This window comes from Hemiscyllium ocellatum, chromosome 1 (genome assembly GCF_020745735.1).
Source record: "Hemiscyllium ocellatum isolate sHemOce1 chromosome 1, sHemOce1.pat.X.cur, whole genome shotgun sequence".
NCBI lineage: Eukaryota > Metazoa > Chordata > Chondrichthyes > Orectolobiformes > Hemiscylliidae > Hemiscyllium > Hemiscyllium ocellatum.
Window position 1 is genome coordinate 148411825 of NC_083401.1, and position 1146573 is coordinate 149558397.

At 40.9% G+C, this 1146573-nt stretch overlaps 5 protein-coding genes across 5 annotated transcripts; 3 read left to right on the forward strand and 2 right to left on the reverse strand.

Annotated features, from left to right (window-relative positions):
- The first annotated feature begins 18906 nt into the window (after positions 1 to 18906).
- afap1 (actin filament associated protein 1) lies at positions 18907 to 302202 on the forward strand. Its single transcript, XM_060832686.1, has 17 exons — positions 18907 to 19065; positions 160356 to 160484; positions 177932 to 178029; positions 200283 to 200394; positions 216633 to 216844; positions 216981 to 217160; positions 228853 to 228945; positions 236201 to 236288; positions 248212 to 248361; positions 248944 to 249155; positions 260059 to 260204; positions 263109 to 263226; positions 277244 to 277358; positions 283462 to 283626; positions 294022 to 294215; positions 296094 to 296258; positions 302003 to 302202. Exons 1-17 carry the CDS (start codon positions 19023 to 19025, stop codon positions 302027 to 302029), a joined length of 2247 nt encoding a protein of 748 aa, XP_060688669.1. The 5' UTR covers positions 18907 to 19022; the 3' UTR covers positions 302030 to 302202.
- A 24724-nt stretch (positions 302203 to 326926) lies between these two features.
- Positions 326927 to 940040, reverse strand: sorcs2 (sortilin-related VPS10 domain containing receptor 2). The gene is made up of 27 exons (XM_060832699.1): positions 939654 to 940040; positions 837538 to 837605; positions 726173 to 726269; positions 487739 to 487903; positions 480440 to 480513; positions 470231 to 470295; positions 466498 to 466616; positions 462253 to 462342; positions 443812 to 443991; positions 438550 to 438696; positions 427150 to 427252; positions 412194 to 412270; positions 408013 to 408104; positions 399927 to 400034; positions 384678 to 384795; positions 381346 to 381479; positions 379532 to 379645; positions 370990 to 371161; positions 366772 to 366958; positions 366520 to 366653; positions 366297 to 366420; positions 362698 to 362810; positions 357802 to 357927; positions 352783 to 352882; positions 350101 to 350203; positions 333463 to 333608; positions 326927 to 327423 (listed from the first exon to the last, which is right to left on the reverse strand). The coding sequence occupies exons 1-27, from the start codon at positions 939990 to 939992 to the stop codon at positions 327359 to 327361; spliced, it is 3360 nt and encodes a 1119-aa protein (XP_060688682.1). The 5' UTR covers positions 939993 to 940040; the 3' UTR covers positions 326927 to 327358.
- Positions 940041 to 989918: 49878 nt separating this feature from the next.
- Positions 989919 to 1005215, forward strand: grpel1 (GrpE-like 1, mitochondrial). The gene is made up of 4 exons (XM_060832712.1): positions 989919 to 990299; positions 995390 to 995546; positions 997247 to 997328; positions 1004116 to 1005215. The coding sequence occupies exons 1-4, from the start codon at positions 989953 to 989955 to the stop codon at positions 1004463 to 1004465; spliced, it is 936 nt and encodes a 311-aa protein (XP_060688695.1). The 5' UTR covers positions 989919 to 989952; the 3' UTR covers positions 1004466 to 1005215.
- A 21375-nt stretch (positions 1005216 to 1026590) lies between these two features.
- tada2b (transcriptional adaptor 2B) lies at positions 1026591 to 1029084 on the reverse strand. The gene has a single exon (XM_060826827.1). It carries the CDS (start codon positions 1029043 to 1029045, stop codon positions 1027726 to 1027728), a length of 1320 nt encoding a protein of 439 aa, XP_060682810.1. The 5' UTR covers positions 1029046 to 1029084; the 3' UTR covers positions 1026591 to 1027725.
- A 101862-nt stretch (positions 1029085 to 1130946) lies between these two features.
- Positions 1130947 to 1135777, forward strand: apela (apelin receptor early endogenous ligand). The gene is made up of 3 exons (XM_060829637.1): positions 1130947 to 1131022; positions 1131614 to 1131700; positions 1135645 to 1135777. The coding sequence occupies exons 1-2, from the start codon at positions 1130947 to 1130949 to the stop codon at positions 1131697 to 1131699; spliced, it is 162 nt and encodes a 53-aa protein (XP_060685620.1). The 3' UTR covers position 1131700; positions 1135645 to 1135777.
- Positions 1135778 to 1146573: the final 10796 nt, after the last annotated feature.

A 1146573-nucleotide genomic window follows, 5' to 3' on the forward strand; every position in this document is an offset into this window, starting at 1 on the left:
GAAATCACCTCCTATAACTCCAGAGAATACAGGCCCACATTATCCAATCTTTCTTGATAGGACAATCCCACTAGCTGAAAAACAATTGTGTTGTAAACAGTCCATTTGCTGCTAAGATAAAAAAAAGTTGGATTCCCATTGTTATCTGGATGCAAGGTTAATATATTTCATGTTGTCAAAGGGAAAGGGGGCAGAGGAAGCCGTTTCTGAGATCAGGCTAATGACAGGCTTCCTTAAAATCAAATAATATCTCAGACAGTCGGCAGTTCTGCATGGTCAGCAGAGAGAAAAGGCTGCGTGACTTTGTGAGCTAGAGTCAGATGGGGAAAATGGGGTTCTCTAGTCAAAAAGATGCATTCTACAGCTATCTAAGGTTTCCAGGAGATTTGTCTAAACAAATTTTGTTGCTGGAGTGGATAAAAAAATCTCCCTGACAACAGAGAAAAACATCTGGAGATGGTCACTCAAAGTTAATACTTGGTAAAATGAGATATGGAAACCCGACAGAAACTGGGATTAACTGTGGACTGTTTGCTAAAAGGACTGTAATTCCAGGGAGAGTGAAATGGGTGATAATTGCACAAGGAAACACACATTTCTGTGATTTAGAATCATAGAGATGTACAGCACAGAAACAGACCCTTCTGTCCAACCCGTCCATGCCGACCAGGTATCCCAACGCAATCTAGTCCCACCTGCCAGCACCCAGCCCATATCCCTCCAAACCCTTCCTATTCATACACCCATCCAGATGATTATTAAATATTGCCATTGCACTACCCTTCATCACTTCCTCTGGCAGCTCATTCCATACACGTACCACCCTCTGAATGAATGTGTTGTCCCCTAGGTCTCTTCTTTTTATCTTTCCCCTCTCACCCTAAACCAATGCTTTCTAGTTCTGGACTCCCCCACCCCAGGGAAAATACTTTGCCTATTTACCCTATCCATGCCCCTCATATATTTGTAAACCTCTATCAGGTCACCCCTCAGCCTCCGATGCTCCAGGGGAAACAGCCCCAGCCTATTCAACCTCTCCCTATAGCTCAAATCCTCCAAACCTGGCATCATCTTTACAGCTCTTTTCTGAATCCTTTCAAGTTTCACATCTTTCCAATAGGAAGACGACAAAAATTGCACGCAATATTCCAACAGTGGCCTAACCAATGTCCTGTACAGCCACAACATGACCTCCCAACCCCTGTACTCAAAACAGGAAAGCATACCAAACGCCTTCTTCACTATCCTATCTACCTGTGACTCCACTTTCAAGGGGCTATGAACTTGCACTCCAAGGTCTCTTTGTTCAGCAACACTCCCTAGGACCTTACCATTAAGTGTACAAGTCCTGCTAAGATTTGCTTTCCCAAAATGCAGCACCTCACATTTATCTAAATTAAACTCCATCTGCCACTTCTCAGCCCATTGGCCCACCTGAGTAAGATCCCTTGTAATCTGAGATAACCTTCTTCGCTGTCCACTGCACCTCCAATTTTGGTGTCATCTGCAAATTTACTAACTATACCTCTTATGCTCACATCCAAATCATTTATATAAATGATGACAAGTAGTGGACCCAGCACCGATCCTGGTGGCACTCCACTGGTCACAGGCCTCCAGTCTGAAAAACAACCCTCAATAGTTTAATTTTTATTAATTTGTTACAGTAAGATTTTAAAATGTTGAAATCTTTCCATGTCTTTCAGCTAGAAACTGGAAGCTTGAATTTCTTTTTAAAACTTACTGTATTGTGATTAAAACACATACAAAGCCTCACTTTCTGCGAAAATGATTCTGGAAAACTACAAACAACACTGAATCTAATACTTCTCTTTCATTATTCTCTAATTTTAAAATAATCATTTTTAAGAATTGAGACTGTGGAAAATACCCAGCTTGAGAGACAATGGCTATATTTAATAATTTTTTATAAAGGTTTATGTTATAATGATGCTACATGAAATACGTCAGGGGGCTGAGACCTAAGTTTATATTATTAGTTATAACATTGAGAAAGCATAAAACAGAGGACAGAAATTTCCCACGGTGAAAAGAAAATCTATTTTACCTCTCTATATCTATTTCATCAAAGCTATCTCAAGACTAACAGTGGCAGATGGTTTGGAATGCATCGCTTGCCAGTTTTAGAGACTCAATTTGGGATGAAGAGAAGTCTTAAAATGGAATGAAAAATTAAACTCATAAGAAACATTGAAACAAGCACAAAAGTTGCGCAGAGTACAAAGCACAACATCAAAAATGAATTACACTCTGGTCATGGGAACACTGGTAGGCATGTTTGGTAGTCAGCATGATTAGATCAATTTTCACTGATTGTATTGTGTCAGATCTCTAGGGCTGAGAAGTAAAGATTTTTTTTAAATGAGTAAGGGAACACATTGTTCAAAAGTTAACTAGTCCCTAATTGTAATTATGGTATATCATAAGATCACTGAAGATTGCAGATTTCATTTACCTAAAAGAAAAAAACTCCCAGCTTCTGAATCGAACATTCCATCATTCAGTTGTATTCTGAAAGTTTACTTCCACCCACTTCTGTTCTAAAATGGGAGCCTCCTTCAACTGAATGATAAAAGCAGCATGTAACTTATGTTTCCAACATAGGTTATATGATCTCCAGACCGCCGACTCAGCTACATTCTAACAGTAGGGGAAATGCTAACTGGCCTTAGGACCTTTGAGCTAGCAAGAGGACAATCAGCCCAGATTCTCCCCCACCTGAGTGCTAATGAATCCATTTTAAATTAATACACACAATCAGACTTTATTGTGTGCCCATACCAGCATTCTATCTGCACCACCCACCCCATGCCCCACCTCTTCCATTGCTGTCTGGTCCACGTGCTTCTGCAGCAGACTCAGAATGTCTGCTGTTTTGTGATCCCTGCTGTCCTGTGGACAGTGTGAAATCCTGAAAGATATACACATACCCTCTCTAGGCTCACACATGACACAGGTGACAAGGACCACAAATTCAACTGGGACAACAACAACAGGACAAGCCAAACAGAGGACGGGCAGAAAATTTTTAGAAGCATGGCACTCATCCACGAACTCCATCAATAAACACACTGACCTAGACCCTACATACTGATCACTGCAACGTACAACCGGAACCGACAACCTGAAACAGCGGGAATGAAACCAAATAAATTCCAACTGATACAGTACAGCAGAGCTTCACAGGAAACTCCACAGCGCTGAGCATGTCACCGAGAAAGGGACTAAACATCTGCAAACCAACTTCCCAGCTCAGAAAACATATTCAGTCCAATGTAATAAACCATATCATGTTTGCTAAGATAAGTGCATCAAATACTGTGACTTATTTAAGGTTTATCTAATGACCACTAATGACTAGAATGCCCCTCAACAAGCATAGGAATAGGAATGATGGCAGCAATCCTGAGGTACCCAGTCCTTGCTACCAACAGTCAGAAGAACACGAAAAGGAAAAAATAGTGCAAAATACAACAGGATTGGCTGTAGATAATCACGCTGGCACTGTAAGAGTCAAGATGAGAGTGGTGCTGGAAATGCACAGCAGGTCAGGCAGCATCTGAGGAGCAGGAAAATCGACAGCTTAGGCAGGAGCTCTTCATCAGGAATGAGGCTGGAAACCACAGGTTGGAGAGATAAATGGGAGAGATGGAGCTGTGAAGAAGGTAGCTGGGAGTGCAATAGGTGGATGGAGGAAGGGGTAAAGGTGATAGGTCAGAGAAGAGGGTGGAGCAGATAGGTGGGAAGAAAGATTGACAGGTGGGACAGGTCATGAGGGTGGTGCTGAGCTAGAAGTTTGGAACCAGGGTAAAGTGGGGGGAGGGGAAATGAGGAAACTGCTGAAGTCCACATTGATGCCCTGGTGTTGAAGCATTCCAAGGTGGAAGATGAGGCATTCTTCCTCCAGGCGTTGGGTGGTGAGGGAGTGGTGGTGGAGGAGGCCCAGGATCTGCATGTCCTCGGCAGAGTGGGAGGGGGAGTTGAAATATTCGGCCACAGGGTGGTGGGGTTGATTGGTACGGGTGTCATGGAGATATTCCCTGAAGTGCTCTGTGAGAAGGCGTCTGGTCTCCCTAGTGTAAAGGAGATTGCATCGGGAGCAACAAATACAATAAATGACATTTGTGGATGTGCAGGTGAAACTTTGATGGATGTGGAAGGCTCCTTTGGGGCCTTGGATAAAAGTGAGGGTAAGAGTGCAGACCCAGTTGCAACCTGACAGGAAAGCAAGTGATGCCAGGCTCTAGCTATTTAGTTTCTAAAGGAAAGAGTAGAAAATTTACCTGTATCCTGTGACCTTTGACTGAGTAGCTGAAAAAAAGGAGGCAAAAAGTACTTACCATTAACACATGCTTTTCTACCCTCATGAATGATGCTATAATAAGTTGCAGAAGTAATCTTAAAAATAGGATTGTAGTTTTAATCTCATTTTAAACCAGATGAAATAACTGCACTGATGCCACTATCCCGTCACTAAATCACTCTTCATTTACATGTGGGAAGTCCTTGAGACTGATCCAGCTTCCTCAGAGCAAGCTCTCAGAGTGAACAGAACCTCTGACACCTCTGTTTATATCTGGGCTCCCTGTTTGGAACAGATGGACAGCCCCAATCAGGGGCCTCGTATTCTATGATGTCCACTTGGCTGACCTCGCTACAATCACTAAACCAGCAAGATTGAAAGCAAGTTAGAAGTAGTAAGTATAAAGCATCAGAAAGTTTAAGCCCTAAAGGTGATTTAGAGGCAAGAAAAATTCTTTTCAATATAAATTAGAAACATTTAAATTGAAAACAGAGTGCAAGATGCCAATTTTGTCAGGGGACAAAGGGTGGAATTCATCTCGAGAAGGAGCATTCCATTTTGTCCTAAACAGCAGGCAAACTTCCTAAGATGAAACAAAACAGGCAGGAATTCTCCACTTTGATTCCTAAAAGTAAGAAGACTTTGCTACTACTTCAGAACACAGTTTTTAACAAGTTTACGAACTTTGAAATGTTTAAAAGAATCTTAAAAGCTTATTGGAATGAGACTGAAGTACAGAATTTTAAAGCTCTGAACAGATTTTTAAAAATACAAGCACTTTACAACAGAAAAGATTTCAGAGCTAGAAGCAACAAATCATTACAAAACAACACTAAATACAACTTAAAGCTTTATTAGAAGACTGTTATACTGTGAAACTGTGATAATGAATGAACAAAGACTGATGATAAAAAAGAAAAAGTTGCAAAGACAGGCTTTACAGCAATTTTAAATAAAATACTGCAAGGCAAGAAAGGCAGTACATTGAAAATTGAATTTAAGACAAAGTTGCAAGTATAAACATTTAAAATTTCAAAGTAATAAGATTACTTCATACATTAAGGAGAAAAAAAATAATACCTCCAGGCAGATTCAATTTCAAAGATTGTCTTAACAGAACACAATATTGGAATATAAGGAGGAAACAGTCCCAAGATGCAGAATCGCATCAAAATTGAAGACTGAATCAGAAGGATAAGTTAATTTATTACAATATTTAATATTTAATACACCCCTCTAGCTGATGATGTTGTAAATCACCAGAAAACAAAAGATAATATCAAGTTTTTGATGATTTTACAAAATCTTTTAACAACAACTTTAACTTAGGGACAAGTAGAATTCTTGAGTGGACAAGATTTAATGAGAGACTTAACTAATAGTAGAAACTGTAGGCAATTTAATCAATTACTTCTACATATTGATTAAACCCTGTGAATATGGAGCTTGCAATCAGAATTCATAATAGAGAGGGCTGAACCTTCCTTATTTTTGGCTATGAATGACTTGAATCAAGTTGAGAAGTGATTTTCACCATGAGGCTCGAGAGTTTTCTCACTGAATCTTACCAAACTCGCTTTATTAATCACCTGCCAAGACAATATGGTTTGTCTTCCATGTCCAATTTTCTCCCCATCTTGCCATGCATTATGTAGAGCAATGTGCCACTCAGCAAATATCCCAGAATTCACTGGCAATCTTTGTACCCACCCTTATTTAAAAACCCATCATGCACCTGGACAAGCACTGTCAGTCTGCCTATTACAGTTCCTGGTATCTACCTCAGACTTTGCAGACAGGGATAAACCAATGCCTCACTTTGTAAGCAGGATGTCCTGTTGGACAGAATAGTACTGATACAGGTCTTCCTCCTCCTCCTGGAGTGGCAATGGGGGCCAAGATACCAGGCCATACCGGTCTGGTCCGAGGTTCCCTCCTTCTTTAAAGCATTGTCAGCCATCTGGAGGAATACCTAAACTATAAGAAGAAAGTCAATGTCCTTCTCCAATCCACCAGGGTAATTAACTCATCTTCTGACCAATATCTCACACTCATTCTAACTCTGCTACTGTACCCATCTCCCACCAAGGCTCATGCTCCATCATTCTCACTATTGCCAACAACATCTTCCCTCAATTACTCTCGTTCATTCCAACCTCTGACACCACCAAACCTACATGCCCTGTGTGCTGTGTATACATTGACTCGAGACATCTCCATGCCTGCACTAATAGTAATAGCTGTGCCATGCACTTTCATCTCCTGTAATACCTACCTTTCTCTCATTCCAGGAGAAAACCATCCTCAATAGGGCAGAAAGAGTCAAAATGAGTGGTCAGCTGCCTGTCACTCAGCTCCTCACCCCTCATAAGGAGGGCATTCTGTTTCTGAATGGCCAGACCAAGGTCTGGAAGGATGTCAGAGACTGTGCTTCATTTACTGTACCAGGTTCCCCTGAGCAAAGGCTATCTCCTTTGACTCGACTGAAGCATGCCAACAATGATATCAAGTTTCCTGGCTTTCTATCTGTGCTAAATGGCACAGCAAGACATCAGTAATATGAATCTGGTAGCTCTGTCCGAGGGGATAAAGCATAAAAAGGTAAGGCAAGGCAAGGCAAAACATGGTAGGGATACTGTGATCATACAGGCAAGGCCAAAGTGAGTGAGTAGCACCCAGAGGTGCAGCCTAGTCCTATCTATGAGGCCCTGAACACATAGCATCCTTGCTTCACAATAAGAGTTGCCAGCACAACTCGAGATGCAGTGCTGAAGACTAAAAGTGTCCTGTTAGTCTTTTGCATCTGTGACATGAGGGCTCTTAACAGCTGGCACACATCAGATGCCAATGTCTGTGGATGTGGGATGCATGTGGTTGGTGCTCAAGGAATATGACCTGGTGTCCAACATGGAGCTTGTTCAGAGAAAGCAGCGAGCTGAATCCACCTGATACCCTCTCTGGTTTCCATGTCATGTTTTCCCAATGCAGAGTTTGTTGGGCAAGTTTGGAAAGATCAGAGCCTGAATATAAAAGAGGGAAGTTGGACAGTCAGCAAGGAGCTTAACAAGTGTTCAGTCCTGTCAACTGGCAACTCGCCAAGGCCTATTGAGAATCTTGTCATGTCTCTTTTGAGAAGTATAAAAAAAAGAGTGAGATTACCACAACATTGGGATCAGTCTTGCTGCATTTGTCCAATTCTGCATCTCTACATGCCTCACCATACAACATGCCACACAGATTCTTATCAGATTCCATTCAGAACTTTTGTTAAAACTTTTAACCAGTCTTTTTCAAATTTTTTCCAGTCCAAGGAATACTTGGCATCAGAAAAAGGTTATCCAATATATTTTGGAAACAGACACAAAAGGCAGAATCATCCATCCTCTGAACAACATGGACATTGATGAGAATGTTAGGAAAATTGTGTTAGATCAGCAGTGAGAAGCTATCCAACTAATGAAAGCAAAAATGTCCTTTTATACAACCAGGTGTTGATTGGAAAAATAGGAATCTTGCTAGTGAGGGGCGATGGGCCTTTTTTATTCATTCATTCATGGGGTGTAGGCATTGCCTGTCCCTAGTTACCCTTGAGAAGGTGGTGGTGAGCTGCCTTCTTAAAAAGCAGTCATCTATTTAGTGTAGGAAGATACCATTTAGAAGGGATTTGACTGAGTGACACTAAAGGAATAGCGGCATATTTCCATGTCAGGATAATGAGTGACTTGGAGGGAAACTTGCATGGCGGTGTTCCCATGTACCTGCTGCCCATGACTTTCTAGGTAGTAGTAGTCACAGGTTTGGAAGTTAACATCTAAGTAGCCTTGGTGAACTTCTGTAGTCCATCTTATAGATAGTACATATTGCTGCTACTAAGTGTCGATGGTGAACGGAGTGAATGCTTGTGGATGTGGTGCCAATCAAGCAGGTTGCTTGTCTGGATGGTGGCAAACTTACTGAGTGTTGTTGGTGCTGTACTCTTCCAGGCAAGTACAGAGTATTCCATCACACTCTAAACTTATAAATACAGAAATTAGGAGCCAGAATAGGCCATTTGAGCTACTTCACCATTCAATATGATCATCCACTTGTTCCTTGTAGACATCGGACAAGCTGTAAGGAGTCTGAGGACAGGTTACTCACTGCAGATTCTTAGCCACTGACCTGCTCTTGTAAACACAGTGGCTACATGATCATCCAGTTCAGGCTCTAGTCATCGGTGACCTGCAAGTTGTGACAGCTAAGAATTCAGTGATGGTAATGTCATTAAATGTAATGGAGTGATGGTTAGATGCTCGCTTGTTGGAGATGGTCATTGCCTGACACTTCTGTGGCATGAATACTACCTGTCACTTGTCAGCCCAAATCTGGATATAGTCCAGGTCTTGCTGTGTCTGGTCATGCACTGCTTCAGTATCTGAGGAATTGTGAATGATGATGCAATCAGCAGCGAACATATCTACTTTTGACCTTATGATGATCATTAATGGTTGGGCTTAGGACCTACATTGAGGAACTCCTGCAGAGATGCCTTGGACCTGAGAAGACTGATCTCTAACAACCACAACCATCTTCCCATGTGTCAAGATGATTCCAACTGATGGTTTTCCTCCTGATTCCTGCTGACTCCTGTTTTCCTGGGGCTCCTTGATGCCCCATTTGGTCAAAGGTGATAACCCTTCTGTAATTCTCTGATTGATGTCAGCTTCACACTCTCTCCTCACTTCTAGAATTCAGCTCTTTTGTCTATGTTTAAACCAGTTTAATTTCATAAGGTATAAACATTTCAAATAGTTACACAAAAAGTTACCATGAAAACATCATCTAAGATTCAGTGGTGGACTGTGGAACAGAAAAGCCCCACAGGCAGGGGCCAGATATTGCAAAGTTTTGTTGATTTCTACCAATATGGTTCATTTGTAAAGGATGTTTTGAAGTCTAATATCGTTCTGGAATAGTGCACACATAATGACCTCCACACATTGATCACCCAACTCCATTAGAAGACTTCCCAGCATTTGAAATTATACTTCCAACGGAGATAGTCAAAGCCTTATTACAGAACACAGGAGATTTATTGCTACTGGATAGCTAGCTAATTTTTTTTAAGGCAATGGACATCTCACTTACTTTAAGATTGATACACAAAGAAAGAGCGGGACAGCAAAAGAGCGGGGGCGGGGACAGCGAGAGAGAGAGACCAAAGCAAGACAGAAAGAGAGAGGGACAGCCTTATCCAACTTTATACTTTGGCTAAAACACAAGCTGTTAAAGCAGACAGATCTGTAACCACAGTGCAAGTGGAACAAACCCTCAGATTAAAGGGATGTTATAAGTTTCACTAGAACATTAACAGTACTGGATGTTTGAAAATATGTATACCCATAATAAATGAAACTTACTCTTAAATAAGGGTTTGTGTTTAGTCCTGAATATTCAGCAATTTGTTGATGTATTTAAACATTTCTTAAGTAAACTAGCATTGATTGAACTACAAAAATGCAACAAACAGAAGACTTCATAGACCTTTCAAGATTGATCACTGAACTTAAAAAGACTGAACCTGCAAAACTCAATTAGGTTGGTGTCGCAAATCTATTTCATCAGAAGAGGAAATTTCAATCATTGAAAACTACTGATACTGGACTCTATTATTTCACACTAAGAGTGTGCAAGAAGTCATAGACTTCACAGAGCTACTGGAAATGTCTTCCAACTCTGATAGCGCTGAACAAAACTAAGAGGATAACTATTACAAGGCTTGAGAAAATGACCAAGTATCACTTCAACAATTGAGCCACTTAGACTATCTGAGATAACTTGCAAATCTTTAACCAAATCAGTGCAGATAGCACAGCAATCTGCTAACAATACTGTGTAGTGGTGAGGTCACTGCACTGGTGATCCAAATGTCCATGCTCTAATTTTCTGGGAACGAGTTTGAATTCCACCAAAGTAGGTGATGAAATGTGAATTCTATAACAAGTATGGAGTTAAAAGCTGGTCTAATGGAGACCATGTAACTGCTGTTAGCTCCTGTAAAAACCCATCTGGTTAATTAATGCCCTTTAAGGAAGGAAACATGTTGCCCTTATCTGGTCTGGTCCACATGTGACTCTGGCGCACAGCCTTCTGAAATGGCTTAGCAAACCACTCAGCTCCAACAAAATTAGGGATGCATGAGAAATGCTGGTTCAACCAGTGAAAGCCACATCCCATGAACAAATAAAAATAAAATTATTGATGAGAAAGTAATCTCCTGCATGAGGCAAAATAACCCATACCACGTTGGATAATGTTCCAATATCTGAAATCTTGAACGAGTGGTGCTGCTAAAGGTGAAACTACTTTTTTCATCATGCAATCACCTTCGTGAAGAAATTCAACAAATCAAAGATTTTCCAGAGAGGGTACAAGTAACAACAACAATGTCAATACTCAACTGCATCCTCAGTGAAAGATATTTATGAGATAAAGGATCCTACAGAGAAATAAACAAATTATCAGTATCATTTTTAACAATCCTCAAGCAAACAAACTACTGATCTTCCGAATGAACAAATCCTGGAAGAATTGTCAAGCCACAAGGTCATTTATGAGCATACAAATTAGGAACATCAGACAGCCACTTGGCTGCTGAAGCCTATTCTACCATTTAATAGGATTGTGGCTGATCTATTTGGCTTTCAAATTCCACAAGTCCTTCGACTTCCAGTAACATTTAACTAACACATCTTAGCAGGACTTATACATTTAATGGTAAGGTCCTAGGGAGTGTTGCTGAACAAAGAGGCCTTGGACTGCAGGTTCATAGCTCCTTGAAAGTGGAGTCGCAGGTAGATAGGATAGTAAAGAAGGTGTTTGGTATGCTTTCCTTTATTGGCCAGAGTTTTGAGTACAGGAATTGGGAGGTCATGTTGCGGCTGTACAAGACATTGGTTAGGCCACTGTTGGAATATTGCGTGCAGTTCTGATCTTCTTTCGGAAAGATGTTGTGAAACTTGAAAGGGTTCAGAAAAGAACTGTACTGTAAAGATGTTGCCAGGATTGGAGGATTTGAGCTATAGAGAGAGGTTGAATAGGCTGGGGCTGTTTTCCCTGGAGCATCGGAGGCTGAGGGGTGACCTGATAGAGGTTTACAAATATATGAGGGGCATGGATCGGATAAATAGGCAAAGTCTTTTCCCTGGAGTGGGGGAGTCCAGAACTCGAGGGCATAGGTTTAGAGTGAGAGGGGAAAGATATAAAAGAGACCTATGGGGCAATTTTTTCACTCACAGGGTAGTATGAGTATGGAATGAGCTGTCAGAGGAAGTGGTGGGGCCTGGTACAATTGCAAAATTTAAAAAATCATCTGGATGGGTGTATGAATAGGAAGGGTTTGGAGGGATATGGACTGGGTGCTGTCAGGTTGGACTAGATTGGGTTGGGATATCTGGACGGGTTGGACCGAATGCTGTACACCTCTATGACTGTGACAACTTTGCTAATACCAAGATTCTTGTGTATAATTAGAACTAGAATTAGGTTTATTGCCATAGCTACTCAAGTACAGAGCACAGTGAAAAATTTACAATGTTACCCCTCATGGCTTCATCTTAGCTACAAATCTTAGATACAAAAAAATTAAAAAAAGTTGCATTACCTTACAGTGATTCGTAGTATAAATTAAAAAATAAGAAATACATTCAAAGGATAAACATTTCAGTCAGATAAACAGATTACATTACATTGCGGTAGATCAGCATAGGGGCTTCTGCATGTGGTTCTACCAGGCTCACAAACTGCTGGCTGTCCCCACCAGTCCCACAACAGTCCCCGATACGCACAATGCCTGTAGCCTGCTTCGCTCTAGTGCTCAGCCACTCCAAGGTAAGTTTTAAATAAAAACACTTTAAAATCTTAGAAGAGAGAAGAAGGTAAAGAAAAAAGAAAAACAGATGGATAGACTAGCCCCAGGCTGAGAAGACTGGATGCTGCCTACTCTGCCACCATCCTAGCCAAAAAAACAAAATATCCTTGTAGATGAAAGTGGTCGTGGGTTTGAAAGGTGTTCTCTAAAACTCTTTGACGAATGTCTGCAGTGCATCTTGTAAATGGTACATACTGCTGCTACTATGCATTGGTATTGGAGTGAGTGGATCATTGCAGATGTGGTACCAATCAAGCAGGCTGCTTTATCCTAGGCGGTGTCAAGCTTTTTGAATGTGGTTGAAACTGCACTCATCCAGGCAAGTGGGGAGTATCCCATCACATTCCTGACTTGTGCCTTGCAGATGGTGGATGGGCTTTGAGGATTCGGGAGGCGAGTTTACTTGCTGCAGTATTCCTCGCTCTGACCTGCTCTTGGAGCCAGTGTGTTTATATGGTGAGTCCAGTTGAGCTTCTGGTCAATGGTAACTGCGAGTGTCTTGATAGCGGGGGATTTGGTGATCGTAATGCTAGTGAATAACAAGGGGTAGTGATTAGATTACCTCTTATTGGAGGTGATCATTGCCTAACATTTGTGTAGCACAAATGTTACTTGCCACTTGTCAGTCCAAGCCTGGATATTGTCCACGTCCTATTGAACAGCTTCAGTTTCTAAGGAGTCATGATTGCACAATGTACAGCACCAATTGTCAGCAAACATCTCCATTTCTGATCTTATGATGGAGAGAAGGTCATGGATGAAGCAGCTGAAGATTCTCCTTATCAGCTGGGAGGATAGGCATACTAGCCAACAGCACCAGCATTGAGGCCATGATCACCTGAAACCAACTCCAATGGTCGGCTACATGCTAAGGATGCCGGAGTTCCAACTGCCAAAGCAAATCACTTTTGTGCAGTTCAAGGAAGGCACTTGAAAGATAGGCAGAAAAAAGGCAGCATTTAAGAGGCTCCTTGAATGCTTCCCTTGAGAAATATAACATGGACGTCATTGCATGGGAGACCCTCTTTCTGAAGGAACCTTCTTGGAGGAAACTCCAGTATGAAAGGACAACGAATTGAGAACACCAAGCAGTCAGTCAGAGGAAGTGCAGAAAAAGAACTGGATAAAGGAATGCCAATGATCTCAGGCCAAGGACCAATTCCACCTCCTGGACAGAATTCTAAGTGTGTGGTCAGTGATCTGGCTCTAAGGTCAGATTCATCAGCCACAACAAGCACCTACAGAACACATGACCAGTGACAAAGAATTTCCTAAGTGGACAGTCATACTCATTAGCAAATGAAGACAGAAGCAAAATATTTGTTCTTTTACCTGTCATTTCCTTATTGTCTACTGTTAACTGCTCCATACTCACTAGGTAAAAACAGTGACTGCTGCAGATGCTGGAAACCAGATTCTGGATTAGTGGTGCTGGAAGTGTACAGCAGATCAGGCAGCATCCGAGGAGCAGTAAAATCGATGTTTGGGCAAAGGCCCTTCATCAGGAATAAAGGCAGAGAGCTTGAAGTGTGGAGAGATAAGCTAGAGGAGGGTGGGGGTGGGGAGAAAGTAGCATAGAGTACAATGGGTGAATGGGGGAGGGGATGAAGGTGATAGGTTGGGTGTGGCGTGGATAGGTGGGAAAGAAGATAGGCAGGTAAGACACGTCATGGGGACAGTGCTGAGCTGGAAGTTTGGAACTAGGGTGAGGTGGGGGAAGGGGAAATGAGGGAACTGTTGAAGTCCACATTGATGCCCTGGGGTTGAAGTGTTCCCAGGCAGAAGATGAGGCGTTCTTCTTCCAGGCATCTGATGGTGAGGGAGCGGCGGTGAAGGAGGCCCAGGACCTCCATGTCCTCAGTCGAGTGGGAGGGGGAGTTGAAATGTTGGGCCACAGGGCGGTGTGGTTGATTGGTGCGGGTGTCCCGGAGATGTTCCCTAAAGCACTCTGCTAGGAGGCGTCCAGTCTCCCCAATGTAGAGGAGACCGCATCGGGAGCAACGGATACAATAAATGATATTAGTGGATGGGCAGGTAAAACTTTTATGGATGTGGAAGGCTCCTTTAGGGCCTTGGATGGAGGTGAGGGAGGAGGTGTGGGTGCAGGTTTTGCAGTTCCTGCGATGGCAGAGGAAGGTGCCAGGATGGGAGGGTCAACGCTCACATTATTTACTCATTTCCTTATCAAATATCAGTAGAAGCTGGTGTGTTTTACATTTCCAGCTAGCGTCCTCTCATTTATATACCTCTTTATTAATTTTTTATGCACTTTCTAATCACCTGACCTGTCACTTACATTTGCACAATCAGCAATATTTTCCTTATGTTTCCTTTTTTTAACCTTCTTAATTAGCCATAGATGGTGGGTCCTCACCTTAGATTTTTTTTCCTTATAGTAGGAATATATTTATTCTATGTATGCTGAAATATCCCATAAATATCTGCCATTGCTTTTTTATTGATGCATCCTCTTGCGTTGTTTTCCAGTTCAGATCAGCTGGCTCTATTTTCATGCCTACATTGTTGTCCTTATATAATATAAAAGTATTAGTCTTAGATCCACTCTTCTCCTTTTCAAATTAGGTATATAATTTAATCATACTATGGTTACTGCTATCAAAGATTGCCTTACTTTGAGGTCATTAATTACTCTGTCACTAAATTTCATTTTAGTTTAATCTGCCCTCTGGTTGGATTCAGGATATGTTGCTCTAAGATATAATAATCTGAAAACTATTGCATGAACTTCTCATACAGCTAACCATTACCAATCTGATTTTCAAGATTATATGTAGATTCAAAATACAAATGATTACTGTTGCCTTCTTGTCACAATCATCCAATGTTTCTTCCTGTATAGTTCATCTTAAATTGTGATTAGTTTTAGGGAGTCTGTAAACAATTCCCACTAGTGATTTATTTCACCTACTATTCTTTATCTTCAACCAGTCATTCGACATCCTCATCTCCTAAACCAAGGTCACCTTTAACTATTGCATTGATTAACATTGGTATCAGTCCAACTTTACCTAGATTCCTATTCTTCTGGAATGTCACAAACCTCTCAACATTCAGGACCCAGTCCTTATCATCATATAGCAACATCTCCATCATGGCTATCTGTCATATGTATTTACTGCATAATGAGCTGTTTACTTGTTGTGATTGCTGCACACCTTCAGATACAGAATTTGAATTTGTTAAGTCAGAGACTTGGAGAAGGAAGGATGATGGTAAATGTAAATTGATCATTGTATCATTGTACAATTGGTCTAAGGGGAGTTGTTGTGATAGTAATGGAATTGAAAGGGTTAATCTGAGCTAAATTGAAGTTCTGATATATAACACAGCCACTGGATGGAGTGTCCAGGGTAATTTAGGAACAGTTAAGCGCAGGCCTGTGTAACTGCAGTTGCAGAGTTGCCGCCCGGTTGATCACTGGCAAATGAAATTTAATTGGGATAAATGCAAGGTGATGCACTCGGGCAGGATACACAAAACAAGGGAATACATGACAAACAGTAGGACCTTAGGAAGCATTGTAGATCAGAGGGACTTCGGTGTACATTGATCCCTTAATATATCAGGACAGGTGGATAAAGCGGTTAAGGAGGCATTTGTAAAATTGCCTTTATTTGCCAAGGCATAGAGTTTAAGAGCAGGGAGGTTATGCTGGAACCTTATAAAGCGTTGGATAGGCCCAGCTAGAGTACTGCATGCAATTCTGGAATTCACTTTATAGCATGGGAAAGGATGTAGGAGCAATTTACTGGGATGTTGCTGGGCTGGAGAGTTTCAGTTATAAAGAGAGATTTGACATCCCGGGGGTTTTTTCCTTAAAGGCCAGGAGATTGAGAAGGGACATTATTGAAATGTATAAAATTATGAGGGGCATAGTTAAGATAGACAAGAAGAAATTTCTCGCCTCGGGGAGGGTTCAATGATCGGGGGCATAGATTTAAGGTAACAGGTAGAAGGTTTAGAGGAGGTTTGAGAAAAAAACATTTTCACTCAGTGAGTGGTGGGAATCTGGAACTCATTGCCTGTACGGGTGCTGGAAGGAAAAATCTCCAATGCATTTAACAAGTGTTTAGATGTATACTTGTGATGCCAAGGCATACAAGCCAACGGGCTAAGTGCTGGAAAATGGGATTAGAATATTTTTAGGTGTTGCTTTTGACTGATGGCGATATGATCGGCGAAAGGTTGTTTTTCTGCTTGTAGATCTCCATGACTCTATGGTTGTCATTCTACTCAAGGTACCCAGTCCTTACCGTTGTGGGCGGCACGGTGGCACAGTGGTTAGCACTGCTGCCTCACAGCGCCTGTAGACCCGGGTTCAATTCCCGACTCAGGCGACTGACTGTGTGGAGTTTGCACGTTCTCCCCGTGTCTGCGTGGGTTTCCTCCGGGTGCTCCGGTTTCCTCCCACAGTCCAAAGATGTGCGGGTCAGGTGAATTGGCCAAGCTAAATTGCCCGTAGTGTTAGGTAAGGGGTAAATGTAGGGGTATGGGTGGGTTGCGCTTCGGCGGGTCGGTGTGGACTTGTTGGGCCGAAGGGCCTGTTTCCACACTGTAAGTCTAATCTAAAACTGCAAAAGTGTAGAATTCAGTTCCTGTAATACAAGTTATTTTTCACAATGATAACTACTGCACTCTAACTACACTATTCTATCAATTGGATTCAAGGTTAACCTTGCAAAATCACAGAAATTTGCAGCACAGAAACAACTAGGCCAAATAGCTAAAGCTTTTCTGGTGGACATAAATCCAGTCCGAAGTCATCAGAATTTCACAAACTATTCACAGACCTGAGAGTGTTAATAAGTGTAGCACTGGAAAAGGAGGTCAGGCAGTATCTGAGGAGCAAGAGTCGATGTTTCAGACACAAGTTCTTCAGCAGGAAAATTACAGTGTCAGCAGAGTATCAGACAGATGGGGCCTCAACCCAACCACAGGAAAGCTAGTGACACAGAAGGGGACAGATACCAGACCTTGTTATCACATAATCTGCCATTACAAACTACCTATTGTTAGCCACGAAAAGTCTCCATTAATAGCTATTCACCCATCCTCATTATCAACTCCTTTGTCTGTCCAACGGTTCATCTCTGTCTTTGGGCTCTACCCCTATCTATTGTTTACTACTTATCCCCTCCCGCCAGCCTAACTTCTGCATATAAACTTGACATTTTCCTAGCTACCATCAGTTCTGAGGAAGGGTCACTATATCTGAAACATTAACTCTGATTTTTCTTCACAGATGCTGCCAGACCTGCTGAGCTTTTCCAGCAACTTCTGTTTTTGACACAGAAAGGGATATAGCCATTGCTGAGAACTCTGACTGATGGAAGAGCAGATTGTCAATATCTTGAATGTGGGGCAAAAATATTGGCATATCCTGATGAGGGGCTCAGTTTAGAGTTCCAGATTGGTATTAACTGTGATAAACATACATTTTTTTTCTTGAGATGATATCATCTTTATGTGGCGCACTTTGCCAGATTTAGTGGCTTCCTTGGAGGCAAGTTAATTGTAGTCATAATTGACCAAATGAGATATCAAAATGCAGTGGTATCAGGTTGCGACATTTACACTGGGAACAAAAGTCTGCAGATTTTAATCTGCGGTTTATTCAGACTGAGTTGGTATTTCTTCCCATATAAATCATCTTAATCCGAAGTACTGTTCACTCCCCCACCCCACGACATTTAACATTTTTTTCAAGTAACAGTCTCATCTTTCTTTTTAAAATAACTTCAACATAAGTTATGCAGCAGAGGATTGCAGACTTCAACAATCTTCGTTGTGAAGAATTTGTTCAAACCTACCCAATTCATTTCATGTCCCAGATCACTGGGCACAGCGTTTTAACATTTATGTTTACTTTTTAGATTCCTTCCATAATCTTGAACAATGGTTCAGTTGACTACACGTTTTCATAATTTTTAAGCTTTCACCCTTCATAGCATCCTAATAAATTCACACTGCACCTTTCCATTGCTATAAAGATGCTAAAATTGTACTATTACGTATAATTGTGGCTCAGTCAAGGCCTGGTATAGATCCATCACGACCTCCTTGATTATGCATTCCTTGTTGCTGATCATAAAAACATCCTGCATTCAGTTCCTCAAAGTATTTCCACCATTCTCGCCTTCTTATTGCACATCTTATTTACCTCTCCATTTGGCTCTTTTGCATGTTCTGCCACATTTCAATGAACTGTGGATTTGCTCAAGTGGCTCTACCACAATTTTTCATTTATGCATTAGTCACTGGATTTGCTGAGGCCTGACACACCTCATGGGACGAACATTCAGTCTTCACCACAACAATGAAAGTCCCGAATGTAGGACTGAGCCTTGCAACCCAGGGAACCGCACCTTGTCTGGGACCACGGTGATTGGGCAAGCTGTTTCCTTTCTCGCATTATCAATGGTTCTTTGGCCCACGACCAAGACGAGCGGCGTGTACTTTTCTCACTGATTGGCTGGAGGTTGTCGTTCCCTTTGATTTGTTAATGGATCTGTCAATCCTAGCCCCTAGCATTGTTACGCTGGCACTCCCGGTCTTTGCCGATGTCTATTGGTGAACTTGAAACGATTAGGCTTTGCTGATTGGATGGTAGGGCCTGTCGGTCAGCCGGTGGGTCTTGACAGATGGCGGGGCGGCAACAGGAGAGCGAGCGAGTGAGAGAGCGTGAGGCCAGGAGCATTGAGCGGAGTGGAGTGAGGGGCTCGTTACACTGTAACTCACTGAAGTCGCAACTGTGTTGCACTGTCAGACATGGAACAGAAAAAGCAACTGGAAATGGAAACATGCATCAAAGGTATGCTTCACAGGAGCGCTACAGTATACTGCCTGAGAATCACAGTTTGCATTGTAAATTGCATTGTATCCTTCTCTTTCCCACCCCCCGCCCGCCCCTCAACTGACAGATTCAAGCATGATCAATTCAGTCTTTTTAAGACACTACGGGTAGTATGAAGTACATGTGCGCAAAGAAACGGCTAAAGCTGACTTCAGTTATTACGGTTTCGAGAGAAAGGGAAAGCTGTGATAGCACAGTTTGACTTTATTAACTCTTATGTATTTGCACGTACAAACGCTTTTCATTTGTATGATCGGAAAATTCCAGGCAGGGTTTCTAAACATGAACGAGAATGGTTACTGTTAATATTTGTGATAGTTTCAGCTTTTGAGCTAAGTCTTTTTAGTCATTTCCAATTTAGGGTATATCTGAAATATTTTAAATGGTATTTTATGGTCCGTGGTGCAAATCAGGATCTTAAAAGACTAGTAAACTCCTTGACTGGTTTGGTATTTGGATTATATTGTATTAATTTTCACTTTTCATTACAGTTTATCAAATGCTAATTGTTGACTCGAATTACATTATTGTCAGTTAACTCAGAACGATTAAATAAATTGTACAGTGTAAAGGGATGTAAAGGGAGCGCTTGACAGCCAAACAAAGCATCTAAAGGGTGGATTCTACATGATTTATTGTTCGGAAGGTAATGATGTACAGATTCAATTCCTGTGTTGCTTATTGTGTATGCTGGTCACGCAGGGAATTACCCAGGGGAGAGAGGAAATCACCTGCCCAGAGGGCAGTTTTAAAACACTATTGCTTAGATTCCCTGTCGTATTCTCCTGGTCAGGGAAAGTGTCGACTGTCATTCAGATCTGTCTTAATCAATCACATATACATGTATTAAAACACACTTTGTCTTTTGGATTAATGGGTATATGGTAATAAATGTAATCATTTTTGATCTTTAAAACAATTATCTTCTGTGGGAAAATATGAGTATTTAGTCCCTTTTTTAGGTTATAATAACAGCGATGTGATTTTTCAATGTTCTATGTTAGCTAATGAAAGATTCACACTTGAGAAGGATTGACAAAGAAGTGTTTCCCATGAAAGCAACTAGATAGCTGGATTGGTTGCACAAAGGTGATCCTTGTGTGCTGTAGATAATTGCATCGCAGCAGAAAGTGATTGATCCTATGCCTGTGGTGGACCAAGAGGGACAAAAAAGATAAACCGTCTTTTTGTTTTTCTGGAGAATTGAGGCAATAGTTTTATTACTCTTTACATTGAATTTATTTGAGTACAGTGAGGTATCTCATGCATTTAAAAATATTGATGCATCCACAATACAGGCTATATACAGGATTTTGCATTGTTGCTCTGATATTGAGGATTTGAGGACTTTGAAAGGTAATGGAGAAATTTGGCTGGCTTGAGAAATTCAGCACAATGGTTTGGCATTTCCATAATGGCATACTTGCATGCAACCTGGATGTTGTTGAATCTTCTTCTAACCCATCCTCAGTCACAAGTGGGAAATCATGTCTCACAAACTTGATTGAGTTTTTTGAAGAAGTAACAAAGAAGATTGATGACGGCAGAGCAGTAGATGTGATCTATACAGACTTCAGTAAGGTGTTCAACAAGGTTCCCCATGGGAGGCTGATTAGCAAGGTTAGATCTAATGGAATACAGGGAGAACTAGCCATTTGGATACAGAACTGGCTCAAAGGTAGAAGACAGAGGGTGGTGGTGGAGGGTTGTTTTTCATACTGAAGGCCTGTGACCTGTGAAGTGCCACAAGATCAATGCTGGGTCCTCTACGTTTTGTCATTTACATAAATGATTTGGATGCGAGCATAAGAAGTACAGTTAGTTTGTAGATAACACCAAAATTGGAGGTGTAGTGGACAGCAAAAATGGTTACTTCAGGTTACAATGGGTCTAGACCAGATGGGCCAATGGGCTGAGAATTGGCAGATGGAGTTTAATTTAGATAAATGCGAGGTGCTGCATTTTGGGAAAGCAAATCTTAGCAGAAGTTATACACTTAATGGTAAGGTCCCAGGGAGTGTCGCTGAACAAAGCGACCTTGGAGTGCAGGTTCATAGCAGGTAGATAGGATAGTGAAGACGGCATTTGGTATGCTTTCCTTTATTGGTCAGAGTATTGAGTGCAGGAGTTGGTAGGTCATGTTGTGGCTATACAGGACATTAGTTAGGCCACTGTTGGAATATTGCGTGCAATTCTGCTCTCCTTCCAGTCGGAAAGATGTTGTGAAACTTGAAAGGGTTCAGAAAAGATTTACAAGGATGTTGCCAGGGTTGGAGGATTTGAACTATAGGGAGAGGCTGAACAGGCTGGGGCTGTTTTCCCTGGAGCGTCGGAGGCTGAGGGGTGACCTTATAGAGGTTTACAAAATTATGAGGCGCATGGATAGGATCTTTTCCCTAGGATGGGAGGAGTCCAGAACTAGAGGGCATAGGTTTAGGGTGAGAGCGGAAAGATTATAAAAGAGACCTAAGGGGCAACTTTTTCATGTAGAGGGTGCCAGAGGAAGTGTTGGAAGCTGGTACAATTGCAACATTTAAAAGGCATTTTGACAGGTATATGAATAGGAAGAGTTTGGAGGGATATGGGCCGGGTGCTGGCAGCTGGGACTAGATTGAGTTGGGATATCTGGTCAGCATGGACAGGTTGGACCGAAGGGTCTGTTTCCATGCTGTACATCTCTGACTCTAAGTGGAACTGTGTACTTGTGCTGATACTCTACAGCATGCTTTTCATAGCTTTGTTCTCTGATGTCTATGATGATCTTGCCTTTGGAATTAAACTGCATTACCAGGAAGCTGCTCAATCCGATACCATTCCAGGCAAATGCCAAGGCTGTCATGGATATGTCTCATGAAATTCTGTTTGCTGATGACTATGTGTTAGTAGCCAGTGCAGAGCACGACAAGTAGCATGAACTTGTTTCGAATGAGTGTGACAACAGTAGTGTCAAAATCAGCGAGAAGAAAAATAATGTATAGCCATTGTTCCAAGACAGCCCTATTTTGGGACCAAGTTTTCAGGCCATGACCAAAATCTGCCAGCAGCTGATAAGGTTACTTATCTCGACAGCACTTTATCTTCTGCTGTCTGCATGGATGATGAGATGCATGCAAGAATTGGCAAAGCAACAATAGCCATCAAAATCAGTTTAGGAATGAAGAAAAGTCTACCCACAAACTGGAAGTCTGTAGTGTAATAGTCCTGCATACCCTACTTTACTAATGTAATGTTTGGTCCCATGTCACAATATTCTGCTGAGAATCTCAATCACTTTCACTTGATTTGCTTACAGTTGTTTCAGAAGAGTAGATGATACAACAAAACACAAGTTGTGGAAGCGTTCACTGAGCTGGCTTGTCAGGCATCAATCCTAAATTATGAGAGACACAACTAAGTTGGGATTGTCATCTAGCCAGAATGACAGTAATTTGCTTACCATAGAGAACTTGAGTCTGGGGATACACCCTTACAATGGTCAAAGTAAATGTTACAAAGATGATGTGAATCTTCATTTAGAAGTTTGATTTCAACTTTGAGTCCTGGGAGAAGCTGGCCCAAGGTCATTGCATCAGGTGCAACAACAATGAAGTCAGTACATCTTTCATGGAAAATGAACACCCATCGAAGGAAAAGGGAAAATGCAAGCAGAAGACCTCCCCAGTGAACAATTCATCCAAAACTCAATAGTCTGCAGTATCCTGTCTTATTTGTAGCAGAACCTTCCAAGGGCACATCAGTCTTGACAATCACCTGTGTAACCACTAGAATCTTAGCAAACACTATACATAATGAATACAATCCTCTTCATTTCCAAGAACAAACACTGGATAAACTCTGCTTATGGGGGGAGCAAAGCACCAAAATGTCTTTATTATTTGCTAGTGCTTACATACTGAGTGAACCTTTTGTTATTTAAAACATTATTACCTGTTTTATATAAGAAGTGATATTATTGCAGATTTCTCTTTCCTTCTGGTAATATAGGTATCTCGCCCCTATTCTTCATGACCATTTATACAAAGAAAAAGTATCCAGATATTAATTCTGTTTTAATGGGGTGATACATGACTAAACATACCGACAGGAATTTTTTTAATGAATACTATGAAAAACTTCATTCAGAACAGAGCAACCGTTAGTCTCCCTGATGCTCCCAGCTACAATTTGGTTGATGCTTTAAGATCAGTGCAGAAAATGAACTTTCAATGATTGAGATACATGTAGCTCAAATGTTCACAAGCAAATAATCACTTCAGTAGTTTATTTGTTTTCAGCTGTCGATAATTGGTGGAACAAATGATTTGGTCATTTGCTTCCTTTAGTGGCCTGTGAGAATACATCTCCATTTCCATAACCTGGTTCATCTGTTGGATGTATGTTTTGAGTATGGCTGAAAAAGCACAAGGTCTGGGGAGATGTTGTTACTTTTGAAATGACAAATGCTAGTTGTGGTAATTGTCAGTTCCATTTGTGTATCTTTTTATACTGTTGCTTTCAAAGAGGCTCCATGATCTCAGTGTAACCAATTTATTATCTCAAATTCAATGTCAAATTGCATGAAGATGGGTTGTATTGAAGCGGCAGGGATGCTGCAGAAGGATTTGGACAGGTTAGGAAAGTGGGCGAAGAAGTGGCAGATGGAGTGCAACAAGTGTGAGGCCATGCACTTTGATAGGAAGGGGTATGGACTATTTTCTAAATGGAGAGAAAATTCAGAAATCTGAAGTGCAAAGAGACTTAGTCCTAGTGCAGTTTCTCCCTAAGGTAAACTTGCACATTGCCTTCCTAACTACAGACTGAAATACAATGTTGTCATTCATTTCGAGAGGACTGGATTATAAAAATGGGGATGTACTTCTGAGGTTTCATAAGGCTCTGGTCAGACCAGATTTGGAGTATTGTGAGCAATTTTTGGCCCCATACCTCAGGAAGGATGTCCTGGCCTTGGAGAGAGTCCAGAGGAGGTTCATGAGCATGATCGCAGTAACAAAAGACTTCACAAATGTGGATTATTTGAGAACTCTGGAGTTATATTCAATGGAGTTTAGAAGGATGAGACAGGATCTGAAATTTTCAGAAGACTGATCAGCCTGGACAGAGTAAACATTGGGAAGGTTTTTCCGTTGGCAGGACAGAAGAGGACCTGAGGACACAGCCTTGGTGAAGGAGATAGGGTTTTTTTTTAGCCAGAGAGTGGTGAATCTGTAGAATTCATTGCCACAGAAGACTGTGGAGGCCAGGTCACTGAGTGTATTTAAGACAGGTGGATAAGTTCTTGATTGCCAAGGGGATAAAAGGTTACAGGGAGAAAGCGGGAAAATGGTTTTGAAAAACCATATCAGTCGTGATTGAATGGTGGAGCCCCGATTGGTCGAATGGCCTAAGTTCTGCTCCTATAACTTATGGTCTTATGGAATATTGTTGACCGGTTATAGGTAGGCCTTTCTCCAGTTGCACTGATTCTGTACCTGAATAAGTTAATGTTGGATGGTGGGGAAAGTGCATTAATCCTTCTGACAGTAAAATTGCTGACAAGAACTATTGATGATAAGTTTCACCCATGGAGGGGACAGAAGACAATGTTGTAGGAAGGATGAACGTCCTGGCAAGACTGAAAAAATCTTTTCGAATGTGTTAGTTCCGAACTTAGTGGGACATTAGTTGTACTAAAACATACCTTCACAAGTAATAAAAGCTTTAACCTATTTGCTTTGCTAGTATTGTCTTTAAAAATAGACCAATTTTATGTCAAACCTGTGAAGACTGTGCACCCATAATATTTATTTGATCCTTGAGTAGAATACATGTCCATGGTGACTCAGTGGTTAGCACTGCTGCCTCACAGCACCAGGGATCCCAGTTCAATTCCAACCTCTGGCAACTGTCTGTGTGGGTTTTCTCCGGGTGCTGCAGTTTCCTCCCACAGTCCAAAGATGTGCAGGTCAGGTGAATTTACCATGCTAAGTTACCCATAAGGTTAGGCCCATTGGTTAGAGAGAAATGGGTCTGGGCGGGTTACTCTTCGGAGGGTTGGTGTGGACATGTTGGGCTGAAGGGCCTGTTTCCACACTCTAGGGAATCTAATCTAATAGTCTGTTGAATGCCTTAATCAACATACAGTTGAAATTTGGCAAATTTGGTTCATTGACTAAGTTTGATACCCACAGAGATATAATTGAGCATAATCAATACTGTCTCTATTTGAAGTCATTTAAGTTTCTGAGACTTCAGCACAGACTGTTAATCTTCTCTCATTTTGTGAAACTTGCAGAAATTATACCTTTATGGGAAGAGCATGACAGTATCCCCTAATCTGTCTAAAACCAGTAAATAAAGGACTTCAGGTTTGAAGCCTTCAGTTGTTGAACAAGTTTTCTCTGATAAAACCTCTTTAGCATTCTGGCTTTATACATTGTAGTTATTTAGTGTGACATTTTCATAGGACACTCTTGTTATTGTTCTCAAACTACAATAGTCAAGTTTGAAGACTGTGTTTGTTTGTTTGTTGTTTGTTTGTTTGTTTGTTTCTTGCAGGAGTGAGAAAGTAATATGGTAGAGACTGTCACTTCGTATAGATACTTCTGTGGTGATAAGAAGCAACACTGAGATGTCCATAGTCTCAACTGACTGACCTGTAAAAAGTTAAAAATCACACAACACCAGGTTATAGTCCAACAGGTTTGTTTGGAAGCACTAGCTTTCGGAGTGCTGCTCCTTCATCAGGAGTTGTGATTTTTAACTTTGTGCACCCCAGTCCAACATCAGCATCTCCAAGTCATGAACTTTTTAAAATGACCTGATGTTTTACTGGCTGTGATGGTATGTACATACCACACCCCACATTCAGCCATAGATACCTCAAAGTGGCACACTGAACTTTTCTTTGCCCTGTCTACCTTTTGCACAGTGATTGGCTTAAAGTGGAGAGTTACATTTTTCTTTTCCTCAAGCTGGATCTTGTGTTATCAATAGATAAGTATTTCTAGAATTTGTGCATGTTTCCTATATAGGATTAGGAGTTTTATTCAATGCTTCAACATGTCTGCCCGCATGGTTCTTAGTTTTGGTGTAGTATCTGTTTCTCTGTAACCATAACCAGCTATGTTTCTTAAAGCAAGTGCACAGAACAAAGAGCTGACAGACACACTTAATTACGTACCAAACAATTAAACAATTAAATTCTACACCTATCAGTTTCCAGCCAGCTGCTGACAACCACATTGGCTTTTATGGCATCACATTTTCAGAAAGAAGCAACTACATTAAAACACATGACTACACTTCTTTTAGCTGTGAAATGCTTTGGAAACTCCTTAGCATTTGAAATGTGCTGTATGAATACCTTTTTGTTTGCTCTTGGTAGCCAATTTTTTTTATAATAGACACAAGAGTTTCCTTGGTAAAAACAATGACTGCAGATGCTGGAAACCAGATTCTGGATTAGTGGTGCTGGAAGAGCACAGCAGTTCAGGCAGCATCCAAAGTGCTGGTGAATAGGTGGAAAAGGAGATAGGCTGGTAGGACAAGTCATGGGGACAGTGCTGAGCTGGAAGTTTGGAACTAGGGTGAGGTGGGGGAAGGGGAAATGAGGAAATTGTTGAAGTCCACATTGATGCCCTGGGGTTGAAGTGTTCTGAGGTGGAAGATGAGGCGTTCTTCCTCCAGAATCTGGTGGTGAGGGAGCGGTGGTGAAGGAGGCCCAGGACCTCCATGTCCTCGCCAGAGTGGGAGGGGGAGTTGAAATGTTGGGCGGTGTGGTTGATATTCCCTAAAGCGCTCTGCTAGGAGGCGCCCAGTCTCCGCAATGTAGAGGAGACTGCATCGGGAGCAACCGATGCAATAAATGATATTAGTGGATGTGCAGGTAAAACTTTGGATGTGGAAGGCTCCTTTAGGGCCTTGGATAGAGGTGAGGGAGGAGGTATGGGCACAGGTTTTACAGTTCCTGCGGTGGCAGGGGAAAGTGCCAGGATGGGAGGGTGGGTTGAAGGGGGGCGTGGACCTGACCAGATGGAAACGGTCTTTGCGGAAGGCGGAAAGGGGTGGGGAGGAAAATATATCCCTGGTGGTGGGGTCTTTTTGGAGGTGGCAGAAATGTCGGCGGATGATTTGTAGGGTGGAAGGTGAGCATCAGGGGCGTTCTGTCCTTGTTACGGTTGGAGGGGTGGGGTCTGAGGGCGGAGGTGCGGGATGTGGACGAGATGCGTTGGAGGGCATCTTTAACCACGTGGGAAGAGAAATTGCGGTCTCTAAAGAAGGAGGCCATCTGGTGTGTTCTATGGTGGAACTGGTCCTCCTGGGAGCAGATATGGCAGAGGCGGAGGAATTGGGAATACGGGATGGCATTCTTGCAAGAGGTAGGGTGGGAAGAGGTGTAATCCAGATAGCTGTGGGAGTGTCACAAGATTTTCCTTGCAAAACTTTTGGTAGACCTATCCAATTAATCTCACTCCTTTTTTGGTCTTTCTTTCCTAATAACCTAATATATTTTCTTTGAGTCAAGAAATTTGTCTAACCCCTTCCCTTGTTCAGAAATCAACTTAATTTGACTTCTTATCTCTGATTTCTTAAGCAGAAGCACAAATCTTCTTCACTCCATTGAATTGCTGACATATTTAATATTGTGCACTCTGTATCCAGCGCCATCTGTATGTCATCCAACAGTGACCTTTGGGGCATACCACTTCCAGATGCTCTGTAATCCTGCTTTGGGTTTTTACCAATGTTGGGACATAACTTCAGTACAAGTCTTCTGTGACATACCTTATCTAAAGCCTTCAGAAACTTCATATGCACTATATTTGCTGCATTCCCAAAATGATTGATTGAATGCTTTGTATCAGGATCATGCGAAACAGCCTTCGTTTATTCTTATCAGGTTTTGAAGTTAAAGGAAAAACTGCTGCAAACATGAAGTTATAAACTGAGAAAGGAAAGGAAACTCTGTTTTGCAAAGAATTTGACAATGCATTTATTTGTTGTGTAAATTTAGGAGCATTGAAGAAATAAGCTTTGTTTAATCTAAATGCTTAAGTTTGGTCCTCTTAATGTAAACTAACTTTACAAACTGATAGGATATGGTAACAATGTCCCAGCACAATTGCACAGTGGCATTATCCCTAGCTCACATGTTTACTACCATTGTTACAAGAATTGAATGTCTGGTATCTGTAACTGCAGACTTTCACAGTCTTGCGTTGTATATCTCGCAAATCACTGATTAGGAATGCAGATAAGTTCACTTCAAATGAACAAACTAATAGCCTCAGATACTGTTAGTTAGATAGAGCTTGCAGTCTGGATTATCTGGTCTTGAGGTTTCTGTCTGTGATAGTTGGGATGAAATAGGAATTTTGTTTGCAGAAAATTTGTTGCTACAAAAGCGAGATGAATGAAAGTAGGAGCACAACTGAGTGGGGGAGGTCAAACTCTGGAAAGGTGCATTGCTTTCTGGCTGGATTTCAACTGTCCTACTCAGGATCAGGAGGGAGGTTGGAAAGCTATTGTCCTTCTGCACTGAATCAGCAAAAAGGCCTGTGCCATTTTTAGACATGTAAAGTGGGGTTAAAAAAAATTCTAAATTTCACAGCTGGAGAGGGGAGATTCCAAATGCTAAATGACCTGTGGGATATAACTTGCGATACTTAGCAGTACTCATATAGAGATATAGAGATGTACAGCATGGAAACAGACCCTTCGGTCCAACCTGTCCATGCCGACCAGATATCCCAACCTAATCTAGTCCCACCTGCCAGCATCTGGCCCATATCCCTCCAAACCCTTCCTATTCATATATCTATCCAAATGCCTCTTTAAATGTTGCAATTGTACCAGCCTTCACCACATCCTCTGGCAGCTCATTCCATACACGTACCACCCTCTGCATGAAAAATTGCCCCTTAGGTCTCTTTTATATCTTTCCCTCTCACCTTAAACCTATGCCCTCTAGTTCTGGGCTCTCCAACCCGAGGGTAAAGACGTTGTCTATTTATCCTATCTGTGCCCCTCATAATTTTGTAAACCTCTATAAGGTCACCCCTCAGCCTCTGACGCTCCAGGGAAAACAGCCCCAGCCTGTTCAGCCTCTCCCTGTAGCTCAGATCCTCCAACCCTGGCAACATCCTTGTAAATCTTTTCTGAACCCTTTCAAGTTTCACAGCATCTTTCCGATAGGAAGGAGACCAGAATTGCACGCAATTTTCCAACAGTGGCATAACCAATGTCCTGTACAGCCGCAACATGACCTCCCAACCCCTGTACTCAATACTCTGACCAATAAAGGAAAGCATACCAAATGCCTTCATTATCCTATCTACCTGCGACTCCACTTTCAAGGAGCTATGAATGTGCACTCCAAGGTCTCTTTGTTCAGCAACATTCCCTAGGACCTTACCATTATGTGTATAAGTCCTGCTAAGATTTGCTTTCCCAAAATGTAGCACCTCACATTTATCTGAATTAAACTCTGCCTGCCACTTCTCAGTCCATTGGCCCAACTGGTCCAGATCCTATTGTAATCTGAGGTCACCCTCTTCGCTGTCCTCTACACCTCCAATTTTGGTGTCATCTGCAAACTTACTAACTGTACCTCTTATGCTCACATCCAAATCATTTATGTAAATGACAGAAAATAGAGGGCCCAGCACCGATCCTTGTGGCAATCCACTGGTTACAGGCCTCCAGTCTGAAAAACAACCCTCCACCACCACCCTCTGTCTTCTACCTTTGAGCCAGTTCTGTATCCAAATGGCTAGTTCTCCCTGTATTCCATGAGATCTAATCAGTCTCCCATGGGGAACCTTGTCAAACACCTTACTGAAGTCCATATAAATCACATCTACTGCTCTGCCCTCCTCAATCTTCCTTGTTACTACTTCAAAAAACTCAATCAAGTTTGTGAGACATGATTTCCCACACACAAAGCCATGTTGACTATCCCAAATCAGTCCTTGCTCCTCAATACACCTGTAGCTTTAGCAATCTTCCCTATCTTCCCACTTCAGAAACTGTCACATTTCTGAAGCTATTATGTAATTTTAATAATTGATAATTAAATTATTTCTTAGTACAAATCCTAGGGATGCTGCAATGAACATTTTTTAATTTTGGAAATTCTGCATATTTGTTTTGATATTGAACTGACAACTGCAGATATTTCCAAAAACTAACTTTTTTTTTGCAACTCCTTTACTTTTGATGTCTCATTGGAAAGATGGCATCTTTGATTGTACGGTTCTCTTTCTGTGTTGCACTCCACTATCTGACTGGAATATCAAAACCAAACTAAAAGCCTGTCCAGCCATTCACACTTTAAGCAAGGAACATTGGGAGGCTATGAGCAACAGTAATATTGCCTGTACTTACTCTGGAATGCAGAAGCCAGTTGAGGTGATACTACTTTTGGATAGTGCACTCAAACAATAAGGTTTCTGTTGACCTACACCACCACTATCTCCAATGGCAACATGCCTGTAATAGCTTTTTGACAAACTGAGGAGTTGAAGCAGATGTTTGCTAGTTTAATGTAGATTTCTTCACCTATTATGAAGGTAATGGTCCTTGAAAAAACATAATTACTTGCAACATCAAAACAGTTTTTATATTAGTATTTACTTAGATTGGATTTGGGGAGACAGGTCTGGAATTGCTGCAGTAAATGTGATTTTTTTTATCCTGGTTGCGGAATTGTAGACCTGTTAAAATTTGAGTCTGTAATTCTGCCAGACTTAATGAGCTGGATTTAATATTGTGAAAAACAGGGTGCTAGCTCACAGACATTTGGTTTCCTGAAATCCAAGGGAAAAAAAAACCAACATCAGTATAAAAGAGCTTGAAGTAGGTGCCTTTTGGTACTGGAGCAATTGATCCAAAATAAAAATTGGACACTTTGGACACTTTGCAAACCACTTCCTGACTGACAATCAAATGTATTATTAGTCACGCTCAACACATACAGAATCCAACTGCCACTTTGTGTTTTTGGGTAGATTCCATTGTTCAAAGAAAAAGCTAATGGTGAATTAATGAATGAATCAGCCATGAGAGAGGAGAAGAGCATGTAGTGTGTAATCAAATTTGATTTTATGTTTTAAAGCAGTGGAGAATATTTTCAAATTCAAACATGATGGATTGTTTTGAAAAGAGTGCTTTCAGTAAAATAGGATAGAAATTCTTTTTCATAAGAAATCTGTTTATTGAATGCCCATAATGGCCAGGTACTGATTGATCAGCATGTCAGTGTAGAATTGTAGGAGCATGGTTGTAACAGTGATAGTAAGAGCCTGCAGTTTTGTTTTTGGATGCAATAACTTTGCTGACATTGCCCAGGGAGGTGCCAAGAGGAGTTTTTGTGTACCCCATGAGATGAGACAATTTAGCGGAGTTGCTTTGTATGGGCTAATTGACTTGAATTTCTTTTATACTGTCTATTGATGGCCAACATGATATATTGTACTGTGGGGGGGGGGGGGGATTAAAGTTACATTTTTTAAAAAATGGATCATGAAAGATATAAATGAGACTAGTTAAGGAACATTTAGCTTAAAATGTATCTAAACCGATTTTTACAAGGAGAATTATTCCCAAATGTTTCTTTGTGTTACTATACTGCAAAGTCAGGACCATCTGCATGCCAAATGTTAGAGTTTGCTCAAATAATGGTCTCAGCTGTGATGAGGCCATTTCTTCCAGACTGCTGTCGATATTGAATAGTGGTGAAATAATTTCCTGGTTTATTTTTGTAACGGCTTTTTCCAGAAAATCTGATTGGATAAAGATGCTTGAAAAAGACTGCTAGCCAATAGCATTTAATAGCAACGGTGCAGTCATTACTTGAACTTAAAACGTTATGTTAAAGGAATCTGCTGTCGATTTAATGGGCTGCCTGCCTGGAGGGAGTGGCTTGGCCCAGTGTTCTAGTCATCAGTGGGAGGATAATTGGAACAAGTACAGGGAGGACAGAATTTATGGAAATTCTCTCTTGCCTAGTTGTTTGAGAGAAGTTCATGGTTACCATTTTTCGCTTGCTTGCCTCATCCAATGTATGATCATGTTTTAGGACATCACAATTTCAGGAACTTCTTAAGTTTTTGTTTTAAGATCTTCACCTTCCCATGTCAAATAAGAGGTGTAATGGAACCTTTTCAAGTGACCATTAGTTGGCCACTTATTGGCCTCAACACACCTCGGGCTAAGCAGGCTATGTGACACCTTCCCTGTTCACTGTAATATCAGAAACAGGTTGAGGTAGGAGAGAAAGTGGTGGGAAGAGTACACACTTTATTTTGAGCTTCTCTTGCTTCAAATATACTAACATGGTCATAAAATGCAGCATATTCTTACCTATATTGTCACAGATGCGCATGAGTTTCTGGTTCCCCAGTGCCTGAAATATAACATTTCTTGTGCCTGTCTTTAAATACATTCTTTATGTTCGTGTGCCTGCAGTCCCACATTTTGTTCCCCTGAACGTCCATTTCACTGATGCCAACTTCTTGTGAATTGTGCTTCTCTTTACTCACTGGGCGGTAAAGCCTGCAGCCACTGGGGTTCAAATCTCTGGAATTCCTTGCCTATAGCTTTCTGTATTGCATAAATAAAGACCAGCAGGTTTCCTAAGTATATATTGGGTTCTCATTTCCAGAAAACACACACATTATAAAAACAGTGAAATGGGGGCTGCTGTGTTTTCCGAGATAATAGATACATGGGGAGGGGGGGTGGGAATAGGCCTTCGATATGGTGGTAAAACCTGAATATCATCCAAAAACGACTTTAGCCATCCCTGACTCCAGCGTCCCCCATTGTGGGCTTAAATGCTGTTGTGGCTATTATTAATCAGATAATATCCTGACCTGCCTGGGAATTAGACTTCATAGTCTGAGGGGAATCCTTGGTTGTGAATTCATCATGACTTTCAGTGTGGCTGGGAACTCTGACAAGAATTCATAATGATGCCAACTGGAGAAGCACACTTCGTGTTTCATGTGATTTTTATTATGTAGCTCATTGTTTATGTTCATAGTCTTTACTGAATGAAGGGCATGGAAGGGGCTTGGGGAAATGAAGGGGGCATAGGAACAATTGAGACTATGTTGTAGGATGAGGCTGGATTATAGCCTTTAATACAACTAGACTGATGCCTCAGAAAACCACAATGGGCCTTCTAACCAACCTGCCTCAGCATACCTTCCGCTATGGCCACATTTTGGCTGTTTTCTGGGTCAGCAAGCTCGAATCCATTCCACCCCCATCTTTTGTGGCATGGAAGTTGAGTATGCTGGGGCTATTTATATGGATGCAGTTCTGACAAATTCAGATATTTCCAAATAAATCATCTTGCCTTGCCAGCAAAAAATCTGGCCCAATATCTCTAAATTCATCTGACAACTGTTACATTTAGGATGCCCAAGTATCATAAGCAGATCTCAAGTTTTTTTTTTTGACAATTTCAGATACAGTAGGTTGTAACCTTTAGAGTTTCTCATTTTAAAAAAAATGGTTGACTGATAAGTTGTGACTATTGGTAAGAGTATAGGCAACTGCCATTTGAAATGTTAAAGCATTTTCTCTTTGTCGGTTACCATGTGCAATCTGCTATATGGGGGTGTGCCCTAAATCCTCACGTGCATCTTCTTGGCAACACTATCAGTATCACCTGTTTGATTGCACCTGCTAACTAATAAGATGTGTATAATGGTAAAGTTACACGGATGTAAGTTTGCTCGCTGAACTCGAAGGTTCGTTTTTGCACGTTTCATCACCATACTAGGTAACGTCATCAGTGAGACTCCGGTGAAGCCTTCAGACTGTGAGAGCGAGCAAACCTACATCCAGAAGCTCAACCTGAGCTACAAATCTTCTCAAAACTCATTAAACATACATTTCTGAGGTGACAAATTGAGACAGACACATACAACAAATATATAGAACTAAGGATTCCATCATGAATACCGGCCATCATTTGTTCATCTCTTATGGAGTCTTCCCAACTCCATGATAATCCAGCCCACTATCCCAGTGTTGGAAAACTGGCAGCACCTTTATCCAGTGTGGCAAAATAAAGAATACCAGCACACTGCTTCTAAGAATGAATTAAGTAAGTTAATCATTATACCAGGTTAAAATTGTAAAATCACTTTGCTTTGATTTTGCTAACTTAATGGCTGTGATGTAGTATGGTTCCCTTTCCACCCATTGTTTATATCTGAAAGTATTCCTTTATTCACACCCTTGCATTCTTTCATCCTGCTAAGTCACAAATGGAATCTAACACTTACCTTTTTGATTTTTAAATTTATTGTCACTTGTACAAAAGTACTGTGAAAAACTGTGTAAGTAAGGATGTACAGATCAAGAGATATTAGGCAGAGGCATGCAGGTAACATGGCATAGGGCAATCAAGAATGATCAACGTTAGCAAGGTCAACATTATTTGAGGCTAGATAGTCCATTCAATAGTTAATAATGGCCAGGAAGAAGCTGTCCCTAAACCAACTGGCACTGTGCAGGCCCTTGTATCTGTTGTCTGATGGAAAAGGTTATAGGAGATCACTAAAAAGTGCAAAGGGCCTTTTGATGTTTGTAGCCTTTCTGTGGAAGCAAGCTGTGTAAATGGAGTCCAGAGATGGAAGGTTGGCTCTCACGATGGCCTGGGCTATGTGCACCACCCTCTGTAATTTCCTACAATCCTGGGGAGAGAAGTTGCCAAACCAGGCTATTAAGCACCCGGACAGTATTCTTTTAATGGTGCATCTGTAGAAAGTGGTGAGGGTTCTTGTGGTCATGCCAAATTTCCTGAGCTGTTTGAGGGAAAAGAGGTATTGTTGTGTTTTCTTGACCTTGCAATTCCATGGGAAGATGACATTTATCAGTTATCGTCACTCCAAGGAACTTGATGCTCTCCACCCTTTCAACCTCGGTTCCGTTGATGTAGACAGGGGCATGTCCTCATCCTTTCTTACTAAAGTCAATGATCAGTTCTTTAGCTTTGCTGACATTGAGAGTGAGAGGTTGTTTTCCATTATACCGTGTCACCACATCTGTTATCTCCCCTCTGTATTTTAACTCGTCATTGTTAGATAACTGTCCTACTACGGTGGTTTCATAAGCAAACTTTTACAGATGGCATTCGTTTGGAATTTGGCTACATAGTCATGGGTGCACAGGAAGTACAATACGGGGCTGAGGATGTATTCTTGAGAGGCTCCAGTGTTGAGGGTTATTGTGGAGGCGGTACAGTTGTCTATCTTCACTGATTTGCAGTCTATTGGTCAGGAAGCTGGGGATCCAGTAGCAGAGACCAAGGTAATGGAGTTTTGAGATCAGTGTGGAGGGGATAATAGTGTTGACTACAGCTCTTCCTTCAATGAGTAGGAGTCTGACGTGCGTGTCCTTGCTGTCCAGATGTTCCAGGGATGAACGCAGGACTAGGGCTATGGCATCCACTGTGGACCTGTTACATCAAAAGGCAAATTGGAGGAGTTTGAGGCAGACTGGGAGACCTCAGCTGATACAGAGTTGACTAGCCTCTTGAAGCACTTCACCACTATTGAGGTCAGAGCCACTGGGTGGTAACTATCAAAGCACATTGTGTGTGCTTTCTTAGATACGGGGATGATGGTGGTCATCTTAAAGCAGATGGGGATGACTGCTTATAGGAGGGAGAGGTTGAAGATGTCAGTGCGTACCTCCACCATTTGAATGCTTAGATCCTGTGCAGACCAATCAAGTACATTGCTTTCCTTGGGTTGACTCCCAGGAAGTCTGATCTGACGTCCACAGCAGTAAGCGGGGGAACAGGTATATCCTGGGCTGTTGTGGTAGGCATCACCTGAGATATTCTGCTCAAACCAAGCACTGAATACATTGAGCACACCGAGGAGGGATGTGTCTTTGCCTGTCACTTTGCTCTGCTTCATTTTGTCTCCCATAATGTTGTTTAGGCCTTGCCTTAGGCAGCAGGAGTCTTTTTTTTTGGAGGTATGACCTCTAATCTGCTACTGCCTCTTGGCATCCTTGATTGCTTTGCAGAAATTATATCTAGATTTCTCGTATTGATCTGGATTATCTGACTTGAATGCTGTACGTCTGGCCTCCAATAGGGTGTGGATTGCCAGGTCTTTCCAAGATTTACGGTAGGGGAGCACTCCGGCTTATTTGGTATGCAGTTCACTACGCATTTGCTAATTAAGTCCGCAATGGTGATTGTCTACATTTTCCTCCAAATACTTGTACACTGACTTCAAGCAATCTCAAAGACAGTCTTCCGTAGCCTCAGACCAGCCATGTACTTCCTTTTGTAAATGGTCCTCCTGATTCAGCTTCTGTTTGTGAGATGGGAAGAAGAATGCAGTGCTGTGATCAGATTTTCCAAAGTTTGGGCGGGGATGGAGCTGAAGGTTTTGGTTATGTAGCAGTTGTCCAGGATGTTTGATCCTCTGGTGGTGCTTTGGCAGCACCCTCTTGAGGTTGGCCTAGTTGAAGTCAACTGCCACAATTAATTTGGGACTTCAGGGAATTTTGCCTCGAATATTAGGGCATTCTCCACATTCACATAGGGTGGTATGTATATTGTTGTCAGAATGGCTGAGGCGGAGGGTGGCATGGTGGTTAGCACTGCTGCCTCTCAATGCCAGGGACTTGGGTTCAATTCCCACCTTTGTGCAAACTCCATACAGAAAGTTGCCATTCTCCCCATGTCTGCGTGGGTTTCTTCTGGATGCTCTGGTTTCCTCCCACAGTCCAAAGTGTGCAGGTTAGGTGAATTGGCCATGTTAAACTGCCCGGTGTTCAGAGATGTATAGGTTAGGTGCATTAGTCAAGGGAAATGTAGAAGAGTAGGGTGGGGGAATGGAATCTGGGTAGAATACTCTTCAGAGGGACGGTGTGGACTTGTTGAGCCAAATGGCCTGTTTCCACACCGTAGGGAATCTATGATTCTTAGAACTCGTGTCATAGATGGAATACGTTACCTTACAATAAAATGCTGTTCCTACTAAGTCCGGGGCAGCAGCGGCTTGCCAGGAAGTGTTAATCAGGAAGCTTACCCCACCACCCTCTGCCTTACCCAAGGATGCTGTGCAGGCCATGTAGTGTTATGGAGAACCCTCAGCTTGTAGCAGGGCACCCAACAATCTGTTTCCTCTGGTAGGTTAGTCCATACAGAGAGAATTGCCAACATTTATGACTCCTTTTGGCTGCACATTAAGGCAACTAGAAATTGTTAACACTTTAAACAGGCTGTGTCTTCTTCTTTCTTCAGTCTATAACAGTAATTGGAGAGAGGCAAGCATTGCTGGATACATAGCAAACAACTTCTTATTGTTTCTGAATATTTGAGCTTCTAGGAAGGGATGATGCCCAAAGTTTGAAGATGGTGACACAGGAATGCAGGTCCAGATTTGTCACCACATTCTACTTTCCTTGTCCACTTCATACCTTACATTCGATTGTGAAATCCTCATCACTTCCACAGAAAATAACATGAACTGTGTCTCTTCACATTGCCTGGTTGGCGTTCACCCTTCCTTCTTTTTGTTTATCTAGACATACCCAAGGAAGAGACCGAGGAAAGGGGAAAAAGATCAGGGTCTTGTTCATCCAACTGTGCAGATTGTTCAGAACACCTTTCACACGCTTTGCTTCCAAGTGCAAGCTTGAAATTCTATGGGAAATTTCTATTTCCATCCCATCAATTCTTTGGGAAAGAAATGGTCCCAGGAGTGTAGACCAGGATAGAATACGTAAATGATCATGATCAGTTTGTGGTGTCAGTTGTAAGGAAGATACTGCTGACTAGTGAGCCTGGTGATATTTCCCCCTCAGCCTAGAGTTACAAATCTCAATCTCGTGAAGTACACTTACACTTGAGTGTAAGTAGCAAGGTGTAACTGGAGATGGTAGACAGAGCTAAAGAAACAGTCCATTATCCACATCTGCAGCTTTGCAGTCAACTCAGGCAGATCTGCCACATGAGCTCCATGGATTATTGCTTACAGTTAACTTTGCATTCAAGCTGTTGCACATATAAACATTTGTGTTGTTATAATTTGGGAATTTGAGGTTGCCTGAAAGGGAACTGTGACAGTTAGTATGCCAGGGGAAACAGGGAAAAAGCACTGTTGCCTCACAGCACCAGAGACCCGGGTTCAATTCCCACCTCAGGCGACTGACTGTGTGGAGTTTGCACGTTCTCCCCGTGTCTGCGTGGGTTTCCTCCAGGTGCTCAGGTTTCCTCCCACAGTCCAAAGATGTGCGGGTCAGGTGAATTGGCCATGCTAAATTGCCCGTAGTGTTAGGTAAGGGGTAAATGTAGGGGTATGGATGGGTTGCGCTTCGGCGGGTCGGTGTGGACTTGTTGGGCCGAAGGGCCTGTTTCCACACTGTAAGTAATCTAATCTTAAAAAAAAGTTTAAGATAGTAGAAAGAGCGGGTAGGAGACGTGATGGAGAGGATGTACCCAGAACATTTCTTAACTGCATTTAACAGTCATGTAGGATCTTCTGTAATTGTAATTTTTTAAAAATAATATTCTGGGCAGGAGAAGATTACCTTCCAAACTCTCGAGTCTCCAATTGGGCCAAGTGCAGGCAGGAATGTCTGAGCTGAGGGGTGATGAGAAAAATAGGGGGTCCATTTGCCCATGGCACAACCTTCCTCTTCCAGGAAACAAAAATAAATTACATTTTTATATCCTGTTGGGAGAGATGAAAGAAGGCAACTTCATAGTAAGTGGCAGAAAGGTGATCTGGTAAAGCCTTTAACAGAAGTAAAATAGTGTCAAAATAAGTGAGGTGGAAGAGTTCTAAATCTGAATCTTTGCTCATGTCCTTGCAGGTGCTGATTCGAGTTGTGTCCTCTCTTTAGATTCTGAAATTCTTTAGATGTTCTCAATTTCTTGATTGGCAGGACCACTGCGAAAAGATTTTTTTTAAATAGTTATTCATGCTATTCTCTATGTGGTTCTGCCAGTCTGCACTTTTTGTAGATACAGCTTCCGTTGTAGTGTGAACACGACACAGAGGCCAACGTGGCAGCTACATTTTCAGAGCAGACTGGTTCCCAGCTTTTCAGAATCCGGGCCAGCTTGAAACCTTCGTGCTAAACCTGTAATGCTGTGTAATCCAGAAGTAAGCGTGATGGTTTGAGTTTTGGTTATGTTGTTACTATTAGCCACAATGTTGGATCAATTTGTTATTAGCTGCAGGGCGGTCTGTATTGAAGGAAGGAGACGGCTGTTGTACAACGAGAACTGGCATGATAATTGCCTGGCTCATTGTTTAATGAGCTTATACCTAACTAGTGTGAAAAGTAAGCAGTTGCTAAAGCTTCAGAAATGTATTGCAATTTCAATTATTCAGTCTGTGGGTATCGGCTGCATCTGAGGTGGAGATTCTGGACAGATTACTTCATTAAAACTTGGAATTAAACACCAACATATGCATGAAGTTGCTTCTTTCCTGAGGTAATAAATTCCATTCCTAAATTAACCTGCAAATCTCTTCTGAATCATTTTACCGGATTTTGTTCTTTTCCCCCCCGATTTGTAATTAGAGTTGCAATTTCAATCCACCTTCACTCGGATCTGTAGAATCTGTGGCTGATTTCACTTTTGTTATGTAGATAAACGATGTGTATTGTTAACAGTAAATTAGAAATCAGTAATTCAGTTGAGTGATTGTCGTGAAGGGCTAGTCACCTGACTCGGAGGGTCATTTTGGCTTTGAGTCATAGGTGAGGTCCCTAATCACCCCAATTGGCTTCACGAACATTCCTCCAAAATCATCCTCGGAAATCATGGTTTGTACATGTGGAATGGGACTTGGAGAAGCCTGGAGCAGGTGAGGTGGGCAAGTCCACAAGCAGAACCATGCTCAGATCGACAAATGGCAGTAAGTGCTGGCCTTTTTGGTGATGCGCAGATTGCATTAGGTTTTCTTTAAAAGCCTTTCTCTTTTTTTTCACTGACTGACCTGCCTGGACCATAAAGTCAGAGGTGAGTCCTCTCCCTAACACACACTGATCCAGCTCCTTCAGAGCCAACTCTAAATGAACACGATGTCTGACACTCCTGTTCTTTCTTTAAAACTGTCTAATAGTGGCTGGAAGACAATTAGGCCTGTTAATGAGCCACTTAAATTAATTATCCAAGTCAACCAGAATTTAGTGGTGATTCAGGGTTTAATTGAGACTTGCATGAAATTGTGCCTCCAGAAAGATACTTGACAGGCATGTTAAGGCTTGCCAGAAGCCTAATACCAGCTACCTAATTCACAGTATGAAGTGTGAAGCCATCGTGGCCCTGCCAGTAACTACCAGTCCTTGTGCCTGACTCTACCCATTTCCCCAGCAAATTCCCCATCCCATGATCCCTATCCTGTACCACCTAGCTCTCTTCAGAGATTCATTGATCATTCCTAGTGAAACACCAGTGGGTCAATCCAGCAGGTGACCTAATACTATCCAGGGAAGTGCCTGGCTAATTGGTAATTTCATCAGCTTGTTATTCCTGATGAAGGGCTTATGCTCGAAACGTCGAATTCTCTATTCCTGAGATGCTGCCTAACCTGCTGTGCTTTGACCAGCAACACATTTGCAACTGAGGGACAGGGAACAAAATGAATGTAGAAGGGGAGAGAGAGATTGCAACACAAAACATGGTATGGGGAAAGGGAGCAATAATATAGAAAGCAGGGTGGCAAGGGGAGAGAGAGGAGAATGAAACACCAACTTAGAGATAAATCAACACAGATTTGGGTGATTGCACCAAATGGAAAGAGAGAGAAATGGAAAAAATGGTGTATTGAAGATGGAGAGAGCATAATGCAACTTTAGGATGGAGAGTGGGGGAAAAGTGAAATATTTCTGATCCTGTCATGATGGACTTTGAAAGAAGGACTGGGGGAAATTTCAAAGATGCAACTAATAGATCAGCGGTCTGATTGATTCCTCCCACAGGTGATTTTCTTGCAGCAGGCTCCTCACCAGCAGAGGCTATTTCAATAATGGTAGGTAGTCAGTCACCACCATTTAATGCCTATCTGTGGGTTCAAGTGGATGTTGCCAGGTCATTGGAGATAACTTGCCAGTGACTGATCTGAGGTGCTGCATGACCAATTGTCCTGGAGTTGTTTGATGTTTCATTTTCACATCTGGGTTGCACATCTTCCATGATGACTTTCTATCATGGGTTTCATTGGGCTGGGAGATAATGGCTGCTCATAGTCTCCTGTTGCAATTGCCAAAGCATCCTTTGTGCACCAGCAGTTCAGAGGGACTACAGTGCACATTTACAGACACAGTGAACCATGAGCCAGCAGAAATAATGGCCAGTGTTCTCCTCTCTCCTCTTCCCAACCCTACCCCATAGATTCTCATCTTCTGAAGAGTACATTTCTGAGGCTGCAGGCCAGCGGAAACTATATTCAACCAGACCTTAAGGTGGGCAAGGGGATATAGTGGCCTAGCAGCAGAAGCAGCACTAGGGTGTGGAGATTCTGATCCATGTAGACCTGCAAAGTGTCTGGGCAGACTAGATGGCAAAAAGTGGTTCATTATGGATGGTTAGTCAGGCCTGAAGATAGAGTAATGGATCAGGAAGACGCAAGACAGTGCAGCTTAATAATGGATCTAGGCAGCCAGAAATGGTCCAGATGGGGGAGGGAGGTGTCCTGATAGGTGGGCTGGGACTCCCTCAACACTCCCCGCAAACCCTTTTAATTCTTGGAGGGTGCCTCCAGATGGTGATACCCTGGTGTGACCGTTCAAAACAGTGCTCACCTTCTTTGGGTTTCTGTTTCTCAGGAATCTGTCCACCATCATTGATGGCTGGTCTGGAAGTAGCCTCTTAATTGCCTGCCTATGGGATGATATCCCAACACACACACCCCAAGCCCACTTTTTCAGTCAGTATGTGTTTGTCCTCCTGCCTCCTGTTCAGATCACAAGACCATAAAATTCCACCCAGAGCGTGGAACTCATAGGGGAGGGAAAGTTCATGTTTGCCTATGATTTGTGCTGTGATGTGATGTGTTTCACTGAGGGGAAAAATACATATTACGAATGTAAAATTTGTAGCAATGTCTCAGCATCCCACTATAAAACAGAAATCCTGAGTTGAATGATGTCACGTGATAAATTATACATTTACCTGCAGATGTAGCAAATTTGAGTCTTTTAGTCTAACTTGTTTATGTCTGAAGTCACGTGGCACCATGTCTTAGTTGAGCTGGTTTATTTGCAATCACAAGTTTTCAGACATAGCCCCTTTGTCAGGTGAAGTGAGAGGGAAGCACATAGTCACAGAATATTATGAGCAGAGAGAAAAAAAGATTATACAAATAGTAAGTCTCTACAGGTGACCAAGTGTGTTGGACAGTGTGAGTAAAGTGTCAATTCCTGAATAACAAAGCAAAGGGATGACCTATAATCAGATTAAATGAGGCAGAGAGATAATTACATAAAATTTAAAAATGAAGTGCTGCGGGAGGCCAAGCAAATGACTGGAATAACATCATAGGTATGCCAAGGGTCTAACCAAAATAATAAGTAATCCAAAACTGTACAAACTAAGGTAAAGACCATAACACTTTTTATCAAGGTGATAGTGTCAAAACAGGAAGGAAGATTTTACAGAACAGTGTGGTGGAGTCACATCAGACCACAGCACAAATCATAGGCAAACATGACCCCAAGAGGCTGTCTTCATGGATATGAAACTTGGCTATCAGTTTTGGCTGGGCAATTCTGCACTGTTGTATATCACGAAGGCTGCTGACTGAAAGACCAGGGGGCTGAATGACCTTGACTGCTGAAGTGTTCCCTGAATGGGTGGGAACATCCCTGTCTGGAGATTTTTGTTGCGTGATGTCCATTCATTCGCTGTCATAGTGTCTGCATGGTTTTGCCAAGGTACCATGCCTGGGAGGTGTGGGGAGAGCCTTTCCTGCAAGGTATGAGAGAGACCACATTGGTTGAGTCCCATGAGTTCCTGCTGTGTGAATATTGGGTGATGTTCCCATGTGTGATGGTAGTATCCATGTCTATGATTTGACATGTCCTGCAGAGGTTGTCATGGCAACCATTGTCATCAAACCAGCAGACAAATCAGGAGCCAATGTCATATAGAACAGAACAGACTCCTTCAGGGGTTCTGTTCACTGAGAAAAAAATAAACAGGAGTGTCTCACTGGCCACTCCAGGTGTTTTCCTATCTTCCTTTTAAAAAAAAAGAACAGACTCCTACAAAGAAGCATGCTGACAATTGAACAACCAATAACACTACAGACAACTAGCTGCAGATCCAACCAAAGAACACACCCATCAACTCAACAGATCAAGACCTTTTGATTCAGATTCTCAGGGTAATCTATACACTCATCCCATGTATTCCTCACATAGAAGACTTCCTACTGCCTTCCAAAGACAGCCAACACACTTGGATGTCTCACCATGTCAGGCAATGGGATTCTGTGTGGCTATGTTGAGAGCATCTTGAAAGTCACTGTGCAGGAGACCCTCAGTTTCTGTCGCAATGCTATCTGTTTCTTACAGAAACTCAACTACGGAACAGTCAAACCAGGAATATTCCTTGTCAAAATGGACGTTTCAGCACACTACACCAGCATCTCTTTCCCCCAGCCTCACACCAACTATGGCATCACTGCAACACCTTCAGTACTCCATACCAGCAACTGCCAATCTACAGGCACTACCCTACAACTCATCTGCTTCATCCTCAACCACAACATCTTCACCTTTTGACAACCAGTTCTTCATCCAGACATATGGATCAGCGATGAGGACCAGGTATGTACCCCAATATGCCGACATTTTCATGTGCAAGTTTGAGCAAGACTACTTTTCTGAGCAGGACCTCTGGCCAATGCTACACACACAAAATGTCGTTGATGTTTTATTCCTTTTGGACTCATGGTGAGGAATCGCTGAAATGACTACACAGCAATACTAAATATTTTCATTCCACCATCAGACTTACCGTGGACTACTCTTCAGAATCAGTCTCCTTCATGGACACCCGCATTTCCATCAAGGATGGATACCTAAGTACCTCACTCTGCCGCAAGCCCACGAATAACCTCACACTGCTGCACTTCAGTAGCTTCCACCCCAAACAAACATAGTAAAGAAGCCATTCCCTAAGGACAATCTCTGCGCACACACAGGATCTGCTGAGGAGGAGGAACGCAACGGACACCTGAAGATTTTGAAGAATAGGATATGATGCTCAACTCATCGATCGCCAGTTCCAACCTACCACTGCAAAACCCCTCAATGTCCTCCTCAGAAGACAGACACAGATACAACTGAGAGTACCGTTCATCGTCCAGTAATTCCCTGGAGTGGAGAGACTCTGCCATATTCTTTGCAGCCTTCAACGTGTCATTGATGTTGATGAGCATCTTGCCAAGGTCTTCCCTATGCCTCCATTTTCTCACCTTCAAACAACCACCAAACTTGAAACATCCCTGAAACAGACCATCACTCACAGCAAACTACCCAGCCTTCCAAACAACTTCAGCTACAACACTGCACAACCCTGCCATGGCAACCTTTGCAAGACATGTCAGATCATCGACATGGATACTACCGTCACACCACCCACCACTTACACGGCAGATATTCATGTGACTTGGCCAATATTGTCTATCTCATCTGCCTGCAGGCAAGGATGCCCCATGGCGTAGTATACTGGTGAGGCCGTGCAGATGCTATGACCATGGATGAATGGACATTACGCAACAATCGACTGACAGGAATGTTCCCTCCCAAATGGGGAACACTCCAGCAGTTAAGGATATTCAGCCTCTGATCTTGGGGTAAACATCCTCCAAGGTGGCCTTCAAAATACGCAACGCAGAATCACCAAGCAGAAACTGATAGCCAAGTTCCGTACGCATGAAGATGGCCTCAACTGTGATCATGTTGTGCTACGTGTGACCCCCACCACACTGTTCTGTATCTGTAAAATCTTCCTTCCTGCTCTGGTTTGATACCATCACCTTAATAAATTGCCATGGTCTCTCTACCTTAATTAGTTTGTACAGTTTTGGATTAGTTATTAATTTGGTTAGACCCTTGACATGCGACCCTTATATATAATGTTGTTCCAGTCATTTGGTTTGTCTCCAGCAGCACCTTTTTTTTTATTGTTCAATTTTTGTAATTATCTATCTGCCTCATTTAATCGGGTTATAGGTCATCCCTTTGCTTGTTATTCAACTGTTCACATCCTCCAACACTTGCGATCACCTGCAGAGACATCTCATTCAACACTCCACTCACACTCCCTTTTGTATGATTTTTATTTTATCTCTGTCCTTGATCTTTCCAACTATAAATTCCGTGCCTGTGGCTTCCCACCACTTCACCTAAGGAATGAGCAGTGCTCCGAACACTTGTGCTTGCAAATAAACCCATTGGACTATAACCTGATGTCATGTGACTTCGGACTTAGTCCATCCCAGTCCTCCACGTCACATCGTCCTTGATTATGGTGAATTGAAAGCACACTGGGACACGGAACATGATAGTTTCTACAAAATACTATATGCCTTTAAAACGGTATACACAAAAAAAGGAGGCAGAACCTTGTGTTTTGTCTTTGGCTAAAGTCTGAGTTGTGCCAATTTTAATTTTCAGTTTTTTTTTTAGGGCTTTCCATTACAAGGCCTGGAGAGTTTTCTTGCTGTATTTTATCAAACTTGCCTCATTCTCTGCTTATCTTGTTCCAAAGACATCCCTCCCATCCAATTCTGGCTCCACCTCACTAGTCACTGCTTCCAGAACAACCTGCCACTGTCTGGATATCTTGGAATTCACTGGCATCCCTTGTGCTTGCACCATCTTTAAAAACCCATTGTGCACCTGGACAAATATCATCTGTCCAGAGTTGCCCTGCATGATTCCTAACATTTTGCACTGGACATGGTGTAAAGGAGGAAATTGGTTCCCCCTGTTGGGCCGATGATGCATAAGCAGGACTTCTCTTCACCCCAGGCTCAGCAGTAGACACTAAAGCATACCGGCCTAGTAGAACAGGCTGGAGCAGTGTCCAGTATCTGGAGTAATGCACAACACTGTACGATGCGGGTCCGTGATATTCTCCACTCTGCCACTGTAAGTGCAAAATCGTGACTGTGCGCCATCTTCTCTCTGATACTTCCCACTCACTCTATCTCTGCTACTGTACCCGCTCCCACCAAGGCTCAAGTTCTACCACTCTCATTAACGCCAGCAACATCTTTTACTCGCCCATCCCAACCCTCGACATGACTAATCCTCTGTGCTACCTAACCGCTCACTCGGTACACCCTCCACAACTGCCCCAAAACTAACAGCCATGCCATGCACTTTCAGGTTCACTTCATATTAGCACGTCTCTTATTTCGGGTGAAAAGCAGCCCCCCATTGTGCAGTAAGGCTCCAGGTGGGTGATGAGCTGCCTGACATTCAGCTCCATGCCTCTTGTGCATCCTGTTCCTGACAGCCTTCAATGGCTGGCTGACTGTTTGTTTGACTATGTAAAAGTTCCTTGGACTAGGATCAGAGGCTGCTCTTCATTTACTGTGCTGGGGGCCTCTTGACAACTCCCCTTGACTTGTCTGAGGTCTGGCAACAACCGTGGCAGGTTTCCTGGCTTTATCTGTACTAGCTAACATGGCAAGAAATTAAATAATATGACCCTGGTATCTCCAAGGGACAAAGTCCAAAAAAGGTAAGGCAGTGAGCATCCAGGTAGGCTCAGAGTGAGTTAACGTTCTGACAGCAATGAGTCTGGAGGTACTGTCTGGTCCAGTCCATGAGCTAGGTCTGTGTCTCTGGCTGTCCTTGCTGCAGCTTTACAATGATAGTCGCTAATGCAGCCTGCAATGCAGCATTGAAGTGTCCTGTATGTAGATCAAAGATGTGGCATGACGGTTCTTTTGAGGCTGGCACATGTCAGATTTTAGTGTCCTTGAACACGGTGCATGCATGATCAGTGCCCATGGAATGTGCTGTGAGGTATTGGGACCCAGTGTCCAAATGCAAGTCCTTCAGAAAAAGTGGTGAGCTGTATTTGCCAGATACCCGCTCTGGTTTCCATGTCTGTTGGCAAGCTTTGGGTAAGATGGGATGTTCAATAATTTAATGAGACAAGTTAGGCCATCAACAAGCAATATTTCCCCCTTAATTGGCAACTGACTACTGTCTAGAGTGAAACCTGCCAGAAAGCTTGTGAAGAGCATCAAAGGTGAAGCAAAATACTCCCAGCTTTGTGATCAGCCTCGCCGGATATCTCGTCTTTTTTTTTGTCACACATTTTGCCATAGTCTGTGTTTCTCGGACCTCCGTAGCATTCCAAAAAAATGTTGCTGTGGCCAGATTTTTGATGTGTCAGAACCAGGAATCTGTCCATTTATGTATTTAATTGGGAAGCCAAGTTTGTAACTGGGAATAGCATGGAGAGGAAGACATTTATGGACCAGCTGCTGAAAAGATGGCACTGATCAGTTTGCTGATGGAGTGACTAATGGTTCGGGACTCATACCATCTGAACCATTCTGGTGGTGGCATATATGACAACAATAATGGTTCAAAATATTTAATTTTAGGGATTTGTTTGCTCATTGAGTGAGTGTTATTTTAGGGTTTTGAATCTGTAAGGATGCTTTGGACAGTATTGTAGGAGTTGCAGCTGGCTTACAAAATGGAAGTTTTTCGGAAAAGCAGAAAAAAAACTATGGCTCACTGCATAGACTTGATCCAGTGAGCATGTTCCCCGATCCCTACATCTCCTGAAGAAGGATTAATACCTGACACACTGACTTCTCCACCCCTTGATGCTGCTTGGCTTGCCATATTTTTCTAGCCACCTGTTTGTCTACTCAAAGAAAATAAATAATTAGAAAAACTTTTAATGTCATGCATCTGATCAGATTTATTTGATTACTTTCATTCCTTTTGATAAACAACACAAATATTGGGTTTTTTTTTCGCGTGTTTAAATGGCCTCAGAAAATGCGCTACGTCTACCTCGAGAGGTGACTTACTGCATTTGTGTGTGCCAAATATTTCAAAGCTTTTGAAGCAAATTATATGGTCATATTAGCAGCCAAGGGTTCTTAGCCTGAGACCTCATAAAATACTACCAGGTGTTCAATGTAGATAATTAGCAGAATTATTTTGAAACACACTCTTTTTAATTAAAATTGGAAGAATGTTGAAGTCATCTTGATTTTGTTAGAGATTAGTAAGATAGTGATCTGCTGCCCATATTTGTTATCCCTGACCTCAGCTAGCTGGAATCCATGATTTTAGCATTGCATAGTTTTCTGCTTTGCCTCTTTTTCAGGGGTTATGTTGTGTATGTACAAGCTTTTGAAAATAAACTTTTGGGATCTAATCCATTCCCATACACCCATTAATGTGGCTGCTCCAACAGCTGTTACAGTTGTTATTGTTGGCTAATCTCTTTTTAATCCATTTCTTCATCCAAGGCTGTGAACAGAAAGCATGTGAGATCCTTCATGTGGCTTGTGTTCCATGTATAACATTCTGAAGCTCCACTCTTCTGTGAAAAACATTGTTACTAATTTCTCAAACTGCTGAAGAAATTCAGCTCTGAGTTGTTTGTCATTTGCCTGAAAAACAGGCAGACAGAGGATATAAATCTGGAGCCAAATGGGAGAGGTGTAGGAAGAGGAAGTATCTCAGTTCATTGTAACATCCGGGCTTGTTTGGTAGCACATTTGAACTTTAGGCTGCTTCACCATACAACTATGCTTATCATAGGAGCATTTAAAGAGACAGTTGGAGTCACTCAGAAATGGCTATAAAAGTACAAATCTTGCTACCTCCTCAGAAATACTATAGGCTGCTGCCAAGCAGGCTGATCTGCATCAGGTTTATAACCCTTCTACCCATTCCTCATGCCAGGTCATACTGTTCAAGCTTCTTCAGCATCTTTGTAGCAGGCTGATTGTTCAGTCTCCATAGCTTGTCACTTCCATTTTAAGGAAACCCAAGACCAAATTTGCCTATGGTCTCAGGCTGGCAGAGAGAGATTCCTTTCCTCCCATTTGGGGTCAAATTTCTTCCAAGAATTCTATGGTAGACTTAACAAATGTCTATCCTCTTTCACTGTGTATTTGTATAATTCGCTTCTGTCTGCAAAGTTCTTTGGCAAGTTTTTTTTTTGCCTGTAATAGTGCCCGTATAACTTTCTTGACAAGTGAAAGCATCACAATGGCAGGATGGAACAAGATGATGCATACATACCAGGCAGAAATCCAAGACTGGCAAATGTCCTCTATCAGCGTGCTCTATTAAAATAATTAGCTGGGTCCTGTGGTCAGTAGTGAAGCAATGGTGCAGTCCGTGAACCTAAAAGAAAACTGCCCAGAAAGATCTAGTGAAATTTCCGCTTTGCTGACATCATTTTTCTGGCACCAAGTTAAAGTGGTCTCTGGGTGTCCAGATAACACTAAGCCCAGTATTCTCACAGACAGTAAACTAAGAAAAATGCTAAATAGTGAATTAAATGATTGGGTCATGTGTATCAGCTATAATGTCATAAAAGTAATCATTTTCAAAGTAAGTGTAATTTTTTATTATGGAAGAAAATACATTCATCTGACATTAAACTAATTCTTTCAGGGCCAATGAGGCTGTGTGGTAATAATTACAAACTTGAAATGAAATGAATGAGCATTTAAACCCTAGTTACACACAGTTCAAAAAGATGTAATTTTGTAATCAAGGGGTTTTACACAGACACTAAAAACATGTGAGAGAGTTCTCCATCTGTTCCTAGATTTAATTGTAATTACAATTTGGAGGGATCTTTGGCGGTGCATTTATTTTGTTGTAAAATCACCACTGACTTCTGGATCTCTGTGGTAAACTCTGTGTCCAGGCTCTGGAAGTTGCTGCCAATTTCAGTGGGGTAAGGCTGGCAAGTGTTGGCAGTTCCACAATTGCCGCAATGCCATTATCTTGATGTTATCCTCACCAATTTGCTGACCACATGACTTCTTTCCTCCTTCCCATGTGAACTGTTAGAAAGCTCTCTCTTCTTCCTTCAAATCTGCTGCCATCACCCTTCTCCTAAAAGAAAACCGTTTGACCTCGGTGTTCCACTTCTAGCCTTCCTTTCTCTCCAATTCTGAAATGTACTGTTCATCTTTTCTAGAATATTTCTGCGCACTGCCAATATCCTGAAATGGTTCTTGCCAAAATCCCAGATGGTGTTCCATGTGACTGTGGCAAAGGTAGCCAATCCATTTTTTTTGTTCATCTTCAATTGTCTTCAGTCTTTCGATATGATTTGATCACCTCACCTCATTCTCTACTGTCATCAGTTGTGTGACACTCCTACTACCAGGTTCCTATCTTTTTATCTGGTCCTAGCTAGGGAATCACCTACACCAATTTCCCTGACCGGCTTCTGGACTATTACCTCTTGTGGTCTGCTCTCCTTAAACATCCATATGCTATCCCTCAAAGACAAATGCAAAATCACAGTATCCGTTTCCACATGTACACTAACGACATTACCGCTTTACTGCCTTTCTTGACTCTTCCAATGTTGCTAAATTAACAGAATGCTTGTCTGATGGAGGGCCATCATTGTTAGGGAATGTTTACTCTGTTTCTCTCCCCATATGCTGCCTCATCTGTTCAGTATTCTTGGAGTTTTTTGCTTTTCTGCTTTTAAGCCTGACATTCAATATTGGAGGAACAGAATCTTTCACCATTTCAATATTAGGAAGACTGAAAATATTGTATTTTGTTCCACTACCAATTCCATTCCCCAGTGACTGCATACCTCTCCTTGGTAACTGAGTCTGAACCAGATTGATTGCAATCTTATTTAGAGCTGAAAATGTGTTGCTAGAAAAGCGCAGCTGGTCAGGCAGCATCCAAAGAGCAGGAGAATTGACGTTTCAGGCATGAGCCCTTCTTCAGGAAATTCGTCAGAGCTTTGACAAAGGTTCAGTTAGACTCGAAACGTCAGCTCTTTTCTCTCCTTACAGATGCTGCCAGACCTGCTGAGATTTTCCAGCATTTTCTCTTTTGGTTACAGTTGCGCAAGAGTTGTGTTCATCAACCCTAATACGCACTTCTACTTATGATTCAGTGTTAAGATTCTCTAAGGGACCATTAACACTTAAAGAAGAAATTTTAAACAGCAAGCAATTAACTGACAGAAGTACTCCACAAGATTTCATATTTTTAAAGCAGAAAAAGATTAATTTTATATAAAGAGAAATCAAACAAAGGAAGATTCACTACCTTAACATATATGCCTTTATAAGTATAATGTTAAAACTTACCAACCACACCAGCGATCCCCTCTGCCAAGTACTTCCTTACTATTAGATTAGATCAGATTACTTGCAGTGTGGAAACAGGCCCTTCGGCCCAACAAGTCCACACCGACCCGCCGAAGCGCAACCCACACATACCCCTACATTTACCCCTTACCTAACACTACGGGCAATTTAGCATGGCCAATTCACCTGACCCGCACATCTTTGGACTGTGGGAGGAAACCGGAGCACCAGGAGGAAACCCACGCAGACACAAGGAGAACGTGCAAATTCCACACAGTCAGTCGCCTGAGTCGGGAAATGAATCCGGGTGTCAGGCGCTGTGAGGCAACAGTGCTAACCACTGTGCCACCGTGCCGCCTTCTACAAAATCTTCAATGTTCATTTACTTTTCCTGACACCAAGCCAAAGATATGCCACAAGCCTCCTGAGTGCAGAGTTCTAACTGTCGCCAAAACATGATTCTGTGGCGGTCATTCCATTAGCTTTTTGGCTACAAGGCACTTCTCTTTACAGACCTCAATTCTTGTTTGGGTTGCCAGCAGGCACAACTGCCATCCCGCTGCTTTGCAAGCTCACTCTGCTGACTGCTTATCTCATAGAATCCCTACAGTGTGGAAACAGACCCTTTGGCTCAGCAAGTCCACAGACAGTTATCTGAGGCTGGAATCGAACCTGGGTCCTTGGTGCTCTGAGGCAGCAAGTGCTAACCGTTGAGTCACCATACTGCCCCATCTGCCACATCACTCTCTCTAAAAACCACTGTAGATCTCTTCTAGCTACAAGCTAGAGCATACCTTTTTTCAGTTGATTTTCACTGGCAAAATCCAAACCAAGATAGAGCTCAGCAGACATTCCATGGGGGTGAACCATTAGACTAGTATTCTCCTCTGCTTGAAGACAGGCCTGATTAGATTAACATCTCCCGTAGGCTCTCAATTTAATTACAGTCTAGACCAAAGCAAAGCTGCAACTGCTTCTTTTCCCAAACTGAACTTCGTGGTTCTACCAACAAACACACAATGTAGTTTTAGTTTAGGATGATCTCAAACAGAAATGTGCATACAAACAAATTATTTTACCCTTTGCACAACTCTTTTCATTATTTACTGAACATGTATCATTCCCATTTCGAAGAGAGCTTTACAACTCTCTTAGAATTTGTGTCTTTTGGTTCTTTCATAGAGGTAACGAAAGAAGGCCTGACTGTTGCTGTATGGAGAGGTCCAGAACTGGGTCACATAGTAGTTTTAAGTTTTAAACACAGATTAATTAAACCTATGCTTATTTGGTTTTCCTTTTCATTAGGCTTGTTTATCAGTCTCTGAACCAAACCTTTTGCATTTGTCTTGTACTTAATACTTTTTAATCTCCAATCTTTAAGATGAGATTCCTGAAACGGAAGATCCAACTCTAAAAGATATTATGAATGAGATTTTAAAAACATTGTCAAATCTTGCATTATATCACCACTATTAAGAGACTTAGGACATTTTGTTACATCAAATGGTCTTTAAAACACAAGTTGCTTTGTTATATGACTGCTGCAAACAACAGGCTGGTGTTTAAGAACAAAGAAGCTATGGAGTTACACTTTACATTTTAAACACTGATATGGTGGAAAAACTTGTTATTTCCTCAGTACAAGCCCTTCAAACATTATGAGCCAGATGTGTGAACCCCTTTCATTGATTCGTATTATGACTGCTAGCCTCTCCTGCATTAGGACCAAGCACCGTTTTGGAAAAGATCGAAAGAGTAAGCTTTCCTTTAAAAGAAAAAAAACAGTGCAACAGAGACTGTTCTTTCACCACTGAACCTGTAAACATATCCAAGAGCAATTTGTAGCATTTAAATTTAATAGAGCATAAGACAGCAGCAGAGTTAGGCCACTCAGGCCTTGAGTTTCCTCTCCTCATAGAGTCATAGAGTCAAAGAGATCTACAGCATGAAAACAGACCTTTTGGTCCAACCAGTCCATGCTGACCAGATATCCCAACCCAATCTAGTCCCACCTGCCAGCACCCGGCCCATATCCTTCCAAACCCATCCTATTCATATACCCTTCCAAATGCCTCTTAAATATTGCAATTGTACCAGCCTCCACTGGCAGCTCATTCCATACACGTACCACCCTCTGTGTGAAAAAGTTGCCCCTTAGGTCGCTTTCATATCTTTCCCCTCTCAGCCTAAACCTATGCCCTCTAGGTCTGGACTCCCCAACCCCAGGGAAAAGACTTTACCTATTTATCCTATCCATGCCCCTCAAATTTTGTAAACCTCCATAAGGTCACCCCTCAGCCTCCGACACTCCAGGGAAAACAGCCCCAGCCTGTTCAGCATCTCCCTGTAGCTCAGATCCTCCAACCCTGGAATATCCTTGTAAATCTTTTCTGAACCCTTTCAAGTTTCACAACATCTTTCTGATAGGAAGGAGACCAGAATATTCCAACAGTGGCCTAACCAATGTCCTGTACAGCCGTAACATGACCTCCCAACTCCTGTAACCTCATCACCTCAGGGGATCTCCCATCCACCACCTCCAACGTCATCGTCCCGCAACCCCACACTGCCCGTTTCTACCTACTGCCCAAAATCACAAACCTGACTGCCCCGGCCGACCCATTGTCTCAGCCTGCTCCTGCCCCACTGAACTCATCTCTGCATACCTCGACACGGTCCTGTCCCCCTTAGTCCAAGAACTTCCCACCTACGTTCGGGCCAACACCCATGCCCTCCACCTCTTCAATGATTTTCGCTTCCCCAGCCCTCAACGTCTTATCTTCATCATGGACATCCAGTCCCTATACACCTCCAGCCCCCATCACGAAGGACTCCAAGCTCTCCGTTTCTTCCTTTCCCGCCGACCCAACCAGTACCCTTCCACTGACTCCCTCTGAACAACTTCTCTTTCCAATCCTCCCACTTCCTCCAAACCAAAGGCGTAGCCATGGGCACCTGCAAGGGACCCAGCTATGCCTGCCTCTTCGTCGGATATGTGGAACAGTCCATCTTCCGCAGCTACACTGGCACCACCCCCAACCTTTTCCTCTGCTACATCGATGACTGTATCGGCACTACTTCGTGCTCCCACAAGGAGGTTGAACGGTTCATCCACTACACTAACACCTTCCATCCCAACCTCAAATTTACCTAGACCGTCTCGGACTTCTCTCTCCCCTTCCTAGACCTCTCCATTTCTATCTCAGGTGACCGACTCAACACGGACATTCACTATAAACCAACCGACTCCCACAGCTACCTAGATTTCATCTCCTCCCACCTTGCTCCCCTGTTTAAAAACACCATCCCGTATTCCCAATTCCTTCGCCTCCGCCGTATCTGCTTCCAGGAGGACCAATTCCAATACTGAACAAGCCAGATGGCCTCCTTCAAAGACCGCAATTTCCCCTCAGACATGGTTGACGATGCTCTCCACCACATCTACTCCACTTCCCGCTCCTCCGCCCTTGAACCACACCCCTTCCAATCACCACCAGGACAGAACCCCATTGGCCCTCACCTACCACCCACCAACCTCCAGATACATAGTGTCATTCTTCATCATTTCCACCACCTCCAAACAGACCTCACCATCAAGGTTATATTTTCCTCCCCTCCCCTATCAGCGTTCTGGAAAGACCACTCCCTCCGCGACTCCCTCGTCAGGTCCACACACCCCCACTAACCAAACCTCCACTCCCGGCATATTCCCCTGCAACTGCAAGAAATGCAAAACATGATCCCATACCTCCCCCCTTACTTCCCTCCAAGGCCCCAAGGAATCCTTCCATATCTGCCACAAATTCACCCCCACCTCCACACACATCACTTACTGCATCCGCTGCACCTGATGTGGCCTCCTCTATAATGGGGAGAGAGGCCGCCTATGTGCGGAACGTTTCAGAGAACACCTCTGGGACACCTGGACCAACCAACCTAACCGGCCTGTGGCTGAACACTTTAACTCCCCCTCCACTCCACCAAGGACATGCAGGTCCTTGGCCGCCTCCGTCACCAGACCATGGCAACACGATGCCTGGAGGAGGAGCGCCTCATCTTCCACCTAGGAACCCTCCAACCGCAAGGAATGAATGCAGATTTCTCCAGCTTCCTTATTCCATCCCCCCCCCACCCCCCCACCTTATCTCAGCCCCAACCCTCGGACTCAGCACCGCCTTCTTGACCTGCAATCTTCTTCTTCCTGACCTCTCCGCCCCCACCCCCTCTCCGGCCTATCACCCTCACCTTAATCTCCTTCCACCTATCGCATTTCCAACGCCCCTGCCCCAAGTCCCTCCTCCCTACCTTTTATCCTAGCCTGCTTGGCACACCCTCCTCATTCTTGAAGAAACACCTCGGTTCTCCTCCTTGGATACTGCCTGACCTGCTGCGCTTTTCCAGCAATACATTTTTCAGCTCTGATCTCCAGCATCTGCAGTCCTCACTTTCTCCTCCCAACTCCTATACTCAATGGTCTGACCAATAAAGGAAAGCATACCAACCTCCTTCTTCACTATCCTATCTACCTGCAACTCCACTTTCAAGGAGCTATGGACCTGCACTCCGAGGTTTCTTTGTTCAGCAACACTCCCTAGGACCTTACTATTAAGTGTATAAGCCCTGCTAAGATTTGATTTCCAAAAATGCAGCACCTCACATTTATCTGAATTAAACTCCACCTGCCATTTCTCAGCCCATTGGCCCATCTGGACAGCGAAGAGGGTTACCTCCGATTACAATAGGATCTGGATCCTATTGTAATCTGAGGTAACCCTCTTCGCTGTCCACTACACCTCCAATTTTGGTGTTATCTGCAAACTTACTAACTGTACCTCTTATGCTCAGATCCAAACCAAAAGTAGAGGGCCCAGCACCGATCCTTGTGATACTCCGCTGGTCACAGGCCTCCAGTCTGAAAAACAACCCTCCACCACCACCCTCTGTCTTCTACCTTTTGAGCCAGTTCTGTATCCAAATGGCTAGTTCTCCCTTTATTCCATGAGATCCAACCTTGCTAATCAGTCTCCCATGGGAAACTTTGTCGAACGCCTTACTGAAGTTCATATATATCACATCTACTGCTCTGCCCTCATCAATCTTCTTTGTTACTTCTTCAAAAAACTCAATCAAGTTTGAGACATGATTCCCATGCAAAAAGCCATGTTGACTATCCCGAATCAGTCCTTGCCTTTCCAAATACATGTACATCCTGTCTCTCAGGATTCCCTCCAACAACTTGCCCACCACTGAGGTCAGGCTCACCGGTCTATAGTTCCCTGGCTTGTCTTTATCGCCCTTTTTAAACAGTGGCACCACGTTTGCCAACCTCCAGTCTTCTGGCAACTCACCTGTGACTATCGATGATACAAATGTCTCAGCAAGAGGCCCAGCAGTCACTTCTCTAGCTTCCCACAGAGTTCTCAGGTACACCTGATCAGGTCCTGGGGATTTATCCACCTTTACCCGTTGCAAGATATCCAGCACTTCCTCCTCTGTAATCTGGACATTTTGCAAGATGTCACCATTTATTTCCCTACAGTCTATATCTTCCATATCCTTTTCCACAGTAAATACTGATGCAAAATATTCATTTAGTATCTCCCCCACTTTGTGGCTACACACAAAGGCCGCCTTGCTGATCTTTGTGGGGCCCTATTCTCTCCCTAGTTACCCTTTTGTCCTTTAATATATTTGTAAAAACCCTTTGGATTCTCCTTAATTCTATTTGCCAAAGCTATCTCATGTCCCCGTTTTGCCCTCCTGATTTCCCTCTTAAGTATACTCCTACTTTCTTTATGCTCTTCTAAGGATTCACTCCATCTATCCTGTCTATACCTGACATATGCTTCCTTCTTTTTCTTAACCAAACTCTCAATTTCTCTAGTCATCCAGCATTCCCTATACCTACCAGCCTTCCCTTTCACCCTGACAGGAATGTACTTTCTCTGGATTCTTGTTATCTCATTCTAAAGGCTTCCCAATTTCCATCCATCCCGTTACCTGTTAGATCATGGTTGACATGTTTCTCAACCCCATTCCTTCTGCCTTCTCCCTGTAACCATTAGTGTCCTTACCAATGAATAACCTATCTTTCTCTTAAGTATACTCAATGACTTGGCCTCTACAGCTTTTTGCAGTAATGACTTTCACAGATTAACAATCCTCTGGCTGATGAAATTCCTTCTCAGTTCTAAAGGATGGTCGCTTCACTCTGAAGCTTTGCCTTTGGGTCCTAATCTCTCCAGTTGGGAGTGATTAGTTATTTGAACTATCCTTTCCATGGTCACTCTATCCCAAGCCTCTCCGTATTCTGTAAGCTTCAATGAGAGAACCCTTCATTCTTCCAAACTCCATTGAGTAAAGACCTGGAGACATAAAAAACGCTTCTCATATGACAAGCCCTACATCTCCAGGAATATTCTTGTAGACCTCCTCTGGACCCTCTCCAAAGCCAGCACAAATTTCCTTCTGTACGGTCTAAACTACTCACAATATTCCAAGTGCGGTCTGACCAGAGCACAATACAGCCTCCGCAGTACATTACTGATCTTGTATTCCACCCTCTTGAAACAAATGCTAACACTTCCCTTCCTAACTGCCATGTGATCTGCATGTTAACCTTTAAAACAATCCTGAACTAGGACTTGAGTCCCTTCATGCTTCAGATTTCTGAAGCCTTTCCCCATTTAGAAAAACATCTGCCCCCAGATTCTACCTACCAAAGTGCATTTTCTCACATTTTCCCACATTGTATTGTATTTCACCTGCCATTTCTTTGTGCATTCCCTTAGCCTGCCCAAGTTCTTCAGCGTCCCTGCTTCCTCAACATTACCTGCCCCTCCACGTATGTTTTTGGCATCTGAAAACTTGTCCAGATAGTTAATGCATGACACGAAGAATTGTGGTCCCAAACTAGACCTCTGCGGAACTCCACTAGTCATCAGCTACAATCCTGAAAAAAAATCCCTTCATCTCCTCCACTCTCTGCCTTCTGCCAGTCAGCTAATCATCTATCCATTTCCCCAAATACCATGGGCTCTCATTTAACAGCCTTCTGAGTGACACTTTGTCAAGGTCTCCCAGAAATCCAAATAGATCATGTCCATTTGCCCTCCTTTGCCTAATTTACTTGTTACCTCCTCAAAGATTTGTCAGGTATGACCTCCAGTTGACAAAGCCATGCTGACTCACCCCTGTTTAACCATGCACTTCCAAGTACTCTGCAATCTCATCCATGATAATGGACTCTAAAATCTTACCAATGACTGAGGTGAGGCTAACCAGCCTTTGGTTCTTGTCTTCTGCCTCCTCCCTTCTTAAACAGGATCATTGCATTAGGCATTTTCCAGTTCTCTGGGACCCTCCATTACTACAGTGATCTCCTCAGCTATTTTTTTCAGAACTCTGGGGTGTAGTCCATTTGGTCCGGGTGACTTATCCATCTTCGGACTTTTCAGCTTCCTCAGCACCTTCGCCTTAGTGATGGCCGTTACACTCTCCTGTGACCTCTGGCTCTCGAAGTGCTGGTAAGCTGCTGGAGTCTTCCACTGTGAAAACTGATGTAAAGTACCTATTCAGTTCCACCCCATTTCTTTGTTCTCCATTATTACTTCTTCAGCCTCATTTTCCACAGGTCCAATGTCCACTCTTGCCTCTCTTACTTTTTTTTAGGCATCAAAAACAAAACTTAGTCTTCTTTTATATCACAAGCTAGTTTACTGTCCTATTTCATTACCTCACCCCTTTATTGCCTATGCTAGTTGTTCTGAACTGGTTTTTAAAGCCATCCCAAACCTATTACTACCCATTAATCTTCACTGTATTGCATGCTTTTTATTTTGGTTTTATACTGACTTTGACTTGTTGCCTGTCAGCAGATGTTGTCAAGTCTTCCCCTTTAGTATGGTTCTTCTTCCATGGGGTAAAGTTCTGCTGAATTAACCCTAGAAACCCTGGCCATTGTTGCTCCACTGTCTTTCTTGCCAGGCTCCTCTTCCAATCAGCCATGACCAGATCCTTCCTCATGTCTTTGTAGTTACCTTTATTCAATTCTAATACTTTTACGTCTGATTCCAGTTTTTAACCTCTCAAACTGCAGGGTGAATTCTATCCCCTCAGGGTTCCTTTACCTTAGGCTTCTTAATCAAGCCTGCCTCATTACACATCACTAGATCCAAAATTGTCGGTTCCCTAATGGTTCCTTGGATGTTGCCTAACCTGCTGTGCTTTAACCAGCAACACATTTTCAGCTGGTTCCCTAATGGTTCCCACCAAGCTCCTCCAAAACGCCATCTCGTAGACATTCCACAAATTCCTTTTCTTGTGATCGCTACCAACCCAATTTTGCAAGTCCTCCTGCATATTGAAGTTCCCTCTTAACTTTTTTTTAAATGACACATGCTTTTTCTATCTCCTGATTTATTTTCTTCCCAACATTCTGACTACTACTAGAAGGCCAGTGCACAACTCGCATCAGGTTTTTTTCTTTTTCTATGTTTCTCGATTCTACTCTCTCAGATTTTATGCCTCCAACCTGATCTTACTACTTGCTATTGGTTTAATTTCATTTCTTATTAACAACGCATCTCCATGCCTTTAGCCCATCTGCCTATCTTTTGATAGGACGTATACCCTTGGATGTTTGGTTCTCAGCCCTGACCTCCTTGTTGCCACATATCGCTGAAGCACACAACATTGTGTACCTGCCAATTTCAATCCGTGGTTCAAGTTCATTTACTTTGTATTTAAATGCTTAAAGTATACAAAAAAGCATCCATAGTCCTATGTTGACTGTCCTGGCCTCCCCTCTCCCCTAGCCCCCAAATCTTATAGTTGTCCCCCCATCTGCTGCCTGAACTTAGACAGTATGGCAATGGTCAAGAATCTGTCATATTTCTTGTTGTGAAAGCTTTAATAGCTCTACACCCCACTGCCCTTAATTTTTTCCATAACTTTCCATGCAACTGGCCCCATCTACTATTCAGTTTAAAACCCTGTCCACAGCCCTAGTTAATGCTTGCAGGGCCCCATTCTAAGTTGGGCACAGTAATTTTTCTGATATGGAATTTCCTGTGCTTCATCACTAATTGATGAGATGCTATTGAAACTAGGAAATCACTCGAGTGCAGTGATGAAATATGTAAAATTATATCCTTAATATTTGTCACCGTGGTGTGAAATTGGTCTCACGTAGCAATGCAAAATAGACTTAAAGTAAATCAACAACTGATTTTTCACTGTACTTGACCTTCCTTGAGTTGAAGTTCACAAAATTATAGTTTGAACTACTTCTTTATTGCAGATTTGATGTCTAGTCTAACTTGCTTTGAAATTTTAAAAACCTTGATAATATTTTCCAAGTCGATGGAAATTTTAAAAGGTAACATGGTTTAAGAGAAAAATCAGCAACTAATTTGATGGCATGGGTTATTTTCACCATGTAGATCTGAAACTACATAAATCCTATACCAACTGCAAAATGCTGTTCACTATGTCTGCATTGTCATCTTTTATCTAAGTTAGCACCAAATTTACTTAATACCTCTGTTTTAAAATAAATTGTCTGCAATATATTGAGGAGTCGTTAGTATAATGCAAAGATGCAGTTCGATTAGATACTATATCCCCCTAACCTCCTATAACAGTGAAAATTGTAGAGTGAAATAGGAAAGAAGGTGCACGATTGGGTGAAGGGTACAAGATTAAACAACAGAGGATTTCATGATACACCAACCAAAAAGAACGGAGTGAAGAAACAAAGATTGTGTCAAAATGAAGCATAAACTGCAACATTTAACACCATCTGTATAAAGGGGGAAAGGCTAATAGGATGAAGATCAAGCCAGTAAAACAAAAGATTTAGATTCCCTACAGTGTGGAAACAGGCCCTTTGGCCCAACAAGTCCACACCAACCTACCCAGATCCATTTCCCTCTGACTGATGTACCTCATGCTATGGGCAATTTAGCATGGCAAATTCACCTGACCTGCACATCTTTGGACTGTGGGAGGAAACTGGAGCACCCGGAGGAAACCCACGCAGACACGGCAAGAATGTGCAAGCTCCACACAGACAGTTGCCCAAGGCTGGAATCAAACCTAGGATGCTGGGGCTGTGAGGCAGTAGTGCTAACTGCTGAGCCACCATGCCATCCATAAATTAGGATGACTGGGAGAGAAATAAAACATACAAAACTGGAAGCAGGTATTATGATCTCAAAATGTTGTAAAATGCTGAATCAAAAGATGAGTTATTACATAGAAACCTAGAAAAATATAGCCCTTTGGCCCTCAATGTTGCGCCGACCGAAGCCCCCCCTTACCTACACTAGCCCACTATCGTCCATATGTCTATTCAATGCCCATAAAGAAGAAGAGTCCACTACTGCTACTGGCGGGGCATTCCATGAACTCCCGACTCGCTGAGTAAAGAATCTAGCCCTAACATCTGTCCTATACCTATCTCCCCTTAATTTAAAGCTATGCCCCTCTTAATAGCTGACTCCATACATGGAGAAAGGGTTGACAATGAGAACCTATCTGAACCCCTAATCATCTTGTACACCTCTATCAAGTCACCCCTAAACCTTCTTTTCTCCAATGAAAACAGCCCCAAGTGCCTCAGCCTTTCCTCATACGATCTTCCTACCATACCAGGCAACATCCTGGTAAACCTCCTCTGCCCATCCTGCCTATAGTATGGCGACCAAAACTGCACACAATACTCCAGATGCGGCCGCACCAGAGTCTTATACAACTGCAACAGGACTCCGGAACTCAATTCCTCTACCAATAAAAGCCAGTATGCCATATGCCTTCTCCACAGCACTATTTACCTGTGTGACAACTTTCAGAGATCTGTGTACATGGACACTGAGATCCCTCTGCTCATCCACACTACCAAGTATTCGACCATTAGCCCAGCACCCCATCTTCTTGTTACTCTTACCAAAGTGAATCACTTCACACTTACCTACATTAAACTCCATTTGCCACCTTTCTGCCCAGCTCTGCAGCTTATCTGTAACCCGCTGTAACCTGCCACATCCTTCCTCACTGTCCACAACTCCACCGACTTTCGTATCATCTGCAAACATGCTCACCCAACCTTCTAGCCCCTCCTCCAGGTCAGTTATAAAAATGACAAACAGCAGTGGTCCCAAAACAGATCCTTGCGGAACACCGCTAGTAACTGCACTCCAAGATGAACCTTTACCATCAACTACTACCCTCTGTCTTCTTCCAGCCAGCCAATTCCTAATCCAAACCTCTAATGCACCCTCAATGCCATACCTCCATATTTTTTGCAGTAGCCTACCATGGGGAACCTTATCAAATGCCTTACTAAAGCCCATATACACCACATCTACCGCTTTACCCTTGTCCACCTCCTTAGTCACCTTCTCAAAGAATTCAATAAGGTTTGTGAGGCATGACCTGCCCTTCACAAAACCGTGCTGACTATCCTTGATCACATTATTCCTATCCAGATGTTCATAAATCCTATCCCTTACAATTCTCTCCAAGACTTTGCCCACAACAGAAGTGAGACTCCCCGGCCTATAGTTACTAGGGTTATCCCTACTCCCCTTCTTGAACGAGGAAACCACATTTGCTATCCTCCAGTCTTCTGGCACTATTCCTGTAGACAACGAGGACATAAAAATCAAGGCCAATGGCTCTGAAATCTCCTCCCTTGCTTCCCAGAGAATCCTTGGACAAATGCCATCAGGCCCGGGACTTATCTATTTTCACCCTTTCCAGAATTTCCAACACCTCAACCCTACATACCTCAAAGCCATCCATTCTAATTAATTGTGACTCAATATTCACATCGGCAACAATGTCCTGTTCCTGAGTGAATACTGATGAAAAGTATTCATTCAGTGTCTCTCCAATTTCTTCAGCCTTCACACGCAACTTCCCACTATTATCCTTGACTGGATCTATTCCTACCCTAGTCATTCTTTTATTCCTGACATACCTATAGAAAGCCTTTGGGTTTTCCCTAATCCTACCAACCAAGGACTTTTCATGTCCCCTCCTTGCTGCTTGCTGCTTGCTGCTTGCTGCTTGCTGCTCTTAGCTCTTTCTCATGCTTGCACTAAACTTCAATGGAGTACTATGTCAGATCATGGCTGGAAGGATTAGCATATGGGAGCAGTGTAGAAAATTGATTGCCAAGCAACCAGAAGATTGAGGTTGTAATGCAGACAAATCAGAGATATGCCACAAAGTGCGATTCAGTCTGCTTTTAGCCTTTCCATATGGAAGAGAAAGCATTGTGATCAATGAGCACAGTAGAATTTGAAAAAGTACATGTGATTTGCCATTATTTCAAAAGAGTCTTTGATGTCTTGGATAGTGAGAAGAGAGAAGGTGAAAGGTTGGACATTGTCTCTCCTACATTTGCACAGAAAGATGCTCCAGGGAACGGAAGGTATGTCAGCAGCAACCGATGAGTGGACTAGGGTGTTGTGGTGGGAACTATCCATGTGGAATGTTGAACAATCAAAGTGGAGAAAGATTAGTTTCATTCTGGAAATGGTGGATGATCCATTGAATATGGAGGCTGGATTGGAAGGCCAATACTATAGGAATAGAGAATTCGACGTTTCGAGCATAAGCCCTTCATCAGGAATAAGAGAGAGAGCCAAGCAGGCTAAGATAAAAGGTAGGGAGGAGGGACTAGGGGGAGGGGCGATGGAGGTGGGATAGGTGGAAGGAGGTTGGCTACTCTTCAGCCAACCTCCTTCCACCTATCCCACCTCCATCGCCCCTCCCCCTAGTCCCTCCTCCCTACCTTTTATCTTAGCCTGCTTGGCTCTCTCTCTTATTCCTGATGAAGGGCTTATGCTCGAAACGTCGAATTCTCTATTCCTGAGATGCTGCCTGGCCTGCTGTGCTTTGACCAGCAACACATTTGCAGCTGTGATCTCCAGCATCTGCAGACCTCATTTTTTACTCAATACTATAGGAACACTATCACAATTCCACGAGAGAGAGGTGAACTTCAAAGTAGACCTGTGGAATGGATTGGATTTGTTGGATAGTCCTGTCGATCACACTTGGTGTGAATCCTCAGTTAAGGAAAAAGGAAGACAATGCTTTGAAAGTGTTGGTGTGAAAGGTAAGATCACCAGGACAGATAAAATGGAACCAGGGCAAACCGGGGAAATCTAATGGAATCTTTTACAGGAGGCAGAGATTGGGGAAATATAGTTGAAAGTCCATGGGTTTGAAATAAACAGTAGAAAGCCTACTTCCAACAACGTAAACCAAGAAATCAATTAAGTGAAGGAAGAGTTTCCCCCTGCCATTTATTACAATTGTGGGGTTGAGATACTTTTGGTAATTTCATTTGCCACCAGTCATTTTTGTTGTCACTCATCTAAGCTACCAATGCCACACAAAGTATTCAGCAGAACATAGGCTGAAATTTGATGAACAGTGACTAAGTTTATTACATATTAATAGCTAGTCATATTTCATCTGAGACCCACGATGGTCTAGTGTCAGGGCCAACCTAAGACAAAGTTTACATTACTGCTACTGAAACATTCTCATGTGGCTTTGGTCACAAACACAGAACTGATTAGCACCTGTCACATACAGTCCTTTGCATCCTGATGGGTGAATCTTATCTCCTGTTGTTAGCCAAGCCTTTTCAGCTACTAACTGTGTTACATGATATTATCCAAGACCAGTTTCACCTTTATATAATAGTATAGCATTATCATTGTGCTATGAAAAGGTGAACATTTTATCTTTTCTTGAGTCCTGAGTTTTCCTAACTTCTGCTGCTTTGCTGTCTACAAAGTTGATTGAAAATTGGTTCCTGCACTCTTAATCTATTGCCTTGGTAAATAATCTATTGTTTCAGTATTTTTAGTGGAGAAAAATAGTATCCTTGAAACTATTGGCTACTCACAGGTTTCAAAGTCAAGAAACATTTAGAAGAATTAGATTTGTTAAGTTGAGGGGAATTGTTTTTTAACTTTGTACAATTTTGAAAATTGCATATGAAAATCCCGATGACTGGAAACATGACATTAATGGGGGTGAAAGATGATATTAAGAGAACCAAGTCCAATTATATTTTGGTCAGAGATGGCACATCTGGTGATGTATATGTAGGAACTAAAATAAACCGTGCACAACTTTGTGGAACTTAATGTAGTAGACATTTTTTTACATTAGTTTCACCATATGTAGTACTATGTTAACAAGAATGCTGATATAACGTACCTGTAGTTGTGTCTTTATTTAGAAACAGCTTTACATCAGCAGCCACAACCCTCTAGTTTATCATTGTTATTATTTATCTTTATTTCCTGACACTTCAAAAGATGAAAATTTACAGTTCTTTGACGATTCCACTTTTTGCCTCAACACTGGTGTTTTCATATTTTACAGAATTTTTCCTAAATGACCATGTTGCACTTTTCATACAATCATATGAAATAGAAGCAGGAGAAGGCCATTTAACTCCTCAAGCCTGCTCTACCATTCAATAAGATTGTGGTGGATCTGTTTCTGTTTTGAATTTTATATTTCCACCTCCACCTCAATTAACCTTTGATTCTTATTATGCTCGAAACGTCGAATTCTCTATTCCTGAGATGCTGCCTAACCTGCTGTGCTTTGACCAGCAACACATTTGCAGCTTTGATTCTTATTAGGCAAGAGAATCAATGTACCACTGCTTTAAAAATGTTTTAAGAGCCCTGCCTCCACTGCCTCCTGAGGTTGAGAGTTCCAAAGTTGTACAACCATTCAGAGAATGTCCTGAAAGGGCAACCTATTATTTTGAAACAATGCCATCTACTTCTGGACTGATCAACAAAATGAAACATTTTTACTACATCCACCATGATAAGACGATTCCACTTCCATACATAATTAAAGTCACCCCTCACTCTTCTAGACATCAGCGAAAAGAAGCCCAGCTAATCCAATTTATCACTTATTCCAGGTATTAATCCAGTAAACCTGTTCTGAACCTCCAAATAAGACCATAAGGATTAGGATCAAAGGTAGGCTATTCAGTCCCTTGAGCCTGCTCAACCATTCAATGCCACATAATTGTCCTTATTTAGGTTTAAAATGCTAGTCTCTGACCCAATCTTCTTCCTTTTCAAAATGGTGTGGAATTTAGTTGTACTGTAGTTTTTTACCTAGGATTCTGTTTACTCTGAGGACATAGTACCAAACCAAGTCTAACATAAGCTGCTTCAGTTTGGTTCCAAAGTATGCTATTCTGCAAAAGCATTTTGAAAGCATTAGATGAACTTCTTATCCAAGTTATCTCTGCCAATCTGATTTTTCCAGTTTATGTATAGATTCAAGTGGCCTATCATTGTACTGACCCTTAGTTCCAATATTTCTGTTGTGTATTTTCAATTGTTTGCATCAATTTGACTATAAGCTATATTTTTGCTGTTCTCTCTGATTTGGTGGATATGCAGCATAAGCTTCGTGCAGCAAAAACAAGTTAGAGAATTCCCTTTTTATTCCTGAAGCCGAAAGAATTTGCAACAAATTTTGTATAATTCTTGGCAACAGTTTGGTTTTGTGTATCTCATTATATCATGACAGACATGAGTAATGTTGCATTGTGAAGATTAATGTTGAATATAAATATATTTGTAGTTTAGGTCTCAAAGGATTGGGGGTTATTGCATTTAAATATTAAATAGAAGAAAAAAATCAGATTGGACTTGTGTGAAACAGTCTGTTAGAGATTTTTTGCTGATGTTAGGGTCAAAAGTCCATGTTCCTTTCAAATTATCCATAATGTCTGTGGGAGGACAGGCTACACATTACTCAGGCAGTGAGCTCTACCAGGTTACATCCTTTCCTGGAATGTTTTGAGGTCTAATATGGGGTGAGCTTCTGTCCATCCCACACAAGGAAAGCAATTGATTCTGGAACATTGTCACACAGACCTGCAATTCTTGGATCTGAACAGTAGAGCATTAGCAGCTGGAGACAAGCAGCTAGCTCATTCATTGTTCTTGAAATTCAAGCCTAAATTCTGGACTGGATGAACTGCGAAGAGACTAAATGTTCTCAGCCATTATATGAAAGCAGATTAGGAGTTCAAAGGACAGAGGCAGTGCCTACTGTGAATCTGGTAAAATTCCTTGCATCCTCTTGTGTCTGCGATCCATCCCTCGGTTGTCCACCTGGGTTGCTTTAAGGATTTCATTTGAATTCAGAAACGTCTATTAAACGAAGGTCAAAGATTTGGGTGGGTATATTTCTGCTGCTTATAGCAGGAGCTTGGCTGTTCACCAGGACATAGTTGAGTTTTCAATTCTTGAAAATTCAATGTGTTCTGGTCATGATGCATGAATCCCTGATCTGAGAGCCTTACCTCCTAGCCATTTCCTAACTTGAATTTGGCCTTGCAAACCTCTGTTGGATGGCTAGGATGCTTGGTATTCCAATCCCAACATAATCTGTTATACTTCAGCTACAACTTTAGTCAAAACATGCAGGGAAGGGTATAGGATTTCAGCTTCTTGTTATTTAACTTCACTGTCTCTCAAATTATATTATGATAATACAAGCTTCACCACTTAATTGCATGTAGTGATGGATACATTATTTAAAGTTCACAACGAAGTAAAGCAGTCTAAACATACATATTGTTAAGGAGGAGAAAGTAGGACTGCAGATGCTGGGCAGTCAGAGTCAATGTGTAGTGCTGACAAAGCACAACAGGTCAGGCAGCATCCGAGGAGTAGGAGAGTCAATCTTTCTGGCATTAGCCCTTCATTCCTGATGAAGGGCTTATGCCACAAAATGTCAACTCTTCTGCTGGTTGGATGCTGGCTAACCTGTTGTGCTTTTCCAGCGCTATACGTATTTTTAATAAAACATAGAAAACTTGCTTTTAAATATTTCTTCAGGTTCTCTTGTGTTAGTGTAACTTTAACATGGAGCAAGAAAGATTCACTTCTAGTTTTCTTTAATGGCAGCTAGTATACAAAGCATCTGGCTGCTTCATTGTACTGAGAGTTGCAGAATTTAATGACTATCTGAGGTATTGATAGAGGTAATTCTCTGAATAAGTGCAAGATTGGACTTTGATAATTTTTTAGAATTATGCATAAATTACATCTGAGTTGTTATCTTCTGTGCAGTTGTAAATACTGTTTAAAAATTTTAATTAGTGTCATTTCCTTGGTAGAAAATCAGTTGAATCTTGCAGTTTTGGCTAATTGTGGTGGAATGATTTTTGTTGCGAAGCAATGAGGGTATTTCTTTTGCCATGTTTTGCCACACTCAGTGTTAACTGACATTTCAGCCCTTATGGTGAGTATGCATCTGATTTATAACCGTCTTATCTCACATTACTGACCTGTCACCAGAGATCCCAGAATTGACAGGAATCGCTGGTGTCAACACCAGATTTTCAAAGTCCACTGTGCACCTGGAGAAGCACTGGCAGTCAGGAGTTACGCTGCATGTTTCTCCTGAACATGGGAAATGGAGAAATCACCACATCACTTTGCAGGCATGGTCCAGGAGATTGAATTGCAGGAATAGATGTACAGCTGGGACTTCCTCTGTTCCCCCAGGAACAGCAGTGACATGACATCACAATCAATCTGGCATGGCACCCAGGTTACAGAACTGTCAGCCATCTGGAAGAATGTGCAATACTGTAAGAAGGAGGTCAATGGCCTTCTCCAAACTACCACTCATGTCACCATCTTTTATCTGACACCTCACATGCATTATGTCTCTGCAACTGAATCCACCTACCACCAAGGTTCATGCTCATGCAACATCTTCCCCAGTCATCCTCATCCATCCTAATCTGTGAAACCACTAAATTTGCTCACCTTCTATATGGCCTACTCACACTAGTTTGGGAAACTTCCTCACCTGCCCCAACAGTAATAATTGCCACCGAGTTTCAGCTTCTGTAATATCTGCCTCATTTCAGGAGTCAACTCTGCACACAATAGAGCAGGAAGTGCCAAGATTGGTGGTCAGCTTGTCACCCTTAGGAATAGAGGATTCTGACTGATTGCAACAAGCAGGACCTGGACTTGTATTGGAGGCTGACCTTGACTTCCTGTGCCAGGAACCACCAAGGGAAGACTATCCCACTTGAAGTGCAGAAGTGGATGTGTTATGAGAGTTCATTGAGGATGGCACTTGTTCAGATGTCCGTGTTGGGTGGGTTGCTCTTGTGCCCATAGAACATACCCAAGATGTAGTACACTCTGTGCAATATGCACGTGTTGTGGACCAAGTGGCAAGTTGACCCTGTCAAGAACCCGCCCTAGTTTCCAAGTTGAATTTGCCTGATGGCAAGGATTGCAAGGTGTTTATCAAGCAACAATGAGCATTAGTTGGGAACTTGCAACTGTCTGTTGAGACACTCCCTACTTGGTTTGAAAAAAAGCATACAAGATGTTGGCAAGATGATCTTGACGTTGAGATGGGTGTCACCAAACATTTCTACCAATGTTCCCCCGTCTCACCGAAGCTCACATTGCTCAGAGCCTGAGAAGATTATGCCCATCATGTATTCAGTGCTACCAATAATGTACCAATATGCAATAATTTCTGAAAATAGTGAATCTATCACTATACTGAGCTAGGAATTAAATTGGTTTGCTAATTCATTTCAAATATCAAAGGGTTTCACTTTAAAGATCATTGCATTGTTCCCGACTTCTATGTTTGCACTACACATTAGAGGAAGTATGCTTTTTGGGCATTAGTAAGTGGATTAAATTAACTTTTACATCTTGAGTTAAACCATGTTGTGTGCGTTTGAGAATTAGTTCTCAAAGGAAAGCTACACTCACAGGGAGTGTAAGGAGTTTCAGCTTTCTAGCCCTGGTTCTGGAGTGCTTGTCCTTCTACAGCTGGCTATCCACTGGAACGGTGAATGCATATGAGCTCTTGTTATATCCAAAATCTTGAAACAAAGAGCCTGCAGTTTTCAAAATATAATACTGGAGAAGTAGATTTCTATGGTGTTGCTAATTGATAGCTAAGAGCATGACATTCACCAAGTATTGCAGCTGTCTGTTAAGAGAGACAGATGCTTAACTGTTTGGTAGGGTATAGCCAAAGTCCCTTCATGTTAAATTTATCAGCTGCACAATCAAATGCATGAGTTTAGTATGTGAAAGGCTAGGGTCTGGTTTTGCTTATGGTCAGTTTGTGGTTTGAGTGTAGCCAGGGTCAAAGATTTCTGTCTCATTAGGACCTTTCCCCTGTTTGAAATTTGGCTCTGATTTAGGTAAGGATGTGATCTGTTGTTTGAAACTGGATTACTTTGAGTGTTTGAATTCGCAGTGGCCTATGTAAACAGTTAGTGCAGGTTTTGTGTTCTGCAGCTGAAATGTAGAAAAAAATACTTGAGCAGATGGCACTGATATCAGCATAATTTAGCCTGGTTGGAAAACCACCTATTCGGACTCTTCCAGATTTATCCCAGAGGAAGAAACCATCCGTTTACTCCTAATTCTACTGCAGTCTGCAGTTTGAAAGAGAGAAGGCAAAATCTGATGTAATGGTGTTACAGTTAAATAAAGGTAATTATGAGGGCATGAGAGGGGAACTGACGAAAATAGACTGGAAGCAGAGCCTAGCGGGGAAGACAGTAGAGCAAAAATGGCAGGAGTTTGTGGGTATAATTGAGGACACTGTACAGAGGTTCATCCCCAAAAAAAGAAAGATTATCCGGGGAGGGATTAGACAGCCATGGCTGACAAAGGAAATCAGGAAATGTATTAAAGAAAAAGAGAGATCCTATAAAGTGGCCAAGAGCACTGGGAAATCAGAAGATTGGGAAGGCTACAAAAACAAGCAGAGGATAACAAAGAGAGAAATAAGGACAGAGAGGATCAAATATGAAGGTAGGCTAGCAATGAATATTAGAAATGATAGTAAAAGTTTCTTTCAATACATAAGAGACAAATGACAGGCAAAAGTAGACATTGGGCCACTTCAAACCGATGCTGGAAGCCTAGTGATGGGAGATAAGGAAATAGCAGGAGAACTTAACAAGTACTTTGCGTCAGTCTTCACAGTGGAAGACATGAGTAATATCCCAACAATTAAAGGGAGTCAGGGGGCTGAGTTGAGTATGGTTGCCATTACAAAAGAGAAAGTGCTAGAAAAGCTAAAATGTCTTAAAATTGATAAATCTCCTGGTCCCGATGGGCTACATCCTAGAGTTCTGAGGGAGGTAGCTGATGAAATAGCGGAGGCGTTGGTTGAGATCTTTCAAAACTCACTAGAGTCAGGGAAAGTCCTGGATGAATGGAAGATCACTGTTGTAACCCCCTTGTTCACAAAAGGATCGAGACAAAAGATGGAAAATTATAGGCCAATTCGCCTAACCTCGGTTGTTGCTAAAATTCTACAATCCTTCATTTAAGGAGGAGGTTTATAAATTCTTGGAAGAGCAGAGTCAGATTAGAACAAATCAACATGGATTTAGTAAGGGGAGGTTGTGCCTGACAAAACTGTTGGAATTCTTTGAAGAGGTGACAAGGAGGTTAGACCAGGGAAACCCAGTGGATGTGGTATATCTAGACTTCCAAAAGGCCTTTGATAAGGTGCCACATGGGAGGCTGCTGATCCAGGTGAGGGCCCATGGTGTTCGAGATGAGCTACTGGGATGGATTGAGGATTGGCAGTCTGACAGAAGGCAGAGAGTTGGGATAAGAGGTTCTTTTTCGGAATGGCAGCCGGTGACAAGTGGTGTCCCGCAGGGTTCAGTGTTGGAGCCACAGCTGTTCATGTTATATATTAATTATCTGGATGAAGGGACTGGGGGCATCCTAGTGAAGTTTGTCGATGATACAAAGTTATGTGGACAGGCAGGTAGTACTGAGGAAGTGGGGAGGCTGCAGAATGATCTAGACAGTTTGGGAGAGTGGTCCAGGAAATGGCTGATGGAATTCAATGTGAGCAAATGCGAGGTCTTGCACTTTGGAAAAAAGAATACAAGCATGGACTACTTTCTAAACGGTGAGAAAATTCGTAAAGCCAAAGTACAAAGAGATCTGGGAGTGCTAGTCAAGGATTCTCTGAAGGTAAACATGCAGGTTGAGTCCATGATTAAGAAAGCAAATGCAATGTTGTCATTTATCTCAAGAGGGTTAGAATGTAAAAGCACTGTTGTGCTACTGAGACTTTATAAAGCTCTGGTTAGGCCCCATTTGGAGTACTGTGTCCAGTTTTGGTCCTCACACCTCAGGAAGGACATACTAGCACTGGAACGTGTCCAGCGGAGATTCACACGGATGATCCCTGGAATGGTAGGTCTAACATACGAGGAACGGCTGAGGATCTTGGGATTGTCTTCATTAGAGTTTAGAAGATTAAGGGGAGATCTAATAGAAACTTACAAGGTAATACATGGCTTGGAAAGGGTGGACGCTAGGAAATTGTTTCCGTTAGGCGAGGAGACTAGGATCCGTGGACACAGCCTTAGAATTAGAGGGGTATATTGAGAACAGAAATGTGGAGACATTTCTTCAGCCAGAGAGTGGTGGGCCTGTGGAATTCATTGCCGCAGAGAGCAGTGGAGGCTGGGACGCTAAATGTCTTCAAGGCAGAGATTGATAAATTCTTGATGTCACAAGGAATTAAGGGCTATGGGGAGAGTGCGGGTAAGTGGAGTTGAAACGCCCATCAGCCATGATTGAATGGTGGAGTGGACTCGATGGGCCAAATGCTTCCACTCCTATGTCTTTATAGTCTTAAGGTCCAGCAGAAGTATCATTTCCCAATCCAAGATGGTCAACAATGGGGCTTTAGTAACACCATAGTACAGCACAGTAGAGCTGATTCTGTCAGTTGAATGCCTCTCACACCAGACTCCCAAAGCAATTGTTTTCCTGTGCTCTTGTTTCTCTTTTCAGTCCCTCTCTTCACAAAAATCAAATGGGTTTTCCATTGCATATGTCTGAGGTATTTTCCACATTACACAGTTGAGCTAACCTCAAATTAAACATGTTTCATCCAAGAACTCTTTTTTTTCAATCTTGTATCGTAGCTTCTGCTTAAAGTAAATGCAGTGTAACTAATTTTTCAAATTTTTTGAATGATAAATGGCTAAAAATTCCTGAATGTGCCAACCAATGTTTACAAGATTTTTAGCTTAAGCAGTGCTGCTCAGTTAGTTAAGCTAATGTTATTTTTGTAATTCAAGTGCAAGTTACAAAATTAGCAAACTCCAGGCAAGTCAGTAGAATTTGCATTGTTTCAAAAATCTGCTTTTGGAAATTCAATCTTGTTTAAGTAATAATTTCACTTTATCAGAGTTGGAGATAGAATGTTCTTTGCTTTGTCAGGCTGAGTTCACTCTGAGTCGAGACAGATGGCTGATGGGACCTGGGGGAATATAATGAAACTCATGAGCTCATCAGTGAACTGATAACTTACTGCCTGCAATCTTTTTACCATGAGATGGTAGAGGTGGGTTGCTGAATAATTACAACATTTAACTGCAACTTGATTGGTCAAAGGTGTTTGAACTCATCAAGCACAATAGATAACTAGATCTAAATGGAAAAAGAAATGAAATTCAGCGTGGCACCATTTCAGTATTAGAAATAAAGCAAATTGTGCCATGTTAAGTAATCACTGACACCACTTAACCTGAACATGGCATATTTTTTTTGAATGGCTGGGTACTGCTGAAAATAACATTGCCAGTTTGCAGAATTTATTCTTTTTATTCATTTATGGACTGTGAAGAGCTTGTGCTCAAAACGTTGACTCTACTACTGCTTGGATGCTGCCTGACCAGCTGTACTTTTCCAGCACCACACCTTTTTGACTCTGATCTCCAGTGGGTATGACTGGACTAGGCTCGTGTTTATTACCAATGACCCACAATCAATGAATTACGTTATAATTTGGAGCGCTGCTCCTTCATCTGGTACAACCAGCTGATGAAGGAGCGTCGCTCCGAAAGCTAGTGCTTCCGATTAAACCTGTTGGACTATAACCTGGTGTTGTGCGATTTTTAACTTTGTACACCCCAATCCAACACCGGCATCTCTGTAGTATGTTATATAACATTTAATATATCATGATGGCTGTAGTTATCCTTTTGAATTTAACACTGAGCATAAATCCATATTTTGGACGACTTCTGGCACAGTGGTAGCATCCCTTCCCATGGTCTAGAAGCTCCGAGTTGGAGAACCCTGCCAGGAACTGTTGGCCACAAAAGCTGTGTTCATGTTGGTGTTCAGTTGATAGTTAGCCTGTAAATCTTTCCAATTGAATTGACAGCAGGCAATAAGAACGAGACAGTTTTCCGGTCAGCCATCCTACAGAAAACTCTGGCAAGCCACTGCAATGCTTTGCAACCCAAGTGTTGACCAATCCAGTAAATCCATGGACCAAAATTCAGAAATGGTGATCTGCGATAGACAGAATTGCATCTTTGTGAGAAGGATACAAACAGTTTGGATGGTTACAGCAACTGATTTTCTTCTAGTGCACTGAGGTTATAGTGTTGCTGTTATTTCACACTTCACACTGGAACTGATTAAATAATTTTCCAGTTATCATGGCTCCAAACAATGGCCAGTTTAAAAGCTTTTTTGACTTTGATGTTCAAGAAAGTCTTGCATCAGTCCCTTCTGGCAACGTGTTAAAACCATTCAGCTTTTTCAATTTAAAACATGATGTAATTTACAGTAAAATGAGTATTTGCAGGAGTTTTTTTTTCCTTTCAATACAACGTAGCAAACCTAAATAAAAATGGACTAATTGCAATAAGTATCAGTACTTGCAGCATATAAAATTAACAAAGAAAGTCCCTTTCTTTTTCTTTTTGTTTTCCACTTCAGTAATAGTGAAAAAGTGCAGAAGTATTCCTAAATGTGCAATCATACTGGACAAGATCAGTTGTCACTTGTTCATGAATTATTTTGAAACATCTTAACTAAAATATATCTATGTTTAGAGGTCCTTTATGGTAAATCAATATAAGTATACTATATATTGATTATTGTAAAAGTAAAATAGAGTTATGCTTCTCAACTATTGTAATGTTTTTCTACATTAAAACAGTGACTACACTTTAAAAATAATGTAACTGTGTATTTTGGTACACTGTAAGCTTATGATAAGTATGATAAATTCAAGTTCTTTGTTTCCAAATGCAATAATGCTATATTTCAGAATTCTCTCAATAAAATATGAAGAACTTGTAAACTTCATCACTGAGACTCAGATACTTTTTTACTGCTTCCTTCCCACTTTCTTTATTGTCAAAACAAATCTCCATGCCTCTCTTCTGGAACCTTATCTCCAGCTTCTTTTCTGTCCTTTGTGAGATCCATCTCTCAGTCCCTTGACCCCACTCCCAATAAGAAGCTGATCACCTAATTTCCTTTGCTGGTATGCATGTTAGTTGACTTTGTAAATTGTTTACTTTCCCAGGGACTATCCATCATACTTTCAAAATGCTGCCTGGATAATTGCCTCCCTGATTTTTATATATATAAATATGGTATCTTCATTATGGTCTCTCTTCTCAGAATACTTTCTGATGCCCAATTTTAAAGAGCAGCAATTTCCACCAATTAAACATTGACACTGAATGGCAAACCTGCCTTTTGTCTAGTCTTAAGCAGTATTCATAATATCATCATTCTATCCCAACCCAATCAGAACTTCTGATCTTCTGTTCTTTCCATCACATATGTTGCTGAAACCCACCATTATTACATTGAGTGGTTCTGTCTGTGCCTTCCCCCTCAGCTGAATTGCTGCAGAAACTCTCATCCATGCTTTAGTATCTCTAGGTTTGACTATTCCAATACACTCGTACCAGCTCAATCACTTAGAAATCTCAGCTCAATTAATACTCTCTGTTCTTCTTGCTCCTCAGCAGGTCAGATTTTAAAAAAAATACTTTTCACATCATAACTCTTGATGGCTTGGTGTTTCTTTGACTCTCTAATCTCCTTCAGACCTAAAACTGCTCCATGAACACTCTGTTTATTACCTTTCCTACACACACCCAATCCCCATCCTTGTGAGCCATCTTTTATGCATTACAAGTGCCGCACTTTGGTATTTTATCCTTTTTTATAGTTTTACTTTTTTTGGTTTGTCAACACAAACAGACTTTGCTGGAAAAGCTCAACAGGCCTGGCAGCAAATGTGGAGAGAAAACAGAATTGCCATTTTGGGTCCAGTGAACTTTCTTCAGAACTACTTTTCTCTTGGCTTTTGTTTACTGTATATCATTCTTTGTCTCTTAGCCTCCAATTCTCTCTGCTTATGCCAATGTGATTCATCGTGGTCATTATTTTATATTTAAGGCACTAACTAAATCTGACCCAATTTACAAAATTCAATATGAGCAGCATTTTATGGTAGAAGTCATCAACTCCATCTTCTTGTGAGTAGATAGATGTGTGGTATTGCAGATACATGATCGAAGAGTAAAAATATGTATCTTGATAATAGTTACAATGCGTGCAGGATTCTAAGCAGCAGCTCAAGCTATTATGGGCATGTCTCTAATGCACCTGGTATTAATAAAGGATGTCTGCTGTAAAGTGCATTTCCACTGTTGCATCGTCATCAGATACAGACACAAGAAATGTCAGAGGTGAAGTTCAATGCAGGTGGTCCTATTGAAAAGGAAATAAAAGTAAAAGATTCATGTCATTTTTCTCTTTTCTTTGGGTGTTAGTTGGTTGGGACCCAGGCAGAGGAAAACTAAGCCACAAGACCATATAATATAGGAGCAAAGGTAAACCATTCATCCCATTGAGTGTGCTCCATCATTCGGTGAGATCATGGCTGATCTGACGATCCTCAACTTTACTTCCCTGCCTTTTCCCCATTCACCCTTGCTTCCCTTACTGAAGACTGTCTCTCAATCTTGAATTTACTTGGTGATTGTATAGCCCTCTGTGATTTAAAAAGTTCCACAGATTCTCTACCCCCTGCAATTTTTTTTCTCTCATTAAATAGTTATCTAATGTTTTTTGAAAGCCAAGATTAAATTGGCTTCCACCACCCTGCAGATATTACATTTCCTATCCTGTGTACTCACTGCATACAAATAGATTTTCCTCGTAGCACCTTTTTTTTTGATTCTCTTGCCAATTACCTTTTAAGTTCCTCTGATTCCTGACCCATCTGCCAATGGAAAAGATTTCTCCCTATGTAATTTGTTCAGATCCGTCCTGATTTTGAATACCTCTTGGGAACATTAATGCCCTCAAAATAATATTACAAACTGAAGACAAAAATTAAGGGCAGATATTCAGGAATATTGCCCTTAGAGTCACAAGTTATGTCGTTATTTTGATGTTGCAACTGAGGTAACATTAAAATTAACTCTGACTACTGTGTAAATGAAAAGACCACATTTAATTGTTAGTGGGGAGTTTGGGAGGGAGAAGAAGAAACTGGTTCTTCCATCTGATAGAAGCTGCAATGTCCAGGCTGAGAGTCTCTGCCAAGATCCAGTATTTGTAAATATTAGTTGTAGTGGTTGGTGTTAGCAGATCTGTTGGCTCCTGCTAACAAAAACTCGAGGCTTTGTGGGTTATATTGTAATTTCCTCAGTTTTGTAGTCATCCAATTCCTCATCCCATTTATCATGGGAGGTTGTGATTAATAATGGAAACACATTGCTTTTGATCCACTCAGCATAATTTTAACTGCCACTGGATGTCCAGAGTGATGATTTCATCCTGTCTTTTTGGATAGCTTTAAACTGTTAGTTCAGGCTGGTTTTGCCTTTTTTTTTAAACTTGACATCTAAAATGAAGCATCACTGGCCTTGCTAGTTGGAAATGTCTTGTTTATTTTTTTTAGCTATTTAGTATCTAATTAAACAAAACAGCTTGGATTTGAGGAGGCAGTGAATATTAGTTTATGGTTAAAAGCCTGTTTTCTATTAGCAATCATTGAAAGATCAAAAATAGTACAGCAGCAGTTATTTTGATAGCTCATCTCTTGAACTGGATTTGTGCCATTAAAAAAATGAAAATGTACAGTACATATTAACTCAGCAACTGAAGGATTTTTCCCCCTTTTGAGTTGCATTTATTAGAACAGATGCACAAATTTAGTTCTACTAACTTCGAGAGCTGTTGCAAGTTTTCAGGTTTTTGTTTACAGTTTTCATTTTCTTTTGCTTTCTCTCATTTTGCAGCATTGCAACAAAGTGAATACTTGTTTGAAGTTGACTGTGTAATAATTGAACTAGACTCTTAACTGTTGCTGCTATGGTACACACGTTTTTGTAACAAATTTTTAGACAAAATTACAAATTGTTATTATTGTTGTGTCTGATTCTCACCACTGGGTGGTACTATGAAGAAATTAAATGATTGACCACAGATGTTATTTGTTATCAAGTGACCATTAACATCTAGTATATACTGCTACAGTATGTTTGGAGATACAGGTTAATGACCAACCAAATTGTCCACTAGGTAATCCTTCATTACAGTATTAAGTTGGATTTTTGCAACTTATGAGCAAAAGTTAGCAACAGATTAGTTCTTGGGCCATTGAAATATTTGATTTTGTTTGAGTGTGTTCCTCAATTTTGAATGTGACACTTTTCTTCTAGTAGCTCTTGTCTGAATGTCTTTTTGAAATGTACTATTCTGGCCTGGAAACTGCTGATTATGACAATACTGACATATTACTTTGACATCAGAATGTCACAACAGTCATCAACAGTTTGAGAGTTCTGAAGGGTTCATAGTGACTGGCCTTTTCAGTTGAAGGAAATAATCCGTCTTCAAAGAGGGCTGACAGAGTTGACACTTGGAGTTGCGAAGAGAGTGATGCAACTTCTGCCTTTTAACAAGATTTGCTTTTAATCCTTTACAGAAAAAACATTCTTCCACTTCCAAAACTGTGGGAAACTAAATTTCCTGTTACTTTTCAAGTATTTTAATGAAGAAAATACAGCACTGAATTATTAAGAACATGGTGTCCCTCAGAGTTTCTTCAATAAGTAGTCTTGAAACTTCATAAGTTCTCTTTTATTGGTACCGAAGCTCCGAAGTTGATATTTTCTACTTTTTTAAAAAAAGTAAGAAATTGTTAAGTCATCTAATAACTGCTATTATCTTTGAAGAGCGAATCCAAGTATTTCACTTTTACTGCTGGATTTATTGAATTTTGAACTCCTACATATATGTTCAGGGCTACAGAACACTCCCTAATCTCAACTGTTTTCTAGAAAGTAGGAAGCGTGTTTTGGTTAATGACATTCACAGAGCTCTCCATTCCCTCACCTAAAATCTTTTGAGTTGTAACTTTAAATCACGCCTTCTATTGTAAAGTAGCTCAATTAATATATAACGGTGCGTCATTGAATTTTCATGAGGCTTCATTCGATCATCCACTGGACCCCTGGCACAAATCTGGAGACATTACTGTATTCAATGGAAGGTTGATACAATGGCAGAGGCTACAGGCCAAGCCTTTCCTGATATGGTTAAAATAATTGAGCTTTTTGGGTATCTCCTTAACCTTGCTGCTATGGAAGAACACCTTTCTGGTATATTTTAGCTCTGCACTACCAACGGCCACTTTTGTAATGAATAGATCTACGATAATAGAGAATTCGAAAGGAATTTCTTTACCTGGCGAGAGTAATTAAAAAGTGGAACCTGCTACTTGAAGGAGTAATTGACGTGCTTAGTATAGATGGTTTTAGAAAGCTGAATAAACAAGTACAAGAGAAAAGAGTAGAGCATTTGTGTAATGGACTTAGGTGTGTATCCATACTTTATATTTCTGTACAGATACAGAGATATAATGATTATGGACAATCTTTGTTGTGCTGGCTTGTCTGAATTTATTGTGCATTTCAAATTTCTATCCCTCAAGGTTGAGGGGTGTGAGCAATTTGCAAATAGCTTTTTTGGTTTCTGATTTAATGTCCCTGCTATCTCCAGGATCAGAATTCTACTACTTTGCTCATTTTCCAAGTGCTCTGGCACTTAATCTGCACAATAGAGGGACTGATGTTACTCACAAAATGCAGGTGGTTTGGTCGATGGTGGGATGTTAAAGTTTTTAAAATCTTGAACCAGTCATAATCTGCCTTAAACTGCCATTCCTGCTTATGGTCCAAAGTTACATGACACCAGGTCAGAGGATTATTTGAAATCACAAGTTTTCGGAGTGCTCTCCTTTGTCAGGTGAAGTCAGAGCAGTATTCTGAAAGCTTGTGATTTCAAATAAACTTGTTAAACTATAACCTATTGTCATGTGACTTCTGGCCTTGTCCACCCCGGTCAAATACCAGCACCTCCACATCACTCCTGTTTATAACAGGTGAGATATGGAACAAGCAACAAATCATTTAACCTGCCTTCCTGATTTGACAAGGAACAGTTGAGATTCCTTGTTCAGGGAAATCCCACATCTAAGGGAGTCAATAACTGGTGTGTGAAAAAGGATTCTGGGGAGAAGGCAAGAGTCAAGGACTTTGGTAGAACGGACTCAATGAGCCAAATGGCATATATCTGCTCCTCTGTGTTAGATCTTATGGTCACTGATTGCATAAGACTTCCTGGAGGGAAACAGGCTTGAGAGGAAAAAAAACACTTGGGGGAAACCAAACAACTGATCTCCTAACTGGTTCCCTACCATCAGAATCATAAGACTCCCAACATTACAACCAGGGTTTTAATTATTAGAATTCATACTGATTATAGGCCCATGACAGTCATAGTAAAGCAATATTTAATTTAACCACACTCTTGCCACATAGCAAGCACACACGAATGAATTCCATGGCCACGCTCTTGACGTGTTTTTTTTTGGGCCTCCTGATAGGCTCTAGAAGAAGTGTGTTGATCTGTATAGGAGGCCATGGGATAGGAAGTCTGCAAATGAGTATTGACCCTACCTTGAATGGAAGACATAATTTTAAGCACCCATTTTGAGATAAGTTGTTTCTGTTTTGCCCATTACATTCTGTGCTGAGTTCACTGGAGAACTTCTCAGGAGCTCCTAACAAATTTAGATTTTATTGTTAAGTATACACAAGTACAGGGGTACAGTGAAAAGTGTATAATGTTGTCATCCATGGTGCTATCTTAGGTACCAAGGCAGATAGTTATAAAAAATCTTGGTTATCTTGCAATGAAGTTGCCTTGTCTTGATTAACTTTTTAGCCTATCCAGTGTGAATCCAATGCATAATAGTCCATAGGCTCCCAGAAATATTTCTGGGAGTTAGTAGCATTAGGAGAATCATGGCACCTTGGGTGGTTAACATTGGGTTGACAGTATTTCCATTTTAACTAAAATTTTCTTCCACCTGTAAATCTTGCCAGTCCACCAAATTATTGAAGTAGCAATGGATGTCCCTGGTCCAAAGGCACTCTGGACACTGCAACACATGAAGCAGATTGAATTTGTGGTGTTTGACAGTTAGATCTGGGGAAATTTTTAAAGTGTGGTCAGAGTAGGTAGATATGGCAGGAGGGAGAGGTACAACACATAGGGCATTGAAGAATTACCAAGAGATTTTTGACTCTCTGCATTATAATCTCAGTTTGTGATGAAGTACAGTAATAATGATGGTATCTCAAATTACCTGCCAAAATGAAAAATAACCAATAGCACTGTAATGGGCAATATCCTGAATGAAATTGATGTCATTTCTCTGTGTGAAAGGTCTAAGAACTGATTAGGAGTCTACAATATTTCTATTTTATACATTTTAAGATTACAATTTGAAGTTTAAGTTGGCTCATGGGTTTCAATTAGTAAATTGAAAACTGGCAGTGGGTCAAAAACCTAATTATCGCCAAATTTCAAATATTTCTGAGTACACAGCACATCAAATAATTCTTAAGAACAGGTGTTTCCTATTTCTGTCCCTATTCTTTGCCTTTTTGAGATTTACCTCCTACATAAATACTTTTTAGGATAGTTGGACTTTGGAAAGCCTGCAAATAAACTGAGTAAAATTGAGAACATACTATTTTAATTTCAGGTGCTAGTACTTCGTAGGGCAATGCAATATGGACAAACATAATGAATGGATTTCCCTTAAAAGATTTTTACCAAGATCTGTCCCTGGTTCTGTTCTTCCTCATCTACAGATTCCTCTATCCAACATGATTCCCAGACATTGGGTCAGCTAATTTGCATATACTAATGGCACCCAACAAAATAGTTGTTACCTATGTTGATCCCATCACTATTTGTGTGTATCAGATTTCTTACTTGATACTCTGTCTTAGATAAACCAGATATTCATAAGGGCTAGTCAGTCATTCAGTGAAATCCTGGATGATTTGTACTGCCATTACAATTACTAGTTGTTTGATCATGTTGTTAAAAGCTGTTTCATGGAATGTGGGCATTGCCAACATTTGCTGCCCATCTCCAATTCCCCCTGACTTGATTGGCTAGCTAGACTAATTCAGAAGACAGTGGAGAATCATTCCCAGAAACTGTAAGTCTGGAACTACATATACACCTGACAAGACAAGAATGGCAGATACCCTTTTCTAAATTAGTGCAACATAAAGGTTTTTGTGACAATCAATGGGGCTTCATCATTACCACACTAAGACCAGCTTTTAAGTCAAGAGCTTATTTGATTAATAAGCCTTCAGCTTCCATGGTAGGGTTTGAATCCTACCTCCAGAGCCTTTGGCTGGATCTGCTGGATTACTTGTCTAGTGACGTTATCATAACACTACAATCTCCCCAATCTAACATTCCTACCTCATGGTAATCAATTCATCTCGGTTTTTCACTAAGTTACAGTAATATTGAGGGAAAAGAGTTTTAGATTTCAATTGATGTTTGAAGAAATGCTCAGTAAGTTCACGATGTTGTGATAGACTCTTTAAAAAGCCCTGACTTCTGACACTGCACAATTAACTTGTGGTGCTGATGCTTGCTCTAAGCAAGCAATTTGCAATAAGAAATAGTTAGTTATAGACCTCTTCAACCTCTGGGCATCATCTGACACATGACAGTATTTTACAGGCCAGTTTCTCAGAGTTCAGGACCTGCATGTTCCAGTGAGGATAAAAGACAAGGATGTTAAGATTTCAGGAATGTTGGATGACAAGAGATATTGAAAGATTAATCAAAAAGAAGGAAGTATATATGGTTTGGAAAAGTGAAATGGGATAAGGCCCTTGAGGAATATAAAGGAAACGGGAAACCATTTAAGCAACTAATTAGGAGGGCTAAGGGGGATCCCTGAAATGTCCTTGGTGAGTTAGATAAAGGAGAATCCCAAGAGAAGTGTAGGCTCTCAAGGTCAAAGGAAGGAATTTATGCGTGGAGCCAGAGGAAGTGGGTGAGGTTCTTAATAAATATTTCACATTGGTATTCACCAGGGAGAAGGACATGATGGTAAGTTAGGGAAGGGTATATTCTAGGGCATGTCGCTATTAAGAAGGAGGTGGTGTTATGTATCTTGAAGAACATTTAATGTAGATAAGTCACCAGGGTCTGATGGCATAATATCCCAGGTTACTGAGGAAAGCAAGGGAGGTGTTTTCTGGGGCCTTGGCAGCGTTTGTATCCTCTTTAGCCACAGGGAGGTCCTAGAGACTGGAGAATAGCTACTGATGTTCCTTCATTTTGATAAGGGCAGTCGGGATAATATGGGAAATTATAGGCCAATGAGCCTTCCATCAATGCTAGGTAAATTATTGGAGAAGATTCTTGGGGACAAGATTTACTCACATTTGGAAAAGAATGGAAGTATTAAAGATAGTCCACATTGCTATGTGTGGGAGGTTTTGTCTAACAAATTTACAGTCAGAATCACAGAGATATACAGCTTGTAAACAGACATGCCAACCAGATATCCTAAATAAATCTAGTCCCATTTCGAAGCATTTTGGCCCATATCCCTCTAAACCCTTCCTATTCACATACCAATCCTGATGCCTTTTTAAATATTGTAATTGTACCAACCTCCAAAACTACTTCTGGCAGCTCATTCCATATATGCACTATCCTCTGCATGAAAAAGTTGCCCATTTAGGTCCCTTTTAAATCTCCCCATTTCACCTTAAACCGATACCTTTTAGTTTTGACTCACCCACCCTGGGGAAAAGACCTTGTCTATTTACCCAATCAATGCCCTTCACTATTTTATAAACCTCCTGTAAGGTCATCCCTCAACTCTGGGGAAAATATTTCCAGTCTATGTAGCCTCTCCCTATAGCTCAAGTCCTCCAACCGTGGCAACACCTTTGTAAATATTTTCGGAACCCTTTCAAGTGTCATGATATCCTTCTTCTAGCAGGGAGACCAGAATTGCATGCGGTATTCCAGTAGTGGCCTAACCAATTCCTGTATAGCCGCAACATGACCTCCCAACACCTATACTGAATGCAGTGACCAATAAAGGCAAGCTTATCAAACGCCTTCTTCATTATCCTATCTACCTGTGAATCTACTTTCAAGGAACTATGAACCTGCACTCCAAAGTCTCTTTGTTCAGCAACACTCCCTAGGACCTTACTATTATATTATTTTACTATAAATCCTGCTAAGATTTGCTTTCTCAAAATGCAACACCTCGTATTTATCTGAATTAAACTCCATCTGTCACTTCTGAGCCAATTGATCCTCTGAGGAAATCTTCTACACTGTCCACTGCACCTCTGATTTTGGTGGCATCTGTAAACTTACTAACTATACCTCCTATGTTCACATCCAAATCATTTATGTAAATAACAACAAAAACAGTGGACCTAGCACCAATCCTTGTGGCACACTGCTAGTCACAGGCATCCAGTCTAAAAAGCAACCCTCCAACACCATCCTCTGTCTTCTACCTTCGAGCCAGTTCTGTATCCAAATAGTCAGTTATCCCTGTATTCCACATGATCTAACCTTGCTAACCAGTCTACCATGAGGAACCTTGTCAAATGCCTTACTTAAGTCCATATAGATCACGTCCACCACTCTGCCCTCGTCAATCCTTTTTGTTACTTCTTCAAAAAACTCAATCAAGTTCGTGAGATACTATTTTCCACGCACAAAGCCATATTAACCTTCCCTAATTAGATCCTTGCCTTTCCAAATACATGTAAATCCTGTCCCTCAGGATTCCCTCCACATATTTGCCCACCACCACTGTCAGGCTCACTGGTCTATAGTTCCCTGGATTTTCATTACTACCTTTTCTTAAATAGTGACACTGTGTTAGCCAACCTCCAGTCTTCCAGCACCTCACCTGTGACTATTGATGATACACCTATCTCAGCTGGGGGCCCAGCAATCATTCCCCTAGCTTCCCACAGAGTTCGAGGTTACCTGATCAGGTCCTGGGGATTTATCTACTTTTATGCATTTTAAGACATCCAGCACCATCTCCTCTGTAATATGGGCATTTTTCAAGATGTCCACTATTTATTTCCCCACATTCTATATCTTCCATGTCCCTCTTCACAGTAAACACTGATGGAAAATATTCATTTAGTGTCTCTACCATCTCCTGAGGTCCACTGTTTTTGTTATTTACATAAATGATTTGGATGTGAACATAGGAGGTATAGTTAGTAAGTTTACAGATGCCACCAAAATCAGAGGTGCAGTGGACAGTACAGAAGATTAGCTGATTGGCCTAGCTGATCTTTAAGGTGCCCTATTCTCTCCCGCGCTATCTTTTGTTCTTAATGTATTTGTAGAGTATGTTTGGATTGTCCTTAACTCTGTTTGCCAATGCTATCTCATGTCCCCTTTTTGCCCTCCTGATTTTCTTCTTAAATATACTCCTACTGCTTTCTTACTCTTCTAGGGAATCACTTGATCCCTGCTGTTTTATACCTGACATATGCTACCTGCTTATTCATGACCAAAACATCAATTTCTTCAGTCGTCCAGTACTTCCTACATCTACCAGCCTTGTCTTTTACCCTAACAGGAATATGCTGTTCTCTGGACTCCTCCTCTGGATTGAGTTTTTTTTTGAGGAATAAATGAAGATGATTGTTGAGTGTGGGCCAGTGGCTGGTGTCTACATGGACTTTACTAAAGCATTTGCCAAGGTTAATCATGGTAGACTGGTCTGGCAGGTTAAGACACATGCTCCATGGTGAGGTGGTAAGTTGGATATAAAATGGCTTGTTCATAGAAGAGAAAGGATCGTTGTGGAGATATATTTTTCTGGCTGGATATTTGTGAATCAGTGCTGGGACATCTGTTGTTTATAACTTACATAAATGATGTGGATGAAAATGTAGGTGGTCTAATTTAGTGAGTTTACAGATGACACAGAAATTGGAGTTGTGGACAATGAAGAACGTTGTCAAAGGATACAGCAGGGTAGATCAGTTGAAAAATTGGGCAGAGAAGTGGCTGATGGATTCTAATCCAGACAAGTGTGAGGTGATGCATTTTGGGAGGTCACCTGCAAGAGAACAATATACAGTAAATGGCAGGACCCTTAGTAACATTGACATACTGCGGGATCGCGGGGTGCAAGTCCAAGCTCCCTGAAAGCAGCAACATAAGTAGATAGTAGATAATGTAGTAAATAAGGTTTATGGCATGCTTGCTTTCATTGGTCAGGGCACTGAGTTTAGAAGTTGGCAGGTCATGTTGCAACTGTATAAAACATTAGTTAGGCCACATTTGGAGCATTGTGTGCAGTTCTGACTCCCACAATATATGAAGTGTGTGGCAGCTTTGGAAGTGGTGTGAAAGAGGTTTACCAGGATTGTTGCTTGGATTGAGTGTATTAACTATACGGAGAGGTTGGACAAACATAGATTGTTTTCAGTAGAGCATTGGAGACCTAGAATCGATCTGATAGAAGTGAATAAAGTTATGAGAGACACAGATAGGATGGATAGTGAGTGCTTTTTCAAGGATGGAAATGTCAATACTAGAAGGCATGGTTTAAAGTGAGAGGGGGAAGAGTTCAAAAGAGATGTGCATGGCAAGTTCTTTAAGCAGAAGGTGATAGGTGCACGGAATACACTGCTGGGGAGGTGGTAGAAGCAGATCTATGGTAACGTTTAAAATACATTTATACAGGTACCCAAAAGGCAGGGAACAGAGTGAAATGGACCATATGCAGAAAAATAGGATTAGTTTAGAATGGTATCATGATAAGAATGGCATGGTGGGCTGAATGGCCTGTTCCTGTGCTGTACCATCCTATGTGACCCTTAGCTAAGCTTGATTCCATGCATTTTCCATTACCAAAAATGTCTCCTTCCAACTCTGTCTTTGCCATTGCCCCTATGGTGGTTGAAAGGTTCATTCTTGCTCTCTTTGCCTCTGTTCTTTACTTTTCATGAGTTGTGATTATCACTGGCAAGATCAGTATTTATTGTTCATCCCTAATTACCCTTGAAGAGGTGGTCCCCTGAACCTCTGCAGTCCATTTGGAGTAAGTATGCCCACAGGAATGTTAGGAAGGGAGTTACAGAATATTGACCCAGCAACATTGAAGAAACAACGAATATAGTTAATATAGCGTGCGACTGACTGGAGGTGAATTTTTCCAAAGTCCTTCTAGGTAGCCTCCAATCTTGCATCCCTGCAATTCAGGCACAGAACAAAGTGACTAACTGTTAAATGCTCCCTAAAATGAACTAACTCAGTTATCTCCAGGTTTGTTGAAGTTGATCTGTAAATATTGGCAAATTGCAATTGTTATAAATGAAAGAAAATAAACTCCAAGCTGAATCTTATCAATTCTTTTGCCTTTAATGTCAGTTTTATTGAGTTATTTCACTGTGAAGTCTCGTAAGCTATGATGGCAGATTTTACTAAACTTGCCCCATTAACTACCTCCCTGCATTCCTCCGCAAGGTGTTGTGAGGTTCCTCTGAGACTCTGTACATTCTGGTCAGTATGCCTACGCACTAACTTCTGGTTTTGAAAGTCACTGTGTGAATGGATTTTGAAATTTCATGCATTGTTGAGAAAAGTAAACTAGATGGAGTATTGCAACTCACCATTTACTGGATATTCTCTGAAAGGCCAACCTCAAAAGGCATGTATTGAAAGTTGCCCCTTCCCACTGACGTAATTCCACAGCAGCTACAAAGCCTCACTGCTGATGGCATGCATTCATGCACCAACAGGCATGCACCAACAATCAGACTATTCCAATCCTGAGCTTTTATTTACAGCCACCAAAATCGAACACAATGGAACAAGTAAAGGCTGCAATTTGACCCACAGTGCAAACCCAAATATTAGCATGTTGACTAGTAGTTCATTCTACAGTCGATGGTGATCTGCTGCATGATGTTCTCATTGACTGGAACCAGGTGTCAGTCTGGTCCTTTCTACCTTGTAGTGCGTGATGCAGCTTAGAACAGAGAGAGTTTCCTCCTCCCCAGTCTCCTCGTTCTCTTGCATGGAAGATTGCTCACATCTCCCTAGTTTCTCAGCATTCATCACATCACCTCGTTGCCTGCTCGAATAATTCACACACAACCAGATGGCTAATGTGACACACTCTGTCTGGACTATACCAGAAAGGCCACCCCAGATCAGTGCAAGCAGCTAACCCATCTTCAGCCCTATCATCTGATCAATGACTGCTCTAGTCAAAGCATGGGCAGTATTGTATCTGCGCTCTGCATCAGTTAGGGGGTTGTGCTATGGTATAATGAGCTGTGATCACATTTGCATGAAAACTAAATAGTGCAGATGCTGGAAGTCTGAAATAAGCACCAGAAAATGCTGGAGAATCTCAGCAGGTTTGGCAGCATCTATGGGGAGAGAAACAAGCTAACATTTCAACTCCAGTATCCTTGCACTGTCTTCACTATTCTTTGCTTCAGTTCTGAAAAAGGTATTCTGGACTCAAAGTCCTAACTCTCAGTTTCTCTCTCCTCCGGTGCTGCCAGACCTGCTGAGCTTCTACAGAATCATAGTTGGTATTGCCTTGCCCCTCCAGTACCAGTCTTGACAGTAATGAATTAGGTTGGGAATGTAAGAGGCACTGCTCCTTCTTGGATCTCAGAAATATTAGTGGTGGCATACTGTGTGGATAAGGGCTGCACAACTGCTCCATACTGTGAGCCATGTAGCATAGCATCCTGTTCACAAGGGTCATGTCTGCATCATTCATTCAGCTTCAGTCTCAATGTGTGTACCAACTTAGTGAAGGTGCTGCCCAGTTAATTGACTAACACATTACATTAAAAAGGGAGTGCTAGCTGCACTGTGACCCCCTCCCAAACCACATCCACCATGAAACTGGTCATTGCATTCAGTAGAGGACTGATGATGAAGCAATCATTTCTAACTACCACAACACTCTTGGAAGTTTCACAAGTTATTGGCCACTTTTGGCCAGCATTCTCTACTTTTTAAAACATTTCTACTAACTTCTGCTTCATTGAGATGCCAGTGTTCACTTTCTAAGGACCACTGGCACAGTGCAAATTACCTTTGGCCAGCATTTGAAACCTTGACATGTTCACTCTGTAAACATTACACATGGACAATATAATGATTGCAAACTCCAACTACATTTAATTTTGCAAATGAATGCTTCAGGAATTTATCTCTTCAGTGTTCAGCATACTTGGGTCCTGTGGGATTCCCCATCTTTGTGTCACTGACACCTCCCCTCCTGGATCCATTTGCAATTAGGATCTACTGTAGAGAAAGTGATGGCAAGAAACACAACTCACAGTGGACACCATCAACACTCTGGATGTAGGTTTGCTTGCTGAGCTAGAAGGTTCATTTTCAGACGTTTCATCACCATACTAGGTAACCTCGTCAGTGACCTCTGGACGAAGCATTGCTGATGATTCCTGCTTTCTATTTATATGTTTGGATTTCTTTGGGTTGGTGATGCCATTTCCTGTGGTGATGCCATTTCCTGTTATTTTTCTCAGTGGGTAGTACATTGGGTCCAAGTCGAAGACATTGACTTGGACCTGATCTACCACACCCTAAGAAAAAAGATTAAGAAATGATATCACTACAGGAAATGACATCATCATTTCCTGTAGTGATATCATTTCCTAATCTTTTTTCTTGGGGTGTGGTAGATCAGGTCCAAGTCAAAGACATTGACTTGGACCTGATTTACTACCCACTGAGAAAAATAACAGGAAATGATATCACCATAGGAAATGACATCACCACAGGAAATGGTATCACCAACCCAAAGAAACCCAAACATATAAATAGAAAGCAGGAATCATCAGCAATGCTTCGTCCAGAGGTCACTGAAGATGTTACCTAGTATGGCGATGAAACGTCTGAAAATGAACCTTCTAGCTCAGCAAGCAAACCTCAACCTGAGCTACAAATTTTCTCAAAACTCACTACCATCAACACTCATAATCACTTAGCTCTGCGTGGATCCCTGAAGACTTCCATTTTCCCTTGCATATTGCTGTACCTTGATAGCCCATTTCCACACATTCCCTCATGTGGAGACCAACCACATGGAACTTTGCCTCCAAATGTTAATCCTGATGACTCAATCCCAATATTACACCTTATCAAAGATTGCACAGCTTCTTTCTCTACCCTTTGCCTGTGGAGGCCATGATGGCGGTCATCAGCAATAACTGATCCTCCAAAAATGAATGAAAAAAGCACTGCAAATGTTGAGGATCTGAAGCATAGAAATTACTCGAGAAACTCAGCAGATCTGTCGATGCTGACCCTGGACTTCAGACCCTGGTTCTGAAGAAGGGTCACCAGACTTGCAATGCTAAGACTGCTTTCTGTCCACAGATGCAGCCAGGCAATTTCTCCATCAATTTCAGTTTTTCGTTTCACGTCCCCTCCCAGCTCTTCTCCGCTTTTCCATATAATCCTCAGTCCCTTTATACTGTGATTTTCCCCAGCACTGTCCTTGACCCGACCTCAACATGTTTCTGAATTACCCCTACTCTTGCCTGGCAATGGGCCCTCCTCCCAAGCACTGGACTGATTATTGGGGCAGTACTTAGCATATTATGCTGTGACCTCCTGATCAAAGTCTATGCCCTTTTGACCTGACTCAGATCTGCTGACAACTGTTGTAAATTGCTGGGCTAATTGATGCCGTGAGTCATATGTATTATGAGCCTGGGATTTCTGGCTAACTGGGGCAAAGCGCACAAATGCAAAGCAAGACAATGCCAACAATTTGGGCATCCAGGTAGGCTCAGTGTGTTATGATAATAAGTGTAAAGTTAAAAGGTGCAACCTGGTCCATACCATGAGCTCAGTGTGTCTCCCTGACAATACTGTTTGCAATAGCATTACAATGATTGTTGCCGGTGCAAACTGAAGTGTAGAGTTAAAGTTTAGAGGTTGCTGTAAGTGGCTCAGACATGTGCCACATGGATTCTTTAAAGCTGGCCCTTCAGATGCTAAAGTCCATGCACATGATGTTTGTGTTTGGCCAGAGCCCATGGAGTATGCCCTGAGATGTCGGTGGGTGGTGTCTAACATGGAGATCATTTAGAGCAAATGGCCAGGTACAGACTCTGGATTCCACATCAACATCTAGCTTGTCTGGCCAGTTTGATAAAATACAAATTTGAACATTAATGTGGTGATTGGATCCATCAAAATGGTATTTAACAATCAATAATCCACCTTCATTAACAACTCACCACTTCAGAGCACACAAATAACTTGCAAAGTCATCTATGTAAGGTGGAAAAGATGAAAAAAGATGTTCCCAATGTTGAGATGGGCCTCACCAGACTTTTTGTCTAATTCTGCCATGCATCTCGCCATAGGTCTATCACTCAGGTTCTTCAAAGATTCCACCCAATAGGTTTTAAACAAGTTAAAGGGGTAGGTGGGAAGAAGAGCTAAAAGGGATATCTGCGATAGGGTGGAAGCCTCGAGGTATTAAGTGACAAATAGGTTTCTGGTACAAGGTTAAAGACAGTAGTCATGGGACAAGAAAAGAAACAAGAGATGTGTCTGGGGGAAGTTAGAATAGCAGAATGATGTATGGCAATGGTTCAAAAGCCAAAAACAATATGTTTAAGAAAAACGGTAAAATAACTAGGGTATAGGTTATGGTCTGAGATTGTTGAAATCCATGTTGCATCTGGAAGGCTGAAATATGTCTAGTTAAATGGTAAACCTGTAGTTTCTCAAACTTGTAATGCAGAAGAATAAGGATGGAGAGGTCATTGGGAGCGAATTGTCAAGAATTAAAATGCCAGGTGGTAAATATCTTTGTATAAACGTACACCTTGTGCACTCACTTCAGTGCAGTCGGTTAGACTATGTGAGTTGACTTCAACCACAGTTCATTTAAGAAAGTTTAAATGTAAAATGTTACTTAACCTGATCTGGATTTGCTAAATAGACATGTAGGAGAAAGTGAGGACTGCAGATGCTGGAGACCCAGTGTTGAGAAGTGTGATGCTGGAAAAGCGCAACTGGCCAGGCAACATCCAAGGAGCAGGAGAATCGACGTTTCGGGCATAATAGAAATGTACGCAACAAAAAAATGATTTGTAACAGTAAACAATGCCATCATTGAACATATCTGATTTAATAGACTAAGAATCTATTATCCAAAACCCTTTTATTGGGGAAAATATTAAATCTCTTCTCTCAGTTGGAAACAGGGCAGTAAGATAGTTCTTAACAAGCTGGGAGTGTAACTACAACGTCTTTGCTCCATCTGGAGACTTTAGTTTTGGCAACAATGCCACCTGCTGTATCTGGTGTTATCCTGCTTTATACATTATTGATGTTATCAGTTTCTTATCTGCTTCTTTAAGGGCTGAGTGAAATAACAATGGTGTCATGTCCAATATGCTAAACTTGCCAAGAAAGTAATGAAGATGAAAATGTGTTGCTGGAAAAGCGCAGCAGGCCAGGCAGCATCCAAAGAGCAGGAGAATTGACGTTGCGGGCATGAGCCCTTCTTTAGGAATCCCTGAAGAAGGGCTCATGCCCGAAACGTCAATTCTCCTGCTCTTTGGATGCTGCCTGACCTGCTGCGCTTTTCCAGCAACACATTTTCAGCTCTGATCTCCAGCATCTGCAGTCCTCACTTTCTCCTCGAAGAAAGTAATAAAGGCCATTAATGTCAGAATTGTTGTAACTTTGTTGGCCCAAGAAGCCTTGGACACCATCTGTCTTCATGAGCAAAAGATTGTCATCTATGTTAGTGAGCTATCCTGGAGATTTCATTGTGACATATGATGATTTTCAAAGTAGACATGGAGAGTTGAATCACTTCCTTCCTATGCTGTTTTATCCTATATTCTCAAATATTGCTGCACTTGCCAAATAACGTTGAGAATCTTTGAATCAGCAGCAGTTGTAAGAAAAGTTCCATGAACTGGGAGCCAATTGTGAGCATAAACAGAGTGGAGAAGAGTGGAAACAAGACATACACACAGCTCCTTTGATTTGAAAACTCCGCACTTTTGTTGAATTTTCTTAATTGCCACCACGCACAATTCCCAAATCTCTTCCCCCCCGCCACCATCTTTGTGGGCAATGTCACAGAGCCAGAGGCTTCTCTAAGCTGATGTATGAAGTGACAGTGTGTTTCTTGCAGCAATGGGAAATTTTAAATTTCAGGTTTCCTGGGCTGCTGTGGAAGAAGGCCCTGACTCCAGCCAACATCCAGTCACCCTAGGATGGTTGGGAACTCTTCTCTGACCAAGATTTCTTGTGCCAGGTATGAATCCTACAGTAACTAGCTAGTTTACATAAGGCAGCTTCATTGCCCTTTTGTTTGGGAACCAGTAATAAAATTGGCCAAGTTTCTTGACACTTTTATTTGAGTGCATTCCTCTTGAGAAATATAATCAAGCTCAGTATTTTATATGAAGAGACAAGGTGTAACAAGGTCCACGGTGTGGTAAATACCTGACGTTTTAAAAATATAGTTTTGACAAGAGCATTAATGTCATCTGACAAAGCTGGAAGATGAGGACTATCATCACAGCTCAACTTGTAACTCTGAATTAAATACAAGTCCTGGTAGATATAGAGGTGTAATTTATTTTATTTTGTGGTATTTACATGTAAAATAGGGTTTAACACTCATTGTATATATTTTAATTGATCTGTTGAAGCGTGTTATGACACATGTACGGAGCAGATAGGAGGAGTTGAACCCAGATCTTCTGGCCAGCAGTAGGGTTTCCCAACTTCTGTGGGCAAGTGTTCTGAATTGACCTGTTTGGACATGTTGAGATATCTTGGTGCAGTTGGGACATGAATACTGATCTTCCCACCCAGAGGTAGGGACACTCCCGCTGTGCCGCAATAGCATTGCTTATTTAACCAATTCAGACATTTTTCTGACACATCTGGAGCCTCCTGGCACAGAGGTGAGGGCAATACCATTGCACCTCAATACCCTCTTGTTTGTAAATGAGTATAGCTTGGCTGATGACTTAATTGTGTTCAGTGTTGAATGAAAGGCATTATATGCAGATGCCTGATGTTTAAATTACCTCGATATTTTTAATTAATCTGTTCAGTTGTATTATGATTTGGAGACGCTGGTGTTAGAATGGGGTGTACAAAGTTAAAAATCACATTACACCAGGTTATAGTCCAACAGGTTTATTTAGCTTTCAGAGCACTGTTCCTTCATCAGGTGGTTGCAGAGAATCTAAAGCAAAAGTTTACAGTGTGATGTAACTAAAATTATATATTGAAAAAGACCTGGATTATTTGCAAGGTTCGTGAAGGTTTGTAGCTCAGGTTGAGGTTTAGGGTGTAGGTTTGCTCGCTGAGCTGTAGGTTTGATATCCAGACATTTCATTATCTGGCTAGGTAACATCAGTGAAACAAAACTGTTGTCTCCTGCTTTCTATTTATATGTATAAATAGAAAGCAGGAGACAACAGCTTTGCTTCACTTGGAGGTCGCCACTGATGATGTTACCTAGCCAGGTAATGAAACGTCTGGATATCAAACCTATAGCTCAGTGAGCAAACCTACACCTTAAACCTGGATTATTTGTTAAGTCTCTCATCTTTTAGAATGACCATGTTAGTTTCAGTTCTTTCATATGTAAATCACAAAACATTTTTAAAAGTTACATTCTCAAGTGAACTTTAGCTGTGCTGACATAACACCAATTGTTAATGCACTGAAGATGTGAGCTGCCTTGTGTGAGACTGTCTGTGCCACAATGATCAGACTGATTCTAATCTAAACAATGGATTTACAGAATCTTACATGGATCCATGCAGTTTTTGAGCAAAGTAAAATAATTCTGCAAGTATAAATTCACCCCACAAACTCTGTGTGTGTGTGGAAGAGTTGGGGGAGGTGCGGGAACTGGGGGGTGCTGAGTGTAAAGGGGTACAAGTCTATGAAAGGGTGTGTGTGTATGTGTGAGCATATGAGAGAGGGTGTGTGTGTGTGTGTGTGTGTGTGTGTGTATGTATAGTGCAATGGGATCACCTGTAGTGTGACATTAACCTAAGTCCTGGTTGAGGCTATCCCCATTGGCTATCAGCCTCTGCTCAGCCACTTCTCGTTGTTGCCTGTCCCGAAGTCCACCTTCGAGGTTGGTCACCTGAATATTGAGGTTGAATGTCCCAGTTTGCTGAAGTGTTCCCCAACTGGGAGGGAATTCTCCTGTCTGTTGATTGTTGTGCAGTGCCCATTTATCCATTGCCGTAGCCTCTGCTTGGTGTTGCCAATGTACCGTGCCTCGGGGTCTCCTTGTTTGCAGTGTATGAGATAAACAACCTTGACTGAGTCGCGTGAATATCTGTCATGTACACGGTGGGAGGATTGCCCACGCATAATAGTGGTGTCCGCGTCGACATTCTGACCCATCTTGCAACATTTACCGTGACAAGGTTGTATGGAGTTGTCCTGAGAGCTGGGCAGTTTGCTACGAACAATGATCTGTTTGAGGTTTGGTGGTTGTTTTAAAGGCAAGAAGTGAAGGTGTGGGGAAGGTCTTGGTGAGGTGCTCATCTTCATTGATAATGTGTTGCAGGTCACTAAGAACATGGCGTAGTTTTTCAGCTCCTGGGAAATACTGAACAACGAAGGGTACCCTGTCGGCTGCAGCAAGCGTCTGTCTCCTGAGGAGGTCATTACAGTCCCTTGCTGTTGCACGTCGGAACTGGCGGTCGATGAGTTGAGCATTGAACGCCATTCTTATGAGGGCATCCATGAATACTTCCAAGTGCCTGTCCCGTTCCTCCTCCTCTGAGCAGATCCGGTCTACACATAGGGCTTGTCCATAGGGGATGGCTGTTTCAATATGTTTCAGGTGGAAGCTGGAGAAATGCAGCATTGTGAAGTTATCCGTGGGTTTGCTGTAGAGTGAGGTGCTGAGGTGCCCATCCTTGATGGAGATGCATGTGTCCAAAAATGAGACCGACAGTAGAGAGTAGTTCATTGTGAGTTTGATGGTGGGATGAAATTTGCTGATATCATTGTGTAGTTTTGTTCAGTGTCTCCTCTCCATGGGTCCAGAGAAGAAAATGTCATCACTACCTGGCATGTAGCATTGGTTAGAGGTCCTGTGTAGAGGAGAAGTCTTGTTCAAATCTTTGCATGAAAATGGTCGCATATTGGGCTGCAAATTTGGTCCCCATGGCTGTTCCATGTCTGGATGAAGAACTGGTCGTCAAAGGTGAAGACGTTGTGATCAAGGATAAAGCGGATGAGTTGTAGGACAGTGCTCTGAGATTGGGAGTTGTTGGTGTTGAGTACAGAGGCTGTTGCCATTGTGAGGGATGCTGGTGTAGAGTGCTGAAATGCCCATTGTGATGAGGAATTTTCCCGGTTTGACTGGTCCGTGGGTGCTGAGTTTCTGTAAAAAATTTATATTGTCACGACAGAAGCTGGGGATGCCCTGTACAATTTTAAGAAGCCTTCGACATAGCCAGAGAGGTTCTCCTGCAGAGTCCCATTGCCTGATACAATGGGACATCCTGGTGTATTGGCTTTGTGCATCTTCAGAAGGCAGTAGAAGTCACCTATGCAAGAAGTACGTGGGATGAGTGTGCGTAGGGAACTCTGAAGAACTGGATCCAAAGTCCTGGTCAACGTGTTTAGTTCATGGGTGTGCTCTTTGGTCAGATCGGCCAGTGGTTGCCTGTAGTGTTTCTGGTTGTTCAGTTGTTGGTACACTTCCTTGCAGTAGTCTGTTCTATTCTGAATGACAATGGCTCCTCCTTTATCTGCTGGTTTGATGACAATGTTGTGATTGGCTTTGAGACCATGGATGTGTTGTGTTGTGATTGGGTGATGTTCTGCTCTACCTTTTATGGGTATGACTGATGAATCTGGCACTTATATTTTTCCTGATGGTTTGAGCATATATGTCAAGTCAATGGTAGCGGCCCTCTGGTGGGGTCCAAGTTGACTCCTTTGGTCACTCCTCTACGGATCCCTGTGATGACTGTTCCGGTTCATCGATTGGCTCATTGGGATCACTGCTGGCACCTTGAAAGAATTCCTGGAGTCTCATTCATCTGATGAATTCCTCCGTATCTGCTGCAAGACCCCTGGGGTTCATTTTGGTGGTGGGGCGGAAGTTGAGACCCCTGCTAAGAACTTCAATCTCTTCTGTTTGAAGGGTGTGGTCTGATAAGTTGACGATCAACTTCCCCGATGACATACACACCTCCAGAGCAGGTGGGACTTAAATATAGGACTTCCAACCCAGAGGTAGTGACATTACCAGTGCGCTACAAGAATCCATTCTTGCTCATTCCACACTTGGCCTATTAGATCATGATATTGGCTAAAGTGAACCGAAGTGTTTGTACATGTAATTTTTATGCAATGTCTGACGTAGCAATTTTTCTCTTACACTTATATTTATAAAATGCCTCCTGACATCTGTAATAAACATAACATGAAGAACTAGTAATAATATTGGGAACAAGTGTTGGAATCTACTGGAAACAAAAATGTTGGAAATTGCAGTGGGTCAGGCAGTAGCCATGTAGAGAGAGCAAGCTCATGTTTACAGTATAGATGCCTCTTTATCAGTACTGACGTGAAGTTTTTTTAGTAATATTATTATACAGGACTAACAATACACCATGTGTCTTTTCTGAATGCCATGCACTTTTGGGAATATACTGATAGCAGACATCTGATCAGTCATTACAGGGTGTTCTGGATTTGTCTTATTAAATTGTAAAGTTCCAACTGGATTAGTGCTGACTTGTGCACACACCTCACACACAGTTTCATTGATTCAAATGAAAGCAACTATTGTATTGTTATCTTAACTTTTTTTCATAAAATTAACTGCAGTATGCTAGTGTATTTGTTTAAAGGTAGGAGGAATTGCAGCATCACCCCCCCCCCCCCCCCCCGTATCTAATAATCTAAACTTGCATTTTGACAGCTGAAACAGATGGTTGGATGAGGTTGGGGGAGGGGGCGAGGCAGTGTGTTTTGCTGAGCTGTTGATTCTTAACAGTGAATTGAAGAACAGTGTTACTGTGAAACTCCACCCAATCCTGTTTTCTCCCTGTCTCCCTCTTGCACAGCAGGGGCTGAACATCCGCTGGGACCTAATGACCTAATGTGTTTTCAATGAATGGCTCAAGTAGTGACAGTGTCTGTGAAAAGTGTTCTGCTTTAAGATAATGATTAAATTGGTGTAGAAGCAGTTTTAATTTCCATTAATCATTTTGAAAATTAGCATATTTATGGATGCTGTTAAACAAAATGCAATATTGAAAGAAAAAACAGAAAGCGGTAATCAGCCTTTCCTTAAATTGCTCCTTCCTAATTTTGATATGACGCAACCATATTTTTGATATGACTCGACACAATATCACAATGTAGTGAAAGCACATGGACAAATCATTCTTAGATCAGGATGCAAACACCATGTTGATCTAGTCAACTCAAACTTTGTATACAGCCTTTGTTCTAATTTTTGAATTTTCCTTTTTCTTGACCTTCATATATTCCCACCCCCTTTTTAAAATCTGAGCATTTCCTGTGAATAACCGATGATTGGGAACACTACATATGGAAAATGGTCAGGAGAACCAGCTGTCAGTTTCACTGATTAACTCACATTTTCTGCCCAGTTGGGGTTTCCTCAGTGTTGAATATCACCATTATATTTAACATTTTAAAGCTTCCTCTTTATCTGCCAATTTACTTTTGCTTTCCTGGAAAGTTTATTTCAGGCCTTGATGTCTGTGCTGATGTTTATCTTCATGAGCCAATTGGTCTAATTCCACTCTCTCTCCAGCTCCCTTTCCTCACTCCTTTAGGAATCTTTTTCAAACAACCATCTAAGCCCCTTTGAAAATAATTTATGAATTATGCCTAAACAGCAGTTTGTGGCGACGAATTCTACGCTTTAACAGTGCTGTGTAAAGAATTTTTTCCTTCCTGACACCCTCCTTTTTAGTGCATTTTTGCGATCACTTTAAATTTGTGCCACGTTGTTACCATATCACTCACTAACAGACAGAATTTATTGTATTGTATTTTATTGTATTTACCCCACCGTCACATCAAAATCCTGAAGACCTTAGGTAGTTCATTAGTTTTTTTCTGCAGTGGAACAAAACTCAGTTCTCAAATTGCTTTTCAGAATTATAAACTTTTAATCCAGATAATATAAATCTAGGCTGCACGTTTTTCCATTGTTTGTACATGTTGGACCTACTTTAAGACAGGTCTATCATTTCTCATTTCTGTCAATAAATTTTATTGGCTCAGATAGTGACAGCAAACTCTGAAATCTGCATGTGCACAGTTTAATGTGAAAATCCAAAAGTAGTGGTCTGTTCTTCTCAATGAGATTTGACGTTCCCACAAACACTATCAATTAGAAATCGTCAAACTGAGGAGAAGATGCTCTTTTATGCTATAGTATATTCAGTAAACACTCTGAAAATGTATGCCTTAGTAATGAGATATGACTAGGCTTTTAATGGGATATCATGTCATATTTATATTGAGTAGCCTCTCCGGCCCTATTTGTGGAATACGAAATATTTCTTAAGACAAAGGTTCCAATTTTGTTTTCGATTTTGTTTGCAATACTTCAACTTTTAATAAGCCACTCCAATATTTATTTTGCTTTTTATGAAATTTAATTTAAAGTGCTTTGTTTTTGGTGAGAATTTTTCAACGCGATTGGCTGCTAACTCTACTTGATTATCATTGCTGGAGAGCTGCTTGAGTTGATGTTATATTCAATCTAACAGCAGAAAAGTGAAAATTCATGCCACGGAAATTACCAGATTTTTTTATGGGAAGTTTTCTTTAAGTTTACTGTTGAGTGTTTATTGATTGCAACATCTAGACCAACAATGTGCTGCAAGTTTACAATGGTCTTCAACCCTTCAGTTTATGACCATGGGCTTTGAAGAAACCAACATGTTGAGTGGTTGTGTATCTTTAGGCTTTGTAGCATTGGCTCCTAATGATCAATTTGAACACCAGGTTGCAGATTATTGATCTCCATTCTAATCTGTTGTTGCATCTGTTACATAATTTCAAGTCTCTTTCCCTACCATCCCCCTACACTAAGTTTTGATTTCCAGATTCCCCCACAAGGGCAAATGTCTTGCCAGGATCTACACTATCAAACTGCTACAGAATTTCATACTTTAATAAGATCACCTCTCATTCTTCTTTGCTCCAATATATGATTAACTTCTAATGGTAGAGCTACTCTATCTTGTGATTCAAGTCAAAATCACAATGAAATACAGTTCTGCAGTATCTTGGGTTGAGTGTCCAATATGCAATCCCTAAGATTGCTTGCTCCTTATCACTTAGCAAAGCTCTTCAACTCCATTTATATTCTGTAACAATCCTTTATTTAGTGGGCAGCACAGTGGCACAGTGGTTAGTACTGCTGCCTCACAGCGCCAGAGACCCAGGTTCAATTCCCACCTCAGGTGACTGTCAGTGTGGAGTTTGCACATTCTCCCTGTGTCTGCTTGGGTTTCCTCTGGGTGCTCCGGTTTCCTCCCACAGTCCAAAAATGTGCAGGTTAGATGAATTGGCCATGCTAAATTGCCCATAGCATTTGGTGTAGGGGAATGGGTTTGGGTGGGTTGCGCTTCAGCGGGTCGGTGTGGACTTTTTGGGCCGAAGGGCCAGTTTCCACACTGTAAGTAATCTAATCTAATTTATTTATATCTATGCATAGTAGGTTTTCAAATACAGCCTTCAGTGTAGTGTCTAAGACCTCTGTCTCCATATTAATTTCTTTATGCCATAGATGCCGTAACAAGACTTTCCCCCCCCCCCCCCCCCCTTTGCTGTATTGCCTAAATTATTCATTTATATGGGCCTTTAGTTTAGACCAGTTATACAGTGTGATAAAAACAATGACTGCAGATGCTGGAAACCAGATTCTGGATCCGTGGTGCTGGAAGAGCACAGCAGTTCAGGCAGCATCCAAAGTGCAGCGAAATCCCTGATGAAGGGCTTGTGCCCGAAATGTCGATTTCGCTGCACTTTGGATGCTGCCTGAACTGCTGTGCTCTTCCAGCACCACGGATCCAGTTATACAGTGCTGTCAGTTTAAATGTTCTAGGCTGTTCCTTCCATAATGGATCTATTAATTTCCATATCTAATGAACATGTGTTTCCAGTGAGAAAGCAGGGAAATGAACACTTTAAATTGCCCCAAGCTGCAATAGGATTGTCCAGATACCATTCCTGCTGAAACAACTGTAGTCACAGGCATCCTTGAAGAGGTTCCTTCAGTTTATATCACCTATTTTGATCCCCACAGAAACCAATAACTTTTATAAGAAAAGAATCCCTACAATGCCAATGGAAAGAGAGGCTGTTGATAAGACTTTTACAGTAACAATCATGTTAATGATTGTTTAGCACTACTGCCTCACAGCATCAGGGACACAGGTTCGATTCCAGCCTCTGGTGAGTGTCTGTTGTCTGTCTGTCTGTGTACAGTTTGCCCATTCTCCCCCCGTGTCTGCATGGGCTTCCTTCAGGTACTTCGGTTTCATCCCACAATCCAAAGACGTGCAAGTTAGGTGAATTATCCGTGCTAAATTGCCCAGTGTTCAGGGATGTGTAGGTTAGTTGCATGAGGCAGGGGTAAAGGTAGGGGAATGGGTCTGAGTGGGATACTCTTTGGAGAGTCGTTGTGGACTTGCTGGGCCGAAGGGCCTGTTTTCATACAGTAGGGATTCTAATTCTAAGTCTAAAATCAATGTATTTCAACATTAAATAACAAGTTTAAAAAAAAGTTTCAAATAATTAATTGTCACTTTGAATAGTCAGTTAGTAGGTAAATAAACAAACATACACATAAGGTAGATAGTCCACTGACATTACATATCATGTCATTTTTGTGCAGGATGTAATCTCTCAGGATTTCCAATTCCACCTTCTAAATATAGGATCACTCACTTCTCACACTGTTATTTTGGCCTTCGTGTCGAGAGTCAAAGGTTAGGAGGAATGAGGATTTCAGTCCAAAATCAGTAAACATGACCTTTTGATTGGCAGAGCAGTCTTGAGGTGTTGTTCGCCGAGCTGGAACTTTGTATTGCAGATGTTTCGTCCCCTGTCTAGGTGACATCCTCAGTGCTTGAGAGCCTCCTGTGAAGAGGAAACATTACAGAAGTGCTTCACAGGAGGCTCCCAAGCACTGAGGATGTCACCTAAACAGGGGACGAAACATCTGCAACACAAAGTTCCAGCTCGGCGAACAGAACCACAACGAGCACCAGAGCACCTGCTCTGACCCCTTCAAATGGTTTAGTTGGCTCTGGCAATACTGAAGGAGTAGCAATGGTTCTCCTTCAATCCACCATTCCTTAATCTTCCTGCTTTCAGCTCCCTGTCCTTTCCACCTGCTTCAATACACAGTAATACATTATTTGCTCTATTCTCAGATACCAGCCTCAACATCAGGATCTTTTGTGATCTACAAGTTCTATTTTCAACTGTCTGCAACAGAGATGGACTCGCATACAAGATCACTGCAATTAGTTTTCTGTTTATCCTTTTGATTCTTAGGTTTCATCCCCATAGCAATTGGTGGTCAAATGGATATTTCTTGAAACTAAGCTTATAAAATAACCAGGAAACCAAAGATCTCCGTCTTAAAGGGAGTATTGCATTACAAGATAACATGTTGTCCTAGCGTACGAGTCGTCACATTCTACATCGGTTTTTATTTCACTGAAACTGACCAGTTACAACAAATATTAGCAAAATATCTTGCTCTTCAGATTTATGGTTTGCTAAACATAGTCTTGTGTTAGTGCTTTGATCTCTATACTGGCCTCTCTGAAGTGATCTTTGAAGGCTGGTGCATTCGCCTGGGCATACTGACTCAGATAGGGATACTCTTCTGCATTTTTAAAAATTGTTTTAACATTTCAAAGTTTGTGAGAAGATTTGTAGCTCGGGTGCTCGTTGTTGTGGTTCTGTTCGCCGAGCTGGGAGTTTTTCTTGCAAACGTTTCGTCCCCTTTCTAGGTGACATCTTCAGTGCTTGGGAGCCTCCTGTGAAGCACTTCTGTGCTGATTCCTCCGGCATTTATACTGGTTTGAATCTGCCGCTTCCGGTTGTCAGTAGCTGTCCGCTGCAGTGGCCGGTATATAGGGTCTATGTCAATGTGTCTGTTGATCGAATTCGTGGATGAGTGCCATGCTTCTAGGAATTCCCTGGCTGTTCTCTGTTTGGCCTGTCCTATAATGGTGGTGTTGTCCCAATTGAATTCATGTTGTTTGTCATCTGAGTGTATGGCTACTAGGGATAGCTGGTCGTGTCGTTTCGTGGCCAGTTGGGGTTCATGGATGCGGGTTGTTAGCTGTCTTCCTGTTTGTCCTATGTAGTGTTTTGTGCAGTCCTTGCGTGGGATTTTGTAAACCACGTTGGTTTTGCTCATGCTGGGAATCGGGTCCTTTGTCCTGGTGAGTTGTTGTCTGAGAGTGGCTGTTGGTTTGTGTGCTGTTATGAGGCCTAGTGGTCGCAGCAGTCTGGCTGTCAGTTCAGAAATGCTCCTGATGTATGGGAGTGTGGCCAGTCCTTTGGGTTGTGGAATGTCCTCATTTCGTTGTCTTTCCCTGAGGCATCTGTTAATGAAATTGCGTAGGTATCCGTTTTTGTTGAATACCTTGTATAGGTGTCCTTCTTCTCTTTTTGTAGTTCAGGTGTGCTGCAGTGTGTTGTGGCCCTTTTGAATAATGTCCTGATGCAACTTCGTTTATGTGTGTTGGGGTGGTTGCTTTCATAGTTCAGGACTTGGTCTGTGTGTGTGGCTTTTCTGTATACCTTCGTGGTGAATTCTCCATTCGGTGTTCTTCGTACCATTACGTCCAGGAATGGGAGCTGGTTGTCCTTTTCTTCCTCTCTCGTGAATCGGGTTCCTGTGAGTGTGGCGTTGATGATCCGGTGTGTGTTCTCTATGTCTGTGTTTTTTATGATTACAAAGGTGTCGTCCACGTATCTGATCCGTAGTTTGGGTTGTAGTTGCTGTTAAACTTTTTTTTTCTAACCTTTGCATAACTGCTTCTGCTATCAGTCCGGAGATCGGTGAGCCCATGGGTGTTCCGTTAATTTGTTCATATATCTGGTTTGTTGAATGTGAAGTGTGTTGTGAGGCACAGGTCTAGTAGTTTAAGTATGCCGTCTTTGTTAATAGGTTCAGCGTCCTGTTGTCTGTTATGTATGTCCAGCAAGTTGGATATTGTTTCTCTGGCTAAGGTTTTGTCAATAGAAGTGAACAGTGCCGTTACATCGAATGAGACCATGGTTTCTTCCTTGTCTATGTGTATATTTCTAATGCTGTCCAAAAATTCTTGTGTTGACTGTATAGAGTGTCTGGATCCACTAACCAGGTGTTTCAGTTTCTGTTGTAGCTCCTTAGCCAGTTTGTGTGTTGGTGTTCCTGGTAGTGATACTATGGGTCTGAATGGGATGTCTGGTTTGTGTACTTTAGGTAGTCCATAGAATCTAGTCCATAGAAAATGTTTTAACATTTTTTTAATGCAGTGCTCCAAACCACACACAACACTGTAACCATGATGATTTTTAAAAATGATTTATTATCCCTTCATAATAAATTATCCCTTCACTCATGTAATCTGTGTGCCTTTATTTAAAGCTAAAAATACATTTACAGCTTTGTCGACCTGCACCTCACTTATTCAAGGAATTGTGCATTTTTTTGTGTTAGGTCCCTCTAATCCTTCAGCGACCTTTTCTTTTACCCTGATTATCTGCTCTCATTCCTTGTTCTTTTCTCTTAACATACATTTATCTCACAGCTAACCATGGTAAACTGTATGTCTTTACCCTGTCTGCTAACCTGTCTGTCTTCCCACAGTTTACTGAACTATCTACTTTTATCATCTTCAAATTTCAGTATTGTGCTCCCTATACACAAGTTCAAATCTATGTGTGTGTATCTCCCTATACTTCATATATTGTGCATATGACAAAAGTGGACCCAACTTTTAGTATCCAACCTTCAACACTCTTGAGCAATGACTATTTACCCTATTTCTTTGCTTCTGACCCATGAGAAAACTTTCTATGCCTAAATCTACATCTCTTGTTTATACTTTGTTTTAAATAAGCCTCTAGTGAATCATCTTAAAGGTTTTCTGAAAATCAATACTCTCTCTGCAACTAGTATATTTTCTTTTTAGCTCCCAAATCAGTCACGTTTTTGATAAAAATATTGAATTTGACAAACAATACTTACTTTAATCAGGGCCTGCCCAGATGGATTTGGTAATCTTGGATCTTTTTAAATGTTCTTTAATTTTATCACTAGTTTTTGAAATTTGAATTCTGTTTCTTAATATCAACCATGAAGCAAAAAAAATGTTTTTAAATAATGTTTTTGGGAAGAGTTGCCAATAATAAATACTTAATTATTTTTTAAGCAGTAATTTAGGGTCAGAGTTTGCTGTCAACCCATTAATCATGGGCCCTGGAGAACAGAATGAATGTGGGCCATCTGATATTTGATTAAAAACTGGGTGGGGAACAGCTGAGAGAAGGGAGATGAAGTTGCAGCCAAAATGACACTGTTGCACACCCAGGTTGGCAATTGTTGCAGTGAAACTGACACAGTTACCATTTACTGCTTTTCTTTGGGCTGCCTGACTTTGTAGCCTGAAGTCAGCAGATGGCATTAACTCTTTCCTGTGATGTTCACTTCAGTACATTGCTGCTGAGGTTGTGTCTTAATGGACCAGACAAGTCTCACTCCTTTTTGTCTGCTGTCAAGATTACTTTGTTTTCACTCCACTTTGTTTATTTGTCTATCACATGAAGAGTTATTCTATTGCCAGTCTGTTCAAAAATATTGTTTAAAACCCACAAACATCCTGAAATACAGAAAAAAAATTGTTCTCTTTACTGAAATGGCAATAATGATGAGTCTTTATTTGTATCTGTTTGTTTCTTTTTGGGGCTTTATTGGCATTTCAAAGCTGTCTACTTTTTCCAGTGTTCAAGGATGGTGTATGTGTAGTGCAGATTTCAAAAGGTTTTTGTGCTTTTTCAGCAGATACTCTTTTATTTCTACACCGGGGAGAGGAGGTTAATGGCCCTACCGAGCTGCTTTTGTTATATTGATCATGTTTTTCTGCTCCAGTATTACGATATAATCACAGCACCGTCCAAAGGCACTGGAAGTGGAATTGATTAAAATTGAATTGACAGTGCCACCCTATATCTTGCGTTCCGGCTCAAAACGGCTCATAGCTCTCACAGTGCTGTTCATTTTGTACTTGCTCACGGAGATAAAAAGGCAACTGTCTTCTAGTGTAAAGTTGCTGTAATTATAACTTTGCCATAGTTTTTCCTCTAAATGCTTTCATGAAAGAGATTATGGTTGCATTAATTTATTGGAGCAGTCTGTTTATGATGATGTGTATAATTATTGCTGCTAATTAAATGGTTGTTTAACCTAGGAACAATTCCAGTTATATAATCTGCCCTTGAGATTTCACCTGCCATGCCAGAGGGGGAAAAGAATAACATTTTTAATATATCTTAAATTATGTAACATTTGCACTCTGATGTTGATATAACCAACACTTCATATGAAATCTAAGAATATGGCAACGAATGGGTTGCAATATGTGAAGATTTACAGCCTTCGCTGCTGATTCTGTGTATTGCATCTACATACTGAAGTAACATAAAACTTTGGCTTTAAATTGTGTAATCCGCAATGTGTTTATTGTATGAGTTTTGATAGATAGAATGAGCCTGTGACATGGTGTAAACCATACATTACGATTGCTCAGATTTATATGCACTTCTACAGAAAGACTTTATCCACTTTCCACTGAACTTTGAGTTCCCTGCTTTCCAGGTTACTCTGCAAATATAAAATTAAAACAGTAAAACCATGCTAAAGTTGATGTTCAATGCAGGAAGTAAGCATTTAAAACCACAGAAAACCAAACTAGTGTAATTAATTGAAATGTTCACACCTTGTGGTTTCCCACCAATGAAAATGCCTTGACACTATATTTTTACCACAATTTTTATCAAAGTTGTAAATTTTTTGTTTAAGTTACTTTAGTACAATTATTAGTCAACAGATGAACTTCAATTATCTGGCATTTGATGATCCTAATATTGGATTATCCAGCAAGATTGCAAGGTCCCAATGCTTGGCTAAGCTGTTACCTGGCATTCAATTATCCAGAATTAGATTAACTGAACAAAATACTCCCTACCTCTGTCCTTCAGATAATTGAGATTCCTCTGTATATGAAATAAATTTGAGAATGTATAGATTGAATCTCCCACCTGTCCAGTACTCTAATATCAAAAATATCTTATGTTCATAATTGCACCAGGAAAATTTTACAAAAAATATTCATATCCTCTCTTCCCGATATGTTGCATGGTGTACCTATGCATCATTTTACATAAACTTTTAATTCAAAACCAAAAATTCTCTAATAAAACTAAAAATAAATGTGCAAACCCTTCACAGTTATAAAGTATATGCATTCAGGTCTGAATATCAAAATAGGAAAATGAGTGCTGATTATTGCATATTGTCTGTTCATAGAGATTAGGTAATAGTTTGATTAGCTTCCAGTTACCATATGTGGTCAAGTCTCTTGGGTACGTGCGTGCTAGACCCCCATCTGCTCCTAGGAGTCAAGAGTTTGATAGCTGCTGTGGTTTGCCTCAGAACAGATTTTTTTTGTCTGCTGTACCAGCTTGTAAATCTCTTGAAGCTCTTCTGTTATTAGAAAATCCGAGCCAATTCCACAGTGATTCCAAACCTATGTTACTCCCACAATACAGCCAAGAAGATATGTAAATAAGTAAAGCCAATTAAAACAAGACTTTCTGTTGTATTAAGATCACATGGCTCACTGCATAAAACGAAAGAAGCCTTTGTCAAAGTGGAAGGAATATACTATTTTTCAAGAATAGACATACTAATCTGTCAGTTTAGTGCATCATTGAGTAGTTTCATTTCCTGCCAGTTTGCACCGGCTGCACAACAACCCATACTTTTCCTCTAACAGGTAAACTGGAAAGTAAAATGGCCACATTTATTCTATTATGTGGAATTAATGCTTTGAACCCAAATCATCAAGATATAATGTTTGAATCTTACAAAATTTATTTTCCGATTTTGCTAATTTATGAAATATCGTGTTAAGTTTTCTCTTTTAAGAATTGATGCTCCAAAAGGTAGAAATTGAAGTTGATGATTTGGGTATTTTGATTTTCATAAAAGAGCACTTAAATGGTTGGAACTTGTTTGATACACCTGCAGTGCTGTAATTGTAAAATAATATAATCTTTCTCTATTCAAACTCTCCCTAATAGGTTATGAAGTAAGTCCTGCTAACAATCGGAATTACTGAAACATTGAACAACTTTGCAAAATTGAAAATGTGAGACTTAATCACTTTAAATGAATATTAAATCAATATTTTGATCTTGATGTTTGGATTAATAATTGTTAGATGAAAGTCTATTTGCGGGTTACCTGTGGAGTTGAAACATGGGCTGTAGGGTTGGTTGTTTCTTGCACAGCATGTGCAGAATGCAGCAACTGGAATGGCACATGCATATGTGTCTCCCGATTTAAGTCTGGAGAGGTTGAAAGGGTGAAATATCAATGAATCAAATACTGAAAACTCAGTTTCGTCAGCTAGAATGGGCATGTAACATGCTGTAAACCATATGCATTGGAATTGACAATAAATGTCTTCCTTATTGATTTAGTGAAACTGATTACTATGAGGATCAACAGCCCTGGCCTAGGACTGTTTAAAGACCCACTCAATAAGAAACAGGTGAGGTGTTTTATTCTCTCTCTCATGTTCAGGCAGAGTTGGGGAGAGGGCTATGCTGGAGAAATTTTGAAGGTTTCTGCTAATTGCAAAGACCGTGAACAGCATTGCTTTGCATAGGTATGTGAGCAATGGTTCCTGAGTCATATGCTGTGCTACGTGATCAGGAATGGCAGAGAGGAGAAAGTAGGGAACATCCGAGGTGGATGGCCACTTTGCTTAGGCCCTACCTCTAATCAGGTCTTTCAGGAGCATCAACCTATGTCAGATCATACTGGAGGGGACATCAGGTGGCTTTACTAAAGAGGTGCTAAGTGACAGAGTTATGTCACCTCTTTCATAAGCACACAGCCTGAAACCAGGCCACAGGTGACCTCAGGGGCTGTGAAAATTGCCATAGCTATTTTGTTCTTCACACTTTGTTTCTTTGAGCTGGAAGCTGGCAACATTAGTAAGGTTGCACATCAGGGAGTTGACAAAAGCGCTTGACCATGAGAAGGGCACCATCCCTGTGTGCAGTAGCCTTGTGGCAGCTTTGCAATTAGAATTAGAATTAGAATTAGAATCCCAACAGTGTGGAAACAGGCCCTTTGGCCTGACAAGTCCATACCGACACTATGAAGAGTAACTCACCCAGACCTATTCCCCTACCCTGTGTTTACTCCTGACTAATAACCTACACTATTGGCAACTTAGTATGGCCAATTCACCTAACCTGCACACCTTTTGGATTGTGTGAGGAAACTGGAGCACCCAGAGGAAACCCAGGCAGACAAAATGTGCAAAATCCACGCAGTCACCCGAGGCTGGAATCAAACCTGGGTCCCTGATGCTAACCACTGAGCCTCAGTGCCGCCCCATGATAGAGTATACTGGGATCTAATGTGCAGCATTGAAGTGCCAGCACATTCTGAGTGGATCAGATCTGTTCCATGATGATGATTTAAGGCTGGTACGTGTCAAGGTTTGTGTGATTGCTAGGACTTGCTGTGCTAGGACCCCTTGAAAGAAGGTTATCCTCCTGAATTGATTGACACCTGCCGACAACCATGGTGAGCTTCCATCTTTTGTGCCTGCACTAAATGACAAGGCAAGACAAAAGTAATATGTGCCTTGTAACTGTGGCTGATAGAGGGAAATACAGAGGAAGTCTGGATGCTGTGAGCATCCAGACAGGAGCAAAGTGAGTGAGCACTACAACAGTGAGTTAAGAGTGCAGAGATGCAGCCTGTTCCACTCCATGAGCTGGGTGCATATTCCTGAGCATCCCTGTCAACAGATGGGAGAAGTGCCAAAAGGGCTCCTAGAGGCTGCCACGTTAGATGATGATGGCCACAGACATTTGGCCAGTGCTCATTGATCATGACTTAAGAAGTTGGTGGCATCTCCAACATGGAGGTCGTTTGGAGCAAACAGCGAGCTGAATTTGTCAGAGACCAACACTGATTTCCATGTACAGTTTTTTTTTTCTCTTGACATATCTGGCTTGTTTGGTGATTTTCGTAAGATAGAAAACTGAATATTAATGAGGGACAATTAAGAAGGTGTTTAACAAACAATAATCCTCCTCAATTCGCAATTCACTGCTGCCTCATCAGAACCTCATGAAACCAACTTGCTCAATTTTTTATGACTTTCACAAGATGTTTCTGACATCAAGATGGACCTTGTTACACTTCTCATCCAATTTGGCTGCACAGACTATCAAAGTCCACTTTACACAAATCCCTATAAGATGCTGCCCATTACTTTTTATATCTAAGTTACTGTAGCAGTATTAGTCTCCTGTTTTGATTGTGATTGTCACAAAAGCAAGAATGCAATAAAGCCTGTTAATTTTTCCAGTATTGCTAATGTTATTTTTAGTCATAAAACAAAAACAGAGGTTACTGGAATAGCTCAGCAGGTCTGGCAGCATCTGTGAAGAGAAATCAGAGGACAGTTTTGAGGAAAGGTCACGGGACCTGAAACATTAACTCTGATTCCTCTGCCAGACCTGCTGAGCTTTTCCAGCAACTTTGTGTTTTTGTTTCTGATTTACAACATCTGTATTCTTTTGGTTATTTTCAGTCCTATTGTAATCTGGAATTTTACATTTTAATGTAGAATTTTCTTTTAAGTGGTTTGGGAAGGTAGCATATTATAAGATCTAAGTGTTTTGTTATACTACCCTCTCTGCTGCCCTGTCTTTTGGGATGGTGTAAATACTATTGGTTCAGCAATGGCTGCCTTGAGTAGACCATATTTTTGTCCTACTCACTGCACGGTACCATGTTCGGTTAGTTGAATAGTTGTTCTCTGATGCAAGTGATACCAACAGTGTGGCTTCAATTCCTGAGCTGGCTGAGGTTACCATAAAGAGCTGTCCATCTAAATCTCTTCTCTTGCCCAGCGTGTGGTGATGCTCAGGTTAAACCACCACCAATCCTCACTCTTTCCAATGTATGATCTGGTAGGACTATGACCTCTATCTGCATTGTAGGGATTCTATGATTCTATTCTCTGACAATAGCAACTTTACCCTTTGAATTTAGTGTCAAATACAAGTTGTTTTAATGAAGGATAACTGAGAGAATTGGTCCAAGATAGTGCTATGAAGCTGATGGATAAGTGAGCCTGACATTAATTTTTTGTCAAAGTATCTGTGAAACTAATGGCATTGTTAAACATTATTTTGCTACGTGATTGTACGTCATTAACTTCAAAGAACACTAGTTTGAGTAAAATTTAAAATTGATTTTCATGATATTAATACCTAATATATGTCCTACAGGAGTTGCTGCCAGTGCTGTCAATGACACCTATGAAGCAATTTAGTGATGTATTGACTTCCGTTGCTATATCTCTGTCATTAATATTAAAGCAATTTGTAAAATATCACATTACAAAATATTGTTTACATTGTAATATAGTCTTGACATTACCAAATTCATGATATTTCATATTACTGGTATTAATTAGTTAATATTTTAATGCAACCTGAGACTAAACATTTTGAGAGTCTAGGGAAGTATTGGCTAATCTTAAGACCATAAGAAATAAAAACGGAGTAGGCCATTCAGTTCCTCAAGCCCACTCCACCAATCAGTAGGATCATAGCTCATTCAACTTCCTTGCATCCACTTTCCCACCCTTTCTTGAGACATGTAAGATAATCAGACGGTTAGGTCGGCTGGACGGTGAGAGCCTTTATCCGAGGATGGTGATGGATAGCATGAGGGGACATAGCTTTAAATCGAGGGCATGCTGGATATAGGACAGATGTCAAGAGGTAGTTTCTTTACTCAGAGTAGTAGGGGCATGGAACGCACTGCCTGCAACAGTAGTAGACTCGCCAACTTTACAGGCATTAAATGATCATTGGATAGGCATATGGAATGGAATAGTGTAGGTTAGATGGGTTTCAGGTTGGTTTCATAGGGCAGTGCAACATCGAGTGCTGAAGGGCCTGTACTGCGCTGTAATGTTCTATGTTCTAATCCTTCATTTCCTGTACTGATCAAAACTATACCTGTCTTAGGTTTAAACATGCACAAGGACTCTGCCCTCCCAGTTGTGTGACAAGGACTTCCGTCGATTCTCAACCATCGTTCAGTTATATATATATATATAAAATGTTTGTTTTTACAAACATTTTTTCCAGAAAATGTTTAATGCAAAAAAAAATTTGAAACAGGTGTGCTGGAATCCATGGTCAAAATTTGTAGTTTTTGAGGCAGACTCTAACTGAGAAGAGAAGTGGAAAATGCAAACCAAACCATTGGTTGAAACTCCATAAAAGGTGACCGAGCTGAATGGATAATGAGTCTAGTGGTGCAGTACACGTACATTTAAGAAGATAAACATTAGATTCAGCAACTGAGTTAAAGTAAAAAGAAAGTCACATGGATCTTTGGTATTTTCGCAGTTGGGGGTGGGGAGTGGTGATCAGGTGCCCCTTGTAAAATGCATCAGCATACATGCATACAATACAATCACTACAGTGTGGGGGCAAGCCATTCGGTCCATCAAGCCTCCAAAGAGCAAACCACCTCTATTCAATTAACCCTACCCTGTCCCTGTAACCCTGCATTTCCCATGGCAAATCCACCTAGCCTTCACATACCTAGACATTATGGGCAATTTTAGCACGGCCAATCCATCTAACCTGCATGTCTTTGGTCTGTGGGAGGAAACTGAGTACCCAGAGGAAATCCATGCAGACACTGGGAGAGTGTGCAAATTCGACAAGGACAGTAGTCCGAGGTTGGAATCAAAATGTGAGGCAGCAGTGCTAATCTTTGAGCCATTGCGCCACCCCAGCATTGCCCTGCCCAGACTCATCTGTACCCCATAAAACCATTTTTACTGCATCTGCTGTTACTGTTACTTAATGTTTCTGTTACTTAATGATAACTTTGGTGGGTCTGCACCATCCAGATTGTAGGAAGCAGAATTGAGAATGTTTTGTTGGTGTGTGCCCTTTCCAGTGAATACTGCGTCTGTGGAACTCTGGTGGTGTACTTCTTAAGAAAAAAAATCACAGGTCTTGATGGAAATCATAAAATAAGTTTTCTGAATGTGTGTTAACAATCAAGACCACGCAGTAGAGTGCAATTTCTGTCCCCAAACTGCTCTATTCCTCAGTGAGACTAAATAAACAGTTGTTAAGGTAAAGAAAAAATATCTGCTATGAACATTTGGCTGAGTGGCAGGATTTAACTGCTTGAGGCAAATCATCCGGGTGCATTGGAAAAGAACCTGGAGTATATTAGCAGTTTTAAAAGTGACACAATTCAGATTGCAGAACTAGCCCTGTTCCAATAGAACATTGCAATTTTGTCAATTACTTACAGTAAAGTAATGCAAAATTAATTCCTGGTGTCTGATTAGTTTGAGTTTTTGTAATGTAAATGTGGTTTACTTTTTAAATGAGAATGGTGTGATACAGAAAATCCAGGACGTTTGTTGTTTTTCCGTGATATCAAAGTGGAGCTGTTCAGCTCGAATGAGTCAGTATGAATATGTAGCTAAGGACTTCTAAAACAGGAAAGTATAGGTTTCAGTTTCCATGAAACAGATGTAATTAATTAGGCTCCCACAGTGGTAAGAAATCAAGGGAAAACTTTTTTTTTTAAAAAAGCTTTACAAACAGTTACTTGATTTTTTTTTCCCATTTTTCTACTTTAGACAGATATAGGACTTTGTAAAGGCATAGTCATTTGGGAACTTCCCAAGTCTTGCTCATAGTCAGCTGGAAGAAATAGGATGGGGAAGATTTTGAGAAAGTGACACAGTAGCATCTCTGAAATGCTGGTAAATGACTTATGCCATGTTCCTATCATCAGTGCAGCTTCCACAGTATTTCTCCAAACGACTAAAGTTCTCATCTAAGTGACGCAGTAGATACATTCAGTATGCAAATGGTGTATGTAGGACTAAATTTACCTCTTTAGGTCAATACCAGATGGACGGTGCAATACATGTACTCCATCCAGTATCAATTTTCATTCTAATTTGAAGTGAGCCCATTTGTTAGTTTGGCTCTATTTCTGTGGATTTGTAAAGAGTGGTAGTGCTCCTTACAGCTCCAATCTGGGTCAATGCCAAACCAAATGCCCAACCACACCACCTTCATTGATAAGCTTGGATGTGGGTACTTTTTTCCGAATGGAGGTTGGTTGGGACTGTTACTGCCATGGCCTAGAGCTAGATGGCTAGCTCCCCAGGTCACTCATGTTACATCCACAGTTCTGGCTGATGTTAATCAGAACTAACCTTCAACATAATCCAAGACCACTGCTGAGATTCCAGGCTGCCCAACCTGAGCTATGGAGAAAGGATTCTGGATTAGTGGTGCTGGAAGAGCACAGCAGTTCAGGCAGCATCTAAGGAGCAGCGAAACGTCGATTTTTGCTGCTCCTTGGATGCTGTCTGAACTGCTGTGCTCTTCCGGCACCACTAATCCAGAATCTGGTTTCCAGCATCTGCAGTCATTGTTTTTACCTCTATGTAGAAAGGAGTTTGAGTTGTACACGTTATGACAGGCTGAGAGCAGTTCAGAAGCAAAAAGCACATATGCTTTTGCAATCTTTGAAACCAAAGTACTACAGATCCTGGAAATGAAGACTAAGAGCAGAAATTCTGGAAATACTCAGCAGATGCAGCAGTTTCTGCCGAGAGAGAAACAGAATTAACCTTGTAGGTCAATGATCTTTCATTTGAAGTGTTAGATTAGTTAGAATGTTAGATACAAGCAGCCTTTTAGGCATATTAAAAAAAAACATGTGGAGAAAGCAGAGACAAGTCTGTTGGCATTGGGGCAGGAAATAAAACCCTAAATGTGCAAGGCTGGGTTAGGATTAAGGACAGGAATGATTAAATGGCAAAAGTCTATCATTGCTTTTATCATTTAATCACTCCCATAGTCGAACCTAACATCTTCTTCATTTTTTTTTGTTTTCCTGTTTCTCCTACCCTGTCTATCCTCTGTCCTATCAACACTTCCAGTTCTTGACTGGAGATGGAAAGAGAAATGGTGAGAAGCGAAATAATTGGGCAGGTTGATCCTCTTGTGAACTCAAGTAAATAATTTCTGGGGAAAAGGCACCCATGTATAACCTTCTGGACCCATCACTAAGTAAGATCCTTAAGCAGTCAATTAATGGCCATTTATGTGCCTCCGCTCCCCACTTCCTTTGATCACCTGCCTCCTTGGTGGGTGTGCAAGATGGCTCATTTATTTATTGGGAAACCTTTCAAATTAAGGGGAAGCCCTCAACTATCCCAATCTGGGATCAGTCAGAGATATGGATCTGGGGCAAGGGCATGACCACTGAAAGCCAGTGTCTTGTAATATTCTCTGACCACCTCTCTAAACCCCATCTCTCCATGACCCTCACCCCTGGTGAAGAGTATGGGACAAAGAAATTACATGCCTGTCGCAACAGAATTACTCAAGAACAGGCCTCAACTGGAAAACTTAAGAACTGATTGGTTTGTGTCCTAAAGATGATTGGTAAGCAGTTACACAGGACTTCACAGCAGTCGGGTTGGCATGTTAGTTGTGACCTAATTATGCCCCCCCCCCCACCTTTTATGAATAAAAAAGAATTTCCATTAACTTTGATGTTTTGCACAGTTGCTGAGTGCTTCCAGCACTTTTTTGTGCATTGTTTTTTTTCTTAAAAGAGAGATATTAGCACCACCACTAAAATGTAAGAATAACAGGTGTTACTATTGTCATATCACTGTGATTACAATAGATTGTTCATAGACCATAGCTGTGTGTGCCATGTTACTACAAGAATTTCGTAATATTAATCAATTCACTGTATTTCGCAAATGAAGGGTTAACACTTTTTCTCTCTTCAGTGGAATTAAAAGGGAGAAGTCAGAGATTAGAACAGTGCACACAGACCTACTTAAGTTGGTATTGTACGTTTTAGAATGATTGTTTGTTTGATTTTGTAATGGAGAAATGAGAAAATTTGCAAAGTAAAGATGTTACTCCGGACATTGGGTGTTCTCTGCTATCTAAACTGAGGAGCTGGGAGATGTAAAACTGAGATACGTTGGTGTCTGAGTATACAAACACACCTTGGCAAGTTCACATGGTTGGTTTTCACTAAATGTGAATATTGGAATGTATCATGGTAAATGACAGGGAATGCATGAGATGCAGTTTTCATTTGTTACTAATTGCTTGTTCATTACATTGTAATATTTTTCACTTCAAACTATGTTTGTTGTTTTCAAAGATTGAAATGACCTACTAAGAATGGAAAAGATTTTAGTAGAGAAAGGAAATTGCCAGTTAGGGTGTGGAATTTCACCAAACCCAAAATATAGTAACCTGAAATTAAAACAGAAGATACTCAATTCCTAGTGGGGCTGCCAAAGTTATGGAGAGGAAAATAGGTTACAAGTTTTCCAGTCGATTTACCTGAACTATGAAGAATTTAAAAAGGAGCTGGTTTTAAGCAAGTGGAAGTGGGAACAGTAAGAAAAATCAAAAGAGAAGGTGGAAGACCGGAGTTTTCAAGTGATGAAAAAATTGTTGTGGAATTCAAAAGGAGTGGTCATGGGATAAGCAAAGAAATAAAAGACGTATAGTGATGTGATGTTTGAATGATGAACAATGGACCATCTGAAAACAAACATCAAAATCCGCAAATAGGAAAACCAATTAAGGCAGTGTTGCAATCTGAAAATGTTGAACGGAATGTTCCATTTGGAACACCATAAAGTGCTTAATTGGAAGATGACCTGTTGTTCCTCGAGGTTACATTGACCTTCATTTGACGCTGTGGGAGGCTGAGAATAGGCAGGTTAGCAAGGTGGAGCATTAAAATAACATACGACTGGAAACTTGGTGATGTAACAGGGAGGTACTACAGAGTGCTTGCCCCATCCGAAGTAAAAACAAATTGCTGGAGAAACTTAACATTAATGAAGAGTGACTGACTGACTGAACTCGTTAATTCACCTTTCTTTCCACAGATGCAGCCCGACCTGCTGAGTTTCTCCAGTAGATTCTGTTTTTGGTTCAGATCTTCAGCATCCACAATGCTTTGTTTTACCCTTATTCCACCTCTTAGGGTCTCTTTGGAAATAAAAAGTTAGGTGTCGCATCTCATACTTCTCGTTGTTTTCGTGTTCATTCATGGGGTGTGGTTGTCTCCGGTTGGCCAGCATTTATTGTCCATCTATAGTTGCCCTTGAGAAAGTTTTGAGCTAACTTATTGAACTGCTGCAGTCTATTTGGTATAGGTAGACTCACAATATCCACTGGGGAAGGAATTCCGGGATTTGACACAGCAACACTGAAGGAACGGTGATATATTTCCAAGCCAGATTGGGGAATGGCTGGAATGGAAACTTGCAGGTGGTGGTGGTGTGCCTGTGTATTTGCTGTTCTTGTCTTTCTAGTGGCCATGGGATTTAGAAGATGCTGTCTGAGGAACCACCGATTTCTGCAGTGTATTGTGTATCCATGGGACACATTGCTGCTGAGCATCAGTGGTGGAGGGAAATAATTTTGGTGGATGTGGTGCCATCCAAGCGGACTGCTTTCTCTTGGATGGTGTCAAACGTCTTGACTGTTATTGGAGCTGCACTCTTCTAGGCATGAGGGGAGTATTCCAACAAACCCCTGATATATGCCTTGAAGATGATGGACAAGCTTTGGGGCATCAGAAGATGAGTTACTTGTTGCAGTATTCCTACACTCTGACCTGTTGTTATAGCCACTGTGTGTATGTGGTGAGTCCAGTTCAGTTTCTGGTCAGTGGTAGCCATCCAGGATGTTGAAAGGGAGACTTAGTAATGGTAATGCCATTGATTGACAAGGGGCAGTGGTTAGATTCTGTCACCGGAGATAGTCATTACCAAGCACTAAGGTGGCACGAATGAATTTTGACATGTGTCAGCCCAAACTATGTCTTGCTCTGTTTGGACTGCTTCAGTCTTTAAAGAGCCACGAATGATGTTGAACATCAGGTGATCATCCCCACTTCTGACTTTGTGATGGAGAGAAGATCATTGATGAAACAGCAGAAGACGGTTGGGACAAGGACATGATCCTGAGGAATTCCACCAGTGATGGCCCTCGTGCTGACCTCCAACAACCACAACTATTTTCAATGTACCAGGTATGACTGTAACCAATGGAGAATTGTTTACCCAATTCCCATTGACTCTAATGTTGCTCGAGTTCCTTTGATGCTGCACTCGGTCAACTGTTGCTTTGATGTCAAGGGCAGTCACTTCACCTCTGGAATTCCATTCTTTCCAAGGCTGAACTGAGGTCAGGAGCTAATTGGCCAACCCCAGTCTGAACAGCAATGAGCAAGTTTTTGCTAAGCAAATGGTACTTTAAAGCACTATTGAAGACACCCACCATCACTTTATTGATGGTTCAGAGTAGAGTGATGGGCAGTAATTTGTTGGATAAGATTTGCTCCGCATTTTGGTATACAGGACATTACCGGGCAATTTTCCACATGATAGTGCTATAACTGTACTAAAATAGCTTTGCTTGGGATGTGGCTTGGTCTGGAGCATTTGCCTTTAATACATGGCCAGAATGTTGTCAGGGCCCTTCACAGTATCAGTGCCTCCAGCTGTTTCTTAATATCACAGGGAGTGAATTGAATTGGCTGAAGACTCGCATTTGGGAGCTCTTGAGGAGACCAAGCTGGGTCATTCAGTCAGCAATTCTGGCTGGAGATCTTTACAAACTCATCAACTTGGAAGTATGAGGAGTGAGGTATCACATGGAAGAGTTGTCTAATAAAGCACAATTTAAAAGTAAAATGTAAAATTTTAGATCATTTCTGGTGGGTACTTGTAAGTGAAACTTGATTCAACGGTTGTTTGTGTTACAATTTTATTAGATTGTGGTTGATCCAGAGCCTAACAATGATTACACAATTTTAATCATCTAACTTTTGTCAAAGTGATACTGTGTTCAAAGCTTATTGCATCATTCTGTTTCCTCTATTTCACACTGCGTTATTGTCTTAATTTTTTTTTAGTCTTTTGGCATTCATCTATTTCAAGCTGTTCCTGCAACTGCTGAAAGTAATTCTCAAACCAGTACACAGCAATTTATGTTCCAAGTCATCTGAATGCGTGAACAAACACTTTTGAGAATCCATCTTTGATGGAGCTTTTATTAATGCTCTAATGACTTTTTATCTGCATGTGGAGGTGTGTGCTTTGATGTGCAAATTGTCACACTTTGATTTCTTTTGCAGGAAATACTTTTTCCAACCCTTACTCCATTTTGCATCTGGCTTTTCTGTGAGTTGAGAATGCTTCATGTGCAAAACACACACTTGTCCCTGCTGAGATTGGGTTTTCCATCTTAAATAGAGGATGAAAATTATTTGCTCCGACGTACCTTTTCTTTGTGGTGGCATGGGAATTTTGAAGTGCTTTAAAAGCGCAACAGGTTTGAAAGTTCATGAAAGAAATAGCCTCTTGCAGAGTTTGGAACATTTTGGAAGATAAGTCATGTCTTCAAATGTTACTAGTTAGTGCTGTTTTCTAACACTGGTGTGTTTTTAACACAGTGATTTATTGTAGACGTTCTTCCATTAAATGCCTATTTATCCTTCTGTTGACCAGATTTGTGTACTTCTTCGCATAATCTAGTACGTTTTCAACAGGGAAACCATGATAATTAGTGAAAGGTTCTACAAAATAACCTGTCATCTTGTGGTATAATTTTCTCTACTTTGACTAGATTGTGGCTTGGATGATTTTTAAAAAATCTTCCTTATGATAAAATCTGACAGCAATCTGACCATGCACTTCCTTACATTGATTGACAAGCACACTGCTTTCAAATTGAAATTAGTACTTTTCATTCTGTGTTTCCCAGAGAACAGCCAATTGTTTGGGCAGCTGTGGCAATTATCAATGCATGGTGGAGTTTCGAGCAGCAATAGCCAAAAGTGAGGACTGCAGATGCTGGAGATTAAGTCAACAGTGTGGTGCTGGAAAAGCACAGCCGGTCAGGCAGCATTCACTGAGCAAGAAAATCGACATTTCAGGCAAAAGCCCTTCATCAGGAATGAGGCTGAGAGCCTCGGGGGTTGAGAGAGAAATGGGAGGGGGTGGGGCTGGAGGGGGGGTGGGAAGGTAGCTGCGGGTGCGATAGGTGGATGGAGGTGGGGGTAAAGGTGATAGGTCAGAGTGGAGGATGGAGCGGACAGGTGGGAAGGAAGATGGACATGTCATGAAAGTGGTGCTGAGCCTGAAGGTTGGAACTGGGGGACGGTGGGGAGAGGGGAAATGAGGACACTGGTGAAGTCCATGGAGTTTGTGGGTCCCGAGGTGGAAGATGAGGCTCTCTTCCCCCAGGCGTCGGGTGGTAAGAGAGTGGCAATGGAGGAGGCCAGGGTAGTCAGGCTTGTGGATCTTGGGTAGGAGGTAGAACTGGGTGGTGCAGTGTTCCTGAACTATGAAGTTGAGAGCTTCCCTGAGGTGATGAGGTTGTGTACAGTCAGGAAGATGATGGTTTGGTGACGGAAGGTGAAGGTCATGGTCAAGGGTGGTGGTAGGAGGAGGTGTTTTCGAGTTGGCGCCTGGCTTCAGCGGTGTACAGGTCAGTGTGCCAAACTACCACTGCACCCCCTTAATCTGCTGATTTGATGGTGAGATTGGGTTTGGAGCAGAGGGAGTGGAGGGCTGTACGTTGTGAGGGTAAGGTTGGACTGGGGGAGGGGATAGTCGGGGTTGAGGTAGTCAATGTCTCAGCGGCAATGGCAAACAAAGAGATCGAGCGCAGGTAACAGACTGACATGGGGGAACCAGGTGGACACTGTGTTGGAGGCAGGTGAAGGGGTCCTCTGAAGGTAGACGAGCGTTTTGATTGGAAAAAGTAAGCTCTGAGGCAGAGGCAGCAGAAGAAGCATTTGACATCACAATGTGTATTGAGTTCATTGATACTTGAAAGGAGGGGGATGAAGGTAAAGCCTATGAAGACTGATTGTTCGTCCTCAGTGAGGGGGAGGTCTGGGGGATAGTGCAAACTCGGCAGGGCCGGGAGCTAGGACCTGGTGTAGGGTTGGAGTTGGGAATGGGAGTGGAGACCATACGTTGCGTGGGTGCAGTAGTAGGGGGGTGGGGTGGGGTGGGGAAGGCGGTAGCGTCATTTTTGGAAGTGTTGTTTACCGTGGGGTTCTGGAGGGTGGGTGTGGTGGACAGTGGGATCCATGGGGGGGTGTGTCAGCAGTGTACAGGTGAGGGGCGGAAATGGTTGCAACGACGGTAGCTGCGGGGGCAGAGGTGATGGACTGCGTGGCGTCGTTGATGACTTAGGGGCAGAAGTGGCTGCAGCAGCGGCCATGAAGCGGGGGAGAAGTCGTGAAAAGCGTGGTGTAGATGATGTCTGAGGGGGTGGAAGTGGCTGCAGTGGCAGCTTTCATTTGCGGAAGTGATGCTCACCCCGAGGTTCTGGGGGGGGGGCGGGGGGGGAGGGCGTGTAGTTTGTCAGAACAGTAACCATTACATTGGCAGTTGAATGACAGTTTCAAGAGGTTATAATAACAGATTGTGTCTTTCACATGGAATCTGGTTTGTTAACATTGTTACCATTACAAGAATTACAAGTGTTTTATTTACAAGTTGCAAAATGTAAATTTTCTTCAGTCTTAAAGATGAAGTGGCTTTTATTTGGCACAGAAAGATTTTATTTTTCCCCAATAAGTATAAAATATTTTATACTGATATTGCATGAGAACTGTATATAATGTTAGAGCAGCTATGGCGGATACATGGGGGACACAAAGGTGGCATGAGTGATCTGAGTGACCCATGGGGCTTTGGGTTGACATAAATGATTTGAGAGAGCATGGGTAGGAATCTGATGGATGTGGCTGGAGCATTGTGAGAGATGAGGTGTGAGCTTTAGGGAGACTTTAAACATTGCTGAGAGCTCAGATACTCTGAAGAAATGAGGTGGACCTTCCATCCTGCCTGCCTGCACACCACATTCTTGACATAATTCTAGGGCAGCTTGCAAACATGACCCCTGTGCAAAAGGACAAAGTGTTTCACATGAGTCAGGCATGTAGTTTTTGCGATGTGAAAACATGCAAATTGGGATTTCTCAACTGCTGTGGAAGACATCTTTAGTCATATTATTTAAGTTTTGTGACAAGCTTATGAGACATTCCAAAGATTTCATGTCGGAAAACTTCCAAAGCTCAAAAATAACTATTTTAGCTTTCAGGCAAGAATCAGTCTGACTGACAATGGAGTATTTGCAACCTTGGGGGAAGTGGGTACTACAGATGCTGGTGATTAGAGTTAAGATTAGAAAGCACAGCGGGTCAGCCAGTGTCTGAGGAGCAGGAAAATTGTCGATCTATTTGCAACCTTGTTGACTTAATGTTCTGGATTTGATAGTGGAAAGTAATACAGCGATCATTTACCAGATGAGCTTTGTTGAGGCAGATGTATCAATTAAAACATGCATCCAAGTGCCACATACGTTAAATGAAGATCCTTTTCTTTGTACTGGTGATGTTTTCAGAATCTCAGGATTATTATTGTACATAAGAAGGCCATTTGAGCCATCTGACCTGCATCAGCTCTATTATCTCGTTTGGCTCTATTATCTAGAAGCTGATCTAAGATTACAAAAAAATTCTAATCATTTGGTCAATGGGTGGAAGAGTGACCAAATTTAGTTTGGATAAATGTGAAGTTATTGCATTTTGGTAAAACAAACAAGGACAAGAGTTATACAATTAAAAGTAGAGCCTTGGGTAGTATTGTAGAACAGAGAGACCTAGGATTCAGGTACACAATTCTTTGAAGTTTGCATTACTGGGTGGTTAAGAAGGTATTTTGCATGCTTTGCCTTCATTGGATTATAGGAGTTGGAATATTATGTTGAGATTTGTACAAGATTGATGAGGCCTCTTCTGGAGTACTATGTCCAATTCTGGTTGCCCAGGAAGAATATTATTAAGTTGAAGAAGGCTCAGAAAAGATTTGCCAGGATATTGCCAAGGAATGGAGCTTTTGAGTATAAGGATAGGCTGGATAGGCTGGGACTTTTTTCACCAGAGTGTAGGAGATTGGGGAGTGATCTTTATAGAGGTTTATACAATCATGAGGACTCTAGATAAGTAAGTGTCTTTCCCCTCGGCTGGGGGATTTCAAGACCAGAGGGAATATTCTTAAGATGAGAGGAGAAAGATTTAAAAAGACATGAGGACACATTTTTATACAGAGAATGGTTCACAATGTGGAGTGAACTTCCAGAGGAAGTGGTGGATGCTAGTACATTTACAACATTTAAAAGACATTTTGATAAGTTCCTGAATAGGAAATGTTTGGAGGGATATGTGCCAATGCAGGCATGTGACTGGTTTAATTTTGGATTATGGTTGGCATGACTTGTTGGACTGAAGGGTCAGTTTCCATGCTGTGAGACTCGATGACTCTATGACTATTTTCCCATAGCATCATTACTGTCCAAAAAAAACATCCTTTGTCCTCTTGAATGTCTCATTTAAAACCTGCCTGGAAATGTGGGGTAGAGGCAGGCTCCAAGCATTTCCGGTCTTGAATTAATGAATCCTCTACACCTCATAAGTTATTATAGGAGGGATTCAACTCTGAAAACTTCCAGCAATACTCATGGGCCAAGATATAAATTCAGTGAATTATTTTACCGTTTGTATCAGCATGGACATAGAAATGCAGGTGTATCTTTGACTCATTTGAACAGTTCTGACTCATTGTAAGGTCAACAATCATACCCTTGACTCTATATTTTGGTTGAGATCAGGTAATTCTTTGCAGAAAAAAGTATCCAAACTTCATAGTGATTTAATGATAAAAATGTTAAAATAATGACTTCAATTGCCATCAGTAATGATCTTGTGGTATTTGTTTCTTTCCACGTTACAAACACAATAGTCTTAGTGTTAGTAAAGATCGTGTAGAGATCAGGGTAGAATGGAGAAAACTGGGAATATGGATGTCATGCTCACCCTAAGAGCAAGCTCTGCTTTCAGTGACTGGCTGCTGGCTGCCGCCTCCTGGTGAAATTGGTCACTGGGCCAGTGAGAGGAAACACAAATAACAACAGGCTGCAGTTCAACACTTCAGGAACACTCCTAACGATTAGTGGGTGGTCTTGCCAAAATCAGAGTGTGAGGTCTGGCACTGATTGGGAGAAAGTGGAGTTTCTGGCCATGATCAAAGGGAAGTTACTCTGGCCAGAGTTGTGGTAATGATGTGGTCAAAATTTGGGTGAGTGGGGCTTCTGGACACATTTTGGAGAAGCTGATTGCACTCATTTGGTTTCCCCCCCCAACTTGCTTCAACCAGATGGAGATAATTAATATCATGGCCAAAATGTGCAGACTTGCAGATTAATATGATTTGGACACATTAAGCTAATCTAGTTCCATGATTTTGTAACTCAATGGAATAAGTCTTGCAGACATGTCCAATGTCTGTAGTGCATTCTGACTTACAACTGGAAATTCTTCTGTAACTATAGCATCTATTCCTTAATCTGGTTTGATGACTGAAACTCAGCAGCTTCATTCTTTGAAGAGAAAAAATGAGCATCAGCTAAAATAATGTTGGTGCATGTTTACCCCGGCCAGATTGGGTTACTTAGTAGGACGGTAACATTCTTCTTGTAGGCTTTTAATGGAGCTGATAACAATAGTGCTGAATCTATCTGCATGTGATATAATTGCACAATTGAAACCAAACTCCACCTTGGTCAGTTAGGTCTTTGCAGTGCATGGCAAATTATCCACCTGATATGCAATAATTAAATATTGATTAAAATTAATGGGAAGTCTCATTAACTTATTGGGTCAGAAATACTGGTTAACATTCAAAGTTTCGGAAAAGGTAGACTTTCATTTGAAAAAGAAAGGTCATTGGCTGTCTACTTAATGAGTAAAAATAGGCATTATACAAATCAGTATACATTTTGAAATTCATTTTTGCATGAAGTATTTAAAGACCACCTGTTTCAAAAATACTTGATAATCCATTTGGGAGGTTTATATATTACGGTATTAATTGATTCACATTTGACTTGCATCATTTTCATTAAACATTGGTTTTTTTGTGCTTAAAAAAAGACTATAGTCGTATGACTCCAAATAAAATCCATTAACTTAACATGTCAGCTGGAAAGGTAGTGAATGAAATGTTTTGCCCACAACCAGATGCTACATAGTTCAACACAGCAGTGTCACTTAAGTCTTTCTGAAAAGAGTTTTAATTAGTTGTTAAAATGTATTCATTGTCTGGGTGACGTATGTGAATACAAGTCAATGCCTGATCTGCCACGTCGTACTCCAGTTTATTTTATGGCAGCAGGGAAACATGCTAAGACTAGCCTTCTGGTTGGAAAGCCTTGGCAAAATTCTCAATAAATGTTTAGAAAATACCACAAAGTTTAATATTACCAACATAATAAACAGTAGAGCTGCCACAGAAGTGTAAGGTTCTATTTGTTTGAGGTTTTAACCTTTGCAATAATGCATGAATTCTGGACCTAAATTTGATTGGATTAGATTAGATTAGATTACTTACAGTGTGGAAACAGGCCCTTTGGCCCAACAAGTGCACACCGACCCGCCGAAGTGCAACCCACCCATACCCCTACATTTACCCCTTCACCTAACACTATGGGGAATTTAGCATGGCCAATTCACCTGACCAGTTTAGTCTGAAACTATCTAACCACACTTGTCTTACTAAATAATGCAGTAGTGCTCACCAAAGAGAACATATTAAAAGTGCTGAATGTCTGGACTAAAGACCTGAATCATCATTAAATCCAAAGTTGTTAATGTAATAATGCTGAATGTTAACAGTTTTGGTGATATGCTGGTGAACTTTAAAAATACTGAAATGGTGTTACAACAGGAAGAATTTTAGAGACATTTTGAAAGTCAAAATGCAAATGCAAAGTAGGAGCGAACAAAGGAAATGGAAGTTGAAATTTTAGGCAGCCCGAATATAATAGGAGTAGAGGAGCTTTTGAAAACATTTGGAGGGAGCAAGGCAGAGACACATTAGCCAGGATATTTCAAATGGTTGAGCTAGGTAACTAAAAGGCCTTTGATGATATAGTAATGGTAGGGAAGTTGTGTATCCATATTGAGAAGAGCAGAAACTATATGCAATCTGTAAGAACCTCTTGGGATAAGGTAGGATGAAGTAAGGAAGCCATTTGAAGATCATGATGATTAAGGCGGGAAACGTATAGAATAGATAAGCCAATGGAGTCTTATGATGGTGATGTTAGTGTGGTAGGGGGTGCAGATAATGACATAAAAACATAAAATATTGTAAATATTCAGCTGATTAGATGGCATCTTTAGGCAATTTTCAAATCTTAAATTCTGATCAGACCTTTACTGTGTCAGGAACCCTATTGCTGCATAATTAAACTTAGCTGTGGACATTTAATTCACGACTCGGGAGGGAGTTGCCCTAGGAGTATTCAACAACCTTGATTCAATCATAGACAGTGGAGCTGAACTTGAAGTGAGATCTAACATGGGGAAGGAAGCTTTCTGCTGGTTACTGCAACCCTCAGCTGATGAATCACTACTCTATGCTGAGCACAAATTGGAGGATGCAATGAGTGGTAATGGCACAGATTGAAGTTTCTGCTAAGAGTACAATGTCCATCATCAAGAGTAGCTCAGTAGCACCACTTCTGACTGACTTGGCTGAGTCATAAATAACATAGCAAGTCTGGGTTTGCAGCAAATGTGAGGGAAGCAACAAGACAGAAAAATCCACTTGGTCTTAACTTCCCAGTCCATTTGCAGCAGATGCATCTGTCCATCACAGTATCAGTCACTGTGATCCACAGACCTGAGAGCAATGCATCCCCTGCCTTCAAATTGTGCCACATAACACAATGGAGATCGTCTTCAATCATCATGCCAAATGGGATGCCAGTCTTCAGCCACTTTGATTCATTCCATGTGATAGCAATAAATGGCTGAACATACTGTATATTGCAAAGCCTACAGGCCATCACAGTATTCAGCAATTGTACCAAATACTGAGCTCCAACCTACCCATGCCTCTTACCAAGCTATTCGCGTTACAATGTGGACATCCACTTGACAATGTGGAAAATACGTACACAAAAAAAAGGACAAATCTAACCTGGTCAATTATAGCCAATAGACAATAAGTGCAGGAGTAGGCCATTCTGCCCTTCGAGCCTGCACCACCATTTATTATGATCATGGCTGATCATCCTCAATCGGTATCCTGTTCCTGCCTTATTTCCATAACCCTTGATTCCACAATCCTTGAGAGCTCTATCCAACTCTTTCTTAAACAAATCCAGAGATTGGGCCTCCACTGCCTTCTGGGGCAGAGCATTCAACACAGCCACCACTCTCTGGGTGAGGAAGTTTCTCCTCATCTCTGTCCTAAATGGCCTATCCTTTATTTTTAAGCTGTACCCTCTGGTTCGGCACTCACCCATCAGCGGAAACATGTTTCCTGCCTCCAGAGTGTCCAATCCTTTAATAATCTGATATGTCTCAATCAGATCCCCTCTCAGGCTTCTAAACTCAAGGGTATACAAGTCCAGTCTTTCAACATAAGATAGCCCCGTCATTCCAGGAATTGACCTTGTGAACCTACGCTGCACTCCCTCAATAGCCAGAATATCTTTCCTCAAATTTGGAGACCAGAACTGCACACAATATTCCAGGTGCTGTCTCACCAGGGCCCTGTACAGCTGCAGGAGAACCTCTTTGCTTCTATACTCGATCCCTCTTGTTATGAAGGCCAGCATGCTATTAATTTTCTTCACTACCTGCTGTACCTGCATGCTTGCCTTCATTGACTGGTATACAAGAACACCCAAATCTTTTTGTACTGCCCCTTTACCTAACTTGACTCCATTTAGGTAGTAATTTGCCTTCCTGTTCTTGCCACACCAATATAAAACTCAAAATTATACTGGCTTACAAAACTTCTTATGACATTATTTGCCAGTAAGAGATCCAAATCCAGTTATCAGCCATCTTAGACTGCTTCACTTTTGTCACAATAATGCAAAATATGAAGAATTTAGTTTAAGAATTTAATGGCTCAGATTTTCTGATAGCTCGATGTTCATTATTCCTGCGTAAATGGGACCCTGTGGAATTGCCATTATAACGGACTCTGCCTGAACTGTTGGGAAATTTAATTTTCTGCTGGGCAATTCCACTACTTTTAGAACTCTCAAAGTCTCCATTTAAATCAAAGGATTTCAATGAAACTAAGTAAAATAGTTACTCAGGAGTAATAGACTATTTAAGTACAAAATCTAACTCATAAGTAGTTAACTGACCCCATTCATACCTCCAAACACATCTCCGTACCTCCACACCCAAAACTCGATGCATTAATCTCTTGATCTGCCCCCAATACCCTACCCCAACTCTGCACCCAAAAGCTGCCCTTCTCAGATCCACGCCAGAACAACATCCAACTTTCCCAATATTCTCCCCTGACACTTCTCCTGTTCTACAACACACCACCCCCACCCCTCCCATTCCTCTGATTTCTCCTATCCACTCTGAACTACCCTAGGGATGGCACAGTGGCTCAGTGGTTAGCACTGCTGCCTCAAGCACTAGGGACCCAGGTTCGATTCCAGCCTCAGGTGACTGTCTGTCTGTGTGGAGTTTGCACATTCTCCTAGTGTTTGCTTCCGTTTCTTCCTGCAATCCAAAGATGTGCCGTTTAGATGCATTAGTCAGGGGTAAATATAGAGTAATAAGGTAGGGGAATGAGTCTGAGTGGGTTACTCTTTGGAGGCTCAGTGTGGACTTGTTGGGCTGAAGGACCATACTCTTCCACACGATAGGGATTCTATGATCAACACTCTAATGCTTACAGGGCACCCTGTCTCATACCCATCTAGCTACGCTCAGGCAGCCTGTACCTTGCTGGAATCCTGTTTATCTGTCAGCCTACTCCTACCCAGTAGGCACTGTACTTACTTGCACCCTACCTAACAACACACTCTCACATGGCACCCTACCCTGTCAGTGTTCCTAAAGTCACACTTTACTTGTGAACTTACTTTTGACAGCAGCTCTCAGAAAAGGCTGTCTGGATCTTCACATTTCAGAATATAGCGGCTGACCGCTGGGTCCATGGTTTGCCTTCTCCTGACAGTTCTGCGCCACAAATTAATTGTTGGAATGCAGGTATGGCTCTGTATTTCTGTAGGAGCCCTGATCAGAATCTCCTCCCAGATGTGTAGAGCTCTCTTCTTTCATTATAAAGAGAGGAAAGATTGCCACTTTTGGAAAATCCAATCCAACATGCATCTGCTGTTTATTTAAGTAGATTATTCTGAAACATGGTACAACACAAAGCCAAAGAAATATCTTTTTTGTTTACTTGAACATGGAGCCAACATTTCATTATTCTAAATCTCCATAAAGTTCCTATTCTTTTGGTAAATGGTGAAATACAAAACCGGCCATCCACAAATACCATCTTACACTCTTCTATTTTCTGGAGTACTTTGGGAGCTCACTGAAGTTAAACAAAGACCTAAAAAGAATTTCCCTTTGAAGCTATTGTGCAAAATATGATTTCTTTTTTTTTACTTAAATTGTAGTGGTTTGTGAAATTTCAGGAACAAACGTAGAACTGCAGAAAAAAAATGTATTCCAATAATAAGATCTTAGGCTGGGTATCAATTTTCTTTCTAAGCAGAATTGAAAATAAACATCAGCCAACTTATTGTTCTTCTCCATGGGAACACTTCAAAAACAACTTCAAAAATGTTAAGAAAATACATAGTCACATTCCACCAGAATGGTACAAACATATTTGAACCTAGTGCCCGTTAAGGTTCCCTTTAATCTTTTTTTGGATTATGGGGATCATTTGTTTTAAGTGTGTGGCCAAATGGGGGCCAGCTTGTGTGCAGTCTTGTGGGAATTTACAAGTTATTCTGCACAATTTGCACAGTTTTCAGAGAAAAAAGGTCCCCCTCTAATGAAGTGTTGTAGCTTTTAAATAGAGCCCGCCCTGTCTCATTAGATAAAAGAACATCTATCCATGTAGATTGCCATCTTACATTCCTCTGCTCTGATTTCTTCACTTCCACCTACTCCAATCGTGTGAGGAGCTTACGCTACTTTTTGTTATTAAATTCAAGATCATCTGTTCAGCTGCTCCTGCAATTCTTCCTTCCAGTAGTCTACTGCAGTAAGCTGTGTTCATGTTCTCATTTCACTTTGAATTTTAAACTTTGAGTTCACACACACACACACACACACACACACACACACACACACACACACACACACACACACACACACACACACCTCCCTCTCTCTCTCTCTCGCTCACGCTCACCCCCTACCATCAATGCTCTCTATGCTTATCATATTACGAGATTCTTCTCCTGCTACCTTTTTTACCCACTAAACTGTTGACCAATCAACTTCTCCTCCTGCTTCCCATTAGCTGATATTGTTGGTAGCTCTCCCTATTGATGTTGTCCCTTAATACTTTAAATCTGCTGTTTTCACCCCTCATCTCAAAACTTACCTTTTAATTCTATGAAATACAATCCTATTTCCAACTTCCCCTCCTTCTCTCAAGTCCTTAACCTCCTGGATCCATGTCTGCACTTTTGGGAATTCTGGTTTTGAATTCCTTCAATCGAATTTGATCTCCAAGTTTAGTACCAAAATGGCTCTTATTGAAATCACAAAAGATATCCTATGTCACTGAAGTAGGTGACAAAGCACTCACCTGTTCCATTCTTATTTAAATGTCTTTGTTTATGATTTATAGAGGCTTTACTTCCTGTGCCTGTATGATTGCCTCTGTCTCACAGAGACCTCTCCTTGACACATCCTGTGTGTAACGTACATATTGCTCCTTACTGACATAGTTTTTGGATAATATTAGTTTTTATGGCAAAATTTGCAAATCTCAATGGTGAAACAGTTGGGAAAGTACAATAAGAACCAGAAAATGAGATTCTCAAATGATCAAAAAGTTTCCATTTCCAATAAAATGTTTAAGTAGCTAGATCTTGCTAGTGACTGGTGAGGGGCCCATTAATAACATATTATTACCTAACCTTGTCTCATTTATATTTATAGACAGCCATTTTCCAAATTTAAAAGTGAAAACAGCAACTTAGCAGTTATGGGCTTGCCAGGGGTCTTCTCTGGATGTCCAACTCGGCCAGCGTCTCCCAATATCTCAGCGCTGCTGCATCAGCCTGCTCCCTCTGTCCACCGTATTTATACCAACTTGACCATGTCATCAGGAGACACTCAGACTAGCTTATAATACAACACTTCAGTACTGTACTTGGGAGCTGCCAGGCAGGTACAGACAGCCCATGCAATGGAACAAGGAAAATCTCAGGGCTGTATGTTTGTTTTCTTTGTGCTCACTCACTTTGCCCCTATTTGGATTCTCACAACATCTGTGCCTTGCTTTGTCCTGCCTTTTGGCAGAGACAGAAAACCAGGCAGCTCGTCAGGTTTACCAGCAATGATGTAGCTTGGTATCACACACCAACAAGTCCACCTACACGTTTCTTCAATGTCATACCTACAGCACGTGCCTGCATGTCTGACAATCTATTGAGAACAGTCCTTAGTCCAATTAAGAAGGGCCATCATCAATCAAAGTGCTGGAATATGCTCAGTGAGGGAAGATGGTGAAACTTCCTGAGTGAGTAGAATGCACAGAGGGAAGGCTTGAAGGGGAATGGGCTGGGTCAGAGTCATTGGGACATTGAAAGTGGTAGACCATGAGCCTTGGTGGGAGGTGGGTGCAGTGGCCAAGTTAGAGTGAATGGATTGTGGACATCACTTGGATCCAGCTGCCTACTCCAGACCAGCTGACAATGTTTGAAAAATGAGTGGCTGGCGTTTAAACATGATACTTCACCTCGCTGTGAGGTGGCAAGCTGCTAAGTATAAGATTGCACCATGAATACTTACAGAAGTGAGCATCATATAATTGCACAAGAAAACTAGTTTGTCTCTGAGGAAAAACCAACCATGAATTGCTTGAATTTGGCAAAGCTAAATTTTGGAATTATTCAGCCCACCTGGGTACTAATGACACTCAGCTCAACCTTACCAAAACCTCCCCTCAAATTCACCACTGTTACTTATCTGACACCCAATCCTGAATGAGCATAAATTTCTATTAACTATATATTGAATTGACTGAAGTCATCACTTTAGGTCCTAGTTCCAAATTCCATTCCTTAACTAATTACTCTATCCCACCTCTGGCAACTTTGGGAAGTTGAAGCTGATTAATTACAACCTTTGTGTCACATTTGAACCTGAGACAAGCTTTCAACCACATTCATTTTATGAAAAGATCACCTTTTTCCACCTGTGATTTGTAGCTTAATTATCCCCCTGCCTCTGTTTGTCTGCTAAAACCATTAGAATTGACTATTCCACTGTAGTCCTGGTTGCTTTCCCACATTCAACCCTGTGTAAATTTGAAGACATTGAAACATTTGCTACTCATGTCCTAATTCACATCAAGTATCCTTCTATCTCCCTGTAGTTGCTGACTTTTGCTGGCCCAGTCAAGAAAGGTCTTGAAATTAAAATTCTCATCCTACTTTCTAGTCGCTCCCTGGGTTTACTCCAGCCTATCTCTGTAATCTCCTCCAGCCTCCCAAGCCCCTCTCAGGTTTTCTACACTGCCCTAATTCTGCCCACTTGACCATCTCCAATTTTTAACCCTCGACCATTGATGCTTGTGCCTTCAGTTGCCTAGGGCCAATGCTCCAGAATTCCCTCCTCCACCTCGACACCCCCCACTTTATTTCAAGTAACTTTTTAAAATCTACATTCTTTGAATAAACTTCAATCTTAGTCTAGCATCACCTTTATTGGCTTGATGCCATAGTTTATTTTATAATGCTTCAGTGATTTTTTTTGTATTGTTAAAGACACTAACTATAATGGTATAGATTTTTGTCAAACAAGGCTGTTGCAATGTCAGGACACCCAAAAGCACTCAAGCCAATAATACTTTTGAAATTCCATTGTGGCAGTGTAGAGTACTATAAAAGCCAAAATGTGCCACAACAAAGTCCCTCAAATGAGAATTATTAAAATGTCTAGATAATTTGTTTTTGGTGGCATTAGTGTAGCTACAAATATTGACCAGAACAGCAACTCCTTGCTCTTCAAACATGCAATGGAATTTCTTGTACACAGCTGAGAGAGTAAACTTTGAAACTTATGAGAGTCCATCTTTCTGAGCCATTGCCCTCGGGGAATGCTCATTGACTGAAAGGTCCATAATGTTTTGGGAAACCAGCCTCAAGATTATAAATGAGGCGTGTTTTAATTTTTACCTTTTTTAACATGTCAACAACCTCCGTTTTCAAAGGTAATCTGGGCTTTCTTTCATCGGTGTGTCAATAATGGTGCCTTTACACAAATTTATGTCTAATTAAAGTCACCTTGAAAGTACAGTCCCTGCCACAATGGATGGCTCTCCTACTGGATGATGCTCCTGGATCATATTAATGGCTTGGGAGAGAAGGTTTATTTTTCAGAAAATTGGCACACGACAACACTAATTTAGTGAGCCACTTAATTCTTCTGTCACTGTTTAAATGGTTGGTTTAGGTGATGCATTATGAGATCTTGTGAATAGTGGGAAAAATGTTTAAAATTCAGAGCCTCGAACATTTTTAAATGGCAAAAAAGTGAGTTTCCCTAAACTTTCAAACTGTCGAGTACAATGATTTATATTAAGGGCTCTATTATTTTTGCGTAATAGTAAAAATATACCTCTCATTGTTATTTTCTTCCTCCCACATTATTGCCTCACTAGACCACCCAGAAAAGAGGGCAGCAGTCTGCTCCCAGGGCTTTAACAAAGATACTCTTGAGTCGGTCCTTACGTTTGGCTATTAATCATTTTCCCAAATGGATTCAATTTTACCTTAGATTTAATAAAGCAGTCAGTGATTTTTACCCTGAAAGAACCATAGTAACTTTAGAAGAGCAAGTCACTAGGCAGCACAAGTTATTCCAAGTTTTACTTTGAGGCAAATATACCAAACACAGGTTCAGTTTAAACCAACATTATTAGAAATATGGAGCCTACAGTTTATTTTGATTCTTCAGTGGTTACAAAAAAAAACTTTTAGGAATTTCACTGAAGAATGGGGAGGCCACCTGACTGTGTGCCAGAAATATCGTTGCTGCAGGAATTTTACTCTGTTGTGTTTTGTTAAGTCTGGAGAACAGCAACCAGCAAATGTGGAGGAAATCAAGATTGTTAAAGGGTCCTATTTAGTTTAATTTCAAGATTTTTAAAATGCTGTAAACTATTTTCCGAACTTTCTAATAGGAGGGTTCATCTTGATCGATAAGATGTGTTTGTTTTCCTTCTTTCCTGTTTCCACCATGCCTCTGTTAAAGACTGCAGTCTAATTTTGAAGTCATTTGCGGTTTAGCACTGACTGACTGACTGGGATTCCTCAGCCATAGCAAATCCAGACCTGAAGTAAGGCAAAGACCGCTTCAGAGAGAATGCAAGCACCTTTTTTAGTGCAGAGTTTGAGAGCGACAAGGAGCTGGACTACTTCTCAGAGTCCCGGTAATTCCCCTCTTATCAGACACACACGAGCCCCCATTCTCCCCTCAAAAAAATCAAAGAAGCTCCAGAGTTTGGGTTTGAACCCCCCCCCCATCGAGCTGGTAGATTTGTTCTGACTTGCAGCCTACAATTCATGCCTGGTCCCGCACAGATTTAGATCTGCTGTTTAACACTTCGATACTGTGTTTTTGTGCTGAAATTGTACCTCCTATTTGCTGAACAATTGATGATTAAAGGGATTGCATTAAATCCCTGACTCTGTGCACTGCTCATGCAATGCTCCCCCTGCCACCAATCAAACAGCTTTGAGGTTCTCACCTATCAAAAGTCTGCAGAGTAGATTTATTGAGATTCAGGTGATACTAAGTCCAATACAATGGGAAGTCCATGCTTCAGGGCTATATTGATACATAACCTGGGGTAGAATAATGGCTGTCCTTTATGCATAACACAACAGCGTATTCATCACCTCCTTTTGAAGCAAACTTAAGATGACTGCCTTGTGTGTGCCTCATGGTAGCAGTTACGTGGCTATGGTAGAATAGACAGGCTACAAATGTCCTTGCATTTATTTGGCAGTCCCTGGGTTGCAAACATGTTCCATTCTTGGATTTGTGCACAAGTCAGAACTAGCAGATTTTAAGTACAGGAAACATTCATATACCGATCTGAAAAGTCAGCTGGTCCACCTCTCAGAAGTCAGAACGGTACTTTTGCAATGTCAAAATAATCAGTTCCTGCAAGTGTGAAGAGATCCACTCCCAGTTTCGTCCGTGGTTTGTCAAGAATACCATGTGCCATCAGCAGTTCTTGAGCTATCTTCGCATGATATTCTTTGATGGTTGTTGCTCATGTTTGCCTATTAGAACACATTGCTTGCCTACCTCCTACTAGACTCAATTCCTTGGTTCCTTGCATGAATGTGCATCAGTTCCTCTGCAGTCAGTGTGTTTTGAGATAACCACTCTATTTTCTTCCTACAAAAGCCATCTTGGCCTGTCAGTTTTGTTATGGACTAGGCCAGACCACTCAAAACATTCTTAAGCAGGCAGCCCAGCCCATAACTTTGCAATTTGTTTCGGTAAGTGTACAGTGAGAATTACCCAGAGTAAGCTAGCCAAGTTGACTACTAGGTTTTAAAACAAACAGAAATTTATTCACAAGATTGCATGATGAAACACAAAGAACGGAATAAAGAACCCCTACAGAACTCGGTCTATCCAAACTAGACTTAATTATGCTATTCCAAATATGCACAACTGTCCCAATAAGCAAACCCCCTTAAAACATATTTCTAAGGGCAGAAAAAGAGAGAGGGCCTGTTTTCACACTGCTCACTGTTGAACTCCTAACTAGTTCTGGACTGAACTACTCAGCCAGAGAGCTGACCACTCTCCTTCCATTATACAGGTCACTTCTAAAGCATGACCAGTTTGGTCTGAAGTCTCATCTATTTGCATATAAATAAAAGGCCTCTCAAAATCCTTCCCATCTCTTTACCAAACTAGTCTAATTGGAGCCCGGTCAGGTTTATGACCTCTCTGAAAAAAAATCAAGAACATAGTATCCTTGAGAAAAGGAACAGCTTTTAAAAAAGAAAGGGACCAGCTTTGTGATCCCTCCCCCTTAAAAAAAATTAACCATCAATATCAAAAGATGGTTTCATTTTTAAAACCCTTCAAACACCAGGTTAGTAGTCTAAACACACACATTTACTCTACTAGCTATAAACCTGCAAACGTGCACAACCACATGCAAATTCAGGCCATGGTACACCCAGAACCAAACGTCTCCGTATCTCATTTGAGCCTCAATAATGCATCAACAATCAAGTGTTCACAACCTGCCACATGCACAATTGTCAAATTGAATGGCTGCAACAACAAGCTCCATCTAAAGAGTCTGGCATTTTTGTCCTTAATTTATGATTATCTCAGATGAATTACTGGTAATATAAACATTGAAATGTTGAAAAATACCAGGTGATAGTTCAACCTCTTATGAAGGATCAGCACTCTGAAAGCTAGTGCTTCCAAATGAACCTGTTGGACTGTCACCTGGTGTTGTGTGATTTTTAACTTTGTACACCCCAGTCCAATACCGGCATGTCCAAATCATGACTGAAATGTTGTAATGCCAAAACCAAGTGTTGAATATTTCTGTTGATGAACATTCAACTTCCTGGAAGAATAAACAATGGGTCTTATTATTCCCTCATCATCCTCCTGCAGGAGTCACGGACCGACACATCGATAGCCACCTTGAAAGGCTTCTTGTAATCTGGTGTGACTAATACTGGGGCATGGTTTTTAGGCTGCCGAATGCCTTTTGTCAGTCCGCTGTCCACTGAAACTTCTTGCCCTTTTTTAACAATTCAGTGAGTGGAGCAGCCACACTGCTAAAGTTTTGCACAAACTTTCGGTAAAATCCACTCCATTCCAGGAACTGAAGTACTGCTTTTTTTCATCGATGGTTTGGGAAATTCCCCAGTTACTTTCATTTTTGTGTCCTATGGGGCCATTTGTCAATGTCAAACAACATGGCCCAGGAAGGAGACTTGGGTTTTGGCAAATTCACTTTTAGCTATGTTTACCACCAAGCCTGTCTTCTGAAGTTGATCAAACAAATCTGATAAGTGCTGTAAATGTTCCTTCCAAGAGTGACTAAAAATCATCAGGTCATCAATATACACCACGCAGTTGAGTAATCTGGCAATGTCCTTATTAGCCTTATTAGTGGCTGGTGGTTTTTCATACCAAATGGCATGAAGTTGAACTGCCTTTGCTTTTTCTGACAGAGGTCTCAGCCTCTGAGCAAGTTCAACTTTGCAATGTAAGTTGCTTGTCCCACTTTTTGACACAGTCCTCCAACTGTGGAATTGGATATGCACCAGTCTTTGTAATGGTGTTGACTTTTGCGATAGTCCACACATAACCATTGGGTACCATGTGGCTTGAGCGCAATGTCTATAGCTGAGCTCCAGTCACTGTAACTCACTTTGATTATGCCATATTGAAGCATGCCCTTTATCTCCTTCTGAACCTGCGCCAACTTTAGAGGGTTATGCCAATAAGGATGTTGCTTAATCAGAACAGCATATCCTATATCTACATCATGCATAATTAGGTTAATGCTTCCCAGTTTATTTCCACATATCTCCTCATGTGGTAGGAATATCTCTTTCAGGTCATTTTGACCTTCTCGTCGAAGGTAACTCAATAATTTATCCCAATTTTTGACAACTTGTTCATTGTCCAATTTGATTTGAGGAATGTCCAATTCAGAATCCTCTGAACTTGGTTCTTTCTTCTGTGCTGTAATCATTAACACCTTCTCCTCTTGCTTTCCTTCCCCATCAAAATACCTTTTGAACATATTCACATGGAACACTCTGAGATTTCTTCCTGTCACCACTTAATTTCCTCTCTATTTGATAAAATCCACTAAACCTTGCTTTTAAAGACTCGCCTGTAACTGGAAGTAACACCAATACTTTATCCTCAATTGCGAACTTGTGATTTCTTATCCACTTCGTATTTCATTGTATGCTGTGATACTTTTAAATGTTGTGTAGCCAACTGTCCAGCTCTATTTAATCGTTCTGTAAAATTTGTCACATAGTCCAAATTTGTGGGGTGGGGGGGTGGGGTGTTGTCTCTGGATTCTGGTTTATTAATTTCTCCTTAATCAATTTTAACAGTCTTCTTACTCCATGCCCAAAAATTAATTCAAATGGACTGATTTATTTGATGCATCTCTGATCGCAAAAAAGTACAAACGCAATTCCCTTATTTCAATCATCTAGATAATCCTGACCATAAGCCCTCAATGCAGTGTTTGATGCTATCTCTCTAGCGCTGCCTGTGATTCAGGGTAGTACGCTGTAAATTTGAATTGCTTTACTCTTAAGTTATCCATAATCTCCTTGAATAGTTTGGATGTGAAGTTTGATCCTTGATCTGACTGGATCTCAATTGGCAGTCCGTATCTAGTAAAAAATTTTTAAGTAATTCTTCTACAACCCTTTTAGCTATGATGTCACATCATGGGGTTGCCTCCGGAAATCTAGTCGACACATCCATTATTGTTGATAAATACTTATTCCCACTATTTGTTTGAGGTAGGGGACCTACGTAATCAATCAAGACTCTTATGAAAGGTTACTCAAATGCTGGAATAGGTATTAAAGGTGCAGGTTTTATTACTGCCTGTGATTTTCCAATTAGCTGACATGTATGAAAGTCTGACAAAATTCAACTGCATCCTTGTGTAGTCCAGGCCAGTAAAAACGTCTTTATATCTTAGCATGTGTTTTCCTCACCGTAAATGACCTCCAAGTGATAGCTCATGCGTCACTCACAGCACCTCCTTTCCATAACCTACTGGCAAAACAATTTGATGAATCTCTGCCCATTTCTCATCAGCTTGAATGTGTGATGGTCTCTATTTCCTCATTAAGGCATCATTTGTTAAGTAATAATATACAGGGATGCATTCACTCTCCTCATTAAATGCCTTTTGATATAACTGTTTTAAGTTCTCATCTTTCTGTAACTCAATCAGTTTAGCAGAGCTAAAGATACATGTATGTTTACCTATCTGCTCTTTCTCTGTCCCACTTATCTCATCACAAAATGTCTCGGATAAAGCTATGACAGCTTCATTATCTGTGCCTTTTGAACTCTCCTGCTTCAACTTGTGCCTCTGTGATTCCTGGAAAAACATCCTTCATTTCTTCACTTGCCTGTGTCTCCACTGGCGTTTCAACTGCAGTGGGCAGCATGCCTAACGTTGAATCAGTTATATCACTTGCAAGGACAAATTGTATTCCTAGAGCTGAGCATTTGTCCATTTCTCCGACCACAAATTCTCCACTCTTCGTTGGACTCTCGAGCATGACTGAGCACTTTTTGTCTCCCCATGAATGCCTGTTACCAGTAACTTTTCTGGCAATAGTCCCTCAGGAGTACATATCTCCTCATCCTTTAGTATGACAGACTGAGACGTTCCTGTGATCCTTAATATTGTAACCTTTTTACATGCTACTCCTGCCCTATGTGAATAAACTTTACCCTTGCATGTATTTTTTTTAAGCAGATCTGGCACTTCCTCCTTAATCAACCACCAATCATCTTGTACACTTTGAGGCAGTTAGAGTCAGAGAGTCATGGAGATGTACAGCATGGAAACAGACCCTTCGGTCCAACCCGTCCATGCCGACCAGTTATTACAACCCAATCTAGTCCCACCTGCCAGCACCTGATCCATATCCCTCCAAATCTTTCCTATTCATATACTCATCCAAATGCCTTTTAAATGTTGCAATTGTACCAGCCTCCACCACTTCCTCTGGCAACTCATTCCATATACGTACCACCCTCTGTGTGAAAAAGTTGCCCCTTAGGTTTCTTTTATATGTTTCCCCTTTCACCCTAAACCTATGCCTTCTAGTTCTGGAGTCCCCCAACCTAGGGAAAAGACTTTGTCTATTTACCCTATCCATGCCCCTCATAATTTTGTAAACCTCGATAAGGTCACCCCTCGGCCTCTGACGCTCCAGGGAACACAGCCCCAGCCTGTTCAGCCTTTTCCTATAGCTCAAATCCTCCAATCCTGGCTACATCCTTGTAGATCTTTTCTGAACCCTTTCACATTTCACAACACTTTTCCAGTAGAAGGGACACCAGAATTGCATACAATACTCCAACAGTGGCCTAACCAATGTCCTATACAGCCACAACATTACCTCCCAAATCCTGTACTCCATACTCTGGCTGATAAAGGAAAGCATACCAATTGTCTATCTTCCCTTGTGCTTTTTGTTACTACAACAAAACTCCCAGGCTTGTCTGGTTTTCCTACATCTGGTTTTCCTCTAGCCCACCAACACTGATTTTGTGCGACCCACTTTATTACAATGAAAATACTGGAGCTTTTTTACTTCTTTGTCCCCCTCAAGGGTTTCTTCTTTAACCTGTGGTAAGTTATCCTTATGATCTTCACTGAGATCTAGCTTTCCCTTTCCACGTGTGGATTTCTCTTTGCCCCAATTTCTATCCCTCATGGACTGAAATTGATTCTGGAAGCCAAGCTGAGTTTTATGGACCAGCTCATAATCATCAGCCACTTCAGCTGCTAACCTTGCTGTTTTAACTCTCTGCTCTTCCACATGAGTTTGCACATGAATTTTTGAATTCCTCCAAAATAATTACCTCTCTAAGGGCATCATAGATTTCCTCGCTTTTTTTTTGTTTTGAAAGCTCTTATCCATCTATCGACATTACTCTGTTTGATTCTTCCAAATTCAGTACAGGTTTGACTCGCGTCCCTCCTTACCTTCCTGAAACGTTGTCTATAGGCTTCTGGTACAAGCTCAAATGGACTTAAAATGGCTTTTTTCACCTCCTTATACTCCCCAGAAATCTCCCCGATAGTGATGCGAATACCCTACCTACAAGTTTCGTTTGGATCAACAAAACCCACATTGCCACTGACCACCTTTTCAAATGAGATGAAAAAGGCTTCCACATCCTTCTCATCAAATTTAGGCAATGCTTGAACATACTTAAACAGTTTCTCGCTGGGGTTCTGACTACCAGGGGCTTGCTCATCCTCACTCTTCCCTGTGAAACCTACACTCAGCCTTTATATGACTTTCCTTTTAAGTGTCAATTTTTCTAAGTTCAAAAGCTTTCTCTCTTTCTGTCTCTGCTCTCTGTTTTTTATCCTCTTCTGATGCGCTTTCTCTCTGTTCCACTACTCTCTCTTTTTCCTTCTCCTTCTTTTAATCTTAACTCTAACTGTTTCATTTCTGCTACCTTTTCCTTATCTCTTGCCTCTAACTCAAGCTGCTTCATTTGCAATTGAATTTTTGCCATCTCTATAGATTCTGATGATTTCCCTGGCAAGTTTAAATGCTGAGCTACGGCTGTAATTATCTCTCCTTTCCTCACAGAAACAGGCAGTTCCAATTCCAGCTTGTTGGTTAATTCCTGCAGCTTGGTCTTATTCACCTTTTGCAAAACTTTCAAAGTCACCACCTCCACATCCAGAAAACTTTTGATGACTGAAAGAGCCATTATTATCCCAAGCTTTGTCTACCCAACCAAGCCAACGCCCGAAATAAAGATACTAGCACCTGCCACTCGCTGTTTATAATTCCGTAAAATGTCCCCAATCTGTTACGGACTAGGCTTCATTCCTGAAGAAGGGCTCGTGCCCAAAACGTTGATTCTCCTGCTCCTTCGATGCTGCCTGACCTGCTGCGCTTTTCCAGCAACACGTTTTCAGCTCTGATCTCCAGCATCTGCAGTCCTCACTTTCTCCTATGGACTAGGCTAGACCACTTAAAATATTCTTAAGCAGGCAGCTCAGACCATAACTTTGCAATTTGTTTTGTTAAGTGTACAGTGAGAATTACCGAGAGTAAGCTAGCTAGGTTGACTACTGGTTTTTAAAACGGACAGAAATTTATTCACAAAATTACACGATGAAACACAAAAAATTGAATAAAGAACCCCTACAGAACTCAGTGTATCCAAACTAGATTTAATTATGCTGTTCCAAATATACACAACAGTCCCATTAAGCAAACCCCCTTAAAGCACAGTTTAAAGAAAAGGATCAGATGCTTACAGGTTGAAGTTAGAAGGGCAAAAAGAGAGCAAGAGAGAGAGAGAACCTATTTTCACACAGCTCACTATTGAACTCCTAACTAATTCTGGACTGAACTGCTCAGCTAGAGAGGTGACCACTCCCCTTCCATTATACAGGTCAATTCTAAAACATGACCACTTTGGCCTGAAGTCTCATCTGTTTGCATATAAACAAAAGGCCTCTCAAAATCCTGTTCATCTCTGTACCATACTAGTTTAATCAGAGCCCAGTCTGGTTTATGACCCCTCTGAAAAAAAAATCAATGACATAGTATTCTTGAGAAAATGAACTGCTTTTAGCGAAAAAAGGGACCAGCTTTGTGACAGTTAATTTTTGAATCCCCTTTGTCTCTAATCACAATCATTGTATTGCTAATGCTCTCATGCCAACCTCTCATTGTTACCTTTTGCTACGGTTGGAGAGTTCCATTTTTTGGGTAGCTTGCTTGATTAAGCAAGGAGCATACCTGTTGTATTGTATATCTCTACTAGGTTTCTGACTTCCAGAGCATGACAAGCTGCTATATCACAAAGAATTTGGAAGACTTCACACTCTATTGTAGCACTCTCCATCTTTTCCTTGTTGAGAGTATTCATTTTGACAGTATGTATGCAATTTTCATCTGCTTCCTTTCTTGTCTGGTGCATCCAAATTATGTCGCTTTGTCTGAGTAATGTTCTTTGCAGACATTTTGGAGAAAGTAGTAGTGGCTTGAGGAAAACATTTTTATTGGCTCAATTGTTGGGACTCAATTGCCACTTTTGTCTCTTCCAAGTATGTATTGATAAAGCTAAGATAACGGTGAGGCGTTCTTTCTTGTTTTGTGTCCAATGTCTTTCTGTTCCTGTCCTTGCTCTGGATGCAAATCTAGTTGGTTCACCTTGCTACATTAGGGTTGCCTCAAGTCCTGCTTTGCTGGCATCACACTACAGGGTGACTTCTGTAATGGAGGAGAAAGTGAGGTCTGCAGATGCTGGAGATTAGAGCTGAAAATGTGTTGCTGGAAAAGCGCAGCAGGTCAGGCAGCATCCAACGAGCAGGAGATTCGACATTTCGGGCATAAGCCCTTCTTCAGGAATGAGGAGAGTGTGCCAAGCAGGCTAAGATAAAAGGTAGGGAGGAGGGACTTGGGGGAGGGGCGATGGAGATGTGATAGGTGGAAGGAGGTCAAGGTGAGGGTGATAGGCCGGAGTGGAGTGGGGGCAGAGAGGTCAGGAAGAAGATTGCAGGTTAGGAAGGTGGTGCTGAGTTCGAGGGATTTGACTGAGACAAGGTGGGGGGAGGGGAAATGAGGAAACTGGAGAAATTTGAGTTCATCCCTTGTGGTTGGAGTGTTCCTAGGCGGAAGATGAGGCGCTCTTCCTCTAACCGTCGTTGTTATGGTCTGGCGATGGAGGAGTCCAAGGACCTGCATGTCCTTGGTGACGTGGGAGGGGGAGTTAAAGTGTTGAGCCACGGGGTGGTTGGATTGGTTGGTCCGCGTGTCCCAGAGGCGTTCTCTGAGGCGTTCCGCAAGTAGACGGACTGTCTCCCCAAAATAGAGGAGGCCACATCGGGTGCAGCGGATGCAATAGACGATGTGTGTGGAGGTGCAGGTGAATTTGTGGCGGATATGGAAGGATCCCTTGGGGCCTTGGAGGGAAGTAAGGGGGGAGGTGTGGGCGCAAGTTTTGCATTTCTTGCGGTTGCAGGGGAAGGTGCCGGGAGTGAAGGTTGGGTTGGTGGGGGGTGTGGACCTGATGAGAGAGTCATGGAGGGAGTGGTCTTTTTGGAACGCTATTAGGGGAGGGGAGGGAAATATATCCCTGGTGGTGGGGTCCGTTTGGAGGTGGCGGAAATGACGGCAGATGATACGCTGTATATGGAGGTTGGTGGGGTGGTAGGTGGAAGCCAGTGGGGTTCTGTCCTGGTGGCGGTTGGAGGGGCAAGGCTCAAGGGCGGAGGAGCGGGAAGTGGAGGAGATGCGGTGGAGGGCATCCCACTGGTTCTCACCTACCATCCCACCAACCTCCATATACAGCGTATCATCCGCCCTCATTTCCGCCACCTACAAATGGACCCCACCACCAGGGATATATTTCCCTCCCCTCCCCTAATAGCGTTCCAAAAAGACCACTCCCTCCGTGACTCCCTCGTCAGGTCCACACCCCCCACCAACCCAACCTCCACTCCCGGCACCTTCCCCTGCAACCGCAAGAAATGCAAAACTTGCGCCCACACCTCCCCCCTTACTTCCCTCCAAGGCCCCAAGGGATCCTTCCATATCCGCCACAAATTCACCTGCACCTCCACACACATCATTTACTGCATCCGCTGCACCTGATGTGGCCTCCTCTATAGTGGGGAGACAGGCCGCCTACTTGCGGAACATTTCAGAGAACACCTCTGGGACACCTGGACCAACCAACCCAACCACCCCGTGGCTCAACACTTTAACTCCCCCTCCCACTCCACCAAGGACATGCAGGTCCTTGGACTCCTCCATCGCCAGACTATAACAACACGGCGGTTGGAGGAAGAGCGCCTAATCTTCCGCCTAGGAACACTCCAACCACAAAGGATGAACTCAGATTTCTCCAGTTTCTCATTTCCCTTCCCCCCCACCTTGTCTCAGTCAAATCCCTCGAACTCAGCACCGCCTTCCTAACCTGCAATCTTCTTCCTGACCTCTCTGCCCCCACTCCACTCCGGCCTATCACCCTCACATTGACCTCCTTCCACCTATCACTTCTCCATCGCCCCTCCCCCAAGTCCCTCCTCCCTACCTTTTATCTTAGCCTGCTTGGCACACTCTCCTCATTCCTGAAGAAGGGCTTATGCCTGAAACATTGAATCTCCTGCTCCTTGGATGCTGCCTGACCTGCTGCGCTTTTTCAGCAACACATTTTCAGCGACTTCTGTAGTGGCATATTTCAGAATAGTAATTCAGCACTGTCACTGATGTCATTAGTTATTTGATTTTGGAGGCTGCTGCTTCTTTTCACCTACTCCAGTATGACTGCATATCCTTGGATGTAAGTTGGTGTAATGTTCCGCACTCTGCTGACAAATTGAGCAGGAACTTTTGAATCCAACAAATTATTGTGCTCTTGAACACAATTTGGTTATTACATCACTAATATAACTCCCACCTTTTTCAGGACCATTTGCTTATCAGCACAGTACTTTACTTTGGGCATCTTTAGTGCAATATTTTCTTATTCATCTTTAGGTTTACGAAGAGAGCTGTGTTGAACAATTTGATCAGATGGCAATAGCTTCTTCCATTGTGTCTCCATAATCCATCAAGTAGTGGATCAACCACCATAACTTCCTCTCCAGGAGGATCACTAATTCTTTTATGTTGTCTGCATTGATATTCTTTTGGAAGTGTCAAAATACAATGACCATTCATACCTCCAGAATTTGATCAAAAAAGCTAATGTTTTTATCCAGTTTCACTTGACAGTAACTATCCTTCACATTTGAGATTTCTGCATTTGCAACTTGTAGGAAAACGCCTTCATTGGTTAACATGGAGTGCATTTTGGTAATTTATTGTTACATATATTTATGAAAATACAATAAAATGGTTTAAAGTTGTTATAATTAAGCTGAAGCCATTTTAATCGCATAAACTATAAAATAAGAAAGAATGCATACAAAGTTAAGACAAATTTCAAACTTATGTTCCAATCACGGCTTTTTGACTTCATTAGTAACTGCAGGACATGCCTTACCCCACAAAGCTGTCCGCATCTCCGCATCCCAAGAAGGAAGCTCACTGAAGTAGCCCCGTGCCGCCACTGACCAGACCCAGAATGTTGCCTCTGTCAAAACTGCCTCATCACTGCTGACCCAGCCAGGAGACTGTCCCAACACCTGAGCACTGGGGTCCATCTCCACTTGCAAGGACCAGCGGACCGTCCAAATTAACTCCCGAGAGCTGAGAGATTGTTCAGTCCGCTACCATTGCAGATGTCATGGAAACACTAGAGGAAAAGAACTAACCCCAATCTGTCAACACTGGAACCATTGCTCAAGTCGCAACCGTATGGCCATGAGGAATTGGCGGGATCCACTGCTCAACATCTCCACACAATTCCTCTCTGCCACCGCAGCCATAGAAAGAACAAAGAATGAATTTGACTGCAAGTTAAATGAGGAAAAATAAAATTTAAAAAAAAAGGATGCAGTCGGTCATGCAAGAGCGGGTAGGTGGGTAGGAAGTCTGAACACTTCCTACCCTGTCGCCTCCACCATCTTCTGTAGTAGTGAGATCTAAATCCTCTTCGATTTCTAGGTTTTTTCACTGCTTACGGTGCTGCTGATCCATTTTGTAGAAGTTATCACTTTCTACATTGCTGTCTCTTCCTTTTATCTTTTGACTTGTATTTCAGACTGGCCTCAGGAAGCTGGAATTACCTCAGCAGATGCTGAATTAGTCTTATATTCTCATCTAAGTTGAAATGATATTCTCCTAAAAGATATCATAATCCTGTAAACATATCATTGGCCTCTATGATCTGTTTTACAGTCAACGGTTTAGTGTACTGATACTTTGCAAATCTCAGTTGACACATTGAGGATTATCATTTCAAGATTTAGATTGGTTCTGGCTTCAATGAATGGCTTTTGCTTGTCATTTTATTTGTGTAGTTACAACAAGTGGGTTTGTGGAGTAGTGTGTTCTCTTGGCATGGATAGGGTGCTGTCATATAGCCTTGGTGTTACTTTTGAGAACTTGTGGAGAAAGAAGAAAGAATAAGGAATGAATTTGATTGCAAGTTAAATGAAGAAAAATAAAATTTAGCAAAAAAGGATGCAGTCAGTCATGCAAGAGTGGGTAGCTGAATGGCTTTAGCTTGTCATTTTATTTGTGTAGTTACAACAACAAGCGGGGTTGTGGAGTTGTGTGTTCTGTTGGTATGGGTAGGGTGCCATCATATAACCTTAGTGTTACTTTTGAGGACTTCATTTTTGGATTGTCATGTTGAGCCACTTTGCACAGGTCGGTGGATGTCATGATGTTGAGAATTGCACCACTGTCCATCTGACACTTTTTTTATATTGACACAATGAATGCCTTCTGCAGACCTCCTTCCAGTAATTACCAACCATGTTTCACCTATCAAATTGACTAAACCAGTCTGTTTTATCATGTACAGGTGTAGAGTGATTCATCTGGATCTTCAACAATATCTCTCCCAGTGGCAATCTGTGCCTGCTTTGTTGTATTTCATTTTGGTCATAAACTTGTGTGCAAAATGATTCAGCTTCTTCAAGTAAGAACACGTCTTTCCTCTTATTGGACATGCCTCCTTCACCTTTGAATAATGTACTCCATAAAAACAGAAATTGCTGGAGAAATTCAGCAGGTCAGGCAGCATCTTTAGAGGTAAAAAGAGTTACTGTATCAAGTCCAGTAACTCTTTTTTTGTGTTTCTGACCTTCCAGCATCCATAATTCTCTGTTTTATACCACTATTTTGTAAATTTGCAGGATTCTCAAACCAGTGCATTCTTGGTTTGCACCAATGTTCATCTCACAAAGTTAAATTCCATTTTGGGCATCGTACGTGACCGTGAGTGCAGACCATGCAGGCTAATGTTTTTGTTTCCTGAAATTCCTTACTTTGCCATCATTTAAGGCTGTCACCAATGCCACTTTTACTTGAAAGGTGAATGATGATTCACCAAATGTAATTCCAGGGCTAATGTTACCAATGCAGTAACCACTGACTGAAATAGAGCATAGTGGCATTGATGCTCATGCTAGTTGGAATTAACAAACATACTGCTGGAAGCTTTAAGCAGTGCTATACCTCTGGAACGATCAAGAGAAGGTTTGCAATGTGACTTCACGCTCCCAATTAATCAGGCATTGAACAAATGACCTCTTGATGCGTTTCAATGACTAGGATCAAAAAGCTGTTGCAGAAAATGGGAGTGACTATATCAGTAAGGAATTTACAACAGTAGTAGTAAACTACCGAGTCTGATTGATGTACTTTCGCACATTTTTGCAGATATTCCAACAAGTATCACAGTTGGTTCATTTCCATCTACAAGATAACTAGCTAACTGGTCTCGTTTATTACTTTAATGCTGAGATATTCAAATATCTCATGTTTTCAACTTCCTTCAGACTTGTATTGTAGCTTATAACCATAAAATATTGAATAGTATAAATGAAATAGGGGCTTAATTTTACTATGTGAATGTTGGCAGCTTAAGTTGGACAGCATTGCTCTTTGCTGCTTCTGATTTGCTTCAGATATGTTGGCTGTAATCTGTTGCTCCTATTAAGTACTTTTCTTTGGAAAAAGTAAATATGTTGGCTGACTGCAAGTTTTTGTTGAAAAATTTCAAAGGTTTTCATGGCCCTAATTATTTCTGAATTGCGATGCCTCTGATGATTGAGTGGTGCTGTCAGCCATCAATTCCCATATGTGCTGTGTCAAGCGTTCGTTTGGATGAGACACAGGAAGGAAGTTTTATAACTTCTCTGACTTTTCTTCCCTTGTCCCTGCAATCTTTGCGTTGTAAAATTTAATTTTCCTCTTTCTGCAATGCCCAATTCTACTGTAATTTTGTTATGTCAAGATTGTTGTGCAGCATAATAATTCTAATGGGGTTGATATTCATATTACATTGGCTCTACCTATTCTATTGATCTCACACCGTCTGTGGGTGGAGCTCAGAAGTTCAATCAGCTCCCTAAGGCCCTAGTAATTGTGCCTAATTAAATAAACTTGTGGCTATTGCTATCATTCAAGAAATCTTCTTCTAATCTATGAGTAGTTACTGTTCTGTAGACATTTAGTGGTGATGTGAACAATCACTAAATGGACAGGTTCAAGATAAAAAAGGATCAGTGGCAGTGAACTTCCACAAAACCTTGATGCAAGTCCAGAATTGTGTCCTGACTGAGCCGAAGACAAGATCATGTGGCACCTTTAGCCACGATTGGGTTCAGAGTCTGCCTGGGGACAGATATTGGAACATTTTGTGGAATCAGAAATTTCTGTCTGCCGGGTCTGGATTGGTGGTGCCTGCTGGCATCTGGGTAATGAAACAGCTATGAGTAGGTTGTGAAGGCTGAAAGAGACACGTGCAATTTAAGGGGAGAAAGCCTCTACAAGAGGATTATGGTGGGATATGGGGCTGCAAAGGTGTGGACAGGAAAGCTGCAATAAACGGGAGAACCTTTTCAAACTTGTCAACAGAGAAATATTCAGCTAACTGGGGTCTAAGAAAATGTAAAATGATTGACATTGCATTTCTTGCAATCTAGTTTAAGGTTACACAAGTTCAAGAATTAGAATTAGCTTTACAGTGTTATCACATACTCGCCTCAGTACAGTGACAAGGTTACAATTAGCCACTTACTGTGACATCGAAGGTACAAATGTACCTAGGTGCAGATTCTTAAGTACAAACTCTTAGGAAAAAATTAGAAAAATAAAGAAATTTTTTGAAGTCTAGCATTACAGACCTTCATGTCATCTTAGGTATGAAAATGCAAAATCATAGAAATAAATTAGGAAAATAAAATAAAAGTTCAAAATAATAGTCTTTCCAACCCAGGCCGTGCTGTCACCTAGCTTCCAGATGGTGCCCAGTCTCGTCTCCAGACCATGCCAGTCCTCACTTCCAGAATGTGCCATGCTTCACCTTGAAGCCAGGAGTGCTGTGAGTCTGCTCTGGATTTCCTTCAAGACTGGGAGTCCGCACTGGCTACACTTTGTGGCTTAAGGCTGGAAGTCCATGCTGAGGCTGGGAAACTGTTCTGGCGCTGAGAATCTACGATGACTTCATTTGAGGCTCAAGCACGAGAGGTAGAAAAAAAGAAAGGGTTGTTATCGTGGAAAAATATGGTAGTTTGTACTAAAATGAACATCTTGATTTAGATTAGTTTACACAGTGTGGAAACAGGCTCTTCGACCCAACAAGTCCACAACGACCCGCCGAAGCACAACCCACCCATACCCATTCCCCTACGTTTACCCCTTCAGCTAGCACTACGGACAATTTAGCATGGCCAATTCATCTAACCTGCACATTTTTGAACTGTAGGAGGAAACCGGAGTATCCGGAGGAAACCCACGCAGACAGTCGCCTGAAGCGGGAATTGAACCCAGGTCTCTGGCGATGTGAGGCAGCAATACTAACCACTGTGCCGCCCACCACTGTGCCACTGTGCTGCCCACAAAAAATCTTGTTAATTATTAAATTTAAATCTGAGATTGAGATTTAAGGTACAGTAAAAAGGGTGTTCATTGCCTGGTTTAAAAAAGACAGAGTTATGTATATATATACACAGAAACCTATTAGCTGTGATATCTCCAGTCTATGGAAGTTGTGTTTGGGTGATGGTTTTTCATATGTAGTAGTGTGTGTAAGTTTATTTTTAAAAAATATTTGTTGCTAACTTGTGCTTGCGTCTTATACTAATTTCAATACTGTAGTATCCAGGAGATCAATGCGTTCCTTATGTGTTGTGGATACCTATTTAATGGAGAGCTTATCAAAGGATGTCAATGAATTCCTTCAAATTCGGTTTCTGTGTGAGCTCAAATGCACCACAGTAGAAAGCATTGTTACTACGTGACTACATTATCTAATAAATGAGATAATGGGAATTACAAAATAGTCCAAAACCAAAAAGTAGCCCTTTAACATAATCTTAAGAGGAGCCCTTAGAAAAAATAATGACCTTTGCTGTATTCTCGTGAAGGAGGCAAATATCCCAAGCTGCTAGCAATGATTAGCAGAGAAAATCCTACAAACATCTGCGTTCATTAATGCGTGACTATAACAGGCGCTTCCTAATTGCAATTCAAGAGCACCTCACTGCTGTCTTTTCATTAACTGTTCTTAGCATTTGGAATGGGTACCCTATATTTTTGTTCCCATCAGAAAGAGGAACTATGTGTCTAGATCTTATTTTCAAAGTTAAGACTTTTTTTCCATTTTTTTTCTAATTAATTTTTTCTTACATAAGCATTTTAATTGTCACAAATAGGAGGCTATCATAGCTGTTTAACCTTAAAAATCTACCACAATTATGGGTGGCATGGTGGCATAGTGGTTAGCACTGCTGCCTCACAGCACCAGAGACCTGAGTTCAATTCCCACCTTGGGCAACTGTCGATGTACATATTCTCCCTGTTTCCTCCGGGTGCTCCTATTTCCTCCCACAGTCCAAAGATGTGCAGGTTAGGTGAATTGGCCATGCTAAATTGCTCGTAGTATTCAGTGAAGGGGTAAATGTATGGGAATGGGTCTGGGTGGGTTGCTCTTCGGATGGTCGGTGTGGACTTGTTGGGCTGATGGGCCTGTTTCCACACTGCAGGGAATCTGATCTAAAACAAAATGCCGCCATCACTAAAACTAAGATCATATAATTAAATGTAGTTCAAAGATTGAATGCAAAACACTTCCCATTAGTACAACTCAGATGTCAACCATATAAGTTTAGGTGCTAATTAGAAGAATTCTCATGATTTTTCTAATGTAGCTCTAACGTAATGCCCTAAATTTTAAACAGGTTAGAAACAATTGTTTCATAATGACTCCTTGGCTTTCTCTGCCTGAAGTATTATCCAGTTGAGTGCCATGAGGAAACACATTGTGGAGATGAGTATTCCTCAGCCAACAAACTAGCTGGCATTTGTCTATTCTCATTATTCAGGGTACAGCATAATTTTAATGTATCTATGAACATAAGTGTATAATTAGCCCATCTCTTATTCATGTAGGATGATGGTGAAGCAAGCTCACTAACGACCTCCCCTCAGCCCCCAACTTTTTCAGGAATCTGCATTTTGAAGTTTGATAGAAAGATTAAGTTTAAAAGAAATTCAAGTCCTCATGATGTTGAGGTATATAATAACATCTCTGAACTGATTGATTAGGAAAATATTTTGATGTTTTTTTGAGTGATGGACGAATAAGTGATTTAGGATATCAACAGAGGGTTTAGACCTTTTTAAAGAAAGTGATTAAGAACAAGATAGCCTGCTTTACCAGGTGAATCTTATCTGATTTGGGACATTAAAATAATACAAATCTCTTTCCTTCAAACATGTGCTCTTTGTTTTGTTCTTAACTTCCATAAATTTAGTTTATCATGCATGGAGATAATTTGAAAATCACACAACACCAGGTTATTGTCTAACAGGTTTAATTGGAAGCACTAGCTTTCGAAGCACTGTTCCTTCATCAGGTGGTTGCCTGACGAAGGAGCAGCACTCTGAAAGCTAGTGCTTCCAATTAAACCTGTTAGACGATAACCTGGTGTTGTGTGATTTTTAACTTTGTACACCCCAGTCCAACACCGGCCCCTCCAAATCATGGATATAATTTGATGCAACTCAGGATTTACAGTGATGTCAAAAAGCATTGAAAGCAAAGAATGTTATGCACTTTTAAAATAAATTCAAAATATTTTGAGTAATTTATTAACAATTATTGGGAAGCAGCAATTTAAATTGAAGTTCTCGAAGTCCCATTTTGCTATTTGAATTCAATTTCTTTGTTTAAAACAAAATGTTGTTGTGTGAGGGATTGCTGTTTAACTCAATGTCTAAACACAATGATTTAATTATCATTGTCTTCTTGACATATGCTGAGCTGGAATACTCCAGCTGTTTTAATTCCAATAGACATTCTAATTCAACTCCAGAAAGAATTGGAGTAAACATCAATCAAAAGGCACTGTCAGATTTCCAGGTTTCACTTGACCGTTTTTGCTCCATAGAAAGTTTGAGAGACTATCATGTTCAGTTTTTAATCAAGGTTAGCAAACATACGAGAAGCTCATAAAGGAAAGATGATTAATGTGTTAAGAGTTTGGTCTCCCTTAAGTGTGCAAAACTTAAGTGATTTAAAACCTGTCGTGGTAGTCAATAACACCTCATGGAAATTTTGATGGAAGGGCCCATTATTGGGAACTAAACAAGGGTTGACAAGAATAGATTTTCCCCTCCAACCAGTCAGTCCAGTTTTAAACAGAAAGCTATGAATGTCAGCAGGCTCAGAACCAGTGAAATAGATTAGTAAACAGTTGTTTGTTTAGGTTGCATGTGATATCTCAAGAAAATGATATATGAAGGGTGATGTATAATATACTACAGTATTTGCAAAGGCCTTTTATACTAATTAAGCTAAATGCATTTGATCTTTTCTGTTGCTTTATAAATTTGTTCAGCTCTAATGCTTTGTATCTATTATTATGTTAGTGCCAAGTACTTTCACAGTTCAGCTAAAAGTGATGTGGATACACATATATGAAATGCGCAACTGTCATGTTCAGGTCAAAAGAGAATACTATTTCTGGTGTACTGGTGTGTTAGAGTGGACCTCTGTACAAACACTTTTTTTATTTAAGCGGATATTCATTAAAATATTATCTTCAATGAACGATTTTAAAAAGAAAATAAAATATTTTAATGAAATAGTTGTTCCCAAAAACGGAATCGCTGCGACTGTCTCAAAGTTAAGATTAAAAAAAGGCAGCAGTTAGAAGAAGATACAGATGAGTTTAATGAGCTTTACTTTTTGGACAATACATTGTTGGCAGGGAAAACCTTAGTTTGGCAGAGCAGTAGAAGTGACGCCAAGTTATGTTGTGTAAATTTGTGCAAGCTCTGCAGGAGAGGACAGTTAGAGCCAATGTTAGTTTGTTACAAATATCTTATTCGTGCACTACCCAAACTCTTGGGAACTAAATCAGTTCCTCAACAACATTTTCAGTTTTATTTAGTAGATTTAAATTTGTTTAAGACTTAAATTTTAGAATATAAATTAGGATGAACGTCATATATGCGGTTAAATGCAAACTGTTCTCAGCATGTTTCATCTGTGTTTGAGAATCGCTAGTACGGAATAACATTGGCACTCGGATACTTGTGAATGAAACTTGAAGTTGGGCTAGCTGATTGGCTTCCATAAACATGTGTTTATATGGTTTGTGTTGGTATAGTCAAGAAATTGACATTAGATCATCCAAGAAACTGTATCCACCACAATGCAGTTTCAAAAACATCCAACTGTAAAAATGAGTAATAATGATACTAGATGGAATCTTACAGAGCCCTGAGCAAGGTGGGTTATGGTGAGATCTGGGATAAAATTGAATGAGAGGTCCAGCAAGACATGTTTTGACTTCAGTAGCATCATGGATCTTTTATTCATTTGCTGAGCAGCGAGACAAGTTTCTCACTGAACAGTGGCAAGTTGCCAGTCAAAGGGGAGTCTAGCTTGTTCAACATCTTGTTAACTCTGCAACTTGCCTCATTAATATTCAGCTTCCTGTTTTGCCAAACAAGCTGGATGTCAAGAATTCTCAGCATGTAGGTGGAGCAGGTACCTGGTGACTTCAGACTGCGATTGACTGTGAATGACCTCTATGTTGGACACCTGACACTAGCATCTTGATGTCACGGGGCAACAAATGAGGTCTGCAGATGCTGGAGATCAGAGCTGAAAATGTGTTGCTGGTTAAAGCACAGCAGGTTAGGCAGCATCCAAGGAATAGGAAATTCGACGTTTCGGGCATAAGCCCTTCATCAGGAATGAGTTATGACTCATTCCTGATGAAGGGCTTATGCCCGAAACGTCGAATTTCCTATTCCTTGGATGCTGCCTAACCTGCTGTGCTTTAACCAGCAACACATTTTCAGCTCTGATGTCACGGGGCACCAATTAAATGTACCCCATGTTCTCAGATTTTAGCATCTGAGCCTATAAGAATCCTCATGTCACATCGCCAGTCGACATATAGCATGCTTCTGCACCTTGCACTGTACTAGCAGCCATTATGGTAATAGAATATAGAATCCCTACTGTATGGAAACGGGCCCTTCAGCCCAACAAGTCCACACTGGCCCTCCGAGTATTCCACCCAAACCTATTACTCTACACTTAGCCCTGACTAATGCACTAACCTACACATCCCTAAACACTATGAGCAATTTGGCATGGCCAATTCATCTAACCTGCACATCTTTGGATTGTGGGGGCAAAACTGGAGCACCTGGAGGAAACCCATGCAGACACAGGAAAAATGTGCAAATGCCACACAGACAGTTGCCCAAGGCTGGAATCGAACCGGTGACCCTGACAGTGTGAGGCAGCAGTGCTGACCACTGAGCCACCATGCTGCCCCAAAAGAACAAGAACGCTACACACCCAGCTCTTGGATTAGAACAGCCTATATTTCCACACTCTTGTTCCAGTTCACTGGGGTAGCACACTGAAAATGGAGCCCTACTATTCCTGGAGTTGACACAACTTTAAAGATGTTCTAAAATACACAGTCTCTCAATCTACCTGATCTTCAGACCAAGATTGGTCCACGCTTTCAGTCAAGCTGCTGTACTGAACAGAAATTACTATTTATTAAATGTAATTAGACTCTAGTTACATGTAAACACTTATAAACCATTGTCAAAAAAACACTACTACTTAAAACTCTAATTCCCATAAATTTGTCTACACATACATAGACAGGTGACAAACAGATAAAGGAAATAAGTTATTGGGCAGAGGGTCAACCTAGAAGACCAATAGGCCTTGCTTCAGATTCTGTTGATCATTGCTTCAGTCACCTATGTCCAATTGTTTGCACTATTTGGTGAGAGATTCTGGGTCACTGGTTCCCTTATAAAATGTCTCTGATTTGCCAGTTAAAGTCACATCACACACCAACTGTCGCATGGAAGACAAACTAGTATTTTTCAGGTCTACAGTGAGTTTTGACTGTAGAGAACAGAGAAATGTCTCCCAAGCTGGGTAAGAATTAAACACATCTCTGTCTCTGTCTCTCTTTCTGTAACCCATTTCAATTGTCAACGACTCAAATTTCAATTATTGCTTGTTTAGACAGTTATTTATACAATACCTTCAATGGATGTTTCGTTACTTGCTTACAGCCCTCTTTTCAAATACTTATTTTAAAACGGCTCTTTCTTATTTCTAAAAATAATAATTTTTTTACATACAAAATAAAAAGATAGTCCTCACACTCTCTACGTGCTGTCATAGTGCTCATTCTCTCGGTGAGTAAAAAGTGAGGTCTGCAGATGCTGGAGATCAGAGCTGAAAATGTGTTGCTGGTTAAAGTGCAGCAGGTCAGGCAACATCCAAGGAACAGGAAATTCGACGTTTCGGGCAACTGATGAAGGGCTTTTGCCCGAAACGTCGAATTTCCTGTTCCTTGGATGCTGCCTGACCTGCTGCGCTTTAACCAGCAACACATTTTCAGCTCACTCTCTCTGTGAGCCTACCTTCATGTTCAGTGTCCCTTCCTTGCATTGTCATGCCATGTTTTTTGTACTGTGCCCCCTCAAGCAGAAGTAGTGGACTCCTCTTACTGCTGTCTTGCTTTAACGTCTAGTGCAGACTCAAAATGAGGAAGCTTGTTCTAGCTGTCAGCAAAATTCATCAAGAGCCTTCACACAGGAGGTCCCTAGCACTGCAAGGAACAGCCTTGGGCTTGGATAGAGTCAGTTAACAGCTCATGGTGGTCAGACTTTGGATGCTGTCCAACTAAGGGGTGAGCAGCTGAATTTGAGCAGCACCCCACCTGTTATCACTCTTTCTGCACTGTAGATATTTTATGAACTAGAACACAGCGCATCATGTTGGATAGCTTGGACCCATCATGAAGGGTTCTGCCCCAAAATGTTCACTCCCCTGCTCCTCTGCTGCTTGACATGCTATGCTTTTTCCAGCTCCATATTTTATTGACTCTGACTTCCCAGCATCTGCAGTCCTCACTATCTCCAAGTTGCCAAAAACCACACTGCAAAGCCTCTGCGAAGGAAGCCCACCTTGAAGAAGCTTTCCCCCTCCCTCCACAAAAATCACAGTGGGTCTCTCTCCCATTCCACTCCCGGTCACCTCCTCCACCCTGAAGATCTTCAACCTCATTCTGAAACAATCCTGCTACTGCAGCCACATCTCCGTCCTCAGCACCAGCCTACGTAGCCGGTTTGTCCTCTAAGAGTCCCGATGAAGGATTCTATCCGAAATGTTGACTCTCTTGCTCCTCTGTTGCTTGATCTATTGTGCTTTTTCCAGCACCACACTTTTCATCTCCAGTTTGTAGACTGATAAGTGAAGTATTTGTGTGTTTCATCCCATCTTCAGAACCTCCTCAGGCTGGTAGTGGCAGCTGCTTTTGAATCTTATGAAGGTGAGCTTGGGTGGGGATTGATAACAAGACATTTGATCATAAAAGGAGCACAAAATGTTAGTGAAGGCCTCATAACCATGCTGAAACTAGTGTTTCCCTGGAATCTAACCATGTCACTCCACCTCTGAGGAACAACAACTCCTCTTGATTTTTGTTCTTCTTCTCAGAAAACTTACTGATTGTGGCAACTCCCTGGGGAGATGCCCCAAAGACTGTGGCATTGTTGGCATCTGTGATCCAATGCCACAGCATTCTCACAACATTTTATAATATACGCTGAGTACAAATCCATTCAATTCCTTGATTGAAATTTTAATGCATTTTTCATCCTTGTAATCTAGCCACAAATATGGAACATTGACAGAAATTGTATAAACTAGCTTCAAACTAAAATCTATATGAAAATTAACCAATAGCAAAAGAAACGATAGAAAAAAATGCCCTGCCTCAGCTTTTTCTGTCACGTTTCAACTCATTAATCATTGTCTGATAGCTGTATTTTAATCTTCACTTTGACTGTGTGAAATTTTGCTATTCATTGCTGCCCCCGTTACTTGACTCTGCTGTAGAGCATCTGGGTGCCTCTCCTGAGTCTGAAGTGCTGGTAATTTCACTGTCAACATTGAAGACACCATAAGGCAGATATGTAGCAATATAACCTTGTAATATAACATTGCTTTTTAAAAGCCTTACTACTGATGAGGTGCAAATGAAGCCCTTAACAGCAAATGTTTGAAGGAGCCACTAGCTGTTATAGATTAGTCTTCAAAGACAACTTTCTCCTGTACTTTTACCGATCACACAATTAGAAATCCAAATGAGGAAATGCAAGGAGCATCTTTACCATGAAGATAATGACGCGCCAATGCATTGCTCTTGGAACATACAGTTCTTTTCCCTGGGTCTTTTTTTTCCCTTTTTACACTCTTTACATCTCAATTCTATCTGATGCTTATTCAATCAGTAATGATTTAGAGGTAGAGATGAAAGGCAGTATGCAGGAACTTGCTGAGTCTAAGTTTAGTGTACCAGCATCAGCAAAGAGGAGGGTGTGTACATTACAATAATAATAGAAGTGAGCCAGAACAACAACAGCAACAGTAAAAACACTGACAGATTGGTCTTGACATGAACTACTTGATCTACAGAGACCGCAATATACCCCTGTCACTTCAAGCATATTTCAACTTCAAGATGATTTTTTTTTGTTTTCTCTCTATTGATGTGGGACTTTGAACAATTTATCTTGAATCTGATTTTGTGGTCTGCATATTAACTGGAGAGAATTATAATTTATTAATGTTTTAAGTTAAATGCATCAAGCAATTGTCAATCAATTCAGTTGTTTTAAAAAAAAGAGTTGTCATGTCTGTCAGAAGTTAATAATAGGCTTTTGGGGTCAAGGCAAATGACTATACAAGGTGTAGTGATTGTTCAGTCACAAACGTCCTATGTGGAAATGTATGTTCTACATTTGGTCCAGCACATAGGGACTGATGCTGCATCTGAATGAGAAGTAGGATTTATTTGTGAGAGTGTACAATATATTATTTTCCATCTGTTTTAAATGTATCCAGGCTGCTGATCTGCAAATTCCTAAAGCAAATTCTATGCATGTGCCATTGCCATTGGAAATGCAGATTTGTAGAATTGCCCCAACGCTGTGATTGTTAGTGGACTACAATATTAGCAAGCTAATCGTTGCTGTTTGCTCTTTTCAGTGATGGAGGAGTTGATTGTGGAATTACATCTATTCCTGGAACTTCTTGACCATGAATATCTAACCACATCTGCCAGAGAGAAAAAGACTGCAGTCTGCAACATCTTACGGAGGATCAAGTCAGTGTTTGGTAAGTATACAACCATAACACTCAGCTAATCAATTTTACCTCTAGAAGCATTAAACAAGTAACCATGGGTCACAAAATTCATGTTGTCTCTAATTGCAGAATGACAGTGGATCTGTTGAGTGGGGCCAGCATTTCGGTGACAAATCAGTATTGGAGACATAAATTCAGGCCGTACTCCTAGTAAAATAGCTGCTGAAATTTCAGTAGGAGGAGTGTCAAAACAAAGCTGCTTCACACCCCCAATCAAGGGGGAGATTTCTGCTCCCTATGCCACTATAAGAACACTAATAGATTGCTGCTGACGAAGGCTAATATTGATTCTGTTGAGGCTCTTGTGAAGGAGAACAAGCTGCTTAAAGTCAGATCATTGTTGCAGAGACATGTTCAGCTTTCAATGTGGGTGGGGGTAACTTGCATTCTAGCAAGGGAAAGGATCTTCAGAAGTTCAGCCCAGTAATTGAATTTAAAACATTTCACAAAGCTAATATTATTGCAAGATAACAACTTGTTGTTGACTAAAGTGGAAATGGCCCAGGCCTTACATTAATGAAGCAGCTTGAGTTTGCCACATGTCCCAGTGCAGCCATTCATGGGATGAAATTTAATTCTCATCTGAAGGTAGGTTTGGAGGCAGAGAGGCATTTAATTGGAAAGGTGGCTTCCTGTCACTGCCCCAATTAGATCTTGGGTGGGAAGGCGCATGGGTAGTTGCAAGGAGTTCCTTTTTATTTTGAGGCATTCAATTGATTGAGGGACCTGGCTTCAGGAAGTGGGGAGAGGGATTTTGCTGTGACCCATCCTTTTGGCCTTTTTCTCACCCTCTTGCCCTTATGCAGCCAGCAACCCCTTTCTCTAGGACATTATAGTTCACTCGCTTATCCTGGGTTCCTGGTGTGTACATTGCCAGCAAAGTGCTGGTGAGACCACATCTGGAGTGCTGTGAGCAGTTTTGCTCCCCTTATGTGATCTCTTTGAAACCTATAAAATTCTTAAGGAGCTGGACAGGATAAATGCTGAGAGAATGTTTCCCCTCTTGGGAGAGACTAGAACTAGACGGCATAGTCTCAGGATAAACAGGTGCCAGTTTAAGACTGAGATGAGAGGGAATTTCTTCTCTGTGGATTGAGAGTCTCTGGAACTCCTTGCTATGGAGAGCTGAGAGAGCAGACCCCCTTGTGTACATTTAAGACTGTAATAGACTCTTAATCAGTAGGGGATATTAGGGTTATGAGGAAAGAGCAGCAAAGTGGTTATGAGGAATGTCTTTCAGCCATGATCCTGTTGAAAGGTGAGTAGGCTCAAGGGGCTGAACTGCCACCTCCTGTTCCTGTTTCCTATGGTTTTATGGCAGAATTATGGGGTGAGATCTCCAGCATCAGGGTAACTGTCTTTGAGAAACCTCTGCATCAATAACTCATTGCAGGCCTAGCAGCCCACTTCCAGCTTATTGGTGAGAGCCCTGTTATCTGGAGTAAATTCGTCTTTGGACTTAATAGAGAAGGATATAGTTATTGCACCAGCTCAACCAGCCATGGATGGAACAGCTCAAACATTTTTTTTTAAAAATTAACAAAAGCTTCTCTCCACCAACGTTTCAGAACAATTCTCTTGTTTAAAAACAAAACCATAAGCATTAAAATCAATACTTGATTTGCCACCTCAGAAGATACAGGATTCCCAGCTTGGTTGAAGGATTTCTTACATTTCAGCTGAAGATACATATTTATTGGGAATTGCATCTCCAATTTGTAATTGATTTTGAATCACGTGTCAATTACTCCAGTTGTCATTCATACCAGAACTCCTACATCTTGATATGAGTTTTCAAATTGATTGTGCGATTTGATGTGAAAATTGTCACTTACTGCAGCCAAGAAGCTCCCTTTGCGAATGATGTGCTGGCAGTTTCAAGCAAAGCATTCAGTGTACAATTGGCGAATTACTGGTACACAACTGGTTGATGAATTCATGTGACGTTACCAACATTTCTTTGTTTGCTGTTTTAATTGTGGCGCTGAAACGTTTAAAGCAATGGATTTATTTAAAACAGTAAAGGTGGAATGTAATACAAATAAATTAAGCATACGGCTCATTTTGCTAAAAATAATTCCTAGGCTCATAAGAAATAAAGACTGACTTTTGTATAGCACCTGTAATGACTACCAGACCTTACAAAGGTTTTTTCAGCTAATAATGTAGTTTTAAAGTCTGGTCATTATGTTCTGTATAAGTGTATGGATTGTGTGAACAATGTATCAGTGCTGCTTTAGGTTTCCTGCCACTTTCAGTTTCCTTGCTGTAAAGGTAGGTGACAATTTAAGGTAACAGCTTCAGCCTTAAATTGGAGCCATCCGATGACGTGTAGAGTTGGATTTTTTTCTCTGGGTCACTGTCTTTACCAGACAGCTGGCTGTTTGGTCAGCTTACTGGTAGGCCTGGTCAGTATTGAGGACCATGCCTCACATAGAACAAACAATAATCAAAAAAACAAGTGCCTCAGGAATATCTGTTGGCTCTGCCCAGTTGCAACGTCAGATAAATCTTCTTCAAATGGATTACTAGCTCATACTGGTTGGGATGTGTGCAGAGTAAATTTTTTCCTAGTTCCGTTGAAACAAATGCAATTACTGGCCAGTTACTACAAAACCGTCTGAATTTTCGTATTAATTGAGCCGACCATCTGAATCTGCTCCGTGACCACTGCAGTGGGGGCACTGGTAAGTAATTTCTTTCCATTTTTGTTTGCATATTGTCACTGGGCTGAAAGGTTTAAAATGTTTTCTGGTACTTGATAACTTTTTTTTCAACAATGTTCTCAACTCGGTTGAGATCATCCAGTTTCCACACAGTCGCTTCCTATTGAAGTCACATAGATGGATGTATGTGATCTGCTCATACTAAAATATAATTTTAACTATTGACTGACAACTGAATAAGGAATGGAATGTAAAGTCAGTGGGGTAGTTGGGGAATTGTCCAATGGTGCAGTGTTCTTACATTACTGAAGTTGCCCAGTCATGCAATGGTGAATGGACTGGGCAGCAGCCACTTGCTTTGGGGAAAGAAATGCTGCTTGATAATCCTCATGGTATTGACCATAAAAGCAATAGAGAAAGGGAGATAGCAAGTAAGACTGGGAGGTGTACTTGATAATTCATGATTCTGGCCACCAGTATGTGAATGCAGAAAAGCTTATTTTAACAGGCTGCAGAAATGAGACCACCCTGCTCCATTCAGTGCAAATTGCACTGACACTACAAAGTGGAAGCATTTGTTTGCATTGTGCCTCTGAAGGAGAATCACATGAACTACATAGATTTCTTGAGAGCACTATGCACCACGTTCTGCACAGCTTGCTTATGTTCTGTTTTGATACCATTGAAGAAACCCATGCTGCTAGTAGCTTATGACATTGCCTCCCCTGGGAAATTGACATAATCTACATTGCATTGCCTAAGAGTTGCACTCAACCTAAACTGTTCTCGTTTTATATTGCTAAATATTTTATTACTCTGATGATCTTTGTGTTAGTACATTTGGTATTCAATAAGGTCTAACTTTCAGTCTCTATGTTGAAAGTTGGTTAACACTTGTGCATTAGGTAATTAATTGTAACAGAGTAACTTCCCTTTTCACTTAAGTAAACTAAAATAAGTACTCCGTATGTGTTTTCATGAACTGAAAGAAGAATAATAAAGCATGACACTGTTTTCACTCCTAGATTAGCTGTCAGATCGCAACATGCTAAAGGGATTATAGTTCTACGTGGTGCTGAGAGTATAATATTGCATGACATGATCATATTATTTAGTGAGGCCAACCAAGTTACAAATTGGAAATCTGCGTTATGCATTATGCAAAACATAAAAGAATATAAGAACATCCTAAAAACTATTCAGAGGTTCAAGAATGTAGGAGTTGGAATTGGGACAGGAATGAACACGATCATGTAGGGCTAAGATGAAAGGCAGCCATATTTGACTGTGAACTCCCATGAGCAGATTAAAGCGATGTTACCTAAATAACCATCACTTGACAAAAAAAAAGCATGAATAAATGCAGTCAATCAAAGATAAAGTATGGAAAATATTTTTAATCAATGCACAAAATAACGTATATGTTCCATAATTTGAGGAACAAATGACCAAAAATTAACATTATCCCTCCACTTCATGACCATTTGTCCTGTTCCCTAAACTGGTATTCCATTCCTTAAACCCTCTGCCTTGGAGTTAGACTAGATGAATAAACTCTTAACATATAAATTAGAACAACTTAAGATCATAAACATATTTCTGAACAGAGACCAATATGACTTGTATTTGTTACATACTTTAAAACAAATGACATGTTCGTTTAAGGGATGAAAAAAGTATTTCAAAATTATTAGTGAGTTAATTGACCAATGCAAAGAACAGAATTTGGTTAGGAGTAGTCAGCATGTCATTGTGCTTGGCAGATCATACTTCTCAAATTTGTTAGAATTCTTTGTTGAAGTAACCGGGATGGTTAATGAGGGCAAGACGGTAGGCATACACTATATGGATTTCAGTAAGGCCTTTGATAAGGTTCCACATGGACTGCTCTGAAAGGTTAGATTGCATGGAATCCTGAGGGATTGGGCAAATTGGATACACAATTGGTTTTGATGGTAGGAAACAGGGTAATAGTGGAAGGATGCTCATTGGACTGGAGGCCTGTGCCTAGTGGTCTGCCTCCGGGATCAGTGCTGGGCCCATTGCTGTTTGTTATCTATATCAGGGATTTGGATGAGAATGTACAAGGCATAATTAGTAAGTTTGGAGATGACACTAAAATAGGTGCTTTCGTGGACAGTGAGGAAGTTTCTCAAAAACTGTAGCAGGACCTTGATCAGCTGGGGAAATTGCCTGAGAAATGGCAAATTGAGTTTAATATAGATACATGTAAGGTCTCTCATTTGGAAAGTCAAATCAAGGTTGGAGTTTCATTGTGAATGGTAGGACCTTAAGGAGTGTATTGGAACAGAGGGACCGTGGAGTCACAGGTAGACAGGGCAATAAAGAAGGCTTTTGGCACACTGGTCTTCATCAGTCAGGGCATTGAGTATGGAAATTGGGAAGTTATTTTGCAATTGTACAGGACATTTGTGAGGCTGCACTTGGGGTATTATATTCAGTTTTTGTCACCTTGCTATAGGAAGGATGTATTTAAAAAGGAAAGAGTGCAGAAGAAATTTACAAGGATACTGCCACACCTCAAGGGTCTGAGTTACAGAGAGTGGCTGAATAAGCTTTCTACTATAGAGAGTAGAAAACTGAGAAGTGTATAAGATAACGAGAGGCATGGATGAAGCAAATGCATTCAGTCTTTTTCCGAGGGTTGGAGAATCGACAACTAGAGGGCATCAGTTTATGGTTAGAGGGGAAAAAATAAAGGGAACCTGAGGGGCAACTTTTTCTCACAGAGGGTGGTACGCCTATGGAATGAGCTGCCAGTGGAAGTGGTTGAGTTGGGCACATTAACAACTATTAAAAGGCATTTGGACAAATACATGTATAGGAAAAGATTAGAAGGATATGGGCCAAGTGCAGGGAAATGGGGTTAGCGTGGATGGACATATTGGTTGGCATGTACCAGTTTTGGCCAAAGAGCCTGTCTCTGTGCTGTAGGACTCAGACTTTATGAACAGGAAGTTTCAAACTTTAAGGTGGATAACTAAATATGTTACACCTTCCTGAATGTCTAGATGAAAAAAATTCAAGTACTCATTTCTGCCTTTTAAAAAAGGTCTGAAAACAAGTTCTCAAATTGCTTTCAGGTGATATTGGTATTTTTGTTGTCCTAATGTTATTAGTAAGACTCCAAGTTTGTGCGTCATTATCACATATTCCTTATAGCTTTCTGAGGGTTAACATCTGAAAATAATAAAGCAGACTTCGCAGGAAGTCCTGTTTCCCAGACATCAAATGACACTGTTCGGCATTGTAAGACAGATGATTGGCTTGTATTTCAAAGTATTTTAAATTCTAAATGTCATGGTTAAACAGTAACATTTTTAAGGATTGATATTGGGACTATTCTCACGTTAAACCATTTTTGAAGCTATCACTTGACTTTACATCAAACAAATTAATTTGGTTGGTAGACTTTCTCAGAAGTCTTTCATTTTTGTGTATCATAGAAATTTTGCAAGTCTTTAAAATAATGATAGTGATGTTTATTAAAAATGACAGTAGAATGGTCATCTGCCTTGGATCACAGTCTGGTCTGCACCATATTAATGTGTCATCTTTGATGTTCTAGTAGATTGCCTTAAATTGTGGATCATTTTCTTAGTTTGATATAAATATAATTTGGGATATACAGGAAAAGACTTGTGGCTATTGTTGTCTTAAGTACATTCATTTCTCTCAAAATCAAGTAGTCAATATTTTGTCTCCCTGGTCGAGGCTGTGCTGTTTATTACAGTAATGAAGTGAATCTGTAATCATGTAGTGAAAATAGAAAGTGGTGGAGATCCTCTGATCCAGCTGTATCTGTGGAGAGAGAGCCAGTAAACGTTGAGTCCAATAACTCTTCTTCAGAATTGTTTCCAGTTGGACCTTCATTTTATTTAAAATAGCGTGTGTTGCCTGTGTAAGTGAAAGGTAGTTCACCCAGTAATGTTTGAAGTTTTAAAGCCTTCCTTCAAGACTCCAAGATGAAGTACTCAAACCGCCCAAGTAAATTTCTATCCCAATATTGGTAGTATTGTTTAAATTTCAGTCCAGCTTCATATTTGATTCATTGGCTGATACATGGGCCAGCCTTACATCTTGTAAAACAATGCTTTGTGACTCTGTGGAGAGATAAATGGGCATTTATTTATCTCTCCACCCTGGAGGCTCCCTGCCTTCAGTCCTGATGAAGAGCTAAAGCCTGAAACGTCAATTTTCCTGCTCCTCGGATGCTGCCTGACCTGCTGTGCTCTTCCAGCACCGCTCTAATCTAGACTCTGATTTCCAGCATCTGCAGTCCTCACTTTTGCCTTTGTGACTTTGTGGTCAACTCTTTTAATTTAGTCTGGTGGAGTTCAGAAGTCTGACTCTGGCTTGGCATTCTCAGACATATTTCCTGTTCAGGAAGACGGCGAACTGAGGAGGTGCACAATTTACATTGCCTTGGTTTTCTCTGAGTGTACTACTTGATTTGTAGAGCTTTTTGTTTTTGCTCACCTCTTCCAAACAGTCTCCAGAGGCCACAGCTGTTAGACACTGACAACTAGGAGACAGTCATTATGTCTGCCATCCTCATGATATGAGGAGAAAGTGAGGTCTGCAGATGCTGGAGATCAGAGCTGAAAATGCGTTGCTGGAAAAGCGCAGCAGGTCAGGCACCATCCAAGGAACAGGAAATTCGACGTTTCGGGCATAAGCCCTTCATCAGGAATGAGGAAAGTGTGTCCAGCAGGCTGAGATAAAAGGTAGGGAGGAGGGACTTGGGGTCCAGCAAGCTAAGATAAAAGGTAGGGAGGAGGGACTCATGATATGCTTGTGTAGATGCCCTTGTAGGAAAGGTATGAATATCCAGGAGGTTGTAATCCAGTGTAAAAAGTGAGGTCTGCAGATGCTGGAGGTCAGGCAGCATCCAAGGAACAGGAAATTCGACGTTTCGGGCATAAGCCCTTCATCAGGAAAGCCTCATGTGTCTCCGCCCCCATGCCGACTTCCGTCACCACGCGTGACCCCGCCCCCATGCTTAACCACGCCCCCACACCGATCTTCGTCACCACGTCTAACCCCGCCCCCACATTGATCTCTGTCCCCTCCCCTGTGCCTAACCCCGCTCCCACTCCCAGCTCCAGTCTCACACCAGGCCCTAGCTCCCAGCCTTGCCGGGTCTTCACCATCCCTCCAGACCTCCCCCTCTCTGAGGATGAAAGATCAGTCCTCAGCAGAGGCCTCACCTTCATAAACCCTCGGATTAATGAGTTCAACACGCGGCGAGACATTGAACAATTCTTCTGCCACCTTCGCCTCCGTGCCTACTTTTTCAACCAAGACTCCCGCCCACCCTCTGACGACCCCTTCTCCCGCCTCCAACACACCCCATCCACCTGGACACCCCGTGCTGGCCTCTTACCCGCCCTCGATCTCTTTATAGCCAACTGTCGCCGCGACATTAACCGACTCAACCTGTCCACCCCTCTTACCCACTCCAACCTCTCACCCTCGGAACATGCAGCCCTCCACTCCCTCTGCTCCAACCCCAACCTCACCATCAAACCGGCAGACAAGGGAGGCGCGGTAGTAGTTTGGCGCACTGACCTTTATACCGCTGAGGCCAAACGTCAGCTCGCGGACGCCTCCTCCTATTGCCCCCTTGACCATGACCCCACCTCCCACCACCAAACCATCATCTCCCAGACCATCCATAACCTCATCACCTCAGGGGATCTCCCATCCACCACCTCCAACCTCATAGTCCCACAACCCCGCACCACCCGTTTCTACCTCCTGCCCAAAATCCACAAACCTGACTGCCCCGGCTGACCCATTGTCTCAGCCTGCTCCTGCCCCACCGAACTCATCGCGTATCTCGACACGGTTCTGTTCCCCTTAGTCCAAGAACTCCCCACCTACGTTCGGGACACCACCCATGCCCTCCACCTCCTCCATGATTTTTGCTTCCCCGGTCCCCAACGCCTTATCTTCACGATGGGCATCCAGTCCCTGTACACCTCCATCCCCCATCACGAAGGACTCAAAGCCTTCCGCTTCTTCCTTTTCCCGCCGTACCAACCAGTACCCTTCCACTGACACCCTCCTTCGACTGACTGAACTGGTCCTCACCCTGAACAACCTCTCTTTCCAATCCTCCCACTTCCTCCAAACTAAAGGAGTTGCCATGGGCACCCGCATGGGCCCCAGCTATGCATGTCTCTTCGTAGGATATGTGGAACAGTCCATCTTCCGCAACTACACTGGCACCACCCCCCACCTTTTCCTCCGCTACATCGATGACTGTATCGGCGCTGCCTCGTGCTCCCATAAGGAGGTTGAACAGTTCATCAACTTTACCAACACCTTCCACCCCGACTTCATTCACCTGGACTGTCTCAGACTCCTCCCTCCCCTTCCTAGACCTTTCCATTTCTATCTCGGGCGACCGACTCAATACAGACATCTACTATAAACCGACTGACTCCCACAGCTACCTAGACTACACCTCCTCCCACCCTGCCCCCTGTAAAAACGCCATCCCATATTCCCAATTCCTTCGTCTCGGCCACATCTGCTCCCAGGAGGACTAGTTCCAATACTGTACAGCCCAGATGGCCTCCTTCTTCAAAGACCGCAGATTCCCCCCGACGTGATCGACGATGCCCTCCACCGCATCTCCTCCACTTCCCGCTCCGCCGCCCTTGAGCCCCACCCCTCCAACCGCCACCAGGACAGAACCCCACTGGTTCTCGCCTACCACCCCACCAACCTCCGTATACAGCGTATCATCCGCCGTCATTTCTGCCACCTCCAAACGGACCCCACCACCAGGGATATATTTCCCTCCCCTTCCCTATCAGCGTTCCGCAAAGACCACTCCCTCCGTGAGTCCCTCGTCAGGTCCACACCCCCCACCAACCCAACCTCCACTCCCGGCATCTTCCCCTGCAACCGCAGGAAATGCAAAACTTGTGCCCACACCTCTCTCCAAGGCCTCAAGGGATCCTTCCATATCCGCCACAAATTCACCTGCACCTCCACACACATCATCTATTGCATCCGCTGCACCCGATGTGGCCTCCTCTATATTGGGGAGACGGGCCGCCTACTCGCGGAACGCTTCAGGAAACACCTCTGGGACGTCCGGACCAACCAACCCAACCACCCCGTGGCTCAACACTTTAACTCCCCCTTCCACTCCACCAAGGACATGCAGATCCTTGGACCCCTCCATCGCCAGAACATAACAACACGATGGTTGGAGGAAGAGCACCATCTTCCACCTGGGAACCCTCCAACCACAAGAGATGAACTCAGATTTCTCCAGTTTCCTATTTCCCCCCCCCCCCCCCCCCCCCCACCTTGTCTCAGTCGATTCCCTCGAACTCAGCACCGCCCTCCTAACCTGCAATCTTCTTCCTGACCTCTCCGCCCCCACCCCATTCCGGCCTATTACTCTCACCTTGACCTCCTTCCACCTATCACATCTCCATCGCCCCTCCCCCAGGTCCCTCCTCCCTACCTTTTATCTTTAGCCTGCTGGACACACTTTCCTCATTCCTGATGAAGGGCTTAAGCCCGAAACGTTGAATTTCCTGTTCCTTGGATGCTGCCTGACCTGCTGCGCTTTAACCAGCAACATATTTTCAGCAGTTGTAATCCAGTGGACATTCACAGTGAAGAAGTGCTTTGGGTATATAGCTTCACCAGTGCGGATATTGTTATCTTAGCAATGAATGTTGCTGACGACATTCGCACATTCCAGAACTTCTGATTTGGTGACCTTCCTACAAACAATACATCTGAAGCAGCAAAGATGGAAACTGCTTATCCTTTCCTCCTGCCAACATGTGTTGTCCAGGTCTCTCAACTGTAGAAACCTGTACTGGAATGCAGATGTGTAGTTAAGACCATAAGATGTAGAAGCAGAAGTAGGCCTTTCAGCCCATCAAGTGTGTTCCATCATTCAGTCAGGATATAACTGATCTGATAATGCTCAACTCTACTTCGTATTTTCCCTATACCTCTTGATTCTCTTACAGATTAAAAATCTATCCATCTCAGCCTTGAATATACTTAACAGCCCAGCCTTCTGCATTAAAGATACTGCAGATTCACTACCCTCTGACAGAAGAGGTTTCTCCTAATCAGTTTTAATTGTGCACCCCTTTGTTTTGAAATGATGTCCTCCTGTTCTAGACTTTACCATAAGGGGAAACAACCTCTCCACATCTACCTTACCAAGTCCCCAAAGAATCTTGTATGTTGCAATAAGGTCACCTTTCATTCTTCTGAATTCTAATGAGTACAGGCCCAATCTAGTTAACCTCTCTCTCATAAGGCCTCTATGGCCTCCAAACCCAGTATCAGCCTAGTGAACCTTTTCTGGACTGTCTCCAGTGCCAGTAGTTAAGAGGCCCAAAACTATTCTCAGTTTGGTTCCTGTTGTTCCACGTTTTCCTTCTTGTTGGAAATAATAGCTGTAGCTTTTTCACTGCATGTTTTGAATTTGTATGTTGAGAGATTGCCAGTGATTGTGGTGTCACAATATGTCGGACTATCAGCAACCTCCAGCATTACATTGTCAATGCTGATAGATGGTGGTATAACAACATCCTGGGCCATGACATTTGTCTCACTAATTCTGCTAGGCAAATCAAACTCTGTCTTTCTATAGATGTGAGTCTGTCAATTTGTCACTGAATGGAATGTTGTTATGATATATGATGTGTGGATCAAATCTCTGATAAGGATTTGGTCCACCTTTGGCTTGGACATCAGGCAGGCAGGACTGAACTTCTCCCAGCAATTCTGGTATGTTATTAGATTCCGCACTGAAGAAGGCCTGAAGACATATGATAGCAGCAAAGAGAATAGTATAACAAAACATCTTGGTGCCAGAACACAATCCTGTTTGACTTCACTGCATTGTTAAAGAGTTCTGATGTTGCCCCATCGTAGCTGATCTTATCCATTATATTAATATAGAAAGAGGACATTGCATTCAACAGCTTTATCAAGAGGACAATTTACTCCAGTTTAAATAGGTTGCCTCTGCTCACATGGTCGAATGTCTTGGTGAAATTGATGAAGACAATACATAATGGCCTCCTTTGTTCATGATGTTTTGTCTTGCAGCTGTCAGACTGAGAAGATCATGCCATTTGTAGATCTCCCCAGTCATGAAACCAGACTGGGATTCTGGTTGGATGCTTTCATCCAAGATACTCAGCCTAACCAGAGCAATGTTTTTCTTCGGATGCTCAGCAGGAAGATGCCTGTATAGTTGCTGCACTTGGCCTTAGTCTTGTGCAGGGTCACAATCTTTGCATTACACATATTATGAAGCACTCCCCTTGCCCTCTAGTAGAGATGGGAAGTTTGTGCAACTATTTCAGGAGTGTCAGTTTCCTGTGCTTGCTGAGTTCAGATGGTATAACATCAACAGCTGGGGCTTTGCTCTTGGCAAGCAAATCAATTGCATTGCAAAATTCTCCCTGGGGGTTCAATACACAGCTGTTTCATGACGACTAGACTTTCCGTGGCACTTGAGCTTTCTTAAAGACAATGTTCGCTTTACAGTACAGCCCAAAATAATGTTCCATCCATCTCTCCAAATGTTTACTGCAGTTCATGATGACCTCACCTACCGTTGGTTTCACTGAACCCACTTTCTGCCTCCTTTTTGATCTGCTGCCTTTTTGACACCTTCATGCTCCTGGCATTCCCTGTGTTAAAGTACATCTGAATATTCTGGCAGAGTTGTAACCAATAATCACCACCTCACAGTTTGTCAAACTTTACTTAGACTGGCGCTTTGTACAGTTAGAGTTTTGTGACTTGCATCTCACTTGTAACTAATGAAAGTGGACCGCTTAGCTTTAAAAACGGATTCATTGCACTGAACAAAATAAAAACCAAAGAATTGCTGGATGCTGGAAGTCAGACATTGCTGGAAAAACTAAAGAGATTTGGCAACAACTGTGGAGAGAGGCCAGAATTAACTTTTCAGGTCCATTGACACTTCTTCAGAATGGTCAGAACAGTGATGCTGGCTTCGAACTAGCTAATGTCCTTCTGCTTTTACTTCCCATATGTTAGGAGGATGGTATTGAACATGTGTCTCAAAGTATGTTTCATTTCACATTTGTGTTTTGTTAGGGAATGCTAACATGCACCTGTTTAATTGGGTTGAAGAACTTATTTTAAAATCTAGATGGACAGTATTGTTAATGTTGATGCAGGGATATTACTTCTACTTTTGATTTAAAAACCTTTCAGCATTGCATTCCAAGCTTGGTTCATGATAGAGAGCAATCTATATCGCAGTCACTGCTGTGGCAACTGCATGCATTGGAAATGCTGTTCAGAAATTTGCATCTGGTAATGATCAAATCCAGCTGATCTTGGATGTCTCCAGCATATCTTATGGAATAGTTTGTTTTGAAAGAACAAGGTTTTGAAAGGTGTTAGTTACATGAAGCTCATGGTAGTAGCAAAGCTTAAGTAGTCTCTGTATGTTCCAATTTATCCGTCTCAAATCACGATGTCATGATCTGTGCCGTTCTTGCATTCTCACCCCTAGTACGTAAGTAATTTCTGAGTTGATGATTCTCAGATGGCAGTCTTAGAACATAGAACATAGAACATAGAAGGATACAGCGCAGTACAGGCCCTTCGGCCCTCGATGTTGCGCCGACCGAATCCTACCTAACCTATACTAGCCCAATAACTTCCAAATGCCTATCCAATGCCCGCTTAAATGACCATAAAGAAGGAGAGTTCACCACTGATACGGGCAGGGCATTCCATGAACTCTCAACCCGCTGTGTGAAGAATCTACCCCTAACATCTGTCCTATATCTACCACCCCTTAATTTAAAGCTATGTCCCCTAGTAACACCTGACTCCATTAGCGGTAAAAGGTTCTTAGTATCTACCCTATCTAAACCCCTAATCATCTTATACACTTCTATCAGATCTCCCCTAAACCTTCTCTTCTCCAATGAGAACAGCCCCAAGTGCCTCAGCCTTTCCTCATAAGATTTTCCTACCATTCCAGGCAACATCCTGGTAAACCTCCTCTGCACTCGTTCTAAAGCTTCCACATCCTTCCTATAGTATGGCGACCAAAACTGCACACAATACTCCAGATGAGGCCTCACCAGAGTCTTATACAACTGCAACATGACCTCAGGACTCCGGAACTCAATTCCTCTGCCAATAAAGCCCAGTACACCATATGCCTTCCTCACAGCACTATTTACCTGGGTGGCAACTTTCAGAGATCTGTGTACATAGACACCAAGATCCCTCTGCTCATCCACACTACCAAGTAGCCTACCATTAGCCTAGTAATCCATCATCTTGTTATTCCTACCAAAGTGAACGACTTCGCACTTAGCTACATTGAATTCCATTTGCCACATTTCCGCCCAGCTCTGCAACTTATCTATATCCCGCTGTAACCTACCACTTCCTTCCTCACTATCCACAACTCCACCGACTTTTGTGTCATCCGCAAACTTGCTTACCCAGCTTTCAAGTCCTTCCTCTAGATCATTTATAAAGATAACAAAAAGCAATGGTCCCAAAACAGATCCTTGTGGTACACCGCTAGTAACTGCGCTCCAAGATGAACATAATCCATCAACTACTACCCTCTGTCTCCTTCCAGCCAGCCAATTCCTAATCCAAACCTCTAATGTATCCTCAATGCCATACCTCCGAAGTTTTAGCATTAGCCTACCATGGGGAACCTTATCGAACGCCTTACTAAAATCCATATACACAACATCTACTGCTTTACCCTCATCCACTTCCTTAGTCACCTTCTCAAAGAACTCAATAAGGTTTGTGAGGCACGACCTGCCCTTCACAAAACCATGCTGGCTATCCCTGATCACGTTATTCCTACCCAGATGTTCATAAATCTTATCCCTTACCATTCTCTCTAAGACTTTGCCCACCACTGAAGTCAGACTCACTGGCCTATAGTTACTAGGGCTATCCCTACTCCTTTTCTTGAACAATGGGACCACATTCGCTATCCTCCAGTCCTCTGGTACTATTCCCGTTGACAATGACGACATAAAAATCCAGGCCAATGGCTCCTCTATCTCCTCCCTAGCTTCCCATAGGATCCTGGGGTAAATGCCATCAGGCCCAGGAGACTTATCTATATTCATCCTTTCCAATATTCCCAAAACCTCTTCCCTGCATATTTCCAGGGCATCCATTCTAATTATTTGTGATTCCATATTCACATCAGCAACAGTGTCCTGTTCCTGAGTGACTACTGATGAAAAGTACTGATTTAATGTCTCTCCAATCTCCTCCGCCTCCACACACAACTTCCCACTACTATCTTTGACTGGACCGATACCTACCCTAGTCATCCTTTTATTCTTGACATACCTATAGAAAGCCTTTGGGTTTTCCCTAATCCTACCAGCTAAAGACTTTTCATGTCCCCTTCTCGCTTCTCTTAGCTCCCTCTTTAGCTCCTTCCTGGCTACCTTATAACTCTCAATCGCCCCAACTGAACCTTCACGCCTCATCTTTACATATGCCGCCTTCTTCCCTTTCACAAGGGACTCCAATTCCTTACTAAACCACGGCTGCCTCACAAGGCCCTTTACACCATGCCTGACTGGTACATACCTATCGAGGACACGCAGTAGCTGCTCCTTGAACAATCCCCACATCTCATTAGTGTTCTTCTCTTGAAGCCTGTTTTTCCAATCCACACATCCTAAGTCATGCCTCACTGCATCATAATTTCCCTGCCCCCAGCTATAGCTCTTGCCCTGCGGCGCACGATTATCCCTCTCCATCACTAAAGTAAAAGTCACCGAGTTGTGGTCACTGTCCCCGAAGTGCTCACCTACCTCCAAGTCTAACACCTGGCCTGGTTCATTACCTAGAACCAAATCCAATATAGCCTCCCCTCTTGTTGGCCTGTCGACATATTGTGTCAGGAAACCCTCCTGCACACATTGTACAAACACCGACCCATCTAATGAACTCGAGCTATAGCTCTCTCAGTCAATATCTGGGAAGTTAAAGTCCCCCATAACAACCACCCTGCTACCTTCACTCTTTTCCTGAATCATCCTCGCCATATTATCCTCTACTTCTCTAGGACTATTAGGAGGCCTGTAGAAAACACCTAACAGGGTGACCTCACCTTTCCTATTTCTAACCTCAGCCCAAACTACCTCAGATGGCAAGTCCTCTTCCATCGTCCATTCCACTGCTGTGATACTGTCTTTGACAAGTAATGCCACGCCTCCCCCTTTTTTACCCCCATGTCTGATCCTACTAAAACATTTGAACCCTGGAACGTGCAACAGCCATTCTTGTCCCTGTTCTACCCACATCTCTGTAATGGCCACAACATCGAAGTCCCAGGTACCAACCCACGCTGCAAGTTCACATCGAAGTCCCAGGTACCAACCCACGCTGCAAGTTCATCCTCCCTTAGTGGAACACAGTGTTAGAGCTCAGGTATGCAGGGAATTAACTGACTGTACAAACTGAGGGGCCAATGGAGTAAACATGTCTGAACCATTTGTTAGAGATATTCTATTATCAAGAGTCGTGAGTTGTTTGGAGTGAAGCCGGCAACTTGCCCTATATTTCTACTGAACGTCTCCCCTGCCAAATTAATGTCTAATATTTTACTTTCAAGTGATCTAAACTTGGTGTAGTTGGTCTCTTGAAGGGAAGCAACTGACACTGCACTACCTACCAAACTGTGTGCTGATTACAGTTATCTTGTGTTTGTTATCAGTTCACTGTAAATCGTCTGTTAATACCAGCACTGTTCTGAATTCCAACATGTCAGTTGAAGAGTGGGCATCTTCTTTTGTTGTGATGTGATAGATTTCATTCGCTTGTTGAGCTGAGACTCAAAGCTCTAAGCACCAGCGAAGCTGATGTGTCCAGATAGATCACCTCACGTGCTGGCCCCACAGGAGATGAGTAATGACTGACCATATGATGGTTCCTCCTACTTTTGGAGACAGTCCTAATACCCATTTACTATACCAGTTGTGTTGGGCTTAATTACTTGTTACTGCATCTACGATGTTGTTAATGAACTTCAGTAATATTATACATCACTCTTTAAGATGCAAGTCTGGACAAAAGTTCCAGAGACTCTGGACAACAGGGTGCCCTTCTTTATCTCCCTGGCTGAGTCCTGAGGGAATAGTTTAAAGTAATAAATTTGTCAATGCTGATTGGGACTTTGCGGTTTTCTAACTTTTAAAAAGCACAAGACCCATTTCATATCTTGCCTGTTTCCCCAGTGGATAATCTTTTGCTTCATTGCTGTCCCTCTTTGTCTGTCTCTGCCTGGTTATTTGTGTGCTAGATGTGCTAAATTTGTTACTACTACTTAGGCTAAAATATTTAAATATTCTTTTGAACCTACTGTTTTAATGGAGAAGAATTGCACATGAACATTCAACCAACTTTAGAAGTTGATTTTGGACTATGCAAAATATTCAAAAGTGGCACTTTGTCAGGATCTTCAGGATGTAGATCACTGAGCAGGCATTACAGAGCTGGTGCTAGACAATGGTGCGTTGATGCTAACTATCACAATTCTACTATAAAACTATCATTGCTGAAATTCTACTGGCAATTATTTTGATATTTTATAACATTCTTATTGGGTTTGTATTTACTGAATAATGTAATATTTTCAGCAGATGAGTAGCGTACTTTCCTGCAATTTTGCTTGTTTTGTTCCAGACTGTCAAATGAAGAACTCTACACAGAAGCATGACTTACCTTGCAGTGTGCCTGCACCTCCTCAGATTCCTCTACCTGAGATCCCTCATCCATGGCATGTGAGTAGTCCTTCATTCTTACTGCAACTACAGCTTAAATATATTTAACAGAGGTGTTTATCCAGCAAGTATCTGTGCTAACTGTTATCCAAAGAACAAATCCTAACTATAAAGAGAGGCTTATAGTTTTACCACATATTAATTCCTGGAATGCTGCTTGGTCAAGGAAAATTATACTCGGTTTTCTTTTTGGTTACTGCTATTAGATTTCTCTTTACTCAGTGATGGTGCAAGAAGCAGTTTGAACATCCAAAGGAACATGCCTCCCTCGTTAGACAGAAAGGGATTTCAGTTCTGTTTCAGATGATAAAATTTGATACATTTTCTAAAGGTCTATTCCATGTGTTGTGTGAGCAGTTAAATTGGATCTGCACTGCTGCTTACCTGACTGCCTGGGCCGACCAACTCATTATACTGTATGACCTGCTACTCGTGATCGATGCTTCTCATTATGGGGAGGAAACTTACAGGATCAATTTGATCAAGTAGGATAGAAGAAAAACACCCCTTAGTCTAACTAGAAAGATTTGTTGTAGTAAACAATATATATTTACATAGAACATAGAACATAGAAGGATACAGCGCAGTACAGGCCCTTCGGCCCTCGATGTTGCGCTGACCGAGTCCTACCTAACCTATACTAGCCCAATAACTTCCAAATGCCTATCCAATGCCCGCTTAAATGAACATAAAGAAGGAGAGTTCACCACTGATACGGGCAGGGCATTCCATGAACTCACAACCCGCTGTGTGAAGAATCTACCCCTAACATCTGTCCTATACCTACCACCCCTTAATTTAAAGCTATGTCCCCTAGTAACACCTGACTCCATTAGCGGTAAAAGGTTCTTAGTATCTACCCTATCTAAACCCCTAATCATCTTATACACTTCTATCAGATCTCCCCTAAACCTTCTCTTCTCCAATGAGAACAGCCCCAAGTGCCTCAGCCTTTCCTCATACGATCTTCATACCATTCCAGGCAACATCCTGGTAAACCTCCTCTGCACTCGTTCTAAAGCTTCCACATCCTTCCTATAGTATGGCGACCAAAACTGCACACAATACTCCAAATGAGGCCTCACCAGAGTCTTATACAACTGCAACATGACCTCAGGACTCCGGAACTCAATTCCTCTGCCAATAAAGCCCAGTACACCATATGCCTTCCTCACAGCACTATTTACCTGGGTGGCAACTTTCAGAGATCTGTGTACATTGACACCAAGATCCCTCTGCTCATCCACACTACCAAGTAGCCTACCATTAGCCCAGTAATCCATCATCTTGTTATTCCTACCAAAGTGAACGACTTCGCACTTAGCTACATTGAATTCCATTTGCCACATTTCCGCCCAGCTCTGCAACTTATCTATATCCCGCTGTAACCTACCACTTCCTTCCTCACTATCCACAACTCCACCGACTTTCGTGTCATCCGCAAACTTGCTTACCCAGCTTTCAAGTCCTTCCTCTAGATCATTTATAAAGATAACAAAAAGCAATGGTCCCAAAACAGATCCTAGTGGTACACCACTAGTAACTGCGCTCCAAGATGAACATAATCCATCAACTACTACCCTCTGTCTCCTTCCAGCCAGCCAATTCCTAATCCAAACCTCTAATGTATCCTCAATGCCATACCTCTGAAGTTTTAGCATTAGCCTACCATGGGGAACCTTATCGAACGCCTTACTAAAATCCATATACACAACATCTACTGCTTTACCCTCATCCACTTCCTTAGTCACCTTCTCAAAGAATATTTAATTGCATGCTAACAACTACATTGATATGATGGCCACAGTTAACAGAGACTTCACTCCTCCAGGATCCTAAGCACTGTGGGTGGTACTTATGGCAGTTCTCAGTATTAATCCTTTCAGACTCCTGTTCAACAGGTACTGTGAGCATCATGGCACTCTCGAAGAGATATAAGTGAAATTATTAACTGCAGTTGGAGACAAAGCCCAGCATCTTAGGAGTAATCATTGTCTATGGTGTTGTCCTCTTATTTATAAGAGAAGATGGAAGAGGAAGCAGTGCAGAAAGAAATTGGTAGTGGTATGACATTGAGAACAACACATTGAGGAAGTCAGTCAAGTGGCTTTAGCAGTCATACAAGTAGGCACTACGCTATTAAGAATAGGTTAATATAGCACAGTCTTTTCATCAAACACTGCATTAGGCCTGTTATTTAAAATTGGGTATATAAAGTGTCAATCTTTAACAAGAAAAAATGGTAATTAATCTAATGTAAAAGATAATTTTTAAGCATAACATCTATGCCTACACTCATTGATCAGTTGTTAAGCACTTAGTCATGCCCTAAAGATGTGATAAGGAATTAAATATGTGTTTCTTTCTCATTGCCAAACTTCCTGGACAAAAATGACAGCCAGCCACTCCCCACCCTCCAACGCAACCTTCCCCACCCCCCCCCCCCCCCAACCCCCACCCCCTCCAAGCACTTACCCATACCTTTTTGATAGCCTTCTGCCTGATCTCCTGTCACTGGCTATATGACAATACCCTTCTGCTTCTGATCCTGCTGCCAGTAGAGTTACTATGTTATCACTAATTCGTTACTTAACTTTTGTATTCCTCATGCTCTTTCCACTTAGTTATCATGTACAATTAGTCCTGCACTCGTTCTGACACTGGCAAGCACACATACAAATTCTATTAATACTATGATGTAATATTGTTCCAGTCATCGGACATATCCTCATTTGTCACTAATTCTTATGGAGCTCATCATTCCATTGTACTTGTTAAAATGAAATGTATGGACTATGATATTATTATATCCGTCACATCTTATATTTATAATGGTCATGATGAGGAATGTACAGCAGAAGTTTTCTAATCTTGCTTCCAAGATCTTTGAAGTTGGAGGGACTTATTGGGAAACTGTTTATGAAAATATGGGATTGCCCCTTCCTAAGGAGGATATATTGAGTACAAAAGGACAGAAGTTAATATTGAACCTTTGCTCTGATTAGGTCTCAACTTGTATATCAAAAGTTTCTAGTAATCATATTTTTGGAAAGTTGTGCTGGCTGTTGAGTGGATGAAGATGAGATCTACCAGATTGGTTACAGGTGTGAGGATTTTTAGTTACAAATGGTAATGTCATGTTGGAGAAGCAGAATTTGTTTTTCTCTTCGAAGCAAAGAAGATGGGGGTTGATTTGATAGGATTGTACAGGACTATGACACATTTAGTTTATATTATTCACTTGTAGGATGTGGGCATTGCTGATATTTATTGCCAATCCCTGGTTGTCCTTGAGAAAGTGATAGTGAGCTGTCTTCTTGAAACACTGCAATTCATGTGCTGTAGGTAGACTCACAATGTCATTAAGGAAGAAATTCCAAGAGTTTGACCCAGCAACACTGAAGGTATGACAATATGTTTCCAAGTCAGGATTGTGTGTGGCTTGGAGGGGAGCTTGCAGCTGGTGGTGTTCCCATGTATCTGCTGCCCTTGTCCTTCGAGATACAGGTGGTTGTGGGTTTGAAAGGAGTTGTCTTAAGGATCTTTAGTAAATTTCCGCAGTGCATCTTGTAGATAGTACCCACTACTACAACTGAGTACCGGTGGTGGAGAGAGTAAATACTTGTGGATGTGATACCAATCAATCAAGCTGCTTGATCCTCAATGGTGTCAACCTTCCCAAGTACTGTTGGAGCTTCATGCACCCAAGCAAATGGGGAGTGTTCCATCACACTCCTAACTTGTACCTTGTGGATGACAGACAGGCCTTGGGGAGAAAGTTAGTGAGTTATTCTCCATAATATTCTTAGCTTCTGACTTACTATTGTAGCCAGTGTATTTATGTGGCAAGTACAGTTCAGTTTCTGGTCAATGGTAATCCTCAAGATGTTGATAGTGAGGGATTTAATGATGGGGACACTATTGAATTTCAAGGCAGGATTGATTAGATTGTCTCTTATTAGAGCATTTATGTGGCTTGAATGTTACTTGCCACTTGTCAACCCAAGCCTGGATATTGTCCAGACCTTGTTGAATTTGAACATGGACTGCTCCAGTATCTGAGGAGTCATGAATGGCGCTGCACAATGACCAGTTGTTGGCAACCATCCCCATTTCTGACCGTCTGTTTTAGAGAAAGTCAAAGATGAAACAGCTGAAGATGGTTAGGCTAAGGACACTACCCTGAGGACTTCCTGCAGAGATGTCTGGAGCTGAGATGTCTGACGTCCAACAGCTACAACTATCTTCTGAAGTTATGACTGCAAACTAATGATTCTAGTTTTGCTTGAGTTCTTTGATGCCATACTTCGTCAGCTGTGTCCTTGATGTCAAGAGCTTAGGGCAGCATGGTGGCTCAGTTGTCAGCGCTGCTACCTGGCAGAACAGAGACTGAGGTTCAATTCCACCCTTTGGCAACTGTCTGTGTGGATTCCCCCTGTGTATGTATATGCGGATTAGGTGGTTTGGCCATGCTAAATTGCCCATAGAGTTCAGGGATGTGTAGGTTAGGTGCATTAGCCATTGAGAAATATAGGATTACAGGGGAGGAGGGTCTGGGTGGGATGCTGTTGGGAGGGTTGGTGTGGACTTGTTGGCCAAATGGTCTGGTTCCACTCTCTACAGATTCTATTCTGTAGTGGTGTCACTCTCTCAGTTCTGGTATTGAGCTCTTTTGCCCTCATTTGAACCAAGGCTGTAATGAGGTCAGGAATTGAGTAGCCCTGGCAAGTCCAAACTGGGAATCACTGAGTAGGTTATTGCTAAATAGGTGCTGCTTTATAGCACTGTTGATGACGTTAGAGAAGGAAAAGCTGCTTCCATTAGCTGATGGTGCAAGTACTAGGGGAGGCAGATTTTACTTTCTTTGCACAAAATGTGCAATGGGGATGTGAGGAAGAACCTTTTTTGGTCAGCGAACCAAGATCTGAAACTCACTAGGAGGCAGGATATTGTGAACCCAGTTGATGGCAATATTCAACAGATCAGATGCCAAAATGAAACTTGACTTGATAGATCATATTTTTGATTTTTGCCAGTGGTTACAATGGTAGGTTAATGAAATGGTGTGAAACCACTGGAGCATATTCACACATGACTCAGTTGTTCTTTAAAAATAAATCGTAAGTCTAATACGCAAGAGAAGCAGAAACTTTAGAAAGGTCTGAATACAAGCAGCAAAAACATGGTTTCAACTTGTTTCCCAACACTTTCCTTTTATAGATTCTTAATTCTAGCCCAAAATTCATTGAGGTAGAGAAGCAGTGAGATGAAATAAAAACCTTTGCTAAGTACAGAAAATTCAGCATTAGTGAGTTGAAGGTCAGAAGAGATAGTAAATACCCAATAGGCAGTGGGGCCAGAGGGAATGGAAGGGAGAGGCATTCTAGCAGAATGCAGGTTCCATTCACCACTGCCTCCTCTTCCACCCCTTAGACAGATTAAAGTGTCTCAAGCGTAAAAATAAGCTCTTTTTGCAGTCTGGAATAAATAATTTGTTTGTCAAAACCCTGATCATTAAATAACTTCTGCTTTGAGGTAGAAATGTTATTGGTGTGTTTTAGTTTTGTTTGCAATGGCAGTAATGCTGCTCAACAGGCTGATTACTCACCTGAATAAAATTTAACATAGCTTCTTTCAGTAATGCAAATGGCGCTTTGGTCCCCCTGCTATAGGAAAAACGTAGTTTAATTTGAAATAGTTCAGCAAAAACATTTATAAGGATGTTGCCAGGGTCGGAGGGTTTGAGGTATAAGGAGAGGCTGAACAGGGTGGGGTAATTTTCTCTTGAATGTTGAAGGCTTGTGGGGTGACCTTAACAGAAGTTTATAAACACCTTTATATGGGGGCCATAGGGTAGGGAAGTCTAACCTAATGGGCATATGTTAAAGATACAGGAGAAATATGTAAAAGGGACCTAAGGGAAACTTTTTCACTGTGTGTGTGTGTGTGTGTGTGTGTGTGTGTGTGTGTGTGTGTGTGTGTGTGTGTGTGTGTGTGGCGAGCTGCCAGAGGAAGTTGTAGAGGATGGTACAATTACAACTTTTTAAAAGACATCTGGATGGGTATATGAATTGGAAGGGTTTGGAGCGATATGGGCCAAGTACTGGCAGGTGGACTAGATTTGGTTGGGATATCTGGTCGGCATGGAAGGGTTGGACCAAAGGGTCTGTTTCCATGCTGTACATCTCTATGACTCTATGGTCAGCATGGATGAATTGGACCGAAGGGTCCATTTCTATACTGTATATCCTTGTGATTCTAAGTAAGTCCATTGGGAGTGTAGTGGGGCTGTGGTGTGGATTGATAGAGAGACTGTAGATACAGGGAAGCACCACTGCCCTTCATGGCTCTACATCATATTTTGACAAAAACTTGTTTATACCAGGTGCTGCTTTGTCACTACTGAAAAATTTAGATGGAACAGGCCCTCTTCCCAGTTTATTTATGGAACCTGACTTGGTAAAGCAGTATTTTAAAACATGTATGTTATCTACCACATGAAGAAATAAGAGGCCTTGTGTTTGGAGTTTTATGTGGCTGCCCATGACATCTAAAAATGGCACTGTTTCCCCCCCCCCCCGCCCCCCAAACCCCAAATGTAGTGGTGGCCCAAACGTGCACTGAATGGGAATGGGCTATCATATCAGTTAGTTTCTCATTGCTGTGGTTTTTTTTTAATATCATGAATACGAATTTATAAATCCTTCCTGTCTAAACTTAGACAAGAATGATTACTGATAGCTGGTAGTTAAAGGGTTGTTTGGTAGCATGGAATATTGTGAAATAGTGCCTTCAAGAAAGAGATTAATTGGCAATAAAATGAATGCAGAGAGAAGTTAGTTGATTGGAATTAAGACTATATGAGCTGCTGTTTGTGACTAGCATATCACAGTTAGTGGGCTGAATGTAATAGTGCAAGAAGAATGCTTTTTCTGTTACAGTATGTTTGCTGTAATCTTAGCATTGTAAGATGTGGAAAAAATTACAATGTAACAAAGGCAATTATTTTAGTAATAATGATGTTTTTACACAATTTCAGAATTCTGGAGGGTCTTTCCATACTGAGCAGTCAGATAATGTTTTGAATAGAACACCCTGTAGAGACTGAAATTGGATCCATCTGTGTTGATGTTGGCACTAGGTGCTCATGCGCCCAGCTGTATAGGTTCACCACCATTATTCCTCAACACACCAATGGGGTCTGAGTCAGACAAGCAGCATTTGTGTCTCATTTCCTCTCTCACTGTATTCGATGAAACTTGGAGAAATCAGTGTGTTCCATCCATTTGCTTGACTAACCTCTTTGAATTGCAAGATATTTTTAAAAATCACTTTTCAAATTGTCTGCCATTTGATTTCTTTTTCTTTAAAAAAAATTCAAATGTTTAATGTTTCCCTGACTAAACAACTTTCAGACACTAATGGGACATATTCTGAACATTAAATTTAACCATATGAGTAGAGAGATTTCTTTTACAGTTCTTGGCATGTGTTCTTTCCTCTTTGTCAGTGACCTTCTTAGAATGAAAGTATTGAGCAATCTAAAATAAAATGAAAAAGAAAGTTCACATTCCATTAGATTTTATTCACAGGATTTATGTCTATTTGCTCATCAGAATAGAATGGCTAATTTTCCAACGGACTCCTTGCACAAGGTGTTCAACACCTGCTGTTTGAAACAGCAGGTTACTTTGTATGAATCACGGAATTGTCAGTCACTATAGACTGCCTGTTCTGTTATGAACCACTTATGTATTTCTTGACTGAGCCAATTCATGACGCATCTAGCAGAGGCAAAGTAAAGAATTGCGCACAAATTCAATGTGAAACAAGGTATTCACCCCAACCAACCAAGTTTGTTGTCTATCCCTCACATAAACCAGCAGTGCATAACCCAGGTTCTTGCATCTTCCCAAATACCTTCAGCCACCAATTTAAGAGTGCTTGTATGCTTCAACAAATGTTTATATAGACTCACCCATTATATCTTGAATTTTATCATGGATGTACTCAGAAAATAGCATAGAACATAGAACATAGAACATAGAAGGATACAGCGCAGTACAGGCCCTTCGGCCCTCGATGTTGCGCCGACCGAATCCTACCTAACCTATACTAGCCCAATAACTTCCAAATGCCTATCCAGTGCCCGCTTAAATGACCATAAAGAAGGAGAGTTCACCACTGATACGGGCAGGGCGTTCCATGAACTCACAACCCGCTGTGTGAAGAATCTACCCCTAACATCTGTCCTATACCTACCACCCCTTAATTTAAAGCTATGTCCCCTAGTAACACCTGACTCCATGTTTTTAGCAGTGACCCAGAACAAAACTCTGTAAATACTGCTACTGCAATCTGAAATTTCCTTAATTTTAGGAACTTGATACCTTCTCCTAATTTCATACCCCTTAATCATCATCATTAGCCTCCAGTGGTAGTTTGCCACAGTTTTTTTTTGAAGATTCACCGCTTTCTGCATTTCTCCATTTATCGATTGTGTCCTCCGTGACCTGAATATTGCACAATCAGTTGCAGAGGCACCTTGATTATATTCATGAAGAATTTTCAGCCAGATCGGTGACTCTGAAAGTTTATCAGCAAATAAATATTTGTTATTGAAAAATATACATCTTTGTTTGGTTTTAACATGTTTTTTCTTAAGATGATTGTTTATATGAAAGATGCTTTTCATTCCTGGAAGGTAGTGGAGAGCTTTTCCGATATAAACTGGACTTTGCCCTTTAAAGGCTGTAGTGCAATTAGACTGTGGAGTTGAGAAGAACTCCAGTTGAGTGCACATCATAATAATTTATCTGACAATGGCCTATTCATACAACCCTGCAGCCTATTGGGACATGCTGCTATGAGCTCCTAAAAACATGCAGAAGGTCAAAAGTTCCCAGTTCAACCATCTCTGCCTATGTCTGAATAAAGAGAAATAATACATTAACCTCCCTATACAGGAAATAATGATCTCTTATGCATAGACATTGCTGTAAATAGCAGAGTCACTGTAATCATCCAAACATCCACAGCAACATTTCTTACATTTCCTTTAAGGAATGTCTAGAGGCTGACTCAGACCAACTGGTTATTTAAGCTACTACATTTCATAAAATGTTATATTTTAGCAATTAGAAAATCAGAAGTGACACAATTTTGGTATGTTAACCTCTGCAGTCAGGTCTGCAATCTATGCTCCTGTTCACCAAGATTCCTTACTGAAAATGTACCACTTTGACTACCCATTCAGATCATTTGTTTGGATGTTGAGTTAAACTTTGCTAATCTACCTAGCTGCAAATGTGTTGCTGGTCAAAGCACAGCAGGTTAGGCAGCATCTCAGGAATAGAGAATTCGACGTTTCGAGCATAAGCCCTTCATCAGGAATAAGAGAGAGAGAGCCAAGCCGGCTGAGATAAAAGGTAGGGAGGAGGGACTAGGGGGAGGGGCGATGGAGGTGGGATAGGTGGAAGGAGGTCAGAGGAGATGACCTGGGGGGTGCAGTGAGGGAGGGACTCACTGAAATCCTTGTAGAGGGAGGAAGAGAGCTTCTTCAAGGAAGGCATCCTTGTAAGAGGATTCGCAGTAGGTTAAAATCTTCGAGTAAAAAATGAGGTCTGCAGATGCTGGAGATCACAGCTGCAAATGTGTTGCTGGTCAAAGCACAGCAGGTTAGGCAGCATCTCAGGAATAGAGAATTCGACGTTTCGAGCATAAGCCCTTCATCAGGAATAAGAGAGAGAGAGCCAAGCCGGCTGAGATAAAAGGTAGGGAGGAGGGACTAGGGGGAGGGGCGATGGAGGTGGGATAGGTGGAAGGAGGTCAGAGGAGATGACCTGGGGGGTGCAGTGAGGGAGGGACTCACTGAAATCCTTGTAGAGGGAAACTTACATATTGACCAGGCTTTGGATGCATTCATCCTGAAATCTACATTGTATTGATAATCTCCTAGTTTTAGACTCCATTCCCCTTCCATTGTACTGTCTCGCAATACCATAATGTTCGAATCCTTTTTTTAAAAAAATGTAATGGTTGAAACATTGCAGCAGAAAGAGAGATGCATTTTCCATGCACCTTTTATGACCATCTGTAAGTGCATTACAGCCAATATTCTCACTCTTGTAATATAAGAAGCACAGCAATCATGTTACCCAGAACAAATTCATGCAAAAACATCAAATAACCTATTTTAAAGTTAACTATTGGCACAAATGCTAGGGACAACAGTCTTGCTCTTCTTTGCAATAGTGCCATGGAATATTTTATGTATACCTGAAAAAGCAAGTGGAGTCTTGCTTTAAAATATAGCTGACAAGGCAACACTTCCATCAGTTCTGCATGGAGCATAAGCTTACAATTTTATTTTCAAGTCCTAATGTGGACTTCAGTTCACAGCTGTATGGGTCAGAGGGAAGGATGCAAAAAAAAACTGGCCCATATTTACTTATAATTAAATCAATGCTTTTCTAAAAAGCTTAAAGTCACTCTTCTTCCAAATACAATTCACAACCAGGGTAAACCCAATGTCTGCTCTTCGTACTGGCTGTAGGACTGCATGTCTCCTTTATGTCCTTTTCCTTGCTAACCTGCATAAACTGACAATTTTCTGCTTGCCAAGCTTTAACTGGGGGTTGCCACGCAGATCAGTGCTAGAGCCTCAATAATTTACTTTTCTAGCGAGGACTTGAATGAAGGGGCACAGTACATTGAAGTAAACTTTGTCGATAGTACAAAGAGAGGTAGGAAGGCAGGTTGTCAGTTTAATATGGAGTGTCTGCAAAAGGATATAAATAGGTTAAATGAGTGAATTTGGCCTATGGAGGTTGTGGATAAATGTGCACATACCCATTTTACCCATTGGAGGAATAGAACAGCAAGGTATTTATTAAATCGAGAGACTTTTGAATGTTGTGGTACAGAGGGATCTGTGTGTCCTTGTAGATGCAACACAAAACAGAAGCATGAAGATACAACAAGTAAGAAGGCAAAACAGAATTTTGCCTTTTATTGTAAGGAGGATGATGTATACAAACATGGAGATTTTGCTACAACTGTACACGGTATTGATGATGAGAGGAGCAGATGGGTTGAGGAAATTGTGGCGGCAACATCACTGAGCGGAGCAGGTAACTTGAGGACTCTGTGGCAGGGAATCAGCAACACCCACACAGGAGAAAGTGAGGACTGCAGATGCTGGAGATCAGAGCTTAAAAATCAGAGCCCTTCCTGAAGAAGGGCTTATGCCCAAAACGTTGATTCTCCTGTTCCATTGATGCTGCCTGACCTGCTGCGCTTTTCCAGCAACACATTTTTAAACACCCACCCAGGCAAGTTAAAGACAGAGCTAGATTCATTGGAGCTGATTAGCATTGATTCTTTCCATATTCCACATAAAGGGCTAGCTGTTTATGGTAAGTGGGAATTGCATTTTAATATTGTTGACAGTTGGTGATAAAGTTAATAAACAATATACAATGCAAGATAAGTAAATTAATAATATAATTAAGTACTTAAAACTCATTAAGCATGGAAGTTCAGATGATGTCAAGACTGAAGCATGTAGGAACTCCCAGATACCATTGTGATCCAGGGCAAACATGTCTGTTGTAAGTATTTGAAGTTCAAGCAGCTTCAGTCCTGAGTTTGAGCAGTGAGCTGAACTACAGACACGGTAACACAACAGGGAAGGGGAATGTTACCTGGATTCTTTGTAGCAGGATGCTGTCACGGCAATGCGGATAATATTTGATTTGGTCAGTGGTTGGGGCAGGAGAATGTAACTGTGAGTGAGGCAGGTAAAGAGCCAATACAGGAGGACTGTCTGCCCTTGAAATTGTCCAATCAGTTTGAGGTTCTGTCAGCCTTTTTAAACAAGTGGGAGTTGCATTATAGATCAGCAAACTAATCATGACATTATGAAGCTCTTCAAGGAACTGGTATACTAAGCTTGTGATAGATCATAAGGAAGCAGTTGCAGACATTTTAAGGGGCTATTTTCAAAACATGAAAAATTGGTATAAGTTGCTGTATTATTATCTGGAAAGGTATGTTCTTCCTCCTGTGTGTAGGAGTTAATGGAATTAGATACTTGGGGGGTCTCTTGTGGTGCAGTGATAGTGTCCCTGCCTCTGAACCAAGAGGCCTGGGTTCAAGTCCTAGCCATTCAATGGCAGATGTATAATAACATATCTGAACAGGTTGATTAGAAAGTACCTGTTTCCAGGATAGAGGAAAATTCTAAGTGGATGGTCCACCGCCTTCCTGATGAAAAGCTTATGCTCAAAATGTCGATTCCCCTGCTCCTTGGATGCTGTGCTTTCCCAGCACCAGAGCTTCGACTCTGATCTCCTGCATCTGCAGTCCTCATTTTCTCCTGGTCCACCATTATTTGTTAACTAAAGAATTAAGGAAAGCATCAAACTGTGCAGGTGAATGGCCGGTCAGAATATAAAGAATAACAAAGAATGTCTAAAAGGTTAATTATGGGAAGAAAATAGAGTATGAAAGGCTAGCTAGGAATGTAAAAATAGACAGGATGAGTTTCTACAGGTATTTAAGTTGGTCTAAAATGGTGTCAGCAATTCCAACTCCAGAGCAAAACCACTAACGAAACCTCATTTCTGCCCAAATCTATCTATTCAAACCCAGTACCCCTTAGGTTAGCTTAATTTCCCTGCTGAGAGTCCCTCAGGATTGGCTGATAACTTTAGTCCTTTGTATGGTTCTTCCTTTTCATGAACACTGTAGATCCACAAGCCAAAATGGATGTTCCTGACCCTCCTCCATGACCACAGACCCTTCCAGTCCAAGATCACTACAGTTTGACTGGAAATTTTACCATCCCCAACAAGGCTGATCCATCTTGATTGTAGACTGGTGTCTGAGTGACCAATCTTGACCCTCCTTCTGACTGTGGCAAGAAGTTGCTTAAATGTTGTCCCTTTTTAGAATGATTCATGTCAAACATATCACAGTCACATCAGACATTTTCCTGTTGTTCAGGGGATCTGAAACTAATACTCTTTGGTATATTTCACCCACAGTCCAGCCAAGTGTGATTAGTGAAACAATCCAGCCCTTTTCCACTGACAAACCAGTCCAGACAACATGATCAGTTCACAATAGCTCGAAATATCTCTCCTGTTGTTTGGACATGATGATATAACAACAGCAACCTGCCCCCAGTTGAGTGAAGGTTTACACTATCCACTTCTCTTCTCAATGTGATCACATCATAGTATTGGAACCTGGCTATTATTACTATTGTATTCCGTGATCAGTCTCAGGGTTGCACCAGTAGTGGCAGGTAAAGGCATTTCCCTGCACTATTGGCTGACTGCTAACATGGTTAGAGACAAGAAAAAACTACAGATGCTGGAATCCAAAGTAGACAAGCAGGAAACTGGAAGAACACAGCAAACCAGGCAGCATCAGGAGGCAGAGAAGTTGATGGTTTGGGTATAACCCTCCTTCAGGTCTGGAGGTGGGGGTGGGGAGAGCTGCAGATAAAGAGGACGGGAAAGGGTTATGGGTGGGGAGAAGACTGGAGTGGTGAAGTAGTGATAGATGAATACAAGCAGTGGTTACAACCTGGTTGGTTGATGGGAGGAAAGAATCCCTTTGGTAACTGGAAGGAAGGGTCGGTCGGAAGAACCAAAGGGAGAGGTGGGGCTGGAAAGGGAATCTGGGGGTAGGTGGGAAGGTTATTTGAAATTGGAGAACTCAATGTTGAATCCTGTGGGCTGTAGGCTGCCCAGGCGGAAAATGAGGTGGTGTTCCTCCAATTTGTGGTCTGATTCACTATGGCAATGGAGGATACCGAGGCTAGATTAATTCCTCTCATCAACCAAAGTGGTCATACCCACCATTTGTATTCACCTATCACTACCTCACCACTCTGCTTCCTCCTGATGCTACCTGGCTTGCTGTGTTCCCATGACTGCTATCATGAAACAATGTTGAATCCCTCATGCTGAGCCATTGTCTGAACTTAACCTCTGTGTATTTGTGCTGTGGGTTGGCTTTTATTTACAGCACTAGATATGTGGGTTTTGAGGTTCTTTTTCATATTTTGTAAAATCCAATAGGAGAGATCTGATCCTACTACGAATGTTATGAGGATAACATTATAGAATAGATAGAAGTTTGGCTGGCTGATAGAAAAAGGTATGCATAGATTAGTCTTTGTCTGTTTAGTCTTTGAACGTGTTAAGTAGGGTCCCATAGAGTTCTATGCTGGGGCCTCAATGATTTGCGTTTCAAATCGATGACTTAGATGAGGGGAACAAAGGCACAGTAGCTGAATTTGCCGATGACAAAGATTGTTTGGACAGTGTGTAATGAAGAAGACATAAGGAAGTTGCAGATAGATTGGTTGAGTGAGTGGCCAAAAGTCTGGTAGGTGGAATAAAATTGGGAAAATCTGGAGTTGTTCGCTTTGGCAGGAAGAATGAAAAAGCAGAGTGTTACTGACTGCAGCATTCGGAAGAACTGAGGGATTTGAATATTCTGGTGTTAATGTCACAAAATGTTAGTAAGCAGGTACAGCACTTCATCAGGATGTTAACCTCTATTACAAGTGGAATTGAATATTTAAGGAAGGATTCTCTCAAAGTTAAAATGCAGGTTTGTGTAGCAGTTAGGAAGACAAATAAAATGTGGTCATTCATTTCAAGAGAGCTAGAATGAGCAGACACTTAATGCTGAGACTGTATAAGACTCTGGTCAGACCACTTTTGGAATAATGTAGCAGATTTGGGCCCTGTACCTGAAGGAGGATATGCTGGCATTGGAGGGAGGTTTATAAGAATGATCCTGAGGTAACAGATTTGTCAAATGAGGAGTGGTTGAGGACTCCGATGGTGTTTAGAAGGTTGTTGGGGAGAGCTGGAATCTAGTTGAAATTTACAGAATACTGAAAGGATAGAGTATGCATAGAGTAGATATGTAAAATATGCTTCCATTAGAAGGAGACACTAGGACCTTAGGACATAGCCTCAAAGTAAAGGAACAAAGCTTTAGAACTGAGCTGAAGAGGAATTTCTTCGGCCAGAATGTGTTGCAGAGGGCTGTGGAGGCCAAGTCATTGCATTTATTTAAAACCGAAGTAGATAGATTTTTGATTAGGAAGGGGATCTTCTGAGAGAAGACAAGAGAATGAGGTGAGATGATTATTTGGTGAAGCAGACTTGATGGGTAGAATGGTCTAATTCTGATCTTGTATCTTGTGGTCCTACAGGTGGGAAAATGGGGAGAGTAGCTCGAGATCTTAAAGGAGTTAATTGTCTTCCAGTTATCTTACTGGTCAATTTATCTTGAACTTAATTGCTATCGTGGAATACAGTACATCTTGTTTAAGATTAGTGCTGGCTCTTTATAAAACTCCGTTCTGGTCGTTCCTCAAATACTGTAAACCACATGTGCCCTTTGACCCAGGCAAGTTGAGAGAGGAATGGTGGCAATGTCCTTTTATCCACAAATACCATAAGAATAAGGCTGGGCCTTTTCCCCCAGTTCTCTTCTGTCTTCCACACTGCAGTACTGCACCACACAACTAACAAGCTACCCACAGGCATGGAGATAATTTATAGATCAGACAAGAAATGGTTCAGTGTGTGTTATCTTCAGTCCAAATATGATTTTTAACACACAAATTATTGAGTAATGGAAATAACTTTTTCTGTTGTGAAGTATTTTGCATCTCAATACAGTTCTTTCTTCTGTTGGAGGAGAGCACTGTCTCTGCACTACACTGAGGTTTCAGCAAAGATCACAGATTTGAAATGGTCACGGAATTTGAACCTGCAACCTGCTAATTGTTACAGGTATAAATGCTAACAACCAATCAAAACTGCTAGTCAGCTTTCCAGTATACTGTTGACTTCTGAATAAAAAATCTTTCAAGATTACATCTTTGAAAGGTTAGGTGGTGTCAAACTGTATTCTAATTGTAGTGTTGCCTCCACTGTCCAAAATGGACAGTGATATTGATGGTTGTTTGAAGGTGAGATATTTTTGTAACTGTCAATAGACTCTGACCAAGTGGGAAAGTGTCAATCGTCACAACACCACATACTTCCGCTTTTTAGTAAGAATTGTATAGATCATTTCTTCCAGAAATGACTCCGATTGTGCAGTGACGTAATGTTGTAGGAGGTCACACTATTTCCACCATGCTATTCTGCCGTGTGATCTGATGACTGGCTAAGATCAATGTTAGTGTGGTCTACATTAGGCAACTTATCCTATAGTCCTGAGGTTGTGGCAATAAATAATTCACTGGAGGCAAAGGAGAACCTGTACGCCTCAGTGTAAAAGTGGTTGTGTATTCTTAGTGGCAAGTGTTCCAACTTCATCAAAAAATAGAAAGTTAACAAAAACATACAAGTGAATGTTGAGTTTGATTAAGTAGCAGGAAGATCATGTATCTATGTTTGTATGCAGTGAGTATGTTCCTCATATCTGAAGAAGGTTTTAAACATATAGACTGGATACTGAAGATTTTTGATCTGGACATTTTATTTCAGTACTGTAAATGGTATTGGCTAACCATTGCAAGTCACTGGAAAGTGAGTTATAGTTTTCCCAAAGTATATTAAATGCTGGCTTTGTCAACATTTTCTCTTTCTGTTTCTTGTTTGCTAATGAGGCTGTAAAACAGACGATCTAAGTTTAAAACGTCACATGAGAATGCAGCAGTAATGAAAGGAAAGTTATTATTTTCTAGAGAATGTAACGGGTTTCAAGAATGGACTAAGTATTTACATGCATCATTACAATTATGTGCAGATAGTAACCCGGTGTTTGCTCTACACTTATTTCCAGATGTTTGTCCCATGACCTACCAACAGCCTGTTCTTGTCTCGTGGAACTAATTTTATCCTTGTTCACTTTTCCTTTCTATCCCCTGTCCAGTCTCTTCCTAAATATGTTACTAATTTTCTGACGACCTGCATTTTATACAGTTTTCTTGCCATGGATACCCAATCTCTCTACACCTCCATCTCTCACCAGGATGATCTGAGTGCTCTCAGTTGAGACTCATTCAATTCTCAACTACAACTGGCTTCCTTCCTCTGAATGAGCTTGGTCTTACATTAATAAATTACATCACTCCACTTACTACTTCCAAACACAGTGGGAATTGTTCTTGGATTTGTTTGTCTACATTCTTGAGATATGCAGCATATTCTTTGCACCTATCATTTCAGGTCCCCTCATTCACCTTCTTCTATTAGATTGTGTAGGTACTATTTACTGTTCTCACTTCAATCCAGGAAATTCCATCAGTGTTGCTTCCGATTTTTACCCTTCACTTGTCTTCACAAAGTCTATCACCAACCCTATCCTGCACATCCTTGACTTAGCCTATACCTGAAATGGAGATATCAACAGCCAATATCCTCCATAATACCATTGGCCCCCAAAAACCTTGACTAAATTCTTCTTAGCCTGGAAGGATTTTTTTTTCTGATTTATCAGCGTTCATTAAAAGTGTTCTGATGAAGCCAATTTCAATGCTAGCATTTACAGCACTTCTATGCATGTCCTCATCATCTTCTCCAACACATTTCATTCTGAAAGGATGACTTTCCATCATTTTCCCTACCATTCTTCATTCATGGTAACTTTTTATGCATGCGTAGGAGAAGCAATACTTACCCTTTGTATTTTATCCTTCTGAATGGAAGTGATTTACTGATACGTTTTTCAACTTTGAATGCATTTCTTGTCTATGGTACAAACTTGCCTACATTTGGGTGACCACATATGAATTGGATGGTGACTTTGCAAAGTATCTTTGTTTATCTGCAAGTGTGACTCAGAAGTCTAGAATTTTATTTCTTTGTCTCATATCCACTCTGATGTTCCTATCGTCAATCTCCAATCTGTGCCAGTGAAGCTCTAAACCTGAGGAACAGCACCAAATTGTTTGAATAATCTACAGTCTGGAAAACTACAGAGTGAGTTCAACAGTTTCAGATTATGATCAACAGCTCCTTTCAAGCTTATCTCTTTTCTTTACTTACTTCATGACCACCTTCTTTTCCTCGGACCATTTTTTTTTAGTTGTTTAATCTCTTATCTTCCACTGGAACGCACACATCTTCTGTGACTCATTGACTAATAATGTCAACACAGCTTTGTGGAGAAAAGAGGCAAATGTAACTATAATAGTGGTATTGGAATGTACAAATGTTGCAAGCAGGATTTACATTTTTCTCGTTTGTCTTGGTAATATGTGGTGCTGGAAAAGCACAGCCAGTCAGACAGCATCCGAGGAACAGCAGAGTCGACATTTTGAGCATGAGCTGTTCATCATGATGAAGCTCTTCCTGATGAAGTGCTCATGCTCAAAATGATGACTCTCCTACTCCTTGGATGGCTGTGCTTTTCCAGCACCACACTTTTCAACTCTGACCTCCAGCATCTGCAGTCCTCCCTTCCTCCTTGTCTTGGTAATATGACTAGTGTGAAGCAAATCTAATGGAAGAACAGAAATAAAGCAATTAATTAGGATAAAATCAAATTTCAAAAATAAGTTGTCATTTTGTATAATTGAAGTGAAATTTGAAAATATTAAAAACTCAATTTCTTCCAGTGCAACCTAATGTACAACTAATTACTCTTACACTTGCTTAAATTTGGTGAATACACTACGTTACATGTTTAACTAGCAAGGGTATCCTTTTTTTAAAAAAAAATTAAACTTCTTGCCTGTTTCCTCTTGTTTTGCTTCTTGTTTTTCATTAATCAAGTAAAAAAAAGTTAAATTACCAGATGAAGATAAGACCATAAGACACAGGAGTGGAAGTAAGGCCATTCAGCCCATTGACTCCACTCCGCCATTCAATCATGGCTGATGGCCGTTTCAACTCCACTTACCCGCATTCTCCCCATAGCCCTTAATTCCTTGTGACATCAAGAATTTATCAATCTCTGCCTTGAAGACATTTAGTATCCCAGCCTCCACTGCACTCTGCGGCAATGAATTCCACAGGCCCACCACTCTCTGGCTGAAGAAATGTCTCCGTATTTCTGTTCTCAATATACCCCCTCTAATACTAAGGCTGTGTCCACGGATCCTAGTCTCCTCGCCTAACGGAAACAATTTCCTAGCGTCCACCCTTGCCAAGCCATGTATTATCTTGTAAGTTTCTATTAGATCTCCCCTTAATCTTCTAAACTCCAATGAATACAATTCCAGGATCCTCAGCCGTTCCTCATATGTTAGATCTACCATTCCAGGAATCATCCGTGTGAATCTCCGCTGGACACGCTCCAGTATGTCCTTCTTGAGGTGTGGGGACCAAAACTGGACACAGTACTCCAAATGGGGCCTAACTAGAGCTTTATAAAGTCTCAGTAGCACAACAGTGCTTTTATATTCCAACCCTAATGACAACATTGCATTTGCTTTCTTAATCATGGACTCAACCTGCATGTTTACCTTCAGAGAATCCTCGATGAGCACTCCTGGATCCCTTTGTACTTTGGCTTTATGAATTTTCTCACCGTTTAGAAAGTAGTCCATGCTTGTATTCTTTTTGCCAAAGTGCAAGACCTCGCATTTGCTCACATTGAATTCCATCAGCCATTTCCACTCTCCCAAACTGTCTAGATCCTTCTGCAGCCTACCCACTTCCTCAGTACTACCTGCCTGTCCACTTAATTTCATATCATCGGCAAACTTCACTAGAATGCCCCCAGTCACTTCATCCAGATCGTTAATATATAACGTGAACAGCTGTGGCCCCAACACTGAACCCTGCGGGACACCGCTTGTCACCGGCTGCCATTCCGAAAAGAATCTTTTATCCCAACTCTCTGCCTTCTGTCAGACAGCCAATCCTCAATCCATACCAGTAGCTCACCTCAAACACCATGGGCCCTCACCTTGCTCAGCAGCTTCCCGTGCGGCACATTATCAAAGGCCTTTTGGAAGTCTAGATAGAGCACGTCCAGTGGTTTCCCTGGTCTAACCTACTTGTCACCTCTTCAAAGAATTCCAACGGGATTGTCAGGCACGACCTCCCCTTACTAAATCCATGTTGATTTGTTTTAATCCGACCCTGCTCTTCCAAGAATTTAGAAACCTCATCCTTAAGGTAGCCAGGAAGGAGCTAAAGAGAGAGCTAAGAGCAGCGAGAAGGGGACATGAAAAGTCCTTAGTTGGTAGGATTAGGGAAAACCCAAAGGCTTTCTATAGGTATGTCAGGAATAAAAGGATGACTAGGGTAGGTATCGGTCCAGTCAAGGATAGTAGTGGGAAGTTGTGCGTGGAGGCGGAGGAGATTGGAGAGACACTAAATCAATACTTTTCGTCAGTATTCACTCAGGAACAGGACACTGTTGCTGATGTGAATATTGAGTCACAAGTGATTAGAATGGATGACCTTGAGATATGTAGGGAAGAGGTCTGGGGAATACTGGAAAGGATGAAAATAGATAAGTCCCCTGGGCCTGATGGCATTTATCCTAGGATCCTCTGGGAAGCTAGGGAGGAGATAGCGGAGCCATTGGCCTTGATTTTTATGTCGTCATTGTCTACGGGAACAGTGCCAGAAGACTGGAGGATAGCAAATGTGGTTCCCTTGTTCAAGAAGGGGAGTAGGGATAGCCTGAGTAACTATAGGCCAGTGAGTCTCACTTCTGTTGTGGGCAAAGTCTTAGAGAGAATTGTAAGGGATAGGATTTATGAACATCTGGATAGGAATAATGTAATCAAGGATAGTCAGCATGGTTTTGTGAAGGGCAGGTCGTGCCTCACAAACCTTATTGAGTTCTTTGAAAAGGTGACTAAGGAAGTGGACGAGGGTAAAGCAGTAGATGTGGAGTATATGGATTTTAGCAAGGCGTTCGATAAGGTACCCCATGGTAGGCTAATGCAAAAACTACGGAGGTATGGCATTGAAGGTGCATTAGAGGTTTGGATTAGGAATTGGCTGGCTGGAAGGAGACAGAGGGTAGTAGTTGATGGTATAGGTTCATCTTGGAGTGCAGTTACTAGCGGTGTTCCACAAGGATCTGTTTTGGGACCATTGCTGTTTGTCATTTTTATAAATGACCTGGAGGAGGGGCTAGAAGGTTGGGTGAGCAAGTTTGCGGATGACACGAAAGTCGGTGGAGTTGTGGACAGCGAAGAAGGATGTGGCAGGTTACAGCCGGATATAGATAAGTTGCAGAGCTGGGCAGAAAGGTGGCAAATGGAATTCAATGTAGCTAAGTGTGAAGTCATTCACTTTGGTAGGAGTAACAAGGAGATGGATTACTGGGCTAATGGTAGGCTACTTGGTAGTGTGGATGAGCAGAGGGATCTTGGTGTCCATGTACACAGATCTCTGAAAGTTGCCACCCAGATAAATAGTGCTGTGAAGAAGGCATATGGTGTACTGGGCTTTATTGGTAGAGGAATTGAGTTCCGGAGTCCTGAGGTCATGTTGCAGTTGTATAAGACTCTGGTGCGGCCTCATCTGGAGTATTGTGTGCAGTTTTGGTCGCCATACTATAGGAAGGACGTGGAGGCATTGGAACGAGTGCAGAGGAGGTTTACCAGGATGTTGCCTGGCATGGTAGGAAGATCATATGAGGAAAGGCTGAGGCACTTGGGGCTGTTCTCATTGGAGAAAAGAAGGTTTAGGGGAGATTTGATAGAGGTGTACAAGATGATTAGGGGTTTAGATAGGGTTGACAGTGAGAACCTTTTTCCGCTAATGGAGTCAGCTGTTACTAGGGGACACAGCTTTAAATTAAGGGGTGGTAGGTATAGGACAGATGTTAGGGGTAGATTCTTTACTCAGCATGTTGTGAGTTCATGGAATGCCCTGCCAGTAGCAGTGGTGGACTCTCCTTCTTTATGGTCATTTCAGCGGGCATTGGATAAGCATATGGAGGTTATTGGGCTAGTGTAGGTTAGGTAGGCTTTGGTCGGTGCAACATCAAGGGCCGAAGGGCCTGTACTGCGCTGTATTTTTCTATGTTCTACGTTAATGATTGGAGAACATCCATTGTCATAGACATATCTCTTTCTGAGGTTTTTGGACCAAATTGTTGATTCAAGTTTATGCAATTCATATTTGACATTCATCCAAGGATAGTTGAACTGAGTTCAGCAAGTAATTGCAAATGTGCTTTTGAGAAGCTAATTTTCTATATACTCTGTATTCTATAGGAAGACATTTCAGCAGTGTTTAATGAATGGCAAGAGTTTGATGGAAACATTTATTTAATAATGTTTTGTCCTTCAGCCATTAGAAAACAGTCCACCACCTCTGCCAACGTCTTCCTTGCCTGAAGGCTATTATGAGGAAGCGGTGCCATTGAGTCCAGGAAAAGCTCCAGAATACATCACTTCTCGAGGTAAATGCACGTTATTGTGAGGTGTCAAGAGAAACACGTATTTTCTCAAATGCTTTGTTTAATCCTTTGAGGATTCAATAAAGGAAACATTTATTCTGCACACCCTTAAAAAATGTGCAGTGGACTTCCAGCATAAATTAACATGTGAATGCTGGAAAACAAGATATAACATTTTTTGAGAACATTTGAGTGCAGAAATACTTTTATTTTCATGAGGTTTTATCTAAAGAAGAAAGAACAAAAGGCAAAATTTCCAAAAATACAGAGATTAGAATGTGATTAATGTGATGTTATTGGATATTATGCAAAAATTATTAACCCACAGCACCTAAATTATTCCTGTATTGAAAAGTTCACAACTGTGGAACAGCAATTAACTCTACAATACAGTTTTCTAAAAATATGAAATAGTCACTGAGTGATTTCAAAATATAAATAGACTGTTTATGGAGATATTAATTTTGACAATATAAAAATAAAATTTTCTAGAAAGGAATACTGTGGATTCTGGAAATCTGAAATCTGAAATTTTTTGAAAATACTCAACGGATGTGGTAGCATATGTGAAGAGAGAAGCAGAAATGGGGGGAGTTGGGAATATAACAGGTTTAAAACCAGTGCAGAGGCAGGGAAAAGGTAGAGATGAAAACAAAGTCAAAAGGGAAGGTTATTGTTGGGGTGGCTAGCTGGAGAAATAATGGCAACAGATATTTCTGAAAGATAGGTGTTAATGGGTAAAATTAAAGTCACTGTAATCTTACCAGACTATAGTTGTGCTCTCTCATTAGATAGACATGACTAGTGATGCTTTAACCTAAGGATCACCTTGCCTTAGGCAAGGGGAGAGGTTGAGAAGAAGAGTCCTTCATGGCAATCTCAATCTTGATGGGACAGTAAAGTAATGAAAAAATTGGCATGAGGAAGCGTTCATGGAAACATGCTGAATTGTTACAGCTGCTATCTGAAAACAAAATCAAGAGGAGAGGTTATGATTGAATTCATTTAAGGCAATATTGAGTTGATAGAGTTGTAAATGCCAAATCAAAAAATGACCCTCTGGATCATGTTGAACTTCATTTGAACAGTGTAAGAATGCTGAGGTCAAGAGTGGGAGTGAAACAGCTAGCTAAAAGTCAGACAATTGGAAGCTTGGGGTCACATGAACTGAAGTGTTCCACAAAGCAGAGTAGAAAAGAACGCACCGATTAGCAAAAGCAGCAGTATACTAAATTGAAACAAGTACAAACGAAACACTGTTTCCATTGAAAGGAATATTTGAAACCTTGAACATTGAGAAGAGAGGACATAAAAGGGCTGGTGTTGTATCTCTTGTGCTTGTATGGGAAAGTGGCATGGAGCAGATAGAGGTGTTGGAGGAATGGAGAAGTGAACCTGGGCATTGCAAAGGAAACAGTCCCTAAAAGGAAAGTGAAGGGAGTATATGACATTGCATTGCAAGTGGCATAAATGGCGGAGGATAAATACTTGGATGTGAATGCTGGTGGATAGAAAGTGACAACAAGGAGAATCTTTTTTTTTATATAGATATTTTTTATATAGATATTTTTATTGGGAATTTAACATTTTGACAAATTTACAAAAATAAGCAGAATTTTCAAGCACAAACATTAATATAAAAATAGATCTTAAATGTATAATCATCAAAATTCAACTAATCCACAATCATCCAGAGTGTATAGTTGAGTCGCTTACATCCTTCAAATAAGAGAAAATGTTCTCTAATACACTCATAACAGTATGTTAAAAAGGAAGCTATTTCCAAACAATAAGAACAAACAAAAAAAATTAAACCTGTTTGAATGGAGATCTTCCCCCTTGTTCTCAGGGGGCCTTACTACCTTTCCAACGTTCCACCATATCCTCTCCCAAACAGTGTCCCACCCTCGACCCGGGCGCTCCTTAATAGGATTTAGATATAATACCGAGCTAAGGTTAACAGTGAGCGCCGCACCCCCACCCCTCCCCACCCATACCTGAGTATATCTAATAGCATCAATGCCACGTACAAACATACATAACTATAAAATTACAACTCCAACAGATTACAGTTAAGTATAATAACATAGCAAGGAAGACAACCCCGCTCCCAGAGGCAAAAGTAAAGTAGAATAAAGTATCCATTTCTCCCCACGAAGTGTGGGAGAGGCAAGCCAACATAAATTGTCTCTTACGATTTATTTAACCGAGTCTAAAAGTTTCTTGGCCTCTTCCGATGATCTAAAATTATACTCGGATCCTTTGTGAGTAAAGCATAACGTCGCTGGGTAGCGTAAGGTGTATTGAATATCTAAGTCCCTTAAACATTTCTTCACCTCATCAAACGCCTTCCTTCTTCGTGCCAAAGCCGGGGAGAAGTCCTGAAATAACATAATCTTGGATCCTTCATGGATCATAGCTTTAGGATCCTTTCCAAGCTTTCTGGAGGCATCCAGGAGTATCTGCCTCTCCCTATAACTCTGCAGCCGGAACAGGACCGGGCGTGGGCGCTGGTTTGGGCCAGATCTGCGTGCTGCGACCCGGTAGGCCCACTCCACCCTTACCCGGTCAGTTTCGGCCCCCAGGTTTAAAAGCTGGGGCAGCCATCGCTCCAGAAATGCTGCTAACTGTCCTTTCCCTTCTTGCTCTTGAAGGCCCAGCAACCGAATATTTTTTCTCCGATTTCTGTTGTCAATATCATCGATGTAAATTTCAAAGGCCCTGATTCTCTGCTCCAGAGCTCGCACCTGTTCTGCAGCTGTTTGAGCTGCAGCCTCGGAGGTCGTGGCCTTTAGTTCCGCTCCCTCCACTCGGCTCTGCAGCTCCTCCACGGTTTGATTCTGTTTCTGCAGCTTTTCTTCGAATGCATTCCATCTCTGTCGGGATTCTGCAATGAAATTGACGAGTGTCGATTCCAATCTGGCAATCATCTCTACAAGGCCTGTTTTTACATCAGCTGCAGCCGGAGGAGAGGAGGGTGGGGGAGGGGTCTTTGTTTTCTGAGAGCTGCGGGGTCCCTTTGATTTACTCATTATCCACTCAGTATTAGACTGTTTAAATATAATATTCAGCAGCTAATTAAGATTAAAGAAATTTTTTGGGTGGTTTGGCAAGTGTGGTGGGGGCAGGAAACCCACTTTACCCAGGTTTTGGGAAGGGCTCTGTAGACTCAGACTTGCTGAGTCGCCGCCATCTTGGATCTCAACAAGGAGAATCTTATTTTAATTTGGGGAGGGGAATGGAAGGAGTGACAGCAGAGGAGCAGGAAATGAACCACAGGTGAGGGCAGGAGTCTAGGAGTGAAATTCTCCATTTGAGGAAAAAGGACAATGTATTGAAAATGCTGGTGTTACAAGTTTACATTGTGGCAGAGACCAAACAGCTGAAAGAGTAGAATAGTCCTTACAAGAAGCAGATGAGGAAGTGCACTTGAAACATTTGGAGTGTGTGAATTTATTTTGGATTTTGGTTGACAGTCTCTTGCGAATAATAAGAGTCCAGGAAATTGAGGGAAGTGAAGTGATGATTCAGGTGTAGATGATATGAAGGAGGAGGTTGGGAACTAGAAGCAAAGTAGATTAAATGCTTCTGTTCACCACAAGAGCTGAAATGGAACAATGCAGTCAAAAATAAACTGGAAAAAGAGGTGAGGAGAGGAGGACAGAGTGGACATGCAACAATTAAACTAAAAAATGCAGGGAAAGATAGGATCTATGTGGGTTAACAAAAGTATTATAAAATGAAATATGACACACCACCACAAGTGGAAATATAACGTCTGATGATCAAAACCCTAATGAAAAGGAGGTTTTAGGAGGAAAATGTGGTAGAGAGCTTAGGGAAGATATTACAAAGCTTCGGCTGAGATATTGCCGGAGCAATTAAAATAGTGTGCTTGAAAAACCTGCAGTAGAGGAGTGCAGGTATCTCATAGTCATGGATTTGCAGGACGGGTGAAACCGTGGAGTGATTTGGGAAAAATATTGAAATCCTGTTTGATTGGGAGCCAGTACAGATCAGCAAGCACAGAAGTGATAGATGCACGATAACACGGACAGCAGATTTTGGATGACTTCGAGGTTATAGATGTTTTAGTACTCCATTGTTCAATACTCTGCCTCCAGTAACATTGGAATACAACATGCAAAAATGTGCATTTGTACACTATTAGGAAGAATATAGGTGTAGACTATTTTCAAAATAGGGAAAGGCTTCAGAGACAAAGGGTCTGAGTTGTCCTAGTTCAAGATTCTATTAAAGTTAACAGACAGGTTCATTTGGCAGTTAGAAAGGCAAATGCAATGTTGGCATTCATTGTAACAAGACTAGAATACAAGAGCAGAGATGTACTGCTGAGGTTGTATAAGGCTCTGGGCAAATCACAAATTTGGAATATTGTGAGCAGTTTTAGGCTCCCTATCTAAGGAATGTTGTGCTGGCCTTGGAGGGGGTCCACAAGAATGTTAAGTGGCAAATAGAGTTTAATTCAGATAAATGCGAGGTGCTGCATTTTGGGAAAGCAAATCTTAGCAGGAGTTATACACTTATGGTAAGGTTCTTGGAAGTGTTGCTGAACAAAGAGACCTTGGAGTGCAGGTTCATAGCTCCTTGAAAGTGGAGTCGCAGGTAGAGAGGATCGTGAAGAAGGCATTTGGTATGCTTTCCTTTATTGGTCCGAGTATTGAGTACAGGATTTGGGAGGTCATGTTGCGGCTGTACGGGACATTGGTTAGGCCACTGTTGGAATATTGTATGCAATTCTGGTCTCCTTCCTATCGGAAAAATGTTATGAAACTTGAAAGGGTTCAGAAAAGATTTACAAGGATGTTGCCAGGGTTGGAGGATTTGAGCTACGGGGAGAGGCTGAACAGGCTGGGGCTGTTTTCCCTGGAACATCAGAGGCTGAGGGGAGACCTTATGGAGGCTTACAAAATTATGAGGGGCATGGATAGGATAAATAGGTAAAATCTTTTCCCTGGAATTGGAGTCCAGAACTAGAGGACATAGGTTTACAGTGAGAGGGGAAAGTTATAAGAGAGACCTACGGGGCAACTTTTTCACGCAGAGGGTGGTAGGTGTATGGAATGAGCTACCAGAGGAAGTGGTGGAGGCTAGTACAATTACAACATTTAAAAGGCATTTGGATGGATATATGAATAAGAAGAGTTTGGAGGGATATGGGCTGGGTACTGGCAGATGGGACTAGATTGGGTTGGGATATCTGGTCGGCATGGACGGGTTGGGCCAAATGGTCTGTGTCAGTGCTGTACATCTCTATGAGGAACAATTGAGGAATCTGGATATGTACGTGGAGTTTAGAAGGATGTGGAGAAGTCTCATTTGAAACTTACAGAATACTGGGAAGCTTGAATAGAGTAGACATGGAGAAGATGTTTCCACTTGTAGGAGAGACGATGACCTGAGGGCACTTCCTCAGTATGAAGGGACAACCCTTTAAAACTAAGAGGAAGAGGAACTTTTTCAGCCAGAGGGTGATGTATCTGTGGAATGCATTGCCACAGAGGACTGTGGAGGCCAGGTCTTTGATTGTAGTTAAGACATAAAAATGACCTTGATTGGGATGCACCAAACAGATCCCACCCTCCGCCCAATCCCCATTTAGGTCACAGATATATTCGCTAGGATTTGAGATCTGAAATAGAAATAAAAAAAGAGTAATGACTGCATGTTGAACATGTTTCAGCTTTGTGCATATGCAGTGGAATTGTGTTAGCTGTGACCTCAGTCTGGAAGGCGTGTTTAAGTGAATGTGTTTTTTGAGTGGCAGTGTGCCAGCTACCATGAAAACACTTTTTTCTCATGCCTGGTGATTAATAACAACAGTTTCTTTTCAGAATACCTGATACTTGCTGGTTGAATACCTGAATGTAGCACATCACCACCACCCCCACCAAATCCATCCCCCATCTTAAGTGCAATCACGCATTGGCAGTAAATGCTGGCCCAGCCAGTGATGTTCCCATCCCAAAAACAAATACAAAAGAATTGATAGATGCAGTGGGAGGACCAAAGGCCTTCCTGAACCCAGAAAAAGTGTTGTAAAGGTAATTACCTTTCTGACCTGGCAGCTGTTGAATCTGCAGTTTTTCCAAGCTCAGGCCAGTTTCCAGGGGCAATCAAACCTGTACACAGTTATCTAGATTGTTTCTCACCGAGTCTTATTTAAAGGCGGGCTCCGAGTTTTAGGCCTCAGTCTCTCGGAAGACTTCGCGACGGCTGGTGGGTAAGTTTGGTCGTTTATTTAATAGTTGTAAATTTAAAGTTTTCCTTTAAAAAAGCGGTAGCAGACCCGGAAGGCGCGCTAGGTTACCTGGGTAAGGTTTTTTTTTTCTCCCCTTATTTAAAGGCGTAGGCGAGTCACCCGAGGCACTACACGAGTAGTGCCTCCCACCCTTCCACCTCCTCTAACCTAATAATAAGACCAATTGTGACTAGCGGGTAAGTGCTGCATTTTCCTTGTTTGTTTCTTTAGATTTAGTTGGTTTTTGTTTTTTTTTAAGGAAAGCTTACTTTTAGAGGGATGGCAGTGCAGAGAGGGCAATGTTCCTCTTGCAACATGTATGAGGTGAGGGAAGCCATTAGCGTCCCTGCTGAGTACACTTGCAAGAAGTGCACCCATCTCCAGCTCCTCCAAACCCGTGTTAGGGAACTGGAGCTGGAGTTGGATGAACTGCGGATCATTCGGGAGGCAGAGGAGGTCATAGATCGGAGCTTTAGGCAAGTAGTTACTCCGAAAGTTCAAGATAGATGGGTGACAGTGAGGGGGAGTGGGAGGAGGAAGCCAGTGCAGGGACCCCCTGCGGTCATTCCCCTCAAGAACATGGGTGGGTTGCGCTTTGGCGGGTCGGTGTGGACTTGTTGGGCCGAAGGGCCTGTTTCCACACTGTAAGTCTAATCTAATCAAAAAACAAGTATACCGTTTTGGATACTTGTGGGGGGGATGACTTACCAGGGGCAAGCAACGAGGTTCAGGCCTCTGGCACGGAGCCTGGCCCCGTTGCTCAGAAGGGTAGGGTGGAGAAAGGTAGAGCAATAGTTCTTGGGGACTCGATAGTGAGGGGTGCAGACAGACGGTTTTGTGGGGGCGACAGGGACTCACGTTTGGTATGTTGCCTCCCAGGTGCAAGGGTACGTGATGTCGCTGATCGTGTTTTCCGGGTCCTTAAGGGGGAGGGGGAGCAGCCCCAGATCGTGGTCCACGTTGGCACCAACGATATAGGTAGGAAGAAGGGTGAGGATGTCAGACAGGCTTTCAGGGAGCTAGGTTGGAAGCTCAGAGTTAGAACAAACAGAGTTGTAGTCTCTGGTTTGTTACCCGTGCCACGTGATAGAGAGTCGAGGAATAGGGAGAGAGAGCAGTTAAATGCGTGGCTACAGGGATGGTGCAGGAGGGAGGGATTCCGGTTTCTGGACAACTGGGGTCCTTTCTGGGGAAGGTGGGACCTCTATAAAAAGGATGGGCTACACCTGAACCTGAGGGGCACCAGTGTCCTTGGGGGGAGGTTTGCTAGTGCTCTTTGGGAGGGTTTAAACTAACTCCGCGGGGGCATGGGAACCAGGACTGTAGCTTTAGGGTACAGGACCTTGAGTGTAGGGAGGTTAGGAATAATGCAGCGATCTCTAAGGAGGGTGCCTGTAACCAGAAAGGTGGATTGAAGTGTGTATACTTCAATGCCAGAAGTATAAGGAATAAGGTAGGTGAACTTGCAGCGTGGGTTGGTACCTGGGACTTCGATGTTGTGGCCATTACAGAGACGTGGGTAGAACAGGGACAAGAATGGCTGTTGCACGTTCCAGGGTTCAAATGTTTTAGTAGGATCAGACATGGGGGTAAAAAAGGGGGAGGCGTGGCATTACTTGTCAAAGACAGTATCACAGCAGTGGAATGGACGATGGAAGAGGACTTGCCATCTGAGGTAGTTTGGGCTGAGGTTAGAAATAGGAAAGGTGAGGTCACCCTGTTAGGTGTTTTCTACAGGCCTCCTAATAGTCCTAGAGAAGTAGAGGATAATATTGCGAGGATGATTCAGGAAAAGAGTGAAGGTAGCAGGGTGGTTGTTATGGGGGACTTTAACTTCCCAGATATTGACTGGGAGAGCTATAGCTCGAGTTCATTAGATGGGTCGGTGTTTGTACAATGTGTGCAGGAGGGTTTCCTGACACAATATGTCGACAGGCCAACAAGAGGGGAGGCTATATTGGATTTGGTTCTAGGTAATGAACCAGGCCAGGTGTTAGACTTGGAGGTAGGTGAGCACTTCGGGGACAGTGACCACAACTCGGTGACTTTTACTTAAGTGATGGAGAGGGATAATCGTGCGCCGCAGGGCAAGAGCTATAGCTGGGGGCAGGGAAATTATGATGCAGTGAGGCATGACTTAGGTTGTGTGGATTGGAAAAACAGGCTTCAAGAGAAGAACACTAATGAGATGTGGGGATTGTTCAAGGAGCAGCTACTGCGTGTCCTCGATAGGTATGTACCAGTCAGGCATGGTGTAAAGGGCCTTGTGAGGCAGCCGTGGTTTAGTAAGGAATTGGAGTCCCTTGTGAAAGGGAAGAAGGCGGCATATGTAAAGATGAGGCGTGAAGGTTCAGTAGGGGCGATTGAGAGTTATAAGGTAGCCAGGAAGGAGCTAAAGAGGGAGCTAAGAAAAGCGAGAAGGGGACATGAAAAGTCTTTAGCTGGTAGGATTAGGGAAAACCCAAAGGCTTTCTATAGGTATGTCAAGAATAAAAGGATGACTAGGGTAGGTATCGGTCCAGTCAAGGATAGTAGTGGGAAGTTGTGTGTGGAGGCGGAGGAGATTGGAGAGACATTAAATCAGTACTTTTCATCAGTATTCACTCAGGAACAGGACACTGTTGCTGATGTGAATATGGAATCACAAATAATTAGAATGGATGCCCTGGAAATATGCAGGGAAGAGGTTTTGGGAATATTGGAAAGGATGAATATAGATAAGTCTCCTGGGCCTGATGGCATTTACCCCAGGATCCTATGGGAAGCTAGGGAGGAGATAGCAGAGCCATTGGCCTGGATTTTTATGTCGTCATTGTCAACGGGAATAGTACCAGAGGACTGGAGGATAGCGAATGTGGTCCCATTGTTCAAGAAAGGGAGTAGGGATAGCCCTAGTAACTATAGGCCAGTGAGTCTGACTTCAGTGGTGGGCAAAGTCTTAGAGAGAATGGTAAGGGATAAGATTTATGAACATCTGGGTAGGAATAACGTGATCAGGGATAGCCAGCATGGTTTTGTGAAGGGCAGGTCGTGCCTCACAAACCTTATTGAGTTCTTTGAGAAGGTGACTATGGAAGTGGATGAGGGTAAAGCAGTAGATGTTGTGTATATGGATTTTAGTAAGGCGTTCGATAAGGTTCCCCATGGTAGACTAATGCTAAAACTTCGGAGGTATGGCATTGAGGATACATTAGAGGTTTGGATTAGGAATTGGCTGGCTGGAAGGAGACAGAGGGTAGTAGTTGATGGATTATGTTCATCTTGGAGTGCAGTTACTAGCGGTGTACCACAAGGATCTGTTTTGGGACCATTGCTTTTTGTTATCTTTATAAATGATCTAGAGGAAGGACTTGAAAGCTGGGTAAGCAAGTTTGCGGATGACACAAAAGTCGGTGGAGTTGTGGATAGTGAGGAAGGAAGTGGTAGGTTACAGCGGGATATAGATAAGTTGCAGAGCTGGGCGGAAATGTGGCAAATGGAATTCAATGTAGCTAAGTGCGAAGTCGTTCACTTTGGTAGGAATAACAAGATGATGGATTACTGGGCTAATGGTAGGCTACTTGGTAGTGTGGATGAGCAGAGGGATCTTGGTGTCTATGTACACAGATCTCTGAAAGTTGCCACCCAGGTAAATAGTGCTGTGAGGAAGGCATATGGTGTACTGGGCTTTATTGGCAGAGGAATTGAGTTCCGGAGTCCTGAGGTCATGTTGCAGTTGTATAAGACTCTGGTGAGGCCTCATCTGGAGTATTGTGTGCAGTTTTGGTCGCCATACTATAGGAAGGATGTGGAAGCTTTAGAACGAGTGCAGAGGAGGTTTACCAGGATGTTGCCTGGAATGGTAGGAAAATCTTATGAGGAAAGGCTGAGGCACTTGGGGCTGTTCTCATTGGAGAAGAGAAGGTTTAGGGGAGATCTGATAAAAGTGTATAAGATGATTAGGGGTTTAGATAGGGTAGATACTAAGAACCTTTTACCGCTAATGGAGTCAGGTGTTACTAGGGGACATAGCTTTAAATTAAGGGGTGGTAGGTATAGGACAGATGTTAGGGGTAGATTCTTCACACAGCGGGTTGTGAGTTCATGGAATGCCCTGCCCGTATCAGTGGTGAACTCTCCTTCTTTATGTTCATTTAAGCGGGCATTGGATAGGCATTTGGAAGTTATTGGGCTAGTATAGGTTAGGTAGGACTCGGTCGGCGCAACATCGAGGGCCGAAGGGCCTGTACTGCGCTGTATCTTTCTATGTTCTATGACCCTCTATAAACATAGCAAACCATTCCATATTTCAATGAACACAAATCTAGAAATAGCTAGAGAAACTCAGCAGGTCTGGCAGCATCGGTGGAGAGAAAACAGAGATAATATTCCAAATGCAGTTATCTGTCTTCAGAATTTAATCTGTATTTTAAACAAGTTCTCAATTACCTGTCTTTTGCATTTCCATATAATACACTGGCACTGTACAAACACTTGAACCAAAACACAATAGATTGCATTTGCATTGTGTTTAACATTTTTAAACTCCAACACTCTCCTGGTGGGGAGAGTGGGATATTTTAATGTTGAGGATTATTGTAATAGTGTATATTACAAGGAAAATGGAGCAAAAACATTGGCCAACAGATTAAATTCTGAAGACCGATAACTGCATTTGGAACATTATCTCTGTTTTCTCCTCACCGATGCTGCCAGAGGCTATTTCTGGATTTGTGTTCATTAAAAGACGGAATGGTTTGCTATGTTTATAGAGGGTCTTTGTGAGAAACAATCTAGATAACTGTGTACAGGTTTGGTTGCCTTATTTAAGAAATGACATAATTACTTTAGAGGCAGTTTGGAAAAGATTGATTTAACTGATTCTGAGATAAAGGGGTTAACCTAAATAAAAGGTTTGGGTCTGTATCCATTGAACTTTAGAAGAATGGCAGAAGAACTTACTGAAATGTTTAAGATCCTAACAAGGTGGATACTGAAAGGACATTTGCTCAAAAGTGGAGGGTACAATTGAAAAATAAGAGCACTCCCCCATTTAAGGCATAGGTCTGTATTTAATGCTGTGGTGTAGGTCTATCTAACCCTGTGCTGATGTTACAGAGCTGTACTCTGTATTTAACTTTGTGTTGTTGTTGCATAACTGTACACTGTACCTACCTTGTGTAGATGTTGTAGAGCTGGAGTGAGACTATTTGGCGCAGCCACTTTGGTACGAGCGATTCAGCGCAGACCCATTTGGCGCAGAACTGTTTTGTAGTTATTCAGTACTTTGTAGTTATTATTAAAATAAAATATAACCCATTAAAATGCCATCAACAATCTTGTTGTCAAAATGTGGAAAGGAAAAGTGCTCATACGACGGCTATATATATGTTTTGATAGAACACAGATATTGTAAGAAGATTTAGTGAGAGAAATGACATTGAGTATTTATGAGGGATTGCCCATAATTTTGAATATATGTCATATTTCAGATTTTTTGTATTTACCTTTTTCCTTTCATTTTTATTTTCTTTTTAACATTTTTACTGAAGAGGATAAAGAGTATTTTTCTTTTTATTGCTTTCATTAATGCTTGTAACCAAGCCTGAAAAGGAATAAATATGAGCTGCACCTAAATGGGTCTGCGCCAAAAAGGGCTGCGCCAAACCAGCCGCGCTGAATTGCTCACGCCAAAATGGCTGCGCCAAATGGTCCTACACCCTTACACCCTTGTAGAGCTGTAGTCTGTCTCTAACTGTGTTGTTGTTGTTGTTAAAGAGCAGTACTCTGTATCTAAACCTGTGTTGATATTTCACAGCTGCACTCTTTATCTAACCTGATGTTAGAGTCCTGTACTCAGTATCTAACCTTGAGCTAATGTGTCAAAGCTGCACTCTGTATTTAACTCTGTGTTGTTACAGAGCTGCACTCTGTATCTACCTCGTGTTTTTGTTACAAAGCTGTACTCTGTAACTAACGCTGTGTTGATGTTACAGAGCTGGACACTGTGTCTAACATTGTGTAGTTGTTATGGAGCTGTACTCTATTTGTAACGCTGTGTTGATGTTACAGAGCTGTACTCTGTATCTAAATCTGTGTTGCTACAGAGCTGTACTCTAACAGAAATACAGAGTACTGGGCTAATAGTAGGATTCTTGGTGGTGTGGATGAGCAGAGAGATCTCGGTGTCCATGTGCATAAATCCCTGAAAGTTTCCACCCAGGGTGATAGTGTTGTTAAGAAGGTGTATGGTGTGTTAGCGTTTATTGGTAGAGGGACTGAATTTCTGAGCCATAAGATCATACCGCAGATGTACAAATCTCTGGAGGACCACACTTGGAGTATTGCATACAGTTCTAGTCACAACAATTTCGGAAGGACGTAGAAGCATTGGAAAGGATACAGAGGAAATTTATCAGGATGTTGCCTGATGTTGAGAAGATAATTAAGAAGTGACTTAATCGAGACATACAAGATGGTCAGAGGCTTAGATGGGTCGACAGTGAGAGCCTTTTTCCTCAGATGGTGATGGCTAGCACTAGGGGCATAGTTTTAAATTGAGGGGTGATAGATATACGATAGATGTCAGAGATAGGTTCAGGATGATAATGGAATAGTTTAGATGGGTTTCAGGTCGGTATCACAGCACGGTGCAACATCGAGGGCTGAAGAGCCTGTACTGTGCTACGTGGTTCTATGTTCTTTGTTCTAGGTCAGGAGAATTGTTTTTGAGGTTTAAGTCTGTGGATTTTTGTTTCCCAGAGATTGTTGGAGACAGGCTCATCAGATATTTTTAAGACCGATTGTATCTGATGTTTGTCAAGAAACTAAAGTTTCAGAATTAGGCAAGAAAATGGGATCAAGGCCAAGATTACCCATGATCCTATTGAATAATGGAACAGGGTCAAGAGGCCGAATGACCTATTCTTGCTCCGAATTCATATCTTGTAATAATGTGAGATGATTTATTTACAATTTGGCTTTTTAGTTGGATTACATTTGCTTTCTATGCACAGATCTACCATGAATTTCTGGTGACGTGATGCAAATATTAACCTATTTATTGGAAATGAGTTAACAATGTATGTCAGAGAATTTTAAATCAAATGTGTTGAACATTCCTATGATAATATTCCTTTGTGTAATTTCCTAGGTTTGATCTCCTTTCAAATTTTTGGTGAAGTTAATAAGAGGACAAACTACACATATTCTATCAGTAGAATACATTTGAGAGGTCAAAGTACAGCTCCTATGATCTTTCCTGCTGTTTTTTCATTAATTTACAGGATGTGAACATAGCTGGCAAAGCGAGCATTTTATTGCCATCCCAAATTGAGGTGATGGTGGTGATGATTAAGGCATTTGCTAGGCAGCTAAGAGTCACATGCATTGGTCAGGGTTTGGAGTTGCATAAAGACCCAACTTGATAATGATAGCTGATCTCCTTCCCTAAAGAACATTAAGGACCAGATGGGATTTCAATGTCCACCACCAAGAGTAGCTTGGCAGCAGTACTACTGTTTGAGCTGGTCGGGTCCTAATGGACACAGCTGCTAGACTGGGTCTACAGCAGGTGGTGAGGGAACAACAAAATGGAATAACACACATGACCTCATCCTTACCAGTCTGCAGATGCATCTGTCCATGACAATATTGGTAAGAGTGTCTACTGCTCAGTTTTTGTGAGGTTAAAGTCTTGCCTTTACATTGAGATACCCTCCATTGTGATGTGTGGCATTATCACTGTGCTAAATGAGACAGATGTCAAACAGATCTAGCCACTCAAGACTGGCGCATTCCATGGGTCATTATGGACCATCAACAGCAGCAGAATTGTAGTCTAGTGCAATCTCTAAGTTCATGGCCCATCATATCCCCACTCAACCATTACCATCAACCCTGTTTCAATGGAGGGTGCACGAGGGCATGCCAGGAGCAGCACCAGGCATACCTAAAGCAACTGCTTCATACCAAACAGCATTAGCAGCAATTGATAGACAGAGCTAAGCAATCGCATAACCAACATATCAGATCTAAGTTCCACAGTCATATCACTCCCAGTTGTGAATGGTGGTGGACAATTAAACAACTCACTGGAGAAGGAAGCTGCACAAATATTCCCCATCCCAAATGGTGGAAGAGCCCAACAAATCAATGCAAAAGATAAGGCTGAAGGTTTTGCAGCAATCTTCAACCAAATGTACCAAGTGGATGGTCCACCTCAGCCTCCTCCAGAAGTCCCCAATATTACAGATACCAGTGTTCTGCCAATTCAGCTCACTCCATGTGATACCAAGAAAGGTGGATTTGTGGGCGGCACAGTGGTTAGCACTGCTGCCTCACAGCGCCTGAGACTCGGGTTCAATTCCCGACTCAGGCGACTGACTGTGTGGAGTTTGCACGTTCTCCCCGTGTCTGCGTGGGTTTCCTCCGGGTGCTCCGGTTTCCTCCCACATCACAAAGATGTGCGGGTCAGGTGAATTGGTCATGCTAAATTGCCCGTTGTGTTAGGTAAGGGTAAATGTAGGGGTGTGGGTGGGTTGCGCTTCGGCGGGTCGGTGTGGACTTGTTGGGCTGAAGGGCCTGTTTCCACACTGTAAGTAATCTAATCTAATCTAATCTTGGAGGTGGCAATAGCACTGAAGGCTTGTGTCCAGAACTTCTGCTCCCTTAACCAAGCTGTTCCAATGCAGTTATAATGCAAGCTCTACCTAACAGTTTGGAAAATTGCCCAAGTATGTCCAATACACTAAAAGCAGGACAAATACAACCCAACCAATTACTCCCCATCAATCTACTCTCGATCATAGTAAAGTGATGGAAGGTGTCATCAAACATGCTTTCAAGCAGCACCCTAACCTTCTCAGTGATGCACAATTGGGTTCCGCTAGGGCCACTCAGTGCTGGATCTCATTATAATCTTGGTTCAAACTGAATTCCAGAGGTGAAGTAAGAATGACAGCCCTTAACATTAAGGCTGAGTGTGGCATCAAGGAGCCCTAGCAAACCTGGAATCCGTGGGTATTAGGGACAGACTCTCTGGTTAGAGTCAAACCTGGCACATAGGAAGATAATCGTGGTTGTTGAAGGTCAGTCATCTCAATTCCAGGACACATCGGCAGGTCTTCCTCAGGATAGTGTCCTCGGCCTAACCAACTTCAGCTGCTTCATCACTGACCTTCCCTCCTCCATAAGGTCAGAACTGGGGATATTTGCCGATGATTGCTGAATGTTCAGCAACATTTGCAATTCTTCAGGTACTGAAGCAGTCCATATTCAAATATAACAGAATCCAGACAATAGTTTGAGCTGACAAGTGGCAAGTAATGTTCGTGCCCCATAAATGTCAGGCTATGACCATCTCCAAAAGAGACAATTTAACCACCACCCCTTCAAATTCAATGCTGTTCACTGAATCCCCCACTTTCATCATCCTTGGGATTATTATTTACCAGAAATTGAACTGGACACATCTTAAAAAAATAGTGGCCAAAAGAGCAGAACAGAGGCTGGATATCAGTCATGATCTCATTTGATGGCAGCCTTGAAGGGCTGAATGGCTTACTCCTTTTCCTGTGCTCCTGTGTATTGCTAGCTTAGTAGATAACCATCTCCTGGCAAATTTCACCCACTATATGAGATAAATTTAAATAAGCACCCCTTGCTTCCGGTTCAGTCTGTTCATCTTCGACATGAGCATTTCACTTGTCTGCAAGGATTACTGGAGTTAAATAGTTAAATTATATACCAATCAACTTTGATATGGTGTGTTGTCCTATATTTAGAGTCATAGAGACGTACAGCATGGAAACAGACCCTTCAGTCCAATTCGTCCGTGCTGACCAGATATCCTAACCCAATCTAGTCCCGTTTGCCAGCACTTGGCCCATATCCCTCTAAACCCTTCCTATTCATATATCCATTTGATGTCTTTTAAATGTTGTAATTTATTGCAGAAATAGAATTGTTTCTGATTTTGTTTACCACCTTTATTTTACAGATTATGATTCGGATGCCATGAGTAGCTCCTATGAATCATATGATGAAGATGATGAGGATGGGAAGGGAAAGAAACTAAGACACCAGTGGCCATCTGAGGAGGCTTCAATGGATTTGGTGAAAGATGCTAAGATCTGTGCTTTTCTTCTGCGCAAGAAACGTTTTGGACAGTGGACAAAACAATTTTGTGTCATTAAAGATAACAGACTATTGGTATGCTTCTTTTCTTTTTGATCTGATAGTGAAACAGCATCATATTTTCTTCTGTTGCTCTCTTGGGATGCAGCACCAAGTGCAGGTGGGATGGTATGAGTATTGTGCGAGCTCAGGATTTAATCTTTGCTTTTAGTGCTACAAAAGCTCAAAGGATCATCAACCTCAGATGGAGTTATTGCTTCCAGCCCACAATGTGTCCTATGTTCCTAAAGACAGCAAAAGGAAAAAGCATGAGCTACGAATCACCCAGCAAGGAGCAGACATTGTTGTTTTGGCTGTGCAAAGCAAAGAACAAGCAGAGGAATGGCTAAAGGTATGTTTTGGGAGTAATTATCTTCTAGTTCTTTATTCAGGATAATCCAGCTATAACTCTTTCTCATACACTGAAGGCCCAGTTGCCTGTTTACAAATTTGAGTCCAGTATAAGATGTTCTCGCAGTTTTGACAAAATGTTCTTCAGTTTCATGCCAAAGGATATATCCCTGGTAATTCTTCACCAAACCATGGCTAAGTGTTGAGATTTATTTTTACTCCGGAAATGGTGAGGAGACATGCCCAGAGTCTACCTCAGCCAGAATGGGGAATGAAACCTTCCTACCATTGGTATCCAGAAATGTACACAATACTCCCAAGTCCAACAAGTGTCTTGTATAATTTCAGCATAACCCCCTTGCTCTTGCACAGTCTGCTCCTATTGATAATAAGGCATTCAGGATGCTGAGTTTTAACTACTCATTCCGCTGTTTGCCAATTTTAAAGGTTTATGCACAAAAATTCACAGTTGGACTTGATTCCTATTTTGTATTGTTTGTCCTTATTCTTCCTAGAAAATGTGTCATCTCACACTTTTCCACATTGAACAGCATCTACCACGTAATTTATCCATTCCATCAGTTTGTCTGTTATTTTGGAGTTCTACACTGTCCTTCGCACAGCTGGCAATGTTTCCAAGTTTTGTATCATCCACAGACTTTGAAATTGTTGTTGCTAGCCAAGGTCTAGATGAGTCCTTGCAGCTGAGTTGCTGCGTGAGCTACAAACATAGCATTGTCATCATAAGGAAGTTTCTTATCAGAATGCAACTAATATTAGCCTTCAACTTCAGTGTAAATAGATTGTAGAACTTTTCCTAGTGTGCAATAGGTACCTTTCATATCTGTTGGAATGGTGACCACAAAATGAATCTCTGTCTCAATCACCCGACTGGAAGTGGCTAGTAAATTTGGTTACCTCAAGTGCACAATGATGGACAATCTTTCCCTTCGTGCAGATCTTGACACAGGCATGAGGAAAGCAGTTACTATCTTTGACTAACATGCAAAATGCATGTAGGATAGCACATGTATCAGACTGATGATTCATAAAGTCTGTGTTCTCAGTACCTTGCTGTAAGGCTGTGAGACATCCATGACTTCCAGCTACCAGGAAAAGAAGATCAACAATTTCCATTTTGCTTCATGTAAGGCATTTGTGGAAGAACCTGCCTCTCAAGGATAGGTTTTCATACCCATTAGCAAATGTGCACCAAATGACGATAATTAGATTGTTTTTAAGTTTGTTTTTCAACTCCTGTAGATGGACGAATGCTAATACAGCTCTCTCTAATCTTTTGTCGTAGCATTGTTGAAAGATCAGCAGATCTTTGACAAAACTGCATCCTGCTTATTGGGTGGGTGACTAGAAATTTCGCATCCTGAAGTTACAGCTGGAAATAAGCACTGTTATGTAGAAATTTGAGTCTTTTTTTTAACTGAGGTTTGTGTGAGAGTGTTGTAGAAAGCTGTAACTCTAGGTGTGGAACTTAATAAAAAGAGTGCACCTTCTAATGGCAGGATAGGAAGTGTCCTGTCCTCTCTACCTGCAAGTCAAGAGCCACTGTGCGCACAAGCACAATGAAAGCTTTGAGTTCATGCGGCAGGTCGGCACATACAGAGGGGTTCTGCTCTAATCAGCTTGCTTCCTCCTCAGCTGCGATTTCAAGGTTATAGAAGTAAGTATTGAGGCAGAATAATTGCATGTTGAGACACTGTTTCGCTATGCATATGTGTATAGTTATCTCAGCTTATGTTGTTCAATTGAGTATTTGGTGAGGTATTCTCTTTCTGAAGGCATTTTGCACAGTCCTGCTTCACAATTGGCTGTTGTTGCTGAATTAAGGCAACTAAGGGAGATCTCATTATTGCAGGCATGAATATGATAATGTGTTAGGTGTGACTCTTGATTGGATGGTAATGCATGTGATTTGATATATCTTCTCAAAGCACTATGACATGACTGAACTTGCATTATTGGTGCACAATTGATGTAGACAGGTTTGCAAGTGAGGATTTTTTTCATTCATTCACGGGATATGGGCATCACTGGCTAGGCCAGCATTTATTGCCCATCTCTAATTGCCAAAAGGGCAGTTAAGCATCAATGATATTGCTGTGAGTCTGCAGTCACACGTAGGCCAGACCAGGTAGATATATTACTTGCGGTTGAAATGGTTGAAGGTGATGTGCTTGACAGTCCTGCCATGTTTATCCTGGCATGTTGTAAAGCTGCTCCAAGTGTCATTTAAGAAGTTTAGCAGCTTCTCTGTCCTCAATTAGCAATTTGTCTTCCTTTTGAAATGCAATGTGTGCAACACATACAGCAGAAGACAACAATTCTGGATACCTTCTGTGAGCATATTATACATTTCAATCAAACTACTCATCACTTTGGAAAAACAGTTTCAGCAATCTTATGGTCTACTACACCATTTTCTTTGTAAAGCAGTATGCAGTAATATGCTGCTCCAAAGGACTTTGGGTGATGTACTAGTGTGAACCACATTCTGATGGTCCAACCCAGTACAGTACTTGGATAAGGACATATCTGCACCTATATGTTGTAACTTGGGAAACACCACACACATTCTCTGCAGAGCCTTGGAATTATCCATTATGCAGGTGGTTAAGTCTGCAGTTATTTTAATGCTGATTGGCACAGTATTCCTGCCGAAGCCATGGGGCTGCAGGTCTTGTGCAAGCATGCACAGGTCAGTAACTGCCTTGTAAGAAAGCCTTAGTTATTACTGACATTTACTCTTAGTCATGCATGGCAGGGTAGTTGATATACCATTATTCTTTCTTGATGAAGATGATGATTATCTTGGTTGGTTCCTCTTGACCTCTCTCTCTCTCTCTGATGGTGCCAACTGATGGCCTTGTTGCCAATTTTTCTGTGACCAAAGCCACCCTCCGGTGAATCCCTTCCCCTGCTATACCATGTTGCAAGATGATAGGATGGTAAGAAACTTATTGCAAATCCACAAAGTAAGCAGAGTGAAGATGGCAGGAAAAAGATTGAGTAACTCTCCTTTACATGGCTGTCATTCCTAGAGCAGTTACAGCCAATTAATGGGGATGCATGACCCTCCAATTAGCAACACTCTGAATCCCTCCCATCCCACGGCAGGCTCCTCTCTCAATTTGACCTCTTGCCAGGTAAAGGTTTTCTGGCAGCAGTTGATCCTGCACATGGAAAGAACCAGTAGGAATTGACAGAAACAAATATATGGTGTCCTCCAGCAATAACAAAACACAAAGTGGTCAACTACACAAACTACAGTTTACTTGTTCCCAAGACATTGTATCAGCAGTCTTTCCTCCCGAAGGAAATATTCATAGCTCCGTTACATTGAAATCTTGAGACATCCACGTTTTGATTGAATTAGCTATTGCTGGCTGATTAAATATTTGGGGAACACATATATTAGTCTGTGATGACCACCAACAAAGGGGCAGCACAGTGCCTCAGTGGTTAGCACTGCTGCCTCACAGCACCAGGGACCCAGGTTCGATTCCAGGTGACAGTTGTGTGGAGTTTGCACATTCTCCCTGTGTCTGCATGGCGTTCTTCCAGGTGCTCCAGTTTCCTCCCACAATCCAAGATGTGCAGGTTAGGTGAATTGGCCATGTTAAATTGCCCATAGTGTTCAGGGGTGTATAAGTTAGGTGCATTAGTCAGGGGTAAATATAAAGTGATGGGTCTGGGTGGCCGGTGTGGACTTATTGGGCTGTTTCCACACTGTAGGGATTCTTAAAAAAAAAAGTAACAGTCATGAAGATGGAGAATAGCATTAACTGTGCCTCTGAAAACTTCCACGTCCGCCCTCCCTCTGTCACAAGCTTCCTCCCATTTTTCTTGACTCTACCCTAACTTTACCCTGCTGCTTTCCCCCCAATCATCTTAGCTCAGAGCTGTTGACTTTCAACCTTCTAACTCTCACTCTTGACTATCCCATCCTCATTCCAGACCTACCTACTGACATCTGGAGCCTCTCTGCATCATTCTTCATTTCTTCACTTCCTTCAGAGACCATTGACCTACTGCTTCTGCAGTTGGGCCTGCCCTGCTTCAAACTCAAGGTCCCTTCCAAAATGTTGACTAATTATCTCTAATGGACACACAGGATGAGAGCACTGCAACAATGAGCCTCACCTGTAGGCTGGAGCCTCGCTTCCTTCACGGCTACCTCCCCGTCCACAAACACAGCAGTGCCTGCCATTTTAGGATCTGAAAACAAGCTCCACTGCCTTATCAGCTCCACGTTGTGCAATTTGACAATCCGTGCACCACACTATCACTTTCACCTTGCCCTTGTCTCTAACAGACTATCCAACTTGCTACTACTCTACTCTGTTGAGTCAGACGAAAATATAAAATCTCACCTCCAGCCCAAAGATTGAACTGCCTAATGCATATCAACCCTAAGAAATAAGGAATAGGAAACACCAGTCTTGAAATTAGAAATTAATTTGTGTTTCATAACTAATAAATTTTCACAGAATGCAGATTAATGATAAATAGGTTTCACTGACAGCATATTGGCTACTATGATTCTGACATGCCACCCACTTCTAACTCATGAATTAAATTTGACATCAGGAAATGAGATGTTGGCTCATGCCTAATTAAATCCTCCCAGCTGCCACGTTTCCCACCTTTACAGCCCCATTACGTGTCACCATAGGTGTCGTTTTGGTTTTGTTTTTAACCACAAGCATAATGGAGAACAAACCTGTTTGTTTGCATGGCTGTGTGGATAAGAGTCTGTTTCCAATTTTAAAAAAACTCAATGATATTCCATTCGACAGAGCAAGTTCTTTTCAGTCCACTTTCCATTGAGCTTAGATCCAACAAATGATTAAGGTTTACAATATGCTGCCTGATAGGCTGATCAAAATAGATTCAACTGGAGTTTTTAGATGTGAATTTTATGTAATTAAAGGAGAAATTATAAAGCTATGGGCAAGAGTAAGTGGTAATAATCAGATCGTTCTTCATTGGAGCCAGTGTAGGTTTAGTGGGCTAATTAGCTGCCTCCTGGGCTGCTATTGTGTAAATAAATAAGGCAAAATAGAGGCACATTATTCCCACTGCTGAAACATTAGTTAACTCAATTCCCATTATATTTCTATGAATTGTATCATTTTTCTTTAATTGCAGGATCAAAACTGACAATGGCCCCAAACTCCACAGTGCACAATCCTAGTGGTTACATGTGATTGTAATTGTTGGCATCCTCCTACATGATTTTGCTGGAATTTGTGAAATCAGCAGAAAATGCATCTACTTTGCGTGTGACAATCTACTATGGCTGTTCTTGTAGGGCCCTTTGAAAAGCAATCTCAATATTTTTATTTTAATTATTGTTTGGTTAGATGCAGTCCAGGTTGTTTGCCTGGCTCGAAACTATTCCCCAATAAATTCTGTTTCCACTACACGCCCTGTGCTCTGAGACAAAAATTTATACTTCTGCAGAAACAAAAATCCTACTAAAACTGGGGATCATGAATGCTGACCTATGACAAATGATAATTTGGTGTGAACCGTTTGATCATCATTGTTTATGGCCTTTTGTTACAGTTTTTATAATGATCATTGGTCATCAAACCATTTCTATAACTGAATGTATGTAGATGTGTATTGAAATTCTGAGAACTGAATTGATCAAGTATTTTTAGTCAAAGAACAGAACATTGGGAGTTCAGCAGCCAACACTCAATATCTGATGGGTTGATTGTGCAACAAGTGAAGCAATTCAAAGTCAGTAATTGCTGGTGTTTGGTCCAGTCACAGCAAAACATTGGTATTGTAGCAGTAATGATGAGATACAATGTTACCACAGACCTACAGGGTATATATTTCCTCAGTAAACCATCCTAATGTTGGCTGCCTATGGTGTAATTAGAAACTTGTGTGGGAAACCTTGTGTGGAGATCATGTATTGTTTTCAGACTCAAAATACAAACTGGATTGGGATTGTGTGTTCCAAAAAGAGCACTTTTCTTCCTCTTTTGGACTGTACTGTTTTCGTAGTCTGTGCTGCAGCTGTTTTGCTGTTACATTCAGGATAGAACATAGAACAGTACAGCACAGAACAGGCCCTTCAGCCCACGATGTTGTGCTGATCTCTGATCCTCATGTATGCACCCTCATATTTCTGTGACCATATGCATGTCCAGGAGTCTCTTAAATGTCCCCAATGACCCTGCCTCCACAACTGCTGCTGGCAACGCATTCCATGCTCTCTCAACTCTCTGTGTAATGAACCCGCCTCTGACATCCCCTCTATACTTTCCTCCAACCAGCTTAAAACTATGACCCCTCATGTTAGTCATTTCTGCCCTGGGAAATAGTCTCTGGCTATCGACTCTATCTCTGCCTCTCATTATCTTGTATACCTCAACTAGGTCCCCTCTTCTCCTCCTTTTCTCCAATGAAAAAAGTCCGAGCTCAGTCAACCTGTCCTCATAAGATAAGCCCTCCAGTCCAGGCAGCATCCTGGTAAACCTCCTCTGAACCCGCTACAAAGCATCCACATCTTTCTTATAATAGGGCGACCAGAACTGGATGCAATATTGCAAGTGCCGTCTAAACAAAGTTTTATAGAGCTGCAACAAGATCTCACGACTCTTAAACTCAATCCCCCGTTAATGAAAGCCAAAACACCGTATACTTTCTTAACAACCCTGTCCACTTGGGTGGCCATTTTAAGGGATCTATGTACCTGCACCCCAAGATTCCTCTGTTCCTCCACACTGCCAAGAATCCTATCCTTAATCCTGTACTCAGCTTTCAAATTTGACCTTCCAAAATGCATCACCTCGCATTTATCCAGGTTGAACTCCATCTGCCACCTCTCAGCCCATCTCTGCATCCTGTCAATGTCCCGCTGCAGCCTACAACAGCCCTCTATACTGTCAACAACACCTCCAACCTTTGTGTCGCCTGCAAACTTGCTGACCCATCCTTCAATCCCCTCATCCAAGTCATTAATAAAAATTATAAGCAGTAGAGGCCCAAGGACAGAGCCCTGTGGAACACCACTCACCACACACTTCCAGGCAGAATATTTTCCTTCTACTACCACTCGCTGTCTTCTGTTGGCCAACCAATTCTGTATCCAGACAGCTATGTTCCCCTGAATCCCATTCCTCCTGACCTTCTGAATGAGCCTACCGTGGGGAACCTTATCAAATGCCTTGCTGAAGTTCGTATACACCACATCCACAGCTTGACCCTCATCAACATTTCTAGTCACATCCTCAAAGAACTCGATAAGGTTTGTGAGGCATGACCTGCCCCTCACAAAGCTGTGTTGACTGCATTTAATCAAGCCATACTCTTCCAGATGGTCTTAAATCCTATCCCTCAGAATCCTTTCTAACACCTTGCAGACGACAGACGTGAGACTTACTGGTCTGTAATTGCTGGGGATTTCCCTATTTCCTTTCTTGAAGAGAGGAATCATATTTGCCTCTCTCCAGTCCTCAGGTACGACTCCAGAGGATGTTGAAAAATTGTATTACATTTCTTAAACAGAATGTTATTCTTTGTTTAATTTCCTCAGCATGGAATAGGTAATGATCCAAAGTCGGCATAGTCCACATTTTCCCTTTTATGTGCTTATTTTTTTTCTCTCCATTCTGAAACAATGGTGTAAGCTAGTATCCTTATTTTACTTCCTGTTATCATCTGCAACAGTCACAATCACAAATGTGGACTCCATGTACATGGAAACACAGAACTGGGTGTGGGCCACTTGGGCAATCTCTCCATGCAGAAGACGTGACTGTCCCACTGAACTCATCTCTTTCTACCTTGACACTGTTCTGTCCCCCTTAGTCCAGGAACTCCCCACCTAATTTGGTAACACCACCATGCCCTTCACCCCCTCAAAGATTTTCATTTCCCTGGCCCCCAGTGCCTCATGTTCATCATGGACACCCAGTCTCTGTGTACATCAATCTGCCACGACAAAGGTCTCCAAGCCCTCCGTTTCTTCCTCTCACGCCATCCCAATCAGTACCCTTCCACCGATGCCCTCATCAGCCCAACTGAACTGGTCCTCACCCTCAATAATTTCTCCTTCCAATCCTCCCACTTCCTTCAAACCAAAGGTTAGCCATGGGCACCCACATGGGACTCAGTTATGCCTGCCTGTTTGTCGGTTAGGTGGAACAGTCCATCTTCTGCAGTTACATTGACACCATTCCCCACCTGTTCCTCCGCTACATCATTGACTGTATCGGCGCCGCCTCATGCTCCTACAAGGAGGTTGAACAGTTCATCAACTTTACCAACATCTTCCACCCTGACCTCAAATTCACCTGGACTATCTTGGCAGCCTCCCTCCCCTTCCTGGTCCTCTGGCGACCGACTAACCACAGACATATACTACAAACTCACCGACTCCCAGAGCTAACTGAACTACACCTCCTCCTACCCTACCTCCTGGAAAAACGCCATCCATTATTCCCAATTCCACCGCATCTGTTCCCAGAATGATTAGTTCCACCTCAGGAAGTCCCAGATGGCCTCCTGTTTCCATGATCACAACTTCCCTTCCCATGTGGTTGATGATGCCCTCCAGCGCATCTGCTTCACTTCACGCACCATCGCCCTTGAACACCACCCCACCCAACATAGCAAGATCAGAACCCCCCAGTCCTCACTTTCCACCCCACCAAACTCCGCATACATTGCATCGTCCTCCACCACCTCCAAATGGACCTCACCACCTCTATTAGCGTTCCAAAAAGACCATTCCCTCTGCGTCCCTTGTCAGGTCCACAATCCCCACCAGCCCACACCCCATTTCTGCCACCTTTCCCTGCTACTGGAGGAAGTGCAAAATCTGCGCCCACACCTTGCCCCTCGCCTCCATCTAAGACTCCAAGGGATCCTTCAACATCTATCAGAAATTTACCTGTACCTCTACCAATGTCATCTAGTGCATCTGTTGCACCTGGTGTGGTCTCCTCTACAATGGGGGGACAGGGCGCCTTCTTGCAGATCGTTTTTAGAGAATATCTCTGGGACACCCCGCACCCACCAACCCCACTGCCTCTGGCTGAACACTTCAATTCCCCCTCTCACTCCATCAAGGACATGCAGGTCCTGGTCCGCCTCCACCGCCAAACCATTACCTCCCAACGCTTAGAGGAGGAATGCCTAATATTCAACCTTCAGACCCTGCAGCCACGTAGGATAAATGTGCATTTCAACAGCTTCCTCATTTTCCCCTCCCCCACATTATCCCAGTCCCAAGCCTCCAACTCGGCACCATCCTCCGGACCCATCCATCACTGCCCCCTCTGACCAATCACCTTCTCCCCCATCTTCCTCCACCTATTGCTTTTCCAGCTACCCCCCTCCCATTTATCTTTCAGCCCCGACTCATAAGCCTCATTCCTGATGAAGAGTTTATGCTTAAAACATTGATTCTCCTGCACCTCAGATGCTGCCTGAACTGCTGTGCTTTTCCAGCACCATACTCTTGACTCACCTATATTGCTGCACACTCTTTTATGTATTTCCAGTGCTCTTTTGGATGATTGGCCACCTATTCTGTGTCATTTGTAAACATCAGTTCGGCTAAAACCCTACTGCTTGGATCCAATCAAATGTGAAGCTTTGTTTACCTGTCACCCCATGTATGATGACCTGCATTGGCTACAAAACTCCGATTTAAAATTCTCTTCCTTGTGTTTATATCCTTTCATGGCCTTTCACCTTGCTATCTCTGTAACTGTGTTTGTTAACCTACTTCGTTGCACACTCACCTCCGAATCAGAAAGTTTTGGGTTCAAGTTCCACTGCAGGACCTGATCGGAAAAATCAAGGCTGGCACTCTGTTGCGGTTTGGAGAGAGTGCTGCTCTGTCACAGGTGCTGCATTTCAAATAAGATATTAAATTGACATCCTGTCTACAGGTGAACAGACAATTTCCCACATCTTATTTTCAAGAAGAGTGGGAGAATGATCCTGGTATTCTAGCTGAAATTTGTCTTTAAAAAAAATCAAAATCATTTGTGAAAGTTAGTTGTAAGCATATTAGCTGCGGTGTTTCTGACATTACAATGGCGACTACATTTCAAAACTGCTTCATTGCCTGTTGAGTGCAATAAACTAGATCCTGTTTACTACAAGAGAGCCTTTCTAGTTCAACCATCAAGTGGTTTTCTTCTACAAACTGAACCAAGCTGGTCCTGTAGCTTCCTACACTCAGAGGACCGTGGCAGGAACTTTCATTGTGAGCAGCAGCTTATACAGTGTAATGAGCTGACATGATTTACACCAGTAACACAGCATGTTAGAATATTTATAATACAACTTCAGTGATTTTTTTTTGTACATATAATGTGTAATATTTTTGATGCTTTCTGCCAGGGTTTGTCTTAAAAGCTTCTGTTTAAACACACTCCCTCACTAGTTCGTTCTCATTCACTTCCTCACTCTCACACTCTCACTCACACACTCACTCACTTTCTCTCTCTTATTCTGCTGTTGGATGAACAACACTTACATTCCTAACAATCCATTGGCAATGTAGGTGATTGTGAGGTGTGAAACCACCCTTGCTACAAGGTGTGCTATGATTGGCTGATTTTAAGCCTTGCTGTTGAATTCTTATTTCATAAGTTCAGTGCCAGAAAAATAATCAGTTCAATTTGTGTCCAGTGTTTTAATTCAATACTATAAAAAAAGCCTTCTTAAAAAAGAAAACACACTCTACTGTGGTTTAGTATTGCCTGAAACGAGTGTTATGATGATTTCTGTACACTGTAGCCACATGTTAAGCATGTACAGTATTTGAAAAGTGACAGGCCAGAATTATTTTCTACAAATCAACATGCAACTTTCATTAGTATGTCTAAAGTGTCAAAGATCTATAGCTAAACTGTGATTCAAAATGAGGAAAAAAAAGACTGCCCAGTTACATTTTTAAAGAAAATATTGTTTGACAAATTTGAGAGAACACCCCTTCCATCCACCAAGCTGAAAGAAATTATAATAAAAAAGCTATTTATAATTGACCCCTCAGTCACTAGGACTTTAGGATGTGTTTGTATTTACATGGTCCAAAGATTAATGAACCATAAGCTATTTCACAAAATTATGGTAACAACGGAAAGCTTGGTTTTCCAAAAGCTTTGTTTTAAAATAAACAATGATCAGGAAACCTATTGAGAAGTTACACCCTTTTTTGTCGATATATTTCAAAATTCTGTTGAATTTGATATTTATCCTGACTACTTCAACCTAAAATTGTCACAGTAAATCATTACTTAGTTTCATTTCATAGGCGGCACGGTGGCACTGCTGCCTCACAGCGCCAGGGACCTGGGTTCAATTCCCACCTCAGGCGACTGACTGTGTGGAGTTTGTACGTTCTCCCCGTGTCTGCGTGGGTTTCCTCCGGGTGCTCCGGTTTCCTCTCTCACTCCAAAGATGTGCGGGTCAGGTGAATTGGCCATGCTAAATTGCCCGTATTGTTAGGTAAGGGGTATATGTAGGGGTATGGGTGGGTTGCGCTTCGGCGGGTCGGTGTGGACATGTTGGGCCAAAGGGCCTGTTTCCACACTGTAAGTAATCTAATCTAATCTAATTTCGGAACGTTGACCTCTATAATTTACAACTATTAAGCAACAGTATATTTTATTGTTTTCTCATGTTGTTATTTTTAGGTAATAAAAGATGTTGTAGTACTTTGCAATGTAACTACTGAAACAGATGGATCCATGACAATTTTTCCTGTGAACAAAGCGGAACTAGAAAAGGTAATGTGCTGCAGATTTCCTCATGCCACTTCCCAGGCCTTTGGTTTATACACACTTTGAGGGGTGGAGAGGTGTAGAGGGGAGGGGCTAAAAAGGACATCTATCTGAAAGTGTTTCTTTAACTCGTGTAATCTCATTGATTTATTAATTTTGAATTGATTTCACAGATTCAAAATTCAAGTGACCAACCTTGTCTTGAAAAAAATAACCAATTACACTTTCTGAGACCAGGTGTAAATTAGGTGTGAAAGGACAGGTTCAACAGAGCCCTACTCTCCACGCATAGTTTTGGAAACTATTGATGTAGAATACTGAAACCCAATTGTCAGATCTCAGATTCTTCCTAGATATTGCATCATCTTGGTCAAGAAGACTTGCTGATTATCCTGAGAACCATTTTTTTTTCAGTTCAGTTCTGGAATCCCTTTATTTAGGTGTTCTCTTTTCTTCACAAAGCTGGGTGGGATAATGAATCGTAAAGGAGGATGCTTCATTGTGATTTGCGCAAGTTGAGTGAGTGGCAAATGCATGATAGATGAAGTACAATGCGTATAGATGTAAGGTTATCCATGTTGGTAGCAAAACTAGAAAGGAAGGTTATTAATCGCCATGATTGAATGGTGGAGTGGAATTGATGGGCCGAATGGCCTTACTTCCACTCTTATGTCTTATGGTCTTATGATTGTTATCTGAATGGTGTTAGATTGGGAAAGGTGGAAGGTGTATCAAAACTTGAATGTCCTGTACATCAGTTGCTGAATGTAAGCATGCAAATGCAGTTGGTGGTGAAAAATGCAAATAACATTTCAGCTTTCGTCGTGAGAGGATTTGAGTTTGTGAACAGGGATGTCTTGCTACAATTGTACAGGCCTTGTAGACCACACCTAGAATATTGTGTGCAATTTTGATCTCCTTATCTGGCAATAGAGGGAGAGCAACAAAGATTTAGGATTATACTTATTGGAGTTTAAAAGAATGAGGAGAGAGTTTTAACAGGAGTAGACAGGGTAAACAGGACTAGACAAGGTAATGATTAGGGAGTCCAGTACACAGGGTCACAGTTTAAAGGTACCAGGACGTGTCATTTAGGGCTAAGATAAGGAGAAATTTCTTCACCCAGAAAGTGGTGAGCCTGTGGAATTCTCTTTCACAGAAAGCAGTTGAGGCTAAAACATTGAATTCAAGAAGGAGTTACATTTAGTTCTTAGGCTAAAGCAATCAAAGTTTTGAGGGAGAAAGTGGGAGCAGGATACTGAGGTAGACCATCAGCCATGATTATATTGAACAGAGGCCAAATGGCATACTTCTGCTCTTATTTTCAATGTTTCTATATATTGAATAGAAATCTAGAAGTCTGAGAATAACATGGCTGATATTTCATGATACCGAATTTGAGAGCAAAACAGATTTTCTCTTGTTTTCTTTCTCTCTTTTCACTTGCTGTTGTATGTATATTTGTTTTTGGCCATTATCTTGGCCATTAATTTGTGGCTCTTCATTTCTGTTTATTTACATAGCTCTTTCCCTTGGTGTATTTTTTCTGTTGTGTTCTGTTTTTTGTCTTCTTCACTCCAGTCATGGATTTGCATTGGTTCAACCTAAGCTTTGAGAAGTATGGAAAAGCAAAACAAATTATCACATTCCATCAAAAAAAAGCCTAGTTGTACTTTAGTTTAAGGAAATGTTAAGCATTTTAACTGAGAAGTCTGTAAAGCTAACTTGAACACATTTCTGATATCATTTTATTCAAAGGAAATATCCATAATTTTACATTCCATTCCCCTGCAATAACTGACAACATTATATTCACCTTCCTAGTCACCTACATACTAACCTTTTGTAATTCGTGTATCAGGACATCCTGATCCTTCTATACCACACAGAGTTCTGCAATCTGTCTCCATTTCAGCATTATGCTACCTTTCTATTCCCCCTGCCAAAGTGGCAAGTGTTGTCCACTCACTTAACCTGCATATATCTCTTTCTAGACATCTTTTGCCCTCTTCGCAATTTACTTTGTTGCCTATCTTTGTATCATCAACAGATTTACTAATTATAGGTTCAGTGCCTTCATTTCAAGTCATTTGATATAAATAGTTGAGGCCTCAATTTTGAACCTTGTAGCACATCTTGCCTACATTTTGTGTCCTTTTAGCTCACCAATCCACTGGCCACACTAGGGAATTTTAAAAAATTGTAAAAAAAATTCAGCTACTATTTTAGCAGCCACTTTCATCTATGAGTCTAGAGTGAAGTCCACCAAGACAGAAGGACTTGTCAGCTGTTAGCTCTAATAATTTTCACAGTATCCTTTCAGTACTGATTTAAGTGTTTCAAGTTACTTGCTCCCCTTCATCTACTGATTCACAAATTTCTGGGGATGATATTGTACTCAAAGTTTGGGAGAAGATTTGTCTGACAACCGGAAGCGGCAGATTCAAACCACTACAAATGCCGAAGGAAAGATCACAGAAGCGCTTCACAGGAGGCTCCCAAGCACTGAGGATGTCACCTAAATAGGGGACAAAACGTCTACAACACAAATTCCCAGCTCGGTGAATAGAACCGCAACAATGTTATTGTATCCTGTACAGTGAAGACAGATTCAGAATATCTATTCAGTTATTCTCCCATTTCCTTATTTTTCATTATTAATTCCATTGTCTGTCTGTCTCTCTCTCTCTCTCTCTCTCTCTCTCTCTCTCTTCCCCCCCCCGTCTCTCTCTCTTTCTCTCTTCCCCTCTTCCCCCCCCCCTTCTCTCTCCACTGGATAACATTCTCTATATAAACTTTTTTCCTTTTGTGTACCTGCAGAAACACATAAAATTTGTTCTATTTCTAGCTAGTTTTCTCTCGTGTTCTAATTTCTCCACCCTATTAACCTTGCAGTTATTGTTCACTATCCTTTAAATTCTGTCCATTGTTTCAACCGTGCACTCAGTTTTGTGGAAGCATATGCAGTTTCTTTCAATTTTGTAAAATCTTTAGTTAGGCATTCCTTCCTTAGGGATCTCCTTCTCACTGGAATGTGTCTTTTCTGAGTATGCTGAAATATCTTCTTAAAAGTCTGCCACTGTATCTCTTCTGACTTATCTGTTAACGTAATTTCACAGTTCACTTTAGCCAGCCCTTGTAATGTTCCTTATTCAGTTTTAAGACACTAGCCTTAGATTCACTCTTTTTGAAGCTGCTGTGAAATTCAATTATATTATGATCACTGCTGCCTAAGGGCACTCACTGTGGAACATTTAATTAATCTTATTTCCTTGTATATTACCAGATATGCAATTTGTTCTTTGGTTAGCTAGAAAGTGTGCTGATTTAAGAAATTGTTCCAAATATGCTGATTTAACTCATTATCCAGGTTAATTTTGCCAATGCGATTTGTCCGATCAATATGTAAATTAAATCACTCATGAATACTATAGTACCTTTCTCACAACTCCCCATTATTCCTTCCTGTCTACCCTATTCTACAGTGTGGTTACTGATGGAATCTGCAAGCCATTCCCATGAGTGCATTCTTAACTTTTTGCTATTTTTTAAAATTGTGTCGCAGATAGACAGGTTGGTTTAGAAGGCTTTTAGCACACTTGCCTTTGTTGCTCAGACCATTGAGTATAGGAGTTGAGATGTCATGTTGAGGTTGTCAGTGAAGCCATTCTTGGAGTACTGTGTCCACTTCTGGTTGCCCTGCTCTGAGAAGGATGTTATTAAATTGGAGAGGGTTCAGTAAAGATTTACCATGATATTGCTGGGACTTTTCTGACTGGAATGAAGGAGGTTGAGGGTGACCTTTTATAGAGGTTTACAAATTCGTGAGGGGCATAGGTAAGGGGCATCTTTTCTGTAGGGTGAGGGAGTTCAAAACTAGGGGACACATTTTAAGGTGAGAGGAGAAAGTTATAAAAGGGATTTGAGAGACAATTCTTTCACACAGATATGTAAAACAAACTGCCAGAAGAAGTGGTCCATGCAGATACAATTACAACATTTATAAGACACTTGGACAGGTCCATGAATAGGAAATGTTTGGAGGGATATAGCCAAACACAGGCAAGTGGAGCTAGCTTGGTTTGGGAAACTTGGTTAGCATGGACGGGTTGGATCGCAAGGTCTGTTTCTGTGCTGTATGACTCTAAAGTATCTCTTAAACAGCATTCTAGTACTGAGAAGAGTTCTGGTCCCTAAGAAGGACACAGATTTTTAGAATCATAGAATCCCTGTGGAAAGAGGCCATTCAGCCCAACATGTCTGCACCAACCCTTTGAAGAACATCTCACCTAGACCCAACCCCCATATTCTCGTAATGGCATATTTACCATGGCTAATCCACCTAGCCTGCACATCACTGACACTATGGGGTAATGTTTCTAGAGAAAGCTCAACAAAGATTCACGAAAATAACATCAGAACTGAGAAATTACAAATATCAGGACAGATTGATCAGGATGGAGCTCTTTTCTCAAGAAAAGAGAGAGGAGTGATTTGATAAAGATCATTAAGATTGTGAAAAGCTTTGTAACAATGTTACAATCCAATAAGATAAGAGTAAAAACAATATTGACACAGTACTACAAGTGTTGTCTGTCTAAGGGTCGGTCCAAAATAAATTCTACAGCACACAAAAAAAGTCCCTTTGGCCCATTAAGTCTACCATGGTCAAAACAAACCACCCAGCTCTTCTAATCCATTTTTCCATCACTTGGCTCATATCCTTGTACACCTTGTCAGGGCAAGTGTACCTAAGTACTTTTTATATGTTATTAGAATTTCTGCCTCTACACTGTTTACAGGCAGTGAGTTCCAGATACCCACCACTCTGTGAATGAAAAAAACTTGCAATATTGTATTGGTGACTCTGGAAAGCATTTATAGCAGTTGGAAAGGGTTTCTAAAGTTGTTGATGATAGATAAACCAAGATTTTCACTGTGACTAGATTGATATAGGAATAGTAATCAGTTCCGTCCCACAAGGCTTCATGTTGAGACAGTTCATGCTGGAATAAATTTTTGTTTTTATCACCTTGAAATTAAATAGTGCCTGGACAAACCCAGAAGGGTCAACCTGTTTGGGAGGATCTTAAACAAGTTTGGAACTTTGCAATAATTTTATTTCATTGTTTTAAATTGTGCAGATGGCTGACTAAATTATGCATTATTAATGCCATTCAGATGGGATCTGGACAAGCTCTTAGAAGGGGAGAGCATTTCCAATTATAAAGAGCATGTCATGAGTTAGCTGGGATTAGAAGGATTTATAGGTTACAGCAGCATTCTGGAATTTTGCCTAAGGGAATGAGAGAGAAATATCCCAGTGTTTTGCTAAATTGATCTTTGAATTTATCTTTTTTGTTGACTCTCCCAGGAGATTGTGTGATTAAAGGGGTGGGTCAGTGATTTTGTGTGTGGCTGGAGCATATCTGCATCAGGGAAGATTGATGACTGGGGGAACCTTCCCTGTTCTTTATTTTACACATATTATAATTTCTTTTAAAATGTATATTTTGTTTTGATCTTGTCAGGCATGCATTAAAAGGAACACATCCCTCATCCATATCTCCAGTGGATAATATGAACAGTACTTGTGATTCCTATGATTTCTTCACACTTTGAGCTCATTTGGTGATTTCAGCTGGATTGTCAAAGGGGATACTGTCAGCTATCCCTGAATGGAAAGCTGCAGTTTCATCGGCACTACTGGGAATTCATAAGTAGATAAATGTACTGCATAGCACTATCTAGGAAAAGCTAGCTCTCAAAATACCTCCAGTATAAACTAAATTGGAAGATTTGATTGGAAGGTGATGTGAATGTGTATCTGGTTTACAAATAGAAAATAAGATTAGAGGAGTTTCGAATCTTATATTTTAATCTAGTCTTTATGTATTATCTCTGGTAGAAACTAAATAGATGTTTGTTGGAAATAAGGTTGCATTCTGCATTAGATCCTACCAAAGGAAGAAAAATGTTGGTCAAATTGTAGTCAGTGTAATCTGCTGAGAAAGAAAGCCATAGCATGTTGTAAAGATTGCTACGTGAATTCAAAATCTGCACGATATAACCTTTACTAGTGTCCCAATCAACTCTTATCACTCCGGTTTCATGTCACGTACATTATATTATTACTACAAATTGTGTTGGCATGCAAGTAGACAGGCAGAGAGCTGCATGGAATGCTAATAATCAACAGTCATTCTCATTTGAACTCCTGCTGAAGGGGAGCAGATGGCTTTATTATACTGGAATACACAATGCCAGATCCTTGCCTTCCCTTGAGTATTTCTTTGTGAATGTTGGTGCTTTTATGTTAGTGATGTGAAATGAAATATGGATAGAGATATAGAATTCTAGGCCAGGACTCTCATGACCCTGCCTTGAATTGCAGTCAGCGGTGCATTGGAACCAGAAAACTGTGCAGAAGCATGCATACATGTGATATCAACTTTAGGTATGGACACATCTGGGATATTAGGCCTGGATCCTAATATGAAAGAGGAGCAACTATTTTTGTAAAGGAAGCTAAGGTTGTACTATTATATTGTGGGAAAGTGTCTAATTTTCATGGGATTCCGAGATAACCAGGGAATTTCGCTAACACTTTCATTCTGTTCCTGCCCAAACAACTGGTAAATTCAGCCTTCATTTACCAATGAGTAGAGAGAAACTTGCCCCCCCCTTTGGAGTTTCCTCTTTGGGCTGTGTTCAAAGAGGAGACTGGTCAGTCTGAACTTTTAAAATAAACCTTCAATTTTCTTTTTGAACATTTCCATTTGCCTGGGCCCTTACTCTTTTTGACTCCCCTTCCACCACCATTCCCCGTTCACAGTTGTCCATTCGGTGTCTCATTGCCTTTAGTCCTAAGCTGATTGAGTTGGAGAAATGGGAACATCTGGTACAAAGCAGTTCTACCCTCAACCTGTCCCTTGCAGTACTACCCACTTCCCAAAGACCATCTAAGGCTGGAATGGAAGTTCTGTCCTAACAAGGTCAACTCATAAAACACAAAAGCTCTGTGGCCCAATGCAATTAGGTATTTGCCATTTTTTGATGTGTTCTCAGGTGCTCCATTTCTGCAATGATTTTAAAGCATCCACAAAAATTTGCTAGAAATACCAACCAGGAAAACTCCTTCCAATCTATACTGTGCATAGGCACAATAACAAACCATTCCCAAAGATTTCATTTGGAGGAAATCAGTAGAGTCTTTTCTTTGAGTGAAAATTGATTGATTGTATTTGATTCACTCTTGCAGAAATTATCTACCGATAAGCCAAATTCAGATGGTGAAGGGCATTTGGAAAATGGTAACCATGTTGGAATAGCAGATAGTAAAGACCATGGTAAGTCCTTGTATATAATCACATTTCAATAATGCTAATATTGTTAAGCTGCCATTGGTTTTTTTCATCACTTTATATAATAGAGTCACTTTCTTCAACTCGTGTTCTTTCTTCGTTTTGCATTAAGAAAAAGAGATGAATATCACAAATATTCATGATGCGATCAAATCAGTTATGTCTTAAATCAAATCACAAAATACTTTTTTGCTATTTCATTAAGCAAATATTATTACATCACAACATTTTGATAAGGTTGAAATATTTCCCTTCATTTCGGGAAGTTCTTTCATTATCTTTGGATTGGCTGAAATACTTATTCACTGGTTCTTGTCAAAGATGGATGACTAGCTTCTCATAAGGCAAATTGTTTAGCAGTTATGATAGGTATCTGCCATAAATAGTGATGGCCAGGGCAGGGAGTATGATCGGTTAGTGAGTATTGAAAAGATTTGTAGCTCAGATTGAGGTTCTGGATGTAAATTTGCTCGCTGAGCTGGAAGGTTCATTTTCAGATGTTTCGTCACCATACTAGGTAAAATAATCAGTGAGCCTCCAGTGTAGTATTGGTGTTAGTGACCTACTGTCTATGCGTGTTTAGGTTTCCCTGGGTTGGTGATGTTATTTCATGTGTCGATGTCATTTCCTGTTCTTTTTTCTCAGAGGGTGCTAAATGGCATCCAAGTCTATGTGTTAGTTGATAAAGTTCTGGTTGGAATGCTATCTTCTAGGAATTCTCGCGCATGTTTCTGTTTGACTTGTCCTAGGATGAACGTGTTGTCCCAGTCGAAGTGCCTTCATCTGTATGTAAGGATACTAGTGAGAGTGGGTCATGTCTTTTTGTGGCTAGTTCAAGTTCCTGTATCCTGGTGGCTAGTTTTCTGTCTGTTTGTCCAATGTAGTGTTTGTTACAGTTCTTGCAAGGTATTTTGTAAATTTCATTAGTTTTACTTGTTGGGATCTTTCAAGTTCATTAGCTGCTGTTTTAGTGTGTTGGTGGGTTTGTGGGCTACAATGATGCCAAGAGATCTGAGTAGTCTGGCAGTCATTTCCAAGATGTCTTTGATGTAGGGGAGAGTGGTTAGGGTTTCTGGACGGGTTTTGTTGTCTTGTTTGGCTTTGTTACTGAGAAATCGATACATTGGATTCCCATTCTTTTTGAATACGCTGTATAGTTGATTTTCCTCTGCTTTTCATAGATCGTCTGTGCCACAGTGTGCGGTGGCTCATTAAAATAATGTTCTAATGCTGCTTCATTTGTGGATGTTGGGATGATTGCTTCTGTAGTTTAGTATTTGGTCTATATGTGTTATTTTCCTGTTGACGCTGGTTTGAAGTTCCCCATTGGCTGTTTGCTCTATTGTGACATCTAAGAATGGTAGTTTGTTGTTGTTTTTCTCCTCTTTTCAGTGAATTTTGTGCCAATAAGGATATTATTGATGGTCTTGAAGGTTGATTGCCGGAAATGACTGCCAGACTACTCAGACCTCTTGTGGGCTACTCACAGTAGCCCACAAACCCACCAGCACACTAATACAGCAGTTAATGAACTTGAAAGACCTCATACAGAGAACGAGCAAAACTAATGTCTGTTACAAAATACCTTGCAAAATCTGTCACAAACACTACATTGGACAAACAGGCAGAAAACTAGCCACCAGGATACACGAACATCAACTAGCCACAAAAAGACATGGCCCATTCTCACTAGCATCCTTACACACAGATGACGAAGGGCACCATGTTGACTTGGTCAACACATCTATCCCAGGACAAGCAAACAGAGACACGCAAGAGAATTCCTAGAAGCATGGCATTCCAATCGGAACTCTTATCAACAAATACATCAACTTGGACCCCATTTGCCACCCTCTGAGAAAAGGAACAGGAACTGACATCGTGCCCGGAAATGACATCTCTGACCTAAGAAAATCTAAATGCATAACTAGAAAGTGGGTCACTAGCACCAGTGCTTCACAGGAGGTTCACTAATGATGTTACCTAGTATGGTGATGAAATGTCTGAAACTGAACCTTCCTGCTCAGCGAGCAAACTTACATACAGTATGATCAGTCTTGCATCATTTGCCTCATTTGACAATTGTAAACATGATGACCCAGGTATTCACCATTTGATTGTCTGCTTCTCCAGCTGCACTTTTTTTTGACAGGGTGTTAAGCTGAGGAAGTTTATGGACATTTGTCATTCCAACCCTTGTTTCCAGTTGCATTCCATTATGTTGTGGGAAATGCAGGAGAATTCAGTAATACCACCCAAAAGGCATTTGACTGCCCTGTGTCCTTTTACTTACTTGTCACTGGGTGAGATTCAAGTCAATGTTTTAATTTTAAATGAGCATTTCTGATCTGAAAGCTGTAGCAAGTTGAAGGAACAAGAGTCTTGCGTTCTTAATGTTCAAAGTAAGTTTGATTTAGAGTAACATGTACTTACTGTGTGTGAAGGCATCGGGGTTTGAAGAGTGTTGCAGGAGTCTAATACTCACCAGATGCTAATCCCTTACATAGTTGATATCCATGTGGTGTTGGAATTGTATATTTCCCTGGGAGGATTAGCAGGGACTGTTAGATGGAAGAGAAATTGAGAAACAGTTCAGGAGGGAAGGGCTCCTGCCTACACTTAGCCTGTGTATTAAAGTTCCTTCACCAGCACAGATATTTGGACCTTGCAGACTGGGTGAATGACGTGCATTTTGTTTTTTTTACCGTTATTGTTTGTCCATGCTTTTTCCTTTTTAAAAATTAGTTCCATTGCCTCATTTAAATTATCTTTGTTATTAAGAATTTCCTTTTCTCTAATCTAGTTCACGTCTACCCTGCATCTGGAAATGTTTTTTCTTCCTTTTATTTATTTGCATTTCTTTCAGTTTTCAATTCTGAAAGTGGCTCCTAATTCAAATTTTTAACCTGCATTTCCCGTACAGATGTAAATTGATCATTGCTGTATTTCCAGCAATTTTTGACTTTTTCAAATTTTTGATATTTGCAGCTTTATTTTATTTGATTAAAAATATTTTAACAATGTCTGGGCTACTAAAGTTTATATTTTTAAAGAAGCATGTTTTGAAAGAGAAGTTACCAACAGCACTGATTTCCCCAATGAAACATGTGTTGAGGGTGGCCAAGATTCCACTTCTAATTATATTTTTTTGTCAGAACAAGATACAGAAATTACCATGCTCCGTGGATTGCCATATGTATCCACTGGGGTAGAGACTGCAAGATTCCGGGCAGCATTTCCAAAATTGGAAACAAAATGCCAAAATTGTTGGTTAAGAAACAAAATAGCAGTTCTAACTCCATATGCTACAGTGTAGGAGGGAACTATTTGACCCATTATGCCTGTGTTGAACTTTGAAATAATTTCATAATTAGTCCTACTTCCCTGCTATTTTATTATAGCTTTTTAAATGATTGATTGGTTATGCTGTTAAAGAATAGCAGTAGCTCAGCGTTGTTTGTTGAGGACCAAGTGGTCCTAAAGAGGCATAGTCATCTGAACATTCAGGTCTATCCTTTGGTGGTTATTATTATGGTATTCTCATACTTGCAATACAAAAGGGCCCAATTTAGTGCATCTCTCTGTTACAAGATTGTCAATTGGCAGTGTCGCCTTCAGTTCCAGTTCCTTGCTGTTCTCTATTTCCTTTTATGGACTTCATTTTCAAACCTTGAATTGACTTGGTAATGATGTTTTTAATATCTGCCATAATAGCTTAAGGCGTTCAATGCCGTCTTTTCTGAGATAAACTTCTAATTTGCTGCTTCAGTCATGATTGTCGCAATCTGGCCTCTTGTTACTGATTCTGCTGGAGATAGAAACTTCAGAAATATCAGGTTGCTTCCAACCTTTCAACCTTCAACCAAAAGAATGAAGATTGGCAACAATCTAACCAATACCACTCACAAGTACTTGAGAAAAAGTTATGCAATAATGGCTACCCTATCCAGAGCCATTATTGCTATGCTTCTGTGCACGATTTTGCCTGATCATCTTCCAGTGAAATTACATTCTGGACTTCCCATCACCTCCTGCAGGCATTGAGCATTTCCTGTGTCTCTGCCGTTGATTGTGTCACGTCATTGACTTTTGGTCAACTTTGGAATCTGGGCTGTAAAATTCCTTATCAGTGCCACGAATATTGGCAAAAATCATTTTGTTTTGAGCTAATTGGTTTTAAAATCCTATGCTGTGGAAATTGTTGCTATTTTGTTTCAAATAGATTTGTTCACTAAATCTGACAAACTTGACCAAATGAAGATATGGGGTAAAAACCTCTTTGTTTCCCTAATTTTTCAATAAGTATGTCTGTTGGACAGAATTTGGATATTTTGCTTTTTGTCTTCAATAGACTGGGGCTTATTCATTGTAAGCTAGAAATTTACCACAGTTTGGAACTACATTGGTTTTTTTTGGCAGCCTTCTATCTTGTAAGACAACAGTGAACTCTATTAAGCATCATCTGCTGGAACTTAGAAGCCCCACTCTAGTGTGGCAGCCCCTGCTACATTTCCTGCAAAGGAAGAAAGTGGACTGAGAAGGTGGAGAGTTCACTGGCCTCTGTTCTCTCTGGGTCCTCTTCTTGGACAGCTGAGTTTTCATTTCTGTTTGTCTCTTGTAATGTTCTTCCAAAAGGTCAAACTCCAGAGGCCATGCCAATCAGCCATTGTCTCCCATTTGTTCGTGTCAAGGTCTGACAGCTTTTATAACTTGCTTGCAAGTGTCCTTGTAGTTGAAGTATGTTTACCCAAGAGGTTATGCTCCAGTGAGCAGTCCACCACACAGAAGGACTTTAGATATTAAGTTTTCATTCATTTGATGAACAAGGCCAATGCAGTACAGACATCACTGGTATAGCAATGAATGAATAACAAGTTTAGCACTGCAGGGGACCCCTGAACTGGTAATTTTATTCTGCGAAGATGTACTAAGGATAAGTCTGAGAACAAGAAGTTTAAAACTGTTCAGCCTTTTCTCCTGCCTACCATATGTTGTCTGTGTCTCACATCTATGGAACTGTGCTGGTAGACTAGCACCTGAGTGTTCTTAGTCAAGTTACTATTGTTCATATTATTTTATTCAGCTTAGACATAACATATTCAGCTTTTGATGCATGCATTGATTTCAGCATCAATTGATGGTGGTAAGAGAATCATAGAATCCCCACAGTGCAGGAAGAGGCCATTCTACCTGACAATTCTGCATGACCCTCCAAAGAGCATTCCAGACCTAGCCCTGCAATTCCCATGGTTAATTCAACTATCCTGCATATCTCTACTCTCTACAGACAACTTAGCATGGCCAATCCACCTAACCTCCACATCTTTGGACTGTGGGAGGAAACTTGAGCATCCTGTAGAAACCCATGCAAGCAGGAAGGAAACATGCAAATGCCACACAGAACAGTCAACCAAGGCTGGAATCTAACCCAGGTCCCTGGCACTATGAGGCAGCAGTGCTCATCACTGAGCCACTGTGTTGATTGTGGAATATAGGTATGTGAAACTGCCAACAACCTCCACTACCATATTTTCAGTGCTGCTATTGGCAGTATTACAACATCCTGGACCTTTACATTTTTCTTCCTCATTTTGGCAATCAAACTAAGTTTTTACAGGTGAGAGAAGGAATTCCATGGTATGAAATGCTAATGTGGTATTATCTGCATAGAGCTAGCCTCCAGTGAGGACTTGGTATGCCTTTGTCTTGGATCTGAGACAGACATGGCTGAGCACGAGTGAATGTTCTTTCATGATGATCAATAGCAAGATCTTGTGATATTGGCTGCAATCACCAAGGTCACCTTTTATTTTTTTTATAGGGTCAGATTCTTTGCATCTCATGTATCCTGGGGAAGTGCCTGAACCCTCCCAGAGACGGACATTTTGCAGATGTTGCAGGAGTGCCAGTCTCCTGTGATTGTTAACTTCAGGCAATATAACGTCAGCAGCTGGACCTTTGCTCATGGCTTTAGTAACCTCCCCTACTATAGGTTCCATACACAGCTGTGCCATGATGGTCAGATTTTCTATGGTGTCTTAGAACCCTCTACAGCCTTGCTTCCTCAACCTTAACTAAGCTTCCTTCTTCCTTCCACATCTCTTGTCATCCAAGGTTCCTTCACCCTACCATCCCTTCCTTACCTCAGTGCGACAGGCCTGTCCAGCACTCTCAGTAAGTGTTCCCTAAACAATCTTCATATTTCTGTCATGAATTTCTCTGAGAATATCTGCTCCCAATTTATGATCCACAGTTCCTGCCTAATAGCATTGTAATTCCCCCTCCCCCAATTAGATACTTTCCCATACCGTCTGCTTCTATCCCTCTCCAAGACTATATTAAAAGTCAGGAGTTGTGATCACTATTCAGCCCATTCAAAGATGCTGTCACACACCTCTGGAGCAGACAGACCCAAACCTTTCGGTCCAGAAGTGAGGACACTGCCACTGCACTTCAGGAGCCCCATAAGTTTCTGTTTGAAGATAGTTCTACTCAACATATTCAGATATGTTATTACATGCCTTTTGGAGCAGGTGTGACTTGAACCTGTGTCTCCTGGCCCAGAGATAGAATCTATGCCACAAGAGTCCTTTATCCTTTGTATATAAGGTACAGTTATTTTGAGATTGTGCCCTCAGGCCCCAGACTCTGTCAGAAGGGGAACCAACCCTTTCCATATCTACCTTGTCAAATCCCCTAAGAATGTTGTATTTTTCAATTAGGTCACCTCTCATCCTTCTGTATTGCATCAAATACTCAATCTCTACCTCAGGAAACAGTCCCTCCATATATGGTATCAGCTAAGTGAACCTTCTCTGGAATTCTTCCAATGCCAGCATATCTTTCCATCGATAAGGGGCTCAAAACTGTTCAGTGTTCAGCTGTGGTCTGACTTGTACCTTAGACAGTTTCAGCAAAGGCTCTCTACTTTTATATTCCATTCTTTTTGAAATAAAAGCCAATATTCAACTTGCCTTCCATATTCACTGGCGAGCTTGAATCTTAGTTTCTTTTGTGATTCATGGATGAGGGGTCCCAGATCCCACTTCTGTAACTTTCTGCAATGTTTCTCCATTTAAAAAAACATTCAGCTCCTCTAATCTTTCTGCCAAACTGCAAAACCGCACAAGAAGCAGGAGAAAGAAATATGCTTCTTCCAAGTCTAACACGCTACTTTTAAACTATGTTATTCTTAATGCCTCCCTCTCCATTCTCTCCCAACCAATTTTGGGTCTGGCCTTATGAAGCAGCCTTCCTCTTCAGCTTGCCTCCTGCATGTCTCTCAGCCTGCCTCCTGCTTGTCTCTCAGGTAAAAACAATGACTGCAGATGCTGGAAGCCAGATTCTGGATTAGTGGTTCTGGAAGAGCACAGCAGTTCAGGCAGCATCCAAGGAGCAGCGAAATCGATGTTTCGGGCAAAAGCTGGCTCTAAGCAGAAAACTGATAGAAAAAGAAATTGAAGGAGCCCTGCAGTTTAAAAGATGCAGGACATTTGAGAAGCGAGTTCTCCCAAGTTTCCTGACCTCAAACCTACCCCACCTCCCACCCACCCCCTACATTGTGCAGAATGTGTTTCCAGGCCAAATTGAATTTCTTTGGTGTTTGTGGGAGAGGTTGTTTATCTTGGCATTACAAATAATGTTTGTAATTTCATGACTAAATGTGAACTGTAAGTGCATGTGTAGTTTGCAATCAATCAATGCAGAGTTTCCTTTTTTTATATATAGGTTAATCTGTGTTCCTATAGATGAGAACAGCTTCTGGCTCTCTCTTTCGGAGTAAGGGATGTGCCCCTCAAAAATAGTAGTTAGACATTTATATGTCATAGTGCTCAGGGCAACAACCAGTTTATTCCTTTGCCATCTTGATGACTCTTCATCTGTTTGGCCCAATGCTGATGTGAGACTTGGCAGTGTCCCAAAACAATACAGATGAAATTTGTTATTTAATGGAGGCTGGTGAGAAGGAGTATAGGTGAATAATGCAGTTGTACAAGTTAATGTCTTTTAAACTCTTTATTACAGAACAATTAAGCAAACTTTCCACTAGATAACCAAAATTTGAAAGATTAAGGGTCAGAATTAGGGTTAGTTTCTGCAACTCTGTCTAAAACTCTGGTTCCTTTTAATTGTAGCTCGGAATACAATTTGGCAAATTGAGATCTTTACGTGACCGTGAGTTGATTATTTAAGAGGTTAGATGAATTTGTCATGCTAAATTGCCAATAGTGTTTGGTGCATTAGTTAGGGGAATGGGTCAGGATGTGTTACTGTTCGGAGGGTCTGTGTGGACTTGTTGGGCCAAATGGCCTGTTTCCATACTGTAAGGAATCTGTGGATGGTGAGTTGATAAGGATGTCTATGGAGCTTCTCACCCAGCATCTAGTTGCTGAGGTGGTGGTAAAGTACCTCTTTTGGGCCAACTTGCACAATTATTTGCCCTCCTCACCACTCCTTAAGGGAGGGAATAATTGCACCCTCTTTCTTTCTGTGCTGCCAGACCTATTTTGTTTCTCATACAGTTTCTGCTTTTTCTCCATTTTGGAGTTTTTGATTGTCAAATTGTCACACACTCCACGACTAAAATATTGCTTTCCTCCCAGAAGTGCTTTTTTTCTGTTAAGGCACTGATCAGTGCTTGAGTGGTTTAATTGGAATAATGGGTCTTTCAAATTAGACGCTGAGACATTTTTGCGCAAATATTTTGGAATTGATAACTGCGGTCCTAAACGTTTGACATTCCTATTGGTTAAGTAGGTTTTTTATTTAGCTAAATGACAGTAAGAGTGTAGTCCAATTCTGGATCAGTTGGTTAAAGTCTCAACCTGAAAGCTGGTTTCAACATGCTCCTGAACTCTGTGTGTTGACATATACTGTAACTGAAGTGATGAAGGATTATAGCATTATCAAAGGTTTTAATCTGCTTTGGTTCAGATTTTAAATCAATATCTCATCTACATTTTCAGTTAGGCATAAAATATTTGAAAGTGATGAGGAAATTTTGTCAGTTTTGCAATTATTATTTGCTCAATCACTGCTGCCTTTCAAAAACATCAACTCTGTTGCTTGCATCATGCCATCACATTCACTTGCATGCTAACAGTGCTTGCATTTCACAATTGCTTGCCATTTAAGAATGCAGCCATTGGAAATCAGAATAAAAATGCTGAAAATGCAATCAGATCAGAAAGTATGAATAAGGTTTTAAAAAACCAGTGCAAAGATTTTAAGTGCATGAAGTTTATCAATAGCAATTCATTGCTTCAGGCACTTTTGAATATCCTAAAGATATGTTTAGATCCTTAATGCATCAGTTTATTACATGCACTTCAATTGAATGCACTTTTTAATTCCTTGTAACAAAATAATCTTCTCTGGATTTTTATATCTCTAAACTGAATTTTATTAGCAGATTTAATTTGAGTCAAATTGAACAATGAAAAATAAAACCAGCTTTATTTGTTCCGTTTAAACCAACATGCTTAATATAAGCAACATTTGATGTGAAGTATTCCACTTATATCATTTATATATGTTTATTAATTGATTGTGAATAAATACGCTACATGATTATATTTTTTGTTGAAAAATTGGAGCACCTGAGAGAAATTTGCATTATTTTAGGAGATTAGAACTATTTGAAGAGTATAAGTTCTAAATTTATATATCCTGTGGTATGTATTAACTTAGCACCTGCTGAAATTGCAATGAAAGTCTCTCATTCTCAACCTCTCCCCTTGCTTGAGGTGTGGTGACCCTTAGGTTAAACCAACCCACCTTCTCACTCTATCTATGTATCTACCTCTCCCTCTCTCTCTCTTTCTCTCCCTCCCTCTCTCTGACTGAGAGCAGTCCTATGGCCTGGTAAGGCAATGACAATCTTGCCTTTACTTCCATTAATTCAGCAGATACTTAATGCTCTTTTGCATCTGCATCGCTGTTGTTTTACATTTAGATCAGTTACATTTTTGCCAAAATAAAATTGCTTTAAGGTTTTTCAGAACAAGTTTTTAAATATTTCCTAAACAGACATTGAGTCGTTCTTGTAGCCTGTGTTTATTTCTGTATCAAAAGGGACATCCACTCTTACACTGTGGGTTTGGGTTCCTCATTTGAAATATGTGTTTCAATGTTGAGCTGACTACCGGTCACAGGTGCTAGAGTACCAAACCCTTTTCAGACACTGAAGATCCAGATTTTCACCATTCAGGTGGGCGGCTTAAGTAGGAAACTTTCAAATGCCTATCCCACTTCCGCTGCTCTCAGCTTTGATGGGGGCTTTAAATTCCCAAAGATTTTCCACTGAATTCCAAACAGTTTCTAAAATAAAACAAATCAACTCTCACAGAAAGCAGTGTACAGCACCTAAATGTATAAAAGTTAATTTGTTGCTCATGCCACATGTAAGTCTACTGATCAGTCTGATAGATAACACTGAAGGTAGCCTTGGCAGTATGCATTAATCAGATCCAGTACATCAGGCTTTCCTCTTTGAGTTAAGTCAGTTGAGTCAAGTTACTAATGTTGTACAAAACTATACAAGAATCCGGGATTCGAGATCTAATTTCCTAGCAACATACATACAACCGAAGCAAAACACACACTGTCAGTATTGAAACCTACAAACGCTGCAGGTTAGAATAGCCGGCAGGAAAAAGATGAGATGGACTTTTGAAGTAATTTTGTGTGTTACGGTGGTGCTATTGCATTCTCAATTTTGTACATGTAGCTAGCTTTGAGTGTAATGTAAAACTGCTTGGATTCACTAAAAGCAGCTGTTCAAAAGACATTTCTTTTATCTGAACTGTAGTAGCTTTAAGTTTAGTATGCAGATGGCAACTCATCCACCTTACAGGGAACCTGCAGCACTTTAATAAAATAAAACTTGCATTTACATAGCACCTCTCACAATATCAACACTTTACAGTTAATAAAATGTGTTTGATGTGTAATCATCTTTGTAACATAAGAAATGAGGCAATCAATTTGTAATGTTACAAATAGGAATGAAGTAAGTTATTATACTGTCTGCTCATGTTGATTAAGGCAGAAATTCTTCAATATGAATCTTTAAATGATTATTCAACTGTGTCCACATTCTGAACAGCTTGTGCAACAGGTTATCAGTCAGAGTGTAAGGTCAGCTCTTTGGAAATGTCTTTTTTTTAAATGTAGATGGTAAGATGAGAGCCCATAAAGACTCTCAAATCATTTGGTATTATAACTGATTTTAATTATAACTAAAATTATAAAATTATAACGAATTTTAATTACAATTTTCACCTACCTCAAGAGTTTGTGATAGACAAGAGATTGAGAATTTTTATACTGGCCATTCAATACAAACTTTAATTGATATACTGTTTCTAAAGTTCATTACAATAGTATGTAACAGTTTTCATGATGAGAAATAGCAGCAAATCCTTAACATCTGCATGCAATAATTATCAAAGATTTTTAACAATATTTTGCCAATATAATAATTTTAATAGAATATATGATAATTCAATAGCTGATCAAGATTAAAAATTAAAACTTCTGGATGAGCAGAAAAGTTTGCTCCAAGCATGTTTGAAACAATCATTATGGATAAGTTTGGACGATAGAGACAGTCACCTTTTGTACATCTCCTTTTGATCATAGCAGCTGAATTGATATTTGTTCATCTTATTGGCAAAGTTATGAATGAACTGATTGATTACAAAATGAAGATTGTGATGAGTCTGTTTCAAGTGAGGGGGAGTAGAACGTACAGCTGTCCAAATTGAAGGATGCCAACCCTATCATAAATTGTGGTGACAAGGATATTGAATAGTTTGGCACAGTCCATAGCTTGAAATGTGAACCACATGTACTATCTTGATAATAATATCCTCCTGCTGCAATCTGAATTTGCTTTATCAAACAGGAAAAGGAAAGAAAAATGCAAAGACTGAGCCAAAAGGGGCTGTGAGCAAGGTCACTGGAAAGAAAATTACCAGGATCATTGGTCTGGGTAAAAAGAAGCCGTCCACGGATGAACAGACCTCCTCTGCTGAGGAAGACATCCCAACCTGTGGTATGTTTTGTACTGCCCTTTGCGGAAAGCAGCTTTGTTGGCTTCAGGGCTTCAAAAACTGGACCTAACATATTTTTATGTTTAAATATTTCCATACATTTTAACAAAATGAATTTATGGACTGTTTTCAACATCATTGGGCTGTCCTGATAATTCAGCAAAGTTTAGGCAACTGATCAGGAGAATCCCTAGAGAAATACAAACCCTGTATGTTCATGGAAATCATTAATATAAATTGCTCACTTTGGCAGAGGAAGGTTGAACTGTTTTATTTTCCATTGTACCTCCCATTGTAAGTGTGCTGTCATTCATAATAGACTGCAGATTTACAATGACCAAGTGCTCCAAATAGATTTGGTCACGTACCAATTATTTAATTTTAAAATGCATGCTATTGATGAACAATATATGCAGTGTTACAGAAAAACTCACACTTAGGAAAGCTTGCTGATAGGGCTCATTTTCATTTGTGGTGTTACAAGAGCTTTGAAAATGAGTGGACTGGAATGGTTGTGTCTGAGTTAAAAGTTGTGTGGTGTGCATAGAGGATGAGCAATCTACCTCCTGCCCTCATTTTTCCAGGCTATCTGAATGTGTTATCTAACAATCGATGGAGGGAACGCTGGTGCAGAGTGAAAGAAAACAAACTAATCCTCCACAAAGATAGAACTGACCTGAAACTTCAGATGGCTTCTATTCCACTACGCGGATGTGAACTCATTCCAGGCCTGGATTCCAAACATCCACTGGCATTCCGTTTGCTTAAGAATGGACAAGAAGTTGCAGTTTTAGAGGTGCAGTATTGCTACATTTATTGAACTGAAAACATTGGTATTGTTTTTCTCAGTGTTCATTATTATTATTTCAATAACAATCAAGCACATTGTGAAAGGTTCTTCTATCCTTGATTTTATGATCATAATAACAACATTTATGTTAAAAGGTAGTATTTATGCATTTTAACATAATGTCCTTAGGTGTAAATTCGTAGCAGCCTTATATAGACAAAATGTGGTGAGTTACTCAAGAAGTATCAGAATTAAAAATCACACAACACCAGATTATAGTCCATCAGGGTTAATTGGAAGCACTAGCTTTTGGACCACTGCTCCTTCATCAGGTAGCTGAAAGAGCAGTGTTCTGAAAGCTAGTGCTTCCAAATCAACCTGTTGGACTATAACCTGGTGTTGTGAGATTTTTAACTTTCTCCACCCCAGTCCAACACCAGCTCCTCCACATCATTAAATATCAGATTTAGATCAAAGACTTATGTTTTAAAGTGTCACTTGAAGTAGAAAGTGAGGTAGAGAGACGAACGGAGGGAATTTGAGAACTTGGGGCCTAGACAACTGAAGGCACAGCTAGCCATGGTGAAGCAGTTATAATCAGAAATGCACAGAAGACAGAATTGGAAGAGTACAGCCATGTTAGGAGTTTGAGACGTGTTGTCAATTAAGACAGGCAACAAAGTCTTAGATGTGATTTGGAGATACCGGTGTTGGACTGGGATGTACAAAGTTAAAAATCACACAACACTAGTTATAGTCCAACAGTTTAAGTGGAAGCACTAACTTTCGGAGCGCTGCTCCCTTGTCACGTAGTTGTGCGGTGCTCTGAAAGCTAGTGCATCCAATTAAACCTGTTGGACTATAACCTGGTGTTGTGTGATTTTTAAAGTTTTAGATGTTTTCACATTTATGGAAGATAACAAACAGGAAACAAACAGCAGTACATTGGAATAGTTGAGTCTAGAGGTAACAAAGATGTGGATGAAAGTTTTAGCAGCAGTTGGGCTGAAACTGGGATGAGGGTGAGCAATGTTCTGGAGTTGGAAATAGGTGGTCTTAGTGATGAACACAAAAATGAGGTCTGAAGCTTACTTCCAGATCAAATGTTGATAGCAAAATTGTAAACAGACTGGCCTAATTTAAGACAGTTGCCAAGGAGAGGAACAGAGTTATTATCTAAGGAATGGAATTTGGAGCGAGGACAAAAAACAATGGCTTCAGTCTTCAGTATTAAATTGGAGGATATTTCTGCTCATCCAGTACTGGATGTCATGTAAGCAATCTGATAATTTTGTAAAGGTGGGCAACTCAAGAGAAGTGGTGGTGAGGTAGAACTGGATACCTCCTATGTACATGCAAAAACGTAAAATTGAGTCTTTGGTTGATGTCACCAAGAGGCAACATTGGGGGATACGAGAAGCAACTGTGCAGGAGCAAAAGAGAAGCCAGTAACCGGATAGAAAAACATGCAACCGCACCCAGACCCACCAAACAACAATCGGAAAAATGGTGTGGTCAACCATATCAGAAGCAGAGGCCCAGTGGAGAGTGATGAATTTTAACCATGTCACACTCACAGAGAATGTCTTTATGACTTTTAAAAGAACTTTTATTGAGGAGATGTGAGATAATAGCAAATATTAATAGAAGGACAACACCCGAAGAGAAGGAAGCATTTACAATATTGACTGTCAGAGGGCCAAAAAAGGGAAATTGAGTGATCAGCAGTTTAGTGAGATTAGGATGGAGGAAGCTGGAAGCAGACTTCATGGGCAAAGTGTGCTCCGAGAGGACATGAGGGGAAATAGGGACTTGAAACAGGAAGGGCATTAAAGGATTGAAGCAATTTTTAAATGAGGAAATGTAGAAGGAAAGCAAACAGATTGTTTGTTAGTTCAGTATTAGTCGCAATATTTAGTACAAAAAATGCAAATTTCACAGAATCAAGCATTAATCTCTTGAATGTCTCATTATATATATATATACTCTGTAATGACATTGCAGTGAAGCCAGTGGTAAGAGAGAGTTTTTTTAATGGATGTTTGACAGGTTTAATATTTTAAATTGATATTTAAATAACAAATACAATAACAAATAGGGTGGCATGGTGGCTCAGTGGTTAGCACTACTGCCTCACAGTACCAGGGTCCCAGGTTCAATTCCAGCCTTGGGTGACTGTCTGTGTGGAGTTTGCACATTCTCCCAGTGTCTGCATGGGTTTCCTCTGGGTGCTCCGGTTTCCTCCACAATCCAAAGATGTAGGTCAGGTGAATTGGCCAAGCTAAATCGCCCATAGTCGGAGGAAAATGGGTCTGGGTGGGTTACTTCTTTTGGAGGGTTGGTGTGGACTGTTTGGGCCGAAGGGCCTGTTTCCACACTGTCTGGAATCTAATCTAATCTAATCTTTGTGACGCACTCCGAAGGATAGGGTGAGACCAGGAAGGAGTCTAGGGAGAGCAAGTAATGTTTCATTGAATCCTAACTGATTCAAGACAAAGTCCCTTATTAAAAAAAAGTTGTGTGCCATTCTGTTAATAGCAAAAGATAAATTTCATTCAGTAGTTCTCATTTTGCCATTTTGAAGGAGTAGGAAAGTTCCACAATTAACGTAATATAACTTCTGAGCTGCTGCTTGTCTGTTTTGAATATTATCAGTGCATATAATGCTTGTGCCGATGAACATCTTGACTTCCAAGTTTGAAAATAAATGCACATTATCTGAGGAACTATTTTAATTGTGTCGTAGCTTTTGGTTACCAAATATGTAATTTTAGCCAAAAGACTGTTATAGTTCACATGGATCTTGCAAGAATGTCACATAAAGAAGGCAATTTACTTAACTGCAATCAAATCATAGTAAGGATATATGTGCTTTAAAGTTAACTGTAATAAAATAATGCTACTATTAGTTATATTACTTCTCCAGATTATTTTCATGAATAAAATTTATTTCATAAAGTTTTATTTCATTATTTTACTAAGTGATGTTTTGTGTTAGAAACATTTTAAAAGACATCTTCATTTTTTGCATTATGTTACTATCTGCTTAATGACAAGCATTGTGTCCACTGACTACTAAACTGGATTTTCAAAATTTTACTGTGCCTTCCACTTCCTGATTTAAATCGTTTTCTGAATGAAACTGTCTCCCAGAAGTGGCCTTATCCTGACTTTGCAATGCTGTGACTGGTTGAACAACTTTCTTTATTACTTACCAACAGAAACAAAGGCGCGATCTTAAAGGGCTATTATATTTAAAATGATTTTGCCTTGTTGGAAAAGACAGCTTTTTAGGGGTTACTGCTGATGTAATCCGAAAATACAATTATGCACAAATCTTTGAAATTGTCATAACTGTGTGTGTTTGTTTTCCCCATGTGCTTGTACATAAATGATGGCATGCTCGCACAGTCAGTACAATAAAACAAATGTTTCAATAATAACAACATGAAACAGTGGAATCATTTTATTCCCATTCAATAAGACCATTAGGGTAAGAACAAACGTAGTTTGAAAAAGATTTTCAGTTAATTTGCCTGTGTGCTAAATATAGAAACCGCCATTTAACGTGAAGAATTGAAGCTTTTGTTCACTGCAAAGCAATTTACGTGAATTATGATGAATGAGTTCAAAATCATGAAACGATGGGACAGAAAAATATACGGCTTCTATCTTCTAGTACTTGATAGGGTCATGACCAAGGAACCACAGATATAAGATTTACAGCAGGCAGTGAGAGAGGTTTCCATCCACAGTGAGCTGTAGAACTCAGGAACTCACTATCCAGACAAGTACTTAAGGCAGAAACTATGGATGGAATATTTCCAGGCTCTGAACGATGTGTTCTGGCTGGAAATTTGAGAGAATCATGTGAAAGGTTGAGCGAGGCCTTTCTCAATATCAAGAATGCAAGTCACGTTTTCCAACTATGCTCTGGTCATTGAGATGAGATTTCACCAGTGAGTAGTGTCAAGACAATTATTGCTCGTCGTCACCCTTGCTAATTACTTAGTTCTACCTCATTAATATGCACTCTCCTATGACATGAAGGTCTGAGCGGGTACCTGGTGACTGAGCTCGCCATTTGCTCCTCTGCGCCTTTTCGTGGATACCTGGCACCAGCAATTCAATGCACACTCCGTAGGTAATGCCACATGTGCCCAAGATTAATAAACACGGCATCTGACACACACCATCCTTACCACACCATCTCTGCTTTTCCACTTTGAGTGCACTTTAAAGCTGCACTTTGGAATGCATCAGCACTTTTCATTGGAATGCTGCTGCAAGGACACTTTGCATGCAGGGACAGGTACCCAGCTCAGGACTGCATCTCAGGCCCACTTGCTCGCTCTCTTACTGCTCATTCTCCCAGCACCTACCTGGATGCTCACAGCATCCCTGCCTTTACCTGGCCTTTTTGAACTTGGCTCCCACAGCCAGAGCTAGCAGGCACGCGATGCCTCTGTCTTGACTTGCCATAGCTGCTGGCAGCCATCAGTCAAGGGTTGGACATCCTACTGTAAGGGGCCATGCTATATCAATCTCACACCTGCACCATGTGTCACCAGTGAGTGGTGAACACTTTGGATCTCATCCAAAAAAGGCTATATCTCAAAGTCTAAGGAGAGTAATCCTCTGTCAAGTCAAAGGAGACACTCTTCAATTAGATGGTCCCAACAGAGTAAGTCAAGGGCAGCCTCCATTTTAATCCAGGTCTGGGCACAGTCACTCAGTTGCTCTGGGTGATCAGGGTCTCCTTTTAAAGCATCAAAAACCAAATGTCAGGCATCCTACTTTCCATCTTGGCTTTCTTGACTCTATTGCTGTTTGCTGTTGAAGTGAAATAAAAGAGGAATTGAGTGAAATGAAAGCGGGTAGTACCATTTTTACTGCTAGTTCAGGTGAGGAGTAGGTGGTGAAGTGTCCCGAGTGAGTGAATAGGCATTGTAGAGGACATGCAGGGTTAGTGATATAGGGAGATTTGAGTGGGCAATGGAAGTGCTGCATGCAATAGTAAGAGCAGTAGAGCACAAGCCTTGATGGGAAGTGTTTGCAGTAATAATGACAGAGTGAATGTGAGATTGTACACAGAAGATGGTGGCACCTATCCTAGAAGAGAAGAGAAGCTCATTGACCTTCCTACACTGGTAGGTGTTACTCCATGCAGCAGAAACTGCATTGACACAAGTGGCAACCTTGGAGCAAACTGGCATGGTCTGGTGTCTTGACCTTCTCTGCTGGTCATGTGGGAAGTGGACATCCCTCCTCTGCACCACCCCATTCGCCAGGACCCAGAACCATACAGGGCAGTTGTAGAATGAAGTGTTTAATTGGATGCTGAATGGCCTTTTAAAGATGGCACCAAGTGACCCAATATCCTGGTAGTGGTGAGTACTTTCAGCTAGGGTGAGTGGGAAACCCAGCCTAGTATTGGACAACAGTGGCACCATAGTTGGGTGGTGGGCAGTTAATGACCTGAGTTTGGGACAATAGCTTGAGAAACTTGCTCGATCTTCTGGAGAAAGACCCTCCAAGGAACGCAACAAAAATGACACTTTGCCAAGATATGGTAAAATCAACGCTATGCCAACTTGATTAGTTTAGCTAGATGGATGACAGGAAATGGGAACAGAAGACTAAAATTCATTGAGGTTGTGAACAGCAAACCATAGTGGTTGGGTCAAATAGCCTATTTTAATGCTTTACAACAGCATGGACCGTGAACTGTGAATTTGTCCAGGTCTTTTCGCTCCCTTTTGTTTTTGAATGTTTAGATTTTTAAAAGTAAGCAGCTGCAAAGCTTTAGTTGTAAACATCAGAGGTCTTTTTTTTACACAACCATTAATGAAAGTTGCAAAATATAAATGTTGCACAGTTATTAGATGAAATAAAGATGCAAGGAATAAAAATTAATACAGATAGAAGATACTTATAAAGATGGAATTCGGGTGAATCTATTATTGCTACAGATATGGCTTACTTAAAGATTTTTCTTTCTAAAAGTGAATGGAATGAAACTTGAAACCAGAATTCAGTAGCTACAATGGCTTTTGTAGTGGAATAGTTGGAGGTTGCTTGCATAGGTACAGCAAGCTTTGAGAAAGAGGGAAAGCGAGGGAGAAAGTTTCTTGTTACTCAACAGATCTGTGGTTATTGTGATCTGCCTGTAGATTGCTTCGACTTGTTGAGCAGAACTATGGTTAATTTATGGAACAAACCTTTTTCTTTTAAGCTGAGATGTATGCTCTCAGATAATGTTGCCTCACACCTACCTGGGGAGATTTTTCACAAAATAGTGCCTCAGAGTCATATACAGAGCAAAACTTAAGGTGCCTGCTATCTCAACACTATCCCATCATACTTCCATAGATGTTGATTAGGTTAGGGTATCTGGTCAGCATGGACAAGTTGGACTGAAGGGTCTGTTTCTGTACTGTACATCTCAATGACTCTATGCTGGAAAAGCCCAGGTCTGGTGTATACCCTGATCACCCTTAGCATTTATTTGAGGTAATTAGCTTTTAATTGACTCATCCATCCATTTGGTTGATTCTCATCAGATTGTGATGACCTAAAATAGGTTGTTCACACAACCAGGGGAACTATAGTCAGTGAATTTTTATTTGCCCACTGGAAATGTTAATTGAATCACTGATGAATCTCTATGAATTATTTTTGAGAAATCCAACCTATCCTGTACCAGTTAAATTCACAAGTGCAGTAATTTGATGAAGTTCTATTGGGACTTGCTGTGTCCAGTTTTAAAATGATCAGAGTAACCTCTTTTTCTGCAATGTTACAGTAATATGGCTGTGATGACTTCTATTTAAATAAAAGATAATGAAAGGTACCTATTTTAGAATAACATGACAACTTTAAAAAAATGGATCTTTCAGTTTCGGTGGTTACACAGAAAGGATAATAAAGATTAGCAAGCTATTACAAATCCAACCCAGCAATTCTTTACATTAGCATTAGTAATTTTAAGCCTTAATGAATGTATCTGTTGATAAGTTAGTTAACATCTAATGTCTGGTATATATCTGGTGTCTGGTGTTTAGTAATTGATTCTGGGCTGTATTAAAAATAAAGACTGGAAATATATAGCCTTCATAAATATTGGGCCATGTTTATTGTTGCACCTTTTAACAATTGGTCGGGTTTAGATTACTCTGGTATCTCTTAGAATTAGCCATATATATCCAGGACGTAGTGCTAGCTATCCAGAAAATAAATCCTCCTGGAATACACCCAATCAGTAAACAAACCTACCAGTGAGGAATGTACACTCTAAATAGCAACAGATAATGTAATTTTCCATTACTGGAAGTTAGGACCAGGTTTATGAAGAAAAGAGAGTGGAGTTAGAGAAAACAGGCAAGAAAATGTCAGTGGTGAATGAAGTATGAATTCGTTATGAAGGAAAAGGAAAGAACTTACAATCACATTCTACCTTTCACAAACTTACAATATCCCAAAGCATTTCATAGTCTCATTCTAGAAGCTCACTGATTTCTGAATTCAGTGCCAGGAGCCTCAGTAACATTTAGTGTACACAAATACTGAATCAGTAACTCGCACAAATATCCTTTGACCACAGATCTTTGATTCAAATTTAACTAAAAGTTACAACACATGGCCTATAATTTTTTTGGTTTCTTCTGTAATGGCCCATATGAATTCCAAAATGTCAAACTGCACCACAGAGATCAAACATAAAATGAATAAGTTCTCCTTTTATTCACAACAACTGAAATATTTACTTTACAACTTGTGCGTGCAGAATTGTAGTTGGAGACTAAAGTGTATGAAACAATATATCATATGCCGTGCTTTCTTTGGCATATGGTTGCAGAGTAAAACAAAAATTCAGAAATGGGTCTCAGTGATGCTTTCACAGGCATTCAAGGAAGTGAGGATATTGTAGTAGGATAATGGACATGCTGCTTTCTAGACTCTTTATAGCCTAGACGTTTTTGTAAATGCTTGCAGACATTCCAAAAGGAAGTTTTATAGATAACAAATATGCACTAAAAGTTTACAAGGAACGAAACAATTCAAATACCTGATCTTGAATTAAGAATGTAGGCCCAGAAATCCTGGTGGGATGGCACTCGTTCGAGCAGCATAGACTGGAGTTGTGCATCAGGATCACTCAAAATCCCAACACTGCTGTCTCCAAGGGATTCGCTTGGAAATCAAAAATTCCCAGTTCCTTTCATCTTGCAACCTCAAAAACCCATTAAAGTCAGAGAATTTGAATATCTCTGGCTCACCTAAGCTTAGTAGTTGACAATGAAACGTTAAAGGTTTACAAACCTACACAAACTTCTGGGTAAATACAAAACCAAACCCAACCACCCCTAACGTCACTCCCCCACCACAGACTTTGATGTCCATGGGCCTAGCAGCATCCACCCCAAGCTCCCTGACACACCACCCTCCTTAGCACCTGCCATCTCTCAACATGACTAAGCCTAAAATATATCCCCTCGATGGGCCGACCTAACCCAGTCTGACTCAACACAGCAGTTTACCTTGATATGCCCCAACCCAATCCTGCTGGAACCAATCAAACTGCTAGACATGATGCCCCAATGCCCACTAACAGCCTACCTCCCTGACCCACCGTGCTCCATGTTTATCCCTCCATCACTCACCTTGTGTCTACCCTCTCCTTCACTATCTGCTTCCCCTCAACAGTCCCTATCCCCTCATATGCTTGTGCTATTCACAAAAGCTTTCAAAGTGTCTGTTGAAAGTTTAAATGTTCAAAATTGACAATGATCTTCTCCACTTTTGGATTTGTGAATTCCTGGACACGTTTGCATTCGGAAACCCCTGTCCAGGAATACTCAGGCCAGAAGTCATCAAAAAGTAAGAGTATGAATATTTTAATTTAACTGAATATCCTAGGCCAATGATCTTCATTCTTTTCGTATAATTTGTGGTCAAAGAGTAAAATACAGCCCCTCAATCTCAGTGGTTACATTCATGTACAAGAATTATTGTAACAAAATTATATAGAGGCATTTTAAAGGGCATTCAGAAATGGCCTTAACTAGAAATCTAAACTAGCCGAATGAGACAGTTTTGGTGTTATATGGATTTAAATCTTTGTGAAATTAAGTATAGTAGGAAAGAATTTGTGTTTTGTATAAAAGTTTTCATATTTTCAAATCATCCTAAACTACGTCACATTCAATGGATTACTTTTGAAGTATAGGACTAATTTTTATATTTTGGCTAAGAGTCATTTTCATTGGGTTTCTTGGAGGCCTTCTCCCCACAAGGCCGAGTCGGTTTCTTCACCCTATTATCACAAACCTGCCTCATTACCTACCTACCGTGTTTCTGTAGAACCCCGCTCATCCAGTGCTAGGTTGATTCTCACACAGAGATTCTCACCACTGACAGGATATCTGGGCTCCCTGGGGCCAGGGCTAGTGCCATTTTGAAAAGGCTGTTGTGCATCTGATCAAATGCTATTACTGGAGCTGTTCTGCAGTTTGTGATGTCTGCCCTGAATGTGGCAACAAAGGGGAAGTTGGTAAGTTGGTTCCCTGCTTTGCAGGCAGGGACCTGGATGTGGTGCAGGGGTAGACCATCATCTTCTCCCTCCCGTCCCGCCGCCAGGACAGCCAGGGGAGGCCATGACATGCTCCCTGCCAGTTGGTCCAAGGTGTCCAGTAAGGTCAATGCAGTCTTAGCAACTGCTGAAGGAACACCCAGCAATGGGAGAGAAAGTTTGGTATCCCTTGCTGCACACTGGAAGTGTTTGGTTGGGACAGTGTAGAGGTTGAAGAAAATATGGACTGCAGATGCTAGAGTCACAGTCGAAAAGTGTGGCACTGGTAAAGCGCAGCAGGGCAGGCAGCATATAAGGACAGGAGAGCAGACGTTTCGGGCATAAGCCCTTCATCAGGAATGCTGTCCCATTTGACTGCATTTGGCCCATATCCCTCTGAGGGAGGGATTATGTCCAAAACATCAACTCTGCTGCTTCTCGGATGCTGCCTGACCTGCTGTGCTTTTCCAACTCCACACATTTTGACAGTGTAGAAGTAGCCCCTTTCTACATAGCAAAGTTCCATCAATACAATGAGCTAAATAACATTATTTCATTAATGTTTATAAAGAGCACCAGGAAATTCCTCCTATTCCTCTTCAACCAAAGCTGTGAGGTCCTTTGGGCATACCTGAATGGAAAGATTGACCCTAGTAAAAGATAACACTTCATAAAACATATGATACTGAATTGAAAATCAGCATAGATTGTGTGCTCAAATCCAGTATTGGAAATGAGTAGGCTAAAGTCTTGAATAAGTTATTTGGGCAGTCGTTTATGTTTCAATTAATAGTTCTTTAATCCACCTTAAGGAACTGAAAGCCAGTAGGTGACTATATATTCATAACTACTAAAGTTGAAAGACATGTTTTATTAATGAACAAGAGAGCTATTGAATTTACTTCCGGGACAGTGAGAGAAAGTAACCTCCCACCATCATGGTGTTCTGTAATGGAAGCATGGGAGGCTGACTGGAAGCACATGGAGTCATTGAGGTGTATAGCATGGAAACAGTCCCTTCAGCCCGACTCGCCCATGCCTGCCAGGTTTTCTAAACTGAAGTCGTCCCATTTGCCTGCATTTAGCCCATATTCCTCTAAACCTTTCCTATCCATGTACCTGTCCATGGCCAGTAAACCAGTCTAGGTTGTAATGCCAAACAGTACTCTTAAGGTATTGAAAAGACAAAGTCAGCATAATCAATCTGTGAATGCATTTTATTATTTGTGTATTATATGTATCAAAATTGTGTCTTCTTTGCCAAGTAAAGTGGTTTTCATTGCTCACACAGCTTTACTGATAAGCCACAGCTAAATGTTCAATCTTTTGTTTGTGCAGACCTCTTCAGGAGAGGAGCTGGGAAGGTGGCTCGGTGTTTTATTATCTGAAACTGGTTCTTCCACAGACCCAGCAGCCCTACACTATGATTATATTGATGTGGAAACAACTTCAAGTGTTATACAGACTGCAAAACAGTGTTTCAAGTAAGAATTTATCTTCATCATAAATAACTGACTTTTGATAAATTTAAAAAATGGGAATATGGTTTTTCTTTGTACATTTGGATAGAATTTTTTTGTTGAAATTATTTGGGTACTCCATTTTTCGTATTTTCAAGACATTGCACTGAAATAGATATTTTAAGATATTTATGTGAACATGTGTTAATTGTACAGAATGGTGGTAGGAGTTTAAAACACTTGTAGCAAATAGTCAATGGTGTTATTGATTACCTTTTAGAGAGAGAGGGAACATCAGAGATTTCAGAATGATACTGGGGATTAATTGTTTCAGTCAAGTGATGAGATCAGATTGTTCTTCTTAGAGGGAGATATAACTGAAGCAGGAGGGCAGAGATTTACAATACATCTTTTGCGATGTTGTTATGGTCTGTATGAAATGTACATTTGGGAAATTTGGCCAATTGGATAGAAAACTGGCTAACCGGTCGAAGTCAGAGAGTGGTGGTAGATGGTAAATATTCAGCCTGGAGCCCAGTTACAAGTGGAGTTCCGCAGGGATCAGTTCTGGGTCCTCTGCTGTTTGTAATTTTTATTAATGACTTGGATGAGGGAGTCGAAGGGTGGGTCAGTAAATTTGCAGATGATACGAAAATTGGTGGAGTTGTGGACAGTGAGGAGGGCTGTTGTCGGCTGCAAAGAGACTTAGATATGATGCAGAGCTGGGCTGAGGAGTGGCAGATGGAGTTCAACCCTGCCAAGTGTGAGGTTGTCCATTTTGGAAGAACAAATAAGAATGCGGAATACAGGGTTAACGGTAGGGTTCTTAATCAGGTGGAGGAACAGAGGGATCTTGGGGTCTAGGTACATAGATCTTTGAAAGTTGCCACTCAGGTGGATAGAGCTTGTAAGAAGGCCTATGGTGTATTAGCGTTCATTAGCAGAGGGATTGAATTCAAGAGTCGTGAAGTGATGTTGCAGCTGTACAGGACTTTGGTTAGGCCACATTTGGAGTACTGTGTGCAGTTCTGGTCGCCTCACTTTAGGAAAGATGTGGAAGCTTTGGAGAGGGTGCAGAGAAGATTTACCAGGATGTTGCCTGGAATGGAGACTAGGTCGTACGAGGATAGGTTGAGAGTTCTCGGCCTTTTCTCGTTGGAACGGCGAAGGATGAGGGGTGACTTGATAGAGGTTTATAAGATGATCAGAGGAATATATAGAGTAGACAGTCAGAAACATTTTCCCCGGGTAGAACAGAGTGTTACAAGGGGACATAAATTTAAGGTGAAGGGTGGAAGGTATAGGGGAGATGTCAGGGGTGGGTTCTTTACCCAGATAGTGATGGGGGCATGGAATGCGCTGCCTGTGGGAGTGGTAGAGTCAGAATCATTGGCGACCTTTAAGCGGCAATTGGATAGGTACATGGATGGGTGCTTAATCTAGGATAGATGTTCGGCACAACATCGTGGGCCGAAGGGCCTGTTCTGTGCTGTATTGTTCTATGTTCTATGTTCTACTGCCCAAATAGATGGTTGAAACTGATTCAGTCATAGGTTTTAGAAAGAAATTGGCTAGTTGAAAAGGGAAAAAATGTTGTCAGGCTATACAATAAAAGTGGGAGACTGGGACTAATTGAATAGCTCCTGCAAAGATCTGCGACAAGCACAATGAGTCTCTGGCTTCCTTTTTCTATACCATTCTATAGAATCTTCTAAGCATTGCAATCCATTAGTTATAAATTATTTATACACAAGCAAGTACAGAATACAGGATAGTTGTCAGCAAAGCAAAAATGCTGTTTGAATTTAAGACTTAACTGATTAAGTAAAAGCTGATATTTTTCTTTTATACATTACACCAGGAGTGCCCAACCTAGAGCCTGCAGGCCAGAGCACTTCACCTGTCTGCTTTACTGGTCTTTCCCATTATAGCTTTTACAATTGTATGAAATTTTCCAGGATATATTTTTGTGCCATGTGTAAGATTATGCTTTGGTCTATATGGTCCTTCAGTGCATCCAGTTTGGGTATCCCTGTGTTACATTATGCACCAAGGAATTGTAAAGTACTGTATACAGTGAGTAACATATTGGCTGCATATATATATTACAGCCAATACATTACTCACTGTATGTAGAACATGCATATTAAGCTTAACAGTGCTATATTACACACTGGACCAGAAATCTACCACATCACTGTGCAATCAGATGTTGGCTTCCATCTTTGATTCTTCATGTAAAGAGTTCTCAATTCAACAACACCACTGGGAGCAGAGATAAAAATCTTCATAGATAAAAGATATGGATTGCAATTATCCCACTTTCATCCAAGCTCAGTTCACAGAAAAATTAGTAGAACAGTGAAGGAAAGTCACTTATCTCCCTTCTCAGTGGACCAATATGTCAATGCCATTTTATTTTTTATTTTCATGCTTGTTGGTCAGGTGCTTACATCTTTAGAAATACATCCCAAATGCCCATAGAATAAGGCAGTACATTTAGCAGAGGGTGTCCACTTTGAGATTTCAAGACGTCTCCCATTTTAATTTTCAGACTGACTCATTTGCTTAGTTTATAAAGAATATGGAGCAGAAAGAAAAATCTAAATCTGTGGTGTACCCCACTTGCATCAGCTGAGAGACAGTCCTGTAATATTTCATATCATGAAATATGTTACCATTTATCATTCTTTGACAAGACCCATTCTCGTCCTATGTCCCCTACCTTGGACACTGACCAAACCTTCATGGAAACTGGCAGGGGAAACCAAAATCCAAGCTACTTAAGCTCCAATTTAATTTCAGGCCTTCCTGTCATACTCCCTATGGTGGGATTATTATGAAAGGTCCATTTGTTTTTACCAGAACATGCATGATATAGATATTCATCACCTGCCAACATCCGCCATCATTTTTTTTCTTTTTCAGCTTATTACACAGACGGTCGATATCTCCAAATAGATATGGTGGCAACATGCCAAATGGATATTCATGTCCACGTGGAATTTCTCTTCATTATGATGATGTACCTTGCCTAAACGGAACAGTAAGACATTTTAGTTAACCGTCGGTCTTGTACAAAGTTAAAACCACTGAATGCATAAAAGTGAGTTGTAAGTTCAACAACGCATCTCAACTGTGCTTTTCTTAGATCCAGGTGACAATGTAGACATTTTTAAATACACAAATGCAGCTTTTTTTTTGTCCTTCGCAAAAAAGTTTAACTTACCATGAAGTTAGCAGAGCTTAAAGTAAGTTGATGGAGAAGAAGTCTTACAGTTTGGTTTATGTAAGAATCTATATAGCCCTTGCATTGTAAGAATTAAACCACAACAAGAATGCTTTATGCAAAACTATGATTTCAGTCTTAAATTAATTCAGTTTCCAAATAGAAAGTATGGTTTGCCTTGGAATAACTACAGAAACCATTATGTCAATAAGGAGTTAATTACAGGAACCGAGAGCAAATTTGGTTAATTATAAATACAGGCTAATTAGTTATTGCCAACACGCTGGTCATCTGGTTAAATAAGTGAATGTGCTGAATTCCACCCCTGCCCTCCACCCCCCCCCCCCCAAAAAAACTGGAAAGTCTAATATGCCAAGAGCAATGGTTGTTAAAATGTTTGAGAGCATGAAACGCTTTTGACTGTACTGTTGTGTATTGAAATCTTTCTGAATAATTTATTATCCAGAGCCTTGTAGTACAGCACTTCTCTCAATCCAATTTGAACTGACGTTTGTGGAGTATTTTAAGCAATACTGATAATGTGATCATTCTCTAATATTTTATGCTCCAGTTATGCTCAGACATGGCAACTAGCATTCAGAATCTGTTTTTGATGATGTGATAAAACTTGGGTGTTTTTAATGCAATAGTCTGAACTACATCTTTTATTTTATGCCTATTAATGGAAACAGCAGGAAAAACATTCTTTCAACATTTTGTTCCATGAATGTGTAGTCTTCCTCACTGCCCTGATCTTTTGACATCCAAAGCTATCTAAAAAATATTGTTTGAGTCTAATGGATCTATATGTAATACTACTCTGTGCTGAGTCAAATGGTGCTTTAAATTTGCATTTCTGGTGCCCAAATAATATGATCATAAAAGTTGCTTTTCAGGGCATTATTCAAGGCATGAACAGCAGAAGAAAGTTGTATAAATTATCCTAATAGTAAGAAATAGGATGGAGTAGGAATATGAGCTGTGTTCCTTTACCATTTAATATGTTGGCTTTTGCCAAATTGTAGGCATGTAGTCTGCATGTCATTGCTTCTAACAGCTGAAGCTTGTTCTATGTTGTATATCACAGGAACAGGAGGTTTTCACTACTAACGCTAGCACGCTCTGGTATGAGGAAGCTCATGGTGACAGCACTGACCTGTATGACAACGTTCCACCACCAAAACCAATTGCCCGCAAATCGCAACAACTTGGGGTCCAGAGTAGGCTTTCTACTGAGAAACTATCTTCTAAAAATAACAAAACTCTTGCCTCTTCACCTCTGTCTTCTTCGCGGTCTATGACTAATAAAACTAACACCTCTGCTGCAGAAAAGGGGCCAGTCAAAACAGCCTCACAGGTACTTTTGCAATCCACCAAATGTATGCTTGCTTTATCCTTTATGATGTGGCATTTTTATGTGTATGCATTTAAAAAAAAACAAGTTGGTGCCCTTTTCCAGGCAGAGTCAGTATTGACTACCCCAGTTTCGAAGTAGGCATTTTCAGCCTGACCGTACTAAAAACATTAGGGATGAATTTCAAAGAGTGTCATTTTGCTTGTTTACCACAACTTAGTCTAAAGAGCTGTGCAATCCCCAGAAGAATAGTCTCAAGGACAATTATATTGGCCATCTGGTGTACGTGACTCTTGCACTGAAGTTACAGCAGACAAATGGAGAACTTCTCACAGAAATTCATTCCCTATCTGTACATTTGTATTTTAGATGTTGAGAAAATGGTTTGGAATAGCATTTACTTTAGTTTTTTAAAAAAACTGCTACTTAAAGTGATTCAGATTTATCGCCCTGGGGACTTTACGGTTGTTTCCAGTATGAGGCAACTACTTTGAATAATCTCTAGTTACATGGTATGTTGCCATATGTCATCTTGTGAATTGGAAATTGATTCAATTCATCACAGAATGCTTTTCTGAAGTAAAACTAGAGCAAGACAGCCATCTGCTGGATTCCTACTGAAACTGCAACGATGTCTACCATTCATTTTCCATATATCAACAAGAGATTTTCTGTCAACCATAGGAAAACTCAATCACGTGGGACATTCTCCTTTTTAAGACTTTCATGCATTGAATGTCATTCCTGATTATATGATTGTTCGCTATGCAGTTTACTTGATGTAATTTTTCTAGGTCATTGCCTCAATTCTTTTCTCTGACTCGCATGTTGGAAGGGTCTCTACTAGGCAGAAACAGGGTGATAGCACTCTGCAAATCATAAGGCTAAACTTAGTGTCCTGCTACCCATTTTGTTTGAAGTTTTCACAAAGACCTTAGTGGGTACCTATTTACTTTTGGCTGGAGCCTATTTATGTGTACAGCAGTGATTCAAAAGGCAGTTCACCATCACCTTCTCCAGGGCAACTAAAATGGGCAATAAATGCTCACCCAACCAGTGAAGTAAATTTGAGTCCTGTAATGTACATAGGGTCCTAATGAAGTTAAAATGGGCAAAGAATAAGCTGAACATTCTCTGCCCATTGGTACAAGGTGTGGAGCTCAAGAGTGTACCAGCTCAAGAGTTGAGGCATGCAAATAAGCCTGGGAAGTTAAAATTATCCAGACCTCCTGCACATATCAACTGATTTGTCTACTTCAATTCTTATACCTTTGATTCATACCCAACGTTAAAATTACAGAATACCTTTTACTGGTGGAGTTGTCATCAACGGAAAAGGCTAAGCACCACAATCTTTCACAGGGATTAGAGCTCCTGCAAGTTGAACAGAACATTCTATCCAAATCACTGCATAATATATTCTGATAGCAAGTCACTGTTCAGCTATTATTAGAAGTTGCCTCTGCCAAATTAGATGGCCTAACAGGGGAACATTGTCAGATCATGGTGACTGTACCAAACATGAAGCTCTGAAACTGCCCTATCCCACAGAGGGGAAAACTATCACCTTTGTAGTGGAAATTCATCATTCCACTATGGGCTAGATATTGTGGCAATATTAAACCATGAAATATTTTCTAACCAGCAGCACTAAATATTGTCATGATTTCATATAACCATAATTTTCAAAATAGGTTGACTGAATACAAATCCCTTGGTTTTTTTTATTCATATGGATGGCTGGGCCAGTATTTACTATCCACACCTCGTTGTCCTTGAGAATGTTATGGTGAGTTGCCTTCTTGAACCGCTGCAGTCCATTTCATGTAGACACACTGACAATGACATTAGCAAGAGAGTTTCAGGACAATGTGGCATTGAAGGAACAGTGATATATTTCCAAGTCTGGATGGTAAGTGACTTGGAGGGGTATTTGCAGGTGGTGGTGTTCCCATTTATCTGCTGCACTTGACCTTCTAGATGGTAGTGATCATGGGTTTGGAAACTGCTGCCTAAGGATCTTTGAGTTTTTTGCAGTGACTCCTGTAGACAGTGCACATTGCTGCAGCTGAGTGTCAGTAATGGACAGAGTGGATGTTTGTGGATGAGGTGCCAATCAAGCAGGCTGCTTTATCCTGGATGGTATCAAGCTTCTTTAGTGTTGTTGGTCTTGCACCCATCCAAGAAAGTGGGGAGTATTCCATCACACTCCTGGCTTGATCTTTGTTGCTGTTGGAAAGGCTTTGCGGAGTCAGGAGGTAAATTACTCACTGTAAGATTCTAATCTCTAACCTGTTCTTGTAGCCACAGTATGGCCAGTTCATATTAGTCCAGATCTTTTATCTTGCTTTTTCTTTTACTTTACAAGCAACAAAACATTATTTGAATAGTAATAACCTTTCCTGAAAGTAAAATTCAAAATGAAATTAAGTCTGATCGAACCAAACGTGTCCTTTTTTTTAGTAGGTAATGCCCTCCCGCTTTCTGTCTTTCACAGTCCTGTTCCTCTGGGTCTTGTTAATTATGGTTGGTAGATGATCTGCTCTTGGACTGCAACTGATTGCACTCTCAGTCACCCACTAAGAATTACAGAAGAATTTTTCATTGCCACTTTCCTTTTCTTAATGGGTGATATATCTAAAATTAGATATAATTGTAAAATGTAATCTCCAGGCTCTTAAGTCTGCACTTTTTAAAATTAGCTTGGCTTCAGTGAGCTGCTTTTAATGATTCACCCAAACCTTTCCGAGTGTAGAACCACAGGATACTGCCTCTGCATTTGGTTATAACAAATGTATTTTTACCATAGCTGTTCAGACTTTTGGCAGTGCCAGCTGATCATTGAGAGGTACATTTCTACCTTTACCATATTTAGTAAGTCCTGAATATGTCCCCGTGATTTAATTTCCGTTAAAGTCTAAAACAGCAAGTGTTTTGCCCTTATTAGCAGTTTTGATACAGCTACTGAACAATGCTGCAAGATGGATAGTGCAGAGTCTGACTGAGTTGCTGGTGTGCCTCCGCGCACAGGCAACAACTTTGTCTTCGGACCCTGCCATTACGACATGTAGCTTCTGTTCATGGAGTGATCCAGCCCTCGGGAATTCTTCTGGGATCACCCGGTCAAAACAGCAGGCCATGGATATGGCTCATCATTCCTGACTGTCTGCCCTTCTTTCACAGTTACGTCCACACTTGGATGTTCTTGGTGAGGCAGCATGTAGTGCCCACTGGCATGGTCAAGGCCTTTAAAGACTGGTGGGCACCGCAGGGTCTAGGGTGCATCATAAGCACAGACAATGTCATTTCAATTTAATTTTCTGTTTTGTTAAATACATTTCCATTCAACTATTAATTTGTGTTATTTTGAGGTGCGTGATGACTGGAGGGTAACTGATATTGTACCTTTGTTTAAGAATGGTTGTAGTCTGATTTCAGTTGTGGGTAAATTATTGGAGGTGATTATAAATGATGGGTTTTATTGACATTTAGAGAGGCAAAAACTGATTTGGGATAGTCAGCATGGTTTTGTGTCAAAAATCATGTCTTACAAACTTGATAGAACTTCAGGAAGTTATCAAAAAGATTGATTCGGGCAGGGCAGTCGACATTGCTTATTTGGATTTTAGTAAAGTTTTTGACAAGTTTCTGCATGGTAGAGTAATTAGTAAAGTTAGGTCACATAGGATTTACATAGGTGAGCTTGCCAATTAACTGTTGGTTAAACTGTGAGTTGGTTTAACTGTAGAGTCAGAGAGTAATGGTGGAGCGTTGTTTTTAGGACTGGAGGCCTGTGACTACATGAATCATTTCTGGGTCCTCTTTCATTTGTCATTTATACAAATGATTTGGATGAGAATATAGAGGGCATAGTTAGTTAATTTATAGCTCACACCAAAATTGGTGGCAAAGTAGACAATGAAGACTTTTTTTCTAAGATTACAGAGGGATCTTGATCAAATGGGTCAATGAACTCCATCTGCCATTTTCCAGCCCAATCTGGATAAATGCGAGGTATTGCATTCTGGTACAACAAACAAGGGATGGGCTTATACAATTAATGATCGGGACTTGGGTAGCATTGTAGAACAGAGGGACATAGGGGTGCAGGAACATAATTCTTTGAAGTTTGTGTCACACGTAGACAAGGTGGTTAAAAAGGCATTTGGCATACTTGCCTTCATTTTAGTGGCAAAAGTGAGGACTGCAGATGCTGGAAACCAGAGTTTAGATCAGAGTGGTGCTGGAAAAGCACAGTGGGTCAGGCAGCACCCGAGGGGCAGGAAAGTCGACGTTTTGGCCAAAAGCCCTTCAATAGGAATAGAGGCAGGAAGCCTCCAGAGTGGAGAGATAAATGGGGGGGAGGGGGATGGGCTTCATTGCTCAGTCCTTTGAGTATAGGAGTTGGGAAGTCAAGCTAAGGTTATAATGGACATTGGTGAGGCCTCTTCTGGAATATCCTGTCCAGTTCTGGTCACCTAGTTATAGGAAGGATATTACCAAGCTGGAGACAGATTCAGAAGAGATTTACCAGGATGTTACTGGGTTTGGAAGGTTTGAGTTAGGCTGGATAGGCTGGAACTTTTATCACTGGAGCATAGAAGGTTGACAGGCGGTCTGATAGAAGTTTATAAAATAAAGAGAGGTATCAATTGTTAATAGTAGTTGATCTTTCACTAGGATGGGGGATTTGGAGACTAGGGGGTGCATTTTTAAAGTGAGGAGGGAGACTTAAAAAAGACAGCAGGCAAAGTTTTTACACAGAGGGTGTTGAGATGTGGGTACAATTACAAAGACATTTTGATAGATACATGAATCAGAAAGGTTTGGAGGGATATGGGCCAGGAGCGGGCCGATGGGACTAGTTTAGTTGGAATTATGTTCAGCCATGGACTGGTTGGACCAAAGGGTCTGTTTTTGTGCTGTATGACTCAATACTAGCATCCCAGGAGGGGCTGCTTCATTATTATTTTTGACTTTCTATTTTAGTAAGAGTAGAGGTAACATTACTTTCAGTTTAAAAGAGGTAGAGGGAGCTTTACTGTATTTAATCCTGTGCAGTCCCTGTCGGGAGAGTGTTTGATGGGGACGGTGTCAAAGAAACTTTACTTTCAGTTTAAAACAACAGAGAGAGCTTAATTCTGCATCTGACCCCATGCTGTACCAACCTAGGAGTGTTTGATGGGGATACCATCGCGGAGCTTAAAAGAGTAGAACCTGACTCAGGAATATATCATGTGTTAGTGCAACAATGAACCAAGAATCAAAACAGATCCACAAAGCATATCATTGTCCTGTAGTCTAGTCATCTTACAATGTGTAGCAGCCTCCAGCCTATGTACAGGTTCCCTGTAAATGTCATCATTTGACAGTGGAAGTATGGTGTGACCAGTTTAACATCTGATTTACAGAGATTCCAGTTACCAGAGGGTAAACTCATGAGGAATACATTTCTCATCAGTTTCTCCAGGCGCCAAGTAGTCCAGCTAAACAATATCCAGACAAAAAGGCAAAGCCACACAAGAAGTATTTATTTGGTTGGGCAGCTGGGAGGAAGCCATACATTAGCAGCAGAAACTAAAAGAAGAGATGCCCTTGTGAAAAATATTGCAGGAAAGCTTGTCGAATGCTGGCAAAGCATCCTGTGGTCAAAATGAATCTTAAAAAAGAAAGATTTGAGCTCCTTCAATATTTGTGAGCAGTCTCCATTACCAAGAAAAGAAATTCCTCGACTTCTGTGGCTGCCTGTTGGATTCAGTTATTGAGGGGGTGGGGAGGGAATGTTCATTTCTGCAATACTTAGAGATATCTCTGTAGACATTCTGTAAAACTACCTAATCTTACCAACAGCTGAAAATGTGTTGCTGGTTAAAGCACAGCAGGTTAGGCAGCATCCAAGGAATAGGAAATTCGACGTTTCGGGCATAAGCCCTCCTTACCAACAACCTTGCCAGTGAATAATGATCTCAGACTCTTATTGCAGGTTCAAAAGTGTTCCCTTTAAATGAGGACAGGCCAAACTACTGTAGTAAGGGGGATTGTGGGGCCTCACATCCAGTGAAGTCGAGGCAGTAGCAACATAGAAATGGAAAATGCTGGGGTAGACTTACTCCTCCCATTCCACGCATGTTATGCATGACCAACATTATAGGCTAGACTTTCAGCCCTAGCGAGGTTTGGGATTGATGATGGCCGAGGCCAACCATTAGCCTTACTGGTCAGTGTGTAATTTTTTCAGTTCCATCCAGCCTTTGGGTTTTATTTTTTGGCAGAGATTAGCTAGAAGCTGACTGGCACTTTCCAGTTGGCCTCTAGGTTTCTGCACTGATGGGGACTGCCATCTAGCAGGCCAGGATCCAGAGTGTTGATTACCTGGAGATTTAAGCCGTTCCTACCAAAAGGATCACTGTCTGCCCCTTTCTCCCCAGCCACTGCCCCCACAACTGTTGACTTTTCTCAAGCTAAAGTTGTAAAAAGGTTGGCCAGAGGATGCCTCCAATGAAGAAATATCCTATATGATGTACTACCTGTTGCATCCTGCTGCAATTTACAAATCTAAAGATGTCTAGAGGAATGCATTTTTGCACAGTGCCCTGGCTAGTATATTGACGTTGTTTGATCTCTCCCTATGCTGTAACTTGCTTTCACTTTATAGCAACTGTTAAACACATTCATTGAAACATATTGTCAGAACTGGAAGTGGAGATTAATTGAATTTGTAAGAGAGCCACCTACTGTAAGGAATGAAGAACTGCAGTATGTAACTTTGAAATGTTGGGTGAGTCAGAATGGCTGTGAATTTTCAATTACCTACTGCTTTCAAAGTGAAAGGAAATCTGAGACACTGTCTCAATGGCAAATTTATGAAATAGTGACTGAATTAAATAAAACACACTTAGCGAATAAGATTTACAAGCTTCCTTTAACTCATTCACAGCTTATGACATCTTTGGTGAGGCCAGTTTTATTGCCCATCCCTAATTACCCAGAGGGCAGTTAGGAGTCAATCGTGTAGGTCAGACTCGGTAATGAAGGCAGATTTCCATCCCAAAGGGATATTAGTGAACCAGTTAGGTTTATTTATCATAGATTTTATTGAATTCAAATCTCACCATTTGCCATGGTGGGATACAAATTCCTGTTCCCAGAAACATGGGCATGAGCTGCTGGATTCTAGTCCTGTGATAGCACCAGAGCACCACTGCCTCCCCCAGTGCCGGGGAAAGTGTGCTACAAGCTGCAGTGCATTCCTCGCACCCTGGTTATATCCTTTTTCACCCTCTTCCTTCGAGCAGAAGATATAAAAGTTTGAATATAAGTACCAACAGATTCAAGAACAGCTTCTTCTCAGCTGTTTTCAGACTTATGAATGGACATTTTGTGTACAAGAGTTGATCTTTCTCTCTGTTACTGTAACACTATATTCTGATCGGTTGTCCTGTTGTAAGGTATGATTTGACCTGATAGCATGCAAAACATTACTTTTCGCAATGTCTCGGTAAATTTGATAATAAATCAAATCAAACCACCCTAGATCTAGATGTCACAGAGGAGCAAAGAACCCAGACAGAAGAGATTTTAAAAGCTTGAGCACAATTTGTGGGCAGCACGGTGGCACAGTGGTTAGCACTGCTGCCTCACAGCGCCAGAGACCCGGGTTCAGTTCCCGCCTCAGGCGACTGACTGTGTGGAGTTTGCACGTTCTCCCCGTGTCTGCGTGGGTTTGCTCCGGGTGCTCCGGTTTCCTCCCACAGTCCAAAGATGTGCGGGTCAGGTGAACTGGCCATGCTAAACTGCCTGTAGTATTAGGTAAGGGGTAAATGTAGGGGTATGGGTGGATTGCGCTTCGGCGGGTCGGTGTGGACTTGTTGGGCCGAAGGGCCTGTTTCCACACTGTAAGTAATCTAATCTAATCTAAATTAACATTGCTTATAGCAGCATGTCTTCAGCATCAAAGCTCAGAAGGGATTATTGATCTGTGTATCATAGTCTGTGAGTTGGAGAGCTGAAGGTTATCTCATCAGAGATGGGGGGTATCTAGGGCATAACAGAGAGGAGAGTCATGACAGTCTACTGAGAGAGGAGAGTCCTACTTTCAAGAAATCTAATGACATATGCAGAAGCTCTGGAGTTGTCACCATCCACTGGATATATTAATGGGAGAATCAATTTTGCATTATGCTGAGACACATTCCAGGTTGAATGAGAAAAAAGGAAGAAATTGGAAAAAAGGAAGAAATATTGTGGAGGACACCACACAATGGCAAAGAAAGCCTGGCCACCAAGTAAAAGGCAGTGTTCTGAGTGTAAGAAGCTGAATCATATTGGATGCAAGTGTTTATCTAGCAAGAAGCAAAGCAAGCCTATAAAGATGGCTGCTGGAGACCTATCAGCCTGCTCCCTCCTCCAACCGTGGATCCATTAGTCTGCTGTCTCGAGCCTGCTGGACCTGAAATTCTAATTGACCTTTACTATTCATGTACAATGTCAAGGTGATTATTTGATAGATATGTACAGTGCATTTAGGTCTGAAATTTATCCATAGAATTACAGGCCCAAATATTAATGGAAAGCTCAATAACAGATGATTAACCTAGCAAGGTTAGAGATGTGGATGCCCTGGTCATTTTAATTGCAAGACCTAATTTAAATGAAATACCGCAAACCTATGCATCTGTTCCTTTTGGGAATGGCTAAAATCAGATTCATAGTTTTAGTTAAATGAATTTGAATTTAAAAAGTAATTATTGGTACATGATAAATGGTTCAGTACTACTTAAACATAATAAAATAAAACGTTCAGTGCTCAACATCTGAAATATACGTCACTTCAGTTAGCTTCTGGAAGGTTAATATTTTGAGTGAGATTTGCAAGATTATTTCATTCCTTTTTTCAGGTTTCAACGTGCGTAGGCTGGTCTTTGAAGTACATATATTTTCTGTTGCCTTGTTAATATTTTTCAGGTGTTTTTTTTTGGATGACTTGTTCCATACCTAACCATATCCATTCTATATCAATTCTTGATTAAAGTTTACCAGCCTTCCACCTATTGTAGTTTTTTGTATTTTTATCACCACCTTTCTCTCTCTTTATTGAATCCCGTTAGTCTTAAGTTTAACAAAGTTTGGATATTGTTCAATATACGTTATATTAAAGTATTGATGAAAAAAAGCACATTCTGTTTAATCTTATCATCTTTCAGTCACCAGGATCTTTTCAAGGAATATCAATTTATAGGAAGCACAAATCTGTTGTGTATTTATGTAGATAAATTTATAGAGATGTAAACACACATGTACAAGGTTGTAAGTTTGTTCACTGAGCTGGCAGGTTTGTTCTCAGACGTTTCGTCACCATGCTCGGTAACATCATCAGTGAAGTGCTAGTGTTCTGGCCCGCTTTCTATTCAGACGCATAAATAGAAAGTGGGACAGAACATCAGCGCTTCACCGGAGGCTCACTAATGATGTTATTTAGCATGGTGACGAAACATCTGAAAATAAGCCTTCCAGCTCAGCGAGCAAACTTATAACCTGAGCCTCAAAAATCGCCAACAGATGTACAAGTATTTATACTGCCAGTCTTTGGGATGTACAGTGTTCTTAACATCATACTGGCACAGAAATTAATACACGATGTCATTCATTTGTGTAATAGACAATGTGTCTTTTTGGCTTGACGGCAGCATTCTTGTGAATGGCAAGTGTATTATATCAAACAGCATATCTCTTTGACTGTTCACCACAAGCAAGGTATTGACCATAACAAACCTGCCCCAGCTTCCAAAATCCACAATCCAATGACCAACCATAGATGTGATTCTGAAATTGGACAACATTTGTTAAGTAACCCTGACTGTGTGAAGAAGTATGCTGATGATCAGTTTAGAACTGTTAGGTTTGCAGTGTGGCCAACTTGCATTAGAAGCAGAGCATATTAATATACAGAGGTCTGTTCTTTGTAGACATAACAAACATGCTTACACACGGCACCTGTTTCATTTCAACAAAATTGGAGTCCTCTTGTAAACTGATCAGCACTGTCCTCTCACAAAGAATAAATGTTGTTTTCACATTGCGTCGTAATATCTTGTGAATTATCTTGATAAATGCAAGGTGAAAGGTTTCGACAAATTGTGCTTTTTCAGCAGTACTGAAGTGCAGGACTACTGAATGACTACTAAACCCAAAATATTAATCTCGCATTATTAAGCTTGACTGTCCTGTATGTTTTATGGTGATTACACATGCATCTCTTATTTTTAACTGCTCAGTGCGACAATTTAATATTCTTGGTCTGCATCCTGAGTATGACACGCTGCCTGACACCTGGAGAAACCTTTTTTGTTGCCCCTACCTATTTCATTATCAAGGAACTGAATATATATTTTGAATTATCGGGTTTAGGGCCCTGAGTAGCTTTCCTGGCTATACCCACAGCCACGACACCAGGGCACGTTGACTCTGCTGAGAGAAATGGTTTTAATCATTCACCCTGAGTCAGTCTTTTTGCAAAGTACAGCCAAAGGTTCAGCCCTTATATGACCAGCAGAAAATCATCGCTTAGCTTGGAAGCTGGTGAATCCTAGTGCTCAGTCTTTTCTCATCTGTTCCTCTGGACCCCATGCTTTAGCTGAAAATCTGGAGGAGAAATTGAGCTGGTACAAACCCTTTTTTTTAATGCACATAATGGGGAAACAAATTATGCTATTGGAGGATATCGCATCTTGAGATATTTAGCAATACTATAAATGCTATGTAAATGCAATTCGCTGTCTCAAGAAAGATCGAAGGAATTTGCTGTAGAGACTCCAGATGTTCAGAGATTGAACTACATTGTGAATTCTTATTTATGAAACCATATTGTGAATTCTTATTATCAGAGTCATAGAGATGTGCAGCATGGAAAGTCCCTTCAGTCCCCTATTTGTTAGACTAACCTTTATATAAATTAAATTTAAAAAGGAATTAAGCTTTTTATAGCAGTGAATGCTGGCACAAAAGCTTGACTGGATATTATCATGGTAGATTTTTTTTGTCAATATATATCATAGAATTTTTTTAAAGGAGATATATTACATGACAGTTAAAATTTGACTTTACTTGAAATGAAACACAGTACAACACAGTAGGTGGCATTCTGACGCACATCACTGCATTTACAATCACAAATTGTATTTACTATATTCATACCATGTCAAACATATTGCCAGAAGGATTTTACAAAGTTTCAATCATCTCCGTTTACAATGGCAGGACAGACTTTAAAATGTACCTTATTGTTAGCCATCCTAAGCTTTGGTATATCCCTCAACACATAGTTGTGGATATTGGAATCTGCCAGTCTGCAGCACCTAGTCATCAGCAGGCTTTTTGCACTGAAAACCCCAATGTGCTTCAAGTAGAATTAAGAAGAGCATTCATTGTGTGGTTGGTTGTCCAACAGCAATTTCCTGATGAAGGGCTTATGCTCGAAACGTCGAATTCTCTATTCCTGAGATGCTGCCTGGCCTGCTGTGCTTTGACCAGCAACACATTTGCAGCAATTACTATCTATGCTACTTAACTATGTGATCTGCCTGTATTGCTCATAAGACAAAGCTTTTCACTGTGCCTCAGCACATGTGACAATAAATTCAATTCAATTCAATTCAATTGGTATTTATATTAAAAGTTACGATCGGGGAGTCTGCCATCTATGCCAGCTTTTATTATTTCTCTATAATTGACCAGTAAAAATCACATTTGAGTGATTTTATGTACTTTTTTACACATCAGTTTACACCAGCAGTAGGGAATCTTTCTGCTACAGAAATGTATTTGACCCAGAAATGTATGAATTGCTATTCAGAAATTTACTTTGCTAAGTAGGAATTCAGATTTGTACAGATCAGGTACAAAGGGGTAATGATGACAGATTTCTTTCTGGAAAGGACATCAGTGAACCATTTGAATTTTTATGGCACACCAAGAACTTGATGGCTACTGTTATTGATGCTAGTATTTTATTGCAAATTTGTTCAATTGTTTTCAGTATCTCTCCATTTTCTCTCCTGTTTTCATTAGTTCTGCTGCACTATCCGACTATGAAAAGCTATATTCTCTGAGGTCACAACTCGTGATGGGCTCAGGCAGTCACTAGTGAAGAAGTACATGAGATTTTGCTTCCTCTTCCCTTCCTACCATCCCCGTTATCATCCACAGGGAATCCCCTGGCATCCCCAGAGCATGTCCTCCAAGCAACATGACTGAAATTGGAAACTCAATAATGAACTCAGTGTTGAAATGGAACTTGTCCTTTGCTGCTAATGTGATGTAAAATATTTGTGTTTTAAATCAGTGCATTCATTTTATAATGCAGTCAGTCAGTTGGGATGTTGTGCTTCTTTAGATTATTTTGTGTGCCTTTGTGCAAAAGCTAAGTTTTTTTCAAACAGCATTGTCAGCTGTATATCAATGTTTATTTTCTTTTTCACCTAGGCAAAAGGAAAAAAGATGCCAACAACAGTAAATGGTATGACAACAAAGCAGAAGGTTGGAAGCAATCAAGTGAAAAAAGCAAATCCTGTCACAAATGTAAAACGCACAGCCTCAAGTAAGCCTTTTAAATTTTGTACTTTTCTAAATTGTTTATGGGATGTGGTTATTGAAGCTATGGGAGCTAGGCCAGTATTTATTGCCAGTATGTCAGTGCCTTGAGGAAGTGGTGGTCAGCTGCATTATTGAACCTCTGCTGCTTTTATGGTGGAGAGATACATACAATGCTAGATCATGTACATAACCAAAAGAAATAGAAACAAAAAGAAAAAGAAATGTTTTTACCTATTTTAAACATATTTTTCATGACAGCGATTTGCAAACATTTGAAATAATTACTGTGTTTATTTTGCATACAGTGAATTATCAGAATATATTTTACTCCAAAAATTACATGACATTTCTTTCCATTTAAATTGTGCAATTCCTATGCTGGGAACATGAAAAAAAAATGCTTCTTGTGGATATTCCATAATACCACCTGCAGAACTTTGGCCAATAATTTTTAACCTCCCTTGCTTACTGGCTGCAGTTCTACGAACAACAAGGCACCTTCTAGTGCCGCATTTAGTCATTCTATATGTGTAGGCCTAGCCAGTGAATGTTAGCAATTTATTTGTCTAAAAAGATTACAGCTGTGAAGCCCAGTCATGTTCTCTTTCACTGACAACACCAAAGCCTCTTTGGCAGATCTGTCACCTTGTTGCTTTGTATGCATTATTGGCTGGTTGGGAAATTGCAAGGAGTGAGAGGATAAAGGGTGATAGAATAAACAGAAGATATTCTAATTGGTAGATGTGTCAAGTGGTGTCCCCAAAGATTAATTGTGAGGTCTCCACTTTTCACCATATGTCAATGATACGGATGAAAGAATAGAAGTTTATATTGATTTTGCTGATGACACCAAGTTAAGAGACTCAGCAAGGACCAGGAGGTTACAAAGGGATAGTAGACTAGCAATAGGAATGTGCAAAAGTTGGAGTTCAATGCAGGAAAGCGTAGTGACATCAACTTAGAGTCATAGAGATGTACAGCATGGAAACAGACCCTTTGGTCCAATTTGTCCATGCCGACCAGATATCCCAACCCAATCTAGTCCCACCTGCCAGCACCTGACCCATATCCCTCCAAACCCTTCCTGCTCATATACCCATCCAGATGCCTTTTAAATGTTGCAATTATACTAGCCTCCACCACTTCCTCTAGCAGCTCATTACATACTCATACCAACCTCTGTATTAAAAGTTTTCGCCTTAAGTACCTTTTATATCTTTCCCCTCTCACCCTAAACCTATGCCCTCTAGTTCTGGACTCCCCGACCCTAGGGAAAAGACTTTGTCTATTTATCCTATCTATGCCCCTCGTAATTTTATAAACCTCTGTAAGGTCACCCCTCAGCAAGCTCCAGGGAAAACTGCCCCAACATGTTCAGACTCTCCCTATAGCTCAAATCCTCCAACCTTGGCAACATCCTTGTAAATCTTTTCCGAACCCTTTCAAGTTTCACAACATCTTTCCGATAGGAAGGAGACCAGAATTGCATACAATATTCCAACAGTGGCCTAACCAATGTCTTGTACAACTGCAACATGATCACCCAACTCCTGTACTTGATACTCTGACCAATAAAGGAAAGTATACCAAACGCCGCTTTCACTACCCTATCTAACCGCGACTCCACTTTCAAGGAACTATGAACTTGCACTCCAAAGTCTCTTTGTTCAGCAACACTCCCTGGGACCTTACCATTTAGTGCATAAGTCCTGCTAAGATTTGCTTTCCCAAGATGCAGCACCTCACATTTATCTAAATTAAACCCCATCTGCCATTTCTCAGCTCATTGGCCTATCTGGTCAAGATCCTGTTGTAACCTGAGGTAACCTTCATTACTGTCCACAACACCTCCAATTTTGGTGTCATTTGCAAACTTACCAAATATACCTCTTATAGAGTCATAGAGATTTACAGCATGGAAACAGACCTTCGGTCCAACCCATCCATGCCGACCAGATATCCCAACCCAATCTAGTCCCACCTGCCAGCACCCGGCCCATATCTCTCCAAACCCTTCATATTCATATACCCATCCAAATGCCACTTAAATGTTGCAATTGTACCAGCCTCCACCACATCCTCTGGCAGCTTGTTCCATACACGTACCACCCTCTGCATGAAAAGGTTGCCCCTTTTATATCTTTCCCCTCTCACCCTAAACCTATGCCCTCTACCCCAGGGAAAATACTTTGTCTATTTATCCTATCCGTGCCCCTCATAATTTTGTAAATCTCTATAAGATCACCCCTCAGCCTCCGATGCTCCAGGGAAAACAGCCCCAGCCTGTTCAGACTCTCCCAGTAGCTCAGATCCTCCAACCCTGGCAACATCCTTGTAAATCTTTTCTGAACCCTTTCAAGTTTCACAACATCTTTCCGATAGGAAGGAGACCAGAATTGCATGCAATATCCCAACAGTGGCCTAACCAATGTCCTGTACAGCCGCAACATGACCTCCCAATTCCTGTACTCAATACTCTGACCAATAAAGGAAAGCATACCAAGCACCTTCTTCACTATCTAATCTACCTGCGACTCCACTTTCAAGGAGCTATGAACCTGCACTCCACAGTCCCTTTGCTCAGCAACACTCCCCAGGACCTTACCATTAAGAATGTAAGTCCTGCTAAGATTTGCTTTCCCAAAATGCAGCACCTCACATTTATCCGAATTAAACTCCGTCTGCCACTTCTCGACCCATTGGCCCATCTGGTCCAGATCCTGCTGTAATCGGAGGTAACCCTCTTCGCTGTCCACAACACCTCCAATTTTGGTGTCATCTGCAAACTTACTAACTGTACCTCTCATGCTCACATCTAAATCATTTATATAAATGACAAAAAGTAGCGGACCCAGCACCAATCCTAGTGGCACTGTACTGGTCACAGGCCTCCAGTTCTGTATCTTGGATGCAAGGAAGTCCAATCAAAATATTTTCTTAATTGAGATGTTGGGAACAGTGGAGAATTGAAGATTGAGTATTTATTTACAAAAAGAATCACTAAAGGTGGTGCAGAGGTTAAAAAAAATGAAAATGCAAATGAAATGTGACAATTAAATCTAAATGTAAAAATGCTGGCTGAGAGAGCTAGAGCTTAAAGCTGAGGAAATTATGCTTTCAAATTACAGAGCTTTATCGACAGTCATTTTGGATATTGCGCCACAGGATGGATTAACCACAATCTAGGCCTCCTAGTTCAGAAATAGTGACATTACCACTGCACAAGAGTCTAGCCCAGGATTAGACGACGGACCTTTAGATTTTCAGGCTATCATTCTTCCAAGTGGCTCAGTGATTAGCACTGCTGCCTCACAGCGCCAGGGACCAAGGTTTGATTCCACCCTCAGGCGACTGTGCAAACTCCACGCAGACATTCTCCTTGTGTCTGAATGGGTTTCCTCTGGGTGCTCTGGTTTCTTCCAACAGTCCAAAGATGAAGGTTAAGTGAAATGGCCATGCTAAATTGCCCATAGTGTTCACAGATGTTTAGGGTTAGGTGCATTAGTCCGGAGAATTGTAGAGTAATAGGATAGGGGAATGGATCTGGGTGGGTTCGTCTTCAGAGGGTTGGTGTGGACTTGTTGGGCCAAATAACCAGTTTCCACGCTGTAGGCATTCTATGATAATGTGTAAGGATTGTATGAAGTATTTTAGCCAAGTGCTATATTTTTAAACACAATTACTCAATTAGTTCACAGCACCTGTTTGCCTTATTACCTTAACTCTAAAGTGTTATTCATCCTATTACTAGAATTGCCCCCTAACACACAGTGGATTGGGAGAGCTGTATTCAATCCTCAGCTGCTCCCGAGATGTATCATATGTTATAGATCAGGTCAGATCCCTCAAAACATTTCAAGAAAGTAGCCCAGACCCTAACTTTGCTAGATGTTTTAAGCAGGTGTACAACGGATATCCCAGGAGAGATGCAGCTGGTCAAACCACTTAGTTCAAAATAAAACTGAATTTATTTACAAGATTACCGAATGAAACACAAACAAAAGAGAACAGAATACAAAATAACTTAACCTATCCAAAAACCCAGCAGATTATCCCAATTTAATGATGCTGTTCCAAATATTTGCAATAATCCCTCTAAATTTCCCTTGGTAGAAAAGGTAAAATAAAACCCAGGGTCTTGCAGGAGGAAGAGAGATGGCAGTGAGATTCAGTATGGAACACCTTCTTTTGTTGTTTCTTTCACCAACAGGCTCAAAACAGACTGATTGCTTTCAGTGTACAGCCAGACTGCTGAAAACCAAACCAAACCAAACCAAACCAAGCCAGAGAAAAGCTGAGCTGGGAGAACTGGCCACTCTCCTTTCATTTGCAAGTGTTTTTTTTAACTTGAGAGCTTTTTGCCTGAGGCAGTATCTGTTAGCTGTCATCAAATTGCCCCTAAAGGCCTTCAAACCTAAACTTTTCGGGGCGGGGGGGGGGGGGGGGTTAGAGGAAAAATATCAAGGACAGCATAACCTTGTTAAAGGAGTAGCATCATCACACACAACATCCATGAACAGGTTGTTTTAAAAATACCTCCTAACTCTGTGATTATCTGAGGTGGTCCAGGTTCAACCCTTACCTGGGCTAAGGTGGAATGTCATAAATGTCCAAACAATTTGATTAAAAATATTCTTTTGTGCTGGTTATGGCTGTTGTGGTGGAATAATGATGTCCATATCTCTGGGCCAGAAAGTCTGATTTAAAATCCCATCTGGCCTGGAGGTGTGTTTGAACATACTAAAAACATTTTTTTTTAGTATGGTTCAATTCCCTACCTCTGGGCTCGTAAGTCTAGGTCCAAATCTCAGTTGCCCAGGAGGTGTCTTTCAGCATGTCTAAACAGGATGAACAAAATGTTATGTTTGGTCCAGTTCAGTTCTTGACCATAGGTGATGCCCAGAATGTTGGTGTAGTGGATTCAGTGATTAGAAATGCCATTCATTGTCAGGAGAAAGCCGGTAGATTCTGTATTGTTTACCCAACACTTTTGCACATCTTTCTAGTCCCTTATTAGCCCAAAACTGAGTGTTGCTGCATATGGGCACATACTGCATCAGTATTTGAGGAGCTACAAATGGTTCCAAGTGCTGTACAATCATCCACGAACATTCTCACTCCTGAATTTCTGATGGTCATCCTGAAGCAGCTGAAGATGGTTGGGTCTAGGACACTAATGTATTTCAGATTATTATACTATTTCTCTTAGATTCCACCCCGCCCCCCCCCCCCCCCCCCGTCCAATTCCATTAGCTTCAGTCTTACTGGGATCATTGATGTCACACTCTAAATAATATTACCATGATGTCAAGCGCAATCAGTCTCTCCTCACCTCTGGAATTCAGCTGCATTCCTGTTTATATCAAAGCTGTACTAAGGTCTGTAGCCAACGTCCTAGAGGAATCTGAACAGAACAGTTGTTGTGTCATGAAACGGTTGCGCTTCTAATCTGCTGTAAGTTTAATTCGTATTTGCAGGGAGATTGACTGTGATCTTCAATTTTTCTAATGCTAGTTGTGGCGTAGTGCAAGATATCCAGAGTTTTCCCAAAATTCATGACTTTCAATGTACTTTTTTATCAATAATTACTGGGTATTTTTCGTAATTGGAAATGGTGTGTGCCATGAATTCAAGCGCTTTTTTTTCAGCAAACTCTGGGCCAAAATGACTGTTTATGCACAACATTTTTAAAAGTACAGTCAAAACTGAATAACACATGATTTTGCACATTGCTTCTAACAAATTTCCAGATTTTGTTCATCCTCCTACTCACCATATGGAGTAGTTAGGCAAAATGTTAGAAATCACAAACTGCTTAAGTCATTGTCTAGATGCTGTTTTGACCTATCAAACTGGCACTATTGCATGTTCTAATCTTAAAGTATCTCTTTTGAGATTTTTTTTAAAATGGAACATCATACAAGGTAAATATAACACGTATCAGTGTTTTGGAGGATTTCATAATAGCTTTATTTAATAGTGGCTTTGATCAATGAGTTATTTGTACCCAGAATGCTCATAAGTTATTGGAGTTGGAATGTTTCTGGTACCAGTACTTAGTTCACATCTTTAAAATGACGATACAATCTTTTGTGGTTAATTTACAGATGCTGATCAATACAAATATGGTAAGAACCGTGTGGAAGCTGATGCAAAAAGATTACAGACAAAGGAAGAAGAGATGAAAAAGCAGAAAGAAATCCTACGCACCCGGTTGGCACAACTGAGAAAAGATAGAAGGGAGCTGAAAACAGCTATTGAAACATGTACAGGTAGGGATTTTAAATCTCTTCTATTCAATGAGATGCTGCAGTGCTTAAGTTACAAAACTGTGAAGTGAGGTTAATTGATTGTTGACCCTGCAAGATAATGTTTAACAAATCCAGTGACAGCAGACAAGTGAAGTCCATGCTGAACCTTATACTCATCCCAAATGAATTTGACTGCAGAATCAACCATTTGCTTTCACTGCTTTTACTTCTACTAAGCTTACCAATTCATGTGAAAAAATATAATTTGTATAGTGTGATGAACTGATGATTCAGGGTGAGGGATCTTCTCACTCTCTTCTTGAGCAATCCAATTTTTGGCTAAACGGCAAATTAGGTTGTTCAAGCTTTGATTGGAAGTAAGAAACAGCTTTATTAATCCAAAGTAATCGAGCTCAAATGGCATAGTGACAACCAATATCACAGTTTCTGGCTTCGTCTGCATTGCTCCTGACCATTGCTGCTTGCATCCACAAATTATGAACATAGAATGTGGTAGGTGTCCATTTTCATTAGTGGTGAAAGGAATCCTCAGCTGATCTCTGATAAGATAGTCAAACGTATTTGGAAATGTTTTGCATTTATTAGGTAACAATTAAATGACAAAATGCTTCTAGTGGTGAGAGAATCTATTGAACCTACAAAGGAAATCAGGCACCATACTTTCATATATGCCCTTATGAGAACTCCACGCTAGCAAGAGGTGAGTTAGAAGCGTGAGAGAACAAAAAGCTGAAATTGGAGACAGAGAGTAAATAGCGTGTGATTTTTTTACTGTCCCAAAAGATATTATGTGCTGACAAGAACATGCAAATCCCTGAGGAATTGCTTGATTTTTATCATTTGTTGCCTCAAGATCTGGCGATAACTATTACAACTGGCAGTGTGTTTTCTGTTGCAATTAAGGTCAGTAAGTTTGAGAGTTGCTTTGTTGTTTGCTCTTTCCCAATTGCTATGAGAAAATCAGTAAACTCAGTCAGCTTCAAGTTCCTATATGCATTAAGCAAGTGATGTTTGATACAATAAGTGTTTCCGTCACTTTACCTGAAACATCCACCTCAGCAGACTTTTATCATGATTTTAATGGAGGAATGAGAGAGAGTTGAAGGTACACTAATATGACACCGTTCTCAGTGCCACCTTGGAAACCTCCCAATTTCTCATATGGTTCTTGAGCAGGTGGATTTCCATCTAATCCAAGTCCTCTTTCGCTGCATGTTAATCATTGTTTTGGGCATAAGTCCAAGGGCTTATGCCCGAAACATTGATTCTCCTGTTCCTTTGATGCTGCCTGACCTGCTGCGCTTTTCCAGCAACACATTTTTAAGCTCTGATCTCCAGCATCTACAGTCCTCACTTTCTCCTGCCTGTTAATCATCAGTTGTTTTTATTCCCATATGGTCTTAATGCTCTCTTGAATTCCAAGAGCAGTTCCAACACATTCATGAACAACAGTTGTTTGATCACCAATGCTTTATTTAAAAAAAATCTATATCTAATCTGCAGTGACACATGAAAAAAATATCCAATCAAAGAACAAAGAACAATACAGCACAGGAACAGGTCCTTCAGTCCTCCAAGCCTGTGCCAACACATTTCACCTTCCCATAGTAAAACTGTCTTCCCTTACAAGATCCATATCCCTCTATCCCCTTCTATTCCTTTATTTGTCCAGGTGCTTCTTGAATGCTATTATTGTGTCTGCTTCCACCATCTTCTCTGGCAGCATGTTCCAGACACTCGGCACTCTTTGTGTGAAAAACTTGCCCCTCTCATCTCTTTAAAGTCCCCCTCCCCCCGCCTGTGTCCCCTAGTAATTGACCCCTCCACCCTGGGAAAAAGCTTCACTTTCCCTCTATCCATACCATTCACAATCTTATAAACTAATGTCAGGTTGCCCTTCAACTTCCTTTGTTCATTTGAAAAAAACAGTCTATTCAACCTTTCTTCATAGCTAAAGTCCCCTATACCAGGCAACATTCTGGTAAACCTTTTCTGCACTCTCTCTCTAAAGCATTCACATCCTTCTGGTAGTGTAGTGACCAGAACTGCACAAAATAATCCAAATGTGGCTGAAACTAATGTTCTATAAAACTGCAGCATAGCTTATACTGAATGCCCCTTTAATGAAGGCAAGCATACCATAGACCTTTTTACAACTTTATCTGTCTGCGTAACCACCTTCAGTGATCTGTGGACTTACACACCCAGATCACTTGCATTATAATACCCCTGAGGGTTCTTCCATTCACTATATAATTTTCACCTGTACTTTTGACCTTCCAACATGTATCACCTCACATTTGTCCAGACTAAACTCCATTTGCTATTTTTCTGCCCATGCATCCAACTGATTTATATCCTTCTGTGTCCTCTGACAATCCTCCTCACTATCCATAATGCCATGAATCTTTGTATTGTCTGTAGACTTACTAATTAGACCAGCTACATTTTCCTCCAAATCATTTGTCGACCACGAACAACAGAGGTGCCAGCACTGAGCCTTAGCCCTCCATTCTGAAGAGCATCCTTCCACTGCTACCCTTTGTCTCCTATGACTAAGCTAGTTCTGAATCCATCTTGCCAGCTCACGCTGATACTGTGTGACTCTACATTTATACCAGTCTGCCATGAGGGACATTGTCAAAGGCTTTACGGAAGTCCATGTAGACAATATCAACTGCTTTTCCCTCATTAATGATCATCACCTCCTCAAAATGCTCAATCAAGTTAGTGAGGCACGAACTCCCCTGCACAAAACCATGCTGTCTACCGCTAATAAGTCTATTTGCTACTAAAAACGTATTGATCTTGTCCCTAAGAATCTTTTCCAATAGGTTTTCTACCGCCAACATGAAGCTCATCGACCTCTTGAATTCTTCTTGAATAATGGGGCAACATTGGCTACTCTCTGGGACCTCACCCATGGCCAGTCTTAACTCTTTGCCAGAAATGTTCAGTGACATATTGGCAATTTGAGGACAAAAGTTTTAACTTATACACTTGAGTCAGGAACTTACACTTGGTGACTGAACTATCCTTCAGTTAGATCCATGGATGGAATTTTCCCCACTCTGGACATCGTGAGGAAGGTGATTAGAACAGAAAACAATTGAGTGAGTTTGCCCTTAAGAGAAACCCAGCCCTTCTCTCCATTTGTATGAATTGATGCTCAGTGAGATGGTACATACACAACTTTCTCAACTCAACAGCAGTTAAAGCCTTCAGTTAATTAATGGTCACTTAAGAGAGTCCATTCATCACCTTCCCAATCACCTGCCTCTCTAACAGGCAAGAAAGCTGACTGGTTGCCAAATTGGGAAACAAGGGCGAGGTGCAGACTGAATTGGGTGTAGGTTGTAGCTTTCAGTTGCCCCAATCTGGGGGCATTTGGAGACATTGATGCCAAATATTGAGGTTATGTTTTGGAGATGCCGGTGTTGGACTGGGATGTACAAAGTTAAAAATCACACAACACCAGGTTATAGTCCAACAGGTTTATTTGGAAGCATTAGCTGTCAGAACGCCACTCCTTCAACCACCTGATGAAGGACCATCGCTCCGAAAGCTAGTGTGCTTCCAATTAAATCTATTGGACTATAATCTGGTATTGTATCATTTTAAACATTGAGGTAGACTATTAAAAACCATCCCTTTGCTGTTGCCCCTAAAGCAAATTTTGTTCATGTAGCTTCAACTCCTCCTTTTCCCAGACATGGCTAATTGCTTTCAATTGCTGTCTAGTAGTTTGTCCTTGTCCCTTATTCCAGAGTTATCACTGCTTTCAATTCATGAACAGTTATTAAAAGTGCTGAAGTTTCCACGATCACACTGCCTTCTTTAACTGTAGTCCATGTACTGTTGGTAGACTCACAATACAGACAGGAAGGGAAGTCCAGGATTCTGATGCAGCAACAATGAAGGACTAGCAATATATTTCTAGTCAGGATGGGGAGTAGCTTGGAGGGGAACTTGCGCATGGCGATGTATCTGCTGCCTTTGTCATTTTTAGATGGAAGTAGTCATGGGTTTGGAAGATGTTGTCTATGGATCTTTGGTGAATTTCTGAAGTGCATCTTGGCGATAGTCCACACTGCTGCATCTGAGTAAAAACCGAAAGAAGTGCGGACGCTGTAAATCAGAAACAAAAACAGAAATTGCTGGAAAAACTCAGGTCTAACAGCATCTGTGGAGAGAAATCAGATGTAACATTTCAGATTGAGTGAGCCTTCCTTAGAACTGGAGCTGACTGGCCCTGTTGTTCTGAGGAAGGGTCACTCGACCTGAAACGTTAACTCTGATTTCTCCCTATAGATGCTACCAGACCTGCCGAGCTTTTCCAGCAATTTCTGTTTCTGCTACTGCGGTGGAGGGATTGGATACTTGTGGATATGGCGCCAATCAGGCAGGCTGCTTTTTCCTGGATGGTATCAAGTTTCTTGATTGTTGGTGGAACTGTGCTTTTCCAGATAAGTTGGGAGTATTCCATCACACTTCAGACTTGTACCTTGCAGATGGTGTACATGCTTTCGGGAGTCAGGAAGTGCATTACTCGCTGCAGTACTCTTGACCTTTTGATCTCCTCTTATAGCCACTGCGTTTATGTTGTGAGTCCAGTTGAGGTTCTGGTCAATGGAAATCCCCAGGATTAATAGTGGAGGATTTTCATGATGTTAACACCATGGAATTAAAGGGGCGGTGGTTAGCTGGTCTTTTTGGAGTTAGTCATTGCCTGGCATTTGTGAGGTGCAAATGTTACTTGCCACATTTCAACCAGGCCTGGATATTTTCCCGATCATGTTGCATTTGAACATGGATTGCTTCCATATCTGAGGAGTCATGAATGATGCATTGAACATTGTGCAATCATTAGTGATTATCCCAGTTTATGATGGAGGGATGGTCATTGATGAAGCATCCGAAGATAGTTAGACCTAGAACACTACCTTGAGGAACTCCTGTAGAGATATCCTGGAGCTGAGATGACTGACCTTCAACAACCTCAGCCAACTTTCCGTCAGCTAGGTGTGACTCCAATCAACAGAGAGTTTACCCTTGGATTGCCACCGATTCTAGTTTTACCAGGGCTTCTTGATGGCACACACAGCCAAATGCAGAATTGATGGCAAGGGCTGTCCCTCTGACCTTGCTGCTTTGCCCATGTTTTAACCAAGATTGTAATGTGGTCAGGAGCTGAGTGGCCCTGGTGGAACCCAAACTGTACATCATGTTAGATCAATGCTAGAATTATAGCTGCATTGAGACAGCTTGGCTAGAGGAGGTGCTGTCTCTAGTGCACACATTCTCAACACATTAGCTGTGATGTTCTCAGGTTCCACATTCTTTATTGAAACTATGCACCCATTCACTCTCAATGTCATGTGAACAGACCTGAATTATCTGTATATAGTGTTAACATTACAAGCTTTTGTAAAATTATTTATCAGACTCTTTTAACTTCAGGTGAAATTGAGTAACAAAGAGAGTCACACAATCTGCAATACATCCTGCCCAACAACCAGTCTCTGTGGCTTGGTTACGATGGGAACAAGAGGGCCCAGGTCATATGTTATTAAGATATATGTGCTTGGTTTAACAATAAAGGCAAGAGCAAATGTTCTTGTTATTGCAGACTTTCTGTCTAGACTTTGTATGGAGACAGTTGCTACAACTAGCAGAGAAAAAAGGCAAAGGCAGAGAAAAAGTGAACTGTGGACAGTTTCCTATTGTAAAGGCAGTTTTGTTGTTTTTATTAGATTTTAGACTGAGATGGGAATAAAACTGATTTACAAACCAAGGATTGCTGAAGAATCATAGAATCCCGACAGTGTGGAAACAGGCCCTTTGGCCTAACAGGAATTGAGGCACTTCTAAAATGCAAGTTACCTGATGCTCATTGTATTTGTTGTTTATAGAGCTACTTGTTCAAACAGTAGTTGAAGGCTAGTTACAGAGGAGCTGCAGCCTTGGGGCTATATATGAATGGAGATTTAGCCAGCAACAAGTAGCTGATTCAGCTGTGGACTAGTGACCAGTCTTTGATTTAAAAAGGCCTGCTACCTGCTAACAATGATCTGTTTGGCTCCCAGGTAGCTGAACAATTTAGGGGTGTAAATATGTGGCAGAAACTCAGATCTCTGGAGGAGAAAGAGCTGTTTCTGCTTTGCAGTTTAAAAAAAATGTCTCAGGCATGAAGACAGCCAATTTAGTTTCTCATCTCAGTTGCTGTAAGCTGGGATTTGTAAAGGTTTTTATCTGGTTTGTTAAAGGTGTGAACCAGTCACCCAATACTTTCAGGAGAAAGTGAGGACTGCAGATGCTGGAGATCAGAGTCGAGAATGTGGTGCTGCAAAAGCACAGCAGGTCAGGCAGCATCTGAGGAGCAGGAGAACGATGTTTCGGGCTTAAGCCCTTCAGCAATGAGGCTGAGAGATAAATGGGAGGAGGTGAGGTTTGGGGAAGGTGGCTCAAAAAGCAATTGGTGGATGAAGGTGATAGGTCAGAGGAGGGAGTGATGGACAAGTCTGGAGGGTGGTGCCGAGTTGGAGGCTTGGGACTGGGATAATGTGGAGGAGGGAAAATGAGGAAGCTGTTGAAATCCACATTTATCCTGTACGGTTGCAGGGTCCCAAGGCGGAACCAAGGAGGTTCACAAGGTCCCTCCTCCAGGCGTCAGGTGGTAATGGTTTGGCAGTGGAGGAGGCCCAGGACCTGCATGTCCTTGATGGAGTGGGAGGGGGAGTTGACATGTTTTGCCAGGGGGCAGTGGGGTTGGTGTGTGTGGGTGCCCCGGAGATGTTCTCTGAAACGATCTGCAGGAATCCGTCCTGTCTCCCCGATGTAGAGGAGACCACATCAAGTGCAATGGATGCAGTAGATGACATTGGTAGAGGTTCAGGCAAATTTCTGTTAGATGTGGAAGGATCCTTTGGGGCCTTGGACGGAGGTGAGGGGAGTGGTGTGGGCGCAGGTTTTACATCTCTAGCGGTGGCAGGGGAAGGTGCCGGGTGTGGGATGGTAAGGGGCATGGACCTGATGAGGGAGTCAAGGAGGGAATGGTCTTTTTGGAACACTGACCGGAGTGGAGAGGGAAATATGTCTCTGGTAGTGGGATCCTTTTAGAGGCGGCAGGGGTTGTGGAGAATGATACGTTGTATGTGGACATTAGTTGGGTGGAGGTGAGGACCAAGAGAGTTTCTGTCCTTGTTGCATTGGGAAGGATGGGGTTCAAGGCGGTGGTGCGTGAAGTGGAGCAGATGCGCTAAAGTGCATAATCAACCATGTGGGAAGAGAATTTGCGATCATGGAAGAAGGAGGCCATCTGGGACATTTTGAGGTGGAATTAGTCATCCTGACACAAGATGCAGCGAAGGTGGAGGATTTGGGAATAAGGGATGGCATTTTTACAGGAGTTAGGGTGGGAGGGGGTGTGGCCTAGGTAGCTGTGGGAGTCAGTGGGCTTGCAGTGGTGGTTAGTTGGTCACCAGAGAATAGGATAGAGAGGTGCAGAAAGGGAAGGGAGGTTTCAGAGATGATCCAGGTGAATTTGAGGTCAGGGTGGAAGGTGTTGGTAAAGTTGATGAACCTCATTGGAGCATGAGGTGGCGCCAATTCAGCCATCGATGTTGCTGAGAAACAGCTGGGGGCGGTGGTGCTGGTGTAACTGCGGAAGATGGATTGTTCCACACATCCAACAAACAGGCCGGCATAGCTGGGTCCCGTGCGGGTGTCCATGACTACCCCTTTGTTTTGGAGGAAATGGGAGGATTGGAGGGAGAAGTTGCTAAGAGTGAGGACCGGTTCAGCTGGGCACATGAGGGTGTCAGTGAAACGGTACTGGTTGGGATAGCATGAGATGAAGAAACAGAGGGCTTGGAGACCTTTGTCGTGACAGATCGATGCATACAGGGACTGGATGTCCATGATGAACATGAGGCATTGGGGGCTGGGGAAATGAAAATTTTGGAGGAAGTAAAGAGCGTGGGTGGTGTCACAAATGTAGGTGGGGAGTTCCTGGACTAAGGAGGACAGGAGGTATCGAGGTAAGAAGAGATGGGTTCGGTGGGATAGATGCAGGCTGAGACAATGGGTCAACCAAGGCAGTCAGGTTTATTGATCTTGGGAAGGAAGTTGAATTGGGGTTCATGGACAATGAGGTTGGAGGCTGCCCGTCTCCGGTGACTGACTAACCACAGACATATACTACTCCCACAGCTACCTAGGCTACACCTCCTTCCACCCTACCTCCTGTAAAAATGCCATTGCTTATTACCTATTCCTCTTCCTTTGCCACATCTGTTGCCAGGATGACCAATTCCACCTCAGAAAGTCCCAGATGGTCACCTCCTTCCACGATCGTAACTTCCCTTCCCACGTGGTTCATGATGCTCTCCAGCCCATCTCCTCCACTTCATGTACCACCGCCCTTGAATCCCACCCCTTCCAAAGCAACAAGGACAGAACCGCCTGTAGCTAGAGTCTGTCTAATAAATAGCAACCCTTAAGTATAGAAACCTGATCCATGCTTAAAACCAACCTTGGTCTAAACCGCAGGAATATTGTGAAATTCTGTATACTTTTAAAAATCTTTAATGATTGTCATGTCTCTGGGAAAACCTACCTCAGTGTAATCCGATAGCAAGAACACTGTAGCGTGTATATGTGTGACCTATGCTTATCGGTCACATTCAGACATTCATAGTCTGAGTAGTAGTTGCCTACTAAATCATAATTAGCCAGTGTAGATTTTAGGTTTATGGAACAAAAGTCTTAAAGTGTGAAATTACACCAATTCAATACCTTATGGAGACTGTAACAACAGGGATCTGAAATTGAACGGAATTGTCAACTTGGCACCTTGGGTAGCCAAAAGGTCAGTCTTATCTGTCTCGTTACAATATGATTAAATTGGAGATTCCCCTTTTGTCAGTTAGTTGATTGTCCAATGTCATTCTCAACTGGATATGTTAGAGTTACAGAGCTTTCCTTGATGCATTGATTTTTCCAACCTCTTTTTTTTATCAATAACCTGTTACCTTTGGTCTGGAATGGGGGGATTGCCTGTGTTTGGTTACGAGGTTAATAATTGTTCACTAAAATATTATAAATAATATCCCTGGTATACTATTCTACATTCCACATTGAACAGCACCCTAGGATAGTAATCCATTGTGCCAGACCTTAGCTCACAACAGGTCATAGAAGCTCAGTTTTGGATTGGTGCATCTAGATATCATGCTAGCACAGCAGTAGTGCCAACCAACATGAGGGCAAATGCCCTGCTGCTAGAGTTAAAATGTTACAACAGTTGGAAATCGCACAATTTTGATTTGAATCCCATTGTCCATTCACGCAGACATGGTGATCCATTCACCCAGACATGGTGATCCATTCACGCGGAAATGGTGATCCATTCATGCAGACACGGTGATCCATTCACCCATTCACCCAGACATAGTGATCCATTCACGCGGAGATGGTGATCCATTCACCCAGACGTGGTGATCCATTCACCCAGACGTGGTGATCCATTCACGCAGAGATGGTGATCCATTCACGCACAGATGGTGATCCATTCACCCAGACGTGGTGATCCATTCACGCGGAGATGGTGATCCATTCATGCAGACACGGTGATCCATTCACCCATTCACCCAGACATAGTGATCCATTCACGCGGAGATGGTGATCCATTCACCCAGACGTGGTGATCCATTCACGCAGAGATGGTGATCCATTCACGCAGAGATGGTGATCCATTCACCCAGACGTGGTGATCCATTCACGCGGAGATGTTGATCCATTCACCCAGACATGATGATCCATTCACGCGGAGATGGTGATCCATTCAGCTGCCTTGAGCATCCTTCCTTTCTTGTGCTCTAGAACTAAGGTTTCAACAAGGTTTCCCTCCTGGGCAATCCTAATGCTCTTTCCAAATTCATTTTTATTACCAATTGAGTGTATTGTAATGCTTGTTTTCTATTGGTTAGGGGCAAACCCTGTCTGGACATGTCTGTTGTGAATTCTTTCACTTCTGGCTGAAGAAAACACTATTGAAGTATTTCAATGGAATCCATCCTATACGTTTCAGAAATATTAACATCTCCTGTAATCAAACAGAAACATTACTGCTATCTATTTATCGTCTCCCACATCAGAACGTACACTTGTTTCATTTTACTCTATCCTGTAACATGCTAAATGAAATGAGTCTAAACATAAAATTTTCTAACATTAGACATACTACTGTTCAGAACCTTCCAGGGAGACTGCAGCAGTAATTTTATTCAATCCTACCCAGTGGGAAGAGGGAAGTTTGGTTCAAAGATTCACTGTACACCGTAACTAATTTTATATTCCAGTGTCTAGTAATTTTTATTTTTAAATTTAAAATAGGTAAGAAGTCTCAGGCTGCTCTAGAGACCAAGCTAAAGAAATTAGAGGAGGAATGCAAGGCCAAAGAGACTGAACGTGTGAACCTGGAATTGGAGCTGACAGAGGTGAATGAAAGCTTGAAGAAAGCTCTTGCTGGAGGCCCCACACTGGGCCTGACAATAGAACCAAAGTCTTCAAGAACCTCAAGCCCACAGGTAAGTACAAGTACAATATATGGGAAATTGTATAGAACGGACCAGATGGACAATGGGGTCTTTTCCTATCCATTATCTGTATGTTCATAAACAGCTTGGTTAAAATACATCTTCTTTTAAAAATGGATATAAAGTCTGGTAGCCGATTCACAGATGTCCCAATCATAGTGTGTGAGATTTTCATTTACCATGGTAGGTTTTGAATGGTTCATTTTTGGGTGCATAACTGACAGAGCAGACATGGTCACTGCCTTAACAGGGAGGCCCGAGACTCACCCAGAATTGGTTCTTGGGTCTCATTGTAAACGTTTGAGCTATCGGAACCGCTCACCTTTCCGGAAGTAGCTCACCATTTCAGTCCTGCAAATGTGTTGCTGGTCAAAGCACAGCAGGCCAGGCAGCATCTCAGGAATAGAGAATTCCACCATTTCAGTCCATTCAGTTTGGGTAATCTGATACTGACAGTGACTCTCAGGCACGTTCTGGTGGGGGCAGGTGACGGGCAAAAGAGGGTGCTCACGACTTTCAAAAATCGAAAGGAGCACTCGGGCACCTCTTGGCCGCACAGGCATTTGTTTTTTTAAAAACTTTAAAATATCTTTTTGTTGGCAGCCACTTGCTGAGCATGTCCTGGGCAGGAAAACTGAAGCAGTTCAGGTCCGGAGCCTGGGAAGCCTTTCAGTAAAGTGTTTCAAAATAATGAACACTTGCTCGTACCTGGGCGATCAAATCTAACCTCAGGTGTCTTTTAGGCATAAGGTAATGTCCCAGGAATTCCCTCCATTCTTCTTCCCTAAAACGAACAGTGCAAGATCCATTTTCTACCCTTCCATCCCAAATTTTATGTTTAGACTCATTTCATTTAGCTGTATCATGAATTGGCATTTGTGGAGCTTGTCTCAATAGTGGTGACCACCTTCTGCTCAGTAACAGTACATAATAAACACTAATGTTGGGTCATAAAGTAGAGTATTAAAACAAATATCATTGCAATAATCAATTTGGTATGTGGATCCCATTGACCAGGGTTTATGTAAATTCCAGCTGACAGTCACATGAAATTACTTGGTGCTGATTGGCAGCACAGTTTACCAGCAGACCGAATGGTTTCAATATTTCTCATGAACTCTTCTTCGTATGAGTGGCCATTTTCAGTTTGTCTGTGACATGACATTGTTGACAGCACAAACGTTTCTTCTGTGAGATGATGACGGTGCTTGATGTTCCAATAGGAAATCTAAGAAAGAACTTTAAAAAAATGTAAAGAAACTAAACCGTGCCTTTCAGTTCTGATGCAGCACCATGCCACTTCATGGCTTGTACTTTCCAGAAATTGGAAGTGTGAGAGGAGCTTTTGTTGTTCCCTTAAAGGGACAGACAGGTTAGATGCAGAAAGGATTTGCAGCAGTTTCCCCTGGCTGTGGAGTCTAGAACCAGAGAGAACAGCCTTAGGTTAAGGGCCATGCCATTTAGGACAAGCATGAGGAAGAACTTCTTCAAACAGCAGGGTCGAAGGGCTGAATGGTGTACTCCTGTTCTACATTCTGGTAAACCGATATATATACAATATTGGCCACCGGTCTCAGCTAGTCACCTTTCTCCATTAGGCAAAGGTATGGATTGCACAGAAATTAATTATTGAAGAAAATAATGAAACAGTAGATCATACCACTTAATGCCACCAGCTTCTGAGCAATGCTTTCTTTTGCTATATTAAATATAACATCAAAGGGCCCCAAGTGTTTGTGCACCTAATAGCAATACAAAATTTTCCTAGGACTTGTGTTTAGCAGAGCAAAAATGGAAACATAAACATCCCGTGGTCGGGGAAATTTCTAGATTTGAAGTATTTATTGCATTATTGATCGTTCTTTGCAGTCCCCTGTGTTCATGCATCGTACCCTAGACAATTCTCCCACTTCCAGCTGTGATACAAGTGACACTGAGCCACTGTCATTGCCTGTGAATGCAGCTGCTCTCGGAAGAAGACCCCCTTCCATGGTTTCCTCCCCAAGTCGAGGCCACGTACGCAGGAAGGCTAAGGTACAGAAAAATCAGTACAATATTGCTCATTATATTATTTCACTGAAAGTCATTTGCGCTAATATCTAAAATACAAGCAGCTGCTTAAGTGGTTAGGAAACATTTAATAAATAAAAAGTATAGTTTGGGCTGCCTTTTTCTTTTTGTTATCCTACTGGTGATAGTTCCAGGAGAACATATCACTTGCGAATCATAAAAAAGAAGAGCTCAGTGCATGTGACCTAATGAGTATTGTAGTAACACACCTCTTATGGAGGATAGACAGCATCATAATGAGAACACAAGAGCCTGGAATTTGAGAATGGGTTGTCTAGCCTAGGATGCAATTTCACCATAATTGCACCAAAATTACAACAGGAGATTCCCCCATAGTAACAAATTTGTTTCTCAGATTTAATGCCCATCATTCCCATTGTTGAGTGCATTCTTCTTCTAAGTCAGCCCCTTCAGACCAATGATGTCTTTATTCTACTCTGCAACTGTGGGTCTTGTGATGACTGAAAGATGCAATGCTGGACCCATACACCCTTAATACAGGAGGGACCAGAGCTGTTTGAAGAGTTGAGTGGCTGCTTTAAACAGCGTTAATATACTTCCATCCTAATAGCAGGAATACTTTACCCAAGAGTTATTAGTGAATCAATTATATTTTACAGGATGGTAAAAGTGTAAAATGTCCATTCACAAAAAGCCATGAATTTGTAAGCATAAATCCTAAATAAATGCATTTTTGCTAGCCAAAGGATGTGGTATGAAGCCAGGGCAGGTGGATGAGTCTCATTAACAGATCACTTAGGATCACATCGAATGACAGGGAACTAACGGATTAGAGGTACGGAGTGATCTCCTCCAGATCCTGTATTCCTACTTCACAGTTTTTCGGTTATTTGCTAAAAGTGATAAATTACTGGTGTTGGGTGCTCAGCTTGCTGTGCTGGCATTTGAAATCATGACCTTCAAGTTGCTATCTTAATAACAAAGTCACCCTCTTATATAAAACTTCTTTTCCTCAGAAAAACATTCCATGAGTCTCTTGCCTTTGTATGAGCAAGTCCAATTTGACTTCCCTTCTGTTCGACAACTGTAATGTAGCCTCACCAGGTGCAAATTGATGGATTCCAAAGACCAGCTATTTTTCACTCAAACCAATTTTGTTTTTGGCTGTTAATAGTTTCTCACTGGCAGGTTGGGCTACATGGAGGCAGTGAACCTGACCCCCAAAAGAAAAGTTCAGGTCAAGCCTACCTGTGGCGTCATGGGAAGCCATGGCTGGATTATATAGATGCTGCAGGTTGTGGCTTTTGTGAGGTAATGTCCTAAATCCCAGAGTTTTCAGCTGATCAGATGACCAGCAACTCACCAGTCCCAGCAGTGCTACCATGTGAAGTGGGTCCTGCTTTGACTGCAGTTCCAAAGAGAAGACTGGACTGGAAGGCAAATGGGGCAGCCTTGCCAGTGCAGGTTAGACAGGCCTGGGTGGAGGGAGGGAAGGAGGGAGGTGGAGGTGGTGGTAGGAAAATGGATGGTGATTCAAATGGGGCTCTGGTAGGGAAGTCATGCTATGAGTGGATGGCTTGTACGTCAGTAGTGTCACATAATTCGGGAAGCTAGTTTTTTTCTTACTGTTTCTTGTCTTTAGTTCATTCATTAGCTTCTATATCTGTAAGACACCATTCCTACTCCAGGCCAAGAATGGGCTATTTGGTTTCTCTTTGCCACAGTAAATGTTTGTTCTCCGTGAATCTGGTACAATTGCAACACTTAAGATGGGTATATGAATAGGAAGGGTTTGGAGGGATATGGGCCAAGTGCTGGCAGCTGGGACTAGATTGGGTTGAGATATCTGGTTGGCATGGATGGGTTGGACTGAAGGGCCTGTTTCCATGCTGTACATCTCTATGACTCTATACACCTTCAGGTGTAAATGGGTTATCTTTCTTAGTAAGACCAGGTATTTCATTCCTAACAGGTGTTAGTTATGGAAACATGGAGATGACAAGATGAAAAAAGATCAAAGTCCATCTAGTTCACCTTCTATCATTCCTGGTCTCAAGATGCAGCAGTGGTGTTATTGACTCATCATAACATTTATTGTCAGTTACCAGAATGGATGTAGAGAAGGAAGTCAAACGGTGATATAGACCTTTTGAGATCCAGATCTCTGTAGTCATCTGTTTTTCAAGCATGCTACGAGTGTCAGATCTCAAATTAATCATGTACTCAAAATCCAAAATGTTGTTTTATGATGACTTTGAACTGGAAAATCCAAAACCTCGCATAAGAGGATATTGCCAGGATTGAAGGGATTGAGCTATATGGAGAGGCTAAGTAGATTGGGGCTGTTTTCTCTTGAGATAACTCTCTTGAGCTGAGGGGTGACCTTAGAAAGGTTTATAAAATCATGAAAAGCATGGACTGGGTAAGTAGACAAGGTCCTTTCCCTGCAGTGGGTGAAGTCCAGAACTAGAGGGCATAGGTTGAGGGTGACAGGGGAAAGATTTAAAAGGGACCTAAGGAGCAACCTCTTCATGCAGAGGGTGGTGTGTGTGTGGAATGAGCTGCCAGAGAAAGTGGTGAACGCTCATTCAATTACAACATTTCTATGGGTGTATGAATAGGGAGGGTTTAGAGGGATATGGTTTAGAGGCCAAATGCTGGCAAATGGGACCAGATTTAGGTGGGATATCTGACCAGCATGGACACATTGAACTGAAGGGTCTGTTTCCATGCTGTATATCTCTATGACTCTGAGTGAGAACATTGATTGTAGCTAATATTTAAGATTTAAACTAATTGACCAAGTAACATTCTTACAAAGTTAAAAATCACACAACACCAGGTTATAGTCCAACAGGTTTAATTGGAAGCACACTAGCTTTCGGAGCGACGCTCCTTCATCAGGTGATTGTGGAGGGCTCAATCGTAACACAGAATTTATAGCAAAAATTTGCAGTGTGATGTAACTGAAATTATACATTGAAAAATTGATTGTCTGTTAAGCCTTTTATCTGTTAGAATACCGTGATAATTTCACTTTTTTCGTGTGTAAACCACAAAACCCTTTTTTTTAAAGTTGCATTGTCGGGTTAGCTGTTAACAATGGTGGTAGCTAGACAATATGTTGAAGGTGTTAGCCCCCTGTATTCTCTGTCTATGACCTGATGTTTAGATTGATTCTAATCTAAAAGGTAAGATAATGGAGTTTTACATAAATTCATGCAGTTTTTGAGCTCAGAGTTCTACATGAATGTATGCAGTTTTTGAGCAAAGTGCAGTGTAACTCTGCAAGTACAAATTCACCCCACAAAATATATGTGTGCATGTGGGTCTGTGGGCGTGTGTGTGTTTGTGTGTCTTAAGTCTGTGAGGGGGTGCATGTGTGAGTGTATGTGTCTATAAGGGTGTGTGTGGGTGTGTGTGTGCGCGTCTGTGTGTACCTGTGTCTGTGTGTATGTGAGTGTGTGTATGTGTGTGTAGGAATATCTGTGTGTGTATGTAGTGTAATGGTGATCACCTGTAATGTGACACGAACCTAAGCTCCCGGTTGAGGCCCTCCCTATGGGTACCGAACTTAGCTATCAGCCTCTGTTCGGCCACTTTCCTCTGCTGCCTATCCCGAAGTCCACCTTGGAGGATGGTTCCCGAAGGTCCGAGGCTGAGTGTCCTTCGGGTGACCATCCTCCAAGATGGACTTCGGGACAGGCAGCAGAGGAAAGTGGCCGAACAGAGGCTGATAGCTAAGTTCGGTACCCATAGGGAGGGCCTCAACCGGGACCTTGGGTTCGTGTCACATTACAGGTGATCACCATTGCACTACACACACACACACACACACACACCTACACACACACACCCACACACACACACACCTACACACACACACACACACACCTACACACACACACACACCCCTACACACACACACACACCCCTACACACACACACCCCTACACACACACACACACCTATACACACACACACCTACACACACACCCCTACACACACACACAGATATCCCTACACACACACACTCACATGCACAGGTACACACAGACGCGCAAACACACCCTTATAGACACACACACTCCCACGCTCACACATGCACCCCCTCACAGACTTAAGACACTCTGCACCCACTACACACGCACGCACACACTCTCAACCCCCACCCCAGACAGACAGACAGACACACACACACACACACACACACACACACACACATAAAGGCCCACATGCACACATTTTTTGTGGGGTGAATTTGTACTTGCAGAGTTACACTGCACTTTGCTCAAAAACTGCATACATTCATGTCGAACTCTGAGCTCAAAAACTGCATGAATTTATGTAAAACTCTGATTCTAATCTAAAAAGTGAGATAACAATCTAAACATCAGGTCATAGATAGAGAACACAGGGGGCTAACACCTTCAACATATTGTCTAGCTATTGTCACCATTGTTAACAGCTAACCCGACAATGCAACTTTAAAAAAAAAGGGTTTTGTGATTTACACATGAAAGAAGTGAAACTATCACTGTATTCTAACAGATAAAAAGCTTAACAATCAATTTTTCAATGTATAATTTCAGTTACATCACACTGCAAATTTGCTATAAATTCTGTTACGATCGAGCTCTCCACTATCACCAGATGAAGGAGCGTCACTCCGAAAGCTAGTGTGCTTCCAATTAAACCTGTTGGACTATAACCTGGTGTTGTGTGATTTTTAACTTTGTACACCCCAGTCCAACACTAGCATCTCCAAATCATAACATTCTTACAGTGTTAATTTAATTTAAATAAAATCAATACAAAAAATACGTACAGGAAATTTAGAAACATTACAGGGATCTGTTCTAGATTTATGGAAAGTGCCTTTATTTTGTAAAATAGTTCAGAAATAAATGTCTCAATTATTGAGAAATAAAAGGTGGGTAGAAAGTAGGAAACAAGAGGCCAGTTAAAAAAGAAAGATCTTCATTATTTAAATAGTGAGACTGCAGAACTCTGATGTCAAGAGATCTGGGTGTTTTAGTGTATGACTTACAGAAGGTTAGTATGCAGATACAGCAAGCAATCAGGAATGCTAAGAGAATGTTATGTTTTATTGTGTTGAGAAGGAAATGCAAGAGTAGGGAGGTTATATTTCAGTTATACAGGGCATTGATGAGACCACATCCGGAGTGCCATGTAAAGTACTGGTTACCATACAGACGGAAGGAAAGATGTTATTGCATGGAAACAGTTCAGAGAATGTTTACTAGATTAATGTCCGAAATGAGCAAATTGCCTTATTAGGAAAGGCTAGACAGGCTCCATCTGTTTAGAAGAGTTGGAGCTGACTTACTTGAAACATATAAGATCCTGAGGAAACTTGACTGTGTAGCTGTCTCTTGAGGCAGAATCAAGAATTAGAGGTCATGATTTTAAAATAAGTTTATTGCCCATTTAAAACAGAAATGAGGAAACATCTTTTCTCTGAGGGTCATGAGTCTTTGGGATTCCCTTCCCCAAAATGCCATGGATGCAGAAGCTTCAAATTTTTTAATGCCAAGGTAGATAATCTTGGATAACCAAGGGGATAAAAGATGGTTGAGACATGCAGGAATATAGAGTTGAGTTTAAAATCATATCAGTCATGATCTTATTGAATGGTGGAACAGGTTCAAAGTGTTGAATTGCCTATGTATGTTCAGAATAGATATTTTTTGATAGTTGTTCCCACTTTTCATTTTGTTTTACAGGAATGGGAACTGAAGACTGGAACATAAAACAAGAAAAAAAAGTGTTCCCTTTTATACTATTTATTTCCTTAAACAATATGTACAAGATCAGAAGCACTGTTACTGAGTCCTTCAGTTCAAAGAAATACACAGTCTGCATGGTCCTCTCCTAAACTATGAAAAGACAGCAGTTGTTCCATGTTGAAGTGTAGCTTTATGTCTTGGGTCAAAGTTGAAAATGTTTAAACTTTATTCCACTTCACCCTTCGCTGGGGATTGTCTAATTGTGTTACAGCATTGGACAGTTGTTCAATAATGCTAAGTTATTTTAATAGATAAATGTCTCAATTTAAAAAGAAGTCTGCACAAGGAACAATTTGAGTATCTCTAAAACAAATAGAAAAAAAATATATTTATTACAACAGAGGCATTTTAAATTTTCTTTTTAATTTATGACTTTAAAAACAAAACTGTATTGTATATGGTGCTCCCTTAAAGGATGAAGCCACATAAAATATCAATAGCCTCAGTAAGTTCTGCAGTGTCCACTCAGTTTTGAAAATTGTCACCTATTCTAATTATTCTTCACCCTTTTTAGATGAGATGCTCAAGTGTTTTCCAGGAACAATGTACAATTTGCTATAACACAGTGGATTTGGTGATTTTTATTGGACTCAAAACCCATTCACTGAGAGTCCAAATTAGACCCATTGATTGAAAATGAAATCACTCTTGAACTTTCCACGTAAGATTGATTTTAGTTCTTAAAAACATTTTTTCAGTCATAGATTCAAGATGTTGTACTTGTTATTTAGCGTGGATTGTATCATTCTGCAGATTTTCTAAAATGGTAACTTCATTTCACCTACAATGAAGAGGGTTTTGATACACGGGCAACTTTTATAATGATAAATGATATTGGTTTTTAAAAAATTTTTGATGTAAGATAGTGGATGTGCTTTTGTACTTTGAGGAAAATGTAATTATGTATAATTTTATTTGAACCAAGTCCATATTTAAAAATTACTTGTCCAGATTCCCTCTATTTCAATGATGAAGGACTGAATATAAAACATGAGAAACAACAAAAAACATTGTGAACTACTAATAATAATTTTTGGATAGGGTTTGGTTTCTGAACAGCTCTGATGATTAATCTCAAAGGTAAAAAGTGGGCATGGGGCCTCCTTGGCCGTACTGTTTTTGTTTGCAAAACTTTTATCAGCAATATGTTTCAATATTATTCAACTCTCAACATAATCAAATTAACAATGGAAAATGCAGGAAATATTCAGAAGTCAGGCTGTGGAGAGAGAAACCAAGTTGACATTTCACATCAATAATCTACTGAATGTTTCCAGCATTTGCCGTTTTTATTTCAGGTTTGCAGCATTTTGCTTTTGTTCTAGAGCATTTTCATATTGTTGTTTCTTATTAATGATTTTGTGCTGTGCATATCTATGCAGTAATGGATATTTTCACTAGCTCAAAAGGATTTTCCACAAAGCCACAGTACTCTGTCAGAAAATTTACATGACTTAGAAATTTATGAAGCTTATTCCTAGTTGTTATATTCCATTAAATCACTTGTCCTTGTTACTAGTATATTGATTAAAAATACATTAGAATATATGTATCATGTAGTGTTACTAGAATCTGGCAAATAAAATAGAAAACTTGGGAAAATACTACAACTATCTTAGTAAATCTTCCGCAAAATTAATGTCTATTTTGTCAAAAAAATTCCATCCAATCACTGTGCCTTACATTGTCTGTTATTTGTGTCATTTCATAGTTTTCATTTTCTATAATGGCACCCTAATATCAGATTTTTCAACCCAACAAGTCCATACTGGTGCATATGATCTACAAACCTTCTTTATCCAACCTTAATAACATATCCTTCAATTCATTTCCCTGTCATGTGTTTTTACATATTTATATTATTGTAACTCTGAAGAATTTAACTACAGTTTCCTGGTTTGGTATGAAAACTTGTGAACAAACTTTATTTTGAATTGCAGTTACATTTTTATTGACTGATGGAAGGGGCCAATTGTATAGTTCCTGACCAGACGTTAAAAGTGAATCAAAAGAGCATATTCTTTCAGAATGTTTTAGCGTTAATCATTTCACCACTAAATTGCTAATTGCCAAATAATATTGCTGAGGATTAATGTTTTCTTCCGATATTTAAAAAGAATGCATCACACCAAACAATACTTTGGTGCCAGTGCCAGAAGTTAATGTGAGAAAAGTTATACAGAAATGCAACACAAATTTCAGATATGGTCTTTCGTGCCAATACCACAAGCAGTCAATATCTGTATTTGTGGAGAATAAATATAGTGTAGAATATATAGTGTTTTTAATCTCTTCTAGAAAGAAAAACATTTTTAATAGGAATCATTTTTACACTAATGAGTCAGTTAACTATAAGTGTTGGATCAGGGACTACGCCTGTTAGTAGGAATCCTATACAAATACTCAGGCTGTGATGCATTACAATAAAATTTAGACCTTCTGTATAAAACAAATGATCAAGTAAACTTTTAATGTTTTGAATGTTCCACATTATTAGAAATGCCACAGGCTAATCGTGAAAAAATGTGCCATCACCAATACTTACTCCCTAGAAGTAGGGTAAAGTGTATGGGGAACCTGGAAATATTCCTACTTAAGCTGGAGCTATTTTCCTTTTTTTAAAAAATTAATGTTAATGCTAACATTGTAACATCAGGGAGCAAACAGGTCAACATGGATTCAGTAAGGCAGTTCTCAACTTCTTAAAAAGGTTGAAAAGGTAACTGCATCATTGAAAATCTGAACCATATTTGGCTTTGAGATTTCATTCAGTGGGCTCCACGTCCCATGGACTCCACTCCTGTTAAATTCTTTGGAATAGAAGCAGTATGCAATAGCATTCAAAAGGCAGGAGAATGGTACTAAGTCATAATGTTAAACTTTGTTTTGGAGGAACAATGCCTCATCTTCCGCCTGGACAGCCAACAGCCCAGAGGACTCGACGCTGAGTTCTCCAATTTCAAATAACCTCTCTTTCCCCTCCCCCTCCCTTCCACTCCTCCATGCCACCAACCAGACTCATTTGTCCCATTGACCCACCAGGTTGTACCCTCTACCGGTCTTCACCTATCCCCACTTCACCACCCTGCCACCTCCACCCCCTTTATCTGCAGCTCCCCCCCACCAACACCACACCCACCCCCAGTCCTGAAGAAGGGTTACACCTGAAACGTCTGCTTCTCCACCTGCCTGGCTTGCTCTGTTCTTGTAACCTCCTGCCTGTCTACCATCATGTTAAACTTAGCAAGCTAGTGCAGATAGGATAGGCCAAATGGCCACTTTCTGTGCTGTAATACTTCTGTAATTCTTTTGAAATTTTTCAGGATATTTCTTTAGTTGGCTGTCTGCAGAGACATTGTTTCAATTTTGTATATTGATAAATTATTTAAAACCAGTCAAACCATACAAGCTACAGCAAAACCAGAAGTAGCTGGAGAAACTCAGCAGGTCTGACAGCATCTGTGGAGAGAAAACAGAGTCAGGACTGAAGAAGCATCATTAGACTCAAAATGTTAACTTGCTTTCTCTCCACAAGTGGGTATCTCCACCTATTTCTGCTTTTGCTAATCTGCAGTTCTTTTTTTATATACAAGCTGAGTCGTTTTTCTGAATCTGCAGTGGTCCAACCAACAGTCCTTAAAGGGACCACTGGAAGACACTGTAGAAACCTGACTGTATTCAAAGGGCATGGTTGGTGAGGCAGTCAGCCCAACTATAGCACAGAAACAAAATGAGGTGACATGGTAGAGGCAGCAGCTCACAGCAATTATTACACTGAGACTCGAACTTATTACATTTTAATTGAATGCTTTCGGTATGACACCAAAAGGAGGCTTTAATGACATTCTATCCTAATATTTTAAAAATTCTTTCATTTGTTAGTTTTCCTTTCCTGCCGATTGCATATGCAATACAAATGTCAGACCTAGGGGCAGAATTGGCTGGTCAATTAAGTAAGCATCACCATACAATGACATCATGCTGATTGGATAGTCTTCAACTCCCCTTTCCTGCCTTTTTCCCCATAACACTTGACTCCTTTATTGATTAAAATAATGTGCCTTTCTCAGCCTCAAATATACTTCATGACCAAGTTTTGACAACCCTCTGAGATGAAGAATTCCACACATTCACAATCCTCTGAGAAGTTTGTTACACTCTTACATTTTCTGTCACTGGTATATTTTGCATATAAATTCAAAGCTTTTTGTCTTCCTGTCCATTATGTCCTATGCTGCTACTTTACAATACTATTTGCACCTCACATTTATATTCTTCATGCCATTTTTGGGGGCATTCAACCAATCATTGAGTAGTTGAACCGTGTGGACTTTACAGATGACACATTGCATTGTTGCTTCCTTCATTGAATATGCAAGGCTATGTTCGTCCATAAATTTATTTGCCCACAAACATATTTATTTGTTAGTCTACTTTCAAACTTCCTTGTACAATTTTTCTTCAAATTTCAGGCATAATCACTTAAGTTAAGCAGTATGCTCACTGTCCATGAAGCAGAAAGATCACTGCTCGTGATGCATCATTGGGTATTTATTTGTCCTTGTTAATGAAGATACATATCTGCCAGTGAATGACATCATCCACTGTGACTTTTAACGGATCATAATTTTGAAAAGAAAATGGTGAATTCTCGGAGATTTTATTTCTGCATTGCAAAGTGGTAAATTCTCTCTTCTGTAGTTATGTTCCCTTGTTTAGTTTTTGTGAATTGTTTTAATTTGTTGTAGAGTGCTTTCTTGTGTTTCCGTATGCAAATGTAAGATGACTGACGAAGCTACACACTTCTCTTTGTGATCTTGGTTCTCACAGAGTTTGAGTCTATTTTGAAAGATTCATTTCATGAATATGCACTCCTGGTCCCATGTGAAACACATGAAATTCAAGCAAATTGATGAACTGTTAATCTCCATTGTGCAATTCCTTTCATGTTCTTGTTGGCAAATCTTTTTTGTGTTTGGAGTGCAAACATGTAAAGTTTTAGGTCAATACATCTTATAAAATATATAATGTGTAACAATAATCATCCTAAATAGGGAAAAAAAATGTTGAATGAATTTACAGCAGGTATTTATTTACATGACCTGAAACTGATGATGCAGGTTCTATGCTACAAACTTTCCTTTTGCTTAAGTGTAGTAATTCTATAGTTGGGTCACAGGTGGATTTCGGTCACTGTACATTGCTGAACCTATCATAGTTGCCTTCATGGCCTGGGATAGCAAAAGCAAGTTAAAAAGAAGTTTTCCATTGATCAGTCTGCAGTATGAAAACTGGCCTCAGAAAGAAAAGCTAATGTACTTCTTATAAATTGTTTTCAGCTGGAATCTTACATTTCCAACTCACACCCCAAATCCCTGTTAGAATAGCTATCCTGAGGTCAAGTCTCAATTGAATCAATAATGTTGTAGGTGATTGCTTAGTGGCCAAATGCCTTGACTCGAAAAAGTGAGATGGGTTTAGGGGAAATAACTAATGAATGGCATACGTTTTGCCCTTCCAAAAGCATGGAAGTATGGTATAAGATTGTTTATTTTGCAAAGCCAAATGCAAATTAATGCAGAATTCACTTCTCTTCCTTGTAATTTTTCTAAGAACCATGCTTGCATTTTGAGTGGTTATACAACTCTTATGTTTACATCTGAGTTTTAGATTGAGCTAAAGAGACCAGGAGGAATCTTTCAGAAGTCATGGGATATGGTTTTTCGGACATTATTATTTTTTCCACATATGTATCAGGCAGTGGGAATACTGTACTTTATTGCTACCCACTGAAAACTGCAAACACAGGGTAAGCATCATCAACATTTCTGCCCTTCAGTGAGGTGACCTTGCTGTCCAAGCTGTTGTGTAGACTGTCACTTCTTTATCTTACCATGACATTCGGGGCTTTACTGTATCTATGTCAGCATCATTAATTAAAGTTGGGGGGAGGGGGGGTGTTGGAGATCATTCAAGTCATGAATAAACAAACTCTGTGAGGAAACAGGCACGAATGAAAGAATGTGTGAATTTAAGCTGAAATATTACTAACTCTGCCTGAGTTCAGTTCATTCCTTGTATTCCCAATCCTGATTTAATTGATATTTAGGAGTGGAATTGAATTTCCTATTTGGCAAATCTAATTTCTTTCTTGCTGCTTCAAACATCATGTATATAAGACTCTTTGTTAAACTATGCTGATTACACTTGCAAGTCAACCAAGATGTTTTCTAACTACAGCTTCACTGTGATGTAAATAGAGTATCTGTTTTCACCTAAGAATAGCCAAATTCTGGACTGTAACCTTACTGGTTTTCATTTTTAACTAAATTAAGTGGGAATAATAAACATCTTGTATAAACCAAGCTTGTAAATGTTACTCAATTATTTCTGCACCTTAGTGTTTTGTTACTTTTATCTGTAAGCTGTTAATGTTTTTGTGTACTGTATTGTTATTTCAAACCATACCAGTTTTTCATGCAATACAAAATTATGTTGTATATTGAAATAAAATGAATCTAAAAATTGGATTGTTTTTGATACAGGTTCTTACTACATAAAACTAGGCCCAGACATTACTTCATGTTCGTAGGCTGCAGTTCCAGTATGCATCATCCGAGCATGTAGTGCAGCCAACTGACACTGCTGATGATTTTAAGTTAATTCAGTCAGCTACCCATTCCTACTTTTAATGGCAAACAAAATACTGAAATTTTCTGTAATTTTTACAATAACTTATCACTATTGCATTGCATTATATTTCAACACAGCGGAGGAAAAAAAATTAAGTGCCCTTTCCCTCTTTCCACTTTTTGTCTCAGCTCCATATTGCCAGGCTGCTGGAACTCTAACTGAGGGGGCTTTTCTCTCTGATTACACTGTCATCTAGTGCTTTGTTTCACTGGTTGAATTGTCACCACACACACAACAGGCAGGTAGAACTGTTTCTTGTACAAGAAAATTTGACGTTTGAGCTGATAGTAGGGGTGGTGTCGAGGGGAAAGATGGTGGATATGGTTTATTTAGATTTTCAACAAGACTCTGATAATGACTCACATAAGTCATTAATAAAGAAAATTAAAGGGAATATTTCAGAATGGAGCGTAAATGTCCAAGTTTATAGATGGTAAAATTCAGTGGAAATGCTTTGTGAGGATACAGATAAGCTTGGAGGGGATTCAGTGAGGATAACTGAATGGGCAAATGACCTGGTAGATGGGATTTAATGCTGAGCAATGTGAGTTTCTTTGCTTTGGTTGGAAAAACAATGTTTCTTAAATGATCAGCAACTGAGGAATATTGAACTTCAAAGGGAATCTAGTGCCTTTTCTCAAGCATCACAAAATTAATATGCTAGCAATTGAGAAAGTAAGCAGAAAGTTTGCTTTTGTATAAGAGGATTTGAGTATGAGTAAATATTTCTTTCTTACTATAAATGTATAGCACCTTGATGAGACCTTGGGTATTACATGCAGTTTTGACATCTGTACATATGGAAACATCTATTTGCCACAAAAGGATTATCAGAAAGGTGGCCAGACTAATTCCTGATGTGGAGGAGCTGATGTGGGACTGAGATGGACAAAGTTAAAAATCACATGACACCAGGTTATAGTCCAATAGGTTTATTTAAAAGCTCGAGCTTTCAGAGCGCTGCTCTTTCATCAGAAAGGAGCTAGTGTTTCCAAATAAACCTGTTGGGCTATGACTTGGTGTTGTGTGATTTTAAACTAATTCCTGGAATTGAGGAAATTGTCCTACTAGGAAAGATTAAATAGACTGGGCCAATACCTCTGGAATTTAAGAGAATGAGAAGCAATCTTATTCAAGCACACAAAATTCTTAAGGAGATCAACCGGGTGGATGCAGGAAGGATGTTTTCCACTGGCAACAGATTCTAAAACTAAGAACACAATGAGAGGCAGGCTAATTAGTTTTGAGGAATTTCTTCACACCGATGATAGTGAATCATTGAAGTTTTCTGCCCCTAAGATCTGTGGAGGTTCAATAATTGAATATGTTGAAGACTGAGATTGATAATTCTCCACCTATGAAAAACAGCAAAGGATATTTGGACAGTGCAGGAAAATAGTGCTGTAGATCAGTCTTGGTCCCATTGAATGGTAGAGTGGGATCAAAGGACTAAATGTTCCATTCCTGCTATTTATGTTTTTACTAGTGCGATGCTGATCGATTCTCACACTCCTCACAGGCAGAAGCTCTCACCACTATTAGGGTACCGTTAAGGATCAGACCAAATCCCCCCCAAAAAATGTCAAAGTCAGAGCCTAGACCCTAAAAGTTTCCTATTTTAAAGGCAAGTACCAGGCATTGTGTTCCAGATGCAATTCAATTGGTCAAGCTACCAGGCAGAAAGCCTGGTATTCATACACTGTAGTTAAAATATAAACAAAATAAATGGCTTGAATGTAACTCTGACAAACACAAAATAATAAACTACTCATTTTCTTTATTGGCTTGAAGCAGACTGCTCGGCAGCTCTGTCTCAATTTCTCTTCATAAAAAAAATCCAGAACGAAATGTACTTAAAACTACAGTGCCATCACAGTACAGCCAGATCCGTGGTGCTCATGCTGTGTTTGAAGCCTAGCTATGTCCCGTTTGAGTGTTGGCAGTCCAGAATGCACTGCACATAGTGGGACAGTATCCACAAACCAATACTACTCAGGGTCCACAGGTAGGGCAACTGACACCTACTTGCTGTTTAAGCACTAAACCACACAGCTTACCTGTCCTTCGCTACATTGCACCTTATATTTCTTCAATTCCCAGTGTAGCCCAGCAGCTTCTTGTTGATCAATGTGGGACTATTACGTGCAGTAAAATCTTCAAATGTGTACAGAAAACAAAAACAGAAGCTTCATTTGTTTTTCGGGTAAGAAACAGGCGTGCGTGAGTGCAGGAGTAAAACAATAAGCTGGAGTTGCCAGGTAGTCACTCCAAATTCTCAGCATCTAATTTCTAACTGATGGTGGAGAAATGGCAAAATGCAACTTACTGAGGTGAGCATAGATAGTAATTAGAGGGATAACGAGCAATAATCCCTACAACGAAACCTCTTGTTCTCAATGTGTTCACTGGACACTACACCTGATTTTTACAAATGGTCTATTCCCTTCAGGAGTTGGGCAGATTCCACCCATTAATAATTTTATCGGCTCTATCCAAGGTTGGAATGCTGAACTGTTTCAATTCCCTGAAATAAAACTATCTGGCTTGGCAGAATAAATGTTTGGTTTAAAACCACTTGTGTTCCATTATCCTCGTGGTGTTGATATTTTTCTCAGCTTTAAAAAGAAAATAATTTGCAAATATTGACTTTGGACATTTATTGGCATTGTATTTTTCAGATCACTAGCTGAGGTCTGTGCTGATAGATAAACTTAACATTTAGCCGATGACAAATTACTGATAATTTATTGACTGATCAGATAAGACAGCACACACGTCACAGATACAAGCTCACATCAAATCAGATTTCTTCTGTTGTCATGGAAAAGGTTGCAATAAAATACAAATTATATCTATATACTGGAACTTTTCAAACAGCAGCATCCAATGTGTTCACAACATTGACCACTGGCCTGAAAAATACAGGACTGAGATTTCTCATATTTAGATCATGTTATTTTCTCTCACATCTCACCCTCCCCACCATTTGTGTCCTCTTTGCTTCCAGTCCCATCAGTGTAGACACCTCAAAACTCCTGCTCCTGCTAAACTACTTACCGTTCTTCCATCTACTTTCATCTCTGTCAACCTATGTTTTATCTCAACATAAAGGGGGAGGAGGTGTCTAACACCTGGGCAAAGTCAAAAATGGGTGGCAATATGGCTGACATTTAGCTCTTCCAGCCAAGTGAGGAGATCCTCCTTGAGTTGGCAGGAGTGGACCAAGATTCCTCTCTGGAGATGCATGATGGAGTGAGCATCATGACGCTTCCATATTGCTCTCTTGCTACCATCAGTCTTAAACAGATTCAATTTCTGAAGCTACAGATCCCTCAGAAGATGGACTAGCAAGGCTTTCTCCTGCACCCTCTAACAGTTCAGAGATAATCAAGTCACTGTGTCTATTTTATATATAGTTTCAGGAGCACTATGTGGTCAGCACTTCACTGCCATGGCTCGACAGCTGGTTGAGGAAGAAACAATCCCACTACCACTGTTCCTTGTGCCCTCCTATAATGCATCAGACTCTACCCTTATATTTGGAATTGACCAATCATACAACTCATGTGGGTATATTCGGTGTTGAGTGCAGTGTCACCAATTTGACTGCAGAGTGCATTGTATGAATAGGTTTTACCGATCCACAGGCAACCAAATGTCTCCCTGCACCAGCAGAGAGGCAGGGCTCTCATTTAATCGCTTCTGTGTCAGAACATAATACAGCCCATCCTAGTCTACAGTTCCCATCCATCAATATAAAGTTTGGACTGTGCCCTAAACAGCCCCATTGACATTTCCTGTTAAAAAGCACAGAACTGACCATGCCCATCCCCACCAGACTTGTGAGGACAGATTCAGCAGCCAGAGATGCTGCATGCCTGCAAGTATGCATAAAAGAGAGTATGAAGAAAAATGCGCTAATAAATACATCTCATGTACATGCAAGAAGAGGTGCATGTGTACCTCATGTACAGAGCAACGTGGTAGAAGAATTGCAATGTAAGGTGCCCATGAGCAGTGAAGTGCACTGACTAATGAGTTAGTCCTCAGTCATCAAGATGATGCTGTGAAGCTGGGGTTTACCGAAGCTGACTCCCATGGAAGAAGAGTGGACACAATTACTATTAGTCATAGGATCCTCAACAACCAACATTTGTACAATGCGGCATTAGTTATCTTCATATCTGTTAAATATTGTTAAAAGGAAATCACGTTGGTTGGTATAAACTACACAACTGTGAAATAAACAACGAAGGTAGAGCACAGTTTGGATCCAGGTATTTATTAAACAAAGTTTCAAGTGCATTCACATTCACACAAAGGCAGACCCTTGAATGCGATCGAATACACAGCACGTTACTTAGCCCAACAGTTCGTAAAAATTAATTATACACAGTGCATTAATCAAAATATTAAGATTGAAAAGATCCCATTAAACAAAATAAGTACCGCATTCAGGCATTTATGTGCACTTGTTCTCTGTGCACTGAAATTAGACATAAATCAAATGTTCATTTGAGTACACTTTCAATCAGATTGTAGATTTATGTTAACAATTATAAGTAGCATCTCGAAACAAATAAATATACAGAGTTCATCATTTTGTTGCAACATGTCTAGCAAGTCTAGCAGTCTACAAACATTACTATAACTACTAAAAAAATTGTGACCTGGGAAATTATATACAAAAGCAACATACAAAGAACAGACTTGGTTTACCAATCATACAATTCATGTGGGTATATCTGTGTTGAGTGCAGTGTCACCAATTTGACTGCAGAGTGCATTGTACAAACAGGTTTACTGACCCACGGGTAACCGAATGTCTCCCTGCACCAACAGAGTGGCAGGGCCCTCATTTAATGAATACAAATAGCATTCTTACTGTTTGAAATCCCATGGTAACTTGCCATGTTTATATAGATCATCCAGTGTGAATGAGTGTGTGTTCATCAATAAAAGTGCTTTTAACATGTTTTCATTAAACTTGACTATTCCAATTAAAAGCACTATCCAGCAAGTACCGTACAAAGAACTAAAATGGCCAGTTTCAAAGTGAACTACTGAATGTTTTTAGTATCAGATAACTTTGAGTATAGCTGTGAGCAAAGGTGGTTTAAAACAAACTGGACACTAAACATTCCAGATACCATCCAAGACAGCATAAATGCTTCATGTAAGGACACTAGTTTACAACCAGATAGACTGAAGATAATGTAAAATAACTGCCTAACAGCTCACAATCAGAGTTGCAGGCTTGTTGTTACAAAAATGTAGATAATTCTCGTTATGAAATTAGTGGATTCTTGCATTCAATGTTTTCCTTAAAAAAAACTTAAATAAGAATGCTGTAATTAGTACACTTTATAGAATTCATTTTGTTGACCTGCCCAGTTTCCAACCTGACACAGCTATAATGACTGCCCCTCAGAGGTCAATGACAGTCCTGGCTATACAGCTCCTCGATGCTACTGCTCATGATGCCACACTGAGAGGGTAATAGAGAATATAATCCTGCAAATTGACTGATGCATGGTGTTTTTCCTCTCCCTCTTTACATATGAAGGTCTTGGACTCACTACTATCAAACAGGGTTCAGGAAACAACCAACTAAAAGAATTCAAGTTCTAACTTTAGCACAGGTTGGGTAAAGAAAACAGAGAGAGATGTGGAGGATGTATACTGTGCTGTTCTGTCACCAATTTCTACAAGTGACCAACAACAAGACATTGTGAGGGTATTCAGCCCCAGGCCTTCTTAAATAAGATTAAGTTTGTGTCTGGTACTGTGCTACCACTGTTGTCAAGATCAACATGGCACCAATTGCAGAGCAGCCTGGAGAGAGTGGAAAACCTAGCAGAAGTAACCAAACCAACTAGCGTCTTGTGAGCCAGTCACACGAATAATACTGACCCATCTAGTTGAAAGGAATGACAGAGTGATGAGCCCATTTAGGGACATGTGAAAGAATAAGATGGTGAATAATATGCTCAGCCAAAGTGAAATCAAAGTTGCCTTGTAACTAAGTGATAAAACAAAGCTTGACTTTGAAAATTTTCACAAAAAATATTCTTCCTGGAACATTAACTCATTTAGTCTCACCAGCTACACTTCAAACATCTGTTCTTAGACACAACCTTGTAAATAATGAGTTACCAGTTAACCCTGACTCTGCTCGAACGGTTGTTCACCCTCAGTTATATGGAGATATACATAGCACAAAACAGGCCATTCATCCCAATATGGTATTGCCAAGATTAAATATTCTACACAAACATGCTTCAGATGAAGTGAGACTTCCTTTCACCTCCCTTTTTTTTTAAGAATTCACTCGTGGATGTGGGCATCACTGGCTGGGCATTCATTGCCCATCCCTACTTGCCTTTGCGAAGGTGGTAGTATGGTGCCCTGTTAAAAACATGCAGTTCATTTACTGTAGGTAGACCAACAATGCTGTCAGGTAGGGAGTTTTACCCAGCAACTAAGGGAATGGTGATATATTTCCAAGTCAGGATGTGAGTAGCTTGGAGGGCTACTTGCACATGGTGGCGTTCCCATGTATCTGCTGCTCTTGTCCTTCTAGACAGAAGCGGTTGTGAGTTCGAAAGGGTGCTGTCCAACGAGCCTTGGTGAATTTCTGCAGTGGATCTTGCAGATAGTACATATGGCTACTATGAATGTCGGTGGTGGAGGAAGCAGATACTTGTGGGTGTGGTGCCAACCATCCTGAGTGTTGTAGGAGCTTCAGTCATCCAGATAGGTGGAGAGTATTCTATTAGACTTCTGACTTGCGCCTTATAAATAGTACCCTGGCTTTAGGGAGTCAGAAGGTGAGTTACTTACTGCAAGAGTTCGCTTTGCAGCCACAGTAGTTTGTTGTAAACAGTAACTCTCAGAATATTGATAGTGGGGAAAATCAATTATGGTGATGTCATTGAATGATGATTAGATTCTCTTTTATTGAATATGATCATTGCATGACACTTTTCTGGTGCAAATGTTACTTGCCTCTTTTCAGTCCAAGCCTGGATATTGTCACTGATGCCTTGTTGCATTTGAACATGGACTGCTTCAGTATCGGAGGAGTCGCGAATGGTACTGAACATTGTGCAATCACTGGCGAACATCCCCATTTCTGACATTGTGATGGGTGGAAGGTCATTAACGAAGATGGTTGGGCCTAGGACACTACCCTGAGGAACTCCTGCAGAGACATTCTGGACAGGCGACGAATGACCTCAACAACAACCATCTTCCTTTATGACTAACTACTGGCGAGTTACTCTCCTGATTCCCACTGATTCCTGGTTTGCTAGGGCTCTGTGATACATACTCGGTCAAGTGCAACCTTGATGTCAAGGGCTGTCACTCTCACCTCACCTCTGGAATTCAGCTCTTTTGACATTTTGAACCAAGGCTGAAATGAGGTCAGTTGCTGAGAGGGTGATTATGAAACAAAGGGTAGTTTTAATAGCAATGACAAAGAGCACTAAATGAAATAGTATATCAAATGTTGCCGTGCAGTCATGATTAAGTAGCAGCGTTTCAGTCTTGCATCAATTGTACTGAGAGAGAGATAGAGAGAGACAGAGACAGAGTGAGGGAGTGGGGATTGGAGATGGAGTGCAAGGAGCACAAGCACAGTTACCAATGACATTTATGTGAAAGCTTTTGGGTTTTACACCAAATGCCAATAATATTCATAGAATTGTAAATGTAACAGCCTGTTTCAGGATCCTATCTTGAGTCAGCAAAAGGGGCAAAGAAACAACAGGCAAGGCACCGACAGCCATTGTACAGCGAAACAATAAGAGAGGAAACTGCCGTATACTACCAGCAACATCATCCCAAATAAACATGACTGAAGTATCATAGTGGACATGGACGGTGGTGGTATTAGCAAATTCTGCATAAGTGAAACATCCTTTCAGGTTACGCCTGCCAGGTTTAAAGTGTACTCAAAGATTTCCTCAGCTTTTCTTAAGTGCTAAAACAATGGAATATTCCTCCACATGGCCCTCTTTAACCATTAATGATATTAGATGTTGATGTTATTGTTCTCAGTTACAGTCACTGCCAGACCACTGCTTTCTGGTTTGTACATTCAATAAACAGGTACACTGGAGGCAATCTTTAAAATATTGGAACAAAATCGCAATGCAATTAGTTAGAGGAGCCTCAAGATCTGAGTCACTGTATTTCCCCAGAATCAGTGCATGTAAATTACCAACAGGCCATTGACCCCAGTGAGCCTGCTTCACCGTTAAATTAGACCACAGTTGGGGGGGGGGGGGGGGCTACAAGATGGCGGCATCCTGTTAGGATCACATTTGCTGGGATCCACGCCACAACATCAATAGGGCAGAGCCAGGACCCATCCCATCCACGTTACTCTGAGTAAAAACACAGTAAAAGAGCTGAAGAACCTGAAAACTTTGCGGGAGAATGCAGAAGGAAGGAGGAAGCTTGCCTGGGACCAGGACCACGGCCCAGCCATCTGAAACAACTGGCTTGCTTACCCTGGTTGAGGAGACACTGGTTGAGGAGACTCTGGTTGAGAAGCTTGCCAAATCTTACGAGGTCCTGGGGAAGCAGATTGAAGAAAAAAGTCAAAGAGAAGCTGGCTCCAGTACCTGCTATGCTGCAAGACCTGGGAAAAAGGATGATGAACTCGAGCGCCAGGCTGCAGGAGTAGAGGCAGTGACTGACTCCTCCAAGAGCCGGATTGAAGCTCTGGAAACACAGGCCTGGGGTTTGTTGGATCTGGTGGATGATCCCAAAAACAGAAGCAGAAAAAAGAACCTGCACGTTGTTGGTGTACCAGAGGGGTCGGAAGGTCAGTGACCAGTGGAGCTCTTTGAGAAGTAGTTCCCCAAATTCTTTAGTTTAGAAGCTGAAAAGGGAAGAATAAAGATTGAAATAGCCCACTGGGTCTAGGCATGAAAGCCAGTATGGGCTAGCTCCAGCGCTGCTGCCTCCCATCATTATAACAACAAATAGAGAGTCATGGATGTTTCCAGAGCCCAAGGGAAGGATCAGAGGGTGCTGGTGTGTGTGTGTGTGTGTGTGTGTGTGTGTGTGGCCTCCAGGAACATGTTCTTTCAAGACTTTTCAGTGGTGGTGATCCAGAAAAGGAAGTCAAGAAGAGATTGAGAGAGCTTAGGATCCAGCACTCTTTAAGATGTTCAGCGGTGCTTCGGATTATGTTATAGTGGATCTATACATTTATTTGACTTGCCAGAGAAAGCGAAAAACTTTGTGGACACGCAAACTTAAGTCAGATGGTCAAACGGGAATAGAGGACAGAGCTGTTCGGGTTTGTTCTTCTTTAGAGTGGACTTACTGGAGTCTCCTTTCTGTTGGTAATAAGTTGTGTTAAATTATGCTCGGAATGGATAGAGTATTTACCTTTAATGTCTAAATGAAGTTATACCAATGGATGGTGACATATTTATTTCTAACTTACTTACTAATCTTGTTTTTCTTTCTATTTCCTACCAGGTTGCCGGTGTGTGTGGCGTGACCCTAGCTGGGAGGAGTTGAGGGGGTGGTTGCGATGGTTAGTAGGATTGTGGGATATGTAGGTGCCTCCTCTGAATGGGGGGCAAATTCGTCTAATCTGTGCTTTTGGCGATTTTGTATTTCTGCTTTTTGGTGCATAGGGTTTCTGTACGCTTTGTGAATTTGTTGGTTGTAGTTATTTTAATTTGTGTAGTTTTGTGTTTTGTGGATTTTCTTTCACTGAAGTTCAATGATCTTTAGTTCAAGTTCTCCCTCTCTGGAATTTAAATGGTGCTATAGAAGGTTGTAGTTAAGGATGTGCTCAAGTGGTGCACGTGGAACGTAAGAGTTTCTCTTAATGTCTTTTAACCAGTGGGCTCTGAAATATGAGTTGCCCAGTAGAGAGCTCTTCCATTTTTTTCAAATTAGAAATTTCATACAAAAAGAGACCACACTTTTAATTGATTCTTATAGGTCCGACAGACAGAAGAGGGCATTCAGTGCTGAGAACACACTTTTCATTAGCAATGTTTATCGCCTATTGGGAGAGTCCCTCAGATAAGTCTGAATGGCTCTGTAAGGTATGGGAGAGGGAGGTGGACCTTGAGATAGCTTCCCGCGCTTCAGAAGCAATCTGTGAAATGCAAAAAAGATCTTGATTTGCAACAGAACCCAAACCCTGCAACTGAACATTCTTCATAGAGTCTACTTGGTGCCTTTCAAAATTTAAAACGGGAGCATCTCCAATACCTCCTAAATGTAAAGTGGGCATAGGCACGCTCTCTCTGCCTGTGGTCCTGCCACAGACTACAGATATACTGGAAAGCTGTGGTAGGTGAAATAGAGAAGGACATGGGCTCGGAGGTGGAGATGGACCCGGGATCTCTTCTTCTTGGCCTTATTAAATCACTTCCATTAGATGCACACAAAAAAAAGGCTTTTCAGTCTCCTCACGTTTTGAGCAAGAAAGAATATTCTGTTAGGATGGGTGTCCGAAAACCCCCAGGATTGTCAGGCTGGCGTAAGGATTAGACTATATTCCCTACAGAATGGAAACAGGCTATTTAGCTCAACAAGTCCACACCAACCCTCAGAAGAATAACCCACCAAGTCTCATTTCCTTCCTAACACTATGTGCAATTTAGCATGGCCAATTCACCTAACCTGCCCATCTTTGGACTGTGGGATGAAACCGGAGCACCTGGAGGAAACGCATGCAGATACAGGGAGAATGTGCAAACTCCATCACCTGATGCTGGAATTGAACCCGGGTCCCTGGCACTGTGAGGCAGCAGTGCTAATCACTGAGCCATCGTGGGGCCCTAGTCATGGAAACATCCCCTTAGACTTCCTCACAAGTATGGTGCACCATAAAACTGAGAATCTTTATAAGACATGACGGCCCTTTTGGACTACCGAGGTACAAATCTGTCCGCCATACTAATAAGAGCCTTTTATAGTCATAGCAATTCCATTTAATAAATCTGGTATCCAGAGAGGAGGAACTACGAACATATGAATATGTATAAATTTATGCACTTAATGGTCAAGGGCTATTATAAGTCATAGAGATGTACAGCACGGAAACAGACTCTTTGGTCGAACCTGTCCATGCTGACGAGATATCCCAACCCAATCTAGTCCCACCTGCCAGCACCCGGCCCATATCCGTCCAAACCGTTCATATTCATATACCCATCCAAGTGCCTCTTAAATGTTGCAATTGCACCAGCCTCCACCACATCCTCTGGCAGCTCATTCCATACACGTACCACCCTCTGCGTGAAAAAGTTGCCCCATAGGTCTCTTTTATATCTTTCTCCTCTCACCCTAAACCTGTGCCCTCTAGTTCTGGACTCCCCGATCCTAGGGAAAAGATTTTACCTATTTATCCTATCTATGCCCCTCATAATTTTGTAAACCTCTATAAGGTCACCCCTCAGCCTCCGACGCTCCAGGGAAAACAGCCCCAGCCTGTTCAGCCTCTCCCGGTAGCTCGGATCCTCCAACCCTGGCAACATCCTTGTAAATCTTTTCTGAACCCTTTCAAGTTTCACAACATCCTTCCAATAGGAAGGAGACCAGAACTGCATGCAATATTCCAACAGCGGCCTCACCAATGTCCTGTACAGCCGCAACATGACCTCCCACCTCCTGTACTCAATACTCTGACCAATAAATGAAAGCATACCAAACGCCTTCTTCATTATCCTATCTACCTGCAACTCCACTTTCAAGGAGCTATGAACCTGCACTCCAAGGTCTCTTTGTTCAGCAACACTCCCTAGGACCTTACCATTAAGTGTATAAGTCCTGCTTGCTTTCCCAAAATGCAGCACCTCACATTTATCTGAATTAAACTCCATCTGTCACTTCTCAGCCCATTGGCCCATCTGATCAAGATCCTGTTGTAATCTGAGGTAACCCTCTTCGTTGCCACTACACCTCTAATTTTGGTGTCATCTGCAAACTTACTAACTGTACCTCTTATGCTCTTATCCAAATCATTTATGTAAATGTCAAAAAGTAGAGGGCCCAGCACTGATCCTTGTGGCACTCCACTTGGTCACAAGCCTCCAGTCTGAAAAACAACCCTCTACCACCATCCTCTGTCTTCTACCTTTCAGCCAGTTCTGTATCCAAATGGCTAGTTCTCCGAGATCTAACCTTGCTAAACAGTCTCCCATGGGGAACATTGTCGAGTGCCTTACTGAAGTCCATATAGATCACATCTACTGCTCTGCCCTCATCAATCTTCTTTGTAACTTTTTAAAAAAACTCTATCAAGTTTGTGAGACATGATTGCCCACGCACAAAGCCATGTTGACTATCCCCTATTTAGTAGTAAAAAATGAGGTCTGCAGATGCTGGAGATCAGAGCTGAAAATGTGTTGCTGGTTAAAGCACAGCTGGTTAAAGCAAAGCAAAGCACAAAAGGATTCCTGATGAAGGGCTTTTACCCGAAACGTCGAATTTCCTGTTCCTTGGATGCTGCCTGACCTCCTGTGCTTTAACCAGCAACATATTATCCCCTATTTAGTCCTTGACTTTCCAAATACATGTACATCCTGTCCCTCAGGATTCCCTCCAACAACTTGTCCACCACCGAGGTCAGGCTCACCAGTCTATAGTTCCCTGGCTTGTCCTAACCACCCTTCTTAAACAGTGGAACCACGTTTGCCAACCTCCAGTCTTCGGGCACCTTACCTGTGACTATCAATGATACAAATGTCTCAGCAAGAGGCCCAGCAATTACTTCTCTAGCTTCCCACAGAGATCTCTGGCACACCCAATCAGGTCCTGTGGATTTATCCACTTTTAACCGTTTCAAGACATCCAGCACTTCCTCCTCTCTAATCTGGACATTTTGCAAGATGTTAACATCTATTTCCCTACAGTCTATATCTTCCATATCCTTTTCCACAGTACATACTGATGCAAAATATTCATTTAGTATCTCCCCCATTTTCTGTGGATCCACACAAAGGCTGCCTTGCTGATCTTTGAGGGGCCCTATTCTCTCCCTAGTTACTCTTTTGTCCTTAATATATTTGTAAAAACCCTTTGGATTCTCCTTAATTCTATATGCCAAAGCTATCTCATGTCCCTGTTTTGCCCTCTTGATTTCCCTCTTAAGTATACTCCTACTTTCTTTATACTCTAAGGATTCACTCGATCAATCCTCTCTCTACGTGACATGTGCTTCTTTCTTTTTCTTAACAAAACCCTCAATTTCTTTAGTCATCCAGCATTCCCTATACCTACCAGCCTTCCCTTTCACCCTGACAGGAATATACTTTCTCTGGATTCTTGTTATCTCATTTCTGAAGGTTTCCCATTTTCCAGCCATCGTTTTACCTGCGAATATCTGCCTCCAATCAGCTTTCAAAAGTTCTTGCCTAATACTGTCAAAATTGGCCTTTCTCCAATTCAGAACTTCAAATTTTAGATCTGGTCTATCCTTTTCCATCACTATTTTAAAACAAATAGAATTATGGTCGCTGGCCCCAAAGTGCTCCCCCACTGACACCTCAGTCATCTGCCCTGCCTTATTTCCCAAGAGTAGGTCATGTTTTGCACCTTCTCTAGGAAGTACATCCACATACTGAATCAGAAAGTTGTCTTGTACACACTTAAGAAATTCCTCTCCATCTAAACCTTTAACACTATGGCATTTCCAGTCGATGTCTGGAAAGTTAAAATTCCCTACTATAACCACCCTATTATTCTTACAGATAGCCGAGATCTCCTTACAAGCTTGTTTCTCAATTTCCCTCTGACCAAAGGGAGTCTATAATACAATCCCAATCAGGTGATCATCCCTTTCTTATTTCTCAGTTCCACCCCAATAACTTCCTTGGATGTATTTCTGGGAATATCCTCTGGGAATAATGCTATCCCTTATCAAAAATGCCACTCCCCCTCCTCTCTTGCCTCCCTTTCTATCCTTCCTGTAGCATTTGTATCATGGAACATTAAGCTGCCAGTCCTGCCCATGCCTGAGCCATGTTTCCGTAATTGCTATGATATCCCAGTCCCATGTTCCTAACCATGCCCTGAGTTCATCTGCCTTCCCTGTTAGGCCCCTTGCATTGAAATAAATGCAGTTTAATTTATTAGTCCTACCTTGCCCCTGCCTGCCCTGACTGTTTGACTCACTTCTGTTCTCAGCTGTACCCGTGTCAGATTGATCTCTTTCCTTACTATCTCCCTGGGTCCCCATCCCCCACCTTACTAGTTTAAATCCTCCCAAGCAGTTCTAGCAAATTTCCCTGCCAATATATTAGTCCCCTTCCAATTTAGGTGCAATCCGTCCTTCTTGTACAGGTCACTTCTACCCCAAAAGAGATTCCAATGATCCAAAAATGTGAATCATTCTCCCATACACCAGCTCCTCAGCCATGCATTCATCTGCTCTATCCTCCTATTCCTGCCCTCACTAGCTCGTAGCACTGGGAGTAATCCAGATATTACTACCCTTGAGGACCTCCTTTTTAAATTTCTGCCTAACTCTCTGTAATCTCCATTCAGAGTCTCAACCTTTTCCCTTCCAATGTTGTTGGTTCCAATGTGGACAATGACCTCCTGCTGGCCCCTCTCCCCTGTGAGAACATTCTGCACCCTCCCTGAGACATCCTTGATCCTGGCACCAGGGAAACAACACGCCATTCTACTTTTTCTCTGCTGGCCACAGAAACATCTGTCTGTACCTCTGACTACAGAATCCCCGAACACAACTGATCTCTTGGAAGCCGATGTATCCCTAGTTGTATTAGAGCCATACCAGAAACTTGGTTGTTCATGCTATGTTCCCCTGAGAATCCATAACCCCCTACATTTTCCAAAACAGCATACCTGTTTGAAATGGGTATATCCACAAAAGATTCCTGCCCTAGGTGCCGACCTCTCTCACCCTTCCTGGAGTTAATCCATCTATATGACTGTATCTGAGACTTTCCCCCCTTCCTATAACTGCCATCCATCACATACTGTTGCTGTTGCAAATTCCTCATCGCTTCTATCTGTCTCTCCAACCAATCCACTCGATCTGATAAGGTTCGCATCCAACAGCATTTATGGCAGGTATAATCCGCAGTAACCCTTAAACTCTCTTTAAACTCCCACATCTGACAAGACGTACATATCACTGCAAAGGCCATTTTTGCTCCTTCACAATCTACAGACCCAGAAAATAACACCGTCTTATTCCTCTACAAACACCGCCCCAGGTTAAATTAATAGCTATGGCTATTAAGAGACTTATCACCAAGAACAGATAAGCAAGAAATAATCCACTATACTCACTACTGCAGCCTTTCTCTTGGACAGACTTCAAACAACAATTTAATTATTTGATTCTGTGTTGTGAACTTCATCCAACAGTTCCTCCAAGATTAGTTGTGAATTTCATTGTTTGTTAATTTTCACAGATGCACTCCGATGTCCAGTGATACACGAAGTCAAAAGGCAAAGGCGGTAACTGCAGGTTCTCGTTCTCGTTCTCGTTCTCTCTCTCTCTCCTGCACTGTCCTCACCAAGTGCTTCCTCTGTCTGCTCTTCTCCCTTTTAAACTGCTGTTGTTTTGACTTTTTTTCCCCAAAGTTCCAAAACAATGAAATAGCCGATAAAACAGTAATTTTTGCTCCTGGAATTTGAGGAAATCACCTCCAACACCTAAAATACCTCAAAAAAGACAGCAGCTCTTACAGCCAGAAATTTTTCCCGTCCTCCATCTTGGATTACCCAGAATCCTTATGCTTTGCTTCATTGAGCTGGTTCAGGTTATCATTATTATTATAACTGACATGATTTCCTTTTTTTAAGGTTAGTTATTGGTTATCTATGTAATTAGTGTTCTTTTACATTGGTTTGAACTGTTTGGGTTTGTACTTGTTGCAATATTCAAAAGCATTTTTTCCCTTTCTTTTTCAATAAAAAATATATTTTAAAAAATGACCACAGTTGATGTGTGCCTCAATCTAGTGCCATGCCTTTGATCTAGATCACTTTACACCTATAACTAACAAAACTCAATCCTGAAAATTCTGCTTTACAGGAGAGAATTCCAGATTCCCAATACCACTGAAAAGGTGTGCTCGAAGTTTGCTTCTAAATGGTCTACCTCTGATCTAAAGATTGTACTGGATGACCTCCATGAGAGGAAACTTCTCTACACTTACACTATTCAATCCTTTCAGTATTTTATATACTTCAAACAATACTGCCATCCAAAATGTTAATTCGTCCTCTTTTCAGATGCACTCTTTTACTTTCAGACATTTGTAAATTTTCCATTCTTTTGCTCAGCTGTAAATAACCGGGATAGATTGAAAGAAGCGACATCACTAAGATCTTGAAAGGATACACTGAATGCACAGCAGGTCATTTTGTTACTTTGTGGTATTATTCCTCTATTAAACCTTCTCACAAACTTCTCTGCTCTAAGCTGAAGAATCATAGCTTTTGCAATGTCTTCACTTAACTGAAGTTGCTCACCCTTGGTACCATTATGGTAAATCTCCTCTGCACCCACTCCAGGGACTCAACTGTCTTCTGTGTGGCACCTAGAATCCAACATAACACTCCAGTTGAGGACTATTGTCTGGTGTAACTGAACTCATTAATTTCATTTGGAGATAAAGCACAAGCAAACAAGCTTTCACTTAACAAGTGGCTCCAACTTAACATAATAAACTGTTGCCTTTTTTTTTCATTCCTGAAATGTGCATACCAATAGTAAGGTCAGCATTGGTTGTCCATCCCTCACCGTCTATGCAAAGATGTTAATACATTTCCAAGTCCAGATGGTGTGGGGTTTGCAGGGAAACTTTTAGGTGGTGCTGTCAAAAGAGCCTTACAAGTTACTGGAATGTATTTTGTAGACAGCACACTGTGCTACCACTGTGTACTGGAGGTGAAAGAAGTCAATATCACAGATGGGTGATGGGATGACATCAAATAGACTGTTTTGGGTGGTGCCAACCTTATTTTTGTTGTGGCTCATCGAGGCAACACATTCCTGACCTGTGCCTCATGAATGTTGGACAGGTTTGGGGCAGAGTTTCTAGCCTATCTCCGGCTCTTCTGTCTACAGTTCTTGTATGGCTGTTCCAGTTTTGGTAATCCCAAGATGTTGATAGTGTGGAATCAGTGCCACTGATGTTGTTGAACAGCAAGAGATTTTTCATTATCTAATGGTGGGGATGGTCAGTGTCTGGCACCTGTGTGGTGCAACTGTTTTTCAAGCCTGAAAGTTGTCCAGGTCTTGCTGCAAGCAGGCACTGTCGATCTCAGTATTTAAAGAGCTGTGCATAGTACTGAACCGAGTGCTCATCAGTGAACATCCCCACTTCTGACCTTACAATGGAGGGAAGGTCATTGATGAAGCAGCTGAAGGACACTACCCTGAGGAACTCCTGCAGAGAGGTCTGAGAGCTGAAATGATTGACCTCCAACAACCACAACTATTTTCCTATGTGCCAAGTATGACTCCAAATGGTGGAGAATTTCCAACTAATTCAAATTTACCAGGGCTCCTTGAGACCCTACTTGGTCGAACGTTACTTTGATATCGGGGCAGTGATCTTCACCTGACCACTGTTTGAACCAAAGCTGCATTCAGATCAGGAACTAAATAGCCCTGGAGACTGAGCAGGTTATTGCTAATAAAGTGCTGCTTGATAACTCCGAGATTATTATAGCCAATTCACTTATAGCCATTACTTTTTCCAGTTGGACAGTCAACTAAAATAGATGAATATAAGTCAAGTGGTTACCTCACCAGCAGTAGTGACACAGCACATGGAAACATTCAAGTTTTCCATAATATCTATCTTCGAGAAAGAAAAGTTCAGGAAAAGCAAGTTAATTGGAGAATTAGAAAAAAGATTCATGTTAAATCATAACAGAATAGGAATGCCATGAGAATGGGCTAGAAAACTATGGTAAATGTTTGTTTTCGATACAATAGGGACTGATCAGCTGATGAATGAATCACTTTTTCCCAATTACAGAACTGCTGGCATTTCATATCCTTGAATGCTGGGTTCTATTGGTTTTATGCGGTAAAGACAAAAGTTTATACCTTTATGATTGAACAAACAATATTGTTTTATACGCAAAGGAAGCATTAACAACTTATTTACCTTTTTAAAAGCACATTAGGAGAGAACATATTTCAAATGTTAAAAAAAATTCATTCAGTGGAATCGAAATAAAAGGTATGTCCAATTGAGAAGTGACAAACCTGCGATGTACCTTTTTTTTCAAACAGCTTGCAAGAAGGGAAAGAGAGAGGAATTCATGTAACAACATATCAAGGCAGGTTGCTCCCCAGCCCATCAGTGCTCATTCATAGAAAGATGCAGTGGTTGGAATGGCAGTGATCATTTCAGGGTTCCATTCCGAGATGTCACTCTCTATGTAAGGGTTCTTCAAAACGTTCTGATGCTTGATTGAAGATTTAGTAACTACTGAAGGCGAGATTACCCACAGTCCCATCACCACAATGCAGTTCACTTCACTGCTTCACCTACTCCCAGCCCCAGGAACAACAAAACAAAATGGTGGTGAGTCTTAACACTTCATCCGGAGCAAACATCAGCTACTCAAATAATTATGCGTTTCCCGGGAGTTTATGCTGAGAACCACAGAAGAGTGGCCACCTGTTCCAAGTAATAAAAGACAAAAAGAAATTACTTTTGGACATTTCTGTATCTTGATGTTCACAAATCCCCAGAGTGTCCATACTCTGATATCAAACAAGCAAGTAACTGGCAAATTGGTTTGCACTAAATGCGTTGTACATATGCAAACATGTGCCTGAGGAATGTAGATTGCCACAAGCCATAGCTATATTCTGGGGAGGAAGGGAAATGGTGGCTCTGGGATAGGAGGGGGCAATTGCATGTTGGAGTACACAAAATAATGAGGTGGAGCCAAGAAAATTATTCCTAACATACTTGGCTCCATAGTAGGAACAGTGAAAAAAAAAGTTACTAATTCTTCAATGGCTTACAGTACTCTTTTAAAGGACTACTAGTCAAGCTGCCATCAATTCAGATAAGCTTATGAGAAACGTATAATATGCCTGCTCAGATCAGTCTGTTTCTGAATTTGGCATATAACTCAAGTAGATTCATGGTCATGGCTTTTACAATGCCAAAGCTTATCAATTTTGTACAAAAGAAATGTTTCATACTGCATCCTCTCATTGCAATATGAAAATTGTAATGACTTTTGTAATTTCATGATATTGCCAGGAAAACTACATCACAGAATTCCTTCTTCATCTAATTTATCATGCAATTGCAAATTGAAAAAAAATTGTGCAAAGGTTTTGCACACTGCAAAACTACCCAATTAAAAACTCATGCTAGTGAGAAACTTTAATTGTAAGTGAGGTGTATTTAAATTCATATTACAATTAGGATTACAAATATAGCATTTGACAGTAAAATGTTCCCAATTCATTACATTTTTGAAATACTCAGTGATCCTCTTACTGCAACTTGGAACAATTTAAAATAATTAGCAAAGGAGTTCAAATGACCCTGGTGTTTCCAATAGAGTCAGTCCACTAGGGCCACCGTGGGGTCTCAATGCAAAACCTCAGGTTGTACATCCAGTCTCTGAAAATTCAGAGACCAAAAGATTTGGGCCTATATTTCATTCAGAGTTAACAATGTGCATTATGAGAATGTACACAAACGATATGAATTAAAATAGCAATACATTCAATGAGTAATTATCAGCTACTCCAAGTTTAAACAAATTACTCTGTGCAAAAGAAAAGGTGATATAAAATGTATAATATTGGAACCACCTTCTCCTAACTGTTCAACTATAGTGGGGTCAAACTTTGCCTTGCTAAACTTGCCGTAGTGACAATAACAGCCTTAAAACAGGACAAGTATGTTTGTCATCTTAGTTATATTACCATTTTCAAAAGCTCCTGGGAAATATAGGACGGGAGGAATTGACCTTTTAACCCATAAAGCTGTTCTCGATGATCCTGGCTGATTTGCAACTTAATTCCATTTTCTTGCCTACATCCATATTTCTTAATGTCATTGTCTATCAATCTCAGATTTAAATTTAACAACTGACCTTGCATTGATTTATGATTGCTGGACACACGTCCAAATCTCTATCGAGCTTTATGTGATGTATTCATAATTTCACTCTTGAAAAACCTGGTTCTTTTGTTTTAGACTATGCCTCTTCATTCAGGTCTCACAACCAGTCAAAATAGTTTTTCTCGAACTGCCTTCTTTGTTCCTCTTAATACCTTGTAAACTTAAATGATATCACCCCTTTAACTTATTGAATTCCAGAAAAGAGAACTACAGTTTGTGCGGTTTCTCCTTACAAAGCAACTCTTGGATTATCGGTATAATTCTCATAAATCTACATTCCACTTCCTCCAAGATCAATATAACCTTTCTAACATGCACAGTGCTCAAGGTGTAGTGTAACCATGACCTTGTCTAGCATAACTTCTATCTGTTTGTGTTCTAGTCTTCCAGATTTTTAGGCCGACATTCCATTTGCCTTTTAAATTAATGTACAAGCACCAAATCTCTGTGATTTCCTGTTGTTCGTTCAGTTACCTTTAGATCCAAGTTGAATTAACTGACATTTGACTATATTGAAATCTATTAGCTACAATTTTGCATTCACTTAATTGATTAACATCTCTGTAATTTTACACCTCCAGAATATTTTTGCATAATACCACCTATCTTTGAGTAATCAGAAAACTTGGATATGATGTGGTGACCCATGTGCTTTTGGGTAGCATCTAATTTCTTTTTGTAGCTTTCAGAACAAAGTGGGCTAGGAAGTATTCTGAAAAATGGTTAATTGGATTCCTGATAATGACATCTTTAGGCTCCAAGAAATGTCCATGTGACGCTGGATTGCAATGGAACTGAACAACAAAGCAGCAAAAGTAGAAAGCTAATTACAATGCAGTTGTATTGTCAGCCTGTTTTTTTTTGCTTTACAATTCAGAACACTAACACTTACTGCAAAGAGAAAACAAGCAAGGCTCTTAAAATAGAATAGGAACTGTATTATTGCATAGAGTATGCATTTGGATAGGACAAAAAACTGAAGACATGAATAGTGAGTGATCGAAGATTGAGAAATACTCATTATTCCCATTGAAGTGGTGGCAGACCCCAGTGGAAGACATGAAGAGATTATCATGGCCTGAATGAAAAACATTCATAGCCATGTATCTTGTCAGTGGTCACCATTGTTACAAGTATCTATCCATACAATATAACATGCACATTACTTACTGAACTAAAAAAAATTGTTCATGTAGGACATGCTGAAAAGCAGCTGGGATCAATCTATAAACATGGCAGTTCCTTCATAGGATCCAGCAAGTTTGGAGAGGGGAGTTATAGCCATTCATAAAAAATATTCACATGGATTACAGAATCAAAGTATTGTGTTGAAGGCAAAAATAATTGAATTACATTTCAGTCTGAACCATTCCAAAGCATGCCACATTCTGATTGAGATGGGCAATGGAGATTAGAGGGTTCCTTTGTTTAATCTGCTTGCTTGCTCACAGAAGGCAGTTGCAGTTTTTATCTTGTATAGGCTGCAGCTCATTGACTCAAGAGACAAAAGGAGGCAAATGTTAGTCCAGTGCCTTAGGCAGAGAACATGCTAACTTCATCATTCAATAACAAAATCTGGATGGGAGTTCTAGTTCACTTAGAATTTGAGAGAAGAAGCTTGAAGGTTTTCTAAATTGCAAATTAAAGGAAGAAATCTACAGTAGTGCTCACAGTGAAAAGGTTTGAGCTGAGAATGTCACAGTCAAGAGATTTTGAAGAGAATTTGGGAGATCACTTAGCCAGTAGCTACTGGAAGTACCACCATAATTTTTTTAATACATTAAAGAACAACTGGAACATAAAGGAGAAATCAAAATGAATTCTGGAGGGCTTTTGCATATCTTGTTATGAGGAATAGTGAATGAACATTAAGATTCTTCTAACATACCAGAAAAATTACTTCTAAGCTTTAGTGTTAATAGTTTCTGCTTTGTCTGACATTTCTTTGTATATAATAAGGTTTGTTTTTGTTTAAAAACATTGTGTTGTGGCATAGCTCTTTCACTTTTCAGTCTCAAAAATGAGCAAAACACCACGTCCAGGACTTAGGTAGGAATACAGTTACTGACAAGTATGATTCAAAAGCCAAAATGTTTGGATTGGAAGTGAGAAATCCCACACCACAGGAGTTAAATGGAAAAGAATGAGATTGCACATCGCCCAAATTTGTGCAGGAAGTAAAGTGTGTACTATATTTGTAAATTTAGTTTTATTTCAAATTTAATGCAAGTGTAACTATGTGAGGTGCATCTTTGTTGTGTCAACTGTTTAGTGAAAGTGACCTTTTTCATTTGAAATATCCTTCACCTGGTAGTGTTTGGATTATGTTGATTTTAGTTGGTTTCACTTTAGAAAGTGAAATCTTGTCCAACACCTTTCTTTTCTGTTGTTGACATGGGGCTCCTGTCCTTTAAAAATTCAGTCTTCATGGGGATTGTAACAAAGTGGCTTTGCATCCTATCATCTAAACCACCAAGAAATACAGTAAATAGTTGAAGCCCCAACCTTGAGCATTTTGACACTACCAATAGTAGAGTCTCCTGCCACTCCGCAATTTTCTAAATCAAGTTAATAATTTGCTTTCAATTCCATCAAATTCATCTTTAGCCAATAATGGTTTACTAGGGAGTTCACAAAAGCCTTCTGGATTGTACATATAAATCAACATTCGTGGACAACTTTCTAGCCAGTATATTTGCCTTTTAAATTAATGTTTAATTACCCTATCTTTAATTATAAACTCTAGTAAAAAAGGTAAAGTCACCATAGTCCTACCAGACTATAGGGCTGTTCTCTCATTAGAGAGAGAGTGAGAGAGACACCTGGTGGTGGTTTAACCTCAAGGTCACCATGCTTCATGGGAGGGGTGAAGCTAAGAAGCACAATCCTTCAAACTAACCTCAGCTGGTGTGGGAATGGAACCCACACTGTTAGAATTACTGTCATTGCAAACCAGCCATCCAGCTATCTGAGCTAAACACCCAAAAAACTCATCTCGTCAGTTTTTCAAGGAGACCATATTGCTCCAGACCACCCTTTTTTCTCTCAATAGAAAAGCTTTGGTGTTGATTTTAATATCCCATGTAAGTTTCTATTTATATTCCCTTCTTATAGATTTTGCTATCTGCCTTGTCATCCCTTTGCTTCAGCCCTCTAAGCCTGTGCCAATCCAAATCCAAATCCACTGTCTAAACCTATCACCCAATTCCTAAACATCTAAACTCTGCTCCCCACCTACTCATCTTAAATGAATCTACCATGCCTACCTCTACTACCTATGCTGGCAGTGCATTCCAGGCACCTACCTCCCTCTGTGTAAAGTACTTTCCATGTGTATCCCACTTAAATTTTTCACCCCTCACCTTGAATGCATGACGTCTTGTTACTGAATCACTTACCCTGGGAAAAAGCTTATTATATCCACCCTATCTATACTCTTCATGATTTTGTAAACCTCAATCAGGTCCCCCCCATCTCCTTTTTTCTAATGAAAACTATCCTAACCTACTCAACCTCTCTTCATAGTTAGCACCTTCCATAACAGGCAACATCCTCATAAACCTTGTCTGCACCCTCTCCAAAGCGTCCACATCCTTTTGGTAATGCGGAGGCCAAAACTGTACACAGTATTCTAAATGCGGCCGAACCAAAGTCTTGTACAATTTTAACATGACCTGCCAGCTCTTATACTCAATACCCCATCCGATGAAGGCAAGCATACCATCTGCCTTCTTGACCACTCTATCCACCTGTGCAGCCACCTTCAGGGTACAATGAGCTACCAGATATCTCTGCTCATCAACTCTTCTCAAGATTCTTCCATTTACAGTATAGTTCGCTCTAGAATTAGACTTCCCAAAATGCATCACCTCACATTTGCATGGATTGAACTCCACCTGCCACTTCTCTGCCCAACTCTCCAGTCTATCTGTATTTTCCTGTATTCTTTGACTGTCCCCTTTGCTTTCTGTCACTCCACCAATCTTCGTGTCATCTGAAAGGGATGTGAAAATTGATATGATTAGATCTCATTGCTCTTTGGGAAGGATTTTAAGGGCTTGGAGATGTTGTAAGAAAACAGAATTACAAGCTCAAATGACTTCAGCTATTTGGAGACACTTGAGAAACTGGGGTGTTTTGGTCCTTAAAACAGAGATGAATGTTGGTGTAAGTGTTATGAGAGATTTTCTTCAGTGCATTAACATGCGTAAGTAGACACAGGAGCTTCAACAGTGATTTCCAAAAGAGGGTTGATAAATACACTAGAAGAGAAAACATGTACACAGCTACATGCATGTTTGGACTTCTCCTTGAATGCTACCAGTCATTAATAGAATCAAAGCATTGACATCTTGGATAGAATATAGTTACTGATGAGTGTAACTCAAGGGAAGGCGAGTGAGGCTGATTGGATAATTCCAATAGTTAACAACATGGGCATGGTAGACTGAATGACCGCTTTCTGTTCTGTATGAGGCTATGACTTTTAATCAAGCAAATTTAGTTCAAAATACCATTGTTTAGAAAAAGGAGATAAACTAAAAAAAAGGCTACCTCTTCCGTTACCTAGCGTCTGGGAGTCCAAATCATCATCAATATACTCTTCTCCTTGTATGATGTGCTGTGTGTCTTCACTGTGATTGACAGGGCTGGTCATTTCCTGTTCCTTTTCATTATGCATCTGTGCATAAACATTCCGCCCAGGTATCTTCCTGTGACATAAAGGGAGAATATATCTACCATCAGGTGTCATTATCGCCATAGCAATATTGTGTGTTTTAACAATAGAATTATAACGTAATCAAAAAACCAGCCTTACCCATTGGGTACCTGAATTTGATGCATTGCTCATGGCATGTAGGGATTATTGCCCATCCCTAACTGCCCTTGAGAAATTGCTGGTGAGCTGCCTCTAAATCTTACTATTAAAATAAATGGTTGAAAAATCTTGCAAAATGCAGCTTTGGTAGTCAGTCATATAGCGTTCAGAATTGTATTTCTTCTCCACAAGTGAATGATTGTTTCTATTATGCTTACCCATTTACCAGGCCAGTGCTGATCATCCTAGTAATGGTGCAAAGGCACTGCCATTACTGGGAAAATAAAAGCAAGTCTACCTTATTCCTGGGGGCTTCAAACCATTTGAAAAATGCAGAATCAAAACAAATTAATATGGTTTATCTATTTGCCTTGTGTCAGAGAAGCATGTTTGCTTTAAACCAAGATGGACAGGGTAGTTTTCCAAGAAGCTTTTTTTAAATGTACCTTTGGGTTGTGGAAATCATTGGCTAAGCTACTTTATTTATGTAATCCAATTGCCTTGACAAGGTGCCATTGCATCATTTCCTTGAATTACTTACCACAGTCCTTGTGGTAAGGGTGCTCCCACAAAGACACTAGGGAGATATCTCCAAGAATTGAACCCAGTAATGAAGAAACAACAAATCAGATTGGGGTGTGATTGAAGAAGAATCTTTGGAGGTGACTTTGCAGAGGACAGCACAATATCACTACTCCTGTCTCCCAAGCTGTGGAGATCGCAATGGAGAAACGTATTGATAAAATTAATCTTGGTGAGGTATTGCAGAGCATTGGGTAGATGATTCATGCTGTTGTCAGAGTGCCCTGGTGCTGAAGGTAGAGATTGAATCCATTGCTAGGGCACTAGTCAAGTGATCTGCTCTATGCCGTATGATACTGAGCTCTTAGAGTGTTGTAACAGATGCACTCATCTAGATGAATGTTGAATATTAACTTTATACTCCTCACTTCAGGCTTGCAGATGGTGAACAGGGATTTGAGACCAGGAGTGCCTCATTGCAAAATACTGAGGCTTGGTCCTCCTCGAGTAACCACAGTGTTTATGTGGTTGAGTGATTGGTCTAGTAAGTGATGACTATTCACCGCCAAATTGCTGATGGTGGGGAATTTGGTGAAGGGGGATCATTCTAAGTCAAAGGGAGATAGTTAGTCTGTGTGTTGTTATATGTTGCATTGCACTTACGTGGCACAAATACATGCTATTTGTCAGTCTAAGTCTTAACACTAAATGAGGTAGACTGACATATCTGTTTTGTTATGAGCAGTGCTGCAATTGAGGCCAAATATGAGAATCATCAATAGATAGGCTCATTCCTCATATTGCAACCAAGGAACTAGTCTATTTAGTTTTCCAAATTTTGCACTCTTGCAAAGTAAGTTTAAATCAATTTTTAAAAAGCCAAGAGCAATAAGCAATTTTAAATGAAGTTTTAAAATATAAAATTAATTATTTTGCTATCCATTATCCATCATAGACATTCCAAATTCAGACATTATTGAACTCTGAAACAGACTGAAAGGTCTCCTATGTATTATAACAGCTAATGCATAATGTGAACTGAGTATACAGTAAGAGATTTCCATTTAAAAATAAATTAGCACTCAAGCACCATTCCAAACTTTTCAGGTCAAAGTGTGTCTCTTGCAATGCTGTAGAATTAAGTAATGTGAGTATGCCTCTCTGGAAGTTCTAATTTCAGCAGAGACCCAGTAGGGTATAAATTAGCTCGGGTCTGTCGTTCAGCGCAGATTCAGTGCTGGGTGAGCAGCAAACTGAAACACAGACACAAAACCATTCTGAAATGAAAAGAAACAAACTCCTATTTATTTGGCATATTTCACAAACTCAGACCATCCAAAAGCATTTTCACAATCAATGAAATACTTCTGGAGTTCAGTCACTGCAATATTGCAGGAAATACAACATTCAATTTGAGTATAACAATAATAATCTGATAATATATACTTTTACTTCTACTTGTTGAGGATAAGCTTTGCCCAGGAGTCTAGGGAGCACTCCCTTGCCCTTCTTCAAAGTTTTTCTCTCTTTCACATTGAGCCACAACATTTCACTCCTATATGCAGCTGAGTGGGACATTCTAACCTATCCAGATTTAGTGAGATTATAATTTGGAATGATTTCCATGCCAATCTTGTGTTATAATTGGGGGGTAATTGGAAGAGTTATAGTTTGCCTTCTCCTCTTCCTTACCTACAAGTTGTCTCTTAGCAGTATCATCTGAAAGTATACCACTAGGGTCCACAGTAGGCTGATCACACCTAACTTCACCTTATCATCTCCATCCTACATTGTCTCTGATTTGTCACAGTGCTTTTCCAATGTACAATCATAAATGAGCTGAAATTTCTTCCAGCTAAATATTGGGAAAACTAAGCCCATTATTTATTATCCCCACGTCAAGCTCTGCTCCATAGCCATCAATTCCATTCCTTCACTGAGCAACAATCTGAAGCTGAACCAAGCTGTATGCAATCTCAGTGTTGCATTTGATGCCAAATTGAACTTCTGGCATCATTTTCACATTGTCACCACCTCTGTCTTTGCTCATCTGATGCTAAAATCTTCATCCAAGCCTTTGTTAGCTCTGTACTTGACTGTTCCAGTATTGTCCAGGTCAGTCTTTGGTCTTCCACCCTATATAAATTTAAGCTCATTCAAAATTCTACAGCCTGCATCCTCAACCATCACATCTCTGTTTACTGACCAATTTGGCTACTAGCTCAGGAATATCTTCATTTTAAACTTCTGATACTTGATTTCAGATTCTTCCTTGGCCATCTTTGTAGTCTATTCTAATCTTACAACCCTCCTAAATGTATCCCAATTCTGGTTCTTTCTTGCACAAACCTGATTTTAATCACTCTATCACTAGCCACCTTGCATTCAGTAGATCAGTCTCCAAGCTTTGGAATGTTATCTCTAAATCTCTCTCTCTCTCTCTCTCTCTCTCTTTCCTATTTAAAACCTATGTTTTTTGACCAGGAGTTTCGGATATCTATCCTAAGACCCAAATTACTCAGTGTCAAATTGTGTTTGATAATGATCCTATAAAACAGCAAAGAGCCACATGGGATCTTTTACTTTCACCTGAAAGGGCAGATAGGATCTTGGTTTAACATCTCATCTGAAAGATGGCACCTCCAACAGGGCAGTATTCCTGCAGTGCCAGTCTGGACTGTCAACATAAGTAATGTGCTTTGGTTCTGGAAATGAGATTCTCAACCCTCTACCCCAAATGCTAGGACACCATCACTGAGCTAAGGCTAGCCTTGTGGCTTATCTGTGACAGGGCAAGATTTTGATAAAGTAACTGTTATTAATAGGAAGATCATGAGTCCAGCAAAACTCAGACACTCAATTACAAATCAATTGCTGAGCAGTTTGAACTTAATTTATTTAAATTCACGAGTTTGGCAGAAAGTCAAAGAGCTGTTTTATGACATCCAAAAGATTGCCAAAATGATGTACACAGAAGGGGGCTGATTTTGTAGATCAGTGGGGAACTTTCTCAGCTAAAAGAAGCAGGAAGCACAGTCTGCACAGAACCAGATGGGGAGTTAAGGTGTAAGATAAACATAGAATTGTGCTTAACTTAAGCAGAAACAGACAGAACTGGTAAACACATGTTAGCAAATGAGTAAAAGATAGGGAAAAGTAATATTTGAGGTAAAGAAATGATAATATAAAATAAGTTTAAGGACATGTATATGGATAAACACATATTCAGTCATGCAAAGAATGAACTGCACAGTGCTGGACCTAAATCTAAGGAATGAAGCCAGACAGGTGGTTGAGGTGGCAGTAGGGGAGCATTTTGGTGCTAGCGACCACATCACCATACAATTTAATTTGTTACGGAAAAGTGACAGTCTATAAAAATGGGTTTTGGATTGGAAGAAGACAGATTTTATTAAAATAAGGCAGGATGTGGCTAAAGTAGACAGGGAATGGATGCTAGTAAGAAAATCCACGGTGGTCAGGGGTGAGAGCCCTTTCAAAAACTAAACGGTGAGAGTTTGGGCCTAACATTTTTCCTTGGGGTGAAATGTAGGAGCAACAAGCCCTGGGAACCCTGGATATTTAGGAATATTCAGGACTGGATAAAAAGGGAAAGAGAGGCTTTTAGCAGGTACAAAGGGAACAAATCAGACGTCCTGATGGAGTATAGAAGTGCAGGGGAAATTAAGAAAGCAATCAGGAGAGGAAAGAGGGGACATGAGAAAACACTGGTGGAAAATTAGGGAGAGTCCCAAGATATTCTATCAGCATATTAAGGGGAAGAGAATAATCAGGGAAACAGGAGGGCTATTTGTCATCAAGGGAGCATTCTGTGTGTGAAGCAGGGAACATTACTAGAATTTTAAATGAGTGTTTTACCTTGCCTTCACTTGGGAGAATAAGTACGGATTTTAGGGAGAAGGATTGTGAGGTTGTTGAGCAGATAGACATAGGGAATGAGGAGGTTTTAGCAGCCTTCGAAGTGGACATATAGCCAAGTCTGGATGAGTTAGATCCAGGCTGCCGTAGGAGGTGAGGCAGGAAATTCTGGGAGCCTTTGCTCAAATTTTTGATTCCTCTCTGACCACAGAGATGTGCCGCTGAACTGGAGGGCAGCTCATGTTTGACCTTTTAAGAAGGGTGGTGGGGATGATCCAGGGAATTTCAGACCAGTGGCTCTTGTGTTAGTGGTACAGAAATTATTGGAAAAAAATCTGAAGTAGAGAATTAATCTCCACTTCAAGATTTGATCAGGAGTAGTCAGCATGGCTTTGCTAGAGGGAGGTCATGCCCAACAAATCTGATGGAATTTTTCAAGGTGATCAGGTGTGTAGATGAGGGTAGTGCTGTTAATGTTGTTCATAAACTACATTTCAGCAAAATCTTTGACAAGATTACACATGGCAGGTTGATATCGAAAGTTATAGCAAATGGGATCCAGGGTAACTTGGGGAAGACGGCTCCAAAATTGGCTGAATTGTAGGAAACAGAGGGTGGTGGCACAAGTTGTGTGACTGGAGACCTGTGCCCAGTGGTATTTCACAGATATCACTGCTTGTGATATACATAACACCACAGATATGAATGTGGGGATGATAAGTAAGTTTGCAGATGACATGAAGATTGACAGTGGGATTAATATTGAAGGCAGCGACCTTAGAATGATGGTCGGGGGGAGGTGATAACCAAGTGGTATTAATTATTACTAGACTATTAATCCAGAGACTCAGGTAATGTTCTGGGGAACCAGGGTCAAATTCTACCATGACAGATCGTAGAATTTGAATTCAATAAAAACCTGGGCTTAAGAGACTAATTATGACCATGAAACCATTGCCGATTATCAGACAAACCTATTGGAAGGAAATGTGCCATCCTTACTCTGTCTAGCCTATATGTGACTCCAAACCCACTGCAATGTGGTTCACTCTCACTTACTCTCTGGGCAATTAGGGAATGGCAATAATATTGGCATCAATAAATAGATAAAAAAGATCAGTGGTGTGTGGAATCTCTCTTTGAAAAGTATGAAGTGATGCACTTTGGAAGAAGTAGCAAGACCAGGGAGTCGTCAATGAACAGTAGGGCACTAGGAAGCTCAGAGGAACAGAAGAATCTTGGGGTACGTAGCCACAGATCCCTAAAGGCAGGAGGGCAGGTTAATAGAGTGGGTAAGGCAGCATACAGGATACTTGCCTTTATCAGTTATAGTAGAGATTAAAAGAGAAGGGAGGTTGTTGGAGCTGTGCAAAACTTTGATTAGAGCACTTTGGAGAACTGTGTGCAATTCTGGTCACTGCATTATAGGAACGATGTGATTGCACTCGAGGGGGTGCAAAGGAGATTCACCAGGATGTTCCTTAGGATGGAGTATTTTAGCTATCAAGAGAGGATGGATGGCCTCAGAGCCAAAAAGGCCGACAGGAGACCTGATGGGGAGTATAAGATTATAAGAGGCATGGATGGGCTGGATAGGAAGGAGCTGTGCTCAGTAGTTGAAGGGTCAATTACAAGGGGTATAATTTTAAGGTGAAAGACAAGTGTTTTATGATTTCCGGAAAACTATTTTCACCTAAAGGGTGGTTAGAGTCTGGAATACACTGCCTGGGAAGGTAGTAGAGGTAGGAAACGTCATAAACTTCAAAAATGTACTTGGAAGAGTACTTGAAATGTCGTAAAGTTCAAGGCTATGGGCTTAGTGCTGGAATGTGGAATTCATGTCAGTTAGCGTAGAATCAATGGGCCAAAGGGTCTCATCTGTGCTCTATGACTCTGTGAATATAATTTGAGTTATACACATCTAGAGTAAATGTTCTTATTTGGCATGACAGAAACATTGCTACAAGTAAAAGATGTGGAAAGGACTATTTCATAAAAACAGACCTTTTAAAATGAAGGTGTACCATCTCTGATAAAGGGTAGCATATCAATCATCATCAGGGACTTAAAATTGAAGGGAATGCAGAAACGCTACCAATCAAAATTATAAACATTAAAGACAGAACTCTTCTAATAACTGGAAAATGCTCCGAGCCCGCCATCTCAAAGTGAACAAATTGACAGCAGTTTAAGATTTGCATGAGACTGCATGAAATCATGCAAATCTCAACACCCTGGAGATAAACAAAGGAAAAAAAATACTATGTTTTAAGACTGCTTTAAGCATTTACCCATATCCGTTTGTGTCGCCTTGTCATATCTTTGGAGCATCCTAGGTACAGCAGGTTGGCAGAAAGGAGAAAGGAATTACACACTGACTGACACTAGGTAGCTGGGGATAGTTTTCACTTTCGCACAGTTGATAAACGGGTAGACAATTGTGCTTGAAATAACGTTAGTTTTCAGAAGTCTGTTTGCTTAAATCTCCATTCAAATACATTAGCATATCTAAAATCCAAAAAAAACGTGAACCTGAAATCATCAATATTCCAGTGCAATCATGAGAATGTGCAACTTTTTTACATTGAAAGTAAATTCCACGATATATTTACAAATGGTAATTTGATACTGTTTTATGGTACTGCTGGCAATTAATTCAGCATAAAAATAAGTAACTTTACTTAGGTTGTCTTATCCACCACCAATGAGTAACCACATTTTAAAAAGCTAAAGGTGATTTTGAAAATTATAACCATTTATTAATTCCATTGCTGTAGAGTAGTCAGTATCTTAGCAAATTCAGTTTTTTAAATGTTTATAAACATTTAAAAGATACCTATTAGTATCCTTAAGCCTAAACTTAGCATAATTTTAAGAACCACCTCTTGGAGAAACCTATCACAATTATTAATTTCATCTCAGAGCCTCGCCAGTTTCTACATTTCCTCACAATTCTTTTCAGCTGGTGCAAAAGATCACGAAAAGTTGATCTATACTGGATTTCAGGTAAATTGTGTTGAAAGACTACCAAAATCAGTAGTCGCTTCAGGTTTTAAGCACAATTGTATCTACATTTCAAAAGAATGAATATTACGAATATGTACCAAATGCAAGTAGAAATGTCTGATCACATCATCAATTATAATTGTTCCATCACTGGTAGCCATGCCTTCAGTTTCCTAGGACAGCAAGGTCTGAAATTCTGTCTTCACCCATCTCTATCTTGTTTTATTCCTTCAATACAACATGTCTTTTTGACCAAACCTTTGACTTAATATCTCCTCATAGCTCTCTGTGATATCTTCCTTCATATTCCTCCTGTGAAGCATTGTGAAATGTTTCGTTATGTTGAAGCAGCTGCTACTATTGTCCTAAACAGTTTCACAATCAATAAGTGAATTTTCAAGTGTAGTTTCTATAATCATGTAGGTAGATCAGTCAAGCCCCATCAAGTCTCACACACAACAAAATAAATGATCCATTGATCATCCTTTGATGCCATTGAACGTGTTTGGAAATTTGGCCAAGCCAGCCAGAAATGTCATTTGGATGATCCTTCTCTGCATCTCCCTGATGTCCCAATCATTATAAATACCAATCTTAATCAATTTATTTCACTTAATGTGACATAGAAAAAGCTGAGTGCATCAAATACAACAAAGGCTTTGTGCTCTGCCAACATTCCAGCTGTGGTACTGAAGATCTTCACCAAACCAATTAGACACACTCTATCAGTACAGCTACAACACTGACATTTACATTGCAAAGTAGAAAACTGCCCTGTTCATAAAGAGCAAGAGAAATCCAATCTGACAATAATTATCCTATCAATTTACTCAAGCATCTGCAAAGTGACATAGAGTCTTCAACATTGCAGCTAAGGGGCAACACCCACTCACTAAGACTTGGTTTTGGGTTCTGCCTGGCTCCATGTCTCCTTCCAGCCTTGCTTCAAACACAGACTTATACAGCAGTTCAGGCAGCATTCAACGAGCAAAGTCCAAAGTCCAAAGTCCAAAGATGTGCGGGTCAGGTCAATTGGCCATGCTAAACTGCCCCTAGTGTTAGGTAAGGGGTATATGTAGGGGTATGGGTGGGTTGCGCTTCGGCGGGTCGGTGTGGACTTGTTGGGCCGAAGGGCCTGTTTCCACACTGTAAGTAATCTAATCTAAAAAAAAAAGCAGCGAAATCGACGTTTCAGGCAAAAGCCCTTCATCAGGAAGTCCTAATGAAGGGCTTTTGCCCGAAACGTCGATTTCGCTGCTCATTGGATGCTGTCTGAACTGCTGTGCTCTTCCAGCATCACTGATCCAGAATCTGGTTTCCAGTATCTGCAGTCATTGTTTTTACCACAGACTTATACAGATGAATTTCTGGGTTGAGGTGAATGTCACTGCTCTTGATATCATGACAGGACCTGACCAAAAACCCTTGTCAAATTCAAGTCAAAGAGAATCAGAAAGAAAACATTACATTGTTTGCAGTCATTCATAACATAAAGGCGGACAGTTGTGTTTGTTGTAGGTCAATCAGCTGAAGCTCAGGGCACCACTCCAGGAAGTCCTCAGGACAGAAGCCTTCCTCCTATCTTAAGCTATATGCAACAACTTGGGCTTGGGAAAGTAATATGCATGTAAAACAAGGGCAAGGCAATAACTATCTCCAAAAACAGAAAATCTAAACATCACCCATGACATTCAAAGGTATTACTATTGCTAAATCTCCATCATTGACTAGAAACATAATTGGACTAGTTGAATAAATACCATACGTACAACAACAAGACGGAGCAGAAATACTGTGGGTATAAGGATAGGTCAAAGTGGTATGACAAATAACTCATCTCCAGATTCCCTACATTTGTTCCCCACCTACAAGGACACACATCACGTGTGTGATCAAATACTTGGTTATTTGTCTGGACGAGTGTAGTTTCAGATACTCAAGGTCAACAGTGTTTGCTGCTTGATTGGCAGTCATCCCACACTCTACACATTCAGTTGCTCCATTGTCAATAAAATTATAGTAACTGCATGTACCACCTACAACATGCACTGAATCAACTCATGAAGAATCCTTCAACAACACTATCCAAACCTCTACCTAGAGGAACAAGAGCAGCAAATGTATGGTAAACTCCCCAAGCAAATTCCGTCCAAGTCATACGCCAACCTAACACAGGTGCCTCCTTCATTGTATCTGAATCCAAATCCTGGACCTCCCTTTAAATCAGTGGTGTATTACATGGATTGCAGCAATTCAAGTAGGTGGCTGACTATCATCTTTTCAAAGGAGACTGGGGATGGATAACAAAGCTCTGCTGGTGGTGCTAATATCCCATAAATTACTAAAACAGAAACAATCTGAACTCTGTCTGTAACTGATATTACAAATCAAGGAACATATCATTGCTGAGGTAAAACACTGCCATTTTGTTTGTGCATCATTAGTATTTGGTGTTAATACTTTTATATACAGTTCACCTCATCCAGAATATCCTTTTTCATCTGTTTGTTCCACTGCATTTAGACAGCTATTACCCAAGTGACACTTAATCTCCATTAGACAAAGCTACTGCTCAATATAGGAAGCTTGGATGCACTTGGGGAATTACAAGCACTTATAGCTCACACTTAGCTTTAATGTGGAAAATTCCAAATGGACTTTTCATAAATCAGAGCTACGTACTAATAACTGGTTTAATTGTTGCGTAAATCACTGCATGGTGATGCATTATAGTTGTTTTCAATAAAATATGTGTCTATCCTTATAATCCCAAAGGTAAAGTTAATGTCAAAACAAACTATACTCAAAAAGCAGCAAGCGACAAAGTAATTTCACTCCAGTGATGAATACATTTTGTTCCCTCCAGTGGCTTTAAGTATTTATCCAAGAATAGTTTGTTGAGTTGTTTCAGAGACTACATGACTTTTCTTCTTAATTAATGTAGTTCAAATATTGTATGAAAAATTTCATTACCAGCCAGAATTCGGCAAGTCTCTGACTTAACATTTTCCTCATCAAGTTCCAATAGAACTTAGACTTAGAAATTAACATGGGTGTTGAGATTAGTGCTACACTAACCTCACACATCCATTCAAATGGTGAATGGGATGAAACAATTTTTATGACCAGCCTAATTATTGTAAAGCAGGCATGCAGCTAGTTCAACTAATAATGCGTACTGACTGTATTCTTGATTGGGGATGGCATTATGGAGCAGTTACACCACTTGAACCAAGCAGTTCTTGTGACTTACCACTGCCTTCTCAAGGGTATTAGGGATAGGCAATAAATCCAGTAAGGCCCATAATGAGTATGGTAAATCAAAAGGGAGATGCCCAATGACTGCAGGACAGCCTTTGTAAGGTAAATAGCATCTGCCATTCTTGGATGCAGCATTGGAGACCTTTGTTAAAGAGGTAAGCAGGTGGAAGAAGGTACTGGCTCTTCAAAGGGGCAGAAGAACCTCCTGACAATTCTTGTGCTATCAACAGGAGATAGCAGTAGACGTTGATGTGAGGCAGTGGGTGTAATGTTGTTTAATAGCCTCAATTAAGAGCCCTTCCTCTGCTCAGACCTACACCACATCTCACGATCTTTCCCTCCCCTTATTTGCTTTACTCAACTCCATACAGCTCCTTCCTCTCCTCCTGCTGCACTTGCTCCCTTCACTATCTCATTTGCTCATCTTCCGGGATTGTCCATATAGTAGCTACATCCTACAATCCTGACATGCACAATTTCATGACGTCTCAAAAACTATCACAATTACATTCTCTTTTTTCTTGCAAGAGAAGTCAGCAGGCAACATACATCAGGAGTAGGTTAATGGAGGAAGCTAAGATCCTTCTTCACCAGAAAATCAAGTATTCAGCTCGATGCTATCTGGACAATGCTATCTGGAATAGCATTGGAACGGGACAATGCTATCTGGAATATCCCACAGATTTCTTCACACCTAACCTTTTCTCCCTCTGTAAATCATCCTCGGTATTTTATCATCAGTATCCAGTTATCCTTTCGCTGTTTCTCTTGATATTAAAAGTTAACCTATGTTTATCTTTTGCCCTTAGATATACAAAACAAATAGAAGGTCCTAACATCTGAGGGGTCAGATGTTGACCCATTCAAAATGAAGAGAATCAACATTTCTCCCATAAGCTCTTCCTGATGAAGGGCTTACGCCTGAAACATCGTTCTCCTGCTCCTTAGATGCTGCCTGACCTGCTGTGCTTTTCCAGCACCACACTCTCGACTCTGACTCTCCACCAACTGCAGTCCTCACTTTCGCCTATCAAAATCAACACATTTGGACAAAGTTAAAATTGCATTCATAAAATTTTGAAAGTTTTCTACAGAGATCATGGCACAGTAATCCACTGAGTATGAGCCAGGAAATAGGGCACAGGAGCACATCTGCTGGAGGAAAACCTCATACACCACGCCTGCAGTTCATTGTAGATCTTCAGAGCCTGGTTTCCAGAAAAAAGTTTATCAATGTACACCAAGGCATCTGAGTGAATTGGGATGTCTGTCAGCACACTGGGCACATTGAAACAAAACAAGGCGGAGTTCAGTTCAAATTCCTGTTAGATCCTTGTGCTTGGCAATGAGATGTTGTGGGCAACCAGGCAGTGAGTGATCAGCTCCATGAACACTATAGTAGGACAGCCCAATGGCAAAGTCTCTGAAGACAGTTCTGACATTGTCCAACTCATACTGCTGTTACACAATCTCATTTGGATGCTATATTGATCCTGGATTGCCGCACTTACTGAGACTTAAGAAACAGAAATACACCTGATGGTGCCACAAGCTTGGTCCACTATTCAATAAGGCCATAGCTGAACTTTACATCAGTTCCTCTTTCCCTCCCAATCTCAATATTCCTGGATTCCCTTACTCTCCAAAGCTTTACAACATTATATATAACAGATGTTACATTCTGTATAATATGCGTATAGTACTGAATATGCTCAATGAATGTGCAACCATTGTCTGCTCGGATAAGTAGTTCCAAAGATTCACAAACTTCTGAGCCAAGAGGTTTCTCCTCAACTCAATCTAAAATGTCCAACTCCCTATTCTAATGCTGTAACTCCTAATTCTGCATATGCCAGCCAGCAAAACAACCTCCTAGCATCTACCTTTACAGATTTTATAATATGTTAATTACATCAATTTCTATTCTTTTAAACTCAAGAGAACATAAGCCCAAGTAACTTAATCTTCCCTCATAGAACAATCTAGTCACCTCTGGAATCAACTGATAGTTGACATAGTGAACTGTTGTTGCACCCACTTGAAGGTAAGCATATCCTCACCCGAGTATGAAGAAAATAACTGTTGACAGTATTTCAGGTGTAATCTTACTCCTGTCCTATACAAAAGTAGCAAGACTTCCTTACTCTTCTAATCTAACTCTCCTTGCAATAAAATGTAATATACTATTTGCTTACCTACTTGTTTTCAGTATCTGCATGTTAAATTTGTGATCCATGTATACTGACAACCAAATCCTGCAGAATATTAAAATATCACAGTCACACCTCCTTAATACAATATTCTGCTTTCCATTCTTCCAGCCAAAGTGGACAATTTCTCACCACTCTGTCTGGCTCACACTCCCTCATGCAATCACACCTGGTGATGAAACTAAAGAGATTACAGCAGAAAAGAAATCCACTCGGTCCCACATGGCATTTTTTAGATCATTGCTAGAGCAGTTCTAATGTCCTAGTAATCCTACTGTCCTCCATCAATCAGAACTATACCTCTTGCCTGCTGTTGATCCACAACTAATCTCACTGCTATTGATCAACCCAGAAATAATGTAATAGGTGAGAGAAGAACCAGAACTTGTAGACTTTTAGTATAACATCTGTATGGGAAGTCATTTTAATTTGTCATTAAAGATAGAGTGATTGAGTATTAAAAATTGGGAGAGGAGGTGGTGACATAATGGTAATGTACTGGACTAGTAATCCACAATCTCATGCTAGTAGGTCTGCAGAATATGAGTTTGAATTCCATCTTGGGAAATGGTAAAATTTGAGTTCAACAAAGATCTGAGTATTAAAAGGCTAGCAACCACTGTTGATTGCTGTAATTACCCATCTGATTCACAAATGTTCTTCGGGGAAGGAAATCTGCCATCCTTACCTGGTTTGGCCTACAAATGACTCCAGATCCACTGACTGACTCTTAATTGCTTTCTGGGAAATTAGGGATGGCAATAAATGCTGGCCTAACAGAGATGCCCATATTGTATAAATGAATATAAAAAAGTCAATGCACGGGTTTGTAAAGAATAAATGATATCTAATGAACATTATTGATGTTTTTGAGCAAGTAACGAAAGCATTAGGTATAGGGAACTGTAGGGATGTAATTTATTAATGGACTTCCCACAAGATAGTCAACAAAATTTGACATGGAAGATATGAAAATTAAAGCTCAAACAATTGAAGGAAAATTACTGATATAGTTGGTAAATAGAATTTATAAAATAGAAGTAATGGGTATGCACTTAATATTCCTTAAATTATTTGCAGGATATGGGCATCACCTGCAAAGAAAGCTGTGGCATTGGCTGCATGAGAGAGATTCCTACTATCTTAGGCATTATCTGATGCCTTTCTTCACAAATAGTATCCCATTCTATTGGATAACCAGCAAAATGTGTGCATGGTGCTGCTTCAAATAATCCACAGGGAAGGAGATGTAGTTAAAAAAAACAACATTTGATGCACCTCTCATGCAGCTCTGAACAATGATTTGGAAATGATTGGCAATATCACTTGGCACATAAAAGGACCATTTTGAATGGTAAAGGGTTATAATTAATTTTATATTTGTAGGGAGTGGTGCTCTGCTTGCTCTAGTGTTGGACGTACAGGAAACGTTCCCTAAAAATGTGGCAATCTTTTTTCTCCATCTCCTGTTAGCTGATCCTATGTTCTTTTTCTCTCATTCTCCAGAGATTTCTTTGCTGCTATTACTTCCTAAAGACCCAAAGAAGGGAAATAATACTGCTGCAAAACATACAACTGCTAAAGGTTGTTGCCAGAACTCAAAGCACAGTCATCTGATGAAAAAACTCAGCGAAATAAGGTCCAGAAGCTCACCAGTTGTTTAACACAGCAAGGTTTTAACCAGTCTGAATGGAACTGGTGATCTCTTTAAATAACACTTTTGCAGGTGATTTCACTAATGTCAGTAACATGATTTACTGTGTAAGTTGAAGAAATATTGTTTCAATGCTGGGGCATATGAGAGATCAAAATCATAATTGTTTCAAGGGCTTTTTTTTATTTTTGGGACTTCTTTTCAATTCCCACAAACTCCTTCATTAGGTGAGATGCAGTCATATGGCAATATTATTAGCTGCATTTGTGTTGACTTATGCTGTGTTTGGACTCAGAAGTAAAATCAGAAAATTATTCATCTGTATCCTCAACATTTATTAGATTAGATTCCCTTCAGTATGGAAACAGTCCACACCGACCCTCCAAAGAGTAACCCCCTCCCTGACTAATACACTTAACACTATGGGCAATTTAGCATGGCCAATTCACCTGGTCTGCACATCTTTGGATTGTGGGAGCAAACCAGAGCACCCAGAGGAATCCCACGTAGACACAGGGAAAACGTGCAAACTCCACACAGACAGTCGCCCGAGGCTGGAATCAAACCCAGGTCCCTGGTGCTATGAGGCAGCAGTGCTAACCACTGAGCCACCATACTATCCACGGTGGCAGTGGCTATAAATTCTATCTACCAACTATGTCAGTAATTTGCCTTAAATTTGGCACAAGCAATTCACCTTTTTTCCCCCATAACTGACACACTTCATAAAAAAGCACATTACTTTGCAAGGACTTAATTACCTGTGACTTCAAAGCTAGCTAGGATCCATTTGGCATTTTCCCTTCCTCACACCAAGTTGCATTCGATTCTCCGCCCTACTCTCCTTTATAGCTACTGGGTCCTCCCATCTCCTGGTTTCAGCCAAAGAATTCTCATCCATCCATTTTGCAGCCACTGCCTCCCCTTCCTACCTCCTATTCACCTCATCCTGCACACTTACTTTTATCAGTCTCACCTGGCAAACAGCTAGCCAATGGTCTTGTCCAGTAGATGCACTTCCCCTAACATCCTTTTCTTGACAGACATGCTCCCCAACCCATCCTCATGAGCCTTGCTACTAGCCTTCTCGATGCTCCTCCAATCCGGGTTGCTTCATGCCTGCACTAGCTACTGAAACGCAGGGAAAAAGCAGCCTGTGTTTAAAGGCTCCATTTGTTTCAAAATTCTTTACTTCCACACATGGGCTCAACTTTTTCCCGATTGGTCACCTTCATCATTCAATGTTTGGTCAATTCTGAGGCAAAATATGCCCTGCAAGCACTGAGGTATATCAATTTCACCAAAAAGTATTCTACAAACAACGTAGACTGCTTATTACAATGCTAGGCAGGCACCCTGGATGCACGTGACATGCTTGCCTTGACCCATTATACACGCAGTGCACTACCAGTATGGATATATTGTCTAAATGCCTCATACCGTATTAGACAAATAGATACAGCCTGAAAAATTGGGCACGTGATAATGCAATGTCTATACCACCACTTCCTTCATTCATCCATTCATTCTCAGCACCTTGCTTGTTTAGGAAGGCATGCTCGCTAACTTGGCAAACTGGATAATGTCAGCATGCTGCTTAATTGCCAGCCAGAAGGCGATATTGAGTAATGCATAATGAGATCCCTGTTCTCCTCAGCCCTCTGCCCAGCCTGGTCACAACAGAGAAAAAAATACACAAACCCACACAACAAAGACTTGAGTTTCCAAATTATGAGTCCAATTATCTGCTTCTAGCAACCAGGCCACCTGAAATAAAGGCTTCTTTTAACTTGTTTAAGATTTTAGACTCTCAGTCAAGCTTTGGTCTTGGGTCCTCCAAGTAAAGTACGTACCTCTTGAACTTGTGTAAAATGAAAACTCCAACGACGAGCAGGCAGATCACAAACATAATAACGACAATCAGCACGCCTTTCCCTCCAATAGATTTCTGGGAAACTGAAGGAGAAATGTTCACATGATACTGAAGTGGACAGCAGAAAGGAGTTACCCACCATATATCAAAGTACAATACAGGTGTTTCAATCATCAAAGACATATCTTTCCTAAGACAAAGTAATTACGTTATCTTTGCATGCAAAAGGAGGATCATAATAAAAAGACCGATTTACATTTTCCATATAAGAACACTTACTGACATTAACAGATAAACTGAACTTTTCACTAATCCAAAAAGGATTAAAGTTTTCAAAAGGCTCAATGGTATTTTAATAAAAGTCTGGCATCTGTTTCACAGTCCCAAATGATATCTAGATTTAAATCAATGAGGTGGTGGCATAGTGGTAATAATACTGAGTAATTCAAATGAGTAATGCTCTGGGGTCACAGGTTCAAATCCTACCATATCAGCCAGTGGAATTTAAATTCAATTCATAAATAATATAAAATTAATCTCAGTGATGGTGAGCATGAAACCCTTGACTGTCATAAACCCATCTGATTCACTAATATCCTTTAGAGAAGGAAACCTGTCATCCTTATCTGATCTGGTCTACATGTGACTCCAGAGTCAACAACATGGTCGACTCTTAGCTATCTTCTGACACACTGTACCAAGGCCCTCAATTCAAGAGCAACTAGGGACAGGCAACAAATACAGGATGATGATATCCTCATGGCACTATTACTAATCCAGAGACCTGAGGTAATGTTTTGAGGTCCCACTTTTGAGTCCTGCCACCGCAGATAATGGAATTTGAATTCGGTAAAAATCTGGAATTTAGAGTCTAATGACAGTTTTCGAAGAAAATCTGATGTAGTTCACTAATGTCCTTGAGGGAAGGAAATCTGCCATTCTTACCCGGTCTGGCCTACAGCAATGTGGTTAATGCTTAGCCGTCTTCTGGGCAATTAGGAATGGGCAATAAACGCTTGCCTAGCCAGCGACACTCAAATCCCATAAGTGAAACATCACAGGATGGAGGAGGTCCAGGACTTGGGGTGTGGGAGAGGAAGTTAAAGTGATTGACCACAGAGCGGTAGGGTTGTTTGATGTGCGCATTCCAGAGATGTTCCCTGAACCGCTCCTACATCAAGGAGACAGAACACCAACTTGTGAAGCAGTTCTGGGAACATCTCTGAAAGAAGCCCAAGGACATGCAAGTCCTGGACCTCTTTCACCGCCAAATCAAAGCCACCCACCAACTGGAAGAAGAACATCTTATTTTTAGATTAGATTAGATTACTCACAGTGTGGAAACAGGCCCTTCGGCCCAACAAGTCCACACCGACCCGCCGAAGCGCAACCCACCCATACCCCTACATTTACCCCTTACCTAACACTATGGGCAATTTAGCATGACCGATTCACCTGACCCGCACATCTTTGGACTGTGGGAGGAAACCGGAGCGCCCGGAGGAAACCCACGCAGACACGGGGAGAACGTGCAAACTCGACACAGTCAGTCGCCTGAGGCGGGAATTGAACCCAGGTCTCAGGCGCTGTGAGGCAGCAGTGCTAACCACTGTGCCACCGTGCCAACCACAACCTCTGCCTCAGAACCCTACAACCACACAGCATCAACATGGACTTCACCAGTTTCCAAATCTCCCCTCCCCCCACCTCATCCCAGATCCAACCTAGCACCGTTCTCTTGACCTGACGTACCTATCATTTTCCTTCCCACCTATCCGTTCCACCCTCCCACTTACCCTAGGGTATCTAAGTTAATTACCTCCCACCTACTTACCCCTCCCCCCCCAACCCCTGTATTTATCACTCAGATCCCTTCCACCTCCACATTTCTGATGAAGGACTTCAGTCCGAAATGTCGACTCTCCTCTCCTCAGATGCTACCTGACCTGCTGTGCTTTTCCAGTGCCACACTTTCCAATTCTGAATCTCCAGCATCTGCAGTCCTACATTCTCCAAGAAGAATATCAGGTGTGTTTTAAAGCCCACAAATCAGTCATCACTACAACTGTCCCAAACTTCACTGCTGAGCTCGCACAGATTGAGTTTCTTTGCAGGGGAACATAAGTACATCTGTAATAGCTCTTCATGTGCACAGCTGGGAAGTGTTTCTTAGACTGAACTTGTCACAGTCTGGCATCATGCTTACATATGATAAACATATCAGCAGGTGAAAGGAAATACATTCGAGAGTTCCAGGTTTATTTCAACCTCATTTGCAAAGAGGGATGAAGGATAACTGACTGAAAATCTTTGGTTGGCATCAACCACACCCTCACTGTGTAAGTTTGTAGTCTCCCTTCCTCCAGGATGCCTGTTACGTCGAGGAACCTAGATAAGCCTGTTCTGGTGTGGGCACCCAATGTAAATAAAACGCTAATAGGGAAACTTCTCCCTAACTCCCGGATGCCTGATGAGATCAGCAGCCTAAGAATAGCTTATGCCAAGTGTCAGTTGAATTTCTGACCCCATATTTCTTTCAGAGAACGGGAACATACAGTAAATGGTATATTTAGTGATGTACAATTTGAATGTGAACATGATAACAAAATTTGTTTTGACACTATTCAGTCCTGTGCCATTGGGATGAAAATCATGTCCTTACCTGCTCGATAATCAGCCAGTGTAACAGTCACTTCCACCCCTGGTTTCAGGGAGATTTTTACCTGATTCTCTGTCAGAGCTTCTATTAAGGATTCAATTCCCTGGAGGCAAAAGTACAGAACAATCTGCTGGTTTATAATGTGGAATACATTATAGCAGTGCACAAGCTTCAATAGCCTTGTCAATCATCTCCATTCTCAACAATAAGGCAAATCTATTGTGATTTCCACTTGTATTATTAAGGTAATTTAATGGTAATTACCATGGACAGACAAAGAATGAATGACACATCTCCATTTGAAGCTCATTGAAGATAGAGTTGAATTTGTCAAAAACCTATAAAACATTGGACTGAATCAAATGTCTTATTACTTCCTACCCCAAACCAAGTGCTTTCATCCCCAATTACTCATCACCAGTTACATGAATTGCTTCAGGCTAATTCTGACATAATATTTCAGGTTACCAAATCCCTATGCTGTAATGCATTGTAGATCACATGCACAGCTACTAGTCTCTCAAATGAGAGAGAGTAGTTATCATTGAACTACTTTATGGTGACAGTAAATATAATTAGAATACTGATAGAATTTGTTTCACTGACATATAATGCCATAAAACATAGGAACAGGAGTAGACCCCTCAAACCATTCAATGGGATGGTGGCTGATCTGAAATTCCTTACATCCACTTATGTGCTCTTTCCACATAAACCTCGATTTACCTACTGATCAAGAATCTATCAGCATTAAATATATGCAAGGACTCTACTCTCAAAGCTCTCGGTGGCAAAGTAGTTCCAAAGACTCAGAACCCTCTGAGAGAAGGAATTCCTCCTCATTAGTTCATAAAATAAAGGAGCAGAATTATGCCATTTGACCAATTGAGACTGCTCTGCATTCAATCATGGCTGATATGTTTCTCAACCCCATTCTCCTGCCAAACTCGCTGTTTGCTTCAGATTAATTTTGATATTGGCGTTTTCTAATAGGAACTCCAGTTTCCAGGATGTCTTCAATTCTCCAGTTCCTCATGATTTAAAAGATACTGCAAGTTTCTTCAACATGGATGAACAAATTAGTATAATTTATTCCTAAATCATTTGGCAACAACTGCAATTGATATTTATATTGTGACTTTGAGTGCAGAATTGCAATCCAGCAGAAAATTTACATTGAGCCAAAGAGGTTCACATGAAGAGAGTGTAATCAAACACATGATAAAAGCATGGAGTTTTAAGGAAGTTCTTACAGGCAGAAATGAAATTGAAAAGGCGGAGGAATTTAAGGAGGCAAAACGGAGACTGTTGGATCTATGGTTGCACTGAATTAGCTGGGGTATGTTTCTGATCTTTTAACTTAGGGAATAGGAACAAAACAAAAAGTGGTTAAAAACTTTATTTCAATGTATATATCCTTGGGATGTAGGTGCTGCTGGCACGGATAGTATTTACTACCATCCTTAATTAACTGAGAGAAGATAGTGATGAGTTGCCTTTATGAACTGCTGGAATCGTGCTTTGAAGATACTCTCATAGTATTGTGAGTGAGAGAGTTTCAACATACAGACCTTGTTACCTAAAGGACTGGCAAAAGATTTCCAAATGAAGATGTATGACCTTCAGGGGAATTTGGAAACAATGGTCTTCCCAACTACCTGCTGTATTTGTTGTTCTGTTAGACACTGAGGGTTGAAGAAACTTTGGTGAGTATTGCTGTGTAACTTGTAGATGGTACGTACTGCAGCTAAGCTGTGCAACTGATGAAATTAGTAAGTGTTTCACATCATGGATAGATGGAGGTCAGTTTAGTAAGAGCACAGATTCAAAGTATCGAAATGTACTTTTTGCATTAGTTTAATTTCTGTTAGTCTTGGAGTTATCATGTGAACCAACTGAATGTCTAGGATTATTTTATCAAGCTGGCCTTGGAATTACTGATTTGAAAATAGAAATTGCTGAAGGAACACAGCGGCTCTGGCAACATCTATGCATCTGTTGGAGAGAACAGATGTTCCGAGACCTGCTGAATTTCTCCAGCAATTTCTGTTTGTTTCATATCTTCAGCATCCACAGTTCTTTGTTTTAGTTTGAAAATACTGATCATCACTGTGTTATACACACTTTGTTAATGAATGAATGAATGAATGATTTTGTCACGTGTATTTGGGAAACTACAGTGAATGTGTTTTGTCACCACTTTCAGTGCCATTTTGGATTGCAAAATGAATAAGAACTTACATAAATAGAGCTTCATCTTCTGTTCAATTGACAGAAAAATATAAAGGTTGAAAAATAAAAAATAATGTTCAACTTTACAGTTCTTCTGGGCAAGCTCTAGGTTTTCCTAAGTTTTCCAGGGTTTCTGTAAGGTATTCTGGTCTCCAGGCCACAACGAATCCCCGTTCCAAGACCAGTTGATGCCCAGGAGTCCCCGACTTCACTGTTGCTGCTATGTCAACACCGTTAGGAGTCACTGAGTTATTCCTTATATAGTTGTATAAGTATTATCCACTTCGTAATCCATGGTATTTGTATGATATAAATAAATTTTCAATTTGTATTCAAAAGTAAAAAAGCCATTTCAAATATAATATGCACTATAAAACATATCACCCAGCAGCAGCCCTCCAAAAACAGACAGTCATTTAAAAGTGCCTGATTTAATCTAGGTCACACAAACTCAGAAAGTGTCTGATTTAATTAGAAGCTCACACTAAGTAAATAAAATCTGTAGAATGAGCTAATCATGTTTCCAATCCTGGAGGAATACATATCAGGAGATGACCATATTCAACAGATAGAGACAGATTTTTATTCAGTAAGCGAATTAAAGCTTATGGGAGCAAGGCAGGAAAGTGGAGTTGATGATTATCAGATCAACCATAATCTCACTAAAAGGCAGAGCAAACCTGATGGGCTGAATGGCCTTCTTCTGCTCCTATGTCTCATGCTCTTAAAGTTGGATTAGTCATGTTTTTTGTGTTCATGTCATAACTCAAAAGACTCCACCTTGATGGGTAGATGCTAGAGTTGGACCTGTATTGGGATGGTTGAGCTAGTGGCATGCTTATCCAGAGCCTGTGCTGCATCTGCCATATGGCAGCTGCTGTCCTCTGAATTCTACCATTTGAAATTGTAGCCATTCACTGTCAAATGTTGAAAAGGCTTCAGTAAATCTTAATAAAACTAGCATCCTTCTATAGCAAAATACAGATAGTTGAGTTGATCTATCAAGCGTGCCCAGAATGGTACTAGTTTTTAGCACGGGTAGTACATGTAAATGATGGTCATGTTACTGGGCTAATAATCCAAAGACTGGATCCAAGTCTTATCATGGCAGGGGCTTGTTACTAACTGAGCTGGCTGAGTCTTGATGGTTTGCAGAAAGTTAGTGGAGAGGCAACACAGGGATAAACCTGCTTCAATAAGTCCTTGCTAATCTACCTGTTGGAGACGCACTTGTCCACAATAGTGTGAATGATTATTCCACAGTCTTTGTGGAGATTGATTTTTGTCTTCACACTGAGGAGTTTTGCTCTTGGGTGGTACCACAACAGGTAAAATTGAATTGAATTAGAAGTCAATGATAAGTTATTCTGTTTATTAGCAATTATCAAACATCAATGCAATTAGAGATGGTCAGTATAATGTTGGGTGATACATGCACTTTAACATTGTTCATATTAAGGAATTCCAGCACATCTTGACAATATAGTCCAGACAATTATTGGAACTTCAACCTTGCAGAACAGAGGGCAGCCCATATTCCTACAAATACATCATGACTCAAGATCCACATAATAGACCTGAGCATTAATATCAATATCATCAGCGAATACAAACATCTACTTTAAAAAAAACATATACAGAGGAACCTCAATTATCCAAAGGACAGATGCGGGCAGTATTTTGCTTGGTTAATCAAATGCTGGATAACATTGTTAGTCAAGCATCAGGTCCTTGCAATCTTGTCTGGATAATCTGAAATTCAGTGAATCGAATGCCAGATAATCAAGGTTCCTCTGTACATTGCCTCTCCAGCAGTCCCCATCCTTAATCCTGTCACAATCTGCAACCCCACAACCAGAGTGCAGTCTCTTCCATTTCAAATTTTGCAGCTTTACATGTTTCCTTTCTGAAATAACTCCACAGAGGCTGGTATCCTGTCACCCTATATTTATATGTGGAAAGTCTTTGACACTATTCCAACTCCCTCAGAACCAGCTCTCAGTGTCAGGGTGTCTGACACCCTGTTTACATCCATCAGCCAGGGCTCCCTTATGGGATCAGATTTACAGCCCCAATCAGAAAACTCATATTCTGTCAGGTCCATCTGGCTGACCTCATTTCAATCACTATGCTTTCCCTCTGCTCCATCATAGCCCTGCACTCTAGAATTTTCTTCCCAAACCTTGCCATCATGTTGGAGAAAGTGAGGACTGCAGATGCTGGAGATCAGAGCTGAAAAATGTGTTGCTGGAAAAGCACAGCAGGTCAGGCAGCATCCAAGGAACAGGAAATTCGACGTTTCGGGCATAAGGATTCCTGAAGAAGGGCTTATGCCCGAAACATCGATTCTCCTGCTCCTTGGATGCTGCCTGACATGCTGCGCTTTTCCAGCAACACATTTTTCAGCTTACCACCATGTTGCATGTTTCTCCACTTCTAAAAGACTACAAAAACTTTACTCTTCAACTATAATTATAATCATCTATCCCATCATTCTCTTCATTCAAAGGATTATACCTGAAGTCACAACTTGTATTTTCTCTCTCCACAGATGATGTCTCACCTGCTGAGTCCTCTACCATTTACAGTATTTAGCGTTAATTTTTTTTTCTTGTTCTTAGACCTACCTTAGCATTTACCCCTTCCTTCCCACCTTTTTGAAACGCTTTCAGACATCTTGCTATGTTAACAAACGTTAGAAATGTCAATCAATTTTATAGTTTCAGCTACTTTTACAAACTGAGTTATCTTTAGATTACCAACATTTCTATAAAGGTTCAAATCTGATACCTTGTCAGCTGTTATGCTTCTTTTCCTCTTCAGTTTCTCTGATGGGGGAAGCAGATACAGCTCTGCTGTGGTGGGTAGACCCACTCTCACCACTGTTAAAAGTAATTCCTCAGGCATGCCTGTCGTCTGCAAAGACAATGATTGTTACATTGCCAAAATATTTCAAAGTATCACACATTGAGATTTCCTGCATGCAAGTAAGTTGTTATTGAAAAGGATGGGAAATATTCAGAATCTACAATGATTAATGAAGCAGCTATTAAAAACAGAAACAAAGCAGCAATAATCATAAACAACAGGAATGAACTTATATGCAAAAACACTTCAAGAAATGAAGGTGGAAAGAGAGTAAAACTTGTTACTTATTTTGTGTGGTGGTTTAAGGTAAGTGACAAATGAAAGATAATGTGGCAATATTTAACAGGACAAAACAATGTTTTGTAGGAAATATGCGTATCATCATTTTTGAATCAATGTGCACTTCTACTTAGCAGGACTTATACACTTAATGGTAAGGTCCTAGGGAGTGTTGCTGAACAAAGAGACCTTGGAGTGCAGGTTCATAGCTCCTTGAAAGTGGAGTCACAGGTAGATAGGATAGTGAAGAAGGCATTTGGTATGCTTTCTTTTATTGGTCAGAGTTTTGAGTACAGGAGTTGGGAGGTCATGTTGCGGCTGTACAGGACATTGGTGAGGCCACTGTTGGAATATTGCATGCAATTCTGGTCTCCCACCTACTGGAAAGATGTTGTGAAACTTGAAAGGGTTCAGAAAAGATTTACAAGGATATTACCAGGGTTGGAGGATTTGAGCTATGGGGAGAGGCTGAACAGGCTGGGACTGTTTTCCCTGGAGTGTCAGAGGCTGAGGGGTGACCTTATAGAGGTTTACAAAATTATGAGGGGCATGAAAAAGATAAATAGACAAAGTCCAGAATTAGAGGGCATAAGGTGAGAGGGGAAAGATATAAAAGAGAACCACAGGGCAACTTTTTCACACAGAGAGTGGTGCGTGTATGGAATGAGCTGCCAGAGGAAGTGGTGGAGGCTGGTACAATTGCAACATTTAAGAGGCATTTGGATGGGTATATGAATAGGAAGGGTTTGGAAGGATATTGGCCGGGTGCTGGCAGGTAGGACCAGTTTGGGTTGGGATATCTGGTTGGCATGGATGGGTTGGACTGAAGGGTTTGTTTCCATGCTGTACATCTCTATGACTCTGTATGCTTGCATATGAAAACAATATTCTAGCCCCAGCTCCTGTTTCATGCTGGTCTAAATGATGGAAATATCCTACTCACTAACTGAACGTATCCACATACTAGACAGAATAATTTGATGAGGCCTGATGTTCGGTGCAGAAATTGCAATACACAGTTACACTGTTCATGATCCACTTCAGGTGGACAACACAAACTTCATGCTGCCTTTTGGTCAGCTGGATTGTAGTGCACAGACAGACCAACGTGAAACATGCTGCTGACAGCTTCATATTCAATAGTGAGCCCAATAGCACGTCCTCTGTAATTCTTAAGAAGTGTTATAACCGAAACACTGACTTCTCCACTTCCTGATGCTCCCTCCAATAACATGTGCCGCTGCTATGATGCAAAGCCAGTCCACACCTCTTAAAGAGGAGCTGCACTTAGGCTATAGCAGCTACTGCAAGAGTTTCAGGAAGGCTTGAACAGAAGAAATGTAAATGGAACAACAGACCAGAAAGAGAATCACCAGACTTTTGCAAGTAGTGTTGCAAGTTGTAAATATACAAGACAGCAGTCAGACCACAGCTGGAATACTGTGAATGGTTTTGAGCCCATTATCTGAGGAATGATATACTGACATTGGATGCAGTTCAAAGAAGGTTCACTCAGGTGATCTTTGGTTTTGAGGATTGTTTTAGGTTGAGAGTTTGAATGATTACATTGGAGTTTAAGAGAATGAAGGCAACCTTATTAAAACAAATATGAGCTTTGAATAGTTGAACAGTCTCAGTTGGGCTGAATGGTCTGCTTTGCTCCCACAACTTTTGGTTTTATGATCAACTGATCCTTCTGGACCAGAGAAAACTCTACATTGTGAGACTTGCTGTAACTTAATCCATAGTATCCAACATGTCCTACTTTATTCGGGGTGATATTGTGTTCCTAATTTAAGCCCATTCTCAATTCTCACAATGCACTCATGCTGCTTTTCAATATGAAAGACAAGCTGCAAATGGCATGACCATGGGTATCTTACTTTCCAATCAGACTTCCCCGGCTGCACTGCTACTCCCAGGTACCGAAGCGTTGACACCTTATCAGCCTGTGTTGCCACATGGTGAAAGGGCAAAAACAACACCAGCTCTCTGAAGATACCATCACTCAATCTGACAGTCATCAGCTCAGGTACTGGTATTGCAATTATCTGAGAGGGGAGTACAAACTGTGATCAACATGTGTTGAGCCACAGAGTACAACAGGGGGGCAGTCAGGCCAAGGGGAAAATGGTTGGCACATGCACTCGCTCACCACAGAGAAAACTGAGATTCTTTGGAGATTACTGAGATGGGGACTTTGAAGAGCTGATGTATCAGATCCAACTAATACTGATGGGTACATATTGAGGTGTCGAGCTCAACTGAAGGCCTAACTCCAAGCCTACCGCCACTCACTAATGACCATGGAGGAATTCAGCTTCAATTTAGCAAACATCCACACAGAGGGCATGGAAATCGTCCTCTCCATTGTAGAAGTGGTAGTCAGTTCCATAATGGCACTTGTGGACCCAAACATGACAATGTCTGGTGGCTGTCATCCCCTATTCTACTGCTGTACAGGCAGAGGCCATCTAATGTCTCAGAGCTGCCATGGAAGTTCAGATTAAGGGTACAAAATCCAGGCTTGTTGCCATGCAACTTCAACTTGGTGTCACACATGTTCAGAGTAATTGTCAGTGGCCAGAAGACTTTGCAGGCTCTCACAGCAGTCCCCCCCCCCCCCCACCAAACTATCCTCCAATTCCTGGCATTGCTGGGATTTCACCTTGAGAGAATGGGGCACTATTTTGCTCCTCTCTCTCTGAATGACAGCATCCAGATTTCCAGCACTGTAATTCCACAACTGTTCTTAATATTGTCTATCAGCCAGTCGGTTCAGCCTACTATTGCCCAGCTCCTGTCTGCTGAAGTGAGACACCTGAAACTGGGTTCACAGACATACTCATGGGTATTTCCCCAATAAAACTCAGTAGCCTTCACCAGACAGAGGAGTTGTATTAGGAGCACATGGACAGGCAAAGGCATTGGGGAGACAGGCACTAAGACAATGCACTCAGGTGTGTAGTTCAGTTTAAATGTATTTCAATGCAGTGTTGTTGAACAAAGTTCATATGGGACATTTCCTGTAGTGACTTATATTTTAGGACTTTGACCAAGAGAATCCCATGAGAGTTCGTAGCACTGAGTTTTAAAAGTGAAGTCTGAGATTGCAGGCGAACATTAGTCTGAGTATCTGTTCACATGAACTCTTCCGAAGCAAGATCTTTTGGGAGTCTCTGTTTTGGTGACAGGGGCTTAATCCACCTAATAATAATGTTCAGGATGCAACAGATCATTAGAAAATTGGAAAGATTCTCAGATAATTACTACAGGTCTCTCGCTGAGTGATCCAGGCAGAGAGGAACTATGAATTCATAATGCCAACAGTGTGCTCCCTGATGCTCCTGGTAGCTATTGACCTTCATTCTTGGTTCACTGTTCTTGTGTGGTGGGGTGGTGGAGCAGAGTCATTAGTCAAGTACATTGTGGTTTTCCCTTGTTCTCAAGGAGACAGCCTCTGGTTCTCTGTGGTGGGCCAATACAAACTAATGTGCAGAGGAGGGTCACAGATTGATCAAACAATTAGTAAGGAGAATGGGGGTTGAGCAAGCAAATGGATGAAGGGGAGAAGAATGCCAGTAGAAACAAATGTTTGGGGACAGTATCAGTGTAAACTAATGAGCAGAGAGGATTCCAAGCAATCAGAGGAAAATAATTGAAAAACGGGTCACTTTGACCTGAGATGGAGTACATAATGTTTATACAGTTGTCCCACAGTGAGGTCAAAGGCTCAGGATTAAGGCAGAATCTTTCCACTTCCCATACAGGAGGAAATCAGAGGTCAAAGTGTCAAATTTGCAATGATACTGAATCTGTGAGAAAGCTAATTGAATGAAAAACCGTTTGAATTCATTGTCTCAATGGAAATTCCAAATCATTGTAGAGAAATGTGAGTTAAGTTTTGAACAGTTAAATATTGAAAAAAGATCATAAAATAGGAAAATTTGAAAGAATATAGAACAAGGCACAGAAAAGGAATTTGATAACTAATTCTTTCAAATAGGCAGTACAGTGATTACATGTTTTCCCATGTTGTAAACTTTTCTGATTCAGAGACCAGGACCAACTACATAAACCGTTGTTATATTCCTAGTCACAGCAGTAAAAAATTACAATACTCAATACATCATGAGACAGAAAAATCTATCAGCTTAATCCTCCAGGCATTCACATTGACTTTGATTATGAGATGTGGAAATAGGCTTAAACACACAGAATAATTAGACCAAAATTTGTTTTTCATTCGGTTGTGGGAATTAACTCTTTCTGCTGGAAGGAATGCAGTAAACAGCAGTACCAAGATAGTCCAGCACTGAATATATTGTGATAAATTTTCAACTTGCCACCTGAGCATAAAGTTGTCAACGTGAATCAAATAACCGCTGTAGAAGCTGCCAGTTTTTTAATTTCAATTTTTGTTTCCTATTGGCATGTTGAAAATTTACCGAACAGTCTGCAATGTTTATTGCACAATTATGAGGAGATGCTCTCATGTGTGAGATTTCCAGTCAATGTAGATAAGTTATTAGCAATTACCTCTGCTAAAATCCTTGATATGACCTGTCCAATATCTTCCCTCCACTCTGGTACATTAGGATTGTAACTGTCGATGTTCTGAGAAAATTCAAGAGGTAGAACTTCCAACTGATCTGAAACATCAATGAATTTGTGATAGAACCACAATAAAGGTTGATGCCATGTCTATTAGAGACATTTTAAGGTTACTCTCTGCTTAAAGATAATTTTTAACTTTTTATTTGGTGAAGCATCAATCATTCAGCTATAATGAGATTATGCTCAAGAACTACAACTATTTGTTTCAACATATATTTGCACGACTTAAGAATCAAGTTCCTAAATAGAGGACCCAAGTATAAAACGTTGTCACCCACCTGTATATCAAGAATTGATGTCTGCACTTTCTATAGCTTCCCATTCATTGATGCTAGGGATATTTTTAAGCAATACATTTTATCAGTTTATTTATAAACATCCAGATTATTCAACCTTTTAAATCTAGAAAACTAGCTGTGAAGTAACCCCTTTAAATACACTTTCTGGGACATGATTTCAGAATTCTAATTATGCACTCATAGCATAATATTTTATTGGAGATTAGGACACTTATTCCACTGACAATACATAGCATATTTATTAAACCACAGGAGCCATGCTCCAAGCAAGTGCAAATTGGGGTCAGAGGCTACAGCACTAAATGCTGATTCCCTAACCGATATATGTCTTTGATGCAGCTCCCTATCGGGATCTGAGGGCCAGTGAATTTATGGGATAATGTGAAAGCATTTTTGAAACTGTTGCAACCAGCTTCCACAGTCTTTAATTCTCCTACTTAGAAAGAAACCCAAACTGACTGGTAAATTTCTAAAGGGCTTATTAAGACTTGTTTAATGTAAACAGTAACTAGGAACTACTCTCAATCACATTTGAAATTGGGGCAGGATGCTTGCAAAAAATTAACTTTGGAAGATGAGGCTTCTCACAGTCTATCAAAGCTGGAACTCCTGCATCATGGATCTGCAAGGAATTAAGAATGCAAGGGGAATGGAGTACACAAGTAGGGAAGTTTTGCTACAGCAGGAAGCACATTGAGACTAAACCTTGAGCACTGTAGTCTGTTTTGGCCACTTTATTTAAAGAGGGACTTAATTGCATTTGAGGCAATTTAGAGAAGATTGACTTGTTTGACTCTTGGGATTAAAGATTAGATTTTAATGAAAACTTCAGCAGATTGGGCCTATTTTCATTAGAGTTGAGAAGAATGAGGAGATCTTATTGAAATATAAAAAAAACTCTGATAGTTTTTGATAGATTAGATGCTGAGAGAATGTTTCCCTTGAGGAATGCAGATACTGGGTGCAAAACTTCAAAAGGTGTCTTTTATTTATGATGGAGATGAGGAGGGATCTCTTTGCTCAGAGGGTCATCAGTATTCGGCATTCTGTCCCATGAACAATGGCCATTGAATATATTCAAGGTTGAGTTAGACAGGTTTTTGGTCTACAAGGATGTCAAAGATTAAGGGAAGGAGATAGCAAAGTGTGGAGTTAAGGCCGTGATCATATTGACAAGTGCAGCAGGCTGAAAGCATTCTGCCATTCACGATATATGGGTGAGGGAGCCAGGTGCAATATTCCCATATTTGCTGACAACACGAAAACTGGCTGTAATGTGACTGACAAATTGTGGACACTTTAGATAATGCGGACCTTCTACTGAATGGGTGTAGTGATTTTCTATAGCGGTTTTCCATAGTGCAATTTTCGATAGCATGAGGTTACAGAGGAACACAACTGTTGCATTATACCAGAACACCCTGTAGAGCTGAGCAGCATAACACAGATAAATGTGAGGTTATACACTTTGATCTAAAAAACAGGAAGACAGAGTATTATTTAAATGGTGGTACACTGGAAAGTGTGAATGTACAAAGGAATCTGGATGTCCTTGTACATCAATGAAAGTTAATAGGCAGGTGCAACAAGCAATACGAAAGGCACATAGAACAAAGAACATAGAAAAATACAGCGCAGTACAGGCCTTTTGGCCCTCGATGTTGCAGCGATCCAAGTTCACCTAACCTACACTAGCCCACTATCCTCCATATGTCTATCCAATGCCTGTTTAAATGCCCATAAAGAGGGAGAGTCCACCACTGCTACTGGCAGGACATTCCATTAACTCAGGACTCGCTGAGTAAAGAATCTACCCCTAACATCTGTCCTATACCTACCACCCCTTATTTAAAGCTATGCCCCCTCGTAATAGCTGACTCCATGGAAAAAGGTTCTCATGGTCAACCCTATCTAAACCCCTAAACACGTAACGTTGAAGTTCATTGCAAGAGTATTTGAGTTCAGAAGTAGGGATGTCAAAATGCAGTTACACAGAAACTTGGTAAGACATCACCTGGAGTATTGTGCACAACTTTTTGGACTTCCTACTTAAAAGAGGATGTATAGAGGGAGTGCAGCAAAGGGGTTCAGTAGGAGGATACTGGGATGGCAGGGTCTATCCTGTAAAGAGAGATTGTTTAAGTGTATCTGTATTCACTGTTGTTTAGAAGAATGAGATGGGATCTGATCGAATTGTGTAAAGTTTTAACAGGGCTAGATGTAGGGAGGGTGTTTCTCCTGGGTGGGGAGTCTAGAACCAGGGGAAACAGTCTCAGGATAATGGGTCAGCCATTTAGGCCAAGAAAGATTTCTTCACTCAAAATGGAAATCACCCTGCAGAACCCAAGACCACAGAATGCTGTGGAGGCTAAGGCATTAAATATATTCAAGAAATAGACTGATACATTTTTAGACGTTAAAGGCATCAAGGGTCATGGACAGAAAGTGGGAATGCAGCATAGAAATACAGCATGATCATACTGAAAATTGGAACAGGCACAAAGGGCCAAAGGCCTACATCTGCTCTGAAGTTTCAATGTAAGGATCCAGAAATCAATAGTGAAATCTCTTCACGGATAAGAAACTCTTAAAGCAAAAGTTTGTCCATTTAGTATCAAATTCTTGCCTGCTGAGACTGCTGAAAAGAGATTTTCAGTGTGGGACAGTTGGTCTAATTCTGGTTCTGATGCCCTGTTAAAATCCCCTGAGGCTCATTCGAATGCTCAGATTTTCTACCTTTACACTGGTAGGATCTTTGTTAATGGGGGGAATCCTTTCAGGAATCATCTATACACAATTACTGACACCTAATCCAAGGAATGATGTCAGATTTTGGAGTAGATCTGGAGAGGCTGGTTGTTGTAACTGGCAGAATTCCTAGCCTCTGTCTTTTTACCCCAGGTATTTAAATGACTGTTCCATACCAATTCCCAGGATGTAGATAGTTCAGAATTCAGCACTGGTAATGCCATAGAATGTCAAAGGGAAGTGGGTAGATTCTTTCCTGTTTGCAATGGTTGTAGAGTAACACAACTATAACTTGCCATTTATCAACAGAAGCCTAATTGTTGTCAGCATCTGTAGTCCTCACTTTCTCCTCCTACATGTTGTCAGTGTCTTGTTGCATATAAACGTGAAGCGCTTTAGTGTCTGAGGAGTTGCAAACAGTGCTAGGTAAAAATAAATGCCCACATTCCAAAATAAATACTTTAGGCTTCTTACCAAATATCCGCACCACCTTCGAATCTTGAACCATGGAACTACCACATGAAGCTTGGACTGTGACTTTAATCTGACCATTTTCACTAAAGCTGGTTATGAGACTGTTTTCTAAGGTAAGACGAGGCTGCAAAGAATGGTTCAAAACATAGAAAATATTATGTTCTTTTTGTTTTAGATAATAGCCAGCTGATAATTCATGGAATATATACAATGTGACATCTACCTCAAGATTGTCCCCCAGCCACCATTGGAAGACTGTGTGGTTGGAGTTGCTGGGTTGCACTAATGCTGTCAGATTTATTTGTTGGTTCCTGCGAACAACTGGCAGTGCCTCCAGGTGCACAACTTGGAGAGGTGCTGAGGAGACCAAATATAGTTGTGTCAACAAAATTATTTGTACACACTACTGCTCAATTAATCCATTTACTGGGTGTCATAATGCTCTTAGTACACATTAATGCTATAGCAAACTTACAGTTCACTTGAATGTAAACCATGGCTTCATCAGACCCTGCAAGGTTTTCAGCTTTCACAGAGACACGGTAGATTCCTGGCTTTTCATATCTATGTTGAATTGGTTCATCCATCAGTGTGAGGTTGACATACATTGCCTTGAAACCATCTCCAAGATCCACTTGATATTTTGTGTTTAAAGTATCACCCTAGCAACAAAAACAGAAACAGCATAACAACAGAAGAGCATAAAGAACTTACGTTTAAAAAGAGATTAGTATTCTTTCATGAGTCACTCATGAGTTCCAAAGTTCTGGTTAAATTAAGTAACTGGATCTAGCTTGTTAACTGCAAGCACACTATACACCCTTTACATTAAGTGCATCTGCTCAGGCTCCCTGAATAATCTAATGGACAAAGGGAAATCCAGATCTAGGGGGTAGGAACTGGTAGCTTTACCTTTTCTCTCTTAAGTTGGTTGAATTTAGCAACTGTGTTTAGCAAATTTAGCAAATTTGGCTGTGTTTTGCAATTTTGTCGACGCAAAACCAGACTAGGGAGAAAAATCAGCCAAAAGTGCCTCTTCCTCTTAAACATTGCTAAAAACAATTGTTCCTGGAGTGTCAGGTGAGAACAGAACTAGGTTTAGTTGTGAGAACATATGTGGATGAATAACCACATGGTTATCTGGGCTCAGAAATGAAGAAATTGAGGCAAGGTATGCCTATGGAGCTGAATGCTACTAGAAATAACACCAGGCAAGAGCACTGGTGAAAAAAAAATTATCTGCTCACAACATGGTTTCCTTTATATGACTCCAGGCCTATTTATGAAGAATGATCTATGTGGACAAATGAAATGATGTTACCCATAGGCAGTGAGCTCCACTTCTTTCTTTTAATTTATTGTCTGCTTTCTTAGTCAGAGCAAAAACAGCACGAGACATGATTCTGGAGTTTAGAAGAATTGCTGTATAAAATTCAGAATGAAATTTGTAGAAATGAAATTCTCCCAAACTCTATAAAATTAATGAGTCAAAAATTGACAATAATTCAGAACCAAAGTTGTAATCTTCCTGTGCAAAATAATTTTGCCAGTCATTGTGCAGTACAAAACAATTCACATCCTCAATTTCTTATTTACTTTCACATTAATACAGACTCAAGTTTGAAATATCCAAATAGAAAATTTCATTTCATGTGCTTTTGACTCATTCATATTTGGTTCTGTGCATTTATTTCAGTTATGATGTTGGTAAATATTAGTCCCGGCAAAGGAAACATCTTTCACTTTTTATTGTACTGTTAATATCAAGCATTTACTAGTTAGTAATGGACAGAAATTCCTTGATCCAGTCAGACTGCAACAGCGTCATATCCTCTCAACTGTTAACTCAGAAACAATTATGAAAAAATGCTTTACACCTAACATTGGGCTTCTGTGTATGGACATCATGAAGCATGGAATAGAATGATTATCACAGGCAACTAATACATTCTTAGAGTTAGGCTGGGGGCAAATCATTTTAATTGAATTATGCTTGATATGTTTTCATTTTAAATACAATTTTCCTGAATATGTAGGCCAGGCACTTCAGTTTTATATACTTGTGCTGAACTACCACTAAACTCATTTCAAACAACTTTTTCCTTGTTTGAAGCAATCAAATAATCACAGGCCCAACACCTTGAAGTATTTACTGTATTCTAATTTGTCACTGTAATATTATTGTAAATTCACCGTTGTAAATTTATCATTGATTAACAGGGGCATTTTTCCTAAATTATATTTAAATGCTTGATTCAAATATATAAAGTTGTTGTTGAGGGGTGTGCTCTGCTACAATGATACCACATTCTCACAAGAAGTCTTAATGACTTTTGTATATTGTCAGCTGTGTGCAGTGACAAAGCTAACCAACCATCCAAAGCGGAGGCTATTCATAGAATGTTGTAATCATGATAAAATAGATCTATTTACTGACAGCAATAATCCAAGGTAGCAGCTGTGATCTTATTAACACATGCACTCAATTTAATTCCTGTAATTTACGTCAGAGTTACAGCTGATGCTAAAGGTACTTTGTAATTGGTTCAATTTGCTGGCACAAATTGGGAATTTACACTTCCATATGAATATTACTGCACTAATTTCCACATATTTCTGTCAGAATTTTAATTCCTGGATTTTCAGAAAACAATGATGACAGCTAGACTCTGTTTCCCCATTCTACCAACTGGGAAAATTTTACTAAAATAGAAGTTTTGCTCGTCTACTGAATTGGCTGATTTCTGTAAAGGGGCATTGCATTTGCTGTCAACATACCTGGGCTAAGGAGAAGGAATAATTTTGTCAGGTTCCCTGAATCTTAATCTGAAAGGGCATAGACAACCATGATGTTCAATACTCATTGTCTAGTTTCACACATTTGAACCGAAAGCAGGAAATGGGTATAAAATAGTTAACTTCTAGTGTGTTCTGCATTTCCTATGCTAAATACATAAACATTTGGCATGACATTACATTTGTAGATGTTTCCTTTATAAATTACTTGCTCTGCCATTGTCACACATGTAACAACACAGGTATAACGTTGAATATTTTGTAATGCAACCTGTTCTAAGATGATTTTCACAATTAAGAGCTATGGATTGATTTAGAAGTGAAGTGAAAGAATGAAGACAGGTGTGGCAGCAGAAATAAGTTTTAAGGTTGTTTATGAACATGAAGAAAGACATGCCAAGGCTGAGTTTTAAAGGAGGAGAAGATCAAACTGCCATGCCCTAATGGTTAAAGGTATGGCTACCAAAGTTGGCAAGAAGGGAGGAAACACGAAAGTGGCTGGAGGGGGCTTGGGACATATGAAGTAGAAAGTTCTATGAGTAGCAGGGTCTGGAATGCAAGATTTGTTGTGTTTCCTTCTCATTGGCTGCCCTTTGGTGTGGGAAAATCCACCATTAAGACACGTAGAGTCAAAGCATGATGCAGCTTAATGGACAAATTGGATTGTTTGCCGACTGCAAAAGACTTGTCTCACACTCAAAGGACACACAACCTACGGAAGTGCTTGAGGGCCACTGTCTGTTGAGCCAGACAATAAAACACTACACTCAGTATGGTGGGAAAAACAATTGCAAGTGAAATATTTTGAAAGGCTCGGTGGTTAGCAATGTACCAATTGCTGGTATATGTTTCAATGAAAATATTCCAAGAGCTAAGCTTCATAATAATGAAAATTACCACAGAACATTTCCATTCACCTGGATCAGGAACAAGAATTCAATTGTGCTGACTCTAACAGGAATTGCACATACCATTTAGCCACCTGGAAGCGATTAAATATATTTTTGCTTTATGCTCAATGAACAAAGTACTGAACTGAAGGTAAGTATACTATTAAGTCAGTTTAGAAGTAAAGGGTCAATTAAAGACCAAGTGGTGGTGTCTCTCCCATGCAATCATGGAGGTTCAGGTCTTCCTAACTGTTTTCTCAGCTTTCTCCATTAATCTATCCTCATGTATCACCCCACTTTCCTGAAAGTACTAAGTCTTCAACAGGGTACAGTTCCAGACCCTTGTTCAGGTAGCCATCACTTACATGTAAATTTGCACCATGTGGGAGCAAGCTTTTTTTTGACATGACAGCCCAACCTTCTCTTCATCTGATGGATAAACATACACTTTCAGTAGAACTTGAAATATGATGCAGAGTAAAAACACTGGCTAATTTCTTCTTTCTTCAATCAAAGATGCTCAGGTAATTTTCACTATTACAGCCATGATCAGCTATCTCAACACAAACTGGGCATTGCAACTTCGATAACACAGAGGAGTAACTCACTTGACAAAATCAATAGGCCCAGAGATAGTAGTATTCAGGGGTTTTTTTGTACCATTCCTGTCGTTGCAGTAACAGTTCTCTTATATGATAGTGTGGGAAAATCCACCTGAAGCACTCAGTACAATGAGCAGTCCAAATTACATTGCAGACTACATATTTCCCAGAGTCAAGACAAAATTACATGTAAATGGGCTTTGTAATCTCCTTTGTCATTGCTGCCATTTATACATCAGACAGATTCAGTCCAGTTAAAGCAAATTTGATAACCTGACCTGTTTAGTGAGTGGATGCTTGCTTGCATGTGTGTATATTAAAGGGGGCTGGGGGGGGGGGAAGAGAGAGAGAGAAAAAGAGATAGAGAGAAAGAATCAGCAAACACTAGAATTAGTTTCATATTACCTGATTCTGCATTATCAAGAATGTAACATCATCACCAGGGTTGACTGCTAGCCTTTCTCCTTTCGTAACTATACGGAGCCCTTTAGGAGCCATTAACGGGCATCGGTGCTGCTTGGAGCCCTGCCGTTTGTCCACGCCACCCTTACAGACATTCAGTGCCACCTTCCTGTAACTGTTCAAAATAGTCAAAGCTTTAGCGTTCAAATCAATTTACACAGATACACTTACACATTGTGTATACAGAAACCGAAGGGGAAAATTTACTGTTTGGCACATGATTCTATATAATAGAAGGACAGCATAGTGATTCAGTGGTTAGCACTGCTGCCTCACAGTGCCAGGGACCTGGGTTCGATTCCAGCTTTGGGCGACTGTCTGTGTGGAATTAGCATTTTCTCCCCATGTCTGCATGCGTTTCCTCCAGGTGCTCCAACTTCCTCCCACAATCCAAAGCTATGCAGGTTAGGTGAACTAGCCATGCTAAATTGCCAAAGTGTTCAGGGATGTGTAGGTTAGGTGCATTAGTCAGGAATAAATATAGGGTAAGGGAATAGGTTTGGATGAGTTATTCTTTGGAGAGTTGGTGTGGACCTGTTGGGTCAAAGGGCCTATATCCACACTGTTGGGATTCTAATTCTAACATAAATTGGTTTTACCTACTTTTCTCTTGACATTTATGCTGGGTGAAGTGTGTCCTGACATGGCGCAGGGGTACAGCGGTTAGCACTGCTGTCTTACAGTGTCAGGAACTCAGCTTTGGTTAAAGCCTTGGGTGATTATTTTGAGTTTGCATATTCTCTCCATGTCTGGGTTGGCTTTCTCTCAGTTAAAAGATGTGCAGGATCAGTGGATTGGCCATGCTAAATTCCCCGGCAATTTCCAGAGATGTTCGAGCTAGGTGGATTATCCATAGTAAATTTGGGGTTACAGGGATAAAGTGGGGGAGTTGTTCTGGGTGGGATGCTCTTCGGAGAATCGGTGCAGACACAATGGGCCAAATGGCCTCTATCTGCACTACAGGGAGTCTATGCTTCTTAATCTGGAGAGAAAATTATTAATGAAAATTACTCTAAAACACCAAGAGGCTGCAAGATTACCAAATTCACAAGCAATCACAGGACTCTGAAAGAAAACAAACCATCAGCAGGCTGATCAACACCTCATTTGTCACATTTCTCTTGCAAAAACACCTCGGAAAGAAGCACTTCTGTCATAGCCTTGGCTCTTGTGCTTCGGTGCATACCATATCATAACGCAAAATCAGATTTTAGAACAACTAAACAACAGATTAACAACTCAAAAAACCCAGCATCTAAGATGAAGGTAAGCCACATTGCTGACCAAAGCCTGTGCTGCCAATGAGTTCTGGCGACTTCTGAGCCTTACAGTCTGTTTCCTTGTAACAGAATGGGCTGGTTAGCACAGCACAGACTACATAGAAGCTATTACTTGCTAAGCATAACACCAAGATCACAGAAACAATGGCCCAGTGAGAGGTCATTCATTTGTCAGTCTTGCTGATATAGAATAAAGAGTGAAGAAAACTAAGAAGAAAGGCAGAGTTCTCAGCTTTCACATTTGAAGTCTTGGAGTCGATGTAGATACGTTGCAGAATTATAGAAAAAGCAGCATTGAAAAAGATCATTTGCTTATCACATCTGCTATGGAGCCCCACTTCCTGGCAACCATGATGTCTAATCCAACTGTATAGAAAAGCTCCATTCATTTAGTATGTGACGAGGTGTCTGAGGAGTGGCCTATTCGTCTGATGTTCTCTGCCCGCAAGGGTTCCGATCCCATTCTCATTTGTGTCCACCAGCTCTTGCGGCTGCTAACGTTAGGGCAGCAAGGTGGCTCAGTGGTTAGCACCGCTGCCTCACAGTGCCAGAACCCAGGTTCAATTCTAGCCCAGGGCGACTACTGTGTCAAGTTTGCACATTCTCCCTGAGTCTGTGTGAGTTTCCGGTTTTCTCCCACAGTCCAAAGATTTGCAATTTAAGTGAATTGGCCATGCTAAAATTACTAATAGTGTTCAGAGATATGTGGGTTAGTTGAATCAGTTAGGGGTAAATTTAGAATAATGGGGTAGGGGTGTGGGTCTGGGTGAATTACTCTTCGGAGGGTCAGTGTGGACTTGTGAGACTGAATGGCCTGCTTCCACCATGTAGGGATTCTATCTTTTTTCAAGTAAAAACATAAAGGTCTTTTTTAAAGGATTTCTGGACTTCAACAACCATTTGTGGCAACATTCTAACCCTCTCTCTGTAAGTCTTTTTCCTAACTTCTCTATAATTCCCTAATGAGTTGTGGCTGATTCTCAATTATCATCTCACAATTCAGTGTAACCAACATCTAGAATATTATCAAAGTCTGGACATGCCACTGAGAAGATTGAAAACCCAGCCTGAATCCATGGTAGTCGTGCTCCCGGCTGACACCGTCTCATCAACAGCCAACTAGGAGGTCAAGCAAGACAGTGTCCTTCTTCTCAGAGGGAATCTGGCTCAATGAGAGAGCTTGCAACTTGGCAGTGCTGCTGAAGGAAAAGGAATGTGTCCTATGCTGAGATGTTCTCTTAAGCAAGTAGCATTTTTTATATTTACGATGTTGGAGTTAGGCAAATTGCACCTTCCAGCAGTGGTGCAACCTCCATGGGTCATGGAGAAAACATGAAAGAAGAGCATATTTCATCCTTTAGTGAATGGTTTTCTGCTTTCCAACATTCAATTGATCCACAACATTCAGATTTCATTTGAGTGGTCAATTTACACACACTGCCGAGTGAGCAATATTCACAAGACCTCAAGGAATCTCTACCACATGATATTGGTCAATCACACATCACAGACAACCATCAATATCCCAGATAAGCAAACATTTCCTTTATGTGGTCTTACTTTCCACATTTCTTTGGTCCAGTTCTTGCAAATGTCTTTCTTTATCCAATGTTTCTTGTGAACAAGGAAATTTCTTTCTGAAATTTCTCTTTGGGGAGGATTTTCCATTTGAATATCATCGCCTTTAATTTTGTGCCATCCACTATGCAAGATGGAACTGTAATGATCCACAATGTCTTATGACCAGTTGTCTTTGTAAGGGCAGCTTTCCACCAATCTAGAAATGGTCATTTTTGATGGATTGTTCACGTTTATCTGAATGTCATCGCTATCACCAATATTGGCCAATCGATGCACATTCTTCTCTCAATGTAGGATGACAAAACTGTTGAATTTGATGGTTTTATCATCAAGTTCAGGTGGCAGAATCTGTGAACTTTTCATTTTCTGATGGGAGGTATCAAATCCCCCTTGTAACCTGTGCACCATCTGGCACTGAATTCTGAAATGCTATTCTTCCTTACTATTTTAATGAGGTCAAGTCAGATTGCTCTGCAGATGGTATGACTATTTTGACAATGTTTGGTAACCTTTTCTGCTAACGTTTTCTCCAGGTTAAACTGATTTGTGATAAATCGTATGCTACGCACTAGGCTTGTCAATTGGATGGAAGACTGCTGCAAGAATTCAAGGAGTGAAAGTCTTAAAAGTGTCTACATGCACCTTTAAATTAAAGAACCATAGTAATTATTGGTAAGTCATCAATAATTACAAGACAGTTTGAACCTTGAAAATCTTTGATCACTTTTTCTATGGGCTTTATGAAAAAAACATTTTAAGCTAAAACTCATGGAGTCACGTTTTACGGAAGATTTACTTCTACACAAATATATATGGTAAATACTATAGCTACAAAAGCAAGGTGTCTTTTGAATGTTATAATTGTACCCGCTTCCACCACTCCTTCTGACAGCTCATTCCATGCATGCTCCACCTTCTGCATGAAAAAGTTGCTTTTCAGTTCCCTTTTAAATATTTCGCAAGCGGGTACAATTACAACATTCAAAAGACATCTGGATGTGTACATGAATAGGTAAGATTTTGAGGGATATGGACCAAATGCTGGCAAATGGAATAGATTAATGTAGGATGTCTGGTCAGCACAGACGAGTTGAACCAAAGGGTCTCTTTCTGTGCTATACAGCTCTATGACCTTCTCAAGGACAATTAGAAATTAGCAAAAAATGTTGACATTGCCAGCAATGGTCTTTCCACAAGAGCCCCTTAAACATTCACTCCTTCTAACCAGTGATACACAAAGGCAAGAATGTGAAGAATCCATAAGTAACACTGCAGCAATCTTTACAATCTCTATCACTCAGAACGACAAAGTGCAGCAAGACCCATTGGAAATTACCATGTGCAAGTTGTCACACACCATCCTGCTTTGGAACCATGTTGCCATTCCTTCACTGTTGGAATGTCAAAATCCTAGAATTCCTTTCTTAACAGCATTGTGGGTGCCCCAATGCTGCATGGTTCAGGAAGAAGACTCACCACCATACACTGATGGCAACAAATACTGGCCATAACAGTCATGCTCTCTTTGGAAGAATGGATTTTTAAAAATGCACGTTATGGTGCTCCACTGGAGTTTCTACTCATAGCTTCTATTTTTTTTTAGACTTACAGTGTGGAAACAGGCCCTTCGGCCCAACAAGTCCACACCGACCCGCCGAAGCGCAACCCACCCATACCCCTACATTTACCCCTTACCTAACACTACGGGCAATTTAGCATGGCCAATTCACCTGACCCGCACATCTTTGGAGTGTGGGAGGAAACCGGAGCACCCGGAGGAAACCCACGCAGACACGGGGAGAACGTGCAAACTCCACACAGTCAGTCGCCTGAGTCGGGAATTGAACCTGGGTCTCAGGGGCTGTGAGGCAGCAGTGCTAACCACTGTGCCACCGTGCCGCCCATTACAAAGTAAAAACAAGGGAAACTCCAGAAAAAACAAATGGCCATAATCTTACAATAGTATCTTCAGTCACATGGGTAGATTGGAGAAGTTGGGACTGATATTTCCTTACAGGAAAGAATGCTTAGAGGAGATTTGATATAACTATACAAAAGAGCTGGACAGTGTAGGTAGCATAAATAATTCCCATTGGTGGGAAGGTCAAGAACCAGAAGGCACAAATGTAAGGTAACTGGCAGAAGAACCACTAATGAAAATCTTTTTCAAACAGCAAGTAGTCATGATCTGAAAACCACTGCCTTCTTTTAATTCTCGGGCCTCACTTATAGGCATCCAGACTGTTTTCCATAGAAAAGCAGGCAGGAGGTGGAGCCAGACTGGAAGGCAGAAGCACAGTGTTGAGCATCAAGGAGCTTTTTCTATGATCCATAAGGATATTCCTTGGATATAAAATTAAGTCAATCTGGAGCAGAGACATTCAAATCCATTATTCCTCCCAAGCCCGGAGGAGCAAAACAAGAAAGTGTATAGGTTTGGGTCCCTTTGTGGTCTACCAGGAGGACTTACAAATACTACAACCATTGCTCACTCAGATCAATATTTCAAATACCCAATTGGCTCCTAGTCATGCTGTCATAAGCCAGTCTACCAGTTAATAGAATGTGGCAATTAAACTGGATAGTTCCTGAAAGCAAGCACAGGGATCAGGATGCACACTAGTTCACTGTCATGTCAGAGGCACACTAATTTCATGCTATCTACTCAATATAATGTCTCCAGTCACTGCTATCTGTATTGTGCATTGCCTGAAAGTTTCAGCAGTGGATTAATACACCATTTAAAACTAGTTTGCATTTTTTTATGGGTAATGTTGGAGTAGGTGTTTGGAATCAGGTTGAAGTGACGATGATTTTGGAACGACTTAGGAATGACAATATGGGAGAGAGTGGTCTTCAACGTTTTTGGGAGCTGCACTAGAGGTCTTAGAGGAGGACTTGGAAAGGATTACGTATCTCATATGCACATCAGGGTAGGAGGTGATTTGGACTCACAATCAAAAGTAGGAGCAGAAAGATTGCTGTGCAGTCAACATGAGAATGCCACATTACATCGACTGCCAAGCAATGCTTAATATATTACAGTCCATCAATCACCAAGCCACAATCACTGAGCTCAAACCTAATATCCATGTACTATCTAACCCATACACTTAGTCCTGCTGCAAGCCTCATTTTCACACCACATGGGTTAGACAATGACATCAACCATGACAGGCACATCAGCCAATCTGATTGTACCACTCACTGGAATCATTGAGTGGCCAGAGGAGACATGAAGGTAGTGTGGGGAAACAGGGAGAATCAGGCAGGAATAGCTGCATGGGATTCCTGGTGTCAGAAAAGCTGTACCAAATTACGCTGGGTTTTAGATTAGATTAGATTAGATTAGATTAGATTAGATTAGATTACTTACAGTGTGGAAACAGGCCCTTCAGCCCAACAAGTCCACACCGACCCGCCAAAGCGCAACCCACCCATACCCCTGCATATACCCCTTGCCTAACACTACAGGGAATTTAGAATGGCCAATTCACCTGACCCGCACATCTTTGGACTGTGGGAGGAAACCGGAGAACCCGGTGGAAACCCACGCAGACACGGGGAGAACGTGCAAACTCCACACAGTCAGTCGCCTGACGCGGGAATTGAACCCAGGTCCCTGGCGCTGTGAGGCAGCAGTGCTAACCACTGCGCCACCGTGCCGCCCAACACAGGATTCCTGCCAACTGACATTGGGGGATGTCATTGAGACTTATTAATATGATACATGCACCCGGTTGGATTTGACTGCGGCCTCTACTTTTTTGGGGGTGGTAGTGTAGGGTAAGGGGATTTGAGGGGAGGTGTTCTGCCTGATGGAGGGATTTGCATCAGGAAATGGGCTGTGGGAGTGGGGAAGGCATATGAAAGTCGAACCTCTGTGACCTTGCCTTCTACCCTGTTCTCTGGCAACCCTCTTCCCCAAAACCCACATTCTCACCAAATCAAGTGTCTAGAGATCCACTGGTGATCCCCAGGTTAGCCCTTGGAGCCTGGTTGCTGATTGACTGGCAGCTCTCTGAGGTGGAATTCCTGCACTGAGGACACAAAGAGCATCAGGTTCCCCATCAGAAATTAGGCTGATCTTCACTGGTTCTCCCATTGGTAGTGGGGATGTGGGAAACCTTGACAACTAGCAGTAAATCCCAGCCACTGTCACAATATGCTTTCTCTCTTTCAGGAAGTTTCAGAAAATAACCTGAAGAGAACAGGCTTGTTGAAACGTCAGAACTGTCATGACTGGAATAAGCACCAGCTGTAGGTTCCCCTCTAAACCACACACCATCCTGATTTGGAAATGTATCATTGTTCCTTCACTGTCATTGGGTCAAAATCCTGGAACTCCCTCCTTAACAGAGGTGGCATGGTGGCTCAGTGGTTAGCACTGCTGCCTCACAGCACCAGGGACTCGGGTTCAATTCCAGCCTCGGGTGACTGTCTGTGTTGAGTTTGCACATTCTCCCAGTGTCTGCATGTGTTTCCTCCGGGTGCTCCTGTTTCCTCTCGCAATCCAAAGATGTGCAGGTCAGATGAATTGGCCATGCTAAATTGCCCATAGTGTTAGGTGCATTAGTGAGGGGGAATGGGTCTGGGTGGGTTGTTTTTCGGAAGGTCAGTGTGGACTTGTTGGGTCCTATTGGTCTGTTTCCACACTGTATGGAATCTAATCTTAATGCTATTGTGAGTCTACCTACATCAAATGGACTATAGTGGTTCAAGAAGGCACCTCACCATCTTCTCAGGGATAATTAGGGAGGGCAATAAATACTGGTCCAGCCAGCAATACCCACATTCTATGCATAAGTTAAGACAAAATTATTAGGAAACAGTGCTGCTTAGTCTGAGAAAAGGAACTGTTGAGGCCATAGCTTGTAGAAATGTTGAAATCGTCGAGAAGGCAGTATGCTAATGGTTAAGCATTATTTTCAAATCCCAAATACTTCTCATTCTACATGCTCTGGTGCTGCTATTAGCACACATCTCTTACTTTCCCCCTCAAACAACACAGTACCATAACCTTACCTTTTCCAGACAATTAAGAACAGCAACCTGACTATGACAGAATACTCAAAATAGAGTGATGAAGAAGATTACCCTCCCCACCCCCCCTAATCATTTCACTAGCTCAGATCCTTCCACTGCATTTAGCTTACAGAATACATTCGAGATAGGATGTTATCTGCTACCATCATGGTGAGGGCCCAAGTCAAAGTCACCAGTGGCCAGGACCGTATCTGCTGCTACATTTAGCCCCCTTATCTGGTTGTTATCATATTATGATTTATGGAACCTCACTGTGTTGAAATAGGCCAATGTGTTTTCTAGCTTAAAGAATGACTACATTTCAAAGGCACTACCATTGGTTGCAAAATACTTTGGGATGTCATAATAAATTCCTTACTATCCAGGCAGTGAAGGTGAAAATTTATTCCATGAGATTCATTTCCATGTGGGTATCTCATCAATACAGAGAGGAGATATAGAGGAGGAAATTGCAAAAAGTCCCTATCATTAGAAGGTTGCAGTAACCAGTGGTGCACAGTACCCCAAGCCTGTGTGGGGTAGAAGGACCAGAGACTAAGAAGTATGAGCTTTTGTTTCATGACATGCTCAGTACTTACCCAGAGCTTTTGGTGTATGTATGTCCAAATTTACAGTCTTCAGAAGGTGAATCTGGATTGTACCAAAATGCTGGGACACATCTGCCATTAGCTTGCTGTTCAAAGCCATAGTCACTGCAAAAAGTACAAAATGGTCAATGAAGACTAAATAGGTGGAAGTGTTAAAACAACACTTGGAATGATGGTCTGAGTATAAAACTGATGCTGTGGATCAGATGTCCGTTATAGAGGCTTTTTCCATTTCCTGTTATTTCTAGAACAGGTGGCAAGTTGAATATCTACACTAGAATTCTATATAAGTTGTACATTGAGGAACTCCCCACTAGGCTGGATATTATATAGAGGAGTATAAATTCCTTATTAGGGCATTGAATTACTGTAACTTGGTCTTGGTTTATCTTGTCAATGCTCCTCACTGGTTAGCATGTGTCTGGCTGAATTATTGGGGGTGGACTTTGAAGTTTATTTCCAACCTCACTCTTAGTAAATGATCTTGTCTGGCTTATTTTCATATATCGCATTTTGTTGCTGTTTAAGTCGATAAGTGTGTATATAATACATAATGTGGTTGATAGATTTTAATTCCTACACTTAAGGAACAAATGGGACACAGTCACCATATATTTACCTGATGATAATGCTGGCAGTAAATTTTTAAAATTACGCATTTCTAAGATAGTGTCTTGTACCAAGTGCTTTGAAAAGTCCTTGTAGCTTCATGATGTCAATACAGCTTGATTGCAAATGTATATTCAGTAACTCTATGAAAATCACACTACCCTGATTATAAGCAACCCGAAGCATGTTGCAAGATAGCAACAGCATTGGCAATATGGCACTCAGCACGAATATTTAGTAATGGCTTGATAGATTTGCAAATTAGCATTCTCAAAATAGGAAATAATACCCCTTCGAATTTTTGTTGCACAAGATTCTCTATTAGTAGCATCAGTTTATTATTATCTCAACTTTAAGGTAGGTTAACAGGTTGAAAGTCAGCTCATTCTGTGCAAAACATAATTTAATATTGGCAAAGTATTTTTCTTTTAATTCCGTACAGGTTGATATCAGATGGCAATGAAATACAGTAGTTCTATGATGAACTCACATGATTTGTCAGGCAGTTCTTTTGGGATATATTTAATCAAATGATTCAGAACAACATCACTATTTCAATTTGTTATGACTAAGTGCTAAACCACAGAAACTCCACTCCCATAATGGCTTTTACATCAAATACATGCTTAGCATGAGCTTCACAGAACAAAAAGTTCAGTAATTCAAATTTCAATCGGTGCTAAATTAGTTGATTTCAATGAGGACAGAATTTAGAGTTCTTCCAATGGGTTCACGGAGAGGGAGGTGAAAACAAGGTCCCAGCTCGTTAATTTTATGGAGTAACTGGAAGTCAAAATTATTGAAAATGGAAGGGAGAATTTTGAAGAAACACCATACCAGCAACTGTGGAATAAAAATTGTAGAGCTAATCTGTGAAAATTACAAAAACCACAGAAAATGCAAGAAATATGGAACAGGTTGGGGAACATTAGAGAGGAAACGGTAATCAGTGATTAAGACCTCTAGCCATTCCTCAAAGCTAGTAATTATTAGCAACTTTCATCATGTTAATTTTCACATATCACACACAAAATGGTATTCACAAAGAGAACATAAACCAAATAGGGCAAGAATTGAAATATTTCTCAATATTCAAACTCATAACACTATATTCAGCAATTTCTAATCTTGCTATTTGTTAATTCTATTTCATTACACAGTCCCCTGGTTAGACTGTCAAAGAAACAGATAATTACCACTCAAAATCAAATTCTGTGCACTGGCAACGTTTTGATGTAAGGGCTGATGTGAAGTTCTTTCCTTTAATACACCATGAGGATATTTTTCGCTTACGGAATTGTCTCTGTTCACCCATGATGCAATGCTTATCCTAAGCAGAAACATATTGATGATTAGTATGTTCAGATTAATATGTTATAGAACCATAGAATAATAGTGCATAGAAGGTATCCATTCAGACCATTGTGCCTGCATTGGTTCTTTGGTACAAAAACTTAATCAATCCCATTCCCTTGCCTAATCCCCAAGATGGAATATTTTCACTTGGTGGTAACTCATAGAACGTCACTGCATGATTCACATGTACTAACACCTCTATAGGTTAGAGCTACTAATTGGTTTCTCCCTATCCCGACCATAGTACCACCATTCCAGTCACATTAACTCATTATCCATGGACTTTCTACTTGTCAATCTGTGTACACAGAAAGTTGGCCCCAGACCCCTTGCTATCCAGTGGTCTGTGCCCCTATTTCCCATAGATAACGAGATTTGTTGTATGTTAAAACTCAGGGGTTGGGAGATCGGACAGGGAGAGTGAAAGGACGACTGTTATGATCATTCCATTTACAGATTATAATGATGCCAGAAGCAAGAAAAACTACAAGCAGCTTCAGCCAGAGCTGATACAAAGACCTATTTGAAGGCACTTGAAAGCAAAAGCGGTCTTCTGAACTTAGGCTCCCAAGAGCATGCTGCAGGCTAAAATTTCAAATGCAGGACCCACAACTGTGAATAATATGGGAAAACATAGTTTATAATTAGAGGATTTGGGAGAATACATTTTCAATAGTGATATTTCCTTTACCTAATCTTACAATGTTTACAAGATACGTATATCTGGATAATTTGCAATTAATACTCCTCCAAGCCTGATGCTGACTACTGTTCTTGTTGAAATGCTGCTAGTCTGATCTGAAGGCTGTAACCAGCTATTGGTTGAATGTGGAACACATGAGCGACTGGATTGCAAATGCAGGAGGCCAGTACCAAATCCAGCTTTTCTCACGACTATGCATTCAATCAGCTTGGTCAGAGGTGGGATCAGCACACAGATTTTATCAAACACTGACTACATTTGAGTCAATGAAATCTACTTTACTGGGCTTTACAAAAATTGCTAAAATGCATTTTTTTTTGGCTGAGGATACAATTAACAATCTAAACTCATATTGAGATCAAAAATTTTGTGCTACTTTTCATAAGTTTTTTTTGCTGTAATTTGCATTCAAGTAAATTTTACACAACACCAACCTTAAAGTATTCCAAGAATAAACCCAATCAGTGGAAAATAATTTGAGAAATGTTTCTGCATTAAAACATGTATGTATTTTTGAATGATTATATTGATAAAGCAGGTCTTTATTCTAGGTTTCCCTGCTGAAAATGATTTGTTTTCCAATATTTTATTTTGATGTTTTGTTTCTTCTAATCAAGTTGGCATTTCTGCTTTAACATCATCGTCTTCACGGCCCAGATCAAGTTTCCTCCCCATTCCACTATCCTGGCTTTGCTTCCTTCTGCCCTTTCTCCTAAACATCCCACACCCCACAGACACCCCTACACCTCATCCTTTCCAGCTTTAGTTCCCCCTGACATTGCCTCCTCCTGCCCTTGTCTTGGCCTTGCCTCCTGCCATCCATTCTTATCTAACACCCTCCTGTGGAGGCTTGTTGTGTCTCAGTTATCGGATTTAAACTCTGTTATCGGGGGATGGGAACTTGAGAGTGAATTCAGAAAGGAAAAAACAGAGCAGGTTATGAAAGTAGGAAAACTATAATTGAGAGTTGAAATAACAAAATCAAGTCCTTAAATGAGCCAGAGTCAACTTACAGAATAGCATTAAAAAGGCAGAATTATATACCATCTATCTGGATGCACACAGGATTCACAGTAAGATCTGTGAATTGATGTTGTAAGTACAGGTAGAAGAGTATGCTTTACAAGCCAATACAGAGACATGACTGTAGGATAATAAAAATTGAGAACTACTCATTAACGGATATATGTCATTTCGGAAACGTGGGCATGAAGGTAAAGATGGTGGAGTAGTGCTGATAATAAGAAACGATCACAGACAGGAAGAAAATGATGTAGAATTATTTTGATGGACCTAAGAAACTTGCATGCAGTAAACATTTGTGGGAATAGTTTATCTCCCACCAGACAAATGTGGGGCATGGTATAAATGAAGAAATTAGAGAATGTGTATCAAGGGAATGCAATAATCAAGATCATTTATGTGACTTATGTCATAAAGACTAGTGAGCACCAATATTATGGAGGCAGAATTCCTGAAATATGTAGAAGATAGTTTTTCTGGAGCAATATGCTGAGGAACCAACTGGAACGTGCTTGAAGAAGGGTTTTTACCCAAAATGTCCACTTCTTCACCTCCTGATGCTGCATGGCTTGCTGTGTTCCTCCAGCGTCCTGTTTTTCTACTGAGGAACCAACTGGGCCATCAGCTATTTTAAACTATTGCTCTGCAGTGAGGGGGAGTTGACTAAATGATCCACAAAATGGCATGTTCCAGTCTTGGGCTGAAAGGAATTTGGTCCGACGTGCCTGATCCTCCCTCCCTCTTCATCCCCAGTCTCGTAAAAGTCAGGAATCTACACATCCTTTCAGTAATTCCAGCAAACATTGTCAAGCAATTGCAGGAATTTGCCAAAATGGCAGAAGAATTTCAAGTCCATATTTATGTCCTGAATATTGTCCATAATTTCATTTCCACTTTCATGGCCCAACTCACAAGTATGATTCGACAACCTGTTTTTTAAGAACCTGTCCAAGTCACTGAGCTGCCAGGAGTGGCACACCAGCCTGCAATAATGCTGTGTGAGATACCCTTCCTTTCCATGAAAATAAGCCTACAATTAACCACAAGTGCTCATTGTAAACTTGACATTTAGCACCTTGCGGCATAATGCATTGAAATTCCAATGTTCCTTTGTAACATTTCTTATGCTGCCTATGGGATTTTCTAAGCCATTCTATTTGCTTAACACATAATTTAAGTATGATAGCGTAGGCTATGGGATGGCTCAAAAGTACTAAAGTTCCATACTGTATGCAGCAGAGAAACCCTGTTGTAGGAAAAGGTGATGAAAAAAATGATCAAAATGTGAAAATTGCAAAGACTACAAATCTGAAAAAAGGAAGTACTCTAGACAAATCAGTTAACCAGCAAATAAAAAAGAAAAAAAGACAGATTGTGATATTTTCAAGTGTGTCCAGCAAAGATTTCCAGTATTTTTGAACTTCTTTACATTTCAGTCTACAATACCTGGTTCATGAGATCCCATGAGTCATAATCATCAGGTGAACACTGTCTGCTAAAGGATGGTCTGAAGTCCACTTTTACCAGTTCCCAGTCTGAACGGAAGCTAATGTGACCAAATATCCTGGAAACAGAAAGTGGACACAGTGATTTCCAAACAGTTTACAAAACAATACTTTATACAAAGTACAGAGGTTCTTTCACTACTTACTTTTGACTCGGTATCTAGCAATTCATATTTCCACACTACCCTTTGCAGTACTTCAAAACAAAACCTGTCTTTTGTGGGTTAACACAATAGATAGAACATTGCGTGATAAACTTTCAAAGAAAGCCAATCCAAAATCACAAAGGCACATGAGGGTGTTGTAAACTGCCTTTTGTGGCAATTCATCCTCGAATGAAATGTTGTCATATACAAAAAGCTTTCAGTACATTCCACCCTGAAACGTGTGGGGTGTGGGAGGGGAGTGGGTGGAAAACAGTTGGCTGTTTCCAAGGCACAGAAACATTTTCAACTGTTCAGCAACATTTTCAAAAACAAAAGTTTGTCACGATTACATCATTGTACATGTTATTTTTGTTGGGATTTTTAGTACATTTTGTTTTAGAGATCTGACGAGCAACATTTGTAAGTACACTGGTGTGGATAAAAGAATTTGGGTGGGTACTATGGAGGATGAAGTAAATAAAAGTTATGCTTCCACTTAATTGATCTTTAACAGGATGTCTCTCCTAAGTGTGGAGAATCAACATGCAGAATGTGGTCATTGTACAGCAATGCTATCCTCTTTCTGAACTTCATTAATATTCCCTCTTTATATTCAGCTGATAACTTCCCAGAGAAACATCGGAAGTCGCCCTTGCAAGTTGACTTTTTAAAGGGCATTTGCAAATCAGCTCTTCGCTCTCCGATGCCAAAATCATGAAATGCATTTTCTCAATATTCCACTGGGGGGAGGTACTAACTAACAGGAAACTGCTGCCTGGGTATGAGGCTCTGACAGGACTATCCAAGAATACTGATTGATTGAACAGAGAATGAAACTTGTCCATGCAGCGCACACATGCTGTCTATATACACAGCAAGATAAACCTTCTAAACAAACATTTCCATACCCTCCCCCGTTGTTTCACACTAGTGACGACCAGCCTCTGAGTCAAGCCACGCCAATCGCAATAACATTTCCAATCTGTTGTACCAGAAAGAAATTGATCCAACTCAAGATGATCTTATTTTTCTGCTCGATCCAGCCCCACCTGAGGCAAAGATGTGCATTGTTCAAGCTCAACCAAAATAATTAAATTCGAATTTGGTATGGGTTTCTGTGCATTGTGGTGGATGCTTTAATGATGAAACCATCAGGTTAAAGTTGACAAAAGTCTTGATTTGGGTACTCATCAGCATATTTGTTAAAAACAGAATGACAATAAATGCAGGCAGGTTAATTTTAACTATTACACATGCTGCACTCATCTTTGGGTTGCACATTTTCACTTATGAGCTAATTGTCACTATTTTTCTCCTGGTTCAATAACTTGCTGCTTGTTGTCTAACAAAGGTGATCCCTTCTGAGTGTACCACTGTAAGGTGATGACTGACAACAGCATGAATTTTGCTCCCTTCCTTTCACACATTGCTGAAAGAGACTTAGTTGAGAGTGAGACAAACCTATATCTTGCCACATTATGCTGATACGTAGCCATTGTTGAGCCCCTGGGCTGTCTGGAAATTACTTCATCCTCCACAGCTATAGATAATTTAGCTATCACTTAGTGAGGCCTCTCATTGAATCTCAATTCTGCTTTAGCTATTGTGGTGTAAGTACAGGTTACTCTGCTAAACAGCAAATCTGCTTCAACTTCTTTCTTTTAGATTATCAAAAGTCATGCTCGGAGTAGCAGATTTTTAAATTTGCAACTCTTTGTGGTTAAATAGTCCAAGCATTCTGTTGGAAATTGGACCACCTAGAAAAAGGAATGCTCAAATTAAATCACTAGTCTCTGTTAACATAATTAATCATAACTTGAATGATATTAAGTGCATTATCTTTACACTCAGCGAGAGAGTGTGTCGAAAAGGGTGGTGATGGAAAAGCACAGCAGGTCAGGCAGCATCCAAGGAGCAGGAGGGTTGACATTTTGGACATAAGCCTTTCATCCCATTCCTGATGAAGGGCTTGTGCCTGAAATGTCGACTCTCCTGCTCCTTGGATGCTGCCTGACCTGCTGAGCTTTTCTCATGCCACTCTTTTCGACTCTGACTCTCCAGCATCTGTGGTCCTCACTTTCTCCTACTTAGCTGGAGAGTTGAGGGAATAGGACAAAAATTCCGCTGCTAGAAGATATGGTATAGATTCAGCTCATGATGGTTGAAACAATTTGGCTGACTTAACTGGCTAGCAACAACTATCTATGCTCAAACATGAAAAGGAGCTTCAGGATATCCTAAATACTTTACAACCAATAAAGTATTCATGAAGCATAGTCACAGATGTAGGGAAAGCCAGCCAAGTTGCATGTAGAAACCTACCATTAACAAGAGGATAATGATCATATATCATATCCCTTTGTAATGTTTTTAAGGGATAAGTAATGTCCAGCACGCTGGGAATCATCCCTATTTTCTGCATAAAAGCGTCATAGGATTGTGCATATCCACATGAGACAACATACAGACCTTGTACTAATCTGTTCATCCAGAAAAAGACACCTCCCACTTGTGCAGCAATCCCGCACTACAGCACTGGAGCATTATCCTAGATTTTTGTGCTCAAGTACTAAAGAACAGAAGGATATCTGGCACTGGTGAAACCCTACCCTAACCATAGTCAGCATCTTCAAGCAAGAGAGAAGCAATATTTTGAAAGAAGAAACAAAGTAACTTATCTTTTTCACAAGATAGAAATTCACAGTGGAAGTCAACTATTTACTAAAGGCTCTTCATACAAATTACTCTGATGCTGCGAACATATTATAGGATTAATGTGGGAGACTATAGTCTTTCCACTTTCCCTCATCTTTCTGGGCTAAGCCTTAATTGGTAGCATGAATTAAGAATTAATAAGAATTAAGAATAGGTATGAAACTATGTCCAGGATGGTTTCTGAGCTTACAGTTAATATTTAACAATCTAAGTAACCAAGTTGAGGCAGTGTGTTAGTCCATCAGAAAGCTATGGCATTTCGCTCTGCTTTTTCTAAAATTCAAATCCAATCTTTCATTTTGTTAAAAAAAATGTAAACCTAAAAAGATTCTAAATGAATAGAGGTAAAAACACTTACCCACCTGTCAAAACCTAAGGTGGTTTTAACATAAACATTTGTAATACGCCTGTTGACTTAATCATTTAATCTTTTGCAAGTGCTGTTTTGAAACTTTCAGATTAAACAAGGACTCAACTTGAGTGGGATTTGGGGTGTGGGGGAGACAGATTTTATTTCAAGAATTTATTTTTTCATACATCATGGTGACTTTTTTGGAGATTTTAACTACTAGCTCTTTCAGTCTTTGTAAAAATTTGGCACGTCAGTACTGTACAACACATATTCATATACAGCTCAGGGTTATTCTAACACACACTACAAATTAAATATCTACAGGATTTATTGCTTTGTAAAACAATACTATTCCAAAAATAAAGCACAACCAAATGGAGTAAATAATTACAAAGTTAAAAAAAGAAATTCTTTACAGATGTATTTTTGAATGCAGCCTAAGGGCACAGTTCTAGAAATAGCTTTTGAAGAAGAAACTGATATATTCTGTTGGGTAGAAAGAAATTTTTAAACAGTATGAAATCACACTTGGTTGTATGAGGCTGGGCTATGTTTTATACTCAAGCATAGCCTTGAAACCCCTGGTCAGTTACTGAGCCATAGCTAGTGGGAGGATATTCCTCCCATTAATTACATTCTAAAGTTGAAACAAGCTGTTCATAAACTATTTGATCCTAAGTTGATAGTCCAATCTGGTAGCCTCACTAAGACCACTCTCAAGTTCACCTCCATTAACATTGATGCTTCCAGCCCTGATTCAACTACATCTCTAAGAAATTTGCTCTCCTCAAATTCTGACCATTTGTCCATATCTGATGATCATAGTCAAGAATGGCTGTGCCATTAGCCAGCTAGGTTGAGAGCTGTGGAATTTCTTTCCAAAAGGTCTTCATCTTATTACTACTCTCTGTCTCTCTCTCTCTCTCTCTCTCTTTCATTAAGATGCTTCTTTGACCAAACTTTGGTCTCTTGTCCTAATATGGTTCACTTACATGGCTCAGTGTCAACATTTCCTTAATAGTTTTCCAGCACAGTGCCTTTTACCTTTGACAAGGGACTGAATTCATACAAGTTGTTGTAGCTGAAGAAGGACACATTGAGGGGCAGGATGTCTGGTACTCAAGTGGGTACAATAGGAAAGTTTACATTTGGGCCTGGAATTGTCTGGGATGTGGGCATAATGGAGAGTTACCTGCTCCTCCTCCCACCACCAAAAGAAAAGTGATAGAAGTTAAACTTATTTAATTCATTGGACCTTGCCTGTCCAAAATCCCTTTTCTTTCACTACTGTAAAGATTACATCTTTTTGTTCTTCTGTATTTTTCATTGTGGATTGAAATGGGAAAGGGGACATTTTAAAACCATGGTAAGTGGAAAGATTTTTTAAAAGCAGGTTGCCAGCACTCATTCTAAGTGCTATTTACACTATTGAGTGTCAAACAATGGAGGAGGTTTAGTTGCAGTTGAGCTGCAACCAGGGAGTGTGCAAAGAAGCTAGATTTGGCTGGCAACACAGAGCTGATTGGTCTGTGGAATGGTGACCAGTTGTCATTGACAATGGCTTTCTGTTTGCCAACAGCTGTGAGATTGGCTTCCAGGTAGCTGAACAGCAACATGCAATTACAGTCTGCAGTTACAAGTCTAAAAAATAGTGGATCTGAACAGACTCAGAGGAGGGCTCTTGAGAACGCGAGCTATGTTTAGCAGTTGGGCGGAGTGTCAGGAGCGATTTTCCTTACTTGTTGCATTAATTGTCTTCTCATGCTGTGAACTTTCCTTTGATAAAGGATTATAATAATGTATTATATAAATTCTCTATAGATTCTTAAATACATGGCAGAATTGACATTGTCAGACACACCCTACACTGAACAGACATCCACCAATGCAGACTTTTAGTATCAGCCCAGGAAAACATGGGGACTCTGTCGGGCTGCGAGTACAATATAGCGACATATAATAGAGATAATAATTTAACAACATTCTACTACAGACTCGCACCATATCCAGTGTTACCGTGTGATGACCAGTGCTCCTGATGACATTTGAATACAGAACTGGCTTTTGGATACAGAACTGGCTCAAAGGTAGAAGACAGAGGTGGTGGTGAAGGGTTGTTTTTTGGAGACCTGTGACCAGTGGAGCACCACAAGGATCAGTGCTGGGTCCTCTACTTTTTGTCATTTACATAAATGATTTGGATGCGAGCATAACAGGTACAGTTAATAAGTTTGCAGATGACACCAAAATTGGAGGTGTAGTGGACAGCAAAGAGGGTTACCTCAGATTACAACAGGATCTTGACCAGATGGGCCAATGGGCTGAGAAATGGCAGGTGGAGTTTAATTCAGATAAATGCGAGGTGCTGCATTTTGGGAAAGCAAATCTTAATGGTAAGGTCCTAGGGAATGTTGCTGAACAAAGAGACCTTGGAGTGCAGGTTCATAGCTACTTGAAAGTGGAGTCACAGGTAGAATAGGATAGTGAGAGAAAGTGAGGACTGCAGATGCTGGAGATCAGAACTGAAAATGTGTTGCTGGAAAAGCTCAGCAGGTCAGGCAGCATTCAAGGAGCAGGAGAATCGACGTTTCGGGCATGAGTGCGAAGAAGGGCTCATGCCCGAAACATCGATTCTGCTGCTCCTTGGATACTGCCTGACCGGCTGTGCTTTTCCAGCAACACATTTTCAGATAGGATAATGAAGAAGGCATTTGGTATGTTTTCGTTTATTGGTCAGAGTACTGAGTACAGGAGTTGGGAGGTCATGTTGCGGCTGTACAGGACATTGGTTAGGCCACTGTTGGAATATTGTGTGCAATTCTGGTCTCCTTCCCATTGGAAAGATGTTGTAAAACTTGAAAGGGTTCAGAAAAGATTTACAAGGATGTTGCCAGGGTTGGAGGATTTGAACTATAGGGAGAGGCTGAACAGGCTGGGGCTGTTTCCCTGGAGCATCAAAAGCTAAGGGGTGACCTTAAGAGATTTACAAAATTATGAGGGGCATGGAGAGGGTAAATCGGCAAACTCTTTTCCCTGGGGTCGAGGAGTCCAGAACCTAGAGGGCATAGGTTTAGGGTGAGAGGGGAAAGATATAAAAGAGACCTACGGGGCAACTTTTTCACACAGAGAGTGGTATGTGTATGGAATGAGCTGCAGAGGAAGTGGTGGAGGCTGGTACAATTGCAACATTTAAAAGGCATTTGGATGGGTATATGAATAAGAAGGGTTTGGAGGGATATGGGCAGAGTGCTGGCAGGTGGGACTAGATTGGGTTGGGATATCTGGTCGGCATGGATGGGTTGGACCGAAGGGTCTGTTTCTGTGCTGACTCTCTGACTCTATGACTCAGAACCAAACACTTGTTTTGTAATGGTCTAGCACTACTGGTTTGTCTCCTCTGAGTTTTCTGTCACCTACAATAAAATTGGTTCCAACAATAACCTCTCTCCTTACCGTCAGTAGAAAATTTTTCCTACCAAGAAGATAAATTTGCATCAAAGACTTGAGAAAGGATTCTGAGAAACGTAATGCACTACAAATAAATCCCAACCCAGGAACTAGCAACTCCACAAAGACGTCAGCACTCCCGTGAATACTCAGGATCCTAAGCCAATCTCACAAGGAAATATGCTCAAAATGCACCCTCACACTTCAAAATGTGATGGCTGGCAATTAACAAGCTGTAATTATAAAAACTAAAAAGGGTAATTATCAGCCCTGGAGCTGTTTAGATCAGACAACTGGCTACTGCACATTTATTGATAGTCCTACAGATGGCAGCAAATGCAGTTTAAAAAGAAGTAGATTAGATTTGGTTCAATTGGCTTTTTGAACATAACAAATAGGCAGAGAATCCAATAATAGAAAACATGAGAATTTAGAGATGACTGCACATGGTCTGGTCTTCCCGCAATCCAAAATCAGTTTGACAATGATTTTAATGGAGGCATTTCAGCCAGTCAATCTTCCAGTTTATTTCAGCTGGGCACAGCAATATCTTGCAGATTATGAACATTGGTTTCCAGAAGAACACCCTTCATTGTTTCTGTTTGTAAAACAGGTCATTTTTGAAAAGCAGAAAGCACTGTGACAGTGCGTCTTGCAAACGATTTTTATTTTATTAACTCCTGGAACGTGGACACGGCTGACAAGGTTGATATTTATTGCCCACATCCAATTGTCCTTGAGAATGTGGTGGACTATCTTCTTCAAGCTGTCATTGTCCTTGCGGTACAGTCACACCCACAGGTGCTGGTGGCTGTGGCTAGTTGCGGGGAAACTCAGTACCTGCCAACTGTTCTTGGGAGTGCAAGAACACCTATCATTGTAATGATGCTGCCAGGAAACTATGCATGCAGGGGCTGGTTGCCAACTCATAGACTGAACCAGGGACCATCACAGAGCTCATTGCTTGGTATCTCTGCCTTGCCCGTTTGCACTTTGACCCCTCAGCCAGAGCTTTTAGGCTCACAGTATTTCTACTTAATCTTGTTGTTTAGCACATACACAAAGTCAGGCAGATTATGTTTGTCATTTGTCAGTCAAGGCGGTGAACTTGTTGCTGTGTGGCACCAGGCAACGTCAATTGCACATGCCAGTAGCTAACACAGCAAAATAGTGATGGAAAAGGATAGACCAGATCTAAAAATTGAAGTTCTAAAATGGAGAAAGACCAATTTTGACAGTATTAGGCAAGAACTTTCGAAAGGAGAAAGTGAGGACTGCAGATGCTGGAGATCAGAGCTGAAAATGTGTTGCTGGAATGGCACAGCAGGTCAGGCAGCATCCAAGGAGCAGGAGAATTGACTTTTCAGGCATGAGCCTGAAGAAGGGCTCAAGAACTTTTGAAAGCTGATTGGGGACAGCTGTTCACAGGTAAGGGTATGGCTGAGAAATGGGAAACCTTCAGAAATGAGATAACAAGAATCCAGAGAAAGTATATTCCTGTCAGGGTGAAAGGGAAGGCTGGTAGATATAGGGAATGCTGGATGACTAAAGAAATTGAGTGTTTGGTTAAGAAAAAGAAGGAAGCATATGTTAGGTATAGAGAGGATAAATCGAGTGAATCCTTAGAAGAGTATAAAGAAAGTAGGAATATACTTAAGAGGGAAATCAGGAGGGCAAAACGGGGACATGAAATAGCTTTGGCAAATAGAATTAAGGAGAATCCAAAGGGTTTTTACTAATATATTCAGGACAAAAGGGTAACTAGGGAGAGACTAGGGCCCCTCAAAGATCAGCAAGGCGGCCTTTGTATGGAGCCACAGAAAATGGGGGAGATACTAAATGAATATTTTGCATCAGTATGTACTGTGGAAAAGGATATGGAAGATATAGATGGTAACATCTTGAAAAATGTCCAGATTACAGAGGAGGAAGTGCTGGATGTCTTGAAACAGTTAAAAGTGGATAAATACCCAGAGTCTGATCAGGTGTACCCGAGAACTCTGTGGAAAGCTAGGGAAGTGATTGTTGGGCCTCTTGCTGAGACATTTGTATCATCGATAGTCACAGGTAAGGTGCCGGAAGACTGGAGGTTGGCAAATGTGGTGCCACTATTTAAGAAGGGTGGTAAGGACAAGCCAGGGAACTATAGACCGGTGAGCCTGAACTCAGTGGTGGGCAAGTTGTTGGAGGGAATCGTGAGGGACAGGATGTACATGTATTTGGAAAGTCAAGGACTGATTAGGGATAGTCAACATGGCTTGTGCATGTGAAGTCATGTTCACAAACTTGATTGAGTTTTTTGAGGAAGTAAGAAAAGAGGATTGATGAGGGCAGAGCTGTAGATGTAATCTATATGGATTTCAGTAAGGTGTTCAACAGGATTCCCCATGGGAAATTGATGAGCAAGGTTAGATCTCACGGAATACAGGGAGAACTCGCCATTTGGATACAGAACTGGCTTAAAGGTAGAAGATAGAGGGTGGTGTTGGAGGGTTGTTTTTCAGACTGGAGGCCTGTGACTAGTGGAGTACCACAAGGATCGGTGCTATGCCCTCTACTTTTTGTCGTTTACGTAAATGATTTGGATGCGAGCATAAGAGGTACAGTTAGTAAGTTTGCAAATGATACCAAAATTGGAGGTGTAGTGGACAGCGAAGAGGGTTGCCTCAGATTACAACAGGATCTTGACCAGATGGGCAAGTGGGCAGAGAATTCAGATAAATGCAAGGTGCTGCATTTTGGGAAAGCAAATCTTAGCAGGAAGTATACGTATAAGGTCCCAGGGAGTGTTGCTGAACAAAGAGACCTTGGAATGCAGGTTCCTTGAAAGTGGAGTCGCAGGTAGATAGGATTTGTTTATTGGTCTGACTATTGAGTACAGGAGTTGGGAGGTCATGTTGCGGCTGTACAGAACATTGGTTAGGCCACTGTTGGAATATTGTGTGCAATTCTGGTCTCCTTCCCATCGGAAAGATGTTGTGAAACTTGAAAGGGTTCAGAAAAGATTTACAAGGCTGTTGCCAGGGTTGGAAGATTTGAGCTATAGGGAGAGGCTGAACAGGCTGGGCTGTTTTCCCTGGAGCGTCAGAGGCTAAGGGGTGACCTTATTGAGGTTTACAAAATTATGAGGGGCATGGATAGGATAAATAGACAAAGTCTTTTCCCTGGAGTTGGAGAGTCCAGAACTAGAGGCATAGGTTAGGGTGAGAGGGGAAAGATATAAGAGACCTAAGGGACAACTTTTTCACACAGAGGGTGGTACATGTATGGAATGAGCTGCCAGAGGATGTGGTGGAGGCTGGTACAATTGCAACATTTAAGAGGCATTTGGATGGGTATATGAATAAGAAGGGTTTGGAGGGATGTGGGCCGGGTGCTGGCAGGTGGGATTAGATTGGGTTGGGATATCTGGTCGGCATGGACGAGTTGGACCGAAGGGTCTGTTTCCATGCTGTACATCTCTATCACTATGACACCATGTGATTGAAGGGTCCCTTGGAGGAAGATGAGACGTTCTTCCTCCAGGTGTCAAGTGGCTTGGATCTGGTGGCTCAGGACTTACATGTCATTAGTGTAGTGAGAGGGGAAGTTGAAGTGGGCGGTGCGGTTGTTTGGTGTGTGTGTCCCAGAGATGTTCCTTGAACTGTTCCATGAGTTAGTATTCTGTCTCCCTGATGTAGTGGAGACCACACTGAGAGCAATGGACACAGTGGATGTGGTGTTTGGATGTGCAGGAAAATCTCTGACAGGTGTGAAAAAATCCTTTGGGGCCTTGGACAGAGATGAGGGGGTAGGTGTGGGCGCAGGTTTTACACCTCTTGCTGTGGCAAGGGAAGGTACTGGGTGTAGATCGTGGGGGCCATGGACCTAATGAGGGTGTCGTGGAGGGAATGGTCTCTGCAGAATGCTGAAAGGGGTGGGAATGGAAATATATATCTGGTGGTGGAGTCTGATTGTAGGTGGCAGAAATGGCAGAGGATAATGCGCTGTATCCAGCGATTCGTGAGGTGGAAGGTGAGGACCTTGTTGCAATTGGAGGGGTAGAGTTCAAGAGCGAAGGTGTGGGAAGTGGAGGAGATGCACTGGAGGACATTGTTAATCATGTGGGAGGGGAAACTGGATTCGATCTGGGATGTTCTGGAGTGGAATTGTTCTTCCTGTGGCAAAGGTAGAGGATTTGGAAGTAAGGATTAGCATGGGGTGGGAAGAGGCATAGTCCAGGTGGCTGTGGGAGTCGCTGGTTTGAAATAAATGTCTATGTTGAGTCAATCGCCAGAGCTGGAGATGGAGAAGTTAAGGAAGGGGAGTGAGGTGTCTGAGATGGTCCAGGTGAACTTAAAGTCAGGGTGGAAGGTGTTAGTAAAGTTGATGAACTGTTCAACCTCCTCATGGGAGAATGGGGTGGCGCCGATTCAGTCATCAATATAGCAGATGAAAAGATGGGGGTGGTGCCAGTGTAGCTGCAGAAGAAGGACTGTTCCATGTATCTTACAAAGAGGCAGACACAGCTGGGGCCCATGCAGTGCCTAAGGCTATCCTGTTGGTCTCAAAAAAGGGGAGAGGTTTCAAAGGAGAAGTTGTTGGTAGCATGCTTGGATGCAGATGGCATAAACCTTGCAAACGTTGGACAGGGGTGCTCAGTTTAATGTAAGGGAGACAATCATGCATTAGAGTATGTAAATATCGTGGGGAGCATTCAAGGTCACAACCACCCTGACTTTGAAAGTGAAACAGTGCAGTACTATAATGACCATGACTCAGCTGGAGGGCAAGGTCTCTGCAGATAATGTTGGGAGATGGTAAAGTTTGTAGAAACATGTGAAAGCTCAGAAACAAAAGTCAAAAATGCTAGAGAAACTCAGGAGATCTGGCAGCATCTGTGGAGGGAGAAACAGAGTTAATATTTTGAATCCAGTGTCCCTTCTTCAGAACGGAACACATGGGGGATGATGTCAGGTTTGCGGGAATGTGTGGAAGCTCAGTCCTGATGGGCTCAACGTGGAAGGATGATGGAACATGGAGGCATGGTGAGGCCCACTAGTTACCTCCCAAATGCACGCAGATTGTAAACCTGTTCTGGAAATTGAAAAAGGTTGCAACCACATCCAGAGTTAGCGCGGTAAGTGACTCTTTTTTCTGTGTCTGGTTGCAGTCTGTATTTGTGAGTGATGAGAGGCCTTCCAAGGAGCACTCACATTCACCCAGCACTTACACAGGACATGATGAAGACATCTGTCATCAGAGTACCCTGCATGTGAAATCCACAGTATCCAACCACAGGGGATACAATTCCTGGTCATCAGAATCTTACCATATCATAGATCATTGCAGATTAAAAAAACCATCTCTATGAAGTAAAACAAATCACACTGACCTTAATAGTGTTACCTGCGCCATTATTCTCAAAGACAATCCAAGATCTTACAGACTGTACAAAGGCACAGAACTGAAGTCCTCTCACTTTGGCCATATGTTGTTATATACAATGTTACCTTTCTCGGGTGATGTGGAGAGTTTCGGGGTGGATACTTTGGGAGTGGGCATGACACAGCTTATACTGCATTTATTGGAAGAAGCTCCCAATATCAAAGGTCCACGCTGAGGTATTCCACAGCCCTCCTTGATGAATCCCTCACGTCCTGCTGGATGGAGAAGTATGCTACAGTGTCAATGGCCAAATGCTTTACAAGGACAGTTACTGGGAGATAAGGGCTACCCTTCACAACCAGGCTAATCTCTTGATTGAAGCAGAGTGTAGATACAATGCAAATTATTCTTCAACCAGAGCATGATGGAGACGAGAGGCCTTCTGGCATTGAGGCCCTGATGCTTGGAGTGGTCTGCAGCTCCTTGTGGTACATTCGAGACAGAGGCTGCTGTTTAATCATGTTGCAACATGCTGCGCTCTACGCAACTGGAGTAGGCAAAGAAAGGATATGGTGGATATTGAAGAGTTGAAAGAACGGCAAGAAGAAGATAAAGATATTGACCAAGAGGACCATCACTTTCTGCATGACGGAGAGCTCACACCTAGTTCCAACAGATGTGAGTTGGGTGCAGTGCGATGTTCCCTGTATTTTGTTTTCCACTTTGCGAATCTCCGAGAACTTTGTGCAGCAATGATGGCTGAGCTGGAAGTCAGTGTGCCAGCATGCTGCTTGGCTTGCATGGAGCTTTCTAATCATGCACCTTAGAGGGAACATTGGTGTAGCAATCAGTCATGGATGTAAATTTTATGATGCCTGAATGTCAGTTCCCAGAAGCAAGTGCAGCTTTTTTTTTGTTTGTTGTTTCCTCTCATTTACTGTTGCAGAATAAAAGTGAATGTTTTCAACCATTTGAAGGTTTTCCAGTATCAGATGGTGCCATATGAACAATGAGAAGACATTAGGCTCTGCTGGGTGTTCAGGAAAGAATGACACTCCCTGAGACAGCATTCTAAGATGGCATGACTCCAAGAACGGGAGTTTGGTTTTTAAATAGCAATACATTTATGAATGCACAGTTGTATTTGCCATCAAATGTTCAGCCATGCTACCTATGAGCCCACAGAAAGGTTTGTTTTTCATTCTTCTCCACTCTGTGCCAGTGCAGGGCACTTCCTAGCTGACAGCACTGGACTTGGTGAATAGCTATGCTTAAAAGTGGGGTCTGCGCCTGGAATCCTGGGAGATCCTAGCTGTGGCAAGTATCTCTGCCTTTACTGAGAGGGAAGCTATGAGCAGGGTGTCATACAGGTCTCACGAATAAACCCTTCATGAAAAATCATCAAAGTTGATACTTGGTTGATGTCCAGTAAAGTTCAGCCAGTAATCTCTACTCTGTCATTATTGCTGCCTCAAAATCTTGGAAATTCCTAACAACAGCTTAGTGGATGTATCTATGCCAGATGGACTCAAGGGATTCAAGAAGGTGTCTTCTTAAGGGTCATTAGAGGTGGTCAATAAATGCTAGCCTTGCTGGTGATATTCACATCTCAAGAACAAATAACAAACAATCCTCCCCTATGAAATGAACTTGAACTCGTCTTTTTACTGGTCAGTTCTTTGATCTCCTGGATACCATGCTGGAAATTTTAAATTTAGAAGTTAATGACATTCATTTTAGAGAGACCTAATTAACACTTAATACAAATATTAATTGCAGCGATGACTACCTTCCCATCGGCACTTGTAAATTCCTAATCACAGACAGCAGGCCACTTGCATGCACTCAGCTATGTTTGTTTTAATTCCAAAGGTTGGGCACATTGAAGTGAGGTTATAGCACGGATCCAAAAATTAACTGTTCACTAACCACAACTCTTTCAATTTAGAGTGTTAAAAATTCTCCTTATAACATAAATGAGCTTGAATATTGACAGGGAAGTAACTTTTGTAATAATCTCACATCTGCCTTGACTAACTAACCATGCAGGAATGCTACCTCGTCTTGCAATGGGACAGCAAAAGTAATATTGAGGTCACAGCTCAAGAAGCCCAAAGAGTTCTCTGTGTTTTTGGTGATAGGTATTTGTCTCATGAACATTGCACATAATGGGTTATAATAGAGGTATAGTAATAAAAATTTCTCATGAGAAGTTTGTCTCTTTCTTGACCCCATTTGTCTATAACATAAGGGACGTGTCGTGAGTACAGGAAATCTACCAGGTATCTGTTTAAAACACAGAACAGTTTTGTTTATGAGCTGCCTATATTCCTTGAATACCTTATGGAATTCCATGCTTCACTATTTCATGGATTTTCACAGGACCAAAGAAAACAATATTTTATCAGCAGACCGAACATAAAGCAGATTAAATTAGCTTTAGTAAATTGGCGTAACTACATGAAATTTTTATAAGTTTTATAATTGACCCAGGTTCGATTCCAGCCTTGGGCGATTATCTGTGTGGAGTTTGACATTCTCCTCGTGGCTGTGTGGGTTTTCTCTGGGTGCTCAGATTTCCTCCCACAATCCAAAAATGTGCAGGTTGGGTGAATTGGCCATGCTAAATTGCCCATGATGTTAGGTGCATTAGTCAGAGATAAATATAGGGAATAGGTCTGGTGGGTTATTCTTTGGAGGGTCGGTGTGGACTTGTTGGGCCGAAGGGCCTGTTTCCATACTGTATGGAATCTAATCTGATCTAAACCATTGGAATGTGTGTCTTTGTTTTTGAAAATGAAATCCGATTACAACTTTCCAGCACTGAATTCAGTATAGAGTCCAAGGGTACCACATATATTGTGATTGATGTTCAACACATCAACAACGACGAGTATTCCTGCTCAGCAATCATCTTCTATCAATGTACATTGTTGCAATCTATCATTGCTATTCTCCCCGTTATTGAATAAAATTGAGTTTGTCTCTCAAACATTATAAGCACAGACTATGGTGACAAATTACTTTCAAATTTCCAGCATATTGAATAATCGAAGAGCTAACCTCTCTTATACCAAAGCAGAAATTTGCAGATCACACTGCTAACATCCACATCAGGATTCGCTTGGGAAGAACGTGTGCATTATCTGTTGAGATTACTCACGTCATAACCAGTGTTTCATCTCCTGGTTCACTAAGTAGCCCATCTACAAAGACAGAAGTGCTTGTGAAATTATGCGTTGTCCAAGTATATCCTTCGTCAACACTGAATCTAGGTGAAAAATCAACAAAAAGCACTTCTTCAATTCAACTCATACATGGGTAATAATATTACCAACTGCAATGCATCACATGATCTCACAATACTTTCCAATATGCAAATTACAATTAAAAACTTATTCTTGCAAGTGAAAAGAAAAGCTTCAATATTAGATTAGATTAGATTAGACTTACAGTGTGGAAACAGGCCCTACGGCCCAACAAGTCCACACCGACCCGCCGAAGCGCAACCCACCCATACCCCTACATATTACCCCTTACCTAACACTACGGGCAATTTAGCTTGGCCAATTCACCTGACCCGCACATCTTTGGACTGTGGGAGGAAACCGGAGCACCCGGAGGAAACCCACGCAGACACAGGGAGAACGTGCAAACTCCACACAGTCAGTCGCCTGAGTCGGGAATTGAACCCGGGTCTACAGGCGCTGTGAGGCAGCAGTGCTAACCACTGTGCCACCGTGCCGCCATATTGTTGACTTTGGAAAATATATTCAGTACATGTTTAAACTATTGTTTGGCCTGCTTTAAAATTAAACAATATTATTTGCAAACATTTAGCTATTCTAGTTCAGTGTCCCATTCACAAGATCAACGTTTCCATTATGATTTAGCAAACATAACTCATTCTCTGGTCACATTTCATTTATTACGGACTCTCGTTGCCATGCTGTTATTCCAACACCAATTATTATTTTTCATTGGTGTGATAAACTGCTCATTCTCTTTCATTTTAATTCAAACTTACTTGATGAGTATTTAGCATCATCAAAGCTTTTGGGGCTCAATAGAATTGATAGTAAATAATATATATGTGTGCGGCTATATGAATATTTATGTCTAAATAGGAATAGGAAGATTGAGAATTGATAAAAAGGCTATAACGATCCATTGAGCTAGATATTGAATTCCCACTCCAATGTCTCATTGCAATGGTCTGGGAAATTTGCTGGCCAAGACAGCTCGATTTCACCAGAGTTTGCAGACTCAGTCTGTGGTCAGGTTATTCCATTAAATGAAGCATGTGCCTGTGTCATATTAGAACATCATGTGTATCTAGGATTATTGGACCAAGACCTTGCGAAGAACAGTGTTAGAATATTACTCCCAATATAATATGAGTTCTAAAGAATATTAAAGAGTCCCAGAATGTAGGAAATATCACATGCCAAAAACCATATTGTCATGAAGGTGTAGGTGTGTACTGCATCTTTAAGAGAGAGAGAGGAAGCTCGCAAGGACTGATTGAAAGCAAAGGGTGCGTTGAAGAATTTAAAAATTAAACATTTGGTTGAAACAAATAGCTGGAATTACGTTGCCAAGGAACAAAAACAAATTCAAATTCGGCCAGTTTAAGTTATGCCCCCGATACCAAAATCCAATCAAATTTGAATTTTACTGTTTGGGATGATATAAAACCAATGAAATGATTCTACATTGTGGGGTATAAAACCAGACATTTGAACAGTTTGGGGGAGAACTACAAAGAGCACCAATAAGTACAGACTGCTAGCTGAATAGCTCTCTGAAAGGTACCTGTCCATAAGAAAAGTTGTGCAATAGAAGACTGAAGAAGAGACGACCAGGAAAATACAGAGGAAAATATACAAAGGAGAATCAACAAAGCTGGCTTGTTTTGGTAAGTGATTTTTTTTGATAAATCTTAATTGGAGTTTTTTATAGGACCAATATTGTAGAGTGGGAAGTAAAAGATAGGTTTAAGAGAAAGGATTTGCGAATAGTTGTTGTTATAACGTTCTTTTTTGGACTAAAAGAATAAAATTGTTATTTTTTACTTTAAATAATGACCGCTGAGATAGTTCTTTGCCTCTCGAAATGTAACTGATTATGGCACAAGATGAGCTTCTCTCTGTGTCAGGTTTAAATTAGCAGGGGGGTTTACCCCGTGTCATGATAATACATTCCCTCAATTAAGTACTGTCTTCAATCAGCTTACACAACTCAGGTTCACCACCTACATTGATACCATCTACTTTCACATTCACAGTCCAAAAGTATTTTTGATTTCCCTCTAAGTTTCAGGGCTTGCTCTCTTATTCTCTCCCTTTATTTTCCAATCCTCCAGGCCCTTGAATTTCATGATTTCTACAATCTCTTCTGGCTTCACTTGTTTTGAATCCCCTATTAAGTACCCCATCATTGACAGCTTTACCTCAAGCTGCTTAGGCCCTCCATAAACATCTTCACCTGTCTATCTCTCTTTCTTCCTTTATGAGCTTATCTAGAACCATTCTCATTGGCCAAGATTTGGGTCACCTGCTCGACTTATGTCACTTGGTTCCAAACATTGTTTTATAATGCTTCAATGTAGCACCTTGCCTTATTATATTCAAAGGACTGTTTAAATATCAGTTTTTGGGCTAAATGTTCCCATCTGCAGTTGAAGTGTGAAGGAAAGAGAGTTTCATGGTGGTGGTTCACTGTACTTCCAGACAAAGTTTCCCAAGCCATCTTCCACTTTTCACCTCATTAATTATGTGAACGAGGTGCTGAAGATGTCTCTTGGAGAATTGGGGCAAGTGAATTGAGGGACTTTCCAGTTTACATGCCTTTGGCACTATATTTAAAGCAGGGCTGCACACTACCTCAGACACAGGAGTCTAGGAACAATCCATCACACTGGCACTTCACAGACAAAAGTCAAGCTAGCTCCATGCTCCCAGGCCAGGGATTGGAAGGTGTTGGTGGACAGGTTGAAGGTGAAGGAGTAGATGGGGCAATCCTTTCTCTTGCTGCCTGTCAAAGCAAGCTCCAATAGCAGACCCAGCCAACTCAATCAGAAATTGCAGCACAAGTTCATGTTGTATCCCACGTCAAAAGGAATACCAAGCAATGCCTCAACGAAGTCAATGACCTTCTGTACCCATCAAGGGCAAGTGTCACCATCCTCTCACACTCAAAGCCAGCACTCACTCTAACTCTGCTACTGCACAAGCATCTCACTAAGGCTAATGGAGAACAAATCTCAGAATGCATTCAATACCTATTAATGCTGCATTCTTGCAATACTTCTATCAGAGTCCATGTGCCAACGATCAACACTATCCTTGTATGCAATGTAAATGCTGTTTTCCCCTTGACTAGATATTCTTGCATATTAGGTAAAAACAAGGACTGCAGATGCTGGAAACCAGACTCTAGATTAGAGTGGTGCTGGAAAAGCACAGCAAGTCAAGCAGCATCCGAGGAGCAGGAAAATCAACTGATTGAAGGCTTTTGCCTGAAACATTGATTTTCCTGCTCCTTGGATGCTGCCTGACCTGCTGTGCTTTTCCAGCACCACTCTAATCTAGATTCTTGCATATTATCCTGATGATGGCAAGATGAGTCTTTTTCCAGCAATACTCAAGTAGTAGAGTACCAAAATAACTATTTTTGCCTAGCCTTTCTAAATGTTATATGTCCTTTAATATATAGGTCCCAAGCTTGGTAACCCATAGCTAAGTCTCCATAATGGCAAATGAACCTTACTATTTTTAGTGCAATCAATTCACTTTTTTCTGCAGATACCGCATGGATTTAGGTGGAATGATTTTAATTGTACATTTTAAACACTAATCTGTATTTTGGTTGAATGAAGGCTTGCTTCTGCTGCTTATCATTTTCATTTACATTTATACTTCCTAAAAATAGCTTTATTTTATTCAATGTCAGCTAAACTTCCCATCCCCTTGATAAACTGGATTCAGTCATTCCCAAAAGCACTAGAAGATCTTGGGCAGTGTGGTGACTCATCGGTTAGCACTACTGCCTCACAGCATTAGGGACCTGGGTTCATTTCCACCCTTGGGCAACTGTCTGCGTGGAGTCTGCACTTTCTCCATGTCTGCGTGGGTTTCCTAGAGATGCTCAAATTTCCTCCCACAGTCTAAAGATGTGCAGGTTAGGTGGATTAGCCATGCTAAATTACCCTTATTGTCCAGGATTGTGCAGGTTCGAGGATTCAGCCATGGGAAATGCAGTTACAGGGATAGGATAGGTCAGAGGGTCAATGTGGACTTGATGAGCCAAATAACCTACTTCCACATTGTAAGGATTCAATGATCTCCAAGTGAGCATGTGAGTCACGGTCCTACTATGGCGCAACCCTTCTTTCCAATACAGATCTCTGATTTGACTTGATTTATTATTGTCACATGTACTGAGATATAGTGAACAGTCTTGTTTTGTGTGCTATCCAGACAAATTATATCTTGCAAAAGTACATCAGGATAATAGAATGTAGAATACAGTGCTACAGCTACAGAAAAGGTGCAGAGAAAGACCAACTCTAATATGACAGGTCCATTCGTAATCTGGTAACAATGGGGAAGAAGCAGTTCTTGAATCTGTTGGTATATGTTTTCAAACTTTTCTATCTTCTGCCCGATGGAAGAGGATGGAAAAGAATATAACTGGGGGGGAGGGGCTTTGATTATGTCAGCTGCTTTCCTGAAGCAGCAGAAAGTGTAGACAGATGGAAGGCTGGTTTTCATGATGGACTGAGTTGTGTTCACGACTCTCTGTAGTTTCTTGTGTTGTTGAGCAGAGCAGTTGCCACACCATGTTGTGATGCATCCAGGTAGGATCTTTATATGGTGCATCTACAGAAATTGGTTAAGTATCATTCTGAACATGCCAAATTTCTTTAGCCTTCTGAGGAAATAGAGGCATTAGTATGCTTTCTTGACTGTGGATAGACCAGGATAGATCGCTGGTGATATTTACACCGAGAAGCTGTCGACCACCTCCACCTCAGCACCATTGACACAGATGGGGCGCATCTTCCACTCCGTTTCCTGAAGTGAATGACCAGCGTCTTCCGTTTGCTGACATTGAGAGAGAGACTGTTGTCTTTACACCATGCCACTAAACTCTCTCTCTCCTGTATTCTGTCTCATTGTGGTTGACATCTGATCCACCATGGTGGTGTCATCAGCCAATTTGTAAATGGAGTTAGAATTGAATTTGGCCACACAGTCATGATTGTGTGAGGAGTGTAGTAAGGGACTGAGTACACAGCCTTACAGAGCACCAGTACTGAAGATTATTGTTTCACTTACATTAAGCTTCTGAGCTTAGGTTAATAGAAGTTTGAAACAATAATCCTCAGTACTGTTGGAGGAGCTGTTATCACCTATCCTTATTGATTACAGTCTGTGGGACAGGAAGTTGAGGATTCAGTTGCAGAAGAGAGAGCAGAGTCCTAGGTCTTGGAGTTTGGAGATGAATTTGATTGGAATTATGGTATATTAGCCATGGGAAGGTGGATCTGAAACCAATAAATAGGAGTCGGATATAAATGTCCTTGTTCCACATATCCCTATCCCTGAGTGCAGGGTCAGGGATATCACATCTGTGATGGACCTATTGCAACAGGAGGCAAATTGTATTGGATCTAGGCAATATAGGAGGCTGGAGTTGATGTGTGCCATTGCTAACTTCTTGAAGCACGTCATGATGATGGATGTGAGAACCACTGGATGGTAGTCAATAGGCATGTTGTCCTGATTTTTATTTGGCACTGAAAGGTAGTGGTCTTCTTGAAGTAGGTGGGAACTTAGTTTGGAGTAAAGAGAGGTTAAAGATGTCTGCAAATACTCCCACCAGCAGGTTTGTGCAGGATTTGAGTGTTCGGCCAATGACTGAATTTGGACCAGTTGCTTTCCATGGGTTCACTCTCAAGAAGGCCAATTGGATGTCTGTGATGGTGACTGAGTGTATAGATGGACCTGAGGCTGTCACACAGGTAGCATCATTTCACAGATCTTCTATTCAAAACAAGCGTAGAATATATTGAATCCCCGGGAGAGGTCGACTTTGTCATCAGTGATTCCACTTGAATTCACTTTTAGCCCATTATATTGTGTAAGCCTTGCTACAGTCAATGTGTGTTCATTTAGTTAATCTAGGACTTTAATTAAGTCTGGTAATGTCGCTTGACACTGCTGATGGCTTTGTGAAGACTGCACCTGGGTTGTCTGTATAGGTCAAGGTCACCCGACTTGAATGCCTCAGACCTGGACATCAGGAACGAGTGGAAAGTGAGGTCTGCAGATGCTGGAGATCAGAGCTGAAAATGTGTTGCTGGAAAAACGCAGGGTTCCTGAAGAAGGGCTTATGCCCGAAACGTCGAATCTCCTGTTCCTTGGATGCTGCCTGACCTGCTGTGCTTTTCCAGCAACACATTTTCAGATCAGGAACGAGTGGTTCATCAATGGTTTCTAGCTGGGGAGCATTTGGATAAACTTCTTTGACATGTAGTCCTCTACACACTTATTGATGAAATTGGTAATGGTGGTGGCATATTCATTTAGATTGGCATCTGAGTTCTTGAATATGGACCAGTCCATCAACTCCATGCAGTCACATAGGAGGTCATCTGTTACCTCAGGCCAGCAATATATGACTTTCTGTACCAGATCTTTACGCTTCAGTTATCGATTGTAAGCTGGAAGATGGAGCACAGCGTTATGGTGTGATTTACCAAAATGCAAGACGGGGGAATGGAGCAATAGGCATCTTTGATGGTTGTGTAGCAACAGTCAAGAGTATGTGGGCCTCTGGTGGAACAGGAGATGTTTGATGGTATTTTGATAGCACACTCTTGAGGTTAGCCTGGTTGAAGTCACTGGCTATGATGAACAAGTCCTCAGGGTATTCTGTCTCAAGGCTATTTGTAGCATTGTATATTTCATTAAAAGCGCTCTTCTCTTTGACATGGGATGGGATGTAAACTGATGTCAGGATAGAAGTGGTGAACTCCTTTGGCAAGTAATAGGGTCAGCACTTCAACATTAGATATTCTAGGTCTGGGAGCAGGGTTGTCACATCCGAGCACTAAGAGGTGTTGATCTGTCCTTTGCCTTGCCCGAGGAAGCAGAAATTTAAAAACTTTCCTTCTGCATTATATTTCTAGCCATGTGTTAATTCTCACAATCTTCCCACTTTGATACACATTAGCACAATTTGACTCTATTGTTCAAACCTGGTGGTCTGGAACTGTAATAGTTGCAACAGGTCTCTGTTACTATCCTCTTTGTGCTGTCTATCTGTTTCCTTACAGGTTTGCTCTCTCTCTCTGTCTCTCTCTCTCTCTCTGTCCCAGAGAACTGTAGACTCTAAGCCCCAGTCTCTGCTTCTCCTCTCTGTAGCTGCCACATTTCTCTGCAGATCCACACATTCTCCCAGGTAAGTAGGTACCAGACCCTGCTCTCCAAATAAATCCCCTCTCTCTGTCACTGACGCATTTCCTTGCCGATCTGCTGACTGCTCTCCTAGCTAAGAGAGATTTTGAGCTTCTAATCCACTAAAGCCCATATAGCTCTTTGAACTTAACCCTTAGCTATTTGATAATCATTCATCAATTAGTTATGCATTATTGAAATTTTCAGTCTTATATACTCATGGATGTTAAAACTCACCTGCAATTATTCACCCATTGTAGGTTCCCAAGCAACCTGTTCAAGTGTCAAAGCCCCTCAATTTTACCATCTGTGAAGTTTATGACTTGCATTAAGCTTCTGAGCTTAAGTTAATGTAAACTTTAAACAATAAAGGTCATAACATTGGGCACTCTGCTCAATGTATCTCTCCTAACCAGAATTCTCTAGAAAATAACTGCAGGTTCTAATCCCTCAGCCAGTCAGCACCTTATGTGGGCCCATTTTAGCTGAAATCCCCACTACTTTAAATTTTGTGTGAACTATTGTCAAAATACTCTCTAGGAAGCAACGAACACCCAGTGTTGATATGAGCAGTTGCTGAACTATTCCCTACGTTTATGAAATCAACAATATTAACTCAAATGGCCTAAGTATTTGTTGAATGTGATTTTAGTCTGTTTGTGAATTAGGCCTCCTCTTAAATCACATACAATTCCAAGGCAAAATTGTAAACAAACAAAACTGAAAGCATGTTAAGTTATTGATATTTAAATCATGACTGGACTCAAATCTACAACTTCTTACTTTAATATCTTCAGAGGAATTGAGGTATCCTTGATAGCTACAATAACACCACCATGATCAAGATAAAGGATATGATGTTCTTCCTCAAATACCTGAAGGAAATAACAAGAAAATGTCAGGACATTGGGATGCTTCTTGAGTCTCACACAATTTAAACTAAAAACAGAGAACACTGGTGAAACTCAGCAGGTCTGTCCATATCTGAGGAGAGAGAAACAGAGTTAACACTTCAAGTCCCATGACTCTTTTTCAAAATAGTTAGGACATAGGACAGTATAACACAGGATGAGGCCCTTCAGCCCACCATACCTGCACCTACCATGATGCCTCTCTAAACTAATGCCATCTAGTTATACATGATTCACATCCTTCCACTCTCTGTTTGTTTATGTGTCTGTCTATTTGCCTCTCAGGCGTTGATATCGTATCTGTGTCTACCACCTATCCAGGCAGTGCACGCCAGGCACCTGCCATCTGCATGTCAAAGAATTCCCTTGCACACCGCCTTTAAACTTTCCCTCCTAACCTGAAATCTACAACCTGTACTATTTGACAGTTCTATCCTGGGAAAAAGACTGGCTGCCCACCTTATTCATACTTCTCATAATTTTGTATACTTTTCTTAGGTTGCCCTCAGCATCTGACACTCCAGCAAAATCCATCCAAGTTTGTCCAACCTCTCCATATAGCTCATATACTCCAATCCAAGCAACAGGTTGGTAACCCTCTTTTGGACTTTCCCTAAAGCCTTCACATCCTTCCTATAACGTGTCACCCAAACTGCACACAATGCTCCAAATGTGGCCTAACTAAAGATTTGTGTAGCTGTAACACAACTTACCAACTTTTATACTAAATGCCCCGACTGAAAGCAAGCATGCTCTTTGCCTTCTTTACTACATTATCCACTTGCATTGCCACTTTCAAGGAGCTATGGACTTCTACCCCAAGATCCATCTGTATATCAATGTTCCTAAGGGTAGTATACATTCCTTTTTCATATGGCACAGTGGTTAGCACTGCTGCCTCACAGTGCCAGAGACGGGGGTTCAATTCCCGCCTCAGGCGACTGACTGTGTGGAGTTTGCACGTTCTCCTCCGGGTGCTCCGCTTTCCTCCCACAGTCCAAAGATGTGCGGGTCAGGTGAATTGGCCATGCTAAATTGCCTGTAGTGTTAGGTAAGGGGTAAATGTAGGGGTATGGGTGGGTTGCGCTTTGGCGGGTCGGTGTGGACTTGTTGGGCCGAAGGGTTTGTTTCCACACTGTAAGTAATCTAATCTAAATGCATCACAACAAACATGTCCAGATCAAAATATATTTGCCATTTCTTTGCACAACTTTCCAACTTACCTATATCTTGCTGTATCTTGACAACCATCCTCACTATCCACAACTTCCCCAGGTTTCATGTTATTTGTAAATTTATTAATCAGACCATTTATATTTTCATGTAAATCATTTATACATATTATAAACAAAACAGGGCCCGGCACTCATCCTTGCAGAACACCAATGGTCACAGGCCTCCGGTCAGAAAAAAACACCCCTCCAACTGCCTTCTATGATAAAGCCATTTTTGTATCCAACTTACCAACCCACCATAGATCAAATGTGGCTTAATCGTCTGGACCAGCCTACCATGAGGGACCTAGTCAAAAGCTTTAGTAAAGTTCATGCTCCCCCAGTGAAATTTCAACTACCCGGCCAGCTCATTCTCCAGCACAAGTTCTAGTGGGGCGCCTTCCTTAGTTTGATTATCAACATATTGTTTCAAGAAACTCTCCTGGATGCACCTAACAAAATCTGCATCTTCTAAGCCCCTGGCAATCAGGGACTCCCAGTCACTCTTGGGAAAGTTAAAATCACCCACTACAACAGCCCAATCTTTTCATGATTTGCTTACATATGTGTTTTTCTATTTTGCACAGGCTATTGGGAGACCTATGGTATAATCCCACCACAGTGATTGTACTAGTCTTATTCTGAGCTCTACCCATATGGCTTTGCTGGCTGAGCCCTCCAAGGTGTCTTCTCTTAGTGCAGCTGTGACATTCTCCTTAATCAGCAACTCCTCCACCCTTTTATCTTCCTATTTCTGGCCTCACTAGCATATGGCACAGGGAGTAATTGCGAGATTACAGCTTTTCAACTTTCTGCTTAACTCTCTAAATTCCCTGTGGAGAACCTCATCTCCCTTCCTGCCTATGTTGTTGGCACTGATATGGACCACACTTCTGGCAGCTCAACATCTCCTTTCAGAATATCCTGTTCTGAAACATCTTCCTTTTTTTATTTCATCTATCTAGCATCTGCAATATTTTACTTTTACTGACATAACTTAAATTCCTACCTGAGAAACAGCTGGTGTCAGTAAAATTGGCATTAAATCCATGTGATAAAAATTAACTGCAGGCTTGATATACTTAAAACAAAATAAATTATCTTTCAAACAGATCTGTCAACACAGCTAGCACCTAGGGTGAAATGGGAATGGAATTTCTGATCCTTTAAAACTGTTTGATTACTATGGGCTTTTATTTGGCCAACTTGTATCATGTTTCCTTCTCCAACAGTATCACCAAACATATGACCCGCTTTGTTAATGTAATTTTTCAACCACCCACCACAAAGTTCCTGAAAGTGATCCAGTTTGATTCATCCTTCAAATTCTCTCTTCCCTTGCTGTGGTGAAATATTTTGTTTGGAACAGATGGCCTAGCAGAGGTGATGAGCTCACTGCTTGGGGAATTGCAATAATGCAACTACTCTGGGGCATAGGTCATTAGTTTCCCTAATGTGACATAGCCAAACCTTTATAAATTAAGAGCTAATTATGAGTTGAAAGGAAAAGCAAACTTTAAAGCTGACTGAACATAATGAGGTGTCCAACGGAGACCAAGACATTTATTTTTGTTTATTCCCTGACTGCAATGGAACTATTTTTATTATTGAGAACCGAATATCATTTATAACACAATCTTAAAACCATTTCCAAGAAAATGCATTAGAAAGGATCTTACAATTGTTATTTATAATTGTCATTGTGAAGGCAAAGCACAAGTTAAATTAACATTTTGAGCAAAAGGGATTTTTGTCCACTCTCTGTTAATAGCAGCCATTTTATGAATGGTCAATAATAACTCTGAAATAAAAACAGAAAATTCTCAGTAGGTCTGGCAGCATCTATGGACAGAAAAGCAGTTATTATTTCAGGTCTTTTATTCAGAAATACAATAAGAATAGTCACCTTGATTTAATTTATCTTCTAAAGTCTCTAAAATAAGTTTAAAAATCCACATTTTGTCTAATCATACAAGGCTGTTCAAAATTCTTTTGTCTCTGTTCTTGCCAACAAACCTATAAACACAAACATTTGTCGTTTTATCTGATCTCCGCATTGGGAAATTAAATTTTAGAAAACTTCTATCCCATGAACCTCTCCAAGTTGAGATATATGGAAAGGAAAATACCTGCTTTTGTGAAACAACCAAAAAGGAATTTTAAAACGGTTGGAATTTTTCTCCCAAAATAAGAATGACTTCAAAGCTTCATGGCTACCAACCACGAGAGACAGGTGGCAAGCTAAGATCACACAGGATATGCTCTTCAAGCTGTGGTACAAACTCTCTGTCCACAGAATTTCTCTCTTTTTCCCTGCATTGAGCGTAGTAGCTGTCGGATGTATTATCAAATTGAAAACAGAGAGGAATTCTATTCATGTGCTATGTGATACTGGGGTATTCATGACCAAACAACCAATCACCCTTCAAATTAGCTCCCTATAGGCAATCTCTAAAAAAGCCAGCAATTGCTCCCATATGCTAATTAGCTTCATTTTATTTTTCATATGCATATGATTGGCAGTAGCTAATGTCTAGCTGGTAGCCTCCTGAACCACATATATGAGTGCTAGCTTTTTAAAAGAAATATTTCCAGACATGGATAAAAAATTTATGACAAACACACTAAATGATAAACAAAGATGCAAGAACATTAAATACAATTGGAAATTTGGATTTATAAATTTCTTTGGAATTGCAATTTGGTTTAAATGAAGCACTCTTTACAGAGTGAGAATGGATACAGGAGACAGAATCAGAGTTGCACAACACTTGATACAAAGTAGTTAGTGCATCAACAAATAAGCCACAGCATAAAGTGTTGGGTTCAGTCTACTTGCCTGCCTCCATGTATTGCCACAGTCAGAGGTTACGTACATATCTTCCTTGTACTCAACCAGCTGGGCTCCTAAATTTCCTAAGAGACAAGAAGTCATTCTTTTACATTATGCAAAAACAACAACGTTTTCAGCACATGTGTATATACTGCTTACTACAAACATGCAAATGCATTGAGGTATTAATTTCATACTTTCCCACCGGCACGAACACCATGTTTTTTAATGAAATCATTTTTAAAGAACACTCACACTTCATTCATCTTCTCAGCAATGAAAGTATGAAGTGTTTTGATTTGGAGAACTACTGCTAATCGAAATTGGTTGGATTACCTACCTATTCAACCGGTGTATAAATCCACTAACAATGATGGAATCAAAGTACAGGCTGAATTTAACAGTGGTGGTGGTAATCCTGACAGTATGCCAGAGAACCAGGAGGAAAACTTTACCCTTTCCACTGTCACTTCAGGGAGTTCTGATGCAATTCAAAGACCATCAGGCAATTCTCTGTGTGCTGTTTGCTCATGTCTGGCAGATAATTTCGAATTAATCTGTTCAGCGATGTTATTACGCATATCTGGAGCAGATGGGACTGGCACCCAGGTCTCCTGACTCAGAGGTAGGGATGCTACCATTGCTGCATAACAGCCTAATGATTGTAGTATACAGCTAAATGTGCTGTTGACTGACTGTATACTGAGCAAGGAGCCTTAGCCTGCACTAACAGGGAAATAAATATTCTTTTTCAAGAGCTCCTCTAGAGATTTTTAGATTAGATTACTTACAGTGTGGAAACAGGCCCTTCGGCCCAACAAGTCCACACCGACCCGCCGAAGCGCAACCCACCCATACCCCTACATTTACCCCTTAACTAACACTACGGGCAATTTAGCATGGCCAATTCACCTGACCCGCACATCTTTGGACTGTGGGAGGAAACCGGAGCACCTGGAGGAAACCCACACAGACACGAGGAGAACGTGCAAACTCCACACAGTCAGTCGCCTGAGTCGGGAACTGAACCCGGGTCTCAGGCGCTGTGAGGCAGCAGTGCTAACCACTGTGCCACCGTGCCGCCCACAATTTTTTCATACTTTTCTTTCATACTTTTTTTCTTGAGGACTACCTTTGGACTTTCAGTTTTTGGTATTCAGGGCTACCTTTTTCACTTTCACTCATTCGTTTATTAGGTGGTGCAGTCCATAGTGACATTACCTCCTGCATTTGTGTTGATTTATAGAGTATAGCCATAGAAGCAGAATAAGAATTCATCAGTATCCTCAATAACCATTGACTCTCCACTAAGCTTAAAACCACAATACATCAAAGAAAACAATGACATCCTAGGCACTACAGTATTTAAACTGGAACAGGATCACTGTCTCAAATTAACAAAAACTTTTTTTCAGAAAGTTGACATACATCTACACACCACCCTGAGCACATATTGGTGAGGTCACAGATAATGTATTTTTACTTTATATTCACAAAGCTAGAATACTTTAATCATCCAGTTACTATCATTTGTACTGCATCTCAAAAGTCAATTCCAGGTTTAAATTTAAAATGGACAAAGTGTTCATTACAACAACACCTATTACATTTTCTTCATACAAAACTCCTGAATATATATGGCTGTCAGCTAGAGATTCATATTCAAGTACTTCATTACTTCAGTGCTTTCAAAAGTTTCCTTGTCCCCAATTGATTGTTCATTCATTGACAGATTTAAAACTGTTCTATCTTTGTTGCAATTTCTTCTCTCCCACCTCATGCAGCTATCCCTGCCATCCCCTGGCTTGCAGTCTCCCTTCTCGTCCCCATCCCAAGGCAGCTATCCTGCCTCCACCATGCCTGATGCACACTCTCACTTTCCTCCAATAAATCTTCTTGCTGTTCTCTCCACCCCCAAACCCCTTGCAACCTCCCAATCTATTCCACCTACTCTTTGCAAACTCATGTCTACCCCGACTTGCACTGTGGCTTTCCATTTCCATTCTTCCCACCCTGCTGGAAATCTCATCTCCCACACCCACTCTGCAGCCTACCTGACTCCCCTCATCTTCCTTGCAGCTACGTTCTTTACCCCCATCAACCTGCAGCTGGAAAACAGCTAACTTACCATTAAAGAAAATCAACTCCAGGTTCTCTCTCTTGTTCTCAATAAACAAAAAGGCAGGTCCCACACTTAGGCTCTGCTTAACCACCTTGGACCCTGCTTTCAGACCTCCCAACTAATCCCCTCCCGAGCTTCAGTCCTGGGGTCTCATGCTATTCCTGGACCCTGACTCTAGGCAGGCACATCCCTGGCAACTCCCTCACTGCCAACACTTATTTACCTAGCTGTCTGCTACTCCTTCAATCAGTGATCACTTCTCTCTCTCTAGTGAACGTATCAGCAGTTCAAGAAGGCAGCTTACCACCACCTTCTCCAGTGTAATTAGGGATGGGAATAAAAACTGGCCCAGCCAGCAACACACACATCCTATGAATTGGCTGGAGGCAGAGGCCATAATCATAGCACAGCAGAGAAGCAGCCTGTAATTGGAGGAGCAACTCCTGACCACATCCTTTCTGGGGGCAGGGGGACACTTTGCTCTGATCAATTTACCCATGCATGAATTTCCCAGGGCATTATGGGTCATTCAGGGCAAATGTACCCACTGTATCCATGCATTTTCAGTGCTGTAGCCTGCCCATCGATAAACACAAAGTACGTTAAGAATGTAGCAGCTGGGGGAACTGTCTCTAGTGTCACAATAGTTACAGTGTAAGGTTTTCTAGGTTCTTTTATTATTATTTCATGGGACAAGGGCTTTGCTGGCTGGACCACCATTAATTGCTCATGCTTAATTATCCTTGAGAAGGTGGTGATCAGCCACCTTCTTGAACTGCTGCAGTCCTTGAGGAGTAGAGACTCTCACAACACTCTGTTGCAGTGTAGAGACCTTAGTCCAGAAGATGGAAAGAAGGAGTCTCACTGGGCACAAACTGTGAAGGGGAAGTTAGCAATTAACCATTGAAACCAAGGCAGGGACAATGAATCAGAAGATCTGTGACAGTGCCAGACAAGTCAAAACCTCGCTTGTATGTTCTAGGCTCTCTCTAACCCAACACACTACCATTCTCACATGCACCAAATGTTCAGCACTCCCCCAACAGGAATCAGGATGCATGCTAACATTCAGATCATCCAACAAGATAAAACAAAGACTGGCAAGCGCTGGGAATCTGAAACCGACAGAAAAAAAGAAATAGCTGGAGACACTCAGCAGGATTGGCAGTATCTGTTGAGAGAAAACAGAGTTAATGTTTTGAATAGAGCGATAATGTCAAGGTCAATAACATACATCACAAAAGAGATCAGGACAAAATCACTATACGTTTTTCCCAAATCTGAACAATAACCATTTATCACTATTCTCTGCTTTCTGTCCCTTAGTCAGTTTTGTATTCATGCTGCCACTTTTCCTCCTATGGGAAATCTGCTAACAGGTCTATTATTTAACAGTTCTACAAAAACCTTGTACTCATCGTTATGATCCTAGCTGATGGTAATAATGAAATCAGAGCGAAGTCTAGCTTGAGAGATCTTATGTTTATTTATTTTTGTTCCCTCTGGAAGTCAGTCACTGAATGCATTCACAAGAGACTGCCAATGTACCTTTAACAAACTAATATAAATGTATATTACAAAATAAAAGTGTCAATTATATTTCACTGTACAGAAACAATTGGAACAATCTCATTATGAGCACCAAGAAGAAAGGCTCATGCCTCCTCCCCAGCAGTAACCCCACAGACACTCAATCCTCAGTAAGAATTAGCCCTGTTTCCACATTAAAGCTGCTTATTCAAATGGCACAACTGTAATCAGTTTCCTTTTGACAAAGCATTGTGTATTCAATAAGTGCCATTTTCTTTGTAACATAGGAACAGGAGTAGGCTAATCAGCCCACTGAGCCTGCCCCACCATTCGATGATCATGCCAGATTGAAAGCTTTAATGCCTTTCGCCACCCCATCACTCATTCATGCCATTGGTCATTAAAAATCTAACAATATCTATATTAAATAAACAAGACTGGGCTTGTATAGTTCTCTGTGGTAGAGAATGCTAAGGTTTCACAACCATCTGAGTTTAAAAAAATTCTTCTCATCACACACCCAAGTGACATACCTTTATTTTTACACAGTGCACCTCTGGTTCTAGACTCTGCAGACAGAGAAAATATCTTACTTGCATCAACCCTATCTCTCCCCTAAGTATTTTATATGTTTAAGTGAGATCACCTCTCATTCTTCTGGAGAATACAGGCCCACTTTACTCAATTTTTCTTCATAGGAACTTTTTTTCTTGTTAATATCTCTCCCTGAGGCTCTTAACTCAGCTCAGAACTGTTATGTAAATTGAGTTCTTCAAACTTGTCTCCAACAGTGTTGTACAGTGTTACCCTCTTTGACACCTTCAACCTTTTGGAGCTTTCGTTCTGATAATAGCAATACCTTTACTATTATTGACCTCTTATTTCTGACTTCAGACTTCTCTCTCTCTCTTACTGGGTGCGATAAAACATAATTCAACAAATTCCTGAGTAATTATTTCTTCATATGATTTCTCTCTCTCCCTCCATTACTAATGTGATAAAACATAATTCAACAATTCCTGAGTAATTATTTTCTCATATGGCTTGTAGGGTAATTTAGTCAAAATCATATGAATTCTTGTAAATGCTGTTTTGAATTCTCAGCTCAAATTTACTTTTTGACCTTTAAAGAATTAAGTCAGACTTTCACAGAGCTGAAAACTAAAATTAACTTTCCTCCACTTTAGAATCCAAGTTCACGAATAACAACAATATATATATGAATCGTTATCCCAACTTCACTACTCTTAACAAACCTTTCATTACTTCATCAAGAATCTCACTCAAGCCAGTCAAACACAATTTACCTTTAATGATTGGATGTTGATTTTCATTATTTTACAATTGCCAATGACTTTTGTTCCCAATTATTGTCCCTAGATGTTTTTCCACCAACATTAGGCTGACTTGCCAATGGTTGTTGGGTATACTCCCTCCCTCTCTTTTTTAATAGGTGCACAACATTGCAGGTTCAGTGTCCTCTGGTAGCATCTCCACACTCAAGTAAGATTGGAACACGCTCAATAGATTCTCTGAAATTCCGGCTCTTACTTCCTTTGAACACAAGAAGTGTCCCCCAACTGAATAATCTTTCTAATTTGAGGATTGCCTAACTTCCATCTATTGATATTTCCAATGTTGCTACCTCATCCTCCTTTACTTACACATTGGCAGTATCCTCTTTAGTGAAGATAAATGCAAAATACTAATTTAATGTGTGTCTGACAGTCCATTGAAATGAGCTTTGTTTAAATTCACTCATGGGATGAGGGCATCAGCATTTATTTTCCATTTCTAGTTACATTCTTGAACTGTTGCAGTCCCTGTGCTATAGGTAGACCTACAATGGCATTACAGAGGGTGGGGGAAGGATTTCAGAATTTTTCCCCAACATATAATTCCAAATCAGGATGATGAGGTGGAGGGGAATTTGAAGGTGGTGGTGTTCCCATTTATCTACTGCTCTTGACATTCTAGATGGAAGTGTGGTCTAAGGATCTTTGATGAATTCCTGAAGTGTATCTTGTAAATAGTACACACTAGTGTTGGAAGAGTGATTGCTTGTCAATGTGGTACCAATCAAGTGGGTTGCTTTGTCCTGGAGTCAAGCTTCATGAGTGTTGTTTTTGGAGCTACACCCATCGATACGAGTGGTGATTATTCATCACATTCCTGTTTTGTGCTTTGTTGATGGTGGATAGGCAATGGGGAGTCAGGAGATACGTTACTCACTGCAGGATTACTAACCTTTGACTGGATGATGTTTGTTCATCACAAGAACCTGTACATGGAGTATTTTATTGTGGAACGGGCGTGGCATTTTCAGTTACTACACAGTTAGGGTTGATTAGTAAACTCTTCCTGTCTGCCGTAGGTGTATTGGGAGTATTTACAGATTGATAATAATACTGTTTGGTAACATTATGGCACAGCTTTCCTGGTCGTCAAGTCGTGAGCTCAGCAATGCTATTGCTGAACCACAAGACCTCCACTGAAGAGCTTAGCCATGTCCTCTGTCTTCACAAGAATGCCTCCTTTTTGGTCTTGAATCAGCCATTTCATTTCTTTATGATTTACCTATTCACAAAAGCCATTTTGAAATTGTGGTGGCTGGTTGCTGAATGCTATTGAGAGTTTCCTGGGATGGAGATGGTTCCTTGCTTTCACTTCAAACTGCTGGAGCAACCCCTGATGCCATAGAACATAGAACAATACAGCACAGAACAGGCCCTTCGGCCCACGATGTTGTGCCGAACATCTATTCTAGATTAAGCACCCATCCATGTACCTATCCAATTGCCGCTTAAAGGTCACCAATGATTCTGACTCTACCACTCCCACGGGCAGCGCATTCCATGCCTCCACCACTCTCTGGGTAAAGAACCCACCCCTGACATCTCCCCTATACCTTCCACCCTTCACCTTAAATTTATGTCCCCTTGTAACACTCTGTTGTACCCGGGGAAAAAGTTTCTGACTGTCTACTCTATCTATTCCTCTGATCATCTTATAAACCTCTATCAAGTCACCCCTCATTCTTCGCCGTTCCAACGAGAAAAGGCCAAGAACTCTCAACCTATCCTCGTACGACCTATTCTCCATTCCAGGCAACATCCTGGTAAATCTTCTCTGCACCCTCTCCAAAGCTTCCACATCTTTCCTAAAGTGAGGCGACCAGAACTGCACACAGTACTCCAAATGTGGCCTAACCAAAGTCCTGTACAGCTGCAACATCACTTCACGACTCTTGAATTCAATCCCTCTGCTAATGAACGCTAATACATCATAGGCCTTCTTACAAGCTCTATCCACCTGAGTGGCAACTTTCAAAGATCTATGTACATAGACCCCAAGATCCCTCTGTTCCTCCACCTGACTAAGAACCCTACCGTTAACCCTGTATTCCGCATTCTTATTTGTTCTTCCAAAATGGACAACCTCACACTTGGCAGGGTTGAACTCCATCTGACACTCCTCAGCCCAACTCTGCATCATATCTAAGTCCCTTTGCAGCCGACAACAGCCCTCCTCACTGTCCGCAACTCCACCAATCTTCGTATCATCTGCAAATTTACTGACCCACCCTTCGACTCCCTCATCCAAGTCATTAATAAAAATTACAAACAGCAGAGGACCCAGAACTGATCCCTGTGGAACTCCACTTGTAACTGGGCTCCAGGCTGAATATTTACCATCTACCACCACTCTCTGACTTCGACCGGTTAGCCAGTTTTCTATCCAATTGGCCAAATTTCCCTCTATCCCATGCCTCCTGACTTTCCGCATAAGCCTACCATGGGGAATCTTATCAAATGCCTTACTAAAATCCATGTACACTACATCCACTGCTCTACCCTCATCCACATACTTGGTCACCTCCTCAAAGAATTCAATAAGACTTGTAAGGCAAGACCTACCCTTCACAAATCCATGCTGGCTGTCCCTAATCAAGCTGTGTCTTTCCAGATACTCATAAATCCTATCCCTCAGTACCCTTTCCATTACTTTGCCTACCACAGAAGTAAGACTAACTGGCCTGTAATTTCCGGGGTTATCCCTATTCCCTTTTTTGAACAGGGGCACAACATTCGCTACTCTCCAGTCCCCTGGTACCACCCCCATTGACAGTGAAGACGAAAAGATCATTGCCAACGGTACTGCAATTTCCTCTCTTGGTTCCCACATAATCCTAGGATATATCCTGTCAGGCCCGGGGGACTTGTCTATCCTCAAGTTGTTCAAAATGTCCAACACATCTTCCTTCCTAACAAGTATCTCTTCTAGCTTACCAGTCCGTTTCACACTCTCCTCTTCAACAATACGGTCCCTCTTGTTCGTAAATACTGAAGAAAAGTACTCATTCAAGACCTCTCCTATCTCTTCCGACTCAGTACACAATCTCCCACTACTGTCCTGATCGGACCTACCCTCGTTCTCGTCATTCTCATGTTTCTCACATACGCATAAAATGCCCTGGGGTTATCCTTGATCCTATCCGCCAAGGATTTTTCATGCCCTCTCTTAGCTTTCCTAATCCCTTTCTTCAGGTCCCTTCTGGCTATCCTGTGTCCCTCCACTGCTCTGTCTGAACCCTGTTTCCTCAACCTTATGTAAGCCTCCTTCTTCCTCTTTACTAGACATTCGATCTCCCTCGTCAACCAAGGCTCCCTCACACGACCATTTCTTTCCTGCCTGATAGGTACATACATATCAAGGACACGTCGTATCTGTTCCTTGAAAAAGTTCCACATTTCCACCACATCCTTCCCTGACAGCCTATGCTCCCACCTTATGCTCCTCAAATCCTGTCTTACAGCATCGTAATTTCCCTTCCCCCAATTGTAAGATCTACCCTGTTGTGCGCACCTATCTCTCTCCATAACCAAGGTGAAAGTCACAGAATTGTGGTCACCATCACCAAAATGTTCACCCACTAACAAGCCCATCCACCATGGTGGATGAATTGACCTGCACTGCCCACCCGGCATTGCACTATCTACAGAGATCAATTTCACAGAGTTAGCACTTTCTTGTAATTGAATAGTGATCTCTTAAATCACACAACTCTTCATTGTGCTTCTTATTTTCTGTTCAGATCTGTAAGAATTCTAGTTTTTGTTGTTTGAATGAGCTGAGTGGCATGTACATCTAGTTGTCTAGGAAGAGCCTTTGCACTTGTGATCATATTCTGCAATTCAAATGCTTTCGCATGAAAACCGAAATCAAATATGGTAATTCATGCAGTTATTAGCTGTCTAATTTTACAATGGCATATAGAATTTCCAACAGACTGGACGAGATTCATGGAGACCTAGAAAACAGCTGATTCAAAGATCACTCAATCATCAGTGCCTCAGTCACTTCCACACTGATGCTCAGTTGTTACCACTCGCAACAACCTCCACCAGTGAGGAAATATATGTGAGAAAGTAAATGTGTTTGTGACTGAGTAATGAATTAGTATAGGGCACAGTGAGTTAGTATAGGGCACTGTGAGTCTGTGTGCAATTGAGTGAGTTATTATTTGGCAGAGTGAATTAGTGCATGACAGGGTGACTTAGTATGCAGCACAGTAAGTTGGTAAATTACTGTGAGAGTTAATATGTGGCAGAATGGGCTAGTATATGGCATAGTGAGTTAGTACGTGACTGAACGAGTTACTGTATGGGCGAATGAATTAGTACGTGACTGATGGAGTTAATGTGTAACTGAGTGAGTTCATGTAGAGCAGGGTGAGTTAGTATGTGACTGGGTGAGTTAATTTTTGAATGAGTGAGTTTGTAAGCAGAGTGAGTGAGTATGGCACAGGGTGAGGATGTGACTGAGTAAGTGAGTATGTGACTAAGGTAGTATGCTTAAAATCTGATTGAAGATTTGTAGCTCGGGTGTCCGTTGTTGTGGTTCTGCTCGCCGAAAACTGGGAAAACACCACTATCATAGGACAAGCCAGACAGAGAACAGCCAGAGAATTCCTAGAAGCATGGCATTCATCCCCAAACTCCATCAACAGACACATTGACCTGGACACCATATACAAACCACTACAGCTGAAACTGACACCCGGAAACGGCAAGAACATCCATCAACAGACACATCGACCTGGACCCCACATACAAATCACTGCAGCTGAAACTGACACCCGGAAGCGGCAAGAACAAACCAATATAAATACCGGAAGAAACATCAAAGCAGCGCTTCACACGAGGCTCCAACAGCACTGATGATGTTCCCTAGCCAGGGAACGAAACGTTTGCAGCAAAAACTTCCAGCTCGGCGAGCAGAACCACAACAATAAGTTAGTATGCAGCTGAAAATGTGTTGCTGGAAAAGCACAGCAGGTTAGGCAGCATCCAGGGAACAGGAAATTCAATGTTTCGGGCATAAGCCCTTCATCAGGAAGGGCTAATGCCTGAAACGTCGAATTTCCTGTTCCTTGGATGCTGCCTGACCTGCTGTGTTTTTCCAGCAACACATTTTCAGCTCTGATCTCCAGCATCTGCAGACGTCACTTTCTCCTCTAAGTTAGTATGCAGCAGAGTGAATTAGTATAGCGCAGAGTGTATATATGACAATGAGTGAGTATGTGACTGAGTGAGTTAGTTTGGCATGAGTGAATATGCAAGTGAGTGAGAGTGTGTCAGCACACATTCATAATATGTCCCCATACCCCTCTGTGCCCAACAAATCTGCAGGTAGTTTGGATACACAATGTAAGCACTTGAACGCTCTGTGTGGCTGCTTCCTGCTTTGGGTTTCTTCTGTGTCCTGAGTGGTCACTTGGATTGCAGAGTTATTTAATTGGCCCTCTTGATTGTTTTTAAAAATTCTTTCACAGGAAATGCTTGCCACTGGCTGCGCTTCTATTTATTAGACATTTTGAATTGCCCTTGAGATGACGATACTTCTTTGTTGAACCATTGTGGTCTATCTGGTATAGGTACAATCAAACCTATTAGGCAGGCTTCCCAGGATTTTGCTCACATGACAGTGTAGGAATGCTGATATTATTCTATGGCAAGATGTTGTGTGGTTTGGAGGGGAAATGCATGTGGTGGTGTGCGCCTAACTCTACTGTTGTCCTTCTAGGTGGCAGAGTTTGTACATTTGGAAGGTACAGTTGAATGATCCTTGGTGAGTTTGTGCAGTGCAACATGAAGATAATGCACCCTGCTGTCATTGAATACCAGTGGTGGTAAGCCTGAAAGTTTACAGTGGCGGACAATGTGTCAGTCAAGCTTTCTCCTCATTGGTCCTGTATTTGCTGAGTGTCATTAGAGTCACACATGTACCAGTAAGTGGGAAATATCCCATTACACTACAACTGACTTGACTTGAGGATAGTAGATAGGTTTTGGAGCATCATGAGCTGAATTACTTGGTGCAGAAATCCCGGCATCTGACTTGCTCTTGTAGCTCTATCATGTATCTGGTTCAGCTTCCAGTTAATATTAATTGTTTGATTGGTGGGGGGAGGGGGGGGAAGAGGAAGAGTTCAACAAATGTCAGGAGGAGATGGTTAGATTTTCTCTTCAGATCATTGTGGCACTTAAGTGACACAAAGCTACCTATCAATCTGAGCCTAAATGTTGTCGCCAAATTGTTTCAGTATCTGAGAGTGGGACTAAACACTTATTCAATTTGTGATGGTGAACTAGTGCAACATGTTCCTCATACTGTGAAGCTGAACAAAGCAAGAAAGACGACAGCGCCATGAGAAACCAGACAAATTGTCATATTTCCTTCACAAAGGAAGCACTCTGTTCTTCTGTCAAGATCACTTTCTGTGGGTTATCAGCATTTTCTTCGCAGAGAGAAACACGTGACCACAGTGTGATAGTCCTGGATAAAATAGTAATGCTCAAGTCATGAACAAAATGAAAAGCAATTAGAATACATATATCTATTTAGTGAATGTTTTAAAAAAAACATTAAATAGCCTAAGATGGCTATTATAATTATGTGACTGAACTTATTGCAAGACATAAGGAGCTAGAGCATAAGTACACCATTTGGCGATCCAGTTGGCTCCACTATTCAATGAGACCGTGGCCAATTGATAATCCTGAACTCCACTTTTGTGCCTTTTTCTCATAGTCCTTGATACCGTTAATGATCAAACATTTGATTATCTCAGCTATCAATATATCTATCAGCCAGCCTCTACAGCCCTCTGTGATATAAAAAAAATCCATAGATGTGCATTTCTATCTCTGAGAGAAGATATTTCTCCTTAGTTCTGTCTTAAATGTTTGACCCCTTACTCTGAGATTACAGTCTTTGGTGGTAGATTCTTCCACAATGGGAAACAACATTTTTGTACCTATCCTATCAAGTCCTCAAAGGAATTTTATATATTTCAAGAAGTTCTCATTTTATTCTTCTGAACCACAATGAATACAAGCCTAATCTAGTCAACCTTCCCTCCTAAAAAAACTCGGTCCGAAACCAAGACTAACCTAGTGAATCTTCTTAATTCCGCCTCCAATGCCAGTGTATCTTTCCCTAGATAAGGGGATCAAAACTGGTCACAATATTCCAGGTGTGATCTGACTAGTGCCTTGAATAGTTTTAGCAAGACTTTCCTTTTTATTTACATTCCATTGCTTTCACATCAGGGCCAACATTCCAAATCTCCCTGTACTCCAGCTTTCTTTAGACTTTCTTCATTTAAATAATATTTCTGCCCCTCTATTCTTGCTGCCAAACCATATAACCTCATATTTTCCTACATTCTATTCCATCTGCCAATTTTTTGTCATTCACTGAACCTGTCTATATCTGTCTGTGGACCCTTTGTGTCAACCTCACTGCTTGCCTTTTCACATATTTTTGTGTCATCTGCAAATTTGACGATGTACATTCACTTTCCTCATCCAAGTCATTAATATATATTGTAAACATATGTGCCCTTAGTACTGATCCTTGTGGCATCCCACTAGTTATAGATTGCCATCCTGAAAATGCCCTTGTTTTCCCAATCCACTGACTTCTACAGTTTAGCCAATCCTCTTTTATTCTAATACACTAGTCCAACACCATGGGCTCTTAACTTCTTATGTAGCCTAACATTTAGTAACTTAATAAATAGCTTTTGGAAATCCAGTGTATTATATCTACAGGTTTTTGTTTATCTGTCCTGTGTGTTACCACCTCAAAGAATTCTAAAACATTTGTCAGGTATGATTTCCCCATTATGATGCCATGCAAACTCTGTTTGATTATATTTCTAAACATTCTGCTATTAAATCCTTTATAATAGACTCCAACACTTTCCAGCAATAATTTTTCAGAAAATTCTCAGAGGTTAATGTCAGCCAGACAACCATCATTCCATGTATCTCCTGGATGTGGAAAGCTAATCCAGAATACTGAATGGATTCACAAAATCTTCACATTTGCCTGTTACCTATTATTCACCTATCTATGCTACTTAACTTGGTACACATGGCAATAAATTCAATTCAATTCAATTCAACTAATGTGTAATAACCTGCCACATCTCCAAAAAAATATATAATCGCAAGTTACATCCATCCTACAAAAAGACGAGTGAATGATTTTCTACTTAACTCCTGAAGTGGACAATAGACATTTGGTTTTCTGCAATACAAACCTTTACCTCAGCGGTAACTGCCTCTCAAACTCTAGAAGGCTTGATCACATGACTCCCACAATATTGAGTCCAATTGCCTTTTTAGCCATACAAATTTGAAATAATAGTCAACTCATGTGTCAGAATCTCTCGATACAAAATCCACAGACAATATCATCGTCCTAAACTCCAAGCTATAAAGTAAATGGCTCTAGCCTGTAAAAGCAGCCAACTACCTGCATTTGTGCTTTCTGTCATGAAACCATTGAAGCAGAAATTAGATTTCATCAAAATTTTCTCAGACGAGTTTCAAAGAGAAACAGCTGGCCAGCCAATCAAGTAACTTTAAAAAGGAACTTCAGCTGTGGTTTTGGACTACATCTTAAAAACAAGGATATTAGTTAACTGTGTTACTAACTGAATGAACGATTGATCTTTTTCAATTTTTTCTCTACTTGTATGTTTGTAAGTGTATGTGTTGTGAAGTGTTCCCTCATATCTAAGAGTGTGTGAAAAAAAAATTACTTCTAGTTTAACTTTATCAGTGTTGTTGGGGTCACCAAAAAATCACCAACACTGTTTTTAAAAAAAAGAGGAAAGATTAAATTACAATCTGCAAAAAAAGAGTTGTTGGCAATAGCAAGATCTAAATGGAAATACATTTTCAAAAATAAATTTAAGTACACAGCAGGATTTGGAATGCCGTCGTCCCAACAAGTAAAATAGCCCTTTTGGTCCAACTTATCCATGCTGACCAGATATCCTAAATTAATCTAGTCCCTTTTTTTTAGATTAGATTAGATTACTTACAGTGTGGAAACAGGCCCTTCGGCCCAACAAGTCCACACCGATCTGCCGAAGTGCAACCCACCCATACCCCCACATTTGCAAACTCCACACAGTCAGTCGCCTGAGGTGGGAATTGAACCCGGGTCTCTGGCACTGTGAGGCAGCAGTGCTAACCACTGTGCCACCGTGCTGCCCATTTGTCAGCCTTTAGCCCATTTACCTCTAAACCCTTCCTATTCATATACCTATCCAGATGCCTTTTAAATGTTGTAATTGTACCAGCTTCCATCACTTCCTCTGAAAGCTAATTCCATACACACACCAGTGTCTGCCTGAAAAAGTTGCACCTCAAGTCCCATTTACATCTTTTCCCTCTCACCTTAAACTTATGCCCTCTAGTTTTAGACTCCCCCACCCTGGGGAAAAGACTTAGTCTATTTACCCTATCTATGTCCCTCATGATTTTATAAACTTCTATAAGGTCACCCCCTCAGCCCTTAACGCTCCAGGGAAAACAGTCCCAACCTATTCAGCCTCTCCATATATCTCAAATCTTCCAACCCTGACAACATCCTTGTAAATCCTCTCTGAATCCTTTCAGTTTCACAACATCTTTCCTCTAGCAGACCAGATTTGAATGCAGTATTCCAAAAGTGGCCTAACCAATGTACTGTACAGCTGCAACATGACCTCCAAACTAGGGTACTCAATGCACTGACCAATAAAGGCAAGCATACTAAACGCCTTCTTCATTATCCTGACAGAACAGTATTAGACACTTCCTGATTGGATGCTAAATGAATGAGTAAACATTTTCTTCAAGCTTCAAATCAATCCTAAAATATCAGCCAGAGAAAAATCTCTGTGTTGAGCAAAGTGATCAGACCTTTCATTAAAGACAGCTTATCTAAATAAATAATTAGTTTTACCTGCTCCCATTATAAGTCCTGGTGCCGAATCTTTGGTGTGAACAGTGCCAGATACATATGGGTTGTCCGCCCAACGAAGGTGCAGATGAACAGAGCATTCAGGCTACGGAAAAGACAAGCAATAAATTTATATTGCATGATGATTATTTGATGATTTTCATTTCATTCGTTACTCTGTATGAAAAACCTGTACATCTAAAGTTTCTAAGATTGATTCCAAATGACAAAATAAACAAATAAATAATACCATTTGGGATGATTTAACGAGTAAGGTTTTCTCTCATTTAGGCTAGCAATTTCCAGAATATTCTACTGTATTCAATTTTGGGCAATAAAACTCAGAAAGGATGCACTGGCCTTGCGAGGGTTATAATGCAGATTCACCAAAATGAAAACAAGCAGATAGAGTATTTAGGAGGTCAAGTTGAATAAATTTGGAATATATCACCAGGTACAGAAGATTTGCGAAGATCTCATCAAGGTGTAGGTTTAGTGACACAGGTTGAATAGAAACAGCTTTAACAAACAGAAGTCCCAGCTAAGGACTATTACCCATTTGGTGTACAGACAGAGGGGTTCACTCCTATTTTTAGAAAGATGGTCTGCGACGACCACAATACAAATAAAACTCGCACACAGCAAGGTACACAATGCAATATCAAATTATAAAGTCAGTCAATTTGTATTGCAAAACAACCAAATGATCTGCTGTTTCGGAGATTACAACACAATACATAAGGTTTCTAACTCCTGACACTCAGTCACACACTATAATAATACAATATGGTGCCAAATGCATGCCCTTGTAGTATGATCTTTAATTTCCAGTGGTTACCACAAAGATAGTGCAAATATGTATAAACCTTTAAACCCAAAAATCCTTATTTGGAATTATTAACATCAAATTTTTAAGTTATTCATATAGGTACAACGGTAGTGCGAACGAAAACTCAACTGATTGTAAAATATTCTGTTTCTGAGATAATTCTTTTCTGTATTATTCATATTAGTAAACTCATCAGATTAATGAAGGATGTCATGAGTGGAATTTGTTGTTGGAATTTGAATTCAATTTTAAAAATCTGGAACTAAAAGCCTAATGATGACCATGAAACCATTGCTCATTATTGGAAAAACACATCTGGTTCCCTAATGTCCTTCGTTTAGGTGAGGAAACTGCCCACTGTATCCCAGCTCTGATCTCCATGTGACTCCAAGCCACAACAATGTGGATGACTCTCAACTGTCCTCTGAAATAGTCTGGCAAGAGATTCAGTACTAGAAAGTCAGAAAAGGAGAATGAAACCAGACAGATTACCTGGCAGCAACGTAGACACCCAAAATGCCAATGGTAAACATGGTCTTGTCAATCCTGCAACATCCTCCTAAATAACATTTGGGGGCTAGTGGCAAAATTGGGAGAGTTGTCTCACAGACCAGTCAAGCAACAGCCTGATACAGTGATACTGACGGAATCATATCTTACAGACAGTGTCTCAGACACCTCTAACACCATCCCTGGGTATGCGCCATCTTGCCAGCAGGACAGACCCAGCACATGTGGTAGTACAGTGGGAGTGGGAGGAAGTTGCCCTGGGAGTGCTCCACATTGACTCCAGACCCCATGAAGTCTTATGGTATCAGGTGAAACATGGGCAGGGAAACTTCCTTCTGATTACTGCATACTGTCCTCCCTCGGCTGATGAATCATTACTCCTCTTAGTTGAACAACACCTGGAGGAAGCACTGAAGGTGGCAAGGGTGCAGAAAATAGGGATTTCAATGTTCACCATCATGAGTGGCTTGACAGCAGCACTATTATTCGAGCTGTTCGGGCTCTAAAGGGCATTAGTTACTGGACTGTTTATACAAAAAGTGGTGAGGGAACAACAAGGGGGACAAACATATTGACCTCATCCTTACTAGTCTGTACCTCCAGAGTAATCTGTCCATGACATGATTGGTAAGAGTGATCACTGCACAGTCCTTGTGGACATGAAGTCCCACCCACTGTGTTTTGTGGCACTATCACCATGCTAAACGGGACAGACTTCGAACAGATGTAGCAATTCAAGATTGGGCATCCTTGAGGCACTGTGGGCCATCAACTGCAGCAGAATTGTGCTCCAGTACAATCTGCAACCTCATGCCCTGTTATATCCCCTGCTTAATCATTACCATCAAGTCAGGTGGTCAACTGTGGCTCAATGGAGACTGCAGGACAGCATGCCAGGAGCAGCACCAGGCATACCTGAAAATGTCAATGTGGTGAAGCTACCAAACAGGACTATGTGCACGCCAAACAGATAAGTAGCAAGTTATGTTTTAAGTAAAAATAAAAGCAATGTAAGAAGAAAAAGTTGTTTAAATGGGCTAGGAAAACAAACTATTAAATAGAGTGTAAGAAAAATAGAAGCAGATATTTAAGGAGTTCTTTCAAACTGTCAACAAGGATTCCATGACAAAAGAAAGACAATATGGTAAGGACACAGCATCCATGGCTAACTAAGAAAGTTAAGGGTAGTATCAAATCAAAATTAAAAAATAGAAAGTACTAAGGAAATTGGTGATAATTCAGAAGATTTAGAAATCAGTGAAGAATGATTTAAAAAGTGAGAATGAATAGTATGAAAGAAATCTAGATTAAAAACAGGCAGTGGGAGTTTCTACAAGTAATTAAAAAGGAAGAGAGTAATGGGGAATTAATTATGGGAAACAAGGAAATGGCAGAAATGTTGAATAAGTATTTTGCCAATTGTCAAGAATCCATTATGAAAGATGTGATTTCTAAGCTTTATGAACTTGCAATGGAATATTCACTGAAAGGATTTTTGCAAGTGGAGCAAAAATGTGTAAGGTGAATAATGTATGGTTATTAGAGCCAGCAATCAGACTGCAGTATGCCTCAGATTGAGAGCTTCACATTGTGGGGAGGGGGAAGAGCCAACTTTTGAGATTGGCAGATGCTGTGAAGAGCAGTAACATTATTCAGGTGAAAAATTGTGAGAACGGCAACCTCAGTTTGCAGTAAAGTCACAAAAATATCAGTTATAATTTCCCCTACTGTTCCCAGAACTCCCAAATATCTGTTATATAAACAAAAGGGCAAGCCGGTGGTTCATACATCTACTGTCGCCATTACGACTGCTACTTCTCTCTATGGGTGGGGAATGAGGTCAAAGGCCTGTTTCCAAACACTATTAGTCTGTATTCCTCGGTTCCTTACTGATGAAGATCCCCCACACTCTTAAACTCTGCCTTCATACCCACTTCAGAGCTTAGATAGCGCTGAATTGAAGTACAGTCGGTTCTGATATAACGTATCAGTTCTATTCTCGTGCGATTTCGCATCATATGTAAATCACACAATAGCTGCACCATTCAAACTAAGGGAGCTGGAAACACATTTTAGCTAATGCAGGTAAGGAAAGTTTGCGTTCTACAAAAAACAGTCAAAATTCTTCAATCACGTTTAAAGCCAATTCACTTTGAATAAACAGACTTTATAGCGGAACCGACTGTATCTTAAAAATCCTGGTCGTTATTTTAACATTTTTTATCACAGTCTACCACAGTCATACTATTGATTCTAATCACTCCTCATCTTGGGAAACAATTTAGGGGTGGCACGATGGCACAAGGGGCAGCACGGTGGCTCAGTGGTTAGCAGTGTTGCCTCACAGGTCCAGAAACCTGGGTTCAATTCCCGCCTCGGGCAACTGTCTGTGTGGAGTTTACACATTCTCCCCATATCTGTGTGGGTTTCCTCCGGGTGCTCCGGTTTCCTCCCACAGTCCAAAGATGTGCAGGTTAGGTGAATTGGCCATGCTAAATTGCCCGCAGTGTTAGGTGAAGGGTAAATGTAGGGGAATGGGTCTGGGTGGGTTGCTCTTCGGAGGGTTGGTGTGGACTTGTTGGGCCGAAGGGCCTGTTTCCACACTGTAAGTAATCTCATCTAACCTAAAAAAAAATGTAATCTAATTTGATTTCAGAAACAGCTATTGCTGATTTTTTCAATCCATGAAATATAGGATGTTGTTAAACTAGAAAGAGTACAGAAAAAATTTACAAGGCTGTTGCCAGGATTGGAAGCGTGATGTTATAGATGTTTATAAAATCATGAGGGGCATAGATATGTTGAAAAGCAAAGATCCATTTCCAAGGCTAGGGGAGTCCAAAACTAGAGGGCATAGGTTTAAGGTGGGAGGGATAACAGGGGCCTGAGGGGCAACTTTTTCATATAGAAGGTGGTGCATGTATGAAATGAGCTGCCAGAGGAGGTGGTAAAGGTGGGTATAATTACAACATTTAAAAGACATTTGGACAGTACGTGAATAGGATGAGGATATGGGTCAAGTGAAAGCAAATGGGTCTTGTTCAGTTTAGGATACCTGGTCAACATGGACAAGTTAGACCAAAGGGTCTATTTCTGGGCTTTTTGACTCTATGATTCTATGTTCTTCCCCTTACTATTTCAGAAATCCTATTGTAATAGATTTATCGTAATCAGTATTCTACCTGATGCTGAGGGATATTATCAGTGATTACTAATTGTCTTGAAAAGGAATCCTTCAACCAAAAACATTTGTGAACCACTGTACTAACACTTGATATACAAACAGGGATCTACTGATACCTTTGGGGATGTGAATAATGTCTCTAGCAGGAAAGGAGCGAAAAAAATCACAAGGGAAGAAAAAAGAAGAAAGAAAATGAAGAAACTGCCCACCCTCTGCATATAAATTAATAGTACTAAATGTTAGGAAACGTTTGGTTACAGAACTGCCAATCAAATTGCAGTATCCCCCAGATACTTGCCTCACTCGACAACTCCACAAAGAAATCCTGGATTGGCAAAAACAAACCCCTCTGTTGTTTGAGACAGAATAAATAATTTAGTGTGGGTAAGATTTTTTAAAAATGCTTTTACAAAATGAAATAGCACTTGTAAAGAGCTCTGAACTATTGGAGATTAAACAAGCTACTAATGAAGTTTATAAATCAACTATCAATCAATGTTTAATGAATTTAATAAGAAATCTCTTGAATTAGGAACATACAAACAAGAATAAGCCATTTGGTCCTTTGACCCTGCTCCACCAATCAATAAAATCATTTGATCTGGTTCCTGCCTGCATGCCATAGACCTTAAGTCCCTCATCTATCAAATATCCATCTAAATCAGTCCTGAATAAAGAACAGAATTCCCCACTCAAATGGATCTTTGAGAGCAAGTTTCTTTTTCCAGATGAATGAGAAAATGGTTTTAAAATTATGTCCTACTTGTCCTACGAAGAATGAAACCAGAGGCAAAAAATGGGCCACTGGGTTCACACTCAGTCTGACTTTTTTTCCAACAAGATAAAAAAGTTTCCTCCCACAGTCCAAAGATATGCAAGTTAGGTAGATTAGACATGCTAAATTGTCAATAGTGTCCAGGGAAATGTAGGTTAGCCATGGGAAATGCAGGGTTACATGGACAGGGTCGAGGGATGGGTCTAGGTGGAATGATCTTCAGAGGGTAAGTGTGGACTTGCTGGGCTGAAAGGCCTGTTTCACACTGCAGGGATTCTATTCTACTCTAATAAGGGAAGAAATGAGGCAGCCGAACCTGTGCCATCTCCCCCTTCATTTCCTGTCCATCATAGACAGAGTGTGGAATATTCCAGCTTTTAGTTAAAGAGTGAGGAGGAAAGAGGGGATACTTTTACACCAAAGCACCCCATCTATCTCCAATGAGAAAGCCCACCAGAATAATTGTCTACCAGGCACTTAAGTAGTCACCCGGGATGGGGGGCTTCTCAGTTTATCAATTTCTGGGGCGGAAATGGCACACACTACCAGAGGAGCAGAGCTGCTCCAGAAGCTGTTGGCTGCACAGCAATCCCACATTACAGGAGCAGCAGGAAGATGAGTAACTCTCACTTAGGAAACGGGCAAGGGTGTAGTGACAGAAGGGTCAGACAAAACGACAGAGGTGAGCCTTTCAGCAGACACCCCTAGTTCTGGAGAAACATCAGACCGGACTCCAAAGTAATTACTCTGATTCTCTTTCCAAAAATGCTGCTAGACTTGTTGAGTTTCTCCAGCATTTTTTTGTGTTTGTGTCAGTTTTCCAGAATCTGCAATACTTTGCTTGTATTTGAGTGACCAATTCAAACTTGACTATGTACACCTGCAATCAGTTAATGGAAAAATACATCTAAACTAAGCCTGAAACTCAGTCACTAACTGTATTTCTTCTAAAAGAAACCATATAGGCCCATATAGAAACACTTAGAAATAAAGCACTTTTAAAAGTGGATTCATTTTGGTTTTGCATGCATCAAGCTGTGGCAAAACAGCAATGGAGAATTACGAAGTGCTTTCACTTTGAACTCAGTGGCAACATCAAGCTGTTTTGTGACCAGGTGAAGCATGAATCAAACATAATTCAGAGGGTTTTCAGTATCATCCTTGGCAACAGGGCGAAACCTTTAACTCATCCTCTTGCACTAGGGGACTCTGTCAGCTCATATACTACACAAGTCCAATTGCAAATAACCTCAAAATTAAAAGAGGGTTTTCTCTTTTTGAAATATTGGTATCATGAAATGTAAAATAATTTACAACGCAAGTTGTAGTCCTTTGGCCAGAAAGCTCAATTTAAAACAAATACAAGAACAGTAATACGTTTGTGAACATATATTATTGATGAATAAAGCACTTCACAAGTGTAATTATACCTTCAACATGTCAGTTTTCAAAATACGTCCCACCATCTAATATCAATAAATATGCCACTCCTCATTAATTATTACTTCTGCTTAACAATCTCATCACCTCAGAAGATCTCCCACCCACAGCTTCCAACCTCATAGTCCGGGAACCCAGCACTGCCCGGTTCTACCTCTTTCCCAAGATCCACAAGCCTGACCAATGGGGTAGCCATGGGCACCTGTATGAGCCCCAGCTATGCCTGTCGCTTTGTTGGCTACATAGAACAGTCGATCTTCTGTAATTACACCGGCACCACTCCCTACCTTTTCCTCCGCTACATTGATGACTGCATTGGCGCCACCTCGTGCTCTCGCGAGGAGGTTGAGCAATTCATCAACTTTACCAACACATTTCACTCTGACCTTAAATTTACCTGGACCATCTCTGACACCTCCCTCCCCTTCCTAGACCTCTCCATCTCCATTAACGATGACCGACTTGATACCGACATTTTTTACAAACCCAGCGACTCCCATAGCTACCTGAATTACATCTCTTCCCACCCCACCTCCTGCAAAAATTCCATCCCGTATTCCCAATTCCTCCGCCGTATCTGCTCCCAGGAGGACCAGCTCCACCACAGAACACACCAGATGGCCTCCTTCTTTAGAGACCACAATTTCCCTTCCCGCGTGGTTAAAGATGCCCTCCAACGCATCTCGTCCACATCCCGCACCTCCGCCCTCAGACCCCACCCCTCCAACCGTAACAAGGACAGAATGCCCCTGGTGCTCACCTTCCACCCTACAAACCTTCACATAAACCAAATCATCCGCCGACATTTCCGGCAACTCCAAACAGACCCCACCACCAGGGATATATTTCCCTCCCCACCCCTTTCCGCCTTCTGCAAAGACCGTTCCCTCCATGACTACCTGGTCAGGTCCACGCCTCCCTTCAAGCCACCCTCCCCTGCCACCGCAGGAACTGTAAAACCTGTGCCCACACCTCCTCCCTCACCTCTATCCAAGGCCCTAAAGGAGCCTTCCACATCCATCAAAGTTTTACCTGCACATCTACCAATATCATTTATTGTATCCATTGATCCTGATGTGGTCTCCTCTACGTTGGGGAGACTGGACACCTCCTAGCAGAGGGCTTTAGGGAACATCTCCGGGACACCCGCACCGATCAACCACACCGCCCTGTGGCCCAACATTTCAATTCTCTCTCCCACTCTGCCGAGGACACGGAGGTCCTGGGCCTCCTTCACCGCCACTTCCTCACCACCAGACGTCTGGAGGAAGAACACCTCATCTTCTGCCTCGGAACACTTTAACCCCAGGACTTCAACAGTTTCCTCATTTCCCCTTCCCCCACCTCACCGCAGTTCCCAGCTTCCAGCTCAGCACTGTCCCCATGACTTGCCCTACCTGCCTATCTTCTTTTCCACCTATCCACTCCACCCTCCCCCCCGCCCCCGCCCCACCGGCCTATCACCTTCATCCCCTCCCCCACTCACCTATTGTACTCTATATTACTTTCTCCCCACCCCCACCCTCCTCTAGCTTATCTCTCCACGCTTCAGGCTCTCTGCCTGTATTCCTGATGAAGGGCTTTTGCCCGAAATGTCGATTTTACTGCTCCTCGGATGCTGCCTGAACTGCTGTGCTCTTCCAGCACCACTAATCCAGAACCATAGAGCCCAGCTTTACTCAAAACATTTGAAGCCTCAAATTGGTCCTAAATTTCCTAGAAAAATAAACAAAACAAAACACAAATAGTGGGATTAAAAAAAAAACTCACTACTTCAATGGAAAGGCAAGAACAGCAGAATGCATAAATTTAAACAATCTATTGTCTGGATTGAAATCTGCAAAATTTTGCCTCCCGGTTACAATTATACTTTCCCATAGCTCAATCGGAAGAAGATTGTGCAATGCCTGTAAAAGAATGGACTACTAATCATATGTTATAAGAAGCAACTTGGCCTGCTTTTGCCTGCTTTGTTCAAAAAGCATTAAGTGGTCGTGATTACTTACAGAAAGCTATGACTGGACCTTGTGGAAGGCTGCCTCTGACTCTATCAAGATACATAAGAAAATATTATTACTTGGATACTGTAATGTAGACTGACCCGGCTATGTTTTTATGGCCTGACCTTTATTTCATATGCATTGCAAGCACCATCATAACCTTGATCAGGCCTCCAACAAGGAAGCTGCCAAAGGTGGAGTGGGTTAGAATATCCAGCGACTGGCAGCTTTACAGGAGCTGTAGCTAACATAAATTGATTAGATTCCCTACAATGTGGAAACAGGCCCTTCGGCCCAACCAGTCCACACCGACCCTCCGAAGAGTAACCCACTCAGACCCATTTCCCTCTGACTTATGCATCTAACACTATGGGCAATTTAGCATGGCCAATTCACCTGACCTGCACATCTTTGGACTGTGGGAGGAAACCGGAGCACCCGGAAGAAATCCACGCAGACACAGGGAGAATGTGCAAACTCCACACAGGGAATCTAATTGAATAAATAGAAAAGATAAATTGTGTTAATTTGGGTAAATAATTTCTAATCTGCCCAAAACTGGACAGGGCAAAAGAAATGCTCTCCAAAACAAATAAGGCAGAAATAGAAATCTATGGGAAATTGAGTGATTCTGCAGTGAGGAAACTGGATTCTCTTACAGCCAAATGTGTCCTTGGATGTTAAAGAGAAGCAGTTGGAAAAAAAAATGCAACTTAAAGGCGGACTTACTGCACTTGGAACTCAAACTGACTAATTTTTAGAAATAGACATTCACCTATCAGAGCACCATCTTTGAATGGGCTTCATCAACAAATCTAAAAAGTGTTGTATGACTGAGTCAGAATGGCTGCCACTCCTATCAGTTTATTCCAATGTGGAAGAGACAACTTTGGATTTGCATCCAATGCTGGCGCAGGCTTGGAAGGGCTGAATTGTCAATTCGAAATCAGCATATAGCAGCCCAAAGCTTTTCATTGTCGTTTATATGCTGTTAGAAGACTGCCAGTGCCAAGTGGGTGTTTGATGGTGAAAGAGAGTGGAAAATCAACAGGATCTTAAATTGAGTATGTTAATATATACACCAGCATGTGTGTATAAGAGTATGAGTGTGTTTGAGAGGAAGAGCACTCCAGTACATTCATGGCCCATGGAAAATACTCACATAAAGTTGTCTGGGTTTTTCCTTGAGCATTCACCAATAATTCCTTTCCAGACCACTTATTAGGCAACCCAAATCTGGTACAACAGGGTACAGTATAAGCATGCAATTGTCCATTCACAGTTTTAACTCAAATTTACTGCAGGTGAGGCTCTGGGCATTAAACAGGCGTTAAATTGCCACCTGTACCTTCCCACTCCTCACCAATTCTGATCTGCAGTTTGCCTGCTTCTCAAGTGCAAATGATCTCTGGAATCCCAAAATGATTGTTCCATGATTCAGGACAGTAATGAGCATACTTAAACAGCCTTACACTTATTTTAGGTGGGCAGGTTGCTCAAAGCTTTACAGATGCCCTCCCAAGTAACACACAGGCAGGCCCTAGTCATCAATGGCGTGGCCAAAATACTTTGCCCCATGATTTTCAACTGCTAATCATTTGTTTTTCCCACCCCAGACAAAGAGATATTCAACCACTGAATATCATCCTCACCCTGTAATTCTGCTCAACTCATTATTTCTCAGTACTTCAAAAAAGATATACTTCATCTCCTCAGACTTTCACATGACTACAATCCCTCTTTGGCAACTTCTCTTTTGAGTTGATGATTTGTGCCTTGGTGGTCACTTCAGAGTTAAACATTGTTTATTATTGTTCAGGGGACTAACTTCGCCAGTGATTGCTCCATATTTATTCCAAAATATTCACTCTTCCTTTAAATCCACTGTTGGCAGACATGTTTTCAGCTGCGTAAGCCATCTACCTACTCCTCTTCATTATATCGTCCATTGCACCTCTGGAACTTCAAGAAGACCAAATGGAGAGTGTGAGTTTTGTAAGGCCGGTGGAGATTACTAGGATGAAGGGTTTTAAACAAGAGCAAAAGAAATTTAATTGTACATGTTGAGAGTTTGAAAGCCAGTGTAGCTCAGTGAGGAAAGCAGGACCAACTGAGTGAGATTTGATGTGGGATAGCCTCAGACAGCATAGTTAACCAGAGTGCTTATAATAGTTGAGAATTTTAACAAGGTATAATCAGAACCACAATTGTTAAAATGCACATTTCTAAATCTAATCAATTAAGTTAATTCTCCCTCTGCATAAACAACCAGTTCTAATTTTCTACCCAGAAACAATAAATGGTAGGCACGTTTATGCCAATAAATATTTTATTCTAAGAATAGAGTACAGCAGGAAAAATTACAATTACATCCAAATGATTAAAAATTAAACAGCAGCAGCTTTGGCCCTATTCTTAAAATATATATTTATCATTCTCATGATGCTGGCAAAGGTAACAATTCTCGTCCCTTATTGAACTGTTGCAGAGCAGCTTTACATGACTAAGTTGCTAGCTAGGCCATTTCCAGAATGCAGTTAAGAGTCAACCGTATGGTGTGGGACGGGGCCACAAAACATACTAGCAAGTTTCCTTTCCCAAATACAACACACACTTAAAAATGAGGACATCAGAACATAGAACAACCTTCCTAGAAAAGACTTACCAGATGGCAGTTAGTTGGTTTGCCATTCATGTCAGTGGAAGGTGGAGTCAACAGTTGCCAATCACGGCCTTTATTGTAGGTGATGTAGGTCTTCACTTTACCATTCGATTTTTTATTAGCCAAGAAAACCCCTTTAATTCCCTGCACCTATAAGGCCAAAGAATATGGTAGAAGGAAGATGACAAAAAAAAATTATTTGCTGGGGGCAAAAACAAATTTATACAGTTTCCCAACTTGGGGCTAAGTTTGAATGATTGCTATAAAATGTCCTCAAAGCCAAAATGTCAGATTGATTAATATACAGCCAAGATAATCAAAGGAGCTTTCAAATTCTAACAAAAGATGCTGGTGGCTAAAACAAAGCCAGATATGTCAGTAAGAAATAGGATTGAGTAGAGTGAATTGTGAAAATCTATTAAGAGTTGATGGATGAAAGACATGCACATATCAGACACTATTGCATTGTAATTTGTCCCTGTTGGTAATAGACCCTTGAATAACAGATTGCTTTGCTAATTGCAATATACAGTGTCATTCATCCAAGTAGGAAAACACAATCTAAAAATAACACAAACAATTGTTTCCCTAGTTATTTCAGATCTTCCATTCATTTTTCAGAGATCTCATATATATAAAAGTATGTTTGATACATATAAATAAATTTATTTAAATATGCACAGTTGCAAACATAGCTACATTACACACATTCCATCATTGCTCTTTTTGTTACTAACAAAAGCAACTGAATTGTGATCCTGGATCTGTACCTTTCACTTTTTAAAATATTTCTCTGTTTTAATCTGTACCACAAATCATTCTTTAACAAGAGGCTTTTCGGGTAACACACTCAGGGCCCAGCTCCATTGTTGCTCAATTTCTATGTACAGAGGTGTGAAACATTCCCAGTTGCTTCATTGTTTCCACCCCGGAGGCTCCCTGCCTGATGAAGGACTTTTGCCCGAAACGCCGGTTTTCCTGCTCCCTGGATGCTGCCTGACCTGCTGTGCTTTTCCAGCACCACTCCAATCTAGACTCTGATTTCCAGCATCTACAGTCCTCACTTTTACCCCATTCTTTCAATTTCCTACTCTCCACCCTGATCAAGAGATTCTTTGGATTGAATCTTTCTATTGCTGAAGGCGATAGGCTTGGAGGTGGGAATGAGATGGAATTAGGTCAGGCAGTAGTGAACCCAACTAATCTCATTGCTGCTGAACTTAAGTTCTCGATGAGAAGGACCACAATTGACCTTCCTGTTTTGCCGCTAACTGAGGTGCTTAAGTGACCAACTAAAACTACTCAAGAGCCTCAGCCCACCACCCCTATTATTACCTGATTTGTAAACCACAAGACTGGTCAATCTGTGCAGGCTGTCTGTCAGCCTTGGGGTAGAGAATAATCAAGGGACTGGACATTGGGTTGTGAGTGCTGAAAGTTTTGATTCCCAGCCTCATTTTCCCTATAACCCCTAACCTGAAACACTCCCTCATCAAATCACTTATTTCTGGGAGACCAGAAGTGCTTTTCCAACAGTATTCATGACTTTTTCCATGGCAGTACTGAGGGCAAGAGTAACTGGCTGATTCCTAGCTCTTGTGTGACTTGGCTGGGCTTCACAGAAGAGAGTGCACAGGTCCTGACCACAGCAACAAGATTCCACCCTTCGTGTTCTTTCATCCTTACCAAGACCAGGAACACACACTGTGGGAAGTCACATCTACAGACTGTGCAGTGCAGCAATATGTAGTGGATTGTTGGGTTTTGGGTATTAACACTGCTTTCAAATTGAGTTATTTTCCTCCTTTCAGTACATTGCAGACTGCAAACTCCTTCATAACCAATAGGATTGTGTGGTATGTCAGTAAGAGTCAGTTAAAATTGAGCGAACTACACCAATCCAAAAACGCTCTGTTCATCAAAGAATCAGGGAGCTGTGACTAATATTTCAACATTCTGGATATGTGCTGTGCCACTCACATAGTCAGACAAGCATTTATCCTGCCTCTGTGATTGTTATTAAAATTCCACAAGGTCCAGTGTCTTCAGACACAAGATCAAAAAAAAATCCAGAGTTTGAAATCTCTAAAAAGTAGTTTAATTATTCAAAGCTAATGCTTCCTTACCCTTTGGTCAATGATACCACAAAAGAATGTGATTGACTGAGATAAATATCCTTGTGAGGATGGATACCAGGTCAGGACAGGACTTTTTTTCCAGCCCCTTGCAATTTCTCATCTATAAGTGGCTCATTGACAACATCTGAAAACATAGCAGCTTCCACATGTAGACTGGCAATACACAGCTCTACCTCACCACTACCTTTGGGTCTACAGGTTTACTGCACATATATAACTAAGGTCCCAACAGGATTCTCATAAATGGTGGCTGAAATATCCTAGCAGTACTGGAATACAATTGTCACTGTAGTTCCACAAAAGGTGTCTGAGTTATTTATCGGTACAGAAGGGTCTGTAAGATCAATGCTAAAGAGAGTATCTGTGAAAAGGTATGAATGGGATGGGGTAGTGGGCTATAGGTAGGGAGGAGGTCCCTTCCATGCCCTCTATACCATTCCCCAAACTCAGAGCCACCACCCAATTTTCCCAGATCCACTGGCAATCCAGTGAAATGGCAGCTAGTGACAGAGATGGCAGGGAATGTGACCTTACACCCTACAACAGATTCAGTGCGTGAGTGATAGTAGTCCAGTGGCACCTTCTATTGGGCAGACTTTACCTCACTCTCTGTAACAATCCGAGCAATTTTCTGATGGATTCACAAAAAAGAATCGAGCCACTTATTCTCCCCAGCATGCACTGCTTGATAGCAATCACATCAGAAATTCCAACAATATATCTAATCCTAAGCTTAGGACACTGACTTTGGTGGAGATCAGATGGCAGCCCAGTTCTGAAATTGGATCTGGGGTTTTCCTGATTTATACAGAAGATAGAAATGGTGAAATGTTTTTATAACAGATCGAGCAGCGTAATTGGTAAGAAATTATCTACATTATATAAATAACCACAGTACGTTTTCCAATAGTTGGCATGCCTAGAAAAAGATTTTGTCTTTGTACTTTCTCTCCCACTGGAAACAATTACCTTGTTCAGTATTCCAAACAGTTGTGCAATTCACATGTTAATTTAGCACGTTGTAACATCCCCGTGGAATATTAAACAATTCCAATTCATGTCTGCACTCCAAGTTGGCTGTGACTCATCTCAGTCCTCAATCTGTATCCAACCCTTGAGCCACTTTTATTTTGCAGCTATTTTCATTTCAGCATCAAGTTGACTGTCTACCTTCCATATTAAGGGAGCAGGATGCAGGAGCGCAGAATCTAAGAGCCTGATTCATTAAAACTGGTCTTTCTGAACTCAGTGGCAATACAATTATATCTTGTCACTTGCAATATCTGAATGGTAAGAGTCTAAAACAGTCATCGTCTCCCCAGTATTCCTCCATCCTGGAAATTTTGTACGCCCAGAACCAAAGACAGATTTCCCCACGAGCCCACACTGCCCATAACCTAAACATTTGCTTCATCTGCTTTATGGCAGTGAAATGAAGAAATGCACTTTAGAAAATATAAATGGAGAGTTATGTAAAAATAAATAATAACTTTACCAGCTCACAGCTGCATCGTGCTGAAAATTGAAGACTGCTGGCATATATACAATTACCTGCTTCCATTATTATAGCTTTCAGCCACATTACAAGAAAAAAGACGAATTAGGAGTCATGCTTCTAAATATCACTCAGTACCTCTGCTTGAATATATGTACAGCTGAATAGTGAAAAATGTGAGAATATCTGATTCAGATCTCTGATTTCCCCCCATTTCAAATTGCCAGCTCTATGATTTTGAGCCACTTTGTTGAGTTACTGTTGGTCTCTATGTGAAACTGATTTAATGCCATTAAACTGATATAATAACTTGTAAAGAAAATATATCTATCCAATCATTAAAAAATCTGATTTCTGTGGAATTGCAATGACATCAGACTTCTAATATACTCTTCATCGTTTTTTTGTAATGCATTGTATTAGTTTATCCAGCTGTTAAAGTTTTGATCCCTGTCACATCAAAATTAGTTAAATATCAGATCATTTCTTCGCTCTTTACATTTCTCACCTGTCAACTTCCTGATGATTCCATTCTGTCAAACAGGGATCAACTTTACATAGGTTAAGCAAACCTCAGCATTCATCCTCGTCTGTGTTGAGTTAAACGATTGTTACAAATGGACCCAGCAAGTGAGGGGAAAAGAATCAACCTTTCTGATCACTGATTCAGCAATCCTGCATACATAGTCCTTAGATGGAAACAAAAGTGGGTTTTGATGGTTGTTAAGAGTCAAATACCCTGCCAATATTTACAGTTTAGGTTCTGGAAGGAAAACCATCACAGTGAGAAGTCATAAACTTCAGGAACGGTGAATAGAAAACTGAGGGCAAAAAAGCTGAAGAAGTAAAATTTCCTGAAGAATTTATAGCTTTATTAAGTCTCAAAACTTGTAATATGTAGTAAAGTGAATGAGCATCAAACCACCACATATCCTTTCTTGTCTACAGACAAAATATCGCCAAAACTCTTTAAGAATGAATTCTCAAGCCACAACTGATTCCTTTATCAACTGCACACAACATTTGTAATTTTAGTCAGGTCTTTTAGTCTACTTTCTCCTCAATTTTGGCAAAGATTCTTCTTCAATGAATAGTTCTACTACTGTGTTTGCATCGATTCACACAACTCCTATGCTGCCTTTTTTGTTAGCCATTCTGTGACTGAAGAACACAGGAGTTTTTTTAACCTTGAAGTTTCTGTCATTTGCAGGAAAATGTCTGTCTTCCTATCCTGTTGAGTTTTGTTTCTTTTTAGTTTGTGAAGTCACACCAGTATTACGGGAATAAAGGTTCTCAAACATCAGAAGTAGTTTAAATATGGGAAAAGTCCTTATTTATTGAATAACAATGTAAAATAACTGATAGCTTTTCAGGAATCTAGATATTAATTTTGTTTCCTCTCATTTTAACTTTATCCCAAATTGAGGGGTGCAAATGATAATAAAATTTGCAATAGTCACAGGCATTGACTAAATCAAATATTTAAATTCAAATTGTTGCTACTTTTGAAGATAGCCAATGCCTTTGATGTCATTGCCACATATTGAGTTCCAGTATGCCACTGAACAGACAGTATCTTTCAGTCAGTGTTACTGCATCCCTGTATGTTTGAAGTATTGAAGCAGTGTTTACCTCATGAATATCTATCACAACATTTTCTTCTGGCTGTTTGGTACTCCTGACATCCTCTAGAGCGAGGGTAAAGTACACACCCTTCAGGTCCGACAGGTAGAGGCTATAGGTATCTGTCTGATGCCACTCCTTAACAGCCACAAATACTTGATTCTCATCTGTACTGATGATTTGCATGTCCTAGATGATAAAAAAGATGATGCCACATAGATCAGAAATTATTGCACACATATTAACAGCAACACACAAACAATTTTCTAACCAAATTGCATAAAAATAATGATCATTCATCTAAGACTGCTATCAGTAAGAAACAGAAGGCTGAATATCTCTGAATGATCAGTCTGGCTCAATACTTACTCAGGACTCAGTTGTGCACAGATGATTCAGTATGGTTGGGCTCAACTCATAGTATACCTCTCTCTGGACCAAAAGACAGCAGCTCCCAGCCTCATTTGGGCACTGAAGCATTCATTTTAATCCATTTTGTAGGAATGCTAATTTTTAAATCAGAATTTAAATGCAAATACTGTCTCCCAATCTTCAATCGCATAACAATGAATAAGGAAAATCCAAATAGTTTGTCAGGTCCTTCCCTCCCATTATCACAATAATATTTCTTCACCTTCAATAATTCAATTGCAGTAATGTAATCTCTTTGTCCACAATTAACCATTTTGCAATAAAAAGGAGATGCATATTCTGTTGAGATTTATTTCAAACACATTTTGCTAAATTTACAATTTGTTCCAAGTCAGGAATATTTCCAAATTTTTTTCAATGATACAAATATTGTTTGTATGAGTATAGCATACCGTTAAACCCTGTACGGTTGAAATGATCTTTAAGGGTGGCACGGTGGCACAGTGGTTAGCACAGCTGCTTCACAGCACCAGAGACTTGGGTTCAATTCCCGCCTCAGGCGACTGTCTGTGTGGAGTTTGCACGTTCTCCCCGTGTCTGCGTGGGTTTCCTCCGGGTGCTCCGGTTTCCTCCCACAGCCCAAAGATGTGCGGGCGGGTCAGGTGAATTGGCCATGCTAAATTGCCCGCAGTGTTAGGTAAGGGGTAAATGTAGGGGTATAGGTGGGTTGCGCTTCGGCGGGTCGGTGTGGACTTGTTGGGCCGAAGGGCCTGTTTCCACACTGTAAGTAATCTAAATCTTGTTCAAGTCATATTTGGAATCTACATTTTTCCAATGTTGGAGAAGGGGAAAGAGCATGGCCAGGAAAGCAGCAGAGTACACCACTAGTCTAAATTCTCCTGAAGGATTGAAGTATAAAAGTATCAACATTGAATGTTGTTTTTTAAAACAAATCAGTGAACTCTGTCCATACAGGTCAAAACTCAGATCTGATTACTATTGATTTTTAATTTTGCTCGATTTTCTGAACTTAATCGCAACATAACATTGCTGTAATCAAAAAAACATTATAGTTAAAATAAACCTTTGCAGCTGGTAATTGTGTCAATGAAATCATTTTTATTGATTTTGTTGCTAACAGTGCATTTTGATAGTTGCTACCTCATAAATTAACGATAGTTTAACAATATCTCTGGAGCTACATGTTTTGGGGGAAGTTAGAAAACAGCATATCACGAAGATTTTATTTTAGATATAAAAAAGTTGAAAAATTGCTGACAAGGATAACCATTTTATGAAATTTTACTTCACTGTGTTTACACAATTGCTGAGTAATATAATTGCCCATTGAGTCCTCTCAATATGTTCTTGACCTTGACCTTCCATGTAGATATGGAAGGAGTTTACCTGCAATGTAAGCCAGACAGCAAGCTCTACAATCCATCCAGAATGAAAGCGAAGACAAACATACAGAACATCTTGATCAAATAACTGCCGTATGCAGATCATGTCACACTGGTCACTCAGATATAAATGCCCTTGGATTGGTACTTATATGTCTGTAATTACTTTTTCTTACTATAAATGTCAAGAAAAATGTGTTTATAGGACTCTACTCTCTTCTTAAAGTAAACATTATCCATTGGAAGTAATTAGCAAATTGAACTTCCTTCCCATCCACAGTTGCAGACAATCTGTTTTGATATTGAACTCTAGCAATTGTAATGAGGTCATTCAGGTACATTGCATAGAATGACTGGGGATCTTAATCAGGTCCAATCAGAGAGAGTCCTGGCTGACAGGTAAGAACAGGAGTGTCAGACATTCTGTTCACTCCAAGAGCTGCCTGAGTGTCAAGGACTCTTCATGTGTAGACAAACAGTGACTGGGTGACAGGATAACAGCCTCTGTGGAGTTGTTTCTGTTGTGACAAGCAAAAGCACACTCCTGTGTACTCACAACAGTCATCTTTGAGTTGATGTAAGCATTTCTGGCATTACGTTATTATTTGGGAAGCTTGGCTCGTTCAATCCTGCTATCAAAGAATGGGCCCAGTATGGGGAAAGAATGCAATACTCCATCTTGCCATTTATCTCGATGATGTTAACAATAGGGAAGACCAATAAGGAGCACTTAAAGAACTTGGACATAATCCTGAGACGTTTCTTGCAAGAAAGGGAAAAAGGTATGTTTCAGGCACCTCAAGTGACCTACTTGGGATACAGAATTGACAAGATCGGGTCACACTTGTTGGAAGAGAAACTGAGTACAATCAAAGGTGCACTGGCTCTCTCTGGAGCTTAGGTCTTTCCTTGGACTGATGAATTATTATAGAACGCTCATCGAAACCTAGCCCCCATCTTGGAATCTTTGCAGTTCGGACTCCTGGAAATGTTGCTCACAGCTAACGGGCCATTGTTTACCAGCAGGGAATTTGAGTGCTTTCTAAAGTCAAATGGTATTTAACATATAAGGACAGCTCCACACCGTCCATCATCCAATGGTTTGGCAAAAAGAGCAATCAAAACTTTGAAGGCAGGCTTAAAGAAACAGCTTATAGCTTCACTAGACACCAAACTGGACTGGCTTGTATTTGATTATAGAAACCACACACCCCCAAACAACTAAGCGGATAGCTCCAGCAAAGTTAGTAATTGGGAGAAGACTCCACAGCAGGTTGAATCTGATCTTCCTGGACTGTGGGAGGCAGGGGTAAAACAGCATCAGGAGTACCAATGTCGGACATAAGATTCCACTAAGCGAGAGAAACAGTTTACTTCAGGGACAAAGTTCGATGCAGCAACCACAAGAATGGCCCTGCATTTTCAGAGGCATGTTTGAATCAAGGGGTCAGGTCCACTGATTTATTAAGTTCAGGTGCATGTAACAGTCCTGAACAAGCATGTGGACCATATGAAAGCCGCAAATGCGCAAACTACATGGGAGCAAAATGAGACCAACATCTTGACAGCCTTTCCAACTGTTCCAGAAAATCCTGTGGAATCTCCCACTCCATCATGCATTCAAGATACTTCGGACTCTGAGATGGAAGCGGAGGATCTCACCACCTTGACTGCATCACATACCACTTGTATCAGAGGCAGGGTTAGTGGAACCTGACTCGGTGGTAAACCACCTCAGAAGGAACTACAAAAGAAAAAGCCTATGTCCTTGGACTCAGAGGGAGAGGGATGTAGTGATTATAATGGGTCAGAAAATAAAGAGCGACTTGGTGACAGGATGCCGGCCTCTGTTATTTCAAACTCAAGACACCTACATATGAAAAGTATCTACCATCTTTGGTGACTCACAAAACATGCAAATATCAAGCTGACTCTTCAGACTAAGTTAAAAGCAAAATACTGCAAATGCTGGAAATTCGAAACAACAGAATAGGTAGATAAATTCAGCAGGTTTGACAGCATCTGGAGAGAGAGAAACAGAGTTTAGCGTCCAGCATGACATTTCTTCAGAACCCTTAACCCTTAATGTTGTTTTCCGAGGTCTGTGTTTTTAGCACTTTGTTATACAACTGTGAAACACAAATGAATTATGGCTTTCAAGAATGGAAGCTCAACATCTTTCATATTCATTATCTGTGGCACATTCTGGGCAGCTCATGGAAGGAGAAAATCACAAAGGCCATGTATCCTAGCCAAGGTTACTTCATTAGGTTGAGCATGTTCACAGAATGCATTGCGAAGAATTCTCTTCATGGCCATGCAGCCAGAGCTAGAACACCAATACAACAACGACATCCTTTAAAAGAATACTTGCAAGCATTACACAAAAGCTCCAAATCATTGATTTTTACATTTGGGAGGTAACAGCTGATAACAAAGGAAAATGGTGACATCACCTATTTGCTGGTTTGTGCCAACATGATTTTTTAGTAGCTGCAGTGGTTTTAAAGCAGGGACCAGCATCAAACACAATAACCACAGCACTCAACACTCAATAACCACCTCAAACACAGTGCTTTTGGCAAAGGTTTCTCATTTCATCAATCATTAATAATAATTGGACCATATTCCATCACCAATGGATTTACGTTTTGCAGTTCCATCATTTTACATAAATGGAGGATTGCTATCAATAATGATAATTATTCATTATATACTCCACGGAACTTACTCTTCCATCAATCTGTCAGTATTCTGCCCATATCTAAAATAAATGTCTCAACATAAATGCATTTCATGGCAATCTGAATATATTCATGTAGGAAGAAAGAGAAACATATGCCAATAGGTTTCAATGAAATGAATTGGGGTGGGAATGCAGAAGTATTCTTTTTCTTGAACAAGCATTCCACAAATGGTACAACATTCACACCTTGCTGATAAAGAGAAAGCTCCATGATTTCGACCCAGCAACAATGAAGCAACATCCAAACCAGGAGGTTTATGATTGCTAGGGAACTTGGAGCCGATCGTATCACATGCATTCACCAACATACGTCACAGGTTTGGGAGGCACTGTTGAAGTAATTTTGTCAAGCTGCTGTATACCCTTTACATACTCTAAAATGTAACCACAAATGCATCAAGAGATCTGCTTTGCCTTGAATTGTTCATTGATGTATCTGGTGTATATCACTGGTGGAGATCCTGTGCAGCAGAAAAGTCTTGCTTGAACTCGTGCATGAAAATATTGGTGTATTGGGGTGTAAACTTGGTCCCCATGGCTGTTCCACATAGCTGGATGAAGATCTGGTTGTCAAAGGTGAAGACGTTGTGGCTGAGGATGAAGTCGAGTTGGAGATGTTGATTGGAAATTGGCCGTTGTCGCTGTTGAGTGCTGAGGCCGTTGTGACTTTGCCGTCATTGTGGGGGATGCTGCTATAGTATGCCAAAATGCCTTCAATACAAGAAGTATGCGGGATGAGAGTACATAGGATACTCTGAAGGTCTGGATGCCACCCTTCTTTGCTGTGTAGGACCTCCAACCAATACTATACACCAGATAAATCAACCAGATAATTAAACTCATGGCAAGGAATCACTGAGACAACTACACGATGTTATCAACAAGTTTCATCCCACCAGATTTACCATGGACTACTCTTCAGAATCAGTCTCATTCTTGGACACATGCATCTCCATCAAGGACAGACACCTCAGTACTTCAGTCTACCTCAAGCCCATGGATAACTCATGATGCTGCACTTCTCTAGCTTCCACCCGAAACATGTTAAAGAAGCAATCCCCTATGGACAAGCCTTAAACAGACATAGGATCTGCTCAGATGAGGAGGAATGCAACAGACACCTTACAGAGGCTGACACACACGCTCATAAGAACAGGATACAATGCTCAACTCATTGAGCCCTCTTGAGTGCATCCCACCAGTGCATCTTCCTTCCCACCTATCCACTCTGCCCTCCGCTCTAAACTATTGCCAATATCCACAGCTGCATCTACCTATCGCCTTCCCAGCTAACTTCCCCCAAGTCCCAAACCCCTGCTATTTATCTCACAGCCCACTTCCCTTCCCCACATTCCTGATAAAGGCCTTATGCCTGAAATGTTGATTCTCCTGCTCCTTGGATGCTGCCTGGCCTGCTGTGCTTTTCCAGCACTACACATTTCAACTCTGATCGACTCAGAAGATGACAGATAGAGTATTCCTTGTTGTCCAATACTTCCCCGGAGTGGAGAAACTACACAATATTCTTAGCACCTTCAACACATCAACGATGATGATGAACATCTCGCCAGAGCCATCCTGATATCTCCATTTCTTGCCTTTAAACAACCGCCAAACTCAAATGGACCATCGTTCGCAGCAAACTACCCAGCTTCCAGGAGAACAGTGACCACAACACCACATGGCAACCTCTGCAAGACATGTCAGATCGTCAACCTGGATACTAGCATCACATGTGGGAACACCACCGACCACATACACGGTAGGTATTCATATGACTTGACCAATGTTGTCTATCTCATATGTTTCAGGAAAGGATGCCCCAAGGCATGGTATAATAGTGAGAACATGCAGACACTACAACAATGGGTGAATGGACACCGTGCTACAATTGCTATGATGATTCTTCCCATTCGGGGAACACTTCAGCAGTCATGGACATTCAGCCTCCAATTTTCGAGGAGGCTTCCTCCAAGTTGACCTTCTAGATAAACACAACACAGAATTGCCCAGCAGAAACTGATAGCTAAATCCCATACCCATGAAGATGGCCTCTACTGTGATCTCAGATACTTGTCACTCATATTTATCTGTTCTGTATCTGCAAAATCTTCCTTACTTTTCTGTTTCGACACCATCACCTTGATAATTTGTTTTGATCTCTCTACATTAATCATTGGATTGGATTACTTATTATTTTGGTTTGACCCTCATTGTCCAACACTTATACCTATCATGCTATGAGCTTTTTGGTTTTCTCTAGCACCATTTTTTTTAATGATTTATTTTTTATAATTATCACTCTACCTTAATTAAGCAGACCATCAGTCTTCCCTTCACTTGCCATTCTGCTCTTGACACTTTACTCACAACTTTTGATACTTTTGATCACCTGCAAAGACTTGTTATTCAGCCTGCCAATACTCCACTCACATCATTTGTATTATCTTTTGATACTCCTAGTTACCTAGAATTATCTCTCCACCTACAAATTCAGTGCCTGTGTGCTTCCCTCCACTTTACCTAAAGGCGCAGTGCTCCGAAAGCTTGTGATTTCAAATACACTTGTTGGACCTGGTGTTGCGTGACTTCTGACTTTATCCACTCCAGTCCAACATTGGCACCTCCACACAAAGGATACCACTCTGAGGAACACTTGATGTATGGCTCTAAAGACTCAGTGGTTGGCACTGCTGCCTCACAGCTTCATAGACCTGGGTTTGATTCCAGCCTCAGGTGACTGTCTGTGTGGAGTTTGTACATTCTCCCTGTGTCTGCATAGGTTTCTGCCAGGTGCTCCAGTTTCCTTCCACAGTCTAAAGGTGTGCAAGTTAAGTGGATTGGCCATTCTAAATTACCCATAGTGTTTAGGGATATGTAGGTTAGGTGCCTTAACTATGGAAAATGCAGAGAAAGGGTAGAGGAATGGATCTGGGTGGGCTGCTGTTTGGACGTTGGTGTGGACTTTTTTGGCCAAACTGTTGCCACACTGTGCGGAACCAATCAATATTTTTTAAAAAAACATTTGTCTTCAACATCCAGAACAATCTTCCTTTGTGTTCAGTGTGATTTCAGGCATTGGAAACTTGCCCTGATTCCCACTGACTCCACATTTTCTAGGCCGCTTTGATCCTCCATTCAGTCAAACGCACTCTTGACGTCTATGTTGATCACATTTCCCTCACATCAAAAATTCAGCTCATTGGCCTCTGTTGGACAAAGTCTTTAAAAAGATCTGGAGTTAAGTGATCTCAACAGCATACAAGCTAAGGATTAGTCAGAACTTCTGGCAAGATGGCAGCAAACTAAGACACTCCTGCCAGAGCTCCTCTACTCCACCTGCTCTTTTTCCTTCTCTTTCATTTTAAATCTCTTTTTTCTCTCCTCTTAGCCCCAGAGGCGAACCCTGGAGCAGCGGCAGAGCCGGGCAACAAGATTTAGAGTGAGTCCCGGGCGGAGACCAGCGAGGGACAGGCAGTCCTGGAACTTACCCTGGAGCAGCTAAGTACCTGTACGGAGTGATCTGGAGGCTTGGAGCAGAGGGAGGACGGTTGTTAGACTGACAGACAGACCACATGTGGAGTCCCTGCACTGAGCTGTTGCAAAGTAATGTTCATTTGTAATATTTTATCTGACTGTAATTTTAATCCTTTAAAATGTCATTTTTCTAACTTTTTTCAAAAATACTGTAAAGGTATTCCTCTTTTGTATCCATGCTTTGTACCTAGGTTCTTGTACCTATGATGGTGCCATAAGAGGCAGACATTGTAAAAACTTTTCGCTGTATTTCTACAATGGAGTACGTGACAATAAAGGATATTCTATTCTCGGAATAAGTGCGCTGCTGTCAACTCCTTAGAACACTGATGATGATTCAGAGTAGCCTGAGATAGCTGCAGTTGGTGAGGCTGGATACATTCTATTTCTTGGGGACCAAATTACCTAGATATTTTTGGACAGAACAAAATTGTACTGCTACTGCAACAGCTTGGATATGGCATGGCTGTTTTAAAAGCTCGGTCTTCTCCGCTACATTTAGGATCTTCTCAGATTCTTGTAGCCTTTGCTGTCTCCAGTGCACCTAGCTGCTTCTTGATATCAACTTGAGTAAATCAACTTGACGGAAGACTGGCATCTATGATGCTGGAAAACTCCACTGATGATTAAAATAGATCATCCACTCTGGATTGCTGGCTGGAAATAATTGTGAGCACTTCAACTGTGCCTTTTGCACGTTTTTGCATATGCAGCTCTGCCATTGTTACTGATGGGTATACTTCTTATTCCTCTCATTCCCCAACTATCCACAAAACTCTCAAACCAGATGTGGTAAAACTCCATTCTGATCCATTGACAAAAGAACTCTTTTTAACATCTTGTATTGGTGTCTCATCAGATTGTCATTTCATCTTCAGGTATTCATGATGGTCATTTGGTTTGATACTGATCAAGGAAGGAGCAATACACAAGTCCATGAGGTTTGCTGTGGTATTCCTTTTGGTTAATGACAGGCCACAGAATCTCATGGGTTCCCACTTTAGAATTCATCTAAGGGATGGCAGTAGATGATGAGCTTTGTCCTGAAACCATAAATGTTCATGGGTCATGATGTCACAACTGGGGCTTCCAAAGGCCATTGAAGTTTCAGCTGTGATGTATCGGAGCTGTTATAAAAATCTTATTTGATGCCGACTCTGTTTCATAGAATATAACTTTTTACCAAATGTCGCTAACAATTTCAAAGTGCATTTATAATGATTCCCCAGAATGATACAGTTGTCATCCAAAAATCAGTAAGATAGTGGATTGCTATTATTTGATATCAACTGTTGCTCCTATAAGATACGATTTTTGCAAAGTTATTGTATCTTGGAAACAGTACCATTACAAAATAGATGACAGCCCATGCTTGTATACGGGGCTCCATGGAATAAATGTTCTCTTTGAAGGAACCTGCCAAATTCCTTTCTTTTGCTGATCCACATTTATAAAGCATTTGATGAGCAATAGCACAGAGCATTTTATCTCTTGTAAGACTCTAATACTCTCTGCTATCTGAAACTGAATGATGACTGCCAATTTAACTTGGCAAAAGCTTTTGGCTTTTAATTTTCATTCATAATTGTCCTGTCTCCTAGTCATAGAAGCTGAGAAACAGCTATCTATCAAAGTCACTAACTTAGGCTGTGATTTATGCTTTCCATTGTGGCCATATGATTTGCAGATGCCACAGATATCTTAACACAAAAATATCAGACAACTGCCTCTTCTGAATATCTCTGTTACCAATGGCGAAAGATGAACATTGTCTGGCATTTAGGTTTCAATTGGATAGACCTTGATTTTGTTTCAGCGTGTAATATTAAAGACTGTCAACCATCACTCTCACTTTAAATGTCCAGTTTTTAAAAAAAATTCCATTCAATAAACTGGGAATAAGAGAGATATAAAATTGGCAGTTAACTCAGTATTAGATATTTTTCAATATTTCACTAAGGCATGGACTACTCCAATGTACTTGCCAAAGGATGGTAAAGTGAGTTAGCCATAAGAGAATTTTTAAAAAATGACTATCCATAGAAATGTCTAATCCCTGTGGAGTCATTACCCAGATACATGTCTGTCCTGAGCTGATAGTTATCTGGTGATAAAATATTTTGTATCATCATGGTTGTTTATCCCTTACATACTGTTTATAAATGTACAAATTATGGTATAAAAATGATAAATCTGTGTGTGTTACTCCCAGAAGGAAATGAAGACGTAGAATGGGAATCTCCAATTGGGGAGCTGCCTGTGGAGTTGTAACATGTTCTGGCAATTCAACCAATTTGTTTAAATGAAGCTAGAGGTGCAATTTCTATTTAACTTGCACAACATGTGATCAAGTTCACACATCAAAAGTTAGCAGAGGATAGCTTGTGAACAAAGAACTCATGCACTAGCAAACGTCAGGAGTAGAAAGAACAAGAACAAGGAGAAAGTAAAATCCACAATACCATTCCTGGGTTACAATATAAAACAAAGTATCACAATATATTTCAAAATGGATAAAGATCAGATGATCTTCATCCTTTTGTAACATTCGGCTCATTATGAACGTAACTTAGGATGTGCAGTGTGTCCAGACATGTCACACATCAGAGCTTTTCAAAACCAAAAGAATTCATAGATCACTGATGTAGTAAATTAATTACATGTATCTTTATTGTAAAGTGTTAGAACTGCTTTCTTCAAGGTACTTATTAACAAAAGTAGCACTGGTATTCTTGTACAACAGGTTACAGGCAGGTTAAATGTCATAAAACATATGTAGATATATTTTTAAAAGATGAAAACCACATTCAATTGAAATAGACCACATTACTATTGCAGTGTGTGTAGAATGACTCATCTATGTGCCTTACAGACCACTAGATTATAGAAATTAGATGATATGCCTTGTCATTTGGTCTTCCATTTAAGTATCATTAGCATGTTATTCAGATTCTATTTGTTGAAACTGGTGGTTGCCTGAATAGTCCTTAATGCAACAGGAGTTATTCAAGCATGTCTGTGTTTCTGACTGTATCATATAAGATACAGAGGTTGATGATCATACAAGATCTGTGGCAGTCAGTGCTGCCACATAAAGATTAGCTATTAAATTTCAAACAAATACATCCGTTAATTTGCAATTTAATCCATGAGCCCATCATAACAATTTTCTTTGGAACAAATTGTTTTTAGGGAAGGAGAATCTGGTCGATGCTGACATTTATTTAGTGCCTTGTTTTAAAAAAAAATGAAACATTCAAAACGCGAAGGAAACTATTGTGCAAGGTTGTCCTATATGGTTTTGAGTCTCCAGAGAGAGTAAAAAAAACTTCTGTTCTAACTACAAAGATGTCCTTCTTTTAAAGTCTCTAGCTTGAAGCTTTCTTGTTATAGAGTTTGGATCTCTTTCTCGTAACATAACACGTATTAAGGAGCATTTTGATAGTTCCCTGCAAGAGAGTTAAAATGCAAATTTCAAAGTAATAAATTATTTTTATTCTTTAAAAACAAATGCTTTCTGAGAAGGTAACTTTACTTCCATTGTTGAGCAGCTTTTGATTAGCTTTCATTGAATAATTATACCTGAAAGGTAATACAACACAAAAAACAGAATTCAGAATATTTTGCACCAAATTCAGATGGAAGGGACGGCATTTGTAGATTCCAATAATTCCTGTGCAATTTTTTCTCCTCCTAAGATATCATTGCTAATTGAATGTGGCAACTAATGCTGGGGTTCGATTCCACATGTGATGATAGATTTATTTTCTAGAATCGCTAATGTCTTTCTCAAGAAGGTAGGAGTCAATGTGTTGTTTCATTGCAGGAAGAACACAGCTAACTCCATATATAACCTTTGCTTAATATTCCCACATATAAAGATACAAGTAGGACACACAAGAACATTTTAGAAAGCCAGGAATGATGAATGGCTTTTCAAAATAAATGAAAACTTCCATCAGAACTTCAGGAACTCTGATGTTTCACTTTGCTTCACATATTATTCTGACTAGCAGTGTATTGGGATTCCATTTGATCTGTCAACTTTCTAATCCTTTGCACCAATAAACTTCAAGAGTCAAAGAAAGAAAAGTTCGAGAGATGTGTATATATCAAGTATATATTGGAACAAATTAAGTTCTAACGTGTTTAGAAGCTGCTGAGACAGGTATTCCTAACATCAGGAGCACATGAATTTCCTTTAGCAGGGGAAAGTAGTTGCTGTCAATTATTTTCAATTTGTTCAGATTTTTGTGATGTCATGTGGTGATGAAAAATGTATTTCAGAAATGTTCACTTCTGACAGACTGAGGTATGCAATATTGTAAATGCTAATGATTGACAACTGCTCTTTGACTAGCAGTGACATCCATGCTTGATTGGCAACTTAAGGCAACAGCCTTCTCTTCAGAGAAAAAAAAGTCATTCTCCACACTGTTTACATTGTTTGTCCCAATTTTTGTCACAGTTTTAATATTGGTTTTCTCTCTCATTGAATCATTCATCATTCTCAGCTGGAGACAGCAGATGGTTAACAAGCTACCAGACATTAACTCTCTTGTTTAGGTCTTCGTAAATACTAAACAGATTCACTAAAATAAAAACAGATTCGTTGTCATGAAACATTGACAGTTTCTTGCTGATTGATCTGCTGAACGTTTCCAGAACGTTATGCTTAATTTCCCATTTTCAACAGTTGCTTTAGTTTTAGAAATTAATTATCCTTGTTAATTAGCCTCATTGAGCACCCACAACTATAACTGACTAACACTATCAATAAAGTGCTGGTAACTATTATAACCAGATTAGAATTTCTCATAGCTGGTAACTGTCCAGGTAGTGCCAAAGCAAGCAATCTGTACGCCAGTTGCTTTTCTCATCCTGTATGTTCAGGTTCAAAGAGAAGATTTGTAGCTCAGATGCTTGTTGTTGTGGTTCTGTTCGCCGAGCTGAAAATTTGTGTTGCAGACGTTTCGTCCCCTGTCTAGGTGAGATCCTCAGTGCATTGGAACCTCCTATGAAGTGGTTCTGTGATGTTTCCTAAGGCATTTATAGTGGTTTGTCTCTGCCGCTTCCAGTTGTCAGTTCCAGCTGTCGCTGCAGTGGCCGGTATATTGGGTCCATGTCGATGTGTTTGTTGATAGAATCTGTGGAAGTGTGCCATGCTTCTAGGAATTCCCTAGCTATTCTCTGTTTGGCTTGTCCTATAATAGTAGTGTTGTCTCAGTCAAGCTCATGTTGCTTGTCATCTTAATGTGGCTACTAAGGATAGCTGATCGCGTCGTTTCATGGCTAGTTAGGGTTCATGGATACGGATCGTTAGCTGTCTTCCTGTTTGTCCTATATAGTGTTTTGTGCAGTCCTTGATTGGATTTTGTACACTATGTTGGTTTTGCTCATGCTGGGTATCGGGTCCTTTGTCCTGGTGAGTTGTTGACTGAGAGTGGCTGTTGGTTTGTGTGCTGTTATGAGTCCTAGTGGTCATAGTAGTCTGGCGGTCAGTTCAGAAATGTTCTTGATGTATGGTAACGTGGCTAGTCCTTTGGGTTGTGGCATGTCCTCATTCCGTTGTCTTTCCCTTAGGTATCCGTTTTTGGCGAATATATGGTGTTCTTCTTCCTCTTTTTGCAGTTCTGGTGTGCTGCAGTGTGTTGTGGCGCTTTTGAACAGTGTCTTGATGCAACTTCTTTTGTGTGTGTTGGGGTGGTTGCTTTCATAGTTCAGGACTTGGTCTGTGTGTGTGGCTTTCCTGTATACTTTTGTGTTGAATTCTCTGTTCGGTATGTTCAGGACAATTCACCAACATCTCATTGCATTCTCCATGGACAGTGTCGCATTCCTCCATCCATTGTCCACAGAAATGTGAATTACCGAAACACCAGCCTTACCAGTTATCATAGCTGATCTCATATTAACACAATGCACTTCACTGCTTCATCACTGTGCTTCAGAGCTCACTGATACTTTACATCAGAATTCTCCTGCTAGGTCACTTTGTGCATAGAGGCACACACTCATTTCATCTCAAGCACATGTACATTTTGTAGCTCTTAGCTTGATTTCTTAGCACTCACATACTCTGCATTTACTTTGAAGTCCACAAGATCACTGGCCTGCACTGTCTTTTACTTCACACAGAAAAGCCGGTAGCTTGGCATGTTGGGCAGCACTGACCCCTCAATTGAAGTGTATGTGTTGCTGTACATAACTATGCTACATCAATGTCACGCTGACAACTTACATGGCAAACATACTGCATGTGCTTCACCAAGTGGCCATGTTTGAAAGTCAAAGGGGACCAGTCCTTATTAGGTTCAAAGAAGACTATGACCAGTCTGGATGTCTCACCACAGTCAGCCAAGACACTCATGTGATTACAGTAGAGAGGGGTGGCCACTCTCAGTCAATCACTTGGTCCTACCATGGTCTAGGATCATTGAGGATTTGTATATGCTCAGTCCTGCAGTTCAAGTCTAACCACTCTGGGGATTACAGAATGCTGTGGAGTCACCAGAGGGGATCTGGGCTGTGCTCAGTTGAGGCTGCCCTCACAATTTAGTCAGGTGGTTGGAATATAGTCAGTCCTGGGGAATTTAAGAATACTCCAGGGTCTTTCCAGGGGTAATCCATGGATTGGTAGGAGAAGTGGCAATCTCAAGTCTGGGATGGTCTACATTATGTTGTGACACTAAGGGGCTAATGACAGTGAAGAGGAGTGTAGGTAGAACCTGATATAACATAGGTGAGCACAGGATACTGTCAGAGTGGAGGCATTTGCAAGTCACTATCGGTCCAGTTCCAATGGAAGGACAGTGGATCACAATCGTGGTCATGGGAATGTAGTAAACAATGGGTCACAGGGGAAAATTGGTGCTAGTTACAGTCAAGTAAAAGAAGAGTAAGGGTACATGGGGACCCTGAAATCTGATGGTGTTGGTTCAGACAATAACACAAAATAGAACATGAAAGCTTGGGGGCAAACCTTGTCAATCACTCAACAGCACAACTGGATAATGTGCCAAATTCAACCAAACCTCAACTGTGCAATAAGCAAGTAAAATGGATGCGAAAGCATTCACAGTGGATGGAGTAGGTGTATTTATTTGTCTGCAGGAGCATTGTCCAAAATGTGATGCACTGCTTGGGGGCAGCCAGGCATCTATAGGTGCAGTGAATCTGCCATCAAACTGCATTTCATGTGTAACCCATGCATCGATCGACAATGCTCATCACAAAGCTTGGTCTCAAGATATTGTGCCCATTCCATTGCTGCTAAATGGGAGAGCAGTATACCACAATAAAGCTTACTGGGTTGGTTACCTTGACATGAAATTTTCAGCTTCCCCACGAGTGGTCTTCATTCTGTCTGACCATCTCCAGGATCTTCTCCTCGTAGAGTTGGGACGAGCTGAATGGTATTTTGGGTTAGATGAGCTGTGAGAGTGTTGTTGAGTGGAGATGCTTCTTGAACTAGTGCCAGCTGTAGACCATTAGTTCATGGTGATATTAGTGTGTTGTGACTAAGTTCCACAGTTAAGAGTGGAAGTGGGGGGACAGAGAGAAGATGGTGGCTATTACCCTTGCAGAGTGCAGATCATTGACCTTCTTGTTCCACTGCTGGGTGATTAGATTACTTACAGTGTGGAAACAGGCCCTTCGGCCCAACAAGTCCACACCGACCCGCTGAAGCGCAACCCACCCATACCTCTACACATACCCCTTACCTTACACTACGGGCAATTTAGCATGGCCAATTCACCTGACCCGCACATCTTTGGACTGTGGGAGGAAACCGGAGCACCCGGAGGAAACCCACGCAGACACGGGGAGAATGTGCAAACTCCACACAGTCAGTCGCCTGAGGCGGGAATTGAACCCAGGTCCCTGGCGCTGTGAGGCAGCAGTGCTAACCACTGTGCTACCGTGCCGCCCTAAATGTTCCATTACGTGTAAGAGACTGAATAACCCAGGCTGTTATCTCTGTCCAGAATGCTGACTCTGGTGATGTGACCTCCTTGGCCAGTCTGCAGAATAGAGAACAGCCTTCCCCTGGACAAACCCATCCACTTTGATGTCCGTATCAGGTTTAAGTTTTCCATCTGGGAGCACATCCTCTGAGAGGACAATGCCGCAGCACAGTTTCTTGTTTGCAGCATCTGAAGTGGTGTACAGCCGGCATTTAGAGTGGACAACAGCATGAACAACGCAAGATCCCAGCAGCAATGAGCACCATGGCCTCGGTTGTCATGTGGCTGTTTATAAGAGTGTCTGAGAGCCCAAATACATAATTAATGAGGTGAGGAGAGAAGTCACCGTGAGCCAAGATGGGACAGACACCATGAAACTAAAATAACACATAAAATGGAGTCCCAAATATCATATGTTGAAAGGGAAAGAAGGTTGATCCTGCGCAAGACACAAATTTACCCAGTCAAACATCTCTAATGCAAAGAAAAGCAATCTAACATTGTGTTAGCTATTTAAAAGTCGATTATAATAAGAAGGTCTGAGGATGCAGTTCTAGAACCATTACCACTCTGACCTGGATTTAGCAACTCAATGTACAATGCGCATGTTTGCAGATGACACTCAAGTAGGAGTTACTGTGGAATCAAAATGTGGCATCTTAAAAATTACAGAATGATTTGCAAAGGATCATGTAAATGGAAGATAGAATGACAGCCATAATTTAAATGTAAAGTAACATGAAATACTGCACATAGGAAGAAAACCAGACAGCTAGGTGCTCCATTGATGATGCTAAAATAGTCAAGAGTAAAACTGGAAGTGATCAAAAAGTGTTTGTGGACGTGACTACAAAGTTGTCGGTCTATACTGAGCCATTGGAATATTGAATAAGATTACTCACATCAAGTAGTTAATAGTCAAACTTTACAGTTCTCTAGCCAAGCAGCATCAACTTAAACAGGTAGAATTCTGGTCAGCAACAAACAAAAGAACCATTTGCACTGACATACTCGAGGGAACGGCCACAACGCTGATCCCAGTGTTTGAAAGATCTGATGTACGAGAAAAGATTGGAGAGAAACCTGGACTTTTCAGTTAGAACAGCACTAACTTTGAGATGGTGTTTTCAAGATATACAAGCTTGATATGGGCAGAGGAAAAAATATCGTGAATATTTCTTTTGGTACGACAAAAATAAAGCCGCAAAAGTTTACAGTTGAGTTTTTGCAACTACGGACAGCTTCTCCATCGCTGTGATAATGGCTGAAGAGGCTCAAATCTACAAGAACCACCCTGAAAGCACCACCTAAAATTTTTGTTTTGTGGGGGAGGATAATAGGTGAGAGAATTCTAAATTGCACATCCATGGAACAGCTGTCCAGAATAAAAAGCAGCTGCCTCCAGTCTTGACTTACTTTTGTCAACTGAGATTAGAAAACACAACATGCATATATTAGACTGATGGTCATTGGTCCGAACTTTGTAGAATTGCTTTAATAGGTAGGGGCACCATTTCAGAGATGTAAGGTATGCTCTTGGATTTGATTCCAGGCGGCCTTTGTGAGTGGTCAACTGTCCATCTGATAGTTTAACATAGACATGAATATGTCCATAAAGGGCATGAATTCATTGGAACTGTCAAAGGAGCTGTCAAACAGTCAAACTGTTAAAGGTCCTGCCTTTTCAATATTTGAAAGAAACTGTCTGGAGCATTCTTCAAGATTGCTTGGTATTTCACTCTGTTGACACAAGCCTGAGGGCAGTAATTACACAATTAGTGTTACATGACAGATTTCACAACTTCTTAATCATGACAATGAGGTGCCTGCCATTTCAGTATTTGATTGATATCCTCAAATGGTTCAAAACTCTTTGAGTGAGACTATGAAATCCCATGCTTGTTTTTATAAGGGATTAAAGGAAATTAAAGCAATGAATAGATTTACTGAGAATTTTTTAAAAGTCGTAAGTACTTCAGTGGATACTCAAGCATTTATTGCATCTCATCCCAGCATAAGCCTCAAAGTTGCTATTGTGAGTTCTGAAGAAGTTGGAAATAATACTTAGAAAGATGAAGAATAATGGGTGAGCATCAGTTTGCATGAGTTGCTATGAAGTTATCATGGGGCTAAAAAGGGCTATGGATGCTGGGTTCTCCTCCAAATTGCTCTTAAACTGATCATCAATTCCTTGGCGACCACTGAAAACATATTCACTGTAAAATTACTTCTAGTTATATGCAATGACTAGGTACTGCTGCTTGAGCAATCCACATCAAGTAAATGATTATTAAGCAGCAAGTAACTATTGCTTATCAAAATAAAGATGCTGTATTAAAAATAATAGATGACAGTGTCCTCCATATGCAAGAATTTCAATATGTCTGTTCACTAAATATTATCACACTTTTCATAAAGTAGTTACCTTTGGTAGGGCATACTTTGGTAACTTCATCTGAATAAACTCGCCTCTCCGGTAAGAGACATAATACTTGGTCCGATTTTCAGAAGTTGCCTTAAAAAAAAGTTCAAGATTGTTAGCATGGAAATATTAATAAAAGTTTAAAGATTTTGAAATTATTTAATTAACCACATGAACGTTAACATGCAACTAGATCATTGGTAACATTTAGAATGAATTTATTTCTCCCTTGCTTTGTTTGTTGTCCCATTGTTTTCATCCTCGTTAGAGCTCTCCAGCCATGGGGACAGACACTTGAACACAAACTGGTCAGTGTCAATATTCAGAGGTTAATCAGCCCTTTGACTTGTCTTCCAATTTCTGTACAAAATCTTCTACTCTGGGTTTTTGGTTCCTAACTCTAACTGCTGTTTTGGTAATTTCTAATTAAACATAACTGACCAGATCAGACTTTACTCTCACTCAGGAAATCAGTCGTGAAGAAAATTCTTCAGAGTCGTAAACCTTCATGAGATGTTTATGTACGAAGCATCTTAAATCAGTATCTAAAAGTCACTTTCAATCAAATATCACATAGCAATTCTCAGAGGGTACACAATTGAAACGTAAGCATGAGTGGCTGCACAAAACAAAATACTGTGAAGGAATGTGATGTGGGAAGCACTAAAAGGAAGCAAGATAATTTTAATATGGAATTTATGAGGCTAAATATTTTAGATTAGGGGGAAAGAGGAACAGTTGAAGTGATGACCCAATGAGAGGTGATCAGCATCACTGAGAAGAGTTGGTGAAGTGAGGACACTTGCAGAAGAGCAGACAGCTTGATGAATAAGCACATAGGAGTACAGTATCATAGCTATGATTGAATCCTGGCTGAAAGATGAGCAGGATTGGCAGTTCAACGTTTTGGTTATAGGATATTCAAAGCATATAGAGGGGGAGATAATGGAGATCACAATACTGACTAAGTAATCAACTAGGACGAAGGGATGACATCTTGGAATGATCATCAAATGAGATAGTATGGCTAGAAGTAAAGGTAAAAAAAAGGGTTGTGGCTGTGTCCTATAGACAAACAATTAGGGAGCAACAGAGGATCAATTATGTTCTATAATCAAATTTTAGAGAAACATAAAAATAATTACGGTAATAGTCTGGGTTTTAACTACCCCAATATTAATTTGGATAGTTTTACTGTACAAGGTAGGGAAGGAACAAAAGTGTTAAATGCATACAGGAGAGCTTTTTAACCAGTACATATAGAGTTCAATGAGAGAGAGAGAGCAGTTTTAGATTTTATATTCACAAATGAGTCCAGGCAGATGAAAGACCTATCAGCATGGAATGCATTTTGGAGATTGCGATCATAACTTAGTTAGATTTAGGACAGATTTAGAAAGGTATAAGGATGAGCCAGAAAAAAAGTTCTAAATGGGGAAATAATAATTTTACTATGATACGATTTGGCTCAAGTGGACTAGAAGCAGGTACTTTCAGACAAAACTATGTCAGAGCAGTAGGAGGCATTCAAGGAGCAAGTAGCAAGAGTACGGGGCAAATATGTTCCTGCAAAAAGTGGAACTAAGACTGGAAAACGCTGGATGACAAGGAACATAAATGTTAGGACTGTGAAAAAAAAAGAAAAGCTTATAATAGACACCAAAAGTTCGATATGGCAAAGTCTCTGGAGGAGTATTAAAAGTGCAGGGAAAACTTAAAGGAAATTAGGAAAGCTAATATTGACTGGGGAATTGGGAAAAAAACCTGTTGGATATTTTAGAAAATATACAAAGAGCATAGGAATAGACCATAGAAGTAATTTCTGTGTGGACCGAGATGACATGTACCTCAGAAAGTACTTAGCCTGATCTTGGAAAAGGATGGTATTAGAAAAAAATAACAAAAGAGGTTATAGCAGCTTTAAAAGTGGATAAACATGCAGACCCAGTGCAATGTATCTTAGGTCTCAAGTGCCAGAACCAGGTACTTCTGGTTATCACATGATAAGAAAGATGCGATTGCACTATAAAGAGTGCAGAGAAGATTTACCATGATGCTGCCTGGGCTGGTGGTTGAGGAGCAACTGGATAGGCTGGGGTTGTTTTCGTTGGAGCAATAAAGGTTGAGAGGGGACCTGATAAAAGTGTATAAGACTATAAGGGTCAGGTAGGAAAGCACTTTTTCAATTAGTAGAGGGGTCAATGACCAAGAAGTACTGCTTTAAGGTAAAGTGTAGGAGGTTTAGTGGGGATTTAAGGAAAAGATTGACTAAAGGTCAGTGGGTGTCTGGATCTCACTGCCTTTCAGGCTGGTGGAGGCAGGAACCCTGAAGCCATTTAAGAAATAGATGAACACCTGAAATATCATTTTTCAATGATGACAAGTAATAAAGCCATGGTCTAAATGCTGGAAAATGGAATGAGAATAGTTCAATATTTCATGACCAATGTGAACATGATGGGCCAAACAGTCTCTTTTTGGCTGTGCTGTAGAAACTCTGACTCTATGACCTGAAAATTCATTATACAACACAATTTAATAGACAGAATCAAGAAATAAAGAAGAGTCAGAATAAATATAAGAGGAAAGTGGATGAAATTTGTTATTGCTGATTAAATAGCCAGTCCTCTAATCTATCAAAATGGATGCACTAGTCCTAAAATTGAAATGCCTGCTGAGCTGATGTACCAAAAACATCAATCTACCATCAAGGAAGTACTTAAAAGACAAACAATTTCACATGGACTGTGGAAACACAGGTCATGGCTAACAAATTAACTTGAGTGGAGGATACAACACACTAAGTAATAAATGACACCTATAAATATTTTTACAAAAGTCACAGGAAAAAAAATTTTGCAACTACAGTTAAAACTTTTACAGTCTTGAAAAACTACAATCTGAATTGAATAAAGTGTTGTCCAAACCAAGAGCAACGCTAATAGTTTGAACCAAACAACTGTGAGCACCAAAACACCCTCAGATATCAGACCAAGAATATTTCCCAATCAGAATATTCACATTTGGTTTAATTGAAGGCGTTACCAGCCAGTTGATAAAATAATGCAATATAGAGAAACCTGAATTTTTAAGAAACCAAATAAAGATACCCCTCTAGATATTTAAGGTTAATATCAGATAGGGGTTAATATTGCTTGCTGTGCGACAAAATATATTTATCTTAAAATAATAGACAACATTTACAAAAGGATATTTCAGGGAGGTAAGCAAGGAAAAAAGATATGGGCATAGTAATTGATCAAGTGTTAGAAGTATAATTTTAATACATGGTAACAGTTCTTAAAAACAGAAAAAAAATATGATGGGGCATAATATAGGCATTTATCAGTCTAATGAATTTCTGTGTCACTGCATGAAGTAACAGTGGGACCATGTAGACTATGGAGTTAAATTGTAGCCAATATACTTAACGATTTATACTGAGGTTGTATACAATCAAGAAAACTAAGGCAATTCCAGATTTCAAGTCACTGATGTTTAAAAAAAAATAAAGAGGGACACAACAACTTAGGTGCCCAAGAGACAACTTGCAGGAGCCAAACCAGACAATGAGTTGCCTTTATTGATATTTTGGGAAGTGTAGCTGGGGAACAAGGCGTAGGGGTGACACTGTGCAGGGCCGCACATTAGTCGGCCTTTGATTATTACTGGTTACTCCCATCAACACTGATAGAAATGGGAAGAGTATTGACAGTGCATGCTCCATCCGATAGTACCTCAAAATTGAAACTGGAGGTACCATAAACATCATTGGATCCTATAATTGTATAGTTCAATTTTAAATAAAGGGACACACAGCCTATGTAAAAACATCAGAAAGTACTTGTGTACTGAAACGTACATTTCCACTTATTAATTTTTGGCTTTTTTATGGATTTTATTGAAAACCAGTATTTGAAAGACTCCTCCACTGGGTTCAGATCCTGGTTACTTAAAAGAAACCTAATGTTGCACACTGCTGATCTCAGGGGAGTTCAAAGCTGTGCAACCCTGATCTCTGAGGAATTGATCTGTCCACAGAACAATATGCATCTGTTTATTAAACTCTGTATTTACTGCAATAATCAATTTACCTAAAGGTGAACGTCACCACAATTAAATTTTATTTCGGCTACAAGTAAAGGCCGCTCACCCAGTCTGTTGTAATTGCTGCCTATTTATCTCCTTTATAATGGATTCTGTGTACAAATAAGTCTTGGGAAATGAATTATTATGTGAATTAATTACCTGAATGAAAATGTAGTCATCATTGACAAGCAACGAATTCTGATCTATATTTCCAGAGAAATGAGCTTTCAGTGCTTTCTCAGTGCAGTTTTCAAGGTGGCAGGTGACATAAAGAAAGCCTGTGAGAAAAAAAGATCAGTACCTCTCAATAAATAATCACTGCAGAAAAAAAACATGCCTGTTGCTATCAAACTGAAAACCTGCTGTGCAAAGCAGCAAGAGAACAAAATATTTCTCAATTCTGCTTCAAAGCCCTTAGCTCAGATTACCTCAATATATGTGGCCAAAGGACTGATGGTTTTTAGCACCTTGTTTCCCCTTTGTGCTTCAGGAAACAGAGAAGTGACCTTGTACTTAGTGAGAAATATTCTGATTGATCACAGATTATACTTATGGTAGATATTTTTCTTGCACATAACACAGAGACTTAATAACCATTTCCAAACAGAAATGACCAAGTAAAAATGACTCTTGTAATGAGATGAAACAGGATCATGCATTTCACAGTTTGCATTATCCTGTTAGCTAACCTAAAATCCCAGGCACACGGTCGTAGACTTCTTACTTTTCATATAAAGGGATCACAGATGACAACATTGTCACAAATGACTTATGGTTAATGGAAATTGTAACTTTATGACAGAGAAATAGCAGTGCAATATTTCATTGGCAGTGTATGTGCACCCAGAAGCAAATCTGTCATGTGGCAGCTTTGCTGACTGAATCTTGAAAGGTGTATTATAGATGCAGATTTCCAGCATGCATAAGCGCCCAAACATCTTACAAACACTGCAATGCATTAATCATTTTCACTTGCCCAGACTAATAATATTTGTTCTCCATCTACACAAAATAATCTGCTCATTGCAATTACCCTAAAAGGCACCACTTGGCTTTTCTCTCCAATAATTACAAATATAACAATATTCATCATTTATGTAATAGCTAATCATCAAATCCATTGCTTTTCAGAAGTAGCTATAGTTAATAAAAATGCTAATAGCCAAATCAAAACAACTGCCAACCATAATTACCTCAAAAGGATGTACTTTTAGTTTTAACCTCAATGCAATTTGGGTCATTTTAATCAGCATGAGGCTACATTCCTCAGCAATCCCCAAGTAGAAAATACTGTTGCCGAGTTGTTTAAAGCAACAAAGTAGTTAAAACTTCATCTCAGTAGTGTTAAGTAACAGTTCACTAGTCAAGTCTCCAAACAGTGGAGCGTGCTTTTAGTGACTAATGTTTTCTTTTATGTGATCCTGTACAGAATCAAACAACTTCTAGTGGACTGCTGTAACAGAATGAACAATGTGGGTGAACACCACTCAAACAATATAAAGACATGCCTGCACTATACACTCTATGTTCAGTTGTTTAAAACTCAAATATTTGCTTTTATTTTTGGGAATGGATTTTACAAGAATATTGGGATCCGTGTGAATAGGTTAGCAAGCCAGTAATGCTAGCATAAGATAGCAAACAATTCAGGATTACAATGGTGGCCAGTACTGACAGTGGCAAATGCTTATATTTGCTTCTTATAGAATATTCACTTTAAGTGGAACTCAGGAAAGCCCCTAGTGAACTATTTTTGTTTCTCTGTTTGTGTCTGTTCATGACGGTATTAAGTTGAACATAAGATTGTCATAAATGACAGTTACATCATACAGTCTTTATTGCTAGACTTTTATACTTGTTTTCTTTTTACAAATTCCCTTTAAGGTTACTTTTTTCATGCAGCATTAAATCCTCCTATGTATCCACCAGTGCCTCACCATGACTGAAGACTAGCAAGCACTTCCTGAGGTGCTTCTTTTCGTCCTTGACCAGACATTTGTAAATACAGGCAGGGCTCTGATATTTTATCACTGATTATCTTTTTTTCTTGTCGCTCTGCATTTTGCAATATCTAGAGATGTGAGTGAGACTAGAAATCCAATGGGCAGAATTTAATGTGGCAGGGTCATTTAAACAGGCAGAAAGATAATGGATGGGCCTCCTAGGTCTTCCCACCACTGCCCCAATTATGGCTGTGGCAGGAAAGCCAATGAATGCTGTCTCTATCCAACTGAGGTCCCGAGGCAGGCAAGCAGTGTCTATTTAAGGTCCTTATGCTGCCCCAAGTGGACATGGCAGTCACCATGTAAGAAGCACAAAATGAAAGTCCTAGCACATTTGCTTGGTGAGAGGTAATAGGGATGGGGGGGGGAGGGTAGGAGGATAGATGAGAACCCTTTGAAATGCACCCAGTACCTGATCAAGAAGCAGCCAGTTAGATGCTGCTGAGAATCACGTCATACCATTTCGCATAGTACATTTGGACCTATAGCCACCTTGCTGTGATATCACAAAGTGACACATCATTGTATGACTATCTCATGTGGATGGAGTTACAACTCTGCAAAACACACCAGAGTAAAACTCTTGAAGCGAAACTCAGAAAATAGATGGAGACAAACAGTGAAGAAATTAGCTTAATGTTAACCATAAGACAGAGCCTGCTCTAAGTTTACCATGTACGATCACATTTCATATGAAGTAGAATAAATAGTGTAACATTTTACGAATAAGCCTGAAGGCTAGCCCAGACATGAAAACATAATGAACTAATCCCTTTTTGGAACTTTCCTCTCCCACAAACCCCATCCCAATTATCTAAGCTTGTTGATACTGAGCCTTGGAGAGTTGCAGAACTAGCAGCATCAAACAATGAAGTGTTGCTGCCTCTGACTGGGCAGAATGTCTTAGCAGGCAAGAGGCTTACCCTCCTCATCCATGATCCAAGCAAAGGCCAGCTGCTTCCAAGTTAAGTTCTGGATGAGTTTTTAGTGAGGCAGGCATTCCCAAAAGGATATGCTAGGACTTTCACTAGCTGTATAACCAGTGGGAAAGACTTCTGTCATCTCCACTGAACATTTTCCAGCGTTTGGGGAAATTGTGAGAATAGAGGTAGAGAGCCTGGAGATTACTGGTAGTCCAAATTTTAAAAAAAACTTGTTCCAGAAAGTTATGTTTTACAAAACATTATACTGGACATAGCCAATGAAACCAAAAACATTTTGAAATGGAGCTGAATTAAAATTAACATACACACAATAATGAAATAGCTTTATTAAAATAGTGTGAAGTATATTCTTATTCAAATACATTAAGCTGCTGGAGACATTGTGATATAAGAGAATGCCATTTCACCCATCAAGTTGATTTTCTATCTATAATATTTGAACTCTAATATTTATGCTGTATAATTTTGAGGCTCACCAATAAAATTGAATTTCTCAGTTAAAAAAAATATAAACTTTGCTATTTTCAACTTTGTACTCACAGCAAATTTAAATTGAATGGATTATTGATTCAATTCAAGCACATATTTATGGCTCATTACTTGTAACTATGATAAATGCAAAATAACATGGATGCTGGAGATCTGAAATAAAAGCAGAAAGTACTAGGAAAACTCAGTTGTGTAATGTACATTATATTAATGATTTGTTGGGTAATACTAAAAACAGATCATAGTTAAAAGCAGAAATAGAAAATACTGGAGAAATTAGCTGGTCTGGCAGAATCTGTGGAGAAAGAAACACAGTTGATGTTTCAAGTTCAATGATCCTTAGGTCATTAAGAATGACTTCCTAAGAACAGTATTTAATGCAACACATCACTGGGTCAGTGTACAACATGCAGATATGTCCTGACAGCATGCCCAGGGTGATTATCTAATCTTTACCTCCACTCTTGTCCTGAATTTCCATGTGAACTAAATCAGGGTCACTGTCAACTCCTGTCACAGCCCTGGAACAAGAAATAACCATTAATATTTATTCCCTACTCATGTCAGGGATCCAAGCTATTAAAAGAAATACTGGTATTTCATTCTCTTCAACTGCTCTTGCTACCTCTATAGATGTTTACACTTAAAATCACTTATGACATTAGAAAGAAATTGTGATTTTTAAAAGAAAAAATAAACACAATCTTAATTTATTAGACAAATGCATTAAATGTTTGAGATGCTAGCAACTACTCGCAGAGAAAGACAGTAGTTTAGATTATGTATAATCAATTACTCTAAATAAGCTGAAAATGTCGTCAATGATTTATCATTTGGACATACACGTTTATACCAAATTCATCTACACAAAATAAAAGCAACCTGTTTATTTTAAACTAGTTATTACCTTTCTGAAAATAGATCAATTTAAGTTAAATAATTCAAGGTTGTATGTGCTTTTCAATTTTTCCAACAATGCTGTATTAATCTGACAAATATTGTGTCTTTCAGGCAGACAGAAACTTAAAACAAAGTAAAACCTAGTATTTTGCACATTATGCTGAAGAAATATGTTTCTTACACCTTATGATTTACACATCATTAGCGGAAATCATGCATATTTTACATTCAGCGATTATCATTTAACTGTTGGATGTTATCTGTCACAATATAGCTCAGTTCCTAATAAACACTCGAGATGACACTTATATCTTATTAACTGAACGCTAGATGGCCTCCTGTAAGCACATTGTAGCAATCATACTTTAAAGTTTTATTTTGAGGTAATTTGTTACTTTTGATAAAATATTCTACAGAGTCCGTAAGTAAAAGAAGCTGATTATTGCCATAGAGAGTTCGGTGCTTATTTAGAAAAATCAATTCATTAATAATTACTGAAATCGGTATTTTACTGGTCAATATTATATGGTAAATTCCTAATCTCAGTCAGGCTATTAAGGATTTCTGCTGGAGGTAAGCAAGAAATGCTGAACTTAGTATACATTTATTTTAGAAAGGGAAATGGGAGGAATTTTAGACCTCCTCGAGATAGCCAGAAGAGGTATTAGAATTTAAAATATCTAACTTGATCCCAATCTGTCTCAAACAGTTTCCTCTGATTTTATCAGAAGCAGTTTGGAAATGGGACACTGCCAGTTCTCTGGGGTATTTGACGTCTGGCAGAAATGGGTGGCACAATAATGCCAATGGTCACAAATCTAATGGAAGAGTTGCAGACTGTCATACTCAGTAGCTGAAAAGTATGTGACAACGATAAATATGGAAAATTGTTCAAATTATTTATTTCTCCATTCACCAATGAATTTCTGATATGTTCTCCTTAACTATCTCCCAATCCCTTTCCATAACATTGCCTGATTTATGCAGTAGTCCATGAGATCTCCTTAAGATCTTCATTCCTATTTTTCTCACCTGACCAGTCTAATAGCCACCCACTCTTTCAAGTCTTCCCTATCCATCCATATACCTCTGATGTCAGATTTTGTACATCAAGAATTGGGATTAAATAAAAACAGCAGTCTGTTTTTTTACAGCAAGTATTTGTCCACCTGGGTTCTAGTGAAGGTGGGAAATGATCTTCAGTAGAAGCGCTAAAGCGAAAACTGAAACAGAAAAGACAATCTCCAAATTGAAGAGTGACCAATAACAAAACTATTTTATGATAGCCTCCATAATATTTAACATTACATATAGAATTATTAAAACTCTACAGTACAGATAAAGGACATTCAGCCCATCAAGTAGGCACTGACTCTCCAAAAAGCATCCACCCCAGGGCCATCCTCCTACCGTATCTCTTAAACCTGCATTTCCCATGGCTAATCCACCTAGCACATCCCTGATTACTATGGGCAATTTAGCACGCCAATCCACCTGACTGTACACTTTATATATGTGAAAGCTTTTAAGAAGGAGATGAATATATTTCTTAAGGCTAAAGGGATCGGAGGGTATGGGGGATGAAAGTGGGAACAGGATATTGAATTGAATGATCAGTTATGATCACATTGAATGATACAGTGGGCCTAAAGGGCCAAATGGCCTATTCCTGTGGTTATTTTCCATATTTTTATGTTTCTAACTTAAAAGAACAAAGGATTCAATAAGGCCATTCCAGAATCCTTCATGTGTTTTATATCAAATTCTTCAAATTCCTGAAGAGATTTACAGATCAACAGCTTGATTATTACAATATGGTGCACACATTCCTTTCACCATTATCTGGGACCCACTCACTACTTAATTGCTGACGGACTAAAATAAACAGTTTGATACTGATGAGAATTAGAATTAGAATTCCTACAGTATGGAAACAGGCCCTTTGGCCCAATAAGTTCATACTGACCCTCCGAAGAGTAGCTCACCCAGACCCATTCCCCTACTCTATATTTATCCTGACTAATTCACCTAACCTACACACCCCTGAACACTATGGTCAATTTAGCATGGCCAATTCACCTAACCTGCACATCTTTGTGATTGTGGGAGGAAACTGGAGCACCCGGAGGAAACCCACACAGACACGGGGAGAACGTGCAAACTCCACACAGACAGTTGCCCGAGGCGGGAATCGAACCTGGAACCCTAGTGCTGTGGGACAGTAGTGCTAACCATTGAGCCACCATGTCGCTCATTATGGGTTGCAGGTTTGAAGTGATTGAGGAAAGAAGATGGAAATCACAAACAACCCTGAACAAACCCAGGAATCTGTTCCTCCTTATCTCTGTTCAGCTGCTGAGTTTCCCAAGGCCTTGAAAATTTGACCTGCCAAAAGGTGTGTGGCTCATTAACAGCTTTAAGCCATGGACCTATCTCTCAAAACAACCAAGAGTCATAGAGATTTACAGCATGGAAACAAACCCTTCTGTCCAACTCGTCCATGCCGATCAGATACTCTATATAAATCTAGCCCCATTTACCAGCATTTGCCTCTGAATTCTTCCTGTTCATATACCCATCCAAATCCTTTTTAAAACATTATAATTGTACCAACCTCCTCCATTTCCTCTGGCAGCTCATTCCACCCTCTGCTTGGAAAAGTTGCCCTTTAGGTCCCTTTTAGATCTTTCCCCTCTCACATTAAACCTATGCCCTCTAGTTTTAGTCTTCCCTACCCATGGGAAAAGACCTTGTCTATTTACCTGATCCATGCCCCTCATGATTTTATAAACCTCTACAAGGTCACTCCTCAGCCTCTAACACTCCAGGGAATATAATCCCAGCCTATTTCAGACCCTTCAAACCTGGCAATATCCTGTAAATCTTTTCAGAACTTTTTCAAATTTCACAACATCCATTCTATAGGAGGGAGACAGAAGTGCACTCAGTATTCCAAAAGTGGCCTCACCAATGTCCTGTACAGACGCAACATGACCTTCCAACGCCTATACTCAATCACTGACCAATAAAGACAAGCATATCAAATGCCTTCTTCACTATCCTATCTGCCTGCAACTCCATTTTCAAGGAACTATGAACCTGCCCTCTAAGGTCTCTTTGTTCAGCAACACTCCCTAGGATTTTACCATTAAATATATAAGTCCTGCCTGATTTGCTTTTCCAAAATGCAGTACCTCACATTTATCTAAAGTAAACTCCATTTGCCACTTCTCAGCTCATTGGCCCATCTGATCAAGAGCTGAAAATGTGTTGCTGGAAAAGCGCAGCAGGTCAGGCAGCATCCAAGGAACAGGAAATTCGACGTTTCGGGCATAAGCCCTTAATCAGGAAAGGGCTTATGCCCGAAACGTCGAATTTCCTGTTCCTTGGATGCTACCTGACCTGCTGCGCTTTTCCAGCAACACATTGTTAGCTCTGATCTCCAGCATCTGCAGACCTCACTTTCTCCATCTGATCAAGATCCCATTGTGCTCAGACTTGGAGCTGCTCCTTTACAGACTGCTTCAATTACTGTTTATGTCCAGACAGTTCAAATTCCAGACTCCACAGACTGTATTTTATAATCTGCTCAATAGCTTTTTTACAGATAGCTACCTTCACGAGGCAGCAACTACCCCTGAGCTCAAGTATTTCTCAGCTGCTACTGTGGGGTCCCATCACATTTACGGTCAGTTGTGTAAGATTATAGGATATATGAGCAAAAGTTATCCATATGATCTATGGAGTCTGCTCTGATGTAGTGAGGTGCACTGAACTATCAACAGCTTTCATGGACTGTTCCGGTTCTAATTGCTTGGAGTCTGCTTACAGAAGAATGTGTGCTGCCTAACCACATCTGCTTCAGAACCCTGCCAATTCTAAACTGCAACTAAACATACCCGAAGATAAACTGAAATAAAAAAAATGTGATTAAGCTGTTACCATATCCGTGACAATATAGTCTGCTCCAGGTTCCTTAGCATGACATTTGGGGTCAATGTAATGCATGAAACCAAATTTAGCTCTAAATGCAAGATTTCCAGATATCACATCTCCAACTGAGTAAGTCTCCAGCTGACTTTGCAGCTCCATCTCTTCTATTCTAATTCCATTAAACGAAATGGGTATCACCTTCTTTAACTGTCAGCTGTTAAATTTTCAAAGCAACATAATCTTAACCTTTTAAAAGTGCCAGACTTTAAAAGTACTTCAAATGAACTTATCCCATTTTCTACTGTCAAATATTAACTCCAAACACTAAAATTGACACAAGAGTTATGACTTACCTACTTCCTATTACAACCTAGAGTGAAATCACATGAATACTTCTCTCTTTACATATGATGGGGAGGATTAGCACTGTTACTGACTGAGTCACATGCGTGGAACAAACAAATGGTACTAATTGCATGAACTAAGTGAACAAACAGCAGACAGTTGTGACACAGATATACTTTCCCCCCACTCCCCAAAATGCTGAGTGAGAATGATGCAACTTTTCATGTCTCTGAATATAGCTGTTCACCACAACTATGGCATAAGAATCAGTCAGATTTCACTTGAAAAACTGGCAACAAACTTTAAATAACTCTGTAATAGAACTGGTAATGTAGAGTTGCATGTTGACTACCTCAGTGCTTATCTCTAAGGATTACCATTATGAGTCTGAGTCTATAAGATGAAAGTCTTCCCCATTTAAGATGTCTATTAGAGGTCTGTTGTTAAAAACAGCAACACCCTTTATTTGAAAGTAGTCTGTAGAAAATCTTGATGTGTGACCAGGAGACCTCCACAGGTCTAAAAGAATAAGTGCCCCACTGTGTGGGTTAAATAGAACACCTCAACCAGCCAGCTGTCTAATGGGGTAAAACAGCTATCTCTCAGTAATACTCTAAGATGTCTGCATTTGTAAGTCATTCCAACCCTCCAATTCACCAGACAACAACAGAAACCATCAAACTCAAACTGATGGATATCTATCTGCTATGACAATAATTTTCTATTTAAAAATTAACACAGGTAACAATCCATTTTGCCACAAGCATCTAAAGTTTCTCAAAATTAATTTTGTGATATCTAATATAAAATTCATCCATATTCTATCCATTTTATTTGTTTAAATTCGGGTTTGTACATGTTTGGTTATGGTTTTGTTTTCTATGTAGTCCTGAAATGTGAGAAAACATATCAACATATCCCTTAATGATCTATGTCAAATATTCCAAAGTAAATATGTACGCATCATGACCTCATACAGTTTCAGAACAGTTTTCTTAAAATGCACTTTGAGATCAGGGATAAAGCTATGGCACTGCTAATGCTATTGCTTAGTTCATTCACAGGTGATCCAAAAAAGGTGCACTGGATTCAACTCTCCTATTGCAACACCATCATACAATGGAATGAGAGATTTTCAAACAACAGAAGTTGAAATGTTTGTGAAATTATAAACACTCTCAAATTTCCTCTGATGCTCTCCCAAGCATTTGGATGGAAAGTCAATGGACACTGCTCTTACAAATGTGTTCAAATTTTAAACAACTGGAGGAGGACAACCATGCAGCAAGTCGACATGGTTGAGAAGTAGTCTAGGAATGTGCAGTGTCAGTGTCACTTGTTACAGACTGGGAGGAGTGTGCAGTGTCAGTATCACTGTGTAACAGACTGGGAGGAATGTGCAGTGTCAGTATCACCGTGTAACAGACTGGGAGGAGTGTGCAGTGTCAGTATCACTGTGAAACAGACTGGCAGGACTGTGCAGTGTCAGTCCCACCATGTAACAGACTGGGAGGAGTGTGCAGTGTCAGTGTCACTTGTTACAGACTGGGAGGAGTGTGCAGTGTCAGTATCACTGTGTAACAAACTGGGAGGAGTGTGCAGTGTCAGTATCACTGTGTAACAGACTGGGAGGAGTGTGCAGTGTCTGTATCACTGTGTAATAGACTGTGTAACAGACTGGGAGGAGTGTGCAGTGTTATTATCACTGTGTAACAGACTGGGAGGAGTGTGCAGTGTCAGTATCACTGTAAAGCAGACTGAGAGGAGTGTGCAGTGTCAGTATCACTGTGTAACAGACTGGGAGGAGTGTGCAATGTCAGTATCACTGTGTAACAGACTGGGAGGAGTATGCAGTGTCAGTAGCACTGTGTAACAGACTGGGAGGAGTGTGCAGTTACAGTAGCACTGTGTAACAGACTGGGAGGAGTATGCAGTGTCAGTATCACTGTGTAACAGACTGGGAGGAGTATGCAGTGTCAGTATCACCGTGTAACAGACTGGGAGGAGTGTGCAGTGTCAGTATCACTATGAAACAGACTGGGAGGAGTATGCAGTGTCAGTATCACTGTGAAGCAGACTGGGTGGAGTGTGCAGTGTTAGTATCACTGTGAAGCAGACTGGGTGGAGTGTGCAGTGTCAGTATCACTGTGAAACAGACTGGGAGGAGTGTGCAGTGTCAGTATCACCTTGTAACAGATTGGGAGGAGTGTGCAGTGTCAGTATCAGTGTGATGCAGACTGGGAGGAGTGTGCAGTGTCAGTATCACCTTGTAACAGATTGGGAGGAGTGTGCAGTGTCAGTATCACCTTGTAACAGACTGGGAGGAGTGTGCAGTGTCAGTATCACTGTGTAACAGACTGGGAGGAGTGTGCAGTGTCAGTATCACCTTGTAACAGATTGGGAGGAGTGTGCAGTGTCAGTATCACTGTAACAGACTGGGAGGAGTGTGCAGTGTCAGTATCACCTTGTAACAGACTGGGAGGAGTGTGCAGTGTCAGTATCATTGTGTAACAGACTGGGAGGAGTGTGCAGTGTCAGTATCTCTATGAAACAGACTGGGAGGAGTGTGCAGTGTTAGTATCAGTGTGAAGCAGACTGGGAGGAGTGTGCAGTGTCAGTATCACCTTGTAACAGATTGGGAGGAGTGTGCAGTGTCAGTATCACCTTGTAACAGACTGGGAGGAGTGTGCAGTGTCAGTATCACTGTGTAACAGACTGGGAGGAGTGTGCAGTGTCAGTATCACCTTGTAACAGATTGGGAGGAGTGTGCAGTGTCAGTATCACTGTAACAGACTGGGAGGAGTGTGCAGTGTCAGTATCACCTTGTAACAGACTGGGAGGAGTGTGCAGTGTCAGTATCACTGTGTAACAGACTGGGAGGAGTATGCAGTGTCAGTAGCACTGTGTAACAGACTGGGAGGAGTGTGCAGTTACAGTAGCACTGTGTAACAGACTGGGAGGAGTATGCAGTGTCAGTATCACTGTGTAACAGACTGGGAGGAGTATGCAGTGTCAGTATCACCGTGTAACAGACTGGGAGGAGTGTGCAGTGTCAGTATCACTATGAAACAGACTGGGAGGAGTATGCAGTGTCAGTATCACTGTGAAGCAGACTGGGTGGAGTGTGCAGTGTTAGTATCACTGTGAAGCAGACTGGGTGGAGTGTGCAGTGTCAGTATCACTGTGAAACAGACTGGGAGGAGTGTGCAGTGTCAGTATCACCTTGTAACAGATTGGGAGGAGTGTGCAGTGTCAGTATCAGTGTGATGCAGACTGGGAGGAGTGTGCAGTGTCAGTATCACCTTGTAACAGATTGGGAGGAGTGTGCAGTGTCAGTATCACCTTGTAACAGACTGGGAGGAGTGTGCAGTGTCAGTATCACTGTGTAACAGACTGGGAGGAGTGTGCAGTGTCAGTATCACCTTGTAACAGATTGGGAGGAGTGTGCAGTGTCAGTATCACTGTAACAGACTGGGAGGAGTGTGCAGTGTCAGTATCACCTTGTAACAGACTGGGAGGAGTGTGCAGTGTCAGTATCATTGTGTAACAGACTGGGAGGAGTGTGCAGTGTCAGTATCACTATGAAACAGACTGGGAGGAGTGTGCAGTGTTAGTATCAGTGTGAAGCAGACTGGGAGGAGTGTGCAGTGTCAGTATCACCTTGTAACAGATTGGGAGGAGTGTGCAGTGTCAGTATCACCTTGTAACAGACTGGGAGGAGTGTGCAGTGTCAGTATCACCTTGTAACAGACTGGGAGGAGTGTACAGTGTCAGTATCACTGTGTAACAGACTGGGAGGAGTGTGCAGTGTCAGTATCACTATGAAACAGACTGGGAGGAGTGTGCAGTGTCAGTATCAGTGTGAAGCAGACTGGGAGAAGTGTGCAGTGTCAGTATCACTGTGTAACAGACTGGGAGGAGTGTGCAGTGTCAGTATCACCTTGTAACAGACTGGGAGGAGTGTGCAGTGTCAGTATCACCTTGTAACAGACTGGGAGGAGTGTACAGTGTCAGTATCACTGTGTAACAGACTGGGAGGAGTGTGCAGTGTCAGTATCACTATGAAACAGACTGGGAGGAGTGTGCAGTGTCAGTATCAGTGTGATGCAGACTGGGAGGAGTGTGCAGTGTCAGTATCACCATGTAACAGATTGGGAGGAGTGTGCAGTGTCAGTATCACCTTGTAACAGACTGGGAGGAGTGTGCAGTGTCAGTATCACCGTGTAACAGACTGGGAGGAGTGTGCAGTGTCAGTATCACCGTGTAACAGACTGAGAGGAGTGTGCAGTGTCAGTATCACTGTGTAACAGACTGGGAGGAGTGTGCAGTGTCAGTATCACTATGAAACAGACTGGGAGGAGTGTGCAGTGTCAGTATCAGTGTGAAGCAGACTGGGAGGAACGCACAATGTCTATAATTTGACATTTAAATCATGACAAATCTGAGAAGTGTCAGAACAAAACATTTTTCATAATATTTCTTCAAGGACCTATGATAGTTCTTAATCCTTATGTGGATAAAATGATTCCCTTGCATATCTGGTAAATCTCCTTCACCTAATTACAAACTGTTTACATTAACATTGGCCTAGGATTTGCAAAGGATCTTCTTTCATGTGAGCTCCTTCATGTTCGAGAGTGGAGCACTGGAAAAGACTCGCGATTCTGACCTCTAACATCTGCAGTTCTCACTATATCCTAGCCCTTTCATGTTGTAAACTTCCCTTGATATTTTGGGAGGACCCAGACAAGAAAGTGGAAACTGGATGCAGAGTTCATAACTGGACTTCACTTCATTATCCATTCCATCCCGGCAATGTTTTCCTACAATCTCTACCTTTGGGGAGAAGCTACAGAAGCTTGAACACATACACCAGCTGGTTTTGAAACAATTTCTACCCTACTGTTGTTCAAATACTGAAAAAACTCACAAACTCATAACATTCGCCTGTATCTGTGTTTTTGTTTTTGCTGTTGTTTACCTATTATTTACTTACCTTTGCTACTTAACTATATGATCTGCCTGTATTGCTCGCAAGACAAAGCTTTTCACAATCCAATCTGCCACACTTCCCAAATTGTTGTAATATTACCCAAGAAAATGCATAGATTTTCACAGTCAATAAACTTGTGAAACCAGGCCATTTGGCCATGAGGACCACTCATTATTTCATTCCACCAGTCTGCACAATCACCAACAACAGATGGCAGACTTCTATGACTGAACCCTGTGACTTAAGCAAAAATGCTTTTGCATCTTTTGCTTTGAAGTCCAAGTTAAATTTCAGTTTAGCGTATTCATTATCAATTACGAAACTTGTTGGCAAAGCCTACACTGAAATAAAATTTCAAGATTTTGGGTACAAAGAAACAATTGCTTTCATTAGACTGCTTGGATACCGTATAGAGTGCTATGTTTCAGAACATTCAATGTCTTTACACAACAATGGTGGAAATTATACCTCCAAATAAATAATACAAATCTTACCAATAAAATCGCTCCTTTGTTACTCGTTCCTGCAGTAACTCCCAATTCTTGCCAAGATCAGTAGAAAAATATAACTAGAGAAAAAGAAAAATGCTTATATTATCTGGTTTCAACAGAATAGCTGCATAATAATACAAGTTAGTACTGTAGATTACTTACTGATAAATGACACTAATAGGTCCTTTGACACCTGAGAGCTCCTCTTTGTCATTAGCTTCAGTCTTTAATCTACATGCTTGTCAACATAGAGCCTTCCAAAGAAAATACTGAAAGCTTCTTTATCAGATGAGGAAAAGCAGCTGGTGTTATCACTGGTGTCACATTTGCCATATTCCACAGTATCAGTGACAAAGTTCAACTCAGATGGTGAATAGTACAGATGGTAGTAAATTTGGGCTTATTCTGTGATCCTGAATGCATGGGAACGTATCTGGAGGAAATGACCGAAATGCGCACACTATTTCCCTGAATACAATCCTCATTGATGCACGGTTTTAGTGAATCACCCAGAATTACTTTCACAGAATTAGCATTCCCACTTTCGGTACAAAAAATACATTCTCGATGGTGTGTCTTCATCCTCTGATAGCATCTGGTAACTTAAATCTTTAAATAGCACAAATGAATGTTGGTACTTTCAATATCAAGTGGTTGCTTCAGACAAGACTGATTTGCAGGCCTGATTTTTGCAGCAATAGTTTTCGTTTATTAGTTTGTTTCCTTCCAAAAAAAGAACATGGTGAAGAACAAGAAAGATGGCAAGCTTAAATGTATTTTTTCATTTGTTTTTAATACTGGAAAAGTGAGCTATGAATGATAAGTTAAAAAATGTCAACCAAACAGGAAAACATAATGAAGAGGAGAAATTGGGTTGGTAAGACAAGGTGAGGTGAGAATCTTTCCTTTGATGGGAGTTATATTCAGCACAAAGGAAAAGGCTATGGATTGTTGGAGGCCATACATTTCAGGCACAGGCATTCCTCAGGATAGTGTTCCAGTCTGAGCCATTTTTAGTTGCTTAAATAAGCATTCTTCATCATGAGGCCAGAAATGGGGCAGTTTGTACAGTCTTCAGTTCTAATTGCAATTTCTGAGAGAGTGAAGCAGTTCATGCTCACATGTTGAATGTTCTGGACATCCAATAGTAATATAATTGTCAAATAACCCACCATTAATATTCTAGACACTAACTGGATCAGCCATACAAATGATGTGCCTAAAAATAAAGACTGGGAAGTCAGTGGAAATGACTCACTTCCCAACTCCCGTAAGGCCTTTGACCAACTAGTGGTTTGTAGCTCAGGTTGAGGTTATGAATATAGGTTTGCTCGCTGGGCTAGAAGGTTCATTTCCAGACGTTTCATCACCCCACTAGGTAACATCTTCAGTGGGCCTCCGGGTAAAACAATGCTTTCTATTTATTTCTTTGGGTTGGTGATGTAATTTCCTGTGGTGAAGTCACTTCCTTTTTTTTTCCAGGGGGTGGTGGATGGGGTCTAACTTGATGTGTTTGTCGATAGTGTTCTGGTTGGAATGCCATGCTTCTAGGAATTCTCATGCGTGTCTTTGTTTGGCTTGTCCTAGGATGGATGTATTGTCCCAATCGAAGTGGTGCCCTTCCTCAACCGTATGTGAGGATACTAGTGAGAGAAGGTCATGTCTTTTTGTGGCTAGTTGGTGTTCATGTATCCTGGTGGCTAGGTTTCTGCCTGTTTGTCCAATGTAGTGTTTGTTACAGTCCTTGCACAGTATTTTGTAAATGACATTAGTTTTGCTTGTTGTCTGTATAGAGTCTTTCAAGTTCATTAGCTTCTGTTTTAGTGTGTTGGTAGGTTTGTGGGCTACTATGATACCAAGGGGTCTGAGTAGTCAGGAGTGTGATGGAATACTCACCATTTGTCTAGGTTGATGCAGCTATAACAAAACCCAAGGAGTTAAACACTATCCAGGACAAAACTACAAGCTTGATTGGCAGCCCATCGAACACCTTAAACATTGGCCTGCTCCAGCACTAGTGCATAGCACACACCAACTACAGGATGCACTACAGCAACTCACCAAGACACCTACAACACTATCTTCCAAACCTGCAACCTCTATCATCTAACACAGCAAGGTCAGTAGATGTATGAAAACACACATGCCAACTCCTCTCCAAATCACATACCATCCTGACTTGCAAATGTATCATTATTCCTTCATTGTCACTGGGTCAAAATCTTGAAACTCCCTCTCTAACAGCACTGTCGATATACTTATATCAGAGGGACAGCAAAGGTTTATCATTACCTTCTCATTAGCAAAACTACAATTTGTTTGCCTATGAAGCTCACATTCCATGAATGAATAAAAAAATGTTTCTATAGAGGGAATGTGAGAAGATGAGGACATTGATGGACCAGGTTATAGAAGAAGGGTAACAAAGAAGGCCAACAAAATATGTGGCTCATTACGATGCTGGCAAAAAGATTGCAATCGATATGAAGTGTGCAGGAGTCCAGCACCACGGGGCTTCACACAAAGGTGGGATAGCATTCTTTCCAGCATGGTGAGGCGGTCAATCCATTGACATAATCCATTCCCAATATTCCCCAGATTTACCCTGAAAAAAAGTCAATCACATTGGCCAATCAGAGAAAGACCAACCCTGTAAGTGAAGGAAAGAGACAGAAACAGTTAGACAGACAAACAGATCAATCACAGCTTCTGTCTCTTCCACGCTCATTGCTCCCCCTTCTCCAATCACAGGTTCCTTCTTTCCCACTCTCGCTACTCCTCAAAAGACAGAGAAGATGTTAGTAAAATGTGTCCACGGTCTGTAGTACTGAGCTAGCTTACTTGCTAAAGAAACCAAGCAACCTTACAGATCGAACCAGGATATCCTAATGATTCCACTTCAGATGGACTCCAGTAACACAACTAAAGAACTGGACTCTTCCAAAGAGGTCACTGGATCCAGCCCTAAGAAAAGGTAGGCATGGTATGATGGAAATGACAGGGAAATCCCAGATCTGCTGGCAATAAAAATTTCAGTACATCAATGTCATTTGCTCAAGCAGCAGAAAGAGATAAAGAATACCATCAAGCATGCAACAATCATCAACTTAAACTGACAAACCTTTAAAGTGGATACACTTCAGGAAAAATCTCATCTGTACTGGTGACACAACAACCTTCTATAAAACTCTAAAATCTCTATATGATTCAAAGCATCAAATAAAAAATGCCAGTGGAATGCTGAAGATCAGGAGTTAGTCTGGGACTTGTGGTTGGAACACTGTGAGCTACCCATCAGTACTAAGTGCACAGTGCATGATCCTGCAACCAACCACTTCAAACAACAACCTGTCATAAAGAACTGCCGACATGGCAACTCTCGAGGACGTGGAGACCACAACAGCCTGATGAAGAGAAACAAAGCTCCTCGTGTCGATGGCATTCCAAACAAAATTTTGTAGCATAGTAGCCCTGCCATACATACCAAGCTCCAAACTATTTTCATGCTCTGTTATCATTGCCTCATAGAAAAACAAAGGAGAAAAGTCAGACTATTTCAACTACAATAGAATTAACTTCCTTTCTGTTAGCTGGAAGATCCTAGCAAAACAGTTCTGAACAGCCTTGGATGATTTTGGAAGACAGAGTTCCGAAGAGCCAGTGCAGAATTAGATGTGGTCCTTTTATTTATCCAAATTTAGGAAAACTGTTGGGAGCAAAACAAAGGCCTGTACATAATTTCCACAGACCTCAGCCAAGGTATTCGATATTGAGAGCTGAGATGATCTTTGGACAATCTTTGAGAAATTTGGATTTAAACCTAGGTTCCTGGCCATTAAACAATTTCATTAAAACTAACAGAACGGGCAAGTGAAATGTAACAGCAATCTTGTGAATCCCTTTCGTAGTTCCAATGGCACGAAGCAGAGAGGTGTTCTGATTATTCACCATTTTCTTGAGATAGAGAAATAAAAATGTTGCAACAAGCAATTGAAGACATTCGGGGGGAGGTTACATATTCTTCTGGATTGATGGAAGTCATGGGTCCTGTAACACTGCCATGCGCATCTTTTAGAGCACTTCCATCAGTGCTCACCCTGCCTGCATTTACGACAGTCACCTGCCCCAGGTCACATTGCTTACAGATCAGAGTGAACCCATGCAAACATTTCAAGAACTCCCTGAAGGAGTCCCTTTCTATGTGCCACGTTGGCCACTAGCAGTGAGAAATACAGACCATCGATTGCAATGTGTGGAGGTATTACCTCAGAAGTACGACACACACTTTTGAGATTGAAAGAGCAAAAAAGATCACATCTTTACCTACACTGCTGTAGTAGAACCCGCCAATCATAGATCTCTGACTATCAGAGACATGCAACCCATGAGTATAAACTTCCTAACATTTTTAATCACAAAGATCTTTCCAAAGAAGGAAAGTCTAAACATGTTCTCTTGGTTTTGCCTATCCCTTTTTCACTCTCGCTCTCTCTCTCTCTCTCTCTCTCTCTATTCACATCCCCAGTCCATCCAGTCATCAGCCTAAGTACCACTCTTCCCCAGCTATTTTCAGTTCTGATGAAGAATCACAGGACTCGAAACATCAACTCTAATTGTCTCTCCACAGACGCTGCCAGACCTGCTGAGTTTCTCCAGCAATTTCAGTTTTTGTTAAAACCAAAAATAAGTTCCACACAATACAAAAGATGACACAGTTACAACATCTAATAAGAGAGTTAGTAATTTTAAAAAAAACATGAAAATGAAGATGTAGTCTTTATGAATATATCTGCATGTGAGGACACTGAAAATAGGCTGAGGCTGATGGAAGACAAGTTTAATGGAAAGCATAAGGTTGACAATTGAATGTTGCATGCAATATGGGACAACCTCATTTACAAATTTGGTTCAGAATTTTTTTTGTAGTGTCTTTTATTTTTACATTGTGACTAACAGGATGATGTGATGGTCATTGGCTGAGGGAAGACAAGGAGAAAGAGATTGTGGGTGAATGGAAAACTGAGTTACAATTAGCAGCATCACACTCAATTGCATTCTTCATATACGGCTCAGGTGGAAAATGTCTGTTTAGGTTGCCACCTCCTTCTCTGCTCCTTGTACTCCTGTGCTTCAGCATTTCACTTTACAGTTACTGACAAGGACTGTCCCCTCACAACGGGGAGGTTATACAGCATATCACCATGAATAATGGGATCCACTTAACTGAGTTCTGCAGGCTTCCAGCCATTGGAATCATTGTTTTAGCATACCAATTAATTATTGTAGTGATGGGAACCAGATGGATCTTGTTGACTTAGAGATCTTTGTTAACATTAGCCAATCAAGAAAGCCCTGGCAGACCAATGTAAACAGGGGCAAAAAAAATATAAACAGGGGATTAAACTCGTAGAAGGGAAAAAATAAAACCAGGAAATTAGAATCTCCTCAGTTGAGGAAAAAAGACAAAACAAAACCAAAAAAAACCAAGGGATTTAAAATCTCCTCAGTTCAGGGAACTTAGTCTAAAGCTGCCTGGCTACAGCCGGTGTACTGTGCACTAGTGGTGGCTGGATACTGGCTTTTGTGCAGTTGTTTCAGTTATCATTCTTTTTTTGATGGCACGGATTTCATTCTATGTGTTTTGTGGCCACGCGTGTGTTGCAAATGATAATAATGAGTCATATTATCACAGAATACCCCTTGTTGCCTTTGGTTTGTCATGTGGTTAAAATGCAGATCGCCAAATGTACTTTTACACAGTGAAGGTATTGTCATGACTGCTGCTAGAATGCCAGGCAGTGGCCCTATGATGTTCTGCCTCTGGGTTTCACATCAGCTGGTGCTTGAGTGAGTAAAATCTCACTTGGCTCTGATACATGGAAGACTTGTCATGTGCAGGCAGTTAATGGAACCCTGCAACTGGGTGAGCTGGAAACCCTCATGAAGTTGGAAGTTTCTTCTTTCTGCTTCTCGCTGGCAAGGGAAAATAACATTAGTTTAGGTCTGCCTGAATAGATAGCCTCATGGTGTTCCACACCCAATGGTGAATGGCAACCTGTGACAAATTGCTAATGTCACCAGTAACATGGAAGAAGCAAATTTAAATAGCCACAAACAACCTTTAAATAACCTTCAAAGTCATTGGCAGTGCTGAATTTGCCCTCCACTGAGATTGAAGTCATGGCTTCAGCAGTTGGTAGATTTCTCTACTGAAGCTTCTACTGAACTGCAAATATCTCAAACACTCTTTCTCATGGCAGTTCAAAAAAGAAAGTCATTCCTCGAACTCTTTGGGTCAAAAGGCTTCTCCTACAACCCCCTCCTCATCCTCCTTCCTCTTTTAGGACCAACCTATCTCTCGCAAAAACACACGCACAAAACAATGGGCTTTGATGATCACTATGAGAAATGTGTTGGAGTGTTTTGCTGGATTAGTAACAGGCAACTCAGGTTTCTATAATGCACATTGTGACAAGCCTTATCCAGTGTGTAAAGGAAAAATAGAAGTGTTGCTGTGAAGAGAAGAATGTGCAAAGACGTGACTATGTCATCAAATCTAAATGACATCTGCTGCTGAGAAAATGATGTTTGTTTACAGCTTAAGGAGAAATGAAAGTAAACACATTTGTCTTTGGTACAAAATGAACCTATGATACCTGCTGCTACAGAAGCTGTCTTGAGTGACAATAATTACGCAGAATTTGCAGAAAAGGCTGTCAACTATGCTGAACTAGGCTATAACTTCACAACATACAAACCAGTATCCCTGTGAGTTAGTTTCAAATGCAACAGGAGTGCAAAAATATTAAGATCCCATGCAGCAGTGGGACTCAAAAGGCTATAGTACCTTGTATGTAGGTACTATATGTATGTATATGGCTATGTAGTGGAGAAAATTTGTCACTTTTCTAAATTCAGATTGAGTTCCCAGTACTAGTTATGTTTGTCAACTCTGGTTGAACACATTTCTGGGTTTCATCACATAATCTTTTGCCTTGGTTACCTAACCGTCAGCTTCCCACCATTGGTCACCATCCTCACAGATTACCTACTTGCGCCAAGTGGAAATAGACTCTCATTTCCCAATTGGATACTTCTTGACTACCAAACAACTATTTTCCTCATTCTCAGTATTTGATAGTCAATAAACAAAAGTGTATAAAGAAGACTAGATTTTTTTAAAATGTTGGCAGCAGAGTCCTGGAGACTCCAGGATAACCCCAGATGGTTTGCAACCCCCGGTAAGAGTTCGCATTGTTTTCGCACGACAGCACAAATTATTTATTGCACGTGCACACTTACCCGGCCTTCCTTGCTGTACACAAGTAACTTATCCTCCTCTTTGGGGTGAAAAACCAGTGTCTCGAGAGAGAAGAAAATCTGCTGTTTTTGAAAGTTGGCTCCCTCATCTGTGCTCACGAAGAGACTCTGATCACGATCATTCATTGATGAGCTGACAAGGATTACCTTAAATTAAAAAAAAGAAAATTGGTCTTTTTGTTGCATCAATAAAAATGATCTCTTCCATAAAGGGCTAAGTTTCCAACTTTGTAGCATATATAGCATCAATGGGGAGCATCAGCACAGCAACTACGTATTGGAAATTAGGAATGCACCATGCATGACTTTTTTTTTGATTAGACTTACAGTGTGGAAACAGGCCCTCCGGCCCAACAAGTCCACACCGACCCGCCGAAGCGCAACCCACCCATACCCCTACATTTACCCCTTACCTAACACTACGGGCAATTTAGCATGGCCAATTCACCTGACCCGCACATCTTTGGACTGTGGGAGGAAACCGGAGCACCCGGAGGAAACCCACGCAGACACGGGGAGAACGTGCAAACTCCACACAGTCAGTCGCCTGAGTCGGGAATTGAACCCGGGTCTACAGGCGCTGTGAGGCAGCAGTGCTAACCACTGTGCCACCGTGCCGCCCACTAACCATTAATGACTGCAAATCATTTGTAACAGAACATCTGAATTTCAAAACTATGTCACCAAAGGGTAAGGTTCCACAACAGTCAGAAATCCACCTTATACAGTATTGCAAAGGTACTATCTTAGAATGTAGTTGAGGCCTTTATGTTTTAAGAGAATGTCAGAAAGCAAGGAACAAAACAAGAAAAAAACTTGCATGTGTATAACACAGTTAACTTAGCAATATGTCTCAAGATGTACTTTTGGAGCAATTATCAAACTAAATAGCGTATAAAAACTTGGTCAAAGGGGTAATGTTTAAAGGTATTCCTTAAAGGAAAAGGGAGAGGTTGTGCAGCGAAGAGATTTAAGGAAGGAATGCTGGAGTTTAGAGTTCAGAAAGCCAAAGGCATGCCCTCCAATAGTGGAAAAAAGAAAATCCAAGAAGTACAGGAGGCCAGAATTCAGGATTACACACATCCCAAACAGCTGGTGGTTGTCAAAGCATGAGTTGACATTTTAAAATCAAGCGGGAGCCCTATAAATCAGCAAGGTGATGTGTGAATAGGACTTGGAGCAAGGTCCTATATTATATTATCAGAGTTTTGCCAAGTTTCAGATTAAGATAATGGAGAGGGGTCCTGCTAAGTGTGTATTAGAAGAGGCAAGTCTAAAGCTAACAAAGCTGAGTTAGATTAGATTACTTACAGTGTGGAAACAGGGCCTTTGGCCCAAAAAGTCCACACCGACCCGCCGAAGCGTAACGCACCCAGACCCATTCTCCTACATTTATCCCTTCACCTAACACTACGGGCAATTTAGCATGGCCAATTCACTTAACCTGCACATTTTTGGATTGTGCGAGGAAACCAGAGCACCCGGAGGAAACCCATGCAGACACGGGGAGAATGTGCAAACTCCACACAGAGGGTTGCCTGAGGCAGGAATTGAACCCAGGTCTCTGGCGGTGTGAAGCAGCAGTGCAAACCACTGTGCCACCATGCCGCCCACGTTTAAAGATTTGATTTAAATTTGTAGCCTCATTTCTCTATTTTGTCCAACTACCTTAGTCAATAAAAGCTTGAGATGAAAGAACAATCTGTGGATCCATTCTGAGACTTACAACAAAGCAATTCCAAAACTAGCTCTAATAATACATTTTCTGCTCAATTACAACCCATTCTAAACTCTTTCTTTCCCAGCCTACAGGGAAACTACGTTGACACTGTACTCATTGAATTCTAATATAGGAACGGCTAAAATTTGATATTTAGTGAGTTTCTTTATCTTCCAGTACTTCATACTCAATGATCAGAAGATTAACTTAAAAAAAATGGAGATGCCATATATTGCACATTATTGCTGGCAATGTGTTCATGTAAAATTTATAGGGCAGGACTGAGATAATCTTTCAGTGGCGCAACATGAACTCATTCTAAAACACTGGGGCGGCACAGTGGCTCAGTGGTTAGCACTGCTGCCTCACAGCACCAGGGACCCAGATTCATTTCCTGCCTCGGGTACTGTCTGTGTGGAGTTTGTACCTTCTCCCCGTGTCTGCGTGGGTTTCCTCCGGGTGCTCAGTTTCCTCCCACAATCCAAAGATGTGTAGGTCAGGTGAATTGACCATGCTAAATTGACAAGTTAGGGGTAAATATAGCGTAGGGGAATGGGTCTGGGTGGTTTATTCTTCAAAGGGTCGGTGTGGACTTGTTGGGCCTAAAGGCCTGTTTCCATTCTGTAGGGAATCTAATCTAATCTAAAACTTAATAGTTCACCATCTAGGGTCAGACAGTGACAAGGCACATGAGGATGACATCATATCTCAGGAAAAAGGCAGCATCTTAAAGAATGCAGAATGAGCGTATCCAAATTAAATGTAATATTCTGAAATTTCAGTGAGGTCCTCCCAATCTCTCTCCACAAATACAGTGAAAGATTTTATCAATCTTCATCCAGAGTGACAGCGAAAAGACTTGAACAATCTCTGTAGAAATTTCAGACAATTTTATTTTTGACAGATTACATCTGAAGTTAAAAAATGTCAAAGAGCTAGATTTGATTTAATAATGCCCAAGAAGATTATTTCCCAGTTTCCAGCTTTTAATATCAGACAATAAAGTTTTCTTAAAAATTCAAAACTGAATTTGTGACGATTTGAGTATATTGCAAAAAGGCCACTCTACTTTCTACAGATGTCCCACAGCACAGAGTGTTATTGAAATTAATGTCTTCCCATCTGTGCTGCAATGCCTTAGGTATCTCTCTGTATACTGGCGTGAACATTTTGTTGATGCCGATCAGAAACACTCGCTCCTCAAGTATAATTTACAATTAAACAAACAGCTTTGACAGGTTTCTAATGCGTTAGTTCAGGTTATTAAAAGCACTCACTGTAACCCACACAGAGAAAAAGCCTCAGGTTGTTTGTTACATTAATCCTATTGATAAATCATTCATCTGAGACAATGCCCTTTTAAAAAAGCAAATAGAATCTTGCTCCGTAAAACTGCATCTATCCATATGGAATTCTAATTCTTGAAATCTAACCAGTAATTTATTGTGCATTAAGTAGCATACTGTGAAAAGTACAATTTGCTACCAAGCTCAGAGGAATGTCTTTCACATTTTGAAGTCTGTGCAAATCCATCAGTTCATTTACAACAATTTCTCAGAGGGCTTCAGTCTGTACAAAATATGAAGGCTGCAAATAGACTTGAGTAAGGTTAGCAATGTAATTAACTTTAAATTAATGTATTTCAACACCTCTAGATCTCCATACGCCTATGAATTACAGGCTGTTTGTTTCATTTATCTCATTGAATTAGTTAACATCTTACTGAATATTTGCAAAGGCCGAAAAACATTCAACTCGGTTCTCTATCAGTAAGTAATATGAATTTTTACCAAGGGCTTTCTTCCCTCTGTTTCTTCATGGATTGTAATTGTTACCATAAAGTGACTCAAGCCATTTGATGGGCTAGCTGTAACGTCTCCAAAGATAATGATGGCAATGAATAATTGACAGAGACAGGGAGGTGTCATTTAAGCAGGTTTTTCCCTCATCCTTGGTCACTTGCAGTTTGATTAAGAGGCAAAAACATACAATATCAAAGGCCAGTGTGAAATAATCTGACATAAACCTCTCAATTTCTGTACACATTATTGAGACTGGATGCTGTACCATGCTATGAACACATTATGTAATTATTTCCTGTGCTGATAGGAGCAGGCTGCACACAAAAAGTAAAGGTTTGAGCCCATACATACCATTATTCAACAATCAGTCGGGCAAACGCATACTGATTTTGAGAGAGGACATAAGACAAATTAATGCCAGATGAAGGAGTTATACTTAATCAGAGAGAAGTCTTCAGAGGCTACACTAGCCAAGGTAATGATGAACTACTACCATAACAGTAACGTCTCCCCATGGCAGATATTGAAATTACATCATCAGATATTCACATTGCCAGTTTCCATTAAAACAGGGGAGACAAGAATAAATAATGGAAAATATGGACATAAAGCAATTGCAGATGAATGGCTTTTAATATCTGATAGCTGCTTATTTGAAGTCTGACTTTTGTCCAGTTTCAATTACTAGTCTGAATTTACTTTATTCATTATGCCTATGATATTCATTTGGTAGCTATATACGAAAAGATCCGATTCCTGTCAACTAAGTCTTGATGATAAGCTCTTATCAATTAATTTTAAGCTTTTTCAAAGCTATCACTTTGTAACTGTTATAACAGTGAAGTAATAAAATCAGTGAACAGCAAATTAGTGTTGATACACAACCCCAACAGTGCAGGTATGACATACTTGGTGACACGTTGTCAAACACATTCTGAATAATTAACTTCAACAGAAGGAACCATTGCAAACAATTAATACTGTAAACACAAACGGAGCATCCACAGCCACAAAGAAAATCACACCAAAAACTATCCTCAAAAGCAAGTAAAAACTTTAGAAACATTACAAGAGTCTTTGTTTTTGGTGCTAGTTTGTAGGTTTTAAAGTCAGCTTTATGAATATATATTCAGGAATCTGTATTGAGATGGGCTATGGTAACTAAGAATGTAAAGCAAAGAAAGAAACTAAGCTCAAGCTGCAAATATTTGGGACCATAGTGTAATTCTTTATCTTGCAGACTTGTCTAGTGGACATTATTCTTGGCATGAATCTCAAATAAGATTATAGCATAAAAGGAGAAAATGAAATGCTGGAAAAATGTAAAATTTTTAATCTGTCTGACCAAATCAAGCTTTACATTTCTACCACAAGTCAGTATTCTGTGTCATGCACTGAAAATCTTAATTTTCACAGCATCAGCTGAAAAGCAGAACAAGTATCACTTTTAAAAGGGAACAGCACTACAGCATACTGTAGAAATATTTGATTTTTTAAAATCTTGGGATCATCAGGAATGGTGCAAATCCCTGTTCATACTAGTAACAGCTAGCTGGTTTATCTGCAATTTGGATACATTGGCCAAGTGAGTGTGTACTATGTCAGAGAGTACGTCAGAGTTGCCCTCTGACCCACATCAAGCAAAAATGTCTTCTCAGATAGTTGTTAAACTTAATTATGCTTCCACATTGTATGCAGCATTGTTGCACTGAAGGCATAATTTGCACCAAAATCATCAAAAGCCTTCACATGCTTCTTTGAATAGCTTTTCCTACATAAACATACAAAATGCTTAATCCAGATTACATTTCTACATGTATCATAACAATTCATTTCCAGGAATGAACCTATAATCCTCTTAGGCATTTGTGTATAGTAACAAAAGATGCAAACAGTTTATATAAAAAAAAATTACACATGAATGCACAGATTAAAAATCTTAGGTTCAGCTGCAAAATTTAATCAATTAAAATTATTTCAAATACAGTTTGTGACACAGAAATGCAGATCCATATTAAAATGGTCTGATGAGGTCTTATGACCAACAAATTTAAGTGCATTCTACATATTCTCCTTTATTCTGCAACTTTATGCACATATTTATAAAATAGCTTACATTTATACAGAGCCTTTGCAATAGAATAACACTCTAGAATATTTTTGAGAAACATACTCAGAAGAAAATGGACACAGAGCCAAAAAAGGAGACTTCAAGATGGGAAGCACTGTAGCACTGTCAAAATAATAGATTTTAATGATAGTTTTAAAGAAAGATTGATAAGCTTTATGAATATATATTCAGGAATCTGTATTGAGATAGCTTTATATTCTTAGTTAACATTGGCTAAGAAAGAGACTAAGCTCAAACCGCAAAAATGGAATTCCAGACTGTAGAACGTAAGCAGCTTATAGCATGATTGCCAATGAGGAGGAATAGAAAAAGGAAGATTCACAAAGACCACAGTAGGAAAAACAGAAAATTTGAAAAGGAGTTGGACGTAGTAAATCATGAGTATGTAACAAATAAAGACAGGAGCCAACTCACAAATAGATTGAAACAAGAGGACAATATTTTTAAATTTAAGACATTTAGGGACCAAGATCTTATGTAGGTCAGTGAAGGATAGGGATGCTAAGTTAATTACATAGTGCCAGATAGGATGCAGGTGCAGAGTTTTAGAACAGCCAACAATTCTGGAATTGTCAGGCCTGGGGTTCGCAAAGGTAAGGTATTCAGTGCCTCATCTTGCATTATATCCAAATACATCCTACCTCTTTGAACATTTAGCAGGTCCATTGCAGTGATTGACTTTTAAATATATGTTTCACAAAGCTGCAAAACATTCTCAATATCCAAATTTTAATTCATTAAAGTGGATAATAATGAATCAACTTTTGAACTAAAAATATTGCCACACTTTAAACCGTGTTTTCATTTTAACGGAAAAGCACATCATAGGTTGGTGATCACACAAGCACGAGCACGTCACCTCCAAGTTCCCTTCTAAATCACACACCATCCTGACTTAGAACAATACTGTCATTCCTGCTCTGTCACTGGGTCAAAATCTTGGACCTTTCTTAACAGCACTTTGGGTGTTATCACATTGGAAGGTGCTTCTACCGGGCAATAAGGGATAGCCAACAAATGTTGGACTAGGCAACAATACACACATCCAGTGAACAATAATAAAATGGGATCTTACTGATATTGTGTGTAAAATTCAATTTGCTATTAGTTTGCACAACTTCTACATTAAATTTCATAAATTTCATTGAACCACAATTAAACATTTTGCTCTTAAAATAAATCTTACAGCAATGTGTAGAGTTATTTAAGGCAACTACATAAGAGAATAAGCCTAACAAATCTGGTGGAATCTTTTGAGAAGGTAATCAAGTGTTTGGATGAGGGTAAGTTAATATAATTTGCATGAATTTCAACAAGGTCTTTGACAAGATCCCACATGGGAAACTGATAAAGAAGATGAAAGCTCATGGGATCAAGGATAACTTGGCATGTTGAATACAAAATTAGCTTAATAATAGGGCACAGGAGTGTGGGGTTGAAGATTTGTGACTGGAGCCACATGTGTAGTAGCACACCACTGGGATCAGTGCTGGGTCCTTAAGTGTTTGTGATCTATACAGATAACTTTGTGTAAGATCTAAAGGTTTTCTGGGTGGCTGACAGTGAGGAGAAAGGTGTTAGCTTATAGGAGGATATAAACAGGTTGGTCGGATGGATAGATCACCTGCAGATGGAATTTAATCCTGGGAAATGTGAGGTGATGCACTTTTGAAGAAGAAGAAGACAGTGAGTAGTCAATAAATGGCAGTACAATAAGAAGCTTACCTCATTATCCTTCAGTAAAATATGCTAATGCTTGATTGTTCATTGTCCTTTTTCATAACCAAGCTAAACCTAAAGATATTATGATTACTGTTCCCAAAATACTCTCCCACTTAATTTCCCATAACTAGTTCTAACTCCATAATGTTGTAGGAAATTATTATACTGAAAGGTACATTGACTGGAGAAAGACTCTTAAGAAGAAAGTATGTACATAAATGCTCGACATATATGCTCTTCAAAAGGCTCACATCCTAGCTGTGGGAAGGAAAAGATCTTGCTTAGTCTATATTACTCAGAAGTTGCAACTGGTTGTAATTATTTAGACACAGATCAGAGCAAATTACCCAGTTGGCATCAGAAGCAAGTTGGCATCATGTCATGTTACAATCAGCTTACATTAAAAGAGATATTTCTTCAACTGTTCAAGTTTTATTTCTATGGGCCCTTGTTCAAAGTGTTTGGAGGAAACTGACCAGCGTTCCACTTGCAAAGGGAAATTTGTATTCAGGATTATTATAATCCCTTGCATGACTAAAATAGAGCTGCTATTGAAGGGGCTACGTTGGTGACAAAGTGTCTCCTAGGGAGGGCTAATGATTCAATGTCCTTGCTACTTACTTGTCTACAGGTGCATAGAAAAAGTATAATTTTAAGCAATTCAACATTTTGCCACTTTATTTTCCAGATTATTCTTGAACAGCAATCACGCATTAATATCTTATTTTTGAAACATATAGTAATTAATGTTAAAAATTACATGTTTGAAAAAAGACTAATAAATTATCATGAGAACATATGCTCCTCCAGCATACTCCTTGAGTTAATATGACTATGGGGGAATCTTTTGACTCAACTCCACTTTGCTGCTCATTCCCCATATTCCTTCATTCCCCAAGGGACCAAAGGTTTGTCTCTCTCAGCTTTACATGTTCTCAGCAATCAAATATTTACAACTCCTTGGGTTATAAAATGCCAAACATTCACAATCCTCTGGATGAAGAGATTTCTCCTCATCAGAGTCTTAAATCTTAATTCCTAATCCTACAACTGTGCCCCTGCATTTCAGATTTCCTAGCAAGAAGCTAACTTTGTGTCCATCCAGTCAACTCCTTTCAGAACTGGCCACTCACAAATGAATTCAGATTTTTGCAGCAAATGAGAAAATATATTACATCAATCACCAGGCGAAAAATCAGCAGAGATCAATAATCCAGAACAATGTCTCTCTGGATAGAACAATCATAGCTTTCTGTCGGTACAAGAAGAAAGTATTTTAATTCTTCATTCAATTAATTGAAGTCAATGAATAGAAGATCTGATCATGAGCAAACTACAAAGGGGATTTGTTTCTGTCACGAACATTCATTGTAATATCTGCTTCCTGGATTACAGGTGGTGGGAAATATTGTTTGAGTGATTATACAGCGTAAATGCCTCCACCTTCACCTCTACACCATTAGAAAAAAGATTTTCTTCTAAGTAAAGTGTTCAATTTTCATTTGCTATCAAAGGGGAAGCAAACTAAATAATCCTACCCACCGGGCGGCACGGTGGCACAGTGGTTAGCACTGCTGCCTCACAGCGCCTGTAGACCCGGGTTCAATTCCCGACTCAGGTGACTGACTGTGTGGAGTTTGCACGTTCTCCCTGTGTCTGCGTGGGTTTCCTCCGGGTGCTCCGGTTTCCTCCCACAGTCCAAAGATGTGCGGGTCAGGTGAATTGGCCAGGCTAAATTGCCCGTAGTGTTAGGTAAGGGGTAAATGTAGGGGTATGGGTGGGTTGCGCTTCGGCGGGTCGGTGTGGACTTGTTGGGCCGAAGGGCCTGTTTCCACACTGTAAGTCTAATCTCAAAAGAATATAAAACTAGTGCTTGCAGCTCCCAAGAGGTATTTCTTCCTTCAGGAACTAACTCTGACTTCTGTTATAAACATTTCCATGGTGCGTGGGGAAGCGGTACAGTTATTTTCCACAGCATGTTATCTTCCACATGATTTGAGGAGAACAGCTATTCAATAGTCTGAATTTTGTACATCAGCTAATAATGCAGACCAAATAAACCAGGGCACTTCAGAGACATGATTTGCCTCAGAAAATGCAACATCATAGCCCAAAGGCGTATCATATAAGCAGCTGAATGAATTTACTTAAGTGTTTCCACCTGTTTTCAATAAAGGAAAAAAACTCAATAATTATTGGTTAAATTGTCAACAATGTGGAACAGGCCAACTGTTTAGTGACGTGCAATGTACAGCTGAGTTCCTGTTAAATGTTAGTAACAGCCTTAAGTGTCAGAGAAAATCTTCTGCAAGTTGTAATTCATATTAGAAATAGGCATTGGAGTTCAGCTCAGTTTATGATGAATCTACATGCAAGCAGAGGGAACTTTAGCATTGCTGATCATAAAGAGTAGTCAAGTTTGCAACTTTAATTTTAGATAAAAGGAAAAAAAAATTGGAAATTTGGAGTTCCTGGCCTGATCTTCAAGTCTTGGAAATGCAAAAACTCGATAAAGTTCCATTAATCTTTGAGTGATAGGCAATAAATGAGGTTAGATTTTTAAAGTAAAGACTGTGATTGACACTCTAATTACCACGAGGACGTCGACTCTTAGCATTGTCCCACCAAGGACAAAATCTCAATCATGTTGGGGATTCAAAAGCAATCCTATGGTTTGGATCTGGTCATTTTCAGACCAGTCACTGAGATTTTAAGGTGGAGGATTTGCAGACAGCTCACCCTGAACAACAGTCAGTTTCCTTCACAAATTCACTGGTATAACAGGGTTAGTGAGCAGCAAGTGATCAGAATTTTTTTTCCCCCTGATGCTGCATGAAAAAGGAAAAAAAGAAAGATTTATATCTATACATCCTTTTCCTTCATATCAGTATGTACCAAAGTGCTTCATAGTCGATGATGTACTTTTGGAATATTGACATGGAAGCACACCAACAGGGTTCCAAAAACAGCAACAAGGTTGAGGGGCAAAGGTTGGGCAGGACACCAGAGAGAACTTCTCTGATCATGTTCAAAATAGTGCGACGGGTCCTTTAAACCAACTGGAGTGAGCAGACATGTCCTACTTGACGTATCATTCAAAAAACAGCAAACAGGATCTCTGACAATGCAGCACTACCTTTGTATGACAGTGCATTTTGGCCCAGAGTTTGTGAGAGTCTGGCTTGGAACTTCAACTCTCCATCTGTTGACTCAGATATAAGTTTTCCTTAACCATTGTTGGATGAAAGGTATCACAGAATCACAGCATTTTTATAGAGCAAGAAGAGGTCATTAAGCCCATTGTGCCTGCACTTCTTCTCTGGCATTTTGACCACTTAATCACAAAGCCTGCCTTTTCTTCATAATATTGTACATAACCTTGTCATAGAATTATTTTATAAAAGTTAGGCAATAATACTCCTTATTAGCTAAAATGAAAATGTTATACAGTTGTTTTGCAAGTTTGCCAACATTCGTTTTGGAGAGAGGTAAAATAACTTTGTTCAGGCAGAAGAAGCTAATTCATTTTGACTTACTGGAAATTCTGAGCTGTGCTAAATTTAAAGTGTGTAAGTTTTCAACTGCAAACTTATTGCAAAATAAAATCGGGATGCCTCTCCCATTGAGAGGATAATGGGAAACTTCAGGCGAGCTCCCATGACTTTTCTCTTTATTAAGTTTCACAGAAAGTTGTGGGAAGGATGCTTGGAATTTCCCAACATGTTTGTGGTCAGTTTGATTGGCTCCCTATTGCTTATATTAAGGTTTAACCTTGTTTCACAACACATTCCTGTGTGTTGTATGCATGAAGCCAAAACAGAATGAGCTGCTTGGCCCAGACTGTACAGTAGCAGCTGGGATGTTGTTTCCTTGTCGAAGAAAAAGAATGAGCTCTTTTGCAATAAATGAGCTCTCACAATTTAATATATAAACCTTAAAAACTTCACATCCTACTTCCATGGTGGTAAGAGCACGAATGAATTGTGGAGGAATATTCCCCAATAAACTAATAAACTCGATCTTCATCATTTTGAACTTTGTCATTTTAAATGCTTTTGGTTCATGTCCCACGAAAAGGTTCTTATAGGTCCTGATGTACATTTGGCCAAATATTTGCTAAGGATTTGCCTAATTCACCGAATTACTCTTCTGCTTTGCTTTTGTGCTTCTCTATTCCCTAATTCCACATCTCCCAACCCTTTCTCCTGCCCAATCACACCTTATTTGCTTTTCTCTGCACTTCAGGATAGTGAAGTGTAGTGTAGTGTTGCAACAGGACTGTGTAAGGTCAGAACATTACATTAGTATGGTTAAAGGAATTGGTTAAGATACACAAAAACAAAGAACTGAAATAAACACATTATTTTTAGGTTGACAGGCTGTTACTTTTGGATACCATAAGGATCAGCACTTGAAACTGCGCACGTTCACAAGAATCATACCTGAACTTCAATATATAGAAATTTATATATATAGATATAAATAGAAAGCAGGAGACAACAGCTTCGCTTCACTTGGAGGTCGCCACTGATGATGTTACCTAGCCAGGTAATGAAACGTCTGGATATCAAACCTACAGCTCAGCGAGCAAACCTACACCCTAAATATCAACCTGAGGTACAAACCTTCATGAACCTTGCAATGAACTTCAAGTGTTAAGTTATGACGGGAGATTACAGAACTCAGGCCTGTTTTCTCTAGAACTTAGAACATTAAAGAGAGATCTGATTAAAGTCTTCAAGATATTAACAGGAAAAGACAAGAGTAGGTAAAGATAAAGTATTTCCACTGATTGGGGATTCTAGAAGTAGGAGGGCATAGTCTGAGAATTAGGGCCAGACCATTCAGGAGAGATGTTAGAAAACACTTCTACACAAAAAGAGTGGTAGGTGTTTGAACTGTCTTCCACAAGTGGCAACGGATGGTGGATCGGTTCGTAATTTTAACTCTGTCAAAGGCAAAGTTAGGTGACAGATCAGCCATGATCTCACCGAATGGTGGAATAGGCTCAAGAGGCTGAATGGCCAGTTCCTAACCTCAGCTATTTACAGTCCATATTAATGACTGATATAAAGGGGCTGCACATTATATATCCAATTATTGGCAATGATACATTAGTTGGGCAAGTAAGCTTTGGAAAGGACACATAGAGACAGATGAAGTGAGTAGGCAAGAAGGTGGCAGATGGACAGAAGTCAAATGATTCTGTTTCTAGGGAGAATAGAAAACCATATTTTAAAACTATGAGAAACCATCAAATGTTAGTGTCCAAAGGATTTTTGTGACATTGTACACAAAAAACAGAACGTTAACATGCAGATATAACGTAATTAGAAAAATAAAACCTAGGTTGGCTTGTAGAGCAATAGTTTGGAACCCAAGAATGAGGAAGGCTTGCTATAGTTGCACAGGGTTGCACGGTGAAACCACATCTAGAGAACTGTGCATAGTTTAGGGAGGGATGCAACAAAGATTCACTAAATCCCTTTCTGGCACGAGTGGGTTATCCAATGATGAAAATGACTAGAATTGGCCTAGATAATTTCTGGAATTTAAAAGAATGACTTTGATGTTTTAGAAAGTCCTTAATTTAACTTTGACTGGCTTACATCTGTTTCCTGTTCAATTCTATCAATTTAATCAAAAGCAATAATTTTGGTCAACTTTTCTACATCATTATGATCTTAAACACTGCTTTAAGATTATTGTTCAATCTGAAAAATCCATATAGTCTAATTTATAGCTGCAAAGTCTCAGAGTCTGTGTCGGCTAAGAGTGCTTTCACCTTGAGACTGAAAGAATATGTTCATAGCCCTACTCCAGAGACCAAAGTATGGAACCCAGGCTGGCATTGCAGGGTAATACGTTGCCATCCTGACTTGAAACCAAATGGAATTCACCCTCACAAACGGAGTCGTTTAAGGGTGAGCAGGGGAGACTGGATGCCTCCTAGCAGAGCGCTTTAGGGAACATCACCGGGACATCCACATCAATCAACCGCCCTGTGGCCCAACATTTCAATTCCCCCTTCCACTCTGCCGAGGACGTGGAGGTCCTGGGCCTCCTTCACTGCCGCTCCCTCACCACCAGACGCCTGGAGGAAGAACCCTCATCTTCTGCCTCGGAACACTTCAACCCCAGGGCATCAATGTGGACTTCAACAGTTTCCTCATTTCCCCTTCCCCCATCTCACCCTAGTTCCAAACTTCCAGCTCAGCACTGTCCCCATGACATGTCTTACCTGCCTATCTTTTTTTCCACCTATCCACTCCACCCTCCTCTTTGACCTATCACCTTCATCTCCTCCCCCACTCACTTATTGTATTCTATGCTACTTTCTCCCCACCCCACCCTCCTCTAGCTTATTTCTCCACCCTTCAGGCTCTCTGCCTTTATTCCTGATGAAGGGCTTTTGCCCGAAACGTCGATTTTACTGCACCTTGGATACTGCCTGAACTGCTGTGCTCTTCCAGCACCACTAATCCAGAATATTTCTGGGTGCCTGGAAAATATTTCTCCCTCAACCACCATTAAAATGAACGATCTGGACATAATTACAATGCTCCCTGTGGGCTCTTGCTACAACTAAGTTGTACATTTCACTTCAGTGTTTGTAATACACATTGGGATGTCGTAAGGTCAAAGGTGGACTTTCTTTCTCTTCTTTGCACTGGCTGGACTGATTGATTGTCTCATTACATATTAACTGGAATTGGATGGTGCTACACGAGGGCTATTGTGGTGCAGTGGTAGAATTAATACCTCTGAGTCAGAAGGTCCAGATTCAAGTCCCAACTGACCCAGAAATGGCATAATGGGTTGATTGAAATAACTATAAAGGTGTTACACAACCAGTATGATTCATACTCCATTCAGTCAATTAGGCAGTTTAATATCCATTGTGCTTTGCTATTTGGTGCTCTGCTTTACTCTTTTAGGTGACTCTCAGTTTCTCCCTTTGCTTTTTCAATGCAGCTCAGGCTAATATTTGCTTGAGGTGAGTCAATATTTGCAGATGTTCTGGGAGTCTGACAGCATTTGCAATGGCTCCTAGAAAGATAAAAGCTTTAAAAAGCATCTGAGGAACGTATTCCCTGTGGTAACGCTCTGACAAAATTTGCAGCTGATACCAACAAAAAGGGACTAATGGAAGAGACATTGGTAACATTTAAAAAGTGCTGGATCAACTAAATGGGTATGATATAAAAATGGATCGTTCATTGCATTGTGAATAACGTATGTGCTGATGGACTAGAAATGAGGTTGTCAGATTTAACTTTAAATTTCACTGGACAAATATGTGATTACTCATTAAGGTTGAAGATTCAAAGAATGTGCACAAAGAGCTAATCAAATATTCTCTGTAAGAAGATGGTTACTGAGTTGCTGAAACCATGGAAAGATCATGTATCAATTACTCAAAGAAGCAACATGTAAGATCTAAACATATATTTAGATGAAATGTAATGGAATGTTTCCCATTTTACTTCCCTGGAAGGCAGAGAGAAATTTTGCAGAGTATTTCCTAAACAGATTAAATATTGGCATATTATCTGTGGCATGTTCCTAGGATTTATGAAATTCATATTACCTTTCATTTCCTTTAGTTCCGATCAGTAAATTGACTGGCATGGATTTTCCACTCCTTTTAGCTTTGCATTCTAGCTGCGCACAAGCCAATTATAATTTCCAGTAGAAAATAATTTTAGCATGCAAGCTCATTTCTACTTGCTGCGTAATATGTTTACTGCATTATTTTCTGTCTCAAATAATAGAATTCCGAAAACAATTGTAATTTACTGGCAATGTCCTACAGTCACCAGCAGAAATCTATCTTGATAAATCTGCCCGTGCTTAATCATTAGAAGATTAAATTATTTAAATAGAATCTTTAGCAGGCCAATTTATAAAGTCTGCAAGGGACAGGCTTAATGGTCCAAATAGTATTTTCTCATTCTACATGTTTTTAATGTTCTAACAGACAAAATCACTATGAAAATCATGTTGTCCATTACATTATATACTAGTCACATAAGGAGTCTATTTGTACATAATTCCATTTTTGATCGTTAAATAAAACTTGTGGTATAGATACCATCATATGGCACGTGATCTCAAAATGTACCTTAACATCTTTGTTGGCACAATGGCAAGAAAAGATACACAGTTTCCTAAAAAGTACAGGTTTCTTCATTGTGCATGGTACCATTCACTGCACACATGTTGTACCCATGTTTCTTCTGAGCTTGACCACAATGGAAATAAATTTCACTAAAACCAGTAGGCAGCTGAAGAGGAACCAAAAACAGTGAACTGTTAGGCTGGTATGATGCTTTTATTCTTTGGCAGACCCCTATGCCAACTACATGTAAACCATCTTGACAAACCCAGTGGTAACTATCAGAAGAGAAGGGCAATACATTGATGAAATGACCTCAGTATATAATGGGCCATGTTTCCATCCACATATAGGCAGCAAAAGTACAATGAGTTTCATTCTGTCAATGAAATTTGATGGGTAGAACATGAGAAACAAAGTTTCTGCTTCAGCTATGGAGGAGCCCTGTAGTGCTTAATAATATGCTTGCCTTAGATTTGTGGCAGTCTGCTGCATGCTGTACAAGCCATCCTGTCATCAGCTATGAGTAAGCAGCTACAGCTTTCTAGTCAGACTGCATGTAAACAGCTCATCCAATCCAGAACACACAACACCAATTCCCCATTCACCAACAGTCCTGCCCCTTCCCCTCCGTTTTCACAGACCAGTACAGTGTTGGCTGAGCCACGACACATTTTCTGTGGTCCATTTGGTTGTGCTAATCTGAAAAAAATGTGTGTGAAACCTCTTCTCTGCTGAGCTCCTTTCACTGTAGGCTGGATGTGTCCTCTCCATGTTATCTTCTAAACTACATGCACCACCAATTTAACGTGAATGCAATATAAAGTGACAATGTTTCTCTAACATCAATGATGTGTGGCTCTTCTGTCACTGCTTTGCCAAGTTGTAATTTTTGGGTATCTACAAGGAGAATTATACAGGTGTAAGATTGGCTAAGGGAGGAAGGAGTGCACGGTAGCAGTTTGAAAATCCAAAAGATTACCAACTGAGGGTGGAACGGAATGTGAAAATGTGGATCATATGATGATCCCATCATCTTCTATTGTTTCAGCCTTACCACAGACAATAGCCTGAGTGATAGTTGCCGCAATATGGGCAATCAGTCTCCCTTTTCTTTTGGGGGTGGGGTGGCAATGGGAAGACAATTAAACATGGCTGCTCATCACTGATTAGCTCCTATTAATTCCAGTTGTGTGCCACAAAGTCCTGCAGAAGAAAGGGAAACCTTTAAATGTGTATTGTGCAATTTCTTTGGGTGATTTGTTTATTGCAGTTGGGTTGCTAGCAGTGACTTCATGTTGGGCAATGTTGCAGTGCCCCGATTGATACAGATTTCAGAATGATGGCTGTATGACACAGTAACCAGTAATTCTTGTGGTGGAGTTGTGGGAGACAGCACTCAAAGGTGAATTCATGTACCTTGACCCTCATGTAAAATCATTAAACATATTGCAGCACTGAGGGAATGGCTTTTGGCGTTGTTTGCCATCTGCTTCACTTCCTTCAGAATTTTGCCTAACGGGTCTCCTAGCTCCATGTAAATACAGCATGTCTTTCCCCCTCGAAGGGAAAGATAATCTTGTAGCATGCTCTCTCCCATGCTTTTGTAACTTTATACAAGAATTCCCACCAGCTGCTCCAGTCAGAAGTGTTACGACCAGCTTTTTTTCCAGAGGAAAGCATAAATTGGTTCCTTTTTTTAAAACCCCTCAGCTGGCTACAACATAGATTTTCAATTCTTATTTTCACTGAACTACATCAAATTTAAATGAAAATGTAGTTCACTAGTTAAAAATTAAGCAGCCAATTACCAGGGACGGAATATTGTAGGAATCTATATATTGCAGCTGGAATATAATATGGAAAATGTAAGGTCATCCATTTTGATAGAACAGACGTGCAGAGTATTTCTTAAATAGAGAGAGGTCAGCAAGTATAAATATACAAAAGGATCTAGGTGTCCATGTCAATAAGTCACTGAAGATTTACAAGTAGGTGCAGGAAGCTATTAGGAAATCTGTAGGGGTGGTAAAGGCAGAAATGCCCATGATATTTAAGGAGTATTTAGATGTGTGGAGTGATGTCAAGGCACATAAGGCCATGGGCAAAAAATTGGAAAATGGAATAAGAATAATGAGGTGATTATTTTTGACCAGGGTGGACATAATTGGCTGAAGGGCCTTTTTGTGTGCTGTAGAACGCAATGATTCTAATGGAATGTTAACCTGTTACAAGAGCACAAGAGTAGTAAAGTCTTGTTTTGATTGTCCAGAAGCTTGGTTAGACTAGACCTTGAGTAATGTGCATAGTTTTGGTCTCCTTACTTCAGGAAAGGTATTATTGGGATGGAGAGTGGGCAATGAACGTTCACTAGACTTGTTGCTGGGTTGGCAGCACTGTCTGCAGTTGCATGGCACATCTCCAATCCACTTACAGTATGCATCCAGTGTGCACTCAGGGACCTGCACTGAAGTACATGGACTGCAACAGGCTGCACATTTGATCAGTCCACTTGCTATCATAGCACTCACTGTGCCTAGCTGGATGCTCACAGCATCTCTGCCTTACATTGCATTGCCCTCCCTTCATTATACTTTTCACCCTCCAATGGGATACCAGGATCACAGAAGTGATTGCTGATTACTGTTTAGCACAGACACAAAGCCAGAAAGCTTTTCATTTTTGTCAGCAATCCTCAGTCAAGGTAGATCACCTTTGCTAAGAGTTTGCTAGCACAACAGATCAAAAGCACCCTCTGATAGCAGTCCAGGGGTTTGGACATGGTCTATCAGCTGCTTGGGTGGTTAGAGTCAGGATGCTCTCCATATGAATGACGAGGAGCTGAATGTTGGCCAGCACACCACCCATCCTAACTGTTTCTGTTCTACTGGGGCTGTTTTTCTCCTGGAATGAGAGAGGCAAGATATTTAGGGAGATGAAAGTGGGTGGCACAGTTATTATTGTTAGTCCAACTGGGGAGATGTTCCCAGAGAGTGAGGAGGCAGCAAAAAGGGCATGTGCAGTTAGTGGCATTGGGGCTTGGGATAGGTAACAGCATGAGGATTTGAGTCCAGGAATATAAGACCATGAATATTTAATTGATTACTTGTATCCTCAGCAGTAGCAGAATTTTATCTTTCCATGTGGAAACTTGGGCAGCCCACCTTCCCATCCCCAACCCCCGTCAGAGACTGTAGGTGGTGAAATGGGTTCTTCAATCACCTGAGAACTCATCATTAATGTGGAAGCAAGTCATTGTCAACCACAATGAACAGTCTGGGAGAGACCTCATCTGACTCTCAGACTGGACTGTATGTAACTTACTCTGTGGATTTTCTTCTGATCTTTTGTGTAACTTCAGGAGGAACTCAATTTGCCTTGTTCGGAGAGAGGCATCAAGATAAATTCACTTGCAAGGCAAACTCACACAGGCCAACTTTCACCACCACTACACCCTAACTCTGATGTTTTATCCATACTCTCCATGTCCTGTTTCACTCCTCTCAATTTCAACATGAATGCAGTCAAAGCATCTCTAAAGCAAGAATTCCAGTAAGAACTTTAGAGCATTCAGATAGATAGTGAAGTGATTAAAGAAGATTGAGTAGAAGCCATTATTATTTACAGTGCTGGACAGTAAAGAGGTTATACTGAAATGTGCAAGTTCTCAATCTCATGGTATAAGCGTTGTACATTTGCAGCTTCATAAAATCCACAGATGCTCAATTCTGTTTGCAATGCACTCAATTCACCATTAATCTGCTCCAATCAAAACTGAAGCGTGCGTGTTTTCTTGAAATGGCTTATGGTCTCTTGACTATAATCTCAAATTGGAGCAGGCAACTAAGCAAATTGAATGCAAGAGAACAGAAGCAGATACTCAAAAGTCATCACCTACAGGCTGACTCTCGATGTTAATGTTATGCTACAGTCTGGTTGCTATTCCTTCACATGCAGCCAGGACAGACTGCAGTAATCAGACATAAGAACAAAGCCTGGAACCAATACTCTCAAAACAAATGAATTCTAAGCATGGTTGATGTTTTGTGACTGACATAAGTACAATAAGTACAGTAATTGCAAACAATGGATTTAACAGTGCAGCTCATATTGAACATTTATATTTTAACACCTCCCCCTCCCCCCGTCAATCTTATTTCTGTCTCCCTACACGTCTGCCAGCAATGATTCATCAACCAATTTTCCCCTTGCTCTCTGTGTGGAAGCTTTTCATTTCCACCTAATTCCTTCCCTAGTAGTGCTATTCAACTTGGTAACTATTCCATAAGGAGTAATCTGTGCCTATCTGCATGTCATCGCTACAAAACACAAAACTCATCTCTGGACCACCACAGCAGAGTTTTTAAAGAAGTTTTAGAATAAATTGCAGGAGTTGGCTACTCAGCCCCTTGAGCTGATCTCACTGCTCCACATTTCCGCATACTCCAACAACCTTTCATGAAAGCAAAGCTTTAACACAAGCCACTGGAACTGAAAGGTGTCCTATAGGTTCGCTTCTTTACTTGATATGATTTCTATCTCCAATCATCCACCGCTTATCAGTTCACAGAGTTTGATCAATGGATTTCTAAAATTATGTAGACTTCTGTGAATTCTGAAGCAGTCACTGGTCTATGTACTCTGAAAGTGCTGTGGCAGTTCTGTGGACTCTGGTTAAAAGTTACTCTCCTCCCAATTCTTCTGGAGGATAACTTAATAGCTCAAAACAGAAGAGAAAATTGGCATCAGATCAGTGGGTAAGGAAGTCCAATCTGTGTGCTACCTTGTAGTTAATCTATTATTAATCTTTAGCTCCTTTGTAAGCAAAACTAAAAAAGAGCCTCATACTAAAAAACTGCAGCAGAGCTCAGTCGCAGATATTTTGCAATCTTTTAAACATATTATGTTATGAATTCTTTGAAGGTTCATCTGATAATGTCATGGTGAAGGAACCTGAGCATCTGAGAACTTTGCAAACAGGACTAGGAATGGTACAACTCCTTAAACAATCAGACTGTGAAACAAACAAGAGATGCATCCATCAGAGTGGCTGAATTCAATACCAAATCAGGTGCAGGAGAATGAATAGAGATGGGGCAAGAAAGGTCAGAAACAGAAACAGAAACAGAAAATCCTGCAAATACCTCACAGGTCAGAGAGTATTTTTAGAGAGAGAGAGAAAAATGAAGTCAATGCCACGGATCAAGAAATAAAAATTGACTTGAGAGAGGCAGGAACAAAAAGAGACAGAAAGGCAAAAGTTAAAAGAAAGTGTTTCATTTCAAATTTCTCACACTTAAGATGTCCAAAAGCACACAATTGACATGTCAAGGTAAACAACATCACTGGAAGGATGCAGGTTATTGTGTGAGGAGTAAAGGGGAACAACCAGAAGTTGTGCTCAGTGCTGAAACTAATGACATAAATAAGGAAAGGGGCAAGTTTGTCAAAGCTAAATTTCAGGAGGTAGGAAACAAATGAAGGAACAGGGTATATACGGTTGGAATCTCTGGATTATTTTCGGCGCTATGTGCCAGTGAATATAACAACAGAAAGACAGAGCAACGGAATGTCCAGCTGGAGAAGAGATAGAAGAGGAAGAGCTTTCAATCCTGGGCACTGAGATCAGTTCTGCAGGCGGTGATACCTTTGCAAGCTGGAGGGTAAGCTGGTACAAGTATTGACGGTGAATAACGTTACAGTTGTATTAGGGAGCAATATGGTTTAAAGGCTGGATCCATTTGGTTAGCGCTAGTAGGCACAGAATGTCTACAGTGCAAAAAAGAGGTCATTTGGCCATTGATTTTGCACCAACCCACAAGAGACAATCCCAACCCACCACTGTAACCCCTCTACACTGCACATCCCTGGGCACTATGGGACAATTTTTAGCATGGCCAATCCACCTAATCTGCATATCGTTCAACGGTGGAAGGAAACTGGAGCACTCAGTGGAAACCCACACAGAAACAGAGAGAACGTGGAAACCCCATACAGTCAGTCACCCAAGGCTGGAATCAATCCCCAGGTCCCTAGCACTGTGAGGCAGCAGCGCTAACTGAAGCAATAGGGGAGACGTTACATTGCTGAGTGGTGTTTAAAAGCCCCAAGTATTAAGACGGCGACAGAGGAGCAAACATTTAGGCAAATTTTTGAGGAATGTAAAAATAATAGAAGTGATAGTAAAGAACTTCAATCAGCCTTTCATAGACTGGGGTGAAATGGGAGAGGGCAAGACAGATGAAGAATTTCTAAATGAGAGTATAGGAGAGCTTTGTTAATCAGTATGTTTCTTACCCAATGGAAAAAGTGATAGTGCTGGACCTCGTTCTGAAACGTGAAGGAGGGCAAGGGAAGTGTACTTCAGGGAGAGCACATCTGGCTAATAGTGATCGTAATAGAATTAAATTCAAAGCTGTTATGAAAGCTGATCATAACAGAAACATCCAACTGGAAGAGAGGCAATTTTAGTAATTTGGAAAGGAATCTCAGGTGGACTAGAAACAAAGATGAACTAGGAAAATATTAAATGGATAATAACTGGGTTTTAGGGCCAAAGCAATTCAGTTACAAAACAATTAAAAAGCAGAGTCCCACGCAAAAAAAGGGGAATCAGACCAAGAACTCCCTGAATTTGACAAAGGACTTAAATATGAAAATAAAAGAAAAGTTTATGACAAAAGGCAGGTTGTGTCAAAATGAGACAACAGAAGGGAGAATTGAAAAAGGATATAAAAGGAGGACAAGGAGACTGGCAGAGAAAAAGAATAGGGAATAACATTTTTAAAAGCCTTTAAAAGCAAAGTATTAAAAGTAACAGAATAGATAAGGGGTTTAGATAGGGTTGACAGTGAGAACCTTTTTCCACTAATGGAGTCAGCTGTTACTAGGGGACACAGCTTTAAATTAAGGGGAGGTTGGTATAGGACAGCTGTTAGGGGTAGATTCTTTACTCAGTGGGTTGTGAGTTCATGGAATGCCCTGCCAGTAGCAGTGGTGGACTCTCCCTCTTTATGGTCATTTAAGCGGGCATTGGATAAACATATGGAGGTTATTGGGCTAGTGTAGGTTAGGTAGGCTTCGGTCGGCGCAACATCGAGGGCCGAAGGGCCTGTACTGCGCTGGTGTATTTTTCTATGTTCTATGTTCTAAAAAAACAGGTGAGCCAATAGGTACAGAAAAGGATATCTTGGTCTGGAGGATCAAATCATGACTGAGGTACTGAGTGATTACTTTGCATCTGCCTTCACAAAAAATGAAAATTAAATTAATATTACAGCACGTGTGGAAAGAGCAGACATATTAGATAGGATAATCATGGATAGAAAGTAGATGCTATGAAAGATAGCATCAACCAAAGTTATGCAAGTCCCCTAGTCCAGATGTAGTGACCCAAGTTTGCTGAAGGAAGGTAGGGTAGAGATTGAAGCAACTCTGACAATGATGCTTCAAGCTTCCTCGGATATTGGCTTGAAGAAATAGGGCAGGGGATGACAAATGTTGCACCCTTGTTCATAAAAAAGGGAGGCATAAACCTGGTAACTAGAGGCAAAACTGTTTAGTGAGGAAAAAATGCATGAGTTCACAACAAACAGCTAACATGGATGTTTTAAGAGGCAAATTGTATCTGACTAACTTGACTGAGTTCTTTCATCAGGTCATAAAATGGTTGAAGATGTAGCTTTTGAATGTGTTAACTTTAACAAAAGTCATCTGACACAATGTCAAACGTGACATATTCAGTTGGAAAATAGAAATCTGATAATAATGGCTCAGCAGCAGATGGAGTAAATATTGGATATGCCATTAGAAGATAAAAGTGTAGGGTCACAGAACCATTTTTCTCACTGGGAGTAAGTATGAAATGGTGTCCCAAGGGATCTAAATTAGGATCACTGCTAAATAGAAATGATCTGTCTTAGGATGTAGGCATATTATTCCAAAGTCTGTAATTGATACATAACTTGTTCAAAATAATGACAGATCAGAAAAGGGAGAAACTGTGTCCATTTGTGGAAGGGCTGAAAAACAACAGACTGCAACAGTTTAAGATCGCAAGGTTTGTGAAGGTTTGTAGCTCAGGTTGAGGTTTAGGGTGTAGGTTTGCTCGCTGAGCTGTAGGTTTGATATCCAGACGTTTCATTACCTGGCAAGGTAACATCATCAGTGGTGACCTCCAAGTGAAGCGAAGCTGTTGTCTCCTGCTTTCTATTTATACCTTTCTCCTGGATGGGGTTCCTGGGATTTGTGGTGACATCATTTCCTGTTTGTTTTCTGAGGGCTTGATAGATGGCATCTAGATCTATGTGTTTGTTTATGGCGTTGTGGTTGGAGTGCCAGGCCTCTAGGAATTCTCTGGCGTGTCTTTGCTTAGCCTGTCCCAGGATAGATGTGTTGTCCCAGTCGAAATGGTGGGTTTTTTTCGTCCATGTATAGGGCTACGAGGGAGAGAGGGTCGTGTCTTTTTGTGGCTAGCTGGTGTTCATGTATCCTGGTGGCTAACTTTCATCCTGTTTGTCCTACGTAGTGTTTGTGGCAGTCCTTGCATGGAATTTTGTAGATGACTTTGGTTTTGTCCATGGGTTGTACTGGGTCTTTTAAGTTTGTTAGTTTTTGTTTGAGAGTGTTGGTGGGTTTGTGTGTTACTAGGATTCCGAGGGGTCTCAGTAGTCTGGCGGTCATTTCTGAAACTTCTTTGATGTATGGTAAGATGGTTAGGGTTTCTGGCTGTGTTTGCTCTGCTTGTCGTGGTTTGTTCTTGAGGAATCTGCACGCTGTGTTTTTTGCGTATCCATTCTTCTTGAATATGTCGTATCGGTGGTTCTCCTCTGTTTTGTGTAGCTCGTCTGTGCTGCAGTGTGTGGTGGCTCGTTGGAATAGTGTTCTGATACAGCTTCGTTTGTATGTGTTGGGATGGTTGCTGGTGTAGTTGAATATTTGGTCAGTGTTTGTCGTTTTTCTGTATACACAGGTTTGTAGTTCTCCGTTGTCCTTTCTTTCTACTGTGGCGTCCAGAAATGCGAGTTTGTTGTCGGTTTCTTCCTCCTTGGTGAACTTTATGCCTGTGAGGGTGTTGTTGATGATGTTAAATGTCTCTTCTATCTTGTTTCATTTTGTGATGACAAATGTGTCATCTACGTAGCCGACCCAGATTTTTGGTTTGATGGTTGGTAGGGCTGTTTGTTCTACTCTTTGCATTACTGCTTCTGCTATGAATCCTGATAGTGGAGATCCCATGGGTGTGCCGTTGGTTTGTTTGTAGACTATGTTGTTGAAGGTGAAGTGGGTGGTGAGGCACAAGTCCACTAGTTTCATGATGTTTTCGTTGGTAATGTGATTGATGGTGGTTGGGGTGTGTGTGTATGACGGTCTCTTCTAAAAGTGTGGTGAGTGTTTCCTTTGCTAGGTCGATATTGATGGAGGTGAACAGTGCTGTTACGTTGAATGAGATCATTGCTTCGTCTTCCTCTATTTTGGTGTTTTTGATGATTTTTAGGAATTCCTGGATGGAGTGGATGGAGTGCTGTGACTCTTCTAGAAGGTACTTCAGTCTTGCATGTAGTTCTTTGGTCGTCTGTAAGTTGGTTTTCTGGGTAATGAGACTATAGGTCGGAGGGGGGCTCCTGGTTTATGGATTTTTGGTAGTCCATAGAATCGTGCGGTGTTGGTCCCATCGGGTTTCATTGTCTGGAATTGTGTAATTTTCTTAGGAGATATGTAATTTTATTTCCTAGTTGTGGGGTCGGGTCTAGCGCCACCTTTTGGTAGGTGTTGGTGTCTGCGAGTAGTGTATTGGCTTTCTCTATATAGTCCCTTCTGTTCAAGATGACTGTGAGCTGACCTTTGTCTGCAGGTAATATAACAATGCTTTTGTCTTTTTTGAGATTTTCTAGGGCTTTCTTTTCTTGTGTGTTCAGTTTGTTTCCTTCCCTTCTTCAGCCCAGAGTAGGTGCAACTGTCTGTCCTGTTTGTTGTGTTTCTTCCGTGAGATTGTTGTCCTTCAACATCATCAACAATACCCTCACAGGCATAAAGTTCACCAAGGAGGAAGAAACCAACAAGAAACTTGCACTTCTGGACGTCACAGTAGAAAGAAAGGACAACGGAGAACTACAAACCTGCGTATACAGAAAACCGACAAACACTGACCAAATACTCAACTACACCAGCAACCATCCCAACACACACACAAACGAAGCTGTATCAGAACACTATTCCACCGAGCCACCACACACTGTAGCACAGACGAGCTACGCAAAACAGAGGAGAACCACCTATACGACATATTCAAGAAGAATGGATACGCAAAAAACACAGCGTGCAGATTCCTCAAGAACAAACCACGACAAGCAGAGCAAACACAGCCAGAAACCCTAACCATCTTACCATACATCAAAGAAGTTACAGAAATGACCGCCAGACTACGGAGACCCCTCGGAATCCTAGTAGCACACAAACCCACCAACACTCTCAAACAAAAACTCACAAACTTAAAAGACCCAGTACAACCCATGGACAAAACCAAAGTCATCTACAAAATTCCATGCAAGGACTGCCACAAACACTACGTAGGACAAACAGTAAGAAAGTTAGCCACCAGGATACACGAACACCAGCTAGCCACAAAAAGACACGACCCTCTCTCCCTCGTAGCCCTACACACACATGAAAACAAAACACCATTTCGACTGGGACAACACATCTTCCATTAGAAGACTAAAAACCTAAGTGCACAAGGGGAGACAGTGCCCTGGTGGTATCATTGTTGGACTAGTAATCCAGGGCCTCTGGTCATCCTCTGGGATTTAGGTACAAATCCAGATGTGGAAATGGTGGAATTTCTCCACATACTTGAAGTTCTCTTGTCTGATCATCACATTCTTTTTAACTCACTCTTGAATTTTAAGACTTTGGCATCATTATTAAAGTGTGGCATCTAGAATTGTAATCTGAATTCAATAAAAATCTAAGAGCGTAAGAAAAGCCCATCTGGTTAACTAACGCCCCTTGGGGAAGGAAACTACATGTGACTGACTCTTTATTACCCTCTGAATAATTAGGGATGAGCAATAAAGTTGATCTAGCTCGCAATGCTATGTCCTGTGAATGATTAGTAGAAAGTGGACAGAACTTGAATACTAATTTGCAGGATTACGGGGAAAAATTTGGAAAAATGTTTCAAATATGAATATGTCAAATAATCTGCAATATTCTATACTTCGTACAAAAAAAATCTTAAGGTACGAATCATCAGACTTGTAATAGTTAAATTTTAATGGCAGTGAGGTTAATTGGAAGTAATTAGAAATTATCACATTGTTAAAGGAATCTCCAACTGTGAATTCAACTTTTAATTGCACAGATCTTAAGTAGTTCCAAAAAAGAATCTTTTTGTCACTTCAAACTTGCTCTAACTTTCTGTGGCTAGTTTAATTTGCATTTACCGTGCAAGTACAGCAACTTTACACCATTTAATATATTTTGAAGCGAAGTTGGATAATGAAATGCTGCTTTCAGAAAACTAATCATGTCACTGTGCAACCCGGACAACAAAGACTGAATTTCAACTTTTAATCGGGCGACTGCCCTTATCTGTACTTGATGCAGAATGTTTACATTAATAGAATTTCCCTTTACATTGATATCAAACTATGGCTCACTATTATCCATCCAGGTAGAATATTCTCTTTAAACCTCTGCCTCTTTAAACTCTCCTCCTTTAAATTGCTCCTCAAAATCCAGCTTCTAGATCAAGCTTTGGGTCACCTACCTTAACATCTCCTTATGTGGTTTGGTGTCAAATTTTGTTTACTATTCCAAGGATGCTTTTTATATATCAAAGGCACTAGAAATGTCAGTTGTTGATGTTTTGTTTATCTCTGGAATAATCAGTCATAAAATCTCTGCTTAAGAAGTATTATTATCTTTCAAGAAAAAATGTTGAACACCAGACATAAAAAAGATAATTAGTGTGCACTTTATGTGACCAGAGGTCAACTGATAACAAACTGGGTCACTGTGTTGCAATTTAAGTCTTTTTTCTCACCTGGACTAGAAAGGTTGCCTCATAGACTAGGATACTTCATTAAGATGCATCCAGGGAATATCAAAGCACTGATTTCTGATTCCTGCTTTGTGCTCAACAGGAATACAAGGGTGAAGAAAAGACATCAGTCACATGCAGAATCAAACTGCTCCCAAATTATTCGGTCTCTTTAAAGATTAAATCATTTGCGAGATAATGTTGAAAAGGAATTAAGTTGCAAAAACAGAGTATTCATTTGGGAGTACCTCTAAGGATATAACTTTGATTAAGGATCAAGTTTTATGGGTCCACTTAGTCTGCTACTGACCCTGCTTAATGATTAATCAAGTCTAAACATTTGCCATAAAATCTCATGTGAAACAATGATCATTAAGTAGACAGGGGTGAGAGAACGCTGACATCCCATATTCTGTACTAAGTAAAAAATTCTGGACATTTGCCTTGCTTTCTGCTATTAAAAGTGACAAATCAATCCTGGAAACTGCTGCTCCAGAATCAGTAGGAAAATTACTCTGAATTGAATACATTGAATACTTGGGTGGCCATGCATCTAGAGATATTTTATTTTCCCATATTCTCCTGAGGAAAAGCAAGAGGAACGCATTGAAATCAGAAGAATGGCAAAACAAAAATAAGACAAAAAGAGAACAGGGAAAAAAAGAGTTAAACGTATTAATAAAATTTTGTAACTTGCTGTTCTTAGCCTTATCTATGGTTCTGGTATGAGTAAGGACTCAGACTTTCAGTGTGTAACTAAATGTATCACATTTAAGATCAGTTGGCAGCATCCGAGGTCAAACTCAAAATAAGACTGCACTGAGTTATCTTCATCACACCATCACAAATAGGCACCTCAAATATCAAAATCTCACATAGTCAATTTCACAAAACATTTCTCACCTTTATAAGTAGACTCTAATTGACCCACTATGGTGTGGCACGTTTCCACCATGAGATTCATATCTTCCTCCTTTCCTATCTCTTAAATTTTGCAACAAAATGGAGATGTTTCCCAGTATTGGGCATACTAACAACAATATAGCATTTTAGCAGCAATAATTGCGCTAAAAGTAATGAGTTAATTACAGCTAAACACTGGACATGCCGCTGCCCTGAGTCAAATGATGGTGGGTGCAATTCCAAGCCAGCAATACTCTTTAATGGATTATTGAGTGCTCTATATCAGAAGTGCTGATTTCAGAGGCGATATCAAACTAAGGCAGTGGCTGCCTTTTCAGATGGACATGCAAGATCCCAAGGCATTATTTTGAAAAGCAGGGCAATTTCATGAGGCCATGAAAGATGCTTCAGAAATGCATGCTTTAGGTCCTTTATAATAGCTGAATCAAAGTGCATGGCAATGTTCCAATTTACAATGTTCAATTTTTTTTCTTCGCAAGACCACAACTAAATTCAGTCCTTCAACAGTAAGAAGTGGGATCATTAGCCACAACAGCAGACTTTGTGGCACATGTAACATCGGTGGGATAATACCACTAACCCATCAAGTCCAGCCATCTCCATCTGTCCATAATATGGTGCATCCTCATACACTGTACTCCCTAACAGCTGGGAGAGCTGACACCTGCAGCAGACAGTTCCGGTGTAATAGTTATTATTTCTCCTCTCTTTCCCGAAAGATGGTGATTAATGCTGGGATATGGCATCACTGGTATCAGCAGCCTTCTGGGACTTGTTTAAACTGTCATTAATTAGTCAGCAGCCGAGACAGTGAGTGTTGCAAAGCTATTTATTATCATAGAGGGGAATCACACAAAACTGATTTTTACTTAACATCTGTGCACATGTACATGCATGCACTTAAACAGCAGCAATTACTGGTTAGACTCCAGGAGCAGGACCACTAGCTGCTCTTATTGTCGTCCTGAGTGCTGGCTCACCAAGGCCAATTATAGTACCCTAACTGCTGTTGTTGTTAACTACATACTGAAAAACATTTCTTATTTATCCTTCTTCTGATAAAAATAACATCAGAGGAGGTCAGAAATTTTGAGAAAGAGTGGATCTTTGATTCAAATGACCAAATGCTTAGGATCAGAGGTGATGAAAATGGCAGCTTGAGATTATGAATGACTCATCTTGTCAATGAGCAAACCGGGACGTGGGGTGGAGGAGGAGGGGGGGGGAGAGGGGGGCTGAAGTAGCGAACAAATAGTTAGCTTCTTCTATAGCAATATTTTCCATTAACCAGACTGGAACAAGATAAACATTGCTGTTGAGGTGCTTATCAATCTCATGAAAAGCAGGTTTTAAAAATGATTTATTCTTATTACAATATTCCATGCCAGACTGCTGCTTCCTGTCACAATCTTATATACTTCACTTAACAGAATAACAAGAGGAGCCTGGTTTCTTACTTCTACAGCAAACTTCAAATAATAGGAAAATTATTTTCAAGATCAATAGAAGAACAATGTTGAAGAGATGTGCAAAGATCAATTTGCTGCTCTTTCAACGATCCAAGAAGACATTCAATTATTGTATTGCAGTTAAAATGACAAGGTGCAGATAGGCACCAATAGCAGCCTTGCCCTCCAAAGCGAGCTTTTGATTATTTTACCAATATAGAAATCTGTTCAACATTGAAGATTATTCAAAGTTTTCCAAATACATAAATGCTCCATGTCACAAAATGTCTGGGAGACATTTTGAATAAATCCAGAATGTTTCACGCAATGCTCTTTTCCAAATTGCAAACTACGAGGAACATTTTAAAGTTTACAGCTGATCTTAAAGATTGGAGGAAAATCCAATCCTGCCTCACAGCGCCAGGGACCTGGGTTCAATTCCCGCCTCAGGCGACTGACTGTGTGGAGTTTGCACGTTCTCCCCGTGTCTGCGTGGGTTTCCTCCGGGTGCTCTGGTTTCCTCCCACAGTCCAAAGATGTGCGGGTCAGGTGAATCGGCCATGCTAAATTGCCCGTAGTGTTAGGTAAGGGGTATGGGTGGGTTGCGCTTTGGCGGGTCGGTGTGGACTTGTTGGGCCGAAGGGCCTGTTTCCACACTGTAAGTAATCTAGATTCAGAATCTAATCAAAACCTTAGATACTTCAAAATCCAGATATATTACTGACATGTTCTATTCCAAGATGACTTGTATATAAATCCAATTAGAAACTATTTTTGTGTGAGTCTAACCAAGTATGCAGGATTCAACGTGGTTTTTACTTTATGAGAAGAAAAAGTTATTTGAGATTCTAAGTTTTCAACTTAATCTGACTTGATCTGGTTCCATATATCTTCAAGACAATACAGATGCACAACAGCTTGAAGGGTATGGATGAATAACAGCATATCTTCTGCCAAAACACAGTAGAATAATCTTTTTGCACTTCAGTATCATAAGAAGTGCAGGAATGGATTGAGGTCACTTTGAACAATGTAGTCATCCTATTTTGAGCTGAAAGAAATTGCATGTATAAATCTTAAGATGTTAAAATAATTGCCCTGAAAATATTGGCTTTAGCAATTTGCACTTTTAGTTAAGTTATTGAGAAAAATTCCATGTGTTATAAATGATGAAAGCCTACTGACAGTTCTGCACTGATTCTGCAATCAGTGTTCAACAAGCACTTCAAATTCAAGTAATATGTTGCAGGCAATTCACATATGTAACTAACTCACCCCGCTTGCCACACTGTTTGCTATACTGGAACCAAGGTTCACCTCAGTTTAATTGACAAAATTAAAATGACAAATTTGTGCTTACCTAACTTGAAAGCTGCCTAACATAGCTCACATGGAAGGAATTAGATTGCTTTGGTCAGGTTTAAGAACATGCAACACTTTGTGACATAGCAAATGTCCCGCAAGAAGTAATGAGATACCAAAGCAAAATACTGAGGATGCTGGAAATCTGAAAAGAAAGTTGAAAAATCTGAAAATGCTGGAAATACTCAGCAGGTCAAGCAGCAACTGTAAAGAGAGAAACAGGCAGAACCATGAGATCTTGCAAATGGCATTGGTTATGGAGGGAGTGGCAGAATAAAAAAAGAAGTCCAACTCTGCCCATCTCAACATCAGAAGTAACCCATGCCATCTTTTCTATCTTTAACAAGGGCAGAGTTTCTTGTTTGGCAGTGGTGAGCTGCCAATTAAGGAGGATTACTGTTTGTTAAATGTCTGACTGATTCTCAACTCACTTCATTGATAAGGAAGCAAATGTGGCTGTGGTAGCGAGTCTGTTTCAGGACATGGTTGAAGAGCCTGAAGAGCAGATGACCTAGGGGTTGCAGTGAGAGAGAGACTCACTGAGATTCTTGTTGAGAGAGGACCATTAATATGCAGCTTTCTATCTGATCAAACTCAACAAACAAGCTATATATCAAGAAAACTCGATAGGGGAACCAGGAAGGGTACCTGGTGAATTCAGTTTGCTGTTTGTTCTGAATTACCTCCATGTTGGACACCAGACACCAACATGTCAGGGCATAATCCGTGTACACCAGTCATGCACATCACACTCCACAGACATTGGTATTCAAGGTGTGCCTGCCTCTAAAACCCGCATGGCACATCTCTGATTCACATACCTAGGGTGCTCCTGTATACACACAGCAATTACTGGTTAGCAATGCTATACACACAACTTTGCAGCAATATTGCAGCAAAGGCACTGTGCACTCAGGGTCACACACCCAGGCCATGGATTGGACCAGGCTGCAGCTCTGGGTCTTCTGTACATGGATGCTCACAACATCCTTGCCTTGCATTTTTGCACTTTGCTCCCTCAACCAGAGATACAGTCATAATACTCTGCCTCGCCTTGCCGTTTAGCACAAACACAAAGCCAGGAAGCTTGCCTGGTTGTCAGCAGGTCTCAGTCAACTCAAATGAGATAGCCTTCATTCAGGGGATCCTGGCACAGCACATAAAGGGCAATCTCCAATGCCAGTCCAGGGGCTTGGACATGATCAGTCAGCCAAACTGGGCAGACAGAATGAGGATGCTTTCCACATAATGGGTGAGGGGCTAAATGTAAGGCAGAATGCCAAAAACTTAAGCTCTTCTGCCACTATTGTGGCTTGATTTCTTTATGGAATGAGACAAAGGTGGATTATATGGTAGATTAAAGTTGGGTAACACAGCTGTTACTGTTGGTGCAGGTAAAGAAGTGTCCCGAGTGAGTAAGAGACACAGAGGGCGTGCAGGGTTACTAGTGAGTGTGGGATGGAAGAATTGCAGGCAATAACAAAAGTGATAGAGCATGAACGTGGGTGGGAATTGCATACAATATCAGAGATATGATAGTGAGTGGCATTAACACTGGCAGAGTAAGATAGTCATTGATTTTCTTCCTACAGTGTTGGCATTCCTCCAGATGGCAGAGACTGCACTACCTGAACAACCAGGCATGGAATTGATTTTCCTGTCTTCCATGTCCAGGGACTGTGCAGGGCAGCTGTAGACTGACTGACTGTCCTGATGCACAATACACTTTTAAAGGGATGCTGGCCTTCCAGTGAACACCTGCTGAGTGCCGAACTGTACTGGGATCAAGATAGGGCAAACATCTGATGCGACAGATGCCACAGTGATGGGGAGGGAAATTAATGACAAGTTTGGTAAGACAATGTGAGAGAACTTATGAAACCTTATGGCAAAAATAAAATGCCCAAAGAGCTTAGTGCTATTCAAATTTAATCAAAAGTAAACAACATTCAACCCAATATCTTTCAGGTCAACCTTTCATCAGGTCAAGAGTATGAAATGATTAGTGTACCATTTTATAAAGTTAATCATTGAGCAAGAAATGTCAGCAAAGCTATCAGGAGAATTCTATTCAGCTACTGGAAAGCTAAACCAATCTATTTTGAAGTTAACATCCTCAGCATGAAAGTCTACTTATTTGCATAGATCAATATGGTAAATGGTAATCTAAGGGGAGTTTCCTTGTCCATAATCGACCTGATGCCATGAGACTTCACGGGATCGAGAGTCAATGTTGAGGACTCCCAGGACAAATATCCTCCTGATTGTACACCACCTCTGATGGTCTGGCCTGCTAATGGGTCAGCAAATGCCCAGAGACTGTGATCATGAGACATTGAACAATATGATTGTTTGAGTATGACTATGTCAGGCTATGCTTGACTAGTCTTTGGGATCGTGGTATAGAGGTTTTTGTAAGATTGACGGTTTGGTTTGTTATTGTTTTTTCCAACACCGAGATCAATGCCAGTAGATGTGTCCTGTTTCATTCCTTTTTGTGAATGCTTTGTAGCAGTTTAAAAGGACTGAGTGGCTTGCTAGTCTAAGAATTTTATAGAATTCAAATTTCTAGAACTGAAATTTCAAATTTGAGGAAGGGTCATTGGACCCAAAACGTTAACTCTGATTTCTCTTCACAAATGCTGCCAGACCTGCTGTGCTTTTCTAGCAGCTTCTGTTTTTGATTGTGAAATAGGTTACTGGAATACAGCAGTCAAGCAGCCTTGATAAAAGAGATGGCTATAGCTGAACAAGTTAAATCTAACAGCCTTTTCCACATCCTGCCAAATTTTTATGCGCTCATGAGAGAACCTTTGGGATCTTGAATCCATGTGTAGCTTCAAATTCAATTCATTGTATCTCTCAATAGTAACCATTGACTTTTCTTTAATGAGAAGTTCTTCTATCCCTCCTGCCCCCCACTCGAGTATTCTTTGTCTTATTTACTGACTCTGCTTATAATTGTCAGCAGTTCTGGCAAGGCATAGTCACCATCCTGCTTTGATTGATTTAGTTGCACAATCAACCCGCCTAAAATACAAACCTTGAATCCCAACAATCAGAGTGCTGAACCTCACACATTTTGAAGCACCTGTGAAATTCTTTATAAAAAGAAAACAACTTAAGTTTATCTAACACCTTTAACATAACAAAACGTCCTTGGCAAAACTTTTACACACAACTTCAAAAGGAGCACATTAATGCAGGTGACTGAAACATTGGTCAAAGAGGTAAGTTTTAAACAGCATATTTAAAGTTGAGAGAAAGACATAGAGACGAATGAAAAAGAAATCAAGGATGCACAAAGAGGCCAGAATTGGAAAAGCCCAGCAATATCAGCCTTGTCAACCAAAAGCAGTTAGTGAGGGAAAGGCTATGAAAGGATTTGGGAACAGAGATGAGAATTTTAAATCACCATATGTCAGACCAGAAACCATTGTAGGGCAGCGAGCACATGCTGTTCTGGGCAATTGGGACTTGATGGGAATTAGGATACACAGAGCAGAGATTTGAACAAGCTTGATTCAGACAATGAGAGCCCCAGCCTGGAATAGACGGATCTTGCGAAAATGATGTGAGTTTCAGCAACAGCAGCGAGATGCCACAAAGAACATGCAGATGAAAAGAGACACTATGTCATTCTTAAGTGACTGAATAGGTACTATTAGAAGGCCCGATGAAATGGCTTCAGCTGGACGTTGTATTTTATTCCAAGACTTAGGAAAGCCTGAGATACTAATTCCTCTGATGCTGTCACATTTCACTAGGAATTAAAACTGTTAGAATGCATCTTACAATACAAGGGACTGCCCACCTACCAGAAAACAGTGTCCTTATTTAAATCACTTACTTGGAACACACAATTGATGGATTTACTGTTGTCACATGTACGGAGATGCAGTGAAAAGTATTATTTTGTGTGCAATACACAGTACAACTTGGAGTTCCCTTCCCCTCATTGGCAGTGTCTCCTCACCATTGGTCGTTCACTGCGCCATGTCTCACTGTGCTGCCCAAAGAGGGGTCCTTCCCACAGCCAGGAACTGGGTGCCTGTGCCCAAATCTTGAGGCTTCCTCATCTAAACACCAGGCACATGGCAGGAGCCCTGCACCTCCCCCCCACCTCCCCCAAACCCCCCCACCCCCCTCCCCCAGTAAACCTATAGCTCTGTAAAGGGTTCCTCCCCAGGCAACAAGATAATGCAGTGGGGACATACTCCACCTCAGTGTCTCTTTGCAGCTCTGGGCACTCTGGACCTTGGTGGGTGTGGCACTGCTGCTGATGTCACTGTGTACAGAATGCGCCAACATCAGTGGTAGATGTGCAAACATTTGTACATCCCATTACAGCTCTATCTGCACATACGAAGGATCCATACGTGGTTCTGGATAATTGCTCCATTCAACAACAAATGAGCTGAGACAGAGGTGGATAAATGTGATATTACAAAGTGGAAGCAGACTTCAGCTTAAATTCAGCTCAAGGTCAAAATAGGACACAAAGGTTGAAACAGCCTGGTTCAGCCTCAGGTACCAGAGATGCATGGAGTTGGTGTGGCACTGATAGATGAAATCGTTTTGGTCATTAGTTGGAAGAAACTTCTGGAAGTGTCTTTCACATTACTGTATGAAAGCTTCATATGATATAACCAAAACTACACCAGCTTGTGAATATATTTAAGGTTTAGCATTTTCTTTTTGGAATTTCTCGCCTTTCTGGAGTTAGGGAGTCAGTGGGGAAAGATATCAATTTCTTAGCAGGCCCAGAGAAAATTCTTGCAAACATTCAGTGCAAATGTCAAATCATGTAGGATGTGTACAGACGCTTTCTGCAGTTTGTCTGTAGTGTATCAATTTCTACCTTGGAGCATTTTGGGAAAGGTATGGTATTTGTGAGTAGCAGTGGGGCTGAATTAAGGAGCCAAATATTATGCAGAGTCAAGTCAATTTTAATTTGTTTTGAATGCAGACCTCGAACAAAAATTGCTCAATTGAAAGGTTCAAAACTAGATTCATCATCATAAAAACAAGAAAAACAAAGACCACAAGACATAGGAGCAGAAACAGGCCATTCAGTCCATCAAGTCTTCTCCGCCATTCAATGAGATCATTGTTGATGTGATAATCTTCAACTCTACTTTCCTAGGTAAAAACAATGACTGCAGATGCTGGAAATCAGATTCTGGATTAGTGGTGCTAGAAGAGCACAGCAGTTCAGGCAGCATCCGAGGAGCAATAAAAGCGACGTTTCGGGCAAAAGCCCTTCATCAGGAATAAAGGCAGAGAGCCTGAAGCGTGGAGAGATAAGCTAGAGGAGGTTGGGCGTGAGGAGAAAGTAGCATAGGGTACAAGAGGTGAGTGGGGGAGGAGATGAAGGTGATAGGTCGGGGGCGAGGGGAGGGTGAAGTGGATAGGTGGAAAAGAAGATAGGCAAGTAGGACAAGTCATGGGGATAGTGCTGAGCTGGAAGTTTGGAACTAGGGTGAGATGGGGGAAGGGGAAATGAGAAAACTGTTGAAGTCCACATTGATGCCCTGGGGTTGAAGTGTTCCGAGGCAGAAGGTGAGGCGTTCTTCCTTCAGGCGTCTGGTGGTGAGGGACCGGTGGTAAAGGAGGCTCAGGACCTCTATGTCTTCGGCTGAATGAGAGGGGGAGTTGAAATGTTGGGCCACAGGGCGGTGTGGTTGATTGGTGCGGGTGTCCCGGAGATGTTCCCTAAAGCGCTCTGCTAGGAGGGGTCCAGTCTCCCCAATGTAGAGGAGACCGCATCGGGAGCAATGGATACAATAAATGATATTAGTGGATGTGCAGGTAAAACTTTGATGGATGTGGAAGGCTCCTTTAGGGCCTTAGACAGAGGTGAGGGAGGAGGTGTGGGCGCAGGCCTTACAGTTCCTGCGGTGGCAGGGGAAGGTGCCAGGATGGGAGGGTGGGTTGAAGGGGGGCGTGGACCTGACCAGATAGTCATGGAGGGAACGGTCTTTGCGGAAGGCGGAAAGGGGTGGGGAGGGAAATATATCCCTGGTGGCGGAATCTTTTTGGAGGTGGCGAAAATGTCGGCGGATGATTTGGTTTATGTGAAGGTTGGGAGGGTGGAAGGTGAGCACCAGGGGCGTTCTGTCCTTGTTACGGTTGGAGGGTTGGGGTCTGAGGGCAGAGGTGCGGGATGTGGACGAGATGCATTGGAGGGCATCTTTAACCACGTGGGAAAGAAAAGTGTGGTCTCTAAAGAAGGAGGCCATCTGGTGTGTTCTGTTGTGGAACTGGTCCTCCTGGGAGCAGATACCGCGGAGGCGGAGGAATTGGGAATACGGGATGGCATTTTTGCAAGAGGTAGGGTGGGAAGAGGTGTAATCCAGGTAGCTGTGGGAGTCGGTGGGTTTGTAAAAAATGTCAGTGTCGTCATTAATTTAAATGGAGACGGGGGGGCGATGGAGGTGTCAGAGATGGTCCAGGTAAATTTAAGGTCTACTTTCCTGCCTATTCCCCGTAATGCTGGATTCCCTTACTGATTAAACTTCTATCTATTTCTGCCTTGAATATACTGAGTGACCCAGTTTCAACACTCCACTGCAGTAAAGAATTCTACAGATTTACAACCCGAGGTCCAGAGATTTCATCTCATCTCTGTCCTCCTTGAAGAATATGGCATCGGGTCCTGGACTCTCCCACACTGAAGATTATGCCCTCTCGCCCTGGGCTCTCCCCACATTGAAGATAATACTCTCTGGTCCTGGACTCTCCCACATTAAGATAATACTCTCTGGTCCTGGACTCTCCCACACTGAAGATTATGCCCTCTCGCCCTGGGCTCTCCCACATTGAAGATAATACTCTCTGGTCCTGGACTCTCCCACATTAAGATAATACTCTCTGGTCCTGGACTCTTCCACATGGGTGAGAAAGGATGAGAAAAATCAAGGTTGAGAAAAAGGCAAATCAGTCCCATGAATCTGAACCCTTACTTACAGCAAATACTGGTTAGCTTCTTAAAGCTAACGAGCCAAGAAAAGAAGCTGATCCTGACACACAGGTTCGATTTTAGCTGGTCAATTGCATTTTCAGAACAATATCATTTTAAATACAGCCTATCAATGCGATTTTTGATAGTTGTATTTTTAACAACTGGAAGCAGATTGCCAAACATGTTAACTTAGAGAACTATCTAAGGTTATTAGTTTGCGGCCATGAATATTAATTGCTTTAACCCAGCCTTATTGTTACATTTAATCTTGTTGGTTACTCAGAATTGACTTTATACACACCCTTTTTTGTAGGATAATAAATTGAGAAACTTGGAAATAGGGAACAGCGTAGAAAACATGCCATGGTAGTGGAGTTCTGGGAGGTTATATCAAGTTAGAAAGATCTTGCTCCCTGCAAAATAGATAAGATCTTGAAGGTTGCCTTCTGGGGAAACACGATCTAGGTAAGAATGGAATGCAGATACCTTTGGAATGTATATGCTTTTCTCTACCAGGACACTAATCATGTTATGTAAAAGTATTGAAATACAGAGTATATTACATAGGAAATATATAATTAGCAAAAGCCACATAATTGTTCCTGGTTGGTTTGCACATTACAACAGGGCTGATGATGATTGGGCGAGGAAGGGATTAATTGGAACACAGATAGAATAAAGGATGCTCTGAATTTACCTTCCAGACATAAGACAAAAAGAGCATCCAAAGATAAGAACACAAGATAAGAGACAAGTGGGGTGGGGTGGGGTGGGTTTGTGTTTGGAGGGGATGAGTGAATGTGGGGGAAGAGCGAAAGAAAGAGGTGCTCAAAAGACCTCAAAGACTAAGGCTGCAAAAGAAGACATATTGAATGCTCTGCCATACAGTCTTAACACAAAGTTCAATTCACACCAAAGCTTTGATGCCAATTCTGTTTCAGCATTAAAAGGAACAAATACTTCTCAAACCTTACAACTTGCAAAAGGTAAGCAAAAAGTTCAAATCCTGGCCTAGCCATTTTCAATCCAATAGTTCAGAAACAGCCCTGTGAGGTAATCATATGCAAGCAAGTAATTACACTGAATGTGCAATGGGACATGAAACTGGGCAAATTAAACCCCGCATCCCCAATGGACAGCCAACTCAAACAGAAGTAAGTCAGAGAGCTGGTATTACAGCATTGTATGTCTACAATTGTTGACCACATTCCAACTGAGTACAGCTTCCATCTGGTATTCACTTACAATGGAAAAAAAAATGAAAGCCTGAGGTAAAGTATGCAAGTCTTGCAGCCTAATGAAAGCTGGGGCCTTATACTTGCCCTCTTATGGTGCATTGACAGTATTTTGTAATTTGGAATAATATCCTGCATTGCAGCTATGGAATGACCATTTTGGTCAATTCAGTTGAAACTACCCACATGTGCCATTTTAACAATTAATTTTTATTTGAAGTTTAACTTTCATTTTCATGGCTAAAGTTACTAATTCTTTATTACAAGAATAAAAATAATACTAATTTTAAATTTATTAATAGCATATAAGGGTATGAATTTATCTTCTTCTTCAACTTTGGCACTCATCTAGATCTGGGGTGTGCCAAGGATGTTTTGAATACACAAATAAATGATACCTTTTGGTTAAATTTAAAAAATTGTACTTTTCATAACTGATAAATATTTAATGAATAAAAGTGTGCGCTACTGACAGAACAACCTGGCTGTCATCATGCTCCCATAATACTTACTCTTCCATCTCCAAACCCTCCCCTCCCAATTTATACTTTATACTTCCATTACTCATTGTTTATCTACCTTCTTCTTTCAGGTTGTTGTTCCCACAATAGCTTTTATGTTAATGGTTGGAAGCTATAAGGCAGGACAAGCAGAGTAGAAATCTCAGGATTGCTACTGGTGCCATGTGCTAGAGAGGCTAGGACCAGAGAGCGAGTGCAGCTGAACACGTGGCTGCAGGGCTGGTGTAGGAGGGAAGGCTTCAGATTGGTGGATCATTGGGATGCCTTCTGGTGAAGTGGGACCTGTACAGAAGGCATCCCAATGATCCACTGATTTGAAGCCTTCCCTCCTGGTAGTGTCAGGAATAGGGGTGACAAACTCAGGGCATGGATCAGTACTTCAAACTACGATGTTGTCGTGATTATGGAGGCTCGGAAATCAAAGGGGCAGAAATGGTTGTTGGATGCTCTGGGATTTACATGTTTCAAAAGGAGTAGGAGGTAGGTAAAAGGAGTGGGGGAGTAGCATTGCTAATCAGGGATAGTATCACAGCTGCAAAAAGGGAGGTCGTCGAGGAGAGTTTGTCTCCAGAGTCAGTATGAGTGGAAGTCAGAAACAGGAAAGGAGCAGTCACTTTATTAGGAGTTTTCTACAGACTCCCCAATACCAACAAAGACATGGAGGAGCAAACTGGGAGGCTGATTTTCGAAAGGTGCTGAAGTAACAGGTTGTTGTCATGGGTAACTTCAACTTCCCTAATATTGATTGGAACCTTCTTAGTTCAAGTATTTTGCATGGAGCAGTTTTTGTTAGATGCGTCCAGGAAGGATTCCAGAATCAATACATAGATAGGTCAACTAGAGGGGAGGCCATACTGGATTTGGTGCTTGGCAGTGAACCAGTGAGGTGTCCGATCTCTCAGTGGGAGAGTATTTCAGTGACAGTGATCACAACTCCCTGACCTTAACCATAATCACAGAGAGGTACAGAAACAGATTGTATGGGAAAGTATTTAATTGGGGGAGGAACTGTGGAGCATAAGTTGGAAACAGATGTTCTCATGGAAATGCATGATAGAAACGTGAAGGTTGGTTAGGGAGCATTTAGTGCAAATGCTGGGTTTGTCCCGCTGAGGCAAGGAAGGGATGGTCGGGTGAAGGGACCTTGGATGACGAGATGTGGAACATCTAATCAAGAGGAAGAAGAAAACTTACTTAAGATTGAGGAAGAAAGGATCAGACAATGCTCTCCAGGTTTACAAGGTTGCCAGAAAGGAACTGAAGAATGGACTTCGGAAAGTTACAAGGGCGCATGAAAAAGTGGTAGGACTAAGGAAAATGCTAAGGCATTCTACACGTACGTGAGGAACAAGAGGATGACCAGAGTAAAGGTAGAGCCAATCAAGGATCTTGTGCTTGGAGTCAGAGGAGATAGGGTAAATCATTAACAGATACTTTGCAGCAGTATGCACTAATGGAAGGGACCTTGTCATTTCTTAGGACAGTGTGAAACAGGGTGATATGATCGAACAGGTTGATATTAAGGAGGAGGATGTGCTGGAAATTTTGAAACACATGAAGATAGATAAGTCACCAGGACAGACCCAAGGTTACTACGGGAATTGAAAGGAACTAATGCACCTAACACAATGGGCAATTTAGCATGACCAATTCACCTGGCCTGCATGTCTTTAGATAATGGGGGGAAATCCAGGCAAACACGGGAGAATGTGTAAACCTCACACAGACAGTCCCCCAAGGCGGGAATCGAAACCGGGTCCCTGGTGCTATGAGGCAGCATGCCAACCACTGAGCCATCGCGCCACCCATATCATGTAGAGATCGGTGTGTGTGTGGAATGAGCTGAATGTGTATGGTTTCCCACTTAGGCCTAGAACATGAGAAATCAAACCTTATCCTGCAAACACAAAGGAAAATACATGTTTATCTTGCAGCATACCAAGATAAATGTTAACCTTGTGTAATGGCAAGGTACTACTGAAGTTAGTAAACGTTTTTGAAAAAACATCAAAATTAACAAAAAGGCTACAGCCCAAAAATTTCTATAAGTTATGTAGCTGCACCCACCAATCTACCAACAAGAAAACGATTGAAATGAAAGAAAAGTTGTTACGATTATTCATTAATGCAAACAAAAATGTTATTTCTGCCAACCAGGTAGAACTTTTGAAATATATGCTCCATAGATTACTTTTAGTTGAGTTGATTTAGCTGTCACAAAGAAATTCTACATTCAAATCTGCATGTATCAACTTCATAAAGAAATGAAGATGTACAACATGGAAGGCTGGTTCCTATTATAATTAGATGCTAAAGAGATTCAGAAATCATAGAACAAACAATGTTGGATATGGAATTTGAAGATTTTTTTGATGAATAAATTACATTTTTGCAATATGAAAGAAATATTTTATGTGCTGTACACACAAAGGTACTAAAGTGGTTCTGTACGGTCTTTGCATATAAAAAAAAGATATTGGAATTTGACAATTCTCTGCAATTGCAGAAACCAAAGGCATTTTCTATACATGTAGATTTTGAAGCAAAAATGGGGTCTAATTACTGAACGAACCCTGGTTTGACTCTGGCAGAAAGTGTGGAAGATATAAAATAACAAGGTACAGTGGTTGTGTGGTTATTAGACTAGGACTCGTGGAGCAATGGTAGCATCCCTAATTGAAAGTCAGAATATCTGTGTTTGAGACATTTTAAAAAGGTGTGTTCACAACATGGCCAAGCAGATTTATTATCAGCCTGTAAATATCCTTCCACCACTCTTGATAGCAAGAGTGAACATTCTGGTCAATCATCCTGCAGTAAGCAATGACAAACCACTGCATTACAATGTTCATTAGTGTGCAACAGTCCAATGGAATTTCATAGTCTAACCCTCATAAATGAGTCTGCAAGAAAAGACAAACAACAGTCTGGTAACCCAGAGGCCTTGGCTGATAATCCAGAGGGTGCGAGAGTACTGTATGTCCTATGAAGTGTTTCAGGATCTCCCGAGGTTCTGAAACACACCATATAAGTGGAACACTTTCTTCCCTCGTCAGAAAATCGAGTAGTTGATTCTACTGACAAACTAAGAATTGTAAAGTGCAGAGCACAGTACAGACTTACAGAATCGCTGGTGTGTCTGAGAACTGGTTGGTGGAGCTGATTTGTTATTTGGAAGTAATAAGTGGATTGTTACTGCATTATATCAAAGGAATATGTGCAGATAGTTAACCTCCATAGCAGCACTGAAATATTGACCAATCATCTATGGCAGTGTCATTAAATAAAATGTTGTACTTCCTTTGTCTTATTACTTACTGTTGTGCAATGTTGTTCATGCTCATTAGCACTCATTAGCAGGAATAATGTATCAACATTAAGCTGCTATGAATGAAAGGGACAGGATGCTGAGTTTAACTTACATTCAAATTGATTAGATTACTTACAGTATGGAAACAGGCCCTTCGGCCCAACAAGTCCACACCGACCTGCCAAAACGCAACCCACCCATACCCCTACATTTACCCCTTACCTAACACTACGGGCAATTTAGTATGGCCAAATCACCTGACCCGCACATCTTTGGACTGTGGGAGGAAACCAAAGCACCCGGAGGAAACCCACGCAGACACGGGGAGAACGTGCAAACTCCACACAGTCAGTCGCCTGAGTCGGGAATTGAACCCGGGTCTCAGGCACTGTGAGGCAGCAGTGCTAACCACTGTGCCACCGTGCCGCCCACGGTGAACCCAAAAAAGGCTGATTTCCAAATAATTGAATTCAACAATACCTTTTAAAAATGCCGTGCATCAGTAAAATCTTAAGTAAAATGATTTAGAATCATAGAGATGTACAACACGGAAACGAACCCTTTGGTCCAACTCGTCCATGCTGACCAGGTACCTTAAATAAATCCAGTACCATTTGCCAGCACATGGCCCATATCCTTCTGAACCCATCCTATTCATAGCCCCATCCAGATGCCTTTTCAATATTGTATTTGGAACAGCCTCCACCATTTCCTTTGGCAACTTAACCCATACATGCACCACCCGCCACGTTTAAATCTTTACTCTCTCACCTTAACTCTATGCCCTTGAGCTTTGGACTCCCCCATCTCAGGGAAAATACCTTGTCTAGTCATCCTATCCATGCCCCTCATCATTTTATAAACCTCTATAAGGTCACCCCTCAGCCTCTGATCCTCCAGGGAAAATAGTCCAGCCTATTCAGCCTCTCCCTAGTTCAAATCCTTCAAACCTGGCAACATTCTTGTAAATATTTTCTGAACGCTTTCAAGTTTCACAACATCCTTCCTATAGCAGGAAGGCCAGATTGCACACAGCATTTCAAAAGTTGCCTAGCCAATGCCCTGAACAGCGTGAATTCCAAACTCCTACACTCAATGCACTGACCAATAAAGGCAAGCATACCAAACACCTTCTTTACCACCCTGTCTACCTGCCACTCCACTCTCAAGGAACTATGAAACTGCATTCCAACGTCTCTTTGTTCAGCAACACTACCCAGGACCTTACCATAAAGTGTTTGCGTCCTGCCCTGATTTGCCTTTCCAAAACACAGCACCTCACATTTATCTAAATTAAACTCCAGCTGCCATTCTTCAGCTGATTGGTTTTGACTCAGGACCCTTTTGCAAATGCTACAGTGCTTGTTATGATTGCTCTGATCAACATCTTCAGGTGATCTGCAACCAAGACAGCACCTCTTTGGCAACCCTGCAAAACGTATGTCTCAGTCCTTTTGTTTACCTTACTGTTCAGCTCAGAGAAGCGCCTGACTCCAAACTAAATGAATAGACCACTGTTCATCTCCTTCCCATCTTTACCTCTCAGGGCTAAGACTGATACCTCCAACTTTCTGGTGAACTAGTGAATCCAGCCAATCAATTTACTACAGTGTTGCCAATAGCTTTGTTAAAGATGCATACTCAGTGTTCTATTGGAATCGTGACATAATTCATATGTGCTCCAATTGAATGAATCCACAGAATGAGTTACGGATCAGAATGGAAATTGAAGCTGAACACATGCTGCTGTTGTACAACACTTCATTTTGCAATCCTATACCAACTGCATAAGGGATCACAAGCTAACTTTTACATTGTATACCTGCATAGTTTTTAAGCGAGCAAACGTGTATTGAGAAAACTGCCATATATAAATTAACCTTTCAGTTTGTCCTGCCAATAATGACAGATGAGATTAAGGGGAGGAAATGGCATAGCGTTAGTATCACACCATTATAAATTCAGAGCCGCAGGCTAAGCTTCCTGGGGCATGGGTTCAAATCCCAGCATAGCAGATGGGTGGCATTTGAATGGGAACCATGTAACCATTGACAATTGTTACAAAAGTCTGCCATCCTTCCTGGATCAAAATCACTATAAAGCAAAAAATGAAATTGGATCAGCCACCTGATATTGACCTCAGCCATTACCATCAAGTCAGGAAATCAACACTGGTTCAATCAAGAAAGCAGGAGCAGCACCAGCACATGTAAAAGGAAAATATAGGTGCCAACCTGGTGAAATTATGGCATGAGTCTCCCTTAGGGTTGGAGGTAATGTATTCATTTAAAGAAAAGAAAGCAGAGATTTGAGATAAATGGATCTGGTTGGCAAAGTGTAAATGGTGAAGTCCCACAGGGTTTAGTCCTTGTGCCCCAAGTATTTACAATCTATATTAATGACTTGGTTGCAGGGATAGAGAGTACTGTAGCCAGAATTGCAGATGACACTAAACTAGGTGGGAAAGTAAGTTACAGTGAATAAGTAAGAAGGGTACAAATGGATGTGGATGTGTGAGGTGAATGGGCCAAATTTGGCAGGAGAAGTTTAACATGGATCAATGTGAGGTTATCTATTTTCGCCAGAGGAATAGAAAGGCAACTTATTAACGAAATGAAGAGAAACTTCAGAATATTTCAGTACACAGGCGTCTGGTGTCCTTGTGCATGAATCACAGAAAACTAGGATGCAGGTATTAAGGAAGGCAAATGGAAATTGCTTCATGCACAGACTGGCTAAGTTTTACTTTGCTGCAATTGTTAACTAAAACCTAGATGAATACAGAGATCACCCCACCAGCTTCAATTAGACAACACCACTGGGACCTCAATTGAAAACATGCCTTATTCCGCTCCTTACCTTGAATGTCTCTCCAGTGAGTCTGACTGAATGATCAGGTGATGAAGAAGGATAACCTTATGCTATTTGGCATGTCATAGGATCATCCAGATCTAGATACAATACCATGCCAACATGGGAAACTAAACATCTTGGCCAGAATAATAAGAAAAAAATAAACAAATGAATGAGTAAGCCAGTTGCACTTCACAAATGTTCTAAATCTATAGTTCGAAGATCCAACTGAATGGATTATTGAACGTGTTATCAATTTGGTAATATTTTGGAGCAGTTTTCTTTTTTTCACCAAAAGGCAATTGGAGGTTTGGCTGAATGCATTTTGTTCTGAAGCCTCAGCAGAAGTAAGGAAGAGAAACCTCTCATGCCACCTGTCTAGCCAGTATTCAATTGAATATCCCAGAGGACAGTAACAAACAAAAAACAAAGAAATATCTTCCAGACTAATTTATATTTAATGAACCTGCCTGGCTTTTATCTGCCATCTGCCACAGAAAATAAAAGGGATGCTGGAGAATTTCACTGCAGCAATATGGAAAAATATCAACAAAAGAAGTTCATTATATTATTTTCATAGCAGCTTGTTAACAAATCTCTGAACAATGCATTAATTAAGTATTCAGATTTTTCTTTGGATTGCAAGAGCTCAGCTACCTGGTGCATAAATAAATCACAGGTGTTCTCTGAGATAAACATTGAATGTTTGAACCACTGGATTCTGACTCTATAACAGAACTGGCATACTGATAACTTTACCAGGAGGATATACAACTAATTAGCATTCAGACAGTAGCCTCAGTGTGTGAAAGTACCTTTTCATCTGTACTCACATCAGCAGAGGTTACAGGATTTTGCCCATAATTAACAGAAAATCGTTTCCTGATATTTTAAAAATGAATCATACTAGAAATGACTATCAATGTGAACAGCCCTGCATACTGATGAGACAATGTGCAACCACAGCCATGCCAAGAGTTTGACAGTCCCTGTCATTGTTAAGAATAAAAGTTTCAATTATGTTCATTTATGGAATATGGGGTCACTGGCAAGACCAGCATTTATTTGCCACTGAGAAAGTGAGGGGAAGCAATCTTCTTGAATGCAACTGAATAGCTTGCTGGTCACTTCAGAGGGCAGGAGCTGCTTAGAATCAAACAGATTGCTGAAGGCCCGTAATCAGATATCGATCCGATGAGAAAAGAATGTTTGCATTAGTCCAGCAGTTTCATGGACACTAAATGCTAATATAGGCCTGGACAATACATAGTGACTATGTGCCTGGAAATCACAAGTCTGCCCTCAAACTGGGCTACAAGTTTGCAAAGACAGGAATTGGTGTGGGCCAAGTTTTGCGCACATACATGTCACATGTCCACAACATGCTCCATGAAATAGGAATTTGTAAAACTTGTTCAGCTTCCTTTTACTTTGAGTTTTCCAATTTAAAAACAAGCAGCAGCAAGACTTTAATTTTGAAATGAGATCAAAGATTAGTTTGTTAGATAACTAATGCTGATAGTTACCCAATCAAAACTAATGGTAGTTATTAGCTAAAATATGGACACAAAGATCAAAGGTAGCTATGAATAAAGGATACCTAAGATGAGACTAAAATCGGTCTGTTACTGTTTGAAAATTTCTCTTTTTTTGAGGGGAGGCAGTTGAAAACATGAAGTCAGAATGGCTGCTCGGATTTTATTCATGGATGGCCTCAGTAAGTAAAGCAGGCTTTTACAGTAAGAGAGAAGATATTTTGTTACCTTTTATTTCAATGGTTATGTCATGTGCAGATTGACAGGTTTCTTTGGGCAGAAGTGTGCTTTTTTTGTCTGAAAGCCCATTGGTTGGGCTCTCTTTGGCTGAGAACTCTCTCTGCATCGTCTTTTGGAGGTCTTTGTGGAATTTTATTTAAAATGGCTCAGCAGTCTGTCTTTTATAACTTAAGATGTTTGCTATCCCCAAACTGCCACATCATCATTCCATATTAGATCATTGGTAAGGTAAGAAAATGAAATATGTAATTCCAGGGATGCCATTGATAATGAATGTCTATCACTTCCCTATGGAGGTATGTGCTGACTTTCAAAGATCTTCATATATCTGGGATCTCAGATTGTAACCCACTTGGAACTTCCAAGGACCTTGAAATATTGCAGTTCTGAAAGGTTAGGCGATTCCTGGCAGCCATTTCTCAAGGTTGTTGTAACATGTTGTAAAATCTATAACAAGCCAACTATCCTTTCCAAGACACACATTTCATTAAGGTACCTGCCATTACAAGTACACAGTAGCTTCCACTCCTGTATGATTTTGGGGACCTGGATGTCTAAAATACAAAACATGGTCATTTAGACCTTGTAGTAGCAGGTCCTAATTTTGTAAATTTGCATGGATACCCAGAGTATCTTTTTTGGAGAGTGTACCAATTTTTATATGGTCTCAGAAGACATTTAGGGGAGATCAGTTGCCCTTTGAGGGAGATAAGGTGCCCTTTGAAGTGGCAAGGTATCCTTTGAGATTGTTATGGAGAGTCACAAATACTTGAAAAAACTTTAAAGCCTATTGGAAACAGCAATAGACCGTCAAAAGTGTCAAAGAGGAACTACCAAAAGTATGTTAGTAGACACTGGATGAGCTAGCATGTTAAGTGTATCAGCAAAGGATGGCAGGGGAGGGCATATGACTTAACATGATTGTCATTAAGTCAACTTAGAAGACTACGGATGGAGAGTGCATATCTGGTATTTGTGGCGTACAGCATATGAAGATGTATGGGAGTGGGTACAACAGCAGAAGGTGGAATGAGAGCCAATAGGGTGTAGGTACAGGTAAACCACTGAGATGGGTTGACACGAATAGGCAATAGGAATATGAATGGAGAAGGAGAGTTGAAGATTAGAGAGGTATTTTCTGTTCTTTTTAAATATTGAACACAATGCCACAGACATTCCACCCAAACCCCCTCCCCCCACCTTGTAGCCTTCTCACTGCTGCAAGTCAAGGTCAAATGTCACCTCGGGTAAGGTAAGATATGTGGAATTTCTTACCTACGTGACATTAGTGGCTTTTTAACCACAATCCAGTAGTTTTTTGGTCAACATTACAGATATGAACTTTCACTCCACATTAATTTATATTTACACTTCCCAAACTGTCATGGTAAGATTTATGTATAGGCCTTTGGATCATTAGCTAAGCACCTGGAGTACTCATCCCACAACATAACAACTATACTGCATATCCCATGTAGCTGTTGTCTTGAAATGAATGCAAGTCAGTAACAGGGGCACTCAGGTAGCAATTACAGACATCACTCATGAACATTAGTGTACTTTCATTAGCTAACTTATAGTCACTTTTATTTAGTCACTCTTGAGTTCTGAATTACAACAATCATTAACAAATTAATAGGGTTGCTAATATTCATAATATAATTTTCTTTATTACATTAATGAGTAGATTAAAGGTCCAACAGAGCATTAATTGTGACAAATTACATTAGATTAGAAGTTTATGCAATACCCTCAAAGCTACATACTGGGACAGTCCATGAAGCAATCTAACTGAGCTCACATTAAATTAGATTCTCTACTATGTGGAAACTGGCCCTTCGGCCCAACAAGTCCACACTGAGCCTCCGAAGAGTAACCCACCCAGATCCATTTCCCTCTGATTAATGCACCTAACACGATGGGCAATTTTAGCATGGCCAAATTCACCTGACCCGCACATTTTGTTTTGAACTGTGGGAGGAAACCCACGCAGATGCAGGGAGAATGCCTGTGTGGAGTTTGCACAGTCACCAGAGGTTGGAATCGAACCTGGGTCCCTGGCGCTCTGAGACAGCAATGCTAACCACTGAGCCACCGTGCCACCCATATTATATCGTGCCACCCATATTATATATTACAAGCATTATTGGCAGTGAGAGAAGGTTGAAAGGTGTGAAAAGGTAAGGGAATGAATCTAATCTGTTAAAAGGGAGAATCGTTTTGGGATCTAATGCATTATCTAAAAATTCCAAGATAACATTAGGAGAAGAATCAGGAAAAACACTGCAAACTGCACAAACCACAAAGTGAATCTAATGTAAGCCCTCAAATGAAAGCAAAATACGGTGGATACTGGAGAAATGTGAAGCAAACAAAGAGAATGCTGGAGAAATTCAGCAGGTGTGGTTGCATCTGTGGAGAGAGTCACAGAGTTAACATTCTGAATCTGGTCTGAACAAGTTCTTCAAAACAGTCAAACAGGTCTCAAAACGTTAACTCTGTTTTTCTCTTTACAAATGCTGCCAGACCTCCTGAATTTCTCCAGCATTCTCTTTATTTGTTTTCTGATGTAAGCATTGTTACTATTACTTATGGATAGAAAACTCAAAATGTGGTTTCTCTGAACATTCAAGAGTGAAATGGATTCATTCATGATGCAGCAAATAGAAAGGGAAATTATAATTTTATGAAAATCCACATAAATAAGTGAAGGAATAGGATCATAATGCTTTTAGTAAATGGCATGGAGTAAATATTGTCTTTTCATTTCTTCATTCTTGTCTTTAATAACGCTAAGCTATGGTTTTCCAAATTCTTCATCCTTTCCTCACTTATAGAAACTGAAAGAGCCAATCTGTGGAAAAAAAACTGCCCTCATGATCCATATCAAGGATCAGATCCTTGTTTATGCGAGTAACAAAACCATATTGAAGGGCAAATCAGAGTGGTATCAATATGCAAACCATGCATTCCTTATACCCATTAGATGACAAATGTAATAACTTTATATGCACTAATTAGGCACTACTAAAAATTAAGGGATAATACTGCATTCTGTTCAAATTCCTTCATAATTGAAAGCCTCAAAGCTGTCCAACATGGTAATTCCCTTTTAAGTATTCTCCACCTATTATTCTTGAAGGAATATTTTTTAAAATATTCTCTCAATAGATCCTGACTTTAGTTTTATCTATTTAAGCTGTCCATTAAGCTAAGGACAGTCTTGATTACTGTCTTCAAGATAACTACAGAGTCCACTAACAATTGAAACACCAATTTGTCACTCAACATATCAAGAATATTTAATTTACAGTAAAATACAAATGCAACTGCTCTGGAACATAATTTATTTATAATGCTTTTAATTGCATGAAGAACATTTCAACCTTTTTTCCTGTGACATTCTAAGCAGAGAATTACCTGCACTGTGCAGTCAAATCAAATGTAGATGAAGTGCACAAAACAACCACGAACAGATGGATGTAAAAGATCCTATGCCTCATTTGTGGAACAGTGTCCTAGTAAATATCCTTCAATGAACTCACTGAATCAGAAATTCTGTTCATTATAATATTGCTGTTTGTAGAATCTTTCTGTGCTTTAATTGTCTGCTATGTTTACAACATAAAGCAGAGATGTTCTGAATTGATGAAATGCACTACACAAATCCTGTAATCTAAAGAGTAACCTACATTCTTCCATTTCTATCAAGGTACAGCAAAACTTTACAATGGCCTTCTTTATCCTGGTGTTGACTGAAAGGCCTGTTTCAGTCAGGAAATTCATTGTAAGTGAGGCATTAAGGATGATAAAAGTCACCAACTATTTTAAGGCAGTTATATTTTGGTTTTCTCCATATTTCCAGGGTGAAAAGTATAGAAAGCATATTCCCTCCCCAAGGCCACATTTTTCTTTTGTATACAAGCCGTAGTCTTTAAATGTCTCTAATCTTCATCAGAAAATGAGAGGCTGAAATCAGACAAGTGCAAAACCTTCTGGTGCTCACTGACGTGCTTGCAGAGTATTGTTTCCATGAGCACTTTTCATATGTAGTCTGTTTGAACTTCTGGCTAAAGGTCTTCCAGAATCTGTGGCTAAACATTCCATACAGTACCACATAATCTGACTGAAACAGAGGATGTTTATATTTCACGTATAATAAAAAGTTTTGAAAACATTTTTATGCCTCACTACAGCAACAAAAGCACTTCACAAAAGCAATTCCCTGAGCTATGATTCACAGAAATGTGCAAAGGAACAATTAACTGATTCCTCCAACTAATGGATGGATCCTCAGCATGAGGTGCATTGTCATTTTCACACAGGACAATAACTGGAATGGAAAATAAATGAGGTGGAGTGAGCTACAATGACAGAACCCAAATTAACAGCGTACAGAGAAAGTACCTGAAAGTCAACATGAGCTAAACTTGTTCACATTCTCTCCAAAGTGCCTGGCATTATTGGCTATATACAGTTTGTGACTTCTTGAATTTTATAGAAGTAGGCAAATACAAGGGTTTTGGGAAAATAAATCATACAGGCCTTTTACACACTTACAAGACGAAGTAATAACACTGCTTTAAATGCTTCCTTTCATCCACGATGACACTCTGCAAGCTAACTCTCAATTCTATCAGCAATACTGCTTGTCTAAAATGCCCAGCAATTAAGCATGGCAGGATCTGTTTGCGTTTGTACATATGCAGCTGGACCCTATTCTGCAGGCAATAATAACACATGTAATACTCTCATTGTTGCATTTTCACATTAATTAGCATAAATAATAGGCCTGTTTTGATTAGACAAGCTACTGAATAAAATTATAATCTAATCATCTTGCTTTCCTGTGCAATGAATGTAGATGCATAAAATCTGCCGTTAAATGGTCTTAAGGATGTTTTTGACTTCCTCAGTCAGTTACAGTGACATTAATTCTGAAACGTCAGATTTTCCATGCTGCTGCTAATAGTGGTGAATCCAAGATACAGTAAATGAATATTCTGAGACATGAAACATAAGTTCTGGGACAGTTCCATACATCCATCACCTCTGTGCTCGCTGACTTACGTTGATTCTTCATTTAGCAAGATTTAAAATCTTTTATTTTATTTCAAAATCCCTCCATGGATTCACTGTTCCCTGTTTCTGTGAACCCCATCTAACAATACAGAGCAATGAGAAATCTACATTTTTCCAATTCTGAACTCTTGGTCATTTTCAATTTTCTTCAAGTAAAAAATGAGGTCTGCAGATGCTGGAGATCACAGCTGAAAATGTGTTGCTGGTCAAAGCACAGCAGGCCAGGCAGCATCTCAGGAATAGAGAATTCGACGTTTCGAGCATAAGCCCTTCATCAGGAATGAGAGAGAGTAGCCAAGCAGGCTAAGATAAAAGGTAGGGAGGAGGGACTTGGGGGAGGGGCGATGGAGGTGGGATAGGTGGAAGGAGGTCAAGGTGAGGGTGATAGGCCGGAGTGGGGTGGGGGCGGAGAGGTCAGGAAGAAGATTGCAGGTTAGGAGGGCGGTGCTGAGTTGAGGGAACCGACTGAGACAAGGTGGGGGGAGGGGAAATGAGGAAACTGGAGAAATCTGAATTCATACCTTGTGGTTGGAGGGTTCCCAGGCGGAAGATGAGGCGCTCCTCCTCCAGCCGTCGTGTTGTTATGTTCTGCCGGTGGAGGAGTCCAAGGACCTGCATGTCCTCGGTGGAGTGGGAGGGAGAGTTAAAGTGTTGAGCCACGGGGTGGTTGGGTTGGTTGGTCCGGGCGTCCCTGAGGTGTTCTCTGAAGCGTTCCGCAAGTAAGTGGCCTGTCTCACCAATATAGAGGAGGCCACATCAGGTGCAGCGGATGCAATAGATGATGTGTGTGGAGGTACAGGTGAACTTGTGGCGGATATGGAAGGATCCCTTGGGGCCTTGGAGGGAAGTGAGTGTGGAGGTGTGGGCGCAAGTTTTACATTTCCTGCGGTCCAGTTGCAGTTGAGTTATTTCAACCCTAAGACCTAGAATTCCCTCTTAATGCAAAGAAAATATAGAGAGCTCTAGAGAACATCCTAAACAAGAAGAATGAGTTGGAATTGGAAGAGTTTTAAGAGGGCTATAAACTCCTCTACAGCACAACTTTCAAACCTGATGAACAACTTCAGTAAAGAAATGAATTTGATAAAGTGGACAAGGACTGGGATGCTGGGAAATGGAAGTCAGCCTTGATTAAAGTGACTGTGTCAATCAACATCCTGCAGAATCCAGACAGGCTGCAGCTACTCACAGACAGTTTGTAACCAACGTGGTAGCTGCAGATCCTATACCATACACCCAAATTTGTGTTTGAATGAGTCAATGAAATGTCACTCTTGGGACAAGTGTAAACATCGAAGTGTGCACCAGACACGGAGGAGCCTCGCACCCTTACCTAGAAGGGGCTATGTGCACCCAGCACCTGCAGTAATGGACACTTAAGGACCACCCTGCCAACACCTTGTGGGTCAGATTGATCAGAGTGTTTGAAACTGATCAATCCACTGGAAGATATGTAAGACCCTCCCAAAAGAGCGCAAAGACTTTGGAGTATGAGAATCACTGCAACACCACTCTTAGGAGCAGTCCCTGGAGAGCCGTAACTCAAGAATAACTACCAAAAGAGAAGATACCTCTGAAGCCATTGGAATACTAGACATCACCATATGGAGCCCGGTCAAGTTCTAGTGTGGTGGTGTACGATCATGCAAAATTAAGGTAAAGCATAAGATGGATTTGTAGTGCTTATCGTTAGTTCACAGTGTATTTGTTGCTTTAATATTAATTGTGTCAAATAAACAAATATTATTAATAAAAGCAAATTACTGCGGATGCTGGAATCTAAAACCAAAAAAGAGAAAATGCTGAAAAACCTCAGCAAGTCTGGCAGCATCTGTAAGGAGAGAAAAGAGCTGACGTTTTGAGTCTAACTGACCCCTTATCAAAGCTGATGCTCAGTGGTGTGGTCATGCTCCAGGGAGAGGTAGGAGGAGGAATCTGAGAGTTGGCGCTTGGCCTCTGCGAGGTAGAGGTCAGTACACTAGACAACAATGGCACCCCCTTTGTCAGCAGGTTTGATGACAAGGTTGGGGTTGGACTTAAGGGAGCAAAGGGCAGGAAGTTCAGATGGGGAGAGGTTAGAATGGGTAACAAGGGCAGAGAAATTAAGGCGGCCAATATCCCGGCAATGAAAAGATTGAGGGCAGGAAATTGTCCTGGCGGGGTTGTCCAATTAGAGGTGGAACGTTGGAGGGATGTGAAAGGATCTGTGGAGTGGGGGGAGGACTCTTGCCCAAAGAAGTGAGCATGAAGGCGAGGAAAGAAGAGCTCAGCATCGTGTCGAGCCCAGAATTCATTGAGGTGGGGACGTAAGGGTACAAAGCTGAGTCCTTTGCTGAGAACAGCACATTGAGCCCCAGAGAAGGGAAGGTCGGAGGGTATGGTGAACACACGGCAAGGGCTGGGACTGGAAGAGATGGGGTTCGAGGGATTGGGACTGTTGGAAGGTGGAGGGTGGGCAGGGGTGTGCATAAGACGTTGAAGCTTGCGTTCCTTAACATCTGCAAGAAACAGGGAAAGTTTAGAGTTAAGGCGTTGAATAATACGAAGGATGAAATGAAACTGTGGACCAGGACAGCTGTGAGAGAGAGTAAGTCGGTGTTGCTGGAGAGAGGTGTCGAGTGCTTTCATGTGGTGGCGCATAGCTCCGAGTGTGACTTTTAGGATGCAGCGAGAACAGCAGTTGAAAAAATGTTGTAATCTTGGAGGCTGCATGCAGGGTGGAATTTGAGTTGAAATCCGCATGGAGTAAGTCGGAGGCGAAGACAGTCACTGAGGAAGAAAATATGGCTGTGGAAGCAAGTCTTAGTAAATACTTTGTCTAACACAGAGAGAAAAGGAAAGCAGTGAAGGTGGACAGGGGGAGAGAGACGAATGAAAATCCTGTCGGAGAGAAGAGCAGTCCTTCTTCAGGGTAGGCATTCCTGGAAGAGTGGTGGCAGTGAGTTAAACACTGGATAAAAGCAAATTACTGCGGATACTGGAATCTGAAACCAAAAAAGAGAAAATACTGGAAAATCTCAGCAAGTCTGGCAGCATCTGTAAGGAGAGAAAAGAGCTGATATTTCGAGTCTAACTGACCCTTTTTCAAAGCGCAACATCATAGTTCCAGAGGACTATAGGGCAGCGCTCTCATTAGTGAAAGGGAGGGAGAGAGGCGACTAGTGAGGGTTTAACCTGAGGGTGACCATGTCTCAGGTGTGTGGTGGTGTTAATAAGGCGGGATCTTGATGGTAACCGCAGCCAGTGCAGGAATTAACCCATGCTGTTTGTATCATTGTGCAACACAAAACAGTCATCTAGCCAACTGATCCGAATCTGAGTGGACTTTCACAATTGGAGTCGGACAGACACCACTTACCTATACAGCAATAACAAACAGCAAATTAAGCTCCATTAAGTACCTGTTTGTGTCTCTTCAGTGAATAATTGCTGGGAACTTCCTAACAAGGGAGGGGCTCCCTGTTGAGGCTTAAGCTCCACCCCGACATTAAGTTCACCTGGACCATCTCGCTCCCCTTTCTGGACCTCTCCATCTCCATCGACAGTGACCGACTCAACACTGACATCTTCTACAAACTGACTCCCACAGCTACCTGGCCTACACCTCCTCCCACCCTGCCTCCTGTAAAAATGCTATTTCTTATTTCCAATTCCTCCGCCTCTGCTCCCAGGAGGACCAGTTCCACTGCAGAACACACCAGGTGGCCTCCTTCTTCAAAGATTGCAACTTCCCTTCCCACTTGGTCGATGATGCCCTCCAGCGCATCTCATCCACTTCCTGCACCTTTGTCCTCGAACCCCATGCCTTCAACCACAACAAGGACAGAACCCTCCCACCCCATCCTCACCTTCCACCCCACCAACCTCCAGATACACCGCATCATCCTCTGCCATTTCTGCCTCTTACAAACAGACCCCACCACTTGATAAATATTTTTCTACCCACCCCTAAGTGCATTCCGTAAAGACCACTCCCACCATGACTCTCTTGTCAGGTCCACACCTCCCACCAATGTACTCTCTCCTCCCAGCACCTTCTCCTGCCACTGCAAGAAATGCAAAGTCTGTGCCCACACCTCCCCCCCTCATCTCCATCCAAGGCCCCAAAGGAGCCTTCCACATCCATCAGAGATTTATTTGCACTTCCACATGTCGTTTGTTGTATCTGTTGCTCCCGATGTGGTCTCCTCTACATCGGACAGACAGGACCCCTACTTGCAGAATGCTTCAGAGAACGTCTACGTGACACACACACACACGAACCAATCCCACTGCCCCATGGCCGAACACTTTAACATCCCTTCCTACTCTGTCAAGGATATACAGGTCCTCCACTGCCAAACCCTAACCACCTGATGCCTGGAGGTAAACACCTCATATTCTGCCATGGGACCCTCCAACCACACAGGATTAATGTGGATTTCACTAGTTTTCTCATTTCCCCTCCCCCACCTTATGCCAGATCCAACCTTCCAACTCGGCACCGCCCTCATAACCTGTCCATCTCCCTTCCCACCTATCCACTCCACCCTCATCTCCGACCTATTAGCAGTACCACCACCTTCAGGTTTCTATTGCACTGTCAGCTACCTTCCCCCTACCACACCCCCTTCCCATTTATCTCTCAGCCCTCGGCTCACAAGCCTAATTTTTGATGAAGGGCTTATGCCTGAAAAGTCAATCCTCCTGCTCCTCAGATGCTGCCTGACCTGCTGTGCTTTTCTAACACCACACTGTCAACTTAAGCCAAACAGTTGCATGAAAGGGTTCTCCTGGTGGCAGGCTATCGAACCATCAATATCTCCTTTAAGTCACTCCTCCCTCAGAGCTGTGGGTAATGAAGGTCCACAGCTGGGGCTACAGGTTACCTTTACAGCCACAGCTTTTTAAAGCAATCTTATAATTCATTAGATGGGTCACTTCATCCGTAAACACCTTCATATTGTCTTACCTGAATTACCAGCACCAATTTACCACAGTGGGATTGCCGCCCCCCCCCCCCCCCCCCCCCCCCCCCCCCCGGTCTTGCTTCCCCACACCCCTACAAACATTACTGTAACCTTCCTATTGGGCTCATCATTATCCCGGTCATTCACTGTACATAATTGGGTAGGACAACCTGAGGTGTCTCCTTAAACAGCCGTCTCCAGGATCATCAAAACTGACATCTTGCTATGGCCACTTCCTGGTTTCCATGCTGGGATCAAAGTCAATGTCAAGATCATGAACCAATGGGGAAACTTCAGCTTTTCATATCGAAATCTACTGTAGAAAACTTTTAAATAACTTTAGTGCTTCTATTCCAGTGCCAATGTGTTTACATTTGTGCACTGATGGAAAAATATATTGCATAGTGTCAATCAAATGAAAAGCCAGGGGTCTCAGTGGAGGAAACCTGCATAGGAGGATGACATGTGAATACATGAATTAGGAGTAAGACACTAGGCCCCCTGAGACTGCTCCAGCATCCAATAAAATTGTATGATTTGATTATTTCACATTTCTGCACACCCTCAATAATCCTTCAGCCTCTTGCTCATCAGGCATTCTGTTTCCATTGCCTTTTGAGAATAATTCCACAGACTCATGACCTCTGTGAAAAGAAATTTCTCTTATCTCTGTCTTAAATGGGTGACCCATTATTTTTGAACTGAAAGTCCTCATTCCAGATTCTTCAACAAGAGGAACTATCCTTCCCAAATACATCCTGTCAAGTCCTTATACACTTCAATCAAGTAGCCTCTTTTCTAAATTCCAATCAATAGAAACCTAGCCCATCTAACCTTTCGTTATAGAACAGCTTTCTCATTCCAAGATTTGGTATCCTAAACCTTCGCTGGCAGTCCAGCAGCTTCATATAGCCTGCAGTATTACTAAGATTTGGGAAAATTGTTTTATTATTTTAATTTTGAAGTTGGAGAGAGAGCACTCCTCTTATGATTAATGAGGCAATTCACTGACTTCCTGCTGCCCAAACAGATACTTGCTATTTGGATTTTAGAGAACAAGTGTAAAACCAGCACACTGCTTATACATTTGGCAATTAAACTACTTTACAAGTCTGCTGTGCTTTTTAAAGATGAAGCATGAGAACAATTTCTGCCTGTATTTGGGTGGGCATGGGGCCGTCACAAGCTGAAAAGCATAACACTGCACCTACTGCCCTGTTACTGCTGACCTTCAGTTTTCATGAATTTGGAGTAGATTGGGAAATAAGTGAGTGACATTTCTACTAAAAAAACACCTTATTGCTGTACTAGGGTAGCAAACAACATCTGCCATTAGTTAGGCCTGCCCTTGCAGATTTAATTTCCATGAAATCCTACACCCGAGGTTGCTACAAGTTGGATATAGAAGTGGTACATTGTCCTCTACCATGTTTTGGTGATAGGTCTGACCAAGGCAAACAACTGCATACCTCTGTAACCAAACAACTTCGACAATTTTGAAATGGACAACATTGAGTCCTAACAAGAAATGAGGTTAGCTAACTAAAACAATGCAGGACTACAGTGAAAGGGCAGCAGAGCGGGACGAGTCATTTTGACCTTGCAGAAAGCCAACATGGACTCAATAGGTTGAATGCAACCATTGTACGATTCTATATGTTTGAAAAGCTAATGTAATGTCAAATCAAGAGCAGAGAGAGAAATAAAGAGAAAAGGAGAGATGGATTAAGAGTGAATTAAAGAAACAAAAATATTAAACAACATATATTTAATGTTCAATTTTTCAAATCTCTGCTACCAACTAAAATTTAAAGGAATATGCAGAGCAGGCTTGAAGAGCCTACTCATGTTCCTGTACTCTATGCTTCTATGAATGACACCCTATCTAATAATAACGGTGGCACAGTGGTTAGCACTGCTGCCTCACAGCGCCAGAGACCCAGGTTCAATTCCCGCCTCAGGTGACTGTGTGGAGTTTGCACATTCTCCCTGTATCTGCGTGGGTTTCCTCCGGTTTCCTCCCACAGTCCAAAAACGTGCAGGTTAGGTGAATTGGCCACGCTAAATTGCCTGTAGTGTTAGGTGAAGGGGTAAATGTAGGGGAATGGGTCTGGATGGTTTGCGCTTCGGCGAGTCAGTGTGGACTTGTTGGGCCAAAGGGCCTGTTTCCACACTGTAACTAACTAATCTAATCATGTAACTAACTAATAATGGAGATGACACAAGCTTAACATGCATGTACCACATAAAGACATCATACAACTCATCTGAATGGTCAGCCAGATGACTATTTTCAACGTGTTATTGAAGTGTGCAGAGCAGGCAATAACTTTAATTGTGCATATCTCTCAGTTGAATTTACTCTGTCATTTACACAAGAACATTAGAACTAGGAGTAGAACTAGGCCCATTTAACCCCTTTAGTCTGCACTGCCATTTGGTATGATCATGGCTGATCTCATCTAGACCTCAGTTGAAACTTCCTGCCTGCTCCCCATAACTCTTTAACTCATTACTAATTGAAACTCTGTCCATCTCCTCTTTAAATTTATTCAGTGTCCTGGCTCCAAATAAACAGACCAAAACTACACAAAGTACCGCGAATGCACTCTGACCAAAACCTTGTACAATTGCAATAGCACTTCCCTACTTTTACACTTCTATTCCATTAGCAAGAAGTAGCAAAATTCCCTCCTCATTCTTTGTACATATTAGCTATTAGCTGCACAAATTTGATGTCCTTAGGATTGCAATGACATTATGGTCTCCTAGTGTGTGCAGCACTCACTCTGTTCTGTGGAAGTGAGTGCTGTGAAGTTGAACCATGTACCTAGAGGGAACAAATCAGAAAAAAATAAGAAGCTTTGCTGATGATTTCCTTGGGGGGGGGCAGAAATTCATTGCACTTCATTGCATTTGAATCTATTTTATTCCCCACAAATTCCCGCCTCAGGCGACTGACTGTGTGGAGTTTGCACATTCTCCCCGTGACTGCGTGGGTTTCCTCTGGGTGCTCCGGTTTCCTCCCACAGTCCAAAGATGTGCAGGTTAGGTGAATCGGCCATACTAAATTTCCCGTAGTGTTAGGTAAGGGGCAAATGTGGTGGGTGGGTTTCGCTTCGGCGGGTCGGTGTGGACTTGTTGGGCCGAAGGGCCTGTTTCCACTCTAAGTAATCTAATCTAAAAAAATACAGAGTTATCTATCAGTATTGGCAGCTCACTGATATTATTGTTATGTGTCCAACCACGTGAGTGTCATAGATGCTGTACACCAATCTGGCTGGTGATTTGAGCTATCTCATACTGTCTGACACATTGCAACTGTCCAAATCAGGCTTAAAAACCCAATCCTACCATTCAAGACAAGCTGCTCATCTTCAGTTCAGGATGGTTGGGTGTTCCCCTCCACTATGTTTATAAACAAAGTAACTCGTAGGACTTTCAGGGTTAATGGTTTTATATTAGTTCAATGTTAGTTCAACATTATTTTGGGAATGGCAATCAAATTTATAATAGATTTGAGTCTATATGATTCAGATTGCTCCATGTCAGACATCAGATAATAAATGAGAAGACACAAGGATGCCTGAGCTGATAAAAATGGGGAAATTCATACCATTGCAGCTGAAACTTTCTTAAGAATGGGTTTAAGTCACATTATTTGAGATTGCAAAGAATATGTTTTTGCCAAGCCAGAGCAGAAAGTACTAGATGCTCATCATGTAGGTTCCATTCAACAGAATCATGCTAATGCATGATGAGGAACACAATTTATCCATTGGGAATCATGTCTGACAAACGTAATTGAATTTTTTGAGATCATTAGGAGTATGGGTGAAGATATTGTGGTTGATGCAAAATAGAATCATGGATAGAGTCATACAGATCGACAGCATAGAAAAATGTCTTTCAGTGTATCAAGTCTGCAACAGTCAAAAACAACCACCTAACCATTCTAATCCCATTTGCCACCACTTGGCCCACAGCCTTGAATGTCTTGGCATCGCAAGTGTATATCTAAGTATGGAGGAACCTTGATTATCCGAACGTCAATAATCCAAATTCCGGATTATCCAAACAAGATTGTAAGGTTCCAATACTTGGCTAAACTGTGTTATCAGAACATTCAGTCATTCAAACAAAATACTCACCGTCCATGTAATTCAGATAATTGAGGTTCATCTGTACTTCACAAATGTTATGAGGGTTTCTGACTGTGCCAATATTAAAGGCAGCGATTCCAAATTTCCCTCTAAACCTCCACCCCCTAATTTAAACCTGGTACCTCCACCGAGGGAGAAATTTCTTCTTTTCTATCCTGTCTCTGCACCTTATAATTTAAACATCTGAATCATATCAATCTCAGTTTCCTCTGTGTAAAGAAAATAACCCAAGACTCTCCAATCTCTCTTCATAACTAAAACTCTCTAGTCCAGGTAATGTCCTGATAAATCTCCTCTTCACCATCTCCAGAGCAATCACAACCCTTCTAGAACTGCACACAATATTTTTGCTGTGGCCTAACCAACAGTTCATACACTTCCAGCATAATCTCCCTGCTCTTAAACTCTATGTCTCACCTAATAAAGGAAAGTATCCCAACTGCCTTCTTAACCATTTTATTTACCAGGCCCACTACCTTAAGGGGCTGGTGAACATGCACACCAAGGTCCTTCAGTGCTTCTCAGTTCCTACTGCTCATAATTTTTCTCTTGCTTTGTTTGCCCTCCCTAAGTGCATCACCTCACAACTACCCAGACTGAACTCCATTTGCCACCAATCAGCCCATCTGACCAGCACGTCTATATCTTCCTGTAATCTAAGGCTATCCTCCTCACTGTTTACCAGCCCACTAACTTTTGTAAGTACTTCAGTGAGGCTTTTGACACCATGTTGCAGGAGAGGCTGGTCAAGCAGATAAGATTCCTTGGAAAATTGGATTCCAAATTGACTTATGTGGTAGGAGGCAGACAGTGCTGGTTGAAAGTTGATTTTGTGACTAGAATCCTGTGCCCACAATATTCATTCCTGGCTGTGTCTAATATACATTAATTATTTGAACACAAATCTGGAAGATTTTAATCAGTAAGTCTGCAGATGGCATTAAAGTTGGTGGTGTGGTAAAGAACAAGGAGGAAAGCTTTAGGCTACAGGAAGGTTTTGAGAGTTTTAGATCTGTTATGACACACCTCTGGAGCAGGTGAGATTGAACCCAGACTTCCTAGTTCAGAAGCAGGGACACTACCACTGCACCAGGAGAGACCTAATAGGCTGATCAGAAGGGCAGAATACTGGCAAATGGAGTTTAATCATGAAAAGTGTGAAGTAATAATTTTATGAGCACTAATGAGACAAGGGAGTACACATTGAATGGTTGGACACTGTGTAGTACTGAGGATGCTATTCTTTATCAGTCAAGGTAATGAATCTAAGAGCAAAGAGGTCATGATGGAACTGTATGGAACACTGGTTAGGCTACAGCTGGATACTGTGTTCATTTCTGGTCATCTCACTACAGGGTGAATCTTATTGCTCTGGAGGGGCTGTAGCAGAGATTCACCAAAATGTTGTCTCGGCTGAAGTATTTAAGCTATGAAGAGAGACTACATGGATTTAGGATTTTTTCCTTGAAGCACAGAAGGTAGACAGGGATGCTGTTTGAGGTGTACAAAATTATGAGGAGGACAGATAGGATTAAACTTTTCCCATTAGTAGAGGGTCAATTATTAAGGATATTAGGTAAAGGGCAGGAGGATTTAGTAAGATTTTTGTTCACCCAGAGGGTGGTGGATATCTGGAACCCTCTGCCTGAAAGGGTGGAGAGGTAGGGGCCATCACAACATTGAAGGAGATAGATGGATACCTGAAATGCCACAGGGTTATGGAGAAATGCTGGAAAATGAGAATAGCTTAGACAGGTGTTTGATGACCAAGTGAAAACGAGGGGCCAAATGGGCTCTTTCCATGCTGTAATACTCGATGCAGAATCTCACCTGCTGGATGCAAATGAGACTTTGGGAACACACTCCCTTTAATTCCAGCCATTTAAATTTGTGATTTGAGGATGTACATCCAAATTCTGAATATACACTCTCACTGGTAAAAAGTGAGGTCTGCAGATGCTGGAGATCAGAGCTGAAAATGTGTTGCTGGTTAAAGCACAGCAGGTCAGGTAGCATCCAAGGAACAGGAAATTCGATGTTTCGGGCTAGAGCCCTGTGGCCCGAAACGTCGAATTTCCTGTTCCTTGGGTGCTGCCTGACCTGCTGTGCTTTAACCAGCAACACATTTTCAGCATACACTCTCACTGGGCAAGGTTCCACATCGGGAATATGTGAACACTGTGGGGAAAGTTCCAAAATACTCATCTCATTTTGAAAGATGAACATCTGAAAAAAAAATTTGGATTCCAGTCCAAATCTTATGCCCATTTGATTTGAAGGTTAAACATATTAATATCACAGATGTGTTGAAATGGAATAAATATTCAATACAATATGCTATTTCAAAAGAGAAAATATTACTCATACTCCTAAAGTTATTCAAAAAGTGAATATTTATACATTTTTTAATCTCTTCATTAAAATATTTTGTGAAAATGAATGAATCCAAGCTGTGATGGTTTTATTGAAATGCTCTAATTAATCACTTTTATTACAAATGTTATCCTGTTAAACATCAAATATTTTAATTTAAAGGTCTGCATGTCTAGTTAATGGAGAATTTTCTCACCATGTAACTCATGGAGCAGGGGGCCTGTAAATACCCTGTTCTTAGCAGAAGTTGTATGTTGTGAATTACAAACACTAGCATGATTTATTGTTATTCTTTGTGCTTACAAAACTGGCAATGCCCTGCACAGTCAGCAATGACATGATGTCACCCAATCAATCAGTACACTCAGCTCTACTCAGGTCTTAATCGAATCCCTTGTAAGACCTCTTGCCAGATGACATCGGCCTCAGGAATTTTTCTGACTTTGCAGTTTGTCATTCCTTAAACTATTTTAACGCTGCAACAAAGAAGTTTATATTGTCCCTATGGGCAGTGATGTTTATAAAGCATTCAACAACCAGCTAAGAAAGGTCTACTGCATCTTTCTAATTCACTAGTCACCTATCCAGCAGACACTTACATATGCCAAGGTGCCATTCCCTGAGTGAAGCAGCCCTTTGTGCCCATGTGTGATCAAGACAGACAGTATGTGTACTCAGAGGTAGGTCTAGTACTTGATTCACCACTTTCACCCAGCATAGGTTTTATTCACTGGTCTAAATTCCTCTTACAATCAAGAAAGGGGAAAGCTGAGCAATAGGTGTTAAGGCCATCAGCATTCCTTTTCAACTAGTAAAAGGCATGTGAAGATTGAAACACATTAATTGAATGTTGCCTCCCTTTCTTGGAATTATAATTAAGAGGATGATAATAAATAATTATTTTTACTTCCTTAAAAATTTCATGTTGATGAGAAAAATGAGATTATGGTGTTAAGTAACTGAATTGAAAATATAATCACCTTTAATCTGTTGCCCGTAACAACTAAGCATCTTCTTGCAAATGCACGCACTATGGTAGCACTATTGTTAGAAAAAATGGTCTCACTGCTAGACATACCTGTTTCAAGAAAATTAACCTCATAATTCACAGTAAATAAGACTGACATTTTATTGATTTATGTTAACAATTCTGCTAAAGAAAATAGTGAAAATTACAGTTCATTTTCAATGTACTTATACAGCGTATACAATATCTATCATCAAATCTTCTATTACGCAAGACTTCATTAAGGAACTATTTAAATCGATCATTCTAAAAGTGCAATTAGCCTTTTACACAAAATGTGCAAAATCCTAGATGCATCATTCACATTTATGAAATATTGTTCAGTTCAATCTGTGATTTTTCCCTTATATAAAAAAGCTATATTCTTCTCCTCAAGGAGCAAGGCATGCTTTTACTGGGAATGGAATACTCTTTTCTGGCCATCATCAAGCACTTCTAGGTGGGGTTGAACAAGTTTTGTTATAGATGCTGCTGTTTCTACTCTACCTCATTGAAATTTCCTAGCTCCAATGTCATAATACACTCTATTACACCCAGATATATTTTCCAGTTAGCACACAAGTGATCCATGAATTATATTGTTGTACAGAGATGTATTAGTTCATCTACATCATCCTGACAGTAAAACTACAATTCTAAAATCATTAGCTTTTTAAATGCCAAATTAAAAGTATAGAAATTAAAAATAGATGTGCCTATTCCAATCTCATTTTCCCATCTCAATGTACTTTTATATTCACTCTTGTGGAAGTACAGTCCTTAAAACAATGTTTGATCATTCTTAAGCACATAAAGAAATGTCATAACACATGATGCTGGATTTTATAGGGTGCCATAATCCTGCACTCCCAACAACTTTGAAATGTTGAGGGAGAGGGGAATCCCACCCACCAGAAGAATGGATGCCCTCAGCTATTTAATGACACGTTAAATTTAGGAAGTGTTTGGCGTAATCTCCAATGTGGGTGGAAGAACCAAGGTTTGAGAAACCATGGATGAATAAAGGGGGAGGGGGTTAACACCAGGGTGGAGGGCTAGTCAATGAATTCAGGGGACCAGTTAAGGAGAGGCCCAGTCTGCACTAGGAAGCCTGCTGGGCTGAGCATTCCTGTGATCCTCTTGCACCAACAGGTAAAACCCTCCATTGTAGGAAACTCTAGTATGTGCAGTGCGGGTAAAGAAGTGTAAACTCCAGTCCATAAACACCCCATAAAATCACTTGTATGTGACAAAAATACCATATCGTTGCTTCATTGACCTATTTTTCCATTCCTGAAGGGAACACTTGACTGACCAAATACAAACATGCTTTCTACAATGGTCTTCTAGTTCACCCTACAACAGCTGAGCCAGCAGACCAACTCAATTAGGAAGGTGACACATGAGTGAGAGCCTTTCTAATGACAACCCCTGCTGGGGCTGCATGAATGGGAAAGTCAGAGAAAAAACAGAATCAAGCTCTTTGTGATAACCATCCTCAATGAATAAAAAAATTATCACACAGAAATTTACTCAGTTGAGGTGCTAGAGGCCAGAGACCATCTGGAACTACACCCTAGTAAGATGCTAATAAAAGTAAAGGGTTGGAAGAAGAAAATTACGGGAAAAATAAAACTGAAACAGTTTCAAAGCTGACCACATTTGTCAAATTCATTTGGCTTTGACTTCAAAGGAGAACAGATTGACTGAAATTAAAATTATCTACTATAATGTCACATTTGTATCACAGGAAATAGATTTGACTTTCTGTGAATTTACCTCATTCCTAATTGTGGGAGATTATATCTAATTAACTTCATAAGTGAAGATTCCCAATGCAGGTTCATAGTTCTCAAGTATACTGCTTACAAAATCCAGCTTAGGATTGATGTGATCAAGTGGCAGTGCTCTCAATTTTTTAGTCTTTAAAATTAAAACTGGAAGATTGCAGTTGCCACAAGTCAGGCGACATGTCATTTGTAATTGATTGTCCAATCTACAGAATTTGTACTGAGAGCATCATCTCATAGAATACACACAATAAACAATGGCACTAATAAACAAAGAGAAAAGCTGTTCCAATCCAACTAAACCTGCCAACGCTAACCATTGACTATCAGGTAACCAACGCCAACCACTGACTATCAGTTTGGGGCAGCACAGTGGCTCAGTGGTTAGCACTACTGCCTGACAGCACCTGTGATCCAGGTTCAATTCCCGCCTCAGGCTGTGTTGAATTTGCATATTACACCCGTGCCTGCACGGGTTTCCTCCCACAATCCAAAGACGTGCAGGCCAGGTGAACTGGCCATGGTAAACTGCCCATAGTGTTAGGTGCATTAGTCAGGGATAAATATGGGGAATGGGTCTGGATGGGTTACTCTTCGGATGATTGGTGTGGACTTATTGGGCCGAAGGGCCTGTATCCATACTGTAGGGAATCTAATCTAATCAGATAACCATTTCAAACATTGGTTGTAAGTTGACTAGAGTAATGTGGACATTAAGATATTGCTGCACACCTTTAACAAGTTACATTCCTGAGGTGACTTATTTTGCCTTTTCAAATGAACCAACTGCTCTATTTTGACAGACTTTTCAATTTTTCAAGAAAATAGAGTGAAAGAAACTTTTAAAAAGGTACAATACTCCTGGTCATGTCAACATTTCTTGGAATGCTTACCTGTCACAGAAGGCAACCAGATGCAGTTAACACCCTGGAAGAGACACAAGCATATAGACTGGCTACATATCCACAGTTCATAAAGAAATGATCATACAGCCACAGGGCTGCATAAATAACCTCTGCTGCACAACATTATTAGCAGAGATCCTAATCATAGTGTCTAAGCAAGTGACAACAGTACTACCATTCACAACGGCTGCAGAGCTGAGTCTATAACTATCTTTCATAAATCCTCAGGTTTACTTTGAAGTAGCAGATGAGTAACCGTTGCAGGTATTTGACATATTCGCATGTATCTGACCCTGCTGGCTAGTCCTCTACATACCAGCCCAATTGTGATAACAATACAATACTAAATCAGAGGACTAAAGAAGACAAATTCTCATATACCATTTCCTCAAATTCACTATCTTGTTGCTCCCTTAGCCACCCCCTTGCCAATTCCCTTATAATTCACGCATACAGATGCCACACATATAGATCATTAAAGCATGTGTGCTGACCTAAAACGTGGGAGAATGCTGCATTGTCAGAGGTCACATCATGTTAATCTTTCAACACTACTGAAGACGCATGGTCAGAGATAAAAAGCACAGAGGTGGGCGAGAACAATTGGCAAGGATGAAACAGCAGAGGAGCTTATGCATTTCACATGAGTGCTTTCAGGGAGCTGCAAAATATATGGAAATAGACTTTGATTTGGATTTTATTTTGATGCACTGTAGACAAAGACAGAAGAGAAGACACCCCAGTGGGAATCTACAATGTAGGTATATAATAAACTAGCTAAGTCAATTCGCAACACATCCGCACTCTGGATCCTATTAAGCAGACACAATAATAACCTGACCTTGCAGGCCAGAAGATAAGCGATGTGATTCTGTATGCACATATGTTTGAATAAAACTGAGCCAAGTCGCATTACTCAAGGATGGTTCTTATTATGCAAATAAGACACCTGCAGACAGTGTAATTAAAATATTTATGAAATTATTCATACTGTCACATGGAATACTAACATATTGGATTAGTCATTTCTTTTTAAAAAAAACTATCTCAAACAGGTCTGTACTTCATTTGCAAAAACAGCTGTAATGAACTTTTCCACTCATGCATGATGGTTGTCCTGGCAACTGATCAAGGACATGCATCTTTCTTTAGTCATCAAATACAGCAATAAAGACTGAGTGTGGATCTTGTGGAAAGCCACCGGCAACTACACCAATCACAAGAGACTGACAGGACCATCCTGCCCGTATCTACTGAAGAAAAGTCAAAACAATTAGTTGAAAAAGATTGACCCGAAACCATGAAAATGTTAATCACAGAAGGCTCATTTGGCACCCTTTAGCTTTGAAAGGCCTATTCCTGTCACTTCATATTCTCTTGTTTAGCTATTTAGATTAGCGCCAAATGGGGACGGAGGAGAGAGGGTTGTAATTGATAGTGACTAATAATCAGGCAAATGGCGTGTGTTATTATCAGCTGATTTGGTGACCTCTGATCCAGATTATGTTGTTGCTGGAGACTATAAACCTAGACGCAATTGTACTTACTATCAAGTGAACAGTCCCTCATCAGTTTTCATTCTAATCAAAACTTAGACATAATTTCTTTTAAACATCTCACCTGATCACATTAGATTTATTTGAGTACACGTTTCAGTTAGCAAGGCCCAACTGATTGTCATTTGTGTGCTATTTTTAAGCAGGCACTAAACAGTTTATCTGAAGCACGTTATTCATTTGTTCTTGAATGTTGATAATCAGATTACATGATTAAACTTTTGGAACAAATGTGATTTTCAATGTTGATTACCTTCAGAATTTCATTGGAGGGTGGTTTGTTTTAAAGTACTGTGGCACTATTGTTACATACTTAAAATATTCTTATAAATAAAATGTTAAAAATGAAATTGCAAGCCAATAAAAATGAGACAGCTGCAAAGTTACACAAAGAAACCCCTGATTAGTATTGAAACTTATCACATTGACAAAGTACTTCATGGTTAATTAACTGTTTATGAAATGCAAACACTAATATTAAAAGTTAAAAATCATAGAACACCAGGTTATAGTCCAACAGGTTTATTTGGAAGTACAAGCTTTCGGAGCGCTGCTCCTTTGTCAGGTAGCTGGTGGGGCAGGACCATAGGACACAGACTTTATAGTAAAAAAAACCTGGTGTTGTGAGATTTTTAACTTTGCCCACCTTAGTCCAACACATGCTCCTCCACATAATATTAAAGGGGCGGCACAACCAATTAACAGATTGCAAGGTCACACAGCCAGCAGTTGAAGTAAAAGGCCACTGGTCATGAGAACAATGTTGATCAAGACCCGAAGAAAAGATCTAGCTTTTTTTCCTACACAACCACAAAATATGTTGCATCTATTGGAACAGGTTAACGAACAGTTGGTTGAACACCTTTTTTTCTGCAGGACTGTACCTGTGACAATAGTAAAAATCCATCAGGACTGCACTGAATTATCAGCTCAGCTGAGAGATGACGGTTGCATAAGTACTGAAATGGTATATAGCACAACTAGAGGTACAGAGCTTGATATGTATACGTTGATGTCAGGTTACCAAGTAGGAGATGCCCTGTACTTCTGATATTGTCTGACCAGAAAAATTACCAAAGGGAATTATATTGTGCTTATGTGCAATAAATAGGGAGAACAGCAGTCTCCACAGCACAACAAATACAAAAGAGACTAGGTAAGCAGCTGTGACTATAGAAAAGAGAATCACTACCATATTCTTCAAAAACCATCTACCTTTCCCTGAATACCAAATAATCCATGATGTTCATTTAATATGTTTGCAATAGATAACCTCTAAACTAACCATTAAATTCTGCCTCCAAAAGCTAATCTGAACAAGGGTTGAGGTTACATTTTGACTGACAGTTTTATGAGGCTTGAAAAATTTTACATAGCTGAGATACAGATAACGAATAGAAGTTCATTGTTAATTTGATCGATTACTCAAGGAGATTTAAAATGTTTGAATGGTCAGACCACATTTGGAGTGTTGTGCGCAGTTTTGAGCTCCATATCTCAGGAAGGATTTACTGGCCCTGGAGCAGGTTCAGAGAAGGTTTACTAGAATGGTCCCAGGAATGAAAAACTTGACATGAGGAATGTTTGAAGACTCTGGGTCTATATTTGATGGAGTTTAGAAGAATGGGGGGGGGGGGGGGTGGAATCTAATTGACGCATACAGAATACTGAATGGTCTGTACAGAGTAGGTGTTGGGAAGATGTTTCCATTGGTAGGAGAGATGAGGACGCAAGGGCACAGCCTTACAGTAAAGGGAAGACCTTTTAGAATGGATATAAGGAGAAACTTCTTTATCCAGAGAGTGGTGAATCTATGAAATTCATTTGCCACAAAAGGTGTGGAGGCCAAATTCATGAGTATATTTATGACTGAGATAGATAGGTTCTTGAGTATCATGGGCTGAATGGCCTAATTTCTGCTCCTATGTCTTATGGTTTTATCTCTGAGATGTTTTTCAGTATCAATATATACAAATGCAAACTCTTAGATTATTAGGAATGCAGTTTCTTTTTCATATCGAAGAGTCTTCTGAAGTCTACACAAAAGCACATTATGGCAGCATAACATTATGAGACAGTAGAGGGTATGAGGCAAAATGGAGCTGCCAAGGACCAATGCAGTGGTGAGGGATGAGAGTGATGTGATGAAAAGCCTTATATAAACTGGGCTAAAGTCTCAAAGAATGACATGGGCCTTCTACCCTCAGGACCTGACTGCCTTGGTAGCTGCTTGTCTGTGGATTCAACACAATCCTGATGAAGAGCTTTTGCCCAAAAAGTCAACTCTCCTACTCTTTGGAAGCTGCCTGACCTGCTGTGTTTTTCCAGCACCACATTTTTCGGCTCAGGATCCAACATGATGACAACATCTCAGCCCACCCTGGCAGAGCAGAAATCATGCATGCAAGACCTTGTTCTTATGGAGATGAGTCTGTCAAGTTAAGAAATTCCCAAACTTGAGCTTCCCACAATGGCAAAAACCTGACCCAGGATACAGAATTGGAGCTAATCATCAGACTTCCTGACTAAAGATCTAGAAAATCAGGGCTAGAATGCAGAACTTAGAGCAGAGATTGAACAAAATTAATATGATTACATTCAGCCAATGTAAACCCAAGGATTTCAGATACTAAGATTTTGAATATCTACATCCTCAATTACGATGGCAAGTAACATTACCAAATGTTACACTTCATATTGGCCATGCTAAATTGCCCGTGGTGTTAGGTACGGGGTAAATGTAGGGGTATGGGTGGGTTGCGCTTCGGCGGGTCGGTGTGGACTTGTTGGGCCGAAGGGCCTGTTTCCACACTGTAAGTAATCTAATCTAATCAAAATATGGAAACTGAAGAATCTCCCATGTAATCTCATCCCCTTCAGCTAGTTACTTAATCTACCAATGGGGACAGGAAGCAGAGAAACAGAATTGTCTACCTGTACACTGTATGGTCAGAATTGTGATTGAGCAAATGAATGGGTTGCATCATTCCCACACACTTCCTGCATGGACAACTATTTGAGTGCATTTGTCTGCCAATATCCAATGGGGATGCTCCATCATGCCACTAATAGGATTTTGAAACCCATATATTTGCCAAGGATATTCAGACAGAGTGCAGGATTCATGGTTATTTTTCAACCTACTTTAAGTAAACCAAATTGTCCCAATTTCTTCACGGTTTCACCTACTCCAACAAGAGATTCAATTAAAGTTGTTGGAACAGAACTTGAAAAGCCCTGAGGAAATTCTCCCACCCCCAGCTCTAAAGAGTAATGGATTAGGAAAATGTTGGAGGACATACTCCTATCTCACTATTCCAGGCAGTAATGATCAAAATCTACTCCATGACATTTTTTTAAATATCTATACATCAACTTATTTTATTGTGACCTATCTTAAGAAATAAGAACATAAATAGGCTGTTCGGCCCCTTGAATCTGCACTGCCTGCTCCTTACACTTGTCTGCCCTCTCCCCATAACCCTTGATTCCCAATTGATCCAAGAATTTATCTATCTCAGCCTTAAATATACACAATACCCACAGCTCTTTGTGGTATGCAGCTCCAAAGAATCAAAACCTCAGAGAAAAAATTCATCCTCACTTCACTCATAAATTCGCACCTTTTAATTCCGAGACTATGCCCTCTGGTTCTATACTCTCCCATGAGGGAAAATATCCTCTCAGCATTTACTCTGTCAAATCTCTTAAGAATTCTATATGTTTCAATTAGATCATCTCTCATTCTTCTATACTGCAATGAGTAGAGTCGCAATTGTTTAATCTTTGCTCATTAGACAATCACTCCACACCATCCCAGTAAAACTCTTTGAACTGCCTCCAATGAAATAATATCTTTACCTATATAATGAGACCAGAACTACTGACAGTATTCCAGATATGCTTTCACTTTGTACTGTTGCAGTAAGACTTCCCTACTCTGATTCTCCAGCCCCAATGAAATAAGGGCCAAGAATCCATTAGCCTTCCTGATTATCTGCTGCACCTATGCGCTAGCTTTCTGCATTTCCTACACAATTATCCCAAGTCCCTTTATGTTGTTGCTTTCTGGGAGAAAGTGAGGACTACAGATGCTGGAGTTGTAGCTTTCTGCAACACATTTAAATAATATTCTGTTCTTTTGTTTTCCCTTCCAAAATGACCAATTTCACAACTTTTTACTTACACTCCATTTGCCAAGTTTTTGCCCATTTACTTAATCTATTACTGTCTATCTGTAAATTGTTTGTATCACTCTCTCATCCCTTTTTGTGTTACTTACAATACATTTTTACTTCCTCCACGTCAATATATATTGTAAAAGAGTTGTGGTCCCAGCACTGATCTCTGTGGAATACCACTGTCATGGGTTGCCATCCTGAAAAAGAACCCCTTATCGGCACTCGATGTTTCCTAACCATTAGCCAATTCTCTGTCTGCCAATATGCTACCACAATACCATTAGCTCTTGTCTTATAACTTAACCTTTTGTGAGGCACCTTGTCAAACACCGTTGGAAGTCCAACCACAACACTTCTACTGGTTCCCCAAAATTCACATGGGTTGATACATCTTCGAAAAAATAGATTAGTCAAACACAACTAGTCAAACATGAAACTATGCTGACTGCTTGATTAGATGATTTTCTAAATATTCTGCCATTACTCCCTTAATAATTGATTCTGATACTTTTCCAATAATAGATGTTAGGCTAATCAGCCTATAGTTATCAGCTTAAAGTCTCCCATTTTGAATAGTGGAGTCACATTGCCAGTTTTCCAATCCTCCAGTACTTCTCCAGAATCCAAGGATCTAAATATGTAATTCTGTTTCCCTTTTTCTTAGTTCGGATGAAGCTTTCCACCAGAAATGTCAACTTATCTCTCCCACTTAGATACTGCCTGACCTCCTGTACATTTCCAGTATTTTCTACTGTAAGATCAAGTCAGTCCCAGTTGGGTTCCATCAGTCATTTTTTTTTCAGGCGCCCATGCAGACTATTGCTCAAATTGTTTGGATTCCAGCATCTGCAGTTTTTTTTGTCTCTGAATAATATTTCAGCAATGTAAAAGCCTCCCACTTTGGTCAGTGAACTGTAAATCTAAACTGATATCCCATCGCATTGCCAAGAATATGCTGCAGCGTTGGAGGTATTGTGTTTCAAATGAGACATTAAACTGAGCACTGCCAGTCTCATCAAATGAATGCAAAACATTTCACGACATTATTTCAAAGGAAATTGGGCTGTACTCCAGGTTGTTGTTTGTCCATCAATCAACATGACTAAAGCAAATCATCTGGTCGTCGTTGCATTGCTGTTGTTGAAGCTCACAGTATGTAAATTAGCTGTTTTCCTACATTACAACAGTACCTATTCTTGAAAGGCACTTCTATCCAGTTGTGAAACGTGCTATGAATATAGATAAGAAACAGATTATTCACTTTTTTTTAAAAAAAAGGCAGATTGTTTATCCAAGGAAGAAAGGAACTGAAATGGGAAACAATTGTTTTTCCCTAAAACAAGTACTGTACAAAGTTTGCATTCCAGCAATGGGACATCTACGGCTGTTCACGCAAAGTTTTCTCAAACACTGGGCGGTATCTTTTCTTGACTATCAAAGGCAAGCACCCAGTTACAATGTTGCACTGCGCGTTATTATATTGTTGTGATCTGACAATAAATTTGTTTCTGTGCGGCAAAAATTCCAGGTTCAAATGGACAGATTAAACGCTTCTAACTTCAGGACTTCAGAAGAAAATGATTAATTACTTGACAAAGCTACAATGCTGGATCTTTAGAAGCAGAAAGTTTCAGAATGATTAAAGACTTGGCTGTCAGATGCAACCGCAAGACAAATGACATATCAGTTCGATCCTGCTGCCCTATTTGTAACAATTAAGCAATTGTACAATAAATTGTGGTTGCACAAAGCAAGGTATCAGAAAGCTTTGAGTTGGAGCAATTAATATTCAACGTGTTATTACATAGACTGGAGAACATGTTAGTCAATTGAAACACAACAGTGCAGATGTGTCAGCTTCTGACCAGCCTCACATTTAACGAAAATTAGGAATGCTCTGCAATTCAGCCACAACGATCAATGTAGTACTTTAAATAGAGAGAAGGTTTTAGTTGTGTTTCTGACACACTGGATTGCCAAGTATCGCCCAGTGATGGAAGAAATAAGACAACTCAAAGGATGAAGCTTTAGCAACTTGATTTTGAATGAGTTCAAAAAAACCTCAGTCACTGCTTTGAAAAGTGTGGGCTCTCCTCCACATGTCAGCACTATAAACAGAATCTGTGGGAACAAATTTAGATCCATTCATAAGTTAGCACAACAACTATCCTAGTGATCTGTCCTTCAGTAAAAGGCATCAGGCTTAATTCACAGCAGTAAAAAAAATGCATTCGGTTAATCCCACTGTAAGATCTCAACTTTGAAGTAAGTTTTTCCAAATACAAAAAAAATTGTTTATTGAACAATTGATGCTTCGTTATTCAGTAACTAATCTTATCGTATTAACATTAATAGTTTAGAAATTCTCCTGAGGCTTTTCCTGCAATGAGTTCAATTTCAATTAATTTTATACCAACAATGCATAGTTTCTTTGGAATATTAATAGGGCTGGGGCTACAAAATGTAAGATGCAGCCTATTTCTTAATTTATAAAACCATAAAGGATCAATGCACTTAACTACATCATTCATAGCAACATCTTTTTATCCCTAACTCCACACCCACAATAATTTGACAGTCTCTTAACTGCATCTGAAATGGCCTAGCAAGCCACTAATTGGTATCAAACTGTTACAAAGCTCGAGAGTAAAGAACGAACCCAGACAGACGCTCAGCTTTGATCAGGGAACTGGCAATGACAATTGTAAACCCAGCCCTGTCAACTCTGGAAAGGTCACCTGACTAACATCTTGGGGCTTCTGCAAAAACTGGGAGAGCCATCCGAAAAGAATAGTCAAACAACAGTCAGGATTTAGGCATAGTCAAATCTTTTAGACAATGTCCCAGGCACGAGCATCTCAAAGCCTAAGATTGCCCTGCCCTGCCAGCAGGAGAGACCCATCAGAGGTGGTGGCACAGTGGTGTGTAGTTAGGAGGGAGTTGCTCTCCAAGTCTTCAATATTGGCTCTGAACCCCATGAAGTCCATGGCATCAGGTTAAACATAGACAAGGAAAGCTCCTCCTGATTATCATCCACTAACTTCCCTTGATTAATTCTCCATGCTGGACAGCACTTGGAGGAAGCACTGAGGATGTCAAAGGCACAGAATGCACTCCAGATTTCAATGTCTGTCACCAAGAGTGGCTTGCAGCGGACTGAGGTGGCACGGTCAGAATGGATTTAAATGAGATTTGAGTCTGCTGGACAAAATGATGGAACCAATAATAAAGAAAACTTTATTTGACTTTGTCCTCATTATATCTATCTGCCATGGATGTATCTATGACAGTTTGGTAAGAGTAACCACCATAGACACATTGTGGTGAAAAGTGCCTCTTAAAACTGAGTATGCGTCCACGGTTATATAGCACTACCATAAACAAGACAGACATCAAAGAGATTTAAAAATTCAAAGCTGGGCATCCAAGATGTGCTGTAGTCCATCAGAAGAATTGAATTTAACCACAATTAGAAAATTTATGGCCTGGTATATTCGCCACTCTAACAATACCCTTAAGAGAGGAGATCAATCCTGGTTCAATGAAGATTGCAGGAGGGCTGCAATGAGCTACACTGAGCTTCCCTAAATGTTATGTGTCAACCTGATGAAACTACACCATAGGACTGAGGGAGGATATTCCTGGAAATATATCCAGGGAAGATGTTTGTGTGGAACTGAGAAATAAGAAAGGCATTGGGATTGCATTATGGACCTCATATTGGTCAGCAGGAAATTGAGAAACAAATTTGTCAGGCAATCTCAGTCATCTATAAGAATAATAGGGTGGTTATGGTAGGGAATTTTAACCTTCCAAACTTAGACTGGGACTGCCATAGTGTTAACAATTTAGATGGAGAGGAAATTGTTAGGCATGTACAAGAAACAATTCTGATTCAGTACGTGGATGTACCGACGAGAGAAGGTGCAAAACTTGACCTACTCTCCGAAATAAAGCAGGGCAGGTGCTGTGGTGTCAGTGGGGGGAAGCACCCTGGGGCCATGGGTGGCATGGTGGCTCAGTGGTTAGCACTGCTGCCTCACAGCACAAGGGTCCTGAGTTCAATTCCCACCTTGGGCGATTGTCTGTGTGGAGATTGTACATTCTCCCTGTGTCTGCGTGGGTTTCCTCCCACAGTCCAAAGATGTGCAGGTCAGGTGAATTGGCCATGCTAAATTGCCCACAGTGTTAGGTGCGTTAGTCAGAGGTAAATATAGGGTTGGGGATTGGGTGTGGGTGGGTTTCTCTTTGGAGGGACGGTTGGGCTGGAGGGCCTATTTCCACACTGTAGAGAATCTCATCATAATTCTATTAGATTTTAAATAATGATGGAAATGGATAGACCAGATCTAAAAGTTGAAGTTCTAAATTGCAGGAAGGCTAACATCGATGTATTAGGCAAGAACATTCAAAAGCTGATTGGGTGCAGATATTTGCAGGTAAAGGGACGGCTGGAAAATGGAAAACCTTCAGAAATGAGATAATGAGACTCCAGAGCCAGTATATTCCTGTCAGGGTGAACGGAAAGGCTGGTAGATCTAGGGAATGCTGGATGAATAAAGAAATTGAGGGTTTGGTTAAGAAAAAGAAGAAAGTATATGTCAGGTATAGACAAGATAGATCAAATGAATCCTTAGAAGAGTATAAAAGCAGTAGGAGTACACTTAAGAGGGAAATCAGGAGGACAAAAAGGGGACATGAGATAGCTTTGGCAAATTCTGAAGGGAGATTACAGAGAGTTAGACAGGAATTTAAAAAGAAGGTCCTCGAGAGTGGTAATATCTAGATTACTCCTGGTGCTACGAGTTAGTGAGGGCAGGAATAGGAAGATAAAGTGGATGAATGCATGGCTGAGGAGCTAATGTATGGGAGAAGGATTCACATTTTTGGACCATTTGAATCTCTTTTGGGGTAGAGGTAACCTGCACAAGAAGGATGGATTGCACGTACATTGGAAGGGGACTAATGTACTGGCAGGGAAACTGTACTGGCAGCTGCTCTGGAGGATTTAAACTAGTAAGGTGGGGGGAGTGGGACGCAGGAGATAGTGAGGAAAGAGATCAATCTGAGACTGGTACAGTTGAGAACAGAAGTGAATCAAACAAATAGTCAGGGCAGGCAGGGACAAGGTAAGATTAACAAATTAAACTGAATTTATTTCAATGCAAGGGGCCTAACAGGGAAGGCAATGAACTCAGGGCATGGTTAGGAACATGGGACTGGGACATCATAGCAATTACAGAAACATGACTCAGGGATGGGCACGACTGGCAGCTTAATGTTCCAGGATATAAATGCTACAGGAAGGACATAAAGGGAGACAAGAGAGGAGGGGGAGTGGCATTTTTGATAAGGAATAGCATTACAGCTGTACTGAGGGAGGATATTCCTGGAAATATATCCAGGGAAGATATTTGGGTGGAACTGAGAAATAAGAAAGGGGTGATCACCTTATTGGGATTGTATTATAGACCCCCTAATAGTCAGAGGGAAATTGAGAAGCAAACTTGTAAGGAGATCTCAGCTATCTGTAAGAATAATAGGGTGATTATGGTCGGGGATTTTAATTTTCCAAACATAGACTGGGACTGCCACAGTGTTAAGGGTTTAGATGGAGAGGAATTTGTTAAGAGTGCACAAGAAAATTTTCTGATTCAGTATGTGGATGTACCTACTAGACAAGGTGCAAAACTTGATCTGCTCTTGGGAAATAAGGCAGGGCAGGTGACTGAGGTGTCAGTGGGGAGCACTGACATAATTCCATTAGATTTAAAATAGTGATGGAAAAGAATAGACCAGATCTAAAAGTTGAAGTTCTAAATTGGAGAAAGGCCAATTTCGACAGTATTAGGCAGGAACGTTTCAAAGCTGATTGGGGACAGATGTTCGCAGTAAAGGGACAGCTGGAAAATGGGAAGCCTTCAGAAACAAGATAACGAGAGTCCAGAGAAAGTGCATTCCTATTAAGGTGAAAGGAAAGACTGGTAGGTATAGGAAATGCTGGATGACTAAAGAAATTGAGGGTTTGGTTAAGAAAAAGAAGGAAGCATGTGTCAGATATAGACAGGATAGATCGAGTGAATCCTTAGAAGAGTATAAAGGAAGTAGGAATATACTTAAGAGGGAAATCAGGAGGGCAAAAGGGAACATGAGATAGCTTTGGCAAATACAATTAAGGAGAATCCAAAGGGTTTTTACAAATATATTAAGGACAAAAGGGTAACTCGGGAGGGAATAGGGCCCCTCAAAGATCAGCAAGGCAGCCTTGTGTGGAGCCACAGAAAATGGGAGAGATACTAAATGAGTATTTTGCATCAGTATTTACTGTGGAAAAGGATGTGGAAGGTTTGGGTTTGGGGAAAATGTACAGATTACAGAGGAGGAAGTGCTGGATGTCTTGAAATGGGTAAAGGTGGATAAATCCCCAGGACCTGACCAGGTGTACCCTAGAACTCTGTGGGAAGATAGAGAAGTGACTGCTGGACATCTTGCTGAGATATGTGTATCATCGATAGTCACAGGTGAGGTGCCAGAAGATTGGAGGTTGGCTAACATGGTGTCACTGTTTAAGAAGGGTGGTAAGGACAAGCCAGGGAACTATGGGCCAGTGAGCCTGACGTCAGTGGTGGGCAAGTTGTTGGAGGGAATCCTGAGGGACAGGATGTACATGTATTTGAAAGGGCAAGGATTGATTAGGGATAGTCAAAATAGCTTTGTGTGTGTGTGGGAAATCATGTCTCACAAACTTGATTGAGTTTTTTGAAGAAGTAACAAACAGGATTGATGAGGGCAGAGCAGTAGATGTGATTTATGTGGACTTCAGTAAGGCATGCAACAAGGTTCCCCATGGGAGACTGGTTAGCAAGCTTAGATCTCATGGAATACTGGGAGAACTAGCTATTTGGATACTGAACTGGCTCAAAGGTAAAAGACAGAGGGTGATGGTGGAGGGTTGTTTTTCAGACTGGAGGCCTGTGACCAATGGAATGCCACAATGATCGGTGCTGGATCCTTTACTTTTTGTCATTTATATAAATGATTTGGATACGTGCATAAGAGGCAGAGTTAGTAAGTTTGCAGATGAAACCAAAATTGGTGGTGTAGTGGACAGCGAAGAAGCTTACCTCAGATTACAACAGGATCTTCACCAGATGGGCCAATGGGCTGAGAAGTGGCAGATGGGCTTTAATTCAGATAAAAGCGAGGTGCTGCATTTTGGGAAAGCAAATCTTAGCAGTACTTATACACTTAATGGTAAGGTCCTAGGGAGTGTTCCTGAACAAAGAGAACTTGGAGTGCAGGTTCATTGCTCCTTGAAAGTGGAGTCGCAGGTAGATAGGATAGTGAAGAAAGCGTTTGATATGCTTCCCTTTTTTGGTCAAAGTATTGAGTACAGGAGTTGGGAGGTCATGTTGCGACTGTACAGGACATTGATTAGGCTACTGTTGGAATATTGCATGCAATTCTGGTCTCCTTCCTATCGGAAGGATGTTGTGAAACCTGAAAGGGTTCAGAAAAGATTTGCAAGGATGTTGCCAGGGTTGGAGGATTTGAGCTACAGGGAGAGGCTGAACAGGCTGGGGCTGTTTTCCCTGGAGTGTCGGAGGCTGAGGAGTGGCCTTATAGAGGCTTACAAACTAATAAGGGGCATGGATAAGATAAATAGACAGAGCCTGTTCCCTGGGGTCAGGGAGTCCAGAGCTAGAGGGCATATATTTAGGGTAAGAGGGGAAAGATATAAAAGAGACCCAAGGGACCACTTTTACACACAGAGGGTGGAATGTGTATGGAATGAGCCGCCAGAAGGAGTGGTGGAGGTTGGTACAATTGCAACATTTAAGAGGCATTTGGATTGGTATATGAATAGGAAGGGTTTGGAAGGATATGGGCCAGGTGCTGGCTGGTGGGACTAGATTAGGTTGGGATATCTGGTCGGCATGGATGATTTGGACTGAAGGGTTTATTTTCGTGCTGTACATCTCTATGACTACTTGTATACCAAACAACAGACAGGCAATGAGATTCCACAATCCAACAGATCAGATTTAAGATCTACAATCCTGGTATATCTCATCACGAATGTCAGTCAACAATTAAACAACAAAAAGAAAAGGCAGTTCTACAAATATTCCCATCATCAATTTTCGGGGAAACCAGCACATCAGTGCAAAAGAAAAAGCTAAGCATTTGCATCCATTTTCAGTGTTATGATCCCAGATGATGGTCATGCTGGGCAAATCAGATCCCATAGTGTTGATAGCCCTTATGTTTTATTTTTTCTTCTTATTTACCGTGGTGGTCAGTCACTGAACATATTCACAAGAGGCTGCCAATTTACGTTTTTTAAAAAAGCATAAAAGTTTATTAACACATAACAAAAACTAAAAAGAACTATTTAAAACAGTCTTATTACAATTAGCAGAAAGACAGATTTAACCCTTTCCAGCTCAACAAATTGCTGCAGGTACCCAAACCTCAGCTAAAGCCCCGCATGGCAGTAACCTCGATTTTTTTTCAGCAAACTTCTGCTTTCAAGCAAAATTATTTTCTTTAGTTAACATGTTTACCTCAGACCATTAAACAAGCTGCATCTCATTTATTACTTAACATGAAAGGAATTTGCCCAGTTGAGATGTAAGCCAGACAAGTGGAATATACTAGCTATCTAGCTTTAACCTTTTTTGTGTCACTCAGCAACTGCAGAGAGAATGATCACGTAACAAGACAGTTAATCCCTTTTGCATTTAAACACTTTTTATGTTGTGCAGACCTGAGCACAAGTAAATGAAATGCTGAGGAGGCAAGACCTTGGGTGCATTTTAACTCTATTTTTTTTCTCCCTCGATGCGAATTTTGAGCCCCATCTGTTGCTTTGACTGTTGTGGCAGAGAGTGAACAATCAATTTAGTTGTTGCTTTGTCCAGAAGAGCAGATAAGTCAAATGGTAATGTCCTCATCTACTCTGTGCCCATAACAGAAAGGCTAGTTAGTTTCGCCTGAACACAGCCAACCCACTAACCTGCAAGATCCACATATCTCTTCAGCTTCACTGAACCTTAAATTGCTTAATTCACCCTCCCACTTTGTAATTCATTTGTATGTGTGCATGCAAGATCAGTCACAGCATATGAACAGTTAAACATCACTGAATTGGCAATTATATCTAAAACAAAACAGTTGCAGTCAAACATAGAGAGGGGGAAAAAGGCCATGTACCCTTCCTCACCTGGTTGTACCATGGCACCATTATAAACTCCTATTGACAAGAAGCTATACATGTGTTGGAGCATCTCTGACTCAACTATTCTAATATTGTATTCTTGCAATGCAGAACTTGCATTCCTTTCATTGTGAAAATACTTAGGGAAATATTTAGAATTACTTTCTGAAAGAGTCTACTAACTTTTTAATTTTGACATGAAGGAAGATTATGCTGCTTGACAATACCTCCAGAATGTGGCACTTGCTTTTCCTTTAAGTGCATTTCTTTTTATTGCTGCACTATATTTACTAAATAGTATTTTAGAGAAATTATGATAGTGCATATAATAACAAGCCTCTTCTTTAATAATGGACCAATCCATTTTATATTTAACAATGTAGTGAAAGGGTACTGTTTAGTATCATCAGAAATCTATCATGCAACTAAGTCATAAAACCTTACATTGAGGTGGTGATAAGTGTAGGGTTTCAGAATTAACTCATGGGGCAGGGGTTGGAACATTTTCTGATTTTGAAATGCTCGTAGAATAATGAGCCCATATCAGGTAATAGAACTGGCTTAAATATCAGGGGGAAATAATGGGATAATCCACAAAAACTGGTGTGAATTTGTGATGCTCAATTAATCCTTGTCAGTTGAGTGTAATGTTGAGAGCAGACCATCTACATGCTGTCTGCTCATTCGCACAATTTCTGTATGCATCCTGTGCTAAAAAAAAGTTAATTGGTTGTACACATCAGTTGGGAGTCCAAAATCAGTATGTGTTCCAACTGCTTAAAGCAAGCCCATTTCTCTTAAAGGGGAGATATATTCTCCATAGAGGCTGGTATTGGTAGTCCTGTAGGAGTTTGGTGTGATCTCAGCAAGATGAAGATTGGGTTAAACATAGGAGACAGTAGGGGCCAGGTATGTGGTTGTTGTATTGAGGTTTTGGTGAAGGAGGTGGAAGACAGGAGAGATTTCCTGTATTGCACTAGCCAATACACCTTCAGAGACCCAATAAAAAGATAGTGGGAGGGGAAAGCCTTGGAAGTCAAATGGCTCTTGAGATCTTGGATACAATGCCAGAGAATGTTAAGTAGTCAAGCAGGAGGCTGGAAGAAAACAGCAAGCCAAGCAGCATCAGGAGATGGAGAAGTCAACATTTCAAGTGTAACCCTTCTTCTTAAGAACCTCATATGTTTATCAACCTCAGTGAATGTATCTGCAAATGTCTCATATCCTATCTATTACACAACTAGTCACAGATATTGTTCAAATAATCACAGTCAGGTTACTAACCTACAAACACTATTTCTCAATCAGCATTCCCACGTGATATGCAGAAGATGGGCTTGGACATTTAACTAACAAACTGGAGAAGAAGGTGTGTCAAAGATTCCAATCCTGAATGATAGCAGAACCTCATGTCAGACAAAAGGACCAGGTTGAAAAGGTTGACAATCTTGACCTCCTCGGTGAAGTCTCTACCATAACATCTGTCAATCTTTAGCATTTTTAGTTCAATCCATGTTATATCAAGAATTAGATGAGCACAGTGGATGCAGCAAAGACCTTGAACCTGGACAAGATCCCAGGTACAAGGCCGAAGACCTGAGCACAAGAGCCAGCTAAACTACTGAAGAAACTGTTTCAGTACAGCTACAATAATGGCATTGACTTGACAATGTCGACAATTACACAGCGATGTCCCACAAAAAAGCAGAAAGAATCCAACCTTGCTATTTACCATTCCCTTGATCTACACTCAATCATCAACGAAGTGATGGAAGGGTGGCATTAAGGAATCGTAACAGACTTGAAATTGATAGTAATTAGGAGTAGAGGAGTAGGGCTAACCTCTACTAGTGGGAATCTTGCATCTCAGGATAGATATTGCCTTTTCAACCTGTTCAAAGATGTTATTATACACCGCTGTTGCAGGTGGGGCTTGAACTCAGGTCACCTGACTCAGAAATATGAACATTACGACGACACAACAGCCATCATTGAAGTTTCTAAGAGTAGTATGAGGCCTAACCATTTTCAACAGCTTTGTTTCTGTAAACGATCAGAAATTATTCCCTTGCTTTCTGGTTGCAGTAACAAGTGGAAACACTGTTCCTTGCTGAGGTTGGCTAGATATATCTCCTTTTAAGAACGTTTACCAGGTCCTCCTCTGAGCAGCTTGTTCTGTTTTGCAGTGCCTCTGCTTGTGCCCACACACCTGCTATATTACAAGAGGAAAAGGAACAAATGCACCATGTTTAGAAGCGCTGATATGGTTTCTGAATAAATCCCAATGCAGTATGATATGAGTTGAGTGTTCCCTGTCTGTTGGCCCCTAATATGTATACTGCAAAAGACAGAGTTCCTGTTGAGATTATGTCTTGAAGTTTATCAATAATGTTATTTACACCAGAATAAGAAGGTCTCAAACGTACATATAATCTGGATTCTGTGCTCACTGATTATGTAAAGATACAGTAACTGCCAACAGGTATCTACGATATCACGACTACTTCAACTGCCACTGTAGGTGCTGCAATTTACTTTGTACTTGAAAGATCACGTGCCATGATGTCCTCTCACTTGTATTAATGACATGCTGTCTGTCTGCTCTGAAATCTGAAATGCAACACAAGCAACTGGTTTGTACAAAAACCTTGAAGTCAGCAAAAGGCATTTGAGAACATGGACAATTTTGAAACTTGAAACAAGCGTGGGATTCATCTAAATGAAGTAGATGTGCAGCAATAGCCAGAAACAAAATAAACACCAATTAACCTCCAAGTAGTTGACAGTCCTTTGACAGCGGATGGTCTGCCCTATAATTTAATGAGTGTTTAGTTGTGTAAGCTTAAGATAAAGTATAAACGATGCTCTATAAGACTGGCGTCAACTCAGCTTTGCACATCATTTTTTGTTTGCTCTGCATTGTGTTCAAGGCACATTTATACCAAGGTGACACAAGTATGTTTTTATCACATATGTACATTTGCACTATGATCATTACGTTTCAATTCTAATGGCTCTCATGGCACACAAAAATGTTACCATAGAGCCCAATTTCTCACACGAGTGCATAATTTTCATTTGAGAAATTCTGTTAAGGGATTGCAATGCTGCAATGCATTAGGTTTTAACAAAACTGGACATTGGTTAGCTTTTCACGCTGTAATTACGATGACTTCAATTTACCTGGAGATTATTTGGCAATAAACAGACTGCCTTTTGACTGCATATATGGTCTCTGTCCTGCAACACCAATATTTCTTCAGCCAAAATAAGTACTGTCATTTTCAAATTATCATTAACAATGATCAATAAACATTTATATAGCATCTTTAGCATGGAAAAACTTTTTGCTACCCCTTACAGTGATTTAATGAGACAAAAATGGACTTTGAGCCAAAGAAGCAAGTAATTGGAGCAGTGATGCGGTGTGTTTTCACAAGGAGGCATTGGAACAAGTGCAGAGGAGGTTTACCAGGATGTTGCCTGGTATGGTAGGAAAATCGTATGAGGAAAGACTGAGGCACTTGGGGCTGTTCTCATTGGAGAAAAGAAGGTTTAGGGGAGATTTGATAGAGGTGTACAAGATGATTAGGGGTTTAGATAGGGTAGACACTGAGAACCTTTTACCGCTAATGGAATCAGCTGTTACAAGGGGACACAGCTTTAAATTAAGTGGTGGAAGGTATAGGACAGATGTTAGGGGTAGATTCTTTACACAGCGGGTTGTGAGTTCATGGAATGCCCTGCCAGTAGCAGTGGTGAACTCTCCCTCTTTATGGTCATTTAAGCGGGCATTGGATAGGCATTTGGAAGTTATTGGGCTAGTGTAGGTTAGGTAGGATTCGGTCGGCGCAACATTGAGGGCCGAAGGGCCTGTACTGCGCTGTATTTTTCTATGTTCTATGTTCTAAGTCTTATTGAGGGAGATGTGGAGAAGTTTAGATAGAGAAACCCTAAGCACTGCATGAAATAATTAAGTAAAAATTGTTATTTTAGCAGAAGCTTCCAGAGGTGAACAAATTTCATGGTCACAATGTTGTTCAACAACAGGAGAATGTGTGCTTGCTAGCTCATCATTAACGAAGGAGCAGGAGAGTCGATGTTTCGGGCATGAGCCAGGAATTCCTAAAGAAGGGCTCATGCCCAAATCGTCGATTCTCCTGCTTCTTGGATGCTGCCTGACCTGCTGCTCTTTTCCAGCATCACATTTTCAGCTCTCATCTCCAGCATCTGCAGTCCTCACTTTCTCCTAGCTCATCATTAACACCCACTTCTAGCCTGGCTGTTGGTGGCAAAATAAACAATGGCTGCATGTTAGGACAAGGGGAAGAACTGTGAACACTATCTTCCCTAACATGGTGGAATTATGAATTGTCAAAGAGCCTTGATGAGACCACACCTCAAGTACTGGGAACAATCTTAATTTTCATATCCAAAGGTTTTACTTGCTATTGAGGGAATGCAACAGGATTCATGAGACTGATTCCTGCAGGGGCAGAGATTGAGAGGATTGGGCCTATATACTCAAAACTTTAGAGGAATGAGACACCGTAGAATTATACAATATAGAAGAAACCCATCAGCACATCGCTCATTGAAGCACTCATAGAGCTCAAGAGGGTAAATACTGGAAGAATCTTTTCTCAAATAAGTGGTAAGTCATTTAGGATTGAGCTGAGGAGAAATTCCTTCACACTGAGTGTGGAGAACTTTGGATTTTTCTAGCACAGAGAAGTACTGAGGCTCACTCATTCCACATATTCAAGACAGCGATCAATAGATTTCTAGATAACAAGGAGATCGAGAGAGGGATGACGTTGGAAAATGGTTTCGAGGTGGAAGATCAGCCACAATCTAGCTGAATAGAGGAACAGGTTCAATAGCCTAAATGGCTCACTCCTGCTTCCATCTTGCATGTTACAATGTTGATCAGAAGCCTTTTCTGATTAATTAATACATCCATCATTATCACACTGCATTAAGTAAAATGTGAACTATGGTATGTCATTGTGTCCAAAGCCAAATCAGTGATCTGCAACACCAATGTAACTCAATGACCTTATTAAGATAACACAAGAACTGTGTCCCCTAGGTTGGAATTTATCACTATATTCGCTGTCAAACTAAAGCAAAATGTTAAATTCTGGCAATTTTGAAATGTGAACTTTCAAGTATTAATCAGTTATTTGCATTCTGTTCCAGAAATGTATTGCAGTTGCAATAACTCCAATTTATCTAGAGAATATTTGGTATTAAACAGATGCTGCCCTTGGATGATACATGTCAGCTGTGTGCTTAATCAGCAACGGCTTCATTTATTGTCTTGTCTTTCCCTGACGAAAGCAAATCATTATTTATTTATTTCCCTTATACCTTCCTCTTTGTCTTTTACTGACAGAACAAGCACAAGACAGCATGGAATGTCAGACTGCACATCAGTCGAGTATCAGAGGATACAAAACGCAAAAGTGAGCTTGCTGGCAAGCCAGTATAGTCATCAAAACAGAGTGGAAACCTTCTTATCTGATTCTTAGCTCTATGTTTGGCTCAAAAATCAGTTTGATTGGCACTTCTAGCTAATGGCCTGTCATCTTTAAGAGTGTATTTAATATTGTCAAACTGTTTCAAGAAAACACTTTGCAGTAATCCCTCAGAAAGGGAGGGGTTGTGGTAACTGTGGAAACCATCTAGTTTATTTTAGATCATCGATTCCATTGCAGACAGAACAATGAAAAACTAAGCAAACTGCACTTCATTATACAGGTGCACATCCAGCACAGATAAAATCACTTCACTGGCCTACATAAATGGTTAAAAATCAAAAATGGTTAATAGTCCCAACAGGTTTCGAAGTGCTGCTCTTGCATCAGGTAGTTAGTGGGGCAGAATCACAGGACACAGAATTTATAGTAAAATTCCTGCCCCACTAGCTACCTGAGGGAGGCGTAGCGCGCCAAAAACTTGTACTTCCAAATAAACCTGTTGGACAATAACCTGATGTTGTGTGATTTTTAATTTCCCCAGTCCAAATCGGCACCTCCACATCATACGTAAATGGTATGAATGGCACACCCTATTAGTTATTATCTGCAACATTGATCTTCAACTCCTTTTAAGATCCTGACAACAGGAGTGGCATTGTCTCAAACGCTGCTTTAAAATGGAAAACATACACTTGCTGGCTCTTTGAACCTCCACATGCAGAAACATCACATCACTTGACAAGACTGGTAGTCAAGGACTCTCTAGTGGTAATGGGATAAATTAATTGCTCTATCTTAGAAACTACATTCCACCATAGATTCAGCTTTCCAATGAGCTTGCAATTACTGAAATCAAAAGCATTTTAAATAGGTAGCCTCATTTATTCTGGCTGTATACCTTGGAAGAAATATTCACGCTTTGTTATTATGGTGCAGACTAGAGCTGTGAAATGTTAGATGTTTGTACAGATATTTTCTAATCAAACTGTTCACAGATGTTATTACACATCTCCAGAGTAAATAGGACTTAAACTCAGGCCTCCTGGTTCTGAGATATCAATGCTCTCACCATACCATAGAAGGCCTTAATATTTTAACCAACCTGTCCCCTCAGGATTTGACTTACCTCTAGGGCAGATAGGATTTGAACCCAGATCTTCTGACCCACACTACTGCTGCGCTCCAAGACTTGTTACATTCTGTAATATTGATACCACTTCAATTGTGATCACAGTAGACCAATGACAACCACTTGGATCTGCTAAATCAGATCCTCAAAACAGTGTAATTGCCCAGTTATTTTGGAATAAGGGTGAAGAGTCTAGGTTCGACAAGTCGGGAAAAAACCCAAGCATGTAATACTGCAGATGTGGTCTTAACAATAAAAATTTATTATGCAAAAGATAAGAAAATATAATAAACCCAAGCTATTCATATTTAACACAATTTCAAAGCTTCCAATCCACACAGTTAAAATACACTATTCCATCTATCCCAGCAACATCCCTTTACAAGTACTCAAACACCAAAGAGGATTCCTTTCTATATCACATCTAAAGGTATGATTTTTTTTAGATTAGATTAGATTCCCTACAGTGTGGAAACAGGCCCTTCGGCCCAACAAGACCATATCGACCCTCCGAAGAGAAACCCACCCTCCTATATTTACCCCTGATTAATACACCTAACGCTATGGGCAATTTAGTGTGGACAATTCATCTGACCTGCACATCTTTGGACTGTGGGAGGAAACTGCAGCACCCGGAGGAAACCCTCGCAGACACGGGGAGAATATGCAAACTCCACACAGACAGTTGCCCAGGGTGGGATTTTAACCCGGGTCCCTGGCACTGTGAGGCAGTAGTACTAAACACAAACCCACTGTGCCGTGATTTAACTGTTGCTTTCAATTCGCAGACATAAGTGTCTAGTAGCCTCTAAATTGAGTATTACCACAACTAAGCATGGACCTTCTCAGCTTCAAATGAACCCTATCAGAGTTTGAACCAAATTTTTTGGTCTGGAACTTTCAAACTTAACTCTGACACTGAGGTAAATTTATAATTTTCTAACCTTTCTGTACTAACTCCTTGCTTCTGGAGAACTGTGTTCTTACATTTCACTTAACCAGGACTTCTGCAAACTGAAACTAAAAGCTTTCCAAGTTATGGGCATTTCCCCTAAGCAAAACATACCTGATCCTTCTAACTGAAAGTAAGCTAAAGCTCCTCAATATTTACTCTGTCTGCTTGTAAATCTCTCTCAATGCAAACAAATTGCCAATAGTACTTCAGGAACTATCTTTCTTGCATTGGTTTCAAAACACCATGGCTCCAGAAAAATAGACAAGTTAATCATTTAGACCCCTTGTATGTGCATAACAAAACCTAAAATGCAAAATATAGCATGAAGTACATATACAATATATAAAGTATCTTACTATATATCACCATATCACATACCGTAAACATACATGCTGGGTGGACCTCAAGATAGCTAACAAACAGAGTTTTGCAAATAGTTAATCTGGACAGTACGATGTGGGTGGACATCAGTTGCAATGTCAATGAAGCGACTCAACTACATTGTATTAATGCATCAGCCTGCCAGCCAAGTAACAACAAAATGCAAGTTAACACTTAGTTAATTAGCTGATTTGAAATATTATATGGTGCTTGGGAATGATTATAAGATAAACTGCAAAGAAATTAGAAGAAATAGACTTCGCATTATCACAATAGAACCTTAGATACTAACTCAAAAATGCCACAAAATATTAAAAGACAATAAATCAAATATAACATATATACATATTGTCTGCAACATGCTCCTTGTTACATAGACTTTGATCATTTGTGACAACTAATTAATTTAGTTGAAAGATTGCTCTATGTTTTCAGAGAGTGTCATGCTGAGCTGTCACTGTACGGCAAGTGCCTTGAGAGAGCTTGTCCCAGAGCTGCATATCTGCAGAACTTGCAGCTGCAAATGACATTCAAGCATATGATCTACAAGCTATTCGGAAGTAATTTACTCTAGCTAATTTAATGAAATTCCTGCTTCCCTTCCAGATCCAATTTGTGTCTCAATTACTACAGCCCTATTTAATCTAAAATAAAAATTAATAAATGAGAACTTGGAAGGACAATACCATAAATGGGATTAAATGAAAATCAGTAAGGTTGGTACAATTAAAAAAAGAAATGACTTTATGCACGTTTCCAGTGCTGGTGGTGAAACATTTTAAATGGCAATACAGGTTGGAAACAGTGTCCAAAAATACCAAAGAAGAAAAGATGACAGAATAACTGAAATTTGACTTTCTTACAAGAGGAATCTTTCTCATTAAGAAAAGCTTCACATCTGAACTCAGTGCAAGTCAATTCCAACTGTAAAAACATACATATTAAGAAGTGGCTCAAAGATCATTAAATTACAGATCCTTTTGGTGACCATAGTGGTTAGCTCGAAAGAGGAAGTATTCAAGCTCACCACCCTGCTTCTGTAAAAAAAAAGCCTGCGCACAATTTTTCGGGCGGGGGGGTGCAAATGCTGAGGTGACTAGTTAGAAGACTCACCCTGATTTTCAAATTCTTCATACGATTCTGGATCTTCTAGGCATCACTCCACACATCTCATCAGTCCTCCCAAACACCTACATGCACCCTCATACGCTATGCCATCTCCATGCTATTCAATGTTTCTGTGCCATCTCCATGTTACTTAGATGCCTGGCAATATGTTTCTACTAAAATAGTTCTCCATCTGTGCTTTCTATAAGTGTTTGCTGAGAGGCAAGGCTGAAAAAATCATGAGTTCAAGAGGGGTATGTTGCCTTTACTTTATTGACATCTTGATATGGTTATAAGGTGTTTTCTTTCTTTGATCTCTTTGGTCAATGTCCCAATAATAAGTTGGACAAAAGTGAGAGGTGTGAAGTGGTTCAAGCTTTTACTGAAATTACAATTGTCCTTGGCACATTTCAAAGGATTATAGGAACAGCAGCTTATTTTTCACGAAAGATTTCTAAATTGATTTTTTTTTCTCTATAATTTCAAAATTTATCATTCTGAATGTACGGATCACTAGTCCTGTGCACAATGCATTCTAGGTCAATGAGCATTAAGGGTCAGATAGAGCCTGGGGGAGGCATGGATAGGACCTTTTAAACTTACCTTTGCACAGTTTCCCAACTGTAGGCTATGGTTCTTCGACTCTTCTGAGAAACCAAGGAAAATATGTCATAGAAAACTGATCTGACACAATGACAATTCTGCAGGGCTAGGAAATGAACTAACCATGCATTGGAGCTTTGCAGGACAGCTGTGTAGGATGGTGGCTCCCTGCCCAAAACATTATCCATGTCAATGAAATGTTCTAGTACCAGAAATAAGGGCATGAGTCCTCAAACTAGGTCCCACTCAAAATTTTTAAATTAAGTCATCCCAACGTTTGTGAAAATCCATCTCTTTGACTTAGATACTCGCTACGTTCTATTGCAGTGAAGTTCCAAACTATAATAATAGTTGGCTTCAATCAGTTAGATCTTAGAATCAATGTGTGTTCTGGCCATATGTCAATGTATGAAATGTAAAGAATGGAACCATCATATCTGTGTTTCTTTTTGAATCGCATGAGTTGTTCCGTACAAGCGAGTGTATGTACAGGCAAATGTTGATGCAGAGAGAAACCAATCCTTTTCACAATGATTGCTGTGATACCATTCAAGACTTCAAAACAAAACAACTCTTTATATATTCATATTTATAAAATACTTTACAACACGGATCTGTGGCACTTCACCTTTTTGTTATTTTCCACAGAAAACATTTGAGAAGAAGTTTAATCGCAAGGGTTGAATGATTCAAACTAAATAGGTTTTCATATATTCATAAAACACCAGAAACAGCAAGTGTTTGAAAACTAAATTAAAATTATTCACAGAAGATCAGGGACAATAAAGGCATTTCTATCTTGCTCTAACTGTCCCCAACAAACATTTGAACAATTGGGAAGATGGGAATGTTCTTTCTTTATAGAATCATAGAACCCCTCCAGTGTGGGAACAGGCCATTTGGCCCAACAAGTCCACATCGTCCCTCTGAAGTATAACCCACCTAGACCTATTCCCCTTCCCTATTACTTTTACCCTGACTAATGATCTAACCAACACATTCCTGAACACTATTGGCAAGTTAGCATGACTAATACACCTAACCTGCACATTTTGTGCTGTGGGAGGTAACCAGAACACCCGAAAGAAACCCACACAGACATGGGAAGGACGTGCAAACTCTACACAGTCATCCGTGGCTGGAATTGAACCTGGGTCCCTGGCGCTTTGAGGCAGAAGTGCTAACCACTGAGCCACTGTGCCGTTCTTGTTCAACCTTATATAAAGCTATAATTTTTAAGGGAGAACATACAGGAGTTCCATAAGAAAATGACATCTTCTATCATTTTACTATGAAATGGCAAAACATGACTGGTCTCAGAATGCAAATGTCACAATGATAAGCTGGGAGAGCTTTTCTAAATTTGTGACTAAGTTGAGCCAGAGTAGACAGAAAATTACAATACTCCAGCTGAGATCATGTTCTCTCTATGATCCAATTGGTAATCTGTATGATGTTTTTCAAATGGTCAATGCCAGAGCATATTACGATTTGACAATCATTTTCTACTGACAAGAGCGTTCATGGAAGTGGATTTGATTCTCAGCTTTAAGAAGTAATTGGATGAATTTCTAGGGCATGATTTAAACTGTTCACAGACAACACTCACTTCAGTGTGACTAATTGCAATGTCTAATAATTGCTGCCCTGACCTTTGTTTTCCTTTGATCTTTCAGTCTTGACAGTATTAGTTTTATTTTTGGTACAAATGTGACTTCCTAATTAAAGCTTTCTTTGCTTATTGAACCTTGACTGTATCCAAGCCATTTAGCTCCATTGTTAAGACTGTCAATCATGTGAAAAAAAAGAGAAGCTTCCATTAAAACATAATTATTTTTCTATTTCTTTTTTGCTTTTGAGGCTACTGAAATGAGATAATATGAAGAGGGAATGGCTCAATCAAAATCGGATGCGAGCATAAGAGGTACAGTTAGTAAGTTTGCAGATGACACCAAAATTAGAGGTGTAGTGGACAGCGAAGAGGGTTACCTCAGATTATTACAGGATCTTGACCAGATGGGCCAATGGGCTGAGAAGTGGCAGATGGACTTTAATTCAGATAAATGTGAGGTGCTGCATTTTGGGAAAGCAAATCTTAGCAGGACTTATACACTTAATGGTAAGGTCCTAGGGAGTGTTGCTGAACAAAGGGACCTTGGAGTGCAGGTTCATAGCTCCTTGAAAGTGGAGTCGCAGGTAGATAGGATAGTGAAGAAGGCATTTGGTATGCTTTCCTTTATTGGTCAGAGTATTGAGTACAGGAGTTGGGGGGGGTCATGTTGTGGCTGTACAGGACATTGGTTAGGCCACTGTTGGAATATTGCATGCAATTCTGGTCTCCTTCCTATCGGAAAGATGTTGTGAAACTTGAAGGGATTCAGAAAAGATTTACAAGGATGTCGCCATGGTTGGAGGATCTGAGCTACAGGGAGAGGCTGAACAGCTTGGGGCTGTTTTCCCTGGAGCATCGGAGGCTGAGGGGTGACCTTATAGAGGTTTACAAAATTATGAGGGGCATGGATAGGATAAATAGACAAAGTCTTTTCCCTGGGGTTGGGGAGTCCAGAACTAGAGGGCCTAGGTTAGGGTGAGAAGGGAAAGATATAAAAGAGACCTAAGGGGCAACCTTTTCACACAGAGGGTGGTATGTGTATGCAATGAGCTGCCAGAGGAAGTGGTTGAGGGTGGTAAAATTGCAACATTTAAGAGGCATTTGGATGGGTACATGAATAGGAAGGGTTTGGAGAGATATGGGCCGGGTGCTGGTAGGTGTGACTAGATTGGGTTGGGATATCTGGTCGGCATAGATGGGTTGGACCAAAGGGTCTGTTTCCATGCTGTACATCTCTATGACTTTATTCTATGATCTTCACTATCACTGGAGTTTTGGGTGACATGAAAATGACTCATCACAATGCACTGTACTTCTTTTTAGTCCTTACATAAAAATTTTTATTCCTCAATTAATTGCCTTTCAGAAGAGATGTTAACCTGAGGCTTCATCTGCCCTCTCAGGTGGTCATAAAAGAACATAAGACACTATTATCCCTTGACCTAAATCCCAAAAAATGGATTATCTGGTCATTACCTCATTGCACTTTGCGGGAGTTTGTTTGTCGGCCTTCCAACAATACGATGGAGATTGCAATTTTGGTTGTCCGCAGGTTGTGAAAGATACAATGTAAATGTCAAGTCGTAGAGGTTTGTTTACAGCATGGAAACTGGCTCTTCAGCCCAACTTCTCCATGTTGCCCAGTTTTCACAATTAATCTAGTCCCATTTGCCTGTGTTTGGCCCATATCTTTCCATACCTATCCCATCCATGAACCTGTCCAAATGTTTCTTAAATTATAAAAATGTACTCGCCTCCACCACTACCTCTGGCAACCTTTTTCAGACATTCACCACCCTCTGAACTCTCCTGTATCTCTCTGTTCTCATCTTAAACTTATCCTCAAGTTTTAGCCTCCCCTACCACGAGGAAAAGCTGTTGTCTATCTACCTTATCTATGCCTCTTATGATTTTATAGACCTCTGTAAGGTCACCCCTCAGCCTCCTGCACTCCAGTGTAAAATATCCAGCTTATCCAGCCTCTATTTATGACTCAATCTTTCCAGTCCAAGTTGCATCCCAACTCCTATACTCAACACTCTGACCAACGAAAGCAAGCATGCTGAAAGCCTTCTTCACCACAGTGTATACCTGTGACCCCACTTCCAAGGAGCTATGAATCTGTACCCCTAGATCTTTTTGTTCTATAACACTCCCCAGGATCCTACCATTAACTGTGTAAGTCCTGCCCTTGTTTGACCTCCCAAACATTGCATTTATCTAAACTCCATCTACTATTCCTCAGTTCACTTGCCCATTTGATCAAGGTCTCGCTGCATTCCGAGATCATCCTCTGCACTGTCCATTATACCACAAATCTATTCAATCATATTTAGACCAGTCTATTTTACTTCTAAAGGCCAGCATTCAAATTTAAAAAAGTTTGGTATATAATAATATTAGGCACATGGAGAAAGTAGTTTTCTTTGTTGGATATCGTAACATCACTATTCTCAACTCAATTATAGCCTAACCCTCCTCTAACCCTCAACAATAATATGCTTCAGTTATGATTTCACAAAAGCACGGATTAAATGTTTGCAATTCCTACGTCAGTGTTCCTTTTGGCCTCACGGAGTGAGATTTCAATTACTGTTCAATAATGAGAACTTATGCGCAGTTGCGTGTTTTCACAAGGAAACGTTAAAATTACCTTAAGTCAAAGGCGAGTTATAAGCAGTGGACAAACAGCATGAGATCCATCCTTTGCATCATGCATTCCATGTAAACCATAATTTAGATAAGTATATTAAAATAAGCTTATTAAAAATAAATGCAAGTATGAAATAGCTTGAATGCAGTTCATCTGTTGCATATTACATATGGCCCCAGTGATGACACTGCAAATGTTGTTATCTCGTGCTGCTTGTTAATATAAAAAAATGTAAAATTGCCCTGATATATATTACTAATTCCATGCAGAATAAGAGGTCTGACTTTAAAATAACTTTAAAAAGGCATGTACTGCCAGCATTTTCTGTTTTTATTTAAATTGCCTAATACTTCTGAAGAGCTAAGGTGTAATTCCTAAACCAGTTAGAAATCTGTTCACATATTCAGTTTGCCAGGACAAACGAACACTCAGTAAAGAGATTTTCATTTTGAGAGAGAGAATTGGATAATCAGAGAAAAATATAGGGATATGGGAGAAAGCAAGCCAGTGAGATAGGTTTTGAAATGATATAGTAAGAACTGCAGAGAACTGTTGGAATGAATTACCACCTTTCATGCTGAAAACTTAAATTGTGCATTAATGCTTCAGGAAATGGAACCTTCCAATCTAGAAACAGCAAATTGTACCATCACTGATGATACCTTCAAATGATGCCTACTGGAAAGCTTTAAGTGCTATGAGGTTTGTAAGAAGGTGGTCCTGCAAGGAGGCTTTTGGTATGGTCTTCTGTTCTTTAGTGAAAAGTATGTTGAAAATAACCAGAAACTGGCTGAAATTTGCAAAAGATGACAAACAATTGGTGAAAAGGGACTCACTTTCTGTTTGTAACAGCATGCTTTAAAGAACCACTGTAAATGGGGGTTACTGCCTCTTTCTGCTCACAGCAATTCTAAGCAACCGAAATCAAAATAATCAATGAATTTCTCCAGCAGCAATAAAAGCTGGGAGGAAATGAAAATGGTTTACCACCCAGTCATAATTTACACAAAAATATGTTTTAAACAAGTACATTTTTTTTTGGATAATGTGGGATAAATTGCAACAAAATATTGGATATCATGAGCCCAAGAGAGCGAAAGATGCGGATCTCCCAAAACAAGCTTAGTTTTCTCAGTTATGTCAAACTCTGTGTAGTACGTTCATTCAGGATCCTGCCAAAGTAACATTAAGTCTTGCTCATTATCTGACCAAGGAGCAAGCCAATAATTTGACACTTAGCGTCTACTGAAGAGCCTTCCCCTTCCACCACAGGAATTACAAAACCTGCGCCCACATCTCCCCCCTCATCTCTATCCAAGGCCCCAAAACAGCCTTCCACATCCACCAAAGTTTCACCTGCACTTCCATACGCATTTTACTGTATCTATTGCTCCCAATGTGGTCTCCTCTGCATTGGGGAAACAGGATGCCTACTCGCAGAGAACATTTCCAGGACACCCGTACCAATCAACCCCACTGCCCCATGACCGAACACTTCAACTCCCCCTCCCACTCTGCTGAGGACACGTAAGTCCTGGGCCTCCTCCATCGCCACTCCCTGACTACTCAATGCCTGGAGGAAGAACGCCTCATCTTCCACCTCGGGACCTTCCAACCCCATGGCACCATGTGGATTTCACCAGTTTCCTCATTTCCCCTCCCCCCATCTTATCCCAGCTCCAACCTTCCAGCTGAGCACCGCCCTCATGACCTGTTCAACTTCCTTCCCACCTATCCACTCCACCCTCCCCTCTGATCTATCACTATTACTCCCACCTCCATCCACCTATTGCACTCCTAGCTACCTTCCCCTCAGCCCTACCCCTTCCCATTATCTCTCCACCCCCCAGGCTCCTACTCTCATTCCTGATGAAAGGCTTTTGCCCAAAATGTCAATATTCATGCTCCTCATATACTGCCAGACCTGCTGTGCTTTTCCAGCACCACACTCTAATCGCCAGCATCTGCAGTCCTCACTTTCACCCAAGAAGAACACTCAGCCTTGTTCTAGAATCATTGGGCAAGTGCAGATGACTTCTCAACAATATGAGTTCACCTCAATCCTCATCCTGTATTTTTAAGTCACATGACAGCAGCTTCTATTATTATTGAACAAAAGACAGACTCTGCAAATGCTCAGCAGTGTTTTAATTTTAATTCCTCTGTACTTCGCATAAGCTTAGGCTATACCTCGATCTATCTCTTTATTAACAATGGATACATGATGATTCACCAGCAGACCTCTCTGCTGAATGCTGTTCTAATTGCAATCTTCTAGCACAGTCTCTTTCTCATGACTACCAAGATCCCAGTCACATTGCAGTCTACCTCAGAGGCTCATCTGCATGTTCATTAGACCCTGTCTCTACAAGTATGTCAGGCTAAACTGATGAAAAGTCTTTGACCTGAAACATCACCATTTGTTCCTTCTCCACAAAACTTGCAGGACCTGCAGAGAATATTCAACAAGTTCTACCTTTAATTCAATTTTCTTTCAGGTTTTTTTCATTCTTCAGTTATTATTGTTCATTTGAGCAGTTTAAGTGAAAGACAGAGAGAGGAGGGTGTGTGTGTAAGAGAGGGAAGGAAGGGAGAGATAGAGTGGGAGAGGAAGCGAAGGAGGAGGCAGAAATGAAAGGAGATATAAAGAGATGGTGAGACAGAAAGGGCAGAGAGGAAGGGAGAGTCACTTCTGTCAATTCACATGATGCCCTTCAGCACGCTCAACTCCATCCACTGACTCGTTACCAACCCTGATGAACTCCTCAATCTCAAGGTGCTCCCAATATCCCTCTGCAGTCCTGTTAGTCTCTGTCCATCCCCTCTAGCTTTACTCTATTCTGAAAGAAGCCTGCCCATCTACTGCCCCAGCCCACATTAACAGCAATAGGAAGTGACAGCAAGAAAAAATGAATCAATAATCAACATTGTGTGTGTGTGTGTGTGTGTGTGTGTGTGTGTGTGTGTGTGTGTGTGTGTGTGAGAGAGAGAGAGAGAGAGAGAGAGAGAGAGAAAGGGAAGAAGAGAGAGAAGAAGAAAATTAGTGGAGACTAAGAGAGGGAAGGAAGGGAGAGATAGAGTGGGAGAGGAAGCGAAGGAGGAGGCAGAAATGAAAGGAGATATAAAGAGATGGTGAGAGAGAAAGGGCAGAGAGGAGGGGAGAGTCACTTCTGTCAATTCACATGATGCCCTTCAGCACGCTCAACTCCATCCACTGACTCGTTACCAACCCTGATGAACTCCTCAATCTCAAGGTGCTCCCAATATCCCTCTGCAGTCCTGTTAGTCTCCGTCCATCCCCTCTAGCTTTACTCTATTCTGAAAGAAGCCTGCCCATCTACTGCCCCAGCCCACATTAACAGCAATAGGAAGTGACAGCAAGAAGAAATGAATCAATAATCAACATAGTAGCAGTTGGATGTTTTAAACTGATGGCTGAAAGTTGGGCTGTTTACCTTGAAGGCATTTTGTTGGCTAGAGAACTGAGCCCCAGAATAGCAACACTGTCATTCAGTCAGAGTTCCCCTCACCATTTAATGATCAGAGGGTCACCATTGTCCCTCTGTAAACATACCCAATTTCTCATCTGTTATATTTTTGATCCATCAAGAAGTACAATCTCTCAACGCTCAAAAATCATGCAAAGCCTAATAACATCCAAATTTGTACAATTTACACAACAGTTTCTGCAGATGCAGAAGAGTACATGTTTCTGCTGTCATTGTCCTTCTAGATGATAGTGGTCATGGAGGTGGAAAGTGCTATTTAAGGGGCCCTGGCGAATTTTTGCCATCAACAACTGGAGAAGCTATAATCCTCCCCTTCCCCCTCCTCCACCCTCACTGCATAGGCAACATGTCCTTTATTCCTTTTATTCAGAGGTGGATCAGTCTGGCTCTAGCAGGGTATAATCAAATTCTCTCTGTTTTTGGTCTCCCAAACTCAACCTGTGGATGTGTATGGTTTCCTGCTAAATTTTCAGACTCGTTAAATTGAAATCCTCCAATTCCCAGTTCCTTTCTTGCAAAGTTGGGCAAATCTGTAAGGCTAATTCCAACTACTCTCCTCAGTATTCAGTCAGACAAACTTAGTACCACATTTATACACCACAGACAAGAAATAAAATTCCTTTCTTGTAATAATGAGTTGCATTAATGCCTTTAGTCCACCAGTAGGTCTTTGCTTGAATGCATTTTTGAAAATTAGCCAGTATAGCTGAATAAGGTGAAATATAGACTCACCGTACAGACATTACAACAATTATCTGGTACGTGTCTGTAATTGATGATTCAAGTTAAATGCTAGCCAAAGTAATACCAAGTGTTTTGATTTCCTAACAAAACTAGGAATATGAGCGAGTGAGTCCAGAATTGAAAACTCAAGAGAAATCGGATCTGTAATAATAAGCATCAGGTTCATACTTGTGCAATTATCTTTGCCAAGTTCAATGGTCAGTTCTGAACACAATGAGCTAGATTTCAAATTCCAAGAATTCAACAACTCAAATGTGAATTTTTATCACTTGGATCCAACATTGAGAGATTTAAAATGCCAATTTACAAATCACTCATGTCAACAAGTTCAGAATCACTGCAATATAATGAAGGGACTAAAGCTATTAAGAAGATACAAATGGAAGGAACCAAAATGATTGAGTGGATAGAAGATGGCAATAAGTTGCAGGTCTTCTCTCCATGTAATCTTAAGCTGTTCTGCCTTATCTCTATGCAAGTTGGTACAACATCATAAATTTGGGTGAAACTTAATGTAGTTGCAAATATCAACCCTTTCAGAACAAATACCTCATACAAAACTACTCCACCACCATCTGCTCCTCTGCTGGTATCACTAGCAATCAGCATTGCTGTATCAGCAATAATGGATTTATGTATTAGACACCAGTCCATGTGATTTGTCTACCTTCTCATATCAGTGGATGGCCAGTTCGAACTGAAGATTCATCATACACAAAGGTAAATTTAGTTCCAGCCAAAAAAAAATCAACAAACAAGTTTCTACGTCAACTCGTCAGTCTTTGCCAAAATGCCCATGTAAATGTATTTAAGTGAATAAATTCTGACAGGTCTTTTTGATGATCATTATTGTTAAAATGCTTCCACTGATTTTAAAAAAATCTGAAGTAGATTAACATAATGTGATCCCAGATGACGTCTCAAAATTTATGTTCAAAGGGACTTAGGAGTCCTACATCAGTTCAGCTGGTAACAAAAAGGGCAAATGCATTATTAGCTAGAATCTAAGAATGCTAGATTACAAGAGCAGAGATGTACTGCTGAGGCTGTATAAGGTTCTGATTAGAACACATTTGAAATGTTGTGAGCAGTTTTGGGCCTTGTATTTAAGAAAGGATGAGATGGCCTTGGAGGGTGTCCGCAGATGTTTACAAGAATGATCTTTGGGATGAAGGGCTGGTCATATGAGGAGCTGTTGAGGATTCCGAATCTGTATTAAATAGAGTTTAGGAGTATGAGGTAAAATCAGATTGAAACTTGCAAAATACGAAAATACTTAGAGCGCACATGGAGATGCTTTCACGAACAGGAGAAATTAGGACCCTCTGGCACAGACTCAGAGTGAAGGGACAACCCTTTAGAACTGAGATGAGGAGGAATTCCTTCAGCCAGAGGATGGTTCATCTGTGGAACACATTGCCACAGAAGGCTGTTGAGGTTGAGTAATTGGATGTACTTAAGACAGAGACAGATAGGCTCTTGATTAGTAAAGGAGATGAAGGATTACAGGGAGAAGGAAGGAGAATAGAATTGAAAAACATATTAGCCATGATTAAATGGCAGAAAAGACTCAACGGGCTGAATGGCCTAATTCTGCTTATATGTCTAATGGTCAGATATTACAGTTCGGCTTAAGACTAGTAACTTGCATTTTTAAAATCAGACGAAGTGAGAGATATACTTTATTTAGAAAGTAAAGCATATGATATTTGAACGAATAAGAAAAAACCTTTGCTTTATTAAGTTGGAGCAGTAATACAATCTACAATGTATGTATGGCTTAGTTCTGACACCAGAATTAACATGTGGCACATATAGGTAATATACAGTGGTCGAGCATCCTACTTTTCCATCCAATAGTCAATATGATCAAGAAAAATCCTATGAATTGCTCAGCAACTCCACCAAAATGTTAATGACACATTATTCATTGAGCCAATCCTGCCACTGCAGTCTCTTGTCCCCCACCCACCTGCTCAGTTACATCAAGTAAATACTGCTTTTAAGTTTATCACTTGCCACTTGCTCTGCTGCACTGAAGCTTAAATGCTCAAGGCCTTCCAATGAGTCCTTCACAGCATCCTGTAGCACAGGCCAATCAACTATCCCACTTCCTCCACGATCCAGGACTCCTTGTGAATTCTAATTCCAATTAGAGTCATAGAATCATAGAGATATACAGCATGGAAACATACCCTTCGGTCCAACCCGTCCATGCAGACCAGATATCCCAACCCAATTTAGTCCCACCTGCTAGCACCCGGCCCATATCCCTCCAAACTCATCCTATTCATATACCCATCCAAATGCCTCTTAAATATTGCAATTGTACCAGCCTCCACCACATCCTCTGGCAGCTCATGCCATACACGTACCACCCTCTGCCCCTTAGTTCTCTTTTATATCTTTCCCCTCTCATGCTAAACCTATGCCCTCCAGTTCTGGACTCCCTCACCCCAGTGAAAAGACTTTGCCTATTTACCCTATCCATGCCCTTCATAATTTTGTAAACCTTTATAAGGTCACCCCTCAGCCTCCGACACTCCAGGGAAAACAGTCCCAGCCTGTTCAGCCTCTCCTTATACCTCAAATCCTCCAACCCTGGCAACATCCTTGTAAATCTTTTCTGAACCCTTTCAATATTCACAACATCTTTCTGATAGAATGGAGACCAGAATTGCATGCAATATTCCAACAGTGGCCTAACCAATGTCCTGCACAGCCGCAACATGACCTCCCACCTCCTGTACTCAATACTCTGACCAATAAAGGAAAGCATACCAAACGCCTTCTTCATTATCCTATCTACCTGCGACTCCACTTTCAAGGAGTTATGAACCTGCACTCCAATGTCTTTTTGTTCAGCAACACTCCCTAGGACCTTACCATTAAGTGTATAAATCCTGCTAAGATTTGCTTTCCCAAAGTGCAGCACCTCGCATTTATCTGAAGTAAACTCCATCTGCCACTTCTCAGCCCATTGGCCCATCTGATCAAGATCCAGTTGTAATCTGAGGTCACCCTCTTTGCTGTCCACTATACCTACAATTTTGGTGTCATCTGCAAACTTACTAACTTTACCTATTCTGCTCACATCCAAATCATTGATGCAAATAACAAAAAGTAAAGGAGCCAGCACCGATCTTTGTGGTACTCCACTGGTCACAGGCCTCCAGTCTGAAAAACAACCCTCCACCACCACCCTCTGCCTTCTACCTTTGAGCCAGATCTGTATCCAAATTGCTAGTTCTCCCTGTCTTCCATGAGATGTAACCTTGCTCATCAGTCTCCCATGGGGAACCTTTTCGAATGCCTTACTGAAGTCCATATAGATCACATCTACTGCTCTGCCCACATCAATCCTGTTTGTTACTTCTTCAAAAAAACTCAATCAAGTTTGTGAGACAAGATTTCCCACACATAAAGCCATGTTGAGTATCCCGAATCAGTCCTTGCCTTTTGAAATACATGTACATCCTGTCCCTCAGGATTCCCTCCAACAACTTGCCCACCACCAATGTCAGGCTCACCGGTCTATAGTTCCCTGGCTTGTCCTTACAGCCCTTCTTAAACAATGGCACCACGTTTGCCAATCTCCAGTCTTCCAGAACCTCACCTGTGACTATCGATGATACAAATATCTCAGCAAGAGGCCCAGCAATCACTTCTCTAGCTTCCCACAGAGTTCTCGGGTACACCTGATCAGGTCCTGGGGATTTATCCACCTTTTCCCGTTTGAAGACATCCAGCACTTCCTCCTCTATAATGTGGACATTTTGTAAGATGTCACCATCTATTTCCCTACAGTCCATGTCTTCCATATCCTTTTTCATAATAAATACTGATGCAAAATACTCATTTAGTATCTCCCCCATTTTCTGCAGCTCAACACAAAGGCCGCCCTGCTGATCTTTGAGGGCCCTATTCTCTGCTTAGTTACCATTTTGTCCTTAATGTATTTGTAAAAACCCTTTGGATTCTCCTTAATTCTATTTGCCAAAGCTAGCTCATGACCTCTTTTTGGCCTCCTGATGTCCCTCTTAAGTATACTCCTACTTCCTTTATACTCTTCTCGAGATTCACTCGATCTATCCTGTCTATATCTTACATATGCTTCCTTCTTTTTCTTAACCAAACCCTCAATTTCTTTAGTCATCCAGCATTCCCTCAACCTACCAGCCTTCCCTTTCACCCTGACAGGCATGTACTTTTTCTGAGCTGCCTACAAATTGTTAGACTGTCTTCCTGAATTCTATCAAAACAAAGAAATCCAGCTGCTCTTGACTCTTCACTGAATCCTAAACAAAATCTCTGCAGTTATTTGTCTTCCCAGCAGAACTATTAATCGCAACATTCTTAATATGGAGTCTGCTTTTGCTTTGTCTCATTCTGAAATCACTGAAATGTTTGAATGCTTGCTCGATGACGCCAACTACCCAGAGTTACTTCCTGAAAACCTTGCAATAATCCCCTCCCCTACTGCTACGCAGAACTGAAAGCTCCACAAATCTTAGAAAAGTCTGTTCCAGAAATGTTACCAGTTATAGGTTGCTGGCTTACTTAGTATAAAAATGGATGCAAACAGAGGATGTCATCACACTGCCAAAATACAAACTGTAATTTAGGCTATTAGTCTTAACTCCAAAAAAGTCACTTCCACAATCCTATCAGCAAGAACATTTTGCTGATAATCTAACAAAAAATGAGAAAATGTCTGTTTTAATTTTACAACTATGGATTTTCTTTAAAAGAAAAAACACAAAAGACATTTTCACCTCGATGATTTGCCAACAGCTGTTTGGACATTGTCTGTGTCTAGGAAAAAAACTGATGTCTGAATTACTGGATTAGAAAATTAGATGCTACAGGCCATCTATTAAATGGTAATTGGACAGCAGCTGTTTAGACATCAGTTATTATTTAATATCACATCCATAAAGCACCTAAATTGCTAATCAGAGAAGAATAATAAGGGCATTCACTCGGAGGGTTGCCGGTAACTTATTTAAGGACAGTCATTGCTAATCAGAATGAATGTGGAAATAATGTTCAAACAGAAAATATCTTGTCATGTAAAAGCAATAAAAACTAAATCAAAGAGAACATGGGACTTGTATCAACTGTCACTTATTTGCAAATGTCCATCCATATTTTCAAAATAATTATTGTATGTATAATAAACTACATAAGCCAAATATCGTGGATTACAGTAGTCCATTCTTTTTATCACCTACACCTGGGATTATCACAATATCTGGACTGCTGCAGGATACGATTTCAGTTCATTCCCTATTTTTGGGGTTTCCTAATTCATTACTACTCCAGGATTGTTTTCCATTGAAGGAGGGTTGTCCACATTCTGAGATCTGCCAAGTTATTAGCTGCACAGGGGAGTGAAGCTACTGCACAGCAAGAATGCCTGGGACAACCCTAGTATATGTTTCAGTCGATAAGATTGAAATTGATGTCCTATGTCCCCTATCTATGCATTTACTTCACTGTGTGTTGCAGCAGCTTTCAATCGAAAGGGTGCTGAGTAGGGGTATTGTTTACACCTCATTTATACCAGACCATTTGAAGTGAGATGTTGTAATCTAATCATGGCTGGTTGATGAGTTTCTGAAAGGTTTGATCATATAACACTCTGACTATGTGATATCTGATGATACCTAATCATCAGCTCCCATTCCCCATGTCATCCCAGGTTGCATTTTGCAATACCAACTTAGAAGGCCTCCCAACACGTTCTCTTTGAGTCTCAAAGATTGATTGCTCCTGATACTTGTGCTCATGGTTATTATTCTCTGGGGTCCTGAACATCTAACTCAGGTTCCTTGCAGAATTTGGGATGATGACATTAGGCTAGAAATAAAGAGATTCCGGTGCAAACAGCAGCTAAATGTAAACTGAAGGGAAGTTAGAATGGGCAGGCTATAGTAGCAGAGTTTGCTCTATTCCTAGGAATTGTTCCGTAAAAGTAGGCAGATCTCTCTATCTTTGTAGATAATGTATAAAAAAGATCCTCACTGCATGCAAACTGTTTTTCTCTATTTTCTCCATTATCACTTTGCACTTATCTGCATTTCCTGTGTTTTAAGTTGCAGACTTAATGCAAGGCTATTTACGAATTTTAAATTTGCAGATGTCTCTAGTTGCAGGGGAAGCTTACATCTACTACAGTGCATGTTATTTGGGACCTTCATTAAATTTCACATTTTTTTCCATGTGCCGATTTTTTGGGGTTCTCTTTTTGTACAGGTTTCACGGTATTACCACTCCCCCACAATCAAACTACCTTCCATGAGAAAGCGAGTATCATCAGACTGAGATTCCCACCCTTCGACAATGGTTAAAGCTTTCTCCAAACTTGGATCATGGTTTTGAATTTCTTCACCAGTGGTAAGGAACAATTGCAAACTTGAGTCTTGAATTAAGGAGGTCTAGGAACATATAACTTAAGTCACGTGACTCTCCAAGCCTGCTCCACCATTCAGTAAGATCACAGCTGCTCTGATTGTGGTTTCAGTTCCACTTTACTCCATAACTCTAGACTCTGTTATCCTATTCCAAAATCTAACTAATGTAGCCTTAGATAAACTTATAGACAAAACCTCCATTCCCTTCTGAGGAAGGAAGGGAATAGCAAATTTACATCTCAGTCATTAACAGGAGATTTCTTATTCTTAACCAGATCACTAAGTTTTAATCTTCTCACAAGAGGAAACATGCTCCTGGTATTCATTCCATTTAGTTCCCTCATGTTTCAGTACAATCACCTTTCATTCCTCTAACCTCCACTGAGTACATTCAACTCTAGTTCATTCAACTTTTCTTTATAGGATAACCCTTTCACCCCTGGAATGAGTCAACTGCGCAATGTTGAAAACATTTCTGAAGCAAATGTATATGGTGTCCTCATTTTTAATCAGCCTTCCGTTGCTGCAAATTGTGATTTTAAGTGTAAAAGACTTTGCGTGAAGAATCGGTTCTCAAAGAAGTCCTGCAGCAGTATGCTGGAGTCAAAACAAATAAAACATTACACCTATACCTTCTAAAGTTCAATAGATACGACTCTGAATGACTGAATTCATAGATTAAATAGCTGTTAAAATAAACTGTAAAGGAAAAAGTGTACCATTATGTTTAGAGCACTTCATGTAGTGGACACTCTATCTGCAGTGGTAGGGGGTTACTGATGTGGGCTCGGTGGTGGGAGGAACCTTTACTACAGGGCTATGGACTGCCTGCTGGGATTACTACCAGCTTATGGTTCTTAATACTTGGGAGTGTCTTTTTGGGGGTCCATAGAGCCCTGTCTTGCTGGCAGCTACTATCTCCAGGTTTCAATCACCATTGCTTGGAGGGACTGTTCCTCTTTCTCATTTGGAACAGTGGTGGTCTTGACGTTCTTCCTCCTGACCAGAAGACTGTCAGTTGTGGCTGGACTTGGTATCTTTCCACGCTCCCACCCTTAATGCTGGTAGACTGGGCTGTGGGGTTTCTAGAGTGGATTGGGGGCTGGTGAAAACTGCATGACTGGGGTGTTTGCTCGGTTTTATCTAATCCAAGGGGTGGGTGGGGAGAGAATAATGGTTTCAAGCTGAAGTGGTGGCCTAGAACCTAGGTGGGTGGTGGAGGTCCCTGCCCTCAGATGTCAGGTAGTATATGACACCGGGTGAGGGTGTATGTTAGAAGGCTGGGAGTGGTCTCAAATCTGGAGGAGAGAGAGAGAGATTGCATCAAAGAGGATGTCAATCAGGTCAGGTGATTGCCGTAAAATAACATTGTAACAAATCTCACAACGCTTGACAAGATTTCAGATCCCAATTACATACTGACATTAAAGTGAAGCAGCTCTAAACAGGGCAAATCTAAAAAAGGACAACTTGTATCTTTTTACAAATAAGGTGACTAAAATAGTAAACTCTATTCCAGTTGTGGCCTCACCATGCCCCTCTACAAATGTAGTAAAACATCCCTATTGTAGATTCCATTCCTCTTGAAATGAGCAACAACATTCAATTTGCTATCTCAAACACTTGCCATTACTTTGTCAAAATGTGAATACACTGGTTAAACATGGAATCTCTTGTAAAAATAGATTAACCCTTTTGACATTTCTGAATAGTCAGGAATTGAAATCACATTTGCATTTCTTCTTCCTGTTTACTCAAGCATAATAGTTCCGACATTTGCATTCATTTTCTGTAGTTCTACTAAACCAAATCGAGACAGTCTCAGGTTCTATTTATTCACATTTCTTACCTTATGGAAAAAAAAAGTTACAATACCTCCTCAGAGCTAGAATGAAATATGAACTTCATAATATTGTGCTCTGCTACTTTCAAAACAGGTATAACCATGAATAGAGATGATGTGGAGATGCCGGTATTAGACTGGAGTGGACAAAGTTAAAAATCACACAACACCAAGTTATAGTCCAACAGGTTTATTTGGAAGCACTAGCTTTCGGAGCACTGCTCTTTCATCACGTGGTTATGACAACCACTTATCTTCCACCTTGGGACCCTCCAAACTCACAGGATCAATGCGAATTTCACCAGTTTCCTCATTTCCCCTCCTCCCACCTTATCCCAGATCCAACCTTCCAACTCAGCACCATCCTCTTGAACAGTCCTAACTGTTCATCTTCCTTCCTACTTATCTGCTCCACCATCCTCTCTGACCTATCACCTTCACCCCCACCTTCATCTACCTATTGCATTCCCAGCTACCTTTCCCCCAGCCCACTCCCCTCTGCCATTTATCTCTCAGCCCCTTTGGGCAACTTCCCATTCCCGATGAAGCACTTATGCTCAAAACGTCCATTCTCCTGGAATTTGTACTTCTAAATAAACCTGTTGGACTATAACCTGGCGTTGTGTGATTTTTAACTCATTTCAATTACCACCCAAATTGACATTCACATGCTGTACAACTACAATAAAGAAATCATATCATGTAGTCCTGTACATTGCATACCCACAGCATCATTTACATGGAGGTTGTTCAGAATATAGACCTTTTTAAAAAATAATTGTCGATGCAAGCGTCACTAGCTGACCACCATTTATTGCCCATCCTGAGTTGCCCTGAGCTGCCTTCTTGAAATGCTGCAGTCCACCTACTGTGGGTTGATCAAGAATGCCATGAGGGAGGGTATTTCAGGATACTGACCAAGTGATGATGAAAGAACTGTGATATATTTCCAAGTCAGGAATGAGAGTGGCTTGGAGGAGAACTTGGAGGGTGGGGTGCTCCTATATATCTGCTGCCCTTCTCCTTCTAGATGAAAGTGGTCATGGTTTTGGAAGGTGCCATCTGAGGGTCTTTGGTGAATGTCTACAGTGCATCTTGGAGACAGTACAGACTGCAGATACCAAGTGTCAATGGTGGATCACACTCCTGACTTGTATTCCCACCACAGTATTCCCAGCCTCTGACCTGTTCTTGCAGCAACTGTGTTTATGTGGCAAATCCAGTTGAGTTTCTGGGAGATGGTTAGGACCACAAATGCTGGGGAAGTCAGATTTGATAATGTGTGGTGTTCGAAAAAGCATAGCATGTCAGGCAGATTCTGAGGAGCAAGACGGAGTCAATGCTTCGGGCTTAACCCTTCATCTTGCTCCTCAGATACTGTCTGACCTACTGTGCTTTCTCCAGTGCCACAATTTATTGACAGTTGAGTTTTGGTCAATGGTAACCAGGATATTGATTGTTGGGAATTCAGTGATGGTAACACCACTGAATGTCAAGGGGTGATGGTTAGAATATCTCGTACTGGTGATGATCATAGCTTGGCATTTGTGTGGTGCAAATGCTATTTGCCACTTGTCAGCCCAAGCTTGGATATTGTCAAGACCTTGTTGCATTTGAACATGGACTACTTCAATATCTGAGGAGTTGTTAATGGAGCTGCACATTGTGAAAGCACCAGCAAACACCCCCACCTCTGACCTTATGATAGAGAGAAGGTCATTGATGAAGCAGCTAAACTTGATTGGGCCTAGGACACTATCCTGAGGAACTCCTGCAGAGATGTCCTGAAGCTGAGGTGACTGACCTCCAACAACTATTTTCCTATCGGCCAGATATGACTACAGACAGCAGAGAATTTGTCCCCGATACTGATTCCAGTCTTGCCACAGCTCTTTGATGCCACAGGTCGAGTGTAGCCTTGATGTCAAGGGCTGTCACTTTCACCTTCCCACTGGAATTCAGTTCTTTTGTTCATGTTTGAACCAAGGCTGTAATGAGGTCTGGACCTGATTGGCACTAATGGAACCCAAACTGGGTGTCACTGAGCAAGGAAAAAGTGAAGACGGCAGATGCTGGAGATCAGAACCAAGAGTGCAAAATTGGAAAAGCACAGCCGGTCAAGCAGCATCTGAGGACCAGGAGAATCAATTTTTCAGGCATAAGCCCTTCATCAGGAAGGAGTTGATTCTCCTGTTCGTTGGATGCTGCCTGACCTGATGTGCTTTTCCAGCACCACACTCTCGACTCATTATTGAGCAGGTACTGCTTGATAGAATTGCTGATGACACCTTCCATCCTGATGATTGAGAATAGATTGATAGGGCAGTAATTGGTCTGGTTGAATTTGTCCTGCCTACATACAGGACATACTTGGGCACAAATTTCCATAAAGTCAGGTGTATGCTGGTGTTGTAACCGTACTGGAAGGACTTGACCAGGGGAGCAGCAAATTCTGGAGTACGATCCTTCAGTGCTATTGCCGGAATGTTGTCAAGACCCATAGCCTATGCAGTGTCCAGTACCTCCAACTGTTTCTTGATATCACGTGGAGTGAATCAAATTGGCTGAAGCCCAGTATCTGTAATGCTAAGGACCACAAGGACTGTGCAGAGGTCATTCTTACTGATATTGTCATGGACAGATGCATCTGCATCCAGCAAATTGGTAAGGATGAGGTCAAGTATGTCTTTCCATCTTGTTAGTTCCCTCACCACCTGCTCCAGACCAAGTCTAGCAGCTAAGTCCTTTAGGACCCGACCAGCTTGATCGGTAGTACTGCTGCTGAGCTACTCTCGGTTGAGTTCATTGAAATTCCTCACCCAGAGTACATTTTGTGCAATTGCTATCCTCAGTGCTTCCTCCAAGTGTTGTTCAACATAGAGGACAGATTCATCAGCCGAGGGAGGGTGAGATATGATAATCATCAGGAAGTTTCCTTGCCCACAATTAACCTGAAGCCATGAGATTTCATGAGGTCCAGAGTCAGTGTTGAGGACTTCCAGGGCAATTCTCTCCCCACTGTACACCATGGTGCCAGGTGTGTCCTGCCGGTGGGTTGGTGATGGTTATATCTGGGACATTGCCATGCTGTTGCTTCATTACTCTGAGAGACAGCTTTCCCAACTCTGGATCCCAGAATGTTAATATGGAGGACTTTTCAGGGTCATAGAGTCCTATAGATTGGAGTCAGGCCCTTTGTCCCATACCAAGCAAAACGTCCATCCATGCTCACCCCATTTCCCTGCACTTGGTCCACATCCATCTAAACCTTTCCGATCCATGTGTTTGTCCAATGTCTTTTAAATGTTGTTAATGTACATGCCTCAACCACTTCCACTGGCACCTCATTCCATATACATGTCATAAGTCGATAGGCTGTTTCTGCCATTGTCTTTTCTGACACCTAGGTCGCTGCCAGGTGATCTGCCCAGTTTCATTCCTTTCAGACTTTGTAGTGATTGGTACAGTTGAATGGCTGGCTAGGCCATTTCAGAGAACAGTTGAGAGTTAACCGTATTGTTATTGTTCTGAAGTCACATGCAGGCCAGATCAGGTGAATTTCCTTCCACATTAGTGAACCAGAGAAGATTTTCCGACAATTTAACTCTGGATTCATGGTCATCGGTAGATTCTTAATACCAGATTTTTTAAAAATTGAATTCAAATTCCATCATCTGCCATCGCGGGATTTGAAACATTAGCTGAGTTTTTAGATCCTGGCGATAATAGCCATCACCTCTCCATTGTACATGTAACATGTTTTGATGTTTCGAGCAACACGAAATTTTAAAGAACTGTGCTTAGCCTTGCTAACAGAAAAGAAAAACACTTTTTTTCTCCTCAGTCTGAAAGCACTTCTGCAAAGAACAATTAAACAAAGACAGCTATAATTTGACAGTTCCTGCAGTATAAAGAAGTCCCAAAAGAGAGAGATTGTCATTTCCTTTCCAGTTGATTGATGTGTTATAATTTTAGGGCAACTGTTCCCACTCTCTCGTCATAGCTTCATGGGCAGTTCCCATAAATGTAGCTTGTTCCACATAATCCACAAATTTCTGGTATGCCTCAATCAATCGCTCTTGTGTAGTGGTGCTGGTTCTTTAGTGATATTTCTTACTGTAGTAGACATATGTTGTTTCCTCAGGGAGAGGCAGCATCACAAGCTGCTATCTGCCCAGCCTGTGTGCAGTCTCTGTTGATATAACTGAAAATTAGTTTCCAGAACATGAGGATTTCAACACACAGTACTGTGGCTCCCAGGAAATCAATAAAGTCAATATAGGTAGAATCAGTGAATACATTCTCCATCAATGTCTTTTACACATAGCATGTATAATAACCATCCATAGAAAGTGCTTGAGTTCAATCAATTCAACTCTCACCTTGCAATGTCAGGATTCATGACAAGGATATGGGCTCCAATAGAATCCTAGCTACAGTGTTGAATACTCAGGTTCCAGAACTAACCACACACAAGCCAATCTTTTTCCAGTGCTACAATGGCATTTGCCTGACAATGTAACATTGCTCAGATATGGCCTCACCACAAAAAGCAGGGCAAATCCAATCCAGCCAATGACTTTCCCATCAGTCCTGCTTCAAACTGATTGAAGGTGACATTGACAGCGTTAGGATTCATGAACTAACATGGTTTTAAGTTCAACAACTTGCCAAAGTTCCTTCGATGTTCACATCTAGAAGAAGAAGAGCAGCAGGCGCACAAAAACACCACAACTTACATGTTCCCCTTCACGACACACCGTCCTGACATGGGAATACATCGCCCCAGCTTTTTCACTGCGGTTTCATCAAAATTCTGGAAAATTCTTCATAACAGCACTGTAGGTGAACCACATAAACTGCATAGATTCAAGAAAGCAGCTTACGACCAACTTCTTATTTGAATAATTAAGAATGGGCAATAAGTGCTGGTCTCATTATGGACATTCACATTCCAAACATGAATATCAATATATCTTCTGAGATCTCCGGACTGAACAAATCAGTGAGATAGGGCCAGATATAAATTAACAAGTTATTGATTGTTTATCGCTGGCCCATAGAAAAGTTAGGGCACAGAAAGAAGCCATTCAGCCCATTATGTCTGTGCCAGCTCAATAATCATGCTACACATTATAATTCCACTTTCCAGCACCTGGAATGTAGTCTTTCCGGTTACAGCATTTCAGGTGCAAATCCAAGTTCATTTTTAATGAGTTGAGGTCTTGCGCCTTAACCATCAAACTGAGCAGCAAATTCCAAAAAAACCTGGGGAAGGTACCTGTCTTCATATTCCCTCTAATACTCCCACCAATCCCTTTAAATCTCTAGGGAGAATTCCCTCTGGCAGTGGACCTCCCCATTGGATCACTCCTCTCAAAGAACACGCGGAATTCAATATCCCATTGTGCAGTGGATGTTGGAACATTGAGTAACTTTAAGGAAAACATATTTTTAATTAGTAATGGATTGAAGGATTATGGAGTTGGTTGAGATGTAATCAACCACCGTTGTATTAAATGATAGGACGAGACCAGAGGGGCTGAATTGCTGTCACCTGCTCTTACGTTCCCTGTCCATTCTATCCAAACCTTCATCATTTTGTATACCTCAATTAAGTTAACCATTCTTCCTCCCCCTCTGCAAGAAAAACAACCCTAGTCTTTCCAATCTTTCATCAGTTGCAATTTTTCACTGCTGGCAACATTTCTGCAATTGCCTCTCTTCTCTCTCTACAATAATTATGTCCTTCCTGTTATGTGATGACCAGAACTGTACATAAAACTCCAGCTGTGATCTCTTATATAGTTCCAGATTACATCCCTCCTTTTGTATTCAATACCTTGAAAGTAAACCATATACTTTCATTACCACGTTAACTACAAGTGCTGTTACCTTCACAGACCCATAGAAATGTCCTCCAAGATCTCCCAACTGTTCTACCCTTTTCAATACCATGTTTACTCTATTCCCTTACATTGTTCATCTTTGCCAAATGCATAACATTGCACTTCTCTTGCCTGAATTCCATTTGCCACTTGTCCTCCCATTCATTCTACAGACAACAGCCATGCTCTTCACAATGAACTACCAGACCAATTTTTGTACTGTCTGCAAATTTCCCACTCATGTCTTCCACATTCAAGTCTAAATCATGAATAAGTACCACAAACAGGGAAGGACCCAACTCTAAGCCCTGTGGAACACCACTGCAAACCTCTTTGCATTGTGAAAAACATCTGCTGACAATAATCTTTAATTTCCTGTCACTGAATCAATTTTGGATCCAACTCAACTGCACTGCTGTACCCCCATGCACTTTAACATTTCTCAGCCATTGTGACCTTTAAAATGCCTTGCTAAAAGGCATACATAAAGCAAATGAATGCAAAGCAAATCATAATCACTCTGATTTTATGTAACTACTTTTATGTTCATCCTCAAAATAACAATAAAAAAGCTAATGCACAGCTCTAATTAAAAAGATTGCCATACCTCTTCCGACTCATCTTTCTAGTTTGATCTGGAAAGTAAGATACGACAGTCAGGTTCACTCCCATTACCAAACAAGACTGACTGGCTGTTTGAGAGATTTCTCTCTCCTTTCAAAGGAAGTGGAAGACCATTGTTTAGAAATTCTTCCCCAGTCATTCAGGGATTCACCAGGAAGCTAATCAACTAAATTCTAATCCTCTCCCACAAATATATTCTTAGCAGACAGACACCTTATGCTGGACTCGCATTAATACATGTGATGATCATCTGAGTTGAGATAATCAGTTATAAATGTTCCCAGCCATTACAGAAAACATTGCAATGTTTGATTCTTTAGCACTTCAAATCCAACTCTGACTCAGTGGCCACAATCCATAGCTTTGTAAACTTGTGCAATTTCAGTTTACTTTAAGAAGCACCATTCAATTATAAGTCTTTTTGGAGAAAAAGACTTTCCTGCAGAATATTGATCAAGGAAATGCTTAAAGGTGACACTAACATGCAGCTATTCCGGAACAATGACACAATATTGGAAAGTTGATTAAACACTGCCTCCGTTTCATCCTCATTCTTTTGTCAGCAATAGTCAAACATTAGGGGATTTCAACTAGTATACTGGAAACAGAACACATCAAAACAAAAACAGCAGCCTGGAATGGTTTATCGCCAAAAGTATGCACTTTTATTTTTCAAAGGGGATTCTACCAAAATTATGACGAAAAAGTGAAGAAATTTTCAGGTAAATTTGACCCATAGGTATCTTTTTGGTTGTAGGAAAACAAGATGTTTTGTATTTTCTGCACCCAATGTGGCCTACTCTACATTGGAGAAACCAAACGCAGACTGGGTGACTACTTTGTGGAACACATCCGGTCTGTGATCAAGCAGCACCCGAAACTTCCTGTAGCTGAAGTTAAAAATCACACAACACCAGGTCATAGTCCAACAGGTTTATTTGAAGCACTTCTTCATCACCAGATGAAGGAGCTGTGCTCCGAAAGCTACTGCTTTGGACTATAATCTGGCGTTGTGTGATTTTTAACTTTGTCCACCCAGTCCAACACCGGCACCTCCACAGCATTCCTGTAGCCAGTCATCTTAACACCGTGTCCTGCTGGCATGCCCACATGTCTGTCCTCAGCATGCTGCAGTGTTCCAGTGAATCATAGCGCACGCTGAGAAACAACATCTCATCTTCAGCTAGGCATTTTACATCCTTCTGGAGTCAATACTGAATTCAACGCCTTTAAATTGTGAACCAGCTCCTATTTCTTCCCTTTTTTCCCTTGTTATCATGTCCACCCTTCCCCCATTCCATTTACAGGCACAGAGTCATAAAGATAAACAGCATGGAAACACACCGTTTGGTCCAACCCATCCATGCTGACCAGATATCCCAACCTATACTACTCTCATTTGCCAGTACTTGGCCCATATCCCTCTAAACCCTTCATAGTCACCTACTCATCCAGATGCCATTTAAATATTGCACTTGTACCAGCCTCCACCACTTCCTCAGGCAGCTCATTCCAGACACATTCCACCCTCTGCCCCTTTTATATCTTTCCCATCTCACCTTAAACTTATGCCCTCTAGTTCTGGACTTCCCCATCCCAGGGAAAATACTTTGTTTATTTATCCTATCCATGCCCTCATGATTTTATAAACCTCTATAAGTTCACCTCTCAGCCTCTGATGCTCCAGGGAAAACAGCCCCAGCCTATTCAACTCTCCCCGTAGCTCAAATCCTCCAACCCTGGCAACATCCGTGTAAATCTTTTCTGAACCCTTGCAAGTTTCACAACATCCTTCCTATAGGAAGGAGACCAGAATTGCAAACAATATTCCAACAGTGGCCTAACCGATGTCCTGTACAGTCGCAAAATGACCTCCCAACTCCTATACTCAATAAAGGAAAGCATACCAAATGCCTTCATTACTATCCTATCTACCTGCGACTCTACTTTCAAGAAGCTAAAAACCTGCACTCCAAGATCTCTTTGTTCAGCAACACTCCCCAGACCCTAAACATTCAGTGTTTCAGTCCTTTCCAGTCGGGCAGGAAACTCGCCATTGTTTTGCCATTCTCACATTTCAATCACTTAATCCAAACTATCAACATCTTGTTTTCTTCAGCACCCTACACCCATCCACCCCACCCCTCCCAAACTACAGGTATAGCATTAATGCTCTGGCCTCTACACTTCACTTCAGCTCTGATGAAGAATCATCTAGATTTGAAATGTTAGCTTGCTGTCTCTCCATGGATGCTGCCTGACCCTCTGTGATCTCCAGCATTTGTTGTTTTCAGTACAGATTCCAGAATCTGCAGTAATTCTGGTTACTGACAGATAGCACTAGCATTTTTTTGTATTCTCACCACGTTTCAATAACATCGCCCACAAACAAGGCTGAACAGTCATGCTCTGCTCAAACAGCAAAAACCTGTCAGAACTTTTGAAATTAATGTACCTTTATACGAAAATACATCAGACAGTAAAAAATACAGTTATGTAACTGTGGTGCAGCCTAATTCACACCATTCAACCAAAGAAGAACACACAATTGTCTGCAGTAATGTCTAGACAGTGGAATAACTGCTTCTATACATCAAAGGCTGCTGCTGCTAATTCAATCTCAGGGCCAACCCCAGATGATGTGTAAACTAAACAAAGCTGTCTGTTCTTTAATAGGGGGAAAAAAAATCAAATACTTTTAAACTGGTAGTATAGCTTTAAAACATTGAAAGTCCTGAATTGTGATCCCAACAATTCATACTTCTCCCTCCCATGGGCTGACAGGGCTGTGTGGTTACATAAAATATAAAAAGACAGATCACAGCCTTTTGTTAAATAAGCCACCCTGCTTTGAACACAGCATGAAAAAATATAATATACTATTTTAAAGTCTTCACTCGACTTTGGAGGGTGACAATTCTAGCAATTACATAAGATGCAGAAACAGCAAGACTTCTTAGAATTGCTGAAGTGTATAATTTAGGTAATATCTTGCTACGTTCGTGTATTTTGAAAAAAACAGGAAAGGAAAAAGTATGCTTGAATTATGGTCAGGTACACTTTAGGGGCCATCAATGCCACTGAAAAGCTGCTTCAGGACATTTTGTAACCAGGCGATGTGATCTGTGCTCTAACCAATGTTGTTTTGCTAGAACTACACAAAACGCGAGCTGAATGGCAACCAGTGTACTGTATACAGTTGTGGTCACTGTATTACAAGAAAGGTGTCATTTAAATCGTCCTTAGTGCAAAGATGTTGCTGGGAGTGGTCAACTTTAGCAATGAGAAAAGATTTAGTTTGGTGTTTGCCTTTTTTGAGACAGAGGAGCGAGATTTAATTGCAACAAGCTTTGTTTTAACCAGCACCTTAAATCACAGGCACTCTTGATATATCAAGTACCATGATCTACCGTGATGTCCAAATACTTATGCTGTAAATAAGGAATAACAGTGATGAGTGTGCCCCCTGCATTATGTTTTTGTTACTTATGATGAGCTTTTACATTTATTTTAGGAGGTGTGTTGATGTTTTGACATAGATTAATTGAGGGATGTTGATGTCTCAAAGCATCGCTTGGCCAGGGCTTAATGGTGGTTATACGTAACTCTTGAATATCCGGAATATTTCATCAACTACCACACTCCTGGCCCCTGAGGTTGTTGGTTACTAAGTTATGAGGGGCCTAAATGCAGTGCATGAGAAAATCATATTTCTGTTAGCAAGCAGATAAATAAACAGACAGAACTGATATAAAGTAATTGCTGGGAGAAGCTAAGGGGAGTTGAGGGGTAGTGTTTTCACTTGAAGGGTAAGTGCGTTCTGGAACTCCCTGGCTAAAAGAATGTTAAAGGCAGAAAGCCTCACTGAATTAAAAAAAAATTTGAACTTATACTTTGGATTCTTTAACCTGCAGGACTAAGGGCTAGAAGATGAGATCAGAGCATATAATTATTTTACAACCCATCTAGGTACAATAGCCTCATTCTGTGCCAATTCTTCTGCGTTTCTATCTAAACAACAACAAACTTTGTGCTGCTGGTCACAGCTGTGAAAAAGCTACACCAAAATGTAAACCACAAGAAAATGCACCACACAAATATTATTGCTGCTGGTCCAATGGGAGCTTATCAGCAAAATATAATACATGGCCATGACGTTTCTCCCATGGCAAAACCTCCCATGGCACTGCATGCATGAAAGAAAGGATCAGGGGTAGCAGCAAGCGTTGCCATTCCTGAAGACCGAAGAGACCAGAACAAAGGGTTCATAGTTGCAGAATAAGGGTTTGTCATTTACACTGACAATAGAAGAAGTTTCCTCATTCAGAGGTTTGTGAAAATTTGGAAGCCTCTATTTGAGAGGGTTATGGAAACGAAACTGATGGGAACATACAGGAATAAGTGTAGTGATTGTAACAAGATCAACTGGGTGGACTTCTTAAAAAATGAGTTCTTTGACTGAGGCTGTTAACCCAGTCCAAACAGGGAGCTCTGGCTGACATAAAAACAGAAGTGTCAGATATCATGCTCACTCAGAGCTGGTTCTGGGAGAGCTGGATCAGTATCAAGAATTCTCCAGAGTGCCATAGTTGAAGAGGAGGACATTTCCCCCCAACAGGAAACAACAGACCCCCTGAAGTCCACCCTCCACCTAGTGAGAATCAGGGGATACCCACTGCCCCACAGGTACAGCTACAGGTAACTGAGAGCAGTGATCCTCTGACAGTCCCACTGTCAGACACAGAACTGGACAGTGCAGGTCCTTGCCTTGGCTCAATGATACCAGAGCAGGTAAATGACCCCATTGAGGAGCCGGACAGCTACCTCAGCCCTGCGAGGGTCCAACAGTTCACCTTCACCACGGGGATGCAGACAGCCGCCCCAGAGACAGGACCATTGACAAATGGACAATGGTAACCCCATAAACTAGGGTTAAAGAAGGTCCCTTTGCTGTAGAATCACAGGGGGCCCACTCAATAGTTGGGTTTCGCTGACACCTCAGCTAAATACCAAGAGGCTGGATGGTTAATATACAGAACTGTAAATATGATAACTGTAAATACGATTAACTCAATCTGTTCTCTATATGTAAAGACATGCAATGTGTACATATGAACAGCATGACCAATTGTGCAGGTACCAAAGATTTATTTCTATGAATAAAGTATATTTTGAAATTTAAAAAAGGACTCTCCATGTGTAAATAAAGGGTGACTTGGTGACGGGAATCCAGCATCTATGGAGTTTTTCCACTAAGAATGATGTATATTTAGTGCACTGTGGAAATCAAGGAACATGAGATAGGAAGGGAAAATACAGTCGAGTTTTAGAAGTTTATTTATGATCTTTTGCATGGTGAAGCAAGCTCTAGGGGACATATGGCTTGCTCTAGCTCCTTGTTCTTGTGATTTCATGTTTTTAATTTGGTGAGATAAGCAAAAACAAGGTCAAAAATAAACCTTGCTTCTATTGCCTTTTCAAAACCAGAAGGGAAATGTAAAAGTTTGGGTTTTAACTCTGCTGTCAAGGGAAGGGTCTTTTGCAAAGGTAATGAGATGCATTGCTCTCTGCAGGCAAAGGAACAGTACACAATATGAATGGGAGAAGGTTGCTAAGGCTGGGTTTTAGCAAGGCTAGTGGGAGATACTCAGAAAACAACAAGATTTTCAAAATTGGTGGGGTGAAGGAAATTGATCCTTTGGAGATCATTTAGGATAGGGGAAATTAGGAATTTAAGAAGGATTGGGGATACAATGTTTTGGATCATTTTGGTGCTTGAATATGAAAGAATATTTGAAAAGTGATCTTTTAAGATTGAATTCCATTACCTTCCTCCCACAAGGCTCAATTAAATCATTAATCAACGTCAAAGGAGTGATTATTGGCATTTAAATTTAGAAAAAAACTATATTATTGTATTTTCTGGTCACCTCTACATAAACAATCTGCTTGATGATATCACAACACAATGTCAACATAACTAACTAACTAACTATTTGAAAACCTTTGAGCTTGTTACTTTGAAGATTGTTAAAAATGTAATGTATTTGCAAACATAAATAAGCAGTAGGCCACTCAGCCTCTCCAGCCTGCTCTGTCACTTAATAAGGTAACAGCTGATCTGACTGTGGCCTCAGCTCACATTTTTATGTACCCCCAATAACCAATGACTCCCTTGTAAGGACCTCAACCTTGAAAATATTCAATCTCTCCCACTTCTGCCTCTCTTGTGACATGAGTTCAAATAACTGACAATGCTCTGACAAAGATTTTTTTAAAAAGTTCTCTTCATCTCAGTCTTAAATGAAAGACCGCTTATTCTTAAACTGTGTCCTTGAAACTTTATGCGAGACTCCCTTGACTACTGAACAAGGAAGTATAAATATCTCAGGATTTCCAGTCATATCAGCACCTATTTGAGAAAGTGGTATCCATTGGCACACATTTCTCTACATTGACAATGTAAAATTAAATGTATAGTAATAATATAAAGATTCTTAAATGCATCCAAGGTGTTTAAGTAAAAGCTGTAGTTTTATGTAAAAGATGATAGTTAAGAAATACAATTATTTCAGCTGCTGCTGCAGCACCATGATGGTGACAGGGTTACTGTAAAGGCAACAACCTCTGAGCAGGCAGTGTGAAAAAATGAATAGAATATTAAGGTTTGATGAACAAGGCAAAGCGGAAATCACTGAAGTATTCAGTGAAGTGAGAGTAGGGAACTGTGGTGATATAAAATTACAGAGATGACAGAAAATACAAAATGAAGTTGGATGGGAGAAAGAGAAAAACAATTTATTTTAAACTTGAATATTGTAATGAATTCAAAATGTTCTTACTGAAGAAATTATGGCTCCCACCTGCCATTTTATTTAGGCAGTTTAAACCTGAAAACCAGTAGAATTTGTTTTAGTTGCCCACTAAAAGAAGATATGCTGAATTGCTATGCAAGTTTATAAACATCTATTTCACGACTGGGCTTTGGATGCCTCTATCAGTCTTTGTCCAAAATTCTAATTTGAAATAAATCAGATAATTTCTTATTTAACTTCAGAATGAATATTAAATAAAATCTGCTTATCCTACTCCTGAAAAGGATTTCAACTTTTCACACAGGCTTGCTAATACCCTAAATTTTGTTACCAGCTATTACTAATCTCAATTATCTCTTCAGGGCTGACAAATCGGATCTGTTCCAGCAAAAAAAAGGGAATTAATAACTCATATTTTAACCTCTGTAATATTATCACAGTTTAAGTTCTGGCTTTGAACCCAAGAAAACTGGCACTGCAAATTATTTTTAGGTACTAAAGTGAGTCCACTCAGAAACAGTATTAATATATATAAACAGCTTTCTGCAGTATCCTCAAAATTAAAAAGCTCAAGTATTTTCCCCTATTTCTTTCTTCCCGAATTGCTCTCTATCTCAAATTCTCTTGTTGGGACTCATAGTCACATGAAATTATTTTGGAAAGCTCCTAACTGAAGCAAGTTAACAACACAAACTACCTATTATTCTAGAATAACTAGCATTAATTGAACATGTTCAATCAGATTTCATGGAACAAAATTAATTGTTGCACTGAAAAAAGCAATAGAGATCTAAATCGTGGTTAAAATATCTTATGTTTGATCCAGGAATTTGCCTTTGCAACAAATTTTGTATTCTGACCCTATGTAGCACCACTTAGTCATAGAGATGTACAGCAAGGTAACAGACCCTTCGGTCCAAATCGTCCATGCTGACCAGGTATCCTAGCCCGATCTAGTCCCACCTGCCAGCACCCAGCCCAAATCCCTCAAATTCTTCCTATTCATATACCCATCCAGATGCCATTTAAATGTTGCAATTGTACCAGCCTCCACCACTTCATCTGGCAGCCCATTCTGTGTGAAAATGCTGCCCCTTGGGTCTCTTTTATATCTTTCCCCTCTCACTCTAAACTTATGCCCTCTAGTTCTGGACTCCCTGACCCAGGGAAAAGACTCTGCCTATTTCCCCTATCCATGCACCTCATATATTTGTAAACCTCTATAAGGTCACCCCTCAGCCTCTGACGCTCCAGGGAAAACAGCCCTAGCCTGTTCAACCTCTCCCTCTAGCTCAAATCCTCCAATCCTGGCAACATCCTTGTAAATCTTTTCTGAACCCTTTCAAGTTTCACAACATCTTTCTGATAGGAAGGATGCCAGAATTGCACACAATATTCCAACAGTGGTCTAACCAATGTCCTGTACAGCTGCAACATGACGTCGCAACTCCTGTACTCAATACTCTGACCAATAAAGGAAAGCATATCAAACCTCTTCTTCACTGTCCTATCTACCTGCGAATCCACTTTCATGGAGCTATGAACCTGCACTCCAAGGTCTCTTTGTTCAGCAACCCTCCCTAGGACCTTACCATTAAGTGTAACCTGCTAAGATTTGTTTTCCCAAAATGCAGCACCTCATGTTAATCTAAATTAAACTTCATCTGCCACTCCTCAGCCCTCTAATCAAGATCCTATTGTAATCAGAGGTAACCCTTTCCATTGTCCACCACACCTGCAATATTGGCATTATCTGCAAACTTACTAACCATATCTCTTATGCTCACATTCAAATCATTTATATAAATTACGAAAAGTAGAGGACCCAGCACTGATCCTTGTGGCACTCCATTGATCATACGCTCCAGTCTGAAAAATAACTCTCCACCACCATCCTCTGTCTTCTGCCTTTGAGCCAGTTCTGTATCCAAATGGCTAGTTCTCCCAGTTTTCCATGAGATCTAACCTTGCCAACTAGTCTCCCACGGGGAACTTTGTTGAATGCCTTAATTAAGCCCTTATAGATCACATCAATCTGCCCTCATCAATCCTCTTTGTCACTTACTCAAAAAACTCAATCAAGTTCGTGAACCATTAATTCCCACACACAATGCCATGTTGACTATCCCTAATCAGTCCTTGCCTTTCGAAATACATTCACATCCTGTCCCTCAGGATTCCCTCCAGCAACATGCCCACCACCGATGTCAGGCTCACCGGTCTATAGTTCCCTGCCTTGTCCTTACCACCTTTCCTAAATAGTGGCACCACATTAGCTAACCTCCAGTCTTCTGGCTCCACCTGTGACTATTGATAACACAAATATCTCAGCAAGAGGCCCAGCAAACACCTCCCTAGCTTCTCACAGAGCTCTAGGGTACACCTGACCAGGTCCTGGGGATTTATCCACTTATGTGTTTCAAGACACCCAGCACTTCCTTTGTAATATGGACATTTTTCAAGATGTCACCATCTATTTCCCTGCATTCTATAACTTCTATGATCTTATTCACAGTAAACACTGATGCAAAATACTCATTTAGTATCTGCCCCATCTCCTGCAGCTCCACACAAAGGCTGCTTTGCTGATCTTTAAGGGACCCTATTCTCTCCCTAGTTACCCTTTTGCCCTTTGTAAAAACCATTAATTTCATTTTTTGTCATTTTTTTTTCAAATTCAGCCTACACTAAAATGGGAGAGAAAAAGACAATGTAGCAACTGAGGGTTTTCATGTTAATTGTTGTATTCCAATTTCTATTGTCCTCTTCTGCCCTCTCCATTCTTTTCCTGAAAGCTTGAGCTTATCTTCATTTTTGTTCTATGTGGGGGTCTCACCAAAGTGGCTATCCTTCACATGTGAATCTTGATTGTGACGGTTATAATGTTCATCATCTACTGGCATTTTCAAAGTCAGCTTTGTTACAATGCAACACCTACTTACAGTCTTTATGGCATTAGATTGGCTCAGTAAGTGGAAAGTGGTTCAAGCTTCATTCCTGGAACCAAGTGTGTAGCCATTGAATTCCTATAGAAAACCCACAGAAATTCACCCCCATAATCTAGATTAAAACTTCAGTGCAACAAAAAGAGACTGCTGTGTTGCCTTTGAATGAGATGTTTAACTGAAGATGCCTCTTTCCCCTCAGAAAGAGTGCGTTGAGGAGGAGGAAGAGGAAGAAGTCTTGTTTCTTAATCAATAATCTTCCTCTTAATTCATTCATTGTTGTTTTATTGGCAGGACCTTGTTCCAGGCAATTCCTTGCCAATGTAACATCAGTGAGTGCGCTAATTGGTTGGTTGGGATATTGACTCTGTACAAGCTCATCAATGCAAGTTCCTTCCTTTTCTTTTTCCCAACAAAAGTAACCAATTTTTGCAGTCTTACCCCAAGGACATTAAGATCCAGTAAATAAAAGCCTACCTTATTGTTCTTGGGGAAATTAGGTAATGCAATAGGAACCAAGATAATCTTGCTCAAGTTTAACCAATCTTCATGAAGGCCATCTATCTAGTGCTTATGCCACAGTGGTAGTGATCCTACCTTTGAGCTAGGAGGCCCAGGTTTCAATTCCACCTGCTCCAATGATGTGTATTAACATCTCTGAACAGGTTGACTGGAAAATAAATGGATCAGGTGCCATAACCTGGAAACCCATTCTGTGCCTGAAATCCCCAATGAAAAATTCATCTGTAGCTTGAGACCACCAAAAACAGCAACTTCTTTAATCCATTGCTCTCCTGCCCCACACTTTGCGCCCCCCCCACCCCACCCCAGTATGAATAGCTGTGCAAACCACGTTAGCAATCAGTGAACACAGCAACCAAAACACAGAGGAAAGCATTAGTGAGTTCACCTGCCTTGCAAGAACAAATAAACATCTTCCCTGCTGCTCCCATTGGCCTACCTGCAGGTATTTCTTCTATCCACAGGGCAGAAGCCAGAGTAAAATGAAATCTCTTTTGCCATGGTATCTCTTTCTATTTACATGCACTGCAACATCAATAGTTGGGTGAAACCTCAGTTGCTGATGATGTTATAAACGGACTTCGTGTCATACAGCATGGAAACAGACTCTTTGTCTATGCCAACCATTTATCCTAACCTAATCTACTCCATTTGTCAGCACTTGGCCCATATCCCTCTAAGCTCTTCCTGTTTATATACCCATCCAGATGCCTTTTAAATGCTGCAATTGTACCAGCCTCCACCATTTCCTCTGGCAGCTCATTTCATACACGCACCACCCTCTGTGTGAAAAAGTTACCCCTTAGCTCCCTTTTATATCTTTCCTCTCTCACCCTAAACCTATGCCCTCTAGTTCTGGACTCCCCCACCTCTGAGATCTTCTTGTTCCACTTGAAGTCTCTGCCCTAGGACTATCTGTTTATTAGATGGCAACAAGGAAGAAAGCCCTCCTTTCTTTCCATGTGCTTTTTTAACAATCTAACCTCATGGCTCTTTAAGCTGGTTTTATATTGTGTGCTAAATAGCAGCTGTTTTAACCAGACCTTGCACACTATTAACAAGTCCAAGCTTGTATATATATCTTGCTTGTAGCCTCTTGCATGTTCGAAGCTGCTATCATAGCACAGGCCTTTATACAAATAAAAGTAGTTTCAACCAACAGACAAATTACATTTCCTACTTATATAATATGACACAATTCGTCGTTAATTCTATTACCAATATAGCATGCCACAACAAAATTTCAAATTGTATTTTCCGTTGACCTTTTAAAATAAAGTTTAAAATATTACCTTCAAAACGTACTAGAACAAAATTCACTCTTTTAGAAAATAGATTCATTTGAATAGAAAAGAATATGAATAACAGAGATAGATAGCTGCCAGTAAACAGGGCAAACAAAAGCATATAATGAGGAAAAGCCATTTGACTCACTGACTCCATATCTACAACATATCATGTCCCACCTTCATTACCATTGGTGCTACCTGAATACGTAAATCTCTTAGTGGAGGTTAATACCACAGCCAGAACATCCAAGAGGAGAAAGGTCCTTGAAACGTTCTTTTTATGTATTAACTTGAAAGGGTTCAGAAAAGATTTACAAGGATGTTGCCAGGGTTGAAGGATTTGAGCAAAAGGGAGAGGCTGAACAGGCTGGGGCTGTTTTCCCTGGAGCGTCGGAGGTTTATAAAATTATGAGGGGCATGGATAAGATAAATAGACAAAGTCTTTTTTCTGGGATCGGGGAGTCCAGAACTAGAGGGCATAGGTTTAGGGTGAGAGGGGAAAGATATAAAAGAGACCTAAGGAGCAACGTTTTCACGCAGAGGGTGGTACATGTATGGAATGAGCTGCCAGAGGAAGTGGTGGAGGCTGGTACAATTGCAACATTTAAGAGGCATTTGGATGGATATATGAATAGGAAGGGTTTGGAGGGCTATGGGCCAGGTGCTGGCAGGTGGGACTAGATTGGGTTGGAATATTTGGTCGGCATGGACGGGTTGGACCGAGGGGTCTGTGTTTATGCTGTACTTCTCTATGACTCTATGATGAGGGTATCGCTGGCTGGGCCAGCATTTAATACCCATTCCCAATTGCCCAGAGCACAGTTAAGAGTCACCAATTTGCTGCGGTCTGGAGTCACATATGGGCCAGACTGGTAAGAATGGCAGTTCCCTTCTCTGACAAACATTACTGAACCAGATGGATGTTTCCAACAATGGTTTCGTGGTCATCATTAGATTCTTAATTCCTGAATTTAATTGAATTCAAATTCCACCATCTGCTGTAGCTGGATTTGAACCTGGATCTCCAGAACATTACCTGGGTCTTTGGATTAATAGTTCAGTAAAAATACCGCTAGGCCATTACCTCCCTGTCTATTTCTGTCTCCACTGATAATCAGACAAAATAATATGTCAAAGTAAACTTTTAATCTTTATTATTTAACTCTGAATTATTGCACTCCACAGATGACAGTTTGACAAGAATAGCAAAGGTTTATGTTCAGTATCAACATTTGATCCCATTCCTCAAGTATAATATAGGGAATACTGTACTCAGCATGTGTAGTGTGCTCCAATCCTCAAGTTGCTCAGATTGTTTTTTTTATGTGGACTATATGTCAGACAGTCTATGGGTAGAGAATTCTACACCATTCACTGCTTTTGGCTAGAGGGAGGGGCGCACCAACATATGATTTGCAAACTGCCAATACGAATGCCACTGTCCAACTTGTACAGTTGAAAATTTGATGAAATGTTCTCCAAAATAGCTCCAGCCCTTTCAGAATGATGTACATCCATAGTAGTAGAAGGTAAGTAATTTTCTGAACCAGCAGACTGCATTATCCAGGCCCTTGAGGTTCTCTATATTTTATTGTGCTGTGGTACATCAATTGTGACAGGTGTGGGACATGAAGTAGCATTGGTGTTAATCAATTAACTTCACCAGACTGACAATTTCAGAGGTAGAGACAATGGCCCAATTCCCAATATTTGCTCCTAGCATTCAAAGTCTGCAATCAGAATCCAACCTCATAAAATTGCTTCTAAGGAGCTTGGACTTTAGCAGCAAGCATTTATTTCATCTAGCTCTTGCCAATTGAGGCTAAATCTAAGCTGGTTGTAATTAACAATGGCCACATCATCCACAATAGTGTAATAAAAAAAATGGCAAAAAAGATTCAATCAGCTCTTCAAAAATGTCCCAATCCCCAGTAGTATGGGTGATCTCCTGGTGAAAGGTAACAAGATAATTAAATGTGTGTAACCTGAGAAAGGAACTATTTCTTCAGGTTGACTTAATGTCTACGTCTTTTGCAATTGAATAGTTCTATTCATAACATTACAACAGCTTTAATAAATGAAATGGATTGGATGCACAGTACAATACCAGATGTGGCTTCAGGCAAATTTTGCTCCCAAGATTCTTTTCCATTTGGCACCAAAATATTTGAAAAAATAAAAGCTTCTCAAAAGGTCTTCTTTCACAATCCACCCCTTCAGTCGGCAGATGATTACAATTTTTAAAAGTGTACATCTTTTAAAGCAACAACAAATACATGTTAAATCATCTAGCCACTGGACAAAAACCTACATTTGTCAATCTCCTGAAATTTTTTATCACACATTGTCACCATCATGAGTTTTATAGTTCATAACATGGAACTACTGACAATGCTAAAGATATTATACAAAAGTGTTTTTTTTTAAATGCCTGCATTGCTGGACTGAAGTTTCAAACCCTGGCAGCACAAATTCACAAAACGTCAAGATCAACACCAGACTTTCCAAAATCCAAAATAAATGTTAGCATGAAGCTGTTTAAAAAATTGCTGACTTGGGAATTATGAAAATGCAGGAAAGTAACAACGTTTGCAAGGTAGCTGATTTCCCCTTTGTATCATGTACCATTGCAAGGGTAAATTATTTTTCATTTCCACTCGTCTCTGTTGTCAGGTTATACACAAAGAAACTTGGGCAGAACCAGCAATTGCAGGATTCATTACATCTGTCCTCTCACACCTTGAAGGTTATTACATTTCAGTTCTGTGGATGGAATTTCTCCTCACCTCTATTCACCGTCAACAGAGAGTGAATGAAGCTTGACATTTTTTTCTGGGTATTATCAATTGCATTTTTAAAAATACAAAGCTGCTGTACAGCTTCCTCTTCATCACACCACCATTGCACCTGTACTTTAATGTACTTATCTACCTTCAGGCAACAGTCAAGAAAGCTTTAAGCCAAATAGCTTTCACTATACCCGTGACGAGAGAGTGGCTCGTACAATAACATACAAATGACATTACAAATTGTGACACGCAACTTGATTGAAGGATAAAATTGCATCAAGCCCCTCAACAAGGTTGCTTGCCCTCAATTATGGCCAAGTGCATTGCTGCTACTGGGCAATTGTGATTCAAATTGTAGTTGCCACTATTTAAAAACAGATACTTTTATTTATATTTGAAGTTTACAGAAAAGACTGAAAGATCTTGGCAGAGTTAGAAACTTGAAACTTCTCCTGTATTAATGATAGCTTCCACTGTGCTATTCAGAATTTCAAACCAAGTGCCAATAAATTTGACAAGCCCACTGTTTCAGCTGCCATTCTCAAATCTACTGAGCAGGCACTGGTCCACAAGAGGGTGACAGAAGTAGAGGTAGTTTTGGACCAAGAGCCTATCCCACCCAAATGATTCACCAAAGGAAATCCTAAATATTTCTCAATATATTTTTCTATGCTATTTCTTGACCAATTTCTCACAACAGAGCTTCCTTACAGCCTGCTGTACTTTCCCAATTTAAGAGGACCAACAGTCAGATTGATAATCTACTTGCAGGCTCCTGCAGTCCTTATTTCGTAAACAAAACTGAGGGGTCATGAGAATGGTCTTTGCCTTTGACTTGCCTTTTGTGTTTTCTTCTGAAACAGCACAGTACACCTCAGTTGGGAACCATTTAACCTCTGTACATTATTTGTAGGCGGTCAAATCAGTGCCCTGTGACTAACTCACATTTGTTAGAAAAAGCATGAAACTGATGATAAAACTGCCCTATATTTCAGGGGAATGGTCACTGTTGATGTTCCCTTTGTTTATTTTGCCCACATAATACCCACTGCTCAAGAAGAAGCACATTATCCCTGTATACTGATAGATTCCTGAGGAAGAAAGAGATGCTGCGGACTAAGATGTAGTAGGACCGCGCACAGATTTGTGAGGACGAGTCATCTCCATTTTCACCTTAGTCTACTTCAGTTGTAACTACACATATGTGAATGGCCCAGATGGGAAGTGCCACGTGTCAGAAGAGAGAAAAGAACAATTTGCTTCTGCCTGGTACTGAAAAATATTCTCTGAGCAGCACAAAAGATGTTTTGGTAAAACGTTTTGGACAAGTTTGTGGACACTAAAGAGTTTGAGAACACAATCACCTCTTGGTTTGAAAGAAATACAGGCAGTGATGGCAGAGTTTCTGGAACAGCAGTTATGGTTCTCTTTATCCTGTCGTCTTTGTATTTCCACTATGTGGGAAGTTGGAGCATTTTCTGCCTTTGCCACTTCTGTGTGATTTCAAGACCATGGTATTTCAGCTGCTGTGTGCACCATATCAAATACTTCCAATATCTAACACTGACAGGGCATTAACTACAGTACACAGAGGCTGCACAATTGTCACCAGAGCACATTCAAAGAAAGAGCAATCTCAAACCATTTAGAAATTTCCAAGGCTAAACTGAACTGCTATTCCTTTCTGTGTTTTTAAATCAAATTTTGGCTCACTTTGACCTTGTTTCATTCTTTCACAATTAAAAACAGAAAGAACTATGGAAGCTGGAAATCAGAAATTGCTGGAAAAGTTCAGGAGGTCTGGAAGCGTCTGTGGAGAGAAATCAGAGTTAATATTTCAGGTCCAGTGACCTTTCTTCAGAACTGATGGTAGCTAGGAAAAAAATTGTTTCTTTTATGCAGCCTCTGCTGGAATAAAGATCTCATCACGGCACGGTGGCTCAGTGGTTAGCACTGCTGCCTCACAGCACTGGGTCCCAGGTTCGATTCCAGCCTCAAGCGACTGTCTTTGTGGAGTTTGCACATTCTCCCTCTGTCTGCGTGGGTTTCCTCCGGGTGCTCCAGTTTTCTCCCACAGTCCAAAGATGTGCAAGTCAGGTAAATTGGCCATGCTAAATTGCCCATAGTGTTAAGTGCATTAGTCAGGGGGAGATGGGTCTGGATGGGTTACTCTTCAGAGGGACTGGTTGTTCCAAAGGGCCTGTTTCCACACTGAAGGGAGTCAAATCTAACCTAATCACGTGCGCCAGGATTGTACCCAACAATTCTTGCCACAGTGCTTTGAATACCAATGGCTAAATTATCAGACACTAATTTGTGGTTTTTGAGTCTGTAGAGTTGTTAAAGCATTCTGTCCTGGTGACAGCTACGTTTTGCACTAACAGACAGCAAGTTGACTAGGTGAAACTTGAAAACATTGCTGTCTAATGTTAAGGAGGAATGCAGGTTTAGAAATGAGACTTCTACATATTGTCTGAATAAGAAGGAACTCAAAGCAGCTGTTCCCTTCCCTCCCATGGGTTGCTTGATTGTCACATAATTAGTAGTTGATGACAAGCTGGTGCTATGGACCATAACATCATCTGGAAAAAGAAAGCTGAAATTTTCTCAGTGAAGTTGATGCATACACTATGTTGAAAATAATTCCCAGATCAACAGTTATAGAAAGCTGAAATGGATAAAGTGTGTTTGCTGTCAAGCTTCAGATGCATCAATAAGCCTGTTCGTTCCAGAGTAATTGCAAGATGTTTTCTGAAGGCAGGTTTCCAATAATACCAAGGATCTACACATAAAAGACGAACCTACATGTTCTCTGCACAGATAGTACAAGACATAGTATGAGAAATGCATTGCCAATCTTACTTCCAATCATTCTAACATTAAAGAGCAATTACTACATCCAAAATCATATTCCTCAAATATCACTTTTCTTTTAGCTGTTGGCACATGAAGATTTCCAACTCTTTTGATTTATGCCATAAATGTATTTCGGTTTATTTGTGTCAAAGTAATATTTATATCCTGTTTGTTCGCCTGGTTGTAAACTTGGTACACAGATAGGGTATGCCCCACCGAAGAACTGATTAGTTTTTTACTAACGATGCAGATTTCATATCCAGATCTTAGGAATTTTTAAAGGACATGTTAACATTGGGAGTTGGATGGACTAGATTTTTTTCTAATTGTTGTGAATTGTTTTAGAATATTGTGGATTACCTCAGCTGCTATAGTGGACTTTGTCACAGCCAGCAAAATGACAGCCAAATATTCAGAGATGTATAACTATAGTAATGTTAACACAGTAAAGACATGCGCTCTAATTACTTCTCTCTTCAGCTGTCTTATCAAGTTAATTCTTTTCCTTTTGAAGATGTCAAATATTGTCAAACAATAATTTTCTGTTGATCATTGTCACTTCAAATTAAAGCACATTTGTCAACAATCTCAAAAGTTCCATGGTAAATAAGGACATTTTAATAAATGTATTCCTCAAAAATTTAAAAAGCACTGTCAACATTTCAATGGAGATTGATTCTAAGCTAGAATCTATTTGACTTTTAATACATGGCATGGATGGCAACATGCAGCCGCAAAACAGCACTGGTAGCACCCTTTGTCCATGTGCTCCGGTTTCCTCCCGCCTCAGCCGTATAAAGGTTGGTGCGCCAAACTACTACCGCACCTCCCTTGTCTCCAAAACTACTACTGCGCCTACAAGGGAGGCTCGGTAGTAGTTTGGCGCACCGACCTTTATACCGCTGAGGCCAAACGCCAGCTCGCGGACGCCTCCTCTTATCGCCCCCTTGACTATGACCCCACCTCCCACCAAACCATCATCTCCCAGACCATCAATGACCTCATCACCTCAGGGGATCTTCCATCCACTGCCTCCAACCTCATAGTCCCACAACCCCACACCGCCCGTTTCTACCTTCTGCCCAAAATCCACAAACCTGACTGCCCCGGCCGACCCATTGTCTCAGCCTGCTCCTCCCCCATCGAACTCATCTCCGCGTACCTCGACACGGTTCTGTCCCCTTTAGTCCAAGAACTCCCCACCTATGTTTGGGACACCACCCACGCCCTCCACCTCCTCCATGATTTTCACTTCCCCGGTCCCCAACGCCTTATCTTCACGATGGACATCCAGTCCCTGTACACCTCCATTCCCCAATCACGAAGGACTCAAAGCCCTCCGCTTCTTCCTTTCCCGCCGCACCAACCAGTACCCTTCCACTGACACCCTCCTTCGACTGACTGAACTGGTCCTCACCCTGAATAACTTCTCTTTTCAATCCTCCCACTTCCTCCAAACTAAAGGAGTTGCCATGGGCACCCGCATGGGCCCCAGCTATGCCTGTCTCTTCGTAGGATATGTGGAACAGTCCATCTTCCGCAACTACACTGGCACCACCCCCACCTTTTCCTCCGCTACATCGATGACTGTATCGGCGCTGCCTCGTGCTCCCACGAGGAGGTTGAACAGTTCATCAACTTTACCAACACCTTCCATCCGGACCTCAAATTCACCTGGACTGTCTCAGACTCCTCCCTCCCCTTCCTAGACCTTTCCATTTCTATCTCGGGCGACCGACTCAACACAGACATCTACTATAAACCGACTGACTCCCACAGCTATCTGGACTACACCTCCTCCCACCCTGCCCCCTGTAAAAACTCCATCCCATATTCCCAATTCCTTCGTCTCTGCCGCATCTGCTCCCAGGAGGACCAGTAACAATACCGTACAGCCCAGATGGCCTCCTTCTTCAAGGACCGCAGATTCCCCCCAGACGTGATCGACGATGCCCTCCACCGCATCTCCTCCACTTCCCACTCCTCCGCCTTTGAGCCCTGCTCCTCCAACCACCACCAAGACAGAACCCCACTGGTTCTCACCTACCACCCCACCAACCTCCGCATACAGCGTATCATCTGCCATCATTTCCGCCACCTCCAAACGGACCCCACCACCAAGGATATATTTCCCTCCCCTCCCCTATCAGTGTTCCACAAAGACCACTCCCTTTGTGACTCCCTCGTCAGGTCCACACCCCCCACCAACCCAACCTCCACTCCCAGCACCTTCCCCTGCAACCGCAGGAAATGTAAAACTTGCGCCCACACCTCCTCCCTCACTTCCCTCCAAGGCCCCAAGGGATCCTTCCATATCCGCCACAAGTTCACCTGCACCTCCACACACATCATCTATTGCATCCGCTGCACCCGATGTGGCCTCCTCTCCATTGGGGAGACAGGCCGCCTACTTGCGGAACGCTTCAGAGAACACCTCTGGGACGCCCGGACCAACCAACCCAACCACCCCGTGGCTGAACACTTTAACTCTCCCTCCCACTCCACCGAGGACATGCAGGTCCTTGGACTTCTCCATCGGCAGAACATAACAACACGACGGCTGGAGGAAGAGCGCCTCATCTTCCGCCTGGGAACCCTCCAACCACAAGGAATGAACTCAGATTTCTCCAGTTTCCTCATTTCCCCTCCCCCCACCTTGTTTCAGTCGGTTCCCTCAACTCAGCACCGCCCTCCCAACCTGCAATCTTCTTCCTGACCTCTCCGCCCCCATCCCACTCCAACCTATCACCCTCACCTTGACCTCCTTCCACCTATCACATCTCCATCGCCCCTCCCCCAAGTCCCTCCTCCCTTCCTTTTATCTTAGCCTGCTGGACACATTCTCCTCATTCCTGATGAAGGGCTCTGGCCCGAAACGTCAAATTTCCTGTTCCTTGGATGCTGCCTGACCTGCTGTGCTTTAACCAGCAACACATTTTCAGCACATTAAATTCACAGCCAACTCTTTGATGCAGGTATAGACAATGGTCTGCAGAGTCAGATATCATTTCCTAAAACCCAGGACTGCACTCTCTCAAATTTAGTAAAAACAAATGGACTAAGCTACATGAACATTCTTCTGCATTGTGCCCTGGACTTCCACTGCACTCACCTTGTTGGCCATGAATTTGCTTAATGGGCTTTTCTTTTTGCAAGATAGGTTAAAGGTGGAGCCAAACATCAAGGCTCCAGTATCAAGTCAGGTTCTTTAGAAGGAGTTTCAGTAAACTCCAGCTTTTTTAATTCACTTGTGCCAGCTGTCTCTTCTGTTGGTATTTTAGATGACAGAAACCCTCAAATCTGCTGACACTATAAATTACTCTGTAAAAGGGACTTCAAGGGAGCTGAAAATTATACATAACATCTAAACATGGTCTTGTTAATGATCTATTTACAGGCAGCCACTTGCAGGTTATGTCTTAAATATTTGTCTTGATCTTGTATTTCAGTAGCATAACACTGGGAGAGGGTTGACAAATATAGCAAAAAAGTACATATACTTTAAAAATGTTGCTTTGTATTCTTTCGTTTTAACCCTATCAGTCCAGCTGGAGTAGTGCAAGTTAGAAACCAGTATAGAATCCTCAACACTCAATCTTACCCAGCATAAAGGAAGGTGGTTGTGGTTGTTGGAGGTAAGTCATTTCAGTCTCAGGCTGATATTGTGGCTACAAGAGCATATTAGAGGCTATGATTTCTGAAGTGGGTAATACCCTTCCATTCTCCCCAAAGCCTACACATGATCTACTAGGGACAAGTCAGGAGTATGAGGGAATACTCTTCAGTTGCTTGGATGAATGCATCTCTAACAACACTCAAGGAGCTTAACATCATCCAAACCAAGGCAGCCTGCTTAATGGGCACCCCCATTACAACTTTCAACATTCACTCCCTTCACCACTGACACACAGTGATAGCAGTGTGTACCATCTACAAGATGCACTGTCGTAACTCACCAAGTTCTCTAAAGTGCATCTTCGAAACCCATGACCTGTACACCTAACAGATACACAGGAATGACATCACCTGCAAGACCTCTTTCAAGTTACATACCATCCTAATTTGGAATTGTATTGCTTTTCTTCATTATCACAAGGTTAAAATCTTGGAACTTTATTCCTTACAGCACTGGTTCAAGAAGATCACCACCACCTTCTCAAGGGAAACAGGGATCACCTCACATGTAAGTGTCAGGCTATAGAATATTAAGAATTTAAATTTGAATTATAACATTGCAGGTTATATTTTCACCTTCTCTGATCAAACAGGGGGGACAAATGTCTACTTATAGTCACCTGAAGAATCAATACCTGATGATAATTTTGGACGGATTCGCATTTATTACTTTTCTTGAAGATTTAATTGGGATAGTCTGATCTGATTAGGATCAGCTGTTCACTGCAATTTATATTTATTTAAAATGCTGATAGGTGCCATGTAGTATTGCTCATAGTTACTCTGGGCCAAAGCTTGTTTATAGTAATAGGGGTGTTTATATAATGTGAAGGATAATAACAGCCATCAACTTACTGTGTCAGTTATAGATGTATGCAGGCTGAATATAATTTTAATTAATGAATACTATTCAAGAGGTTTTCATGGGCGTCTTTAGGACTAAAGACTCATGGGTCTCTCCGATATTGCGTGAAAACTGAACAAGTTATTCATTTACACAATCATGTGTAATGTATACATACATGCAATGCCACAGGAGATTTATTGTTTAGTGTAAACAAATGCACAATTGAGACCAAATTTTTGTCTCCAAGTATACTGGAGTTAGACAACAGTGTCTAAGGGCCCTGTAGGACAGTGTTCTGTCCCTATCTGTGAGCCAGGAGGCCTGGGTTCAAGTCCCACCTGCTCCAGAGGTCTGTAACAATTTCTCTGAACGATTTGATTAAAAATTATCTATACACTGTAGCAGGTCATGCAGCTGTGCAGCCCTTATTTTTATATTTTTCTGGCTATTCTTTCCCTCCAATGTCCTGAGCCCATTGTAATAGGCAAGACGCATCCATCAAAATTGTGGTACATGTTGAGTGAATGAAGCTCATGATGCTTTTTTCCCCAAGATCAATCACATTCAGAGTGATTGGCTGCAGTTAGGAAAACTACCTATGGAAAGTATAGTTTTAGTGGGACAAATTTGCTCTTTGGTCCTATTGCCTGATCTTTCCTCCCTACAAAGCAACAAGGTGCAAACTTAAAATGTTGTAAACCCTAAAAGTGAGCATCTGAGGGGGCAATGTAAAGAAAGCAGTCACATGGTCTCAATGCTAATGAGCCTTGCACCATCTCTTACAATGGAGCAACCTACCAGAAATCTGAGGGTCCTGCATTTAAAAATATGTATCTGAATGCTCATCATTTAACTGGATGCACAATAAATGCTGGCAGGTACATCCAAAACCCAAGACTGAGGAAACAAAAACTGTAATGTGTTAGCATTATTAAAGGAAAGTGAGATTTGGTAGCAAAGGGAGTGATGCCAGATCCTGGAAACCAGGAGAAATAAGGTGTGATGACCTAGTGTTTCTGGAACATGTGGATTTTTTTTTACTTGACCACTTTAGGAAGATGACTAATGTCTTTCTGGATCCAAATCCAATTTGCCAACACAAAGTGAGCCTGATAACCAGTTCCCATATATCTTGACAAAATCGCACCTAAAGTTTCCATCTCTCAGTCTTCACTCTATTTCATGTGCATCACTTTCTCATTTCTTCTGCTCTCAGTTCCCTCTCTGACCCCCAGGTATTAGTAATTAGAATATATACAACCAGCAACAGGAGAGATAATCGGATGACAACTAAAGACTTTGTTTGCTTTCAAAACACAATCTATTACTTAGCTTGAAATAGCTCAAATTAAAATGAGGAGAGAGAGATTACACATATTTTCACCCTCAACATAATTAATTTTAGTAAGCTTAGAACTTAAACACCAACCAAATATATAACAGTATATGGTAAGTGGTCTGAGGTGCTCTTTGTCTTATGCACACACTCACTCATGTTAAAAAATGTATTAATTTTGCATAATTGAAGCATATAAAATGTCATCTAGCTTTTGTTCAAGTAATTATGAAAGCAAGAAAACTAATTTGTTTCTAGAAACTGAAGAGACATGCTGTCTATCCAAGGTTAGTTTAAATACTACCAATTTATCCTTGGTGATAGTGCTAGTTTTACATAGCAAGTTCAGGCATTTGCCATTGTCTTTAATTAAGGTATTATAAGACACAGAATCAATTCAATCGATAAATTGATTACACTGGAGTGAAATATGTAATTTGAAACAGCTCTGCACAGGACTCAAAATGCAGTTAATCTACACACAGATGTGCTTACTGCACCTATCTACATTTGAAATCACAATTTATGGAGGGTCTAGCAGAATAAACTACAAAATGATAAAGGGATTCCAGATGAGCTTAATTATATATTAGATTAAGGAGTGACCAGCATTGTCAATAGTTGAAATACGTTACGAATACTGAGGCTCTCTATTCATCGGAACAGCTGCCTTTTCAGTGACGTTAGTCCAAGTTCCCAGACACTTCTTGTACAAGATCATACAATCCTTTTTGTGATAAAGTGAGATCATGGAGTAACTTGTATATATACACATTAATATAGCTTTATATATATTTTGTTTATTTATTTTATATATTATGTAGGCGCTCATTAGTGATAGGGATAGTATAATTAGCAGGATAGACAAAGTTCGCTGCAGCCGTGAGTAGGAATTCTGAAAGCTGTACTGTCTGCCAAATGCCTGGGTTAAGGACATCGCCTGAGAGCTGGGGTAATCTTGGAGAGGGAGGTGAGGGAGCCAGTTTTCAGCATCCACGTGGCCAGCCAGCTCAGAGTCAGTCCTCAACTGAGAAGATTCTAATGTCTTGGTTATATTTTCTTTTATTTTATTAAACAGTACAAAATACAGTTAACAATAAACAGAAATCAGCCGTTTGTGTGTTGCCCCCTCAGTTAGAGATACCTGGCTCATATGTTGTCTTATATTGCCAATTAGCGCAGACAGAAAGATGAAAAGGTTGTCAGCAAGCTTCAGTCAAGTCAAGTGAGATAGCCTTTGCTCAGGGAATCCTGGCACATTAAGCAAAGGCAGTCTTCAATGCCTGTTCAGGAGCTTGGAAACAGTCAGCCAGTTGGGATGGTCAGAGTCAGGATGCTCTACACATAAGGGGTGAGGAGCTGGAATAAGGATTCCACCTTCTGTCTTGAGTCTTTCTTCCCTTTATGGGATTTTTTCTGTCCTGGATTGAGACAGAGACAAGCATTATGGTTGATCAAAGTGGCTGGCATAGTAATTAGTGTTGGTGCAGGTAGAGAGGTGTTCTGAGAGATTCAGTAGCCAGCACAGAGGGCATGCAGGATTACTGTGTCAGGAACTGGGGTGGGGGTAGTGAGTAAAGTTGTTGAGAGAAAGAGGCTTGTTAGGAGGTGGGTGTGGTATCAGAGATCAAGTGAGTGTGAGGCACTGGAGAGAAAGTGATGACATTTATGCTGGCAGAGTATAGAAGGTCATTGACCTTCTTCCTATGGTACTGGACACATGGGATATAATGTAGAAAACTGAGAGTGTGGCAGAAAGAATAGAGGAGTCAGACATTATTTAAATGGGTAAAGACTGCAGATAGTGGGAGCATTGAAGGATTTAGGGTCCTTTACATAACTCACAATAAGCTAGCACGGATGTTCAGCAAGTAATTGGAAAGACAAACGGACTGTTGTCTTTTATTTAAAAGGCAATGGAGTATAAAACAGGGATGGCTAGATAAAACTAGTCACATTATACCTGGAATACTGCAAACAATTTTGGTTCACATATTTAACAGAAGATATACTGGCATTTGAGACAATCCAGAGAATTTGATCCTGCATTTGGAGGGATATTCTTATGAGGAGAGGTTGGGATTTACTCTGCCGAGGTTAGAAGAATGTGAAACCTTCTTATTGAAGCATACAAGATTCTTAGGGGTTTGGCAGAGTAAATGTGGAGAGATTATTTCTCTTTGACGGAAAATTTATGACCAGATGTATAATCTCAGAGCAACCAATCATCCATTTAAGCCAGAGATTATGAGGATTTTCTCTGTCTCAGAGGGTAGTGGATTTGTGGAATTCTTTCCCGTAGTGAGTTGTCAAGGTGGAGTCATTAAGCATGATCAAGGCTGAGACAGACAGACCTCTAAGAAATTAGTAAATTATGGGCTATGAGGAAAAGGAGGTAAAGTGGAGTTGAGGATTATCAAATCAGCCACGATCTCAATGAATGGCAGACCAAACTCGATAGTCCAAATGGCCTACTGTTGCTCCTACAGCTTGTGGTCTTATGGTCTTTGTTCTCTCTCAAGAATACATAAATGTTTCTATGTTGCCTCCTACATAAATAAACATGGAAAACATGGATACAGAAAAGAAAATTGACATATACTTTGATAAAAGCATAAAAATTATACCACCTTGAAAAAGATTGTCACATCATACAATTGTGCACTTTTATTCATTTTTGACTCATCTGCGTTCAGTTTCAAAGAGAATACTTAATTTCTTTTGCTGTTCAGGTAACATCACATAGAGGGAGCTAATGAATTGTGTGATGTTGTTACGGATGGGCAAAGGCATGATTGCTAGACTTGTCACTAAAAGGACAGTACTGTCAGGAATCAGCAATGTGATCACATGATCAACTCATTGTTAGTCTCTGATATCGTGAGCATGTTGAACAGACTTAAAAATAAATTTTTAAAAATTGGAATGTTGAAAAATAAATTCTGAAGCAAAATGCACCACTAAGAAAAATAAGGTGCACTTCAAAAATAAATCTTAACTGCTTATATTTTAACAGTTACTAGCATTTATCCTATGCCAGAGAATTAAATTTGACAAGCTGAAGGATTCTTCCACTAAATACTGTTACTTTTCATGTGAAATGCATACAGGTAGTTCTCGTATTAATGCATGTGTTTATTAAAAGCAATTTGGTTGTAATATGATTTGTGAATTGTGGATATTTTTTTATAAAGCGAACTTCCATTCGCTGTTATGCTATCCCAACCCCAGCACTAGCTGAACATCAAAACCCAGCCTCAGGATCCTCTGTCTGCAACATGCAAATTCAGTGTGTTCAGCTAAAACAGGAATGCAATCAGCTCTGCCAGCCTTGAAACTTAGCCTGAAACTGGGAATTGTAGTCTGCATTCAGAAGGAACTTTATTTCAAAGCGGGAGGAGAACCTTGAGGAGAACTGGAATTCCGTGTCGACATCACATGGTCAGTCAGCTCGCATGCGCTTTCTGGTGAAGAGCTTCATAAAAGGTACAGTGTTGTAGTCTGTGATTTTAGTGTTAAAGTGTTAAAGGTACTGTACTGTTCCATTAAAATATATGATTTAAAGATTTACTTGGACTGTGCTATCATTCTATTAAGCTAACTACTTTTTTTTAGATTTTTGCTGATATTTTTGGTGGTTCGTCTCAATACTGTTTTTCCCAGAGGCCCCATTATTTGTATCACATGCTTTTGTATAACACGGTGTCGCACAGGAATGCAAATACTGCTTTATAGGAGAACTACTAGCAGTTGCCTTGAATTTCACCATGTTCTCCTGATCTATTGCTCTTCTCAAGATCAGCAAAGATCCACTATCACAAGCTAAAAATGGTAGTTTGTATCACACTTTCACTGAAGTTACAATGGGAGATCAGAAAACTCATGCTAAAATTTTCCCAGAACTCTAATTTGGAGAAACTAGCTGTAGCAAGATAGTAAAAGATAGATTCTTAATGTGAAATAGATCATGTGACATGTAACATTCTCATCACACTAATGACAGGCAATGACTTTCTGTAGCAAGAGACAGTCTAACTATTACCATCACTGAATTCCCACACTATCAACATCCTAAGGGTTATCAATGACCAGAATTTGAACTGGACCAGCAGTACAAATGCTCTGCCTAAAACGGGCAGATGAGAGGCTAGTAATCCTGCAGTGAGTAACTCACCTCTCGACTCATTAAAATCTGTCCACCATCTACAAGGCACAAACCAGGAGTGTGACAGAATACTGTCCGGTTGCCTGGATTAGTGCACTCCAACGCACTCAAGAAGCTTGACATTATTTAGGACAAAGCTGCTCCCTTGACTGGCATCACATTCACAAATACTCACTCCCTCCTCTACCGCTGGCACTCAGATGAACTGTCGAATTGGAAACATCACCACCTGCAAACCAAGCCACTCACCACCCTGACTTGGAAATGTACTGCCATTCCTTCAGTATCACTGGTCAAAATCTGCAGCTCCCTTCATGACAGTGCTGTAGCTTACTAACACTCCAATAATTGCAGCAGTTCAAGAAGACAGATCTACACTACCTTTTCAAGGGCAATTAGGAATGGGCAATAAATGCTGCCTTAACCAGTAAAGTCCCCAACATCCTTTGAATAAATAAAAGAAATTTCTCATACTATGATGTTTCATTGTCATCCATTCATTATAAAGCCATTGACAGAGAATGGTTGCAATTCTCTACCAAACAAACGTGATACAAATACATTAACAAATTAGAACTTAAGATGAAAAGCATTCCTTGTAGACTCTCCAGAACAAGAAATGTACTTACTTAAGTACATATTAAAATGTAGAAAGGCATTAAAAAGGGAAAGCTCCAACAGATACAAACTGGCTTGTGGAGTTGGCTTGAAGGTAAGGAAAACAAAAGTGAAAATATTCTGATCAATTATTTCTTCAAAGATTCAAAGGAAGATGTATTAAGTACATCTTCTTGAAAAGCACAGGAAACTGCAGACCCATTAAACTTCCTTCTATTTCATGGAAAATAATCAACTTGATAATAAGAGAGAAGCTAAAGAATTGCATGTATAATATGAAGCAGCAGTCAACTCGGCTCGAGAAAGAATCCCTAAATTTCTGTGTATGTGACACCACAAAGGGACAATGGAAATCCACTTCCATTTTACACTATATTTACACATCCAACTAACCAAAATCTATCTTTTAAACTAACAGCTGTTCAGATGTTGAGAATTAGTTTGAGATTGGCATGAAAATAGGGTGCGCTAGGTTTGGTCAATGATCAATGATCTTTAATTTCTGTTGTTGAGTTAGAGTCAAAAGCCCATGGACCAAAAAAATACATCATCAGTTGGACACAACATCTAAGTGAAGCACAGGGTAGAACTGAATGCCATATTCAATGTGAGTTTGGAGATGGGAGGCATTCATCAGGTGCCTTCTTTCTCCATCAATGTCCATGTGAAAGCCTCATGCCATCACTTCTGGTATTCAGACAATGAGAACTAAAGTAGTAGTCACATGGAAAATCCCAAAAGAAAACTCAATAGCTTGTGGAAGGGGGCCTATCATTTAAAAGGAATCAGCGGCTAATCAAGGAATCCCCTGCCCTTTCTATCAATCTCCATTCAACAGTTCAGCCAATGATTTCTTCCCATGACCTCATCCCTAATTGGCAATTCATATAATAGGCTTTTCCCTAAGAAGGCAATGCTAGGCTCTCACTGGCGTTCCAGTGAACAGGCAAAACCCTTGCTGGCTGGATTGAATTATGTCCATAATGTGAACAAGTGTAAGATTCTGCATAGAGGAAGGCAAAATAAGTGGCATACATACTGCAAAGTTTGTTGTGGCAGGGAATAAGCAGAATAAAGACCGTAAGTGTAAGGCGCCTTGCAGATGAACATTTCAATCATTTGCAGACTTGCAATCAATAGAATTGATTTGCCTCAGGACAGTCCAGATGCAGTATATTAAGAGAAAATCCAGGAAGTTGGAACATGCATCTGTAAAGGAACCTGATTTTCCTTCAACTTAAATTACTGGTAGGAAAGTTTGATAGACCCAGGATAATCAGCATTAATATGTCAGAATAGATGTAAGCTACAAGGCCCTGGGTCAGAATACACTTCGAGAATTTGTTCAGCCTGCTTTCCAGAAACACAAGAGAGATATTTGAGCACTGGAGACAGCACAGAAAACAGCCACAAAAGTGATTGCTAGTGTCGAAATAGAGTCATAGAGATGTACAACATGGAAACAGATCCTTCAGTCCAACTCGTCCATGCCAACCAGATATCCCAATCCAATCCAGTCCCATCTGCCAGCACCCGGCCCACATCCCTCCAAGCCCTTCCTATTCATATACCCATCCAGATGCCTTTTAAATGTTGCAATTGTACCAGCCTCCACCACTTCCTCTGGCAGCCCATTCCACACACGCACCACCCTCTGCGTGAAAACTCTTTTCCACAAAGAAATTCACATGGCTCCATGTTGACTTTTCTCCAATCTCTCACTCTATCTCATTAATTATGTAACTGGCCTCCTTGAAATATCTCTCATACAAACAAGGGGCTGGACAGACGAAAGTGGTCACCACTGCATCATTTAACTTATTATTTAAGACACTGGTGACATATTTAAAATCTAGTTGCATTTAAGACACTGCAAAACACCAAAATTGGAGGTGTAGTGTACAGCGAAGGAGGTTACCTCAGAGTACAACAGGATCTTAATCAGGTTGGCCAACGGGCCTAGGAATGTCATGGAGTTTAATTTAGTTAAATGTGAGGTGCTGCATTTTGGAAAAGCAAATCAGGGCATGACTTATACACTTAATGATAAGGTCCTGGGTAATGCTGCTGAACAAAGAGACCTTTGAGTGCAGGTTCATAGTTCCTTGAAAGTGGGGTCGCGGGTAGACAGAGTAGAGAAGACAATGCTTGGTACTATTGCCTTTATTAGTCAGTGCATTTGGTATAGGATTTGGGAGGTCATGTTGCAGCTGTACAGGACATTGCTTAGGTCACTTTTGGAATATTGCATGCAATTCTGGTCCCCCTGTTATAGGAAGGATGTTGTGAAACTTGAAGGAGTTTGAAAAGATTTACAAGAAATTTGCCATGCCTGGAGGGATTGTGCTATTGGGAGAACTGAATAAGCAGCAGCTACTTTCCCTGCGGCACTGGTGGCTGAGGAGTGACCTTATTGAGGTTTTCAAAAAAACATGAGAAACATAGGTATGGTGAATAGACAAGGTCTTTTCCCCAGGGTAGCGGAGTCCAAACTACAGGGCATAGACTTAAGGTAACAGGGGAAACATTTAAAAGGGACTTGAGGGCAACTTTTTCACACAGGGGTGGTGCATGATATGGAATCAGCTGCTAGAGAAGGTGGTGGAGGCCAGTACAATTACAATATTTAAAAGGCATCTGGATGGGTACATGAATAGGAAAGGTTTAGAGGGATATGGGCCAAATGCTGGCAAATGGGCCCAGATTAATTTAGGATACCTGGTTGGCATGGAGGAGTTGAACTGAAGGGTCTGTTTCTTTACTGTACATCTCTATGACTCTAAGAGAGGAAGTGCCGTTCATATCTTGCTGCTTCACAATTATCCCCGAGGTAGTGGTCGAGACTGGCAGGAACCTGGAACTGGCAGCCTCCAAATAAGTGGAAAGTGAATGCACTTTTAATGTCATAAGGTGCAAATGTGTAAACATGCATGAGATATGAAATGAGATACCCTCAGAAAGCAGCTATGCTGATGTAGTGAGACTTGTGGCTTGGCGATTCCCACTTGTGCAGATAAAAGTTGAGAAAACACAATAAAAATGGTAAAATCAGATTCTTGACATCGAGGTAAAAAATTCCAATTTTCCCCTTAAGGTTTAAACAGTAACTTTGGAATCTCACGAGTGAGCCATGACTATATTATTTGCATTTCATTACTAATGAATCTCCCATCAATTCTATGCAGCCCCCCTCCTTCCCCAAGAACCTCAACACTGCTAATTTCGGACAATGACAATTGGAGGGCTGACTTAGTGACTTCAGTTCATTGCTAGCCTTCAGACAACTCTCTCTTCATAATGCCTCTGCGTGGCTCATGGACATCATCCTCTTCAAGGATTCCAAGGGCAGCTTCTGAGAGCAACAACTAGATGCTGAAATGGAGCAAATGTGCAATTTCTCTGGGAAGATGAATTATGGTGAACTAAATGCCTTAATTATCTCAATAATTGTGTTACCTTATGAATTCAAAACAGGGATTATGGAAAATCATTTTCATTATCCAGGGATATGGAGGCAAATTGTCATGTACCCACAAAGTCATATGACCAAATCCTGGTTCCCATACAGTACTAGTCAGATCTGAGGAACTACATGTGAATGTAACCTGGGTTCAGTTCCCGACTCAGGCGACTGACTGTGTGGAGTTTGCACGTTCTCCCCGTGTCTGCGTGGGTTTCCTCCGGGTGCTCCGGTTTCCTCCCACAGTCCAAAGATGTGCGGGTCAGGTGAATTGGCCATGCTAAATTGCCCGTAGTGTTAGGTAAGGGGTAAATGTAGAGGTATGGGTGGGTTGCGCTTCGGCGGGTCGGTGTGGACTTGTTGGGCCGAAGGGCCTGTTTCCACACTGTAAGTAATCTAATCTAATAATAAATGTCAGTGCACCAATGTACGGCATTCTCATGCTGCTTCTCTCACACTGATTTCAGCTTAAACTAAGGGGTTTTACATCAATTTTTAACATTGGTTTATGGAATTCATTAACAATGAATTCAAGTTATTTGAATGACATGGTTTTCCAATTTGCGCATCAGGTGTCACCATTAGGAAACAGGGAAGCTAAATGGGACAGGGTCAGATAAAGTGCAAAGCTTCCTCAATTCTTCCCTTAAGGCACAGCTTCAGCTTCTGAACATCAACTGTGCTTCACTGCACTTCTCAGTTCACCCAAAGTGCATCAATTTGATTTAGTTCTATTGCCAATTTAATGTCAAATAATAGCCAGTTTGAAGTGGTGGGCTGCAACCGCCAGAACTATATTAAGACCATTCAAGCTAACTTTGCAAGTCGCCTTGCAATTTCTACTGAGTGAGTATGTGCAACATGAAAACACCTGTAACTACTGGCAGTTAATAACTATCAAAATAGCCAATGGTATTACACCATAGCATAATCACTGACTTTGTCTCAGTGCAAAGTAAGTACAAATAGAAATAATAAAATTAAAAATTGGATATTTGAAATCACCTGTTTTATTCCAGAAGCACTTTCAATAATTGTTAAACAGACTAACACCAATCATTTCATTTATCAAAGACTGCAGAGAATTCAGTAGAATACAATGCTGTTTTAATTTGGAGTATGTCAATGTTCTGACAATCTTCAGTTTAGATTTGTCTCATTTTCACCTTTAATTTGATGAGTTGTTGCAAATCCCTTTGGTTTAATTAACCTCTTATCATTGGCTCAGCATCATAACCGTCAAGCACATAATTCATACAAACATTTCAGTACTCCAGGTGATGAAAAGAAACTCATTTTCTGTGAGATGACCATGACCATGACAAGATGACCATAATTTTCACCCCACATCCTAGCATGCTAGGATTAATTCACTGTACAGTACTGTATTTCTAAGAAAAGGACCTCTGGATTACTCCAGTTTACTATCCAAATGTTCACCTGAAGAATTAAGTCTCTTTTGCCACAAATAAACAGATGAATGTTCTAAACAATAAATACTGTAGCATTCACAAGTTCAGAGAGCAAATTTTTTTCCTGGGGAATATGTTTAATCTACAGGTCAGTAATCACTGAGAGGCTTTTAGATAGAGAAATCTTTCGATTGCCTTCTTAAAGTTGTGGATACTACTAAGGATGTCGAAGCTACACACATTATAGTGCAGCCATCTATTCCCAGTGCTCTGTTTGTTCTTGTCAGTTTGAACAGATAGCTCTAGGTTGGGATAAGGAACTAACAGATTGTTTTTGAAGATATTTCTTGCATTTTTTGAGATTCAAGCTATTGTCTACAGGGTACACTTGTGCTTCTCTGGAGATTTACAACCTTTTCCAGAGTAGTTATCTAGTTCTACAGTGGTCTCTCATTAGCCAGGGAAGCAGAACTACTCAACATGGTAAGTGCTAATTTCCAATTCTGTCCTCAGGGCTATCAGCCTCTCAACAGTAACCGAACCTTGAAATATAGTTTTGTTGTGAAAAATTGTCTCAGACAGCAGCAACCTACTGCAATTATATACAGGAACTGTGGATACTTGAGATCTGAAACGAAAACAGCATCTATAGGAAGACAGCAGAGTAAATATTTTGAGTCTGTGACTCTTCATCAGAATTGATACCAGCTAGGATAAGGTGGTATTTATACTGAAGACTTGAGTGGGAGAAGAAGTGAGTGGTTAGGTGGACACATGGACACAGTAATTGTTAGACCTGTTGACAGGAAACCAGGAGAGAAGAGAAATTGAATAAGTGATAGTGACAGCTAAGACTGGGAGAGCATGGGTAGGCTGTGCTGAAAGCAATCTATGTCATAACAGGATAAGGATATGGGGGTGTGGGTAAAAAATATGAAAGGATATAATCAGGCTCTAAAGTTATTCAACACAAAGTTGAGTCCTAGTTCATCTTTCGCTTGGGGACCATGCAACTTCTAGGACTCAATATCAAGTTTAATAACTTAGGATCTTGAAGAGTGAAAATCTACATCCACATGTCCCTCCACAGTCTTAGCAACAAAGTCTAACTCACTAAAGTAAATTGCACCTGATCGCTATCATGCAATAAATTCCATCTTGTTAAAGATGAACAGCCTCTTCTCCTTTGACTTTAACCCCAATGCATAAAAATAGACCCTTAGACCTAGCCAAAGAGAAAGGACAGAGGCAGCAAACTATCCCAACCACTGTCACTAGTGAATGGCATTGTAGCCTATATAACATGGTAGCAGCAGTGGTCACCTTTGCTTAATACCACATGACAACAAAGGTGAGGGTTCCAGTGACCCCAAATGCAGAGAATATTAAAGTGAAGCAAAGCACAGAACTGGACATTGATAGCTTTAAGAACTACTCAATCGTCTGTCAGCAGCTGCAACTGAACAGTTAAACAATCTGCAAAAAAAAATCATGGAAAGATCAACAAAAGAGTAGCAGCATTTTATAGTAAAGCTTTTGGTTCAGACCTGGTGAGGCAAGCGTAGAAACAAGTGTTAACTGGGAGTAAGGTACACTTAGCAGCTGCAGATTCTTATCTGAAAAGGAGGATATGTGTAAGCAGTCTTAGTAATAGGTTTAACGAGGCAGTGAACAGGTATAGGAGCTCAGTAGGTAACTTTACAAATCCCTGTTGGGAGAGGGGAAAACTATAAATTAACAAACTCGAAGTTAAAAAAGAATATTTACAGCTTATAATGAACATTACCACCACAATAAATGGATGCTACAACACAGTTACAAAAATTGAACCAATGGTCACATAAGTAATTTAAACCAAGGATATCACATTTGTAATGTTGCAAAACCAGAATTCATGCAGAGTCAATAGAAGATGACGGTAAGGAGAGCATTGAGGCCATGATCATGATAATAATGAGAGATCAATAATTTCAACCATGGTTTTGGTAGGAAGAAGTTAGTAAGGCTGTCGGCATCAAGTTTTTTGTGATAATATTGTGGAAAAGAATGGGCATTGCTTATTAGAGTTGGAAATTGCTCATTTTAACCATAAAAAGCAGTAAACCTCCACTTTGCCAATATAAGACAGGAAACTTCCATTCTGAGAACAAAAACATGAAAAGCCTCCAGCATCAATGCAATAATTCCTATGTTACAGAGTTCAAAACTATTCAAAATGAGTAAACTAAAACAGCATTGTTATTTGAAGAAGTAAACATCTAGATGTAAAAAAGCAATATCAATATACTGCACATTTAAAAGGTCTTTAAAGCAAAAGCAGGACTGATATACTGAAACTAGAAATTGCTTTAAATTAAGAAAAATAAATAATCACATTGGGAAGAAAATAGCAATAGAAATAATGTTATCTGGCAAATTTAATATCAGAGATGAGCCAAATGGCACAAAGTATAGGACATCTTGGAGAAAACAGTTCTTAAGATACTGAACTGCTCCCAAGCTAGACATTAAAGCATAAGCACAAAAAGGAAATACATTGATTTATCAGCTGACTATGTTATAGCTCATCAAAGCATAAAAGAAAACACAATCACTTCTGGTGAAGTTCTATAAAATTGTATCAATTACTTTAATCCAAGAACAAATAAAACTTTTGAAGGAGCGCAATTTCGTAATAGCGTTCAAGATCTAGGAAAGTTAATTACTGATGTCTATTGATTAGTGGCAAATTATGACTATATAGATTCAAAATCAGATTTCATAACAGTCAGAACTTTTTTAGAATTAGTCAAATTATTACAGCCTATATAGCCATGACTTTCAAGAAACCTATTCACATTTTTTGTGAAGCGGAAGAATCTCATAGCAACCCTGAGAGAAGAAAGACATCCCAATCATAGGAAAGCAATAGAATTCATCCATAAGGTAGCAAGCAGCACAAACATTGGGTAGATTACAAGAGCTCATCAGTACCATGGAACGAACAAGCCTCACAGGAACCTCAATTATTCGAATATCAGATTATCCGAAGGGGACCTCAAGGTCCCAATAGAACATTACATCAAAGAGCTGTTTCAACCCTGATTGCATCTTCTGTTTTCACATACATTGATTAAAAACAAACTTGGCTCACTGAAATGCTGCCGAGCACAATCCTGGACAGTTCAGGCACCATCTCTAAATGACTGACCTCCCGCCCTCTCGCTCTCCCCCACACACTTTCCCTGGAGTTCTACACAAGGGTGTACCCTAACCCCCTCCCCCCAGATAATCTCTCCAACATTGTCCTGTACAGGGCAGAGGTGGAACCTGCCAAAACGTCGCAGTCCGGCTGCCCCGGAAGTGGCGGGGCAGGGGCCCGGAGGGGTGACGGAAGGTGGCCTGGGATGGTTGGGGGTGCGTGGTTGGGGGAGGTTGGGAGGCGGTGTAGGAGCAGACGGGGTTGGGGGCAAGCAGGGAGTAGGGTGGGAATGGATGGGGTTGGGGGTGGCTGGGGAGCAGACAGGGTTGGGGGCAGGCTGGGTGCGGGGTCTCGCACGCAGTGTGCTTTTGCCCAGTCTCCTGAACAGGGAGCAGATTTCACAGAAAGCTCCAAGTCCCAGAGGAAATCGATTAACTGAATAATCAATTATTTGAACGAAATAACGCCCACCCATCTCGGTCGGATAATAGAGGTTCCTCTGTATATAGTAAACTGGTTAGCAAGGTTAGATCACATGGAATACAGGGAGAACTAGCCATTAGAATACTAGAACTGGCTCAAAGGTAGAGGGTCGCTTTTCAGACTGGAGGCCTATAACCAGCAGTGTGCCACAAGGATCAGTGCTGGGTCCAGTGCTTTTTGTCATTTATATAAATGATTTGGATGTGAACATAGGAGGTACGGTTAGTAGGTTTGCAGATGACACAGGTTACATCAGAAAACAACGGGATCTTAATCAGATGATACAATGGGCCAAGGAGTAGCAGATGGTGTTTAATTTAGATAAATGCGAGGTGCTGCATTTTGGAAAGGCAAATCAGGGCAGGACTTATACACTTAAAGGTAAGGTCCTGGGGAGTGTTGCTGAACAAAGAGATCTTAGAATGTGGCCGAAGGGTCTGTTTCCATACTGTACATCTCTATGACTACCAAAGAAATGCTGATGTCTACACGCCATCAGTGACTACAGTCTATCATGGACAAGAAGGAAAGGTGAATCAAATCATTTTTACTGTCCTTTGATTCCAGAATCAGATATTCAAGTGACATAGTGATCTAAGGTGGATCTTTGCTTAGCCTAGGGCTGTTTACTTTTCTGGAGTCACAAGCAGACTGAACAAAGGTGAAAACTGTATAATTAAAGGCAGTTCATTCAAAACCAGCAGTTTCAGTCATGTGATTGGGGGTTCTAGCTTAGCCTCTCAGCTAACAAGGTGAGTAATGATGTCCTGATCAAAACCTCTTGTGTTTGCTTTAGGATCAAGGATGTTGCCAGGATTGGAGGATTTGACCTGTAGGGAGAGGCTCAACAGGCTGGGGCTGTTTTCCCTGGAGCGTCAGAGGCTGAGGGTTGACCTTATAGAGGTTTACAAAATTATGAGGGGCATGGATAAGGTAAATAGGCAAAGTCTTTTCCCTGGGGTCAGGGAGTCCAGATAGAGGGCAGAGGTTTAGGGTAAGAGGGGAAAGATATAAAAGAGACCTAAGGGGCAACTTTTACAAGCAGAGGGTGGTACGTGTATGGAATGAGCTGCCAGAGGAAGTGGTGAAGGCTGGTACAATTGCAACATTTAAGAGGCATTTGGATGGGTATATGAATAGGAAGGGTTTGGAGGGTTATGGGCCGGCTGCTGGCAGGTGGGACTAGATTGGGTTGAGATATCTGGTCGGCATGGACGGGTTGGACCGAAGGGTCTGTTTCCACGCTGTACATCTCTATGACTCTAACCAAATTGATCTTAAAATGTTTCAATCGTGTCATTTATTCAGAACAGGCTGAGGTGGCCATTTAATCTCCTATTCCTTTGTATTGGCTTGGCTGTCGTGTTTATACAATGCAATGAGGTGTGACATTCCAACTTCTGACCTGGTAACTGCAGAAATATGCTAGTACGCCAGCCAATCTACCAATTGTGTTCAATAGCAGCCATTTTAAATCCAGCAAGAGTCATATTTTTAAACAAGATAATCTAGCTTTTAAGAAAAATTGTAGGCTCACTCTCCTCCTGCCCTTTTGGGCAGAAGCTTCGGCTACAGGCAAAGCAGCTATCTGTCAAGAGCAGCCGAAGTGGTGTCGGAAACATGCTTTCCTGACTCTGTACTAGATATCACCATACGTAACACTGTTTTTTATGCCTCCAGGACACTGGACCTAGTACACAGAAAGACATAGGTGACTGACTGTGTGGAGTTTGCACATTCTCCCTGTGTCTACGTGGGTTTCCTCCGGGTGCTCCGGTTTCCTCCCACAGTCCAAAGATGTGCGGGTCAGGTGAATTGGCCATGCTAAATTGCCCGTAGTGTTAGGTAAGGGGTAAATATAAGGGTATGGGTATGGGTGGGTTGCGCTTCGGCGGGTCGGTGTGGACTTGTTGGGCCGAAGGGCCTGTTTCCACACTGTAAGTAATCTAATCTAAATAATACACACCAGAAAAGCAGGCTCTGTTGGTATATCGGCTTGCAAGAGGTTTTGAGACCAAATCCTTAGCCAGGAAGTGCTCACAGAATTGGAATACAAACTGTTGGTCACCTTGTTGAATTAGTAAGGATGCCTCCATGGATACAGAGATTCTGACTCTGTTTTATGAATTTTCCCTATGTGCAAATCAAAATATGTGCAGAGGGAGCTACACATATTGCTGACTATGCTGTCCAAGCAATAATAAACAATAACAAATGTTAAGGAATTTGTTTGTGAAAATCACTCAGGCCATAGCAGTGCAGTGACCAGTCAGCAGAACAGGCTCGACAAAATATGACAGGAACAAATGAAGGACTGAGAATATGTTGCAATTTCCTGGTATTCTGAAGACAAAAAGCCTAGTGGGTTGGCTGTGAAGACGTATTTTGAGCACATCATTTCACGATTATGGACAACTTACTGGAGTTATTACTGTTGACCATTTTTCACAGTGGATAGAGGTGAAGTGGTTACATAACACCACCACAGATGCAGCTGTCATGAGTGTTGCATGAAACATCTGCAATGCATAGGATCCCTGAGGACATTGTGTCAGATGACAGACCACAGTTTTCTAATATATCTTCCAGAAAATCTTCTGCCAATTCTGAATTTGAATATGTAATAAGCTTGCTGAGAATCCACAGTCAAATGTCTTTGTAACTAACTTAGTTGTACCCAATTTCTATAACACAATAAATTACAACTTATTTAATATGAAAGCTTCTGCTCATTAAGACTTGCTAGTGGTTTTTCTCAACCATTGTAAACCAAGCAGGCCCCAGTCTCAGTTATGGAAGTTATGGAAAGATGATGATAGCAGTAAATTTCTCCAACCACAAGCCGGTAATGGTTTGGCATCACAGCATAGTCAACAATCTGCATTTTGTCCTTCATTATTGTTTTGTCAGGTTCTAACTTAAGTCTTTGTGAAGTGAATTATTTACATGATGAGAATCAGAATTTAAACTCATAACAAGTACAGTGGTTGAGGCCCAGTTATGTTACACTATTCTTCAGCAACATCTTGGAATTCCCTCCTTGGCAGCATTGTGGATCTACCTTCAGCTCTTGAACTGTAGCAGTTCATGAAACCAGCACATCACCACCTTCCCATGGGCAACGAGGAATGGGCAATAAATGCTCACGTAACTAGTGATGTCCATATCCCAGCATGAATTAATAACAATAATAAGGTGTGTAAAATATAAATTTCATGAAAGAAATGTTATACTTCAGGTAAACACCAAAAAATTTATACTAGAAGTACTCTTGTAGTATTAAAGAAAATAATTGCCTTATAACCTAAAAATTCAAATTGTACATTCTGTAAGACAGGACTTCTTTAGACACAAAAAAAAATTGCTGGAAATACTGTGTTTCCACAACATCTGTGGAGAGAGAAATAAAGATAATGTTTCCGATTGATGACCTGTCAAATTTGCAGAGTATTTCCAACAATTTTTTTTTGTGTCTAAAGAAGTCCTGTCTTACAGAATGTACAATTTGAATTTTTAGGTTATAAGGCACTATTGAGGTTATCGGTGCTAACTAACCAAGCCTTGATTATCATGCCTAGAAAGTAAGAAAACTGTGGATGCTAGAGACTTTTTTTTAAAATTAGGAAATGCTGGAAATACTGTGTTTCCACAACATCTGTGGAGAGAGAAATAAAGATAATGTTTCCGATTGATGACCTGTCAAATTTGCAGAGTATTTCCAGCATTTCCTAATTTAAAAAAAAAGTCTCTAGCATCCACAGTTTTCTTACTTTCTAGGCATGATAATCAAGGCTTGGTTAGTTAGCACCGATAACCTCAATAGTGTTACATTCAGTGTCAGATTCCTTAATGGGAAACGTTACTGCAATAATGAAGCAACTGCATTCATTTATACAGATCCAAATGACTGAGATTTATTTTTCCTCATCCATAATTATGCCAGGGCTCAGTACAATCTCCAGGCATTTATTTAGATGATATGGTTTAAACTAAAATTGAGTAACTTAAATGTAACATTCTCCAATAACATTTTTCATTCCCATTAATGTTGTGACATGTCAATCATTGTCAGTCCTTCAGTGACATCACTCACCTATAATCTCAGCACAAACTCATTTCATATTATCCTGGCAGTCAAATAAGCTATTAAAGAGCTCTCTGTTCACAGTGCGGAATCAGGCTAATTTTACCATTATGTTCCTTGCGGAAAACTGACAAATCAGGCCAAAGATTGTTTTTACATGTTGCTCGATTTTACTTGGCATGGACTTCAAAGCTGAGTAAATGAGCAGGTTGTACAACCAGTGATGAACTTGATGCCATGATTCTTCCACTGGCATTACTGTATTAAAATTATCACTGCCTGTGCCACCATTCACTGTAGGGGCATAATAGGAGCATAATAGTGGAAGGTAAGATTAGGAGATGTGCATTTGACATATGCAGAACAGAGTGTCCTAGAACATTAAGCAAAGACATTGTATGATATCAGACAGCTTATGAATCATGAAATTCTGAAATTGAGTGACATAAATATGTGCTGCAAACTTTGCATAGTTGAGTGAGACTCTCAGGTGACTGAAGCTTGCTCCCTGGTATATCCTCAAAGAAAATTGGTGCTTATTTGAACACTGCAGACTGGAGGAGAGTCACATTACTGCAACACTCTTCCTCATGTTTTGAGTTGTATAGTCCATGTAATATTTGATTTTTCAATGCATGATTAATAAAATTAGTGTGATCTCACCAATAATCTGTATAACTGAAGCAGAGCATCCCTACTTTTGTATTAATTCCTCCTCACAATCAATTATAACATTCTATTAGTTCCCCTAATTACTTGCTGTACCTGCACAGGTAATCCTTTGCAATACATGTATAGGACACACAGATTCTTCTGCATTTAAGGGCTTTGCAATCTTTGGCCATTTAGCTAATATGCTTCTATTTTATTCTTCATACCAAAAGTTTATTTAAGAGTAAGCCATTCAAACTCTCAAGCCTGTTCTACCATTTAATGAGATCATGGCTGATCTGTAGCCTAACCAAATGCTTGCCTTTTGTCCTTATCCTTTGCTTAACAAAAAATTATCTGTCTCAGATTTAAAACAATAACTGACCTAGCATCAACTGCCACTTGTGAAAGAGAGTTCCAACCTCTAACACCATTTGTGTGTGGAACTGATTCTCAAAAACTCTCCTGACTGGTCTAGCCCTAATTCCCCGTGTATACCTACTAGAAACAAGGATTCTAGAATCTCCAACCAAAGATTCTATCTTCAACCAAAATTTATCTTTATCTAATCTGTCTTTTTCTGTTAATATCTTAATGTTTCAATCAGATCACCCTTTAAACTTCTAAATTCCAGAGAAACCAGGCCTAATTTGTGTAATCTCTCCCATAACTTAACATCGAAAGTCCAGGTATCATTCTTGTAAACATACCCTTAAGGCCAATATGTCCTTCATAGATCTGCTCACAGTATTCCAAGTGGGGTCTAGCTATGCTTTGCATAACTACAGCATAGCATCCTTATACTCCAATCCTCTGGACATAAAAGCCAGCATTCAATGAGTTCTGATTATTTTCTAAACCTGTCTGTGGCATTTCAAAGATCTGTGCAACTGCACCTCCAAGTTTCTTTGGACATCCACTGTATTTGACTTTATATTGTCTAGAAAGTACCCTAATCTGTCCTCTTTTTAGTACATCCTCCTATGTGGGTACAGTTGGGTGGCATACATAACAGATGTAATTTCTCATCTCTAGCCAAACCACATCTAGATGGAGGAGATCAGAGGTTTTGGCAAGTCCCACGCCAGGTCAGGCAGCATGGGGGCGGTGAGTCCAGGTGAGTCCCAGGACAGGCCGGCACGGCATGGAGTCCCAGAGGTAAAGCCCTTGGGGACTGGAAGTGAAGTCTCGGGGTTTGCAGTCCAGTGTATTCCAGAGATTTACTGAGCGGTCAAGGATGGCATGGATTGGTCAAAAGACTAAAGTTCGAGTACAAGAAAATTTCTTAGTTCTTTATTGTTATGCTGAACTTATATGTATGATTCTCTCAAGTCTGTAATACATACTTAAGCATTCTGTAATAGGTACCCTGTACATAAGGTGGTGCCAAAGTGATCACATTACAAACGTTTCACTGCACTCATTCAAGTGCATTTGACAATAAAGGCTAATTCAATTCAATTCTGATCTAATTTCCTGAACATGGGTCATTTTTCCTCATTGCATTAATACTGTAATTAATTAAGAGCCATTCGTCCACCATTCCCTAGCTGCCTGTCCTCCCTAATGGTTTCCTCAACATTCACATTCCAACTGGTGTCATCCTGCAGCAAAATCTCTGTGATAACTATACTTACTCATTTATTTCTACTTCTGCTGTGTATCTGGTTTGTTTCAAATGCTATATGCATTTAGTTTTGTCTCTTTCAGTTTTGCTGTAACTCTAGTCTTACTTGCTAATTTGCTCCTAAACTTGTACTTTCTATCCCTTCCAATCACCACCTGTTTATCATTTCCCTGACTTAATAGCCTTGTTTCAACTTTCCGATTTATCACACCTTCCAAAATGTGATCCCTCGTATCCAGTAAAGCAACCACAGATGTAGACTATCCCAAAGGTACAGCTCCACTTTTCCCAGTACTGATGCCAATGCTCCACAAACAGGAAATCCAAACGTTTTTTTAAGATTCCCTACAGTGTGGAAGTCCACACCAAGAGTAACCAACCCAGACCCATTCCCCTCTGACTAATGCACCTAACACTGTGGACAATTTAGCATGACCAATTCACCTGACCTGCACATCTTTGGACTGTGGGAGGAAACCTGAGCACTTGGAGGAAACCCACGCAGACACGAGGAGAATGTGCAAACGCCACACAGTCGCCTGAGGCTGGAATCGAACCTGGGACCCTGGTGCTGTGAGGCAGCAGTGCTAACCACTGAGCCATTGTGTTCCACACCTATCATTAAGCTGTGCATTTCTTCCTGTGATTTTATCTGGCCTGTGGCAGTCTGCATGTTGCTCAGGTAATAATCCAGACCTTACTGGATCCGCTTCCTAATTTTGAGACTTGCTCCTCATTGTGATAATACAGAATCTGTTTTTCTTTGTTGTCTTTCAGTGGTCGTTACATGCATCATGATGAGTGGGTCCTCCCCCTCTTAATATAAATTCATCTCTAGTCCAGCACAATCTGGCACCAAGAAGATAACACTGCTATCTACACTCACCCCTTTGCTGCAAATAATAGTATCAATCCCTCACTAGACTGTCTCACACTATCATTATACATTACTCCTTTTTTTTGCTTCTTGTACTATGATGTCACAATCAGTCAACCCATCAACCTTATAGACCCCATCTCATCAAAACAAACCAGACGGACAATTGCCAAAATTTAAGCTCTTACACTTCTGTCCTCTGGATCATGTTACCTCTGTCATTGGAAGTAATACTCACCTGTCCCCAATCAATGAACAAATCTAAAGACTATCCTAACGAGTGTGACTGCCTCCTGATACAAAGCAGCCAGGTAATTTCCACCACTCTGATGTGATGCCGTATCTGAGTTGAAGTTTGAATCACTAACACCTACTGCGGACGTGTTTGTCCTAGTTCACACTCACATTCAGGAGTTTACACATTCTGCAATCACAACAAACCTTCCTTATCTTGTTGCAAATAAGTAATTAACTAATTATATTCTTAATTTATTATTGAATTAAATTACTGCGTCTTCTCATTACTACTTACTGTTCTAACTTAAACCTTAATAATGCAGTAATACTAGCCAGTTAAAATATAATAGCATCTCTAGTTTGTTTACTTCTCTCAGTTAGTGGCTCTTAATTAATTATGATTGGATATTTAAAATTTTATCTTTCATTTCCAATCCCAATAAAGTCCACAGCCCCCAAGAACTCACCTATCAATCAAATCAGGACATTCCCTTGATACCACTGTTTTGTGGTCTTTCACAAAGGCCAACCTTCCAAGTATAGAATCCATCTAACAGGCCTGCTGTCAAGGAAGGAAAGGCCGCCAGCATTCTCAAAGATCCATCCCACCCTGGCAATGCTTTTCGACAACCTCTACCATCAGGGAGAAGGTACAGAAGCCTGAACATACACACCAGCCGGTTTCAAAACAGTTTCTAACCTATTGTCGCTAGAATGCTGAATGGAATCACAAACTCTTTACATTCGCCTGTATCTGTGTTTTGTTTTTGCTGCTGTTTACCTATTATTTACATATCTATGCTACTTAACTCTGTTATCTACCTGTCTTGCTCGCAAGACAAAGCTTTTCACTGTGCCTCGATACACATGACAATAAATTCAATTCAATCCATGTTCTCCCAAAGTGCAGCTGTCAGACTCTGCTGCCTGCTACTGCCCACCCGCACCCATCTTTAAGGTAAGTGTGAGGCCCCAGTTCATTCTCTCCTGTGTTCAAAACAATTCCTTTCTTGGTTTACCAATACTTCCTGTATCACTGCTCGCTAGCCTGGGCTTCAATCTATTCTCCCCTCAGATTTTGCAGATTCTCTTCCAGGTCTGCCTCTGCCTCCTTTCTTGTCTATGTGCTCAAATCTCTGGAATGAGGCTCAAATCCATAACTTTCTTGCTCAAAAACAGGCGTCCCACCAATGTGCAAAAGCAGACATCTTAGTCAGTGATAACATAGAATCCAAAATCAATAACATTCTGTGAAACCCCACATACATTTCTTGACATATGTAAGCTTTTATTCATCACCCAGTTTGTAATGGTGATAAGAAGAGTTAAGTGAAATGCTAGACCATTGATTTCATTCTCTGTGCTAAGATCGGTTCACCAATGCCCATCAGCAAGTTATTGACTGTCCGCCTCTTCAGGGCACAGATCCAGTGCTAATCTGCAATGAATTTTAGAAAATATTTGGCACAATATTTCTGGACCACAGGTCCTGCCTGGCATGCCCCATTTTATACAATTGTGAATTTACCCTGCTTGGAATTAACGCAATCTTTCACAGCAAATGGGCTGAAATGGTTTCTATTGTTCATTCGAGGCATATGATAGGAGTACCCAGAATTTTTGTTCCCTATTTTGCTACAAAAGAAAATGAAGGAGAAAATTTAATTAATGACATACTTAACAATGGACTAAACATTAGAAACAAAATTTCAAACAAAATGATAGAGGTTTGTTCCTACATTTGTGTGTTAACTGAACTTCTCAACAGACATGAAATTGACTCATTCAGTCAAGTAAAATGGATTTGCAATTAGATGGTGTCTTACATAGATTCAGGATGTCCCAAAGCACTTTACATGCAACAAATTGCTTTCTGTCACATAGTCGCAATAGCTCCAAGCATCTACTTTCACCCATTCAGCATTCTCACAGCCATCAACACCAGGAAAATGGATTCAAGTGACATTTGGAGGGTAAATGTATTTAAACATAAGAAACCATAGTTATTTTTCAATGTGGTATATAAAAAACTAAAATATTTTCAAGGCCAGACTGAGTGATTATTGTGCCTGATAGGTGACACTGAGGAGAGGTGTATCCATTACATAATGCAGTGTCTCAACAACCATTAAAAAAAACCCGTGTGGTGCAATTTGTAACTTAGTACTTCATCTTACTTCTGTAACCAAGGCAGCATGGCAATACTCCTTTTGTTGCAGGAAAAGAGGTTTGTGATGGAACAAAACAACAAAAAAAAGCTGAAAAATATCATTTTGTGTATACAATATATCTACAAGTTCAACATTCCAGAATTTTAATTCAATCTTATATTTTGTATCTCAGGAGCCATACGAAATATTTTGAACATTCTTTAATGCAAAATAACATTGGTCACATTGATAGCTAAGGGTGCAACAGAAAACCATGAACTACTTCACTGTTTCAGTATGAATCTGAATTTGCAAGAACACCACCAAGTTATGAAGTGGGTTAGAACAAGAAGAATCAAGACAAAGCTAATGTGATATAAATCATCTCATACAAAAATGCTTTTTCTGATTCAATGTCACCAGTCACTTTTAAAGGATCTCATGTTTTGTTACGACTCACTGGGGTAGCATGTTAGAAATCGAGCCTCGCTATTCACAGGATTGTTACAAAAGTTAAAGATTTTCTAAAGTACACAAATTTCCTCAATTTACCTGACTTCCAGACCCAGACTGACAGAAAGCATGAACCACATTTCTGTACTGAACAAGAATGACTACTTATTGCATCGAGATTCTCGCTATGAGTAAGCATTTATAACCCATGAGGATATGTCACTTCTAATTAAAACTCTATTCCACTCATGAATTCCCCCTTGCATACACAGACAGACGAACAGAAGAGTAAAACAGGTTGGGGACAGAGGAAAAAACTGGAAAGACAGCTCAGTGGTCTGCTCCCAGATTGTATTATTGAGGCAATCTTTATGACTCTCAATGCTTTAGTCATCTTTCTCCAGATGCTTCCAACTGGTTGGCACAAAACACAAAGTAGCTAGTTCCCTTTTAAAACATCACAAACTTATCAGCTAAAAGTTACAACATTCAACAACTATTTCAGGAAAGATAAAATGGTTTTCTTCAGATCTACAGCAAGATTTGACTGCAGAGAACAGATACATCACTAGCCAGCTAAGGAAGAACAGAGTGTTTTTTTCTCTCTCTCTCTCTCTAACTTGTTTCCAGCTCTGAGCTGTTGGGTTTTCTGAGAACCAATCACACAGTTGTTGCCAGACAAAAAGATCTTAGTCACTGATAATGAGTCACTAGTCCACAGAACAATCAACTTTCTGTGGCAAGTAAAAACAGCATGTACACACTACTTCAGCTCCAAATCACAATTCAAACTTCAATTGGCCAATGAGCCAAGGAATGGCAGATTGAGTTTAATTGAGATAAATGTGAAGTGCTGCATTTGGAAAGATAAATCAGGGCAAGACTTATACACTTAATGGTAAGTTCCTGCGGAGTGCTGCTGAACAAAAAGACCTTGCAGTGCAAGTTCATAGTTCCATGAAAATGGAGCTGCAGCTAGTTAGGGTAGTGGAGGTGCTTGGTATGCTTTCCATTATTGGTCAAAGCATTGAGTGTAGGAATTGGGGGATCATGTTGCGGCTGTACAGGACATTGGTTATGACACTTTTGGAATATTGTGTGCAATTCTGGTCTCCCTCCTTTGGAAGGATGTTGTGAAACATGAAACGGTTCAGAAAAGATTTACAAGGATGTTGCCAGAGTTGGAGGATTTGAGCTATAGAGAGAGGCTGAATAGATGGGGCTGTTTTCTCCTGGAGCGTCGGGTGCTGAGGGGTGACCTTAGAGAGATATATAAAATCATGAGGGGCATGGATAGAGTAAATAGACAAGGTCTTTTGCCTGGAGCGGCAGAGTTCAGAACTAGAGGGCATAGGTTTAGAATGAGAGGGGAAAAATTTAAAAGAGACCTAAGGGGCAACTTTTATCACGCAGAGGGAAGGGTGTGTGTGGAATGCGCTGCTAGAGGAAGTGGTGGATGCTGGTACAATTACAACATTTAAAAGATATCTGGATGGATACGTGAATAGGAAGGGTCTAGAGGGGTATGGGCCAAGCCCTGGCAAATGGGACTAGATTAGTTTAGGATATCTGGTTGGCATGGATGGGTTGGATCAAAGAGTCTGTTTCCATGCTATATGTCTCTATGACCCTCTACTGCTTGTTCAAACAATAATACAATGCTTGCAATGCGTGTTAGGTTACTTGTTCATTGCAAACTACAGCCACCCTTTCAAACACTTTTTTTAAGAGTGTTTTTTTTTCAATTTCAGCTGTCAGCTTTGAAAAATACAAATAAAAAGATGCAGTTCTTATAATTCCTTTGATTCCAAGTGTACTTTTCTTTAGTCAATATTCAGTCGTACCATAACCTGACTGGATAAATTAAAACTCTGTGTATCCTAGGTAAGATTACTGGTTTAGGACATGTCAGATTAAGTGTGGGAACATTAATGATTAAGAGTTCCTCATAATTCTCTCTAAAAGGCCTAACAGAGTTTTAGACGTTAAGGTTGTTTGTCCCCAGCTATGCCTGTCTCTTTGTTGGCTATGTAGAGTTGATCTTCCTTAATTACACCGACACCACTCCCCACCTCTTCCTCTGCTACATTGATGACTGCATTGGCGCCACCTCGTGCTCCCGCGAGGAGGTTGATCAATTCATCAACTTCACCAACACATTCCATTCTGACCTTAAATTTACCTGGACCATCTCTGACACCTCCCTCCCCTTCCTGGACCTCTCCATTTCCATTAATGACAACCGACTTGACACTGACATTTTTTACAAACCCACCAACTCTCACAGCTACCTGGATTACACCTCTTCCCACCCTGCCTCTTGTAAAAATGCCATCCCGTATTCCCAATTCCTCCGCCTCCGCCATATCTGCTCCCAGGAGGACCAGTTCCACCACAGAACACACCAGATGGCCTCCTTCTTTAGAGACAGCAATTTCCTTTCCCACATGGTTAAAGATGCCCTCCAACGCATCTCGTCCACATCCCGCACCTCCGCCCTCAGACCCCACCCCTCCAAACGTAACAAGGACAGAACGCCCCTGGTGCTCACCTTCCACCCTACAAACCTTCGCATAAACCAAATCATCCGTCGACATTTCTGCCACCTCCAAAAAGACCCCACCACCAGGGATATATTTCCCTCCCCACCCCTTTCCGCCTTCCGAAACGACCATTCTCTCCAAGACTACCTGGTCAGGTCCACGCCCCCCTACAACCCACCCTCCCATCCTGGCACTTTCCCCTGCCACCGCAGGAACTGTAAGGCCTGCGCCCACACCTCCTCCCTCACCTCTAAAGGAGCCTTCCACATCCATCAAAGTTTTACCTGCACATCCACCAATATCATTTATTGTCTCAGTTGCTCCCGATGTGGTCTCCTCTACATTGGGGAGACTGGGCGCCTCCTAGCAGAGCGCTTTAGGGAACATCTCCGGGACACCCACACCAATCAACCACATTGCTCCGTGGCCCAACATTTCAACTCCCCCTCCCACTCTGCCGAGGACATGGAGGTCCTGGGCCTCCTTCACCGCCGCTCCCTCACCACCAGACGCCTGGAGGAAGAACGCCTCATCTTCCGCCTCGGAACTCTTCAACCCCAGGGCATTAATGTGGACTTCAACAGTTTTCTCATTTCCCCTTCCCCCACCTCACCCGAGTTCCAAACTTTCAGCTCAGCACTGTCCCCATGACATGTCCGGACTTGTCCTACCTGCCTATCTCCTTTTCCACTATCCACTCCACCCTCTCCTCCCTGACCTAACACCTTCATCCCCTCCCCCACTCACCCATTGTACTCTATGCTACTTTCTCCCCACCCCCACCCTCCTCTAGCTTATCTCTCCACGCTTCAGGCTCACTGCCTTTATTCCTGATGAAGGACTTTTGCCCGAAACGTCGATTTCGCTGCTCCTTGGATGCTGCCTGAACTGCTGTGCTCTTCCAGCACCACTAATCCAGAATCTGGTTTCCAGCATCTGCAGTCATTGTCTTTACCCTGTTTGTAATGACTACTCCATTGATGATCACATGACTTAAAGGGCCTAAGTTAAGAACATGGCCTGGATGCTTGAAGAATAAGATATTAATTTTACATAAGGTATTCAGATCTTTCTTGGGAGGAACCACCAATCAGAACTAAAGTCTGCAATCTCCTGTGACAGTAGGTTATTTAAAAGGCTGTGAAAGTTTTGTTTATTTCTTCAGTAGAAAAAGTGGGCTAAAATACATTTCTCTGGTTGTGGCCATGACGTATATTTCAGCCCCATAACTCTCACCCTCATTGAGTGAATGGACATTCTCTGTAACATGGGACCACTCTATTAGCTAGACCTTTCAAAAATAAGCTGGGACCATTTTACAAATAATGACATCCATTTTTTCCTTGGTGATAAACACACAATGGTATAGAGCAAGAGAGGAGAGAGATAGAGAAAGAGAGAGAGAGAGAGAGAGAGACAGAGAGAGAGAGACAGACAGACAGACAGACAGACACACACACACAGAGAGAGAGAGAGAGAGTGTGACACAGACAGACTTTTAGGAAGAACATGGGAAGAACAAGTTGAGAAAGTTCTCAACTCTACAAAGCTCCCCCTGTTAAGGAGGCCCTTACGCACCATATTTCCATTCCAGTAAGTTAGAGGGGAACGGAGCTTGGCCTACTGCTTCTGGTGTCAAGTTTTTTCTCTCCACTCATGGGATGAGGTCATTGCTGGCTAGGCCATTCTAATTGCCAGAGGGCAGTTAAGAATCAACCACATTGCTGTGGGTCTAGAGTCACATGTAAGCCAGACCAGATAAGGATGGCAGTTTCCTTCCCTAAAGGGAATCAGGAGGGTTTTTCCAACAATCAACTATGGCTTCAGGATCATCATTAGATTCTTCATTCCAAATTTTTTTATTTAATTCAAATTCTACCATCTGTCATGATGGGATTCAAACCTAGGTTCCCAGAACACTACCTGGGCCTCTGGATTAACAGGCCAGTGATAATACCACTAGATCATCACCTCCCCAAGTCTGAGAAAGCAACTGGGTTGAGAGGATGGTGAGGGCAGCATGCCAGGAGTCCTACCTCCATTTACTCAGACATTGGCCCAGTTGTAATCATGATTACTTGTCCCTCAAGCCCCTCCCCCTCAAATACTGCATTGGTTATCAACCCAAGTAGCTGACACAGATGGCCAGACATTAGTTTTTTGTCCCTCCAGCTGGCCTCATTATGAATGCCTGGCAATGCTCCAATTACATTTGTTCGCAGCAAATTTCAGAAGGGAGTTTAACCCTATCAGAGTGGACTGATAGCTTCATTGACGTTTTTATGTTTTTTCAATGTTGAGTTATGCAAGATTAAAAGTATACAATGTAGTGAAGATTAGTGGGAAGCCAGAGGATTAGTAAGATTTTAACAACAGCAGACAACAACAAAAAAGAGAGTGGGAAATGATGAAATATTAGGAATATAAATGATAAGAGAGAGGCAAAAGTGGACATTAGACCATTGGAAAATGAGGCTGGAGAAATAGAAATGGAGGAACTGAATAGGTTTTTTTATATCAGTCTTCATGGCAGAAGATCCAAGCAAACAAATATTGTGAGTAGTTTTGGGCCCAGTATCTAAGGAAAGATTTGCTAGCATAAGACAGGATTCAAAGGATGTTAATAGAAATGAACCCGGGTTTGAAGGGGTTTTTATATGAGGAGCAGTTGAGGACTCTGGGTATGTAATTGATGGAGTTTAGAAGGATGACAGAGGATCTCATTGAAGCTTACAAAATACTGAAAGGCCTGGGATAGAGTGGACGTGGAGAGGGTCTTTCCACTAAGAGAGACTAGGACCCAAGGACACAGCCTCGGAGTGAAGGAATGATCCTTTAGAACTGAGATGTGGAGAAATTTCTTCAGCCAGACAGTAGTGAATCTGTGAAACTCATTACAACAGGAGGCTGTGGAGTCCAAGTCATCGACTGTATTTAAGACGGAGACAGATAGATTCTTCATTGGTCAGTCGATCAAAGGTTACAGAGAGAAGGCAAGAGAATGGGGTTGAAAATCCCATTCAGCCATGATTGAATGGCAGAGCAGACTCGATGGGCCAAATGCCCTAATGGCTTTTGTGATTTAATTAACCCAGAATGGTTATTTCACCAATGTTCAATAGAAATAAAGGAGGCAATCTTTATTGATAGTCTGAGATTAGATTAGATTAGATTACTTGCCGTGTGGAAATTTCGGCCCAACAAGTCCACACCGGCCCTCCGAAGAGCAACCCACCCAGACCCATTCCCCTACACTTATTAGAGATGCTTATCAATGCCATTGTTTATTCTCACTACTGATCGTGGCACCTTTTCAAAGTTCACGGCTAAAGAAACTGAAATAAATAAGCAGATCTGTTACTATAAATTACAAGAATGAACTGGCATGCCATGCCTCCTTGCCCAGAAACCTTGTGTGACACTGATTTTAGTGCCTTACATGCTGATTCAATGGTTCAGAAATACTGTACTTAAAAAAACCTCAACATAGCAGTGCAAGCAAAATCCAATTTGTCATACTGTGAAATCACAGCAAGTGTAGAATTTGTCCATCTACATCTTCACAAGTCACTGCCTCGAACTAACAACATTTTGTCGATTTAAACCAATAATTTACACAGACTGCAGTTGGTCTAAAATTCTGCATTTGTTGATCATTGCAGTCTCTTTTTTATTGGAGATAGCAAGTGCAAATTAGGTAACTTTTTAGCAAATGCCTCTGAGTGGAGGCATCTGGTAAAGAAGTTAGACAGATGGGATAGATCATGTTGAGCTGGAAGGTTGGAACTGGGGTAAGGTGCTGGGAGGGGAAATGAGGAAGCTGGTGAAGTCCACATTGATGCCATGGGGTTGAAGGGTTTTGAGACAGAAGATGAGGCATTTTTCTTCCAGGCGTCGGGTGTTAAGGGAGTGGAGATGGAGGAGGCCAAGGACCTGCATGTTCTCAGCAGAGTGGGAGGGTGAGTTGAAATGTTCGTCCATGATGTGGAAGGCTCCTTTGGGGTCTTGGATGGAGATGAGGGGTGGGGTATGAGCACAGGTTTTGCGATGACAGGAGAAGGTGCCGAGAGGGGAGGGTGGGCTCTTAAGAGGCATGGACTTAACCAGGTAGTTGCGGTGGGAACGGTCTTTATGGAAAGCAGATAGGGGTGGAGAGATAAAGATGGTGGTAGGGTCCATTTGTAGGTGGCATATCCATCAATGGTTCACCTGCACTTCCACACGTCATTTCCTGTTACCGTTGCTCCCGATGCAATCTCCTGTGGAGACTGGCCGCCTACTCAGAGTACTTCAGAGAACATCTCCGGGACACCCACACCAATCAGCCCCACCGCCCCGTGGCTAAACATTTCAACTCCCCTTCCCACTCCGCCAAGGAAATACAGGTCCTGGGCCTCCTCCATCACCACACCCTAACCACCCAGTGCCTCATCTTCCACCTCGGGACCCTTCAGCCCCTTGGCATCAATGTGGATTTCACCAGTTTCCTCATTTCACCTCCCCCCCACCTTACCATAGTTCCAATCTTCCAGCTCAGTACCATCCTCATGACCTGTCCCAGCTGTCAATTTTCCTTCCCACCTGTCCACTCTACCCTCCTCTCCGACCTATCACCTTCACCCCACTTCCATCCACCCATTGCACTCTCAGCTACCTTCCCGCTCAGCCCCACCCCCCTCCCATTTATTTCTCCACCCCCGAGACTCCCAGCCTCATTCCTGATGAAGAAATTTTGTCCGAAACGTAGATTTTCCTGCTCCTCACATGCTGCCTGACCTGCTGTGCTTTTCCAACACTAATCTTGACAATAAAAACATGTGCTTATATAATGTCTTTAGTACATGTAACAGACTTGACTAAAAGTTGAATGGAGAACTTTAATGAAGGCCTTAACGGAGGAGAAAGAGATGGAGAAGTGGAAAATCTTATGGAAGACAAGGGGTCTCCGCAATTTAAAACATGGCTTTGAATGTTGGAGCACAAGGAGTAAAGGATATACAACAGCTTATTTATTGCAACATGTTACAACTCTTCTATATAATTTTCTTCCTTATTTTGCAGAAACAGCCTATATGATGTTCAACGAAACAACATAAAGCAAAGGATCATTAGATCACAGGCTGCCATTCAGCTCAACATCCTTCACCAGCATTGTGAATGAGCAATTCACTTTGTGTCATTCTCCTGCATTATTCTACATTTCCATGCACATTTTTCAAAATTCAAACAACTGTCTAAATCCCTTAGGGATATTTCATTTAAAGCCACCTCCACCACAGTGGAGTTAGTAGTAACTCCCGACAGGAAAAAAAAGCTTTTTCTCATGTCACTTTTGCGTCTTTCAAATCACTTTAGATCTGTATCCTCAATTTCTTAATCCCCCTCACAAGTGGGAACAGTCTATTCGTGTTTACACTGTCCAGAGCAATCATGATTTTTAATATCTTCATCAAATTCCCTCTCAGCCTTTGAGGAAAACAACCCGAACTTGAACAATCTATCTTCACACCAAAGTTCCTCATGCGTGGAACTATTTTTGTGAATCTTTTAGTGCACTTGCTCCAACATCTTCACTTGCAAAAGTACAGTATGGATAACTGTGTTCACAGGTTGGAGGGGTGTTCTCTGGGCTAGGTCACCTTGAAAAGTTGGTAGTGGTGAGTTGCCTTCTTGAATTGCTGCTGTTCATTGGGAATAGATCCACCATAGTAATGTTGGGAAGGGTGTTCCAGGGTTTTGAACCAATGACAGTGAAGGAATAATGATATTGTTGCAACTCAAGGTAGTGTGTGGCTTAGACTGAAACGTGTAGTGGATAAAAGACTGCCTTTGTTCTTTTAGGTAGTGGGGATCGTAAATTTGTAAGGTGCTGTAGAAAAATTTAATACATATTGTCGGGAATACACATTACTACTAATAGACTATGTGGAAATCTGGAAGATTTTCAGTCTGGAGGCCTGTGACCAGAGTGTGTGCCACAAAGATTGGTGCTTGGTCCATTTCTTTTTCATCATTTAAATAAATGAATTAGATGCAAATATAGATTAATAGGTTTGCAGATGATACCAAAATTAGAGGTATGGAGGCAGTGAAGGAGAGTACAATGGGATCTTGATTAGATGGACCAATGGGCTGCTATGTGGCAGATGGAGTTTAATTTAAATAAATGTGAGGTTTTGCAGTTTGGTAGGGCAAATCAAGGCAAGACTTATATACTTAATGGTGAGGTCTGGGAGTGTTGTCAAACAAAGAGTGTTAGGGGTGCAGGTGCATAGTTCTTTAAAAATGAAGTCATAGGTAGACAGGATAGTGAAGAGGGCATTTGGAATGCTTACCTTTATTGGTCAGTGCATTGAGTACAGGAGTTGGGAGGTCATGTTATGGCAGTCAGGACATTGGTTAAGCCATTTTTAGAATAATGCATTCAATTCTGGTCTCCCCGGTGTGGGAATGATACTGTTAAACTTGAAGAAGTTCAAAAAAGATTTACAAGGATGTTGCTGGGATTGGAGGGTTTGAGATATAGGGAGAGGCTTAATTGGCTGGAGCTTTTTTCCCTGGAGTGTCGAAGGCTGAGGGGGTGACCTTATAGAGGTTTATAAAATCATGAGAGGCATGGATAGGGTAAATAGACAAGGTCTTTTTCCCAGGGTAGGGGCATCCAAACCTAGAGGGCATAGATTAAGTGTGAGAGGGGTAAAATAAAAAAGGGATTCGAGGGGCAACGTTTTCATGCAGAGGGTGGTACAGTTAAGGAACGAGTTGCCAGAGAAAATGGTGGAGGCTGGTATAATTACAACATTTAAAAGGCATCTGGATGGGTACAAATCCTGACAAATTGGACTAGATTAGTTTAGGATATCTGGTCAGCATGGATGAGTTGAACCTAAGGGTCTGCTTCCATGCTGTATAACTCCATATGGAACTATGTGGACACACAACTGAGTGGCACTGCTGGAACCAAACTCTGTATCTATGAGCAGGTTATTGATGAGGAAGCTGCGCTGGATAGTACTGTTGATGACTGCTTCAGCATTTTGCTGATGATCAAGACTAGATTGGTAGAATGATAATTAGCCAGTTTGGATTTTTATTGTTTTTAGTGTACAGGATATAACTGGGCCACTACTGGGTATTTGCCAGGGCTGTAGCTGTTATGGATTGATTTGGCTGGATGTAAGTCTCGTTCTAGAACATTTATTTTAGATAAGGACAAAATAATTTTACTTTGGATTGTTCTGTCTTTCTCTGTAGTCAACCTAAATTTCATGATACAATGATTACTAAATATCCCCTAAATGTTCTACTCCTGATACATTATTACTTGGTCCATTTCATTTCCAAAAACTAGGGACTAGCATTGCATTCTTTTTGTAAAACATTTACTTGAACACATCCTAGTAACTTTCACTGCCCTTTACTCCTATTATTCCATATTTGGAGAATTAAAGACCCCCATTATAAATGTCTTACAGTTCATGCAACTTCATAATTTCCTTGTAAACTTGTTCCTCTACATCCTCCTCACTAATTGATGGCTTATAGACAACACCAAACACTGTCAGTGCACCATTATTGCTTCTTAGCTCCAGCCAATTAGATTCTGAGCTCAACCTTTCTGGATATCTTCTTTTTCCAGCACTGCAGTACTCTTGTTAATCAAACCACCATCTTTCTCTATTCTCCCTTCAATTTTTCTTCCTTTCTTCCTCCCTGTAGTACAGTATGGATGGTGTTAGGATACTCCACAATGAGAATCATTCTTGACAACACATGCACAGGACAACATGAAGAAGATATATTAGCCCTTACCTAATGTAAACTGTAAGATCAGAGCCTGATACACCTATGGTTGCCATGTACTGCATTCAAGTGGGCAACCTGACTCATCACTAACTAGAACTCATACATGGCAGAAGTATAACCAAGGCATTCTGAAGTTTGGCCTAAACATAAACATCTTCATCTACTTATTTCACAGATCATCAATCAATCTGGCCTGTTTTTCATCAGAGAGATTGACCCTTTCCTCCATTTTTGGGTTTGAGAATAAAAGCCTGCCTCCATTTTAAATCCAGTCATTTCAAAATAATTCAATTTTTTAAAAGCAAAATTCTGCCCATGTAACAAAGAATATAGGTCTGCTATTTCCTAGCTTGACAGAGAGATTTTCTTAAGGATTTTTTTTGTAATTATGTATAGTTCAATCAATATAAACAAGCAGGTCTTTAATATGATACCAGGTTACTTTAAAAATAATTGTACTGCTAAGTGGTTTTCATGATCCAAAATGCTTATAAAGTGAAGTGTCAGTGTGAAGATTGGTACTGGAATTATAAAGTCTTGTAAAATGCAGTATAAAAGTCAAATCTGCAACGTACACACTCTGCAGCCAACCTATAAACATTGCTTTCACCAGTTCATAGATTGTTAAAAACCTGTGTGAAGCACTGACTTAATATCACAATCAGATTCTAGAGTGCTTACCACCACATAACAGGCAGTTATTTGACACATTTACTTTAAACACTTACTTCCAGCAACAGAAGGTTCTGTTAAGTCAAAGGTTTATTGCTTTCATGGGAGTAGATGTACAATAATAAATATGTTCAACAATGTCACTGTTTTCTATTGTTAAACCATGCCAGTGTCAGCATCAGCATCAGCATCCATACAATGACATTGCTACTGGAAGGTAAAATTAAGTAAATTTAAGTCAACTTATTAAAACTATCTCATTACCTGAGAATTTTAACATACTTTACTGCAGCTATTTTAATATTTTACCACTTTTCAAATATGTTAGTGTAATAAAATGGTTCTTCACAGTCAAACATACAAACTCTCTTTTTCTCTCTCTTTTGCTCCATATGACCAAAGGACTAAAATATTTGGAGCATAATTAGGCTATTTAGCCCATCCAGTTTATTCTGCCATTTAATCATGGCTGATATGTTTCTCAACCCCACTCTTCTGCCTTCTTCCTGCAACCCTTGGTCCTCTCGCCAATCAAGAACCTATCTCTGTTCTAAATACACTCAATGATTTGCCTTCAATGCCCTCTTCAGCAATGAGTACCACAGATTCACCACCCTCTGGCTGAAGAAATTCCTCCTCATCTCAGTTCTAAAGGGTCATCCCTCACACTGAGGCTGTCCTCGGTCCAAATCTCTCTTACTAGTGGAAGCATGTTCTCCACTGCCACTCTATCCAGGTCTCTCACTATTCAATGAGATCCTCCCTCATCCTTCTAAACTCAATCACGTACAGACCCAAAGTCGTCAACTATTCTTCATATGACAAACTCTTCATTCCTGGGATCATTCCGGTAAACCTCCTCTGGACCCCTTCCAAGGTCAGGACATCCTTCCTTTGATAGGGGGCCCAAAACTGCTCACAATATTCCAAATGTGATCTGACCAGAGCCTTACACAGCTTCAGCAATACAGTTCTGCAGTTGTATTTTAGCCCTCTTGAAATGAATGCTAATATTGCATTTGCCTTCCTAATTTCTAACTAACCTGCATAATAACCTTAAGAGAATCCTGAAATAGGACTTTCAAGTCCTTTTGTGCTTCAGATTTCCAAAGCCTTTCCTCATAGTCTGTGTCTCTATTCTTCCCATCAAATACATAACCTCACATTTTCCCACATTGTATTCCATGTTCCACATCTTTGTTCACTTTTCTAGCCTGTCCAAGTCCTTCTGCAGCCTCCATGCTTCCACAACATTCACCACCCCTCCAATCATTTTAGTGTCATCTGCAAACTTAACAACAATGCCCTCAGTTCCGTTGTCCAGATTGTTAATAGATAATTTGAATAATGGCAGTCCCATGCAGACCCATGCAAAACTCCATTAGTCATCAGCTACCATCATGAAAAAGACCCCTTCTGCCAATCAGCCGATCCTATATCCATGCCAGTATCCTGCCCCTAACTTCATGGGTTCTTATCTTCTGTGGCAGCCTCCTGCATGGCATCTTGTCAAAAGCTTTCTAGAAATCAAAACAGATCATGTCCTCTAGCTCTCCCTTGTATAGTGTGCTCATTACCTCCTTGAATAATTCTAATGGATTTATCAGGCCTAACCCTCTGTGATGAAGTTGTGCTAACTCAGCCCTATTTTACCAAGCACTTACAATTACTCTGCGATCTTATCCTTAATATTGGATACTTAACAACAACTAAGGTCAGGCTAACTGGCTAAGAGCTTCCTATTTTCTGCTTCCACACTTCTTAAACAGTGGGGATATATTAGCCATTTTCCAGGCCTCTATGACCCTCCCTGGCTCCAGTGGTACGTGAAAGATCTACAATCTCCTCAGCTATCTCCATCAGACTCTGGGGTATAGTCCATCAGTCCAGATGATTTATTCACTTTCAGACCCTCCAGTTTACTTAACACTTCTTCTCAATGATGACCACAATGCTCATCTATGTCCCCGAACTCATTTGAAGTTCTGGTAATGTTGCTGGTGTCTTCCATTGTGAAGCAAAGTACTGTTCAGTTCCTCTGCCATTTCTTTGTTCCCTGTTACTACTTCTTCAGTCTCATTTTCCAGTGGTCCAATGTCCATTCTTGCTTTTTTCTTACTTTTTACGTGTCTATAAAAATTATTACAATCTTCTCTTACATTACAAGTTGGCTTACTCTCATATTTCACCTTCTCCCCCTTTACTGCTTCTTTAGTAATCCTCTGCTGTTTTTTACAGACTTCCATATCCTCTGGTTTCCCAATAATTCCTACCATATTGTATGCTTTTTCTTTTCATTGTATGCTTTTTCTTTTCGTTTTATGCTGTCTCTGACTTCCCTTATCAGCCCCGGCTGCCTCATCCTTCCCTTAGTATGTTTCTTCTTCCTTGGGATACATTTCTGCTGTGTCTCCCAAATTATCCCCAGAATCTCTTGTTGTTGTTGCTCCACATCTTCCAAGCTAAGTTCCCCTTCGAATAGACTCTGTCCAGCTCCTCCCTCATGTCTTTGCCGTTACCTTTACCTGTACATCTGATTCCAGATTCTCCCACTCAAACTGCAGGGTGAATTCTATCATATTATGGTTACTGTGCCCTAGGAGTTCTTTTACCTGCAGCTCCCTAATCAAGTCTGCTACATTACACGTCACCAAATCCAGAACTGCCTGTTCCCTAGTAAGCTCTACCACAAGTTGATCCAAAAAAATCATCTCGCAGACATACATGAATTGCTTTTCTTGGGTTCCTGATTTTCGGAATAAACTTGCATGTTGAAGCCCCCCATGACGCTTGTAATAGTGCCATTTGTAAAAGTGCCTTTCTTACATGTCTTTTCTATCAGTTGATTTTTTTTCTTCCCTTCTGACTACTGCTGAGGAGGCCTGAACATAACTCCCATCGTTATTTTTACTGGAAATCTGAAATAAAAACTGAAAAAACTAGAGGATCTCAGAGCTCTGGCAGTATCTGTGGAAACTTCACACTTCATATTCAATACGACACTCCTTCAGAATGGTTTTATGATTATTTACTATTATTAAAATACTTATTTCTCCAGCTAAAATGCCATTCTTGAAATCAGGCCAGCTTTTAGCTCGCATTATTGTTTCGGTGAAGTTAGGTGCATTCCTGGTTGTGAATCTTTAATACTTATTAAAGTTGAATATTTGGTATCATATTCAACTCTACTGCTCTGAATCCCACTGACGTGCCCTTTCCTCATCATACTGTGAATTATAAATTTTATTTTGATGATCATTAATGAATGTAGTACATGATATACTGACACAAGTTCAACTGCAAGTGAATATTACGTTATTATTGATTAATGGATGAAAAAGCCCATGTCTTATGTCAGCATTCTTCTGATAAGTACCTCACACAAAAAAATATGAGTTAGTCATAAAAGGAAAAATACTTGCAGCTCTCCCTTTTTGCTCACTAGGTTCTAAGGTCGACAGTTGAGTGTTACACAATGGAAAGCATGCTACATTAGCAGTCCTCCCAGGGCATTGCTTACTGCAATTTGTGTATTGTACACCGTAATGAATGCCTTATAGAAGACCAGTAGGCAATGCACACACAGGATCCTCCATTTATGGCAATCAATTATGTGGTTTGTTATTTTCAGCTGACACCTGTAAGTAAATGGCCTTAGTTAATTTTATCTAATCCTGAACCTATGATTTCGACTGTGACTATCCTAGTAATTGGACAGGGTAGAAAACGGAGCATCGTTCACCAAGACCTCAAGCCCATTTCTAGCTTTTATTTTACATTATTAATCCAGTACGAGTGGTCTACAGTGTCATTATTCATGGCAAGTAACACCATACACTGACAAAGTGTGACAGTAAGTAAGTATACATATAGGAACTGTACATTGGGTCCAATACACTAATGAGCAACTTACAATAATAGTCTACATAATGTAGTAAGCCCATTTTTGTGCAAGCCCAAATATGCATATCGCAACTTAAACAAAGTTAATACATGTTATTACTTGGCTGCATAATTTTATAAATGAGTTAGTGAAAATGATGAAGGAGCTCCTAAAATTCAAAATATAGCTCTCAATAAAATTTCTGGAAAAGCCCTGGGGAGTTGGGGGACCGCAATTACATTTCTGGAAGATATCCTGTCCCTTTACAGTTACTGGGTCAAAATCCTGGAATGTGTTCTTTAATAGCTCCATGCCACAAGGACTGCAGCATCTCAACGGGCAACTGGGGAGACTAATAAGTGCTGGCCCATGTCAAGGATGCCCACATCTGAAGACTGAGATTTTTAAAAATAAATCTGACCCCGTTTTACTGCCTGTGTTATGTTTCAAGAAGCTTGGGAGGCAAGGTGTTAATTAACACCATGAGCTTTATTGTGCAAGGTGATCACCCTACATGAAGCAGGCTAGACCGATATGTTTCCCTCTAAAATGGGTTGACAACATGGCATTACACATTTTGACTCTTACATTGACAGATCAAAATACACAAGTACACAACATGCATCCACATGGTACTCCACTTTCATCCAACAACAGTGAATGCTGAGACCTTCTAATACACAGCCAGTTTCTCTGGTTAACTTTCTAATCTTTGAGCCAACGTTGCCTAACTCTCTTCCTCTCCACATTGTATCCACTTTCCATGAATCTTCTCTTTCTGTTTCCCGAAAAGGTACTTCAATTACTTTCAAAATTTAACTTAAGTTGTTAAAGTCTCAATTAGTGACAGGATAGAAATTATGCCTTTCTGTTCTTCCTTCTCTTTCTTTCTCTCATCCTCTCGTACATGCTTTTAAAAATAGCAATTGCTCTCTTTTGTATATAAGACCATCAGGTTTAAAAAGTATTAATGGAATCAAACACAATTAAGTTGATTAAATTACATGCTATTGTGAAATGTGTATTAGGGTTTTTTTCACCATTTTACCCCCTATTACCAGAGCTATGCAGCCTAAAGATTGTGGATCACAGCTTCTCAAAGGAGAGGGATTTTGGACATTAGAAATTTCGGTTACTGAAATAGCAGCTAACATTGCCATGACAGCTGTCCCCATCACTTACAAAAATAACAATTGAAGGTAAACTTGTTAAAATGAGTTTTCAATGAAATGCAATCCCCCAAGTAGCTAATCAAAAATTTCCAAATTAAAAATGGAGCAGATCAAGGAATGTTCAATAATAAGTCGTGTGATAGTCATTTAATGTATTGTTTCTAGCATTTGTTCTGGTTCTGCACTGAAGAAATGTAAACATGATGAGTATTTTCATACGTTTAGATAGGTGAAGCTGTTTCGTGCAAATCATGCAAGTATTATGATGTCATAACCATGGAATTAAGGTATTTTATTTGTTATTTCACTAAGGAATTGAGCCAAGATTAATTAATTTATTAAGTTGCTTAACTCAGTCTTTCATAATAGTGATACTTTTCATTAGAAAGCTTGATTTCAAACTGCTTAAAAAAAAAGCTATTTAGAGTTGGCTACATTGGCCACTTTGTGGATATAATTTAAGAATGTAATGATATTTTGTGCAACAAATGCATTTTGTTATAATAAGCAGAAGCATGAGCAGAAGCCAACAGAACAACAAGCATCAAGTCCTATGGAGCTGAAGCCTGAGTAATTAAAAGAAAGACAACCATACCAAACAGATGCCAAGAGGTACATGTCGGTCCTTTTTCCAACTGACTGCACTCACTGAGTGAAAAGCAAAACATTCTTCTAACAAACGAACCACAGGCTCTCTCTTTCAGAAGGTCAGACTTTCTGCATGATTTGGCTTAGTGAAAGTAAACGGATGTAGAGTTCAAATGTTCCAACACTTCAAGGTTTACTTCATTAAAACAGAGCTCAAATTTGTGCACTGAAATCTGGCAAACCACCAAACAATTAGCACCGAGTTGCCACAAAAGAAAATCTGGATGGAAGCACACAGTCTAAATGAATGTTTTAGCATACATTGTGAAGGTCCCCTGATCAATGAAAGACTATAGAAACAAAGGGGTGATATGAATGTGGATCCAAAGAGGATGCAGATAAGCCAGGTGGAGTTTGGGAAGACCCTGCCCGATTTCAAGCTAAGTCTCCACTGAAATAAAAGTATACAGTGCTCAACCTGATACCTAGCCAGAGTGACTGCCAGGCCAGTAAATGTAGATAGCTATTTGTGGCAGAAAGTTACAGCCATGGAAATGTTGTCTTTTGAGATCAGGAGATCCTGCATCACAAGGAAACTGGAAATAAAACTTTAAAACTTATCATCTGACCTTGTGTCGGGCTCCCAATGAGTTTTGGCTGATGAACTGATCTGACACTCGCCTCCGCCTGATCACTGAATCCCTCTCTATTGGCTGCCCTTTGATTGGAGGATGATGTCTACTCAATTGGAAGTTTCTGCCGTGGGGCATAATGTGCCTAAACAGGTCGATTCTCAATAGTCAGATCTTTGGGCACATGGAGCAGGACATGCCGCAAAGTACTGAGACCCAGAGTCCCAAGATTTGTTCCTTTTCCTTTCCTTCTGTTTCCCCACTGTGCTTCATCATCAAGGAATTTGGATTCTAAGCACAATGCAATATGAAGAAAAAGTGGTCGTCATTTCGAATGAAGGATATCAAGTTCCTCACAGACGTTAATGTAAATGCTGTCGTACTTCAAAAAGACAGAGTGCCTTTATAGCCACATGCATTTTACTATCAATTCCGATGCTACCTGATCAGGCATCTGAGTGAATGCAAAGGTCAGGTCTTGATGATCTCATTGGACCCTGTGTGAATATGTAAAGTAGGATCCAACTTCCTTCCTCCCATGTTCAAAAGGGTGCATTAATATCTGAGGGAAGCAGAATTGAAGTTGGGAGTGAGTAAATTGCATTATTCTAACTCCCCTCTGGCCACAAGCTGTCTATCAGGTAGGGCTAATTAAAAGGTCATGAATCTGTTTTGAACCTTTTTGTTTAAACAACTGGATCAAAATATCAGCCTAGGATGTCTCTCTCTGTAAAGTGTCTGAGGTTGCTTCTGGCAGAAAATAATTGCCTCCTTTCCTAAAGTTGAGACGCTCATCACAGACTGATCAAATTTTCAGCCTTCTTAAATACAAGTGAATTAAAGGATTTGCTTTTTAGAAAATAATTACATACCCTAATTGCAGCATTGAAAAGAACTTCAAGGCCAAAATTACAGGGGAAACAGTATTATAACCACATAGAAAGCTCATGGCACAAGCACAGCAAGGAACCAGCTCACATTTACTCCAAGAGCACCTTGATTTAGCACTAGGGAATTTCTTTAGGGGCACTTCACCTATCAAGAAATTTTCAGCTGACAGGAAAGCAAATGTGTAGAAATCCCTTTAGGTATTAATGTGGGAAAGCCAATCTGTGACTTTTAGATCTGACCACATGGGCAAAGTCAAAGTAATACCTCGATGATATCTCCTGTATTTCAAATGTCAGGGTTGTCACAGATGATTCTGCTTAGGTTATGTCTCTCACCAATACATTGGCAGATTAACAGATGTATTAATACTTTAAAAACAGAATGAGTGTCACTTAATTCTGAATAGTTACTGAGAACAGTTCATTTTCTTCATCTTTTTGCAAGTAATTGCCAGCCATGGTTCATGATGAGATGTTAAACGATGTCAGAGACTCATTCTGCTATGTCAGTTGTTTTTCCAAAATGCCTTAAGCATACATAACTGCAATAAAAGATACGAGGACAGAGACGGCCAACACTGGTGAAAGCTATTACACTTAAGATAATTAGCAAGCCTTCTCGCTGACAACAGCTAAGTGGCATAATCTTCAAATCAGAGAATTATCGATCCAACTAGTGATGTGACAGCTTTCCAACACTGAGAGCAGGAGAAGAGTAAATATTCAAATATGTGCTTTCCATTGTAATCAAGCAAAAGTGCTGAGTTTGGAAAATATTGGCCCCTATTTTGTAATGTTGTGATACACATTTTTTAACATAAAAGCAAAAGTGGATGCTGAAAAAATTATAAAATTGAGAAATTTGCACCGCAGGAAATGATGGCAGCTGCCACTATCTTTTGAGAAGTTCACAGTTCACTACACAATGCATCACTCACTCGTGCTCCAGGTATCAGCACAGGTATATCTACTATGAGGGATTTAGATAAAAGGTATAAATTGTTTCAAAATGAGTGACGTGCTTCAAGCTAGATATCCCAGGATCATTTTGAAATGTGGCATCTTAATAATTGTGGCAATCAACCAACCAGAGAGAGAGTGGGGGGAGGGGAGGGGGGGGAGCGGGAGAGAGAGACAGAGCACCTAGAGATAATACAAGATTAACAGCTGGAATATATAAAGTGTGTATTGCTATCAGTTTAAAAGCAGGTTTTTTTAAAATATGCTGCTGCATAATGTTTTATAAGATGAAAGAAATGAGAACTCTGATTGTTCAATTAGTGGCATTGGAATGTTATGTTGAAGTAAACAAAAATATCCAAATCAAAACACTTGTCTCAAACTGGCAACAGCACCTAATAATCAGTTCAGACAAAATAATCTGCATAAAGACTTCATTTAAATTACTGATTTGGTTGCCAAAAATTCAAGTTTCTCCTTAGGTGTTGGCTTCCTGTCAGTGCAGCACTGGTTTTAAAACTGTACTGTGTAATTCCAGGCAAGAATCATAAGAAATTGATGCAAAATTACAATTCAATTCAACTTGAATACTTCAGCCACCAAGAGCAAACTTTCCACTCTGCTCAAAAGCATTAGGTCTCTGACTAATTTCCTGACCACCCAGTAACAGTGCTCTCAGGATTATTGTGCAAGAATTGTCAATGATATATTTGAATTTTAAGATTTCATTATTTGCTCTCAATTCTGATAGGATTCCTCATTCCTGAAGAAGGGCTCATGCCCGAAACGTCGATTCTCCTGCTCCTTGGATGCTGCCTGACCTGCTGCACTTTACCAGCAACACATTTTCAGCTCTCAATTCTGATACTCATTCTCCTAATTCAAACATGGCACATCAAGCTTGTCTGCTGTTACTAATTCTCACTCTGCAGTTAAGAAGCAATAGAAGAAATTTTACACGACCCAAAAGTTGGGAATAATGTTCATTACTGCACAGAATAAAATTAGTATGGTAGTACAGTTTGTTGGTGGTTATCCTATCTAACACAGAAGATGTGCATTTACCCCTTGAAATACAATGCTGATGGTTCTGTTTTTCCTATTGTCAGGAAGTACCTTCCCAGTCACATCTCATTAGCTAAAACAGCTCAAACTGGAAACTGTCTCTGTGAGGAATCACAAGCAAGAACTCATATGTTGCTATTTCAAGCTACAGTGTGCTGGGCCTCCAACCTGTAACACCACTATCATTGTCAAGAAATCATGGCTCTTAAATTGCTTGAGGATTCTGTGTGGTGTAAGAAATGGTGTAAGCATGACTCTGTACAGCAAATGACAGAGGACGAAACACACAAGGTCTTCACCATTTTCAGTGCTTTGTATTCACTTCTAAGTGGCAGAATGTACATACATTCATTACATGAGGGATTCTGCCACACAGAAAGAGTGCGGTGTTGAAGATGAACTTTACCAGACTGCTCAAGGGACATGTGGGCCCCACAATTACAGTAGGGAACACTGTTTCTTGAAAGATATCAGCCCACATAGTGGAACAGTGTCAATGTTGGGGAAGGGGACTGGGCCACTTCCAATCCATATAAAGATTGTTATGAATAGACAAGTTTCCACAAGGAGGCAATGAATAGGTAAGGTTTTGCTCCCTTTCCAAATGTTATTGAATGCACTTCCACCAGCTCAGCAAGGAGAGCACCACACAGAGCAATCCTGCTATAATCAATATTGAATGCACCCTGAACAATTTCGGGACTCATTTGCCCTCTTACTGCCAAGGAGATAAAGTTTGTTTTCACACTCTGACCAGGTATAATGGCAGAATCACATTAAAGACGATAGAAGGAAGGGAATAAGACTCTCAAAATGAATTGTGATATTTGGTAGGAGCACAAAAACGATTGGGCTACCAGCAGATAACAGATTTTCCACAGCTTAATGTGCAATGAATTAACTGCAGATACAAGATTCTATTTATTAGGCACAGTGTGTTAAATAATAATGCATTTGGAGCTCTGGTGGTGCAGTGATCATGTCCTCCTTGCCTCTGGACAGGAGATGCAGGTTCAGCTCCCACCTTCTCCAGTGGTGTGTCATAACATGTTAGTTCAGATTAAATGATAATGCTGTCTGGATGAACACTCCACAAGAAGCCGATGCCAGGACTGGACCCACAAAAATTATATTCTCGCTGGAGTTTCTTCAAGATTAGTACAGAATATTGAGTGACAGCTATATTATCTTGTGTTCCTGGCACAAACAAGCACATTTGGAACAAACATCAATCACTCTTATTGTGCTGCTTCAAACACCATTTTATCTTTCAGCAGATGGAACCTACTGGAGTGGTCGGCTGGACTACTGTTGCATCACAACAGAATGGGTTAAGGCATATAAATTGCTCCTGAATCAAGCAGAATAATGTTTAGACATTATCAGACCATTATCCATTTTATATTTCCAGAAATCAATGATCACACCATTAACTACTTTCTCTCTCCTTTGTTTACAATTCTATCTCTCTTTGTCCCTGTCTACTCTACTTTCTCCCCCCTTGGTTATTTCCATTCCTTATTCCATCAGCTACCTTTAGCAATCCTTTTGCCTTTTGGTGTGAGGCATGTTTCCCATCTGTGCCACTCACTGATCTTCCTTCTTCCTTTAGTTAGAGCATAATAATCATCATTTTCCCATTCCTTTTCAGAACTGAAGAACAGTTATATTGAACTCAAAATGTTAACTCTGTTTCTCTCTCCACAGATGCTGCCAGACCACTGGGCTTCTACACACTTTTCTGTGTTCGTTTCACATTTCCAACATCCACTGCATTTTGATTTTTTTTTATGAAAAAAAGATAACCTCTGATCTGTTGGTATCAGTAGTTAATCTGGCAGTTGTGAATAAACAGGCAGAATTTTCAGCTATTTCAGGCTGTGAATTTTGCAGGAGCAGTTTTTTTCTTTATTTTATATTGAATCAGAAGTAACGTTTGTGCCATTGAAAATTAGAACTGATGGTAGTGCTGTGGAAAATAGACAGCTCAATTTTGCTTTGTTGGTGTAGAGTAAATATTTCAGGTACCCAAAGTTGTATGAAGGCTTAGGCCTACTACACAGTCAGCTCTGTACGTCCCCAATGCACTATTTTCTGTCTTCATACATTAAGAGTCTACACATCAACAGCATGCAATGCTCATCCAAGATCCCAGCATTTCATGAGACCCTCTCTGGCTAAAATGTTTGGGTAATCACTAAGCACAGTTGTCAATAGGCATCGGGTAGCCATCTCCTTGCCATACAGTTCATTTTCAGTGCATCCACCATTGATCTGATCCCTAAAAAGCTAATTCTTTAACAGGAGATTTCACACATTAGTGAATTGACACTACTGCAGAGGCAAATAGCAGCTCTTCAATTTCTGCTAGCGTCACATATTTATCCCCCAATCACTATGGTAGTTGTTGTGGTTCTGTTCGCCGAGCTGGAAGTTTTTGCTGCAAACGTTTCGTTCCCTGGCTAGGGAACATCATCAGTGCTATTGGAGCCTCCTGTGAAGCGCTGCTTTGATGTTTCTTCCGGTATTTATAGTGGTTTGTTCTTGCCGCTTCCGGGTGTCAGTTTCAGCTGTAGTGGTTTTTTAGTGGATAACCAAAGCGGACCAGCAAAGAATGAAACCTGAAAGCAACAACACCCCCAGATTCTACGGACTACCCAAAGTACACAAACCAGACATCCCACTCAGACCCATAGTATCACTACCAGGGACACCAGCATACAAACTGGCCAAAGAACTACAACAAAAACTGAAACACCTAGTCAGCGGATCCAAACACTCCATACAATCAACACAGGAATTCTTGGACATCATCAGGAATACACACATAGACAAAGAAGAAACCATGGTATCATTCGACGTGACGGCACTGTTCACATCAATTGACAAAACCCTAGCCAGAGAAACAATAGCCAACCTACTGGACATACACAACAGAACACAGGAGGCCGAACCTATCAACAAGGACGGCATACTTAAACTACTAGACCTGTGCCTCACCACACACTTTACATTCAACAATCAGATATACGAACAAATCAACGGAACACCCATGGGATCACCAATCTCGGGACTCATAGCAGAAGCAGTTATGCAAAGGTTAGAACATACAGCCCTACCACAAATCCAACCCAAACTCTGGATCAGATACGTCGATGACACGTTTGTAATCATCAAAAACACAGAAATAGAAAAAACACACCGAATCATCAACGCCACACTCACAGGAATACGATTCACGAGAGAAGAGGAAAAGGATAGCCAACTCCCATTCCTAGACGTGTTAGTAGAGAGAACACCCAATGGAGAATTCACCACAAGGGTACACAGGAAACCAACACACACAGACCAAGTCCTTAACTATGAAAGTAACCACCCCAACACACACAAACGAAGCTGCATCACGACACTATTCAAAAGAGCCACAACACACTGCAGTACACCAGAACTGCGAAAAGAGGAAGAGGAACACCTATACAAGGTATTCGCCAAAAACGGATACCCACGCAACTTTATCACCAGATGCCTAAGAGATAGACCACGGAACGAGGACATGCCACAACCAAAAGGACTAGCCACACTACCATACGTCAGGAGCGTCTCAGAACTGACAGCCAGACTACTGCGACCCTTAGGACTCATAACAGCACACAAGCCAACTTCCACACTCAGACAACAACTCACTAGAACAAAGGACCCAATAGCCAGCACGAGCCAAACTAACGTAGTTTACAAAATACCATGCAAGGACTGCACAAAACACTATATAGGACAAACAGGAAGACAGCTAACAATCCGCATCCATGAACATCAGCTAGCCATAAAACGACACGACCAGCTATCCCTAGTAGCCATACACTCAGACAACCAGGAACATGAATTTGACTGGGAAAACACTACTATCATAGGACAAGCCAGACAGAGAACAGCCAGGGAATTCCTAGAGGCATGGCATTCATCCACAAACTCCATTAACAGACACATGGACCTGGACCCCATATACAAACCACTACAGCTGAAACTGACACCCGGAAGCGGCAAGAACATCCATCAACAGACACATCGACCTGGACCCCACATACAAACTACTACAGCTGAAACTGACACCCGGAAGCGGCAAGAACAAACCACTATAAATACCGGAAGAAACATCAAAGCAGCGCTTCACAGGAGGCTCCAATAGCACTGATGATGTTCCCTAGCCAGGGAACGAAACGTTTGCAGCAAAAACTTCCAGCTCGGCGAACAGAACCACAACGGACACCCGAGCTACAAATCTTCAACCAGACTTTAAACACTATGGTAGTCACAGTGAGTGATGAACAGTGTGCCCAAAGTCTAACTGAATTATAATTGTGCGAGGTCAGCTCACTGCAATTCAAGTGAAGCCTGACACAATGTGTTGCACCAAGGCTCCTATACCCACCCCTCTGCAGATGGTACAGGGAATACACACTTATAACTGTACTAGTTTTAATCAGTGATGAACCAAATATTGCCTGAATATGTCATCACTGGGTAGACGATCATTCAAAGATGATACTGTTAATAGACTTAAAAAGAGTTTGAAGTTTATCAAGGCAAGTTAATTTTCCAGCTAGTTTTAAAACCAGAGATGAATGTTTGCTATCAAGCAGTCTGCAACCTTAGTAGAGAGAGTGCGATCTTCCTTAACACGGCTATTGGCTTAGTTTCAGCATTGAAAGCTACAGTGCCATTTTTTAATTCACAGTCTATTCAGTAATAGATCAGCCAAAGTTTATCTTTCAGATTAGGATTTAGTAAATCTATTCAAGTTATCTTTCCAGGATACAGACAGCATTATTTTTATCGCTAACCATTTTACTTTTGCTTTGTTCTTCATTCTTATAAAATCCTGCAAAAATCTATCCCCAAAATTTTACCTTATTTACACAAATTGTGTTGTTCACTCCACATTCTGTCTGAATCCTGGTTTCTAATTACATTACATATATATTCAGTGAGAAACTCCTTCAAATCCCAACCCAAATTCTAAACCCATTGCATTGAGCTAATGAAAGTCTCCTTTGATAGAGGGTGGTGTCAGAGGTTTGGAGAAATACAACAGGATGTAAAGATAAATCCCGCAAAGAAATCAGGAAACAACTGCAAACAAAACATATCATGTACTCTGATAATTCTGCCATCACCACACATCATTAAGTAGAATCATTGTATGATATATTTTCATCCATATGGTACAGCTTCCCAGCAGATATTAAATATGCAGAATTTTGCTAATATTTTTGTTATTCCTTCATGGGACATGAGCATCACAAGCAAAGCCACCTAATCCTAATTGTCCTTGAATGGAGTGGCTTGCAAGGCCACTACAGACAGCAGTTACGAGTCAATTACGTTTCTGAGCATGTGGAATCAGGCCAGTGAGAGTAGGAATGGTAAATCCCTAAAGGATATGAAAGAATTGCATAGCTTTTCTTACAGGACACTGGTTAGGCCACTGTTGGAATATTGCATGCAATTCTGGTCTCCTTCCTATCAGAAAGATGTTGTGAAACTTGAAAGGGTTCAGAAAAGATTTAAAGGATGTTGCCAGGGTTGGAGGATTTGAGCTGTAGGTAGAGGCTGAACAGTCTGGGGCTGTTTTCCCTGGAGCGTCAGAGGCTGATGGGTGACCTTATAGGGGTTTACAAAATTATGAGGGGCATTAATAGGATAAATAGACAAAGTATTTTCCCTGGGGTCGAGGAGTCCTGAACTAGTGGGCATAGGTTTAGGGTGAGAGGGGAAAAATATAAAAGAGACCTAAGGGGCAACTTTTTCACGTGTATGCACTGAGCTGCCAGAGGATGTGGTGGAGCCTGGTACAATTGCAACATTTAAGAGGCATTTGGATGGGTACATGAATAGGGAGAGTTTGGAGGGATGTGGGCCGGGTATTGGCAGGTGGGACTAGATTGGGGTGGGATATCTGGTCGGCATGGGCAGGTTGGACCAAAGGTTCTGTTTCCATGCTGTACATCTCTATGACTCTATGATTGTGGTTTCATGGTCACCATTACTGAGGTCAGTTTTCAATTCCAAAATTACTAATAATGAGTGCAAATATTCAAAGTTCATTCTGGCTTTTCATACACTAAAGCACATCTATATGACAAGTGGGCAAAATCTTGTACTGCTCCCAGGAATTTGAAATAAAGGGACAGGTGAATTTAACAGCGCAGGAGACCAAAAATGAGCTTCCTCTCAGCAGGATGCAACTAAGGTCAGGTTTCTATAGATTACTGATTATTAGATTACTTACAGTGTGGAAACAGGCCCTTCGGCCCAACAAGTCCACACCGACCCACCGAAGTGCAACCCACCCATACCCCTACATATACCCCTTACCTAACACTACGGGCAATTTAACATGGCCAATTCACCTGACCCGCACATCTTTGGACTGTGGGAGGAAACCGGAGCACCCGGAGGAAACCCACGCAGACACGGGGAGAACGTGCAAGCTCCACACAGTCAGTCGCCTGAAGCGGGAATTGAACTCAGGTCCCTGGCGCTGTGAGGCAGCAGTGCTAACCACTGTGCCACCGTGCCGCCCCAAACAAGCTTCTGGCCTGGTAGCCCTTTTTGCATTCATCTGCAAATATATCAATCAGTCTTGATTATTATCATATGAGCCAGACCAGAACGCTACTGGACACCATTGTACATTCGTGAGAGCTTTGGCACCATCAAGGAAAATTACTATAAACACTTGATACAATCAAGCCAGTAGGGATGCTACATTGGAAGCAACAGGCATTTCTGATTTGGCAAAAATTCACACATATCTCGCTGACACATTCTCCAAATGGTGGTAATGCTCTGCACAGAAACCTGTCATTCGGACATTAACAAGACAAGCAATGACTTAGTTGTAGGTGCTGCTCAGACTGCAACCCCAGAGGCATGACATTTAGATGAACACAGCCTACTCAGTAACAACTGGACTTGACAAATAGGTTTAAGCTGATACATGTCAGAGAGGCGACTACTGACAAAGTGACACAATAACTGGTGTACCCACAGGCTAATATCATTCAAACTGATCAGAAACAAAGTGAAACACCTTTAAATCCATACAGCATCGCAGCAACCTGAAAGGTAACAAAAATTCAACATATACCAATAAAGGGAAATTAAACATTGAAGTATGTTTCGTCTGTACCGTGATAAGACATGACACTTATGGTACCTTTTGCGATTCCTTAACATTTTGTTTGCTAACACTGTGCCTAGGTGTAACCTCAACATTCCCAGCTGATATGGCGGTGGACTTTTGGCACTGTTGACTAAGGTGGCCATGATGACCATCTTATGATGGTCCAAGACCTTGAGAGCTCTGGCTGCTAAGGGCTTCTTGTACAGGTGCACCTTCCTCAGCCTAATTTGCTGGAAATGACAGGTCACTGGCAAAGAAAGATGAAGCATGCATCCTTGGAGTGCCCTAGGATGAAACCTTTTGTGCTTATGTGGCTCTTCGTTGTCTGTGTATGATGGCACGTTTCTGACAGGAAGGGGTACCTGGAGAAAGGTCAATGTTCCTCATCCCTCACTTGTCTAATTGCTGTTGCAGTGCACTCTTAGTCTGCGCAGTTCAGATCCAAGTGCACATCTGGCAGCAACTGTGTTTTCTGTGGAACATAACTCTCTAAGCCATCATTTCTATGGAGGCAGCCATAAGAGAACTTGGACCAACCCCTCCACCTGTGACTCAAGGTGGGCCATGACCTTTACCAGTTGTCCCCTGCCTGTCCTTGTATCTCCATCAAATCTCTTATCGCTGAATCCAGAGGCTTAACAATCACATAGGGCTAACCATGGGTCGGGTTCCAGCTGTCTTCTAGTGTCAAGAAGACCTTGCCTATTATATCCTCTATCAATGGGGGAATTGTGTCTATGAGATGTTCACATGGATGTGACCATGAGCCTAATTCAGAATGCCTACTCACCATTGATCTACTCACCAAGGTAACTGTCTCAATGCTCTGGAAGATCCAAGTGATTGCTAAGGCAATGCATCTTCTGAAGATTCAATGTCATCATTCTCCTTTGAGATAATGTTTGGGGTTGAAGCTGGGAAAGCCAAGGCCTTGTTTTATGTTTTAGCTTAAAATGAGTACTCACATTGGAGAACAAGTAGAAATAGCTGATGTAATATGTTGCTGGACTTTCTCCAGACATCCTCATTGGTGGCTGAGAAATCCCAGTCTCTGTATCAGCACAGGCTTTTTTTCTGTCATCCTTACAAGGTTCTGCGGCCTCCTCCTCAACTAGGGCTTGGATTCTGATGCCTGACACTCTGATCACCAGTCATAGAATGCTCCTACTGAGGAGCGACAGAAGGAGCAAGTGTGTGAGCAGTTTATGGACATGTGTTGAGAGTGTGTTGCTGGAAAAGCACAGCAGGTCAGGCAACATCCGAGGAACAGGAAAATCGACATTTCGGGCTGGAGCCCTTCATCAGGAAACTGGCCCGAAACATTGATTTTCCTGCTCCTCGGATGCTGCCTGACCTGCTGTGCTTTTCCAGCAACACACTCTCAACTCTGATCTCCAATATCCGCAGACCTCACTGTTTCCTTATGGGCATATGTGCCTTGGGCAGTTCCTGAACACTCCCAGTTACGTATTTTCCAATCAGCTGCCCTGCAACTGGGGATACATCTACATCATGAATTGAGTCCCACATACTTAACCCACCAATGTCCCATCTAATAATGAGGTCTGGAACCAAACTGCTGACTGACACCCCTCTGCATTTTCTAACTTACACTGCTTATGCCCTTAGGAGTGTCACTTTGCAGTGACTACACAATGCCTGTCATGCTGGTGGAATATTTATCCTCTTCCTGTACTGCACCAAGGGCCCATAATGGGTGCCATTGTCATTACTTACCCTTACAGCAATCTTCCTTTGGTCTGCTTTGATCAAACAGGAAGACTTCCTGTTGGCATCAGTGGAGAAACTGCATTTCCTACCTGTCCCAGTTTGTACAAGGGGATCCTGCAGTCAGGTATCGCTAGGGCTGTTCCTTGTCTTCTCTACAACATATGTGAGAGAGATGGGTGCAGGGTTGGAACATTCAAAGTTGCAGTCTCAGCTTCCACTCAGATAGATATATAGATAGATAGACTGATGCTGCAGGAGTTAAATGCCACTCTGTGTGCCCTTTAAGTGAGATACCTCACCATTGAGACATTGAGCTAATGTCTTCTTGTCTATCTGCTGCATGATTCACCATACTCCTTGACCAAGCAGAGCTCATTGGTTGGCCATTGTGTTGGCTGTCCATTATCAAACATAAGTGCCACAGACTTCCTGCCCCACTGCCACACCCTGCTGCCACTGGAAGATTCTGCTTAATGTTTCTATTTTTTGAAAAAAATCATTTCCCTCTACTAATTTCTCTGGAAGGCACTAGCCATTTGGATACATAACTGGCTCAAAGGTAGAATACAGAGGGTGGTGGTGGAGGGTTGTTTTTCAGACTGGAGGCCTGTGACCAGTGGAGTGCCACAAGGATCGGTGTTGGGCCCATTACTTTTTGTCATTTACATAAATGATTTGGATGCGAGTATAAGAGGTACAGTTAGTAAGTTTGCAGATGACACCAAAACTGGAGGTGTAGTGAACAGCGAAGAAGGTTACCTCAGAATGCAACAGGATCTGGACCAGATGGGCCAATGGGCTGAGAAGTGGCAGATGGAGTTTAATTCAGATAAATGCGAGGTGCTGCATTTTGGGAAAGCAAATCTTAGCAGAACTTATACACTCAATGGTAAGGTCCTAGGGAGTGTTGCTGAACAAAGAGACCTTGGAGTGCAGGTTCATAGCTCCTTGAAAGTGGAGTCGCAGGTAGATAGGATAGTGAAGAAGGCGTTTGGTATGCTTTCCTTTATTGGTCAGAATATTGAGTACAGGAGTTGGGAGGTCATGTTGCGGCTGTACAGTGGTTAGGCCACTGTTGGAATATTGCATGCAATTCTGGTCTACTTCCTAGCGGAAAGATGTTGTGAAACTTGAAAGTGTTCAGAAAAGATTTACAAGGATGTTGCCAGGGTTGGAGGATTTGAGCTACAGGGAGAGGTTGAACAGGCTGGGGCCATTTTCCCTGCAGCATTGGAGGCTGAGGGGTGACCTTACAGAGGTTTACAAAATTATGAGGGGCTGTACATCTCTATGACTCTATGACTCAGACGCTTCCACAGTTTCCAGCAGTCCAGTAGTTTCTCCAAATGATCATTCCTCATTAGTGACAGTATCAATCCCAACACTCCATCTTAATCATCCCAGCTCAGATCATAGGAACATAGGAGCGAGAGGAAGCATTTAGCCTCTTGAGCCTGTTTTGCCATTCTAGATCATGGCTAATCATCTACTTCAAACACGTACACTTGACGTCACCAGTATCTAGAAGATTTCCAATATCCGTCTTATATCTACTCAAGACTGAATCTCCACAGCCCTCTGGGATAGAGAATTCCAAACATTCACCATTCATTGAGTGATTAAGTTCTTCTTCTCAGTCCTAAATGGCTTTTCTTTTATTCTAAGACTGTGTCTCCTGTTTCTAGACACCTCCTCAGCCGGGGAAACAAACTTTCTACATCATATCTATATTGCCTCATCCTTTAAGAACTTTACGAGTTTCAATAAATTCAACTCTCATTCTTTTAAATATTAATAAATATATCTCCTCAATCACTCTTCAGGACAACCCCAATACCCCAGGAATAACTGAGTTAGGAACCTGGTCATCCTATATTGCACTCCCTTTCTAGAAAGTATATCCTTCCTCAGATAGGTGGGGGGATCAAAACTGCACACATTGCTTAGTGAATGTGTAATTTTTACCAAGGTTCTTTATAATTGAAGTAAGTCATCTTTATTCCTGTACTAAAATCCTTTGCAATAAAGACGACCATGCCTACTTAATTGCCTGATGCACCAGTGTGCTAGCTTTCAGCAACTTAGGGACAAATATTATAGAACAAGGATAGTACGATGTGATGTTGCACTTGCTGACGCAATTGTCCACCTGAGCTATCTGTTCAGCAGATTAATTGATTTCACGAAAACTACACTGTAAACCCAAAGCAAATTGAGAAAACCTCAGCTTCATGGAGGTAGTGGTTACTCTCCTGCTTTTATTAGTACTGTATGATCCTTCATGGGTTGTGCCTTGGAAAACTATGGCAAAGATTCTGAACAAGCTAATTTAATATACTCATGTCAAATTCCTATACTCCATTTTAAGACTAATATTCAAGCTAATGACTACATTAAAGCGACAGAGAGAAAGATTTGATAGGAACTAATTTAATGTTTACAAAAGGTGCTGCTTCTGACTTCTACCCTTCTGGATTGTAATTCCAAAGAAACTGCCTTTTGATTTTCTTAATTAATATTGACATTGCACCATATGTAAATACTGTATTGACTTTGGCTGCATTTATTGTGAATGGCACCTCCTAATGGAGTAACAGAGAGCTCTAGAGTCTTGTTACTACCCAGTGACAGACCCGCTTAGAGACAAAAAAAAACTGCAGATGCTAGAATCCAAGGTAGACAAGCTAGAGACTGGAAGAACACAGCAAGCCAGACAGCATCAGGAGATGAAGAAGTCAACATTTCGGGTGTAACCCTTCTTCAGGATTGTAGCAGTTGCCTGTCACAAAGATGGCGTGACGGATAATGATCACAGTGATTCAACACACAGGGCAGAAACAAAACATCACACACCTCTGAGGGACCTGGGCTAATCCTATCTTCCCTTCCTTTCAAGAATCCACTTTTGCCCCTGCTCCAACTCTGGACTGAATTGGCTTAAGGAGCCTAGAAGGAAAGTGTGCTGCTGCTGAGGCAGCAGAGGATCGGTTATTGTTTCTAGAAATGAATTTGTCTAAAATAAAAGTGTGGCAGTCTGTGTGTGTATTGGTACTGACATCACTGCGCACAGAACGTGGTGACAACAGCTTGCACCATTTTGACATTTAGATAATCACTCCAATTATCACAGTGTATTGCTCAGTTCCCAACATGCATTCATATTGTAGCTGAGTGTGTAAGTAAACTCAGATTTGACTAACCACCAGTCAAGATTTTTTGAACTTGCTTCATTGGCCCACTGTTCATTACAACAGTCTCACTGTTTATTTTCAGTACTTAAGTTGACAATAGTAACAAGTGCAGTCATCTATACATTTGGTTAGATATCATCACATCACATTTTTTTTTAGACTACCTACAGTGTGGAAACAGGCCCTTCGGCCCAACAAGTCCACACTGACCCGCCGAAGCGCAACCCACTCATATCCCTACACTTACCCCTTCACCTAACACTACGGGCGATTTAGCATGGCCAATTCACCTAACCTGCACATCTTTGGACTGTGGGAGGAAACCGGAGCACCCGGAGGAAACCCACGCAGTAATGGGGAGAATGTGCAAACTCCACACAGTCAGTCGCCTGAGGCGGGAATTGAACCTGGGTCTCTGGCACTGTGAGGCATCAGTGCTAACCACTGTGCCACCGTGCCGCCCTCTATTCTGGCTCATATTGCCATGAGGAATGAGCAAATTGCAATGAACCTTTCCACACAACCAGAAGAAATTTAAACACTCTGACAATTTAACCATAACATGTATATTAATAACAACTTATATTTATATAGCACCATTAAGGAAATGTAGTGTCCCAAGACACTTAACAATGCACCAAACCAGACCAGGAGATATCAGGTCAGATGTCCAAAGCTTGATTAAGAGGAAGGATTTAAGCAATGTTTTAAAGGCAGAAGATAAGGTAGAGAGGCAGAGAGATGTAGAAAGCTTTCCAGAGCTTCAGGCTGAAGTAACTGAAGGTGCAAGAACAGACGCTGGAGTAATTACAATTTGGGATGTACAAAAGGCTATAATAGGAAAACCGCAAACATGTCAGTGGATTGTGGGGCTGAAGGAATAAGCAGATATAGAGAAGGGAGAAGTCATGGAGGGATTTATAAACAAGGCTGAGAATTTTAAAATTGGAGATGTTGCTCGACTAGGAGGTCAGTTGCTCGACTTGCAGGTCAATGATTACAGGGCTAGGAGGGAAACAGAACTTGGTATTAAGAAATGGACCACAGAAAATTGGATAACCTCTGGTTTACACATGGAACATGGGAGTGCTTTGGATAGATAAGGGCTAGAGATAATGGAGTGAAAGAGTGAAAATTACAGCAACAGATAAGCCAAGGCAAAGGTAAATCTCAGTGATGGCACAGATGGAAATAGTCATTCTAATGGTGACATAAAGTAGAGATTTGAGACTTGTCTCTTGATCAAAATTGACAGACCAAGGATATGAACAGATTGGCTTAATCTGAAAGACAGTTGCCAGAGACAGGAATAGAGTCAGTCTTTAGGAAATAGATTTGGAGCAGTGAACAAAAACAATGACTTCAGACTTCCCAATATGACATAGGAAGAAATTCTGCTCACCCTGTATTGAATGTCAGATAAGCAAACTGAAATTCAGCAATATTGTAGGTAAGGTAAAGCTGAATGTCATCAGCATATGTAGTAAAATTACTATAACAGATATATGGAAGTGGTCAGAGATGCAAGTCTTATTTTGAGCCTCTGATATGATAATAAACTATTGGAAGCTATTTCCAGAAGTACCTTGTATCACCTTGCCCTTACAATACAATTAAGAGCATAAGAATGTGTAAGATTTGGAGAAGCCATAATAATCCTTTTGCTTAAACATATTTCATCATCTTTGCACCATATCCCAACTGCCTTCTCTCACAACCAATATGCCCAATTACCTTTTGAACATAAATATCTCTGGAAATATATTCCAGCAATTGTAGTGTAGGAAAGTTTGCATGGCTTCCCTTTCAATACCTAAATTTTTTACTTACGTTTTATGTGTCCTTCCATCAAGGTAAACACTTTTCTGGAATAACTCTTTACAAGCTCCCTAAAAATACTGAAAACTTTCATTAGATTGCCTGAAAGTGTGTTTCTTTTAACAGAATAAACTGAACTACCTTAATAATTTCCTATAGATTAAAATTCTGAAATCTGGAATTACTTTGGCTGTTTGCCATTGTTCCTCAAAGTCAATATCCTTTCTGTCACTAGGCGATGTGTATTACACATAATTTACTTAAATGGAGCTTGACCAATACCGTTCCACAACTGATCTGTAAATCACTTTCAGCATTTACTACTCTCTGCACAATACAAGCCAGATATAGAATATCTATTTTAAACTACAGGATATTTCATTATCTAACCTACATCATTAATGCATCTTGCAATGCATGTTGAGTCCAATCCTTTCAGCCTTCAACACATCTTACAAAGGACTAAAAAAAAAGCACCTCATGAACTAGAGCAGAAAAATGAATTATTTACTGAATTCCTGTTAAATCCCTTTTTATACCAGAACCACCAAGGAGGGAGGAAGTATTTTTAGCAACTGGTTTGAGAGCTGCAACTACTAACTTTAAAAAAAGGCAGACTAAGTGAAAACCATCTGGAGGTTATTTTCCTTGCAGTCTCTACCGAATGACTCTGAATGAAAGGGATAACAACATACATGAAACATACAGCTAATCTTACTAATAACAATAAACAGAATTTAGGTCCTGCAGGCTTTTCTCAGGAATTAAGAGGTTTTGTGTAAACATTACTTCTGGACCAGGATGTCTTTAATCTGTCAAGTATATTGTATTTTAGCCTGGCAGCTGCTTCTCACTATCAATAAGTCTTGTCTACAGGATTTCTTTCTATTGCTTTTGAGTCTCTGCAAAGTTTCTTGATAATATTCTAAGTAGAATTTCATTTAATATTCATGAGACAGAACGTTACAAGCTTTGCTGGTGGCAAGTTGAGAATGGTCTAAAATGTTCACCCTTTTAGCTGGTGCTACCAGAGGTGGGTGAAGAATGGTTATGGCTATCTACGCAGTAGTGGTGAGGAGACAATTAGCAGCAATTACTTAGTCATGTTCAGCGAGATTGTGGATATTAGATTAGATTACTTACAGTGTGGAAACAGGCCCTTCGGCCCAACTATCCGAACAGTAACCCACCAAACCCATTCCCCTACATTTACTCCTTCACCTAACACCACGGGCAATTTAGCATGGCCAATTCACCTAACCTGCACATTTTTGGACTGTGGGAGGAAACTGCAGCAACCAGAGGAAACCCACGCAGACACAGGGAGAATGTGCAAACTCCACACAGACAGTTGCCTGAGGCGGGAATTGAACCCGGGTCTCTGGCACTGTGAGGCAGCAGTGCTAACCACTGTGCCACCCAAATATTGCTGGGCAGTTACCAGTAGCAGATGTGTGGGTGAATCCTGGCAGAAACCAAAAGGTCGGCTCACATCTGACACAGGGACAGAAGCACATTGGCTTTAGGATACCAGATTACAACATTGGCCTGAAAGCTCCAGTGCCAAATCATTTTAAATAAATTGCAATTCCTCAGGGGATGCTATTATCTTTTGCCATTGTGTTCTCCTGCCAAAACAACACCCACTTCTCCTGGTTGTATTGCCAGCAAGACTAGCCAGTGGATGTCTGCTCTGTTAGCCACCCATCAAATGGCAAAGGGGCAGTGGGGGTGCAGAGGTTTTCCAGGCCTTGACCGGAGAGGTTTGCTCCTACCAAAGACCGCTCACCGCTGTCCATTAGTTTCTGTTGAAGCTCATCCTGCAGATGTTTAATATCACTCCAGCTGAATTTTTTAATGTCGTACATGTTCAAACTTTGTTCCTGTTCTATTGGTGGCAAATGTGAGTGAGCGTGAGGGCAGCTACATGAACTCAATCTTGTTCAGATTGGTTTAGGTCGCTTCACGTAATTCACATTGCCCAAACGCATGCAAATGAACCTGTATAGCAATAGAGATTGGACTTGTTATTTCCCCCACAATCTCCTAGGTTCAAAACAAGGTCAAAGAATTCATAGGTTGATATTATTTAGCCTTCCTTAACACATACTTTTATATGTACAGTTATCTGTTAGGCTTTATCGTTTAAGATTCTACATTCATTTTCACTTGAACTATCCAAAATGTGTTGGATGAAAAACTATAGTAGTATGGTGGATTTTTTTTTCAAAATCTGAGTCAGCCCATATATTTCTGATTCCAAAAGCAAAAAACTTACATGGAAAATATACAAGCTTTAAAGGATGGAAATTAACGTCAAGTTGTATTTAGAATTCTTCCTAACTCCACATATTGAGGACATGCAGAACCTGCCTCCACTCTCATCAGTAACCAGATAAAAAATGAAGTCTTTTCAGAAGCAGCAGCAGCAAGTTATTGTATTGGCAGGCTTGTCAGAGAGAGTTTGTTTTAGTGTTCTCATGAAATATTAAAGGTGACTGTATCTATTTCAATAATAAAGGAGAAGGATGAGGGGATGCAAAGTTGTAACAAATCTGCCTGTAGTATTAGCTTAGCAAGATAGTTATTAAACATCAATAAATGTTGCTGCCAGTTGCACACAGAAGGTAACCCACATGGGTATTTGGTGGATCTCAGTGCATTAACTTGTATAGTAGGGATTGAGAACTATGAAATAAGAAGGGGTTATTTGGTCCATATTGTCTCAGATCTCTGCAGTTAGTGCAAATATTTATTCTACTCAAAATACCAAAAAGCTGAAAAGCTCTGAAAGTTGGTACTGGCATTTGTGCTAGGACTGTATAGCTTGAATTTTATAGGATGAAGGATGTCTTCTTCACAGAGCACTGGTAGACATCTGCACCACTGGGGGCAGGTAAAAGTGTCCAGTCTCACCAGTGATTCTCTTCATTCACTCTCTCAAGAAGGAAAATAGATGCATTTTCTTGACTCCCTTAGTAAGGAGACTGAACTATGTACAACAATTTGCTTCCTCTTCAGGATTCCAAGTCTTTGCTCCATCCATTTGGTTAATATGCATTGCCTCACTGTCCATTAATATCTATAAACAACTGAGAGGCAGGAGAAGCATGACCTACCAGCATTGGGAAGCTTCAAACCTCCTATACCTATTGTTTCAGTGGGTAGCGATGGTCGTCTTACTCAGGCTGCAAGTACACGTATTCTATCCTCCCATCCTAGTTACAATAAGTGCGCCAAACTCCCATTACATTTAGGATGAAAACAAACTTGAAGGGTATGGTTTTCTCAATATACTTATACTGCACCTCCCTAACATCACCCAAAGTCCAATATTCTCGGCAGTGTGCATGCATAACAAAATATCCAAGCAGAGAGAGCCCTGACATTTTTCTCCCTTGTTCCCAAGGTATAGGAGGTACAGGAGGTTTCCCATGAGTGAAATTCCAGGATGCTAATCCAATTGATCAACTATACTATTCAAGTTACATCAATTTTGTCACACAGACAACTCACCACCATCAAAACCATTAATTTTTGATCATTTGTGTCTTAATCTGCTACTAAATAATTACCCAGCTTGCTTTTAAACATAGCAAAATCTGTCATTTCAGGAGATAAGGTGTGATGGATCTAGAAAAACAGAACAGGCTTGATCATAAGATAATTACAGTTTAGCTTGTGCAATGTGGTCATTGAAGGCAGACCAAGTGGCCAGATAGATATTTCAGGTACAAAAACTAGAGAAGGCAACAGTTGTTAGATGTGTGAGATTGTATTTCCTTCCTTCCCTAAGTGTGAACTCTGCTTTCTGTTTCAAGTCCAGCAGGGCTAATGGAAGGCTCAGGGGCATTCTGAACAGTGTGGTTTCAGCTAAGATTTACAGCAGCTGTCCACCAAAGAGCTGGGCTAAAAGTTTGCAAAAGAAAAATCTAAAATATGCCTAAAATAAGCTTAGGGAAAAAAGCTAGAAAACCAATGATACAGAAAAACAGTATGAAAAATTGAGAAACAAACCTTGTTGTAATAAATAGCCAAAGATTTGTCAGTGTCAGCTTTCTGGATTTCAGATTTCAGGAAACTAACAGAAAAACTGAGAAACACTTGCACGGTCAGAGTGCTATAAAAGCAAAAGGGTTTAAATGTCGAGGAAATCATGATGAAATCAAATGTTAATAAATTTGTAATACATTTTAAGCACTAATGATGTTGGCAAATACTCTTGATGCAGTCCCAAAAAATGTTGAAGTTGTATTGTTAAAAACTGTCACACATTGCTTATTTATGCCATCTGAGGAAATTTTCTTGCCCACCACATGGAGTACAGTTTCAATTTAATTGCGTTTCAAGCTTTAAAAATGGTCAGTAAAGTGACAGATTGCCACTTCAAAATCTCACAATTAAATATTATTACAAGGGCAAAATACTGGACATATTAGAAATACTTAGGTCAAGTAGCATCTGAGAAGAGAAAAAATTAACAATTCAGATAACAGCAGAGCAGGGCATCAAAACAGCAATGTTCACAGTGTTACACATAGTCATGTAAGATGCCTCATGTAAGATGAAGTTGCATTAACAATTCTACTTAAGTAATGATGAGCAAGATTAGGCTCACCATTAAGTTGACAGGAAAATCTGGGCCAAATATTCTTGGTTCAAATTAGATGGAAATAGAACTGTAAATTGTAATGGTAATTGTCAGCTTACACAACATTATAGCCCATTTAGTTTATAATTTAATTGTACATGAAATATGCTTCAGTACATGGCTGAGTGTTGAACAGGTCTTTGTCCTTACTTTGAGAATTGTGTACATTAAGTATTTATGAGGTGACTACTATACAATCAAGCGAAGAATGTTCAGGACAGAAACTGTCACGATATCAAGACTAACTTCATGACATGGCATCTTCTTGTGGACAGTAAGTCTAATTTCACATTAACTAACAGGATTTCAGAGAAAGAACAAAAGGCAAATGGCTGTTCTAAATTCCCAAATGAATTAATCTGTCATGCTCCCCCAGCATTAAAAGTTTCAGGAACTCTGAGGAGCTACAAATTGTCAAAGCAATGCCCCCCTTTGTGGCTGGTAGTGGGGGGGGGGGGGGGGGGGGGGGAGTATATATTCCATTCTGCTATTCTATGGTGGTATGGAGAAATGATAATTTTAAATTATTGTGCATCAGGATACATTTTGTAAATGTTGTTCCTTGGCACAGAGTCTTACCTGTTTGGGAAGCATATTGTGAAATTACTGTCACATGCTTCTGGAATTTCCAATGAAACACTCCAGCAAGCGAGACTTTTGTGTGAGCAGCACAAACATTATAAAGTATATCAGATAATCTCAGTTACATATTGATATGAATGTTCCTATCACTTGGATATGACATCATTAGGATTTCTTTAAAGAAAAGGTATAAGGCACACAATTGCATTAAATCAGTCTTGTTTAAACTAGAGCGGCCTAATCTTCAATTGCAACTTTTCTTGCAACAATTCTGGATATGAATGGAAAGAAGAACACAGAAAAAGGCTTTGAGGCATTTCAGAGCTATTTGTACATTTTATCTGAAATGTAAATATATTTCCATTAGCATCACACATTACAGAGCAGCCTGACACATCTGTGATTAACTGAGCTTGTGAAACTGTGGCAAGCTAACCATTTTGACCACGAGTCTTTCATCAGGCACAAACACTTTCTGCTTAATTCCCTCACTCTCCTTTTAAATCTGATTTTTTAAACAAAAGGAGGATCAAACAACTTATTTCAAGCCCTCATGCAACACTAATCTTTACCTGAGGAATATGGGCACAGACTGAGGGGTATTGGTGGTTCTATTAGGCTTCACTTTCCTTTCAACAAAGTACATTACCTCTACATTCTGCATTGTCTTACTGCACCTAACCACAAAACAAATCGTGTTATCAATTCACACAATATTTCACAATGAATTCCATTTTCAAGAATAAAACAAATCTTGTTGTTTTCAATGCTTCATTTGCAAACATGCAATAAAACATTTTGCTGAAGTAGCAATAAGGGGGTGGAGTAGAAGGTCGGGGCTGGAATAGTAGATAGAGGTTGGGTTCGCACGTCGGGACTATCACCATCAGGAGGATCTGTACAGGAACAATTCAGCAAGGCTATAATGGAGAAATGTCATTTTGATTCAACTGAGAGTACACTTGGCCCACTCAAGTGTTTGGATCCATAAACCAAGCTGATTTAATGATGGGAGAAAATAATTAAAAAGTCCAAACAATATTCGAGTTAACATTTCAGGTCTATGACTTTTTCACAATGCTGTATTTGCTTTCTGCATTATTAGAGCTGAAAATGTGTTGCTGGAAAAGCGCAGTTCTGATCTCCAGCATTTGCAGTCCTCACTTTCTCCTTTCTGCATTTTTACAAAGCATAGTCAGAGTTGCTGTCAAGATGTTTGAAAGTCAGTGTTCAAAAGGAAACATGGAGCTGGATTTTACATTAAGGTTAGCTCCCCACATCCCAGTGTAAGTGTGCCATGGGCCCTGCCATCTGTAAGAACCATGATAGGCAGGGAAGGGTAGACTGGCAGCAGACATGCAGTCATTGGACAGCATTGTAACATACTGGTCTACCCTCCTGTTTTCCCAACCACAGATAACATAAAGATCAACACATGTGTAGCCACAGTGGCATGGTCAACAATCCTCCCTCAAAGGGCATGAACTAAACTGACTTAGTGGAATTACTTTTTGTGGAGTCTTGCTGCATGCAATGTAATTGCCATATTTGTTGAGTAACTGCAAGTGAAATTGAAACATTTGAGAATATTTCTGAGAAAGATGGTAAGTTGCTACTTAAATGCTGGTTCTTTTTTCATGTGCAAACCAAATGAAATTTCACCTTTTCTGGCCAATAATGACAACAAATAATGGTTATCGTACATAGATTCTGTACTTCTGCAATAACAATGTTATCCAGAAATATTGTATTAAAATTAAAAATTTGTTACAATATGCACTAATTGATCTCTTTAACAGGAATATAAGAATTTAGAAACAAATCTAATTTATCCTTAAAATACATCTACTGACTACCCAGTAGCTGATCAAATCTCAAATGTGTTTTTCAAAACAAAACAAGCTGTGCTGCTCTTTGAGGGCTTCCACAGCATCCTAATAAAATTCTAGAGTACTAATGTGGGAGACATTTGATACGTTACAGGCAACACAAAATTTAAACTCTTGACAACTTTAGCAACAAATAATTTTGTTGTTTTTGATAGTACAAGATAGACAATCCAAACCTTGGATATCAATGCCAGGAAAGTGCAAACCCATTCAAGTGAAACATTGCTGGCATCTGTAAGCAGCTTATTACCTTTAAGATTCTTTTCTCATTATATAAAACAGTTTGCAATCATTTCCTCCTTCACACTGTTAAATTTGCTTTACTGCAATCTTGTTAAAAGATTAGTAAATTGTGCATTGGCAGGGGCAATTAAAATGCATTGACACAAACAACAATAATCATTTGTATTTACATTTTGCAGAGGGCAAGGTCATGAGCAATTTAAAAATATGGCCATTAAAACTGAACTGTTGCTTAATTGGGAACCAATCCACAGCACTATGCAGGAACGCTGAGTTATTGGAACTTGGGTGTCAACTTCAGAACATGAGCATTGGAGTTTCAGGTGACTTCAAGTTTAAGGAAATAATCCAGGGTTCATTGGAACAATCTCATTCAGAGGTACCAAAAGTATGACTGAGCATTTCAGACAGTGGTGAATTCAGGTGATAGGATGGGAGATGGAACTGAGTGGTTAAGTGTAGCGCCTATGGAATGGAGTTTCTGATGGTGACCAAAGCTTCAGTGTTCCCAACATTATTTGTAGGAAGTAATTGTTCATCTGGTATTGGATGTGGGATGAGCAGAATATAAACAGTTCAGGGGTTGACAGTGGTCATGATGAGGTAGAACCATGTATTGTTGGGATTTCTGTGTACGTTGACAGACATTGGTTTTGGGCAGGTTGTTGGAGGGATTCCTGAGGGACAGGAATTACATGTATTTGGAAAAGCAACGACTGATTAGGGATAGTCAGCATGGCTCTGTGTGAGAGAAATGGCATCTCACTAACTTGAGTTCTTTGAAGAAGTAACAAACAGGACTGATGAGGGAAGAACTGTGGATGTGATCTATGTGGACTTCAGTAAGGTGTTTGACGAGGTTTCTCATGGTAGACTGGTTAGCAAAGTTAGATTGCATAGAATACAAGGAGAAGTAGCCATTTGGATACAGAACTGGATGGAAGGTAGAAGATAGAGGGTGCTAATGGAGAGTTGCTTTTCAGACTGGAGGTCTGTGACCAGCAGTGTTCCACAAGGATCAGTGCTGGGTCCACTGCTTTTTGTCATTTATATAAATGATTTGCATGTGAACATAAGAGGTACAGTTAGTAATTTTGCATATGACACTAAAACTGAAGATGTAGTGGACAGTCAAGAAGGTTATCTCAAAGTACAAGGAGATCTTGATTAGATGGGCCAATAGGCCACGGAGTGGCAGATAGAGTTTAATTTAGATAAATACAAGGTGCTGCATTTTGAAAAGGCAAATCAGGGCAGGACTTATACACTTTATGGTAAAATTCTGGAAAGTAGTGCTAAACAAAGAGACCTTGGAGTGCAGTGTCACAGTTCTTTGAAAGTGGAGATAGAAAGTATTTGGTGTGCTTGCTTTTAATCAGTCGTTGCACTAAATGTAGGAGTTGGGACATCATGTTGTGTCTGTCCAGAACATTGGAATATTGTATGCAATTCTGGTCTCCCTCAGATAAGAAAGATGTTGTGAAACTTGAAAGGGTTCAGAAAAGATCAACAAGGATGTTGCCAGGTTTGGAGTGTTTGAGGTATAGGGAGAGGCTGAATAGGATGGGGCTACTTTCCTTGGAGCATTGGAGGCTGAGGTGTGACCCTACAGAGGTATATAAAATCATGAGGAGCATGGACAGGCTAAACAGACAAGGTCTTTTCCATAGGTGGGGGAATCCAAAACTAGAGAGCATAGGTTTAAGGTGAAAATGGAAAGGGAAAACCCTTTCACGCAGAGGGTGGTGCGTGTATGGAGTGAGCTGCCAGAGGAAGTGGTGGAGGATGGTACGATTACAACATTTAAAAGTTATATGAATAAGTATATGAATAGGAAGGGTTTAGAGGGCTTATGGGCCAAATGCTGGCAAATAGGACTAGATTTATTTAAGATATCTGGTCGGCATGGACAAGTTGGACCAAAGGGTCTGTTTCCATGCTGTATGAATCCATGATTCTACTTCAGGGCAATGTGTAGATTAAAATTGGGGATACCAAAGACAAATTTCTGCAACAGGAAACAATTTGGTTAAACTCCCTGGCAATGATTAGATAGATGAGAATGCAACCAGTAAACAGCAGTTGGACAATGATGGGAGAAATGTCAGGGAGGATGGTGCAAAGGCTGCAGATAGATCAAGGATATATAGAATATCATTTGCAACTTTGCTGAGAATTGCTTTGATACTATGGCAGAAACCTGTTTGGAAACACTCAAATATGGAGTCACAGGAAAGATTGGTGCAGAGTTAACAGAATGGTCAAGAAGTAAAGGAAAGGGGATAGGACAGTATAAGAACAGAGAGATTAAGGACTGTGTTTGAGGTCAGGCCGATAATGGCACAAGATGGAAAAGATGAATTTTAACAGGAAATGAGGGGACACAGGAGTTAAACCAGAGAATGATGCAAGTTCAGGGCAAGGAGAAGGGAGAGAAGAACAGAGGCAGATTATCTTCATTGCAAAGAGGTCCATAAGTTTCTCACATAATTGTTAGCAATATGGGAAAAGAAGCATCTGACTGGCAAGTTCACTTGTCTCCTATGGAATACAGGATCAGTGTAACAGTAAAGAAACCAAGTTGATCCTCGTCTACCCTAAATTCTTGCTTCACTCAGTGATACATCTAAATCATACTCTCAAATGAACCAATAAGATTAGGCTTGTTTCCTTAATCCCTTCATTTTTCTTTCCTTTTCTTTTCACAGGCCACCATTTCATTTTTTTTTAAAACATCTAACTACATCTTCCACTTATTTTGCCTATGACCTCCTGCAACTTATCTATTGTTTCTCATGGTTACATAGAAAGAATGCAGGGCATAGACATCTGGTATAAAATGCTGTGTTTATAACAGACATTCCCCTCATTCTTTAGAGGATTCTGTGGGTGGTTTTTTTAAGTGCATGGCCCCTTTGAAATTTCTTGCATTAATTTAGAGGGGCCAACTTTTGCACAGCTTATGCAGGATCTTTCAGTTTTCTGCATTAACGTGAAGCTTAGAGAAAACATTGTTCATGGGCGAAGAGCATTCATATAACTACGTAAATGCCCTTCCCTAGATTTCTCTTTTTAAGTATATATTGAAGCAAGAATGCAATTTCAAACCATTTTAAAGAATGATCATTTATTTTAAAGTGTGAATCCCATTTCTTGACTATTTTTCAGTCTAAGCAGCCAGAAAATGGATTTACCCCCTAAAGATAGTTTACAGATTCAGTACACAGCTTGCATATTAAACGACGATATTTGATCTGATCAGATTATCAGAATTAGAAACGTTTCACAAGCTCTCTATTGTAATCTAACCCTGGAAATTGTACTGTGACTATGATTCAAGGCAGCTGTCATTGATAAAGTCACAGCATATTTTATATGTATAAATGAAAAAGCTACTGCATCCCAGTACTCATTCCCATTAAAAGAAGCTCCAGCCACACCTTACTACGAGGACAGATTTTCTGCCATCTGCACGTTGAATTAAGCTTAAAAGGAATTTAAAAATTTTGTTTCCTGGTTCATAATTCCTTGAAAAACTGGAGAATTTGGCAAAAACTGAAACCACAATGTGCTGACTCAGAGGTGCCAGTCCTATCATTGAGCCAAGACTAACACCACATAAGTAGGCAAGCTGTTTTAACTTGGATAAGGAACACAGTGCTAGATTGCACACTTTCATACAAGGTCAGAGGTTAGAAAAGGTTTCCCCACAGGAGAGTGAACAAAGGAAATGGAGTTTTCAAGAAGGTAGTTGATTTGAAGTCATAAGTTATAAGGTGATTGAATCAATATATATGAGAAGGGAATTTTTTGGTCAGAGACATCAGCGGGGATTTTGAGATTTTTTTTAACAACCTGTATAATGCAGCAATTTTATTATCCCTTATATAAGGAATCTGGAGATGGTGGAAGACAGCCCATAACATAATAAAAATACATTAAAGGGTTTGTAATGACACTGAATGACCAATCAATATTACAATGACAGATTTTGATAACATTATCACAGTGCACAAAGCTAGTTCCCACAAATAGCAATGTGGCTGCTATCCTTGCTATATTATAACAGTAAATATTGTAATGATCACAATCATAACCTGGGTTGACTCATTGAATTTTTAATTGCAACATGTCTTTTAAAGGTAGAAATACAATCAAGAAATGACTGCAGCTGTACGTTCAGTGGTTATTTGGAGAGGGACCACTATCATGCCATACCTGAAGGTGTCAAGGAAACGTGAAACGAAGAAATTCATAACAAACTGAAGTATAACTGAAGTAATAGCTCAGACAGTGAACCTGATGGGCATTATGGGTCTACCTCCAGCACATGGACTGCAGCAGTTCAAGTAGGCAGCTAACCACTACCTTTTCAAGGGCAATCACAGCAGGCAATAAATGCTGGCCGATTAGTGATGCCCATATTCCTTGAATAAACAGAAAGTGAGAAAAGAGAGTAGTTTCAGTGAAAGACATGTTTATGTTTTCTCCTTTCAGGAAGAGACAGGTTAAAAGTGAGCTTCCATCCTGGTTTATGCATGCTCGTGGGCTAGGGCTGTCGTATGCACTAGCTCTGGTGTGCAGTAGAAATCACAGTTGAAGAACCATCCACTAATCATGCCTGCATTGCAGGTGAAGAATTATATCAGGCTAAAGAATTTCTACTAACCTGCAAAGCCAAGAATCAACTGCTCAACGATCAACGCCTTTTAACTTTTATCATTTCTTCTTTTTTTTCCTTTTTTGTGACTTGCAGCTTGCTTTTAACTGTGTATGTGTGTTGTATTTTTATTTCTCACATTTAGTACCTAACAAATTCACTTTTTTTCAACTCAAGAAAGCCTGATTAAATTGGCTATTTTTAAAAAAAAACGTATATTCATTTGGTCTGAGAGAAAGATATCTAATTAATCTTGTTGCATCAAGTGAGGGAGCAAGTGGATAAAGTTCATCCATCCTCGCCCATGAGATGACAATTTGAGGCAGTCTGTCTGGGAATCCTCACCCAGGGACTAGTTATAATAATACATTTTAAAGGTGCTCATTGGCATTGTGAAGCCCAATGATTTTGCAAGTCCAAATAAATGCAATTTTAAAACAAATGTACACAATGAAGCCATCTGGTGTCAATAAATGATATAGACTCCTCTAAGGAAATACTGATAATGTTGCAAGGTAAATCAAAGATGGGTGAAAATCACTCACCCCAATAAAGCTCACTTTAACATTAAGTCTCCCATCATGAATGGGTATGGAAGAACTGGCAAGGTTTTGGCACAAGCTGAGGACTTGACCAGGTTTCTGCATAACTTATGACCGTCATACGATCACTAGAACTTGCAATGTTATGACAGACAATCCAATACACTGTACAGGAAAAGCAATAGATTCATTCAAACAAATCACCTCAGTTGAAGGGACAGAGGAAGAAGTGGATTTTTAACACATCACCGAGCATAAATCTGGATATATGGACTAACCACTCATTATTGGAACTATTCAATTTTAATTTGCATTGAAATCAATGGACAGTTTGAATAAATTGAATGTCGATATATAAAATTAGTTAAATAACTGGGCAGCATGTTGAAAACTCCCCTCAGAGAAAGATCGCAAATGTGACAAGCTTTTCCTAATGAAATGAAGTATTTATTATAAAGGCATTGCTCATGTAAAATGTCCTATGGGTGTCAATCCCACATTAACAACAGTAAGAGTGAAATTCCTCAAATAAAAATAACCTAGGAAATCCCAATTTTCCAGTATGACTAACAAGCGACAAACAAAATAGTTGAAACACACCCATTAAAACATGCTGCTTCTGAGAATCTAATTTTGTCAATAGATTGCTAATTTTCAAAATGAGCAGAACACTATTGTTGGAAAGAGAAATCTCGATGTCCAAATACAGCAGAAGGTCTCCAGCAATGGAAACCTCCCCCACCCTTATTTCCTCTGCCTTCAGTCAGCTCCTCGCACTCCCAGTGTTAGAATGAGAACAAAACAAAGATGAATATTTCCCCGACCAGCAGGAGAGAAAGAAGAGCAGCTGTTTCCACCTGATTTACTCTAATGACTTGCCAACAGAGGCTAACATCAGCAACACCAGATTTTCTGGCTACCCTTTCAGCTGAGTGTCACAGATGCTCTGGGAAGAGATAAAGATAACTCAACTCCAATCTGCTAAAAAAGATGGAATTCAACGGACAGAAGCTGTCAGCTAATCCTCCTTCAGGTACTTTAGAATGCTCTTGCATTATGTCAGCATCTAGCAGGATACCAGGAATTTAATCAGACAGTAAGTTCATTAATAAGACCATTGTCCAGCTTTTTTTTTGCTATAGAAATAATCAATGATAGTTATATCCGCACAATCTGCCTCTATATATACAGACATTTGTGCTTTTTTTTAGACATCAAGATCCAGGAAGAAATGTCGAGTCTCACTGGGACCATATTACTAACTCAATGAGGTGACATTGATCTTTTTGTTTTCTTTCAGGTAGTGTCAGTTGGGGGTGGGGGGCAGTGGACATTAAATCTATTTTTGCTCACAGTCCTTCTGGTCCCTGTCAGCTACCCCTGTACTAACATGAGCAGCAGTACGTTGATTCCTAACTCTAAATCAACGTCACTCACAAGCTGACAGGCAGGACACATATGCGGCAATGATCCACTGATGACCCACCCTCCAATGTTCTCTCTCTCTTCTAGAGAATGACATAATGCTGCCTGAACTGATCTTTCTGAAGTATACTGCAGTTAAGAAAAAGAGGCATCAGCCAAGCTACTGCTTCAAAACTAAAAGAATCATAGGTAAATGCAGTGCAGACCTTGCCCTGAAATCATGTATTCCCAATGCTGAGCAAAGTCAAAATTCAATTTCAGTTTTTAAGGACGGGGGATAAATAGCAAGCAGAAAAAAAGATATTCCCCACAGGAGGAAGAGTGAAATGAAGTTGTCACCTTAGGCCATCTTCATATATATTACATCACTTGTTCACTCTCTTTTATAACTAGAGCCTGCACCATGGTGACCAAGGCGCTAATTATAGTAAAAAGTCTACATATGTTTAGAACATCTCCTCTGTTTAATATGCACATAGAACTTTCCACTAGGAGCGCTGAAGGCACGAATCCCATCCTCACCCATACCTGAAGTATAAAACCACAAAATTATAAGGAAGGGAGAAACATAATTTGGGGCAGCATGGTGGCTCATTGGTTAGCACTGCTGCCTCACAGCACCAGGGACCCGGGTTCGATTCCAGCCTCGGGTGACTGTCTGTGTGGAGTTTGCACATTCTCCCTGTGTCTGCGTGGGTTTGTTCTGGTTTCCTCCCACAGTCCAAAGATGTGCCGATCAGGTGAATTAGCCATGCTAAGTTGCCCTTAGTGTTAGGTGCATTAGTCAGAGGGAAATGGGTCTGGGTGGGTTACTCTTCGGAGGGTCGGTGTGGACTGGTTGGGCTGAAGGGCCTATTTCCACACTGTAAGGAATGTAATTATCTAATAATTCCCATGAACCCAATTGTAGCAAAAACACTTTTTTAGTTCGAATGTTGCTCAGCATTTGAAAGTCTATTTTAGCTCTCCACTTCATCTCTGGTCCAGACACCAGCTAGGTAAAAGATTTACATTTCCTAATTCATTATTTATAAACATTGTATTTAATTTAACTACATAATATGATAACCTGGCTAATTATTCACTTTGCTACTTTGGCCATGTTGTCTAACAATCCTAGCAGAACAGCGAGTCAGATCTTCTGTGCTTACCTGAAACTAAACATTTGCAAGGGTGACCATATGGTCCTACATGACCGACAAATTCAGGATCAGTCAGTACTTTCACAACTCTTATTCCATTAGTTGTAACGGCCCAGTTTTGAAGGCAGGGCTAATTCTTTCCTTTGACCCATTCCTCCACTGACCAGAACAAAGTTTGAATTCAGAAAGGAAATTGACACTATCTGAATCAGAAATACGTCACCCAGGTTCCTTATGTTAACAAATTATTATTTAATGCATTGTAGGGAGAAAACACTCAAGCTAAAATGCAAGCATTATTAAAAATAATGGGTTAACTGTGCAATTATGTCCACTACCCTTTTTCATAAATACACACAAATAATGCTTCCAAGTCTAAAACAAATACAAAATTCTTCCGAGTGTTATCTCAAAAATATTTTGGCCAAGTAGTAGTTAAATTCAGAAAAATAAACATTCACAGTTGTCCCAAATGCTGGTTTGTAGTTAGAATTACTTTCACATAAGTTATGAGTACTGAGGATTCCTCTTGGATCAGTTATGGCTAGTTGATCCCTCCTTTCCTTGGAGGCAGTTGTGTAGATTTATTAAAAATGGTTCACTTGTGGTGATGAGCCTCGAGAGTTTACAACTCTCAAACTTTGAGGAGAATTTTCAGAGAAAGACAGAGAGGGCAACAGCTGTTTCCCCTATGGTAAGTTCTCTCTGGCTATCTGTGTTCAAAACCAATCTGTTTTATACCCGCAAACTTGGTAATGTGACCTTGCTCTGAAAATGCTGTCGATATAGTGACTCCAAGCAAGTACCTTGTATTCTTTGCAAATGCAACAGTTATACCGCTGCAGCTAGCACCCCATGCTTTAAAATTCATTATTTTCATAAAGTTCAAGTTATTTCCAGCTAATCATGTTAAAAATTTTGTATTTTGGATAACATATTTTCATAACTAAGTCAACTGATCAATACCAAATAGAATACAAGTGCTTAGCTTTTTTTCTAAGAACCCAATGGTTACAGTAATCATTTGGGACTGATATATCAACTGCTTAACTTTGAAACAAATTTGTCGGAGAAGGCACAATCGTTTTACGTATGTGAGAAGGAGTTAAAGCTTTAAACTCTTTACCAGCATGACACTGAGCTAAAAACTCAGAACTGAGAAACAGATTGGCATAGTATACACAGAAACACAGAACAGGTCAGGAAGATGTGTGGATAGTGAAAAATAGATATTTCAGTAATGACCCTTGTGCAAGAAATTCACTGAAATGTTTTGTCTATTCTCTCCACAGGTGCTGTCTGTTCATCTTCATGTTGCCAGCATTTCATATTTTCAATTCAGAATATCAGAACCTGTGGGATTTTACTTTTTCAGACATTAGTCTATTTGTTTTAAGTTTGAACTGCTCTGCAAGAACTAACTTTTTAGTAATATAGTATTATTTTTCCTCTAAATGACTGCGATTTTCTGTTTCACGATGAACTCAATAGTCCATTAAATAGGAATGTCAAAGTTATATTTCTGCAGAGTGTGGGCAATTGAAACAACTAATTATCAGCATCTTTACAACAAAATGCAATCAATCTGGCAATTAGGAAGCCAATTAAGAGGGAAAAAAACAGCTCATTTACTGAGATATAATGTTGTAAAGGAGTGAAGTGCGACTAGAAATGGCCTGCTACCAAAGATTTTGCAACTTCTTTTTTATAAAGAAGGAAATTGTAGGATGTTTTTAGAAAATGTGCAAAAATTTAATATTAAATGGTAATTCCCCAATCTCATATTCTCAGTGGGAAACTGCTTTTGTAGGAAGTCTGGTGTGAAGATGTGACTACAACGTCATCGCTCTGATTTTCTGACTTGCACTCCTTGTGATCACAACTTTCTGTTGGGATGGAAGATAATTTATTTATCAAAACTGCCTTTACCAACCCAGTGCCAGTTAGCAATAAATAGTTACAATTATAGAAACTCAAACAATGATGTTATCTTTACTGCTCTTGTTAAATGCATTGTGCAGTGTAAACAAAAGAATGAATTGAGTAAAAGATATAAGCTTAACCAAACAGAAATACGTTATACATGGTATAAAGTGAACAGATAATGGATTCCCAAAGCTTGTTTTGTAACATAAAAACAACATTTGTTTTTAAAAATCTGCTGAAACATGTTGTAGATGTACAGTTTGGTCAGGTGCTTTTAATCCTAATTTAATTTTGTTTCAATCATAAAACAACTAGCCTGCTCCTGACAGAAAACAAAGTTCATGTTACCACCAAGTTAATTGTGTTAAGTGAAACTTCGTCAAATCACACTATTCAAATAGAATATTGATCACATTACTACAGACCAACCTTAATGCCGATAGCCTGTTATCATCTGGCCTCACAGTGACTGTTATTAACAATTACTTCAATATGAAATACCCGAGTGCAAAATAAATCAACATTCATTTCTAAGAACACATTACAAATCAGCATTCACTACACTGTAACATTACCCAAAGCAAGATGCTACAGCACCTCAAGACTAATTTGCTCTTTTTATGTTTTCAACATGGAATCATAGAATACCTAGTGCAGATAGAGGCCATTTGGCCCATCGAGTTTACACTGACATTCCAAAGAGCATTCCACCTAAACCCAGCCCCTATCAAATCCCATAACACTGCATTTCCCATGGCTAGTTCACCCAGCCTGCACAGCCCTGGACACTATGGGCAATTTGACATTGCCAGTCTACCCAAGCTGCACATCTTTAGAGTGTGGGAGGAAACCTTTGAACCTGGAGGAAACCCATGTAAACACGGGGAGAATGTGCACCCCTCTGGCTAAAAAAAATCCTCATATTCACATTTTATCCATTTTCTTATTCAAACCTATCAAACCAACATTAGGAGTCTTAAAATAACTTCTTCAATCTATGACATATTTATAAACCAGGTAATTTTACAAGCAATTAAACAAAAAAAATGGATCTTCCAAATGAGGCATGCCAATCAACAACAACCTGCAATTATAGAGCATTGATAATGTTTCAGAAAAGGACATTCAAATTAAAGAAGTTATTAGAGGGGGAGGGACCAAAAGAACAACTTTTTGTGGAATTTAAAAGCAAAGTGGAGGAGTACAAAGAAGGAATTCTGGAAGATTGAGCCTACATAGTTGAAAATAACAAAGGCAGGCTAGGGGAAAGCATCAAGCCAAAGTTAGAGGATTGGAACATTTGCAGGTGTGGAACTGGGGGCAATGTGATACTCTGGAGATGGAGGAGATTATAGATATAGCAGAAGTAAGACCATAAAGATTCATGATTTATTTAATGGCTAATGAATTATAAATGTGACATAAGACCATAAGATATAGGAGCAGAATGAGCCCACTCAGCCATTCCAGGAGATAATGATGAGATACAGATTTAGCCCATAGAGTCTGCTCCACCACTCAATGAGATCATAACTGAATTGATAATCCTCACCACCACTTTTCTGCCTTTTCCACCTACCCCGTGATTCCTTTATTGATTAAAAATCTATCTATCTCAAAGGCTTGAATAAATTGACTGACCCTGCTTTGACAGCCTTCTGAGGTAATGAATTTCATAGATCCACTACCCTCAGAGAAGAAATCCTTCTTCATCTCTCCAAATTGAGAGATTCTGCCTTCTGCTCCCAGACTCTCCCTCATTGGGGAACAATCTTTCAAGACCTTAAGACCATAAGACATAGGAAGTAAGGCCATTCGGCCCATCGAGTCCACTCCGCCATTCAATCATGGCTGACGGGTATTTCAACTCCACTTACCAGATTCTCTCCGTTGCCCTTAATTCCTGGTGATATCAAGAATTTATCAATCTCTGCCTTAAAGACATTTAGCGTCCCGGCTTCCACTGCACTCTGCGGCAATTAATTCCACAGGCCCACCACTTTCTGGCTGAAGAAATGTCTCCGCATTTCTGTTTTGAATTGACCCCCTCTAATTCTCAGGCTGTGTCCACAGGTCCTAGTCTCCTCGCCTAACAGAAACAACTTCCTAGCGTCCACCCTTTCCATGCCATGTATTATCATGTAAGACCTACCCTGTTACGTAGCCTAAGTATTTTGTATGTTTCAATACAGTCGCCTCTCATTCTTCGAAATTCCATTTTCTTTTGTCTCAACCTTGCCATTTATGTACATTGTACACGTTTTATTGACTAATGTTCTTAGCCTCTGCTGCCAAGAAATATTAGGGTAAATTTTAATCAGGGGCATAAGAAGCACAGAGCCTCATCTGACAGGAACACATACCAGGAACATGGGTACAGATACCAGAGCGCATGATTTATAATTTTCTATCCACCGAAGATAACGATCATGAAATTAACAGTAGACAACAAGTTGAGCATACTGGCCTCACTGTTCAGAGTTCAATTTTGCATTCTTGCGATAGGAAGCATGATTTGCATAAAATAAACAATTTACTACAGAATACAGGTAAATCTGGAACACAGCTTCAAATTATATATTAACGAGCTGGGCTACCTTTCCTGCATGTAGGAAGTAAAGGGTTAAAAGTTAAAAATAAGATTTAGAAAATAAAAGATAAAGAGCATGTTATCATGAAGTAAGCTGACATATTCATCCAACAGACATATGGTCTGAATGAGACAGATATTAAAATAAAACAAAAAATTAAGATGCTGGAAATCTGAAACAAAGGCAGAAATAGCTAGAGGAACTTAGCGATCTGGCAGCATCGGTTCAGAGAAAGCAGAGTTAGCACTTCAAATCCAGTGACCCATCTTCATACTGGTAGACCCAGAAAAAGGTGGTATCTATGCTAAAGACAGGAGTTGGGGAGGGAAAAGGAGTGAAAGGATAAGCGAAAGAGAGAAAAAAATGATATTTACAGAGACAAAGGGATGGATGATGTGTCATGAGAAAGAAAAGCTTATAATGGGAAACAAAGGGAGGTGAAAATGGGCTCATGTGCTGAAATCAGCCCATGTCATGACAGAAAGACAGTAAAATTGAAAAACTAAATCACAAAAATGTTTCTATCAAGTAATTTACTCAAACCATTTCATATATCGGACAGATTTAATTCGACAATTTACTTAATTACCATTTCACACAATTACCTTAATTAAGTTTTAATCTCACAAATATGAAACACAAATACCTAAATTCACACAAAATTATTATACTAAACAACTTAGTTACATTTTTTTTAACAAAGAATTAACTTTCATTTATTTTATTGGATCTGGCTTGACTCTAGTAAGATTTACAATTTTTCATTTAATTTCTACTAAGTATTTTCTATACACTTAAATGTCCCACTCAGAATCTCTGGATCAAAATCCAAATTTGCATGTATTTCTTCAATGTTTGTTCATACCCTGGATATTTCATTGTCAGTTTTGAAAGAAAACACATGCAGTATATATGCATTGTCATTACTTGCATTTTCAACATTAATTGAAACATCAAATATTTAATGATAGACCATATCATAGATTTTTTCCTCTCAAGCCAAACGGAGATTTTGTTGTGGTTGTTGTGACAACAAGGAAAACATTCGGTCGGTAAGATGGCACATGTAAGAGCGGCAATAAACTTTTTCATTTGTGCAATACTTTGAAGGTAGCTCTTTTTCCACTTTGTTAAACCATGATATTCACATATCCTCAAATATTTGGCAAGATCATATTCCTTTCTTGTAGCACTGGTTCTCCTGGCATTATGTCACCCTCTGATAACTTTCTGCTTGCATACTTTAGCTTCTTCATCTTCTATTTTTCCAATTGCTGCCTGTCACTTTCTGTTAACTTTCTTTGCTTTTCTCTCTAGCTTCCTCACCTTCCTGGCTTTGCATTGTGCTCGTCACTTTCCCTATAACAAGTAAGAGCTTGTAGCATCTCAGAAGTAACCTAGATGCAACTTATAAAAGATGAGGAACATACATGAAACATGAAAGAAAGGCAGGGATTGATGGTGCGAATTTGTCACATTCCTTGTTAGGTTACATTGTTAAGTCCGGTTAAAGCCTCTTTCAGTTATGGTATCGGTGGAGATAGAGTAGGCAGGGTCGCGAGATCCCCGACTCACAGCCAAAGGGCCCCTGGTGGGGATGGTTAGATTTCAACTCACTAACAACAGACACCTTCATCCAAGGTATTATCTCATGAAATTTGGTTGAGATTGGTTCAAGGTTGTCAAAGATTGTCAAGCAGATAGACAGACATTTTATTTTTACACATAGATAGTTGGAAGCTGATGTAAGTCAAATTGAAGACCCAGTTAGAGAGTTCTTCACAAAAAAAAAGAGTAATCAGTGTGTGAATTGGACTTCCAAATAGGGCAGGGGATTGATCGCATTTTTGTTGATTATAAGCAGTGCGCTCCGAGGACAGCATAGTGTGGTATTTAATACCTTCCCTTGAGGCAAGTTCAGAGGTGAAGGGCATGGTGCAGAACCGCTGCTTTCCTACCTCTGTCTCAATTCCAGTAAGCCTGAGGCAGGAAAGCTCATGGGGGTGATGACTGATTATTTAAGGGCTTTGTGCAGCTACCACTGTCTGGACAGTCACTAGAAAGAAACCCAAAAAAGAATTCCCTGTCATAATTTACTTCCAGGGCAGGGAGGTGGTGGATGTTCACTCAGTGTTAGACACTCAGGAGGGGAGGTTGCTAAAAGCCACTCGGCCCATCCTTCTGACATCACCGATCCCATGACCTGCCATCCCCATCTAACTACTGACACACACACACACCCTTAAGCTGTTATCTATGCCCTTCACTGAGCATGTGCCTCCAGTGGATGTAACACAGGAGCTACCATTGATCTCCAAATGACAGCAGAGATGATAATGAGAAGCTGTCCCCCTTCAACTGGCAAAGAGGATTTCTGACCCCAGTGTCCTTGAACTTTGATACTTATTTCAGTAGGCCTTCGCTAAAGGAGAGATCATGCCATCTTTTCAGTCTAGGTTAAATTGTGCCCAAAAGTGTGGGAATGCCACATAACTACGTGGAATGTAGACTAAGTTCTTCCTCTTTTGAAAGGCAGAAAACACCACACTACCAGATGGATGTTTATGGGATGAAGCCAAGAGTTTGAATTAACCAAAAGAGTTTCTGATATCACAATTAAACAGCTCTTGCAAATTCTGGACATTCTGACATAATCACAGTGCTCCCTCCACACGCTTCTGAAAAAGGCTTTATGCTAGTCACAAAATCTGAAAGCATTGGAGAAAGCGTGAACCAGTACAGACGCAATAGGTATTTTCAGGATGAAGAGCCAAATCTATCCTAAGATTTTGCATTCTTGATGTTTCTATTTCCTTATATACTGTGCATTCACAGGAGTGGGCAGCAGTAATCTAATGTGAAAAACATTATCAGTTAACACCTTTTTATCACTGATAAGCCATTTGAGTGCATGATTAAAAACTTAATTCAACAGTTTTCAAAGCTCTTCAGGAAAGAGTTTACATCTAAAAAAACAAATGCAGTCTAGTGATCATTTCACAGGAAATGCCTGAAAAGATTTTTCATTTCTTATTATGCAGTTGGTGATACATAAAGAGATAGTGATGCATAGTTGAAAAGGAGATGCCGTCCTCTGTTGAGGGATAGCCATCTCCTATGACATGCTCTTCAAATCCCAGATGAAGCCAGTAATGTAACTGATGCATTGAGTTCAGATTATCTGGGAACTCAATTACTGGTCATTTATTACTCATTGCTGTATTTCAGCAATTCAGACCTTAATCATGGACAACAATGAACAGTCAGCCTTTCAATTTTCCTTTAACATACCAAAAGTTTGAAAGGGAGGATTAAAGGTTCAAATATGCATGAAAGACCTTGAGTAATTAATAAGGTTTATGTACATTTCCAGGTAATACCAGCAAGAGCTATCTTGCTGCGAAGAAAAATCAAGTGCCCTCTCTCTTGTCTATAAGTTATTAACATTCTCAATAAACCAACAGAAGACTATATTATCCTGTAAATGCCATTAAAGAAGTAGTGTGATGCATTTGCAGCACAATCTATCCTTTCTCCCAAAATGTTTCATTTTGTATTCCCCATATTCATTCTGCAGAGGTTTTTTTAAGCATGTATTTTATCATCCCGCTTGCATGTATTATGTGAGGGATATTAGTATGGATAATTAAAAACCAGCCTTTTCAGATATGCAAGGAATATATTCTAATAAAATCACATTTCTGACATGTAACTCCACCCGCTGGCAGCACTGACCAGGAATTCAGGCTCATGTTCCCACTAATTTTCCCCCCATATGGTAGAATGCGCAAATTTCACATCACAACATTTTAAATTGTGAACTTTGAATAGCTTTGTGCTAAAGTAATGGAGAGCACACACAAAAATACTTTCATATATCGATTTACACAACCACAAACATGCAATACAAAGTTTAACACTGAATCAATTCCTTTTTCTTTCTACGTCACATTGTTATATGAGCATCATTACAAGAATGCAGCATTCAAGAACAAGTTCCAATGGCATCTTCCCAAGACAACTACGAATCAGCTAAAAAAAAATTCCAGCCTCAAATATGGCTCTCACCACGATCGATCTCTGCCTGATCGGAGTCAAAAATCTGATTTTCCCCTTTCCCTGTACCCTCTCCTTGACAATCCATCAGAGCCTTCCCCTCCACCAATACATGGGAGACATATCAAGTTATTCCGATGATTTTTAAATAAAATCTGCTATGCTCCATATTCAATAATTTCAGTATGAATTTCCAAATAGTGAGAAACCGCAGTAACATAGCTTTTTGAAAAGGAATTTCTGTTTGACATATTTATTGGAATCTTTTGAGGTCTAGTTATTTGGATATATAAAGGAGAACCAGAATGTGGAATACACTTGGATTTCCAAAAGACATTCAATAAAGAGCTATACAAAAAATTAATACACAATATAATAGATTACTGTGGATTTGGGTGTGACATATTAGCATGGATGAAGAATTGGCTAATGAATAGGACACTGATAGATAGGAAGTAGTGAGTAAGGATAAATGGAGTATTTTCCAGCTTGGCAGGCTGTGACTAATGGAGTACCACAAGAATCAATGCTTGATCCTCAACCATGTACAAAATATATTATTGATGATGAGACAGAGTGTATTGATATTTACCAGCAATACAAAGTTAGGTTTGGATGTAGGTTGCAAAGACGGCACAAAGAGGCTGCAAAGAGATGTACACAAGCTAAATGTGAGTGGGAAACAAGGTGGCAGGTGGCCTATAATATGGGGAAATGTGAGATGATAGATTTGCTCGTAAGAATTTTTCTTTCTAAGGCATGACATTCAAACATTTTAATGAACAGAAGTATCTGGTACACACAAATAACACTATCATTATCATGAAGATACAGCAAGAAATTAGGAAGACTAATAGCTTTACTGCGAGAAGATTGAAGTACAGCTGAGACCAGTTGATACAAGTGTTGAAAAATGTGGTGCTGGAAAAACATAACAGGATCCTGAAGAAGGGCTTATGCCCGAAACGTCAATTCTCCTGCTCCTCGGATGCTGCCTGGCCTGCTGTGTTTCTCCAGCACCACATTTTTCAACTCTGGTCTCCAGCATCTGCAGTCCTCACTTTCTGCCAGTTGATGCAAGGGCAGCCATAATCATATTAAATGACAAAGCAGGCCTGAGGGGTTGAATTGACTGCTCCTGCTACTAGTTCTTATGTTCTTAAGATTTACTTAAATTTCTATGTATTTGGTGAGATCACACCTGGAATACTGCCTGCAATTTTGGGCTATATAAGGGAGAACAACTTGCATTGGAGGCAGTAAAGCGAAAGCCGCTAGATTGGTCCCTGAGATGAGAGGCCATTCTCTGTAGCTTAGAAGAATAAGAAGTCATCTTATTGAAATATTCAAGGCTATGAGAGGCTTGACAGGGTAGGTATTGAGCCAGTACCTACCCTTAGCTGAAGGAACTAGAACAAGAGGGCACAGTCACAGGATAAGGGGTTGATTATTTAGGCAATGCATGTGAAATATCTTCACTTTGGAATTCTCTACCCCAGAGGATGCACCATCATTGAAGAGAACAACAAAAAACAATACAGCACATGTACAGACACTTCAGCCCTCCAAGCCTGCGCTGACATGTTTTGCTCTTCTATACTATAACTGTCTTCACTTACAGGTTTCATATCCCTCTATTCCCTTCCTATTCATGCATTCATTCAGTCGCTTCTTGAAATCTGCTATTGTGTCTGCTTCCACCATCTCTTCTGGAAATGCATTCCAGGCCCCCACCATTTTGTGTGTCAAAAATGTGCCTCACACATGTCTTTTAAATTTGCCCCCTCGCATCTTGAACCTGTGTCCCCTAGTAATTGATCCCACCAAGGGAAAAAGCCTCATACTTTCACTCTATCCATTCCATTCACAATCTTATAAATTTCTATCAAGTCACCCCTCAAGCTCCTGCATTCCAGTGAAAACAAACCCAGTTTAGCCAACCTTTCTTCATAGCTAAAGTACTCCATACCAGGCAACATCCTGGTAAACTTTTCTGTACCCTCTTCAAAACATTCACATTCTTCTGATAGTGTGGTGACCAGAACTGTACACAATATTCCAAGTGTGGCCTAACTAAAGTTCTATAACGTTGCAGCATAACTGGTCTATCATTACTTTCATTGCCCCTTCCAATGAAGGCAAGCATGCCATCGCCCTTTTTACTACCTTCAATGATCTGTGGATCTGCACACCCAGATCTCTCTGCCTATCAATACCGCTAAGGGTTTTGCCATTCACTGCACAATTTCCACTCTTACTTGACCTTCCAAAATGCATCACCTCACATTTGTCCAGATTAAACTCTATCTGCCATTTTTCTGTCCATATCTCCAAATGGTTTATATCCTGCTGTATCCTCTGACAATCTTTCTCATTTTGCATAAGTCCACCAATCTTTGTATCTTCCACAAATTTACGAATTAGACCAGCTACATTTTCCTCCAAATCATTTATGTAGATCACGAACAGTAGAAGTCTCAGCACTGATCCCTCTGGAACATCACTAGTCACAGCCCTCCATTCCAAAAACCATCCTTCCACCTCTGTCGCCTATGATTAAGCCAGTTCTGTCTCCATTTTGCCAGCTCATGCCGATATCAAGTAACTTCACGTTTTGTACCAGTCTGCCATGAGGGACACTTGTCAAAGGCTTTACTGAAGTCCAATGCTACCTATCACTAATAAATCTATTTGCCTCTGAAAGCAGATAGATCTTGTCCCTGAGAGTCGTTTCCAATAATTCTTCTACCACCAACATGAGACACTTCCAGGATTATCCCTGTTACCTTTCTTAAACAATATTTAAAACTGAGATGGTTTGATTTTTGATTCCAGGGATTCAAAGGATTTGGAAGCAGATGGGGAAAAAGCAGAGTTAAAGTGCGGCCACAATCATATTGAATGGCACAACAAGCTTGACAGATCATATTGTCTTCTCCTGCTGGCACTTTTAACATTCTACTGTAAATAATAGGGAGGCAGGAAAGAAGCAAACTATTTCAGCTACAAACCCAATTTGGTCATGATTATGAACAGAAACAATGCATGATGTGAGGGATTGCACTAAATATGTGAAATCTACTGGATTCCATCAGAGTATCCCTGGAGTGGCCTTATAGAGATTTATAAAATCGTGAAAGGCATGGATGCGGTGTATAGACCAGGATGGGGGAGTCCAAAACTAGAGGGCATAGGTCTAAGGTAAGAAGGGAAAGATTTAAAAAGGACCTAAGAGGTAATTTTTTCATGCAGAGGGTGGTGCATGTATAGAATGAGCTGCCAAAGGAAGTGGTGGAGGCTGGTACAATTACAACATTTTAAAAGGCATTTGGATGGTTATATGAATAGGAAGAGTTTAGAGGGATATGGGCTAAATGAGACTAGGTCAGACTGGGATGTCTGGTTGGCGTTGATGAGTTGGACCCAAGGTCTGTCTGTTTCTATGCTATATGACTATTAGAATGTCAGGTAAGCATGATTAGGGAACTAACACAAGTAAAAGGAGTTAAGGTACAGACCAACAATATCCAGTTGATCTAATTGAATGGCAGAGCAGGTTCAAGGAATGGAACAGTCCGCTCATCTTGTTCTTGTGTTCCAAACACCGGAGTAAAGCAACTATAGTTGCTCGTATGGTATTTAGTAAAAAATGTAAAGACTGTTTCATCTGCTATTGAAAAATGGTTAAACTGAAATAATTTTTATCTCAATACATACATTACACATCCCTACATTTAAGAGAAATTAGGGGATCACTTCACCCCCCACATGATATTTAATGGTCCAGACAATGGATGAGTTATCATTTATTTTCCAGACACCTTCGATGCCAGAAAGCTGAACCTTTGTCATAGAAATGGTGTTTCATATTTGTCAAGCACATGATCAATCCAATACAATTCATCATTTTGAGCAAAGTTCTCATGCCCCACAACAATGGAGGCGACATCAGACAGAGAATACAGCCTGTATAGCTAGGTACTGTGTAACTCGTTCACGATGAAAAGACTTCTGGGAAAACATATTTAGTCAGGGCAATTGAGCCTGCTCTGACCAATTAATTATCATCCTCACTCAGTCTGTCAGTGCATGAGCCCCAGTGTGGAGAACAATCACTGCTTGTTCCATGGCTCAAAGCTGGTTATTTATCTGAACCAAGAACATTCAAACAATAGCAGTCTTGCTGGAAGTCAGCAGAGCCCAGTACAAGTAATCTGGGAATTATTATCCCAAGAATCATTTATCTTAAATGTCAGTTTGTCAGCTAATGACAACACAGAGAACCATCGCTGCTCAAATGCTCTTTCATGACTGAAATCGATTGTGCAAATTAAAAATCAACAGTGTGCCTCCAGAACCTGTGCAGTACACACAAAGTGTCTTCCAATTATCCTTTTTCACACTGCCATCAGCAGAAATTTTTCTTTTTTTTTGAACAAGTTATTTTGCAAATCTGTTATTAAAAGCATGAATAGCATGATTTGCAAATTAATGATTTAGGAATATTTAGGGGTTCATAAATTTAAACAACTGTAGTTATTAATTCACAGCATGTAATATTTCAATGGGAATGCTTTGGCTGCACATGATTCATAAAGCTAACTACTGCTAACTGCATGTGGCTAACTGGGATTCAAAATATACACAAATTGTATGTAGAATTATTAAATAAAAGATGAGTTGCAGGGATGTTTGATTTTGTGAAATAACGTTAAAAAGATAGCGATTCATCAACCTATTTTACATCTCTTTACGAGTTAAATGAAAATAAGGAGGAGGAATGCAAAATAGGATTCAATTCTCCACCTTGCTTCAATATTTGACTCTCTCTGCCCAATGCCTGATAAAATATACCAGTGAAGCTCAACGCAAGAATACCTTACCTTTTAACTCAACACAACAACCTCATGGACTCAACACTGCGCTCAACAACTTTAGATTCCAAACCTTTGCCTCCATTTTCTTCTTATGATTCCTTATTTCTTTCTATTTAACTGTGTTGGTCTTCATCTTATTTTTCTCTTAATTCCTTCATGATGTACTCAGATTGCTTTTATGTAGCAATTTACACCTCATTTGAACACAACCTTTCCTCACGATTACCATTGGTAGTGTTTGGTTTGCCATTAATGTCTCCCAGCCTCCACCATATGATAGACCTTTCCTTTTTCACTTCCTGCCCCCTTCCTTCAAATCTTTTATGTTTCCATCTTCCTTCAGTTCTGATGAAAGATCATTGACCTGAAAGATTGTCTTTGTTTCCCTCCACAAATGCTGCCAGATCTGGTGAGTTTCTACAACTTTTTGCTTTTATTGCCAAATCACAATCCTCTGTTTTAAACTATTAAGATTAAAATCTATCCTACAGACATTAGCGCTGACCATATAATTTCAATATTAACATTCACACAGTCAATTTGCATGAGACTTTCTGTATGTTTTTGTTGAACTGGCAACGTGAAAAGCAGAGAATGGGTATGTTCTGAGTACTTTAAATCCATGGTTATTCTATAAAGGTAGATGTGTATTACTTAAATATTAACACAAAGCACATTTATCTGAATATTGTGTGGAAGGGGTTTATTTATTTATGATACTTAATAATCTGACATAGCACACCGTTATGGTTTTCCAAGTCCTAATATGCTTTAGTTCAAAGTCCAATGCTGTGGATTGCATTTTATAACTTCTATTTTTCCAGAAAACCCTCGATAACATTACTACAGCAATTGCTTCTAGTTTTCTATTTATGAAATTACTCAACAGCATGAAATATTTCTTTCATTAATGAATGAATGTCATTTCTATTAACACTGCATTATGCCAAAGCTATTTGATAGAAATTTCTGATGAACTTCAGTGTGGTGTGACAACACTGTTTTAGTGAAAGACACCTTCCACACAATGTGCAGGTAAATATTCTTGGTGTCAATATTTACTGAGTAAACAACTACCACTATTAAGTTACCATGGATGTAAAACACTCAGGTCACATCCATACTCTGCTTTTAGGTTGCACTTCAAAACAAAAGTTTGTTCATAACTCTCTAATCAAAAGTAGGCTGTTACATGAGGGCTGCTGAAAGGGATGTAAAGATAATCTTGAGGCCTCTTTCGCATACTAGGCAGAACTCAGAGATTGCTGTTAAGTCTAGGTTTCAATACATCGCATCAGTTGTATGCCACTTTGATCTTTTACAATAAATTCTGTGTGCTACAATCCAGTCCCATTAACTACCTAACAAAGGAGTGGCACTCTGAAAGCTTGTACTTTCGAATAAACATGTTGGACTCTAACCTGCTGTTGCGTGATATTTTTATACATTTCAGAAAGGTAGTTTATTAGCTGTAAAATTCTCTGGATTGTCCTGCTCTCACATTAGGCAATATATAAATGCAAGCTTTTCTTTTATCTACAAATCTATTTACTTCACTCTGCACCTTGTGTCCAAAAGCACAAGTCTCTCAATTTTCTAATTGTTAATTTATTAACAAGTGCTTGAAAATCTATGTTCTATTTGGACTATTAAGTGTGTTCAGCGCTCATTTGCTGCTTTGAATACTTCTTGCGCAAGATGGATTTGCTCACTCCTGAAATTAGTAGCCATTGAATAAACTTTCTGATGGTAGTAAATGCAGCAATTTTAAGCCTCATCATATAACATGTACAATTGAGCATTGGAACAGAGTGACAGATGTTGGCTTATGCCTGACATTCATGCAAATCATGTAATTGATATCAGTGAAACAACCAGAAGCAAGGAGGGACAATCTGAGAATGAGTTCACCACAGGCTGCAACATGCATCTTTTGTTATATGTTATTACACAGCAACAAAGGCAGGTCACTCTTCCTGGCCTCAGCCAGGGATGCAACACCAATGGTAGCTCAATAAAGCAGTGAAACAGTGGGCCTGAACAAGTTGTTTATGAATTAATATTTTATTCATGTCATGCAATTCAAATAATATTGATTCATGTGAATTTTTTCTTCATTGATTGCCATAATCAGAATAAAACCAACATCTTGTGATGCACTAATTAATTGTACTGAAAGTAGGTTGTTACAATAGTTTTAAAAAGTTGCAGCAGGAAAGGCTGAAATGTCAGTATAGTTTAATAGAAGTACTAATGATGATGGGAAAGTACTGGATGCTTCAGGGTTGCAGAGTCAATCAATTAACTAGAGATGGAGGACACTCACACAGCTTGCGATTCCTGCCACTTTCACATTTCATTATTGATTACCTTTTTAGGGATTTCCAAGTATTAGTACAATGTACAGAGTCAGGATTGGAGAGAATATCAAGATACGTATGACTTAAGCCCCCCACAGGTAATTTAATACCTCAAGTAGTTTAACATTTTAAGACGAGCATGAGTAATTAGTTTTTCATGCACTTTCAAATTTTAAAAATTGCAAAGATGTCTTCTGTTAAGGCTGAGATTTTTGAAAGAATGTAATAGAAAGCAAAGAGTGTGAGGTTTTAGGATACCTTTATATCTTTCCTTAGTTCTGAAGAATGCTCATCAATCTGAAAGACTAACTCTTGTTTCTCTCCTGATATAATCACAGCTGATGATAATTCAGGACCTTAATTGCGAAAGCAAAGCCTGACCTGATGGATCATAAGTTGCAATTTGTTTGCCACAGTAATCAGTAACTGGACATATTCACAAGTTGCTGCTAATGTACGTTTAACAAAAAAAAGTGTAAACTTATGACATAGAAAAGGAAAAGCAATATAAATTATTTTGCGCTATATTCCATGTAAAATGTAAAGTTGCTATAGGCTTCCGGACCAGAAGGCTGCTCTCTCATTAAACACAGATGACTGGTGGTGATTTAACCAGAGGGTCAGCACACCTCAGGCTTGACAGAGGTTGAGTAGGAGAGAACTTCACAGTAACCGCAGCCAGCTTGGGAATTGAATCCATGCTGTTGGCATCACAAACCAGGCTTCCAGTCAACTGAGCGAATCAACTCACAAAATGGAAGTACTATTTGAAAAGATCCTACTACAAATATCAAAAACAAAAATTCAACTCCTTTTCGCAGCAGAGAGCGGCGGGAGCTGGGCGGAAGTTCAGGCGGAGCGCAAAGCCGGTCGGGAAGGTAAGTGATTGCTATTAGAGTGGGTGTGTTCTAAACCCCAGGTCCTACAAAGTAGGGTCTCCCTCCCTCTTCCTCCTCTAACCTAAATTAAGAGTCCATAGACTTGCCACAAAAAGAGGGTCTAAGGAAGTTTGGATCGAAGAGTGAGGCTTCAGCTCAGGAGTCTTTGACAAGGAGGTTGAGTGAAGTGATTACGCCACAGTTGAAGAGGGTGAAGACATGACTGCCCAGCTGGTTCAGTGCGTTACGTGCTTAACGTGGGAGGTCAACGACTCTGGTGTGTCTGGCTTGTATATGTGTGGAAAGTGTATGCACATTCAGCTATTGACCGAGCATATTGCAGCGCTGATTAAAGAACTCGAGGACCTTAGGTTCATCCGAGAGAACGAGATCTTTCTGGACAAGACCTTCAGTGAGGTTATTACATGAATCATGCCAGAAGGGAGCAGAAGAGAGCAGACGATGAGGAAGGCAGAGAGGAGACAGGTGCAAGAGACCCCGGCAAAAGTACCTGTTAGGAACAAGTTGAAGCTTTTGGAAACAGTAGAGACTGATGACACTGCCAGTTCGCAAGGCAGCCAGGTATGTCAATCAAAAGTCGGCGCAGAGGCAGAGCGGAAGAGTCAGACATCGCACAGAGATGTGGTAATAGGGGATTCCATCGTGAGAGGAAATGACCGGGGTTTTTGTGGCAGCAAACGGGATTTAAGGATCGTGTGTTGCCTTCCTGGTGCCAGGGTGAAAGACATCGCGGAGTGTGGGAAATCCTCAAGGATAAGGGTGAAGAGCCAGAGGTGGTGGTACATGTCGGCACAAATGATTTCGGGAAGAAGAGGAGGAACATACTATAGCGGGACTTCGGAGAACTAGGAAGGCGGCTGAAAAGCAGGACGTCCAAGGTGGTTATCTCCGGTTTGCTTTCAATTCCTCGGGCTGGTGTGGCCAGAAACAGGGAGATAATGGACTTGAATGTGTGGTTGGGGAACTGGTGCAGGAAGCAAGGATTTAAGTTCTTGGATCACTGGGGTATATTTTGTGGCCAGCATAAATTCTACAAGAGATACCTTAATAGGTTAGGGACCAGCATTCTGGCAGGCAGGTTTTCTACTGCAACACCGCTACATTTAAACTAAGTAGTGGGGGGGGAGGGGACAAACTGGATGTTTAAAAAGGAAATTGAAGGGAAAGTTAGAACAAGAGAAGTCAAGAAAGACAACTGTATCAATGAGGCAGAAAACTCTGAAAGGGATCATGCTGTAAGGTTGAGTGAAATAGGGGTTGATGGGAAGGGTGAGAGCAGTAACAAATTAAAAATACTATATATGAATGCACGAAGCATTAGACATAAGATGGATGAGCTTGAGGCTCTTTTGGAAATTGGCAGATACGATATTGTGGGGATAACGAGACGTGGCTTCAAGTGGACAGGGCCTGGGAAATGAATATTCAAGGCTACATGTGCTATCGTAAGGACAGACTGACGGGCAGAAGGGGTGGGGTGGCCTTGTTGGTAAGGGGGATATTCAGTCCTTTGCGCGGGGGGATCTAGAGTCAGGGGATGTAGAGTCAGTGTGGATAGAGCTACGAAATACTAAGGGTAAAAAGACCCTCTTAGGAGTCATCTACAGGCCCCCAAACAGTAGTCTGGATGTCAGATGTAAGATGAATCAGAAGCTGAAATTGGCCTGTCGCAAAGATGTTACTACAGTTATTACGGGGGATTTTAACATGCAGGTAGACTGGGAGAATCAGGATGGTATTGGACCTCAAGAAAGAGACTTTGTGGAGTGCCTCAGAGATGGATTCTTAGAGCAGCTGGTGCTGGAGCCAACCAGGGAGAAGGCAATTCTGGATCTGGTATTGTGTAACGAACCAGAATTGATCAGAGACCTCGAAGTGAAGGAGCCATTGGGAAGTAGTGACCATAATACATTAAGCTTCGATCTGCAATTTGAGAGGGAGAGGGTACAGGTGGAAGTGACAGTACTTCTGTTGAATAAAGGGAACTATAGAGCTATGAGGGAAGAGCTGGCCAAAGTTCACTGGTGCAATACCTTAGCAGGGATGACCATGGAGGAACAATGGCGGATATTTCTGTGTGTAATGCAGAAGTTGCAGGATCAGTTCATTCCTAAAAGGAAGAAAGATCCTAGGAGGAGGCATGGGCGGCCGTGGCTGACGAGGGAAGTTAAGAACCATAAAGTTAAAAGAGAAAAAGTATAACATAGCAAAGATAAGTGGGAAAACTGAGGACTGGGAAGCTTTTAAAGAGCAACAGAGGATTACTAAGAAGGAAATATGCAGAGGAAAAATGACATACGAAGGTAAACTGGCCAATAATATAAAGGAGGATAGTAAAAGCTTTTTTAAGTATGTGCAATGCAAAAAAATGGTTAGGACTAAAATTGGGCCCTTGAAGACAGAAACAGGGGAATATATTACGGGGAACAAAGAAATGGCAGAAGAATTAAATGGGTACTTCAGATCTGTGTTCACTGGGGGAGACACAAGCAATCTCCCTGAGGTAACAGTGGCAGAAGGACCTGAACTTAAGGGAATCTATATTTGCCAGGATTTGGTGTTGGAGACACCGTTAGGTCTGAAGGTTGATACGTCTCCGGGGCCTGATGGTCTACATCCCAGGGTACTGAAAGAGGTGGCTCGGGAAATCGTGGATGCGTTGGTGATTATTTTCCAGAGTTCGGATAGATTCGGGGTCGGTTCCTGAGGGTTGAAGGGTGGCTAATGTTATACCACTTTTTAAGAAAGGTGGGAGAGAGAAAGCAGGAAATTATAGACCAGTTAGTCTGACCTCAGTGGTGGGAAAGATGCTGGAGTCCATTATAAAGGATGAAATTATGGCACATCTGGATAGTAGTAACAGGATAGGACAGAGTCAGCATGGATTTATGAAGGGAAAATCATGCTTGACTAATCTTCCTGAATTTTTTGAGGATGTAACTCTGAAGATGGGCGAGGGAAATCTAGTAGATGTAGTGTACCTGGACATTCAGAAAGCTTTTGATAAAGTCCCACACAGGAGGTTAGTGAGTAAAATTAGGGCGCATGGTATTGAGGGCAAAGTGCTAGATTGGATTGAAAATTGGTTGGCTGATAGGAAACAAAGGGTTTCATTTCGGAATGGCAGGCAGTGGCCAGTGGGGTACCGCAGGGATCAGTGCTGGGACCACAGCTTTTTACAATATATGTTAATGATATTGTGGGCGGCACGGTGGCACAGTGGTTAGCACTGCTGCCTCACAGCGCCTGAGACCCGGGTTCAATTCCCGACTCAGGCGACTGACTGTGTGGAGTTTGCACGTTCAGCCCGTGTCTGCGTGGGTTTCCTCCGGGTGCTCCGGTTTCCTCCCACACTCCAAAAATGTGCGGGTCAGGTGAATTGGCCATGCTAAATTGCCCGTAGTGTTAGGTAAGGGGTAAATGTAGGGGTATGGGTGGGTTTCGCTTCGGCGAGTCGGTGTGGACTTGTTGAGCCGAAGGGCCTGTTTCCACACTGTAAGTCTAATCTAATCTAAAAAAAAGATGGTATCAGCAATAACATTAGCAAATTTGCTGATGATACAAAGCTGGGTAGCAGGGTGAAATGTGATGAGGATGTTAGGAGATTACAGGGTGACCTGGACAAGTTAGGTGAGTGGGCAGATGCATGGCAGATGCAGTTTAATGTGGATAAATGTATGGTTATCCACTTTGGTGGCAAGAACAGGAAGGCAGATTACTACCTCAATAGAATCAATTTAGGTAAAGGGGCAGTACAGAGAGATCTGGGTATTCTTGTACACCAGTCAATGAAGGTAAGCTTGCAGGTACAGCAGGTGGTGAAGAAGGCTAATAGCATGCTGGCCTTCATAACAAGAAGAATTGAATATAGAAGCAAAGAGGTGCTTCTGCAGCTGTACAGGGCCCTGGTGAGACCACACCTGGAGTACTGTGTGCAGTTCTGGTCTCCAAATTTGAGGAAAGACATTCTGGCTATTGAGGGAGTGCAGCGTAGGTTCACGAGGTCAATTCTTGGAATGGCGGGATTACCTTACACTGAAAGACTGAAGCGACTGGGCTTGTATACCCTTGAGTTTAGAAGACTGAGAGAGGATCTGATTGAGACATATAAGATTATGAAAGGATTGGACACTCTGGCAGCAGGAAACATGTTTCCGCTGATGGATGAGTGCCGATCCAGAGGACACAGCTTAAAAATACAGGGTAGACCATTTAGGACAGAGGTAAAAACAATGACTGCAGATGCTGGAAACCAGATTCTGGATCAGTGGTGCTGGAAGAGCACAGCAGTTCAGGCAGCATCCAACGAGCAGTGAAATCGACGTTTCGGGCAAAAGCCCTTCATCAGGAATAAAAGCCTGATTCCTGATGAAGGGCTTTTGCCCAAAACATCGATTTCGCTGCCTGCTGTGCTCTTCTAGCACCACTGATCCATTTAGGACAGAGATGAGGAGAAACTTCTTCACCCAGAGAGTGGTGGCTGTGTGGAATGCTCTGCCCCAGAGGGCAGTGGAGGCCCAGTCTCTGGATTCATTTAAGAAAGAGTTGGATAGAGCTCTCAAAGATAGTGGAATCAAGGGTTACGGAGATAAGGCAGGAAGAGGATACTAATTAGGAATGATCAGCCATGATCATAGTGAATGGCGGTGCAGGCGCGAAGGGCTGAATGGCCTACTCCTGCACCTATTGTCTATTGTCTAACTCTTCTACAGCCAAAGAACAGCTTACACGTACTCAAGTCTAGGTGAAGGGTCACCCCTTTTCAACCTCGAAGGTTCTTGTTCAGAAGCCATGTAGAATTTTGTTTCCTTCTGGTAAACTTCTGCATTTACTTGATGTTATTCCATTAATTAACATCTCTTCATGAGCCCCTTAAACAAACTGCTAACAGTTCCCTGTGTGTTCCTTAAAATTGTACATTCAACAGTCTTGTAGAATATATTTTTTTCTGACACCTTAAAGCTTTTCTTTTATGTAATCCTAAGCCACTCAGGGCATCCATTCTTTTGCCCTAACTGTACTGTTGATATTACAGATCTTTTCTCTCCTAATGTGCTGCTTCTGTCTGAAGGTAACTTGCCACCTCATTGACCTTCTGAATGGCTCACTCTTTCTAAAAGGAAACCTGCTTCTGTTTTTATCTTCCTGTGTCATGGAACACCTTATTGGTAGGTAACAGCCCAATTGGTTTTTCATTTAATTTACTCTTGTTTTCTAAAACAGTGGACTAGTCACCTTTTTTAAATGTGGATTTAAGTGTATGTAGAGACATTTCCAGACAACCCTACACCACTCACAAAACAAATCCAAAGTGAAACTAAAATTATGTTTCTCCATCTTAATACATCAAAGAGAAATACAAATTAAACCTAAAGCCAAATATTGTTCTGTTCACTTTAAAGCTCAGATTCCAAGTAGTAATAACATGAACCTTATTCACATTCCATTGATGCTGCCTGACCTGCTAAGTATTTTCAGCATAATCTGTGTTTGTATTTCAGGTTAGGGCTTTGTGATTCAAGAAAATTGAAAATTCAGAATGTATTCTCTAACAGATCACAAATGCATTCAGTGGCACTCTTTTAATATACGCCATGAATTGATTATCTCCCAACTCTAGGATGAGAGGTAGAGGGAAGATAAAGACAATGTAGTGGTTGCCTTCTGCCCTCTTTATATTTTCTTTTCATTTTCTTAACCATTGGTGGTCCATGCAAAACTATATTGCAGATCACAGTAAAGCAGCATTTATATTGGCAAGACAAAACTAAAATATGCATAAAAGCAAATTACTGCAGATCTGGAATCTGAAACCAGCTTTGACAAAGGGTCAGTTAGACTCAAAACGTCAGCTCTTTTCTCTCCTTACAGATGCTGCCAGACCTGCTGAGATTTTCCAGCATTTTCTCTTTTGGGTACGAAAATATGCATGTTCTATAAGTCTGAAATGAAGAGAAAATAAATGCTAAACAAGTCAGAATTGAAAAAGGGTGACTTTGATGCCTTGCAAAGAGGACAGAACAACTGCACATTAAGGTAAGGGTGAAACAAAGAATATGTTTGCTTTCATAATGTAATGGATTATTATGGTGGTATAATTATCATAATAAATGGTCCATGTTGACTTGAGCCATGATTTATCTGTATTATAATTAGTCATTCCTTGAGCATTTATGGCCGGCTCCTTTTCAATTTTATTACTTACGCCTAACTCTGATTTAAAGGCATCTACCTAAATATATTTAAGATGTGGAGGTGCTAGTGTTGGACTGGGATGGACAAAGTTAAAAATCACACAACACCGGGCTATAGTTCAACAGGTTTATTTGGAAGTACAAGCTTTCAGACGGCTGCTCCTTCGTCAGGTAACTATTGGGGCAGGATCATAGAACACAGAATTTATAGTAGAAGATCAAAGTGTCATACAACTCATGATGTATTGAACAAAGATTGTTGTTGTATCTTTAATCACTTACAATGGGTTGCAGGTTTTGACTCATTAATATGTAAATTCCAGAACTTCTTTTAAATCACATTCCTGAAAGAAACCAAATAAACCCGTTGGACTATAACCTGGTGTAGCATGGTTTTTAACTAAATATATTTAATCTAGTTTTCAAAATTTTAATTGATTATCTGCATTGATCAGATAGAATATTTTTCATCGATAGGAATTTAGTTTCTTAGAGTCATACAGCACGGAAACAGACCCTTCAGTCCAAATCATCCATGTCAACCAAGTTTCCTAAATTAAACTAGTCTCACTCACCTGTGTTTGGCCCATATCACTCTAAACCTTTCCTATTCATGTACCTGTCCAAATGTCTTTCAAATGTTGTAACTGTACCTGCATCCATCACTTCCTCTGGCAGTTCATTCCAAACATGAACCACTTTCTGTGTGAAAAAGTTGCCTCTCTTCTTCTTGAAGAACACAACAAATTCAATAAAATAACGTAATATCCTTTAAAAATATTGAATTGAGATTTGAAACTTTCTCTCTCAAAAAGGCATAACCTCTTCTTACTGAGCACAAATTTGTTTGTAAAACAACTGTTCACAATTAAGCACAGGGATTACAACTTAGAATAAGGGGTCAGACTCTCAGTATTGTGGTTCAGAGAAACTTCATCGCAGAAAGGATTTTGAATATTTGAAATTCCCAGTTCCTCAACGTGGAAGCTCATGCTTTCCACACACAGGATGAGAGATATTTAGATATTCAATGAACGTAAGGATATGGCAACAGTGCAGAATAGTAACGTTGAGGTTGATGATCAGTCATGATCTTATTGAACAAGGGAATTGGCTCCAACAACTCAAATTCCAACATCTGCTCTTATTTCCTTTGTTCTTAGGAAATGATTGATATGATGAATGAAAATGTCCCACTACTGTGCTAAATGCTGTGCCTCTGAAGGCAGATGAGTGTAGATCCTGAGCATGTCAATGCCCTGAGAAGCCTACGCATTTCACTGCAACACTTTAAGGAATCAATGGTGAAGTGTCCATTTTGAACTGAATTGTAAAGCTAAAAGAACTTTGTGAACTTTGACAATCTTCACAAATACTAGAGAGAAAAGGTCTTGAAAACGGACATTAAAGAATGGAGTTGTCATTTAGATGCCTTGAGGCTTTCTCAAGTGTTAGTTTCTCACTGATAACGAATTGTGTTTATTTTAATGTTGAAAGAGCAGGGCATTTAAAAACTTCAGATGATGACACTTAAACAGACTTTATCTGCCCTTCACGAACACTTACATCAACTCCATCAATTTATGTTTCCCATACTGTTGATTCAAGAGTCAAATTGGGGAATGTTTGGGTCATCCTGTGTAATTCATACCTGATCCTCTTTCCCTTCTGACAAAAGTGGAAGTGGGATTCCCACATCAGGAAATGCTTGATGTTTGACAGAGTTAAGTACATTTGAAGCATGAAGATGTCTGAAAGACTTGCATATTGACGTTAAACTGGCACAAACCAGAAAAATAACAGAATCTTTTTGGATTTGGCTCAAGGATATGTGAGGAAAAGACAGTATTTGAAGCAAAAGAGTACTTCCATGACATCTGTATTGTGGAGGAATGATCTTGATCTTCAAGAAACTCTGATCCAGAATAAATGAGGATATATGTCACTATAATGCCCACCAAATGGTATTAGAAGATCAAACAAAAACAAGTTGTCAGATTTGACCAGATATTGGATTAATCTCATACACTTGATTTCTGAAAAACACTTTTTTTTTCCCTTCCAGTACTGGGTACATGATTTTTGCATTTCAGATCTAACAAAAAGAATCAAGAAATCTGAAAACAGACCCACTGCAGGTGACATAAGCAGATCATAAAACACATGATGTAATCTCAAAGTAATGATGTGTACAAACTTAGTTTGAGGAAATCTGGGCAAAGGGAATTTATAACCTGAATACCTTCCAATTTTGAAAGCATTTGAAAAAGAATAACCTCAGGTATTTATTTTTAGTCTATACATGAGCAGATGAATTAACATTACAACAAATTTCACCTGTCTGTCTTTATTGTATTCAATACAGGGAAAAACTTACCAAGGGAACATTTTTTCTTAGCATACGATGGAATAAAGACTACTTGCATTTAACTTCTTCTGCGGTGTCCATATCAGTACACAAGTGACCCAGTGAAACCCAACTGTTGCTATTTGAGCAATGTCACCAGAAAGTAATCATTTCATGCAGTTACAATAAAGCTTTTACTCCCACTGCAACTTGTACAAATAATGCATTTTCATCACCTCCAGCAGCTCAACACTTAACAATATTTAAATTTCTCATTTGACATGGCTAGACATTGTGAGCTTTCTACCAGTTTTCTACACTGCCCAAAGCTATCGAGATAAGACTAAAAGCATTCCACCAGACACTGAATTTAGCAGTTATTTTTATCCTGTTTGTGAGAAAAAATAGCACTCGCATAAAAGCCAGTTATGACAATATAGTACATGCATCACATGCCCCAAAGGGGCAAACTAAGAGCTTTGATTACCAATTCCACAAAGTCTAGCATAGGACAATGGGAAAAAAAGTAAAGTGCAACCAATTATTTTGCAATCATCTGCCAGATTGATGTAGTCATGTTCCAAAGGTGAGCTTCCACGGTCACATCTCCTCACAGAAACAGTTAGAATTTTTACTGTTCACCTTGCCAACAAGATGTCTTTCCTTTTGAATTAATAAATAAGCTCTAAAATGGCACCTGCCCATTCGCAAATATGACTGAACAAGATTCAAAATGCAGATATTCTTGGTTTCTATATGAAACCTCAATGCCAGGTCAAGTTGCATTCAGAACAAAATAAATATGCAAGAGTTTGAAAGAAAATTGCTACAGCTGGTATTTCATTTCCTCTTGAAATTGCATTTTTAGAGCTGACAAGACAGAAGCTTTGCTTCAAAATTCAAAGAAAATAATTATATTTCCACATAGGGATAAAATGATCTCATGGCAAGATCGACTTTGTGAATTTTAACATAACTGCCCAATTTTTTTGTTGAACAGATAAGAAAGGGAAGGGAGGAAAAAAAAACAGTAGGTTACAAAATTTGAATTGAACGCTGTCATGTTGAATCATCAGCAAATAAAAAACTGAGAAAACTCTTTAAAAAAGGTGGAATAGTTCCTGCCATTTTCTGGTGATAATTTTCCCTGTTGCACAGTGTAAAGTACTTACGTAGTGGTGATATCTAACCGTAAAAAGAAAGTCACTTTCTCTGGTTGTTTGAAAACCTGCATCAAAGTCATCATAGCTTTGGGAAAAAGAGAGTGAGAAAGGCCTTTAAAATAACTCACTGGCTCCCATGTCCATACTTGAGCTTTACCGTACCTTTTTCTTGTTTGCAGGACAAATGTAGAAATTGGTGATTATGTTGGTGCCAGACTGCAAGTTCAGTTTTACATAGTTTGTTCCATAATCTGATGACCTGTCAACAAAAAAATAAGAAGCAATGGGAAATTAATAGTGATATTATTATGCAATCCTGTAAAACCTCCACTTTTATTTTGCCTAGAATGGGAACTTTACACACAGCAAATGGCTTTAATTCATTGCAGTTCAGTCAACAATGAATGCATTTTCACATCTGCCGATGACAATTGATATCCTCTGTTACTGCGCCAACAGAAACCTCCCTCCACATTCTGCTCAAACTCTCTGCAGTCTTGACACAGTTGACTACCCCATCCTCCTGCAAAACCTCTCCACTGTTATCCACCTAGTTGGTCTGCATTTGCCTATTTCTATTCTCATCTCCCTAACTGTATCCAGAGTAACACTTGCAATTGTTTATTTACTGCTCCTGCACCATTACTTCTGGAGTTCCAAGCATCCATTCTTGTTCCATTTCTTGACTGCACAATGCCCTTGGGATTATCCTCTGAAAACTGTTAGTTTCTTATGTAGAGATGTTCAAAGTAATTCCAGAAGTATCATAAGCTGGGTGCTTAATTTGAGAGTTTCTTGCATCTATGAACTTAGTTTTTTCTAGATTAAATTAGATTGCCTACAGTGTGGAAACAGGCCCTGCAGCCCAACAAATCTACACTGACCCTTCGAAGAGCAACCCACCAAGACCCATTCCCCTACATTTACCCCTGACTAATGCACCCAACACTATGGGCGATTTAGCATGTCCAATTCACCTAACCTGCACACCTTTGGACTGTGGAAGGAAACTGGAGCACCCAGACGAAACCCATGCAGACAAGGGGAGAATGTGCAAACTCCACACAGACAGTTGCCCGAGGCTGGAATTGAACCTGGGACCCTAGTGCCGTGAGACAGCAGTACTAACCACTGAGCCATAGTGCTTCCAATGTATGGTCAATATGATGTGCTGAGCTCCCTCATCATTTCGGACCTTGCTTGTTCTCTTAGACATTTTTGAAAAGCTTGGAGAATTGTGCAAAGATGTACTGTAGGTGGCTGGAAAGGGGTCACTGGAAGATGATATACAAACAGGAATTTTAAGATCTATTTAATTCTTAACAAGAAGGACATCATCATTTTGCTGCCCAATGCCTGCAAGTGAGATAATTTTCTTACCTGATTCATAAACCCTGCAGCTCTCAAAATGCTAAACATGACAATCACAGAAATGATTTGAAAATAAAAATCTTATTTGAGCTTACTTTTATGTCCCATATTGTGTGTTTATTGGATGTACAGGTGTTTGGTATAATAGTGGTGATAAGGGAGCTCTGAACTAGTCTGCTTGGCAAGAATCATGCAACAGCTGTCAAGTTGTGATAAAAAGAGTTGTTGCCAAGCCGATAATTAAGCTTCCATTTAAATTTGAGGTGCCAAATTGACTTCAGCTTACAAATATCTACTTAAATCTCAGGGTGATGGTCAAGTCTGAACAGAAATGTCCATCACAGTAGTGTGAAAAGCAGGTGCCAGATTCTGAATATTACGCATAAAAGGAAACTTCGATGCATGAGAACTAAATTTAATGGAATAATTTTAATCATGAGTAATAGCACACAACAGTGACGACAAATTGGAAGGTATATTGCATCTCTGCATTAATGGTACTGTGCAAATACAAGTTGTTACTGCTAGAATAAATCATATTTACCATAAGTATACCTGATGAAACCAACTGTATTAGCCAATAAAGTGATGTTATCATAGAATCCCAACAGATGTGGAAGCAAGCCATTCTGTCTAATAAGTCCACACTGATCCTCTGAAAAGCATGCCAACCAGACTCTGTAATCCTTCATTTCCCATTGCTAATCCCACCTAGCCTGCACACTATGGAAATTAGCATGGCAAATCCACCTAACCAGCCCATTTTTGGACTGTGGGAGGAAGCTAGAGCACCTGGAAGAAACCTACACAGTCACAGGGAGAGAATGCAAACCCACATGAGTAGGTCCCCAGGAGTGGAATTGAACCTGGATCCCTGGTACTGTGAGACAGCAGTGTTAACCAGTGACCCACCGTGCCTGCCCTATTTGTATCAACTAGCAGATCTTAGACTTGAAACTCTAAAATCCCAGCTATCCTTTCCCTTTACAAAAAACATTTCTCAACTGCTCTCTTAGAAGTTGTACTGTGATAGGACATATGTGTACCTTTCTGGACAAACATCAACTTATAACATCAACAGAATAGGCTTTAAGTTTCGAGTAGATTCTTCTGATCTCATTCCATAACTATGGTGGATAGCCTAAGAGGATGCTAAGCTACAGTTTTTAATATTTACAACCATTTCTCCTTATTTCAAATCAAAGGGAAGAAGTAGGTAAAACAGTCGAACTATTCCACAACTAACTATTTGAGCCAGCAATGAATACCAGCGTGCATCCAGGAATCTCCAGTCAATGGCTTGTCAGTTTTCACTGGCTGGAGAAAATAAAATCCACCTTGAAATTCCAACACTTCAGTCTGAGCTGTAAGTTACACTGAAGAATATGGAATTGTGACCAGGAAGTGGTACATGGTTGCAAGGGAAATGGAGAACAAGCATAAGAAAATAATAATCATTTGTTCTACAAGCCTCCAAGATCTCTGCACTGTCCCAGTTCTAACCACAAGACAGTGATGTTATTGATGCTGCCACAGAATTTGTTTCTTCAAATCAATGCCATATTAACAAAATCGTGAAAGAAGCCTGGTTACTAAAATCTAACTTTAATGAATAGTAACATATAAGTCTTCTCGCACACTCTCTTTGACAACTAATGGTTAACTGAATTGTATTTAGTTTTATAATGTGCTTGAATTTGCACATTGTCCTGAGTCTGCTTTTCTTCTTCTTCTGTCTCTCCTTATTCTGTTAAGAGATCTCTATTTATTTTCTTCTTATTTTCCTTGTGAAATGTGAATGTTAGCAGAATAAGGTTTTACTGTGCTAACATTTTGAGCAAAGACTGAGAAAATTTAAAACCAATAGTTATTTACATAATAAAGACATTTGCCAATTTAGTCAAAATCATTGTGACCAAGGTGAAAATAATAAAATCCATTTTTGTAAACAGTCTGCATAAATAAAGATCTAAATATTCATTTAACAAATTTTTCAATGTGTTTTTATAGAAATTCAATACAACAGCAACAGTCGTTTGTTGAACTAACTAAATTCTACCTGATCTTGGTGACTGAAATGTGTTGACTCATGAAATGAATTTAATTATAATTAATTAATGTTGCAGTGTTCAAGTCATACAGTGAGCGAACATGTAATTTTAAAGGATTAAGTGCACTAATTGTTCAAATAAATTACTTTCTCAATATATACCAACATGAGTAAGTGGGTGGTTGTGGAGAAAGTGATTGAGAGTAAGAAACATTAAAAGGAAAGAGGCAAGGTGAGATATATAGAGAAATAATAAGACAGACTTGGTAGAATGAGAAGAAAATAAATAGATCTATTAATATGATAATGAGAGACAAAAAGACAAACACAGGACAATGTGCAAATTCAAGCACATTATAAAACTGAATACAATTCAGTGAACCATTAGTTGTCAAAAGAGAGTGTAAGAAGTCTTATATGTTATTATGCATTAAAGTTAGATTTTAGAATGGATTCAGAGGGATCTTTGACAATTCTACAAATGTTTTTCAAAAATAAAATGTCAGAAGATCACTCTGGAACAGTGACCAAAAGACATGATTGCTAAGAAAACATGTGACCACAATAAGAGTCTTGGAAAAACTCTGCATTTTTAATTGATAAGATACTTATACTGGTAAGTTTTATGAACAGCAGACTAAGCAAAGCAAAGCCATTAATTTTAGTTCAGTTCAGAAGGAAATAATCTTTTCCAGCAACATTGAAGGGAACAAGTCACCTCAGCAGAAGTGTTTTCTGCTCTGTGAAGTTTCCGAGCAAGGAGGGAGTTTTTAATCAACCTCTTTACATTGTTGGAACTGAAATCATTTATGGCCTCAGAAATATGAGAAGTTCATGCTTGCAGACTGGGGATGATAAAATTGTCTCCACAGTCCAGCAAAAATAAACTGGGAGTCAGTTAAGTAGAAACCTACGAATTAGGATAGGAGTATAATTTATCTGGACTTGAGTCGCTCTAACAGAAATAGTTTTGGGAAGGATTGAATTTCGTTTTGCTGTTTTTGTTAAGATCTTTCAAACAGTCTTCAATATCTATAATTGTTTATTATTCTACTTTATTCTGTAATAAATTTGCATTTTTCTGTCAAAAGAATATGTAACGTTCTGCGAATGTGTTTCAGCAACTAACCCACCTTGCTAACTATCACATATCAAGCAGGTTTCATTCTGGGATTTGATTTGCATATACATTAGGAGGATAACAGAAATAATGTACCTAGTCATTCAGTTTAGTTTTAGATACAAGTCAAGGAGCAATATAATTGGACAAGTCACTTTTAATATAAAAGAAACATTTAAACTATTTCTACTTGGTGTCCTATTACTTGCAACATTTGAAGAAGTCACTATCAGCCTTCAGTGTTATTGTTATGGAAAGGTTGCATCTTCATTGCATTACTCTTTGACAAACGTTTTATCCTTTCTTAATTCTTTGTCATTGTTATAGTGGATACAAATACTATGAATCACATTATATGTCATAGGCCATTACTTTTGGTTCCTGGTGCATCCAGCTCCCACGACAACTTCTGTTCCTGCCCTTTGGCTGTGTTGTTAATCCAATAGCTTTTGGTGGGAGGAACATTTGAACTAACAATGAGGCCCCAGAGTAAAAACTGGTTGGATCTTCATACTTGAGGACTCCACTTGCCCTGAATAAAACTGGAAGCATGGTTATAACAGGCACATTCTCATCACATGCTCCTTCCTGTTCACAGATACCAAGCATTCCCATTGTTCATTGATCAATATCTGTGATCTACAGGTAATACAATATAAAATACATGGATACAAACTGGTGACAATATTCCCTTGGTAATAAGCAACAGCATCATAATTCAGAGCATGGTAAAGATAGATCAGTGGATATCTTCAAACACTTTTTGTTGGATTTTCATGAGCTGTTGATATGAAGTTGCTTGCTATTTTATCCCTCTACAGTAAGAATGAAAATGAATGACAAATTGTGCAATAGTTTAAAGAAACAATTGACTAACTGGAAAATAAATTGGCTGTTTTGAAAATAGTCTTGCTTTCCTTCCTGTCCATGTGACACACTTTAAATGTTATTCAAGAAGTAAAAATATTGATTTTCAGAGTATCACAATAGATATCTGTAATCTAAAGGAAGTGATAGTGTTAAATCATTCTTCACAACTTTATTAAAAAGATTGTGCTTAAAGTTAATGTCTAAACAAGCTCCAGCAAATTTACTTCCTCCATGGGTGGCACAGTGGCAGTGGGCAGCACGCTGGCACAGTGGTTAGCACTGCTGCCTCACAGCGCCAGAGACCTGGGTTCAATTCCCTGTGTCTGCGTGGGTTTCCTCCCAGAGTCCAAAGATGTGCAGCTTAGGTGAATTGGCCATGCTAAAGTGTCCATAGTGTTAGGTGAAGGGGTAAATGTAGGGGAATGGGTCTGGGTGGGTTGCTCTTCGGAGGGTCAGTATAAACGTGTTGGGCCGAAGGGCCTGTTTCCACACTGTAAATAATCTAATCTAATTTATGTGTGTGTCTGTCCCTATGCATGTGCGTGTGATATATCTTGAAGGGCCCATTCAAACGTTTGCTCAAGTTCTGCTCTGTATTAATATACCATATATAACATAGATATTAAGCAAAATATGAAGGAGAATCATCCTCTTTTAAAGCTTTAAATATCCCCATCCTCAATAAAAGAAGAGCCCAACACATCGGATAAGACCGAAGCATTCACAGTAGTCTTCAGCCAGCAGTGCAAAGCAGATAATCTATCTCAATCTCCTCCAGTGTTACTGAGCATTTCAGATACCAGTTTTCAGCCAATTCAATTCATTCCACTGATAATCAAGAAACAGTTGGAGGCACTGGATACTGCAAAGGCTATGAGTCCTGACAACATTCCAGCAACAGTGCTGAAGGCTTGTGCTCCAGAAGTGCTGCTCCCCTAGCCAAGCTGTTCCAATACAGGTACAACACTGGCATATACCCAACAATGTGGTAAATATACTACCAGGTATATCCTGTACATAAAAAGCAGAACAAACCAATCAATTATTGCCTGCCAGTCTACTCTCAATCATCAATAAAGTGATGGAAGGCATCATCAATAGTGCAGCACTTGCTCAGCAATAACCTGCTCAGTGATGTCCAGTTTGGGGTCCACCAAAACCACTCAGCTCCTGACATCATTACAGCCTTGGTTCAAACATGGTCAAAAGAGCAGAATTCCAGAAGTGAGGTGAAAGTGATAGCCCTTGACATCAAGGCTGCATTCGACCAAGTATCACATCAAGGAGCCCTACAAAATGGGGATCAGGGAGCAAACTCTCCGCTGATTGGAGTCATATTTGGCACATTTGATTGTGATTGTTGGAGGTCTGTCATCTGCGTTCCAGCATCTCTCTATAGGAGTTCATCAGGGCAGTGTCCTGGGCCAATCATCTTCAGCAATGACTGTCCTTCCATCAAATGGTCAGAATAGCAGATGTTCACTGATGAATGCACCTTTTGAGACTATTCAGGTACTGAAGCAGTCTATGTTCAAATTCAACAAGACCTGGAAGACATCCAGGCTTGTGCTGATAAGTGAGGAGAAAGTGAGGGCTGCACATGCTGGAGATCAGAGCTGAAAATGTGTTGCTGGAAAAGCACATCAGGTCAGGCAGCATCCAAAGAGCAGGAGAATCGACGTTTCGGGCATGAGCCCTTCTGCAGGAATGAGGAAAGTGTCCAGCAGGCTAAGGTAAAAGGTAGGGAGGAGGGGCTTGGGGGAGGGGCATTGGAAATGCGATAGGTGGAAGGAGGTCAATGTGAGGGTGATAGGCCGGAGTAGGGGTGGGGGCAGAGAGGTCAGGAAGAAGATTGCAGGTTAGGAGGGCGGTGCTGAGTTCGAGGGATTTGACTGAGACAAGGTGGGGGGAGGGGAAATGAGGAAACTGGAGAAATCTAGGTTCATCCCTTGTGGTTGGAGGGTTCCTAGGCGGAAGATGAGGCGCTCTTCCTCCAGTCGTCATGTTGTTATGGTCTGGTGATGGAGGAGTCCAAGGACCTGCACATCCTTGGCGGAGTGGGAGGGGGAGTTGAGCCACGGGGTGGTTGGGTTGGTTGGTCCAGGTGTCCCAGAGGTGTTCCCTGAAACGTTCCGCAAGTAGGCGGTCTGTCTCCCCAATATAGAGGAGGCCACATCGGGTGCAGCGGATGCAGTAAATGATGTGTGTGGAGGTGCAGGTGAATTTGTGGTGGATATGGAAGGATCCCTTGGGGCCTTGGAGGGAAGTACGGGGGGAGGTGTGGGCGCAAGTTTTGCATTTCTTGCGGTTGCAGGAGAAGGTGCCGGGAGTGGAGGTTGGATTGGTGGGGAATGTGGACCTGACGAGGGAGTCACGGACGGGATGGTCTTTTCGGAACGCTGATGGGGAGGGGAGGGAAATTTATTCCTGGTGATGGGGTCCGTTTGGAGGTGGCGGAAATGACGACGGATGATTCGATGTATATGGAGGTTGGTGGGGTGGTAGGTGAGGACCAGTGGGGTTCTGTCCTGGTGGCGATTGGAGGGGCGGGGCTCAAGGGCGGAGGAACGGGAAGTGGAGGAGATGCAGTGGAGGGCATTGTCGATCACGTCTGGAGGGAAATTGCGGACTTTGAAAAAGAAGGCCATTTAGGTTGTACGGTATTGGAATTGGTCCTCCTGGGAGTAGATGCGGCGGAGACGAAGGAATTGGGAGTATGGGATGGCGTTTTTACAGGGGGCAGGGTGGGAGGAGGTGTAGTCTAGGTAGCTGTGGGAGTCGGTCGGTTTGTAGTAAAGGTCCGTGTTGATTCGGTCGCCCGAGATAGAAATGGAGAGGTCTCGGAAGGGGAGGGAGGAGTCTGAGACGGTCCAGGTAAATTTGAGATCGGGGTGGAAGGTGTTGGTAAAGTGGATGAACTGTTCAATCTCCTCGTGGGAGCACGAGGCAGCGCTGATACAGTCATCGATATAGCGGAGAAAGATGGACTGTTCCACATATCCTACGAAGAGGCAGGCATAGCTGGGGCGTTGGGGACTCTCCACCCCTCTCACCCACTCCAACCTCTCACTCTCGGAACGTGCAGCCCTCCACTGCAACCCCAACCTCACTATCAAACCGGCAGACAAGGGAGGCGCGGTAGTAGTTTGGCGCTGAGGCTAAATGCCAGTTCGCGGACACCTCCTCCTACTGCCCCCTTGACCATGACCTCACCTCCCACCACTAAAACATCATCTCCCAGACCATCCATAACCTCATCACCTCAGGGGATCTCCCATCTACCGCCTCCAACCTCATAGTCCCACAACCCCGCACCGCCCGTTTCTACCTCCTGCCCAAAATTCACAAACCTGACTGCCCCAGCCGACCCATTGTCTCAGCCTGCTCCTGCCCCACAGAACTAATCTCTGCATACCTCAACACGGTCCTGTCCCCCTTAGTCCAAGAACTCCCCACCTATGTTCGAGACACCACCCACGCCCTCCACCTCCTCCATGATTTTCACTTCCCCTGTCCCCAACGTCTTATTTTCACCATGGACATCCAGTCCCTGTACACCTCCATCCCCCATCACGAAGGACTCAAACCCCTCCGCTTCTTCCTTTCCCGCCGTACCAACCAGTACCCTTCCACTGACACCCTCCTTCGACTGACTGAACTTGTCCTCACCCTGAACAACTTCTCTTTCCAATCCTCCCACTTCCTCCAAACCAAAGGAGTAGCCATCTGCATGTCCTTACTTACAATGGGCTGCTTGTACTGCTCACAAACAAAGCTTTTCACTGTACTAAGGCACACATGACAATTAATCAAATCAATCAATCAAATAAAATATAACAGTGATATGTATACCCTTGCATTATATTTCTATGACTTACTGTGAGTTTTTACATTGGTTATATGGACCTCTTGATTATCTTGTAAACACTTCTGGTCCCACAGATGCTGGATAATAGAACATTTACAGAATATAGAGATCCATTGCTATAATCTCTGGAGAAATAGCAGGGATATGGGTAAGTGAAGCTGGTCGTTATCTCACCACTCAAAAATCTGACATCTGCCACTTCACCATCTGTGACCATCAAGATTATCCTGATCCATCTCTCTTTTTCCTGTTGCATATGCTGTTGTGGAAGGATGGAATCAAAGCCATTTTTCTCACATCTGTTCAAGTTAAACTAGCAACCCCTGCACAGAGTAGAAGGTGGTGACAGATCTTGGGCAGCCCCAGAAGTATTGGAATGAAGTGATAAGGCCAAAATGAGACCTCCCTCCCTCCCTCCTACTGTTTCCTTCAAACTAATTTCAATCACTCCCCTCAGATTAAATCTTTCAATCTTGATCTTTTCAGCTACCCGATCTCAGGAAATCAGCATGTAAGAGCTGCTCAGTGATACACACAGTAAAACAGTCAAATCTCAAGGGTGAAGAATGCCTACTTGTACTGCATTGTTAGAGCCAAACATGAGTCATCACCCCCAGAAGAGATAATTGAAGAGAACCAGAAGATGAAAATAAATTGTTCACTTAAACATATTTCATTTTAAATCAGCTTATTGACACATAATTAATCAATATCTAGTTGTGGATACATGTACCTGAAAAATCATCACTACAGATCTAACAGATGCAGTTCTCAATTGACTGAAATAACTCTTTTGAGATCTATTGGGTAAGGAGGCATCAACAATATTCTGAAAATATTTGAACAAGAAGTAAAGAGTTCTCTTTAGTTGTTATCACAATGGATTTTTCTCTTCAATAAATCAGTTATTAGGTTAGGAGAAAACCTAGAGAGCATTTGATCTAATGAAAACAATTTGGTGCCTCTGTTCTTTTTGACCATGGTTGGTAATTAATCCAGCCAATACTTGCTGGCTGGTGAGTCAATGAGTACCCTTTGTTGCCTTCTTTGGCATTAAGTGCCAGCCCTGTACTTACACAGCCAGTCTCAGAACTTGTCTAGGAACAAGAACCTGGAGGTGGAAATCCAGGCCTTCTCAGAGGCCAGAAGTTCAATGCAGGTAGCACCAGGCACTGCAGTGGTTGCAATGCATCCGCAAGTCTAGGAATCGGCGAGGAACCCAGGTCACCATTAAGTGAAGGCAGAATGAGAGTGGCATTGGGTACAGGTTGTGGGGGTGGAGAGGTGTGGAACAGGGTTTGGCCACAAGGGCAGGGAGGGTTAGATTCTCAGCTGGTGCTCCCTCTCCCTGACAACGGATCCTTCAATCAAGCTCTGAGTACCTAACAAGGAGGAATGTTCCTGGAAGCCCACAAGCAAAGCTGCCAGTGATGCTTTACCAGCTTCCTGCACAGTCACTGCACTGCCGCAGATGGCTGGATGAAGCTCTTAATTGTTATTAATTGCTCAGCTAAGGTTCTCGATTGACAACAAGGCACAGTAACGTTCACTATTAAACAAAGACACTCTGCACAGAAATGGTAACATTACAGAAGACAACTCCATATGGAAACATTAACAGCTGGGAAGCAGTTTCACAAATGGATAATCAATTGCAAAGCTAGAACCCCAATACTTAAGTCACAAGATTAAGAGTCTCACGTGTTCACTCATCCAAAACAAATCAAGTCGCTTAGCCAGTGTGTGATTGAAAAGATGATCGCCCCCTCCCCCAGCCCCCACTCCGCATCAACAGATTAAAAACTAGAATGGCTCAAAATCAAACAGACTTCCTTTACTTGGATCCAGGACTCATGGAGTAAATTGCATGCATAAAACGTAGAGATTAGATGAGAGTAGAACAGCTTGCTCATGCTCACTCTCTAGATTAATAACCAACTTGAGCTATAACTAAAAGAATTGGCAAAACCTCTAACATTTGTACCTAACATGAGGCAGTCCCTTCAGAAGAAGGGAAGGAACAGGGCAAAATGTAATTGCAGAAAAGCAGAGGCACAGGGAGAAGATTCAAAGTTGAAAAGTAAATGGGTTCAAATGAGATTAAACCAACTGGGCATTAATTTGTTAGGTTCCAGGGTTAAGTAGGACAGATGCTTATAACTGCATTATAAGCCCTTCTACCACCAGTGTAATGGGAAACTAAATAGCTCCATAGGCTTCTGCCTTGTCATGTGAAGACAATATTCATTTTAGTGACATTTGGAACAAAGCGAAATTAATTGGGATGGTAACTGATTTCTTCCTTAATGTCGAGAGATAGAGTCTCTTGTTTAACTTCTCAAATCAGTCTTAAATTAATTTTTCAAAAACCTTTACATGGCTCAAATTCCATGGTTCATTTAGTTTACAAGGATCTGACAAATAAAAAAGATATAAAATAATAAATGCTTGACAGAAATTGGTGTAAAACCCAGTGACCTTCGCAGCTGGTGGAAAGCAAGACTTTCAGGGACAAAACAGAAATTTCTGTAAAAGCTCAGCAGGTCTGGCAGCATCTGTGGAGAGAAATCAGAGTTAACATTTAGGGTTGAGTCACCCATTGTCAGACATGATCAAGGGAGGGTCACTCGACCTGAAATGTTAACTCTGATTTCTCTCCACAGATGCTGCAGACCTGCTGAGCTTTTCCATCAATCTCTGTTTTTGTTTCTGATTTATAGTATCTGCAGTTCTTATCCTTTCAGTGGATGGCCAGCAGAATGTTGCCAGTAATCGTGCTGGGAGGTCTGATCTATTGAGCATTTGGGTGACGTTCTGTACCCTGTGTCCAAATTTCCTGGAACAGCTAAAGTAGCCAAACACGGGAGGCAGGAGGAGAATCCTTTCAGTTTGACTCCACAAGGACAGCTTGCAGTTACCAAGCCCTCAGCATGCTTCCTGTTAGTATCATTTGGGAGAAGCAGGGATCAAGAGGGTTACAATGCATTTAGGTATGGAGAATACTTGTAAAAGGGAGGAAAGTCAGGGCAACTGACGAACACGACGTGTTTGGGAATCAACATTTTTGACAGGTCCAACAGCAGCAGCTGCTTAAAAAAAACCACGGATGCTCGAGTTCTGAAGACGCCATTAGACTTTAAATGTTATCTCTGTTAAGTGAATCAAGGGTTATGGGAAAAGGGGAGCGATGTGGACATGACGAATGTCAGATCAACCATGAAATATTGAATGGCGAAGCACGCTTGAGGCGCCGAATGGTCTACTCCTGTTCTTATTTCTTATCATCTTCTCTCTCCACAGGTCAGCCGGTTCTGCTGAGTTTCTCCAGCACTTTCTACAATTTTATTATAGCAGCATGGAGAGTGAGATCAAAACTGAGATGAACAGCCTCAGCAAATGAAGAGTGAGAGGAACCTGGGAATTTAGTAAAGGTAAAAAGTGATTGATCGTTCCAGTGATGGATGAATAGATGAATGAGGGAGGACATGAAGGATTATCACAAGAAGCACTAGGGAGAAGAATAAAAGGAAGGTTTTTGATTGAAGAGCTTTTAGGCAATGAGGTAATTGATTAAATATGGCAATTTGAGGCAGAAACCAGAAGAATGTTTAATGGGAAAAGAGTTAAGCACTTTGAAAGGAGAAATATAAATGATCCCAGGCAGGACAAAGCATCAATATCAGCCTAGACCCCAGCGTCCACAAAGGCTGGTAAGTGAAGCACTGGGAAAGGAGCAAAGGACAGGACCAGACCTGAGAAAGTATCGCCAAACAAGAAAACCTGATGGGATTGATGTCTTTTTTAATGTAGAAAGGAGAAGACTAAGCAGTGATCTGCTCAAGGTTTTGAACATTCTGAAGGGTTCAGTGGATTAAGAGTGAAACCGTTTTCTATCTCTCCAGGTATCCAAAGCTCGGAACCAAAAATTAGCCGTTAATATATCCAATAAGGAATTAAAAAGAAAACATTTTCTCTGAGAAAGGGAAAGCTAGATAAATACAAGAGGGAGAAAGGAGTAGATGGATACGTTAATGGACGGAGATGGATTAAGAGAGGAGGAAGATCTGCAGATCTGCAGTCTTCACTTTCTCCCCGAGGAAGATCAAGCAGAGCATAAACACTGGTATGGATCTGTTGGGCAGAAGGGACACATCTCTATACTGTAAACGTTTTAAGCCATTTCTCCCATACATTGAAATCTCTGCTTTCTTTACTCTGAAAGTAGGCAGTGATTTAAAATGTTGCAACTGAGCATAACGTCTTATGTTGTTTGACCAAAAGATGATATGACGCAAGAGCACAAGTAAACCATTCAGCCCATCATGTCTGCTCTGCCATTAATTGAGATCATGGTTGATCTGATCATCCTTCTCTCCACTTCCCTACTTTTTCACCATAATTCTTGATTGCCTTACTACATAGAACTGTGTCGCAGACCTGAATATTCTTAACCAGCCTCAGCAGCTTTCTGTGGTAAACAGTGCCACAGATTCACTATACTTTGAATGAAGAAATTCCTGTTCATCTTAATCCTAACTGAGTGACCCCTCACTGCTATTATGTCGTCTACTCCAAGACTCTCCCACAAGGTGAAATAACTTTTCCACATCTACCCTGCCAATTCTCCTAAGAATCTTACATGCTTCAATAAGCTCACCCTCATTCTTCTAAACTGCAATGAGTACATTCCCAACCTCAAACTCTCCTCAGAATAAAATGCCTCCTTGCCTGAAATCAACCCAGTGAACCTCCTTTGGACTGCCTGCAATTCCAGTATCAGTGGCACGGTGGCTTTGGTGGTCAGCACTGCTGCCTCACAGCACCAGAGGCCTGGATTCGATTCCAGCCTTGGGTGACTGTACAAACACCACACAGACATTCTCTCCGAATCAGTGTGGATTTCCTCCAGGTACTCCAGTTTTCTCCCACAATCCAAAGATGTGCAGGTTAGGTGAATTGGCCATGCTAAATTGCCCATAATGTTCAGAGACGTATAGGTTAGGCGCATTAGTCAGGGGTACATGTTGAGCAATAGAATAGGGAAGTGGATCTGGGTGGGTTACTCTTCAGAGGGTCAGTGTGGACTTGTTAGGCCAAAGTAGGAACAGTAAGGATTCTGTGTTCTTTTCTAATAGACAAGGGGACCAGAACAGGTCACAATTTCCTCAGTGTGGTCTTGTTAAATCTAGTTTTGGTAAGACCTCCTTATTTTTATTCTCTATTCCCTTTGAAATTAAGGCAACAGTTTGTTTCCTGTCTCCATTAAACTAAACCTGGATGCTAGCTTATGTTTCATTCTTCAGGACTCCCAAATCTTTCAGTGCTGCAGCTCTCTTTCGCCATTTAAATAATACAGCAAACTTAGCTTTAACCAGCAGCTTGTGAATTGGCATTCTTGATAAACCAGCTAAAATTATATACCTGAAATACCATAAGTTTACTGTAGTATCATGGTGTCCGAGTAGTCATTTGAGGGTTAGGGTGAGAAGTTTCTTTGCCAGTGAGTTTTTTTCAAGGCATAGTTTAGAGGCCTACACCACAGAGACAGGACCTTTGGCCCAAACTGGTCCATACCGACCAAATAAGTTGCATTATTATTGAAGTGATTTATGCTATAAGTAAAATATAACAGCAATGTGCGTACTCCTTGCATTACTTTTCTATTATTAGTGTGTTTTTATACATTGATTATGTGGACCTCTTCATCAATCAGAATATTTGATCAACCAGCACACTCTTGGTCCCGCAAGTGGCAGTTACTAAAAGGTTTGCTGTATTCAGCTCCTCTATTCATCCTACCAAACTGCATCACCTCACACTATACTCCATTTGCCAAGTTTTTGCCCACTCACTAAACCTGTCCATATCCCTTTGCAGTCTCTGTGCCATCCTCACCAGTTGCCTCCCCATCTATCTTTGTGACATCTGCAATCTTGGCTAGAGTACATTCACATTCCCCATCCAAGTCATTACCAGATGTTGTAAGTAACTGAGACCTCAGCACTGATCTCTGTGGCACTCTTACAGGTTGCCATCCTGTAAATGACCTCCTTATCCCAACTTAACATTTTCTATTAGTTAACCTTCTATCTATCCTGATATACACCTCCATCACCATGGGTTCCGTCCTTATTAAATAGCCTCATGTATGGTACCTAATCAAATGTGTTCTGGAAATTCAAATGCCACATTCACTGCTTCCCGTTTATCTATCCAACTTGCTACCTCCTCAAAGAATTTTAATGAATTTGTCGGGCATAATTTCCCCTTCACATGGCCAAGCTGACTCAGCATGTTATGTATTATGTATTCATAAGTACTCTGTTAATACTTCCTTTATAACAGATATTTTCCCAATACCAGATGTTAAGCTAACTGGCTAAGGAACATGAACCTGTTCTTGTCTCCTTCTTTTAAATAAAGATGTTATATTGGTAGTTGTCCAAACCTCTAGTACTTTTCCAGTATCTAAGGATTCTGGAAGATTATTACCAATTCATCCAGTATTGCTGCAGCTATTTCCTTTAATATCCTAGAATGCATCCCATCAGGTCCAGGGGTTTATCAGTTTTCAGCCCCATTAGTTTTCCTAGCACTTTTGTCTCTAGTGATAGTTACAATATTTATTTCCTCTCCTGATTTTGACATCAAAAAGATCATTATCATTACCCCAGTTTTGTATAGGACAACTGACTGCAAGGTGACTTAATATTTTTACTTCCAACAGAAAAAGTAGCTGATTATGCTTTGAAATACCTTAAATGTCAGATAAACATTGATTAAATAAGGTATCTGAATCTCAAAAATTAGTTGTAGCAAGACTTTACTCTTTTGCATCTTCATAAGCAGCATCCAATGGACCTGCAGCATATACCCAGTATGTCTCTTATTGGCCAAGAAGTCAGATGCAAGTAAATCAATTTTCTGTGAAGGCAGCTTTTATAACACGGGCATTTAGACCAGTGGGAAGGCCTTCCAGTATCTGCACTATGCACTTAGACAGTAGCAGCAGGAATCAATGAAAAGGTAAGAAACATAGGCCACAAAGCATGTGGGAAAACATGGCCACTAGAGGAACCTTTAAACAGAGCTGCCTAACTCTGACCATCCCGCTTGGACAGAAGTAGAGTCGGCATTTTGAAAAAGTACTTTGCTTTTGAAACAGGGTCTACAACAATGAAAATGCCTAAAGAGCAGTACTTATGCTATTGAAATTTCCTGACTAGGTTCACATCCACCCACCAGCCCCTGGTACAGACCTGACATTCTGTTACCAGATGAAAACCAACTACCCCATGTCCCCTGCCAGAATCAACTCACCATGACAGAGTCACTACCCACACCATCACTCCTGACCTGACTCCCCCTCCCTGTCGTCCCTGCCATACCTGACTGATCTGGCCCCTTCTCTCCACTCACCTATCTTTCTTCAACCCTCACTGACCTACTCATAAACACTGCATCATTTATCTTGTCACCTTGTACCCCAGCCTTCCTATCCACCTGGCACTCTACTCCCTACTTATCAGACACCTTACCCCATGACTCTACTTAAATGGCATCTTATTCCTCACAAGCTAATGAATTATCTACTTGTCACCCTGACCTGACCATCTACCCATCTGACATCCTACCACTGGCAACCAGCGACACACTAGGTAAGCAAGCGCAATACTTTAATAACTCGTATGCAGCCTGTCTACAGATTACTGCACAGCCTCAAGACGACCTTCATGATGAATCTGCATTTACGTCAGTCCTGCTGCTAAATTCATAGGGCTTGTTTTTAGGCATCTCAGAGGGGTGCCTAAAATAAACAATAGGCCTATGCAAATATGTTAAACGTCAGTTGAGGATCTGCTTGCTAGAACCTACGAGAGGGATGAAAGTCATGCCATCTGCAGGATTTAATGGCTCTTGTGGTTATCACTTACAACATTATTGAGGAATGTTTTTAGAAACATTCCCTATGAAACTGGGAAAAGAAGCACAGGAATACTGTACCCTAACGGCTCAGCTCTCATAAGTGGACTACTATCCCCCTCCACTTTCTATATCTTCCAAAAACCTACCCAAAGCCTGCCCACTTATCAAAAATACAGCTTCTAGCTCTCCCATTCAGTGGGCTGCTTATGGAAATTGGCCCACTGACAAGAGCACACACTCTGTAGTAAACAGATGGTCTATTTCAAACTTTGTGCACTTGTTAATTGCGACCCAGAATCAGACTGATGTGATTTTTTTACTCAAAATACTCCTCCCAGATTGGTCTTAATTGGGTAAAAGAGTAATACATAGGGATGGCTGAAAATGGTACCTTGGTATTTCAGCACTTAAAATTTTGTGACAACGCTGCAAAAAGCAATTGCTCCTTTGTCACTTAATGATCACCATTTTCAATATTTATTTTCCTTTTTGTAAATTAATCAGGTACCTGTGCTGCTTGAGTGCACATTAGCTTATTGTGCATTTCTGAGGTGATCTGTCACTGTATGAGAGGAGTAGCTGCAAGGAACACTTCACTGGTTTTCAGGGTCTTAACTGTAAATCAGCTGAGTAAATGAAGACATTTCTCAAGTCAAGCATGAAGCTTAGAAACAGAAAATAGTTCACTCCAAACATATAGGTAATATAGAGGCTAGTAAATAGTAGTCACCAACAGGATTTCTAAGACATTCATACAATAATTCAGTGAAGGAAAACCCAAAATTTATTTGGATGTTAATGTTAATTAAATAAATTTGAGCTGGAGTTTTGCAGGTTTTATACAAAAAAAATCATTTATTTGTGTAAAGACAACTAGTCAAGATTGTCACTCTTGATTTGTGTCCAATGACGCCTGATGATGACTAGGATGTCAAATAGACATAAAATTACTCTATGGCACAACTGGAAGAAAAGTAATTGGGGGAAGTTAGGGCATGGGATTCTCTGCAGTCTTCTTGCCAATAGCACTCAAACATCTTCACTAAACACATCGTCATCACATTCCTATTTGTAAAGGTTATCACTATTCGCAAATTAACTACTGTGTTCATCACATTACAGCTGTGATTACATGTCAAAAGCATTTTGTTGGCTATAGAATGTTTTGAAATATCCTGAGACTGGATACTATATAAATGTAACATCATTTATCATATTTGACTATGACGACATATGTCGGCAAAACCTTCTGTCTTGCTTTTTACCTCAAGAAGTCAAAGGATAGCAATGATCTGGGAGAGGGAGAAGAAAATTTAATGGGTGAAAAGAAGGCAACATGAACACCTCACGTATACATCTGATAAAGTATATTTCCCACGATGTAGACCTTTTTCCTTGGTTAATAAAGGCTGTGTATAGAAAAAATTCAAGAGCTATTGCAGTGGCAAAGTGCAATATGGATATGCTGCAAAGTGGTACATCTTTTGTACCTTTTCCCCTATTTCCTCTACTTTGCCTCTGGCACTTTGGGGAAAGTAGAATAGACCAAAATAGCATGTAAGCTCATATCAGAAGCTTGAGAAAATGCTCTGACAAAAAGGTTAAGAGGTGATCATTCTAATTGTGTGAAAAACGAATTCAAATTTTATAAATTTGTTAACGGCAGTCAACCAATAAACCACCTGGGTTGGAAATTCAACTTCTAAAGTAAACATAACCTGTTCTGTGTAGACCCAGGCTAATTTTTTAAACTTTTCAATTTCAGCTCACAAATCTCCAGCGACCTTTGCAACAAAATATTTTGTATCTTTCAGATTCAGATTGTGACTTGTTCTTCATAATCCTTACAACATCACAAGTTATGTTGTACTAACTAATGTCTCATCATAATCTTGTTCTAAGCATGAGGTTGCTTGTCCAATAGGTTATGCATTAAGTAGGATTTCTCTGGATGCAATCTTGGCTGTGCACAAGTAACCTTCTCCATGATGTGATATTTATAAAAACTTGCAGAGGGCAATAATCCATTTTATGGCTGAAAAGACACCCTGAGGCAGAAGCTTGACAATTGTACTTAAGTATTTGAGCCTGAAAACCACATTTTTATGGCAAGGAGTTCAGAGCTTTCTCTGCAAATAAAATAATATTTTTGAAAAACAAGCTGCCCCGGCGTCATGCAGAAACTGTTAAAACAGAAAAATAGATAGGCTTTAATTTCCTTTTACGGACTCACTTTTTCCAAACTTTAAGAAGGCAGAGGCAATTTGCATACTTGAAGACCCAATTCTGCATATGCACGATGCTTGGGTTACCATCTCTGACTGAACCTATTCCTGAATGTTTGATCACACAACCTCCAGTTTTTAATCACCCTGCCCAGAACTGCAGCCTTTCCCTGTATCTCCAATATTTTTAAAACTAATAACTCATTGAATTTTGCTGAAAGGAGAGACATTTAGTCAATGCTTTTTGTCTTGCACCAAACGCAAGAATATAAAATCATCACAGCCATTTACACCACAGGAAAAAGGTGACTAATTCCTTAGCAAGTCAACTTTAATCCACCGTCAAAAAAAAAATCACACTTTAATGGATTATAGTCCAACAGGTTTATTTGAGCTTTTGGAGCCCCGCTCCTTTCTCAGGCAGCTAGTGAGATAGAATACATCAGACACAGAATTTATTAGTAAAAGATCAAAGGGTCATAAAACTAATGAAAATGTATTGAACAAACCTAGATGGTTATTATGTGTTTAATCAGTAAGAATGGAGATGCAAGTTTAAATTGATTAATATGCAAATACCAGAATTTCTTAAAAGTTACTGCTGCAAGATAACTTAAGGTTTTATTAGTGTAAAGTTGACATCTCAGGCAAGACAATACATTGTAGGCATGAGGCCTTGTTTTGAATCTGTTTTTGTCTCAACCTGGAGTCAGACTGGTTTTACTTCCAAACTAGAAACTTATAAAATGCCACATTGATTATCTACAGATCATATGCTTTGTAAATAAAGTAGGATATATCTACAAATGCAAATTCACCCCATAGACGTGTGTGTGTGTGTGTGTGTGTGTGTGTGTGTGTGTTTGGGGGAGGGGTGCGTGTGTGAGAGAGGGAGAGAGAGAGAGATAGAGGGTATGTGTATGAGAGAGAGGATGTGTGTGTTTGTGTCTGTGTGAGAGTGAGAGACGTGTGAGAGTGAGAGACGTGTGAGAGTGAGAGAGAGAGAGAGAGAGTGTATGTGAAAGGGAGAGTGTGAATGTGAATGTGAGTGTGAGAGAGAGTGTTGAAAATGTGTTGCTGGAAAAGCACAGCAGGCCAAGCAGCATCCAAGGAACAGGAGAATCGACGTTTCGGGCATAAGCCCTTCTTCCTGAAGGGCTTATGCCCGAAACGTCGATTCTCCTGTTCCTTGGATGCTGCCTGGCCTGCTGTGCTTTTCTAGCAACACATTTTCAGCTCTGATCTCCAGCATCTGCAGTCCTCACTTTCTTCTCGTGAGTGAGAGTGTGCATGGTCAAAACTATGAAACATAGATCACAGCAGATATTTAAAGAATAAGAACTGATGGCTAAGTTGCACTGGCACTAAACAGTGCACAAGAGGAATGGGGTCAAATGTGATGTTCCTATTCCTGTTTCTTATGTTCTAACCTTCAATCAGATGGTCTGGACACATTAAGTCAGGGCAGAGTCTGATGACTATCCAGTGCCTTAGACACAGTCAGTTGGCTCCTTGGTTACAGCCAGGGTGTCAGTGTCATAACAAACAGGGAGTTGGGCCAAATTCAGTCTGACAGGTCCACTATCACCAGCTCACAGAGTTGCAGTAGATCAGTTGGGGATTTGCACAGATATTGGTCAAGGGTCTGGTTGGTCAGCAGTCCCTACTGCTTTCCATAAAAGTTAGTCATGAGGGTGGCAATGGTCATTCTTGGGGTCAACTCAATGAAAGTCAAGCAGAGTACATCAGGGGCTGCTGCTGAGATAGACAAATTCAGGAAGTCAATTCTAGTGATTGGAAACAGCATGCTGAAATAGAAAGGGGACAATCATTGTGAAAACAGACAATGCAACATTTAAGGGTGGTGTTGATATAGAATGAGACGGAAAGGGTAATGTATGTGGGGTCATATAAGGTCAACACTACCTTGGCTTTGATGGAGGTATTTTGTTTGTCATGTTAACCTGGTACACCTGGGACTGGGTGGGGGAGGGATTAAAGTGGGGAAGATGAAAAGTTTTGTAAATGGGTTGGGTGGAAACATAGTGAAGGTCACAGTTAATGGTATTGACAGTGAGGGCAACCAAGAAGGGAATATGCCGATTTGTGGGGGAGGGTGAGTCACTGAGATTGACAGACTGAGTTTGAGACACTATGAAGCATGACCACTGCCTTCTTGAACTACTGCAGTCCACGTGCTATAGATAGACACACAATGTCATCAAGGAGGGAGTTCCAGGAATCTGACCCAACAATTCTGAAGGAAGGACAGTATATTTTCAAATCAGACTGGATGTGGTATTTATCAAGCAGCTGTTTTGCAATGGATGGTATCATGCTTTTTGAGTGTTGTTGGAACTGAACATATCCAGGCAAAGTTAAAAATCACACAACACCAGGTTATAGTCCAACAGGTTTAATTGGAAGCACACTAGCTTTCGGAGCATCATTCCTTCATCAGGTGATAGAGGAGGGCTCAATTCTAACACACAGAATTTATAGAAAAAATTTACAATGTGATGTAACTGAAATTATACATTGAAAAATTGATTGTCTGTTGAGTCTTTCATCTGTTTGAACACCATGATAGTTTCACTTCTTTCATGTGTAAATCACAAAACCTTTTTTCAAAAGTTGCATTCTCAGGTTAGCTGTTAACAATGGGTGATAGCTAGACAATATGTTGAAGGTGTTAGCCCCCTGTGTTCTCTGTCTATGCTATGATGTTTAGATTGATCCTAACCTAAAAAGTGAGATAATGGAGTTTTACATGAATTCATGCAGTTTTTGAGCAAAGTCCAATGTAACCCTGCAAGTACAAATTCACCCCACAAAATATGTGTGCGCATGTGGGTCTTTGTCTGTCTGGGGTTGGGGGTTGTGAGTGTGAGAAAGTGTTTGTGTGTGTGTAGTGAGTAAAAAATGAGGTCTGCAGATGCTGGAGATCACAGCTGCAAATGTGTTGCTGGTCAAAGCACAGCAGGTTAGGCAGCATCTCAGGAATAGAGAATTCGACGTTTCGAGCATAAGCCCTTCATCAGGAATAAGAGAGAGAGAGCCAAGCCGGCTGAGATAAAAGGTCGGGAGGAGGGACTAGGGGGAGGGGCGATGGAGGTGGGATAGGTGGAAGGAGGTCAAGGTGAGGGTGATAGGCCGGAGTGGGGTGGGGGCGGAGAGGTCAGGAAGAGGATTGCAGGTTAGGAGGGCGGTGCTGAGTTGAGGGAACCGACTGAGACAAGGTGGGGGGAGGGGAAATGAGGAAGCTGGAGAAATCTGAATTCATACCTTGTGGTTGGAGGGTTCCCAGGCGGAAGATGAGGCGCTCCTCCTCCAGCCGTCGTGTAGTTGTGTTCTGCCGGTGGAGGAGTCCAAGGACCTGCATGTCCTCGGTGGAGTGGGAGGGGGAGTTAAAGTGTTGAGCCACGGGGTGATTGGGTTGGTTGGTTCGGGCGGCCCAGAGGTGTTCTCTGAAGCGTTCCGCAAGTAAGCGGCCTGTCTCACCAATATAGAGGAGGCCACATCGGGTGCAGCGGATGCAATAGATGATGTGTGTGGAGGTACAGGTGAACTTGTGGCGGATATGGAAGGATCCCTTGGGGCCTTGGAGGGAAGTGAGTGTGGAGGTGTGGGCGCAAGTTTTACATTTCCTGCGGTTGCAGGGGAAGGTGCCGGGGGTGGAGGTTGGGTTGGTGGGGGGTGTGGATCTGACAAGGGAGTCACGAAGGGAGTGGTCCTTGCGGAACGCTGATAGGGGAGGGGAGGGAAATATATCCTTGGTGGTGGGGTCCGTTTGGAGGTGGCGGAAATGGCGGCGGATAATACGTTGTATGCGCAGGTTGGTGGGGTGGTAGGTGAGAACCAGTGGGGTTCTGTCTTGGTGGCGGTTGGAGGAGCGGGGCTCAAGGGCGGAGGAGCGGGAAGTGGAGGAGATGCGGTGGAGGGCATCGTCGATCACGTCTGGGGGGAATCTGCGGTCCTTGAAGAAGGAGGCCATCTGGGTTGTGCGGTGTTGGAATTGGTCCTCCTGGGAGCAGATGCGGCGGAGACGAAGGAATTGGGAATATGGGATGGCGTTTTTACAGGGGGCAGGGTGGGAGGAGGTGTAGTCCAGGTAGCTGTGGGAGTCAGTCGGTTTATAATAGATGTCTGTGTTGAGTCGGTCGCCCGAGATAGAAATGGAAAGGTCTAGGAAGGGGAGGGAGGAGTCTGAGACAGTCCAGGTGAATTTCAGGTCGGGATGGAAGGTGTTAGTAAAGTTGATGAACTGTTCAACCTCCTCGTGGGTTAGGGTTAGGGTTAGTGAGTGTACTGTGTCTTAAGTCTGTTAGGGGGTGCATGTGAGAGTGTGGGAGTGTGTGTTTCTGTAAGGGTGGGTGTCTGTGTGCGCATCTGTGTATGTGTGTCCATGTATATGTGTGTATAGGAGTGCGTGTGAGAGTGAGAGAGAGAGAGAGAAAGAGAGAATATGTGTGTAGAAGTGTGTGTGTATGTGTGTGTGTGTATGTATAGTGCAATAGTGGTCACCTGTAATGTGATATGAACCCAAGGTCCCAGTTGAGGCCCTCCCTATGGGTACCGAACTTAGCTATCAGCCTCTGCTCGGCCACTTTTCACTGCTGTCTGTCCTGAAGTCCGCCTTGGAGGATGGTTACCCGAAGGTCTGAGGCCGAATGTCCTGGACCACTGAAGTGTTGCCTAACTGGGAGAGAACTCTCCTGTCTGTTGATTGTTGTGCGGTGCCTATTCATCCGTTGTAGTAGCCTTTGCTCCGTTTCCCCAATGTACCATGCCTCAGGGCATCCTTGCCTGCAACGTATATGATAGACAACATTGGCTGAGTCACATGAGTACCTGCCATGTACAAGGTAGGAGGTGTCCCCACACATAATGGTGGTACCTATGTCCACACTCTGACATGTCTTGCAGCGCCTACCGTGACAGGGTTGTATGGAATTGTCCTGAGAGCAAGGCAGCTTGCTACGAACAATGATCTGTTTAAGGTTTGGCGGTTGTTTAAAGGCAAGTAGTGGAGGTGTGGGGAAGGTCTTGGTGAGGTGCTGATCCTCATTGATAATGTGTTGCAGGTCACGAAGAACGTGGCGTAGTTTTTCAGCTCCTGGGAAATACTGAACCACGAAGGGTACCCTGTCGGTTGCAGCACATGTCTGTCTCCTGAGGAGGTCATCATGGTTCCTTGCTGGGGCATGTCAGAACTGGCAGTCGATGAGTTGGGCATCGTACCCCATTCTTGTGAGGGCATCCTTGAGTACTTCCAGGTGTCCGTCACGTTCCTCCTCATCTGAGCAGATCCGGTGTACACGTAGGGCTTGTCCATAGGGGATGGCTGTTTTAATATGTTTTGAGTGAAAGCTGGAGAAGTGTAGCATTGTGAGGTTGTCTGTGGGTTTGCGGTAGAGTGTAGTGCTGAGGTGTCCATCCTTGATGGAGATGCATGTGTCCAAGAATGAGACAGATAGTCGAGAGTAATCCATGGTGAGTTTGATGGTGGGATGAAACTTGTTGATGTCACTATGTAGTTTTAACAGTGACTCCTCGCCATGGGTCCAGAGGAAGAAAATGTCGTCAATGTACCTGGTGTATAATGTTGGTTGGAGATCCTGCATAGAGAAGTAGTATTGTTCGAACCTGTGCATAAAAATGTTGACATATTGGGGTGCAAATTATATCCAGGCAAGTAGGATTCTTACGTGGCTGTTCCATCATAGTCCTGACTTGGACCTCGTAGACGGTGGACCATGGAAATGGCACTGATCCGAATGAAACTTTGGGCAGGGTGTCATGGCGTGGTCTCTCCCACTAGAAGGATGAGTCAAGTAGGTACTTTGTACTGAAGTCATGGATGTAATGTAGGAAACACCACAGCCAATTTGTGTAGCTAAAACTCCCAAAAATAAAATGCTGACAATGACCCAATATCCTTTCTTCGGCATTACTGAGTGAAGGATAACCACTTGCTAGGAAACAAGGACAAACTCCCACACTCCTTCAAAACAGAGCCACAGATTCTTCTATGTCAATTTGACAGGGAAGGTTGGTCTTTGTTTAATATCACATCTGACATATCGCACCTGCAAAAGTGCTCCTTCGAAAACTGTAAAAACAGGGGGGTTTGAGCTTTGACATTTGCCTATAGATTACCAGTTTTTCTTATATTGATTCTCTTTTTGTACAATGTATAACTTTTCTTCAAAATATTGAAAATTTGCTGAAAAGGCAATAGTTATGATGACACAAAGTTAGATGAGAAGGGAATAAAGAGGCTGCAGATTTACATCAATCCTATCGGAAAGATGTTGTGAAACTTCGAAGGGTTTAGAAAAGATTTACAAGGATGCTGCCAGGGTTGGAGGATTTGAGCTATAGGGAGAGGCTGAACAGGCTGGGGCTGTTTTCCCTGCAGCGTCGGAGGCTGAGGTAAACCTTATAGAGGTTTGCAAAATCATGAAGGGCATGGATAGGATAAATAGGCAAAGTCTTTTCCCTGGGGTCAGGGAGTCCAGACCTAGAGGGCATAGGTTTAGGGTGAGAGGGGAAAGATATAAAAGTGATTTAAGGGGCAACCTTTTCACACAGAGGGTGGTATGTGTATGGAATGAGCTGCCAGAGGAAGCGGTGGAGGCTGTTACAATTGCAACATTTAAGAGGCAGTTGGATGGGTATATGAATAAGAAGGGTTTGGAGGGATATGGGCCGGCTGCTGGCAGGTGGGACTAGATTGGATTGGGATATCTGGTCGGCATGGACGTGTTGGACCGAAGGGTCTGTTTCCATGCTGTACGTCTCTGTGACTCTAACTCTTTGGGGGATCAGCAAGAACATGGCAGATGCTGAAATTAAAATACAATGCGGTAATGTTATAAGTCATCTACTTTGGTTAGAAAACTTAAATAAAAGCAGAATATCTCTGAGTGACAGAGCAATGTTGCATACCTACGGAATTGGGTGTCCTTGATACAAATCACAAAGGTTACTTGCAGGTTCATTTCTTGACCCCACACTGCTCTTTTTTACCCAAAGTGCTGTGCTGCTTGACATTCCTCTTGCTGCCTTTCACCCTCCTCCAACCTCCTTTTGAATTTCTAACCTTAGTTGTTTGATTCATCAAGACAGCCTGACTAAAATGGAGTCCGGATAAAGGGCTTATGCCTGAAATGTCGATTCTCCTACTCCTCAGATGCTGCCTGACCTGCTATGCTTTTCCAGCGGCACACTCTCGACTAAAACAGAGTCCACCCAACATCTCTCTTTCCGCAACAATGGTGTAAAAGTTGATGAAGTTCATAACATTTAAGAATACATGTAGCTCCATCCCCCACCCTCATTTCGGGAACTCTGACCACAATGTTGTGTTTCTTCTTCCAGATTCCAGGCAAAAGCGCAAGCAGGAGACCCCCTCGCGGATACAGGTCGAGTGCTGGTCGGAGGAGGTAGAGGATCAACTCCGGTCCTGACCTGCTGCGCTTTAACCAGCAACGCATTTTCAACTGTGATCTCCAGCATCTGCAGACCTCATTTTTTAGCCGGTGCTGATTGGGCCATGTTCAAACAGTCCGCAGGTCCCTTGGACGAGTACGCCACCACCGTCACAGACTTTACCAGCAAGTGTGTGGTGGACTGCATATCGAGGAAGTCATTCTGGGTGTTCCCCAACAGGAAACCCTGGATGAATCAGAACCTGCTAAAATCCAGGCACGAGGCCTTCAGATCAGGAGACTCACTCAAATATAAAGGAATCCAAGTATGACCTTCGCAGAGCCATTAAGACCAATACCGATCCAAACTAGAGACCCAGACTGACACCGGGCGATGATGGCAAGGACTGAATGACATCACAGGTTCTAAAAAGAGACAGTGCAAGATAGCAGACGATGACACATCCCTCCCAGATCGTCTAAATGCCTTCAATGCTTGCTTTGTGAAGAATTTCAATTGCAAGGTAACAACTATTCTGACAAATCCTGATGAACCTATCCTAACAGATCAGTTTTCCTTTGAGTGAATCCAAGGAAAGCAATGGGACCTGACGGAGTACCAGGCCGGGCTCTAAGAGCATGCGCAGATCAACTGGCAGAGACTTTCTCTGACATCTTCAACCTCTCCCTGCAGCAGGCCACTGTCCTTGCCTGTTTCCAGAGGGCCAACTTCATCCCTGTGCCTAAGAAGGCTCATGCAGCATGTCTCAATGACTACCGCCCAATGGCCCTAACTTCGATGGTCATGAAGTGCTTTGAAAGGATGGTCATGGCATTAATCAACTCCAGCCTCTCCACTATTCTTGACACACTCTAATTTGCCTATTGGACCAACAGATCCACATCAGATGCCATATCACTTGCCCTTCTCTCCTCCCTAGAACATCTTGACACCAAGAACAGCTACGTAAGAATCCTACTCATTGTCTACAGTTCAGCCTTCAACACTATTATCCCCTCGAGACTGATTACTAAACTTAGTGATCTCAGACTAAGGCCCACTCTCTGCAAGTGGATCCTCAGTTTCCTGACCCACAGGCCACAATCAGTGAAGATTGGGGATAATATTTCATGGTCACTAACACTCAACACTGGAGCACCCTAGGGGTCCATACTCAGCCCCCTACTGTATTCCTGTATACCCATGACTGTGTCACCAAATACCACAATAATGCCATTTACAAGTTCACTGATGACACCACCATAGTCGGTCGAATCTCAGATGGCAACAAAACAGACTACAGATGGGAGGTGGAAGACTTGGAAAAATGGAGCACTGAGAACAACCTAGCACTCAATGCCGGCAAAACCAAGGAGCTCATTATTGACTTTCGGTGGGATGTTACTCGTGCCCCACTACACATTAACAGCACAGAGGTAGAACAAGTGGAGACTGTCAAGCTCCTGGGAGTGATCATCCACAACAAGCTTGGACTTTTCATGTGGACGCACTGGTTACAAAGGGCCAAGAACGTCTCGTCTACCTCAGGCAGCTGAGGAAATTTGGCATGATGGCGAATACCCTTGCCAACTTGTGTAGGTGCATCATCAAGAGCATTCTGTCTGGATGTATCACTATCTAGTATGATAACTGTACCATTCAAGATCAGAGACGGTTACAGAGAGTGGTGAACTCAGCCTGGACCACATAGACCAACTATTGAATCCACTTACCAGATCCACCGTCAAGGAAAGGCAGCCAACATTCTCAAAGGTCCATCCTACCCTGGCAATGTTTTCCTACAAGCTCTACCATCGGGGAGAAGGTACAGAAGCCTGAACACACGCACCAGCTGGTTTTGAAACAGTTTCTACCCTACTGTTGTTAGACTACTGCATGGACTCACAACTCTTCACATTCGCATGTACCTGTGTTTTTGTTTTTGCCGCTGTTTACCTATTATTTACTTATCTATGCTACTTAATTCTATGATCTGCCTGTATTGGTTGCAAGACTAAAGCTTTTCACTGTGCCTTGGTACAATAAATTCAATTCAATTCGAGTAGAAGTAGGCCATTCAACCCATGAATTCTGCATTTAATAATATCATGGCTGATATGGTAATCGTCAACTCCACTTTGCTGCTTTTCTAAAACAATTCTTGATTCCTTCACTGATTGAAAATCTTATATATCCATCCGAGCTTTGAAATACTTAACAACAAATCCCCTGTAACCCTTTGCAGTAAGGAATTCCACATTTTCACTATCCTCTGGGAGAAGAAATTCCTGCTCATCTTTATTTTAACCAAGCAACATCTTATTCTGAGACTATGCACTCCGGCCCTAGGTTCTCCCACAAGGAGAAACAACTTATTAGCATCAAACCTGTCAAGCCCCTTAAGAATCTTACATATTTCAGTAGGCTCCAGAGGTGTGTAAAACATCCCTGAACAGGTTGATTTTTTTTTTAAAGTCTTATAAAACAGAGAATTGTGGATGCTGGAGGCCTGAACAAAAATACAAGTTGCTGGTAAAACTCAGCAGGTCTGTCAGCATCTGTGAGAAGAAAGCAGAGTTGCTATTTCAAGTCCAGTGATTCTTCATCAGAATTGTTACCAGGCAGCTCGGAAGAAGTGATACTTATGCTGAAGACAAGGGGGCGCTTTGGGGAGAGGTAGAGGTGGAGCCCAGAGAGAGCGAGAGAGAGAGATATGAAAGGGGCACACAGACAAGGGGATTATTGATAGTAAACCAAGCCAGAACAAAGGCTGAATAAGTGATAATGGAAGGTGAGAGTAGGAATTAATGGGTTAGTTGTGCTTAAAGCAACCCATGTCATGACAGGTCCAGGGTGTGGGGGTGGGTAAAACAACATGAAAGGATAGATTCAGTCTCTAGAACTGTTGAACTCAATGTTAAATCCTAGAGACTGTAAGGTCCTCAAGCATAAAGTGAGATGATGTTCTTCAAGCTTGTGCTGAGGCACGCTGGAAGACAGCGGTAGGCCTTCGACACAAATGTCAGTGTGGGGACACAGTGGTTTAAATGGACAAGTGTTGCATCTTCTGTGACTGCATGGGGAGGTAAGCAGTGAGGTGGGCAGGAACAGACTGCAGAAGTATATCAACAGTTTGGGGGAACCAAGCAAAAGCATGGCAGATATGTTATTGGTGGATGCTGCAGATAAAGTACAGTGTAGCAGTGTACATACAAGTCATCACCTTGTTAGGTAAATCCAAATGCCCATACCTCCTCACACCCCCACAGCATCTTCCCATGTAATTGCAGAAGGTTCAACACTTAACCATTTATCCACTTCCTCCTTGTTATCGAAGACCCCAGACCTAGTTTCCAGGTGAAGCACTTGAATGAAGTACTTCATTCAATATCATGTACTGTGTTTGCTGTTCACAGTGTGGATATCGAGGAAACGAAATACAGACTGAGTGGTCGCTTTGCTGAATATCTATGCTCTGTCCGTAAAAATGGCTCTGAGCTTCCAGTTGCTTACTACTTCAATATACCACCATGTATCCATGTTGACATTTCTGTCACAGGCCTGCTGCATTGTTTGATCCATTTTGAAAGAAAAAAGCCGAGGAAGTGACTAATGGCTGCGCACAGATAAGACATTTAACAATAAATGGAATTTTTTTCCTCCAGTTTTGGGATCTATTTTGTTTTAGGCTCACTGCCAAATCAGATTTATTGTAAACTGCTATTTTTATTTAAAATCAGACACACAGTGCCTTCTTTTTTTCTTCTTGAGAGACAGAAAGAGTTGTAGTCACAATTGTCCCTTCACCATAGTGTAACATCCCCAGCCACAGTCACACCTCTTGATATGGTCCCCATCATGGCTTCCTCTACTCTATGGAACACAGTTATAAATTCATGTGGCACCTAACGCATTCAAGCATCTATCAAATTTGGTTTGGATCAAAACAAGCACAAAGAGCTTAATGATCATCTGTCAAAACCAGTCTAAGAACATCAGAAAAGCAAAGAAATCTGTACATTTGCCACCAATGACCCCATTATTACGGTCCTCTCTATCACATGTCTCATTCCTTCTCTCTGCACATCAATTACCACTTTTGTCACCTGCACATTCCAATGGTCATTTGTTAATCATTATAAATTTCATCCATCCAAACTCTGTTGCTCCTATCCTATCCTGCATGAATTCCTGCTCACAAATTAGTTCTTGCTGACATAAGTAATTTCCAATTCAATATTTCCAAATGTAAAATCTCACCATTATGTTCAAGTCTCTTCTTGGCCCCTGTCTCCCCATCTCTGTTACAATCTTTAGTTCCCAACACCCTCAGAGTTCTCGGTTCCTTCAATTCTGGTTTCCTTTGGATTTCTCCCCGGTGTTAATCAAATGCTTCTAAATATGTCTTCAACAACACATGCCCCATTCTTTGAAATATCCAGTCTAACATCCTTCAATCTTTCTCTTCAAAACCTAGATCTTGACCAAGTTCTTGTTCTGGTGCCCTGATATTTCTGCCTTTGGCTTGGCATTTCTTTGTGTCTGTTTGTGTGTTTGTAGGAATGTTTCTTCCATGTTATTCTATATTCTTCTGTAACTGCAAATTGTCACTGTTAAAATTCAATTAACACATCTCTAACAGCAACTGTCAAGTCAACTACAACTACAAATCTCGATCAATATTTTATTTCAAAGTGCTGAACAACAAGCCTACTGTGAAATCTGATTCTTCCTGTTTTACGATCTCTTTGTCTCAGTTTTTCTGTTTTGCATGAACTTTCTTGTCCAAAGTCTGTACTATCACTGCTGAAGTGATTGCAGAGGCAAAACTGTTTAAAGTAAGTAGGAATGAGTAGTCATATCAATTGTTCTTAATGTAACATGATTGCAAAATGGAGCTCAGGTTGCTATTTTGACCAGGTCTTTAAGTTAGAGTTAGGGCCTTAGATATCTGCTGTGGTAGCTCTGAGCTAATTCAGTTTGACAGTTTAGCCATGCAAGCAGATCGCTGTATACAAAATGATCAATTTTAATGTCCAGTTTGAATAATAATCTGAATACAAGTTGTGACACCTGAATCTTTAGTCTTGATCATCCCATCTTCGTTGAGAATTATTTTGTTTTATCTGGTAGTTCAACCAACATAAATGATGGAGATTGTAAATGAATGTATGGTCCATCAATCTAGTTTGAGAAGTTCAAACAGATTTTTGACCAACTTGAATGTTACAAAGTGACTTCTGTCTCAATCTGTGGAGAAGTATATTGATTATTATTTCACACTGCTGTGCCTGAAGTTGTTTGTAAAGGTCAGTTGTTTCTAGGTACATCATGTTCTGCACCACTTTGAGTTCACAAACCAGTTCCTTCTCAAATGCAAAACCTTACTCTCTAGAGCATTTACAATTGATTTGGTCAATTTCAGTTAAGCCCTTGACAGACTGGAACTACATCTTAAAACTGAAATTACAAAAGTGCAAACCTCAGAGATCATGGGAGTGCTCAATGAGAAATTTTAAAAAGGTCTGTAAAATCTTGCTGCTGACATTGTGAACTTATTTTATGCACAATAGGTGCAGCTTTCAATTCTACTCTCAAGGTGTGCTGTTTTTTGTATTACTCGTAATCCTTCTGTAGTATTATTTAAAGTGATAAACACTGACTGTCAGCCTTATATCGATAGGGATAGTATATTTATCTAAATACATTATGTAACCGATAACTTCACATAAACGAAGATTAATTCTGTAAGCTAGGAAAACCATAAATCCATTTATAAACACACATTTCCTATCTGGCCACAGCTAGCATACATACCTTCCATCATAAATTGTAAAATTTAATCAGGTACACGCAAAATAAATCTTTCTTGTAACCAATTTTTAAATGTGTTAAACTCTCTCTCTCATTCTGAAAGAAAGGGAGAGATTTCCCATCACTGAATCATAACATAGGCATTCTAACATCATAACAAAGACTTCAGCAAACAACAAAGTTGACAGCTCTCAAGAGTACAGAGGGTACCTTGTACAGTTGTACTAATACCCCACAATGTCACTTCTGTTGGAAAAGTAGTGATCACTCCAATAGAAATTGTCAAAACACCATCTTCAACTAACAGCAAGAATACATTAACTGGCCATTTAGCTCGTTATTGTTTGTGTGTTCTTACAAGAAATTTGAAGTATTCAATGTAACAATAACTCTTAAATGTGAAAATTATTTATTGTCAGTGAAGTACTTTGAAATATTTGGGATGTTTCTCTCATATACTTTACACATATGGTGTTTTGTATCTCACTATTGGTCTTGACAAAGAGATAGAAAGGTGGCTAATTGCTTCACTTGTGTCCAAACAAAAATTAAAAGATAGTTTGAAAATACCAATGTCAATTTTGGCCTTCAAGTGGCAGTGGAATTGTATGCTGCCAAGCTTATTTTCATCTTGCCAATGCTTCACTTGCTCCTAAAAGCTATATGGTAGCAGAGCCAAAAACTATAAAACAAACTGAACAGGTGACTTACCTAAAGGTCCACCCATTTCAATTGTCAAGTGGTTTTAACTTAAGTGGCTTGAGTTCCTTCAGAAGCAGGTCGGGGCCCCATTAGTAAATACAATTCAGAGTCCATTAACATTTTTAGGATTGTATTCAAATACAAAACATGTTTTCATCATTTCTATCATCTCTACCTATTCTCTGATTGCCCTTGATAACTTCTACTGCCTCTGCCCCCAGGGATGCTGGATTCTATTTCATATTCTTGGCGAGTTTGCTCTCATATTCTGTTTTTCCCTTTTTATGAACATTTAGTCAACCTTTTCTGCTTTGTAAAAATCCACTTTTTACAGTTTTACTACTATATTCACAAAAATATAGACATCTTGTTTAAAACAATACCATCTTAACTTCATTGGAAAACCACAAATGGACATTTTTTACTGCATTTTTCAATGGAAAGTGTTTCAGCTGAATATGTTGAATAATTTATTTTTGTTCATCTTGTCATGTGTGACTTATGTGGTATCACTCTGACCACTTTTGTTAGAAGCATCCCAGCTCAAGTCCCACTCCAGGGCATAAGAACCAAGTATAACAAACAGGGTCAACACTTCTGTACTATACTGAGGAAGTGCCACACTGCTGGAGGTGCTGTCTACTGGATGAGAAATTAAACCAAAAAATTGTCTGCCTTCTCAGGTGGACATAAAATATCCCATGGCCGTACTTTGAAGAAGGAGAAAGTGAGGACTTTGAAGAAGGTTAGGAGAGTCCTTCCAGTGTCCTGGCTAACATCGATTCCTAAATCCACATCACAAAAACATATTATCCTACCATGGTCTCATTGCTGTTTGGGGAAGCTTGCTGTGTGCAAAGTTGCAGATGAATTTCCTACATTTTAACAATGACAACTCTTCAAATATAATTCATTGGCTGCAAAGCACATTTAGATACCTGTTGACCATGAACGGTAATGTATAAATGCGAGTATTTCTTTTCCCAATATTGATTTATCTTTTAATCTGTTTATAATCAGCCTCAACTTGTTTTCTACACACAGATGTAAGTGGTTTTGTTTGATTTTAAGATTCTTGCTTTGGACTTGGATATTTCACTTTCCGATTAAATATGGAAATTGACTGCACTTTGAATGAAGTTTTCCCAGAAGATCTTTTGCAATTAATCCTGCTTTAAACAGATCTAAAGCAACACAGCTTTTAATTCTTCATTGATGTATTAGTTGAGGAAACTGTTGTAAAGGCATTTTATAAACTCATCTTCCTTATCACTTTTTGCCAGTTGGATTTACCCAGTTGAACAAAAGATTAAAGTAGTCCACAATAATTGCTTTCATTAAAAGCTCCAATTCTTTTTGCTTACTATTCTGTTCAACAGTGTAACCATTGTTATGGTGCCTATAAACTACTGCCACTAGTGTTTTCTGTCCCTTGTCATTCCTCATTTCCATCCACAGTGATTTCAATCTCCTGATCATTTGACTAGAATCTTTTATTACTTCTGTCCTTATGCTATCCTTTATTATCAGCACCACGGTTTCACCTTTTTCATTCTGTCTGTGTTTTCAAAATATTGTGGATCCTTGAATATTTATTTCCAAATCTTGGTCATTTGCAATCAGGGTATGTGTAATTGCAATTATATCAATTATACAATTTATCTCCATTTGCAGTGCTATATGACATATCTTTTGGCAAATACTTCATGCATTTAGATGTTTTTAATTTGTATTAATGCAATTTCATGCATGGACCTCATTTACGAATGTGAAATTATAGTTAAACGCTCTGCCCTTTCCTGTCCCTCACTGTTTGTCTTTATGCAAATTGTTACACTGTTCTAGTTTCTCGGCATTCTCTTTAGAATTTTAACTCTCCCTTTTCCTAATATCTCCCTGCCCTCATTTACCTACATCTGTCAGATGCTAGATGACAATGTCACACCTGCTTTCAAAGCTGTTCCCAGACTGACAGACCTCAGTTATCAATTCATGCAAGGCAAACTAAGAAAGATCAATGTGACAATTACAATTCTCAAATCAACATACCAGTTTATATTGCACTCCAGTCTAGCATTACAGTTGAGAATTACTGTTCTGCCACTGTCCTCTCTCCCAAAGTATGTCCAAAGGCCCCAGTAACAAGCAAAACTAATTTCCACCAACTCCCACTCCTTGCTATAACAAGTGTGCCAATCTTAATTGGATTCTGCAGTGCACTGAGGTTAGGATACATACATCTATACAACGCCATACCACATGGAAATGTCTGGTGCTAACACAATGGGATTCATTGAGAGGACCATTACTTGTAATTAGAAAGAAGTATGTATATAATTAACTTTGCTTGCCTCTAAATCTCAACTGATTTTTGGCCAGGCCTCTTGTTGAATGGGATTCTTTGAAAGGATTAAACTAAAATATCGTTTCCTAGTTCTTCTTACAAAAAGCTTAGCAACGATTTGATCTTTTGGTGAACATTAGAGAAACCAAAAACATCCTTTCAAAGACAGATGAATATATTAACAGGATGGATTCAGGATGAGCAGATGGACTTTAATGGTAACTAAATATAAAGTAATGGATATAGTAAGATAAAGTAAAACATGCATACAAAGAAGGGATATCTATTAACAAAGGTGGAAAAACAAAATAAGTTAATACGATTGACTGAAAATGAACAGTCATTAATGACAGGAATCATGAACAGGCAGACATCTGAAAGGGTATTAACTGAGACAAAGAAAGGTATTTGGATCTTGAACAAAATATTGGCATAACCATATACAAAACCATAAAACTTGTATGTTTAGGAACTTCCAATGATTAGTTACTGGGTATTAAGATATTATATTGCATTCCAAAAGAAATTTGAACTGAAGTCAAAGGCAGTTTTACTTTTTGAAAAATATGCATCTTGTGTACTGCACAGTATTACATTATTACAGCCAATCAACTGTTTGAATACATTAATTTGCACTGTATTTCACCTAAACATTTAACTTTGAGGTCTGGACAACATAGTGACGTTTGAGTGTTAGAACCAGTGCAGGAAGTAAGTGCCACCTTATTCAAGAATTAGACATTTACAAAGCATTTCATTTAGATTGGCTTTTATATTTTAGTTAAGTGAATCACACTCTCGAGATTGAAGATATAAAGTACAGAATATATTTAGTGCAGATTCTGGATTGAACAACTAGTCTCATTGGTCATATGACAGACAATTTGGATTGTGTTATGTGTATTCCATTTTCAAAATAGCGTAGAGATGCAGGTTGGAAATTTCTTCCAAGCTGTTTCCACTCAGCTCCTATAACTTCCAGACTGGAACGCCAAGATAATTTAGAACATAAATGAGGGTTCCAGGAAGAGAAACAAGGAATCCACAGAATGAAACTCCTGATTTCACTAGGGAAAAGTTCAAATTGCAAAGATCCTGCATCATTGAAATGCCAAGAACAGAGAGTATGTAAACCAAGTATATAATTAAACTTTAGTAGTGAGTGTAACTTGGAACTAGAGTATAAAATGAACAAGCCTCCATAAGGACTTGAGATCATAAACATTTTTATAGATGTGAAATCAGTCTCCAGCTAAGATAGTTAATGTCAGTCTACTTAATTCCATTATAAAACTGGATTTAGGAAGTCGTTAATGATTATAAGAATAAGAATTGATGAAGATAATAAAATACTATGTGGAATGTGATGTTTTTTCAGCTGCTAAGACTATCAGACTTTCTAACATGTCGATCAACCAATCAAGGAAGGATTTATTTAGAGTACCAGATAGACATTCCCAGATCCTGCTTGATTTGCCTTTGGTGGCAGTAGGGAAGGGAATGCAGGGACCAGGAAGTATCCTTCAGATTATTTACAGAAGACGTTAAAACAGATTGATGGAACCAATACCAGAGTATATTACAGAGTTGAGTAATAGGACCAGACTTGATGAAGCAACAGTCTTTGATGCATGCCTTCTAGTCTTAACTTTTTCATAAATAAATTGGTGCATTTTGACAATACTTTAAGTGATTATCATTGGTTTTGTTATGTTATCGAAAATGGCCTTTTCTTATGCACTTAAATCATCTACTGTGCATTCTAACTTGGCTGAGGAGCTAAGCAAAAACCTACAGGACTTTCTACAGTGGAGGTCAGCATACATTGTTTGACGTTTTTGGGATCATTTGGTCTGTCTAAATTGCCCTTTGACCTTACCTGCCTGCATTCTTGGCTGTTTGAAGGAAACAACATATGTACTTGACATAACTCTTCAGGCAGTCTTATGCATTTTTCTCTGAATCTGTGGGCTACATGTCATTCTAAGATTTGTCTTATCTCGGTTACCACTATGGTCCACATTTATGTTCTGAAAGAGTTCCACGTTGATAGATGAAGGAAGGGCTATTGATGGGATATCCATGGACTTTAGGAAGACGTTTGATAAGGTTCCCCATGATAGACTAATGGAGAAAGTGAAGTCATATGGTATGCAGGGTGTTCTAGCTAGGTGGATAAAGAACTGGTTAAGCAACAGGAGACAAAGTGTTGAGTAATAGGACCAGACTTGATGAAGGGAGTTTCTTGAAATGGAGAAAGGTGACCAGTGGTGTTCCACAGGGGTCAGCGTTGGGGCCACTGTTGTTTGTAATATATAAAAATGATCTGGAAGAGGGCACTGTTGGTATGATCAGCAGGTTTTGCAGATGACACAAAGATTGATGGAATAGCAGAAAACATAAGGAACTGTCAGAGAATACAGGAGGATATAGATAGACTGGAGAGTTGGGCAGAAAGGTGGCAGATGGTTTTCAAATCAGACAAATGTGAGGTGATGCATTTAGGCAAGACTAATTCTAGAGCGAATTACACAATGAACGAAAGAGCCTTTGGAAAAATTGATGGGTAGAGAGATCTGGGAGTGCAGGTCCATTGTACCCTGAAGGTTGCTGCACAGGTGGATAGAGTGGTCAAGAAGGCACATAGTATGCTTGCCTTCATTGGACAGGGTATTGAGTATAAGAGCTGGCAAGTCATGTTAACATTGTACAAGACATTGGTTCGGCCACATTTGGAATACTGTGTACAGTTCTGGTCGCCACATTACCAAAAGGATGTGGAAGCATTGGAGAGGGTGCAGAGAAAGTTTATGAGGATGTTGCCTGGTATGGAAGGTGTTAGCTAAGAAGAAAGGTTGAGTATGTTAGGTTTATTTTCATTAGAAAAAATGAGATTGAGGACCTGATTGAGGTTTACAAAATCATGAAAGGTATAGACAGGGTGGATAGAGACAAGCTTTTTCCCAGGATGAAGGATTCAATAACGAGAGGTCACGCTTTCAAGGTGAGAGGTGGAAAGTTTAAGGGGGATATACGAGGCAAGTACTTTACACAGAGGGTGGTAGGCATTTGGAACGCGTTGCCAGCAGAAGTGGTAGAGGCAGGCATGGTAGATTCACTTAAGATGCATCTGGATAAATGCATGAGTAGGTGGGGAATAGAGGGATACAGATGCTTAGGAATTGACCAACAGGTTTAGACAGTACATTTTGATCAGGCTTGGAGGGCCATAAATTTTCTGTGTAATTTGAAAAAGCATCACTTTAGGGATTTTATAATCTGTCATACAAATGATCTGGGGTCTGATGAAAAATGTTTCCGTTCCAAACATTTATGCTCTTTGAATTACATCCAACTTATTAATATTGCCTTACTATTTGATTCCTATTAAGTTCATAATTATACCAGAAAAGGTGGATCATCAAACTATTCCCTGGGAGTTCAAGGATGTCGCAATTCTTCACGTGCACATATAATGAAGGCAAAAACATATTGGACTTTTGGAATATTGTGTGTAATTTTGGTCTCCCTCCTATAGGAAGGATGTTGTGAAACTTGAAAGGGTTCAGGAAAGATTTACAAGGATGTTGCCAGGGTTGGAGAGTTTGAGCTATAGGGTAACGCTGAATAGGCTAGGACTGTTTTCCCTGGAGCACTGGAGACTGAGGAGGGACCTTGTGGAAGTTTATAAAATCATGGGGCGCATGGTTAGATTAAATAGACAAGATTTTTTCCCTGCTGTGGGGAGAGTCCAGAACTAGAGGGCATGGGTTTCAGGCAAGAGGGGAAAGATTTAAAAGGGACTTAAAGAGCAACTTTTTCACACAGAGAGTTGTATGTATATGGGATGAGCTGCTAAAGGAAGTGGTGGAGACCAGCACAACATTTAAAAAGGTATGTGGATGGGTATATGAATAGAAAGGGTGTAGGTGGGTATGGGCCAAGTGCTAGCAAATGCGACTAGATTAATTTAGGATGTCTAGTTGGCATGGACGAGTTGGACCGAAGGATCTGTTTCCATGCTGCACATCTTTATGGCTCTATGACTGTCAAAGATTGCTACTTGTGGCAGGTGTTACGATTCTAGCAAAAGTTCTACTCAACAGACCACAAGCCACCAAAGCAGAATGTGAACCACCAGAAGGTCAAAATGAGTTTAGGGAAGAGAGAAACATGAGTAACATAAACTTTACTTTTTGACACATACAAAAGCAATGCAGCAGACTCCAAATGGGTCTTTACTGTGCCTTGGTCTGGACGAAGGCCTTTGGCTTAGTAGATGGAGAAGCCTGTAGAAACCCTTAGCCAAACGTGGGTGTCCTGATGGAGATGTAGTTTCATGATAGAATGCTCCAAATGATACAAATATGTTAGACCAAAAATCCAAGACTAGTATCTTTCAGCTAAAAAAAGGAAATGCCCACTTTGCTATATAATGTACAGTCCACTAAAAAAATCATGGACACAGATAGTTTTGAAATGTGTGAGTTTGCGAATGAGACTTAATTAGCAAGTTGTTAATAAGACAGATAAAGACTTTTTCCTGCTTTTGGTTGAAATACAATTGCATGCCATGACAGAAGTGTGTAATTTATCACTTGATATTGTACTAAGAGAATTAGGCAGCAAATATAGTTAACTCATGTCACAGACTGCCAATTAATTTTAGTGATTGAAGCAATGCTCAATGAGATTACAAATTTCAATTGCTAACGCAGAGGCAAAACTCCCTGGAACATATTACTGGATTTTGTCTACAATCAAGGCAAAAATCTATAATTCTTTTCATAAATAACAAGGTTATGCAGTGTGCACCATACCACAAATGACTTGCTAAACTAGGGTGATTCATATATGAATGCACTTCAGTTACTTTTTCAGCAAAGTTCATTTGTATGCCTGATTGTATTCAAGTACAATGGACAAATGAAAGTCTGGCAAATGGATTGTGAGCCAAATTTTCAAACCAAGCCAAAGATCTCTAGAAGACAGACCTCAAATCAAATACTTAATGCAAACAAAAATGGCATAAAACATGAACAAAGGACAAATGAAATTCAAATTGAATCTGGTTAATGTGCCATAACAAAAAGAATCAGATTTTAAAAATGACAATCTTTTACTTTGTTAAATAAGTGCTATTGGATAATTAACCTAATCAGATTGACAAGATCCTTACTATTGTATATTCTGGTAATAGGAAAGACACGGGTTTGCATTTCTAACATTTTTCCCTGCTTCCAGACAACACAGTGTTTTAAACAACCAAAGAAGTATACTTTTAGTAATCAGTCACAATATAAGAAATAGAGCAACAAAGTTACACAGGATAAGATGCTATAAACAGTAATGAGTTGATGGACAGTGAATTCTGTTCAGTGAAATTATTTGAGGAAAGAAAACTCCTTATTGCTCTTATATGCAACAGTGCTGTGGAATATTTTATTTTGCCAAGAAGGCAGATAGGGTCATGTATCATCTGAAAGATGGCACCCTCAATGGGATGTAATCCCTCAGTCAGATTCAAATTTATTTTCTAGTCTTTGGATGAGGCTTTAACATACAGCCTCCTAAATCAGAGGCAAGCATGCTATCACTGAGTTATATTGCCAATCTGAAAAGCCTACAATGCAGTTTCATATGACCAACATGCTGTATACATTTTAAAAGAAATCTACCAGCTTCCAGGATGATACAACTTGCCCCTCCTCTCAGACAGATATGGTCTATATATTATTATTCTAACAGTTTTCTGGCACCTGGAAAGAAGCTGTAGCAAGCACATTTATGCTTCTTAAGAGCGTCTGAGCCACCTGTCACATTTAGAGCTTGCGCTTCAGAAGTCAATAACTAATTAACCGCAAACATTTTATATATTGCTTCTCAAATAAAGCCAAATTGCTTATTTTTAGTCTTCTCGCAAAAAGACTGCCACTCCCCTCCACCCCACTTTCCCCACTCCCTCCAACTCTTTCGGACTTGCGTTTGTCTGCTCGAACAAAATAGTGCCTCCTGCTAGGTTTGTGAAGGTTTGTAGCTCAGGTTGAGGTTTAGGGTGTATGTTTGCTCGCTGAGGCTGTAGGTTTGATATCGAAACATTTCATTACCTGGCTAGGTAACATCATCAGTGGCAACCTCCAAGTGAAGCGAAGCTGTTGTCTCCTGCTTTCTATTTATATGTTTGTCCTGGATGGGGTTCCTGGGGTTTTTGGTGATGTCATTTCCTGTTCGTTTTCTGAGAGGTTGATAGATGGTATCTAGATCTACGTGTTTGTTTATGGCGTTGTGGTTGGAGTGCCAGGCCTCTAGGAATTCTCTGGCATGTCTTTGCTTAGCCTGTCCCAGGATAGATGTGTTGTCCCAGTCGAAATAGTGTTTTTTTTCCTCCGTGTGTAGGGCTATGAGGGAGAGAGGGTCGTGTCTTTTTGTGTCTAGCTGGTGTTCGTGTATCGTGGTGGCTAACTTTCTTCCTGTTTGTCCTACATAGTGTTTGTGGCAGTCCTTGCATGGAATTTTGTAGACGACGTTGGTTTTGTCCATGGGTTGTACTTGGTCTTTTAAGTTTGTTAGTTTTTGATTACCTAGCCAAATAATGAAACGTCTGGACATCAAACCTACAGCTCAGCAAGCAAACCTACACCCTACAGTGTCTCCTGCTGAAAGATTTCTTGAAAATGATCAGGTATATCATGTGTTTCATTGATAGTCATTAATTCTGGTTGCTTTTAATTTATTTGCCATTTTCATAATGCTGTTGAAGTGAATGCAGAGAGTTTCTTAATAAGTAGCTAAGTTACAGGTTTTAATTAATTTCCCACGATGTCAAATCCACATTGTATAATAAGTTATGGCTGTAAAATAACTCACCCTCACAACTTTATATGCAGTGTTATTTTCTAATTGGCAATCACTGGGTGTTAAAGCACTGCCAGCCCAAAATTTACATTTTTTGATGCAAGTATAATAACTGGATACATATTGGAAAAAACAAGAAGTGGAGAATGTTAAACGTTTAAGAGACGGTTACAAAGCTAGGTAACAGGAGATGTTTTAAAAACTGCAAAGCTGTAATCATTAGAAATAGTAAAGTGACCACACGTTTCACTCTTGGGCAAAACTTCATCTGGTTTTAAGCATGAATGTCTTTGGTAGTGCATACGAGTCAAAATTTGGGGATTTTACAAATACTTCTAAATTTTAAAAAAGGAAAGCAACAGTTTCAGAGTTCCGAAATGATCCTACATCAAGCTGAGACTAAAAGATCAGAATTGTGATCTTTTGGGAAGATTTCCCTACTTTATGCTCTAGCAATAAAGCCCAATGTTCTAATTGCCCCTTAACTTACTTACTATATTTGTGATTCATGTACAAGGATTCTCAGATTCCTCTTTTTCAAGGCATTTTGCAGACACTCTGCTAAAATAAGAGTCTGTGTTTTTATTCTTCCCACAAATGTGAACAACCTTAAATTTCCTCAAATATACTCCATCTGCCAAACTCTTGTCCACTTACATAAACTATAAAAATCTCTGATTTGGAGGTGCCATTGTTGGACTGGGATGAACAACGAGAGACTTTGCTGCCGCACCTCTTGCAGACTCCAAAAGCTAGTGCTTCCAAACAAACCTTTTGGACTATAACCTGATGTTGTGTAATCTTTTACGATATAAATCCCTTTAGAGACTCATTTTATCCTTACCACTACCAGTTTCCCTACTTATTTTTGAACTTTCAGCAAATCTGGCAGTCAGTCCCCTTATACTGCGACATCAAAATAGATTATAAAGAGTTGAGGTCTCAATACATATCCCTGTGACACTCCACAAGTTACATGACTCTATGTTGTGAACAAACAAAAAACTGTGGATGCTGGAAATCAAAAACATAAACCAGAATTTGAGCAATGGGGAAAGGCTAAACTGGCTGGGGCTGTTTTCCCTGAAGCGCCGTAGGCTAAAGGATGATCTTATAGAGGTTTACAAAATTATGAGGGGCATGTACAGGGTAAATAGACAAAGTCTTTTCCCTGGGGTCGGAGAGTCCAGAACTAGAGGGCATAGGTTTAGGGTGAGAGGGGAAAGATATAAAAGAGACCTAAGGGGCAACCTTTTCACACAGAGGGTGGTACGGGTATGGAATGAACTGCCAAAGAAAGTGGTGGAGGCTGGTACAATTGCAACATTTAAGAGGCATTTGGATGGGTATATGAATAGGAAGGGTTTGGAGGGATATGGGCCGGGTGCTGGTAGGTGGGACTAGATTGGGTTGGGATATCTGGTCAACGTGGACGGGTTGGACCAAAGGGTCTGTTTCCATGATGTACATTTCTATGACTCTATGACTCTAAATTGCTGGAAAAACTCAGCAGTTCTGGCAGCATTTGTGGAGGAAAAGCAGAGTTAACATTCCAGGTCCAGCGACCCCTCTTCAGCGCTGGACTCAAAACATTACCTCTACTTCCTCTCCACAGATGCTGCCAGACCTGTTGAGTTTTTCAGCTATTTCGGACTTTGTTTACAACGTAGTATGTCCTTTTATCCAATTTATACCGTCCTTCACCTCCTTAGTTAGACACAGACAATTCATCCTTCTTGTGGAGGCTCTCTTTATAAAATACCTTTGTTCAGTGGTTATGAAATATCTCCTTAAATGTCAGCTGTTGTTCATCTACCACCTTACTTTGAATCTGTATTCATTTCCCTTAGCTAACTCTCCCATCATGCAATTTAGTCATCTTTATCCAAATTTAATACATTAGCTTCAGATCTCTAAGCCTCTCACCCTCAAACTGAATATATAATTCAATCATCTTATGATCACTCTTACCTGGAGGAACTTTACTGTAAAATAATTAATCATGTCTTTTTACACATGACAAGGTCAAAAATAGCCTGTTCCCTGCATTGTTCCACAAAATATTATTTTGTCCCTAACACATTGCATGAACTCTTAATCAATTGTCTGCCACTTTCGGAAACACAGTCATATGGAAAAGACCTAGTGCTTGCATAAGTTGATATCTTGATATCTAGCTGTGTCAAGAAATATGTTTGCTACACGGTAAACATACTAGTTTGCTACAAAATGACTGATGCTGGCTTTGATCACAGTGCTCCCCAGGAACGGTCTTAAAAATGCATGACTGCTGGTGTCAAACAACAAAGCAAGCACACTAGCCCTTTCCTCCTTTCAGAGGATTTATTTTTTTTTCCAAATCAAGTGGGCGGCACGGTGGCACAGTGGTTAGCACTGCTGCCTCACAGCGCCTGTAGACCCGGGTTCAATTCCCGACTCAGGCGACTGACTGTGTGGAGTTTGCACGTTCTCCCCGTGTCTGCGTGGGTTTCCTCCGGGTGCTCCGGTTTCCTCCCACAGTCCAAAGATGTGCGGGTCAGGTGAATTGGCCAAGCTAAATTGCCCGTAGTGTTAGGTAAGGGGTAAATGTTGGGGTATGGGTGGGTTGCGCTTCGGCGGGTCGGTGTGGACTTGTTGGGCCGAAGGGCCTGTTTCCACACTGTAAGTCTAATCTAATCTAAAACCATTGACTAGCACAGTTAAATATCAATACTCAGCATGGTAATAAAGTAGCTGAAAATGTGTTGCTGGTCAAAGCACAGCAGGCCAGGCAGCATCTCAGGAATAGAGAATTCGACGTTTCGAGCATAAGGGCTTATGCTCGAAACGTCGAATTCTCTATTCCTGAGATGCTGCCTGGCCTGCTGTGCTTTGACCAGCAACACATTTTCAGCTGTGATCTCCAGCATCTGCAGACCTCATTTTTTACATGGTAATAAAGTAGACTGAGAGGGCAAAAGAAATTGTTAGCAACCAAGCATCTCCTTAACAATGGATTAAATGCCAGAAAATTTGCTCCAGGAAACCAAAAAAAAATTGACTCAAGAGGCTAGAAATGCAGGAAAGTCAAATCCCTGATTCTGGAAACAGTATTAAGTAAGGGTCTAATAATCTCAGGTTGTTGGTCAAGGCCTGTGATTCTATGTTTAGCAGCCTATCAACACTGCTCAATGCACCCAGAACCCATCGCTCACTCAGCAGCACTCCTTGCCTCTCCTGTTTAATATCCAGACATTGTAAGATACACACACACACACACACACACACTCTAGTGATGCTAGCTTCACAAACCCCTCTCACTCTATGTACATTCACTTAACCTTTAGTCATTAAAACACTCAAACAAAACGTCACTCAATCACTAACATCATGCCTTTTCCTTTGGAGACCAGGGTGGAACAAAATGGTATGGAGCACGGACAAATGGGCAAATCCTAAACCCTATATAGGAAGTGGCCCTCAGCATTATGGGGTCAGATATTGTGATGCATTCCCTGTCAAGGAGCATGGTGGAGTCAAATTCCAAAGTGGCAGAGCACACTGTGCAGAGCATTCCTTCCCTGCAACACTGGAGTTCATTTCCCTGTCAAGGTGCAAGCCCAGAGAAACTGGCAGTGCTGGCCCCATACTTACAGCTGCTTTTGTTTGGAAAGATCAGCTGATCCTCTGCCCTCGCTGGGAAGATGCAATAAATGCAATTGGTGAACACAAAAGACTTCCAAAAACATGCTGAACATTGCCAGACACTTTGCAATCTAAATGGTTGTCAAAAATCACCTTTACTCCAATCTGGGTGCTTGTTCTCAAAAGGAATGTTAGAGCTGGGCATATCTTGCATCTTTGAAAGATCATGTAAGAGTGTGGGCACAAAGAGTGTGAGTACAGGGCCTGTATAGTCCAAATTTTGAATCCTGTTCTCACACCCATCACATGCAATAGACACATCTCTATGTTGCCTTCTCCTCATGCACTACCGCACAGGCTGTGCAGAAAGACAGAAAGACTGTGCTATGTGAACAAATTTCTTGCCCAGAGAGTTCTGTTTGACCAGAACCAACGCTGAGTCAGTAAGAGTTTACCCAGGATCACCCAGAGTGAAAACAGTGAAGGGATAATATGTTAAAAAAACTTGCATTATATCAACCTGGGTTACTTGACTACAAATACACAAGACCCATCAATATAAAAGAAAGAACAGTGGATGCTGGAAATCTGAAACATAAAGAGGAAGTGCTGGAGAAACTGAGCAGGCCTGGCAGCATCTGTGAAGAGAGAAACAGAGTTTGTATTTCAAGTGCAAAAGGCTCACTGCATGCAAGATGTTAACTTGCTTTTCTCTCCACAGATGCTACCAGACCTCCTGAGTTTCTCCATCACTTTCTGTTTTTATACCATGTTTGCCTTTTTAATTACACTTAATGAAATCACCTGGGACAATTTGAAACCTGCACACACAATCATCTAGATTCCCCATTCTCAAGATTCCACAGAATATAATTTTTACGCCGGTTTCTGGTCAGACAGCAAAACCACCCATCCCAAAGCCAGTGAGGTCCTTCTTTAAAATACACAGGACACAAGGGTTGTCAACATTCCTCAATTATTTATAAGTCTCCTGGAATGGATGATTCTTTAGTCATTTAATCCCTTCTTTATTATTATGTGTTATATCAATGCCAAGCCAGTTCTGAAATATGAAACTAGATAATAGAACTTTTATTTGTAATGGGATGGCGCTGTGGCTCAGTGGTTAGTACTGCTATTTCACAGCGTCAGGGACCCGGGTTCGATTCCAGCCTCGGGCGACTGTCTGTGTGGAGTTTGCACATTCGCCCAGTGTCTGTGGATTTGCTCCAGTTTCCATCCACAATCCAAAATATGTAGGTTAAGTGAACTGGCAATGCTAAATTGCCCATAGTATTCAAGGATGTGTAGGCTAGGTGCATTAATCAGGGGTAAATATAGGGTAAGGGAATGGGTCCAAGTGGGTTACTATTTGGAAGATTGGTGTGGACGTATTGGGCCGAAGGGCCTGTTTCCACACTGTAGGGATTCTAATTCAAATACTTTCCTTGACAATAGGTTTATTTAAAGAAAGCAGAATTACACATTTCGATTTTCCTATTGCAGACTTTAATGTCCTCTCAGACTCTCTTTTTCTTTGAAACCTATTTTCTAATCAACCTGTTTAGAGACATTTTTACACACCTCTGGAACAGGTGAGACTAGAACCCTGACCTCCTGACTTAGAGATAGGAATACTACAACTGCACAAGAGCCCATGGCAGTCTCTCTTGTACTCTTTTTAATAATAAATTAACTGTCACTTTTTACATGTGCCCTAGGTTCTTAATTAAACAACATCCTTCATGTTTGTACCTTAACAATACAATTGACATGCCATTAACATTACAGACATCCTTTTGCAGCAGGACCGTTAGGTCTCAGTGGGCAATCAGCATGCTGATTTTCCAGGCCAATTCTTCAGGGAGCCTCCTAACCAAGAACAAACTTCAGAGGCATGTCAAAAAGATGACTGAATGAGTGCAAGGACAAATCAAAACTATTATACGTATACAAGTGAGAAAAGATTACTTCCAGTATCCATTAGGGAGGAACATCTGGGGTTTGGGTTGTAGACAATTAAAGGCACTGTCAACATTTAAAATCTAGGAGGCCAAAAGGTTTGAATGAATTTGAACACCAGAATGAGAAAATCAAACCATGGTTTAACAAGCAGTGACCACAGCAGCTATTGAACTTGGTGGGATTGAGGACATGGAGAACAGAGGATAGAAAGTGGGAAGTGTGCAAGGACACAGTGTTGGAAAGTGTCGCATCCAGAAGTAACAGAGGAACGAATGAGGGTTTTAGCAGCAGACACACTGAGATGAAGCAGAAAGCAGCAATGTAAATGAGAAAGAAATAAGCGGGATTGCTACTAGCATGGATCTGAGGCTGGGAAGTTATCTTGGGGCCAAATGTGACACTGAGCTTGTGAACAATCCAGCCTACCCTAAGGCTGTTGTCAGAGAAAGGGATGAAATTGTCACCAAGGACCAAAAACAATATTTAGTTTGAGGAAATTGTTGCTCATCCACCGGTGGATATAAAATAAGCAAGGTGACGATTTAAGAAAAACAGAAAGTTTAAGTGAGATTAAGGCTGGGTGTCATCAGCAATGTGCAGAAACTAATGCTGTATCATGGAGGTGGGGGACAGTGTTTTGATGAGAAACTGGGGGAGATAGATCTTTCAGTGCCATTAGAACTAACAGTATTGAAATGGGAAAATAAGCCATTGCAGCCACCTCTATCACAAAGGTTAGATAAATAAAAATTAAAATGTGCCACCCAGATGGATGATAACACAGAGGCATTCCAGGAGGTTGTGTGGTCAACTGTATAAAAGGTTGCAGACAGATTAAGAGGATAAGGATGGATTATTTATCCCTATTACGACCAAGTAAGTCTTTATTTGTGGGTTTACTAAGAGAAAACCTGTCAAATCCATTACTTAGCTTGTGAGGGTAGCATCTAAGTGAATCGACTTGACAACTGATAAAAAATAAAAATGGAAATGTAACTTTGATAGAAGCTTATGGGAAGAATAAAGGGAACTTCAGAAGCATGCCAAATAGACAATTAGATTAGATACGAAACTGAAAATGTGTTGCTGGTTAAAGCACAGCAGGTCAGGCAGCATCCAAGGAACAGGAAATTCGATGTTTCAGGCCAGAGCCCTTCATCAGGAATGAGGAGAGTCCACATCCTGATGAAGGGCTCTGGCCCGAAACGTCGAATTTCCTGTTCCTTGGATGCTGCCTGACCTGCTGTGCTTTAACCATCAACACATTTTCAACTCACTAATTAGATTAGATACCCTACAGTGTGGAAACAGTCCGCACCAACCTCCGAAGAGTAACCCACCCAGACCCATTTTCCTCTGATGCTGATGTCCTCACTGCAATGTTACCTCCAGCCTGAGTTAGGAACATGCGGCATTCCTGCCAGCCTGAACCAGGTCAGAAGAGATCTAGAACACGAAGCAGCCTTGAAGGGCAGGAACACCCTTTCGAAGAAACTTTAGGCCTTTTGCTAAAGATTTATCACCCTGAAGCTTGATTACTCTGTCCACAGGTACCTATAGCCAACATTTTCTTTTTTATTATTTCAGGTTTCCCAAATCGGCAACATTTGTAAACTTAGGCCCATTCCCTGCTACAAGATACTCCCAAAGTTTCCTTTCCCACATCCATGCCTTACACAGCAAGTTGTCCAATAATTTGCCAGGAGACAGCTGCTTCCTGACAGACCACTAATTGAAAATATTGTGCCAGGTAATGTTGTACAGATGTAACAGTTACAAAACAATCTGATGTTTCAGAGACTAGAGACTCTGTTAAAATTAAGAATCTTTTACCAGAGCAAGAGCTTAATGCAGATTTGAAGATATTGCTTTCAGAGATACAATACAACTTTTTACAATTTGATTACTTCGCCATGCTACAGAGACCTCTGAAATATAGCATGAATTCATGAGCTCTTAAGTGTTCATAAAGAGCCAACTTGTTAAACTACAGACATACTGTAAAACAGAATTCTCATTCCAGTCCATTTTTGTGGGAACTTCTCTTAAAATGGAAGGATTTATTTTATGAATACTTGCAGTAAAACTGAGATTCAGGGAAGTCACATCTGCATTGAATCATAAAATGTTCCTCTTTCAATAGATTCAAGGGAAGGAAAGATAGGGGAAAAAAAGGTAGAATTTTTCTCAGTATGAAAAGAAAATGATTGGAAACAAACAAAACTGAACATTACAAACACTCTCATTTGTATTGATAAAGAAACCTCAGTAAAAGCCTGCTGTGTATAAGGATTAAAAAGTTCCACAGTTTTGAGGCACTGTGAGGCACACAGAAAAATTGAGTCAGAAAAATTGCGTAACAAATATTGATTTCAACACCGTGCAGTCAAAGTGAAAGATAAACACAGAGAATGGTGTGTTTGCAATGGTTGCATCTCTGAAAGATTGCCCTTGGGGCAGGTAAGAATTTGGTTCCACGGGTATTTACTCCAGTTCAGATTTTCCTGGGCCAAGATTATTGTTCTACCAACTCAATTGAGCCAATAATGATAGGGACAAGCAGAAAAGTCCAGTAAGGTCACAATAAGATTAGCCATGAACTATTTGAATGGCACAGGAGGTTTGATGGGCAGAATGGCCTACTCCTGCTCTTATTTGTCAATAATCCTCATATAACTGTGTGCATCCTTAATTCAACAGAGATGCTGTACGCATTTATTGGTTGATCCAGAATTCTTACCAAGCAAACCAACTGCTTAACAGGTATGTTTAATATAAGAACTGCAGTACGTTTGTATTGGGTAAGAAAGATGGTAAATGCCAAAAGCAAGGACTATCTTTCAAATCCTGGTCCTTTGCTTCCTTAGGAATACTCAAAAAGACCTCATGTTATTTTTGCTTTGGTCTGTTCCTTGGCATGGTCCTTAGTGTTTATATTAGGATGGATATTTCTGCTGTCCCATCAAAACAGAATGGCCTCATGTGGACAATATGGACTAGGTCAGCAAATTGGAGTTAGCTGCGAGAGTTCTATACCTGAGCACTCTTGGTGGCAGGTAAATTTGTGAATAGGATGAGATTTAGGAGCAAAACCAAGATGGTCAAGGACAAAACAATGCTTCTTGTTTTGTGTTTGACCATCCTAACAATATATTTGAATACCCTGTTGCTTTTGCTAAAGCCTCATGACACTAGCCATGAATGTTCAGAATTCTACAAATGGTTTTTCCCAATTAACAACCTTTTTAATTCTAGATTCCACAAGATAAAAGACTCAAGGTCAATTTTGACACATGGCAACCTGAAAAGAAGTCACTTTAATAACAGAGAATGTTGCCAAGGTTGAAGAGTTTGAGCTAGAGAGAAGCTAAATAGGCTGGGGTTATTTTCCCTGGAGCATCGGAAATTGAAGAGTAACCTTACAGAGGATTATAAAATCATGAGGGGCGTGGATAAGGTAAATAGACAATGTCTATTCCCTGGGGTCTAAAACTAGAGAGCACAGGTTTAAGGTAAGAGGGGAAGGATTTAAAAGGGACCTAAGGAATAACTTTTTCAGGTAGAGAATGGTACATGTATGAAATGAGTTGCCAGAGGAAAGGGCGGAGGCGGCTACAGTTACAACATTTAAAAGGTATCTTACTTTATGAATTGGAAGGGCTTAGAGCGATATGGGCCAAATGCTAGCAAATGGGACTAGATCAATTAAGGATATCTGGTTGGCATGGATGAGTTGGATCGAAGGGTCTGTGTCCATGTTGTACATCTCTATGATCCTCAATCTGTCAGAGAAAGCCTTCCCAATGGCTCCACTCCTTGTGATACCTGGCTGATTCTTTTCTCCGGGGAGAAAGTGAGGACCGCAGATGCTGGAGATCAGAACTGAAAATGTGTTGCTGGAAAAGCGCAGCTGGTCAGGCAGCATCCAAGGAACAGGGGAATCCTGCTGGACACACTTTCATCATTCCTGAGGAAGGGCTTATGCCCGAAACGTCAATTCTCCTGTTCCTTGGATGCTGCCTGACCTGCTGCGCTTTTCCAGCAACACATTTTCAGCTATGATTCTTTTCTCTGCAGACATTTGGCATTTCCTGTCCAATTCTCCTCCTCTTTTGACCTCTTGCACCTATTTTACTCTAATTACCTGACACTGCATCCAGACCCTAAGGAAATCCTGGATAGCAGCAACCATTTTGCTCCCAATACAGAATCGCTCAGGTAGGGAAGACATTTGAGAATTGTGATATTTCTTTTCTCTTCACCATAGTTCTGTGTGAATGGTGTTGAAACTATGGACCAGATTTTCAGCAGGGAGAGTTTCTATTTCTTAAAAAATTCTTGACTTTGTTTCATAATGAAATGTTCTGAGAGAATTTAAAAGGGTAAATAGTTGAAGATTTTTAAACTGATTGTCAAGACTATTGGAAGAAATAAAACGTGGAAACTGTTCTTCGTATTTTCCCATTAAATATTTTTATCATAATATGGAATTATTTAGCTCAATGACAGGTCAGATAGAAAATCTGGCATCTTTCAAAGTGGGCACTGGATCAAATTGCTTCCCTTATGTTGTAATGTCATATAATTTAACAACTCCAGTGAACATCATTGCATTGAAATTCCTCAAATCTCCTCTTCTGTGCTTCAAATCAGAGTTATCACTGCATGTTGGAGTCCAACAGAGTTATAGTGCCAGAAAGTCTGAAGAAGTTCAGAATAAATATTTTCATTTCTGTCAGCAGCGTATGTTTTCTTTACAATTCTTATGTGCACTATGTCAGGACAATCATTAATATGTTTTTTTAAAAATATACACAAGGGAATTTTATAACAAGCAGTGAATTAAATTCAAACTGTCTAGTGGAAGAAAAATGAAAGTTAATGTCGCTATGGACAACCCCCTCCTCTCAATTACGTATCAGCTTTCCAATAGTTTAAAGAAAAATATGATACCTGGCTAAATGTCCCTATATGTTACAAACTAATACAGTCCTATACTCTAGTTGAATTAATACTCTGTGCATAAAGTACTGCTGCTTTTATAATAAACTCACAGGCAAAAGCACTTAAATGTAAGATGCCTCCTATAATTCACGTCTATAGTCCAATACATTTCCCTGCATTATAACTATACTTACACAAAAAAGACCAGTTAATTGACTTTAAGTACTGTGGGACCTTCAGGACCTATAAAATGGCAATATAAACACAAAATCTCATGTTCTTGCTTCCTAGGATATATGTCATCTGAGACAAACTTGTGTTTGACACCGAGAAACGATAATAATTTACATATCATAATCATAATACATATAGATGCATACATTTTACTGTAAGCCAAACATGATCATGCTCAACTCAGAAGAGAATAGAGTGCGTACAGATCTACAAAGCCAATATTAATTGAATACTTTGGTCTTTTAGCAATATTAACTTTAATATTTTGTTATTAGGAATTAATTTGTATGAAATGCTTATTTAGGTACATCTTTTTAATAGTCAACAAAATCAGTAATATGTAAGCTGGATTTCTCTTGTTAAATATGCAAGAAAAACAATTTATTTTAGTTTAAAGTTAATGCATACTAAATAAAAACCAAAAGAACTGCTCTGAGGAAGGGTCACTCGATCCGAAAGGTTAACTTTGATTTCTCTCCACACATGCTGCCAGGCCTGCTGAGCTTTTCCATAAATTTCTGTTTTTGTTAATGCATACTAATATGGCCTTGTCATTGCATTACTTTAAATTAAGACGTATCACTATTGCTTAAAGTAAGACATATGAGTATTCTAATTCAAAGAAGATTTTGCTCAGAGTAAATCCAAAGATCACGACAGTCAATTGGAAAGCAGGCCTAGCTGGCTTCCACTTGGGCCACACTGCATTCTTGGCACTAGATGTGCAATGTGTTCCATTGAGTTCAGCAACTCGCCTAGTTTCACACCCTCCGTTCACAGCTTTTTCACCTACTTTCTGTTGCCAGTATATTCAGATATATTATAACTGATCCTTCGTCGTGTGAACACACTTCCTCTCAGGATCCGAATTAACCCAATCTCTTTACTCAATACCAGGTCTAAAATAGCCCAATCTATTAGTGGTTAATTACTGTATTATCCCAATGTATTCCGTTGACTCAATTTCCAAACTACCTTTTCAGTTCAATATGCCCCATGTAATTGAACAGTTTTAATCTCAATATTAAACCTTATGACATACACTCTATTTTCTCATTCACATTTAGGGTGATATGGTGGCTCAGTGGTAGGCACTGCTGCTTCACAGCCCCAGGGACCTAAGTTTCATTTCAGCCTTGGGTGACTGTGTTGAGTTTGCATTTTCTCCCCTTGTCTGCATGGATTTCCTCAGGTTATCCAGTTTCCTCTCATAGTCCAAGGCTGTTCAGTTTAGGTAAACTGGCCATGTTAAATGCAGGGTCATAGTCATAAGATGGAGATTTGGCCTGGGTGGCCTTGGAGGGTCAGTGCAGACTCAACAGGCCAAATAGTCTCTTTCTGTACTATAGGGATTCTGTTCAAACCTATATTTACTGTCCAGCAGCATTAAACTACTTGAATCAACATTTTCTATCCTTTTCTTATTTCCTAGTTCCACCTGCACTGATGCTGCATCCGAATTTTCTTCGCTAAGATCCATTCTCATTCGTGCATTTCTCTTATGTTTCATTATAAGTATCATTAAGACATATACTTTTAACATTCAAGATAAGCCACCTCATTCTCCATTGAGTCAAAGTTTGAAAGGTTAAATATCCTGGAAATATTTAAGTTTTCAGCTATCAACACCCTGCCAACATATCTCAGCAAGGCTACGAAGTCAAATTCATATATCTCTACCTGGAGTCTTAGAGAATTAGAGATGTACAGCACAGAAATAGACCCTTTGATCCAACTTGTCCTTGCTAAGCAGATACCTTAAATTGATCTAGTCCCATTTGCCAACACTTGGCCCTTATCCCTCCAAACCCTTCCTCTTCATTTACCCATCCAGATGCCTTTTAAGTGTTGCAATTGTGCTAGCCTTCACTATTTCCTCTGGCAGCTCATTCCATACACACATCACTATCTGCATGAAAATGTTGCCCTTTGGTCCCTTTCAAATCTTTCCCCTCTCACCCTAAACCTATGCCTTCTAGTTCTGGACTCCCTGACCCCAGGGAAAAGACTTTGTCTATTTACCCTATCCATGCCCCTCATGATTTTATAAATCTCTATAAGGTCACCCCTCAGCCTCTGACGCTCCAGGGAAAACAGCACCACCCTGGAAGGAGACCAGAACTGCACACAATATTCCAAAAGTGGCCTAACCAATGTCCTGTACTTATACTCAATGCTTTGACCAATAAAGGAAAGCATACTAAATGCCTTCCTCACTATCCTTCTACCTGAGACTCCACTTTCAAAGAGCTATGAACTGCAAGGTCTCTTTATTCAGCAACAATCCCCAGGACTCTACCTTTAAGTGTAAACGTCCTGCCCTGATTTGCCTTTCCAAAATGCAACAGCTCATGTTTATTTAAATTAATCTCCATCTACCACTCCTCAGCCCATTGGCCCATCTGACCAAGATCCCATTGTACTTGGAGATAACCTTCTTCACTGCCCGCTACACCACCAATTATGGTATCATCTACAAACTTACTAACTATACTTCCTATATTCACATCCAAATCATTTATATAAATGACAAAAAGCAGTGAACCCAGCATCAAATTCTGTGGCACACCACTGGTCACAGGCCTCTAGTCTGAAAAACAGCCCTCTACCACCATTCTCTGTCTTCTACTTTCGAGCCAATTCTGTATCCAAATGGCTAGTTCTCCCTGTATTCCATGTGATCTAACCTTGCTAACCAGTCTACCATGAGGAACCTTATTGAACGCCTAACTTAGTTCATATAGAGCACATCCACCACTCAGCCCTCATCAATCTTTTCATTACTTCTTCAAAAAACTCAATCAAATTTGTGAGACATGATTTCCCATGCAAAAAACCATGTTGACTATTCCTATTTAGCCCTTGCCTTTCTAAATACGTGTAAATCCTGTCCCTCAGGATTCCTTCCAATAACTTGACCACTACTGACTTCAGGCTCACCGGTCTATAGTTCCCAGATGTTTCCTTACCTTTTTAAATAGTAGCACCACGTTAGCCAACCTCCAGTCTTCTGGCACTTCATCTGTGACTACCGATGATACAAATATCTCAGCAAGGGGCCCAGCAATCGCTTCCCACAATGTTCTAAGGTACACCTGATCAGGTCCTGGAGATTTAGCTGCTTTTATGCTTTTTAAGACATTCAGCATCTCCTCCTCTGTAATATGGACATTTTTAAAGATGTCACCATCTATTTCCCCACATCCTATATCTATGTCTTCCTCCATAGTAAACACTGATACAAACACTCGTTTAGAATCTCCCCAATCTCCAGTGATTCCACACATAGACTGCCTTGCTGATCTTTGAGGAAATCTTTTGTCTCTCTAGTTACCCTTTTGTCCTTAATGTATTAATAACATCCCTTTGAATTCTCCTTAATCCTTTTTGCCAAAGCTATCTCATGTCCCCTTTTTACCCTCCTGATTTCCCTCTTAAGTTAACTGCTACTGCCTTTATACTCTAAGGATTTACTAGATCTCTGCTGCTATCCCATCACATCCCCAGTTCTTGTAAATTCCTCATAGCATCTAACTGTTGCTCCAACCAATCCATGCAATCTGATAGGATTCATAACCAAATACGCTTACTGCAAATATAATCATCAATAACATGGAAACTCTCCCAGATCTCCCTCAACCGACAGGAAGAGCACATCACTCTACTAAAGACCAGCTTTGCACTTTAACAATCTACAGACCCAGAAACTAGAACATTCTTACGGCTCTACAAAACACTGCTCCAGACTAAATTAGTACCACTGTTTTATATTTTTAAAATTTAACTAAGAGAAGGATCTCAATAAAAAATATAATCAAAAAAGAACCCACTCTATTCACTATTGTAGATTTACAAAAAACAGCAAGGTTACACGAAAACAAAACTTTGCACTTAGCTGCTCCTGTGATGTGAGCTCCCCCACATAGGTTCCTCCAAGCTGCGAATTTTGCTGTTTATTATTTTTTTCTTAGCTGCACTCTGATATCCTGAGGTACATAAACTCAAACAGCAAAGGTAGTAGCTGTGCAGATTCACTGCTGTGCCAGACAGCAAGGTAGGTTTCTTTTTCGTTTGATTCACTGTCTTTGTTTCTCTTCCATCTTTTTAAAGTGCCGCTGTTTTGATCTTTTATCCCCCAAAGATCCAAAACAATGCAACAGCCTATAAAACAGCAATTACTGCTCTGGGAATTCAAGGAAATTATTGCATCATTAAATCTTCTATGTCATTATGAATGCTTAATATATTCAGAAAAATGTCTTTTAGCAATTTTTCCTTAATGTGGTCTTAGTTACTATACTGTATCACTGCAAGTTATTTACACAAACTATGTCTTACCCTACTCAGCTCTATAGCTTTTATTAATTTTGCCTTATGAATTTGGTTTTAGCTCAACCCTCCTGCCCCACCTTATTATTTTAAAGACCAACCATCTATTAACTGATTACAGCCCATTGTTTCACTCAGAACTGGAAAGGTGGCTGTTTTTCTGATAATTAAATTCATGTGCAGAGACGTCACAGGATGGGAAAATTCCACTAACCTTGAGTATTCCAAAGGAAAACATACCCTCATAGTTTCAGATTTGAGGTGGGAACTGCCAGTGTGTATGTGTGAAAGACTGTGTGTGATTGAGTATGAGCAGTTTAATGTGAAAACTAGACAGATAACTTACACATAATAATCAGAACTCTGGTAGAAAAAAGGCAGCACTAAATGTAATATAGTGCTAAATCATGAGTCTGTTCCAAATTAGTTGACTGCCCTAATAGCAGCAATGGCTACAACAATGTGACCTCAGTGTCAGCTTGTCTACGTTAGCATTCTTGGCATCACATGCCATCTTGGAGCCCAAGTATATCCACCATCCTGTCTCACCCCTTGAGGTCTATCACTATCACTTTTATAGTCCACAATTCTTGCACGTTTACTGTCATACATAAATTTTGAATTTGTAGTCTATGAAATGAATCTAGGTCATTCGTATATCCCCCCAAAAATGGAGGCCCTACTACTTACCTCTGGGATATCAGAGGTATTACATTTACATTCCTACAGTTCAAACAACCACTCAACACTATGCTCAGTTTGACATTGCTTAGCCAGAGTTGTATCCATGCTGCCACTTACCCTCTTATTCCTTGATAATTTCATATGATGGCAAGTCTATAAACTGGCATATTACCAAACACTTTTGGAAAACTATAAACACTGCATTGACAGTATTGCACATATCGAGCAATCAACTTGTTAAAAGCCGTTACTAAATCTGTTAGCTTTCACTAATGAATACAAAGTTGCTCCAGATTACTATTATTTTTGGCCCAGATTATCATTTCCAAAGGTTTTGTCATCATCAAGGTTAAACTGGTGGGGGTGGCAGCAGTGAATTTATCAATATGCAATTGTTTTGGATAAGGGTGCAACATTTACAATTTATATCTAAGGAAGATTGTGGCCAGTTTCAACTCTTCACCATCGTCAGATGCTTTCTATCATAGAATCCCACAATACAGAAAGTGGCCATTTGACCCATCAAGTCTGCACCAACACTCCAAACAGCATCCCACCTTATCCCTGTACCCCTCAGTTCCCACAACAACCACCTGATGAAGGAGCAGCATTCTGAAAGCTTCCAAATAAACCTGTTGGACTATAACCTGATGTTGTATGATTTTTAACTTTGTACACCCCAGTCCAACACTGGCACCTCCAAATCATTAATTTTTAAGCACAGCTAACCTTTGCAATATCACTTCATCACTAAATATTACATCATCCATTGTCTGATGTACTTGTTTCATGACAACCTTCTGCAGTAACTTCTTCCTTGGTAAAGATGAACTCAAGGAATTATTTTGTAAATGAATAATTTCAGTATTATGCAGCATTTCAGTATAATTTGAAAGAAAAACGTTTGAAAAGGCCATATTGAACTCAAAGCGTTAACTATGTTTCTCTACTCACAGATGCTGCAAGATCTATTGAGCTTCTCCAACACTTTCTGTTTATAATACTAATTTAGTGACTCAGTCATGCCCTCTGTTTTGATGTGTGGATTCTCTTTTTGACTCCTGCATGACTGTCTCCCTCCTCTTAATACTATTTATACTTCTCCAGACAACTTTTGGGTTTCCTTCCACGTTAATTGCCAGTCTCTTCCCATGCTATTTCTTTGCCTCACACATTCCTATCACCAATTCAACTCTAATCTTTCTACATTTACTCTCATTCCCACATATTAAAAACCTCACACCTGTCATATACACCTTTTCTATTTCATCTTACTCTCAATTTCTCGTCATCTAATATGCTCTGATTTGGTAACTCTATCTTTCCTTCATGGAGGAAAGTATCTTAACTGTACCTGAACCATCTCCCCCTCTCTAAAGGCAATCCATTTTATAATCATATTCCTGCCAAACTTTGCTCTCACCCTGCTGAAATTGGCCCCTCTTATCTTTAATATTTTTATTTTAAATTACTTCTAGTCCTTTTCCAAAGCTAGCCTAATCATTATGATACTATGGTCACTATCTCCTTAAAGGTCCCTAACTCTTGATTCACTCAATACAAATCTTGAGCAGACCCACACCTAGCAATGTGCCACTGCCAGAATCATACTTACCAAGCTAATCTATCTGAATACACATCAGAAACTTTTCCCCCATTGCTCTATTTTCCAATCTATATTAGGACAATTGACGTTGCATTATCACACCTCAATTGTTTATGCACCCTCCTTGTATTGGCAACATCCACCTTGTCAAGTTCCCTAAGAACCTTGTATGTTCCAATAACGTTGCGTCTAATTCTTCTGAATTCCATTGAGTACAGACTCAACCAACTCAACCTTCTTATAATACAGTCCCTCCATACCTGGTATCAACCTAGTGAACCTTCTCTGGAATGCCTCCCATGTCTGTATATCTTGCATTATATAAGAGGCCCAAAATTGGTCACAGAATTCAGCTGTAATCTGACTAGTGCCTTGGATAGTTTCAGCAAGACCTCCTTACTTTTATATTCCATGCCTGTTAAAATAAAGGCCACCATTCCATTTTCCTTCTCTAATACATGCTGAACTTGGATGCTAGCTTTTTGTAATGACGTGGAGATATCGATGCTGGACGGGGGTGGGCACGTTTAAAAATTACAACACCAGCCTGTGGTGTTAAGCTAGTGTTGTGTGATTTTTTAGCTTTTTTTGCTACATGGATAAGAACTCTCAAATCCCTCTGATATGTAGCTTTCTGCAGCCTTTCTTCACTTCGATAATATTCAGCTCCTCTATTCTTTCTACCAAGATGCATAAGCTCATATATTCCCACATTATAGTCTATCTGCCAAATATTTGCCCACTCAATAACTCATCTTTATCCCTCTGCAGACACTTTGTCATCCCCATCACCTTCGTTCCCACCCATTTTTGTGCTATTCTCAAAATTGGCTACAATTCAGTCACTTTACTCATCCAAGTTATGAATATACAGGTATATATATTGGCATCCACCAGTTACATTCTGAAAATGACCCCTGATCCCAACTTTGTCTTATATTAGTCAGCCAATCCTCGATTCTCTATTGATATTTATTAAGAGACAAGAATTGTCCTGGAGACTGAGAGAAATTCACTTCTCTTCTTTAAAGCACAGCCATTGAATCTTTTACATAAGGTGATAGGCAAAACCTCAGTATAATGTCTTATCCAAAAGAAAATGCCTCTGATAGCGCAGTACTGAAATGTTGATTTAGATTTTGTGCTCAGGTCTGTAGTGTATGAACTGAACTTGCAACCTTCTGACTCAACAAGAGCGCTTACACTGGGCCAATGTGCAAGCAGCAACATGCAGTAAATTGTGCCTGACAAGATTTCATTAAAGATTGTACCATATTCTGCACATTTCAGATATTAGTTCACCATCAGAACTATGGCCTAGCAAGTACGCTGAACAATTCTTATGAACAGATAAGAAAATACTTCTTGCCCTTGTCTATTGTCTGAAATGTCAGCCTAGACAGTCACGATGTAGTTCATGTTTACTCGAGGCACGGTTTCTTGGATTCAGCACTCAAAATTAACTTTGGGCAGTCAACTCTAATTCCCTTTGCTGTCAACGACAATTCTTGAAATAGGAACCAGAGCCCACCTTCTCCAATTAGTGGAATTACTGCTGCCTATATTAGATATAAATGGCATAAGTGGGGGTGGCACCTGACATAATTAGTAACTGAATTTGCAATAGACATTAATTACCTCAGCCTACAGAATATCACAGTGAATATAGCTGTATGCTTTTATTTAAAAAATGTCAGTTGGAAAGGAGCTTTCATTCCTCATAAGGGTATTAAATATCTTTTTTTAAAATTTAAATAATTTGGATGCTTCTTTATCCAATTGTGTCAGCTTCATAGCTCCCCCCCTACCTCCCAACCACTATGTCAACGTGTCAGCTGCAGTGACAGCTGAGAGAGGTTCCCCACTGTGCTTGCTGCCACACTCCCCAGGAGCATAGGGCTATGAATATGCAGCTGGAGTTTTGTCAGCACCATTTCCCCTCTAGTCCCCAGGGTCATCACAAAAGATGCTAACACAAGCGCAGAATATGACAGATGCTGGAAATCTGAAACAAAAAACAGGTAACTCTAGAAATACTCAGCAGCCCATGCAGCGTCTATTGAGAAAGGGACAAGGCTGTGTGGGTTGGGGAAAAGAGGGAGAGTGAGAGGCAGAGAGAGAAATGGAGTGAAGCTGCATTCTGATCACTTCTTGTCTCATTCCCCATTCTAGGAAACCTTCCCACACTACATGAGTAGGCAGCTTAGCTCCAATCAAAAGTGAGATGAAAGAATTAGAGAGCAATGTAGAGCAGACTGATCAGTTGCAGGGGCTACCACTTCTGTGGAGGCAGCTTCTATACAACAGGGTGGAGTGAAAGCGGACACTGTGAATCCATACCAAAAAGAAGTGGCCAGGTTTACAATAGATTGCAAAAGCATCTGTGACTGAGACACTGGGACGGCTTTCTCTTTTGATCCATAATTCTCCGGCTTGGTGACTGTTTATGTGGATCGGGATGAATGGCTCTATGTTGAGGCTGAGGCTCTATGTTGAGGCTAAGGCTCCATGGCTGCCAGCCTTCTGATTAGCATATATAGCTTGCAGACCACCCTTAATAGGAGGGTAACTCTGGATGCAGCCAATGAGAAGGTTGCTTTACTGGTCTCACTGCAGAAAATGCAGTCTTAGCACTCTAATTTGGGTCCAACGTCAAGAACCCAAAGACAGCAGCAAACCTCAGCCCACTAATCCAATTTGATGGGGGGGTAGATGTCACTGACTAAGCCAATATTTAGTGGTCGTCCAAAGGTCAGTTAAGAGGCAACTAGAGTCTGAATTCACATGTGGGAACAAGTCAGGTGAACCTTTGTTGCACTCCCACTATGGCACTGAAAGCTTTGCTGAGATAAGGAAACCAAACAGTATCCATGTGTGGTCTAACTCAGCTCCTGTACAATTGAAGCATGACTTCATGATCACTGTACTCAAATTTGTTGCAATGAAGACTAACATTCTATTCATCATCCTATATCAGCTGCACAGTCATATCAGCCTTCGCTAACTTATCCACAAGGACACCTAGGGCCCTTTGTTCATCACTTTCCAATCTCTTACCACTTAAGAAACAGACATCATTCGGCTGGCTTTTAATTCCAGGTTTTAAAAAAATTAAATTTGACTACCTGAGATTTGAAGCCATGTCCCTAGAACATTAGCACGGGGTTGTGTTATTAGTCCAGTGATACCAACACCATGCCACCAAATTGTACTACGTCACATCACTTTGTGCATACATCTTTTAGATACTTAAGACACAACTTTACAAATTTATCTTTCCAGTGCAAAGGTTTCCCAACTTGAAGGAGATATTGAAAACTTGGAAAAGTCCCTGCCAAAGCAAACTTGCAACTGAAGTGATAATTTCTCCCAAAATATTAATTGTTTTCAGGCAAGTAGGTTACTAAAACCTCATCCAGGATCAAAGGACTAAAGGCATTCAGATTTAGGTGCCATATGCGAGGTCCAGAAGATATACCAGCCTAGAAATTCAATAGCAACCAGATTGTGAAGAATAAAATTATTTGCAGTTTGTAGATCTGGATGACTATATATTTCTTTGAGAGAAAAAAACCGCTAATAGTCAAGATGAAAATAAGTACACTGGCTGCTCTCCAAAACTTTGCCAAAATGCTGTTTGTATTTTTAGTGAACATTATGCATTAAGAAATTTAAAGAACTTAATTATAATTTTGCTAATTTAAATGTACATGATAAAAACTCACATGAAATCTATAAATAAACAAAAGCTTTTGAATAATAAGCAATTAAATCCAAACAATAAAATATTTACAGCTCCAATCAAGCTGATGTTAATTGTTGCAGAAGCCTGAAAATCCTCATGCCTTCACTACAAAAAAAATCCAAATCTGCTTCTACTTCCCACCAATCACGAATAAGTATCAGGGACTATATGGAGGCATTATCATATTTTCACTACAAGTCATTCTGCTATAAAGTGTGTTTTGCTAACACAAATATGTTGTGATGTAATTACATTAGCAACACTTTAAGAATCGTTTCAAAAGCACAATTTTTCTACAATGCGGGGTTACACAAGAACGCAACCATCACGATATAGAAAAACTACCTGTATAAGGGAGGAAAGGCAGAAATAAAACAACCAGCCAGTGCACCCTACTTTCCAGCTACCTGAAGGTTCCTGAGTATGATGCTATAAAAAGGCCAATAGTAACAATATGTCATGCTCACTTCTATGATCTGCCAGGTCATGATCTCAGCCTGGAGAACTTAATGCACACCATTTAAAAAGCAATCTTGACCAGAGGGCTTCTGGGAAGTGAAATCATTCGGTCAGCCACATGCAAGTAGGAGGAGAAGGTGTTAGCCTCATGGCATTGTTGCTAGGCTAGTAATCCAGAAAAACAGGTAATCATCTGAGGACCCAATCCATCACAGTAAATGGTGGAATTTGAATTCAATAAAAATCTGTAATTCGAAATGCAATGATTGCCATGAAAACTTTGATGATTGTAATAAAAAGTATCTTATTCAATAATGCCCTTTAGGGAAGGAAATCTGCCAGGCTTCCCTGGTCTGGCCTACATGTGACTTCAGATCTAGTGCAATTTGTTTGACTCTTAACTGCTCTCTCAAATAGCCCTAAACCAGATGAATTAAGGCACTGGAACTGACAAAGGCATCAACTGACCCAGCCCCATCAACTGACCCTGCAAAGCACTCTTACTAGAGCATTCAGGCAGCGTGGCCCATCATCATCAGCAGAACTATTTTCCAATACAACCTGTAGCTTTACAGCAAAGCATGTCTCTCACTCCACGATTCCTAACCAGGCAGGGGATTGTCTGTGGTTCCGTGAAGATACAGGAGGGCATGCCAGAAGTACTGCCAGTAATACCTAAAAATCAACCTGGTGAAGATATAAATCACTTCTTCAGGAATTGTCAATTCTCCTGCTCCTCAGATGCTGCCTGGCCTGCAGTGTTTTTCCAGCATCACACTTTTCAACTCTGGTCTCCAGCATCTGCAGTCCTCACTTTCTCCTCCAAGATATAAATCATACCTACTTGCATACCAAACAGAAGCAGCTATCGATAGACAGAGCTAAGTGAACCTACAACCAACTCATCACACCTAAGCTCTGCAGGCCTGCACCATCTAGTCGTGAGTGGTGGGAACGATTAAACAATTCACTGGAGGGGGTGGTTCCCAAAATACCTCCATCCTCAACGATGGGGAAGTCCAGCAGACAAGTGCAAAAGATAAGGCTGAAGCATTTGCCACAATCTTCAGCCAGAAGTACCAAATAGATGATCCATCTCCACCTCCTCCCAAAATCACCAGCATCTAAACTAGAAGGAGAGGTTGGACAAGCTAGAGTTGTGTTCTCTGGAATGGTGGAGGCTGAGGAGAGACCTGATAGAAGTTCATAAAATTATGAGAGGCATAGATAGGGTTGACAGTCAGAATCTTTTTCCAAGAGTTGAAATATTTATTACAAGAGGGCATGCATTTAAGGCAAGAGGGTGAAAGTTCAAAGGAGATGTGAAGGTCAAGTTTTTTACAAAGTGGCAAGTGCCTGGAATGTACTGCCAGGACTAGTTGTGGAGTCATATACAGTAACAGACTTCCGGATAAGCACATGAATAAGCATGGAATGGAGGGATATGGACCACGAGCAGAGAGAAGGGATTGGTTTAACTTGGTTTCATGATCAACACAACATCATGGGCTGAAGGGGCTGTTCCTATGCTGTACTATTCTATGTTCTATCTCAGATGCTAGTCTTCAGCCAATTCAATTCACACCACGTGACATGAAGAAATGTTTGGAGCTACCGGATGCTACATTGGTTATGGGCCCTGTGATCATTCTGAAAATGTGTGCTCCAGAACCTGCTGCTCCCCTCGCCAAGCTCTTCCAATACAGTTACAACATTGTATCTATTGAACATTGTGGAAAATTGCCCAGGTATGTCCACTACATAAAAGAAAACAAGACAAATCCAAATCAGGCAATTAACTCCCAATCAGTCTATTTGCAATCATCAGTATAATGGTGGAAGGTGTCCTAAACAGTGCTATCAAGCAGCACTGGCTCAGCAACATCCTGCTCACTGTCAACCAGTTTGGGTTTCACCAGGGTCACTCAGTTCCTGACCTCATTACAGCCTTGGTTCAAACATGGACAAAAGAACTGAGTTTCAGAGATGAGTTGAGAGTGACTGCACTTGGCATCAAGGCCTCATTTGATCGAGTGTAACATTAGGAACCCTAGCAAACCGGACTTAACGAGAATCGAGTGGTGGTGGGGGGGAAATCTCTTCACTGGTTAAAATCATATCTGGCACAAACTTAGATGTGGTTGCTGGAGGTTAGTCATCTCAATTCTCGGATGTCACTGTAGGAATTCCTCACGGTAGCATTCTAGGTTCAACTATCTACAATTGCTTCATCAACAACTGCGTTCCCATAAAAAGTCAGAATTGTGGACCTTTCCTAATGAGTCCTCAATATTCAGTACCACTTGCAACTCCTCAGATATTGAACCACTCAATTACCAAATTAACACCACCCAGAAAATGTCCAAGTATGGCCTGACAAATGGCAAGTAACATGCATGTTAGATAAGTGCCAGTGATGACCATCTCCAAAAAGAGAGAATGTAACCATTGCCATTTGACATGCAATGGCATCACCATCACTATGTTGCCCGCTGTTAGCATCCAGGGAGTTACGATTGACCAGGATCTGAACTGGACTTGCCATACAAATACTGTGACTACAAGAGAAAGTCAGAGGCTAGGAATCCTGCAGAAAGTAACTCACTTCTTGACTCCCCAAATCCTGTCCACTATACACAAACACAAGCCAGCTGTGATTGAATAGTCTCCATTTGCCTAGATGATTGCAGTTCCAACAACACTCAAGAAAGCTGACATCATCCAGAGCACAGCAGCCCACATGACATTTGTGGCACTACACCCACAAATAGTCACTGATGCTCAGTAGCAGCAACATGTACATCTATAAGAAGTACTACAGTCAATTACCAAGGATCCTTTGATAAGGATCCTTTCAAAACTCACGACCACTACCACCTAAAGGATAGAAGGATTTGATATATGGGAAGGCCAACACCTGCAAGATCCTCTCCAAGCCACACTACCCAGACTTGGAAATATAGCTATCTTCCTTCAGTGTGATTGGGGCAAACTCCTGGGACTCCCTCTCTAACAGAACTGTGGATCTACCTATACTAAATTGACTGCAAGTGTTCAAGATGTCAGCTCACCACCACTTTCTCAAGAGTAAGTAATAATGAGCAGTAAATGGTGGTCTGGCCAGCTGCACCAACATCTCATGAATGTATTATAAAATGGTTTAATATTTCGCACCCGTAGAGCTTATTGTAAGATCTTGCTGCTCCTTGTCTGGGTGAATAACATTTCCAAGTCCATTTTCTTTTCCTTCTAGAACTTGTATTCTGTAATAACTTCCCTCAACTTTGTTGATCACTAGATCTTAAAACCTGAGGAAAGTCTGGATCAAAATTCCAGGGAATGTAATTATTTTCCACCAGTCTCTCTAACCTCGCTTTCAGTTATTGATTCCTTCCTTCTAATACTGCAATTGCCTACCTCTACTACTTTCACCATTTGTATCCATTATGTCTCCAATTGTCAACCTTCAACCAACTCAGGCCTGCATTATCAGCACTTTCTGAGTTCTACCTCATTTCTCCAGATTCTTTCCAAATTCATCCCTTACTCTGAAACTGACTCATTTTCTTAACTCACTTTCGTCTCCATTTCCAATCATTCAACTTCCTACCAGGCTTCCAATCATAAGCGGCACGGTGGCACAGTGGTTAGCACTGCTGCCTCACAGCGCCAGAGACCTAGGTTCAATTCCTGCCTCAGGCGACTGACTGTGTGGAGTTTGCACATTCTCCCCGTGTCTCCCACAGTCCAAAATCCTGCAGATTAGGTGAATCATGCTAAATTGCCCGCAGTGTAAGGTGTAAATGTAGGGGAATGGGACTAGTTGGGTGGCAGGTCAGTGTGGACTTGTTGGGCCTGTTTCCACACTGTAAATAATCTAATCATACACAATTGTCAACAGTTATTAATCTTCTGAATGGTTCCTCTATCCCCTCATAGTACTTTAATCCACTGCTCAAAAAAATCCATCTTTACCCATCCATCCTCTGAAATTCTCACTTCATCAAAAATGTTTTGCGGTCCTCAATTATATAGTTGCTTCAATGCCTCATCCCCATCTCTCCTTCAACTCACCATTTAAAGGTCTCCAGTTTGTTTGTTTTTTGTCCAGTTTCTCATGCCAAAACAACCTAGACAATGTCAAAGAGAATACTGTTTATTCATATGACCATCATTCATTATCCCTCTTTCTCTTCCTTCGCCTCTCTGAAGAAGTGAATATAGTCAACAAGCCATCCTCTTTCACCAGTGCATAGTCAATACAATAGACCGTCTTTTTGTCCTTCCAGTTGTAGCTATCTGGACAAAGCCAACACATCTACAGCAGTGGTGACTCGTCTTCCAGAGTACTCAATGACTCAGCTCTACCTAAGCATGGAGTCAGATTTTGTGTGTTAGCTAATGAGACCCAATTCCACCTACCTGTGGTTTTGCTCAAATGCTAAGCCTCTAGTTTTCCACACTGACAATATTACCAACCCACTAATTCCTCCTTGGGCTGCCCTGCAGTTCTGAGGAGGGGTCACTCAACCTAAAACTTTAACTCTGATTTCTCTCCACAGATGCTGCCAGACCTGCGGAGATTTTCCAGCAATGTCTAGTTTGGTTTCTGATTTACAGCATCCTCAATTCTTTCTGTTTTTATTTGCTGTCCTGTTCTTCCTTCAGCTGATATTCTTTTCTTCTCCATCTCCACAAACTAAGCCTAATTCCAAAAGTGAAACACTGTTCCTGACTATCCCTGCCTTAGCTTTCACCCAACACCATTGAAACACTTGCCTTTGTTGTGTCCAGAATCAATTACTTTGATGCTTCTGTGCTAGTTTTCCATAGACTCCAGTTGATATGTGCTGTACCACAAACAGATCAGCCACGACCTTATCAAATGGAGCAAAAGGCTCGAGTGGCCAAATGGCCGATTCCTAATTTGTATGTTCATTTAATCAAACTTTTGACAATCAAGCTGTTTTTCTGTCATATACACTGTACCATTGATTTGACATAAAGTTGTAAAGTTTCTAGAAATGCACACAAATTGAAGTGTAAAATAAATACACAAATGATTGCCTTATCGCTTAGATTATTTCCTCTGTGCAACCATAACATAATTAGAAAGGCCTATTTACAGACAAAGATGGGATTCTTTACACTGACAGATTGGGAAAAGCCTAAGAAAATTATCCTTTCCCTTGGTCCTTGCTATTCTGTCATCTGCTATGTCACAGGCCAATCTTAAAATGATTCAGGAAGAAAATAACACATCTGAGAAAAAAGATATCCTGTCATAAAAGTAGAAATTTCGACTATATAAAATCCTGGTAAGACAATGATCCTTCTTTTACAGTGATTTAACATTTTCGCTTTTTTTCAGTTTCTGTGCCATTTGTCATAAACAGTGAAAAACACAACTAAACAACATTCTCGTAGACTTCACACTCCTTCCTCTGATTCTGCTATTGCTGTTCCCTACCTCATTTCTTATCTTTCCACACCACTGTAACTGAGGTCATTGTTCAGCATGTCATGTCACAGTAAAGTCTGTTTGTGCCCTGTGCTGAGAATCATACCGTGGATAACTTTAGACTTGCACAGCTCATGTACTTTTCAGTCAAATATCATCCATTATCTTATCTTAATATCTGCTAGTAGGCAAATGTGCAATAAACATCTACAAGAACGCTGAATATCAAACATTGTCTATTGATTATTTTATGATGCTACAATTACCTTATGTCTCTGCAGGATCTCTCACCAGTCTTCAAAGAGCAATGGAGCATTACATTAAACCTGACTGGAGATTACAAACAGATGAATACACACAGTGGTATTATCACTTGACTATTAAATCAGACGTCTAGGTAATGTTTTGGGGACCTGGGTTTGAATCCCAGCATAATATATGGTCGAATTTGAATTCAATAAAAATCTGGATTTAAAATTCTAATAATGGCCATGAAACCATTGCCAACTGTCATGAAAGAAAAACCTATCTGGTTCACTAAAATCTTTTAGGAAAGAAAATCTGCATTCCTTACTTGGTCTGGCCGACATGGGACTCCAGACCCACAGTAATACAGTTAGCTCTTAAATGTCTTCTGGGAAATTAGGGATGGGTAATAAATTCTGGCCCAGCCAGAGATGCCCACATCCTGTGAATGAACAAAGAAATGAACATAGGGAAGTAGGTCATTTGCCTCCTCATGCGTGTTCTGCCGTTTAATAGAGTCAATACTGATTTGATAGTAACTTCCAATTCACATACCTGCCTACCCTGACAATCTTTTACCCTGAACCTAACATGAGTAAATTACATAAATTAATGAAAAATAACAATCCCATGTTACAAAATCTATTATCTCCAAAAATGGAAACTAGGAAAAGCTATCCTTCCCCTGTCAACCTGTTCTTTTATAAATACTTCCATCCTCATAGCTTCTTCAACATCTGATCAAGGAGAAAGTGTTTTTCTACTGGATTTCCAGTGGTGATTTCAATTTGCATTCATAGCCAGATGTATAAAGGGAGATTTAATAACATTTGTTCATGTGGAGATTCTCTCACTCATGTGCCATAAATCTATCAGAAGATCTGTGGATGTCCTAGAGGAAGGGCATAACAACAAGGTGTTAGCTGATTCAGTAGGAAAGTGGCAATCCCAGTTAATAGTGCATATTGTAAGTCAAATTTAAAATGACCAATTTAATTTGGCTGCAGCTTCCACACAATGCTTCTATGTTTTGGTTACTTCCATTCAAAAAGTCCATTCTTTTCTTCAGTTCTATCTCATATATCAGCACTTCTGGCTTTAGATTAGAAAGCAATTCACTTTACTTTTTCTCACAAGAAAACACCAACACCTCAGTTTTTGCTCACTGTTCTCCTATTCATTTAATCTATCACTTCAAGTATCCACATCAATTTACATTATGGATTTTTCACACAATTTTTCAGTTATTCACAGAAAACATGAATTAAATTTGGAGGTCGGGCTTATAAAGTGGCCCACCTCTGAGTGCTGGGGGCTGTACATATTCACACACTGGCTCCTGTCCTTTGCAAGCATAAAGATGATGTCCACACTTTGCCCTTATTTCAACCAAACAGAAGCTTGGGATCATGTCAGTCCCTGGTGCATTCACCATGGCAACAGGCCTTGCAGAAACAGGGTCAACTTACCTGGCTTGAATTTAAACAAAAGCTTATCCATTCTCTGAACATTCTCCATAGCAATGTCTCTACCAATCTGACTCCACTTGCTAATCAATCAGCAACCTTTTCTCGTGCAGTATGAATTGTGGTTCCTTTTGAGATTTGGTGTTCATGTGGCTCTACCTTAATAAGTGAAAGCAAGAAACATCAGCAGCATGTCTCCGCTCTTTGTTTTAAACAATACTAAAATATCATATTATTGTACTTGCAAGTTTTTTTTTTAAAGATATTTTTATTAGAAATTTAATATTTTGACAGATTTACAAAAATAAACAGAACTTTCAAGCACAAACATTAATATAAAAATAGATCTTAAATATATAATCATCAAAATTCAAAGGAATGATACTAAAGAAGAAAGAAAAACAATGAAACTCAGTTAACTACTAATCTAATCCACAATTATCCAGAGTGTATAGTTGAGTCACTTACATCCTTCAAACAAGAGAAAATGTTTTCTAATACACTCATAACAGTATAATAAAAAGGAAACTATTTCCAAACAATAAGAACAAAAAAAAATGTTTGAATGGAGATCCTCCCCCTTATTCTCAGGGGGCCTTACTTCCTTTCTAAAGGTCCACCATATCCTCTCCCAAACAGTGTTCCACCCTTGACCCGGGCGCTCCTTAATAGGATTTAGATATAATACCGAGCTAGAGTTAACAGTGAGCGCCCCACCCCCACCCCTCCCCACCCATACCTGAGTATATCTGATAGCATCAATGCACCGTACAAACACACATAACTATAAAATTACAACTCCAACAAATTACAGTTAAGTATAACATAAAATAGCAAGGGAAGACAACCCTGCTCCCAGAAGCAAAAGTAAAGTAGAGTAAAGTATCCACTTCTCCCCACGGAGTGTGGAAGAGGCAAGCCAACATAAATTGTCTCTTACGATTTATTTAAACGAGTCTAAAAGTTCCTTAGCCTCTTCTGGTGATCTAAAATTATACTCGGATCCTTCGTGGTTAAAGCATAACGTCGCTGGGTAGCGTAAGGTGTATTGAATATTTAAGTTCCTTAGACATTTCTTCACCTCATCAAACGCCTTCCTCCTTCGTGCCAAAGCCGGGGAGAAGTCCTGAAATAACATAATCTTGGATCCTTCATGGATCATGGCTTTAGGATCCTTTCCAAGCTTTCTGGAGGCGTCCAGGAGTATCTGCCTCTCCCTATAACTCTGCAGCCGGAACAGGACCGGGCGTGGGCGCTGGTTTGGGCCAGATCCGCGTACAGCGACCCGGTAGGCCCACTCCACCCTTACCCGGTCAGTTTCAGCCCCCAGGTTTAAAAGCTGGGGCAACCATCGCTCCAGAAATACTACTAACTGTCCCTTCTCTTCTTGTTCAGGGAGGCCCAGAAGACGGATATTCTTTCTCCGATTTCTATTATCCAGGTCATCCATGTAGATTTCAAAGGCCCTGACTCTCTGCTCCAGAGCTCTCACCTGTTCTGCAGCTGTTTGTGCTGCAGCCTCGGAGGTCGTGGCCTTTAGCTCCGCCCCCTCCACTCGGCCCTGTAATTCCTCAATAGCCTGGCTGTGCTTTTGTAGCTTTTCTTCGAATGCATTCCATCTCTGTCTGGATTCCAGGTTTTGGGAAGAGCACTGTAAACTCAGACTTGCTGAGTCGCCGCCATCTTGGATCTCCTCCTACTTGCAAGTTTTAAAGGCAAACTCACAGACCACCACAATGACACAGGCACATTAAGGTGCAAATTCATGCTCACCCTAGGCATCTCCCACTGCAATTTCTTCGACCACGGCGAGGGTGAAAGAGCCAGAAAAGGGATGGGAGGGAGGGTATGAGAACTGGCAAACCTTTTAGAGATGGTTGTCTCCCTTCAAGCATGATTTTGAACACCAGTGTTGGACTGGGGTGTACAAAGTTAAAAATCACACAACACCAGGTTATAGCTGAAAATGTGTTGCTGGAAAAGCGCAGCAGGTCAGGCAGCATCCAAGGAGCAGGAGAGTCGATGTTTCGGGCATGAGCCCTTCTTCAGGGCTCCAGCATCTGCAGTCCTCACTAACACCAGGTTATAGTCCAACAGGTTTAATTGGAAGCACTGGCTTTCGAAGCGCTGCTCCTTCATCAGGTGATTGTGGTGAATAAGATTGTAAAACACAATTTATAGCAAAGTCTACAGTGTGATGTAAACTGAAATTATATATTGAAAAAGACCCGGCTTGTTGAGACTTAAACAATCCAGGTCTCTTTCAATGTATAATTTCAGTTACATCACACTGTAAACATTTGCTATAAATTTTGTGTCTTATAATCGTATTCTCCACAATACCTGTTGAAGGAGTAGCACTCTGAAAGCTAGTGTTTCCAAATAAACCTGTTGGACTATAACCTGATGTTGTGTGATTTTTAACTCACTTCAAGCAAAGTTAAGGGGCTTTCTACGTGGCATGTTACCACATCTCTCTTGTCCTTCAGTCTGAAACAATGGTATCAAAAAGGAAGACTGAATGAGTTTTTGACCCTCAGCAGTTTGTCTTCATGCTCATATAGCTGGGGAGCTAAGGACTGGACTGGTGTTCTGCAAGGAGGGAGTCTAAGATTACCAGTGTTATGGACAGAGAGGTGAAGGGAGAAAGGACAAGAAGGAAATCTTGAACCACTTTGCAGTCTTTGAAGTATTTTGAAGTTTAGGCACTGGCTAGATGGTATAAACAGTACTCAAGCTGTACATTAAATGGATATTGTGTGACTTGATTATCATTCATCATAGCTTTGGATCAATGCAAGCATTGTGTTCCTGAATCAAGATTGAGTACATCATCATGTAATGGTAATGACATTAATTATTAGGAATTTGTAACATTGAAAAAAAAAGCATGACAGAACATTGTTTATGGATGGGCAGCACAATAATTTAGCTTTTTGCGAAGGGGTAAGTAGGATAACTGCTGCTGTACAAAGACCTGACATCACAACTTTCAAATCTATTAAAAAGGTAAAACTTTACAGATGCTGGAAATCTGTAACACTGAGTATGAACAGTCACTAAGCTGAAATGTTAACTTTCATGAGACGATCTGTAGTTTCATGGCCCAGCATATCCCCCAGTCTACTTTTACTATCTAGCCAGGAGATCAGAAGAAACACAAGGTAGATGTAAAAATGAAGTGTCAGGCTGGTGGAGCCACAAAACAGGATGTCATGTTTGTCAATCATCATAAAGCAGCAAGTGATGCCCACAGCTAAATGGTTCCACAGCAAACCGATCAGATTTAACCTCTGCAGTCCAGTCACATGCAATCGCGAATGATGGTGAATAATGAAACAACTCACCTAAAAAGAGTCTTCACAAATATCCCCATCCTCAAGAATGGGAAAGCACAGCACACAATGCAAACATAAGACTAAGCTGAAAATGTGTTGCTGGAAAAGCGCAGCAGGTCAGGCAGCATCCAAGGAACAGGAGATTCGACGTTTCAGGCATAAGCCCTTCGACTTTCCTGTTCCGTGGATGCTGCCTGACCTGCTGCGCTTTTCCAGCAACACATTTTCAGCTCTGATCTCCAGCATCTGCAGACCTCACTTTCTCCTCGAAGATTTTAACCTACTGTGAATCCTCTTGCAAGGATGCCTTCCTTGAAGAAGCTCTCTTCCTCCCTCTATTTCCTCATTCCTGATGAAGGGCTTATGCCCGAAACGTTGAACTTCCTGTTCCTTGGATGCTGCCTGACCTGCTGCGCTTTTCCAGCAACACATTTTCAGCTCTGATCTCCAGCATCTGCAGACCTCACTTTCTCCTCAAACATAAGACTAAAGCATTTTCAACAATCATCATCCAGAAGTGCTGAGTGATGATCCACTTCAGCCTCTTCCAAAGATTACCAGCATCACATGGTCCTCTGTCAATTTGACTCACTCCATGCAATATCAAGATGCTATTGGAGGCACTGGATATTGTAAAGGCTGTGAGCCCTGACAACATTCCAGCAATTTTGCTGAAGACATGCTCCAGAACTAGCTATGCCCCTTAGCCAAGCTGTTCCAGTACAGTTATAACACTGGCATCCACTTGACAATTGGACAAGTGAAAAATTGCCCAGAAATGCCCTGGACACAAAAACAAGACAAATGGGAAGGTGATGGTGCACTGGTAATGACACTGAGTAGCAATTCAGAATCCCAGGTCAATGTACAAGCAGAATGAATTCATTAAAAATATGAGTAAAAAATATGGCATCTTAATGGTGTCCATGTAACATTGTCAATTGTTGTAAAAACACATCTGGTTCTCTAGTGCTCTTTAGTGAAGGAAATCTGCCATCCTTACTTGATATAGTCTACATGTGACTCCAGAAACAGCAATTCGGTTGCCTCTTAACTGGCTTTGGGTAATTAGGGATCAGCAACAAATACTGGCCTAATCAGCAATACCTACATCTCAATCATGACTTTCAAAAAATCCAACCTAGTCGATTACTTCCTACAAATCTACTTGCAGTTATCAGTAAAGTGATGGGAGGTGTCATCAACATCACGATTAAACAGCATTTGCTCTGCAATTACCTGAGAGCACAACTCAAAAAAGGTTATTAAAATCTCCAGGACAGACACATATAGGATAGAATGTATGGAAAGGGTTAGCAATCAAACGTCAAACCCACTGGACAAATGAATGACAATAAGAAGAGGGCCAGTTAATACAGGACTGGAGTGTCTGAAAGTAACGAGCAGGTTAGACCAAGGAAGTGATATGAAATGCAAGAAGGCCTTTGACAAGGTGCCACACAGGAGGCTACTGAGTAAGATAAGGGCCCATTGTGTCAGAGGCAAGGTGCTAGCATGTATAGAAGCTGAGTTACCTGGCAGAAAGCAGAGAGTGGGGATGAAAGTATCTTTCTCAGGATAGCAGCCGGTAACAAGTGGTGTTCCACAAGGCTCAGTGTTGGGACCAAAACTTTTCACTTTATACATTAATGATCTAGATGAAGGAACTGAGGGCATTCTGGCTAAGTTTGCAGATGATACAAAGATAGATAGAGGGACAGGTATCATTGAGACGGTGGGGAGGCTGCAGATGGATTTGGACAGGTTAGGAGAGTGGGCAAAGAAGTGGCAGATGGAGTATAATGTGGGAAAGTGTGAGGTCATGCACTTTGGTAGGAAAAATAAAGGCACGGACTATTTTCTAAATGGGGAGAAAATTCAAAAGTCTGAAGTGCAAATATTCTTGGGAATTCTAGTCGAGGATTCTCTCAAGGTTAACCTCCAGGTTGAATCAGTAATTTGGTAGGCAGCTGCAATTATGGCATTTTTTTTGAGAGGATTTGAATGTAAAAGCAGGGATGTACTTCTGAGGCTCTGTAAGGCTCTGGTCAGACCACATTTGGAGTATTCTGTGCAGTATTTGGCCCCATATCTCAGGAAGGATGTACTGGTCCTGAAACAAGTTCAAAGGAGGTTCATGAGAATGGTCCGGGGAATGAAAAGCTTAACATATGAGGATCATTTAAGGACTCTGGGTTTACACTCAATGGAGTTTAGAAGGATGAGGGTGGATCTAATTAAAACATACAGAATACTGAATGACCTGGACAGAGTAGATGTTGCAAAGATGTTTCCATTGGCAGGAGAGACTAGGAACAGAGGGCATAGTCTAAGAGTAAAGAGAAGACCTTTTAGAACAGAGACAGGGAGAAACTGCAGCCAGAGAGTGGTGAATCTATGGCATTCATTGTCACAGAAGTCTATGGAGGCCAGGTCATTGAGTATATTTAAGACTGAGATAGATAGGTTCTTGAGAATTAAGGGGATCCAAGGGTTACAGGGAGAAAGCGGAAGAATGGGGTTAGGAAATGTATCAGCCATGATTGACTGGCAGAGCAGACTTGATGGCCTGAATGGCCTAAATTCTGCTCCTATGTCTGACTGCTCACTGATGCTCAGTTTAGGTTCTGCTATGGCCATCCGCTCCTGACCTCACTGCTGTCTTGGTTCAAACATGGACAAAGAGTTGAATCCCAGAGATGAATGAAAGCAATTCAGAGACTAGGAGTCCTGCAGCGAGTAACTCAGCTCCTGACTCCCTACAAGAAACAAGTCAAGAGTGTGAAGGATATGACCCTTGCCTGGAAGAATACAGCTCCAACATCTTGACACCATCCAGAACAAAGCACTCCACTTGATTGGCACTATATCCAGAAACATTCACTCTCTTTCCCACTAAGGTGCAGTAAAGTTGCCATAGTCTTAGCAGACCATAGAGAGAGAAAACCAGTGGTGCTTTAACCGGAGGGTCAGTACACTCAGGCAGGGTGAGATCTTGAGAAGGAGAGTCCTTCATGGTACCCTCAGCCAGTGTGCAAATTGAACCCATACTGTTGGCCTTTCTGAAGCCTGCTGTCCAGCTAACCAAGCCAGTGTATACTGTATAAGATACACTGCAGAAGTTCACCAAGGCTTCTTACGCAGCACCTTCCAAATGTATGACCACCACCATGCAGAAGACAAGAACATCATATACATGGGAAAACCTTCACCTGCAAGTTTCCCATCAAGCCACTCACCATCCCAACTTGGAAACACATGATCATTCCTTCAGTGTCACTGGGTCAGAATCATGCAACTCCCTCCCTAACAGCATTGAGGGTCTACAGACAGCAAATGAACTGCAGTGGTTCAAGAAGGCAGCTCAGCATTACTTTCTCAAAGGCAATGAGGAATGGGAAATAAATGTTGGTGTAGCCAGTGATGCTCACATCCATGAATGAATAAAACAGGCCTGACTGCTCTGCCCTGCTGGGTATTTCCATCATGCTCTGTTAATATCTCCGGAGTTTTTTTGGCTGCCTGTGATACTAACTGTGAACCTTCTCACCATTCTGATCGTTTCCTTGAGCTAGACAGCTTTATTGCTTTCCATGTAGGGGAAAGAATTGGCTATGCACATATTATTTCACAGCAGAAAAATGACACCATTCCCATAACTAATTCCCTCAATTGTACTTGGCTACAGAAATCACAGTTACAGTGAAGCTGCTGTATGAGCATTTGCTTAATAATGAAGGGTATCTGTTGTTTCAAAAAGTTCATCTTCCAGACTGACAGGTCCCATTTGGTCTAAACATGAAACAGCCAGAATCGCAATATTGCCTGTAAGATTTATTTGTCGCTGCCAACAGACCACTGTGCTGTCAGGGTTACTTGCCAGCTGGAACCTGGGAAAATGAGGCATCTCTATAAACACTAAACCGAACAATGTCAAACAAAACCACATTCCAGCAAGATTTCTGCTAATATCATGTTCATTAGTACTGTATGGACTCATCCTGTTAATTGATAACTCATGTCCTGTTAAGTAAGCAAAAAAAGTGACTTACTCTTCCAAAAAATACTTTGTTCACAATAAAGTGCTTTGAGATGTCTGACTGTAAAAGGTCCTGCATAAAGTATTTTTTGGAAGAGTAAGTCACTTTTGTCATGTAAGGAAACACAACAAATACACAATCAGCCAACTCATTATAAACTACAATGTGATAATGATCAGCTCATTGTTTTTGTGATGTCAATGGCTAAATTTTGATGTTTCCAACGATGCTGCACTCTCACAGGACTTTTGAGTTGGTTTTTGTACGCAAGCTGTGGACTGGGGTTAAGCTTCCCAGAGTTGGGTGATCCACAACTGACCTTAATTCATTGTCAATTTGTGTATCTGGTCATACAAGTTGATCATTTCCCTTATCTCATCAATCAGTCTCATGCCCATTGACATCAGCACAAAATACTTTTGTCTTCTTCTGGATTGGTAGGTTGTGAGAATCTATTATCAAGTAGCAAAGAGGCAACGATGAACAAAACAGTGGTTTATTTCAAGTAACATTTTTCAACGGTATACTCCCAATTAAACAAAGGCTTAAATAGAATGAAACTCTTTCCGAACCAAAAGCATAGTAGGATAAGAAAACACAAGGAAAAGCCAGTTTGGACCAGTTTGGAATTTTACTGGTCTAAACTGGAAAATGCTGGGATGGATTCTTCTGAGGTGACTGCAATGTTGCTAGTTCTGCTAGTCTTGTCAGAAATCCAAGTGGAGTCTCAGTTCCTGAGCTGGAACCAGTATGGCTTGTGCCTCCTGAATCTGGCTGCTTCAGGACTGGTCATTGCCAGACTAGAGAACTTGCTGGACCACGGATGATCACATGTCAGGGTCAACACATATGTTCTCTGTTGTTTCTCTTTTCCTGGCTCCTACTATCCAGAAGGCAGTGAGTATTACGAAGGCATTGTCTTGTGAGAACATCTCACAGTGGCCAATGATGAAAATCAGAAGTACTGCAGGTGCTAGACCAAAGAGGTTGCTGGAATCTAGTTCACAGATTATTTTGCTATCAATATTCAAGCTTGGAAGAGCAAATTATTGGATGCTGACTTTAAACCCTGTATAGATTTATTATATTTTGCCTAACTTCTACAAGGACAAGAAAAGGGCAATCTTTAATTACCAGCACGATTCCAAACTGCAACTTAAATGACTCAATTTTCAATCCTGGGGATCCAGATACACTGCAAATTTGGAAAAGAAATATCTACTGAAAGAAGCAATTTTGCAGCAATCTCAACACAATTCAATCTGCTCCAAGTGCCTAGACATTTCTGAGGTACTCACATTAAACCCAGTACCAAGCATGTGCCATTATGGTGACAATCTACTCTGCCTAACAATGAGCTTCAAATTCAACTATCTGCCTTACTGCATCAGGATGATAATGTTTATCTTTCTTTTATCTGTGCTTGGAAATTCAACAAGATGGAAATGGTGAAATTATGTAAATAGTTATAAACAGCAGTTCTTTTGCAGTCACAGCAAGAGCCTTGGAGAAAACTGTGGAGTTTCAAGGATCCTATAACATCTTGGAGAAATTCATTCTTTATGAGTAAGGTGAGACTGTGAATGCTGGAAGGCAATTCCATCATAAGAGGTATTGTAAACATACCCAATCCAGTTCCTCAGCCTGTCTCTGATAAAATATATGTTTTCAGCTTGAAGTACTGCATGGTAACTCATGCAAGTAACCAAACTATTGTTTCTTTTCCCTATCCATGGACATTGATGCAAATTGCAAATTGATCCCAAAACTGAGACCATACTTAAAGTCTGGTTGAAGATTTGTAGCTCGGGTGTCCATTGTTGTGGTTCTGTTCACCGAGCTGGAAGTTTTTGCTGCAAACGTTTCGTTCCCTGGCTAGGGAACATCATCAGTGCTATTGGAGCCTCCTGTGAAGCGCTGCTTTGATGTTTCTTCCGGTATTTATAGTGGTTTGTTCAGCGCTTCACAGGAGGCTCCAATAGCACTGATGATGTTCCCTAGCCAGGGAACGAAACGTTTGCAGCAAAAACTTCCAGCTCGGCGAACAGAACCACATGAGACCATACTGCCTTACCTGTGAGAAACTCATTTTTCATAATAAGCTAAACCAAGAAATGATGTCTATATTATTGGAGATGTGGAGGGGAGAACGTGCAACAGGATAATAAGATAAAATGTTTGTAATAAGATTCTAACTCCTGGTTTATTTCTTAAAATAAAACAATACAGAATGTGCAGATCCAGAAGTTTTAGAAATACAAAAAAAAATTTTAAAGTAACAATTGCAACTGAATGCAAAAATGGATTTATAATCTTAAAAAAAAGAAGGATCACCTTTTGAGGGCAATAAAACTAAAATGATGCAAATAAAATAGCCATCTTTATTTTCAGCTTACAACTTGCTTTTGAAATGAAGCTCAATGCGACAAAAAGATCAACACTTGTTTATTTCTTAGCGAATCACTTTGTTAAACAAGAGCCAGGATAAATCCTCATTCCACTGTAAATGGGACTATTGAAAATCCATCACATCCAAAGCTGGAAGCCAAATGCCAGCCAATGAAGAAAGCCCACACAGTTGAAGCAAGACATTTAGTTTGTGCATTTTCCCCATTTCTTAAAATAGACTCCAAGTGAAAAACATTTCCCTGATGGCATCAAACCCTCCTATATTAATTATTTAATTTTCAGAACCTGTTTTTAGGGCTAAAAGACTCACCGTACAGCCAAATACAACATAATTGCCATTATAAATTTATGTTCGAATATTCCTAGCCAAAATGCTGTCAGAAGCCTCTATTATAAAGTAACAAAAAACAGATTTCAGCTGGAAGATAATACTGCAAGATGAAAGTGGCTTCTGGATTCATTTTAATGGAGTGGAACTTACATACCCATATCATGCTTGGCTACACATTTCTTAACAATTAAATCCTGTTTCAGTTAGATCATATGGTAAGTGGTGTGGGGTTGGGGGGAGTAGGGGGTTTGGAATTAAATTACAAGTACGTTTTATTTGAACTGAAAGGCACTGTAGACTTCAGAGAGTTCAGGAGAAGGTCAGACTGGCAGATGTTATCTTCTGAACAACAGATGCAATTGACTAGTGGCCTGCCACTGTCCCAGAATGGGGCCTTGACACCTCATGTTTGAACCAGGGCAAGTCTCAAATAGCCTGTCACCGTTCCAAATTATCCACTGCAGTCTTGGCAAAGCAGCTACACGCCCGTCATCTTATCATTTGAGTCACCAGGATCAAAGTACTTGGGTGCATGTGACAATGTACATCCCACAGGTGATGGTTCAATGCAACTTGGAGCAAGTCAGGGGCGACCAAGAAAATACAGCATAAAAATTACATTGCCAACATCTTATATATATAAATAACATCCATACAATGTATATTGTATTTATACTGATTTAACAGTAATTTATGATAATCTGATGCTAATTGGAATGTGAATGGAACCTGTCACTGGTGATGCAAACAGTTGGAGAGTAGTGTTATAGGCTCAAACTTTGTAGTTCCCCTACTCGTCATCGCATTGCAGAACTACATAAAGTAGTGTAATGGGGATCACCCAGGAAAGACAGCAGAATGGAGAGCAGATTAATGGCAGAATGGACAAGGCAAAATTAAAAATGACTATGACTCTATGACAAAACACCACACAGCACAGGAGACCATTTGATCCATCATGCCTGCACCACTTCTCTGTAAGAGTAACCCAATTAGTTTCACTCCCCAATCTTTCCTCAGGTGGTGCTTTTTTATTGCTGTTTAAGCATTCATCCAAGGAAACTGGACAGGAATAAGGCAACAAGAAGGGCAAGGAGCTATTTATACATTGAAACATATTTATGTAAAAGCAGAGCAACATAGTTCCAGCAGTGACATAATGGCTCATTGAACAACAAACCACTATCCTGTCCCTCACATAAGCACTGAATGATAATACTAATCCTGTTAAATTCTAAGTGAAGTCTTTACTGTGCATCAACTAGACGATAAATCCTGGACAGAGGATGGAAACATATGATTTTTTTTAAAAGTTGGTGTCATCAGCTCTACAGTATAAATACCTCATGTGTTAGGGACAGATAACTATAATGTCTTTGTGACAGTTAGAAAATACCAAAGATATCCTTAATAAAAACCTTCCTTGTGATTTCTGATGATAATCAGCTATTCTGTGCATAGGTGAAACACTTAAGGAAGCAAACTATACACACTTAACTGTTCAATCCCAACAGTTACTGCGCCACAGAGCCTGATTTTAAATTATTTTAACTTTAACTCACTCCTCTTCTGGAGTACTGTGTCCAGTTCTGGACACCCTGTTATTGGAAGGATATTATCAAGCTGGAGGAGAGGGTTCAGAAATTATTTATTAGGATGTTGCCAGCAATGGAAGGTTTCAGTTACAAGGAAATGTTAGATGGGCTGCGACTTTTTTCACCGGAGCACAGGTGGGCTGAGGTGTTTCCTTACAGACGTTTTGTAAATTTTTTGGTTTTTAAACAAAGTGAATGGCAGGTGTCTTCTCCCTATGGGTGGGGGATTTCATGACTAGGGGCATATGTTTAAGTTGAGAGGAGAAAGATTTGAAAAGGATGCGAGGGCCAGCTTCTTTACGCAGAGAGTGGTTTCTCCGAGGAATGAACTTTCACAGGAAATGGTGGGTGCAGATACAGTTTCAACACTTAAAAGACATTTGGAGAAGTTCATGAATAAGAAAGCATTTGCATAGATATGGGCCAAATACAGGCAGGTGGCACTAGTTTAGTTTGAGATTATGGTCAGCATGAGCTAATTGGACCAAAGGGTCAATTTCCGTGCCGAATGACTCTGTGACTCTCTATGACGTATTCAGTTATGGAAAGTGGAAAAGGAAAACCCACACAATTTAAAGAAAGGACAGAGAAAAAAGAGAACAACAAAACTGTTATGAAGGAAAATGCTAGCATCAATAATAAAGAACATTTCAAAAATAACAGAAGATTATATATAGTCAATATGGATATATGAAAGGAAAATCATGTTTAACAAACCTTTTTTTTTAGGTTGTAACAAGCAGAATAAATAAACAGAAACTGTTGGATGTTATGTAATTCAATTTTCATAAAAATTTTGGTATGAGGTTCATGGACAAATTTAGAGCACATGGGACTGGGAACAATATGCTGGCATGGAATGAAAAATGGTTAAAGGATGATGTGGTTGTGTTTTGTTTTAATATGTTGGCCAGCGTAACATTGACCATAAAGGCTGGGTTATTTTCAGAATCACAGAATCTCTACAATGTGGAAGCAAGCCATTCGGCCAATCGAGTCCACACCAACCTGCTGAAGAGCATCTCACCCAGGCCCAACCCCCTACCTTATCCCTGAAACCCCACATTTGCAATGGCCAATCCACCTAACCTGCACATCGTTGGACTGGGGGAGGAAACTGGAGCACCTGAAAGAAACCCAAGTGACATGGAAAAAAACATGTAAACCCAACACAGACAGTCATCAAAGGTTGGATTCGAACCCAGATCTCTGGTGCTGTGAGGCAGCAGTGCTAACCACTCCAGGAATGCATTGGAATTGTCAAGCACAAGGGCAACAAACAAAAATGACTCTGCTGTCTTTTATCTTTATAAATCTTTTTTTCTTATTTTCTGATTGCATAGTATCAGCAACCTAATGACCTGATATGAATAGGAGTGGTGAGAAAGTGTATAAGGTATGAGCAGGCAGGGAAAGAGTTAAGATTTTGGCTGTGTGGGACAAAGGCTCAGCTAGCATGACTTGGATCAGATAAGAACTTGAAGTAACCAATGAGGTGCTGGAGACAAGGATAGTGAGCTGACGAGGTGAAAAAGCATTCCTTATGTAAAGTCAGTTAACAAGGTTAAAAACATCCATTGTATAATGCCAGATGGCTTAACCATTACCGTTGATGCTCGCTGATTGTAACGGTCAGCCAATCAATATAGATGTTGCCTTATTTAAAGGCTGTTCCCTGTATGTGACTATATAATTCATTAAGAACCTGCTGTTTGAGTGAAGACCGAGAACTCATGTCTCTGTGCACACGGGTGATCGTTCTCTCTCTCCCTCCAAGGCCCAGAATAAAGATGAAGAAGGAGGTAAAACTACACTATGTCACTGATCGTTTTGCTTTGACTGAGGCGGGAATGGGAAGACAATAGTGGGACTGGTAAAAGAGGGCATTGAGTGTTCGCTCCACACGCTCTGGAGTTTAAGGCCTTGATGTTTTTATTCTTACAGAGCCCCTACCCAATATTTAGTTTCCAGTCGGATAGGGAGCATTCTTCAACAAGAATAAGGAACGTACTTCTACTGCTGGGGGCATGGGCAAAGTAGAGTGGCTTTGATCACTGACACTGGGAGGGGAGCTCTATTTCCTTGAAGCTGTCTTTGCTTCCGTTGAGTTGTCAAGTTTCTCAAGGCCTGGGAAAATGCAACTGGCCAGGGATAAAACTGTAAAGCAGGATATATATCCCAGCTTCTTAGTAACAATTAAACTGCCATCCTGCCTCTTTGAATGAGCAACGTTGCAAATGGAAAATTTCAGACAGGTGCAATGAAATCAGCAATGTAATTTTCCTATTTTTTTTAAACAAGCACACAATGGTCAGGGAACATTTAACTTCAATTTGCATCCTCACTGATCAGCAGCTGGAACCTACATAGCAGGCACAACCATTTAACCAGCAGGCATTCAAATCAGATTCTCGGCTAAGGCTGCAGTTTTTAAGTGTATGCTGGGAGGATGCTCAAGAAGAAAAAAAGGGGTCTGCACTGCTGTAGATAATCCCCCTTCATACAGGTAAAACATCATTTCTAGCACTTAGATATCTAAAAAGCAACTGGAAAGCCCAATTCAATTGTATGAAAACAAAGCCTTTGAATTCTCCATTCACAGGAGGTGAAGAGCACACCATCTTGCAGCTTGCTCAGCAGTTAAATGCCCTCGCACAGCAGCTGCTGTTTAATTGACTTTTTGTCTCTGTAATTTTAAGTTTTTGTTTCCGGCCTACTATCACTACTATTTTCCCCAGCTCCCCCACTCCATTCCTTGTACCCAGCTAGGCGTCAACTCTGGGTTTCCATGGGTGACAGGCACTTTCTTCTATCTTGCCAAGTGGTTACTATTCATGTGTACACCCTGACAGTGAGCGTTGGCAAGCTACTCTATTGTGTAAAATATCATGGCTGAGCCCATCTCCTGCCTTCACGCAATCTGCTCACATAAACATTTTTTGCAAAAGTTGCTGAAAAGAGACCAGAAACAGAAACACTGGCTTATTTAGCCCTTTTCAATTCAGGGCAATGAGGACAGTTGTAAGACTCTTTTCACTGTGGTAGATGAGATCAACTAGTTCAACACGGTCTAGGGCTCAAATCTGGCACCTTCTTGGCTCTGAACTCTATATGCTCTTTACAAACCTCTGCAAAATTTGCTTTTTTCTTTCAATCCATTCTTATAAAAGTTTCAGCGACCAATACGAGCAGCAAGCATCAAGTGGTAAAGTCATTCCAAAAGCAGCTTTTGTATGCTCTTCTCACTGAAATGCTGTTGCAATTTCCAACTACTTTCAAGCTGAGTTCTAGCAAGGAATTTTAATCAGCATCTCCCCTTCAGCTCTGCACAAATAAGTTCATCTTGGGTTCAGCAAAACCACCATAAAATCAGATGCAGAAGTTGGCACCTTGCAGCGGGGATATACAACGGCTGAAAAGCAGGCTGTGACTTAGGCATTAATGCAAGAAGCCCTGCCACTTAGCATAAAGGCACTGGTGGTAGCCTACTTCTGTTAAAATCACCAACTGTTCCAACAGTTGTTCAAAGGTCATAAAACACAAGGTATCAACAAGAAAATAATATCAGGACCAAGCATTTTCAATTAGATGCAAACGTGAAGAGAAGCTTATCACCGAGTCCAGTGGATAAGGAGTGAATTGGGAATTTGGTGAGAGGAGGAATTTGGGATAGTGCGGGCATCTATGTTGTTCCAAACTTTTACATTAAAGAAGGGGGGAGTCACAGCCCTACAGGAGGATGTGAAAGCCAAAGGCACAGAAGCATTAATTAATTGAGTAGTTAGTGAGTTTTCAGATTTTATTCTTCCTTTTGGAGGATCAGTATTTTAAACTGGCATCGAAAAAATACAGTCCACTCAATATAACTACAGGCAAATGAATACTATTTTCAAGCTTAATTACTAGTTATTTAGTTAAACAAAATAAAGATGGTCTGGCCAATGATGTTTTGCAGCATGCCACTGTGATCCACAGCAACCACATCTTCATGAAATTCCTGCATCTTAAGGAACCTTGACTCATAGCTGATGAGCTGGAAATTGTGCTACCACGATGTGATGCATCTAGGAGGCAGACTGGTATGGCTGTTAAGTGAATACATTGCTTCTATCTCTACCAAAGGAAATGCTAACCAGGCCATGGTGACCTCAGCTGGAGTAATGTGTTCAGTTATGGGTGCTACAGTATAGGATGGATACGTAAACATTGGAGAGGAAACTCTGTCACCATAAGTGTTCAAGACTTATAAAGAAGAAATACTGGATCAACTTTTGATACTTAAAGTTGACAAGGTACTAGGGACAAATGAGATGTATTCAAGGATTTTTTTAAAAATTGAGTGGAAACTGCAGAGGCACTGGTCATAATCTTTTAATCTTTCCTAGACTCGGGGAGGTAGCAGCGAACTGGAAATTTACAAACACTGCAGCCATGTTCAAGAAAATTTGTGAAGCTCAACCCAGCAACTACAGGTCAGTAAGTTTTAACTTCAGTGATGAAGGAGTTTCTCGAAACAATTACTCAGGATAGAATTAGCAGTCACACTAAAAAGATGGATTGATTCAGAATAGTCAGCACAGATTTCCAAAAGAAAATTGTGTTTAACTAACTCACTGGAGTTTTTGGAGAAGGTAACAGAAAGACTTAATGAGGGCAAACTCCATTGATGTGCTATAAATGGACTTCTAGAAGGCATTTGATATAGTGCCACACAGCAGACTCGTGAAGAAAGTTATAAGTCATTGTATAAAAGGGACTAAGGAAAGGTAGATACAAAATTGGCTGAGTGATAGGAAACAGCAATTTCAGTGGATCGATGGAGTAGTGATCAATGGATTTTTTCAAGCTGGAGGAGGTTTTGTAGGAGAGTTCCCCTGGGGTTGGTATCGGTGCAAGAAACACGAAATTTGAAAAAACTGTAAACCATAAAGAAGCCAGTGTAGAACTCCAAAGGCACATGGATCAGTTGTTGGAGTAGGTGGCAAGTAGGGATCAATGCAGCGAGGTGATGGAAGAACATTGGAAGGCAGTATAAATTTGTGAGTACAATTCAAAAGGGAGTGGAAGCAGAGGGACCAAATTGTTCATTTGTACTTAAGGAAGAACTGTTCCCACTTGTAAAAGTAACAAGAAGCAGATGGCAAGGAATTAAAGTGATTTGCAAATGAAGCAAACATAAGGTGAGAAAGTCTTTCTCAATGCAGTGAGTCATTAGGGTATGGATGTAATGCCTGGAAGTGTGGTCAAAGTAGGTTCAACTGAGGCATGTAAGAGGGTACTAGATGATTACTTAGATAAAAATAATACGTAAGGTATGAGAAAAAGCTGAAGATTGGCTCTGGGTATTGATGTTCATTTGAAGATCCGGTGCAGGCACAGTGAACTGTGGTCTCCTTCTACACAGTAACACTTCTGAGATTCTGTGATCTGGATACTTTGTTCTAGAAGGCAGTCACCTCCCTGGGTCATGGCCAAGGATAAAAGGGTGTGACTGTGTGTGAGGAAGGTATGGAGACTGAGAAAATAGAAGTCTCGGCTTTTGTAATTGTCCAAGTTCACGTTTCTTGATAAGTGTGGGATCTGCAAGCTGGTTGAGTAAATTAATTCCAGAACCATAATACATTCAAGTTAGGGGAAAGGGATGGTGGTGTCAGTACAATAAGGCGGTTAAACATTGTTCTCTGCAGCTGACAGTATGATTCTGGAGAGTGTGTTGCCAACCCAATGTGGGGTTTGAGACATCAACTTTGTGCTGCACAACAATTAACAGTGGGAGGCGGAGGATCCAGCTGTTGTGGGCCATCTAGGTACCAATAACATATATAATATATTTGAGGATTATATTTTGAGGGTTACGTGTACCTCGGGGTTAATTTAGAATCAAGACCTCAAAGGTATTAATCTGTGAATAATTATCTGGATTATGAACAAATTGATATAGGATAAGTGAGATATTAGACATGATTACATGACCACAAAGATGGATGGGTATTTATACCTTGGGCACTCGCATCAGTAATGGGAATGAGAAAGCTGTAAGGTCTTGAGGGCACTGAACAGGGTGAATAATGGAAGGCTGTCTCCTGTTGTGGGTGAGTTGAGAAGTAAGTTTAACAGTAAGAGCTCACCTCTTATAATGCAGAGATGAGGAGAATGTTTTACCCCACAGAAGGTTGTTAGTATGTCAAATTCTCTTGCTCAGAAAGCAGTTGAAGCTAGGCTATTGAATTTATCCAAGATGTGGAGGTGCCAGTGTTGGACTGGGGTGGACAAAGTTAAAAATCACACAACGTAGGTTATAGTCCAACCTGTTAGATTATAACCTGGTGTTGTGAAATTTTCGAATTTATTCAATGCAGAGTTAGACAGATTTTTGATGGACAGAAGAGTCAAGAGTTGTGGGGTACAATCACAAGACAGCACTTGAGACAAGAACTCGATCAGGCATGATTTCATTGAATGGTAAGCAAGTTCGAATGATTAAATGGATTGTTCCTACTCCTAAATTCTATGCTACTAGCAGGTCTCTAGGCTGGCTCAGCAATGTCAATCCATGATCAACAAGTGGAGTGAAAGAGATTCAACCTAAATCTTTGCTGAGTTGCAGTGTGGACCAACAGGATGAAGAGAAAAATGCGAGGGATAACTGACATGGAACTGCTGTTGCACAGTTGTTAACATGTAAAAAAACAATTTTGCTGGTATCCATTAAAAAATGCAAGGATTTCACCCCTAAAAAGCATGGTTATTTCAATTTTTAAGTATTTTAAAAAGAAAATTAATCAACTTCATCAAAACAGAAACGCATAGCAACGGTGGAGGGAAACTATAAGCCTGAAAATGAACAAGTTCAGGGACTTGATAAAGAATGGGGAAAGAACATATTATTGTAATCAGCATTTTTGCACAGGATCTCTACTCCAGAGGGAAAAATTATCAGGAAATATCTTCAATTCCATCTGAATCATCACTCTACAGGAACCATACTATCAGTCAGCTGATAAATGAGAGACAGGCCATTGCTTTCAAAAACAAATGATTCTTTCTTTGTTAAATGAATGGCTCCTTTTCAAGCCAATCTGTTTTGCAGCCAACACAAACATGCACATGCAAAAAGCAATGGTTTCTTCCCACACTGCCTACAATTACAGCAGTAAAATATTCCAATCCTGCCTTTCATTTTTAATTTCTTTTCCATACCCAGCAGCAACTGACCCTAACTTTGCCAGCAAAACTCAAGACCTCTCTTAAACAAACAGAATAACTGAAGAAACTCAGCAGGTCTGGCAGCAGCTGTGGAGAGAAAGTGAAGTCAACATTCTGGGTCTAGTGACCCTTCTTCAGAACTAAACATAGCTAGGAAAAGATTAAGGTGCTTAAGATGGGGGGTGCAGGGGAAGGAATAAGTGTTAGGCAGAGATGGAGCCCAGAGAGAGTGACCAGCAGTTGGGCAGACAGAGGAATGGGTATTGTTGAGCTGGGAGAAAGAGAAAACTGCTAATGGGGACCATTAGTGGATAAAAATGGGTTGGCTGTGATGACAACAGCCCATGCGATGACCAGACCTGGTGTGGGGGAGGATAAAAGATAAGCAAAGGTGTTCAGGCCCTAAAAATCATTCAAACTTGATGTCGAGTCCTGAGGGTTGAAGGGTCCCTAATTGGAAAATGAGATGCTGTTCTCTCAGATTTCACCGAGCCCCACAGAAACACTGCAGCAAGCCCAAGGCAAAGATGTTGGCCAGGGAGCATAGTAGTATGTTGAAGTGCCAGGCAACAGGAAGCAAAGGGGTCATCTTTTGGATAAAACTTTGCAGGCTATTTTGCAGACTATTCTTGTACCTAAAAAGTCCTTCAGGCCTTATCATGACAGGCAGATTATGATTAATTAGTTCAAGTGATTCTCATTCATTCCTATTTTAATCTGAATGCAAGTCACTTTGTTATTTACAGTAACGAATACACTCAGGGCCCACATTCAAAGTCCTACATCGATAGAAATACTGAATAACTCGATCCTTATTGGAAAAATGCCATTATCTTAACCATGAGTCAGCCAAGTCCTCAGAAACACAATAGCTGAAATGAATACACAAGATATTTACTGAATTTCAGCTAATCTTGATGCATAAAATATACGAATTCATGGATAAAATATAAAAATTATTTTATAGGACAAGCTTAGTACACAGTAACTTTCCAACTATTGCCATTAATGTCATGGCTATAGATCAGTGCAGTGTTGCTGCCATCTGTTCAATACTGTTGCCTCAGTCTGTCTTATTTAAAATAATCAAGCCATTCCTGCTATGATTCTTCTGGTCCTAGCTGTGTGTCAGAAAACAGAATCGCAACCAGATTTCACTAGTGGTTAAGATTTACACTGGAACAGCTAACAAAAACATTCTGGTCTACTGGTATTATCTAAACCATTAATGTAGAGATCCAAGTGATGTTTCTGGGACATAGGTTTGGATCCCAACATAGTAGATGGCGAAATTAGAATTCAATTCAAATAAATCTCAGAATTTGGAATTAAGGGTCTAAAGATGACCATAAAATTGTTGCTAATTGTTGGTTCACAAATGCCTTTTGGGGAATGAACGTGTCATCCTTACTGGTGTGGGCTACATGTGATTCTGGATCCACTGCAATTGGCTTTACTGCCTTTTGGGCAATTGGGACTGAGCGATAAATGCTGACCTGGCCTGTGACAGTCGTATCCTGTGAATGAACGATACCAAACTTCCAATGTTGGGGTGAATACTAGCAGTAAATAAAATGATAAATTATATATACTTAAGTAATATACTTAGGTAATTATATTACATACACAGTTTACACGATAAATAAGTACATTCAATTCTGGTTTTGTGCAGAGAAACTAATCAGGTGATGGGGTTACATAGAAATGGAAATTAATTATGCAGATAACGCAGTGGAAAGGGACAGATACGGACTGTGACATTGAACTATAAGTATTAGAAAATAAACTTACTTTAAAATATTCTACTTGCACATTCTTAACAGAACAATAGAAAGACCAAACTTCTACTGAATATTCTCCAACCCCTCTTATGTTATTTGTGACATCTAAAGGAGAAATGTCTCCTTATGGCTTATTGAGGAAATGTACACTTCAATGTTCTGAGCTTTGCAATATTGGATTTAAATTTTTAGGTTCCTCTAGTTGTCCTCTACAGCCTAAACCAGTAAGGAAACAATCTACAGTCACTTCTGATTACCAGCTAATGGCTACTACTGAAAAACATAACTGTATAGGCTTTGAGAGAAGATATGATCAGAACGAATTCAGTTGTCCTTCATTGTTGAACAACCTGTCATTATTCACTGTGTACGTCCACACATGAAGAACTTTCACTGGAGAGTTGCAAGAGAGGAGAAAGAATCAGGTTCTGAAGTACCTTAATGGAATGACTCAAAGTATCTTTTCACTGCAGTGTATCTATACAGGATTGGATGATGAAGAGATCTTCAGCTTGACCAGGAAATAGACTTCAAATTCACAAAACCTTGTATCCTGTCTAGACCAATCATGCTACTTCTCAGCATAGAGACATGAATTCAATGAATTCAATCATTGAACACCAGTCTGTTCCCACTTCACTGTATGGTTTCTCCTTCTAAAGCATTAGAAAGCCTACTTTGTTATGAAATCGCTCTACTGGAGTTCAAGAGATGGACAATGACAGACCACACGAAACCCTTCACTGCATTAGCACATTAAAAATAGAACACCATTAGAAGAAAAGGAAAAGTTGCTTTTATGTTGTGCCTTTTACAACCTCAGGACATCCTAAAGTGCTGTACAGTGAATGAAGCATTTTCTTTCAAGTATAATCACTGCTATTCTGAAAGTAGAATGTAAATGTGTTCTTTGTGCATGGGTCCAGAGGAACTGCTCTGACAGCTCAAGAATGTGTTTAATTGATAATTATAATTATAAAAAACCATGGATTAATTAATGAACATTAGTTCTCATGAAATTTGCAACATCTAAATTTTGAAAACATATGAAAAATGTTTGGGTGGTGCAATGAGTTAACATGGCGACTTATCATCTTCAGAAGCTTCCCATTCTCTGTAAATTACCACAGGCTATCTTCAGTAAGAGTTACTGCTAATTCTTTCAATCCCTGAACAGTTGTTATTAAAGTTCTAAAGTTTGCTTTCTCACCCAGCTCAGACTTGAGAGGATGAAAGCTTTTACTGACTGTCAGTATCCAAATTGAAATGACTGTCACAAAAAAGGATGTAGTAATGTAATGGTCATGTTGTTAGATTAGTAAACCAGAGGTCTGGACTAAAAGTCCTAGAAAAATTAGTTCAAATTCCACTGTGACAATGAGAATTTCTTTCTGAGCTTTAAGAATCCTGTGACAGTGGAATCAGTACAATGCAAGTATGACCAGTGAGTCAAAAATGATCCTGCGACATTCCTAATCATGTGCAGGAATTTCCTTGAAATCGCTACATGCTGTTGGCTTCAATTTTCTGGAGCTGTATTATCAAAGTCAGCCAGGACAAAATCCAGCAAAGAAACCTACTCCATCTAATCTACAAAGTGATGAAACATCTCCTCTAAGGCCATCAGCATCAGGAACTCATTCGTCAATGATATTGTGAAGCAGACTTCCTACCTGGCTCATCACAACAAGAGGAATACCATCAGCTCCCAGGAGAACCATGTACTTACTGCTGCCAGAGGAGCTGGTCAAGCACACCATGTCAAAGTGAATAAAGGTGGTGGCCAAGTACATCACCTCCAAGTGAAAACACGGTATTCAAAAAAATGAGTGCAGCTCCCTATAAAAACACAGGATGGTGGAATTGTCATCATAGTTCAACAGGCAACGGTCAGTACCTCATGAGGCTTGATTGGCAGGCTGTCAGACAATGGAGAAATCCCAGCTGAGCCTGAGAAAGAAAACAACTAGGAAGAGTAACAGCTCACTCATGCTAGGGAACACTAACTGGATTGTTCTTGATCACCAGAACAACAACACAGTATGCCTGATCCACCTCCACAAAACCTCTATACCCTCTGCCCAAACTTGCTGACTCCATGGAAACTTCAAACCAAAGCACAGAAGTGGATAACTCTGAGTTGTGGCAACTCAGAGACATAACGTAAGGAAAGGTTCATTCGATTTCATAAAAGATGTCCCTGCTCCTAAAGAACCTAGAGTCTAGAGATTCAGGTCAGAAATGAATGAATGCATACTGTTACTACCAAGCGTTTAACAGAGGTATAATCCAAATAAGATTATGTATAGGATCATATCTTACACACAATATCCCAGACACCATTCCTGGGTATATCCACCAAAAGGATAGACCCAGCAGAGGTGACAGCAATGTGGTACACAGTCAAAAACAAGTTACCCTGAAAGCCCAGAACATTAACTCCAGATCTACGAACTGTCATTACAACAGGTCAAACATAGGCAAAGACGTTTCCTGCTGACCAACAGATATCACTCCACTCAGCTGATCAGTACTCTTCCATGCTGAATACCACTTGGAGGAAACACCGAGGATGGGAAGGTCACAGAATATACACAGAATGTGTCGATCACTATACGTAAGTCAGCAGGACTCTTACTGACCAAGCTAGCTGTGTCCTGAAAGATATTGCTGTGGTACAGCAGCTTTTCAAAAATAGTATGGATGCCTTAGATGCAGGTCTTTCAGTGGATATCTGAAGAGTAGCGAGTTGTTCCTGGAATGGAACGTGGTAAGACAGGGATATAATCAGGTGTGAGAGATGCTACAGTGACATGTTACGTAGTTATGAGGCATGCTTGGTGAGATTATGACAAGAAGCTCCCAAAAAACTCAATACAACTTGCACTTAGCCAAAATGCAGAAGATTCAGTCCAATATTTCCTTTTGTGGAAAACAGCATATCAACAATCTAAACCATTATGTCGTTACCCAGTGACTGCTACACAGGACAATGCAGAGACCACAGGGTGCATACCAATTTGTCTCCTCCAAAAGAATATGATAACTGAAAGGGCACATGGATAACGGGAGCTGTTCACTCATAACTACTGCCTGCTCCAAAGATATTAAACTACCAAAAACTGATGCAGACACGAAGACAGAGTTCAACAGAAACAATACATGGAATTAGTGCTAATGTTGAATGACTGGGTGAGAACACCATTATGACAACAAATCAATATCCAAAAGATTAAAATTTCACAAGCTTCAACGTTCCGAAAAGACCACTTCCTTCGTGACTCCCTCGTTAGGTCCACACCCCCACCAACCCAACCTCCACTCCCAGCACCTTCCCCTACAACCGCAAGAAATGCAAAACTTGCGCCCACACCTCCCCCCTTACTTCTCTCCAAGGCCCCAAGGGATCCTTCCATATCCGCCTGCACAAATTCACCTGCACCTCCACACATCATTTACTGCACCCGATGTGGCCTCCTCTATATTGGGGAGACAGGCCGCCTACTTGTGGAACGTTTCAGGGAACACCTCTGGGACACCCGGACCAACCAACCCAACCACCCCGTGGCTCAACACTTCAACTCCCCCTCCCACTCCACCAAGGACATGCAGGTCCTTGATCTCCTCCATCGCCAGAACATAGCAACACAACGGCTGGAGGAAGAGCACCTCATCTTCCGCCTAGGAACCCTCCAACCATAAGGGGTGAACCTAGATTTCTCCAGTTTCCTCATTTCCCCTCCCCCCACCCTGTCTCAGTCAAATCCCTCGAACTCAGCATCGCCTTCCTAACCTGCAATCTTTTTCCTGACCTCTCCGCCCCTACCCCCACTCTGACCTATCACCCTCAGCTTGACCTCCTTCCACCTCCATTTCCAACTCCCCTCCCCCAAGTCCCTCCTCCCTACATTTTATCTTAGCTTGCTGGACACACTTTCCTCATTCCTGAAGAAGGGCTCATGCCCGAAACGTCGACTCTCCTGCTCCTTGGATGCTGCCTGACCTGCTGTGCTTTTCCAGGAACACATTTTCAGCTCAACAAGTTCTGCCAACATTGCATCTTCAGAAGACATTTATGCTTGACACTAAGTGTCTTTGAAATCTAGATTCTCTGGTGTAAGTAGGGCTCTGATTGGCACTTCAGGCATGCACTGTCCAGAGCCTGCTCTGTACACATTTGGCCAGTTCCAAGGATAAGAGAAAAAAAGATACTTTGAAAGGTGAATGTGGAATAATTTTTGTGAGCTACTGATTGACACCTTTCTGCTCATCTGATGAATTTAAATAAAATTGGAATTCAAACTCACAATGTTTGGTAAGCAAATTGAACTAAGTGCCTTTCTTTTGAAATTAATGTGCTTTTCTTGCACCCTTATCCGCACTACAATTTCCCACAGCTTTACGCTTACTTCTGCAACATTTCTACTCATTTCACTGAATAAATCAGCATGTCGTCTACAACAAACAACATTTTTATCCTTGGAAGTTTTACCGTGTCCTCAAGATAATAGTGTCAATGCTCTTCACAGGAGCATTATACAGCAAACGTTTGGCACAAGACCATTTAACAGCTATATTAGGCTAGATAACCAAAAAGCTTGACCAAAGAGATTTTAAACATCTTGAAGGAAGAATGGTAGAGTGACTTAGAGGGGGTATTCCGGAGTTTAGGGCAAATACAGTTGACAGCACAGTTACCATTGGTGAAGCAATTAAAAGTAAGATCACCAATAGGCCAGAATTAAAGGTGCACAGACATCACAGAGAGTAGCAAGACCAAAAGGAGATTATGAATTAGGGAGGGGCAAGATCATGGATGAAATCAAAGACAAAGATTAGAACTTTGAAGTTCAGACATGGCTTAACTATGAGATAGTGTAGGTCAACAGGCACAGGGTAAAGGTGAAGGGAATTAATATAAATAAGGACATGGGCATCAGAGTTTTGGATGTCCTCAAATTTATGCAAGGTACAATGTGGTGGGCTGGCCAAGAGTATATTGGAGTAGTCAAGTCTAGAGATACCAAAAGGATAGTTGATGGTTTCCTAACAGGTGAGCTAAACTAAGGGCAGGCTCAAGCATCAATTTGGAGATAGAAACAGGCCATCTTGGTATCATGGTGAATAAGTGGCCAGAAACTCATCTCTAAGTCAAACGTGATACTAACATTGTGAGCCAATAGTTGCCAGATGGGAGATGGAAGATGGAGTCAGCAGTTAGGGCACAGGGTTTGGTGGTTAAGTTGTGAATGAGTCTATTTATGGTGCTAGTAGCTGAAACTATTGGAATAGCCAGAAGTGCCAAAAAGATAATTAAAGTCAGCATCCTCAGCATCACAGATGCCATGTTGTAATGTCATGAACCAAACCAAATCCCCTCAAAATATAATAAAAAGATAGCCTAGAATCCAATGTTTTCTTATTTTTAAAGGCAACTGTTGGGTGTTGTGTACTGGATACAATTCAATTGGTCAAACTACCAGGCTTGAAGCAAATCACACTTTATTCTTAACACTGCGGTTAAAATACAAACAAAAGAAAGAAGAATTGGAATAACTTAATTCTATTGGAAAATGTAACAGAATAATAGATTATTTCACTATTAAACAGCAACTGTTCCAATATTGTCTCACATGCAATTCTCCAATCCAGGAGGAAAGACATCAAGAGATTCTGAGAAAGAGAAAGAACTCATGCATTTTGCTATAACAGGAAAAGATTATAACAGCTTCCAAACTGCAAGTTACTGGAAATTAAACTGCCATGGGTGTCTAAGGAAATAAGGGAGGCTAACAAATTAAAAGGGAAGACATACAAAGTTGCCAAGATCAGCGGGAAACTAGAAACTTCATAGCTCTTTTAGCCACAAAGAGAGTTTTTAAAAAAAGTCATTTAGAACATGAGAAAACAACACAGAATACAAAGACAGATAGCAAAAGTTTCTATAAATATATAAAACAAAAAAGAGTGGCTAAAGTAATATTGGTCCTCTACAGGATGAGAAGGGGCATTTAGTTGTGGGATATGATGAAATGGCCAAGACATTGAATAGGTATATTGTGTTGGTCTTCATAGTGAAGGACACGAATAACATGCCAGTCATTGACAAAGAGACGAAGGTAGGTGAAGACCTGGAACCAATTATTATTACCAAGAGGTACTGTTGGGCAAGCTAATGGACAAGTCTCCTGGCCCTAATGGGATGCATCCCAAAGAGATGACAGGAGAAAATTTCCAAAATTTGCTGGCAGTTCCAACAGATTGGAAAACAGCCAATGTGACGTCACTGTTTAAAAAGGGCAGTAGGTAAAAATGAGGAATTATAGACCAGTTAGCTTAACTTCTGTAGTGGGAAAATGCTTGAGTCTATTATCAAGGAAGAAATAGCAAGGAATTCTGGATAGAAATTGTCCTGTTAGGCAGACGCAGCTTGGGTTCAAGAAGGGCAGATCATGCATAGCTAATCTTTTGGAATTCTATAAAGACATTATGATCAAGGTCGACTACAGGGATCCAATGAATGTGGTGTACCTAGATTTCCAAAAGGCCTTTGACAAGGTGCCACACAAGAGGCTGCTTCATAAGATAAAAATATATGGCATTACGGGTAAAGTATTAGCACGGATAAAGGATTGGTTGACTAACAGGAAACAAAGAGTGGGGATAAATGAGTGCTATTCTGGTTGGCAATCAGTAACTAGTGGTGTGTCTGAGGGATCAGTGTTGGGACCAAAATTATTCACAATTTATATAGATGACTTGGAGTTGGGGACCATGTCAAAGTTTGTAGATGACACTAAGATGACAGCAACGTGTGCAGAGGACTGTGAAACCTTTTAGAGGAACATAGGTACTTTATGTGAGTGGGCAAAGGAATACAATGTTAATAAATGTGAAGTCATCCATTTCAGTTGGAGTAACAGTAAAAAGAACAATTACTTGAATGGTAAAAATTGCAGCGTACTGCTATGCAGAAGGACCTGGGTGTCCTTGTGCATAAATCACAGAATGTCGATCTGCAGGTACAACAAGTAATTAGAAAAGGCAAATATAATTTTGTCCTTCATTGCCAAAGGAATGGAGTTTAAAAGCAGGGGGGTTATGATACAGCTGTACAGGGTAGTGACAAGGCCATATCTGGAGTACTGTGTGCAGGTTTGGTCTCCTTTCCTGAGAATGGATATACTGGCATTACAGGGAGTGCAGAAGAGGTTCACTAGATTGACTCCCGAGTTGAGCGGGTTGGTTTATGAGGAGAGACTAAGTAGGCTGGGCTTATATTTATTGGAATTTAGAAGATTGTGGGGGTGGGATCTTATAGAAACATATAAAATTATTAAGGGTATAAATAAGATAGACATAGAGAGGATGTTTCCAATGGCAGGTGAAACTAGAAGCCTCAAAATTAGGGGGAGCAGATTTAGGACTGAATTGAGAAGGAACTTCTTCACCCAGAGGGTTGTAAATCTATGGAATTCCCTGCCTAGTGGAGTAATTGACACTACTTCAGTAAACATTTTTACAGCTAAGATAGAATTTTTTTTAACACTAAAGGAATTAAGAGTTATGGTCAGAGGCGGGTAAATGGAGTTGAGTCCACAAAAAGACGAGCCATGATCTTATTGAATGGTGGAGCAGGTTCGAAGGGCCAGGTGGCCTACCCCTGCTCCTCATTCTTATGCTCTAAAATTTTGGTTCCATGGGAGAATGACCCCACCCCTTCCTGCTACTTCTGTTGTTTCAACATTTTTTTTAAAATGTCTCACAAGCTGTTTCTTTTATTAGCTTGGAACAGACTGCTCATAACCCCTGTCGCAACTCTCTTCATAAAAACATCCTGGACAAAATACATCTCTTAAAGCCACAGTATAGTTGCAGTTAGAAGAAAGAGCTGAGAGGACTGGACTCTGCAAAGGCTAGGATTCTAACAACATCATGACCGTAATACTGAAAACATGTACTCCAGGAGTAACTATGCCTCTAACCGAGCTGTTCCACTACAACAATAACATTAGCATCTGCCCAATAACATGGAATATTGCTTAGGCATGCCCTAAGATGATAAGCAACAGGAACAAGTTAGGTTGTTCAATCTCTTGAGGCTGCTCCACCATTCAATAGGATCATGGCTGATCTGACACTCCTCAAATCCACTTTTCTGCCCTTTCCCCACAACTTATGATTCCCCTGTGATCAAGAGCTTTAAACATGCACAAGATCTCTGCCCTACAGCATTCTGTGAAAAGGAGTTCCAAAGGCTAAAAACAGAGAAGAAATTCCTCTTTATCTCAGTCTTCATTGGCACCCCTTTATTCTGAGACTGTGCCGTTTTGGCCTAGACTCCCCCATGAGGGGAAACATCCCCTCAGCATTTACTCTGTCAAGCCCCTAAAGAATTCTATGTTTCAAAGAGATCACCTCTCATTCTTCTAAACTCCAGTGAGTATAGTCCCAACCTGTTTAGCTTTTGCTCACAGGACACTCCCTGCACACCAGTTATCATCCTAGTTAACCTTCTTTGAGCTGCCTCTAATGAAATTATATCTTTCCTTAAATAAGGGACCAAAACTGCTCACAATACTCTAGATGTGGTCTCACCAGCACTTTGTACAGCTGCAGTAGAACACAGAACATAGAACAGTACAGCACAGAACAGGCCCTTCAGCCCACGATGTTGTGCCGACCACTGATCCTCATGCATGCACCCTCATATTTCTGTGACCATCTGCATGTCCAGCAGTCTCTTAAATGTCCCCAATGACCCTGCCTCCACAACTGCTGCTGGCAACGCATTCCATGCTCTCACAACTCTCTGTGTAAAGAACCCGCCTCTGACATCCCCTCTATACTTTTCTCCAACCAGCTTAAAAGTATGACCCCTCATGTTAGTCATTTCTGCCCTGGGAAATAGTCTCTGGCTATTGACTCTAGCTATGCCTCTCACTATCTTGTATACCTCAACTAGGTCCCCTCTCCTCCTCCTTTTCTCCAATGAAAAAAGTCCAAGCTCAGTCACCTCTCTTCATAAGATAAGCCCTCCAGTCCAGGCAGCATCCTGGTAAACCTCCTCTGAATCCTCTCCAAAGCATCCACATCTTTCCTATATAGGGCAACAAGAACTGGACACAGTATTCCAAATGCGGTGTAACCAAAGTTTTATAGAACTGCAACAAGATCTCACGACTCTTAAACTCAATCCCCTGTTAATAAAAGCCAAAACACCATATGCTTTCTTAACAACCCTGTCCACTTGGGTGGCCATTTTAAGGGATCTATGTACCTGCACACCAAGATCCCTCTGTTCCTCCACACTGCCAACTATCCTATCCTTAATCCTGTACTCCGCTTTCAAATTCGATCTTCCAAAATGCATCACCTTGCATTTATCCAGGTTGAACTCCATCTGCTACCTCTCAGCCCATCTCTACATCCTGTCAATGTCCCGCTGCAGCCTACAACAGCCCTCTATACTGTCAACGACACCTCCAACCTTTGTGTCGTCTGCAAACTTGCTGACCCATCCTTCAATCCCCTCATCCAAGTCATTAATAAAAATTACAAACAGTAGAGGCCCAACGACAGAGCCCTGTGGAACACCACTCACCACACACTTCCAGGCAGAATATTTTCCTTCTACTACCACTCGCTGTCTTCTGTTGGCCAGCCAATTCTGTATCCAGACAGCTAAGTTCCCCTGTATCCCATTCCTCCTGACCTTCTGAATGAGCCTACCATGGGGAACCTTATCAAATGCCTTGCTGAAGTCCATATACACCACATCCACAGCTCGACCCTCATCAACTTTTCTAGTCGCATCCTCAAAGAACTCGATAAGGTTTGTGAGGCATGACCTGCCCCTCACAAAACCATGTTGACTGCATTTAATCAAGCCATGCTCTTCCAGATGGTCATAAATCCTATCCCTCAGAATCTTTTCTAACACCTTGCAGACGACAGACATGAGACTTACTGGTCTGTAATTGCCAGGGATTTCTCTATTTCCTTTCTTGAAGAGAGGAATTAAATTTGCCTCTCTCCGGTCCTCAGGTATGACTCCAGTGAGAGCGAGGATGCAAAGATCTTCGCAAGTGGCGAAGCAATTGCATTTCTCGTTTCCCAAAGCAGCTGAGGACAAATCTGGTCTGGGCCTGGCGACTTGTCAATCTTAATGTTTGACAAAATTTTCAGCACATCAGCATCCTCTATCTCTATCCATTCCAGCATGCACACCTGCTCTTCAAAGGTTTCATCACTACAAAGTGCGTTTCTTCACCACTTCAAACCATTTGAAATAAGGGCCAACATTCCATTAAACTTCCTCATTACTTACTGCATCTACACACTAGCTTTCTCTGTTTCATGTACAAACACTCCCAAGTCTCTGTGTTGCAGCTGTCTGCGCTTTCTCTCCATTTAAATAATATTCTGTTCATTTGTTCTCTCTTTTAAAATGACCAATTTCACTCCATTTGCCAAATTTTTACAACTTACTTAACCTATCAATATCTCTCTATAAACTGTGTGTAATCTTCACAAAACTTGCCTTTCCACCTATTTTTGTGTTATCTATCAAATTTGGCAATAGTACATTCGCTTCATTCCTCCATGTCATTAATATGTCTATAAACAAGACAAATCCAATCAAACAATTAACAATCTACTCTCAATCAACAACAAAGTAATGGAAGGTTTCTGTGGCAATGATATCACGTAGCACTTACTCACCAATAACTTGCACGTCAGCCTGCTCTGGTTTCCTCAAAACCACTTAACTTCAGAACTCATTAAAGCCTTAATCCAAAAATGGGTAAAAGAACTGAATTACAATGGTCACATGAAATTACCTGCTCTTGACATCAAAACTCCAAAAGACTAAGTCTGGTATGTAAGAGTCTCAGTAAAACTGAAGTCTATGGAAACCAGGGAAGAAACTCTCTGCTAGTTCGAGCCATACCTGGCACAAAGGAAAATGTTTGTGGTTGCTGGAGATCAATCATCTCACCCCCAGAATATTAATTATTTCAGGTACTCCTCTGGGTAGTGTCCTAGTTTCAACCATCTTCAGCTAGTTCCTCAGTGATTTTCCTTCCCAAATAAGGTCAGATGTAGGGACATTTGTTGATGATTGCACAATATTCAGCACCGTAACAAATAGGAACAGGATGCTCGTCAGTCTCTTCAGCCTACTCCACCATTCAATAGGATGATGCTAATCCAATACTCTTCACATCCACATTCCTGTCCTTTCCCCTTAACCCTCAATTCCCTTACTGATCAAGAATTTATCTATCTCAGCCTGATGTAGAGCTGTAGGGGCAGAACCCTTGTGTATCTGTGGAAAGAAGTTCCAAAGACTCTCAAGCCTCAGGAAAAAAAAACTCCTCATCTTAGTCTTCAATTGGCAATCCTGTATTCTGAAACTGTGCCCTCTGGCCTTAGACTCTCCCATGAGGGGAAATATCCTCTCAGCATTTACTGTCTAGCCTCTGAAGAATCTTAAATGCTTTCATTCTTCTGTACTCCAATGAGTCAATTCTCAACCTGTTTAATCTTTGCTCATTAAATAAACCTCCAATACCAGGAATCATCCTCGTGAACCTTCTCTGGACTGCCTGAAACGAAATGACATCGTTCCTTAAATAAGGGGACCAAAACTGCATTCAGTACTCCAGATGTGATCTCACTAGCACCTTTATCCACTGGTAATAAGATTTCCATATTCTTATACTTCATCCACTTGAAATAAGGGTCAACATTTCACTAGCCTTCCTGATTACCTGCTGCACCCATATGCTAGCTTTCTACATTTTATGTACAAGTAACCCCAAGTCCCTACAGCATAGAAATTGGCCCTCCGACCTACCGTGTCTCTGCGGGCCAACTAATACCAAACTGCACCCATCTCATTTGCCTGCTTTTGGTCCATAGCCTACTGTGACCTGGCATTTTAGATTAGATTACTTACAGTGTGGAAACAGGCCCTTCGGCCCAACAAGTCCACACCGACCCGCCAAAGCACACCCACCCAGACCCATTCCCCTACATTTACCCCTTCACCTAACACTACGGGCAATTTAGCATAGCCAATTCACCTAACCTGCACATTTTTGGACTGTGGGAGGAAACCGGAGCGCCCAGAGGAAACCCACGCAGACACGGGGAGAATGTGCAAACGCCACACAGTCAGTTGCCTGAGGCGGGAATTGAACCCAGGTCCCTGGCACTGTGAGGCAGCAGTGCTAACCACTGTGCCACCGTGCCGCCCAAAGTACCCATCCAGATGCTTCTTAAATGTTGCAAGGCTACCTGCCTCCACCACTTCTTTTATGTTGCAGCTTTCCGCAGTTTGTTGACATTTAATAATATCGTTCTTTAGTTCTCCCTTACAAAATGAACAACTTCACATTTTCCCACATTTTTTTGTCAACATTTTGCCCACTTATTTAATCTAGCAATATCTATCTGTAAATTTTTTGTATCCCTCTTGCAACTTGCCTTTCCACCTATTTTTTGCACCATCTGCAACTTTGCTTGCAGTACATTCACTTCCTTCTTCCAAGTCATTAACCTATATGGCAAACAATTGCAGTCTCAGCACTGATCCCTATGGAACTCCACTGGTCACAGATCGTCAACCTGAAAAAGAATCTTATTCCCACTTGCTGTTTCCTGCCTATTAGCCAATATATTACCTCTATCCATGCGAATATACCACCTCCAACATTTTGGGCTCCTATCTTATGGCTTACCTTTTTGTGAGGTTCATGACACAGCCAGCACAGGTCATAACTCATCAGAAATTGAAGTCAACTCCAAACACAACAAGACCTCAATAATATTCAGGCTGGGAGTGATAAGTGGCTAGGAATCCCCATGCCACACTGTACCAGACAATGAGCATCTCCAACAAGAGAGAACCTATTAACTATTCATCTCTCTTACTCATCAATGGTATTTCCATTACTGAATCCCCCATTATTGTCATCCTGGTGGTTGCAACTGACTTCACTGGATCAGCCACATAAATACTGTGGCTACTATAGGTCAGACTCCAAGAATTTTGTATTGAGTAACTCATCCCCAAATTCCAAATCCTTCCACACGTACAAAATACAATCATACAGTACAAAAGAGGCCCTCTGACTGACTTGAGTCTGCACTGACGAAAGCTACTCTAAATCTACACTAGTCCCATTTTCTAGTACTTAGCTCACTGACAAGTCAGGAGGGTGGTGGAATATTTTTCACTTGGCTGGGCAAATGTAGCTGCAACAACGTTCAATGCTCAACACCATCACAGCCTGCTTTATTTACATCCCTATCTTCAACATTCATTCACTTTACCACATGCAGTACATGGCAGCAGTGTGTACCATCTACAAGATGCATTGCATCAATTCACAAAGGCTCCTTCAACAGCTCCTTCCAAATCCACAGCCACAACAACAACAAGGGTGGCAAATGCAGGGGATGACCACTATCTATGTGTTCCCCTCAATGTCACAGATCAACCTAGCTTGGAAATATATCACTTTTCCTCACTGTGACCAAGTTAAAATCCTGAAACTTCCTTCCTATAAACATCATCAATAAACATCTGATGGACTGCAGTGGTTAAAAAACACAGCCATCAACCACATTCTCTAGGGCAATTAACAATTGGTTGCAAATGTTGTCCTTGCCAGTGCTTACTAAGCCCATGTAGAAATAAAAGGATAGAGGCAGACTCCTTTCCTTCATGAACAATACCAAAATGATTGGACTTCTTATTAATAGTTTAGCAACTTTAAAAGGTAATATTATTTTCCTGGTGTCAGCATTCAAATTCCCAGATTTGTCACATGGATGCATTTTAGTAAAAGCTGGAGGAGGGAGAAATAAATTGGTCATGCTAATAGAGTTGAACAAAATATAGTGGAAGGAGACTCACTTGGAGAATAAGTATAACACATAATCACAGGGCAAACAGACACAAAGAAGGCTGGAGAAACTCAGTAAGTCTGGAGCATTTGTGAAAAGGGAAACCAAGTAAATGTTTTGAATCCCAGACTGACTCTTCTTCAGAACCACTGGGCAGAGTGGTTTGTTTCTGAGCTGTAAATATTCTGAGATCTGAATATCCAAGCTGCTAATCTAGTACCATTTTCTGAGAGGGAGATTCACAACAGGAAAACTATGCAAACACAAGATTTACCAATAAATCAATCATAAACGAGGTTTTAATGCAACTGCTCATGTTTGAACTTGGTGCATGCCCAGATAGTGTGAAAGCAACTTAAGTGAATAAAGCTGGGTGTCTTCCCAAAAGTCAGTCAGCTGTCCCACAGCCAGATTTAAAATGGCAAAATTAAGTATCATTAACTCAAGCTGTTTGCAATTGTTATTCCTGGCAAATTGTTCTGAGACAGCAAGCACAATTTCAGGAAGCCTTGACTGTCTCCAATGGCAAGTGGATAATCTCATCTGCAGCACATCCATCAGCAGCCTCTGTAACAGACAGTGAGTTTAACCTACCAGAACATTACTCATTTCACAACCACCCTTTATTTCCAGGAATAACTAAAGGTTGTTTATCTGACAAAGAAAGAAAAGGCACTTTAATTGGAAAGAGTTTTATAATAAGAGAAGTTTACATTGTCCTGACAAAGTCTAAAAGTCCACAGGTACCCTTGTGGTTATTTTAAATAACAGGATACACGTTACTGCATTACAAATGGAAATCAAAAAGGAGTTCTAAGTTTTGTCCTGAAGAAGGGTCTCCCATTTATCAAATTTTGACTCCAGCATTTAGCAAGACATACAGACACTTCTGAATTAGAAATCCTCCAACAAAATGGTGCTATTTAAAAAAAAACAAAAATTGCTTTTTCTACATTTTTCCCCCTGTCTTATGATGCACAGTCATTTGCTTAAATTTTGAAGGACCTCAATCAGCATCAAGACAAGCACCTAGTTGATAATCTGATCAAATTTACTGTGCAGGGTTAAATTTTTCCCCATCCTCAGCCTAATCCACTACACCAGTTCTATCCTGAACCAGTGATGCGAAATACAATAATCTGGACGTTTGTTTACTTTAAATTAAAGCCTTCAAGTGGCAGATCAATCTGTGCCATGCTTTGCGGCCAGTGGATTTCTCCCAAGCCACATTCTAAACAATTCTTACTGGGAGATTGAACAGTACATTCACACTCACAGGACTATTAAAATTGGAAGTGGATTCAAGACAGCACACAACAGCTGCTCTGCAAAATTGCCTCCAAGTGTGTTCACCTCTTCAATTTGCTGACAGCTAATTATTACTCTGTACAGACAGTTGGATACATTTTCCACTTCAATGCTTAGAACGAAAATGGGGTGGGTTCTACTTTAGGTGGTCGACTATTTGTCTGTCAGTTTACGACCAGGCAATGAAAATTAAAATTTGCCCCCATGTTTGCTTGCAAGAATTAAGGATAATTTTGAATAGGGATCAAATTTTTAAAAGGAACAGGAGTCACTCACACATCCCTCCTGATTTTACACAAGTATAATGGACTGAATGAAACAGATTTCTAATTATTAAGGGGAATAAGTGTTATGGAGATAACCCTGGAGAGTGGAATTGGGGATTACTATTGAGGATGATTTCATTGTATAGCAAATGGACTTGTTGGGCTGAATGGCCTGCTTCTACTCCTACTTCTTATGATCTTTTGGTTATGGATTGTGTTATTACAACGCTATTATGTATAAAGAGCATGTAATCTCCTTTGTATGCACATATTACATAAATGTGTTTACAAACAGAGTAACTCTTCTTGCATATTCTCCAATGGCATAATGCTTCCTCCAAAGCTTTTCACCAAAATATTAAAATAAAAAATTAAAACTTGCACAAGTAGACATCCCTGTGCCCTACTGACGTGATCTCATTATGGATTCTAGTACATGTGGATAGCTCAGGATACAAACGTGGAGCAAAACTCTTAGCAAGTTGTGATTTGAAATGCTCTGCCTAAGCAAACAGAAACACGTTCAATATGATTTTCAAAGGAAAACTAAAGGAAATATTTGGACAGCTATGTCTCACGAACTTGATTGAGTTTTTTGAAGAAGTAACAAAGAGGATTCATGACAGCAGACCGGTAGCCGTGATCCATGTAGACTTCAATAAGGCGTTCAACAAAGTTCCTCACGGCGAACTGGTTAGTAAGGTTAGATCTCATGGAATAAGGAAGATCTAGCCATTTAGACACAGAACTGGCTCAAAGGTAGAAGACAGAGGATGGTAGTGCAGGGTTGCTTTTCAGACTGCAGGCCTGTAACCAGTGGTGTGCCACAAGGATCGGTGCTGGGTCTCCTGCTTTTTGTCATTTATATAAATGATTTGGATGTGAACATAGAAGGTACAGTTAGTAAGTTTGCAGATACACCAAAATTGGAAGTGTAGTGGACAGCGAAGAAGGTTACCTCCAAGTACAACAGGATATCGATCGGATGGGCTGAGGAGTGGCGGATAGAGTTTAATTTAGATAAATGTGAGGTGCTCCATTTTTGAAAAGTAAATCAGAGCAGGACTTATACACTTAATTGTAAGGTCCTAGGGAGCGTTGCTGAACAAAGAGACCTTGGAGTGCAGGTTCATAGCTCCTTGAAAGTAGAGTCGCAGGTTAGTGAAGAAAGCTTTTGGTATGCATTCCTTTATTGGTCAGAGCATTGAGTATAGGAGTTGGGAGAGCATGTTGCAGCTGTACAGGAAATTGGTTAGGCCACTTTTGGAATATCGCATGCAATTCTGGTCTCCTCCCTAATGGAAGGATGTTGTAAAACTTGAAAGGGTTCAGAAAAGATTTATAAGGATGTTGCCAGGGTTGGAGGATTTGAGATGTAGGGAAAGGTTGAATAGGCTGGGGCTGTTTTCCATGGAGAGTCAGAGATGATCTCATAGGAGTTTATAAAATCAAGAAGGGCATGGATATGATAACAAGACAAAGTTTTTTTTTCCAGGGGCGAGGGAGCCTATAACTAGAGGGCACAGGTTTAAGGTGATAGAGGAAAGATATAAAAGGGACCTAAGTGGCAACTTTTTCGCGTAGAGGATGGTGCCTGTGTGGAATGAACTGTCAGAGGAAATGGTGGAGGCTGGTACAATTACAGCATTTAAAAGGCATCTGGATGTGTATATGAATAGGAAGAGTTTGGAGGGATATGGGCCAAATGCTGGCAAATGGGACTAAATTAAGTTAAGATATATTGACGACATGGATGAATTGGACTGAAGGGTCTATTTTGTTGTTGTACATCTCTTTGACTCCAAGGGAGAAGAGCTGAGAAGAAATATTTCTTTCAGAGCACCAACAGAGTCAACATAGGTGACTGCTCATGTGCTGTATGATTCTATCAACATCAGCCAGGCATAAGTGCAGTCAGATTGGCTGCCCACTGGGCACTACGCCCATTTTTCCACTTCATTCTTCAAGGTAATAGAAAACTGGGACTGGTATGGATTGTTTCAAATCAGTATTCCATCCTTAACCATTTTTATGTTATGAGATCACAGTGATAACCATCTCTTTCCATATTTCTGGAGGAGCAGAATAGCTTTATTAGTTTTCCCAGCCTGGCAATGCATTTTAGAACTATTTACAATGGCAGTGTGCAAAAATACTCACATGATAAGCCTTACGGATGTGTCACTCTGCTGCCGCATGTCTGACACTGGCAGTCACAATCTAATAGTGGTGCTAACAAGTAATGAAGGTATCATTGCTCATTCTTGAAAGTTTGATATGGACCCCTGAGATGAGATATAATGCTTGATCTGAAGAGGCAACAATTGTGTCTCCAGCCATGGGATAGGCCAAGAGGCACTCTTCCAGTACAGACCCATGAAGTGAATCCTAATTCTCCCAACCAGTAGAAAAGATACAACTATCAGGAGCAGAGGGACTGTCCTGGCTATAATGGCTTTAATATGAACAAGGAGATTTAAGAGCAGTTTCTTTTGACAGCACTGTCTTATAATTTGGTTCTGGTTATGATTGAACTCTACCTGTAAACTGAGGCCTAAAAAGTGGTTTTTAATTGCTTCCTTGTAAGGACCTTCCTACAATGTCAGCGAAGACCCACCCTCAGAAACATTCATTCTCAACCCTCTAACAGCTTACTGTCACAACTAACAATGCAGAGATGGTTAAAGGGGCTCTTTTTTTCATTTGAACTTCGCAAGATTGTTCATTTGATGACTTTGCCAGTTCAGCTACAAATGATGTGATGGTGACACCACAGGAGAAGGGCTCATGCCCGAAACGTCGATTCTCCTGCTCCTTGGATGCTGCCTGACCTGCTGCGCTTTTCCAGCAACACATTTTCAGCTCTGATCTCCAGCATCTGCAGTCCTCATTTTCTCCTAAAATCCCCTACAGCCAAACCCCAATATGACTGGATCAGAGTTATGTGAAACAAGCACAGTGGTTAAATGCACCATTCCTGGAAGTTTCAACCTGAAGCAGCCAGCGAAAACCTAGCTTGCAAGTGTTGGCCATCTGACTGGAAGTAATTCCATCATGTGGTTCACAATGCAGATTGGTGTTAACTGATCCAGTAATAGTACCCTTTTTTCGAGTCACAACATTGTGGCTTTAAGTCCCCTTCCCAAGAGTGTAGGAGGTGGCATTTTTCAGATGAGACTGTCTACTTTTTCAGGCTGACATAAAAGATGTCATGCAATATCTAAAGAAAAGTGGAGACTCCTCCTCAAAATGCATACTTGATCCTTAATCACATCAAGAAATACATTCAGCTATTACAGCATTTTTCTATTTGAAGGGTATATGCAAGTTGGCTGTCACTTTTAATAAATTATAAAATGACAAAGCTTTAAAAAAATACCTCAACAGCAGTTGGGAATATTGGGGTATCCTTTAGTCATAAAGGACACTATACAAATGCAGATATTTTGATTTTGTTACAAACAGAATTTTCCCATTGGCAGAAATGTGGTTATATAAAGGCAGCACATAATTGAAGTGTCGGGATGTCATGTATCGACACTGCTGAATGATGAAGTGCTCATTCCCGTGTCTGACAGTTTATGGAAATCCAGTCACAAACTAAGAAGGAATGGAAGCAGGGAGTCAATTTCCATGGAGCAATGTCAACAATCACTGACAGAGATGAATAAGACTTCTCACGTGACCTATCAGCTGGTTTACAAGTTGAAAGGGTAATCTCATACAATTTTTGTTTTGGAAAGTCCTACACATAATGAGCAAAATTATTATTACTCTATCAGTGGATTCAAATCCTATAATCCCTAGTAGGATCTTTTCCAATAAAAATATGGAAATGCACATCTTTAATATTAAAGCAAGCAAATAACAGATTCTGAGCAATGCTCCCACCCATCTGTTCTTATTGTCATTCCTTTACTGAAATCTCCTCACTTGCAAATTGGCAAGTTTATTTTTGCTGGCATTTCTACGTAAATAAAAAGTGACTCACCGCCACAAAGAACTTTCCAGAACCTTCCCCATATCTGAATGGAAGAGCTTAGTAAGAATCAGGATCACCTGCAAAGCACATTGGAAATGTAAAGTGAGCGCATTGCACAGTAAATGAAAATAATGCATAATCTAATTTGCACCAACATTCGTAAAATTAATTTGATTACATTTAGAAAGCAAACAAGTTTGAGTAAAGATTATAACATTTCACAGTTAAAAACTGACATTCAGCTAGATAGGCAAAGATGGCCATAGGATCAAAGGTGCCCTTTATGTGGGCATTGAGCAAGGGTGAAGTTGAACTTGGTTGTAATGCCTTCCCCCTGCTTCATTAACCTGCTGCATCCAAAATCCCAACATTGTATAATCTAGATTAATCACTAAATCTGCACTAAATTGATATTTTTTAATCAACTTGTTGCAGAACTTTGGTCAGGCAAGACTTGAAGCCATGCCTACACTACACTACAACAGCCCAAATCTGCACTATATGGAAAACCTGGTTTAATTTCATTCATCTGCTCAGTCTCCATACTTTTCAACATTTCTAACTCTCAATCGACTCTTCAATCCCCTTGTAACCAGATTTATTGGTTATGCTCAACAGTGGTTTGCAGCAGAAACCTCCAGAGTCGAGCAACTAGCCGTGCACTGTAAGATCAGTTTTACAAACCTCTTTAAATCATTTTCTGATTATCTTCGATTACTGCCTCATCACTTAAGGCAATCAGCAGAAACAAACTGGGCTGGAATACGAGGTTAGCTAATCTCAGTGAATGTAACAATATCAAGAACTTCTGCTTTAGACCCCACTGAGTAACTAGCATCCCAGGTTCAGAGGTAAAAAGGAAGCTCATTATTTTAAATTTCATTGATGTGTTTTCACAGCACAATGGGTATCTCCTGAACACCAACCAGAGAAGTGTCTTCTGTTACATCACGGTTTCGAGGTGATCATTTGCTCACTTTTTTTTTAGCCACAGTGTGGGTATTGATACTATACATTAAAACAAATCAAGAAATACACTTATTGCATTTGTACTTTTTCCATCGCCAAATTTGGTATTTTGAACCTCAGAGAGCAATGGTGCTACCTCACACTGGTACTGGTTCAGAGACAAGCCATAAACAAACTGTCCCACCAAGTCAGCACAAGATCTGCCCCCTCTGCTGTCCCTAAACACCAATCGCAATCTGTGGATAATTCCTTAGTGTTTGGATGAGACATTCTGCAGTGTAACATTAGAAATTTTGATGTTACTCCCTAATCAGTACTAAAGAAAACAGGTGAACAGGTCAATATCATTCCTGTTTATTCAATCTATCAATTGATAAGAAAGTTGTTATTTTTGTCCATGTAACAAATGTAACAATAACAATGCTTCAAAGCATGTGAAACACACTAGGATGCTATGTGAAAGTGAATCATTTGATCTTCATAGCATCCCGAGTAACTATTCTTCATATTTCAATTTTACAGAGAGCAGGCTGATCGACCACAGGGAATGTGCATACATCTGAGGCCAATATTCCACAACTTGACATCCATGCATGTGCATTTCAAACAAGGTAGCTGGACAGCAAATTAGTGTTAAGAAACAGGAGCTATTTTCTCCATGTAAATCACAGCACTGAACTAGTTGTAGTAATCCTGCCATCACCCAGCTGAGGCCAGCACCAATTGGAGGTCAGCTTTTAAACCTTGATGGTCTGTTAATTTAGGACACACTGAGGACTGCAAATGCTGGAGATCAGAGTTGAGAGTGTGCTCCTGCTCCTCGGATGCTGCCTGACCACACTCTTGGTCTGTTAATTTAACCCACTTTTCTAATCAACCCATTCAGAGATTTTATTACACACCTCTGAAGCAGATGGGACATGAACCCAGGACTGCCAGTCAAGGGTAGGGATACGAACACTGCACCACAAGAGAGCCCCCCCTAACATGCAAACTCCACGTACAGTTGCCCAAAGCTGGAATCGAAGCCAGGTTCATGGCGCTGTGAGGCAGCAGTGCTGACCACTGAGCCACCTAGCCACTCTGCTTGACTGTTAAGCTCAGTCCCTTCATTGGATTAATGTGCAGAATCATTCAGGGAGCCTATTATCGAGATTTAGTTGGTTCAAGAATCATTTGTAACAGCAGCAAATGCAGTTTGCAAAACCACAATGACAGTGGCAATGATGCCAGCACACACCTGCCTGTAAACAAAGTTGATAAAGAGATTTTACCATGGTGACAAAATTCTTTTCAAGCCGATTTATTTTAGTAATGTGAAATGGGAGCATTAAGAGAGTCAGTGTTAAATTGTTACTGTAACAGCATGAGAGTTGCATCTAAAGGCAAAATTAATAATGTGTTTACACCATTCAAGGGATACTGTGCATTAAAAACCAAGTTGTCACAATCTGGATCACCTTGTCCAATAGTTTCAGGATACATGTCCAACGCAGAAGAAACCTGTGTTGTGCCAGACAATAGCAAAACTAGTTTACTTCTACTTTTTCCTAGGAGAAGGCATCTATCAAATTCACTGAAGTGCCATTTTTACACCACAAATTTTTATTAGAAACTGTTTCTCAAATAGTACATAGCATGTGTGGAATGATTATTGCCAAACCAGAGAAGTGGTAGGGAGAAGAACTGTTATCACTATGATAAAGGTTTTCAAACAGGCTCAGCAGACTATAAGTGAGTCTCTAAATGCTAGGAAATAAAATCAGGACATGACTGATTAAAGTATCAATCTTGAAAGGAACTTACAAATTTGGCAGGGTGTAGAAAAAAGGTGCAGTAATGAATCAACCATCCATAATAGATTCTGTCCTATTTTACTTTCCATTGACTTCATTATGGAACTGAGTCACGCAGACCAGGAAGATACCAGGTTTGATCCCTTCTCTGTGCTTTGTCAGCTTATTTTAGGTTGTTTTTATTTTAAAACCAACCTGTTCAGAGATTATGATATGCGAATATGGAGCAAGTGGGATTTGAACTCGGGTCTCCAGGCTCAGATGCAGAAACACGACCACAGTTCCACAAGAGCCCCCAGCAAATCTTTGTCTATTTTTCTAAACAACCTGTTCAGGGATGTTATTACACACCTCTGGAGCAGGTGGGACTTGAAATCAGATGTCCAAGGGTAGGGACACCACCACTGCACCACAAGAGCCTTTCAGGTGATTTTAGCTGTGGAGGCTGTAATTGATTTCAGTTGGCCTAAATAAAAGAGGAGATAATCAGCCAAGGCTCCTGATCATTGTAAAATGACTCTTGAAAACAGAGCATGATTGGGTTCAGCTCTAATACCCACATGGTCAAACAGATCTTTATCTTGGCTTTTATAAAAAAAATGGCTTGGGCAAAGTACTGAATTCCAGGTAATACCTGCAGGTTATATTTCAGTACCTGAAGAGATCCAAAGGAATAAATAATTTGATTGTAGAAGTAGAAGGCACACAGATTTTGGAAGTTTTTATGCATTTGAAAGGATTATCAAACGCTGAAGAGAAAAAAGGATGTTGGCCATAATCCCCAGCCTACCTCCTATGGCCCTGACAGCAGAAACAGGTTTGGATTTTTTTTTTATCTGTCACGATCACGATTACAGAGCGAGAGAGAAAGAAAACTATTTTGATTAGCAGCTTGGGTTTAAACCGCTGTCACATATAAAATCTCTTTTCAAAGTTGGCAAGACTGTGTGAGTATTACACATCTTTTCAAAACTGAAGAATACTATTAGACTGAAGTTTGCAAACACTGTGTGCATTTTAATTTGTTAGAATGAATAGCAGCTGTTGCTAAGCATTTGTTAAATTGGTTAGCAGTTATCTCTTTTACTGTGTAACATTTTTCCCATCTCTGCATCACTTCAGCCCATATCACGATACATAGTCACTAAGTCAAGATTAACGGGAGGCAGAGATGGTTTGATAACCTACAATGCAATAGAATGTTGTGTGTTGACTGAAGATCTAGGGATCGTTTCTCACAATGACTTTTTTTTCTAGTTACCGGCATTATTTTCCAGGACAGCCTAACATTATTTTTTTAGAATCCCTACAGTGTGGCAACAAGTCATTTGGCTCAACAAATCCACACCAACCCTCCGAAGAGTAACCCACCTCGACTCATTCCCCAACCAATTACCCTACATTAACCCTGACTAATGCACCTAACCTACACATCCCTGAATACTATAGGCAATTTACCATGGCCAATTCACCTAAACTGCACATCTCTGGATTGTGGGAGGAAACCCATGCAGACACGGGGAGAACGTGCAAACTCCACACACAGTTGTTCAACACTGGATTCGAACCCGGGTCCCTTGTACTGTGAGGCAGCAGTGCTAACCACTCAACCACCGTGCCGACATTAACCTGTAAGAGGCATAGATTGGTTGTGCCTCACGATGTTGCACATGACTGTGCTCCATTCTACTAAATTCCTTTCCCCAAAAGTGATCGAATCTACACGTATCGCTTAGTCAGATCTACTATCTCCTCCTTCCATCCAACTGCTCCTTATCCATTCTTCTCTTTAGTTCTTACAGATTTATGCTTCCGGCTTGTCACAACTTTCCATTAATATCTATGAATATTCATTCCTAATGAAATAAAGAATCCCTCTTTTATTCTCTTTGTGCAGTGCATGTGTTTAATCATCTGTTGCATAGGGATTAATGTGCTCGTGTTGCTACACTTATATACTGGACATAACTAAAAGTGCTAAAAATACTACTTGGTCTGCCAGCATTGTCCAGAGAAACATTTTAGATTATGACCTCTCATCAAAACCAGGAAAGTTTAGGAATGTTGGTGAAATGCAGGTGTGTGGCAAAAGAACAAAAACGTTTGTGATCAGGTAGAAGATGGAAGACATGAAGTGACATAAAGGTTGATGGAGTTGAGCCAAAGGGAATGGTAATGGACAGATGAAACAACAAAATGTGGGTCTAAAAGAGGTGTAATAGTGAACAGTTGCTGTCAGAGAACAACCAACAGTACAACACAGGAACAAACCCTTCGGCCCATCAAGACAGCACCTGTACATGATGCCTCTCAAAACCCTTTTGGCTCCACGCAATTTGTATCCCTCTATTAATACATAGACACACACCCTGGAATAAGGTTAAGGTTAGGCAAGCTCATAACAAGACGAAAGAGAAGATGAATTCAAAACATTTTTAATTTTAAACTGCTCTCAACATCTGATAGTCAGGCGAAAGCACTAGTAATATTTAAAATTCATCTGGATTTTATAATGGAAATAGTTGCTTGTCCAACATTCAATCTCAAAGAACCATAATTTAGTCCAGCCAAATATCATGAAAGGTTGAAGCCTTTATCTTCAAACACAAATCCTGTACTCTTGCCATAAAATCTATTCCCCTCCCTAACAACAATCTCAGGCTGAACCAGATAAATACAAACTTGCTATTCAATTCCAACCTGAGCTGAGCCTCTACATATTCTCCACATAAAATAGTACTTCCTGGATGACTTAATTATTGTGCCTGCTGGATCTGGATTGTTCCACAGGAGGAAATAGTTTATCTGTATCTACTCAATCAAAATGTTTTATCACTTTAAAATACAATGATGAACTTCAGCCAAGTGGCTTTTCCTTGTTCCTGGATTCTCTTTTATGACCAGACACCATATTTAATGAGATAAAGAATAAATGAAAAAGACCATGGGATGACAGCATCCTGATGTTCTTTACAAATACCAGATGTTGAACATTTACTCCTCAGTATAATGTAGGGCTCTGCCATCAGTTAATTGAAGCAAATCAGAGGCCTTTCTGAATGACCAGGGTTGAACAGAAACTGAAGCTACATACTTGGAAAGGCCCAAGTAAGTATGTATAAAAGATTTTAGCAACACCCATCCCATTCACAAGTTGCACACCCAGTTTTTCAATGTGTCCTACCTATCTGAATGCATTTGTGGTGCACATTGGAAATGCACACAACATGCCATCTTAGTCTTGGTTTCAGTGTTTTGATAAGTCAGCATTTGTTTTACTTCCTGACTACATCTTGAAGTTCTTTCAAAGTGTTTATTTTTAAATTCGTTGGATGGGGGGGCATTGTTGTGTAGGCCAACATTTATTGTTCACCCCTAATTGCCCAGAGGGAGGGAGTTAAGAGTCAACCACATTGCCATGGGACTGGAGTCACATGTAGACCAGGTAAGGATGGCAGTTTCCTTCCCTAAAGGACATTAGTGAACCAGATGGGTTTTTCCCTCGACAATCTGCAATGGATTCATGGTCACCAAATCAGACTCCTCACAGCGTTGCCTGAGTGTCTGGGATTTACAGTCTAGTGATAATACCATGAGGCGAATGCTTCCTGTGTTGAATAGCTATTCCTTCTAAGGAAGAATTGGGTTTGAAACACATTTCGATTAGGCAAAATATGAAACAGTGCTGAACTTTGTCCCCATTCTTGGTAGAAGTTGAAATATTAAAAATAAACAAGTTGTTTAACTTTTTAAGATGCTGAGATTTATATGCCAATGGTGTGGGAAAATTAGGCGCATTTTGCTGAATTTCCAGTAAGTTGCTTCTTCCTTAAATAGAACTAGATATGTTACAAAGGTTGTAAAGAAAAGTAAGGGTAGGGGGTTGCCAAGCTTGCAACTGTACAGGATTGTTGTCTGGTTTCTTTCCCTAATTGACAGTGAGTGGGATCGATGATTGGTGAATTGTACTTTCCTCTGGCCCTATTCACTCTAAAAGGCAGAACTATAATGAAGTGCCTTCTAGTTCTGCCAACTTACTGCTCATGTGATATCTGTTCCAATTCTTGGACTTTATTCCTAGCAAACAGAGCTAGGCTGAAGCAGGCTAGAATAAATAGCTTTCAAAAAGGTACTATTTTCTTCCCTCTACTTTTGGTTCTGCCCACTTGACTACAGTAGGTTCACGCTCTCTCTCCATCCCTCACCCACCATTAACCACAATTATATAAGTCAGAAACAAGCCATTTCCAGCAATAATTAACGGGGGAGTCTCAAGTATAGGTGGGTGGAATTTTGGAGACATGTTTTTGGCAGTTGCTTGTGGGTTTTCCACCTCAATTAATTTGAAAACTTTGTTAGTTGCTCTGTAGGTTGCACACTCCTGCTGCCCTCTATTCCACAGGGCTGCTTCTTTCTGTTCTTGAAGAGAGATACACACCTAGTTTCTAAGCGAAGTATGTGGACCCACAATATTTTTTTAGTGGCAAAATGATTCATTGTAATAATATGGAAATCAGTCACTAATGCTCTCAACAGCAGTCCTGGTGCGAATGCATTATCTCCTTCTATATCCACAAGTCAGTGCAACCAACAAAATAAATATCTCATGAGAAGTGGGATTCAACAAGTTGTTCAGAACTCCCCATTTCAGCAGTAGACCTATAGGCACCAAGGATTGAGTGATGCTGACAGGATTACAGACACTGCCATACTGTAGTAGTGATGTAAACCAATTACTACAGCAACCTTTAGTCTGCATCAATTGCTTGCATTGTTAACAACGACAAGAGTCTGTACAGACTTCCTACAACTTCGATAAACTAATAAACTAATGAGATTGTTAACTTCGGTTGTAATATCTTGGAGATATTTATGTCTCTGCAGTAATGCGTATGTCGCAAAGCGAAATTATGATTGGATTCAGATCTAAAACAAAACTGACCCTTTTTTTAATATTGAATTGCACAATATAGTCAATATCACAGAACTGTAGCAGCTCAGAAGAGTGCCTTTTGGTTCATCGAGTCTGCACCTACGCTTTAAATAAGCATCTCATCTAATGCCATTCCCCTGCCTGCTCCACATACCCTTGCACATTTTTCCTTTCCACATTACTGTCTGATTGCTTTTCAAATGCCTGTGCTTTTCAAAAGCACAGTCTGGCTGTGCACACGAGATCCCAACCACTCATGAAAAGGTATTGTCCTCATATCATTTTTGCTTCTTTTACAGATTACCTTTGAAGTGGAAGATGCGACGGGGCAGGGTGACACTAGGCACATGGACACACAAGATGGCCACTGAGCCACAAGTTGGCCAGTTGACACACAAGATGGCCGCTGGACCACAATATGAAGAGAGACAGCAGAGCAAACACAGACACTGCCTGGGGCCACCAAAATGCCAGCACAATGCACTCACAACCTAGCTGATTAGTTTAAGGCGGGTGGGGGAAGAGAACACACAAGTAGCGTACACTGCCCGCCGAAGTGTCTGGGTCCAGCCAACACCTTTGATAGAAATGCTAACATTTTGTTATGAACTCAATATAAACTGCTAATAGCCAGGGCTGCAGTAATCGTCCTTCTCAGGAAGAGAGATTAGCACCCATTACTACAGCAATGGACTTCTGTGCAGACATTGAAACTGACAATGTGTGCGCTGAAACTGACCATGACCACACTGAAATTAACAAAGGCTGCACTGGAACTGACAATGACTGCACCAAAACTATTATCAATTCTGCAATGTTTACCATAAAAAAAACATACTAAAGAGACAATAACCTCATCACTGACCTATTATTACAAAATGTGTAAAAGTATTTTGTGCTCTGAATTGAGAGAAGACTCGCAGCTGACCAACTTTCTCTTCCCAGAGCTCCAGTATTTCCTTGTACAATAAACTCTGTTGTTGAACCCTGTCTCTGACTCCGACACTGGTGATTTTCCCCACAACACTTTGAACCTGTGTCTTTTTTTCTGGATCCTTTTGAATTCTGGCACGGTGGCTCAGTGATTAATGTTGCTGCCTCACAGCATCAGGTTCAATTCCAGCTTTGGGTGACTGTCTATGTGGAGTTTGCACATTCTCCCCGTGTCTATCTGGGTTTCCTCCAGGTGCTCCGGTTTCCTCTTACAGTACAAAGCTGTGTAGGTTAGGAGGACTAGTGATGTTAAATTGCCCATAATATCCAGGGATGTGTAGGTTTGGTGGATTAACCACAGGGAATGCAGGGTTACAGGGATAAGGTAGAGAGGGTGAGTCTGAGTGGGATGCCCTTTGAAAAGTAAACGTGGACATGTTGGGGCAAATGGCCTGTTTCCACAGGATTCTAAGATTCTTTTACAAGTGGAAACAGTTTCACCCCATTTACTCTGTCCAGATTGCACATGATTTTGAATCCTTCTATCAGATGTCCTCTCTGCCTTCTATTCTCCAAGGAGAACAGTGTCAATTTAGAACACAGAACATTACAGCACAGTAGAGCCCTTTGGCCCTCAACGTTGCGCCGACCTGTGGAACCAATCTGAAGCCTATCTATCCTACACTATTCCATGTTCATCTATATGTTTATCCAATAAACGCCCTTAAACTTGGCAAGTCTACTACTGTTGCAGGCAGGACTACTACTCCAAGTAAAGAAACTACCTCCGACGTCTGTCCTAGATCTATTACCCCTCAATTTAAAGCTAGTGCTAGCCAACACCTTCCAAGGAAAAAGGCTCCCACTGTCCACGGTATCTAACCCTCTGCTTATCTTATACATTTCAATTAAGTCACCTGTCAACCTTCGTCTCTCCAAAGAAAACAGCCTCAAGTCCCTCAGCTTTTCCTCATAAGACCTTCCCTCCATATCAGGCAACATCTTAGTAAATCACCTCTGAATCCTTTCCAAAGCTTCCACATCCTTCCTATAATGCAGTGACCAGAACTGTACGCAATGCTCCTGATGCAGCCACAGCATGACCTCATGGCTCCAAAACTCAATCCCTCTACCAATAAAAGTTAACACACCGTATGCCTTCTGAACAACCTTATCATCCTGGGTGGCAACTTTCAGGGATCTATGTAAACGGGCATTACGATCTCTCCGCTCATCTACCCAGCCAAGAAACTTACCAATAGCCCAGAACTCTTTATTTCTGTTGCTTCTTCCAAAGTGAATCACCTCACACTTTTCGACATTAAATTGCAATTGCCACCTCTCAGCCCAGCTCTGCAGCTTATTTATGACCCTCTGCAACCCACAAAATACTTCAGCAGAATCCACAACTCCATCGGCCTTAGCGTCATCTGCAAATTTACTAACACATCCTTCTGTGCCCTCATCCAGGTCATTCATAAAAATGACAAACAGCAGTGGCCCCAAAACAGATCCTTGCGTACCACTAGAAACTGAACTCCATGATGAACATTTCCCATCAACCACCACCCCCATCTTCTTTCAGCTAGCCACTTGCTGATCCAAACCGCTAAATCATCTTCAATCCCATGCCTCTGTATTTTGTGCAACAGCCTACAATGTGGAACCTTATCAAACGCCTTAGTGAAATCTATATACACCACATCAACCACTTTATCCTCATCCACCCTTTTGGTCACCTTCTCAAAGAACTCAGTAAGGTTTGTGAGGCATGATCTGCCCTTCACAAAACCATATTGACTATCCCTAACCAACTATTCCTTTCTAGATGATTATAAATCCTATCTCTTATAACCTTTTCCAACACTTTACCCACAACCTCTCCAATCGATCTAAACTTATATTATCCCTGTGAAAAAAATGGAGAAGTGAACTGAATGTTTTTCATTGTTCTCCTGCTCTGTCTATAAGTGATTTTATTTTATTTTTTATATTTTCCCTTCCCTCTCAAAAGTAGGTGGTACCGTTTCCCAAAACCGATTTCTGAAATCAAAATGAAAGTGACACTCAGCAAACTCCTTCCAATAAAAACAAAGTAGAATTTATTAATATAGTCAAAACCCAGAGGAATTGGTCTGTGACACACATTCACGCTTACATCAAAGAAAAGAAAGAGAAAAGAAAGAAGTGGAGGTTACAAATTATAAATTGTGATAAATGAAAGATATTGGCTTTCACTCATGTGGATTACACAACCCAGTAAGTGTGTGTCCAGTGGAGATCCTTTCAGTTGTCACTACAGACAAAGTCTTTCACAGGAGCTCAGATGTAGTTAAACAGCTGGTGAAGATGCAGAGGTTGTAAACTAGGAGTTGGTTTACATCACAAAGTAAATTCAGGATTCTTTCCAGAAATTAAATAATTTTGAACCAATTAAGATTAGAGATAGGCATTCGGTAAGCCTGGAGCTGGTTTAATGTGTTCCCTTCTGGTGTTACAAGCAGACTGACAAATGAAAGTTACAGCTGCCTAATTAGAGCTATTTAAAAGCCAGTAATAATGGGACTGGGGCTCAGGTTGAGACAGGCAGCTAATGAGATGGATTTGATGTTTCCTTGTCAAAACTCATTCAGCAGCATTGTAAAGGGGGTCTATGTAATATGTACTATGGTAAGATTTCAGATCGAACTGAATGAGAAATCCAGTGAGGTCTACGTAGCAGTTGGAAGCATCTCCCTCAATCTTTTATGCTTTTGGCCAATGATGAAGGTTTCTCAATAGGCACTATCGAGTGGCCAATTACAGGGAATTCTTGCTTGTTAAACACCTTGTTGAAGATCCAACTCAACTCATAAATATTCAGCTTCCATTCATGTTAAATGCACAAACAAGCAATCTATATTTCAAGAAATTAGAGCAGGTATCTGTCAACTTCAGCTCATTACTGGCTGCAAAGAACCTCCATGTTGATCAGCATCTCAGGATAGTGAGAGGATGCAGGGTTGGGGAGGTCAGGGTGATATGTATTGGAGGCCATGTTAGGCTACAGGAGGGATATGTGAACACCATCATGGCCTCCACAGACGGATCATGGAGGAATAGAATTAATATCATCAAGGTGTATTGTCAAGATTGAGGTAGCAGGCAGAACAGGCAAGGTTCAGAGTGGTAGCTCTCCACATTGCAGAGGATGTGTGTGTAAGACATACAAGGGGACTGTCTCAGGGGTCGCAATTGGTATCTGGCAACCAGGTGGAGTCTAACACTGACAGAGTCCACCAAAGCTATGTCACGTGCCATTGCTTGCCATTCTGAGATTGCACAATACAATTGCAAAGTGGCTGGGATAACAACCAGGGTTGAATGAAGTTAGTGCCACTTTGATGGCAAAAACATGTAGGCTATTGAAAAGGCAAATTCATGAAGCGTTAGTTTGCAAATTTTCACTATAATGCGTTTGTAAATGTTTATTTTCACATTTGTATTGCACACCAAATATATATGCTTACATCTCATATGTTGGTTAAAGGCAGACTGGGACACAGGGAGGGGGGTCTTCAGATAGGTAGTACCTAAGGACGGGTAAACTGTGTAGCCTGGTGGTTAAATAGCCACAAGGGGGTGAAAGAATGGAGTTATAGGTGCATGGGAGTTTCAGCTATGAGCTGAAGACAACGTTGCTTGTGGCTGCTGCACTTTTACTTTGTCAGTGAGAGGCAATACCAGCTTGCCAACATTTGTCTGGGAACACAGTGGAATGGTAAAGATAGCACAGGCACCAGGGATGCCTATCAAGGATTGGTGCTGGGTCCTCTACTTTTTGACATTTACATAAATGATTTGGATGCGAGCATAAGAGGTACAGTTAGTAAGTTTGCAGATGACATCAAAATTGGAGTGTAGTGGGCAGTGAAGAGGGTTACCTCAGATTACAACAGGATCTGCTCCAGATGGGCCAATGGGCTGGGAAGTGGCAGGCAGAGTTTAATTCAGATAAATGCGAGGTGCTGCATTTTGGGAAAGCAAATCTTAGCAGGACTTATACACTCAATGGTAAGGTCCTAGGGTGTGTTGCTGAACAAAGAGACCTTGGAGTGCAGGTTCATAGCTCCTTGAAAGTGGAGTTGCAGGTAGACAGGATAGTGAAGAAGGCGTTTGGTATGCTTTCCTTTATTGGTCAGAGTATTGAGGATAGGAGTTGGGAGGTCATGTTGCGGCTGTACAGGACATTGGTTAGGCACTGTTGGAATATTGTGTGCAATTCTGGTCTCCTTTCTATCGGATGGATGTTGTGAAACTTGAAAGGGTTGACAAAAGATTTACAAGGATGTTGCCAGGGTTGGAGGATTTCAGCTATAGGGAGAGGCTGAACAGGCTGGGGCTGTTTTCCTTGGAGCGTCAGAGGCTGAGGGGTGACCTTATACAGGTTTACAAAATTATGAGGGACATGGATAAGATAAATAGGCAAAGTCTTTTCCCGGGGTCGGGGAGTCCAGAACTAGAAGGCATAGGTTTAGAGTGAGAGGGGAAAGATATAAAAGAGACCTAAAGGGCAACCTTTTCACGCAGAGGGTGGTACTAATATGAATAATCTGCCAAAGGATGTGGTAGAGGCTGGTACAATTGCAACATTTAAGAGGCATATGGTTGAGTATATGAATAAGAAGGGTTTGGAGGGATATGGGTCAGGTGCTGGCAGGTGGGACTAGATTCGGTTGGGATATCTGGTCAGCATGGATAGATTGGACCGAAGGGTCTGTTTCCATGCTGTACATCTCTATGACTCTATTAGTGGTAAGTTGTTCTGGGAAAGATGCATGGATAGAATCAGATATGACCGACGCCATGTGGTAGGGTTAGTAGTTAACGAAACACATTTGGTAAGGTATGGCAAGAAACCTCACTGGGCCTCAGTGAGAATTTCTCCAAAGAGAAAAAAAATCAATGCAAACTAGCAGTAATGATAGCCATTTTAAAATCCAGCAAGATTCCCTCCTTTTAGAAAGTTGAACAAGATAAGTTGTTCATAAAATACAATTTCGGATCTCTCACTTACACTTGGAATCTTCTCATAAACCTCTTCTGCACTGTCTCCACTGCCTTCATATTGATGGAAGAACTGAACACAACATTTCAGCTGAGGTCAAATTAATCTCTTAAATAAGAGTAATAATCCCAGCTGTTATTAATAGTGGACAAGTAAAAATGAAAGCTGGCCTGATAAACCCTCATTTTGATTTTTTTTAAACTGTGGATGTTTGTTACTGAACACACTCACAGGAGTTGCAAGCATAATTTTAACGTAAATAATGAGTTGTTTAATAAACAAGAAAAAAAGAACTCTATGACATGAAACAAAAACATTGGAAAGATTTTAGTACAAGCTCTAGCAAAAGGATTCAAAGTCACTCCACTCAGAATCATAGAATCATACTGCACGGAAACAGACTCTTCAGTCCAACCCCAGTACATGCTAAACATAATCCCAAACCAAACAAGTCCCACCTATCTGCTCCTGGCCCATTTCCCTCCAAACCTCTCCTATTCATGTCTCTATTCAAATGTCTTTTAAACATTGTAATTGTATCTAAATATCAAATCCCAGACACAATTCACTATTCTCACCACACTAAGGCTTCTTGTTCAGGTTGGCATAGCTGCAACCAGCTTCCTACTCATAAATTCCTGCAGAGTCTCTAGATGTTTTTCTTCAGTTGGCATCTCTCCACGATACACCTAAAACAAACTATAAACTAAACTCACTAACAACTTAATTTCAAAGCAAACATGTGAGCTCCCTAAACTCAGTTTTTAGGAGCATTGCAGGATTTCCTATAACAAAAAGTTTAACTTCCCTGCCTCCACTTTCTACTACACCCACACACTGACTGACTGACATCTAAATTTTTCCTGTCTCAGTGTCACCCTGGATCTTTGTTGCTAGCCAACAGCTTTTCTTCTAGTGCACTTCTCTTCACTTCGAGGGTTATAAAACCTCGTTAACAATGGACATCTACAAAGAGGTTTCCAGACTTTGCCTGGATGCAAGCACACAAAAAAACAACTGTACAAATGAAACTAAAATCATGTCTCCCTTAAGACAAGAAATACAAAATACGAATTAAGCAACATTTTACATTGTTCCTAAGACAAAATCAACATCACTTCCTTGTTCTTTCACTCCATGCCCCAATTAATGAAGCCCAGGATAACAAATGGCATAACATATTGCAAAACGTTCAAGTGTCATCTTTATGATCATCATTATAGGGTTTATTAAAACATGGTCAGCGTCATGATATAGATGACCATCCAGCTTCAGAAAGGACATTACGGGTGGTGAGGACAATGCAAATATTTAGTATCTCTTAACTTTTGAACCCTGGTGTATCTAAACCTCACTCAAAACCTCTTTAAACATGAATGTCAAAGATCCCATGGCATAAACTTGAAAGACAACCAGAAGACCATTAGAAATAGCAAAAGGAGTAGGTCATTCAGCCCCTGGAGTCTGCTCCACCAGTCAATAGAATCATGGCTGATCCGACATTCTTCACATCCGCTTTCCTGCATTTTTCCCACAACTATGAACTTTATATTGGATTGCATTTTTTTAAGAAAGTGTCAATGAGGGTAGTACATTTTACCCAACCTATATAGATTCTGACAAGGACTTCCTTGACAGATTGGTAAGAAAAGTAATAGTCTGTGGGATTCAAGGGAAAGTGGCAAGCTCAATCCAAAATTGGCTCAAATTGACATTAACCAAAGGGTAAGAATCAATACATTTATTTGACTGAAAGGCTATTTACAATGGTTTCTGGTAAATGCAATGCTGAATCACTTGCCCTTCATAATCCAAGATTTTGACTTAATATTAAGGGTATGAATAAGAAGTGTATGAAAATTGATAGTTAATATAAAAACTGTGAACTGCAGAAAGATATTACTGAACTGGTGGGCTGGGCAGAAAATTAGTAAATGGATTTCGATTGCAAGGTACTGCGTTTTGAACGATAAGAAAAAGCAATGGACATTAGTGACGGATACTCAGAAGTGTAAAGAAACAGCTAAATTATTGCATATGAATCTTGTCACCATAAGATTGATATTGCACTAGACTGAATATAGAGGAGACTTGAGAAGATGTTCCCAGGAATGACCAACTTGAGAGGGATGTCTGGATACATTGGAGTTGTTTCCTCTGGAGCACTGGAGAATATTCATTTCTGGTGCATAAAATTAATAGGGATTAGACATTGTAAAAAGGGTGGTACTAGTAGTGAGTTCAATAATCAGAGAGACATAAATAAATAAATAAATTGGTGAAAGCATTAAAAGAATTGTTAGGTGAAAACCTTTCTCCCAATAGGTGGAACTTACTGCCCAAAGGAATGGTCAAGGTGGAATCTTTGCTGTAATTTTTAAAATCTTCAGTGTAAGTGCTGGTTTGTATTTACCTGTGTCAGCTTTTTGTAGTTGTGGACCATGTTTCTGTTGGCAGGTTCCACATTTTTATTTCAAATATATGATTTATTGACAACACTCTGGGCCCTGCCCAATCTCTAAACCCCAATTGGGCAATTCAGGTTTTTTACATTAACCATAGCTTTGTGTTAGACTGGTAACTTCATGGCAACTTGTACACAAATGAAAACTGGAGGGAGAGGACAGGAGGGAGTAGTCTATGACAGTTGGCAGACAGGAGTGATTAAAAAATCTGAAGATATGGGGCAATGGGACATATTTTCTTTCTTTTGCCCATTACCATCATCTGTTTTTATTCATTCTTTCGTTTTCTACATTTTTCCCTGGCCCTGTGCTTACTTTTAAATCTAGCATTTTCCATCAGCCATCAATCTCAAGTGTTAATTTACTTTTGCTTTATTTGATGTTGGCAAACTTTCTGAGTGTTTCCAGAATATTCTATTTTTATTGAAGTAGGAACAATAGCTTGTGAAGAATTTCCTGCAAGATGGACGGGTTGGACCTAAGGGTCTGTTTCCATGCTGTACATCTCTATGACTCTACGCAGATTCTCAGTACACAGGATTATTTGTGTATTTAGACATTGACAAATATGTAATCTGAGACAAAGAAAAGAAACAAAGCAATCCTTCAATTTAAAAAAACTATTATCTGATGAGAATTATACATGATTAAAAAACAGCACAAACTTCCACTGCTACACAAAGTGAAGAGAAAAGCAATAAATTACAATTAGATTGTAACAGCTCTTATAAACAACCATTCCATATAGATCTGAAATCATGAATACTCCATGTTCAAAACTTGTAACGCATACTTAAAAAGGATCCAAACAAAGTTTTGCCTTAGCTGAAAATGTGTTGCTGGAAAAGCGCAGCAGGTCAGGCAGCATCCAAGGAACAGGAGATTCGACGTTTCGGGCATAAGCCCTTCTTCAGGAATGAGGAAAGTGTGTCCTGCAACACATTTTCAGCTCTGATCTCCAGCATCTGCAGACCTCACTTTCTCCTCAAAGTTTTGCCTTACAAAATCCAAAGATGTGCAGGTTAGGTGAATTGGCCATGCTAAATTGCCCATAATGTTCAGGGGTGTGTAGGTTAGGTTCATTCACCTGGGGTAGGTGTAGGGGAATGGGTCTGGGTGAGTTACGCTTCAGAGGGTTGGTATGGTCTTGTTGGGCCGAAGGGGCTGTTTTCACACAGTTGGCATTCTATATCTATATCTAAATCAAATCTGCAACAAACAATATTTTAAACTGCAAAGACACAGCAGGATGATTAACACCTGGAAGAGAAAAGCAAATTAATATGCTATTGTCACGCAAGTTTCTACATTTAACTAAAATCTTAGATTTGGAAATATTTTCAATACTGTTTTGATTTGGGAGCTGGCCTCCTAAACTGGATCATTGTCCCTATTCTGCATTTGAATACAATTTCACCTCCATTGTATGGCATGTGACTGCAGCACAAATAAGAATTAGGCATGATGTGGAGGAAATAGTGTTGGTCTGGGGTGGACAAAGTTAAAAATCACACAACACCAGGTTATAGGGTTGGCTCTTCTTGGTAGGGGGATTGACGAAGCCATGAGGTCATGCTTCAGCTGTACAAGACACTGCTAAGGCCACACCTGGAGTAAAGTTCTGATCACTGCATTACAAGAAGGACGTGGAAGCTTTGGAAAGGGTTCAGAAGAGATTTACTAGGATGTTGGTTGGTATGGAAGGAAGGTCTTACGAGGAAAGGCTGAGGGAACTGAGGCTATTTTTGTTGGAGACAAGAAAGTTGAGAGGTGACTTAATCGAGATGTATAAGATAATCAGAGGGTTAGATAGGGTGGACAGTGAGAGCCTTTTTCCTTGGATAGTGAAGGCTAACATGAGGAGACATAGTCTTAAATTGAGGGGTGATAGATTTAGGACAGATATCAGGGGTAAGTTTCTTTACTCAGAAAGTAGTAGGGGTGAGGAACGGCCTGCCTGCAACAATAGTAGACTCACTGACGTTAGGGGCATTCAAGTGGGCACTGGACATAAAGATGGATAGTAAGGAAACAGCGTAGGTTAGATGGGCATCAGATTAATTTCACAGGTCGGCACAACATCGAGGGCTGAAGGGCCTGTACTGCGGTGTAATGATATATGTTCTATAGTTCAACAGGTTTATTTGGAAGCACTAGCTTTCTGAGCGCTTCTCTTTCTTAAGGTGGTTGTGTGGAGTACTACCATAAGGCACAGAATTTATAGCAAATGATTACAATGTCATGCAAGTAAAATGATATATTTAACAAACCTCGATTTAGGGTGAATTTGTTTTTGCAGAATTATATTTACAGATCCATCCTATTTTGCTCAAAAAGTAAACAACCAGTAGGCAGTCAATCCATATAATTTGTAAATTCCAATTTGGAAATACAAGCAGTCTGAGTAAAGATTGGGATACAGACAGACTCACACCTTTAAGACATTGTCTGAGCTGAGATATCATCTTTTCTTTATAAAACCTTAACTTATCTCGAGAATGTGACTTAAACATAGTTCTGGGATTTATGTATTAATGAACCGAAACCTGTAACCAATTCTAAAAGATGAAAGGCTTAACAACAACTGAGGTTTGTTAAATATGTCATTTTACCTGCTATAACTTCTGTGTCTTATGGTCCCACTCCACTAACACCTGATGAAGGAGTAGCGCTCCAAAAGCTAGTGTTTTCAAATAAACGTGTTGGACTATAACCTGGTGTTGTAAGAGTTATGTACTTCATCCTAACTACACACAGTAAATTAGCATTTACAATCAGTAAACTAAAACATCTTCTAAACAAATCACGATAGCAGAACAAACAGATGATAAAATGTAAACCAAATTCAGAATTTAATGAGATTTTCTCTGCAGTCCAGAGGAATTCAAGTTACCTCGTTACCATAGTGGAAAGCTGTTAAATGTCAGTTTCTGTCTGTCCAAAATTTACTGCTGCTAATTTAATGATCACGTTGCATTGTAAATTAAGTTTGATTTAAACCTGAAAAGCTGAATTCTGAGGTTTGCACAATGAATGTTGCATAGTTAATACAGAGAAATTATTTCACATATAAACTAAGAAATGAATAAATAAGTGTTCATACAAAATATAAGGATTGTCACATTTCTGAATAGCTCTTTCATTAAGAATAATCATCACTTTAGGTGGTATTGTAAACCAAAAAGATGCACATTATGACCCATCTCCACTTATTAAATTATACACATGACCCGCTATTGGCAGTTTTCCATCTTGGTGAAAAAGAATTTCAGGGTTCTAACTCCAATTGCAATCTTCCAGGGCCTTGTTAAAACAGTAACATTCATCAGTAAACTGTTCACCTAACTGAGATCTTTTTCTCGATCAACATGACCCTGTGCAGTACCCTCTACTGCATAGAGATTATGAGTAAGACACTGACAAACTTTCCCTCTGCTAATCCAATGGAATGGGAACGAATGAGCAAATGTGCTGGAGCCCTAGGCTTAAAATCGGCAAAGCAAGCACAGATTGGGAATTAAACAGAATGTTCCTGGTCTATGAATCATTGTACCATACTGAGCAAAGGTTTTTTTTAAATTTCAGTCTGTTATTTTTACACAAATTATGACAACAATTCAGAGCTGCATCTCCCTAACCAGTTTAGATTAGATTACTTACAGTGTGGAAACAGGCCGTTCGGCTCAACAAGTCCACACCGACCCGCCGAAGCGCAACCCACCCATACCCCTACATTTACCCCCTTTTACCTAACACTACGGGCAATTTATCCTGGCCAATTCACCTGACCCGCACATCTTTGGACTGTGGGAGGAAACCGGAGCACCCGGAGGAAACCCACGCAGACACGGGGAGAACGTGCAAACTCCACACAGTTAGTCGCCTGAGTCGGGAATTGAACCCGGGTCTCCAGGCGCTGTGAGGCAGCAGTGCTAACCACTGTGCCACCGTGCCGCCCATTGTTCTGCATGTGAACAATGCGACTATCTCATTTACATGATGGTATCATATGTGTAGTGCCCTAAGATGAACTTTTTTTTACACTTGGAAAAGGGTCATCTAAAATTGCCATACATCTGATGATACACCCAAACATCTCCTTTCAAAATCAGTGTGCCTTATGGACTTGTAAGTTCATTGTATCAGCAGGTTGTCCTCACACAGTTCAATTCGGCCCTTTAACCTTTCAATTTTTCTAAATGGACAGAGAATTAGTCAAATTCTCTATTCGGTGGGAATTTAGCTCCACCAAATTATTATTAAGCAGGGACAATCTAACATCTCTGAACAGGGTGACTGCAAACTATCTAAACCCTACAGTGATCAGATCTATCTATATGGAGAATAGAACTAATGAACACAGAGCAACCGACTGGAAGATTTGCTCACAATCTGCAATATTTTATGGTTTCAACACACATTCAAAGTTGGAAAATTGAGCAAAAGCTGGATGATACCATTTACAACATTACCAGAAGAACTGGCATCTTGGGGACAGAAGGAGAGAGCCCTTTCACTTGTTATTCCACTTGTTGACATAGAATGGTTGATTTTGAAACCACCAGTCACTTACACAAGAATGGAAGTGAAGTTGCCATAGTCCCAGAGGACCATGGGGCTGATCTCTCATGAGTGAGTGAGTGAGAGAGAGAGATGACTGGTGTGATTTTTTTCAAGGTAACCTAAGGCAGCGCTGGAATTCAAGTCACAACGTTGGCAGTACTGCATCACAAACGAGCTATCCAGCCAACACCCTAAAGATAAAATCACCACTGAACTGCTCTTCCAATGGAGAAAGATGATAACTGACAGTTTAACCTGATGGTCACCATACTTCAAGTGAGGTGTAAGGTTGAGAATGAGAATTCTTCATGATCACCTCAGGATGTGCATGAATTGAAACAATGCTGTTGGCACCACTACATTGTAAATTAGCTGCCCACCTAATGGATTCCCTTACACAGGAATGAAACTTAAAATACAACTTCTTACTACTGCCAGAGGAGGGCTGTATAGAATTCTAGAAGGATAAAGACAAGTTTTCCCATGGGCAGGATTTGCTGATACAGGAAGTCATAGTTTAAAGATATAAGAAGGAAGGTATCAAGGAGGCATCAGAGGTAGGTTCTTTACTCAGAGTGTTAAGAATGCATGGAATGTGTTGCCAGCTGAAGTGGTGGAAGCGAAGTCATTGGGGACATTTAAGTGACTGCTGGACATGCACGTGGATAGCAGTAAGTTGAGGGGTGCGTAGGTTAAGTTACTATATTTTACATTAGGATTAAGTCTCAGCACAACATCGTGGGCCTAAGGGCCTATTCTGTGCTGTACTTTTCTATGTTCTATGTTCTAAGTTGGTGAAATGGGCACATAGGTGACAGATGAGTTTCAATGCAGAGAAGTGAAGTGAATTTTAGTGAGAAGAAGATTGAAAGACAACATGAAATAGGAAGTTCAATTCTAAGGGGATGAAAGAGCAGAGGGACCGGACTGTTTATGTGCACAGGTAGTTGAAAGTGGCGTGACAGGTAGCAAGAGCAGTTAGTCAAGCATACAGGATCCACAGCTTTATTAACAGGGGCACAGAGTACAAGAGTAAGGAGGTGACGGTGAACTTGTGTAAGGCAACTGTTAAACCTCAGCTGAAATATTGTGTACAATTCTGGATACCACATTATAGGAAGCATGTGAACACACTGAAGAGAGTAAGAAGCAGTTTATTAGAATGATTTGGGATGAGAAACTCCAATCATAAGGACAGATTGCAAAAGTTGGGACCTTTTTTGGAGAGAAGAAAGCTAAGAAGAGATCCAACAGAGATTTTCAAAATCATGAGTGGGCTGGATAGTACAGATAGGGAAAAATTGTTCCCACTTGTAAGTGGAAGAAGAAGAGGGCATAGATTTAAAGTGATCTGAAAAGAAAAAGCAAGTCTGAATTGAGGAAAAACAACTTCACATCGCCAGTAGTTAGGGTACTGAATGCACTGCTTGGAACTGTGGTGGAGGCATTCAATTGAGGCATTTAAAAGGGCATTGGAAGATTATTAATGATTCTCATTTGAAGAGCTCGTGCCCTCTTCTGCATTGTAACATTTCTGCGATGCTGAGACTCTTGAGTCCAACAAACTATGGGTGAGCCACTGAAAAACTCATAGCCCTTCATCTTCCCAACAGTTCTGCAAATATGCACCTGTCTGTATCTGACCAGCAGAACACTTCAGGTAACATCTTCAATACAATCCAAACAGCTGCTAACTTCAGAGGAGACAGAAATCGTCTGTCAAGACTTTAAAAGGTCTCTACACAGGATCCAGAAAGATCATCAAATATGGTTTGAAACCATTCAACATAGCAACCGACAGGATTTGTATGTGATTCTCTCAAATGCTCTTAAACAATCTAACCTATTCTCCCTCCTTGTAATCTACTTCTGTGTATGCGGGTTTCGTGGATGTGTTCTATTGTATTGGAGCAATTTTATCAACTTTTGTTATTGGTTAAGGATTTCCTTTACTTTTCAAACTTTCAAGGAAATTTGTCTTTTTGTCACAACAGTTAAACACTCTAAATGGACAAGTGATTTTTTTTCCCACAAAAAGCAGTCTGTCGCAGTCAAACACTAGATGGAAAGATAGGGGAGCCATTCTACCATTCTCTCTTGGCTGTAACACTCTGGTTATCAACCTCTCTACTGAGGCAAGTAGATCCTTCCTATCCACTCACTCTGAGCCCCTCAATTTTATACACTTCAACTAACCCTTCATTCACCGCCCCCCCCCGGGGGGGGGGGCGTTTCAAAAACAACCTCAGCCCATCAAAAAGTTTCTCATAGCTAATATTCTCCATCCTTGACAATATCTCAGCACCCTCTCTAGTGCAATCAGAAACGTCGCATAACATGGTACATGCTGCATTTGAGATGTGGACCAACTAATGTTTTGTACTATTCTATTGTAACGCCCCTGCTCTTGGAAACTATGTCTTAGACAATACAGGAAACTCTCCTGTATGCCGTCTTAACCAGTGTCTACCAGACCTACTACTTTTAGAATTATGTAAATGCACACTCAAAATCTTTATATTCTTTCCAATATCCTACCATTTATTGTTTATTTCTTGTCTTTGTTGCCTTCCCCCACACTTCACATATTTACACATTAAATTTCAATTGTTAATTTCTGTGCACCTTCTCAGTTCAATCATATCAGTCTTCAGATTTCTTCCCCAAAATCATTTTTTATATCAGCTGCAAACTTCTTAACTATGCCATTTACAGTTAAATTGATATCACTGATATATACCATGATTTAAGGTGATTGGTAAAAAGAAACAACAATAACATCAGGAACAACTTTTTCTCAATTGAGTGAGTGGTTAGGAGCTGGAACTCACCCACTGAGTATCTAATAGAGGCAGATTCAATCAAGGCCTTCAAAAGACAATCAGACAATTATCCAAAAAGAGAGAATTTTCAGGGTTATGGGAAAAAGCTAGGGGACTCAGTCAGTTAACCTGCAGAGGGTTGGCTCTGACACGGTCAGAAGTAGGCCATTCAACCCTCAGGCCTGCTCCACCATTCAATAAGATCATAGTTGATCAGTGGCCTAACTCATATGCCTGCCTTGAGCCCATATCTCTTGATATCTTGGCTTAATTAAAATTTGTGTATCTCACATTTAAAGTTAACAAATGAATTTTAATCAACCATCATTTGAGAAAGACAGGATTCCAAACCTCCATTACTCTTTGCATGCAGAACTGCTTTCTAACTTATCTTCTCAATGGCCTAGCCCTAACTATCTCCAGGGCCAAAATATCCTTCATTGTGGTGTCCGGATCTGCTCACAGTGGGATCTAACGAGGATTTTGGAGAACTGTAACATAACATCTGCATCCTTATACTCCAGCCCTTTAGATATGAAGGCCAGCATTCCATTAGCCACTTTGACTATTTGCTGTACAGGTAGTTCTTCTATAGCATGATGGTTACGTTCTTCTGCATCCCCGCATTATAAAAAAAACATGTTTTAGAAACAGAGTTTAAAGTGTTGGTGATGCAATTGTGTTACAGTCAACACGCATTTTAAAAGTTTGCACTTTAGAAACAGTGTCCTCAATTCGTCAATTGTGTTACAGTGAATTTGCTTTAATAAAATGCATGTTATAGCAGAACAACCTGTATCCATTGTGGCAGTTTAAACAGCTATGCAACTGAACCCCCAAAACTCATTAGGCTTCCACAGTATTTAATGTAGTGCCTTTTTCAAAAAATCCTGAAATGGATAACCTCATGTTTGCTTATATTAACATACATCAGCACAGCTTTCACTAAATCTGTTCACTAAATCTATCAATATTCAGGTGTAATCTTATGCTGTCGTCAACATGCTATCCAATTTTGTGTCATCAGCAAATTTGGATATTTGGCTTTTTATGCCATTATCCAAGTCTTAATGAATATCGAGAATAATTGAGGCCCCAACATAAATTCCTGGGGGATACCACTCGACACTCATGCCAATTATTCCAACTCTCCGTTCCCTGACATTCAACTAATTTCCTATACATGTCAGTAATTTGCCCTCAATTCTGTAGACTTCGCTAAAAGCTCAAACCGAGTACTGTAGCCTGTATATCTCTACTCAAAACAATTTTCCAGACACAAAAACAACTGCTGATAATGACTTTGCCTCCAGCCACTGAGACAATTTTGGATCCAACTTGTCAAAGTCTGGCCAGTTTGCCATATTGGACCTGGACAAAAAACATGTTAAAATCCACATGAACAACATCAAACATACCATTCATATCAATCCTACTAAATCCTTCCTGAAAAAAAACACAACCAATTAATTAAACACAAATGACCCACGCCCACTCTCCTTGATTAATCTGTGTATTTGAAAACAACGATCGCTATACAGAACGTTTTCCAAGAATATGACTCCACCCTCCAACAGAGGTTACATTCGCTGGCTTGTAATTATTTGGTCTATTCTTCTATCCTGTTTTATATGTCAGCAGTGTCCAGTCTTCTGGTAGCATGTTGGTAGCCAGAGAGATTTTGTAAATGATGGTCAGTTTTCTAACAGGAGATGGACATATTCAGTAGGAAAAAAAACAAATGAGCAACTAGATTAGAAGTTAGCAACATGAAAATATATAAAGGATGCAATGTTGTAAACTATTTTAGAATACTGGAGGTAAGTTATGTTAACAGACTTACAAATTGACAGCTTCCAATATGCTTGTTCTCAATGAGTCTGTCCATGTAAACAATCTCACAATATATTTCAGAACATAAGCCACGTACTTTGCTTTTAATGAGAACGGAGTTGAGTGTGTGCTGCTGGAAAAGCACAGCAGGTCAGGCAGCATCCAAGGAGCAGGAAAATCGACATTTTGGGCCGGAGCCGTTCATCAGAACCTGCTGTGCTTTTCCAGCAAAACACACTCTCAACTTTTAATGAGAACGGTCAAATAAGTCTAATCTTCACTCATTTTAGACAGCGTATAATCTTCCCATACCAAATTGAATAGATAGCAAACAGTGACTTTTTGTTTACTATTAATACATAAAGTCAGTGAGCATTGTTCAAGTAGCTGGCTCATGCAGTCTAGCAGCCACATGTATAATTAACAGAACATTAGACCAAAGAACTTACAGCACAGCAAGGGGACCACATTCTACAAGACTCCTCCAACCTTCCTTTTTTCCTGATTCACTCGTGGGACATGGGCATTGTTGGCTGATCAGTATTTATTGCCCATCCCTAGTTGCTCTTGAAAAGGTGGTGGTGAGCTGCTTTCTTGAAACATCGCTGTCTATGTGCTGTAGGTTGATCCATAATGGCCTTAGCGAGGGAATGCCATGAATTCTTATTCCGAGAAATTTTTAAATTCCTGATGCAGTTAATGTATTTCTTAGACCAAAGGGATTTAAATTCGCACTTGGTGGACCAGAATATTCATGTAATCAAAGGAATTTGGTCATGAAGATTAGCAGCTCTGCATGAATATCCACTGTGGAGTGTGTGCTGACTATGAGAGAATCCAAAATGAAGTTCCACACTAGAAAAGTCTACTCTTATACCAGCATCTTTGTAAGCTCAAACAGGTGTCAGTATGAAGGGGAAACGCAAACAAACGCGTCAGCTTCACTAAAACCGCATCTGTTTATGTCAAATGGAAGTCTGCAAGTTCATCAATGATCGACTGTTACAATGGGGAGGTGCCGGTGTTGGACTGGGGTGGATAAAATTAAATATCACACAACACCAGGTTTTAGTCCAAAGGGTTTATTTGGAAGTACCAGGTCTTGCAGCCTGCTCTTTCGTCAGGTTCGTGCATAATATGCACCTGATTAATATAATGCAGAAAACTCATTCTTTGACACTGACGCAGATTACTCATTGTTTCAGTTCAGAATGAACTGAACTAACAAAAAACAACTGTGAAATACCCAACTAAGTAGGATAGTAAATTCAAGTTGGGGACAGGAAGCAGATAGAGCTCAGTAATACCAGGGGCAACAGGCAATTTTTAGTGCAATATAATTGAATGTGGTGACTGAGACCTGCAAGTCTAGGTAATGGTTTCATAAGGGAAGATGGAAATGGAGGTAGTATTGTTGAAAGTAGGGTAGTCTTTATGAAGTCTTTATAATCCTGATGAAGGGCTTATGCCCAAAACATCGATTCTCCTGCTCCTCAGATACTGCATGACTGGCTGTGCTTTTCCAGCACCACACTCTTCAGTTCTGATCTCCAGCATCTGCAGTCCTCATCTTTCCCCTAGTCCTTATGATAGCTGACTTGGAAGACTAGAGTTAAAAATTGAGCTGTTGCTCATGTTCCACTTTTGGTCTGTCTCCATTCAGTTCAGCACTGTCTGAATTTTCCATGGGAGGTTGAAACCTGGAACTTCACCATTTGGGTCAGTTACCAGGTTGTGGTTTGTGATAATTATAGTCAACCAGAAGTTGAGGATAGATCTCTAGTAATTCTAGAGATTTCCAAGTTGAGGATAGATCTCTTTTAAATAGATTAGATTACTTACAGTGTGGAAACAGACCCTTTGGCCCAAAAAGTCCACACCGATGTGCCAAAGCATAACCCACCCAGACCCATTCCCCTACATTTACCCCTTCACCGAACACTATGGGCAATTTAGCATGGCCAATTCACCTAACCTGCACATTTTTGAATTGTGAGAGGAAACCGGAGCACCCGGAGAAACCCACACAGATATAGGGAGAATGTGCAAACTCCACACAGAGTCATCCGAGGCTGGAATTGAACTCGGGTCTCTGGCACTGTGAGGCAGCAGTGCTAACCACTGTGCCACCGTGCCACCCATAATTCTAAGTGGAAACATTAATATAATGGTTTATTTCTGATCTGGTGTAGACGTTAGAAAAAAAGCAGAGGTTTCAGTCCATCAAGTCTACAACAGATACCGGAGCTGCAGTTGATGGTCTTCTGTATCACCAATATTAGCAACAAACAGAGAACAGGCTGCAAAGAGGAGATGCTATGGTAAGTGGAAGGAAGCAGAGGGATCTCTACTGAAGATTTCCTTAGAGCACCTCTCATGCCTCAAGCTCTCTCAAGAACAATGCAAGAGACATCTCAGATTCAACTGAGACAATGGTTATAGAACTGCGGATTTCCTACTAGGGGACCTGCAGCCTCTCATAGACCATAAGATGTAGGAGCAGACGTCAGCCAATTAGCCCATCAAGTCTGCTCACCATTCAATGGCTGATTTGATAACCCCAATTCCACTTTCTTGCATTTTCCCTGTAATCCTTGATTCACTTAAATATTTGTCTTTCAGCCTTGAATATACTTTAAAACCCTGCCTTGATGGCCTTCTGCAGTAAAGAATGCCATAGATGAAGTACTCTCTGAGAAATGTAATTATTCTTCAAATCTGTCTTACCCTAAGATTATGCCATCTGGTCCGAGATTCTCCCACAGGGTGAAAACAATCTCTCTGCATCTACCCTGTCAACTCTCCTAAGAATCTCATATACTTCAATAAGATTGCCTCTCATTCTTCTAAATTCCAATGAGTACAAGTTGATCTCCTTACTGAACTCTCAAGTTGCACCCTCCCCAGAACTCCAGCATTAGAGTCCAAACTCTCCACAAGCATTAAGAATTCACAACCTGTGGATGAAAATCTCCCTGACCAATAAAGGCTTCCAGTTAAGCACCATTCTATTTCAAAATTCTCATCTTCATTTTCAAATCCCCTGTGACCTCATCTCTCCCTAACTTCACAATCTTTCCCAAACTCTCAATTCTAAGAATACTGTGCTCCATTCATTCTCCAATTTTAATTAGTAGCCATACTTTTAAGTGCCTCGGACTTGACCTCTGGAATTTACTGCTTAAAACCTAGCTGAGCAAGCTTTTGATTATTCTTCCCTAATATCTCCATGTGACTTTCATTTTTATCTTGTAGTGCATCTTTGAAATAACTTGGAATGTTTAATTGCATTGAAGCACTCTAGAAATGGACTTTATTGTTGTAGTATAATACAAATGACAGTAAAGATTGTGCTGCTAGTGGCCATAAAGGTCACAGTGAAATTAATTTCTATACACTCCATGATATGAGATGGATCCAGTGATGAATTTCTGGTATGCTGCCCTTGGGAACTTTTGTAGAACCTACAAGTGAGCAGAAGGAATTGCTATATGTTATCATTTGTTCAGGGAGATGTCAGATCAGGTTTTGCCGAAGTCCAGGGGTGTGCGCGCATGTGCGTGTGATGGTGGTTTAAACAAGAACTACAAAGTATAGCACTTCAGCAAAAAGCAGTTGATGAGCATAGCCATGCACATGTCTGAAGTCAGTGAATGCTCACAATCCTGGCAGAAACTACAGTGTTTCTGGTTGAAGACAGTCTTCTATTCCTGTCATCTTTGGGCCTCCAAAAGTGGAGGGTGACAGCTAGGAGAAAAGAGACACACTGATCCACCACCACCAATCCACACAAGAATTATAGGAATGTAAGAAACCTCCTGCAGCAGACAATTGGCATATTAAAGCATTGGTTTCGGTGCCTAAACTGCTCCAGCATGGAGTGAGGTATGGAAATTATGGGCACAGGCTGCAGTTACATGTTGGTGCAAGTCACTTAATCATGGTGGTCTGCTGTATTCACTACTGCTATCAGACATCAAGAGATAACTCACAAGGAGGAAGGAGCAGTGTTAGAGAGGGTGCCATTAAGACCTCTTCAGTGTGGTTGAACTTCCCAAGTGTACCAGATCATACAGAAATACAGAATGCAACATCAGTGTCTTTCCTGAACCAAAACCTGCCATCAATAATAATGTTTCCTGAACAACTTTATCCAAAGCCACATCACTAAAGATTTATTCTTCACCCTTGTGCGTTCCCTTAATACTGTCTTGTAGTTATATTTGCCTGTTCTACTGCTGCTACCGAGTGTCTATTTATCTGCCAGATTGCTTGATGCTGCTAATTTTCATTGGGGGAGATTGCTGATGGCCTTGCCAGATACCTGCAGTAGCACTGGATCTAGAACAGCCAGTTTTGGGATATACCATCTTGCATGGACAGTCTTTACCGTGTGGTTTGATGCTACACTCTGAGTGTGGGTTCTTTCTAGGCTGATCGAAGGGAAGGCAAAGCCAAGAACTGTCTCCCATTTTAGACTTCAAAGTAACACTACTATTCATTAATTCAAAACATTGCTGTACTTTAACCAGACTCAGACTTAAGAGTTACATTAGTTAAGGACTGATGTAATCTCTGTGTCTTCATGTCCATGGGCTTTCAGTGGATATTCCTGAGAGTCTCACTGCAGTCTATAGTGTTGCGGTCTTCTTTTAGAGTGTATAAGATCCTAGTGTGGGATCTTTGAGTCTGCCCACAGCACCTTGCTTATACACTGTGATAGCAGCTCCCTGTAATCATTGCAAGATTGCTTCAGATTTTGAAGTCTTTACAGGGCAGACAGCAGTGGTCTGAGCTGACTCAGATGAACACCAAGGGCACTCATGAAGTGGTAGTGGTGGGAACATGTATGCTGTCATCTTCAGAGAGAGCAGTAAGTTTGTACTTGATGGTGCCACTGAGACTCCGAAAAGCAACCCCTCACCAATCTGTGTAATCCGTGTAATCTGTTGAAGTGCAGATCAGAGGATTAACTGGGATCTTGCAAGCCTCTTAAAGCTCTGAGATCAGCAGAAGGCATGAAGGCACAAGCCTGAGCCTGTACAACAGCACACACAGAGTACATCACTTCAGTTTGGGCTTGTGCTGCAGCATGAGATGGCTAGTATCTTTCATTGGTGCAGCAACAGAAGCTGAGACAATGGCCACAACACAGGGTGGATAATCCTTTTGGTTGAAGCCTGGATATCAAGGCATGGAAATTAGGGAATGTTACAAGTATTCAAAAAATAAAGGTAAATTTTGATCATTTAAAAATGGTTTTTATGTGTATTTGTATCATTACAATTGTGCCCATCATAACAATATATTATAATAAGAGTGAATCTACCCTCTTTCTCACTCTTGTGTCTTAATATGAACAATGTGGTGTCTTTTCTATTCATACAAGGCATCAAAGTCTGGTGTCATTCTGGTTGTGGAAATACAGAAAAAGTGAATGCAACAATGGTCACTTAATTCCCTGCTTAAGTGAGATTTGTTGTATTTCAGCAGGGAAATGTTTATCCTCACATAGGAGGAGCCCAAAAATACCAAGGATTTTCTTCCATCAAGGGATATTTGCGAACTCTAATTCACTCAGTGAAATTCATCCATTTTTTATGGATTACAGTTTTCCTTGAAGGTGGTAGCTTAGTAACAGACAATGTTTATTATACGAGGCCATTCTGTTATATTCCAGTGTTATCAGAACCTCCAACGTGTTTGAAGCATTGTATTGATAATGGGAAACTTGTCTTACTTTATCATGATTACAGGGCATTAAGGTAACAGTGGATTGCAACTAGAGAAGATTAAATGAAGCAAAAGATGATGTCAGAAATAAATGAAGAGATGTGTAGTCAGTCTACGTGACAATATTTAATGCTTTGATCTAATCAATATTTTAACCTGTGTCGCATCCAAAAGATGACATCTCCAGCATTGCAGCATTCCCCCAGTACTGCGCTGCAGAAGCAGCCTTGAATTTTGCGCTCAGGTCCTGAAGTGAGAGAAGATGAAATCATCCGACTCAGTAGCAAGAGTGCCACCAACCGAGCAACAGCTGGCATGGGATTTATGTCTTCGCAGCCTTGAGAATGCCTGCCCGTGTTTAAAATGCACACTCTGTCAGGATCCATCCATCTAGTTTTGAAGGACTTATTAAAAAAATCACTGAAATTGCAAGTGGAGACCTTCAGTCATACTGATCCTGAGACTTGCTCTGGTTATTGCAGTTTTTATGCTTCAATATTTCAATCCCTTACCCACTAGCAGAATTCTAGTGAAGTGTTTGCAGAGTCTATAAATCTGCTAATCTCTCTTAGCTCTTTTTTTGTCAATTAATTTAAAATTGGTTTCTCTACTTTTTGACCTTTCTGCCACCAGAAACCATTTCTCTTTACTTTCCTCATCAATACCCTGCATGGTTTTGAACCAACTCTATTAAATCTACTCTTAACCTTCTTTGCACTAAGACGCATAAAATCGGTTTCCCGATAACTGAAAATCTTCATCCCTGGTATCATTATAATTTTTAGTAGTGATATTTCTAATGTAAATAATTGAAGGGGGTACATACAACTGTAAGGTTCCTTAACAGAGTATTGACGTAGAACACATTCCAATAAGTAAAAATCACTTAGTGTGTACTATCATGCCATGGCAGACCTGAAGGTCCCAGGTTCAAATTTGGGTCTGTGCTGTTAGCAGATCCAAGTCAGGACAGCATTTAGTGCTGTAGTACTTTGCTCAACATAACTGGAGTGACAGGGGAAGAAGGAATTGTGCTTACATCTACTTGAAAAGTCATGCATTGGATAGAAGCTGCTAAGTGCCAAAAGGCCTGCCAGCATTCACTGTGCAGATGCAGAGTGCCTGCTCAGAAAATTGATTGAAGAACTGCCAGCCAGTCTCGATACCAGACCTCCGCAAGAATCAGAATCTTCGGCTAGTGAAACAAAACTTTATACAGCGCTGATTTAACTTTTCAAAAAGAGGTTTCAAAATCTAAGTAAAACAAATCAATTAAAGATTTGAAATTCCAACACACATTTTTGGAAAACCACAATGCATAGAATCTAGTAAGTATTCTTGAAATTAAATTTTCTTTGGGCTGCTGTCAGTGCTCTTCCATGAGTGCTTGCTTGCTCACTCTAATACAATGAATAATCCCCGAGAAACACCCACCTTGGCCACCAATCAGTCAACTCCAATTTTCCTTCAAACTATTTGTGTTGGGATCTTGGCTTAGCAACAGGTCAAAGGCTGGAGATGGTTTCGGGGCTGTTGTTTGGCTACCTCTGTTCAAGACACAGCTTCACAGCTCATGTGGTAGTGAAGCAGGCCATGATATTAAGGACAGGCTCCAAGTTCTGCACAATGCCCTGTGCCACACTGGAACCAAACAGCCTGTATTCTGCTTGACAATGACATAAAATGTAGAACTGTGGAGTGTTTTTAAGAACTTCCAGCAAAAATTCACCCTAGCGTAAAAGGGGTTCTTTGAGAAAGATGCATCACCCAAGTAAGTTAAGAATAAATTAAATTGAAAGAAACATTGTACAAATCTTCAAAGATTGGTGGTAGGTAAGAGGATTGATCATATTTAAGATTCAGTTTAAAGTAACTAAAAAGATAATGAAGAGGCAGAAAGTAAAGCATGAGAAGCTAGGTTGTCTTAAAAAAAACAGATAGCAAGAGTTTTTTTTGTTTTGATTTATTATTATCGTATATACCAAGGTACAGTGAAAAGTATTGTTCTGTGTGCTATCCAGACAAATCGTACTTTAGTAATAGAACAGAATGCAGAATATAGTGTTACAGCTACAGAGAAGGTGCAGAGTAAAACCAACTCTAATATATGAGAGGTCCATTCATGAGTCTGCGAACAGCGGGGAAAAAGCTGTTCTTGAATCCGTTGGCACGTGTTTTCAAACTTTTATACCTTCTGTCTGATGGAACAGGGTGGAGTGAGTATAACCAGGGTAAGAGGGGTCTTTGATTATGTTGGCTGCTTTCCCGAGGTAGCGGGAAGTGTTGACAGAGTCAGTGGAAGGAAGGCTGTTTTTCATGATGGACTGGGCTGCATTCCATAATTTCTTGCAGTTTTCGGCAAAGCAATTGCCATATCAAGAGATTCTACAAGTCATTGAAATCACATTCTTGGTAAATCGAAAGAAACTGGTAAATGTGGTCAATTTAGGTTTCCAAAAGGCATTCAATAAAGGTGCCACATCAAAGATTACTGAACAAGATTAGAGCTCATGGTGTCAGCGTAAAATATCAGCAATGACAACAATTGGCTAGCTAACAAGAATCAGAGAGCAAGGATGAATTAGTATTTTCAGAGTTGGCACAATGTCACTTTGGATCAATGATTTAGGTGAGGCAACTGTATAGTAGCTAAATTATGATGACACCAAGATGATAGAAAAGTAAATTGTCAAGAGGAGGTAGAGAACCTGCAAGAAATACAGATAGGCCAAGGGAACAGGAAAAAAAAAATCAGCAAATGGAATTATGACATGATATAAATGAGAACATGTCCACTTTTGCATGAATAATAGAAAAGTAATATGCTGTTTAAATGCAAAGACAATAGAGAGGGTTCTGTGTATCCTGTTGCATGAATGACAAAGTTAGTATACAGGTCCAGAAAACAATGAGGTAGGTATTTTCTTTAAAAAAAATCAATCCAAGGATCCCTACAGACCCCATTAGGGCCATCTGGTCTGCACCCACCCTCGAAACAACATCTCACCCTATATCCATAACTCCGCCTTTACCATGGCTAACCCAACTAGTTACACATCCCTGGACACCATGAAACAATTTAGCATGCACAGCTTGCAAATTTCTAGTTGTGGGAAGAAACCCACGCAGACACGGGGGAGAACATGCAAATTTCACACAGTCACCCAAGGCTGAAATTGAACCCAGGTCTCTGGTGCTTTGAGGAAGTCATACTAACCACTGAGCCACCATGTCACCCACAGAATGTTGTTACCCTGAGTAGAATGGAATATAAAAACGTGGAATTTTCATTGAAGCTGTACAGCACATTGGTGAAAACAACATTTTGAGTACTGGGTACAGTTTTGGTCCCCTTATTTGAAAAGCAAGATATAATTGATAAGAAGCAGTTCAGAGAATCTTTAACAATCCCTTTATATATCCATTCTCCATCAGGATTGTCTCAAGGCTCTCCGTTTCTTCCTTGAAAGGAGGCCTAACCATCCCTATCCACCATCCTCCTCCTCTGTCTGGCTGAGTTCATCCTCACTTTGTACTTCTTCAACTTTAACTCTTCTCACTTCCTTCAAGTCAAACCATGGGCCCAAGCTATGCCTGTAAATTTGTGGGTCCATGGAACATTTCTTGTACCAATCCTAATTGGGTCCTTCCCCACAACTCTCTCTGGTACATCAGTAACATCTGCTGATTCCCTCTCTTGCTCTGAACTAGAAAAATTTTTCAATTTCGTTTCCAATTTCTACTCTGCTGTCACCTTCACCTGGTTTGTTTCTGGCTCCTCCCTTCCCTTCCTTAACATTTCTGTTTCCATTTCTGAGAATAGGCTGGCCATGGATATCCACTACAAACCCACCGATCCCCACAGTTACCCAACTATACGTCCTCACACCTTGTCTCCTGTAAGGACTCAATCCCATTCTCCCATATTTTCAGTCTCCATTGCATCTGTTCTGATGATGACATCTTCCACATGGGAAGGGGGTTGGGGTGGGGCCTCAGAAATGTCCACCTTTTTTGTCAACTAAAGACTCTGTTACTTTGGTTGACAAGGCTCTTAGTTGTGTTCAACCCCATCTCCCACACTTCTGCCTTCACCTCCACCCACCCCCAAACCACCCCAACCACCCCCACAACAAAGATATGGTCTCTCTGGCCCTCCTTACCACCTCACCAGCCTCCGCATTCAAAAAGACTGAAATTACCAATTCTGTCACCTCCAATAGGATGCTACAACCAGACATATCCCCCTCTTGTCTCTTGTCAGCATTCCACAGGGACTGCTCCCTCCAGGATACTCTGGTCCATTCCTCCTTCACTCCCAACATCTCCTCCCATGGCACCTTTCCATGCAGCAGGTGTAATACCTGCCCACTTATCTTTCCCTCCTCACCACCCAAGGCTCCAGACATTGTTTCCAGGTGAAGCATCAAATTATCTGCACTTCACTCAATCTTGTCTACATAATCAATGTTCATAGTATGGTCTGCTCCACATTGGTGAGATGAAGTGTAGACTGGGTGACTGCTTCATAGAACACCAACGTACTGTCCATAAAAATAACTATGAGCTTCCAATTGACTGCCTCTTAAACACACACCATTGTGTTCCCACGCCAACACTTTTGTCTCAGGCCTGCTGCAGTACTCCAGCGAGCCTCACCCAAACTCAAAGAACAGCATCTAATTTTCCACGTGGGACCTCTGCAGCCTCTAGGACTCAATTACTTCATACCCATACCCGGTCCAGTTTATGACATGGGTTATTTTCAGTACAACTCACCCACTCTCTCCTACTTTTAGTGCTTACTGTCATTTATTCAGCTTTTCTTCTGTCCTGTTCTAATATAGTATCTATAATTTCCTTATTTACATACCACTTTCAACTCTCTCTTCACATATCTGCTCACTTCTCCCCTCTCCCCGACTCCCTCAACTTCATCTTAACCATAAGCACCACTTCTTCAAAGAGTCAGCGGATTTTAAGCCCGAACTCTGCTTTCTTCCCACAGGTGCTTGACCTACTGAGTTTCTCCAGCGATTTCTGTTTTTGCTTCAGATCTCCAGCACTCAGTTTTTTTTTGATTATTTACTCCACCCATCCTGGATACAGGCTTAGCTTACGATGCAAGGTTGAAAAGGTCAAATTTATAGGTAGTTAGGAGAATGACAGATGATCTTATACAAAGATGCAGGATTTTGAGGAGATCAATAGGATAAATACCCAAAAGAGTGTTTCCTCTTATGAAGCAATATGCTTGAGAATAAGAGATCGCCCTTTAAGACAAATATAAGAAGAATCTTTTTTGAAGTCATTTGAGTTTGAAATTCACTTCCCCAGAGGTAGACAGGTAGAGAAGCTGAATGTTTACATTTATTTAAAACTAAGGTAGGTTTTTGACAGACCTCACCACTGTGGAAAGACTATTTAGGGTGATGACTTTTTTGTGTAAAACTGTGTGTCAACTATTTTGAAAGAAAAACTTTTGCTAATTATGCCTGTTGTCTTGTGTCAATTTTCTGGCTTCTATTTCAAACAGTATGACTTTATTGACAGTTTTAAAACAGTTGCCTCTCCTTTGCCCCCACCTCGTAGCCTCCTCCTTCCTCTATAACTTGCAGCCTCCAACTCTGCTCCCCCTCGTAGCCTCCTTCTCACTCCACTCCCCCCTTTGTGTTTTCAGCCTCCTTCCACTTTCCCCCAGCTTCCTTCTCCACTAACAATACAATTGACCACTCCTCCTTTCTACCATCTTGCAGCCTGATTTTTACTCCCTTCCCATCCACAGCCTGTTCGATCTCCGACCATATTGCAGTCATTATTTCCCCCATCCTTCCCCCAGCAGCTTTACACCTCCACTCCCACAGTTGTCACCAATTCCATTAATTCCACACGCACCCCCAATATAATTCCTTGCTTTATTTTCCATTTAAGTAATATGAACAATTTAATGCAACAGTCCCACAGTTAAAAATTCCGTACTGTTTTTGCAAACCTTTGGTCAACATCCCAATTTTACTATCAATTCCAAATCCCTTTAAACTCAACGAATTGACCTAGAAAATTCATAAAAGTTTTCATTTCAGCTCCTGATAAATCTTGAACAAAAGTTGTGCCTTGTCAAAAACAAGTAGGAAAATATTGCAATTCTAATCCTGTTTTAGAAAATAATAAATAAATTATGCTCGAACATAGCTACTCATCATTTACCGTTAACATATACCAAAAACAATGCTGTTTTGTCTATTCATGTACGACCCATTACTCCTGAACTGATACACTGATATTTGCTCATACAGAGCTTCTCCAAGCCAGCACTGTCCCTTTACAAAATATTATTTGAAGTCTTATAATTGTGCTCAAAACAATCATGTCTACTTTTAAAAAACAAAACAAAGTTAGCTTAATATAGCTTAATTGAGATAATTTTAAAAAGGCGAGACAGGGTTGCAATGGTTTTCCTCGACATAAGAATCCAGTGTTATCTGAGCATGCTGTTACTGCACATAGTTTGTTTACATAGTTTACATAGTCTGTAAGGTACATTTTCCATCATCCATCAACATTAGCAAACAACATCTTGAATATAAAGTAAGTGCCTATTGATAAAAGCGTCAAAGACTGCATCGTACTTCCAACTGCAATCAATATCAGACAGGAAAGGCTTTCAACTCACTGTTCTTCACAGCCACCACCATAACAGAAAAACAACATTCATTAATGATAGGACTACATTTGCATAGCTTATTATGTTTGAACACAACATCTCCATCTCAGAGTAAACAACAACAACTTCAATCACATTTTTGATGCTATAATTAGAAGTTTGTATTAAAGATGTCACGTTGTAACAGAAACCTTGGCTGCCTCATTATTAATGTGGCACAATAATTTAGCTTCAGATATTACACAAGAAGATAGCATGAAGGGGAGGATTCCTCCATTTCTTAATAACATAGTATAGTTCCTATAATGAGAATATGAGCTAATTAAGCTGTCTGACACACTCGATTTGAAATAGCAGGCAATTCTTACCCTATCAACTAAAGTCATTCCTACACATGAACAATGGAACTGTCACCATTGACACACTGTTTGGCTATCAACAGTAGGAGTGCCGTCAGCATGCATGTGGAGACATGTTAAGAAAAAAAACACTAAAATAAAATCTGGAAATATGCAACAGATCAGTTGTGATCTGACAGGAAATGGTTGACATTTCAGCCTAACTAGGTAACATCCAAGATGTTACCTTTACTATTTTTAAAAGCACACTTACGCTACTACAAATACCCTCCCATTAAATTGTTCTTGTCCCATAACATTAGCAGGAACCTGGAGAAATTTAACATTAAAAAGAATGGATGAATATCAGCCAGGTTCTAAAATGAGTAGGCGATCAGTCCATCAGTACAAACACAAAGCATGAAAATAAAACATATACATCACATGTTAGCCCAAAAGTAAATTATTAACATAATTCTATGACAGAAATTTCAGCATATGCACAAATGGTGAGAGTCCATCCCTGTCACTCTAAACACAGGTAAGTTCCGAGTGCTGTGGGGTTTGGGAGTTCAGGCAAAGGAAGATCAGTTGTCTCACAAAAATATAAAGTACAGAAACTGACGCATTTTGTGGTTTCCTACATTATCACATGGAGCAATGTTATAAAGATCTTAAGGTGCTTTTTTGACACACATATCTCAAAAAGTTTACTTACAACACTATTTTCATGGCTATAACATCACAGACCTAAACACATGGAGCAGAATCTTATAGGGGTCTGAACTATGTAGACTATGGTAAGAAATGTGGCAAAATCACAAAGGATGTCCAGTGAGGCCTAGTTCGAATGCGGGAATAGCTCAGTGCATTTTTTAGCTAAGTTCAGGGTGCGGAGACAAGATTCTCTACAGGCAGCTGCAACTTGTCTGTTCAGAAGTATTATGCTTGTTAAAGACTTCATTAACATCAGATCTCGCCTCATTAATTTGCAACTTTCTATCTTACCATCTGTCTCAAACAAACTAGACACCAAGAAATCTGAGTACGGAAATCTGAGTGGATACCTGGCTCACCTCTGGCTGTGGAGCTTCCCTGTTAGAAATCTGAAATTTGGAAATGCTCAGCAAGTCTGACAGCATTTGAGGAGAGAAGACCAGTTGTTGTTTTGAGTTGTCGAGGGTCCATAAAGACAACTCTGGAGAAGGTGGTGCACAGACTGTTAGAAAGCTCCATGTCAGACTAGCTCACTGACACCTTCTCACCTCCAGGAGTATCAGATGGATGGCAGGTTCAGCTGCAATAAATCCATCTGCAGTCAGATGCCAAATGAGGCTGGTAATGAGCCACTTATCTTCAATTTTGCATGCCGTAAGTTTACTTCTGAGGCACGAAGATTCCTCACTGAGTCAAGATTCAGAAAATCAGTGGGAGGTGGCTTTGCAATAGGAGGTCTTAACTGCAACCCATTTGAGGTCTAAACTTTATTTGCCAGAGGTAATTCACAAAGGGGATCTATCCTCAGGCAGGACACATGACCTTGCAATTACCTCAGAGACTGATGCCTCTGCTAATGCTTGCCCTGGTTCACTGACAAGTGCCTCCCTCCCGCTGACAGTACTATAGTGCTGTACCTGCTGTTGGTCACATCATCCACACTGCAAGGACGGCTGGCATCCCTATCATTGGCTATGCTGTTTGAAATAACTGACCTGGATCTTCTTCATATTGGGATGACTAGTTCTTTTTAAAAAAATGGATGGTGGGTCACAATTCCAGGATACCGATCTCCATTCCCAGGTTTTCTGATCTTCATCACACCTTTTAAATGCAGCTGTTTTGCATCACAAGTTTATACAGAGCACTCCTGACTGAGCTGGATCCATTATCCAGATAGACATGGTCCACTCTTCGACAACTTTCATGGAGTCAGGCCAGCTAGCTTTCTGGAAAGGTGTGATTCACCATTCATCAGATGTATTGTGAACCAAAATCAGCTTTTAAAAGGTTGCCTTGTGCAAAGTTCAAAATGTCCTATTCATGCTCTCAATGCTAAGGTATGGTCTTGCATCCACACCCCCTTCCCCAAGAATACATAATGAGGCTCAGCAAAAACCCCAAATCTTCATTATCCTATTGAAAGACCAGGGCACCTGCTTGATTGACAGTTCTGGTTGTCTGAGCTCGGCAAACATGGTGCCATTCTTTAAGAAGGGTAGTAAGGACAAGCCAGGGAACTATAGACCAGTGAGCCTGACGTCAGTGGTGGGCAAATTGTTGGAGGGAATCCTGAGGGAAATGATGTACATGTATTTGGAAAGGCAAGGACTGATTAGGGATAGTCAACATGGCTTTATGCGTGAGAAAACATGTCTCACAAACTTGATTGAGCTTTTTGAAGAAGTAACAAAGAGGATTGATGAGAGCAGAGCGGTAGATGTGATCTATACGGACTCCAGTAAGGCATTTGACAAGGTTCCCCATGGGAGACTGATTAGCAAGGTTAGATCTCATGGAATACAGAAAGAACTAGCCATTTGGATACAGAACTGGCTCAAAGGTAGAAGACAGAGGGTGGTGGTAGAGGGTTGTTTTTCAGACTGGAGGCCTGTGACCAGTGGAGTGCCACAAGGATTGGTGCTGGGTCCTCTACTTTTTGTCATTTACTTAAAGGATTTGGATGCGAGCATAAGAGGTACAGTTAGTAAGTTTGTAGATGACACCAAAATTAGAGGTGTAGTGGACAACGAAAAAGGTTACCTCAAATTACAACAGGATCTTGATCAGATGGGCCAATAGGCCGAAAAGTGGCAGATGGAGTTTAATTCAGATACATGCGAGGTGCTGCATTTTGGGAAAGCAAATCTTAGCAGGACTTATACACTTAATGGTAAGGTCCTACACAGCGTTGCTGAACAAAGACACCTTGGAGTGCAGGTTCATAGCTCCTTGAAAGTGGAGTCGCAGGTAGATAGGATTGTGAAGAAGGTGTTTGGTATGCTGTCTTTTATTGATCAGATTATTGACTACAGGAGTTGGGAGGTCATATTGTGGCTGTATAGGACATTGGTTAGACCACTGTTGGAATATTGTGCGCAATTCTGGTCTCCTTCCTATCGGAAAGATGTTGTGAAATTTGAAAGGGTTCAGAAAAGATTTGCAAGGATGTTGCCAGGGTTAGAGGATTTGAGCTATAAGGAGATGCTGAACAGGCTGGGGCTGTTTTCCTTGGAGTGTCAGAGGCTGAGGGGTGACCTTATAGAGGTTTATAAATTATGAGGGGCATGGATAGGATAAATAGACGAAGTCTTTTCCCTGGAGTGAGGAAGTGCAGAACTAGAGAGCATAGGCTTAGGGTGAAAAGGGAAAGAGATAAAAGTGACCTAAGGGGAAACCTTTTCACGCAGTGGGTGGTACATGTAAGGAATGAGCTACCAGAGGAAGTGGTGCAAGCTGGTACAATTGCAACATTTAAGAGGCATTTGGATGGGTATATGAATAGGAAGGATTTGGAGGGACATGGGTCGGGTGCTGGCAGGTGAGACTAGATTGGATTGGGATATCTGGTCGGCATGGATGGGTTGGACCAAAGGGTCTGTTTTCATGCTGTACACTAAGACTCTGTTTCAAATGTCTGCAATTTTAGCTGTTGAACTTTAAAGGTTCTGAATCATTGACCTTTTTGTTGTTCAGCATTAGAAAGCAGCTTTTTTAAACAAGGTTTTCAATAAATGGGTCAAATGCAAACAAATGGGACTGGACCAGTTTAGGATATCTGGTCAGCGTGAACAAGTCAGACTGAAGGGTCTAAAAGACTTTTTGACTCCAAATGACCATTTACTAAAGTCTTGTTTTTATCTAACCTGCAGTCACTACAAGGTTAATTGTTTCCACTCTGTGGATTTTATCACATTGAGCACGGGCATGCCACAACCAGCATAACGGTCATAAGGAGCCAGCTGGAGGGTCATACCTTGCCATGAAAGGCATGGATTGACTCAAGGACCAGAGGTGGTGATGTAAAGGGCAAGGTGTGGTTGGCTTTTTTTAAATTGTAAATGGACAAAGACCCACAGTCTCAAGGCCTTCGGAGCAGTCCATTTCAGCACCATGCAACTAGTGAATAGCTCCAAACGTTTTTAGGGCCAGCTGGTACAACCGCAGCAGGTAGCCATCCTCTGGCAATGAAGATTCTGTCATTCTGGACAGTTCCTCCACAGGAGGGAGGTCTGATCTGAGACTTTCCCAGACTCCTGCTGGTGTTATACAGGTGGGCTGGATCATCCACACTCCTGCCATCGTACTCGAGGATGAAAGTCTCTTTTCATCTCATTTCTTTGGATCGTCATGGACCCCTTTGGATGTGGTTCTTTGGTGGAGGTCACTTGCTCTTTAGAATTATTAGATACAGATATAAATGTGAGTAAGAAGCACAAATTTGTGACTGTCAGGCTGATTGGAATAGTCAGTAAAGCTGTGAAACCCAAATGTCAAACCTGTAGTAGAAACTTATCAAATGGTCCTGTCAGAAATGTCAAACATATCCACCAAAATGACCTATCAAGCAATCAATGCATTAAAAGCCTTGGTCTTAAAATGCAAAATGCCTAAAGTGTTAAAAAATAGAAGATTTCTTGCAATTTCAAGTTGTCTGTTGACATTAGTAAAGCTCTCCTGCATTCTTTACATCACTCCTGAAGTCCAGTGCCCATACAGGACACAATTCTCCAGTTGAGACCGAAATAGTATTTTATAGAACTTCACCATGACCCACTTGCTCTTATACATCATGCCCTAATTAAAAAGGAACCATTTTGTGAGAAACCATAAGAAGAGAGATTAAAGGACCCAATAACCCAGACAGACCTATCTTAGTTTATGTCTCTTATCATATTTTGTCCATGCACATACTGCCTGTTCGAAATGTCCTGTCTTGGTTTGTACTATTCATCCTGTCCTATCCTATACTGCTGTGTCTTATTCCATCCTGGAATGAACAACAGTGTTATACACTGTTTAGTCCAGTCTCATACCATCTCGTATAGCCCCATATCACCTAGATAAGTCTTTATTCTAATCAACAGCCTCAGCACTATATTTATTATGATCAGTAATCCACAAATTTTCTGGGATTAGCCTCAAATGGACTCTCAGTCCCAAACTGTTGTTTTGTACATACAAAGATATGGATGCTTCAATAAGCACCCCATACATTTTTCCCAATGGCAGTCAAGTCTATGATTTTGCAATGTTTTTGACCATAACCAATCTTACTTGTCCAGTTACCAGTAGTTGTACAACATCAGACAGTTACACCTCCCATTCAATTTTTCTTTCCTTCTCCCTCCAAGAAGAAATGTTTTGGTCTCCAGCCAAATGTTTGTTGCATAGTACTGAATGGATATGCCTATAACAGAGATGTTGTGGGTCAGCAATAGCTCATTCTCGTAGTTCATATTAAAACAAATATGAAATTACCCCTGCTGACCATTAAAGCCTGTAGTAACAGATAGCTAAGCCAAACCCTAAAATCATGTGCAATAAGAATGGAGTGAATATAATTTTAAGGAAGCCTATCACACCGTTACACCCTCATTTTATCCAAGCACATCACAACTCAATTTCCTATTCCTCATGTTTCAGAGTTAACATTACAGATATAAGGAACAAAGAATTGAAACCAGTTTCTCATCAGTGAATATTTTGCACATCCATTGTTTCAAAGCAGTTAAATAAATTAGATTTTATGAAGTTGACTGAATTTTAGTCAACAATTTTTTTTGTTGATTAAAAATTGAACGTGGTCTTCATTGATTATTAAAAAAAAATTACTTTCGCACCTGAATCTACCAAAGACTACTTTGATTGAAGAAATAATTGATGATATGGGTAGTATTGTTCTTCTTCAGCATCCCAATGAAAAAGAGTGGAACCCAAGCGATTTTGCATATAAACTTAAAGCAAAAATTGCACACGCCCAACAAGCAGCATGATACAGTTTCCAAATTCAAACCAACAGAAAACACAGTGGTTCAGATGTGCCTCATCAATTCAAGTTCCCTGCACTCTTCCCTCTCATATTCAAAATTAGGGTAAAACTTATAAACGTAACGGTAAGGTCCTGGGGAGTGTTACTGAACAAAGAGACCTTGGAGTGCAGGTTCATAGTTCCTTGAAAGTGGAGGTTGGGTGGACTGAATAGTGAGGGCGGCATTTGGTATGCTTTCTTTTATCGGCCAGTGCATTGAGTAAAGGAGTTGGGAGGTCATGTTGCGGTTGTACAGGACATGTGTTATGCCACTTTTGGAATATCAAGTGCAATTCTGGTCTCCCTGCTATAGGATGTTGTGAAACTTGAAAGGGTTCAGAAAAGATTTACACGGATGTTACCAGGGTTGGAGGGTCTGAGCAATAGGGAGAGACTGAATACGCTTGGGCTATTTTTCCTGGAGGGTCAGAGACTGAGGAGTGACCTTATAGAAGTTTATAAAATCATGAGGGGCATGGGTAGGGTGAATAATCAATCTGAGAAAAAGTTCAACATTTCTGAAGGAGCAAAACATACGAACTTATACTGACAGCTGGATGAAGAGGAGTGGGAGGAAGCTCACACACAGTATATCCAACTTAGACAAGTGCTATAACTCTTAGGCAAGGGAGTACACAGTATTTAGAGTAGCACTCTGGAGGCAGAAGTACATGTAAATCTTCACCACTGATACCATACCTTCAGTATGGGGACAAAATTGTTGAACAGCCACTGCAAGACCTGTGTTCATTTCTAGAATCAACATGAAACAGTAGCCCTAAGTTCAATACTAATAAATGGTCCATCCTTAGCACCTTACAGAATTAGAAGATTATTGCACAACTCCATATGTGACCAATAAAAATAAAATACCATAACAAATGCAGTGGAAACAACAAAATGACAGTTAAATACCTTCTTGCCATTTAATTTCCATGTCCTTGTTCATTTAACTGATATTGTGTGGGAACTTCAAATCTGTACTGCCTTTGAGAGAACAAAGGCCTTTGACCAGTTAGTTCTAAGAGCTGGTGTAAAATCACGAGATTCCCAAATGTAACGTCAAGCAAGACCGCCACAGAAAATAAAAAGCTTATTGGCTTTGATCAGCTCTCACTGGGGAAAGCCAGGAGCTTTCAGAAAATGTTTGTTGTCCTGTTTTACATTCAGGTGGCACACTGTTATTGTGTGCACTTTCAATGAAGCAGTGGTTAGTTTATTGCATAAGAAACAGTCGGTACAGTCAGAGATGATTCCCACTTAAATTGCTCTAGATGTATAGAGGTTGAATTTATGATTTATTTTTCATTAAGCAGTTACAGTAGTGTATTCTTACACTGATGAGCTCAGGAAATTTGACTGTCACTCAGAAGGTGACATGTGGCTGACAATGGCAACTCATTAAGTCAAGCATTGTCGATATTTCTGTATCTGGATAGATTTAAATAAAAAAAAACTTTGTTTCTTTCTGGAGAGCTTGATTTTTTTTTGTATAGTTCTCCCAATTTAATTTCAGCAAGTTCTGTCTATGATATATATTTTCTGTCACTGAAATGAAGGGATGGGATTTGAATGACAGGATATTTGAGCCTTGACTCATCAGTCAGGGTAAACAGCCTCTCAATATCTCACCTGACTAAGAATTTTATACATTTCAATCATGTCCCATTCTTCTAAACTCCACCAGTGGACATATTTTGCTCAATCTCTTTTTATAGGACAATGCTTATAAGCCAAAAAGCAGTCAAGTGAACCTTTTTTGCACTTCCTCTAAGTAAAAAGGCAAAAGCTATACAAAGCTCCAGCTGCACAGTTCGACACAATTGCACAAAGGTTTCTGCATTCTGATGCAACAAACCCTTTGCAGTAAAGGCTGACATTTTCTTTCCCAACCGGTTGCTGCATGTTAACGTTCTGCGATTCACAGACAAAATTTCCCAGATCCCCTCAATATGACAGATAGCAGCCTTTAACTAAAATAAAAAGTTAGGGTTTAAGTCAGCTTCTTGAGAGGTTTTGGTCTGGTCCATTTCAATATCCTCATAAATCTCTCATGGATTTCACAACTATGATTCCCTTACATAAAACCTTGTAGAACTTTGAGCTCTGATGATCCGAGGAATAAGGAACCAGTCGAAGAGTTGATGGGTGTTTTGTGCTCCTATGTTTATGCACACAACCCAATCTTTATAGAGGTGGACAACCTCACTTTAGGACATGCATTCAGGGAGTCCCAGCTTCCCTGTTTCCCATTTAGAATGCTTCTGAAGAATTTCAAATTATGTTACAATTCATTAATAATGTTTTCTAAGATTGAAGGGACAAAGATAAAGAAGTGACAACTTTGAATGAAGGGAAAGGGAACATAGGTGCCGATGTGAATCCATATAAAAGCATGACTTGACTTCTTCTTTGAAGACAAGATAACTGCATGAGATTTTTCAGAAGATCATTTTTCTTTGTGAGCTCTGCTATGCAAGAACTTTAGTCCTGATGTCATGCAACTGCACGTCACTGAGTATAAATACTACAATGTGAGTGGAGTTAGAATATATTAGAAGGAAGAGCCCATGTTTAAGGAACAACATATCTTCATGTTTTGGGACAATAAACTGAAGTGGAAGTTCACCAGGAATTGACACCAAGAATCCTTTGAGCTCAGGAATTTCTGCCTGGCAACTGCAATGATTTATTGAGCTTTTAACACTTCGAGCTCTACCAAAGTGCCAAGAGCAGGAGAGAGTAAAAGCATTCAGAACCTTCAGAGAACATCCTCTCACCCACTCTCTCATCTCTGTCTTTATGTAAGGAAAAAGACAGAAAATCCCAGGAAGCTTAAAAAAGGGCATGCATACAAGACCCAAGTTCATGAGACCAACCACTGAAATTGAAGGATGATCAGTACTGGACAAACAACAGCATCTGACCATTGCAAAAAATCAAAAGGACAGCGAGATAAAAAAAACTTCTACCTTGTAATCTGGACATTTCATCTTCTGAATTTTGTTTCCCTTGCCTATATTCTTATTACACCCATTGTATAATGAATGGGTAAAACCGTTTATCTTTTTTCTGGTGTGGTGTGTGTGTGTTGGTTTTTAAAGGGGTATAGTTTAAAATGCATGATTTAGAAGTACAACAAACTTTTTTTTTGACTTGTATTTTATCAACTGGCACCCTTGATACACTGACAAAAATGATATTCCTGAAAAATCACGACCTACTGTGATGTCCAAATATTTATGCTGTAAATAAAGTATAACAGTGATGTGTATGCCCCCTGCAGTACATTTGTATGACTTACTGTGTGTTTTTATATTGATTTTACGAGATGTGTTTATGTTTTAACACAGATTTTTCAGGAACGTTGATGTCTCAAAGCTTCACTTGGTCAGTGTTTACAGTGGTTATGCGTAACTCTTGATTATCCAAAATATTTGATTAATTGGCACATGCTTGGTCCCATAGGTACTGGTTAATAAAAGGTTTGCTGTAATTTTTTTTCACTGTTTTTGTTAAAGTTAGGCATCCTATAATAAGTTGTTATTTTCATTGCTTCTGATGAAACCTGACATGGTTTAGTTTTGGGTCTCAGTCAGTGAGGCAAAGTAGGCTTTGTTGGTCCCACTGAGAATTTAATATAGTTGTTTGTTTTAGGATGCCATGGAAGAGTGGGGTGTAATTACCTGCACATTTTCCTAGGGAAGTCACAATCTATATGATCACACAAAGAAGATAGATTAGGTTAAAAATCACACAACACCAGGTTATAGTCTAACAGGTTTAATTGGAAGCACACTAGCTTTCAGATTCCAATTAAACCTGTTGGACTATAACCTGGTGTTGTGTGATTTTTAACTTTGTACACCCCAGTCCAACACTGGCATCTCCAAATCATAGATAGATTAGGCTTTACATAATGTAACTATAAGTTAGAGACTGGTACATCTGTGATTAATATTAAGTTACGTTATGAGATTTAATGTATAATTAAATAGTGGTGTTTTGAAATTGAAACCTAAAGTCAGTCCTCAAATTTGCTTTCTACTTGATCACACTGCAAAGAATCCAAACTCAGTATGGAATCAAACAATATTATAAAAGAAATGCTATTACTTAATACTGTAGATCAACAATGCATCTGATTACAAAAGGTGCAACCAGATTTCAAGCTACACACAGACATCACAGGATATGTATAGATTTCAGCTGTATGCTGTGTTGTAGTCATTTGAGTCCACACAGTCAATGATAGAGATCCAGTCTCTTCTCCCTCTGCTGATTCAGACATGTGATATAGGTTACTGATCTGCCTGCCAAGTCACCTTTCATATAATAATGTGAAATGTCTAGCACCAGTAAAACTCTTCTGGCATCACCATGAGATATGAATGCTGACATAATTCTAATGTGGGAGTTTTTAATAAGCATGTCAATGCAATGTGGAATTCCTATTTTCTATCACTAGTGTCATCCATTGGCTCACCAAAGTACTTGAATAATAGTGCAGAAATGTCAACTGTGAAAATTGAATATTATGAAACTTGAGATTGAGGGTGATCTTCCAAACCCATTCTAGATTGGTACTCTTTTATAAGAGAGTTAAAACATGATGCCACAAAGAAACTAATCAAGATTAAATACTCAATTACTATCTTTTCCACGAACACACAATTCATGCTAAGAAATTGTTATGTATTTTCCAACATAAGCTCTACATTTTTTGCAGTGCAGCCCAAAGACAGGGTGAAACAAAATAAAAACTTGGCAGTTATGTAGCAGAGCATATATATAATTACAACTGGATGCAGGAACAACCACACCATTTCTCTGACAAAATTAGTCTGTGACAAATTTCCAATTAAATTGTGGTAGCGTAACCCATAGATTACTTCGAAAAACACAATGCTCTGCTACATTGAGCACTTGCACAACATTGTCAGAGTCCTAGTGAAACCCAGTACTCGGCATTCTGTGTAGCAATTCAATCTGTTGTAGAAATACAGACATTCATTGCGCAAGTGCATGGTGGGGGGGGGTTATTATGGGCAATTGGAGAGTCCGCTTTTCAGGAGAGTCCGCTTTTCAGGTCTCAAGCCTGAAAGAAAGTGAAAGAAAGAAAGCCTACATTTCCCATCATCTATCTGTGCTAGAAACAGGTATTGCATTCTGTGCAAATACTAATAAGGAGTCTAACATCTTCTCAAGGTCCTTGCAGCAACACTGGCTTGGCCTGTCGCAGCATGTGTCAACATGAAACATTTATTTCTCCAACTCCCTCTCATCATACTGCCAGCACTACAGTAAATTCTGAGGCCTAATTACTCTGCATGCTGTGAGAATGTGTGTGTATTTGCATATATGGTGGGAGTTGGAGGAAAGAAAGAAAGCAAATATGGGCCTCTCAAATTTATTCCCAGCATTTTTATACCAAAATATTCACGTGTGAACTTTACCCAAGTATAAACGGCACAGGTCATTCAAACTGATAACTCAGACTGAAAAATGTCAGTGCTGGTACTCGCCAATCCTACACTTAGTAATTAAACAGATTGTACAGAAGCAACACATTGACTTTTACAGTTCAAAAAAATATTCCTGGCTATATTTGGTTCTACCCATCTACCTTTGAGCAAATATACCTCAATACAATTTGGATCACTGGTAATCATTTTTTTTAATTACAGAAGTACAAATATATTAATACTTAATCAGAACATCAGCCACTTAGCATGTGACATTAATTTCTCTAATATCACAATCCTTAGAAAAAGCCATTTATTTTGTTTGCAAATAAGCAGCAGAGCTTTGGAGAAACTCACTGACAGCCAAAGCTTCCTGATGGCAAAACAAACCACTTTTCATTCACATATTTACTTCAAACAACAAAGGAATATCTATCAATAAATATATCAAGATAGAATGAAAGAAACAGAACTTGAAATAAAAACAAAATCACAACTATTTTAAGTGAAAACCTGGTATAGTGAGGGCTATTGCTTCCCTGTGTCCTGCTATACAAAAGGAAAGTTTCATCATTCTTCTTTAATTAACTCAAAATAAAAAGTGATTCAGTCATTCCTTCAGGAATAAATGTTTGTTGTCCTCGCCCAGTCTGGCCTATATGTGATACCTGACCCAAAGAAATATGGTTGACTCTCAATTACACACCAAAGCAATGTGCTTCATTCAAAGGGGGTCCACTGCTAACTTCTCAAGCAAAACTGTGGTGAGCAATAACTAAAGGTGTAACCAGCGATGCCAACTTACGAAAGTGAAGTTTTAAAATGTAAGCAGTATTTTCACAGAATAAAGTCACAGAAACTGATGATCTAATTTTCTTGAAGTCAGCCTGTGCTGTACATAAATTTAAGGCACAAGACCAGTCAACTATTTCACATGCAAGAGCATGCTTCAAAATATGTCAGTTGGTTATTTATACTAGAAGAAACAGAGATTTATACTAGATGTTTAGCAAAAAAAAAATGCTGATTTCAGCTGTTGGTAAAGGGATCCAACTATCCTGCTCAACTTACAAATGCAATTAAATACTGAAAAATCCTGCAATCACTTGCTAGGAAACCTTACACTTGCATCCACATTCGCACTTCTGTGAATAATCAATCGAAATAGAGCCATCACAGGCCAGCCTGGAGATGTACTTATCTGGAGCATTGATTTCTTTTAATATATTTATCCACAGAGATGGGTCTCACTGGCAAGGTCAACATTTATTCATTCATGGGATCTGGGTATCACTGGCTGGGACAGCATTTACTGTGCATCCCTTGTTGCCCACGAGAAGGTAGTGCTGAGATACCTTCTCAAACCACTGCAGTTCATGTAGAGTAGTTACACCCACAATGCTGTTAGAGAGACAGTTCCAGGATTTTGACCCAGTGACAGTGAAGAAACAGTCATATAGTTTCAAGGCAGGATGCTGAATGGCTTGGAAAGAAAATTGCAGATGGGTTATGTTCAACATATCCTCTCAGCATTGGAGCTGGTAAGAAAATTAGAGAGAAGTCTGGCAGTGTTTCTATATATCTGCTGCCCTCATTCTGCTGGATGGTAGTTATAGTGATTGGAACCAAGTGACTATGACATTCTTGATTGAGGTTCTTGACTTGGGCAAACCATGGATCTCACAGTCAATAAGATCTACCTGGTTCCAAAAACTATAGTAGTGGTCATGGGTTTGAAAAGTGCTGTCTAAGTAGCCTTGGTAAATTTCTGAAGAGCATCTTGTCCATGGTATAAAATGCTGATACTGAGAATGTTTGTGATGAGGTGCCAATCAAGTATCTGGTGTCTTGAATAGTGTCAAGCTTCTTTAGTGTTGTTGAAGCTGCTCTCATCCAGCTAAATGGACAGCATTCCATCACAGTCCTGATTTGTTTCTTAGATATGGTGGATAGACTTTGCAAAGTCAGAAACTGAGTTACTTACTGCAAAATTCACAGCCTCTGACCTGATCTCATAGCCACAGTATTATATGGTTAGACCAGATAAGTTTCTGGTCAATGGTAATCGTAAAATGTTGATAGTGAAGGATTCAACAATGGAAATGCCATTGAATGTTAAGGAGTGATGGTCAGATCCTCTCGTTGGAAATGGTTATTGTCTGGCACTTGTGTGGCATGAATGTTACATGCCACTTGTCAGGCCGAGCCTGGACATTGTCCAGGTTTTCTTAATTCGGATATGGACTGTTTCAACATCTGAGGGATTGCGAACAGTGCCGTACATAGTGCGACCATCGAAGTGACCTCAACAAGTGATTTGTTGATCATTTCAGAGAACAGTTAAGAATCAAGTACAGGCTTTTGTGGTGCAGTGGTCTGTGTCCCTACCTCAGCCAGGAGGCCCAGGTTCAAGTCCTACCTGCTCCAGAAACATGTAATAACATCACTGAACAGGTTGATTAGGAAATACCTAAAACCACATTAAAACTATTAATAAAAATAAAATACATTTGTGTTGGCCTGGATTTATCTGTGGGCCAGACTGGATAAGATGATGACGTTTCTTGCTTCACATATAGACTGGGTGATTAAAAAGGCTTTTGGCACACTTACCTTCATTGCTTACACCTTTGAGTATAGGAATTAGCATGTTATGTTGAGTTTGTACAAGACATTGGTGAGGCCTCTTCTGGAGCACTTTGACCAGTTCTGGTCACCCAGTTATAGAAAGATCATTAAACTAGAGGGGGTTCAGAAGAGATTTACCAAGATGTTGCCGGGTATGGAAGGCTGGATAAGCTGGCAGTTTTTTCGCTGGAGCGTAGGAGGTTGACTTACAGAGGTTTATAAAATCATGTGGGGTATAGACAGGTTTAATGGTAGGTGTCTTTTCCCTAGGATGGGAATTTTAAGACTAGGGGTATGTGAGAGGATAGAAATTCAAGAAAAAAAGACATGGGGGCAATTTTGTTTTTACACACAGGATGGTTCGCATGTGGAATGAACTTCCTGAGCTATAATGTTTAAAAGACACTTGGATAAGTACATGCTGAGGAAAATTTGGAGGGATATGGGCCAGGAGCAGGCAGATGGGACCAGTTTAGTTGGGGATTATGTTTGGCATGGACCAGTTGGACTGAAAGGTCTGTTTCCGTACTGTATGACTCTATGACAGTATGGACCAGCTGGGTCTTTTTAACAAAAAATTGTGTTGTTTCAGGGGCACCATTCCAGATTTATTCAACTGAATTTAAATTCCCACCTGCCAATGCAAAAGCCTTATGCAAGTCATAAGCTCCCAGCAAATGTAGCCTACACCTGCACAAACTTTTCCCATGGCTGCATACCTGCTGTGGATTGACGCATATAAATTGCTAGCAATTATTTTAAAACTCCTAATTCATCTGAGGGGCCTCAGATTGTCATATAAGTGCAACTGATGGCACCTTGTACCGGTAGCCAGCATGTAAATATGGCTACTCATTTTAGCAATGGTTGTGGCAAGGATCTCTGATGTAATTTAACATCCCCACAATCAAGCAATTGACAGACCCTTGAAATGGCTCTGGTAATACATTTGAAGGAGCAAGAAGCAATAGGACTGATGGGAGACGTAAACATAGAACATAGAACATAGAACAATACAGCACAGAACAGGCCCTTCGGCCCACGATGTTGTGCCGAACATTTATCCTAGTTTAAGCACCTATCCATGTACTTATCCAATTGCCGCTTAAAGGTCACCAATGATTCTGACTCTGCCACTCCCACAGGCAGCGCATTCCATGCCCCCACCACTCTCTGGGTAAAGAACCTAACCCTGGTATTCCCCCTATATCATCCACCCTTCACCTTAAATTTATGTCCCCTAGTAACACTCTGTTGAACCCGGGGAAAAAGTCTCTGACTGTCTACTCTATCTACTCCCCTGATCATCTTATAAACCTCTATCAAGTCACCCCTCATCCTTTGCCATTCCAATGAGAAAAGGCCTAGCACTCTCAACCTATCCTCGTACATCCTATTCTCCATTCCAGGTAACATCCTGGTAAATCTCCTCTGCACCCTCTCCAAAGCTTCTACATCTTTCCTAAAATGAGGTGACCAGAACTGCACACTACTCCAAATGTGGCCTTACCAAGGTCCTATACTGCTGCAACATCACCTCACGACTCTTGAATTCAATCCCTCTGCTAATGAACGCTAATACACCATAGGCCTTCTTACAACCTCTATCCACCTGAGTGGCAACTTTCAAAGAGCTATGAACACGGACCCCAAGATCCCTCTGCTCCTCCACCTTACTAAGAACCCTACCGTTAATCCTGTATTCCGTATTCTTATTTGTCCTTCCAAAATGGACAATCTCACACTTGACAAGGTTGAACTCCATTTGCCACTCCTCAGCCCAGCTCTGCATCATATCTAAGTCCCTTTGCAGCCGACAACAGCCATTCTCACTATCCACAACTCCACCAATCTTCGTCTGCAAATTTACTGATCCACCCTTTGACTCCCTCTTCCAAGTCATTAATAAAAATTACAAACAGCAGAGGACCCAGAACTGATCCCTGCAGAACTCCACTTGTAACTGGACTCCAGGCTGAATATTTACCATCTACCACCACTCTCTGACTTCGGCCGGTTAGCCAGTTCTCTATCCAACTGGCCAAACTTCCCACTATCCCATGCCTCCTGACTTTCCGCATAAGCCTACCATGGGGAACCTTATCAAATGCCTTTCTAAAATCCATGTACACTACATCCACTGCTCTACCCTAATCCACATGCTTGGCCACCTCCTCAAAAGAATTCAATAAGACTTGTAAGGCAAGACCTACCCCTCACAAATCCGTGCTGGCTGTCCCTAATCAAGCAGCGTCTTTCCAGATACTCATAAATCCTATCCCTCAGTACCCTTTCCATTACTTTGCCTACCACCGAAGTAAGACTAACTGGCCTGTAATTCCCGGGGTTATCCCTATTCCCTTTTTTGAACAGGGGCACATTTGCCACTCGCCAGTCCCCTGGCACCACCCCCGTTGACAGTGAAGACGAAAAGATCATTGCCAACGGTTCTTCAATTTCCTCTCTTGCTTCCCACATAATCCTAGGATATATCCCGTCAGGCCCGGGGCACTTGTCCATCCTCAACTTTTTCAAAATGCCCAACACATCTTCCTTCTTAACAAGTACCTCCTTTAGCTTACCAGTCCATTTCATACTCTCCTCTTCAACAATACGGTCCCTCTCATTTGTAAATACTGAAGAAAAGTACTCATTCAAGACCTTCCTATCAGTTCCGACTCAATACACAGTCTCCCACTACTGTCCTTGATTGGACCTATCCTCGTTCTCGTCATTCTCATGTTTCTCACATACGCATAAAAGGCCTTGGGGTTATCCTTGATCCTACCCGCCAAAGATTTTTCATGCCCTCTCTTAGCTCTCCTAACCCCTATCTTCAGCTCCCTCCTGGCTATCCTGTATCCTTCCAATGCTCTGTCTGAACCTTGTTTCCTCAACCTTATGTAAGCCTCCTTCCTCCTTACAAGACATTCAACCTCCCTCGTCAACCAAGGTTCCCTCACACGACCATCTCTTTCCTGCCTGACAGGTACATACATAGCAAGGACACATCGTATCTGTTCCTGGAAAAAGTTCCACATTTCAACGACATCCTTCCCTGACAGCCTTTGCTCCCAACTTATGCTCCTCAGATCCTGTCCTGCAGCATCGGATTTACCCTTCCCCCAAATGTAAAACCTGCCCTGTTGCACGCACCTATCTCTCTCCATAACTAAGGTGAAAGTCACAGAATTGTGGTCACCATCACCAAAATGCTCACCCACTAACAAGCCCATCACTTGTCCCGGTTCATTACCGAGTACCAAATCTAATATGGCCTCCCCTCTGGTTGGACAATCTACATACTGAGTTAGAAAAGCTTCCTGGACACACTGCACAAACACCACCCCATCCAATCTACTTGATTTAAAGAGCTTCCAATCAATATTTGGGAAGTTGAAATTGCCATGACTACTACCCTGTGGCTTCTGCACCTTTCCAAAATCTGTTTCCCAATCTGTTTCTCCACATCTCTGCTGCTATTGGGGGGCCTATGGTAAACACCCAACAAGGTGACTGCACCTTTCCTATTTCTGACTTCAGCCCATGCTACCTCCAAAGGCAGATCGCCCTCGAACTGCCTTTCCACAGCCGTTATACCATTTCTAATTAGCAATGCCACCCCCTCCCTCCTTTTTTACCACCCCCCCCAATCTTACTGAAACACCTATAACCAGGAACCTCCAACAACCATTCCTGTCCCTCTTCTATCCACGATTCTGTGATGGCTACAACATCGTAATCCCAAGTACCGATCCACGCCTTAAGTTCACCCACCTTATTTCTGATACTCCTTGCATTGAAGTATACATACTTGAGCCCATCTCTGTGTCTGCAAGTATTCTCTGTCAGTGCTGCCTTCTCCACAGCCTCCGTACATTCTTGGACATCCTGAAAAACAGCTGCCCTACTTGCTGGACTACAAGGCCAGATCCCATCCCCCTGCCAAATTAGTTTAAACCCCCCCCGAAGAGTGCTAGCAAACCTACCTTCCAGGATATTGGTGCCCTTCTGGTTCAGGTACAACCCGTCCTGCTTGTACAGGTCCCACCTTCCCCAGAATGTAAGTTTTCACATTGATGGGCAAAGCATGAAACATTGCATCCTCCAGCTCCAGTTAAGCCTGCAAAAGCACAGTTATACAGATAGGCCAAATAAATAAATCTCTCCACCCTTCAGGCATTCTGCCTGTATTCCTGATGAAGGGCTTTTGCCCGAAATGTCGATTTTACTGCACCTCGGATGCTGACTGAACTGCTGTGCTTTTCCAGCACCACTCTAATCTAAACTCTGGTTCCAGCATCTGCAGTCATTGTTTTTACCTAGTTGATTTTAACCCTACTGCGAATCCTCTTGCAAGGATGCCTGCCTTGAAGACATTTTCCTCCTCCCTCTACAAGAATCTCAGGGAGTCCCTCTCCCACTGCAACTCCCAGGTAATTTTCTCTGCCCTGAAGCTCTTCAACCATGACTTGTCTTATCTGCCTATCTATCACCTTCATCCCCTCCCCCACTCACCTACTGTACTCTATGCTACTTTCTCCCCACCCCCACCCTCTTCTCATTTATCTCTCCACCCTTCAGGCTCTCTGCCTGTATTCCTGATGAAGGGTTTTTGTCGGAAACGTTGATTTTACTGCTCCTTGGATGCAGCCTGAACTGCTGTGCTTTTCCAGCACCACTCTAATCTAAACTCTGGTTTCCAGCATCTACTGTCATTATTTATTTGGTAAAAACAAAGAGCCTACCTAATGACCCTCTCACTTACACAGTGCCTTCCATGACCTCAGCCACTGGACTGTTCTCTTTGTTCCTTACTGTATTCTGCTTTCTGGAACTCTTCAGCCTTCTCCACATCTGTGTCTAACACTTACAGATCCCACATGTCCCCTGTGTACCTGTCCTGTAGGTTACATTTTCTCATCATATAATACTACTTTAACATTATGTATAAAGTTGACATTAAATACAAAATAGACTTGGTTCAGGATATTGTCCAAGGGAATGAAGGGTATGGGGCTGGTGCACTCGAATTCAATGTCAGAGGAGTGAGGGTGATATGCTTTGGACATTTACAGCAATTTGCAGAGCTGACGGAGTTCTGTCTTTGCTACAGATTTTCAAGCAACAAGTGACACTGGCCACATGATTGTGACACAAACAAAATAACAAACATGGAACTGGAAACAGTCTCTCCCTACTTTGGGTAGCAGGTAGCCTGTGGGCTCATTAAACTAAGGTGTTAAAAATCACACAACACCAGGTTATAGTCCAACAGGTTTATTTGGCAGCACTAGCTTTTGGAGCACTGCTCCTTCATCAGGTATTTGTGGAGTATAAGATCGTAAGACTCCACAATCGCCTGACAAAGGAGCAGCGCTTCGAAAACTAATGCTTCCAAATAAACTTGTACAACACCAGCACCTCCAAATCATAAACTAAAGAGTTAATTGTTGCTGAGAGAAAGAGCTGCCTGCTGATCACTTTGAGTAAAGGATTATACATTTTGAAAGCAAGTTATCTCTCTGCAGCTGTAGTCATATACATTCACATGCCCACCTAGCCTTCTGGAAAGGGTCACTAGACTGTTACACTGTTACTTGTCAGCCCCTCAAACTCGTTAAGATAATGAGCTTTTCTTTTATATAACAAAATCAAATAGAGAAACAAAGCAACAACAACATCATACAGTCCTTCTTTTTCTACAAATCCCATAAGAGATGAGATGAAAAACCTAGAGAAAGAAGATGTTTGTACTATGTTTGGGCAAAATATCTTCCAACAATTGACAATAGAACAAAGATGAAGTTTGAGTAGAACAGCTGACAGGCAGAGAGCACTCTGTTTGAATATTCTTGAAATTCTCCAGCATATTAACTGTAAAAATGTGGGTCATTCCCAAGACCTTATTGTAAATTACTATGGGGAGTCCAGTATTGTCCAGTGACATTCGGCATAAATAATATTAAAATAAATAATGTGACTAATTCTCAAAAGATTCAAACACACTGGGTCCTTTATTACACTCTGAAGCAGCATAAATCAATGAGTTCAAACAAATGGTTTTGCATGGAAATTGCAGCCAGGCTTTGAATTTACAAAACTATGCTGTACTCTTTACTAGTAAAAGTAAATAGCAAAAGTAAATAGTAATGTGCAAATTATCTTACAAATTATGAGAATTGAGCAATGCAGAAGAATTGGGCCTGTCTGTTGAGGCATGCAGTTGAGAATTCTAAAAATCTGGCAAATGGAGCAATCATTTTAGTCAACAACTGCCAATGCAGGTTGCATATGGAGTGCTGCAGTTTTGACCAACAGAACAATGACTTTTCTTTGTTTACTCATTGATGGCTATTGAAGCAATCAAAAGGGTTTTTAAAAAAAAATCCAGTTTGTAAGCCAAGGACTATTGTAAAGGCAAACAGGTTCCTTTTTGTGGATGGTTTTGTCTTCAAGTGGGTTCCTGTGCATCATATTGCAAGGAGGGCCCAAAACTTACTTTGGGATCGACTCAACACAAGGCATGCCTTAAGCCTCTATGATCAATAAAAAGTAAAGGTAAAATACAAAATGCATTTCATTCTTGGGACATATTGGGCTTTCTATATGTACACTGTGAGTGAATTTGTTAAAAAGTATAGTTAAAACAAAGTAGAGATTTGACACAGCATTGTTTTTATGCGATTTTTTATGAATGGTGTTTTTGTAGTACTGTTCCTCACTAGTGCAAAGGAAACTGCTCTGCAAAGCACTTTTCTATCCAACCTGCTCTCCCTTGTATCCAAAATGCTATCACACAATGTCCTTAGCAACCATTTAGAAAGCTGTTTGCAGCAAAAGTGAATGTTTGAGACATAGGGATAATTGTAACCTAACCTAGTGGGTGGGAAAACCACTGGACCAGGTAAAACAAGGTTTTACACCTACCAATTTATTACCCTCAGCTCTGACTTAAGGTGCAGGTAATCGATGCAAATCCTGCATTATACATAATCCTGTGGGGCTTCTGTGACAGAGAGGTAGTGTCCCTGCCGCTGAGCCAAGAGGCTTGGTCTCAGGTCTCACCTGCTCCAGATGTGTGTAACAACATCTCTGAACAGGTTTGATTAGAAAATTCCTGTCAGTTTCTCCACAGATGCGTTAGCTTAATGTGGTTTCCAATAGCTGCAAGCTCCAACATCCCAAAGGAATTTGGGCGTCAGCACCTTAATAAACTGGGGAAGATGCATCTATGGTTGCAACAAGCTCCAAGTTATAATAAAAAATCAAGCACAGCCTCACTATCCTGAGCAGTTGTCCAGCTGCCTTTTCCATCACCCTCAGCAGGAATACTGGGGCTTAGAGGGTACCAGTCATATGTGCTTCAACACCACAAGCTGCAATAAAACAGGTGATAATTACAGCTCAAGCCATAAGCTGGTACAGTCCCTGAGCTCATTCCTGATGAAGGCTTTTGTCCGAAACATCAACCCTCCTGCTCCTCGATGCTGCCTGACCTGCTGTGCTTTTCCAGCACCACACTCTCAACTCTGATCTCCAGCATCTGCAGTCCTTACTTTCGCCTGGTACAGTCCCTGACCCCACTTTCATTGGATGAATGCTATGCCCTTCAAAGGACAAATTAGATTAATTATGGTTATGACTGGTATCTGGGGCTTCATGGGGGTTTCAGTCTTCAACTTGATCAGTGGGTCACCTGCAAATTTTCAACACCAACATTTTTCACTAAAAGAGCTAACTAATGGCCAACAAGTGCTAACATTCTCCCAGTGCCAGGCAGGGGAATCAACATACCTGAAGCCTAAAACGTAAACCCCAACGTGTTTGCAAATGGGCTTCCAGACAGCCCTTCGTTCAAAGGCATTCATCCTATCGTGAAGAAACCAAGTTTTGGGATGAGTCACTGATCGACACCCATACACCTGGTGCCAAAACCGGCCTCACCATCTAGGCCACAACACTCCCCCATCATGCCCCTTGCCATCACTCACCTGTTCCTGAGTATATAGTGATTCTAGGCTTCAGTTAAGTATATCAGCAGGAGTCACTGCCTCCTCAATGATGAGTTCTGCATAGGTGGGACTTCTGCCCTGGGATCTTATTTCTAGGGAAGGCCTGTCAGTGCCCAATTAAGTTCATGATTGACACTTAATTCATCAAAGAGAGCTGACGTAGAATTCTTGCCAGCTCTCCCAGCTAGCAGAGGCAAGACCCCACACCTCCTCTGAAGACCACTTTTATGGGTAGTGAAAATCTGCAAGCCCCTCCCCAAATAAGTGTTGCAGCTAGGTCAACTGGAACGTTTTTTGTCAGCTCAGACCATTAAGGATGATTAAATAAAAATGAAAAGACGCAGTTAAGTTTTAGATCACCCATGATCTGATTCAATGCTCAGTCATTTTCTCGTGTTCCTCGGAGTAGCACACTCAAGGATTAAAAAAAGTAATGAACTCAAGCATTTATCAGTGTTATAGACATGTACCCGCAGTTAGGGAGTATGTATTTGAAGCACTAGGACAGCAGCACAGTGTTACAGAATTGGAAACAATTACTGGCACTAAACTCCATTTATTGAATGCCAGACTTTCAAGTACCACAGCAAACATGGACTTTACTAAATAAGTCCGGAAAAATCAATGCCACCTGTGCAGCCCACCTCCACTACTGGGACCCCAATACAAAGCAATCAGACACTTGGGAAGAATTGTAAACCATACTGCACATTACCTAGGGGTATCTCTTCTAAAGACTAAGTGGTAGATTAATCACCTGAAAATCAGCAAATGAGAATACAACTTGACTTCAGGAATAGGCGTTTGCAAAAAAAAAAGTCAAATTTACTGCACAATGTTCTCTAAGATCAATTCTTAAAATCTTTGCTTTTTCTGATTTAAACTTTTAGAAAGCAAGGGTTGTCTTATTCTCATTCTCTAAACTTCTCGGACAGTTTGAAGAGAATTCGAGCGTTCAGATACAAACAGGACTCTCTTCCCCAACAGGACAGCTGAAGTTCAAAAAAGGCAGGAGCTAAGAAAATAGACAAGCTCTTCCTAGCTAAAACCAGAACTGAGGTTATTAGTTTTCAGTCAAGTAGCTGTAGTGTAAGTGAGCTCTCACTCAACACACTTGTACTCAACAAAGAATCAGTACATCATCATGTGCAATTTGGCAACAGACTGGTATTCAAAGCCACCATCATTACAGCTATGTGCTGAATTACCTCTCACCTGCCTTTTATATCCCTTTCTCAGGTTGTCCCAATCTTATTGAGCACTCTTATTTCAACAATGCTGCTTCAAGTTGTTTCACTGTGGTGATATCTGCAGTATGCATTAAATGACAGCTATTATAAAAATATCACATTCTCCAAACTATTATCAGATTTTTGAATGGACCTCTCAAATGTTAATTCTGATCTCTCTCTCTCTGCACCTTCTCTGCAACTTTAACCCTGTATTCTGCACTCTGTTTTCCTACCCTGATGTACTTTGTATGATACGATTTGCCTGTATAGCATGCAAACCAACACTTTTCACTATATCTTGAATCAAATTCAAACAAACTCAGATACCTGTTAGGATGAAAGTTGGCTTCTCTTACCAATTCAATATGGAGACTGATTGGCTGTAAGACCAAGTCAGGTTGCAAACTAGTCAAAATACAAATTCATCAGTTGCAAATTTAACCATGGAAGGTAAAATGATTGAAGAGATTGCTTGACTAATACAGAATCCAACAAATTTTCATTTGCCTATCACAAATAGTTACACTGGAAATTATCCCGCTTTAATCTAGGTACTACTAGAATGGTGCACAATTATTGCATCAAGAGGTATTAATAGTCATAGAGTAATACAGTAGGGAACCAGGCCCTTTTTTCAACCTGTTCAATGACGATCAAAGTAGATTAGATTTCCTACAGTATGGAAACAGGCCCTTCGGCCCAACAAGTCCACACCGACCCTCCGAAGACCAACCCACCCAGACCTATTCCCCTCCATTTACCCCTGACTAATGTACCTAACACAATGGGCAATTTAGCATGGCCAATTCACCTACTCTACACATCTTTGGATTGTGGGAGGAAACCAGAGTACCCAGAGGAAACACACGCAGACATGGGGAGAATGTGCAAACTGCACACAGACAGTCGCCCGAGGTGGGAATTGAACCCGGGTCCCTGGCGCTGTGAGGCAGCAGTGCTAACCACTGAGCCACCATGCTGCCCTACACTAATTGTAATTGCCTGCTCTTAATCCATAGCCTACTATATCCTGGTATTTTAAGTGCTCATGAAATATTTTGTGGGTACTTGATTCCTCTCAGGCAGTGCGTTCCTTACATCTACACTCTTCTGGCTTTAAGAATGTTTTTCTCAGATCTCCTCACTTTAAAGTTATGCCCTCTGGTCTTAGACACAGCTGCCATGGGAAAAAATTTTCCAGATTTACTCTGTTTATGCCTCTCATTATTTTATATACCTCGGTCAGATCCCTCCTCAGCCACCTCTAGTTCAAGAAAAACAAGCTCAACCTATCCTGTCTCTCCTCAAACCGGAGACTTCTCATCCCAGGCAATATCCTGGTGAATCTCCTCTGCATCTTCTCCAATGCAAACACATCCTTCTGGTCGTGTGGTGACCACAGCAGCACACAATATTCCATCTGTGGCCTAACCAATGTTTTATAAAATTGTGATAAGGTTTCCTTGCTCCTGTACTCTAAGCCATGACTAATGAAGGCAAACATCCATTTGCTTCTTCAGCACCCTGCACTTGACACCCTCAGGGATCTATGAACTTGTACAACAAGGTCAGTTTTGTTTCTCAGTACTCTCTCGGGACCACCATTCATTGTGTATGTCCTTCTCTTATTAGACCTCCTAAAATGCATCACATCACACTTATTGGGACTAAATTCCAATAAGCTAATCAATATCAGGGTGTAGCCTCACTGTCAACGACAACACCAATTTTTATGTCACCTGCAAACTTACTAATTACATCTTCTACGTTCACATCCAAGTTGCTAATGGACATAACAAATGACGAGGCTTGCAGCACCAATCCCTCTGGTATGCCACTGGTCACAGGCTTCAATCAAAAAACATCTCTCCACCATCACCCTTGGTCTCCTATTTGCAATCCAATTCTGGAACCAGTTTTCCAACTTGCCTTGGATCCCATGGGCTCTTACCTTTCGAACTAGCCTTCCGTGAGGGACCTCATCAAAGACCTTACTGGAGTCCATGCAAACTACATCAACTGCATTATCCACTGGCACCAGTACATGGTCCACTGGCATCACGTACAGGTTTCCCCTTCAGTCTGTAATAGGTCCCACTCTTTCCCTGGTAATCCTTGGGGTTTTCCTTGATCCTTTCTACTAAAGATATTTCTTAGCACCTGTTTGTCCTGCTAATTTCCTTTTTAAGTAACTCCCTACACTCTACTTTTGAATGGCCTCTCCTGTTTTTAATGCGCTGTAACTGACATATGCTTTCTTTCTCTTTATGAAGCTCTCGATATCCCTTGTTATCCGGGGTTCCCTGGACTTGCTGCAGTTTCCCTTCACCCTTAGAGGAACACGCTGGTCCTGAATTCTCACTACACCACTTGTAAAAGATTCCCATTTTCTAAATATGGACTTACCTACAAATAGCCCCTCTCAGTCTATGTTTGCCAAGTCATGTCTAATGATATTGAAAATGGCCTTCCCTGAGCTTAGACACTTCTGCACTTTCTTTATCCCTTTCCATGATGACTTTGAAATTTAGAGAGATATGCTCATTATTCTCAAAATGTTCTCCCACTGAAACACTTGACCAGCTTCATTCTCCAGGATTAATTCTTGCACTGCCCCACCTCTAGAAGGACTATCTATGTACTGGCACAGGAAGCTCTTCTGGAAGCACTTCAAAGATCCCACACAGTCTAATCCTTTCACACTAAGGCAATCATAGTTAATGTCATGATTTGGAGATGCCGGTGTCGGACTGGGGTGTCCAAAATTAAAAATCACACAACACCAGGTTATAGTCCAACAGGTTTAATTGGAAGCACACTAGCTTTTGGAGCGACGCTCCTTTATCGGGTGATAGCAAGGTGAAATCCCCTACAACTATAACCCTGTTTTTCTCTCTCACCTTTCTGTGATATGTTTCTATATCTGCTCCTCTATCCCCCTCTGACTATTGGGGGTCCTGAAGTATAATTCCAGCACAGTAACCACCTCTCTTTTATTTATGAGCTCTGCCCAAATGACCTCATTTGAAGACTCTTCTGAAACATCCACTCTCATTACTGCAGTGATGATTTCCTTTATCAAGTATGCAATAGCCCCACCTTTCTTACATCTTACCTTATAGCGCTGAAACTTCTATACCTTGGAATGATGAGCTTTCCTTCCTTCAACCATGTCTCAGTGATTGATCAACACTCAGCTGCCTTATCAGTCGAGCTCCTTGCATTAAAATAGATACAAAGCTTTCTCGACTTTCCATCTACTTTATTCTGTCTACATCTTCTCCACCTACTGGACTGTTCTAGCATTCCTTCTATATCTGATTCAACCTTGCTCCTGGCTTTACATCCCTGTATCGCATTCGCGTGTCAAATTAGTTTAAAACCTCCCCAATAGCATAAGCAAACCTCCTAGCATGGATATTGAACACATGCTGGTTCAGGTGCAACCCATCAGTTTATACAGGTTCCACCATCCCAATGAACCAAACACCTAAAGCCTTCACTCCCACACCATCCCTTTAGTCATACGTTCAGCTGATTTATTTTCCTTTTCTTATACTCAATAGCACATGGAATTAATTTGGAGATTGCAACCACAATAGCCTTCTTCTTTAATCTACTACTCAACTCTTTAAATTCTTGTTGCAGGACCTTATTTTACCCCCCACCCCCAAATGTCATTGGGACCAACACGAACCATGACTGTTGACTATACACCCTTTCCCTTCAGAATGTCCTGCAGGTGTTCAGTACAATTCTGGAACATTGAACTGTTTCTCTCTCCACCAGCATAAACACTTGAAACACCTTCTTTCTTAATAGAAGGTCAACAGCATATTGCAATTAAAAGAAAGAATAAAATAATTGTGAAGCGTAGTCACTGTTGTATTGTAGGAAAACAACACAAAGTTATCCAAAGTCCGAGAAGCAATTGAACAAATCATCTTATTATCTGCCTTACCATTGTTTAAGGAATAAATATGGGCCAAGACACCAGGAAGCTCATCTAATGTTCTACGATTAATACATCTGTTCTCTCAGGTAAATGCAAAAGATTCCATAGCATTATTTTGAAAAAGACTGCAATGCTATCGGAGTGTACTGCCCAATATTTAATACTCAATCAACATCTCAAAAGCAGGTGATCGTCAATATCACAGTGCAGTTTTGTGAGAGCTGACCATGCACAATTGGCTGCTCTACTGCTTGTATTCCACAGTGAGTGCATTTACAAAGTCCGCAGTTGATTCCAAAACTCAATGAGCTCATAATAAGTGCTATATAAATTAAAGTCCATTTTCGTCTCATTTGGAAATCCTTCACAAGCAACCTTGCACCCCCAACACCACCAGCAGGGACCTTAAGAGTAGGTTTATTCTTTTATGACAGACTTTGTTTCACTTGCATTTATGTCTTCTGAAAAATCTAAGATTTCTCATTTCTAAAACTTGTGAACAGCAATAGCAAGTGTCAATACTTTTATTGTAATGAATCTTTTATGTTGCCCAAATGCTAAAATTTTTTAATCCAGTGGAAGCACGCAGTTGTTCTGCATTAAGGTGAGTTTTACTAGATGTCTCATATTTGAACAATTAATCTGCCTAGCTAAGGGACAGTTTATGGCCCACAGACAGAACAAACAACCTCAGTTTAACATCTCAGAGCTGTATCTCTGACTGAACACTTCTTCACCACAACACTAGGTTTCAGCCTCAGGAAAAGCAGGCTACCGATGAATCACAAATTATACTTTCTGGAAAGTATACAAAAATGTAACCTTACAAAGGAAAGAGAGTCAGAGGGAAAAAAAAGTTAATTGTGCTGGGGGGGAAAAAAGTGAATTCTGATATAATCCAGAAGAAGCAATCTAAAGCAGCACACTGCCTTCCCGAACATTGCATGTTTCTGTCAAATTATTTAAGTTGGACAGTCACAGGTGGGTTAGGGCAAGAGGAGCTTTTGCAGCAGCTGTTACTCCTTTATCTTCAGGTTAAGATTAAAGTGCAGACCACAGCTAATGCTAATCCACTCTCTACTATAACAAAGGCTTTCACATCACCTACTGGACATGACATAATAAATGCTGCTTGTGCTGGTTTATGTGTTTTTCACTAAGATTCCCTATTGCCAGGTCACTTTTCCAGAAGCTTTCAAATTTCCAACGTTATAAATATAGCTATAAAGCAAATGCTACGAAGGGAAATATATAAAAAAGACCTATGGGGCAATGTTTTCACACGGAGGGTGGTACATGTATGGAATGAGCTGCCAGAGGAAATGGTGGAGGCTGGTACAATTGCAACATTTAAGGTATATGACTAGGAAAGGTTTGAAGGGATATGGGCCAGGTGCTGGCAGGTGGGACTAGGTTGGGTTGGGATATCTAGTCAGCATGGACAGGTTGGACCAAAGGTTCTGTTTCCATGTTGTACATCTCTATGACTCTAAAACTGAAGTGAAGTATTTAGGAACATAGGAACAGAAGTAGGCCAGTCAGCCCCTTGAGCCTGCTCTGTCATTCGATAAGAGCACAGCTGTTCTATCGCCTGCCTTGTGGTCATATCTCTGGATATTCTTGTTTAATAAAATTTTGTCTATCTCAGATCTAAATTTGAAACAAGTGAATTTGAATCAATTGTGGAGAAGGGAATTCTAAATCTCCACTACTCTTTGCACAGCGAACTGCTTTTTAAAATCTCTCCTGAAATATCTGGCCCCAATACTTAGACTATGCCTCTGGTCTGAGAAGCTCCAACCAGTGGAAATAGTTTATCTCCATCTACATGTCTTTCCCTGTTGATACCCTGAAGGCTTCAATTAAATCACTATTTAGCATTCTAAATGCTAGAGACTAGAGACCTAATTTGTCTAATCTTTCCTCAACTTAACCCCATGTAAATCTGTGTTGAACTACCTAAGGTGTGGTGCCCAGATTTACATTCAGTTCTCAAAGTGCGGTCCAATGAAGTCTAACTATAACATTTGCATTATACTCCACCCCTTTAGATATGAAGGGGCAGCATTCCATTAGCCACCTTGACTATTTTCTGTACCTGTTCATGCTAGTTTAAACAGCTATGTACCTGAAGCCTCAAATCTTGTTGGGCATGCACTGTATTTAACATAGTGATTTCTAAAATTACTCGGTCCAAACTAGATTATCTCACACTTGCATATATTAAAGTACATCAACCAGAGCATCACCCATTCACTTCATCTAAGTTAAAAATCACAACACCAGGTTATAGTCCAACAGGTTTAATTGGAAGCACACTAACTTTTGGAGCGACGCTCCTTCATCAGGTGATTTTTGATGTCTGTGTCGATATGTGCAATCTTCTTGGAGATCCTCTCCACTTTAAGCCGCTCCGAAAGCTAGTGTGCTTCCAATTAAACCTGTTGGACTATAACCTGGTGTTGTGTGAGTTTTAACTTGGTACACTCCAGGCCAACACCGGCATCTCCAAATCATCACTTAATCTATTAGTATCCTTCTGTAATTTTATGCTGCCATTAACACTATCTACAATGCTGCCCAATTGGTGTCATTAGCAAACTTGTCATATTTGACTTGTTATGCCATTATCCAAAATGCTAATAAATATCGTGAATAATTGAAGCCCCAATACAGATCCATGCAGAACACCACTAGTTATGTCCTGTCATTTTGAGGACTTACCCATCTCTGATTTGATTTGATTTATTGTCACATGTACCCGAGTACAGTGAAAAGCCTTGTTTGCATGCAGTACAGGCAGATCATAGTAAGCAAGGAGATACGGATCCTAGAATGAAAAAATACTTGGACAGAGTAAGGCATACAGGTTACACCGCACAGGAGGTCCGCTAGGCAAGATCAACATTAACATGTTTCCTGCCACTCAGCTGATTTCCTATTCATGTCAGCAATATGCCCTTAATTGTGTGGGATTCCACCTTAACAAACAAGCTGTTGTGTGAGATTTTATCAGAAAGCTTTAGCTGACTTAGAGAAATTAATTTCCTACAATCAGTTTCAATACTCCTCTCATGAAAGGCATTGAATTTTAACTAAATGGGCAGTCTACAAAACCTGGATGCATCAACACAATATCTTTGAGTAAACAGAGGGAAATTACTGGAGTTCACACCCCTGATTACTATGTAGAACAGAGGTGTACGCATGTGAAATTCAGGTGAAAAGGTATTAGACTGACAGAGAAAAATAGTTGGTGAAACTTATTATAATGCTGGGGCTGAGAATCTTTGGATAATTTCAAGGCGTCCAAATCATTCTGCCAGTATTATTAGCATGTGGGGAAGAATGTTTACGTGGACTCTTTGGCAGAAGAAAGGCTCAAACTTGATGAATTGTAAGTAGGTTTATTGCATACTATATAATAGCTAGTTACATTACATCTAAGCTAGATGATGCTGTCTTGTAAGACATCAGACTCAATTTAAAAGTAAGTTCACCAGAAAATACTGTTACTGAAAAATTCACACAGCTTTGGTAACAGATAGAGTAACCGTTCTATCCCTCCAGGAGCATTCATTTATGAGATAAGCTCTCCTCATCAAGATGCAAAGTTTTTCTTTCAGCAGAGGGTTATAGATGCCTGGAATGTGCTGGTAAGAGATGGTAGAAGCAGACATTATAGCAATGTTTAAGAGGCATTGAGACAGGCACATAAACAGACAGGGAATGGAGGGATATGAACCATATGCCTCCATTAGTTTAGAATGGCATTATGATTGGCAGAGACATAGTGAGCCTAAGGGCCTGTTCTTATGCTGTACTGATTGATGTTCTATATCCTGTCAGCTACTCCTTTCAGGTACTAACTATCTTACGCAATAAAACTTAAGGAATCTATTAAAACTAAAGTCATATTTGCAAGGTTAGAACTGCTTACTGTGAATCTACCTTTAAGGTGATACAAACCTTTAAGATTTGACATGTCTGACTTTAGACATTCAGATATCATTTAGATTGATCTGAAATAGGTCTTTCAAGACCCAAACTCAATTCAACCCATAATTCCCAAATCTTGCTCATTTGTTCTTAAAAGCTATTTAAGCTCAACTTTGCTCACTCATTCACTTTCTTTGAAAACTGCTGCACATAAAGAATTGATATAAACTAGATATCAACACAATTGACAAATTTTATAATAAATTTTGTTCACAAAATATGCATACATGGTTGTGAAGGTTTGTAGCTCAGGTTGAGGTTTAGCGAGTAGGTTTGCTCGCTGAGCTGTAGGTTTGATATACATGTGTTTGTTTATGGGCGCAGATTCCTCAAGAACAAACTACAACAAGCAGACCAAACACAGCCAGAAACCCTAACCACCTTACCATACATCAAAGAAGTTTCAGAAATGACAGCCAGACTACTAAGACCCCTCGGAATCCTAGTAGCACACAAACCCACCAACACTCTCAAACAAAAACTAACAAACTTAAAAGACCCAGTACAACCCATGGACAAAACCAACGTTGTCCACAAAATTCCATGCAAGGACTGCTACAAACACCACGTAGGACAAACAGGAAGAAAGTTAGCCAGCAAGATATACCAACACCAGCTAGCCACAAAAAGACACAACCCTCTCTCCCTCGTAGCCCTCCACACGGATGAAAAAAACCACCATTTCGACTGGGACAACACATCTATCCTGGGACAGGCTAAGCAAAGACATGCCAGAGAATTCCTAGAGGCCTGGCACTCCAACCACAATGCCATAAACAAACACATAGATCTAGATGCCATCTATCAACCCCTCAGAAAACAAACAGGAAATGACATCACCACAAACCCCAGGAACCCCATCCAGGAGAAAGATATAAATAGAAAGCAGGAGACAACAGCTTCGCTTCACTTGGAGGTTGCCACTGATGATGTTACCTAGCCAGGTAATGAAACGTCTGGATATCAAACCTATAGCTCAGCGAGCAAACCTACACCCTGAATCAGTATTGCTCCATGCTGAATGCCACTTGAAGGTTGCACTGTAATGGCAATTATTCCCAAGTATGCTCTGGGTAGAGGTTTTCAATGTCCACCATCAAGAGTAACTCAGGAGCAAGTTGACCAAGTCCTCAAGGACATAGTTGTGAAACAGGGACTGCAGTATATGGTGAGTAAGGGGAAAAAATACTTGACCTCATCCTTCTTACCTTGCAATCTTTGTGGAGCCTTCTGCCTTCATAATGAGAATATACCCTCTATCGTGTTGTGCAGCACTGCCTCCATGCTAAACGGGATAGATTTTGAACAGAACTCACCTCACAAAGGCATCCATACGGCTCTGAACAATCAGCAGCAGCAACATGTACACAACTATGACCTGTAATCTCATGGCCTGCCATATGCCCCATGCTACCATCAACAGTTAGCCCAGAGATCAAACCTGGTTCAAAGGAGGTAATGCCAGGTTCAAGCACCAAGTATGCCAAAAAGATTAGACATTACTCCAATGAAGCTACAACAGAAGATGAATTGTAAACAACAAGCAATGTACAAAGCAAAGCAATTTTACACCCAATAGACAAAATCTAAGCTCTGCAGTTCTTCCACATTCAGTCATGAACACTGGTGGACAATTAAACAAAGAGAAAGACACTCCACAAATATCTGTTCCATCTGCCCTCCCCCCCCCCCCCCCCACCCAAAATGATGGCATCAGTGCAAAACTCAGGGTTCAAGCATTTCCATCTATCTTGAGCTAGAAGTGCCAAGTAGGCAATTCATCACAAACTCATGAGGTCCCCAGCAAGTAGCTGATCTTTAAACAATTCAGTTCACTCTGTGTGATATCAAGAAATGGTAGAAAGTACCAGAAACTGCAAAGGTTATGGCCCTCAACATTTGCAGATATTATGGAAAATTTATGGTCCAGAACTTGCTGTATCCCCTGTCAAGTTATTCCAGTATAGATATAACACTGGAATTTACCCAGAAAAATGGCATATGTTGTCCATAAAAAGCAGAACAATTTCAGCCTGGCTATTACTACCTCATTAGTTTACTCTCAATTATCAGCAAAGTGATGGAAGCACCATCAATAGTGCTATCCAGGTGCTTTCCTCAACAATAGCCTGCTCGTTGTCGCCCAGTTTGGGTTCCACCAGGCACACTCCATTTTGGTCCAAACATGGACAAAAGAGCTAAACTCGTGAGGGGAAGTAAGAGCGATTGTCCTTGACATCAAAAGAAGCATTTGACAAAGTGTAGTGTCAAAGAGCCCTAGCAAAACTAAAATCAATGGGAATTAGGGAAAAATTACGGATGCTGGTGGTCAATCATTTCACCTTCAGGATTTCACAGCACAAATTCCTCAGTGTAGCATCCTCGGCTCAACCATCTTCAGCTGCTTCCTCAATGACCTTCCTCCTCATAAGTGGTGGGATCACTCGCTGACGATTACAAAATGTTTAGCAACATTCATGAATCCTCAGATACTGAAGCAATCTCTACCCAAATAACAAGTAACATTCAAGCTTGAGCTAATAAATGGCAAGTAACATTCATGCTCCACAAGTGCCAAACAATGAACATCTCCAACAAGAAAGAATCCAACTCCCTTTGACACTTGGCAATACCATCATATGCCATGCCACCCCACCCCCCACCCCCAAACCTATCAACATCCTGGAAGTTACTACTGACCAGAAACTGAACTGGACAAGTCACAAAAAGATCTGTGCCTATTCGAGCAGGTCAGAATCTAGGAATCCTGCTCCTCATACTTGGCTCCCATTGACAAAGCACAAGTCAGGAGTGCGATGAATACTTTCACACTGGAAGTATGACAGCGCTCATTGCCATACAGGAAAAGCAGTGTGCTTGTCTGATTCTCTATCACTTTCAACATTCACTTCCGCCACCAACAAAATACATAGTACATACTATGGTCAATTTATACAACGTAATGCAACAACTCAGCATGGCTCTTTAGACGCAGCATCTCCAAAACTCCAACCACTTAAAAGGACAAGGGCAGCAAATACTGTATGTAGAAATACCATCACCTGCAAATTCCCTCATAAACCACACATCATCCTGAATTGGTGCTATATCATCTTTCCTTCAATGTCACAAGGTCAAAACCCTGGAACTCCCTCCCTAACTGTACATACATACCTAACTACGATATGGACTGCGATGGTTCAAGAATTGAAGCTCAAAATCACCTTCTCAAGGGCAATTAGGGATGAATGGTAAATGTTGGCCAAGCTAACAAAACTCACTTCACATGAATGAATTTTTAAAAATGACCTCCTGCAACAGATATGATTTCAACTTTTCAGATCCAGTAACTTCCTATTTAAGTCAGAAAATATAAACAAAAGATGACACTCTTTGATAATGTGCAATGTTAGAGTAATTTCCCAGGAACATGACTGCACTGTGTTTACAAGATGTGGCTGTACAATTGACTGCACTTAAGCAGAGTCCCTGGAACATGCAGTACACTCATATATAATAACGAGTCAGCTTCACAAATCTTCACACTTGCTGAACTCAAGTAGCTGTAGAAAATAACAACATGGGCCTGTTTTGTTGAACAATACCATGTTTAGCATTAAAATTGGGACCCATCAGTCTACTGCCTCAAGCCTGAATGCCATACAACAACATTTAGCAATTTTATGCTTCCAATGAAAGTTATTATATACTGAAACCTGAGTCAATTCTGAAAGTACTTTTTAAGATAAGATCAAGATATCTATTCTACACCATGCATCCGTTCTCTATTACATGCCAGCATTGATGGTGCACAACAGAAATCAGAGTTATTTGGAAGCTCTGTAAGATTAATTACGTGCAAGGGATTCAGACCTGGCAACTGAAGCTTGCAAAAATTCTCTCCTATCATTACACAGCAGAGATCAAGAGATTATAGAGCTTCAGCAGCAATTCACAGTAGCAGATTATATACAGCCATAAGGTGAATGGATGGAACAGTACATTATGCATCTTTCACTTTTCTTCTACTGTCTACCTGTGTTTCAATAGTAAAGGCAAGGGTTAGGTTTCAGCCAGCAGCTGGTCTCGCTTTAGAACACGTTTCATGATTTCTACCTCTGCAACTTGTTTTAGAAATGCACCCCGCCTCGTAAGTGACCAGATAGCTCCCTAGAGTCATATTGATCTACTTTACATGTTAATTTTTCACACTTCCCCAGTTTCTGGGCAGATCTTGCCTGCCCAGACTGATTTTCCTCTATTATTTTGTGCCTTTATTATCTAATCTATTAGTCTCTAAGATTTTTTTTAAATTCACTCATGGGATGTGGGCTTTGACCATTATCAGATCAACTTGGAATTCACCTTAAGTAACAGCAAGTTTAATGAATTTTTAATCAATATTAGACCACCAGTTCTTTCTTAAAAATCACTAAGGTATGCGTACAGTAGGTTTTTAAATAGCTTTTGCCCAGATGTCTATTCTAAACTATTTCCATTCTAGATAGATCCTGCAAAAAGGGAATCATGCTTGGTCAAGGGACAATTCACCAATTTACTGCGGATCTTCCATGGGAGACTAATGGAATCCCTGCATAATTTCAGTGCCAAGGTTTCCAAATACAAAATATTCCAACTCAACAGCAAAACATTTTGAAATAAAGGTCAGCAACCTGAAACATAACTCCTTTTCATTTGTTCCACAGATGCTGCGTGTTTCTTGAGTGTATCCAATGTCACTTTTCTTTCAAAATACATTAAAGCATCTGCAAAACTACGGGGTGGAAATTTATGATTCCATGATGTCCATCATAACTTTGACTCAAAGAAATCATATAAAAGATCAATTACAATATTTCTCTTGAATTTCCACCTATCTACCACCAAAGCTACAGCAGAACAACCCACATTAGAAATTATAAATGTATATTTAAATGAATTCACTGTGCCATCGAAAACTGTAGATTGTCTAAAGACAGTGTGAATGCATAGTTACCACACATTTCACATGGTATCTGGTTATGTGGCTTTCTAAGGAGCCTCTCTTGTTAAAGAATACAAAGGATAATGTGATTAAAAACAGATACCATAAGTTCTTTGAACGTTAAGTTTTCTTACTTCCCCTATTTTTATCTGTTCCCTCCTTTACGACTCCTCAGGTCATGCAATCATTTCAATCACACTTTGAGACTTTCTTGGGCGATTTTTTTCAGAGAAACAATTTGGAAAAGGTTTCTGTACTTCTAAAGATCAGATTTCCATAACAGCAGCAGCAGCAAGTATTTGTAGAGCACTTTTAATGCAATAAAACATCCCTCGGCACTTCATTGAGGCATCATAAGACACAACCTGATACCAAGCCACAAAGGTAAGCAGACAGCGGAAGCTTAGCCAAACAGATAAATTTTAAGGAGCACATTAAAGGAGGGAATGAGATGGAGAAGCAGAAAAGTTTAAGAAGAGAATTCCTACGATTAAGACCTAGGAGTTGAAGGCACATTTAGCGATGGTGAGACAACTGAAATCAGGCATTCACAAAAGACTGGAGAAAAGTAATGCATTTATCCCAGAGGGTTATGGAGTAGGAGGATATTAAAGTGGTAGGATGGAACAACGTCATACAGTCAGAATTGTACAGCATGGAAACAGACCCTTCAATCCAACTTGTCTATGCCGACCAAGTATCCTAAATTAATCTAGTCCCATTTTCCAGCATTGGGCCAATATCCCTTGAAACCTTTTCTATTCATACAAGCAATTCTCCTTTAACACGATAGTTGCGTTCCCATGTGACACTGTGTTACAGCAAATCGCGCAATGTAAATAATGGGGCATATGGAAAAACAGAGTTAGGGACAAACCACCAAAAATATTAGAAAAAAATCTAAATAAAAATAGGTGTTAGCCTTACACAAATGACAGCACATTCAGGTAAATCTTTCAATCATATATTTTAATGACATAATACGGTAAATCTAACACTTTAACACTAAAATCACTGACTACAACATTATCTTTCACAAAGCTCTTCACCAGAAAGCATGCGAGCTGACTGACCACGTGATGCTCACACGGGATTCCAGTCCTCCTCAGGATTATTCTCCATTTTGAAATAAAGTTCCTTCTAAATGCAGACTACAATTCCCAATTTCAGGCTAACTTTCAAGGCTTGGAGAACTGTTTGTGTTCCTGTTTTAGCTTAACACACTGAATTTGCATTTTACAGACGCAGGATCCTGAGGCCTCCGTTTTGCTGTTCAGCTTGTGCAGCGAATGGGAGTTTGCTTCATTAAAAAAGTCCACAGTTCACAAACTGCATTACAACCAAATCATGTTTAATAAACACACGTTATGCAAATACTTGTATACCCATCCAGATGCCTTTTAAATATTGTAATCGTACCAGCTTCTGCCATTTCCTCTGGCAGCTCATTCCATACATGCACCATCCTTTGCGTGAAAAAGTTGCCCCTTAGATCCCTTTTAAATCTTTCCCCTCTCACCTTATACCTTTCCCTCTATTTTTGGACTCCTCCAACCAGGAAAATGACCTTGTCTATTTTCGCTAACCATGCCCTTCGTGATGTGACAGACCTCTATAATGTCACCCCGCAGACTCTGACGCTTGAGGGAAAATAGCCCTAGACAATCAGCCTCTCCCTATAGATCAAACCCTCCAGACCAGGCAACATCCTTCTGAAACCTGAAAGGATTCAAAAAAGCTTTATAAGTGTGATGGGTGGATTTGGAAACAAGGATGCAAACTTTAAAATTAAGGCATTTTATAATCAGCAAACAGTCTAGGTCAGAGAGCACAGAGTGAAAAGCTTGGTGTGAATTAGGACATAGAAAGAAAAGTTTTAGATAATCTCAAATGTGCAGTGGATACTTACCAGGAGGTTGCCCGGGCTGGAAAGCTTCAGTTACAAAGAGAGATTGGACAAACTAGGTTTTTTTTTCCCGACAGCAGACTTGAAAGACAGGGAACCATTGATAATGTCAGTTAACATGGAAAACCGAAGGGGAAATTGAGTGGTTAATTGTTTAGTGGCATTAGCATCAAGAGATAAGAGATGTGTACCAAGGACAGGATAGGCTCAGAGAGTGCACGAGGGGTAGTTGAACAAAAATGAGAGAAAGGAACAATTTGAAGTATAGGCAGGGAGAGACTTAGATGAAGTTAGGCCAAATAGAGGAATGAAGGGAGGGAAGTGACAGAGAAGGCTGATTAGGTGGTCTTAGTCTCAATGACAAGGAATTCCATAACCGTCTTACATTTGTTGCTGGAGGAGATGCAGGTAAAGAAGTCAGTGGAGGAGTTTAAAAGGACAGCTGGATATTTCAAGTTGTGGATTTTCTTTCCAGCTGTGAGTAAAGTGACAGAAAGACAGATGCAGAAAGTCAGTTCAATCTTCCAACTGAAAACTGTATCAATGACTGCATCAAGAGATTCAGAAGCATAGCATGAAGATTAAAAGTTATTTAGAATCATTTTCACTGTCATCATCCAAGCTAAAATCAATTAAGTTCAATTTCAGCAGGTTATATAAAGAGCCAATACTTAATGTTACTTCCCTAGTTACTCAATTTTAAAGTTTTACAAAATTCCACTGATATGAGGATATTGTTAGGCAAATACAAATTGGTATGCAATTGACAACTAAAAAGGAGCTTGCCAATTCATATCTGATTAGGTCTTACTGAGTGCTTTCATTGCTTCTTTTAGAGTGTTTGGGAAGACACACATACAGAAAGAAGTACTATTAATGCAGCACTGAATCATGCTGTCAAATGTTACAATATTACACACAACATAACACTTTGCATAAGGCACTCAGGTGACTTATGGGTGTACTGCTGCACCAAAGAGGGTGTCAAAGACAAGTACCTAAATTTGTAACAGTTCCCTAAGCTTCTCTGTGGGGTGTCTTGTCCAACAATTTCTGAGTACTATAGATGGGTCAGTTTTTATCCAATGTGTGCAGGAGGGTTTCCTGACACATATGTAGACAGGTCAACAAGGGGCAAGACCACATTGAATTTGATACTAGGTAATGAACCCGGCCAGGTGTTAGATTTGGAGTTAGGTGAGCTCTTTGATGATAGCGACCACAATTCAGTTATATTTGCTTAGGTGATAGAAAGGGTTTGATATATACCCCAGTGGCAAGAAAATCAACGTTTCGGGCAAAAGCCCTTCATCGGGGTGATGAAAGGCTTTTGCCCGAAATGTCAATTTTCCTGTTCTTCGGATGCTGCCTGACCTGCTGTGCTTTTCCAGTATCACACTCTCGACTCTGGTCTCCAGCATCTGCAGTCCTCACTCTCGCTAGTTGATACCCAGGGCAAAAGTTATAGCTGGAGGAAAATCAATTATTATGCGATTAGGCAAGATTTAGGATGCAAAAGATGGGGAAGGAAACTGCAGGGATGGGCACAATTGAAATGTGGAGCTTATTCAAGGAACAGCCACTGCGTGTCCTTGATAAGTATGTCCCTGTCAGGCAGAGGGGAAGTGGTCGAGCGAGAGGTTAAGGAAGTTGAATCTCTTGTCAAGACGAAGAAGCAAGCTTATGTTAGGATGAGGTCTGAAAGCTCAGTTAGGATGCTTGAGAGTTACAAGTTAGCCAGAGAACAGCTAAAGAGAAAGCTATGAAGAGCCAGGAGGGGACATGAGAAGTCATTGACAAAAAGGATCAAGGAAAACCCTAAAGCTTTCCATAGGTATAAAAGAATGACTAGAGAAAGATTAGGGCCAATCAAAGGTAGTAGTGGGAAGTTGCATGAAGTCTGAGGAGATAGGAAAAGCGCTAAATGAATACTTTTCATCAGTATTCACATTGGAAAAAGACAATGTTGTTGAGAAGAATACTAGATACAGGCTACAAGACTGGATGGGATTTTGGTTCACAAGGAGGAAGTGTTAGTAATTCTGGAAAGCATAAAAATAAATAATTCCCCTGGGCCAGATGGGATTTACCCTAGGATGCTCTGGAAAGCCAGGGAGGAGATTGCAGAGTGTTTGGCTTTGATCTTTATGCTGTCACTGTCTACAGGAATAGTGAAAGAAGACTGGAGGATAGCAAATGCTATCCCCTTGTTCAAGAAAGGGATTAGAGACAAACCTGGCAATTGTAGACCAGTGAGGCTTCCTTCGGATGTGGATAAAGTGTTGGAAAAAGGTTATAAGAGATAGGATTTATAATCATCCAGAAAGAAATAAGTTGATTCAAAATAGTCAACAGTTTTGTGAAGGGTAAGTTGTGCCTCACAAACCTTATTCAGTTCTTTGAGTTGGTGACCAAACAGGTGGATGAGGGAATAGCAACTGAGGTGGTGTATATGGATTTCAGTAAGGTGTTTGATAAGATTCCCCATGGTAGGCTATCGCACAAAATACAAAGGTATGGGATTGAAGGTGATTTAGTGGTTTGAAGCAGGAATTGGCTAACTGAAAGAAGACAGAGGTTGGTGGCTGATGGAAAATGTTCACCCTGGACTTCAATTACTAGTGGTCTACTGCAAGGATCTATTTTAGGACCACTGCTGTTTGTCATTTTTATAAGTGACATGGATGAGGGCATAGAAGGATGGGTTAGTAAATTTACAGATGTCAGTAAGGTTGGTGGAGTTGTGAATTATGTCAAAGAATGTTGCAGGTGACAGGGGGACATAGATAAGCTGCAGAGCTGGGCTGAGTGATGGCAAATGGAGTTTAATGTGGAAAAGTGTGAGGTGATTCACTTTGGAAGGAGCAACAGGAATAAAGAGTACTGGGCTAATGGTAAGATTCTTGGTAGTGTGGATGAGCAGAGAGAACTGAGTGTCCATGTACACAGATCCCTAAAAGTTGCCACCCAGGTTGAAAGAACTGTTCAGAAGGCATACGGCATTTTAGCTTTTATTGGTAGAGGGATTGAGTTTTGGAGCCATGAGGTCATGCTGCAGCTGTACAAAACTTTTGGTGCGGCTGCACTTGGAGTATTGCATATAGTTCTGATAACCGCATTATAGGAAGGATGTGGAAGCTTTGGAAAGGGTTCAGAGGATATTTACTAGGATGTTGCCTGGTAGGGAGGGAAGTTCATATGAAGAAAGGTTGAGGGACTTGAGGCTGTTTTTGTTTGAAAGAAGAACGTTGAGAGCTGATTTAACTGGGACATAAGATAATCAGAGGGTTAGATAGGGTGAACAGTGAGAGCCTTTTCCTCAGATAGTGACGGCTAGCATGAGGGGACATAGCTTGAAGTTGACGTGTGATAGATATAGGCCAGATGTCAGAGGTAGTTTCTTTACTCAGAGATTAGTAGGGGCATGGAAGGCTTTGCCTTCAACAGTAGCAGACTGCCAACTTTAAGGGCATTTAAATGTTCATTGGATAAACACATGGATGAAAATGGAATAGTGTAGGTTAGATGGGCTTCAGATTGGTTCCACAGCTCGGTGCAACATCAAGGGCCGAAGGGCTGTAAAGTTCTATGTTCCTCACCATAGAAAAAGAATTTGCCATTTCTCAGCATCAGCAGCTCTGGCTAACCAAGGGAGATTGGAACAGCTGTTTAAGCAGCAGTTTGGAATATGAATAATTCCTCCAGAATAGAAAACTCATCCTTTATTTTAAAGAAAGGCATTTTAGTTTTGAAATAAAGGATCTCATATTATAAATCCCTATGCATACACAGTACTAAGATTTGAGAAGTCAATGACATGTCAATTTAATTTCCAGAACAGAAGTTGAATCATATATTTGCTTGAAACACAATTCCACCTACTAAAATTTGTTAACTTTTATCAGGTCACTACCTGAGCTGCCTCACAATACTGAAATTCTCTACTCATACAGTTCCATCTGGTGGAAGATGTGGAATAAATCTTCCTCTAGTCTACCACAACAATGTGATTTAACCTCACCCTTTACAAAACACATGCAATGAATCCATCAGCATGAATCTCCCCAGTCCCCACACCAGTCAATTCTAAATGAGATGAATAATTCAATGAAAACAGGTAGCAAATTGATGCTGTGAATCTGTACCTTCATGAGCTCTAACTATGTCAAACTCATTTCATTCAGAATCCATACATCAAGCAGAAAGATAATGCAATGATCAGACTAGGATGCAGGAGCAAAATGCATATATCATTGATGTAGTAATCCAGAGGTTTCAATCAGGGATATATCAAATGAGAGTTCAAATCCCTTTGTTTCAAGACAGTTTAAGAATGTAAATCTGGTTATAAAATTGAAAATTAAAAATCTGGCACAGTGGTTAGCACTGCTGCCTCACAGCGCCAGAGACCTGGGTTCAATTCCCGACTCAGGCAACTGACTGTGTGGAGTTTGCACGTTCTCCCCGTGTCTGCGTGGGTTTCCTCCGGGTGCTCCGGTTTCCTCCCACAGTCCAAAGATGTGCGGGTCAGGTGAATTGGCCATGCTAAATTGCCCGTAGTGTTAGGTAAGGGGTAATGTAGGGGTATGGGTGGGTTTCGCTTCGGCGGGTCGGTGTGGACTTGTTGGGCCGAAGGGCCTGTTTCCACACTGTAAGTCTAATCTAATTTAATCTTGTGACTACAAAACTGTTGAATTGTCATAAAAATACAAGTTTCTAAAATATCCATTAGGAAAGAAAACCTGACACTCCCAGCTGCCTTGTGATTCTAATCCACATTCATTAGTTGATATTCAACCATGGAGAGTTATATCAAGCCATAAAGTTACAATGCTTCATAAAGCAACAAGTGATGGGGAATAAATGTAGCATTGTAGAAATACCCACATCCCAATAATAATTTAAGTTTTAAGTAGAAAGCCACTTCTGCATCAGAGTAAAGATAGAATATACCACAATGGAGAACTAGACAGATTGATTTTAAATTGCTTTGTTCAGACTATTCTTCTTTCACACACCAACCACAAGCTGAAAAATAGAAAGTGTAGGACTGTCATTCCAGTCCATCAATAGCCTGGCTTTCTATAGATGAAGTTGATCTTTGAGCAAAAATTGTTTGCAGTAAGAAACATAATGAGATAATTTAATTTATCTGGCAACAAGGATCATAAGGAAGCTTGAATACAAACCCTGCTAACAAAAGAAAATTGCAGGACCACATTGGGAATTGCTCAAAGAAATTTGGACCATTCTGCCATCTTTCTACAGAAAGAAAATAAGTTTCCATCATACTTCCAGCAAAGTTGCATGGCAGCTCCAAGGAAATAATAACTGCACTGGCAAAATAGTCTGTCTGGGAAAAAGAAAAGAACTGTTGCATTTTCAAAAACCTTTGTTGAAGAGTCGTTTGGCTTAAAAGTTCTCTTTTTTATAATTCTTTTACAATCTGTTAACAATAGACGAGTTTTAAAGCATTGCATTCAATGGTGCTACACAAAAGACCATTTACTTTTTGAATACCCTACAATTACAAACAAAGTTAGTGCTTACTTCTCCTTTATTAAAAATTGCAGCTTTAGTCACTACAGGATCTATGTGTTATCAGTGTTCCATATCAGCACTCTGAATATTGTGCAGTCAAATAAAATAAAGAGGTTAAACAAAAACAGATAACACATGCTGCCCTACCATATTTATACAAATTGTTCGAATATCTATGTCCCAATCACTTGATCAACAACTTGGTTTGCTCTTAATGACACTAAAAAGTGATGCCTGCAGAATAAAATTGATGAGGCAGTTATTATCTCAATCCCATCCTGTTCACAGGCAAGCGTTCTGCCAACACTGCACTACTTTGCTGGCTATTCTGATTTTTGGGCCAACCTCCATGTATCGGTTCCACAATTACTGAATGCAGCTCCAAAGACCTGCTTGCTTTTACTCACAGTGTGCATACCTCTCCTACTTAGGTTCTGCAAGAGACACTTTGCCTTCAGCCATCTGTCCTATTTTCCATTTTCTAACGAGGAGTTTGATTTAAACTGTCAGTTTATGAATTGGATTAAAATTAAGACCAGACACCAAAAAGGGTCAGATCCTAGAATAATCTCTCCAGGCTTCCATACAAACATCAAAACTGCATGTTAAAAACAAACATTTGCTCTTGATGTTATCTCTTTGCTTTCAGTTGCTAGAGATATGACTATTTTCTATAATTTTATTCTTTTACCTGTTCATTACTCATAAGCGGATTCTATCTGTGCAGAAACTAGTTCATAGAAAATTATGTCTTCATTCTTTGAAATATTATTTTACCTAGCTTGCAGCTTATGTACATTCATAGATTGTTAAAGCACTGAGCTGAAGAGCCAATTTTTGCGTCCATGCCCATCATCAAGCATCCAACTATTTTCAGAATGTGAATGAATTAATATGAATGATGAATGATGATTTGTCATTTGTAATCTGCAAAGAATAACACCGTAAAATACAGTGAAACGCTTCAAATGTTGGAACAATCTGGTGCCATTTTGAATAGCTTAAGAATAAAGACATAGCTAAGAGAGAGTCTATCTTCTTTCCGCTGTCTCCACCAGGAATCCAGAGCCCTGAACTGGCTGACCAATGACACCCTCTCCGTCACCCCTCTGCCACCTGTGCCGGACACACCAACTTCAGAGTCACTATGCTTCAAGTGCCATCTGTTTGTTGCTGGCCACACCTCGCCAATGGGCTGCCATTGCCAGGTCCTGTTCTGAACAACCAGGTGTCCAGGCTCTGAAGCAACCACCACCTCACTAACACCTGGAGGTACTCGCTCCAACCCTAACACAACCAGGAATCCCTGACTTTCCTGCCAAGCCAGACCACTGCCTCAACAAGAGTCCCGCCCCAGCCGCTCTCCTCCGTAATGTCACCTTCTCCGTTGCCAACAGGAAGAAGATGAAGATAAAGAAAAACAAAGACAAAAGGGTAAGGAAAGAAGGGAGGATAATATAGGGGCTGCAGTGGACGGATCCAGAAGCCCAAACATTGCCTACCTCGCTGCTGCCACTTTAATCGCATTATTCCAGCATTTGACTTGTGTGTTCTGGCATTTCAAGTGTTCATCCAAATACAGAGTCACAGAATTATACAGAAGGAAAACAAATCTGTCGGTCCAACTCATCCCCACCAACCAGATATCCTAAGCTGATCTAGTCCTATTTGCCAGCATTTTCCCATATCCTTCTAAACTCTTCCTATTCACGTACCCATCTAAATGCCTTTTAAATATCATAATTGTACTTGCCTCCACCACTTCCTCTGGCAGTTCATTCCTCTGCATGAAGAAGTTGCCTCTCAGGTCCCTTTTAAATATTTCCTATCTCACCTTAAACATATATCCTCTTGTTTTGGACTCCTTTATCCGGGGTACAATACTTAATTGTTGACCCGATTCCATGCCCCTCATGATTTTATAAACATCTAAGGTCACCCCTCAGTCTCCAATGCTCCAGGGAAAATAGCCCCAGCCTTTTCAGCCTCTCCCTATAGCTCAAACCTTCCAATCCTCGCAACATCCTTGTAAATCTTTTGTGAACCCTTTCAACTATAACACCTTTCTTAGAGCAGGAAACTAGAATTGAACATAGTATTCTAAAAGTGTCCTAATCCAATGTCCTGCAAAGCCACAACATGACATCCCAGCTCCTATACTCAATGTTATGACCAAGGAAGGCAAGCATGCCAAATGCTTTCTTCACCACGCTGTCTAACTGTAATATCACTTTCAAGGAACTATGCACCTACACTCCTAGGTTCATTTGTTCGGCAACAGTCCCTAGGGCTCTCCAATTAACTGTATAAGTCCTACCCTAATTTCCCTTACCAAAATGCAACAGCTCTAAATTAAACTTCATCTGCCACTCGGCCCATTGGCCCTTCTAATCAAGGTCTTGTTATACTCTGAGATAACCATCGCCACTGCCCACTGCATCACCAATTTTGATGTCATATGCAAACTTACTAACTATACATCCTATGTTCACATCCAAATAATTTACTTAAATGATTAAAAGCAGTGGACCCAGCACTGATCCTTGCAGCACACCACTGGCCACAGGCCTCCAGTTTGAACAACAACCCTTCAGCATCACACTCTGTCTCCTATCTTCAAGCCAATTTTGTATCCAATTTGCTAGTTCCCCTTGGATTCCATGTGATCTAACCAGTCTATCATGCAGAACCTTGTCAAGCGCCTTGAAGTGAATACTGACATCTACCACTCAATCTTCATCAATCTTCTTTGTCACTTGAAAAACTCAAACAAGTTAGTGGAGCACAATTTTCCACGCACACAGCCATATTAAGTGTCTCAAGGGGTCCTGTCTCTATCAGCCCTTTTCAGTTCTGAATTCCAGATATCCATCATTTCCTGCATGAAAACGGTTTTCCTTGAATCCCCTCTAAACCTCCTAACCTTTCCTCAAAACTTTGTCATCTGGTTACTGACCCTGCTCAAAGAAAGAGCTTCTCCCTATCTAAACGTTTCAGACCTATGTGCACCTCACTCAACTCCCCCCTCAACCTAACTTTTCTGCTCATCTCTCTTCACAGCTAAATTAACTTACATATTAGCATGTTCAATCCGAAAGATGTACAGTACATTGCCTGCATCACTGCAAAGTGACGGCACTATGATTAGAATATACATGTTGCCCAAATCTGGAGTCAAGTAACAAACTGACATAGAAATTATGTAGACGGAGACTCTCTGGAATCAGATTGGGCCATATCAACATTCACTTTAAAACTAATTGCTGTGTGCAGTCCTTTTTTAAAAAATTATGCCCCCTTTAGTTTGTTTTTGTGTAGTTGCAAGCCTTTATTGATTTGTCAAGGATTTTGAGGGCGGTATTTTACAGGCTACTGTGAGGCCACTGTGCAATTAGCTGGAATACTGACCATATCTAGTGGCTGTTCATCTGGGCAATGTGATATTTTGAAGATTGAGACCCTGTTTCAGTTATTAATCTGAATAATAACAGGCCATTCCAAATCTCTAGGTAAAAACAATGACTGCAGATGCTGGAAACCAGATTTTGGATCAGTGGTGCTGGAAGAGCACAGCAGTTCAGGCAGCATCCAACGAGCAGTGAAATCGATGTTTCGGGCAAAGGGCTTTTGCCCGAAACGTTGATTTCACTGCTTGTTGGATGCTGCCCGAACTGCTGTGCTCTTCCAGCACCACTGATCCAGAATCCATTCCAAATCTCTGCACTGTGCCACACCAAGACAGCACAACAAAGACAATGCACTAAGATCTCTCTGGCAAACATTTTTAATGTGTATTAAGTAATAACATGACAAAATAGGGACCCAGTCTGAGAAGAAAACATTCTGCTTGTTACAGAGTGAAACAGCTCCAAGTGTGGATTCAAGTGAAGAATCGCTCCAAATTATTCACTGTCCCCTGGGATAGGGCTACTGAAGATGATGCAGCGAGGAAAGTGACGCAGGCAGCAGCAGGGTGGTGAGCAAGTTCAGAGGCAATTGGGCGCCAGTCTGTGGTGTACATTCCTCTCTGTGAAGGTCAATAAGAAGCCTGGGCCAGTACTGCCACTAAATTCCACACGATTTACACATCAGTTTTCTTCACTTAATGAACACTACAACAATCAAACAAATGCATTCACAGACTCATACAGATGTTTGAATATTTCTGGAAGTTTTTGTTCTTTTCAAAAATTGTGCAATTTAAACCGTCACGTTATATAGCCCGAGCCTAGCTACTATTGGCTATTTTGTCTGCTCAACCGACGGTGCTCATCTACTTATCTCAAACAAGCAAGTCTCCCAGCCTTCAGTCTCCAAATAGCCCAGCAAAAGTAGACTGTTGCATGACCGGATTAGGAAAGGTTTATTTATGCAGAGGGTGGGATGGCTGGCTAGGGGGGGGGGGGGGGGTTGGAATCCACTATTTACTCCACACAACTTTAGAGTAGACATGGAGGAGACCCTCTTCACATTAACACTAAATTTGTGGGCTTTCAAAGATGCAGTGACAACAAACTGTGTATCTTCAGAACAACTGATAAATGTAACTAAATTATGGTTTAGTACTGTTCATTTTCTAATTTCAATGTATTTACGCTGAAGTAATAGTTCAATATAAACAACTTCATTTGTTGCAAGAAGGACTACAGACTAAGCAGTTTTTCTTTAAATCACACTCTTCAGACCTGTTAGGGCACATCTCAGTGGACATCACATCCTTAGGTGGTACTGGAACTTAAACTTTCCAGCCTAAAAACAGGAACTGTACCATTGCTGCAGAAGACCTCCTCACCAAGGTTGTTGATAGACACTATCACAATCTGCCAATATATACAGATATGGACTGTTACTACACTGTCAAACATTGTTTTATGTATTCCTTATGTATAAAGTCACAACACAGTGGCATTCACTCTAAATGACAAATAGAAAACCAGAGGGCTTATTGTATAATTGCAGGTGGCTTATGATATTCCCACATATTCAAGGATTTTTAATAACTAGGCTGTAAGCAGTTAAGAGAGAAAAGTAAATGGCATTATTTGTCTGGCACCTGTGTACAGGTTTATTAATAAAGAATTAGTATTAGCCCAAACATCAGCTAATATACTCAACCTGCACAAGGTTTAACCAACAACATCAACATTTAAGACTCTCTCAATGCAAAAGAAATCAAAGTACTTCACAGTGGCATGGAGGGAATAGATCATAATACCAAGATTAGAGGAATGAAGAATTTAAGTGAGGTGGGTAGGGGGGTAAGGTATGGATGAGGTTACTAGAAAAAGAAGGACATTAAGGGATTTTAACATGTTCTTTTTTAGTTGAGGCATTAGGATCAGGCCATAGAGGAATAAGAATGTCTGAATACATCTTGATACATGAAAAAGAATTTAGAATGAGCTAAAGTTTATTGATGATGCAGGGTGAAAAGTAACAATGGAATGGCTGAGGATTTCAGTGGCAAATAAGGTAGGTGTAGAAGCTGCCAAAATTACAGAAGTGTAGAGAGGTAGGCTTCGTAAAAGAGAAAGTATTTGACACTTAGAGGCTGAAAACTCAGGGAAAATTAAGATTATTGGTGTGGGGGCGGTGGAATCTACTTTCAGTCTGGTGGTGGTTGGGGAAGGATTTTGAGCTGATGTCAATAGCACACAGTTTAAGGCAAGGCTTTAGGAAAGCTTCAAGCTTCCAAGAAACCACAATATTTTATACCTCACTTATACATTGAACATTTTGGGTTGTTTAGTTAAGCAAATTTCCCTATGATTTATCTTGTTTGATCAATTTACTAAAGTTCTTTAAGATGAGTGAACCTTCACTTTCTCAAATGGTTTTTGTAAAATTTCAATATTAGTATCATCCATTATAAAGTAACATTTCAATTGATTGCCTTGAGTCACATGATGTCACAGCAATGACACTGGTTTGGAATTAGATGTGAATGACTAATTTTCTTCTCTCATAGTTATTTGCTCAAAAGTCCAACTCCTCTTTCCAAAATCTCTGTTCTCATTGTATCTTACAATATAAGTGGAGATGATTTTACGAATAAGAATCTTTTTCTTACAAATAGGAAACAAATAAGCATTAGTGGCTCGAGGAGATGGTGGTGCGGTGGTAATGTTACAGAAAGTGAGGACCGCAGATGCTGGAGAAGTCAGAATTGAAAAGGGTGGCACTGGAAAAGCCCAGCCCAGAGTTGACATTTCAGGCATAAGCCTTCATCAGGATGAAGGACTTATGTTGTAAATGTCAACTCCCCTGCTCCTTGAATGCTGTCTGAGCTGCTGTGTTTTTCCAGTGTCAACCTTTTTGAATCTACTGGCAATGTTGTTGGACCTAGTAATCCAAAGGCCCAGACTAATGGTCTGGGAAACATGGGTTTAAATCCCACTGTTACAGCCAGAATAAATCTGGAAAATAAAGCTGGCCTTCTTAAAAACCAATGTGGTTCTTGTTGGAAGGAAATCTACCATCTATATGTGCAGTGGCCGCAAGGCGACTCCCACTGCAGCAAGGTTCTTAGTTACCCTGAGAAACAGCCTATTCATTTGCAGCAATTAGAATTGATTGAGATAGTTTAAGATGATGAAAAGGAATGATATTTCTTGCCTATGACACCCTCCAACCATCAGGTTGCCCTTTCCTCCACCTCTATGTAAATTGAATAATTTGCCTCCTATTATACAAGTCACTTTGTCCTATCTCATGCCCTTCTAAATGATCTTTCTTCATACACAATTTTCTGATCTTAAATAATACACCAACGTTTTTCTGGCATTTAATTCAATTGTTAAAATAATTCAGGTGTTGATAAAAATCTGTAACTGTATGCTAATATTTAATCTAACTATATTTGGTACTGCACATAAATTAACGCTGAAAGGAAACTTATAGCATGTCCAAAAGCTCTTTTTGTTCCAGTTATTTGTCAGATTTAAAGCAATGAAAGTAGATAGGTTATGACAGGAAAGACAGTCAGTGCATGGGCATTCACAGTGCCTCTAGAGTAATTGTACTCAGCATTTAAGCTCCAAGCATTAACATAATTTTTGATAAACAAACTGGAAAACTTCAAAGTCATTGGATGGGAAATTGCAGACAATGTGCCCATGATATTTTGATACACACTGAGGCTGGGCAAGGTTCCTACTTGTAAAATGACCTTCATTTATATTCTAAAATGTAACAAGCAAAGGAGATGTGATGGACTGAGAGTGTGGAGGTGAGTGTGAATGTTGGGAACGGTGCTTGTGTGCAGTGGAATGGTAAGAAAATAATTGTAGGATGGGAGAATCAATTTGGTATTCACCGCACCAATTCCAAACCTATATTATTAATCCATCCTGAAAGAAAACATCTGCCTATTTCACATCTGAATATTAATGCGTTATGCCAGGGGCAAGGACCTTGTGTGAAGGTGAAAATAAATGCAAAAAGAATTAAACATTAAATTATTTTGCATCATGAATCAAATGGTGCAATCAGTACAATACAGATACATCAACATCAATGATACCTTAATTGCACAGATGTTCTGAGGTTGTATAAACCAAGAGATCCTGTTAGGATTATCTGGTAATTCACGTCATGTGGAAAAAAATGGCATCGTGGTTCAAAGCTCATGTTTCTTTTAATGGCACTTTGCATCATATACAAGGCACGAGTGAGACCTGGAGTATTGTGCCCAACTTTGGTCTCCTTAAGGAGAAATGTAGTTACATTGGAGACAGTACAGCGAAGGTTTACTAGATTGATTTCAGAGATGAGGAGCTTGTCTTTTGAAGAGAGATTCAGTAGTTTAGTCTGATACTTGCTTGAGTTTAGAAGAAAGAGAGGAGGTTTAGTTTGGGTATATAAGAAGGTAAAGGGATATGGATGACAAAGTAGGCAAAGGAAGTATGTTTCCATATGCAGAGAAAGCTAAAAGAAGAGGTCATAGTCTTAAGGTAAAGTGTAGAAAATTTGAAACAGAGATGACGACTGGAACTCACTACCCGAGTGTTGAGAATGCTGGGAAATTGAGTAAATTTGAGGAGGAGATGGCCAGATTTTTGATTACTAATAAGGTTGAAGGGTTGTGGAGATCAAGCAGGAAACTGAAGTTGAGGCTAAGATGAGATCAGTCACGATTGTAATAAATGATGGAGCAAGTAAGAGGGGCTCAATGGCCTAATCCTGTTCCTAGTTCTTATGTTGTTATCTCAGCTCTATATTCTGGAATGCCCTTCCTCAAATTTCTCACTTTCATTTCCTCTCCAAAACCCACCATTTTTACTCCATTTTTCACAATCGCCAACATTTCATCCTTTGGTGATGTCTATTTGTGTCTGATTGTACTTCCATTATGGACGTTGGTTGGCTCAGTTGGTTCAATGGCTGGTTTGCAATGCAGCATGAGGCCAATAGCATGAATTCAATCCCTGGACCGGCCAAAGTTACCAAGAAGGTCCCACCTTCTCAACCTCTTGCCCTCATATGAGGTGTGGTGACCCTCAGATTAAATCACCATCAGTTGTCTCTCTCTGGACTATGGTGAGCTTACCTTTACATCTCTCGATGTTAAAAAATGCTATTTAAGTTTGTTGTCTTCATCCATGTCAAAATGAGTTCTGTTACATCTCTGAATAATTATCCATGAAATTAAGTCATCAAAATAACTCCATATGTTACTGCAACATATACTACTTCTGCCAGTTCACTGGTACTCACAGCAAAGCTCTGTAGGTATTTCTGACCCATCTTTTGCCTCATTTGTGGCCCTGAAGGGACCTGTTAGTCAATTTGATTCATACACTTCATTTAGCAGCCCTCCAGCTCTCATATCTTATTAGACCTAGGATTGAGAAGAATGAGTTGAGAGTGTGGTGCTGGAAAAGCACAGCAGGTCAGGCAGCATCCGAGGAGCAGGAGAATCGACATTTCAGGCAAGAGCCTTTCATCAGGGATGAAGGGTTGTTGCCCGAAACGTCGATTCTCCTGCTCCTCGGATGCTGCCTGACCTGCTGTGCTTTTCCAGCACCGCAGTCTCAACTCTGACATCCAGCATCTGCAGACCTCACTTCCTCCTTGTTGAGAAGAATGAGACTGTCAAAGCAAATAATATTTTTTGGTTATTTAAATGCCTTCAAAAGAAAGCAGACATAGAGCTGCTTTGTAGTAAGACTTTGATTGTGATCTTCGAGAAACTCATCAGATTACAGGTCTTATCATTAGGTTAATGAGTACTCTTCTTTTAATATTTCAGCTTCACAGTTTCACATATGTCAAAAAAGAATTGATAAGATGTGCAGTACTTTAGAAATTTTACATTTGCAAAAAACATGTACCACAGGGATGGAAAAGAGACAGAATTATAATCCTATCACTGTGGACAACTGACTAAGGTACAAGATATCAATCCTATCTCTGAAAAATAATCACCAAAGTGTGACGATGCCATGGCTTTAAGAGGTGTATTTGTCCTTTTTTTTAAATATAGAAAGGTTGAGACTGAGGTGAAGAGCAATCTGTTCAAAGCCATTAAAGTAAATAGTTTGTGAGGCTTGGGATTTCTTTGTTCAAAATTGGAACAATAGAAGCAATTGGAACAATAGGGCCGCACGGTGGCACAGTGGTTAGCACTGCTGCCTCACAGCGCCAGGGACCTGGGTTCAATTCCCGCCTCAGGTGACTGACTGTGTGGAGTTTGCACGTTCTCCCCGGGTCTGCGTGGGTTTCCTCCGGGTGCTCCGGTTTCCTCCCACAGTCCAAAGATGTGCGGGTCAGGTGAATTGGCCATGCTAAATTGTCCGTAGTGTTAGGTAAGGGGTAAATGTAGGGGTATGGGTGGGTTGCGCTTCGGCGGGTCGGTGTGGACTTGTTGGGCCGAAGGGCCTGTTTCCACACTGTAAGTAATCTAATCTAAGCAACTTGAATGGGTCGGATCAGGCTCTCACAGAACCAAAATGTTTGGTTTTAACTTTCTGCAGTTGCTGGGGTCTTGAAGCCAGATGTGGAAGCTCATATTCCTCTTTGTGATAGCTAAAAACTGGGGTTTGCTTCCTGCTGCTAGAATTGTATGTCAGACAAGTCTATTTTACTGAATTTGCCTTTACCTCGGATGTGTTTATGAAATCTTACCATATTGGAACATAAATATTACCATAAATAATTAGTTATTATTTAGCATTACTTTGTTAAGCATTTCAAAAGAGTTACAGTTATGCCAATTCTTTTCTTTTGGCTTTACTTTAATCGTAGTGTAAAAATAAAGTATGTTTTGACTCATCAAATTGCATGTGAAATGCAATACCTCGCACTTACCTTTAAAACAAGAATTTAAGGTCTAGACTATCTTCTTAACATAGTTGAGGGGGCTTGATCTGGTCCATAACAAACTGGGGGCTCTTGTTGGGATCAAAATCTCTACTTCCAGGTCGGGTTTACAATTATTGGACTCAAAGACAGTGAGTGTTGATTTTTTTTATTGTTGCATTTTGTTGTTTAAACAGGGTGTGCCTTGTGTAATAATGGCTCTTTCTGTAACTAAGAGTTTCCCGGAGGTGGAAGAAGGTACTTTGGGTGTTTTTCAGAAAGTAAGCAAGGCAAAGCGTTTGAAATTGACAAACAAGTTTAAATTGGCATTGTCTGTATCTATGAGGAAAGGGTAAACAATTGCAGCAATAGCTGTACATTTGCCATTGCCAGGAATCAGAATCATTAGCGATTGCTAAGCTTCAATTGTAAATGAAGCAACTTGTACTAGAGGCAAAAAGAAAAAGAAAGAATAGCCCTGGCAGAACAAAAAAAAAATAGAAAGAGAAAGGAAACAGTTTGAATTATGATAAAAGGCAAAGGAAAAAGAATAGGAAAGAATAGCCCTAGCAGAAGAAAGGAGAAATAGAGAGTTAGGACTGTAAGATTAACAATGGAAATGGCAGATGATTATGAGCAGTTCATAAATTGAAGTTTGGCTTCCATCGACATGGTGGCTCAATGGTTAGCACTGCTGTGTCAAAGAGACAGGGGTCCAGGTTCTGTGTGGAGTTTGTATGTTTTCTCCATGTATGCATGAGTTTCTTCCAGATGATTCAATTTCCTTCCACAGTCCAAAGATGTGCAAGTTAGGTGGATTGGCCATGCTAAATTGCCCATATTATCTAGAGATGTACAGGCTGGGTGGGTTAGCCATGGGAAATGTGTGACAAGCAGAGAGTAGGGGGAATGTGGATCTGGGTGGTATGCTCTTTGGAGGGTTGGTGGGAACTCAATGAGCCAAATGCCCCATGTCTACACTCTCGGGATTCTTTGACATCAATTTCAATCTGTGACGGATAGAAGGTAGGGGAAAGGATATCTCATTGAAGATAGTAATGATAGTTTACCTCAGGTAAAAGGGAAAGCCATGAGAGGGAAAAAGAAGGAGAAATGCTCCAAGGCCTCATAAGATGTTTACCCTATTGACTTTGACCAGACTGCTTGCTACCTCTGTCTCAACCTTTTTTCATAAAAAAAGGACAAAGGGGATATGAATTGGAAGGGTTTAGAAGGATATGAATCAGGTGCTGGCAGGTGGGACTAGTTTGGGTTGGGATATCTGGTCGGCATGGAAACAGACCCTTCGGTCCAACTTGTCCGTGCTGTACATCTCTATGACTAAACATCTTAAAGCCACAGAATCTTCACAACGGGAACTGGCAAATTTACATTGTGTCTATATTAAACAGTTTTTGAACATTTTCATCGATAGGAGAGTATTTGAAAATTATGCTGCAAGCGTTTAGTAAATAAATATAATTTATTAATATTTTTGACTAAATTGACATGTTATACTTTAATATATTAAATACATGACCAAATAACTGCATTTAGTATGATTGTCTGAAAAGCACTTCCCAAAGAATGAGACTAGATGATATTTCCCTCTTGTAAAGAATACCAGCTACATTAGAAAAATGGTTACGCCTCACTGCTGTCACAAGCACAGGTCATACAAAGTGCATTTACCTGCTTGACATCAACATTTAATATACCTCATAAAAGTGTACATTTTTTGAAAAACATGGAAAGATTTCCAATTAATCAATCTCTAATTGTTTGAAATCACCTTGTGTCTGTAACAACAATGAATATTTTCAATTTGGAAAAATAATCAAACATAAGGGAGGAAAAACAGGTTACTGTTTTGCTGCTTTCAATTACTCCAAAAATAAAGAGTAATATTAAAACAGTGCTATAATAGAAATAGGAACAACAGTGAGATATGCCAAAACAGCAATAGTAATCAACTTAACGTTTATGTCTGTGTCAGTTGTCATTCTGTCTAAGACAGATGGTGTACATTTGATGTGTAGAAAGAGAACGCTGTTGTGGTATCTGTTAGGAACAGGATAAAAGCAGAGAGAAAGGAGGTGGAGGGACTCTCATAAGAAAGATAGGTACAAACATGTTCATATGACAAACCTAGAACTTGAGCAACACCTAAAGAGTCAGAAACAAAACCAGAAGTTGCTGGAAAAAAAATCAGCTGGCCTGGCAGCACCTCTTGAGAGAAATCAGAGTTTATGTTTCAGATTAAGTGATCCTTCTTCAGAACCCAAAGTGTCAGGATGGTTTATGGAATATCGTATATCTGCCTTTTCTTTTTGATTATAGTTATATTCATTATTATAATTTTAAACAGGAGCAGAGACATAGCGGTTATTGTGAAATGACAGGCAGAGAGGGACTTTTTTAAAAATAATGGATCAAATAGATGGAAATTCCCCACATTACCCTCCTGAATTTGCTATCTTCACTTGTCAGGCAAGTCTCACTGCCAACAGCATGATGTCAGAAGATTACACCTTATCGATTATCTTGTTGGCATGACAGCAAAATCTGCCTTGACAAATTTTTTAAAAATCTTAAGTCTGAAATTCATATGGTCCAACACATAAAACACATTTGAGGACTTTGAGAGTAACTGGAGCTTGGAGTTGAACTAATAGTTTCAAGGACTGAGGGGTTGAGGATTGACTTTTTGAGGCAAAGGTAATTGCTGGGGTAATTATGGCAATTTTTGATGGTGACTGAGCCAGTTCTTAAGAAAGAACATTAATAACATCCGCCTTGATTTTGGAATTTTTTTTGATAAACAGGGTCTCACCCATCCTTATGTCTATATTCACCTCAATTCATTCAACCATATCCCTTCATCAAGATATCTGCACTCCAATTCTGACCACTTGTAAATAGCAGATTTTAATTATACAACTACTGGGTCACTATCTTTAACTGTGAAAGCTACAAGCTCTGGAATTTCCTCCAACCACCTTTCTACTACTCTTCCTTTTTTATCTCCTTGATGCTCCATAAAATCTATTTCACTGACCAATGTTACAAAGGTGTAAGGGGTACTGTGCCTTTAAACAAGTTGAAAACTAGCAAGGACTTAGAGAGGCACAGAGAGTCCGGAACAAGGTAACAATGCAACGCTTGGTCAGAACAGTTAGCACTGGCTGGGGTACTAGGAGACAAAAACAAATTCAAATTGGACCAATCAGTTTAAATTATGCCCCAAGATACCAAACTCCAATTAAGTTTGAATTTGGTATTTTGACAATATTAAATACAATGAAACGGTCAAATGTTTTGGGGTATAAAACCAAAAAAAAAATTGAACATTTGAGGAAGAATTGCCAAAAGACCAACATATGTAGGCTGCTAGTAAGAACTCTCTGAAAGGTACCTGCCTGGGGAAGGAGTTTGCACAGAAAAAGCATTGACACCGAATAAATCTACAGAGGAAGATACAGAGAGAAGATTTGACAGCTGGCTGGTATTCTCTATTAGACTTTTAAAAAAATAAAGTTGTTTATTTTTACTTTAAATAGTGACTTTTGGGATAGTTCTTTGCTTCTTGAATTTTCACAGACTACAGCATGAGGATTTTAACCCGCAATTTTAAGAGCCGTTTCTTTCACTTTTAATTTAATTCGCCACAGATCAACAAAATTAAACAAATTGTCTCACCTACATTTTATTTAAAGATTCAGGACATTGATCTGCAAGTGTTTAAATCTACTGGGCTTTTTGTACCCCAAATATTTTCAATTCTGTCTATACCTGTTCAAATCTCAGATGACAGCTATCAAACTGTTACAACACAGGGGTTAACCCCCTTTGCTAATTTAAACCAGCAACACAGAAAAGATTTACCTCATGCCGTAATCTCTGAAAATTCAATTGGCAAAGAACTATCTCAAAAATCACTACTTAACATAAAAATTAACAACTTTATCTTTTTAAAGTCCAACAGAGAATAATTAACTAACTAATATTTACAACTCTTTTCTCTAATCTATCAATACTGGTCCAATAAAACTACCTGATTAAAATAAATAGAAAATTTTAAATTTCAAAACTAGCCAGCAGTTGAATCTTCTCTTTGTATCTTCCTCTGTAGATTTGCTCTCCAGGTCGGTGTCGATGCTTTTTCTGTGCAAACCCCTTCTGCAGACAGGTACCTCTCAGAGTTCTTACTAGCAGCCTACATCTGCTAGCCTTTTAGTAGTTCTTTCTCAACTGTTCAATTTTTTTCGGTTTTATACTCCAAAACATCAGATTGCTTCATTGGTTTTAATATTGTCAAAGTACCAAATTCAAATTTGATTGGAGTTTGGTATCTTGGGCATAATTTAAACTGATTGGCCCAATTTGAATTTATTTTTGTCTCATAGCAACCCAGCCAGTGCCAGCTGTTCTGACCAAGCATTACATGGTTACCTTGTTCCAGACTCTCTGTGCCACTCTAAGTCCTTGCTAGCTTTCAACTGTCTTACACCTTCATAACACCAAAGATCTAATCAGCTGCCCAAGTATTTTCTTATGTGCTACAGTATGAGGACTGTAACTCTCCTCTTAAGCAACTCAGGCTTTTTATCACATTAAAAGGTACCATATCATTGCAATCTGTTTTTGTTATTGTAACTCAGCCATGAATAGCAAGAAAGTCTTAAGTTTGGATATCCAGTTTGCAAAGTTAGCTAATGTTAAACGGATTTAAAAATCACACAATCAGAAATTATAGTCCAACTGGTTTATTTGGAAATGCAACCTTTCAGAGAGCTGCTCCTTCGTCAGGTAGCTCACGGGGCTGGCTCATAGGACAGAATTTGTAGTAAAAGATCGCATCAGTTGTATGACACTTTGATCTTTTACTATAAATTCTGTATCCTATGATCCTGCCCTACTAGCTACCTGATGAAGGTGCAGCGCTCCGAAAACCTGTACTTCCAAATATACCCGTTGTACTATAATCTGGTGTTGTGTGATTTTTAAGCTTATCCACCCCAGTCCAACACTGACAAATCCAGATCAATGTTAAACAGGTTAGTAATAAACATACAATTTCTTAGCAGTCCAGACTAAGGAGAAGCAAAAATCAACAGGAGTCTCACTCCAGATTGCTTTCAGCAAGTAACTTATACAAAATGTTTGCACATAGATGCTGGTAAAAAATGAATAGGACTCAGTTGATCCCCCTTTCCTACAACTCTTGTAGCACAGAGGTAGTCTCCTTATCCCTGAGCTAGAAGGCCTGGGTTCAAATCTGAACTGCTGCATAAGTACATAATAACATCTCTGCAGGTTGATTGGGAGAAAGAAATACAGCCTGTAACAAGACAGCGCCTGTGACAAGTGGTAGTGTTCCTACCTCTGTATTCAAAGTCCCACCTGCTCCACGAATGTATCTCTGAACAGGTTGGTTAGGAAATTATAAAACAAAAGCTTGTGACAGGAAGGCTCTTGTGATGCAATAATAGTGTCCTTCCCACCTACCTCAGATGTGTGTATTGTAACTCATCTATGCAGGTTATTTAGCAATGTCTTAAATTCAGCAGCTGATGTGATCCTGATTCAGGTGAGTCTTTACAAGTGCTTGAAAGGCTCTTGCAGTGCAGTGGGATAGTCCCTACTTCCAATACAGGAGGACTGAGTTCAAGTACACCTCCTTCACGTGTGTAAGAACATCTCAGAACAGGTTGATTGGAAAATATCTAGTCTATTTTGGCTGCTATGTGAAGGACGAAGAGTTAGACAAGGCACTGGAGCGACCTGTCTTAGTCAGAAACCATGTATCAAAAAAGAAAGTGGAAATAAATTAATGGAACAGTTAACATACACCCTTCATTAGAAAATTACATACCTTCAGTCCACAAGGGTACTGAATGAGGATACTGGCTCATTTAGAGTAATAGAGATGTACAGCACGGAAACAGATCCTTTGGCCCAAACTGGTCCATGCTGACCCAAATGTCCATCAAATGCTGACCCATTTCCCTGCACTTGGCCCATATCCTTATAAACTTTTCCTATCCATACATTTGTCCAAATGCCTTTTAAAATGTTGTTAATGTACCCGCCTCAAGCACTTCTGCTGGCAGCTCATTCCACATGCCCATCATCCTATGTGTAAATAACTGTTGTCCCTCAGGCTTCATTTTATTCTTTCCCCTCTAACCTTAAACTCTAGTCGTTGATTTCCCAAACCTGGGGGAAAAAAAAGAGTGCATGCCTCTCATGATCTCATGCACTTCTCTAAAATCCCCCCTCAGTCTCCTACAGTCTAATGTATAAAATTCTAGTTTGTCCAATCTCTCCCTATAATTCAGACCCTTGAGCTCTGGCAACATCCTTCTAAATTTCTTTTGCATTCTTTCTAGTTTAATAACATCCTTCCTATAGCAAAGTGACTAAAATTGGACACAATACACTCAATGCAGCATCACCAATGTCCTGTAAACTTGCGAAATAACTTCACAACTTCTCTACTCAAGTATCTATATCCTAAATTAATTTAGTCCCATTTGCCAGCATTTTGCCCAAATCCCTCGAAATCTCTCCTGTTCAGATGCCTTTTAAATGTTGTAATTGTACCAACCTCCACCACTTCTTCTGGCAGCTCATTCCATACAAACACCACTTTCTGCAGGAAAAGGTTCCCTTCTCATCCTAACATAATACCCTCTAGTTTTGGATTCTCCCACCCTAGGGAAAAGACTTTGTCCTTTTGTCCTTTTACCTTATCCAAGCCCCTCATGATTTTATAAACCTCTAAAAGGTCACCTTTCAGCCTCCGGTGCTCCTGGGAAAATAGCCCCAGTCTATTCAGCCTCTCCCAATAGCTCAAACCCTCCAGCCCTGGCAACATCCTTGTAAATTTTTTCTGAACCCTTTCAAGTTTCACAACATCCTTCCTATAGCAAGGAGAATTCCCCAATGAAGGGCTTATGCCTGAAACATTGATTTTCCTACTCCTTGGATGCTACCTGACCTGTTGTGTTTTTGCAGCACCACACTTTTTGACTCTAATCTCCAGCATCTGCAGTCCTCACTTTCTCCTACAGCAAGGAGACCAGAATTGCATGCAGTATTCCAATAGTGGCCTAACCAATGTCTTGTACAGCTGCAACATGACCTCCCAATGTTTCTACTCAATGAATTGACCAATAAAGGCAAGAATACCAAATGCCTTCTCCACTATCCTAACTTTTAGCTCCGCTCACACTCAAAGGAATTCACTTTTCAACAAAGTTCATTTCAAATGACCAACAGCTGCAAATTCAATTCTGCTGTGAATAATTTCCCAGGACTATTCTATGTCTAAACCATATAGTCACATCCTTCAATTCTTGAATCTTTACAAAGGTCGTTCAAGCAAAGGTTTTTGTGTGATGAGGCCAAATGCAAAACCAAGTATCTAATTTATTAATGGTATCAATATTTCAAACATGTATTATTGTAGCCAAACTCACTTCATTCAATTCATTCAACCCACCTTCATGTAATAATACAATGTACTCATCAAACAAGTTCTCATTCATGGGTTGATTACTTTGGTGGGAGAAAGTGAGGACTGCAGATGCTGGAGATCAGAGCTGAAAATATGTTACTGGAAAAGCGCAGCAGGTCAGGCAGCATCCAAGGAGCAGGAGAATCGACGTTTCGGGCATAAGCCCTTCTTCAGAAATTACTTTGGTGTAAACAAAATAATTCCTACTAAACGTTCTTCTAAACACTTTGCCTCATGAACAGCTCTCTCCTTAACAAACCTGATAGTTTTCACAGCCTCTGAGCCAACCTGTGTTCCAAGCTCTACCTTCTCCCTGTGCTGACATTAAGACAGGCCGCAAATGACTCTCCAATATAAAAGATGTTTTACAACTATCTGCACAAGCTAGTAGGTTGTTTGTTTAGCCACAGGATTTTTAAAAGCTAGCACACTAACCTTCTTTAATCCTGGAGGCATTTTAGCCTTATTATGATGCATTTCGTTTAAAGAAAATCATTAAAAGCAATATTGTAATTCCAAATCCTTTCTATAGGTAAATGGCTACCAATACTGAAATATGACACCATTACAACAAAGCTGCTTCGGATTTTGAGGCTCTGTGATTTCCTCGACAAAAATTACACATCACTTGGTATTTAGTGATGTGAAGTCAAATGCTGAATCCTGTTACCATAACGCCAGAGTAGAGAACACGATTAGTCATGGAATGTTGATATCAATGAAGTAATCTCTTACCTCACAAAGTGTTGACAGTTTCAGGTTGACAAACACTGAGAATGGTCATAGGGTCCTTGGTAGAGGAATGGCAAATGAACAATTTTTATTCAATTTCAGCTACATCCTAAGACTTTTATGTAGCTAGATTGTAGTCGGAAGTGTTGTGTTGGAAAAGCACAGCTGGTTAGACAGCATCCGAAGAGCAGGAGAGTCAATGTTCGGGGCATAAGCCCTTCATCAGGAATGGGCTGATGCCACTTGGGTATAAGCGAATGCTGATGACGGGCTTATGCCTGAAACTTCAATTCTCCTGCTGCCTTGGATGCTGCCTGACCGGCTGTGCTTTTCCAGCACCACAGTCTTGACTCTAATCTCCAGCATCTGCAGTCCTCACTTTCTCCCTGTAGCTAGAGTGTAGTATGGAACAATGCAAGATCAACTACAGATAGTGTAAACCAAAGTGTCTGGATTCATATCCCTGTCATAGGTGTGCAGGACAGTCAGAGGAGCTTTAGAAATAGTCAATGGAATTCTACTTCTCAATTGCCAACAAACTAAAGGCACAAGCCAACAGAGTATATCTCGGCCCTAGGTTAGATTCCTGTTTTGTCAGGATAGAAGTGGGGATTACTAATAATAGGCTCATCATTGCTGTGTTAGAAAAGAGGAAAATAAGTCAGGGTTTCCATTCATCATTCACATTTTTTAAGTGACATCTGCTGGAAAGTGCGAACATATGGATGAGAGGATAATACAGAAGATGACCCAGTGTGAAAAACTCACCAGCACCACTCTGTACCTATAACAGCAAATGGCCTGCAGTCTCACAGGTAAAGAAACTGAGAGACTCCAATACAATACGGTCCTTAAAAATCAGAAGAGTCACCATCTTCTAGGCAGGAGAGGAAAAAGTAAGAGCAAAGAATGGTGCTGCACATCATAGCCCTGGATTGCATTCATTGTTTCCAGTTATTCCTTTTGTGTCTAACCAAACAATAATGTTCAATCTTGCAGAAATTTACCAAACCCCTACAAATGGACGCAAAAGATAGTGAACATCTCTGACGGGTGCTGCACACACAAAATAAAGGTGGTGCTCTCTGCCAGATGTAAATATCTGTCAACACGCCGTGACCACGTGTAGCACAGCCTGATAGCTCTGCACACCAGGCGGCTGGAGCGGCTTTCCGGATTGAAAAGTGACACTGGCAGCTGCTGGTTGGAAGGTAGAAGGAGAGATGGCAGGCAGAGCAGATGTCCCGCTGGCTGAGGTACAGATACAGTGAAGAGGATTACAGTTAGCAATGGGAAAGCGGGGAAGGGCGAAAGGCCGCAAACTTATCCCTGGCGCGCGCGCGCTCTAATGTCCTTCGGCCAAACAATTCTTAACACAAACAAAAAAAAGTTCCAGACACTTCTTTCTCTACAGTTGTAGCCCTTTCCCGTGTAAATACATCTTTAAAAGTGTGTGTGTGTGTGTGCATTTCTTGAAGTTTCTGCTAATACCGGCTGAGTCATCGCGTGCAGAGGGATTCCAACTAAATGTTACAATTGTTAAAATGTATCTTCAGCTGTTATAAATGTACTCAACCCAAACCCAGGACAAAAGGGTTCACGTTCTATTGGTATCAAGCCCTGACGGAAGCTTGTGTCCAAACGATACATTTTTTTTAACATCAGTACAATGTTTCCACATGTTTTGGAAAGTGCCGAGCTTTAGCCCCAAGCGGTGACTTACGCTGCTGTTCTCCCCCGTCCAGTGCACCATCGCCTGATTGTGGGAAGCGTCTCCTCTGAGGATGAAGGAAGTGCTAACGAGAGCCGGCTCCTGCTGCGGGCTAGAGGACCTCTTCACCCGAGCTCCCTCGGCCAATCCGGCCCGCTCACCCCGAGCCAAGCGCTGCTGTCTCCCCACGTTGGTGCCCACGGTTCGCTCCCTGTGCAGGGAGATCCCAGCCAAAGCGGACGGCAGCAGGAAAAGCCCGAAGGAAATGCAAAGCCACAGGTATCTGGAAGGAGAGCTCCGTGTCCGAGGAGCCGGAGGAAGAGCACTGCCGTTGTGCACCGAGACTGCCATGATCACGTTGCCGATGGTCCTTGCAGAGCGGCTGCTAACCAGAGTGGATTTAATCTGTGTGATCCTTCCAAACCCTGACACAGATTCACAGTCTCACGCGCACACACACACAAAAAGAGGGTGGAACAGCAGCTCAGTTAATGCTCTCAGCTTTTTTTTCCCCTCTTTGCTCATTCAATCGGTTACACTCAGGCAGCCAAAGAGCACCATCTGTCGGAGATAGGGACAAGGTACCCAATTCACAGTCTGAGAAAACTACAGTACACATTTAACCTCTATATACAACATGGAGACTTGGTGCGCTGTTCTGGAGGTGGTCACCCTTGCGAAACTATCTTGGAATCTTCAGGAGTTAAAGATAAATTTTCTCCACGCTGCTGTGAAAGAATTCGGAAATCAAAAGAATCAAAAATGGTGCATTTTTTAACACTTTAGTTTGTTAGTGAAAAAGTGTTGGAGATGGAGGGGTGTAAAGTGCTCAGAAACGGGAGGTCGTATGATGAAACTTCCGCTATAGACTTGGCAGTACTCAGCATATCTATTCGCGGTTAAATATCTTGCTGCTGAGTTGTGATATCAAAAAGTTTAAAGGAAGTAGTAAGATTTGTCGGCAACACATTTGTGCTACAATGCATTGTGAGGTAGAAATATGCAGATTAGTGATATCCTCAGAGTCCACTTCTAATTTTGGTCATCATTTGCTCTGCTTTGTGACAATACCAGTCAGTATTGTAGAAGAACAAAAACAATAATAACCAGTAAAACCTGGAGTGGTATTGGTTCGAAATGGAGTTCCATATAGGTGTACAAGACGTGTTCGGACCAGTACCATCATGTCCACGTCGAACTCTTTGGTTCTTCTGAATAATAGTGTACATGTTCTATATATTTACAGCTTGAAGCCGTTGTCAGCCTAAACACTCTTGGCCTCTTGTGCATCCTCTAGTGGCAGGTGCCAAAAGCAAAGCTGTTACCTACTCTACTCAGTAAAGGGTAAAAACAATGACTGCAGATGCTGGAAACCAGAGTCTGGATTAGAGTGGTGCTGGAAAAGCACAGCAATGCAGACAGCATCCAAGGAGCAGGAAATCGACATTTCGGGCAAAAGCCCTCTCCACCCTTTAGGCACTCTGCCTGTATTCCTGATGAAGGGCTTTTGCCCGAAACGTCGATTTTCCTACTCCTTGGATGCTGTCCGAACTGCTGAGCTCTTCCAGCACCACTCTAATCCTGCTACCTACTCACCCAATCCAGGGAAACACGCAAAGATTTTTTTTCTCTCATTAATTCTATCCCCTTCATCAGAAGGATATGTTAATTCCTTGCTTGCCTCCAGTTGTACAAGTGGAATTTACTGTCTGGTACCTTACAGAAAGCAGCCTTCACAAGTCACATTTGACTGTGAGTATTCATGGACACCACAGCTGAACTAATATGATGCTTAACCAATTCCAACATATTTTATCTTGCATTACTGGTCACTAAATAGCATTTCAGAATAAGGACATTGTTAATTAATCTCTTCTTAATTCAGAGGTCAATTTGAATAGACTACTGTTTTGGCCAAAGTTCATTAATTCTGCACATAGAGATCAAACATGGGACTTTTGTCAGGATATTCCAATCGCTCTTTACATTGAATTAAGTACTTTTAAATAGTGCTTACTGTTGTAATTTAGAACGCACAGCAGCCAATTTGGCTCTGCAAAGCACCAAGCGGCTGTAGAATCATGATGAGATAATCTATTCATTCATGATATGACTGGGGTTAAATATTGGTTAGGACACTAGTGAGAACTCTGCTTAAGTATTGAGGCAGTATTTTAACATATTTTGAGTCAGTCTCCTGAGAGATTTTTTTCATGCCTAATTGCAGACAAATAATAAGCATCTCTTCACATATGTAAGTTTTCCTGAAACAGGTCATTAGCCTGTTACCAGAGGCTATAATTTGATAGGCTGTTCCACATCAAACATGGTTGACCAGGAGACTTTCTCACACTTACTATTTGCTATAGACTTATTGAAACAACTTCCAAGTTGATAACCAACCTCATTGACCACATTATGAAAACATCTTCCATGGCCATCAAGACTTGGAGAAGAACACAGAGTTTCTGGCTTAGAGGCAGGGACACTAACCACTGTCCCCACTAGAACTGCCCTGGGAAATTGTATACAATGAAATTGGAATTGTTGGTCTCCCTGTTACCTACGTACCACCTTCATGTTGTTAATTCTCTCTTATTCTCTGATTTTATTTCTCTCTTTGTCATTGCTGTTCCTCTTACCTCAATTTTTTTGTGTCATAATCCTTCTTTCTGTGCTGGTGAGCAACAACAAGTTATGTGGCTTAGCATGCTGAGAAAAGGAACTACCGGCACTGGACTGACAGCTGTCAGGAAAATGCAATCCTAACCTTGTTTCACATCCCCTTCCCCAGTCATTCTTACTATTCACTAACCCCATATTCCTAATATATAAAATGTTTTCATACCCCTCACTCCTATCACCACTAATACTTCTTTCCCTTTGAACTATTCATGCAAGCTCTTTATCCTTTTTTTCTTTTGCTTAACTATCATTCAGTTAATTGTTAATCTTTCACCTCCTGTCACTCCTACCTCCATTCAGTTATTTCAAGGACAAGTTAAAGAAGCTAAAGGCCTCTTTATCTGACTGTTTCTCCACCCACTCCAAATCTACTTTTGCATCTGTTGCCCTCAGAGTACTTGCTAGTTTCAACTAGTATGCAATCCACAATATCATTTTTTTTCTCTCACACACATCAGAGACAATGTGCTGATTTAACTTACCTTTTAAATTTTCAATGTAAATATTACTTCAGAAAAGTTCTTGAAATGTGTCCCCTTGCTCTTTTCCAATAATCTTGAAACTCTTTTAAACACAAACTGTTTGAAACAATGAACAGTACATATGTTCAGGTGATAAAATCCAAATGCAGTGCAGGATTACAGCTCCAAGTGAAGGTATCAGCTTCAAGCCCAGACTTTTGTCAAAAGCTGAGGCCTCCAAGAAAAATAATTCAATTCAGGCATTAAGAGCCGATTCAAATAATATACTAAAAGTATTTATTACATTTCTGAGAAATCTTTATTTTGGACTTTAAAAATCCCAAACGTAGAGGCCAAAATGAGAACTAAACGTTTCTTAGAAATGTTTGGAATGTCTTGTGAGGAAAACATACTATGGTGCCACCTGCTGACCAAAGCCTGCAATTCAATGCAGGTTTAAATCATGATTTGGTAGTGCCAGTGTTGGCCTGGGGTGTACAAAGTTCAAAATCATACAACACCAGGTTATAGTCCAACAGATTTATTTGGAAGCACTAGCTTTCAGAGCACTGCTCCTTCATCATGTGGTTGATTTAAAATCAGTTTTTGATATTTTTCCCTTTTACATTTCAGTGTTCAGATTAGCATTGCAAATCCTCAGAAAGCACCATCAAATAGGGCAGCACAATAGCTTAGTGGTTAGCACTGCTGCCTTCCAGCACCAGGGTCCCAGGTTTGATTCCAGCATTTGGCGACTGTCTGTGTGGAGTTTGCATGTTCTCCCTGTGTCTGTGTGGGTTTCCTCCAGGTGCACTAGTTTCCTCCCGCAGGCCAGGTGAATTGGCCGTGCTAAATTGCTGATGGTGTTAGGTACATTAGTCAGAGGGAAATGGGTTGCTCTTTGGAGGGTTGGTGTGGACTGGTTGGGCCAAAAGGCCTGTTTCCACACTGTGAATCTAATCTAAAAACAAAGTGTGTGCAAACCTAATGTGGTAAAGGTACAAAAGGTTTTTGTACCTTGAACTTTTCAATACAATAATTTTGATTAATAAGCATATTTTGCCAACATTAAATTTAACCTATTTAAGTTCTTCTAACAAAATATCTGTCTAGTTTCTAAAGTATTTTAAATCTATTCATTGCGAGTGTAAGGAATCTTTTGTATGCATTTTTGTGCTGTCAGAGTTAGCAGTTGGTGGGCGTGGTGACTCAGTGGGTTAGTATTGCTGCCTCACATTGCTAAGGACCAAGGTTTTATTCCATCCCAGGGTGACTGTGTGTGTGACGTTTGCATGTTCTCCCCTGTCAATGTGGGTTTCCTGTAGTTTCCCCCAGTGGGTTTGCTCTGGTTTCCTCCACAGTCCTAAAAATGGGAAGGTTAGGTGGATTGGCCATGCTAAATTGCCCATAGTGCCCAGGGATGTGCAGACTAGGTGGATTAGCCATGGGCAATGCAGGGTTAGGGTTGGGAGGTGGATCTGGATTGGATGCTCTTTGGAGAGTCAATGTGGACTCCTTGGGCCAAATGGTCTGCTTTCACATAGTAGGGATTCTATGTTATAACGTAAGAGAAATTTCCAAAAATTGTTTATGTTTGACTGTTCCAAAACATTAGTTACATTCAATCTGTTAGGAACCAGGGTGGGACTTAGAGATAGTCTTCAAATAACATAGTAGTTACATTTCTGAAAATTGCCACATCAAATGAAACCACATTATTGGAAACAAAAATTTTCAAAGAAACCCATGGAAATGAAAGTAATGTTTGCCATTGGTGGACAGTCTTTGTTACCATCCTTTTTTGAACACTTGCATCATGTCACATTACATGCAAGATCTGCCACTAGTTACAAAACTACATGTGGAGAAGATAATGAAGATGGGAAGAGTCCTAAGCACAGCTTGATCATTGGAACAGTGAGTAAATTTTTAGATTAGACTTACAGTGTGGAAACAGGCCCTTCGGCCCAACAAGTCCACACCAACCCGCCGAAGCGAAACCCACCCATACCCCTACATTACCCCTTACCTAACACTACGGGCAATTTAGCATGGCCAATTCACCTGACCCGCACATCTTTGGACTGTGGGAGGAAACCGGAGCACCCGGAGGAAACCCACGCAGACACGGGGAGAACGTGCAAACTCCACACAGTCAGTCGCCTGAGTCGGGAATTGAACCCGGGTCTTCAGGCGCTGTGAGGCAGCAGTGCTAACCACTGTGCCACCGTGCCGCCCTCGAAGTGGTTCTAAAGTGGTTTAGAAAACAAACAGTGTGTTCTGTGAGGTAGGAACAAATGTAATCATCCTTTAAAGGTCACCTCGATCACTGCTTATACATCTGTCAACATATCAGTAATCAATAGTAATCATGTTACCATGAATCAGGCATATCTTATTGGAATAATGTGCAGCCAACTTAAATTTGTATTATGACAAAAATATGTTAATTGAAACAGGATCAATTGAAGGCTGCCTATATTCTAAGGCTGCTCAAACAGTTCTGGGCTCACTAACGAGCATATTTGGAGTGATTATTAGTTGGAAAATAAGACAAGCAAAGACAAGCCCCATGCAGAAAGGGAAAACTATGGTGTACTGCTGAAAAGCTTACTGCACTAAATGGGTCTGCATATTTGAAGATTCTATGAGAAGTCAAGAGCTGTTGGACGGCTGTGTGCCATTAGGACTTAGAAAAGAATTTTAGGACTTGAGCCTCTTTGAACAGAGATACAGTAAACTTATGGTCATAAGGTTGGAGGGCATATGTTTATAATGCATTACACTGTAATTAAAATTAGTAGGTTATAAAGGTTGGTTTCAGTTCATCCTTCAACAACTAGCTTGGTGGAACAAAGTAGCATATGTCTTTTCACTAAGTTCAAAGATGAGTGATGTGAAGCAAGACATTTAGACCTGCAGAAGAGCCTTGTTTTGTTCTTTTTTATACTCTTGTAGCGACATTAAAAAGCTTGGATAGCTTTGTATCTGTGAGAGCAAAATGAGAATTTACTTCGGAAGTTGCAAATGATTCATTGTTGTGGCTGCTCCAGTCGAGCCGTAAAGAATGTACAGATGGCAAAGAAGGTCAGAGCAGAAGTTATCATTTTTGAGATCATCTATGTCAGTTCAGAACTTTACATCTTTTACTTTCCTACAAGGGGGTAAAGCTTTTATCAGGTGAATCATGATGGAATTTTCTACCTCTGTAGTGTTGAACTTGGAGGTGGGAAAGCAGGGTAGTGTTACACCAAAGTCCAACTGTCACCTCTCCTCTATTAGAATTATGTTGTGAGCAGGAAGGCCCATGATTGATATCCCTACTCCACCAAAACCTAAGAAATTTTTGTGGCTAATTAAATACCATCTCAGGCAGGGGTGGGCAATTAATTCTTCCAAGGGGCCACATGAGAAACCTGAGTGTTGGAGGGCCGAACCAACAATAAGTTGAACATAATTCTGCTCAGTATTAATTTTCTCCCATTGTAAAAAGTACTAAATTATATAGTTTTGCACTGAAACTTAGAATCAAAACAATAAGGATACACTGTTAAAATAAAGATATGAAATTGTGGAGTAGGTCAAATATAGAAGAAATAAATAGTAAAAACAATAATTTCAGTATTTTGTTTTATTTTTAACATGTTAATCTCACAAACCAATAATGAAAAGTTGTTTCATCATTATTCAGTATTACAAACAACAAACAACTCTATACAAAAAGTAGTACGTGCTTTTGCTGTTTTTCAGTTCATTTTACTTGTTTAGTGAGAAAAAATCCAGTCTGTTTTGGGCTTGAACAAGCACACTGAAATCTGGTTGAATGTCTGAGGTGGCTATGCAAAGGACAGATGAGAGGTGATCATCAGTGATAGAGGATCTGTTTTTGGATTTGTTGAACTTCATCACTGAGAATGTCTGTTCACATATATAGTTAGATCCAAAGAGGACTAGAATCTTCTGAGCATGCCTCCTCATGAGTGGAAAGTTCTTCACTTTGAGGGAAGAGTAAAAATCAAGCAGTGAGACTGACCTAAAGTACCCTGCCAGAAGTGTGTCAGACTGCAAGTCAATGAATTCAAGATGAACATCACTAGGTGCATTCTCCACATTGCATGTATATGGGGGAAAAAATCATGTGCATTTCATTCTCAACCGTTTTAAAATCTTGAAATCGCCTTGAAATTCACCACGCAGTGCTTCTATCATAGTTAAGTACCTGTGGAGGTGACCAGCTGAAGGTGCGGCTTCCTTCAGTGTTGGCAAGTGGGTGAGAATGTTGTCCTCCATTTGGCTTGAGAGAAGCTGCAACTTTCTCATAAAAGCCTTCACCTAGTTGTACATTTCATGCACAAAAAGGCTCTTGCACTGCAGTTTCACATTTAGTTCATTCATAAGTGCTGTCACATCAACAGCAAAACCAAGGTCTGCAATCCAGTCTGCATCTAAAAGCTGTGGAATGCTATTCCCTTTCTTCATACAGAAATCTTGAATCTCTTCTCTCAGGTCCCATACACTTTTCAGCATTTTGCCCAGACTGTGCCACCTGACAGCTGTGTGGTAGCCTATGTCATAATGTTCATTCTCATTTTCCTCCAAAAGTGCAACAAACTGCCTGTGATTCAAAGGCCTGATGAAGTTAACTATTTTAGTTACAACATCAACCACATGGTTAATTTTTAACACTGACTTACACAACACTTCCTGATGTATAATATGATGCAAAAATACCAATTTCTGTTCAGGGTCAATTTCTGTCACTTTATCCTGCATTCTCTTTAAGAGTCCAACATTTTTTCCTGTTAGATTTGGACAACCATCCGTTGTCATACCCGCCAGCTTGTCCCATTTTAGTCCCAATGTGTCCAAACGTGCATTTACCTCCGTGAACAAATCATTACCAGTTGTTGTTCCTTTCATTGACTGCATGGCTGCTAGCTCTCCGTGATGTTAAAGTCCGTAGTTATCCCACGTACAAAGATGAGTAGCTGTCACGTACGTCGCAGCTCTCATCCAAAGCCAAGGAAAAAAAGTCAAAGTTGACCACTCTGTTCTGAGCTGAAGCTCCAGATTTCTCGAAATGTCCCCAGTCCTTCTCGTTACAGTGCGTTGGGAGAGGGGCACATTCTCAAATGCATTCTTTTTCTCCTGGCATATTAGTTCTGCAGAGTCCAACAAGCACTTCTTAATAAACTCTCCATCAGAAAACGGTTTACTGTTTCTGGCAATTTTGTGGAATATGACATAAATTGTCTTGGCGTGAGCTGACATCTTGAGGGCTAGCCAGCAAGCATCACTTTTAGCTGTTCACACGCACATACACGCACATACACGCACATGTGCGTCCATACGTAAATAAAAAAAGCATCCTTTTCAAAACAAAAGCAACACAGTTGTATTGCGTGCATGGCGTAAATACTTTTTCATGTATGTTCTAATTTAAGACTGACCTCATGCGGACTGGACAGGAACGACCAAAGGGCCGGATATGGCCCGTGGGTCATAAAATGCCCAGGGCTTCAATTACTGCCTCTGGCATTCACTCAGTTGCAGTTACACACCAGGTCAAAAGCTAGGTCAGCTTACATTCAATCAAGAGATCCAACATCAGGAAGATGTGAATGTCTGCTCAGAGTGATGCTTCTGCCTTTGTGGTGAGCACTCTACACCTCTCTGTCCAACCCCAACCTGCGATCTCTTCTCCATCTCCTCAGAATTATTTGCCTGTTATTTCAGCATCAGCTACTGAAACTGTATCAGCTATTCATCAGCACTGCTGAGCACTAGAGTTTTTAGTCCCTTATCGTGCCCAAGATTTTGATTTCAGGGAAGGCCTACTGCTGCCCTTGCCATTGCCTGATCAGTTTGTGGATCAGTGGACCATCAGAAGAAAGATTCACTGTTATCTCTCTAACTGGCAGGCAATATCCTGCGCTGCAACAAAATTCCATCCTAAATCTCTAATAATGCGATGTTTTAATTTACAGAATTACTTCTTTTCACAGCACGAGTATCAATCAATCGATTGTAAAATTTTATTTGACAGACATTTTGTACTTTTTTGTAATGTTTCAGAGTGGCAAAGAAAATCTATACATCAGAAAGTAAAACTTTATCCTTACTTTCTAATGTTTCAAAATAATTATTTTTACCAACACGAACACAAAATTTTATAAAACTTTGATTGCAGCACTCCCAGACCAGGGAATTATAAACTGGAGATGTATATCAGGAATGTAGCACCTTGGCTTGAGGTGAAACTTTACCTCATAGTTTGGTTTAAGGACATCAAGTACATTGCTCTGTATATCAAGAAGGTAGAACATGGGGCTCCTCTGATGAGTTAGTGCCTGGCAAAATACTAAAACACACAAAATTCTAGGTTTGACCTCTGGCTATGTTGACTCTCTTAATTAGTTAGTTAATTATTTAGCCTAATTAACTCTAATTAATTAATGTTAAAAAGTATGGTGCTGGAAAAGTACAGCCGGTCACAGCATCCAAGGAGCAGGAGAGTCGACATTTCGAGCATAAGCTCTTCATATTCCTGGTGAAGAGCTTATGCTTGAAATATCCATTCTCCTGCTCCTCAGATTCTGCCTGACCAGCTATGCTTTTCCAGCACTACATTTTTAGACTCTGATCTTGACTTTGAAAGTGACTTTGACTTACTTTCTTCTAATTAATTAATGTTGACAGGCCAGCTGCTATGAAATTATATTGCTTCAGTATTCCTGCAATTCTTCACCATTTAGGGAAGGCACTAAAAGGCCATTGGAAACTTTTGAACTGTAGCCAATTGGTTCCAAACCTTTTCAGTATTAAGGCACACTTCAAAGGGACAAACAATTTCACAGCACACTCAGTTTTTCAGACGAATTGCTTGCTCATAAAGAACAGATTTACTTGCAATTAGTATGGATACAGTATGTCTGAATTTAGAATACAGATGGAAAGTGCAAAGATAAAATCCAATACCACAGTCCTTTGCTTAAACAAAGGAGACTACAATAAGATGAGGGAGGAGTTAGCTAAGGTAGACCGGAAGCAAAGACATTATGATGGCACAGTTAATGAACAGTGGAGGACTTTCAAAGCAATTCTTCAAAGCGCTCAGCAAAAGTATATACCAGTGAAAAGGGAGGACTGTAAGAAAAGGGTAATCTGCCATGGATGTCTAAGGAAATAAGGGAGGATATCAAATTAAAAGAGAAGGCATACGAAGTGGCAAAGACCAGTGGGAAACTTGAAGATTGGGAAAATGTTAAAGATCAACAGAAAGCCACAAAAAAAATCCATGAAGAAAAGTAAGATAAATTATGAGAGTAAACTAGCTCAGAATATAAAGTCAGATAGCAAAGGTCTCTATAAATATGAAAAAAAGTGGCTAAAATAAACATCGGTCCTTTGTAGGAATGAGAAGGGCGATTTAGTAATGGGATATGAGGAAATGGGCGAAGCATTGAACAGGTATTTTGTGTCAATCTTCACAGTGGAGGATACCAATAACCTGCCAGCAATTGATAAAGAGACAAAGGTAGGTGAGGGCCTGAAAACAACCATTATCACGAAAGAAATAGTGTTGGGCAAACTAATGGAGCTAAGGGTAGACAAGTGTCCTGGTCCTAAAGGAAGACATCCCAGGGCACTAAAAGAAATGGCAGTAGAAATAGCAAATGCACTTGTGGTAATTTTCCAAAATTCGCTGGACTCTAGGGCAGTTCTAGCAGACTGGAAAGTAGCAAATGTTACACCATTGTTTAAAAAAGCAAGTAGACAAAAGATGGGGAATTAAAGACCAGTTAACTTAATTTCTGTAGTGGAGAAAATGCTTGAATCGATTATCAAGGAAGAAATAGCAAGACATCTGGATAGAAATTGTCCCATTGGGCAGATGCAGCATGGGTGCATGAAAGGCTGGTCATGCTTAATTAATCTACTGGAATTCTATGAAGACATTACAAGCACGGTGGACAACAGGTACTAGATATGGTATATCTGGATTTCCAAAAGACATTCCACAAGGTGCCACACAAATGGCTGCTGCATAAGATAAAGATGCACGGTGTTATGGGTAATGTATTGACATAGAGGATTGGTTAACTAACAGGAATCAAAGAGTGGGAATAAATGATAGCTTTTCTGGTTGGTGATCAATGACTAGTAGTGTGCCTCAGGGATCAGTGTTGGGACCAAAATTATTCACAAATTACAGAGATAATCTGGAGTTGGGGACCACAGGTAGTGAGTTAAAGTTTGTGGATGACAGTAAGATGAAAGGTAGGGCAAAGTGTGCAGAGAACTGTGAAACTTTGCAGAGGGACATTGATCATTTAAGTGAGTCAGCAAAGATATAGCAGATGAAACACACTGTTACTAAATGTGAAGTCATCCATTTTGGTAGGAATAACAGTAACAAGAACTGTTATTTGAATGGTAAAAATTGCAGCACGCTACTGTGCACAGGGATCTGGGTGTCCTCGTGCATGAATCAACAAAGGTTGGTCTGCAGGTGCAACAGGTAATTAAGAAGGCAAGTTGAATTTTGTCCTTCATTGCTAAAAGGATTGAGTTGAAAAGCAGGGAGGATATGTTGCAGCTGTACAGGGTGCTGGTGAGGCCACACTTGAACTACTGTGTGCAGTTTTGGTCTCCTTACTTGAAAAAGGATATACTGGGTGCAGAAGAGATTCAAGAGGTTGATTCCATGGTTAAGGGGTTTGGCTTATGAAGAGAGACTGAGTAGACTGGGATTATATTCAGGTAGGCAAAAGTGAGGACTGCAGATGCTGGAATCCAGAGTTTAGATCAGAGTGGTGCTGGAAAAGCACAGCAGGTCAGGCAACATCCGAGGAACAGGAAAATCGATGTTTCGGGCAAAAGCACTTCATCAGGAATAGAGGCAGGAAGCCTCCAGGGTGGAGAGATAAATGGGGGGGGGGCTGGGGAGAAGGTAGCAAAGAGTACAATAGGTGAATGGGGGTGGGGATGGAGGTGATAAGTCACAGAGGAGGGTGGGGGAAGATAGCAAAGAGTACTAGACAAAAGTGAAGACTGCAGATGCTGAAAACCAGAGTTTAGATCAAAGCGGTGCTGGAAAAGCACAGCAGGTCACGCAGCATCTGAAGAGCAGGAAAATTGACATTTCAGGCAAAAGCCCTTCATCAGGAATAGAGGCAGGAAGCCTCCAGAGTGGAGAGATAAATGGGGGCGTGGGGCTGGGGAGAAGGTAGCAAAGAGTTTACTAGGAAGATTTGCTACCTTCCCCCACCCTCCTCTCGGACCTATCACCTCCATCCCCACCCCCATTCATCTATATTACTCTTTTCCCTAGGTTGGGGGAGGTCAAAGCAACGGGGCATATTTTTGAGGTGAGAGGAGAAAGATTTAAAAAGGACATTGGATTAGTTCATGAAAAGGAAGGCTCTGGAGGGATATGGGCCAAATGCAGGCAGGTGAGACTGGTATAGTTTGGGAACATGGTTGGCATGGTCTGATTGGACCACAGGGTCTGTTTCCATGATATTAGACTCCATAACTCTATGCTTTCATTTTCAAAGCACTCCTTGACCAACTGCTCAACACTATGCAGTGTGGGAGATTCCCAATCTCATATAATGACCATTTTGAACTATAGTACGTACCCATTAATCAAGATTTTTGTGAATTTACTGTTTTAATATGTAATCATTATGGCAGCAGTAATTTGTATTTGAATGAATTAAAATACTTTGCACAGTTTGCATTGCCACCACCATGGCATCAGCTGTGATTCACTGTTTCAGATGTAGTCTGGTTGAATTAACCACTATGATCTTCCTAGGCAGAAAGTGGTGGTTGGTGTACTGCCGGGAATAAATAGTGTGCAATACTGATGTGGTAGTTTAACTCGAGCTGTCAGACAGAATGCAGCAAATTTGAAATTAAAATTCTGGTTATGCGATGGATTCCAGTTGGAATTAGTCTTTCTATGTCAAGATTTTGCCAACAGTGTTCAATGCTGAAAAATTTGTCTCTGCTGTTCTCTGGATCATAATGAAGTAAAGCTACATCATTAATGATTCTTTATGAATATTAGAGTTGTTTTGTAATACCAGCACTCAAGTGTGAAGAATGTCATCTTTTAGACATATACAGAAATGATAGATTTGTGATTTTCACTGTGCAATTTAATATTATCACAAGAATGTGCAGCTGCATTATTATTTTTATATGAAAATGGTAACTTTGAAAAGACATGCATGGAACTATAAAGCCAACAAATCCATAATAATATCCTAACATTTCTCGACTAAATTTATTGTGTGATGTGCAAATAAAGTGTTGCGTGGCATTTTGTTTGTCCTGCCTTCATACATATAATGGAAAGCTACCTTTCTCTCCTTTTATAAATGCAGGACATAGTCTTTAGTTTTAATGTTCGTAAACAGCCCAATAAAAAATTACAGAATTGCATATGTTTTAAAAATTTGTGATTTCTGTGAATGTGATTTAGTTAGAGGTAATGAACAGTTAGCAGCCAACTATGACATAACTGTAAAATAATTTGTAAACATTTCTAAAGCGAAATAACAGGCATAAGTGTCCAAAGTTTATTGATGAAGCTATGAAAAGGACCAAATTTATGTCTGCGATTAAAAGCAACTGAGAGAAGATCAATTTTGGTAAGTAGGCTAAATGAGCTTGAAATCTTGATTATGCGGAGATGTTTTATTAGGAAAGAAGTAACAATTGACAGCCATTAGTTGAAATTTAGAATCTGAAACTAAACCAGTGCAGTTAAATATCACAAAGTAACCTCTCAACATGACACTCGTTGTTGCAATATGTAAACCCCAGAACTTCTTTCAAGTCACATTCTCAAAAAAAGTGACATCTCAGCTCAGACAATGCATTAAAGGTGTGAGGTTAAACTCTGTCTGTATCCCAATCTTGAGTCAGACAAGTTCTATTTCCAAAGTAGGAATTTATAAAATATTAAATGGATTGACTGCCTGCAGAATGAGCATTTCTTGAGCAAAATAGAATGCATCTGCAAATACATTTACATATTAGTGAATCAAAACCTGCAACCCATCCTAAAAAATGAAAGACTTAACAGCAATCTAGATTTGTTCAATACATCATTTCAGTTGCATGACACTGTAATCTTTTGCTGTAAATTCTGTGTCTTTTGATCCTGCTTCACAGCTACCTGATGAAGGAGCAGTGCTCTGAAAGCTAGTGCTTCCAAATAAATCTGTTGTACTATAAACTGGTGTTATGTGATTAATAATATTTCAGACTATGGGCTAAGTGGTGGAAAGTGTGACAGGGGTATATTTAGGAGAAAGTGAGGACTGCAGATGCTGGAGGTCAGAGTTGTGAGTGTGGTGCTGGAAAAGTACTGCAGGTCAGGCAGCATTCAAGGAGCAGGAGAATCGACGTTTTGGGCATAAGCCCTTCATCAGGGGAATATTTACAATTGTTTTTGTTGGCACAGACCTGATGGGCCAAAGACCCTCTTTTTCATTAATCTATAATTTTAAGCATTAGACTAATATCAAATGAGCCTCTTAAGTGACTGTAGTAGCACTCCCTGACTGTCCACAGTCCGTCTTGACCTCACTAAGGACTGTTCCACTTTGATCTATAGACATGGACATTTATTTGACAGTGTGCTTGACACATAAATTGCTGGCACATAATATTGGTGAGATATTGGCACAGTGTCGTACAGCAACATTTCTGTCTCCTTGTCTGTACATTACTCCTTAGCTGCCTACACTAAAAAGCTATCCCAGCCATGCAAGAAAGTGAGCTCTAAGAAATTAAGATAAGAGCCATAAGATACATTCTGTTCTAAATCCATGAGATACATGTTTGTACGGGTGAACAAACAAATGTAAGCAGTTCCTGTTCTCCTTAAAACTGTTCTTATACTTGAGGATTTTATAGAGTTACACAGACATGATGGTTGGCAATTGGTCACAGGCTTCTTCATTAAAGTAAGCCTCCTAATGTCCTGATATAGAGCCTCTAAGTTTGTCCAACACAAATTTCTCCATGATTTAATCTCAGTTCCCACCCAAAACACACAAATTCACCACGACTTATTTGAGAAAACAAGACTTTTGCTGAAAACCATAGACAAAACTTTATGTTTCTGACCAAACCTTAATTAATTCAGATCCAAAACTCTCTGGCTTTGGTTGCTATTTTTATGTTTCCTTAGCCTCTCAGACCCAACACCTCTGGGAATTAGCTGATAATTTACAATCCTCCTTATCGTTAGACCTTTTGGTGAGCACTCTAGATCCATGAGCCAGGTTGACTGTTCCTGATACGCCTTCATGACCACAGACCCTTCTAGACCAAGATCACTACAATTTGGCTGGAAATTTTACAATCCCCAACAAGGCTGATCCATCTTTGGGCAGAGTAATGGCAGATGTTATTTAACTCCAATAAGTGTGAGGTGAGAAGAAATAAGGTGAGGGACAGTGAATGGCAGAACACTGGGTAGTTTAGTGAAATAGAGGGATCTTGGGGTAATTATTCACAGAATGTTGATGTTGGCAGAGCACATGAAGAGGATAGTTAAGAATGCATATTGCTTTCATTAGTCATGGCATAAAATATAAGAGCAAGGAGGTAAAGTTGGAGTTGCACAGAACATTGGTTAGGCAACAACTAGAGTACTGCATGCAGTTCTGGTCACCTCACAACAATGTGATAGCATAAAGGTGGTACATATGAGGCTCACCAGGATGTTGCCTGGGATGGAGAAATTGAGCTGTAAGGAGAGACTAAATAGGTTTGCATTGTTTACTTTGGAGTAGAGAAGACAGAGAGGGTACATGATTGAGGTGTATATGAGTGTGAGAGGTAAACAGGGTGAAAAGAGATCAGCTGTTCACGTTGGTCATCACTGCAGGCATAGTTTTAGGGAAAGGGGCAGGAGATTCAAAGGGATTTGAAAAATAACTATTTCTATCAAAGGATGGTGGGAATCTGAAATGAACTGCCTGGGAAGGTGACGGAGGCCCCAAACGTTATAACCTTTAAAAAATATTTGCATGATTAAAATCTGATTGAAGATTTGTAGCTCGGGTATCCGTTGTTGTGGTTCTGCTCGCCGAGCTGGAAGTTTTTGCTGCAAACGTTTCGTTCCCTGGCTAGGGAACATCATCAGTGCTGTTGGAGCCTCCTATGAAGCGCTGCTTTGATGTTTCTTCCGGTATTTATATTGGTTTGTTCTTGCCGCTTCCGGGTGTCAGTTTCGGCTGCAGTGATTTGTATGTGGGGTCCAGGTCGATGTGTCTGTTGATGGATGTTCTTGCCGTTTCCGGGTGTCAGTTTCAGCTGTAGTGGTTTGTATATGCTGTTCAGGTCAATGTGTCTGTTGATGGAGTTTGGGGATGAATGCCATGCTTCTAGGAATTCTCTGGCTGTTCTCTGTCTGGCTTGTCCTATGATAGTGGTGTTTTCCCAGTCAAATTCATGTTGCTGGTTGTCTGAGTGTATGGCTACTAGAGATAGCTGGTCGTGTCGTTTTGTGGGTAGCTGATGTTCATGGATGCGGATTGTTAGCTGTCTTCCTGTTTGTCCTATATAGTGTTTTGTGCAGTCCTTGCATGGTATTTTGTAAACTACGTTAGTTTGGCTCATGCTGGGTATTGGGTCCTTTGTTCTAGTGAGCTGTTGTCTGAGCATGGATGTTGGCTTGTGTGCTGTTATGAGTCCTAAGGGTCGCAGTAGTCTGGCTGTCAGTTCTGAGACGCTCCTGACATATGGTAGAGTGGCTAGTCCTTTTGGTTGTGGCATGTCCTCGTTCCTCGGTCTATCTCTTAGGCATCTGGTGATAAAGTTGCGTGGGTATCCGATTTTGGCGAATACCTTGTATAGATGTTCCTCTTCCTCTTTTCGCAGTTCTGGTGTACTGCAGTGTGTTGTGGCCCTTTTGAATAGTGTCCTGATGCAGCTTCGTTTGTGTGTGTTGGGGTGGTTACTTTCATAGTTTAAGACTTGGTCTGTGTGTGTTGGTTTCCTGTGTACCCTTGTGGTGAATTCTCCGTTGGGTGTTCTCTCTACTAACACATCTAGGAATGGGAGTTGGCTATCCTTTTCCTCTTCTCGTGTGAATCGGATTCCTGTGAGTGTGGTGTTGATTATTCGGTGTGTTTTTTCTATATCTGTGTTTTTGATGATTACAAAGGTGTCATCAACATATCTGATCCAGAGTTTGGGTTGGATTTGTGGTATGGCTGTATGTTCTAACCTTTGCATAACTGCCTCTGCTATGAGTCCCGAGATTGGTGATCCCATGGGTGTTCCGTTGATTTGTTCGTATATCTGATTGTTGAATGTAAAGTGTGTGGTGAGGCACAGGTCCAGTAGTTTAAGTATGCCGTCCTTGTTGATAGGTTCGGCCTCCTGTGTTCTGTTATGTATGTCCAGTAGGTTGGCTATTGTTTCTCTGGCTAGGGTTTTGTCAATTGAAGTGAACAGTGCCGTCACGTCGAATGATACCATGGTTTCTTCTTTGTCTATGTGTGTATTCCTGATGACGTCCAAGAATTCCTGTGTTGATTGTATGGAGACAACAACTCACTAGAACAAAGGACCCAATACCCAGCATAAGCCAAACTAACATAGTTTACAAAATACCATGCAAGGACTGCACAAAACACTATATAGGACAAACAGGAAGACAGCTAACAATCCGCATCCATGAACATCAGCTACCCACAAAACGACACGACCAGCTATCTCTAGTAGCCATACACTCAGACAACCAGCAACATGAATTTGACTGGGAAAACACCACTATCATAGGACAAGCCAGACAGAGAACAGCCAGAGAATTCCTAGAAGCATGGCATTCATCCCCAAACTCCATCAACAGACACATTGACCTGGACAGCATATACAAACCACTACAGCTGAAACTGACACCCGGAAACGGCAAGAACATCCATCAACAGGCACATCGACCTGGACCCACATACAAATCACTGCAGCCGAAACTGACACCCGGAAGCGGCAAGAACAAACCAATATAAATACCGGAAGAAACATCAAAGCAGCGCTTCACACGAGGCTCCAACAGCACTGATGATGTTCCCTAGCCAGGGAACGAAACATTTGCAGCAAAAACTTCCAGCTCGGCGAGCAGAACCACAACAATATTTGCATGAGCACTTGAAATGTAATAACATTCAAGAATATGGGACAAGTGCAGGAAAATGGGATTAGCGCACCTTTAGTGATAGTTATGTCACAGCAGACCTGATAGGCTGAAGGGCCTTGTTTTTTGCTATATATGACTCTATCTTGTGTAGATCTGAGTCTGATTGACCAACCCGGAAACTTCTTCCGACTGCAACAACAAGTTGTTTTAAGTTCTCCCCCTTCTTAGAATGATTCATGTCAAATATATCACAACCACTTCAAACATTTTCCTGTTGTTCAGAATGTCTTGGAGCACATGCCCCTTGGTATATTTCACCCACAGTCCAGCAAGTATAATTAGTAAAATAATCCAGCCCTTTTCCATGGCAAACCAGTCCAGACAACACGATCAGTTCATAATGGTTCTAAATATTTCTCCTGCTGTTCAGACGTAACACAGCAACAGCATCCTGGCCCAGACGGAACAAGGTTTGAATTATCTATTTCCCTACTCAATGAGAACTTATCATAGTAACCATAGTCAGGTTTCAGTACAACTGTATTTGGTGATTAATCTCTTGATTCAAGGTAATGGCATTTCCTTGTATCATTGTCCTGTGATAGCAGTCAGACGATGTTGTATTCCTCATACTGAACCACTCTCTTAATTGAAGCTCTGTGTACTTATGCTGATAATTGCTTTTTATTTGCAGCACTGAGTCCATGGAGCTTTAAGATTTTTTTTTCATATTTCATAAAGTTTAATTGGAGAGAATTGGTAGAAGCTTGCAAGTCATGGGTATCCTTGATCTCCAAAGTCAAATGTTGACAGTGATGTAGAGGTAAACCAAGAACAAACATAATGATGTGGTGACACTGCTGGTTTACCCATGGGCCGACTTACATCAATGAAGGGTGAGGTTGGATGGCATCCATGAAGCATACAATGACCTAATGGATGATGGCTGGGACAAACGATTGGGGAGCAATAAGACAAGTAGTTGTTATATAGTTAGAGGGACAGATAGTATCCTTTGTGACCCAGATTGGGAGTCCTGCATGGTGTGTTGCCTGCCCGGTTCCAAGGTGCAGGACAACTCCGACCAGCTTGAAAGGATATTGGAGCGGAAGGGAGAGGATCCAGTTGTTGTGGTCCACTTTGGCACAAACAACATAGGCAAGGCTAGGAAGGAGGACTTGTTTGGGGACTATCAAGCACTAGGAAGAAAATTGAAGAACAGGTCCTCGAGGGTCATAATCACTGGATTACTGCCCGAGCCACGTACTAATTAGCACAGGGATAAGAAAATTAGGGAAGTAAACACATGGCTAAGAGATTGGTGTGGGAAAGAGGGATTCCATTTCATGGGGCATTGGCATCAGTTTTGAAACCGGGGCGATCTGTACCGATGGGACGGTCTCCATCTGAACTGATCTGGAACCCATGTTCTGGCGAAAAAGATAAATAGGGTGGTTACTACAACTTGAAACTTGTGAGTCGGTGGGGAAGGAAAAGGGAAAGCAACAGGGAACATGGAGTCAAGTAGAAAGGTAAGCAGCAGGTTAGCATGTGTGCAGGGTTTAAATTCAATGGCAGACTAGGAGTGAAGCAAAAAGGAAAGATAACTTAGGACATATTACTAGACATGATGGAAATCATGAGGATAAGAAAATTAGCAATAAGGTGCTTTACCTGAATGCTCATAGTATTCATAACATAGTAGATGAATTAACGGCACAAATCATTGTGAATGATTATGATGTGATAGGCATCACATAGACGTGGTTGCAGGGGATTCAGGACTGGCAGTTAAACATCCAAGGGTTTACAACTTATCAAAAAGACAGGGAGATGAGCAGAGGGGGCGGGGTTGTTTTGTTAGTTAAGAATGATATTAAATCTATGGCACTGAACGACATAGGGTCAGATGATGTGGAGTCTGTGTGGATGGAATTGAGGAACCACAAAGGCAAAAAAAAACATAATGGGAGTTATGTACAGACCTCCCAGCAGTGGTCAGGACCAGGGATGCAAGATGGAGCAGGAAATAGATAGGGCATGTCAGAAAGGCAAGCCACGGTGATCATGGGGGACTTCAATATGCAAATGGACGGGCATGTCAGAAAGGCAAGCCACGGTGATCATGGGGGACTTCAATATGCAAATGGACAGAGTGAATAATGTTGCTGGTGGATCCAAAGAAAGAAAATTCATGGAATGCTTACAGGATAGGTTTTTGGGACACCTTGTGATGGAGCGCACAAGGTAACAGGCTATTCTGGACTTAGTGCTATGTAATGACCCAGACTTTATAAAAGATCTTAACGTAAGGGAAAACTTAGGAGGCAGTGATCATAATACAGTAGAGTTCAGTCTGCAGTTTTAAAGAGAGAAGGAACAATCGGATATAATGGTGTTACAGCTAAATAAAGGTAATTACAGGGGCATGAGAGAGGAACTGATGAAAATCGACTGGAAGCAGAGACTAGTGGGGAAGACAGTAGATCAAGAATGGCATGAGTTTCTGGGTGTAATTGAGGACACAGTACAGAGGTTCATCCAAAAGAAAAGAAAGATTATCTGGTGGGGATTAGACAGCCATTGCTGACAAAGGAAGTCAGGAAATATTTCATAGAAAAAGAGAGAGCCTATAAAGTGGCCAAGAGCGCTTGGAAATCAAAAGATTGGGAAGACTACAAAAGCAAACAGAGGATAACAAAGAGAGAAACAAGGAATAAGAGGATCAAACATGAAGGTAAGCTATCCAGTAATATTAGAAATGATAGTAAAAGTTTCTTTCAATACTTAAGGAGAAATTGGGCTGCTTCAAATTGATGCAGTAAGGCTAGTGATGGGAAATATGGAAGTAACTGAAGAAGTTAATAAATACTTTGTGTCAGTCTTCACAGTGGAAGACATGAGTAATATCCCAACAAATAAGGAGAGTCGGAGGCAGAGTTGAGTATGGTAGCCATTACAAAAGAGCAAGTGCTACAAAAGCTAAAAGGTCTAAAAATTGATAAATCTCCTGGCCCGGATGGGCTACATCCTAGAGTTCTGAGGGAAGTGGCTGAAGAAATAGCAGAAGCATTGGTTGTAATCTTTCAAAACTCACTGGAGTCAGGGAAAGTCCCAGATGATTGGAAAATCGCTGTTGTAACCCCCTTGTTCAAGACAAACGATGGAAAATTATAGGCCAATTAGCCTAACCTCGGTTGTACGTAAAATTCTAGAATCCATTGTTAAGGATGAGATTTCTAAATTCGTGGAAATGCGGGGTCAAATTGGAACAAGTCAGCATGGATTTAGTAAGGGACGTTGTACCTGACAAACCTGTTAATATTCTTCGAAGAGGTAACAAGTAGGTTAGACCAGTGAAACCCAGTGGATGTTATTTACCTAGACTTTCAAAAGGCTTTTGATAAGGTGCCTCAAAGAAGACTGCTGAGTTAGGTGAGGCCCCATGGTGTTCGAGGTAAGCTACTGGCATGGATTGAGGATTGGCTCCCTGACAGAAGATAGAGAGGTGGGATAAAAGGTTCTTTTTCGGAAAGGCAGCTAGTAACAAGTGGTGTCCCGCAGGGATCAATGTTGGGGCCGCAGCTGTTCACGTTATACATTAATAATCTGGATTAAGGGACTGGGGGCTTTCTGGTGAAGTTCACCGATGATGCGAAGTTAGGTGGACAGGCAGGTTGTTCTGGGGAGGTGGGGAGGCTGCAGAAAGATTTAGACAGTTTAGGAGAGTGGTCCAAGAAATGGCTGATGAAGTTCAATGTGAGCAAATGCGAGGTGTTGCACTTCGGAAAAAAGAATACAGGCATGGACTATTTTCTAAATGGTGAGAAATTTCAGAAAAGCAAAATACAAAGGGATCTGGGAGTGACCATCCAGGATTCTCTAATGGTTGATTTGCAGGTTGTGTCCATGATTAAGAAAGCAAATGTAACGTTGTCATTTATCTCAAGAGGATTGGAATGTAAAAGCAGCGATGTGCTTCTGAGACTTTATAAAGTTCTAGTTAGGCCCCATTTAGAATACTGTGTCCAATTTTGGGCCACACACCTCAGGAAGGACATACTGGTGGAGCATGTCCAGCAAAGATTCAACAGATGATCCCTAGAATGGTGGGCCTAACATACGACGAAAGGCTGAGGATTCTGAGATTGTATTCATTACAGTTTAGAAGGTTGAGGAGAGATCTAATATAAACTTAGAAGATAATGCATGGCTGAGAATGCTGGGAATTTGTTTCTGTTAGGCGGGGATACTAGGATCCGTAGCACAGCCTTAGAATTAGAGGGGGTTAATTTAGAACGGAAATGAGGAGACATTTCATCAGCCAGAGAGTGGTGGGCCTGTGGAATTCAATGCCACAGAGAGCAGTGGAGGCTGGGACGTTAAATGTCTTCAAGGCAGAGATTGATAAATTCTTGATCTCGCAAGGTGTTAAGGGCTTCGGGGAGTGTGTGGGTAAGTGGTGTTAGACTTTGGCTCAATCTACCAACTTACTTTCTTTTATGTGTGAGCCCAGTCCAGTGTGTTCTTTAAATGAAGCAATAGGAGAAGATTTTCGGTCTCACACTCTTAGTTTTATTCTAGCAGTAAGTGGATAAAATATACAGAGCTCTGGGTCCAAACCTTTCTGTCCCTGACAAACTACAAAGTGTGTCAGTTCACAAAGAAAAGATGTATTCCTGCCCCTGACCCAGTCTTTTATACAATAAAAAACGTAATGCAATTACTGAGGTAGAATTGTCTTCTGATTGGCTGTTGATCTGACTCCATTCTCCGCCTCCTCGCATTCGCGGATGTCCGACCCCACGTGACCTTCCTTTGTTCACGAAACGCTGCATCACGTGACCTCCTCTCACCTTTCCGGGGCGCGAAACGACAGACCACGTGACCTCCCCGCACTCTTCCGAAGCGCGAAACGGCAGACCACGTGACCCCCGCCCGCGCCACGGAGCATCACGTGACCTCTGAACGCCGAGGACATCCCCACTCGCAGCCTGCAATCTATTCTACACGTAAGCAATATTTTCAGTGGTGTTGAAATGCCCATTAGGCATGATTGAATGGTGGAGTGGATTCGATAGGCTGAATGGCCTTACTTCCACTCCTATGTCTTATGGTCTAAGCTGCAGTCACTGGATACCTCTAACTTACATAACAGAAATTTACAGCATTTAGTTGATTGGGAAAGGACTGGAAAATTGGAAGTTACATAGATATTGTCTTATCAATCAGTTCAGAGGTGATATTATACACCTCTGGAGCGGCTGGGTCTTGAACCTAAGCCTCTTGGCCCAGAGGTGGGGAAACCACCACTGTACCACAGAGCTCTGAAGTAATAAATAAATGAAGTAAATTTAATGGTATTCACTACCCAAAATGAGATTCTGTAATTGTTATTTCAAGCCGAAGGGGTAAAACTACAGGAATTTCTTTTCTCAGTGTTAGATTCCAATTTTCATTCCCTCCATAATTTCTTAACTTTCTCATAAATGCCCACATCCTCCATTCCAGGAGAGGAAAATTCCACTCAAGATTATAGAAATGTTGCCAATGATTGTGTCATGGCTGGATTGAGGAGAATTTGCTGAAAACTCCTGATCCTTTTTATAACCGCCTCTGATCAATTAATTTAAATAATAGGGATAGTGCATCTGTTTACTTTAACTCCCAAATGTGTAGCCAAGAAAAGCAGCAGCCATATTGTTGTGGCACATTTTGAATTTTAAAGAGTAGCAAATCAAAGATGTCACATTTAATAATGAGTATTTGTAGTGTATGAAGTTAATGACAATATGCTAATAGCTAGATATATCATCAGTGACATCAGATGATGTCAGATCGTATGGAATTGGGACTAGAGTAAAGGCTACTGAAGTCCTGCTCAAACATGCCTCCGCAACATAGTCTAAACAATCAGTAAATGTTCCTCACTTTGTACTAGGTTGGTGCCAGTCCTCATCTATCAAGAGATGCCAGACCCCACTCATGATATTTATGCAGACAAATTCCCTCAATGTTACAATATTTACAACTTTATGGTTCTGGGTGAAATTACTACTGGACAAATCAGACCTCAGAACGAAACCTGGCTTGATACGTCATATCATATTATTTATCATTCACTATAATGTGGGCATGCAATTCTACAGATGTTCTTTAATAATGAAACTGAAGTTTAATACACAAAAGAAAAATAAAACAAAATAAATTCTCAAAATAGAACATAATTTGATCATCTCGATCATAATTTTAAAACACACAACGAAACAAAGTTTCATCTATTCCCTAATACTATCATTTTACAGTGTTTCAAATCAGTACTCTTTCCAACAGGTTGGAAAAATAATAGTTTCTTTTACATAGAACTGTACAGCACAGGAATGGGTCCTTTGGCTCACAATGTTGTGCCAAACATGACACCAAACTAAACTAATCCCTTCTGTCTGCCCGTGGTCCACATGCTTCCATTCCTGGCATATTCATGTGCTTATCTAAAAGTCTCTTAAACGCCTTGATCATATCTGCCTCCACCACCACCCTGGCAACGTGTTCTCATGTCCAACTGCTCTGGGTAAAAAAACTTGCCCCTCACGTCTCCTTTAAATATTCCCCCTCACCTCATATGCATATACCCCAATTTTAGACATTTCATTTATGAGAAAAAGATGCTGATTGTCAATCCTATCTCTGCATCTCATAATTTTATAGACTTCTATCAAGTATCCCCTAAGCCTCTGCCTTTTTCTAGCCTCTCCTTATATCTCACAACCTCAAATCCAGGCAATATCTGGTAATCTCCTTCTGCATCCTCTCCAAAGCCTCGACATCCTTCCTGTAACGTGACAACAAGAGTTGAATGCAATACTATAAGTGTGGCCTAAAGTCTTATAAAGCTGCAACATGAAATCTTGATTCTTGTACTCAATTCCCCAATCAATAAAGGCAAGATTGCCATATGCCTTCTGTCCCACCTTATCTACTTGTGTGGCCACTTTCAGGGATTTATGGACTTGAACCCAAGATCCCTCTGTACATCAGGATAATGCCATTAACTGTATATTTTTCCTTAACATTTGATCTCCTAAAGTGCAGCAACTCACACTTACCCAAATTAAACTCCATCTACCATTTTTCTACCCATATCTATAAATGATCTAAATCTTGCTGCATCCTTTGATAACCTTCTACACTATCCACAACTCCTGTGATCTTTGTATTGTCTGCAAACTTACGAACCCACCATTTTCATCCAAGTCATTTATGTATATTACAAACAGCAGAAGTCCCAATACATATCCTAATGGAATGCCACTAGTCATGGACCTCCAGCCAGAAAAACATCTTTCCATCACTACCCTCTTCCTTCTATGAGCAAGTCAATTCTGAATCCACGTAACCAAGTCACTGTGGATCCCATGCATCTTAACCTTCTTGATGAGCCTAAAATGAGGGACCTTATCAAAAGCCTTACTAAAGTTCATATAGACAACACCCACAGCTTTATCCTCATCGATCACGTTTGTCACCTCCTCAAAAAATTCAATAAGTTAGTAAGACATGATCTGCCCTGCACCAAGCCATGCTGACTGTCCCTAATTAGGCCATGCTGTAAAGAATTTCAGGTTGACAACCTTTTCAGAGAGAAAAATCCTCCTCCTTGCTGTCTTAAATGGGCAATTCCTCACTCTGAGGTTATGCCTTTTCGTTCTAGAGTCTCCTATAGTGAAAAACAACCCTGTCAATCTCCCTAACAATTTTATACGTTTCAATAAGGTCCTCTCAAATGCCTGAGTACAACATCAACCTTTCTTCAAAAGAAAATCCCTCCTTATCCAGAATCAACCTAGTGAACTTTCTCTGAACTGCCACCAATGCCACTATATCTTACCTTAGGAGGATCAAATCTGTCACAATATTCTAGGTATGATCTGATAGTTTTGTTTTATTACGATTTGGAGATGCCAGTGTTGTACTGGGGTCACCAAGATTATAGGAAAGAGACATCAAATACAGAAACTGTAGGAATAAGTAGATAATTTTGAGGATGACAGACTACAACTAATGAAGTAGTGTAGGATCAGCTCTCAGGCCTCAATGATCACAATCTATATCAAATCAGATTTGTGGACCATAAGGTAACCCATCCAAATTTGCCAGATGGGAAAATTAACTGAGCAGCACTCAATTAAAGAGGCTATAAAGGTATGTGAACTTGTTAATTGGGTTTGAAGGTGACACTTGGAATATAATGAAGATATGCAAAGCTATTCATTTTGGTAAGAAGAATTTTTTAAAAAATAGAATATTATTTTAAAGCTCAGAGATTCATAACTGTTGAGAAATATGGATGTCTTTACATTTGAATCACAAACATTCAACATGTAGGAGCAGCAAGCAATTATAAAGATAACTCATCATTCTATTTTTATTTAATTGCTAGAAGACAGTCAGCTCCATTGGCTAAGGGAAGATATACTTGTCTTGGGGGTTTTGGGAGAAAATAGCAAGATGGAAGGTTCTCTGATTTATTCCATAGTGAAGAAGGCTGTTAGAAGATTGAGTTCAAGAGGCCTACATTCTCTGGAGTTTAGATAAACAGAAGATGATCTCATTGAGGTGTATATAATATGGAAGGTTTGACAGGCTAGATACTGAAATGCAGGACTGGAATTAATGAAGAGCTTTGTCCCTCACCTAAGACAAGAGAAGCCCTATCATAATTCCAACAGCAGCCCTGTAGCCATTTATGATGGAAGCAACGTTTGGTGGTTGGTAGCAGGATTTTCATCCCCTTCCGGGAGGAAACCCTACATTAAATATCTAGCTAATCGAATGGACAGTAGTAGAACCACCATTGTGAATGGCAGCCATGGCTAGGACCACAGACAGTCCCAGCAGTAAAAGGTGCCAGCTAAGTCCAGAAATTAAGTTGGCAGGCCTGGAAGAGAATGAGGGGGTACTTTAAAGGGTGGGGAGATGATGTTGGAGATGGAGGAGGTGTATCTCCAGTGTCCAGGGAAATGGAAAGACGGTTCCCCAGATACCAGAATATGAAGCTAAAGTTGCCAGTCTTCCTGACTTTTGTGGGCCTTCCCCAACAGTGGCTATGACAGTGGGATAAGTCCCTTACGCAGTCAATAGTGTACCACTTAAAGACTTTAATAGGTCTACTTCCTGGCAGACAATCCAGTGCTCCTCTATCCCTATTTGCCTGCTGTGGGGGCTGGGGTAGACAACTAGGTGAAGGGTCTGGCATCTACTGGATTTTACATTTTCCCCCACATTCAAACTGGTAGAAAAAAAGTCAAAACCATTGTTTCCCCTGGCTCGGAGTCTAAAATAAACAGGCTTAAGCAAAGGGTTGGCTATTTAATAATGATATTAGAAAAAATGCCTTCACTCAGGTGTTGTGATTCTTTGGAATTCTCTTTCTCATGAACTGGGAATTCTCAAATCTTGAGTATATTCAAAACTAAGATCAGTAACCTTTTCTGAGTATTATGGGAATCGAGGGGTGCAGGAATAAGGCAGGAACATGGAATTGATATAATGGCTCAGTCAATTTTTATTGAATGGCAGAGCTGGCCAAATGTAGGAGTCCTGCTCCTATATTTTTAATCAAACAACATATAAGAAACTAATAATTCCATTGCATTTGCATACACACTTGGAAAGAGTTACCCAAGTAATGGTATTCTTCTGTTTTTTTCACTATTTCCTTTTTTTCTCACATAAATGCAACATCCTTTTTAAAGTTACTTTGAATCTGTTTCCACCACCCTTCCAGTCAATACATTCTAGATCACAATTCCCTGAAAACTCATAATTTCTGCTTAACTTCCAACTAGCTTTTTCAATTTTAATCCACCTGCACCAGATTATTTTATTAACTCATTGAAATTAGCCATTTTCAAGGAAAACAATTTTAACTTGACGCCTTTTCTATAATTATTCTGAATCTAATGATATTATAATCACTGTTTCCCTGAATGATACCACACTGAAACATGTCTCCAACCATCCCAATTCAGAATTTAGATCAAACACCGATTCATACTTTTTGATTTGATTTGATTTGATTGCTGACAGTGTGGAAACAGGCCCTTCAGCCCAACAAGTCCACACCGACCTGCAACCCACCCAGACCCATTCCCCTACGTTTACCCCTTCACCTAACACTATGGGCAATTTAGCATATAATATATATAAATCTACTGCCCTTTAGAGTCATAGTCATAGAGATGTACAGCATGGAAACAGACCCTTCGATCTAACCCGTCCAAGCCGACCAGATATCTCAACCCAATCTAGTCCCACCTGCCAGCACCCGGCCCATATCCCTCCAAAACCCATCCAAATGCGTCTTAAATGTTGCAATTGTACCAGCCTCCACCACATCCTCTGGCAGCTTATTCCATACATGTACCACCCTCTGCGTGAAAAAGTTGCCCATTAGGTCTCTTTTATATCTTTCCCCTCTCACCCTAAACCTATGCCCTCTAGTTCTGGACTCCCCGACCCCAGGGAAAATACTTTGTCTATTTATCCTATCCATGCCCCTCATAATTTTGTAAACCTCTATAAGTAAAAAATGAGGTCTGCAGATGCTGGAGATCACAGCTGCAAATGTGTTGCTGGTCAAAGCACAGCAGGTTAGGCAGCATCTCAGGAATAGAGAATTCGACGTTTCGAGCATAAGCCCTTCATCAGGAATAAGAGAGAGAGAGCCAAGCCGGCTGAGATAAAAGGTAGGGAGGAGGGACTAGGGGGAGGGGCGATGGAGGTGGGATAGGTGGAAGGAGGTCAAGGTGAGGGTGATAGGCCGGAGTGGGGTGGGGGCGGAGAGGTCAGGAAGAGGATTGCAGGTTAGGAGGGCGGTGCTGAGTGGTCAGCCCTCAGCCTCCGACGCTCCAGGGAAAACAGCCCCAGCCTGTTCAGCCTCTCCCTGTAGCTCAGATACTCCAACCCTGGCAACATCCTTGTAAATCTTTTCTGAATCCTTTCAAGTTTCACAACATCTTTCCAATAGGAAGGAGACCAGAATTGCACGCAATACTCCAACAGTGGCCTAACCAATGTCCTATAAAACCGCAACATGACTTTTTTGGACTATCAGAACATTGGTTAAGAAAGTGATCATATTACATTTGTTACTATATCCAGTCTATATTAGGATAAATGAAGTCACCATTATTAGTGCTCTTTAGTTCTTGCATCTTTCTTTAACCGTCCTGCAATTTTGATCTTTCCTCTCCTTCAATCTATTTCGTGACCTAACATATATACCAAGTGGCAAAATTATTTATCTGTTGTTCCCTAATTCTAATCAAGTTAATTCTATCTTTGAACTTCCAACTACACCAACTCTATGATATTGACTTCTTTGATAAAATGTTCTACCCTCCTTTCTTTTCTTTCCCCTTCTGTAGTACTTGTCAGCCAGGAATATCAATTTCCCTATCCTTCCTTCTTTGAGCCATGTCTCTATTATCATTATTGCCACTATATTTTCATCTACATGACGACCTGTGCTTGTAGCTCTCCAATCTAGTTGTCTGTATTACATGCAATTACCACAAGCACTGCAATCCTATCTCTGCCTGCCTTACATTTGCCCACTGTCATAAAGGTACATGGTATATTGATATTTGAAAATTTGGGTTCTAAATGAGGAGGAAAATTGAACTTTAGTTGTTCAGTTCTGAGAAAATCTGACCTTTTTTTCAAGGTCAAAAAGTTACTTTGAACATCGAGTTAACAATAGCACTTATAAGAAGTCTTCTGAATTCAGTGAAATGGCCAGCAAGTCATAACCTAGAAATAGACAGAAGAGGCCAAAACAGGTTCATTCAGGAGTGATGAATAACAACAGAGGTTAAAAGCAGTCTCCAAGCAGTCAGTACTGGGAAAAAATCTTAAGAATATTAGAAATCAATGAGAAGAATGTTCCAGAATCAAGGCTGTGCAGATATCAGCAAAGGCATCCTACAAGATTGTTGAAGACATACATTTAGGGCATGTGTGTTAAGGAATAAGTGTAAGTGAGTTGAATTACCAGCCTGTTTTAAAGGTGTTGAAGAGATATGTTAATTAAAGAAAATAATATCTAGTGAATATGCAACAATTTGCCAAAATGAAACCAATGACAGCTGTGCCTGTCAAGAAACTGCGTTAGAGACAAAAAAAAACAGCAGATGCTGGAAGCACACAGCACACCAGGCAGCATCAGGAGGTGCAGAAGTCAATGCTTCGGGTGTGACCCTTCTTCAGGACTGGGGACGGGTGTGGGGGAGCTGCAGATAAAGGGGATGACGGGGGCAGAATGGTGAAATGGGGATAGGTGAACATTGATAGAGGGTTCGCCTAGACCCACTTCACCACCCTGCCCCTGCCACCCCCATTATTTGCAGCTCCCCCCACACCCACCCCCAGTCTTGAAGAAGAGTTACACCCAAAACATCAACTTCTGCACCTCCTGACGCTGCCTGGCTTGCTATGTTTTTCCAGCCTCCTGCCTGTCTAATCAAGAAACTGCAGCATATAGCAGGCATGACTCTTCATGGAAATCTGAGTGTGTGGGAGAAAAAATAAACCATCCTGCCTGCCCACTACTCATTCACAAAACTACCCAAACTAAAATTACCCAGGAAACAGGTCTGCCCTGGCCAGACACTTTCCCAGTAGCCTGTACGTAATACATGGCCAGATAAACCAGACCATGGGGCTCACTCCTTTCGAGGTCCTTAGGGGCAGACCAGGCCACCAAAACTAGATGTAGGGTTGCTTGCTGAGCTGGAAGGTTCACTTCCAGACATTTTGTCACCATACTAGATAACATCTTCAGTGGGTGTCCAGGCGAAGTACTGCTGATAATTCCTGCTTTCTATTTATATGATCGGGTTTCTTTGGGTTGGTGATGTCATTCCCTGTGGTGATGTCATTTCCTGTTCTTTTTCTTAGGGGGTGTAGATGGGGTCTAATCCAATGTGTTTGTTGATAGAGTTCCAGTTGGAATGCCATGCTTCTAGGCATTCTCGTGCGTGTCTCTGTTTGGCTTGTCCTAGGATGGATGTATTGTCCCAGTCGATGTGGTGTCTTTCCTTATCTGTATGTATGGATACTAGTGAGAGAGGGTCATGTGGCTAGTCGATGTTCATGAATCCTGGTGGCTAGTTTTCTGCCTGTTTGTCCAATGTAGTGTTTGTTACAGTTCTTGCATGGTATTTTGTAAATGACATTAGTTTTGCTTGTTGTCTGTCAAATTCATTAGCTGCTGTTTTATGGTAGCATGCTGGGCTACCATGTTGCCAACAGCTCTCCCAACCATCCAACCCAAACTTTGGGTCCACTACGTGGATGAAACCTTTGTCATCACAAAATGAAACAAATTAGAGAAAACCTTCAAGACCATCAATAATACCCTTACTGGTATAAAATTCACCAAAGAGGAGGAAAATAACAACAAACTGCCATTCCTAGATGTCACAGTAGAGCGAACAGCCAATGGGGAACTTCAAATTAGCGTCTACAGGAAAACAACACATACAGACCAAATACTACAGAAGCAATCATCCCAACATCCACAAACGAAGCTGCTTCAGAACATTGTTTCAAAGAGCCAACACACACTGCAGCACAGAGAAACTATGCAGAGCAGAAGAAAATCACCTGTACCGTGTATTCAAAAAGAATGGGTACCAAATGAACACAGTCCATCAATTTCTCAGCAACAAACCCAAACAAGCAGACAAAATACGTCCAGAAACCCTAGCCACTCTCCCCTACATCAAAGACATCTCAGAAATGACTGCCAGTCTACTCAGACCTCTAGCAGCTATGTTGGGTACATGGTCCCATTTGTATATCATTCCTGGTCCTCCCTCTTCACAAAGCCACCATTTCATAGGAAGTGAACCCTCACTACCCTTTACCAGATTCTCTTGATCTATTTATCCACCTATGCAGCCATTCGATTGGAAATAGAAACCCAGCAGCTGGCCACCACCGTGGAGGAGGTAGCCAACACCACATCCAAAGCACTCACCCAGCTAAATGTGGAAGCTGTTGCCATCTGCACGTTGGCCCTACAAAACAGGATGGCCCAGGATTATCTGCTGGCTGAGAAAAGGGGCACATGTGCCTTCCTCGGCTCCAATTGCTGCACTTACGTACCCGACCCCAGTGAGAACATCACTAACCTAGCTCGACAAATCCAACAGGCTGCTGCTGTACTGCACAACCAAAAATCAAAATGGGACCTATGGAGCTGGGCAAGCTCCAAGCTGGGTTCCTGGGGCACAGCCTTGCTACAGGGACTCATAGTCCTCATGACTATCATTGTCGTTATCACAGTTCTTGTCATGGTATTAAAATGTGCTGTCTGCACTTGTGCTCAATGCTGCTACCCTCCACCCACCTTACCATCCAATTAGCGAAGGCCCACTGGGATAATAACTTTGCCCTGACATGGAATATGCAGCTTTGGACTCGGACTCTGAATACTACCCCACTGATTCCTTTCCTCTCCCGCCAGATAATACCCCTGGCTCTGGCTACGTTCCCCACTTCGCCTCAACCCCTAACTCCTCACTTCCCAGACAAAAACAAAAAAAAAGTGGTGGGACTTGTGGGAGAGAATAAATAAAACACTTTGCCTGCCAACTACTTTTCACAGAAACCATGTCTGTTCTTAGCTAAACAGAGCATACCCATTGTACCTCAACTTGACCACAACCAGCTCAGGAACTAAACAGCAAACGAGACATTACCTAAACAGCTTCCAACTGAAGGAATACACTCCTTAGATGATCTGATATTAGACGTCCTACCTCACAACAGCATCACCATTCCTGCAGCCCCAAGGGCATCCCCAATCACCTCAGGTACTGAAGCCCCACAAAGCCTTCTTGGACTGAGTGGCACCTAGATATCCAACAAGAATGCATACCCATCCTGCAGACCCACTGAAACCAGTATACTGGACATTCGCACTTGCTCTAGCAGAGGAACGGAACTTCCTGTTACAATTATTACCTGATTGCTACAGATAACCAACTGTTTTCCATTGAATGTAATTTAATTCATATTGTCTTGTAATTAACACTACACTACTGTTACATTATGAAACAGAACAAAAACTGGCTTATCTACAGCTCAGGGAAGAGACTCCTTGACTTAACTGTGCAGAGTATCCAGTCCTGAAAATGTGCTGCTGGTTAAAGCACAGCAGGTTAGGCAGCATCCAAGGAACAGGAAATTCGACGTTTTGGGCCAGAGCCCTTCATCAGGAATGGGTGTCCAGTCCTGTCAATTTCTGGATAAAAGCAAATTACTGCGGATACTGGAATCTGAAACTTTGACAAAGGGTCAGTTAGACTCGAAACGTCAGCTCTTTTCTCTCCTTACAGATGCTGTCAGACCTGCTGAGATTTTCCAGCATTTTTTCTTCCTGTCAATTTCTCTTCCCCAAGATATCATGAGAAATAAACCAGTATTCGTCAATTTCACAAGATCTGTGTTTGGCCTCTATTTGTAATCGGACGATTTTTCAACAGTTTGTCTGTACAGGTCTTGCTGAGTTTTGCTATTCTTTGGAATGAAACCATTCTAATAGTTTTTGACTAGTGTAATATAGTTTCTTTTTTGTGTTATGCAATTTTTTTCTCATAACATCCTTGGTAAACAAAAAAAAACTTGGTGTCTACTAAGCCAGGTACCAGTCTGGGATCTGACCTGTCCAGTGTTACCATCATCTATTTGTTTGTTTGATTTATTGTTGTCACGTGCTGAGATACAGCGAAAAGTGTTGTTTTGTGTGCAATACAGGCAGATCATAATATACAAAGTGTATCAGGGTAGCAGAACAGAGTACAGAATTCAGTAATCCAGCAGCAGAGAAGGTCCAGAGAGAGAGATGACAATTAACATTTGAGACATCCATTTAAAAGTCTAACAACAGTGGGGAAGAAGCTGTTCTTGAATATGTTCATATATGTATTCAAACTTATATCTTCTGCCTAATGGAAAAGGTAGGAAGAGAGTATAACAGGGATGGGAGAGTCTTTGGTTATAATAGTTGCTTTTCGGAGGCAGCAGGAAGTAGAGATGGAGTCAATGGATAGAAGGCTGGTTTGTGTGATGGATTGGACTGTGTTCATGACACTCTATAGTTTCCTGTGGTCTTGGGAAGAACAGATGCCATACAACACTGTGTTGTATTTATAAAAATTGGTAAGAGTCTTTGTGGACCTACTGAATTGCCTTAACCTCCTGAGGAAGTAGAGGCATTGTTGTGCTTTCTTGATTGTGGCATTGATGTGAGTGGACCAGGATAGATTATTGGTTATCATCACTCCAAGAAACTTGACGCTCTTTACTATCTCCGCCTCAGCGCCATTGAAACACACAAGGGTGTGCCCTCCACTCCGCTTCGTGAAGTCAATGACCAGCTCTTTCATTTTACTGACATTGATGGGGAGATTGTTGACTTTACCCCATTCCACTAAGCACTCAATCTCTTACCTGTACTCTGTCTCCTCGTTGTTTGAGGATCCGACATACAACAGAGGTGTCATCAGCAGATTGTAAATGGAGTTCGGGTGGACTTTGGCCACATAATGCGAGTGCATGAGAAGTACAATGTTCAGCTGGTTTGCAATTGCAGGCAGCACATCTCGAAGGTGTATGTCTATTGTCTTGGCAGGTCACTCTTTCATTACGTAACATTCTGCAATGTTATTCCAGAAAATTATCCATAAGTTACTGAGAGATAAGAGTTATTTTAAGTTTAAAAAGGTTATTTCGATCATTTATGTTAATTCACTTTTGTTGTGCAAGCCCAATTAACCCCCTTAAAACTATTTAGTTCAGGTGGTTTAGATTCAATTGAGATATTCCCATGAGCAAGACTAGGACACAGAGTTAAAGAAAGATATAACATTTTATTAAGTATAATCAAATAAAACAATACACGTATCTATTAACTAGGATTCTTTAACCAACAAGAAATACAAAATGGTTATAATTTTCAGAAATACAGAACAGATTTTAACTGGATGGTCAATCTGGAACACAAATCAAGGACAGGGCATATTTCTTGGTTTGAGATAAAACTCCTCCAGTTTTTACATTGATAGAAATCTAAGATACAGGCAGAGGTGTCTGCCTCAGGAATTGTACCTGAAACTAGATTACCTTAGATTGATATAACTCCCAGGCTGAAACAGAATACACTGGGATTGCCTTCAGCATATATGAAGCACTCATATAATAGCTTTTGCAATCATTTTGTATCCAATTTAGGATTTATTGCCTTTAATTAAAAGTTGACATTAAAATCTAATTTGTTAATAATCTGGGGTAATGTTCAATTTGATTGCATCTGTCCACATGTGCACATTGCCTTAAATATGAGACAGTAGAGTGTTTTAGAGTGTTCACATTATCTTTAAAATTAACAAGCCTTTATTCATTAGTATCCCTATGGCTTGGGACTTGAGGACTCAGTGGTAACAGTAAGAACCTGGTATCTTGCTATTTTCCTTTTCCACAGTCTGGTCAAATCATATTTTGTAAATATAATTTAAAGAAATGAATAAAAATACAATCTTTGTTAACTGCTGATTATTAATTACTTATTTCCTTTATGTTATAAGAGGCATTTCATCTAATAAGTCATCAGTTGCTGGATGGCAACTACTTCCAAACGAAAGGAGTAGCCATGGGCACCCGCATGAGCCCCAGCTATGCCTGCTTCTTCGTAGGATATGTGGAACAGTCCATCTTCCGCAGCTACACTGGTACCATCCCCCACCTTTTCCTCCGCTACATCGATGACTGTATCAGCGCTGCCTCGTGCTCCCACGAGGAGACTGAACAGTTCATCCACTTTACTAACACCTTCCACCCCGACCTCAAACTTACCTGGACCGTTTCAGACTCCTCCCTCCCCTTCCTAGACCTCTCCATTTCTATCTCGGGCGACCGAATCAACACGGACATTTACTATAAACCGACTGACTCCCACAGCTACCTAGACTACACCTCCTCCCACCCTGCCCCCTGTAAAAATGCCATCACACATTCCCAATTCCTTCGTCTCCGCCGCATCTGCTCCCAGGAGGACCAGTTCCAACACCGAACAACCCAGATGGCCTCCTTCTTCAAAGACCGCAATTTCCCCCCAGACGTGGTCGACGATGCTCTCCATCGCATCTCTTCCACTTCCCGCTCCTCCGCCATTGAGCCCCACCCTCCAATCGCCACCAGGACAGAACCCCATTGGTACTCACCTACCACCCCACCAACCTCCATATACATCGTATCATTCGTCGTCATTTCCGCCACCTCCAAACGGACCCCACCACCAGGAATATATTTCCCTCCCCTCCCCTATCAGCGTTCCGAAAAGACTCCCTCCTCAGGTCCAAACCCCCCCACCAACCCAACCTCCACTCCCGGCACCTCCCCCTGCAACCGCAAGAAATGCAAAACTTGCGCCCACACCTTCCTCCTTACTTCCCTCCAAGGCCCCAAGGGATCCTTCCATATCCGTCACAAATTCACCTGCACCTCCACACACATCATTTACTGCATCTGCTGCACCCGATGTGGCCTCCTCTATATTGGGGAGACAGGCCACCTACGTGTGGAACGTTTCAGAGAATACTTCTGGGACACCCGGATCAACCAACCCAATCACCCCGTGGCTCAACACTTCAACTCCCCCTCCCACTCCACCAAGGACATGCAGGTCCTTGGACTCCTCCATCGCAGGCCATAACAACACGATGGCTGGAGGAAGAGCGCCTCATCTTCCGCCTAGGAACCTTCCAACCACAAGGGATGAACTCAGATTTCTCCAGTTTCCTCATTTCCCCTCCCCCCACCTTGTCTCAGTCCAAACCCTCGAACTCAGCACCACCTTCCTAACCTGCAATCTTCTTCCTGACCTCTCCGCCCCCACCCCCACTCCGGCCTATCACCCTCACTTTAACCTCCTTCCACCTATCGCATTTCCAACGCCACTCCCCCAAGTCCGTCCTCCCTACCTTTTATCTTAGCCTGCTTGGCATACTTTCCTCATTCCTGAAGAAGGGTTCATGCCCGAAACACCGATTCTCCTGCTCCTTGGATGCTGCCATACTGTTGCACTTTTCCACAACACATTTTTAGCTCTAACTACTTACATTACTCATGTTAGTGTCATAATGTCATAGAGATGTACAGCACGGAAAGAGACCCTTCGGTCCAACTCGTCCAGACTGACCAGATATCCCAACCCAATCAAGTCCCACCTACCAGCATCCTGCCCATATCCCTCCAAACCCTTCCTACTCATATACCCATTCAAATGCCTTTTAAATGTTGCAATTGTACTAGCCTCCACCACATCCTCTGGCAGCTCATTCCATGCATGTTCCACCCTCTGAGTGAAAAAGTTCCTCTTAAGTCTCTTTTATATCTTTCCCCTCTCACCCTAAACGTATGCCCTCTAGTTCTGGACTCCCCCACCCCAGGGAAAAGACTTTGTCTATTTATCCTATCCATGCCCCTCATGATTTTATAAACCTCTATAAGGTCATCCCTCAGCCTCCAACACTCCAGGGAAAACAGTCCCAGCCTATTCAACCTTTCCCCCCACAGCTCAAATCCTCCAACCCTGGCAACATCCTTGTAAATCTTTTCTGAACCCTTTCAAGTTTCACAACATCTTTCCGATAGGAAGGAGACCAGAATTGCATGCAATATTCCAACAGTGGCCTGACCAATGTCCTGTACTGCCACAACATGACCTCTCAACTCCTGAACACAATATTCTGACTAATAAAGGAAAGCATACCAAACGTCTTCTTTACTATCCTATCTACCTGTGACTCCACTTTCAAGGAGCTATCAACCTGCACTCCAAGGTCTTTTTGTTCAGCAACACTCCCGAGGACCTTACCATTAAATGTATAAGTCCTGCTAAGATTTGCTTTCCCAAAATGCAGCACCCCATATTTATCTAAATTAAACTCCATCTGCCACATCTGAGGTAACCTTCGCTGTCCACAACACCTCTAATTTTGGTGTCATCTGCAAACTTACTAACTACATCTCTTATGCTCACATCCAAATCATTTATATAAATTAAGAAAAATAGTGGACCCAGCACCGATCCTTGTGGGACTCCACTGGTCACAGGCCTCCAGTCTGAAAAACAACCCTCCACCACCATCTTTGAGGTCTTCTACGTTTGAGCCAGTTCTGTATCCAAATGATGAGTTCTCCCTGTATTCCATGAGATCTAACGTGTTTTGAAATTGTTTTAAGTGTGATAGCATAAGATGCTTTTGTTTTGTTACAGTAATAGAATACATGAAATATTATTGAAGCATTGTTGTTATAAAATAGAAAACGTGATAATGACAAAATGTGATGTCTGTTTTTGTAATTTGATTGAGGGAGAGATAGCAGCCAGGCCACTGGGAGTAACTCTCATGCAATTCTTCAAAATAGTGCTCTGGAGTATTTTAATCTAGACAATGGATTGATGATCTCTTAGTTTAATGTCTTATCTGATACACAGCATCTTTGGCAATTATCACCCACTCAGTACTACACTGAACTGTCAACCTTGATTTCTGTACTTAAACCCTTAAGTTAGAGATGAACATGGAATCTTATGACTCGGGAGACGAGTGCTATTAACTGAGTCACAGTTACCAAACACCAACCATGGTTCCTTTTTTTTAATCAAACACATACATTATTCTTAAAATTTGTAGTAGCATCTTGTATAACAGATCAAATTTAAATTACATAATGTGTAATACAGTTTTTTTCTCATTTCATACACTGCACTCTGCAGTGCCTTGCCATACTTACCATTATAGGTTATTTTTACAATGTACATACACATTTCATGTCAAACATTCTCTCTGCATCCAACCTGAGGTGCTTTATACAGCATTATGGTGTACTCTGGTGTGAGGGATATTGAGTCGAAAGGTTGGTGCTGGAAAAACACAGCAAGTCAAGCAGCATCTGAGGAGCAGGAAAATTGACATTTCAGACAAAAGCCCTTCATCAGGAATGAGGCTTTCACCATTGAGCCTTGTCAGCAGCTGTCCCAAGCTTAAGTGCTTCCCTCAGTATCTTATTCCAGACCTTGGGGTGATCCAGTCTGCAACATTCAGTTGCGGTTATCACTTTATACAGGCAAACAAAGAGTATCTTCCATCAGCTTAGTCGATTTCCAGCAGCAGTTGATGTTTGGCTAACTTCTGCCTGTCAGTCCCCCATTGCAACAGCATATTTGAGAATGACGTGTAAATAGTCCCTTCTTACCACAGCCGCCTCCATGCCTACCCCCCCCCCCCCACCCCCCTACCCCCCCTGCCAAGGGCATGTAGGGTGGCAGTGAGACTTTGGATATGCAGGAAGAATCTGATAGGGAGTGCTCTTCTACTGACCAGCCATGCAATGCCTTGATACTTGCTGTGTTCATTGGAGTAACAGCTGCATTGATAGTTTCCAAAAAGATAGGATAATCGTTGTGTGATCTGAATCATAGAATGATACAGTACATAAGAGCCCCTTTGGCTCATCAGATCTTCACTGACAAAACACTACTCTGAATCTAAATTACTCCCACTTTCCAGCACTTGACCCATAGCCTTGAATGCTATGACATTTCAAGTGCTCATCCGTACTTTTTAAAGGTTGTGAGGTCTTTTTTTATTCGAACCTTCTATTTCAAGTGATTGTGCTGACTGACTTGTAATACTGGTTTCTCAAATGGTGTATGCACATCAGTGAAGCAAAAGGCCTTTCCAGAAAGCTAAGGTAAAACAAATATGTTGATTATGTCTCGTTTGCAGCAGACTGCATGACATGGGTTTCATGATAAACTGTCACTGCTCAGTGATGTACAAAGGAACCTTGTAAGTGGAATCTGCAGACGGAACTACAGAGAAGGTCTAAAATGAGTGGTACTGTCAGAAAAGCTCATCACATGATCCCATGCAGCTGACAAAACAGGACAGTTTAATAAAACTGACTTTCAGAAAATATTCACAACATAAGTATGTCTCTATTCTGCAAAACAACATTTTTTTTAAAAAACTTCAAAATTCCAATTAATCTGAAACACAGGTCAAAAGCAGAGATGATGGATTGAAAGGCTTGTTCCTGTGTTGTAAATTCCATGAGCACAGCCTAATCTCATTGTAGGAACAAAGATTACTGGAATGCAGCCAGTGAGTATGAAAGGATCATGCACTTGTTGGAAGTATTTACTCTGTGCCAAGTCAGGTCCATTGTATTTTCGGCCAATCTTGGCCAAATTCAGTGCAATGCTTTTTTAAAAAAGATATGTTAAATATTTATTGTTGAACACATCTGTTTGAGAGATATGAATAGCTGACTAATAATCATCATTTATTTGTTAACATTAGCTTCTGTTTCTAAACATCACCATCATATTCTCTTCAAGACAGATGTTTCTCTTGACACAGATTCAATCCAGCCATGTTAAAGGCTAGAGAAGCTATTTGGAATTGCATGTTTTACAGATGTTCATAGCAAAATAGGGAAAATTATGGATGATGTCCATCATATTGAATCACAACACCTTATTTTCATACAGGGCTTCCTGTGTCAGCTGTCATGTTGACTTTTTGAATGCTACTTTTCATTTATTTATAGTGGGAGCCCTTCAGTGAAATCACTTAGGTCAAGCTAAACACATTTTCATACAGAGAAAAGGGCTTTATGAAAGCTAGAACTCTACAGGTGATTGAAGTAATGTATGAATGAAAAAGAAAAATGAGACTTAAGATAAAATTTGGATAAATGTTACTGGTTAAAATTAGATAGAGGTTTTCAGCATTCATAGACAAGGTCACTGTACTATTGGAATATCCTTCGATATGGCACTAGTGTCAGAAGACTGAAGGATTACAAATATTGCAACCTTTAAAAAGGAGGGAAAGATAAATCTGGTAACTACAGGATGGTCATGGTAAGAAAATGAGGGGCTGAAAGGGCCAGTCTGTATGGTCCGCATATGGGTTCATTTCAGGGTGTTGCCTGGCAGAGGGAACATGGACGGTCATGGGATGTAGGATGAGCATCTATGATCAAAGGGGGAATGCCAATGGAAATGGGTCAAGGCTGAGACCAGAGAGATGCCACATGGAATTAGGTGGTTATAAATTCAAAATAATATGTGCAGTTGAAGGATTATAGAGGAAAAAAAGGCTTGTTGGAACAAGTTTGAAGGTAACAGGAGGGGACTAACAGTTTCAATTTCAAATCTGGTCATTTTCTCAAAATGTCTGCAAGCTTCTGTCTGGCTGCCAGAATTGAAGATCAAAGTGGAAGGAACAAAGTGCACATTGCTTGGAATGCTGGTCGTGAATAATGCAATAATTTGAAAATCTCACTGTTCATCTGAGCTATGGGTGGTAGCCATGGACACACTATCGATCTCATCTACTTACTTTCTACATAAAAGAACATAGTTCAAATGTTGAAATAATTATGGATCCCATACATTAAATATTCCTGTAACAATGAGAAGAAGAATGGATGTGCCAAAGGAGAGTTCTTGCCACACAAAAAGAGAAGCAGGTAGTATAAGATGAAGCCATCTAGGAAAAGTATCATAGGAAACAGGGAATGGCAATTCAACATGTCTTCTAACCCAGAACAAACTACCTTCAGATATCAGAAAGGCAATGTCAAAGATGACCCAGGATGTCCCAAGACATGGTCAGATACATGGCACTGTTCATCAAAACCTGAAGCCAGCTGGTTTGAATGGAAGCCCTATGCCAGTGGACTTCAAGACTACTGCAGTACTGAATGTTTTCATAAGCAAAGGATTCCAGGGGGCAGCAGTGACATATATATAATATATATATTAAATTCTACAAGACAGATGCATCAAAGTGACAGATACCCTCTTCCAGCAAGCCGATGAGTTAGTACGTTTTGTTTCCACAGTTGATGACAGGCAGGCTGCAAAATCACTAGCCTTCAAGGACTTATCAATTGTACCCATATGATCATTTGAGCTCATCAGGATAAGGCAGCTGCATTTATCAATCTCAAAGGATTTTATACTTCAAAATATTCAACAGGTTTGCAAAAAATGAGAGCTGCCTCAATAAAATTTGAGAACCATCCCAGTTGACAGCTGGATCTTGGGTGATAAAAGTGGGAGAGTCCAGAACTAGAAGGCATAGGTTTAGGGTGAGAGGGAAAACATATAAAAGAGACCTAAGGGGCAACTTTTTCATGCAGAGGGTGGAGTGTGTGTGGAATGTGCTGCCAAAGGAAGTGGTCGAGATTGGTACAGTTACAACATTAAAGAGGCATCTTTAATGGGTATATGAATAGAAAGGGTTTAGAGGGATATGAGCCAAGTGCTGGGAAATGGGACTGGATTAGGTTAGGATATCTGATCAGCATGAACAGTTAGATCGAAGGATCTGTTTCCGTGCTGTACATCTCTGTGACTTCAGTTGATAGTGGTACAGAAGGCACCTATGCAGCACTTGAACACACATCTATAGCAAACCATGACCAATAAATATGATCACTCCATATCTTAACATTGATTTGTGTACCTGCATATTAAATTATCCCACTTGAGAAATATTTTGCACAATTTCCTTCATGGTGCATGGAAGAGAGGACAAGCTGAGCTTGCATGATAAGTCATGACCTACAGACTGGTAAGTGCAAAGCAGGAAACTCACATGTGCACTCACAAGTGCAAAATATCCACAAGTGCAAAAAATATCTTCTACAACAAAAACAACATTCCGCAATCTTCTGTAACCTCAAGGTATGCCATTACATTTAGCTCTCTAAGCTACTCCCCAGACTGTAAGGACAACTGTCTGTCACACCTTCCCTCAGCTTCTAGGATATATGTTCACCAAATAGTGACTCTGATTGTACATGTGATATATCTGCAGACCATGTTCTTGTAACTATGCTCATGGAAATTACTGATGAAGCAGGTGACAGTACATCTTCTGGGGAATTGGTCTATTTGACCAGAGGAGAAATCCTCTGGTTCTTTCATTGACTATAGTTTGGTCTTTGGATGGACATGCCCTTAAGCTAGAGAACAAACAGAAGTGCATCACCTCAACAGAGCACATCATGTTTTCTCACCTGCCTCCTTTGTGCTCATATCCTAAAACCAGCATGGTTGTCCTTTCATCCTTTAGCGGGTCATTACCGCATCATCGTCTGCTATTGTCTTACCTCCCTCCTTTCCCGCAGAAGGAAAAGGCTCCTCAGGTCAGTGGATGATTCCAGAAATAGACACTGCACTCCATCTTAGCTTTCTCTCTGGAATTACATCTGTTTGACCTGCATAACAATATGTGGAGTTAGCAACATATTAAGTGAAATTTAGCTCCTTGCCTGCATGCATTTCCATTACACATGCTAGCCTCTCATTCACGCACTGCATCCAAGTAGAAATATAATGCAAACTTTAAACATTTTGGCTTCAAACCCCAATGTATCATGAAAGCCAATCCACCTGGCATAGCCACCCTCTCACAGGTATAAATTAGTCATGAACCCATGAGAGACCCTTTGCTGAGATGCAATATTGGCACCATATCTACAAATATTTAGTCTCTCCTCCACTGATGCACAGTAGCAGCACTGTGTATATTTGTAAGAGGCACTTCTGAAATTTACTCAGGTTTCTGACAGAGTACCTTCCAAATCTACAACTACTACCACCTAAATGGACTAGGGCAGCAGATATAATTAAACATCACTGGTGCAGATTCCCCTCCAAGTCATTTACCATACTGACTTGGAAATATATTTTCATTCCTTCAGTGCCACTAGCTCAAAATCATGGTACTCTCTACCTAATGGTTTTGTGGGTGTATCGACACCAAATGGACTGCTGTGGTTCAAGGTGGCTCACCACCACCTTCTCAAGGGATGAGCCATTAAGACTTGCCCAGCCAGCTATGTTCACATTCCATGGATGAACACAAAAAAACCCAGGATCTTGCACTGGCAGTCAGGAGCATGTCAGGAGGACTGCATTTAGTTTCTACAACGGACCTCACAGTTGGTCACCTCCTCTCCTAATTCTTTCCAGAATTGCTTGTTGCCTATATAAGGTCCTTCAAATTCATTAGCTGTTGTTTTAGTATGTTGGTGGGCTTGTGGGTTACCATGATGCCAAGAGGTCTGAGTAGTCTGGCAGTCATTTCCGATACATCTTTGATGTAGGGAAGAGTGGCTAGGGTTTCTGCACATATTTTGTCTGCTTGTTTGGGTTTGTTGCTGAGAAATTGGCAGACTGTGTTCATTGGAACCTGTTCTTTTTTTTGACGAGCAAAACTAATGTCTGTTACAAAATACCTTGCAAGAACTGTAACAAACACTATATTGGACAAACAGGCAGAAAACTAGCCACCAGGATACAGGAACATCAACTAGCCACAAAAAGACATTACCCACTCTCACTTTTATCTTCACATACAGATGAGGAAGGACACCACTTTGACAGAGACCACACATCCATCCTAAGTCAAGCCAAACAGAGAAACGTGCGAGAATTCCTAGAAGCATAGCATTCCAACTGGAACTCTATAAACAAACACATTGACTTTGATTCCATTTACACCCTCTGAAATGACATCCCCACAGGAAATGACACCACCAACCTGAGCAAACGTAAACACAAATAAAAAGTGGGCCATACTACCAGTGTTTCATCCAGAGGCTCACTGATGATGTTACCTAGTATGGTTACGAACATCTGAAACCGAACCTTCCAGCTCAGCGAGCAAACTACATCCAGAATCTCAAATATTCTCAAAATTTGCGAACACAAGTTCACCTTAGGTGATGACATGTGTGATGCCACTCAAGCTCCATGTTTCTGCACCCTGAATCAGATCCTGAACAAAGACATTACGAAGTAGATGGACTAGTCTCATTGGGATTCAATGTTTTTCACCTCTGCAATGCCAGTGTCAAAATAAATTGCAAATCTCAGACATGGATGGTCTGAAACCAAATAATGATCTCAACCAATATATTGGGTTAAAAATCACACAACACCAGGTTATAGTCCAACAGGTTTAATTGGAAGCACACTAGCTTTCGGAGCGACGCTCCTTATATTGGGAGTAACTCTAGATAGGACTTTTGTCTTGAACATCTGAGAAAAACAGCAACAAGACTCAAAGCCAGAAACAATTTATTAGCCAAACATGGTGAAACTATGGAACAATGCTGCCACAATACTTAGATGCAGCATCTGTCTAGGAAAGGTCATCACACACACACATCTTTGTTGATACTTAACTAAATACAACAATACTCTTTAGAACTGGTACCTTCCACTTAATACCACTCTCCTTACTTCTAGTTCTCACACACATCACACATCAGCTGACAGATGAATTCCTGCAAGGTGGCTGAAATCAACCATACCATAACTGGCTTATCATTCGATTATGACTTGTTCAACCCACCTATTACCCGCCTTTAAATTAAACACCCAATACGGAATAAGTTTCCTGAGCAAGATCTATTCGCAAGTGTCCTTTGAATCAAGGAATGGGCAACACATGAAGTTACTAACAAGTTCCTTGTGACAAACCCCATTTGTCAATTGGCAGATTCTGAACTAACATTGTGTGAGTGGTTCATATTGAACGGGATCTGAACAGGCCAGGGCCCTGCATAGCTAACCTCTACTACTGTGTCTTAATTTCCTTTAAGTTCAACATTGATAACCTAACCTTCATCTGCACTGAAATTAATTTGGCACGTTCTTCCAATTCATGTCATCTATCCACAACTTTTCATTGTTTTATGCTTCCATTTATACAAGTTACAACACTGTCCAGAAATAACTCCGTAGAGGCCAGTATCTTGTCACCAAGTCATCCTGTGTTTACACGTGTGAAGTACTTGACATTGTCCGATTTCCTCCAAGCCAGCTCTCAAAGTGAGCAGAACCTCTGACGCTCCTGTTTATACCTGTCAGTCAGGGTTCCCTGATTGGTTCAGGTTAACTTCCCCAATCAGGGAACTCATATTCTATGAGTTCCATCTGGCTGACCTCGTTACAATCATTAATGCCTGTGTGTAATTGGCATATTTGGATTTATGGTCGTCTGTCCAATCATCTAAGTTGTAATGAATACAGTGAATAGGGACTTCCCAAGTGAAATTACAGTTGAAGTCCAATGCAGATCCTTGCAAGACTCCACTAATCATATATTGCATAGCTAAATATAACTATCGTAACTATCTATTATCCTGGTGTTCTATCTTCTTCACTCACATTGGACAAGTTTCTGGAATGCTGTCTCTACCAAGTGGGTCTACCGTCTGCTCATAGACTGCAGCAGTTTGAGAAGGCAGCTCACCGCCACCTTCTCAAGAACAACTAGAAATGGGCAATAAATGCTGGCGCAGCTAGCAACATCAACATTTCATGGTTGAATAATAATTGTGATTCCTCTGTAGCTGTGTCTTTTGTGAAGGAATTTATCAATTACTCCTGAAGTAAAGATAGCCAGATGCATTACCCTGTTCACTCTTTCAGTCACTTCAAAAAGCTAAATTATCTCTCTTAGTGATGAGCTGAAAATTTTCAATGTGTACAGTCAATCAATCCTTAACTGTAGTGCAGTTTTCCCAAAAACAATTGAATAATTATCACTGTCATTTAAATTTCAGAACTACCTGTTAAGTTTCTCTTTTGTATACATGTTTATGGATTGTGCGTATTACAGGCTGGGACAGCATTACTTGCCCATTCCTTGTTGCACTTGAGAAAATGGTGGGGAGTTGCCTTCTTGAACAATTGTAATCCATGTTGTTACAACATAAGAACGAGGAGCAGGAACAGGTAAGTCAGCCCCTTGGAGTCCGCTCCACCTTCAATACCATCATGCCTGATCTCATCGTGACCTCTACTCCTTTCCCGCTAATCAAAAATCTATCTCATCCTTAAATTTACTCATTGTCCCGGCATCCACTGCATACAGGGGTAGTGAAACGGCATATTGATGACTCTTTCAGAGAAATAATTTATCTTAATATCTGTTTTAAATCTGCAATCACTTATCCTAAGACAATGACCTCTCCTTCTAGATTGCCCCACAAGGTGACACATCTACTCTCCATCTACTTTGTCAATCCCCTTTAATACCTTACCTACTTAGACGTCCTCTCATTCTCTAAAATCTAAATAGTTATTGACCTTTACCGCCTAATCTCTCTGCAGAAGACAAACTCCTCAATTCTGGAATCAATCAAGTGATCTCCTCTGAACTGTCTCCAATGCTACTCCATCCTCCTCAAGAAAAGGAACCAAAACTGTGTACAGTATTCTAGGTGCAGTCTCACTAAACACTTGTACAGTTGCAACAACACTTTCCTACTGTAAGCTCTATTCTTTTAGCAATAGATGCCAAAATACCATTTGCCTACCTTATTACCAGCTGTAGCTGCATCCTAGTTTTTTACAATTCGTGCAAGAGGATACCCAGATTCATCTGCACCAATGTTTTTCTCCATTTAGATAACAGTTTGCCTTTCTATTCCTCTGACCAAAATGGATAACCTCACACTTAACCACATTGAACTCCATCTGCCAAATTTTGACCTATTTGCCTTTCCATCTCTACTTTTTTAAAAAATTATTTATTGCAATATACTTTCCTAGCTATTTTAATGTCATCTGCCAATTTGGCTAATTTTGGGTATCATCTATCCCTGCAGCCAAGTCATTAATGTAGATTGTAAATAGCTGGGGCCTCAGAACTGAACCCTATAGTATCTACTAGTTACATCTTGCAACCAGAAAAGAATACATTTATTCAAACTCTCTGCTTTGTGTTGGTTAGCCAATCCTCTATCCAAGCTAAAATATGTTCCACATGATTTTCTTCTCTTGTGTGACACATAACCTTTTGTGTGACATCTTTTCAAATGCCTTCTGGAGGTTCAAATATACAATGTCTACAAGATCCCAATTGTTCATTTTGCTAATTATATCTTCAACGAACTCTATCAAATTAATCAAACACAATTTACCTTCCATGCTGACTTGAATAGATTGTGTGTTGACTTTCCAAATGTCTTATTACTACTTTCTTAGTAATGGATTCCAAGAATTTCTGAACAACAGATGTTAAACTAATTGGTCTATGGTTAAAAATCACACAACACCAGGTTATAGTCCAACAGGTTTAATTGGAAGCACACTATATTTTCAGAGCATCGCTCCTTCATCAGGTGGTAGTGGAGGGCTCAATCCTAACACAGAATTTATAGCAAAAATTTAGTGTGATGTAACTGAAATTATACATTGAAAAATTGATTGTTAAGCAGTGCTAACCACTGTGCCACCATGCCATTTTGTGATATACCCATGAAAGAAATGAAATTATCACAGTATTCTAACAGATGAAAGGCTTAACAGACAATCAATTTTTCAATGTATAATTTCAGTTACATCACACTGTAAATTTTTGCTATAAATTCTGTATTAGAATTGAACCCTCCACTACCACCTGATGAAGAAGCGACGCTCCAAAAACTAGTGTGCTTCCAATTAAACTTGTTGGACTATAACTTGGTGTTGTGTGATTTTTTAACTATGTACACCTCAGTACAACACCAGCATCTCCAAATCATATTTGGTCTATGGTTTCTTACTTTCTTCCTCCCTGTCTTTTTGAATAATGGCATTGTATTAGCATATTGGATCCAATATCTCTGCTAGCATTTCCTTTAAAATCCTACAATATAAGCTACCAGATCTTAGGCCTTCAATTATAACAGGAGAAAGTGAGGACTGCAGATGCTGGAGATCAGAGCTGAAAATGTGTTGCTGGAAAAGCGCAGCAGGTCAGGCAGCCTCCAAAGAGCAGGAGAATCGCCGTTTCGGGCATGAGCCCTTCTTCAGGAATGCTGGACACGCTTTCCTCATTCCTGAAGAAGGACTCATGCCCGAAACGTCGATTCTCCTGCTCTTTGGATGCTGCCTGACCTGCTGCGCTTTTCCAGCAACATATTTTCAGCTTCAACTATAACAGTTTGCTCAGTACTTTTTTGTCCTAGTTATAATGATTATTTTAAGTTCCTTTTTTTCTATAACCTATGCATTACTTATTAGTATTGGAATGGTACGTGTGTCCTCCACCCTGAAAACTGGGGTAAAGTATTGATTTAGCATCTTTGCCATTTCTGTGTGGCCCACTGTTAACTCCCGTGCCTCATACTCCAAAGGACCAACATTCGCTTTAGCTATTTTCTTCCCTTTTATATGCTACATAAGCTTCAGCTATCTGTTTTTAGTTTGTACTTTCTACTAGTTTTCTTGCATAATTTACCTTTGCTCTTTCTTTTGTATCCTTTTGTTAATCTTTTAAATGGTTCCTATTTAGCAGTCTTTAATTTGTTTGGATGTATTTCCTCATCTTATAATCCTCTTTACTCACTGGAGTGTACCTTAGGTGGGTGGAACTCAATATCTCTTTAAACACTGCCACTGCTCATCAACTATCATCCTACCTTTTAGTCTTCCTGCCCAGTCCACAAGGATCAAATCTATCTTCATGCCTATATAATTACGTTTCTTTAACTTCAGAAGTTTTTCCCCCTCAAACTGAACGTGAAATTGTTAGGGAAAGGCTTCCAGGATTTTGACCTATCAACAGTGAAATGAAGTTATATATTTCTAAGTCAGGATGGTGAGTGGTTTGGAGAGAAACCTAGATCTGGTGGTCCGTCTTTGAACGATTCAAAGTGAAGCGATCGCTCGTTTAAATGATTAATCGGTACATAGATCGGTTGCTCGAGCTCGATTTCTCCCGCCTGCTATCAACTGTAGAAGTCGAGACCGCGCGCTGACTGTGTGACGTAACACGAACGAGGAAGAGGCATTTGATTGGTCAATGCCGTGACGTAATCCACAGCGACGTCGGTGATGGCCATGGCGGAGAGGGGAGCGCGAGTTCTGCGGGCCGGAGGCCGTCTCGCGCTGACTTTGAGACCCTGCCCGGGCCGGGATAGGGGCCTCGCGCTCTCCGCGGCCGTTAGAGCCTGCCCGGGCCGGGATAGGGGCCTCGCGCTCTCCGCGGCCGTTAGAGCCTGCCCGGGCCGGGATAGGGGCCTCGCGCTCTCCGCGGCGGTCAGAGCCTGCTCGGGCCGGGATAGGGGCCTCGCGCTCTCCGCGGCCGTTAGAGCCTGCCCGGGCCGGGATAGGGGCCTCGCGCTCTCCACGGCGGTCAGAGCCTGCTCGGGCTGGAACGGCAGTGGCTTCGCCGTCCACAGGTTAGTGATCGCAGGCCAGTCCGCCCCCGTTTCTTTTTTTCCCCCGAGGCGCTAGGACTCCGTTTAAAAAAAATTGCAAGCCTCCGTGTTCCCAGCCCTGATGATCTCCCCAGTCACTTCGACCCGTTTTCATTGACTGACTGATTCCTGTACGTTCGGGGTCTCGGCCTTCACATTCTCCCGCTGGCTCTTCTGTGTCTCTCTGCAAATCGTACAGCCTCGTCCCCTTCTGAACTCCTTTCTGATTCATCCCTCCATCCTGTGCTCTTTCCTTCCTCCTCCCTCAGTCCTCGGTCTATTCACATCCATTTCCTTCTGAAACATTGAGCTGCCGTTAAACTGTCTGGAGCCCAGTAGATATGTAAGTTGTTAAATGCAAATCAATGATCAGCAGTGCTGCCTCGCTGCGCCAGGGACCCAGCTTTGGGTGAAGTTTCTGTGTGGAGTTCGCACGTTCTCCCTGCGTCCGTGTAGGTTTCCTCCAGGTGCAGGTTCGGTGGATTAGCTGTGCTGTTGCTCAAAATTGCCTCGTAGTATCCGCGGATGTGCAGGGTTTTTTTTAAGATGAAAAAAACCCATGTGGATCACAGGGATGATGGATGAGGGGGGAAGATGCTCTTGAGATTCGGTCAAACTCGCTGGAACGAATGACCTATTCCTGAACTGCAGGCGTTATATGATTCTGTATAGCAAAGAGCATGGTTCTTTGGATTTTAGTCAGCTTTGAGCAATTGCACAATGTTGCATCATCTCAATGTTCCTTTCTCAATATTTGTTGTCCTTGGGCCTGCAGTTTTACTGTAGTGTTTTAACATACTTTGATTCTAGGTAAGAATTTTTTAAAAGTTGTATTTAAAAGATGTACAAAATTGACCGGGAAATGACTGCTAGTCCATCTGCATAGTGCTTTGACCCTGCTACGTTTGAATGCCTTGTCTCCTGATGGCTCTGTCCTGTTCTTGTATCTCTTATCTGTCAGTACTACTGTGCTCACTTGTTGTGCATTCTTTTCAAAATGGTCAAATGTTTGTATGATGAATCCAATTTTAAAATATAGCACAGCCTATCCCAATCTTTGCATCCACTAGCCCTCCATAAGCTGTTCAATGAAAATTAATTAGTATTCCAGTCATTTTGTTGTTCGGGATAGGGGAAAGAAAATCACTGCTGCTAATGTGTAACTCTGTTGCATTGTTCTCATTCATTCTTTGCTCATAGCATATCCTTCACCCCAGCTCTCAACCATAAACCTTCTCAGATATGCCTCCAATGCAAGTCCAGCAAATTTTTATTAACTGACACCTGTGGGACCAGGAGATTACTGGATAATCAAATATTTTGGTTGATCATAAAGTCCATGTCAATATGAAAATGCAGGGGATATATACATCACTGTTATACTTTTACTTACAGCATAAAATCACTTAAATAACAATGAAACTTTGCCTTAAATAAAACTTAATAGCAGAGAGCCTTCTCACTCACCTTCAACTGACTGCTCAGGCATCACTGAGATTGCGATAATACAGTAAACTTCCAGATTTCAGGTATATAATTTTTGCCAGTTTATCAAGGGTACCAGTTTGTAAAATGTCAGATAAAATAAAATTTGTTGTAAATCCTTAAAATAAGTCCACAGCTGTATACTGTGCATATCCTAGGTTTAAATAATGCCTTTTAGATTAGATTAGACTTACAGTGTGGAAACAGGCCCTTCGGCCCAACAAGTCCACACCGACCCGCCGAAGCGAAACCCACCCATACCCCTACATTTACCCCTTACCTGACACTACGGGCAATTTAGCATGGCCAATTCACCTGACCCGCACATCTTTGGACTGTGGGAGGAAACCGGAGCACCCGGAGGAAACCCACGCAGACACGGGAAGAACGTGCAAACTCCACACAGTCAGTCGCCTGAGTCGGGAATTGAACCCGGGTCTCAGGCGCTGTGAGGCAGCAGTGCTAACCACTGTGCCACCGTGCCGCGTACGGTTGTAGCAAGGCTTCCTACTTTGTGTTCCAGACCATTGCAATAAAGGTCAATATTCTGTTTGCCTTTATTACTTACTGTACATATATACTAGCTGATCATATTTTGAGTACAGTGGGACATAGATTCCTCTACTGGAATGTTTGACACAATCTAGGTGTTTGCATAACTTTACTTCCTCTTGAAATGGATAACCTAAATTTTACCAATATGTCATCTGCCATTTTTGTTGACTGACTGACATTTGTAGATCCTTTGCATCCTTATAACTTGTTTTCTTATTTATCTTTGTATTGTCAGCAAATTGGGCTACATCATTTTGTCCATGCATCCAATTAATACTATTAACTGGAATTCCAAATTTGGAAATGACTCATTTATCTCAACTGTTTCCTGTTATTTGCCCAGTCCCCTATTCATGCTAATATTTCCCCTAGCATGAATTCACACTTTATATAGCGCATTATCAAATGTCCTTATTCACCTTGCTCATTACATAGTCATATAGCATGGAATCGGACATTTCTGTCCAACCTGTCCATTCCAGATATAATCCCAAACTAACCGAATCCCACCTGCTTACTCCTGACTCGTACAACCTCAACATGACTTCCCAACTCCTATACTAAAACAACTGAGCAATGAAGGCAAGTGTGCCAAACGCCTTTTTAACCACCTTGTCTATGTGTGACTCAAGCGTCAAAGAATTAGGTGCATGAACCCTAGGCTCTTCTGTTATACAACACTACCAAAGGCCCTACCATTTGTATAAGCCCTACCCTTGTTTGTTGTACCAGAATGCAATACCTCACATTTATCCATATTGAACTCCATCTGTCACGTTGCAACCCATCCTCAAATAAATTGACAGACATGATTTCCGTTTCATAAATCCACGTTTATTCTGGTTACATATACTATGATTTGCTGCTCAGGGTGGCATGTCAGTTCAGTTGTTAGCACTCTTGCCTCACAATGCCAGGGACCGTGGTTCAATTCCAACCTCTGGTGACTGTCTATGTGGAGTTTGCACATTCTCTCAGTGTCTGTGTGGGTTTCCTCTCTCTGTCCAAAAATGTGCAAGTTGGGTGAATTGGCCGTGCTAAATTGCTCATTGTGTTCAGTGATGTGTATGTTAGGTATATTAGTTTGGGGTAAATATAGGATAATACAGGATGGGTCTGGGTATGGACTTGTTGGGCAGAACGGCCAGTTTCCACACTGTAGGGATTTTATTTTATTTTATTCTATTCTATTCTATTCTGGTTCTGACCTTAATCCATTTCAATATTTTCCTAATGCCTGATTATAGGCTAACTTGCCAGTACTTCCATTCATTTGGTCATCTTTCTTTCTTAAATAGGGGGTTGTCCAACCTCCTCAACCCTTTCAGAATCAAAAAATTTTGAATTCAGTTCACCCTAAGATGCAGCTATGTCCAAGGTTGATGGTGGTTACTAGAATGATTTGTTTACCTTTTATTTTGATCAAGATTCCGTTAAGTTTCTCTCTTTATGCCACCTCATTTTCCTTGAGTATTGCAATGTTTTTAATATTTTCTACTGTGAAGTAAGATCCATTTTCTCAAAATCTCTGCCATTGTTTCTCATTAATGTCCCAGTCTTTTCCTCTAAGGGATCAATTACTTGTAGAAACTCTTGCTGGCTCTTTACAACTTAATTTCCTTTATCCATTTTTAGTCATTATTTGCAACATTTTGCTTTTTATTGCTGTAATTATGAAAAACACAAATTGGCATTGTAGGTATATCTGCTGAGCTGCGAAATTGGTTTGCAGACGTTTCATCCCCTTTCTAGGTGACATCGTCAGTGCTGTGGAGCCTCCTGTGAAGTTCGGAATTTAAGCTTTGCATACTTGCAACAAAACCAAATAAATTCCAACCAATGCAGTCCAGGAGAGCTTCACAGGAGGATCCACAGAACTGATGATGTCATATAAAAAGGGGACGAAATGTCTGCAAACCAACTTCCAAGCTTGGCGAGCATACCCACTGTAACTGCAACCAGCATCCAAGCTTCAAATCTTTATGCAAACCTTGAACAAATTAGTATCATTAAATATTTTTAAGGGTAATTGTTTCAGACCCATGTTTCTTACCCTCAAAGTGAAAGTAATATTCTGCCTTGCTCTGAAGGTTAGCATTCCAGACTAACCTTCAGGGCAGTCTCATCCCATCACAGCTACCAAAACTATGGATTCTGTAGTCTGACAGTTCCTCCTTACTCCATGACTTTCTTAGGTCAATCTTGGGCAGACAGCAGGACTCACAAATGATCTCGACCTATTTTTCTGTTCAGAGCTTCTGAATGCTTATGACTGACCTTTGCTAGAAGTTGTAAATTTGAATGTTGGTTTAGATTGAATATACTGTCTAAGCTGGAGCATGAAAAACTGCCATTAGGATGAAATACTGTCCAATTATCCCTAAAGGCCTTCAGATGAATGAAGGCACAATTGAGAAAACTAGAATGACCAACCTTAATACAATGTCATGTTTTAACATGCAACATTTACAATACAAACCTAAGCAAGTTCTGAACTGAAAATTAATTAATTTCTAACTCCATTACTACCAATTGATAGTGGTTGTCTAGTTCCAGAAAAATTAAATGATCAGTTAGTGTAGTTATAATTCTCTCCATTACTGTGAATGTGTTGATTGCACTCATTTTAGTTAGACCTCAGCTTAATTTTTTTTTAGATTAGACTTACAGTGTGGAAACAGGCCCTTCGGCCCAACAAGTCCATTATAATTCTTATAATGTTCTTCATCAGAGAGTCAAACGGCAAGGAAACAAACCCTTTGGTCCAACCAATTCATGCCGAATATAATCCCAAACTAAATTAGTCCCACCTACCTGCTACTGGCCTGTTTCCCTCCAAACCTTTCCTATTCACGTATCCATCCAAATGTCTTTGAAGTGTTGTAATTATACCTGCAACACCCACTTCCTCAGAAAGTTGATTCGACACTGAAACCACCTCTGTAAAAAAAAATTACCTCGTCTTTTTTTAAAAGCTCTCTCTCCTCTTTTTGAAATGCTTCTTTAAAAGAGAACTTTAAATGTTCTTTTAGATTTTTCTGTACAGCAACTCGACAGAAAAACACTGGACAAAGCTACGATGATGACCAAAGCCAGACTCAGAATGCAGACAAAGCAGAACCCAGCCCAGCAGAGAAAATACTTGTGGAGGAAAAGAATAAGCTGGAGGAGCAACTGAAGGACCTTACAGTAAGCATAAACTAACTAAACTTTGCATTAATTCTAAGTGAGATTAGTTGGGATACGCTGTTCTATGACATGAATATTTCTAGCATGCAAGACAGATTATGTTGGATCTTACTTACTCCTTGTATTCTCCACTTGTCTATGACCACATGTGAATGTTGGAAATATTATGACAATTGCTATATCTGTTTTCACCATGTTTGAACAAACTTGTTTTCAGTTTGTGAGGGATGTTGCGGGGGCTTTGAACAAGTGGAGTTCGGTGCTGCAATTTTGAAGAGCACAATTAACACTTCTTTTTGAATGATTTTTGTGTACTAGTGCTGGAACCAGGCCATGCTGTTACTGGCCTGAGTGGACATTGTTGGCATGTATGTTACTTACAACACTGCTATCAATGATATGAAATTATTTTAAATCGTAGAACATGGCCCCACCTGAGGCACAGTGATGAAACTAGTGATACTGCCACTACCCAGAAAAATTACTGTAGAGTACTCTGAGATAAATGAGAGGTCTCTGGTTCCTCAAAGCTTCGAAGTGTAATCGATGTAAAATTTAGCCTCTATTATGGTTGTATTGATTGACTTTAAGGTAGTTATATTTTAACCTCCAAGTTTTTGAGAGAGTCAGAGATGTACAGCATGGAAACAGACCCTTCGGTCCATCCCGTCCACCTCGACCATATATCCCAACCCAGCCTAGTCCTACCTGCCAGCACCCGGCCCATATCCCTCCAAACCCTTCCTATTCATATACCCATCCAAATGCCTTTTAAATGTTGCAATTGTACCAGCCTCCACCACATCCTCTGGCAGCTCATTCCATACATGTACCATCCTCTGCATGAAAACATTGCCCCTTAGGTCTCTTTTATGTTTCCCCTCTCACCCTTAACCTATGCCTTCTAGTTCTGGACTCCCTGACCCCAGGGAAAAGACTTTTTCCATGCCCCTAAATTTTGTAAACCTGTTTAAGACCATGTTTTTGTACTTTTTCTCAGTAACAAAAAATTTTGATTCTGATTTTGTGTAATGTCTGAAATGTGGCTGACCTGAAGTGCTACACAAAGTTCTTGTAAAAGGCAGCTCTTTGCTGGAGGGTAGTTCAAATGACACTTATTAATTACTTGCTCATGTCATATCTAGGTTGCTTAAGATTGAGATGAGTAATTTCTTTACTCCGGTGAATGTTTTGAGTTCTGTACCACAGAACTGTGGCAATTAGATCATTGAGTATGGTCAAAACAGAAATTGACAGATTTATGGAGCAGGCACATTGAGAGAGCTGATCAGCCATGATCTAATTGCATATTGGAGCAGGGAATAGTGAAAGCCAACTTCTGTTCTGTGACACTAGAAACTGAATTCCATCAGTCTTTGATCCCTAGGTAATATCACATTTCCAGTGGACAATGGTACATGGTGTTCGTGAAAAGGAAACTTACAAGCATCTCCCCTTCATGAGCCCAGTGTGCTAATATCAATTGAGTTCCTTTCTAATGGCACCAATTCTCTAATCCAACGATTGTACATATTACCTTCCTAATTTTGTATGGTTCAGGGCATTGCTTTAACCAATTGGATGTGAAGGTGAATTTTATAAATTTTGAATACAATAACAATTTGTCATTATTTAGCTTAACTTTTGAAATAAGTGTCTAGTTGATATGGAAAAATAAGAACACTTTCTATATTCTGCAGGACAAGTATAAACGCGCACTAGCAGATACTGAAAATATACGTCAAAGGAGCCAAAAACTGGTTGAAGAAGCTAAATTATATGGTAAGAACATCTCGAGATTGGACACGGAGTGTTAGAACTATGTGGTATCTATACTAACTTATTATACACTTGTCCTTCACTCACAAACTGTCGATGTCAGATATTTGGGATGATGTACTCCTATCGTGTATGCTGTGGTTGAGAAAACATGACGTGAGCTTTCTTAGTACAGTTACTGCAGTAAAAGGTGTTTCTTGCTCAAATTGTTTGTAGGTATTTCCGATTGGGGTTGAATGTTCTTACCTTAAATTTAAGCTGTGTTGGATTAGAATGATTTGTTTTCAAGCAATGATTGAAATGATTCATGGGACTGAGAGATGCCAATAAGGCAGTATTGAGATTATTTCTTCATTCTGGTGTAGTGATTGAGACTAGTGTATTGAGCTGAAAGGAAACCAAATCTCCACCTGATAGTCACTTCTGGTTTCCAGCCATTACTTCTCTGGGTGCAGTTTTTTTTCTGGTTTAAAAATAACTCCTCCCTTCCCCTGATATTCCCCCACCTTCCCAATCGTCATATGCTTTTTAAGTCATTATCTTGGTTATCTTATTCTTCAAATGCTACATAAGAAATGTGGTGTTGTGGTTAAGGACATGCCTCTGGAATGCCAATCCAGTGGCATTACCATTATACCATAATAACTATTCTGTCTTGATCACTAAAGGATACTGTGGACGTAAGAGAATCTGACAGAAGCAAAGATCAGACTTCCTTCGAGGAAATATCCAGCTGATATTTCTTTTTAGTTCATGAAGAAAGTCATTTAAGATACAATTATTGAGCTAATTTTTACTTGTATCAGGCAATAGTCAGGCCTTTACTAAAGATTAAGAATTAGAGTGGGAACAGCATTACAGTAGGATGTGAATGCTAAATTTCAATTTGTTGGAAATTGTGATTTTTCTCTTGCCAATACTGCCACTTAGGGCAACAGGGACAGACTTATTGATCCATAATTCCTTAAAATTACTGTAATGCATTTGTTTCTGCAACTGTACAATTTGATATATAGCAATTAAACATACAGTAGAAGTCTCAACACCTTTCATGTATAATTTATGAATCATAGAATCCTTAGTGTGGAAACAGGCCATTCGGCTCATTGGGTCCACATCAAACCACCAGAGAGCATCCCACCAGACTCACCACCACCACCCCCACCCCCATTCGATCCCTGTAACCCTGCATTTCTCATGGCTAATTCAAATAGCCTGTAAATCCCTAGACCCTGTGGGCAATTAAGAATCAGAGATGTAAGGCATAGAAACAGACCCTTCGGTTCAACCCATCCATGCCCATCAGATATCCCAACCCAAATCTAGTTCCACCTGCCAGCACCTGGCCCATATCCCTCCAAACCCTTCCTTTTTATATACCCATCCAAATGTTTCTTAAATGTTGTAATGTATCAGCCTCCACCACATCCTCTGGCAGCTCATTCCATACACGTATCACCCTCTGCGTGGAAAAAGTTGCCCCTTAGGTCTCTTTTATATCTTTCTCCCCTCACCCTAAACCTATGCCCTCTAGTTCTGGACTCCCCGACCCCAGGGAAAAAACTTTGTCTATTTATCCTATCCATGCCCCTCATAATTTTGTAAACTTCTATAAGGTCACCCATCAGCCTCCGCTCCAGGGAAAACAGCCCCAGCCTGTTCAGCCTCTTCCTATAGCTCAGATCCTCCAACCCTGGCAACATCCTTGTAAATCTTTTCTGAACCCTTTCAGAGTTTCACAACGTCTTTCCAATGGGAAGACGACCAGAATTGCACGCAATATTCCAACAGTGGCCTAACCGATGTCCTGTACAGCCGCAACATGACCTCCCAACTCCTGTGCTCAATACTCTGACCAATAAAGGAAAGTGTACCAAACGCCGCCTTCACTATCCTATCTACCTATGACTCCACTTTCCAGGAGCTATGAACCTGCACTCCAAGGTCTCTTTGTTCAGCAGCACTCCCTAGGACCTTACCATTGAGTGTATAAGTCCTGCTAAGATTTGATTTCCCAAAAATGCAGCACCTCGCACTTATCAGAATTAAACTCTGTCTGCCACTTCTCAGCCAATTGGCCCATCTGGTCCAGATGCTGTTGTAATCTGAGGTAACCCTCTTTGCTGTTCACTACACCTCCAATTTTGGTGTAATCTGCAAACTTACTGTACCTGTTATGCTCGCATCCAAATCATTTATGTAAGTGACAAAAAGTAGAGGGCCCAGCACCGATCCTTGTGGCACTCCACTTGTCACAGGCCTCCAGTCTGAAAAACAACCCTCTGACTTCTACCTTTGAGCCAGTTCCTAATCCAAACGGCTAGTTCTCCCTGTATTCCATGAGATCTAACCTTGCTAATCAGTCTCCCATGGGGAACCTTGTCGAATGCCTTACTGAAGATCACATCTACTGCTCTGCCCTCAATCTTCTTTGTTACTTCTTCGAAAAGCTCTATCAAGTTTATGAGACATGATTTCCCACGCACAAAGCCATGTTGACTATCCTTAATCAGTCCTTGCCTTTCCAATACTTATACATCCTGTCCCTCCGGTTTCCCTCCAACAACTTGCACATCATCGAGGTCAGGCTCACCTGTCTATAGTTCCCTGGCTTGTCTTTACTGTTCTTCTTAAACAGTGCTACCATGTTTGCCAACCTACAGTCTTCCGACACATCACCTGTGACTATCTATGATACAAATATCTCAGCAAGAGGCCCAGCAATCACTTTCCTAGCTTCCCACAGAGTTCTCGGATACACCTTAAACCTTTTCAAGACATCCAGCACTTCCTCCCCTCTAATCTCGACACTTTGCAAGATGTCACCATCTACGTCCCTATAGTCTATATCTTCCATATCCTTTTCCACAGTAAATACTGATGCAAAATATTCATTTAGTATCTATCCCATTTTCTGTGGCCCCACACAAAGGCCACCTTGCTGATCTTTGAGGGGCTCTATTCTCTCCCTAGTTACCCTTTTGTCCTTTATATATTTGTAAAAACCCTTTGGATTCTCCTTAATTCTATTTACCAAAGCTATCATGTCCCCGTTTTGCCCTCCTGATTTCCCTCTTAAGTACACTCCTACTTTCTTTATACTCTATGGTTTCATTCAATCTATTCTGTCCATAACTGACATATGCTTCCTTCTTTTTCTTAACCAAACCCTCAATTTCTGAAGTCATCCAGCATTCCCTATACCTACCAGCCTTCCCTTTCACCCTGACAGGAATATACTTTCTCTGGAAGTATCTCATTTCTGAACGCTTCCCATTTTCCAGCCGTCCCTTTACCTGCAAACATCTGCCTCCAATCAGCTTTCAAAAGTTCTTGCCTAATACCATCAAAATTGGCCTTTCTCCAGTTTAGAACTTTAACCTTTTCCATCCATATTTTAGAATTATGGTCGCTGGCCCCAAAGTGCTCCCCCACTGACACCTTAGTCACCTGCCCTGCTTTATTTCCCAAGAGTAGGTAAAGTTTTGCACCCTCATAGGTGGATCCACATACTGAATCAGAAAATTGTCTTGTACACACTTAACAAATTCCTCTCCATCTAAACCTTTAACACAATGGCAGTCCCAGTCGATGTTTGGAAAGTTAAAATCCACTACCATAACTACCATGCTATCCCATATCAAAAATGCCCCCCCCCCCCTTCTCTTGCCTCCCTTTGTATCCTTCCTGTAGCATTTGTATCCTGGAACATTAAGCTGCCAGCCCTACCCATCTCTGAGCCCACGTTTCCGTAATTGCTATGATAGCCCAGTCCAATGTTCCTAACCATGCCCTGAGTTCATCTGCCTTCCCTCTTAGGCTTCTTGCATTGAAATAAATGCAGTTTAATTTATTAGTCCTACCTGTCCTGACTGCTTGACTCACTTCTGTTCTCAGCTATACCCGTCTCAGATCGATCTCTTTCCTCACTATCTCCCTGGGTCCCACCCCCCACCTTACTAGTTTAAATTCTCCCAAGCAGTTCTAGCAAATTTCCTTGCCAGTATATTAGTCCCCTTCCAATTTAGGTGCAATCCGTCCTCCTTGTACAGGTCACTTCTACCCCAAAAGAGATTCTAATGATCCAAAAATGTGAATCATTCTCCCATACACCAGCTCCTCAGCCGTGCATTCATCTGCTCTATCCTGTCCTGACTAGCTCGTAGCACTGGGAGTAACCAAGATATTACTACCTTTGAGGACCTCCTTTTTAAATTTCTGCCTAACTCTGTAAACTCCCTTCAAGGTCTCAACCATTTCCCTTTCAATGTGGACAATGACCTCCTGCTGGCTCCTCTTCCCCTGTGAGAACATTCTGCACCCTCTGAGACATCCTTGATCCTGGCACCAGGGAAACCACACACCATTCTGCTTTTTCTCTGCGAGCCACAGAAACGTCTGTCTGTACCTCTGACTACAGAATCCCCTAACACAATTGATCTCTTGGAAGCCGACGTAACCCTCGTTGCATTAGAGCCAGTCTCAATACCAGAAAATACCAGTGCTACGTTCCCCTGAGAATCCATCACCCCCTACATTTTCCAAAACAGCATACCTGTTTGAAATGGGTATATCCACAAAAGACTCCTGCCCTAGCTGCCTACCTCTCTTACCCTTCCTGGAGTTAACCCATCTATGTGACCGAGACTCTTTCTCCCCCACCCCCCTCCTATAACTGCCATACATCACAAACGTTGCTGTTGCAAATTCCTCATAGCTTCTATCTGTCTCTCCAACCAATCCACTCGATCTGATAAGATTCGCATTCAACAGCATTTATGGCAGATATAATCCGCAGTAACCCTTAAACTCCCACATCTGACCAGAAGTACATATCACTGCAAAGGCCATTTTTGCTCCTTCACAATCTACAGACCCAAAAATAACACCGTCTTATTCCTCTACAAACACTGCCCCAGGTTAAATTAATAGCTATGTCTTATATTTTAAGTTTAATCAAGAGACTTATCTTCAAAAACATATAAAACAAGAAAGAATCCACTATGGGGAGAAAGGGAGGACTGCAGATGCTGGAGATCAGAGCTGAAAATGTGTTTCTGGAAAAGCGCAGCAGGTCAGGCAGCAACCAAAGAGCAGGAGAATCAACGTTTCAGGCATGAGCCCTTCAGCCTGAAACGTCGATTCTCCTGCTCTTGGATGCTGCCTGACCTGCTGTGCTTTTCCAGCAACACGTTTTCAGCAAAGAATCCACTACATTCACTACTGCAGCCTCTCTTGGACAGACTTAAAACAACAATTAACTTATCTGATTCTGTGTGTGTGTCTCTCTCGCTCTCTCCCGTCACCATGTGTGCTCTTTGTCTGCTCTTCTCCCTTTTTAAACTGCTGTTGTTTTGACTTTTTTTCCAAAGTTCCAAAAGAATGCAACAGCATATAAAACAATAATTGCTGCTCCTGGAATTAGAGCCAATCACCTCTAAACACCTAAAATACCTCAAAAAAAAAGCAGCTCTTACAGCCAGAAATTTTTCCCGTCCTCCATCTTGGATTACCCAGAATCCACAATTTTGCACAGGCAATTCACCTAACCTGCACATTTTGAGACTGTAGGAGGAAACCCATCAGACACGAGGAGAATGTGCAAACTCCACACAGACACAGGCACAGAGGCTGGAATCGAACCCTGGCGCTGAGGTAGCAGTGCTAACCATTGAGTCACTGCACTGCTCGGAGTTGTCAACTCTGCGACCTTGTAAAGTTGAAGAGGCTTAGTGTTTTGCTGAGCACTCCTGCAATATTTAGTTTTTTGCCTTCAGAATGGGCGGTCTGTTTCCATACTGTCATGGTTTTTGGGGTGGCACAATGGCTCAGTGGTTAGCACTGCTGCCTCACAGCACTTGGGACCCGGGTTCAATTCCCACTCGGGCAACCGTCTGTGTGGAGTTTCCATGTTCTCCCAGTGTCTGTGTGGGTTTCCTCCCAGGTGCTCCAGTTTCCTCCCACAGTCCAAAGATGTGCAGATTAGGTGAATTGGCCATGCTAAATTGCCCATAGTGTTAGGTGGATTAGTCAGGCATAAATATAGAGGGGGTGGGTTTCTTTGGAGGGTCGGTGTGGACTTGTTGGGCTGAGGAGCCAGTTTCCACACTGTAGGTAATCTAATCTAATCTAATCTATTTCCCAGCTGTAACTTTGAATTAAAGTCGACCAGTTGCTTGTTCAGGTAAGAATGGCTATCGTCACAAGTTCTAAATTTAGAGGAGGAAATAAGGTAATAAATTGCTGAGAAATATATTACTGTATATCCTTGAGGAATTTTTTCACATGGCTTCAATTAGGCCTCCTAGACTTGTGGATGGGAACAATTCTGCAAAGGTTAGCTGATGCTTTAACATAACGCTTAAATTAGTTACTGCTTTAAAAGCCGAAGAAAGGTTATTTCCAATTCCGAAATGTAGTTTGACACTTACATTTACCATGGTGATAATGTCATGATGTTGCACATTGGTTACATTCATTAACATGTGCTGATTTGGGTTAGCCTAATCAAATATGATATGGCAAAGAGTCAAGATTTTTGAGAAATGTCCATACAGTTGTTAGGTAAAATGGCAAAAAATCAAAGAGGAAAACACCGTGAAACTTTGACTGCATTGATACCCGCACTGAATAAATGTAAATGGTACTATTGCTATTGGCAATGGAAAGTTGTCTTAGAATGACTTCGACAATTCTTTTTCTGGTATATTTAAAACATTCTCTCTCGCTTACTTTTATACAGTTTGCTTAGAAACCCATCAGCTTTGACTGTAATTTTCCCTTTTCTAAGGTATTCAAGGATTCTGCAAAGACCTGTTGGAGGTGGCAGATATTCTTGAAAAAGCAACCGAAAGTGTACCGAAAGAAGAGATCTCAGGACAGAACCCGCACTTGAAGAGTCTTTATGAAGGTCTAATCATGACCGAAGGACAACTTCAGAAAGTGTTTTGCAAGCATGGTCTCATCAAGTTGAACCCTCTTGGAGCGAGATTTGATCCATATGAGCATGAAGCTCTTTTCCACACTCCAGTGGAAGGAAAAGAGCCTGGTTCAGTGGCACTGGTGACCAAGATAGGGTACAAGCTTCATGGACGCACCCTTCGACCAGCACTAGTTGGTGTTGTCAAAGGAACAGAATAACTATATTTAGGACTGACAACAATAGAATGCAGTTCATCTCTTTGACTAATGGATATTGTTTTTCTGTTTATGAAGAATTGAAGATAATTTCCTCACAGAAAATCTGAGGGTCTGCAGGTTTGAAAGATGTTTCACAATCCAGTGAAATGAGTTTTTTCCTGTTTGAGTTATTGGTCATCAATAAATATTCAGATCTATTAACTGTCTCCCACACAGTTTGCAACAGACTTTTTTTCCCCAGATGTAACACTTGGCCTTAGTTAAAGTCTAATGTAATTACTATCAAGTTGTCTTTTGCTGCATTTTTTTCCTCTACACTTATTATTACAAAAGCTAAACTAGTTTTCATAAAAGAAAACATCTGTTGTTGAAAGCATCGATTTGTTTGGTCTAATACGTAAGTAACTGTACTCTTGTGGACTGTTTAGTATTTTACATTTCACCCTCATTTGTGAATTATACAAAATTGAATCCAATTAGTTTAAACATCAGTTTTCTAACTAATCAAGTTATGAAATATTAAGTTTAATATTCCTGTATATGTAAATTATAGGTGCCAACCTTTTCTGTCAGTGTCACTTTTATAATGCAACATCAGGAATTGATATACGGAATTAGTCCCTGTATATTCTGTAGATTAAGGAATGATTGCATAATTGAACAATTTATTTCCCTTGTGGGAAGCACCGAGAAGCTAACTACTTCAATTGTTAAAGATACCGCAATTTAAATAAATCTGACCAAATTAAACTAATTGTTTGCAACTATTCTAAACTATAAGATGATGAACGGGAAAAATTTTTGTAACAGCTGCTCCTTTTTTGTTGAGGCATTTTAGGTGTTGGAGGTGATTTCCTCAAAATTCCAGGATCAGCAATTATGTTTTATATGCTGGTGCATTGTTTTTTTTTAAACTTTGGAGGAAGGAAATAGCAAAACAGCACTTTTTTGAAAAGGGAGAAGAACAGACAAAGGAAGCACATGGTGAGGTCAGTGCAGGAGAGAGAGAGAGAAAAGAACCCACATTGCTAACTGACTGAGTTAGCAGTTACTGCCTCTGCTGTTTGAATTCATGTATCGCTGGACATTGGAGTGCTTCTGGAAAAATTGACAACTGATCTTGGAGCAACCTGTCTGGGAGAGACACAGCACAGAAGCAGGTAAATGGATTAAGCATGGCCTTAAAATAAGTCTGCAGTAGTGAGTAGAGTCGGTTTTGTTTTATTGAGCTATGTCTCTTGATTAAACTTAAAATATAAGCCGTAAGTATTGATTTAACCAGATGCAGTGTTTTGTAGAGGAATAAGTGTTATTTTCTGAGTCTGTAGATTGAACGAAGCAAAAAATGGCCCTTAGTAGAGTGATATGCTCTTGTCAGATGTGAGTTTAGGGAGAGTTTACAGGTTAGTGAGGAGTATTTCTACAATAAATGCTGTTGGTTGCGAATCCTATTTGATCAAATGGATCGGTTAGAGAAGCAGTGAGGAATTTACAAGAGCAAGGGGATGTGATGGATGGTAGTTATAGGAGTGGGGGGGGGAGGGGGAGAAGAGAAAATTCTCAGATACAGTGAGAGATAGATGGGTTAACTCTAGTAAAGGTAAGAGAAGTAGGCAGGTAGTATAGGAGTCTTGTGTGGCTATCCCCATTTCAAACAAGTATGCTGTTTTGGAAAATGTAGGGGGTGATGGATTCTTGGGAACATCGCACAAACAGCCAAGTTTCTGGTATTGAGACTGGCTCTGATGTAATGAGTTATGTCGGGTTCCAAGCAATTGATTGTTTTGGGGGACTCTAGTCCAAGGTACAGACACAGTTTCTGTGGCCAGCAGCGAAAAATCAGAATGGTGTTGCTTCCCTAGTGCAGGATCAAGGATGTCGGAGAGGATACGGAATGTTCTCAAGGGGAAGAGGGGCCAGCAGGTCATTGTACACACTTTGGAACCAACAACATAGAAGGGAAAAGTTTGAGATTCTGAAGGGAGATTAGAGTGTTAGGCAGGAATTTAAAAAGGAGGTCCTCGAGTAGTAATAACTGGATTACTCCTGGTGCTACAAGCTAGTGAGGGTGGGAATAGGAGGATAGAGCGGATGAATGCATAGCTGAGGAGCTGGTGTATGGAAGGATTCACGTTTTTGGATTGTTGGAAGCTGTTTGGGGGAGAAGAGACCTGTACAAAAAGGATGGATTGCACCTAAATTGGAAGGGGACTAATATACTGGCAGGGAGATTTGCTTGAGCTGCTCAGGAGGATTTAAACTAATAAAGGTGTGGGAGTGGGACCCAGGGAGATAGTGAGGAAAGAGATCAATCTGAGACTAGTACAGTTGAGAACAAAGGCAAATCAAACAGTCAGGGCAGGCGGGGACAAGGTAGGACTATAAATGCAGTTTATTTCAATGCAAGGGGCCTAACAGGAAAGGCAGATGAACTCAGGGCATGGTTAGGAACATGGGACAGAAATATCATAGCAATTAGAAATTTGGCTCAGGGATGGACAGGACTGGCAGCTTAAATGTTCCAGGATACAAATGCTACAGGAAGCACAGAAAGGGAGGCGAGAGAGATGGGGAGTGGTGTTTTTGGTAAGGACTAGCATTACAGCTGTACTGAGGGAGGATATTCCTGGAAATATATCCAGGCAAGTTTTTAGGTGAAAAATAAGAAAGGGATCACCTTATTGGGATTGTATTATAGACCCCCTAATAGTCAGAGGGAAATTAAGAAACAAATTTGTAAGGAGATCTGTTATCTGTAAGAATAATAGGGTGGTAATGGTAGGGGATTTTAACTTTTCAAACATAGACTAGGAGTCTTATCGTCTGGAAACAGGCCCTTCAGTGGAACCAGTCCACATCGACCCTCTGACTAATGCACCTAACACTATGGGCAATTTACTATGGCCAATTCACCTGACCTCTACACTTTTGGACTGTGGGAGGAAACCCACGCAGACACAGGGAGAATGTGCAAACTGCACAGAGTCACCTGAGCCTGGAATTGAACCCAGGTCCCTGGTGCTGTGAGGCAGCAGTGCTAATCACTAAGGGTTTAGATGGAGAGGAATGTATGTGTAAAAGAAAATTCTGATTCAGCATGTGGATGCACCTACTACAGAAATAAGGCAGGGCAGGTGACTGAGGTGTCAGTGGCGGAGCACGGTCATTTTCCATGCTGTACATCTCTATGACTATATAACTTTCAAATGTTTCTTGGGAGTAGATGTTCGCAGGTGAAGGGACAGTTGGAAAATGGAAAGCCTTCAGAAATGAGACTCTAGAGAGAGTATATTCCTGTCAGGGTGAAAGGAAAGGTTGGTACATGTAGGGAATCCTGGGTGACTAAAGAAATTGAGGGTTTGGTTAAGAAAATGAGGGAATGATATGTCAGGTACAGACACGATATATAAAGTGAATCATGAGAGTATAAAGGCAGTAGGGAGGGAAATCAGGAGGGCAAAAAGGTAACGTGAAAAATTTAGCAAATAGGGTTAAGGAGAATCCAAAGAATTTCTAAATACATTTTAAGGACAAAAGGGTATCCAGACAGAGAATAGGGCCCCTCAAAGATCAGCAAGGTGACCTTTGTGTGGAGCCACAGGAAGTTGGGGAGATAATAATTGAATATCTTGCATCAGTGTTTACTGTGGAGAGAGACATAAAAAATATAGAATGTGGGGAAATAGATGGTGACATTTTGAAAAATGTCCATATCACTGAGGAAGAAGTGGTGGATGTCTTGATACACAAAGATAGACCCTGATTAGGTGTACCCTAAAACTCTGTGGGAAGCTATTTGAGGCTAGTACAATTGCAACATTTAAAAGGCATCTGCATGGGTATATGAATAGGAAGGGTTAGGGGATATGGAGCAGGTGCTGGCAAATGGGACCGGATTAGGCTATCTGGTCAGCAGAGATAAGTTGGGCAGAAAGATGTTTCCATGCTGTACAGCTGTACAACTGACTCCTTCACAAAGCAAGAAACACCTTGCCAAACAGCTAGAGTCTCAGAAGATTGATCAACCAATGGCACAGAGCCCATCTGACATTATTAACTTTAATATATTGGATGAGTCTTCAACTAGTAAGAGGCTTTCATTTGTCTCCAGTAGTTCTGTACTCAAGCCTGTCAGGAGTCACATCCACTATCAGTACTGCAGGTGTTCAGCAGTTGGCCTGGACATTGAGATATATACAAGATCTCACTTTGGCCATGCTTGTGGGCTGGAAGAGTTGTCTGCTCCTGCCTATGAAATTAATTTAGAGATCCTCAGCTGGATATTTGCCCACATGGCTTTGGTTTGACTGGGCTAGTAATTGATCCAAATCTTCCTCCTACTCAAATGCACCAATGGAAAGCAAGCCATTTTAGATTAAATCAGATTACCTACAGTGTGGAAACAGGCTATTTGGTCCATCAAGTCTACACTGACCCTCCGAAGAGAACCCACCCAGACCCATTTCCCTCTACCTAACACTTTCAGCAATTTAGAATGGCTAATTCACCTGAACTGCACAGCTTTGGACTATGGGAAGAAACCGGAGCATCCTGAGGAAACCCCTGTAGATGTGGGGAGAATGTGCAAACTCTACACAGTCACCCAAGACTGGAATCAAACCTGGGTCCCTGGTGCTGTGAGGCAGCAGTGGTAACCATTGAGCAACCGTTGCTCTTTTTGTTTGCTCACTTGGCAGTGCCTTGTAAAAGTAACTATGTATAAAAGTAATGTCATCCATGTATATTCACAATTTACCAGATTAGAAATTACTACTACAACTGTCATTGTCTGTTGGGTCTTGGAAATCTAAACAAAATGCTAAAAAATCAAGTTGGGCAGAAAGCTGCTAGAGTTAAAGTTTCAGGTAAATGGAGTTTAGTATACTAGATTTCAGATTTTAAACCTTGTGTCATAACTTGTCAGTAGTAAGCTCTTTTTCTTTAAAAAAGAAAAGTCCTCAGCTTAAGTACAACTAATTCCTGGAGATGAGTAGGACATGTAGTTGTTGGAAGTTTAAAATTTCAGAGTTTGAAGCAGCAGAAACAAGCTAGTTAACAACACTACTCCCCCTGTGGAATAAGTGAGAGCTATGTTATGTGGTAATCCTTACATAGCATCTTCCTCTGTGGAGGAGTATTAGTTTATGAACACAATAGGAGCACTGCACTGTTTAGCAGATTGAGATTGTACCAAAAAAAAAACCAGCAGGTCCTATTACATTTCTTTCCTTCTCTGGTTCATCATGCCTATAGACTTGTGAATTTCTACAGGAAACAGTTTAATGCAATAGGTACCATTGAGCAAGCTTGTCATTTCCTATAGCTTCTATCAACTATTTATGAAGTCTGCAGCCATCTGCTTATGTTGAAAATTCTGAGTTGATGTCTTTTCTCCAAAGAAGAAAAAAAGAACCAATGCTCAGTAACCAAGTGGCACAGAAACTATCCAGTCTTTGGAGATGCACAGTAACGAAACAATTTCCCTTGAAATGAAGACTACAGAAGCCCTTGCGGAAGACAAATTATGTTGCCAGAAACCTTGCTGAACGATGTACTGTAATGTTTTCAAAGGTTCTTATTTATATAAATAAGTTCCCCTTATACTCATTCAACAGGTGGTTGTATGTGTTGTTAGCACTTAATGCACATTGAAGTGGATAAATAAGATCCAGTGGCCATTATGGTGACAAGGCTGCAAGGACTAAGTCCTGAATATTGAGATGGGTGATATTCATGAGGAACAGGAAACTAGGTAAAGTGGAGGTGTGGCATGGCTATTTAAAAGGATGATATTTATGCAATTAAGTTGCAAGCATGATGCATGATGATTTTGGTGGACTGGAGGGGAAATAAATAAATCCCAAACTGGAGTAGTCTACAGCCCCCTAACAGTAATGATAAAGGTTTTTTTAAAAGAAAGAAATATTTGCACTGTTTTGTGGCACAGTAGTAGTGTCTACTTCTGGGCCAGAATGTTAGAAAGCTTCTGAACAAGTTGATTTTTAAAAATCAATAACAAAGAGTGCTTGTGATATGGGGAGTGCAGTAAGTGTCTTTTTTAAAAAAGAAACTGGAAAATAAGACTTTTAGTAGCAGCCTAGATGAGGAGTTCATAGAATAATTTAAAAGGTAGAGCAACAAGTTCTGTAACTAAGAAACTGACTGGGAAGCAGGTTATAGAACAATAGAATTTCTACAGTGTGGAAGTGGGCCATTCAGCCCAACAAATCCACATTGACATTCAGATTAAAACTAACTATAGTGAGTGGCAAATATGACTACTGGGCAGAAGAGAGAGGAGAAGAGGTTAACTAAAGATTACATCAGCAAGACAGAATTAGATGAAGCCAGCTGGAAAATGTAACATTAATAGGAAAAGGTTTCTACAGAAAGGAAACTAATAAGTAAAGTGAGTTTTAGTCCCCTACAGTGAATGTTTTGCTTCAGTCTTCACAAAAATCACTACAGTAGTAACTAAATCACAGGTTTTAAAGGGAGAGGGTAACTTAATTAAATTACAAATTAATGGGTAAGCAGTAATAAGCAAATCAATGGAGCTGTGGTATGACAAAGTTTTGACAGATCTTGATGGGCTTCATCCTAGTCTTAAAACAAGGATTAAATGAGTTAGACAGTTCAAGATTTTATAGATTTATGAAAGGCCCCAAATTAGCAAAAAGAACTTTCCAAAAATGAAATGAGACTAAAACAGGGAAGTATAGGACAGCCATCTTGACATTTATCATGGGGCAAGTTAGAATCCATAAAAAGAAAGAGTCTTGGCTAAGTACACAGGCAAACTGGTTCTGTGTCAGCATGGTTCTGTGTCAGCATGGTTCTGTGAAAAGGTAAATAATGTTTAATTTATTAGACTTGTTTGAAGGAGTAATGTGGAAGGTCTCTTACAGTGCAGATGTAGTATCTGTACTCTAGGTCAGGAGACCTAGGTTCAAGTTCCAACTGCTCCAAAAGCTGAATAGGTTAATTAGAAAATAGCTGAAGGAATAATGTGCTGTGTGGTGGTGGTGGGGGGCGGGGGGGGGCATGCTTTATTTGAATTTGTGAATGTATTTGATAATGTGCCATAAAGGTTGTGGAAAATAAAACACATGATAAAAAGGTGATAACATTTAGTATGGATGGAAAACTGCTGGCAACAGATAACATAAGCGTAAAATGGGATTTTGCCTGACAAATGGAATGGTTGGATGGGAGGGATGAAGACATGGTAGCTAAATCTGCAGAAGACAGGTTGAAAAGTACATAGTACAATGGATACAGACTGAATATTTGGATACAGACAGTATGAGGAAAAGTGGAAAATAAAAAATTAAACAGCAAAGTGTTCTAGTAGGAGTCATAATATTCATGTGCAGGTATAGTGTATTCAGCATGGTTAATAGGATGCTATTCTTTAGGCTCTTTAGTTAAGAAATTATTAAGTGCATTGGAGGCAGTTCAGAGATGGCTAACAAGATTTATGTTGTTTCTGTCATGAGGAAAGGTTGATCATTTAAGTTCATAAGTAAGGGTGACTTGATTAAGAGTGCAAGATCCTAAAAAAAGGTCTTGACTGTGGATGTGGAAAAAAGGTTTCCTCGAGTTCAGAACAAGGGACACGGACTTAAAATTAGACATGAGCTATGATTTCTTTTAAAAGAGAAAACATTGCCTCAAAATGAAATAAGCAGCGTGTCTGCGTGGGTTTCCTCCGGGTGCTCCGGTTTCCTCCCACAGTCCAAAGATGTGCGGGTCAGGTGAATTGGCCATGCTAAATTGCCCGTAGTGTTAAGTAAGGGGTATATGTAGGGGTATGGGTGGGTTGCGCATCGGCGGGTCGGTGTGGACTTGTTGGGCCGAAGGGCCTGTTTCCACACTGTAAGTAATCTAATCTGATCTTTGACTACTTTGATTTAGAACATTTGCCATGAAAATATTGAATGGCGGAACAGAATGGAGGCTCCAAATGATCTACTTTTGTTCCTATTTTGTACATTTGTATCTTAATTATAAAATGCCTAAGATACTTAAAAGGGGATTGATGAAATCACATTTGACATTGAGTCATGCAAGATGACTTTAAGAGTGATAATATCCTAGGCCTAACCATCTCCAGCTGTTTCAACAGGACCTTCCCTCCATCATAAAGATCAGAAGTGTTTGACAATGATTGCATAGTGTTCAGCACCATTCCTGTGTTCTCAGATACAGTCAAATGTTCAAATACAAGATCTGAACAACATTCAAGCTTGGGCTGACAAGCAAAAAAAAAGTCACTCTATACAAATGCCAGGTTTTGACTATCAATAAGGGACACCAACTACTGCCCCTTGATATTCAATAGCATTACCATCATTGAATACCTTACTATCAACATCTTGGGGTTACCATGAACCAGAAACGCAACTGGACTTGTCAGAGTGGCTAGGTATACTGTGGCAAGTAACTCACCTGATTCCCCAAAACCTATCCACCATTTACAAGGCACAAGTCAGGAGCGTGATGGAATGTGGTCACAACAACAAGCAGCTTGACACCATCCAGGATAAAGCCATCCACGACTAGCACAACGTCCACTCCTGCAACCACTATCTTGCTGTCTACAAGATGCACTGCAGATGTTCAAAAATCCTCAGATAGTACCTTGCAAACCAATGACCATTTCCATCCAGAAGGACAAGGGTAACAGATATATGGGAACACATCCACCTTCAAATTTCCCTCCAAGCCACTTACCATCCAGATTTGGAAATATCGCTGTTCCTTCACTGTTGAGGTCAAAATCCTGGAATTGCTTCTCTAATGACATTAGTTGGTCAACCCACAGCATGTGGACTACAGCTCATCACCACCTTTTCAATGGCAACTAGGAATAGGCAACAAATCTTGGCCTACCAGAGATGTTCACATCCCATGAATGAATAAAAATGTGATACCAGATAGAAAAAGGTATTTGTTTTGGGCAGGAGTAACATCTAGGACCATTCCAATTTCATGTTGTGAAAAATAATAAAATATTGTTGAATGAGAGAACAGGCAAGGAGGATCAGATTCCTGAATTATTGGCTTAATTTCTGGGAAAGATGGGACCTGCCCAGATACAACAGATCGTACCTGATTTGACATAGGATATATCCTGTCTTATATTAAAAATCAACCCCTCCTTTCTCCTCCCCCCCCCCCCCCGCCCCCACTCCCCGAAAGAGATTGGGAGCTGCCACTTGTAGAAAAGTCCAGAGAGCTAACATTTAAAAATAAATAATAGTACAAGGCTAACATGTTTCCAAAAGCTGAAGATTGGGACTAACAATGTAGGGAACCCTGGCTTTTGAGAGGCTGTACAGGATTGGATAAAAAAAGTTAATGCTAGACAGGGGTTTGAAATAGTAGATACTAAAACATAACCAATGCAGGGAGATAATTAAACAAAGAGAGCAAAGAGGGAACATTACGAAAAATCCAAGGGCAGTCCATGTCAAGATAGGATATGGGTTCAGTAAAGAACATAGAAGGTAATGTTGAGACTCAAACTATTGAACTCCATATTAAATTCTGAAAGCTACAGGACTGAAGAGTATGACCCATTAAGGACTAAGGTATGTGTGGAGCCAGAAGGTATTGCTAAAGTTTTAAAGAGTACTTTGTATCCATATTCACTAATGGAGGAGGATGATAAATGCAGAGAAATTGCTGGTGGTGGTGGGGCGGGGGGGGGTGCAAAGAGAGGAGTTTCAGAAGATATACACAAACCAGTTAGTATTGAATATAATCCATAAATTGGAATTCATATGAAATGCATCCCATGCTGCTGAGGGAGACACGAGGAGATTTCAAACGGTTCTGACATGAATTTTCAAATCCCCTCTGACTATACGACGGTTGCCAGTGAACTGCAGGACAGCAACTATAATACCATTAGTCAAGAATGGTAGTGAGGGTTAACAATGAAACTGCAGCCAATGAGTCTCAGGGATATGGAAACTATTGGGGAAAAGCAAATATCGGAGGGACAGAATTAATCTCCATGTGGGAGTGGGAGTGGGAGTGGGAGAGGATTAATCAAGGTTGGTCAGTTTGTCAGGGGGAACCTAATAAATTTGATTGAATTTTGAGGTGTCTACTGTGAGGGTAGTGTAGTTGACAATCTGCAGGGACTCCAGTAAGATAGTCTCGTGTGGCATATTGAATACGAAGCCGAGAGCTCATGGAATCCAGAGCAATTTGGCAGAATCAATTCAAAGTTTGCATTAGAGAGCAGAATGCGATGGTGGAAGTATGTTTGTGGGACTGGAAGCCTATGTCCATTGGCAGGATTCAGTACAGTAGCTTTCAGTACAGGGTCCCTTGCTGTTTGTAATGTATACTAGTGATCTTGACATGAATGCAGGACATGTCAGCAAGTTCACTATTTACCACAACAATTTTCATGTCTGCAAAGAGGAAAGACAACAAGATAATGCAAATGGACCAGTGGGCTGAACTGATTTAGCAAACAGACTTGCTAGGCTGGAGTTACTTTCCTTAGATCAGGAAAGGCTAGGGTAAAAAGGTGCATAGACAAGCTAGAGGGAGAAAAACCTTGCCCCTTAGGAGAAAATAGCCAGGTCAGTTTTAAAAGCAAGGAGTAAATTGTTTAAAAGGCTGAGTAAAGTCTTTTCCCCTAGAGAATGAAGGGTATCTGGAACTCACTAGATAGAGTGGTAAGGACAGAAACTCCCCAGATACTTTAGTATCTAGATGATAACCTGAAATGCTATAGCATTCAAGTGTACAGACCAAGTGCTGGAAAATGGAATCTGAATAGATGCTTGATATCAAGCATCGGCACTATTCGCCAAAGGGCCTTTTCCTATGCTGCATAAACTCTATGGAATGGTACCAAGCTACTGGTTTACAATCGAAATGTGTCCTCAGAACCTTGGGTTTATAAAAATTATGCCTGTACTTCAGGTTTGAAGAGAGATTACCCAATTTAAGCCTGTTTTCTCTGGAGTTTAGAAGATTAAGGGATAATCTGATCAAAGTCAAAGACATTAAGAGGAAATGACAGTTTCTTTATCCTATTTGATGGTTGAGGATTCTAGAAGTAGGGGACATAGTCTGAGAAATATGATCATAATTCTACTTGTTTTAAAGATAGTGACAGAAAAGGATAGAACTTTTTAGATCAGGTCTAAATTGGAGGAAGGGCAATTTGACACTATTAGGCAAGAAGTTTCAAAAAGGTGATTGGGAGCAGCTAACCACAGGTAAGGGACAGCTGGAAAACAGGAAGGCTTCAAAACTGAGGGGGAAGTCCAGAGACAGTATGTTCCTTTTAGGGTGAAGGAAAGGACTAGAGAAATTGAGCTTCTGATCAATGAAAAAGAAAAAAAAAGCAGTATGCATCAGGTATAGACAGCAGACATCGAGTGAATCCCTAGAAGAGTACAAAAGGGAGGAGTACACGGAAGGTGGAAATCAGGAGGGCAAAAAGGAGACATGAGATAGCCTTGGTAAATAGGTTAAGGAGGATCCAAAGGGATTTTACAGATATTTTAAGGACAAAAGGATAACTAGAGAGAATAGGGTCCTTCAAAGATCAGCAAGGCTGCCTACGTGTGCAATCACACAAATAGGTAAAATACAGATTTTCCATCCCTCTGGAGAGGGATGTGGAAGCTAGAGAACTTGGGGAAATAATGATATGTTGAAAAGTGTCCATATCACAGAGGTAGTGGTGCTAACATCTTAAAATGCATGAAGATGGATAAAACTCCAGGACCTGATCAGGTGTATCCTCAAACTGTGGGAAGCTAGCCAAGTGATTACTGGGCACCATGCCAAGGTATTTGTATCATTGATAGCCACATGTAATGTGCTGGAAGACTGGAGGTTGGCAAATGTGATGCCATTATCTAAGAAACATGGTAAGGAAGAGGGAGGAAACTATAGACCAGTGAATCTGACATAAATGCTAGGCAAGTTATTGAAGGAGATTCTCAGAAATTGGATTTACATGGATTTGGAAAGGCAAGGACTGATCAGGGATAGTCAACATGGCTTTGTGCATGGGAAATAAAGTCTCACTAACTTGACTGAGTTCTTTGAAGTAGTAATGAAGAGGATTGATGAAGGCAGAGCATTAGACATGGTCTATATGAACTTCAGCAAGATGTTTGACAAGGTTCCGCATGGTAGCCTGGTTAGCAAGGTCAAATCACATGCAATCCAAGGAGAACTGGGTGGCACGGTGGCACAGTGGTTAGCACTGCTGCCTCACAGCGCCAGAGACCCGGGTTCAATTCCCGACTCAGGCGACTGACTGTGTGGAGTTTGCACGTTCTCCCTGTGTCAGCGTGGGTTTCCTCCGGGTGCTCCGGTTTCCTCCCACAGTCCAAAGATGTGCGGGTTAGGTGAATTGACCATGCTAAATTGCCCATAGTGTTAGTTAAGGGGTAAATGTAGGGGTATGGGTGGGTTTCGCTTCGGCGGGTCGGTGTGGACTTGTTGGGCCGAAGGGCCTGTTTCCACACTGTAAATCTAATATCTAATCTAATCTAAAAACTTGCTATTTGGAAACAGAATTGGCTTGAAGGAGGGAGGGGGTAATGGAGTGTTGCTTTTCAGACTGGAGGCTTATGACCAGTGTGCTCTGCAAGGATCAGTGATGGTCCACTGCTTTTTGTCATTTATTTTTTTTTAATATAGATATTTTTATATTGGGAATTTAACATTGACAAATTTACAAAAATAAGCAGAATTTTCAAGCACAAACATTAATATAAAAATAGATCTTAAATATATAATCATCAAAATTCAACTAATCCACAATCATCCAGAGTGTATAGTTGAGTCGCTTACATCCTTCAAATAAGAGAAAATGTTCTCTAATACACTCATAACAGTATGATAAAAAGGAAGTTATTTCCAAACAATAAGAACAAAAAAAAATTAAACATGTTTGAATGGAGATCTTCCCCCTTGTTCTCAGGGGGCCTTACTACCTTTCCAACGTTCCACCATATCCTCTCCCAAACAGTGTCCCACCCTCAACCCGGGCGCTCCTTAATAGGATTTAGATATAATACCGAGCTAGAGTTAACAGTGAGCGCCGCACCCCCACCCCTCCCCACCCATACCTGAGTATATCTGCTAGCATCAATGCCACGTACAAACACACATAACTATAAAATTACAACTCCAACAGATTACAGTTAAGTATAATAACATAGCAAGGAAGACAACCCCGCTCCCAGAGGCAAAAATAAAAGTAGAATAAAGTATCCATTTCTCCCCACAGAGTGTGGGAGAGGCAAGCCAACATAAATTGTCTCTTACGATTTATTTAACCGAGTCTAAAAGTTTCTTGGCCTCTTCCGATGATCTAAAATTATACTCGGATCCTTCGTGGGTAAAGCATAACGTCGCTGGGTAGCGTAAGGTGTATTGAATATCTAAGTCCCTTAAACATTTTTTCACCTCATCAAACGCCTTCCTTCTTCGTGCCAAAGCCGGGGAGAAGTCCTGAAATAACAATCTTGGATCCTTCATGAATCATAGCTTTAGGATCCTTTCCAAGCTTTCTGGAGGCATCCAGGGAGTATCTGCCTCTCCCTATAACTCTGCAGCCGGAACAGGACCGGGCATGGGCGCTGGTTTGGGCCAGATCCGCGTACTGCGACCCGGTAGGCCCACTCCACCCTTACCCGGTCAGTTTCAGCCCCCAGGTTTAAAAGCTGGGGCAGCTATCGCTCCAGAAATGCTGCTAACTGTCCTTTCCCTTCTTGTTCTTGAAGGCCCAGCAACCGAGTATTCTCCGATTTCTGTTGTCAATATCATCCATGTAAATTTCAACGGCCCTGATTCTCTGCTGGAGGGTTCGCACCTGTTCTGCAGCTGTTTGAGCTGCAGCCTCGGAGGTCGTGGCCTTTAGTTCCACCCCCTCCACTCGGCCCTGCAATTCTCCGATAGAGTGATTCTGTTTCTGCAGCTTTTCTTCGAATGCATTCCATCTCTGTCGGGATTCTGCGATGAAATTGACGAGTGTCGATTCCAATCTGGCAATCATCTCTATAAGGCCTGTTTTTACATCAGCTGCAGCCGGAGGAGAGGAGGGTGGGGGAGGGGTCTTTGTTTTCTGAGAGCTGTGGGGTCCCTTTGATTTACTCATTATCCACTCAGTATTAGACTGTTTAAATATAATATTCAGCAGCTAATTAAGATTAAAGAAATTTTTTGGGTGGTTTGGCAAGTGTGGTGGGGGCAGGAAACCCACTTTTCCCAGGTTTTGGGAAGGGCTCTGTAGACTCAGACTTGCTGAGTCGCCGCCATCTTGGATCTCCCTTTTTGTCATTTATATAAGTGATTCTAATGTGAAGTTAGAAGATACAATTATAAAGTTTGCAGATTACACTAAAATCAATGTTATAGTGGACAGCCAAAAGGATTACTTCAGTGTACAACAGCATCTTGATCAGATGCCAAGTATCAGCAGATGGAGTTAATTTAGATAAATGTGAGATGCTGCATTTTGGTAGGGCAAATCAGGGCAGGACTTAATGGTAAAGTCCAGGTAAGGAGTGTTGCCACAGAGTGCAGGTTCATAATTCCTTAAAAAGGGGAGTTACAGATAGACAGGATAGAGATGGTGGCATTTGGTATGCTTACCTGTGTTGGCTAGTGCATTGAATATAGGAGTTTGGAGCTTATTTTGTGTCTGTATAGGACATTGCATTCAATTCTGGTCTCCCTGCTGTAGGAAAGGTGGCGAAACTTAAAGGGTTCAGAAATGTTGCTCAGGTTGGATAGTTCGAGCTATGGGGAGAGGTTGAATAGACGGAGGCTAGTTTCCCTGGAGCTTCAGAGGCTGGAGGGGTGATCTTACTCAAGTTTATAAAATCATGAGGGGCATGGGTAGGATGAATAATCAATGTCTTTTTCCCCAGGGTAGGGTAGTCCAAAACTAGAGGGCATAGATTTAAAGCAAGAGGGGAAAAATATGAAAAAGGGACCTAAGGGCAACTTTTTTTTTTCATGCAGAGAGTAGCAAGTGGATGAAATGAGCAACCGGAAGAGGAGGCGGCTGATACAATTACAACATTTGAAAGGCATCTGGATGGGGACACGAATAGGAAGGGTTGAGGGGGATATGGGCCAAATGCTGGGCCTTCATTAAAGATATCTTGTCAGCGTGGACAATTTGGACCGAAGTGCTTGTTTCCATGCTGTTCATCTCTATGACTTTAATTCAGGTCAGATTGTTCAGGAGTGGTGCTGGGAAGCACTTCTTTACACAAATGGTGGCAGAAATTTGGAACTCTTTCACAAATGCCAGTTGATGCTAGATCAGTTGTTTGATTTAAAATCAGAAGATAGATAAATTTTGTTTAGCAAAAAAGGTATGAGAGATTATGGGCCAACGGCAATTACTGTATATTGAGTCAAGCCGCACTTCAGCCATGTCTCATTGATTGTTACTCCCTTGAGTTGCAAGTTAGCATCAATGAACTGCAACAAAAGTGCAAAAAAATAGAAACAATTAAGGGTAGTTTAAAATTTTAAGGCTGACGAAATAATGTTTCAACAACAAGTTGTTTGAAAACCATAGTGGTCTAATTTGATGCTAAATAAATAATTTCTTGTTGGACTTGATACTCACGATTTTTAATTAAGAGCACTATCCACTATCACAGATAAACACAATCTAGTTCTTTTTCAAATGGGAATTATACAAAATTAGACAGATGGTTAGAAAATCAAACCAATTCAAAAGGAAAATGCAAATCACATTAGATTATATGGGGAGGCGACAGCCTTGTGGTATTATCACTGGAACTGTTAATCCAGAGACCCCGGTAATGTTCTTTGATTCAAGGTTTGAATCCAGCCAAGGCAGATGGTAGAATTTGAATTCAGTAAAAATATATGGAATTAAGAATCTAGTGGTGATGACCATGAATCCATTATCGATTGTCAGAAAGACCCATCTGGCTCACAGATGTCCTTTAGAGAAGGAAACTGCTGTTCTTGGCCTATATGTGACTCCAGGCCCTTAGCAATGCAGTTGACTCTTAACTGCCCTCTGGGCAATTAGGGATAGGCAATAAATGCTGGCCATGAATGAAAAGAATCATTTGTGGTACATGGGCCACCATTTGTTGCTTACCTGTAACTGCCCTTAAACCAAATGGCTCTGGCCATTTCAGATAGACTCCAAACCACAGTAAAAACCCATCTGGTTCATTAAAACAAATCAGCTATTCAACTAACTTTTAATTTGAACCCGTACCACCAGAACATCAGGTTAAGATTAGTTATCACTAGTCTAGCAACATTACTACTACACCACCATATCCCCTAGATCTTCTCAACAAAAACTCTACATTAAAAAAAGATACAAAGCCTTAATACACTAAAACATTAAAAACAACCTATCCAACAGCGAGTGTACCACTGTATGTACTCTTGTGGTTCATAGCAGTGGCTGCCACAAACTACCCAAAAGCAAACTAGAGACGGACAATAGACATGGGCCATGTAGGATCACTCATATTATGAATGGTGAAACCAGGTAGCTAGGAATGTCCTATAGAGTCAAATGGTAACAGAATACTAAGAGCATTTGTGATAATCAGAACTATAGGGGTCACTGTTGAGGTCCTATCAGGACAACACTTTTTTGGAAAAACACAGATGCAAGCAACTTATGAACACATTCATTGTAACATGCAATTTTAATACAGCCATGGACAAAGTAAACAGCAATTATTCTCACAAAAAGCAACAGTAAAAAAAAAAGCACTGATAAACGTAGAGCACCTAATAAACTTTATAGTGTCTTGCTTGGCACAGTTCCTGTTTTCAATATGCTCTCGAATGCACTACATTCAGTTCAAAAGACATACGTACACATTCAGAGCAAGGCTGTAAAAAGCAGGTATTAATTTCATACCAACTATTCCAAGTTGCACTTCTGCACAACATTAAAAACTCAATGCACCAAAAAAGTAAAACATGCAAGAAGTTCTGCAATTCTTTGTGCACCTTTACATTATCTCTTGCATGTCTAGAAATAAAAATTTACAAAAATAATCTACATTTTCTAAGCACATGACAAACGTGTCAATGTATTTTGAAAGGTGCTTTCCACGGAAATAAAAAAAGGACTTAAAGAATAAAAAATACACCTTCGCTTCCTCCAAATTTTCTTAATGAGACAGCTAATATTTTTCTGTTCTTTGTGAAGATACAGCTAAGATTTTTGATCACTATTCTGCAAAGGGTCACAATAACCCATTTAAATTAACATTTGAGAATTAATCCAAAACAAAGAGATTGGGAATAATGAAGAACTGTGCACCTTAAAGTCTTATTAATTGCTACTTTACTGCTGCAAAATTTGGTTAGGGTTGAATACTAAAGGCGGAGATATGAAATTTAGTTTCCTCTTTAAAAGGGATGAATACATGAAAAAGTTAAAAATTCATAACACCTAGAGTGGTGAAGAAACTATATTATCTTTGAGCTGCATACAGGATTCTGATTATCTTAAGAAAGCAATTAATTTTGATTCTCATGAATTCTCAAAACAACTTCAATACAACAAATAAGCAGCTTAGGTACCAGAAGGTTAGACAAAATAGAGAAACAGAAAAATGGTCAGAAAGTTGCAGGTGCTGTCCAATGACTATAATTTGACTAACTGATCCAGCTTGGCCCTTCTGCAAAACAATGGCATAAGATTATGAAAGCATTCCTTTTCCCAACCCGATTGCATCATTTATGGTGGGTTACCTTCTAACATTACAATCCATTCTACATACCAATAAATCCTGAATACAAACTGGCAAGGTATCGCTTGCCACAAATACAACGAACATTTGTCGGCAACAAACCCGTGAAGTTGCTAAGAGCAGATGCAGCAGACAAGCACATAACTCCTATAATTAATACATGTATTTACAGACAGGCTATCCAAAGATGAGTCACTGCCCTTCTATGAAATCCTATGTACATGCATATCACATTTAAAGCTGTGCTTCTACATAGCTATGTTTTATTACTCAACACCCATTCCAGGCAGTCAGAAATAAAGTAAAAGCAAGCAGCATAGAATACAAGTTACAACGCAAAAGGCCAACTTAGTGACTTGAGCTTCACTGAAAAAAAATTAGAACCAATATTCAAATTAGTTAAATATATATTTTAAATTATTCCCTGTGCATGAATACCACAGCTTTATTTAATCCTCCTTTTCTGAAGTATACTACAATTTTAAATAAACCTGGCATTATATGTAGGTTCTCTTATCAGGGAAGAAGTCCTTATCCATAAAAAGAGGTAATTATTTCACAATTCATACCAATTAACACTTCATTTGAGATAGAGTTCAAAGAAAAAAAGACACTGTCTTCCACAAACTAAAAATTTCAAACGTATCACCAGTTAATAAATTACTTCACATTAGCAATGGCACTCAAGATGTGCTGAAAACAGTGCAAAAATTCAATATTTCAGTAAAACTAATATTGAAGCTTTAGCTTAATTCAGAATTCCATAAAGCAAAAAAAATGCTAAATGCTGACTACTAATTGATGCATCAACTTGTATCTCCCACCTCAAATTCTTAAACCAAGGATTGCTGGCAAACTTTATAAATAGCCAAAGGTGAGAAATTTTAGTATAGCAAGTAGAACAGTTCCTACCACCTACCTATAAAACACAGATCTAGCACAATATGGTGAAATATTGTACAAATCTCTATTGTCACAAAGTGCCTTAATTGCAAGCTCACATTTCTATTGTATTTTCACCAGTCTTTCAATCTCAGTTTAACAAATTATTGCCAAGTCTACATCATATTGCAGTGCTCTCAAAAGCAGGAATTGGATGAATATGCTAAAATTTAAAAAGCAAAATTTTTTTCAATCCCAAAAGATGATTACAACCCATGAAAGACAGGACTTGACTTTTTTTTTTAAAAACAGGCCTTCTACCTCTAATCTACACAATGAGTCATTGTATCCACTGGTCCACTAAGTGACATACTTCTACTCTTAAGTGCTTCTCTTGCCTCGGATGGTCTTGACCCATTGCTATGAAGGTCTACCATTGGTCATGACAACTCACTGAAAAGGCCATACTTTCAGTGTCTACATAGCATCAGCTGGTTGCTTGATAGAAGAAATTACTGGTTGAATACAGTCACGATTGTAGCTGATATCAAACACACTCTTCCCACCAAGAGTTCACATATGAAGGAAAAGAGGATGCATGGTCAATTTTCCCTTCTGTGAATACCAAAGTCAAATGTAGTACAACACATCTACCACTCAATGAGATCAGGAAATTCAGGGAGCAATAATTCAACAGCAACATTTTGGCTGGACTGACTTAGTTCTACACTGAATGAACTTCACTTGAGAGATTACGGCAGCAGCTTGGTCCAAAAACAACTTTGTGAATGTTCAATTGTTTCATAAATTGTAAAATCAAAAGTAGGTAGTAAAATAGCATACAACTTGGTTTCAATGAATAGTCAGCTAAACAGTGCATTAATTCCCAAGTTGGCTCTAGCCTTGTAACATAATTGCAGCCTTTGCTTATTTTTCCAAGGCTAAGAAATAGATCGACAGGCATCAGAATATATTTCTACTTCATCTTAGCCTTTTCTTCTCCCCACCAGATTCATTTTTCTTTGTAAATTACTAACTCAGTTTTAGTGCCATATGTAGTTTAATGACTACTGTAGATAAAACAGGCAGTTTTAATGAATGTTGCAGATTGCAGCACAGAGAGGATTCCATTCTTTCAACACTAAAATCTACATCTAGGCCAGTACATGCATTATGGATGTTTCAATTTTCAGGTGAAATTAATGTCTGCAGTAATGTTCATCTTATAATTCAATGCATGGGATTAAAGGTGGTTCCAATTGTATTGTCAAGATGCAACAGTGCTTAGACAGACAAAACAGAATGGTCAATGAACAAAAACAGGTTATTTGGCTAAAAGATGATATGAAGTAGTTTTCACTTGTAACAATTGCTGAATTGTCAAATAATGTGGGAATTCATTGTTTAATAAATTGGTACGAGATAGGAAATAGTCTACCCTCAATATGTCTAAGCCTAAATGTTCAGACAAAGACCAGCTACTAGTCTGGTTTTGACATGCACATATTGGAATGAGCCCTCAAAAATCAGAATGATTACCTTAGCAGAAATGCAATGCATATGTATTTATTCAGTCAAATGAATCAAAGTTCAGCATGCAGACTGCTCATGGGAAAAAAGCCTTCATAAAATCTGGAAATATTCATAGTATTCCATTTTAACAGTGATTTTGTTGTGAAATTGTGGGAAATATCAGTGAGCAAACCATCATTTAAAAAAAAAAAGAATATCCAGTTAAATGGTCAGAAAGGAAAATAACATGAATTTCAGCTTTTGGTTTCAGAATCAGAGTAGGATCCTTACATTGATGCTGTAGCTAAAGTGACTCAAGATGAACTCTGTTCATGGATTCCAAGTATAATACATTTGATGGTTTTAAACCAGCATGATTGCATTTGACCATCTTTATATGATTATTAAATATGACAACTTAAATTAGTGATGCTATGTTTTATTCACAATACAAACCATCATTCACCTACAGCAATAGTTCACACTTTATTCGACCCGTGCGTTTGAAGGTTTGAAGAATCCTCCAAACAAAAAAAAAAGTAGATTTATGCACCATGATCTATAATATTTGGTCTGGGATGACCTGCAAATAAATATACATCTTCTGGTTGTGAACTTACAGTAGGCCAGCAACACACAAAAAGTCAGAAATTTGTGTCAGTATTTTCTGTGCTGTTTAAAAAAAAAGATAATTGTCCAGCATGACTGGAAATTTATTATGTTACACAAACTAAATAATGAGAAAGGAATGAGTTTCTTCAAGGAGGGGGAAAGACAGTAATTTTAGCTAGGAATATCCTCTCTCTCACAGCATTAGCACCATCAAAATTTTCTTGGAGCACCATTATTTCCCAAAAATCTATTGCAACAAACTGGCACAGTTAGCAACTAGTCTTGTAACATTTTAATGCATGTTTATTCACATTCAATTTTTGGTGCAGCTCTGCAACATTCCAAGCCAGTTCTGTAACTACATAAAGTTACTTGTTAAAAGTTGCCCAAATTGACCTACACAATACAAGAGGTTGCAGATTTAATTCAGGTAGTTTTGATCTAGCTAGTTTAGTTAAAAATGGTACAACTCTTTCAGCCTACTTGGTTGACATAACAAACAGTCCCTTTAAGGTATAATGGAACCTCAGTGAATTATACCCAAAGCAAGAAAATAAAAAGGAGGATGTAATTGAGATTCGCACCCCCCCATTAAAAAAATGCCAACTTTGTAGCTCAATACATCATCCCTCTTTCATAAGAAAAGATTTCTGGTTTTACAGCTTGAAAGGAATTTAAGAATGGCCAGACTAAAAGCAACCGAAAAAAATCCATGGTGATCAACAAGTACTGTTCCATCTGTATCCAGATGCCATAAAAGACCTCAAATTATGCATTGCCTTTTGATTTGTTCCCCACCCCTCACTTAAAATTTTGATTCCACACAGTTTTAAAAAATGCAATCTAATGGCACACCACTTGCCAACATTAAGGCTACACATACCAAACATCTGTTCTCACTAACTCCCAGCATCTTTGTTGCAAGAGTAATACATTTTGCAAAAATATCTTTGCATTGGAGAGAAGTTATATGGTCCAAGGATAATTGGAGATTGACCGGCCAAATTCAACACGTCAGTGCTTATTTTTTGTGTAACTGTTTTTTCTCCTTTATGTTTTATCATCTCCCTCCCTTGCGACTCAGCATTGTGTAATGCAAAATTGCATCTGCTCAACTTTAGTTGGTTGATGTTGGTAGAAGCAGAACAATAAGGAGCTACTTCATGCAAAAAACCCCTTAAGGATCAATGCATGTCATACAGCGTACAGCTTAAGAATTAAACTGGCACAAACCTATGAATGGGACTTTTTGCACTTTATATTAAATGGGGAAAAAACTGCTTGTGTGAAGATAAAGAACAGAAGAACGATACTGAGAAAGAATAAAAAAGGTTTCACTAGTTAAAATTCTTTGAAATTAAGCTCAAAATTTAAAGCAGCAGAAAGTGGCAAAAATAAGCCATTAGTATTTGATTTAATAATTTAAATGACTGTATACAAATATTTCTTGGAAGGCAATTTGTAAGATTAGCACAAAAAGATTTAAATAACATTTAAAAGTAATGTTTGAACATATCAATGTGCCAACCTCGTGTCACTGATTCATTGTAACATGGACCACTAATTTTACACCCTGTTGAAATATAGACCCAGATTCTCAATATTTTCATTGAGGCATACAAGATCATTCAAAAATCCACATTTTGAACAAATCAGAGGACTGCTGTGAAGTGAATTTACAAACTAGAACCTGATGCAACATTACCATCCCCACTAAAATAACAAGAATTCCAATGAATCAATTGTGCAGAAACTCAAAATACAACTGCCTAAGTTTTGCACATTTTTCAGATCTTGACTAAAATTTAGGGTTGTCCTCTTGACAATCATTTTCTTTTGTTTTCAGAAGTTAGTGGGGCCTGCCACCAACTTACATGGACCAGGTTTAACACAATGCAACCCCCAGGATCACAAACAGGCCATAAAATTTGAAATCCTTTAGCAAATTCATTAAATACAACTATCCAATATTACACACTCCTTCCTCCTACTCCAAACATCTTCTAGCTATCTACCAGAATTAGAGCTTGCCAAGAGGCCAGAACAATCTGCAGATTAGCAGGTCCTTGCTCTGCTTATCAGTAGAATAAGCTCAGTATAGTTTATTGATCTAGGGCCAGTGAAGCTATATGTTGTGACCCCAGAAAAGGTAGCAACCAGATGTAACCACCATTTTTCAGGTAGCTCTAATCTTGACCTTCAGCAGTGTTCTCCTTTAATGGTTCAACTGTCTTAAAACAAGGCTTGGTTAATATGCATGCTTGCTTCAACGCATCTTGAGCAAGTTTGCTTCGATTTTGTCAAATTCCGTGATACGAAAACCTTGTATTCCTATCCACGGCTGACTGACCGTTGCACAGGAATCATTTGAACTTTTTTCTTTATCTTTTCTTTTAAAAAAAGGTACACCTTTGCCTTTCTTGGGACAGAGTGGCATGAAAAAAAACGTATTTTCCTCCAGACGGGAAACAAGCGAATTATCAAGAAGCTTCCCGAGCAATCCAACCGCTCTCCGTTAAGAAATTCAATATCCTCTTCTTTAAGACTTTGTCGAGGTAGCTGGGCAGGCGGCTCTTGGAAGGGATGCCCTGCCTCTTCTGCAGGTAGTCCTTGATGATGATGGTCTTGACGGTCAGGTACCGTGTGGGGCTCAGGTTGAGGGAGCCGCACAGCAGTTTCTCCCGCTCGGAGAGCAGGTCGAAGCCGGACAGGTGCTCGATGGAGCTGAGCTCGGCGGCGGCGGCAGCGGCGCCGGCGGCGGCTGCAGCTGCCGCTGCGGCGGCGGCCGCCGACTCCTTGCCGGCCTCGTCCTTGCCGCGCTTGGCGGCGGCGGCGGCGCTGTTGCGCAGCTCCTTGCGCTTCTCGCGCTTGTGGCGGGCCGCCTCGTACTCGGCCGACTCCTCGGTCTTGGCGATGCCGTTGCGGCGGTAGCGCTGCAGCTCGCGGATCTTGGCCCGCAGCGCGCGCTCCTTGTGCAGGTTGTCGAAGCAGTCGTCGAACTCCTTGGCGGACAGGAACTGGCAGATGGGCCGCAGCTTGGCCCGCAGCTCCTTCTCCTCCTTGGTCACCTTGCGCTTGAGCGGCCGGTCCTTGCGCTCCTTGCCCAGGAAGGCGGGCACCAGGCTGTAGTCGCGGGCCATGTTCTTGCGGCGCTGCCGCTCCCGCAGCTTGCGCACGTACATGTCGACGTGGGCCCGCTTCAGCTCGATGTCCACGTCCTCGTCGTCGTAGTTGACGGCCAGGCCGCTGATGAGGGTCTCGGCGTCCTGCAGGTACTCGATCTCGTAGTCATCCCTCAGCGGCATGTAGCCGAGCTGCTGCTGCTCGGCCACAGTGATGTCGAGCGGCGGCAGGGGAGCCGTTAAACTCGGCGAGAGGGGCCCACCCTCCGGGCACGTGTGATCAGTCACGCGGTTCGGGATGGAATCCGGGATGCACGCTCTGCCCAAGTTGCCATGGATATACATGCTGACGTAGTGCTCCATCACTTCCGGCGGAGCGCGCCCGCCCACATGCGCGGCCATGTCCTCCCAGTTGCCGAAGCCGTACTGCTCGATGGCATCGAGCAGCAGCTGTTCCTCCCGGCTCGTCCAGCCCCCCTCCGCTTCGGCTCCCCACAGCGTGAACCGCCCGCCGTCCACCAGCTGGTAGCCGTGCCAGCGACGGTGCTGCCCGATCTCGGCGCCGGCCGAGAAGCACTCGGGGCACATTTCGATATCCTGGCACTCGGTGCAGCGGAGCCGCAGGCTCGTCACGTCAGCCAGGCAGTAGACGCAGTACTTCTTACCCAGCTCCGCCATTGTGCGACGAGCCTGCGCGCTCTCACCCTCCCGCCTGCCGGCCCACCCGGCTTTCGCTGACTGTTTGAGCATGCGCCAGAGAGCGCCACCTGGAGGCGCTGGGAAGGGAGCACTGGGGGAGGGTATTCAATTAATGGACTGTCACTCTGCACAGAGTTGGGAGGAATCTTGGTTTGTCAGAGCTCCTAAGTGTTGCTGATATTGTTGAACGACCCTGTGTGGACATACATGAGTTAAACTTTTGGTTTCAAAATTCCTACATATGTAAGTCAGTTGTGCACAAATTTATAGAGAATGTTAGACCCCCCGTTTATCAACTCAATTGTTGTCACTTCTGGTCTTATTCCCCCAATAAACTTGTCACTTGCTGTTTCAAGTAACCTTTTCAACCTTATTAGGGAGCTTAATGTGAAGTTGGGACCATTATATGATACAATTCATTCTGCAGTTTGAAAGGGGAAGGTAGAATCAAATGTAATGGTATTGCAATGAGTAAAGGTAACTGCAAAGATATGAGGGAGATGGCCAGACTTGATTGGAAGGGAAGGTTAGGAGGGAAGACAGTGGAGCACCAGTGACAGGAGTTTCTGGGGATAATTTGGTGGCAAGCAGAAATTCATCCCACGGAAAAAGAAACATAGTAAGGTGGGGGTGGGGGAAGGCAACCAGGCTGACAAGGAAAATTAGGGACAGCTTAAAAGAAAAGGCATACAATGTGGTGAAGATTAGTGGGAAGACTTTAAAAACTAGCAGAATACAACTAAAAAAGCAATAAATGGGGAGAAAATGAAATATGAGGGTAAGATAGCTAGTAATGATTAGATTCCCTACAGTGTGGAAACAGGCCTTTCGGCCCAACCCTCCAAAAAGTAACCCACCTAGACCCATTTCCTTCTGACTAATGCACCTCACATTATGGACAATTTAGCATGGCCAATTCACCTAACCTGCATATCTTTGGATTGTGGGAGGAAAGAGCTGAAAATGTGTTGCTGGAAAAGCGCAGCAGGTCAGGCAGCATCCAAGGAGCAGGAGAATCGACATTTCGGGCATAAACCCTTCATCAGGGTATCTCGTACCAATTTATTAAACAGTGAATTCCCACATTATTTGAGAATTCAGCTTATGCCCGAAACGTTGATTCTCCTGCTCCTTGGATGCTGCCTGACCTGCTGCGCTTTTCCAGCAACACATTTTCAGCTCTGATACTCCAGCATCTGCAGACCTCACTTTCTCCATTGTGAGAGGAAACCAGAGCACCCAGAGGAAATGCACACAGATACAGGGAGAACGTGCAATCTCCACACTGACAGTCACCCGAGGCTGGAATCAAACCTGGGACCCTGGTGCTGTGAGGCAGCAGTGCCAACCACTGAGCCACCATGCAGTCCATAATATAAAAGAAGATTGCAATAAAAGGTAAAAAGAGAGGCAGGAGTGGATGTTGGATTGCTAGAAAATGACACTGAGTCATGGGGAAAAAAAGTGGCAAAGGAACTGAATATGTGCATTGAATCAGTCTTCACAGTAGAAAACACCAGCAACATTCCAGAACTTCAATAGAGTCAGGAGACAGAGTTGAGTGTAGTGGCCATCAGTAAGGAGAAGGTGCTGGGAAAGCCGAAAAATCTGAAGGTGGATAAATCACCCAGACCCTAGAGTTGGACTATGCCCTAGAATTCTGAAAGAAATGAGAATCTGCAAGCAGTGGTAGTGATCTTTTAGGAATCACTGCAGTTAGGGAGGGTCACAGGGCACTGGAAAATTACTAATGTAATGCACCTACCTAAGAAGGGAGGAAGGCAGAAGACAAGAACTTATAGACGAATTTGCCTGACATTGGTTGTTGGTAAGATTTTTAAGAGTCCCCATTACTAAAAGCAAGAATGAAGAATACTTGGATATGTATGGTAAAATAGGGCTGAGTAAGCACAGCTTTCTCAAAGGGAGATCATCTCTGACAAATCTGTTAGAATTCTTTGAGGAGATAATGAGCAAGTTAAGCAAAGAAGCGCCAATGGACATGATCTATTTGGATTTCCAAAAGCTTTTGACAAGGTGCCATATAGGAGACTGCTAAATAAGACAAGAGCACATGGTGTTGGGGCAAAGTACTGGCATAGATGGAAGATTGGCTAACTGGCTGGAGACAGAGTGTAGATTAAGGGTCATTTTCAGGATGGCAATTGGTGACTAGTGGAGTTTCACAGAGGTCATTGTTGGGACCACAACTATTTTCATTATCCATTCATCATCTGGATGAAGGAACTGATGTTTCTAAGTTTGCAGTTGACACAAAGGAAGGAAGGGAGGCTGCAGAAGCACTTGGACAGTCTAAGAAAGTGAGCAAATATGTGTCAGATGGAATACTATGGGGAAAGTGTGAGGTTATGCACTCTTGCTAGGAAGAATAGAGGCATAGACTATTGTCTAAATTAGGATGTCTTCAGAAATTTGAAGCATCGAGGGACTTAGAAGTTCTAGTTCAGGATTTTCCTAAGGTTAACATGGAAGTTCATTTGGTAGTTAGGAAGGCAAATGCAATATGAGCATTCATTTCGAGAGGACTAGAATGCAAGAACAGAGATGTATTGCTGAGATTGCCCAAAGCTCTGGTCAGATCGCAGTTAAAATATTGTTAACAGATTTGGTCCCTGTTTCTAAGGAATGATGTTGTGGCCTTGGAGGGTCACAGAAATGATCTGGGGTGAAAGGGTTTGTCATATGTGGAGCTGTTGAAGACTCTCAGCCTATACTTGACATAGTTTAGGAGAATGAGGGGGAATCTCATTGAAACTTACCGAAAATTGAGAGGCCTGGATGGAGTGGATGTGGAGAAGATGTTTTTACTAGTAGAGGAAACTAGGACTTAAGGATGAAGCCTTAGAATAAAGGGACAACCACGTAGGACTGAGATGAGGAATTTCTTCAGTCAGAGGATGGTGTAGCTGTGGAACTCATTGCCACAGAAGTCTGTACAGGACAAGTCATTGAGTGTATTTAAGACAGAAATATATTGATTCTTTATTAGGGGGTCAAAGGATGTGAGGGAAGGCAGGAGAGGTGAGGTTGAGAAACATATCAGCCACGAACGATTGACAGAGTAGACTCAATGGGTCAAATGGCCTAATTTTGTTCCTATGTCATAATCGGCTACTAGTGTGCATTTTGCAGTTGAAATAACATTCAGCACACAATTTATTGAAGAGGTTATCAGTTATCATACTGATATGATAAATATCCATTGAACTCATTCATGAAAAAAATGGCTTTTGCATTCCAATTTAAGTACAATCATAGAATTATACAATGTAGATGAGACCTTCAGCCTATTGTGTCTGTACTGCCAGAAATATACTACTACTGACTACAGTCCTACTTTCCTGCATTAGGTCCATTGCCTTGAATGTTATGACACTTCATGCATTCATCCAAGTACTTTCTAAAGGTTGTGAGGTTACCCACCTTAACAACCCTCCAGTGCATTCTAGAGCCCACCACCCTCTGGATTAAAAGTTTTCTTCGAGAGATTCAAGATGGTGGCAGTCTGAACAGTCTGCTGTGTTGGACTCTGTGCCATACCCCAGGCAAGGTGGGCTCCTACCCCACTGCACCCCCACCCCTCTGAGGAACATTTTCAGGATAAAGCAGGCAGACCATCTATGACCTTTTAAATTTGGATTTGGAGTTTCTGGAGTTGAAATGAAGATGACTAAAGGAAAGAGAGCTAGGGTATTGCAGCAGGCAGAGCACTGTCCTGCTGTGTCAGGTGCACCCCGCAGCTGCTGTTTTGACTCCCATGGTGGTGCCTTTAAGCTCAGTGGAGCAGCAGTTGTAGAACTCCGTGAAAAAAATCGAAACAGCACTGGAACTGATTACTGCCATGCTGACAAAGCACGAGCAGGAGATCTGGTCAGTGGATTGATGCATGGAAGCGGTTGAGCAAAGGACCACGGCCCCGGAGACCATGACGGAGAAGTCCGAGGGGCGGGTCAAACCTCGGAAGGCCAGGTTCAGGCCTTGTCTGGAACAGGTCGATAACCTCCAAAATCGAGGTCAGAGAAAAAAAACTTACGTCGTGGGTCTTCCAGAGCATGAGGAAGGTGAGAACCTGGCTAAGTTCCTTGAGAGTTGGCTCCCAGAGTTGCTGGGGCTGGAGATTGAGTTGGGCCGGGTGGGTGTGGAGCAGGTCCACCGGATCGTGATGTGCAGGTCCGGGCCAGATCAACGCCCCTGCCTGATCCTAGTGCGACTCCAGCACTATAAAGAAAAGCAGTTAATAATAGAAGCATCCAGAAGATTGGGAAGAGATCCACAGGCTCTGGTATATAAAGGTTTGAGGATAATGTTTTTTCAAGACTTTTCTGGTGCCATAATTAAGAATAGGGAGGCTTTTGATGAAGTTAAGAAAAAATTAAGAGTCTTAAATAATCAATATTCTCTGAGGTACCCGGCAATTCTACATTTTAATTATGGGGGAATCTACCTATAACCACGACTCGGCGGAGAAAGCAAAACAATTTGTGAACTCACTGAAATAATGGAACGAGGGGGAAAGAGGAAAAGATGTGTGTGGATAAGGGCACAATAATTTTTTAATCTTCCCTTTTTTTGTTCTTTTCCCTTTTGTCATCTCGGGCCTTATAGGTTTGGTATTGTTTTGGTGTAAAATCTGATTTGTTTCATTTTATATCCGTTTGATAATTACCTGTTATTTTACTATTCTATTTTTCTGGGTGAGGGGTGGTTATTTCTTTGGTGTAAAGATGTATGGAGTTTTGATATAGAGGGGGAGGGGAGGGCATCCATTGTTAACTTGCAGAAGTGTAAATAACATTTTTTTTTCCATAGCCTGGGTTTGGGACACGGCCTTAACTAGAAGGTGCCAGGATAGCTGTAAGGTTGGGAGTGAATGCCCTCTATGGGCGAGGGGGGAGATGTCTGGAGATTTGCAGTTTGTGTGTTTGTTTGTTCAAGTTAGGAGGAGTAGTTAGTTCCTTTGTTTTAGTAGTTTTAGTATGAATAGTTTTCAGATTTGGTAAAGTCTGTGTTTTTTCCACTCGCTGCACATTGAATGGTCTTCTTCCTCTCGGGGGACCGCGGGCTGTAATGTGCAGTCATGGCGAGCGAGCTGTGCAGGTGGTGCACCTGAAATATGAAGTGGAGCCATTCCCCCATTAAAAGGAACACAGTGCTTTCAAATCTTAAGAAGGAAATACATTTAACTGATAGGGAACATCTGAAGTTACAGCAGAGGGGGTAAAGGATATGGTATTATTCTCCTCCTTCAACTCCAAAATCAGAGGAGTGGCCATACTGGTATGAAGGAACCTCCCATTTCAGTTGATAGATCAAATCAAGGATGAGTGTGGACAGTTCATCATTCTCAAGGCACCAGTACACAGAGAAGAGTATGGCATCCTGAGCGTTTATTGTCTCCCAATGCATTCTCTTAAATTTTTAATTGACGTGGTCTCTTGAGGTGCGCTGTATGATTATAGGAGGGCACTTTAATCGTCTTATAGCCCTTTAATCATCTTGTAGACAGGATACCAAGGGGTGTCTTGGGTACACCTCTGCAGTATAGACAGTTACTGGACTTATGTAATGAGTTGAGGCGAGTGGATGCGTGAAGGTGTCTCCAACCTAATGGGAGGGATTTTACCTTTTACTCCAACCCACGCAAGTGCCACACAAGAATTGATATATTCTTTGTTCTATCGGTTTTATCGACTTGGTGTTGGCCTGCAGAATTGGGAACATAACTATTTTGGACCATGCAGCAGTGTACTTGGATGTTAAGACCAAGGATAGTGGAATAGATACACCACACTGGCACATGTACCCATTTCTGTTGAGGGATGGCAACTTTGTACAGTACATTACAAGGGGGTTCAGGGCTTTTGGGTCATCGACTAGGGCAACCAGTAATCCATCAGTGCTTTGGGAGACCACCAAGGCATTTTTAAGGGTTCTGATGATTTCATACTCAAGAACGAGAAAGAGGCAGAAGAGCAGCAGCAGATGCTCGAAGCCTCGCTGAAGCCAGCCGAGTGGCATATTATAACAGACCATCTGTGGTTAAACTACAACGAATCCCGGCTCTCCGGGCTGCTCTGGATTCAGTGCTCACATGAGCGACGAAGAGTGGGGTCTCCTTTGCTTTGCAAAGGCTGTTTGAATATGGGGATAAGCCAGGTAGATAGCTGGCAAGGAAGAAAAGTGCTCTGCAATCCATTGTGTCTATTAGGGAGAGAACTGGCAACATCGCTTGTGAGCTGAAAAAGATTAATGACAGATTTCGAGGGTTCTATGCAGAGTGGGCGGCATGGTGGCTCAGTGGTTAGTACTGCTGCCTCACAGTACCAGAGATCTGGGTTCAATTCCTATCACAGGTGACGGTCTGTGTGGAGTTTGCACATTCTCCCTGTGTCTGTGTGGGTTTCCTCTCGGTGCTCTGGTTTTGTCCCACAGTCCAAAAATGTGCAGGTTAGGTGAATTGGCCATGTTAAATTGTCCGTAGTGTTAGGTGAAGGGGTAAATGTAGGAGAATGGGTCTGGGTGGGTTGCGCTTCAGCGGGTCGGTGTGGACTTGTTGGGCTGAAGAGCCTGTTTCTGCACTGTATTTAATCTAGTTATACCGGTCGGAGGGCTGTGAGGATGGTGTGGCGAGAATGGAATCTTTTTTTGAAAATCTGGACCTCCATGGTATAAACAGCGATCAGGCCTCTCTTTTAAATGCACCTTTATGGTACAGGGCTAGAGGCGGGAAGGCACCTCCAAGGTGGCAAGGCACCCGGTCCAGACGGATTCCCGAGTGAATTTTACAAGGAGTTTGTACACATGTTAGCTGAACCACTTCTGGGGATGTACTGTATAGTCATTCTTATAGCCAGGACTGCCCTCCGCCCTCTCGTGGGCAGGCCAGTATCTCCTCATTTTAAAGAAAGAGGAAAGACCCAGAAAATTGTGTGTCAATATGAGTATCTCAAAGAATAATTTATTGTTAACATTATTGTACTATAATAATGTGGTATTATTTCTACTTTTCTGTATTTTTGTACTTTTATAGCTTTTTTTTATAACAAGTGTAAACATTTTTCAATGAATATATATAAAAGTATTCCTCTAATCCCCTTTAAACCCCTGCCTTTTACTTTAAAAGAGCCCTTCCTTCTTCTTGATCCCTCAACTGCTTTCTACCAACCCTGTTCATTCATAAACTTATACACCTCTATCAGGCCCCTCCTCAACCTTGTCCATTCACAAGAAAATGACTCAATCATATCCAGTCTCTCTTCATAGCTAAAATACTGATGAAGGGCTTATGCCCAAAACGTCGAATTTCCTATTCCTTGGATGCTGCCTAACCTGCTGTGCTTTAACCAGCAACACATTTTCAAGTCTTAATTATTACCAAACAACCTCTTAATTATTTCAGATGTGAATTGTTTTTGGAGATTTTGAAAATTATTTCTTCATTTTTTTCCCTCCTTCTCCTTTAATGTCCCAATTTAATGTTTCTTTCCTTTTTTTGTTTTCTGTACATGGTTCCTCATTGAACTACATTCCATCCTGCACTTCCCAGTTCAGACTCTGCAAATCACACAGTATTCTTCAAACCGATCGATTAATAAGACATAGTTACCTGCTTGGTCAGACAAATACCCTTTAGAAGTCGCCATAGTATAATCATTGCAAGCTTTAGTGACAAACCTAAAGAGAGTCTGTGGGTAAGTGTTAGTATAACGAACTGTTAATTTTGTTTGTTTGCCAAAGACCACAAACTCTAAGTTATTATTGCATTTGCTTTCCGCACTCTTTTAAACAGCGCATTTCAGATCTTAACAACTCGCTGCGTCATGATTTTCCCTTGTCTCACCTCTAGTTGATTTGTTGATTGCCATAAATTTCTTTCTTCTGGTTTCTAATTCTTGTTTTGATAAATGAAGAGACAAAATTAAAGATTTGAATACTTTTATCAATCCCCTCTTAATCTCCTCTGCCCTAAGGTGAACATCCCAACTTCTCTTGTCTCTGTCCATATCAATGCAAATCTTACACCTCTGGTACTGTTGTTGTTAATCATCCCTGCACATTTTCTAATACTTTGATAGCATTCCAAAGATTTGGTGCTTGGAAATGAGTCGAGTCCTCCAGTTGAAAGCCGTGTAGAATTTTATGAAGCTTTAGCATAACCTCTTTGGATTTTGTATTCTTAATAAAATCCAGGATCCTGTTTGTTTCCTATCCTTCTCAACTCATTTTGCCACACTCAAGAATTCATGTGCATACACTCCTACATCTTTCTGTTTCTGCGCCCCCTTTAAAATTGCACCATTTATCATGAGCTAAATTGTACCTTGTGAGCTGTATAATTCTATTAATTATTTCAAACTGTTGTGTCCCTTTGAGTTTAGATATTTTGAGTTTCACTGCTGCACGGGTCTATGATTTCAAGACATTGCAAATTACTACATTAAAAAATATTCATAATTGAGCAACAAATAATTAGTGCTTTTTCATTGAAAAAAATTACAATGCTACAGAACAGGCTAAACAAGCTCTCCTTGATATTTTACGCATAATGAAAAGTTCTATTAACTCATTTTGAATGAGACTGAAATCTTTGATTTCAACTTAAGTTTACAGAACTGTCTTTTCCCTGAAAAGATGAGCTACTATATTTAAGCTGTTTTATTTGAAACACATAAACTTCTCTGCATTTAGTGAGTGCAATCAGTACACTGGAACTTGATGTTATGTTTTTAGACGATACTGTTGAGATAAAAAGTAGAATAGGATCTAAGGATGAATCTTTGGGAGATTCCAGACGTCAGAGTGCAACAATGGAAAGATAAATCATTGCAGATGGTTCTCTGCATGGAATAGAAGCAAGCCAAGCCATTCCAATTTTTGTTCATAATGAGTGCACATTAAGAAAGTTAAACATTGCCAAGACTATCTTTCAAGATCATAATCAGATACGCTTCTGTAACTTGTATGCTAAGCACACAGTGCTGAAAATGTGTTGCTGGAAAAGCGCAGCAGGTCAGGTAGCAGGAGAATCGACATTGTGGGCATGAGCCCTTCTTCAGGAATGTTGCTGCATTTTGAAGAAGGGCTGAAGAAGGGCTCATGCCTGAAATGTCGATTCTCCTGCTCCTTGGATGCTGCCTGACCTGCTGCGCTTTTCCAGCAACACATTTTCAGCTCTGATCTCCAGCATCTGAAGTCCTCACTTTCTCCTCCTGCTAAGCACGCAGTAGCTACCTCATTTTGATTTTTCTGCTTAATAATGATTTGAAACGAACAGTTACTCAGTGAGAGAACCAGTCTTATGGGGAAAAGGTGGAGTTGATGATTATTAAATAAGATCATGGCAGAGCAGACTTCTGCTCTTGTGCCTTATGTGCTGCACTTATGCCTGCCTTTTTTGATGATAGGGAATATTTCTTAGGAAATTGCTTGAGCTCCATTAAAAATTAGTGCTCTCTATTTACCAGGGTGTGCTCTCACTATTCCTGGTGGAAGAAACAAAATGCAGCAACATTCTTGACTAAAGCTTTGTATACATATCACTTTTATTTTGTTTATATGTTTCTCATTTCTCTAAAATGAAAGCAAAACATTGCAAATGCTGGAATTTTGAAATAGAAACTGTTGGAAACCCTCTGAGGGCAGACAGCTACTGTGGCAGGAGGAGCAGAGTTAACATGAATGTCCTTATATCAAAACTGGAAAATGTGAGGGATGGGCAGCTGATAAGCAAGAGAAGAGCTGGCAAAAATAGGATAGAGCAAAACAAAAGGGAAGGTTTATGAATGGCAGACGTTATTAAGTGATAAAAGGGATGATAATCAGTCAAGAAACAAAAATGATCCAATGGAGCTGTAAGTGATTCTCTTATTTCTCTCTTTCACTTGCTTTCTTTTATATCACCAACTTCCCTTTATTTTAGGGTGATACTGGGATCCTATGCCATCAGTAGGAAGTTGTGCAAATAGAGGTAGGATTTGAAATTAAGCTACAACAGTGTGGCCTCATTTTTCTACCCACACTTCCTGCAAGTGCAGCACCCTGCAGACTGATCCAGCTGCAAATCATTCATTTGCCTACAAGATACAGAAGTATTTAAAGAAATGTATCCCTGTCGCATTTTTGAATCACATTTTTGATGTTGATCGAAACTAAAGCTGCTCTCTCTATTGTGGCCACAGGAGGTCATCAAACACCAGTGCAATATCTATCCCAACAAAACAGATATATCAGGAAGATGGGCAGCACGGTGGCTCAGTGGTTCGCACTGCTGCCTCACAGCACCAGGGTCCCAGGTTCGATTTCAGCCTCGGTGACTGTCTGTGTGGAGTTTGCACATTCTCTGTGTGGGTTTCTTCTGGTTTCCTCCCACAGTCCAAAGATGTGCAGGTCAGGCAAATTGGCCATGCCAAATTGCCCATAGTGATAGGTGCATTAGTCAGAGGGAAGTGGGTCTGGGTGGGTTACACTTCGGAGGGTCAGTGTGGACTCGTTGGGCCGAAGTGCCTGTTTCCACACTGTAGGGAATCTAATCTAATCTAATCAACTCAGCAAGTCTGGCAGCATCTGTGGAGAGGCAACAGAGTTAATGTTTTGAGTCCATTGACTCTTCTTCAGAACTGATGATCCAAAGGCCACCTGGAAAGAGGAAATATTAGTCCATGAAACATGTTACTATTCCTTTAAAATGGAGCAGGGTTACTAGTGGGTACCCCTCCCTCTACTTGGACTTTTTTCCCAGACATACATTAAATCCAAGGTCAAGCAAAATATCTAATAAATGCAAATTGATGCAGCTGCTAAATTTTTGGAGTGAAAACAGAAAATGCTCAAGAAACTGGCGAGTCTGGCAGCATCTATGGAGAGCGAAACAGAGTTAGCATTTCAAGTCATAGAGTCATGGAGATGTACAGCACAGAAACAGACTCTTCCTGTATGATGTCTTCCCAGCTGAAAATTGTTTGGAAAATGATGACTTTTATACATACAGAGAAGGATGAAAAATGAGTGGAACAGATACTAAGGGTGTCTGGATGAAAAGGCAACAGGTGTACTAATGGTGGTAGAGGGCCTTTGGGATATGAAGTTGATTTAAATGATAATTTTGAAAAGGAGAAAGTTAGTCCACTATGCTGAGAGCAAAGTCAACAAGACATGGCCAGAGGACAATGGGCCAGGAGTTGTAAATGGAGAACGTGGTCTTTCCTGAAGTTGTTCCATTTAGTGTTGAATCCCAGAGGCTGTAAAGTCTTAGTTGAAAAATGAGAAGTTGTTCCTCTAGTTGGTGCTGAGGTACAGGGTGGAAATGTTAGTATGGGAGTAACATGGTTTCTTGAAATGAAAGTAACTGGGAAGTCAATTTCGCAGAAAAAGTTGGTGTTCTGCAAAGCAGTAACCCGGTTCCTCAGTGTAAAGGAATCTGTATTATGAACTGAAAATATTGTAGACAAAATTAAAACTTTTATGATTTGAACTCTCTTTTGCCCTTTTAAGGGCCTGTATTCTTTCTCTTCTGCTCTCTTTTTTGACACGACAATGATTTGTCTGCTCTTGCAGTGCTAACCTTTTTGGTGTCCAAAATGCCATTGCAAGCTCACCATGTTAAAGCTAACCGAGGTAAGTAAATTAAGAACAACAACCTGTTCTGAGCATGTTCCAATGGGAAAATAGAAATGCGGCCTTGTAGTTTTCTCTTCAGTTTACAAATTTTGATTATAAAGTTGACAAGGGTAGGGCATCTTTTTTCCTCAGAATTTTCTTTTATTCCATTCAACAAAATATTATGGGTGCTTGAGATCTGAAATAAAATCAAAGTGCTAAAGAAACCCAATGGTCCAGCAGCATCTGAGAAGAGTGAAACAGAATTAACATTTTGAGTCCCTTCAAAATTGCTCTCCACAATAGATCTATCTTAAAAAAATAAAATTAGGCTTTACTGTTTTGATTTCTCCAACTACCAACTTATCTCTACCCTCCTAAACGAGCCTTGTAGTCCTTACATGTGTTGTCATTTCCCAACTCTTATTCAAATCCTGTCTGCACATTTTACAACCTATTGATCACATTGTGACAAACCAGGACACAAGTCATCAACTGTTGTTCTCTGTGACTATGAGCACTGTGGATTATCTTCATTATTCATCTTGATTCTCTGCAGTATTTGATCAAATTTATCACATAATTCACTTTCATAGCCTCTTTTATTTTCGTCTCATCAATTCCATATTTGCCACAAATCTGGCAGAGTAGCTGTCTTAGGTGGTACTACTCTTTCCAGTCAAAATGGAACCAGTGAATTTCAAATAGGGACTTCTCTAACTCTTCCCTTAAGCATTTATCTTCACATTTTCCCTTCTTCATCCACATAATAACTCTCAGGAACAGTTGGCATCCTGTCATACGACAATGCCATCCATTTCTACCTCTGCTACTTCTCTTAATTCCATGAGTATCTCTGCGCTGTCAAATTGTCTGACTTGGATTACTTATCCAATTAATGATTAAGTCAAAGTTCCTCTGAACATTAGGAAGACTGAAATCTTTGTTATGTTCACAATCATGAACTCCACTGCCTTGATTCATTTGAAATGAAGAAAGATAACAGGAAAAACATTTTGAAGTAGTGTTTGGAACAATAATGCATAACCTGAAAACTAAACATTGATATTTAGGAGTAAAATCAGAAAGAACTTTTCCGCTCAAAGAACAGTGGTAATCTAGAATTTTCTCCAAAATAAGTTGTGGATGTGGTTAATTTGAAATTTCCAAGATTGAAGTTTCTTTTTGTTACGTCAAAGTATTAAGGAGAACAAAGAAAGGGCCAATAAATTAAATTGTGGTACAGATTAATCATACTCCAATTGAGTAGTTAAACAAGAGGCTGAATGATGTACATTGACTCCCTGTCCCCATTGTAAAAAAATTTAAATCCTTGTCTTCAAATTCCTTCAGGCTTTTTCTCTCTCCATCTCGACAATCTTGTCTAATCCAAGAGCCCTTCTTGCAAACGTCAGTCTTTCAGCTCCTGTTTTTCATGTATGCCTTCTTTCCACTGTTGGATTTCGAGCCTTCTACATTAATGTAATCTACATTTAGAATGTTTTTAAAAGTATACCTTTAGACTGCAATCTCAATCAAACTTTCCAGTTCTGCCGCCTTAGCTCTGCACTTTTATTTTCTTCATTTTGATTCTTTTCTTGCTGGCTTCCTTGTACCCACCCCATAACCCCCACTCCCTCCACCCCATTCCACCATCTAACCAGATTAAAGCTCCTTTAGAAATCTCCTATTGAAATAATGTGGGAATCAAGAGGAGTAGCCATTGCAGATTTTCCCCTTACCACTGAACAGTTAGAAAACTAAAGATGTCGTCCTTAAGATTTGGTATCAATAATGGGAGCACAGAGAGGCCCAGTGACTTCTGAAACATAGGAGAAAGTGAGGTCTGCAGATGTTGGAGATCAGAGTTGAGAGCGTGTTGCTGAAAAAACACAGCAGGTCAGGAAGCATCCGAGGAGCAGGAGAATCAATATTTCAGGTTGGAGCCGTTCATCAGGAAGGGCTCTGGCCCAAAACGTCGATTCTCCTGCTCCTCGGATGCTGCCTGACCTGTTGTGCTTTCCCAGCAACACACTCTCAACTTCTGAAACATACACACCATAGGAGCATAGGAACAGGAGTAGGCCACCAGCCCCTCGAGTCTGCTCTGCCATTCAGTAAGATCATAGCTGATCTATGCCCTAACTCCATTTCCTGCCTTATTATCATTGCTGATCAAAAATTTGTCTCAGAATTAAATCTAAAAACTGAGTCAGCATCCACTGCCTTTTGTGGAAACAAGTTACCAAACATCTATTATCCTTTGTGTCTGAAGTCCTTCCTAACATCTTTCTTGAATGGTATAGTCCTAATTTTTTAGACTATGCACCTGTCCCTGTCTTTTTCTGTTAATATCTGGAAAACTTTAATCAGATCACCCCTTAATCTTCTAAATTTCAGAGAAAACAGACATAATCTATATAAATGCCCTCATAATTTGAAATCTATGGCCCTAAGATCCACAAGTTATGGGGTCCTAGAGATAGACAGCATGGAAACAGACTCTTCGGTCCAACTCATCCATGCTGATCAGACATCCTAAATTAATCTAGTCCAACTTGTCAGCTTTTGATCCATATTCTCTCTCAACCTTTCCTATTCATGTACCATCCAGATGCTTTATAGATGTTGCAAATGTGCTGCAATTGTACCAACCTCCACCAATTCCTCTGGCAGTGTAGTGGGCTGACCCATCTTTGTCACCAGGCCTCACATCAACAATCACTGATCTGCAATTTAAACAGTAGGTATTGGGAGATTCAAGATGGCGGCAGTCTGAAGCATCTGCTGTGTATTAGGCTCTGTGCCATACCCCAGGCAAGGTGGGTTCTTGACACCCCCCCCCCCCCCCCCCCCCGCCCACCAATTGTGCCATTAGCCACCCCAAGGAAAATGTTTAGTATAAAACAGAGAGAACTCCTAGAACCCTTTAAATTAGGACATGGAGGTTTTGGAGTTGAAATAAAGACATCTAAGGGAAAGGGAGCTGGGGGACTACAGTGGGCAGAGCACTTCCCTACTGTGTCAGGCGCACCCGTAGCCGCTGCCTCAACCCCGTGGTTGCACCTTTAAGTTTGGTGAAGCAGCAGCATCTCTTCACAGAGTTTGGATCGGTGCGTGGAAGCAGTTGAGCAAAGGACCGCGGCCTCGGAGACCACGACAGAGAACTCCAAAAGGCGGGTCAAAACCTTGGAAGACCAGGTTCAGGACTTACTGGAACAGGTCGACAACCTCGATTATTGAAAGCGTTCATGTCGTGGGTCTTCCAGAGCATGAGGAGGGTGAGAACCTGGCTGAGTTCCTTGAGAAAGTGTCTCCCGAAGTTGCTGGGGTTGGAGATCAAGTTGGCCAGGTAGGTAGGAGTGGGCCCACCAGATTGCGATGCACAGATCCGGGTCAGATCTGTGCCCCCACCTGATCCTAGTGTGACTCCAGCACTATTAAGAAAAGCAGTTAATAATAGAAACGTCCAGAAGACTGGGAAGAGAGCCACTGGCTCTGGTTTATAAAGGTTCAAGGATAATATTTTTTCAAGACTTTTCTGGGGCAATCATTAAGAAAAAGAAGACTTTTGATGATGTAAAGAAAAAAATTAAGAGACTTAAATATTCAATATTCTCTGAGGTATCCAGCAGTACTACATTTTAATTATGGGGTTCCTGTCTACAACTTTGGCTCAGCGGAGAAGGCAAAAGATTTTTTGAACTCGCTGAAATAATAGACTTGGACCGAGGGGGAAATAGGAAAGGATGTGTGCGGATAAGGGCACAATAATTTTTTTATCTTCTCTTTCTTTGTTCTTTTCCCTTTTGTTGTCTCGGGCCTTATAGGCTTGGTATTGCTTTGGTGTTAAGTCTGATTTGTTTTCTATTATATCCGTTTTGTAGTTATCTGTTATTTTACTGTTCTGTTTTTCTGGGTGCGAGGTGGTTACTTCTTTAGTGTAAAGATGTATGGGGTTGAGATACGGGGGGGGGGGTGCGTCCATTGTTAACTTGCAGAAGCGTAAATAACATTTTTTTTCCATAGCCTGGGTTTGAGAAGGTGCCAGGATAGCTGTAATGTTGGGAGTGAATGCCTCCTTTGGGCGATGGGGGAGATCTCTGGAGATTTGTAGTTTTTGTGTTTGTTCAAGTTAGGAGTAGTGGTTAGCTTCTTAGTTTTAGTAGTATTTGTAGAAATAGTTTTTAGATTTGATAAAGTCTTTTTTTTCCACTCGCTGTATGGTCTTCTTCCTCTTCGGGGACTGCGGGCTGTAGTGTGGCTAGCAATCTGTGCAGGTGGTGCACCTGGAATATAAAGGGAAGCCATTCCCCCATTAAAAGGAACAAGGTGCTTTCAAATCTTAAAAAGGAAAGGGTTGACATCGCTCTGCTACAAGAGATACATTTAACCAATAGGGAACATCTGAAGTGACAGAAGGGGGGAATACGATAGGGTATTCTTCTCCTCCTTCAACTTCAAAAGCAGAGGAGTGGCCATACTTGTATGAAGGAATCTCCCATTTCAGGTGATAGATCAAATCAAGGATTCTCAAGGCACCAGTACACAGAGAAGAGTATGGCATCATGAGCATTTATTGTTTTCCAATGCATCCTCTTAAATTTTTAATTGATGCAGTCTCTAAATTAATGGCTCTTGAGGTGCACCACACGATTATAGGAGGAGACTTTATTCATCTCATGGATCCTGAGGTATACAGGATGCCAAGGGGTGTGTCATGTACATCTCTGCAGTCTCGACAGTTAGCGGACTTGTGTAAGGAGTTGAGGCTAGTGGATGTGTGAAGGTATCTCCACCATAATGGAAGGGATTTTACCTTTTACTCCAACCTGCACAAGTGCCACACAAGAATGGATATGTTTTTTGGTCCATCAGTTTGTTTAGACTTGATGTTGGCCTGCAGGATTGGGAACATAACTAATTCGGACCATACGGCATTGTATTTGGATGTTAAGACCAAGGGTTGTGGAATAGACACACAGCACTGGCACATGGACCCATTTCTGTTGAAGGATGGCAACTTTATAGCAATCTCCTGGCCAGACAGGAGAAAAGCTAAATAAGTATAAGTGATAATAAGAGCTAAGAGTAGGAGAAAATGAGTGAGCTGCACCAAATGCAATGCATTTAGTGTGATAATAGCTGACTGCTTAAAGAAATCCATGTCATAACAGACTCGGTGTGGCGTGGGTAAAAAAAATGGGAAGATAGAACCAGGCTGTAAAATTATTAAACTCGATATTGAGTTCCAGAGACTGCAGGATCCTGAAAAAGAAGATGATATGTTGTTCAGGCTTGCACGGAGGCCTGCTGGAACACTGCTGCAAGCCTGAAATTGAAATGTTGGCCAGGAAACATGGTGGTGTGTTAAAGTGACTGGAAGCTTGGCTTCTTTTTTGCAGAGTGTTTGCAAAATAGTCACCCAGTCCGAATTTCTTCTCCTCAAAATAGAGGAGACCACATTGTGAGCTGCGAATACATAGACTAGATTGAGGTAAGTACAAGTAATGTGCTTACCTGTATGTCTCGGGCGTTGGATGGGGAGGAAGGAGGAGGTAAATGGGCACCTTCTGTGATTGCAAGGGAAGGTGCTATGGGAATGTGAGAAGGAGTGGACCAGAGTGTCCCAGAGGAAATGGTGACAAGGGAGGGGAGTGCAATATGTGTCTGTTTATGGCATTCTGCTGGAGGTAACAGAAATGGAGGCTTAAAATCTTTTGGAAGCGGATGCTGATGGGGTAGGAGGGGAGGACCACGAGGACTCTATTGTTGCTGTCGGAGGAGAGGGAAGGGATGAGGGCAGAAGCAGGGGAGTTGGGTCAAACATGGCTAAGGGCCCCTCAGTAGCAAGGAATCCACGGTTGAGGAAAAAGGTGGCCATTTTTGAATCATCTACTCCTGCAGAAGGTGCATCATCAGGACAGATGCAAAGGAGATGGACAAACTGGGAGAATGGGATGGAGTCCTTATGGAAACAGTTGTGAGATGTATAGTTGATGTAACTGTGGGGGTGTCAGTGCATTTGTAATGGATATTGGTGACCAGCCTATCCCCAGAAAAGGCAACAGAGATGTCAAGGAAGGGGAGGGAGGAGTCAGAGGTGGACCAGGTAAAGAGAAGGGCAGAGTGGAAATTGGAAGCGAAAATAATAATTTTTTACATTCAGAGCGAGAGAGGGAAGCATCACCAATGGGTCCTCTAGGGACTCCACTGACATACCAGAAAAAGAGTTGTGGGAAGGCACCCAAATAGAATTGGAATAAGGAATGTTCCATGTACCCCACAAAGAAACAGGTGTAGCAGGGGCCCATGTGGATACCCATGTCCATGCCTTTGACCTGAAGAAAGTGAGAAGGTATAAAGTCAATGTTGTACAAAGTGAGAAGGAGCTTGGCCAGACAGAGGAGTGCATTTGGATGGAGATGGTTCAGATCTTCTTTCTAAGAAGAAGTGGAGGACCCTGAGGCCATCCTGATGGGAGATAATAACTATTCACTCTAAAGTTAGAGTTAGTATATTCCAGATTTTAACAAACCTCCTCTCATTTGACAAATAGTTAATAAAGAGGCTGGCAATAGAAGGGAACATTTTTAAATGTTAAAATAAGCAAGATTTTATCAGATGTTTTCATTGGTTAAAGTAAACAGAACTTTTAATAAATCAGATAAACTTGCTAAATGATCTGTGAAAACTTCTGGGAGGTCTGATAACGCATTTAAAACGTAATTTAAGTTAAAGCCTGAAATCCATTTGTAAAATCACTCGTGTCAAATACAATTGGTTTAATCAAATGACATTTTGAAATTCCTGCAGTGGCCTGGTTTATACTGATATTGTTGGTTTGGCTTCTAACCTCTGAATTCTGGATTAGTAGTGCTGGAAGAGCACAGCAGTTCAGGCAGCATCCGAGGAACAGTAAAATTGACGTTTCGGGCAAAAGCCCTTCATCCTGATTTTGCCGAAACGTCGATTTTACTGCTCCTCGGATGCAGCCTGAACTGCCGTGCTCTTCCAGCACCACTGATCCAGAATCTGGTTTCCAGCATCTGCAGTCATTGTTTTTACCTGATTGATTCTAACCTCTGAAACCTACAGCCGGAAGACTTCTCTCTCATCCAAATTCAAATGCTCACCGTGGGGGTGGTGCAAGGCAATTTTATAATTTCATTCAAGGCCTGTAATGAGCGTTTTTGCTTCAGATTACAAATTCCATGACATATTGGTTACAGACGAACAAATTTCTCTGTAGTTGTTACAACAGGTGAAACAGGAGCATGTCATAAGTTCATAATAACTTGTTCATATTGGGCTGTGGCTCATTGCTTTTGCATATGACCAGGATGTGAACGTATTTGGTACATATTTCTGGTATGAAGAGACAAGTAGTTCCTGGGCCACCTCAAGATATTGAATTAAAAATCACACAACATTAGGTTATAGTCCAACAGGTTTATTTGGAAACACAACCTGATGTTGTGTGATTTTTAATTGTGTGCACCCCAATCCAACACTGGCATCCCCAAATTGAGATTTTGAGCTAATGTTAACTGTGTTCTCTCGCTCCAGTGATGCTGAGTATTTCTAGCATTTGCCATTTTTACTTAAACATTTCCCAAGCTTGGATTAATGTCCTGAACAACGGCCTTTTAAACAAACTGACAGCAATTTTGTCACAACTTTAAATAAACCTTTGATACACCAATTCTTATGTTTGTGTTCTTATCAACAGGTAAGGGCTATTAAATTATTCAAGCATTAATCACTTAGGGTTGGGCCCATCTTTCTGGATTTGATTGTTCTGTCATAAATCCCAATATATCAGAATGCCAGCTGTTGGACTTTGTGCCTTGTACTCTGAGTCTTACTATTTTGTTTAACACTTCAAATCCTTTTACATTTGATTTGATACCAAATCACCAGAACTGTCAAAGCTCTTGATTTCCTCAGTAATTCTCAGACTACCTGTTTCTCCCAACCTGTACCCTTCCAGGATGTTGATGAGTGTTATGAGTCACTGATTGCTCTGCTGTAAAAAGTTATGACAAGGAAGAAAAAGGAAGCTCCACTTTCTCTAGGTACCAGGGTAATAGTAAATACAATTGCTAATTATTTTTTTTTCCCAAATAAATCTTTAAAGCCTGTTGTAGTTAAATCACAAGTTGGCTACTTATTAAGAAATCTCACAGACAATCAAATAGTGAAACAATGATTTAAGCTTTATTGCATGTCGCAACCAAAATAAGACCCCTCAAGGAAGCAAGTTAAACCTCACAATTCAACTTGGCTATTACCTGATTAATAGTAGAACTTAGCTACAATTCCAACCAACAGTGCCTATCTCTGATAGGTTTGATCTTTATGCAGTGGGCGGCACGGTGGCACAGTGGTTAGCACTGCTGTCTCACAGCACCTGAGACCCGGGTTCAATTCCCGACTCAGGCGACTGACTGTGTGGAGTTTGCACGTTCTCCCCGTGTCTGCGTGGGTTTCCTCCGGGTGCTCCGGTTTCCTCCCACAGTCCAAAGATGTGCAGGTCAGGTGAATTGGCCAAGCTAAATTGTCCGTAGTGTTAGGTAAGGGGTAAATGTAGGGGTATGGGTGGGTTGCGCTTCGGCGGGTCGGTGTGGACTTGTTGGGCCGAAGGGCCTGTTTCCACACTGTAAGTAATCTAATCTAATCTGTGTTGGTTGTTCAAAGTCCTGCTAAATAAGAGTTCTGGTGTTGGATTCTTGTACAGTTTTTCATCCTTCACGTCTATGATGTCCAAATTATTGACTGCTCCTCTGAAACCATCAAGTCTGCAGCTTTAAAAATGGAAGTTGTTGGAAAAACTCAGCAGCTCTGGCAGCATCCATAAAGAGAAGTCAGAGTCATTTTGGGTCCAGTAACCCTTCCTCAGAACCCAAGTCTGCAGCTTGTTTTCTTATCAGAAGTAGCTTCCCTGTTCCTTGTTACATTTGGCCTTAACTGTCTGTTGAAGATATAGCTTTCCTGTGATTAACTCCTTAAATTATTCTGCAGGACAATCAGTTGTCCTTACAGCATAATTTGATTTGATTTATTGTAGTCACGTGTACCAAAGTACAGTGAAAAGTTTCGTTCGCGAGTAGTACAGGTCGACCATAGCAAGCAAGGACATACAGATCATATGGTGGTTAGACAGAGTGAGGCACACAGGTTACACTGCATAGGAGGAGCACAAAGCAAGATCAGCATTATTTGAAGTTAGACAGTCCTTTCATCAGTCTATTACCAACAGGGGAGATGCTGTTCCTGATCGTGTTCGCCTGTGTATTCTGTATCTTCTTCCTGAGGAAGATGTTGTAGGAGGGCATTACCCAGGTAGAGGGGTCTTTGATGACGTTGACAGCCTTTTTGTGGCAACGAGAAGTGTAAGGAGTCCATGGATGGGAGGTTGACTTCAATGATGATCTGGGCTATTCACATAACTTTCTGTAGTTTCTTATGATCCTGGGCAGAGCAGTTGCCGTACCATGTCGTTATGCAACTGAATAGATCAAAACAGTTTTATACATGTTACATCAATTCCTTCTTTTCCCAGACATGATTTATTGCTTTCAATTCCTGTATTCATTACTGCTGATTCTTTCAATCTATGAGTAGTCACTAAAGTTCAGAATTTTATAATATGACAAGCTAAAGTATATGTGCAGACTCAATCACTCGCTTCAACAAAGGCACAAAAACATTGCTACATCATAACATTTGGGACAGGTGGAATGTCAGTTCTTGTGTTGCCTTGAATGATTCATTACAGTATTATGCTCTTGGGCAGATATTTATGCAAGTTTTCTCCCCTTTATTTGGGCCAATTGTTTAACATTGAGTAGTAAATATTCACTAATTGTGAATATTCACTGGTAAATACTTTATTTAAAAATTAGTTTTCAGTTTTGATAACAGAAATGAGAATTTCATTCTGTGTGCCTGATTATTCATCGTCTGTTCTAGATAAGCGAATGTTATTTTTCTTTTTGTTTGATAAGTTGATGTAAATAAATTGTCAACAAAGCTACCTCTTTTTTTGAAAAGGGGTCATCCAAAGTGTACATTACAACTGTCACTAGTATCAAATAAAAATCCATAAACCCATAAGGTATAAGAGCAGAATTAAGTCAGAGTATCTACAATCTGCTCAGATATCTCTTTCAGAACTCTGGAGTGCAATCCCTCTAGTCTGGGTGATTTAACCATCTTCAGCTCCTTCAGCTTGTCCAGCACCTTAGTGATGGCCATGACAATCACTTGCCTTCTGACTCTCTTGAAGTTCTGGTATGCCGCTGGTGTCTTCTACTGTGAAAACTGAAATTCCTCCATCATTTCTTTGTTCCTAACTACTACTTCTCTAGCCTCATTTTTCATTTTCCAGTGATCCAATGCCCACTCTTGTCTCTCTTTTACCTTTTAGATATCAAAAAACACTCTCACAACCATATATTACAAGCTGGCTTACTTTCATATTTCACCTTTCCTCCCCCACCCCTCCTTTTTTTACTGCTTTTTTAGTTGTTATCTGCTAGTTTTTAAAGTCTTCCCAATCCTCCAGCTTCCCACTAATCTTCACATTGTATTTTTTTTTACATCCATGCTGTTCCTGATTTCCCTTCTTGGCCATGATTCCCTGTCTTCCCCTTAATATGTTTCTTCTTCCTTGAGATGAATGCCTGCCTGTGCCTCCTGAATTACCCCCCAGAAACTCCTGTCATTGCTGCTCCACCGTCTTCTCTGCTAGGCTCCCCTTAAATCAACTCTGGCCTGCTCTTCCCTCATGTCTTTGTAGTTACCTTTACTCAATTGTAATCCTGTTCCATCAGATTCTGTCTTCTCCCTCTCAAACTGCAGGCTGAATTCTACCATGTTATGGTCACTGCCCACTCAGAATTCCTTCACCTTAAGCTCACTAATCAAGGCTGCCTCATTACGTTATCTTAAAATCCAGAACTGCCTGCTCCCTGTGGGCTCTACCACACACTGCTCCAAAAGAAAATTCATCTCCTATACTTTCCACAAATTCTTTTTCTTGAGATCAACCACCAACCTGATTTTCCCAGTCAACTTGCATATTGAAGACTCTGTGAATATTGTAACAGCGCCTTTCTTACATGACTTTTCTATTTCCTTATTAATTTTCTGTCTCAGCCTGACTCCAGCTAAGATGCTTGTACCTAACTCCCACAGGGTCTTTTCTCCTTTACGGTTCCTATTGATAAAACATGTATCCTTGAATATTTAGTTCCCAAGCCTGATCACCTTGCAGCCACATCTCGGTGATACCCACAACATTGTACCTGCCAGTTTCAATTTACGCACATTTATGTTGTTTACTACGTGTATTTAAGTGCAACACCCTCAGCCCTGTGTTGACTGCCCCCTACTTCTCACAGTTGTCCCCTAACTGTGCCTGAAGTTAGCTTCCTGCCCTTTTCTGTACTGCTTGTTCTGGAAACTTTAATAACCTCTGCTGAGCCTTTCCCCCACCATCACCTTAACCTTTTCCATAATTTTCAACGTTACGGAACCCACACCCTGCACCTCACCCTGCCCCACTTTTGGTTTAATGCCCTGTCCACAGCAGACTTATGCAATTTGCCAAGACTGAAGATCCCAGTATGATTCAGATGGAGTCTGTCCCATTGGTACAGCTCCCTCCTTCCCCAGTTCTGGTACCAATGTCCCATGAATTTGAACCTATTTCTCTCACACCAATATGAGTCACTTGTTTATCTCTCTAATCTTGTTGACCTTATGTCAATTTGCTTGTGGCTCTTAGACAATAGACAACAGACAACAGACAACAGGTGCAGGAGTAGGCCATTCTGCCCTTCGAGCCTGCACCACCATTCAATATGATCATGGCTGATCATCCTTAATCAGTATCCTGTTCCTGCCTTATTTCCATAACCCTTGATTCCTCTATCCTTGAGAGCTCTATCCAACTCTTTCTTAAATGAATCCAGAGACTGGGCCTCTACTGCCCTCTGGGGCACAGCATTCCACACAGCCACCACTCTCTGGATGAAGAAGTTTCTCCTCATCTCTGTCCTAAATGGTCTACTCCGTATTTTTAAGCTGTGTCCTCTAGTTCGGCACTTACCCATCAGCAGAAACATGTTTCCTGCCTCCAGAGTGTCCAATCCTTTAATAATCTTATATGTCTCAATCAGATCCCCTCTCAGTCTTCTAAACTCAAGAATATACAAGCCCAGTCGCTCCAGTCTTTCAGCATAAGGTAGTCCCGCCATTCCAGAAATTGACCTCGTGAACCTACGGTGCACTCCCTCAATAGGCAGAATAATCTGTAGTAATCTGGAGATTATTACCTTTTGATTCTGCTTTTTTAATTTAGAGCCTAGCTGCTCATATTCCCTCAGCAGAATCTCTTTCCTCTTTCTACATGTATTATTGGTACCTATGACAACTGGATCATTCCCCCACCACTCAAAGTTTCTCATAGCCTAGATGGATATCCTCAACCCAGTCACTGGGCAAGCAACACAGCTTTTGGGACTTTCAATCATAGAGTCATAGATAGAGTCATAGAGATGTACAGCATGGAAACAGACCCTTCGGTACAACTCGTCCATGCCGACCAAATATCCCAACCTAACCTAGTCCCACCTGCCAGCAGCTGGCCCATATCCCTTTAAACCCCTCCTATTCATAAACCCATCCCAATGTCTTTTAAATGGTGCTTAAAATCACCACGTCATCAATGTAAACATCACAATTGGGTAATCCGGCAAAGACCTTATTAGTTAATCTATGAAACGTGGCTGGAGCATTTTTCATACCAAATGGCATGACTTTGAACTGATGTAATCCATTTGGTGTTATGAAAGCCGAAATTGCCTTTGCTGTCTCAGACAGAGTTACATGCTGGTAGCCTCTGAGCAAGTTCAACTGAGAAATGTAAGTTGCCTGTTCCATTTTTTCAACACAGTCCTCCAACCGTGGAATTGGATATGCAACAGAACTTGTAATGGAGGTGACTTTGCAATAGTCCACATATAACCGTTAGGTACCATCTGGTTTTCGCACCATGACTATGGGTCAGCTCCAGTCACTGTAACTCACTTCGATTTTGCCATCTTGGAGCATGCACTCTGTCTCCTTCTGAACCTGTGCCAACGTTAGAGAGTTATGCCTATAAAGATGTTACTTAATCAGAACAGCATCTCCTTTATCTACATCATGCACAATTAGATTAGTATTTCCCCATTTATTTCTACATATCTCCCCATGTGATAGTAATAACTCTTTCAGGTCATTTCAATTTTCTTGTGGAAGCTAACTCAATAATTTATCCCAATTTTTGACAACTTCTTCACTGTCCAATTTGATTTGAGGAATGTCCAAATCAGAATCCTCTGAACTTTGTTCTTCCTTCTCTGCTGTAATCATTAACACCTTCTCCTCTTGCTTTCCTTCCCAATCAAAATACCTTTAGAGCACATTCATATGCCTGGCAACAGAGAACAGTGTCTATTCCTCTGACTATACAGATGTATGTGGCTACAATTTCCTGATACTTGTTTCATGTTGGAGGTAGTCAATGGTACTAAGGTGTGACTTTGATCCTTTGCTGTTTGTAAATGATTTGGTGGAGCATACTTTGGAATCCTTTGACTTCTACTTATTGAAACTATATCTTCTATGCAAAGAATCTATTGTGAACCAATTCTCTGTTCTGAATGGACTAACATAACCCAAATGTTCAAATCAATTTTATATTGCTTTGTTAAGAATATTGTTACAATGCAGCCGTCGAACCCCCAAACCTCCACCCGTGGGCGGCACGGTGGCACAGTGGTTAGCACTGCTGCCTCACAGCGCCAGAGACCTGGGTTCAATTCCCGCCTCAGGCGACTGTCTGTGTGGAGTTTGCACGTTCTCCCCGTGTCTGCGTGGGTTTACTCTGGGTGCTCCGGTTTCCTCCCACAGTCCAAAGATGTGCGGGTCAGGTGAATTGGCCATGCTAAAATTGCCCGTGGTGTTAGGTAAGGGGTAAATGTAGGGGTATGGGTGGGTTGCGCTTCGGCGGGTCGGTGTGGACTTGTTGGGCCGAAGGGCCTGTTTCCACACTGTAAGTAAAAGTAAAAGTAATCTAATCTAATTAGAACCAAAATATCCAGAAAAGCTTGCCTTGCCTCGTAATCTGTTAAAATCTGAATGAGTTAAAGGAAACCCCTATTTCTGCTATTTAAATAAAAAAAATAACAATTTATTTTCCTAACTCTAATAGTGAACATTAAATGAAAACTATTAACAAATCCAAGCCCCCTTTTTCTTAACTAATTACTATCTGACCCCAACTCTATACAAATGCTGCTCCGATAACACAATTATTAGACATTACAATAACTTAAGTCCTACACTTTTATGCTGTCTTCCTTCCAGTCTTCCAAAACTGTTACTTTCTTCTGTCTTTCCAACTCTGCTGTCTTCTCCCTGAGTTATCCTCTTACTTTCTACTGCTTTTATGAGAAAAGGTACCTTTTGATAGATGGTGCCTTCGGAGATTTCTTTGAGAGCAAGATGTTTATTTCTTCAGATGGTGTTATCTCAATGGCAGTTGCTCTGACCAGTTTTTAAAATGCCTAAGTTTTTAATACCCCCAACATTGTTCCTCTCATTTGTCCGACATTGTCAATACAATAAATTCAAATTCTTTTAGTATCCTGAGCATAATTTAAATTAATTGGTGAAATTTGAATTGTTGTCAAACAGAAATGAAAACTCAGGTATCCATGGAATATCCAGTCTCTTAGCTGTTCTGTATTCCGGCAGCTGGGGCTGTACTTTAAATTCAGAAATAACTTAAAGTGGCCAAACACTCTTTCGAATTTCATCACAATATTCTCTCTCAATATCCTTAAAAACAAGAAGAATATCACATTATTAGACCACTGTGTACAACCTATGGTGCTGTGCACATTTATTTATCAAATATGGTGGCTCAGTGGTTAGCACTGCTGCCTCACAGCACCAGGGTCCCAGGTTTGATTCCAGCCTTGGGCGACTGTTGTGTGGAGTTTGCACTTTCCTCCTGGTGCTCCGGTTTCCTCTCACAGTCCAAAGATGTGCAGGTCAGGTGAATTGGCCATGCTAAATTGCCCATAGTGTTCGGTGCATTAGTCAGAGGAAAATGAGTCCAGATGGGTTACTCTTCGGAGGGTTGGTTTGGACTTGTTGGGCCGAAGGGCCTGTTTCCACACTGTAGAGAATCTAATCTAATAAATTCTACTAAAAAGGGAGAAGAAAGGCAAGGTTTAATTCATTACTGAAGTAAAACAGACACAAAGGTAAACTGCTTGGGTGAAGCAACATTGATAAATCTTGCAGATATTCATTTAAGGTCTTGGGAAAAATATTTTATCTAGGTTTCATGGAACAGGTTTTCACAGGAAGCAGATTAGGAGAACTTTGAAACTGTTAATTATGGAGGTATCAGAAATGTCAATGAGAGCTTCAAAAGCAGATATTCCTGCACAACAACAAAAATACTGGAGTGGCTGTAGATTGCTTTGGGACAATCTGATTTGAAAGTCATTATATAAGTGCAAGTCTTTTGTAATTTTGCTAAGGTGAGGGCAGAGTTAAGGGATGTCATATATCTGGTAATATGTGGTTTTTGCGATGGAGAGAGTAGATAGTTGGAAGCTTAGCTCTGGATCAGAGAGAATGCTGTACTATTGGGTTCAGGTCTGAAGTGGCAGCCAAAATGCATGCACCAAAGAATATGGGAACCTTAGAGAGACATAACTAAGAAATCATGGTGGATATGACCTGGTTGTAAATAGAGAATAATTATAGTCAGTCCTATAGTAGGTTGAAGTTGTATTGTAGATGGATTGAGAGCAGTTTGGAGTATGATTAATTTGCATTCAAGTTTGAAGGAGGCTGCGTGAGTCCAGAAGCTGTTTATGTGGCACATTATGGCCTGAGTTTTGTTGTGGAGGTGAGCTAGAATCAGCAAATTCACTCTGTAGGGCAGTATTCCAGTTGCCCCATATACAGTCTTCTCTGTATGATTTTTCCTGCTGCCATTTCTCAAGTAAGATGGGCCATCTGCACAGTAAAAGTGAACCAGCAAACATGGTCATTAAGAAGTACTTTTTGACATGACAGGTTGTTTATCAGAGGCACAGAGACAAAGTGGTGTGTCAGCACTTCGTCCAATCAGATGAAGAGCCTGCACAGTGGGTCACCCATGACTGAAGGGGCCATTAAAAACTTTGCATAAAAGAGGAAATCAGCAGCTAGGAGCTGAAGAATAGGTAGTTACTGACTGTTGCAAAAAGTCATGGACATGAAAGAGTTAATGTTGGAGATGTATTTGCTCTACCTAATATGATGACATTACACAGTCTTCGACTGTTGGATTAGGTAGTCTTGCACAAGGTCCCAATGATATGGATGTGTCATTTCTGGCTCTTGATAGTTATAACTATGGCTAATGACTTAATGTTAATTATATCTGTTATGATCATGTGGTAAACTATACTTGATATAAGACAAGTGCTTCCTTTTGTTAAGAACTTTTCTAGTGGTTTATCTTCTATCACTGCTAATTAGACAGCTGCTTATATTCAGCATATAAAGCAGGTTTAATTCTGTTCAGTGTCTGTGTTTGTGGAGAGAAGCTGCTGTGTGGGGTCTGGGAAACACCTGAAAGAGATTACATCCTGGGAGTGGGAAGTCTGTGGTCTTTGTGGTGGAACTATTTCTGGTTGCAAGCAACAAGTTTAATTTAGTTTAACCTCTGCTCCACACTAATCATCAACCTCAGCAGTTCCTGAGCCATTAAGAAGCCAGGGAATTTGGGGGGTGATGGAACATCAGAACTGATGTGCGGTGAAGGACCCAAACCTACAACCAGGTCAGATAGCTCAGGCTGAGGTGGGTGTCATCCTTCAAGGACCACCTGCCACAGAAGCACCATTTAGCCTGAGGTTCAGCCTTGCCCCATCAGGGCCTATGACAGCAACGTCCCAACTACTGTGACAAAAATAGGAAAGCTCCTCTCTCCGGCCTTGATCCTTAATGTGGACGTCTCTCCTGATGAACCTTTCCACAGGAGCATGAGTATCTACAGCTATCTTCATCCAAAGATTTCACAAGACTGCTCAAAACTCAATTTGAAGAAGAGTCTCTATAAACATTGGGTGTTGCTCTTAAGCTTTTTAAATAAAAATCTCTCCTGATCTCATCTGGAATTTATTTATCTTCTTCACTCATAAAACCCTGCCAATGTACGCAAAACATTTCAATTCTAAAGCTAGTCCTTAAAAATTGTTTTAAAAGAAATCGCCATGAATGCAGAAAGATGTATTAGTTCATTATTAACTTCAGATATGCGGAAAAACCCATGTCTCCCACTAACACAGAAGCAAAGATATCAACTTGCAATATATAATATAAAAATATACACATAATTCTCAGCTTACATTGCTGTTCCTCCCAAAGCAGAATGAAAATGTATCTTAAAGGTGCATTTCTCTTTATTTATCAAAAGTATTCTCACTAATTCTGTCATAGTAACAATGATTACATGCCACATTTATTTACTTTACCTTTTAACATTCATTATTAAACTACATTACACAGCAATCATTTTTACACATCACGTAGTCTCTGGCATGTTCACATTTGATAAAGTGCATTGACATTTTCTTTTCCAGGTACATGAACGATTTTCAAATGATGCAGTTGGAGAATTAAGTCCCATCAAAATAATCGTATGTTCTTGTCTCAAAGTGTTTCTAAGAAAATCAAGAGATTGTGGTCCATATAAAGAACGGTTTGTCATGTTGTTGCTCACATATATTTCAAAATGATGTCAAGACTCAACGATTGTTTTCAACAGTTGAATATTTTTGCTGATATACTGTCAGTTTCTTCAAAAAATGGATAGGGCAATCAATCCCCACCTTGTCGTAAAACAGCCCCCACCCCAATGTCATTGGCATCAGCAGTTGTTTGAATGACTTTACATAGCAGCCAAAACTGGATCGCTGGATTCAAAATGTGAACTCTCTTTCTTTCTCCACAGATGCTGCCAGATGTGCTGAGTGTCTCCAGCAATTTTTGTTTTAATTTCAGCCAAGATTGGTGCTGTTGTAAGCACATTTTCAAATTCTCAACTGCAATTTGCAACAGTACCTTTTCCCAACAAGTTCATTTAGGGTGCAATGCCAGTGCTGAGGTTTGGAACAACCTTGCCATAGAATGTACTCATGCCAACGTCATGTAAAATTTTACCTTTCATCTGAAGTACAAAAAAATCCAACATAGCCTGTATTTTTGTGTCTCTAGATGCTACTTTGTCTTGTCCTACCCTACAGCCCAAATATATCACCTTGGCAAAATGTACAACTAAAATGGTGTTTTGTAGCCAATCAAACAGTCAACTGATGTAAATGTTCTTTCCACGTTTAGCTAAAAATAAGCAAATTGTTGATACAAATGACACAATTATACAGTCTGTCAATTACTTTATTTATTAACAATTTAAATCTTGATGGTGAACCTTTCATTCCAAACTGCTTCACTTTGTGCTGATAAAGTGGCACGATGGTTCAGTGGTTAGCACTGCAGTCTCACAGCCAGGGACCTGGGTTTGATTCCAGCCTTGGGTGACTGTCTGTGTGGAGGTTGTACGTTCTCCCCATGTCTGTGTGAGGTTTCCTCCTACAATCTAAAGATATGCAGGTCAAGTGAATTGACCATGCTAAATTGCCCATGTTGTTAGGTGCTTTAGTAAGAGTGAAATGGGTCTGGATGGGTTACTCTTTGGCAGGTCAATGTGGACTTGTTGGGCCAAATGGCCTGTTTCCACACTGTAGGGAATCTAATCTTTTTTTAAAAATTTGCTGTTACAAAAGCCAATATTTCGTTTGCGCTCTCAGTTCAGAAACTTGCCAATACCACTTTAGCAAATCAATTTTTGTAACGAGTTGGGCGTGACCAATTCATTCAATACAATCTTCCCATCATGGCATAGGATATGAGTCTGACAACACTGACTTTGTGATAATCAATAAGAATTTTTGTGACCATCCAGTTTTGGTACTATTATAGCAGATGAGCTCTAGCTACTTTGACTCAGTTCAATTAAGTCATTCTTCATTATTAACTTCATCTCTTCCCTCACTTCAACTGATCTCTCTGGATTAAGTCTGTATGGATTTTGCTTTATAGGCAGAGCATCCTCCACATTGATACCATGAACAGCAATATTATGAACAGCCAAAACTGTTTTTCCTGGTCTATTCTCACATACTGGTTTATAATCATATAATGTCTTCAGAATCTCTCTATAGTTTTTTGGAAGATAAGACATGATGCTATCTAGTCTTTTTAGCACTTCTGTGTTTTCCAATCTGATAGTTGAAAAGTTAACTTTTAAATTTTTCATTTTGGAATCATTCATCCATTGCTCTGATGTTAATGTTTCACCCTCCACTCACTTCACTACAGTAAGTGTACTTTTTACCGGACTATCATAAAAACATAGAAAAGAGGAGCTGGAATAGGCCACTCAGCTCTTCAGGCCTGCACAGCCTTTCAATATGAAGATAGCTGATCACCCACCTCAGTACACTGTTTCCACTTCTCCTGATTCTCTTTGATCTCTGTAGCCGTAAAGACAATTTAACTCCTTTGATAAAACATTCGATGTTTTAGTGTCATCTGCCCTCTGCGTTGGAGAATTCCACAGGCTCACCACTCTCTGAGTGAAGGAATTTCTCCTCATCTCAGTCCAAATTGGCCTATCCCACACCCTTGGGTTGTGACCCCGGTTCTGAATTCTCTGGTCATTGGGAGCATACTTCTTGCTTTTACTCTGTCTAGTCCTGTTCAAAATGTAATAGTGTCAGAGATCCTGAGATTCTAAACTCCATTGAATTTAGTCCTAACTGATCTGGTTTCTCTCCATAAGTTAGATTTGCCATCCCCAGAATCACTTTGTTGTACTCTCTTGTTGACATTACCGAAAGTAAAATTCAGTGGTCCATATGAAGTAGTTAGAAGAGTTAGTAAGGTTACTTACCTGATATAATGAGGAGAGTTTAAGAAGGAGAAGAATCAAGTATGTCACACACGTGTACTGAAAATGTATTAAAGGAGGGAAGAGGCTAAAGAAGAGCAGGTTGTGAGAAGGTAGTGGAAAATTGAAGATAAAGCACCTTACTTTCTTTATACTTTTCAGTTCCAGCCATTCTCCTCTATTACTTTAATGTTCTTCCATCTTTTTTTAAAAATTAGCATTTCTTCCATCAATTTCCTTGTAGATTTCCGTATGTCCATTTCCCCACTTGTATTTGTTACTGTGAGATGTCATTAGTATCTGTGAGAGCTGCAGGTTGCAATGAGACATTGGCAGTATAACCCAGAAAAGTGTGAAGTGATACACTTTGGAAGGTTGAATGTGAATACAAAATACAAGGATAAGGACAGGATTCTTGACACTATGGAGGAATAGAGGGATCTTGCAATCCATGTCATAGATCCCTCAAAGTTGCCGTACAAGTTGATAGGCGTATGCTGTGTTCGCTTTCATTATAGGGGGGTTGAGTTTAACAGCTGCAAGGTAATGCTGCAGCTCTATAGAGCCCTGGTTAGACCACACTTAGAATATTATGTTCAGTTCTGGTAGTCTCATTATAGGAAAGATGTGGAAGCTTTAGAAAGGGTGCAGAGGATATTTACCAGGATGCTGCCTGGACTGGAGGGCATGTCTTATGAAGAAAGGTTGAGGGAGCTAGGGCTATTTAATTGGAGCAAAGAAGGATGAGAGGTTACTTGATGGAGGTGTACAGGATGATGAGAGGCATGAATAGAGTGGATAGCCAAAGGCTTTTCCCCACAATGGAAATGTCTATCATGAAGGGGGATAATTTTAAGGTGATTGGATGAAGGTTTATGGGAGATGTCAAAGGTAGGTTCTTTACACAGAGAGTGGTGGGTGTGTGGAATGCATTACCAGCAGTGGTAGTAGAGTCAGATACATTAGGACATTTAAACGAATCTTGGATAGGCACTTAGAAGGTAGTACAATGAAGGGTATGTAGGTTAGTCAGATCTTAGAGTAGGATAAAAGGTCAGCACAACATTGAGGGACAAAGGGCCTGACCTGTGCTGTACTATTCTAGAGGCGAAAGTGAGGACTGTAGATGCTAGAGATTAGAGTCAAGATTGTGGTGCTGGAATAGCACAGCCAGTCAGGCAGCATCCAAGGAGCAGGAGAATCAATGTTTCAGGCAAAATCCCTTCATCAGGAATGAGGTACTGCTCTATGTTCTGTGTTCTATGCTACTTCACTGATCTTGCTCAGTTGGCACTCAACTAAATACGTTTTTAAATTTGCAGGAATACGATTTCTGAATTTTTTGAAGATCTTCATTTCCCTTGCATTCTCAATTTTCTTTTCACTTGAATGATCTAAACCACTGATCTCACAACATTTCATTCTCCCCTTCAAATCGGACAAATGTTGAATGCTTGTAGTCCAAAATTTTAATTGATAAGCTTCAGGCACTGCTCATAAACAGTGAGCATCTCCTTTTTGACAGCTTCGGACTTAGCAGATAGCTTTCTTGACAAGCTAGTGTACATAGTGTACACGGACCCCACCTCCAGGGATATATTTCCCTCCCACCCCTTTCCACCTTCCGCAAAGACTGTTCCCTCTAGTGACTACCTGGTCAGATCCACACCCCCCCCGACAACCCACCCTCCCGTCCTGGCACCCTCCCCTGCCACCGCAGGAATTGCAAAACCTACGCCCACACCTCCTCCCTCACCTCCATCCAAGGCCCCAAAGGAGCCTTCCACATCCATCAAAGTTTTACCTGCACATCCACCAATATCATTTATTGTATCCGTTGCTCCCGATGCAGTATTCTTTACATTGGGGAGACTGGACAACTCCTAGCAGAGCGCTTTAGGGAACATCTCTGGGACACCCGCACCGATCAACCACACCACCCTGTGGCCCAAAATTTCAACTCCCCCTCCCACTCAGCCGAGGACATGGAGGTCCTGGGCCTCCTTCACCGCCACTCCCTCGCCTGGAGGAAGAACGCCTCATCCTCCGCCTCGGAGCACTTCAACCCCAGAGCATCAATGTGGACTTCACTAGTTTCCTCATTTCCCCTTCCCCCACCTCACCCCAGTTCCAACCTTCCAGTTCAGTACTGTCCCCATGACCTGTCCTACCTGCCTATCTTCCTTTCCAGCTATCCACTCCACCCTCCTCCCTGACCTATCAACTTCATCCCACCCCCATCCAGCCATTGTACTCTTTGCTACTTTCCCCCATCCTCCTCCCTGACCTATCATTTATCTCTCCACCCTTCAGGCACTCTGTCTGTATTCCTGATGAAGGGCTTTTGCCCGAAATATCGATTTTCCTGCTCCTCAGATGCTGCCTGAACTGCTGTGCCTTTCTAGAACCACTAATCCAGAATCTGGTTTCCAGAATTTGCAGTCATTGTTTTTACCAAGCTAGTGTACATAGTCATAGCCAGTTGCCTTTAGTTCTTTTCATAGATGCTATTTGACCTGCTGCACACTTCCAGCTTTTCCTTCTTCTCTGTTCAGATTTCCAGCAGCAACTGCTTTTATTTTGCATTTTGTTTACATGAAAAATGGCTAATCAAGAGATGGACTAGAGGTCATCTGTTGGCTGGACCAATACACCCCATCAATAGCCATAGGAGGGGGTGAAAGAATGAGCAAAACATCCTCCCCCCACCACCACCCACCCCCCCCCACACACACACACATATACCCACACACACATACACACACACACCCACACACACACCTGCACCCACACCCACACCCACACATGCCCACACACACACCTACACACACAACTATGAATGAGAACTATGAAACATGGGAACAATTGTGTCAGTGGCTGCATCCGTAGTCATTAAGTATTTGTTTCATTTTTGCTTTGAATTGTTAAACCGGTTTTCTTCCACGTCACCTGGAAATCTAATAAAACATTTCTGGTTCTCTGCCAACGTTGCACTGTTGGACTCAGTAACTCCTCCCAGTTATTTCTTCAGGTGCATTTTAAGTTACCTACACGATTGTTAACATGGACATTGGACACGGAGAGAATAGGACTGTCTAACTCTTTGTTAAAGAAACTCCACTTTGGATACATTCACACACAAGCGAGAAAAGATAGTCACAACAAAGATATGATGAAGATGTAAAGAACTTCCAGAAACCACAAGGGTGTAGTTTACAACATGACCCATTCTCTGGGATTCAGGTACAGTAAGAATTTCACTCATTTATTGTCATTTGTTGGATTCTACTGAAAGGCTAAGAAAAGTTTCCTATCTTTTTCATTTCTTCTTTTAGTCACTTTTCGTTGACTTGAAAATAGGTTATTGTTTCAAGGAAATAAAAGCTTTGGCAGTGTAACCAGATAATCTACAGGTCTGTAGAGAAATGTAATATAACAGCAGTAGTTCCTTTGGTTTTGTCAATTGATCTTGTTAGTATGAGGCCTAAGCAAACAACTGTACAAATCTCAGGTTTGCCCTGTGCTATATGTCAGCAAGCATGGGCAACTATGTCCATATACCTGCCCCCGAAAGGGGTCATCAGATCAAGATCAGGAGTAGGAGCACTAGTTGCTTCTCTTCTGTCTGACCATGGGGTGTCACTAAAGCCATCTTCTGCTTAAGTCAGCTTATTCAGTGCTGGTCCCCTGCTGCTTTCTTTCTGAAGTACGCAGGTTTTCGTTAGTTTCTGAAACTTTCAGCATTTCAACAATATTTTTCAAAACAAACTATGTTTTGAGCGTTTTAACACTTTTTGGAGCTTATTGCAAGAAATTTGAGTCAGCTTGCACCCTCAGAGCTGGCTGTTTTTCTAAGTGTACACTGGACAGAGGCAGGGCTGCAGCATTGTTGTATTGATGCCCTGAACTGCACTCTCTTCTGCTGGAAAATGGAATTGATAAATTTACTGTACTTGTATGTGTATTACTAACACTGATAGATGTCCTCAGCCCAGTAAAGGAAAAGGTTTCCCCACCATTGGAATGGCCACACTCAGGCTTGAACCATTATTCTTCATAGAATCCCTATAGTGTGGAAAGAGGCCATTCAGTTCATTGAATCTGTACCAACCCTCTGAAGACCATCCCACCCAGATCCTGTGCCCCCTAGCCTATCTTTGTAACCTTGTGTTTATTTTTGCACATCCCTGGACACTATGGGCAATTTAGCACGGCCAATCCACCTAACCTGTACACCTTTGCACTATGGAAGGAAACCAGAGCACCTGGAGAACCTCACACGCACAAGGGGAGAATGGGGAAACTCCATATAGGTGGTCACCCGAGGCTGGAATCGAACCCGGGTCCCTGATACTGTGAGGCAGCAGGACTAACCACCATGCCACCCCCTCTTCTCACATCCCACTTCCCTTTCATTCCACAATCACTTCAAATTTGCAGTCTGCAGATAATACAAGTACGAACTTCATTATTTTTCCCCCTTTTCTCTTCCCAAAATCCCAGGCTTACATCTTTCTCCTTGTAGATACCCAGGAACTGTAACCTAGCCACACAGTGGGCAAGGAACGTGAAACGCGAGAGGAACAAGAGATGAACGATGAAAATCTGTCACTCAACCTCACACTCTCAGCCATCCATTCAGATGCTGATTCTGTGTGTGTGTGTGTGTGTGTGTGTGTGTGTGTGTGTGTGTGTGTGTGTGTGTGCTGGGGGTGGGGGGGGGGAGAAATTGTGTTTCTTTTTCCTTTTTTTTCACTGATGTCCTGAACACCCAGCCTCAGTATGGACTCAGACTCTCAGCACAGACCTGGCATGGCGATCTCTCAGCTCAGCATGGTGGCCGCTCGGTGTGGTGGCCATTCGGCCTGTGACAATTTCTCAGCTCAGCGTGGTGGCCTCTCAGCCTGTGGTGATCTCTCAGCTCGGCATGGTGGCGTCTCGGCCTGTGGTGTTCTCTCAGATTGGTGTGGTGGCCTCTTAGCCTGCGGCAATCTCCTGGCTTGTTGTGGTGGTCCCTCAGCATGGCATGGCAATTCCTTGGCTTGATGTGCCCTCAGTGAGAAGTTCCAGCTTCAAGATGATTCTAGAAGTAATCTCCTGGCCTTGAGAGCCTCGAGGTGATGCCTAGCATGGAGTAGAGTCAAGGTCCAGTGTGGACTAGAGGCTAGTTGCTGGTGGACTGGATTGAAAGAATGGTTGTTCTGAACTTTTTATTTCTTTATTTTTCTATTTTTTTGTACTTATGAATCTCTACCTAGGTATCTTTGTATCTGAGATGGTGCTGTAAGTGGGGACTTGTAAACTTTTCACTGTACTTATTTGAGCACACGTGATAATAAAGTTAATTCTAATAATATTTCGCAAGAAGATTCGCCAGTTGCATTAAGGAGAAATGGCATAACAGACACTTAAAATGAGATATTTAGATGAGTAAGTCATTCCTTTTATCCACAGCGTAAAGAGCACTGTTAGTGCATGTGCTAATCAGTATCTCGATACAACAGCACATCCTGCTCATGTCCCAGGACTGAAGTCAGTCCCATCTGTTATAGGTTTAAAGTGTGTGATAAGAGGGTGTAAACCTGATGCACCGAGAATGTTGCATAGCAACATCAGTAATTATTATAAAGCCAACGCTTAAGTGATTACATTAACAGAACTCTTTACAATCTGAAAAATTACTGAATTTATTCGGCCCACCCCACACTCTTTACAAAGTACCTAAAATTAGACAGGGCACATTGAATGAAGTAGAGAGAAGCTGAGTGATATAGGAGTGGTGTAATTAATCTTCTCTGAACTATGCTGAGTTTATTGGTCTCGGTTAGTGTGATAAGTAAGTCAAACTGACCCTAGGACCCTTTCTTTTGGAAGTAGAAGACCCCTGCCACTCATCCATGTCCAGTACTCCATGTTGGAAAATTCTGGATGTTGAATGGGACCAATTTTGTAGGTGTCATACTCTAAATATTCAACATGGATTGCCTTGTCCAAAACTATTCTTACAATAATTCTCCAAAAGCACTTTCCCCTTCTATTGTCTCCAGAAACTACAGTGTACTGTTCCATTGTCCAGTGCAACCATCTTGAGTCTACTCATTGAAAGTCCCTCCTTCTGCCTATCTGCCTGACCACTTCAAACATTTCATGAAGACCTTTCTCTCTGACCAAGTCTTTGATCATCTCTCTTATGGCCACCACATAAACTCAATGTCAGGATATTCACTTTTTAATTTTATTGACATCACTGGACATTTCATTACATGGGAGAATATGGGGTTGATCTTGTGAAAACAAATTGAGCAGGCTTTCCCACTCTATGCCTACATAAAATAAGGTACAATGACATTGGGTCAGCAGTCAAATACCTTCCTGCCAGTTTTGAACTGTACAGAATGCAAGTGGATCCCACAATTAGAAACCTGCCTGACTAACTTCAATTTAGATTAATTTCCTTGTTAAAAAACCAATGGATTGCAATTTTTTTTATGACCCACCTCAATTTTATGGGAGGCACATATGAGAAACATTGGAAGTGAGTTAGGTCAGGCATATGGAGACACAATGCCTCATTGTAAAGCTTGGAAATGGGCCCATGGGTGCACGCAACACCACGTCAATGCTGCTGAAGGTAACAGCATTTAGCTGTGAGGATATTAGCTTCAGTTTTTACAGACTGAAGGGCCAACTGAGGAAGGAGCACCAAAGTATGGCTCACAGCCTAATATTTCTTCAGCTGGATATCCTGTCCTAGATATTTAATATGCTAGAGAACCCCCTTGCACCACGGGTTGGAATTCTATCAGGAACTACTAACTGGGCGGCCAACTTTGATTCAACATGATGGTTCAACGGTGGGGGGGGAGCGCCTGAAGGAAAAACACAGGACACTTGGAAACGAACATACTGATTGTAGTAAGACATGTTGAATCAATATGTCATTTGCTGGTTTTACGGGTTTTTTATTTGATCTGCTGTTAAGTGTAAATTCCAACCTACGGCCTAAAAAGACTTTGCACAGCACTAAGCTTGGTCCCATGGGACATCGTAGTGCAAGCAGAACCAAGTAGCTTCTTACTTCTTGAAGCCACTGTAGATAAAAAGCAGTTCATGTTTCCTACCATGCTGCTTGTGCTACAATGTATTGACCTTTATTTTCTAATACTCTGCATTTTTTTTAAAGTTCCTTCTAGACTCTTGAGGACAATTACTACATGGAGCTGCCTTTCACAAATCTTGAAGTGGCTTTCATCTTGTTGGCCTTTGTGATTTTCTCTCTGTTTACTTTAATGTCAATCTACAGTAACCCAGAACAGGAATCTACAGGTATGTTTGTTTAGACATATATTTTGCAAGAGATAACTATTGTGGAAGGAAATATTTTGGAATATGAATGTTTAGGTTAGTTGCTATCTAATGACAGACATATCCCTGATAAGCCATGTCCTTTCATTTTAGATACTGAAGTAAAATTAAGGTGATCTTGTTAAAAATTGGTGTATAGTTCCTTTATTGATTAAATGTGCTTCGGTGTTTTCATGCAGATTTGTCCCTCATTAACTGACCTTCTTAGGTGTTGGACTACAATTAGGGTTCACCACCTCTATTAAGAGAAGGAGAAAATATTCAAGGTTCCTGGCTCTGATTTGCTAACCAGTTCACCTTACAGGAAATGTAGGGTCTCTCTGCCAGATGGGGACAAGTTTAGACTGAGTTGTCTTCCTCAATATTTGAATGGCCTGGCAAACATTTCAGGCTCATATTTCTCTCCCTCCTGTGTCATTTGGGCAAGCCACCGGAATGTATTCCAGGTGCACTCTGGAATGACCAACCCTTTCTCTGTTTAAATTCAATTAATGACCAAAGTTACTCTCTGGTGGGGCCTCACACCTAGAAACGTGGGTATAAAAGCAATCAAAAACCTATGGGAATGTTGGCCTTTATCCCCAGAGGCCTGTAATAAACAGGCTAAGTTGTGCAGATCCTTGATCAGTGTCCATCTGGTGTAATACATGCAGACTTCTCAGGAAGGATACACTTGGAAAACAAACAGCTCACATTTGCCAAATGATATTGGGCTTGGAAATTGCATTATTGTTATTTGAGGTAGTTATTCCAGACGAGCTTTTTAAAATTCATTCATGTGATACGTACGTCACTGGCTAGATTAATTGGCCAGAGGGCCGTTGCATATCAGACACATTGCTGTGGATCTGGGGTCACATGTAAAGCAGACCATGTAAGGAGGCAGATTTCCTTCCTTAGGGACATGAGTGAATCAGATGAGTTTTTCCAACAATCAACAGTGCTTTCACAGTCTTCATTAGACACTTAATTCCAAATTTGTTTTACTGAATTGAAATTATTAATCTACTAGAGTTGGATTTGAACCCAGGACAACAAAACAATATTTGGGTCTCTGGATGAACAAGTCTAATGATAATACCATGAGGCATTCACCATATTTGAGCTATATTGAGCTGTGCCCTATCTGATGATGTCGCGCAATCTCTCAGTTCGGTATCACTTGGAGTTTGCCACAGTCTCCTGGTGGAGATGTATGTGTCTTCTCTCTACCTCTTCTTAGTAAGAATTAATATGTCTAGGAGATATTATAGACTGTGAATAGTTACATTTATATATTAAATCACAGCTTCTTACATATACAAGTGAATCTCCTGTTGACACTTGTTTGTGGTCCACTCTCCACTGCAAGCAATTGCACAGCATCTTGGACTGAAGTAGGAAGGAAAACTGGTGGCAGCCCTCCACTCCAAACACAAGCCACCAGTGCTGGGATCTGGACACCAGAATATAACACGCTGACAGCACTGAACATCACATTATGTTATGACCATCATGACAAGTTGCATAAAGTTCCTTTGATTAGGGGGTCATTTGACAGAGTTACTGAAAATTTTAAAAGGGAGTGGTAGTTCAGATAAAGAGAGAACAAAATTCTCAAGGGAATCATGAATTTGGAAACATATTCCTAAAACTATAAGTAACCCATTCAGTAGTGAAATCAAGAAGCACCTCTTCATAAACAAAGGGAATGGAAATCTCCAATTTTCTTCCCCAAAAAGCTGTGAGTGTTTTAAACTGAAGTTTTTTCGAAGGCAGGAATAGATAGATAGATAATTTCTGGTAGGTAATGATACAGAGGGAAATGAAATAAATTAATTTGAGGTGTGGATCAGTCATGATCTAATAAATGGGTGGAACCCTGCTCCTTTCTCTATAAATGATTGTTTCTTCAAGACTGTTTGGTTACTGTTGAAAAACTGGTTTGAAGATCACTGGAAACACGAAAAAGAAGATTTTTGCCTGCTTTTATTTTGAAATCCTCATTGCTTTTTTGCCTGATACTAAGGGAGACAAGTGTAAGCTTCAGTTTAGTACGTGCCCCTCAAAAGGTCCATTTATAGAATCATAGAGTCATAGGGATATACAGCATGGAAACAGACCCTTCGGTCCAACCCGTCCATGCCGACCAGATATCCCAACCCAAACTAGTCCCACCTGCCAGCACCCGGCCCATATCCCTCCAAACCCTTCCTATTCATATACCCACCCAAATGCCTCTTAAATGTTGCAATTGTACCAGCCTCCACCACATCCTCTGGCAGCTCATTCTATACACTTACCGCCCACTGTGTGAAAAAGTTGCCTCTTAGGTCTCTTTTATACCTTTCCCCTCTCACCCTAAACCTATGCCCTCTAGTTCTGGACTCCCTGACCTGAGCGAAAACACTTTGTCTATTTATCCTATCCATGCCCCTCATAATTTTGTAAACCTCTATAAGGTTACCCCTCAGCCTCCGATCCTCACAAAATCAAATGGGAGAATGAGGCATAGCCTCCAGCCCTACTGCAATCCTGGCCCTGTACCTGTATCTATTTCAACCTTTCATTTGGTGAACAGCCACATGGCAGTATTTATATGCTTACTCCAGTGAGGAGTTGAAAAGTGTGGTGCTGGAAAAGCAAATCTGATGAGCAGGAGAATCGACATTTTGTCATCGGGAATGTGGGTGGGGGCAGATGAATAGGAGGATGGAGGTGGGGGCAAGGTAGCCAGGAAGGCGATAGGTAGATGCAGGTGAGAGGTGATGGAGATAGGTCAGAGGGGAGGGTGCTTAAAAATGTGTTGCTGGAAAAGTGCAGCAGGTCAGGCAGCATCAAAGGAGCAGGAGAATCGATGTTTCGGGCATAAGCCCTTCTTCAGGAATGAGGAGGGTGTGCCAAGCAGGCTAAGATAAAAGGTAGGGAGGAGGGACTTGGGGAGGGGTGTTGGGAATGCGATAGGTGGAAGGAGGTTAAGTTGAGGGTGATAGGCCGGAGAGGGGGTGGGGGCGGAGAGGTCGGGAAGAAGATTGCAGGTCAAGAAGGCGGTGCTGAGTCTGAGGGTTGGGACTGAGACAAGGTGGGGGGAGGGGAAATGAGGAAGTTGGAGAAATCTGCATTTATCCCGTGTGGTTCTTCCTGACCTCTCCGCCCCCACCCCCTCTCCGGCCTATCACCCTCACCTTAACCTCCTTCCACCTATTGCATTCCCAATGCCCCTCCCCCAAGTCCCTCCTCCCTACCTTTTATCTTAGCCTGCTTCGCACACCCTCCTCATTCCTGAAGAAGGACTCATGCCTGAAACGTCGATTCTCCTGCTCCTTTGCTGCTGTCTGACCTGCTGCGCTTTTCCAGCAACACATTTTTAAGCTCTGATCCCCAGCATCTGCGATCCTCACTTTCTCCCAGAGAGGAGGGTGGAGCAGATAGTTGGGAAGAAAGGTACAATCAGACTCCACAACCAGAGATATAGTTCCCTCCCCACCCCATTTGCATTCTGCAGAGACCAGTCCCTCTGTGTTCCCTCATTAGGTCCCTGCCTACCACCACCTCACCCTCCACACCCAGCACCTTCCCTTGCCACTGCAAGAGGTGTAAAACCTGCAGCCACACCTTGCCCCTCACCTCTGTCCAAGGCCCCAAAGGATCCTTCCACATCTGGCAGAGATTTTCCTGCACATCCAAATAACTCACATACTGTGTCGGTTACTCTCGATGTAGTCTCCTCTACATCAGGAAGACAGGATGCCAACTTGCAGAATGTTTCAAGGGATACCTCCAAGACACATACACACACACACAGACACACACACACATCAGACAACCTCACCGCCCTGTGGCCGACCATTTCATCTCTTCCTCCCACTCTGCCAAGGACATGCAAGTCCTGGGCCTCCTCCACTGCCAAATCCAAGCCACCCGACACCTAGAGGAAGAACGCCTCATCTTCCGCCTTGGGACCTTCTAACCACACAGTATCAATGTGAATTTCACCAGTTTCCTCATTCCCCTCCTCCTACCTCATCCCAGATCCAACCCTCCAACTCAGCATCCTCTCTTGAACTGTCCTACCTGTCCATCTTCCTTTCCACCTATCTGCTCCACTCTTTGTTCTGACTCATCACCATCACCCCCCTCCCCACCTGCATCTACCACAGGTGGCTAGGGAGGCAAAGGAAGAATAGAGGAGATAGCAAGTGTCTTCATATTCCATGTGGACTGTCCATAAATTTGTCATACTCTGGTTTTCCTAAACACTGTATCACCGTAAGAAATAGGAACAGAAATAGGCATTCAATAGAATCATGGCTGATTTAACATTCCTCACCTCCTTTTTTATGCCCTTTTTCCCATAACCCTTGATTCCCCTGCTGATAAAGAATCTAACTATCGTAGCTGTAAATATGCACAAGGACTCTGCCCCCACACCTCTCTGTGGAAAGATGTTCCAAGACTCTCAGCCGCAGAGAGAAGAAATTCGTCCTCATCTTAGTCTTAAATTGTTGCCCCTTTATTCTGATACTATGCCCTCTGGTTCTAGTCTCTCCCATGAGGGGAAACATCTTCTCAGCATTTACCCTGTCAAGGCCCTTAAATACCATATATGTTTCAATGTGATCACCTCTCATTCTTCTATACTTTAATAATAATCTAGAATCCCAACCTGTTTAGCTTTTGCTCATAAGACTATCCATCCATACTGGGATCATCACACGGAACCTTCTCTGAACTATGTCCATTGAAATATTTTTCCTTATATAAGAGGACCCAAATTGCTCACAGTATCCTGATGTGGTCTCACCAGCACCTTGTACTGTTGCAGTAAAACTTCCCTACTCTTATTCTCCAACCTCCATTGAAATAATGGCCAACAATCCATTTGCCTTCCTGATTGGCTGCTGACTGGTGAGCTAGCTTTCTGTGTTTTGTGCACAAGTACCCCCAAGTCCCTTTGTATTGCAGCTTCCTGCAGATTTTCTCCATTTAAATTATATTCTTCTTTTGTTCTCCCTTCACATTTTTCAAATTATGCTCCATTTGTCAACTGTTTGCCACCTTATCAATATCTCTCTGTAGATAGTTTATATCTCTCTTGTATCTTGCTATTCCACCTATTTTTCTGTCATCTGCAATTTTGGTTACAATATGTTGGTTTCCTTCCTCTGAGTTGCAAATGTGTTGCTGGTCAAAGCACAGCAGGTTAGGCAGCATCTCAGGAATCCTTCCTCTGAGTTCCTTGATTGGGGCTGTTAATCTGGTCCAATCATGGAGCCCTTGCTGACAGATAAGAACAGGAGTGTCAGACATCCTGTTCACTCTGAGAGCTGGCTCTGAGGGAGTTGGATCAGTGTCAAGGACTCTCCACGCGTCGATAAAGGGTGACTTGGTGACAGGTTGAGTTATTTCACAGTTCAGGTTGGCTGGGTGATAGAGAGGCATCAATAAAGACATTGATTGACACTGAGAGAACAGGAGGTTTGTGATACATGAAAACACTGCCATCTGCTGGAGCAGAACTGGAGGACAGATTTTCAGGCAGCTGTGCAATTGAACTGTAACGCCTTTGGGTCCTGCTATCTGCAGCTGTGGTGACATCAAGAGGAACTCGATGGCAGGAAGCTGAGCATTGATCTGAATAACTTGCTCAAACTCAGCATCTGATCGCACATGAATATTCATCACATGAACAGTGCAGTAGTTGCTTGGTGTCCCACTCAATGTCCCAGCTAACTCAATGTGGATTGTGTGGGAACCAGTTAATTAGCAAAGAATCAATGCTTTTTGATGAAGAGAGATGGAAAGGTTCAGGTTTGTCAGAAAAGAAGTAAGAAATGCCGTTTGACACAAATCAATATTTCATCAGGCACTTTATTTACAAACTCAGATTTTGGGAGCACTTATTAACTCGAAAAATGAAGAAATGAAAACTTTGAAACTAGACCTAGTGAGAAAAATACCCAAACTGCTGGCTTGAAAGTAACTTAATTTACCTCATTGCTGTCAATATCAGGCCAGCACTGATGTACATACATTTAAAAATTTAAGCATGGATTGGTTCAGGGAACTCTAACGTGAAAGATGAGCACTGTTTCAGTTATGTGTCCACCTTTGGGGCATGGTGCCAGTCTCAACTCTTTATTGTATAATTTTCCAAATGTGAAGTTATTTCACATGATCAATTTTGTTTTAAGTGGTTACATTCTTTGTGTTAGAGTTTATAAAATGTACAATTACCGAAGTTATGCCTTTACAATCATCTCCAATGATCATTTAATTGATTCTTATTGGAAGGATCAGAGTCATTTATCTCCTTGAATTGGCAATAGAAGTCATTTTTTTAATCCATCTAGGGGGTAAGAATAATAGGGTAGTTATGGGAGGGCATTTTATGTTTTCACAAATAGTGTTAAGGGCTTGGCTGGAGAGGAATTTGATAAGTGTGCACGAGAAATTTTCTGTTTCAATCTGTGCATGTACCTACTAGAGAAGGTGCAAAACTTGCCCTTCTCTTGGGAAATAAAGCAGGGCAGGTGACTGAGGTGTCAGTGGGGGAACACTTTAAGGCCAATGAGCATAATTCTATTAGTTTTAACATAGTGATGGAAAAGGAGAGACAAGATCTAAAAGTTAAAGTTCTAAGATGGAGTAAGGCCAATTTTGTCGGTATTAGGCAAAAACTTGCAAAAGTGGATTGGGAGCAGATGTTTGCAGGTAAAGGGATGCTGGAAAATGAGAAGCCTTCAAAAATGAGATTACAAGAGCCCAGAGACAGTATGTTCTTATTATGGGGAAAGGTGTATGCTGGTAGGTGTATATTATGCTGGTTCCTATTATGCTGGTAGGTGTAGGGAGTGCTGTATGACTAGAGAAATTGATAGTTTGGTCAAGAAAAAGAAGGAAGAATATGTTAAGAATAGACAGCAGGGGTTGAGTGATTCCCTAAAAGAGTATAAAAGCAGTAGGAGTATATTTAAGAGGGAAATCAGGAGGGCACAAAGGGAACGTAAGAAAGCTTTGGCAAATAAAGTTAAGGATAATCCGAAGAAATTCTAAAAATACATTAAGGACAAAAGGGCAACAAGGGAGAGAATAGAACCCTTAAAGATCAGCAAGGCAGCCTACGTATTGAACCGTGGGAGATGGGGAATGTACTAAATGAGTACTTTGCATCAGTGTTTGCTGTGGAGAAGGATATGAAAGATAGAGAATGTGGGGAAATAAATAGCAACATCTTGAAAAATGTCCACATTACAGAGGAGGAGGTGTTGGATACTTAGAATTCTTAAAGATGGATAAATCCCCGGGCCCTGATCAGATGTACCCTAGAACGCTGTGGGAAGTTACAGAAGTGATCAATGGGCCCCTTACTGAGATTTCCTTTTAGAATCCCTACAGTGTGGAAACAGGCCCTTTGGCCCAATAAGTCCACTCAGACCCTCTGAAGAGTAATCCACCCAGACCCTATGCTATTTTCCCATGACTAATGCACCCAATCTACACACCCTTGAACACTATGGGGAATTTAGCGTGACCAATTCACCTAACCTGCACATCTTTGGACTGTGGGAGGAAACCGGAACACCCAGAGGAAACCCATGCAGGCATGGAGAGAATGTGCAAACTCCACACAGACAGTTGCCCAAGTTTGAAATTCAACCCGAATCCCTGGCATTGTGAGGCAGCAGTGCTAACCACTGAACCACAATGCCGTCCGGATGATTTTTATCGTCCATAGTCACAGGTGAGGTGCCAGAAGACTGGCGGTTGGCTAATGTGGTACCACTATTTTAAAAAGGTGGTAAGGAATAGCCAGGGAACTATAGAACGGTCAGCCTGACATCGGTGATGGACAAGTTGTTGTAGAGAATTCTGAGACACAGGATGTACATGTATTTGGAAAGGCAAGGACTGATTAGGGATAGTCAACATGGCTTTGTGAGTGGGAAATCATGTCTCACCAACTTGATTGAGTTTTTTGAATGAAGAGATTTGTTGAGGGCAGAGCAGTGGACGTCATCTATTTGGATTTCAGTAAAGTGCTCGACTAAGTTCCACATGGTAAACTGGTTAACAAGGTTAAATCACATGGAATACAGGGAGCATTGTATTGGATACAGAACTAACTCAAAGGTAGAAGACAGTGGGTAGTGGTGGAGAGTTGCTTTTCAGACTGGGTGCCTATGACCTTGTGTGCCACAAGGATTGGTGCTGGGTTCACTGCTTTTCATTCTTTATATAAATGATTTGGATGTGAATATAGGAGGCATAGTTAGCAAGTTTGCAAATGACACCAAAATTGGAGGTGTAGTGGACAGCAAAGAAGCTTCCCTCAGAGTACAGCAGAATCTTGATCAGACAGACCAATTATTGGCAGGTGGAGTTTAATTTAGATAAATTTGAATGCTGCATTTTAGAAAGGCAAATCAGGCAAGATGTATATATTTAATGGTAAGGTCCTGGGGAATGTTGCGGAACAAAGAGACGTTGGAGTGCAGCTTCAAAGTTCCTTAAAAGTGGAGTTGCAGGTAGCTAGGATAGTGAAGAAGGTGTTTGGTATGCTTTCCTTTATTGGTCAGAGCATTGAGTACAGGAGTTGAAAGGTCATGTTGCAGCAGTACAGGACATTGGTTAGGCATTGGACATTGGAATACTGTGTGCAGTTCCGGTCTCCCTGCTATAGGAAGGACATTGTGAAACTTGAAAGGGTTCAGAGAAGATTTACAAGGATGTTGCCGGGACTGGAGGGTTTGAGCTATAGGGAGAGGCTGAGTAGATTGAGGGTAATTTGCCTGGAGTCAGAGGCTGCAGGGTGGTTTTATAGAGGTTTATAAGATCATGAAGGTTGTGGATAGGGTAAATAGGCAAGTTCTTTGTCCCAGGGTGGGGGAGTCCAAAACTAAATGGCATAGGTTTAAGGTTAAAGGGGAAAAGATTTAAAAGGGACCTAAGGAGTAATTTTTTTCATGCAGAGGATAGAGCATGTATAGAATGAGCTGCCAGAGGAAGTGGTAGAAGCTGGTACAATTACAACATTTAAAAGGATGGGTATAAGGAAAGGAAAGGTTTGGAGGGATATGGGCCAAATTACTGGTAAGTGGGACTAGATTTATTTAGCATATCTTGTTCAGCATGGACGAGTTAGACTGAAGTGTCTATTTCCATGCTGTACATCTCTATGACTCTCTTACTCCATGACTCTAAGACGAGTGACAGACAATAAATGCCGGCCAGCTAGTGATGCCTACAGGTGCAGAAAAATAATCTGTTCTAGTTAAAGACTTCTGTTTCCAACTTTCAAATTCAAAATCTTACTTTGGCCCCAATATATCTGATTTACGAACACCAGTTGTGCACAGTTAATTTAGTTTGTATTTATTCTCCTAGAACATTTTGTTAGATACCTTTTCCATTCGGTAAACATTATAATGAAGTCCTACATTGCCATTTATTGACATTCCTCTCTGAAATACACTGAGCTGTCAAACAAGCTGTTCAACAATAAGTTTTCCCAACTGTCTGGTTACAACGATCCTTATGCTATCTGTAGATATGCCGTAAATCAGTACTTTATAGATACTGGGCTATATGTAATGGAACCTTTAAAGTGATACTCAAGTCCTGTAGTATTTGACATGCTCCTTCGATTTTTCACAAGTCTTTAGTAAGTGCAGCCATCAGCAGCTTTACCACATTAACAAAATAACATTGAAGCATCCAAATAAAGTTAACTTTAATCATGGCGTATAACACAGCCAACTACAAAACATGAACTGTCAGGGTTGGTGCAGATGGTCACCATTTTGAATTTTGGGAAAAATTTAAGACCAATAATTTGACAATAATCAAGACCATGTGGTTTACTGATTGACTTCATTCTGCAAGAATCCCTTTAACCACAATCAAACATTTAAAAACCATCAAATTCATTGCATTTGGCATCCAAGGCTATGCTCATCCAATTCATTCTGAGTCAATTTGGCTATGGCACCTATGCAAGGCTTTCATTTTGAATAAGGTTTGACAGTTTAAGTTTCAGAATCATCCCTCCACAAGAAATCATCTTCCTCTTAATCTATTGAATATTCCACATTTTAAACAGTTTGTGCATTGATAGCAGCCTACAATTTTATGACAAAACTGCACAACAAGGGAAGCGCACATATTTTCACTCTTTGGGAAGGACTTTCCTTGCTGACCATCCACTAATTCCATTCAACAGAAATATGTTTCTTGAATGGCTTGTTAAGGCAGTCATTGAGTCAGTAAAGTGATGGAAGGTGTCATAAACAGTGCTATAAAGCAGCATCTGTTCTGCAATAACCTGCTGAGTGACGCACATTTTTGGTTCCGGCAGTGTCATTCAACTCCTGACCTCACCACAGCCTTAGTTCAAACATGGATAAAAGAGCTGATTTCTAGAGGTGAGGTGAGAGCGACAGTTCTTGTTATTAAAGTCGCATTTGACTAAATGCAACATCAAGGAGCCCTAGCAAAATTAGAGTTAATAGCAATCAAGGAAAAAACTTTCTGTTGATTGGAGTCATACCTGGCACAAAGGAAAATGGTTACAGTTGTTGAAGGTCATACATCTCACCTCCAGTTCATCTCTCCAGGGGATCCTCAGGGTAGTGACCTACGCCCAACCCATCTCTAGCTGCTTCATCAATGATCTTCCCTCCATCATAAGGTCAGAAATCAGAATGTTCACTGATGATTGTACAATGGTCAGTGCTAATCACAACTCTTCAGATACTGAAGCAGTCCATATCCAAACACAGCAAGAACTGGATAATATCTAGGTTTGGGATGACAGGTGGCAAGTAACATTTGAGTCACACAGGTACTAGACAAACGACCATCTACAACAAAACAAGATCTAGCCACTGCCCCTTAACATTCAGTAGTATTTCCATCACTGACTCCCCTAATATCAAAATCCTGGGAGTTAACATTGACCAGAAACTGAACTGGACTCATTATATGAATAAAGTGGCTACCAGCACAAGTTGGAGACCAGGAATCCTACTGCGAGTAACTTGCTTCCTGGCTCCCCTGAGCCTGTTCATCTACAAGGCACAAGTCAGGAAAGTGATGGAATATTATCCACTTGCCTTGATAACTGCAGGTGCAACAACACACAATGAGCTTGACACCATCCAGGACAAAGCAGTTTGCTTGATTAGCACCACATCTGCAAACATTCACTCCATCCACCACACATGCTCAGTAGCAGCAGTGTGTATTATCTACAAGGTGTACTGCAGAAACCTTCCAAACCCATGACCATTTCCATCTAAAAGGACATGGGCAGCAGATACATGCATGGGAACACCACCACCTGCAAGTTCCCCTCCAAGCCATTCACTATCCTTACTTGGGAATATATCATCATTCCTTCAGTGTTACTGGCTCAAAATCCTGGAATTCCCTCCCTAATGGCATTGTAGGATTGCATGTGAGCTGCAACAGATCAAGAAGGCAGATCACCACCACTTTCTGAAGGGCAACTAGGGATGGATAATAAATGCTGGCCCATCCAGTGACACACATATCCCATGAATGATTTTATTTTTAAAAGTGGCCTGAAGTTGAAATATGGACATTAGATCACCAACACCAACACCAACCCCATCCCCACTCACCTTGGATAACTATAACTTGGGTGTTACTTCTTTACAGTTGCCTCTTGATCCCATTAGTCATTAGGGATCTGAATATGTCCCACACTAATAAGCTGTGATTTTTGCATTGGCCACCAGGATACATGTTCCACCTATTATTCACACACAACTGCACTCCATCCAACCACCCTCACAGGAATTCACAAAACCTTTTGCAGGGAATTTGATTTTTGTATGGTTTTATGTTTGAATATTATTATAGGCTTTAATTTAATTCCAGCAGCCATGCATCCCTACAGCGTGGAAACAGGCCCTTTGTCCCAACAAGTCCACACTAATCCTCTGAAGAGTATCCCACACAGACTCCTTCCCCTGCATTTACCCCTGCCTCATGCACCTAACATACACATCCCTGAACACTGTGGGCAATTTGGCATGGCCAATCCTCCTAACACGCACAGCTTTGGACTGTGGGAAGAAATCGGAGCACCCAATCGAAATCCATGCAGACGCGGGGAGAATGTGCACTCCACACAGACAGCCACCTGAGGCTGGGACTGAACTTGGACGCTGGTGCTGTGAGGCAGCAGTGCTAACCACTGAGCCACAGTGCCACCTCACCGTGCCTGTGAGACTGTATAAGGCTTTGGTCAGACCTCATTCGGAATATTGTGAGTGGTTTTGTGCTCTGTATCTAAGGATGTTCTGGCACTGGAGAGGATCCAGATGAAGTTTACAAGAATAATCCTGGGGTTAAAAGGCTAGTTATATGGAAAGCATTTGAAGACTCTGGGTTTGTACTCGATGGAGATTTGGAGGGGGGCATACTTGATTGAAAGTTATAGGATACTGAGAGGCCTGGATAGAGTGAATGTGGAGAAGATGTTTTCACTAGTAGGAGAGACTAGGACCTGAGGGCACAGTCTCAGAGTGCAGGGACGACCCTTTAGAACTGAGATGAAGAGGAATTTCTTCAGCCAGAGTATGGTGAATCTGTGGAACATATTGGTGCAAGGGCTGTGGAGTGTACTTAAGACAGAGATAGATTCTCGAATAGTAAGGGGATCATGGGTTATGGAGAGAAGGCAGGAAAATGGTGCTAACAAACATCAGTCATGATTGAAAGGAGGAGCAAACTCAATGGGCTGAATGGCCTAATTCTGCTCCAATATCTTATGGTTATGGTCTTTTTTAACTAGAAGTGTTTTGAAACTTTTCCAATCCTCTATAAGGTTACTGGGCATATCAAATATCTGGGGTATTTCATCCATACTGCCAGTGGGACATAACGGGTATTCATGTTGCTGGCACTACCTGATGATGAATCGCATCAAACTAGTCATTCGGGAAGCCTCGCAACAATCTTGGTCTTTTGTCAGAACGCTAGAAATTGGATCTGCTAAAGCAGCTACACCAGTTCGTTTTCGCTCTGAAATATTTGATGGGCTCACTGTTTGATTTGCCTCATTAATATGCACATTGCCACCCAGATAAATAGAGCTGTGAAGAAGGCATATGGTGTACTGGGCTTTATTGGTAGAGGAATTGAGTTCCGCAGTCCTGAGGTCATGTTGCAGTTGTATAAGACTCTGGTGCGGCCTCATCTGGAGTATTGTGTGCAGTTTTGGTCACCATACTATAGGAAGGATGTGGAGGCATTGGAACGAGTGCAGAGGAGGTTTACTAGGATGTTGCCTGGCATGGTAGGAAGATCGTAAGAGGAAAGGCTGAGGCACTTGGGGCTGTTCTCATTGGAGAAAAGAAGGTTTAGGGGAGATTTGATAGAGGTGTACAAGATGATTGGGGTTTAGATAAGGTTGACAGTGAGAACCTTTTTCCGCTAATGGAGTCAGCTGTTACTAGGGGACACAGCTTTAAATTAAGGGGTGGTAGGTATAGGACAGATGTTAGGGGTAGATTCTTTACTCAGCGTGTTGTGAGTTCATGGAATGCCCTGCCAGTAGCAGTGGTGGACTCTCCCTCTTTATAGTCATTTAAGCGGGCATTGGATAAGCATATGGAGGTTATTGGGCTAGTGTAGCTTAGGTAGGCTTTGGTCGGCGCAACATCGAGGGCCGAAGGGCCTGTACTGCGCTGTATTTTTCTATGTTCTATGTTCTATTGCGTTTCTGGTGATGATGGAAGTTTTGACGATTTATGAGACTCCATTTCAAGATTTGGTCATGTACACCTTCTTCATACCAAATTCCTCCTTCTTAGTTCTTTTTCACTAACATCAAATTGCCTTGTCACAGCAGAGATGTTTGACAATTTAGCAAACCTTATGGCTTTGAGTTTGAAATCAGCTTACTCCTTTTTGCTGGGGTACCCCTATCCATTTGTCATTTGCTATGTGCAGTCTGCTGTGTGTGGGCATATCTTGAACTCTCACATACTATGTGTGCCTTATGAGATGAGTAAAACAGGCATTTCAGGTACAATAATGAGGCTGACTCCTAATGTGGGAGTCAAGGAAAGAGAATAAGTGTATACATTAGGTCAATTTAAAACAGCCCACCATCTATGGTAAACTCAGAGGCTATTATTTCCAGACAGAATGAACATTACATAGAATTTAGGGCTTTGGAACTGATTAGTCCATGCTGTTGTTTATGCTCCTGCCCCACCTTTTTATTTTATCTAACTCATTTCGGCTGATCCTTTTACTTTTTCTTCCCTGTTTACTTATTTAGCTTCCACGTAGACGCACCAATGTTATTCACATCAACTCTAGTGAGTTCCACAGTCTTAGGTCCGTTGAGGAAAGAAGCATCACCCCTTTTAGTTTCCTCACAAGCAGAAACATCACGTCTTTAAAACGGAAATAGCTAAACCATGAGAGGTAGAAAGACTGGAGCCGAGCCTTATATACTTGCAAGTATCTTCTGCCACCACAACGAGGCAGGAAGTCAGTGACACTGACATAATAGCGTCTAGTGCCTAGAACAAGAAGCTTAGCAACAAACTGACGAGACTGAAACTAAAGCAGGAATAGTTGCTTTGGGGAGAGAAAATAACACAAATGTTTAATAAACTCTTGGATTTTTCATTGAGCTGCTGGAAGCTACAGGGCTGCAGAGAAAGTTGGAAAATGGATGGAGACTACTGCCACCCTGGGTCTCCAGTACTGCTGATGACTAGAAGTCAGTTCTTTACTTTCGTGTCAATGGCAATTAGAAATCCGATCCACACAGTTATGCCTGCTGCCATCACTCAGTCTCAGGGTAAGGCGATAGCCGAGTGGTATTGTCACTGGACTAGTCATCCACAACTCCAGGGTCTGATCGGAACATAGGGACAGGAGTGAACCATTCAGTCTGTTGAGCCTGCCCCTACCAGTCAAAATGATTGATTGAACATTTCAATGCCTTTGCAGAGAGAAAAAAAGTAATACTTCAAAATAAATGTGCAGTTTGAGTCATTTGCGAGTTTTACAGGTTTTTCCTCCTGGGTTTTACCCATTGTCCCCATAACCCAATATGCCATTGGTGATCAGAAATCTATCAATCTCCACCTTAAACACACTCAAACACTGAGTTTCAGTTTCACAAGCCTCTGAGTAAGCAAATTTAGTGGAAGCGATGGCCTAGTGGTATTATTGCTAGACTATTAATCCACAGACCCCAGTAATGTTCTGGGGACCCTGGTCCAATTCTCACCATGACAGATGGTGAAGTTTGAATTCAATAAAAATCTAGTCTAATCATGACCATGAATCCATTGCTAATTGTTGGAAAAACCTAACTCCCTTTAGGTAAGGAAATCTGTCATCCTCTCCTGGTCTGGCCTATATATGGAATGTGGTTGACTCTTATCTACCCTCTGGGGAAGTGATGGGCAATAAATGCTGGCCTTGCCAGTGATGCCCACATCTAATGAACGAATAATGAAAGAAAGTCTCCTCATCTCTGCCCTAAATGGCATTCCACTTATTTTGAAATTGTGTCCCTTCATTCTATACTCCTTAGCTAGAGGAAACATCCTACCTGTTCTCTCTTCTCAAATCCAAGATTCAATACTGTCCTCTTGTGTGGAGTTGTCTTTCCATTTCCCCTCAATTCTTCCGAACGTCATCCACTAATCACAGATTCTCAGAAATGTTACCTTGCAGATGGTCCATCATACCTAGACTGACTTGTTAAATGAGAATCATTTCCTAGAGCTAATCCCCTACCTTTTGCCCAAACTCCTGCACATTATTTATCTATGTAATCATCCAATGTCATTGCTAACGTGAACAGTTTCTCAAGTTTGAACTTGCTCTGAAGCACAAAGATCTCATAAGTATCAATAACATACCCTTCTCAGTCTCTTCAAGTGCAAATTTTAGTGATTGTAATGAGGTCAGCCATGTCGACCTCATAGAATATGTGTTCCCTGATTGGGGCTGTTCTCTATGGTCCAATCTGGGAGCCCTGGCTGATAAATATAATCAGGGGTGTCAGACATCCCATTCACTCTGACAGCTGCTCTGAGGGAGCTGGATCAGTGTGAAGGGCTCTCCACATGTAAATAAAGGGTGACTTGCTGATGGGATACAGTCTCTGTGGAGTTATTTAATAAATAATGTTAACTTCTGCAGTCTCTATGCTGCTCAGGTACCTGATGCCAAGAAATAGCCCAGTGCTGCATGGTTTACAATGTCATTGTGCTTCTACTGTAACATAGCAAAAAGCATAGTGCACAATATTCCAAAATGGGGATCTGCCCTGTATAAATTCAACAATACAGTCTGTGATTTGAGTTCTTAACCCAAGCTTTTATTTGCATCATTTATGACTACACAGGCATTTCCAATGGTTTACTGAATAACACCCCTAAATTCCTTTCCACAGCTGTAAAGTATAAAAACAACACCATGTTTGGAATTCTGTTGTTTATTCTCCTTCACTGGTCTTATTCTTTTAGAGTTAGAGTTGTACAGCACAGAAATAGACCCAATGGTCCAACTCATCCATGCTGACCAGATATCTTAAATTAATCTATTTGCCAATTTTTGGCCTATATCCCTCTAAATTATTCATGTATCCATCCAGATGCCTTTTAGATACTTCATTGTACCAGTCGCCAAGACCTCCTCTGGAGGCTTATTCCATAAATGTACCATCCCCTCCATGAAAAAGTTACCCCTCAGGTCCCTTTTAAATCTTTCCCCTCTCACTTTAAACCTATACCTTCCAGTTTTGGACTCTTCTACCCTGGTTATTCACTCTATCCATGCCCCTCATGATTTTATAAACCTCCTTAAGGTCACCCCTCAGTCTCTGATGCTCCAGGGAAAATAGCCCCAGCATATTCAGCCTCTACCTATAGCTCAAACCCGGCAATGTCCTTGTAAATCTTTTCTGAATCATTTCAAATTTCACAACACCTTTCCTAGCAGGGGAACCAAAACTGAATGTCGTATTCCAAAAATAGTCTAACTCATGTGTAGCCGCAACATGACCTCCCATCTCCGATACTCGATGTAATGACCACTAAAGGCGAAACGTACCAAATATTTTCTTCACTACCCTATCTGACATGTATCTAATTGTTTGCAAACCCACCCAGCAGCTATTTATGCCAGTTCTATGCGTAAATTCTTTTGAAAATGATTAGTGTTCAATGTAAATAACGATGGCTGCACAACTGTTCCACATGGTGATGAATATTGTCTTTTTCCCTGCCACTCCACTGCATGACCATGCATTGTTTTCTTTGCACGTGTTTGCTGTATGCCAACCTGTCCACCTATTCTATGTTTTTTCTATTTTGTAAAACAATCTCTTGTGTGTCACTGTATGAAAGCCAAGGTAAATTATTGTAAACAATTGAAGCCAGTCAGCTTTTAAAATGCAACAGTTTTGAAATAAGTTATACCCAGGTATATGCCAGTCTTAACTGGAGGGATATTTATGACATTACCTGCTTAGTTTTCCATATACAAGCTGTAACATTTCTGAAGCTGGGTGGTGAAACCTGCCAAGGGTGCATATATTTAATAGGACAGCACCTGACTAAAATTTCTCATATTTCTTTCTTTAGAAGATGAGGAAACTAAAGAAGATTGTCAGAAAAGCAAAAAAGAAAAGAACAAACCACAGATGAAAGCAAAGATATCTGATGTCATTGCACCTGAAATAATTGACGAATGACTCATATTGCATTATCAATATTGGCTTTCAGGAGTACAGCCTACACATACAACCACATGAAGTGCTAGCAGCATTACTCTAGTATTAAGATTACTAGCTCCGTGATGATCAGGCGATGTAATAACAGTGGATGGATGGCACACTCTGTATTTATATCACAGCAGTTATGTAACTGCCTATAAACTGAAAGCTTTTCTAATTCACTGTGGAACTCACTGGCAGAAATATATTATTCTTGTTTGGAAATGTGTATTCTTTTCAGGTTGTACAAATCAGCCAATTTGGAAGAACTTGTTTTTGCAAAATCTTCCACAGAATTGAATCCAATAAATTAAGTCTATATGATTCCTAAAACCATTACCACACTCTTTCACCCAGCCTCCTAATTTGTTACAGTATGGAAAACATGTAGGAAACATGCCTTTTATGATATCAGGAGTTGGACATTCTGACAAACAATAAGCAAAACAGGATCCCTGCAAACACCAGTGCTGCATTTACCATAACACCTTTGGCTGCTGAAATATTAGCGTGGTTTCTTAAGAAGGCTGCTGGGTATCAGTGTAAATTGACAGAGAAAATGACCTCATCATCTGTCAAAAAGCAAAACTCCACCCAACGAAAATGCTGTGAAAAATAAGCTATCAAGTCACCATTGTGGAGAAGGCCTATTCAATATTATCTTCTCACTAGATCTTTGGATTGAACAGTTGTTAAGAATGTCGACTGAAGACCCATGAAGAAAGTGAGAGGACTGCAAACAGCACATTATGCTTAGTCACAGCATAACATGTGAAACTCAGAGTGGTTATTAAATTACTCCCCTGCACGGTCTGCAGAATTGTGAAACAAAATTGGAATCTAAAGACATACAAATTACATATGCATTATGTATTTGGTATTGTCTCAAAGGCTGACTGTGCTCAACATGAATATGAAGTAACTTGACAGCAATCTCTGGAGTCAAGATTAGAGTGGAGCTGGAAAAGCCCAACAGGTCAGGCAGCATCCGAGGAGCAGGAAAATCGATGTTTCGGGCAATCTCTGGAGTACAAATGGGTCCAGTGAACACTAGCAGACTGAAAGACTTGTGTCCCAAAACTTGCCACTCCTCTGGCCAAGCTGTTCCAGTACAGGTCCAACCACAGCATCTACCCAACAATGTGGAAAAGTGCCCAGGTATGTCCTGGACTCAGAAATGCAGAACAAGTCCAACTCAGCCAATTACCAATCCAACAGTCTACTCTCAATCATCAGAAAAGTGATGGAAGGTATTGTCAATAGTGCAGCACCTGCTCAGTAATAACCTGCTCAGTGATGCCCAGTTTGGGTTCCACCAAGGCCACTCAGTTCCTGACCTCATTACAGCCTTGTATCAAACATGGACAAAAGAGTTGAATTCCAGAGGTGAGGTGAGAGTGACAGCCCTAGACATAAAGACCACATTCAGCTGAATGGCATATACGAATATGGTTATGGTTATTGGAGGTCAGTCATCTCAGATCCAGGACATCTCTATAGGACCTCTTCAGGATAGTTTCCTAGGCCCAATCATCTTCAGCTGCTTCATCAATGAGTTTCCCTTCATCATAAGGTCAGAAATGGGGATGTTTGCTGATGATTGCACAATGTTCAGCACCATTTGTAACTCCTCAGTTTCTGGAGCAGGAGGAAGTGAGGACTGCAGATGCTGGAGATTAGTGTCACGAGTATGGTGCTGGAAAAGCACAGCATGTCAGGCAGCAGCCAAGAAGCAGAAGAATCGATGCTTCAGGCAAGTGCACTTCAACAGGAAGCTTCTGAAGCAGTCCATGTTCAAATGCAACAAACCTGGGCAATATCCAGGCAAAGGCTGAAAAGCAGCAAATAACATTCGCACCCCACAAATGCCAGGCAATGACCATCTCCAGTAAGAGACAATCTAATCACCACTCCTTGACATTCAACGGTGTTACCATCACTGAATCCCCTACTTATCAACATCCCTGGGGTTACCATTGACCAGAAACTCAACTGGACTCACCACATAAACACAGTGCCTGCAAGAGCAAGTCAGAAGCTAGGAATACTGAGTGAGTAACTTACCTCCTGTCTCCATGAAGTCTGTCCAAGTACAAGCCAAGTCAGAAGTGTGATGGAATGCTCCCAATGTCTCCAATGTAACAATTTCTCATTGAGATACTCTGTTTTGAAATCAATGTAAGGGTGTGAAGGTGTGGTACAGGTGAATTTTTAACAGCATGATAATTTGATACTTCTTGCCAAACAATGACTCTATTGCTGCAAAAAGAAACTCACGAGGATGAATTTTAATTCCTTCAGAATTTAATTAGTTTTGGAGACTTTCAAATAATTTTGAATTGTTTGCCTGGACATTTTTGATTCTCTTTCTGAATCACTCGTCTTTCCCAATCTTTATTTCACTTTTTGTACACTATTTAAATCTAACTTAAATTTTGGAGTTTGTACTTGCTAATTTAAAGACTGAATGTCTGAGTGAGAATTCTTCAATCTGATTGTTTGAGCACCTTGTTGTTGCTTGCCCTTTATATTACCAAATAATTTCCTTGAAGGTGCCACAATGGATCAGATATCTAAGGAGAGCAGGTCTCTGGTCGAGAGCATGTGAAAATGCTGTGGGTAGCTATTAGTGTAGTGAATTCTGAGCAACGTTCCATTGCTGCTGACAGGAAAATCCTTATTTTTAAAATTATTAAAATTCCCGAAAAAATCCTGTGATTCTTGTTCATTAACCTTATTTGCAATATTTCCTGCCAGTGGTTACCATAGCAAGTTATTATGTGAGCGTTTAAATTATATTTTGCAGTATTAACTGTTGCTATATTTTTATGCTGTCATGGTAACCATGTAACATGTTTCTGAAGCTTATCTCTCAAGTAGATGTGTCAAGTATGAACAGAAACATCCATTCACAAATTGATTGTGGACATGCTATTACAATTTAAATATCTCGTATGGGTACACACCTCTGGTCCACAAGCCTTCCTAATTCTCATAACTTTGGGTCCACGTTTTTTTCCAATGCTTGGAATTATAAATTGTCAAGCTTAATGTTCCAGAATACAAATGCTACAGGAAGGATGGAAAGGGAGGGAAGAGAAGAGGGGAGTGGCATTTTTGATAAGGGATAGCATTACAGCTGTACTGAGGGAGGATATTCCCAGAAATACATCCAGGGAAGTTATTTGGGTGGAACTGAGAAATAAGAAAGGGATGATCACCTTATTGTGATTGTATTATAGACCCCCCCCCCCACCAATAGTCAGAGGTAAATTGAGAAACAAACTTGTAAGGAGATCTCAGCTATCTGTGAGAATAAAAGGGTAGTTATGGTAGGGGATTTTAACTTTCCAAACATAGACTGGGACTGCCATAGTGTTAAAGGTTTAGATGGAGAGGAATTTGTTAAGAATGTACCACAAAGTGTTGTCAGTCAGTACTGGATCTACCTACTAGAGAAGGTGCAAAACTTGACCTACTGTTGGGAAATAAGGTGACTGAGGTGTCAGTGAGGGAGCACTTTGGGGCCAGTGATCATAATTCTATTTGTTTTAAAATAGTGATGGAAAAGGATAGACCAGATCTAAAAGTTGAAGTTCTAAATTGGAGAAAGGCCAATTTTGACGGTTTAGGCAAGAACTTTCAAAAGCTGATTGGGTGCAGATGTTTGCAGGTAAAGGGATGGCTGGAAAATGGGAAGCCTTCAGAAATTAGATAACAAGAATCCAAAGAAAGTATATCCCTGTCAGGGTGAAAGGGAAGGCTGGTATGTGTAGGGAATGCTGGATGACTAAAGAAATTGAGGGTTTGGTTAAAAAAAGGAAGCACATGTCAGGAATAGAGAAGATAGATTGAGTGAATCCTTAGAAGAGTATAAAGAAAGTAGGAGTATACTTAAGAGGGAAATCAGGAGGGCAAAATGGGGACATGAGATAGAACTGGCAAATAGAATTAAGGAGAATCCAGGGTTTTTAAAAATATATTAAGGACAAAAGGGTATCTAGGGAGAGAATAGGGCCCCTCAAAGATCAGCAAGGCGGCCTTTGTGTGGATCCACAGAAAATGGGGGAGATACTAAATGAATATTTGCATCAGTATTTACTGTGGAAGATATAGACTGGAGGGAAATAGATGGTGACATCTTGCAAAATGTCCATATTGCAGAGGAGGAAGTGCTGGATGTCTTGAAACGGTTAAAAGTGGATAAATCCCCAGGACCTGATCAGATTTACCCGAGAACTCTGTGGGAAGCTAGAGAAGTGATTGCTGGGCCTCTTGCTGAGATATTTGTATCATCGATAGTCACAGGTGAGGTGCCGGAAGACTGGAGGTTGGCAAATGTGGTGCCACTGTTTAAGAAGGGCGGTAAAGACAAGCCAGGGAACTATAGACCAGTGAACCTGCCCTCGGTGGTGGACAAGTTGGTGGAGGTAATCCTGAGGGACAGGATGTACATGTATTTGGAAAGGCAAGGACTGATTCAGAATAGTCAACATGGCTTTGTGCGTGGGAAATCATGTCTCACACACTTGATAGAGTTTTTTTAAGAAGTAACAAAGGAGATTGATGAGGGCAGAGCAGTTAAGTGTGATCCATGTGGACTTCAGTAAGGTGTTCAACAAGGTTCCCCGTGGGAAACTGATTAGCAAGGTTAGATCTCATGGAATACTGGGAGAACTAGCCAATTGGATACATAACTGGCTCAAAGGTAGAAGACAGAGGGTGGTGGTGGAGGGTTGTTTTTCAGACTGGAGGCCTGTGACCACTGGAGTGCCACAAGGATCGGTGCTGGGTCCTCTACTTTTTGTCATTTACATAAATAATTTGGATGCGAGCATAAGAGGTACAGTTAGTAAGTTTGCAGATGACACCAAAATTGGAGAGGTAGTGGACAGCGAAGAGGGTTACCTTAGATTACAACAGCATCTGGACCAGATGGGCCAATGGGCTGAGAAATGGCAGGTGGAGTTTAATTCAGAAAAATGTGAGGTGCTACATTTTGGAAAATCAAATCTTAGCAGGACTTATACACTTAATGGTAAGGTCCTAGGGAGTGTTGCTGAACAAAGAGACCTTGAAATGCAGGTTCATAGCTCCTTGAAAGTGGAGTTGCAGATAGATAGGATAGTGAAGAAGGCGTTTGGTATGCTTTCCTTTATTGGTCAGAGTACTGAGTATAGGAGTTGGGAGGTCATGTTGCTGCTGTACAGGACTTTAGTTAGGCCACTTTTGGAATATTACATGCAATTCTGGTCTCCTTCCTATTGGAAAGATGTTGTGAAACTTGAAAGGGTTGAGAAAAGATTCACAACGATATTGCCAGGGTTGGAGGATTTGAGCTACAGGGAGAGGCTGAACAGGCTGGGGCTGTTTTCCCTGGAGCGTCAGAGGCTGAGGGGTGACCTTATAGAGGTTTACAAAATTATGAGGGGCATGGATAGGGTAAATAGACAAAGTCTTTTTCCTGGGGTCGGGGAGTCTAGAACTAGAGGGCAAAAGTTTAGAGTGAGAGGGGAAAGATATAAAAGAGACCTAAGGGGCAACCTTTTCATGCAGAGGGTGGTACGTGTATGGAATGAGCCTTGCTGAAGTCCATATACAACACTGAAAATGTGGTGCTGGAAAAGCGCAGCAGGTCAGGCAGCATCCAAGGAGCAGGAGAATCACGTTTCGGGCATGAGCCCTTCCTGAAGAAGAGCTCATGCCCGTAACGTCAATTACCCTGCTCCTTGGATGCTGCCTGACCTGCTGCGGTTTTCCAGCAACACATTTTCAGCTCTGATCTCCAGCATCTGCAGTCCTCACTTTCTCCATATACAACACATCCACTACTCGACTGTCGACCTGTCTCGTCACCTCCTCAAAGAACTCAATAAGATTTGTGAGGCATGACCTGCCCCTCACAGAGACATGCAGGCTGCGTTTAATCACACTATGCTTTTCCAAATAGTCATGAATCCTATCCCTCAGAATTCTTTCCAAAACCTTATGTGGCCTGTGTTTCATTTTCTATTTTTCTACTGTCAAAATATAATTTCTGTACAAACAACAAAATCATGATTTGAAGCATACTGTTTCCCCAACCCCCACTAAAATATACCTTGAAAAATAACGTAAATATATTTGCTTGTTAGAAATGCATTTAATGATCAGAATAGTCTACTAAGTACGATGGCAAGTTAGCAATTCAGCCACTATAAATTAAAATCCAAGCGATATTTTCTGATAAAGGCATGTATCACATGCAAGGCCCTGCTAGTAAAACATATTCTTCAATAAATCTGCCCCTTGGGACGTTGTGTTTATGATATACTTATGTACACTGAATTAATTATGTAGGTTTAGGTCCTTATACAGATACACAAGAATCATTGTATTTAGATTACTTACAGTGTGGAAACAGGCCCTTCGGCCCAACAAGTCCACACCGACCCGCCAAAGCGCCACCCACCCGTTCCCCTACATTTACCCCTTTACCTAACACTACGGGCAATTTAGCATGGCCAATTCACCTAACCTGCACATCTTTGGATTGTGGGAGGAAACCGCAGCAAACCCACGCAGACACGGGGAGAATGTGCAAACTCCACACAGTCAGTTGCCTGAGTCAGGAATTGAACCCGGGTCTCTGGCGCTGTGAGACAGCTGTGCTAACCACTGCACCACCTTGCCGCCCACATTGTGTATGTGGGAAGATCAGATACATTTAAAGAGGGCATATATAAGAAGGGTGTTTGATACATTAAGAGGTACCTGGGCTCTGGAGTGTTTGTGTACATTGTGTAGAGGTCAGTTATGTAAAATAAGTCTGACTCCAATTAGTTATCATTTACAAACCTGCTGAAAGAGCTCAGCAGGTCTGGCAGCAGCTGTGGAGAGAAATCAGAGTAAATGTTTTGGGTCAAGTTCTGAGGAACGGACACTCGACCTGAAACACTAACTCTGATTTCTCTCCACAGATGCTGCCAGACTTGCTGAGCTTTTCCAGCAATTTCTGTTTTTGTTTCTAATTTACAGCATCCACAGTTCTTTCTGTTTTTATTTAGCTATTATTCAGATTGTTTTATTACTGATTTTACAGAATATGACTATACCTGTTGGCTTTGCTTTAATCACATAATCAATGAATGCTGATGCTGGTAGATATCAGCTTGAGTCTATTTGCGAAATGTTCACTGTTAAGTATAAAAACCCATATCCAACACTAATGCATTGTTTAAAACTGCTTAACGAAATGCTCTATCTCATGCTGCAGTATCTATGTATCAAAGTGCTAGATGTTTAGATGTTGTGAAGCAAAGAAAAAACTCCTAGCTTGTCCAGCCTCTCCCTGTACCTCAGGCCCTTGAATCCTGGCAACATCCTTGTAAATTTCTTTTGCATTCTTTCCAGTTTAATAACATCCTTCCTGTAGCAAGTTGACAAAACTGAACACAATACTCTAAGTATGGCCTCACCAATGATCTGTATAACTGCAACATAACTTTCCAACTTCTAGCATCCTTCCACTATTACCCTCTTCTTCCTACCACCAAGCTAATTGTGTATCCAATTTGCCAGTTTGCCCGAAACGTCGATTTTCCTGCTCTTCAGATGCTGCCTGACCTGCTGTGCTTTTTCAGCACCACTCTGATCTAAACTTCCTTCCACAGCAGCCTACCATGCGGAACCTTATCAAAGGCTGAACTGAAATTTGCACAGAAATGAGGAATTGAAATGAATGAAACTAATTTCTAATTTATTTTTATTCCCTCAAAGGGACTTCAAATTATGTTATGTGAATTAAGGCAAGAACACATAATATGTTTGTCACAATTTTCTTTTCTGCTTTATCAGTGGAGGCATTAAATAATTTAGAGAAAGGGACTGACATTAATAAATTGGGAAAAAGGATTTGGAATAAATGTTAAGTGTTCACTATCTCTTATTTATAATTTAACCTGGTAATTTTTAAAATGTTTTTCTAAGCCTTGAATCATAGCCTCCCTTTCATACTGAATCTGGTAAAAATTGTTTACTTCAGCCATGGAGTCAGTGGAGTTGTATTATGTGCTCTGTGAGTGTCTTATGATGTTGACAATTTTACTTTATCAACCATTTTGAGCTTCCATAATGATTTGGCTGCACGTTCTGTTCACAAATCAAACCATCAATAACCACTTCAGAGATCCAATATTCCCAGAAAAAGACAAGGGAAGCACAGAAAATTAGTGAGAAGCTGAGGGAAAAAGAAGAAAATCTATTTTGATATAAAGGCTCAGAGGTCCACAGAATGTCTTCTGTCTTGTCCTGTACAAGTGGAACCAAGAAACTGGAAATTTGTTATTTTCAGGTCTCCCGTGTTTCTGGCAGTTTCCTAACGGTGAAACTTCCTTCCATCCCTTACAAAGCAGATGCTGTGGTTGGCATAGTGCCAGTGTCTTGGATTTCCCAAGTTGTTTGCTCCTGCCACTGAGTCAGTCAGGACCCAGTACAGTATTTAACTGGCGACAGATACACAATGAGGGAGGCCAAGGCCACGAGCTCCTGAAGGGGACCGTTTAACAACTTAAATATTTCCAGAATCTACCTCAATTGCATCGCAATATATAAAGAACTGACTGTTTACAACATTGCAGCAGTTTATTGTTTCTGTGTGAAACTTGCACTTTTGTGTTTATCTGTAAAGTCTAGTAAATAATCTGCCAAGATAACTAAATTTCAGAAGGCTCAATAGGCAAATAATCTATCCACTGTGATATCAATTCCTTTGTGTGAGCCTCAATGAAATGTTTGCATTGTTTTGTGGCACAGCCAGTGGTACATGTACCTGTTATGACTTAACAGATCTCAGCAGTGCTGCAGTTAACAATAAACAAGGCTCCTGATCCTCCTCAGTGACTGCTATTGAACGGCTTATGTGTATGAACTTTATGTGAGAACTGTGTTGTGCTTGGCCCGGATCTGCTCACAGTTGAATGACTTGTTCACAATCAACAACAAAAAAACAAAGAACAGTGGATCTTGGAAATCTGAAACAAAAGTACTGAAGAAGGGTCACTGGGCCCAGAACATTGACTCTGCTTTCTCTGCACAGATGCTGCCAGACCTGCTGAGCCTCTCCAGCTTTTTCTCCAGCTAATTTGTTATCAAATGTCATTTCACATCATTTGAATGAGGTGTTTTGGAATATCGCCAGGCAACATAGAACTGCATCCTTATAAGAGTCTGCCCATACAAGAGAGTGTGAGGAATAAATCTGTTTTATAAGCCTGATAGTTTCTTATTAAATTCAAATAGCTATATCATCCTATCACTTAGTTCATTTAGCACAACAAGGGGGAAGCATTCTCTGACCTTGTGGTTCCAATGGGAAATTGAAGATTGTATGGAATTCAAGTCAGAGATTGGACTGCAAACTTTGTGGTGCAGTAGCAGTATCTCTACCTCTGAGTTGGGTAGCCTGAGTTCAAATCCCACTTGCTTCACAGATGTGGGATTTGTCAGGAATAAAAGAATGACTAGGGTAGGAATAGGTCCAGTCAAGGATAGTAGTGGGAAGTTGTGTGTGGAGGCTGAAGAAATTGGGGAGACACTGAATGAATACTTTTCGCCAGTATTCACTAGGAACAGGACATTGTTGCCAATGTGAATATTGAGTCACAATTAATTAGAATGGATGGCTTTGAGGTATGTAGGGAAGAGGTGTTGGAAATTCTGGAAAGGGTGAAAATAGATAAGTCCCCTGGGCCTGATGACATTTATCCCAGGATTCTCTGGGAAGCAAGGGAGGAGATTGCAGAGCCATTGGCCTTGATTTTTATGTCCTCGTCTACAGGAATAGTGCCAGAAGACTGGAGGATAGCAAATGTGGTTCGCTTGTTCAAGAAAGGGATAACCCTAGTAACTATAGGCCAATGAGTCTCACTTCTGTTGTGGGCAAAGTCTTAGAGAGAAGTGTAAGGGATAGGATTTATGAACATCTGGATAGGAATAATATGATCAAGGATAGTCAGTATGGATTTGTGAAGGGCCGGTCATGCCACACAAACCTTATTGAATTCTTTGAGAAGGTGACTAAGGAGGTGGACGAGGGTAAAGCAGTAGATGTGATGTATATGGATTTTAGTAAGGCGTTTGATAAGGTTCCCCATGGTTGGCTACTGCAAAAAATACGGAGGTATGGCATTGAGGGTGAGTTGGAGGTTTGGATTAGGAATTGGCTGGCTGGAAGAAGACAGAGGCTAGTAGTTGATGGTAAAGGTTCACCTTGGAGTGCAGTTACTAGCGGTGTTCCGCAAGGATCTGTTTTGGGGCCATTGCTGTTTGTCATTTTTATAAATGACCTGGAGGAGGGGCTAGAAGGTTGGGTGACCAAGTTTGCGGATGATACGAAAGTCGGTGGAGTTGTTGACAGTGAGGAAGGGTGGCAGGCTACAGCAGGATTTAGATAAGCTGCAGAGCTGGGTAGAAAGGTGGCAAATGGAGTTCAATGTAGGTAAGTGTGAAGTGATTCACTTTGGTAAGAGTAACAAGAAGATGGGGGACTGGGCTAATGGTAGGCTACTTGGTAGTGTGGATGAGCAGGGGGATCTTGATGTCCATGTACACAGATCTTTGTGTAGTGCTGTGAAGAAGGCATATGGCGTACTGGCTTTTATTGGTAGAGGAATTGAGTTCCGGAGTCCTGAGGTCATGTTGCAGTTGTATAAGACTCTGGTGCGGCTGCATCTGGAATATTGTGTGCAGTTTTGATCGCCATACTATAGGAAGGATGTGGAGGCACTGGAACGGGTGCAGAGGAGGTTTATCAGGATGTTGCCTGGTATGGTAGGAAGATCGTATGAGGAAAGGCTGAGGCACTTGGGGCTGTTTTCATTGAAGGAAAGAAGGTTTAGGGGTGACTTGATAGAGGTGTACAAGATGATTAGGGGCTTAGATATGGTTGACCATGAGAACCTTTTTCCACGTATGGAGTCAGCTATTACGAGGGGGCATAGCTTTAAATTAAGGGGTGTTAAGTATAGGACAGATGTTTGGGGTAGATTCTTTACTCAGCAAGTTGTGAGTTCATGGAATGCCCTGCCAGTAGCAGTGGTGGACTCTCCCTCTTTATGGGCATTTAAACAGGCATTGGATAGACATATGGAGGATAGTGGGCTAGTGTAGGTTAGGTGGGCTTGGATCGGTGCAACATCGAGGGCCAAAAGGCCTGTACTGCGCTGTATTTTTCTATGTTCTATGTTCTATGTATAATAACATCTCTGAGCAGGTTGATTAGAAAAATATAAAGAGTCCCTCCTCCCTACCTTTTATCTCAGCCGGCTTGGCTCTCTCTCTCTTATTCCTGATGAAGGGCTTATGCTCGAAACGTCGAATTCTCTATTCCTGAGATGCTGCCTAACCTGCTGTGCTTTGACCAGCAACACATTTGCAGCTAGAAAAATATAAAGGGGATGATGGAATAAGGCTATGAGTTTAGAGAGGTACATTTGGAGGAGATCATCAAATTTGTATCTATTTCCCTGGGACCTGATCAGATTTTTCCTAGAACTCTGTGGGAAGCTAGGGAACTGATTTCTGGGCCCTCGCTGAGATATTTGTATCGTCGATAGCCATCGGTGAGGTGCCGGATGACTAGAGATTGGCTAACATGGTGCTATATTTAAGAAAGGCTGTAAGAAAAAGTCAGAGAACTATAGACGGTGAGCCTGACATCAGTGGTGAATAAGTTGTTGGAGGAGATTCTAAGGGACAGAATTCACACGTATTTGGAAAGGCAAGGACTGATTAGGGATAGTCAACATGGCTTTGTGCATGGGAAATCATGTCTCACTAACTTGATAGTTTCCTGAAGAATTGACAAAGAGATTAATGAAGACAGAGCAGTGGGCATTGTCTATATAGACTTCGGCAAAGTGTTTAACAAGGTTCCCCATGATAGTCTGGTTAGTAAGGTTAGATTGCATGGGATCTGGGGAAGCCAGCCAATTGGATAAAAAATTGGCTTGAAGGTAGGAGACATAATGGAGTGTTGTTTTATGGACTGAAGGCCTGTGACTAGTAGTGTGCCACATGGATGTGTCCAAGATGCACCACTGTTGTTCATTTAAATAAATGATTTGGATGTGAATATAGGAGGCTTGATTAGTAAGTTTGCTGGTGGTATAGTAGACAGTGGAGATTGTATCTCAGAGTACAATGGGGTCTTGATTAGATGGACCAATAGGCTGAGGAGTGGCAGATGGTGTTTAGATAAATATGAAGTGTTCTATTTTGGTAAGGCAAACCAAAGCAGGACTTATACACTTAATGATAGGGCCCTGGGAGTGTTGCCTATCAAAGACACCAGCACTGCACTCTCAACCAGGGTTGCAGATGTATAGTTCCTTGAAAGTTAAGTTGTAGGTGATGTAGAAGGCACTTAGTATGCTTGCCTTCATTGGTCTTAACATTGAATGTAGGAGTTGGGATGTCATGTTGCAGCCGTACAGGTCGTTGGTGAGACCACTTTTGGAACACTGCATACAATTCTGGTCACACTTCTATAGGAAGAATGTTATTAAGCTTGAGAAGGGACAGAAAAGATTTATAGGGATGTTGCCAGGACTGGACGATTTGAGATATAAAGAGAGGCTGAATAGTTTGGGGCTTTTTTTCCCTGGAGCATTGGGAGACTAAAGGGTGACCTTGAAAAGGATTATGAAATCATGAGGGGCATGGATAGGTTGAATAGCCCAGGTCATTTTCTTCGAGTGGGGGTGTCCAAAACTAAAGGGCATAGATTTAAGATGAAAGGGGAAAGATATAAAAGGGAATTGAGGGGCAACTCTTTTACCCTGTGAGTGTATGGAACGAATTGCCAGAGTAAGTAGTGGAGATAGGTATAATTACAACATTTAAAAGGCACCTGGAGGAGTACATGAATAGGGAGGTTTGATGGGATATGGGCCAAATGCTGGCAAATGGGACTAGGTCAGATTAGGATATCTGTTCGGTGCAGATCATAGAGTCATAAAGATGTACAGCATGGAAACAGACCCTTCGATCCAACTGGGCCATGCAGACCAGATATCCCAACCCAATTTAGTCCCACCTGCCAGTACCTGGCCTATATCCCTCCAAACCCTTCCTATTTATATAGCCATCCAAATGCCTTTTAAATGTTGCAATTGTACCAGTCTCCACCACTTCCTCTGGCAGTTCATTCTATACATGTACTACCCTCTGCGTGAAAATGTTGCCCCTTAGGTCTCTTTTATATCTTGCCCCTCTCACCCTAAACCTACGCCCTCTAGTTCTGGACTCCCCCACCCCAGGGAAAAGACTTTGCCTATTTATCCTATCCATGTCCCTTATGATTTTATAAACCTCTATAAGGTCACTCCTCAGCCTCTGATGCTCCAGGGAAAACAATCCCAGTCTATTCAACCTCTCCCTATAGCTCAAATCCTCCAACCTTGGCAATATCCTTGTAAATTTTTTCTGAACCCTTTCAAGTTTCACAACATCTTTCCAATATGAAGGAGACCAGAATTGCATGCAATATTCCAATAGTGGCCTAACCAACATCCTGTACAGCGGCAATATGACCTCCCAACTCCTGTACTCAATACTCTGACCAATAAAGAAAAGTATACCAAATGCCTTCTTCATTGTCCTAGCTACCTGCGACTCCACTTTCAAGGAGCTATGAACCTACACTCCAAGGTCTCTTTGTTCAGCAACACTTCCTAGGACTTACCATTAAGTATATAAGTCCTGCTAAGATTTGCTTTCCCAAAATGCAGCACCTCGCATTTATCTGAATTAAACTCCATCTGCAACTTCTCAACCCATTGACCCATCTGATCAAGATCCTGTTATAATCTGAGGTAACCTACTTCACTGTCCACTGCACCTCCAATTTTGGTGTCATATGCAAGGTTTCTAACTACACCTCTTATGCTCGCATCCAAATTATATATGTAAATGATGAAAAGTAGTGGATCAGCATCGATCCTTGTGCTACTGCCCTAGTCACAGGCCTCCAGTCTGAAAAGCAACCCTCCAAGAGCACCCTCTGTCTTCGACCTTGGATCAGTTGGACAAAAGGGTCAGTTTCCATGTTGTATGACTCTATGACTCTGATTAATGTCCCTTTTGACATGAATTCACCTAAGAGTGTGGAATTGTTAGATTTCTTAATCAAAATGCTGAAAAATCCTGATAAATGAAAGCGAAGGGTTAAGAACTTCGTTGCTGCATGATCTCAGAGCACCAACAGTGCTGGAATGATGTACCAACGAATACACATTGTAAAGATGTTGAATGCTATTTAAATTGCAGATTTCTCCAGCAGGATGATTATTGTGCGCTTTAACACGTCCCAAGTTTGACTGCAGCGTTAAATGTAAATTTGTTACTTTCATTATTCATTTGGGCCTTCTAAAGGTAATCTTGTCTTTGGGCAATAGTTTAAAACAAGCAACATAGCGCTCCCAAATTCCATTTTTGTTAACCTCAGTGGAAGTAAAAATCATGTGAAGTGTGAAACAGACAGCTTATGGCCCCCAACCAAAAGATTACACACAGTGGCTGTCAATTGACTGTAACCATCTTCTTTCACATTCTAACATCAAATCAATAGTTCATCAATAGAAATGAGTTCTGAAAGATTTTGTTTATAATCTAATTTAGTCTCAGGAATTTTAAAGGAGTCAATTTAAAAATATTTGTACAGAAATTAAATCAGGTTGATCAAAGTGGATAAGTATTTCTTTCTTTGATTTTGAAAATATTCCACATTCCTGAAAATTCCATCACACACTCTGAACTGTGTGATGGATCAGAACTATTATGTATTGGCACAGAAATCTGCATACAAACACTGTCCCCAAATCCTGTGGAAAATGTGTTGCTGGTTAAAGCACAGCAGGTCAGGCAGCATCCAAGGAACGCTTTAACCAGCAACACATTTTCAACTGTGATCTCCAGCATCTGCAGACCTCATTTTTTACCCAAATCCTGTGGGCAGAGTTCGTTTAAATGGTCAAGACGAATACTTGCAAGAAAACAATGTGGTCATCATTATCATGGAGTTATTAGGGCATAGAATTCTCTCGCCTCTGCATTCAGGGAAATATGCCATAGTATCTTTGTTTCATATCACACACCTCTATCCTGAAAGGTTTAGAAACAGCAGGAAAGCACTTAATATCCATTTGACCCCTTAAACATAACACCTTATCTGCAAATGAGCATCCAAACATCCTTTCAGAAAGTGCTGCCTGCCACAATTTCAACTTTTCTATGAGATTAATGGCAGTATAAGACTAAATCAGTGCGGGGGTAAATGCTCTAAACTGTGCACTGGAACCTCCAGCAGCAGATGGCGATGGTGAGGGAGGGGACAAGCTGGTGAAGGTCAGGAAAATATAACGTGTATGCTGATGTCCTTCATCAGAATACAGAGCACTGGGTGTCTTCCTGGCCAGAAATGGCTGTGGGTCTCACAGGGGTCATTGTCATGCTCCAAGTCAAAGGTAGCATTCCAACCCTGATTCGCTATGACATTCAGAGTGGGATTCAATAGAGTTTGCACTTATGAATAAGGTCGAAATCAGGGCCAGACTGATGGATGGCAAATGTGAAACCAGACCTGACTCTGTTTTGAAAGTGGACCTCAGACTGATTGACCTGGACATCAGTGGATTGCACCAGTACAAGAAAACCCAATCTCCACCAACCCAAGGAAGGGAGCACAAACTGACCCAAAAACGTTTGAGGTGCTAGAATAGGGTCAGGGTGGAAGATGGAGTCCTCTATTTGACTGGTTCATGACATGGAGAGAGAGGTGAAGCAACTGTTTCCTGACAGCCCCAAGTGTCAAGTGTTGGTAACAGTTCATGATTAAGCAAGACTCCACGTGAGAGAGAAGATTTGTGTTCTGACCACAGAGCTGTGTTACTGGCTTGGGATGGCCACTGATATTGATGACTACTGTCGAAATTGTAAGAGATTCACTTTGACCAAAGCAGGGAAGTGACTTCACCTCAACATGAGATCCCTGGTCACTTGCTTTGACCACAGTTGTAATGGGACTGACCATTCTCCCATACCCCTGGATGACTCACTCAGTTTACGCTAGCTATTCCCACCTGTGACCAAAAGGCCTCCACTATAGGCAGAGTGTTAGTACATGCTTCATGTGTCTGTTTCCATATTCCATATTGAATTTACAGTGAGCAGGTGCACAACTTCAAGAGGCAGATGCTACTGGAGCTTTGCAAGGTCTATATCATCACTAAGAACCACACCATTCTCTATCATTCCGAGGATAATGAACAGTGTGAATGATTGAGCCACACTCTGCATTGAGATCTGTGCACCTTACATCCTGACAATAAATAAAAGTGTCCTGAGTACCCTCTGGAGTTGGTTTATGCTTTAAAAGCAGATGGGGATTGGGAAACATTTCTGGCTGTTACAGGCTGCTCCTTTTTGAGGTATTTTAGGTGTTGGGGGTGATTTCCTCAAATACCAGGAGCAGCAATTACTGTTTTATATGCTGTTACAATTGGTTTCGAACTTTGAAAAACAAGTCAAAACAATAGCATTCTTTAAAGGGAGACAGACAGACAGACAAAGACTGCGAGCACATGGTCTGTAAGGGAGAGAGAGAAAGAAACCCACACTGCTAACTGACACAGCAGTGAACCTGCACAGTTACTGCCTTTGCTGTTTGAATTCATGTATCGCTGGACAGCGGAGGGCGTACAGGAAAACTTAACAAACAGCAAAATTCACAACTGATCTTGGAGGAATCTGTTTGGGAGAGGTCAGAGCACAGAAACAAGTAAATAAATAGTTTTACATATAGCCTCGCTGTAAATCTAATAGTGAGTAGAATGGGTTCTTTCTTGATTTTATGTTTTTATTGGGATTGGTTTCTTGATTAAATTTTAAAAATATAAGCCATTTATATGAAGTTAGCCTGGAGCAGTGTTTTGAAGAGCAATAAGACAGTGCTATTTTCTGGGTCTGTAGATTGGAAGGAGCAAAACGGCCTTTAATAGAATGGTATGCTCTTCTTGTTGGATGTGGGAGTTTCGGAAGAGTTAAAGGATTACTGTGGATTTTATCTGCAATAAGTGTCATTGGTTGTGAATCCTGTCAGATCGAATGGATCCGTTGGAGTGACGGTTATGATGATTTTACAAGAGCAAGGGGGTGTGATGGATGACAGTTATAGGATGGGAGAAAAGCTGCAGTTACAGTCACATAAATGAGTTAACTGCAAGAAAGGTAGGAAAGGTAGACGGGTAGTACAGGAGTCTTCTTCGGCTAACCCCATTTCAAAACAAGTATGCTGTTTTGGGACACATAGGGGGTGATGGACCTCCAAGGGAATGTAGCACAAACAACCAAGTTTCTGGTATCAAGACTGGCTCGAATGTAATGAAGGTTACATCAGGTGCCAAGCGACCAATTGTGTTAGGGGACTGTCTCGTCAAGGGCACAGATAGATGTTTCTGTGGCCAGCAGTGAAAAATCAGAATGGTGTGTGCCAGGATCAAGGATGCCTCAGAGAGGGTGTAGAATGTTCTCAAAGGGGAGAGGGACCAGTAGGAAGTCATTTTACACATTGGAATCAATGACATAGGAAGGAAAAATGTTGAGATTCTGAAGGGAGATTACAGAGAGTTAGGCAGGAATTTATAAAGGTGGTCCTTCAGAGAAGTAATATCTGAATTACTCCCAGTGCTACGAGCTAGTAGGAGGAGGATAGAGCAGATGAATGCATGGCTGAAGAGCTGGTGTATGGGAAAAGGATTCACATTTTTCAATCACTGGAATCTCTTCTGGGGTAGAAGTGATCTGTACAAGAAGGACAGATTGCACCTGAATTGGAAGGAGACCAATATACTGGCAGGAAGATTTGCACAAGCTACTCAGGAGGATTTAAACTAGTAAGGGGGTGGGGGTGGGGACCAGGAAGATAGTGAGGAAAGAGATCAATCTGAAACTGGTACAGTTGAGAAAGGAAGTGAGTCAAACAGTCAGGGCAGGCAGAGACAAAGCAGAGAACAAGTCAGGACTGATAAATTAAACTGCACTTATTTCAATGCAAAGGGCTTAACAAGGAAGGCAGATGAACTCAGGGCATGGTTAGGAACATGGGACTGGGATTTCATAGCAATTACGGAAACATGGCTCAGGGATGGACAGGACTGGCAGCTTAATGTCCCAGGATACAAATGTTACAGGAAGGACAGAAAGGGAGGCAAGAGAGGAGGGGGAGTGGTGTTTTTGATAAGGGATAGCATTGCAGCTGTACTGAGGGAGGATATTCCTGGAAATACATCCAGGGAAGTTATTTGGGTGGAACTGAAAAATAAGAAAGGGATGATCACCTTATTGGGATTGTATTATAGACCCCCTAATAGTAGAGGGAAATTGAGAAACAAATCTGTAAGGAGATTTCAGTTACCTGTAAGAATAAAAGGATGGTTATGGTAGGGGATTTTAACTTTCCAAACATAGGCTGGGACTGCCATCGTGTTAAGGGTTTAGATGGAGAGGAATTTGTTAAGAATGTACCAGAAAATGTTGTCAGTCAGTATGTGGATGTACTTCCTAGAGAAGGTGCAAAACTTGACCTACTCTTGGGAAATAAGGCAGGGCAAGTGACTGAGGTGTCAGTGGGGGAGCACTTTGGGGGCCAGCGACCATAATTCTATTAGTTTTAAAATAGTGGTGGAAAAGAATAGATCAGATCTAAAAGTTGAAGTTCGAAATTGGAGAAAGGCCAATTTTGACAGTATTAGGCAAGAACTTTCAAAAGCTGATTGGGGGCAGATGTTTGCAGGTAAAGGGATGGCTGGAAAATGGGAAGCCTTCAGAAATGAGATAATGAGACTCCAGAGCCAGTATATTCCTGTTAGGGTGAAAGGAAAGGCTGGTAGCTGTAGGGAATGCTGGATGACTAGAGAAATTGAGGGTTTGGTTAAGAAAAAGAAAGAAGCATATGTAAGGTATAGACAGGATCGATCAAGAGTATAAAGGAAGTAGGAGTATACTTAAGAGGGAAATGAGGAGGCCAGAAAGGGGGCATGAGATAGCTTTAGCAAATAGAGTTAAGGAGAATCCAAAGGGTTTTTACAAATACATTAAGGACAAAAGGGTAACTAGGGAGAGAATAGGGCTCCTCAAAGATCAGCAAGGCAGCCTTTGTGTGAAGCTGTAGGAGATTGGGAGATACTAAACAAGTATTTTGCATCAGTGTTCTTCTGGGGAGAAGGACATGGAAGATACAGAATGAGGAGAAATAAATGGTGACATCATGAAAAATGTCCATATTACAGAGCAACACATAAAAATGGATAAATGTTCAGGACCTGATCAGGTGTACCCTAGACCTCTGTGGGAAGCTAGGGAAATGATTGCTGGGCCCCTTGCTGAGATATTTGTATCAACGATAGTCACAGGTGAGGTGGCAGAAGACTGGAGGTTGGCTAATGTTGTAGCATTATTTAAGAAAGGTGGTAAGGACAAGCTCAGGAACTATAGACTGGTGAGACTAACATGGGTGGTGGGCAAGTTTTGGAGGGAATCCTGAGGGACAGGATTTATACATATTTGGAAAGGCAAGGACTGATTAGGGATAGTCAACATGGCTTTGTGCATGGGAAATCATGTCTCACAAACTTGATTGAGTTTTTTTAAGAATTAACAAAGAGAATTGATGAGAACAGAGTGGTGGATGTAATCTATAAGGACTTCAGTAAGGCGTTTGACATGATTCCCCGTGGGAGACTGATTAGCAAGGTTAGATCTCATGGAATACAGGGAGAACTAGCCATTTGGTTACAGAACTGGCTCAAAGGTAGAAGACAGAGGGTGATGGTGGAGGGTTGTTTTTTAGACTGGAGGCCTGTGACCAGTGGAGTGTCACAAGGATTGCTGCTGGGTCCATTATTTTTCATCATTTATGTAAATGATTTGGATATGAACATAGGTGGTATAGTTAGTAACTTTGCAGATGACATCAATAGTGGAGGTTGAGGGGATACTGAAGAACGTTCCCTCAGATTACAACGGGATCATGATTAGATGGGCCAATGAGCTGAGGAATGGCAGGTGGGATTTAATTTAGATAAATGCGAGGTGCTGCATTTTGGGAAAGCAAATCTTAGCAGGACTTATACACTTAATGGTAAGGTCCTAAGGAGTGTTGCTGAACAAAGAGACCTTGGAGTGCAGGCTCACAGCTCCTTGAAAGTAGAATCGCAGGTAGATAGGATAGTGAAGAAGGCGTTTGGTATGCTTTCCTTTATTGGTCAGAGTATTGAGTATAGGAGTTGGGAGGTCATGTTGCCACTGTACAGGATGTCGGTTAGGCCACTGTTTGAATATTGCATGCATTTCTGGTCTCCTTCCTACCAGAAAAATGTTGTGAAACTTGAAAGGGTTCAGAAAAGATTGACAAGGATATTGCCAGGTTTGGAGGATTTGAGCTATAGGGAAAGGCTGAATAGGCTAGGGCTGTTTTCCCTGGAGCATTGGAGGCTGAGTGGTGACCTCATAGAGGTTTATTAAATCATGAGGGACATACATAGGATAAATGGACAAAGTATTTTTCCAGGGGTGAGGGAGTCCAGAACTAGAGGGCATAGGTTTAGTTGAGAGGGGAAAGATATAAAAGAGTACTAAGGGCCAACTTTTTCACACAGAGGGTGGTACATGTATGGAATGAGCTGCCAGAGGAAGTGATGGAGGCTGGTACAATTGCAACATTTAAAAGGCATCTGGATGGGTAAAAGAATAGGAAGGATTTGGAGGGATATGGGCCAGGTGCTGGCAAATGGGACTAGATTGGGTTGGGATATCTGGTAGGCATGGACGAGTTGGACCAACGGGTCTGTTTCCATGCTGTACATCTGTATGACTCTATGACTCTATAATAGCACCCCACCCACATCCATAGGCTATTCGCCACATGATCTGTCCTTTGGCCAAGAACCAGTCTTTCTCATCTCCTTGGGCTCAACACACTTTCTGATGGAGATGATCAGGTCAATGAGTGATAGCTGAACATCACTTAAGTCTGAGCTAGGCATTATTGATGGTGTCCAACAAGACAGAGAGAGAAGCAATAGATGAAAAACATTGACCTATTGTAAAGCTGATAGACCTTGTCTTCAGTAATAAGGTACAGGATGAGGAATCCTGGGGTGACCTATATGGTATGAACCCAGATGTTATATCCAGTGTGGGAGGTCTACAATCACCATGGAAACTGCACAGGACAACTTGCCACGAGGTGGAAACTAAGAGCTGCCGACCATCTGACTCCTGGAGACCTGGTTGACCTAGGCCCCAACATTTATAATCTGTCACAGCTCCTGGATCCCAGGATAGGTACCAGTCCAGATAAGACACTGAGAAGTATGTGTCCAGCAAATACTGGGTGTCACTCTAACCTTTACCATTTGCTCACATTATTGATGCAAGAAGAGAATGCTGCTACTAATCTGAGACAACTATTCTGAACATCATTGTGCAATTAAAGTGATTAATCATTTACCCATAATTTAATTTTAAATAGTCACTGTGTGCTATGTGTATTTCTGGGCTGGCAAGTGTCAAGCAGGGAAGTGTGTAACGGCATTTCAACAGCAGATGGCATAGTAAGGTTCCTCACAGGGGTAACTACGCAGGATCTCTAGCAGCGCGTAGTGACGGTGAGGGAGGGCACCAAGCAAGGCAGCTAAAGAGCAATTGATCAGACTATCTCTGGAGGAAATAGTGTCTTTAGAGGAAGGAAGTCTCACAGGTTGACTGATCAGACAGACAATTGTTTCTTCAGCCACCTGTGAATCACAGACTGAGATCTATGTAAATACTTTGTTTTCCTTATTTACCCTTAATTTCTCCTCATGTTCATGATGACCTGACACAGGTGGAATTCGAGATCCCTGCTTCATGATTCTTGGGCCTTCTCTGTCTGTTCAAATCCTATGGTACTCTACAAATCTAATCAGGCCCTGAAAATTGTACGTTGTCAGTTCATTTTGCTATGGACCAACTTTGTCCGAGCTGGTGACCAATCCTGGTATGGGTTTTGTTGGGATTACTCAAATGAGGCTACAGCCTCACAGAATACTTCCAGATCCTTTCCAAAATAGTAGCTAGATGCATTAGATTCTACAGATTAAAGCAATTAAATATCTTAATCTACATCAGTATTTGAGAATTCTAAGCATTGTTGTCAGACAGTATACAAATGCAAAAGCATTTCACAGAATTAGTTCTAATGGACAGAATGCATTGTGGGATACATTGATCTCTGTGATTGACAATTTCTATACCAAGTGCACAGTTTTCATAAAATCTCTCCTAAAATTCATGTTCACTTAAAAGATGGAAGTGGACGTTATAAATATAGCAGCAAATTAACATATTGTGGAGCCTATGCACATTCCAAAAGCTTGTGCTACACATTTATTTCAAATAAACTAATTATGTTAGGTCCAAGGAATAAAGCTGCTAATTAATTCAAATACCAATTTTCTTTACATGGAAGTTATAGGCTGGTTTTTGGTTAAGTGAGTTGAACAAATTAAAACTCTGCCAGCTGACCTTACTTTCGATTCTGTAAGGCTGTGAAATTCATAGCATTTGTATGTGGACGTTTTCTTATATAATCTAGACACTTGAAAATTCTTGGGAAAGAACACCCTGTTTGGATAAATGCTACTGCGTACACATCCTTGTGTCAGAAGAAGGATGTATCAGCTTGCAGAAGTGTTTGTTCTGTTATCAGCAATTCTTCAGATCAAACATTCTAGTTTCCACATCATGTTAGATTAATAAGCAGATAGTTTATCAGCACTTTTCAAGATGAGACAGCATCAGGAAGTGAACTCAGTATTAAAGCAGTAATCACTCTTCTTTCCATGCTTCAGTTCACATGCAGTATTCCCAATCTGCATAACTACTTTCACAGAATATCATATATCATTTGTGATAATAAACATGCAACTATGTGTCTAATAGAGAATATCTTTAGACCTTTATGTATAATGGATTCTACATTGCTGTTCTCCATGAGAGGTGAGAGTGATGAGCTTTCTCCAGAGGCTCAGCTCATAAAGCTGTAGTTGGCTGTGGCCTTAAGTCCTCTGGCCCCATATTTAAAACCCTGTTTGTGATATGTTGTCTGGTACCAGTAGGGTGGCTTTTGGCAAGCAACAACTGGCCTCAGTGTTTTGGGTGGAGGGAAGGAATAATCAGCCAATGGTTCCCATTCCTGATCCCTATTCTTGTACACATGGTGAAACCAAGTCTGCATCTCATATGAAAGATTTGCTGCCACCATCCACTTTAAGCGGGGGGGGGGGGGTATCTATAGGATTTGGTCTGGTGTGCTAAAGGAAAATCACTTACTCGTCTAACTGGAAGAAAACTATTCTATTCGATTGTTTTTTGTATAGTAGCAACGATTTACAAGTTATATTGAAGTAACAGACAAAGTCACAGAGATTAGGAGGTGGTCTCACTCCTTCAAGATTCAATGCAGTTCTGCCCACCAGTGCACAAGACATCATTGTAGTGGGCAGTTGGTAAGGCACTCCTCGGTATTAACCATTTCATCACCTTATACAACAGTGTCTTCAGCAGAGGAAGCATGTGACATGGAAGGAAATTGACAAAAGAGAAAGATTACACATTTTTTTATTATTATGGTTTCTTGCTGTTTTTAATGCCCTTAAAGCGCAATTTTTTTTTCATCAACACCACCAGCAACATCACTAACATACAAATATGAAATGCCATTAGAAGTGAGTCATTCAGCCCCTTGAGCCTGCTCTAGCATCGAATAAGATCTGTTTGTATTCTGAATTCCACATTCCCATCCAACTTGATAACTTTTGATTTCCTCACCTAACAAAAATCTCTCTACCTAAGTCTTAAAAATATTCAATTACCCCTTACAGTCATAGAGTCGTACAGCACGGAAACAGACCCTTCAGCCCAACCCATCCATGCCAACCAGCTATCCCAACCCAACTTAGTCCCAACTGTCAGCACCCGGCCTATATCCTTCCAAACCCTTCCTATTCATATACCCATCCAATTGCCTCTTAAATGTTGCAATTGTGCCACCCTCCACCACTTCCTCTGGCAGCTCATTCCATACACAATCTCCTGAGATAAAGTCACACAAATTTCTAAGAGAAAAGAATACTCCTCATCTCTGTCCTAAAATGGCAACCCCTAATTTTAAAAGAGTGCCCATTTCCAAAGCTACCTTGTCAGGACTGGTCAGAATCCCCCACACTTCAATCAGAACAGGACCTATATACTTAATGGTAAGGTCCTAGGGAGTGTGGCTGAACAAAGAGACCTTGGAGTGTAGGTTCATAGCTCCTTGAATATGCAGTCGCAGGTAGATAGGATAGTGAAGAAGGCACTTGGTATGCTTTCCTTTATTGGTCAGAGTATTGAGTATAGGAGTTGGGAGGTCATGTTGCAGCTGTACAGGACATTGGTTAGGCCACTTTTGGAATATTGCATGCAATTCTGGTCTCCTTCCTATCGGAAGGATATTGTGAAACTTGAAAGGGTTCAGAAAAGATTTACAAGGATGATGCCAGGGTTGGAGGATTTGAGCTATAGGGAGAGGCTGAATAGACTGGAGCTGTTTTCCCTGGAGCATCGGAGGCTGAGGAATGACATAGAGGTTTATAAAATCTTGAGGGGCATGGATAGAGTAAATCTTTTCCCTGGGGTAGGGGAGTCCAGAACTAGAGGGCATAGGTTTAAGGTAAGAGGGGAAAGATATAAAAGGGGTTTTTCACACACAGCATGGTGCGTGTACGGAATGAGCTGCCAGAGGAAGTGGTGGAGGCTGGTACAATTGCAACATTTAAAAGGCACCTGGATAGGTCTATGAATAGGAAAGGTTTAGAGGGATATGGGCAAGTGCTGGCAAATGGGACTATATTAGGTTGGAATATCTGGTCAGCATAGAAAGTTGGACCGAAGGATCTGTTTCCGTGCTGTACATCTCTATGACTCTGCGACTCTAAGTCATGCCTAACACTTATAGAGTAATAGAGTCATAGAGATGTACAGCATGGAAACAGACCTTTCGGTCCAACCCGTCGATAACTTCTGACCTCCAGTGGAACCAAGACCAATCTATCCAACCTGTCCTCATAAAACAACACACTCATTTCAGATATTCATCTCATAGAGTCATAGAGTCCTATAGCAAGGAGACAGGCCCTTCGGCCCAAACTGATCCATACTGAACGAAATGGTTATCCACGTTAATCCCATTTCCCTGCTCTTGGCCTATATCCTTGTAAACTTTTCCTATCCATGTACTTGTCCAAGTGCCTTTTAAATGTCGTGAATGTACCTGCCTCAACAATGTCTGCTAGCAGCTCATTCCATATGCGTACCACCCTCTGCGTAAAATGTTGACTCTCAGGTTCCCTTTTATTCTTTCCCCTCTTATCTTAAAGTCATGCTTTTTGGTCCTTGATTCCCCAAACCTGGGAAAAAGATTGAGTGCATTCACGCTATCATGCCTCCCATGATTTTATACACTTCTATAAGATCTCCCCTTAGTCTCGTTAAGCTCCTTTGAAATTGGGACGGCACAGTGGCTCAGTGGTTAGCACTGTTGCCTCACAGCGCCAGGGACCCGGGTTCAATTCACACCTTGGGTAACTATGTGTGTGGAATTTACACATTCTCCCTGTGTCTGTGTGGGTTTCCTCCCATAATCCAAAGATGTGCAGGTCAGGTGAATTGGCCATGCTAAATTGCCTACAGTGATAGGTGCATTAGTCAGGAGTAAACGTAGGGTAGGGGAATAGATCTGGATGGGTTACTCTTTGGAGGGTTGGTGTGGATTTGTTGGGCTGCAAATGTGTCATTCAGAAGGGCTTATGCTCGAAACGTCGAATTCTCTATTCCTGAGATGCTGCCTAACCTGCTGTGCTTTGACCAGCAACACATTTGCAGCTGTGATCTCCAGCATCTGCAGACCTCATTTTTTACTCGTGGATTTGTTGGGTCAAAGGGCCTATATTCCATAGGGAATCTAATCTAAACTGCCTCCATCACATTTCCATCCTTACATACAGTATTCAAGATGTGGTCCCACCAAAGCCCTGTATAACTGGAACATAATACCATTACTTCTGTAGAAATTGTTAGAAAACTCAGCAGGGCTGGCAGCATCTAATCCCTTCAGAGTGACTGGACTTGAAACGTTAACTCTGTTTTCTCTCTGCTAAGTTTCTCAGCAATTTCTATTTTGTGTTTGTTTCAGATCCTCAGCATTCACAGTTTTTTGTTTTATTTTTATGCTTATTTCTATGTACAGTTCATCTCATAGTAAAGAATAGCATCCCATCAACCTTCTTAGTGATATGCCACATCTGCACACGAACATTTTGTGAGTCATGTACTAGAACACATAGATCCCACAGCACCTCAGATTTCTGCAGTCATTCTCCATTTAAGTAATACTCCATTTTAGCTTCATCCTTCCTACGATGTGAATAGCTTCACATTTTACCACATTACACTCCTCTGCCAGACTTTGTCCATTCACTCAAACCACTTATATCCATCTGCAAACTCCAAATGTCCTCTTCATAGCACATTTTCCAGTCTTAATTGGTGCTGACTGTGAATTTCATCTTTGCTCCCTTCATCTAAGTCATTGTAAATGGTAAAAGATTGAGATCCCAACACTGATCCCTGTGTATTTCATCACATCCTGTCAATGAAACAATAGCCCCTTTATGCATTCTCTGTTTTCTGCCAGCCAGCCCACCTTTAATTCATTGTAATATATTATCCCTAAACCATGAGCTTTGATTTTCCACAATAATGGTTGATGCGTCAGGTTACTGAATGCCTTCTGTAAATTCAAATGCAGTACACTGATAGGCTTTCCTTTATCCTCAACACTTTACTTCTTTAAAGAAACATACTAAATTAGTTGAACATAATTTTCCTTTCCTGAAATCAAGCTGAATCTTCCTGATTACCTTCAGTTTTTCTAAATACACAATGGTAACCTCCTTCAATAATCAAATCAACATCTTTCCCACCACTAAATGGCCTATTGCTGTCTATTTCTGCCTCACTTCCATCTTGAACAGAGGAGTTCCGTTCTGAAGGAACTGTTCCCTAATCTAGGGAATGTTGGAAAGTAAACACCAATGCATTTCTTACCTCTTTTAGGATGTTAGGATAAATCCCATCTGGACCAGGAGACTTGTTAACTCACAGTCCCATACATTTGTTTAATACCACTTCCCTGGTGATTGGAATTCCATCAAGTTCCTCTCTGTGTTCCACATCCTGATTTATAGCTACCACTGGAATGTTTTGTATCCCACAAAGCAAAGACTGAAGCCCAATATTTATTCATTTCATTTGCCATTTTCTTGTTACTTATTATTTGGATGAGGGTAGAGCAGTTGATGTAGTTTATATGGACTTCAGCAAGCCATTTAACATGGTCCCACAATGGGAACTGATAAAGAACGTAAAAACCCATGCGACCCATGGAACCTTGGCAAGATGGCTTGATGTCAGGAGACAGTGGACAGTAGTAGAAAGATGTTTGGGTGGGGACCCCAATATATGTGTGAGGTATACCACAGGGATCGGGGCTTGGTCTCTTATTGCTTGTGACATTCATAAGTAATGTAGATGAGAATGTGGGAGGGCTGATAAGTAAGTTTGTGGATGACACAAAGACTGACTAGCTGTTTGAAAGTGAGGAGGAACAGTGGCACAGTGGTTTGCACTGCTGCCGCACAGCACCAGGGACCCGGGTTCGATTCCCACCTCAGGCAACTGTCTGTGTAGAGTTTGCACATTCTCCCCGTGTCTGCGTGGGTTTCCTCTGGGTACTCCGGTTTCCTCCCACAGTCACAAAGATGTGCAGGTCAGGTGAATTGGATATGCTGGATTGCCCGTAATGTTAGGTGGATTAGTCAGGAGTGAATGCAGTGGAATGGATCTGGGTGGGTTGCTCTTCGGAGGGTCGGTGTGGACTTGTTGAGCCGAAGGGCCTGTTTCCACACTGTAGGTAATCTAATCTAATCAGGAAGGTGTTGGGTTACAGGAAAATATAAACTGATTGGTCAGAAAGGCAGGTCAGTGGCAGATGGAATCTAACCCTGATAAATGTGAGGTGACGCACTTTCAAAGAAAGAAAAAGATAGGGAGTACTCAATGACTGACAAAGTACCAGGAAGCTCAGAGGAACAGATGTCAGGATGCTTGACCACACATCCCTGAAGGTGGCAGGACAGGTTAGTAGGCTTATTCAGAAGGCAAACAGGACGCTTGGCATAGATTATAAAAGCAGGAAGGTCATGTTGGCGCAGTAGAGAACTTTGGCTAGGCCACAGCTGGAGTGTGGTGTGCAATTCTAGTAACCTCATTATAAAAGGGTGTGATTGCACTAGAGGGGTGCAAAAGAGATTCACTAGACTGTTGCCTGGGATGGAGAATTTTAACTATGAAGCGAGGTTATAAACTCAGATTGTTTTCTTTGAAGGAGAGAAGTTTGAAGGAGGATCTAATAGAAGTGTATAACTTTTTGAAGGCCACAGGCAGGGTAAATAGAAAGCAGCTGTTCCCCCTAGTTGAAGGATCAATAACTGGGGGCATATTTTAAAGTGAAAGGCTGGAGATTTTGAGGGATTTGAAGAAAAAACTTTTCACTCAGAGGCTAGAGGCAGTTTGGAATGCACTGCCAGTGATGGTAATTGAGGAAGGGAGCCTGAGGGTGGGGGAAGATTCACAACCTTTAAAAAGTACTTGCATGAGCACAAGAACTATCATAATGTTCAAGACAATGGGCCTAGTTTGGGAAAGTGGACTGGTGTAAGTAGTAATGTAATTTTGGTGGTACAGACTTAATGATCTATACTGCATGCTGCTAAGATTATTAACTCTGTGTCATTGACTTTAGCTTTTTATTCTCTGGGGGACAGTCACATTAACAATTCTTTTCATTTTTATATGCCTTTAGAAACTTTTCTATTTATTTTTACATTTCCAGCTAAATTTTAATCATACTCCAGTTACTCCCTCCTGCTTAACCTTTTAGTTATTCTGTGCCATTATTTATGTTCTGTCCAGGCATCTGACCTCCCACTCAGCTTTTGTGCAGTTACATGCTTTTTCCTTCTTTCAGGGGTAAATATAGGGTAGGGGAATGGGTCCGGGTGGGTAACTCTTCGGAGGGTCGGTGTGGACTTGTTGGGCCGAAGGGCCTGTTTCCATACTGTAGGGAATCTAATCTAATCTAATCTAATCTAATCTAATCTAATCCAATACTTCCCCTAACTTCTTTAGTTGTGGATTTAAAGATTTTTTTTCTTTAGAGTAGGAAAATACTCATTCTTAATATTGTGAAATATAGCCTATGGTGTCACTATTATGAATCTATTGAGCCAACCCATAGCCTGGTGTAGGAGAAAGTGAGGTCTGCAGATGCTGGAGATCAGAGCTGAAAATATGTTGCTGGAAAAGCGCAGCAGGTCAGGCAGCATCCAAGGAACAGGAGAATCGACATTTCAGGCATAAGCCTGAAGAAGGGTCACTCAATATTCAGGTAACTCAGCTTTCCTGCCCACCTAGCTGTCCTTATTTAGGTTTATATCCAATATTCTCCGATTTGAAACGGTGCTGGAATTCAATCTCATTTTAGCCACTGCTATCTGGGCTCATCTTTACTGTGAGGACATTAATTATTCCTGTCACATTGCACAATACCAAGTCCTCCTATAACCTGCTATCTAGTCGGCTCCAGAATGTGCTGCTCTAAGAAACCATCTTGAAAGCATTCTGTGAACTCCTCATCCAAGCTGTAACTGAGAATCTGATTTTTTTCCCCAGTTTATATGTGAAACAAAGTTACTTGTGGTTACTGTCATCCTTTTACAACTGACCCAGTATTGCTTCCTGAATGCTTCGTCCTCCATTTGTCACATCTCCATAATAGAATTATAGAATAATAGAAAAGTTGCAGGACAAAAAGGTGCCATCCAGTCCATAGTGTTTGCTCCAGTTGAATTAACTAATCACCCATTACCTGGTCTGCAGCCTCGAGTTTAACATTCCAGGTTCCTTTCAAATATTCTTGCCTCAGTCACCAAACTGAGCAACAAATTCCAGACACCCACACCAGCCTGCGTGAAATGTCTTTGCTCATGTCTCCTCTAGTTCTTCTATCATAGAGATGCACAGCATGGAAACAGACCCTTTGCTCCAACCCGTCCATGCCGACCAGATATCCCAACCCAATCTAGTCCCACTTGCCAACATCTGGCCCATATCACTCCAAACCCTTCCTATTCATACACCCATCCAAAAAGCCCTTAAATGTTGCTATTGTAGCAGCATCCACCACTTCCTCTGGCAGCTCATTCCACCCTCTGTGTGAAAACGTTGCCCCTTAGATCTCTATTTTATATCTTTCCCCTCTCACCCTAAACATATGCCCTCTAGTTCTGGACTCCCCAGCCCCAGGGAAAAGGCTTTGCCTATTTATCCTATCCATGCCCCTCATGATTTTATAAACCTCTATAAGGTCACCCCTTAACCTCTGATGCTCCAGGGAAAACAGCCCCAGCCTGTTCAGCCTCTCCCTACAGCTCAAATCCTCCAACCCTGGCAACGTCCTTGTAAATCTTTTCCGAACCTTTTCAAGTTTCACGCCATCTTTCCGATAGGAAGGAGATCAGAATTGCCCTCAATATTCAAACAGTGGCCTAACTAAAGTCCTGTACAGCCGTAACATGACCTCCCAGCTCCTGTACTCAATACTCTGACCAATAAAGGAAAGCATACCAAACGCCTTCTTCACGATCCAATCTACCTGCAATTCCACTTTCAAGGAGCTAAGAACCTGCACTCCAAGGTCTCTATCAATCACTTTAAGTCTGTGCCCCTAGTAACTGGCCTCTCTACTAGGGTTACACTATCCAAGTCCCTCATTACTTTGTACATCTCACTTCAGTCATGTTTTAGTCTTGTCAGAATTGAAAGTGTGGTGTTGGAAAAGCACAGCAAGTCAGGCAGCATCCGAGGAGCAGGAGAGTTGATATTTTGGACATAAACCCATCAATAGGAATGGGGGTGGGGGGGGGGGGGGTGGGGAAGGGGGCTGAGAGATAAATAAAAGGGCGGAGGTAGATCTGGGGTGAAGGTAGCTGGGAAGGCAATAAGTGGATGCATGTGGGGGCTGATTGTGATAGGAAGGTGAGGAGGTTGGAACGGATAGGTGGGAAGGATGAGACAGGTAGGACAGGTCAGTTCTAATGAAAACAACGCTGGCATGTTTAATTTTTCCTCATTGCTGGATTGTTCAAGCTCAAGCAACTTCTGTATAAATCTCCTCTGTATTCTCCCTATCATAATTATGTCCTTCCTGTAATCTGTTGACCAGAACCGTACATAGGATTTCAACTGTGGCCTAACCAGTACCTGTTATAGTTCTAGCCATTCTCACATTCAACACCACACCCAGTGAAGGAAGTCATTCATATTCCCATCTTTACCACTTTCCCATCTACCTGTGCAGCCACCTTCAGGGACCTGTGGACATGCACTGTAAGGTGTCTCGTTTCCTGTACCCCACTTACTTATTGTATATTCACTGCGTCGTTTGCACTTGCCAAAAGCATAACCTCATCCTCCTCTGGATTGAATTCCTTTTGCCACTCAATGAAATCATTGATACCATCTTGCAGTCAACAGTGCTTCTCTTCACTATCAACTGTTCAATCTTTGTGTCTTTTGCAAATTTCCAAATCATGCCTCCCACTTTTAAATCTAAGTCATGAATATATAATGAGGGCTTCCAGAATGATTCAGATATAGACCATCCCAATGATGCAGCCCTGACTTTCCCCAGTACTGGTGTTAGTGATCATAAACTAGAACCCATTACATCAACAGCAGCGCTTGAGTTACATATTAATCTCCCTAATATTATACACCCTATACTATTATACACCCTATACTAATTTGCACACAGTTTAGGTGTTAAGCCAGCGATTATAACTTGTGGGATTCTTCTTTGTAATTTAGAGTCTAGCTCCTTGTACAATTAGGCAGAAACTATTTCCTTTTCCTTTGTCTGTTATTGGTACCTACATGGGCCAGGGAAACTGGATCCTCCCCCTCTCACTAAAGTCTCCTCTTCAGTCCTGAGCAGTTGGCCTGAACCCTAGTACCAGTAGGTAACACAGAGGTCTGGATTCTCACTCCTTGCTGCAGACAACAGTGTCAATCATTTTCAAATACTATTCCCTACAACCATTATATTCTTTGATGTTCCATCACTAATTTCCTGTAATTTCCATTGCCACTGTCAGTTTACTCCACCCAGCTACACCCACGTTCTCACATATATGCGCTAACAGAACTCAAACAGTTCAGAGAATTGCAGAGGCTGACACTCCTAGACTTTTGCCTTCTTGGTCTCCTTAGCTGTCTCACTAGCAGTAACACCCTCCTGTTGCTGACTCCTGACAAAATCAGAAGGCCCTATCCCAAGTGGTGTGCCTGCCTCCTGGTACAAAGAAATCATGTAACTTTCCCTTTCCCTGATGTTTCGCAGAATTTGCAGTTCAGCATCCAGTTCAGTGACTCTGAGTCAAAGCTCCTCAAGTGGCAAACACTTACGGCAGATGTGTTTGTCTTGGATCACAGTTGTACCCAAGAGTTCCCATTCTCTGCAGCCTTGCCATCCTTAATATAGTCAGTTCTTCTATAATGCGATGGTTGTGTTCTTGTACGTTCCCGTGTTCTAGAAAAATCGTGCTTTAGAAACTGTGCTTAAAATGTTGGCACTGTAATTGCGTTATTTATTTTAAAATTCGCACTTTCCAAATAGCATTCCCAAATCGTCAAATGTGTTACAGTGAATTTGTATTGAGGAAACGCATGTTATAGCAGAACGACCTGTAATTAAAAATTTGATTATATTACTCACTTGCTTACGTCGCCTTTTTTATGTATTTAATTAATTTTACCACAAATTTGCTTTTGATTTTTAACATCAAGAATGCCTGCCAGATACACCTCAAAACAGCCAACCTCTGTCCTTGTAGTACAGCAAGAACGAATTCCTACTGGGTGAGAAGGATAGAAGAGCAAATGCAAAAGGAAATGAACACTTCCTTCTCTCTCTTCACTGAACCTATCACTCACCAAATTCTCAGCAATATCACCAACAAAAGACACAACATGAGCAAGATTAAGCACATTTCCTACAGCATCAGGAACAGCATGCACGGCCTTGCCAGTACAACATGATTTCATTGTTATGTGATAAATGCCAAATCTACAACATCTCATTTATTTCTCATTCATTTTTGGGGATTGAAAACCCCATTCTCAAATGTATGAATAAAAGTCTCAGGGTGATTCAAGGCGGATTTATGCATAAATGGTAACAAAAAGTTGGCTCAAGGTTTGATCAAATACTTAGATTATAATTCTTGAGGTATTTCAGTAGGGAACAAACTATCAGACCAGGACAGATGAAAATCATTGGTGCTTAGCAAAGAATAAGAAGTATGCAGTATAGGATGGAACCCGAGTAATGGAAGACCCTTGGAGAGTCTAATATAATGGTCCTTGCTGTAGTAAAAAACTATGGAGGAATTTAAGCTGAATAGTTCTTATTTGGCTAGCACAACATGATGAATTAAATAGCCTGTGCCAGAAACCTTTTGAAGATTCGATGATCAGCATTAAGCTGCAAAGGTCCAGGATTAGGTAAGCATTGACCTCGGGACTGGCAATATACAGTGAAGAAGGATCTTCATCTTCTAAGCATTCTGCACTTCGGTCTTTGCAATCCCCTTTAATGCTGCCAGGTTCCCATTCTATGTGCATCCTCCTGCTTTGCAGCATTTTGTCCCCTCCCTGCAGGGCTGTGATGGGAGAGGAGACCCTGGGCTCATGTGAGGTGGTTGTGCAAAAAAAACCCACTGTGCTCCATTTTCTGTTACAGGCTGATATTTGGGTGACTCAACAATCCAGGATAGAGAAGTTTTCACTTTAGAAAAAAAGAAGCTCACCTCGTGGCTCTGTGATCAGTCAGGGGTTCCACCAATAATTAGCCCCAAGAAGGACAGCTGACCTGTAGGTGCGTGCAAGGATTTCTTTCCAGAAATGAACCGAGAGAGATAAACCTTCCCTTCCTGAGATTCCTGGCCTATCCTAGAAGCCTGATGTATCTAATCCTATAAGTTCCCCAAAAATATTGATAGAGGATAAATTTCCATGGTTGTGGCCTCTTTCATATCTTTGAGGGTTGTCCTCTCAACCAAGAATCTGATTCTCTCATTTGATTTCACTGTTAAAATTACATATAGCACCTGTTGGTTATATTGCCTTTGTGTGTAATAAAATTGAAAAGTATTGCAAACTCCGAAGTATAAGGGTGTTGTGATTAAATGACACCTTTTCATTACCAGTATGGTACTGTGGCAACAGGTTAAGCATTCCTGGAGTGGAAGCTTGCTGTATTAGGAATGACAGCGACGGATTGTCGACTCATTTAATTTGTTTTTGCTCACTGGAAGTGTGTTCCCTCACTGACAGGAAGTGTATATATCTCTAAAGAGCATGTTCCACTATTTTATTTCTGAGCTGTAAATTACCACAAAAAGTAGATTGCTGTCAGCTTTGGAAAATGGAATATGTTCTTTATTTCATTGTTAGATTTCTATTTATTGAGGCTATTTCTATCCAGCAGGACTCAGTATGTCACCGAACAAAAGCAGCTTTGCATGAGTCAATTCACATCGTTCCATAAGCAGCTACATGAAAGAGCCATTGTTTAATCATAAGTTTCTGCTGACAGTTATAAATCTGTTAACTTCACTTCCGGAGCTGACATGTTTACCAGAACTCTAATTGTCTGGCATACAACTGCAATCAGGCACCCATTATTCTCTCTGGCACTGGTATCCTCACAACAAGAACAAGATTTTATCACCCGCTACAGATTCAGTGACCAGGCCCACATGATTACCTGCTAATTTAATCATTCTTTTAGCTATTTATCTTCAGCATTATTGTTAACACAACAGGAGAGTGTGTGCAGCGGACTGTTGCCTAGCTCTAAAACAGTGTTTCTACTCACTTGTATTCAGCATGCTTAACAAGGCTTCCCTTTCATAGTGTCTGAGGCTTGCAGTAATGCTTGAACGATCATTTCTACTGTTGGATATAGCTAGCCTTGTCTGAATCAGAATGTAGGACCAGTCCTATTGTTAATGAACTTGGTTAATTATCCAGTATTAGGTCTTAGTTTAACCTCCTGGTACACCTGCATTTTACGTATTTTATATGTAACCCACATTATATAAAAACACGCCATTCTCTGTCATTAGAAGCAGAAATGTTTTTGGGTTTGATTTCATTGATAGACGCTTACCACACTTTGAGAAAAAGTGGAGGTATATTCTAATTAGGAAGCAAGAGTATTCCCAGAACAATTACTTCCTCGACCTTAGAGGACAGACTTTTCACTTGCAGATCTAGGCCATAGATGCTGAACCTGTGCAGTGCTCCAAAAGCTAGTACTTCCAAATAAACCTGTTGGACTATAACCTGGTGTTATGTGATTTTTAACTCTGTACAGTATCGTACAACCTGGTGATAGTGAATCAATACCCTGTTTTACATTATTGCACAAGGTCAGCATTTACCCAGAGAAAGAGCAGCTTGCAATCTGTTTGAAAACAAGGGGAATTAGGTTCAGTTTTAACTGGAGGCAGGAAGTCGCCATGTTGGGATCGGTGTGGTATGTCCCCTCGCTGATATCCCTCCTCCTTGACTTGATCCTGGAGAGCAGAGAGAGAAGAAATTCAAACTTTCCTCTGAGAAACCCATCCCAATACAGAAATGTGGAGTGTTCCAGCTGCCTTTTATAGACGGTCCTGCAGTCAAGAATCTGCTTGGGAAAGTGGTGGGACCTTGGGTGCATTTTGACCGGTGACAGCCAATGGAGGCCATTGGCTGGGCCAGCATCTCTGACAGAGCTGGCTGCTGCTGACTTTGGAAAGGGGAAGGAGAGGCACCTCTATGTTGATAAGACCATGAAAGTCATGGGAAGTGTTTTTTCAAAGTGGATGTCAGGTACATGTGATCAAAGAGGTGAACCTTCATGTGCAGAGTAGGCAGGGCAGTGGGAGAGGGTAGCCCTTGTTCTGTGCTGACCTCTTGGTGGGTCCTGGAGCAGCAGAAAGGAGTGTCCACGCTCCAAGCCCAGTGAACCCTCAGGAAGGCTGCCTCAATGTTCCTGCTCGGTTCCCCAGAGATTGAGGACCTGTTCTGAAGCTGGTAAAATGCCAGTGACTGTGCAAAGGGGGCTATGAATTGGACAGAATTTAATTATTCAGTTGCTCTCTTCCAGTCAGCAGATGCCATTGCCAACTGCACTTCTGTGAAAATGGTCATGGGCTCAGTGGTTAGCACTGCTGCCTCACAGTACCAGCAACCAGGGTTCAACTCCAACCCTGGAAGACTGTCAGTGTAGAGTTTGCACATTCTCCCCATGTCTGCATGGGTTTCCCCCAGATGATCTGGTTACCTCCCACAGTCCAAAGATGTACAGGTTAGGTGGATTGGCTGTGCTAAATTGTCCATAGTGTCCAGTGATGTGAAGGTCAGATTGGTTAGCCATGGGAAATATGGAGTTACAGGCTTAGGGTGGGATGCTTTTGGAAGGTCGATGCAGATTTGATGGCCTGAATGGCGTCTCTTCACACCATAGGAATTCCGTTCTGAGCTGGTGGAAAGCTAATGGGATTCCCTTTGACTCCTACCATTTTCCAGGCCATCTGCAGTCTCGGCATCGGTAGAACAGGGATTCTACTTGAATCTATAAAATGCAGGCCTTTGTTAACCTACTTGTCATTATATTCCCTTGTTCATGAATATATAATCCCTGAATCATCACAGACAAATGGTAGAATCATCTTTGAGAAGGTTTCAAAACTTGCAGCTGACTGACTTTTCAAAATTCAAAATAAATCCATGTTTGGCTATAAGGTCTGCAGCCTAACTCTATGAAGACTTTGAAAGGAGCTGAAAATTTGTTGCTGGAAAAGCTCAGCAGGTCAGGCAGCATCCAAGGAGCAGGAGAATCGACGTTTCGGGCATGAGCCCTTCTTCAGGAATGAGGAGAGTGTGCCAAGCAGGCTAAGATAAAAGGTGGGGAGGAGGGACTTGGGGAGGGGCGATGGAAATGCAATAGGTGGAAGGAGGTTAAGGTGAGGGTGATAGGCCAGAGTGGGGATGGGGGCAGAGAGGTCAGGAAGAAGATTGCAGGTTAGGAAGGTGATGCTGAGTTCGAGGGTTGGGACTGAGACAAGGTGGAGGGAGGGGAAATGAGGAAACTGGAGACATCTGAGTTCATCCATTGCGGTGGAGGGCATCCTCTTCATAGCCAACTGCCACCGCGGCATTAACCGCCTCAACCTCTCCACTCCTCTCACCCTCGGAACGTGCAGCCCTCCACTCCCTCCGTTCCAACCCCAAACTTACTATCAAACCTGCAGACAAGGGAGGCGCGGTAGTAGTTTGGCGCACCGACCTTTACACCGCTGAGGCTAAACGCCAGCTCACGGACACCTCCTCCTACTGCCCCCTTTGACCATACCCCACCTCCCACCACCAAACCATCATCTCCCAGACCATCAATACCTCATCACCTCAGGGGATCTCCCATCCACCACCTCCAAACTCATAGACCCACAACTCCGCACTGCCTGTTTCTACCACCTGCCCAAAATTCACAAACCTGACTGCCCGGCCGACCCATTGTCTCAGCCTGCTCCTGCCCCACTGAACTCATCTCTGCATATCTCCACACGGTCCTGTCCCCCATAGTCCAAGAACTCCCCACCTACATTAGGTATACCGCCCACGCCCTCAACCTCCTCCATGATTTTCGCTTCCCCGGTCCCCAACTCCTGATCTTCACCATGGACATCCAGTCCCTGTACACCTCCATCCCCCATCATGAAGGACTCAAAGCCCTCCGCTTCTTCCTTTCCCATCGTACCAACCAGTACCCTTCCACTGACACCCTTCTTCAATTGGTCCTCACCCTGAACCACTTCTCTTTCCAATCCTCCCACTTCCTCCAAACCAAAGGAGTAGCCAAGGGCATCCGCATGGGCCCCAGTTATGCCTGCCTCTTCGTAGCATATGTGGAACAGTCCATCTTCCGCAACTACACTGGCACCACCCCACACCTTTTCCTCCACTACATCGATGACTGTATTGGCGCTGCCTCATGCTCCCACGAGGGGGTGGAGAGGTTGAGGCGGTTAATGCCGCGGTGGCAGTTGGCTATGAAGAGATCGAGGGCGGGTAAGAGGCCAGCACGGGGTGTCCAGGTGGATGGAGTTTGTTGGAGGTGGATGGGTCGTCAGAGGTTGGGTGAGAATCCTGGTTGAAGAAGTAGGCACAGAGGCAAAGGCGGCGGAAGAATTGTTCGATGTCTCGCCGCATGTTGAACTCACTAATTCGAGAGAGTAGGGGGATGAAGGTGAGGCCTCTGCCAAGGACTTCGAAAGAAGACTTTGAAAGGTCTGGCATCCAGACCTCAGACATGCAATAAAGCTACTTCAGGATTTTTTTATTAACCTTGTGGTTAAAGTGCACTCCTTTTTATATCAGACTGAGTGCTAGGCGTGCAAGCATGGTACAGTAACTGAGCTTAAAAAAAACCAAAATCAACACATGTCAAACAACCTAGAAAGCATGATGTGATCATTAAAATTAAGGAACATATCAGTGTTTTAACCTTAAGACAGGAATTTCATAATTTCTATTGTCATTTGTGTTTCTATAGAAATAATGGCCAAGCAAGAGATTTCCCAAAGTTAAATCCAGCAGAGCATTTAGGTCTAAAATTCCCATACCTGACTCTTTGATCATTCCCTATTTCATTTAGACATACAACGTACCAGCATTTGACTAATATGACATTCTCAAAAGAGCATTTCGATCTGCGCATTACATTTGTGACGGTACTGTGCCTTTAAGAGATGTGCTCTGTGCCGTTTCTCTTGCAGAGGGGTGTTGACACAATGGTGCCAAATGTCGCCTTCAGACAGGTACTTGGCAAAACGGCTTTTCAGTTCTCGCTGGGTGTGATTTTTAAAACAAGACAATCATGAGTGGGTGGGGTCAAGGCTCACACAGACCTAGGAAGACTCTTGATTTTGCTTTCAGTGAGTGAGAGCTTTCTACTGGCTGCTGAGCTCAAAGCTGCGAGAGTGAAGTCTTGGACAGCGAGGCGCCTCTTAAAAATCAAAAGGGATTGGGTGTTTCTTTCAATATTTCTTGACACTGTGATCTTTTGGTATAAACTGTGTCTTATGATGCTGCCCCACGGCCACCTGCTGAAGGAGCAGCGCTCTGAAAGCTAGTACTTCCAAATAAACCTGTTGGACTATAACCTGGTGTTGTGTGATTTTTAACTTCCCTCTATCAGAAGTGGGGATGTTTGGCGATGATTGGACAATGTTCAGCACCAGACACAACTCCTCAGATACTGAAGCAGTCCTTGTCCAAGTCCAAGAAGGTTTGAATAATATTCTAGCTCAGGCTGATAATAAGCAGGCAATATTTGTGTCACACAAGTGCCAGACAATCATCATCTCCAATCAGAGAGAATCCAACCATCGTTCTGTGATATTCAATGGGTGTCACCATCTCTGAATTACCCATCATCTCCTGAGAGGGGTTACCATTGACCAGAAACTGAACTTATCCAGCCACATAAATATTGTGGCTACAAGATCAGGTCAGAAACTAGAAATGCTGTGGTGAGTGACTTGCTGCCTAACTTCCCAAAACCACAAGGTACAAGTCAGAAATATGATTGAATATATCCCACTTGCCTGGATGATGCAGCTTCAACAACACTCAAGAAGCTCAATACCATCCAGGACATAACTGATGGCTTGATTGGCACCATCCATCACCTCCAACATTCATTTCTTCCTTCACTGCATCAAGGAAACAGTGTTTACAAACTATAAGGTGCACTGCAACAATGCACCAAAGCTCCTTAGAGAGGACATTTAAACCTCTATCACTTAAAAAGACAAAGGCAACAGATACATGGGAGCACCAGCACCTGCAAGTTCCTCTCCAAGTCACATACAATTCTCACCTAGAAGTATAGAATCATGGAATTTTCCAGAACAGAAGGAGACCATCCAGACCATTATGTCTGAACCAGCTCCTGAAACAACAACCCAGCTAGTCCCATTTTCCAGCCTTATCGCCCTAGCTCTCTATATCACCATTCCATCAGTGATGCTGGGTCAAATTCCTGGATTTCACTCCCTAACAGCATTGTGGCTACCCCTACACACCAAGAACTGCAGTTCAAGAAGGCAGCTCACCACTATCGTCTCAAGGGCAATTCGGCATGGACAATAAACGTTGCTGAACCAGTAAGGCTCACATACTGTGAATGATTTTTTTGAAAAAGGACTCCAGGAACAGTTGCTGTAGATTGAAAACTGTAACTGAAACGACCTGTGACTTTTGCTGAGTCTACATGGAAAACAAGATTTTCATATGTCTGTGCAAATTGTAGAGCACCACTGGCTTTTTTCAGCCTCCAAAAGGAGTGGGCCAAATAATTGCTCAGTGCTTGTGACCCCTGCCTACAAATCCTAAGTTTCTCAAAGAAGACAGGCTCAGTTTGGGAGCAAATTCAACTGGGTCTCAATCTAAGCTGTTGCTGGCAGGATGTGTGGAGTCACAGACATGGGCTGGGAGGTATTGAGAAGCTGACCTTTCACGCTGGCCTCAGAGGGAACACAGATTGCGGTCATGCTCAGAATGGACAGCAAAGTGAGATTAACTCTCGGCACTTGTTCATTCGGATGCCACTGACTTCGTACATACTTTTCCTTCTAAGGATACAATTTCACGTAAAAATACGTCAAAATTATGACTCAGGAAGCAGGCCATTTGAGCAAATAATTACCATTACATTTGTCATACTGTTCCCATTTCCCTTCAAACATTTTTCCTTTGTCCATCGGACTCATAGACATTTACATTAAGAAGGCCATTTGGACCATCATTTCAAAGTTGGTGAACAAAGATCTGACTATATTATCCCATTTTCCAGTTTTTGACCCATAGCCCTGGAGGGAGTTATTTTATCTAATCTTCATTGGTGACATAATTTCTGTTTGAGCACTTAATTTGAAAGTGAATTTGATTGCCTCACAACTCTCTCTAATCTGAATAATTTGTATTTAAATTTGTATCTCTGTCTCCTTGCTTATAGTCCCTCAGCTACATTTTTATCTATCACTGGGTAACCTTTTGATTGTTCAACTGTATATATTTGTCAATCATGAACCTTTGGCTGTAATTATATGCTGGCTATATAACCAATGGGCATCATCTCATTGTTAATCCTTTGCTCAAATATTTCAATATTCTCCTGATAGATTTCCCACTTTAGCCCCTTTGCAAAGTTGAGCTCACCCAAATATCCACTGCCAGAATGTGACCAAGATAAAATCCCTTACGCTCAAAGACTAACATTAACTCCAGGTCTCACTACACCAACATTTTACTGCCAGGTCTGGCTCAACAAAAATTAACACTATTGCTTCCTATTTCAGGATTCTCTTAGAATGCAAAGGGGAATCTTGATTTATTTTCTGTGCTGCAAACTATTTTCTTAAATTCCTTCTCCCTGTCTCCTCTATCTTAACCTCAAACAATAAATATTTGTAAGTGATGAGAGAGTGATGTTTATGTATTATCATCCCATGTTTACATTGATAAAACTTTCTTTATCCTGATAGCATAAAGGTAGACCCATGATATGAATCTGCCATTGGGATAAGAGAGTTGTTTTGCAGTATTTAAATATTGAGAGTTAACAAATTGATGAATGAAAGAAGCATCAAATGCAAAAGCATGAATTTACTGTTGAATTCAGGGTCCCAGAATGAAGAAGCTTGGCACAGATGAAAGCGCCATTAGCACTTTGTGTTAATTCTTATTGAACTGCATCTTAACAAAGGAGTGTAAACTGCTGCTGGAAGGCTCAGTCTGGGAACATGAGCCCTTGCAAGGGGATAAAAAAGCTTTCCCGGGTCTTAAAGCATTTTTATGCAATTTGAGATTTGTTCAAGTTTTATATATTCCTTGCATTACCACAACATAGCAGCAGAACAACAAATTACATGTATATAATATTGACAATTGGAAACATCTTAAGGTGTTTGGCAGAGAGGTCTAAGGATATGGGTGCTGATCCAGGAAGGGGAGGGATTAGGATCGGGGTCCAAAAACTTGGCGAAACAGTTGGATTTTTATAAAAAGCAAGCAACTTGCTGTTAGAGAATATCTTTAATATCCTCAGGACTTCACAGAGCACTTTTACAAAGTCTGAACTGTTATAAATGGTGACAACCAACTTGCAGATTGCAAGATGCTATAAATGGCAATGTGATAATGACTGGATCATCTGTTTGTTCATGATGTTGATTGAGGGATAATATTGTTCAGAACAATAAAATGAATAAAGGCAATAAAGTGGGCATATAGAAAAGGGAACCAGACACACAAGAAAAGTTTTGCATTCATACTCTAGTGGAATGGGCAAAACTGTGACAGACATAGCTCAATGCAAGAAAGTGCGAAGTTATCCATTTTGGATTAAAAAAAGGATAGATCAGAGTACTTTCTAAATGGTATGCTGTTAAACACAGTGAATGTCCAAAGAGACTTGGGAGTTCAGATGCACAGATCTTTAAATGTCACCAACGATGTAGAAAATAATAAGAAAATGAATGGAAGGCTGCCCTTTATGTCAAAAAGATTGGAGTATAAGGATGCAGAAGTTATGCTTCAGCTGTACAAAGCTCTGGTTAGGCCCCACATGGAGTACTGTGAGCATCAGACATTAGGAAGGATATTTTGGCCAAGGAAGAAGCATAACGTATGTTTACAAGGGTGATACCTAGACTTCAGGGGTCAAATAATGAGGAGATATTATACAAATGAGAAGAACGGTTTTGGAGAGCAGACACTACCCTGGAAGCCTTAACTCTTGCTTTATCCTGATAGATCTGCCAGACCTGCAAAGTTTCTCCAGCAATTTCTGCTTTTGTTTCAGATTGCCAGCATCCGCAGTTCTTTATTATACATCTTAGGCCTGTTTTCTATAGAGTTTAGAAGGTTAAGTGGTGATCTTGATTAGATTATATTGGATTCCCTACAGTGTGGAAACAGGCCCTTTGGCCCAACCAGTCCACAACGACCCTCCAAAGAGTAACCCACCCAGACCCATTTCCCTCTAACTAATGCACCTAACACTACGGGCAATTTAGCATAGCCAATTCACCTAACCTGCACATCTTTGGACTGTGGGAGGAAACAGGAGCGCCTGGAGGAAACCCACGCAGACACAGGGAGAATGTGCAAACTCCACACAGACACTCGCCCAAGGCTGGAATCAAACCTGGGACCCTGGTGCTGTGAGGCTGCAGTGCTAACCACTGAGCCTCCATAAAAGTCCTCACAATATTATTCGGAAAAGACAGGGTAGAGAAAGATATCCTATTTGCACTGGTTGGGAATTCTAGAAGTAGGGCACATAATTTGTGAATTAGGACCAGACCATGCAGAGAGATGTTGGGAAGCACTTCGACATCCAAAGGTTGGTAGAAGTTTGGAACTCTCTTTCACAAATGGCAGTGGTTGCTGGATCAGATGTTAATTTTATATTTGAAATAGATAAATTTTTATGAAGCAAAGATGTCAAGGGATATGGACCAAAGACATGTATATGAAATTAGGCCTCCGATGTCTTGTTAAATGGGGGAGCAGACAGAAGAGGCTGAATGGCCTCCTCCTGTTCCTATATATTCCATAGGAATGGGATTGAAGAGGATTGTAAATTAAACCCAAAGGGTGAGAAGGGCACGTGTATGGGCCAGAGATTGGCTAAGCTATTGATGGAAGCAAGTAGTCTTCGTATTGGGGAGAACAATGGGGTTGAATTTCACAGGATTCTTACTAATCACAACGTAATTTTGTCAGAAAATTTGGAGCTGCAGCATGTATAATGGTTTGTCTAATTTCTCCAGAGTTTCCACTCATCTTTTGCCAGTTACACTGGTAAACTGGCAGAGTTCCCCAAGGCTATTCCTCCTGATGTCCTAAAGAGGTGGCTTCTTGTGAAAAGAAGAAACCTAGGAAAATGAGGAAAGACATTGAAGTGATTTGCATAGAGCATGAGAGCTTTGGCTCCAGGTGCGGGTCTCAATTTCACTGTTACATTCTCAATTAATCTGGCACGTTAATCTTTGTTGAAACCACTGGTAGTAAAGCCCATGACTCTACCATGATATAAAAATAGTTTACTAAAGGCAAGATTGTGCGATCATACAAGTGACAATGCAAAACAATACTAAAATGCACAATTAATAGGTATGTGCTTTTACATTCTTCCTAACAGCACAATAAAGGGTGAGAGGGGGAGTCCTTCCTGCGCCTGTTAGGCTTTTCTACAGAGGGGATCAATACAAAGTCAAACACTTGCAAATGGAGATGCATCACGTTTTATTCATATTCTTTCCAATAGGTTGAATTGAAAGAGAGTCATCCTTTTGTTTTGGAGCCAGCTTACCCATCTACAGACAGACAATTACTATTTACATGGCGTCCTCCTCGGCTGTTTGCTTATGGAAAAGAGTTGTGGGGGGTGGTGGGGTGGGGAGGGGGGGTGAGTTTACTCCATACAAAGAGAGAGGCCCTGACCACAGCTAATAACCAATAACCTTGCCTGATGTGATCATTAACCCTGTTAGAAAATGCGGCAGCTCTGTTCAGCTAGGGGCTTGCCACTAGAACGTGATTTGTGCCAGACACAGTTGGCAAACTTAAGTCTTTTATTTTAACCAGTGCTGGGGAAATCTAGTATTCCGTCTGCTTCAGTTCAGTCTCCACGGAAGGAAAAATCAAAATGAGATTTCAGCACCTCTTCCACATCATTTTTGTTATATGTGCAAGTCTTCTGCTGATCAGTGGACAGAAAGCAGGTTAGTGACTGATTCCTATACTTTTATTAGCTGAGTTTTCAATCTGGGATTTATGTGATACTAAGATAGTTTAAAACCATTGTTCCTAAAGGTTTTACAAAATATGTAGCATTTGGCACAGGTAAAATTATTAGAGCAGCACAGTTTTATTTGAGGAAGGAGCACTGAACAAAATGGATTTTATAACAAGGCACAGAGAAAGGTGTTACTTTTCACAAACCAAGACTCACTAGAAAATAAACCTCAATTAAGCTTCACATGTACTGTGTCGTCCAGTTATGCGTTAAGGGTAAAATTACATGGTGTTTTCAAGGGGTTCATTACAATTTTATGCAAGTCCAGAGTTCTCAACAGCAACAAACACCCCTTTCACAAAAACATAGTCTGTGGCAAGTAATAAGAGAGGTTAATTGGCTGAACAGCGCAAGTCAAGCCTTCAAACTCGCACAAAAAGCTCTTCGAAAATTCAAGAGTGCTAGTTTAACAATGCCCTGTATTGGCTGCATTCCTGAGTCTCTGCTTTGGAACAGGTCACATTCAATTAATATGTTAGGTGACAAACCACCAATTTACTCTAATTCTTACTTTCAGGTAAAAGATGGAGGAGGAAAATGCAAAGGCACAAGTGTTTGCAAAGAAGATGCATGCCTCTGCACTCAAGAGTTCCCTTCCCTTAAGGTTTGTTAAAATTAGGGTCTGCTCAATTGATTGCAACAAATTTTACAATCTAACTGGAAACATGATGATGTTGAATAATTCCACACTCTCAGGAAGCTGATTGCAATGTCACTATGGTTTTACTTGTCATGTGCACGTAGCAAGTTTCTTATCTTCAAACACTGCCGTTTTGAATCTTCAATAATTCCCCCTGCACCCCAAAGGTGTCAGTGGGGCATGGGAGGGACTGATGTCTAAAGTAAACATAAAAATGCATTTAGTCGGTAGCTAGAGGCACGGTGGCACAGTGGTTAGCACTGCTGCCTCACAGCGCCTGTAGACCCGGGTTCAATTCCCGACTCAGGCGACTGACTGTGTGGAGTTTGCACGTTCTCCCCGTGTCTGCGTGGGTTTCCTCCGGGTGCTCCGGTTTCCTCCCACAATCACAAAGATGTGCGGGTCAGGTGAATTGGCCAAGCTAAATTGCCCATAGTGTTAGGTAAGGGGTAAATGTAGGGGTATGGGTGGGTTGCGCTTCGGCGGGTCGGTGTGGACTTGTTGGGCCGAAGGGCCTGTTTCCACACTGTAAGTCTAATCTAGAGCATCTTTAGGATAATTTAATGCTGCCTGGCGTTTAGTGGGTTGCTGGAGATGTTGATTCCTGGTACGCAGACGTAAATTTGTCAGCTTCGTAAGGCTACTTGACTGGAAGGCTGATTTTCCAGTATGACACTCTGAGTTTCTTCCTCAATGTTGTGAACTGGGCATCAGTATATAACACAGGATTCCACAGTGCCTTTCCTATGGATGAATGTCCTGATGAAAGGCTTTTGCCCAAAATGTAGATTTTCCTGCTCCTCGGATGCTGCCTGACCTGCTGTGCTTTTCCAGCACCACACTAATCTTGACTCTCCTAGTGGACCAACTTCTTAAGGTTACCTCTAAGAACAGGTAGCTCAAACCTAAAGGCAGATTTTATACATCAGATTCTTGACGCAGTTTCCTGCTCTTTGTGCTATTTCAAAGGAATGAAACTGGTCCAACTGAAATACCAACAGATTACATGCTCAAGAGGAAGATAACATGAATAGTAAGCAGAGTATCCAGACGAAAACCTTGTGAGTTATATGGAAACTTGCCCTTCATATGTCCGAGGCAACTAATATCCCACTATAGGGATGGAAATTTATTGCAGATACTGGAAACTTGCAAGAACAACAAAACATGTTGGAAAATCTGAGAAGGTCATCCAGTGACAGCAGTTAATGTTTTATGTTATTAACACTGTTTCTCTCTGGATGTTGATTTTTTTCCCCTGCTATTTCTGTTTATATTTAATATGCCACAGGCCCTACTGGTGTCTGAAATCATCAAATGTACAGGTGGGCAGAGCATGATTGTTTTCCAGGTACAAAAGGGAATGATAGCAAGGTGATTCCTAGTGGATTTAACCATTTATATTTAGAGCACAGCAAATAGTTGGACAAAGGGAGTGAGGGGGGGGGGGGTGTGGGATTGCACTCTTTTAAGGCAAAAGTGCCTTCATTTCACCAATAGTGAAATAAGTCTAGTTGTCACTCACTAGGCATTTTAAAGCATTACACCAAATCGACTAGTCTCACTAACAAATCTGATCACAACTAGTTAATTACATCACATTTAAATAACCAATCCTGTTTTGCTGTTCAAACACACAAAGCAAACAAAATGTTGTTTGAGCTCATTAAAGATATCTTCAGTTTGAATCGTCAAATGGGTTGAAATTTGAGTTGACACTTCATGCAGTCACTCAAAGTGACCATGATACCCAGACTAGTTTGTTCAATTTATCAAACTGCAGAGCCCAAGTTAATGAACAAACAGGGTTTAAGTGGCAATATGTGGAATGTGGCAGGAAGAGGGAATTCAAATAATTTCAGATATGCAGTAAACACGGAGTATTTTAAGTACTCTTGGTAGAACTTAAAAAGGCAGTTGCAGTTTGACTCAGTGCTAGCACTCAGCTCTGAGTCAGAAGGTTTAATTTTAGTCAAGAGATTAGAGTTCATCATGTGGATTTCCGTATTCAACACTAAGGCAGTGCTGCACTATAGGAGGTGCCGTCTTTTGGATGAGATGTTAAACCAAGGCTCCGTCTGTCATCTCAGGTGAATATAGAAGACCCTTTGGCAGTATTTCAAAAGAAAAGCAAGAGATTTCCCTAGTGTCCTGATTTAAAATATTTATCCCTGAATCAACATTACTAAGACACAACTTATCTGGTAATTTATCTCTTTGTTATTTATAGGAGTTCACTGTGTACAATGTTTCATAGATTACAATCAAAAATACTTCATTGCAGCTATAAATGCAATAATTTCCTAAAATCATGAAAGGCACGATTTACAATAAGATTTTTAAAAATAAGCTAATTACCTGTAAAATGGGAAAATAGCTCTGGGGAATACTTTCTTACTGAAATACTATTCTAATGACCCTTTATAGAGAATTTCTATCAATCCCGGACTTGCAAATTCATCCTGAATGCCATCGCCACCCACTCCACTTCCTCCTCCCCAAGGGTTTAACAGGTTTAACAAGTATCGAAGGCAATATAAAGGGACACAGAAATTGTCAGGACTGAAAGAGACCAATGTTCCAATGAGATGCTCTCACAGTTTGCAAACTGTATCAAAGATTTGTCTATTCTCCTAACCCTTTCATCAAATATCAGTCTGCTCGTTCTTGAATTTGCTGACACTACCTACCTTCCCAGATACAAAATCTTTCATATTTGTATCCCACTGCCTGTGAAGTAAAACTAAAATATCTGTCCACCCTCCTTAGAGCTTGTGCCCCTTTAATGTAAATTAAAACCAAATGGTTCTGAGGAAGGGTCACTGGATCCAAAATATTAACTTAGGTTTCTCTTCACAGATGCTGCTAGACCTGCTGAGCTTTTCCAGCAACCTCAGTTCTGTTTGCTTTAATACAAAGTGTGTGACTACATTGGAAGTGTTGAGTTTGAACTATTTTTATCCGATAGAATCTTGAACCACATAAAAGATCTTCCCCCAAATTGCCTCATATCCAGTGTAATACATCAAGTTTCTGCAACTACTTCTTGTTGCTCAGTTATTTCTCCAGTACCCTTTTCAAATGTCAGGATGTTGGCTATATTTAAATTGATTTGGAGATGCCGGTGTTGGACTGGGGTGTACAAAGTTAAAAATCACACAACACCAGGTTATAGTCCAACAGGTTTAATTGGAAGCACTAGCTTTCGGAGCACTGCTCCTTCATCAGGTACAACCAGCTTATACAACTGGGTATATTTAAAAACTGTGATCGATTTTTTTTTTAAAAGATGAAAGGTAAGAAGCTACGTGACTTAAATGAATTTGAGTTACAGATCACTCATAATACAACTGAATGGGGGAAAGGGCTGAAGTATCAACTTAATTCCTAACAGCTATGTGAAGTTTGGTTTATCAGGCTGGTTCTATGCTCCTGTGACACTTACGCTATAGTCACCCTAAGACTTTGCTTGCAACTTCAGAGAAAGTATTGCCACATTTGGATTCAATGAGCTATGGCCTTCTACCACAGGATCTCCTTCCAGTGTTGGATGGTACGTAGCCCAGAAAGGTCCACAGAGTAAACCTGCATTAAGGTCACAGAAATAAGACAATACAAGCAAAACAAGCAGCTTCAAATCACAGCAAATTCTCTGTGACGAAGAGGGGAAAAAATTGGCATTGGTTATACGTGGGGAGAGGGGGAAGATAATCCAAGTCTATTTCAGTGTTAACAATATTGTGACTTGGTATGAACACATTGCAACAGAAGATAGATTGTGTAGTTTAGTACCAAAATGCTTTAACATTTATTGGTAGCTAACAATGGCAGTGAATCAAAGCTGAGGTATGTACAAATTTACAGAATCAGTTATTATACAATATCATAATTTTGTTTTCATCCTCAAGATCTAGCTCATGTGAAACACAAAACAAGTGGCTGAAGGAACTAAATGTCTGCAATGGCAACATTTTGTCAACTTTGTGGTGGGAAAAAAAGAGAAAAGAACTGTTATTTCAATGGAATCAGATTGGAAAGATCCTGTGTGCTTAACTGGTGAGCGTGTGATCACTGGAGACTTGGACAACTTCACCGTTTCCATATTCCAAGTGGAAATGCAGAAACCACAGAAGGCAACGTTAAGAGGTCTTTGGCAAGAACTGTAAAGAGAATACCTTCCAGATAAACCTTTCTATTGTTTAGGGCAAAAGAGCAACCAATATGGCTACAGTTCACCTGTTACTATAATTTAATCAGTCAAATGTATAATTCAGTATTTTATCCCCAAAGGAACATGGTGCAGCAATCTGCATTTCATTTAAAAGGAAATTTCATCACTGTATTGTAAAATAAAACTTATTTTATCAACTGTATTGTAAGTGCCTGTATGTTTTAAGCCAACATGACGGGAGGAGGGTGAGTGATTAAGACCAGTAGGTACAGATTAAATGTTTGATCCTTTAAAAAAATAACAATGAGCCCATTGCCTCTGAAAATCATGAAGATTTGCTTTTAAGAAGGAAAGCACCATATACAGATACCCAGTACCCTGCCACTGGGCATTGGGTATGCTCGAAACGTCGAATTCTCTATTCCTGAGATGCTGCCTAACCTGCTGTGCTTTGACCAGCAACACATTTGCAGCTGTGATCTCCAGCATCTGCAGACCTCATTTTTTACTTACATATAGTAATTAGAAAGGATTTGCATTTTTATAACTGCCTTCAACAATGCCATCAGTTTTAAATGCTTTGGGCATCCCAAGGTCGTGAAAGGCAATATGACAGTAAATCAATGCAAGACTGTCTTTCCGAAGGTCAGAATTCCATTAAAAAACAATGCGAGGGACTATGCCAATGGAATAAAGAAATTTTAAGAGTTTTTAAAAGACAATGTCTATGGCTACAATGAAGATTATAAATGTTAAGTTGGAGTAGGCCGTACAAATATAGGATGTGTTTACTATAACTTGACATCTCATTCCTTTTCTCATCTACTAAAGAGGTTGAAACTTTTGATAACACTTACTCAATTTTGCCTCCATCAAATTCCCCTTCATCACCCATTATCTAGGTGTCCCATTCCACAGCCAACAATTCAACTCCACACTAATTGGCATTTTGTTTTAGATCACACTCCCTCTGTCCTCAAAAGGTCCATTTCCCAAGCTGTTAAAAGATTGAACTGCGTGGGATGATGTGCAACTCTATAAGTCTTTGAAATGGAAATGAAAATCTTGTTTCTTTCCTTGCTCTAAAGTTTCCTTTTGTTGAAATGTATTTTACAACCAGTGCATTTCCCATACAAATACTGAATGCATATCTTAACCACAGTCATTAATCTATTGAAAATGGGGCGAATACCATTCATGAAAAGGGAATACAGTAGAAAAACTATTTTAAATAGCATTCCTTACTGCTTTTGTCTTCCTCTCTTCCTTATATAGTCTTCAGACATTTGCTTGTCTACTCAGTTCAATCTCCATTACATCACACATCTGGGCTTTAGCTACTTTTCCTCTTTAGTTTAAGAAGACAGTCACCTTCCTTGAGAATATCTTTTATGAAAATGAGAAATTGCTAACGCTGAAAATTTATTTGATTTACTACTTTTGGTTGTTTTAATTAATATATGACTTGCACAATACTATTGCTAAGATAATCTCTAGAGATGGACACTGAAATTTCAAGATCCATTGTAAATTTTGATTGCTTACAAGGCTGTCTTAATTTCTATAAAGAGACACTATCAGTAGTTTATACACCATAAAGTATGGGAAATCCTTTAACTAGCTGGGAAATTTCTTTTGGTCATGACATATAGTCAAATCTGGAACACTATATTTAGCAATACAGCATTGAGCTTAATTGTACATCAGTTGCATACAGAATAAAATGTTTTTAAAATACTCTACTTCTTTTCAATTAATTCAGTGGAGGCACCAAAACGATAAGGTTTTAGCTATAGCTAGGTGAAAGTGAGGACTGCAGATGCTGGAGATCAGAATCTAGATTAGAGTGGTGCTGGAAAAGCACAGCAGGTCAGGCAGCATCCGAGGGGCAAGAAAAATCAACGTTTCAAGCAAAAGAGCTTTTGCCCGAAACCTCGATTTTCCTGCTCCTCTGATGCAGCTTGACCTGCTGTGCTTTTCCAGCATCACTCTAATTTAGACTTTTAACTACAACTGGCAACCAGTCTTTGAATGGCAATTGAAATAAATTCAATAAGCAAACGCACTACATAATGGGACACATGATAGTGGAGAAGAGGATAAGCTTTTAGTTTCTCTTCTGAACATGCCAATCCTAGATTTTGTGGGTGCCAGTTTTCTCCTGTTCCCCTACTTGATTAAATCGATTTTTGGCACAAGAATCATTTTGCAAACATATCAGAGGCTGGCCTGTACTCACTGATGATCACACAAATTTCAGAGATTAAATGGGAAAGGACAATGGCTGATGTGGCCTTCTTTTCAACTTTGTATTCTCCCAGCTCAGAAAGGTTGAGAAATAGAGAGTCACTGAAAACAACCCATCATTTTCAATGACCCTAATTTGGGTAAACAATACAGAGGAGGCAATAATAATAATAATAATCCATGGGATGATGGGATTGGAAATTCAGCTCAAGTCGGGAAACTATTTTTAAAAACAGAAGTATTTTGGAAAAACCACTAGCAGTTCACTGCTAGAAGCAAACTCAGTATAATGCACATTGTCTAACAGTGGCAGCTAGCTGGCAGGTGGAGATGAAATTCAGGCAGTCAAAAGCTGCCAGCTGGCAAACAGGAGAAAGCTCACAAATATGCAAGTCAGTCATGGGAAGGTAAAGGACGTCCTTCAGGACAAGCCAGCCAAATCATGATTCTCATTAAGTGGAAAGTTTGCAGAAGAGAATCCCCACAGCTTCCCCACTCAGACCCCATGTGCATTTTAAGTGGAGTTCCTTCTACTAAAGTATACTCACCATTTGCTTTAAACAGGAGCATTATCCATCTGCAGAGTTTCCCAATTTTGTCAATACTGAGAAGAAAATAGATATGAACAATGGCAGATATTTGAGCCAATAGCTTATGATCTCAATAAAGATATATTCCAGTGAGGAATAAGAATTCTACAAAGGGGTAAACCAACCATGGTTAACTGGGGAAGTTTAGTAAGACATGCATACATACTTACATACATACAATGTGGCAAAGGTTAATTGTAAGATTGGGCAAAACTTTAAAAACAAATAAAAAGGTATCCAAAAAAGGGGTGAAATAAAATCAGAGACTTTAAGTATACATTAAATAAAAAGGGCAAAGTGAACATGGACTCCTTAGAGAAGAGGCTGGGGAAACAGGAAAGGAAAAAATAAAATGACAGGAGCTGAACAAATATTTTGCATCAATATACATTTCAAATAACATTCCAAACCTACAAGGAAGCATTTTCAGGATGGTGGTCTGTAACAAGTGTAGTGCCACATGGACCAGTGCTGGGGCTACAATTATTTACAATATATTAATGATCTGGATAAAGGAAAGGAGTGCCAAATTTGCAAATGACACAAATAGGTGAATAGTCAGTGGTATAGGTGACACGAGTCTGCAGAGGGATATAAACAGGTTACGTGAATGTGCAAAACTTTGGCAGACTGAATACAATATGGGAAAATGTGAGATCATGCACTCTATCATAAAGAGTAGACACACTGAATATTATTTGAATTGAGAAAGCTGTAGCAGAGGCAATTGGGATTCCTCAGATCATAAAAAGCTAACATCCAAATTGAGCAGGTAACAAAAGGTTGGCAGTTAGCCTTCATTTTTATAAGGAATGGAGCATAAAAAAAGGAAAGTCTTCCTAAAGCTGTTCAACACTATACCAGAGCTGGCTTGGACTGTGAACAGCTTTGGTCTGCTTATCTAGGGGAAGGGATACTGGCATTGGAAGCAGACAAGGTCGATTCCAGGTATGAAGTAATTTTCATTTTAAAAATAAGAGTTTGGGGGGGATCTAAGATGGCGGCGATCTGAGAAGATCACACTGCAGAGCTTCGCATTGCAGCAGGAGCAGGACGGTCCTTTAACCCACCCAACCCAGGTCATCAGGATTTCTTGGGGCATTGGAAAGATTGTGGAACCCCAAGAAACATTTAAAAATTGACTTACCTGTATTTTCAGCTGTCCAGAAATGCCTAAAAATGGAGGAGGAGCATCTGAGGCCGGGCCTGCAGCTCAGCCTGCAGCCTTGGAGCCGATTACTCTCCAGGACCTGGTGAACCAGCTCTCGAAATCTCGTGAGATGTTGGGGAAACAGATTGAAGATAATGGCTCCAGTCTCTCTCATGTTGCAGAAGCATGAACAGCAGCTGGGAGACCTGGAGAAGAGGACAAATGAGGTGGAGCACAGGGTCACAGTGGTGGAAGTTGATGCCAGTTCATTCAAGGAAGAGATCCAAGCCCTGAAGACGCAGGTTCGTAATTTGCGTGACCAAGTGGATGATCTTGAAAACAGGGGCAGGAGAAAAAACATTCGGATCATCGGTCTGCCTGAGGGTAAGGAAGGTGAGCAGCCTGCAGAATGTGTTGAAGATTGGCTTCCAAATTTCCTTGACTTGGAGACTGGCATGAGATGATTGAAGATAGAGAGGGCTCACCGGGTCGCAGCAGGGAGGTCGGGTCTGGGTCAACGCCCTCGTCCTTTCCTGGTGCGGTTCCATCATTACTGGGATATGGAGAGAGTCATGGAGGCTTCCAGACTCCAGGGGAAGGATCCAAAGGCCCTAAATTGCGAGGGCTGTAAGATCATGTTTTCTCAGGACATTTCAGTGGCGGTGATCCAGAAACGAAAATTGTATGATGGTGTCAAGAGAAGATTGAAGGAGCTTGGGATTCAGTACTCCCTGAGATATCCGGCAGTGCTTCAGATCACCTTAGATGGATCCATGCATCTCTTTGACACATCGGAGAAGGCAAGAGACGTTGTGGATAAACTAACCGAATTTAAACAATTATAGTATGTATAAATATTGTTGCTTGGGTATGCCTTTATCATTCTGTAAAAGAAATGGAAGAAATCCGGTTGGAGCTTTGTTTTTCCCTTTTTTTTTCCATTATTGATAATAATTTAGTTCAAACTATGTCTGGCGGTGGTTAAGATGTACATTTTAAATTTTTAAGTTAGGACATACCAAAGGATGGGTGGGATATTTATTCTTTTTTTTATAAAAGAATGTTTTTTTTAATTCATATTGCTATTCTGTGGGGTGTTTATTCTTTTTAGCTTGTGCTTGCAATGCGGCTCTAGCTGGGAGAAGTGAAGGTGATTGAGATGGTTAGATGCCTATTTATGGGCAGTTCGGGATGGGTAGTTGCCCCCTCCAGGCAGGGGGTGAGTTCCCTTACTCAGCGCTATTGGTGCTTTATATGTTGGTTTGTTTTCTGGTTTTTGTTGTTTTTTATTTTTAATAATTCTATATGTTTGTTAAATGTAGTGGTTTTAATTTATGTAGATTTTATATTTGGTGGACCATACAACACTAAGGCTCAGCAATTTGTGGTTTGGGTTCCTCATCTCTGGAATTTAAATGTAATTGCAGAAGATTATGGCTAATGATTTGATTAAATGGTGTACCTGGAATATTAAGGGAAGTCACTCACCAATTAAGAGGAAGAAGGTACTCTTGAGTCTTAGAAAGGAGAGGGTGGACATTGCTTTGTTACAGGAGACACATTTGGATGACAAGGAGCATCTGAAATTACAGCAGAATGGCTTTGACCGAGTTTATTTTTCATCATTTAATACCAGATGTAGGAGAGTGGCTATATTGGTAAGGAAAAATCTCTCATTTAAATTGTTGGAATGTATTAAAGACACAAATGGGATGTTTGTAATTCTTAAAGCCTTGATAAATGGGGAAGAATATGGCGTTTTAAATGTTTATTGTCTCCCAGCTCATCCTCTTAAATTCTTGGTAGATATTTTTTCTAAACTGATAAGTCTCAAGTCTCGGCACATCATTATAGGGGGAGATTTTAACTGCCTCATGGACCCCATAGTAGACAGGTTGTCTAAAGGTCCCTCGATAGCCTCTGCACAAACTAAACAGTTATTGGGCTTGTGTGGGGAATTAGGATTGGTGGACGTCTGGAGGTGTCTCCACCCTACAGGTAGGGATTTCACGTTCTTCTCCAATCCGCATAGATGTCACACAAGGATTGATTTTTTTCTGACCCCTGCGGTAACCCTGGATCTGGTGGCATCCTGTATGATTGGTAATATTGCCATCTCTGATCATGCTCCAGTGTACCTCATTGTTAAAATTAAGGATGTTACAGTGGATTCAAGGTATTGGCGAATGGACCCCTTTATTCTCATGGACAACAGGTTTGTGGAGCATTTCTCTAGGGAATTTCGGGCATTCCTAGACATCAACATAGGCTCGGTTGATAGCTCATCTGTTCTTTGGGAAACTGCTAAAGCTTATGCCAGAGGGTTAGTTATTTCATATTCCACAAGTAGGAAGTGGCAGAAGGGTGATCAGCAATGTCTCCTTGAAGCACGGTTGAAGGCAGCCGAGAAGGCCTATTTTGACAGACCCTCGTTGGTCAAACTACAGAGGATTACGGCATTGCGGTCTACACTAAATTCCATGCTCACGCAGATGGCGAAGAAGGAGCTGGCTTTTGCAAAGCAAAGGTTATACGAGCAAGGTGACAAGCCAGCCAAATACTTAGCATACCTTGCCAGAAAGAGGAGTGTCCCACAGCCATTACGGCGATTAGGGGAGGGCCTGGGAACCTAACTTGTGATTCTAAAAACATTAATGTGGCGTTCCAGAGATTCTACTCTAAGTTATATCAGTCTGAGAATTGTGAGGAGGGGCAGGCCAAGATGGAATCCTTTTTTAGAGATCTGAAGCTCCAGGTGTGACTCCCGAACAACACTCATTTCTCAATGCCCCATTATCAGAGCAAAAAGTGCAGGAAGCTGTGAGGCAGCTTCAGAATGGAAAGGCGCCTGGTCCAGATGGACTTCCCAGTGAATTCTATAAGGAATTTATAAGTATACTGTCAGGCCCAGTGCTGAATATGTTTAATGATTCATAGTCATGTTTGTCTCCCACCATCTCTGAGAGAGGCCAATATTTCACTTATCCTTAAAAGAGGGAAGAATCCGGAAGACTGTGCTTCATACAGACCCATCTCGCTCTTAAATGTGGACTTTAAGATCCTCTCTAAGGCTCTTGCGTTAAGGCTGGAAACTGTGTTACCCTCTATTACTAAAGAAGATCAGACGGGCTTCATAAAGGGTCGCAGATCCTCCAATAATGTTAGGGGGCTGCTTAACGTAATTCAAGCATGCCAACAGGAGTCAATACAGGGATTGGTGATTTCTTTAGATGCAGAGAAGGCATTTGACCGAGTTGAGTGGCCGTACCTTTTCTGTATTCTAGACCAGTTTGGTCTGGGTGAAGTTTTCGTAAGACGGATAAAGGTTCTCTATAGTGAACCTCTCGCTGCGGTCATTACCAACGGGGTACGATCAAGCAATTTTAATATTTCTAGGAGCAACCAACAGGGCTGTCCCCTTTCACCATTACATTTTACGTTGGTGATTGAACCGTTGGCAGAGGCCATTCGTGGGGATCTCAATATATCAGCTCCAGAAGTGGGGTCAAAATTACATAAGATCTCGCTGTATGCAGATGATGTTCTAATTTTCTTGACAAATCCAGCAGTCTCAGTGCCTTGCCTGATACAATGCATTCACGCATTTGGAGCTTTTTCGGGGTATAAGATTAATTTTGCTAAATCAGAGGCTATGCCTATGGGTGGTCTTACGAAAGAGTTGGTTCTTGAGAGTGACTATAGATTCCTATTTAGGTGGTCACGGGGGGTTTTGTGTATTTGGGCATATTCATTACTTCAGTTCTGGATTGGCTGTTCAAAGCCAATTTTACTCAATTATTTGAAAACATGAAACAAAATCTCCAAAGATGGGAAGCGCTTCCAGTCTCATGGTTGGGTCGGATAGCGCTTATTAAGATGAATATTCTCCCTCATGTGCTACACCCTATACGGATGCTCCCCCTGATTTTCAATTAACAAACACTCAGGAGACTGAACAGTTGGTTCAGCTCCTTTATCTGGCACCGTAAACGACCCCTCATTAAATTAGCCAAACTGCAGTTGCCTCACAGATTGGGGGGAGTAGACCTTCCGGACATTAAAAATTACCAATTAAGCTTGCTTTTGACCTACGTAAGTGATTGGGTTTGTGGGGACCCTCTTTCAATATGGCTAGATAGCGAAGTCTCCCAGGCAAAATGCCCCCTTACCATTTTGCTGTTTTTGGACAAAGTGAGGACAGTTAGGGAATATTGCCATAACCCAATAAGTCATCAATACAGTTAAAGCATGGAGGGCAATTCAGCAGAAGGAAGGTAATATTGGCAAAATATCTTTGTTTACACCTTTCGTGGGTATGCCGAGTTTTCAACCAGGTGTGATAGATTCAGGATTTAAACGTTGGGCAGCTAGGGGTACATCTTGCATGGGTGATTTATTTGAGGGAGATGTAATGATGTCCTTTGATCAGTTAGTATGGAAGTACGAGTTATCTAATAGAGACCTCTTTTGTTTTTTTCAAGTTAGGGATTTTATTCAAAAAAAGACCACACTTTTGACTGATTCCTACAAATCTGACATAGAAAGAGGCTAAGAGTACACTCTCTGTCAGTGCTGTTACAGTGAATAACTGGCTTCACATAATGAATACTTTACAACTTATTAAATTGACCCCACGTACTGAATGCCTTCTCCTCCTCTTGTTAATGGTTGTACACAATGAATGATTTTCCACCTTGTTAACCTAGTACCCTTGCCTCCAATGCCTCACTGTTAACACTATTTCTATCTGAGCTGAGTCATGCTCAACTAAACCTCTTGTTTCACAAAACTCAGAGCAACTTTTTCTCCGCCTACTTCTACCCTATACACATTCTCAGGATAGGCATATGGATGATAGTAAAACAAAGGGTACGTAGGTTAGTTTGATCTTTTGAGTAGGATAAAAGGTCAGCACAAAATCAAGGGCCTGTACTGTGCTGCACTGTTCTATGTTCTATATAGCACTTACAACGGGATGAACTGCAGTACTCAACAGACTGATTATGCAGTTACGATTGATGCTTTCCCTGAGGTTTCACACAGGAGATGCAATTTGCATACACCAACTTCTGCAAACAGTTTTTATTAAGGCCTGTGCAAGGTAGGTGGCACCCCTTTTTTTTGGTGATGCTCTTCGCAGGCACGTGAAGTTGAGTCTAAAGAGGCTCCAAACAAAGGAAACACATCCTTATATATACAGGTCAGTTGGTAACGTTGACAGGTACCCCCTCCCCCCGAATCAACACCACCATTACCAGATGTTGGCCCAGCTACAATGGTAGGATGAGGTTATCCTCAGGGATAATGTAAATGCCCTAATTCTGGGGAATCTTTATGCAAATAATTTCCTGACTATGATTCCCCAAGACAATGTAGGTATAATATGCTTTAGTATTGGGGGAGGATTATGCATATGAATTTGACTTGGCAGAGAGATGGCTATAAAAGTATTTCTGAACGAGTGTTTAATTTGATAATAACAGTAGAATAATAGTAAATGGCTGCCCAAATGAAGTGTGGATACAAGGGATAGTCATCCCAAATTCCAGCATGCTATTTGTGAGACAGAATGTTCAGCTTCTTGGAGAAGCACACTACAGTTTAACCCTTTTAACATTATATTTAATATCCAGAGAGGGAGTACAAGTTAATCTTTTAACATTAGTTACGTACTTTGAGTAAATAGTCAAAGCTGCAAGTTTGTGGTATTTATTTTTTGTCACAGTGCTTCTCTGTTAGAGGCTATTGCTTACTGATTAATATTTCAAAATTTATTTTCTAAGTATGAAACAACTCCTGTGTTAATTATCTCAATTTTGTATACTCCAACTAGTCACTTCTGCAACTTTCAACACTTTATTTTCTCAAATAATTCTAAATAATGCCACATATCTGTTCCTCAGAATCCTGGAGGCCAGTAACAAATTCAGAAAATGGTTTCATTCAGATTGGAAAATAGCAAATATAACTTCTAAATTCAAAATAGGGCACAGAGTATGGGAAAGTACAAGCCATATAGCTTGATTGTTGTCATAATAAAAAGAAAGCAATTATTAGTTACAGCAGGACGTTTTGGATAAGTTGAAGGAAGTCTGGCAGAGTCAACATGGTTTGGTGAAAAGGAAATAATGTTTGACCCATGTGTTAAATTTCTTTTGGGCAGGCAACATGCTGTTTGTAAAGGCTAGCTGATGGATGTAATTAGATTTTCAGAAAGACTTTGACCCTTATCCACAAAGGTTATTGCAGAAAATAAAATTTTTTAGTGTATAGCAAAGAATATTAGCAGAAACGATGGCACAGTGGTTAGCACTACTGCCTCACAGCACCAGAGACCTGGGTTCAATTCCTGCCTCAGGCGACTGTGGGGAGTTTGCACCTTCTCCCCCGTCTGCGTGGGTTTCCTCCCACAGTCCAAAAATGGGCAGGTTAGGTGAATTGGCCAAGTTAAATTGCCCGTAGTGTAAGGTGAAGGGGTAAATGTAGGGGAATGGATTCAGGTGGGTCGTGTGGACTTGTGTGCGCGCTTCGGTGGGTCAGTGTGGACTTGTTGGGCCGAAGGGCCTGTTTCCACACTAAGTAAGCAATCTAATCTACTCTATGAATCACCAATTTGGGGGGGGGGGGGGGGGGTGCCACCTCAGATGAGTCTGATCGACTCTGCAAGATGTAGGAAAGA

What these genes read in the sequence shown, in the direction of transcription:
- tada2b (XM_060826827.1), bottom strand. Translation starts at nt 1,029,045, where the DNA reads ATGGCGGAGCTGGGTAAGAAGTACTGCGTCTACTGCCTGGCTGACGTG.
- apela (XM_060829637.1), top strand. Translation starts at nt 1,130,947, where the DNA reads ATGAGATTTCAGCACCTCTTCCACATCATTTTTGTTATATGTGCAAGT. An exon ending in GATCAGTGGACAGAAAGCAG is followed by an intron (nt 1,131,023 to 1,131,613) that starts GTTAGTGACTGA and finishes TCTTACTTTCAG; the next exon opens with GTAAAAGATGGAGGAGGAAA.
- afap1 (XM_060832686.1), top strand. Translation starts at nt 19,023, where the DNA reads ATGGAACAGAAAAAGCAACTGGAAATGGAAACATGCATCAAAG. An exon ending in AATGGAAACATGCATCAAAG is followed by an intron (nt 19,066 to 160,355) that starts GTATGCTTCACA and finishes TGCTCTTTTCAG; the next exon opens with TGATGGAGGAGTTGATTGTG. An exon ending in AGAATACATCACTTCTCGAG is followed by an intron (nt 200,395 to 216,632) that starts GTAAATGCACGT and finishes TTTATTTTACAG; the next exon opens with ATTATGATTCGGATGCCATG.
- grpel1 (XM_060832712.1), top strand. Translation starts at nt 989,953, where the DNA reads ATGGCCATGGCGGAGAGGGGAGCGCGAGTTCTGCGGGCCGGAGGCCGT. An exon ending in AGTGGCTTCGCCGTCCACAG is followed by an intron (nt 990,300 to 995,389) that starts GTTAGTGATCGC and finishes ATGTTCTTTTAG; the next exon opens with ATTTTTCTGTACAGCAACTC. An exon ending in AGCAACTGAAGGACCTTACA is followed by an intron (nt 995,547 to 997,246) that starts GTAAGCATAAAC and finishes TATATTCTGCAG; the next exon opens with GACAAGTATAAACGCGCACT.
- sorcs2 (XM_060832699.1), bottom strand. Translation starts at nt 939,992, where the DNA reads ATGGCAGTCTCGGTGCACAACGGCAGTGCTCTTCCTCCGGCTCCTCGG. An exon ending in GTCCTGCAAACAAGAAAAAG is followed by an intron (nt 487,904 to 726,172) that starts GTACGGTAAAGC and finishes TTTTAATTTAAG; the next exon opens with GTAATCCTTGTCAGCTCATC. An exon ending in GGCTGGGGGACAATCTTGAG is followed by an intron (nt 366,421 to 366,519) that starts GTAGATGTCACA and finishes CATTCTTTGCAG; the next exon opens with CCTCGTCTTACCTTAGAAAA.